The 994,409-nt window shown below is 43.9% G+C and overlaps 6 protein-coding genes, 2 long non-coding RNA genes, 4 other non-coding genes and 6 pseudogenes across 82 annotated transcripts; 8 read left to right on the top strand and 10 right to left on the bottom strand.

Moving 5' to 3' along the window:
• Window positions 1-29,407: 29,407 nt before the first annotated feature.
• Window positions 29,408-34,408, top strand: LOC135971254 (uncharacterized). The gene is made up of 3 exons (XR_012413606.1): window positions 29,408-29,528; window positions 31,140-31,236; window positions 34,293-34,408. It is a non-coding gene; the product is annotated as an uncharacterized lncRNA (long non-coding RNA).
• Window positions 34,409-41,681: 7,273 nt separating this feature from the next.
• Window positions 41,682-130,090, top strand: MTMR12 (myotubularin related protein 12). Of its 12 annotated transcripts, none has more exons than XM_045393573.2 (18): window positions 41,682-41,873; window positions 77,643-77,703; window positions 80,259-80,401; window positions 82,156-82,228; window positions 83,117-83,247; window positions 85,833-85,926; window positions 91,375-91,504; window positions 99,964-100,039; window positions 107,088-107,194; window positions 107,839-107,963; window positions 108,145-108,231; window positions 112,728-112,806; window positions 114,198-114,268; window positions 117,485-117,657; window positions 121,517-121,684; window positions 123,007-123,168; window positions 123,900-123,959; window positions 126,545-130,090. In XM_045393573.2, exons 1-18 carry the CDS (start codon window positions 41,793-41,795, stop codon window positions 127,112-127,114), a joined length of 2,391 nt encoding a protein of 796 aa, XP_045249508.2. In that variant the 5' UTR covers window positions 41,682-41,792; the 3' UTR covers window positions 127,115-130,090. The 12 variants fall into 12 exon arrangements, with proteins under 12 accessions (XP_045249508.2, XP_073849366.1, XP_073849360.1 ...); XM_073993265.1 differs by lacking the exon at window positions 108,145-108,231 and adding an exon at window positions 98,031-98,131; XM_073993259.1 differs by lacking the exon at window positions 77,643-77,703.
• LOC123574345 (U6 spliceosomal RNA) lies at window positions 44,801-44,907 on the bottom strand. Its single transcript, XR_006699213.1, has one exon. It is a non-coding gene; the product is annotated as a U6 spliceosomal RNA (small nuclear RNA).
• Window positions 121,772-121,875, top strand: LOC123574196 (U6 spliceosomal RNA). Its single transcript, XR_006699093.1, has one exon. It is a non-coding gene; the product is annotated as a U6 spliceosomal RNA (small nuclear RNA).
• Window positions 130,091-135,397: 5,307 nt separating the features above from the next.
• Window positions 135,398-135,863, bottom strand: LOC102118116 (large ribosomal subunit protein eL27-like). Its single transcript, XM_045393425.3, has one exon. The coding sequence runs from the start codon at window positions 135,834-135,836 to the stop codon at window positions 135,471-135,473; it is 366 nt and encodes a 121-aa protein (XP_045249360.2). The 5' UTR covers window positions 135,837-135,863; the 3' UTR covers window positions 135,398-135,470.
• Window positions 135,864-184,953: 49,090 nt separating this feature from the next.
• Window positions 184,954-242,674, top strand: GOLPH3 (golgi phosphoprotein 3). Its single transcript, XM_005556650.4, has 4 exons — window positions 184,954-185,463; window positions 224,806-224,937; window positions 231,125-231,239; window positions 240,750-242,674. Exons 1-4 carry the CDS (start codon window positions 185,239-185,241, stop codon window positions 241,172-241,174), a joined length of 897 nt encoding a protein of 298 aa, XP_005556707.1. The 5' UTR covers window positions 184,954-185,238; the 3' UTR covers window positions 241,175-242,674.
• A 10,500-nt stretch (window positions 242,675-253,174) lies between these two features.
• Window positions 253,175-733,525, bottom strand: PDZD2 (PDZ domain containing 2). 14 transcript variants are annotated; one of them, XM_015451250.4, is made up of 25 exons: window positions 732,938-733,271; window positions 571,517-572,352; window positions 379,137-379,638; window positions 367,182-367,324; window positions 361,973-362,105; window positions 352,823-352,975; window positions 325,203-325,314; window positions 316,606-316,751; window positions 312,540-312,659; window positions 311,397-311,511; window positions 307,572-307,645; window positions 307,200-307,425; window positions 305,971-306,088; window positions 304,204-304,336; window positions 294,972-295,053; window positions 292,871-292,905; window positions 291,982-292,138; window positions 289,643-290,454; window positions 286,739-286,883; window positions 272,836-276,886; window positions 270,993-271,110; window positions 266,983-267,084; window positions 265,723-265,993; window positions 263,349-263,483; window positions 253,175-255,989 (listed from the first exon to the last, which is right to left on the bottom strand). In XM_015451250.4, exons 2-25 carry the CDS (start codon window positions 571,990-571,992, stop codon window positions 255,823-255,825), a joined length of 8,526 nt encoding a protein of 2,841 aa, XP_015306736.3. In that variant the 5' UTR covers window positions 571,993-572,352; window positions 732,938-733,271; the 3' UTR covers window positions 253,175-255,822. The 14 variants fall into 14 exon arrangements, 12 of the variants coding, with proteins under 12 accessions (XP_015306736.3, XP_073849355.1, XP_073849349.1 ...); XM_073993254.1 differs by having other exon boundaries at window positions 367,262-367,324; XM_073993248.1 differs by lacking the exon at window positions 571,517-572,352 and having other exon boundaries at window positions 732,938-733,525.
• On the bottom strand, window positions 458,609-459,658 carry LOC141406980 (translationally-controlled tumor protein-like; annotated as a pseudogene).
• Window positions 516,392-517,510, bottom strand: LOC102146564 (large ribosomal subunit protein uL18-like; annotated as a pseudogene).
• Window positions 537,995-538,068, bottom strand: LOC123574237 (U6 spliceosomal RNA; annotated as a pseudogene).
• On the bottom strand, window positions 546,324-546,427 carry LOC123574297 (small nucleolar RNA U13). Its single transcript, XR_006699180.1, has one exon. It is a non-coding gene; the product is annotated as a small nucleolar RNA U13 (small nucleolar RNA).
• LOC102146191 (large ribosomal subunit protein uL6 pseudogene) lies at window positions 547,683-548,519 on the top strand (annotated as a pseudogene).
• On the top strand, window positions 550,318-550,417 carry LOC123574218 (U6 spliceosomal RNA; annotated as a pseudogene).
• LOC135971250 (uncharacterized) lies at window positions 598,683-603,559 on the bottom strand. Its single transcript, XR_010587323.2, has 2 exons — window positions 603,403-603,559; window positions 598,683-598,945 (listed from the first exon to the last, which is right to left on the bottom strand). It is a non-coding gene; the product is annotated as an uncharacterized lncRNA (long non-coding RNA).
• Window positions 733,526-764,223: 30,698 nt separating the features above from the next.
• LOC102114881 (small ribosomal subunit protein eS26 pseudogene) lies at window positions 764,224-764,648 on the bottom strand (annotated as a pseudogene).
• Window positions 764,649-778,839: 14,191 nt separating this feature from the next.
• Window positions 778,840-778,946, top strand: LOC123574182 (U6 spliceosomal RNA). Its single transcript, XR_006699080.1, has one exon. It is a non-coding gene; the product is annotated as a U6 spliceosomal RNA (small nuclear RNA).
• Window positions 778,947-822,902: 43,956 nt separating this feature from the next.
• C6H5orf22 (chromosome 6 C5orf22 homolog) lies at window positions 822,903-847,885 on the bottom strand. 8 transcript variants are annotated; one of them, XM_065546133.2, is made up of 10 exons: window positions 847,699-847,885; window positions 845,737-845,882; window positions 844,260-844,409; window positions 841,499-841,928; window positions 839,191-839,253; window positions 838,812-838,933; window positions 835,689-835,755; window positions 832,404-832,601; window positions 829,058-829,197; window positions 822,903-824,991 (listed from the first exon to the last, which is right to left on the bottom strand). In XM_065546133.2, the coding sequence occupies exons 1-10, from the start codon at window positions 847,777-847,779 to the stop codon at window positions 824,862-824,864; spliced, it is 1,527 nt and encodes a 508-aa protein (XP_065402205.1). In that variant the 5' UTR covers window positions 847,780-847,885; the 3' UTR covers window positions 822,903-824,861. The 8 variants fall into 8 exon arrangements, with proteins under 8 accessions (XP_065402205.1, XP_073849345.1, XP_015306638.3 ...); XM_073993244.1 differs by having other exon boundaries at window positions 841,499-841,707; XM_015451152.4 differs by lacking the exon at window positions 832,404-832,601.
• Window positions 847,886-848,077: 192 nt separating this feature from the next.
• Window positions 848,078-994,147, top strand: DROSHA (drosha ribonuclease III). Of its 40 annotated transcripts, none has more exons than XM_005556637.5 (36): window positions 848,078-848,181; window positions 849,232-849,358; window positions 851,015-851,080; window positions 853,510-854,343; window positions 859,193-859,285; window positions 864,869-864,979; window positions 865,214-865,445; window positions 869,164-869,305; window positions 871,576-871,730; window positions 875,737-875,817; window positions 884,847-884,933; window positions 887,268-887,354; window positions 894,290-894,361; window positions 895,892-895,973; window positions 897,269-897,343; window positions 910,298-910,467; window positions 914,743-914,843; window positions 916,529-916,628; window positions 918,778-918,885; window positions 931,739-931,846; window positions 933,964-934,102; window positions 934,778-934,838; window positions 946,277-946,336; window positions 948,011-948,110; window positions 952,223-952,325; window positions 954,324-954,394; window positions 970,394-970,438; window positions 971,929-972,086; window positions 973,086-973,202; window positions 973,576-973,681; window positions 984,285-984,426; window positions 985,859-985,941; window positions 986,032-986,135; window positions 988,232-988,324; window positions 989,449-989,495; window positions 993,742-994,147. In XM_005556637.5, the coding sequence occupies exons 3-36, from the start codon at window positions 851,061-851,063 to the stop codon at window positions 993,870-993,872; spliced, it is 4,218 nt and encodes a 1,405-aa protein (XP_005556694.2). In that variant the 5' UTR covers window positions 848,078-848,181; window positions 849,232-849,358; window positions 851,015-851,060; the 3' UTR covers window positions 993,873-994,147. The 40 variants fall into 40 exon arrangements, 36 of the variants coding, with proteins under 36 accessions (XP_005556694.2, XP_015306732.2, XP_045249500.2 ...); XM_015451246.4 differs by having other exon boundaries at window positions 914,743-914,867; XM_045393565.3 differs by having other exon boundaries at window positions 914,743-914,867; window positions 989,449-989,576.
• Window positions 994,148-994,409: the final 262 nt, after the last annotated feature.

Genomic DNA, 994,409 nt, shown 5'->3' with positions numbered 1-994,409 from the left:
TCTTTAGAGTTTTGTTTCTCACAGTTCTCTTGGAAGAATGCTGACCTGGCACGATGGCTCACGCCTGTAATCCTAACACTTTTGGAAGCCGAGGCAGGCAGATCTGCTTGAGCTCGAGAGTTTGAGACCAGCCTGGGCAACATGACAAAACCGCGCCTCTACTGAAAGTACAAAAATACTGGCTGAGCGTGGTGGCACATGCCTGTAGTCTCAGCTGCTCGGGAGGCTGAGGCAGAAGGATTGCTTGAGCCTGGGAGGTCAAGGCTGCAGTGAGATCACGCCACTGCACTCCAGCCTGAGGGACAGAGTGAGATCCTGTCTTGAAAAAAAAAAAGAATGGGAACTGACCTTTACTACATGTTGATTCTAGACCTTTACTACACATTGATTCTAGGCACCATGCTAGGTTTTTTTTATGTATTTTCGCATTTAAATCCCATTTAAAACTATCATAAATAAATTGTAGGCAGTATACGTCGTAAGTTTTTAGATGAGGAAACAAGCCCAGAATGGCTAAGTGAACATTATACACCTTACGTCACTGTTTAAGTGACAGTTTCAAAGTTCATGGTCAGCACTTTGCCAGGCTGCTTCCTTCACCCTGCAATTACGTACTAAAGATGTTTTCGGCCCATCTGGGACCAAAATTTTGCGTTTGGTTTGAGTGTCTTCATCCAAAAATACAATTGGTACCATTTAAATTTTTTACTAAAATAATTATTTCTGTGTTTTTTACATAGCTTGTTTTCATAGCTGTTGCTAGACCCACATCAGTTATATGAAAGAGTAACTTGGATTGAATATTCCTTAGTATCCTCTGCTTTGACAGTTCTTTTGTTTTATTGTTTTGTTTTTTGAGACAGGGTCACGCTGTGTCCCCCAGGCTGGAATGCAGTAGCACGATCGTAGTTCACAGCAGCCTCGAACTCCTGGGCTCAAGCAATTCTCCTGCTTAAGGCCTCCCAAGTAGCTAGGACTACAGGTGTGCGCCACTACACCCAGCTTTTTTTTTGTAGAAATGGAGGCCTTGCTATATTGCCCAGGCTGGTCTTGAACTTGTAGTCTTAAGCAGTCCTTACCCACCTTGGCCTCCCAAAGCACTGGGATTACAGGCATGAGCCACCACACCTGGCCTGATTTTTTTGTTGTTGTTTGAGACAGTTTCACTCTTGTCACCCAGGTTGGAGTTGAGTGGCGCTATCGTGGCTCACTGCAACCTCCGCCTTTCAGGTTCAAGTGATTCTCATGCCTCAGCCTCCCAAGTAGCTGATATTACAGATGTGCACCACCACACCTGGCTAATTTTTGTATTTTTTGTAGTGACAGGGTTTTGCCATGTTGGGCAGGCTGGTCTTGTGAACTCCTGGCCTCAAGTGATCCACCTGCCTTGTTCTTCCAAAGTGCTGGGATTATAGGCTGGCCTGATTTTTTTTAAGTCAACAGTATTGTAAATAATTTTTCTGCTTCCTGAAAAAAGCAGAAGTCTTGTTTTTGCATGGTCATTACATTATTATGTGTTACGAATTTATAAGCAGTTCCTTTAGAGGAGCCACCATTTTTTGAATTTGACAAAGCTATTTTATTTTAAAAAATTTCCCAATAAAGGACAAATACTGGCTGGGCGCGGTGGCTCATTCCTGTAATCTCAGCACTCTAGGAGGCCAAGGTGGGCGGATCACCTGAGGTCAGGAGTTCAATGCCAGCCTGGCCATGGTGAAACCCTGTCTCTACTAAAAATACAAAAATTAGACGGGCGTGGTGGTGTGCACCTGTAATCCCAGCTACTCGGGAGGCTGAGGCAGGAGAATTGCTTGAACCCGGGAGGCGGAGGTTGCAGTGAGCCGAGATCATGCCACTGCACTCCAGCCTGGGCAACAAGAGTAAAATTCCGTCTCAAAAAAAAAAAAGCACAAAGGACAAATATACAAAGATGATGATGTTCATAGCAGTGGGCTGAAACTTGATTGTTCATGAGTCATCTGAGGAACATTCTAAAAGTTAAGATTTCTAGCCAGGCATGCCTGTAATCCTAACAGTTTGGGAGGCCAAGGCAGGCAGATTGCTTGAGCCCAAGAGTTCAAGACTAGCCTGGAAAACGTGCAAAACCCTGTTCTAAAAAGTTAAGAGTTCTAAACCCCAACTGCAGAGATTCTTACCGAGACAGGCCAGAAAAGCCTGAGAATCTGTCGTTTAAGATGACTTTATATTAGGTAATTTCTTTGAATGGGTGGTTCATACACATGATACTTAAAAAGTTGACAGGTGGCCGGGCACGGTGGCTCAAGCCTGTAATCCCAGCACTTTGGGAGGCCGAGACCGGCGGATCACGAGGTCAGGAGATCGAGACCATCCTGGCTAACACGGTGAAACCCCGTCTCTACTAAAAAATACAAAAAACTAGCCAGGCGAGGTGGTGGGCGCCTGTAGTCCCAGCTACTCGGGAGGCTGAGGCAGGAGAATGGCGTAAACCCAGGAGGCGGAGCTTGCAGTGAGCTGAGATCCGGCCACTGCACTCCAGCCTGGGAGACAGAGCGAGACTCCGTCTCAAAAAAAAAAAAAAAAAAAAAAAAGTTGACAGGTATAAAGTGGTACATAGCATAAAGCAAGTAGTTTCGTTTACCTTACCTTCCAATTATGTTATTTCCCTTCCAAGAGGGAGTGTTGGCTCTTTGTGTGTCCTTCCACAGATGATCACTGTATGTGTTAGCATTAATGGATGCATCGTGTTTGTTGTTTACAAAAATGATAGCATACTGTGTATGATCTACACCTTGCTGCTTTTTATTTAATGTATCTAGGAGTCTTGGAGGTTATTATGTATCAGTACACATAGAGAAACTGCATTTTTAACAATTACTATAGGATTGTTCCAAATTAGATTTTTTTTTTTTCCTTAAATTTTATGTGGGAGACCACGCCATTGCACTCCAGCCTGGGCGACAAGAGCAAATAATCCATCACAAAAAGAAAAAAAGAAAAGCCGGGCACGGTGGCTCACGTCTATAATCTCAGCACTTTGGGAGGCTGAGGCGGGTGGATCTCCTGAGGTCAGGAGTTTGAGACCAGTCTGGCCGATATGGTGAAACCCCATCTCTACTAAAGATACAAAAATTAGCCGGACGTGGTGGCAGGCACCTGTAATCCCAGCTACTCAGGAGGCTGAGGCAGGAGAATGGCGTGAACCCAGGAAGCGGAGCTTGCAGTGAACCAAGATCGTGCCACTGCACTCCAGCCTGGGTGACACAGCAAGACTCCGTCTCAAAAAAAAAAAAAAAAAAAAAAGCCAGGCCACGGTGGCTCACACCTGAAATCTCAACACTTTGGGAGGCTGAGGCGGGCAGATCACAAGGTCAGGAGTTCGAGACCAGCCTGACCAACATGGTGAAACCCTGTCTCTACTAAAGATACAAAAATTAGCCAGCTGTGGTGGCACACACCACTAATCCCAGCTACTCGGAAGGCTGAGACAGGAGAAAGCTTGAACCCAGGAGATGGAGGTTGCAGTGAGCTGAGATCGCACCACTGCACTCCAGCCTGGGCGACAGGGTGAGACTCCATCTAAAAAAAATTTTTTTAAATGTACATGGTTCTGATACAAATTGTGGATCATGCTTTAATAAATGCTGTATAGCAATGACCATAATGTACTCTACAGTGCAAAACTAAACTATATTTTAAATTTAGTATTAAGGGTATTTTGTTATCAGCCAAATCGTGTATATGTAGTTATCAATATGTTAATTGGAACATTAAGCAAATCGTAATATCCCCATTCCCTAAGGAATTTTATTGATTACCTGTAGTCTAGGTAATTTTAGTCTTCCTTTATCTTGCTTAGTGTAATAATATTGGGTGTAAAATAAAATCTGGACATATGAAACAGTTATATTACTAACTTAAAGTCTGAATTTTTTTTTTTTTTTTTTTTTTTTTTTTTGAGAGAGTTTTGCTGTGTCCCCCAAGCTGGAGTGCAGTGGTGCAATCATGGCTCACTGCAACCTCCACTTCCCAGGTTCAAGCCATTCTCCTGCTTCAGCCTCCCAAGTAGCTGGAGTTACAGGCAGGTGCCACCACGCCTGGCTGATTTTTGTATTTTTAGTAGAGACAGAGTTTCACCATGTTGTCCAGGCTGGTCTCCAGCTTCTGACCTCAAGTGATCTGCCGGCCTTGGCCTCCCAAAGTGCTGGGATTACAGGTGTGAACCATGGTGCCTGGCCTGAAACATATTTTTTAACATTAATTAAGCTGATTCTATGTTAAATACAAAGCTAATATATTCACCTCATTCTAATATAATCCCAAGTGAGACATGCTACTTAATATTAAAGAAATTGGGTCTTTAGTTTGGAAAGGACTATCCAGTTTAGCAACAAACCTAATGTGAAAGCCTTTTTCTAAAAAAAGGAAGCAACCTATTGAATAAAAGTATGAAAAGGTGATTAAATTGATTGTAGGAACTGATTAATCTAAAAATACATGAAGATTAAGAGTTCAGGCTGAGTACACTGGCTCATGCCTGTAATCTCAACACTTTGGGAGGCCCAGCCGGGCAGATCACCTGAGGTCAGGAGTTCGAGAACAGCCTGGCCACCATGACAAAACCTTGTCTCTACTAAAAATACTAAAATTAGCCAGCGTGGTCGTGCATGCCTGTAGGCCCAGCTACTCGGGACGCTGAGGGAAGAGAATCTCTTTTTTTCTTTTTTTTTTTTTTTTTTTTTTTTTTTTTTTTTTTTGAGACAGAGTCTCGCTCTGTCGCCCAGGCTGGAGTGCAGTGGCGCAATCTCGGCTCACTGCAAGCTCCGCCTCCCGGGTTCATGCCATTCTCCTGCCTCAGCCTCCTGAGTAGCTGGGACTACAGGCGCCCGCCACCGCGCCCGGCTAATTTTTTGTATTTTTAGTAGAAACAGGGTTTCACCGTGGTCTCGATCTCCTGACCTTGTGATCCGCCCGCCTCGGCCTCCCAAAGTGCTGGGATTACAGGCGTGAGCCACCGCGCCCGGCGGGAAGAGAATCTCTTTAACCAAGGGGGTGGAGGTTGCAGTGAGCCAAGATCATGCCATTGCACTCCAGCCTGGGCAACAGAGCAAGACTCCATCTCAAAAAAAGAAAAATAAAATGAGAAAACTTGATGACACAGGGCTTGTGTTTCTACATGGTAACAATTAGCTAAAGCTGAGAGTAGGAGCCACTCCCTTTAGAAGATAAATTTTAGACAAAACCTGTTCTGAACAGTTTACCACAGCCTCCATCATTTCCTATTTGTCTACCAGGCTAACCCTGTTGGCATTTTATTTTATTATATCTCAGACCCCAGACATTTTACCTATGTGTTCTTCCAATTTAAACATGGAACCATATCTGTTAAGCTTGGGAACAATCTCTAGTTATTTTCAGTTCTAAATTTTTAAATTGTGTAATCAGGTATTTCCTATACATTAGGATATTTAATGCTCCTCCACTTAATGTAACAGCCACAGAGAAACACTTGATGCACTTTCTTCACTGATTTTTTTCAAAAGAAATATCAGGAAGGCCTGAAATTTAAGCAAGCTACAACCTTAAGGAAATCCATCCTTTCATTGGAGAGACCAAATCCATTTACCTTTTGAAAATCTCAGTCACATTGGAGTAGCCTGCCTTTCATCCTGTCTGCTCTCTGGACTAAGAGAAAGAGGTAGAAGAAAGGGCACTGGGAGTTGAAGAAAAAGAAAACATGGATGAACTAAAAGGAAAATAAGATGTTTCTAGATGACAACATTTTTATTGTACTGTTACTGAAAAGGGGTCCCAATTTCTTGAATCTCACGCAAGAAAGAATTCGGGGCAAGTCCATAGAGTAAGGTAAAAACAAGTTTATTAGGAAAGTAAGGGAATAAAGAATGGCTACTCCATAGGCAGAGCAGCAACCTGGGCTGTTCAACTGCTTACACTTATTGTTACTTCTTGATTATATGCTAAACAAAGGGTAGATTATTCATGAGTCTTCTGGGAAAGGGGTGAGCAATTCCTGGAACTGAGAGTTTCTTCCCTTTTTAGACCATGTAGTGTAACTTCCTGACATTGCCATGGCATTTGTAAACTGTCATGGTGCTGATAGGAGTGCCTTTTAGCATGCTAAGGCATTATAATTGACGTATAATGAGCAGTGAGGATGACCAAAGGTCACCTTCATCACCATCTTGGTTTTGGCAGGATTTGGCCGCTTCTTTACTGCATGCTGTTTTATCAGCAAGGTCTTTGTTACCTGTATCTTGTGCCAACCTCCTGTCTCTTCCTGTGACTACAAATACCTAACCTCCTGAAAATGCAGGCCCAGAGGTCTCAGCCTTATTTTACCCAGCTTCTATTCAAGATGGAGTTGCTCTAGTTTGAATGCCTCTGACATATTTCCCCTCTCCCTTTTATAAGAAAACCCTTAATCTTGAGTTCTAGAGGGACAAAGCTCCATCTTCTGTAACTTCTTCAGGGTGAATAAGGGCAATGATATTCCTGCCTAACAAATTAGGATCTCTTGTATTTGTGGTAGAGAGGCACTCAGTCAGAAAGCATCAGTGTGGTGAGGGCCATTCATAAATTTGAGTTCCAACAAAAGGTGATATCTAGAAGATTAATAAGTGTTCAATTTAAGAAACCATTCAGTAAGCTTATCCTGCACTCCTACACAAAGAATACAACAGCAATATATTCCACAACAGTAAAGCAAAATAAGTAAAATTATCCCAAGTAAACTAAATAGAAGGCTTTCCATGAACTGGGCAACTGTTGGAACCAAGCTGATACAGGGTCGCCAACTGATTCCAATATGTGCCTAGAATTGGAATACTTATCCAGACTTTTTTTTTTTTTTTTTTTTTTTTTTTTTTTTTTTTTTTGAGACGGAGTCTCGCTCTGTCGCCCAGCCCAGGCTGGAGTGCAGTGGCGCGATCTCGGCTCACTGCAAGCTCTGCCTCCCGGGTTCACGCCATTCTCCTGCCTCAGCCTCCCGAGTAGCTGGGACTACAGGCGCCCACAACCGCGCCCGGCTAATTTTTTGTAATTTTTAGTAGAGACGGGGTTTCACCGTGGTCTCGATCTCCTGACCTCGTGATCCGCCCGCCTCGGCCTCCCAAAGTGCTGGGATTACAGGCGTGAGCCACCGCGCCCGGCCTATCCAGACTTTTTTATGGTACCCATCCATCTCTCTTGTTTCTTCTAAGCTGTAGCCAAAGATCACTGGTTGGTTCACAGGAATAAGCAGTCGGTCTAAATTGCAGAAAAATAAAAAACTTAAAAACTACTAGAATCTAATCACAGGTGTACCATAGTTCTTGAAACATAATTTTTTCACTTTCCAGTCTCCCATTTTTACTAAAGACAAATCATACTAAGACGGGTTTGCTTGCAAAAATAAGCTTTTTTTGAAAAGATAAATCAGGTAGAGAGAAAACAAATATACTCCAAATTTTGTTCACGGGAATATACTTTACTCAATTGTTAAAAGCTGTAAATAGTTCAAAAGAAAAGTTGCCTTGACTCTGGAAAAACAAAACAAAGGGTTACCAACATTTTAAGCAAAAGGTTAAAAAAAAAAAAAAAAAAAAAAAGATTACTTCCGTCTTCTATTAGTTCAGTACATGTAGTTAACTCCTGTTGATACTCATGAACATTTCAACTCTCCATGAGAGTCCTATTTTTCCTCTATTCTAATGTCACAATCTTCAAAGTTGTCAGAAACCTGCATTCAACTTTTTGAAGAGGATTAAAACAAAACAACAATAGTCTGTGGATGACAAAAACTCTTAGAACAGTCATAATTTAAGCCACAGTGGATTAGGAATTTTGGTTACCTCTGTGGCACACAATAATTTTACATAACAATTATGATTATTAATAACATACACTAAGTCATATCAGAATTTTAGGAGTTTCCCATAATTTTGGAATGCATACCAATAATGTATTTATACAAATATAGTTCAAAGAAAGCTACCATTTCATATTTGGCAATGCTTCCTATTTTTATACCAAATAAGTCAGTTTCACCTTTGCATTAATGTACTGTTAATGTTAAGCCCAATTCTATTTTTTTTTTTTTGAGATGGAGTCTTGCTCTGTTCCCCAGGCTGGAGTGCTGGAGTGCTGGAGTGCAGTGATGCGATCTCGGCTCACTGCAAGCTCCGCCTCCCAGGTTCACGCCATTCTCCTGCCTCAGCCTCCCGAGTAGCTGGGACTACAGGGGCCCGCCACTATGCCCAGCTAATTTTTTGTATTTTTTAGTAGAGACGGGGTTTCACCATGTTAGCCAGGATGGTCTCGATCTCCTGACCTCGTGATCCACCCACCTGGGCCTCCCAGAGGGCTGGGATTACAGGCATGAGCCACCGCGCCCAGCCAGGCCCAATTCTTAATAAAACCTTGGCTGGGCACGGTGGCTCATGCATGTAATCCCAGCACTTTGGGAGGGATGCTGGCTAACATGGTGAAACCCCATCTCCACTAAAAATACAAAAAATTAGCCGGGCGTGGTGGTGGATGCCTGTAGTCCCAGCTACTCAGGAGGCTGAGGCAGGAGAATGACATGAACCCAGGAGGCAGAGCTTGCAGTGAGCAGAGATCACACCACTGCACTTCAGCCTGGGCCTGGGTGACAAAGCAAGACTCCATCTCAAAAAATATGTGTATGTATATATATACATATATATACACACACACACATATATATATATATATATTTTTTTTTTTTTTACCAAAACCACATTTCACTATTCTTATACACCTTGCATGTAAAACTGTTTTTACTTCCCGAAAATTACTTAAGTCATGTGAACTAAAAGACATAACACTTTTTACTTTTCTGACAAAATATTTTAATTCAGCTCTCATTTTACAAGCCAATTAATCAGAGCTCTTTCATATATAAACATCACACACAACACATATAAATAAGCAGACAGAAGAAGACCCAGTAGTTGTAAGATTTTTGATTTGCAAGTTTCTTTTTTTCCTTTTTTTTTTTTTTTTTTTTTTTTGAGACAGAGTCTTGCTCTGTCACCAGGCTGGAATGCAATGGCACAATCTTGGCTCACTGCAGCCTCCACCTCCCGGGTTCAAGCGATTCTCCTGCCTCAGCCTCTCAAGTAGCTGGGATTACAGGCACACACCAACACGCCCAGCTAATTCTTGTATTTTTAGTAGAGATGGGTTTCACCATGTTGGCCAGGATGGTCTTGATCTTTTGACCTCATGATCTGACCACCTTGGTCACCCAAAGTGCTGGGATTATAGGTGTAAGCCACTGTGCTCGACCTTTTTTTTGAGACAGAGCCTCGCTCTGTTCCCAGGCTGGAGTGCAGTGGCACCATCTCAGCTCACTGCAACCTTTACCTCCCAACTTCACGCGATTCTCATGCCCCAGCCTCCTGAGTAGCTGGAATTACAGGTACGCGCCACCATGCCTGGCTAATTTTTTTTTTTTTCTTTGAGACAGAGTTCTGCTCTGTTGCCAGGCTGGAGAGCAGTAGTGCAATCTCAGCTCACTGCAACCTCCACCTCCCGGGTTCAAGCAATTCTCCAGCCTTAGCCTCCCAAGCAGCTAGGACTACAGGCATGTGCCACTACTCCCAGCTAATTTTTGTATTTTTAGTAGAGACATGGTTTCATCATGTTGGCCAGGCTGGTCTCAATCTCCTGACCTCATGATCTGCCTGCCTCAGCCTGCCAAAGTGCTGGGATTACAGGCATGAGCCACCGCACCTGGCCAATTTTTTGTATTTTTAGTAGAGACAAGGTTTCACCATGTTGGCCAGGCTGGTCTCAAACTCCTGGCCTTAAATGATCTACCTGCCTTGGCCTCCCAAAGTGCTAGGATTACTGGTATAAGCCACCTCGCCCAGCCTGATTTGCCAGTTTCTTAATTGGATTATGGGCTTCAGGGTAGAGCCCTTGGAGGGGAAGTCCAGGAAAGCATACAGTTTCTATGACATGCACAGCTGGAAGACAAAAGCATATCCCCAAAATGAAGGGTCCCATTTTTATACTGAATCCTGGATCCCCAAAAGAGAAACGCAACAGAACAAGACAGTGCAAAGATTTTAGCATGCATTTCTTTGAGTCTCACTCTGTCGCCCAGGCTGGATTGCAGTAGCATGACTTCAGCTCACTGCAACCTCCACCTCCCAGGTTCAAGCAATTCTCATGCCTTAGTAACTGAGATTACAGGCGTGCACCACCATGCCTGGCTAATTTTTGTATTTTTAGTAGAGATAGCATTTTACCGTGTTGGCCAGGCTGGTCTCCAACTCTTGACCTCAAGCAATCTGCCTGCCTTGGCTTCCCAAAGTGCTACAATTAGCAGGTGTGAGCCACCACACTTGGCAACTTACATTTCATTGCAAAACAATCCAAAGCCAATTAGCCCATTCCCCATGGGAGTCTTATCTCTCAGTGTTGGGGTTGGGATATTGCCCTACCTTCCAGGTGGCCAAGAGCATGCTTCTCTAATCCAAATGTACAAAGAGCTGAGTATCCTCCCATAACTGCCATTAGCCATTCCCAAAGTAAATGTCCTACCTAGCTATTACACAGCAAAGCACCCTCATAAAATAATTTCTGATACCCCCAAAAATAAAAAACGACAGATAATACAATGCAAAGCAGAACAGAGCCTTAGATTTTGAAAAGGATCTATTCACTTCTAATTCCTGCAATCTCATGAGGAAAACACATGTTTTTCCCAAAGCAGGGTCCGTAGTGCCTCCTCTGTTTTTCCCAAGGAGTCCCAGACTGTTACAGCTTGAATAAGCTGACTTTTATCCATAGAGCTCTTAAAAAAAAAAGAGAGAGAGAGAGAGAAAAAGTCCTTTTAAATATCTTACTGCCCAAATTTAGCCAGACCAACCTGCCAATATTTCTGGCTTTTGAATTTTACCAAAAGTAACCTCACAGGTTACAGCATTGGGCAGTTTCCATTAATCTTTCCAGAAGGGCTTAGAGCAATCAATTTTGAGCTTGCAATGGCTTTTAACTGCTCAAGATAATTTTTAGAGCTTACTATGACATGAATTCCAAATTTGTGGTCTACTGAATGGCAGAGACCAAAAGAAAGTACTGCCACGTGGTTACAAACTCAAGCCACTCAGCGTGGGGTGGAATGATCCTCTGACCAGGAATTTCAACATGTGGCTGTGGGTAAGATCAAAGAGTGGACAGCTGCCCTGAGTAATAGAAAAAATAGAGAAAGGGAAAAAAGCATTTCCTGCAGCAGGGTGGGGAAGGCAAGGTCAGAGAAACACCCACCCACTGCAGCAACACTGAATCAAGTCAGGCAGCCACTTGTCACTAGCAAAGAGATCTTCTCTAGCATCCCATTAGCTCTCGAGTTTCCCTCTTTGGGAAGAAAAAGGTTCTCTATGTCCCGTGATCCTGAACATGCCTAGTCCCATCACCCATAGGTGTCACTTCCCTTTTTTGTCTATAAATCTTCCACCACTTGGCTGTGCTGGAGTCTCTCTGAATCTGCTGTGATTCTACCTGATGGGTTATTTAAACATTTATAAAGAGATTTCCTTCGATCGTCATTTTCAATACATGTTTTCTGATTATATAAAAGCTTTCCCATACAAGAGGACTGATCTTATAACACTAAATTATTATGCCACAGTATATTTTCACCAGGTAAAGAAAACTTTTTATGGTTCACTGAGGACAATCAACTCCTTCACAATCTAGAACCCAAAGATTGGTTCTTCTGAGAATATCAAAGAAAGACCCTCCTTGCCATTGAGGACTAAGCTCTGATTTTTTTTATCTTGCCCAAATTCTTATCCAAGGGATCTGAGGAGTCATGCCCTACAAACCATAAATTCTCATCAGATGGGTTTTATTTAACCCTATATATCGTGACTAACTTTCCAACCTGACTCTGGCATTACAAGACAAACAAGAAAATCAAAATATTGTACCCCAAAACATGTTTATTTGCCATATCTTGAAATGGCCCTGAAAATCTGTCCTTTGTGGGGGAAAATTTGCATCTGTAAAGAATCACTATTAATATAGCTAAACTTTTTTCTTCCAGGCCCTCCCAATCCTAAAGAGATTAACTGAAAGTCTAGCACCTTTTAAAGATCTGAATAGGAAACACTTGTCATCTATTGTCTCTAAGGGCAGCCACTATAAGACTTCAAAAGAACCTTGGTCTTCACAATCTTTTATCTTAACCTGAACATTTCTTTTCTACTGATCCTAGGTCTTTAGACAAACTCAACCAATTGTTAACCAGAAAATGTTTAAATTTACCTATAGCCTGGAAGCCCCCCGCTTTGAGTTGTCCCACCTTTCTGGATCAAACCAATGTATTTCTTAAATGTATTTAATTGATGTCTCATGCCTCCCTAAAATGTATGAAACCAAGCTGCTCCCCGACCACCTTGGGCACATGTTCTCAGGACCTCCTGAAGGCTGTGCACAGGCCATGGTCACTCATATGTGGCTCAGAATAAATATTTTCAAATATTTTACAGAGTTAGACTCTTTTCATTGACACCATCTACACTGCAACAAAACTTCAAGACCTTGAACTTTGAGTTTATAATCTCACAACTGAGAAGAGTTCCTCCACACTCTCAGAACTGTACACTCATTAGAACCCTGAAGGTAAAACTAACCAGGGAAATTTCTCCCCAGAAAAAGATGAAATCCTTGATGTAAACAACTTTTCCCAAGATCACAGATCAAGACTTCTACTATCATGAGACTCTTATCTTTGAATACTTTTTCCTTGTTTATGCCTCTGTGAACAATAGAAATGAAAAGGGGGTCTGTTATGCACACTTACGGGATATACATTTATTTGTAAATGATTTTACAGCCAGCCTTATACACAGATAAGCTTATACCTTGGTAGATAAAAGATAAAGACCCAAGGTAGGTGAAAAACTTTAATGGTACATATGTTGCCTCATTATCAGTCAGAAACAGAACATTGATTCACTCCTGTTAATCCATATCATGGGTTAAAGATAACATTGCCAAGAGGCCTTCACTCTTCTAAAAATACAACATTTGTTAGGTTCTTTTTCCATGGTTTGGAATAAAAGAAACAATGATTAGAAATCTATCCCTTGTGATAGGCTCTATAACGAGTTCTACTGTAAAGAGTATAGTTACCCAACAGAGTTTAAACTCTCTTGTAAAAGTTATACTAAATTGTAGAACTGACTAAACAGGAAAGTATCTGTATGGCTACTGGCACTTGTGGACTATACAGAAATACATTAAATGTAAATTATCAAAATTCAGTTGTAGGGAATTAATGAAAAGACCACTTAGATGAGTAGACTCTTCATGTAACTCATTCTTTGATCTATTTGATTTTAGCTGGTTTCATTTATAGAGACCCTGAATAAAGAACATACTCCAAACTTTTGGTATTATCCTCCCAGTAGTCATAATAATAGTCTCCCTGGTAGATTGTATTCTCTCAAAGGTTTTAAATGTTTACATACAGCCATCTCTAAAATGTCAAATAGTCTCTCTTCAACTGGAATGACAAAAACTGAAAGAAGTGGCCATGAGGACACTGTAACCTATGAATGACATACTGAGATCAGAAAATGGTAGTAACTGAGAGTGACACTGAGGCCCTAAATTGTGGTCACACTCTCACCTAAGTGAGAACCTGACCAAAAAGGGGGAATTTTTAAACAAAATTATGGGAGGCCATTGTTTTGGACTGAACTCATATACTAGACCCCAAACAGACCAAACTAAACAAAAATGGAGTCACTCATGCTAAATGTGACATACTCAAACTAAAATTTTAAGGAAACACATAAACACTAAACCAGAACACACCAGGTTTTGTTTTTCTTCTAAAAACAGGAATTTTCAACATAAGGAGGTACCCTCTACTCAGTCCTTGCTCCTACCTTTGCAAAATTCACTGTTCTCTTTCCCAGTGGGTTTCAAAATAAAATAAATACATTCACGATGGTGATAGTGATATCAATGACTAAAGTTTTAGTCAATCTCTTAAAATTGAGAAAATGACCAAAAGGAGGGAATTGTTAAAGCAAACTAAATATGACCTGAGAAGCACTCCATACTTCTATATTTGAGTCCTTGCGGACGTACTGTTACCTAGCTTAATAGATAGACAAGATTGAAAATCTAATTCAGGAGCATGAGTGCTTGTAACAGTAGCTGAGTCTTGGCCAATTCCAGTGGCCACACTTCAACCCCTCATAGACTGCTGCATGTTCAAACTGTGTTCAAATAAGACAAACGCCAACCTATAACCATTCCAGCTGCTGCTTTTTTTTTTTTTTTTTTTTGATAGAGTCTTGCTCTGTTGCCCAGGCTGGAGTGCAGTGGCACAATCTCTGCTCACTGCAAGCTCTGCCTCCCAGGTTCACACTGTTCTCCTGCCTCAGCCTCCCGAGTAGCTGGGACTACAGGCGCCCGCCACCATGACCGGCTAATTTTTTGTATATTTAGTAGAGACGAGGTTTCACCGTGTTAGCCAGGATGGTCTCAATCTCCTGACCTTGTGATCCACCTGCCTTGGCCTCCCAAAGTGCTGGGATTACAGGCTTACAGGCCTCCCAAAGTGCTGAGGCCCCGCGCCTGGCCCAGTCCAGCTGTTTCTGTCCTTCACTTCCCATTCGTGTATGTCATTTCCCTTTTATTGTCTATCAATCTTTTCCCACCACTTGGCTGTGCTGGAGTCTCTCTGAATCTACTGTAATTCTGGGAGCTGCCCAATTTGCAAATTGTTTGTTGCTCAATTAAACTCTTTTAAATTTAATTCCACTGAAGTTTTTCTTTTAACAGTGTACGGAATTATACATTCCTATGTATTTACCGAAGCATTATTGGCACGTGTGCAGCATTAACAACAATTGAAATTGTCCCATAAGGACTTTAATGAAATACAGCACAACCATCTAAATTAATATATAGACCAGTAAGTCAAAAGGGGAGTGCTGGCTGGGTGTGGTGGCTCACACCTGTAATCCCAGCACTTTGGGAGACTAAGGGAGGATCACTTGAGCCCAGGAGTTCGAGACCAGCCTGGGGACACAGTGAGATGTCATCTCTGCAAAAAATTGTAAAAGTTATCTGGGCATGGTGGTATGAACGTGTAGTCCTAATTACTGGGGGACTGAGGTGTGAGGATCCCTTGAGCCTGAGAGATCGGGGCTGCAGTGAGTCATGATTGTACCACTGCACTCCAGCCTGGGTGACAGAGTGAGGCCCTGTGTATATATTAATTAATTAATTAAAGAGGAGTGTCTCATTTTTAAATATCACTCCTTTTTCAACCCCTGTTACTCATGAGAGGTGTCAACTCCTCAGGAACGTGAGGTCAGGAAAAGACAAAATAACCATGTAGGAGAAAAACACATGAAGAAATCTACTTTATAATGTTTGACGAAAAAAAATGAGGTCATAAAACCAGGTATAGGCTGGGCGCGGTGGCTCACGCCTGTAATCCCAATACTTTGAGAGGTCAAAGTGGGTGGATTGCTTGAGATCAGGAGTTTAAGATCAGCCTGGCCAACATGGCAAAACCCTGTCTCTATTAAAAATAAAAAAATTAGCCGGGTGTGGTGGCGTATGCCTGTAATTCCAGCTACTCAGGAGGCTGAGGCAGGAGAATTGCTTGAACCTGGGAGGCAGAGGTTTCAGTGAGCCAAGTTCACACCAGCGCACGCCAGCCTGGGCGACAGAGCCAGACTCCATCTCAAAACAAACAAACAAGCAGGTGTAAATCATTATTCTTTTTTGTTTGAATAGATATGAATACACATATAGACCACTTTTCCCCAAAATATTCTCGTGGTTACCCTGTGTAGTATGATTATGGCTTGTTTTGTTTGGGGTTTTGATTTCTATTTGATTAAAATTGCTAATTTCTAGTTTCTAGTATTTCTGTGATTATTTTTCCTACTTAATAGTGAATTAATTACTTAATAATTCTTAAATAATGACAACTTAATAATTCTCTTTTTTTTTAAGCTGTAAGCTTGGCATGGTAGTGCATGCCTATAAGGCCCATCCACTCGGAAGGCTTAGGCAGGAGGATGGTTTGAGGCCAGGAGTTCAAGACCAGCCTGGGCAACATAGTGAGACATTGCCTCAAAATAAAATATAAAATAAAATTTAAATTTAAAAGGTGTAAAAAATATCCTAAGGACAAATTGCAATTTTTTTAGCATGGTATTCAAAGCCCCATCAACTGTGGCTCCAACCTGTCCTTCTCGTCTTGTCTTTGACTTCTCCCCGTGTTATAACCAACAGTAATCTCCCGAGCAAAGTCCTTGCTCTCACCTCCCCATATATGTGCATGTCCTGCTTTCTCTCCGAGTTCAGCCTCACAGACCTTTGTGAGATGCTTCTTCTCTGACCGAGTGTGACAGGGTCTTTCCTTTGGGATGGGGAAAGGTCCTGGTGACATGAAGAGACCAGTAAAAAAGTAGAACAGAGCTTTCTAAAATGAATGGATTACTTCTCTGCCCTTTTGTGGTTCCAAACTGAGTTTCTCTCGTTATTTTCTTTTCAGTTGATGTCATCTCATGTGAGGTGAGAAAATAAATGGACTCCCCACCGCCCTGCCCCCTTTCTGGGCTCCCAGTTCAGCTAAGCCATAAAACTTCTTTTCAGACAACTTAAACGTGTGTAAGACATTTGCAGCATCTGAGGTTGCCTTGTTTGGTGCTGTACTTGGCCGCTCTCAGAAGCCATTCCAGAGGCCAGGTGAATGAATGGTGAATAGACTCCAGTGTTCTGGAGGGAGGTAGGGGGACAGGGAAATGGCTGATCATGAACAATGCCCGAGCAGAAAAGTTACTCTGTAAAATACAGAGATGTTTATTTGCAGCTTAACAATTTCTATTCCTTATGTTCTCTTTTTTACCTTTGGACAAAAATGATTTTTTAAAAATGTGTTTGATTACATTTTAACCCTGAGACAGATGACCTTTTCAAATATTAAACAGCGGGCCTTTCACAACCTCTGGGTTCTTTTACAGCCACCTGAACAATAAGCCTTTCAGCTCTTCAGTGAGTGGGAACGGTTAGCCAAGCTCAAAACAGGTCTGACTGCACTTGGAGCAAAGATCAAATATCCCAGCAGGGAGGCACGCCTGGCCTGTTTTTATTTGAGAAGGTTTTCCGAGCCCCTAAGTCAGCAACAGCTTCCTTCTTTCTAAGATCATTAGGCTCCAAACCCCAGCAGCCCTCCTCTGTGGAAAAGAGGTGTCCTCTCATTGTTCTTCCAGATGTTCACACCCTATTCAGCCCTGAACAAAACTTGGAAGGAAGAGAAGATTGTCTCAGTGTCATCTTCCTTCAACTTGAAGAACAGACAGCCTGGTGGTTCTCACCTTTCCCTGATCAGCTCAGCCCAACCAGAAATTCTCAGATCTAAACGTAACGCTTTCATCTCAGGTAAAATCCAGAAGGAAGAACAGATTGTGTTTATTTGTGATGCACAGCCTTTCTTTGATTGAATGACATGTAAAGCATTTAATTGTGTCAATCTTAGTAATTTGAGACATCAACGAGCTTCTTCATTCCTCCCTCCTGGATGGAGATCATCCCTAAGTCAGATGCCTGTACTTGACCTCTATTATCCTGGAATGAGTCAAGAGAAATTTAAATGGGGAACACAACAGGTTTTTCTGGCTGCTACTTCCCTCGCCCACAGCCCAACTCTCCTTCGCTCCCAACATGACCGCGCACACGTACACATACACGCGCCATGAGGGCTCTGAGCCAGGAGAGAGACAGGTCTGGAAAGAGCAGAGGGAGAAGGAGGTGGTGTCGTTGCACTTACCGCCTCCCCACAGTTTGCCTATCATTTGGGGGATATGAGAGAAGAATGGGCCTGAGTCCTACACCTCTGTCTGCGAGTTTTGTAGCTGGTGGACCTGCTGACCAACTCCCTCGACCCTGCCACATACGCACACACACACATACTTGCATGCACACACACACACGCACACACGTGCACACATGCACACGCATGGTATAGAGTGGTTGAAATGGAGCCATGGCCTTTCCAGGTGCTGCAGAGCTTGTCTCTATGTCTTCCAAGTTTTCCACGGCCCTCAAGTAAGACATAGCAAGTAATTAGGAGAGAGAGCCAAGGTATGACTGGGAGGCCGCCCCGCAAAGGAAATGGGCATACCAGTTCAAGGACATGGCATAAGCCAGCCAAAGGGTGAGAAAGGACTTAGCTGCATCTCTGAGGAATCACCGAGCCAGCGAGCTGCACAGGAGCAGGAAGGAGTGACGGCAGACCCGAGTTAGCACCCTCTGAGCCAAGCACCTTCCCTGCCAAGGCACAGACAAGCCCAGCCCTGGGACCCAAGTCAGGGAGATGGGCAACCCCACCCATCCCACCTCAGATAGAGGCTCTGTGCACTCCTAGAGCCTTCAGTTCAGCCCAGAGGGGAGAGGGAGGAAAACAGAGAGAAGAGAGGAGCTGGAAATGAACTGGTTCATAAGGCCTGGATTGACAAAGAAAAAGCTCAGAAATTACTGCATTCAGTTGCCTGCATCAGACCACTTGGCTTACAATCAGAGTTCAGAAGTCACATGGTCAGAGTAAGTGTCAGGGTGGCACTGACCAGCACTGTGATCCTGGGCGAATTGTTTTACTTCTCCAGGCCCTGTGACCCAGCCTTCAAAATGAGTTTTCTCCCAGCCCTGGGAGTGTACAGTTCTATAGCCCCCAGGGCGGCCCGCAGCTGGCTCAGGCCGAGCTTCTACTCCATGCCTCGTGGTTGTGGGCCCAGAGGAGGCCTGGCGACAGAGGGCAGGGAAGGACCGGGCCCAGCCTCCTTTGTCATTTTCCTTTATACTGTGCAGCTACATGGGAGAATTTCCCAGTCTGTGCTGAGAATACTTCCCTTGTCCCCACTTTTGAAATCATCCTGTAGAGGGCACAGTGTCCTCATCCCGGCGGCTTCCCTGGTTAGTCAAGTCCTGAAGGCTTTTCTGTCCATCTGCTGATCTACACAAATCACTGAGGACGGCACTTTGGGAACAGGCATATCAGGGAGCACAGGAGGGGCCTTTGACTGTGAGGAGCTCACAGTAGCTCTCAAGAAGAAAAGACACGGACCTATTCCAGTAAACCAGAGACATATTCACGTGGACAGGCTAAGATAGCAAACAGATTCTAGATGCTTAAGAATTCAGAAGGAGGCCAAGCATGGTGGCTCAGGCCTGTAATCCCAGCACTTTGGGAGGCCGAGGCGGGCGGATCACCTGAGGTCAGGAGTTCAAGACCAGCCTGGCCAACATGGTAAAACCCCGTCTCTATAAAAATACAAAAATTAGTTGGGCATGATGGTGGGTGCATGTAATCCCGGCTACTCGGGAGGCTGAGGCAGGAGAATCGCTTGAACCAGGGAGGCAGAGGTTGCAGTGAGCTGAGATCATGCCACTGCACTCCCGCCTGAGCAACAAGACTCTATCTCAATTAAAAAAAAAAAAAAAAAAATTGGAGAGAGGGCTGGACACGGTGGCTCACACCTGTAATCCCAGCACTTTGGGAGGCCAAGGCGGGTGGGTTACTTGAGGCCAGGAGTTCGAGACCAGCCTGGCCAACATAGTAAAACCCTGTGTCTGCTAAAAAAACAAAAATTAGCCAGGTGTGGTGGTGCACGTCTGTAATCCCAGCTACTTGGGAGGCTGAGGTGGGAGGATCACTTAAACCTGAGGGGTGGAGGTTGCAGTAAGCCGAGATCATGCCACTGCACTCCAGCCTGGGCAACAGAGCGAGATTCCATCTTTAAAAAAAAAAAAAAAGGCCGGGCGCGGTGGCTCAAGCCTGTAATCCCAGCACTTTGGGAGGCTGAGACGGGCGGATCACGAGGTCAGGAGATCGAGACCATCCTGGCTAACACGGTGAAACCCCGTCTCTACTAAAAATACAAGAAAATTAGCCGGGCGAGGTGGCGGGCGCCTGTAGTCCCAGCTACTTGGGAGGCTGAGGCAGGAGAATGGTGTGAAACCGGCGGGGCGGAGCTTGCAGTGAGCCAAGATCGCGCCACTGCACTCCAGCCTGGGGCACAGAGCAAGACTCCGTCTCAAAAAAAAAAAAAAAAAAGAATTCAGAAAGAGTCTAACTCTAGAGCATTTCCAGCAGTCTCTAACGAAGATATTAAAAGAGCTGGTAGCATTGGGAGTAGACCTTTTGGATGGGATGACTTGGTGACCCACAATAAGACAGGCAGAAACAGAAAATGGTAAAGTTCTTGGTAAAGGCTCTTGTTTTTGTGTTAAAATTTAGATTATTTTAATTCCTACTATAAAATGGCTAATATTATCTTACATGATTTTCACCTCAGTTTAAAAAAGCTACATTGAGGCCGGGCGTGGTGGCTCACGCCTGTAATCCCAGCACTTTGGGAGGCCGAGGTGGGCGGATCACAAAGTCAGGAGATCGAGACCATGGTGAAACCCCGTCTCTACTAAAAATAGAAAAAATTAGCCGGGCGCAGGGGCGGGCGCCTGTAGTCCCAGCTACTCGGGAGGCTGAGGCAGGAGAATGGCGTGAACCTGGGAGGCGGAGCTTGCAGTGAGCCGAGATTGCGCCACTGCACTCCAGCCTGGGCGACAGAGCGAGACTCCGTCTCAAAAAAAAAAAAAAAAAAAAAAGCTACATTGAGACAGCAAAAAGAAATTTATTTATTTATTGTTGGGGCTCGCTAATAATTCTCATGGCTCAAAATCCAAAAGTTAAAAAAGGGCATACATTTTCTTTTCCAATAATTTCTCCAAACATCCAGTTTCCTTTGTTTGTTTGTTTTGAGAGAGAGGCTCACTCTGTCACCCAGGCTAGAGTGCAGTAGTGTGATCTAAGCTCATTGCAACCTCCACCTCCTGGGCTCAAGCAGTCCTCCCACCCCAGCCTCCCAAGTAGCTAAGACTACAAGCATGTGCCACCATGCCAGGCTAATTTTTGTATTTTTTGTAGAGACAGGGTTTCACAGTGTTGGCCAGACTGGTCTTGAACTTCTTTTTTGTTTGTTTTTTTAGACAGAGTCTCACTCTGTCTCTCAGGCTGGAGTGCAGTGGTGCAATCTCGGCTCTCTGCAACCTCCACCTTCCAGGTTCACAACATTCTCCTGTCTCAGCCTTCCAAGTAGCTGGGACTACAGGTGCCCGCTACCACACCCGGCTAATTTTTTCTATTTTTAGTAGAGACGGGTTTTCACTGTGTTAGCCAGGATGGTCTCGATCTCCTGACCTTATGTTCTACCTGCCTCAGCCTCCCAAAGTGCTGGGATTACAGGCGTGAGCCACCACGCCTGGCCTCATCTTGAACTTCTGAGCTCAAGCGATCCACCCACCTCAGCCTCCCAAAGTGCTGGGACTACAGGCGTGAGCCACCGTGGCTGGCCCAGTTTCCCTTTCTAAAAGCAGTGAATGTCATAGTTCCCTTTGTATCTATCCAAAGACGTTCTATGCAAATATGAAGAGATAGGTACCACTGTGGGAGGACAAGGTGGGAGGATCACCTGAGGTCAGGAGTTCGAGACTAGCCTGGCCAACATGGTGAAACCTCGTCTCTACTGAAAAATACAAAAATTAGCCAGGCGTGGTGGTGAGTGCCTGTAATCCCAGCTACTTGGAAGGTTGAGACAGGAGAATCATTTGAACCTGGGAGGTGAAGGTTGCAGTGAGCCAAGATCGTGCCATTGCACTCCAACCTGGGCAACAGAGTGAGACTCTGTCTCAAAAAAAAACAAAAACAAAACCGAGATAGACATGTAGTCTATAATCTACCCATTTTTACAAACGCATACTGCTCTGCACCTTGCTTTAATCACTCACTACATCTTGGCTGTCATATCATATAGGTCAACACTCTAAATACTTTATACTTATTAACTCATTCAATCCTGTGAAGTAGTTGCCGTTATCATCCTCACAACCATCATTTTTATAGGTGAGAAAATTGAGGTCCAAGAAGATAAATGCATCATTAAGGGTCACATATTTAGTAATTGGTGGAGGCAGGACTTGAACCTGGGCAATCTGAATCCAGAATATCTGCCTTCAACCATGAAACTTTACAGCCTTTACACAGGTATATCTGTAGGCTAAACTCTCAGAAGTTGAAGCCCTGAGACGATTTATTTATTTATTTATTTATTTATTTTTGAGACAGAGTCTTGCTCTGTTGCCCAGGCTGGAGTGCAGTGGCCCAATCTCAGCTCACTACAACCTCAGCCTCCTGGGTTCAAACAATTCTCCTGCCTCAGCCTCCCAAATACCTGGGATTACAGGCACACGCCACCACACCTGGCTAATTTTTATGTTGTCCAGGCTGGTCTCAAACTCCTCACCTCAAGTGTTTCCCCCAACCTTGGCTTCCCAAAGTGCTGGTATTACAGGCATGAGCCACTGCTCCGGGCCGTGAGACAATTTTTGATGGACATTGCAAAACTACCTTTCCTCTTGCCCCATCAGTTGACACTCACACCCTAATGGATGAGAGTCCTCATTTCTCCAGTCCTCACTGAGGGCTCACTTAATATTTTAGTGTCAGTGGTTGGTTAGGTGCTCGTGATAAAGGAGACCATATCTGCTCTTGAAAACTTCCAGTCTTATTAGGAGAGGCTAAGAGGTGAGTCACAGTGACCACTGGTAACCCCTACTTAATGAATAAACCAACCAGGTCATTAACTGGTGCTTTGAAGAAGGCAGAATACAGATCACAAAGAGTAGGCTCCTCAAGTCGCCGACCATGTGACCAGCTTAGGTTGTGTGTTTTGTGAAATAGCAAAAAATAAAAACAAACAAAAATCAATAAATCACCACAAAGTCTTCCCAGCAGGCCCTCATATTACGACACCACAAGATTAAGAACAATCCAAATGCTTTTTCATCCAGGTCTGCTCCTCTCCATTTTCAGAGGAAGGCTGAAAGACCCTTTGTTGCAGTAAGAGGCTAAGAAATTTTCTAGTTCCAGTGAAAGAAGAGAGAAGTCTGCAGACACCAGACCATTTGCTAAAGGTGAATTTTGGCAAGAGGCGTTTTAGTCCTTGAATATATATACAAATTATATATACATAAAAACAGGTCCTAGTTTGTATCCACTTAAAAGTGCAGGCAGGAGGTCCCGTGCAGTGGCTCACGCCTGTGATCTCTACACTTTGGGAAGCCAAGGTCAACAGATTGCTTGAGCCTAGGAGTTTGAGACCAGCCTGGCTAACATGCTGAAACCCTGTCTCTATAAAAATTAAAAGAAAAGAAAACTACAGGTCTAACCAGAGTGCTAGAGTTTTGGTTTCTGGTTTTTTTTTCTTTTCTTTTCTTTTTTTTGAGATGGAGTTTCGCTCTTGTTGCCCAGGCTGGAGTGCAATGGCACAATCTCGGCTCACCACAACCTCCACCTCCCAAGTTCAAGCGATTATCCTGCCTCAGCTTCCTGAGTAGCTGGGGTTACAGGCATGAGCCACCACGCCCAGCTAATTTTTGTGTTTTTAGTAGAGACAGGGTTTCTCCATGTTAGTCAGGCTGGTCTTGAACTGCCGACCTCAGGTGATCCACCTGCCTCCGTCTCCCAAAGTGCTGGGATTACAGGCGTGAGCCACTGCACCCACCTAGAGTTTTAATTCTTGCTTCTGTGCTGAGTCAGTCACTGACCTCTCTGCTTTTCATCTAGTGAATGCCATTTCACTCACTCAGGTGAAAATATTTATTAAATTCCTGCTATGTGCTAGGCACCTGTTAGATACATATGAGTAAGACACAAAAAGGCTGCTTCAAGTGACTCCCAATAGGAGGAAATGCAACTGGCTACGCTTCAACCATCTGCCACAGTACAATGCTCTCCCCCACAGCTGGGAGTGTGCTGTTGCCTGTCAGTGTTAGTTGTCCATGGGAAGAAATGGGGCTGCCTTTGGTCTGGCATACATTTCTACGTGAGCTAAGATTTGCTCCTATTTATAATTCTCCAAGAAAGCTTAGGTAAGCATTAGGAGAAAGAAATGTTCATGAAGTATTTTGTGTAAAGTAAATTATTTCAAAATCTAGGGGCTTCCATCTGTGTTTGTGAACAGATGGAAAATTATTTGACCTCAGCACACAGGAATTTGTCAATCAGTTTGGAGACTCTCCCAAGGAGATTTGACCTCACACTCTAAAGACCAAGTAAAAATATGCTGATAGTTGGAGAACCTTAAAAGCAAGATGGAAAATAAATAATTAAATAAATAAATAAATTTTAAAAAGCAAGATGGAAGCAGATTTTAGTTTGTCCTCTGTACTCATTCCTTTTCTGCTCTTTAAAGAAAGTGTGCGAGGCAGGCGCGGTGGCTCATATCTGTAATCCCAGCACCTTGGGAGGCTGAAGAGGGTGGAACACCTGACGTCAGGAGTTCAAGACCAGCTTGGACAATGTGGTGAAACCCCATCTCTACCAAAAATACAAAAATTGGGGGGGCCTAGTGGCGCATGCCTGTAATCTTGGCTACTTGGGAGGCTGAGGCAGGGGAATGGCTTAAACCCTGGAGGCAGAGGTAGTAGTGAGCCGAGATTGAGATCGCGCTGCTGCACTCCAGCCTGGGCGACAGAGCAACTCTCCATCTCAAAAAAGAAAAACAAACAAACAACAACAAAAAAAGCATGGGTTTTCATTACTGCATCAAAACTGATTCTGGAAGTGAAATGGAAAAGTTCCCTTGTCTCCCTCGAAGTACATGCAATGGGGGTGTGGCTGGTCTCTTTGGTGCCCCACTGCTCAAACCCCTAGGGGGAGCATGCAGATAGGCAGGCTATGGGGCTCCGACCCCGCGACAGTGCCTAGGGGTGAATGCTTACAGCTCCTGAAGCCCTGGTGGGCATGTGTTACAGGGTGCTCCTTTAGTTTAGCCGTCCATAAGTGGCTTGTGCAGTCAGCTCAGTTAGACCCCCTGCCTTTTCGAAAGGACAGACGGCTTTCTGTATCCCAGGGTTTCTTGCCTTGGTGTACCAGAAGAATCAGATCACAGGTAGGCTTTGAGAATGAGTGCAAGGTTTTATTGAGTGGAAATAGCTCTCAGAAGACGGGGGAGCCAGAAGGGGATGGAGTGGGAAGGTGGTTTTCCGTGGAGTCTGGCCACTCAGTGGCCTGGGCTGTCCTCTGACCGCCCCTGTCAAACCCCGCATCATGCGGGTTGCTGGCTTGCTGGCTTGCTGGCTTGCTGGCGTCTGTCGGTGTGCTCTTACGCCCATGCGTTCCTCTCAGCGTCCAGCCGCTTGTGTTTTCTTCCACTGGTGTGTTCCTCTCAATGTCCAGCCACTTTTTTTTTTTTTTTTTTTTTTTTTTAGACAAGAGTCTCACTCTGTGGCTCAGGCTGGAGGGCAGTGGCCCGATCTTGGCTCACTGAAACCTCCGCCTCCCGCGTTCACACCATTCTGCCTCAGCCTCCCGAGTAGCTGGGACTATGGGCGCCCGCCACCACGCCTGGCTAATTTTTTTGTATTTTTAGTAGAGCTGGGGTTTCACCATATTGGCCAGACCGGTCGGATCTCCTGACCTTGTGATCCGCCTGCCTCGGCTTCCCAAAGTGCTAGGATTACGGGTGTGAGCTGCCAAGCCCGGCCAATGTCCATCCACTTATGTGCAAGTTCACTAGGGTCTTGGGGCTTTTACAGGCACAGGACGTGGGCATGGCGGGCCAGGGTGATCTTGGGAAATGCAACATTTGGGCACAAAAACAGAAATGCCTGTCCTCACCTACGTCCATGGGCACAGGCCCAGGGTAGAGCCCTCACAAGTATGCCTTAGTCCATTCCTACTGCTCTACCAAAATGCCTTTGACCGGGAATTTATAAATATTGGAAATTTATTGGCTGGGCGCTGTGGCTCACGCCTGTCATACCAGCACTTTGGGAGGCCTAGGTGGGTGGATTACTTGAGGTCAGGAGTTTGAGACCATCCCGGCCAACATGGTGAAACCCCCTCTCTACTAAAAATACAAAAATTAGCTGGGTGTGGTGGTGGGCACCTGTAGTCCCAGCTACTCGGAAGGCTGAGGCAGGAGAATAGCTTGAACCCTGGAGGCGGAGGTTGCAGTGAGCCGAGATGGCGCCACAGCCCTCCAGCCTGGGACAGAGAGAGACTCCGTCTCAAAAAACAAAAGAAAAGAAAATTTATTTCACGTTGTTCTGGAAGCTGAAACTCCATGATCAAGGCGCCAGCAGATTTGGTGTCTGGTAAGGGATGCTCTGCTTCTGAAACTGGCCCAAATGTCCTATAAAACTGATGTTTATGGTTTCTTTGAATAAACATAGAAATTGCTCTTCTCAGTCTTTTTTTTTTTTTTTTTTTTTTTTTTTTTTGAGACACGGGATCTCTCTGTTGCCCAGGCTGAAGGCTGAAGTGCTGAAGTGCAGTGGCACGATCATGGCTCACTGCAGCCTTGATCTCCCAGGCTCAAGTGATCCTCCCACCTCAGCCTCCAGAGTAGCCAGGACTATAGGTATGTGCCACCATGCCTGGCTATTTTTTGTATTTTTCTAGACAAGGGGTTGTACCATGTTGTTTGGACTGGTCTTAAACTCCTGCCTTGGATCTGCCTGCCTTGGCCTCCCAAAGTGCTGGGATTATAGGCCTGAGCCACGGCATGGCCACATCCTCCCAGTCTTAAAACTTGAGAAAGTTACATTTGTCATATCTGAGTTCCTTTCTCAGGAAACCAGCCATCACTCCTCCCAGACAGTAACAAGGAACTGAAACTTACCAGATCACCACATCTGGACAATGAGATGCCAAACTCTTCACCTATCATGATTGCCTAACTGACCATTTGCTTCCTCTTGACCAACTTCTTTTTCTTACCCCTCCCTAATTCCTATTTTCCCACACGTGGTCACATTTTTTCCCCACTATGTAAGCCCCTAATTTTAGTTGGTCAGGGACATAGATTTGAGACTGATCTCCCTCTCCTTGGCTGCAGCACCTGAAGAAGTCTTCTTACCTGGCAATACTCATTGTCTCAGTGATTGACTTTCTGTGCTCCAAGCAACAGAACCTAGAGCAAACCCCTGGCATTTTGGTAACACTTCAAGCTTGGTGCCTTCTTGCTGTGTCCTCACATGACTGAAGGCAAGGCAACCCTCTGGGTCCTCTTCTATAATGGCACGAATCCCATCCCTGAGGGCTCTGCTATCATGATTTAATCACCTCCTAAAGGCCCACCTCTTTTGTTTGTTTGTTTGTTTAATTGAGACAGAGTTTCACTCTTGTCGCCCAGGCTGGAGTGCAGTGGCACGATCTCAGCTCACTGCAACTTCCGCCTCCCGGGTTTAAGTAATTATCCTGCCTCAGCCTCCCGAGTAGCTGGGATTACAGACACCTGCCACCATGCCCAGCTAATTTTTGTATTTTTGGGTTGGCCAGGCTGGTCTCAAACTCCTGACCTCAGGTGATCCGCCTGCCTCGACCTCCCAAAGTGCTGGGATTGCAGGTGTGAGCCACCGCACCCGGCCAGAACCACCTCTTAATGCTATCATATTGGCAATTAAATTCCAGCATATCAATTTTGGGAAGGACACATTCAGACCATAGCAAAGCAGCTGGTCTTTCAGTCTTTAAAAACTTTCCTCACTTGTTAGCTATAGTTTTCTGGAATTGTATGGATCCAGTAGTAGTGTTCATGGCAGCAGCGGGCCATCTGGAGTAGCCGCTGCCATCACACCAGCTGGGACTGGGGGCAGTACAGGCAGTGGCAGCAGGAGTGACTGTGAGAGTAGCAGTGGTGGCAGCAGGACCCCTGTGTCTCTGAGGCAGCCGACTGTGCTCCCCCACCCTCATACAGCCAGGCAGAACCCACTCCCAGGCCCGGAGCCTCCCCTGCTCTGGCCCCTGGCCCCGTGTTGCCACTCTCACTTGCCACCACCACGGGGAGGGTGTAGGGAGGAGGCAGACAGTTCCCAGAGTCTGCCCCTAGGAGCACCCCCACCATGCCAAAGCCCAATGCCCACTGGCCAGGGAGCAGCATGGTCAGGTATAGAGGGGCAGGCAGAGAGGGGCCCTAAGGCAGAGCTGGGCCTAGGGTGGTGCTGCACTCTAGGGAGCTGGCAGGAGCCAGAAGCAGGCAGGAGCCCCACCCTCCCAGGAGTGGCTGCAGCCACCCAGGTTGCAGCTGTGGACCCAGGCATCTCTGCACTTTTGGCGGCCCAGGAAGACCCGCCTTTCCCCTGCAGGTTTGGGGGTGTCTGCTCCTGCTTCCTGGCCTCTCCTTGTTGTTGGCACACCCTCTGATCATGGCGTGGAGTTGAGGCTGAGCGTGGGCGCTGTCACAGCCCAGCCAGGTGTGTACATTCTTGAAGCAGCACTGACACACCAGCCTCCTGCCTCCTCGGCCCCCTCCAGACTTTGGGTACTGACAAGCATGGGAGAGAGGCCAAGAGGGTGCTGAGGAGAGCCCGGGACTGGCCTGCAGGCACCCCTTGGCATGAACAGCCTGGGCACCATGAACAGCAGCAGGAGGCAGGCAGGTTGATGGGCAGAAGGGGGCTGGTCCCTGGTGAAGCCCCACTTTCAAACCAGGGAGGGCCTGAAGTCTGGGGACCGGGCCACCAGGCCCCTGGACCAGAGGGGGAACTTGTGGTGCTTTTTCCTGGGCCCGCCCATGGCCTACTACAGACCAGTCATCATGCACTTCCTCTCCTCTGAGGCCCATAAAAACCCCCGGACTCAGCCAGACTGCAGCAGAGGATGGAGAAATGATGGGAAATCACAGGACGACCAGCTGCAGGAGAAGCTTTTCTCTCTGCTGAGAGCTAGACATTCATCAGATGACCTGCACAGCAAAGAGGAGCTGCCCTGTCTGCTGAGAGCTAAACACTCATCGGGACACCCTGGCTATGGGAGAGGAGCTGCCCACTAAGGATCTACTCTGAGCTATTTTATTGCTCAATAAAGCTTCTCTTTGCCTTGCTCACCCTCCACGTCTCTGTGTACCTCATTCTTCCTGGACGCAGGACAAGAACCTGGGACCTGCCTGTCAGGCCTCTGAGCCCAAGTTAAACCATCATATCCCCTGTGACCTGCACGTATACATCCAGATGGCCTGAAGTAACTGAAGACCCACAAAAGAAATGAAAATAGCCTTAACTGATGACATTCCACCGTTGTGATTTGTTCCAGCCCCACCCTAACTGATACGATAAAGTCTCCCCGCCCTTAAGAAGGTACTTTGTAATATTCTCCCCCGCCCTTAAGAATGTACTTTGTACGCCTATCCCAAACCTATAAGAACTAATGATAATCCCACCACCCTTTGCTGACTCCTTTTTCAGACTCAGCCCGCCTGCACCCAGATGAAATAAACAGCCTTGTTGCTCACACAAAGTCTGTTGGTGGTCTCTTCTCACGGACGCTTATGACATTTGGTGCCGAAGACCCGAGACAGGAGGACTCCTTCGGGAGGACTGGTCCCCTGTCCTCACCATCACTCCGTGAGGAGCTCCACCTACGACCTCGGGTCCTCAGACCAACCAGCCCAAGGAACATCTCACCAATTTCAAATCAGGTAAGTGGTCTTTTCACTCTCTTCTCCAGCCTTTCTTGCTACCCTTCAATCTCCCTCTCTCACTACCATTCAATCTCCCTGTCCTTCCGATTCCAGTTCTTTTTCCTCTCTAGTAGAAACAAAGGAGACACATTTTATCCGTGGACCCAAAACTCTGGTGCCGGTCACAGGCTCAGGAAGACAGGCTTCCCTTGGTGTTTGATCACTGCAGGGACGCCTGCCTGATTATTCACCCACATTTCTTTGGTGTCTGATCACCCCGGGAACGCCTGCCTTGGTCGTTCACCCACATTCCCTTGGTAGCAAGTCAACTGTGGGGACGCCTGCTTTGGCTGCTCACCCACCCCTTTCTCTATGTCTCTACCTTTCTCTTTAAACGTACCTCCTTCACTATGGGCAATCTTCCGCCCTCCATTCCCCCTTCTTCTCCCTTAGCCTCTGTTCTCAAGAACTTAAAACCTCTTCAGCTCACACCTGACCTAAAACTTAAACGCCTTATTTTCTTCTACAATACCACTTGGCCCCAATACAAACTTGACAGTAGCTCCAAGTGGCCAGAGAATAGCACTTTCGATTTGTCTATCCTACAAGATCTAGATAATTTTTGACGAAAAATGGGCAAAAGTTCTGAGGTGCCTGATATTCAGGCATTCTTTTACACATTGGTCCCTCCCTAGTCTCTGCTCCCAATGCGACTCATCCCAAATCTTTCTTCTTTCTCTCCTGTCTGTTCCTTCAGTCTCCACTCCAAGCTCTGAGTCCTTTGAATCCTTCTTTTCTACAGACTCATCTGATCTCTCCCCTTCTCCCCAGGCTGCTCCTCACCAGGCCAAGCCAGGTCCCAATTCTTTCTCAGCCTCTGCTCCCCCGCCCTATAATCCTTCTATCACCTCCCCTCCCCACACCCGGTCTGGTTTACAGTTTCATTCCGTGACTAGCCCTCCCCAACCTGTCCAACAATTTCCTCTTAAAGAGGTGGCTGGAGCTAAAGGCATAGTCAAGGTTAATGTTCCTTTTTCTTCATCGGACCTCGCCCAAATCAGTTAGCGTTTAGGCTCTTTTTCATCAAATATAAAAACCCAGCCTAGTCCATGGCCCATTTAGCAACAACCCTTAGACATTTTACCGCCCTAGACCCAGAGGGGCCAGAAGGCCCTCTTATTCTCAATATGCACTTTATTAACCAATCCCCTCCCAACGTTAGAAAAAGCTCCAAAAATTAGATTCCGGCCCTCAAACCCCACAACAGGACTTAATTAACCTCACCTTCAAGGTGTACAATAATAGAGTAGAGGCAACGTATCTCTGAGTTGCAATTACTTGCCTCCACTGTGCAGGAAACCCCAGCCACATCTCCAGCACACAAGAACTTCAAAACACCTGAACCACAGCAGCCAGGTGTTCCTCCAGGACTGTCTGCCCCAGGATTTTGCTTCAAGTGCCAGAAATCTGGCCACTGGGCCAAGGAATGCCTGCAGCCTGGGATTCCTCCTAAGCTGTGTCCCATCTGTGTGAGACCCCACTGGAAATCGGACTGTTCAACTTGCTTGGCAGCCACTCCCAGAGCCCCTGGAGCTCTGGCTCAAGGCTCTCTGACTGACTCCTTCCCAGATCTTCTCGGCTTAGCGGCTGAAGACTGACACTGCCCGATCGCCTCAGAAGCCTACAGGACCATCACAGATGCTTTGGGTAACTCTTACAGTGGAGGGTAAGTCCGTCCCCTTCTTAATCAATACGGAGACTACCCACTCCACATTACCTTCTTTTCAAGGGCATATTTCCCTTGCCTCCATAACTATTGTGGGTATTGATGGCCAGGCTTCTAAAACTCTTAAAACTCCCCAACCCTGATGCCAACTTGGACAACATTCTTTTATGCACTCCTTTTTAGTTATCCCCACCTGCCCAGCTCCCTTATTAGGTCGAGACATTTTAACTAAATTATCCACTTCCCTGACTATTCCTAGGCTACAGTCACACCTTATTGCCACCCTTTTCCCCAGTTCAAAGCCTCCTTCACATCCTCCCCTTGTATCTTCCCACCTTAATCCACAAGTATAGGACACCTCTACTCCCTCCCTGGCAACCAATCATATACCCCTTACCATCCCATTAAAACCTAATCACCCTTACCCTGCTCAACACCAATATCCCATCCCACAGCATGCTTTAAAAGGATTAAAGCCTGTTATCACTCGCCTGTTACAGCATGGCCTTTTAAAACCTATAAACTCTCCTTACAATTCCCCCATTTTACCTGTCCAAAAGCAAGACAAGTCTTACAGGTTAGTTCAGGATCTGTGCCTTATCAGCAAAATTGTCTTGCCTATCCACCCCGTGGGCCAAACCCATATACTCTCCTATCCTCAATACCTCCCTCTACAACCCATTCTGTTCTAGATAAACCTAGCTAACCCCATAAATCCTAAATACTTTCCCCACTCCCCTTTCCATTCCTTAAAAAACAGTCCTAAAAGCTCTCCCACACTAGCTCTCCCTAACTCATCCCAACCTTTTTCATTACATACAGCCAAAGTGCAGGGCTGTGTGGTCAGAATTCTTACACAAGAGCCAGGACCGTGCCCTGTAGCCTTTCTGTCCAAATAACTTGACCTTACTCTTTTAGTCTAGTCCTCATGTCTGTGTGTGGCAGCTGCCGCTGCTTTAATACTTTTAGAGGCCTTCAAAATCACAAACTATGCTCAACTCACTCTCTACAGTTCTCATAACTTCCAAAATCTATTTTCTTCCTCACACCTGATGCATATACTTTCTGCTCTCTGGCTCCTTCAGCTATACTCACTCTTTGTTGAGTCTCCCACAATTACCACTGTTCCTGGCCTGGACTTCAATCCGGCCTCCCACATTTTTCCCGATACTACACCTGACCCCCATGACTGTATCTTTCTGATCCACCTGGCATTCACTCCATTTCCCCATATTACCTTCTTTCCTGTTCCTCACCCTGGTCACACTTGGTTTATTGATGGCAGTTGCACCAGGTCTAATCACCACTCACCAGCAAAGGCAGGCTATGCTATAGTATCTTCCACATCTATCATTGAGGCTACCACTCTGCCCCTCTTCACTACCTCTCAACAAGCTGAACTAATTGCCTTAATTCGGGCCCTCACTCTTGCAAAGGGACTATGCGTCAATATTTATACTGACTCTAAATATGCCTTCCATATCCTGCACCACCATGCTGTTATATGGGCAGAAAGAAATTTCCCCACTACACAAGAGTCCTCCATCATTAATGCCTCCTTAATAAAAACTCTTGTTAAAGCTGCTTTATGTCCAAAGGAAGCTGGAGTCATTCACTGCAAGGGCCATCAAAAGGCATCAGATCCCATCGCTCAGGGCAATGCTTATGCTGATAAGGTAGCTAAAGATGCAGCTAGTGTTCCAACTTCTGTCTCTCATGGCCAGTTTTTCTCCTTCTCATTGGTTGCTCCTATTTACTCTCCCACTGAAGTTTCCACATATCAATCCCTCTCCACTCAAGGCAGATGGTTCTTAGACCAAACAAAAAATATCTCCGTCCAGCCTCACAGGCCTATTCTATTCTGTTGTCATTTCATAACCTTTTCCATGTAAGTTACAAGCCGTTAGCCCACCTCTTTTTTTTTGTTTTTGTTTTTTTTTTTGAGACAGAGTCTCGCTGTGTCGCCCGGGCTGGAGTGCAGTGGCCGGATCTCAGCTCACTGCAAGCTCCGCCTCCCGGGTTCACGCCATTCTCCTGCCTCAGCCTCCCGAGTAGCTGGGACTACAGGCGCCCACCACCGCGCCCGGCTAATTTTTTGTATTTTTTAGTAGAGACGGGGTTTCACCATGTTAACCAGGATGGTCTCGATCTCCTGACCTCGTGATCCGCCCGTCTCGGCCTCCCAAAGTGCTGGGATTACAGGCTTGAGCCACCGCGCCCGGCCCGCCCACCTCTTAAAACCTCTCATTTCCTTTCCATCGTGAAAATCTATCCCCAGTCCGCCACTCTTGACTCCCTCTTAGAGTGAATAGATGATCTTTGCTAACAGGACACACTCCAATACTTTCACTCTGATGAAGCCCTATTCTTTGCTTTAATACTCACTCTTATTCTCGTTCCCGTTCTTATGCCACCCTCTACCTCTCCCCAGCTATCTCCACCACACTATCGATCTCACTCACTCTCTCCCAGCCATTTCTAATCCTTATTGCTGGCTTTGCATTTCTCTTTCTCCAAAAATTGCCAAGGACCTGACTCACTCACTGCTAAAAAAAAAAAAAGGGGACTATATTTTTAAATGAAGAGTGTTGTTTTTCTCTAAATCAATCTGGCCTGGTATATGACAACATAAAAAAACTCAAGGATAGAGCCCAAAAACTCACCAGCCAAGCAAATAATTATGCTGAACCCCCTTGGACACTCTTTAACTGGATGTCCTGGGTACTCCCAATTCTTAGTACTTTAATACCTGTTTTTCTCCTTCTTTTATTCGGACCTTGTGTCTACCATTTAGTTTCTCAATTCATACAAAACTGCATCCAGGCCATCACCAATAATTCTATACGACAAATACTCCTTCTAACAATCCCCACAATATTACCCTTACCCCAAAATCTTTTTTCAGTTTAATCTCTCCCACCGTAGGTTCGCACAGCGCCCCAATCCCACTTGAAGCAGCCCTGAGAAACATCACCCATTATCTCTCCATACCACCCCCCAAAATTTTCACCGCCCTAACACTTCACCACTATTTTTTTTGTTTTTCTTAATATAAGAAGACAGGAATGTCAGGCCTCTGAGCCTAAGCTAAGCCATCATATCCCCTGTGACCTGCATGTACACATCCAGATGGCCTGAAGCAACTGAAGATCCACAAAAGAAGTGAAAATAGTCTTAACTGATGACATTCCACCATTGTGATTTGTTCCTGCCCCACCCTAACTGATGCCTCCCCCGCCCTTAAGAAGGTACTTTGTAATATTCTCCCCCACCCTTAAGAAGATACTTTGTAATATTCCTCCCCCCTACCCCCAGTTAAGAATGTATGTACGCCAATCCCAAACCTAGAACTAATGATAATCCCACCACCCTTTGCTGACTCCTTTTTCAGACTCAGCCCGCTGGCACCCAGGTGAAATAAATAGCCTTGTTGCTCACACAAAGCCTGTTTGGTGGACTTTCACACGGATGCGTGTGACACTGCCAAATGGTGGTGCTAAAATAGCTATAACACAAACAGGGCTGAAACATGCCCCTTACCATATTGTGGGCCACAGGGAGGAGAGAAGAGAGAAGGAGAGAAGAGCTGTGGCCCTTTAGGGAGCCTAGACCTGGGAGCTACCCAAGCCAGGGCTGTGCTGTGACTCCTGCTTTGGGGCCCAGTGGTTCCTGGAGCCTCCAAGCTTCTGGGCACCACCGCATTCCCTGGTGCTAGCTATGGAAGCTGTTTGCGGTGTACCTGGTTCAGCTGCAGCCTCACAGTGAGCTGGCACCTGGAGCTGCCTGCCCCACTGCAGCAGCCAGCATGCCTGACTGTGCACAGTGGCTGAATCCCGTGTTCACTCACTCACACACCCCTGGCCACTCTGCTCCAGTCTTTTTGAAGGCATGGGATCCAGGCTAGTAGTGCGAGCCTCGAATAGTCCGCCAGGATGAGTGGGCCCAGGGGGCCTGAACCGAACTCAGGCAAAGGTGCCACCAGCCACAGAGGCTTCTGGCCAGAAAAGCGACACGTCCAAGGATCCCATAATAGTGTCAAATTATCAGAATCATGGCGTTGCAAACTAACCTGACCACAAATGGATGCTGAAAGTCAGGATAATTATATACCACAGGATGATCTGAAAGATGGTAAATTTGGTGTGGTGAATTAGAAATTTGAACTCTAGGCCGGGCGCGGTGGCTCAAGCCTGTAATCCCAGCACTTTGGGAGGCCGAGGCGGGCGGATCACAAGGTCAGGAGATCGAGACCACAGTGAAACCCCATCTCTACTAAAAAATACAAAAAACCAGCCGGGCGAGGTGGCGGCGCCTGTAGTCCCAGCTACTCGGGAGGCTGAGGCAGGAGAATGGCGTAAACCCGGGAGGCGGAGCTTGCAGTGAGCTGAGATCCGGCCACTGCATTCCAGCCTGGGCGACAGAGCGAGACTCCGTCTCAAAAAAAAAAAAAAAAAAAAAAGAAATTTGAACTCTAGGACTGGGCATGGTGGCTTACACCTGTAATCCCAGCACTTTGGAAGGCAGAGGCAAGAGGATCACTTGAGTCAAGGAGTTTGAGACCAGCCTGGGCAACATAGTAAGACCTCATTTCTACAAAAAAAAAAAAAAAATTAGCTGGGCGTGGTGGCATTATAGTCCCAGCTACTTGAGAGACTGAGACAGAAGGATCTTTACCTGAGCCCAGGAGGCTGATGCTTCAGTGAGCCGTGATTGCACCACTGCACTCCAGCTGGGGCAGTAGAGTAAGACCTTGTCTCAAAAACAAAAACAGGCCGGGCGTGGTGGCTCACACCTGTAATCCCAGCACTTTGGGAGGCCGAGGCAGGTGGATCACGAGGTCAGGAGATTGAGACCATCCTGGCTAACACGGTGAAACCCCGTCTCAACTAAAAATACAAAAAATTAGCTGGGTGTGGTGGCAGGCGCCTGTAGTCCCAGCTACTCGAGAGGCTGGGGCAGGAGAATGGCATGAACCCAAGAGGCAGAGCTTGCAGTGAGCCGAGATTGTGCCACTGAACTCCAGCCTGGGCGACAGAGTGAGACTCCGTCTCAAAAAACAACAAAAAAACAAAAGCAAACAAAACCATGAAATTAGAAATCTAGTCCAATGTTTGGGCCAGAAGTTAAAAACAAAGACAAACAAACATCTTTCTTTAACAAAGTCCCATAGTTAATTAGCAGGGAGGAGTCACTTTGCTTTTCCTTCTATAATCCCTGAAACTGAGTAAGTTACGTTCTACTTGGTGAGATTGTACAGAGGATAGCCATCACCTATTTAGTTCTTGCTGTATACCAGACATCACCTGACTCAACTTGTTTAATCTTCCAAACAGTCCCTGTGGTGGTTAATACTGAGTGTCAACTTGATTGGACTGAAGGATACAAAGTATTGATCCTGGGTGTGTTTGTGAGGGTGTTGCCAAAGGAGATAACATTTGAGTCAGTGGACTGGGAACGGCAGACCCACCCTTAATCTGGATGGGCGAAATCTATTTAGCTGCCAGCGCAGCTAGAATATAAGCAGGCGGGAAAATGTGAAAAGAGAGACTGGCCTAGCTTCCCAGCGTACATCCTTCTCCCGTGCTGGATGCTTCCTGTCCTCGAACATCGGATTCCAGGTTCTTCAGTTTTGGAGCTTGGACTGGCTCTCCTTGCTCCTCAGCTTGCAGATGGCCTATTGTGGGACCTTGCGATCGTGAGTTAATACTTAATAAACTGCTCTTTATATATATGTATATATTTATATATATTGCATTAGTTCTGTCCCTCTAGAGAACCTGACTAATACAGTCCCCTAACCACCGTGAAGTAGTTATTATTGTTGTTGTCACCCTCATTTTAAGGTGAGGAAATAGAGGCACAGAGAGAGGAAGTACTTTACCCAAGGACATAGAGATAAGACAGGGAACAGGCTGCGCTGGCTGCATCATTTTCAGGGCCAAGCACAAAATGAGAATGTGGGGCTCTGGCCAGGGGGTGGGGAAGTCAACTCTCCTTCTCGTACTGGATGGGTGACCCCTAAGGGATGGTTGCTTCTGCTACCCAGGCCATATTTGGTACCTGGATGGGGGTGGGCGGAAGGCCCTGCCAGTCACTGAGGCACCGCCAACCTAGGGCAGGAATAGCAGCCACCTTAACCCGGAGACACCAGAGAGGGTCGGGGAGCTATGCCTCACCCTGATCCTCTGCGAGACAGTACCCAGGCACCCACTGGGAGGATGGATGGCGACGGCGGGACAGGAGACTCCACCCGCCCACACTCCTGGGCAATAAGACCTGGTTGCTGCCCTGGGTAGAAGTGGGCAGCAGTTGTGGAGTTGGCTAGGGAGAGCCACAGTGCAATGGGGTAGCAGGCACCCAAGAGGAGGGAGGAGGGGCGGGGAGGTGGGGCTGTGCATGAGCTGAGGCGCCAAGACCCGTTGTGTGTGCTCCATTGCTCATCAATCATTAATCTTCACTTAAAACACACACTCAAAGATAAAATTACTAAGAAGCTCAAGGCCGGCCAGTCACGGTGGCTCACGCCTGAAATCTCAGCGCTTTGGGAGGCCAAGGTGAGTGGATCATGAGGTCAGGGGTTCAAGACCAGCCTGGCTGAGATGGTGCAACCCTGTCTCTACTAAAAATACAAAAATTAGCTGGGCATGGTGGCAGGCGCCTGTAATCCCAGCTACTCAGGAAGCTCAGGCAGGAGAATCACTTGAACCCGGGCGGCAGAGGTTGCAGTGAGCTGAGACCACGCCACTGCACTCTAGCCTGGGCAACAGAGTGAGACTCTGTCCCCCACCCCCCAGGAAAAAAAAAAAAAAAAAGAAGCTCAAGCCAAAACTATAAAGGATTAAACTCCAAGCCCCCCCCCCTTCCTTTTTTTTTTGAGACAGGGTCTTGCTCTGTCACCCAGGCTGGAGTGAGTGGCGCAATCATGGCTCACTGCTGCCTCCAGAGCTCAAGTGATCCTCCCACCTCAGCCACCCAAGTAGCTGAGACTGGGACTACAGGTGCATACCACCATGCCAGGCTAATTCTTTGTACTTTTTGTAGAGACCGAGTCTCCCTATGGTGCCCAGTCTGGCTTCAAACTCCTGGACTCAAGTGATCTGCCTGCCTTGAATTCTGAAAATGCTGGGATTGCAGGTGTGATCCCACTGCACTCGGCCTCTGAGCCTTCTTAAGTGTGAGATTCAGTGTGACTGCACTAGTTTCATGTCCAAAGAAGCCAGCCTTGGACACAGTCACATTTACTAACAACTATGGTGAAAAGTCATGGAAATTCAAAATACTTTGAAAAGTGAGAAAGGAAACATTTGCTCAGTGTCTAAAAATCTGCCCTGCCATTCTACTTAGAAAAGTGAAGACTGCTGCAAAATATAGTGATATTAGTCTTGACAATGAAATGTATTCTTTAACACTCCCATGAGGAATATTTTTTTTTATGAAGCCTTACTTTGTAACCATAATAGGTTTGTTGCCCAATGCACTGGACAAGTCAATACACCAAGACACCAGGTTACAGCAGTGAAAGAGGTTTAATTGTAGGGTTGCTGGATGAGGAGACAGGAGGAAACCTCAAATTCATCTCTCTAAGGAGTCAAGGAGTTTGGGGCTATGTTTTGTTTGTTTGTTTGTTTGTTTGTTTTGAGACAGGATATTGCTTTGTCACCTAGGCTGGAGTGCAGTGACATATCAGCTCACTGTAACCTCTAACTCCTGGGCTTAAGCAATCTTTCCACCTCAACCTCCTGAGTACCTTGGACTACAGGCTTGCACCACCATGCCCGACTAATTTTTTAATGTTTCGTAGAGACAGGGCCTCACTATGTTGTCTTGTGGTCTTGAACTCCTGAACGCAAGTGAGCCTCCTACTTTGGCCTTTGAAAGTGCTGAGATGACAGGTGTGAGCTACTGCACCCTGCCTGGGGCTAGGGTATTTAAGGGTTTTGAAGTGCACCAAAGTGTGGAGATCATTGATTGGTTGAAAAGTGCAGGGCTAGGCCGGGCGCGGTGGCTCAAGCCTGTAATCCTAGCACTTTGGGAGGCCGAGACGGGCGGATCACGAGGTCAGGAGATCGAGACCATCCTGGCTAACACGGTGAAACCCCGTCTCTACTAAAAATACAAAAAATTAGCCAGGCGAGGTGGCGGGCGCCTGTAGTCCCAGCTACACGGGAGGCTGAGGCAGGAGAATGGCGTAAACCCGGGAGGCGGAGCTTGCAGTGAGCTGAGATCCGGCCACTGCACTCCAGCCCGGGCGACAGAGCGAGACTCCGTCTCAACAAAAAAAAAAAAAAAAAGAAAAGTGCAGGGCGAAGTCATGAGACAGAGAGATGAAGAAATTGTATTCTCACACTGCTTCGGTTCGTGTGTGTGTGTGTGTGTGTGTGTTGGGGTGGGGGCGGTCTTTAAAGTGGTTGATGTTGGCTGTTCTGCTGGAACTTAGGATCTGCCTAAGCAATTCTTAAACAAAACTCTTATGATTCCAGAGCCAGAAATCCTACCTATTGAAACAATAGGCATGCAAATGATCAGTACCTAGTGTTACCTGAAGTCGAGTTATTAATACGAAGAAGCAGGCCAAACCGCAGCCTGACTAACGCTTACTTACAATTCTATTTCTGTGCAGAATTCTCAACTTTGTAAGGATGGCTTCAACTTGGTCTTCCCAAATAGAATTGACCACACTTTCATTGTGCTCCTTTCTAATTTGTGTAAGTATAATGTTAAGAATTTGGGATTTCGAATGAGACAAACCTGGGTTGAAATCCCAGGTCTCTCAGTGACTAGTTGTGAGACCTGGGCAAATTACTTGCATCTCTGTTTTGTCACCTGGAAACAGGGATAAGGAAACTCAGTGGCGGCTGCAGCACAGCTATACCAAATAGGCTTACAGGTGGCAATCTAGCTGGAAAGGGAGCTGCAGGACTTGTGTTGAAACTATGTTTGCAAAAGAAGGCACATTTGTTTTCACTAAGATTTTATATTTATTTGAAGTGTGTTTGGGAAGGGGGAGCATGTGGAGATTAAGAGGGTAAAAATCAAGGTCACCAATGAGAGTACTTAGCACAGTGCCTGACACCTAAAAAATTAACTGCAAATTTTTATCAGGTTTTTTCCACTAGATTGAATTTCTTAAGAGCTGGATTCTATCTTATTTATCTGCAACTAACAATGCTTGGCACCAAATGTAGAATTGAAATGAATTTTCTTTACAATCTTGACTAAAAAATGAGGGTTTTTTAAGATCAAGAAATCCACCCGCCTCGGCCTCCCAAAGTGCTGGGATTAGAAGCGTGAGTCACCATTTGTCTCATTTTTGTTTACATTTAAAATAATAAACCTTGAGGTCGGGCGCGGTGGCTCACGCCTGTAATTTCAGCCCTTCGGGAGGCCGAAGCGGGTGGATCATCTGAAGTCAGGAGTTTGAGAGCAGCCTGGCCAACATGGTGAAACGCCCGTCTCTATTAAAAATACAAAAATTAGCGGCCAGGCGCGGTGGCTCACGCCTCTAGTATTAACACTTTGGGAGGCCGAGGCGGGCGGATCACGAGGTTAGGGGTTTGAGACCAGCCTGGCAAACATGGTGAAACCCCGTCTCTACTAAAAATACAAAAATTAGCCGGGTGTGAGTATAGGCGCCTATAATCCCAGCTACTCGGGAGGCTGAGGCAGGAGAATCGCTTGAACCCGGGAGGCGGAGGTTGCAGCGAGCCTATACTACGTCATTGCACTCCAACCTGGGCGACAGAACGACCAAAGAAAGAAAAAAATTAGCTGGATGTAGTGGCGGGAGCCTGTAATCCCAGCTACCCGGGAGGATGAGGCAAGAGAATCACTTGAACCTGGGAGGCGGAGGTTGCAATGAGCCGAGATCGCGCCATTGCACTCCAGCCTAGGCGACAAGAGCAAAACTCCGTCTCAAAAGTAAATAATAATAAAATAAAAAACCTTGAACGTCATCGATGTAAGTTGGGAACTCCTATAGCAAGATTCCACACATCCCATTTTTTGACGTTTTATTCCAAAGACACAAGCAAAAGGAAGAAAACGACTGCCGTGACCCACTGCTAACGACAACTTGGTGACTGCACGATCATTGGACGACGGTTATATCCTCGCCATCCAATCGTCGGAAAGTCCGGAGAGAAACCTCTCTGGATTGGTTAGAGGAAACATCTCTCCAAACTCACTCAAGAAGGGGTTGGGCGCGGGGGTTCGGCCGGCAACGCCTCTGGCCAGTCAGAGAAAGCATGAGGGCGGGCTTTGCCGCAGGAAGGTGGTGAATCTCGGCGGGTCAGACCCTCCTGCGGGAGGGTGGGCGTGGCCTCCAGTAGCGGTCTCCTTGCTCTGTGGGCCAGAGCGCGGGGTGGGCGGGGCCCACGGGCCTGGGCGGGGCGAGCGGTGTCAGCGGCGGAGCCGGATGCGGGCGGCACCGCGGCGGTCGCGGCCCTGGGGATGGGCGGAGCCCCAGCCGCTAGTGCTGGTGGCCGCCGCTGCTGCCCCAGCTGGAGCCCGAGCCGCCACCTCTGCGTCCGCGCGGCGCTGCTTCCCAGGGCGGCGGTATGCTGGGGAAAGGAGTAGTCGGCGGTGGCGGCGGCACCAAGGCCCCCAAGCCCTCCTTCGTGTCGTACGTACGCCCTGAGGTGAGGGGGCGCCGCGCAGGCGGGGCGTGGGGCAGGGGCGGCCCGGGAGAGGGGCGCCGGGAGCCCCTTCCCTGCCGCGGGGAGTGCCGCGGAGCGTTTCCTGCCCTTGTGCCGGGCGATGGGGCAGCCAGGCGGGCTGAGGCCGCAGGGGCGCGCTGGGGCCTCCACGCGGGCCAGAGTGGGGACCCTGGCGCAGGCAGGCAGGTGCCCGAGCGCAGGGCCCGGCCGCTGGAGGCTGGTGGAGGGGCCCGAGTCGAGAAGAGATTGCGGCCCAGAACGCCCCTGGGGATTCTGGCCCAGGGCCGGGGGTCGGAGCCCCTAACGGGGCCTGCTCGGAGCCCGCGTGGGTCGGTCCTGCCTCTGGACTTTCTCAGTGAGCCCGGGAGCCCGCCGGCCTCCGCTGCCGACCTCTGAGTGCCTCGGGTGCCGCTGGCGGGATGCCTTGCACCTACGTCCGCCTCCCGTCAGCTCTGCGGGGAGAAACGGGGGTCCCTTAGGAATTCTCCGCTGTCGCTTCTTTCTCCTCATCCCCTCACCATCATCCTTTCTACCCACTTCTTACTGTTCTGAATCTTCAGGTCAAGAAGTTTGTTCATTCATTCAGATAATACTACTTGAGCTCCTACTATGTGTCAGGCACTAAGTGCTTGTGGTAGACATCAGTGAACAAGACAGAGATCTCTGCTCTCCTGGAACTTATTTGAGGGGGAGAGGAGAAACAGGGTGAATTATAGATATTTAAGTAAATTATACTGTGTAGTAGGAGGCGATAAATATCGTGGTAAAGGAAAGAAATCTTTTTCCTCCGCGCAAAGGTGGCATTTGAGCCGAGACTTGAAGATGTGAGGGGTCTGAGAGAAGAGTCATCCAGGTAGAGAGAACAGCCCCCGGGAAGGTTGTGAGGTGGGAGTGTGTCTGAAGGGTTGGCGGAGCGTCAAGGAAGCCAGCATGGCAGAGGCCCATGGACAAGGGGGACAGTCCTAGGAGAGGAGGTTAGAGAGATCAGAACTTGTAGGCCTTGCTCAGGGCATCTTGAGTAATAGTTCTTAATCCAAATGCCTAATGAGATGCCTTCTCATTTTGGATCTGTGAAGGTTTTTTTCTGCTCTTCTCTCCAGCAGAAGTGCAGAATCACCGCCAAATTTGTTGCAGATGTCCTCCCACCTCTGTAATGCAGAAGCACGTGGGCTGTGGATGAGAGAGCTGATCAGGGACTGCTTCTGTAAGACCACCTGGGGCCTGAGGCATTTGCATATGTATCTTTAAATTCAAGATATGTGTGTTTTCTCCAGGGGAGAGTGCTCTTAAAATTGCTCTTATTTTTAGTCCTAGTTGTAAAATACAAACCATTTCCTCTGTTAGCACTTGACGTGGAGTCAGGGTCATCTTACAGTTTCAGCAGGCTTCCCTTGTAGTATCACGTGTAAATAATATGGTCAGTTTCTCTCTGTGTCTTTTTAAAACATTTAAAATTAAAAAAAATTTTTGTGGGTATAGTAGGTGTGTATATTTAATGGAATACATGAAATATTTGGGCTGGGCGTGGTGGCTGACACCTGTAATCCTAGCACTTTGGGTAGCTGAGGTGTGTGGATCACCTGAGGTCAGAAGTTCGAGACCAGCCTGGCCAACATGGTGAAACCCCGAAATTAGCCAGACGTGGTGGTACACACCTGTAATCCCAGTTACTTGGGAGGCTGAGGCAGGAGAATCGCTTGAACGCAGGAGGTGGAGGCTGCAGTGAGCTGAGATCACACCACTGCACTACAGCTTGGGCGACAGAGTAAGACTCCATCTCAAAAAAAAAAAAGAAAAGAAATCTTTGGATACAGGCATATAATGCATGAATGGAGTATCCATCACTGCAAGCATTTATCCTTCCTTTGTGTTACACACTATCCAATTATACTCTTTAAGTTATTATAAAATATAAAATAAATTATTGTTGACTGTAGTCACCCTGTTGTGCTGTCACTTACTAGATCTTATTCTGTTTTTTTTGTACCCATTAAACATCCCCACTTTCCCCTTCCTAGCATTTGGTAACCATTGTTCTGCTATCTCCATGAGTTCAATTGTTTTAATTTTTAGCTCCCACAAATAAGTGAGGACATGCAAAGTTTGTCTTTCTCTGCCTGAGGTAGTTCATTTAACATAATGACCTTCATTTCTATTCATTGTTGCAAATGACAAGATCTTATTCTTTTTTATGGCTGAATAGTACTCCCTTGTGTATATGTACCACATTTTCTTCATCTATTCATTTGTTGATGATGGACACTTTGGTTACTTCCAAATCTTGGCTATGGTGAATAGTGTTGTAATAAACATGGGAGTGCAGATTTCTCTTCCATATACTGATTTCCTTTCTTTGTTTCTTCCTTCCTTTTTTAGAGATGGGATCTTGCTTTGTTGCTTAGGTTGAAGTACAGTGGCATGGTCACAGCTCACTGTAGCCTCCACCTCCTATACTCAAGCGATTTTCCCGGGTAGCTGGGACTACAGGTGCATGCCAGAGCACCTGGCTAATTTTAAAATTTTTAGTAGAGGTGATGTCTTGCTGTCTTGCCCAGGCTGCTCTCAAACTCCTGGGCTCAAGCAATCCTTCTGCCTCAGCCTCCCAAAGTGCTGGGATTGTAGGCGTAAGCCACCACGCCTGGCCCTGATTTCCTTTCTTTTGGGTGTTATACCTAGCAGTGGGCTTGCCGGATCATATGCTAGCTGTATTTTTAGTTTTTGAGGAACCTCCGTACTGTTCTCCACAGTGGTTGTATTGATTTACGTTCCTACCAACAGTGTATGAGGGTTCCCTTCTCTCCACATCCTTACCAGCGTTCGTTATTGCTTATCTTTTGGATATAAGCCATTTTAACTGGGATAAAATGATATCTCATAATTTTTTTTTTTTTAGCATTTAAAGATTTGTTAAAAATATGAAGCGCTTCATGAATTTGCATGTCATCATTGCACAGGGGCCATGCTAATCTTCTCTGTGTCCTTCCAATTTTAGTATATGTGATGCCGAAGTGAGCACTCACTGTAATTTTGATTTGCGTTTCTCTGGTGATCAATGATGTTAAGCACTTTTTCATATACCTTTTTTGGCCATTTGTATATCTTCTTTTGAGAAATGTGTATTCAGATCTTTTGTCCATTTTTAAGTGGATTATTAGATTTTTTCCTATTGAGTTGTTTGAGCTTCTTACATATTCTTGTTATTAATCCCCTGTCAGATAGACAGTTTGTAAATATTTTCTGCCATTCAGTGGGTTATCTCTTCATTTTGTTGATAGTTTCCTTTGCTGTGCAGAAGCTTTTTAACTTGATGTGATCCCATTTGTTCATTTTTGCTTTGGTTGCCTATGGTTGTCGGGTATTCTTTGTGTCTTTTTTTGATAGAGCCCTGGTTGAAATGCAACTGATCCTTAAACTTTTCAGTGAAATTAAATTACAAGTGGAAAGTCTTCTGAAATGTGGCCAGAGTTCAAGAATGTTCAAATTCTTCATCCACCAAGTGCACATGTTGTAATTAAACATGTTTCCCTCTTTGCCCACAGTGCATCATACATTTCCTTTGAGGGATAATTAGGGAAGGGGAGTGGTTCAGCTCCAAAATAAGCCTGAAGTGGTCACATTTTTCAGATCCTTATAGTTGGCAGTTTTGTTTTCTTGCATTAAAATAATGCTGTGCAGACCCTATGTCTCTTTGTTGTAGTCTGACTCTAAACATGTTTTGTAACGGAGGATAAGGCTGTGCCCTAAATTGTGGATGGTTTTTTAAAAGATAAGGGTTAAGGGTAAGGCCGGGCGTCGTGGCTCACGCCTGTAATCCCAGCACTTTGGGAGGCCCAGGTGGGTGGATCACGAGGCCAGGAGATCGAGACTATCCTGGCCAACATGGTGAAACCCCATCTCTACTAAAAATACAAAAATTAGCTGGGCGTGGTGGTGCGTTCCTGTAGTTAGTCCCAGCTACTCAGGAGGCTGAGGCAGGAGAATCGCTTGAACCCGGGAGGCAGAGGTTGCAGTGAGCCAAGATTGCACCAGTGCATTTCAGCCTGGAGACAGAGTGAGACTCCATCTCAAAAAAAAAAAAAAAAAAAAAAAAAAAAAGATAAGGGTAGGAAGGGGTGAGAAGGCAATGTATTTTTAAGTATATAGATTTTGCCAGGTAATCATATTATGGGAAATGCAGGTGAGCAGCATCAAGGCATGGCTTATGTGCTTCTGAGAGCCCTGGGTCTGGTAACTTTCTCTTGGCTTACCCAGTGGGAGGAGTTCCTCAGGACACTTTTCTGAACTGTCCTCTCCTATTTCTACCCTGCTTTCCCTCATGTTGCCTTTCTCTGAACTGCCTTGGTGTATGTCATGCTGTTGCTTATTTCTTTTTTCTTTTTTTGAGATGGAGCCTCATTCTGTCACCCAGGCTGGAGTGTAGTGGCATGCTCTTGGCTCACTGCAACCTCCGCTTCCCAGGTTCAGGCAATTCTCCTGCCTCAGCCTCCCAAGTAGCTGGGACTACAGGCGCGCACTACCACGCGTGGCTAATTTTTGTATTTTTAGTAGAGATAGGGTTTCACCATATTGGCCAGGCTGATCTCGAACTCCTGACCTTGTGATACACCCGCCTCGGCCTCCCAGAGTGCTGGGATTACAGGCGTGAGCCACCCCGCCCGGCCAACTGTTGCTTATTTCTTTGTCTGGGTTTTGGTAGCTGGGAAATCTCAGTTTCTTAGACACCTGTTTGCTGGTGGATGACTGAGCTGCCAGAACAACCTTTACACCTTGTGATGTAATGATACCTGTACCTGGTGATAAGCTTGTTCTTGGCTGATCAGATAGGTTCAGCAGTGGTGACCTTCAGTATGCCAGAGAATCTGTCAAGAGTCAGCACTTTGTGTTAGAAACAAAAGTGCATAACTGGATAAAGTATTTTAAGATTATGCTTTTAAACATGGTGAGCTTATTTTTTTTTCCTTGTGATCAGAAAGGACTGGCATCGGACAGCATAAAATGAGGACTGGTAGTTAACTCTGACTTTTAAAATTGGATTGCTGCCAGAGTAAAATGGATTCTTCTATCCTTGATTATTCTAAATCAGTGAATGTGACAGTTAAAACCTTAAACCATAATTTAGGACCTTTGATTATGTTTTGAAAACTCTGCTCAGAGGGTTACAAATTGGTAAAGCTAGTTAAGTGGGCAGCTGATGGCTCTGAAAGTTGAGATGAACAAGAGGGAGGGATCTGGGGCCATCTTGATGGTACCTGTTGACTGATACCTAAAAACATCACAGTACCCCCACTCCAGCCCAGCTCCAGACACAGGGTGCAAAGGATGTTGTTGCCTCTGGGGGACCTGCTGGGTGCTGAGCTCTGCTCTAGGGAGGGATATGGTTATCGTTTGGGCACCAAATCCATCTTTCTTGTTAAATAAAACACCTGTTTGAATTATTTCAGAAGCCATAAGCATTCTTTGTAGAAAAATAAGGTACAGATAAGCAAAAACATTTTTTAAAGAAAGATTATAAACATAAACAACTAGGAGTGTATTCTGTACACTTTAAGCAGATATATGTGTAGGTATATATATATTTTTTAATCAAATTGGGATTAATATTGCTGATCATATTTTGTCATCTGCCTTTTTCACCAAAAATGTGTATTGTAAACATCTTTCCATGTCAGTTGCTATCCCACAATGACATTTAAAATTAGATCTTTGAAACTGGCCAGGCAAAATTTAGCTTTCAGAGGGTGGTTGTACTTGTACCCATTTTGTGGATTTTTCCAAATAGGGCTAAAATGTACTTTCTAAGAGTTTAGGTCAGTGTTTGACCTGAATGAACTAATAATAGTTAATGGGCACTTATTTGTGGATTTTTAGCTTTGGAAGAGAATTTAAAGATAATATACTCTGCCTCCATTATACTCACCCTCCATTATACAGATGTGGAAACTGAGGCCCTATAAAGTTTAATATCTTACCCACAGATACAGTGTTATTGCAGAACAGAGATAAAAACTCTCTCCTAATAGCCAGCAGTGCCAGTACTAAACAAGGGTCGCAGGAGCTCAGGAATGGTTTTATATAGATGTGGGAAGAAAAGTCAAGAGAGATGAAGATTGAGAAGAGTAAAAAAATATATATATGGTGTTAATAGCTTTTTTTAAAATTTTTTCACTTATCCCTCAGGAAAAAATGCATTCTGTTGCCTAGTTCTTATTTAAGGCCATTTCTTTTGGTCAGGAGAAGTGAATATATGATCCTGTAGTCTTCCCAGAGATATGACTGTGGGTATATACAAAATAAAAATGAATAATTACTAGTATTTATTAGGTACTTCTGGGTTCCAGGGAATATTACTGTTACCCGTCTTTTTTGTTTTTAGATATGGAAATTGAGACTCAGAGAAGTTAAGTACTTTGTTTAAGGTCATGGAGTATGTGCCAGGATTTAAACTAGAGCAGTCTGACCTCAGGGCCGATTCTGTTATCCTTACATTTATGAACGTAAGGAATATTACTAGTGAAACATGCTTATATCATGATTAGCCTTTGCACACTAGAGTCGTTCCTTAGTAGTGTTCTCTAGTAGCAATTTCTTTTTTGGCTTTTGCTAGACTGTCAACCAGGTAACTGCCGAGCAGATACAGGGATCTCTTGGTTGTTTTCGTCTCTAGAGCTGGTGTTTTCGAAAGATATAATTAATTTAGTTCAGCACATATTTACTCAGCACTTGCGGTATCCCAGATTTTTTATTTTATTATTATTATTTTTTGAGACGGAGTTTTGCTCTTGTTGCCCAGGCTGGAGTGCAATGGCGCAATCTCAGCTCACCACAACCTCTGCCACCCGGTTTCCAGCGATTCTCCTGCCTCAGCTTCCTGAGTAGCTGGGATTAGAGGCATGTGCCACCACGCCCTGCTGATTTTGTATTTTTAGTAGAGACAGGGTTTCTCCATCTTGGTCAGGCTGGTCTCGAACTCCCGACCTCAGATGATCCACCTGCCTTGGCCTCCCAAAGTGCTGGGATTACAGGCATGAGCCACTGCACCCGGCCGTGGTATCCCAGATATTGTTCTAGGTATTGAGTGGGGATACATCAATTTACAGAACAGATGAAATTATTGGGATGATTTTTGTTGGACCACTAACTTTGATGTCTGGCAGATAGATGATAATAAGAAGAGATTAACTTGTCTTAAACAGATCTCCTGCCTTAGTCCTAGCAGGAAAAATAACTTCAAAAACAAAGTCTAGATCCTTTGCCTTCTTTTTTTAGGAATTCATTACCTGGCCGGGAGTGGTGACTCATGCGTAATCCCATCACTTTGGGAGGCTGAGGCGGGTGGATCACAAGGTCAGCAGTTTGAGACCAGCCTGGCCAATACAGTGAAACCCTGTCTCTACTAAAAATACAGAAATTAGCCAGGCGTGGTGGTGGACACCTGTAATCCCAGCTACTCAGGAGGCTGAGGCAAGAGAATTGCTTGAACCTAGGAGGCAGAGGTTGCAGTGAGCTGAGATCATGCCATTGCATTCCAGCCTGGGCTACAGAGCAAGACTCCGTCTCAGGAAAAAAAAAAAAAAAGAATTCATAACCTTTTCTCCGTTCTCAACTAATTTTTTAAAATCTTCCAGAACTCACCCAGCTAATTTCTTAATTGCAGAATTTTCTCCTTGAGCTTGGATGTCATTGGTAGGCCATCAGAAGACATTAAAAGTCCCTCCTGAAATGGTCACTTTCTTAGCTGTGGCTTTAGCCTGATGATCTGTTCAAAGCTTCCGCTTTTTCTCTCCTGCCTGTGCTTCCTGCAGCATCTCCCTGAGTCTTATCCAACACCATACAACTTCTGCAGATGGAGCCTCAGAAAGCATCATCAGGCTCTGTCAAGCAGCGCTTCCTGCAGCCTGATCAAACAGCTTCCACATGGACAGCCACTGTCTAAGAGCAGATACTTCTGCACCCTACTTCCAGCTCGAACGTTAAAATCAGGGCTGCCATCAGAATTTCAGGCTGTGGGGACTCCATATTTAGAAGTTTAAAGTTCTGGATCTTTCTCTAAACATCCTCAACAGGATGTTGGATGTTCTTCCATATTAAACCACCCTATGTGATGGTATGCTTTAGAGAAAATTCCAGTCTCATAGGGGCTAAAAAACTTTCTATTGCTACAAAAAAATGTATACCTTATTATGATAAAGACAATATAGTAAAGTGCAGAGTTTGGAAGTTAGAAAAATGAAAGTGCCAATGATGGTACCTTAACCAAAGCAATGATTCCATTTTTAAGTATGTCTGTGTTCGTGAGTGTGCACCTCATATGGCTGCATTTCTTTTCTTTCTTTTTTTTTTTTTTTTTTGGAGATGGAGTCTCACTCTGTTGCCCAGGCTGGAGTGTAATGGCGTGATCTTGGCTCACTGCAATATCTACTTCCTGGGTTCAGGCAATTCTCCTGCCTTAGCCTCCTGAGTAGCTGGGACTACAGGCATGCACCACCACATCTGGCTAATTTTTGCATTTTTAGTAGAGTTGGGGTTTTACCGTCTTAGTCAGGATGGTCTGATCTCCTGACCTCGTGATCCGCCCACCTCAACTTCCAAAGTGCTGGAATTACAGGCATGAGCTACTGCGCCCGGCCTATGGTTGCATTTGTAATTGTGTAAAAATTTATAGCCTACATGTGGTTGTCATGTGTGAAGATGTTTTGCTTGATCCATATTGGTAGATTATATAGGTTAAGTTGTTTTTCCAGTAAATACGCACTCTCAGTTTCTCATCAAGTTGTGCTTGTGACTTCTGATGTGTTTTTTTTTTTTTTCTTTGGGATGACAAAGAGGGCAGTGGGTTTGTAGCCATTGATAAGAGAACATGCAGGTTCTGAAAAGGGCTCAAGCTGAGATGTTGGCTTTGTTAGGATGATGCCCATAGTTGCCACCTGTGGGGGCCTACATGAGGTTTATAAAAAAGCAGCAGTAGACATCCCTGGTAGATGGAGTTTTGATCAACTACAAATTCAGCAACATTGATAAGCCAAAGTTGTCTCAGCCTAGCACCCTGAGTTTATTCTCACTGAATCAAGTTTATGATGGATGAGTGCTATGTAAAAATGTCTTGTAAACTTTCAAAATGAATCATTTGAAGTAAACCTCTTGAGATTGAACTGAAATAATTCTTTTAACCTCTAATCCCCTGTTGGCTTTAGGAGGAAGAATAGGGGAGGTGGATATAGAGAGAGATTCTGGGAGGGAGTACAGTGCTAGGAGAGATGGAAAGGCACCAGGGCCTCACCCTTCCTTTATTCTCCTTTGCTTAGCTCCTGTATCGCAACTCTAAGGAAAGCAAGAGCTTGTCAGTAGCTCTTCATACTAGCTGTAATGCCAGTTCCTTTAAGCTTCCTTATGTTTCTACCTCGAAAATGGGAATAATGATATGTCCATGTTATATAATAGACATGTATGAACATTTATTAATATCAGATGCCATTATGCATGTAAAGCCCTTAGCACAGGATACTTAGCATGTAGTTAACCTTTAAGAGATGTGGGTCGTTATTGTTGTTACTCAGAAGTTTCGTCAGAGCCACGTGGATGGTTTCAGAAAGTTCTTAATCATTAATCTTAAGAGTGCATAAATCTCTCCCAGCTAAGGTATTAGTAAAAGGGGAGTATTTTGTTGTGATTGTTGCCATGTTGTCATGCCAGGAATGACAGGAAAGTTCACTGTGTGGTAACTCTTAGAAAATTTTTCACTATCAAAGTTTCTTTTCCTTGTTCCTTTATACATTTGCAAAAGATTTGGTTATATTTAAAATTCCAACCTAATGAGAAGCTTTAGTTGTTGACTTTTTTCATTATTAACATTTGGCCTTTGACATTTTGCTAGTTTCGTTGTGTGGAGTTATTTTTCTTCCCTCTTCCCTAATTTTTTTTTTTTTTAGACGGAGTCTTGCTGTGTCGCCTGGTCTGGAGTGCAATGGCGCGATCTTGGCTCACTGCGACCTCCACCTCCCGGGTTCAAGCGATTCTCCTGCCTTAGCCTCCCGAGTAGCTGGGATTACAGGCTCGTGCCACCATGCCCAGCTACTTTTTGTATTTTTAGTAGAGATAGGGTTTCACCATGTTGGTCAGGCTGGTCTCGAACTTCTGACCTTATGATTCACCCGCCTTGGCCTCCCAAAGTGCAGGGATTACAGGCGCGAGCCACTGTACCCAGCCCCTGTTTCCTAATTTCTAATGGTCTCTCTTCAAAGGTTCAATTTTGTCCATTTATCACATCTCTTTAGTGGTTCATTTAAGATATGAGTAAATCCGGCCTGGCGCAGTGGCTCACACGTGTAATCCCAGCACTTTGGGAGGCCGAGGTGGGTGGATCTCGAGGTCAGGAGATCAAGACCATCCTGGCTAACACAGTGAAACTCCGTCTCTACTAAAGAATACAGAAAATTAGCCGGGCGTGGTGGCAAGCGCCTATAGTCCCAGCTACTCAGGAGGCTGAGGCAGGAGAATGGCGTGAACCCCGGAGGCGGAGGTTACAGTGAGCCAAGATTGTGCCACTGCACCCCAGCCTGGGCAACAGAGCAAGACTCCGTCTCAAAAAAAAAAAGAAAAAAAAAAGATATGAGTAAATCAAATCAAGTAAAATCATAACTAGCATAAATAAAATCAAATTGTCTCTGAAACTAATACTCTTATGTATTTCAAAGGCAGTTGTAAAACCATGCTGTTTTGATTTCACACTTAAATACTTTTCCTAAAATAATAGCCATTGCTTTTCCCTCTCATACCCTGTCCTTCATTTCCTGTAGACCTGGCTGGTGCACAGGCTTTCAGAGGTGGCATGTGAAACCTCAGTTGTTTTGGGAAGGGAGGGATTTCAGCCGTAAGATAGGGCTTATGTATGAGTGGGGGCAAGGGAAGCCCTGGCCACAATGATGAAATATGTTGAAGATGACCTTCGTCTTGTGACAGATTGCCAGCTTCTGTTTCAGACGATGTTTTTTGTTTTTGTTTTTGTTTGCTTTTGCTGAGAGTTTTGTTTTTGTTTTTTGTTTATTTTTTTGAGATGGAGTCTGCTCTGTCATCCAGGCTGGAGTGCTGTGGCACAGTCTCCACCTCCCAGTTGCAAGCGATTTTTGTGTTGTCTCAGCCTCCTGAGTAGCTAGGGTTACAGGCGTGCACCACCATGCCCGGCTAATTTCTGTATTTTTAGTGGAGACAGGGTTTCGCCATGTTGGCCAGACTGGTCTCAAACTCCTGATCCACCTACCTTGGCCTCCCAAAGTGCTGGGATTACAGGCATGAGCCACCGTGCCTGGCCTTTGCTAAGAGTATTGAAGTACTTGAAAATACTTGAAGTGAATGAGGCCTGTTTTTCAAATAAAAAAATCTATGTTCCTCCAAACATAAAATTGAATCTCTTGAGATTAACTTCCCAATGTGTCCCTGTACTTGGGAGCAGTAATGATTCTCTTTCACTCTTGGTCTCCCCATGAATATTTGCCTCCTGTCTATGCAAACCACTGGGAATAGCACTTTCCCTAGGGGGTCAGTCAGTCTGTAGTATTGGGTATCTTGTTAGTTAAAGAGAGGAATCTGGGACCCAGATCCCAGGGATGAGTTGTTTGGCATCAGCAGGTATGCTGTTTTATCTCTGAGGGATTCCTGGGCTGGCCTCAGTGTTTATACTTTGTGCCTTCTCCTTTGATGCCCCAGTGTATTCTCTTGGCCCCTCTTTTTCTCACTCTTTACCTACCTACTTACCTGTCATCTGTCTGCAGCCCCCAGCTTGCCTAGTTTAGCTTCAAGTTCACTTGCCCTACAAATCTCTCTTTCTTTTTTTTGAGATGGAGTCTTGCTCTGTTACCCAGGCTACAGTGCAGTGGCGAGATCTCAGCTCACTGCATCCTCCACCTCCCAGGCTCAGGTGATTCTCCTGCCTCAGCCTCCTGAGTAGCTGGGACTACAGGCGCCCACCACCACACTTGGCTAATTTTTGTGTTTTTAGTAGAGACGGGGTTTCACCATGTTAGCCAAGCTAATCTTGAACTTCTGACCTCAGGTGATCTGCCTGTCTCGGCCTCTCAAAGTGCTGGGATTACAGGTGTGAGCCACTGTGCCTGGCCCCTACAAATCTCTTTATGCAGCTTTACGTTCTGGAGAAGAGAAGTGGCTGCTTTTTCCCTTTTTGTTTTAATGGTCACTTTCTGCTACCTGCTGAATAAAGATGATCCATGCTAAAAGGGTGACAGGAAGAACCTGGTGTACCTATAAGTAGTACCCGAGGAGTGCAGTAAGTATGGCAGATGCAATCTGGGTGGCAGACAGAGAAGGGATATGGGAGCTCTGGGGTGCATGAGAGAGGCCCTCAGTGTGGTGTGGTGTGGCTCTCCTGTCTGGTCTTGTTACAGAGGAGCAGCTGAGGAATAAACCAACCGCAATAGGAGTTTGAGGATGGGAACAAGGTGCATTGTGGAAGAGACTTTGATTTTGGAAAGTTCTGATCCAGACTCAGCCACTTGTTGGTGACCTTAGACATGTAACTTTGCCTATCTGAGGCTTCCTTTTCTTATCTGTAACATGTATAGGTGTCTTCCCTGCAGGCTTATTTTGAGGATGAGAAAAAATAAACCATATAAACCCAGCTAAGGACCTGACACGTGGCAGATACTCAACAATGGCTAGATGCTTTTATTACTAATAACTTGAACTGGAAGATTTGTTATTTAAGCAACATTTTTATGTAGTACCATTTGCTAAGCACTATTAAAATTAGGAATGCAGAGAAATAGTCTGTGCACTCAGGAGCTTCACGTTCTGTTGGGGAGATGGCTGGGGTTCTCTGCACAGAAGTTGGAGCTGCCTACTTACGAGGGAGGCATGCCCAGGTGCTCTGGGGGCACAGAGCAAGACCCACTGCAGAACCTGAGGCAGCATCCGCTCTTATGCAAAAGCTGTGTAGGTCTTGGAAAGGTCGACATTAAAGTGAGATTTGGTGTGGGGAGGAGGGGAATAATGTAGCAGGCAGGCAAGAGGGGTGTGAAAGGCTCATAGCTGTGTTGGGACTGGGTGGCATCTTTCCCCATCCCTTGTGTAAGGTGTGTGCACACGTGTGTGACGGTGAGAGAGAAGTCTTGAGGAATAGAATCCAGGGGGCGCTCCTAGGACCTGCAGGAGTATCTCCAAGACTCTATGAGGATTCCTTCTTTCTGTGACATGCTGCTGTACCATAGATCAGTCTGGCCCTTAGTGAGCCTGTGGGCACCTCTCATCTGTCTCTGGTTCCTCTTGCCTTCTTCCTGCTCCAAGCCTTTTAACTTCTCCCAGCTCTTCCCCTAACTTAATGTTTATAGAGCAGTTTTGGAGGCGGTGGTAGTAGGGGAGGCACAGATGGCAATGCCATGTGTCTTTGCAGCTGCTGTCAGTCACATCCGTTAGCTTAAATCATAAAGCAGTGACAGCCCCATAACTGCCACCTGACACCTTTTTTCTGGCACTTGCACATATCCCAACACAACAGTCTTTACTTTCAGTATAATGTGGTAGTTAAGAGCATGGCGGCGGGCACACCTGTAATCCCAGCACTCTGGGAAGCCAAGGTGGGCGGATCACAAGGTCAGGAGATCGAGACCATCCTGGCTAATACAGTGAAACCCTGTCTATACTAAAAAATACAAGAAATTAGCGGGGCATAGTGGTGGGTGCCTGTAGTCCCAGCTACGCGGGAGGCTGAGGCAGGAGAACGGTGTGAACCCGGGAGGTGGAGCTTGCAGTAAGCAGAGATGGTGCCACTGCACTCCAGCACTCCAGCCTGGGTGACAGAGCAAAACTCTGTCTCAAAAAAAAAAAAAAAAAAAAAAAAAAGCATGGCTTTGGTGTCACACAGAGCTTTGCTACTTGCTAATGGTGAATTTGGGCCGGGTGTTTAACTTCTCTGAGCCCCAGTTTTCTGATCTGTGAAATGGGAATAAAATAAAAGTATCTAGCCCATAAGGTTGCTGTTAGTCTTAAGTGATGCAATCTATGGAAAGCTGTTTACACAGTACCTGGCATGTAGTGAATATTTATTAAATGTTATTCAGTTGCTATTATTCCTCACCACCCCAGAAGCTGCAAGCTGCAGCTGTGTGTGTGTGTGTGTGTGTGTGTGTGTGTGTGTGTGTGTGTGTGTGTGTGTTTTCGCTTTCGTGTGTGTGTTCTTTGGGCCACCAGTGCAGGTCCTGATTGTGGCAAGACTTGACCTCATTTCCTTCCAGCATTGTTCTTCCCTAGCACTCTTAAGTGTGTGTCTGGAGCCAGGCATGCTGTCCCTCTTATAGGACTGTGCCGTACCCACCATGGGTACATTTACAGTCTACCTAGAGGACCTCCCTTCCTGCACAGTTTTCTTTTTCAGTGAATTGTTTCATAGATTTCCTTTCTGTCCTGTAACAATATCTTCATCTGTCTCAAGGGCTTCTAGGAGGACTTGGGGTTTGGGCAGTATGTTAAGTCCAGAGCTTAATGCCTGCGGTTCAGCTTGGCTTCCCTCTCCTTTCAAGTGAGCCTTCCCAGCTTCTGCCAACAGCACCCTTTTTTCCCTAGTCACTCATATGCCAAACCAGTCACAGCCCCCACTGTGCCCTTTGTGGGGCCCTCTGTGGTGATCTCTCTGTATTTCCATGGCCACCTTCTGTCTAGCATTTCCTGGTGCCTGCAACCACCTACCACAAGAGCTTGACTGGCCGTTCCACTTCCCACTGCTCCCCATCTGCACCACCCCCAGAGGCCCACACACCACAGCCAGCCTTCTGCTGAATGCGGCCTTCGTGGTGTCATCTTCCCTTTTAAGAGCCCTCCACACTCCTTGCCCCTTCCACTGATCCAAATCCTAACCAGCTTTCAAGGTGCAGCCAAGATCCTGCCTGCTTCTGGTTCTGTTGAAGGAGCATTAGCTTGGATTTGGGAGGCCCCTGGCTCTAGCCATTTCTTTTCTGTGTGACCTTTTGCTTCCTGAGGCAGGTCCTTATCCCATCAAGCTTGCCGACCCCCTCTGGGAATGGTTCACAGATAATAAGAGAACCAAACCAGTTAGCTGTTTGGTGAGATCAGGTCTGTGGGGTCTGAGGCTTATATTGGTGTTTGGGTCTTAACATTTATTTTCTAATGTTAGTTTTAATTAATTAATTAATTAATTAATTAGGGAGAGTTTAATGAGGTGTTGGGATTGTTTAAAGGCCTAGCGAATGCCTGGTGAGAGTGATCCTTGCTAAGAATCATAAATGAGTAATGCTTTCACTGTGCTTCAATAAATGATGAGCTGTCAAAACAGAGTGAAGAATTTAGTTTGCATCTTAATGAGCAGATACTCTCTTCCTTAAAACAAAAATAAAAACAAAAAACCCTGAGGTCAGGAAAAAATCTGCATCTAAATGTGAAGAAAATGATTTAGAATGGCCAAATGAATAAGTATTTCTTAGCTGTTGGTAATGAATTGTCCAAGGTCATTGCTTGTTCCCCTGCCCTGGAGACTTGTTACAACTGAAAGGACATTTGTAGATATTACTTTGTAATAGGAAAAAAGTTGAAGATTTGTGGTTGCCTAGGGTTAGGGGTACAATGTAAACAGAGGGATTAAGTGGGGAATAACAGGTCAGCTTTGGTATGAGGTGCTTTGCCTTAGAATATTCCTTTCGGGATGATGAAAATGAGCTAAAATTGATTGTGGTGATGATTGTACAACTCTGAATATACTGAATACCATTTCAATACTTTATATTGTTAAACATTATATTAAATACTTTGGTGAATTATATGGTTGGTAAATTGCATCTTTTTTTTTTTTTTTTTTTTAAAGAGACAATGTTGGGCCGGGCGCGGTGGCTCATGCCTGTAATCCCAGCACTTTGGGAGGCCGAGACGGGCGGATCACGAGGTCAGGAGATCGAGACCATCCTGGCTAACACGGTGAAACCCTGTCTCTACTAAAAAATACAAAAAACTAGCCGGGCGTGGTGGCGGGCGCCTATAGTCCCAGCTACTCGGGAGGCTGAGGCAGGAGAATGGCGTGAACCCGGGAGGCGGAGCTTGCAGTGAGCTGAGATCCGGCCACTGCACTCCAGCCTGGGCGACAGAGCGAGACTCCGTCTCAAAAAAAAAAAAAAAAAAAGAGACAATGTTTCCCTCTGTCACCCAGGCTGGAGTGCAGTAACATGATCATAGGTCACTGGAACCTTCAACACCTGGGCTCAAGGGATCCTCCCACCTCAGCCTCCTGAGTAGCTGAGTCTACAGGCACATGTCATTGTCCCTAAGTTTTTTTTTTTTGGTAGGGACAGGGTTTCACTATGTTGCCCAGGCTAGTCTCAAACTCATGGCCTCAAGCAATCCCCACTCCTCCACCACCTCACCCTCCCAAAGTACTGGGATTACAGGCAAAGTGTAAATCGCCATGCCCAGCCAATTATACCTTTTTTTTCCTTTCTTTTTTTGGAGACAAGATCTTGCTCCGTTGCCCAGACTGTAATGCAGTGGTGTGATCTCAGCTCACTCCAGCCGCAACCTTCCTACCTTAGCCCTCCAAGTAGCTGGAACTACAGGTACACACACCACGCCCAGGTAGTTTTGTTCATTTTTTGTAGAAACAAGGTCTCACTATGTTACCCAGGCTGATCTCGACCTCCTGGGCTCAAGAGATCCTCCCGCCCTCGGCCTCCCAAAATGTTGGGATTACAGACGTTAGCCACTGTGTCTGACCTCAGTTGTATCTTAATAACTTTTTTTTTTTTGAGACAGTCTTACCTCATCGCCCAGGCTGGAGTGCAATGGCGTGATCTCAGCTAACTGCAATCTCTGCCTCCTGGGTTCAAGCAATTCTCCTGCCTCAGCCTCCCCAGTAGCTGGGATTACAAGCGTGTGCCACCATGCCCAGCTAAATTTTTTTGTATTTTTAGTAGAGACGGGGTTTCACCATATTGGCCAGGCTGGTCTCGAACTCCAGACCTCAGGTGATCTTCCTGCCTTGGCCTCCCAAAATGCTGGGATTACAGGAATGAGCCACCATGCCCGTCCTTAAAGCTTTTACAAAGACAGAGTTTAAAGTTCAAAAGTACTAAGCCTGGTGTCAGAACTGATACTGAGTTCTGGCGTTACCATCTATTTAGTTCTGTGAACCTGGGTTTATTATTTAAACCCTTAGCACTTCATTGGCTGTATCTGTAAAGTGGGGATGAAAATACCATACAGATTGTTGTCAAGATGAGCGACATAGGACATTGAAAGTGGACATAGTAAGCTCCAATGACATTTTTATGTATTTAATTTAGGCATATATCATTGTGGATAATAGATGCTTAGTCTGAAATGCTTTGTGGAGTTTCCAAGTAGCCCTCTGAAATGAATACAGGTTGAGTATTTCTAATCTGAAAATCCAAAATCCCTTCCTTTTGAGTGTCATGTTTGGATTAAGAATATTCAACCTGTATGTTTTAGGGCTGAGAACTGATTTGCATAATGCGTAAACAGCAGAATACTGAAAGTCCAGGTACCTATTTGGGTTTGTGTATGTGGTTTGTTACCTTGAGACCAGACGTTGCAAGATAGCCTCTTACTGCATGTCTGCCTCCCTGGCTTCAGATGCTGTTCTCTTGGTTTGTTGTCAGAGTAATTGTTGCTTGTAACTGCCAAAAGTACATAGCTAGTGGAATAGAGCTGTGGTCAGCAGCAAAGCTGCCTCCTGTCATGCTTTCAGAAGCATGGGGAATGAGCCTGCTAGGCAGGCCTGCTTGGAGGGAGCCAAGCCCTCTGGCCAGGAGTGGGGTACCAGCAGCCCTGGGAATCAGCTTCAGGAAACAAATCCTGTTTTGGTTTTTAGCTTCCTACGGCTGGATAGTGGATGGATCCATTCAGTCTTTAGTCTGTATTCTCAGTGAGAAGACTCCAAATTAAAAGTCTGACCTTGACTATGCCCCTACTCTTATTAGTGAGACCAGAATGTATTTCCGGAAGCCAGCTAAGGGAAGAATGTGACAATAGTTCAGTGATACTTGGCACTAATACACTTAGGTAGGAATTTTTAATAGAGCAATTTCTTTAACTTCACAAGAGCTGTGCATAGGATTGAGGAATATTATCAGGATCAAGAATTATTGTCTCTATATGTTTTTATGTGTCCGTTCTTTCAGGGGACTTACTGACAATTTACTGTCAGGAATTATATGCTAGGAGTTGAGGTAAAAATCCATAAAGGTACAGCCTCAGCCCTCAGTTTGTATCATTGGTTGGCAAGACAGACAAGGTAAGAGACTCTTGCAGTTCAGCGTGAAAAGTGCTATGCTTGGCCGGATGTGGTGGCTCACGCCTGTACTCCCAGCACTTTGGGAGGCCGAGGAGGGCAGATTACTGGAGGTAAGGAGTTTGAGACCAATCTAGCCAACATGGCGAAACCCCGTCTCTACTTAAAAAAAAAAAAGAAAAAAAAAATTAACCAGATGTGATGGTGGGCACCTGTAATCCCAGCTACTAAGGAGGCTCAGGAATGAGAATCTCTTGAACCTGGGAAGCAGAAGTTGCAGTGAGCCGAGATCGTGCCACCGAACTCCTGCATGGGTGACAGAGGGAGACTCTGTCTTTTAAAAAAAAAAAAAAAAGGATAAGTGCTGTTCTGGAGGCATATACAGAGTGTGGTTTGGGTATCCAGCAAAGGGGCACCTCAGTGTTCTGATGGAGAGAGTTTGGACCACAGAAAGCCTCACAGGACCTGAACTGTGTGGACAGTGGATTGGACAGTGAGTTGGATGGACAGGAGTGGAGACAGTGGGTTGGGTGGTCCCAGTGCATGCAGTAGGTGCCAGTTGGAGGCAGTGTGACTGGCAGTCGGGAGCATGCGAGCTAGGAAATGATGGTGGCTCAAAGTCAGAGTGACCACAGGGATGAATAGACATGGGTGATTTGGAGCTATTAAGAAAGCAGAGCACAGGGTGTGAGAGGTAGGGAGTAGGTAAGAGTGACTCCCAGGTTTCTGGTGTGGCCAGCTGGGTGGCTGGTCCTGAACCAGAGCTCAGAGGAGCAGATTTGGCAAGGGGTGGTTATGAGCTGATTTTAAATGTCAATTTGAAGGATCTGAGGGACATATTCTGGTGCAGGTGGCCAGGAGGATGTTGAGGTGTCCACGCCTGGAGCTCTGAAGGCAGATCTCGAGTGAAATACCACTTGGGGGTCATCAGCCTATACTGTTGAAACACCTTTGAGTGGGAGAGCTCATCCAGGGAACACAGGGTTTGTGAGGAAGTAAGAGGACCCTGCCCGGAAAGGAGACTTGACCAAGAGGAGTCCAAGAAAGTGAATGTTGGCCTGTATTAGGATTCCCTAGAGGGACAGAACTAATAGGAGATATATGTATATGTCTCCTATATATATCTGGAGTTTGTTAAGTATTAACTTACATGATCACAAGGTCCCACAATAGGCTATCTGCAAGTTTGAGGAGCAAGGAGAGCCAGTCAGAGTCTCAAAACTGAAGAACTTGGAATCAGATGTTTCAGGGCATGAGGCATCCAGCATGGGAGAAAGATGCAGGCTGGGAGGATAGGCCAGTCTCGCCTTTTCACCTTTTTTGTGCCTGCTTTATATTCACTGGTAGCTAATTAGATCATGGTCACCAGATTAAAAGTGGGTCTGCCTTTCCCAGCCCACTGACTCAAATGTTAATTTCCTTTGGCAATACCTTCACAACCACACCCAGGATCAATATTTTGTATCTTAAATTCAATCAAGTTGACACTCAGTATTAACCATCACAAGTCCACCCCTTGTCAACTTGAACCCATACACATCTCCTGAGATCATACATAATCTTCAAATAAAGACAATAATAAGGTCATAATTACGCCTAACATAATACAACTATCCTTCATACAACTGGAAACTCAACAATCTCCAACCCAAATACCATTACAGAAAGTTAACAATACTTAAATGCTAATATGAAGTCAATAAATCTTATGTCACATGATAAAGGAAAAGGAAATAAATGTATATATGCACAAACATGTTTTTAACAAAAGGAGGAGGAAATACTCATGACAGTTACCATTCTCATTTCTGCAGTTGGTCACGTAGTCGTAGCTGGTATTGATGACTACCTTCTTCTACTACTTATTCTGTATTCCTTTTGCCTTCAGCAAACACCTCAGCAGGTTGTGGTTTTTTCCATAGTGGAGTTAACCAAACCTTTATTCCTGAGTGGTCTGGACCGTTTGTAGTCCTGCCTGGATTGGGCTGTTGTAGTTTCCCATTGACCTTAATCATAGGGCATGGTAATACTAAGAGACACCCTAATGGATCTCCTGTATTCCATGCATACTCTTCCTTACCTCCATTATGGAGAGTAGACTGATTTCATTTTGATAGTCCAGGTCAGTCAGCTGGGCCAACACTGTAACTCCCTTCTTAGCCTATTGACTTAAAGGTAGGGGGAGCCCAAAGTGTCCAGTTAGCAATTTCAACTTCCAGTTTAATGGAATTGTTGTGTCTCCTGGTGGCGGCGTTCCTCCCTCTGGAACTAAGACCTCTAGACCAGCAGAACATAATGTCGTGGGAACAGGAAGCAAAAATTTTGCTAGTGGATCACTAGGGGTGATGGTGAGTGGTGCCACTTCCACTTCTAACCTTTAATTCCTGGACCCGTGAATCCTGGCTATGGGATAAAGAATACCATATATTGAAAGCTGATTCTGAGCATACATGGCCTTCTAGAGAACTTTGCCCCAGCCCTGCAAATTATTGTCACCTAGTTGGCATTGTAATTGTGACTTCGAAAGACCATTACACCATTCTGTCAATCCAGCTGCTTCAGGATGATGGGGAACATGGTAAGACCAGTGAATTCCATGAGTATGAACCCACTGCTGCACTTCTTTAGCTGCAAAGTGAGTGCCTTGGTCAGAGGCAATGCTGTGTGAAATACCATGATGGTGGATAAGGCATACTGTGAGTCCACGGGTGGTAGTCTTGGCAGAAGCATTGTGTGCAGGATAGGCAAACCCATATCCAGCGTGTATATTCCAGTGAAGACAACAAGCCTTTGCCCTTTCAATGACAGAAGAGGTCCAGTATAATCAACCGGCCACCGGGTAGCTGGCTGATTGCCCTGAGGAATAGTGCCATATTGAGGGCTCAGTGTTGGTCTCTGCTGCTGGAAAATTGGGCCAGTGGCCATAGCCAGGTCAGCCTTGGTGAGTGGAAGTCCATGTTGCTGAGCCCAGGCGTAACCTCCATCCCTGCCACCCTGGCCACTTTTGTTTATGGACCCATTGGGTGATGACAGGGGTGACTGGGGAAAGAGGCTGAGTGGTGTCCACAGAACGAGTCATCGTATCCACTTGATTATTAAAATGCTCCTCTCCTGAGGTCACCCATTGGTGAGTACTCACATGAAGATACAAATATCTTCACAGTTTTTGACCACTCAGAGAGGACCATCCACATACCTCTTCCCCAAATTTCTTTGTCACCAATTTTCCGATCATGCTTCTTCCAAGTCCTTGAACATCCAGCCAGACCATTGGCTACAGCCTATGAATCAGTATATAATCGGACATCTGGCCATTTCTCTTTCCATGCAAAGTGCACAACCAGGTGCACTGCTCAAAGTTCTGTCCACTGGGAAGGTTTCCCTTCACTGTTGTCCTTCAGGGATGTCCTAGAAAGGGTCTGTAGTGCTGCAGCTGTCCACTTGCGGTGGTGCCTGCATATCGTGCAGAACCATCTGTGAACCAGGCCCTAGTCTTCTCTTCCTGTCAGCTGATCATAGGGAACTCCCCATGAGGTCATTGGTGCAGGCTGGGGAGAAGGCAGGGTGGCAGGAGTGGAGACCATGGGTATTTGAGCCACTTCCTCATGTAACTTGTGCCTTCAGGACCTGCTCAAGCCCAATCACATATATACCACTTCCATCTGATGATGGAATGCTGCTGTGCATGACCCACTTTATGGCTAGATGGGTCAGAAAGTACCCAATTCATGATGGGCAGTTCAGGTCGCATGGTGACTTGACTCATAGTCAAACATTCAGTTTCTACCAAAGCCCAGTAACAGGCCAAGGGCTGTCTTTCAAAAGGAGAGTTGTTATCTGCAGAAGGTGGCAAGGCCTTGCTCCAAAGTCCTGGAGGCCTCCACTGTGATTCACCTATGGGGGCCTGCCAAAGGTTCCAAACAGCATCCCTATCTGCCATTGACACCTCAAGCACTATTGGATCAGCTGGGTTTTATGGCCCAAGTGGCAGAGCAGCTTGCACAGCAGCCTGGACTTGTTGCAGAGCCATCTGCTTTTCTGGACCCCACTCAAAACTTCCAGCCTTTTGGGTCACTCAATAAATAGGCTGGGTGGAGTAACACACTCAAATGAGGAATATGTTTCCTCCAAAATCCAAATAGGCCCACTAGGCATTGTTCCTCTTTCTTGGTTGTAGGAGGGGCCAAATGTAGCAACTTATCCTTCATCTTAGAAGGACTATCTCGACAGGCCCCACACCTAAAAATTTTACTGAGGTAGAAATTCCCTAAATTTTAGTTGGATTTATTTCCCATCCTCTGGCATGAAAATGGCTCACCAATGAGTCCACTGTGTTTGCTGCTTCTTGGATAATGTCATCAATGTAGTGGACCAGTGTGATACCTTGTGGAAGCAAAAAGCGATCAAGGTCTCTTTGAATAAGATTATGACACAAAGCTGGAGAGATGATATGCCCCTGAGGTAGGACAGTGAAGGTATATTGTTGGTCTTGCCAGCTGAAGGCAAGTTGCTTCTGGTGGGCCTTACGGACAGGAGTGGAGAAAAAGACATTTGCCAAGTCAATGGCTGCTTACCAGGGACCAGGAGATGTGTTAATTTGCTCAAGCAATGAAACCACATATGGTACTGCAGCTGCAACTGGAATCACCTCTTGGTTAGGCTTATGAGAATCCACTGTCATTCTCCAAGATCCATCTGTCTTCTGCACAGCCCAAATAGGAGGGTTGAATGGGGATGTGGGAATCACCACCCCTGCATCTTTCAGGTCCTCGATGGTGGCGTTAATCTCTGCAGTCCCTCCAGGGATGCAATATTGTTTTCGATTTACTATTTTTCTAGGTAGAGGTAGCTCTAACGGCTTCTGTTAAGCCTTTCCCACCATAATAGCCCTCACCCTACCAGTCAGGGAGCCAGTGTGGGGGTTCTGCCAGCTGCTAAGTATGTCTATGCCAATTATACATTCTGGCACTGGGAAAATAACAGCATGATTCTGGGGACCCACTGGACCCACCGTAAGTCAGACCTGAGCTAAAACTCCATTAATTTCCTGACCTCCATAAGCCTCTACTTTAACTGGAAGACCACAGTGACACTTTGGGTACCCTGGAATCATCAGCTCAGAACCAGTGTCCGTTAGTCCCTGAAATGTCTGATCATTTCCCTGTCCCTAGTGCACACTTACCCTGGTAAAGAGGTCTCCTTGGGGAAGGATGAGAAAGTCACTGAGTCGGTAATGTAGTGGGGTCCTTCCTCAAGGGGACCCGGCCTCCCCTTCCTTCAAGGGGTTCTGGGTCTGTAAACTGGCTCAAGTCTGGAAATTTATTGAGGGGCCATGATTCTCTGTTTTTATAATTCAAACTAGTCTTTTGTCCATTTGACCTGGAAGTTTTCTGTATAGAGTCATTGAACTCCTTGCCTTTCATGAGCGATGAATCAGAAGTGTCAAATGCATTTGTTTTGCATAACTTTCTAAACAGTTCATGCCAAGGACTATCAGTGTTCTCTACTTCCATTAGCAGTAGAGTCCTTAGCATTTTTGGGTCTAATCATATTAAGCAGCCAACTCCCGAAACCCCACTAAGAATGAAAGAACGCCATCCTTGATACTCTGTCTTCTAGAACCACTCCTGGTACCAAAATCTGTATTAGGGTTCCTAGATGGACAGAACTAACAGGATATATGTATGCATGTGTATATATGTAAAGGGAAGTTTATTACATATTAAATTACATGATCACAAGGTCCCACAATAGGCTATCTGCAAGCTTGAGGATCAAGGAGAGCCAGTCGAAGTCTCAAAACTGAAGAACTTGGAGTCTGATGTTTGAGGCCAGGAAACATCCAGCACAGCAGAACGATGTAGGCTGGGAAGCTAGGCCAGTCTCACCTTTTCATGTTTTTCTGCCTGCTGTATATTCACTGGTAGCTGATTAGATTGTGCCCACCAGATTAAGGCTGGGTCTGCCTTTCCCAGCCCACTGACTCAAATGTTCTGCAAGATCAGTATTTTGCATCCTTTAATGAAGTTGACACTCAGTATTAACCATCACATGGCCATTCTGCCTGGAACTAATTTCTGTTCATTTTCAGGTCTCTATAAATGACACTTCCTGAGTGCAGCAGTCTTGTTTGACCCTTTCTGAATGTAGTTCAGTGTTTCAAAGTGTTCCCATTGTACCCTGTATTTCCTCTAACATAGCATGTTTCTATCAAGGCTGTCAGACTCCTGTGTTCTCTGGGGACTTAGGTGCTGTGTGTTGTGTTCATTCCTGTGTTTGCTGTGTGTGGAAGAGAGCAGGTGCATAAGAGATGATCATTCAGTAAATAAAAGAGCATGTGAACTCAAGGAGAGGAGCAGTGCCCAGGAGGAGGAGGCATGGTCGGCAGCGGGAGGCAGGTTGTATTGTGGTTGAGAGTACAACCCTCGTCAGATGAACCCTTGTCAAGTAAAGCCTTTTGGGTAAAGGCTTGAGACCCACTTCTCTTTACCTGGCTTGGTCTCATTTTCCCCATCTCTAAAATGAAACAATAATAGTAGTTAACTAAGCTCTGAGGAATAAATGAGATGATGTGTAGAGATAGAATCTTTTGTAGGTTTCTAGTACTTATAGCACCCATTACTCAGTATTTAGTCAGTATTCTAGTTATTTTTTGTCATCTGAATTTCATGAGGGCAAAAGTCAATCTTTTTTTTTTTTTAAGATAGGGTCTCACTTTGTCGCCCAGGCTGGAGTACAGTGGCACAATCATGGCTCCCTGCAGCCTCAACTTTCAACCAATCCTTCCATGTCAGCCTCCTGAGTAGCTGGGATAAGTGTGTGCCACCATGCCTGGCTAATAAAAGTCAATTCTTATTCATCATCTTATTACTTATTTTTTGGAGACAGAGTCTTACTCTGTCACCCACACTGGAGTGCAGTGGCATAATCTCAGCTCACTGCAGCCTCCACCTCCTCAGGTTCAAGGTGATCCTCCTACTTCAGCCTCCTGAGTAGCTGGGACTATAGGTGCATGCCACCATGCCCTGCTAATTTTTATATTTTTTATAGAAACAAGGCTTCGCCATGTTGCCCAAGCTGGTCTTGAACTCTTGGGCTCAAGTGAGCCCTTGCCTTGGGCCTCCCAGAGTGCTGGGATTATAGACATGAGCCACTGTGCCTGGCCTTATTCATCATTTTATCCTTAGTGTTTGGTACTTAACATGTTCAGGAGCTATTTGTTGAAATGAATTGGTATATATTAGAGATGGGTCATTTTGCAACTCTGAGTAACCAGATACACAACTTAAGTATTGACTCAGGCCCACTGGAGCCCTGTGATTTTGGGCCACTCCTCCCTCAGAAACATAGTTCTGAGAAGAGATCAGGTTGGCAACTTTTTTGATGCTGTACCAGCTGTGTGATACGGGTTCCAGTAGGTGTGTCTCCTTTGGGCCATAAACTTGCTAAAGAATGGGTGGCAGTTCTCAAATTCTCATCTCTTGTCTGGCCTAGACATTGCCAGAATGGGAGTGCTTGTGGCTCAGCATGGGCGAGGTTCTTAGATGATGTGAGGGTAGTCGCAGCTGTGGATTCTGGGAATTGCTGATACTGACAGTGGGATCCAGAACAGATGTAGCCAGTTTCCTTTGATCTGTAGGGGAAAACTTGCGGAAACTGGAATACTTATTTTTCATGTCTTCATCTTTTTTTAAAAATTAAAATAAACAAATAAAAAGTAGCCTTAACATTGGAGTAAATGTTGAAATAAGGAATTAACAGTGGCCGGGCAGGGTGGCTCATACCTGTAATCCCAGCACTTTGGGAGGCTAAGGCAGAAGGATCACTTGAGGCTGTCATGCTTCTGTTCTGTTTTTTTTTTTTTGAAATGGAATCTCGCTCTGTCACCCAGGCTGAAGTGCAGTGGCATGCTCTCGGCTCACTACAACCTCCGTCTCCCAGGTTCAAGCAATTCTTCTGCCTCAGCCTCCCGAGTAGCTGGGATTACAGGTGTATGCCACCACACCCGTCTAATTTTTGTAATTTTAGTAGAGATGGGGTTTCACCATATTGGCCAGGCTGGTCTCGAACTCCTGACCTCAAGTTATCCACCTGCCTTGGTCTCCCAAAGTGCTGGGATTACAGGCGTGAGCCACTGTGCCCAGCCCATGCTTCTGTTCTAATTGAATTTAAGCCCCACTGAGATATTCTAGTTTAGAAAACCTGGACGTGCTGTGATCCTGGTGCCAGCGGTTTTTGCCTTTCCTTTGTGCCACAATGGCAAGCTTTGTTCAGATTCAAATGGAGTAGCAAGAGGTGCTATACAAAGCACGTAGACCATTTTTAACTAATGCATTTGTTGAAAATTTGCGTAATTTTCGGAGTTAGTTTTTAAAGAAAAGTCTGTCAGCCTAACCAGTAGAACCAGTTCTGCTTGAGTATTAAAGAACTATACCTTTTCTGCCTTTTTGCTGCACGTTGAACATGATAGTTTATGGAATCAGTGAGGAATGTTACCTCATGTTTCATAGCTGCAGAAGTAAGGTTGTCAACATCTGCTAACTAGGCAGTTGGTAGGGAGTGTCAGAGGTCAAGGCACAGAGGCTTAAGGGCAACTCTGGGCCCTTCTCTAAAACTGGTTTATGGTTTAAGAAGCTCCCAGCACCCCAAAGAACAGGGTTAGTACACAGGCAGCTCTCACTGGATGCTGGTTGAATTGGCTGTTAGATCCTGTGATGTGCTGGGCCTTTCCACTGCTCTCTCTGAACAGGCTTCACGAGTTATAGTCTTTCCATTAAGCGTTAGAGGAATCCTCCCTTTTCCAGTATATTGCAATATGAGTAGAGCATTTGGTGATGCCATCCATATTAGTGGCTAAGCCTAGCTATTGTTTCTTTTCTATTCTTTTTTTTTTTTTTTTTTTGAGACAGGGTCTTGCTCTGTCACCCAGGCTGGAGCGCAGTGGTGCAATCATGGCTCACTGCAGCCTTGACCTCCCAGGCTGAGGTGATTCTCCCACCCCAGCCTTCTGAGTAGCTGGGACTACAGGCGCATGCCACCATGCCTGGCTAATTTAAAAAAATAATAATAAAAATTTGTGGAAATGGGGTTTGGCCGTGTTGCCCAGGCTGGTCTCGAATTCTTAAGCTCAAGTAATCAGGTCGATCCACCTCAGCCTCCGACAGTGCTAGGATTACAGGCATAAGCTACTGCACCTGGCCAAGATTATATACTCTTGAAAGGAAGCAAGAATTGCTCAGGCATACATACCAGTGTTATTCATGGTTAGAGCCTTTCCTGGAGTCCCACTGAACTCTCGAGTCGGTTGGGATGAAAATTAGAGACTCATGCCTCAGAGGACCCAGTGGAGTGAGTCCTAAGAGGTAACTCTTTCAGTAGGCGTTGAGGAGCCTCAAGGTTCTTCTCCATGCAACTGGCCAGTGTCACTTAGGTTGGGTGTAGGTGTCTTTTGTTCTTTTCCCTTTAGCTTCCTTTGGCCTCTCTATAACTCTCATTCGAGGCTTTCCCTGGTCACTTTGTGTTGCTCACTTTGACCTGGTTTCAGGTGGATCTAGCAGGTACTTCACTGATCATTCTGCCTTGTTCTTCCTTTTTCGTTTCATTCCTTCTTTCCACATGACAGTGTGGCATCGAATAAGAACGCAGACTGGGCCAGGATACCTGGGTTTGACTTTCACCTGTGCCACATACTAGCAGGGTGTCTTCATCTATAAAATGGAGACAATCATGGGTATAATAACTCTATCGCAGAGGTTTGCTGTGAGGATCAAATGAGTTAATAAATAAATATAAAGCTTTTTAGACAGTAGCTGGCACTTACAGCCCGAGAAATGTTTGTTGTTGTTCGCTTCTCAACCTCAGTAAGGGCTGGCCCAGTACCCACTTTGGAAAAAGGAACAGTAGACTTTGACATTCACAGATTGGACATCCGTGATTTCTACAGTACGCAAGTGACTCTTGGTCACAGTGTAGTAATTTGTAATGCTACTAAGGAAGAGATTATATTTACTCATTCAGTTATAAAGGTTGGACAGCCTTTAATCACTCGTCCAACAAATTTGCCAACGAAGACAACAGTTTATACACATTCAGAATATAGCATGGTTAGGAGTAGGATGCACATAGGGGAATTCAAGGGGAACCCACTCCAAGATCCACATGTAGGACTCAGCACATCCATATGCAGGTGCTCCTGTACCTTGTTGGTATCCACCTCTCCTCTCCTTCATTCAACTATGTTCATTCTCCTGGGATCAACAAGCAAAGAATGGTACATCTGTTTTCTCCTAAGAATATTGAAATATATTAGCTCCATATTTGTCAGTTCTTTCTTTGTTTTTCTTGTGGAGTTCAAAAAGCGATTGTGAAATATAGGGATGAAGAGACTATAGACATTGCCAGTGAATACTCTCTATTCCGTCCTTCCTACCCACCCGAACAGGTAACTTCTGAAAACCAAATTCAAAGAAAAACTCCAATTAAATATATTTTTGAGGAGAGGATTTCTTTATGATTCTTATTTGTATACCCTGATTTTTTGGAGTCCTCTAGGTTATTTCTTTTCTTGGGACTGGTATGGATTTTTGTTTGCGAGGGGAAGCAGTTGATAGTGGTGATGATGGTATTTGTTTTTTTCCTGAGTTGATTTATCTGTAAGAATTGCATAGTGTATATTTATAATTTTTTGAAGTATTAATCAGAGAAGGATTAGATACTTGTGATGGTTTTTTTTTTTTGTTTTTTTGTTTTGTTTTTTTTTTTGAGACGAAGTCTCGCTCTGTCACCAAGGCTGGAGTGCAGTTTTGTGATCTCGGCTCACTGCAGGCTCCACCTCCCGGGTTCACGCCATTCTCCTGCTTCAGCCTCCAGAGTAACTCGGACTACAGGCACCCGCCACCACACCTGGCTAATTTTTTGTATTTTTAGTAGAGACGGGGTTTCACCATGTTAGCCAGGATGGTCTCGATCTCCTGACTTCGTGATCTGCTTGCCTCGCCCTCCCAAAGTGCTGGGATTACAGGCGTGAGCCACCGCGCCTGGCCTGATACTCTTGATGACTGAGTACAGTGTGGCACTTTAAATTCCAGTGCTCCAGTGCTTATATAGGTTTCTATTCTTAATTTGTTACCACCTTTTTGCAGCCTGATCTACTGTCAACAAAATTAATAGCTGAGAAAGCTTTTTTGTGTGTGCATGCCCAAGCAAGTCCTTCCTCGGATGTGGTCTCTTTTTTTTTTCGAGACGGAGTTTCACTCTGTCTCCTAGGTTGGAGTGCAATGGTATGATCTTGGCTCACTGCAACCTCCACCTCCTGGGTTCAAGTGATTCTCCTGCCTCAGCCTCCTGAGTAGCTGGGATTACAGGCATGCACCACCATGCCCGGTTAATTTTTATATTTTCAGTAGAGATGGGGTTTCAGCATGTTGGTCAGGCTGGTCTCGAACTCCTCACCTTGTGATCCACCTGCCTCAGCCTCCCAAAGTGCTGGGATTACAGCCACCACGCCCGGCCCGGATGGTTTTTTAAGAACCATTGTTCTACCCTTTTGGTCTTGTAGAGGGTTCAAAGTGCCTTCTATTGCGAAAGATAAGATGCATAATGACCAGACATAAATCATGGTGTGCTACTAGAAGATAAATCCTATTAATAGAAAAATACTATTTCCTTTTCCATGGCTTTGGATATTCCTAATGTAGTTAAAGTCTTACCAGTTGAGGGCCAACTTCAGTGTTGCTAATTTCAGGAATTCCTGATCCACAGAAAAAAGAATTGCAAGACCTCCTGAGTAGAGTCAATTTAGTTTAATATGGGAAACAGGTTTGGGAGAAAAGTAGAAGTTATTGGTCTCACGTAACAGATTTTTTTTTTTTTTTTTTAATGATAGAGTCTCCTTCTGTTGCCCAGGCTGGAATGTAGTGGTGCAATCTCAGCTCACTGCAACCTCCACCTCCCGGGTTCAAGCTATTTTCGTGCCTCAGCCTCCCGAGTAGCTGGGATTACAGGCATACGCCGCCACACCTGGCCAATTTTTGTATTTTCAGTAGAGATGTGGTTTTACCCTGTTGGCCAGGCTGTTCTCAAACTCCTGGCCTCAAGTGATCACCTCAGTCTCCCAAAGTGTGTGTGAGCCACCACACCCTGCCAACAGATTCTTGAATAATTCCCCCGCTCTTTGTTTACTCATGAAAGGAAATCAAGCAGAAGCACAGATCCTGCTACCCCAGACAACTATAACAAATTACCCAGTACCTGTGTCAGGAAGTTGAAGTGATGTATGTATCTCTTAAAGCTCTCATGCTAGGTAGTATTGTTTCCATTTTATTATACTGGAGGAAAGTGAAATTGACGCTCAGTTAGTTTAAATGACTTGACCAAAGTCATGTCTGTGGATGCCAGAGCCATGTTTGGGCTGTGGCCCCAGGTCGGTATTCTGTTTTTAGCGCATACACAGAGAAAATATTGGAGAAACATACAGAAAGACAAAAACTTAAAATTATTAGTACTATGCTGCATAAAAAATACAACTTTCTACTTTAAAAAATTTTGTTTTAAGATATACATGGATACCTACCTAATATGTAGATGCAAATTCATTTTCTCCCTCAGATTTTCTACTTAGCTGGAAAAAATGAGTATTAAGTGTTCATTCTAGAAAAGTAGGGTAACTTTTAGGAAATGAAATGTCTGTGTTATGTCCTTTTAGCACTTTGGTGTCAAATGCAATGGAAATAAATTGTTTTGGAACCTTTAGAGATGTTGCTTCTTAGAATTTGTCCCTCTGGCTAGATAAAATTAATCTGAGAACAACAATTTCAGTTTTTGATTTAAAGCTGATAGGAGCATTTCTAAGCGTTTTGACCTATGAGAGCTTCATTGTACCCCCACACACCGCACCCCAGTTCTTTTCTACCTCTCCTAAGGTGCCCCAGGATCATCACACATTTGAGATGATGTGCACTCTGAATGTGAACTTGGTAAGAATCCAAAGAATTGGCTTTTCAAGAACCAGTGAAGTAAAAACCACCAGACTGCCTCTCAGCAAGTCCTCAGGAGTGGCAGTTGACTTTAACGTCCATATACTTTTGTCCTGTATGTCCCCAAACCCCAGACTGTGGACTGGTACTAGTCTGTGGCAGCACTGCAGGAGGTGAATGTAGGAGTAGGGGGCAGCAGCTTTACCTCCTGAGCTCCACCTCCTGTGAGATCAGTGGCAGCATTAGTTTCTCATAGGAGCGTGAACTCTATTGTGAACTGCACATGCAAGGGATCTAGGTTGCACACTCCTTATGAGAATATAAGTAATGTCTAATGATCTGAGGTAGAACAGTTTCATCCCAAAATCATCCCCTGCCCCCCTGCCAGCAACCCCAGGTCCGTGGAAAGATTGTCTTCTGTGAAACCAATCCCTAGCTCCAAAAAGGTTGGGGACTGCTGCTGTGTGTGACAGATCCTTGAACGTGAAGTACAGTTCTCCTAACGGAATTTTTCTTACTTGTTCTGATCAATTTTGTAGTAAGAGTTTCCTTTACAAGCAATGGATGCTACACTGATTTTCTCTTTTGCAATGAGAAACTGGAGACCATGTGTGTTAGAATGGTACATAGCAGTGAAGAGTGTAGGCCGTGAGTTTAATGGGGCTTGCAGATCCTTGGTTAGTAACTTTTTTTGAGATAGGGTCTTGCTCTGTTTCCCAGGCTGGAATGCAGTGGTGCAGTCATGGCTCACTGCAGCCTTGACCTCCTGGCCTCAAGTGATCTTTTAACCTCAGCCTCCCAGGTACCTGGGACTTCAGGCTTTTGTACTACCATGCCTGGATGATATTTTAATTTTTTTGTTTGTTTTGTAGAGACGAGTCTCACTGTATTTCCTAAGCCCGTCTCAAACTCCTAGGCTCAAGCAGTCCTCCCACCTCAGCCTCCCGAAGTGTTGGGATTATAGGTGTGAGTTGCTGTGCCCAGCCATAACTTGTTTTTTTTTTTTTTTTTTTTTTTTTTTGAGACAGAGTTTCGCTCTTGTTGTCCAGGCCGGAGTGCAATGGCGCAGTCTCGGCTCACTGCAACCTCCGTCTCCCAGGTTCAAGCGATTCTCCTGCCTCAGCCTCCCGAGTAGGTGGGATTACAGACATGTACCACCACCCCAGCTAATTTTGTATTTTTAGTAGAGATGGGGTTTCTCCATGTTGGTCAGGCTGGTCTGGAACTCCTGACCTCAGGTGATCTTCCTGCCTCAGCCTTCCAAAGTGCTGGGATTACAGTCGTGAGCCACCACGCCCAGCAAGCCTAGCTCTACTAAAAATACAAAAATTAGCTGGGCTTGGTGGCAGGTGCCTGTAATCCCAGCTACTTGGGAGACTAAAGCAGGAAAATCGCTTGAACCCAGGAGGCAGAGGTTGCAGTGAGCCGAGATCACACCACGCCAGCCTGGACAACAGAGCAAGACTGCATCTCAAAAAACTAAAAATAAATAAAAGTAAAATTGTGCTTTGCTGGCTGCGGTGGCTCACACCTGTAATCCCAGCACTTTGGGAGGCCAAGTGGGTGGATCACCTGAGGTCGGGAGTTCGAGGCCAGCCTGGCCAACATGGAGAAACCCCGTCTCTACTAAAACTACAAAATTAGCCGGGCATGGTGGTGCATGCCTGTAATCCCAGCTACCTGGGAGGCTGAGGCAGGAGAATCCCTTGAACCCAGAAGGCGGAGGTTGCAGTGAGCTGAGATTGCACCATTGCACTCCAGCCTGGGCAACACGAACAAAACTCCGTCTCAAAAAAAAAAAAAAAAAAAAAAAAGTGCTTTAATTTAGTTCTTTGTCAATAACACGAGGAAAACTCTCAATGATAATTTTTTTTTTTTTTTTTTTTTTTTTTGAGACCAGGTCTCGCTTTTGTCGCTCAGGCTGGAGTGCAGTGGCACGATCTTGGCTCACTGCAACCTCTGCCTCTGGGTTCAAGCAATTCTCCTGCTTCAGCCTCCCGAGCAGCTGGGATTACAGGTGCCCGTCACCATGCCCGGCTAATTTTTTGTATTTTTAGTAGAGACGAGATTTTGCCATGTTGGCCATGCTGGTCTCAAACTCCTGACCTCAGGTAATCTGCCCACCTAGGCCTCCTAAAGTGCCGGGATTACAGGCATGAGCCACCACACCTGGCCAAGAATTTTTAAATTACCAAAACACTCATCGCTTTTAACACGCAACAATAGTTCCTCTTGCTTAAGCCCCAGACCAATACCTCAGAATCATCTGGGGAGCTTTTTACAAAATCAGAGGGCCAGCCTGCATCCCTGCCCTATAAGTCCGCAGGCTTATGGGTGCCAGAGAGTGTTTAGATAACAAGCTCCCCATGTGATCTGACCACACTGCCTCAGACGGACTTGGTTTATTGGCATCTTATCACCTCCAATTTACACGATGCTCAAAAATGGGTTCTCAGGAAAAGCCATAACATTCTTCTTCAACCTCAGGATAGGCTGTACCCAAGTTTCTTCTAATGCCATATTTCAGTCTGAATTAACAAATTCAGAAAACTTCCCACCCAGGGCCTTCTACCAAAAAAAAAGAAAAAAAAAATCTGATTTTATTTGTTGACAAAACTGGTTGTGTCTTGTAGAATTTTCCACAATCAGAATTTGACTGATTATATCCCCACTATTATTTAACATGTTTCTCTGTCCCAGTGTTTCTGATATATTGGCTGATTGCCATGGAAGTTCAAAGAGATTGAGGTTAGATATTTTGGCAAGAACGCTTCATGGATGGTGCGGTACACTTTATTAGGAGGCCTATGGTGCCTCTCTTTGTTATGTTAACAGCCGTATATGATCATTGCTTTGGTCTATTAATTCATTCATGTTTGTAATTAATTATCTTTGAATATCCAATAAATACTGAGCCCCAGATAGAGGTACTTGAATATATTTTTACTGAGAAGCAGTGACACAGAACCTGGCCTTGATTCTCTATTAGAAATGATTATATCTCTTGGCACTATCTTGTGGTTTTAGGTAACTTTGAAGGGACAAAGAATGTTCCAGCTCTCTTTACTGAGCCCTGGTGTGCTATAGATTAGCTGGATCAATACTGACTCAATACATTCATGTTTTCCTATTTTTACCTTTGGGCCTTATTCATATGTCCATATTCTCTCAAGAACACATCATCTTTTGCTTTCAACCCTTGATCCTCACTGGGAGGAGAGGAGATCATGCTGTGGCATGTTGTCTCCTTTCTTTCTTTTCTTTTTTTTTGAGACAGAGTCTCACTGTTACCCAGGCGGGAGTACAGTGACATAATCTCGACTCACTGCAACCTCTGCCCCCGGGATTCAAGTGTTTCTCCTACCCCAGCCTCCCAAGTAGCTGGGATTACAGGTGCCCGCCACCATGCCTGGCTAATTTTTGTATTTTTAGTAGAGTCGAGGTTTTGCCATGTTGGCCAGGCTGGTTTCAAACTCCTGACCTCAAGTGATCTGCCCATTTCGGCCGCCCAAAGTGCTGGGATTACAGGTTGAGCCACCACGCCGGGCCATCTCTTTTCTTTTCTTTTTTTTTTTGATGCAGTCTGGCTCTGCCGCGCAGGCTGGAGTGCAGTGGCGCGATCTTGGCTCACTGCAAGCTCCGCCTCCCGGGTTCATGCCATTCTCCTGCCTCAGGCTCCTGAGTAGCTGGGACTACAGGCACCCTCCACCACCCTGGCTAATTTTTTGTATTTTTAGTAGAGACGGGGTTTCACTGTGTTAGCCAGGATGGTCTCCATCTCCTGACCTGGTGATCCACATGCCTTGGCCTTGCAAAGTGCTGGGATTATAGGCGTGAGTCACCGAGCCCGGCCGTTGCCATCTCTTTTGTTTGTGATTCTGCATTTGAGGAACCTTGCTTTGCTGTGTGACACTTCCAAGTTGTTCCTTAGATAAGGAGAGATAAGAAGCGCCCGCCTTTCCACCTCTACTTGGGACAGCTACTAGTTATCGGTCCTAAATAATTAGTTTAATACATTAAATATCCATAACTTGGAGTTTTCTGTCTTCCTTTAGTTAAAAACGTTTTTGAAAAGTATTTAGCTTGGGCCCGGCATGGTGGCTCACACCTGTAATCCCAGCACTTTGGGAGGCCGAGGCTGGCAGATCACAAGGTCAAGAGATCAAGACCATCCTCTCCAACAAGGTGAAACCCTGTCTCCACTAAAAATACAAAAAGTTAGCTGGGCGTGGTGGCACACACCTGTAGTCCCAGCTACTCGGGAAGCTGAGACAGGAGAATCACTTGAACCTGGAAGGCAGATGTTGCAGTGAGCTGAGATCGCACCACTGCACTCTAGCCTGGCGACGGAGTGAGACTCTGTCTCAAAAAAAAAGAAAAGAAAAAAAAAGTAGCTTGTAACATAAAGGAAAAGTTCCTGAGGATATGTGATATTTTAGTGTGTATTCTGAAAGCACAGCTTAATGTTATTCATTTTAAACCCTTAAACAAAGAAAAATATCCTTTGCTCTTCTCTTTTAGGAAATTCACACAAACGAAAAGGAAGTAACAGAGAAGGAAGTAACTCTTCACTTGTTGCCAGGTAACTGTCATGTTAGCATAGTAACTCCTATGCAAGGCAAGGCCAATGATAAATTACATCATCCCTAGCCTTGCTATATTTAAACTCCTTTGTTTTCATCCTCCTACATATAACAGTAATGAATTGAACAAACATATCAAGGTTTTTAGTTCAGTAACTACACACCTGGGTCTGAGTGTTACAACATCTGCAAAGAATTTTTCTTGTTTCCTCTTCCCCCAAGCTGATGAAAATAAACCTGGGATATTCTCACTGCTTTCACAATCTAATGAGGCCTTTTTCAGGCCATTTTAATATGGCCTTTTCCAGTATGCTGATCCCCAATCTGTAGGAAATTGAGGAAAACAATTCAACTGCCATGGCCTCCCAAGGCAACTATTGGTGGGTGACTTTACCTTTTGGTCCATACCCACTTGTGCATGTGAGCACGTGTACTGGGGATGCTGGGGTTTACCAGCCCTGGGGCTGCCAGCACTTCACCCTGCAGTCATTGTGAAGGAGCCTGGATTGGTTGAATATTTTTGAGATAGAGGACAGTGACTTTAGCTTAAGTTAAGTTTTAATCATTTCCATGTTCAGGAATAGAAACTACTTGGTGGTGTATCCTCTCCATATATGGGATATTCTGTGATCCATGTATTTAATTCTTTTTCTACTTTCTTTTTCCTAATTCAAAATAGCTTTTTCAAAATAAGTTTTTTTAGGTACATTTCCCCAAAACAATACAGGCTTTATTCTGCTGCTTTTTATTTTATTCCAGTTTATTGAGGGGATATAAATCTGTGCAAGTTTCTGACTGATCTACCTTATTTGCTAAAAGAATTCTGTAACTTTTTTTGATGTTTTTAAATGTCAAAGACTTTTTTTCTATAATGATGACTTAAGCCGTCATCATTAAAAAAAATCTCCTCTTGTTTTGCCTCTTCTTGGGGTTATAGATTTGGAAATTTTATTTTTAGCTTAGCATTATGCATATTCTCCCCTCCCCTGAATTACTTCACAGTCTTATCTAGGTGTAGGTGTGCAGTGGTGAGTTCAGAGTTAACTTCTCTGAGTCTAGTTTCGTAAACTAGACAAAGATCATTTCTAGCTCCCAACTCTTGTGCTTCTAGACTCTGATCTGGTATAAACCAGCTGATTATGGCACAGCATGCTGTTTGCAGAGGGCCTCACCAGGAATGTTGTATTAGCTAGTGCATGCTAATTTCTGGTCTCTAGTACATGAGCATGGGATGGGGCTGGCCTGGTCTTGGGGAGAGCCTCAGCATTAAAAGGTGTTTCACGTTGGGAGTTGAAAGCACAGGAAACCTTGCTCACATGTCTTCTCCCATGGACTTGGCAGAGACACTTTTTCTGGGACTATTTTAAACCCTAATGAGGCCCTGTCTTCATTATTTCCTTCAAACTGTGATCTCTCGAGAGGCTGACCTAGTGACTGAACCATCTTCCGGTGTTTCCTTAGTGTTTCAGCCCGAGGTAATTAACCCCTTGAAAGATGAGGGAACAACACCATAATATGTGTCCCTTCTGAGTGTCTGAAACTGTTCGTTTTCATATTGAAAGATAGACTAAATAAATTTTGAGCTAAAAAGTAAATTTAAAGATCTTGAAGGAGCTATCAAGAGGGAGATTCCAAGGAGAAGATGGTTGTCTGTTGCATGAGAAGAAAAATCTTTAGGTTTTTTTTTTTGTTGTTGTTGTTACACAACATTTATACTTAGTTTTTCATTTCCCCCGTAGTCTTCTCTTTGGCTCCTGTGCTTCCAGGTGGCAGAGAATACTGACCTATTCCCTAATCCTCATCTTTTTGACTGCAAGGAGGGATACGTTCTGTCTCCAGGGACTGCAGTTTCTCATACCAGCTGGGTGCTGCAGATGGAGCAGGAGAGGTGACGCATTGAAAGGAAATACGCTTAACTAAGAAAGAGAGGAAACACGTTTTTTCCCCACAAACCTCTGACCTCTGTTTTCCTCCCAGCGTGGAGCCAGAACAAGGGTGGTCATGCTGTGGAAGGCTGCAGCACTTCTTGGATCTATGGAAGCTGCCTGGAAGCCCCATGGCCAGGAAGGCACTGCCACTCTGTCTCAGCACTTCCAGTATTAGAAGCCGCCCCCTTTCACAGGAAAGTGGGCTTGGGATCTGCGTTTTTTAGGGCAGACTAGGGCAAGGCCATCTGTGTTCACTTAGGGTATTGCTTCTGTGGAACATCTGCTTGGGTCAAGTAATGAAAACACTAAGATTTCTGCATGAAAGTGCAGCTCAGATCATTAGTACCTATTTGGACATTTCCATTATTCCCAGTGAGAAGATAGAAATGTCCTGCATGGAGGTGTATCTGAGCCATTTCAATTTCACTTCTTGGTGGTTTCCACTCTGCCTCATCTTCTCTCCTATGTTTTTGCAGCTCCTGCCATGCTGAAAAGTGTAAAGTTCTGAAGCCCCGTGTTGTATTGTGTGTTTGTCCATATGTAAATAGGGCTGGAAAGCCTTCAGTGTTTACATATTGTGTGTTCCCTGAGAACTCTTAAGGAGGACCTGTTTTGGCTTCCATCAGGTGAACAGCTGCTTTGTGAAGCCAGCACAGTACTGAAGTATGTCCAGGAAGATTCCTGTCAGCATGGCGTCTATGGGAGGCTTGTCTGCACAGACTTCAAGATTGCCTTCTTGGGCGATGATGAATCTGCATTGGATAATGATGTATGTATGGGCTGCATTTGGCAGAGTTTGCGGGCAACAGTGCAGTTGTGGTTATGTTGTCTTTTTCTCCCAGCTTCTCAATTACTCTACCCCCTAACACACATAAACACAAAGAACAGAAATCCTGCATGTATGAACTGCATCTGGTGAAGTTTGCGGGGAATAGTACAGTTGTAGCTCTGTTGTCTTTTTTCCCCCTAGCTACTCAGTTACTCCACTTCCCACCATGCGCACCCTCCCCACCGCCCCACATAAATAAACACAAAGGACAGAGTCCTTCTCATCACTGGCCTGCTCTCTGTCTTTCAGGATCTCCTTTCAGTGGCAGGACCGTTTAGAAATTTCTCACCTGTGCCTCATGTCATACTGGCTTGCTTTTGACTTCATATGTTGACACTGTCAATTTTTAATTTTATTCTGTATTTCAGTGCAATATATACCACTCACTGGAATAACATCTTCCAAATATACTAGTTCCCCAACGTTTTCTCTATACTAAGCTCTTCCTTAAACCTAGGAACTGAGTCAGTAATGAAACCGATGGTGAATGCAGCCTTTGAACTTAGGTTCACTCTGTTTTTGTTGTGTTTTTAATTTTTTTTTTTGAGACAGGATCTCACTCTGTCACTCAGGTTGGAGTGCAGTGGCACAGTCGTGGCTCCAATAATCCTCCCACCTCAGTCTCCTGAGTAGCTAGGACCATAGGCGTGTGTCATCACGCCTGGCTAATTTTGTTATTTTTGGTAGAGGCAGGGTTTTGCCATGTTGCCCATGCTGGTCTCGAAGTTCTGAGCTCAAGAAATCCACCTGGTTTGGCCTCCCAAAATGCTGGGATTACAGGCATGAGCCGCCTTACCCAGCTCACCTTATGTTAAATCTGAACCTGTAGCAGTGGCCTTGTGAAATTTGTTCCTACTCATGAAGAATGAGCAATTAAGTAAGGAGAGAACTGCCCATACCACTAGGAGAGCACCATATGTTAGTGGAAACCCAGCCAAGGCACGTCCTGGTCCCAGTGTGCCAACTGTCCCAGATCACCCTTGATTTTTAAAAAGTAGCACCAGTGCTGCCTCTTCCATCTGGCCTTGGGCTTGGTTCATAGTCCTGTACAAAGAGCATTCACCAGAAACTTGAATGTCTTGTTCTTCCTGAAGCTGACTTCAGGTAGCTCTGTCAATCCCCTATTCACATTTGTGTGGAGAAATGTTAACCTGTACATAACTTCCCCACACTTCTCAAAGTGATTGTGTGTGGCATGGTGGGTTTGCCTAGGAGGAGCCCAGAGATGGCATATTCTGGTCCAGGTGCGGTGGCTCTTGCCTGTAATCTCAGCACTTTGGGAGGCTGAGGCAGGTGGATTGCTTGAGCTCAGGAGTTCGAGACTGGCCTGGGCAACATGCCAAACTCATGTCTCTAAAAAACCACAAAAATTAGCTGAGAGAGGTGCTGTGTGCCTGTAGTCCCAGCTACTCAGGAGGCTGAGGTGCAAAGTTAACTTGAGCCCAAGAAGTGGAGGTTACAGTAAGCCAAGATCGCCCCACTGCACTCTAGCCTAGCCTGAGTGACAGAGCTAAACCCTGTCTCAGAATGAATCTCAGGAGCTTTTCTCACACACTTCATTGTCCCTTTTTTAGGAATGTCGCTGCATTTCCCCATTTTTCTTAATATCCAGGTAGAGAATGGTGATTTACTCTGCCTATAAATGTCTAACAGTATGCAGAGGAGTCACAGTTGTTTCCTTTTGAATCTTCTAGGAAACTCAATTTAAGAATAAGGTTGTAGGAGAAAATGACATTACACTCCACTGTGTTGATCAGATTTATGGAGGTAAGTATCTGTTTTCCCTTGGGGTGTTGGCAACCTTTGAGAGTATAGCTGATAATGATGATAATATTTTTATGACCATTTATAATTAAAAAAAATTTTTTCACATATATCATCTTGTTTAAATCTGTTTTATAGATACTAGAATTGAGATGTATAGTGGTTTATATAGGGTCACTTAGCTAGAGGAGCTTGGATTTGAACTTGGAACCTGTTCTTTCTAATATTTCACACGATGCCATTACATGCTAGATGTTGATCAGACTTTCTGAAATCAGAGTTAGCTGTGTAGGTTTTACTTTATAGGCTGCTGTGATTAAAAGGTCTGTTGTATTGCATTAGGATGTCTTTTCTGCTGACTAAACAAGCCTCTCCTACCAAGCCTCTCTCTGTTCCACTTCTCTATTTTTGTATTCGGGGCATCTTCAGAAATCGTTCAGTGATCATTTATGATATTCTCAAGACCACTAGGTGCTGAGTGGGTCCAAATTCTAGGACAGTGAGGGGGTCTTAGGAGGGGTCCTAGCTGTAAACCCAGGAGCTGACTGTCATGAAAGCATGTCTCTAGTCATTTCCCTTTCATCTTTTATAAGATCAGCTTTCATAGTGGGTTTTCTTTGGGCCACCGGATTCAGTTCTGCCAACAGTGGCCAGTCTGTTCGTTCTTGTGCTTACTCCAGAGGAGTGAAGCACCCTGACTGCTCTCACAGAGCCAGGGCCCCTGCTGGAAGAGATTGGGCTTCCTTTGGCAGTCACTTAAAAGGCAGGCAGCACATTTCCTCTCATTCTTGGGAAGTATCCCTAGAAATTGATCATCGACTTCGTTTCTTTAGCATTCACTTATTGCTGTGTAACATAATTTCCCTTCCTGATTTCATTGCTGATCTGTAGTGTTTGATGAGAAAAAGAAAACTCTCTTTGGACAACTGAAGAAATACCCTGAGAAGCTCATTATCCACTGCAAAGACCTTCGAGTGTTCCAGTTTTGTCTGAGGTACACAAAGGAAGAGGAAGTCAAAAGGGTAACTAGTTGCATGTGTTTTTAGGTTTTATTTCCCATCAGGTTTTCCCCACTAGCTCTAGTTTTTGCTTACGTTGCATGAAGGTTAAAGGGAGGCTTTCACTCTGTGAACTTGAAATTGGTTGTAATCCCATATTCTTTGATTAGAATGTGAAAGGTAGTTTGATAAAGCATGCCTGTGTATCATCTTGGCACATGGTACCTTTAATACTTCAATTCATAATGTTTTTATTCCTGGAGCCACTAAATGGTGGGAGGTGGTAAACCAGGTCAAGAGGCGGTAGGGGAAAATGAAGGAAGGATGAGACAGCTAAAAGTTTATGCCTATTCTCCCACTTATGACAGTCTTTCCACAAGACGGTAGTGATGGAGAATTCCAGCTTCTATGAGTAAATGAGTTTACCTGTGGGAGGTAGTGGTTGTGCATGGAAAGGAGGAAGTATACAGGTCAGATAAGCAAAGCCAAATAATCAGATACGCTTTTGGAGACTAAGTAAACTTAATATCCTGGTTGCCACAGCAAGTTGAGATATGCAGCTGGGTGAACTCAGAAAGTAATTGTATCAATTTGATATTTGTTGTAATTTCTTTTTTTTTTTTTTTGAGACTGAGTCTCTATCACCCAGGCTGAAGTGCAGTGGTATCCAAGATTTCTCTTATTAAGATATTGATCTCGGCCGGGCGCGGTGGCTCAAGCCTGTAATCCCAGCACTTTGGGAGGCCGAAACGGGCGGATCACGAGGTCAGGAGATCGACAGACGATCCCGGCTAACACAGTGAAACCCCGTCTCTACTAAAAAATACAAAAAAATAGCCGGGCGAGGTGGCGGGCGCCTGTAGTTCCAGCTACTCGGGAGGCTGAGGCAGGAGAATGGCGTAAACCCGGGAGGCGGAGCTTGCAGTGAGCTGAGATCCGGCCACTGCACTCCAGCCTGGGTGACAGAGCAAGACTCCGTCTCAAAAAAAAAAAAAGATATTGATCTCAGACTTTTCCCTCTGATGGTATAAATACATCAGGGGAAACCTAGCAGGAGGCCTGTTCATGTATATTGGCTTGGCTACAGTGAGTTTGCACACTTAGTGGTAACTCCTTAATTTTCTTTAAGAGAGTGTGGTAGTTCAGTTAGAATAATAAACATGACTGGTATCTATTCTGAGCAAGAAAAGAATAGTATAGATACAGAAAATTTCCTGAGAAGACAGGAACTTCAGTTCGAACAATGGTTTTAGTCACTTTTCCAAATACACTTTAGTTTCACACGGTAGACAAACAGAAAGTGTGATAGATTGATTTCTTTCTCTTATCTTCCATAAGAAGGTCCTAAAGGCCTCAACAATGGATCAGAACAGCTGTGTCTTGGTTATCATCCGATATCAGTTGTAAGTCTTTGACATGTCAGAGTTTTGGAGTATCTGACTTAATGTGGCACTTATCTTTTTTTAGCACTTTGTTTTTGAGAAATTAGACTATGTTTTAAAATTTTCCCTAGAAATTAAGAGTTCTTAGAAAACCTGACAAACGGGGCTGGGCACGGTGGCCAATGCTTGCAATCCCAGCACTTTGGGAGGCCAAGGTGGGTGGATCACCTGAGGTCGGGTGTTCGAGACCAGCCTGACCAACATGGCGAAACCCTGTCTCTACTAAAAATACAAAAAACTAGCTGGCATGGTAGCACATGCCTGTATTTGCAGCTACTCAAGAGGCTGAGGTGGAAGAATCGCTTGAACCCAGGAGGCGGAGGTTGCAATAAGCAACAAGAGTGAAACTCTGTCTCAAAAATAATAATAACAATAACAGGCCAGGCAGGGTGGTTCACGCCTGTAATTCCAGCACTTTGGTAGGCTGAGGCAGGTAGATCAGTTGAGGTCAGGAGTTCGAGACCAGCCTGGCCAACATGGTGAAACCCCGTCTCTACTAAAAATACAAAGATTAGTTGGGCATGATGATGCAGACCTGTAATCCCAGCTACTCTGGAGGCTGAGGCAGGAGAATCGCTTGAACCCAGGAGGTGGAGGTTGCAATGAGCAACAAGAGTGAAACTCTGTCTCAAAAATAATAATAGGCCAGGCATGGTGGTTCATGCCTGTAATTCCAGCACTTTGGGAGGCTGAGGCAGGTAGATCACTTGAGGTCAGGAGTTCGAGACCAGCCTGGCCAACATGGCGAAACCCCGTCTCTAAAAATACAAAGATTAGTCGAGCATGATGATGCAGACCTGTAATCCCAGCTACTCTAGGTGAGGCAGGAGAATTGCTTGAACCCAGGAGGCGTAGGTTGCAATGAGCCAAGATCGTGCCACTGCACTCCAGCCTGGAGCAGAGTGAGACTCTGTCTCAGAAAAAAGAAAAAAATAAATAATAAAAATTTTTAAAAAAGAAAGAAAGAAAACCTGACAAAATGGTAGTGTCCTGTTGATTTGGCATTATTCCAAAAACTAATGTCATAGATACAGATCTCAAATGAGAATTAATGTGTGATCCATTGGAACCTTTTGGCATGACTGAGAACCTAGACACCTTGACTCTTGTCTCTTAGTGTTTATCTGTCAAAAGCGTAACTATATCCATTGTTCGATTTTTTTTTAGATTGTCAGTGGCATAATTCATCATACCCAGGCTCCTAAACTGCTTAAACGATTGTTTCTGTTTTCCTATGCGACTGCTGCACAAAACAATACAGGTAAATATCTTCTGGGTTCTAATTTGAGGGTAAGCAGAAGCCTTCCAATTCCCACCTGAAGCCAGTGGGGGAAAACCCATCTATGGGTTGTTTTCTTTTTTTGTGTCTCCTCTACCAGTTGGTCACCCCTTGCTTGAGTGATTCATTCAGATATCTACATTTTCTTTCCTGTGATTTTCTTTTTTTTTTTAAAAATGGAGTCTTGCTTTGTAGCCCAGGCTGGAGTGCAATGGCGTGATTTCCGCCCACTGCAATCTCTACCTCCCAGGTTCAAGCAGTTCTCATGCCTCAGCCTCCTGAATAACTGGGATTACAGATGCCCACCACCATGACTGACTAATTTTTATATTTTTAGTAGAGATGGGGTTTTTACATGTTGGCCGGGCTGGTTCCAAACTCCTGACCTCAAGTGATCCATCCACCTTGGCCTCCCAAAGTACTGAGATTACAGGTGTGAACCACTGGGCCAGGCCTCCTGTGATCTTTGTTTACCTTCTTTTAGGTTTGTTTGCTTGCTTTTTGCAAGGGATTGTTTGATTGGTTACATCTTAAGAAAGATTAGATCAAGGTCTGGGTACAGTGGCTCACGCCTATAATCCCAGCCCTTTGGGAAGCTGAGGTGGGTGGATCATGAGGTCAGGAGATGAAGACCATCCTGGCCAACATGGTGAAACCCTGTCTCTACTAAAAATACAAAAATCAACTGGGCATGGTGGCGTGCGCTTGTAATCCCAGCTACTTGAGAGACTGAGGCAGGAGACTCGCTTGAACCTGGGAGATGGAGGTTGCAGTGTGCCAAGATTGTACCACTGCACTCCAGCCTGGCAATAGAACGAGACTCCGTCTCAAAAAAAAAAAAAAGAAAAATAAGATCAATATATTATAACTAGGAATATGAGACTATAGGGAAACAAAATTGAGAAACGTTTAAAATAACCATGTTTGTCCCTGGTTTCTTTTTTCTATTTAAATATACTTGATTTTATTTCATAAGACTAGAGAGAATTTCTTGCATTCTAGGAGTTTTTAAACAACCAGAGCATACTTTATAGCAAATATTTTAGGGGGAATGGGACAGTTATACATAAGAAAAGCACATCCAGCAACTAATTTAGTAAGACAAAACTTAAAGTTCCCAGTGTTTTTCATTCAGTTTGGTGAAAAAGAGAGCAATCTTTTAAGAACAAAACTCTGGGTCATCTGAATTAGCCATTGACAATGCCTAGCATTGGATGTGTTTTCACAGATGTCTGTTTTCTTCTTGTTCTTTCGCCTCAGTCTGTTCACTTGTTCTGTCCATTATTCTTTTTTTTTTTTTTTTTTGAGATGGAGTCTCCCACTGTCGCCCAGGCTGGAGTACAGTGGTGTGATCTTGGCTCACTGCAACCTCCGCCTCATGGATTCAAGCAGTTCTCCCACATCAGCCTCCCAAGGAGCTGGGATTACAAGCACACACCACCACGCCCGGCTAATTTTTGTATTTTTAGTAGAGACAGGGTTTCACCTTGTTGGCCAGGATGGTCTTGAACTCCTCATCTCAGGTGATCCACCCGCCTCAGCCTCCCAAAGTGATGGGATTACAGGTTCAAGGACCTGTTCGTTATTCCTTTTTTTTTTTTTTCTTCAAGACAGGGTCTTCCTCTGTCGCCCAGGCTGGAGTGTGCTGGCATGATCTTGGCTCACTACAACCTCTGCCTCCCAGGTTCAAGCAATTCTCCTGCCTCAGCCTCCTGAGTAGCTGGGATTACAGGTGTGTGCCACCACACCCAGCTAATTTTTTTGTATTTTTAGTAGAGATGGCGTTTCACCATGTTGGCCAGGCTGGTCTCGAACTCCTGACCTTGTAATCCTCCTGCCTTGGCCCTCCAAAGTGCTGGGATTACAGGTATGAGCCACCTCGCCCGGCTCCTTCCATTACTCTTAACATGAAGTTGATGTTGAATGATCCTGAGTCCTATGTAGTTTTTGTCAGGGAAGTGGCAGCGTTTTTTTGTTGTTGTTGGTTTTTTTGTTTTTTTTTTTTTTTTGAGACAAGTCTCACACTGTCACCCAGGCTGGAGTGCAGTGACGGGATCTCAGGTCACTGCAACCTCCACCTCGCAGGTTCAAGTGATTCTCCTGCCTCAGCCTCCTGAGTAGCTAGGATTATAGGCACATGCCACTACGCCTGGCAAATTTTTGTATTTTTGGTAGAGACAGGGTTTCACTATGTGGGCCAGGCTGGTTTCGAACTCCTGACCTCAAGTGATCTGCCTGCCTTGGCCTCCCAAAGTGCTGGGATTACAGGCATGAGCCACCATGCCCAGCCTAGGAGTTTCTTTTAAAAGCACACAAGGCTTTGTCATAAGGCTTTCTGGAAGGTAGGGTTGCTTTGTCACTATCCGTTCTTTTAGTAAATATGTATTGACTGCTTGCTGTGAGCCAAGCTCTGTGGGTATATGGAGATAAACAGGACTAAATCCCTGCCCTCAAGAAGTGTAAAGTCAAAAAAAAAAAAAAAAAAAAAAGCCATATAGGAGAGGAAGCTGAGTGATGTGTCCTCTGTGGAGGCACCCACCCTCTGGGGGTGGGTGGACTACTGGGGGAGAAGCCTGGGCCTTAGTAGATAGTGGAGCATCTGGTAGGCTTAAAGGAGTGTTTTGGGCAGAAGGATTGGCGTGTACAGAGATGTAGCTATCTCATAGAGCATGCTGCATTTTGGGAGCTATGGTGATTTCATAGAAAAGGTATAGATAGGTTTTGGTGTCCATTTGACCTGTGTTCAAATCCTGGACTTGCTGCTTTCTAGCTGTGTGATCCTGGGGATGACACTTAACTCTGTTAAGATAAGAAAACTTCTGCTTTATTTTAAAAATAGCAGCATTAAGTCTTGTGAGAACTATAAATTATTAATGGATGGCACATAAGGTGCAGTCATTAATTGGGAGTTAATTGAGAGTAAAACTGCATATTACTGAGGACGGATTATGCTCAGAGAATTAACACTGACATAAAATACACTTCCCAGTAATTTTAGGTTGAACATAAAATTTGTCCCTTAATTCATTAAGTTTATCTTTGTGAATGACAGATTTTTACTGTAGTTATGTAAACAAGTGCTGATTAACTGGGTGCTGACTTAGAGTTTGTGGCAGTAAGACATATACAAAGATGACTTGTTGATCACTATAATTTGTATAAACATTTATTGAGTGCAAATTTGCAAAATCATGTTCTCCTTTCAGGAATTCTGATTTTCCTTGTATCCTGATTTTTGTTCTGTACCCAGCATAGGACACTTTCTCAGCCTGCCAACGTATGTGGATCAGCATGCCAAAACCCTTACCTTGATCGACCTTGGCAGTTTCATTACCTTCTGGTGGCTTTTTGCGCCAGAGGCCCAGGACATGTATTAATAGCATCTTTCATTCTGATTTAGTTCCACTCTTCTACTTCCTTCCAGCCCTCATTTTTTTTGAGAAGTAAAGGTTATAACTCATAGATGCTAATTGACCAAATAGCTTTCATTGAATAGGGGTTTGTAGAGGTGGGTGCTTTGCAATTTGATGCCTTTAATTTTTCCCTGGCTTCATAATTCACAAATGTGTTTAGGTTGGAAGGTCCTAAATGCTTATGACATGGCATTTTAGGGAAGGACTTGGCTTGTATTGCCTAGAAGATGGCCTACTGTGGTAAATGGGAATGTGATTACTACTTTATATCCATGGGGAATTTTTTTTTTTTTTTTGGTGGGATTTGGAGGGGCAGGATTAGAACTTTACAGAAATTTCTTCTATAGTTTCCTGGGTTTGAATCCCAGTTCCATTACTGCCTAGCTTTGTGACATAGGCAAGTTACTTGACCTTTCTGCACCATATCTGTAAAATGGAGGAAATGATCATACCTGTCGTATTATCTATTCTATAGGGTTGTGAGGATTGAGTTAATGAAATGTAATATAGGCTGGGCACAGTGGCGCATGCCTGTAATCCCAGCACTTTGGGAGGGCGAGGTGGGTGGATCATGAGGTCAGGAGTTCAAGACCAGCCCTACCAAAATGGGGAAACCCCCGCCTCTACTAAAAATACAAAAATTAGCCAGGCGTGTTGGTGGGTGCCTGTAATCCCAGCTACTCAGGAGGCTGAGGCAGGAGAATCGCTTGAACCTGGGAGGCAGAGGTTGCAGTGAGCCGAGATCGCACCACTGCACTCCAGCCTGGGCAAAAGAACGAGACTCCGTCTCAAAAAAAAAAAAAGGTGTTATGTTCAGAACAGTACCCAGTAAGTGCTATATAAGCACTAACTATTATCATCATTATTCTTATTTTTGCTATGATTGGTTTTATTAAAAGGAGCTGGGGTAATTTTTGTAAACGCTTTGTTTTTCCCAGAAGGCTTGGTTTTTTAGATGTGCAAAGACTTGAACTATTTGTGATAGAAGTTGTGTATATACTCAAGACTATTGTGGTACATGTGTAAATACCCGGCAAGCAGTGCTGTGGCTTGGGAGAAGACCAAGGACAATCTGCTAGTCTGCAAGAGCAGTGCTCCAGGGCATTTTATCCTAGTAGGTAGTGGCAGGGCTGGGTTGGGGATAGAAGTATGTGCCCATAACCATGATTCAGCCCTCGGCTAGCAGGCCCTGATCCTCACCATGGCTATCATCTGTTTATGACCTTCAGTGACCAGTTGTCACACTAGACAAATCCTCTTACAAGCAGTGCATCTTCAAACTGAAGGAGGATTTACATTGAAGAGCCTGAGATAATATTCAAATTAGTTGGCCGTCTTATGCACACATTGGCAGGGCTAAAAATATTTTGTCACTTTAGCATTTGTGCCAAGCCTATATTTTAGTGCTTCACATGATCTTCTTGTGTTATATAAATTAACTCATGATCAGATGACTAGAAATGCAGCTATAAATTACTTTTCCAAGGAGTGGAACTCAGTTCCTACAATGTAAAAAGACTGAGCTGGCCGGGTGTGATGGCTCACTCCTGTAATCCCAGCACTTGGGGAGGCTGAGGCAGGTGGATCACTTGAGGTCAGGAGTTTGAGACCAACCTGGCCAACATGGTGAAACCGCATCTCTACTAAAAATACAAAAATTAGCCTATGTGGTGGTGCGTGCCTGTAGTCCCAGCTGCTCAGGAGGCTGAGGCAGGAGAATCACTTTAACCCAGGAGGAGGAGGTTGCAGTGAGCCAAGATGGCGCCACAGGCCACTGCACTCTGGCAGGGGCAATAGAGTAAGACTCCATCTCAAAAAAAAAAAAGACAGAGACTCAGTCATAATTTTGGATTCATGACAAAAAATGGAACAAGGTTGGGATTAAGCAATCAATTTATTCTGCTTGGATAAAAATGGGCTTAGTGGAAGAAACCAAAACCTAAGGAGGGACTGTCACAATGAAAATACCAGTGCTTCATGGAAGGATTTTATTGTCTTTTACATTTTGTTCTCTTAGTCACTGAGCCCAAGAACCATACCATAATGTTTGACACACTTAAGGACTGGTGTTGGGAACTGGAACGGACCAAAGGCAACATGAAATACAAAGCAGTGAGTGTCAACGAAGGTTATAAAGTCTGTGAGAGGTAAGCTTTCCATGCTGGGCACATGCTGTACAATTCACCCATTGAAAGTGTTCATTGTTTTTTAGTATATTCAGAGTTGTGCAGTCATTACCACAGTCAGTTTAGAACATTTTCATCATCCCAAAAAGGAACTCCATACCCATTGACTGTCACTCCCCATTTTCCCTGAATGCCTCTCTGTTCCTCCCCAGCCCTAGACAACCACTAATCTACTTTATGTCACTGTAAACTTGCCTATTGTGAACATTTCATATAAATGGAATCATATCATATGTGATCTTTTGTGACTTGCTTCTTTCACTTAGCATGATGTTTTCCAAGTTTATTTATTTTGCAGCTTGTATCAGAATTTCATTCTTTTTTATTCCTAATATTCCATACTGCGGATATATTTAATTTATCCATCTATTAGTTGATGGACAATTGGGTTATTTTCACTTTTTGCCTCTTTGAATAACGTGTTTTTGTTTTTTGTTTTTGTTTAAGACAGGGTCTCGCTCTGACACCCATGCTGCATCATGCTGGAGTGCAGTGGTGCCATCTCAGCTCACTGGAACCTCTGCCTCGGCTCAAGTGATTCTCCTACCTCAGCCTCCTGAGTAGCTGGGACCATAGGCGTGCACCACCATGCCTGTCTAATTTTTCTGTTTATTGTAGAGATGGGGTTTCACTGTGTTCCCCAGGCTGGTTTTGAACTCCTGGGCTCAAGCGATCCTCTTACCTCGGCCTCCCAAACTTCTAGACTTACAGGCATGAGCCATCGTGCCTGGCCATGAATGATATTAATATGAACATTCAATTACAAATTTTTGTGTAGATGTATGTTTTTATTTTTCTTGGGTATACTACCTAGAAGTGGACTGCCAGATCCTGTGGAAATTTGTGTTTACCCTTTTGAGGAACTTACAGACTTTTTCACAGAGACGGTGCCATTTTACATTCCTACCAACAGTGTGTGAGAGTTTATTTCTCCACATTAATACTAGCTTTTTATTACGTACTTATTTATTTATTCGTTTTAAGACAGAGTCTCTCTCTGTCCCCCAGGCTGGAGTGCAGTGGCGTGATCACAGCTCACTGCAGCCTCTACCTCCTGGTATCAAATGATCCTTGCACTTCAGCCCCCTGAGTATCTGGGACTACAGGTGTGCACTACCAAACCCGGGCTAATTTTTGTATGTTTTGCAGAGACTGGGATCTCGATATGTTGTCCAGGCTGGTCTCAAACTCCTGGACTCAAACCGTCCTCCCACCTCAGGCTCCCAAAGTGCTAGGATTATAGGCATGAGCTACTGTGCCCAGCCATTCTAGGTTTTTAAAGAAAATCTTAAAGTGTCTCTTAAATACTCAAAAATGAATTTGTATATTTGTATCTTTTTATTGTTGTTGCCATTATTGTATCTCTAAGTGTAAAACTTAAAAAAAGCATGTCTGAATTTATATTGTATATTTTCTTCCCTGTTTTTTTTTTTTTGAGACGGAGTCTTGTTCTGTCACCCAGGTTGGAATGTAGTGGTGCGATCTCAGCTCCCTGCAAGCTCCGCCACCTGGGTTCACGCCATTCTCCTGCCTCAGCCTCCCTAGTAGCTGAGACTACAGGCGCCCGCCACCACGCCCGGCTAATTTTTTGTATTTTTAGTAGAGATGGGGTTTCACTGTGGTCTCGATCTCCTGATCTTGTGATACACCCACCTTGGCCTCCCAAAGTGTTGAGATTGCCGGCGTGAGCCACCGTGCCCTACCTTTTTTTTTTTTTTTTCGGAGATGGAGTCTTGCTCTGTCGCCCAGGCTGGGGTGCAGTGGCGCAATCTCAGCCCACTGCAAGCTCTGTCTCCCGGGTTCACGCCATTCTCCTGCCTCTGCTTTCTGAGTAGCTGGGACTATAGGCGCCTGCCACCACACCTGGCTAATTTTTTGTATTTTTGGTAGAGACAGGTTTTCACCCTATTAGCCAGGATGGTCTCGATCTCCTGACCTCGTGATCCGCCCTCCTCGGCCTCCCAAAGTGCCAGGATTACAGGCGTGAGCCATTGCACCCGGCCTTTTTCTTCCCTCTTATTGAGCACTTCTTTTATTCATTCAACAAAAATTTTTGAGTGCCTACCATGTACTTGGCAGTGTCCTAGCTATTAAGAGATGGCAGCAATCAACAGGGCACCTGAAGACCTCTGCCCTCCTGGAGCTATCATTCTGGAGGGAGGAAGATGATGGTAGAATAAAGAAGTAAATTATAACATGTTAAAAGATAAGTGCTGTGGAGAAAAACAGATCCAGCACTTGGTTAGGGAGTGCTGGAGGTGATGATGGGAGGGTCAGTCGGGAAGGTTTTGCATGATGGGAGTAAGGTTTTGCGTGGTAGCTCCTGAGCATAGGAAAGTGAAGGAAGTGAAAGGCTGAGTCAGAGGACACCCGAGGGAGGAGCATTCCAAGTGAAGGGAGGAATAAGGGCAAAGGCCTGTGTGAGGAACAGCAAGTAGCCCAGGGGTGGAAGAGGAGCAAGCAAAGGAGAGGAGTGGGAGATAATGGGTCCAGAGACTTTGTTGGGAGGACAGTGAGAGGGAGGCTAAGCAGAGGCAGATATGATCTGACCTACATTTTTTGTTTGTTTGTTTGTTTGTTTTTAAGACTAGAGTCTCACTCTGTCACCCAGGCTGAAGTGCAGTGGCGTGATCTCGGCTCACCACAACCTCTGCCTCCTGGGTTCAAGTGATTCTCCTGCCTCAGCCTCTTGAGTAGCTGAGATTACAGGCACCTGCCACCATGCCCCGTTAATTTTTGTATTTTAAGTAGAGACGGGGTTTCACCATGTTGGCCAGGCTGATCTTGAACTCCTGACCTCAGCTGATCTGCCTGCCTCGGCCTCCCAAAGTGCTGGGATTACACATGTGAGCCACTGCGCCTGGCTGACCTACATTTTTAAAGCATGACTGTATAATCTGTTTTCAGAAGCTTGAATATTACCATTTTGGAACATACTCCCTAACACCCTATTAACAGATTCATACAACTTTGCATTTTTGTGGAGCTCTTTGTATTATGGTTCTGATAGGCCTCTTCAGTAATCAGTTTTTATTTTGATCATTCTCAACATTTACAAGGTTGCTGCCACTGGCCCCCCTCGCCTCTGCCCTGCAGTCCCTTCACAATGTGAGCTGTGGTGATGGTGGGGAAGGGCCTGCCAGGGTCCTGACCCCCACCAAGGACCTCATTATCAGCCACACCCTGTTCTTTTCTCTTTGCCGGTTTTAAAGCTTGAAAGGATAAAGCTAGCCCTTGCTCAGAAAGAAGTTAGAAACCCCTGCTCCTAGGAGATAATAGTTTGTAATAAGATGTTGATACTAACATAAGTTCCCAGAATTGTTTTTAAAAAACATCCTGGCACATACTAATTAGTTGGCGTTTGCATAGGTGTTAGCATGTTAGAAATATACAGGAAAAGCTCTGTGATTTGTTTCCCCCTGGACCACTGTAGTCTCTGCTCCATGGTGTCCCCCATCCACTGGTGCCCCAGCATCCATTCTCCATGTCGCATGCCAAGCAGGCTACTCCACACACCTCTCATGGTACTTGTCCCCAGCTTCAGTGGCTTCCTGCTGTTCTTGGTATAGAACAGAGCCCTCAACAAGCACTCTCAAGGCCCTTTATGGTTTGACTGAAGCTTTGTGTCCCACCCCTCTGGCCATACTGACCTCCCTGCCACAAGTCTTGCCCGCAGGCTCCTGTCTGGAAGTCCTTTTTGCTTCTAGCTGCACAAGTATAATTAACTCCACTTCATCAGTTGGATCTTACCCCAGCTACCGCTTTTTTTTTTTTTTTTTTTTTTTTGGAGACTGAGTCTCACTCTGTCACCCAGGCTGGAGTACAGTGGTATGATCTCGGCTCACTGCAACCTCTGCTTCCCAGGTTCAAGCGATTCTCCTGCCTCAGCCTCCTGAGTATCTGGGATTATAGGCGTGTGCCACCATGCCCAGCTAATTTTTGTATTTTTAGTAGAGATGGGGTTTCACCATGTTGGCCAGGCTGGTTTTGAACTCCTGACCTCAAGTGATCTGCCCGCCTCAGCCTCCCAAAGTGCTGGGATTACAGGCTTGAGCCACTGTGCCCAGCCCCAGGTACCACTTTCTTTGCGAGCTTTCCCAAGACTAAGTCAGATGTCCTTCTGAGTTTTCATTGCTCTGTCTGCCCCTCTTCACAGCACTCCCTGCAATGGCAAGTTTGTTGTTATTTTGTATCATTTGGTTAATGTGAGTTTCTGCAGCCTACAGCTCTGTGAAGTTAAAGGATGCTGTTTTTGCACATTGTTATATCCTCAGTACCCAGCCCGGTGGCTGGCTTCTAAGAGGAGCTCAATAAATAGGAGAAAGAAGGAAAAGCCCTCTTTGTGTTTAGAGGGGAACCTGCAGTCAGTCTGGGTAAGAACAAGGAACTATCTACTTCACTTTCCCACAAGGTCAGAGCTGGCTATTTCGGTGCCACAGGTGTCTTCTCTTTCTCATTCTTCTCCTCGCCTTTCTCTCATCCCGCTTCCCTGTAAACGCATAGGATGGTATGTGGCCTTGTGGAGTGTGTACCACACAGAGGGACCTAGGAAGTGTTTGCAGGCACAGGAAGACACTGCTGTTCTGGGAGGTTGTGCCTGAGTAGATACACAACTTTCCATGAGTAAAGTCATCTTGTATTTGCAGGGACTGTTTACTTTGTGTTCGAAACTCATCTTAATGACTGAAATGACTGCTTTCCAAGGAGGGAGGATTAAGTGCTTTATCCAATGGGAATCTCACAGTGGGGACTCCATGGAATCCACCTGGAATTAAGTAGTCAGGAGAGGACACCTCTCACACCCCTCACTGACTGCAGGAGTCTTCGTTTCTGTACAGCCTTCTCTGCTGGGTGATGAATGGGATATTTGCCAATACATTTGGTTCTTTTTTTTTTTTTTTTTTTTTTTGGTGAAAGACTATCTGTAAGAAAACCAACCACTGAACTAATAGTTTAAAATATTCAACCTCACTAGTTGGGGAAGACATGGAAATTTTTTTAAAACCATGGGGCCCCAGTCCAGCTTTGTAGCATGAGCCACTGAGGAAGGAGCTCAGGATCTGGTTTGAACAACTGCACAGTTGACTGTCCTGAAAAGGTTGAGAAACAGTGGCCTGTTTGTAAGTTACCATCTAGAGCAGTGCGTCTCCGTTTAATGTGTATCTAATCACTGGAGGCTCCTGTCTAATATTCAGAATCTGACTCAGTAGGTTGAGGGAGGCTAGAGCGTCTGCAGTCCTCATCAGCTTCCAGGTCATGCTGCTGAAACTATGAGTAGCAGGATCTTCTGGAACAAACAGTGTTCATCCCAACTGCTTACCTGGAGAGCTTTTAAGCTTCTGATTTAATAGTTCTTGGATGGAGCCTGGACATTGGTAATCTTTTAATCTTCCCACTTGATTTGAATGAGCAGCCTGAGTTTTAAGAGCAGTTGATCTGTGGAGAGGTTTTTACTTCAGTGACTACACCTGAAAAAGGGATGCCTTACCAGTCACCCATTCAGGCAGACTTATAATAAATATTTCAAGTGCTTCAGAACTTCAGAAGGCAAACATTCTTCACAGTTTTGATGGTTTGAAGTGTCTTAGTGACCATTAGTTCCCAAACCTGGTTTTCCATCACAATCTTATTGGAACTTTTTCTTCATTAATTACCTTTAAGATTTCTTGGTTTTGGATTTTTTTTTGAGACAAGGTCTCGCTGTGTCACCCAGGCTGGAGTGTAGTAGCACAATCTCTGCTCACTGTAACCTCTGCCCCCTGGGCTCAAGTGATTCTCCCGCCTCAGTCTCCTTAGTAGCTGGGACCATAGGTGCCCGCCACTATGCCCGGCTCAATTTTTTATATTTTATATGACTATAAAAAATTTATATCTATATTTTATTTATATTTGTATTTTTATATTTTTAGTAGTGAGGGGGGTTTTGCCATGTTACCTAGGCTGGTCTTGAACTCCTCAACTCAGGTGATCCACATTCTGGGATTACAATGTGAGCTACTATGCATGCCCAGCCCAAGGTTTTTTTTTTTTTTGAGACAGAGTTTTGCTCTGTTGCCCAGGCTAGAGTGCAGTGGCACAATCTTGGCTCACCGCAACCTCCATCTCCTGGGTTCGAGCGATTCTTCTGCCTCAGCCTCTCAAATAGCTGGGATTACAGGCGCCCACCACCATGCCCAGCTAATTTTGTATTTTTAGTAGAAACGAGGTTTCACCATCTTGGCCAGGCTGGTCTCAAACTCCTCACCTCGTGATCCACCCACCTCAGCCTCCCAAAGTGCTGGGATTACAGGCGTGAGCCACCACACCCAGCCGATGTTTTTTTAAATGCAAAATTTCAAGCAATATAAAAGGAAAGAAGATATGATGAATTCCCATTTACCCTAAAGTACCCAGACTCAACCGTTATCAACTGATGGCCAATTTTGTTTTCTCTATACCCCCACCTCCTTCACCTTCTCTTGGATTATCTTGTTTTAATTTTTTAAAGACAGGGTCACCCAGGCTTAAGTGCAGTGGCACAGTGATGGCTCATTGCAGCCTTGAATTCCTGGAGGCTCAAGTGATCCTCCCAAGTAGCTGGGACTACAGGTATGTGCCACCATGTCCAGCTAATTTTTTTGTGTGTGTGTGTGGAGGTGGGGTCTCACTATGTTGCCAAGGCTCGTCTCAAGCTCCTGGCCTCAAGCAGCCCTCCCACCTTGGCCCCCAAACTGTTGGGATTATAGGCGTGAGCCACCATGCCCAGCCAGGATTATTTTGAAATAAATTCCAAAGTTTGTGGCATTTCATTCACAAATATTTCAGTATATATTTCTAAGAATTAAGGACTCTTTATAAATATAACCATAAGACCATTACCACACCTTTCAAATGTCCCATTAATTTTTTAATATCCAGTTACTGTTCAGATTTTCCCCAGTGTCTTACAATTTTTTTTTTTTTTTTTGAGACAGAGTCTTGCTCTGTTGCCCAGGCTGGAGTGCAGTGGCGCGATCTCAGCTTACTGTAAGCCCCACCTCCCAGGTTTACACCATTTTCCTGCCTCAGCCTCTGGAGTAGCTGGGTCTACAGGCGCCTGCCGCCACCCCCAGCTAATTTTTTGTATTTTTAGTAGAGACAGAGTTTCACCATGTTAGCCAGGATAGTCTCAATCTCCTGACCTCATGATCTGCCTGCCTTGGCCTCCCAAAGTACTAGATTACAGGCGTGAGCCACTGTGTTCGGCCGTGTCTTACAGATTTTTAAACCATTTCTCTGTCATCTTTTTAATCTTTTTTAAAATTAATCAAGATTCAGTGAGATTGGTAGGTTTGGTAAATTGCTTCATCTGTAGATTTTCAAGTCATCATATTTTTCTTGCAATGTGTTGAAGAAACTAGACTGATAGTTTTCCACACCTTAGGTTTTGATGATCACAGCCCCATGGTAATATTTATTTGTTGCTCCATCTCCTATGAACTGATCTACATCACACATGCAGCATGCATGCAAACGCCATTGATTATTTTCCATTGTAACTTAACACCATAAGCACCTTACTTCTTGTGAGTCTTTATTTCAAACTTTTTCAGGGAAAGATGCTTACAGATTCTTACAGATTCACAGTGATAGAAACTTAGGCAGTTTTCTTATTAACAGAAACCTGCATCTGCTGCCTAAGAGATGATGTCCCCATGTAACTTTGATCTTTCATTCTGCCATGTCCTACTACTTAACAAGTTGGTTCTTTTTAGAGACTAAATTTTCTCCTATAGAAGTTGAAGTCCCACTGCTTGGGTTCAGGTCCCTGCATCACTGTATGCTAACTAGTTGTGTGACCAGGGGAGAGTCTTAGCAGCATTGTGTCTCAGTTTCTTTATCTGTAAGATGGAAATAATATTACATATCTCATAGAATTGTTGGGAGGATTAAATGGATAATGTTAAGTAATTAGAACAGTGGTTGGTACACAGTAGCACTTAAATGTTCTTGTCAGAGCACTTGATAAAATGTCTGGGCAGCAAACATCATAATTACTGTTTTTCCTATTAGTTTAACTGAAAACAACACAGATGCTTATTCGGCTACTATATGATGAGAATAATACTCCCAATTTCATAATTCTATGCTTTTAGGTATCGTATTTTCCTATCCCTTCATTTCTGAACAAGGAAACAGACCCAGAGAGGTAGAATAGCTTACCTGGGGTTGTACAGAGTCACAGGCAGAGCCACAGTTTGGACTTAGATTCCCCACTGATTTGTCCAGAGTGCTTTATGCCACACCGAGAGCAGCAGTTCCTCTGAGCTGGTACTCAACAGGGAAATATGGTCCTGTCTGCTTAACGCTCTGTTTGTATTCATCGTATTCATTGAAATTGAGCTTTCCTATTTTGTGAATTAAGTGTTGTACTAAAACTTGATGACATTTCTTTTTTCTAGATTGCCAGCATACTTTGTTGTCCCCACCCCTCTTCCTGAAGAGAATGTGCAGCGCTTTCAAGGTCACGGCATACCAGTAAGTGCATCTGGGAACCCTAAGAGACGTGGGTCCTGCATTGGTCTATCCTGGCAAAAATGATCCTACTGAAAGCCCTTGGCTTTGGTTCTAGAGTTTGTTTTCAGTCCAAGAGCAATCCAAAAATATCTTAGGGACTCCCTAGAGGAGTCTCTTAAACGTGATTGGGACAGAGTTCTAAAGTTTTCACAAATGCACTTGAGTTTTTAGAAGAGACATTAATGGAGCTTTAAGAGGATCATAGATCTGTCTGGTGTTGAAAGCAAGCCTGGTTTAACACCTAAGTCATTTTGAACCTGAGCCAAACCACACCAAGGGTAGTAAGATTTAAGCTTCTTTTGGCCCACGCCATTAATCTTTGTTCGGGCATGGTGGTGTTTTCTCCCAGAGAAAACATGGAGTGCTTCTTAGTTTTCACAGAATTGAGTGGGATTGGAGCCATATTTAATGTGTCACTGATCAAAGAAAGCAAGACTCTGGCAGTTACTCCAGTTTCTAATTGGCAGTTGGGAATTGCCAGACCTGCAGGGTATTTAGTAAGGAATGAGAATTATAAATAAATGCTGTGCTGTGCGCACAGCTGGTTCACCAAAAGGGTCACTCCCATATGGGTGGAGGTATGGTTAAGCAGGGTCACATGCCCAGAAGCCCTTGGAGGCCACGCAGGTAATGAGTATGACCTTGCAGTGAACCAGAGGCCCTCTGCCTGGTCTAGGGGGACATCTCTTCAGTGCCAGCCAGTATGTGCCACATGGGAATATGAGCCAAGTGTTGCCAGATGTCCTGATTTTTCAGGAGAAGCCGTAGATAACAGATTCTTTTTTTTTTTTTAAACGAAGTTTCACTCCTGTTGCCCAGGCTGGAGTGCAGTGGCCCAATCTCCGCTCACTGCAGCCTCCGCCTCCCAAGTTCAAGCAGTTCTCCTGCCTCAATTCTCCTGCTTAACACTCTGCTTGTATTCATCGTATTCATTGAAATTGAGCTTTCATATATTGTGAATTAAGTGTTGTACTAAAACTTGATGACATTTCTTTCTTCTAGATCGTCAGCATACTTTGTTGCTGTAATCCCCGAGTAGCTGGGATTACTGGCGCCCACCACTAGGCCTGGCTAATTTTTTGTGTTTTTAGTAGAGACAGGGTTTCGCCATGTTTACCAGGCTGGTCTCGAACTCCGGGCCTCAGGTGATCTGCCTGCCTCAGCATCCCAAAGTGCTGGGATTATAGGTGTGAGCCACCACGCCTTGCCTAGATACAGATTTTAATGAATATATGCCACTGATTCAGATGTTTAAAAGCATATTTTTGGGCCAGAGTTGGTCACAATGAATAAAATTCATAATTTTTGGTTCTTTATTAAGGACATTCTCAAGTGAAACTTGTTTTCTGCTGGTGTGGCAGTAAAGAATACAGTGAGCATCAGTACAGTTGAGTGGCCCTGCCTTGATTGGTACTCTCACCAGCAATTTTACCACCACTGCTTTTGTACCATCAGTGCAAAAGTCACCATGGTACATATGACAAAATTATATCTTAGTATTATTATGAAAATATCTGTGGCCTCTCAGACCACCTGATAGGATCTTGAGACCTCCCAGGGTAGTGTATACTACACTTTGAAAACGAATGCGTTAGAGGAATGAAAATAAGAGTCTCTATCTTTCAGTCTTTCATAGAAGGATCTAGAAAAGACAGTTTGCTTGCTGGGCAAGGTGGCTCATGCCTGTAATCCCAGCACTTTGGGAGGTCGAGGCGGGCGGATCACGAGGTCAGGAGATTGAGACCAGCCTGGCTAATACAGCGAAACCCCGTCTCTACTGAAAATATAAAAAAAATTAGCCAAGCGTGGTGGCGGGCATCTGTAGTCCCAGCTACTCGGGAGGCTGAGGCAGGAGAATGGTGTGAACCCGGGAGCTGGAGGTTGCAGTGAGCCGAGATCACGCCACTGCACTCCAGCCTGGGCGACAGAGCGAGACTCCATCTCAAAAAGAAAAAAAAGAAAAGAGGGTATGCTCTGTGGGAAGAAACAGAGGTGAATTGTTCACATATGTAAGAATTAGGCTGCTTCTCCATCCCTGCAGTGTGTGAAATGTAGATGCTCTGCATTCTAGTGAGGCCTTGGGCCTGAGAAGTAGCAAGTGTTCTGATAAGATTTGAGTGAGGAGCCTGAGGCATTACTTTGAAAGAAACTGTGGCATGTACAGGGCACAGTGACTCACGCCTATAATCGCAGCACTTTGGGAGGCCAAAGCAGGTAGATTGCTTGAACCCAGGAGTTTGAGACCAGCCTGGGCGACAGAGTGAGACTCCGTCTCAAAAAAAAAAAAAAAAAAAAAAATTAGTCTGGTAAGGTGTCACATGCCCATAGTCCCAACTACTCTGGAGACTGAGGTGGGAGGATCCCTTGAGCCAGGAGTTCGAAGCTGCAGTGAACTGTGATCGTTCCACTGCACTCTAGCCTGGGCAACAGAGTAAGACTCTGTCTCAAAAAGAAAAGAAAAGAAACTGTGAGAAGGTGTTCTGATTTCATTAGTTATTCCTATATTTATACGTCCCAAAAGTTACAGTGGAGTTTGTGTGAATGAACAGCAAAAAAGTATTACACAAGATGGAATTTGTACATCGACCCAGGAAACATAGAGCCCCCAGTCTCTCTCTTTCTCCCTCTCTTTTCTTTTAACATAAAATTTTCATTTGACTGGAACATGAAGATCACCAGAAATGGTCTTAAGCAAATGAAAAGGTAATTTATTTTATATTTGGAATGGGTGAAATTACCTACCTTAACCTAGAATACCCAATCCTTTTAAATGTACACAGTACCTCTTTAGCCTCTTGTTTTTAGTTTTGTTTAAGACAGGGTTTCTCAACCTAGGCACTATTGATATTTTAGGCCAGATAATTCTTTGTTGTGGGGGCCATTAAATTCTTTGTTGTGGGGGCCATTATTGTAGAATATATAGCATCAGTACTGCCAGTAGCGTTTTCTGAGGTGCCAGTAGCACCCCTGCCCTGTGAGTTGTGACAACCAACAAATATGTTCAGACATTGCCAAATGTCCCCCCTTGTGGGTGGGGTGGGGGAGCACAAAATGCAGGTTGAAAATCCCTGCTTTAGGTGATCTGGACTGTTTTCTGTTCAGCATATGTCTCCTCTGACTCTTAAGAGACTTACAGAAAATGTGACAACTAGGTAATGTGAGTGTCTGTAAGCCCCTCTGTGGCTTGGTCTTTACCTGTTCTTCTTTCTGTCATTCCTATTGAACCTACTCGTATTTACACTTATTCTCCATGCTTATTTTTGTTAAGCAGATAAGAACATCCAACTATTTTCTCTTAAACCATATGTTTAAGAGATTTGCAAAAACACAAAACAATGCCGTTTATCTTCCTATATGTTTTTGGTTGGAAAATGTTATTTACAGTCACAGGTAATTGGTAATTACTGTTTTAAAATGAATTAGTATTTTAAAAGTTTCTCAGTTTTAATTTCTAATGTGGTAAATATCAATAGCTATAGCTTATGTAGATACAAGCTCTTCAGGGTCCTCCATAATTTTTAAGAACATAAAGGGGTCTAAGACCAAAAAGTTTGAGAACCACTGATCTGCAAGATTGCACGTACATATATTTTCTCTAGGACCTGGCATATAAGCACTCAAATCAATAGTAACAGGTAATTTACAGTAGGTGCACAGGGAGCTAAGATTGAAGAGATAGTTTGGGGCTAGATTATGAATGATCGATCTTTCGTTCACAGAATCTTTAAAAATTGTGGTAAAATACACGTAACATAAAATTTCCCATAGTGACATTTAGTATATTCTCAATGTGTTGCAACCATTACCACAGTCTGTTCCAGAACATTTCCACGTCTCCATGCTGTCTACCCTGGCTTTTCACCCAGTCTATTCTTTCCTGCCTTCACTTCTTTTCAGGGAAGACCTGTATAATTTGTCAGTTTATTCATGTCCTTGCTGCTATTCTAAAGGCTTTGGCTGCTGTTCTTCAACCCTGAGTATCATATTTTTTTTTTTCCTCTGGGGCAAATGAACATTGCTATGGATTATTCAGACCAAACAGCAAACTGTGCTTAACGGGACCTGTGAAAACCACTGGTGATGCTTTGTCCTGCCCAGCAGTATGCTATTTAACTGCTTTTGGTTCCTGTATCATTGTTCTCTGCGTGAACAGGTTTTCATCCTCTTTAAGTTTTTTGTATCATTCTTAACTTCCAGTGACGACCTTTCTCCTAGTCCAGCGGGATCCAGGACAGCGACAAGAACTCCCTCAGCTTCCTTCTATTCAGCCTCCTGTTGTTACTCTCTGGGCTTCTGTTTCCTTCATACAGAATCTGGGTATCTGTCTGGGCTCTTGATTGCCTCGTTTGGAGCCCAGTTCCATTGGCCTTCCCTCTTCCATGGTTGCCTTTCCCAAGTCTGTTCTGCTGTGTCTGTTCTTGAAGACATCCTTCTGTCTCCCTTAACCTGAGGCACTTCCGTAGTAATCAAGGGGCTGTCTTGTTCTGCCTGTACTGCCAAGCATATTTAAGGAGTCTATACTTGTTTTCGCTACCATTTTGTCTTGCAACGTGACTTCTACTCCCCACACACTGTGGACATTTCCCTCCCAGAAGTCCTTATGCAGTGTGCAGCCCCAGTCCCCCACATGACTGCAGTGTTTGACTCCGATGACATTGTCTTTTAAGTTCCTGCCCTGGCTTCGGAAACACTATACTCCCTTGGCCTGCTGACCTCCTTCATGGTCCTTTACTGCTTGCTTACGCTGCCTTCTGCCTCAGATTGTAGATGTTCTCTTAAAGCTCTGTTTTTGACTCTATTAAGAGAGGGACCAAATGTCCCTCTCTTAAAATGTACCAAATAATGAGTATTCCTTTTTTTACAAAAACAAATAAGATTAACAAACTGTGATTCTTGTCTGTGAAGTCACTCATACTAAGAATTCTGGCCCTCACTGTTACCAGAGAGAAATTGCAGCAATAGAAGATTTTTTGCTACGTTTCTGTGAGAAGCCTCTCTGACTAGGAACTTTGCTTGTTTCTATTTACTGTTTCACGCAGATAGTAGTAAGGCAGTTGGCCCTTCACGCCTCACATGAAATGAGACAGTTATGATTGGAAGTTATTACATGTGCCCCAGATGGAAAATGAGTTATAGTTGGAGATCACCAAGGGACTATGCTTTCTGCCCCTTCTCCAGAAAAGGAGATAAAAAGGGTTAAGAACACTTAGTTTCTTAGGACTCACCATCCAGTCATGGCTAAGAGTATCTCCCCTTTATCCAAGTGAGCTGCGCTAACTAAGGGGGGCACAATGGCCTGGGCACCAAAATTTTACCACGCTAGGCAGAGAGCTGAAAACTGTGTGGTGATTTCTGCACGTCACTTAGCATGGCATTGAGAAAGGGAGCACACGAGCAGCAAAGGGCCCTTTGATTATCTTAGTGTTCTAACACTTCCGCCTCACCATGAATCTTCAAGTATGGCTTGGCCCCAAGAGGGGAGTTGTTGCTGTTTTCAGTAGTTCCTAAAGCAGTTCTGTGTCGCTCTGTCCTTGCTCTCTGGGTGGGCTCATCATCACCCCCACTGCAGCAAGCCATCAGCTCCCATGTCTAGAGCTCTAGGCCTGTTTTCCTCTCATTTTAGGGACCTCCTGAATATCTACACATGGAGGTCCTGTTGGTACTAGACAACCAATATGTGCTGATTCCATCACCTTCCCTGGAAATCCCAAACCAGTTTCCCTTTGTGATTTTCTAAGTGTAGTGCACAATATCACCTGGATTGTTTTGCTGATCTCTAACTCTTGGTCTAGGCCACTGCTGGCATATCCAGTGCATGGTTTATACCTGGCAGATGAATGGCAAAAAGGTGTCGCCTTTGGGCAGCTGAATTATAAAATGTCTTTCTTTCCTCCAGGTTTACCTTTGAGCCCAGGCCAGTGGCTTGCTCAGCAAAGCAAGGGCTGGACCTTAGCCACCCTCAAGCACTTAGCCGGGCCTTTAAGCAGGACTCAAAGTCCACAACTGTACTCACCTGTCCAACCAGTCTGTCTGGCTTCTCCAATCTAGGCTCCACTGGCAGATTACTTTGCCCCAAGATCTGTTCTAATCTCCTTTTGTTCCTGAAAAACAAACAAACAAAACCCCCCACTGTATCCTGAAAAAAGCCTGAGCACCTTAACCTGTTGTCAAAGCAGAAGAAAGCCTAAACGGCCTCACCTACCACTCTTGGTCACTCATGTGACTTCTTTCTCCTTGCCTTGTTTGTGGTGTTCCTTGAAATTTCTTTCTTCTGTTATATAATACATTGTACCTTCTTTTTTATTCCTAAGCTTATTTCCCTTTTGAAACTAAGCTCTGAAGGAAGACACAGTATCTTAATATCTTTGTGCCCTCTCGCAACCTAATGTAGTGCCTTGCATGTCGCAAGTCTTGAATTCAGTTATGTCAAATAGCCAACATTCCATTCTTCCTCGTGTGGATTTTCTCTAATGAGAGTTGCCCCCTTTTTGCCATCCGTGTACAACACAGCCTTTAGAGTCACACTGTGGCTACTTTCTGTACAACTTGGGAAAGTTCTTCCATCTCTCCAAGCCTCAGTTTCTTGCTGTTAAGGGGGATAAATAATTATACCTATCACGGAGAGTTACTATAACAATTAAATGAGTTAATTCATGTAAAATACCTGACATGTAATAAGCTGCACTTGAATGATATCTACTATCCTAATAATAATAATAATAATAATAATAATGTTGTTGTCATCATCTGGGTTACCAGCTGATGATAAGTCAAAAGGTATATGTTAGACCGTAAGTCTGTGTCTGACTACCTAGACCTGTTTATTTTTTAAAACTAAATCATTCTTTTTTGTTGTGACTAAATACTCCCAGGCTTAATAAAGTTGAGTATGTCCAGCCATTTCATACTGAAGTTACAAATTTCCATGTATGCATTTAAATGCTAAGCTTAAGTGTCCCCTGTTGGGTTGTGTTTATTATATCTGGTAAATCTTTATTTGTTTCTACAGATATGGTGTTGGTCCTGCCACAATGGAAGTGCCCTTTTGAAAATGTCAGCACTGCCCAAAGAACAGGATGATGGCATTTTACAAATCCAAAAGAGCTTCTTAGATGGGTCAGTACTAGTTCTACATTTTGTTCTTGTTCAGTTCTTGTTTTCCAAGAAGCAGGGAACAGATCTTAGTAGTATGTCTATTTCTATTTACCCACTGGTAGCTTAGTGCTAGGGGAATACAACTTATAGTGATCGTTTCGAGTTAATTTGAAAGGAGTCAGTATAACATAATAGTTAAGAATGTCACCTGCATTGTTTTTAGAGGTGCACGCTAAAGTCTTCAGCAGGGAGGTGACATGATGTCTGTAATGTTAACAGTTGTCAAATTTAGGTCATGGTACATGTCTCTGTACTATTCTACTTTCTGCATGTTTCAAATTAAAAACAAAAAAACAAAAAAACCCAAAGTAGATGAATTTAAAAAAAAAAAAGAAGGAATAGACTCAGAGTTACATTGCCTTGGTCCAGATCATGGCTCTATCAGTTTATAAATTGGATAATCTTGGGCCGGGCAGTTTTACTCTATGCACCTCCATTTCCACACCCATTGACTGGGAACAGGAGTCCCGCAGCAATTGCCTGGTAGGTGAAGATTAAATGGAAGAATGCCTACTGAGCCCTTAACACAGATTGTGGCACATAGTAAATCCTTAGGCAAAATTTGTGTTTGCTCTTCTAATCTCATATTCCTTTTTGATACCTAGAGTTTACAAGACCATCCACAGGCCACCCTATGAAATTGTTAAAACGGAAGACCTGTCAAGCAACTTCCTATCCCTGCAGGAAATCCAGACTGCATACTCTAAATTTAAACAGCTATTTCTGATAGGTGAGAAGAATACTGAGCAAAAACTTTTGTGTCATGGGGAAAGACATGCCAGGCAGATCAGGTGAAAGTTGGTGCCTTTTCCCTGGGTTCCTTAAGGTAGTATGCAGAGCCCAGGGCTGCGATGTCATGGAGCCCGGGGTCTGGCTGCCTTTACCACGCTTCTCTCCTCATCTCTCTCCAGGCTTTCCCCCACTGCCTCCTTATTGTGGCAGTGATAACACGGCCACCCTCCTCTTCTCCCCTTCCTCAGCATACCAGTTGCCCAGTGGTGAGCATTTTGGTTTCTTCCTTTAAAAGTTTTTTATCTATGTAGCATTTATATTTGTTGACTTGCAGTGATTTATAAAGTGAATAATGTTCATTTTCCTATGTAGACTTTTTCCCAAAGTGGAAATGCTTTAATTTTTCCCCCTGATTGGGAATATACAGTTTCTAACAATATTAAAAGTTTTATCAAAAGTGTACAAAATAGAAAATGAAATATGCCCATCCCAGCTACCCCCCATTTTCCTGCCCAGGCTGCCTACTGGTGCCTCATATTTAACACTGCTCAGTCACTCATTGATTCTCTTCATTCTAGAATGAGACTTTACGATCTGAGATTTGTCATGCCTATAGGTAACTTTTCCTAACTTGGACATTTTTTTTTCTTTTTTTTTTTGAGACAGGGTCTCACCTCTGTCATCCAGACTGGAGTGCAGTGGCATGATCACAGCTCACTGCAACCTTAAAACTCCCAGGCTCAAGTGATCCTCCCACCTCTACCTCCCAAGCAGGTGGGATTACAGGCACATGCCTCCTCACCTGGCTAATTTTTGTATTTTTTGTAGAGACAGAGTCCCATAATGTTGCCCAGACTGATGTTGAACTCCGGGGCTCAAGCGATCCTCCACTTTGGCCTCGCAAAGTGCTGGGATTATAGGCATGAGCCACTGCCTGGACTAACTTGGACTTTTTAGCCTAGCAAATGCTTAACTATTTTGGGATTCATTCCGTGACATTTTTTGAGTTTCCATTGAACAAGGGGTGTTCAAAAAGTTCATGGAAAATGTATATTATGAAAAAACTATGCATGAATTCCCAAACTTTTTTACCCCAAAATAACTCTACTAACTTATTATAATATGCCTGAGCAGGATCTGGTCTGAGGAGCTAAGAAGGGTAAGAAATTAGTTTGAAAACAGCGCCTATTAGAGCAACATGAATTCTGCTGAAGTTGAAGCAAAAATAAATATTGAATTTATGGTGAAGCTTGGGTGGAAGAATGGTAGAATTATTGATGCTTTATGGAAAGTTTACGGAGACAATGCCCCAAAGAAATAAGCAGTTTACAAATGGACAACTCATTTTTAAGAAGGAGCAGATAATGTTGAAGATGAAGCCTGCAGCAGCAAACTGTCCACATCAATTTGCAAGGAAAAAATTAATCTTGTTTCTGCCCTAATTGAAGAGGACCAACAGTAGAAGAAACAATAGTCAATTCCATAGACATCTCAATTGGTTCAGCCTACATAATTCTGACTGAAAAGTTAAAGTTGATGAAACCTACTCACTGGGCGTAGTGGCTGATGCCTGTAATCCAGCACTTTGGGAGGCTGAGACGGGCGGATCACTTGAGTTCAGGAGTTTGAGACCAGCCTGGCCAACATGGCGAAACCCCATCTCTGCTAAAAATACAAAAAGTAGCCGGGTGTACTGGCAGGTGCCTGTAATCCCAGCTACTTGGAGGGGCTGAGGCAGGAAAATGAACCTGGGAGGCAGAGGTTGCAGTGAGCCAAGATCATGCTACTGCTCTCCAGCCTGGGTAATAGAGCAAGACTCCATCTCAAACAAACAAACAAAAAAACCTTCTACTCAGTAGGTGCCAAAACCATTGTGCCCAGATTAGATTCAGATGAGAGCAGAGCTTTCAACAGAAATTTTAAACAAGTGGGATCAAAATCCTGAAGCATTTCTTTGAAGAATTTTTAGCAGGAGAAGAAACATGGCTTTACCAGTACGATCCTGAAGACAAAGTACAATCAAAGCAATGGCTACTGAGAGGTGGAAGTGGTCCAGCCAGGGCAAAAGCAGATGGGTCAAGAGCAAAGGTCATGGCAACAGTTTTTTGTGATGCTCCAGCCATTTTGCTTGTTGACTTTCTGACCAAACCTCTCTGCTTATTAGGAGAGGTTTTTGGTTTTTTTGAGACAGATTCTCACTCTGTCGCCCAGGCTGGAGTGCAGTGGTGTGATCTTGGCTCACTACAACCTCTGCCTCCTGGGTTCAAGTGATTCTTATGCCTCAGCCTCCTGAGTAGCTGTAATTACAGGGGTGCACCACCACGCCCAGATAATATTTGTATTTTTAGTAGAGGCAGGGTTTCACCATGTTGTCCAGACTGGTCTTGAACTCCTTACCTCAAGTGACCTGCCTTCCTCGGCCTCCCAAAGTGCTGGGATTATAGGCATGAGCCACCGTGCCCAGCCATAAGAATGTTTTAAGAAAGTTGGCCAAAGCTTTAGTAGAAAAATGCCCAGGAAAACTTTGTCAGAGGGTCCTTGTGTACTGCTCATTCCTCCTATCAAACAAGGGCAATTTTGCAAGAGTTTTTTTGTCTTTTTTTTTTTTTTTTTTTGGGAGACGGAGTCTCTCTGTCGCCCAGGCTGGAGTGCAGTGGCCGGATCTCAGCTCACTGCAAGCTCCGCCTCCCGGGTTCACGCCATTCTCCTGCCTCAGCCTCCCAAGTAGCTGGGACTACAGACGCCCGCCACCTCGCCTGGCTAGTTTTTTGTATTTAGTAGAGACGGAGTTTCACCATGTTAGCCAGGATGGTCTCGATCTCCTGACCTCGTGATCCGCCCGTCTCGGCCTCTTAAAGTGCTGGGATTACAGGCTTGAGCCACCGCGCCCAGCCTTTGCAAGAGTTTTGATGGGAATTCATTAGGGATCTACCTTAAAAGTCTGATTTGGCTCCTTCTGACTTCATTTTCTAATCTTAAAAAATCCTTAAAGGGGGCTGGGCGTAATAGCTCACGTGTATAATTGCAGCACTTTGGGAGGCCAAGGTGGACGGATCATCAGAGGTCAGGAGTTCGAGACCAGCTTAGCCAACATGGTGAAACCCCATCTCTACTAAAAATACAAAAATTAGCCAGGCACGGTGGCGGGTGCCTGCAATCCCTCCTACTCGGGAGGCTGAGACAGAAGAATCGCTTGAACCCAGGAGACAGAGGTTGCAGTGAGCCGAGATTGTGTCATTGCACTCCAGCCTGGGTGACAAGAGCAAAACTCCATCTCAAAAAAAAAAAAAAAAAAATCCTTAAAGGGAACCCATTTTTTTTTTTTTTTTAGTTAATAATGTAAAATAGACTACAATAACGTGGTTAAATTCCCAGGACCCTCAGTTCTTTAGGGGTGAACTAAATGGCTGGTATCATCTCTTATGAGAGTGTCTTAAACTTGATGGAGCTTATGATGAGAAATAAAGTTTATATTTTTTATTTTCATCTTTTAATTCCATGTTTTCACATACTTTTGAAGTCCCCTTGTATATGCTAACTATGCTAGGTGTTGGTGATAAAGAGAAATATAACACCAGGAACTTACACTCTTGCAAGGGAAACAGCAATGTATGACTCTAACTCAAACTAAAACATTGCAATACATGTTTACTGTTTAATCAAGGACATTCATTCTAGTTTTATTTCAATCACTCAGGACTTTCAGGGATATCTGTCTTTTATTGATTTGAGTTTGCAACTTTTTTTTTCCTTTTCTTTTTTTTTTTTTTTTGAGACAGAGTTTCGCTCTTGTTGCCCCATCTGGAATGCAATGGTGTGATCTCAGCTCACCGCAACCTCTGCCACCCCGGTTCAAGCAATTCTCCTGCCTCAGCCTCCCAAGTAGCTGGGATTACAGGCATGCGCCAGCACCCCCAGCTAATTTTTTTTGTATTTTAGTAGAGACGGGGTTTGTCCATATTGGTCAGGCTGGTCTCGAACTTCTGACCTCGGGTGATCCACCTGCCTCGGCCTCCCAAAGTGTAGGGATTATAGGCATGAGCAACTGTGCCCAGCCTTTTTTTTTTTTTTTTTCATTTTTTAGAAACAGGGTCTCACTCTGTTGCCAAGGCTGGGGTGCAGTGGCACCATCATAGCTCACTGCAGCCTCAAACTCCTGGCCTCAAGTGATCTTCCTGCTTCTGGGATTATAGTGCTGGGATTATAGGCATGAGCCACAGCACCCAACCTGAGTTTGCAACTTTTAAATATATTGGATTTCTGTAAGATTTAAGGTTCTCTGTTTTATAAGGCATGTAGGGGGAGTCATGTCATGGTATGCTGGGTGCACAAACTTGTGCATTGAGATTCTAATGAAAGTCCAGTCTGACCCTTAGGCTTCTGTGGCATCAGGATGGATCCAGTTGCGTTTTCCACTTCTAGAATTAGCAGCCTAGATGTCAGCTATTTCTGCCTAAAGCATGTTACTCTCTGTCGACTTACAGGATGAACCATGGCTTTGTGTATGCATTGTAGGAATTTCTTATTTCAGCAATAAAGATCTCTTTTTGACCACCAAAACCTCCTAGGGCCCTACAGCTCAGAAACCGTTTCAGCTGAAGTTTTGAAATGACCCTTACTCATAATAGAGTCCTGTGCCTGGATTCTGCAGTTTGAGTCAGGACTGTTAATCTCAATGACACAGTTGAGGAGCACAGGATTTTTGTGGCAAGTATGTCAGTGAACAATGACCTGACGTCTTTACTCCTTTTTCTTTTTTTAGATAACAGTACTGAATTTTGGGACACAGATATAAAATGGTTTTCTCTGTTGGAAAGTAGCAGCTGGCTTGACATAATCAGGTATTTCAAACCATTGTTTTACTCTTGAATTTTATAATTGTCTAACTCAGGGTAGTAGATCAAACTGACAAATAATTTAACTGGTATTTCAAAGTTAAATATTCTTAGATCACATGTTCTACAGCTAGATTTTATATTTGCTACTTATTTCTGTGCACATTTGATAGGAATTTATGAACATGCCACCTGCTTACAAGGAGGTGTACTCTACAGACAAGGCATTGAAAAACCACAGAAAGAGTGTGACAACCCAGAATTATTATTGAGGCAGCAGTGCTGGCCTCCAGGGAGGAAATTGAGGGTGAGAACAGGAGTGATACTGACTTTTCACTGAATACCTCTTTTAATCTTGTGTCTTATGCATATATTATCTGTGTTTTTAAAAACCATGATTAATGTCAGTTATTCGTGGTTTGGGAGTTAGGTTCAGAGTTCCAGAGAACAGTTATATTGCCTTTCCTGCTTTCTATATCGAATAGCTCTTCTCTGTTGCCATTAAATAGAGGATATGGCAGAGAAAGGTGCAAAACAGAAATGATGATCAAGGTGAGACAGTAGGTCTAATGCTAGGCTACATTTCAGGAGGGAGAGCAATGCTTCCTGCTGCCTCACACACATTCTCCCTCCATTCTGAAGTGAGTACTATGGAAAGGAGCCTTGGCCCTCCAGACACTGAACTGTGCTTCAGACATCCTGCTACACATCTCATAATTTGAATATATAATGGGAGACAGGGATAAATGTTGTAAAAGCAAATAACCCTTCTTTGTGTGGGGTGGGCAGAGAAGGGTGAGCATCTCTAGCCAGATGAAGGGTCGGGGTGTGGGAAGGGAGGGTGGCTGGGGGGTAGGAGAGGACACCTCTGCGAGCAGAAGACAACATACATGAAGGCCCCCAGTTATACAAGTCCAAGCTGGGAATAATGGCAACAGTTGCAAAGGGAATAATGTGTAGAGAGAGACAAAAAGGATTTCTGAGCATATTGGAGCTTTTTAGCCACTCTGATACATTCAGCAGGTCACCTTAAGGAAAGTAATCTGGACATGTCTCGCATTCTCCAGGTATGTTTGATTTTTATGAATCTTGCTCAGCAGCAGACTCAAGCATGAGTTTTTAATAAGAATGTCTAGTTTAGAAATTACCTAGGAGCATTTTCATATCAATTTTAGGATTCCCTTCTGAAAATTTTCAGTTTCTAATGGGCAGGAATATATCCTGGTATTTAAATAATGTAAATGGAAGTTAGTTTCTTTTCTGGAGGATTTTAGCATGGAAAAAAAAAAATAAGAGAGAAGACTGAAGATCAAGTCAGACTATCTCTAAACTACTTAATGTTTTTGTTACCAAGCTCATGAACTAATGCCCCTTTTTCTTGTCTCTTTCCTATTTAGACGTTGCCTGAAAAAAGCAATAGAGATTACAGAATGTATGGAAGCACAAAACATGAATGTTCTTCTTTTAGGTAATATATAGGAAGCACAAAGGATGATTTCCATTTTCCTTCACTTGAGATTCAATTTTTATATATATAGCTTTGTGTATTTGGAAACAAAAGGAGTGAGTTAGTGTAGAAATCCTTCCTATTCCTTTCTCCCTAACCTTGGAATCCTTTGCCTTGGATTTCAGTGTTAGAGTTTAAAACAAAATTCTTTCACTTCAAACTTGGCAGACCTATTCACCATCCATGAAGGAATTTTTTGGTATCTTTACCAAAGCTCACATTTCTTAATGTTTTGGATTTTGTTTTATATTAACTGAGCTTGGTTAAAGTTAAAATCTTTTTAGAATCCTTCTTATATAAAGAGATCCATGGATGACTTGGTTGTTATTTTTATATCTTTGTGGTTGACAACTTTATACAGTTACCATAGAAACTTGGTGGCCTGTGAGTTCCTTTTCCTCAGTGGGCTTAACTTGCTGTACATGATGCAAACATTCAGAATGTGCGAAAGCAAGTGTAAACCACCATGCAGCGAAGACTGGTGCTGTAACTAGTTACATATGAACTCAAACATTACCTGCTGTTTAGAAATATTAAGTTTCATATAGCCCCACACTATAAATTAAGTAGATTGTCTCATGCTTATACCCTCAAGCTTTTATCATTCTCTGAAACTCTCTGTAACTGTTGGCCCTAGGTTCTAAGGGCAGTCTGGAAAATGTGTCTTTCTGTGGCTCTGTCTGTCTGACATTGGCTGACCGACTTAGATTTGAATACATTTATTGAGCCCCTGCCATGTGCAGGGCTCTGTTCTGCCTTCTAGAAGTTTGCAACCTAATGAGAGAGTTGCCTTAAGTGTGCTATTGAAAAAGACCCAACCAGCCGTGACAGAACAGAGCATTATTTGAGTACTGAGCAACTAGTGAAAAGGAGGAGGGATAAAGATTGGAGGTCTAAGAAATGGAAGGATTCAGGGCCAGAACACATTAATCACAGAGCTGCATAAAGTGAAATCTGAATCTTTGACTGATGGAACTAAGACGTCCTTCACTCCTGGATGGACTGCTGAGTTGTCTCACCTCTGAAATCTCTTTTAGTCCCTCATTCCATTACCCACAGGAGTACCATTAACACCCTTCAGATCCAAGAAGAAAGAGTTCCTTAAAAATGAAACTTGTGGCTGGACACGGTGGCTCACACCTATAATCCCAGAATTTTGGGAAGCCAAGGAAGGCAGATCACTCGGAGTCAGGAGTTGGAGACCAGCTTGGCCAACATGATGAAACCCTGGCTCTACTAATAATATAAAAATTAGCTTGGCATGGTGCTGTGTACCTGTAGTCCTGGCTACTCAGGAGGCTGAGGCACAAGAATTCCTTTAATCTGGGAGACAGAGGTTGCAGTGAGCTGAGATTGTGCTGCTGCACTCCAGCCTGAGTGACAGCATGAGACTCTGTCTCCAAAAAAAAGAAACTTGTTTTGAAAACCGGTAGCACTAGAAGGCAAAAACAAAAATTTGTTTCTCTGTAACCCATGTCATCCCATGGTTGAGGCTTGTTTCCTGGAGGGAGAAGTGTAAGCTTGGACCCATAGTGCTCTGTGATTATAGCGGTCAAGATGAAAGAGTTGTCACAGTATGAGCACCTCCCTAGTTACAATTCATTTTTTTTTTTTTTTAAGACGGAGTCTCCCTCTGTCGCCCAGGCTGGAGTGCAATGGCTTGATCTCGACTCACTGCAACCTCTGCCTCCCAGGTTCAAGCGATTCTCCTGCCTCAGCCTCCCGAGTAGCTGGGATTACAGGTGTGCGCCACCACACCTGGCTAATTTTTGTATTTTTAGTAGAGAAGGGGTTTCGCCATGTTGGTCAGACTGGTCTTGAACTCCTGACATAGTGATCCACCTGCCTCGGCCTACCAAAGTGCTGGGATTACAGGCGTGAGCCACCGCGCCCAGCCTACAATTCAGTCTTAAGTTTCTCTAACGCCAGTGATACTAGCACCATCCTCCTCATGGACATTTTTTTAAAACAACTTGAGTTGCACCTGTTTTTGTGAAAGGGAAACTATGGGGCTGTAGACCCTGACTTTTAGGATCTTAAAACTCTAAGACAAATGCACGGATAAAGATGTGTGGTGTTTTGCTCTAAGTGATGAATGTTAAACAAGTATGTGAGTGAACTTTTCATCAAATGAGTTTTGGAAAGTGCAGCAGGTGGGCATGTGCAGGTAGACCAAGAAGGGTTTGTCTCCTAGGCTAGGCAGGAGAAGCAGGCACCTCTATGTTCCTCAAACAGAAAAGGACAGAGCCTTAGAGCTGAAAATAGAAATAATTTTGCTGCAGTCAAGAAATATTAAACTTTCTCCAAAGTAGAGTTAGTGGAGGACTTAGGAGTGGAGGAAGGGATGTCTGAGGTGAATCTGATAAGCAGCTGAGCCGTGAAACAGTGAGTTCAGTGATGGAGGCTTCCACAGCCCAGGAGGAGTTCAGTGATGGAGGCTTCCACAGCCCAGGAGGAGTTCGGTGATGGAGGCTTCCACAGCCCAGGAGGAGTTCGGTGATGGAGGCTTCCACAGCCCAGGAGGAGTTCGGTGATGGAGGCTTCCACAGCCCAGGAGGAGTTCGGTGATGGAGGCTTCCACAGCCCAGGAGGAGTTCGGTGATGGAGGCTTCCACAGCCCAGGAGGAGTTCGGTGATGGAGGCTTCCACAGCCCAGGAGGAGTTCGGTGATGGAGGCTTCCACAGCCCAGGAGGAGTTCGGTGATGGAGGCTTCCACAGCCCAGGAGGAGTTCGGTGATGGAGGCTTCCACAGCCCAGAAGGAGTTCAGTGATGGAGGCTTCCACAGCCCAGGAGGGAAGAGCTTTAGTCTTGGCCTGCGGAGCCTGGCAGGTCATCATGATGTAGGCGATTCTGTTGTCTCTGTGTGGCACACCTAGACCCCCACATGCTGAAAGTAGCTTTGCAATGCTGCATTTATTTATTCAGTATGCAAATCCATATTTCGTACCAGCGTGTGCCAGAACCTGTACTAGACATGCTAGAGCAGTTCATCTCTCAGTCTGAAAACATAACCCTTTGTTATTGGCCCTTGCCTTTAGGGAATAAGAGCATGACCGTTAATAGTAGACCTTGGTGTTGGGAATCCTACTTTTAACTGTTTAGTGAGAGCATTCTGAAACTTTTTAACATTTTATGCCCTCCTTCCTCCTTGCACTGCTACTGGGGCCTCTCCTAGAGGAGAATGCATCCGACCTCTGCTGTCTCATTTCCTCTCTGGTGCAACTGATGATGGACCCCCACTGCCGAACCAGAATTGGTTTCCAGAGCCTCATCCAAAAGGAGTGGGTCATGGGTGGCCACTGTTTCTTGGATCGCTGCAACCATCTCCGCCAGAACGACAAAGAGGAGGTGAGTTCCCTCACTGCAGACTGTTTCCGTCATGGGGAGAACTAGTGAATCTCTTATTTAATACCTGTCATCAGATGTAGGGTTGCTGCTTGCAAAGTGTAAGCCAAACAGGTTTGTTAAGAAAACTAGGATCATTTCATTGTGTGATGACTTTGGATACTTTAAATAATAGTGAAACCTTTCCCAGAGGAAAGAGATTAACAGGTATGTTCAGAGTTTTCTAAATTGTGTACACCAAGGGTGTATACATATTTCATAGTGGGAATAATATTTATTAATGAGACTTAAATATAGAGTAACTCAGTGAGGGAGACTCCTACCTTTTCTATAAAATTAGTCTTTGCAATAAATAGATATGCAGGGTGCAGGTTTTCTACAAAAAATATAGGTTGAACATCCCTTATCTGAAAGTCATGGTACCAGACGTGTTTCAGATTTCAAATTGTTTTGGATTTTGGAATAATTGCACTCCACTCAATTACTGGTTGAGCATCCTTAATCTAAAAATTGGAAGCCAGGCATGATGATTTGCGCCTGTAATCCCAGCACTTTGGGAGAACAGGAGTTTGAAACCAGCCTGGGCAACATAGAGAGACCTCATCTCTACCAAAAATAAAAATAAAATAAAATAAACTGGGCATGGTGGTGCCTGACTACAGCCCCAGCTACTAGGGAGGGTGAGGTGAGAGGATTGCTTGAGCCCGGGAGGTCAAAGCTGCAGTGAGCCATGATTGTGCCACTGTACTCCAGCCTGAGTGACAGTGAGACCCTATCTCAAAATAAATAAAGTTTTAGATTTTGGAACTGAATGATTTCAGATTTTCAGAGTCAATTTTTTTTTTTTTTTTGAGACAGAGTCTTGCTCTGTTGCACAGGCTAGAGTGCAGTGGTGCAGTCTCAGCTCACTGCAGCCTCTGCCTCCTGGGTTTAAGCTTATCTCCTGCCTCAGCCTCCTGAGTAATTGGCATTACAGGTGTGTGCCACCATGATATTTTTAGTAGAGATGGGATATCACCATGTTGGCCAGGCTGGTCTTGAACTCCTGACCTCAAGTGACCCACCTGCCTCAGCCTCCCAAAGTGCTGGGATTACAGGCGTGAGCCACCGTGCCCAGCCATTCAGAGTCAATTTTCCTTACACATAAACCTTTTTGAAATAAAGCACAGGGCCAGGCACGGTGGCTCACACCTGTAATCCCAGCACTTTGGGAGGCCAAGGCAGGCAGATCACAAGGTCAGGAGGTAGAGACCATCCTGGCTAACATGGTGACAAAAAATTAGCTGGGCATGGTGGCACATGCCTATAGTCCCAGCTACTTGGGAGGCTGAGGCAGGAGAATCACTTGAACCCAGGAGGCAGAGGTTGCAGTGAGCCGAGATCGTGCTACTGCATTCCAGCCTGGGTGACAGAGTGAGACTCCGTCTCAAAAAAAAAAAAAAAAGAAATAAAGCACAGGATTATGTTAATGCCATCTGTTACCAGGGCCTTAGTGGTAGCCTGGGTGGGACTGTGCCCACAGCCTCTTCTGCTTGTGTCTGGATTAATTGCTCCAGGCCTGGGCCTCCAAGTTCAGGCACAGGAGAGTTAGCATTTTAGGTCACTTGGTGAAAATGAGTCCCCCAAATTGTGCTGTACATGTCTAGGTGACAGCTGTACACACTCCGTTGGCTGCCTTATTGATGATTGGTGAAAGGAAAACTGAAAACACACAAACTTTCTTTAATCAACTCATCTGCAGAGCTGACGTGTGCTAGCAGTGTGACTTGTGGTTTTTCATAGTCCGGTTAGTCAGCATGTCTGTCTGTGGTGCGGAACAGCTTGACACAGAATGCTGTGGGTACACAGAGCCATGGCTCCTGATCGTAAGGGCTTGGCAGGTTCCTGGGGTGATCCATGTCTCTCTCACTGAGCAAGATGGTTTCTTTCAGGCCTGGCCTGTACTCACCTGTGTCCCATTGAGCTGAATAGAAATCACATCTTTCAGTCCTGGAAGGGACTTTATGGAATTAATTTGAAAGGGTGACAGCATTTACATAACATGGTAGGCAGAAAGAGCTGATACTTTGTGGAGATAAGTATGGTTGTTTTTTTTTTTAAGAGAAGGAGTTTCACTCTTGTTGGCCAGGCTGGAGTGCAATGGCATGATCTTGGCTCACTGCAACCTCCTCCTCCCAGGTTCAAGTGATTCTCCCACCTTGGCCTCTTTAAGTAGCTGGGATTATAGGCATGCCCCTCCATTCCCGGCTGATTTTGTATTTTCATTAGAGACGGGGTTTCACCATGTTGGTCAGGCTGATATCAAACTCCTGACCTCAGGTGATCCACCCACTTTAGCCTCCCAAAGTGTTGGGATTACAGGCGTGAGCCACAGTGCCCGGCCTTGTTTTGTTTTTGAGACATGGTCTCTCTCTGTTGCCCAGTCTGGAATACAGTTGCACAGTCATAGCTTACTGCAGTTTCGACCCCCTGGGCTCAAGCAATCCTCCTGCCTCAGCCTCCTGAGTAGCTGGGACTATAGGCGTGCACTACCATGTCTAGCTAATTTTTGTATTTTTTGTAGAGATGGGTATTGCCATATTGCCCAGGTTGGTCTCAAACTCCCGGGCTCAGGTGATCCATCTGCCTCAGCCTCCCAAAGTGCTGGAAATACAGGCATGAGCCACAGCACCTAGCCATATGTTTTTGTATATCTTGAGAAAAGGGGGGACTGGCAGGCACCATGTCTAATGGGGAAAGAGTCTAAGAAGAGACCTGATCTGCTGTTCACCCAGCCCTTGGAGAGGTCACCCGTATTTTCTGAGCCTATTGCCCTGCCTAGACAGTGCAGTTCAAGTATTTTCCACTCTATTTAATGATATTATGCATAAAGTGAGGTGTGAAATAAAGTTGCTGTACAAATGTTTCTTAGCATCTCAATGTGGACATATTGGAATTTTGAAGGAAAATTGGGTGGTCAAATTTGTGATAAGATTGAAGCGGCACTGCGCTTTAAGAGCTGCATTCCCACGCATCTTTCTCTGTCATGAGCCCTGTGTGAGACCCTGGGGGCCGGCCTCTGGGCATCTCCAATCTTCCGTTTTCTCCTCTGAAAGGGAGAAACTGTAATATAGCTTGTCTTAGCCTCCTGGCAGGATCACTGGTGAATCAGGGAAGATAAGCGCTTTCTAAATGATAAAGCATACTAGAAACTACTCTACCTGCTCATCAAGGGCTCACCTCTGGGAGCTAATAAATGATGCTTGTGGATTTGTAAAGATACATTTTGAAAACATTTTGAAACTCACTTTCACTGCTTCTCCCTTGTCTCCTATCCCTGTTGTCTTCCTGGCCCTCAGTGTGGGGTGGGCAGGAGGCTTCTTCCAGGTTGGTCTTCAGAATCAAACCCTGTCAGTCAGTGTGTGGGAGGTGGGGCATGGAAGTTCCCTCCCACCCCCCGTAACTTTGTATTGACAAAATTCAAAGTAGCACTCATAATTAAGTACATTTTTTGGTAATATGGTATTACTAGTGGAAGAATGGAATTTTTTTTGGAGGAGATAACGTTTTGCTTAATTGAGGTTCTAAGTTAGTGTTTTCTATTATCAGAATCCATTGCAGATGCTCATCTGTAACACTGATCCATAATGAGGTTTTTACACATTTCATCTTTGAAATGTCTTTGACACAGGTATATAAATCGCAAGCATGTGATTTCAGTTGAGCGTATTTCTCACTTGGGATGGAATGAGTATTCTGTGTTTCCCAGAGAATGAAGTCTCCAGAAGTGCTTATTTCACAGCTGTTGAGGTGCTGTCCCCTGAACTCAGGATGGCTTGCACTGGACTCTGCCCACCAAGTAACGTATCTTGTTTTCATGCAGGTTCCTGTGTTCCTGCTTTTCCTAGATTGTGTCTGGCAGCTGGTGCACCAGCATCCCCCGGCATTTGAATTCACAGAGACTTACCTGACTGTTTTGTCAGATAGCCTGTACATACCTATTTTTAGCACCTTCTTCTTCAATTCACCTCATCAAAAAGATACTAACATGGTAAGAGTCCCTCTTAGGAACCTGTGTATTAAAGAGGCTTCCTCTCACAAGTAGGATGCAGTAATACTGATGCTAAAAGTGGTCTTCACTTGACAGCACATGCACTAAAGAAAGTTGGAATGATACAGAGAAGATTAGCATGGCCCCTGCGAGAGGATGACATGCAAACTCATGAGACATTCCATATTTTAAAAAAGATATTGGGCCAGGTGCGGTGGCTCAAGCCTGTAATCCCAGCACTTTGGGAGGCTGAGACGGGCGGATCACGAGGTCAGGAGATTGAGACCATCCTGGCTAACACGGTGAAACCGTGTCTCTACTAAAAAAATACAAAAAACTAGCCAGGCAAGGTGGCAAGCGCCTATAGTTCCAGCTACTTGGGAGGCTGAGGCAGGAGAATGGTGTGAACCTGGGAGGCGGAGCTTGCAGTGAGCTGAGATCCGGCCACTGCACTCCAGCCTGGGCGACAGAGCAAGACTCCATCTCAAAAAAAAAAAGATACTGAACACTATATACCAAGCATTGTTCTAAGACTTTCTTAGGTATTAATCCTTACAGCACCCTATGGCATATGCATTTTTATTATCCTGGAGGAAGCTGAGGCAAAAAAAGGATAAGTAACTCACCTGTGGTCACATGGTAAATATTGGAGCTAGAAGCAAGTGTTGAAGCTGGGGAATTAAGCAAAATTCAAAGCTGTCTGTTTTAAAGACAGTCAGACCAGATGTCCTCCCATCTGTTTGCCTGGTGCCTGGAATTCCTCTGTAAAAGAATGGGGACCAGCAGAGCAGGGAAGCTAGGCTTTTCCTTCCATCTTAACCCTTTTGGCCCCTCCTGGGCTGTGCCCCCAATTAGATAATCTCAGTGCTTCTGAGCAGCCTCCTGAGGGGTACAGGGTTTCCTTGAGCTGGGAGGATTACCAAATCCCCCAGTGAAGTAGGAGCAACAGCCCTGCTTTCAGAGCCCAGCCTTGTGACTCACCAGCTTCATGACCTTAGGCAGTTCAGTTTTCTGAGCCTTGGTTTCCTCAAATGTAAAATTGGAAAAGCACCAGTTACCTCGCGAGGCTGTGGAAGCACCCAGCACAGCGGCTGGTGTGTAGACTGCTGGAAAGGAAGTGTCCTTGTTCTTGCACTTCTCTCCCACCAAAAGCTTGTAGCGAATAACCACAGGTAGCCTCAGCCTGTAAAAATGAAGTGCCTACGATTCTTCATTCTCAGGGCAGGGCAGGAGCACACTTCCTGGTGCCTGTGTCCAAAAGTATGTGTTTGCCTTCCTCAGCCCTCCCTGGAAGACAGCGTGACCTGTGCTTGTTTTGGCAGGGTAGAGAAGGCCAGGATACACAAAGCAAGCCTTTGAATCTGCTCACCGTGTGGGATTGGTCGGTGCAGTTTGAACCCAAAGCCCAGACATTGCTCAAAAACCCTCTCTATGTGGAAAAGCCAAAACTGGACAAAGGCCAACGGAAAGGAATGCGCTTCAAAGTAAGATGTCCACATGTCTAAACCCCGTTCAGCTGCCCAGACCCCATGCATGTAGTGATAAAAGATACTTATGGATTCTGTCTGCCAGCATGTTCTCCCCTCAAAGCGGTCTGCAGAGTCGAAACTTGTGATGGTCAAATTGTCAAGGACCATTAGAATCCTTTGCTTTCAGCAAATCACCTTTGCCCTGGTGCAACAGGGCCATTTGCCAAATGTCACAGTGGATGCTGCTGCCCTGGTCATACTCCATGGAATCGTACCTCTTGTCCTGCCTGTGTGTGTGTGTTAGTAGAGTAAAAGGAACACTGAATGTGTGGGTTTTACTTGGCCAGTACCAGTTCATTTATTATAATAAATAGTAAGACTTTTCTTAATGAGCTGTGCCTGTAAACCACGGGTTGCACAACTCTTTCTGTCAAGGGCTGCAAAGTCTCTGTCACAAGTACCCCTCTACTGTTGTAGTACAAAAGAAGCCTTAGGCTGCTCTGCCCATGGAGTAGCCATTCTTTTTTCCTTTACTTAAAAAAAAAAAAAAAAAAAGGAGCCTTAGTAGGCGAACAAGTAGGCATAGCTGTGTTCCAGTGTTTACGAGAACAGGCGCCAGTCCAGATTTGGCCTGAGGGGTGGCCAGTTTGCTGACCTATGCTATGAACCACAAATGTCAGAAACTCATTTTAGTTGATAATCCCAAAGTTGCCTAACTGATGAATTATTTAACTGACATTTCCTAGCTCTGTCTTCAGACCCAGAATTTCTCCCTCACAGAGTCCACAAAAGAGAGAGCAGTGATGGTAAGTCCAAGTCGACGCATGTCACTGCTTTCTCCATGCCATCCTTATCCTGCCTGATCTGGAGGGGCTTCAGAAAGCCTGGCCCTTTCTGGTGTCAGAGTTGGTTCCATTCTAAAGAGGACTGGGGACCTGGGTGAGCTACGGCCAGCAGAGACAATATTGGCTGCTGAACGACTCAGAACGGCCACTCTGCCCTTTTAGGGGCCGCAGGCCCAGGGTGGAGTTTCCCCTTTCTGATGAGCGTCTCCTGCTAGTTTGACCAGAATTGCCCTGAGCCCCAGAACAGCTCGGCCAGAAATCGGTTTTTCTTCAGTGTGTTGTGCCCCCTGGTGGCTGCATGCACATTCTCATGAGCGCCGGATTGACACCACAGAAACTGCCCTGTGCCAGAGTGGCAGGGGACCTCAGAGACAGCGAGGACAACCCCTTGTTTTATAGGGGAGAACCTGAGGCTCTCCCTTCCAATAATGGATTTCATGTCTGTCCTCAGACCGGGCTTTTCTAATCATCTCTTTTCCTTGGGAGATAGAGACAGACAGCCTGAGCTCCAGGAGTTGGCAGGTGGGAAAGGACTGAGCTGAAGGGGTGGAGAATTTCAGGTCGAAATAGCTAAATCACAGTTGGGACGGGGGCGAAAAGAAGCCTTGAAGCCTTTGGGTAAGAAGACCAGATATCAGGTGGGGCGACGCGTTGAGCAGCCTGGTGGCCTGGGGGAAGTTCTGCAGAGACTCCGAGGAAGCAGGGGCTGAGCAGCATGTGGTGCTGCCATGCGAATGCCACACAGGGAGGGACCCATTTCAGTGTGCAGCCTCGGTGTCAGCCGCAGGCCCAGGCCAGGCTTTGGCCTGCGGAGCTGCTGGCATGTCAGCTGCTCTTGAGTACTCTTTTCGCTTAGGAGATAGAAGGGGGCTTCCATAACCAAGGAGAGCTCAGTAGAGAGCCCAGGCTCTGGAGCCAGACTATTTGAACCATCACCTTTGGCACTGAGCAGCAGTGCCTTCGGCAGATTGCTTACCCCTGTGCCTTAGTTTCCTCACTTGTAAAATGGGGCAATGATGATGACTTGGAGAATGATGTGCTCAGTGAATGTGAGTACTGAGCACAGAACCAAGCAGGCAGGAAGCACTGGGTGACGGTTCAGTGTAGTCCCTGCCCTGCCTGGCACATCTTCACGATGGAGAAAAGAGAGGCCACTGAATCCTGGCCTTCATCTCTCCTGAGCCTGGATGGAAAGTCAAATCCTGGTCACCTCCGAGTTGTGGTCTTGTGGATGGTTTTGCTTTCTTTTTAATATTTTTATTCCATATTTCATAATAAGGTAATAATTTTCTTTACAATAAAGAATATTTTTTTACAAGGAAGAAACACTGCTGGAAATATGTTAGAGTTAGAGCAAGCCTGAAAGTTAAGTTGTTATCTCTTCTTCAAATGAATAGGAGCAAAAGAGCTGGACAAACAGCTTCTCCCCATGTTTTTTTACTTCTCATTTGAGCACTGGGGAACCCTCATGACCTTCTGACCACATCCATCTTTCATAACCCTTTCTTTCTTTTTTTTTTTTTTTGAGTCGGAGTTTCACTCATTGCCCAGGCTGGAGTGCAATGGCATGATCTCGGCTCACTGCAGCCTCTGCCTCCTGGGTTCAAGCAGTTCTCCTCCCTCAGCCTCAGGTGCCCACCACCACACCCTGCTAATTTTTTTGTATTTTTAGTGGAGATGGGGTTTTGCCATTTTGGCCAGGTTGGTCTTGAACTCCTGGCCTCAGGTGATCTGCCTGCCTCGGTCTCCCAAAGTGCTAGGATTACAGGCATGAGCTACTGTGCCCAGCCTCACAACCCTTTCACAGTGCACCCCCAAATATAGTACTCTGCTCTGGCCACAGAGATAATTACCAAGGGGGGAAATAGGAAAATGTGAAAATGTTCTCACATTTTCTACTCCTTGCAGGTTGCCAGACAAATCTGGTCAACTTAGCTGGCTCATCAAATTTCTTTGCTCTCACCTGCCTGTTTTCTTTATCTAAAAGAATCTTTATGACTTAGGCTTAAACTCCCACTGGATGTCTGATAAGCTGCTATTTCACCCATGCGATACCATCTTCTGGTAGTCAGCAGTGCCTGCTTGCAGTTGTTGAGAAGATTGTAGTGGTTAACAGCCTGAAAGTTCTCAAAGAGGAAACATCTTTTTCCCTTTAGAACACAAATAGGCCTGAGCCACAAGTTCCTCTCAATCATTAAACTATCTTCAGTTCAACAGCTTTTTCAGAAGTACTTTGTGTCCTGTGGAGCTCCTGTGACAGAGGAGGAGGGCACTGAAAGCTCCTTTCTCTGTCCCAGCATGCCTTTCTGCACAGCTGCCACATGCACCTGCTTTCCCATTGGTTTCTGGTACAGTGTGCACCATGAGAATACACAGGAACACTCCACCTCTGGATGTCACCGTGTGTTAATGAGTGTGCATTCACATGGCAACGCTGATGTCTCTTGGAACTTGTTAAAGCAGGGTTATGCTCTGTTTTTTATGGTAACAACTGTTAACTGTGCCTGTGATGTTAACCAGCGATTTTAATTTGTTTCCTCTCAAAGCATCAACGACAACTTTCTTTGCCACTTACGCAATCTAAGTCATCTCCCAAAAGAGGATTTTTCAGGGAAGAAACAGATCATTTGATTAAAAACCTTCTGGGCAAGAGAATTAGCAAACTTATTAATTCTTCTGATGAACTCCAAGACAACTTTCGAGAGTTCTATGACAGCTGGCATAGCAAGCCCACTGACTACCATGGTTTGTTGTTACCGCATATTGAGGGGCCCGAAATCAAAGTGTGGGCCCAGCGCTACCTGCGCTGGATTCCAGAAGCCCAAATCCTAGGTGGTAGCCGAGTGGCCACTATGAGCAAACTCTTGGAAATGATAGAGGAAGTCCAGAGTTTACAAGAGAAGATCGACGAGAGACACCACAGCCAGCAGGCCCCCCAGGCTGAGGCCCCCTGCCTGCTGAGGAACTCTGCCCGCCTGTCCTCTTTGTTTCCTTTCGCTCTGCTCCAGCGACATTCCTCTAAGCCGGTCTTACCCACCAGTGGCTGGAAAGCTTTGGGAGATGAAGACGATTTGGCCAAACGAGAAGATGAGTTCGTGGACCTAGGGGACGTGTGACCTGTTTGTTGAGTGACTGTGAAAGAGGAATGTGGGAGATTGGGACAGCTGATCCCCGGATTCATGTCACGCAGCAGCTAATGCTGGCCGGGTCCTTAGCCCGGCACTCCGTTGGAGTAAAGCTGGGCCTTCGGGAAAAGAGGTGGCTCTCATTATCGTTTCATGGTTCTAAAAGACTATGCAATTGAAACTGCATCTGTAGTATTATTAATTGGAAGGAATTATTACTTGACCCGTGATAGGGTTGTGGCCGTTTTCTGATGCCTAAGTATTATACAGAGCGTGCAATGGCCAGTTTACCAGAAAGGGCTTCAGTAAGATATTCTTGGACTTGATACTTTCTTCAGACCCTCTTTGTGCCAAGATAATTTATCCAGTCATTGGAAATAGTAAGTTTCTGTGTAACCCATCTCAATTATAGAAGCAAGTTCAGCTTTACGTATTTGTATGGCGAGTTGAAGATTCAGATAGAGGTATTAAGATGTGTGGCATTTACTTAAACCATCACATTTTTTCTTTCTATGCCCCTTTGCCTGTAAAACAGCTGGGAAGTTCCACTGGTGTCATCCATCCTGATGCTTTGCCTGTGGGTGGGGGCTAGTCAGCCACCACCCTCTTTTCTGTGCTGCCAGCCCCAGGTCTTCTTCCGCCTGCTCCACACCACTCGCCGCTGTCCCTCTGCACTCCCTGCCTTGGTGCGCGTAGTCCCAGTGTCTCATTGCCAAACCTCTTGGTTACGCTGTGGGGATCTGTTTCTTTGCCTGACATCCTTCCTGAGGAGCTTCCATTCCTCTGGAGTCTCTCGTTGTTTGGAACAAATCGCTTCGCCTTTTTCTACTTGCCTGCTGAGGATTTGGAGCACTTGTGATTGCGGTTTTCTGCCGCAACCCCTGAGCCAAGTTCCTCACATTCTTTCACCTTTATGGACTGATGGGATTGGGTCACTTTTGAATGTGGCTTTCATAGGAAAGCAGTTTAAACATAAGTATCAGAAGTGATGATTATCATATGATACCTCAGTGATTTTAAAAGCCATAGAAGAAACTTGACTATGCCTGGTCACCTTCTTGGATCTGCTGTCTAAATTATATATATATATACACACACACACACACATACATATATTTTTTTTCTTTTTAATGCAGGAAAGTGTACTTTGTATGTAAGGAGCAGTGTTTTTTTGTTTTTGTTTTTGTTTTTTTGATTTTTTTGTTCTCAGTGGAACCCTGTCAAATCCCATAAAAGAGGAAGAAACCAAAACTCATTAGAATGTTTTAAATTGAATGTTTGCCTTTTTACATATATTTGCTTTTCAGTATGGATCCCAATTTGAATGTTACATGTTTAGAAAAATTTTCTTTTTTTTTTTTGAGACAGAGTCTGGCTCTGTCGCCCAGGCTGGAGTGCAGCGGCAAGATCTCGGCTCACTGCAAGCTCCGCCTCCCGAGTTCACGCCATTCTCCTGCCTCAGCCTCCCGAGTAGCTGGGACCACAGGCGCCCGCCACCTCGCCCGGCTAGTTTTCTGTATTTTTAGTAGAGATGGGGTTTCACCTTGTTAGCCAGGATGGTCTCAATCTCTGACCTCGTGATCCGTCCGCCTCGGCTTCCCAAAGTGCTGAAATTACAGGCGTGAGCCACTGTGCCCGTCCAGAAAAGCTTTCAGTTACTCAAGGGCAATAAGAAAATTTGAGGCCAGGCGTGGTGGCTCACGCCTGTAATCCCAGCACTTTGGGAGGTTGAAGCGGGCAAATTGCTTGAGCCTAGGTGTTCGAGACCAGCCTGGGCAACATGGCAAAACCCCATCTCTACTAAAACAAAAAGTAGCCGGGTGTGGTGGCGCATGCCTGTAGTCCCAGCTACTTGAGAGGCTGAGGTGGGAGGATCCCGTGAGTCCGGGAGGCGGAGCTAAGATCGTGCCACTGCACTCCAGCCTGGGTGATGGAGCAAGACCTCGTCCCAAACAAAGAAAATTGGGAACTGTTGACTAGGAGGAGTTTCTAGGTTTGCACTGAATTGTCTTTTGTGCATACGGTGACTTGTTTTGCTGTTCTCCCCACTCCGTATTAGTGCAGGAGCCAAGTTGGTCTGTTAAGATGAACAAAGGTTGAGGGGAGAGGAGGATTCGTGCATCTAGGGGCCAAACACATGTTCCGTCTTGATTGCCTTAAGAGTTACTAGCAAGGTCAGTGTTAGGCTTGCGATAGGGATTTTAAAATACACTAACTAGTTCCTTAGCTACCTTCACATACATTCTGTAGGCCTTCTTAAATTAGCACTAACCTCCACTTCCTTCTCTGCCCCATTGCCTCCCAAATATGCTATGGAGCTATTTTTGTTACCACATTATAACATGAATATTTATACAGTAGCCTCTTCAGGCTTCGTAATTTTCATTCCAAAAATGCCCGGTGTGATGCTTTACACTCTACAAAGTATGGTTTAAAGGCACAAGGTCATGGCCTTTGTCATAGCAGTTGAATGTGCATTGAAATATTTTTCTATGATTTTTTAAAAATTACAATAGAAAAATAAGCTGTTGTAACGTGTAAGGTCATGACAATTTTTGTATTTATATTTGAAATCAGATTTCTATAACTTGTATTTGTGTACAGAATTCTCAGTGGGTTTATATATTGTGAAATTTTTATCCGAGATTGGGATGTGGATTATGCTTAACAGTGAAAGGTGAAATGAGACCATTTACTTTGTTTAAAATGCTGTACTGTGCAAGTTTGGAAATGTAAAAGAATTTACTGTATATAATTATCTTGAGTTTGTTTATACCTCCAGGTTTTTACACTGAAGATAAACTAACTTTAATTAAATTCAAAACCTTTTTCTTTATAAGGGAATAAGCTGCTGAGCTAAACCTGTATCCATGTGCTTTGTATTTTCTGGATGCACAATGAAAGTTTTTACTTGTATCTCACTGCATCATATCTGATTGCAGAAATTAAAGCACAATTTACAAGCAATGCCGTACTTGGTGTGGTTGGTATAACACATGGAGTAATCCCTTTCATTCTTTCAGGAAATATTGAGCATGTACTGGGTATTTGTCAGGGCCAGTGGGGACAGCAGTGAAGAGTGGAGTTTGTGTTCTTGTGGGGCACAGGGAGTTTTGGTGGTGGGAACCAATAGCCAAACAAATATTTAAAATCTGAGGTGATTTGCAGTTACATGTATATCACAGCACTATTCACAATAGCAAAGACATGGAATCAACCCAGGTGCCCATCAGCGATGGATTGGATCAGGAAAATGTGGTACATATACACCATGGGATACTATACAGCCATAAAAAAGAACGGAATCATGTCCTTTGCAGCAACATGGATGCAGCTGGAGTCCATTATCCTAAGTGAATTAATGCAGAAACAGAAAACCAAATACTGAATGTTCTCCTAAGTGGAAACTAAACACTGGGTATTGGACATAAAAATGAGAACAACAGACACGGGACTCAAAACGGGGATGGAGTCGGGGAAGGGCTGAAAAACTACCTATTGGGTACTATGTTCACCGTTTGAATGATGGGTTCAATTGAAGCCCAAACTTCAGCATCACGCAATATACCCATGTAATAAATCTGCACATGTACCCTCTGCATCTAAAGTAAAAATAAAACATATAGCCAGGCGCGGTGGCTCATGCCTGTAATCCCAGCACTTTGGGAGGCCAAGGCGAGCGGATCACCTGAAGTGTCGGGAGTTCAAGACCACCCTGGCCAACATGGTGAAACCCTGTCTCTACTAAAAAAATAAAATTAGCTGGGTGTGGTGGCGCATGCCTATGATCCCAACTACTCAGGAGGATGAGGCAGGAGAATCACTTGAACCTGAGAGGCGGAGGTTGCAGTGAGCCAAGATCGTGCCATTGCACTCCAGCCCGGACAACAGAGAAGGGCTCTGTCTGGAAAAATAAAAATAAAAATCCTGGGTGATGATACAATGCTGAAGAAAAAATAGGGTGGGGATAGGGTGATTAAAAGAAAAGAGTTTTTAAAAATCCTGAAGTATTATTACCTCTTTGCTTTTTGTGGGGGTCTGTAAAATTAGAATTCTGTTACTCCGGAATAAGAATTGCTGGAAGAGATCTGAGTACATTTAAACCATCTCTGGTTTCATTTAAACCATGAAAGATAGAAAAAGGCTTTGTTTTTGCTTCCAGAGAGGATAAGTGAGCGAGCACAGGGTGAGATGGCTTATGAGAGTAGGATTTGTTTCTAACTCGTTTTGTTTAATGCTTAACTAGATTGAGACATAGCACTTTGTATGTTCTGAGAAACAAGGCTCATATTTCTTTGACCTTTCCTACCTACAGAGGAGGCTTCTGACTCTGCTGCTTGTCCCCATCCCCCTTTCCTATCTGGCCAGGCCCGCACTACTATGTCCAGAAAGCTAGCTCTGAGACATCCTTGGAATTTAATAAGCGCTCATGAATGCCATGTGCTTTTCAGATGTTTTGCTGCTTTGGTGCTTGTATTAAATTCCCAAGTAGTGGTTGTGACTGTAGAGTTTAGCAGCTTCTTGTCTTATTTTCCACATGTGTTTAGCTCTTGTACTTTTGGTGGACTCAGCTGTCTCTCACTCTTGATTTTACTTGTTCCTTGATGTCCAGGTGAGGGCATGGAGGGACTTGGGGAGTAAAGAGTGGAACATTCTCCGTCCAATGTGAAACAGGGTGGGGGGTCGGTTCCTGTCGGGAATTAGCCCCTGTGCCTTCATGCCCCCTATCATTAAGGGAGTTGGGGGCAGAGGGGGTCCTATCTAAAGCCTGTTTTCTGGCCAGGCACAGTGGCTCACACCTGTAATCCAGCACTTTGGGAGGCCGAGGTGGGCGGATCACGAGGTCAGGACATCGAGACCATCCTGGCTAACACGGTGAAACCCCATCTCTACTAAAAATACAAAAAGTTAGCCAGGCGTGGTGGTGGACACCTGTTGTCCCAGCTACTCAGGAGGCTGAGGCAGGAGAATGGCGTGAACCCGGGAGGCAGAGCTTGCAGTGAGCCCAGATCACACCACTGCACTCGAGCCTGGGCAACAGAGCAAGACTCTGTCTCAAAAACAATAAAAAAAATAAAAATAAAAAAGCCTGTTTTCTGAGCTGGGCTTGTGTCCCACTGTGGCTCTAGATTATTTATAAAGGCGTCCCTGGGGCAGGACAATTTGGGGCTGAGCATGCAGCAGATACAAGATCTATAGAGATGCATGGCCTTATTGGGTCCACCTTACACACACACACACACACACACACACACAACACCCTGAAAAGTACTAGCAGGAGGGTGGGAGAGGCAAGACCCTGTTTGTACCGCGGGTTCCAGTGTAACCAGGGACGTGTCCAAGTGCCTACACTTGAGTTTGTTGATAACCAGGCTAGCTGTGGGTAGTGCAAAATCAGGGTTTTAAATATCATATATTGAAAAGTAATTTGAGTGGTTTTATGTCTAAAAACAGGCATCTCAGCTTGTTTTGTGGTTCAGACCCAGGTTCTTTTCTTTTTAAATCCCCTATTACACTGTCTGCCCTTAGCAATTAAAGGATATGAAGTGTGTCATCATATGAAAATATGCACAGTAAGCTTTCTTCAATATATAATCTGTAGGTTAACACACAGTAAGCTTTTTGGACTTGTTTTTTAAAAACTTTCGTTTTGCTAGCCAGTTTCATAAAGGGCTGTCTGGACCTGAATGTTTTTATGAAATCCTGAATGGAGGACTTTTCAAATTGTCCTCGCAGAAGTCTGAGGCACAATGAATGTCGTGCTTACTCATCCCCAGCACTGAAGGGGCACAAGTGCATGCCATTCCTGGGAAAGAAAAGAATGCAGACAGATGGCATTTCATCCTTGGAAGGACCCTGAGGACTCTGCTTGGAATGCTGCTGCAGTAGCCTCCAGGAGAGGATGGAAAAGACCTCTCCTCTCTCCCCGGCTGATGGGGGTGGGGTGGGGTTGGGGGGAAACAGTAGAGATTGGTAGGGGAGGGGCAGGGGTGGACTGGGAAGGGGCACAAGGGAATGTTCTGGAGTGATGGTAGATAGTAGCATTGTATATCTTTTTTTTTTTTTCTTTTTGAGATGGAGTCTCACTCTGTCGCCCAGGCTGGAGTGCAGTGGCGCAATCTCGGCTCACTGCAACCTCCACCTCCCAGGTTCAAGCAATTCTCCCACCTCAGCCTCTTGAGTAGCTGGGATTACAGGCGCCCGCCACCTCACCGGGCTAATGTTTTGGTGTGTATTTTTAGTAGAGACGGGGATTTGCCTTGTTGACCAGGCTGGTCTTGAACTTCTGACCTCAAGTGATCCACCTGCCTTGGCCTCCCAAAGAGCTGGGATTACAGGCATAGGCCATCGCACCTGGCCAAATCTTTCTATTTTTTTTTTTTTTTTTTTTTTTTGAGACGGAGTCTTGCTCTGCCGCCCAGGCTGGAGTGCGGTGGCCGGATCTCAGCTCACTGCAAGCTCCGCCTCCCGGGTTCCCGCCATTCTCCTGCCTCAGCCTCCTGAGTAGCTGGGACTACAGGCGCCGCCACCACGCCCGGCTAGTTTTTTGTATTTTTTAGTAGAGACGGGGTTTCACCGTGTTAGCCAGGATGGTCTCGATATCCTAACCTCGTGATCCGCCCGTCTCGGCCTCCCAAAGTGCTGGGATTACAGGCTTGAGCCACCGCGCCCGGCCAAATCTTTCTATTTTTTAATTTAAAAACTTTTTTTTTGGACAGTGTCTCCCTCTGTCGCCCTGGCTGGAGTGCAGTGGCGCGATCTTGGCTTACTGCAAGCTCCGCCTCCCGGGTTCACGCCATTCTCCTGCCTCAACCTCCCAAGTAGCTGGGATTACAGGCACCTGCCACCATGCCCGGCTAATTTTTTTTTTTTTTTTTTTTTTGTATTTTTAGTAGAGATGGGGCTTCACCATGTTAGCCAGGATGGTCTCGATGTCCTGACCTCGTGACCCGCCCGCCTCGGCCTCCCAAAGTGCTGGGATTACAGGCGTGAGCCACCACGCCTGGCCAAAAAAAAAAAAAAAAAAAACCATTTTTTTGAGACAGATCTTGTTCTGTTTCCGAGGCTGGTGTGCACTGGTGTGACGACAGCTCACTACAGCCTTGACCTCCATTTTGTAGAAATGGAGTCTCACTATGTTGCTCAGGCCAGTCTTGAACTTCTGAGCTTGAGTGATCCTCCTGCCTTGTCCTCCAAGAGTGGTGGGTTTGGAGGTATGAGCCTCCGTGCCCCGTTCTAGCTCTCTGAAGCCAGACTGTCTGAGTCTGAACCCCTGCTTTGCAGCTTACAAACTGTAGGATAACATCCCTCCATCTCCGTTTCCTCATCAGTAAAATGGCACCATGCCCGGAACCCACCTCACTGGAGAGCTGGAGGGTTAAGGATAAGTGTCTATTATAATGTAAATATTCAGTGCATGGAGCTATTATTGTGTATGTGTTTGGTCATTTACATACATCATGTAAACAGAGGGGGGTGTGTGTGTGTGTGTGTGTGTGTGTGTGTGTGTGTGTGTGTTTAAACTTAATCTCCACCCCAGGAACAATTAACATTTGAAGTATCCTAAACAGGAACCTAAGTTCCAAAGGTGGCTACATAAGCACTTCAAATGTTTTCAAAATCTATCCCAGAAGGTTTGTTGAGCAGCACATGGAATGTTAAAAATCATCTTTCAAAGGTGCAGTGAGTGGGTACATGTGGTTAGCTAGAAATATCAAAGAGGCCTCACTCTTACACCTACAGGATATACAAATCCATCAGGCCCAGCAGTACAAATGCACCAGAGCAGAGAACGAGGCCTAAAAACCCTCCACATCACCAGACGGACTGCAGGGTTAGCTGGTCCTGCTGTCTCATTGCATCTTTTTGTTTTTGTTTTGAAACAGGGTCTTAGTCTCTCACCCAGGCTGGAGTGCAGTGGCACAATCATGGCCCACTCAACTTCTGCCTCCCAGGCTCCAGTGATCCTCCCACCCCAGCCTCCCTAGTAGCTGGGACTATAGGTTCGTGCTACTGTGCCCGGCTAATTTTTGTATTTTTAGTAGAGACAGGGTTTTGCCATATTGCCTAGGCTGGTCTCTAACTGCTGAGCTCAAGTGATCCACCTGCCTCAGCCTTCCAAAGTGCTAAGATTACAGGTGTGAACCACCACGCCCAGCCTGTATCTAACTTAAGAGTAAAATTTTCATGCAAGGTATTGTGTGGGGGCCTGAGGACAGAGAGTGGGAATCCTCCACAAAGTCTAAGAACAGGAAATACGACACTTTCTTTTCTTTTGAATTTTTAATGACCAAAACAAAGCACCTAAAACCGCAGCTTCTGAAAGAACCACTTGTTCTTGCCTGTCTCATATCTCTTCAAACTTGACCTTGGCCTCTCGTCGGGCCTTGCGTTTAACAGCAGGGTCTCTGCAGACATCCTTATTGACGACTGTTTTGTCTAAGGGGATATCCTCAGAGTACCTTGTGGGCATTAGGTGATTGTAGTTATAAACTTTCACAAAAGACTTGATCTTTGACCTCTTGACGATCTTCTTCTTGCCCATGGCAGCTGTCACTTTGTGGGGATAGCGGTCAATCCCAGCCACCAGAGCATGGCTGTAGGGGCGATCTGAGGTGCCATCATCATTGCTCTTCACAGTGACGGCTTTGCATCCAGAGTAGCGTCCAGCTAGGACAAGCACCACCTTTCCAGGTTTCATAAATTTGCCCATTTTGGCACCAACCACTCGGGCCTACAGCAAAAAGGCAGAAATTTGGGGCTGTTAACGAAAGTCCAAGGCACCCACTGTCATTGTGAAACACCCCTGCTGAGGAGGTGGTGGTGATGGAAGCAGGGAGCTGTAAGCCTGCCTGCCTCTAACTGCTGACACCAGAAGGATATCACCATTGCCGAATGGCCAAGTTGACTTAGGTCAATCTGTGACTTCCTACCAGATTTACTGGAAATGCTATCATAATTACATTATAGTTGATTTACTGGATATTCAATCATGGTTATATCTGGGGGCCTCCTTGAGGGCATATGAATTCTGCCGGTGGCCTTCTGTCCACCATGGCTCCTGCCTAGGAGCTCTTTGCCTGAGGTCTATATGTCTTATTTTGGATTCCCCCAGAAGCAGGCTCTAGATCAAGGATTTAGGTGCAAGTGGTTTATCTGGGCAGTGTTCCAGGTACGACTGTGAAATGATGGGGAACGGAGAAAGGGAAAACAAAGAATAACAAATACAGTAATGAACGAATGATTACTGTGGGCAACTGGGGCCAGCCCCCTGGGGACTCCCGAGAGACCATGTGGAGCATGTTTGGAATAGTCCCACAGGAGAGTGAGGAAGCTGGGGTACTGACAACAACTCCTCTCCCATTAGTTGAGGGCGGGTTGCTCCTGGGAATCTGTTGGTGTGTGCAGGGACTGCCAGGGATGTGGGCAAGGGACCGCCTACTGCAGTCCATAGCATGGGCTGGGAGATGGACAGCCTTCCTGCCACAGCAAGTTTGGGGACAGCATCTCTGACAAAGCCCCCAAGCCAGGGCACTTGGCTGGCTTGGGCTTAGCCAAGCACACTGTGTAACAATCCCCCACCCAGGGGCCAGGCCTCTGCAACATGAGGTGATGCCCAAATATTTAGCTGCTCATCCAAGGGGGTGGTACATCAAAATAAGAAAACAGCCAGGCGCGGTGGCTCACACCTGTAATCCCAGCACTTTGGGAGGCTGAGGCGGGCAGATCAACTGAGGACAGGAGTTCGAGACCAGCCTGACCAACATGGTGAAACCCTGTATCCATGAAAAATAGAAAAATTAGCTGGGCATGGTGGGGGGTACCTGTAATCCTAGCTACTCAGGAGGCTGAGGCAGGAGAATTGCTTGAATCCGGGAGGTGGAGGTTGCAGTGAGCTAAGCTTGTGCCACTGCATTCCAGCCTGGGCGACTCCGTCTCACACACACACCAAAAAAAAAATTATGGGGGCCACTATTTCAGACTGAGCTCCTGCACTAGGCCCCAACAGAAATGGAGTCACTAACCAAAATGGAGTCACTTCTGCCAAGTGTCATGTAATTAAACTAAAACTTCAAGGAAGCAGGAAAATCCCCAAACAGACTTTGTTTTTTTTTGTTTTTTTTTTTTTTAATATAAACACAAGAGATTCACAGCAACCAATCTAACAGGGCCCAGTCAACCTGAGCTGCTGTAATAAGGATGTCCCCTGTTTTTTACCCTTTACAAGGAAACTAGCCTGAAGTAACCTGACATTAACCAATCTGACTTTTGTATTATTCTGTTCCCTTGTTCCTGCTCAAGCTACCTTATAAAACCTACTGTTCTGCCCTGCCCAGCAGAGCACCCTACTTTCTATAGATGGTGTGCTGCCTGATCATGAGATCACTAAAAATTAGATATTTAAATGTGTTGAAATTTTGTCTTTTTTTTTTTTTTTTTTGAGACAGAGTCTCCCTCTGTCCCCCAGGCTGGAGTGCAGTGGTGCGATCTCTGCTCACCGCAAGCTCCGCCTCCCGGGTTCTTGCCATTCTCCTGCCTTAGCCTCGCGAGTAGCTGGAACTACAGGCACCCGTCACCATGCCTGGCTAATTTTTTTTTTTTTTTTTTTTTTTTTGTATTTTTAGTAGAGATGGGGTCTCACCATGTTAGCCAGGATGGTCTCAATCTCCTGACCTCATGATATGCCTGCCTCAGCCTCCCAAAGTGCTGGGATTACAGGCGTGAGCCACCGCGCCTAGCCTTGTCTCATTTGTTTGTTTGTTTGTTTTTAATATAGGGTCTTGCTCTGTCCCCCAGGATGGAGTGCAGTGGCATGATGATGGCTCACTGCAGCCTCTACCTCCCAGGCTCAAGCAAACCTCCTACTTAAGCTTCCAGAATAGCTGGGACTACTATCATGTCCAGCTAATTTTAAAAAAGTTTTTGTAAAGACGAGGTCTCATTCTGTTGCCCAGGCTGGTTCGATTTATTTATTTATTTATTTATTTTTTGAGATAGAGTCTTGCTCTGTCGCCCAGGCTGGAGTGCAGTGGCCTGATCTCGGTTCACTGCAACCTCCGCCTCCTGGGTTCAAGTGATTCTCCTGCCTCACCCTCCTGAGTAACTGGAATTACAGGTGAGCGCCACCAAGCCCAGCCGATTTTTGTATTTTTAGTAGAGACAGGGTTTCACCATGTTGGTCAGGCTGGTCTTAAACTCCTGACCTCACATACTGCCCACCTTGGCCTCTCAAAGTGCTGGGATTACAGGTGTGAGCCACCGCGCCCAGCCTTTTATTTTTTTGAGATAGGATCTCACTCTGTCACCCAGGCTGGAGTGCAGTGGTGTAACCCATAGCTCACTATAGCCTCAAACTCCTGGGCTCAAGCAATCCTCCTACCTCAGCCTCTCGAGTATCTGAGACTACAGGTGCACATCACCAGGCTGGCTAATTTTTAAAAATGTTTTGTAGAGATGGGAGTCTTGCTACATTTTCCAGGCTGATCTCAAACTCCTGGACTCAAGCAGTCGTCAGAGTGCTGGGATGAGCCACTGTGCCCGGCTGAAAATTTTTTTCTTTTTTTTTTTTTCTTTTTTTTGAGATGGAGTTTTACTCTTGTTGCCCAGGCTGGAGTGCAATGGCATGGTCTTGGCCCACTGCAACCTCTGCCTCCTGGCATCAAGTGATTCTCTTGCCTCAGCCTCCCGAGTAGCTGGGATTACAGGTGCCTGCCACCACACCTGGCTAATTTCTGTATTTTTAGTAGAGACGAGTGTTTCACCGTGTTGGTCAGGCTGGTCTGGAACTCCTGACCTCAGTTGATCTGCCCGCCTCGGCCTCCCAAAGTGCTAGGATTACAGGTGTGAGGCACCACGCCTAGGCAAAAGTTTGTCTTTCTTAGAGAGAAAAAGCTAAGACCATAGGTCTTGATGCTCTCTAAGAAGGTAACTTAGTTAAGTTACAAAATAGTGAAATCATAGGTCATAAGTTAATTATTTAAAAGTTGGCGGGTAAAATCAACCAGTATGACAAACATAATTTATGACTTTAAACTGTTTTCTACAACAAACATTTTAACAAATGACTTTCAACAAATCCAGTGGCTTCTCTGGGGTCGGGGAGAGGAGGGGTGTTGTTCTCCCTCCCTCCCTCTCCAGCACTTTTGATTGTCACAACTTGTTGGGGGGGCAGGGTGCAACTGTCATCTAAGAACTAAGGGCCTGGGAATGCTACTAAATAACCCACAATACCCAGGACAGCCCCCCACAGCAGAGAAATATCTGGTCCAAAATATCCACAGTGCTGTAGGTAAGAAACTGCTCTATTCATTCCGTTTTTGATCTCTAGGTTACAAGTCAAACCCTCCTTGGATCTTGTAAACTTTTCAGAATTACAGAAAGCACTTTCCCCTATGTAGTAAACAGACTTAGACCGGGACTTGTTTACAATAAGTACAGATTTAGCCTAGATTTTACAACTGATGTGCAAATCTAACGTTTTTTCCTTACCTGTTTATTTTTAAAGTATCGTGGTGGGCCCAGCACAGTGGCTCACGCCTGTAATCCCAGCACTTTGGGAGGCCAAGGCGGGTGGATCACGAGGTCAGGAGTTTGAGACCAGCCTGGCCAACATGGTGAAACCCTGTCTCTACTAAAAATACAAAAAAAAATTAGCCAGGCGTGTTGGTGGACACCTGTAATCCCAGCTACTCAGGAGGCTGAGGCAGGAGAATCGCTGGAAACCGGGAGGTGGAGGTTGCAGTGAGCCGAGGTCGTGCCACTGCACTCTAGCCTGGGCAAGAAGAGTGAGACTCCTTGCCGGGCGCGGTGGCTCACGCCTGTAATCCCAGCACTTTGGGAGGCTGAGGCAGGTAGAACATAAGGTCAGGAGATCGAGACCATCCTGGCTAACACAGTGAAACCCCGTCTCTACTAAAAATACAAAAAATTAGCCGGGTGCTGTGGCGGGCGCCTGTAGTCCCAGCTACTCGGGAGGCTGAGGCAGGAGAATGGTGTGAACCCAGGAGGCAGAGCTTGCAGTGAGCTGAGATCCAGCCACTGCACTCCAGCCTGGGCGACAGAGCCAGACTCCATCTCAAAAAAAAAAAAAAAAAAAGAAGAGTGAGATTCCGTCTCAAAAAAAAAAAAGTATCACGGCTAGTTCAGGGCCTTGTCTTTTTAAAGCAATTGTGTGAAAAGGCTATCATTTTTTTGGTCAAGGCGGAATTTTTTAATGTGGGGCTGATAATTTTCGGTTTCCACAAATTCTAAGTAATAATCTCCCTCTTCTTTTCTGAGGCAGCTACAGTTTCTTAACTGTTTATTTTTAAAGGGATTATAGTGGCTCATGCCTATAATCCCAGCACTTTGGGAGGCCAAGGCAGGTGGATCACTTGAGGTTGGCAGTTTGAGACCAACCTGGCCAACATGGCAAAACCCCACCTCTACTAAAAAATACACGCTGGGCATGGTGGCTCACGCCTATAACGGGAGGCCTAGGCGGGCGGATCACGAGGTCAGGAGATCAAGACCATCTTGGTTAATACGGTGAAATCCCGTCTCTGCTAAAAAATACAAAAAAATTAGCCAGGTGTGGTGGCGGGCGCCTGTAGTCCCAGTTACTCTGGAGGCTGAGGCAGGAGAATGGCATGAACCCGGGAGGCGGAGCTTGCAGTGAGCCGAGATCACACCACTGCACTCCAGCCTGGGCGACAGAGTGAGACTCTGTCTCAAAAAGAAAAAAAAATTAGCCAGGCGTGGTGTGCATGCCTTCCTGTAGTCCCAGCTACTTAGGAGGCTGAGGCAGGAGAATCCCTGAGCCTGGGAGGCGGAGGTTGCAGTGAGCCAATATGGTGTCACTGCACTCCAGCCTGAGTGACAAAGTGAGACTCCATTTCCAAAAAAAGTAGAATAAAATAAAAATATGTGTGTGTATATATATATATATGTATGTATATATATTAGATTCCCAACATTTAACCATTTTGAACCAATACGACACTGCCAACATTTGACCACTCTTTACTACAAAAATGACATTTTCATGTGGTTCAAATTAAACATATGAATTTGAGGTGGGGCAGGGGTATTGTTTATACCACATGTCTTTATCTTGCTTTTCTCAGTCTGCATTGTCTCGTGGAAATTGCTCTGAATTGAGGTGGAGTTAATACATTTATTTATTTATTTATTTTATTTTTTGAGACAGGGTCTTGCTCTGTCACCTAGGCTGGATTGCAGTGGTAAAATCAGGGCTCACTGCAGCCTCAACTTCCCAGGCTCCAGCGATCCTCCTACCTCGGCCTCCCAAGTAGCCAGGACTACAGGCACGCACCAGCAAGCCTGGCTCATTTTAGTATTTTTGGTGGAGACGGGGTTTCACCATGTTGCCCAGCTGGTCTTGAACTCCTGAGGTCAAGCAATACCCCCCTCCTCGGCCTCCCAAAGTGCTGGGATCACGGGTGTGAGACCCCCAGCCCAGCCTCGAGTGCATTTTTCCCTGCGGCTTCTCAAAGGGCATGTTCAGGGAATTGTGACAGGCTCATCTCAAGCCCATTCCTCACTGATGCTTTCAGCTCCGTCCTACCTCAACAGAAACTGCCTGATTTCTCCCCAGTCCTGCTTGTGGGCTGCCTGTGCCTCCCCTTTATGAAGGGGCATCATTTTTAGATTCCCAAAGCCTGGGGGCCATGTGTAAAATGCCCTTCCTACTTCCACCAGGGAATCAGTTTCATCCCGTCTTGGCGCTTCCGGGTATGGGGCCGATTTCCCAGAACTCTTGAAGATTTGACCCACACTGCCCCTTGCTTCACAGGAAATGGCAAAACTAACTAGATGATTATGTGATTCAATCCTTAATGTGGAGTTGGAGTTTTTATAAAATTAAAAAAAAAAACCCCGCACAATGCCTTGAATATACAAATCACCTCTACATTCATCTCAGTTCAAGAAGTCCTGCAGAGCCTTTGAAGCACAGTAACATTCTCAAGTGTGCAACGCCACCCCCAAATCATTCCCACTACAGAACACTATTCAAGAAAGAAATGTTTCGTGAATTTTTTTTTTTAAATGAGTGAAAAGCTAAGAAATTAAACAGCCTCTGTTTATAGTAGGTGGTAAGAAAAATGTAACATAACATACCATTCCCTGCCTTTTGCATAACCAGTTTGATGTATAGTTCTACTGTGCGAGCAAATTCAAAACTTGCTGGTTTTCTTCGTAATAACATAGCACATGCCAGGGAATAAGGGCTCAGTGTGTTCTAGGCACAAGGAGAACTTATTCTGGACTGACTCAAGCAGAAAGGAGCCAAATTGTCAAGACAAAGAGCAGCTTAGACGCGTGAATTCCAGCGCGACAGCCATGGCTGCTCCGTTCAGAGGTGTAGTTCTGTGGTGAGGCCCCAGCGGCTCACATGGGTACTCCTCTGCTTAAATCAGGTGGTTGAAGGTATTCGTGGCTCTCCGAAAGAACAGGCTGGGGAGAGGGAAGTTGTCCCGCAGCTGCACGTTTCTTTAGGCCTCTCTTTCCATTTTGGCTGCTAGCCAAATATTCATTTTAACTGGGAACCTACTGTAGGACACAGAAGTGATTGCCCCGGCGTGGTAGCCCTGCTGTCTAATTTTCACTCAGTGAATACATGCTGAAGAAGCTAATTCAGGAGGGTGAATTTAAACCATTAGGTTCAAGATTTGTTATATGATTATAAAAAATCATCTTCAATATTTGTGGATAGAGCCATCACCAGAGATAAAAAGGGCAGTTTGGGCCAGGCATGGTGGCTCATGCCTGTAATTCCAGCACTTTGAGAAGCTGAGGTGGGAGGATTGACTAAAGCCAGGAGTTCAAGACCAGCCTAGGCAACATAGCGGGATCCCATTGCTATAAAAACAGAAAGAAAATTAGCTGGGTGTGGTGGTGCAGGCCTGTAGTCCCAGCTACTCCGGGAACTGTGAGGTGGGAGGACTGCTTGAGTGCAGGAGATGGAGGCTGCAGTGCATAGAGATCACACCACTGCACTGCAGCCTGGGGGACAAAGCAAAACCCTGTCTCCCAAAATAAAAACAAATAAAAATAGATAAAAGGGCAGTTTTATAAATAGAGAAGATAGGAAAGAAACTCCTCCCGAGCCCTGTGGATCTAACCGAGCACCATCAAAGGAAGCTGTGGCTCCGGCTCCTCTCTCCGCACCAGTCCAGGCTCCATGGCCCGTGGCCCACCATTCTCCCGCAGTCCTACCTGTTCCAGGGGAAGTCTCAGCCTCCTTCTCCCCACACCTAGGCCCTGTACCTGTGCCCGCCGCCCTCCCAACCCCTCCTCCGTTATCCCTCAGGAACCTTTTGCTGTCTATTATGTTCTGTCTCCCAGTCCTTTGGTCTCTACAGACCCCGCCCGTTCAATGTGCCCTGGTCTAGCCTATCTCAAAATAAAATGCATGCCTGGATTCTACCTTCCTCTTCAAGCTACACTCCCCATTCCCTGTCTTCACCCGCCGGCCAAACTTATTATTTATTTATTTATTTATTTATTTTAAGAATAATCTAGCCGGATGCAGTGCCTCATACCTGTAATCCCAGCACTTTGGGAGGCAGAGGCTGGTGGATCACCTGAGGTCAGGAGTTTGAGACCAGCCTGGCTAACATGGTGAAACCCTGTCTCTACTAAAAATACAAAATTAGGCGGGTGTAGTGGTGCATGCCTGTAATCTCGGCTACATGGGGGGCTGAGGCAGGAGAACTGCTTGAACCTAGAGGTGGAGGTTACAGTGAGCCAAGATTGTGTCACTGCACTCGAGTCTGGGCAATGAGAGTAAAACTCCATCTCAAAATAAGAATAATAATAATATTTTTTATGTGTTTATTTTTAGAGATGGGGTCTTGCTATGTTGCCCAGGCTGTACTTGAACTCTTGGGCTCAAGGGATCTTCCCAGCCTCCTGAGTAGGTGGGACTACAGGCATGCACCATCGCGCCTGGCCAGCCAAACTCCTTAAAGCAGTGGTCCTCAACCTTTTAGGCATCACGGACTGATTTCGCAGAAGACAATATTTCCACAGACCAAGGAGGAGCAGGGGTTGGGGATGGATGGTTTCGGGATCAGACTGTTCCACCTCAGATCATCAGGTGTTAGTTAAGATTCTCGTAAGGAGCATGCAACCTAGATCCCTTGTGTGCAGTCGACAACAGGGTTTCTGCTCCTATGAGAATCTAATGCTGCTGCTGATCTGACGGGAGGCGGAGCTCAGGCCGTAATGCTCCATCACCCGCTCCTCACCTCCTGCTGTGCGGCCCAGTCCCTAATAGGCCACGGACTGGGGGTGCCTTGAAGAGTCACTTTCATTTGGGTTTTCACTGCCCCATGTCACACTCACTTGTCAGTCCACTCCAGGCCACCAAACCCAAAGGACAGTGTTCAGGACAAGTTCTCAGCTTGTCTATCAATTAGAACTGAGTGTGGCAAACCAGGAAGGAGAGGATAGACACGGGAAGGCTCCTGTCAACGTCTGTCAGACCCGGCTTGGCTCCCTCCGTGGCCAGCTCTGTGGGCCACTGCCTTCTTGAATGGCTCTCTTCTCCTGGTCTCCATGATCTTGTACTTCCTGGTTTCCTTTCCGTCCCTCCAGCTGCTCCTTCTCGGCCTCCCTGGGAGAATGGTCTTTCTCCTGCCCTCCGTCGGTCTCTGTTCACTTTTTTTTTTTTTCTTTTTCTGAGACAGAGTTTCGCTCTTTTTGCCCAGGCTGGAGTGCAGTGGTGCCATCTCGGCTCACCACAACCTCTGCCTCCCAGATTCAAGTGATTCTCCTGCCTCAGCCTCCCAAGTAGCTGGGATTACAGGCATGTGCCACCACACCTGGCTAATTTTGTATTTTTAGTAGAGACAGGGTTTCTCCATGTTGGTCAGGTTGGTCTTGAACTCCCCCCAACCTCAGGCGATCCGCCTGCCTCGGCCTCCCAAAGTGCCGGGATTACAGGCATGAGCCACCGCGTCTGGCTGTGTTCACTCTTAACCCTCTTCCTGGGGGAGGTGGCCCTCATTACTTTGTGTGCACAAGTGACCTCCAAATTCTTACCTCCTGCCTATACACAGATGACCAACAAATCTCATCTCCTGCTTCAACCCCTATCACAAGACTCAAATGTCTAAAAGCACTGCAAACTCAACACATCCAAAATTAAACTCATTTTGTTCTCTCCACACTGGCTTCTCCTTCAGAACTCTGTGTCTTATAAAATATGTGTGCCATTCACTCAGTTGTCTATGCTGGAGATCTGGAAACTGTTCTAGATGTCTTGTTTCCCCTCACTCCCTATCCTTAATTGACCCCCAAGGGCCACCGAGTCCCCCTGCTGCCTGTTTTGAGTCCTTCCACTTCTCTCCATTCCACTGTCACCCCCCTGCACCCTGCCATCCTGTGCTGTCACCTGGACTCCTCTATCAACTTCTCTGATCACTTCCTTCCTGTTTCTCTCTAATCTGAGCCCCACTTTGCAGCCAGAATCTTTCTAAAATGCCAACCAGATCGTGCCACTTACATACAATTCTTTAAGACCTCTAGTTGCCCTTAGGATAAATATGACTCCTCAGCACCTCAGGTCCCAGCCTAATAGGACCCTTTATCACTTGGCCCCTGCCTGCTTCCACATAATAAAAGCAATGATTAGAAAAAGCTTGAGAAAGGAATCCAAGGATAGAAGCTACAGTGCATTGTTCAGCATCAGTTTTCAGGCAAGTAAAGGGGGTCTCATGGTAAAGCAATGTAATCGGACCTTGGCTTTGACCTTGTACTTTATCTCAACTTTTATATTAATATAATACTAGTTTTATTATAAATCTTTTATCTAGTTTATTGCAGCACTATTTATAATAACAAAGACTTAGAACTAACCCAAATGCCTATCAATGATAGACTGGATAAAGAAAATGTGGTACATATACACCATGGAATACTATGCAGCCATGAAAAAGAATGAGATCCTCTCCTTTGCAGGGACTTGGAACGAAGCTGGAAACCATCATTCTCAGCAAACTAACACAGGAACAGAAAAACCAAACACTGCATGTTCTCACTCATAAGTGGGAGTTGAACAGTGAGAACACATGGACACAGGGAACATCACACACTGGGGCCTGTTGGGGGTTGGGGGCAATGGGAGGAAGAGCATTAGGACAAATACCTAATACATGCGGGGCTTAAAACCTAGGTGATGGATTGATGGGCGCAGCAAACCACCATGGCACATGTATACCTATGTAACAAACCTGCACATTCTGTACATGTATCCCAGAACTTAAAGTAAAATAATCATCATCATAATAAACAAATAAAAGATTTGGGAACCAAATAACTGTTAAGACCTTCAGGATGCAGACATGTAATTTTCTATGTGTCAATGAAGCATGCATAAAAAGACAAAGATGAGACAGTGCATAGTATTACAAAAAATTGTCAATATGACGCAGCAAAATTCGCAAAAAGGAAAGAGAGAAACTGATTATTTGGTTTGTACTGAAGTGGACTAATTGTGGGCTATTTATATAAACTGCCAGTCATGTCTAGTTACCCTATGGCAAAACAATGGTTATCATTAAACATTAAACCATTAAAAATAAATAAATATTTTATCTATTGAGAACCCCTATTTTATTTATTTGTTTATTTATTTACTTGTAGAGATAGGGTCTTGTGATGTTGGCCAGGCTGTATTCGAAGTCCTGGGCTCAAGCAACCCTCCCACCTTGGCCTCCTGAGTAGCTAGGACTATAGGAATAGTCTAGCTATGCACCTGGCCAGCAAAACTTATGTTGATGTCGTTTCTCTTGCAGTAAGTATCAAGAGGGGAATTTGAAATACCCATTTGTTGACTAGATATTACATACCAATACTTGAGTATTTTAAAAAGTAGCTCATGAAAGGTTCATAGTACAATGCTGGTCATAGGAAGTGCTTAGTAAATGTTGCTTAGTAAATGTTGACTTTTAGTAAATGTAAAAAAAAGAAAATATTATGGGCATTTTCTTATGTCAGTTAATATACTTCACAATATAATTTTTATGATTATGACGATTTGTGTTTATGAGATTTTTGTAAATGTAGTATGAGGGCAAAGAAAAATTCAGTTTGATTTGATCTGAGAATAAGATCTGTGATGTAATTAATAGGAAAGAAAAAATGGCTAACATGGAGGGATGACATTAATTTCTACTAAATGAAATAAAGAATAAAGTCTTTGCATAATGTAATTTCCTTGGAAAACTGATCGTTGATAAAAGCCACTCTTTCTCCTTTACCATTTACCCAAACACAAAGAAGTAGTTCTAGAAATAAAAAGTTTTTAGAAAAAACAATTAGCCAGACGTGGTGGTGGGTGCCTGTAGTCCCAGCTTCTCAGGCGGCTGAGGCAGGAGAATCACTTGAACTCGAGAGGCGGAGGGTGCAGTGAGCAGAGATCATGCCACTGCACTCCAGCCCTCCAGCCTGGGCCACAGAGCGAGACTCTGTCTCCAAAAAGAAAAAGAAAAAAAATCAAAATTCTAGTTTAATTTACATAAATGCACAGAAAAGTAGCAGGAAAATATTCCAAAATGTTAAGATAAGTTATCTTAAAGTGATGGATGCGTTGGTATTTTTTCTTCTTTTTATATATTATTTTATTTTTATTGACACATTAGGTGGTCATATATTTGGGGTTCTGTGTGTGTGTGTATGTATATATGTGTGTGTATATATATGTATATATATGTGTGTGTGTATGTGTGTGTGTATATATATATTTATTTATTTATTTATTTTGAGTTGGAGTCTCGCTCTGTCATCCAGGCTGGAGTGCAGTGGCTTAATCTCAGTCCACTGCAACCTCTGCCTCCTGGGTTCAAGCTATTCTCCTGCTGCAGCCTCCCAAGTAGCTGGTACTACAGGCACTTGCCACCACACCCAGCTAATTTTTGTATTTTTAGTAGAGATGGGGTTTCACCATGTTGGCCAGGCCGGTCTCAAACTCCTGACCTCAAGTGATCCACTCCCCTCAGCCTCCCAAAGTGCTGGGATTACTGGCATGTGCCACCACACTCGGCCTCTTTATATATTTTTTAATTGAACTTTTTCCCTGCAATGAACTTGTGAGTTAGCTATTGGTTTTTTTCCCTTTGGTTGCAAAAGACAGAAAACCAAATTGATTATGCTTTACCCAAAGGGAGAAGTTATCATAAGGATCCTGTTCTATCTCAGAAACTCAATGACAGGAAACAGCAGGGCCCCCCCAGTTACTGGAACCAGAAATGCAAATGCTGCCTACGTTCTTTCTCCATCTCAGAGGCTTCTCTCAGTTTATTTACTCTGTTTCCTCCCCACTTTCTCTCTGGATCAGTTTTCTTTGGTCCAAGTGAGGGAAAATGTGCGTCCTAAAGCCCCGACTTAAAAATTTATAACCCTGGGACTTTCAGATCTAAATCTCCAGAGTAAGGATTGAGAGCGTCTCAGCTGGGACAAGTGCGCCGTCCTGAGCCAGTCACCTGCAGACGGGCAGAATCATGGTGCACTGACATGGCAGCTTCCAAGGTAATCATGTGTGGTGTGCGTGTGTGTGTGTGTGTACTCTTCTGTACACACACATACATGTACTGTTCACACACACACGTACCCCCCACACTATTTACAAAGCAAGAGTCTTCACACCAACATGGAACTTCATTAAAATTAGAAAAACATTTAAAAATCTTATAAATTGTTTATGGTAACATTGTAAATCAGCATTTATTTCTACCTCTCATTTTCAAACACCTAAACTCATACTTTTTTTTTTTTTTTTTTGTGATGGAGTCTCTCTCTGTCGCCCAGGCTGGAGTGCAGTGGCTCCATCTTGGCTCACTGCAACCTCTACCTCCCAGGTTCAAACAATCCTCCTGCTTTAGCCTCCTGAGTAGCTAGGATTACAGGTGTGCACCACCATGCCTGGCTAATTTTTGTATTTTTAGTAGAGATAGGGTTTCACCAGCCAGGCTGGATAATATACTCATTCTTAATTAGTGGTCTCACAGATTCTACTAGTCACAAAGCGTGGAGAGTATCTTCTTCAACCGTGTCATTTTAGAGAGGATAGACTCGAGCCCAGAGGGGTGAAATGACTTGCCAAGCTCCCCCAACGGGGGGTTCGCAGAATGTCCTCTCAGCAGCTTTTGTGCCAATTGCATTTCTTCTCCCCTACCCAAACCACCCATCCTTCATCCACCTCTGCACACCGAGCTTGGGCTGCAAGACTATTCAGAACAAAGTGTTGGAAGCACAGCAGACCTGGTGGTCCCACCGCACTGCTGCTCTATTCAGCTGCATTTCCTAGACCTGGACGCCCACTGGGTCTCTTCAGTCTCTCTTCATGCATGATTAACTCTAACTCACAGATCATAGGCAGGGCAAAGGTATACTGGGGGGGGCAGGCATGTTCCAAACAAAGGGAGCCTCCTACCTCCAAATGTTACAGATTGTTCATCTGGGAGTCCAAATACCTGAACACATACCTCCATGTATGTATTTTTAGTAGAGATGGGGTTTCTTTTTATTACAACATTTTATTACAACAGGATGGAGACCAGGTGTGGTGGCTCACAACTGTAATCCCAGAACTTTCAGAGGTCAAGGGAGGAGGATCGCTTGACCCAGGAGTTTGAGACCAGTCTGGGCAACATAGGGAGATCCCATCTCTACAAAAGATAAAAAAATTAGCTGGGCAGAGCGGTGCATGCCTACAGAACCAGCTATTCAGGAGGCTGAGGTAGGAGGATTGCTTGAGCCCGGGAGATCAAGGCTGCAGTGAGCCATGATCACGCCCCTGCACTCCAGCTGGGTGACAGAGCAAGACCCTGCATCAAAGAAAAAACAAACAAACCAGGATGGCAAAAATGCTAATAAACGGGAAGAAAAAAATTACTCGGCAGGGCAGACAGCCTCTAACATGGCTCCCCGGGTTCATGGCTGTGTAATCTTCTCTATCTTCTCTCCTTGGGTATGGGTGAACCTAGTCACTCGCTTCTAACAAATAGGACATGGCAAAAGTGATTAGATCACAGAAGACTGTGACACCTCTCTCCCTTTTGTGGAGCCCTTGGTTTGAGAAAGGGAAGCTGCCATTTTGTAGAGCTGCCTTATGGAGAAGTCAGTGTGGCATGAAAGTGATGCCTCCGACTGACAGCCATGGAGGACCTGAGGTCTCCTGATGGCCGCATGAATGAGCTCAGAAATGGATCCTCCCCGATTTGAACAGTGCGCCAGAAACCTGGTCTACAGCCCCACACCAAACCTTGATTGCCGTTTTGTAAGAGATCTGGAGCCAGAGGATCTGGCTAGGCCATCCTGACCCACAAAAACTGCCCCACAGAAACTGTGAGATCATAAAAATTGCTTGGTTGTTTCAAACTACTAAATTTGGGGGGTAATTTGTTATGTAGAACAGTTGGCTAAAACAGTCAGCAGCTGCCTCAGGTTGCGAACATGTCGTAAATTTCACGCACTGAGGTTACTTCTTGCTGAGCTGGAGACTAAGCTGAAAGCGAAATTTAAAGTGGAAAGATCTTGCAAGAGCTCACAGATCTGGCAGAGCTGTGCCTACACATCTGGTGCTGGGTGATTTTGCCACAGTCCTCAGTAGATCACCAAGGATTTCCTAATACAAAATGTAATATATTTTTATTTATTTTTATTTATTTATTTATTTATTTATTTATTTATTTTTGAGATGGAGTCTCGCTCTGTCGCCCAGGCTGGGGTGCAGTGGCCGGATCTCAGCTCACTGCAAGCTCCGCCTCCCAGGTTTAGCCATTCTCCTGCCTCAGCCTCCGGAGTAGCTGGGACTACAGGCGCCCACCACTTCGCCCGGCTAGTTTTTTGTATTTTTTAGTAGAGACGGGGTTTCACCGTGTTAGCCAGGATGGTCTCGATCTCCTGACCTCGTGATTCGCCCATCTCGGCCTCCCAAAGTGCTAGGATTACAGGCTTGAGCCACCGCGCCCGGCCTATATATTTTTATTTTATTTTTCATGATTCTTTTGGAAACATGGTTCTTTTTAAGGAAACGGATGTGCATTGAAAATTATTTCTGTTTTGTCAACAGAATTATTAAATAAAATATGAGTCACTAGGCATGGTGGCTCATGCCTGTAATCCCAGCACTTTGGGAGACAGAGGCGGGAGGATCCTTGGCGTCTAGGAGTTCAAGATCATTCCGGCCAACATAGTGAGACCCGTCTGTACAAAAAAATAAAGTATTAGCTCGGCATGCTGCCTCATGCCTGTAGTTATTTCCAGCTACTTGGGAGGCTTCAGCCGAGGGAGGTTGGGTTTGCGGTGAGGCATGATCACACCATTGCACTCAGCATGGGTGACAGAGTGAGACTCTGCCTAAAAAAAAAAAAAAAAGAAAACAGAAAAAGAAAAAAAAATTGTGAGCCTATATCTGTAATTGTTTAGAAAAAATGGATTTCCTCCATTTTCAGCTAACACAGATGTTTTTGATCATAGTAGCATATTGTAGTTATCAATAACATAAACTCGGACCCCAGACTACCTAGGTTCCAATCCTGGCTTTGTGACTTTCTAACTGTAACTCTGGGAAATTAATTAATCTCTCTTTACCTCAGTTTCTCCATCTGGAGAATGGGGATAATAGTGGTATGTACCTCATAGGGATTTTATGAGGATGACATGAATTAATACATTTAAAGTTAGCCTGGGCAACGTGGCAAAACCTTGGCTCTACAAAAAATACAAAAAATTAGCTGGGCATGGTGGCACACGCCTATAGTTCCAGCTACCTGGGAGGCTGAGGTGGGAGGATTGCTTGAACCCGGGAGGTGGAGGCTGCAGTGAGCTGTGATTGCACCACTGCACTCTAGCCTGTGCAACAGAGTGAGACCCTGGGTCCAAAAAAAAGCTTTAAACAAAATAGTGTGCAGCATATAGTTAGTGCTATGTGGTTAGCTGCATGTTAGGAGAAGGTCAGAGAGGCGCACTGGGTGAACCAGTTTGCAGAATCTACCCTAGGAACACTGCACCTGCTGTGAAAGTTCGTGTGGCAAACACCCTCCCTTCCAAATGCCGGGCAGACTAAGACCTAAACGTTTACACAGAAGAGAAACCGTGCTTCCTCTGATTCCAACTATTGGAAAAACTGGATCGTGAGTATTTTAAATAGTTAATGTGGCCAGGCACAGTGGCTCATGCCTGTAATCCCAGCACTTTGGGAGACCAAGTTGGGTAGGTCACCTGAGGTCTATTCAAGACCAGCCTGGCCAACATGGTGAAACCCCATCTCTACCAAAAATACAAAAAAAAACTAGCAGGGCATGGTGGCAGGCACCTGTAATCCTAGCTACTTGGGAGGCTGAGGCAGGAGAATTGCTTGAACCTGGGAGGTGGAGATTGTAGTGAGTGGAGATCGAGCCATTGCACTCCAGCCTGGGCAACAAAGCAAGACTCTGTCTCAAAAAAAAAAAAAAAAAAAGTTAATAGATGTGATTTCTTTCCCGTGTAATGCTTTTAATTTGTACACTGTCATAAAACACACTACAAGTATTTTTTGTTTTGTTTTGCTTTGTTTTGTTTTTAGACAGAGTCTCACTCTGTTGCCCAGGCTGGAGTGCAGTAGCGTGATCTTGGCTCCACTGCAACCTCCGCCTCCTGGGTTCAAGCCATCCCCCCACCTCAGCCTCCCAAGTAACTGGGACTATAGGTGCCCACCACACCTGGCTAATTTTTGTATTTTTAGTAGAGATGGGTTTTCCCTATGTTGGCTAGGCTGGTCTTGAACTCCTGACCTCAGGTGATCTGCCCGCCTCGGCCTCCCAAAGTGCTGGGATTACAGGCGTGAACCACCGCGTCCAGCAGAGGCAGAGCCCCCTGCTCCCTGGGACTACTCCTGAGTCCCCCGAATATGTTCAGAGGAATGTCAGCATTCCCGCCCTGCAACCCATAATGTTGACTTGGGAATCTGAGAGTAGAGGAGACCTATGTCTCACTCCCCATTGGTAGCCCCCAAAAAAGCACATTTCATAGAATTCCCCACACACCATGGAAAGGGCTGGTAGGGTAGATGATGGGGTGGCAGGGCCGGGGGGCATATCATAAGAGAAGTCTGAGGTGGTCTAGAGTGGCAGCGGAGAAGAACAAGATGGTTTCCATACCCCTAAGAGTGGTCTGGAGGAGCGGCGAGAGGGTCAAGGAATCCAAAGGGTCTTGTGCAGGATGGGGGCGTGCAGGATGGGGGCGTGCAGGATGGGGGCGTGCAGCCGCAAAGGCCAGGGGAGCCACCTTCTACTTTTCTCTCATCTGGTCCTGAGGTCTCCTTCCGGAGAGTGGCTGTAAACTCTAGCCGAGCCCTGGCGGGTCTTCAGGAGATTTGATCACAATGTTTATGATGTGCCTTTTGGGGGACTCCTCTCAATCTTAGCAGATGACCTGAAGCCTGTGTCCAACTCTCTACCAACTGTCCCTCTCACAGGATAGCCTTGTTTATCCCGGCAGACACCTTTGCGGCTCTTGTCTGACCTTTGTCCAGTTTATTCCTGCCAAGACCGCCACTCCTTAGGAGAGCCCTGGCCAGGGAAGAAGCTGGGTTCTGCGTGGCAGTCAGGTGAGACGTGAAAGCGACATCTCAACGAAACACATGAAATGACTTATAGATCCCAGAGGGAAGCGGGTGACCGCCTCACATACAGGGCTAATGGAAGGAGGGTGCCATCTGGAACATGTGTGCGCCATTAATAAGTGGGGAGCAATAGACAGAGAAACCTGTGGGCTTGGGCTCCCAGATGTTCCTCAGGTGAGTTTCCTGCGGGGAGTTCTACCTGGTGGGTTAACAGCAAGCAGGTGGCGGATCCCCGGAGTCACAATGGGACTGTAGCATACGTACCAAGTGCAGTGCGGGGATTGGTGGGGCCAATGAAGTGTCCCTGGAGGGAGTGGTCAGCAGGTAGTGGTTGCATAAGGCAGATATCTGGATCGATTGCATTGGGGAACTGGGCAGAGGCAGAAAATGGGAAACTGTGTCAAGGGTGACTAAACCTTGCCTCTGGTATGGGGAAGTCCACTTGTGTTCAAAATGAATGCAAAGCAAAATTATAGGAATTCACTACAAAGCTACTTTCTCATGCCACGTCTTAGTATGGTTTAAGATTATCTCCCCTTAAAGCCCAGATGGGACTCAAAAAAGAAGTGGGAAAACACAGAAACGACTGAAAACATCCTGAATTGACAGTTTAGCCCAAATTGACTAAGATTAAGTTTTCATACAGAAGCAGAATGAAGGCTTTAGATAGAAATTAAAGACTGGGCACGGTGGCTCATGCCTATAATCCCAGCACTTTGGGAGGCCGAGGCGGGTGGATCACTTGAGGTCGAGAGTTCGAGATCAGCCGGGCCAACATGGTGAAACCCCATCTCTACTAAAAATACGAAAAATTAGCTGAGCGTGGTGGAGTGTGCCTGTAGTCTCAACTGCTCTGGAGGCTGAGGTGGGAGAATTGCTTGAACCCAGGAGGCAGAGACTGCAGAGCCGAGATCTTGCCATTACACTCCAGCCTGGGTGACAGAGCCAGACTCCATCTCAAAAAAGGAAAAATAAATAAACAAATTAAGTCTAATCATAGACACACAAGATTATGTTTTTGCACATCTAACTTTGTATTCTGGATAATAAACTGGCAGGCTCTACTTAGTCATACAAGTTGAAATGTGGTTGGAAAAACCATGAATTATACCATGAAATGTTTATTATATAAGAGGTTAAAAAATTCGGATTAGCACTTCTTTACTAGTTCTGTTTGGACCGTGTGTGGACTTGGTGCTGTGCTGGGTGGATATTTCCCTAAAGTATCATCAGCATTTCTAAACACGCTTTTCCACCCAACAACTGATCTCATCTGCTGGAATGATTTCTCTTGAACTAACATTGGTAATCATGAAATAAAACAAAAAGTCTTAGTCATAAGTGTAGCTGCTCCTTGGAGGGAAAAATCAAGTGGTTGTGTGCAAATAAAAATTAAATTTTAGGCCAGGCGTGATTGTGAATAATTCCAAACGTAAAGAAAAGTTGCAAAATAACAGAGAACTCTCATATAGCCATGATTCAGATTAACCAATTTTTTTTCTTTCTTTCTTTCTTTTTTTTTTTTTGAGGCGGAGTCTCGCTCCATCGCCCAGGCTGGAGTGCAGTGGCATAATCTTGGCTCACTGCAAGCTCCGCCTCCTGGGTTCACGCCATTCTCTCGCCTCAGCATCCCGAGTAGCTGGGACTACAGGCGCCCGCCACCACGCCCGGCTAATTTTGTTTTTGTATTTTTAGTAGAGACGGGGTTTCACTGTGTTAGCCAGGATGGCCTCGATCTCCTGACCTCGTGATCTGCCCGCCTCGGCCTCCCAAAGTGCTGGGATTACAGGCGTGAGCCACCGCACCTGGCCCAGATTAACCAACTTTTTAACATTTTGCCACATTTGTTTAATTATTCTCTCTTCTTCTCTCCCTCTGTATTTATTTTTTCCAAACCATTTGAGGTTGTAAAGATCATGCCTTTATTATACTCTTAAATACTTCAGTATGTAGTTCCTAAGAGCAAATATAGTTTCTTACATAGTCCATATGCAATTATCCAATCAGAAAATTTAACCTTGACACATACTTTCACCTACTCCATAATCCATATTCCAATTCTGTCAATTATACCAGTAAAGTTCTTTACAGCATCCCCCCACTCCAAGTTTCAACCAAGGATCACATATGCCTGAAGGGATCATGTTTCTCTAATCTTCTTTAATCTGGAACAGTTCTTCAGAATTTCTTTTTCTTTCATGGCATTGATATATTTAAAGAACACAAATCGGTTGTTTTATAGAATGTTCTTCAGTTGGGCTTGCCTAGTGTTTCCTCGTGACTTAATTCAGGTTTTGGGTCCCCTGCCAAAATATGAAAAAAGTGATATTATATTCTTTTCAGGGTACCTGGAGGCACACTGTGTCAATCTGTCCCTGGGTTAATTTTAGTCACCAGATCCCAGTATTGTCCACTTTCTTCACTGATGAATTACTATTTTTCTTTTGCAACTAATAAGTAATCTGTGGAGAGCCACGTTAGGACTGACTAAATATCCTGTCTTTCATCAAACTTTATCCCCCTAGATTTAGCAATCAATGCTATTTCTTGCCCAATTTTTTTGCTTTGATGGTAGCAAAACAGTGATTTTTCAACTCTATCCCTCCCTCCACATGTATCAATCTAATGTACATCTCACTATAAGGAAAAGCCTTCCCTTACTACCTCCATCTATTTATTTACCCACTTAATAGCAGCCTGAATTGATGATTAATGTTTTATTCAATAAGTTGTAATCCTTTACTGTCCTGATTTATTTTTAGGTCATAATTATCCCAGACTTGGCCAGGGGGCTCTCCTTCAAACTAGCTCTTGTCCTTTTGACATGACCCCATATATTTTCATCTTCCTTCCCTCCTTCCCTCCCTCTCTCCCATCTTTCCTTTTGCCTTGCCTTGCCTTGCTTTGCCCTGCCCTGCCCTGCCTTGCCCTGCCTTGCCCTGCCTTGCCCTGCCTTGCCTTGCCCTGCCTTGCCCTGCCTTGCCCTGCCCTGCCTTGCCTTGCCCTGCCTTGCCCTGCCTTGCCCTGCCTTGCCCTGCCTTGCCCTGCCCTGCCCTGCCTTGCCCTGCCCTGCCTTGCCCTGCCCTGCCTTGCCTTGCTCTGCCTTGCCCTGCCCTGCCTTGCCCTGCCCTGCCTTGCCTTGCTCTGCCTTGCCCTGCCTTGCCCTGCCTTGCCCTGCCTTGCCCTGCCCTGCCCTGCCTTGCCCTGCCCTGCCCTGCCCTGCCGTGCCTTGCCCTGCCTTGCCCTGCCTTGCCCTGCCTTGCCTTGCCCTGCCTTGCCCTGCCTTGCCCTGCCTTGCCTTGCCCTGCCTTGCCCTGCCCTGCCCTGCCCTGCCCTGCCTTGCCCTACCCTGCCCTGCCCTGCCCTGCCATGCCCTGCCTTGCCCTGCCCTGCCCTGCCCTGCCTTGCCTTGCCCTGCCTTGCCCTGCCCTGCCCTGCCTTGCCCTGCCCTGCCCTGCCCTGCCGTGCCCTGCCCTGCCCTGCCTTGCCTTGCCCTGCCTTGCCCTGCCCTGCCCTGCCCTGCCCTGCCCTGCCCTGCCTTCCTCCCTCCTCTTCCTTCCTTCTCACCTTCTTACTTTCTGGCATATCAGGATGCTCCCGTGTTCCTGGCTAACCTTTTGCTTTTCCCACCCCAGCCCCATATCCCGCCGTTCTTCCAAGGAGTCCCAATTTTTTTAAAGACAGAATAGGACTTAGAAAGACATGGGTGCACCTCTTGCATTTTAAATGAGGAACTCATTGGCCCCCAAAAAGCATTGCTCATGATTGAATTGTTGGTATTCTGTCAGGTCGAGATTGTATTTTTTGTTTGTTCTAAAATAAAATAGAAGTATCCCTTGCCGTTTCTTCTGAATATAAAAGCAACATATATTCACTACGAAAAATTCAGAAAACAAAAGCTAAGAACATATTAAAAATCACCTGTTGGTCTATTACTTAGAGTTAACCACCATGAGATATTAATGGTGGTGGTTATCGTTAGGTAACTGTAACACTTCCCAGTATGAATGCACCAAAAATAATATATTTCCCCAAAATACAATTGTAGGATATTCCCAATTTCTGTGTGTGTGTGTGTGTGTGTGTGTGTGTGTGTATTTCTTCTGGATAAAGTCCCAGATATGTAATTGCTGTGTTAAAAATATATGCATATTTATAAGCAAAGAAAGTGTGCTCAACATTATTAATCATCAAGGAAATGAAAATTAAAACCACAGTGAGATAGTACCTTCATGTTTCCATGAAACATGCTCATAACACTCCACATATTTTACATATTTACACAAACATGTAAAACATGTTAAGCCAGCAATACCAGTTGTTGGCAAGAATGGGGAGCAAAGGCCGGGCGCGGTGGCTTATGCCTGTAATCTCAGCACTTTGGGAGGCCGAGGCGGGCGGATCACCTGAGGTCAGGAGTTCCAGACCAGCTTGGCCAAAAAGGTGAAACCCCATCTCTACTAAATATACAAAAATTAGCCAGGCCTGGTGGTGCGTGCCTGTAATCCCAGCTACTGGGGAGGCTGAGGAAGGAGAATCGCTTGAACCCGGGAGGCGGAGGTTGCAGTGAGCCGAGATTGTGCCACTGCACTCCAGCCTGGCAACAGAGCAAGATTCCGTCTCAAAAAAAAAGAAAGAAAAAAAAAAAAAGAAAAAATGGGGGCAACTAGAACTCTCTATACCACTGGTAGAATTGTAAGTCGTAATAACCACCTGTAAATACACACACGCACGCGCGTAACTGGGCTACTTCCATGGAAATAATTTACCTGGGGTAGGAGAAAACCAAAAGTGATAATTGTGGAGTGCTGTGAGCGTGTTTCACGGAAGGGGACAGGGAGGGAAGTAAAGGATGGTAATAAGTTTCAGAAATGAAAGACGGAGGGACCTCCTTGCTTCCAGCACACCACTTTGTTACTCTCCCTGCTTTACTCCTGATGAAATAGCACAGTGGAGAGACCACAGGGGCTGGACACTGGTACTTCATCTTGTCTATTTCAGTCATTTAAATCCCATCAGCCAAAGAACTGATCTCTTCAATCTCATCTTTCTAGATCTGAATTTCATATCATTCCTGTCTTAAGGTTCAACTCTTAGTTCAAATTCTAATGACCTTTATAGGCTTATTTTTCTATTGCAAACCAAAAACATTCCTTTATTTTTGAAGTGAGGCCATCTGAAAGATGCCTGTCAATGAACAAACAAACCACCATTGAAAAGAAACTTTTTGGCTGGGCGTGGTGGCTCATGCCTGTAATCCTAGCATTTTGGGAGGCCAAGGTAGGAGAATTGCTTGAACCCGGGAGGCAATTCTATCCTGGGTGACAGAGCGAGACTCCATCTCCAAAAAAAAAAAAAAAGAAAAGAAACTTTTCTCATAAGGAACAAGTGGGAGATGTCAGGTCAGTGGTAACTGGAATAGAATTGTCACCCCTGCCCCTTAAGAGCTTGGTTAAGGATGGGAGCACATCTCAGAATGGTGGGTGTGTCTTTGATGTAGCTGGAAGAATTGCCATTGTTTTACTAACATGTCAGGTGCAATACAATTCAGTGTGTAAGGCCCACCTGACAAGGGTTTATTTATGTTTCTCTTTGCCCAGTGGTCTGGCCTTTGCAGAAAGCAACCCTACTCATTTCTCCCCTTTCCCCTTTTACTGAGACAAATCAATAAATAAAAATAAAACTGGTAGGATAGACCAAAAGGCTGAATAGAGCTATGATTTCAGACTTAGCGAAGGCTGTATTACCTCCAAGTGGGTAATGACCTTTGGAAGAGATATTAAAGTTTCCAGGTCATGAGGCACCCATTAGTAGAATCAGGCAAATGTATTAGAAGAGGCTAACAGGATAAAAGAATCAATGATGGGCTGAGCATGGTGGCTCACGCCTGTAATCCCAGCACTTTTGGAGGCCAAGGCAGGTGATCACCTGAGTTCAGGAGTTCAAGACCAGCCTGGCCAACATGGTGAAACCCTGTCTCTACTAAAAGTACAAAAACTAACTGGGCATGGTGGCATGCACCTGTAAACCCAGCTACTCGGGAGGCTGAGGCAAGAGAATTGCTTGAACCTGGGAGGTGGAGGTTGCAGTGAGCTGGGATCATATCACTGCACTCCAGCCTGGGCGACAACAGCAAAACTTCATTTCAAAAAAAAAAAGAATCAATGATGCTTCCAAAGGTAAGTGCTGTTGTCTCCAGGGTGGCTGTCTACAGTGAGAGATGACTAATTCTAACGGAAACTTTCTACGTTTGTGTTATAAGCCTTCCTTTCTTTCATTTATTTTATTTTATTTTTTTTGAGACGGAGTCTTGCTCTGTCGCCCAGGCTGGAGTGCAGTGGCACCATCTCGGCTCACTGCAACCTCTGCCTCCCTGGTTCAAGCAATTCTCCTGCCTCAGCCTCCCGAGCAGCTGGGATAACAGGAGCCTGCCACCACAAGCATCGAATTTTTCTATTTTTAGTAGAGGCAGGGTTTCATCATGTTGGCTAGGCTGGTCTCCGACTTGCGACCTCAGGTGATCAGCCCGTCTCAGGCTCCCAAAGTGCTGGGGTTACAGGCGTGAGCCACCGCGCCTGGCCTTCTTTTATTTTAAAAGCCTATAATATAACCGAGTATTAACTTTACCCAAGGAACTAAAAATAGTGGAGTTACCAAGAATGGTAAACCTATTTCAAGGCCACTTTCATTAAGAAACTCTTTGGAGGCCGGGCGCGGTGGCTCAAGCCTGTAATCCCAGCACTTTGGGAGGCCGAGACGGGCGGATCACGAGGTCAGGAGATCGAGACCATCCTGGCTAACACAGTGAAACCCCGTCTCTACTAAAAATACAAAAAACTAGCCGGGCGTGGTGGCGGGTGCCTGTAGTCCCAGCTACTCGGGAGGCTGAGGCCGGAGAATGGCGTAAACCCGGGAGGCGGAGCTTGCAGTGAGCTGAGATCCGGCCACTGCACTCCAGCCTGGGCGGCAGAGCGAGACTCCGTCTCAAAAAAAAAAAAAAAAAAAAAAAAGAAAGAAACTCTTTGGGAGAGTGAAATTGCTTTCCAATTGCTCATCTCAAATGCTAGGTCTTACTTAACATCAGCTTCGGAATCTCAATTTTCCTGCCACTAGGGTATTCTGTTTCCTTAGTGAGTAGCCGTTCTAAATTTCCTTGGGAGAGGTCACTAAAGAAACAGTTAAAGGAGGCCGGGCGCGGTGGCTCATGCCTGTAATCCCAGTACTTTGGGAGGCCAAGGCGGGCGGATCACCTGAGGTCAGGAGTTTGAGACAAGCCTGACCAACATGGTGAAACCCTGTCTCTCCTAAAAATACCAAAAAATTAGCTGGGTGTGGTGGCAGGCACCTGTAATCCCAACTACTCGGGAAGCTAAGGCAGGAGAATTGCTTGAACCCAGGAGGAGGAGGTTGTAGTGAGCCGAGACAGTGCCATTGCACTCCAGCCTGGGAGACAGAGCGAGACTCCATCTCCAAAAAAAAAAAAAAAAGGAAAGAAAGAAAAAGAAACAGTTAAAGGCAAAGGAAAAAAGGATGTCAGAGAGTATGTTTCATATCAGTTGGGGAAATCAAGACACAAACTGTGGCTGAGTGCAGTGGCTCACACCCGCACTTTAAGTGGCCAAGGCAGGTGAATCACTTGAGTCCAGAAGTTCAAGACCAGCCTGGGCAACATGGTGAAACTCCATCTCTACAAAAAGATGCAAAGATGAGCCAGGGATGGTGGTGCATGCCTGTAGTCCCTGCTACTCGGGAGGATGAAGCAGGAGGATCGTTTGAGCCCAGGAGGCGGAGGTTGCTGTGAGAGCCAAGATCACGCCATTGCACTCCAGCCTGGGCAACAGAGCGAGACCCTGTCTCAAAACAAACAAACAAACAAACAAACAAAATACAACATAAGCTGCTTTGTTCATCAATTCATATTTAATTAATGGCATGAAATCTATCTTATAGAAACACTCAGCCTGCAGTTGTTTGTAAAAGGAGTTTATGGCAGCACCATTGGAACAGTGAATTTAGACATAAGTTAAATGTCCATCGCAACAGAACTGATTAAATTGTTTATCTATAATGTGGCATACATTTCAGCCATTAAAAGTAGTGAGGTATATGCCATATATCCATGTAACAGAATTGTATTTGTACTCCTTACATTTATACCAAAAAAGGCTGGTGTAGAGGTAAATGAACTTTTAGGAGGAGATCCCCAATACATAGTTAAGTGGAAAAATCAACTTGCAGAACAATGTATATGGCATGATCGTTTTACATTAAAAATCTCTATGATATATGTGCAGCTGTACGCATGTAAATGTGCAGTATGGAGGTGGGAAGACTAGGCACCAAACTCCAGTCCTGGTTACTGTGGGGGAAGGAGTGGACATGGCAATGAGGATAAAAGGTGATATATATTTTGCTCTCTAGAATTCATTCTTTTTTTTTTTTTTTTTTTTTGAGATGAAGTCTCACTCTGTTACCCAGGCTGAAGTGCAGTGGCATGATCTCGGCTTACTGTAACCTCCACCTCCTGAGTTGAAGTGATTCTCCTGCCTCAGCCTCCCAAGTAGCTGGGATTACAGGCATGCACCACCATGTCTGGCTAATTTTTGTATTTTTATTAGAGACAGGATTTCACCATGTTGGCCAGGCTGACCTCAGGTGATCCACCCACCTTGGCCTCCCAAAGTGCTGGAATTGCAGATGTGAGCCACGGCGCCCGGCCTAGAATTGATTCTTGACGCAACCTTTTATAAGACTGTGCTCACGTTTCTTGAGTAACTTTTTAAATGCACTTCAGTCTCTGAGCTTGTATACTTGAGTAGTTTTTGAGAGATCATTTGATGCATTCAATCCCTCTTGAAGACAGGAAGACTGAATTTATGATGATTTGCTGAACTCCTTGTGTGAATAGCTCCTTGGCATCTGACTCCATCCCATCCTCCTTCAAGAGCTGAGAAACCAAGAGATGATTTCCGTGACAAATCCTCAAATTCACACTTAGGTCACTTAACTAGTTTGACTTTTTTTTCCCCTAACCTGACAGTAGGAGGGTTCTCTCCCTGGCTCTTAAGAGCGGATATACTGTCTGCTCTTCATTACTACTGTATTAACCTGATTATTTTTCTCAGGCTGACTGCTCCTGGCCCTTGTATCCATTGGTGACTTAATCCTTCCTAAAGTCTACAGCCTGTGGCTGCATGTGGTGGCTCATGCCTGTAATCCCAGCACTTTGGCAGCCCGAGTGGGCAGATCACTTCAGTCCAGAAGTTCGAGACCAGCCTGGCTAACATGGCAAAACCCCATCTGAGCCCAAACTATAAAAATTAGTAGGACATGGTGGTGGGTGCCTGTAATTCCAGCTACTCGGGAGGCTGAGGCAGGAGAATCACTTGAAGCAGGAGGTGGAGGTTGCAGTGAGCCGAGATCGTGCCACTGCACTCCAGCCTGGGTGACGGAATGAGACTCCATCTCAAAAAATAAAGAAACGTTAAAAATTTAAAAATTATAAAGCCTGCAGCCTGTAAAATGAATATAGGGTCAGCTCTCACTAAATTACCCATTTGGGTAAAGGATCCTGATGAAAAGTTCAGAGTCCTATTGGCAATTAATAACAATTCTTCTTCATTACTGACTTGGTTGATTTACTTCAAGAAGAGGGAAATCTTTTGAACCTAAATATTACCAGACCCTTCTAGAGAAGCTTGAGCCAAGTAAACTCTTCTTACCCTGTGTTTTATTATCTATTTCTCATGACTATTTCAGTTTTCTACTTCTTACGAGTGAGTGGCTCATATCTGCTTCACATGGCATCAGCTGGTTTAACACAATTGGAAGCTGAAAGATTCACTGTCAAGATCCCTCACTCACATGCCTGGCAAATTGGTGCTGACTGTCAACTGGGAGCTGAGCCAGGGCTATGGGCCAGGAGCCCCAGTTCCTTCTGTGTGGGCCTTTCCACAGGATGCTTGGGCCTCCTCACAACCTGGTGACTGGGTTCCAAAAGTAAGCATCCCAGAAGAACAAAGCAGACATGCACGATATTTTTATGACCTAGCCTCAGGAGTTACCTAATGTTAATTCCACCATACCCAATTTGTTGAGACAGTCTCAAGGCCAACTATGGTTCAAAAGGAGGGGATATAGTCTCTACCTCTGGATTGGGCACAGGGTGGTGATGGTGGTGGATGGTGGGGTGGCAAGATTCTAAAAGAGCAGGTAGCCACATCATGGTTTTGAGAGAGAACATAGACAAAATTGGTTATTGGATCTGAAGTAGAGTACTTCAGCATTTAAGCAAACACTTCAGTAGTTGAGCAAATAGAAAGACTGAGAAACTTGGCCGGCACAGTGGCTCACACCTGTAATCCCTACATTTTGGGAGGCCGAGGCGGGTGGATCACTTGAGGTTGGGAGTTCGAGACCAGCCTGACCAACATGGAGAAACCCTGTCTCTACTAAAAGTACAAAATTAGCCGGCGGTGGTGGTGCCTGCCTGTAATCCCAGGTACTCAGGGGGCTAAGGCAGGAGAATCACTTGAACCCGGGAGGCGGAGGTTGCAGTGAGCTGAGATTGCGCCATTGCACTCCAGCCTGGGCAACAAGAGTGAAATTCCGCATCGAAAAAACAAAACAAAACAAAAAACAACAAAAAAGGAAAGACTGAGAAACTTAAATTTCCAGCTTTTTATCAATCAGATCTTCTATAGTTTAGTTGAAAATGAATTTTCCGAACCCCAGAAATACTTGCCTTCAAAAGTAAATGCAAAAAACAGCAACAACAAAAGTTTTTAGCTTAACTAATCAAGAAGAAACTCTTCAAAAAACCAACCCAATTCAATGTCAAGTTAAGGTTATTTATTATTTATTTGACATTTTGACTTATTTAAACCTTCTCTTTCATAAGAGAGAGAAAGAGATAGTTAATTATATCCCACAATCCTATTTATTTATTAGGATTTATTTATTAAGTGGTGCAAGGAAAACTTTTACTGGGATTTCGAGTAAAATAAGATATTGTAGCAATTACGATTATTATGTACATAACTATGTCATCTATTAGTGTAACTTTGCTGCATCCTCATCTTATCCTATTGGTAGGAAGAAAAAGTCAGTTGAAATCACATTTTATATTTTTAGTAAATTGTATTTTGATAAAATCCTGCTGCTTTTTCTTATGGTTTAAATATACTCTATTCAGAAGAGCTCTCACTCTTCAGTTAAAAATTCGTTTGGAATACTTTCTGAATTTTCTTAGCGAATTGATGGGGAAAGGTGTTGGCACTGAGAAGGTGACAGAGTGGGAACAAGCGTAGAAGGAGGACTGTCGTGGCAACCCTCAGGGAGTGTTGTAAAAAGTGCCACTGGGTGCTGAAGAGCTTTCCAGAAAGGGGGCTATATACATGCAAAGTAATAAAACGATTCTATCTTTTAAAGTTGAGCAGGAGATGAGGGGAGACCAGAGAGTCTGCTGTCCCAGTGATATACCTTGAGAGGCGCTCCTCTGCCCTGTGGCAGGTAAAGCAGAGGCAGAGAGTGAGCCGTGCTGGCTTCTTTAGGAGCAGAAAACTGCTTAGGAGATTCCATGGTGGTTAGGGACAGAGGCCACGGGCAGCTGGCAGACAGCCACTCATTACTGACGTAGAGCATTTATGGGAACAAAGCTAAATAAAGTATGGTGACAGCTGGAGTGGGAGATGTTTGGATTGGCACCGGGGCAAAGTGAGCAGAGGTGGTGGTAAATGAGGAAATAGATTAAATGTGTGCATGGAGAAGAATAGAGGAACCCACACCCACAGAGCAGGCAAACAGGCAAATCTACAGAGACAGAAAGTAGATTAATGTTTGCCTGCTGCTGGAGGACTGAGGTGAGGGGCAATGGGAGATGAATGCCAGTGGGTAGGCATTGTTGGGGAGGAAATGATGAAAATGTTCTAAAATCGATTATGGTGATGGTTGCACAAGTTTGTGAGTATACTAAATACTATCTGTACAATTTAAATAGGTAAACTGTATGGTATGTGAATTAAATAGCAACAGCTGATACTTCGGAAAAGTAAATTTAAGGCCGGGCGCGGTGGCTTACGCCTGTAATCCCAGCACTTTGGGAGGCTGAGGCGGGAGGATCACGAGCTCAAGAGATCCAGACCATCCTGGCCAAAATGGTGAAACCCCGTCTCTACTAAAGATACAAAAATTAGCTGGGCACAGTGGCAGGTACCTGAAGTCCCAGCTATTCGGGAGGCTGAGGCAGGAGAATCGCTTGAACTTGAGAGGCAGAGGTTGCGGTGACCTGAGATCACGCCACTGCACTCCAGTCTGGCAACAGATCGAGACTCCGTCTAAAAACCAAAAACAAAAATAAAACCCAAAAAACCAAACAACAAAAAAAGTAAATTTAAATTTGAATATAAATAAAAATACATAGATGTGTAGATTTTAAAAAATTCATGCTGCATGGAACAAAGTAATACACCTTCTACATGTCCATTACTGTGTCCCTATTCTTACACTCAAATCTTGCAGTTCCTTTTGTTAATTTCTTTTGTCTTTCCAGGGTTTTAAAAAATGTATATATAGGCCGGGCGCGGTGGTTCACGCTTGTAATCCCAGCACTTTGGGAGGTCGAGGTGGGTGGATCACAAGGTCCGGAGTTCGAGACTAGCCTGGCCAATATGGTGAAAACTCGTTTCTACTAAAAATACAAAAAAATTAGCCGGGCATGGTGGCACATGCCCGTAATCCCAGCTACTTGGGTGGCTGAGGCAGGAGAATTGCTTGAATCCGGGAGGCAGAGGTTACAGTGAGCCAAGATCACGCCACTGCACTCCAGCCTGGGTGACAGAGCGAGCGAGACTCTGTCTCAAAAAAAAAAAAAAAGAAAGAAAAAAGTGTATATAAACAAATGTGAATATGTACTCTTTTGTTCCTCTCATTCTTACACAAAAGGCAGCACATTACAGAAAATGTTCTGCTTTTTGTCTTTTTCTATGCAATATATGCTAGAGATCGTTCCACATTAGCAGAGAAAGCTGTCTCATTCATTTTCAGAGTTCATGGTCTTCCATTGTGTGGATGCTCTACAGTTTATTTAACTAGTCGTCTACTGATGAACCTTTGGGTTATTTTCAACCTTTTATGTCTACAAACAATGCTACAATAACAACCATCAAATTGCTCTCCATTTTGCACTTCTACCAGCAATATGTAACAGTTCTGATTTATCCATACTTTTGCCTACACAGTGTAGTCAAAACTTGCAAAACATGCTGTGAGCCAAACTTGTCAATCTAATTGCAGAAATGGGCCGGTCATGGTGGCTCACGCCCGTAATCCCAACACTTTGGGAGGCTGAGGCAGGTGGATCACCTGAGGTCAGGAGTTAGAGACCAGCCTGGCCAACATGGCGAAACCCCATCTCTACTAAAAATACAAAAATTAGCTGGGCGTGGTGGCACATGCCTGTAATCCCAGCTGCTCAGGAGGCTGAGGCACGAGAATCACTTGAACCCAGGAGGCGGAAGTTGCAGTGAGACGAGATCACACCACTGCACTCCTGCTGGGGTGACAGAGCAACACTCTGTCTCCAAAAAAAAAAAGCAAAAAAAAAAAAAAAAAAGAATAAATCTAGCAATATTTAACGCTAATATGCAAAGACATCCATAGATAACGGGTGTTTGTACATAAGCAAAGATCCATGAACTACTTTTAACAATGATAAACATATTAAATGCCATTATATTTCTAACCAGTTAATATGTCACTTTGTATATGAGGAATAATACTTTGTAATAGTTATCAGGTAAATCAAAGTGTTCTCAGGTTTGAACTTTGCATAATTCTAGAAAGGAAAAGAGATGGAGTCTATTTGTCACTCATCGAATCTGGGGATACCTTGGGCTTACTTTGACCAATAGAACGTGGCACAAGTAATACTGTATCACTTCTGAACCCTGCATCTTCTCTTCCTCTTGGAAGCCAGATGCCCTTTGAAAAAGACTGGGCCATCCTGCTGAAGACATGTGGCATAGACTATAGCCAACACCAATTCCTGTATCTGTGAGTGAGCCCACATTAAACCAACTAGCTCAAGTCAAGCTGCAGTTTGACTATAGTCACAAGAGTGACCCCATGAGAGACCAGAGGAATAAGCGCAGCCAAATTGCTGAACCACAGCCTAAGAAGCAAATAAAATAGTTGCTGTTTTATTTTGGGGGATTGTTTGTTATACGGCAATAAATAATTATAACACTGTTTTGGGGAGGAGCTATGAATAGAGGAAAAGATAATGTAAAATAATGAAGGCCCAGCATGGTGGCTCATGCTTATAATCCCAGTACTTTGAGAGGCCGAGGTGGGCAGGTCATTTGAGGTCAGTAGTTCAAGACAGGCCTGGCCAACATGGTGAAACCTGGTCTCTACTAAAAATACAAAAGTTAGGTCGGCCGCAGTGGCTCACGCCTGTAATCCCAGGACTTTGGGAGGCTGAGACGAGCAGATCACGAGGTCAGGAGATCGAGACCATCCTTGCTAACATGGTGAAACTCCATCTCTACTAAAAATACAAAAAATTAGCCAGGCGTGGTGGCGGGCGCCTGTAGTCCCAGTTTCTCAGGAGGCTGAGGCAGGAGAATAGCGTGAACCCAGGAGGCGGCGCTTGCAGTGAGCTGAGATGGCGCCACTGCACTCCAGCCTGGGTGACAGAGCGAGACTCTGTCTCAAAAATAACAATAATAATAAAAACACAAAAGTTAGCCAGGCGTGGTGGCACGTGCCTGTAATCCCAGCTACTCAGGAGGCTAAGGCAGGAGAATCACTTGAACCTGGGAGGCAGAGGTTGCAGTGAGCCAAGATCGTACCACTCCACTCCAGCCTGGGTGACAGGGCAAGACTCTGTCTCAAAAAAAAAAAAACCCATAAAATAAATAATGAAAGATAGGTTTGCTTTTGTTCATTAATTTGTTTAATCACATACTGTCCATCTCCATGCAGAAAGGATTAAAGGCTGCTCTAGTGGGTAGACCCTGGGGTGACCCCCGTTAATGATACCTGCCTTCTGGTGTTCACGCTTCTTGAGTATGGGATGACAGATTTCTAATCGACAGAATATGGCAACAGTGATGAGCTGTCATTCCTGTGATTTTGTTGCATTATCTAAAACTCCATGGTGCCAGCAGATTCACACTAGGGATTCTTCTTGCTGGCTTGAGTGAGTCGGTGGTCATGTTGAAGAAGCCCACGTGGCAAAACGCTATGGGCAGCCTCTAGAAGCTGAGCGAGGCCTCCAACCAACAGTCAGCAAGAAACACAACCCCTCCACAAGGAAATGAATTCTGCCAATCCAAAGCAAACTTAGAAGCCAGCTCTCTCCCAGTGGAGCCTTCAAATGAGGTACAACTCAGCTGACACCTGATTTGTAGCCTCCTGACTTGCACGGCTGACGGTCCAGCTATGCTGTGCCTGGACTCCTGGCGCACAGGCACAGCGAGATCAGAAATATATGCTATTTGTTACATAACATAGAAAACTAATATGGCCGCTTGGGATGCTTCAGCATTCAATCCTTTTATAGGAAAGCAACCTTTATTCCTAGAAGAAAAATGTGTGCTTTGTGAAAAGACAAAAGCATTCTTTTATTTTTTATTTTATTTTATTTTTGTTTTGAGACGGAGTCTCGCTCTGTCGCCTAGGCTGGAGTGCAGTGGCACAATCTCAGCTCACTGCAAGCTCCGCCTCCAGGTTTGCCATTCTCCTGCCTCAGCCTCCCAAGTAGCTGGGACTATAGGCGCCTGCCACCACGCATGGATAATTTTTTTATTTTTATTTTTAGTAGAGACGGGGTTTCATCGTGTTAGCCATGATGGTCTCGATCTCCTGACCTCGTGATCTGCCTGCCTCGGCCTCCCAAAGTGCTGGGATTACAGGCGTGAGCCACTGCGCCCGGCAAGACAAAGGTATTCTACAGCTTTAGAAGGTAATTCCTTTCTTATCACACCTGATTTATTTAAAATTCAGGACAAGAGAGCATTTATTTTCGTAGTTGACTCAAGGAACTGAGGATAATTTACTTAGAGAAGGTGAGGCAGAAAATGAATTAAATATATATACAGGGTGTGGTGACTCACACCTGTAATCCCAGCACTTTGGGAGCCCGAGGCGGGTGGATCACCTGCAGTCAGGAGTTTGAAACCATCCTGGCCAACATGGCCAAAATAAAATATTTTATCTACTAAAAATACAAAAAATTAGCCAGGCGTGGTGGTGCACACCTATAATCCTAGCTACTCAGGAGGCTGAGGTGGGAGGATTGCTTGAACCTAGGAGGCAGAGGTTGCAGTGAGCCAAGATCACGCCACTGCACTCTAGCCTGGGCAACAGAGCGAGACACCGTTTCAAATAAAATAAAATAAAATAAAATAAAATAAAATAAAATAAAATAAAAGTGTATAATAATACGTTAGGAGATTTTTCCAGATAACAATGAATAAGCGATTCCATTTCCATTTCAACTGAGCTGAGAAAAAGGGGTTGTCAAGTACAACAGAAGGTAGAGGATCATACATAAACCTGAATTAAACTTCCAGAAGATAGCTTTGGCTAAAACTTCTGGATCACAGGAGAGACCCTTACTAATAAGTTAGGAGATCCCTGATCTTTGGGTCAATTGCATTCCATATTCTGCATTATAGAGACTAATAATTAAGGATGTAGCTTAAAAGTTTAGAAGACTTTTTTTTTTGATACAGAGTTTCACTCTGTCGCCCAGGCTGGAGTGCAGTGGCACGGTCTCGGCTCACTGCAACCTTTTCCTCCCGGGTTCAAGTGATTCTCCTGCCTCAGCCTCCCAAGTAGCTGGGATGACAGGTGCCCACCACTATGCCTGGCTAATTTTTGTATTTGTAGTAGAGACGGGGTTTCACCATCTTGGCCAGGCTAGTCTCAAACTGCTGACCTCGTGATCCACCCACCACGACCTCCCAAAGTGTTGGGATTACAGGCATGAGCCATTGTGCCCAGCCTAGAAGACTTCTTGATGATTGTGGTAGAAAGACTTAAAATTTACCTAGTAAAATCATGAAATCTTGTCTCTAGATTTCTAGGAATAATGAATAGGCAGTCAGAAAAGTTTCAGTTGTGAACTGTGTGATCTCTTGAGGGTTCCTTAAACTATATAATTCTGGAATTTGTGTGACAGACTGCTATGTAAACAAATAACTAAAATAATTTTTTTTTTTTTTTTTTTTTTTTTTTTTTTGAGACGGAGTCTCGCTCTGTCGCCCAGGCTGGAGTGCAGTGGCCGAATCTCAGCTCACTGCAAGCTCCGCCTCCTGGGTTCATGCCATTCTCTTGCCTCAGCCTCCCGAGTAGCTGGGACTACAGGCGCCCGCCACCGCGCCCAGCTAGTTTTTTGTATTTTTTAGTAGAGACGGGGTTTCACCGTGTTAGCCAGGATGGTCTCGATCTCCTGACCTCGTGATCCACCCGTCTCGGCCTCCCAAAGTGCTGGGATTACAGGCTTGAGCCACTGCGCCTGGCCTAAAATAATTTTTATAGTTTATAGTTTATAGTCTGTGTATTCCCTTGATATTCGTTTCCTTTCTATAATGCTGAGTGAAGGTAAATAAAAATGTCATGTTCTATATTTCTCTCAAATTTTAAATCATTGTACAAACTTATTGGTTAAAAAAAGTATAGTTTATTATTCTAAAATATGTCTGTTATTTTCACCTCCCTATAAGCAAATCTTGTTCAAAACATTATGAATGAAAAGCACATGTTACAGAAGGTATATTTTTAGTCCAAATCTTTTTTTCTCAATAATTTATTATCTTGGGACATACTCCTAACCAAATCTAATCCAAAGATGCATAATTATTGTTAATAATAGATTAAAATGTAATTTACATACCATGAGATTTACCCCTATAAAGTATAGGATTCAGTTCCTAAGTCTTTAATTCATTTTGAGTTGATTTTTGTATATGGTGTGAGATAAAGGTCTAATGTAATTTTTTTCCATGTGATTATCTAGTTTTTCCCAACAGCATTTATTGAAAATACCATCCTATCTCTATTGTGTGTTCTTGGCACCCTTGGTAAAGATCAGTTGACCATAAATGCACAGATTTATTTTTGGACTCTCTTACTTTGTTATTTGTTTATGTCTGTTTTTCTGTCAGTACCATACTGTAGCTTTGTAATATACTTGAAATCAGAAAGTGTGATACCTCCAGTTTTTTTCTTCATGTTCAAGATTGCTTTGGCTATTTGGGATTTTTTGAGAGGTGCTTTTGGCTCCATATGGATTTTAGAATTTGTTGCGGGAAGTCAGGGAACCCGAACGGAGGGACTGGCTGAAGCCACCGCAGAAGAACATAAATTGTGAAGATTTCATGGACATTTGTTAGTTCCCCAAATTAATACTTTTTAAATTTCTTGTGCCTGTCTTTACTGCACATAAACTGTGAAGAGTTCATGGACATTTATCACTTCCCCTATCAATACTCTTATAATTTCCTATGCCTGTCTTTAATCTCTTAATCCCATCATATTTGTAAGCTGAGGGTGTATGACGCCTCAGGACCCTGTGATGATTGCGTTATCTGCACAGATTGTTTGTAAAGCATGTGTGTTTGAACAATATGAAATCTGGGCACCTTGAAAAGAACAGGATAACAGCAGTTTTCAGGGAACAAGGGAGATAATCATAAAGTCTGACTGCCTGCAGGGCCAGGTAGAACAGAATCATATTTCTTTCCTTGCAAAAGCGAATAGGAGAAATATCACTGAATTCTTTTTCTCAGCAAGGAACAGCCCTGGGAAAAGAATGCATTCCCGGGGAGGCCTCTAAAATGGCTGCTCTGGAAGTGTCTGTCTTATGCAGTTGAAGATAAGGGATAAAATACACCCTGGTCTCCTGCAGCACCCCCAGGCTTGCTAGGATTAGGAAATCCCAGCCTGGCGAATTCTAGTCAGACTGGTTCTCTGCTCTTGAGCCCTGTTTCCTGTTAAGATGTTTATCAGTGTCAATGTGTGCCCAGCAGGACATGGAACCACACTGGTAATTCTAATTTCATCCTGGCCTTGTGATCTTGCTCTGCCCCCATTTGTCCTGTGATATTTTATTGCCTTTGAAGCATGTGATCTCTGTGACCCACACCCTATTTGTACACTCCCTCCACTTTGAAAATCACTAATAAAAACTTGCTGGTTTTGTGGCTCAGGGGCATCATGGAACCTGCAGACATGTGATGTTTCCCCTGGAGACCCAGCTGTAAAATTTCTTTCTTTTGTACCCTTTCTTTTTATTTCTCAGGCCGGCCGACACTTAGGGAAAATAGGAAAGAGCCTATGTTGAAATATTGGGGGCTGGTTCCCCCGATAAGAATTGTTTTTTCCATTTCTGTAAACAACTATGTTGGGATTTGGATAAAGGTTGTATTGAATCTGTAGATCACCTTGGGTATTATGGATACTTTAACAATATTAATTTTTCCAATCTATACACATCTAATGTCTTTCCATTTATCTGTGTCTTTAATTTCATTCAACAGGGCCAGGCACAGTGGCTCAGGTATATAATCCCAGAACTTTGGGAGGCCCAGGCTCACGGATTGCTTGAAGCCAGGAGTTTGAGACTAGCCTGGTCAACGTGGCAAAAAACCTCTCTCTCCTGAAAATACACAAATTAGCCTGGTGTGGCAATGCATGCCTGTAATCCCATCTACTCAGGAGGCTGAGGCAGGAGAATTGCTTGAACCTGGGAGGTGAAAGTTGCAGTGAGCCAAGATCGCACCACTGCACTCCAGCCTGGGCAACAGAGCAAGACTACGACAACAACAACAAAAAAAACTGGCCGGGCATGGTGGCTCACACCTGTAATCCCAGCACTTTGGGAGGCTGAGGCAGGTGGATCACAAGGTCAGGAGTTTGAGACCAGTCTGGCCAATATGGTTAAACCCCGTCTGTACTAAAAATACAAAAATTAGCGGGGGGCATGGTGGTACGTGCCTGTAGTCCCAGCTACTCGAGAGGCTGAGGCAGAACTGCTTGAACTCTGGAGGTGGAGGTTGCAGTGAGCTGAGATCACACCACTGCACTCCAGCCTGGGCAACAGAGTGAGACTCCATCTAAAACTAAATAAATAAATAATTAATTCATTAATATTTTATGACTTTCAGTGCCTACTTTTAAATTGAGTTGTGTTTATATTATTGAATTGTGGGAGTTCTCTCTTTTTTTTTTTGAGACAGGGACTTGGTCTCACTCTGTTGCCCAGGCTGGAATGCAGTGGCATTGGCTCACTGCAACCTCCACCTCCAGGGCTCTGGTGATCCTCCTACCTCAGCCTCCCAAGTAGCTGGGATTACAGGCACACACCACCATGTCCAGCTAATTTTTGTATTCTTTGTAGAGACAGGTTTCGCCATGTTGCCCAGACTGGTCTCGAACTCCTGGGCTCAAGTGATCCACCTGCCTCAGCCTCCCAAAGTGCTATGATTACACGTGTGAGCCACTGCACCCCACTTCACCCCCACTTTTTTGATGGCTGCCTGTTTTTAGGGGGAATGGATGCTGCCTGACTTCAAAGCCAGGGTGTTCACTGAAGGTGGTAGGTCTGGGTCTCCTGGAGAAGGCAGTAGCCCCCAACCCTTTCTTTTTTTATTTTATTTAATTGACATTTGTTTCCTCTTTGTATTTTTTGCAGAGATGGGGTTTTGCTATGTTGCCTCGGCTGGTTTGGAACTCCCTGGGCTTAAGCAATCCTTCCCCCAGCCTCACAAAGTGTTGAGATTACAGGCACCTTACCCAGCCTGTGAGAGCTCTTTATATATTGCAGATATGAATCTGTATTAGGCCATTTTTTGCATTGCTATAAAGAAATACCTAAAATACAGGCTGGGTGCAGTGGCTCATGCCTGTAATCCCAGCTACTCAGGAGGCTAAGGTGGGAGGATAGGTTTAGCCTAGCAGGTAGAGGCTGCAGTGGCCTGAGATTGTGCCTCCGCACTCCAGCCTGGGCAACAAAGCAAGACCCTATCTCAAACAAAACAAAACAAAACAAAAAGAAAAAGAAGAAAAAAAGGAAATACCTGAGGCTGGGTAATTTATAAAGAAAAGAGGTTTTACTGGCTCACAGTTCTGCAGGCTGTACAAGCATGGCACCAACATCTGCTAGACTTTTGGTGAGGACCTCAGGAAGCTTACAATCATGGTGGAAGGTGAAGCGGGTAGCCAGAGTATCACATGGTACAAGTGAGAGCAGGAGAGGGAGAAGGGGGAGGCCCCAGACTCTTTTAAACAACATATCTCTCATGAACTAACTGAGCAGGAACACACTTATCACCAAGGGAATGGTGCAAAAGCATTTGTGAGGGATCGGCCCCCCCCCGTGATCCAATGGCCTCCCACCAGGCCCCACCTCCAACCCTCCAACACTGGGAATCAAATTTTAACATGGGATTTGGAGTGGACAAACATTCAAACCGTAACAAAGTCCTTTATCAAACATCTGATTTATAAAGTTTCCTCCATTATATGGACTGTCTTTTCATTTTCTTGAGGGTATCCTTTGAAGTACATTTTCTTTCTTTTCTTTTCTTTTTCTTTTTCTTTTTTTTTTTTTTTGTGAGACAGAGTCTTGCTCTGTCACCCAGGCTGGAGTGCAATGGCACAATCTCGGTTCACCTCCACCTCCCGGGTTCAAGCGATTCTCCTGCCTTAGCCTCCTGAGTAGCTGGGATTACTGGCGTGTACCACCACGCCCAGCTAGTTTTTGTATTTACAGTGGAGATGGGGTTTCACCATTTTGGCCAGGCTGGTCTCAAACCCCTGTCCTCGAGTGATCCGCCTGCCTTGGCCTCCCAAAGTGCTGGGATTACAGTGAGCCACTGCACCTGGCCCAAAAGTACATTTTCCTGGAGTTCTTTTTTTTTTTTTTTTCGAGACAGAGTCTCACTTTGTCACCCAGGCTGGAGTGCAACGGCATGATCTTGGCTCACTGCAACCTCTGCCTCCCTGGTTCAAGCAACTTTCTGCCTCAACCTCCCAAGTAGCTGGGATTACAGGCGCCCGCCACCATGCTTGGCTTATTTTTGTATTTTTATAAAGACAGGGTTTCACCATCTTGGCCAGGCTGGTCTTGAACTCCTGACCTCATGATCCACCTGCCTCAGCCTCCCAAAGTGCTGGGATTACAGGCATGAGCCACCACATCTGGCCTTGATGGAGTTCTTTTAATGATGTCAGATTTATCTCTTTTTTTCTCCTATTGCTTGTGCTTTTAGTGTCATATCTAAGAAACCATAGCTAGGCTGGGCGCGGTGGCTCATATCTGTAATCCCAGCACTTTGGGAGGCCAAGGTGGGTGGATCACTTGAGGTCAGGAGTTTGAGACCAGCCTGGTCAACATAGTGAAACCCCCATCTCTACTAAAAATACAAAAATTAGTCAGGTATGGTGGCACGTGCCACCACACCTGGCTGGGAGAGGGAGGTTGCAGCAAGCCGAGATCGCATCACTGCACTCTAGCTTGGGTGGCAGAGCAAGGCTCTATCTCAACAACAAAAACAAAAACAAAAAAAAGAAAAGAAAGAAAGAAAGAAAAGAAACCATAGCTAATGCAAGATCATGCAGATTGAAGCCTATATTTTCTTCTGTGTGTATATTTTTAACCCTTACATTTAGATCTTTGATCCATTTTGAGTCAATTTTTGTATTTAGTATGAGGTAGGTATTCAACTTCATTCTTTTGTATGTGGATAAATAGTTCTCCCTGACCTATCTGTTGCAAAGACTGTTCTTTCCCCCATTCAATTGTCTTGGTACCTTTGTTCAAAACCAATAAACCATAATGTGAGCATGTATTTCTCTTAACTAATTTTTGTTGTTTTAAAGTCTATTTTGTTTGATATTAGTATAGTCACTCTAGGTATTTTGTGGCTGCTGTTTTTTTACCGTCTTTTTATTTTCAACTTATTCATATTTGTGGCATAACAAATTACTATAAGTTTAGTGGCTTAAAACAACATATGTTTATGATTTCACTTCTACAGGACAGAGTTTGGCATGGCTTATTGGGTCCTCTGCTTCGGGTCTCACGAGGCTGTAATCAAGGTGTTGGCTGGGTTACATTTTCATCTTGACCTAAGGGTTTTCTTTCAAGCTTATCACGTGGTTGGCAGATTTTGGATGCTTGTGATTATAAGACGAGACTATCAGCTCTTAGAGGCCACCCTTCTCCGTAGGCAGTTCACACATGGCTGTTTTCTTCGTGAAGGCCATCAGCAGAATGTCTCAGCTGACTCAAGTCTCCCTCGTTAGGGAAGGGTTAGAGCCTCTTTTAAGGGTCCACCTGACTATGTCAGGCTCATTTAATGTCTTCGTTCATTTTGTGTTGCTAAAAGGGAACACCTGAGACTGGGTAATTTATAAAGAAAAAAAGTTTATTTGGCTCATGACTGATTCTGTTGGCAGGAAGACTGTGCATCTGATGAGGGCCTCAGGCTGCTTCCATTCATGGTGGAAGACAAAGGGGAGTTGGTGTCTGCAGAAATCACGTGGTGAGAGAGGAAGCAAGAGCGAGTCAGAGGGGAGGTGTCAGGATGTTTTTAACAACCAGGTCTCATGGGGACTAAAAGAATGAGAACTCACTTGCTCTGCCCCCAATACAGAGGACCTTAGGACCCACCTCCAACACTGAGGATCAAATTTCAAATTTCTTTTCTTTTTTCTTTGAGATAGGGTCTCACTCTGTTGCCCAGGCTGGAGTGGACTGTAGTGGAATGATTATGGCTCACTGCAACCTTGATGTCCCTGAGCTCGGGTGATCCTCCCACCTCAGCCTCCCAAGTAGCTGGAACTACAGGCACACACCACCATGCTTCGCTAATTTTTCAATTTTTTGGTAGAGAGAGGGTTTCGCCATGTTGCCCAGGCTGGTCTTGAACTCCTGGGCTCAAGTGATCTGCCCACCTCAGCCTCCCAAATTGCTGGGATTATAGGCATGAGCCACCGTGCCCAGTCAGAAATCAAATTTTCAGCATGAGACTTGGAGGGGACAAACATTCAAACTATAGCACCCAGGAGATTTTCTCTTTTGATGAACTCAGTGTGAATTTATTTGGGGCCTTAATTACATCTGCAACATTCTTTCACCTTTCGTCACATTCTATTAGTTAAAAGCAAGACAGAAGTCCTGCCCACACTCAGGGAGAAGGGACTAGAGGAAAATGTGAATGCCGGGGATGAGAATCATGGGGCTATCTTAAAATTATGGCTACAATCAATGGACGTGGGCCAGCGTAGAACTTCTCTGTGCAGGCCTTTTGTCTGTTTTGATTTTGAAGTATGTGAATTTATTACTTACTCAAAAATAAAATAAAATTTAGTATTTGAAACTTTGTATTTGCCTCAGACTTTTATGTCTTTTACCACAAGGACCACACTGTGTAGTTGTTTTGGCCCGAAAATCATTGAGTTATTATCAGGTCCTGGTTAAGAACATGGACTCCGGAGCCAGACTGTGTAACTCTGGGCAAAATCTTGAATCTTTCTGTGCCTGTTTCTTTTTGCATAAAATGGGCTCATTACAGTACTCCTAGCTTAGGTCCCTCTTCCCCTTACAAAGCCACCAATCCCACTCCCATGATAACCCATTAATCTGTAAATGAATTAATCCATTCATGAGGGCAGAACCATCATGCCCCAATCACCTCTTAGAAACTGTGCCTCTCGGTAATACTGCATTGGGGCTTACATTTCAACATGAGTTTTGGAGGCACAAATATTCAAACCATAGCAGCCTGTAAACATTCACAGCCTTCTCTGGAATATAGTACCTGCTTAATAAATCTTTGCTATCATTGCAGCAGATTTTTTTTTTAAAAGAAGATTGTTGAAAGCCTCTGGAAGGTTTGTTAGTTAGTTCAATAATGCTGCTGTGTTTCAGAACAAAGCTAGTGTGGAAATGTAAAATGATGCAGCCACTCTGGAAAGCAATTTCCCAGCTTTCCTTTTCTTTTTCCTCTCTGTTTTAGATCCAGGGACAGACTGGATCTCAGTTTCTTAAAACAAACAAACAAATTAAACACATATACTTACCATAGGATCCAATTGCACTCCTGGGTGTTTATCTCAGATAAATGAAAGCTACATCCAAATAAAAACATAAGCTGGCGTGGTGACTCACGCATGTAATCCCAGCACTTCGGGAGCCTGAGTTGGCAAGTCATTTGAGGTCAGGAGTTCGAGATCAGCCTGGTCAACATGGTGAAACGCTGTCTCTACTAAAAATACAAAAATTAGCCAGGCATGGTGGCACGTGCCTGTAATCCTAGCTACTCGGGAGGCTGAGGCAAGAGAATTGCTTGAACCCAGGAAGCGGATGTTGCAGTAAGTTGAGATCATGCCACTGCACTCCAGCCTGAGTGACAGAGCAAGACTCAGTCTCAACAACAGCAACAAAAAACAAATAAAAACATGTACATGAACGTTCATAGCAGTTTTGTGATAGCACCAAATTGGAAACAACCGGAAAGTCCTTCAATGGATCCATGGGTAAACAAATATGGTACCTGAGTACCATGAATTACCACTCAGCAATAAAAAGGAACAAACTATTGATATATGCAATTTGGACGAATCTCAAGGGAATTATGCAGAGTGAAAAGAAGCAAATCTCAAAAGGCTTCATAATGTATGATTCCATTTATATAACATTCTCAAACGACAAAATTACAGATGGAGAACAAAGTAGTGGTTGCCAGGAGTCGGAGATAGAGTCGGGGGAGGGGCTGGAGCTGCCATGACTGTAAAGGGGCAACATGAGGGATCTCTGTGATGATGGAGCAATTTTATATCTATTTTTATTTGTTTATTGATCTTTTTTTAGAGACAGGATATCATTCTGTGGCCTAGGCTGGAGAGCAGTGGCACAATCAGAGCTCACTGTAGCCTCAAATTCCTGGGCTCAAGTGATCCTCCTACCTCAGCCTTCCAAGTAGCTGGGACTACAGGAATCGCCACCATGCCTGGCTAATTTTTTTTAAAAAGTTTGTAGGGAAGGGGTCTCCCTATGTTGACCAGGCTGGTCTCCAACTCCTGGGCTCAAGCAATCCTCCTGCTTCAGCCTCCCAAAGTGCCAGAATTACAGTTGTGAGCTACCATGCCTGGCTTATTTTTATATCTTGATTGCAGTGGTATTTACACAAATCTACATGTGGTAAAATTGCATAGAATGACACATATATATTTATTTATTTATTTATTTATTTTTATTTTTTTTTTTTTGGAGACGGAGTCTCGCTCTGTCGCCCAGGCTGGAGTGCAGTGGCCGGATCTCAGCTCACTGCAAGCTCCGCCTCCCGGGTCTACGCCATTCTCCTGCCTCAGCCTCCCGAGTAGCTGGGACTACAGGCGCCCGCCACCTCGCCCGGCTAGTTTTTTGTATATTTTAGTAGAGACGGGGTTTCACTGTGTTAGCCAGGATGGTCTCGATCTCCTGACCTCGTGATCCGCCCGTCTCGGCCTCCCAAAGACACATATATAAATGAATGCATATAAAACCCATGAAATCTGAATAATGTCTGTGGATCATACCAATATTAATTTCTTGGTTTTGATAGTGTGCTATAGTTACATGTTACTACCGGGGGAAATTAAGGGTACACAAGCTCTCTCTGCACTAATTTTCCATTTCCTGTTAATTTATTTCAAATTTTTAAAAATCAGATTTTGAATCATGATAATAAAGGCTTCTTCTCTCCATTATTATACAAGAATTTACCCATAGTTTTCTTCTGGTTATTTTCATTTTCTAGGCATTTTGAAACTTTTATTGGGTTAAAACAGAAAGACTCTGGGCCGGGTGCGATAGCTCACACCTGTAATCCCAGCACTTTGGGAGGCCGAGGCAGGTGGATTACGAGGTCAAGAGATCGAGATCATCCTGGCCAACATGGTGAAACCCTGTCTCTATTAAAAATACAAAAATTAGCTGGGCGTGGTGGTGCATGCCTGTAATCCCAGCTACTCAGGAGGCTGAGGCAGGAGAATCACTTGAACCCGGGAGGTGGAGGTTGCAGCGAGCCGAGATTGTGCCACTGCACTCCAGCCTGGCGAAAGAGCAAGACTCCATCTCAAAGCGAAAACAAAACCAAAAAACAACAAAAAACCCCAAAAGCCTCTGTACATAGAACTACCTACACAACAAATTCTCTTGGAAGTGCTATGTACTTCTTAAAAGCTCAACTGAGATAAACTCAGGCAAACCTGGTCACTGCCCAGCGATCCCTATATCATCCTCTCCTACACAAGTCAGAAGTGGGAGTAATCCTCAACAACTCCACTCCTTTATGTCCCAACACTCCATAGTCAGTCTTTCATTGGGTTGTGTCAATTTAACTTACTAAGTATCTCTTGAATATATTCACTTACCACCCTCTCTTCTTCCACCATAGTGGTCGAACTTACCATCAGGTCCTGCAGGACTACTGCAAGAATGAGCTGCTTCTGTATCCTATATCCATGCTTTGGGTATATCCTGCAAGCTTTTCAAAATGCAAATCTGATAACATCTCCCACCTGCCCATCCCCTCCTCCCCCACAGAAGGCATTTAAAAATACCCTTGATAGCTTCCCATTGGGTTTCATTGGATAAAGACCAGATTTTGGCTGGGCACGATGGCTCACACCTGTAATCTCTGCACTTTGGGAGGCCAAGGGGAGCGGATCGCTTGAGCCCAGGAGTTCAAGACCTGGGCAACATGGTGAAACCCTGTCTCTACAAAAAAAACAAAATACAAAAATCAGCAGGGTGTGGTGGCATGCACCTATAGTCTCAGCTACTTGGGAGGCTGAGGTGGGAGGATCGCTTGAACCCAGGAGGCAGAGCCAAAATCGCGAGACTGCACTCCAGCCTGGGCAACAGAGTAAGACCCTGACTAAAAAAAAAAAAAAAGACCAAAATCTTAAAACGGCCTTAAAATGGACAGCACTGTATGATTTGGACCTTGTCTGTAACTATTGCTTTTGCCATCACTCCCTCCCTCAGCCCAGGTAAAAACTCTTCTACTTGGCTCTCCTCCATCCCATGATCTGTCTTTTGCTACACGGCCTTTGCATATTTCTTCTCAGGAATGTCCTCTACCTCCAACTTGGTTAATTTCAGTTCATTCTTTGGCTTACGACTTCTTTAGAGCAGCTTTGAGTCCCAGATAAAAACTTAGGTTTCTTACATATATGACAGTACATGGTCTCATAGGACTGTATTCTTTCTTTCAAAGCATTTCTAAATTTATACATTAATTAGCATCAGGATTTGCTTAATATCTGTGCCCTTCATTAAACCGTCAGTTTCATGAAAACTATGGCTATGTCTCTTTTGGCTTAGTATTGTATCTTTATTGCTTATTACAATGCCTGGCATGCAGCAAACATGTAGAAATACACTTGTTTGATGACTGAATTAAGGACCAGGGTTCTAATCCAGGTCTGCGATTTTCCAGATGTGTTAAGTTGGACAGATTACTTAACTTCTCCGAACTGGTTCTTCATAGGTAAAATGGGCATCTCTGTTCCCTAGGAAGCAGGGCCTAAGACAAAGGCTTTTGTGCTTTATTAGGGTGTGCAACAGCTGGGAGCAGAAGCAAGTGGAGGGGAGTGAGGAGCGAAGGGGTTGTTGAGCTTGCCAGAGCTAAATGCTACTGAGAATTTGTATAAATGATCTCAGAACAGTCTATGTGAGGAAAGCAAGGGGTCCTGTTATCCACCTGCTTGAAGTGCTTACTCCCCCACACTTGTAGGTGGGCATGGAGGTGCTGTCAGACTGCACTGCATGAGATGGTTGCAGTCCATGTGGAGTTGGTCAGCACAGCAGCAGCACCTAACCTGCAGGGTTCTGGTGGGGGTTACTGGAGACCGTGCCTGGCACATCTTAGTAGGCAATAAACAAACACTCATGGCCGGGCGCAGTGGCTCATGCCTGTAATCCCAGCACTTTGGGAGGCTGAGGCTGGTGGATTGCCTGAGGTCAGGAGTTCACGACCAGTCTGTCCAACATTGTGAAACTCCGTCTCTACTAAAAGTACAAAAAAAAGTTAGCTGGGCATGGTGGCGCGTGCCTGTAATCCCAGCTACTCGGGAGGCTGAGGCAGGGGAATTGCTTGAACCAAGAGGTGGAGGTTGCAGTGAGCCGAGATCACGCCACTGCACTCCAGCCTGGGCGACAGAGTGAGACTGTCTCAAAAATAAATAAATAAATAAATAAATACTCATTGTTATAATTAGGAATATTCTCATTCCTAAAATTCCTTCTTTTTTCTTTCCTGTTCCTGAAATATCCTTTCTTCCCCTTCCTTCCTGTTTTTAAAATATCTCCTTCCTTCCTTCCCTCCTTTCTTCCTTTCCTTCCTTCTTTCTTCCCTCCCTTCCTCCCCAGCTGCCCTCCACCCCCACCCATCATTCACTCTAATTGAAAAAGAAGCTGCATAGACTTTTATGACCTAATCTGAGAAGTGACACATAGTCATGTTGGCCACATTCTGTTCATTTCAAGACAGTCGCTAACTCTGGCCCACACTCAAGGGGAGGAAAATTAGGCTTCATATTTTGAGGGGAGGAGTATCAGAGGATTTGCTGGCATTAAAACCTTGAGGGGAGAAAGGAGAACAACTGGGTGAACAGGGGCAGAGCTGGGAGGGAGATTTTCACTACACACGTCTTTGTACTCTTTGAACTACATACTTGACTATATTAGTCAAGTAATTTTTTTTTTTTTTTGAGACAGGGTCTTGTTCTGTCTCCCAGGCTGGTATGCAGTGGCGCGATCACCCTCATGGCAGCCTCAAATTCTGGGCCCAAGTGGTTCTCCTGCCTCAGCCTCCTGAGGACCTGAGACTACAGATGTGGGCCACAACTCCTGGTTAACTTTTTTCAAATAATAAATTCATCACATTTATTTTAGAAAGAAACATTTCAAGCTACAATATTTGGTAAAATCAGAAAAGAGATGTAGAGAAAAAGTCAAAAGAGGGTGTGAATGGGAGAAATTGGTTGAGGTGAAATCGACCTTCGCCCAGACAGGTGGGAAAAAGGGAAGGTCTACTTGATGCTCCCCCTGGACCCTCTCTTCCCCTCATTTAGCACTGTCACTTTCCAGGGCATGCGATGGTAGGCAGCAGCAGTTCTGGATAATGGATTTGTGGAAAGAGAAGAACCCATCTAAACCACTCTTTAGCCACAGCCCACGATCACTTTTTTTTTTTTAATTTTTATTTTTTGCTTTGCTGTTGTTCCACTCTGTCCATACATTGTTTAATACAGGATGGCACACAATGCCATTCCTGATTGTTTCACTTATAAGCGCCACCCTCTACTCCTCCAACTCCTGACTCAGGTTTGACAGCTATTTTTTAACGTAATTTGCGTACGCCGAGAGGATTTCACTTAGTAACTACACGGAGAGAGATCTGATGCGTACAAAGACGTGGCATGAAACCCTGCAGGTTTATTGTCTCTATAAAAAGATCGTTAAGGTTGAGCGTGCTAACGTGTGCGGCACTAACTGTACTCACTACGCCCTGGTCACTTTATAGCAGAAGTCCAAGGCAAGAAAAGAAGTTTTACAAACAAAACTGGTCAATTGTTCTATCTTCTTACTCCTGGAAAACACTAAAGGTCCACTTTCAAACCATTTGGACGCACTTGCTTCTTCTAAAGGGTTAGGGAGTCCCGGCAGAAAGCGCGCCCCTCCTCTCCCAGTAGCCGCGAGCGAAGCGCTTCCTGCCACTCCTGCGGACCCCGGAGTCCAAATGGGACCCCTTCCACACGGCCGCGGAGCCGCCTCCGAAGACGGCGGTGTCTGAGGCGCGGAGGGCAAGGCTGGAGGCTGAGTGGGGTCCACCTTCACGTGGCCCAGGCTCTTCCGATTCGTGGGGGGCCCCACCAGGTTCAGGCTCCAGCCCTGGGTAGTGAAGGCAAAACGGGGAGCGGAAGGAGGGGGGGCACGTCACGGGAGCGGGACTACAGGACCGCGGGTCAGGGGGCGCAGGAACTACAAGGAAAAGACAAGTACCAAGGGCCAGGAAGGGTGTAGGCGGCAGTGCCAGAGGATCCCCGCCCTCCGGGTCCGGCCGCCGGGTCCCCGCCCGCCGCTTCCGGCGTCTCCCGGCCCAGTTCTTCCGCGCCGACTCTGCCACATCCTCCGGTGACGTCAGCCGGGGCCGCCATATTGGAAAGGCGCCGCCGCCGCCTCCGTTTCGGAGCTCGGGCTGTTTCGGGGGCCGCGGCCGCACGCAGGAAGGCGCCCCTCTCCTGCTCCGCCGACGCCCGGCCAGCCCGCTTCGCCCTGACCTGTCTCCTCATGACTGCCCCCGGCCCTGCTGCCGACGGACGTCGCCCCGGCGTCCGGATTTAACACGGAAACCCGGGTCGGAGGCCGCGCGGGGAGGAGGAGGGCGAGCCGGTCGGTCCCGCGTCCCTCTCGGCCCGGCTCGGCGCCTCGGCGGGAGCCATGACCTCGCTGACCCAGCGCAGCTCGGGCCTGGTGCAGCGGCGCACCGAGGCCTCCCGCAACGCCGCCGACAAGGAGCGGGCGGCGGGCGGCGGCGCCGGCAGCAGCGAGGACGACGCGCAGAGCCGCCGCGACGAGCAGGACGACGACGACAAGGGCGACTCCAAGGAAACGCGGCTGACCCTGATGGAGGAGGTGCTCCTGCTGGGCCTCAAGGACCGCGAGGTGCGGACGCGGCGGGCAGGGCGGGGGGAGGCGGCGCGGGGCCCGGGCGCCAGGTGAGCTCCAGGTAGGTGCCAGGTGAGCGCCCGAGGCTTCCGGCCTGCGCACCTGCCCTCGCTCTGGAGCCCGCGCCCGGTGGCGCCCAGCTGACCCTGAGCAGTGTAGGAGTTTGTTGACCCCCTGCGCGGCCGGTGCTTTCCGGATCCTCCCAGTAGAGATGGCTTGGATTTTTCCTTACCCTTTTCACAGTCGCTCCTTTCATTTCGACACCCTGGCAGTTTGTATTTCTTCGTCGCCTTTTTCCGCGTTTTTAACCCGTGTAGACCCCAGGGTGCAAATCCAACCCGGAGACTGCCCGGGAAACAAACAGCTGGCGCCACCAGCGCCACGAACTCTTGGGTTTTTGCAGGTTTTAGGACCTGGGAGGGGTGCCCGGATCTGCTTGCTGGGGATTTTCTTCTTCAGTTAAGGCTTACTGTTGGGAATTAGGAAAAACGTAGGCGAAGTGGTAATAGAGGGAAAAGCTCTTTTACTGAGTAAAGTTAAGTCAAAATTCTCATGAAAACTCCTGGCAAATGACTTTCTAGGTGAACTTGACTTGGGTTAGAGATTATTTTTAGTATAGCTTTTATATTTTATCAGTTGATTAATCTCAAAGTCTTGCCGTCTTAAGAAAGGATTTTTTCATCGAATGCTTGAAATGTGGGTTTGTGAGTTGATGAAAGGCCTCAGATTTTCAGGTGGGTTGAAGTTGCAATAGATATTTCTTTGCATTCTGACTTTGAAAGCATTTATTTTCACTTCAGTGTCCAAAATTTTCACATACAGAAAAGTTAAAAAAGTGATAGATATATATGCATATATACTCTTTCCTAGATTCTATAACGTTCTGCTGTATTTGTTACATTTGCCTAAGAAATGATTATTTGTTTATTTTGAGACGGAGTTTCGCTTTTATTGCCCAAGCTCCTGGAGTGCAATGCCGCGGTCCGAAACCTCCGCCTCCCCGGTTCAAGCGATTCTTCTGCCTCAGCCTCCTGAGTAACTGGGATTACAGGCATGCGCCACCATGCCAGGCTAATTTTGTATTTTTGTTTTGTTTTGTTTTGAGACGGAGTCTCACTCTGTCGCCCAGGCTGGAGTGCAGTGGTGCGGTCTCCACTCACTGCAACCTCTGCCTCCCGGATTCAAGCGATTCTCCTGCCTCAGCCTCCCGAATAGCTGGGATTACAGGCGTGCGACGCCACGCCCAGCTAATTTTCATACCTTTAGTAGAGATGGGGTTTCACCATGTTGGCCAGGATGGTCTTGATCTCTTGACCTAGTCAGCCGCCCGCCTCGGCCTTCCGAAGTGCTGGGATTACAGGCTTGAGCCTCCGCGCTCAGACCTGATTTTAAGAAAGTTTTCCAAATTTAGGAAGGTGGGCAAAAAAAAAAAAAAAAAGTCTTACAAAACAATGTAATCTTTCTTGGTCACTGAAACTTATTAGATAGAGGCAAGTTTTATATGGACTGTTTATGGACCCTTGTTATTTAGAAATCTAATGAACTAAAGGTTAGCTTGATAGATACGTGTAGGGCATCTGTCATATCTTGGCTTCCCATTTCTCAGGTTTTAATAACAGTAACCTTGAAAAAAGTTGATATTCCTCTGGCTGTGAAAGGGGTGCTGTACCTGTTTATTGAGTTGTGATGATAAAGCAGGCTGTATGTGCAATTTCTTGTTGTTTGGATGAAAAAGGTAAACTAGGTGTATAGTGTCCTACTAATGTACTTTTTAGAAAATGTTCAACTTTAGGCTTCAAAATTTGGAATCTTGATTATAAACGTTTGTCTTTTTTTTTTTCTTTCTTTTTTTAGACGGAATCTTGCTCTGTCGCCCAGGCTGGAGTGCAGTGGCGGCATCTGGGCTCACTGCAACCTCCCCCTCCCGGGTTCAAGCGATTCTCCTGCGCTCAGCCTCCCGATTACTGGGATTACAGGCATGCACCACCATGCCCTGCTAATGTTTGTATTTTTAGTAGAGACGGGGTTTCACCATGTTTGTCAGGCTGCTCTTGAACTTCTGACCTCAAGTGATCCACTCGCCTCGGCCTCCCAAAGTGCTGAGATTACAGGTGTGAGCCACCACGCCCGACCATAAACATTTTTCTTTTTGGACAAAAATAACGTAGACATTTTAGAAAATGCAAAAAAAAAAAAAAAAAAAAGCAAAATTAAAACATATTCCTGAGTGAACATTTTGGTTTATAGTTTTTGAGACTTTTCTGTGTGGATAAAACTCGGTGGAAAACAAAAACCTAAAAAAAAAAAAACTAAAAAATAAGCTTTTAGTGTTCTGAGTCACACTGAGAAATTATAGTGAGAAAGTACCTATTTGTTTTTTGAAGTACATGTTTCTCTAAATCATGCTTGTCCAATCCGTGGGCCAAATGTGGCCCAGGATGGCTTTAAATATGGCCTAACATAAATTGGTAAACTTTCTTAAAACATTATGAGATTTTTTTGCAATTTTTTTTTTTTTTTTTTTAAAGCTCATCAGCTATTGCTAGTGTTAGTGTATTTTATGTGTGACCCAGGGAAGCCAAAAGTTTGGACACCCTTGCTCTAAATGTTTAAGGTAAAGCATATTAACATGCTGTTTTTTGGTGATTGGTTCTCAAGAAGATAATCTAAATAAATTTTTGAAGTTTAACCGTACTCACGTAATTTAAACAATTTAAAGTTCTTTGGCAGGTAATTGAAACCATGTGTTACGTTTATTTTGGTCAAGAGTCACTCATTATACTTTGCTAGTCATGGCTAAGGTCCAGACGCTTGCTAGCTAATTGTGAGCATTTTTTCCTGATTTCAACAACCACATAGGGAAATTTTTTCTCTTTTTTTGTAAGCAAGTCCAGAGAGTTGAGGGGTGGGGTTGAGACAACTGGATTTTGTATTGCTTTAGGTTTTGGTTTTAGGGATTAGCCTATATATTTTTTCCTTTCATCACATCTTAAAATTTTTTTTTTTTTTAAGAGATGGAGGTCTTGAGATGTCGCCCAGGCTGCACTCAAACTCCTAGGCTCAAGTGATCCGCCCTGAGTAGCTGGGACTACAAGGTGCATGCCATCAAGCCAACTCATCATGTATTTACACTTTAATAACCAGCCCTGTCACTTTATTTATTCATATGTTTTTCCCTTGGGAGGCTCCCCACCATGTCTTTAACTTATAGTACTCTTTTTAGGAAGCAGGAATTGCTCTCTTACTGTGAACCTAGGCGTTTATGCTAACTCATTGCTTTAACTGATTTTTACTTAGCATTCATCTTTTTAATGTGTGGATTCTCTTAAGACCTTTAAAAGCTAAACTTTACATTTAAGCAAATCATTAATGTTGGAAATATTTTATATACGTGAGCTAATAACCTTATCCGAATATACTTGTTAAACCAGTATCTAGAGCAAGAAACAGAAGCCCTAGCCCTCTACTTGAATTTCTTTCCAGTCACTACCCATTCCTCAGGTGTAACCACTGGCTTAATATTAGAATTCAGCATAGATTAATTTTGCCTAGTTTTTTGTACTTTGTGTCTGATTTTTGTTCAACGTGAGATTCATCCATATCATGTGAGGTTGTCCTTTGTTCTTATTGTCTTACCAATTTATTTTTTAACATGTTTATAATCTATAATATTTAAAAAATTACTTTGACATATTCTGAGTCAAGTCTCCCTCTCCTTTTTACTGAACAGAAGGTTCAGTTTTCGAATAAGCAGATGGTCTGGCTTCAGATTACCTATTAGGGGTGAGTCTAGAGTCATTGTGATTCATTATTTTTTTTCTTTAAGTACACATTTCAGATTTTTTTTTTTAACCAGTGATACTACTTTTTTGCTTTTATAAAACAGGGATGCCTAGGCCCCTCAGAGGATTCTCATGCTCACTTGGGCAGAGACTCAGTGCATAGGTATTTAAGTAGCTCTTTAAAGGCCACAGTAAGGATGACAGATAGTTTACACCTAAATTCAACTGCCAGGTAATTAGCAGTATTTCTCTAATTGCCCCAGTGTTTGAGGGGAAGGGGCAGCAAAAGTGCCAGGTATTTTCCTTTCCCTGTGTGTGTTTATCCCATAGATGCTTTCCATAGAATATTTTCAGGATGCTTCGTTAAGAATTACCACAAATAACTGGTGTCATATACGTTCGAATGTCTTCATTGGTGGCAACTCTTAGTGTTTTAAGGTTAGATTTAATTATTTTTAGTGGCCAAGTATAATTTGGAGTTTGCCTGTCAATAGCAGAAGCAGAGAGAGGCTCTATAGTCCTGTCCAAGGTGTATTCTTTGGCTTTTACATATAATTTAAGCTTTCTGAGCTTCAGTGTTTTCGTGTATAATGGAAAAATAGTCATCCCACATGGTGATTCTGATTGTACTGCTGTGGACATTTATTAACTCCTCCCCAGGTCTTCGCCCTGTTTTGTATTACTTTAGGGTTTCCCCATAGTGTGCTGCCTTTTTTTGAGACAAGGTCTTGCTCTGTTACCCAGGCTGGAGTGCAGTGGTGCGATCTCGGCTAACTGCAACCTCAACCTCCTGGGCTAAAGTGCCTGCCTCAGCCTCCCGAGGAGCTAGGACCACAGGCACACACCACCATGCCCAGCTAATAAAAAAAAAATCGTTTTTTATAAACACAGGGATTTGGCCACATGGCTCAGGCTGGTCTTGAACTCCTGGGCTCAAGTGATCCTCCCCCTTCAGCCTCCCAAAGTGCTGGTATTAAAAGCACGAGCCACCGAACCTATTTTTAAGACGGATCGTGCTCTGTCACCAGGCTGGAGTATAATGGCGAGATCATAGCCCACAGCTCACTGCAGCCTCCATCTTCTGGCCTCAAGTGATCCTCCCACGTCAGCCTCCCAAAGTGTTGGGATTACTGCGACCGGCTCTAGGATGCACTCGTGAAGCCTGTTATTCATCCCTGCTGTTTTGTCACGCAGCCAGACTTGTCCAGTCAAATGTTTTCTTTCAGGGCTTTGGATCTTGAGAGAAGAACAAGCTGTAGGGTTTTTTGGAGACCTTTCCAGAGTCATGTCAGCGTGTGGATCAGACTGTTCTTTGGCATTATTCTTTGAGCTGCTTTCTCTGGTTTATTGGCGCTGTTTTTTTCCAGCCTGATTTTCCAGTCATCTTTCAATGTTGTGAGTTTCAACAGCCTTCCAGTAAAGTTGCTTTTTAAAGATAGCCAGAGTCAGTTACTAATGTTTCTAATGCTTGTAGACAAGAACTGTAATACAGTAACTTCTGTATCTTGAAAAATAAGTAGGTACTTGAGGTAAATAATATATAATGGGGTAAAATACTTAAGATTAGCCAAAATGATGGAACTGACTTTTGTGTGACTTTTACACAGGCTCCAAAGATGGGTTCCATTTTTGGAATAAGGTTCCCAAGGTCACTACTTTGAAGTATAATAGTGATGAAGATGTATAACTTAAGAAAAATTGTTTTCCTTTCTATATGTGTGGTGCTGTCCACTATCTCTACATATCAAATCTGTAAATCAGAAATTCATTCAACAAGTATTCAGAATTTCCAGATGTGCTGAGTTTTAGTAATTTAAAATATAAAGGCTTCTGAGTTTTTAGTGAATTTTTGTTGTTTCTAATACAAATGATATTTCCTTCATATTTTTTAAAGGTTTGAAGTTTTATCTTTTTTTCAGGCATTTAAACACAAGTATGAGATATACAGGATCTCAAAAATTACTTTTGAAGTTCATTAAACCATTTGATTGTACTTTTTTCTTTTCTTTTTTTTTTTTTTTTGAGACGGAGTCTCGCTCTGTTGCCCAGGCTGGAGTGCAGTGGCCGGATCTCAGCTCACTGCAAGCTCCGCCTCCCGGGTTCACGCCATTCTCCTGCCTCAGCCTCCCGAGTAGCTGGGACTACAGGCGCCCGCCACCTCGCCCGGCTAGTTTTTTGTATTTTTTTAGTAGAGACGGGGTTTCACCGTGTTAGCCAGGATGGTCTCGATCTCCCGACCTCATGATCCGCCCGTCTCGGCCTCCCAAAGTGCTGGGATTACAGGCTTGAGCCACCGCGCCCGGCCTACTTTTTTTCTTTTGAGACAGGGCCTAGCTTTGTTGTCCAGGCTGGAGTGTGGTGGTGTGATCATGGCTCATTGCAGCCTCGACCTCCTGATCTCAAGCAATCCTCCCTCCTCAGTCTCCTGAATAACTGGGACTGTAGGCACATACTATCATGCCCAGCTAATTACAATTTTTTTTTTTTTTTGTAGAGACGTGGTCTCACTATGTCGCCCAGTCTCGAACTCCTGGCCTCAAGCAATCTTCCTGCCTTGGCCTCCTAAAGTGCTGGGATTATAGGTGTGAGCCACCACACCTGGCCTGCTTATACCTTTTCAACAAGATTTTATACTGTTGAAATTACTTTTTATGCTTTGGGATTCTTTTACAATACAGTCAAAATATTCACTAACTCATCCCATAAGTTATATATGATATTTATTAATTTTGGACTCCCTGAGAGTTCTTCTAGGGAGCATTTGAATTTACCTTTTAGAATGGTATTTTGAAGGCTAGGGGCAGTGGCTCACGCCTGTAATCCCAGTACTTTGGGAAGCCGAGCTTGATGGATCACCTGAGGTCAGGAGTTCGAGATAAGCCTGGCCAACATGGTGAACCCCTATCTCTACTAAAAATACAAAAATTATCCAGTCATAGTGGCGAGCACCTGTAATCCCAGCTACTTGGGAGGCTGAGGCAGGAGAATCACTTGAACCTGAGAGGCAGAGGTTGCAGTGAGCCAAGGTTGCGCCACTGCACTCCAGCCTGGGTGACGAGAGTGAAACTCTGTCTCAAAAGACAAAACAAAACAATTGTATTTTGAAGTTATTTTGATAGATTTTGAAATATTTGGGGGATTTTTCTGATATTTAAATAAATATGCTTTTATAAAATCATCTTACATGTAAATCTTAAAGCCCCTGGAGGCATCAGGCATTATGCTTGCTCTGTTATGTTTGTCATGTTAAACTTGGCTGTACACTTTTTTATGTCTTTGCAAACTTCCCCCCCTTTCTAACAGCATAACTTTTCTACTGCCATTAATCAGATTAAATAGTATCAAAGTATGATGTAGTCTTTGTTTAGAGAATTTATCTTCATGTTGTGAGTCTCCCTTTGAAGCAGCACAAAAAGACAGTGCTTGTCCTCCTCCTGCTTTTTTTTTTTTTAGATGGAGTTTTGCTCTTGTCACCCAGGCTGAAGTGCAGTGGCACCTTCTTGGCCCACTCCAACACCACCTCCCCGGTTCAAGCGATTCTTCGGCCTCAGCCTCCCAAGTAGCTGACATTACAGGCGCCTGCCACCACACCCAGCTAATTTTTATATTTTTAGTAGAGATGGGGTTTTACCATGTTGGCCAGGCTGGTCTCGAACTCTTGACCTCAAGTGATCTGCCTGCCTTGCCTTCCCAAAGGGCTGGGCGTGAGCCACTGTGCCCAGCCGTGCTGCTGCTTTTTAATAAGTGTCCTGACAAGTGCCAAAAGTGGAAACCTGGCTTCATTTTGAAATTGATGTTTTTGACTTTAGGTTTCTCTTATCAAAGCCAGGAAGACTGCAACCTGTTTCAATAGCATTGTGCAGTATTACAATGTAATCTAGTACATTTTGAGGTTTTTGACTTAGGCATTACAAATATATTTAGAATGTAGGCTATTTCTCTTCCTGTTTGGTAAACCGCTCATCTGCAAAAACACAACTAATATTAAAGTACAGTGTGATTGCCAAAAAGGATGTTTTTGGTAACTTTTAAGAATAACATTTTAAAGAACAACAAAAAAATTAACTTATTTTTAAACTTAATGCATTGTGTTTGGTTTACATATTCCTTTAATGGAGAAGTTCTTAAATTGGAGTCAACAGAGCTGAGAAACTCTGAATACTCTGCAGTTGCGTGTTTTCTTGGGGAAAGAGGACAAATCTTTCATTAGATACTCAAAAGCGTTTAGTGAATCAGGAAGGTTAAAAATTACCGAACAGGAACTCTTTGTTTTAGCTTAAGGTTTTCATCTTTTTTTTTTCCTTCCTGAAAATTGACTACAGAAAATTCCAGGTTTCCAGGGTTGTAGCGAGTTGAATTTTAAGTGATTTGAGATATGAAGTCCGCATTTCTGTGGCCTGTCTAGAGGTTCTCATCTTGCTAAATGACATTTAGAAGCAGTGTAACTGCTTCTAATCTAGGATTACCACACATCTAGGATTCTAACAGTTTCCATCCATTCATCAAATGTTTACTGAGCACATGCTCCGTGAGAGGCCCTTTACTAAGTACAGATTCACTGAAGGACGTGTCTGTCTTCAAGTTCATTCATTTTAGTTCTGTGTGTCAAAGCTCATATAAATTTAGTTCTGTGTGTCAAAACTAAATTATGTTGCTGTTCTAGAATTTTTTTTTTTCTCTTCTAAGACAGAGTCTCGCTCTGTTACCCAGGCTGGAGTGTAGTGGTGCGATCTATGCTCATTGCAACCTCCACCTCCTGGGTTCAAGCGATTCTCCTGCCTCAGCCTTCTGAGTAGCTGGGATTACAGGCGTTTGCCACCACACACGGGTACTTTTTGTATTTTTAGTAGAGACAGGGCTTCGCCATGTTGGCCAGGCTGGTCTCAAACTCGTGACTTCATGTGATCCACCCACGTCGGCCTCCCAAAGTGCTGGGATTACAGGCATGAGCCACTCCACCTGACCTGTTCTATGATGTTGTGATGTCATATATTTCAGCCTGGCATTTGGCAGTCAGTCAGTACAATGACATTACTCATATTAAGAATACATAGGGCCAGGCGCGGTGGCTCAAGCCTGTAATCCCAGCACTTTGGGAGGCCAAAGCAGGCGAATCATGAGGTCAGGAGATCGAGACCATCCTGGCTAACATGGTGAAATCCCGTCTCTACTGAAAAAAATACAAAGAAATTAGCCCGGCGTGGTAGCGGTCTCCTGTAGTCCCAGCTACTCGGGAGGCTGAGGCAGGAGAATGACGTGAACCCGGGAGGTGAAGCTTGCAGTGAGCCGAGATTGCGCCCCTGCACTCCAGCCTGGGTGACAGAGCGAGACTCAGTCTCAAAAAAAAAAAAAAAATTTTTTACTTCTTTTGTTTATAAAAAGGTACACTTAACAGTGTACAAACAAATATATAGTATATTCCATCATATTAAAATTTCATGGGGGAGAAGGTAATGAGGAAAAAATCTGAAAATACTTCTTAAGGGAACTGATGAAATAAAGGGTGAGAAACATTGAAATAAGTCAGTATTGAAAATTCTAAGCTTGTGCTTAGTTGAGGTTTAGAAATCTTTTTCTCTGATAAGAATTTTTATTGCAGTAGAATTTGGCTTGTAGTTCAGTAGGAAGAGGAACAATTTTAGCATACTGAACTGCATGTAGGAACTTATGAGTTAAAATTTTAAGGTAAAAGTTATTTTTATTGATAATACATAGGCAAACTTTGTATTCTTCCACCACTACCTTCTGGGACAGATTAGAAATTAAGAAAATGTATGTAAAAGTTGCTAATGGTTATTTTTACTTTGGTTTCATTTTCTAGTTCCAGTTTCTTAAATGGAAATGCTAAACAGTTTATACCATATTAACAAAATAACCTCAGAAATAACATTTAAGAACTTAAATTTCAGTTCAGTCACTAAATGGAGTATATCATTTAATTTTTGTCTATACCATGTTAGCTAAAATGAAATCAGAGGTTATTTAGTATTTATATGTTCCGTTTAATCCAAGTATTGAACACCTTCTCTGTGCCATTCCCTTTGCTAGATGCAGGGGTTACAAAGGAAAAAAAAATTTTTTATTTTTTGAGACCAAGTCTTGCTCTGTCGCCCAGACTGGAGTGCAGTGGCATAATCTTGGCTCATGCAACCTCCTCCTCCTGGGTTCAAGCAATCCTCATGTCTCAGCCTCCCAAGTAGCTGGGATTACAGGCACATGCCACCATGCCCAGCTAATTTTTGTGTTTTTAGTAAAGATGGGGTTTCACCATGTTAGCCAGGCTGGTCTTGAACTCCTGGCCTCAAGTGATCTGCCCGCGTTGACCTCCTAAAGTGCTGGGATCACAGGTGTAAGCCACTGTGCTCTGGGCCACAAAGAAAAATTTTTTGCTTTTAAGGAGCATTCAGTCTGCGTAGAAGACAGATTTGCAAATGATTTCAATAAAATGAATTACTAACTTTATTTATCCTGCTCGCCTCTCCTGAATTACTAACTTTAGTGGGTGTATGTGTTAGGTGCAGTAAGGATGTACATAGGGAGGATGCTTTGGATCAGGACCTGCAAGACTGCTATGTTCTTGACTCCTAGCCTTGCCCTTGACTGGTTGAAAGAATTATAATAAATATTTCGAATTTTAGAACCTTAGTTTTCCCCTGGGCAAAATGGGCCTACTTTTGTGTTCTGTTCGAAAGCCTCTAAGTTGTAGGGATCCAATGTGTTGGTGTATGTGAGTGCTTTGAAAACAGCATGTTGCTGAACAAATGCAAATTGGTGATTACCTAGCTTAGAGAAGTAAATTCCGGTTTATAGTGGTCTTGACAAGTGTTTAATATTTCCATTATTTTTACTATTTCTTGATTCTCTTGCACTTTATATGTTGGTTTGCTGAATGTTTTACTCAAATTCAGATGCTCATCTATGCCTTTATTTTTATTTTATTTATTTATTTTTTTGAGACGGAGTCTTGCTCTGTCGCCCAGGCTGGAGTGCAGTGGCCGGATCTCAGCTCACTGCAAGCTCCGCCTCCCGGGTTTACGCCATTCTCCTGCCTCAGCCTCCCGAGTAGCTGGGACTACAGGCGCCCGCGACCTCGCCCGGCTATTTTTTTGTATTTTTTAATAGAGACGGGGTTTCACCATGTTAGCCAGGATGGTCTCGATCTCCTGACCTTGCGATCCGCCCGTCTCGGCCTCCCAAAGTGCTGGGATTACAGGCTTGAGCCACCGTGCCCGGCCTATGCCTTTATTTTTAAAAAAAATTTAATTTTTATGGGCACATGGTAGGTATATTTATCTTTACCTTTGTTCTGAACCTCTGGTCAGTTATCTTTTTGTAATTCCTCCCAAACTGGTTTGGGAAATCTGGAAACCTAAAGTACCACTTGAATTCTGATTTTTAGGTCAAGCCCAGAGTCTTCCTTAAAGAATCCTTGGAATTGATTCCATGATTCCTCTTTTCCAGATACTGCTTAGCCTCCAGAGATACCAGTAGCCTCCAAGCCTCCAAAATGACTCCAGTGACAATTAAATAAAATAGCACATGTAAAGTGCCTGATAGATAGTTGGTCCACAATAAGTATTAAGTTTCATTACACCTTGACGCTCCAAATCAGAAAACTCAAAAGGCCTTGACCTCTTCCAGCCCTTGTGATCACCAGTTCTCTCCACCTTTCCATATTCTCACCTTTCCTTTTTTTTTTTTTTCTTTTTTTTTTTTCTGAGACAAGGTCTGCTCTGTCGCCCAGGCTGGAGTCCAGTGGTGTGATCTCTGCTCACTGCAGCCTCAAACTTGTGGGGCTCAGGTGATCCTCCCACCTCAGCCTTCCAAGTAGCAGGGACTACAGGCATGCGCCACCACACATGGCTAATTTTTGTATATTTTGTAGAGATGGGGTTTTGCTGTGTTGCCCAAGTTGGTCTCAACCTTCTGGGCTCAAGTGATCCTCTTGCCTTGGCCTCCCAAAGTGCTGGGATTACAGATGTGAGCCACCACGCCCAGCCTCACCTTTTGTCTTTTTGATGGCACCCTATTTTTAGGCGGAAGCGCCAGGATCTTCACTGAAGGTGGTAGGACTGGGTCTCTTGGAGAAGGCAGTAGCTCCTAACCCTTTCCTTTTTTATTTAATTGAAGTTTTTTTCCTCTTGTCTGCCTTTTAATTTGATCATTTTTCATTTCAGTAGGGTTCTTTGACTACTAAGGCCTCATCCCCAAGGGGCTTGAGAGTGGGGAAGGATGTGGGAACAATAATTAGCAGAATTGCACTGAACTATAAGATTATACCTTGTGCAGAACTTTTTTGTTAAATGGGTTTAGAAATAAAAAAGTAACATGAGAAGTCCTAGCCTCTTCAAGTTTACACAAAAATTGCACTGAACTATAAGATTATACTTTGTGCAGATCTTTTTGTTAAATGGGTTTAGAAATAAAAAAGTAACATGAGAAGTTTTTTCAAGTTTGCAGTCCAGTAGCGGGGAGATGAGACGTGAGAATTAGAATTACAGTGTCCAGTAGTACTGTCTTAAGAGCTAGGTGGGGAGTGGAAAGTAAATGTTCAGTTCAGAGGAGATCGCAGTTTAGGCTGAGGCTGTTCCAGGGAGGGAAAGGAGCAGAGGGGAGTGGAGCTGGGCGTTGCAAAATGTATTTAAGTGTGGGCATTCCATTCTAGGGGAGCCAGGACTTGGAACAGAACCTGCCAGAGAATTCTAATCACAAAACAGTTTTGAAGCTGACTGGAAATTAGTCTCAGGATTAACTTCTATTTGGTTATCATAAATACTCTTTTAAGGTGGCTTCTGTGAAATTTTGAATTAGGAAAATTTTCACGTATATTTTAATGATTTTCACAAGATACACGAAATATTTAGAAATTATTGTTTGTAAAATGTGGACTTATAATGTTCTATTTATCCATCCACCCATCTATCCATTAATCTCTTCTTCGTCTGCTTGTCCTCAGATAGTTGAGGGTCCTTTATGATCTGGGCATTTTCAGAGTGCTGGGCTAGAAACATTATACAAGTATGGTTCCCTTTCGCAGTTTCTGTAGTCTTAATCATGATTGGTACATATAAGAGAGTAGAAGGAAAGCTGTAAGTTTAAAAAAAAATTTTTTTTTTTTTTGAGGCAGAGTCTCGCTCTGTCGCCCAGGCTGGAGTGCAGTGGCACGATCTCAGCTCCCTGCAAGCTCCGCCTCCTGGATTCATGCCATTCTCCTGCCTCAGCCTCCTGAGTAGCTGGGACTACAGGCGCCTGCCACCACGCCCGGCTAATTTTTTTGTATTTTTAGTAGAAACGGGGTTTTACTGTGTTAGCCAGGATGGCCTCGATCTCCTGACCTCATGATCTGCCTGCCTCAGCCTCCCAAAGTGCTGGGATTACAGGCGTGAGCCACCAGTCTTGTTTTAAATGAGTTTGCCCTTGTTCGTTTTTACTTAAAAAAGAGGGAGGGGAAAGTATCTTAAGACTGCTTTGTAACCCTTTTTCTCTTAATGACATATAGTGACCATTTTCCCAAGTTGATAAATGTTGGGGAAACCAGCCCCACACCACCCAGCGAGTACCCCAAGTCCGGCAGAGACAAAGGAGTTAGAGACAGAATAAGTGTTTAAAAGGGGTCCAGGGGACTGGAGGAGCATCGGAGGCTTGTTCACTGCCCAGAGTTCCACCTAATTTATTGGTTTACAAGCTCTTTGTTCTTAGGGCCGATGGGAGAGGGAAGAAGGGATGAGGAAAAGGATTAGTCAGTGAAGGAGAACTCGTGAGTCATTCAATAAGATGTATAGCAGTGGCGGTTTCTGTGAATTTCCTTGAGCAAAGGCATGTGTCTAAACTACTTAAGGTCTTTAGCTTATTGGGACTGAAATGGATGGGAGCGGGTTTCAGGAGGAGCCAATATATTTGATTATACTCCATTTCTTCGAGGGAGTGTCATCTCCCTGAGCAACCTGTGGAATACCACTGAGCGGTTATACTCTTGGGGCATAAAGACATGAAGGCAATAAGGAGACTTTTCTCCTCAGAGGCCACCCATGGCTCCTCATGGGTGTCTCACACAGGGGAGACCAACTCAACTGGCACCCCAGAAACTCTCTTTCCCACATGTCCACCTTTTTTGTCTTTATAGATTTTTTTTTTTAATTAACCGCCATTGCGGTCATGGCTTGATCATGGTGTCTGGCTTCTCTCCCAAGGCGCCATCTGCATCTGTAGACTAAAAACAAACAGCGTAAACAGACACAAACTAAAATAAAATTTGCAATTGTTGATCCATCTATGGTTTTAATCCACTTTAAAAGATTGATATTAGAAAGGCCCTCAGTGGCTCCAGCAAGAATATCAGCTCCAGGCAACAGAGTGAGATGAGCCTGAGATGCCTCAAAGACTTGTTTTTTCAGTTTAGCAATATCTAGTTTTAAATTATCTGCTTTTCCTTGTAGGGGACATCTAATCGTCTCCCAGTGGTGTTCAGTGGCATTATACGAGCTAGGAGTAATAAAAAAATCAGAAGTATTCCAATCACGTTGCATTTGAATTCTGTGCTCCAAGCTCATAATCAAATTTTCCATCCACATTACTGTTTGATGGAGATCATTAATTTGATTTGCCAATTTTTGATCCATTTGGTTTTGGGAATTCCAAAGCTTAGAAGATTTTTTTCTGCCAACTTTCCACAAAGCCTGCAGTTTGAATAGAAGAGTGAAGCAACACCAGCAGCAGCAGCAGTAGCTGTGACAGCTATAAGGGCCATGATCACAGCTATTAAAGTAAATATGAATCTCTTTGATCTATTAAGTATGCCTTTTAGTACTTCAGTGATAATATGTATGGAGGGAGAGGCCTCCCAAGGTCTATTGAAGGAAATAGGTATCCATACTCCTTCTCAGGCCCTAACTGGTAAAATGCTATTATCTTTATTAAAGGTAGAATTAATACAGGTAAAAAGATGACAGTTGAGGCATGATATGGTTTGAGAGTCAGGTAAGATATTAATTTTTCCCGCTGCCAACATAAAAGGAGGTTTAACACAGCTCTGCAATGGGACCGTCCAGTTAGAGGTCATATATACAGCAAATCAAAGTTTTTTACTGTAGGTCTCTGTTTTATATTGTCCTTTCCAAATCTGAATTGGGGTTTGAGCCATCATTATTTTCCACAGTTCTGGATGTTCTGGACTTATAATTGGATCAATCATTTTTGGGCTTGGAGGAGCCATACCATTCTCCTCCCGCTTAATAGGGTAATTTGTTTCAATTCTTCTATATAATTTTGGTGCATTATCTGGGTAGTCGTTGGCAAAAGGAGTCTCTCTACAATCTTTGTGCTGTCCAGTACAATTTACTGCAAAGCGTCCCCAGGGGCCCAATCAATGACGATTCCATGGGAATTATTTTGCAGTACAGCAGCGCAATTTGCAATACAATCTTACCAGGCTAGCACCTCTAGCTTTTCAGACCATTTAGGGGCCTGCCTAGGGCAGGGCTTCTTATTAGGTTTAAATTTATTAATCTGGCTATGTGTCATAACATAGCTGTACTCAATAGTGTCCAAAGATTGAAATGTTCTTCCACTGTTTTCCTAAATAGAGGCTTTTGATCCTTTATGTGCAGGGACATAAACCATCCAACTTTGTTTATCATAATTTAAACATCCTGTTGCTGGCCCCAGGCAGATGGGAGGAAAGCGATAACCAGTGGAAACATTTATTAACATTCTTTCCTCCTCTGGATGGGTAGGACCTCGGTTATCTGTTGGTCCAGGCATCCAGACACTATCATGAACATAAACCTCCACCAGGGTGGGAGTCTAACCATGTAACAGGCCTAATCAGTGGTGGGAATGGAATGTAGGCCCAATAAGTGTAATTTTGATCTGCCTCAGCTACAGGGAGACTCACCACCAGGGAGATTACCGCCATCATAGCTACCATTAGATTACTGGGGGTCAGTGGCTTGTTCTGAGACCTCACTGTTGTCTTCTGCAATGTGAGCTAGACTCTTCATCTGCCCCCAGGTTGGTGGAGTTGCTTGGCGAGTTTTACTGGTTTCTATCTGCTCAACAGAGATGTTCATCTGAGCCATCTGACGAACTGGGGTTGCAGGGATATTCTGAGGTCTTTTCCTCTTCCTTGGATTCTGGCTAATGGCACAGCTTAAGATGTCTTGTGGGTACCCAGACAGGAAGCTGATTCTCTCCTGGTGAGATAACAAGCAAACCCTTGACCCCATGTAATGATTTTGCCCTTTTCCCAGGTTTTGATTCTAATGTCCTTCTACCACATGTTTTCCTTCATGAGGATTTATTTTTTGTCCTGTCAAATGCTGCTCTGTTGCTGTTGTAACCTGATCTCTCTCTAGACAAATTAAGAAAATTTGAAGTGATAAGAGCCAAGTGTAGCTGCATTTGGGGAGTAGAGTATTCTCTGTTTCCCCCTTCTGTCTTTTGTTTTTGTAATTGTGATTTTAAGGTTCCATTAGCCCGTTCAACAATGGCTTGACCTTGAGAATTACAGGGTATTCCAGTACTGTGCTCAGTGTGCCATTGTTGAAGGAACATTGTAAAGATTTACTACAGTAGCCTGGGCCATTGTCTGTTTTAATCTTTTGTGGGATGCCCATGGCAGCGAAACAGGAAAGTAAATGTCTTTTAGTATGAGCAGCCGCCTCACCTATTTGGCAAGTTGCCCATACTAAAGTTATCTATAGTGACCTGGATGTATGCAGATTTCCTGAACGAAGGTACGTGGGTTACGTCCATTTGCCACAACATATTGGGGGTTAACCCGTGGGTTAACACCAGTCCCTTCATGTGGCAGTTATAATACCTGGCATTGGGGGCAATGTTGCACAATGTCCTTTGCCTGTCTCCAAGTAATTTGATATTTTTGTTTTAAGTCCTGCTGCATTAACATGTGTTAGGGAGTGAAAATCTTGGGCATTAGTAAGCACAGTGGAAACTAGTAAATCAGCTTGATAGCCCTTACAAGGGACGTGGGAAGATTAGTGTGTGCTCGAATGTGTGTAATACTGAAAGGAAAACAGTGATCATGCACTACCTTTTGTAAAGAAGAAAACAGCTGATGAGTTGTTCATTCACAAGATATTTAATGAGTGCAGTTTCTATGTATTGAGTAGCTTGAACAACATAAGCTGAATCGGAGACAATATTTGCAGGTTGCTTAAAGTCTTCTAACACAGCTATAACTGCCTGTAATTCAGCCCTCTGTGCCGATTGAAAGTCAGTTTGAATAATTCTGGTTTTAGGTCCTACATAAGCTGCTTTTCCATTGCTAGAGCCGTCTGTAAACACAATCACTGCTCCTTCCAGTGGAGCACTACGGGTAATTTTTGGAAGGACCCGTGTTGTTAGCTTTAAAAACTGAAAAATTTTGTTTTTTGGATAATGACTGTCAAGAACTCCAGTGAAGCTAGCTAAATTTATTTGCCAATTGACTGAATTAACAAAGGCTTGCTGAATCTGATTTTTGTTCGTTGGGACTGTAATCTTATCTGGATCTGAGCCACAAGGTTTAACGACTCTAAGGCAGGCTTGCCCAATCAAGATTGCCATCTGATCCAAGTATACTGTGAGTGTTCTGACAGTATTGTGAGACAGAAAAGAACATTCAACTAAGTCCTCTCTCTGAACTATAGCCCCTGTAGGAGAATGGAGAGTAGGGAACACAATGAACTGTAATGGTAAACCTGAGTTTATTCTTTTAACCTGGACCTGTCACATTTTTTCTTCAATCATTTGTAATTCTTCGGCAGCCTCAGGAGTCAGTTCTCGTTTACTATTGAGAGCAGGGTCTCCTCTTAAAATAGAGAACAGATTAAATATAGCATAGGTAGGGATTCCCAAAGTAGGTCTAATCCAATTGATATTTCCTAATAATTTTTGAAAGTCATTTAAAGTTTTCAGAGAGTCTTTTCAAATTTGAACCTTTTAGGGTTTAATTGCGCTTTCCTGAACCTACATTCCCAAATATTGGGAAGGCGTGGCTGTTTGAATTTTATCTGGTGGTATGAGCAATCCAGCATTGGCTATACCACCTCCTGTAAATATGAATAACACTGGATAAGTCGGTCTCAATTTTCGGCTGCACACAATATGTCATCCATATAGTGAATGATATACGAATCTGGAAACTGATCTCTCACAGGTTGAATAGCTTTCCCCTCAAAAGTTTGACAAATAATAGGACTATTCAGCATACCGTGCGGCAGGACTTTCCAGTGATATCTGGCTGCTGGTTCCTTGTTCGTAGCAGGAATAGTAAAAGCAAATTTCTCAAAATCAGACTCAGCTAGAGGAATATTAAAAAAGCAGTACTTCAAATCTATAATTATTAAAGGCCAGTCTCTAGGAATCATGGTGGGGGATGGAAGCCCCGGCTTCAGGGCCCCCATTGGCTGGATGACTGCACTATCCACTGGTAAGTCGGTTAGCATGCGCCATCTGCCAGATTTTTTCTTTTTTTTTTTTTTTTTTTGAGACGGAGTCTCGCTGTGTCTCCCAGGCTGGAGTGCAGTGGCGTGATCTCGGCTCACTGCAAGCTCCGCCTCCCGGGTTCACGCCATTCTCCCGCCTCAGCCTCCCAAGTAGCTGAGACTACAGGCGCCCGCCACCACGCCCGGCTAGTTTTTTGTATTTTTAGTAGAGACGGGGTTTCACCATGTCAGCCAGGATAGTCTCGATCTCCTGACCTCGTGATCCACCCGCCTCGGCCTCCCAAAGTGCTGGGATTACAGGCTTGAGCCACCGCGCCCGGCCAGATTTTTTCTTTATAACAAACACTGGCAAATTTCCATGGAGAAAATGTGGGCTCAGTGTTTCCTTTGTTTAATTGTTCTTTGACTGATTCCTGTAAGGCCCCCAATTTTTCCTGAGAAAGCGGCCACTGCAAACAGGATTTTGGGTCTTCCATTTTAAGGGAATAGGACTTGGAGGCTCAACAGTGACTGCCCCTAAAAATGGTAACCTAATCCTTTTCGGTCATTTTTTACAGTAATCTGTATTGGTTCAGTAATGCCCGTCTTCTGTTTTCCTAGGCCTTTCTTGGGAACATAGCCCATGTTCGACATTATTTTTTGACTAGCTTGACCGTATTGGGGAGACGGGATTGAAATTTCTGTGCCCCGTTGCTGTAGCAGATCTCTCCCCCATAAGTTAACAGGAATGGGCGTAATTAGAGGTTGTATTGTGCCTTCCTGTTCTTCTGGACCAAGATATGGAAAGATAAAAGTACTTTGGAAAACTTCTGAAGCAGTTCTGACCCCAACAAGACCCACTGGGGCCTTTTGTTTGGGCCAGTTTTTTGGCCATTGGTAACGAGCTATGATCAACACTTCAGCTCCTGTGTCAACCAGACCCTCAAATTGTTTTCTTTAAATGGTGACCATACAAATAGGTCTATTGTTAGAGACTTGATTTACCCAATAGGCAGCCTTTCCTGCTGAATTTGTGCTTCCAAATCCTCCTGTTCTTTTTTCTGAGCTTTCTCCTAACTTAACATATGGTAAAAGCAACAGTTGAGCTGTTCTGTCACCTGGATTAGCACTCCAGGGAATAGTGGAGGAGATAACAATTTGAATTTCGCCCTGGCAGTCAGAGTCCACTTGAATTCCCTTTAAGTTTAAGCTGGACCTTCCCAGTATAAGTCCCACCGGGTCGTTTGGCAATGGACCGTAAACTCCTGTTTGGACCTTCCTAGGAGGCTCCCCAGGAAGGAGGGATATGACTTCGGTACAGCATAAATCTACTGCCTCGTTTTTAGCTGTGGAGGGGGACAATTGCTGTACATTTGTACAGGGATAGACTGGGCCAGGAACGTTGTGTTTGGAGTCAGGGATGTCCCGTCCTGAACTGGGAATGCCCTGTTTTGAATTGGGGCCCAGGGCAGGCCTCTCTGTCCATTTCCTGGCAAGGGCTGTCCACTGTTTTCTTTTTCTTTTTTTTTTTTTTTGAGACGGAGTCTCGCTCTGCCCCCCAGGCTGGAGTGCAGTGGCCAGATCTCGGCTCACTGCAAGCTCCGCCTCCCGGGTTCACGCCATTCTCCTGCCTCAGCCTCCCGAGTAGCTGGGACTACAGGCGCCCGCCACCTCGCCTGGCTAGTTTTTTGTATTTTTTAGTAGAGACGGGGTTTCACTGTGTCAGCCAGGATGGTCTCGATCTCCTGACCTCGTGATCCACCCGTCTCGGCCTCCCAAAGTGCTGGGATTACAGGCTTGAGCCACCACGCCCGGCCTGTCCACTGTTTTCAAACTTTGAATAACATTGATTAGCCCAGTGTTTTCCTTTTTTACGTGCAGGACAGGTACCTGGTTCCCTGCTTTTTCCTCCTGAGTTTTGCCTTTTTTGGCTCTTTGTACACTCTTTTTTTGTATGTCCTACCTGTCCACAATTATAGCAAAATCCAGGGAACACCCATGTGTTTTTTGTTACCCTTAGTCCAGCCATTGCCTGAGCAAGGAGGCTGGCCTTATATAAGTGCCCCCTAATGCCACTGCAGGCTTTAATGTATTCACTTAAAGTTTTTTCATCATTTGGATCTGCCTTTCCCTTAATAGGTCTAATTGCTGCCTGACATGCTGTATTAGCATTTTCATAAGCAAGCAGCTGAATGATCATCTTTTTGGCATGAGAATCTGAAATAGCGTTTTGAGCCGCATCTTGCAAACGGGTGATAAAATCTGGATAAGGCTCTCTTGGACCCTGTCGAACTGAGTTAAAAAAAAGGATAAGTAGTACCAGGGTCGTGAATTTTTTCCCAGGCTCTTAGGCATATAGTTCTGAGCTGATCAACAGCCTCATCACCCATTACCATCTGTTAATTTAGAGTACCCCATGCCTGTCTGATTCCAAGCAATTGATCAGATGTGATGTTAACGGGAGGTTGGGCTTGAGCATTTCTGCGTGCCTGATTTGTTGCTTCATCGTCCACCAGGTTTTAAATTGGAGAAATTCAGTGGGGGACAGGGTGGATCAGGCTAATGACTCCCAATCCGTAGGTAGTAAGCACCGGTTATAAGCCACAGATTGTAACAAGGAATGAACATAAGGAGAATTTGACCTATATCGTCCAATTGCTTGCTTTAAGTATTGTAATATTTTAAAAGGAAATGGCTCCCAGCATGCTTGAGCATGTTCTCCAGGCTCCTCAGCTGGTGAAATAATATCCGGAAACTGCCAAGCATCCAAATCCCCCATTTCTCATGTCTGGTGAATGGATGCTTAGATCGTTCCTGCACCATAATTTGTATTTGGGCAGGCTCATAGCATTCCTCTACCATAATTAACAGGTGGACAAGCCTGGATCATTCCCTCACCATAACTGGCTGTTGGGCGAGCCTGAAGCTTCCCTTCACCGTAGTTAATGGCGGGGTGTGCAACAGTGGGAGCAGCAAGCTGTGTCTCAGGCTCCCGTTCCAAAAATTCATAAGGCTGAGGCGGGGTGGCTGTTCCGGACCTTCCCATAAAAGCGCAGTACGTGGCACTGTTTCTGCAGTAGGTGGAACTGTTTCTTTCATAAGTTTTTGGCAGTTAGAATATATAGTTTCCCGTTTCTCCCCCCTTTTTAAACTAGACTGTGATGGTTCAGTTTGCGGACCATCAGACTCCTAATTACTAAACTTTTCTACATCATCTTGAAACTCCTCCTCTTCCTCCTCAGTGTGGAAGGGCTCCAGTGCTGTTTTAATTGCTGACCACACAGACCAAGTGGAGAAGGGAATATCGTGGCCCTCTTGTTGAGCTCGTTTGAAGTCTGATCTGACCTTGTGCCAGTCTTAAATCCATGGTTCCATATTCTGGGAACCAAGGAAAATACTTTTCTATGAGATGGAACAAAGATATGAGATTTTGCGTACTCACAATTACCCCTGCATGGCACAATAACTGCCACACCAGGCTTAAGTAATTAGTAAACTTACTTTCAGCCTGACCCATATTTTCCTGAGGTTACCCTGGAATTCTCCAAGCGCCCTACTTACCCGTAGAGCCTGAAGTGAAAATGTACTTGGGCATCCTTCGTCAGTCATCCTCCATTTTCCATGCTCTGGCGTTTCTTCACCAGATTATTTGTAGAGATTACCAGGGAGCCCCCATGTTGGGCGCCAGATGTTGGGGAAACCAGCTCCACACCACCCAGCAGGTACCCCAACTCTGCTGGAGACAAAGGGGTTAGAAAGAGACAGAATAAGTGTTTCAAAGGTGAGTCCAGGGGACCAGAGCATCAGAGGCTTGCTCACGGCCCAGAGCTCTCAGGCTCTGCCTAATTTATTGGTTTACAAGCTCTTTGTTCTTAGGGCTGATGGGAGGGGGAGGAAGGGATAAGGAAAAGGATTAATCAGTGAAGGAGAACTCGTGAGTCATTCAATAAGATGTATAGCAGTGGTGGTTTCTGTGAATTTCCTTGAGCAAAGGCATGTGTCTAAACTACTTAAGGTCTTTAGCTTATTGGGACTGAAATGGGTGGGAGTGGGTTTCAGAAGGAGCCAAGATGTTTGATTATACTCCATTTCTTCGAGGGAGTGTCATCTCCCTGAGCAACCTGTGGAATGCCACTGAACAGTTACGCTCTCGGGGCATAAAGACATGAAGGCAATAAGGAGACTTTTCTCCTCAGAGGCTGCCCGTGGCTCCCCATGGGTGTCTCACACAGGGGAGACCAACTCAACTGGCACCGCAGAATCTCTCTTTCCCACAGATAAATACAGATTTACATGGTATGTTCTCATGGAAAAAAATTCAAATGACAGAAGAATGATGTCTCATTGTTTGTAGTGACTGCATTATAGAACATGTTATGTAATCTTATTAGACCTTTATGTATTACAAAATATAGTCATATTGTGGGTCTTCATTACTTTCTTCTTTAATGGTCTGGAAATCACATGATTACTTTTTTTTTTTTTTTTTTTTTTTTGAGTTGGAGTCTTGTTCTGTCACCCAGGCTGAAGTGCAGTAGTGCGATCTTGGCTCACTGCAGCCTCCGCCTCCTGGGTTCACGCCATTCTCCTGCCTCAGCCTCCTGAGTAGCTGGGACTACAGGTGCCTGCCACCATGCCTGGCTAATTTTTTGTATTTTTAGTGGAGACCAGGTTTCACCCTGTTAGCCAGGATGGTCTTGATCTCCTGACCTCGTGATCCGCCTGCCTTGGCCTCCCAAAGTGCTGGGATTACAGGCGTGAGCCACCGCTCCCGGCCCATGATTACTTTTTTAGGTCTTTATGTTTGTGTTAGCGGATCCTTATATGTAAGGCTGTGCCTTTTTCTAGCTGGCAGCCAATACTCTTAGTTATTTCTTAATGCCTAGTGAGACTCTTCACCTTAATCTCACTTCTTAGTTGCTTTCACATCCTTTTTGCCTACCATTGTATATCTAGCATCTAGCACAATGCCTAGTATTGCACAGGTGTTTGTCTTTAGAATGAGTGAGGGAATGCCATTTTATTTATATCAGTATTATGATAATAATATTGGAATTGGAATTATTATTTCTTTTCATTCTGTGCCTTTGTATCTTAGTCATCTTTATCACCTCTGTTTAGTAATGTCTTGGCACTCAATAGAGTTTATTGAGTTAAAATTATGCTTGAAATATATTACTTCCAGCCAGGTATGGTGGCTCATGCCTGTAAACACTGTGGGAGACCAAGGCAGAAGGATTGCCTGAGCCCAGGAGTTTGAGACCAGCCCTGGGCAACACAGCAATACCCTGTCTCTATTTTAATAATAAAAATATATATTAAACAAATATAAATTTATTACTTCCAATAATTTTTTTTCCCCAGAGTCTCACTCTGTCACCCAGGCTAGAGTGCAGTTGTATAATCATAGCTTACTGCAGCCTTGAACTCCTGGGCTCAAGTGATCCTCCCACCTCAGTTTATTTTGAGAATTTAAAAAATTACGGTGTTTACTTTATGCAGCATTATGCCTCAGCCTCCCAAGTGGGAATGATTTTCTGCTTTTAGAAAATAATACAGAGGCCAGTATCTAATAAATGTTATAGTGACTTGATATAAAACTTACATAGGACTTGTCAAAATGTCCTCAACTTAAAATACTTAAAATACAGTGTGATGCAGTAGTAAAAGTGATGTATCTAGAGGCACAGCTCTGGGGCTCGAGGTAATGCTGCTCTAGGGTGTGAATGTAGTCATATTTCTTACTTTCTCTAAACCTCAGATTTTTCAAATGTAAAAAGGTGATAATATTGTACTAGGTAATTGTAGAACCTAGATGATAATTTATAAATGGCTTTGCAAACTGAAATGTTATTCTCTTGTATTAAATAAAACCTTCGTGTTTCTTACAGAAGAATAAAGGTTGTGGCTTATAGTTAGGTCTTACTAACAAGATGCTGTTAAATATACTTTAAAAAACCACTAATGAAAGCCCTTAAAAATTCATTTGCTTGAGAGGCAGTGTCTGCTCACACTTTGTTTTGTACTCTCTGCTATGAAGTGATCAGTGGCAAGTGTGGAAAGAAAAAAGTGATAACCAGTCAAGCACCCCAGTCTGAAAATCTGAAATTTGAAATGGTTCTAAAATTTGAAACCTTTTCAGTGCTGACATGATACTACAAATGGAAGATTCCATACCTGGCACACTTTGTATCATGCTCAAAACTATTTAAAATATTGTATAAAATTACATTTGGCTATGTGTATAAGGTGTATGTGAAACACAAATGAATTTTGTATTTAGACTTAGGTCCCATCCCTAAGGTATCTCAATATCTATATGCAAATATTCCAAAATCTAGAATCTGAAACGCTTCTCGTCCCAAGTACAGGGATACTCAACCTGGACCCTCTGCTGTTTTCAGGGGGCTGAAAGGAAGCACACCTAGATCATACATTAAATAAACAGGTCTTGGAAGGCAGGACAGAAAAAGAGAGCCAGGGCTTTGGAGCTAGGTAGACCAATTTCATTTCTTGCTTTGCCTCAGTGCGTGGCAGGTCCTCTGAGCCTCAGTTCCATTATCTTGTGAAATTGGAAGAATAGTGCCTACTTTACAAGGTTTTCTAAGAATTAGAAAAAATGTACACTGAATGCTTAGCACGATTTTAACAGAGTAGATACTCAGTGTATGGTAGAGTGTGACTGTGTGCACTTTAAAAAAGGATTTGGAAGGATACATTCCAAATGTTAATGGAGATTATCTTGAAGAGGGAATGTGTGAGGGATGGAAGGGGAAGAGAAGGTAGAGACTTAATTTTCTGTCATGTATTTCTATTTGAATTTTTTTTGAAAACAAGTGAGAGTACCTGAGAGGTCCGTGTAAGTGGCCAAGAGCACTCAGTTGAAGGAATAGGCGGCTGAAGAGTAACCTGACACAGAGCCAGAGCAGGGGCTGCCAGAGCAAAGCCAGGAGAGGGGGGTTGTGGAGCCAGCAGGAGGAGGAGGAGGGAAGAGTAGTGGAGGTGGACTTGCTGACAATACCTTCAAGGAGTCTGCTGTGAATGGAAAGGAGATAGGGCAGGGTTGGTCCGGGTCTGTCTCTTATGTGTGATGGTAAATGTGAGAATATTTGAAGGCCAATAGGCAGGTGCTAGTATACATGTTAGATTTTAAGGTATTTTAGGAGGGCAGGAGTTGTGAGCAAAGGTAAATGTGGAAGTAGGAGGGAATGGGTAGGATTAGCTTTAGGCAGACTGTGTACTGTAACCAGACAAAAGAGCGGGTATGTATGAAATTGAGTTTGTTGAGTTGGTTTGATTTTGTGAAGTTATCTGCTGAAAATGAGCTGAGTTTAGAGGTTTGGGGAGAATCGGGTTTTGAAATATCTGATAAAGAGAGTGGTAAGAGCTCTGAGTAGGGAAACTGATTTGCCGTGTGTGTGTGTGTGTGTGTGTGTGTGTGTGTGTGTGTGTGTGTGTGTGTGTGTGTGTGTGTGTGTGTGTGTGTGTGTGTGTGTGTGTGTGTGTGTGTGTGTGTGTGTGTGTGTTTGAGTCGGTTTTTCTCTTGTTACCCAGGCTGGAGTGCGATGGCATAATCTCGGCTTACTACAACCTCCTCCTCCTGGGTTCAAGCGATTCTCCTGCTTCAGCCTCCCGAGTAGCTGGGATTACAGGCATGCACCACCATGCCTGGCTAATTTTGTATTTTTAGTAGCAATGGGGTTTCACCATATTGGTCAGGCTGGTCTTGATCTCCTGATCTCAAGTTATTCATCCGCCTCGGCCTCCCAAAGTGCTGGGATTACAGGCGTGAGCCACTGTGCCCAACCCCAGTATCATTAAAGGTTTAGTTTAAGTTGGAGATAGTACATGTACTGAGATTACAATATTTTTTTACATCAGTTCAGAAACACAGGTACAGATATGGAGAAAGTGACAGTTGGATTGATCCGAGGCTGGAGTTTTGCTAGTTGAATGCAGTAGAAAACAATGGATGTGTTTAGAAAACTCGTAAGGGTGTAGTTGAAGGTAGTGTACTCTGGCCTTATTTGCCCATCTTTGAATTGAGATCAATAATAATAGCACTTAGTTCAGAAGGTTGTTGTGAAGGTTGAAATGAGCTCCCACAGTACTTAGTACTCAGAAGAGTGCTTTGCACATGGTATGTGCACAGTAACTTACTGTGCTGGGTGGGGATGAGGGAAAGAATGGAGGAGACTGTTGGGTAAAAAAGGAGGGAGGCTGAGGATTGGAATCCCCATAAGGATGATGAAAAGTTACTTGTGGATTGAATTTCCTAGTTGGATTTGGTTCTCATCGATAGGTAGTGGGTTTAAGGCTGCTGATGTCCAAGTTCCTAGGGAGTGGCAGGTAAAATCCCTGGTTTTGAGTGAAGACCATGAGAATAGAGGCCCCGGTGATCAGGGGCCTGGCTACTACTTGTGTGAAAAAACACATTCTGCGTTACAAATTGCTTAAAAGGGAACTTTTCAAACATAATCATAACTTGGTTAACACCAGTAACTTACATATGTGGATGGGGCCCAAATCCAAGCATTATTTAGTTATTTACTGGTTTTGTTACCTGTCTCAGTTTATTTGGGCTGCGTAACAGAATACCATAGACCAGACATCCCTAACCTCTGGGCTGTGGGCGGGTACTGGTCTGTGGCCTGTTAGGAACTAGGTTGCACAGCAGAAGGTGAGGTGCTGGCGAGCTTTACTGCCTGAGCTCCGCCTCCTGTCAAATCAGCAGCATTAGATTCTCTTAGGAGTGTGAACCCTGTTATGAACTGCGCATGTAAAGGATCTAAGGTAGGCGTTCCTTATGAGAATCTAACTAATGCCTGATGATCTGAGGTGGAACAATCTCATCCTGAAACCATCCCCCTCCCTCCTCCAGTCCGTGGAAAAAATTGTCTTGCCTGAAACCAGTCCCAGGCACCAAAAAGGTTGGGGACTACCACAGTAGACAGTGTGGCTTATAAACAACAGAATTTTTTTTTTTTTTGAGACAGAATCTCACTCTGTCACCCCAGGCTGGAGTGCAGTGGTGCAATCTCCATTCACTTCTGCCTCCCTTCTCTTCATTCTCTTGCCTCAGCCTCCCAAGTAGCTGGGATTACAGGTACACACCACCACACCTGGCTTATTTTGTATTTTTACTAGAGACAGGCTGAGACCACCAGGCTACTCTCAAACTCCTGACCTCAGGCGATCCGCCCACCTCAGCCTCCCAAAGTGCTGGGATTACAGGCATGAGCCACCGTGCCCAGCTAACAAAAGGAATTTGTTTCTTACAGTTCTGGAGTCTGGAAAGTTCAAGAACAAGAAATTGGTAAATGTGGTGTGTGGTGAGGGCCTACTTCCTGGTTGTCTTCTCATTGCATCCTCACATGGCAGAAGGGCATAGGGACTCTCTGGGGCCTCTTTTATAAGGGCACTAATTCCATTCATGAGGCTTCTGCCCTGACCTAATCACCTTCCAGAGACCCTACTGGGGGGTTAGAATCTTTTTTTTTTTTTTGAGATGGTGTTTTGCTCTTGTTGCCCAGCTGGAGTGCAATGGTGCAATGTGATCTTGGTTCACTGCAACGTCTGCCTCTCGGGTTCAAGCAATTCTCCTGCCTTAGCCTCCCAAGTAGCTGGGATTACAGGCACGTGCCACCACGTCCCGCTGATTTTGTATTTTTAGTAGAGACAGGGTTTCTCCATGTTGGTCAGGCTGGTCTCAAACTCCCGACCTCAGGTGATCCGCCTGCCTTGGCCTCCCAAAGTTCTGAGATTACAGGCATGAACCACTGCGCCTGGCTAGAATCCTTTTTTTTTTTTTTTTGAGACGGAGTCTCACTCTGTCGCCCAGGCTGGAGTGCAGTGGTGCGATCTTGTCTCACTTCAAGCTCTGCCTCCCGGGTTCATACCATTCTCCTGCCTCAGCCTCCTGAGTAGCTGGGACTACAGGCGCCCGCCACCAGGTCCGGCTAATTTTTTTGTTTGTATTTTTAGTAGAGACAGGGTTTCACCATGTTAGCCAGGATAGTCTTGATCTCTTGACCTCGTGATCCGCCCGCCTCTGCCTCCCAAAGTGCTGGGATTAGAGTTGTGAGCCACCGCACCCGGCCTAGAATCTTAACATAAGAGTTTAGTGGGGGACACAAACATTCAGTCTGTAGCCTTATTCTTTTGCTAATTAAAAAAAATCAGAAAGCTGAGGGCTTTCTTTAGTCATTTGAAATGCTTAAGGGGAGTTGTTGGCTTAGTTTTTTTGGTAACAGCTTTGTTGAGATTTAATTGACAATTCACTTATTTAAGTTGTACGATCCAGGAATACATGCCTGTAAACCTAGCACTTTGGAGGAAACCAAGGCAGGAGAATTGCTTGAGGCCAGGAATTTGAGACTGGCCTGGGCAACATAGTGAGATCCTATCGCTAAAAATAAAAATAAAAAACCAGGTTTTTTATTGCTGATGCTTCCTTGTCCCAGCTACTCAGGAGGCTGAGTTGGGTATATCATTTCAGCCCAGGACTTCAAGGTTGCAGTGAGCTATGATCAAGCCACTGCACTCTAGCCTGGGTGACAGAATGAGACCTTGTGTTTAAAAAAAAAAAAAAAAGTCAAAGGTAACAACGAAGTGACTTCTAGTGTGTTTAGAGTTGTGTATCCATCGCCATAATACATTTTAGAGCTTTTTTTTTTTTTTTTTTTTTTTTTTTGGAGACGGAGTCTTGCTCTGTTGCCCAGGCTGGATTGCAGTGGCGCAATCTTGGGTCACTGCAACCTCTGCCCACTGCGACCTTCGCCTCCTGGGTTCAAGTGATTCTCCTGTCTCGGCCTCCTGAGTAGCTGGGATTACAGGCGCACGCCACCACGTCTGGCTAATTTTTGTATTTTTAGTAGTGATGGGGTTTCACCCTGTTGGCCAGGCTGGTTTCTAACTCCTGACCTCGTGATCCACCTGCCTTGGCCTCCCAAAGTGCTGGGATTACAGGCATGAGCCACTGCACCCAGCCAAGATGACTTCTTAGATAATCCTATGTGTTTTCGTGCTCAGTTGCATCAGGAGTAATCCAATGTCTGGTTTTAGAATTTGAAGACCAGTGAGTTCGTTTGGTGACAGACCTATCTGCCCGTTGGAAATTTCCCCTACTTTTCATCTAATTTAGGGATTCTTAGCCTGGGGTCACTGGTAGAATTCAGGAAACACTTGAGAGGGGAAAAATTTATTTTTAGTGACCTATACCTGAAAGTTAACATCTACATCAACTATAAGAAGTATTAACAGTATCTGTGAGTTTGTCACCACTAGAGAGACCAGAGATACTTTCATATTACATTACAGTTATTGTAGATTTCTCAAAATACTGTCTTTGCTCATTACTACATTGGAATTATAATAGTTATTAGATCTGCCACTATAACTTGTTTAATAAAGCACATATATCACAAATTCATTTTTAATATTTTGATGACTGATTTGGTTTCCTTTATAATTGTGTGCATTTTATGCACTTAAAAGACAGGATAAACACTTAATTTTCTTTTAATTACTAAGTTTCGGGTTAGGAGTTTGTGCCTTAGCTACTTCCAGTGGTATCTAGTGAGGTATGGGCTCTTTTCTTTTTTAAAATTATGACTTGCGGTTTTATATATATTCATTGTGTTTCATTCACTTATATTAATTACCCTTCTTGATGTTTAAATTGTCCCACTTTTAGCCTATGGAAGTTCTTTTCTCAGTTGGTTTCAGTGTTCTTTGTGATACAGCTTATTAACCTTTGAAAACTTCTTTGCTTTTTGGCAAGGCCAACACAATGTCCTGGACTCATCTTCTTGTACATTTCCTGTTTCAGACTTAGAATCAGTCATTGCTTCAAGGAATCCTGGTTTCCATCTGGTGGGGAATTGACCCCACACTGGTGTGAGTACACTGGGTGTACTCAGTGTTACTGAGTTGTTACTGCTTCTGGGACTTTTTCGTATACAGAGATACGATGTATTTTCCTCAAGGGACAGAGCTGGCAAACATATTTTAGAGGAAAAAAAAATCTGTTTACATGGTTTTTTGGTTCAAGTTTAACATTACAGATTTTTATTTAAATTATAGGGTTTTATATTTATCTTTTTTCTTACTGAAAATTTTGGTTCCTCAAATACTTGCATTGGCTTACTGCTTGTATAAAAACAGTTTTCAAAATAAAAATGTCAGCATTACTACTAGTTGACTTGAGTTTGACTTAAAATTCCTTTGTAGTAGTTTTATTAAGAATGTGCAGTCAAAATACTGTATTCTAAAGTTAAAATAGCTTTTCTTTGTGGTTCTGTCACTAAGTGGTCTACAGTTGTTTTCATTCTTCAGGAGTTTTTTTTTTTTTTCTCATTTTAGTGCGTATAATTATATTGCAAGTTGTATTCAGAAGTCTCATTTCCTTCTTTGTTCCTTCTACCTCATTCTTTTCTTCCCCCATTAGTAGTTCTTGAAAAGTTAGTTTGGAGTTTATCTTTCTGGTATTTTCTTAGCAAAACTATACATATATTCATATTCTTGCCCTTCTCCTTCATACACAAGGTAATGATTTTCATACATTGTGTGCACCTTGCTTTTTACATCTTATATTCTAAAGATTGTTCTCTATCAGTCTTACGTAGAAATCTTTTATGGTTCTATAGTATTCCACTATGTGGTAGATATATCTTAGTGCATTCATCCAGTCCCTTATTGATGGATTTATGGGTTGTTTCCAAACTTTTGCTTCTACAGATAATATCACAATAACCATATGCATACACTGTTTGATGTGTGTGGGGCTGTTTCTTCAGAGTAGATTCCTTAGAAGTAGAATTGTCATGTTAAAGGGTAAATCTATGTGTGATTTTTCTAGGTCCCCAAATTTCCCTCAGTAAAAGTGGTGTCATTTTGACATTCCCATCATAGTGTATGAGAGTGCCTATTTCCCTCATTTTTGCCAACTATGCTGTCAAGCTTTTGGATTTTTTTTTTTTTTTTTTTTGAGATTGAGTCTTACTCTTGCCCAGGCTGGAGTGCAGTGGTGTGATCTCGGTTCACTGCAACCTTGGCGTCCTGGGTTCAGGTGATTCTCCTGCTTCAGCCTCCTTAATAGCTGGGATTACAGGCACGCGCAACCACGCCCAGCTAATTTTTGTATTTTTAGTAGAGACAGGGTTTTACTATGTTGGCCAGGCTGGTCTCGAACTCCTGACTTCAAGTGATCCACCCACCTTACCTCCCAAAGTGCTGGGATTACAGGCGTGAGCCACTGCACCTGGCCAAGCTTTTGGATTTTTGCCAGTCTGATATGTAAGCGTGATAACATGTAGTTTAAAAAAAAAAAAAGGGGTGAGGGGCCAGACGTGGTGGCTCACGCCTGGGAGGCCGAGGCGGGCAGATCACGAGGTCAGGAGGTTGAGACCAGCTTGGCCAACGTAGTAAAACCCCATCTGTACTAAAAATAGAAAAATCAGCCAGGCGTGGTGGCACATGTCCATAGTCCGGGCTACTTGGGAGGCTGAGGCAGGAGAATCACTTGAACCCGGGAGGTTGAGGTTGCAATGAGCTGAGATAGTGCCACTGCACTCCAGCCTGGTAACAGAGCGAGACTCTGTCTCAATTGAAAAAAAAAAAAAGGTAAAATATGCATAACATAAAATTGACCACTTAAAACATTTTTAAGTGTACAGTTTAATGGCATTAAGTAGATTCACTCTGTGCTGTCATCACCACTATCCCTCTCCAGAATTTCTGTATCATTTCTTTTTCTTTTTCTTTTTTTTTTTTTTGAGATGGAGTCTTGTTCTGTCACCAAGGCTGGAGTGCAGTGGCGCGAACTCAATTCACTGCAAACTCTGCCTCTCAGGTTCATGCCACTCTCCTGTCTCAGCCTCCTGAGTAGCTGGAACTACAGGCACCTGCCACCACACCCGGCTAAATTTTGTACTTTTAGTAGAGACGGGGTTTCACCATGTTAGCCAGGATGGTCTCGATCTCCTGACCTTGTGATCTGCCCGCCTCGGCCTCCCAAAGTGCTAGGATTACAGGCAGAAGCCACTGCGCCCGGCCACTTCTCTGTCATTTCATACCAAAACTCTACCCATTAAACAATAGCTACTATTGCCTTCTATCCACAGCCCCTGGGAACCACTGTCTCTGTGAATTTGACTATTCTAGGTACCTCATGTATGTGGAATCATAGAGGATTTTGTCTTTTCGTGACTGGCTAATTTCAGTTAGCATAATGTCTTCAGAGTTCATCCATGTTTTGTAGCTATGTATCAGAATTTTACATAGATCTGTGTATCAGAATTTAAATTTTTAAGGCTGAATAATGTTTTCTTGTATGCATATACTACTGCATTTTATTTATCCAAATTCATGGTTGATAAATACATGTTTTGCCTTTTTTTTTAATTAGGTGAGATTCTTTTTGCTATTAAGGTCTCATGTATTTTAAATGTGTATTTTTATTGTGAATGATAAAGCATCTTTTGGTATGTTTTAGTAATTTCCATTCTTTTGTGAACTTCATCATCTGTTACCTTTTAAAAAATTGAATATTTCAAAATATATATATTTTTTGAGACAGGATCTTGCTTTGTTACCCAGGTTAGAGTGCATTAGTGCAATTATAGCTCATTGCAGCCTCAATCTCCCAGACTCAAGGCCTCCCGAGTAGCTGTCTACAGGCACGTCTACAGGCATGTGCTATCACACCCAGCTAATTTTAAAACATTTTTTGTAGAGACGGCTCTTTCTATGTTACCAGACTGGTCTGAAACTCCTGGCCCAGGTGATCCTCCTGCCTTAGCCTCCCAAAGTGCTGGGATTACAGGTGTAAGCCATTGTGCCTGGCCTCAAAATATTTTTTTAAAAAAAGCTTTTCTTAATTTTTAGGAACTAATTGTATACTAAAGATTTATTTGTGATATAAGTGACTTTGCCATGATTTTTGCCCTGCAAACTTTACCAAAAAAATGTGTAGTCTCTTTTATTGCTCCTAGATTTTGAGAATAGCTGGGAAGTTTTTTCTTCCACTCCCAGATTATAAAGGTTTTCACTCCTATTTTGTCTTCTAGTACTTAACATTATTTCACTTTACATTTCAGTCTCTGATCCATGTGGAATTTATATTGATGTATAATCAGGAATTTGATCCAATTATGTTTTTCCTAATGGCTATCCGGTTGTCCCAACAAATTTGATTAAAATGTTCATCTTTCCGTGGTACCTTGATTTATGATGACATTTTTGTCATGTACAGATTGAGAATCCTAAATTCGAAAATCTGAAATTGGAAATGCTCTAGTATCTAAAACTTTTTCAGCACCAGCATGACAAAGAAAATCCTCATTGGAAACTTTTGTTTTTCAGATTTTCGGATTTGGGTATAATGCAAATATTCCAAAATGTGAAAAAAAATCTTAACTCCATAACACTTCCAGTCACAAGCATTTTGGATAAGGGATACTCAACCTGTATTTGATTTCAGTATGTTCTTGGGTCTATTTCTGGAATTTATTCTGTTGGTCTGTCTATTCGTGTGCCAGTGTGATATCATTTTAATTTTAGAGACTTTTAAATCTGTTTTAGTATCTAGTAAGACAGCTTTCATTTCTGTTCCCTACATATTGATATCTCCCCAAGTTTTCCTGGCTATTCTTTTTTTTTCTTTAGAAACTTTTATTTTTAACTTGTGTAGCTCCAAGGAAAATCTGTTGCTATTTTTATTGGGATATTAAATTTATTAGTTAACTTAGGAAGAACTGGTAATAATGCTGAGACTTTGTATATAAGAATGAAATATCTTTCTATTAATTCAAGTCTGTTTTTAAGTCTTTCAGGAGACTTTTAAACTTTTCTTCATATAGGTTTTGCCTTGATGTTTTTTGTTCTTTTTGTTTCTGTTGTAAAGGTCTTTTCAATTATATTTTAACTTTTTAGTATTTCAACTGTGTATTTTGTTTGTATATGACAGCTGATGTTTAATTTTATATAAGCTGGCTACTTTACAAAACTCGTATTTATAGTGATTTTTCCATTTACTCTCATGAGTTTTCTAAATGTCCAACAATATCACCAGGAAATGCAGTTTTACTACTACTTTTTTTTTTTTTTTTCCTTGAGACGGAGTCTCACTTTGTTGCCTAGGCTTAAGGGCAGTGGCTCACTGCAGCCTCTGCCTCCTGGTTTCTAGCAATTCTCCTGCCTCAGCCTCCTGAGTAGCTGCTATTACAGGCATGTGCCACCACACCTGGCTAATTTTTCTAGTTTTAGTAGAGATGGGGTTTTGCTGCCTTGGCCAGGCTGGTCTTGAACTCCAGACCTCAGGTGATCTGCTCACCTCGGCCTCCCAAAGTGCTGAGATTACAGGCGTGAGCCACAGTGCCCAGTCTTACTACTTCTTTAACAGTTCTTACATCTCTAGATGCTTTTTCTTGTCTAGTCTTTTTTTTTTTTTTTTTGGAGACGGAGTCTTGCTCTGTTGTCCAGGCTGGAGCGTAGTGGCTGCTCCAGAGTAGCTGGGACTACAGGCGCACGCCACTACACCTGGCTAATTTTTTTGTATTTTTAGTGGAGACAGGGTTTCACCATGTTAGCCAGGATGGTCTTGATCTCCTGACCTCGTGATGTGCCCACCTCGGGTGGCCTCCCAAAGTGCTGGGATTACAGGTGTGAGCCACCGTGCCCAGCCAATTGTCTAGTCTTTTTAATCTGCTTTTACCTGAAGTCACCTTCATTCTCTTGATTAGTTATTTTTGTCAAGAACTTTTTGAGTCTTAATTATTGACACAATCCAAATTTCATGTAAGATTTCAGAAGTGACTTTATAGAATTTTTTTTTGTAACAGCTCTGAGATATAATTCATATGCCATACAATTCAGTCATTTGAAGTGTACAATTCAAGGTTTTTAATGTATTTACAGATTTGTACAACCATCACCATAATCAATTTTAGAATATTTTTATCACTTCCAAAAGAAAGCTCATACCCTTTAGCCATTACCTCCCCCTTTTCCCATTTTGCCAGCCCTGGGCACCCACTATGTTAATTATCTTACTGCGTAACAAAACATAGCTTAAAACAACAAACATGCTGTTCTGTGTGTGTGCCTGTCTTTCTGCCTCTCTGTATGTCTTGGTTTGCCTCACATTGCATCCTCTCATTTCTACTCTGCATATGTCTTGTTTTCCTTTCTGTTACCTTCATTCTTTGCATTTGTACTCAATGGCCAGTAGCTTCTGAATCCACACAACCAGTACAGCTCCAGTGCATGCCCATGTAACTGATTCAGTATGGCAAGTTCAGATACTCAGGAGGGAGACTTAATTTGTTCATCCTGGTCCAGTTAGATTTGGCAAGTACAATCACCTTTCTTTTTTTCATGTTTTCATTTTTTTGAGATGCAGTTTCTTGTTGCCCAGGCTGGGGTGCAATGATGCAATCTCAGCTTACTGCAACCTCTGCCTCCTGGGTTCAAGCACTTCTCCTGCCTCAGCCTCCGTTGTAGCTGGGATTACAGGAATGCGCCACCACGCCCGGATAATTTTGTATTTTGTTTTTTTGTTTTTGTTTTTTGAGACGGAGTCTTGCTCTGTCGCCCAGGCTGGAGTGCATTGGCGCCGTCTCAGCTCACTGCAAGCTCTGCCTCCGGCACCAGGATTTTTAAAACTGATTTTCATAGAATTGAAATATTCTGTAGGCTGTTAAAAGTATACTGTAAATTAAAATGCTTGAATGTCAGGAGAGTTTGGGAAACGCTGAGTTTATTCCCCTTTTTTTTTTGCTTTTAGATTGTTTCTGTGTTTTTAGATTTTGTTTTGTTTTTAGATTGTTTTTGTGTTTTGTGATAATGATGTGATCAGTATATTTGTACATATATTTTTGTGCACAGTATTTTCTAACTAAAGACCCATAAGAATTGTGTCAAAGGATATGAACATTTATAAGTTTTTGTAAATACAAACCTATGATATACATATGTATTAGTATTTATATAATTTCAAAATAAGACTACACTTTAGATCAAGCTTGTCGGCCACAGGTGGCCCACGACTTTGAATCTGGTCCAACACAAATTTGTAAACTTTCTTAAAACATGAGTTTTTTTTGTTGTTGTTTTCTTTAGCTCATTAGCTGTCATTAGTGTTAGTATATTTTATGTGTGGGCCAAGATAATAATTCTTCCAATATGGCCTAGGGAAGCCAAAAGAGTGGACATTTCTGCTTTAGATAATATAATTTTTTATCTGTTTCTTATGTAGAATATATATTGTGAGCATTTTCCCATGTTGTAAATGTTTTTAATAACATATAAGGAAGGTCTTATACTTCTGTTTATATCCCTCTTACGATCTTTTTACAAAATATTTTTATTACATTTCATTTTGGGTCGCCAAAATGAGTTCCTTCTTAACAAAAAGCTTCTGGGTAAGTAGGCACTTAAGAGCAGAACAGTATCTTTTAACTCGAATGGTGAGAACTCTTCTCAGTGTTTGCAGATTTAGGGAGCTTAATAAACAATACCCTTTTCTACCATTCAAATTGAGCCACTTAAAAGAATAAAGGGAGTCAGGCAGATGGAGATCTGGTAGTATATGGCCCAGCCCTACCTGGGATGTCTCTGCCCTCTCCCAGCCTTATATTTTAGAACATGGGAACTAATTATGACTACAATCCTAAGCTGTTCGATACTGCCAGTTACTAACCTTCCCCACGTATTTTATCCTTTTTTTTTTTTGAGATAGGGTCTCACTCCTGTCATCCAGACTGGAGTGCAGTGTCATGATCATGGCTTACTGCAGCCTCAACTTCCTGAGCTCAGGTGATTCTCCCACCTCAGCCTTCCAAGTAGCTGGGACCACAGTAGGGTGCCACCATGCCCGACTAATTTTTGTATTTTTTGTAGAGACGAGGTTTAACCATGTTGTCCAGGTTGGTCTGGAACTCCTGGGCTCAAGCAATCCACCTGCCTCTGCCTCCCAAAGTGCTGGGATTACAGGTGTATGTCACTGCCTGGCCACATTCTGGTTAATTTTTGATCCTGCTTTTACAACATGGATTTTAGCGGAGGGTGTCAACATACTGGACTTTTCTGTTGCTTGGTGTGTCTTTGTTGGCTTCATTTATGTTTGGAATATTGCTGACGAGTCCCAGAAGCTGTGGTACAGAACTGTCCATTCCCATTCTTCTACTTTCCCATGTGAATCCAATTCTGTTTAAGCCTGTGTCATTCAGTGATGATGCCTAAAGCCATTCACTAAATTTAGATCTCTGAAGTCTGTTATTAAAGACCCCGTTTTGCTAATATCTCTGGGTATGCCATTAAAGGAGCATTTGAGATTGAGACATATTTTAGTTCTCTGCTATCAAATGTAAGCTTCCATACTGTTCAGCTGGAGTTTGCAGGCTCTAGGGCTGTTGACGTCCATTATTGCTTTATGAGGTGTTCTTTGTTGTTTACAGTTTGTAGAGGCTCACTTAGGAACTCTGTCTATATGTCCCGGCCAGTCAAAGCCAGATATCTGTAACTTTAATTTCATGTGGAATTCATTCTCAGGCTTCGTAGGGCTTTAATTTCATGGACACAGAAGCCACACATTTTACCTAACCTCTATAAACTACTGGTATTATTAGCCACTTTGCTAAATCTCTGCTGATCTTCATTTGATCAGACCCCAACACTAATTTTAAAATGATTCCCTAAAATCCAGTCAGTGTCTGCTTCTTCTGCCTCACATTTAAATTGATCTCTTAACACTGATGTTTTTGTTTATCCCCTTGTGCCTCCTTTAATCTAAATTGTTATTTTTCCAAAGGTCACATTCTCAGAAGTGGTGGCTTAGTGAGGCGAATTTAACTCCTTGTATCAAAAATGAAGTTTGATGGACCTCAGTGGTCAGTCATCTTCTGAAATACAAGCTCACTACTCTGGCCTGGCAAACTGCCAGGATTGACCTTGGAAAAGTGCCAGAGGTGAGGGCCAGGCCTTCCTAATCCTGGGCCCTCCATTCTTCAGAGATTCAGTTGGCCTGTTCTACCAAAATTATGTTACCTGTTCTGAGCCTTAATGAGAATTATTTATAGCTTCTGCTGTCTCATGAGAACTGGGATGTTAAATTGATAGCTGGCAACCCTCCTGCCAAGATTTGTGGCTTTATAATTTGAACAACTCCAGTTATTTGCTGTTACAGTGCCCTGACCTCATCTGGTGATGTCTGCTTGACCAGTATCCCATATCTCTAGATGTCTATCAACCTCCTTATGTCTGGCTGTTCTTCCGCCATGGATGCTGCCCTTACATTGTCTCTTGGGGCCGATCTGATTGTTATACTGTTTATTATTCAGAATTTTAGGCATATAGCCATCCGTTTGTTTGTGGGCCCGTATGTGTTTTTCTAATATATTCTTACAAAATTAACAGTGTGTGTATTTAAGACACAATGTCTCACAGTTTCGCCCAGGCTGCAGTGTGTCGGTGTAATCATTGCTCACTGTAGCCTTGAACTCTTGGACACAGTGGTCCTCCTGCCTTAGCCTCCTTAGTAGCTGGGACTACAGGTGTGTACCACCATACCTGGCTAATTGATTTTTTTTTGATAGAAACAGGATCTCACTATGTTGTCCAGGCTGGTCTCAAACTCCTGGGCTCAAGCCATCGTCTTGGCTCCGCCTCCCAAAGCACTCGGATTAACCTTGTGGTTTTATCCTAAACAGCAATAAATGGATGGTATTCTAATTCTCAGTGAAGCTAAATTGGCTAGGTTGCCTTTCCCTGAGCTTCTTAACTTGTCCACATATAATAAATCACTATAATCGGAGATTAACTGAGTATTCCTTGGAGTTTGCAGGGTTCTGAAAGAACCTAATAAACACAGCTTAGTGAAATGTGAGTTATATTTCTAAACTTTTGACCTCTAAAGTTATTTGTTGTTTGTATATAAGAATAAGTGGTGGAAAGATAAGCCCCTGAAAATTATCGATTAATAATTTATGTTAATTGTATTTTTTCAGTATGTTGTTATAGAAATACAAGAAAGGTAAAAGGCATCAAATAGGACTTTGGCTGAGAATATTTGTTTTTGACTGTGAATTCAAGGTAAATTAGCTATTTTGTTTTATTTCTTCTTTTTTTAACAGGGTTACACATCATTTTGGAATGACTGTATATCATCTGGATTACGTGGCTGTATGTTAATTGAATTAGCATTGAGAGGAAGGTTACAACTAGAGGCTTGTGGAATGAGACGTAAAAGTCTATTAACAAGAAAGGTAAGAGGAGTGCTGAGTAACTTTCTTTTTAAAGAGGTTGTACTACTTAAAATGTATGCTTTTACTAATAGCTTTCAAAAATGAAAGCGGAAGTTGATATTAAAGTTGTCTTTATTCTATTGTATTTCCATATCTTTTTTGCATTCTTGGTTTTCTGGTTCTTTGTACCTACAATGAATAATGTAATTCATTATTAAGGTAACTGGCCACTGGATCTTACATCTTCAGAAAGATTTTAGACTTCATTTGCTGCTTTTAAAAGCCATGGTTTTGAAAGATTTGACATTAAAAACTCAAAAGTGTTACTGTGCAATTTATGCATAGGCTATTGATCTTTTCATCAGATTATGAGTACTTTTCAGATACCTGTCTGTGAAAGTCTGTGTAGGTGCTTCTCTGGTATAATAGAGGTAATTTAACTTAAACCTCAATCTCAAATATTCAAGACTGATTTTCTTCTGGTTTGTCATTGTGTTTCTTGAGCATGGTGTTTCAAAACTAGTTTTTTTCCTCAATCAGTGTCCTAATGAATCTAAAAGTTTTAGGTCAGAGCTGAACACTTCTTGATTGATAAGCTATAGAGAATAATAGTTCTGTAGGGAAGAACACCATTCATGCATTTTTTTTTTTTTTTTTTTTGAGACAGAGTCTTGCTCTGTCACCCAGGCTGGAGTGTAGTGGCGTGATCTCAGCTTACTGCAACCCCTGCTTCCCTGGTTCAAGTGATTTTCTTGTCTCAGCCTCCCAAGTAGCTGGGACTACAGGCGTCTACTGCCACACCCAGCTAATTTTTGTATGTTTTGTAGAGGGTTTCGCCATGTTGCCTGGGCTGCTCTCAAATTCCTGGGCTCAAGTGGTCCGCTCGCCATGGGCCTCCCAAAGTACTAGGATTACAAGTGTGAGCTACCATGCCCAGCCCATTGTTTTCTAGTATATAGAGTTGCTATTCGAATCTGGTGCCCTTCTGATTTTCTTTTCCTTTTTTTTTTTTTTGGATACAGTGTCTCACACCATTTCCCGGGCTGGAGGGTGGTTGGTATGATCTTGGTTCACTGCAACCTCTGCCTTCCAAGTAGCTGGGACTACATAGGTATGTGCCATCATGCCTGGCTAATTTTTTTTTTTTTTTTTGACACCAAGTGTTGCTCTGTCACCCAGGCCAGAGTGCAGTTGGTGCCATCTCAGCTCACTGCAATCTCCGCCTCCCGGATTCAAGCGATTCTCCTGCTCCAGCCTCCCTAGTAGATGGGACTACAGGCATGCACCACCACACCCGGCCAATTTTTTTTTTTTTTGTATTTTTAGTAGAGATGGGGTTTCACCATATTGGTCAGGCTGGTCTCGAACTCTTGACCTCAAATGATCCACCTGCCTCCCAAAGTGCTGAGATTACAGGCGTGAGCCACCGCGCCCAGCCTCCGGGCTAATTTTTTTAAAAACATTTTTGTTAGAGATAAGGTCTTACTTTATTGTCCAGGCTGGTCTTGAATGCTTGGGTTCAAGTGATCCTCATGCCTTGGCCTCGCAAAGAGCTGGGATTACGGGTGTGAGCCAGTGTGCCAGGGCTCCTTCTGATTTTTCAATCTTATTGTTGTTTTTTTTCCTCTAGAAGCATTTGGAATCTTCTGTTATCCTTGTAGGTGTTCTGAAATTGTACGATATGCTTTAATGTGGGTCATTTTAAATTCATTATGCATTAATTTTTTCAGTCTGGAAATGTGTATATTTTGGTTTTGAAAACTTGTATTTCTCATGTCTTTTGCCCTCTATTTTTCTAGAACTCTAAATTGGATATGGACTTCTTGACTACTATTTTTTTTTTTTTTTTTTTTTTTGAGAAGGAGTCTCGCTCTGTAGCCCAGGCTGGAGCGCAGTGGCACGATCTTGGCTCACTGCAAGCTCCGCCTTCCAGGTTCACACCATTCTCCTGCCTCAGCCTCCCGAGTAGCTGGGACTACCTTGGCTACTCTTAAAGAGTTGTCTTCTAACCTTTCTGTTGAGGTTTTATTGTGGCTCTTGTGTTTTTGATTTCCATGAGCTTCCTTTTTAAAAAATCGTAGTTTGTTTTATGGGTGTAATACCTTCTTTTAGACTTCTGGGGATATCACACGTTTTTTGAAAATTTCCTTCGTCTGTATTATATCTGTTTCTTCAGAGTTCTTATTTTCTTTTTTTGGTCTCTTCTGTGTTGGAAACTTTCTTTCACATGTTATCCTTGATCATCTATTTATATTTAGGAATGTCTCCCGTCCCCCCAAAAAAAGAAGCTAAATAAAAATTACATGTTTGAATAGAACATGTTTATTTGTGAACCACACCTACTACTGAATTTTTAAAAGAAATTAGAACTAACTCGAGTCACTGACAAGTTGTAAGCAGAAGCAGTGGAATGCCATGGTAAGATTTCCCTGTTAGAAAGATCAGTGAGGATAATGGATTGAAAAGGCTAAAACTAGTTTAGGGAAATTAGTTAAGAGGCTTATCTTAATCCAAGTGAAAAACAACCTGATTAGGCAGACCAGAATATAGTTGTCCCTCAGTATCTGTGGGCAAGTGGTTCTAGGACTCCCCTCAAATATCAAAATCTATGGATGCTCAAGTTTCTTATATAAAATTTTGTAGTGTGTGCATATAACCTATGCACATCCTCTCCTATACTTTATATCATCCCCAGATGACTTACAATACCTAATACAATGTAAATGCTGTGTAAACAATTGTTACACTGTGTTTTTAAATTTGTATTATTTTTCCTGAATGTTTTTGATCCTCAGTTGGTAGCATCTGTAGATACGGAAGGCTGACTATAATGGCAAGGTGATGGGAAAAAAAGTGATATATTTGAGGGAGATTTAGGGGACAGAACTTCATAAGAAAAAGTGATTCACCTGTACCCAGGCTATGGTGTCCCTGACATAAGATCCGTTGCAAACGGATGTGCGTGGGCAAGCTCTGAGGCCAAATTGCAATAAATAAAAGGAATGAGTGGGATGTAAGAAGTGGTGGCATGGCCACAGTATTTAGATGTAACTTTTTCTCTTGAGGCTCTGCTTTATTTTCTTGTGCTCTCTCACCCTTTACTGAAAGCATGGTCTAGAATAGCACTGTTTGATGGAACTTTGTTTGATGATGAAAATGGTCTGTATGTTCAATATGGTAGCTGCTAGCTACATACATCTATGAGCCAGACACTTAAGCACTTGAAATTTGACTACTGCACATTGACATATGGTGTTAATAAAAACATACACTGAATACACTGGATTTTTGGTTTTAGTATGGAAAAATATATTAAATACCTCAATTTAAAAATACTTATTGTATGTTAATATTTTGGTTGTATTTGGTTAAATCAAAATATTAAAATTAATTTTGCCTTTTTTTCCTTCTAAAATATAACTACTAGAAAATTTAAGAATAGATTTGTGGCTTGTATTGTATTTTTATATTTCGACTGGTCATGATGTCACAGAGGTAGATACTGTATGTATATTTTTAATTTTTTATAAATTGACAAAGTAAAGGACACTTTGAGGACAAGTTTAAGAGAGGACTATCACATTTTAAAAGTAACGTTAAATTGGCTGCGCACGGTGGCTCATGCCTGTAATTCCAGCACTTTGGGAGGACGAGGTGGGCAGATCACAAGGTCAGGAGTTCAAGACCAGCCTGGCCAACTTGATGAAACTCTCTACTAAATACAAAATATTACTAAAAATACAAAAATTAGCCGGGTGTGTTGGTGTGCGCCTGTAATCCCAGCTATTTGGGAGTCTGAGGCAGGATAATTGCTTGAACCCAGGAGGTGGAGGTTGCAGTGAGCTGAGATCGCACCATTGCACTCTAGGCCAGGCAACAGAGCGAGACTCCATCTCAAAAAAAAAAAAAAAAAAAAAGTAATGTTAAATTTTATAACATTTAAAGAGCTAACATTATAAAATAATACAATGGATTTAATTTTGATATTGTGGAATTTTATCTAGAAATTTATAGCTCAGCCAACAACGTGAATGAAGGCTATAGGGATCTAATACTTGTCTAAAGCAGTGTAACATTTTCCCTTCCATCCCTCCCTCTGGATTTTTCCACTTTTAAAATGGATTCTATATCTCAATGTAGCTTTTTTTTAGAAACAGAGTTTTGTTCTTGTCACCCAGGCTGGAGTGCAATGGTGCAATCTTGGGTCACTGCAACCTCCACCTCCCGGGTTCAAGCGATTCTCCTGCCTCAGCCTCCCGAGTAGCTGGGTTTACAGGTGTGTGCCACCACGCCTGGCTAATTTTTGTATTATTAGTAGAGACCAGGTTTCACCATGTTGGCCAGGCTGGTCTCGAACTCCTGACCTCAGGTGATCCACCCACCTTGGCCTCCCAAAGTGCTGGGATTATAGAAGTGAACCACCGCCCCCAGCCTCAGCGTAGCTTTTTAAAAGAAAGTTGCAGTATTTAAAAAATGTATGTAATCAAAGCTATTGATAATTTCTTTAAGCTTTCTGCTAGTGGGGACAATTTTTAAAGAAACCTTTCAGGACCAGGTGCAGTGGCTCATGCCTGTAATCCCAACACTTTGGGCGGCCGAGGTAGGTGGATTACCTGAGGTTGGGAGTTCGAGACCAGCCTGACCAACTTGGAGAAATCCTGTCCCTACTAAAAATACAAAATTAGCCAGGCGTGATGGTGCATGCCTATTATTCCAGCTACTCGGGAGGCTGAGGCAGCAGAATCGCCTATACTGGGGAGGTGGAGGTTTGCAGTGAGCAGAGACTGCACCACTGTACTCCAGCCTGTGTGACAAGAGCAAAACTCCGTTTCCAAAAAAAAGGAACCAAGAAACCTTTCTTACCTCTAAAATTATATTTCCTATTTAAATCTTTATCTTTTATTGCAATATAAGCTCAGAAGAGCCAAGTCTTAATTTTTGCTCCTAATTTGTTAGCCAGTTTTAATGACATTTATTTAAAAATTCGTTTCTTCACTGATGTGAAATACCACCTTTATAATATAAGGTTGAATACCCTATGTCTGAAATGCTTGAGAACAGAAATGTTTTAAGATTTTGGAATTTTTTGGATTTTGGAATATTTTATTATACTTAAGCATTCCTGACCTGAAAATTTAAAATCCAGAATATTCCAATGGATGCATGTTGGTGCTCAAAAAGTTTCAGATTTTGAAGGAGTTCGGATTTTCAAATTAGGGATGTTCAACCTGTACTGAATTCTTAATTATAATTTAGTCTTATTTTTGGAACTAATAATAATGCTTAAATGAATTTCTGGATCACATAGTCCAAGGTTCACTGATGAAAAGAGTCAGTGAGTATAAACTGTCCTAGCATGTTGCTTTACTAATTATTGCACAGTAGTTGTTTTTTTTTTTTCGGGGGGGCGGGGGACGGAGTTTTCCTCTTGTTGCCCAGGCTAGAGTGCAGTGGCACGATCTCGACCCACTGCAACCTCTGCCTCCTGGGTTCAAGCAATTCTCCTACCTCAACCTCCATAGTAGCTGGGATTAAGGTACCCACCACCATGCCCAGCTAATTTTTTGTGTTTTTAGTAGAGATGGGGTTTCATCATTTTGGCCAGGCTGGTCTTGAACTCCTGACCTCAGGAGATCCACTTGCCTTGGCCTCCCAAAGTGCTTGGATTACAGGAATGAGCCACCATGCCCGGCTAGTAGCTTTCTTTTCTTTTCCCTTTGAGACAGAGTCTCACTCTGTCATCCAGGCTGGAGTACAGCGGCGTGATCTTGGCTTACTGCAACCTCTGCCTCCTGGGTTTGAATGACTCTCCCACCTCAGCTACCCGAGTAGCTGGGATTACAGGTGTGCACCACCACACCTGGCTAATTTTTGTATTTTTAGTAGAGACAGGGTTTCGCCATGTGGGGCCAGGCTGGTATTGAACTCCTGGCTTCAAGTGATCTGCTTGCTTCAGCCTCTCCCTGGGATTCAGGCATGAGCTACTGAGTCCAGCCAGTTTTCATTCATTATTATGTCTAATCTGGTTAGGTTAAGTATTGGATTTCCTTAACATAAAAGTACTTTAAAATCTGAACTTTGGTATTACATGAACGCTTGAGGCTTTAAGCATAATGAATTATTTATATAATTGTTTAGTTTTCATTTAATGAGATCAAGTCAGAAAAGGCATCAGTGCATCTTTTCATTCTTTTTGCTTTCTTTTTAGGTAATCTGTAAGTCGGATGCTCCAACAGGGGATGTTCTTCTTGATGAAGCTCTGAAGCATGTTAAGGAAACTCAGCCTCCAGAAACGGTCCAGAACTGGATTGAATTACTTAGTGGTAAGCTTCTGTGAATAAACCAAAAACCAATTTCTGTTTAAAAGATTATGTAAAAGTTTAAATCCTTTAGAAAGGAACTATACAACATAGCTAGAAGCATGTTTAGTTATTTAGGCACACTTGAAAGTTATCAGTCATAGAGTGAAGAAGTAATGGTTTTTATAAAATTTCATTCTCTTTAACAATACTGAATAGATACAGAATGAGAAGGTAATATTCTTTTCTTAGAGCTCCTGTGTTCTTTATCAAAATTACCACATGCTACCTTAATCTGGATAGGCTAGGTTAAGCTGTGGTAGTAACAAACCCCAAAACCTCAGTTGCTTAAAACAACCATTCATTTCTCATTCAGGCTGTCATTCAGTCACAGGCTACCTCATCCTCACTCTGGCAGCCAGGCAGATGGAGCCACCACCACCTGGAGCAGCATCAGTCACTGTCATGAAAGGAGGAATAGCATAGCACATCACTCTGGCTTTTAAGTTTCTAATTATAAATGACATGTGGTTCACATTTCATTGATCAGAGCAAATCACACAGTCTCCCCTAACTGCAAGGAGACAGGAAGTGCAAACTTAGGGAGGAGTATGTGAAAAGTTTGGTTGATAGCGTGGAGGACTATGACATTTATGTTAAAGTTATCTTTATATTAACATGATGTGAGTTTTCTTATAGATAAGCAGGATTTCTAAAAGTCCTATTATGGGGATATTCTGTCAGTAAAAGAGGTTTTTTTAGGGGTTGGGGGACTAGTCAAGTGAAGCAGTGTGAGTGGGAGGGAACAAAGAAATCTAACTGTGATCAGTTAGCTGTAATTAACTGCTATACTTGGACCAGCTGATTTTGTTTATACATAAATATTTTTCTTTTTAAGAGACACGGTCTCACTCTGTTGCCTAGGCTGGAGTGCAGTGGCATGATCCTAACTCACTGTAACCTTGAACTAACTCCTGGGCTCAAGTGATCTACAGCCTCTGCCTCAGCCTCTAGAGTAGCTAAGACTACAGGTGTGTGCCACCATGCCTCGCTAGGTTTTTTCAAATTTTATTTTTTGGCTAGGCATGGTGGCTCATGCCTGTAATCCCAGTACCTTGGGGGGCTGAGGTGGGTGAATCTCCTGAGCTCAGGAGTTCCAAGACCAGCCTGGACAACCTGGTGAAACCCTGTTTTTACCAAAAAATACAGAACATTAGCCGGATGTAGTGGCACATGCCTGTGGTCCCAGCTACTTGGGAAGCTGAGGTGGGAGAATTGCTTGAGCCTAGGAGACAGAGGTTGCAGTGAGCCAAGATAATGGCACTGCACTCCAGCCTGGCTGACAGAGTAAGACCCCATCTCAAGAAAAAAATTATTTTTTGTAGAGATAGGACCTTGCTGTGTTGCTCAGGGTTGTCTTGAGCTCCTGGCCTCAAGTGGTGCTCCGTCGGGGCTTCCCTGAGCGCTGGGACTGTAAGCATGAGTCTCCATGCTCAGCCTGTATTTATTTGTTTATTTAAAAATTAAGTACACACCATTTTTAGCTAACAGGGCAATAATGGGCACTTTACACTTAGGGTAAGGTTCATTCTTTTTTCTTATTGGTAGAGAACATAAACGTATTCTTGATAAATTTGCATTTTTGTTGGATAACCCTCTTGTAGCTCTAATTTTCCTTTTTATCTCATTGAGTGAGAGTAACTCTGACTTACACTTTTCCCCCCTTTATGCTTATTAGAGTTGTCTTCAGTTGTAATTTCTTTTGCAAGAATCTTTTAAAATTACTTTGCCCGTTTGATGAGGGCTTGTTTGGTTAAAACTAGATGATATTACCTGCAAATTCACTTAATTATCACAAATACCCATCACATTGTCAGTGCTTTCTGAGTTAGCCTCTCATGTATGCCTATTAGTGACATGCAGCCATCTAACAGACTCAGGGTGTTAATGTCAACTCTATATGTTAAATATTAGCAAACATAATGTTTTAAGATAGAAATAGAACTACTAATAATGTTTATACTGTGATGGATCATTTTGTACATTGTCTAGAGAGCATTGGCTTAACCAGTCTTTGGATCTTTCTCATGTTCTGCTGCCAGTGTTGGCCCATGACTGCTTCTGGTGTTGCAAATTAGAATTTGTAATTTGGTTCCCAACTGACCAAAAGAAGGGTTTCTCAAAGTTGTGGTGAATTTTTTTTGGCAGATTTGTTACAGTGCTAAAGATTCTTTTTGTGGAATGTAGAGTGGGCTTTGCCTTCACTTTCCTGTTCTGAAATCCATCTTACACTTAACTGTTAAGTAACATTTTGTAAATGAAGCTTATCAATATAAATGCTAACTGAACTTGGTTCTCACCTTTGGCTGCTGTTGCACTGTCCCCACTTGATTAAGCAGTGAAAAGATGAGAAGTCTAAAAGCCTTTCTCACAAGTATGTAAATACAGTTAGGATTTTGCAAAACAATGTCTATTTGGATTAGAAATTTGGGTAAAATGTGAGACTAATACTTACCAAGGTTCTTTAAAAAACAATATCCTGTGAGTTTTAGCTTGGCTATTGATGCCAGAACATTGCCTGTAGTACTTGAGTTGCTTGCTCTTGACATATATTGGGAATGCTGCCACTTCAGAATAAAGGAACAGAATCCAGAGTGGGAGAAGGAAAAAAAGGACATTTTTTTTAAAGTTAAGAAAATAAGAAAATATCTCCTGGCAAATAACATGTAAAAAGAAGAAAAGAAAAAATATCTACTACTCACCTAATTGAAAGTATCAAGATACCAGCTTGCTGATTTTTTAGTTGTAGTAAAATATATATAAGGTAACTTTTACCGTTTTTACTATATTTAGGCATACAGTTATTTGGCTAGTTTGCTGATTTTAGATTTTTAAAAATTTTCTGTTGCTTCAATATGCGGTGTGGTATCAAACACTAGTTACTGCACTAGTTATTGACATATGTGCTATGAAATTTAAAAGGTGCTCCCAGACTGAAAGAATCTTAAAATCCATTTGAGGAACAGTTTTATACATCTAATAATTTAACAGATGAGAGTTTGACAGTGTGGTTCTCTGAAAGTTCAGTAGTTCAGAGAAAAGAAAAATCCTTGGGAACTTTAGTAATTACAAGAGGAAGTGAAACTTAGATTAGGCCTTTGAAGGGTAAGAATGAAATGCAAAGAAAGAAATGTACTTGTTCAGAGGGATTCCTTGCCGAGAAGCCAAGGAATGTTTTAATAAAGAACAGTTTATTTACCTAGGGTAGAGGATACCCAGGGGCTCATTTTATTATTATTTATACTGTACATGTATACATGTTAAAACTGTTGGCCAGGGGCGGTGGCTCACACCTGTGATCCCAGCACTTTGGGAGGCCGAGGTGGGTGGATCACGATGTCAGGAGATAGAGACCATCCTGGCTAACACAGTGAAACCCTGTCTCTACTAAAAATACAAAAAATTAACCGAGCGTGGTGGTGGGCGCCTGTGGTCCCAGCTACTCGGGAAGCTGAGGCAGGAGAATGGTGTGAACCCGGGAGGTGGAGCTTGCAGTGAGCCGAGATCGCGCCACTGCACCCCAGCCTGGGTGACAGAGCGAGAGTCTGTCTCAAAAAAAACAAAACAAACAAAAAAGACTGTTGATAAATTTTAAATATTTTCTGTTTTTGTTTTTTTTTTGAGACAGAGTCTCACTCAGTTGCCCAGGCTGGAGTGCAGTGGTGCGATCTCGGCTCACTGCAAGCTCCACCTCCTGGGTTCACGCTGTTCTCCTGCCTCAGCCTTCCAAGTAGCTGGGACTACAGGCTCCCGCCGCCACACCCGGCTAATTTTTTGCATTTTTAGTAGAGACGGGGTTTCACTGTGTTAGCCAGGATGGTCTCGATCTCCTGACCTCGTGATCTGCCTGCCTCGGCCTCCCAAAGTGCTGGGATTACAGGTGTGAACCACCGTGCCCGGCCAACATTTTCTAATAATTTAAAAGTATACATATGTTTGACTTGACACAAGTTGAGAGACTACTGTACTTTGTTTTGTTTTGTCTCTGAGATAAAGTCTCGCCATCACCCAGGCTTTAGGGCAGTGATGCAGTTACTGCAGTCTTGACCTCCCAGGCTCAGTTGATCCTCCTGCCTCAGCCTCCCAGGTAGCTGGGACTACAGGCATGTACCACCATGCCCAGCTAATTTTTGTATTTTTTTGGTAGAGATGGGGTTTCATCATGTTGCCCAGGCTAAGCCTACTGTTAAAGAATATTTTTTAGCTTCTGAAATCTTAAGGCATGGTTGACCAGTTTGGTCACAAGGAATCACTACACTGCCAAATTTATGGCCAAAGCTGCTTTTAGTTTTGTAACACAATGTCAAGGAAGATAAGTGTTCTTTGCAGTGAAATGATTGAGGTACCTGTCAGCATGTCATTCTCCACTGAAGCGATTGTTGGGCAGTGGACATGAATAATCTTTAAATAACTTTTCCTCTCCATATTTACTTCTCACAATTTCCTTTACAAAAAAAGTAAATATGAATAGATTAATTACATTTTAAATTTGCTTGTATGACTTGTAAAGTCTTTTCACATATATGGTGAATAATTTAGGGACTGAGGACTAACAGCTTGGATCACAGTAACATAAGTATTCACTATTTTAAAAATTGAAGCAGCGAAATCTGTAGAAGCTAGTCAAACTTTTATTGCATCTTTTCCTCAGAGATCCATCTATTGTCTTCCCATCCCACTTACACTGATGTCTTAATTATGCTCAACTCAGGTGTGACTTTATTCTTTTGATTTAGCTTAATTCTTCGAAAAGGCAGAAATTCTGGAATACCAAGATACTTTGACCACTTGGTTATTACTTTGTGCCTTTTTTCTGTACCACAAATACTGTTAAACAACATTTGGGATATTTCCTACATGGCTTTAGCCTTCTGCTCTTTAGATTTCTTCATTTTTTTCTAACACTTGAGGAGATCTGAATAATCTTCTCTTTGTTGGAGTGAGCACATGGGTTTACCCTCTTCCCAGGGAATTACTACAAGATAAGATGGTGGCTGGCTCCCTTTTTATTGCTTCCTTTGAGGCAGAAATGATTGCCAGTAGGAAGGTCCAGTCATAAGTGGAATACTTTATTTGAAGGTGGGTCTGTGTTTAGGCTCTTCTCATTTTTACTAGAAACATTAAACTGTAAGTTAGCATACTTTGGAATTGGGAAATTTCCACAGGAACTTCTGTAAAATTTACTAAGTGTAAATTTTCACTGTTTGCAATACGTAAGTTTTAACTGAGGATAAGGTGAGGATAAACCTTAGCATAAGTTCAGTATAAGAGACAGGAGTCATAAACTAGTAATCCCACTTACTTCCCATGAGAAAAAATATATTATAGAGCAGCATTAGAGGGATGTGTGTGTGGGGTAGGGGGTATTTTTTTGGGGGGAGTGGAGAGCTGCAAAGAGAAGTTTAACTGTAGATCTCTCAGAATAATTCATTTCTTGATTTTCCCCCCCGTTGTTTGGCAGTCGATGTTGTTTGGCTAAGATGTCTCTGGAGCATAGAATTCCTTCCTATTTGGCTTTGGAAGGTAAAATAAAAATGGATGGCTTGGGAGTCATTTATTCTGCTATACTTTGGTTTTGTGACTACATAAACATATTAAGTCTGTGATACCAAATTAAAATTGATAGGGGATAATACTTTGATAACTTAACAAATTATTCTTTACATAGTTAATCTTAGGATTGAACTGTAGTTTTTAAAATAGGCTTTTATGTAAGTTTGGTTGTTTATTATTTTATGTTGCATTAGTTTAAATTTCCCTAAGTCATATAACATAATAGTTACCCAATTCTAGCCTAGTGTCTTAGGCTGTCTAACACCTGCCATTGACGTTAGAAAACTAAAAGCAAAACTCATACTATTGAAAGATACAGCAGTTATTTATTGGTGAGACATTGGGTTTACACAATTATAAAAAGATGGAAGTGGCCGGGCGCAGTGGCTCACGCCTATAACTCCAGCACTTTGGGAGGCTGAGGCGGGTGGATCATGATGTGTCAGGAGATCGAGACCATCCCAGCTAACACGATGAAACCCCGTCTCTACTAAAAATACAAAACATTAGCCGGGCGTGGTGGCGGGCACCTGTAGTCCCAGCTACTTGGGAGGCTGAGACAGGAGAATGACGTGAACCCAGGAGGCGGAGCTTGCGTGAGCTGAGATCGCTCCACTGCACTCCAGCCTGGGCGACAGAGCGAGACTCCGTCTCAAAAAAAAAAAAGATGGAAGTTACACACTGTTGAAGGATGTGTGCCTCTACTCCAGGGCTTATGCTATTCTGCTGCCTGTGTACTTTGTTGTTTCTTTTGCCTGGAATTCAGGCTTCTCTCCCTTTTGTTAGGATATGGTGAATCCTGCTGGATTTCAAGATTTAGCTTGAAGATCCTTTTTTTCTGTAACTTTCCTATGAAATACCCCATCACATTAAACCATAGTCATTTCTTACCCTCTAGGCACTTTGTTCACATTGTTCTTATGGCCCTATTCCCATTTTCTTCTGGCCAGTATAGTTGGTTCTAATATGTAATATATTATGAATGTGACTTTCACTTGATTTTAAATTCCTTCAAGGTTAGAGATATATCCTAATGTTTGTATTCTCAGTACCTAACAGGGTTCTTAGAACATTATAAATACTTTAAATTCTGCCAGAATGTTTATTCTGCACAAATAGCTAACATTTACTGAGAGCTCACCATGTGTTAGACTTTGTTCTAAGAACTTGATATATCATTTAATCCTCGTGATAGCCCTATGAGCTTGATAAATTTGTTACTTTCACCTTATAGATGAGTAAATGGAGAAATAGATTAAGATAACTTGCACTAGGACACTAGCAGTTTTTGTTTTGTTTTGTTTTGTTGTGGGTTTTTGTTTTTGAGACAGAGTCATGTTCTTGTCACCCAGGCTGGAGTGCAGTGGCGCAATCTCGACTCACTGCAACCTCTGCCTCACAGATTCAAGCGATTCTGCTGCCTCAGCCTCCCGAGTAGCTAGGATTACAGGCACCTGCTATCATGCCCAGCTAATTTTTGTATTTTTAGTAGAGGTGGGGTTTCACCTTGTTGGCCAGGCTGGCCTTGAACTCCTAACCTCAAGTGATCTGCTCACCTTGGCCTCCCAAAGTGCTGGGATTACAAGCATACCCCCCTCAACGCCTGGCCCCGGCTAACTTGTATATTTTTGTAGAGACAGAGTTTTACCATGTTGCCTAGACTGGGACTGTTTCTGTTGACTTCCCCCTTACTCCTAGTTTTAGGTCACTGTTTTGCTGCTTTGCAAGTTTAGTGGTTTTTTTTTTTTTGACTTGGATGCTGGACACTGTGAATGTTAAGTGATGAATTTTATGGTCTTTCTTTAAAGAGTGTTGAATTTTGTCTTGGTAAGCAACTAAGTTACTTGTGGATCAGCTTGCTTTTAATCTTTTTGCTTTTGTTTTTAGATTTTGAGATGGAGTTTCACTCTTGTTGCCTAGGCTGGAGTGCAGTGGCACAGTCTCGGCTCGTTGCAACCTCTGCCTTGCGGGTTTAAGTGATTCTCCTGCCTCACCCATCCAAGTAGCTGAGATTACAGGCACCTGCCACGATGCTTGGCTATTTTTTGTAGTTTTAGAAGAGATGGGGTTTCACCGTGTTGGCTAGGCTGGTCTCAAACTCCTGACCTCAGGTGGTCCACCTGCCTGGGCCACCCACAGTGCTGGGATTACAGGCTTGAGCTACCACGCCTGTTCACTTTTAATCTTTATTAGGGCAGATCTAGGGTGGTCTATACTCTAGGACCGGTTTAGTCCTACAACTAAGGTGCGGATTTTCTAGTATTCCTTCTGAATGTCCTTGGTTTTTAGTGAGGCCTTTGCTCTCTGGCTAGTTGGCAATCACATTTTTCCCAGCTCTACTGAACTCTTGGAATCGTTCACTTTCTGGTAGTTGTTCTTTGCCTAGCTTTGTGGAATTTCTCTCCCTAATACGTGTAGCTTAGCTTTCAGCCAAAGACTCAAGGAACACCTTGCTGATTTCTAGACCTCTTTATCTGCGTAGGTCCCCCTTCTCCAGTAGTCTGCTTTGCACATTGCAGCTGCCTTAGCTACCCTGAACTCTGATCTCTGCTACCTTAACGTGATGTGACTATTGTGCTCTGCTTGGGGTCTTCCTGCCTGCTCTGCTGCCTGGGACGTGCCTCTAGGTGGTAAGCTTAGGCGGTTTTCTGGCTCACATAGGCTGCACTCATGTGTCACAGTTCTGGGCTGCTTTTGACTAGTGTCTGAAAACAGTTTTTTCATATATTTTATCCAGAATTCTAATTACAGTGAGAGGGCAGTTTTAGGAATGATTACTTCATCATAGGCCTGTGTTCTTTAGTGTTAAGTATAGGAAAATAATTATGTCTGTATCCAGTTGAATGGTAATATATTTTAAGATAGCAGCTTAAAATTTTAAGATAGTCCGCTAGAACTTTCTTTGATGATGAAAATGTTCTATTCCTGTGGTGTCTAGCCACTGGCCATGTGTCACTATTATATATGTGAAATGTGTCTAGTGCCGCTGAAGAGCTGAATTTTTAAATTAATTTAAATAGCTCTATGTGGGTAATGGCTCCTGTAATGGACAGTGTGGTTGAAGGTTTTCTCTCAGTATTACAAAATCTCGACCTTACAACATTTGCATTTAAAAAAGATGCCTGTGGTTGATCTTTAACATGTTCTAATTTAGAAAAATATTATAGTTTTTTTAAGTATAAAAATAGTTGCATGTTCATTGGAGATCATTTGGAAAATGCAGAAAGCACAAAAAAAGTTTAGCACACATAATCCCAAAGATAAGTAAGATTAATATTTTGATGTATTTCCTTCCAGTTTTCTATAAAGAAGAACCCACTTTAGTGAAAAATCATTTGGTTTTATTTTAAATATTTCTCTCTCAAAAGGAAATGTGTATAGATGGCAAGGTTAAAATTGTGAAAATTTGTGTCCTTCCAGAATTAGCTTTATATTGTCATCTAATAATAGCATGGCCTAAACAGGCTTTCTTACCTCTATAGGCTGTATATATGTAGCAGTTTCAGGAATAACAATCAGGAAGCTTTTTTTGGGGGGTCTGTTAGTTGCAGACTGGTGTTTAATAGAAAACTTCTTATTTGGCTATTGGCTGCTTTTTGACAGCAGCTAGAAGGAAGCTCAGACATCATATTTGGCTCATTTCCACTTAAGACTAAGGGTGACTGACTCTGGTCTGAAGACTGCTTGCAGTTTAGTCGTCTGAGTGACTCTTGTGGCTGAGGATGTGCTGGGTGCTTAGAATCCAAAGGTCTGGCTGGGCTTAAGGGATTCATGGTCTAGTTAGGGAGAAAAACATGGCAGATTTTCTTCTGTTTCTCTTGGGGCAAAATCAGATTTTACTGTTTATTTTAATAGTACAAAATTTTTGCAAAATTAGCAGATAATAGTCATCATTTCTAACTTCTGAAATCTTTTGTTTAGGTGAGACATGGAATCCATTAAAATTGCATTATCAGTTAAGAAATGTACGGGAACGATTAGCTAAAAACCTGGTGGAAAAGGGTGTATTGACAACAGAGAAACAGAACTTCCTACTTTTTGACATGACAACACATCCCCTCACCAACAACAACATTAAGCAGCGCCTCATCAAGAAAGTACAGGAAGCTGTTCTTGACAAATGGGTGAATGACCCTCACCGCATGGACAGGCGCTTGCTGGCCCTCATTTACCTGGCTCATGCCTCGGACGTCCTGGAGAATGCTTTTGCTCCTCTTCTGGACGAGCAGTATGATTTGGCTACCAAGAGAGTGCGGCAGCTTCTCGACTTAGACCCCGAGGTGGAATGTCTGAAGGCCAACACCAATGAGGTTCTGTGGGCGGTGGTGGCAGCATTCACCAAGTAACTCTGCTTGGGTTGAACCATTCTCCTTTCTCTCAAGTAAACCAGTAGTTTTTCTTCTGTTGACTTCTGGTTTTCTGTAATTTGTACTTTCCCACACTATAATTGGCTTCTGTTTTACAAAATGGTGGGTGGCTTTTTCTTTTTTGTATGTATACAGGATTCTGCTGGTACGAGAGGCCTTCCTCTTTCTGTTTTTAAAAAAAGTTTTACTGCCATATTGGCATTCCATTCCCTTTTGCCATCCTCACTGTTACCTGTTTTGGGTTTCTGGTTTACTTTGACTTTCAAAGTACCTCCAGCCTCATATGCACAGCTTTTGGATGACCTCAGCTTGAGTTTCTCCATATGTGCATGTACATCTAGCATTCTGCCTACAGTTCAGACAGAAGTCACAAAAAGGCCTTCAACTCACCAAAGGTAAATATCTGTATCTATTAGGACGTTTTATACATAGACTTCAGTTGAGATGTATACTTAGCAAAATTATTTTTAAATTGAAACAGCACAGTAAATACTTAATATAAAATGCCCCTTGGATTTTGCTTCCCATGTAAATCTATTGTATTATTACACTTGTTATAATTTTAACTATAAAGGTCCAGTTGTTTCACAGAGCCAGTCTGGGATGGGCTGCATTCCATTTATGCTGTATATAGTTTGAATTATATATAAATTGCCCCTTCTTCTGCCCACCCCTCCTCCCATCTTAGTATTTTGCAAGATTTAATCGGTTGTACACCTGGTGCCCCTCACTTGCTTCAGTCATGGTTATTTGATGGAGAAATTGACCTGTCATCACTGAAGGAGAGAGAAAAGATGTGTGTCTGATTGGTCCTGGGAATTTTTGAGCTGTGCCATTTATGGTACTCTTTGCCTATGCATCCTCTTTTTAGATTTTTTAAAAATTTTATCTTACTGTTTTTATAATTTCTATTGGGAAGAGGCTTGTGACCAGTACCAATCTTGAGTTTCTTTTTCTGTCTACAGGTAAATTAATGTCTGCTCTGAAATGTCATTTATCTACTCACACGTTCTTGGGGAAAAAAATCAAATGTCAGTCCTAGCAGATGTTGCATGTAAATTGGTAGCAAGTAATGATTACAGCCCAGAGGATTAAGAATTTTGTAACAGAAAGCTCTGCTATGTTTTAATATTTTATATACAATTATGATAATTAGCATTGTCAGACTATAAACCTTTGCTTTTTAAAGTTTATTTTTACTATTTCTTTATCACTGTTTATTGTATCATCACCATTGATTTCATAATGTAAATACTATATATTGAACAAATTAAATGTCAAGTTTTTTTATTACCATAGTCCATGTTAATAGTGGGGCTTTCAGGTGTTTAGAGATTTTTTTGTTGTTGTTGTTAACATTCATTGCAAAAGTACTAGATGGTGTATAACTCTAGAGTTGAATTTTAAGGGATTCCCTAATATGTATACTATCTTTTTATCTGAAGTAATAAATAAACTATGATCTTGAAAGTGCCTGAATCAGAGCAAGCATGTCATTTGTATTTTTGTATTCTCATTTAGTTTTCTTAAAATTTTACTTACTATAGCATTGTAATATTTTAATGCAGGGGTTGGGTTTCTTAAAGGGCCAGATAGTAGATATTTTAGGCTTTGTGAGCCACCTGCTGTGTCAGTTGCAACTAGTGAACTTTACTGAATGAAAACTGTTAGAGATAATACAAATCAATTGGTTAAGCTGTGTTCCAATAAAACTGTATTTGCAAACACAGGGCGCTGGTTAAGGCCCCAGTTTTAATGCATGGAAAAAAGACATTTTTCTATCCGTTGAAATAACCTTCTTTACCTTCAAAAATGACACTGCTGGTGGTAACTACATGTAGGAATTATTAACTTAAAGTTTCTTCCCATAAAGTAGATATTGGGAAACTGATACCAGTTTACTGGAATTTCTTATCGAGTGAAAAGTTCCTATTTTTCACTTGAGACGATGTTAGAGCTGAGGTAATAGATTTCTGAGGTATTCACTTCATCAGCAGCATCAGTATTCCCAAGCAAGGGGGAAAAGGGCCTCGCCTGAACTTCTGTCAGTGTTTGTTCTAGACCAGAGTACACACTTAGCTCTACCTGTGTGTGGCCCCAACTTCAGTATGTTTCCATATCCAGAGGAGAGGAAGTGTAGTAAAATCTGGGGGTGGTAGTAGTGGTGTTATCAAGAACTCTTTGTCCTGTGGAATATTGTTGCTTTCAGTCCTCTTGAAAGCAGGAATGATGTGACTCCCTGGAAATAAATATTGTCTGTGTTAAGAGCAGTACTTCCATGGGTTTATGCCAGTTTGATTAAAAGCCTTTACGTAGATATCTACTGTGCAGAGAATTAGTAGTTGCTGTTTCTTTTTTGGTGGCTTCGTATGTTTTGTAATTGATTGAGTGTTCCTTAAAATAACCTGATTGGCACAGTGTGCTAACAGAAGCTTAATAAGCACATGCTATTTTATATCTCATTTTGACCTCCCCAAATTCCAGTTACTATCTTCACTTTGTGAAGAACAAGCTCAGAGAGGAGAATTTGCTCATTGTCACATTATCTACTGACTGTACGAGCTTTTAATCCTAAGGCGATTGAAGAACAGTGATGGCATTCAGCTACAATTGTTCCTTTCTTAACATGGGCACTGGGAGGGGGCTTCCTTTCCCTAACAGAGACAGAACAGGCATGCAAAATACTCTCATGGTGTTGCAAAATAAAAAGATTAAAGAACATCTCTATTCTAATATCGTGGTATAACTTACATAAATTATCTTTTGAGGATGAAAAAGTTGACTAATTGTGTATATTCTCAAAAGAAAGCAGAATTGTCTAATCACCAGGAAAGTCCCTGGCCTCCTGAAGCAAGGTCGATCAATGATCTCTGACTCGTTCCACCACTCAACCCTTCTTACTGTTCGTGAACAGATAAGTACAATACTCTGAGTGTAGTAAACCCTTGAATTTGGTCATCTCCCAAAAGAAAGAAAAAGGGGCTAGGGCCTGATTGGTTCAGTGGCACATGGGACCAGTAAGTAGTGACACCCAGCCTGATACTGTCAAGGGTCCATGGCTGCCAGGCCTGGCTACTCCCACCCAGCAGTCGCAAGTTTATGTGAGGTATTTATGAAGTTTACTTTCCAACTCTGTGGCTTCTCTATCTTTTATTAACTTATATATTGTGAGATAATACTGCTCCATTTCACTTTTGTCCGGATTAAGATGACCGACAAACTGACGTAGTTCCAATTCATCTCATCCCATTGGGTCCCAGGATGACATGCTTGACTGTTGTAAATTCTGCACAAATGTCATACATTCTGTAACAGTATCAGTAAAGTGGTGGTATTAATGTTCATGACCTTGCAGGCTCTCCTTCAAAGGGGTATGGACGGTAACATGGTTTGGTTAAACTGGTGTTCATACTTTCTTAGCCCAATGTTAGAATTATACAGATATTTACTCCTGATAGAACAGTTGGTGTAGAATGGTTCCCATTAGTATCATTATACACTGATGTGCATTTTACTTTTTGTGCTTACGTTGTGGAGAGATTTCAGGGTAAGTACACGTCATTCTTTTGAATGGCGTTGTTGTATAGCTTAGTTAAATCTTCCATTAATGGACATTTAGATGATTCTCATAAAAAAGTATTGTAGCATACTTAGTTAAATCTCCCATTAATGGACATTTAGATGATTCTCCAAAAAAAGTATTGTAGCATACTTTTTTATGTCTTTATTTCTCATTTCTGTAGGATTTAAGAGAAATGGATTTGCTCAAATAATATACCTTGAAAATGTAAAAGATAAATAGCCAAATTGATTTCTAAGATTTATGGTAACTTAAGCTCTTGACAATAAGGTGAATGCTGGTTTTCCTGTACCTTAGCCAATACTGTAGAGCAGTGGTCCCCAACCTTTTTGGCACCAGGGACCAGTTTTGTGGTAATTTTTCCACAGACCAGGGGGTCGAGGTGGTTTCAGGATAAAACTGCTCCACCTCTATCATCAAACATTAGTTAGATTTGGTGCACAATAGGGTTTGAGTTCCTATGAGAATCTAATGTGGCCGCTGATCTGACAGAAGGTGGAGCTCAGGTGGTAATGTTCGCTTGCCTGCTGCTCACCTTCTGCTGTGTGGCTTGGTTCTTACCAGGCCACCCTTACTGGTCCATGGCCTGGGGATTGGGGACCCCTCTGTGGAGGGTATCATCACTCATAGTCTGTTTTAATTATTGAGGGGTTATCATTTACTCCTTTTTGGTAATTTGTATTTTTCCTGTGAATTACCCATTCGTGTTCTTTATTCATTTTTCTAAAGGACATTAATCTTTTTATGTATTAATTCACGAGGACTTAAGCCTATATCTATGATGCAGTTGGTTTTCCCAGTCTTTGGAGCTGGCAAATGGTAAGTTTTGCTTTTGCTTTCTTTAACATTCAGAAAAGTGTAAGGTGCAGTGCTTGAGCATGCAATTTGTGGAGATCCTTCTTCTAAAGAGAGATGTCTGGTGGTCAGATTTGATATATATTAACTTTGGGAGGGTATGATCAGATTTAAAAATGGAAAGTCAAATGTGTAGGTTAAGAATATATATGTATATAAGCATTTCATTAAAAGTTATGATTAAAATATAAATGGAAAATCTCATAAACAAATGTTTACATTAATTACTTAAAGCACACATGTTTACAGCCATTACCCAGGTCAGGAGATAGAACCTTGCCAGCCATACCCAGAAGCTATTCAAGTCTTTCTCCCAATTACAGTCTTCGTAAGAGTAAGTACTGTCCTGACCCAGTGTGCATCTTTAATTGTATCGTTTTGTTTCATTTGATATGTCTTTTAAGTTTTTTTTGAATCTGTAGGTTCTTCCCCCTATCTTGCTCTTGTTTTCCCTTTGCAAAATATTTGTTGATGAAATTGGATCATTTGTCTACTGTAGATTTTTCCAAAGTTTGGATTTTGTTGATGGTTTCCATATGGTGTGATTTAAGGTGTTTCTTTGACTTATACACTGCATTTCCCAAGAATTGGTAATTGGCTGTAGGGGCTTAGATTCAGCTTTGTTTGTGTAGGCAACACTATTTAATCAGTGGTGGTGTATGCTTCCACCAGGAGGCGGTGTCTCATATTCTCCTTTTGTGAGGTTAGCAGCCTTGCTGTTCAATTCTTAGATCCTGTGATTTATTGGGGTTGCAAAGCGATATTTTAATTATTATTATTTATTAGCTAGAATATTTCTATAAAGAGATGTTGTCTGCATTACATTTTACTATAATTCATAGAGGGAAGGTTTATTGGGAAGTTTATTTACCTATTTTCAAAATACAGCTGGTTCCCTGGCATCTGCCAAAAATAACTTTAATTTTTAAAGTATTATTAACTTATGGAAACACATTCTGTTTAAATTGATAAATAATAATTGTGTATATTTATGGTTATAATGTAATGTTTTAGTCTTTGTACACATTGGAGATTCAGTCAAGCTTATTAAAATAACCATCACCTTACCAACTTATTTTTTTCTGGTAAGAATACTAAAAATAGCCCTTTTTAGCAATTTTGAAACACACAATACATTATTATTAACTGTTGTCACCATGCAATGCAATAGATCACAAAACTTGATTCCTCCAGTCTGAGACTTTGTATCCTTTGAACAATATTTGTTTCCCTATCTCTCCCCTTTCCCTCAGTTTCTGGTAACCATTTTTCTACTCTTTTTCTGTGAGATTGGCTTTTTTAGATTACACATATAAGCGAGATCATACAATATTTGTCTTTTTTATGCCTTATTTCACTTAGTGTAATAGAATAATCACTCTTTTATGTGTTTTGATCTACTACAGTTATTAGCCCTAATAATGCTCAAAATGTCCTATCTTTGACCAGCGGAACTCTCTTCAAGGATCTGGAGTCCTTTTGATAGTTTTAGTAGTCTTTGATAACTTCCTGGTATGGCAAGATGTTTCAGGTTCATTTTGTATATTTCCTACCCCGTATCTGGAATCATCTATTTTCCCAACAAGCCATGGTTTAAAAGAGCATGCTAAAAGAGCATGAATATAATAGTATAGTTTGTATATAGTCACAATTTTGTGAGTCTGTGGCTTTGTAGATTCTGAATTTAGCTTCATGCTTAGAAGAGCTTATTCACTTCATGATTAAAGCAATATATTTAGGTTTTTGGGGATTGTTTTTGTTTTTGTTTCCTTTCTTGCTTTTAAATCTTTGACCCCTCTGGAATTTTATTTTGATGTCAGGGATTTTGTTGCAAATGGACTAGCTTTTTCCTCTCTCCAAAATACCTAGCCAATTTTCTCAACACCAGTTTTTGAATATATTGAATAACCGGTGTGTGTGTGCATGGTGTTTTGTTTTTGTTTTGTTGCTGCTGATTTAAAATGCCCCTTTTTTGTTGAATTTGGAATTACTGTGTATTTGGGTCTGTGTTCTAGTGGTTTGCCTGTCTAGTTCTATAGTAGAGGAGCCACCATTTTAATTATTACAGATTTCTGATAATATTTTAATACCAGTTCCCCTCTTACTCTGCCTTTTCAAATTTCTTCTGGCTGTTTTTACGTGTTTATCCCACCAGATGGACTTCAGGATAAATTTGTCAGGTTAAAAAATTTGAGATTATGATTGGACTTATATTTATAAATTAGTTTGGGGAGAATTGAGATCTTTATAGTATTGAGTCATCCTGTCCAAGAAGCTATACATATATTTACCCCCCTTTTTTTAGTTATCTCTTATGTCCCTTAATAGAGTTTTATAATATTTTTAGGTCTTGCCAGTTCTTGCTAAGAATAAATTTATATTTTCAGTTGCTGGCATTCATAATAGAGTATTTCTCCCATGGTATATTCTAACTGGTTATTATTTATAGAAAAGCTGTTGTTGGCTAGGCGCAGTGGCTCACGCCTGTAATCCCAGCACTTTGGGAGGCTGAGGTGGGCAGATCACGAGGTCAGGAAATCGAGACCATCCTGGCCAACATGGTGAAACCCCATCTCTACTAAAAATACAAAAATTAGCTGGGTGTGGTGGCACGTGCCTGTAGTCCCAGCTACTTGGGAGGCCAAGGCAGGAGAATGGTGTGAACCCGTAAGGTGGAGGTTGCAGTGAACTGAGATTGCGCCACTGCAATCCAGCCTGGAGACAGAGAGAGACTCCGTCTTAAAAAAGAAAAGCTGGCCAGGCGCGTTGACTTCCGCCTGTAATCCCAGCACTTTGGGAGGCCAAGGCGGGTGGATCATGAGGTAAGGAGATCAACACCATCCTGGCTAACATGGTGAAACCCCGTCTCTACTAAAAATACAAAAAATTTGCTGGGCGTGGTGGCAGGCGCCTGTAGTTCCAGCTACTACAGGCGTGAACCTGGGAGGTGTGAACCTGGGAGGTGGAGCTTGCAGTGAGCCGAGATGAGGCCACTGCACTCCAGCCTGGGCAACAAAGTGAGACTCCATCTCAAAAAAAAAAAAAAAAAAGCTGTTGTTTTGGTGAATGTTAATTTTTGTAGCCACCACACTGAATTCTATTTTAATAGATTTTCAATTGGAACTTTTGTGTTTATGTGTACCCAAGTTTTGTCATGTGCAAATCATAATACTTTTTGCTTTTGTTATTTATAGCTGTTTTTTTAGAATTTTACATAATTGGGCCTGGTACAGGGCTCACACCTGTAATCCCAGCACTTTGGGAGGCTGAGGTGGGAAGATCACTTGAGAGGAGTTCAAGACCAGCAACATAGAGAGGCCCTGTCTCTACAAAAAATAAATAAAATTTTACTTAATTGTATTGGCTTATACCTCCAGAACACTGCTTTTCTTTTTTTTTTCTTCTTCTTTTTTTTTTTTTTTTGAGATGGAGTCTTGCTCTGTTGCCTAGACTGGAGTGCAGTGGTGTGATCTTAGCTCACTGCAAGCTCTGCCTCCCGGGTTCACGCCATTCTCCTGCCTCAGCCTTCTGAGTAGCTGGGCCTACAGGCGCCCGCCACTATACCCGGCTAATTTTTTGTATTTTTGGTAGAGATGGGGTTTCACCGTGTTAGCCAGGATGGTCTCGATCTCTTGACCTTGTGATCCACCTGCCTTGGCCTCCCAAAGTGCTGGGATTACAGGCGTGAGCCACTGCGCCCAGCCCTTAGAATATTGCTTTTCAACGATCATACTTTGAGCATCCTGTGCATGTGTATTCCTGATGAATGGGAATGTTTCTCAAGTTCCTCCATTAGAGCATGATGCAGGCTTTAACGTGTCTGTTGACATCATTCATTCATTCAGACGGAGTTTCGCTAGTCACCCAGGCTGGAATGCAGTTGGCACAATTTTGGCTCACTGCAACCTCCACCTCCGGGTTCAAGCGATTCTCCTGCCTTAGCCTCCTGAGTAGCTGGGATTATAGGCGCCTGCCACCATGCCCTGCTGATTTTTGTATTTTTAGTAGAGATGGAGTTTCACCCTGTTGGCCAGGCTGGTCTCAAACTCCTGACCTCAGATGATCCACCCTCCTCGGCCTCCCAAAGTACTGAGATTACAGGTGTGAGCCACCGCACCCAGCCTGTGGCCATCTTTCATGATGATTCTTTTTCTCTTTTGTCCTGTTAATGTAATGTACTACATCTATAGATTCTTAATTTCCAACTGTTCACATATTCCTGGAATTAACATCAGTTGTGCATGTTTTCTGTAATGTACTGTAGAATTCTATTAGCTAACATTTAATCAGGATTTTTCAAGTTCATCTTCAATGTCACTTAGATGTCTACAATTTAATTTGACTTGTTGCTTCTAATGTGGCTTTGGTTTGGTAAGGTGATTGCTTTAGTTTTAGTTCTACTAGATCTATATTAATCTCAAGTTTTCATATTGCTTTTTCGATCTTGTGCTTCTTAGAAGCCACATTTACTTAAGTATATTGAGAATACAAAACAGTTTGTATTTAGAATTTTCTTTTCCCGAGTCATATTCCAAATTATGTATTTACTTTTTTTTTTTTTTTTTTTGAGACGGAGGCTCGCTCTGTTACCAGGCTGGAGTATAGTGGTGTGATCTCAGCTCACTGCAAGCTCTGCCTTCCGGGTTCAAGTGATTCTCCTGCCTCAGCCTCCTGAGTAGCTGGGACTACAGGCGCGTGCCACCATGCCCAGCTAATTTTTGTATTTATAGTAGAGATGGGGTTTCACTATGTTGGCCAGGATGGTCTTGATTTCTTGACCTCGTGATTTGCCCACCTTGACCTCCCAAAGTGCTGGGATTACAGGCATGAGCCACCGCACCCGGCCTCCAAATTATAGTTTTTATCTGCCTTTTGCATAATTGTGTTTCACTCCCTGTCTTCTCCTCCCTTCTCTTCACCAGTTCTGAATTCATAAGTAGGACCCTTGCTGAATTTGATTGTTTAGTGGGGGTAAGTGAATTTTACTAAGCTTGCCATTTGCCCAAGATTGGTCAGTAGTGGATCCCTTATAGCTCTCTGTGTTTAAGCATTGTTCAAATCGTCTCTTAGGACAAGAGAAGGAAGTTGGGGACTAGCTGATTTTAGTCTTTGAGATACTCAGCTGTTTTGAAGGGATCAGGAGGATGTGTGGAGTGATAGTGGCCATGGCATTTACAGGGTGAGGGTGAGCTGGGGCAGCTAATCTCTTTCTGAATCAGTTATTAACTGCAGGGTCCTATTTGGTGGGGGCTCCCCTCAAATCTGGCCTGCCACTCCTGACCTCAAGTGATCCGCCTGCCTTGGGCTCCCAAAGTGTTGGGATTACAGGAGTGAACCACTGTGCCCAGCCTGGTTTTAGATCTTCTACATGGTATGTAGTTTTCCATTTCATATAATGGGTTTGTGGCTACTTCCATTTTAAAACTACTAGAGTTTCTCTGTTTGTTCATTTCATTGGGTTTCAAGGAAGGGAGTTATGCAAACAAGCCCTCTGTCTCCTAGGAATTAGTGAGGCTGCTTCCTCGCCTGTTACTCCTCTGGCCTGCTTAGACTGACCGCCAGGTGTCTGGGAAAATGAAAATGATTCCTCTTCTTCAATCTCATCTTCCCAACATTCTGAGGCATGAAGATGACTCCAGTTTCAGCCTGCTTTTTTTTTTTTTTTTTGAGAGACAGAGTCTCACTCTGCCACCCAGGCTGGAGTGCAGTGGTGCGATCTCGGCTCACTGCAACCTCCACCTACTGGGTTCAAGCAATTCTCCTACCTCAGCCTCCCGAGTAGCTGGGATTACAGGTGTGTGCCACCACGCCCAGCTAATTTTTGTATTTTTGGTAGAGATGGGGTTTCGCCATGTTGGCCAGGCTGGTCTCGCGCTCCTGACCACAGGTGATCCACCCTCCTCGGCTTCCCGAAGTGCTGGTATTACAGGCGTGAGCCACCGCACCCGGCCTTCAGCCTGCTTCTTAAAGGGCTCAACTTCAGTAGTCCCCTTTCTCCAAGTTAAGGATTTTGGTGGTGGTCTTCAGAACTCTCTTTCATGCCACGTATGCTCTCTCAGTCAGAGAATTGTATTCCATTTCATTGTTCCCCTTCTGTTTGGCGTTAAGATTTTTCTTTTGGAAACGGAGTCTCGCTCTGTCGCCCAGGCTGGAGTGCAGTGGCCCATTCTCCTGCCTCAGCCTCCTAAGTAGCTGGGATTGCAGGCACATGCCACCATGCCCGGGTAATTTTTTTGTATTTTTAGTATAGATGGGGTTTCACCATGTTGGCCCGTCTAGTCTCAAAACTCCTGACCTCAAGTGATCTGCCTGCCTTGGCCTCCCAAAGTGCTGGGATTACAGGAGTGAGACACCATGCCCGACCTGGTTTCAGATCTTATACATGGTATGTACTCTTCCATTTCATATAATGGGTTTGTGGCTATTTCCATTTTAAAACTACTGGAGTTTCCCTCTGTATTTGTTCATTTCATTGGGTTTTGAGGAGGGGAGTTACGCAAACAAGCCCTCTGTCTCCTAGGAAAAAGCTCTACCCAAGTAGGGGCAGGGAACCAATCAGAATTTCAGTTTTGGGATGTATATAGAAAATCAGGCAGGCAACAGCTTGTATGTCCAGAGAAACTCTGGTATTGATTGGGGCCAAAATGATGGCAAATGGCTTCCATAGATGTCTAGGTAAAGAACTGGTAAGGACTGGGGATTAGGATGCCGTGACCAGCAAAAACAGACCTGAAGTGGGGAGGGTGCTGGGTGAAGCAGAGTTCCTCCCGTCTGAGGCCAGGTCACGTGCTGGGTCCTGTTCTGAGATTTCTGCAAGAGACCATCTTGCCTTTTTCCTTGGGCTACTGTAAGTTGGTATCTCCATCTAGGGCACCTAAATAAAGTAGATGCTTTTTATTTAGCCCTGTGAGGTAGGATCCCAGATCATCCAAGTAGGAGGCAGAAGGGGATTGGGTAGGGTTTTTGAGAAAAAGAACATTATTGTGAAAAGTGAGAGAAACAACTGACAAGGAAACAAGTGCTGAGTGGCAGCGAGGGTCCAGTTAAGGCTGGAAACCATGAATTTACAGCAGCAGCATTCTGTCTAGCTGTGGGATTTTTCTCTAGGAATAGGGTTATAGGAACCAAGATGCTGGCTATTTGGAAGGGTCCAGGATCACCTGGTAAGATAGAACAGTGAGGCAAGGGATCTAAGCCTGTGGGCTGGGCAGTTTGCTGTGCTACGCTAGGGTTCTAGTCTGAGAAGGGAATGGAAGGGTGGAGTTCCGATAGCGAGAAAACTGTCAAGGGCTTGTGAAGCCCTTGACAGTGAAGATGCGGGAGGAAGTGACCAGGAGGCCAGGAGCATGTGGTAAAAGAGTAGGATGTTCAATTTAAGATTTAGAGGTGGAAAAGGTTTGGATTGTGTCAAGATTGTGAGTGTGGCCTGGAAAAGGGTGGCTAATTTGAGTTCTATTGCCTTTGTACCGCTGACTCATTGAGGTGACAGTAAACATTTCTTATCTCAATATTACTCTATAACAGCCAAAATAGAAAAAAAAAAATCAAGTAGTAAGCAGAGTGTTTATTTTTTTTAAAATTACTTAAAAAAGGTTGTTTACAGAGATGTGGATTTATATAACTTGGTGACAACAGTTTTAAAATGTACAGGCTATTTCATATTATTGCACTTACTCTTTAATATATAAGGCATTTTACTTTACATAAATAAAGGATAATGTATAATATCATACAAAGTTATGGTGCCAATTAAGTCAACCATCAAACTCAATGAGATGTGTGTGGGAAGATGGAAGTGGAACCCAGCCTACTTTAATCTTCATGGTATATTCTTGCAACTACGATTTACTTGTTATAACACATATTTACCCTCATAGCTTATTGTGAATGACTGACCAGTTAAGGAAAAAAAGAAACAATGACAGTTTTAGTAGGACAATACCATTAGTGTTCACTTCAGGAAGTGTGGGAATTTATTAGGCTAATTAGAAATACTAGTCATGCCTTGAACACTGAAGACAAATAAACAGCTTTCTATCTTAGGGTCAAAGACAGTTTAGCTTTTGCTTCTTCCCTTAAATTTCAACTGTCGGCGAGGGAAACCTTCTGGCAAGATGTAGTAGCAGTGGCTGATGACTTTAGCATAGTGTATGTGGTAAGCCAGATATGAGGCTTAAGGACTTGCGGAAGGAGACCATTGCATTTGCTCCACATTGCACAAGAAATTCCTGTCTGTTCACGTAGGGCTGTGCGTTTCTTATTATTAGGCACAGCTGTAACAGTGGAGGCAAAAAGCAGTTTTCAGTGTTGACTTGAAACAGTCTTTCATTTAGGCAAGAAAGCAGAAACCACAAAACTGACCCCAGAGACTGAAAAAACAATCAATCAAGCATGCACCTTGCACTGACTTCCTACAGTATCCTACCTGTAACTGTAGTGAAAAGTAGAAGTAAAATCAATAAGACCTTTCTAACTAACTCCTGTACTATATTTTCCTTTGTATTGCCGGTTGATGAGAAATCTGGACTCAAACAAGCCAGCTATTTCTCTCTCACGTGAAGGACCTCTCTAGGCCGACTTCGAAGATGTTTAAGTGGGATTGGTCATTCAGAAAAATGATGTACAAAGCTGATGGCTAAAGCCCCTGCATGAATCTCGGGGTCATAGCCATAGACCCAAGCTGTAGGTTATTTAAAGAAGTATCTCCAACATAAAATTTTAGTGTCATGCACACAGGTATGGCAAATGCACTCTCCACTCATATTCTCAGGACTCAACGGGTTGGTCTGTGCCACTGAAGACCGGGCTTATAACTACATTTCTGCTCCTTTACCTTGACTCACCCTGTTTCTCCTCCTCTTTATGACCCAATGAGGATTTGGAATTTACCTAAGAAAATAAGGTACAGTATGAGGAGAGAACAGCCAACTATGTGACGACGAACGGAATATCCAATGGGAACAGCTACTGGGAAGCAGCTCATGCCGCCAGAGGAGTGGCCAGAGTGAGTTTCCCGAGCAGCGTGAGTCACGACAGTCTTCTGTAGGAAAACATTTTTGGCAAAAGGAGGAAGTTGCAAAGCAGGAAAACGAAAACAGCAAAAACTTAAGTCACTGCAGTTGTCATACTAGGTCAGGAAAAGAGATCCAATACTTACTTAGAATGTTACATTTCTTAAACATGTTGGGAAAGAGGAAAAAAACCAACCAGTCTCCTAAAAGGATTCCATTAAGCTTCTCTATTTGGATTGGAAATATATTGTCTGTAAATCCAAGGACACTTAGAAAGATACTTGATTTCTAAAGATTAGTTTAAATTCATGGTTGGAGTGCATAAAATACAGAAATGGAAACCCAGTGACTGTGATATTTTTGCCTGCTCTTGGTACTGACCAGTGTTGAATTCAAGCACTTATCAAGACAGGTTCAAAAACTAGTTGTAAGGTGCTTTTAGATGTTGACCTTTCTGCTCCCTCTAAGCAGTGAAGCTCATGGCTATTTAATACAGTTTATCAGAAGTGCTATTCTGTAAAACAGCCTTATGGCTTACACTTTTGAGATAGAAAATGATCAATACTTCATGGTGATCAACAACCTATTGAGTTCAACTCTGCATACGTACATTATACATTACACTCACTAAAAAATACTCTATTTTGCTTTTTCATTTTTGGACAATTCCTGAGCTCGGCCTAACAGGTCATAATTCATTTTTTAAAGTCTCATTCTCTTTTCAGGGTAACATATACAGACCTACAGCTCCTCCTTCCACTGAATGTACCTAAAAGCATTCTGTCATTTACTTACAAAATCATATAAAATGATAGTCCTCTCAGGTGTGACATTTGTGTCCCCCTCAGACTTTTAGTTCCCTAATCACCAGGATTGGGTATGTTGGGAGAGCTGGCAAGAAGGAAGCAAAGGTCTAGCTAAGTGTTTCAAATAAAGAAGGGTGTGTCACATCTTGTATCCCCATCAGTCAACATAAAGGCAGGGGACAGGCACTGGAACGAAGGAACCCTCCCGGCCTGGGTGATCCAGGTAGAAGGCTTCTGAGTTAATTTCATTGCTGTTGCACATACAGTTAAGTCAGGCTTCATGTGTAAGCACAAGCTTGGAGATTTTTATAGTCCGTGTCTAAACCACAGTCTTGAAGACTGTGGTTTAAAGAAGTCACTCTGGTTTCTTAAAATTCATGAAGAATTTCTATGCTTTCTAATTAATAACTGCACAGGTCCTTCTGGGACAGACTTCATAATATTCCAGGCATCAAAGTGCATGAGCCCAACCAGAGGTTTCCCATTAATAGCAAGAATTTCATCTCCAGCTTCTATTATTCCAGCTTGTTCAGCTGCACCACCTGCGAGAATAAACACAGAATAACAGAATAATAGCTTGGCAGTTTCACAGTATTCAAAAATCCTAAGTAAACTAAAAACTTTTAAATGATAAAAATATCTAAATAATATATTCTTGAATAGAGAAATATTTCTTAGAACACAAAAAACATATATCCATAAAAATAAACAGGTCTACATAAAACAATTCAATTCTAGCCCTTCCCCCCGCCACCCCCTAAACATAAGCAAGATAAAAATAACGAACTGACAGGGGGAAGATATTTTCTATGTATTTAATCAACAAATGGTTAATATCCAGACTAAAGAACTACAAGTCAACAAGAACAACACAAAATAAAGTTGGGCAAAGGAAATCAACAGCTGAAATCCATACAGCCAGCAAACACAGAAAAGCAGGCTCAACTTTTTTTTTTTTTTCTTTGAGACAGGACCTTACTCTGTCACCCAGGCTGGAGTACAGTGGTACAGTTTTGGCTCACTGCAGCCTCTGCCTCACTGGGCTCAAGCGATCCTCTCACCTCAGCCTTCAGAGCAGCTGTGACCACAGGCATACACCACCATGCCCAGCTATTTTTTTATATTTTTGGTAAAGATGGGGACTTGCCATGTTGCCCAGGCTGTCAGCTTCTAATTGTTAACAGATACTGGCTGATACATGCAAGTTCGGAGAATCAGTGATTATGTGCTCATTAGTGACCATGGGGACTACTTATAGAGTTTAGCATGTTCACATTATAGCTTTGTCTAGCTTTGTATGAGCTCTGGAAAAAATGCAAGTGTAAACCCTCCATTTACGTTCTCACACATAGACTTCTAAAGGTATACCAGCTATGGAGGCATCTTATGGGAAAAAATGGCATTGAAAGAAAAATTCCCAAGTGTGAAAATAAAAATATTCTCAGAAATTTTGATTAGACCTCAAAAGGCTGGGCAGATGTATCGATTTCATCCTAAATTACTGAAGGTCGTTATTGAAATAAATATTATGTCATAAAAATACAGCTTGGAAGAAATCCACCCAAGGACAAGAACATTTTCTGTGGTTAATGATAGAGGCAGTTACATTAAAAGAGAGACCTCACCAGTATCAGCCCTGTAGTGGGCCCCAGGAGAATGATTTGGTCCCCAGTCCTTGCTTTTCTTGAGATACACTTTTGGAAGGACCAAAGAACCAATTATGTTTGTCTTAACATAGTACCCAATGTCCTATTCTAGCATATTAAATAAGGCCCTCTGGTTATGTGAAACAAAATAATTTTGTGTGTTCACTTGGGCCTCAGGACATGGGAGGTTCCAGGCAACCAGAACAGCCTGACGCACACTGAAGGAGCAATCACTGGGTTTGGTCTCAAATCTGTGACTTCAGCCAAGTTACAGATTTCTCTAAACTTCAGTTTTCTCATCTGCAAAATGGTGATGATATCTGTCTTGTTATCTTACTAGGTTGTTAGAAGGACTGAACGAGATGAAGTAGTCTTCTAGGACAGGGGTCCTCAACCCTTGGGCTGCAGAGTGGTGGCAGGAGGGCTGCACAGCAGGTGAGCAGTGGGTGAGTGAGTGAAGCTTCCTCTGTGTTTACAGCCTCTCACCACCACTCACATTACCACCTGAGCTCTGCCTCCTGAGATCAGCAGCAGCATTAGACTCTCACGTGAGCGTGAACCCTATTGTGAACTGCGTATGCGAGGGATCTAGGTTGCGTGTTCTTATGATAATCTAATGCCTGATGATCTGTCAGTGTCTCCCATCACCCCCAGATGGGATGCCTAGTTGCAAGAAAACAAGCTCAGGGCTCCCACAGATTCTACATGATGGTGAGTTGTATAATTATTTCATTATATATTAAAATGTGATAATAGAAATAAAGTACACAATAAATGTAATGCACCTGAATCATCCCGAAACCATCCCCCACCCAAACCTTCACCGTGGAAAAATTGTCTTCCACAAAACCAGTCCCTGGTGCCAAAAAGCTTGGAGACTGCTCCTTTAGGAAGCTTTCAGTGTTGTACAAAGAAGAGGTTTGCCAGCTTTTGGACTTTTTACACAAGAGAGAAATAAATTCTCTCGTTTAAACACTGCTATTTTGGATTTCCTATTACATGAGGCCAAACTGAATCTTAACAGATTTGAGCAGGATATGTCTCTCTCTCCAGTTACATATAAATTTTTTTAAAATGTCTTTTTTCCCAAAAAGGTCTTGCATGGCTTTTAACACATTCTTAGGTTCCTTACACTTATGATGAATTGGTGTCACACAGTGCACAATCTGCATTTGGTTTTTTTTTCATTCAACACTGTTTTTGAGCTGGTCCCAGTTAATATATAGAGATGTAATTTATTTTTTCAACTGCTATTTAGCTTTCCTTTATATGAATATATTTTATCATTCTGCTACAGATAGAAATTTAAATGGTTTCATAGCTTCCATTTTCCTAAGCACTGCTAAAATTTTCCTTAGAGATTAACCAGTAGATACTTGCATGAGAAAAAAAATGAGTGTTTTCCTTTCTCCACATCCTTGCCAACACATCATCGTATGAGATTTTTTATTTTTGGCCAACTTGATAGATTAAAAGAATGATTTATAATATTTCTAATTTTCATCCAATACATTTGAGCATCTTCCTGTGTTTCTTGGCCACCTAGGTTTTAACTTCTGTCAATTTTCTATTGCTTTCTTTACCCACATTTTCTCTCTTGTATTTTACTTACTGAATTATATAGTTCTTCATATATTCTGGAATTTTCTTTTTTTTATGGAGACAAGGTCTTCCTCTGTCCCCCAGGCTGGAGTGCTGTGGCACAATCATGGCTCACCACAGCCTCGACCTCCCGGGCTCAGATGATTCTCCCACCTGAGCCTCCTGAGTAGCTGGGACTATAGGTGCGTGCTGCCACACCTGGGTAATTTCTGTATTTTCTGTAGAGATGGAGTCTCGTCATGTGGCCCAGACTGCTCTTGAACTCCTGGGGTCAAGTGATCCGCCCACCTTGGTCTCCAAAGTGCTGGGATTACAGGTGTGAGCCATGGTACCCTGCCCATTCTGGATATCAACCCTTTGTTTATTAAATATATTGCAAATATCTTATAATAACTTATTTTTGAATATGCTTATAAATTTTGCCATATAACAAACATTTTATATGTTTCTTTTTTTTTTTAGATGGAGTCTTCTCTGACCCCAGGCTGGAGTGCAGTGGTGCGGTCCTAGCTCACTGCAACCTCTGCCTCCTGGGTTCAAGTGACTCCCCTGCCTCAGCCTCCTGAGTAGCTGGGATTAAAGGCATGCGCCACAACGCCCAGCTAACTTTTATGTTTTTAGTAGAGATGGGGTTTCACCATGTTGGCCAGGCTGGTTTCTTAACTCCTGACTTCAGGTGATCCACCCACCTCAGGCTCCCAGAGTGCTGGCATGAAATCCATGATCCATGAGCCACCGTCCTCGGCCCTGTATGTTTTTAAAATGTGTTTTTCTCTTATGTTTAAGAAATTCTTCTATGATATTTAAAAATAATGGTTATTACTGATACATAGAAAATTCTATTGATTTCTGCATGTTAATTGTGAATTCATTGTTCTTTGCAAACTATTTATGTTGGCTTGACATTTTCTTAGATTTTTTTCAATCAGAAAGAACATATAGGAAGACAATTTGTCATTACGGGCAAATAATATTTCTAATTTTTGTACTTGGCTTATTTATTGCTGAGTTATTTGGTAAAATGATGAAAGAGGAACATTTTGGGAGCGGCTTAAAATTGTACTAGTGACAGTGTACACTGCAGCTTCATACAGGAGCTTAAAAATAACTATTTTCTAATTTTTTTCATAAACTCCCTGACCTTAAAGAAAGCTTTAGAGATACTGACATTTAGTTCCTTTATTATTCAGGCGGGGTTGCGGTGGCTCATGCCTGTAAATCACAGCACTTTGGGAGGCTGAGGCGGGTGGATTACTTGAGGCCAGGACTTTGAGACCAGCCTGACCAACATGGTGAAACCTGTCTCTACTAAAAATACAAAAAGTTAGCTGGGTGTGGTGGTGCATGCCTGTAATCCCAGCTGCTTAGGAGGCTGAGGCACGAGACTCACTTGAACCTGGGAGGCAGAGATTGCAGTGAGCAGAGATTGTGGCACTGCACTCCAACCTGGGTGACAGAGCGAGACTCTGTTAAAAACAAAAACAAAAAAACTTCCTTATGATTCAAATGCTTGTTCTGTAATAGTCTTACTCAAGAAATCATTCAAATGCTCGTTCTGTAATAGCCTTACTCAAGAAATCAGTATTGCTATATTGTTTTCTAATGCTTGAGCTAAAAGACACAGGAAAACAAAATGAACAGAAAAACTGTACTCATGAAATTACTCTGTAAGTATGAAATACGAGGTAAGAAGATGAATCCTGACCTGAAGTGATTCGCCTGCCATAGCCTCACAAAGTGCTGGGATTATAGGCATGAGCCACCGTGCCCGGCCAGATAATGAAATCTTTAGACTCACTAGTTTCCAAAGGTGGGATCTGCCATATAATATTCAGAAATACTTGAATGGCTTTCCCCAAGAACAAAACCACGGGCTTGCACATGAGAGCATCTAAAGCGCTAGTCTGTGGGACTGACACTTCTCTATCCATTTCCACAGCAGTTTTCATGGATTTGGGGCCAGATGCTAGAGACAAAGGCTGAGTTGTCCAGGACGTCATATTCTTGCTTTGCTGGAGACAGAGCAAAGCTAGAGATAAGAGATGGAGACAGATGACAGGATGTCATCTCTCCTGTGGCTTCTTCTAGTGTGGGGTCCCCAAGCCTGGCCTCTCCAGCTGATGTGCTGCTTTAGTTGGTGTCTGCCCTGGTCCTTTGGTTCACAGGCTCACATGCTTTTTTGGGTTGTGTCCCCTTGGATTACAGAGGTGATGTGTCCTGTGACCAAGCATGGAGGCGGCCACTCCTGCTCCCCTCAGGAGTGTCTTAAAATACTTCCACTTTAGCTACCCTATTGAATGACAGGTTAGCTGGGTGCTGTGTTTTCAGGTGATGGACATTTTCCCTCAGTCCTCTGAAGGTGTTGCTGGCTCCAGGCATTCATGCGGCCATGCCATTCTGATTGTTGTACACAGAGAGCAAACTAGAATTTTCTCTTGGCTTTTTAGATTTTCTTCTTTATATTCTGAAACTTTATTATATCAAGGTTTCAATTTTATTTTTTTTTTGGAGACAGGGTCCTACTCTGTCACCCAGGCTGGAATGCAATGGTGCAATCCTGTTCACTGCAGCCTCCAAGTCAAGGGCTCAAGCGAGCCTTCTTTCTCAGCCTCCCAAGTAGCTGGGATCACAGGTGTGCACCACTCTGCCTGGCTAACAAGGTTTTTGTTTTTGTTTTTTTGTTTTTTTTTTTTAAATACATTCAGACTGTTTTGCCCTTGATGAGTTTTTCAGTCTGCATAGTCCTGTCATTTTTTCACTTCTGGAAAATTCTTAGTCATGATTTCTGCAAGTATTTCCTCTCATTCAATTTTTTCCTTTTGGAACTCTTTCTCTCATTACCTTTTTGTAATAATCTCTTTATTTCCCTATACTGCATTTTTTAATGGTTTCTTCTGTTCTACTTTTACAAATTCTATCTTCACATGGATTTAGCCTACTTTTTACTTTTATTCATTAATTTAAAGATATATTTAACTCCATTTTCACTAATGAGGGTATATCTGCATTTAGTTTTTACTTTTAAAGAGGCAGGGTCTTGCTCTGCTGTTCAGGCTGGCACTGAACTCCTGGGGCTCAAGCAGTCCAAGGAGCTGAGACTACAGGCATGCGCTACCACGCCCAGCCTGCATTTTGTCTTTTTTTTTTTTTTTTTTTTTTACGTATTTGCTTGCTTCTTCTGAATACCCTCTTGGTCTTGTTTCATGGGTAACATTCCTGCCTCTGTCATGAATGGGGTGTCCTGTTTTTCGGGTCTGCTGGCAATGGATGTTGCCCTGTACCCTTCGTCTGAGAGCTTTCTGTTGAGAGGGCTCTTACAGCCGAGTTGCCACATGCTTGCCTGAGCCTGGTTCTCCTCCTGCTGCTGCTCTTTCAACTTGAACAATTAACTTAATGAGTCTGAGGTTTTCTCTTTACCCTGGTACCACAGGTTCACACGTACCAGAGACCTGACTCCTGATTTATGCGTGTCTTCTGCTTGCTCCAGGGGCTGGGAGCAGGCAGCCTGTCCTGGCTGCCACTCGAGTAAAGCAGACCTGTTGTGACCACAGTTCACTGGCAAAAGAGCAGGTCCCAGGCCTCTGCATCACAAGATGCCTCGCTCCGCCTGCCCACAGGGGTGCTGAGCCCCTGCTCCTGGGTGGGCGCTGAGACCCCAGCCTCCAGTGCACATTTCTTTCTCATCCTCTGCTTCCTCTGGGCCCCAAGGATGCGGCCCTGCTGACCACAGAGGCTTCATTTCCACTTTTGAGCCACAGAGGTTTTTTTAAGCGTAACTAGACATTTTTTTAAAGTTTTTTTTCCTATTAACACTACAGGTCAAGAGTTGGGAGAGGCTTTGGGATTACTGTGCAATTGTAGAAATAGCTCAAGGTCATTAATTAGATGGTCATTTAAAGAAACAACAATCCTTAGCTAAGAAGAATTGATCTTGTTACTTGCTGACCTACTTATTGTGTTACATACTGTAACTTTAAATGGGTTTCTGATCTACTTGTAAGTGTAATTACATATCGATATTGTTCATACAATTATACTGTTAGTATTATTAGTACAATTATGAGTATGTATATTTACCAAGCATTTCAATAATATCTACCCCCCATCTTTTTTTTTCCCACAAAGGCTGTGCTTGGACTGTATTACTTTCTTGCAGTCTAGCATTTACAAGTCTAGCATTTTAAGTCAATGAGATCTTGGCCACTATTAAGTACTCCTGACTGGCAAGTCTGCTGGTGTTACTTAGTGTGGTGTGTTCACATCAGAGACAGGGGCCCAGAGTGAGGAATGGCTGCAATATAAGGGTCAGGGACAGAGGCTCTGGGGCCAGACCGCCTGGGCTGGAGTCTGGTTCTGCCACTTACAGCTGTGTGACCCTACGTGCCTCAGTTTCTCCTTTTGTAAAATGGGGATAATGATGACACTCACCCAATAGGGTTGCCTTGTGGATGGCTCGAGTTAATACGTGTCCATACAGAATAAACCTTGTATGTCACAAAGCATTAAAAACAAAAATTTTAGATTTTTAAACAAAAAAAAGTTTAGATTTTTAAAAACAAATCTCATTTCTAAATAGAAGGCATGTTTTTCATTGAGACATCCATGGAAAGATGACAGCTGAGAGACGGCTGACTGAATTGTCTAGGACATTACCTTTGTACACTCTCTTAATGACCAAGGGCCCATCTCCCGTCACAGATGATTTTCCCCCATCCAGACTCAGTCCCAGCCCAGCCGAGGTCTTCAGCACTTCAACACACAGAGCATCGTGTACAGCCACACTTCTCCCTGCAGCAGCAGCGTGCATCGAGATAAAAACGACAGAGTTGTTCGTCATGCCATCTGTCCAAGTCCCTGCGGACGCATCGCCTCCAGCCCCATGTACTTCTGGCACCCACTTCTGGCACCCTCAAGTCCCATCCACCCTGAGTACTTATAACAGCACTTGAGCCCAGTAGCACTGTTGGCCTCCCGACTCTGGGGCTGCCCTCCTGGGCTGTGTTGCTGCTCTACTTGCATCCTTTGTTCTGTGTTTTCTGCAAGCATTGGCGAATGCTTTCATGCCCAAGCAGAAATCCCCAGAAGGCAAAGTGCTCTTGTTAAGCCCCCCACACCGGCTGTGCACTTCTCAGTGAGGACTGAAGTCACACTTTGGGACTCCAAATTTGATTTTCTGCCAACCCTGGCTGCTAATGGCAGCAGAACATCACCCTTTGGTACCAAGACTTGGCAGCACCAAAATGCCCAGCCTCATGTGAGACTGTTAGAATGGATCCAAAGCCCCCAGGAACCCAGAGAGCTTCCTGCCTCCCCACTCCTGCCACTCCTGCTCCTGCAAAGGGAAACCCTGCCCCTGGCTATGGCTGTCTTCACAGACACATTTGGGGTTGCCTCCACTGGCATCTGGCTCCACTGTGAGGAGATGTGTTTCCATGGTGATGCCGGCTCTGTGCTGGTTTTGGGAAGGTGGGCTGGGTTTGAATCAGGATTGTAAACTTGCCTCCTTGTACTTTCCTCCCTTGCCTATCAGCCAAGGACGTCAGAGTTGACTGCAAAGGCACACTTAGTTGATTGGGAGGCAGAGGAAGGACCACAACAGATGGACTAAATTGCCTGCTTCCTGTGGTCACTAGGTGTGAAGCCAAGCTAGCACTGTCTCCTTCGGACATAAAGGCCAGTCCACAGTCATGGTTTAAAGAAGGCCACTCCACAGGGCCTGAAGGATGCTCTCAGTGTATGGTAAGTAATAACCGCTTAGGACAAGGTAGACCTGGGTTAGGGAGACTAAAGAACAGGCAACTGAGCGAGGCTAAGCCCTCCAGGCGCGCAGCATTTGAGAGCTCTGCAGGCTCTGCTTCAAGGCCAGAGGCCCTGAAGTTGCTGCAGGAATACTGAGTGATTATAAATGACAGAAGGACCGTCCAGATACGAGTTCACCAGGCTTAAAAACTGGCAGCTGTGAGGATGAAGTGGTTTCCTTTGACAGTTTACAAGGATCCCACTGAAAATCCACCAAGCGGTCAAGACAGTTCTGGGGCAAAGGCAAGCATGACAAGATCTGATGACCAAGGTGCTTCTCTGCATTGGGGAGGGCCTCAGCCCTCTGGAAGATGGAAAGTGAAATGACACAGAAGGAAGACCGGGGACATGACCACGGAGGCATCTGGACAAGAAGTGTTTCTCATTTGTTAAATGGAATCGGAGCCATTTTCAGCAGGGACTACAAACAGCTCTGGCCCACAAGAAAGCCAAGTTGTAGAAAGGAATCCAGCTACCCTCATCAGGGAGAGATGTGGAGAAGGAACGAAAGGCCTCTCCCAGAAGGCAATGCCCAACCCATACCCTCTGCTTTGCTCTCTCGACTAAAAAAAGACGTTACCCCTGAATGCCAAGATGAACGGCACTCCAGACGTCTGCAGTACTTAACAGGGCATTAAAGAGCCCGCACTGCAGAAACAGACGCTGTACGTGGTTCTGAGGCTCTGAATATGGATGGCACATAGAAAATCTGTTTCTAAACCTCTTCCAGTGAGTTATTCTTGGGTGACTAAGGCTGCAGTTTCTGTTTTCAGACACAAAACACTCTTGCCCCCTCATTTCCTTCTGTTCTTCTAAACCAGGAAAGAATACAACCTTGCTGTTTCCCAAGGATAAATCTTAGTTCTGGAATTTCTCCTTCAATGCTGATTGCCCCATCACAGTAGTTTCCTGTTTTCCTTACCAGCCCTAACAAGAGGGTGTGAATATAAAAGAGATTCCTTCTTAGGACACTTAGGGAAACTGTTATGCAGTTGTTTTAAATCTTCCACAGTATAGCCTGAACTACTGGGGGAATTTTTCTAATTTTCTAATTTTTTCTAATTTATTTGTTACATTGCTTTTGTAAGAAGCATCCAAACACACTAGACTTCGCTACATTTAATTTTTCAGATCTAGAAGTTAGCTGTTACTTCCCTCCATGTTCAACCAGAATCTCGTCTTTCCGCAGTAGCTCGCACCCTGCTGGTTGTTGAAATGATCATCTTACCAACGGCAGGCTCCAGGGGGATGGTCTTTCTGGACAGCAAACCCTTCCCATTGGCTGTGGGAGGCTCCTGCCGGGCAGAGGGCCTGGGCTGATCCATCCCTTTCTTGATGACCACGAGGGCATCTTTGTGCAGCTGTGCCTGGTGCAGAACCTTCAGGACATTCCCGTGGGCTAAGCCAGCCAATGAGGCGCCGTTGACTGACAGAAGGAAATCCCCTCGGTTCATAGTCCCTTCCTGAGAAGCCGCCCCCTGAGAAAACACCCTGTGGACCTGGGACGGGGAAAAGAAAAGGAACAAAACCCAGAGCCACTTATGATTTCCAGTAAAAGGGAGAAAGTAACTAACTGCATATCTGTAGTAAAGTAACCTTTATTTTTTGAGAGGGAGTCTTGCTCTGTCGCCCAGGCTGGAGTACAGTAGTGCAATCCCGGCCTCCCAGGTTCAAGTGATTCTCCTGCCTCAGCCTCCTGAGTAGCTGGGATTACAGGCACACACCACTATGCCCGGTTAATTTTTGTACTGTTAGTAGAGATGGGGTTTCACCATGTTGGCCAGGGTGGTCTCGAACTCCTGACCTCAGGTGATCCACCCGCCTCGACCTCCCAAAGTGCTGGGATTACAGGCATGAGCCACTGTGCTGGGTGTTGTAGTAAAGGAACTTTCTAAGGACAATTTTTCTAAATCATATAGTCACTCGCTTTATAAAGAAACATTCAGTGCGGGGGATGGATCACAAATGTCAATGCCAGTGTCTCCACACATTTTTTGTTTTTAACTCAACTTCTTGTTAGTGTCTGACATGGGCCTGGCATCCAGGAGGCAATGGCAATACGAAGATGAACAAGGCCTGGGCTCGTGTGGTGAAGGTGACCCTCTGGATGGTCCCGAAGGCTTTTGAATGATGTAAAATTTTCAGTGACTGTTTTTGAGAAAGAAGTAATTGTATAAACAAACACAAGTTTGGCCAGTTGATTCTAATGTTCTCTACTGCTTAAAATATTTAGGTAAATTATAAGGCTATAGCGAATTGTGTTTATAGGGACTGAAAATGGCCTACACGTGTCAGCTCTGTGTTAAAAATGCTTCTTTGTCAACGAAAACCTTACATACTACTTCTCCCACTTCTCCCTTTTTATGTTGGTAGCTGGGAATGAAACCCAGCAATCTCTGAACCCGCTGATTGGAATTTGTGCCCTGATCACATTCTGAGGCTGCTTAAGGAGGGATTTTGCTGAGAGCCTAATGACTTTGTCACTTACCGTGATTGATTTTGGCTCCACATCTGTCCCTCCTGCCACACTGAATCCCAGACCTGAGCCTTCTTTTCTATTCAAGACTATGAAGCAAACATCTTCTTTATTCTAGTGAAAACAAACAAAAATTATCCTTTGAGCTGGAGCTGCAAAAAATTAAGAAAGAAAGGAAAACATATCTCCTTGTACCAAGAGTAAGGAAGCTCTGATGTCAGTCCTCTTGGAAGGGCTTTTCACTGCAGACCCTAAAGGTTCTTTGGCTCTCAGCCAGGCGTGGTAGCTCATGCCTGTAATCCCAACACTCTGGGAAGCCAAGGTGGGCAGATCTCTTGAGCCCAGGAGTTCGAGACCAGCCTAGGCAGTGTGGCAAAACCCTGTCTCTACAAAATTAGCCAGGTGTGGTGATGCATGCTTATAGTCCCAGCTACTCAGGAGGCTGAGGTGGGAGGATTACCTGAGCCTGGAAGGTCATGGCTGCAGTGAGCCATGATCATGCCACTGCACTTCAGCCTGGGCGACAGAATGAGACCTTGTCTCAAAAAAAAAAAAAAATCATAGCACATAATTTGATCACGATGGGAATCCTTCATTCTATAATTATTTAAGTCTACAATTTAGCAAAGCCAGTCCTGGTGACAGCAGAAAGATAAGCGTCAGTGGCAAGAGGCAGGATAACAGCATATCGAGGCCATGTGTTTTCTACATCTCCCTCCCCATGTTCAGGTCATTGGATTTCAGGTGCAATTAATTGATGTCATAAAATAGAAAGCATAGCCGGGCGCAGTGGCTCAGGTCTGTAATTCCAGCGCTCTGGGAGGCCAAAATAGGCAGATCACCTGAGGTCAAGAGTTCGAGACCAGCCTAGTCAACATGGCGAAATCCCATCTCTACTAAAAAAATACAAAAATTAGCCAGGCATGGTGGCGGATACCTGTAATCCCAGCTACTTGGGAGGCTGAGGCAGGAGAATTGCTTGAACCTAGCAGGCAGAGGTTGCAGTGAGTGGAGATCATGCAGTGCACTCCAGCCTGGGTGATGGAGTGAGACTCTGTCTCAAAAATCCCCAAAGTTCACTCCAACCAAAACCTAGACTGTCCTGCAGAACTTTTGGGGGAGTTAGGAGGTTGACTTCTTGGGCACCTTCAACCCTATGTGTGCTCACACATGGATCGATGGGGAGAAAGGTTGACTAGGCTTTCCAAACCAAAATGGGAATACGGAGCCCAGTAAATGGTCTTTATCCAGCTTCTGGGAGGTAACGTGATGCTGAAAATAGGAAAACTTACCAGGTATTTAAATGTTTTATTGGAGCAAAGAGACAATATTTGAAAATGAGGCCCTTCTGCATTCCAAGACAAGTCAAATCACCAACATTTCAATGTATTCACATTTTTTCCAGTGGTGTTTAGGGACACAGATATGCTAGGAGCTGTTTGCTGGGCCACATTTTGCCTCTGAGAGCCTCAGCACAGTCTCAGCGTGGCCAGATCAGCCATCAAGACTCTCCAAGGTTTGGGCGTGTTGAAGTCAGGAGGCCAGGGTTTTCAGCCTCGAATCTCTCACAGCACTGCCAAGGACACAGAAAATAGTTCTGTGCAGTTCTACTTTTACTACCTGCAAACCATACTCATTGGAAAAAGCAAGGCAGGAAACTTCTAGACTGAGGATGGCAGAGTAAGGATAGCCCTGCTCACCGCTCCTCTCTGAAGACACTGAGAAAATAAGAAAGGGAGAAGAATGCTGTGTTCTGATGAATAGGAATGGTCTTCAAACCAAACCACAACCCTGCCTCATGGTGAGCGTGAGGAGTAGCGGGTGAGGAAGGCCCTAGAATAAGCCCCCCTCGGGCAGCACTCTGGCATGCTGGCCATACTGCTGTTTGAGGTCCCTGAAGATGTACATCTTGCTTGTGGTTGGCTGGACAGTCTGGTCTTCTCCTTTGACATTTCATCTAACACTAAAATGTATGGGGCAAAGGGGGCCTGGCAACGTGTGACCCCACCTGTGCCCCCTTGACTGGTCTCAGAGTGCAACTTTCACACATGAAGTATTTCCTTATTGTAATAACAAGCGGGAGGAGGAAGAAAGATGAGGGGCTATTCCCTCCTCTTACTGAAAGCGAAAGTGCTTAGCATCTCAAGACATTTTGCTTTTCTTTTAGAGACTGGGTCTTGCTCTGTCACCCAGGCCAGAGTGCGGTGGCGTGATCACTGAGCCTCAAACTACTGGGTCCAACTGATTCTCCTGCTTGAGATTCCCACGTAGCTAGGGCTACAGGCATATGCCACCACGCCTGGCTAATTTTTTAAATTTAGTCTATTTTTTTTTTTTTTGAGAGATGGGGGTCTCACTATGTTGATGAGGCTGGTCTCGAACTCCTGGCCTCAAATGATCCTCCTGTCAAGGCATTTCTTAACTGCACAGACCCAAACCAGCAGCTGAGAATCAGAAGGGAGTGGAACCTGAAGGGACTGGTTCCTCTATTCCAACCTCTCGCCTCACATCCTGGCCAACTCCTCACTAGGTGCCAAGGCTGGTCCTTGGCTGAGAAACTGCACAGCCCCTCTCTGGGTAATATTTGAATTTCTGGAACCACACTCTTAGATGACTTCAGTGACCCAGGTATACTACCACTAAAGAAACATTCATATTTATTTCTCTAAATAGAAAATACTCATTCATTAGGGTTCAAATCTCCATAGCCCTAAGAAATTGATCTTCAGATTAGTATCCTAGATGTGAACCTATGGTTTCTTCTGTCAATGTTTATTGTCACAGCTGATTTACTGAAAGATTTTATCTGTAATTCCTTGTACTCCAGGGTTCAGATGCTCTTCTACAGGTGACCTTTGAACAACACGGGCTCAAACTGCACAGATCACTCACACTCAGGGTTTCTTCTGCCTCCTTGAGACAGCAAGACCAACCCCTCCCTCCTTCTCAGCCTACTCAGTGTGAAGATGACAAGGATGAAGCCCTTTATGATGAGCCACTTCCACTTAATGAATAGTAAATACACTTCCCCTTATTATTATTATTTTTAATTGAGATGAAGTCTTGCTCTGTCGCCCAGGCTGGAATGCAGTGGTGCAATCTTAGCTCATGGCAACCTCTGCCTCCCAAGTTCAAGCAATCCTCTCACCTCAGCCTCCCAAGTAGCTAAGACTACAGGAACCCACCACCATGCCCAGCTAATTTTTGTATTTTTAGTAGAGACAGGGTTTCACCCTAGTGGCCAGGCTGGTGTTGAACTCCTGACCTCAAGTGATCTGCCCGCCTAGGCCTCCCAAAGTTCTGAGATTACAGGCGTAAGCCACTGCACCTGGCCTCTTGGGATTTTCTTAATAACATTCTATTATCTCTAACTTACGTTGTTGTAAGAAGACAATATGTAATACATATAACTGAAGAAACTTGTATTAATTGACTGTTTATGTTATCAGTAAGGCTTCCGGTCAACAGTAGGTTGTTAGTAGTTAAGTTTCTGGGGGAGTTAAGAGTTATATGCGGATTTTCCACGGCATGAAGGTCAGCGCCCCAACTCTCATGTTCAAGGGTCCATCCACCGTATTTCAGGGCAAGGGCGGGACTACACCGATGTAACTCTTCTCTCACCAGCAGGTGGCTCCCTTGACTAGTTTATGTCTACAGTTAGGTGGCCAGAGGTACTTGAGGTCATTCTGCATTATTTCCAAGATGTCTAGCTCTGCTCTGAGGACTCTCTGCAAACAAACTCCACACACGGAAGTCAGGAGGATGGTAACTAGTTGCTACTTGGGGGATGAAAACAGCGGTGACACCCATGTGGCACCTGAACATTCAAGACAAGGTCTAGCTTCTGAAGCTGGCTAGCAGCACATGAGGCCAAAGTCAGACTGAGCCGTGAAACTCGCAACCCAAGGCAGTCCTCCATCTCCAGGACTTGGGACGGGCTCTCCTCGGCTGTCTGGGCGGGTGGCACATACCCGGGCACTCATGCAGCCGCAGTTCATGTTCCTGAACTGTGTTTCACTCACCTCTGATTGTGCTTTCGCTTCCTGAATGAGAGTTAGGATGGTAGATTTCGACCCCACTGACGATAAAACAGACTGTAATCTTTGCTGGTCCCCCGCTGAGACCAGAAGTTGATCCAAACTAAATAATATAAATATATTTGAAGAACATTAAAGAAAAAAGCAATTTCGTCATTTTATAAGAATGCATTTAAAATGATCTCCTTTCTACTATATTGCAGGTATTTTCTGTTTGTCATGCTTTTTTGGTCACAACTTCTATTCCAAACTAATGGAAGAATAAATCCTGAGTGCTGAACAGAAATGTCATTCACTGCCAATGGCAAAGGGAATTGCTATGAATTCAGAGATCCCCTCAAGAAGTTATGGGACCAATGCTGGAGCTTAACAGGACACTTCTGACATATTTTAAAATATTCAATACATAGGTCCAGGTGAAATACTTTTATTTTTATTGTTTTTGAGATGGAGTCAGCTCTGTCGCCCAGGCTGGAGTGCAGTGGCACGATCTCAGTTCACTGCAACCTCTACCTCCTGGCTTCAAGCTATTCTCGTGCCTCAGCTTCCCGAGTAGCTGGGACTACAGGCACCCGCCACCATGCCTGGCTAATTTTTTAGTAGAGACAGGGTTTCACCATATTGGCCAGGCTGGTCTTGAACTCCTGACCTCAAATGATCCACCTGCCTCGGTCTCCCAAAGTGCTGGGATTATAGGCCTGAGCCACCGGGTTTTTTTTTTTTTTTTTTTTTTTTTGACAGAGTTTCACCCTTGTTGCCCAGGCTGGAGTGCAGTGATGCGATCTCAGCTCACTGCAACCTCCGCCTCCCGGGTTCAAGTGATTCTCCTGCCTCAGCCTCCTGAGTAGCTGGGATTACAGCCGTACGCCACCACTCCCGGCTAATTTTTGTATTTTTAGTAGAGATGGGGTTTCACCATGTTGGCCAGGCTGGTCTCGAACTCCTCACCTCAAGTGATCCACCAGGCTCGGCCTCTCAAAGTGCTGGGATTACAGGCATGAGCCACCACACCTGGCCTCAAGTGAAATATTTTAAAATCTGTTAGAAATTCTCCGTTCAACTCCAGCCACCTCCAAAGGTCCAAACTCCCCCCTGCGTTGCACTCTTTTCCCCTGCACGCCCCTCTCAGGTTGCTTTTGCTTAAGTGCCATGTTCTCTAGAAGCCTCTCCTCAGAGCAACACTTTGGTAAACACGTTTCCCTGCAGGCACTTTTATTTTTCCAGCAACGATATTAAAAACCACGGAGGCTAAAATGCAATGTGGATCCTGGATCCTGGAACAGAAAAATGGTATTAGCAGAATTTATTCAGCAAAATCTGAATGAAGTCTGTAGTTAATGGTATTGTTCCAACATTAATGTCTTACTTTTGACAAATGGACCGTGGTTTTGACAGATGTGAACATTAGGAAGAGTGGGTAAGAAGTAAGTGGGGGCTGGGCGTGGTGGCTCACGCCTGTAATCCCAGCACTTTGGGAGGCCGAGGCAGGCAGATCACAAGGTTAAGAGTTTGAGACCAGCCTGACCAACATGGTGAAACCTCATCTCTATTAGAAACACAAAAATTAGCCAGCCATGGTGGTGCACGCCTGTAATCTCAGCTACTCAGGAGGCTGACACAGGAGAATCGCTTGAACTCAGGAGGCAGAGGTTGCAATGAGCGGAGATCGTGCCACTGCACTCCATCCTGGGCGATGGAGCGAGACTCCGCCTCAAAAAAAAAAAAAAAAGTGGGAACTCTGCATTATCTTTTCAACTTTTCTATAAATCTAAAACTATTTCAAAATGAAACAAGTTTATCTGAAATAAAAGTGCAGACAGATACTTACGTAACTGACCAGCTTCTTCTAAAAGGCAGATCCTGCGCAGCTTCACCCACCTCACTGGCTGAACTGGGTGTCTCAGCAGCACTGGTTTTAGGGCAACTTCCTCCTAGACAGGCCCTGTTCCCGGCCTTCTCAGGACACGAAACGCCTCCAGCAGGCCCGGGTGACCTCCTGGGGGTGATCTCCAGCTCAGTTTTGAAGAGCACGGCGCTCGGCCCTGCTGAGTAATCCTCGCTGCAGAGCTTGTCAAGGTCAGGCATGCTCAAGGCTCTCAGCTCCTGGAGCTTGGAGCGGGACACCGGCGAGGGCTGCGTGTGGCGCACCGACGACTTATTCCTCTTAACGGGAGAAGCCGGAGTCGTCGTTGGGGTGGGAATTCCCAAAGGACCAAGTGATTTCTTTAGTTCCGAATCAGAGCCCTTGCTACTGGTCTCCGGTGGGTTCTGCCGGGAGATGGTCAGTGTCATGCTTGAGGGAGACTTGGCCATCTGGGGGAGGAGGGTGCCGGCTTCACTTTGGTTTTCGCTGCAGGAACTCAAGCTGCGTCTCAACGACCTTGCTGCTGCATCACCTGGGTGGCCCAGGCTCCCTGAAACAATGCTGCCGGAAGACCGCCTCCCAATGGGAGGCTTGGAGCTCACCGACAAAAATGGAGAAACCCCGGACTTGGCTACAGGCCGGTCAGCATTGGCCAGGTTCTCAAAAGACTTGATCCGCTGCTTCACAGAGAAAAATGAGGTAGATTCGTGGGGCCAGTTCTGCTCATAGCAGTAGTGTCGTCTGGTGACTTTGATTTTGTCTGTGACTAGGCAGCTCGTCTCCTGGACTGAAATGATATCCCCTTCATCTGTGGCTGGAAGATTCCTCGATGTTTCCAGCAGCGGCTTTACACTATATACGCCCTGTCCGTCAGCCAGGCTGGGAAGACCACCTCTGGATGCCTTTGCCTCGGGGACAACACTGCTTGTCACAGGGACGTGGCTGTCACGAGGAGAGCGACCCAGACTGTGTGGGGGGTGACTCTCCCGTCCAAAATGGCTTGAGAACTGGGCTGGCATGGAGTAGGTCCTGGTTGCTGGCCTTGGGGTGAAGTAGAGATGGTCCTCCCCCGAGGGCCCCCCTAGAATGCCACTTCTGGGCACCCCTAGGGAGTCTGACATCAGGCTTGATTTTCCCTGGGAGGAATCTGCCTTTCTAATGGGCATTTGAGGGGAGGAGGAGGAGGACACCAGTTTCGCCACGCCGAATGATCGTGACATTTCCTGCTCCGCCTGTGCGGCATGAGACGGGAGTGAGGACGGGTGACTTGTGGATGATTCTGTGACCTGGCGACAGAGCCTGATTTCACTCTTCTCCTGACAGTTGCCCTGGGCCAAGCACCCTCCCTGTCTGTCACTTTCAGCTGGCCTGTTACCACATACAGTCTTTGGCACTGTTTCAGCAGAAATCTCCACAATTTTCAGCTGGTTTGTTCTTTCGAGGCGATCGCTGGCCACTATGCTGCCTCCTTTTTCGCCAGTTGGCCTGGGTTGGGCTGTGTCTGCTGCCGAGTCCATGTGGCTGGCCAGGTGCTGCTCACTCTGTCTCTTCCCTGCCACGGACACGCCGTTCCTAGATGCTGTGGAACTCACCGGCCCAGAGTCAGCACGGGGCGCCCTGCCCTCTGCTCCACACTTAGGAGATTTAGGGGTGGCTGGGCAACCTCTGTCAGGTTCAGAGAGGACAGCCATGTGGAACCTGCTCCACACGCCTTGCTCAGGAGGAGGCTTGGGAGAGGTCAGGGGCGACACGAACATCCTGATGCTCGTGTCAGACACTGAGGGTTTCAGGGACCCAGAGGTGGCAAGAGGTGGCTTGCTGTCCAGCACACACTGCGGGGACCTGGGGGCGGCTGTGGTGTTTCTGTCAGGGTCCTCGCGGTCGGCTGCATGGAGCCGCTGTGACACCACCTTAGAAAGTGTTTGGTGGGAGGTCTGGGGTGAGATCAAGGGTTTCCTGTGGTCCGTCCCCCCAGCCTTCACGGCGTTCGCAGCAGGGGCCTCGGAGCTGACTTTGGCCTTGCCCTTGAGGCTGAGCCTCTTCAGCTTCGGACCACACTTTGGCTTCTGACCGTTAGTCGGAAGCATTTCTGCCGGACTCTTCTTAGACAGGTCCTTATTTTCCAGATTGGTTTTCGGCTGAGGAGGGCTAGGAGGCACAGCAACGCCCTTTTTTTGGCTTGAACTCACTATCTGAATCTTGGAGTCGGGACTTCTGACAGCCATCAGAGGTTGTTCCTTCTCGGTTTTGCTCTTCAAATGTGTGCCTTGGTTATGTTTATTTATTTCTTTGAACCAGGCCATGATGGGCCTCCTACCCATCATCTTGGGTTTCTGTAGCAAGTCATCGAGGTCTTGACTTTCAGAGATGTGGAGGTTTTCCAAAGCAGATTCTCCATTCTTAGGGACATCCACACTGAAGGAGGACAGACTGGCAGCTGCATTAATGCTTGTTTCGTACTGATTCAGGGTTTCATCATCTAGCATGTCACGTGCCAAGCCGTTTACCATGTTGGGGGAGCTGAGAATGATGGGCGCACTGTGAAAATGCCTGGCTACTTTAGACAGCTGACTGTTTTCCATGGCTGAGCTAGCGCTGGTGACTTCCGTGGTTTCTTCTGCACACGAGGGCCTGTGGTTCTGTGAAGCGCTTATGTTCACATGAGTTTCACGCTCCTGAGAGCTCACTTCCAAGAGTGAAGATGGCTGGGAAGAGTTTGGGCCTGAAGTGTATGAGGCTGGCAAGCAGGCAGCCTTCTTACGGGGACTGGCCACTGACTCTCTCGGAGTGCTGTATTTTAATGATAGAACTTTGGCTGAGGCAGGACAGATGGCAGCCTGGGTGGGAAGATGAGCAGGACTCGAGGGTGGATTGGGGCAGCCATTTGTGGAACAAATTTCAATCTGTTCCTCTTCCGACTCCGAAGGATCTTCCTTGTGCAAAGACACACGGGAACGAGGAGGGGACCAGCCGTCCCTGGCGGAAGCTCGTGGGGCTTCGGTGAGTGACTCAGGGTCAGAAGAAGAATCCTCAGCATCGCCATACATGGATGACAGAGACGGCTCCGTGCTATCGCCCAGGCCTGATAGGGAGGTGCTGTCTTCATGAAAGCTGCTAAAATTTCTAGAGTAGTTGCTCAAAAAGTTTTTGTTCACAGTAAAATGTTTGTCGGGATTAACTGAATCTAAAACCGAAGGCTGGGAGGCCCACTGTGGCTGAGGGGGGGCACCAGCAGCCCAGGCCCTCCTTGGGGAGGAGGTCTGGCCCCCCGTGACTGGTTCGGCACGGCAGGAGCTCCCACCTCCAGCCCCGGCTGGTGGCCGGCCCTGAGCACTGCCCTCCTGACAGCCACTGTCCCCCGTCTGGGAAGATGGAGACCTCGCTGCAGAAACATCCAACTCCTTGATGAAGCTGTCAATGTCCGTCACAGGGCTCTCTCCACTCCCCGCCGGGCAACACTGCCCCGAGACACGGCCACATGCTGCTGTGGTGTTGTCAGTGGATGGCAGAAGGGAGAGGCTGGCCTGCGGTGCTTTTGAGGACACAGAATCTGCTCCCTCCAACAGGGAAGGCTCCTGGGAGCTTTCAGGTGCACGGGTTCCTGTCATTTCCAGAGCCTTACTGTGGTTACCCGGAGCTCCCTGTCTCTGCTCCTGGGATGTGAGGGGGTCTCCTGGCAGGACAGCCCCAGCTGCTGTCACTCCCTCTGCCCCAGGTCCCGCTCCCCTGAGGAAAGCCGCCCTCCTGGTATTGTGGGGTGTGCTGGTTTCCGATGCTGATCGAGTCTTGCTGCGGTCGGGGGGAGCCACTGCTTTCTCCCCCAGGGAGGGGCTGCCCTCATGGGGCAGCCTGACTGGAGACCTGGCCTTGTACTCGGCGACCCTGGGCGATGCAGACTGACTGGGATTCTCCGGCCGACTGACTCGCCCTGTGTCTACAGAGGTCTTGCTGGGGTCAGGATAAGCGGCCCCCTTCTTTCCTGGGGAAGAGATGAGGTCTGAGGAGCTGTCCAGTCCTATGTGGAGAATGGAAACAGAAGGTACATACTCAAGAGAGGTTGTAGGGGAGATAAAAGGGAAAATATGAGAAAGCAGCCTCTCAATTATTAAAAACTGGAAAATTTTAAACAATCCCAAATATTTTTTTCTTTTTCAGAAAGTCGGGCACGGTGGCTCACACCTGTAATCCCAGCACTTTGGGAGGCCGAGGCGGGTGGATCACCTAAAGTCAGGAGTTTGAGACCAGCCTGGCCAACATGGCGAAACCCCATCTCTACTAAAAACAAACAAACAAACAAACAAAACACACACACACACACAAAAATTAGCCGGGCATGGTGGTGGGCACCTATAATCCCAGCTACTTAGGAGGCTGAAGCAGGAGAATCGCTTGAACCCGGGAGGCGGAGGTTGCAGTGAGACGAGAACGTGCCATTGCCCTGCAGCCTGGGCAAAAAGAGCGAAACTCTGTCTCAAAAAAAAAAAAAAAAAAGGCATTCTGTGGCCTAAATGGAGGCCCTTCCTGTCTTTCTGCTTTTCTCTCTAAAATTATAGAGTACCCACATCTAACAAGTACCACCCTGCTTTAGACACTCCAAGAGAACTCAGACTAGCCGGCAGAAGAAACATTTGCATCTGCCCATTTTTCTCTCTTTTGGTATTTCTATGATGAAGGATGTTCCTACCACAAAGAAATGATACATTTGATGTGATGGATATGCTAATTACCCTGATTTAATCACTGCACACTTCGGTCTTTTTATGCCATTCACCCTCCGATGGCAAAGCCGCAGGCGTCAGGCTGTTGTTCTATTTGGTTCCCTACTTCTGCGTGGATGCAGCAGGGCCCTCATGGCCAGTCCCAGCATCTGGCCAGTTGTGTATGGGGTTGGCTAACACTGGGGGATGTGAATGATGTACTTCCGTGTAAAACAGTCTAAGTGCCAAACTCAGGAGGCTTCCTTTTTAGTGCAGGGGCTGAGGCTAACTGGGAAAACATACAGAATACGAAAGCTGGGATACAGGTGTACACCGAGCTCTGGCTGTCTTGACGAATTCAGAGGAGTGGGAGAGTGAGAAGCCAGATTATCCCGGGAAGTCTGGACAGAGGAAGTGGGGACTTGAGTGGGGCTGACAAGGGGAGTTTGGCCAGAGAGTGAGGAGGAGGAAGGTGAGGAAGACAATGGAAGAGTACCGTTAAAATGTCCATGCTACCCAAAGTCATCTATAGATTCAGTAACATTCCTACCAAAATTCCAATGATATTCTTTACAGAAATAGGGGGAAAAAAAAAAAACAGTTGTAAAATGTGCATGGAAGGAACCACAAAGGACTCGGAATAGCCAAGGCAGTTTGAGTTAAAAACAAAACACAACAAAAAAACAAACAAACAGACAAAACAGGGCTGCGCATGGTGGCTCACACCTATAATCCCAGCACTTTGGGAGGCCGAGGAGGGTGGATCCCCTGAGGTTAAGTGTTCGAGACCAGTCTGGCCAACATGGTGAAATTCCCGTCTCTACTAAAAATACAAAAATTAGCCAAGTGTGGTGGCATATGCCTGTAATCCTAGCTACTTGGAAGGCTGAGGCAGGAGAATCGCTTGAACCTGGGAGGCGGAGGTTGCAGTGAGCCAAGATTGTGCCATTGTACTCCAGCCTGAGCAACAGAGCAAGACTCCATCTCAGAAAAAAAAAAAAAATAAAAATAAGGTATTGCATTTATTGAAATAGCTAGAAGAGAGATTTTGGGATGTTCCTACCCCAAAGACATGATACATTTGATGTGATGGATACACTAATTACCCTGATTTAATCGTTGCACAATGTATACAGGTATTGAAGTATCACTTTGTGCTCCGTAAGTATGTACAATTATGTGCCAATTAAAAAAAAAAAAAAAAAAGGCAGCCGGGCGTGGTGGATCACGCCTGTAATCCCAGCACTTTGGGAGGCCAAGGCAGGCAGATCACTTGAGGTCAGGAGTTCGAGACCAGCTTGGCCAACATGGTGAAACCCTATCTCTACTAAAAATACAAAAATTAGCCAGGCGTGGTGGTGCGTACTTGTTATCTCAGCTACTTGGGAGGCTGAGGCACAAGGATCACTTGAACCTGGGAGGTAGAGGGCAGTGAGCTGAGACTGCGCTACTGCATTCAAGCCTGGGCAACAGAGCAAGACTCCAAAAAAAAAAAAAAAAAAAAAAAGGCAACAGAATGAAAGCAGAGAAGCAAGAAAAAGCCTAAAATCTTGGAGGTGGCAGGGCAAGGGGATGTGTGCCGGTGGACAGTGGGAAGCCATCTAGGAGGGGGGATCCAACAGCCACTCAGTCCTGAAAGTGCCTCTTTTTTTTTTTGAGACGGAGTCTCGCTCTGTCGCCCAGCCCAGGCTGGAGAGCAGTGGCGCGATCTCGGCTCACTGCAAGCTCCGCCTCCCGGGTTCACGCCATTCTCCTGCCTCAGCCTCCCGAGTAGCTGGGACTACAGGCGCCCACAACCGCGCCCGGCTAATTTTTTGTATTTTTAGTAGAGACGGGGTTTCACCGTGGTCTCGATCTCCTGACCTTGTGATCCGCCCGCCTCGGCCTCCCAAAGTGCTGGGATTACAGGCGTGAGCCACCGCGCCCGGCCCTGAAAGTGCCTCTTCGTGAGGCCCTGCATAGTCTTGGGCTAATCTTCCACCTCAGAAACACAGCATCTTGCAACAGGGAAAAAAAATCTGGCATCAAAAAGAACAAAGCTATTTTCTTAGGAACTATGGGTCTGAGGTTGGAGTGAAAAATGAAGTTCCATGAAAGCTCTTGGTTTGAGAAGTCAGTCAAATCAACTTTACCCCAAATATTATGTTCGTTCCACAGCTCACACATAAATCATCTTAATTGCACTTTTGTAACCTCCTGACACTGCTATGTGAATCATTAAGAACTAATTATTAGGACTCAGCATTGTGCTAAGAGGTTTTCCAATAATTAAGGAGTTAACACTGTCCTAAAAGTTTTGCGTATGTTTAATTTTTCCTCCTAACACTGAGGTATGTCCTGTGACCATCTGCATTGGAAGGATGAGGACAGAGAAACAGCGTGGTTAAGTGATGTTTCTGAGGTCACAGAGTTCACAGGTGGCAGAGCCAGCGGCTGCCCCAGGAAGCTGGCTCCATAGCCCATGCTACTGCCTAAACCCTGACCATGTGGCCTCTGCGTGGAGAGCCCTTGGCAATAACAAGGTTGGATCGTCGAGACCCCCATGGAGACCAGCTTTCCAGGCCCACTGTGGAAGGCCAGGAGTCTGCCAAGACTCAAAGCCACATGCTCTTTTCCTTCTCTGCTAAACCTTTTTTGAACTCCCCCTTAAACGTAACATTCCTGCTTCTGGTAACAGCAAATATGGGCGGTAGTGAGGGTGGTGGGGGGGAGTAGCAATGACACAAAAGGAGGGGATTTAAAGTCTGTTTTTAAATATCATATTCAGGCCATGGGTGGTGGTTCATGCCTGTCATCCCAGCACTTTGGGACGCTGAGGCAGGCAGATCACTTGAGGTCAGGAGTTCAAAACCAGCCTGGCCAACATGGTGAAATAGGCTGGAGTGCACTGGCTGGATCTCAGCTCACTGCAAGCTGCACCTCCCGGGTTCATTCCATTCTCCTGCCTCAGCCTCCCGAGTAGCTGGGACTACAGGTGCCTGCCACCTCGCCCAGCTAGTTTTTTGTATTTTTTAGTAGAGACAGGGTTTCACTGGATTAGCCACGATGGTCTCAATCTCTTGACCTCGTGATCCGCCCGCCTCGGCCTCCCAAAGTGCTGGGATTACAGGTGTGAGCCACCGCGCCCGGCCTTAATTTTTGTATTTTTAGTAGAGACGGGGTTTCACCATATTGGCCAGGCTGGTCTCGAACTCCTGATCTCGTGATCTGCCCACCTCGGCCTCAAAATACAAAAATTAGCTGGGTGTGGTGGCACACGTCGGTAATCCCAGCCGCTCAGGAGGCTGAGGCAGGAGAACTGCCTGAACCTGGGAGGCGGAGGTTGCAGTGAGCCGGGATTGAGCCACTGCCCTCCATCCAGCCTGAGTGACAGAGCGAGACTCCGTCTCAAAAATAAATAAATACATTTCATATTCGCTCACTGAATAAACCTGAACAGGTCATTCATGTTAGCAATTTGACTTTATTGCAAATTCTGTAACTTAAAAGGTCTTCATTTGAGGGAGATGAGATTACACTGAGACAGCCTTTGGTTGTCGCCTTTCAAGACCACCTTTCCTCTGGAAACCAATCATGGGAGGAAGGCTGACTCCATTACAGCACATCTGTGGGGTGGAGGGTCCAGCAGCCTCTCCAGATGACATCGGGTATGGAAGGGCCTGCAGGCTAGCAGTGCGGTTTCCTAGAGTAGGCTATGGGTGTGAGGACACCCGAGTTGTCAGTGCAAGGGACAGCCTGCTGGTCAGGCCCATGGGCTCAGGAGCAGTCTTACTGACGCCAGGAGGCTGCTCAAATATTATTTTCTGTGGATATATGAGGTTTAAAAAGGTTGTCAGGTACTGGTGACTACCACAGTGTTTTTTTTTTTTTTTTGCAAAAAGACAAAAAAAGCACAGGACTATACATTTATTCACACCCATATACACACAAGACTCAAACGATACAGACCAAAATATTAACAGAGGTTTTTTCCTTGGGCTTAGGTGATTTCTATGCTATCTTTCAAAACTTCCCTCTCAATTGTAATTTTTTAAGTTTCTAGAATAAACATGTATCCCGTTCATAACAGAGTTAAACATTTAGTGACAATCAAGGGGCCTGGATTCCCCACACTGCTTCAGCTTCTCACAACAGCTCTGACAGCTTTTCCAACAGCTACCTCCTCCTCTCGTTCCAGTTTCCAAGAGCCACCCTTTAACAGACAGAGTCAATTGCTGCCACAGAGCTAAATGGCTCTCAAAATCAGACCTCACCATCAACGCATCTTGGCCGGCCATTTGCTCCTGTGTTTCTAAAGTTTCTAAAACTTTCTTAAGAAAATCATGTGTGTAGATATACATACACACACATATATACACACACATGTATCTTATTGAATGTGTATTATATACTAGGCAGATAAATACATGCATGTTTCTCTTAGCAAAATCACATACACACACATAATATAACTTATTCAACATATTAGGTACTAGATTGTGTTTCAAATGCTATACATGAAAATGTCATTGATTCTTCCTCAAAACCCCATAAGGTGTGTAACTTAGGACAACAGTGACTAATCCAGGTCCCTTCCCTGGTCAAATGTTGGGGCTCAGATCTAAGCCCTGGCAGCCTGCGTATGCACCCGTGTGCTTAACCACCGTGCGGTGTACGGGTCATTTTGGAATATTAAGGAGGATTTTTTTTTTAATGATAAGGTATTCCTTCTTTGATCATTTATGTATTTTTGGATATTTCCGTTTAAAAAAAGATATGTTTTGGCTAGGCGCAGCGGCTTATGCCTGCAATCCCAGCACTTTGGGAGGCTGAGGCAGGCGGATCACTTGAGATCAGGAGTTCGAGACCAGCCTGGCCAACATAGTGAAACCCCGTCTCTACTAAAAACACAAAAATTGGCCGAGCGTGGTGGTGGGCGCCTGTAATCCAAGCTACTCAGGAGGCTGAGGCAGGAGAATCGCTTGAACCCCGGAGGCAGAGGTTGCAGTGAGCCGAGATCATGCCATTGTACTCCAGCCTGGGTGACACAGGGAGACTCTGTCTCAAAAAAACAAACAAACAAACAAAAAAAAACAGATGTTTTGAAGAACATCCTTCTTACATATTGGAAAGCAGCTAAGCTATTGTAGTAACACTGGAAGAAGAACTGCTACCAGCACTCGAGTACTCAGCAGGACCAACTGGTCACAGATACCCTTTTCATTGGGAAGGAGAGAGAAATATCTAACAAAAGGAGACAGAACCTCTAAAATCTTTTAGCGATCAGGTAATCGAATATTTCAGATACACCCCAAAAGCCCTCGAGGGTGCCAGTGTGTCATTGCAACTCCTGACAAGGACCCTAAAAGAATTAAATGGTAACTAATATATTATGTTTCGACATGTTAATTAAATACAGCACATATATTATTGCCTGTTAAATATAATCAGTTCCTGGTCTAGCATTCCTGGCTGCTCAGTGGGTGTAAGGGACACACAGCTGCACCTTTCTCAAGGTTCATTATCTGTGGGAAATCCAGAGGGCGAGGCAGAAAAGCATCCAAACACCTGCACCTGCCAGGGTCAGTACAGTCACAGAGGTGCACAGAGCTCCAGGGAGCCCGGGGCTGGGAGATGAAATTCTTCCTACGCTAACTATAACAGAAGAGCACTTGACACACAGACACCCACTTACTTAAGGTACAAACCGCAGTGTTTTTTTTTTTTTTTTAAGTTTTCGGATACATGTGCAGGATGTGCAGGTTTGTTACATAGGTAAATGTGTTGTTACATAGCAAACCATTGTGGTTTGCTGCACCTGTCAGCCCGTGGCCTAGGTATCAAGCCCCACATGCGTTAGGTATTGATCCTGATGCTTTCCCGCCCCCCACCACCCCATCCCCAACAGGCTCCAGTGTGTGTTGTTCCCCTCCCTGTGTCCATGTGCTCTCATTGTTCAGCTCCCACTTATAAGTAAGAATATGCGGTGTTTGGTTTTCTGTTTCTGTGTGTGTTTGCTGAGGATAATGGCTTCCAGCTCCATCCATGTCCCTGCAAAGGACATGATCTCATTGCTTTTTATGGCCGCCTACCTAGTATTCCGTGGTGTATATGTACCACATTTTCTATCACCGATGAAACCCTCAGTATTGACAAAAACTGGCCTACCTAGAGTAAGAAATTCCTCGGTGGCAGGAAAGCAAATGTTCTGCATGAAGTTGCAAGTAGGAAATGTTGGTTTAGTGAAAAAAAAAAAAAAACAGCCCTTTGCGAACCCTCTTCTATTCCAAAGCAAATCTGGATTCCAAGAAAACTTCCAGAGGACTATTATGTAGAACATGCACTCTTAAAATGTATGAAGATGCTGGCCTCAAATGAAGCCTTACTTTCAAAGGTGACATTGAAGGCTGCCTCAGTGTAACTTCATCTCCCTCAAATAGAACCCCCTCCTTTTTTTTTTTTAATGAGACAGAGTCTTGCTCTGTGGCCCAGGCTGGAGTGCAGTGGCACAATCTCGACTCACTGCAACTTCCACCTCCTAGGTTCACATCATTCTCCTGCCTCAGCCTTCCGAGTAGCTGGGACTACAGGCACCCACCACCATGCCCGGCTAACTTTTTTGTATCTTTAGTACAGATGGGGTTTCACCGTGTTAGCCAGGATGGTCTCCATCTCCTGACCTCATGATCCGCCCACCTCGGTCCCTCAAAGTGCTGGGATTACAGGTGTGAGCCAACGCGCCCGGCCAAATAGAACCCTTTTTAACACATTTTGCAGTAAAGTCAAATTGCTAACAAAAAAATGCCTGTGTTTGTTCAGCAAGTAAATGTGAACCCAAAAGACAAACCAGAAACCACAGTAACAGCCTCATCACTAACAAAGGAACCAAGAGCCTCGGATCGCAGAACAAAGACCTCAGGGGCCTGTATTTTTTTCTGTGAGTAGCCATCAGGGTATGGGGTAGATATTCTGAGGTTTTCCTTTTTTTTTCTTTTATTTTTTGAGATGGACTCTCATTCTTTTTGCCCAGGCTGGAGTACAGTGGCGCGATCTCGGCTCACTGCAACCTCCGCCTCCTGGGTTCAAATGATTCTCCTGCCTCAGCCTCCTGAGTAGCTGGGATCACAGGCGCCTGCCACCATGCCCAGCTAATTTTGTTTTGTATTTTTAGTAGAGACTGAGTTTCACCATGTTGGCCAGGCTGGTCTCGAACTCCTGACCTCAGGGATCCACCTGCCTCAGCCTCCCGAAGTGCTGGGATTACAGGTGTGAGCCACCGTGCCCGGCCCATATTTTTATTTTATAGGACAGCCCTAATAAGTAAGGCTATCTTTTTTCTGTCTACCACCGTAGTTTGCTAACCAATCAGAAGGCAGGTGCTGAGACAGTAACAACCAGCTGAAAGCTGCGGAGGACTGCCGGGACTCCCACAGAGCTCGACAAGTGGGATCACAGTTATCACCAGCCACTGAGAAGAGGGTCCCCTACCCACAGAGTGCAAGTTTAGAATCCAAATTTCCTTTCTCTCTTTTTTTTTTTTTTTTTTTTGAGATAGAGTCTCACTCTGTCCCCCAGGCTGGAGTGCAGTGCAATGGCACAATCTCAGCTCACTGCAACCTCTGCCTCCCAGGTTCAAGCAATTCTCGTGTCTCAGCCTCCTGAGTACCTGGGATTACAGGCGTGCACCACCACACCCACTAATTTTTTTATGTTTAGTAGAGGCAAGGTTTCACTATGTTGGCCAGGCTGGTCTTGAACTCCTGACCTCAAGTGATCCGCCCACCTTGGCATCCTAAAGTGCTGGGATTACAGGCATGAGCCACCGCACCCAGCCAGAATCCCAATTTTCAATAAAGGTCTCCACTAACAAGGAAGCAAAGTCGCTTAATTCAGCTTGATTTTAAAAAATCATGTTTTACAATATTATTTTGTGCAACTACTAGATGATGGATAGCCAAATTTTACACACACACAACCCCACACATACTTTTTTTTCCCCCAGAGATTGGGTCTAGATCTGTCACCCAGGCTGGAGTGTAGTGGCATGATCATAGCTCACTGCAGTCTCAAACTCCTAGGTTCAAGTAACCCTCCTGTCTTAGCCTCCAAGGACAGCCACAGGCCACCACACCTGACTAATTTCCTCCTTTTTTTTTTTTTTTTTTTGAGACAAGAGTTTTGCTGTGTAGCCCAGGCTAGAGTACAATGGCATGATCTTGGCTCACTGCAACCTCCACCTCCCAGGTTCAAGCAATTCTACTGCCTCAGTCTCCTGAGTAGTTGGGATTACAAGTGCCTGCCACCAAGCATGGCTAATGTTTTTGTCTTTTTAGTAGAGACAGGGTTTCCATGTTGGCCAGGCTGGTCTTGAACTCCTGACCTTGTGATCCACTTGCCTCAGCTTCCCAAAGTGCTGGGATTACAGGCATGAGCCACTGTGCCTGGCCCCTAAATAAATACTGAGATGATTTCTGCCTCCATGATGTTACTTAATCGCTCATCAACACTTATATGTGGTTTTTCAGTATCATTTCACTTGTCCTTTGTGGAGGTTTTTGTTGCCATTTCTCAGTGCATTTGATTTCACATAGGCAGAGTGCTGAGATTTTGATGGGTGGGAAGTCCTTTTGATTCATCTTATGTCTTGTTGGTGTCAGAAAAGGGTAAAAAGGGTCAATTCACTGAAATTGGATGTATTCAACATGGCATGAAAACGATGAGTTTAGGCACAATGATCTAGTAAAGGTGCTAAATGCAGGCAGTATTTAAATATTAATTTGTGTAAAAGATTTTTCTCCTAAAAATTATCTATGTATAATGCTTTATTATTATAATATTTTTTGATGGAGTATTGCTCTCGTCGCCTAGGATGGAGTGCAATGGTGCCATCTTAGCTCACTGCAACCTCCACCTACCCAGTTCAAGTGATTCTCTTGCCTCAGCCTCCCTAGTAGCTGGGATTACAGGTGCGCGCCACCATGCCCAGCTAATTTTTGTATTTTTAGTAGAGATGGGGTTTCGCCATGTTGGCCAGGCTAGTCTCAAACTCCTGACCTCAAGTGACCCGCCGCCTCGGCCTCCCAGAGTGCTGGGATTACAGGTGTGAGCCACCGCACCCGGTCTGTATAATGGTTTCATTAGGGTATCTCCCCACCCATCTTTAAGTTTAACAAATGGGAAAATAATCTTACCAGTCATGGGTTGTTGCCCCAGCTCTGGTGCAGCTTCGGGCAGGTTCTCTGTGAGATGGCTGGTATCCGGATGGGACAGAGCACTGGCTAGTTCACAGTTGGTAGGGACACAAGCATCTCCAGTGGTCAGCTTTCCCAGAGATTCCTGGCAAACAATGACAACCACAAGCCACTTGAAACAGCTTTCAGGCTTTCTGCACCGTGAGCTCATATACAGAGAGCAGAGCTAGTTTAGGAAAAGGCAAAGGGGCCCTGGACTAGGAGCCAGCAGATCCAGACTGTGGGTTTAAGGTCTGCTAGGAATTAAATGGTCTTATCATTCTTCCCCAAGCCTCCATTTTTTCAACTCTAAAATGGGGATAAAACATTCCCAGTCTTACGCATGGAGGTTAAAAGAAGACGGTTAAATGAGAACAATTATAAAAACAGCACATATAAGGCTAGACAGATGTAAGATATTATTATATTGCATAGAGATATCCAAGACTATAAAACAAACTCCTTAGTTTGGTAGTGAGGGAATGAATGAATCTGGATAAACAAAATTGACATTTCATATTTCAAGACTTCACTTTGGCTAAGTATCCATTACTTTCTCTTCCTTTCTTCTACCTAACATCTAATGCAATGAAATTCTAAAACTAACAGTTAAATCAGATTCATGTGAAACTTATCCATTGTGAGTCATAAAGTGGCCCAAAGGTGGCAGCAGAGCACAGAGGTGAAAGGGATAATGTGTCTTTCAGCAGCTTTGGTAAGAAATCATTTCACAAAACGTCAGTTACCAATGGAGGGAAACCTACATAGGGTTTAACTCAGTTCATTTTCTATGTATTAGTAACACAAATGTAACATAAAAACAGTAGAGGAGTTTCAGAACTAGACAGAGGTGGTGGGTCATATTGCATTGTGAATGTACTAAGTGCCACTGAATTGTGCATTTCAAAAGGGTTAATTTCATGTTATATGAATTTCACTTCAATTTAAATCAAGTAGTAAATAAAAACAGAATATAACTCATTTACCAAAAGAGGAAGGTTTTTTCTTCCAATATTTGAGGATATATACTTTATCGCAATTCATTCTATTTTCTTTCTCAGATATAAATAAAATCAAATTTTGTAACTAAAATTTTTATGAGAAAGATTAGTCTTGTGTACAAGTTTCAAATGCTGCTCAACAGTTCTGAGAGTATGAATTTAGAATTATAAAAGCTCTTATTTTAATAGATACAAATTATTATGAATAAACATCCTAATTTGCCTTTATACAGTTATCCAAAACTTGTGATTATTATTATTTTTTTTTTTTCTTGAGATGGAGTCTTGCTCTGTCGCCCAGGCTGGAGTGCAGTGGCACGATCTCAGCTCACTGCAACCTCCACCTCCCAGCTTCAAGCGATTCTCCTGCCTCAGACTCCCGAGTAGCTGGGATTACAGGTGCACACCACCACACCTGACTGATTTTTGTATTTTTAGTAGAGACGGTTTTGCCATGTTGGCCAGGCTGGTCTTGAATTCCTGACCTCAGGTGATCCACCCACCTCAGCATCCCAAAGTGCTGGGATTACAGGCGTGAGCCACTGTGCCCGGCCGATACTTTTTAAAAGAAGAAATTTACCCAATGGCCAAACTATATTTTAAAACACAGGTAGTGGTTGCAGGTAAAATATGATATTTGAGAAGGAAAAAAGATGTGCATTTCTATTAAAAATAAGGTTAAAAAAAGGCTTTTGCCTGGTATAGTTTTTATGACTTATCATTTTCCAGGTCTATTTACATATATGTTTATATAAACCGCTTGAAAACACATCTTTAATACTATGGCTTTATAAGTCATCTCAGGTTCTTTGTTCAGAGAGAGACCAAGAGAGGTTATTTATGTTAAGGAGAGTCTAAACAACATTGATTTCTTGTACTCTCTCCTTGATAAAGTAGAGATATATTGAAAATTTCAAAAAATGAACAATTTGATAATTCTAACATACTCGTAACCAAGTAGTAACGTAACCAACATTAACTTGCATTTAATGTGGTGCATTATACATTCCACTCAGCAAGGTTATGAGTGGCTATAATTATATATAACCAATGCAGCAATTTGGAAAAACATAAGGATCATTTATAACCTTATCAGCTGGAGGGAATCACTCTTAACATGTATTTGATGGTTCCTCCAGCTCTGTGAGATGACCAAGGCAGAAAGCACCAGCCCAGAGAACTAAGCTTAGAAATGTTCAGTAACTTGTCCAAGTTGTCACTCGACCAGTGCCAACTTGTCAGCGGTGGAGCCCATGCCAGGCCCAGGGTTTTACTTTCCCTGCGCCACACTGCCTTTCCATCATCGGCCACAGGCGCTGTGTACAGGTAAGACAGGGATGCTATAGTAACTTTGGGCCAAATGATCTCATGACTAACAACTGCTGATACATTCATAAACTCCCTTGGCCGGGCACGGTGGCTCAGGCTTGTAACCCCAGCACTTCAGGAGGCCGAGGCAGGTGGATCACCTGAGGCCAGGAGTTCGAGACCAGCCTGACCAATATGGTGAAACTCTGTCTCTACTAAAAAATACAAAAATTAGCCGGGTGTGGTGGTGTGCACCTATAGTCCCAGCTCCTCGAGAGGCTGAGACAGGAGAATCGCTTGAACCTGGGAGGCAGAGGTTGCAGTGAGCTGAGATTGCACCACTGTACTCCAGGCTGGGTGACAGAGCAAAACCCCATCTCCAAAAAAAAAAAGCTCCCAAGCAGTCCAGGTATTTAAGTGATTGACTCTGTTGAAAGAATTCTCCAGCCATCATCCGTTCCCACTGGCAGCTTCCCCATGCTTTACAACAGACTCCATCTTCACTCACACATATTCATGTACTTCCATTCCAAGTAACTAAGAGAAAGTCAGTTACCTTCTCCATAGCTCCACCTGGCCGAAAGCCAGTGACAGTCACTTTGACAGAAGTGGCCTGGACTCTCGAGTCCACATCGCATGGATCATTGGCTCTGCCAGTCAGGTTCACTGTCTCTGAGCCACTGGGCCTGGCCTCAGCCTCAGATCTCTTGCAGTGGGGGCTGACCCTGGCCACTGGTCTGTGCCTGGAGCCCAGGCCTGCATTCTTCTGCTGGGGGGACCCGGGGCTCCCAGTGTTCATCGGACTCTGGCTGTCTGTATGGACTGTGTATTCCAATTTGGGTGCAGAACTTGATCCTGTCAGTTCCTTCTTCCACCAGCTTCCAGGGCTCCCCTTGGGGGCCCTTGCAGAGGCCGTGAGGTTGGCTGCATGGGAAGGAGTGTCCACCATGCCCTCTGGGATACTCTCCTCTAAGTCCACTGAGCTGCCAAGAAGAGGCGCCGAAATGGCCTTGCTGACCAGTGTTTTCTGGGGTCGTCCCTCTTGGTTGTGGACGTCCATGCCCTTGGAAGAGGAAATTAAGACACACCTCGAGTTATCCTCTGCCAGAGGCCTGCTGGGAGCCGGGAGGGCCCCTGGGAGTGAAATGCAGTCCCCTTCTCCATCAAACTCTTCCTCATCACTGGCATCGTTGGCATCGTAGCAGCCTACCTTCCTCTGGCGGAGGAGAGGGTTACGGAGGGCCTGTGGGCTTCCGGGAAGACTGGTTTGTCTGGCAACTGTCACCTGCTTGTGGAAGAGCCCAGAGGCCCGCTGGCTCCCGAGAGTCACGAGGCTGTTGGCTCTGGCTTTTCCAGGCTCCTTGTGAGCTGGTGGAGGTGGGGACAGAAAAGTCAAGTGAACTTCTCGCTTGGCCCCGTCTTATCATCTGACCCCATCGTTACACATAAGCATGTCCACATTCACTGACACCAGACACACAACCTCAGCCACTGGACACAAGGCCTGGGCAACATGGCTTCCTGGAGGCTACACGGAGTGGACAGCGTGGCCCTCTTTCTCTTTTCCCTAGTGACCTACCCCCAACCCCTTTTCTTAAATCCCAGCCTCTGGATTAACTCAAACATGTGTGCTGTCGGAAGACAGAAACTTAGTTCTTTCACCCCCATGGTATCTAACACATTGTTAGGGTTTAACCTAAATGCTGCTGAGAATTCCTCCATAGGAGGATACCCGGGGAATGATGACATGTCCCACACACCTGGGCTGCCTTCTTGGCCCCTTGAGGTCCTTCCTTCATCTGCAGAAAGGGAGGCTTGATTGACAGGCACGGGAGCTTGCAGTGTGGTACAGCGAAGCCTGAACTATCCTATGTCTCAGAGATACTCTAGAACAATGCCAATCTGAATCTGCAATGATTTTTATATCTTGTTAAATGTAGTGAAAAACTACACGTTTGCACCTTGGAAGGTTTCTGTAAGAACAGAGCAAGCTCATCGACAGCTCTGAATGAGCCAGGGTGGTCGTCGCCTGCCTCTCCTAAAACAAGGGGATTTTCTTCTTCAGATGTTAGAAATGAAGAGGAAACCTCACCAGCAGGAAGAAGTCTGAGAAATCGGTATGGATCATATCAGATTATCATCTCATATTATCTTGAATAGATATACCAATGAGATTTAAAAAAAAAAAAACAAAACCTTTTGCTAATATGTCTCTTTTGAGTTCTTAATCTTTAATTTACAGCCTTCTACCAAGAATGGAAGCTAGGGCCTGGTGAGGGAAGGGACCTGGAATTTGGCTGAATTCCCTAAAATGTAAGGGCATCAGGTTGCCCACTCTGATTTGATGCCATAAAATTCAAGACTACATTATGTAAATGGCATTGGACGGACGTTTGGTTTAGCCACCACCCACCTGGCTATAGAATGTGCATCCAGCCTGTTTAGTGAGTAACTGAGTGGCCAGTCACTAACAGGGGCTGCATTTTCCAAGAGTAAACTCTCAGGGTACAGCATTGTCTAATGGCGCGATCTCAGCTAACTGTAACCTTGGCCTCCCAGGTTCAAATGATTCTCCCTCCTCAGCCTCCCGAGTAGCTAGGATTACAGGCACGTGCCACCAGGCCCAGCTAATTTTTGTATTTTTACTAGAGATGCGGTTTCACTATGTTGGCCAGACTGGTTTTGAACTCCTGACCTCAGGTGATCCCCTTGCCTCGGCCTCCCCAAGTGCTAGGATTACAGGTGTGAGCCACTGTGCCTGGCCTGGTCTCCAGCTCTTTTCTCATTTTACAGCACCAGGGTAGTTAAACCATTGTAGCCGCCAGCATAGAGGTGGAAACCAGTCACTGCAGACTGGAACGCAGAGCCCAGGCCCTCTGGGGCGTCCCTGCTTACTAGAGGTGCTAGGAGGCAGGCTGCCCTCCTCCGACGTGCTGCAGCCACTTCCTGGGTGATCCTCGTCCTCAGAACCGGCCACCATGAAGTCGGACAAGGGGCCAGGGACATCGTGGGCAAAGTACTGGGAGAGTTCAGATTCAGAAATAAGGGAGTCCTGTTGAAGAAGAAAACGTCCGATGACTAAGAAAATGCAGCAGAAGCAGATTTTCAAGGGTTATTACGTCCTATCTTTCCAAGAACACTTTGTTCTAATCCATGGTCACTTGAAATAGCTGTGATAGTAAACACTCACCTCCATTTACTTAGGATGGCTAAATGGACAACTAATGAATAAGAAGGTGACTGGTGCCAGACAATGTTTCTAGAGACTCTTTCTTTTTGGCTGAATTTTTGGCAATAATTGGAAAAGCCGCAGCAGCAGCACATCAGCCATCCCAGGAAAAACACTGGGGGGATGTGATGGGAAAGCCAAATGGGATTCAAGCCAACCAGTCTAGTCAAGTGGTAAGCAAAAACCAGGGGAGTCTGAATCCTGCACCCCGATGCACTGAGACTCAGCAAAAGCCTAGCTGAGGAACATCCCACGGCCTCCTTAAAGCCCCGACTCACGCTGCTTTATTATGGAGCAGTTTGAAAAGTTCTTTTGCAAACTGTAGTTCAGTTCTTTTATTTTGTTGCTCTATTCTTTTCCTGGATAAGTGTTTAACAAAAGAAACACACGTTTGCATCTATTCTCAAATGAGCATTGTTGTGTTTTCCTGTATAAAGTGGTAAAAATGACTCATGGGCAGAAACAGGGACTGGGCCCTCCAGCTTGACTTGCGGGCTCCAGGAATTGATTTGTAGTCCAGCTGAGGGAGGCACGTAGCAGTTCACCTTGACTCACCTTTTTTGCAAGAGAGGGACTCTTCAAGGGGGTACCTGTTGGAGGGAAAAGTCACCATATTGTCAAAACAATAAAGCTCAAGTCACAAGTAGGCTTACATCCTTAACTAGAAAAGGAGGTGGCAAACACAGTAAACCAAAGTCCCTTTGCTTGATGATGGGCTGCATGCACTGGGGTAGACGTGCATGCAGTCTGCCTGGGTACCTGATCCTCATCCCCATCCCATCTGCCATGATGCTTCAAGCCCTAACTCAGATGCTACTACCTGTATGATGATCCCAGTTAGAAGCAATTTCTTCTGAATTTCCTAAGTGTTTTATCCCACCCACACATCAACTTTCATATACATCATATAATGTATGAGTGGATGTGTCTTGTATCCCTCCTTAAATCTACAGAGCAGAAATGTTGACTGATCTGACCCCACGGAGATGGACATTTATTTATTTTGAGATGGAGTTGCACTCTTGCTGCCCAGGCTGGACTGCAATGGCATGATCTCGGCTCACTGCAACCTCCGCCTCCCGGGTTCAAGCAATTCTCCTGTCTCAGCCTCCTGAGTAGCTGGGATTACAGGCATGTGCCACCACACCTGGCTACTTTTGTATTTTTAGCAGAGATGGGGTTTCTCCATGTTGGTCAGGCTGGTCTCAAACTCCAGACCTCAGGTGATCCGCCCACCTTGGCCTCCCAAAGTGCGGCGATTATAGGCGTGAGCCATGGCGCCCGGCCAGAGCTGGACATTGTACTTCGTATCTACTAAGTGTTCGGTGATAATTGCTGAATGGATTGAAGGATGAATTAACAAATGAACACCCAAGAAACTCATGAAAGAATTGAGGAGAGACTGAGTATCTATTTTAGTTTTTTTTTTTTTTTTGAGACAGAGTCTTTCTCTGTCCCCCACAGGCTGGAGTGCAGTGGCGCGATCTCAGCTCACTGCAAGCTCCGCCTCCCGGGTTCACGCCATTCTCCTGCCTCAGCCTCCCCAGTAGCTGGGACTGCAGGCGCCCGCCACCTCGCCCAGCTAGTTTTTTGTATGTTTTAGTAGAGACGGGGTTTCACCATGTTAGCCAGGATGGTCTCGATCTCCTGACCTCATGATCCGCCCGCCTCGGCCTCCCAAAGTGCTGAGATTACAGGCTTGAGCCACCGTGCCCGGCCCTATTTTAGTTTTTAACTGCAGTGTGAAAAGGCTCAGGATTTAAACTATATGCCATGAAGCAAAAAGGACTTTGGGCATGAGGATTACGGCTTAATAAACTTTTATAAATGATCAAGTGGAAATGCTGGGATTATGAGAGCACAGCTCTTAGGCAGGTCGGGATGATAAACTGGTGGAATAAAGAGCCTAAGATGGCTGTGTCTACTTCAAATATATTAATTACGAATGTAAATAATCAGGGTATTTCATGATTGCCAAAAAACCCTACGCTTTCCTTTTCCTCTGACAACTAAAAACTTGTGGCTCAGTTCCTTTTCCTCCCAGGTAGCAATCTGAACATCAGTATAATCTCAAGCTCAGAAATGTGTGAAGAGTCCCTTTAGGCTTCTATGCTAAAGGAAACTTTACTTTTAAGACTTGATACAATGTTTCATACTTTAAATTCATATGAAATTCCTACTATCTCAAGCCTTCTCTGCCTGAATTTTTCCACTCAAGAGAGAAATCATGATTTTTGCTACCTCTATTACCCTTTTTCAGTGGAAACTTTTTAATTCTTGTAAAGAAATCTCAGGCTTTTTGGTAGATAATACTCTGCATCCACCAAACTACTGACATTCTGGTTATCACTTCCCTTTCATCTTTAGCATTTCAAATGAATCGAGCATAAATACATGAAATGCTTCTAACTTACCTTTGCAAATTATGTGAAAGCACTATAAGAAGCATGCATGATTAGATCTTTAATGAAGCACATTAAATAACTGCAGAAATCAAAAGTAGCAGCCAAGAGAAAGCATAGACTGTCTTTGACAGCTACTTTTGCCAAACCTGGTAATTACAAAAATCCAATAATCCTGCACTGGGGAGTGCCCCATGGGTGAACTTAATGAGAAACTCTTCTGAATGTTGAATGAAAATGTGTGATTACAGTACCTAAGCCAGGAGAGGAATTGGCCTCTTTGCTCTCCTGATAAGTGCTGCGTGCTATCACTTCATCCATTTCCTGCTCGGAAACCTGATTTTCAGCAGAAAGCAAAGATTAGATGGTTTTATTTATTTCTCCCAATACAAGTACCTAGGACCAGAGTCAGAGTCAAGTGCAGATAAAGAGGCAAACCACAGGACCAAGGATTATGACCATCCTCTGAAGTAGTAGTAACTCAGAGCTTGTAAGAAGTCCAGCAACACACACATAACAAGACTTTCAACTGGTGCCCAAGTTCATTAAGCAAAGCATTCAGTGCTATGATTACCAATAACACGGCTGAGATCTGCTTCTCTAGAAAACTCACTTCTAATTTTTTTTTTTTTTTTTTTTTGAGACAGACTCTGTCACCCAGGCTGAAATGCAGTGGCTTGATTTTGGCTTGCTGCAACCTCCAACTCCCAGGTTCAAGTGATTCTCCTGCCTCAGCCTCCCGAGTAGCTGGGACTACAGGCACGCACCACCATGCCCAGCTAATTTTTGTATTTTTAGTAGAGACAGGGTTTCACTGTATTGGTCAGGCTGGTCTTGAACTCCTGACTTTGTGGTCCACCCACCTCGGCCCCCCAAAGTGCTGGGATTACAAGTGTGAGCCACTGTGCCTGGCCTAATTCTTTTTAATTTTTAAACAATTTTAAACCCACATAAAGCAAGAGTAGTATACTTTTCACCTAGAATCACTAATTTTTAACATTTTGCCACATTTACATGCATGCCCTCCCTACATAAACACACACACACACACACACACACACACACACACACACACACACACACAGAATTACAGCTTTTTGCTAAACCATTTGCGAGTAAGCTGCAGACATCATGACCCTTTACCCGTAAATATTTCAGCATGGGTCTGTTAGAAACAAAGACATCCTTTTAAATAACCATAATACTATTATCAAATTCAGGAAATGCAACAATGATGACTGTGTAACATACATTTCATATTCCAGTCTGACTAAACACTGAATACTGACAGTACTTTTCTAATACTGTCCTTTGCAAGTACTACTCAAAGTGTGTCTGTAGTCTGGGACTAGCTCACAGAAAGTTTAATGCCAGCCTGTGATGAGATAAGAACTTAACTCCAGAATGCAAATTAGCATACAGCTTCATCAACATCATCATGCTAAGGAAAAAATGTCAGCTGAACTATGCAACAGTGTGCACGGTGACATAATGTTTACATTTTGGTGCAAGTACATCTTGCTATGGACCTGTAGCAGGCTGTCATGGGTCAATTTCTTTGCATAGTGATGTTTTATAAAAAAATTGTTTTTGGCAATCCAGGATCTAGTTGTTGTATGTCTTTAGTCTCCTTTAATCTGAAACAGCCCCTGGATCTTCCTTGGTCTTTCATGGCACTGATATCTTGGAAGAAACCAGACCAATCCAAACCTTCAATTAAGATCTGTCTGATAGTTTCCTCATGCTTAGATTCAGATTATGCATTTTTTTTTTTTTTTTAGCAGAAAAAGTACAAAAATGATTTCCTTCTCAGTGTATTCAGAGGCACTAAGGGTCAATGTGTCTTATAATCGGTGATAACTTTGATCTCTTGATTAGGGATGGAATTTGCCAGATTTCTCCACTGGAATTTTTTTCAGTCATTAATGAGTAATCTGTGAAGAAATAGTTTGAGACTACATAAATATCCCACTCTTCAATATATTTTTACTCTATGGTTTTAGCATCGACTATTATTGCTTAAATCAATTATGACTATGAAGCTTTCAAAACAGTGCTTCTATAAGTTTTCCATTCCTTCTGTATTTATTAGTATCATGGCAGATTCACGGATGTTTTTCTCAGTTGTTATCCATAACTGTCATTATTCATGGGAGGATTTTTTTTAAAAGCCTGACATATAATGAAATATATTGATTAAAATAATAAGAAAATGTAGAGTTTCTTTTTTAAAGGTAGAGTATTTAAAACTTAGAATGGTAATGTTATGTACTAAAATAATATTTGGCATAAGCAATGTTTGGATAAGCATAACAATTTGTCTTAATAAATATTTCTATATAGAATTCAGCATATATTTTATCATAACAGTTAAATTATACTGACATTGTGGCCTTTATGTAATGTTTTATGGTAGGCTTCACAGGAAATAAAATATGTACACATACATGCACTCAGGCATACATACTTAAACACACATCCCCCTCAACACAGTACAGAATAATTTTATATAAATGAGTCAGGGAAAATATCAGCTTAAAGAGTGGTTGCTATTTTTCTTAATGCTAGACTTTTAATATTTGCAATTTATTTTTTTTGAATAGGAGAAAAATGGACTTCTATTACTTTCTTCCACTTAATGTAAGCTAGAAGCTGCTCTCCCAGCTAGTCTAAATCTCGGCCTGACTAGACCTGGAAGGCTTAAATAACCCAACTGGGCAGCCACCGCTCCAGACATTATGAGAAACAGAAGAAAAGAAAACCTTGTGGTATTTATCTTGGAATAACAAGAAAACTAAGCAAGCACATACATTCAGTATCAAAATGTACTACTGGCATGAAATGCTGGGCTAAGTGGTACAAAAATACATTCAACATAAAATGGAATCTTAACCAAAAGATAAATACAGCATGAGGTTACAACTAAGAACACCAAGTTTACCTAGGAAGAAACGTGAAATCCAATCAAATAAACACCGGCATTTGGTTTTGCTGGACATATCTCCAACACTATCACAGACGACCATATTACTGTGGCTAGAAACATGGATGAACCTGCATGGTCAATGGCATGGCGGCCACAGTCCACCAGGATTATGATGCTTTGCACTGAAATGCCATTTGGATGTTTGATTGTATTGGCAAAATAGGCAGGGGTTTTGGGGCCGAGATGAACTGGACCTCTGAACAAATCGTGACCCATGTTATGCTGCGATTTTGAAGTCAGACATGCCTTGAAGCCAATGACTACAAACCACTGAAAACTCAGTTTTCTGTAACATTGCTGATGGATGTATTAGGGCAGCCACAGGTTATTGGACTGCTTCCCGAGGTGAAAGGAGGTGATGTGGGTGGTAGAATCCAATTGGAGATTCTGGGGGAAGGAGCTGAGAACTACTTTAGATGGAACCATCAGGCAAAGAGAGTCAGCAGTGAAACAAAAGAGAACAGCAGTGAAACAAAAGAGAACAGATTTTAAGTGAAGGTGTCAGAACCACAGAATAGAAAGGAGAAAAATGGGAAGTGATAAGGAGGAAAAAACATAAAAAGGTGGAAGCAGGACTTGGTTGGTTTGATTGGATTGACTGATTGACTTGAGAGAGAGCCTTGCTCTGTTGCCCAGGCTGCAGTGCGGTGGCATGATCTTAGCTTACTGCACCCTCCACCTCCCAGATTCAAGTGATTCTCCTGCCTCAGCCTCCCAAGTAGCTGGGATTACAGGCACATGCCACCCGGCAATTTTTTGTATCTTTAGTAGAGATGAGGTTTCATCATGTTGGTCTGGGTGGTCTCAAACTCCTGACCTCAAATGATCCACCTGCCTTGTCCTCCCAAAGTGTTGGGATTACACACGTGAGCTACTGCGCTCAGCTGGGACAGACGGATGGGCAGACGGACGGATGTATGTATGTATGTATGTATGTATGTATGTATGTATGTATTTATTTATTTAGACGAAGTCTCGCTCTTGTCCCCCAGGCTGGAGTGCGATGGCGCGATCTCGGCTCACCGCAACCTCCGCCTCCCGGGTTCAAGCAATTCTCCTGCCTCGGCCTCCCGAGTAGCTGGGATTACAGGCGCCTGCCACCAAGCCCAGCTACTTTTTATATTTTTAGTAGAGATGGGCTTTTACCCATGTTGGCCAGACTGATCTATAACTCCTGACCGCAGGTGATCCACCTGCCTCGGCCTCCCAAAGTGCTGGGATTACAGGCGTGAGCCACCGTGCCTGGCCTGGTTTTATATTATTTATTCAAAAAACTTTGTCTGCAAGACCTTTCTGAGGATGCATATAGGGAACACTATCTGAAGAAAAGCAGAGTTGCCTGTGCATTAATCTAAGGGCAATTTTGTCCCAGCGCTGTTGTTGACATCACATCCCCAGATCAAGAAACAGAACCATAGCATGATAGCACTAATTTGTGCTGGGGAGGACCAGGTCCACAAATGAACATCATTAAGTGTCTAAATTGATGCCACCAAGAAATCTCGGATATGGCACATAGAGGGACCCAAAACGGCTCTTGGCATATACTTCTTACTCTTAAAGTGGTGTACCAGTCCATCAAGCACAGTAGCCTGGGAACATTAGGATGTAATTAAGCAACACTACAAGGAATACCAAGGTATGCCCATATGACAGGCATGGGTAAGAAGTAATGTGTTTTTTTTTTTTTGGAGACAAAGTCTCACTCTGTTGCCCAGGCTGGAGTGCAGTGGCACAGTCTTGCCTCACTGTAACCTCCACCTCGCAGGTACAAGTGATTCTCCTTCCTCAGCATTGGAGTAGCTGGGATTACAGGAATGCACCACCACACTGGCTAATTTTTGTATTATTGGTAAAGACAGGGTTTCCCCATGTTGGCCAGGCTGGTCTCGAACTCCTGACCTCAAGTGATCCACCCACCTCGGCCTCCTAAAGTGCTGGGATTACAGGCATGAGCCACTGCATCCGGCCAAGAGGTAATGTTCTTAATGAACACTTTGATTTTATTTTTTTACTTTTTTGAGACAAAGTCTTGCTCTGTTACCCAGGCTGGTGTATAGTGGTGCGATCCTGGCTCACTGCAACCTGTACCTCCTGGGTTCAAGTGATTCTCATGCCACAGCCTCCTGGGTACCTGGGATTATAGGCAGCCACCAATACACCAGGCTAATTTTTGTATTTTCAGTAGAGACATGGTTTTGCCATGTTGGCCAGGCTGGTCTCAAACCCCCAACCTCAAGTGATTCGCCCACCTTGGCCTCCCAAAGTGCTAGGACTACAGATGTGAGCCACCACACCTGCCCTTAGTGAACATTTTGAGTTGCTGAAAGGAAAAGCTAAATTTTGTTAAATACAACTTAATCACAACATTAGAGATAAGCTAATTTAAAAAGACTTTTACAACAATTACTCAAAAGAATAAAAAATAGTGTTAAAAGTGGATTGAGGCTGGGCGTGGTGGCTCATGCCTGTAATCCCAGCACTCTGGGAGGCCAAGGCGGGTGGATCACTTGAGGTTAGGAGTTTGAGACCAGCCTAGCCAACATGGTGAAACCTCATCTTTACTAAAATTACAAAAGATTAGTTGAGTGTGGCAGCGCCCCGCCTATAATCCCAGGTACTTGGGAGGCTGAGGCAGGAGAATCACTTGAACCCGGGAGGCGGAGGTTGCTGTGAGCCGAGATTGCACCACTGCGCTCCAGCCTGGGCAACCGAGAGAGACCCTGTCTTAAAAAAAAAAAAAAAGAAAAAGTGATTTGAGTTGGTTCCTTCTTTTCCTGTGCACATCAAAAAACAAACAAAAAAAATTGGTCGAGTTGAACTTGCTGAAGTGTCCTATGGTTAGCTTCAAAAAGTTAAAGGCAACTGTACAAGTATAGAAGAGATATAACAAGATAACAGCCAAGTCCAACAATGTAGGGACTATGATTATCTGCAAGTTCCATATGGGTCAAGAGTGTGACACTGATGCTGAGAAAAAAATTAGTGGGCTCTTAGGCCTTAACTATAGAAGTATTCTGCCCAGGTCAAGGTTGGCTTAGACAGAAGAGGAGCCACTCTTTAAATTTGGTCTTGTCTTTCATCAGTCTAACAACAGTAACGTCCTCACACTCTAACAAAACGCTTAACATTCTTGGGGTCATGAATGACTGAGAATTTGATAGAAGCTATTGATTCCGTCCACAATTGCAAATATATTCCCAAATTTGTGTAGTTCGTAATGTCCTGGTAAAGGTCCCGTGAACTTCAGGTTCAGAGCAGGCTGCAAATTTCTTGAGATACATTCTAATTCATTGTGCAGCCCTGACATGTTGACAGTGCCTGGCACCCAGTGGAACCTCAATACATGTTTAGGTAATGAATTTGATTTAGGATGAGAATAGATGATCTGAATCGCCCTGGCTGGAGGGAGACAGGGAAGGATAGTCCCTCTGTTGATGCCTGGCAGCCTGCCTGCCTGCTTCACAACCTCCACATCCATCCCAATTCACCCCCAGGGCCTCCTTGGCACCTCCGCCTCCTGATCAGTACCAGGTTCACATGGGCTGGTGGTACCCAGGCTAAGCAGCTAACATTAGACTTAAAGGATCTTCCCTCTTTCCTTCCAAGTAAAACTTGTAAGTAAGGAAAAGTCATTTAATAACTCATTCTCAGGCTGGGCGTGGTGGCTCACACCTGTAATCCCATCATCCAGAGGGAGGACCACTTGCGGTCAGGAGTTTGAGACCAGCCTGGCCAACATGGTGAAACCCCGTCTCTACTAGAAATGCAAAAACTAGCTGGGCATCATGGTGCACACCTGTAATCCCAGCTACTTGGAAGGCTGAGGCAGGAGAATCACTTGAACCCAGGAGACAGAGGTTGCAATGAGCCGAGATCACACCCCTGCACTTCAGCCTGGGCTACAGAGCGAGACTCCGTCTCAAATAATAAAAATAATAATTAATAATAATGATATTATTATTATTTCATTCTTAACAGAAAACAATATGGGTATCTTTACAATGATAAAATGTAAGGAGCTGCAGTGATATGCTATGTCCTGTTGGCTCAAGGCCCCATGTGGTTCCTCTTATCTCCTATGGAGCCATCTGTATTAGATAAACCAAAGAACTCCCACTTTCAGAATGTGTCTTTAGCAGAGCAAGTAAAACCAGTACTAGAAAATGTGAATGTACGTTAAATGTCATGGTCAGGAGAATTTCAATACATATTTATGCTGTTTAGGTAGATTCTAGAACAACTGTGTGAGCAGTTAATGAAAAGGATCCTGGCATGAATTTAAAAATTTAGTCGGCCGGGCGCGGTGGCTCACGCCTGTAATCCCAGCACTTTGGAAGGCCGAGGCGGGCGGATCACAAGGTCAGCAGATCGAGACCATGGTGAAACCCCGTCTCTACTAAAAATAGAAAAAATTAGCCGGGCGCAGTGGCGGGCGCCTGTAGTCCCAGCTACTCGGGAGGCTGAGGCCGGAGAATGGCGTGAACCCGGGAGGCGGAACTTGCAGTGAGCCGAGATTGCGCCACTGCACTCCAGCCTGGGTGACAGAGCGAGACTCCGTCTCAAAAAAAAAAAAAAAAAAAAAAAATTTAGTCTTGGCCAGGCACGGTGGCTTGCGCCTATAATCCCCACACTTTGGGGGGCCGAGGTGGGCGGATACCTTGAGCTCAGGAGTTTGAGACCAGCCCTGGGCAACACGGTGAAACCCTGTCTCTACCAAAAATATAAAAAGTAGCCAGGTGTGTTGGCACGTACCCATGGTCCCAGCTACTCTGGAGGCTGAGGTGGGAGGATTGCTGGAACCCAGGAAGTCAAGGTGCAGTAAGCCATGATTGTGCCACTGCACTCCAGCCTGGGTGACAGAGTGAGACCCTGTCCCCCCAAAAAAAAAAAAAAAAAAAAAAAATTTAGTCCTGAGGACTTGGTCTATCAGAAAAATAGTATCCTTCATAATTTTGAATAAACTTAACAAATAACTTTTCCATTGTAGTTTATTTGAAATGCTGGGCTTTATTTTTTCCCCAACTTCGATGGAAGCAAAAATCTACAAAGTAACATTTGCAAATAAGCAATTGGTCTGCAAAGCCAGATTTCATCTTATTTTCATTTATTTAAATTTCAAGATAATCATTTGATAAGATAAACAGGTATTTTTCTTTTAACTCAAAAGTTAAAAGAACATTAAGAAGGAAACATTCCTCCACAAATCTGAAGACATTTGTCCTTTAAAAGTATTTAACATGGGGCATGTTGGCTCACACCTTTAATCCCAGCATTTTGGATTTCGAAGTGGATGGACTGCTTGAGCCTAGGAGTTTGAGAACAGCCTGGGCAACACAGCAACACCCCAGCTCTATTTAAAAAAATTTTTAAAAAGTAAACTGAAAAACTTTGTACTCTAGAAATTCTATAGAAATGCAGAAACAGTTTAAATGAATTAAGTACATTATCCAAGTTTAAGTTAAATTCTAAATAGTTATCTTTCCAACTATTATGAACAATTTATTTTTATACTAGTGTTGACACTTTCTCATTTCTTTGTATTTTTTATTTAAAAAAAATAGAGACGAAGTCTCACTACGTTGCCCAGGCTGGTCTCGAACTTCTGAGCTCAAGTGATCCTCCTGCTTTGGCCTCCCAAAGTGGTAGGAATACCAGTGTGACCCACCACGCCTGGCCCTCATTTCTTAATTGAAGAAAGTTTAAAATTCACTGAAATTGTTTTAAAAATAAATTAATTGGCCGAGAACGGTGGCTCATGCCTGTCACGCCTGTAATCCCAGCACTTTGGGAGGCTGAGGTTGGTGGATCACGAGGTCAGGAGATCGAGACCATCCTGGCTAATACGGTGAAACCCCGTCTCTACTAAAAATACAAAAAATTAGCCGGACATGGTGGCGGGCACCTGTAGTCCCAGCTTCTCGGGAGGCTGAGGCAGGAGAATGGCGGGAACCTGGAAGGCGGAGCTTGCAGTGAGCAGAGATCCGGCCACTGCACTCCAGCCTGGGTGACAGAGCGAGACTCGTCTCAAAAAAATAAATAAATAAGAAATAAAATGAAAATAAATTAATTATTCAACATTAAACTTAAAGATGAGAGAATTTCCAACATATGGCCAAACAAAAGATGTGGTAAGAAAAGCCTTCTTATCTTGAAACTGACAGGGTCACAGAGATCGTCCAGTTCAAGGCTCAGCAGATTCTCTTGTTGCAAAAACACAAAGAGGTTAAGTATCTCACCAGAGCTCAAAAAGCCAGTACTCTGAACTCAGCATTCTTACCTCCCACCAGACAAGTTTCAGATTTACCAGATAACATAGTCAAAATGTTCTAGCAAAAGACTGCGAAGACAAAGTGCGGATTAAAGATGCATTTCCCACAGGCACCAGCCGCAGGTTGCCTGCCTATCCTCAGCTGGGAAAACCATCTCACCAAGGAGTATACGATATCCTATGAAGGTGTACCATCCTCCCACGTTCAGAACAGGGTGAACCACCTCACCTTTGGATTAGGGTGCCGGCCGATGACAAGGCGAACGGGTCCTGGAGGGCATTTGCTCAAGATGGCGTGGACTTTGCTTAAAGCGGCATGGCGGACATTGACAGAGTTCACTTCCAGGATTTGATCCCCGCGGCTAGGGAGGGCAACAGAATGCACACTCTGTGTTAGCAGCCAGCTTCTTAAAAGCTAAAATAGCTTTACTTCTGGGAGAGGTTTATCATATGAAATACTTTCTGCCTACTTTAAAGAATCACATGATGTCTTTTCCCGTTGGCATACATGTAAAAATACAACACATTCATAAAAACACATTCGATTTTAAGTGGGCAAAGGTCATAATGCATATTTACTGGCATTTTCAGAAATAGCAAAGTCAAATGAAATTAAGGACAATGATGAAACCTACCATTTTTTGAGCATATACTATACGCCAGGCACTATACGAAGCATGCTGTATTACAAAGCTTTGAGTAAGTAAAGTTATTCCCATTATGCAGATAGGAATACAGGCTCAGAGGGGTCACACACTGTTGAACTAACTCGGGTCTCTCTGACTTTCAACCATCACATGACAGAGCCCCTCGACCACCAGCAGTTCTCTCTTCCTACCATCTTGAAATGATTATTATAATATAACTTAAGGAGGAAATAGCTGAGGCTCAAAGGTTACCCAAGAATTTGTAAAAACGTTTCAAATTTGAACAAATGAGAAACTGGGGACAAGTTGCCCATTTTGACTGGAAATTACAGGGAGAGAAGTCAGTAAGAGAGAACAAAGACTCTTTATATGGGATTTGAAGAGTGGTCATTTGGCAGGCTCCAGACATATGGAATCATTCAAGAAAGAAACATCATCTTGGGATGTCATTAAAGGATTTTTTTCCTTGGGTTCTAAAAGTATATTTTCTTTAATGTACTTTGGATGATTTGCTAAATTTTTTTTCATATGGAAATTTACTCTAATGATTAAGTAAAAACATAATATAAGCTATTACCAGGGCCCCAAAATGGCAACCTCAATGAATGCCATTTGGACAATCCCTTAACCACTAAAGGACTTGGAAGTTTACATGGGAGAAAGATGATACTGTTAGCACAGGGTGCTTTGTGCAATACACGTACATTCTTGTGACGTTTAGGTGGGCACTGACTCACTGCAATTACTATATAATAGAACACCTAGATATTTCTTGTGTAAACGGAACGCCCATGTTACAACTCTCAACTATCTGGATTAAGAAATCAGATACTCAGTGATTTCAGAAAGTAGGCACCTAGACATGGCCATTCAACAAGGAAGGAAAATGATAGGAAAAGTTTAAGAGAACACTTAATAAGAAATGCCTCCCGTCCAAGGGCACAATTTCAGGACTTTTTGGCATCAAGTGATTCTGAACCATTTGAGCAGTTCCAGTATTTCATATTAATTCTACATATGTGAATATAAAATGAAAGAAAATACTGAGCTAATCATAGATATCTGTATAGAGTTGTATCTTGTCAAGTTTCTGAAACTGGACTTCTGAGACCAAATAGAACAAATCAAGTAGGGAAGCCAAGATCTAGAGTTCTCAAATTCAACCAAATTTCATTTATATTAATATTTACATTTTTGGAGATGCTATTAATTGTAGTCTTGGCTATATTCTTGGAAAGAATTCAAAGCTTCAACATCCCTCAAAGGAAAGTAATACAGCAAATATCACACATATGTATTTCATATTTATGAACACTCCAGAACCTTACACTATCAGGCAAACAACAAACCTCAGGTTGCTCTCCATCTTGGCCACTGATCCTGGAGCAAGGCTGTGAATGTAGATCCCAGGAGGACTGTTTTCCAGAGCCAAGCAGCAGGCACCAATGCCTAATCCAACTCTTGGCTCTGTGAGAGGCACCATTTAAAGAAAATAAAAACAAAAATTACACAATCACTAGAAAAAAAGGGTAACCGATTTGAAACAGAATTAATATCTATTCAGACTAATAACCATTTATTTCTGGTCCAGACTCAGAATGTAATTCTGCTTTTCCTTGTCATCACCGGCACTGCTGTTAATAGAATGAGCCCATGGCTAACCTGGGAGCTAGCTACGGACTGATGGACTAAATTATCCAACAGTCAACTCTGCTCAGTCTAATGAACCTCCTCACATCTGTTTTTAGAAAGAGGCAGGCTATAAGTAACATTTGTATTCTGGGTACACAAACTCAAGCTTTCTTTTGCTTTTCTTTTTAACAACTAATCTCTTGGTTGTTTAATCTTCCATCATGTTTCTGGAGTAGGTGGGGAGGAAAAAGAAACAGCGATGAAAAGAAGTAAGATTTGGTGATCATGGAATTCTAGTTACTAGTGTTAAGTGTATACTTTACTATAATCTTTTGTTCTTTAAATTTTTATATTAGCCCTAGACTTAAGCTCATCAGTGATTTTTTTTTTTTTTCTTTTTTGAGATGGAGTTTTGCTCTTGTGTTCAGGTTAGAGTGCAGTGGTGCAATCTCAGCTCACTGCAACCTCTGCCTCCCGGGTTCAAGAGATTCTCCTGCCTCAGCCTCCCAAGTACTGGGACTACAGGCACCGGCCACCACGCCCAGATAATTTTTTTATTTTTAGTAGAAACGGGGTTTTGCCATGTTGGGGAGGCTAGTCTCAAACTCCTAACCTCAGGTGATCGACCTGCCTCGGCTTCCCAAAGTGCTAGGATTACAGGCGTGAGCCACTGTGCCTGGCCAGTGAAATTTTTTTTTTTTTTTTAAACTCAAGCCTCTGACACACAGTGATTCATGGGGAGAGCTTAGAGAGCTCCATGCTACTGGTAACTTCCCTTCACTTTGACTAAAGTGACTAACATCCCTCTACCTGACCTCACTGTGCATGTAGAGACCACCTTTTGTTGACAGAAGATTGTCCCTAGAACAATGAGGAAAAATTAAGCTAACAGATTCCAAAATGTTATTCAAGAAATGTGACAAGGGTAAGGAATAGCTGCTATCACCTTTGTTGAGTGTTACTTCCATGACGATCCTGTCCTTGGGCCCTGGGGTCTTCCGACCCAGGGATGAAGTACTGCCTTCATCGGAGCCTCCCGCCGAGGCTCCCCCACTGGTATTGAAGCTCGGGGAGGCGGATCTGCTCATGTGTGTGGGTGTCGAGCAGGGTGTGAGGCTGGGGCTCACCAACTTTGTGCGTACCGTTAAGACAAATAATCCACTCCGGATTTGCTGAGAAAACGAGGAAAGGTGGGCTGAAACATTTGGACTGTCCTCATATCAAAGGGTTAAAAAAAAAAAAAATCTCACCAAACCCAAGCCAGAAGGAAATAAAGGAAGGAAAATAGGATAAAGGAGATCAATAAGAATGTTGTTACCTTAAAGGTATGAATCGCTTCTTGAAACGTCAAGCCCTTTATTGGTATTCCATTTACATCTAGGATTTCATCCCCTAGTGATCAAATGTGAGAATTACATTAACATTAACCTTTAATTTCCTGGAATTTAACTGCGCAGTCAGAACTATTATGGGATACCATATGGTCCCTGATTTACTACCATATAAAATGACTTTTATTGTTTAGCTTAGCTCCCAGGAATGTCACAAAATGGGACAATTAATGACAATATTCTTTTGCAGTAATTCTGTATTTCAATCTTCAATTAAAATAACTACGGGAAGCATGAAAATATTTTTTTAGCCATTGCCAAGTTTGACAACAGATGTCCTATGTTTAGAAATCAAACTGCAGAAATCTAGTTCAAAGGTGTTCCTCATAGTCATTATTTAAAAACTTAAATCCACTGGCAATGAGGCATGAACATATAGAACATTTGAGAAGCCACTCCTATATTTGTAGAAAGACAAGTTCCCCGAGCCTAGAGAATCAGCATGGTGTATGGAAAATGGCTTTAATGATAACAAAAAACTTGCTAAGATATTACTGAGGAATGGCAGCCCAGAAATAGTCTTTTTTTAATTAAAAAAAAAAGTTTTTGAAATAGAGTATTGCTTTGGCTCAGTCACCCAGGCTGGAGTATGGTGGCGTAATCTCAGCTCACTACAACCTCTGCCTCCCAGGTTCAAACTATTCTCATGCCTCAGCCTCCTGAATAGCTGGGAATACAGGTGCACGCAACCATACATGGCTAATTTTTTTTTGTATTTTTAGTAGAGACAGGGTTTTACCATGTTGGCCAGGCTGGTCTTGAACTCCTGGATCTGCCCGCCTTGGCTTCCCAAAGTACGGGGATTACAGGTGTGAGCCACCCTCCCGGCCCAGAAATAGTCTCATTGATGCAGTTCCAGGTTCTCGTCAGTAAGCTGGCACGTTACTATAAGCTTCTATCTCAGAGATGACTGCGGGGTCATGTTAATTTGCCAGACATGTGCAGGAACATGCTCGCCCACAGCCCCCTGCCCCAGCTCTCCTATTATTTTCAACTCTAAGAAGGCATAGTCAGGTCATTTTTCAAGCTGTTGACAGTGTCTGCTAGGAATATAAAAGAACTTGGACATCCTGTTGACTTATCAGAGCTTGTTTCTGGTTTGCACTCTTGTGACATGGCCTGTTTTTTTGGAATAACAGCTCATCAAAAACACTACAAAGACGCCCCAGAGAGAACAGATGAACTTTGCACAGCGTTGCTGTAGAGAAGAGGGACACTGTACGCCTATAAGAAAGTGCAAAGCAGCATAAGAACACACATTGTCACCTCTCGCAGACAGCCAATCCCAGGAGCACACTGTGTGCACGATTCAAGGAATCCTGGAGATGAGTTACAAAAATGTAGCTGTGCCCCATGCATTTGTTATGTGGCTTCCCCTTAAAGCAATTACAGAAGCTATAAAATAAGTGAAGTAATCTCTGTTTAAAAAATCACCTGGCATAACCAATTACTCAATTAGGCGAGGAGGTGGATGTTTTTAGGTTGTTTCCATAGGGGAAAAGGAGCAAATATTAAAATGATTACTCGCACTCTTAAAATGTATGCAAGGTTTTTTTAAAGACATGTCACTCAACAGGTTAAAATCCATTCCGATGACTTACATTTCTTGTAAATGAACACATATGAAAAAGCAGTATTTAGGAGAATCAAGTGCTATTAACCTTTCTTAACTATTGATTTTTTTTCCCCCGTTTTGCTCCATTTTACCAGCCTTGCAGGATGAATTTCAATTAAGTGAACACATGGCACATCCATTATAAAAACGCTCTGCTAGAATTTTATATTGTTCTAAAACTCAACACAAACACCACCTGGGAGTTAAGCCTTCCTCTAAGAGAGAGAAATAAATATTCCGCCGTGGGAGAATTAAACCTGGTCACGTCTTATTGTTAGCATACAGGAGTCAATGGTTGCTCTGCCTAAAAAATAGGAGATTCCAATTCACTCTTATCGGTTCCAAAAAAAAGAACCAGTGTAACACAAAAGCACCTAAAGTTTAGGTCAATTGAACTGAAGAGTCACAGCATTTTTGAAGATAATTAAAAATATTCTACTTTAATTATTTCATGAAGGAAGTATAATAATAAGTGAGAGGAAAAAAATCAGGATTCATGCTCTGGTGAAAGACACTTAAAATATGTGCAGGCTAGGTGCTATAGCGTAGGCCTGTAATCCTAGCACTTTGGGAGGCAGAGGTGGGACAATCACTTGAGGCCAGGAGTTCGAGATCAGCCTGGGTAACATAGTGAGACCCCATCTCTTAAAAAAAAAATTAGCTGGGCATGGTGGTGCACAACTGTGGTCTGGGCTACTTGAGAGACTTAGGCAGGAGGATCCCTTGTGCCCAGGAGTTTGAGGCTGCAGTGAACTATGATCACACCACTGTACTCCAGCCTGGATGACAGAGCAAGACTCTGCCTCTTAAAGTACAATAAAATAAATATATATATACCTGTGTGTGTGTGTTCAGAACTTTTGTGCAATTCTACTTTATAAAAAGTATATAATCTTAATCCAGATAAATATTTCATAGAAAATATAAAGATATGTATATCTATTCTAGATATTCTATCAAAAGCAGCTACTGCGTCTGTACAGAAAGGAAACTTTGGCCTATTTACATTTTATTTTCTCAAGTAAGGTGGGAAAGTGAGTTGAACTTGGGATCACAAAGCTGGGTTTAAATTTCACTTCCGCTGTTTACTAAGGATGGGACAAGTTTCTAGTCATATAACATTTCTGAGTGTCACTTCTCTGTTTCTAAGATGGTCACTCCAAAATGCCAATTTGACAGGTTTGTAAGGCAGTCAGCGAAATAATTAAATATGTGGCATTGCTTTGTGTTTATAGCACTATAAAATGACATATTTAAACATTTAAAAAATTATTTGCAAGGTAAGACTTGGCACCTCAATATTACTTTAATTTGCATTCAGAAGCACTTGTCTAGTATATTCACGTGTGGCAAAATGGTAGGTGCTATTGAGAATTAAAAGATGTTCATTTAGGGCCAGACACAGTGGCTCATGCCTGTAATCCTAGCACTTTGTGAGGCTGAGGTGGGCGGATCACTTGAGTCCAGGTGTTTGAGACCAGCCTGGGCAACATGGCGAAACCTCATCTCTACAAAAATTAGCCGGGCATGATGGTGTGCGCATATTGTCCCAGCTACTCGTGAAGCTGAGGTGGGAGGATCACCTGAGCGCAGGGGGTTGTGGCTGCAGTGAGCCATGATCATGTTACCGCACTCCAGCCTGGGTGACAGATTGAGACCCTGTCTCATTTAAAAAAAAGGTTTTTTTTGGTTTTGTTTTGTTTAAAAAGATGTTCATTTAGGAACCAGACTCTGTGGTGGTTGATTTCTGTAGCAAGATATTAAATATCCACTAAGGACCAGGCACTCTGCTTCTACACCACCCCTGAGGTAAGAATTGATTCCAAACTCTCAAAATTTTCAAGGAAAGGAATGTGATTAGACCAAGTGGACAAGATAGACACTAAAGACCCCAACAAAAATAGTAAGCCACTTTGCACATATTATGTCATGTAATCCTGACAACCACTCTTCAAGCAGGCGTTAATATTCCAAGTTTACAACTAGGGAAAGTGAAGCTCAGGTTCTACTGACTGTGCCAGGCAGATTCTGCCCAGGTCTACTGGGTACTGTGGCATTCACTCACATCTTGTGAAGAGGCAGATTCTCATGGGATCAAAGTCACTGTCACTGAGGATACAAGAGGCTTTTCTCCTACCTTCTTTAAGTCTTCCATCCTCTGCAGCTGATCCATTTGGGAAGATGGTCTTGACAAAAATCCCCATCTGTCCACGAATGCAGTCTCGACCTCCAGCAATACTAAAGCCAAGGCCCTAGATCCGAAGCAGATGAGAGTCCAGGTTGACAGTGTAGTATTTAACTGAGGGCATCTTTCCCATTGTAGTATTTAACTGAAGGCATCTGTCCCATTGTAGTATTTAACTGAAGTGGCCTCCCCAACCAGGCCTGGAGTTAAACTGAAGCAACTAGCTGCAAACTCAAGTTTGTGTTCTCTTCCTTATTCCCCTCCTCAGATCTATTACGTTGTACTAGCCATGCATTACATTAAGGGAAAAAGTTTTAGGCAGAAACATAGCAAATTGCCAATATTTGACAATCTCTGACCTCCACAAATGGCAATTTCATATGGTTCTACTAAACAGCTCGTAAGAGTCATTTCCCACTATATGCAGGCTCCACGTTTGTTTTCTTTTGTCCTTCCATTTTGTGTAATATCAAAATGAATATTTTGATTTTTGTGTAATGTGAAGTTATTCATATCATTTTCTTTATGATAATGGCAATGCCATGAAATTCACTGAAAAGGATAACCAAGGGTATTCCCTGAAGCTGCAGGCTCTGCTTTTCTTTCACTGGAGATAAAAGTTGAGGGTCATTCACTGCTAGATTCTGGCCCTAGCAGCCAAGTGCTGGTGACTCCTCACATCGTAGGAGTGAAGAGGGCATGGTCATCTCACATTGAGACCTACAGCACAGAATGCCAGGGAATCCACTTGAATCCATACAGAGGCCACTTTATCTGTCCTTCTTTATACCTGTTACTTTTCATTTCATGCAAAGACAAATAAAATAAAAAGTAACCATTTAAAGAATATGTGTGACTGGGTGCAGTGGTTCATGCCTATAATCTCAGTGCTTTGGGAAGCCAAGGTGGGAGCACTGCTTGAGCCCAGGAGTTTAAGGCTGCAGTGAGCCGTGATTGCGCCACTGCACTCCAGCCTGGGCAACAGAGCAAGACCCTGTTTCTAAAAACAAAAACACAAAAACAAATAAAATAAAACAAAAAAAGGTGTGCTAACATTCACCCAGAAGGCAGAGCAGTCTGCAGAAAAGAGCTCACCTTGCCTTTTTCTTTGTACAGCCCGATGATTGAGATGACGGATGGCCGAATGAGCCTCCAAGGAGATTCCACCTGAGTCGTGCTTAACGAGCGGGTAGACTTCTTCACAATGTGGTATTCCTAAAAGTCAGCACACGGCAAGGTCAGGTATTACTCTCATCTGTTCTATTGTGGTATCTGGCAGAAAGATACACTTCAGACTTTGAAAATCTTACATGTCTTCAGTACTAGACATTTCTCTCTGGTTCAGTGACTTAAAAAAGGTTCCTATAAATACTATCGCAGGTGCTGGGCACCATTGCTCACGCCTGTAATCCCAGCACTTTGGGAGGCCAAGGCAGGCGGGTCACCTGAGGTCAGGAGTTTGAGACCAGCCTAGCCAACACGGTGAAACCCCGTCTCTAATAAAAATACAAAAATTAGCTGGGTGTGGTGGTGGGAGCCTGTAGTGCCAGCTACTCGGGAGGCTGAGGCAGGAGAATCGCTTGAACCTGGGAGGTGGAGGTTGTAGTGAGTGGAGACTGTGCCACTGCACTCCAGCCTGGGTGACAGAGTAAGACTCCGTCTCAAAAAAACCATCAGAGAAATAGGTCCTACTACAATACACTGCCATGGCTTCTTCCCCCACATAAAGAACTGCTTGGGGACCTCAAGCACCTTGTGTTGCTCTTTCCTCGACCACATTCCACAGATTCTACATCTGGAATGGAGTCAGGAACCAGAAACAAGAGGCCTCAGTGATACGGGATGACCACCTGTGGTCGGGCTTTCCCTTGGTAGTCACCCCTGCCTCCATCCCAAGTTCACAATCATGGTTAGAAAGTATCTTGCCATTTTAAGCTTAATTCGCTCGATCAAAAACTCAGCGTGCCCTTGTTTCTTATAAAATCCGAACCACAAACCCAGACAACTGTTATTCCACATAAAACATCCCACTGAGAGACGGCAGCAGCTTCAGTTCTCGTCTCTCACATTTGGAAAATAAAGTGTTTTCCCATCATGAGCCACACTTTGCCTTCCTGACACGCAGCAGCTCCAATCTCACCCCGTTTTTGTGTCCATCACCCATAACATACATGCGTGCGAGCAGGCTGCGCTCCTTAGAACATAAACAACAGATCAAGTGACTCTATCACCAAAGCACTTCTGTAATCTTGCTCCTTGCTATTCTTCTTAGAATAATAAACTTCTTCACTGATGCAGATATTCTACCTAAGCCAAAAAAATCACTTCATGTTTAATATGAGAAAAGAGTCATCGTGAAACAGTTTTATCCTGGGTCTCTGTGGATACTACATTCAAGCATAAAAATTACATGTCCCCAGTGATATGTTTGTATTTTTGGCAGCTTAGAACAATTATGTTTTTTGCAGTTTTACAAAATATCTGCCAACAATGTTGGCCTCCCAGACTTTCAATCATTAAAAAAAATGATGTGGGCTTGGCAAGGTTACTACCCTTTTAATGAAACCACTGCAGAGATGGCCAGACATAGTCTGGGTTTTTCAGTCCTTGAATACAGAGATTTATGTGTGAATTCCTAAGCGAACGATTTCTCTGGTCACCAATCTTCAGCAGTACTTCACTCCATCTCTCTTTTGGGAACCAGAAGGAATCAAAGGCCTGTAGGCTTCACCAGTCTCTCAGAGAGTTTCCAGGATCTCCTTGAACTTTCTAGACCTGTGCTGTCTAATATGGTAGCCACTTGCCACTTGTAGGTATCTATATTTAAATTAAAATTATTTAAAATTAAAAGTACACTCCCTACTAGCCACTTTTCACGTGCTTAGTAGACAAATACAGCTACCATATTGGACCGTACAAATAAAACACATCTCCATCGCTGCTGAAAGTTTTACTGGAGAGGTCTAATCTAGCTAATATTTTTTTATGTGTTTTATTTATTTATTTAAGACAGGGTCTCTCACTCTATCACCCAGGCTGGAATGCAGTGGCATGATCACAGCTCACTGCAGCCTTGACCTCCTGGGCTCAAGCAATCTTCCTGCCTCAGCCTCCCAAGTAACTGGGAACACAGGTATGCACCACCATGCCCAGCTAATTAAAAAAAAATTTGTTTTTTGTAAAGATAAGGTCTTGCCATGTTACCCAGGCTGGTCTCAAACTTGGGCTCAGGCAATTCTCCCACCTTGGCCTCCCAAAGTGCTGGGATTACGGGCATGAGCCCGGTTCTAGATAATACTTTATAGTGGAGGGAGACAGACCAAGAAATAAGAAAGATGAATCCTGGGAGAAAAATAAAAGGGCAGAAAAGAAAAAGAGGAGACAAGAGAAAGGAGAGTTTTCTTGAAAAGAGAGGGAAAAACTCTCCTTTCAAACTTTCTACCCTGGCCTGGGCTTCCTGATCCCTGGAAGTGTGGTTAGAGATGGATGTTTCTGGGCTACAAATGCCGTCGGGTTTCCTCAGCAGGTCAGTTAAGAAATTACCTCAACGCTCCATCTGTGGTCATGATGGCAGTAAACCCTCCCTCATCTTTCACACAGCCTGACAAGGCCGGGTGCAGTGGCTCATGCCTGTAATCCCAACACTTTGGGAGGCTGAGGCAGTTGGATCCCTTGAGGTCAGGAGTTTGAAACCAGCCTGGCCAACATGGTGAAACCCCGTCTCTACTAAAAATACAAAAATTAGCCGGGCGTAGTGGCAGGTGTCTGTAATCCCAGCTACTTGGGAGGCTGAAGCAGGAGAATCGCTTGATCCTGAGAGGCGGAGGTTGCAGTGAGCTGAGATTGCACCACTGAACTCTAGCCTGGGCAACAGAGTGAGACTCAGTCTCAAAAAATAAAAATAAAACAACTGACAGTTAGGCAATCTTCCAATGTTCTGATCTCCCCTGACTCTGTGGGTCCAACAGGACGATTCTGAGCATGTCGCAGTCCTGGGCCTGGACAAGTTTGACTGGTCTCATGCCAGTTTCTTCTCTGCTCTTACTCAGTGCCCCAATGCCCCTCAAGTTGCCTTTGGGTGAATTCAACCCAAAATGGGCTGATCAGCCACTGTCCCTGAAACATGGGCACTTGTTATTCTCCTGGTCAGATAAAGGGCATCGGAACCAACAGAAATACTTTATCCTGACACATAATTGACCCAATTCAAGCACCTTTAAAGCTTTACAGAGGTTCTGGCCTATCACCTTGGGCAAAATATTTAATCCCTTTGAGATTCAGTTGCTCCATCTGTAAAAGGGTCATAACACACCAAAAGTGCAGGCCTGCCTCAGATGCCCTGACCCAGGTCCTTTAGAACTCCACCCTCTACAGCTTTCCAAGCACGAGTGGATGTCGCCGCTGCCACACCCATCCTCTATCTCTGCTTCATCGTAGGGCTTAGGACAAGCTGCTAATGGTTCCTCTTGAGCCCCTTGGTTAGTGGTGCCAGGACTCGAAGAATACCCCACAGGTTTCTCACGTACTGCGCCTGCCTTAGCCTTGGTTAGGAGACCACCTGCCCAGTTTCTACCAGGTTGAGGATGCCGAGATAAAGGAGTGGCCCTCATGCAGGGCTGTGGAGTCCAGAGCTCCGATGGGAGCAGGTTCTGGAACATTAACTTGAGCAGCTAGTACAGCCCCCTCTACAGCCCCCCATGACCTTGGCTGCTTGAGTCATTACTGTGTAACAGGTAGGACTCCAGGTGAGCCATGGATGCATGTGCAGGCACACACGCACACTCCCTCTCTCATACATGTGCCCACACCCACCCGCACAGTTGGTACACTGACACAGGCCGCTCCTATTAATCAAGCAATGCTGGTTCACCACAGACTGTGAGACGCCATCGTCTCCTGGCAATTGGAAGCACCTCTCGGTTCCAAAACACACAATAGGAAGGAGATGAAGATTTTGAGATCCAATAAGGGATTTTTCCCCCACTATTTTCAAATATTAGGCCGACTTCTTCGTAGCCTCTCTGGGTAGACCTCACTTTGTCTACTGTCTCTTTCTATCCCATTTCTCTAGCCCCAGACAATCCTGGCCTGCGTGGATGGGCAGTTCTTCTTAACTTGGAAGCCCTTATGGTCTTTGAAAGATCTGCAGCCCTGGTCGGACCTGCGAGGCACTAGAAGAGTCCAGCAGCTGTGGGAGGGAGTGTTTCCGGCCATCTCGGGAGACCTCCAACATTCGGATCCGGGGGTCCCCATTCCGCACCATCAGCTCGTTATATTCTTCAACTGACTCGAGGCGGTGTACACCCCCTTGAGAAAAAAGAGGAGAAAACATGGTTTGATATGGGTCAAAAAGAATCATAAGCACATCCAGAGGCACAGACTCGTATTTACACCCACCTTCATGGTTTTGAGAAGGCCTACCTTCCAATACACTCAAAGCACAGAGCCTGGCCCATCCTAACAGCAACCTTTGCATAAGCAAGTTACGTGCTGAAGCCACTAGTGTCAGGCTATGAAAAAACTGCCAGTTTTTGAAATGACTAGATTGGATGAGGGGCAATGTAAATGTTTGTTCCAAATAAGATGTAGCTCTGGTGGATAAGGGAATAGTGAGAAGGCTCTTAGTAGATGATTTCCTGATGATGGAGGAATATCATTTTGTGATTGGTATAGTTTCATTGTTGGTGCAGATGCTTTTTTTCCCAAGTATAGGCATGACTTTTAAAATAAACTTTTAATTAAAGTATAACAACTTATAGAAATGTGTACAAATCATAAGTGTACAGTTCAATGAAATTTCATATACCCATAACCAAAACCTAGATCAAGCAGCAGAATATTAACCAGGACCTCAAAAGCATCCTTTGTGCTACAAACCATCCTTCACCCAAGGGTAACCATTATACTGGCTTTTAACATTACAGATTACTTTTATCTGTTTTTTAATTTTACGTCAGTGAACACACACAATACATACTTTTTGTCTGGCTCCTGTTCGTAGCATTTGTTCATGAGAGTCAGCCACGCTGTTGCATGCCAATAGCTTGTTCATCCCCATTCTGTAGGCTATTCCGTTGTCTAAACACATTGTCTAAACATACCACAATTTACTTATCCATTCTATTATTGGTGGACATTTGGCTTGTCTCCAGTTTTAGATCCAGAACAAGGGTCAGCAAAGATTTTTGGCAAAATTTTTTGGTATGTTCACTTTTTTTGGTAAAGAGTTGGCAAGCTTTTTGCCACATTTTAGGCTTTGTGGGCCACAAATGGTCTTTGTTGCATATTATTTTTCTTCTTCTTCTTTTTCTTAATAACCTACTAAAAACGTAGAAAGCATTTCTAGCTTGTGAGCCCTACAAATAGAGCTGTGGACTATAGCTTGCTGACCCTTGATCTAGAATATCTCGTTAATAAATATTCTCTCACACGACAGTAGATGTCACCTAGGAGTGGAGTCTCTGGGCTACACTGTTTCAGCAGCATGGGGAAGTTCTAGAATCTCCACATCTTTGTCACACTGGACAATGTCAGTCTTTAATTTTGGCCATTCTGGAATATATGATGGTACTCATTTGTGTTTTTTAAATTGCATTTCACTGATGACTAACGAGATCAAGATTCTTTTCATACATTCATTGGCTGTGTTCCTTTTGTAAAGTTTTAAAGCGCCTGAACAAGTCTTTTGCCCATTTTAAAATTGGATGTCTTTTTTATTGATCTATAGATATTTTTATTTATTTATTGGTGTTTTCTTTTTATTTTTTGAGATGGAGTCTCACTCTGTTGCCCAGGCTGGAGTGCAGTGGTCCAATCTGCTCAATGCAACCTCCACCTTCCAGGTTCAAGCGATTCTCCTGCCTCAGTTTCCCAAGTAGCTGGGATTACAGGTGTGCGCCACCACAGCTGGCTAATTTTTGTATTTTTAGTAGAGATGGGATTTCACCATGTTGGCCAGGCTGGTTGTGAACTCCTAACTTCAGGTGATCTACCTGCCGCGGCCTCCCAAAATGCTGGTATTACAGGCGTGAGCTACTGTGCCTGGCCCATTTTTTTTTTTTTTTTTTTTTTTTTTTTTTTTTTTTGAGACGGAGTCTCGGAGTCTCGCTCTGTCGCCCAGGCTGGAGTGCAGTGGCGCGATCTCGGCTCACTGCAAGCTCCGCCTCCCGGGTTCACGCCATTCTCCTGCCCATTTTTAAAGTAACTTGAATAAGGGTCTTTTGTGGGATCTATGGATTGTAAATATCTTCCCCGTGTCTACGCTTTGCCTTTTCACTGTCTCAACGTATACTCTGAAAAAACAGCTCACCATTTTAATGTAGTACAGTATGTCTTTTTAAAAACTTTGTGGTTTGTAATTTTGTGTTCTTGTAAAGATACTTCTATAGTAACAATTTAGGCTGGGCCTGGTGGCTCATGCCTGTAATCCCAGCACTTTGAGAGGCTGAGGCGGGCGGATTGCCTGAGCTCAGGAGTTCGAGACTACCCCAGGCAACAAAGTGAAACCCTATCTCTACTAAAATACAAAAAATTAGCCTGGCGTGGTGGCGCGCACCTGTAGTCCCAGCTACTCAGGAGGCTGAGGCCAGAGAACTGTTTGAACCCAGGAGGTTGAGGTTGCAGTGAGATGAGATTGTACCACTGCACTTCAGCCTGGGTTACACAGTGAGAGACTGTCTCAAAAACAAAAACAAAAACTTCTATAGTAACAATTTTAAAGACTTTATCAATACCTAGTCTATATTACATTATTTTAAAATACAAAAATTTAAGGGACTTTAATCTTAAATGATGTATCAATTACATATGAATATAACTATAATCATATTACAATGTTTATATGATATAATACATATCTGTATGCATGTGTACATGTGTATACATATGTGTTTGTGTGTATATACAGATTCTTCATATATCAAATTCATCACCTAGACTAGGTAATGTTTCCTCTGATTACCTAAAATTTCAATTTACCTAAATACTTCTCTGAAAGTTTTGCACTGAATAAAACAAGATTATTGTTTTAAAAAATATTGATGAGTTATTACAAGTGATAGAAAGTTGGAAGAAAGCTGATACAGTCATATGACAACGAATGCCATTAAAGGTTTGTTGTTTTTAAAAGTTAAATATTTATTTTGTGATACATGTTTCCAAACATATGAAACTGCTTTGCAATCAAGACAAATTTTGTTTTTAAAAAGATCACAGGCCAGGCACGGTGGCTCACGCCTGTAATCCTAGCACTTTGGGAGGCCGAGGTGGGCGGATCACGAGGTCAAGAGATCGAGACCATTCTGGCCAACGTGGTGAAACCCTGTCTCTACTAAAAATACAAAAAAAATAGCTGGGCGTGGTGGCGTGCGCCTGTAGTCCCAGCTACTCAGGAGGCTGAGGCATGAGAATCGCTTGAATCCGGGAGGGGGAGGTTGCAGTGAGCTGAGATCGTGCCACTGCACTCCAGCCTGGGCAACAGAGCAAGACTCCATCTTTTTTGAGATGGAAAGAAAGATCACAAATCTAAGATCTTGCCATAGATAAACTGAAAGCACCAAAATTAAAAGGAAACTCTGCTGACAAGAAAGGGATATGAAGTAAGGAAAACCCAGGTTAGAATATCAGAAAAATGTTCCATGAAATAAGAGACGACGTTGCTTTAGTTATTTTGCAGCCAGTCTGGGCAAAACCTGAGTGGAAAGAGTTGGAAACTCTACAGAAGCTCTTTAATAATTCATGACTTAATACTAACTCAGAACCAGATTCATCTCTCTTGGCATGCTTACTCATCTGAAAAAGATGTATTAGTAGAAAATGCCTTTTGAGCTGACAGGGGAGGCACTTGTCATCAACAGAAAAAAAACCACATACAGTAGCATCTATAGATAATATGCTGATATGTGGATACCAGAGTGATTCATTTTAAGAAAACATGAAATATCCAAGTTTACAGGACAAATTAAGAGCTCATCACATTAAAAATCTGCATGTCAATATCTTTAGAATGAACATATTTTACAGCACTGAATCAAAGCCCAATTCCTTAAGCCTCTTTAATGTGTCTCTAAATTACTTTTACAGACTTATCTTCCACTATCCACTCTAAGAGTTTGCTGATCTATCCTGACGGTTGTCGAAGGAGATCCGTCCTCTTCTTTCTAAAACTGTGGAGCATATAAATATTACGTGAAGTTTTACCCACTTTCCCTGCACCATCATCATCTCCCACCCAAAAATTCTGCTGTCCATTTCCCTAATGACTCTGACAAACTCTCTTGGATTGAAGCATTGTGACTGTCAGATTCTCTTGGCTTTTTCAAGTGGCTGGGGAGGAAAGACAGCTGCCAAAAACTTACTGAATTAATTTTTTTCCCCAGTATCCCTAAACATCTCTCATTCATTTTGTCCCAAGTCTAGACCGCTGTCCCCGCTTCCAGTCTACCAAATTCCCCCAGCATACTGCCCCTCCTTTATCTTGCATCCTTGAGACCCAGACAAACCTACGCACTCCCTGGACCTCTCACGTGTGCCTCGTGGTGCTCATCACTGTGTGTACGTGTGTGCTGCCTTGCACTGGGACTGTAAGTTCTTTAGAAGGCCTTCTGCGTTTTTTTTTTTTTTTTTTTTGAGACAGAGTTTTGCTCTTGCTGCCCAGGCTGGTGTGCAGTGGCACAATATCAGCTCACTGAAACCTCTGCTTCCTGGTTTCAAGCGATTTTCCTGCCTCAGCCTCCTGAGTAGCTGGGATTACAGGTGTCCGCCACCACGCCCAGCTAATATTTGTATTTTTAATAGAGATGGGGTTTCATCATGTTGGCCAGGCTGGTCTCGAACTCCTGACCTTAGGTGATCCTCCCACCTCAGTCTCCCAAAGTGCTGGGATTACAGGAGTGAGCCACCATGCCCAGCCTAGAAGGCCTTCCTGTCTGAACCCATTCACACCCATTCTTCCTCTCTTGAGACGGAAGGAGAACAATAAGAATGAAAATGAAAATGACAACGAACATCATAATAATGATGAGAGTGGTTAGGTCGTGCGGGTGGCTCACATCTGATATCCCAGCACTTTGGGAGGCCAAGGCAGGTGGATCACTTGAGGTAAGGAGTTTGAGACCAGCCTGGCCAGCACGGTAAAACCCCATCTCTACTAAAAATACAAAATTAGCCAGGCATGGTGGCATGTGCCTGTAGTCACAGCTACTTGAGAGGCTGAGGCACGAGAATCACTTGCACCTGGGAGGCAGAGGTTGCGGTGAGCTGAGATCACACCACCACACTCCAGTCTGGGTGACAAGACAAAATTCCATCTCAAAAAAGAAAAAAAAAAAGAAAAGAAAAAGAAAATGACAGTGGTAATAATAGTGGCAGCCACCTTGTGGCGAGGGCTTTTTGCTGCCACACCATGGAGTGGCAGTGCCATACACATTCTTCCAAAGCAACCTTTCAACAAGGCACAGCACCTAGAACGCACTCATGTTTATTGGCAAAATAAATATATAACATAACCCTCATTTTATGGATAAAGAAACTGAGATTTAAGAAAGTCACCTGACCAAGGTCATGTAACCAGAGGTGGTGGATGTGGGAACTGACCTAGCTCTGCTGGATTCATGCATGTGCTTCCTCCTCCATGCTACGTTTCCTTATTGTGGCCTTGAATGTCTGGGAAGGATACAGGAGGAGAAGGTGGCATCCATTTGTGGCAAACAGTGGCCAGCCCTGGAATAACTACTCAGCCAAATATGCCACTTGTTCTGAATTAAGTAGTACGAGCAGACTCAGAGCATCACATATCTGGGAGGCCCTCCAGCTCCCCCTCCCCGTATCTGTATCGATAAAGCCCCAGATTGGGGAACAGAATTCTTTTCAAGATTTCCCAGAAGCCAAAGGGCAGGGAAGGAGAATTCTGTGCAGATCTTTTTCCCGGCATTGACTGAGTGACCTTTGGGATCCTCTGAACTTCTCCGGTCTCATCCATAAAATGAGGAATGTGGCCGGGGGCGGTGGCTCAAGCCTGTAATCCCAGCACTTTGGGAGGCCGAGACAGGTGGATCACGAGGTCAGGAGATCGAGACCATCCTGGCGAACACCGTGAAACCCCGTCTCTACTAAAAAATACAAAAAAAAAAAACTAGCCGGGGGAGGTGGCGGGCGCCTGTAGTCCCAGCTACTCGGGAGGCTGAGGCAGGAGAATGGCGTAAACCTGGGAGGCGGAGCTTGCAGTGAGCTGAGATCCGGCCACTGCACTCCAGCCCGGGCTACAGAGCGAGACTCCGTCTCAAAAAAAAAAAAAAAAAAAAGAGGAATGTGACCTCGCTGGTTTCAGAGGCCCCTGTATTTCCTCAGAGCTCTGGGCACCTCCCTGGGAACTCATTTATAAGGTCCTGAACAACTCTGCCAAGACAGCCAACAGGAAGGCCTCCACTGTGCCCTGGTGACTCCCTCGCCCCAAACACAAAGGCCTTAAACGACTTTCTCTTTATTCTTCCTCAGGGCTGGAAGGGGCTGGTCACCGGCTCCCTTCAGACTCTTCTCCTTATCAGCCTCTGGCCATCACCGCTCCTTTCAGTCCCCAATCCATGTTGTAACACTCGTTCAAGTGTAACACCGTCTAATTATTCTGAGTCATGAGCACAAAATAACTCATTCTGTCAATCAGATTCTTTTTTTTTTTTTTTTTTTTTTTAAAGATGGATTCTGGCTCTGTTGCCCAGGCTGGAGAGCAGTGGCACAATCTTGTTTCACTGCAACCTCTGCCTCCCGGGTTCAAGTGATTCTCCCGCCTCAGGCTCCTGAGTAGCTGGGATTACAGGCCCATGCCACCACCATGCCCAGCTAATTTTTTTTATTTTTTATTTTTTTATTTTTTTTGTATTTTTACTAGAGATGGAGTTTTGGCATGTTGACCAGGCTGGTCTCGAGCTCCCAACCTCAGGTGATCCACCTGCCTCGGCCTCCCAAAGTGCTGGGATTACAGGCGTGAGCCGCTGTGCCCGGCCAGATGTTTTTTTAAAAAGATGTATTTCACTGTCTTATACCTGCCATCTTCTCTGAGAATAAACTTGGAGCAGTGCGGGCATGCCCTCTCCACCAATCTGGGTGGCCGGAAGGGGACACAAATGTTTTCTGAACATTAACATACTACACATTGTGTTAAAGGCTTTAATGTACATTTCTTAAAAATCTGCTCAGCCTTTCAAAGTCAGGGTGTTCTCCTCTTTTTTCAGGTGAGGGAGGGGAAGTTCAGGGAGATTAAATCATTAGTCTACGGTCACAGGGTAACTCAGCAGCTGAGGGCTAAACCTAGTTCTGCCAGGCTTCAAAACCCTTGCTTTTCCTGCCGTCCCAGATGACCACTGTAGGGGGAGCCAAGGCCGACTTTCCCACTAAGCCAGCAGGCACAGTGCTGAGGGCCCATGCCACCTTCAGGGATCCACAGAAGTGTTTCCTTTTAAATATCTTTTTAAATAAGCGGAAAAAAATAAACACAATAGCAATGAATAGACACTGATGAATCCAGCTGTATCTTTTGTTTGTTTTTTGTTTTTTTTTGAGAAGGAGTCTTGCTCTGTCACCAGGCTGGAATACACTGGTGTGATCTGGCCTTACCGAACCTCCGCCTCCTAGGTTCAAGTGATTCCCCTGCCTCAGCCTCCCAAGTAGCTGGGAATAGAGGCGCACGCCACCATGCCCGGCTAATTATTATTATTATTATTATTATTTTTTATTTTAGTAGAGCTGGGGTTTCACCACGTTGGCCGGGATGGTCTTGATCTCCTGACCTCGTGATCTGCCCGTTTCGGCCTCCCAAAATGTTGGGATTACAGGTGTGAGCCACTGCGCCCGGCCTCCAGCTGTATTTTTATACCAACAAAGCCATACAATACAATTTTTACTTTTTTTTTTTTTAACGGAGGAAAAGACCCATCATGTGCCTAAAAAAATGCCTTTCGCCGGGCGTGGTGTGGCTCACGCCTGTAATTCCAGCACTTTGGGAAGCCAAGGCGGGCAGATCACGAGCTCAGGAGTTCAAGACCAGCCTGACCAACATGGTGAAACCCTGTCTCCACTAAAAACACAAAAAAATTAGCCGGGCACAGTGGCGGGCGCTTGTAATCCCAGCTACTCAGGAGGCTGAGGCAGGAGAATTGCTTGAGCCTGGGAGGCGAAGGTTGCAGTGAGCCGAGATCGCGCCACTGCACTCCAGCCTGGGTGACAGAGCGAGACTCCATCTCAGGGGGAAAAAAAAAACAAAAAAAACCTTTCATAATGATACACGAAAGTTCTAAGGTGCCCCCTGCACAGCGCCACTGCTTTCAATGCTGACTTTCTCTCTCTGGGCCCAGGCCAGCTGCCGTAAGGAAATGCCCAGGAGATATAGAGTCGATTTGCTCTAAAAGCTGCAACTCCATCCTATCTTTTTCCTGCTTAGTTGAAATGCAGATTTGATATTAACGCCACATTGAAAAGGATCATCTGAAATCTGATCGAAGTAAATGAACCAAACATAAGTTATGTTTCAGGACACAGAGACACACAGAAATGTTGCCATGCACTTTGTTATGACTTAAAAAAAAAAAAGTTCACATAGGCAGGAGGCTGAATGCAGTTATGCCTGGGGTATGTACCATCTAAGGAACAAATGATTTTGAGGTTTTAAAGAAGACAAGAGCTCATACCAGCAATGGCTTCATCTCCCCGCTCCTGAGGCTGAAAGCTCATCTTAGGCAGGCTGCATCAGACAGAGTCCCCACCTACCTGAAAGGCGACTCTTGAGCTTGATTTTATTGCTGCCCTGTTTGGGACTTTCCAAGTTCCCCTTGGATTCCTCAGCACCGCACACATCTTGGGGTTCATCTGTCCCAGGCATCTGAAATGCAAAAAGCACAGAGCTGATGGGAGAGCCCAGCCCTGTGATGACTTATGCTGTCCCCCTCCACAATGTTATCTCAAGGCTCAAGGAGCAGGAATACATGTGTTATGTGAGAAAAAGGATCACGGGATCAAAGCCCAACCCTTCAGATAAGCTGCATTCACAACGCCTTGCATTGGCCAATTCCTCCTCAGCACGCGTCTCACCGCCCAGCATGGAACCAGGGCCCCCAGTGCTCCCCAGCACGCGTCTTACCGTCCAGCATGGAACCAGGACCCCAGTCCTCCCTAGCACGCGTCTCACTGCCCAGCATGGAACCAGGGCCCCCAGTCCTCCCCAGCACGCGTCTCACCGCCCAGCATGGAACCAGGGCCCCCAGGGCCACTTCGTCTTCCATCCTACAGCTGAGGACACTTGTTGGTCAGTTACCCAGGTGGTCTCCCAGTGGTCAACTACAAAGCTACAACGCGAGCCCAGGTCTCTTGACCCGTGGGCCAGTGCTTTTTCCAACAATGCAAGTTGCAACAAATATTAAACCAGAAATTCAAATCCAATTCTAAGGTTTCTAAAATACAGTAAAAATTTGATTTTGTGGCAGCTATACATCTTAGTCAACCAAATGTTCTGTGTGCTACGCTCCTGAGTATTGATCAGACAGCTCCTGGAATCAAGCCCAGTCCAGGCACCCTGGAGGCGTCAACATGAGGTCAGCCCACACGTCCGGAAGCTGTGTGACCCCAGGAGGTGATGCAGAAAGTCTGATCCCAAGGCTCACTGGGTCCTCCATCCTAGACAAACCAAACATGCTAAAAACAAAACTGAACCCCTATTTACTAGAGAAGAAAATGAGACGCATGCACTTTGAGAGTGTTTATAAAAAACTGGGGGCTAAGTTTACATATACAAGACCTTTGAGATACGTCAAACAATAAACCTTCCCATTTGAAATTTTATTTTCCTTTGAGGTTCTAGAGGAAAAAAGTCTTACATTAAAATAGGGAATATTCTCACTAAGGAAGATATACATACTTAAAAAGGCATATAAGATATCAAGTAAAGAAAGGTTGATGAGGCTGGGCGCGGTGGCTCATACCCGGAGGCAGAGGTGGGCAGATCATGAGGTTAGAAGATTGAGACCATCCTGGCTAATACAGCAAAACCCCGTCTCTACTAAAAATACAAAAAGTTAGCTGGGCGTGGTAGCGGGCGCCTGTAGTCCCAGCTACTCGGGAGGCTGAGGCAGGAGAACTGACTGAATTTGTGAGGTGGAGGTTGCAGTGAACAAAGATCCTGCCACTGCACTACAGCCTGGGTGACAGAGCGAGACTCCGTCTCAAAAAAAAAAAAAAAAAAAAAAAAATGGCCGGGCGTGGTGGCTCACGCCTGTAATCCCAACACTTTGGGAGGCCGAGGCGGGCAGATCACGAGGTCAGGAGATCGAGACCATTCTGGCTAACACGGTGAAACCCCATCTCTACTAAAAACACAAAAAATCAGCCAGGCGTGGTGGCGGTTGCCTATAGTCCCAGCTACTCAGCAGGCTGAGGCAGGGGAATGGTGTGAACCCAGGAGGCGGAGCTTGCAGTGAGCTGACCTAGCCCCACTGCACTCCAGCCTGGGCAACAGAGCGAGATTGCATCTCAACAACAACAACAACAACAACAACAACAAAAGTTGATGATGAAAAGATTCCTGACTTCTCTTAAAGATGCCATTCAGCCTGACAGTTGTCTGGAGTTCATGACTACTAAATTAAGCTCAGTTGGCAGGAACCTTCCTCCCAATTGGGGTTGGGAGAAATCAACCTGGTCCTACTTAAAAGTGCTTTTTGTGTGTATTCAAAAGCTTCTTGATTTGCATTTTGTCTCACCAGTTATCAAAAGGTGATGTAATTATAGTGCCACTCCTCACCCTCAAGTTAACAGGTAATGAAAATTATATATTGTATATTAAATTCAGTATATAGCTGGGTACAGTGGCAGGTGCCTGTAGTCTCAGCTATTCAGGAGGCTGAGGCAGGAGGATCACTTGAGCCCAGGAGGTTAAGATCAGCAGCTTGGGCAACATAGCAAGGCCTTTTCTCTTAAAAAAAAAAATTCACCTGAGGTCAGGAGTTCAAGACCAGCCTAGCCAACATGGTGAAACTCTGTCTTTACTAAAAATACAAAAACTAGCCGGGCATGGTAGCACACACCTGTAATCCCAGCTACTTGGGAGGCTGAGGCCGGATAATCACTTGAACCTGGGAGGCGGAGGTTGCAGTGAGCCGAGATCACGCCACTGCACTCTATCCTAGGTGACAGAGCTAGACTCTTTTTCAAAAAAGAAAACAAAAATTCAATATATAAAAATGTATCAAGTAAGCGGTTAGAGTAATTCCACAGGTAATCTCTTTTAAGAAGTAATTGTTTATATACAAATTATGTATACAGTATATAAAGTTTGGAAGATTCCCTCTTCCTTCTCAAGTTCAAGTATCTTTCTGGGTTAGAAAGAGGAATAAAAAGGTCTGAGAATGAGGCAATGTAGGCAAAATTGAGAAAGGGGCATTGAGAAAACAAATTAATTCTGACATATAAAACAAAGGTAATACATTTGTTGCATTCATATTACCTTATCAGGACTGGCAGGTTTCCAGGTTTAAATGATGAAGAAAAAGCAGGAACAGAATCTTGAGGGTGATTTTAGAGATTTCCTGGAGGGATGTCTTTCCCAACCCCAAATCCTGCCATCAATACATACACAGAGAAGAAAGAGCCAACTCTGAGACAGGCCTGAGTTCTAGGCCGCATACAAACGGAAGAATCCAGAGAAAAGCCTTAGAGCCTCCCCCTTTGCTTGACTTAAAAACTTTATGCAAGGAACCTGTCTCCAGGTTCTTTCCAGAAGGTCTCCAGACTGTGAACCACAATTACCAGAGAGTGAGTTAAATTCCTGGTTCCAGTCGGGCTCGATGGCTCACACCTGTAATCCCAGTAATTTGGGAAGCGGAGATGGGCGGATCACTTGAGACCAGGAGTTCAAGACCATCCTGGCCAACATGGTGAAATCCCATTTCTATTAAGGATACAAAAATTAGCTGTGCATGGTGGCACGTGCCTGTAATCCTAGCTACTCTGAAGGCTGAGACATAAGAATCACTTGAGTCTGGGAGGCAGAGGTTCCAGTGAGCTGAGATTGTGCCACTGCACTCCAACCTGGGTGACAGAGCGAGACTCTGCGTCTAAAAAAAAAAAATTCCTGGTTCCTTCTGATAATACCACCTGACCCAGGCTATGGACCTGCAGAGAAAGGGATTCCCTGGCTTGCAAGACATTGCCTCCTCTGGTGCCTACTACATGGGTAGCTTATTACACAGTGGCCAAGGCCCCAGACGCTGGAAAGTCTGTCTGAGATGCTTATGCCAAGCGAGGAAAACCATGCCAGTCTATTGTTTCTGGACTTAAGAAGTTTTCTCCATCTGTCTTCTCCTTTATTTTCCCAACGCAGCCCCAGGTTTTCCTAGGACCAGAGACATTTTGGAGATAGTACAAGCACTTATGAGCACCCGAGAAGGAAAGCAGCCTGCCTGAAAGGTTTCTGGTCACGACAGACAGATTCAGTTTCTATGATCTACAAAATGCCAGTAAACTTTTTTATGCCAAAGAAATCCTATGCTAAAGATGGTATACGTGGGCCAGATGTGGTGGTTCACGCCTGTAATCCCAGCACTCTGGAAGACCGAGGAGGGCAGATCTCTTGAGGCCAGGAGTTCGAGACCAGCCTGGCCAACATGGTGAAACCCCGTCTCTACTAAAATACAAAAATTAGCCAGATGTGGTGGTGAGCGCCTGTAGTCCAAGCTACTTGGGAGGCTGAGGAAGAAGAATCGCTTGAACTCAGGAGGCTGAGGTTGCAGTGGGCCAAGATCGTGCCACTGCATTCCAGCCTAGGCAAAAGAGCGAGACTCTGTCTCAAAAAAAGAAAAAAAGAGATGGTGTATGTGGCTACCTAATGCCTGTAGCTGGAACCAGTAAGAATGGACCTAGAGATATCTCAAAGAGTTGCCAGCAGAGACTGTTGAGCTCAAGGAAGGAGTGACATTTTATTTCAGAACACACTGAAAGGGTTAGCAGTGGGGAATGAATTTAAATGGAACTGTTTCCTCTTGTAACAAAAAACTGGTTTTTCGTTGAGTTTGTTGTGACATTAGATGACTTGTAACTCACTGAACAGGAAGTGGGTTGCTTAGACACATTCATTCCAGATTATGTCAGGAAGTAGCAATATAAAATGCAATTTTGATTACACTTTCGTGACTATTTTCTGAAAATGTCCATACTCTTAAGAGAGTCCCTTTTCTGTGTGTGGTTTTGTTCCCGATGCACAGAGCAAACTGTTCTGGAAATGATGTCATTTTAGTTGTTCTGAAATGGAATTTGCAAAACGTTCTCCTGGAAGGCCTTCAGTTCAGCGAAACAGTTGATAAAATCTATTATTCATGCGCAGTTTCTAATTCATGTGTTACAAAACAATGCCATTATTGCTTCTCGGCCTTTTGGCTAACATCAAGTGTAGTACAAAACAATCCCATTATATTAATGGAGTCTCACAGAATTTGCCAATTTCCACGGTAGAGCCTTCCTGTTTGCAACATTTTCCACACCTGTAACATACACAGCAGAGAGAAGCAGCATCTTTAACATCTGATTTTGTAGAGAGGTGGTGGGACACAGTGGTTGAAAATCCGGCCAGCTACCTGGGCACAAATCCTGAGTATACCATTTTACTGCAATTTAGGGACGTCAGTCAACCTCTTTGAGCATGAGTGTCCTCATCTGAAAAATGGGCCTGCATTTGGGAATTAAATAACATAGGTTTCTGACTAAAGGTGGCAGATTTCTCCTGATTTCCCTTTGAGACCACACTAACATGACAGGGAAAATATTTTTTTAGGAAAAGACAGACATAATTCACAAGGATAAAGAAAACAGAAGACAAAAGCAACAAATTCTGGAAACCAGCAAGCTGACGACGATGTGGCAATGGATCTGACTTGAGAAAGCTGAATCCTAAGTGTGGATTGGAGAAGGGTGAACATTCACACAGAGAACTCCCCCAGAGCTCAGGAGGTGCCAAAAGAGGACCTCTGGAAGTGGGCATGAAGGCGGAAGCAGTGGCCCAAGAAACGACCGAGAGAGTGAAAATGACTGATGTGGCCACTGATTTACACAGGTCTGATTCCTAGGCAGATTCTCAGGGGCTGAGAATGGCCTAGGGAAACTTTGAGGTGCATCAAAATCAACAGGAAAGCTAACGAAGAACACAGAGACCAGGTTCATGGAAGGGGAACAGGGCCTGGGCCTCTGGAATTCACCACTGCCCTGGGCCAAAAGAACCACCCTCCAGTGAAACTGGACACACAGCTAAGCTGTGACTTCCCAGTTCTTTCTGCTCTCCCCTACGTTTACTTCAGGAATGAAGAAGGGAAGAAATGAAAGCTTCTCAGCTGCACCTGAGTAGCCCACCAGCCAACAAATAAGGGAGACTGTCATGTTGCTCCCTATTCAGAGTATACATATTTTAATCAGTGATTTAAGGAAACTTGTTCTGCTCAATGTATAAACTATAATAAGCACAGGACGTGGATGCAGAGTATAATGCAATTTACATGTGCCATAGGCAGCAGCATGGATTGTGCCTGTAACATATTGATGATTGATATCCAAGGCAGTTTTTTCATTATGTGAAATAGGAACAATCTTATTTATGTTTAAAGGGTTAAAATTCCCTTGCAGTTGTCTTAAAGGGTTATCATGAGGATTAAGAAGGAATTCATTGTAGAGTACCTAATGTGTATCATAAGAACATAGGTAAGGTTTAGTTGAAATTAAAACAATAAAAAGGCCCAAGTTTTCTCCCCCCAGGTCTCAGGGTGCCTCCAGATTTGATGATTACATAGACTGTAGCTCTAGACTGCAGAGATACACATTTCAACTTCATACCCATGGAGAGGTGGCAGATTTCATTAAAGAATAAAGAAAACCCAACGGAAATCCAAAGACATGCCATCTTCTTTGGAGACGGGGGAAAAAAAAAAGTCCTTTAATAAAATTACTGCAAAACTCACAGCTAAAAAGGCATTTTAAAGGCATGTGTCTGAAATGCTCAGTTTTTAGAAATCAGGTTTGTGCACAAGAACAAGGAGGATCTGAAAACATACTCTGGTCCTCTGATCAGAATAGGAGCAGTGGAAAATAGAAAATAAAGGAATACATGATGACTGACTAGAGAAAAAAGGGATACTTCCTTAGGAGATCTTAGACAACAGGTTCCACAGTCTGAGGAGTAACTGGGATTGTGAAGTCCCAGAGCACAGTGATGTATGGAAAAGACCCTTGATGGTTCCTATCTTAAAGAGGGTGTCACGAAAGTAGGGAGATGCTTTGTTATTCCTAAATTAGTGGGGGTGACGGGCACCTGAAGAAATCTACCTAAAAGAGTTAAAACCACAGGGAAGAGAGTAGAATCCCAGGCCCAGAACACATGAGAGAAACGATTTTAAGACTGCAGAGGAAGAGCTTCAGAAGGATGATCTGGGACAGCTCTCCCAAGAGAGATTGGCATGTGTGGACAGATTAAAAGGCAAAACCGCAAGGAAGACCGAGAAGAATGAAAAAAATTCTCAGTAAACTCTGAAGGAACACAGTTATCGGTCATTGCTCTGATGAAAGTGGGCTGAGAAATGCATGTAATGAGGCACTCTAAAGGGAGTAAATATGAGAAAAACAAAGGGGGCGGGGCCTGGCGGGAGGAGAATAGGCCAGAACTTGATGCTGGTCTGACAAGAGAACATTTCCTAGGTGGAATTCGCTAATGCAGAGCCAGTGGTGGTCAGCATGCATTTGAACAATGGATACTTCACTAAATAGAAGAGTCATTGATTGATTTCATCTCTTTCACAGGGACAGACCCTGTATGTTATTATCTACATTAGTATGTTAGAAAAAAAAGGTCTCAGTCAGAATGCAAAGAGTAGAAATACTTTTTTAAAAAACACCCAAATCTAGCAAGCAAGCCTATAAAGAAGAAATGGAACTAATTTAAGCAGCAGGTAAAAAGGAAACTCAAGTGAGTCTTCCCCAAAGGGGAAGGATATGAATCACTACAGACATATCCAATTACTGCCCCAAAATATGTAGGAGAAAGCAATGCCATGCAACCCATGGGACACTCAAAACCTGAGAAAAAAACTAATCTCAAGGAGCAGGCAGCAGAGGTATTAGCCCTCACTAGCTCATTAGGGGCACAAGCTCTAGAATCATCAACAGAAGGTCTGGATCATGAATCTGCAGAGGCTGTTTTTCCAGCTGGACAAATGTGGAAGGAGAGATGAAGCTTTCCTCAGTCTAAGCACTTCCATGCCAAGAGGCAGTGGAAATGGAAAATGTGGCTCAGGACTGACTGAACATTCCTGCTTTTAAGAAGGTAGAGCTCCATCAGAGGCACCATCCACACCCAATGTAGCACGCCGCGAAGCCCTTTACTTTTATGTCAAAGTGAAAATGCAAACCAAGAAGCTATTGAATACACACAGAAAGCACTTGAAGTAGGACCGGGTTGATTTCCCTCCATCTCCAGTTGGGAGGAAGATTCCTGCCAATTGGGTTTAAGTTCACGGTCGTGAATTCCGGACAACTGTCAGACTGACTGGCATCTTTAAGAGAAGCCAAGAATCCTTTCCTCATCAACCTGCCTTTACTTGGTATTATTGAGTCTCTCTGGTCTGCCCTATTGGGAGGTAATTCTCCCCGGGTCTCTTGCATTTCTGCATGGCTTGCAAACAGAGACAGAGGCTGTTGTTCCATGGAATTATCTGTCTTTCCAGGGATGTTTGTAGAGGGAACAGCCTTGAATGTTAGATAAGTGTCTCAGGAGGAAGGGACAGGTCCTTCCTCTGGTGCAAAGGTTAGTCAGGTCTGCTTCTAGGCGCGCATCTTCCTGTGGTGCAAAGGCTGGTCAGGTCTGCTTCTAGCCCATCATAAAAGACTGAGGTTGCCTATGGTCAGGGATCCTCAGCTGTGATGCAAATCCACTGCATGTGCCCACCCCCAAGCTTGTGTCACTGCCACAGGACTTGCGGGTGGAAGGGGAAATAATGTGAACATGAAGCCCTCAACTGAGATTCAATCCTAAACTGGGATTAGAGAAGCCAAAATCTAGCTGCTGTGCCGTGAGTAATAAAGTCGTTTGTCTCTGACTTGGAATCTCAAGTCTCCTGCCAGCATCCACGAAACTATTGTGGAAAAGCTCAGGTATTTTTCTTTCTTTCTTTCTACAGTTCTTGATACCCCTTTGGCAAATTTAAACAAGGTCCCAAGAACAAAATCTTGCCTAGGACAACTGTCTAGGGACTGGGGTTTGGCTCATTTTTCTAAATGTCAAGGGCGTGGGGACCATGTTTTGATACTATTGAGAGTCCACTTACTTTTATTTATTTGCATATCACTAAAAAGTAAAGCACATGAGAGACCTGCTGTTGAATGAATTCAGTTTTCTTGGAGCTGGAAAAAACTTTATTTGTTCCTGTGGAAAACAGCCCAGGCTGCAGATGCTGAAAAACATGATCTTTCTCCAGCATCAAGCACCAAGGATCTCCTTAACTAAGAACAAGCAAAATAATGGCTGGGCGTGGTGGCTCATGCCTGTAATCCCAGCACTTTGGGAGGCCAAGGCCGGCGGATCACTTGAGGTCAGGAGTTCCAGATCAGCCTGGCCAACCTGGTGAAACCCCATCTTTACTAAAAATACAAAAAATCAGCTGGGTGTGGTGGTGCATGTCCATAATCCCAGCTACCCTGGAGGCTGAGGCAGGAGAATTCCTTGAATCCAGGAGGCAGAGGTTGCAGTGAGCCAAGGTTGTGCCACTGCACTCTAGTCTGGGCGACAAGAGTAAGACTCTGTCTCAAAAAAAAAAAAAAGAGCAAAATAAGAAATAGATAGGAGAGATCAAAGGAGGTCATTAAGGGCTTTGGTTTTTTTTAAACACAAAAGTCAAGGAAATTTAAGTCGAGATGTTAATTACTTTAGATTTTAACATCTTTGGGTTATGACTTACAAGGGCATTTAATTTATTTGAACATTATTATGATGCTGACATTTTATATCACTGCAGAACCTCTGAAAAGTTGCACTAGACGATGTGGCTGGAAATAATTTTGGATGAGAAATACCACGGGGACTGAGTTTTAGTTTCTGGCAAATTTTGCCTTCTAGGGGTGGAGGGCAAACCATCATTGCCCATGAGACAGGCCTCTTGGGTCCAAGCTAAAAGTCTAGTCCTCAGAAACGTCCTGTAACTGTTTCAAAGCATTTGTGAGCTCTCCTGGAACACGCTGTGACTAATATCATGTCGCAATCCTGAGTATCCTCCGTCTTTCTCAGCTAGCTCTTGCAGCCTTACAAACAAACCATGCAAAGCATGGCTTTTATCTCCAGCCGTTTCCTTTGTGCAAGCATGCCTAGTCCCAAAGAAAACTTCAAGACTGGTTGCACCCAGTTCTCACCATGTTTTTATGGTTCCCAAGACTTGAAAAACAAGAAAAAATCTGCAGATGTGACAGAAGACATCTAAGCTCCAAATCCCCAGGAAGCTCTGTTGGCTCATCCCCCTGATCAGTATCCACAGGACAGTGCAACGCGGTGATTTCCCTTTCAGGCTTCAGTCACACTAAGATTATTTTTAGGTTGCCAAAGGAAGCTCATTTTCCAAGTCTCTGGGGCAGATGTTTGAGTGACCAAAGGAGAACCAGATGGTCATCAGAGAGGCCTGGGATGGGAATGAATAACCATTCAGAAAATGGGAATCAGGACAACAATAAATCAGCGCAAAGTAGCAAGAAGCCTGCAAGTTACGTGTAGAAATTAAAACAGGAATCTACTGCTACACTCAACCCACTGCTTTCCAACCAAGAGAGTAATTCAGAACTAAAGAGGAAAAACAGTAACACCAAAGAGTCAAACTCGTCAACCCTGGGCGTGCTCTGGTACACGCAGGGCATGTGTGCATAGATCAGAGGTCGTCAGATGCAGCTGGGAGTGGGGGGAGCTGCAGCTGATGTCCACTGCGACGCTCAGGCTGTGGCTCTGCAAATGAATTAATACTGCCCTTGTTCTAGCTAAGCCCATTTCCAGTTTCCTCCCATTCATCATCCCCAAACAATTTGAATGGGCTTAACACACATTGAGAGTGATTATTTTTATGCGTTCAAATTCAAAGAGATCTCTTGATTCCTTAGAAAGTTGAGGCAATACCTTTAAGGGCACAGGAATGTAATCAGTCATTAGCTCACAACTGACCCTCTTGCAGTGGGTTTGTATGTGTCACGTTCCCAAGAGAGGACAGTGTCCTACAGTAACTCTCAGCTCTTTGAAAATAACAGGAGGGCCAGGCATGGTGGCTTACGCCTGTAATCCCAGCACTTTGGGAGGCCAAGGTGGGTTGACCACCTGAGGTCAGGAGTTCAAGACCAGCCTGGCCAACATGGTAAAATCCCATCTCTACTGAAAATACAAAAAATCAGCCAGGCGTGGTGGCACACACCTGTAATCCCAGCTACTCGGGAGGCTGAGGCAGGAGACTTGCTTGAGCCCGGGAGGCAGAGATTGCAGTGAGCAGAGATCTTGCCACTGCACTCCAGCCTGGCCGACAGAGCGAGACTCTGTCTCAAAAAAACAAACAAAAACAACAACAAAAAAACAGGGGATGTGGATGTCAAGGAAGAGAATGCATGTGTTCATCCTTAGTACATATTTCAAATTGAGGTAAGGTAGTAACAGGCATTTTCTGGGAAGTGGAACTCTCTCACTCTTGCCGTGGTCCCATGACCTAGTGGGTGAGAAAACTGTGGGGTCTGGAGCTATTCTTTGGATTTGGGGGCTGGCTACTCAAGGTAGACTCTTGGGTCATTTCTTAGCAGGGTTGGCTACCAGGTTCATTGCATTGGACGTGTTTCTGGAAGTGAGACTATGATATGCTTTACCTTGAACACCACAATGACAAAATCAGGGGTGTGTGTGCGCGTGCACGCATACACATGCATACAGGAAAATCTCAAGACATGTAAAAAGTACAGGTGGGAAGGCTGTTAAAAAAAGAAAGGCATGTAAAAGAGCCCTAAGAAGTAAACAGGGCTGGGCACAGTCGCTCACGCCTGTCATCTCCGCACTTTGGGAGGCTGAGGCGGGCTGATTGTTTTGAGCCCAGGAGTTCAAGACCAGCCTGGGCAACACGACAAGACCTTGTCTCTACAAAAAATACAAAATCTAGCTGGATGTGGTGGCACATGCCTGTAGTCTCAGCTCTTCAGGAGGCTGAGGTGGGAGAACAGCTTGAGCCTGGAAGATGAAGGTTGTAGTGAGCCGAGATCGTCCCACTGCACTCCAGGCTGGGTGACAGAGCCAGACACTGTTGCCAAAAAAAAAAAAAAGAAAAAAAAAGTAGTAAACAGGGCAATTGGCAGGAAAGAAAGCAAGGGGTGAACTGTCAGAGGGGGCCCTGATCCAGCAGTGGAGTCAAATCCAATTCAGCAGCAACAGTAAACACGCCAGGCTCTTTTCTAGATAAACCTTTTAGAAAATGTGTTGTACTCTTACATGGATTATTGTAACAGAAAAAGATTGTTTTAACTGGGCATGCCATTTAGGCAGGTTTTAGATGAAGAGTAAGACATCAGGGGCTGGGCATGGTCGCTCGCGCCTGTAATCCCAGCACTCTGGGAGACTGAGGCGAGTGGATCACTTGAGGTCAGGGGTTCAAGACCAGCCTGGGCAACACAGTGAAATCTCGTGTCTACTAAAAACACAAAAATTAGCCGGGCGTTGTGGAGGACACCTGTAATCCTAGCTACTAGGGAGGCTGAGGCAAGAGAATCACTTGAAATGGGAGGTGGAGGTTGCAGTGAGCTGAGATCGCGCCACTGCACTCCAGCCTGGGTGACAGAATGAGACTCTGTTTCCAAACAAAAAAAAGCATCGTGGTTTACATTTCGGGCTCACTAGTTGTTGTTATTGTTAGGTCTGAGTCGGAGTTTCACTCTTGTTGCCCAGGTTGGAGTGCAACGGTACAGTCTTGGCTCACCACAACCTCCACCTCCCGGGTTCAAGCGATTCTCCTGCCTCACCTCCTGAGTAGCTGGGATTACAAGCATGCACCAGCATGCCCAGCTAATTTTGTATTTTTAGTAGAGACAGGGTTTCTCCATGTTGGTCAGGCTGGTCTTGAACTCCTGACCTCAGGTGATCCACTCTCCTCAGCCTCCCAAAGGGCTGGGATTACAGGCGTGAGCCACTGCACCCGTCCAGGGCTCACTGTTAAGTTCCAGGCAGCACTCTCCGGCCTTCTGCTGCCTTCCCCAGATCAACATGAGCTCCTTGCTGCTTCCTTCCTTCCTTCCTTCCTTCCTTTCTTTATAGGAATAGTGTTGAGTTCATGGGCTTTGCTGACATGTATTTCTAAGGGCAGGCGCTTCTTTAAGATAACCTGTTGGCAAAGCTGAGATGCTGGTGAGCCCACAGGAAGGAGCAAAAAGGCTGTTCCAGGCTCACAAATGATCACCCAAAGCAGGGCTTAGCAGACTCATGCCTGGGGGCCAAATCGGGCCCAGCACTTGTTTTTGTCAGGTTTTACGGGAACACAGTCATGCCTATTTATTTACTTATTGTTTATGGCTGCTTTCAAAGCACAAAGGCAGAGGTGAGCAGTTGCAACAAAGACTGTTTGGCTAGCAAAGCCTGAAATGCTTATCATCTGGCCCTTCAGTTGTAACTCCTCATCTACAACAGTGTCCCCATCCATGGGGGGTATGTACCAAACCCGACGTTTCTTTCTTTTCTTTTTTGAGATGAAGTCTCGCTCTGTCACCGAGGCTGGAGTTCAATAACGCAATCTTGGCTCACTGCAACCTCCACCTCCTGGGTTCAAGCGATTCTCCTGCCTTGGCCTCCTGAGTAGCTGGGATAACAGGAGTACACCACCACGCCCGGCTAATTTTTGTATTTTTAGTAGAGGCGAGGTTTTGCCATGTTGGCCATATTGGTCTCAAACTCCTGACCTCAGGTAATCTGCCCGCCTTGGCCTCCCAAAGTACTGGGCTTACAGGGATGAGCCACCGCACCCGGCCCCATTAATCGGAACATGTTTCTGTTCACTTCTTCCACCCACAAATCTAATGCCTTTTCCATCTTAGCTAAGCACTTATGCACTGTGGCTGTAACTTTTGCGGCTTGAGGGGTGATGACAAAATTAGCACGAATTTCTTCTTCCTTCTTCACAGTTTCAAGGATAGAAGATTCGTTCTTACCGTAGATCTTGCAACCTCAGCATACGATTTTTCCTTCCTTCCTCAAGAACCTTTCCACCGAAAGGAAGCCCTGTATGGCTTCTCTTTGGCGTATCTGCATTGCCAGCATCACCGCTTGCACTATGGGGCAATCACGAAGTAGAATACAATTGCTTGATCACAAGAACCGTGATACCCCAACAGTTGATCTGGTCATGGAGCTGGCTACGTAGTGACTAATGGGCAGGGAGTGTAGACGGTGTGGATAAACTGGATGAAGGGGTGATTCACGTCCCAGGCGGGACACAGCAGGACAGCGTGCGATTTCACCACTCTCGTCAGAATGGCGCACAATTTAAAACTTATGAATTGTTTGTTTCTGGATTTATATTTTCTGATAGAGGTTTACTGTGGATAAATGAAATTGCAAGAAGCAAAACTCTGGAGAAGGGGGGCTACTGTCTCGGAATAGTTCATACTCTAGCCCTACCCATCTCCCCACTGCCATCTGTACCCAGAATCATTATGAAGACTTGAGAATTTTCAGAAATATGACTTAGTAAGTGGAAGGGAAGGAAGTGACAGGGAGCGACATCTTAGGGAAGGAGCTAGCACGGTATTTCCTCTAAAAGCAACTTTGTCATCCAGGATTCTGTGTAATTTTATCTTTAAATTTCATTTTTAAATGATACAGATAAACTCTTTAAAGTAGTAAGGATTCTTTTAAAAATGTACATACTTTGCTAAGTGTCCCAGGATTACCTGCCACTGTTTAAAGAGGTTTTAGGTCAGATTGCTTTCCTAACAAACACACTGCTTGGAAAAATGGAAGAGGTTGGTTTGTTTTTTGGTCTTTTGGGTTGTTGTTGGTGGTGAAATGAGAGAATGTGGCTCGGAGGAGGAGGAAGGAGAGGCTGTCTGGGAGGGGAGACGGTGGGGACTTCAGTGGAGAGTTCAGACCAGGATGAGGGCTCTGGGCTCCAGGGGGTCTGTAAAGACAGCCGGCATCAAGTGAGCAGGAGGGGATGACACAAGGGTTCAAAGGCAAATAGAACCCCATTGAAAATATTGCATAGGGCCAGCCCCGCCTTCAGGAAAAAAGGGAAGGAAACTCTTTTCATCCTCTCCCTTCACGCCAAGAGGCCCTTGCTCCCAGAAGTCAGCAGCCCGACTGGCGGGTGACTTCCCACTGCCTGTCACTCACATGGCTTCCCGCCTCTCCATCCTCGTGACCATCACTCCTGCAGCACAGGCTCTGGTTACCTCGCAGTGGGGCTAGGTAGAGCAAGGGCCTCCAAATCCATCTCTCCACCTCCATCCTGCCTTTCTCCAATCCCACTCCTCCTCTGCCCCGCGGCTTGAGTCATCTCAAAAACTCTGACCCTGTCCCTCAACTGAATAGCCATCTTGTGAGTCACTTTCCTTGTAAAATAAGTCAAAATTCCACAGTCTGAAACTAGAAGCATGGGCTGAACATTTGCTTCATAGGCTTTGTGGCTCTCTGGATAGACTTTGAAATTTCCTATTTGAGGAAATACTTTTTCTGTACATTATTTTTCTGTTCCAGAACGTCATCAGTTTCTGCAGGTGTTCCTGTGGAAGTCCTATGGAATAGTCAAATGCCACCCATCCATTGACCCCTGCTGATCCCCGGAAGGAATCAGATCTCTTCTCTAGGTCAGTATTGCACATGACTCCTTGAGGATTCATTATGCTGAAAAGGGGAATATGAAAAGTACAGAAATGGCCAGGTGCGGGGGCTCATGCCTATAATCCCAGCACTTTGGGAGGCCAAGGCAGGAGGATTGCCTGAGCTCAGGAGTTCGAGATCAGGCTGGGTAACATGGTGACACCCCGTCTCTACTAAAATACAAAAAAAAAAAAAAATTAGCTGGACGTGGTGGCATGTGCCTGTAGTCCCACCTACTCGGGAGACTGAGGCAGGAGAATTGCTTGAACCTGGGAGGTGGAGGTTGCAGTGAGCCCAGATCGCACCATTGTACTCCAGCCTGCTCAACAGTGAGACTCCGTCCCCCCACCGCAAAAAAAAAAGAAAAGAAAAAAGAAAAAAGTACAGAAAAAATCATAATTCATTTTGGAATATAAAAAATGGCACGAGAGAAGAAACAAAACTGGGTCTGCCACCTCTGTATCCCCGAAGCACCCAGCACAGTGCTCGGAGTGTGGACGGAGATGTCAGCCTGGCCGTCACCCAGCATTGATTCGTACAATGGCTTGGTTGTGGGCACCTGCAGGGTCATGTTATGAACTACTGCGGTTGTATCTGGTATCAGCAGGAACAGTGTTAGGAAGAATTCCAGATGTCTGCCCCGAGAGCTAAAGAGGAGGGGTAGGTGGGTGACACAAAGGCCACCTTTTTGCTACTCATAGCTTAAAAGATAATTCCACAGATATTTACTAAGTAGATATATTTGTTTCAAGGGGAAATAAATTTGAATATCCACACAAAAGCTTTACCAACAAATTTTGGAAAACACCTGCCCATTTACAAACCAGGAGCTGGCTTTCTAAGTGCTAAAATGTGAGAAACAGGTAAAACTGGCCATCAGAGAAAGGAGAGATGACTGAAGGCTTGGAGGAGTTAGAAAGTCTCTGTGAGGAGACCAGATGCGGTGGCTCATGCCTATAATCCCAGCACTTTGGGGAGGTCAAGGCAGGTGGATCACTTGAGGTCAGGAGTTCAAGACCAGCCTGGCCAACATGGTGAAAGCCCATCTCCACTAAAAAATATAAAAATTACCCAGGCATGGTGGCAGGCGCCTGTAATCCCAGCTACTCGGGAGGCTGAGGCAAGAGAATTGCTTGAATTCAGGAGGCTGAGACATGAGAATCGCTTGAACCCAGGAGGCAGAGGTTGCAGTGAGCCGAGATCATGCCACAGCACTCCAACCTGGGTGACAGAGCGAGACTCTGTCTCAACAACAACAACAACAACAAACAAACAAACAAAAAACATCAAGGCAAGCAAACAGTAACAGTAGGGGGTGGGGTGAGGAGTTTGTCCTAAATCGCTCCACCTCTTTGTGAAATTTCTGCCCTGGATTCCACAGGGGAACTTCTGACCTCTTGTATTTTGCTTTGTTTTTATTTCTCAGGCTTTGTGCTACCATGTTGCATAAGATGTGGCTAAAAAGAGGAAAATGTAATAATAATTCCAAATCTTCCAATGCACATGAAGTCTTTAAGTAAGGTGGGTCCCTCCCGCCACCCCATCAAAGATCATTTTGTTGGCCAGGTGCAGTGGCTCACTCCTATAATCCCAGTACTTTGGAAGGCCGAGGTGGGCAGATCACTTGAGGTTAGGAGTTCCAGACCAGCCTGGCCAACATGGTGAAACACTGTTTCTACTAAAAATACAAAAAACTAGCCAGGCGTGGTGGCGTGCACCTATAGTCCCAGTTACTTGGGAGGCTGAGGCAAGAGAATCACTTGAACCTGGGAGGCAGAGGTTATAGTGAGCCAAGATCATGCCACCGTCACCATACTCCATCCAGCCTGGGTGACAGTGAAGACTCTGTCTCCAAAAAAAAAAAAAAAAAAAAAGATCATTTTGTCATTTGCCTATAATCCAGCACAATAACTGAAATTGAAACTAAGAGAGGAACTCCTTTTCCTCTTAAGAGCAAGATTCTGATAATGCAGCAACATTATCTACATTACAGTCTCAGAAGATACATCTCAAGGATTTTTGTTACCTTAAAGGCTCAGCGAAGCTCATAAACAGAGTTATCCTGAGATATATGGTGCAAAAATGAGCCACATTACCCTGTTTTCACCTCCTGTAGTTATTGCCTTCGTTTTGTCTATGGCAGAAGAAATGTTTCAGTTTCATTTCTGAACAGCCATCTTCCTTTGAGTCTTAATATATTATATTTTGGCTGGGCACAGTGACTCACGCCTGTAATCCCAGCACTTTGGGAGGCCGACGCAGGCGGAGCATGAGGTCAGGAGTTTGAGACCAGCTTGGCCAACATGGTGAAAGCTCGTCTCCACTAAAAATACAAAAATTAGCCGGGCATGGAGGCAGAGGTTGCAGTGAGCTGACATTGTGCCACTGTACTCCAGCCTGGATGACAGACGATGACTCTGTCTCAAAAAAATATATATACATATATTATATATATGTATATTCTACTTTACATTTCAACGTGTGGACCACAGACATAAGCCCCTTAAAGACATATAAACCGAAATTAACTAAATAGCAGTGTTACAAATAAGAGGAAAATTTGGAATGGGGGTGAGAAGGCATCTTGGAACACTGTAATGAAATGTGCAAAGACAGGAAGCAACTTACCTCCTGTTAGAAAGTCATTACATGACTTCTACATATTATGTTCATAAAAGAAATTAACTTGAGGGCAAAGAAACTTTATTATATGCTCCAATGATTCATATTTTATTTTCATTGAAATCTGAAAGAATTTTTCAAATCCAAAGAATGATAATAAATTTGACTGCATACTAAGTAAATTTTTTTAACTGTATTTCCTAATGCTCTGTGCTATGATGTCAGTCTTTCTAAGCCGGGAAGCCATCAAGCACTCCTAACACAGATTCATAAATTCTAAACCTATACTACTGTACTAATGTCTGCATGTACCATAAAACAAAACAATCTAAAACATGATAAGACCTACATATGTTCTAATATTTTCCTCCCATACCCCGAGAAATCATCTGGCTTCTCTGGGTGTGCCTATTCTATTACGGAGACCACTGCTCTCTGAGGATCCATGTGAAATACAATATTTGCTTTCCTGGCTGGGCAACGTGGTTCACGCCTGTAATCCCAGTACTTTGGGAGGCCGAAACGGGAGGATTGCTTGAGCCCAGGAGGTCGAGACCAACCTAGAAAACACAGGGAGACCCCGTCTCTACAAAACATACAAAGATGAAATTAGCCGGGCATGGTGGCATGCAACTACAATCCTAGCTACTCAGGAGGCTGAGGTGGGAGGATCTCTTGAGCCCAGGAGGTCAAGGCTGCAGTGAGCCATAATTGTGCCACTGCACTCTAGCCTGGGCAACAGAGTGAGACCCTGTTGCCAAAAAAAAAAAAAAAAAAGGCTTTTCTATGCAAATGACATGAGCTGTTTACCTCCTTGAGAACTGCAAACTGCTTAGATAAAGATGCAGCAAGGCCAGGTAGCCAGTTGGAACAGGCCCTGAGTGTGTGCCACGGGAGTAAGCCTAATTCAAACTTCAGCAGTTTTCCAGGCAATTCATCTTAGCCAAATAATTACTCTTATCTCCTTTCTTCCTCCACCCACTTAAATAACCACTTCATCTTCTTAAATATAAAACCAAACCAAACAAAAACCACCCCCAAATGTAAATCTTATTTTCTTAGACCAGCAATCATTGCCGTCTTGTCCTTCCTATCTTGCTCTGGCAATCCGACATAAGGCATTGAGTTTCAAGCAACCTTTTCTATGTCCTGTGCCAGCTGAAGTGTTGCTTAAGGAACATCTAAGTGAACTGAGACCTACTTGGGGAAGTCCCGGGCTGAGGCGGGGGAGAGAGAGAAGTTGACAGTTTGGAGCAGTGGGGAGAAAATGCACAACTCGGGGAGCTGTGGATCGCCATGTGTGGCCGCCTGCTGCGGGTGCCGAGAATGAGGCAGTTTCTGCATCAGCAGCTCCGGTCTATATAATAGGAACTGGTGTCTGGGAAGGCAACGAGAACAATGATGTGCAAGCCAGTCTGTGCTCATGAGGATCCGGAGCAGGCTGGGGGAATCTGTGCTTCTAAGTTTCCCACGAGCACCACAAACACCTTGGCCTCACTCCCTCTGTCCCTGAACTGTGGAAAATAGGGAGACAGCTGGGGGCCTAAAACCTCCCCTTGTCTCAATGCCATGCACACAGAGGTCCCTGGGCATCGCCCAGCTCCTAGCCAGGAGACTCTTAGAATCCTTGCCACTTTCACTTTTTACAATCTCGCTGAGCATCAGAATCACCAGAAACACAGGCTCCTGGGCCCTACTCCGCTCAGACCTGCCAAGGAGGCCTCTCCAGAGCGCAGGAGCCGGATGCAAGAGTGTGGAAGCTCCCTGCGCCCATTCATGCTTTTGCAAAAACAGTGATCCTTCCGCATTTCGGTGAAGTCTGTGAACTCTTTGCACTGCATTCATCTCTTTTTCCTGGTTCTTTTTTTTCCCCTCGCAGCTGCCTTGAGCTAGAATGTGACTTTTCCAGGGGAACAAGTTTGCTATCAGCGGAGCCCTGTGGTCTTCCTTCTCACTGTAGATCTCCAGCTTATAAAATGCGAGGTTGGGACCAGTTACTCCCCAAGGTTCCCTGCAGTTCTGACACTTTATGGTTGTTTACCACAACCCACATCTCTGACACTCAACAGTTCTGGGCTCTTTGCCCTGGTGCCTTTTTGGTCTTTTCATTTATATCCCACTTATTTCTTCACCAACTCCCCCTGGGATGTTTAATCCTTTGTTTTTGCTGCTGATTCATTAAAAACCAAGTCCGAAATTCCCTCTAGCTGCTTGCAAGTTTCTAACCTTAACCAAACAAAAAGGAAGAAATCTACTTATCTGTACTTATCTGTTAATGAGATGCTACTACAAATATCCTATTTTAAGGGAGGGGACACCGTGTTCTCCCAGTGTTACATTTCAAAAAATGATGTCTAAATCACTGCTATTCTTATCCCAGACAGAAAGTCCCAGAAGGGAGGAGCAGAGAGACTTTCTCTCACCTGGGGACAGAAACAAATGTCTACTATGTGCCAAGGCCATTTTAAACTATTTTTTTCTTATTTATTTATTTTTTTGAGACAGAGTCTGGCTCTGTCACCCAGACTGGAGTGCAGTGGCACCATCTCAGCTCACTGCCAACTCCGCCTCTGGGGTTCAAGCGATTATTGTGCCTCAGTCTCCCTAGCAGATGGGATGACAGGTGTGAGCCACCACACCACGCAATTTTTTTTGTTTTTTGTATTTTTAGTAGAGATGAGGTTTTGGCCATATTGGCCAGGCTGGTCTCGAACTTCTGACCTCAAGTGATCCATCTGCCTAGGCCTCCCAAAGTGCTGGGGTTACAGGTGTGAGCCACTGTGCCCGGCCCAGGACATTTTAAATTCATGGTATGCTGGGGAAGATGGTGGAAGGCGACCAAACCTTACAATGAGGGGTATGCAGGGGGCATTACGGGATGGTGAGAGGGCACACAACCATCTGCCCATCTGCACATCTGTCCAACCATCCATCCATCTATCTCATACATACAGAGTGACAGTGAGGACCTGGGAGACGCAAGGAGCAAACCTCCCTGCCCCCACGGAGCCTCCACTCATGGAGGATGACATTAATAGGCTCAGAGAGACTGTTAGACTCAGCCCACACTGACCACAGAAGCAGCCTAAGTGGTGACCCTCTATCCTTAAGGCCTCAGGGGAAGAACATGCGCTCCCTTCAGATGCAGAGAGAGCTCCGTGCTGGTGTCTCTCAGCATGAACAGTTCTAGTCTGAAGATCTGCCTTTCAGTCAGACTCTGTGTCTTTCTGTTTTAATGCTAATCACAGGTTTACATCCTTGGTGTTCATTGTTCTTTGTATTAGACTCTAAGTTCAATTTGCCAGAAAAAACCAGGTCAACCCCGAAACAAGAGAGAGTTTCCCATCTAGGACACCATGAATCAACCAAAAATGATACATTCAGATGCTGTCACAGAAGTCCTTACTGCCCGGACACATTTGGAAACATTTAGAGCAGACATTTGATCAATTATTCAGTCCAAATAAAACACAAGAGGTCCTCTCCTTTCTTTCCATGGGCCTCATATCTACACTCGAGGGTACTGGCTTTCAGGTTCCCATACCCCTGGCAGTTCCACCAATAAAGAATCAAACACCCCTATCAGACTCACAGAATCGGAAGGTCCTGCTTTGCTCTTCTTTCCTTGTAAGAAACAGGTCCTTTACTCCTTCTAAAACCTGAATCATCCAAAAGTTCTCCAAGATTTTTCCAAACTTGTGATTCCAAAAATGTTAGAACTGATTCGCTTGATGGAAAAGGAAGCCGGATACGGGTCTCCTGATTGATGTGCTAAACAAACTCTTCCGAGCTGAGCTTTACAATTGCAGATTTGGCAAAGACAACCATTACTTCCATTTTTTTCTTTGTTAAAAATATAAAAAGGGAGACAGGCTCCAATCACTTAATAAGTATCACCCATTTCACATCCTATTATACTGAAACTCTTCCTCTTCTTTTCATTAAAGAGAACTTAAAAAAAAAACTTTAAAAAAAGTTTCTCAGAAGGCTAGAACATAAGATTCTTCTTAAAAATCTCTTTTCTTTTTTTTTTTTTTTTTTTGAGACGGAGTCTCGCTATGTCGCCCAGGGTGGAGTGCAGTGGCCGGATCTCAGCTCACTGCAAGCTCCGCCTCCCGGGTTTTTATGCCCTTCTCCTGCCTCAGCCTCCCGAGTAGCCAGGACTACAGGCGCCCACCACCTCGCCCGGCTAGTTTTTTGTATTTTTTTAGTAGAGACGGGGTTTCACCGTGTTAGCCAGGATGGTCTCGAACTCCTGACCTCATGATCCGCCCGTCTCGGCCTCCCAAAGTGCTGGGATTACAGGCTTGAGCCACCGCGCCCGGCCCGAAAAATCTCTTTTCTTTTCCAAAGAAATTACACTTAAGAAAGAACACATACTTTTTTTGAACAGCCAATAATCACAATGCATGTGCCACTCATTTTATTGGAGACCTTAAACATTTAAGTGACATGCCAGATTCTCATTTAAAATATTGTCACTGTGCATGGCCAGGTGAGGTGGCTCACTTCTGTAATCCCAGCTATTTGGGAGGCCAAGGTGGGAGGATTGCTTGAGGCTAGGAGTTTGAAACCAGGCTGGGCAACATAGCAACGTCCCATCCCTACAAAAAACGTACTTAAAAAATTAGCAGGACGTGGTGGCGTGCACCTGTACTCCCAGCTATTCAGGAGGCTGAGGTGGGAGGATTGCTTGAGCCCAGGAGTTTGAGGTTACAGTGAGCTATGATCACATCACTGCACTTCAGCCTGGGTACTGACAGAGCAAGATCCTTTCTCTAGAAAAAAAGAAATTGTCGGGCCAGGTGCAGTGGCTACCGACTGTAATCCCAGCACTTTGGGAGGCTGAGGTGGGCAGATCACCTGAGGTCAGGAGTTCGAGACCAGCCTGGCCAACATGGTGAAACCCCATCTCTACTAAAAATATAAAAATTAGCCGGGCGTGGTGGTGGGTGCCTGTAGTCCAGCTACTTGGGAGGCTGAGGCAGGAGAACTGCTTGAACCCAGGAGGTGAAGGTTGCAGTGAGCCGAGATTGCACCACTGCACTCCAGCCTGAGCGACAGAGCAAGACTCCATCTTAAAAAAAGAAAAGAAAAGAAAAGAAAGAGATCGAGACCATCCTGGCCAACATGGTGAAACCCCATCTCTACTAAAAATACTAAAATTAGCTGGGCATGGTGGCGCATCCCTGTAGTCCCAGCTACTCAGGAGACTGAGGCAGAAAAATCACTTAAACCCGGGAAGTGGAGGTTGCAGTAAGCCAAGATTGTGCCACTGCACTCCAGCCTGGCGACAGAGTGAGACTCCATCTCAAAAAAAAAAAAAAAGAAAGAAAGAAAAGAAAAAGAAAAAGAAAAAAGAAATTGTCATTGCAGAGCAGAAAATGGAGAGACTCAGGGAAGAACAGCCAATCAGGTAGAACAGGGCCACGGGTAGCGTGGGGGAAGGGCCAGACTTTGATATTTCTGAGACCAAACTGGCAGTCTTTAATCTTGGATGTGGTGGTGGTGACAGTGGGGGTGAATGGCAGATAGTGAGCCCTGTCACTGAAGCCAGACCCCACTGAGATGATTGACAATTATGCAAATTATTGTTGGGTTTCGCCATCCTGTTCCCATTCTCTCTTTCACTGGCTTCTACTCCTCAAACTTGATATTCACCATATGGTTTTATTCTAAGCATGGATGGAGCTTTCGGAGAGGAAAATCTCATTGCTCTTTATTGCAGCCATTAAAAATAAATCGTAAGGGGATGCATGGCAGATCCTCAGCATTTGTATTACATTTGCTCAGCTTAAGTGCTCGGAACACATCACGACATACAGGTGCAAAAACAGTCCATGTCTGGCTAGAATTTGGCAGCAGGTTTAATCATCATCATCTGTGAAATAAAAGGCTTTTTGTAACTCAGTTGATTAACACAGAACCACATTTCTTTAAGTGGTCCGTTCATTTTTAAAAATGCTGAAATGAAGAATCATGGCTTGTGAACATGTAACTAAAAAAGAAAGAACGTTTTTTCAGTAGTTCAGCACTTTTAAAAGGCACAGCAGGGCTGACCCTGGTAGACTGTGAAGCCTGGAAAATGTCCTCTCCCAGCTGCCCACACTTCCTGCCCCCTGCAGGGCTCTGTCTCAGGCCTGGTTCCCCTGGGCTGAAGCGAGAGCTCAAGAGATGGCTGAGAAATGATGGGTGTTGAGGCTTCGGTGATGGCCAGGCATGACGGCTGTTCCACCTCCTCTGTGAGTGCCTTGTGACGGGGTGAGGGGAGCGGAAGGGGAGGGAGGTGGAGGTGGTGTCCTGTCTGGTGCACAAGGAAGAAAGAACTGTCAAAGTAAGATCAGTGCTGGTTTCTCCATCGAAGATAATGGGTTTAGGATCAGTGTATTAAGAGCTTCTGGTGACATGACAGAGAAACCCAGAAATAGAGCCAGGACAACAGGTACACTGGTGGCGAAATACTGCCGAGAGGCTTAGCTTCCCCTTAAAGGCAACACAGAGCTTCCCAAATCCAGTGTTATGACAAAATGCATTGAAATTCCCTTGAAAAAACTACAGTAATAAACTCAAAAAACAATGTGTGATTAATTGGCAAACTTTATTCTAAAGATAATGTTTTTGGTGATGGTGGGAACTGGCCTATGCTACAAGTGTAAATTACTATAATCTCTCTAGAAAAAAACCTTTGACTACGCAATTTTACTGCTATAAGCCATGTAAGGAAATGTGTAAAAAAAAAAAAACAAAAAACACAGAGATATAGAAGCAAAGATGTTCTATACGAAATTACATTTTCAAAAAATTTGAATATAAAATGTGAAGTACATTGGTGAAACAGATTATGGCACTTTTATGTTAAGGAATATTAGCCATTATAAATCATATTTCAGAAGACCCTTTAATAACATAGGGATACGTTCATGATTATGTCATTAAGACCATAGCAAGTTTCATAAGTACGTTAATATAAGGTCAATTAAAAATACAAATGTGCGGCCGGGCTCGGTGGCTCAAGCCTGTAATCCCAGCACTTTGGGAGGCCGAGAGGGCGGATCACGAGGTCAGGAGATTGAGACCATCCTGGCTAACACGGTGAAACCCCGTCTCTACTAAAAAATACAAAAAAACTAGCCAGGCGAGGTGGCGGGCGCCTGTAGTCCCAGCTACTCGGGAGGCTGAGCCAGGAGAATGGCGTAAAACTGGGAGGCGGAGCTTGCAGTGAGCTGAGATCGGGCCACTGCACTCCAGCCTGGGCGACAGAGCGAGACTCTGCCTCAAAAAAAAAAAAAACAAAAAACAAAAAAAAACAAATGTGCTTAACGAAAAAAATTAGAAAGCCACAGCAAAATGTTATAGATGGCTATCTTTGAATATAGGATTGTTGGTGATTTATTCTGTCTTTAGGATTTTTTGGGTTTTTTTTGGTTAAAAACATTTACATAGTAAAACATTACTTTTATACTCAGAAAAATGCATATAAATTATGCATAATAATTTAAATTATATGTAGTCGTCAGAATTATAATACATTTAAACTGTAAGCTTAAATAATAATTTAAATAAAAATACATTATTTAACATGTAATATTTAAAATATATGTGATAGGTCATTTATTAGAGCTTCATATACTAGTATTTAGCATACGAAGTTCCCAATTAAATAATTCCTTGCAGTTTTTTTGCAAAAGAGTATGACTTAAGAAATTTTTGGGGGCCAGGTGCAGTGGCTCATGCCTGTAATCCTAGCACTTTGGGAGGCCGAGGCAGGTGGATTGCCTGAGCTCAGGAGTTCGAGACCAGCCTGGGCAACTCGGTGAAACCCAGTTTCTACTAATGAAAATACAAAAAATTAGCCAAGCGCGGTGGCGTGCGTCTGTAGTCCCAGCTACTCGGGAGGCTGAGGCAGGAGAATTGCTAGAACCCGGGAGGTGGAGCTTTCAGTGAGCCGAGATCGCACCACTGCACTACAGTCTGGGTGACAGAGTAAGACTCCATCTCTAAAAAATAAAATAAAATAAAAAAATGTGTGTGCTTGTAAACTCTCTACAAAGAGCTGTCCGTCAGTGGCTTGGAGGCTGAGCAGAGGGGGTGCAGATGTGCTGCAGGGCTGTCCTCGCCGCAGACCCGGGACTGACTCAGCTTTCCACTGAAAGCTGGCTGAGATGTCTCCAGGCACAACTGCTGAGCAATGAGATCCTGCCCAGCAGGGATGAGCCCTCCAGACAGTGGGAACAGGAGGGGACAAGAGCAATGAGGAACCCCCTGGGCGAGAGAGCTGCTAGTGAAGGATATACAGTAAGAAAAGGTCGGAATGCTGGAGCCGTGCTGGAGCTGAAGTCTGCTGTTGCACCACCACATTATTTCCCTTCTTGTACCATGGAAAACAAGGAGCAGAGGGTAACTGCAGTGCCAGCACAGAGCACAGGGAGCCCCTACACTGCCATCCTTCAGAAAACGGTTATAATAAATCTAAAAGCTTATGTTTATGATGTGAATGGTACACCCTTACAAGTGATACCTTTGTGCAGTCCACAACCTACACAACCATGCTTGGTAGCCCTAGGTTTCCAGGAACAAAAAGGAAGACAAAGAGCAACCTTTCCCCATTTAAATGTAGCTTTGTGGTAAATGAGATGCGTTTTTCATCTTCTGAGGCCTTACTGTAAGCAAAGCTGATTTTCCAGTGCTTACCTATGCTGCCTAGGTTCAGGGGAGTAGGAAGGAGGAAGGGGCTCCAAGGGGCAGAGAGAGGGCGTCCACCCACCCCACAGCTGTTTAGATGGGGAACAAGGGCTAATAAGAGTTCACACGAAAAATGACACATCTTTCAGATTTGGGACACAAAGAAGATATCACAGAGTCTTATATTACTATTTTTTGAGACAGGGTCTTGTTCTGTAGCCCAGATTGGAGAGCAGTGGCATGATCATAGCTCACTGCAGGCTTGACCTCTCGGGCTCAAGTGATCCTCTTGCCTCAGCCTCCTGAGTAACTGGGACTATAGGCACGCCCACCACACCTGGCTAATTTTTTTTTTTTTTTTGTATTTTTTGTAAAGATGGGGTCGTCATGTTGGCCAGGCTGGTCTCAGACTCCTGAGCTCAAGCAGTCCACCCACCTTGGCCTCCCAAGGTTTTGGGATTACAGGCATGAGCCACAGCACCTGGCCTTTTGGGGTTATTTTAACATTCCACTTTGAACCAGAAATCTCTCCATCCAAGTTTAAATTCACTAATAGTAGTTGTCAAACACACTAGCAAGGCATAGCAGCAAAATCACTGTATATATTATAAATCATTCTGGAAATTAATATATGCACTGAACTCAATATCCAGTTGCTTTCTCTTTTTTTTTTTTTTTTTGAGATGGAGTCACGCTCTGTAGCTCAGGCTTGAGTGCAGTGACAAGATCTCGGCTCACTGCAACGTCTGCCTCCTGGGCTCAGACGAATCTCTTGCCTCAGCCTCCTAAGTAGCTGGAATTACAGGCATGCACCACCATGCCCCGCTAATTTTTGTATTTTTAGTAGAGACTAGGTTTCATCATGTTGGCCAGGCTGGTCTTGAACTCCTGACCTCAGGTGATCCACCTGCCTCACCCTCCCAAAGTGCTGGCATTACAGGTGTGAGCCACCGTGCCCGGCCTCCTGGGTTGCTTATCTTGTTTACCATTTCATGTTTTTCCTTAAAGGAAAAATATCGCCCTCACAGATTATTCTCAGAGATTCTGAGAAAAACACAGAAAGAATGCACTACGGTCTTTTCCCATCATGGTCTCTATCATACTATCTCAAGCATTTATCCCCTAGTCCTGGCGCCCAGGACTTAAGAAAAACATAATTCCAACAGAAAGCCAGGAGCACAGAGCCACTTACTGCTCTCTGGACAGAAGAGCCGGTTCCGTCGTCCTCCTCCCCGTCTGCCTCCTGGTCTTCGTTATCAGTCCAGGAGGACACGTCTTCTACCGAGCTGGTCAGATCCGGCAAGCTCTTAGATGTTAACCTGAGGAGGTCCTCCGCAGAGTTTTCCTATGGGGACACAATTAAAGGCCCATCCATGAACCACTCCCCAGAACCAAGCAGTTCTTGAAGGCAACCTGGCAGAGTCAGGCTACATGCTCCCAACCCAAAGACCACATGGAGTAAATGTTCTGTCTGCAGGGTTACCTCAAAGGTCAGGGGTGTGGACCCAATTTAAACCCAAACCCATTTTTCCCCCCAGAGAATGTGTGATTCTTAGCTGTTGTTTTTTTTGTTTTCTTTTTTTTCTTTTTGAGATAGTCTTGCTCTGTTGCCAAGGCTGGAGTGCAATGGCGCGATCTCGGCTCACTGCAACCTCCGCCTCCCAGGTTCAAGTGATTCTCCCGCATCGGCCTCCCAAGTAGGTGGGAATACAGGCATGAGCCACCACACCTGGCATTGTATTTTTAGTAGTGACAGGGTTTCACCATGTTGGCCAGGCTGGTCTCGAACTCCTGACCTCAAGTGATCTACCTGCCTCAGCCTCCCAAAGTGATGGGATTACAGGTGTGAGCCACCACACCCAGCTTTTAGCTCAGTGTTTCTATGGGCAATCCAAGCTCCCTGAATTTAAGATCCCTTTATAAAACAATTATTTTTTTTTAATCGACAAGATCTCGTTCTGTCACCCAGGCTGAGTTCAGTGGTGCAATCACTGCAACCTCAAACCTCTGGGCTCAAGTGGTCCTCCTGTCTCAGCCTCCTGAGTAGCTGAACTACAGGTATGCACCACCATGCCTGGCTAATTAAAAAAAAGTTTTTGTAGAGACGAGGTCTCACTATGTCACCCAGGCTGGTCTCGAACTCCTGGGCTCAAGCCATTCTCCTGCCTTGGCTTCCCAAAGTGCTGGGATTACAGGAGTGAGTCACCACACCTGGCCCAACATCCTCTGCTGGCATCCCCTGGGCTGCTTTCAGGATGCTGTGTAAAGAAGAGGTCAGCATCTTTCTTTTATTTATTTTTTTTTTTTGAGACAGAGTCTCGTTCTGTTGCCGAGGCTGGAGTGCAGTGGCCGGATCTCAGCTCACTGCAAGCTCCGCCTCCCGGGTTCAAGCTATTCTCCTGCCTCAGCCTCCCAAGTAGCTGAGACTACAGGCACACGCCACCATGCCTGGCTAATTTTTGTATTTTTAGTAGAGACGGGGTTTCACTATGTTGGCCAGGCTGGTCTCGAACTCCTGACCTCGTGATCTGCCTGCCTTGGCTTCCCGAAGTGCTGGGATTACAGGTGTGAGCCACCGAGCCTGGCTAGATCAGCATCTTATAGAGCTGCTTCTGTCCCGCTCTCCAAACTCATCCCCCCTTCCCCGACTCTCCCCATCAACCCACTCTGATGCCATACTGCCTTCCAAACCTTTTGGACTCCTCCTTGCCCACTGCCTTTTCCGCCAGCAGCTCCCTCTGCTGGGACCACCCTTCCTTTCACAACTGAGGCCCACGTGGGCAAGGCTTGAACACCTCTCCTTCTGAAAGCCCACCTGGGTCATCTCAGGAGCCACTCCATTTGCCCCTCCTTTCTTCTCTCGTCTTTGACTACTGCTTTCATCCCCTTGCAGTGTGTCTACTAGTCTATCTCCCCTATGTGTCTGAGAATTGCTCCCACCTAACACCATTTCCATTCACTGCTGTGTCCCCAGGCCTAGCCTAGAGCTCACATATTCATGATCTCCTCCCTGCTCCTGTGCTCATTTCCCCAGCATATGCTCATTAGAAAGAGATTCGACTGGCCGGGCACGGTGGCTCATGCCTGTAATCCTAGCACTTTGGGAGGCTGAGGTGGGTGGATCAGGAGGTCAGGAGTTCAAGACCAGCCTGGGCAACATGGTGAAACCCTGTCTCTACTAAAAATACAAAAATTAGCCAGGCGTGATGGGCAGGCACCTATAATCCCAGCTACTTGGGGGACTGAGGCACAAGAATCCCTTGAACCCGGAAGGTGGAGGTTGCAGTGAGCTGAGACTGTGCCTCTACACTCCAGCCTGAGCAACAAGAGAGAAACTCCATCTCAAAAAAAAAAAAAAAGAAACAAAAAGAGATTAGATTGTTGAATCAAAATGTCAGATAAGGTCTTTTCAATGGAGGCAGTCCTTGAACAACTTTTAAAGGTCAACAAAAATACATGGAATCAGACTCCATTTATTTATTAATAATAATTATTATTTTATACAGATGTAGTCTCGCTATGTTGACCAGGCTGGTCTTGAACTCCTGGCCTCAAGCAGTCCTCCCATCTCAGCCTCCCAAAGTGCTGGGATTATAGGCATTAGGGACCGCACAGCCCAGACTCCATTTGGATAAGACTCTGAAGGGGGCATCGCCAACACACAGCCCTTTGACCTTATGTACAGGTAAGGCTAGAGTAGGCTGTAAGATGCAGGTGAGATCAATGAAGGCCTCACTGCAAATGGGGACCACACAGGAGCCAGAGCCTTCCTGGGAAATGCTGCAGCACAGGAGGGCCAGGGACCAGGGAGGGGGCTGGGGCTGCAGAGCGAATCCATGGCTCTAGAAAGAGAGCAAAAAGAGCTACCTGTTCTCTCCTCAGTCCTTCACATCAGCCATTTCCACAAGGAAGAAAACACACAGAAAGTCTTAATCATATTTAATCACATGGCTTGAGGGTTGACAGAAAAGAGGACAAAAAATAAATGAATGAAACCCATCTTAAACAATGGATGTTACTAAATATTAGCAAGCTGGCACCTAGTGACAGTGATGTTTGTTGTTAGTTTCATGTTGGTTCCACCTTCAAAGTACCTGAAGATAATTCATTTTGGATCAGTAATTGTGAATACTATATTGTTAGGCCTTATCTAAGGGAAGGGAAAAAAAAGCGAGTTCAGTCCTCTTCTGTGATGTCAATTCTGCTTCTGCTAGATTAACCAAAAATAGTTTTTTGTTTTTTTGTTTTTTTTTTAAATCCCAACTGACAAGTAAAGGCATAGCAGCTACAGGACAGACTACTCTGCGGCCATTAAAAATGGTGCTGAGGCTGGGTGTGGTGGCTCATACCTGTAATCCCAGCTCTTTGGGAGGCTGTGGCAGGTGGATCAGTTGAGGCCAAGAGTTCAAGACCAGCCTGGTACTAAAAATACAAAAATTAGATGCAGTGGCACGTGCCTATAGTCCCAGCTACTCAGGAGGCTAAGGCAGAAGAATAGCTTGCACCTAGGAGGCAGAGGTTGCAGTGAGCCAAGATTGTACCACCGCACTCCAGCCTGGGTGACAGAACGAGACTGTCTCAGAAACAAACAAAAAAACGTGCTGGGCCCGGCAGTGGCTCATTCCTGTAATCCCAGTACCTTGGGAGGCCTAGGTAGGCAGATTGCTTGAGGGCGGAGTTTGAGATCAGCCTGAGCAACACAGAGAGAGACAGCCTCTACAAAAAATTGTTTAAATCCATCTCAAACAAACAGTAACCATGTAGGGTGGCACATGTCTACAGTCCCAGTTACTTGGAAGGCTAAGATGGAAGGATCACTTGAACCCCAGGGTTCCAGGTTGCAGTGAGCTATGACTGCACCACTCAATTCTAGCCTGGGCAAAAAATGCAAGTCCCTGTCTCAAAAAAAAAAAAAAATTTGTACTTCCTAATGTGGATTCTTACAGCATGCTGTGAAAAAGCAGGTTAAAGTAATATGTAATAACTATGATATTAATAATGTATGTAATAAGCTAAAGGTAATAAAATGTGATAACCATAAGGCAAACATTTCTCCAGTTCCTGCTATAACCAGCTACACTGCTCAGGGCCCTTGATATCTCTCTTTTATTTTTTTTTTTGAAACAGAGTCTCACTCTGTCATCCAGGCTGGAGTGCAGTGACACGATCTCAGCTCACTGCATCCTCTGCCTCCTGGGTTCAAGCGATTCTCCTGCCTCAGCCTCCCTAGTAGCTGGCATTACAGGTGCACACCACCATGCCTGGCTAATTTTTGTGTTTTTAGTACAGACGGGGTTTCACCATGTTGGCCAGGCTGGTCTCGAACTCCCGACCTCAAGAGATCCGCCCACCTTGGCCTCCCAAATTGGTAGGATTACAGGCATGAGCCACTGCGCCCACTCCCTTGATATCTCATTTAATCCTCCTAACATCATCCTCATGAGGTAGTTACTGGTTCTCACTATACAGGGAAGAAAACGGAGAATTAGGTGAGGTAACACCTTGGCCAGGACACGCAGCTTTTAAAGGGCTGTGCTCGATTTAAGTCCAGGCAGGACTGCCTCCAGGGTATATGATGTTTCCTTGTATTTGACTCTGTTTTACAGAAAATGTGTATGTACATGTTACACACACATACACATGTTCCCAGCTGGAAGGACACTCCAGTTAATGGATAGTAAGTACTATTGGTAGTATTACGAGAATTTCATCATCGTCTTCTTCTCTGTAATTTTTGGGGTTGTCTACATTTGATACAATACATATATATTACTTGTTAATAAAAACCAAGTGTGAAAAAAGCAAAAAAAGTGAGCAAGAGATCTGTACTGTTATATGTTGCTTCCAGGAATATCAAAACTAACTTATATATTCTGAGTTTATTCAGTCAATAAAAACGTCCTAAGCTCCTACTCCTATAAGCAAACAATCTATTTGTGTGAAAACATGAGCCATCCTCTCCACAAGAAAGTAACTGCTGTATTTCCAAAACAATGCCTTAAAGCTTTGCAACAAGGTGACCATTATCCATAACAATAGTTGACATTTTAGTTATTCTTTATATTCAGCAAATCAAAAGCTCTCCCCTCCCTCTTCAAGTGTGAAGACAGCAAGGAAGCTTGTGGATGACTTGCTCTTGTTGGATAAAGAAGAGAAACATGTCAGAGGCTCCTGAAGGCTGACATCTTTTTTTTTTTCTATGTGGATGAGGACCTTGGATGGTGGAGATGAAGTTTAGGAGCAGCAGGCAGCTGCTGTAGCAGTTTATTGCCTAATTGTAAAACGGAGTGTATCGGAAGAAGAGAAAGGCCTCACTCCTCTGAGTCCGGGTCAGTTTTAGGACCACAGCTTGGTGAAGATACCCAAGGGTCAATGGATTGACAACTTGGATAGACACCCATTCTTTGGCTCTGGAATGCCACTCAGCCCCATGAGGACGCAAGCAAGTGTCCCTAAAAGTCAAAGCCTCTAGCAGGAATGCATTATCTTTTTCTTATACCATTGGCTCTAGTTTCCTTTATATTTTATTTACATAAAAGCAGCTTGGTGCATGAGAAACCGTACGAACTCTGAAGTCTGGTGGACTCAGGCTAAAACCCGATTCTGTGACCTCAGGTCAAGGTAATTAACCACTGGGATTGGTTTGCTTTTGTTTTTTGAGACACGGTCTTGCTCTGTCACCCAGGCTGGAGTGTAGTGGCACGGCCATGGCTCACTGCAGCCTTGACCTCCTAAGCTCAAGCAATCTTCTTGCCTCAGCCTCCCAAGTAGCATGGACTACAGGTGTGTGCTGACCATGCATGGCTAATTTTTTATTTTTATTTTTATTTTTTGTAGAGAAGAGGTCTCACTATTTTGCCCAGGCTGGTTTTAAACTCCTAGGCTCAAGCAATTCTCCTCAGCCTCCCAAAGTGCTGGGATTACAGGCATGAGCCACCATGCCCAGTCCAACCACTTGGAACTTAATACCATTCACTGAATAAAAAGAACTAAAAGCACCTGGCACCCTGTGTACATGTAGCATGCTTTCTTCCTTTAAGTCACATACATGGCACCTGGCACATGTAGCGTGCTTTCTTCCTTTAAGTCACATACATGGCACCTGGTACATGTAGCATGCTTTCTTCCTTTAAGTCACATACATGGCACCTGGTACATGTAGCATGCTTTCTTCCTTTAAGTCACATACATGGCACCTGGTACATGTAGCGTGCTTTCTTCCTTTAAGTCACATACATGGCACCTGGTACATGTAGCATGCTTTCTTCCTTTAAGTCACGTACATGGCACCTGGTACTACACGTAGCGTGCTTTCTTCCTTTAAGTCGGTGTGTCTCACAGGGAGCAGGTATCATTGAGGAACCAGTTTTCAAAGCCCCTTCATTATTTGCTTTACCCATGAGTGGCCCGCCACCTTTTTTTAAATCTTCTGTTTTGTGTTTGTGGACAATGGCTTGACAAAGAAAAGCCATCCCCTTCCCCATTTTCCAAACTAGCAGGAGAGGCTGCATGTGGTTGCTCATGCCTGCAATCCCAGCACTTTGGGAGGCCAAGGCAGGTGGATCACCTGAGGTCAGGAGTTCAAGACCAGCCTGGCCAACATAGCAAAACCCTGTCTCTACTAAAAATACGAAAATTAGCCAGGCATGGTGATGGACACCTGTAATCCCAGCTACTTGGGAGGCTGAGGCAGAAGACTCGCTTGAACTCGGGAGGCAGAGGTTGCAATAAGCCGAGATCATATCATTGCACTCCAGTCTGGGCAACAGGAGTGAGACCCTGTCTCAAAAACAAAAACAAAAGCAAAACAAAAATGAAAACAAAAAAACGAACAAGAGAAGGAAGTCAGCACAAGAAATGCAGGTTTAGTAGTACATGGTAGAATGCTCATGCAGAGACCCATGTTCTTCAGCACACGATTTTGAGGAGGTGGGCTGCACAAATGAAACACGCTTTCTCTGCAGACATATGCCTCTGTGTGTGTGTGTGGTGTGTGTGTGGTGTGTGTGTCTGTGGTGTGTGTGTGGTGTGTGTGTGTGTGGGGTGTGTGTGTGTGTTTATAAGACCCAAAGATGCTTTCAGGCTCCCACTTCATCTGGCAAAATGAGGAACTTGTTTCTCCTTCTCTTGCAGCATTTCCCTCCTTGTGGAATTCACCAGCTGACAGAGAGAATCCCGGGTTTGTTCTGCTGCCCCATTTCCAGCGCGGGGCTACAGACAGCCCACAGGCAGACGCTCTGAGTGAAGACATGCAGGGAGCACAATAGACTCAAGAGAAGGCCCCAAGGTGTCCCTTGGTATCTCTGGAAAGGGAGAAAAGGACCTATGAATGGACAGTGGTCTCAACGCCTACCTCCAGGGTCTCAGATGCCCCCTCTTCCTGCCAGGTCTTCACCAGAGCTCTGTAGATAGATTGTCTTTGGAAGTCTGAGAGTCTAGGTCAAGGGTTTGGGGTAAAAGGTGTAAAGAAAGGAAAGCAGATTTTTTGGACAGCCCAAAATGTTCTTCTAATCTATTTGTTCAATACTCTGAAAATCAGCAATCGATCTTGCAATTTAAGTGGGAAAATATAAAGAGACCTATGATGCCAGGTTTGAAAGAACAACAGAGATAATGGAAAAAGGATTCCCCATATTAGCGAGAGCGTCATGCTGCACAGGGCTAAGAGGGTGTGGCCTCATCCCGTCCTTCCTGGCTGGAATTGGAATAAAGCCTCATGGCTCCACTTCACCACCTCCTCAGCCACATAGACTCTGCTCTAGTCTCATCACCAGCACATCGGCCCACAGCTCAGACACACCGGAGGTCACCGCCTCCTCTTTCTCACCAGGCCACATAGACTCTGCCCTAGTCTCATCAACAGCACATCGGCCCACAGCTCAGACACACCAGAGGTCAACGCCTCCTCTTTCTCACCACAGTTGTGAAGTCCTGCAGACTTTAGCCAGTGCTTTAAGGAGATGCTGGGGCCCAGAACTGGACACTATATTAATGCACTCTAGGGTGGGGGTAAAAGAAACTCTGGCCTGCCTGGGGCCTCAGGACCTGTGGAGGACCCATGGAGAAGAGGTGGCAGGGAGACAGGGGACAGACACTGGGCTGGGCATTAGGGCCTGGGTCCTGGAGCTGCTGATGGCATTGTGGCCTCTGCAAGACGGTAGCGGCCATGGAAGCTCTGCCTCACCGTCTTCATGTGTAAATTGGCTGGGCAAACAGGATTCACAATGCTTCCTCCAGCTCCAACACTCAGAGGCCACAAGTGACAGCAGAAGCCACGGGCTGCCCTCGGCGGCCCCTGAGCCTGTCTTCCCTTTCCAGCTGCCAGGCTTCCAAGTCTCCTCTCCAGCTCCTCCTGGAAGAGCCGCCAGTCTCTCCACATTGTCCTTCCTTCCATCTACCATTTTCTTTCTTTCCTTTCCATCTGTTCTTTCCTTTCCATCCCCTAACACTGCAGCCTCCAACCTTTTTTGGCACCAGGGACCAGTTTCATGGAAGACAATTTTTCCAAGGATGGTAGGGGCGAGGGGGATGGTTTTGGGATTAAACTGTCCCACTTCACATGATCATGCATTAGATTCTCATAAGGAGTGTGCAACCTAGATCCGTTGCGTGAGCAGTTCACAATAGGGCTTGCGCTCCTATGAGGATCCAGTGCCGCTGCTGATCTGACAGGAGGCGGAGCTCTCAGGAGGTAATGCTCACTCACAGGCTGCTCATCTACTGCTGCATAGCCCAACTCCTAACAGGCCATAGACCAGTGCCCATCCACAGCCCAGGGGTTGGGAACACCTGCCCTAACATATACATACAAAAACTCTTAAAGGGCCAGGCATGGTGGCGCACGCCTATAATCCCAGCGCTTTGGGAGGCTGAGGTGGGTGGATCACCTGAGGTCAGTAGTTTGAGACCAGCCTGACCAACATGGAGAAACACCGTCTCTACTAAAAATACAAAATTTGCCGGGTGTGATGGCATGCGGCTATAATCCCAGCCACTTGGGAGGCTGAGGCAGGAGAATTGCTTGAACCTGAGAGGTAGAGGTTGCGGTGAGCCGCGATCACGCCATTGCACTCCAGACTAGGCAACAAGAGTGAAACTCCATCTCAAACAAAAACAAAAACAAAAACAAAAACTTCTTAAGGAAAGCCAAATAACTAACTGCCCTTCAGCTAAGGGAATCCACATAGCGTTGCCCTGTGGAAGCAAGGCTTTTTCAATGGCCCAAGGTAAACATATAAGTGCACACGTGTGTGTTTGTGTGTGTGTGTGGCATGGGAGGTATGGCTCAACCCCAACTCACCACTGCCACCATTACGAGGACCAAAAAATAAACACGACCTACCTTGCTGGCCACCACCAGCTGCACCATTCCCGTGGCGGAGCGAAGAATGGCCACTGCTTCCTCGTGGGAGAGCCCGACCAGTAAATGACCATTGATTACCAGCAGCTCATCTCCTAAGGACAGCCTGCCATCCCTGAGGAAAGGGAGATGGGAAAAAAATCCCTTGTCAAGACATTCTGGGCCTGAGAAGGGCCACTTTCTGGAGCTAGGGAGGGTGGTGAGGAGGGACAGTTAAGATTGGGCTAAAGAGGACACTGTGATGGCCAGAGGCAGTTGGGGATGCGACTGCTTTATTCGTGGTGCCTAGATTCCCATCAGAGGATTCCCTCCATGATTTCAGGCAGTGGCTCAGTAATATGCACATTAAGGTCACCAGCCTATCTGGCATCAATGTCAGTGAAACTCCCATCCAGGTGGAGATGGTGATAGAGGAACCAAGACCCCAAGGTTTGAGGAGAGTTGAGTCATTCTTTTCTTAATCCTCCCCGCCATCCTGCCCTGATGACCGAGTCACTGAGCTGAGCTCAGAAAGAGCAGAGATATCCTAAGCCCACCTGCATTCCTTTCCTAACGCACTGCCCTCCTCCCTTCCCAGGTGACGTGAACCTGACCAGATGTCCTCTGGGGCACCTGTGATTCACACTACACTACATGGGTCTGTATCTCCCAACGGGGCACCTGGGATTCACACTACACTACATGGGTCTGTATCTCCCAACAGGGGCACCTGTGATTCACACTACACTACATGGGTCTCTATCTCCCAACAGAGTTACAGGTCCCTGAGGGAAAAGTCTCTCACTCTCAGCACCTTGTTCTTTTTCTTCTTTTTTGTTTTTTTAAGTATGTTTGTGTGTGTGTGTGTGTTTGTTTTTGAGACAGAGTCTTGCTCTGTCATCCAGGCTGGAGTGGAGTGGCACCATCCTGGCTCACTGCAGCCTGGAATTCGTGGGTTTAAGTGATCCTCCTGCCTCAGTCTCCTGAGTAGCTGGGATTACAAGTGTGTGCCACCAGGCCCGGCTTCAGCTCCTTTTTCATCCTTGAGTCTCTCCAGCCAAGCCTCATATGCAGAAGGACGAATAAAAAGAAAGAAAAGAAAAGAAAGGAAAAGAACAAATAAACTGCCTAAACTGCTGTCGCTGCAGGTATCAGACCTGGGCTACAAACAGGGTGTTTCTTTCCTTTAAATTAAATTATGGCTGACTCTGAGCTTTCTTCCCACTGGGCTGGCAGGAGACTCAGCTGTCACGGGGACTGCCTCCCTTCAGGTGGGTCAGGGCTCGGTGTGGCGCAGTGCCAGAGCACTGGGCAGGCCCCTTGAATCATGGTGAATCAACAGTCCTGTGGATCCCACCAGAGCCTCCAGTGTCTGATCTCCCAGGATCCCAAAGGAGCCAGAGGTGGCTGAATGTGGGACAAGAAAGCTGGTGAGGCAAAGAGACCTTTAGTCTAGGATCCCACTGCACTCACTAGAGCAAGCTTGGCCAACCCATGGCCTGCATGTGGCCCAGGATGACTTTGAACATGGTCCAACACAAATTTGTAAACTTTCTTAAAACATGATGATTTTTTTTGGGTGATTTTTTTAAAGCTCATCAGCTATCGTTTGTGTTAGTGTAGCTTATGTGTAGCCCAAGACAATTCTTCTTCTTCCAATGTGGCCCAGGGAAGCCAAAAGATTGGACTTCCCCGTTCTAAAGGCTCACATCAGCACCCAGCGTGCTGCCATGAAACACACGCACGTCTCCGACACTCCCAGAAGCCCCGTTTCTCTCCAGTCCCCTGGCTTTCTTTCAATGAATCAACTGACGTCTCTTCTTCCATCCTTCCCTTCCCTTCCTTCCTTCAACAGCTTCTTTCTCTCACTTTCTGTCTCCTTCCTCTAGGGCACGTGCCGTTGTCTTTTCTACGAATTTGGGCTTTAACAGAAGACAGGAGACACCAGAGACCTCTGATACTCTCTGTTTCTGTCCTTCAAAAATTCCTGAAGCAGAGAAATGCTACGGGCCCCACTAGTTGTTTGGAATGGTGGGAGATGGGGAATGGGAAAACCAAGAAGAAACAAGCTGGAATCTCAGGAGTTGTGTGGGTGGGCCACTCAGGAGCTGTTTCCTATGGGAGGAGAGGGATTCAGGAATCAAGAACGCAATGGTTCAGACCAGTGTCCTGGGCTTACTTATTCAGAATGCCATCAAGACCATCCCTGTCCCTTGGGAGGCTGGGGTGGATCACGAGGTCAGGAGTTCAAGACCAGCCTGGCCAACATAGTGAAACTCCATCTCTACTAAAAATACAAAAATTAGCTGGGTATGGTGGCAAGTGCCTGTAGTCCCAGCTACTTGGGAGGCGGAGGCAGGAGAATCGCTTAAACCCAGGAGGCGGAGGTTGTGGTGAGCCAAGATCACACCACTGCACTCCAGCCTGGGCAACAGAGTGAGACGCCATCTCCAAAAAAAAAAAAAAGACCATCTCCATCCCTTTTCCTTTTCTTATTTCCCTCTTTCATTTCTTTCATCTCCTGTTATTAACTAAAATGCCCCGCTTGTGAATCATATACCCCAGAGGCTCAAAGAGACAGGCACACAACTCTAGGCTAAGAATGAAAGGAAAATGATGAGACCCAATAGAAATGGCTCAGATGGGAAATAGACAAGAACAGTTCTAAGTTTATCTCTGGGCACAGGAATTTCCTACTTGCCAGCTTGCTAAAGGAAGACTAGAACTTAAGACCTATGATTAATGGGAAACTGTCTATCTGACAGGAGCTCCTCAAAGCATATGTCACTTTGGAAGTTCAATAATGCTCTTTGGAGTAAAAACCACCTAGGGTCTTAATCCTTCAATAATTACCACCACCCAGACAACTAACAATTGCAGTTAATCTTATCTCTACTTTAGTGATTAGCATCCTCTTCCGTAATAAGAGAACTGATGAGCATAAAAGACTTTGCTGGTTTTTGCCCTGGTCCTCTTCTTAAGTTTTCCATTCTTCAGACTATCTATCTCCAGCTCCTTCGACTGTACCTCATGTGACATCCTTCTGCGTCCCCTCCCAAGCCTGGGCAGGCCAATACTGGTCTGGTTTGCCACACCCCTCTTAGAATCAGGGTACCTGAGCTGAACACCAAGTTCCAGACTAGTTTATAAAAGATGATCACCTCGCTCATCAATGAAACTCTCCCTTTATACGCCTACTGTATACTGTGGGCATACAATATACGTACATGCCCCACCAGGCCTTGCCAGTTGTAGACACCCTATGTGCGTGGAAGCAATTAGCTAGCAGTTAAGAGTCAGCCTGACATTTTGGGATAGCTACATCCTTCTTACTCAAAATAAACTGTTTTGCACATGCTCTAGCTAAACACCATTCCTCTTCCTACTTCAGATCATTGTTCAGATTAAAACAAAAGTGTGCCGGGCGCGGTGGCTCACGCCTGTAATCCCAGCACTTTGGGAGGCCAAGGCGGGTGGATCACGAGGTCAGGAAATCGAGACCATCCTGGCTAACATGGTGAAATCCCGTCTCTACTAAAAATACAAAAAACTAGCTGGCCCGTGGTGGACACCTGTAGTCCCAGCTACTCGGGAGGCTGAGGCAGGAGAATGGCGTGAACCCAGGAGGCGGAGCTTGCAGTGAGCAGAGATCACTCCACTGCACTCCAGCGTGGGTGAGAGCGAGACTCCGTCTCAAAAAAAAAAAAAAGTGTTTTTTTTGAGACAAAGTCTCTTGCTCTGTCACCCAGGCTGGAGTGCACTGGCACAGTGATGGCTCAATGCAGCTTCAATCTTCCAGGCTCAAGTGATCCTCCCACCTCAGCCTCCTGAGTAGCTAGGACTACAGGAGTGTCCCAACAAGAGCAGCTAGTTTATTTTATTATTTTAGTTTAGTTTAGTTTATTTATTTTTGAGACGGAGTCTCACTGTGTCGCCCAGGCTGGAGTGCAGTGGTGTGATCTCGGCTCACTGCAAGCTCCACCTCCCGGGTTCACGCCATTCTCCTGCCTCAGCCTCCGGAGTAGCTGGGACTACAGGCGCCCGCGACCGCGCCTGGCTAATTTTTGTATTTTTTTTAGTAGAGACGGGGTTTCACCGTGTTAGCCAGGATGGTCTCAATCTCCTGACCTCGTGATCCGCCCGCCTCGGCCTCCCAACGTGCTAGGATTACAGGCGTGAGCCACCGCGCCCGGCCCATTTTATTTTATTTTTTAATTGAGACAAAGTCTCACTCTGTTGCCCAGGCTGGAGTGCAGTGGTGCGATCTCGGCTCACTGCAACCTCCGAAACCCGGGTTCAACTGATTCTTGTGCCTCAGGCTCCCAAGTACCTGGGACTACAATCACACACCACCACACCTGGCTCATTTCTTTGTAATTTTAGTAGAGACGGGGTTTCATCTGTTGGCCAGGCTGGTCTCGAACTCCTGATCTCAGGTGATCCGCCTCGGCCTCCCAGAGTGCTGGCATTATACGCGCACCCGGCCACTATTTTTTAATTTTTACTTTTTGTAAACACCAGGTCTCACACCATGTTGCCCAGGCTAGTCTTAAAGTCCTGGGTTCAAGCAATCCTCCCGCTTTGGCCTCCCAAAGTGCTGGGATTACAGGTGTGCGCTACCGTACCTGACCTACAAAAGAAGTTTTGAGGTATGAATTGTTTTCAGATCGTAAGGAGAAAAATTCACATTTACTTAATTTTCCTTCCACATCTGTATGGCAGAGATACATATATCTAAGTATGCCTGAAATCCTGATAGACCTGACAAGTGAAGCCCCAGTGCTGTGGGCTTCTGTGGTCAAACGGAAAACCAATCACTTTCCCAGGTCATTAGTCAAGTCTTATAGGAGTTAAGATCTTAGGAATGCGGTGTTCTCCTCAGCAGCATATCCTCAGTAAGCAGCCTCATATCGTCTCAGCACGTTAGGATAGGTAACACTCACTTGAAACTAAAACTGTACTGTAAAGAGATCCAATCTCTCCTTGTTTTAGAAGATCCTGCAGTACCTTCTGCAATTAGCCATTTCCTGTGCTCAGAGGTGTGTTCAATTCGAACCACTCTTGCCTGGTTTCCTTCTGTGCTCCAGCATAATCTTTATGAACTGTAATCACCAGGGCTTTGAACAAGTGGAAGAGGGCCTGCACCAGCGGGGAGGGAGGGGCAAGGACAGGAAGCGGAGGGACGGGGGAGGGGAGAGGGTTATCTAGTCACCTGTGAGCGGCACCTCCTTCCTTCACTTGAGTGACAACGATAGCGTGAGGTGAGCGCTTTGATCCTCGGCCTCCACTAACCTGAATTCCCAGCCCATCCGATTCTTTGAGCAGCTCCATCTTCCATATTCGGCCAACTTCCTCCTTGGAAGAAAAAGTGAGCACACCATGAAGGAGGTTGACAGACACTCGGCATTGACACGGGAGAACGGAGCTGTCACGTCTGGCCGGATATCCATCACTTGTCAACAGATAATCACAGATTATCACAGGAGAAAAGAATTCTGCCGATTGGACCGAAGTCTTTGGCTGGCAGTGCTGTCCAATAGAACTTTCTGTGATCATGGAAATGTTCTATATTTGAGCCATCCGATATGGAGCCACCAGCCACAGGTGGCTATTGCATGCTTGCAATGTGCTAGTGGCAACTGGGGAACTGAATTTGTAACTGAATTGAATTCTAGTTAAATTTCAAGAGCCACCTGTGGCTAATGACTATACTATGGGCAGCACAGCACAGTGATGATTAAATTTCCTGAACAGGCTCCTGTTAAGTGAAGCTGCTTCTGCCTGAAACCTGGATGCCACTGTGCATGTAAACACTGGCTGTTTCTGGGTTCCTCTGACTTCTGCACAGCTACTAATTAATAAAGATGAAAGGAAGGCAAAGCTCAGGTCTTGCTGCCAGGAGACTTCAACTAGTTGGAACCCAGCTCTGCCATTTGTAACTTATGAAAGCCACCTAATGCTTAAAAGTCTCAGTTTCCTTGCCTCTAAATTGGGAATTTAATATTTCCAGGTTTGTTCTTAGAATTAAATATTTGTGCAAATAGGTGGCAGTACAACACCCAGTAAATAAATGTTGATAGGTAACTATATTACTTACATATACACATATGAGCATATTAATGTTAAAAATACCATATTGAGGGCCAGGCACCATGCCTCATGTCTGTAATCCCAGCACTTTGGGAGGCTGAGGCAGGCAGATAACCTGAGGTCAGGAGTTTAAGAGCAGCCTGGCCAACATGGTGAAACCCCGTCTCTATCAAAAATACAACAAATTAGCTGGGCATCATGGCAAGCTCCTGTAATCCCAGCTACTCAGGAGGCTGAGGGAGGAGAATCACTTGAACCTAGGAGATGGAGGTTGCAGTGGGCCGAGATGGTGCTACTGCACTCCAGCCTCGGTGACAAAGCAAGACTCCATCACCAAACAAACAAGCAAGCACACAGAAAAACAAAAAACACCATATTGAATTGAATCTCAAACTTCCTTAAAACACATAAATGAGATATTTAATAGAGAAACCAAAACAAAAAATTAATTGATGAATTTGATACCCACTGCCACAGACTCTGGGCTGCACATTCCCTAAATACATTTAAGAAATGCTTCAACCCCTATACAAATCTTCTTTAAAAAAAAAATTACGCCGGGTGTGGTAGCTCATGCCTATAATCCCAGCACTTTGGGGAGGCTGAGGTGGGCATATCACCAGAGGTCAGGAGTTCAAGACCAGCCTGTCCAACATGGTGAAATCCCATCTCTAAAAAAGATACAAAAAAAATTAGCCGGGCGTGGTGCTGGGCACCTGTAATCCCAGCTACTCAGGAGGCTGAGACAGGAGAATCGCTTGAACCTGGAAGGTGGAGGTGAACCTCCCCCACACACACACAAAAACCCAAAAACAATAAATAAATAAATAAACTAATCAATGTCTCTAAGCCGTCTGATTGCTGATAGCCTTTCTGCCTTGGTTTATCCTCCGTTTGTCTGCTTGCTTCACTCAAGGACACACACATATCCTCACTGCAAAACCGTTGACTCTCCCAAGCCCTTAGCTATTTAGAGAAACGAAAGCAAAACCTTCCAAAGTGATTTACTTTGGGGTCTCACTTCAGACTCACCCCTGTAGTTCTTTTTAGCCTTAGCTATATGGGCCTGGCTCACAAGACATATGAAACAAAAGCCATTTTCATATGAAACAAATGACATATGACATATGAAACAACATAGGAAACAAAAGCCATCTGCTTTTAACATCCATCATGAAAAGTGCAATGGAACCATTAAGGTCCAACATGGACAAAGCCATCAGCCCCCTAGAAATAGGCAACCTGCCTGTTCAAGCTGCTTACAAAGGAGAAAGAATGTGTGGCATTTAGAAAATCTGAAATACACAGTCAGAAACTGAAATGAAACTTCATGCAACAGTAAAAAAACCAGATGTCGAGCAGTCATTGATGTGCAGCAATAGGAATGTCTGGGGAAATTATTAGCAGACAGAGACCTGTTGGATCCCACACTCCTTCGGGTACCGCACCGTTCGGTGGGGTTCTGCTATCCCAGGAACAGACACTGGTGCCAACTATCTCCTCCATCCCCTGACCACAGTCAAATGAAGCCTGTCTGGCCAAATGTAACTTCAGAACTCACTGGCTTACCACAGTAGTTCATGAACTTGTCAACGATCTCTATTTCATCCAATCACCTCATTTTGGACTCTACGGTTTCTGGTTTGCTGCCTCTGACCTCTGGAACACCTTTCCCTTCCCCATTCAGAAACATCTTCCCTGGCCTTCTAAGTCTCTCATTGCTCTACTACTTCCAAAAAGCCACTCTTGAGGATCAGTACAGCCGCCAAGATGGCAACTTTCAACACTTCCAACGGGGCCCTATGGCCTAGCAGATACCACTGAAAAGAACAGAATCAGGGATGTGCTGACTGGATGTTGTCCTGGCTTTCTGGGCCTCCCACGCCAGCATAGGGAACAGCCCTGTGGCTGCCTCACGGCACACGTGAGAGTAGGATGGTGGCTTTTTTTTTTTTTTTCCATGGAAGATATGTTCTGACTGCTGGGGTCTAGAAGATGAGTGTTTCTTCCAGGACAGAAAAGCCGTGGACCTGTTTCCCAAGAGCAACAGGGACCATTCTTAGAGTCCAGAAATAAGAAAATCTATTTGGGTTTTAGCGCAAATTAATAAAAACCTATCCATCCCCCTTACTAATTTACGCCACCATTCTTTTCCCCTTTTCCCCTCCTCCTTGTCAAACAAAACATGTAAGTATGGTTAATGAAGGATGTGACAATACTAGGTACATTCCTTTCTAATTTTTAAATGCTTTTAGAAGTAGGACTTGTGACAAGAAACATGCAAAATGACGTTCATGGGAATAGAATATCAGCCTGAATGTATATATACACTGACCTAAGAGTTCAAGACACTTTCTATCAAGAGCACCCACATATCCACTCCATTTACCTGTCCCCAGCCGCCCCAAATCACAAAACTCGTTAAAAACAAAGTCATGCAAAACACGTAACAAATAAAATTGGCTTCAGAGGGCAGAAATCACGTCTGTAATATAGCCCCCAACGACACTAGTCAAGAAACAGACCTTCTTTTTCACTTTTATCCAATAACGTAGTTTTTTTTTCTTTTTTCTTTTCAAAATTGAAAGTAGGAAATAGGAGGGGAGTATCCAAAGAAATTAATGCAAGTTTCCTCACCTTGGAATTTCTGATCATTTAATGAAGGGAGTTCAGAGGACTACAAAGGAAGACACAAGCAGCAAGAAGTAAATGTTAGCAGTTTTTTTTGTTTGTTTGTCTTTGTTTTTCTTTTGAGACAGGGTCTCACTCTGGAGTGAGTGCTGGAGTACAATGGTGCAATCTTGGCTCACTGCAACCTCCGCCTCTTGGGTTCAAGCAATTCTCCTGCCTCAGCCTCCCGAGTAGCTGGGATTACAGGTGCGCACCACCACATCCATTCAGCGAATTTTTGTATTATTAGCAGAGACAGGGTTTCACCATGTTGGCCAAGCTGGTCTCGAACTCCTGACCACTGGTGATCTGCCCACCTCGGCCTCCCAAAGTGCTGAGATTACAGGCGTGAGCCACCGTACCTGGCCCACAATTGTCAGTTTTAAATGTATTTGCCTACAGCAGCGTTCAGTAAAAAATAAAACCAGTGTCTGACACTTAGTAGGCTAAAACTTGTACTGGCCAAAAACTAACAGGCCAACTTAAATATAACGATATTAAGGATATTTCCAATTACCTCCTTTAACAATTCCACTTGGGTAACCGATATACACCTTAGTACAATCAAAACTGGACTTTTTCCTCTCTTGCTCCTGGCTTTCCCATCTCAACGGGAACAGCATTACCCTCTACTCATGCTAAAGATGATCCACAAGCCAAAAGTCCATGAGGTATCTTTGATTCCTTCTGTTTTACCTCCCACATCTGAACCACAAGTACCATTTGTAGAGTCTAGTTCCAAAACAGATCCCACACCCACCGACTTCGGCTCATCTCCCCCGCCACCTCCCCCTTGTCAAAGTGACCAGCTCCAGTTTGGTCTCCCTTTCAACTTTTCACCTCCTACAATCCATGATCCTCCATCAAACTTCCGAGGGGAATGTTTAAAAAACACAGGCTGTGATGCACTCAGCATAAGCCCTCCAACAACTTCCCACCGGACCAAGAATAAGGTTCAAACTACAAGGTGGCATATGCGAACCTCTGTAACGAGCCCCGACCACACCTCCTGAATCGTCTCCTAGTGCCCAGTGTCTTTTCTCCTGGAACACTCTATCGTTCCTGCCTGAGGGCAGATGCTTTTGCTGGTTCTTCCCTGGGAACATTCTGCCCCAGACTGTGCAGGGCTGACCTTTTCTGACACTCAATCCTCAGCTCAAACACTGCCTCTTTACTGAGATCTTCCTGCTCTGACACCCAACATCAACCAGTGCCCTGCCCATGACACTGCCCAGCCACCTTTCACTTCACCCTGTTTTATTTCATTGGCTCGTCAGCTTCTGACACTGTGATTCGTGGATTTGCTTATTTATTGTTTGTGGTATGCTGTAAACGCTGTGAGGTAAGAACATTGTCTGTCTTGCTTACCACCCAGTTCTCTAGCAGTTACAACAGTGTCTACCACATAATAATGATATCCCATAAATAGCACTGAAGGAACAAATATAGAATGTTTATCCACTAATCTTATGGTTCCATGACAGTCCTTGCGACTGAGGTTAAGAAGCTCACACAGATGGGAGATCTGTCTGTTTGCCAGTGTGTTCAATGTGTGAACCCTGGTCCAGTTGGAGAGACCGAGTTCTGCAACAGACCCTGTCTAGACAGATGGTTTGGGCATTTGTTTTCTTTTATATTAGCTAAAAGGGCAACGAGACTTTGTCAGCCTATTGAGAAAAAGCCAAACCCTGAAAAACTGGATGCTATGGAGTCTTCTGCACTAATGTTGTTGGAGTGTTACCCTTTCCTGTAAACTGCCAATTACTGTGTGAGTTCACACATGCATCCCTTCACTGAAGCCAACGAAGGGATTTATTTACCAAAACAGGAGCGTACATTAAAGGGAGCTGTCTCACAGCATTTAAATGACCTCATTACTGCTGGAACCAAAAAGAAAACTTTACAACAGCAACTTTGCCCCATATGTGAGAAGACACAATTCAACCAGAATCTTGCTACAGTAAGTGCTCCGGCTCTAGTTGCAAACCTTTCCTGAAACCGTTTACTTACACCTTCTTATTCAGAATGATCAGTAAGACATGGGTGAGCATAATGTCAGAGCTGGAAGTCCCTTAGTCATCAGACCAAAATGCTTAGTTTATAGGTGAGAAAACAGAAAGCCAAAGAAAGGCCGCAACAACCTGAAGGCCACAGTGCTGGGGATGGCAGAACTGAGGCAGGAACTCAGGGTCCCATCTCCCAGGACTAGTACTCTTGGGGCCTTCATAAATATCTACAAGGCACTGAGCTAAGATGGGAAACAAAGACAAAGAAGGCCCCGCCCTGTACTATTCACAATAGCAAAGATATAGAATCAACCTAAGTATCTATCAATGGCTGACTGGATAAAGAAAACGTGGTATACACCAGGCCAGGCGTGGTGGCTCATGTCTGTAATGCCGGCACTTTGGGAGGCTGAGGTGGGCAGATCACTAGAGGTCAGGAGTTCGAGGCCAGCCTGGCCAACATGGTGAAACCCCTTCTCTACTAAAAATACAAAAAAATTAGCTGGGCATGGTGGCATGTACCTATAGTCCCAGCTATTTGGGAGGCTGAGGCAGGATAATTGCTTGAACCCGGGAGGCAGAGGTTGTAATGAGCTGAGGTTGCGCCACTGAACTCCAGCCTGGGCGACAGAGTGAAACTTCATCGCAAAAAAAAAGAAAAAAAAAAAAAAAAAGAAAATGTGATATATACCATAGAATACTCCTCAGTCATAAAACAGAATGAAATCATGTCTTTTGCAGCAACATGGATGGAACCAAAGGCCATTACCTTCAGTGAAATAACTCAGGACACAAAGTCAAATACTCCATGTTCTCACTCCTAAGTGGGAGGTGAACAATGGGTGCCCATGCAGAGTGGAATAATAGACACTGGAGACTGGAAAAGGGGGAAGCGGGGTGAGAGCTGAAAAATTATCTACTGAGTACAATGTTCACTATTCAGGTGATGGGTACGTTAAAGCCTGAACTTCATCACTATGTAATATATGCGTTGAAGAAATCTGCACCTCCATCCCCCAAATATATAAAACATTTTTAAAAAATCAAAGGCTCTGCTCTTAGGCTACTGGGGACACAACGAGCCAAATGGTAATTGGAATACGTGGGGCTCGGGCATGAATGAAGGCCAGCAGAGGGTACCGCAGGAGACAGAGGAGGAGATGGCTAACCACAGAGCAGGTGGCAGGAATGTCACGGAGGCCTTCTAGAGGAGGGTGTCTTGAGGCTTGGTCCCCCAGGAAAGGTAGAAGCTAAGCGACACAGGAGAGGGAAGAAGAAACCAGGTAGTGAGTGCAGCACTCGCAAAGGCTCAGAGGTGACAGTAAGCATGGCTTTTGAAAAAGCTTGCAGTGAATTCACTCCAAATCAGGGAGGAAGAAAGCATAAGAAACTGGACATCAGGGATAGCTTCCAGATGGGGGTTAGTTACCAGAAAGGACAGGCCATGAGAAGCTTTCAACTTTTAGCCCTACCCCCATCTTCTGGAGTCAGGGGAGAAATGCTGGAGTTTGAGTTAACAAATGATCGTGCCTTCAGGAAGAAGCCTTCATACAAATCCCTAGAGTATGGGGTTCAGAGAGCTTCCAGGTTGGTGAATACATCCACGTGCCAGGAGGGTGATGCACCCCCCTCACCCCCACCCTCCTCCACAGGGACAGAAGCTCCTGTGCTGGGAACCCTCCGGACCTCGCTTTATGCAATTCTTCATCTGTATTCTTTATTATATAATAAACTGGTAAAGGTAAAAAAGAAAAACAGAAAAAAAGAAAGCAGTGAGAGATGGACGCAGACAGTTAAGCAGGAATCAGATAATAAAGGGCCTCGAATGACTGACAAGGTGTTTGGTAACAACCATGAAGGCAAAGTGGACCCACCAAACAGGTTTCAGCCAGTGTGTGTGTGTGCATGCACATGTATATTGTGCACCTATGTGCATGTGTGTGAGTAATGAGATGTGCTGTTTAGAAAGGTCCCTCTGGTGGCAGTTGGGACAGTGGATGAATGGGATAGGAATGGGGGCGATGTCCCAGGTAGGGGAGTACTATGACAGCCCAGGGGCGAAATGAAAGCAGCCTAGCCCTGACCTGAAGTTATGGGAGTAAAGAGAGAGGGAGGGTGAGCTGCAGGATTTCAAAAGGAGCTACAGTTGATGGAACTTGGTGATTGACCGAACATGGCAGAAGGGAGCAGGAAGTGCTTCAGGTGACTCCAAGATGACCAGCTGTCCCGTTCTCCCTAGGACGGAGGGTTTCCCAGGATTTTCAGTGAGAAACCAGGGGAAGTTCTGGACAAACCAGGATGGTTGGTCACCCCACTGGATCTCATCAAACTTCCAGCTTGGGCAAACTTTGGGGACGGGGAGACCTAGAGCATTGGAGTGGGTTCAGTGCTATAGGAAAGGGATGAGCTAAGTTTTAGGCATGATGTGAAATATCCAACATGGAGACATCCTGCAGGCAGTGAGCACAAAATTCAGGGGGCTCAGGAGAGAGCTGAGGGCTGAGACACAGACTTGGGAGATGTCACCAGGTAGGACAATGTAAGTTTGCCCAGTGGCCATCAGGGCTCAGGAGAGAGCTGAAGGCTCACACACAGACTTGGGAGATGTTACCATGTAGGACAATGTGAATTCACCCAGTGACCAAGGGGGCTTCCTGGAAAAGGACCATCCTCAGGCTGCCTCTGATGCAAACATGAGGGCTCATCAGGGAGATGTTCTGAGTGTGACGCTCCTTCTGAGTTTTCTACCCGTTTCTGCAGACGCAGATCCGGGCAGCCTGCATGAGACTCTGCTGAACCACTTACAGAGGAGGCATAGGAAAAGGGTCTGGTACTGTACAGGGTAGATTACGATTCCTAGGGAAATACTACAAATGTACCCATAGACATTCCCGCCAGTCATGAATAAACTGTCCTGCTTGGCAAGTGGTAGGGTTCTTTTTTTGTTATGTGACTACATTTGGTTGTATTCATTTTCAACATGTAGCATTACAAAAATACATTACGTTCTATATAAGCAGATTCGCAAAAAGTCTCATCTTAGAGCAGTAAAGATCTTTGCTAAGAAGATAATGAGGAACTTTGAACTCATGTGTAAAATAGTTTGTCTACGTCCTAGGAGATTCTGTTTCAGAGCATAAATCCAACTTTGCCTTTTTAAATAGTAATCTGCTTGTATATGTATTATTGTGAGTTAATGTTTTATAGAAAATACCATTTTTAAAAAAGAAAAATTTGTTTAAAGGAGATATATCTCCTGTTGCTCTATTAAGAGGGAACCGGATGGAAAAGGCAAGACTGAGGGTTTATTTTAATGGAACATTTTCTTAGAACAAGTAACAGTCGGCTGGCATGGTGAGACCCCGTCTCTACTAAAAATACAAAAAAAAAACTGGCCGGGCGTGGTGGCGGGCGCCTGTGGTCCCAGCTACTCGGAGGCTGAGGCGGGAGAATGGCGTGGACCCGGGAGGTGGAGCTTGCAGTGAGCCGAGATCGCGCCACTGCACTCCAGCCTGGGTGACAGAGCGAGACTCCGTCTCAAAAAAAAAAAAAAAAAAAAAAAAAAAGAACAAGTAACAGTCTATGAAAAAGAAGTGCCTGACAAACAAAAATGGTCTGAATGCTTATGAGCTTTTCTGTCATTTATTAATTTTTTGCAGCTATATTAAATCATTATAAAGGCAGAAATGGAAAAATACTCACATGTTTAATCTCCCATTATTCAAATGGAACAAAATTTTCCCCCCTAAAGGCTTAAGAGGTAAATAGGCATTTTCTGTTTTTCTGGAAATTCCATTTTAGCATGACCTTGGTCTCTGTCCTGGAGTAAAAATAAAAATCCCAAGAACCTAAACAGTCTTGTGTGAAGGTCTGTTGGTTCCAATTCGGGTGCCACCAGAATGTGGGGGAAAGCTGTGAAAATCTACTTTTTGCCAACCGGGCAAGTGCACCTAATAAAGATAACTTTATGGTTGAACAGGGTGCTAAAATACTTGAGCCTGAGAAAACGTGTGGTCCATTCTGATTTACCAAGGCAAAAGGTATGACCTGGTGCCAAAACTCAGAATATGAATTATAAACAGTTACAAAGAATGCCAATTCCCGATGGCAAGTCTCCCCTTTCTATAGGCATACGGCTTTTTAAAAAATGCCCTAAAGGCAATGGATCACAGTTTGGCTGTTTTCACTCTTTCATTTATACCTCATAGGATGTTTGACCTTGAGCATAAAAACTAGGCAAAGGAACTCTGATATGTGTAGTCTTCAAATAGCGAATCCAGAAGTTCAATGTTAATTAAATTTATTACTAGAATTATTATGCTTAATTAAGGTGAGCAGAGGATGAGTAATCTCTTAAAAGTTTAGGTTTTGTTTGTTTTTGAGACAGTCTCACTCTGTTGCCCAGGATGAAGGTTAGTGGTGCGAGTCTTGGCTCACAGCAACCTCCGCCTCCCAGGTTCAAGTGATTCTCATGCCTCAGCCTCAGCCTCAGCCTCCCGAGTAGCTAGGATTACAGGCATGTGCAACCATGCCCAGCTAAGTTTTGTATTTTTAGTATTTTTGGTTTTGCCACGTTGGCCAGACTGGTATGAACTCCTGGCATCAAGGGATCCACTTGCCTCGGTCTCTCAAAGTTCTGGGATTATAGGCCTGAGCCACTGCACCTGGCCCTTTGTTTGTTTTAAAATCATTCCAAATTATTTCCACTGTGTCCTAGGTCAAATGAAGGCCTATTCTTTGGACTGTATGTGAGATTCAACCTTCTCTGGTGCTTTAAACCTTCAAATGATTAAGGGAGCCAATACCCACTACCTTATTTTGCTCACATTAGGCTTTCTGTGTATGCACAATCTAATCATTAGGGAAGAAATCCTATCAAGATAGAGTACGCACTGATAAGAAACACATTATAATACTTTCACAGCAATTAATTTGGAAGAGGTATATATTATAATCTCTTTTTTTTGTCCTTAATCCTTTTTTGGGGGGAACTCATAAAATTGGTAGCAAATCATTGATGGAGACATCAATTTTTTTCTTAGTCACACATTCTATTTACAAATAATGCCCTCTCTGTGTCTACTTTATGAAGGTCACCCCGCTCCTCAAATGAAGGAACATAACCTCTTGAGAGAGGGGTTACTGTAATGTTTTTCAACCCATTGTACATTTGGCTACAATGGCAGAAATCACACTTACTCCCAGGGCACCATTTCTCAGCAGACAAAACTCAACTTGATACTTTTTGGTTTGTTTTTTTGAGACAGGGTCTTGCTCTGTCACCCAGGATGAAGTGCAGTGGCGCAATCTTGGCTGTAACCTTTGCTTCCCAGACTCAAGCAATCCTCCCACTCAGGTCCCCAGCCAATTTTTTTGTATTTTTGGTAGAGACAGGGTTTCACCATGTTGCCCAGGTTAGTCTTACACTCCTGAGCTCAAGCAATCCACCATTCTTAGCCTCCCAAGGTGCTGGGACTACAGTCACCAGCCGCCACACCTGGCCTCAACGTAATACTTCTACACCCATTTTGATCTTTATAACTTTCTCTTTCATCCCTAAAGGTTGTCTCCTGAGTCAGAGAAGAAACCACTCAGCATACACATCGGTAATTTATCGTTTCAACTGCAGCCTGCAGGAATATCTAGGAAGATTCTTGGAATGAACATGTCTACCCTAAAGAAATGTAATTCTCATAAGATAGAATGTTGGTGATAATGAGGGAGACCATTTGAGGCTAGAAGCTTACCCCTTATCATTCAGAATACACCTAAAGGCAAAGCAGATGCGGTAACCAACCTTGACCCTCACAGCTGGATTTCATAGGATCAGAGATTTCTGTCAAGCTTCCAAATTTGCCTAGAATTCAGCCATGTAATAACACGATCCCATGAAAACATCACTACTTTTGAACTGCTAAAAATAAAAGCAGATGCTTCCCTGTGTATTGAATACCCTTCCTGTGTAATACTGAGGCTTAGATGTTTGTGGTGTCAACTGCCATGAGGAATTCTTGGCCTTGCAGCAGCAATTCCACCGGTGACAGCAGCGATAAATAATGATGCAGCTAAGTACTTTATCTGGACCTCACATGACTCAAATTTTAACACAGAAGGCTTGAGTTTTCCACTTAGGATCACTTGACTAGCTCTTTATTTATGTAGGATAAAATGACTGGAGGTTTTTGTCATTCTCCTCCAATCACTTTTCTTAATGCATTTGTTGGCTTCTCAATGCGAGGTCACCTTAGGTCTATTTTTTAAACCTTAAAAGCAACTTCAAACAATATTTCTTTTAAAATTCTGGTTCTGAGCCCAGCTTGTATTTCCCACACGGGCTGGGCTGCAAAAACAAACAAATACAATACATAAAATTCTGGTCCTGTAATCAAACCAAACCTTACCCGTGCCAGGCAGTCGCTCGATTGGAAGTCCGTCTTCCCACCTTTTGAGAAGCGGCGTTTGTCATTGCTTGTGGTCAGAGGAGCATCTGTCTTTGGAATTCTATGCTCTGTCCCTCTGTCCACTTCTGACCTCTCTAGATGGGGTCCAGCCACCTCCTTGAGAGAATCTGGGCCATTTTCTAGCTGAAAGACATGGCCATTTCCAAGTTCAGGGTCAGGGCCGTTCTCCAACTCAGTGCTGGGGTCACTGGACACCTCACAGCCAATGCGGCCCTTGGATTCTTCAGGGGCCTTGTTGGCAGGAGGCCTGGAGATGACCCCAAACTTTCTGGTTCGTTTTCCCTTTTTCGCAGTTCGGTCACCCAGCTCCAAGGTAGGTGCTTCTCCTGGTTCAGAGCTGTTGCTACTGTTGCCATTATAAGTGGAGTGGGCTTTGTGCTTAAAGCGACGCAGCATGATCAGGTAGATAAAGCCGCCATTCCAGCACTGCTCAGCCAGGTAACTGCAACAGACAGACAGGTGCCAGTTAGAACCCCACGCACCCTTCCTGGACAGCACAGCAGACAGAAGCATTCAAGGGTCCACCCAAGTGACAACAAGTCGGCCGATGGACTGAGGTATTGAGCTTCCTAAAGAGATTCACCACCCGATTCACTCTTTTAATCTGTCATAATTGATGCAAACAATTACTCTCAAACTCCCAAAACAAACACAAAACCCCATGAACTAGAAATGACTAATTTAAGTACCATAGGATCAGGAGTTGGAGAAGGATTTTTCTAGGACCAGAGCCAATGCTAACATATCATTAAAAAATAAAACACTTCTTCACTGCCACCATTTCTTGCATCGGAATTATGCTAGGCTCCCATCCGTATAGTTCCAATGGAATGAAACTCTGAGTCCCCAGGGTAAAACATGGATAGAGTGGATTAGGGGAAGTATAAAGTTCTGCTCCTAGGAGCAAATCATCAACAGCACAACAACAGGAGCCCATGCCTCATGAGTAGGGGTAACAGCCAGTGACTGGTATTAAAAGCCAACTGATGGATGGGTACAGTGGCTCACACCTGTAATCCCAGCACTTTGGGAGGCCCAGTGGGCAGACTGCTTGAGCCCAGGGGTTTGAGACCAGCTTGGGCGACATAGTGAAACCCCATCTCTACTAAAAATGCAAAAATTAGTCCAGTGTGGTGGTCCGTGCCTCTGTAATCCCAGCTACTTGGGAGGCTGAGGTGGGAGGATCACTTGGGCCTGGGAGACAGAGGCTGCAGTGAACCGAGATCATGCCACTGCATTCCGGCCTGGGTGACAGAGTGAGACCCTGTCCCCAAAAACACAAAACAAAACAAATAGGCAACTGGCTAAGTAGGCGCTGGTGGCAACCGTGCACTGTGTTGAATGAGGATCGGGCTCCTGTCTTGATAACAGTCCTAGTTTGGGCTGATCACAGCACACATGGAGTGTCATTTCCAGTCTGGACATCACATTAGGAGGAGCACTGACAATGTGGAAAACACATAGACAAAGGCAGACCAGGACAAAAGGCTGTTGGAGACCGTGTCAACCAGGAACAGTTGGAGGAATAAGAGACGCTCAGCATGGAGAAGACAAGGGTCAGGGTCAGCCGCTTTTTCATATGTGAGGGCTGGCAGATATTTAGAAGCAGGAAATAATATAAAGGAGATAAGGCATGTGAAGCATGACACATGATAACGGCTCCAGATCTTAAAGAACGATAAGAAAATACAACATCAAATGAAATGAGTAATTAGGGGTATTCAGGACCGGATCATCAAAGCTTTGGCAAAGAAAACCCTTGCACAAAGTCAGGAAACCAGGCTGGGCTGGACCCTCCACTTGTGCTACCTAAGATAAAGCAGCACAAATCCCTGATGAACCCAGGAAAACACCTTCCCCACTGGAATTTTGCCACATTCTACACATCACTCGTTCCTAAGCAAGTGTCAACAACCAAATCCTTCACAAATCAGAACTGCTTCTGGATCTTATACACCCACGCAGTAAAAGCCTGGGGCTACGTGCAACGCTGCCTCTGAAGAAATGATGACTGCAGGTAAATAGACATTAACGTGCCTTCTGTGATCTTGTCAGCAGGGAAATCAGACCTGAGAGCTGGGGCAGTCATTACATGACATGGGAAGGAGGCCAGGTCATAAAGGCCTCCTCTCATCTCATAGTGAGCTTTCACTGAGGTAGCAGGCAAGGGAGTGGGAAGGAGAGGTGACCACATGTGCTTGAAATGCACTAAATTCTGGCTCAAAGGCATATATTCCCCATACCTAATGGTCACATTAATTGAATGACAGTGACTGTCTAACTAAAGGAGAGAATAATTCTGAATTTTTGCTATGGAATAAAGTGAACAACAACAACAAAGGGACACTCATGACTCAAACATGAACCAAACTCAATAAAATCCTTCTTTGATCCCAGGCTAGAAACCATACATGTATAAAACCAGACAGATAAAAGATACCGTACAGACGCCAGGTCATCCTGTGAAATACAGAGGGACAAAGAGGCATTAAGACCATCCATAAGGCCGGGTGCCGTAGCTCATGCCTGTAATCCTTGCACTTTGGGAGGCTGCGGCAGGAGGATAACCTGAGGTCAGGAGTTCCAGACCAGCCTGGCCAACATGGTGAAACCCTGTCTCTACTAAAAATACAAAAGTTAACCAGGTGCAGTGGTACGTGGCTGTAGTCTCAGTTGCTCAGAAGACTGAGGCACGAGAATCACTTGAACCCAAAAGGCAGAGGTTGCAGTGAGTTGAGACTGTGCCACTGCACTCCAGCCTGGGTGTTAGAGCAAGACTCCATCTCAAACAAACAAACAAACAAAACACCATCCACTAGTCTTGAAAATAAAAATTAAACCTGTCTCTCAGCACAATTTTTCTTTTTCTTTTTTCTTTTTTTTTTTTTTTTTGAGACGGAGTCTCACTCTGTCACCAGGCTGGAGTACAGTGGCATGATGTTGGCTCACTGCGACCTCTGCCTCCCGAGTTCAAGTGAGTCTCCTGCCTCAGCCTCCCGAGTAGCTGGGACTATAGGCGTGTGCCAACACACCCAGTTAATTCTTGTATTTTTAGTAGAGACGGGTTTCACCATGTTGGCCACGATGGTCTTGATCTCTCGACCTTGTGATCTTCCTGCCTCAGCCTCCCAAAGTGCTGGGATTACAGGTGTGAGCCACCGTGCCCGGCACAATTTTTCCATAATGTATAGATTTCATTTCTTTGCATTGTAAACATTTTTTCCATAGTGGAAAAATCCACGGAAAGGTATAAAACCCTAAAAGTAGGTAGCTAGGCTGTATTTAAAATTTAAAATACACGTGTGCTACTATTTAAAATACACGTGCTCAGATGTCATGAAAAAGAGTGCAGGGCATAAACACAAGACCAGATTGAAAGTGGGACACCCAAATCCTCATTCTGGCTTTGACCTAACCATTAAAACAATGGCAACTGTTTTCCATGACACCTGATAGCTGGGTCTTCCATTACTGATGAACAGATCAACAAATGTTGATATATCCATATAACAGAATATTATTTGTCAGTAAAAAGGAATAAATTATATGCTACAACATGGGTGAAACCTGGAAACATTATGCAAAGTGAAAGAAATCAGCCCACAAAAAGCTGTATGTTGTATGATTCCATTATATGACATGTCCAGAACAGGCAAATCCAGAGAGACAGAAAGATTAGCGCTTGCCAGGAGCTGGGGGAGAGGGGAATTGGGACTCACTGCTAATAGATCCAGGGTTTTGGGGGGGGTGAAGGAAATGTTCTGGAATTAGATAGTGGTGATGGTTGCACAACCCAGCACTAAAACTCACTGAAATGTACACTTTAAAATGGTGAATTTTCTGTTATGTGAACTGTGTCTCAATTTTCAAAAAACAGTGAACATAGCATTATTGGGCAAATTTTGAGTTCATAGTGAATAGTATTATTATGGGCAAATTTTGAGTTCATTGTTTGAGTAGGTGCCTTATAGACACGATTTACCCAAGAACTGTCTTAACAGAAGATGAAAGTGCAACTTGGAAATATCAATCAGCTTGCCGAAGTTCACATCACTGCTGAGCAGCAGATCCAAACCTGCCTGATCCCAAAGCCCATCCTCTGCCCACTGTGCAATTCTCTTTACGTCACTGTCAACCCTGCACTTTAGTTTCCTCATCTGTAAAGTGAGAGTGTTAAAATGGATCATCTTGTTTGTTTTCACATTCTAATAATTGTGAACGCTAGTTTCCCAGGAAGAATTCTGGGAATAAGAGGAGTGAGCCATCCCAACAGTACTGATCTGGTACACAGCACAAAACATAAACCTGGAAAAAATATATATATATATATATATATTTTTTTTTTTTGAGACAGAGTCCCACTCTATTGCCCAGGCTGGAGTGCAATGGCATGATCTCAGCTCACTGCAACCTCCAACTCCTGGGTTCAAGGGGTTCTCCTACCTCACCCTCCCAAGTAGCTAGGATTACAGGTGACCACCACCACGCTCGGCTAATTTATTTGTATCTTAGTAGAGATGGGGTTTCACCATGTTGGCCAGGCTGGTCTGGAACTCCTGACCTCAGGTGATCCACCCACCTCAGGCTCCCAAAGTGCTGGAATTACAGGCATGAGCTACTGCTCTTGGCCAGAAATACTCATTTTAGCTCCAAGCTGTCCTAGGCCTCCGAAACATTTATGATCATCCTGAAAAAGATTTAGCTTGGAGACAAAGTTCATTTAAAATAGCTTTTTGGGAATCTACTTTTTATTAAATATGTTAAATCTCTAAACAACACGAGGAGTGGTATGCAGAGACCTTTTCAGTATCAAAAAAGCTGGCCTATTGATTCAGAGTATAGGAACTTAAACATCTTTCTCCCCTGTACTCTCATGGAAGTTCCAAGAACCTTGGAAGGTGCCTGTGACTGAGACAGTATTTTACTTCTACTGCAGGGTCCATTCTTGGCAAAATGACAAAGCCAAGAGGAGTTTATCTTGAGTTCAGCACCATCTCCCTGTCCTCTCCAGCTTCCTGGCAATAAATAAGACCCTGTCACCTTAAAGGAACTGTATGACAGGTTATTTTATTCCTTCCTGGACACTGAATTTTCTAAGGTCTTCCTGCAGACAAAAGACAACGAATGAATTATGGATGCTGCAGCAAGCTGGTGAGAAAGAGACTTTAAGTAGGGGGTACTTTTCTCAGAATGCATTTTTTTTTTTTTTTTTTTTGAGATGGAGTCTCGCTCTGTCGCCCAGGCTGGAGCGCAGTGGTACAATCTCGGCTCACTGCAAGCTCTGCCTCCTGGGTCCACGCCATCCTCCTGCCTCAGCCTCCCGAGTAGCTGGGACTACAGGCGTCCACCACCACGCCTGGTTAATTTTTTGTATTTTCAGTAGAGATGGGGTTTCACCATGTTAGCCAGGATGGTCTCAATCTTCTGACCTCATGATCCACCTGCCTCGGCCTCCCAAAGTGCTAGGATTACAGGCGTGAGCCACCGCGCCCAGCCCAGAATTCTTTAAACCACCTTCAACATGAGGCCTCCACATTCTCTGTCCATGGGTATTTAAATGATTTACCTAACTTTTCCAGCCCCTTCTGACTAATTCATACACTCAAGTCCCTTTTTCTGTTCAGTAGGATTCTTACCCAACATTAAAATCATTACACTAAACTCTGAAGTCAGTATTTGAGAAAGAAATGGAATATAATCACGTCCTCTAGAAAAATAGAAGGCTTCCTCTCCATAAATAGGTATGATTAGTCTTTCAGACACTTCCTCCTTCACATATTTTTTTAATTTGCAATTTTCCTTTGGTGTGCAAAATTATTAATTAAGATTTATTTGACTTTGACCTTTGCAGGATAACTTTAAGACAAATGGAAAGACCAGGGTATCCAGAAGTGACGTTCTGAGTTCTAGCCTAGAACTTTCCCTTTGAAATCTATTGTAGTTCTGAGGGACACAGTATCGCTCCGTTGCCCAGGATGGAGTGCAATGGTGTGATCTCAGCTCACTGCAGCCTCCGCCTCCCAGTTTCAAGTGATTCTCCTGCCTCAGCCTCCCACGTAGCTTACAGGCGCACACCACCATGCCTAATTTTTTGTATTTTTAGTAGAGATGGAGTTTTGCCATGTTGGCCAGGCTGGTCTCGAACTCCTGGCCTCAAGTGATCTGCCCACCTCAGTCTCCCAAAGTCCTGGGATTACAGGAGTGAGCCACTGCGTCTGGCCAGTTGTAGCTCTTTACCTCACCAGACCTCTTCTGGACACATCACTTCCTCCTCCTTTTCCTGCAAAAGGTGCCTTATCTGAAAGAAAGTTTTGAGCAACTCCTCTGTTCCTTGATGCTCTATCATAATTCTGGAGTCTGGGCTATCCAAGGTTGGGAGTCCTGGGAAGAGGTTGGCGGGTGAGGGTGGGGGCTTAGAAAAGACAGAGGAATAAAGCTGCCTGGAGTTCAAAGACCAATAAAGACAAGAAAATAGATGAGAGGGGCAAATACAGGGAGACGTCAGAAGGCTGAAGACATAATTTATTTATCTGTGCCTGGATTCTATTAAAAGAGGGCTTGAGACAGCTGTATAGTTTTGATATTTGACTGTTTTGCCAAAACCTTTGGAAAAAAACAATTTCCAGGTACCTCTGAAAATCATCTTGGGTGTTCAGCCATCGATTATTGATGCCTGGCACACCGTATGAACCCATGGCAGGTGCTGCCAAGCTGAACCATGGGTGTCTATATGTGCAATTCAAAGTAACCTGGGGCCAGATGCTGTGGCTCACACCTGTAATCCCAGAGCTTTTGGAGGCCATGGTAGAAGGGTCGCTTGAGCCCAGGTGTTCAAAACCAGCCTGGGCAACATGGCAGGAAGCAGTCTCTACTTTAAAAATATATATATATTGGCCAAGCGCATTGGCTCACGCCTGTAATTCCAGCACTTTGGGAGGCCAAGGCGGGTGGATCATGAGGTCAGGAGTTTGAGACCAGCCTGACCAACATGCTGAAACCCCGTCTCTACTAAAAATACAAAAATTAGCCTGGCGTAGTGGCGTGTGTCTGTAATCCCAGCTACTCAGGAGGCTGAGGCAGGATAATCGCTTGAACCCGGGAGTCGGAGGTTGCAGTGAGCCGAGATGGCACCAGGGCACTCTGGCCTGGGCAACCGAGTGAGACTCTGTCAAAAAAAAAAAAAAAAAAAAAGGAAGGAAGGGAAGGAAGGAAACTTGTATCACCACCACTGGGCACTGGCTTATACTACAATGCCATAAACGCAAGAGAATTCTGAAGACTTTTCACCGAAGCAGGCACTCTTATTTCATTGGAGTATGTCAGGTCCCTACACAGACAACAGGAGAATAAACAACCATAAGGGGATGTTTACAGATGAGTTATTACTACAGGATCTGAGTTTATAGGACGGTACTAGCTGCTAATAGTCACCTTGCTGGACACACAGGATGGACAGAGAGCCATTAATTGTTCGTGCCCAGGATTTTCCCTCCCCTAAGAAGTAATGGGAGGCTACAAAGCTGTTTGCGGTCTTTTGAAAACCTGCTAAGCCTAATTAGAGAACTGTCTGATGCTGTAAATCTACAGGTTCCCAGAGAACAACTGGTTGAGAGGAAGTGTTAAATCTATATAGATTAATTTCTCAGGGAAGTCTTGGCTGAGAAACGGGGGCAAGTTTGGACAGTCCCATAAGAGGGATGGGACCCAGGTTGCCAAGGGCACTCTCTCGGGTGTTGCCTCCCCACTACATTCCACAAGCCTCCCTAGACAGAATCAAATTGTCCTTAGGGGACTCAAGCTGGAATTTTTTTGGCTGAATATTGTCTAGTAAGAGTGACTGACATCCTAGCCTGAGCAGCACAGTGAGACTCCATCTCTACGAAAAATAAACAGGTGTAGTGGTGCACACCTGTAGTCCCAGCTACTTGAGAGCCTGAGGCGGGAAGATCGCTTGAGCCTAGGAGATTGAGGCTGCAGTTAGCCATGATTGTGCCACCGCACTCCGCCCTAGGTGACAGAGTAAGACCTTGTCTCAAAAAAAAAAAAAAAAAAAGTGACCGATACCTTCGGTGTGCTTATAATACCTTCCCTGAAGATAATCGACTTCTTTGCTAGTACAGAAAGGGAGAGAGAGAGCGCCTTGTTCAGATGGAGGCAGACAGACAGGGCTTAGGTACATGAGGCTTTGAAAACAGGTCAGAGTCTAGGCCTAGGAGTAGATGTGACTAGAACAGTGCATTTCAACTGCTCACTGAAGGAACAGACTGAGGAAGCCACTTTCTACTACTTCTCACCTCCTCTACTCAGCATAAATGGCTGGGGCTGAGCACCACTTCCCTCCTCTCCCTTATCTGGAATCTAGAGCAGGGAATATGATATGGTTTGGCTGGGTGCCCACCCAAATCTCATCTTGAATTGTAGCTCCCATAATTGCACATGTCATGGGAGGGACCTGGTGGGAGGTAACTGAATCACAGCAGTAGGTGTTTCCCGTGCTGTTCTCATGATAGTGAACAAGTCTCAAGAGATCCAATGGTTTTATAAAGGGGAATTCCCCTGCACATGCTCTCTTGCCTGCTGCCATGTAAGATGTGACTTTGCTCCTCATTCGCCTTCTGCCATGATTGTGAGGCCTCCCCAGCCACATGGAACGGTGAGCCCATTAAATCTCTTTCCTCTATAAATCACCCAGTCTTGGGTGTGTCTCTATTAGCAGCGTGAAAAACTAATACAGAACACAAATAAACAAAAATGTCTTCTTCATTACAAAACGTGTACATTTAATTGTTGTTGTTGTGTTTGAGATGGAGTCTCACTCTGTTGCCCAGGCTGGAGTGCAGTGGCCAGATCTCAGCTCACTGCAAGCTCCGCCTCCTGGGTTTACGCCATTCTCCTGCCTCAGCCTCCCAAGTAGTAGCTGGGACTACAGGCGCCTGCCACCTCGCCCAGCTAGTTTTTTTTGTCTTTTTTTAGTAGAGACGGGGTTTCACTGTGTTAGCCAGGATGGTCTCGATCTCCTGACCTCGTGATCTGCCCGTCTCGGCCTCCCAAAGTGCTGGGATTACAGGCTTGAGCCACCGCGCCCGGCCCATTTAATTATTTTTATCACAAAATTTAGATTGGAAGACACATGTTGAGTGAAGAAATAATTAGGGTAAATATTTGAGATTTTTTTTTTTCTGACCAATGATACATTATCAGTCATTCACACCCCATTCAGATTATCAACTACCAAAACTTGTTACCATTACACAGTTTATTGTTTGTTTCTGAGACAGGGTCTCACTGTGTCTCTGGAATGCCGTAGCATGATCATGGCTCACTGCAGCCTCGACCTCCCAGACTCAAGCAGTCCTCCTGCCTTGGTCTCCCAAAGTGCTGGCATTACGGGTGTGAGCCACCACACCCAGGCACCACATAGTTTAGCAGTGGAATTTAAGTCACACTCAACTATCCACCAGGACAGAGATCCATATTGCCCTGAAGGAACTGGGGCTTGGGGAGCCAGTGCAAATATGCTGATACTCTGGATACTGCTATTTCAGTCAGTAGTGAATGTTTTTCATCTTTGAGCCCGGAGTCTGTCTTCTGCCAACATCCATAAAACCCTGGTGCGTTAGCTTGGTAGCTTACTAGTAAAATCACAGTTCTTGACGTATAATGGGAAAATACACAAAATAAGTCAGTTTATAATTAGTCTTTTCCCCAACATTAAGCCTATAAAAGGAGCTCAATGACATTTTATTCTTGATACCAATAATTAATATAAACCAATATGCATCTTAAAAATCAAACCAATATTGAAAATAAATTTTTCTTTTTTTTTTTTTGTGAGACAAAATCTCACTCTGTAACCCAGCCTGAAATGCAGTGCTGCAAGCATAAATGACTGCAGCCAGCCGGGTGCAGTGGCTCACGCCTGTAATTCCAGCACTTTTGGAGGCCAAGGTGGGCATATCACCTGAGGTCGGGAGTTAGAGACCAGCCTGGCCAACATAGTGAAACCCCATCTCTACTAAAAATACAAAAATTAGCTGGGTGTGGTGGTAGGTACCTGTAATCCCAGCTACTCAGGAGGCTGAAGCAGGAGAATTGCTTGAATCGGGAAGTGGAGGTTGCAGTGAGCCAAAATGGCACCACTACATTCTAGCCTGGGTGACCGAGTGAGACTCCGTCTCAAAACAAAATGAAACGAAACAAACCTCACTGCAGCCTTGAACTCTTGGGTTCAAGTGATCCTCCTGCCTCAGCCTGCCAAGTGGCGCAGGCCACCAATCCCAGCTATTTTAATTTTTATGTAATAGAAATGGGGTCTTGCTATGTTGCCCAGGCTGGTCTCAAACTCCTAGCCTCAAGTGATTCTCCTGCCTCAGCCTCCCAAAGTTCTGGGATTACAGGCATGAGCCACTGAGTCCAGCTGAAAATAAATATCTCTTTAAGACGGAACAGAGGTAGGATTATATTAAGAGGAGTAAGAAAGAGATAGATATTTTACTCTATGGTTGCATAACACTAATTAAATTCAGGATACCAGCTTCTAAGGCAGCAGTTCCATTTGTGTCAATCAGCATTAAGTGTCCATCCTCCACCTTTCCCTGGTGAAATTCTACTTCTTGCACTCATTGGACCGTTAGCTGCACTATCCCTCTGTGCTGAAGCAGAGTTAGTTCTTTTTCTGTTTACTGCTATGAGCTCCTAGATTTAAGGAGTACAAAGAGGGAGAACTACAGAAAACACCAGATAAAAAGCAGCTAAATGATACGATCAATGAAAAAAAATATTTTGACCTCTATGCAAAAAAGTATCACCGACTTTCATATTGATCTTGAAAGTTCACATCTCAAACTATCACGAAGGAGTTAAATTCACAACTCTTGCAACAAAGTGACTCCACCATAGGATGCACTGCACATTTCAACTCCAACAAAGCCTCACAGCAAGGGAATAACAGTGTGGTCTTTCTATCATGTAAGTTTACACGAAGATTTGGTTTCCTCAAAGGTTTTCATGTATCTCCTTTCCGCATGAATCAATAAAAGCTTTTTACAGCACCCATACACCTGTTGGAAATAAGAACTCGGAAGCTAAATGAAGCAGAAAATGCTTGATCAACGATATGAACTGATTTTATAAAACGTACTTTAGAGATACTGGCCCTAAAGAGAGAATCTCTAGGCTTGTATTTGCCAGTGATTGCATTTCTTTATTAAATTATTGTGAGTGGATCAAGGTTTCTTATAATTCTCTAAGATTTACCTGCAGTCTATACACCATCAAATTAGAACTCTAGCCACACAGCTCTACCACACAACTTATCTTGATGAGGTTGGCCACATTTTCCCGGAGGGGTGGTACGACAGGGAGTGCTGGGAAAGTCAGACTTTGCTGTACATGACTGAGTCAGTCTCACCTCATCAGGGAAGTGAGGAGCATCAGAACATGTACGTAGGAACTCATTTCTCTTTTTTTCCTCTTGACATAATGCTATCTTTTCTGGTCATAAAAATTACTAGTTGTTCATTACAAATTCACTCACTCATTATTCATTCAAATAGTTATTGAATACCTGCTACAAGCTAGGCACTGTTCTAGGCATTCGGGGACACAGAAGTGAACCAAGATTCCTGTCTTTGTGGAGTTTACAATCTAGTGGGGGCAAACAGACCAACAATACACCTATTAAAGTAAGCATCCAACTATAAGGTGTGTTACAAAGTGAGATGGGCTCTAAGAAATAGAAAACACTGAAAAGGCCGGGTGCTGTGGCTCACATCTGTAATCCCAGCACTTTGGGAGACTGAGGCGGGTGGATCATTTGAGCTCAGGAGTTCAAGATCAGCTTGGGCAACATGGTGAGACCCCCATCTCCATAAAAAATACAAAAATTAGGCAGGTGCAGTGGTGTGCACCTCTGCTCCCAGCTACTTGGGAAGCTGAGGCTGGAGAATCGCTTGATCCTGGGAGGCAGAGGCTGCAGTGAACCAAGATCGCGCCATTGCACTCCAGCCTGGGCAATGGGAGTGAAGCCCTAAATAAAACACTCAACAGGCTACAAAGGTTCCAGCATGCCAAGGGTTGGAAGTCAGGTTGAAATATTAAATTCTGCAGTTAGAGTAGCCCCACTGGGAAGAATACATTGAAAAAAGACTTGAAGAAGTCAAAGAGTTGGCAGTGCAGCTACCTGGGAGAAGAGTGTTCCAGACAGAGAGAACAGCCAGCGCAGAAGTGGTCAACTGGAATCATACCCGCTGTGTTGGACAAACAGCAAGGAGGCCTTTGTAGCTGCAAAGTAGTGAGTGAGGAGTAATAGGAGGTAAGTTAGGAGAGGTAACAGAGACCCATTTATGCAAGGACTTGTAGTAGGCTGTTGTTAAAGACTTTTGCGCAAATTGGGGAGCTACTGAGTTTTGAGCAGAGGAATAATGTGAAATGCATTACGTTTTAACACGACCCCTTTGTTTCTGTGTTGAGAACAGACTATGATTGGGCAAGGTTAGAAGCAGAGAGACTAGAGAGAATAACATCTACAGGAATTCCAGCGAGAGAAAAGGTGGCTCACTGTAGAACGGCAGTGAAAGTGGTATGAAATGGCCAGAATCATCATCAATGATGAAAGTGGAGACAACAGCTTTTGCTTTTTGATTGGATATGGGATGTGGAGTCGAGACAGTACTATGGTTTTAGTGTATGTCTCCCTCCAAAATCCCAGCGTTGGAACTTAAATCCCAATGTGATAGCATTAAGAGGTGAGGTATTTAGGATGTAATTATATCATGGGGCCAGAGGCCTCATGAATGGGATTAGCTACCTAATAAAAGGACGGGAGGAACAAGCAAGGCCTCTTCTGTTCTTCCATTCTTTCTACTAAAAGAGGACACAGCGTTTATCCCCTCTGGAGGATGCAGCAACAAGGTGCCATCTTGGAAGCAGAGACCACACCCTTACTAGACACCAAGCTTGCTAGTGCCTTGATCCTGGGCTTCCCAGCCTCCAGAACTGTGAGAAACAAGTTTCTGTTTTTATGAATCACCCAATCTGTGGTATTTTTGTTATAGCAGCATGAATGGACTGAGACAGGTGGTGTCTAGGTATCGGAGCACCTGAAAGGATGGAGTGAGCAGTCATCACCTGAGGCTGTAGAGCAGCTTTCTGGGAAGGGTCTATCTGACCTATTCTGAATGCATAAATCTGTTCAGAAGTTCTGGACACCTTGAGTTTGAGATGCTCATGTGGTAGTTGTGAGGCAGCGGATATCTGAATCCGGATTTGGGGGCAGCAGACTCGTCTGGAGATAAAAGTGTGGGAAGTGTCAGCATGTTGATGGTGAAGTCTCCTGAAGATAAATACCTTTAGGGGGATTTCCTAGGTCAAAGGTCTTATTGGGTCATAGGCACATTCAAATTCTTTCATATGTACTGTCAATCTTTCCTTTAGCAAGAGGGTGACAATTCAGAATCCCATCAGTGGTGTCTTAGAGAACCCATGTGTTCCTGAATATTGTCACTCTTTTTTTTTAATTAATTATTTTTGAGGTAGAGTCTTGCTCTGTCACCCAGGCTGGAGGGCCGTGGTGCCATGTTGGCTCACTGCATCCTCCACTTCCCAGGTTCAAGCGATGCTCCTGCCTCAGCCTCCCGAGTAGCTGGGATTACAGGCGCCTGCCATCATGCCCGGTTAATTTTTATATTTTTAGTAGACAAGGTTTCTTCATGTTGGCCAGGCTGGTCTCGAATTCCTGACCTCAAGTGACCCACTCACCTCAGCCTCCCAAAGTGCTGGGATAACCAGCGTGAGCCACTGTGCTCTTGTGACTCTTTATCATCTTGTCACTCTTGTCACTCTTGATAATCCTTGCCAGTCTAATAATCAAAAGTAACCTCACTTTACTTCAAATCCACAAGTCAGTGATGACTACTGAGGTCAAAATTCTTAGTAGTCATATATCTTGAGAATTGCCTATTTTTGCCCTTTGTAAAACTCTTTAGTCTCTGTACCTTCATGCACCAGCACAGTGGCACCACAACAAATGCTGGTCCATGAAAAGATCCATTAAAAAAAAAAAAAAAAAGGCTGGGCGCAGTGGCTCACGCCTGTAATCCCAGCACTTTGGGAGGCCGAGACAGGTGGATCACGAGGTCAGGAGATCGAGACCATCCTGGCTAACACGGTGAAACCCCGTCTCTACTAAAAAAATACAAAAATTAGCCGGGCGTGGTGGTGGGCGCCTGTAGTCCCAGCTACACGGGAGGCTGAGGCAGGAGAATGGCGTAAACCCGGGAGGTGGAACTTGCAGTGAGCTGAGATCCGGCCACTGCACTCCAGCCTGGGCGACAGAGCAAGACTCCGTCTCAAAAAAAAAAAAAAAAAAAAAAAAAAAAAAAAGGCTCTTTAAAAGATGACTTTACTGAGGCATATCTAACATCTCACATATATAATTCATCTGTTTCGAATGTATAATTCAATGATTTTTAGGAAATTTACTGAGTTGTGTGACCATCACCATAAATCAGTTTAGGACATTTTCATCACTCTAATAAAGATCCCTCATGCCCACTTCACAGTTAATGCCCATTCCAATCCTAGCCACCACTTTCTTTCTCTAGAGGTCTACCTTTTCTTGAGCCATTTAACCCCTACAAAAATCTCAATTTGTGAGAGCATGTCCTTTTTTTTTTTCTTTTTTTTTTTGTTGAGAGGGGGCCTTGCTCTGTCACCCAGCCTGGAGTATAGTGGTGTAATCTCAGCTCACTGCAAGCTCCGCCTCCCAGGCTCAAGCCATTCTCCCACCTCAGCCTCCTAACTGGGACTACACTACAGGTGTGCACCACTATGCCAGGCTAATTTTTTGTATTTTTGGTAGAGACAGGGTTTCACCATGTTTCCCAGGCTGGTCTCGAACTCCTGAGCTCAAGCGATCTGCCCAACTCGGCCTCCCAAAGCGCTGAGATTACAGGCATGAGCCATCATGCCTGGGTGAACATGTCCTTTTGGTGGTATCTTTCTTACTTTCCTAACATGCCCCATTACCCTAAAGAGACAGATCTCATAGTCCTGCTAGATCTCACACATCCTTTCCCCTCACATCAGTCCAGTGAGTATCTAACATTCCATCTAGTTTAGGCCATGAATCCCCTGGTGGCCCCTTCCACCTCCAAAGCTTGCTCATGTGACCCCATTTCAGTGGAGAAAGCATCCTCTCCACATTATTCCCACCGTTCCAACGTCACAAACCAACTCTACTTTGTCATCATGCAACCAAGTCTTTCCTCATTAACAGAAGTTCTAAATACTGCTACAGTAATAGTGTACGATATGTTTTCGTTTTTATCTATCCAGGCTGCTATAACAAATTACCGTAGACTGGGTGGCTTATAAACAAAGGAAATTTATTTCTCACAGTTCCGGAGGCTGGAAGTCCAAGATCAAGGTGCAGCAGACTTGATGTCTGGCGAGGGCCACTTCCCAGTTCACTGATGGTGCCTTCGTGTTTTGTCTTCATATGGTGGATGAAGTAAAGGTGCTCTCTGGAGTCTCGTTTTTTTGTTTTGTTTTTTGAGACGGAGTTTCCCTCTTGTTGCCTGGGTTAGAGTGCAACGGCGCAATGTCAGCTTACCCCAACCTCCGCCTCCTGGGTTCAAGCAATTTTCCTGCCTCAGCCTCCCTAGTAGCTGGGATTACAGGCATGTGCCACCACGCCTGGCTAATTTTGTATTTTTAGTAGAGATGGGGTTTCTCCATGTTGGTCAGGCTGGTCTCGAACTCCCAACCTCAGGTGATCTGCCCACCTTGGCCTCCCAAAGTGCTGGGATTACAGGCGTGAGCCACCGCACCGGGCTTGTTTTTTATTTTTGAGGCAGAGTCTCACCCTGTCACCTAGGCTGGAGTGCAGTGGTGCAATCTCAGCTCACTGCAACCTCTGCCTCCCGGGTTCAAGCCATTCTTCCACCTCAACCAGAGTAGACGGGATTACAGACACGCACCACCATGCCTGGCTAATTTTCGTATTTTTAGTAGAGATGGTGTTTCACCATGTTGGCCAGGCTGGTCACGAACTGGAGTCTCTTTTGTAAGTGTACTAATCCCATTCACGAAGGCACCACCCTCATGATCTAATCACTTCCCCAAGGCCTCACCTCTAAATACTTTCACATGGGGGATTAGATTTCAACATGTGGATTCTGGGTGGAGAGAACATTCAGTCTATAGCAGTTGTATATGCTAATATATTCAGGTTACCATGCAATCATATCAACTGCATTTTATTTACTTTCTCTATGTATTCGTGTCCAAATCTCTTCTCTACTTTCTTTGCCTGGCTCATGTGCTAATAAGCTTCCAAACCTCCCCTGTGCCCTGCTCCCTGGACCAGCCAAAAACATGTATTTCATATCACAGGGGGCTTTGCTATGACTTGTCCTTCAGAGCTGAAGATTGGCCAGGGCTGAAAAACAGAAAATCCAGGGCATCCTCCTCACTAAGTCTTCAGCCCTGCCAGGTGCATTGCCTGTGGCAATTTCTGTGCTTTCCTACACATAGCAGTGCCCTTAGCTTTGCCTTGGAAGAGGCTACTATCAACACCCAGGGATAACTGAAGGCAAACCGCGTCTCAGAGATTATGTCTGATGTATCTTCTAACCTCAAGGCCACCACACCCTGAAAAGTGTGTCAAAGATGATCTAAGGGCTGAGTTGCACACTGCCCCTGCCACATCTCCCGTATTCCTCCACTGTGAGAGCTGCTGGCACATTTGCTGTTTCTGCCTTTCTCCAAACCAGCCAAATCCAACAGGTCACAACCAGCCAGTAAGTAATCCTCAAACCCGCATAGTACAGCATCCAAAAGGCGGCCACTCTCCTTACCTTCCTCAGAGGTGACTCTAAAAGAAGGGAGATTCCCGTGGGTCCATGTATCTCAGAAGGCATTTGATCCTCCTCACACACAAATTCAAACATTGATGGCATGTCTGTACCCTCCAGTTCCCTCCGCTTTCAAGTGGATCCAGCTCCATCTTGAAACAATTTCCCCAGCTTGCCTCAATTGCCAGCGTCCGCTCCATTGCCTGGGCCAGAGCCCGCCTCCACCTTGTGCCAAGCCTGGTTTCATTTATGTCAAAACAGCTTCCATCAAAATAGTGGGCTTCTTTTCTGAATTTATTTCACAGTTTTGAAACCAGCAGAGAAAAGATATTCAAGAAATTGCAAAAATGACTATCCCCATCAACATGTTCTGGCTAAGGTCACGCACTGTTCTCCTGAATCTCTTCTCTGCAGTGGATGGAGCATTTTTGAAGATCTGATTTTCTCTTTCTTTTCAGAGGCTCTGTGGCAGGCAGGCAGGCTGGCTGGGCCGGCAAGTCCCCTAATCTATGATGGCTCATGCAGACTGGCTTGCTAAGTTCTGTGACTTTCCACCCCAAGCAAAGGACACAGTCCTTAGAAGCCAAGCTTCTTGGATATTTTCCCTGTTGTTCGTCTGTCTTCACGATCCTTTCGAATTTTTCCTCTTGGTTTATAGGACTTTGATTACAAGAAAACTAAACCAACGGAACGCTGGCCTAAAAAAACGGATGAGCCATGTCTTTACGGATGTTGACAGACCAACTTTTAAGTCTTGGATTCTGATCAGTGCACTCTTCATGGGTCTGTTGACAGCTGGAACTGTGATGGGTTCAATCTCTCTGCGACCCCTGGTTCTTAGTTATATTCAGACAGGAAAATGCACAGGCATTTGAATTTATCTACTGGGATTTAATTTAAAAATAATAGTAAGTGAAGCATTAAGGAAACCCTAAATTGTTGGATGCACAAACACAAATGATGAAAATGCAAAGCTTGCTTTTAATGATATGTTTATTTTAGAAGTTCCAAAAACTAATGTGGGTTTTATAAAAGACACAGGGGGGGAGGTCCAGTATTAACTATAGTAACTATAGTCTGTGTACTGTGTTAACTGCATACACACATCAGCTCATTTCAATCTAAAACAACCCTACCAAGGTAGAATTTATAATCTGTTTTTTAAAGGTAAGAAAACTGAGGTTTAAAGAGATTAACTTGCCCAAGGTCAGAAAGCTGAAAACGGTAGAGCTGGGATTCAACTCTGCCTCTGTCTGATTCCCCAAAAAACCCTTACCATGACCTTAGGATTCCTTGTGGCAAAGTCGCATCCTAATGCTGCTCATCAGGACCAGGTTTGGATAAGGAAAAGGGTTGCAGCTTCAAACAACCCAAGGAGGACTTGTCCCACTTTAACTTTTAACTTGCTAAAGGATTGCATTTTAAGTGTTTTTTTTGTTTGTTTTTTTTTTTTTTTTGGAGACGGAGTTTCACTCTTGCCCAGGCTGGAGTGCAATGGCACGATCCAGGCTCACTGCAACCTCTGCCTGCCTCCTGGGTTCAAGTGATTCTCCTGCCTCAGTCTCCCGAGTAGCTGGGATTATAGGTGTGTGTGCCACCATGCCTGGCTCATTTTTTGTATTTTTTCTCAGTAGAGATGGGGTTTCGATATGTTGGTCAGGCTGGTCTTGTGACCTCAGGTGATCCCCCTGGCCTCCCAAAGTGCTAGGATTACAGGGGTGAGCCACTGTGCCTGGCCAAAGTTTCCATTTTTAAAGCAGCTCCAGAAAAGCCCCAGCTCTTACAGCCGGCAACCTTTGGTATGCAAATACAGGCCATTAGAAACTGGGTCCACCCAAACATGGCCATTCTCACTGTTGTCTTCTTGCCCTTCCTCCATATGTGCCTGGCAACATGGCCACCCCCACATATCCCCACGTGTGTAGAACATCATGGTGCCCTGTATTTGCATATTAAAAGGATAGGGTGGGAGGGCTAGAGTTTTTGCAGGTTAGGTAAATGACACGTCTGGTCAAACCAATCCCGTGTCCTATGCAAATCAGACACTGCCTCCTCCAGCCTCTACATATACCTAGCTGGTTTCCACCCCACTTGGGGGTCTCCTCCTTTGGCTTTGGAGCTCCCCGCCCCCCCCCCCCGTATGGGGGAGCCTCTTCCTTCTGCCTTTTCTTTCTTATTAAACTCTACGCCACGCCTTAAAACCACTCCACGTGTGTCCGTGTCTTTTTATCTAATTTGACTGGAGAGGAAGAACCTGGTGTTCCTCCACTCATCCGAGCCCTATCAGTATTGGGTTGGTGCCATTAAAAGGGCAAAAACCGGCCGGGCACGGTGGCTCACGCCTGTAATCCCAGCACTTCGGGAGGCTGAGGCGGGCGGATCACGAGGTCAGGAGATCCAGACCATCCTGGCTAACATGGTGAAACCCCGTCTCTACTACAAATACAAAAAACTAGCCGGGCGCGGTGGCGGGTGCCTGTAGTACCAGCTACTCGGGAGGCTGAGGCAGGAGAATGGCGTGAACCCGGGAGGCGGAGCTTGCAGTGAGCGGAGATCGGGCCACTGCACTCCAGACTGGGTGACAGAGCAAGACTCCACCTCACAAAAAAAAAAAAAAAAAAAAAAAAAAGCAAAAACGGCAATTAATGTTGTATCAACCAAATATTTCTCAAAAAGGAGATGGTGGGAAGTAACAGTCGTCAAAACAGACTGATCAGGAATGGACAGGACTCAGCTAATCTGGATGTAAAAGAAGATGGTGGAGGCATATTTGGGAAGCCAGGTTGGATGAAAGGCATCCACGAAAACTTCTGTTCAATCTGTGGGCTGGCAGTGGGGGAAAAAAAACAACAAAAAAAGGGCCCCTTCCAGTTGGGACTCTCTGTCCCGAATACCTAAAGAGCTTTGTCCAAATTCATCTGAATATTAACTATCTGGTGCAAGATTATCCTTTGTTCAGGTCTCAGCACTGCCATTTGGGCCCTTGGGCAAGCCATGCAATTTCAGAGATGAGTCCCTCAGGCTCATCTACCTACAGGAGGCTTCAATGGGATAATGGACTCAGATGGCGGGTTTCCCACCTGCCACACAGTAAATACCAATTACCGTAAGTTCGTTTCTCGATCAGAAACGTTCTGAGTAATCATAGGTCAACTAGTTTAACTTGTCTGCTGTGACTGTCCAGGCTGGAAGCCCTGAAAGGTGAACTCACACAGGGGGGTGGGTCCAAACAGATTCTGTGTTAGGAATGGGACAAAAGGAATTGTAGCCATGTCTGGAAAAAAAAGGATCTCTGGAAAAATCAAGTTCATATGAACAGGCAGAGAGTCAGAAATGGACTCTAAAACTCGAGGGCTGGAAAGCTGGGGCAAATGTACCTTAGAGGCTGGGGCAAATGTACCTTAGAGGCAGAGCCCCTGGTGGCCCCTTGAGGCAAAGAGTTATTGTGAGGGTTGGGTGGGCCTAAGTCATGGCACTGAGAAGGATGGGGGTGTATGTGGGCGTGCCTGGGTGCTGGACTTTGGAGGATTGAGCTAGTGTAGACCCTAAGCATAGAGTGGGGCTAATTGCAAGCCACGCTCTTCTGCCAGAGAGAGATGAGACAGATGTTTTTCAAAATACAGACCAATGTTGGACTTTCGTTTTGCTTCCCGGTCCATCAGCCAGAGTCTGACTCTTAACTCCCAGGGCAACTGAACGCCTTCTGGCCTGACCTGAACTCCGAGGATGATCCCAGAGGTCCTGGAACTGCCCCAAGACTCAAGGTGGAGCCTGGGAGGCTGCCCATCCCAGCGAGGCTGCGGGATCAGCTGGCCCCAAATATTCTGTAAAACATGCAGGCTAGGCTGCTCCCACAAACACAAGCAACTGCCACAAATAAATCAGATACATGTGTGTGCGTGCAAAGCCCCCGCCTCTCCCAGCATCTACCCTGTTCTGGCCCACAGGTCAGAACAGCTGCTTTCTTATCTTCCCTCCATTTGTCACAAGTATTTGGGCAAAAGCCCTTCCTTTTGGCTCATCTGCCTCCTTTAAAAGGAAAAAATCGAGGTTTTCCCTTTCCTGAGGCAGGAGTTTCAAAAGCTCGGTCGTGGTAATATTAAATGTTTAAACATACTATAATGCCATTAGTCGGTCAATATTGTGATGGTTTTGAAATGTTAAGGTCTGTGCAGACATAAAACTCCAGCTCTGGGAGAAAATGCCCACAGCATGAATAGCTGGGGCCTCTGCTCTTGTCTGGCCTAACTTCAGAGGTACGAGCAGGTATGGGCTTTTGAGCCACAAACGTGTTTTAGAGTACTAGGAACTCACTTCATTACCAAGTGTTCTCAGCAGGAAATAGGAGGCAGACGGCACACACTAGACTTGGAACCCTCCTATTTAGAGAAAACGGAAAGCATCCAAAAGCAAAATCAAAGCCAGGGGCTGCGTGGAAAAACAAACACCGAGAAAAATTATTTCTTGAACTTCACACCAGGAAGAGTGTGATCTGGAAGAATCTGGAAGCGGACAGAAACAACAGCATTTGAACAGAGGAGTTCCTCAAACCTCTGGGTGAGGTAGGGAGGAAACCTTGGTAAGACTTTTCCCTTGTGGCACTGTTCCCTTGAGAGTCACAGATCCTTTTCACAGATACAGGGCCATCCCAACTTGTTCTAGCTCCCCAGGCTGGGGTGCAAACCACACTCCTTTTCCATGCAGATTGGAGCTTTAATGCGAGTGGCAGCAGTCCCGGTTCAGGACTTGAGATACACAATTCACCAGATGCTTAACGGGCTTAAAATAGGTTCCAGGGGAGGTCCAGGACACTGCACTGCCAAGGACAGAGCACCACTCAACCACAGGGTTCTTGCTGTTGTTAACACTTCACACCCTGACTCTCTGCAGACATTTCCTCCTGAGACACTCGTTGCAGCTCTCTGAGACAAGCTCTTCCGGCCTGCTGAGAGTGTCAGGTGAGATTTATTTATTTTCCCTCCCTGTCCAACTTCCCCAAGGAGTTACATGTTGGCACCACCTGTTCTCAAAAGGGATGGCCTCCAGGTACTCTGGCTTTGAGCAAAAAGAGAGGAGTTAAAAAAGACTGCTAAAAGTCAGAAATGACTTAAAGGAAAGAGAAGATACACACGCAGATCTGTGGAAAATGTCAACACTGTTTCTTAGAGAAGAGGTGAAAAGGGGGGTTCTTTAAATCATCAGGCACAAAGTTTACAAGGTCCAATTTCATTGGGAACATCTTCAAAAAACAAATGTGTGACTAAGTCCAAAGGCCCCTTACAAGGCCCTTTCATATGGCTGAAGTTCCAAATCAAAGACTATTGATACCATGTCTAAAGAAAATTTGTTTTTAAAATGTAGACGACCCAATTCTCTCTCTACCTGGAGCCAGGGTGGTGGGAGGGAAAGGGAAAAAAAGCAACTGAGACTAGGCTGGGTGGTTCATGCCGGTAATCCCAGAATCTGGGAGGCCAAGGTGGGCGCAGCCTAGCCAACACAGTGAAACCTCGTCTCTACTAAAAATACAAAAATTAGCTGGGCGTGGTGGTGGATGCCTATAATCCCAGCTAGTCAGGAGGCTGAGGCAGGAGAATCCCTTGGACCCGGAGGCAGAGACAGGAGTGAGCCGAGATTGCGCCACCACACTCCAGCCTGGGCAACAGAGCAAGACACTGTCTCACAAACAAACAAACAAAGCAACGGAGAGGAAGAACAAATAAGAAAAGTGAGCTTCCTTAGGCCATTCTTTTCTTAAATCTCAATAGGATCAATGAATGAAGCTGTACTGTATTTTTTGAGACAGGATTTCACTCTGTTGCCCAGGTTGGAGTATATGGTGTGATCACAGCTCACTGCAGCCTCGACCTCCTGAGCTCAAGGGATCCTCTCACTTCAGCCTCCCTAGTAGCTGGGACTATAGGTGCACACCATCATGCCTGGCTGATTTTTTGGGTTTTGGGTTTTTTTTTTTTTTTTTTTTTTTTTTGTAGAGATGGAGTTTCGCCATGTTTCCCCAGCTGACCTCCAACTCCTGGTCTCAAAGTGAACTGCCTGCCTCGGCCTCCCAAAGTGCTGGGATTACAGTTTGCGCAAAGGAGTTGTATTTTAAATGCCCTGCCTCAGATTTCAAGGCAATGTAGATATCCCTCAGACAACACAAAATCCAACCATAGATCTTTTCCCTGCTTTGTGGGACATGAAGGCTGAATAAAGAAAACATACAACTCCCCCAGCCTGCATCCCCAAAAGGGGAATTCCTGATGAGGCAGGCAGTCAATAGCAGACCCAGAAGGGGGTCAGTCTTGTGCTGAGGAACAGATTTTCTCTGAAAAATTAAAGTGATGTTATAAAGAGAATATGGTTCAAAACTTGAGTGATGTCATTGGGCTCAGTGCTGATACAAAGCAATGAATAAATCAGTTGGTCCCTATACCCTCACAGAGTTCACAGTCAATGTGTAATTCATTAAAAGAATTATACAAATTGTTAACTAAAGTATACTTTATATAAAATATTACATAGCATAAAATATTACAGAAAATAGAATGTACAAAATATGTAATATAAATTTACATTATGTAAATTAAAAAACAACACTAATCATATGAAGAATGCTTCAACAAAAGCACGGGTTACTTCAGAAACTTATAAAAGGGGGACTGGCTTGCTTTGGGGGTAGATGTGTATAGCAAGATTTTCCTTAGGAAGTGGCAGTGGTTCGTGGTCCAGCAGGAGTTAGCTAAGCTGGGAGGAGGTGGAGGCACAGGATCTGGGTGGAGGAGAGAGGAGAGTGGGCTAGGACTATGAATTGTAACTCTGCCTCCAACTGGAAATAGAGGAGTAGAAAGCATCTAGGTTGGCCGGGTGCAGTGGCTCATGCCTGTAATCCCAGCATTTTGGAAGGCCGAGGCAGCAGATCACCTGAGGTCAGGAGTTCGAGACCAGCCTGACCAACATGAAGAAATCCTGTGTCTACTAAAAATACAAAATTAGCTGGGCGTGGTGGCGTATGCCTGTAATTCCAGCTACTCAGGAGGCCGAGGCAGAAGAATCTCTTGAACCTGGGGGGCGGAGGTTGTGGTGAGCCAAGATTGCACCATTGTACTCCAGACTGGGCAACAAGAGCGAAACTTCATCAAAAAGAAAGAAAGAAGGAAAGAAAGGAAGGAAAGAAAAGCAAGCAAGCAAGCATCTAAGTTGAATAGTATCCCTCCCCAAATTCCTGTCCACCTGGAACCTCAGAATGTAACCTTATTTGGAAACAGGGTCTTTGCAAATAGAATTAGTTAAGGATCAAGATAAGATCATCCTGGATTAGGGCAGCCCCTAAATCCACTGAGTGTGTGTGTTGATAAGAGAGAGAAAAGGACATGCAGAGATAGGAAAAGGTGATGTGAAGATGGAGGTAGAGACTGAGGGATGTGTCTACAAGCCGAGAAATGCCAGGAATGCCTCCAACCACTAGAAACTGAGAGAGAGGGATGGCCAAGTGGGTTTCTCCCTCAAAGCCTCCAGAAGGAACCAACCTTGCTGACCACTTGACTTCAGATTTCAAGTCTCTAGAACTGTCAGAGAAAACTTTGTTGGTTTAAGCCATCCAATTTGTGGTGGTTTGCTATGGCCATCCTAGAAAAGTAACACAGACCTTCTTCCTCGCTTTAGATTTTTCCAAGCTTTGCTGACCCTTGAACTTTCACAACAGGCCAGGCACAGTGGCTCATGCCTGCAATCCCAGCACTTTGAGAGGCTGAGGTGGGAAGATCTCCTGAGGTCAGGAGTTCGTGGCCAACATGGTGAAACCCTGTCTCTACTAACAGTACAAAAATTAGTTGAGAGTGGTAGTGCATGCCTGTAATCCCAGGTACTTGGGAGGCTGAGGCAGGAGAATCGCTTGAACCCGGGAGGAGGTTACAGTGAGCTGAGATCATGCCACTGCCCTCCAGCCTGGGCAACAGAGTGAGACTCTGTCTCAAAAACAAACAAACTTTCACAATAAGCAGTCTTGCACAACCCTAAGACCTGTTAAAAAAAAATACTACATGATTATATAACGAAGTCATTTTAAGTAAATATATTATTTTAGATACTCTATTAAAGTGCTTTGCTGGGAGCAGTGGCTCATGCCTGTAATCCCAGCAATTTGGGAGGCCGAGGCGGGTGGATCACAACGTCAGGAGTTCAAGACCAGCCTGGCCAATATGGTGAAACCCCCTGTTGCTACTAAAAGTACAAAAATTAGCCAGGCATGGTGCCATATGCTTGTAGTCCCAGCTACTGAGGAGACTAAGGCAGAAGAATCTCTTTAACCTGGGAGGTGGAAGTTGCAGAGCCGAGATCACGCCACTGCACTCCAGCCTGGGTGACAGTGAGACTCCGTCTCAATCAATCAATCAATCAATCAATCAATCAATCAAGTGCTTTAAAGGCTGGGTGGCTCACCCCTGTAATCCCAGCATTTTGGGAGGCCAAGGCAGGAGGATTGCTTGAGGTCAGGAGTTTGAGAAGAGTCTGGGCTACAAAATGAGACCATCATCTATACAAAATATATTATTTAAAAAATTAACTGGGTGCTGTGGCATCCAGCTGCAGCACCAGCCACTCGGAAGGCTGAGGTGGGAGGATTGCTTGAGTCTAGGAGGTCAAGGCTGCAGTGAACTGTGATTGCACCACTGCTCTCCAGCCTGGGTGAGAGAGCAAGATCCTAAAATGGCGGGGGATGGAATACTTTAAAACTTGTCTTTAAAACCAATAATAAATAAAATGCAATACAGTCCTTAAAAATATCAAGATAAGCCAGGCGTGGTGGCTCACACCTGTAATCCCGGCACTTTGGGGAGGCTGAGGCAGGTGGATCACTTGAGGTCAGGAGTTCGAGACCAGCCTGGCCAACATGATGAAACCCCATCTCTACTAGACATACAACAATTAGCTGGACGTGGTGGTGGGCACCTGTAACCCCAGCTACTCAGGAGGCTGAGACAGGAGAATCGCTTGAACCCAGCAGGCAGAGGTTGCAGTGTGCTGAAATCACACCACTGTACTCCAGCCTGGGCAAAAGAGCGAGACTCCGTCTCAAAAAAAAAAAAAAAAAAAAGCAAACAAAAATATCAAGATAATTTCCTCTATTTCACAAATGATGTCTGCCACTTCATTTATTTCAGATTAATACGTAAAATGAAAGATGAGTTACTAAGATGTAAATATACATCACTTAAACATATTAAATGTGTACATTTTTAAAATTCAGAGAAAACTTATCTGTGTGTTATGACATGAATAATACAGAAGCCCTGCTGCTTTAATTCTTGGACATTTGTAAATTTTGCATTTAAATGGTACAGAATTTCTGGGTTTGTTTTTAAAATTATGATGTTTGGTGTCTAGGTGGCAAGATGGAAGAGATTTCCAGCTGTGACTTATAATCACACCGCCTCAATGTATATATTGCAAGGATGAATAGCCTTTACCTCAATAAACAGCAGTTAAATTGGACAGAACAGCAAGAGATCACTCCTGTATAAACATTTTGATCGGATGACTCTAACTTGAAGGTCTGGTGGAGGTCATCTTGATGAGAACACAGAGAATCATCACTGTCATGCTCATTAATTTGAATCATCAGTGTCCATGAAGCCTTTTGTCCTAACCAATGGTTCTCTTATGGGAATAATAAACCAAGAAGTTATGATACCAAGTTGGAGAAACCACTTAAGGCCACATAATGGGCAACCCCCTGGTCTCCAGAGGCTAGAGTTGATCACCTGAGGGATGAACTGGGTATCCAGGTCTTAACATCCACTGTTCTCCCACTTAGTACCGGCTTCGGATTCTCAGACCTTTCTGTTTCAGAGGGAAAATGTTTAAGCAATTATTTTCTGATTTTCAGTAACACATGTGAAGTTGACTCGTTCATGTACGAATGTTACCCCGGTCAGCCCGGTAACACCCCAGGCACAGGTCTATGGTGTGCAACCTCCTGCCCAAGGTGGGATCTTGTGCTAGATTAAATTCCTAGAGCTTGAACCACTGCATGATTGGCGATGTCCTCCTGGGGCAAGGAGCCAATAGGCATTAAGTGTGCTGTCATTTCAGTCGGTCTTCTCACTAAACACATTGCAGAGACTATTTTTTAAAAAGGTAAACAGAGCCGGGCATGGTGGCTCGTGCCCATAGTTCCAACTACTCAGGAGGCTGAGATGGAAGGAACCCTTGAGCCCAGGAGTTCCAGGCTGGTGAAGATCATCTTGAGAACATAGAGAATCAGAACTGTTACGCTCCTCATTAATTTGACTCATCAGTGTCCCTTATACCTTTTGTCTTAACCAGCGATCTCCTATAGGTACTGTAAACCAAGATGTTACAGAAGTTTGAGGCTACAGTGAGATATGATTGTGTCACTGCACTTTAGCCTGGGTGACAGAGAAAGACCCCATCTCTAAAAAAGGAAATAAAAATGAAAGGCAAACAAACCCCATGGAGATGTCAAAGTCATCTATCCATGCTTCACGCAGGCTGCTAAAGGAATCTAAGCTTTGGGAGGAAATCAGTTTCCTCTTTGTCCTTTTTTTTTCTTTTGAGATGCAGTCTTGGTCTGTTGCCCAGGCTGGAGTGCAGTGGCGCAATCTTGGCTCACTGCCACCTCCGCCTCCCGGGTTCAAGCGATTCTTGTGCCTCAGCCTTCCGAATAGCTGGGACTATAGGCGTGCGCCACCACACCCAGCTAATTTTTGTATTTTTATTTTTATTTATTTATGTTTGTTTATTTTTGAGACAAGAGTCTTGCTCTGTTGCCCAGGCTGGAGTGCAGTGGCGAGATCTCAGCTCACTACAAGCTCCACCTCCCGAGTTCACGCCATTCTCCTGCCTCAGCCTCCCGAGGAGCTAAGACTACAGGCGCCCGCCACCACACCTGGCTAATTATTTGTATTTTTAGTAGAGATGGGGTTTCACCATGTTAGCCAGAATGGTCTTGATCTCCCGACTTCGTGATCTGCCCGCCTCGGCCTCCCAAAGTGCTGGGATTACAGGCGTGAACCACTGCGCCAGGCCCTTTTGTATTTTTAGTAGACACAGGGTTTCACTATATTGGCCATGCTGGTCTTGAACTCCTGACCTCGTGATCCACCCGCCCCAGCCTCCCAAAGTGCTGGGATTACAGGCGTGGGCCACCGTGCCCGGCCATGTCTTTATATCTTATGAAAGTCACTGTTGGGAATAGTGTCACCATCATAATCTGACCACTGTAAGATTGTGCAGTATATGAGGCAGATGTGATCATTACCGGTGTTTAAGTGGTAAAACTCAGGAGTGGAGATGAAGAAGCTTCACTGAGCCTATCCAGACTTCTGGCACAGGGCTCCTTCCTCCCCTTGTGGAGAGGGACAAGAGACAGTGAAGCTGCTATTTTAGGAATTAGCTGGCCTCTGGCCAGAAGATCTTCCAGATTTCTCCCTGTGCCACAAGAAGGGCATGGTGTTCACTGGGGAGTGGGCTGGGACAGACCCAGCAGCATATCAGACAGAAGGCAGGTTTGGAAGCTTGGCAAACCTGGGTCTGAATCCATGTCCTGTCCCTTACCAGTGGAGTGACCTTAAGCAAATTATGTATTTTCTTCTTTTATGATGTATGATTCATCGCATGTTATTTCTTTCCCCAGCTTTATTAAGGGACAATTAATTTATAAAATGTATTTTTAAAAATTAAACATTTTCTTTTGTTTTGGAGATGGAGTCTTGCTGTGTCACCCAGGCTGGGGTGCACTGGCACGACCTCGGCTCACTGCAACCTCCGCCTCCCGGGTTCGAGCGATTCTCCTGCCTCAGCCTCCTGAGTAGCGGGGATTACAGGCGCGCACCACCACACCCAGCTAATTTTTGTATTTTTAGTAGAGACAGGGTCTCACCATGTTGGTCAGGCTGGTCTCGAACTCCTGACCTCGTGATCCACCCATCTCCCTCTCGGGTGCTGGGATTACAGCCATGAGCCACCGCATCCGGCCTCGTTTTTTAAGTAGAGATGAGGTCTCAATATATTGGCCAGGTTGGTCTTGAAGTTTTGGCCTCAAGCAATCCTCCTGCCTCTGCCTACCGAAGCGCTAGGATTGCATGCATGAGCCCCTGAGCCTGGCACAGGGATAACTGATAAAGACTGTATACATTACAGTGTACAATGTGATGTTTTGATGCATGTAAACACTGTGAAATGATTAAATCAAGCTAATTAACCCATTCATCACCTCACATACTTCTACTTTTTTGAGAGAGAACATTTCAGACCTATTTTAATTTTCAAGAATACAATACATTCTTAGCTACAGTCATCAGGCTATACTATCAATCTCCAGAACTTAATCAACCTAACTGAAACTTTGTACTTTCTGACCAACATCTCCCCATGCCCCTCCACTCCCCACCCAGGCCCTGGCAACCTCCACTCTCCTCTCTGCTTCTATGAGTTCAACTTTTTTAGATTCCACATATAAGTGTGCTTGTGTGGTATTTGCCCTTCTGTGTCTGGCTTATTTCACTTAGCATAATGTCATCTAGGTTCATCTACGTTACAAATGGCAGGATTTCATTTTTTTTTAAAGGCTGAATAGATTTTATTCCATTGTGCATATATATCACATTTTATTTATCCAGTCATCCACTGACGGACACGTAGGTCAATTCCACACCTTGGCTATTGTGAATGCTGCTGCAATGAACGTGGGAATGCAGGTATCTCTTCTACACATTGATTTCACTTCCAATTTGTTGGATTACAATTGTTTTAGTAGTCTATTATTCTTTGTATTTCTGTGATATCTGGTGTAATATCTCCTCTTTCATTATAATTTTGAGTCTCCTCTCAATGTTTAGGTAGTCTGAACTTTATCTTTTCAAAAAAACCCAAATCTTAGTTTCATTGATATTTTCTGTTGTTTTTCTATTGTTTTACTTCTATTGTTTTTCACCCTACGTTGGTGCACCGAAACATATAAAGCAAATATTAACGGAAGAAAGAAATAAGCAGCAATATAGTAGGAGACTTCAATACCCCACTTTCAACAATGCACAGATCATTCTGACAAAATCCGTAAGGAAACAGTGGACTTGAACAGTACTATAGAGCAATGGACCTAACAGACAAATATCCAGAACATTCCATCCAACAGCGGCAGAATGCACAGTTTTTTCATGTGCACATGGGACATTATCCAGAATAGGTATGTCGGGCTACAAAGGAAGTCTTAACCATTTATGAAGACTGAAGTCACATCCAACCACAATGGCTTAAAACTACAAATAATAGGAAGAAAATGGGAAAACTCACAAATATGTGGAAATGAATACATTCCTGAACAATCGATAGGTCAAAGAAAGAATTAAAAGGGAAATTGTTAAAATATCTTGAGAAAAATGAAAATGGAAACCCAACATACCCAAACTTAGACACAGCAAAAGCAGTTCTAAGAGGGAAGTTTATAGCAATAAATGCCTACATTAAGAAAAAATAAAGATTGCAAATAAACAACCTAACTTTTGATCTGAAAGAACTGGGGGTGGGGGAAGAAAGAAATAAAAGAACAGAGCCCAAAGTTAGCAGAAGGAAGAAAATCATAAAGATCAGGGAAAGATAAATGAGAGACTAGAAAACAACACAAAGTGCCGGGCACAGTGGCTGACACCTGTAATGGCAGCAATTTGGGAGACTGAGGCGGGGCAGATCACCTGAGGTCAGGAGTTCAAGGCCAGCCTGGCCAGCCTGGCCAGCATGGTAAAACCCCATCTCTACTAAAAATACAAAAATTAGCTGGGCGTGGTGGTACATGCCTGTAATCCCTGCTACCCAGGAGGCTGAGGCAGGAGAGTCGCTGAAATCTGGGAGGCGGAGGATGCAGTGAGCCGAGATTATGCCACTGCGCTCCAGCCTGGGAGACAGCGCAAGACCAACCGCCATCCTCCTTTTCTTGCCAACCTTCTAATCTAGCATTCTAGAGGGTCACATGTGAATCATCCCAATGTCAGTGTGTAGGCTCAACTAGAAAGAAGCCTGTTTCAAAAAAGAAAGACGGGAAGTTTTCAAAAACATGTGTATCCCATTCTCGGCTCCTTGGTCCGTTTCTTCCCAGCTCCTAGAGACAAGTCCTCTCTAGAAGTTCCACAGGGCACGGGGCTTGGGGATCCTCCAGTGCCCAACCCCCTAGGCATATAATTACACTCAATTTGGCACTTGAGAGAAAACTTTCTCAAATTGTTCCCTAGTGGTTTTTTGTTTTTTTTTTTGAGATGTAGCCTCTCTCTGTCGCTCAGGCTGGAGTGCAATGGCGCAATGATGGCTCACTGCAACTTTCGCCTCCTGGATTCAAACAATTCTCCTGCCCCAGCTTCCCGAGTAGCTGGGATTACAGGCAAGGCACACACCACCAAGCCCGGTTTTTTGTTTGTTTGTTTTTTGTTTTGTTTTTTTTTGTATTTTTAGTAGAGATGGGGTTTCACCATGTTAGCCAGGATAGTCTCGATCTCCTGACCTTGTGATCCGCCTGCCTCGGCCTCCCAAAGTGCTGGGATTACAGGTGTGAGCCACTGGGCCCGGTCCCCCTAGTGGCTTTTATGGGAACATAATGTCAAACAAGACTGTACACCTTGAAGAGGGTTCATAGTCCTTTTGTAACTTTGTGTCCCTGACTCTTCCAAAGCCAATGCATTTAATAATATAATTAAACCTTTTACTCTCTGCACTGAGCAGTAGTAATGAGGAATGGTAGAAAAATGCAGGGCATCAACCACAACAACAAATTGGCAATGCTATTCAAACCATAAGAAAATTTTACAAAAACACATTTAGACATGGAGACACGTTTTCTAAATATGAATCATTGTGAAAAAAGCAGTTTAAAAATAATAATAGCTTCTATAATTTATGAGTGTTTACCATCGTTAATGTACTATGGCAAGAACATTGAGGAAATCATGCAATTTGTAAATACATTCTTGTAAACAAAACAAAACAAAACAACTCATGGTGGAGAAGGAGACTGAGTAAAATGTCCAAGTTACTCCTTCACACCACTCACAAAACCATTCCTGTCACTTTTTTTTTTTTTTTTTTAAGAGACAAGGACAGTGTCTCACTCTGTCGCCCAGGCTGGAAGGCAGTGGCACGATCAAATCGCACTATAACCTTGAACTCCTGAACTCAAGTGATCCTTCTGCCTTAGCCTCCAGAACAGCTAGGACTATAACATACAGACACCATACCTGGCTAATCAAAAAAAAATTTTTTTTGGCCAAGGGCAGTGGCTCACACCTGTAATCCCAGCACTTTGGGAGGCCGAGGTGGGTGGATCATGAGGTCAAGAGATTGAGACCACCCCGGCCAACATGGTGAAACCCGTCTCTACTAAAAATACAAAAATTAGCTGTATGTGGTGGCACATGCCTGTAGTCCCAGTTACTCAGGAGGCTGAGGCAGGAGAATCATTTGAACCCAGGCGGCAGAGGTTGTGGTGAGCTGAGATTGTGCCATTGCACTCCAGCCTGGCAACAGACTGAGACTCTGTCTCAAAAATAAAATAAAATAAAATAAAATAAAAATAAATAAATAAAATAATAATTTTTTTTTTTTTTTTAAAGAGACAGTGCGTTGCTATGTTGCCCAGGCTGATCTTGAACTCCTGGGTTCAAGCAATCCTCCCATCTTGGCCTCCTGAAGTGCTGGGATTACAAGTGAGAGCCACCATGCCAGGTCTCAACTTTTATTTTTTGTCATGTATTAGCATACATTGGTTTAGTTTATCTTTTCCTTTATGACTTCCTGCACTGATAGTCTTACTTCAGGAGGTTTAACCACTCTAGATAATAAAAATATTGTTTTCTTCTAAATATTTTCACAGATTTTATGTTTAGCTATTTTTATCTCATCTGGAATTTTTTGTGTACAAGTTAACTTTATACCTTTTTCCTAAAGTTTTAGGCAATTATTTCAATAAAATTTACTAAACAGACGTTTATCTTCTGCTTTTGAAATACTTCTTTTCCATATATAAAATTTCCTGTCCTATATGGGCCATTTTGGGATTCCCTATTCAGTTCCACTGGTCTATGTGTCAGTTCCTGTGCCACACTATTTTAATTACTAGAACTTTAAAGTATAGTTTGCTGTCTGGTGAGAACCCCTCTTTATTCTTATTTTTTCTTTTTTTTTTTTTTTTGAGATGGAGTCTCACTCTGTCTTGCTCATGCTGGAGTGCAATGGCACCATCTTGACTCACTGCAGCCTCTGCCTCCCAGGTTCAAGCGATTGTCCTGTTTCAGCCTCCTGAGGAGCTGAGACTACAGGTGCCTGCCACCACGCCTGGCTCATTATTTGTATTTTCAGTAGAGATGGGGTTTCACCATGTTGGCCAGGCTGGTCTCGAACTCCTGACCTCAGGTGATCCACCTGCCTCGGCCTCCCAAAGTGCTGGGATTACAGGTATGAGCCACCGCAGCTGGGCTATTCTTCTTATTTTTCAAATATTTCTTATTCACTCACTTTCCCCTCTTTTGTATGAATTTTAGTTATCTCTTCAAGTTCCAAATAAATTCTTTTCAGATTTGATGGAAACTGTATTTATTTATAGATAGGAAAGGAAGACAGTAGAATCTGGTGTCCTTAAAAGAATGTCTGCAGGGTTCATTTATTAGTTACAGGAACTATGGTTGTAGACACATAATCTGAACTACTGTTCTTTACTGAAGGATGCAGTAAGTTCAGGTTGGCGCCATTAAAAAGCAAACAAATAATTCACTTAGCCAGCCCTAGTGGTCAGTTTTGAATCTTTAAAGTACACCTTTACGCTGCAATCAGCGTCCCACAAGTTTTCAGTTGAGGTTCTGAAATCCAAGATTTTCTTTTAATGTTACTTTTACCAGATCATAAATCAAAGGTATACAGAGATTACAAATTCAGACATTCCCATCACATAATTATTTCAAATCACTCTCTGCTATGGTATCCCTTTCTCCACTCTAACCTGCATTTCAGAACGCGGTGTTTATGATATATCTCTTGGCATGGATATCTCAAAAGTATTACCACAGACAGTGGAACAAGTCCAATTTTAAACTGAAAACAGTACTTAAAAAGAGTTTAATTCTGGCATCCCTATTTATGTAATAATTACAATTTAATAAAGACATAAAATAGTGACAGATTTTCTTTAGAGATACTGACCAGATCTTTCTTTAAACAGAACAAAACCCAAAAAGGTTTAAACTTGTTTCAAAATGTAATGAGAGAAATAAGATCTGTATTCAAAATAGACAAAAATTTACGACAAAAACAAAAAATAGACAAAAATCTAGTGCTGATGCTTGCGGGCAAAGAAAAAGAAAACATACAAACTCTTTTTCAAATACTTTACTTTTTATACTTTTTTTTCCAAAGCTTTAGGAGATGACAGTCTAGCATGATTGGAATGCAGTGATCACATACAAGAGCAAAAGTTTCTTTGTCTAATTCATCGTATTTTTCTGAGAGAAGGGCCACAAAACCTTTCTTTCATGAGATGCTACACCAACTTCTACCTGATGTAACAGCACGTTCTAAGAGCAAAAAGATAAACCAACTGTGGTACATGTATACAAAGGAATACTATTCAGCAATGAAAAGGAATGGATTACTGAAACATCAAACAACATGGATGACTCAATCCATTATGCTAAGTGAAAGAAGATTCAAACGGCTACAAACTGTATGATTCTGCTGTGACTCAATGTTTGTGTCTCCCCAAATTCTTATGTTGAAACTTAATCCCCAATGTGAGAGTATTAAGAGGTCGAGCCTTTGAGAGGTCATTTGGCCATGAGGTTAGAGAACTTTGTGAATCAGAGTAGAATGCTTACATAAGAAGCCTGAGGGTCAGGTGCCCTGGCTCAACCCTGTAGATCCAGTATTTTGAGAGGCTGAGGCAGGAGGATCACTTGAGCCCAGGAGTTTGAGTTCATTCTGGGTAACAAAGTAAGACCCTGTTTCTTAAAAAAATTTAAAAATGGCCGGGCGCAGGGCTCAGGCCTGTAATCCCAGCACTTTGGGAGGCCGAGGTGGGCGGATCATGAGGTCAGGAGACGAAGACCAGCCTGTGAAACCCCGTCTCTACTAAAAATACAAAAAATTAACCGGGCGAGGTGGCGGGCGCCTGTGGTCCCAGTTACTCGGGAGGCTGAAGCAGGAGAATGGCGTGAACCCGGGAGGCGGAGCTTGCAGTGAGCCGAGATCGCACCACTGCACCCCACACTCCAGCCTGGGCGACAGAGTCAGACTCTGTCTCAAAAAACAAAACAAAACAAAACAAAAACCCTCAGAATTAGTTGGGTGTGGTGCTGTACACGTGTAATCCCGGCTACCGGGGAGGCTGTGGGTGGGAGGATCGCTTGAGTACAGAAGGTTGAGACTGCAGTGAGCTGTGATCGCGCCACTGCTCTCCAGCCTGGGAGACACAGTGAGATTGTGTCTCAAAAAAGAAGAGAGGGAGAGGGAGAGAGGGAGAGAGGGAGACAGAGAACAAGCCTGAGGGAGCTTATCTGCCCCTTCCACCATGTGCAGGTGCAGCAAGAAGGTGCCATCTATGAGGAACAGGGCCCACACTAGACACTGAATCTGATGGTGCCTTGATCTTGACTTCCCAGCCTCCAGAACTGTGAGCAATCAATTTCTGTTGTTTATAAACAACCCAGTCTAAGGTATTTTTTAATAGACATAAAAGCGGACTACGATTCCATTTATATGACATCCTGAAAAAGGCAAAATAGGAAGACAGTGTATATCAATGGTTGCCAGAGACTGGGGATTACGAAAAAGATGACTATGGGGGATACTTTCGGGGTGAGGAAATGGTTCTCTGTCTTGAGTGTGGTGGTAATTCACAAGACTTGTGTTTGCCAGAATTTACAGACTGGTACAACTAGAGAGGTCTTCCTTTAGCTTCTTATGTTAGTATCTCAATTTTGTACTGTGAGTGTACTCCATTTAAATTTCTTCTAGAATTGGGGAAAATGTATGATGCTGAAGAGTAAACAAATTATATCTCAATAAACCTGACTTAATAATAATAAAAAGCCGGGTGAGGTGGCTCACACCTGTAATCCCAGCATTTTGGGAGGCCGAGGGGGGGGGTGGATCACCTGAGGTCAGGAGTTCAAGACCAGCCTGACCAACACGGAGAAACCCCATCTCTACTAAAAAGCCAAAATTAGCTGAGGTGGTGGCACAAGCAATCCCAGCTACTTGGGAGGCTGAGGCAGGAGAATCGCTTGAACCTGGGAGGCGGAGGTTGCAGTGAGCCAAGATCGCACCATTGCACTCCAGCCTGGGCAACTAGAGGGAAACTCCATCTCAAAATAATAATAACAATAATAAATACTCAACTCAAAATGCAAACCAATCCTCACCCTGTCTTCCCATACCATCTTCTATCCATCAAGAGCATGTCACTTATTTGCTTAGGAATGAGGATCCACTTAATGAAAATAAAGTATATAAAACCCAGTCTTCCTCATTGGTTAGAGCTTTTCACTTTTCTAGCAACCTACAACTCACCTTCTCAGTCCTTCCACAGGGCCATGGGGAGATTCTCTCAAGCAAACCAAGTTAACAGCATAGAATGCTAGTGGCAGGACCACAGTCCCAGGCTCGTGGATCAGAATCTGATCCCACAGGATATTCTGAACAAGTCTACATAATTTCAGGCACAACCTATGGGGTCTCATAGATGGTCAACTTAATTTCATGACAGAGCCAACTACAAAAGCACTGCAATCTTTGACTGCATTAAGGGAAGTCAACTGTCCACATCGCCGGAGGAAGTAATAAGCCTCTTCTGGATAAAACTGAATGTAGAGAATCTGATGCAGTTCTGGCATTAAAATTTAAAAATGGCGGCCAGGTGTGGTGGCTCATGCCTGTAATCCCAGCACTTTGGGAGGCCAAGGTGGGCAGATAACAAGGTCAGGAGTTTGAGACCAGCCTGGCCAACATGGTGAAACCCCATCTCTACTAAAAATACAAAAAGAAAAGAAAAGAAAAAATTAGCCAGTGTGGTGGCACATACCTATAATCCCAGCTACTTGGGAGGCTGAGGCAGGAGAATTGCTTAAACCCAGGAGGCAGAGGTTGCAGTGAGCTGAGATCACACCACCACACTCCAGCCTGGGCGACAGAGCAAGACTCCGTCTCGGGAGAAAAAAAAAAAAAAGTTAAAAATGGCAATGCTATCTTATGATGAACAGCTGAAGAGACTAAGGTGCTTACCCCGAAGAAAACAATCTGGGTATGGAATAGGATACGATGGTTTCATACAAAAAATATATGAACAAGAAGAATGGGGCAGACCACTTCAGGGTGCCACAGGTAACAGAACTAGTACCAACAAGAAAAAGATTAAAGGGCAGGAGATATTCGGCTTCATGAAACCAAATCTTTTAAACACCTAGGGCTGTCCCTTGATGGAATGGCTGCCTTCTGAGGCGGGGAGGCCACCAGGGATGGTGCAGTCAGGGTTTCTGCCTTGGCTGGTGGAGGGGGCGCTGAGTTAAAGGACTAACAGGAAGAGAAATGACCAGACGGGTGCGGTGGCTCACGCCTATATTCCCAGCACTTTGGGAGGCTGAGACAGGTCACAAGGTCAAGAGATCAAGATCATCCTGGCCAACATGGTAAAACCCCATCGCCACTAAAAGTACAAAAATTAGCTGGGCGTGGTGGTGCACGCCTCTAGTCCCACCTACTAACTAGGGAGGCTGAGGCAGGAGAACTGCTTGAACACGGGAGGCGGAGGTTGCAGTGAGCTGAGATTGGCTACTGTACTCCAGCCTGGCAACAGAGCGAGACTGTCTCAAAAAAAAAAAAAAAAAAAAAGAGAGAAATGACCAACAGTGAGCCAATTACACTGAGCTTGGTGGTCTATCAGCTGTGCCAAGCCTGAGAGGGTGGGCATCAGGGACAGGCACAGAAGGAAAGCGAGGCCAGGAAAGAGAAAGATGTGGACCGAAGAAAAGATGGCAGATACAGACGAGACAGATCTCTCCAACTCATTTTGCCCATGTGGTAGGGAAGATGAACAGTTTTGTGGCTATCCAGCACCTATCTAATCACCCTTTGGAGTTGGGGGAAACGCCTGTTATGAGACAGCGATAGAGAAGAGATGTCTATTCTCTCTTCCCACTCGCAGGGATGAGTAACAGGAATATGACATAGATTTGGCCCACTGGGAAACCTTGCCTGGCATTCTGGATCATACGGGAGGGATGTGAAGACACAGGGGGACAGATGAAGACTGGTACAGGAGTCTAGTAATGGTGGTAGTGTCCTAAGCAGATAGCTCCCGTGCCATGACCTTGGACCCGCCCTGGCCACCTAGTCCCCCTTGGTTTTTGCCCATTCTCTTAAGCCCAAACCTTCACACTTCCGTTGGTATCTGTGAGCTTCCCAGTATTCTGTCACTAAATTTCTTTTCTGCTTAAATGAGCCAGAATTGTTTTCTGTTGCGTTATCTCGAACTCCAGTTGTTAGAATTGCATGAATTTGGGGAACTGGGGTTTGAAGTGCTATTTTACATTGTCCTTGGGTCATACATAAGGATGAAGTTCTTAGAAAGTTGCATACTTCCTAACGTTGTTTGCACCTGAAGAACTTAAAAAAAGTGAGATTGTCTATCTTCCTTCTATTGCTTCCAAGAGTCTATAATAATATATCTGGGAGTGGGGGTGAGAAGAAGCCAGTCAGGACTCTGTCTCAAAAAAAAAAAAAAGAGAAAAGAAAACAAAGAGTCTCAACCTGTCACCCAGGCTGGAAGGCAGTGGCGCCATCTCAGCTCAGTGTAACCTCTGCCTCCTGGGTTCAAGCGATTCTCCTGCCTCAGCGTCCGAGTAGCTGGGATTACAGGCACTTGCCACCACTCCCAGCTAATTTTTGTATTTTTAGTAAAGACGGGGTTTCACCATGTTGGCCAGGCTGGTCTTGAACTCCTGACCTCAGGTGATTCGCCTCCCAAAGTGCTGGGATTACAGGCGTTAGCCACTGCGAGCCTAAAACAATTTGTATATATAAATGGTTCTCTTACCTACTCCACCCAGCCATTCAAAGCTGAGGCTGTTACAGAATCACATGACCTCAGACCCAAAAGTACCCTCCACGAAGCACACGCCATTTACATTGTATCGTTAAATCACATACTCCTTTTATTAGAATTTCTCGTATTTTAAGTTTTCTCTTTTTATAACTTATGTCTGCAAATCTGTATGTTTTCTTTAAGCATCTCTAGGGAGACTTCGTTGGTACTTAAGATCATTAAGGTTAATTATTATACCACGGACTGAGTTATGTTGTTCTCAAGCTCTATCATTTCCAGGGGAGGAAAATAAAGCTTTATCTGTTCTAGGGATATCTCTTTGCTGGAACAGTTGCAGAAACTCTTTACAGATATTAAAATCTGTCTGGTTCTTAATCTAGTCTGGAACACAAGGTCGAAAAGTCTGCCATTCTCAAAATGACAAATCTTGGAGCATTTGCACCATTTAGGGCAGCAGCAGAGGTATCAGAGACAGCCCTCGCCCCGAGCAGACAGAAAAACATCCTCTGACTTACATGTCCCAGCTTGCTCGCCCCAACAACTCCAAACTCTGGAACATAGCTGGAAAGCCGCCACAAAAGGGCAGAGGGTGTGAAATGATTCACTAATGGGCCATTAGAGCTACTTCAGGAAATTCCGAAGTGATGTATTTCTATGGAAATCCTGATTCCTCCCAAGTAGCCTTTCATTGGGTTATAACAGAATAAAGTATTTCTTCCACCTGTACTGATTCTATTTGGAGCCACTCAGCAGATATATAAAGTCTCTGGAGGTAATATAATAATAGTGATGATGATAATGAGACCACCTTTAAAGTTTATATAATGGCTTGGCACTTTCTTGCCCAAAGCCCTTCACATACATTGTTCATTTGGCCTTCCTTCCCTCTCTCTCTCTCCCCCACTTCTTTCTTTCTCTCTCTCTCATTCTCCCCATCTACCCTCCCCACCCCCACCCCCCCACCAACAGACGCATAGACCAAGTCTCACTGTATCATCCAGGCTGGAATGCAGTGGTGCCATCTTGGCTCACTGCAACCTCCACCTCCCAGGTTTAAGCGATTCTCCAGCCTCCACCTCCTGAGTAGCTGGGACCACAGGCTTGTGCCATCAGGCCCAGCTAATTTTTGTGTATTGTTTTAAATTTTTAAGCTGGTTTCAAATTCCTGGGTTCAAGCAATCTAACTGCCTTGGCCACCCAAACTGCTGGGATTACAGGAATGAGCCACCACACCTGGCCTATGTTTCATTTGATTTTCATATCAACTTCGTAAGGGAGGTAGCACAGATAGATTTATCTTTATTTTATAGACGGGGAAGTTGAGGCACTGAAGGATGAAATGGTCTACTGAAGAGGCGGGGCACCTGGGGCATTCCAGGGGCCTGTCAGCTGTGGAAGCATCAGGATGGTTGACGTCACTCAAGTTTTAGTCTAGAACTGAGAAAGGATGCTCCGGTTATATTTGTTTCTGTACCCTGCATATATGAGCATTTCATCATCGCCATTCTAATGCAACAGCCCAGAAACAAGGCCCCTGGGGCTTAGAATAGTGGATCTCGTCAAGAACCAGAGAGTACACATAGAACCTGGTCTTTGTAGACCCAGTAGTTTCCAATGTACCTTTGTATATTGTCCCTATAAACGGAGGGTCAGTCCTGGCACCCCTGATGCCAGTTAGCCCGTTCTTTCTCCAGGCCTTAGTTTCCTCATCCATCAAATCAGGGCTCTGGGGCTGGGATAACAGGTCTACAGTGGTGGTTTCCAAATTTGACTCATCAAAAGAACCATCCTGGCCAGACATGGTGGCCCAAGCTTGTAATCCCAACACTTTGGGAGGGAGAAGCGGGAGGATCTCTTAAGCCAAGAGTTCAAAACCAGCCCGGGCAATGCAGTAAGACCCATGTCTCTACAAAAAATATTTTTAAGAATTAGCTGGCGGTGGTGTGTATCTGTACTCGCAGCTACTTGGGAAATTGAGGTGGGAGGATTGCTTGAGCCCAGAAGCTCAAGGTGACAGTGAGCTACGATTGCACCAGTGCACTCCAACCTGGGCAACAGAGCAATACCGTTTCTTAGCAAAAAACAAAACGAAACAAAAATAATAATCTAGGGAGCCTTTTATTTGAAGAAAAAAAAGGACTGCTTTGTAAAACGACAGTTGTTCAGTAAAGATTTAAGCAAAAACGTATAAATGAGGGACCTCCTAATCATCTATCACTCATTGGTGGTAGGACAGCCGTGCCATAAAAACATTCTGACATGGTGGGGGCACGATCCAAGGAATCCCTTTACTCCCAAGGAATATTTTACAAATATGACTCTAGACCCCACCCAGACCCGCCGGAGGGTCCAACAATCTGTATTTCCTGAAATGCCTCTCAGGATGCAGTCAGGTTCACACAATAGATTTTGGGAACTAAGAACACAGATAATTAATTGGGACTCTTCCTGCAGAGACTGGTATAAAACAGCATGTTTGGCTGGGCGCAGTGGCTCACGCCTGTGATCCCAGCACTTTGGGAGGCCGAGGCAGGCAGATCACTTGAGGTCAGGAGTTCGAGGCCAGCCTGGCCAACATGGTGAAACCCCATCTCTACTAAAAATGCAAGAATTAGCCATGCGTGGTGGCGCACGCCTGCAGTCCCAGCTACTCAAGAGGTTGAGGCAGGAGAAATCGCTTGACCCCGAGAGGCGGAGGTTGCAGTGAGCCGGGATCGTGCCACTGCACTCCAGCCTGGGTGACAGAGGGAGACTCCATCTCAAAAAGAGAAATAAAAATAAAACAGCATGTTTGCCCGGGAGAATTCTTCCAGTCATGAGGTGCCACCTGTGCTTCCTCAAGGCTAAGATGAACACTCTTGGGGCTACAGAAAGTTGACCTCAAGAGTAGAAATAGAGGAAAAAAGAAGGAGTAGGAATACTGGAAAGAGTAAGGATAACCCTATCATGGCTGTGCACCTGTCCCCATCCTCATGCCCATCTCCTTCAAGATGACACTTCCTAGGGGAGGAGACCCAGGAAGCACCTGGATCCAATCCAGGGGAGACGATGTGGTCTCAGGCAGGCAAAGTCTGAAACTATGAAACCTGCGGGAGAACACCCTGGGGGGTTCCCATAAGGAAGAGAACAAGGGGGAAAAACAGGGTTGAGGAGAGTTTCTCAAGGCAATCTAGTAAAGGCAAACCCAAAGACAGAATTTTGGTGTGGTTCTTCAGCCCTCTACATGAACGGGGACGCTGTATCTAGAATTCTAGAACATCCCTTAAGACATATTCCATATGATGTTCTCATAGTCAACCACCTCTCTCCCCCAGAAGATAGGACTGAGATAACAGAAACCAACAAGAGATGGCAATAACATCTTTGGCCACTCGAAGAATCCCTCCTTCACTAGGAATCAATAGCCTGGCTTTGGACTGCACAGTGCCAGCCTCCTGGGAATTTGATGAGCATGAGTCAGTTTCCAGGCCGCTGATAACCTTCGATCAACACACACAACATTAGATTTCTGTTTATAAGCGCCACTCTGTGAAGTCACCAGTTGGCCTGTGACATAAGTGGTTTGACCAAGGCCAAAAGCACACCATTAGGGGACAGTCGGTCAGATCTTGGGGTTCTGGAGCTTTTTTTTTTTTTTTTTTTTTTTTTTTTTTTTTTTGAGGCGGAGTCTCGCTCTGTCGCCCAGGCTGGAGTGCAGTGGCGCGATCTCGGATCACTGCAAGCTCCGCCTCCCGGGTTCCCGCCATTCTCCTGCCTCAGCCTCCCGAGTAGCTGGGACTACAGGCGCCGCCACCACGCCCGGCTAATTTTTTTGTATTTTTAGTGGAGACGGGGTTTCACCGTGTTAGCCAGGATGGTCTCGATCTCCTGACCTCGTGATCCGCCCGTCTCGGCCTCCCAAAGTGCTGGGATTACAGGCTTGAGCCACCGCGCCCGGCCTGTTCTGGAGCTATTAAAGGAGCTGCTTGAGCTGCAGAGGTACAGGGACATGTTTACTCCCTGATACTCTGCCAAAGGACCTTTCTCTAACTTGCAAACGTCTATGAATATCTTACAAAGATATACAACTTGCATCACCCAATGACACACTTAATAAATCTCCCTTCTGGAAAGAAGAAAGCCATATACACAATGCTCCTGAGCGCAGAGCATCTGGTCCGCACACATGTATGGGATCAGACGGTAATCTGCCCTCTTCTGTACCCAGCAGGGCTGAGGTAATTGGCTACAGGCAAGCAGCTGCTGCGCACGGCTCAGCTCACAGTTCACCTGGTGCACACGGGCCATGAGCCCAGGAAGTGGCCCCTCCAAGGCGCAGCTGCAGCCGCTTCCCAGGGAACACACACCATGAGAGAGTCACCTGGGAACACACGTGCGCATGCTGCCACGCCACCCTCCACCTTGGCAGCCTCTCCCAAAGCCTGAGCTTCCACCTAATTAACATCCCAACAGGGCAGTTACTCTGGGATCTAAAGGAGGCAACATATACACTTCGAAGCAGGTGAAGTCTGTCTTCTGGGATTTTTCCCACATTTTCTCTCCTGGAACGTCTCTTCCCACAACTACATGTTGCAATACTACAACTAAGCTACCTACAACTAAGATTCATCAACATTATAGGAAGTGAGTTTGGAAAACAGAGGTTCTTATCTGAATTGCTGTAGGCTACAGCCTGGCTATTCTGATCTTGTTACAAAAGCAGAGATCTGAGGCCCCACCCCAGGCCTACAGCATTTTATCAATATCCCTCAGTCACCTGGGGATAGGCTAGAACATACCACACTGTCCTGCATCTTATTTTTTCCCTGGCAAATGAAGATCTAAGTAAATATCAAATGGTAGCCCTGAAGACAGGGTTCCTTTTCTTCCTTCTCTCATTATTTTGTGCTGTAGATTCTCTGGCTACCTGGTAAAGTTTCAAAAATTGTATTTCAAATGCATGAAATGCATAGGATTACAAAGAAATTCAATTATCTGGAAAAACAATACCCTAAATATTTAAAGATTTGTAATGTAGTAAACTGTATGTGCTTCTTTGTTACACTGAATTTGAAGATCTAGTAACACAGTTGCTAAACAGACTAGCTGACATAGTCTCAAAGTAGTAATGAGTGTAGATGATATTGGGATTTATCTGCTACCAATAATGAGTATCATTTGTGCTGGCGACAAAGACATAAGGACTGCTAATACTACTGTCCTTTGCTGCCTACATCCATTATTGAAGGAAATACTAAATTTGAGCTAGTTTTCTTCCCTTCCAGGTTCACAGTCCCTCTGAAATCTATTAATAGAATCCAGGTTAAGATGGAGAGATGCTTAAAGATCCTGTGCAAAAGGAATAAAGACAGTGTTGTGCCCTATATCTATCTCTTTGTCTGATTTAGCTTGAGCACAAGCTGGTCAAACCACTTCCTTCTCTGACAGTGACTGCATTTGCCTCGTCGGCTTCTTTTTGTCTTGTGGCTTCTATATAGCTAAGCACGCAAGTGTTTAATACATCCTTTGGATCAAACCCTCTAGGTTGGGTTCTAAACATTTCTGAAGCAGAAATATTACATTCCACATGTACATTCCATGTTACATTCTGAATACCATTACACAGGGTAACTAAAATAATCTCGCTTTTTAGGATGCGCCTTCTTCATCTGGGTGGGTCCTACCATACAAATGTGGATTTAATACAAACTGCTGATGCTGAGTTCTGAACAGTTCCCCCAGCAATGCCAGAGTGCCTAGGGCAGGCTTCTGTCTCCTGGATCACAAGCACCTTTTCAGGGTAGTTTTCTTGCCAAGAATAAGCAACACTTCCCACAGTCGTGTCAACTGTGGTTCTCAAAATAAGATCCATTTTCAGGAAAAGCCAAAATCAATTTGTCTTTGATTTTTTTTTTTTTTTTTTTTTTTTTTTTGAGACACAGTCTCGCTCTGTCGCCCAGGCTGGAGTGCAGTGGCACAGTCTCGACTCACTGCAACCTCTGCCTCCCGTGTCCAAGAGATTCTCCTGCCTCAGCCTCTGGAGTAGCTGGGATTACAGGCGCGTGCCACCACGCCCAGATGTTGGTATTTTTGGTAGAGACAGGAGTTCACCAGGTTGGCCAGGCTGGTCTCGAACTCCTGACCTCAGATCCACCTGCCTTTGGCTTCCAAAGTGCTGGGATTACAGGCGTGAGTCACCATGCCCGGCCTTGTCTCTCAATTTCAAAACTATACATCCAAAGCATCTTAGACTGTTCTGTAGGCTATTTTCTCCTCACACCAACCCAAGTGCCATGAAAGCAAAATGGAACCGAGCACATCAACCTTGGGGAGTTCACCTGACACTGGTCTGAACTCTCACAGAAAAGTTGTTACGACACCACGAGGCATTTCTCTAACAAAAACAAACCATGTGAGTGTGTTTGGACCATGTTTACAAAAGAGAAGGCAGACCTACAAACTGAGACACAGTCTTACATAAAGAGTTTTGTTTGGCCGGGTGCAGTGGCTCACACCTATAATCTCAGTACTTGGGGAAGCTGAGGTGGGAGGATTACTGGAGCCCAGGTGTTCAAGGTTACAGCAACCTAGGATCAAACCACTGCATGCCAGCTTGGGTAAGAGAGTGAAACTGTCTCTTTAAAAAAAGTTTTGCTCAAAAAGAGCCGTGTCTCCAGGTCCATGTGAGTGCCATGAAATAATTACATTTCTCCCTCCCTGACACACACACACATGCCCAAACACACACACAGGATAGCACTCACACTTAGCTTCTCTTTATCTAGGTTTGGTCACCTAAAAAATACATCTCTAAACCTTGCAGTCTGAACATCCTATGACTAGTCAGTTGCATTATCATCTTGACCTAGTTCTCCACCTATCCTGGTTCCAGGGCTAATCACGTAAGATAGAGCAATAAAAAAGAAAATAGGTTGAAAGCAGAGGAAACCTCACAGATTTCAGAGTCAATCTGTGGATAACAAGAGCCTATCATAGTAAATCACATCAGACTAAAAACGATCTTAACAATCAGTGCTATATTATTCACTGTGATTTGGCCTAGAATAGTGACTAACTTACAAGGTTTGAGATCCTGGCTTCAAGACTGCTTAGGTTTTAGAGTGACCCAGAGGTTGTTTCTGGAGTAGATGAAGAACCCACATAATTAAAAAACAAAACACATACTAAAACTGATAGCAGATTCTATCCCCATTTTGAAATCCCAAGGGCAACAAATGTAATGAATGAAGCCACCAGAAGACTACAGCGAAGACTGATGTTTCTCCCACTGAAATGGCTGAATCTGTTCACTTTTAAGATGAGAAGTTAAATTCCTACTACCCTAACAAACTTGTTATAAATGTCTAATTAGACACAGGTATAAGATCATCTAATGTCTCAGCAGTATGAAAACAGCAGGATTTTCATCACATAAAGTTTGGATGGGCCAGTGGAACCCCAGTAACATCCTCAAACACCAAGTTGTCCCCAAGTACATACATTTCACAGCTTCAGCATTTCATTCTCTTTTAACATTCCTTGACTCACTTGAGGGATAAACTGAAGTCAAGCAAGTTCTAGCCTGTAAAACAGATTGTGCAAAGGACTTAGCTCTACAAATTCAAACTGCATCCTTTATTTTTTGCCACCTTCTTTCCTATAGCACTTAGATGTAATTTTCTGTTTCCCCTCCAGGTCTTTATTGCTCCCCTGCCAAAACTGTCTTGCATCTGTTACAATAAAATACCCGTGATGTTTTCCAAAGCCAGCAGTTTACTGCCAAAAGTCAAGCCTCTACCCCATGGGCAGTCGTCTGGGAACTGAAGTCAAAGTGTTGCAAACTCATGGCGAAGCAGATCCTCCTCTTGCTGGTGGAAGTGGCCAGCAAGAGAAAATACGAACGCTTTTGCCAAAGGGGCAGAAATGTTGGTGCAGAAGGCAAGAGTGAAAGGTTGCTATTCCGTTAGGAGCACCATGATGAATTTTGGGATTCACGCCATTCAAATGAAGACCAGCTCTGCTACCCTTGAATCTCCTGCCATTCACCTCATGGCTTGTGGTCCTTCCATTTTTGTTATGATTTGTGTGGAAATCTAAATTGTTCACTGCAGAACCACTTTTTTTGGGGGGGGGGCAGAGCACGGGGATGAGGAGGAGAGTTTGTAAGAATTTTAAGTTTTTATTAAAAAGGGCAAGCCTTGGAAAAACACAATACATAAACAGAAGAACATTTATCTGCCCTTCACTGGGAGTCATCTGCACTGATGTTCTGCCCCTGTGGTCTCAGGTGTCTCACTGAAATAGAGACTTTTTACCAAACGGATTCTCAAGGGCCACTTCACGCCCTCCTCAGATTCACCTTACTCTGCCAATTTCCAACTTGGTTTCCATCTTCTAATTTGGGAAGTGTTGAAATGAGAAAGGCAAAGAGATGGTCTGGGTGTTATTTGGCTTTGGGCTACCTGAGGGCCTCCAAACCTCAAAATTACAAAAAATACAGACTATCCGGTGATCCTTCTCTTCTACCAAATGAGTCACTTTTGGTCCCTTTAAGGACGGAGTTCCTCTGCTGCATGTCAAATATAGTTGGGTTGATTCTGCAGGAAGAGATCCTGAAAGAAAGGGAAGGCAGATCTAGAGTCCCAAGTCAACCACTGTCATGGCCTGACTCATGGTGTAGGGACCTCGTGGTGCAGGGCTGATGACGTGCCCTGCTGAGGTCATCTGGGGAGTTACAGTGTGGCTATCCAGTGAGGCACACCTGCACTTAACAAAGGCAATCTGGGCAGATGGGCCCACAATGGACAGCAAAGACAACAGAAGAAGTCACAATGGGGCATGCTCTGCTACAAGGAACAGTTGCCATGTCCATGGAGGGAGAATGTTGCTATCTTGTTCCCCGGTCACCAAGGAAAGGCAGGGCTCCAGTTGGGATCTCCATGGCATGAGGGACCTTGTCCTCCACCCCCAGTGCCCACCGCAGGTAACGTATAGAACTCGCATTTGGAAGTGAGAGACTGTATCACCTACAAAAGCTCTTCAGAGGGGCACAGCTTGTATGTAAACACAAAGCCACAGAAAGGGATCCCCTGCTGGCCACTGAGCCACGAAGTTATTGATTCCCTTTTATAGACACGGTCACAAGTTTTCTTGAATTCAGAATCATAACTTCTATTTTGCCTGGCTGTTCCTCTCAAGTTTACACGCTTTACGCATATATGCAGACGTCTGGCTTGGTCTTTGATCCTATTCACCATCAGGAAAAAAAAGATAAATAGATGTCAGATTCCAGCCCTGTTTCCATAGCCAAAGGGAGATGACAGATGCTCCAGCTTTGGGCTGGACACTCAGCCCTCACAACACTGTACAGATGAGTTGGCTTGTTAAGGGCTGCTCATGGCTTGCACGCCAAAGTGATTAGACGTCAGTGGTTTCTGCCTCTTTAGGAGCCAGCTTGGTTGCATGGCTCAGAAGCAAAAAGGTGCCACGGGCTACCGTGTGGTACCAGGTAAGTTTTCGAAGTCTGACACACGCTGCCTACCCATGCAGACAAAGAGGTTACTCACCCTCCAGCCCGAGCCTTCTGGGAACCCAAAGCTGACCCTTCACCCCACAGCCCGCCTCACTGCATCTGGCCACACAGCACCACTCCCTCTTCGGCAAGCCTAATACATTCTCTCACGTGCTGATTCCTGACTGCCCCTTGGCCTAGGGAGTCCAGACCTCAGTCTGGTTGGTTTCCAGTTGAGTTTCAGCAGTTACGCAAATCAGGTTTCTGACTCTGTCTGAAATTCCAGTGCATACAGGAACAGCAGGTTGCTTAATCTCTAAATTCGGGGCCAACCCCTTTTCTAAATACAGAAGTGCTGCCCAGCTCCCATGGCAGACTAAAGGACCCACCCCTCCCAGCTCTGACAGCCTGGCTCATCAAGCGTACAGGTGCCATCTTGTTTTCCAGGCCCTACCTCCTGCGGGGCGCCATACTTCTCATATTTTCATCCTTCCTCACTTGTTTTGTCAAACTGGGCCCCACCCCCATTCTTCTCTACTGACAACATCCAATTTCCAGATACAGGAGGAGAGATGGTTGAAATGTCCTGGTAGTAAACGACAATCTCCTGTGAGATGCTTTCCTGTGTTTCTGCAATGGACAAAAAGCTACTTACACAAGATGGCTCCATATTGAGGCCTGAAGTTTCAACACAAGTTAAACATGAACAAGGTCACCAGATTTTCCTCTTCCTTTATTAGAAATGACGTTAACAATGAAATACCGTGCTGGGTAGAGGAGAACTGCGTGTTCAGGGGTAAGGTTGGAGGGCCTACAGTAAGCTTTCTTAGAGTGCAATAAAGAAACATTGTTCTAAATATGAGAAAACATGGTATTCAGCTGTCTTTTTTAATTACAAAAAACATCTTTTTTTTCAAAGTGGCAACACCAAACACTCTCAGATTGTGGAAGTCTAGCCAGCATTCAGTACGCAAAAGAGAAAGAAGTGAATGACTTGTATGTGTTAGCCGAGTTTTGGTTCCCACTGGGTTCTTCCAGTAGGGCGCACAGTCAATACATGGCTGGCCTCGTAGTTGTCTTCTCCAGCGGGTTCATAAACCAGGAAAGAAGGTGAAAATCCAACCACAGGCACACAATTCATCTAGTATTTCTTTACTATTGTTAGGACCCTGCAGAAGAGCTTCAACTTCCTAAATCCTGAATTTACCCATTTGGAGGCGATAGCATTTAATACAGACTAAGAAACTAAAATCAGTTTCCCAAACAAGAGCCCGTTCAAATTGCTGAGGACTTAATTTGCTGCATCAACCCGCTAATCACAGTATTCACCAATGATATTAAAAAATCAACAGGTCAAGGTGGGGTGCTGGGAGCAGTGGCTCATGCCTGTAATCCTAGTGCTTTGGGAGGCTGAGGTGGGTGGATCACTTGAGGTCTTAAGTTTGACACCAACCTGGCCAACATGGTGAAACTCTGTCTCTAAGAGGGGGAAAAAAAATCAACAGTCTGACCAGCAAACCAGCAAATGTCTTTTTCTAAACTTCAGATAGGCTTTGTGGGTCACTATCTCTGTCCTATATTCTTTGTTTCTTCAACTCTTTAAAACATAAGACACATTCTTAGCTCCCAGGCCATATGAAAACAGGCTAGGGCAGGCTGGAGTTGCCTAAGGGCCATAGCTTGCTGAACACCGCTTCCAGCAGGAACCCTGGGAAGGAGCCTGTCCCCAACTCAGCTTAAGTCACTGCAGATAGCACCTGGGACAGATCAGTCTGAAGGGTGGGAGACAAAGGGGACACACACAATAGGTGGACAGTAGGCAAGAAAGGGCAAGAATTGGGGTGGGGATGGTAGGAATATGGGGTGAAAAAGTTTCCTAAAAGACTACAGGAGGTGCTGTTCCTCCTCCCATAGAAGGCTAGCTGTGTAATGCTGAGAAATCACACGGAGAAGGAGACTAGCAATGATGTGTGGGCTTGCTTGACTCAACACAGCCACCCCCCAGCCCTCCAGGACTAAAATGCAAAGCCACAAAACGTGGCCACCATGGCATGAGGATGACCACAGCATGAGGATGCCAGCCAGGCAGTAAGTAGCAACCCAAGCAGCTCCCACTTTTGCCTTTTCAGACACACCCCTGTGGCTACGGGGCTGAAGCTGTTGAGGTTCTCCAAACCTTAATGCAAAAGAGTTCCAGGATTCAGGCTGGGCTATTCCGCCGAAACAAAGTTCTCTACCTACCTCTGACGTTCTTCTCAGGCTGACCACACGCGCCATTTCTATCCAACCTACTTAGCCCAATCCCCCAACACTCTGGCCACTTCATTCGTGGGGGAAAACACATCAGATCATCCCAGTGCCCAGGAGAAGCAAAGCCTAGAAACGATTCAGAACCTGGGGCTGGAGAGGATCTTCATTCTGTTCTAATTCTCTTATCACAAGCCCCAAACCTTGACAACGGAAAGAACACCCTGAGACTCGGCTACAATCATGGGAATCAAAAATCCGTTTTAAAATTATCCTTGCATGTGGCTGCCACCCATGGTCCTCCCCATTTATTTTCTACTTCTGAGTGTGAAACGTCACTGTGACAGTTTCCAACCCTCTGCACTCCCCCCACTCCATGACAAATATTCAGGATTCACACTTCACTTTCACACTGCTTTCCAATGCCTTGACTTAGAAGCCGAGCAGAGGCAGCCTGCCTTAATGGAGAAAACATTAGTGCATTCGGGCTTCACTCTGGATCCCAGTCAATTTCTGGGTATTTCACAGCTGTTATACATCCACCTCCTTTCTTACAAAAGCCAGCAAAAATTAGTGAGCACCTCGTTGGCTCTGAAATATGAAAATATAGCCACAGTCAAGCCTGAAAATCAGTTTCTGGTTGACTCCCTTCAAAGTATTTGTTCTAAAACAGAGTGTCTGCAGTTCATTTATCATCTGCCAATTTTTAAATGAGTTTTAGCTTCAATGCTGCATGCTTTTGTTTTTTTTTTTTTTCTTAAAGCAACTCTCAGAATAAAACTGTCATTTGGTCATCAAACTAGTAACTGAGAAAACTCTTGCTTGGGCAGATATCAACATAATTCAAGCTGAGTCTTTTATGTTACTATTACCTGCTCGTCTCTCGTGTAATTAAAAAATAATAAAACCTTTGGAGGACCTGTAAGTTGTGTTCAGAGAGAAAATGTGATTCTCTTCACCGCTCAGGTCTCCCCTCCTACCTGCTTTATGAGCTGGTCAGGTGAGCGTGGTCTGCTATGCTTCAGCAGCCTCTGGAATGGGACAGACTCCAAAGTTGGTTGTGCTTCATTTCCCTTCTCCATTCAGGTCTTTAAAGTCCTGGGTTATTAACTATCAACAAAAACACAAGCTGCGCCATGCGTGCTCCAACTTCCTGCCAGCTCCCCATGCTCTGTGGAGCTGAGGAGCAGATTCTCTCTCTCTCCTCCCGGCTTCACCTCCTGAGCTCCGGAGCCCCACCCACCCACAGCACTCAGATCATTTTTCATTTATGAGTGCATCCAGCCACACTGTGTTTGTAAGAGAACGAGCCAATCCTTGTCCTGCCAGTGTATTGGAACCAGGCTGCTATAAACGATTCTAATTTTCCAGGAGCATGGGGGGAAATCATATCCCAGCAGACGTCATGCATGGCTTCCTCCTGCAGGTATCTGCAGATCAGCTCTTCCATCAGCAAAGAACGCACACCTGGCCACGGACCACAGCTGCTTCATTCTACAGACTGTCATGGAGGTGGACTGAAGATTTCGGGCAGGAGAAAACCAAAATATTATCAATATGTGTACTTCACATAACTAAAAATGTGAAGCTAGGATGATCAGGGAAGAAACTTTCCACCCAGTGACCTAATATTTCACAATAAATTTAACGTCTTGCACTTATTAAAGGGCCAGATTTTTTTTTTTTTTTTTGAGACAGAGTCTCGCTCTGTCGCCCAGGCTGGAGTGCAGTGGCCGGATCTCAGCTCACTGCAAGCTCCGCCTCCCAGGTCTACGCCATTCTCCTGCCTCAGCCTCCCGTGTAGCTGGGACTACAGGTGCCCACCACCTCGCCCGGCTAGTTTTTTGTATTTTTTTTAGTAGAGACGGGGTTTCACCATGTTAGCCAGGCTGGTCTTGAGCTCCTGACCTCGTGATCCGCCCATCTCGGCCTCCCAAAGTGCTGGGATTACAGGCCCAAATTTTTTTAAAAAAATTTTTTTTAAAAATTGCATTCAAATGCAAACAAAAATCAAGAGTTTAAATTATTTTATAAAGAAATCTATTGGGAAATAAAAGCCATTTGTCACGAAGGCACCAAATTTACAACTTTTCTACTCCAACTAAGCTTCCAACTTCCGTTGTAGACAAGTACCAGCAAAACCAGAAATTGTCAGTCAGCCCTTGAGCTGCTGAGAACATCCGCAACTTTTAAACACAGTATGATTCTTCTAAGGTTTTATCAGGAAACAGAATGTTAAAAAATAGGCTTCCCTAAACCAACACACATATATAGTGGTTTCTATTATGTGTAAAACTTGCCTTGTTTTACAGCTGAAGCAAAAGGGGTCTTTCATGATCCAACAGCCAAAGATTCTAAAAACCTGTGGTGCAGGTCTAAAAACTTACACACGCAACTTAAATGGGAACGACATTTTGTTATTCCAATACTCACAAGGTTCTTTGTTAGCTATACTTGTAAGGAACAAAATAGGAGCAAACATCCTCTGTTTACTTCTTGCAGCCATTCTTTTTTTTTTTTTTTTTTCTGGAGACGGAGTCTCTCTCTGTCGCCCAGGCTGGAATGCAGTGGCCGGATCTCAGCTCACTGCAAGCTCCGCCTCCCGGGTTTACGCCATTCTCCTGCCTCAGCCTCCCGAGTAGCTGGGACTACAGGCGCCCGCCACCTCGCCCAGCTAGTTTTTTTTGTATTTTTTAGTAGAGACGGGGTTTCACCGTGTTAGCCAGGATGGTCTCGATCTCCTGACCTCGTGATCCGCCCGTCTCGGCCTCCCAAAGTGCTGGGATTACAGGCTTGAGCCACCGCGCCCGGCCTTTTTTTTTTTTTTTTTTTCTTTGAGACAGGGTCTGGCTCTGTTGCGCAGGCAGGAGTGCAGTGGAGTAATCTCAGCTCACTGCAACCTCCATCTTCCGGGTTCAAGCGATCCTCCTGCCTCAGCCTCCTGAGTAGCTGGAATTATAGCCGCCGGCCACCATGCCTGGCTAATTTTTCTATTTTTTGTAGAGATGGGGTTTCACCATGTTGGTCGGGCTGGTCTCAAACTCCTGGTCTCAAGTCATCCGCCCACCTTGGCCTCCCAAAGTGCTGGGATTACAGGTGTGAGTCACCACCCCGGTCAGATTTTTGGTGTTTTTTAGTATACTCATCTATTTTCGAGTTTTATCCAGTATAAATTTTTCCCCTAGGAGCCTTGTATTGTCATAACCTAGTTCCAGTCACAGTGAGAAATTTTTGAAAATTGCTTCTAAATTTTCCACATATTAAAAAACTGATGGTCTAGTATCTGGACTTAAGTCTTTTTTTTTTTTTTTTTTTTTTTTAATTAGATGGTTAAAGTGTCTCCTAGAAAGAAAATGCTATACATTTTCACATGTGCTCCAAACGGGTCCTAGTCATCCCAATACCCTAACACATTCTTGAAAACAAAAACAGGATCCGCCTTTTACAGATGAGATAAAGAAGGCACAAAGTCATTGGTAGATGTGATGGTTCCCTGGTGGGGCAGAGAAAGAACTAATGGGAGGATTAGTTCCTACTCTCCAAACACCAGCAGGGAGCCCCAGGCAGGTCCACAATTTTTATGTGCACTGGAGAGGCCTGAAAGTTGATCATGTGGTAACTTCCTGGAACTCACCTTCCTAGTTAAGGAAAGCGTGGACTCCTGCTCACAGTTCAAGCTAAGGAGAAGGAAGTCTGCACTTTAGTTTTTTTTTCTTTGAGGGAAAAAGATTAAAATTGCCTTGGCCTGTGACCAAACTGCAGTCCCCACAACAGGTAAAATTTGCCTATAAAATATTTTTGACAGTATTAGTTGGTGACATCTGCCAAAAATCTATGGTAAAACCAGTTATCCCGCCTCTCTTTGTCCCATTCTCTCAACAAAGGGTGGATAATATATAACATATAGTTTTGCTTTAAGGGGAATTACTGCTACATTTACTCACAAAACAAGCCAGGTAGCATGTGCCAGAATTCAGCAAGTACACAAGCCATCTAACCGCCCCAGGTTTCCGGGAAGCTGAAACGCATTATCCATGGCAGGCATCTGGGGCTCTGCCTTCTTCGTGCCCACCTTGGTTCCTTGGTCACCGGGCTTAGGAGACCACTGTGCATTCACTGTCCATCACCTGGGAGGGACCCCGAAGATCACTGAGTTCTACTTTCTCATTGTGTTCATGCGGAAACAGAGGCCCACAGGAAGATGAGCAAGCTTTGCAACATCACAGGGCACATTAGTGGAAGTACTGAGGTTAGAACGTCAATCTTCCTGATTCAAACTCTAGGATGGTGCCAGTGGACAAGGTGTGGATCTTTGCAGGCAGGGGCTCAGTAATGGCTCTCCAGCTGGTCACAAAACCCAGCCTAGGGACACACCTAAGATTCTCCCAGAAGCTAGAACAGAAAGGTAACAAAGAGAGCAGTCCCAGAGGTACCCAGCAGGAGTCAATCATACAGCGAAAGCCAAGGGACACCCCAGGTATAAACCCAAGAACCGAAAGCAGACACACAAATGGATATTCCCACCCCCGATATTTCACACAGTAACCAAAAGGTGGAAGCAATCTAACCATCCACTGATGGATGGATACAGAAAACGTGAAACATATGTACAATGGAATACTATTCAGCCATAAAAAGGAAGGAAATTCTGACACATGCTACTACTTGGATGAGTTTTGAAAAGACACTATGCTGGCCGGGTGCAGTGGCTCATGCCTGTAGTCCCAGCACTTTGGGAGACCAAGGCAGGTGGATCACTTGAGGTCGGGAGTTAGAGACCAGCCTGGCCAACATGGTGAAACCCCGTCTCTACTAAAAATGCAAACATTAGCCAGGCGTGGTGGCACACACCTGTAATCCCAGCTACTCGGGAGGATGAGGCATGAGACTCGCTTGAACCCAGGAGGCAGAGGTTGCAATGAGCCGAGATTGCGCCATAGCACTCCAGCCTGGGCAACAAGAGTGAAAACTCTGTCTTTAAAAAAAAAAAAAAAAAAAAAGACACCATGCTAAGTGAAATAAGCCAGTTATAAAAGGACAAACCCTGTATGATTTTAATCATATGAGGCACTCAGAATAGTAAAATTCACAGAGACAGAAAGTAGAATGGTGGTTGCCAGGGGCTAGGGAGAGGAAGAATGGGAAGTTACTGCTTAATGGATCCAGAGTTTCAGTTTTGCAAGAGTAAAAGCCTTCTGGAGATGGATAGTGGTGATGGTTACACAACAGTGTGAATGTACTTAATGCCACAAAACTATATATTTAAAATTATTAAAATGGAAACTTTTATATTAAGTGTGTGAAGTCAATGGAGCCTGGATTTTCTCTTTCTTTCTTTTCTTTTTTTTTTGAGACAGTCTCGCTCTGTCGCCCAGGCAGGCTGGAGTGCAGTGGCACAAACTTGGCTCACTACAGCCTCCGCCTCCTGGGTTCCAGTGATTCTCCTGCCTCAGTCTCCCGGGTAGCTGGGATTACAGGCACACACCACCATGTCCAGCTAATTTTTGTATTTTTAGTAGAGATGGAGTTTCACCATGTTGGCCAGGCTGGTCTCAAACTCCTGACCTCAGGTGATCTGCCTGCCTCGGCCTCCCAAAGTACTAGGATTACAAGCATGAGCCACTGCACCCGGTTGGGTTTTCTTTACATTTTTCCACTGGCCAGTTCTATGGCTATCATGCTTTATATGCTTGATGTCACAAAATGAAAAGACCGTAAAATGCAATTCATAAATGGTCTTGAAGACAACAGGAAGCACTAATATTTCCTTCTCCCCTTTTCCCATCCCCCAGTCAAAAATCACACACAGAAAGTTATGAAAGCAAACAAGGTTTGTTTTCCTGCCCCTTGATGGGAGATGATAATATCTGCTGATGGGGAACACCCTGCCGATTGTGCAAGTGGGAAGGACCTGGGCCTGCAAATTTGGAGAAGCAGTTCCCTTCTAACTTCTGCCATCAATGGAGAGGGTTCAGAATCACACCCAAGAATGCTCCATGTGGCTGTGGCCCACCCCTCCCCTCCCATCCAGCCCTCCTGGAGTTCACACACCCTCAACTCACACAACGCTGGCAGCATACACTGACCGTCATGCTCTGGGGCCTTCATCGTATACAGATCTGTTTCTCAGCTGTCAAATCTGTTCCATTAGCCATAAGCCTCGGGTGGACAGAGCTGCCTCCAGCTCTCTGGCCCCCTCTTTTCAGTCTCCTTCCTTCCGCCAGGCCAGGGTGGGCCTTGGAGGGGCACCAGCTTCTTCCTTTGTTCCTCCCTCCTGTCACCTGGATTATCCCCTCTACTTCCATAGCTACAGCAACCAAGTAAGAGCCACCAGCTCCTCAATCTCCATCTCTCTTCTGAGCTCAGACCCTGACCTCCTGCCCAGCTGCAGCTGGGTGTCCTGCAGGGACCTCAAACTCAGCCTGCCCTAAAAAACCCACGATGCAGCCAGGCGCAGCGGCTCACGCCTATAATCCCAGTACTTTGGGAGGCCAAGGCAGGTGGATCACTTGATGTCAGGAGTTCAAAACCAGTCTGGCCAACACGGTGAAATGCGATTTCTACTAAAAATACAAAAATTAGCCAGGCCTAGTGGTGTACGCCTGTCATCCCAGCTACTCAAGAGGCTGAGGCAGGTGGATCACTTGATGTCAGGAGTTCGAAACCATCCTGGCCAACACGGTGAAATGCGATTTCTACTAAAAATACAAAAATTAGCCAGGCACAGTGGTGTACGCCTGTCATCCCAGCTACTCAAGAGGCTGAGGCAGGTGGATCACGATGTCAGGAGTTTGATACCATCCTAGCCAACATGGTGAAACCTCATGTCTACTAAAAATACGAAAATTAGCCAGGCATACTGGTACACACCTGTAATCGCAGCTACTCAGGAGGCTGAGAGACAGGAGAATTGCTTGAACCTGGGAGGCAGAGGCTGCGGTGAGCTGAGATTGCGCCACTATACCCCATCGTGGGCAAAAGAGTGAGACCCTGTCTCAAACCAACAATGCCACTATGCTCTCCCTCAGACAGGTTCCTCCTCCTGTATCTCCTCTTCCAACTTATGCCAATTCCCCGTCACTGTAGCACAACTGAGTCGCCCTTGGCTCCTCTCTCCCCTCCATCCTTTGCCGGTAGGTCCTGTCAACTCTACTCCTGACCTCAAGTGATCCACTAGCCTTGGCCTCCCAAAGTACTGGGATTACAAGCCTGAGCCACCGTGCCTGGCTGCATAGTGGGTTTTTTTAGGGCATGCCAAGTTTGAGGTCCCCCTCTGCTGTACTGAGTCACACTTTAGGGCCTCGACTCTAGACTACTCTCACCTCCTCAGTTGTCTACCCCTCCAGTATATCCTGCACAGAGGTATCCAGTGGCAAATAGGTAACATCTGCTTGAAATACTCAATTTCTCATTGTCCAAGGGTAAAACCTAAACACCTTGATGTGGTATTTGAGACCATTCTTGATCTATGCCTATGTTATTCAGGCTTTTGTGCCACTATAAAATACCTGAGACTGGGTAATGTACAAAGAAAAGTGGTTTAAGTGGCACACGGTTCTGCAGGCTATACAGGAAGTGTAGTGCCCACACCTGCCTGGCTTCTGGAGAGGCCTCAGGATGCTTTTACTCGTGGCAGCAGGCAAAATGGGAGCCAAAGCAGGCACTTCACATGGCGCGAGAACTAGAGGGGAGAGGTCCCAGACCTTTGAACAACCTCATCTCGCATTAACTGAGCAAGAACTCACTTATCACTTATCACCAAGGGGATGGTGCTCAGCCATTCATGGGGGATCCTCCCCCATGATCCAGTCACCTCCTACCAGGCCCCAGCCCCCAGTGTTGGAAATCACATTTCCACAGGAGACTTGGAGGGGGCAAACATGCAAACCATATCAATGCCCGCATCATGAAACCCATGGATAGTCATGCTAGTCGCTGCTCTTTTTTTCTTCTTGAGATGGAGTTTCACTCTTGTTGCCCAGGCTGGAGTGCAGTGGCGAGATCTCGGCTCACTGCAACCTCCTAGCAATTCTTCGGCCTCAGCCTCCCGAGTAGCTGGGATTACAGATGTCCGGCACCATACCTGGCTAATTTTTCTGTATTTTCTGTAGAGATGGGATTTCACCATGTTGGCCAGGCTGGTCTCAAACTCCTGACCCTCAGGTGATCCACCCGCCTCGGCCTCCCAAAGTGCTGGGATTACGGGCGTGAGTCACCGCGCCCGGCCTTCCACTGCTCTTTTTCATGTATCTGTGCTTTCACATATGCCAGTGGTTCTCAACTGGGGAAGGTGTTGCCCCACAGGAGACATTTAGCACTGTCTGCAGATATTTTAAGCTGTCATAACTAGGATGGGTGGGGCATTGCTGCTGGCATCTAGTGGTAGAGGCCAGAGATGCAGCTAAACATGCGATGGTGCGCAAGACAGTCCTCCCACAAAGAATGATCTGCAGCACGCATCGTGACATGGGTTCTTAGAAGGTTATACTGCATTTACTATTACCGTGATTGCTTTCACTCTATGGGCTGCAAGCATAAATGCTGACAGGGTGCAGAAAATTAAATGAATCAGAGAAGCAGGTTAGACAAAATCAACAGGAGACGCGGAGTCTGGAGCCAACATGCCCTTCCTAAACCATTCAGATTCAAAACCACAACACCGAGCTGAGCCATGCAGCAGGTGGATGGATGGGTCACAGCTTCTACGAGGCTCCCAAGCAAGGGTGGGGGACAGTTTGTCTCTGGTACTTATTTCATTGCAAGTATGGATCAATATTTATTGAAAGGTTCCCTCCTACATCTCCTTTCAGAGCCCAACATACTCCTAAGTTCTAGTAAGTAAATGGAAAAATAAGGCAAAACTCTCAACTCAGATCCTTAATACAGTTTCCCTCTTCTTCTGAATTCTCTTTTCAAGGGTTCTTTTCTTGGCTGGGCATGGTGGCTCAGGCCTGTAATCTCAACACTTTGGGAAGTTGAGGTGGGTGGATCATCTGGGCTCAGGAGTTCAAGACCAGCTTGGCCAACATGGCGAAACCCCACCTCTACTAAAAATACAAAAATTAGCCAGGTATGGTGGCACATGCCTGTAATCCCGGCTACTTGGGAGGCTGAGGCAGGAGAGAATCCCTTGAACCTGGGAGGCAGAGGTTGCAGTGAGCCGAGATCGAGCCGTTGCACTCCAGCCTGGGTGACAGAGCAAGACTCTGACTCAAAAAAAAAAAAAAAAAAAAAAAGTTTTCATTCTTTGTAATTTTTGTAATGACACTAATCTAGTTTTTCCAAAAATACATTCCATATTTTGGGAAGATGCTCTATGAAAGAAAGAGATGCTGTATGAAAGAATGCTCCTTAACTCTGTGGTCAAATGGTTTTGAGAAATGTTTACCAGCACCTTGAGAGGCCAAGGCAGGTGGATCACCTGAAGTCAGGAGAAGCGTTTACCAGCTGTTCCTTTAACTGGTGTGACCAAATCTTACTTTATCAAATGGTTCCCAGCCCCATCTTTTTATAGCAAAATATTTTAATATTTAGGGAAGCAGCGCTTTGAAGACTTTGTGAAATACTCAAGCACTCTCCTTAGCTGTTTGATTTGCACTCCCCTTCAGCATAGTCTCAATTTAAACTTCCATTTGTATGCAGAAAAGTCCCAGCTCACCCTAACTCAGACTCCATCCCTCAGGCAGAGACCTGTTCTCTCCTTCTCACATATTCTCAGCCTCGTGTCTTGTCCCCTCATCTCAGTGAGGGTAGGCATACTGAAATGGCCTGGTTTTCTTCAGGAAGGAGCCATCTTGGGTGGAGACGGAGGAAGGAAATGAACCTGGGAGGCGGAGGTTGCAGTGAGCTGAGATCGAGCCATTGCACTCCAGCCTGGGTAACAGAGCAAGACTCTGACCCCTGTGAAACGGGGGTACAGCTGGAGAGCAAGTGCACGTCAGTGTGGCCCAGTGACTTGGGTCCTAGACAAGGGCACACGTCTCTTAGGCCCATGGGTCACCTCTGGCTAGTTTTTAAAATCAAGGTCCATTAATGAGTATTAGGTCCATTGAGAAAGATAAGCATAGAACTTCTGGAGCTAGATGGAAGGGCCAGTCACTTCAGGCAACGAGAGTCTAACTTCAAAGTAGCAGGAGGCCAGGTGTGGTGGATCACACTTGTAATTACAGCACTTTGGGAGGCCGAGGCAGGTGGACCAACTGAGGTCAGGAGTTCAAGACCAGCCTGGCCAACATGGTGAAACCCCGTCTCTACTAAAAAATACAAAAAGTAGCTGGGTGTGGTAGCAGGCACCTGTAATCCCAACTATTTGGGAGGCTGAAGCAGGAGAATCACTTGAGCCTGGGAGGCAATGGTTGCAGTGAGCCGAAACAGTGCCATTGCACTCCAGCCTGGGTGACAGAGTGAGACCCTGTCTCGAACAAACAAACACCACCCAAAAGACAAAGTAGCAGAAAGTTTTTAAAAGTACCAAACAATCTGACACATTCTACCAGAAAGAGCTGGACCAGCCCATGCCCTCACTTTTTTTCTCCCCCATGATGCAACATGGTACTATGTTTTATTATTTTAGATTTAACTTTTTTAGAATTTCTACTTTTATTTTAGATCCAGGGGTATATATGCAGGTTGGTTACCTGGATATACTGTGTGATGCTGAGGTATAGAGTACAACTGATCCTGTCACCCAGGTACTAAGCATGGTACGTATTTCAACCCTGGGCCTGACCCCTCTAGTAGTCTCCAGCATCTACGGTTGCCATATTTATGTCCATGAATACCCAATGTTTAGCTCCCACCTGTAAGAATAATATGCAGTATTTAGTTTTCTGTTCCTGTGTTAATTTGTTTAGGATAATGGCCTCCAGCCGCATCTACGTTGTTGCAGAAGACATGATTTCATTCTTTTTTATGGCTGTGTCGTATTTCATGGTGAATATATACCACATTTTGTTTATCTAATCTAACATTAATGGGCACATAGGTTGATTCCATGTCTTTGCTATTGTGAAAAGATAGTGCTGCAATGAACATAAAAGTGCCTATGTCTTTTTGACAGAATGATTTGTTTTCTTTCAGGTATATACCTAGTACAGAATTGCTGGGTGGAATGGTAGTTCTAAGTTCTTTGAGAAATCTCCAAACAGCTTTCCACAGTGGCCAGACTAACTTACATTCACACCAACAGTGTATAAGCATTCGCTTTTCTCCAAAGCCTCTCTAGCATCTGTTGTTTTTTAGCATTTACTTTTTTTTTTTTTTTTTGAGACGGAGTTTCTACCTTGTTGCCCAGGCTGGAGTGCAGTGGCACAATCTCGGCTCACTGCAACCTCTGCCTCCCGGGTTCAAGCAATTCTTCTGCCTCAGCCTCTGGAGTAGGTGGGAGTACAGGCACGCACCACCACGCCTGGCTAATTTTGTATTTTTAGTAGAGACGGGGTTTTGCCATGTTGGCCAGGCTGGTCTCGAACTCCTGGCCTCAGGTGATCCACCCGCCTTGGTCTCCCAAAGTGCTGAGATTACAGGCGTAAGCCATCATGCCCGGCCTGGCTTTTCATTTTTTTTTTTTTTTTTAAAGACAGGGTCTTACTCCGTTGCTCAGGCTGGGGCACAGTGGCACAGTCATATAGCTCTCTTCAGCCTCAAACTCCTGGGCTCAAGGGATCCCCTGCCACAGCCTCCTAAGTAGCTGGATTATAAGAACATGCCACCATGCCTGGCTAATGTTTTTTTTACTTTCTGTTGAGACAGGGTCTTGCTATGCGTTTCCTAGGCTGGTCTTGAACTCTTGGCCTCAAAAGATCCTCCCAGCTCAGTCTCCAAAAAATGCTAGGATTACAGGCGTGAGGCACTTGACTTCATAAATAACTGCCATTGGTGTGAGATGGCATCTCATGGTAGTTTTAATTTGCACTTTTCTGGTGATAAGCAATGTTGAGCTTTTTCTCATGTTTGCTGGCCACTTGTATGTCTTCCTTGAGAAATGTCTCTTCCTGTCTTTGGTCCACTTTGTAATTGGGTTATCTGTTTTTTGCTTGTTGACTAGTTTAAGTTCCTTATAGATTCTAGATACTAGACCTTTGTTGGAAACAGAGTTTGCAAAACTATATATATATATATATATTTTTTTTTTTTTTTTTTTTTTTTTTTTTTTTTTTTGAGACGGAGTCTTGCTCTGTCGTCGCCCAGGCTGGAGTGCAGTGTCTGGATCTCAGCTCACTGCAAGCTCCGCCTCCCGGATTTACGCCATTCTCCTGCCTCAGCCTCCCGAATAGCTGGGACTACAGGCGCCCGCCACCTTGCCCGGCTAGTTTTTTGTATTTTTTTTTTTAGTAGAGCCGGGTTTTCACCGTGTTAGCCAGGATGGTCTCGATCTCCTGACTTCGTGATCCGCCCATCTCGGCCTCCCAAAGTGCTGCGATTATAGGCTTGAGCCACCGCGCCCGGCCTGAGTTTGCAAATATTTTATCCCATTCCATAGGTTGTCTGTTTACTCTGTGGATAATTTCTTTAGCTGTGCAGAAGCTCTTTTTGTTTGTTTTTGAGACAGAGTCTGGCTCTGTTGCCCAGGCTGGAGTGCAGTGACACGATCTCGGCTCACTGCAAGCTCTGCCTCCCGGGTTCACGCCATTCTCCTACCTCAGCCTCCTGAGTAGCTGGGACTACAGGCACCCACCACCACGCCCAGCTAATTTTTTGTATTTTTAGTAGAGACGGGGTTTCACTGTGTTAGCCGGGATGGTCTCGATCTCCTGACCTTGTGATTCGTCTGCCTCGGCCTCCCAAAGTGTTGATTACAGGCGTGAGCCACCGCGCCTGACCAGAAGCTCTTTAATTAGGTGTCACTTGCCAATTTTTGTTTTTGTTTTGACTGCTTTTGAGGACTTAGCCATAAATTCTTTTCCAAGGCCAATGTCCAGAATGATGTTTCCTAGGTTTTCTTCCAGGATTGTTTGAGGTCTTACATTTAAATATTTAGTCCATGATGAGTTAATTTTTGAAGATGGTAAAAGGTAAGGGTCCAGTTTCATTCTTCTGCATACGGCTAACCAGCTATCCCAGCACCATTTATTAAACAGACAGTACTTTCCTCATTGTTTCTGGTAACTTTGTGGAACATCAGATGGCTATAGATGTGTGGCATTATTTCTGGGTTCTCTATTCTGTTCCATTGGTTTGTGTGCCTGTTTTTGTACCAGTACCATGCTGTTTTAGTTATTACAGACTTATGTATAGTCTGAAATTAGATAATGTGATGCTTCTGGCTTTGTTCTTTTTGCTTAGGATGACTTTCCATGCCCTCACTTAAAGGCATTTGTGCCTCCTTGGCCCCTTACACCCTCCTGCCAGTCATTGAAGGACATACATAACTGCTCAAGTCCCCATTTTCCAGCCTGGCTTATCAGCCCAATCAGTCCTTTGAGTTTTCTTTCTTCACAGAAATGGAGACAATTTTGGCTCTGGAAACTCAATCCAGCTCCACCAGGACTTGAACTCATTCCCAGGAATCCTGCCACAGACATGAAGACCCCAGGGACAGGCTCCAAAAGTTGGTGACAACACACACTCTACTGGGCAGAGGGAATAAGGAATTTTCTGAGCCAATATCACCAGCCAATTTCAGCTCAAGAATTCTGTCTAATGCCTCTCAAGGCTCTGGGCACTCTAAGAAATCAATTTTCCTAAGAATCCCTAAAGATATTTCTCTAAAGCTTCAGGGTGTGATCCTGCTGGTGTCCATGAGATCGGCTATCTCTCAAGACCAGAATCAGACAAATAATTAACAAGGGTCTCCTCTAAGCACATGCGCTACATAAACTTGCTGGGAAGATGAAGAGTATCCAAAAGAAAAGATTCCCACCACTACAAGGCAACACACACCAAACATGAAGCGATGGATAAAGGCAGTGAGGACTCCAGAGTTTCCACAGGGACCTATCACCATGGGCTGGGGGAATCAGGAGCGATTTTTCAGAGGAAGTGGGTCTTCAGGAAAGCCTCAAAGCTGGTTTCTCGCTTTATGACATTGGCCCAAGTTCCAAGCTTCTCCCCATCGTGGACAAAAGGAAAGCGGGCTACTCCTCACAGTAGCCGTATCTGGAGACAACTGCATTCCACCTCAGCCCAACTAACTGGCACCGCACAGTGGGGAGAACAAGCTGAATGGCAGGCTTGTGGAACAGGCATTCTGGGAAAGACTGCAAGCCAGGTGGGTTTGGGTTCAGACTGCTGCCCGTGCTACTTGGAGCATATGAACTGGACCAGCTGACCAAAGGCCCATCGCAATTCCACTAAGACTCTGGGGAGAGCTTGGAACTGTGGGGAGAGCTTGGAAGCTCCAACTCTTTGTACTTTACTGCACTGAAATGTCATTGTCAGTGAAAGCATTGCCATTCATTTGGTTTTCAGAAACTCAAGTGATGTGGCTGTTTCCTCCCTAATGACTCCTCTGAGTGTGGTGCATCTTAACGCCAAGAGTGTGGAGGTGCACCCCAGGTGGGTCAGAAGGAGACAGGAATCTGGTGTTCTTCTCATTCAACAGGGGAATAAGCTTGAAGCGGTCAAGGGCAGTCACTGATGTTGTGCTTCTCCAGGCACCTGTACAGAGTGTACATTCGACAAATACCCCATGCAACTGTGACTCATCTGCAAGTGCATTTTATTTTTATTTTTATTTATTTATTTTTGAGACGGAGTTTCACTGTTGTTGCCCAGGCTGGAGTACAACGGTGTAATCTCAGCTCACTGCAACCTCTGCCTCCTGGGTTCAAGCAACTCTCCTGCCTCAGCCTCCTGAGTAGCTGGGATTACAGGTGCCCACCACCAAGCCTGGCTAATTTCTTGTATTTTTAGTAGAGACGGGGTTTCACCATGTTGGCCAGGCTGGTCTTGAACTCCTGACCTCAGGTGATCCACCCGCCTCGGCCTCCTGAAGTGCTGGGATTACAGGCATCAGCCACCACGCCCGGCCTGCAAGCACATTTTAGAAGGGCTAGTGAAGAGCTGGGCGTGGTGGCTCACACCTGTAATCCCAACACTTTGGGAAGCCAAGGTGGGTGGATCACTAGAGGTCAGGAGTTCAAGACCAGCATGGCCAACATGGTGAAATCGCATCTCTACTGAAAATACAAAAATCAGCTGGGCCTGGAGGTGCATGCCTGTGGTCCCAGCTACTCAGGAGGCTGAGGCAGGAGAGTTGCTTGAGCCCAGGAGGCATAGGTTGCAGCAAGCCCAGATCAAGCCACTGCCCTCCAGCCTGGTAGACAGAGCAAGACCCCATCTCAACCAAAAAAAAAAAAAAAAAAAAAAGAAAAAGGGGAAAAAAAAGCTAGTAAAGCTTCTTTGAACTGGAAAGGTGTGTCTTTCAGAGTAGTTTCCGTGGCTAGTCAACCCCTTCCTTCCTCATCTCCCTCTGCTCTTCTGTAAGCTTAACAGTAGCAATGTTTAGTTCCCAGTGATGCTCAGTTTTAAAAATGTACTGCATTCAGGGTGTAATTTCCAGATCTCAAAATAATTCCCCTTAAAAACAAAACAAAAACAAAAACCAGGCCCCTTAAGCTTACTAAGTCTCCATTATGATTAAAAATACATATATATATATTATACACACATATATATATGTAAGTATTTCATTCAAGTGGGGAGGAGTAAGAGCAAAGCCTGTGGAGGAAGAAATCTATCAAAAACCACATTATGCTCAATGACATGTGTGGGCTCAGAGCTGTACTTTCAAGGTATTTCTCATCTTTACCATGAAGAACCCTCTCTTGGAATCACGTCCGTTCTGTGGTAGTAGGAACTTGACTCACAAAACCACAGCTTTCCGAAACATTGGCAAGGAAGTTGGGTCATATATGGAAATTTCTTTCTATGACCCTCCAAACAATCAGTTATTTGTTTCCCCCTTTTTTCCCACAAGAAGAATTTTCTCTAAATAATTGGAGGAGATTTCCCATGGGAATCAGGCAATGGTGACTTCCAGGTCTTAAACTCTATCTACAACAGCTCAAAAACAAAAGACACAAGAATGCGCCTGGCTGGCCTGTAACAATGCAAATTCTGGCAGTAAGAACAGAAGCCAAAGTGTGGAACTTCTAGTACTTCTAGTACCTCAGAGGAGGGCGGGCACTAGGGCAAAGTCTCTCTGGTTTGTATTTAACTAAGAAAGTGTAATCCTCCCAGCACTGACCAACTAAAGCTTAAATTTTTTACAACCTACGAGAAAAAGTTTGCAAAAAGCCTACATAATCTAAGTAGCAAGAATATCTGACTCTGTAAGAAAAGATACTGGGCTCAAGAGCTTCAAAAAAAATTTTTTTTTTGAGATGGGGGGTCTCACTCTGTCACCCAGGTGGGAGTGCAGTGGCACAATCTCGGTTCACTGCAACTTCTGCCCCATGAGCTCAAACGATCCTCCTGCCTCAGCCTCCTGAGTACCTGGGACCGCAGGGGTGGGCCAGCACACCTAGCTAACTTTTTTTTTTTTTTTTTTTGTACTTTTAGAAGAGACAGGGTTTCACTATGCTGCCCAGGCTGGTCTCAAACTCCTGAGCTCAAGTGATCCACCTGCCTTGGCCTCCCAAAGTGCTGGGATTACAGGCGTGAGCTACTGCACCGGGCCTCAAGAGCTTCAAAATTTTCTTTAGCTATACAACCATTTGAACATAGTTCACACATGAATTTCGTTGTGCCTACAGAAGGCTAAATGCTTCATAGAGCACTGTACGTTAATGGCAGAGAATATTGAGAATTTTAAATCACAGATGGAGAAGAGTTGGGATTCAAACTCCCAACCTAGTCAGGCCTGCCTGATAACAAATCCTATGTTCTTTCTTCTCTGGCACCAGGCTTTGACTATGTCCCATTTGTCAGAGAGGATCTAAGCGAGTCTTCCATGAAACCTCTTGAGGGGGACAGAATGTTTTGTGAAAAGACAGTGAGCACATGGATGTTTACAGCGGCTTCATTCAGAACTGCCAAAACTTGGAAATGACCGAGATGTCCTTGAGGAGGTGACTAGATAAATACACTGTGGCACATGCAGACAATGGAGTATTACATGGTGCTGAAAAGAAATGAGCTACCAAGGAATAAAGACATGAAGGAAACTTAAAGACTTGTTACTAAGTGAAAGCAGCCAAATCTGAAGGGGCTATCTGTGGTATGATTCCAACTACGTGACATTCTGGAAAAGGCAAAATTACGGAGACAGTAAAAAGATCCATGGGTGCCAAGTGCCGGAGGAAAAATGGAAAAATGGGCACAGAGGATTTTTAGGGCAGTGAAACTACTCTGTATGATAATGATGGATACATGTCATTATACATTTGGTGTGTCATTACACACACCACCACGCCTGGTTTGTTAAAAAAAAATTGTTTTTTAGAGACAGGTTTTACTATATTTCCCAGGCTGGTCTCAACCGCCCGCAAGTGATTTTCCTGTCTCAGTTTCCCCTATAGCCCGGATTACAGGTGTGAGCCACCGTGCCTGGCCTTTTTTTTTTTTTTTAATCTATTTTGCTGTGAACTTAAAACTGCCCTAAAAAATATTAAGTCTTAAAAAAGAGAAAGATGGTCGGGCGCCGTGGCTTATGCCTGAATCCCAGCACTTTGGGAGGCCAAGGGGGGCAGATCACCTGTGGTCAGGAGTTCAAGACCAGCCTGGCCAACATGGTGAAACCCTATCTCTACTAAAAATACAAAAATTAGCTGGGCATGGTGGTGTGTGCCTGTAATCCCAGCTACTAGGGAGGCTGAGGCAGGAGAATCGCTCAAACCTGGGAGGCAGAGGTTGCAGTGAGCCAAGATTACACCACTGCAGTCCAGCCTGGGCGATACTCCGTCTCAAAAAGAAAAAAAAAACAAAGACAAGACAATCAGCTTCAGTTAAACAACTATGGGGCTAAACTGAGCATTCCTGCTCACTAGCCATATGAATAATAACTAAATGTTTCTATGCCTCAGTTTCCTCACATGAAAATATACAATATAGCTGCAGAGGTTTTGCGAAAATCGAGAGACAGTGCTTTAGATCATCTCAGTGCCAGCCACACAGTGGGCATCTGTCAAGCTGTGGTTACAGTGACTCTCCAGTAAGATCTACTCACTCCTCCACCATAGTTTCTTCACATTTCAATCTTTCTGCTGTTTTGGCTTATTTACATCACTAACCAAATTATACACAGCTTGTCCTGGTTTAATTGAAAGTGACAAAGGGGAAAGTGGGAAATGAAAACAGAGAGCTCAGTGCACAGCCGTGTTAAAAGACTCAGAAGTCAGCATTCAGCGGTTCCCAAAGGGGCTGCCAGCTCCAATCAGGCCACTAGTTACTTGACAAGAGGAGGAAGCCAGGAACCACATGCCACCCAGGATTCCCCTGGAAAAGCTACACAAAACACCCACTCTTGGAGTAGCACGGAAAGCCTCCTGGTCATCTTGCTGGCTAAGTTCCAGTGCCATCAACGAGATATTGGGCTTCCACTCAGAAGGGAACTGAACTTTCCTCCTCTGGAGTGCTACGAGCTTCATTGCTTTTATTTTCCAAATTCTTTCCTGGCTAGGGATGGGCCAAGTCTAATGGAAGATAAAAGAATTGTAATGATTAAGGCTACCCTAAAATTCAAAAGAGAAGCTTAAACTAGCATGATTAGCCATACTATTTAAAAAGAAAGGTTATCCCTGAGACAGTCAGAACCCCAGGCGTCTTTTTCTGTCCTTTCCATTTGCTGACTATAATAAACCTCAAGGGAGAATTCTGAAATGCCCAAAATGATGCCCATGAATGATTTCCAGATGGTTCTTTCTCTGTCTTCACTTTTCAATCCCAGGAACTCTGGTTCACCCTAGCTGGTTCTGTGTCATATGAAAGGAACTGACATCTCCAATGGAACATGCCAGTGACCTTTCACCCAGCTCAATGCCTTTCCTGTCCCCAAGGGACTCCTCTTCAGTCTTGATATGGTTTGGATTTGTGTCCCCACCCAAATCTTATGTACATTTTAATCCCTGGTGTTGGAGGAGGGACCTGGTGGGAGGTGACAGGATCATGGGGGTGAATCTCCCCCTTGCTGTTCTCATGATAGTGAGTTCTCATGAAATCTGGTTGTTTAAAAGAGTGAGGCACCTCTCCCTTTGCTTTCTGGCTCCTGTTCCGGCCATTTAAGATATGCCTGCTTCCCCTCCACCTTCTGCCATGACTGTAAGTTTCCTGAGGCCTCCCCAGAAGCAGAAGCCTGGCCAGGCACGGTGGCTTACCTGAGGTCACGAGTTTGAGGCCAGCCTGGCCAACATGGTAAAACTCCATCTCTACTAAAAATACAAAATTAGCTGGGTGTGGGGGCACACGCCCGTAGTCCCATCTACTCGGGAGGCTGAGACAGAACTGCTTGAACCCGGGAGGCGGAGCTTGCAGTGAGCCGAGATCCCGCCATTGTACTCCAGCCTGGGCAACACAGCAAGACTCCATCTCAAAAAAATAAAAAAAGAAGTAAAAATAAATTAAAAAAAAAAAAAAAAAAGCAGAAGTCTGTACAGCCTGCGGAACTGTGGGCCAATTAAACCTCTTTTCTTTATAAATGACTCAGTTTCAGGTGTGTCTTTAGAGCAGTGTGAGAACAGACTAATACAAGTCTCAAAGGCACCTCTACTCTGAGCTCTTGGGAAATCCTTCCAGAATTTCTTTATTTCTATACATCCTTCAATGGAAAGGGATATTTAATGTTTATTTTTGAGAAAGGGTCTCATTCTGTCACACAAGCTGGAGTGCAGTGGTATGAACATGGCTCACTGCAGCCTCAACCTCCTGGGTTCAAGTGCTGCTCCTGCCTCAGCCTCCTCAGTAGCTGGGACTGCAGGCACCCATGCCAGGATAAGTTTTGTATCTTTTGTAGCGACAGGGTTTTGCCCTATTGCCCAGGCTGGCCTCAAGCAATCCTCCCACCTTGGCCTCCCAAAGTGCTGAGATTATAGACGTGAGCCTCTGTGCCCATCCAGATCTCACTTTTTATTTCCTTCTTAACTCTCCTTGGTCATAAGTTTACAATATTCTCTACCTGACAAGTGTCAGATGCAATAATCGTCCCAATCCTGTGGCTCCCAAGGGTTTTCTGGATCCAGTGCAAACTCCTGACCATGGCCACTAAACCCTTCAACTGGCTGACGCCATTTTCCTTGCCAGCTCCATCTGGTTTCCTCCATCTTGTGTGGCAAGATACTGCATCCTCGCCCTTGTTTAAGAGTTAGTGCCTATCCCTCATTGGCCTCCTTCCACTCATGCCAGCCTAAGTTCCCCACATTTGCACATGGTTTTATGGAGTTTACAAACAGTTTCACACAAACTGGGCTTGTCATGATGACAGTTAGCACAGGGCTCTCACTAAAACCAGATGGATGCTGGTAAGAGGCTCACACTCACTCAAGTGAACTGTCCCGTCGAGCCTGTAAGCCCCCTCCCTTCCCCAGGCATCTGGACACTAATTTTTATCTCTAGCTAGACGAGATGCCCTTGCTCAGGAACAGCTAAGCAAGGGGTTTTTGCACTGGCTCTATGCAGAGCACAAGGCCTCCAAAGAGTTAGAATCAAGGAACACCCAGGGATCCATGAAGAAAACAGCTGAACACGTGCAAGGTCACAGTCTTGCAGAAGTGACACTCGAGCCAGGGCAAGACTAATCTAAAAATAGATGCACCTGAATTAGGACATCAGAAGGTACCAGAAGGCACAAGAACACCACACCTAGCTCACCCGGCCTCACTTGCTGGGCTGGGACAGCCAGCGCTCCAGGTATGAAGCAACAAAAAGATGAACAGGCATTGTCATTCAACCCTTGCTCAAGGGCAATCGGGGACCCAGTGGGAGTAGAACCAGGCCTCTATACCTGACTGTGGGCACGCATGGGTACCCTCCCCCGGAGTAGCTGAGCCTGCCCTATGCAAATACAACTGAAGTAGGGAAGCCAACCCTTGGATACAGCCAACTGTCTCTGAATGACACCGAGGGACATGAACCTGCTCCGGGCAGGACAACCAAAGCCACCAACACAGACACCAATGCCTTACTCCAGGATGGGCTAATGATGGAGGCTTTTTGTTTTGTAAACACAGTGTTCTGCAGCTAGAAAATGTCTGGGAGAAAAAACAAGATGGAAAAATAAATTCCAGCATTAAAAACAAAACAAAACAAAACACAGTTGTTTACCTCCCACAGATTCAGTCTCTAGACTTCATGAGCACCTACAATCATCAGGAACACATGTGGGGCCCCTACCCAACAATCTCTCTCCCACCGTCCCCCCAACACACATACAAGCTGACACTTGGAGTCCCTGCCAAGCCAATCTCCAATAAATTCTTAAAAACAAAAGGCTCCAAATAAAGGATTTCAGAACAAAGCTCCGCTCTGAAGGTGCACTGTAAAAAGGAAGCTTTCCCCATGGACAGAATGAAATCAGGACTGGGCTCAGATAGAAAGGCCAAGTGGGTATTAACCTGTTTGCATACTACTGGTCCTTTCATCTGTTTTACAAAAACAGACCTGAAAAGAGGAGTATTTGTCTCTACGAAGAGTGAGTGTTTGAAAAAAAATTCACACACACACACAAATCAGAATTCCCTTCTCTCACATCCTGGGCCCTGGGTCTTTGAAACTCTCTGGCCTGTATATAGAGCAAATGGTAAGCTTGCTAGCCTTCAGGGTGTTTTCTGCCAAACCCAGAAATGCCCTTCTCCTGGGGACACAGCAGGGTTTTCCTGGAGAGTTTACCTGCTTCTAGGCTGAAATGTCCAGATGCAAGACAAAGATAGTTCTTTTGGTCAAGAGCCCAGAGGACAAGTAGCAAGGAATAGAGGAGACTCCTGGCCTCAGGGTTTGCCGTCTCTGGAGAACACCCCCTAGCACAGAAGGTCTATAACTGGTTAACTGGGGAATCAGCAGAATCTGGGGGCCACAAGGCTGAATCTGATAGGAACGGCCAAGTGTAGATGCCACAGGTTCATCATTTTTTTGCCTGGATGTCACAGTGGCAATCTAATAACGTGGGGATTTCAAGTGACGGATGCTTCTCCAATTGGAATGTAGGCATCGGGAAGGTAGGTGGCGTCTGGTCCAGTATTCCTTTGCAGCACTGCAGAGTTCTGGCAACACCCAACATACCCTGTTGTTTAGAAAGTAACGGTATCCAATGAAGACCCCTCACAGCTTCTAAAAATAGGAATTCAACTCTAAAACTTTGCCTCTCTCACAGGGACAACTAGGTACATTTTCACCACTTCAGGCTTTCCCCACCCCCTACATTTTGCTGAACTTAACCTCTGTACACACTAATCCCTGCCAGACTCACTGTAAATATTTCATGCTACCTCCACTCCTGTACGTGCACATGTCAGAATTACTGAGGCTGCTAAGCCTGAATTTAGGTTTGCTTCACCAGCTTTCTATGTCAATTTTGTGTTAAGAAGTGGTCCTGTACACGGCATAGCCTCAATTTCAATAGACCACCACCTGGAACAAAAACCACCTTTGTCATTGAATTATTGTCTCCATTTCATCATCTAAGAAAATGGCGTTAGCACTGGCACCAGATTTCATTGGGGTACCCTTTCCCACATTGACATTTGTCCTCCGAAAGTTTCAAAGTTGTCCTCTGAGACATGTTCCATCTACTCCTAAACTTCTCCTTTTCAAAATGAGATCCCTGTGTTAGGATCAGAATCTTTTTTTTTTTTTTTCTTTGTGAGATGGAGTCTCACTCTGTCACCCAGGCTAGAGTGCAGCGGCGCAATCTCAGCAATCTTGGCTCACTGCAAACCTCCGCCTCTTGGGTTCAAACAATTCTCTGCCTCAGCCTCCCGAGTAGCTGGGATTAAGGTGTCCACCACCATGCCCGGCTAATTTTTGCATTTTTAGTAGAGACGGAGTTTTACCGTCTTGGCCAGGCTGGTCTTGAACTCCTGACATTGTGATCTACCAGCCTAAGCCCCCCAAAGTACTGGGATTACGGGCGTGAGCCACTGCGCCCAGCCAGGATCAGAACCTTGAGTATGACTTACTGGAATGACAATGCAATAAACTTTATTTTACTTAGTCATTTTAATTTTGGAAAAACCTCCAAGTTTTAATGTTTTGGAGTCATGTAGGCATGTGCCACTTGAGCAAAGAATTTCATTAGCTGTTTAATTCTGGGATCACGTGGCACTGGAGAAGTTCATTGGGGCACACTGAGGTTGGGTTGGTAGCCACTGAAGAGTTACAGACACTGACATTCCTGTCACCCAGAAGCAGGGAGTGACATCTGGCTCTAGCTTTTAGCAGTAGAGAGAGTATGCTAGGAGTAGGGGAGAGGTTGGAGAATGACCCAATTAAAATGCAAATGTTCCTCCGCTTGCTGCTAAATGAACCTTGAAGGAAAATTAATACATAAATTGCAAGCCTCTGGCAAAATCAAGACTTCAAGATTACCAGAAAAATGCCAACTAAAATCCTTCATGACTCTATTTCTAATACTGTGTAAGCTCTAAACCCTAGTCATAGTGAACAATGGTGTTAAATAAACAGATTTGGTTTTTCCCCCTTCAACTTTGACCTGCTTATCCACCTGATGACGTAAACTACCCATGTGATTACCAAACTAAGAAAGACAGAAACCCACACTGGCAGCAAGAGCCATGGGGAATGGCCCCACCCAGTAGGATCATGGTTTCCAGAAATGCTCAGAGGTTAACATTGTAATAGTTTGAATCAGACGCTGCATCCAGAGTCTGTACATTTCTTATAGTAACTCTTAGGGTCTTAACCTTTGTATTTTTCAATTGTACGAACTGTTTGGGTGAGGGAAAAGGGACAAGATGGAGGAAGGTGAACAAGATGGAGCAGTTCCTGTTGTTTCCGGGTTCTTCATCACAGATTTTCCCGCGCCCAGAAAAAATTCCCACGCCCGGGAAAAGAACCAAATCAACTGAGCCTGCGCAGAATGACGTCAAGCCGGGGACACCGAAATTCAAGCAGCCACTCCTACACACACGCCCCAAACTCCTCCCCCTCCAGCTCCCAGGCATAAAAGTCCGCCGCCAGCAGGAGCCCGTGTGACTTCGGCCCCCCACATTTGTGGACCGGAGAACATCACCCCAGAGCGCCGGGGCGACTTCCCTGGCACACCCCCCCCACACACCTGAGGACCAGAGAACCTCGTCCGAGAGTGTATGCATATTTGCAAATAAAAGGCTGCCACTTTCTTCGCTCATTTTGACCTTTATTGATTGAGAAACAAAACACGAACTAGATAACTAATCAGAGATATGAATTCAATTTGCCTTAAGTCCTCAGTCAGTAATGGAGACCGTGGGCTAAATCTTAGTTTCATGTTTCTTTCCCTTTGATACTATTTTTTTTTTCTTCGAAGGTTTCACTCTGTTGTCCAGGCTGGAGTGCAGTGGTGTGATCTCAGCTCACTACAACCTCTACCTCCTGGGTTCAAATAATTGTTGTGCCTCAGCCTCCTCAGTGGCTGGGACTACAGGCATGTGCCACCATGCCCAAGATTTTGCCATATTGGCCAGGCTGGTCTTGAACTCCTGACCTCAAGCAATCCACCCGCCTCAGCCTTCCAAAGTGCTGGGATTATAAGCATGAGCCACCACATCTGGCCTGATACTATTCTTCTAATCAACATTATTTTCTTCAAGTCTCCTTTATTTTCAGATCTTGGGCCTACATGTGATGCTTTTCTCAAAAGCAACTGAAAACTTGTACCCTAAAATAAGGATGCAATGTTTTCCATATAAAAAAAAGACGCTAAACTTTTGTTCACTGGGTACATTTGTTATCCTTGCACTCAGCATGTGGGATCCAGCAGATGAAAGCCCAAACTTCAGAGAGAAACGTGGGAATGGAAGGTTATGTTCCTCACCCTATGAACTCCAAATAGTATACCAGACTTCAGAATAAAGCCTTCCTCCACTAAAACAAAACGTGATTTCAGAAAGTACCATCATGCTAGAGAGAGACTTCCATGGAGTGGGTTTCCTTTGAGTGGATGAGCAGTTTTTTCACTTTGGACCCTCATGTTAGTCCCACTGTTAGCCGTATCAGCTACAGGAGAAGAAATTGACCAAGGCGAACCTTCTCTAGCATGTGAATTGTGGGGTTTGGTTACACTTAGACAAGCACAGAAATGTCAATCAATCAATTCAGTTTGTATCCACCAAAGCACTAGAGAATGAGGCACAAATGGGATACCCATCTGTTATGGTCTGAATCTTTGTGTTCCTCCAAAATTGGAGGAACCCCCTTGAGGGTTAGGATTTTAGCATACAAATTTTGGGAGGCCCACCTCGGCCTCCAAGGTACGATATTAGGAGGTGGGGCCCTTGGGAAGTGCTAAGGTCATGAAGGAGGAGCGCTCCCTGAGTGGGATTCGTCTGCTTATGAAAGAGACCCTAGAGAACTGCCTGGCCTCTTCCACCATATGAAGACCCAGCAAGAAGGCACCATCTACAAACCAGAAAGCAGACCTTCACCAGACACTGAATCAGCTAATGCCTGGATCTTGGACTTCCCAGCCTCTAGACTATGGGAAATAAATTTCTGTTACTATAAGCCATCTCATTTATGGTATTTGTTATAGTAGCACAAATGGACTAAGACACTGTCTGGTCATTGTGTAGCAGAGCCGAGGCTGGGGCTGGGGCCGGGACCAGGGTGGATTAAGTATGGCAGACGCTGTAGACTGTTTCGCTCAATCCCCGTTTAGCAGAAAATGTGAAACCACCATATTCCGTTGCAGCCAGAGTGCAGGCATGTGAGCTTATTTCCAGAAGCTCCCAGTATAACCTGGAATCAGAAGCATCCCAGTATAACCTGGATGTAGCATGAGTGACAGAGGCAGTAAGGTCACCCATTGTGATCCAGGCCTTCTGAGGAGCACAGCAGAAGAGAAGCGCAGTCCTGACATTCATTCCCTCAGCTCCTGGGGACTCAGCAGCCAGCGGAGACACCATGATTTTTCTGCTAGAACAGACCCGTGGTGTGGTTTGGCTCTTTTCCTGGCTCCATCACATCCAAGCCTGATTCTTGGTTCTTCCCAGAACGTCTGCGAACCACCTAACCAACAGCCTTTAATACATCCCTTTCTGCTTCAACTGGCTACAGGAATTTCTGTTGTTTGCAGCCAAAAGTCCTGCCAGACTCGGCGAGAAAGCAGAGAAATGAAAGGAAGCGGGAAGGACCGCAAGAGCCAGCCGACAGGGGCGATCCAGTGGCCACGTGCTCCAAGTCAGGGGCTTCTGAACCCAGTTCTGTATGCCCAGTGAGGCCACATGGTGGCATCCACAGAGCAGAAGCTTTAGCGATGGCTACACAAAGGTTCAATCTCAACTCCACTGCCCCAGGTTCTATATTGTGCTAGACAAGTTTCTCTCACTCTCTGAGCCTGAATTGATTCATCTACAAAACTAGAACAACGCTACTTTCCTTATAGAGTTTCAGAGAAAATAAAACTAGGTAATATGTCAACAGCCCAGTACAGTGCCTAGTGACCAGCAGTTGTTTCAGAAATAGTACAAGTATCCCATTAAATCGGCACAAATTGATTTGGCTTACATACCATATATGTCAAAATATAAGGTTATATTTTCTCTAACATTCTTTTTTTTTTTTCTGTTTTTTTGAGACGGAGTTTCGCTTTATCATCCAGACTGGAGTGCAGAGGCGCAAGCTCGGCTCACTGCAAGCTCCGCTTCCCGGGTTCACGCCATTCTCCTGCCTCTGCCTCCCGAGTAGCTGGGACTACAGGTGCCCGCCACTGTGCCTGGCTAATTTTTTTTTTTTTTTTTTTTTTGTATTTTTAGTAGAGACGGGGTTTCACCGTGTTAGCCAGGATGGTCTCGACCTCGTGATCCGCCCGCCTCCGCCTCCCAAAGTGCTGGGATTACAGGCGTGAGCCACCGTGCCCGGCCATATTTTCTCTAACATTCTTATAAAAGAGGCAGTTATATATTAGTCTGTACAAATTGTATTATGAACCTCTTTCAATTATGTTAATTTGGATGACAAATTACTATTTAGAGAAGACAAATTATCTCACACTTAATCAATGGGAATTTTAGATGCTTAAACAGAACTGGTTTAAAATAAAGGGGGGAAATCAATTTAATGTTAAATTTAACAATTATTCCTAGGGGAAATAATCTCACCATCTTAAGTGCTGTATTTTCTCAGAGCAGGGTAGCACAGTGGTTAAAAGCAGGAACTGGCTGGACGCAGTGGCTCATAGCCTGTAATCTCAGCACTTTGGGAGCCTGAGGCGGGTGGATAGCTTGAGGTCAGGAGTTCCAGACCAGCCTGGCTAACAGGGTAAAACCCTGTCTCTACTAAAAATACAAAATAAATAAATAAATAAATAAATAAATAAATTGGCCAGGTGTGGTAGCTTATGCCTGTAATCCCAGCACTTGGGGAGGCCGAGGCGGGTGAATCACGAGGTCAGGAGTTCGAGACCAGGTTGGCAAACATGGTGAAACCCCAAATCTACTAAAAATACAAAAAAATTAGCTCAGCATAGTGGCGGGCGCCTGTAATCCCAGCTACTCGGGAGGCTGAGGCAAGAGAATCGCTTGAACCCAGGACGCGGAGGTAGAAGTGAACGGAGATTGTGCAACTTGCACTCCGGCCTGGGTGACAGAGTGAGACTCTGTCTCAAAAAAAAAAACCAAAATAGCCAGGCATAGTGCTGGGGCACCTGTAATCCCAGCTGCTTGGGAGGCTGAGTCATGAGAACCACTTGAACCTAGGAGGCAGAGGTTGCAGTAAGGTGAGGTCGCACCACTGCACTCCAGCCTGGGTGACAGAGTAAGTCTCCAGAAAAAAAAAAGAAAAAAAAGGCAGGAACTCTGGAGCTCCACAGCTGGGTTTGAATCTTGGCTCTGCCTTTCATGAGTTATGTGACTTTGAGCAAGTTATTTGACCTTTCTGAACCTTAGTTCCCTGAATAAAGTGAGATAATGTTATCAATCTCTCAGATTTCTCTGCATAAATGAGTTAATACATGTAAGACACTTGTGACAGTATTTGGCCCGTAGTAAACGCATCCATAAACGTAAATTATTTTCAATTATAGGATGAAGGGATGGGGAAACTGTGGCAGGGTTATACGAATACTTGTGGCCTTGGATAAAATGTCCAGCGACAGCACCATACATGAATATTACAGTCTTTCAAATAATAAAGATGGAAGGCAATACATCCTGAAAACGGACTCAGCTGACTCAAAATGTGGCTCTGATTATTTGAATAAATTTGCTTCATAAACTATATATAAGTGGGAAAAGGAATATTCAGAATTAATGTCATGTAAATTTTAAATGTGGTTTTAATTATATATGTGAATATTAGAGCTCTACATGACTTTCTCATGTATATCACTGTATTATTAGTAGTAAACTGAATTATATCCTATTACTATAGTATTTCATGTATATTTATGTCGGCCAAAAACCTTTTTGTAGCTCTTGCTTATTATGTATGGAGTTTATATTCTACTCTATAGGGTAAAAGAAAATGTTCTTCTCTTTTTTTAATCAGTGTAGAAAATTCAAACTGTTATCAAAAAGCATCTTAACCACATGTCCCTGCTCCCCAAATTAATGCCCTTATGATCTCTTTGCTTAGATTTTTTGAGTTTAAATGCATTTTATTTTTAGACAAGCTACATGGCATGTTTTTCTTAAAACAATGCCTCCATTCCAAAGCATGGTCAAAATAAATGAAGAGCTCAAGTTGACATCAGTCCCATTTTCTTAAGTCCTGTTGTGTGGATGACAAGCTACAGTCAGTTACAATGACAGGTGATACATCCAAAGTAATTGCCAAATTTGTTAACATTTTCCGATTTCTAAACCATTCTTAAAGAAAATCACATATGGAGTCACGCCATCCTCACAGTAGTCCAGTTGAGCACCACCTGGATTCATGCTTTCCCCAGTACAGAATTGGTAGCTTTTGGTTTGCTTGTTTTGAGATGGAGTCTTGCTCTGTTACCCAGCTGGAGTGCAGTGATCTCCGCTCACTGCAGCCTTGGCCTCTCAGGTTCAGCAGTTCTCCCACCTCAGCCTCCCAAGTAGCTGGGATTACACGTGTGCACCAACCATGGCCAGGTAATTTTCTGCATTTTTGGTAGGGGCAGGGTCTCACTATGTTGCCAAGGCTGGTCTCAAACTCCTGAACTCAGGTGATCCTCCCGCCTCGGCCTCCCAAAGTGCTGGGATTATAAGCATGAGCCACCACACCCGGCCAGAACTGTCATCTTTGAAATTACTAAGGATGTGCTTGATTTGTTCTGCAGTCCGTCATCAAAAGTTTTACTCTTTCTGGTCTCTGTTCTTCAAGTTTGCCTTTGATTGATTTTACTTAACCTTTGATGTATTTCCTGTAGTCTTTTCCTGCAAGTGATGGTTCCTGACAGTATCAACACGAGCCATTACTGTGCTTTCCACACCCTCGCCCTCGGGGCCATCAGCAGAGGCATTTCCACAATGAGCGAGTCATCAGTGTTACCCTCTCTCCTACTGACCATCTTCTCCCTCCACTTCCAGACACAGCCAGTCTGAGATCTCCCGGATCTCGTGAACACACCTCATCATGGCTGAGGAGGTCCCGGTAGATAACCATGATGGCGGCAGATAGGCTAAAGGGAGACGACCAGTGGCGCTGCGTGGGGAGCCCGGGCGGGGTAGCCTTGCTTAGATTTCAAACAAAAAAAGCATCAAACCAAAATAAAAATAGAAGGGGCTGGGCGCGGTGGCTCAAGCCTGTAATCCCAGCACTTTGGGAGTCAGAGGCGGGTGGATCACGAGGTCAGGAGATCGAGACCATCCTGGCTAACACGGTGAAACCCCGTCTCTACTAAAAATACAAAAAACTAGCCGGGCATGGTGGCGGGCGCCTGTAGTCCCAGCTACTCGGGAGGCTGAGGCAGGAGAATAGCCTGAACCCGGGAGGCGGAGCTTGCAGTGAGCCAAGATCGCGCCACCGCACTCCAGCCTGGGCGTCACAGCAAGACTCCGTCTGGAAAAAAAAAAAAATGAAATAGAAGGAAAGGTAGACTATCTTTGTGCATTTTAAATATACATAAAATCTCCAACATGGGCCAGGCGCGGTGGCTCAAGCCCGTAATCCCAGCACTTTGGGAGGCCGAGACGGGCAGATCACGAGGTCAGGAGATCGAGACCATCCTGGCTAACACGGTGAAACCCCGTCTCTACTAAAAAATACAAAAAACTAGCCGGGCGAGGTGGCGGGCGCCTGTAGTCCCAGCTACTCGGGAGGCTGAGGCAGGAGAATGGCGTAAACCCGGGAGGCGGAGTTTGCAGTGAGCTGAGATCCGGCCACTGCACTCCAGCCTGGGCGACAGAGTGAGACTCTGTCTCAAAAAAATAAGAAAAATAAATAAAATAAATAAAATAAAATTACCTCAATTTCACTCTTAGCAACACATACACACACTTAAAAACCAAGAGCCACGACTGAAGTTAGGCAAGAATGGGGGAGGGGAGCTGATATAAAACAGTGATGTGTAAGTGCACTCTACCAAGGAAAGACGGTAACAATAAGCAAACTCCCTACCCGCCCAAAGTCCAATAACAAAAGTTATCAGCTTCTAGCACAGAGCCCTGGCCTCCAGGCTCCGAATGGGCTGTTTCAAGCCTTTCAAAATGAAAAGTTATAAATCAGTGCTGCCAGAAATCCACATCCTCAGAAGGTACCCAATACCTGAATAAATCCACTCTTACTCGGGGAAGTTCTCAGCAGAAAGGTTAACTCTGTAGTGAGAACATACTTTCCTGACCAAGAAGATACACAGAGCTAGCATGAAAGCTGTATTTAATGTTTGACCAGGGGTCTACTAGGTGGGAAAATGCAAACATCTTCCAGTAGCAGACTGAACTCTACTCCAGAGGGGAAAAACACAGGCCAAGAATGTGGAGGAAAATTCCACTAACTGGCTTAGAAGAGGAAGAAAAGCAACCCCAGCATCCTCAGGTTGCAGGTAGAGAAGGGGAAAAAGAGACTATGAAACCACTTCAGCTTAAACTAGAACACCTGCAAGGTAGTAGAAAGGTTTGCTATGCACTGCTTCAACCACTAAAAGAGAAGAAAGGGACACCGATCAAATTTGGCCAGGTGCAGTGGTTCAGGCCTGTAATCCCAGCACTTTGGGAGGCTAAGGAGGGTGGGTGCATCACCTGAGGCCAAGAGTTTGAGACCAGCCTGCCCAACACAGTAAAACCCCGTCTCCACTAAGGAAGGAAAAAAAAAAAAAAAAAAAATTAGCCGGGCGTGGTGGTGGGTGCCTGTAATCCCAGCTACTCCCGAGGCTGAGGTAGGAGAATTGCTTGAACCCGGGAGACAGAGGTTGCAGTGGGCTGAGACTGGGTCACTGCACTCCAGCCTGGGCGACAGATCAAAACTCTGTCTCGAAAGAAATAAACAAACTAACAAAACAAAACAACCCCCCCCCCACACACACACAAATTCACTCCCTCAGGTAAAAGCAGACTCACTTTCATAATTTTATAGGCAAATTTGAAGTACAAGCAGCAACATTTAGATGTGCTGCTTCTTTACTCATGCTTAATTATAACCTCCGCCTTATTCGATGTAATTGTGCCTGGAGTTCTGTATCTGTACCTTTCCAATAATATTCACCATCTACTACTAATTTTTTAAAAAGACATATTGGCCAGGAGCGGTGGCTTACACCTGTAATCCCAACACTTTGGGAGGCCAACGCAGGCGGATCACGAGGTCAGGAGATAGAGACCATACTGGCTAACACGGTGAAACCCTGTTTCTACTAAAAATACAAAAAAATTAGCCGGGCGTGGTAGCGGGCGCCTGTAGTCCCAGCTACTTGGGAGGCTGAGGCAAGAGAACGGCGTGAACCTGGGAGGTGGAGCTTGCAACGCAGTGAGCCGAGATCACCCCATTGCACTCCAGCCTGGGCGACAGAGTGAAATAAAAAAAAGAAATAAGACATATTAACAAGTGTTGGTTTCCAGTGACTCAGGTTTTCACATTTCAACCTGTAAGTTATGATGATAGCAATGTTAATTGTTTTCTCAGGCAATGTATTGGAACATTTATAAATACTGGTTCATTTAAAAGGCCCTGGGAAGGTAAGAGATATATTTTCTTGGCTTCAACCATGACCAGCCTTGCCCACAGCAAGTGCTCATTAAATGTTTGTTTATTGAATGACTTGACTAAATAAACTTTTCCTTGATTTTTAACATTTGTGGCTGATTTCACTATGTTAACCTTCAGCAACTTGTAAGGTGTAGATGTAGTAAGTTCTTATTAATAATTGAGCTTATAAGAAGTGGCATAACTTAACATTGAATAAATCTTATGATAAAGACTTACTGGTTATTATTTTGCTGGTTTGGTGTTGTTTGTATTTTGGCTAATTGAAACACATACAGTTGAAAGAAATACACTGCTTTAAAATACTAAAAAAAAAAAAAAAGTGGCTGGGTGCAATGGCATGTAATCCCAGCACTTTGGCACTTTGGGAGGCTGAGATGGGCAGATCACCTGAGGTCAGGAGTTAGAGACCAGCTTGGCCAACATGGTGAAACCCTGTCTCTACTAAAAATACAAAAATGTGCTGGGCATGGTGACAGGCACCTGTAATCCCAGCTACTCAGGAGCCTGAGGCAGAAGAATTGCGTGAACCCAGGAGGCGGAGGTTGCAGTGAGCAGAGATCGGGCCATTACACTCCAGCCTGGGCAACAAAAAAACTCCGTCTCAAAAAGAAAAAAACAAAAACAAAAAAATGTTTTTCACTAATTTACAATGACTTTTCCTCTCTTTTTTTTTTTTTTGAAACAGGGTCTCACTCTTGTTGCCCAGGCTAGAGTACAGTGGCGTGCTCTTGGCTCACTGCATCATCTCTCAGGCTCAGGTGATTCTCCCATCTCAGCTTCCTGGGTAGCTGGGGCTACAGGCACGTGCCACCCTGCCCAGCTAATTTTTTGTATTTTTAGTAGAGACAGGGTCTCACTATGTTTCCCAGGCCGGTCTCAAACTCCTGGGCTCAAGCAATCTTCCCACCTCGGCCTCCCTAAGTGTTTGGATGATAGGCGTCAGCCACCATGCCCGGTCTTTCCTATTCTTTCTACCCCTAAATTACATAATAATATTTAATTTTTTTAATTTATTTTTTTGAGATAGAGTCTCACTTTGTTGCCCAGGCTGGAGTGCAGTGGTGCGATTTCGGCTCACTGGAACCTCTGCCTTCCAGGTTCAAGCGATTTTCCCACCTCAGCCTCCTGAGTAGCCGGGATTACAGGCATGCGCCACCACGCCCGGCTAATTTTTTGTCTTTAGTAGAGACGGGGTTTCACCATGTTGGTCAGGCTGGTCTCAAACTCCTGACCTCAGGTGATCCACCCGCCTCAGCCTCCCAAAGTGTAATATTTACTTTCAAGTTGTAAGAGTTGCCTTTTTTCCCTTCTGCATGCAAATCCCTTATCATATATATTATTTGCAGAAAATTGCTTCCCATCTTTTTAATAAATGGTGCTGGAATAATGAGAAATTGACGTGCAAAGAAATAAAGCCCTTAATAAAGTTTTAAGTTTTTGTTTTGTTTGTTTTTTTGAGACAGAGTCCCACTCTGTCATCCAGGCTGGAGTGCAGTGGCATGATCTGGCTCGCTGCAACCTTCACCTCCTGGGTTAAAGCGATTCTCCTGTGCTAGCCTCACGAGTAGCTGGGATTACAGGCACGTGACACTGCTCCCGGCTAATTTTTCTATTTCTTAAAAATAGAATTAGCCGGGCACGGTGGTGCACACCTGTAATCCCACCTACTTGGGAGGCTGAGGCTGGAGAATTGCTTGAACCTAGGAGGAGGAGGTTGCAGTGAGCTGAAATGGCACCCCTGCATTCCAGCCTGGGTGACAGAATGAGACTCTGGAAAAAAGAAAAAAGTATCCAAATCAAACCCTTTAACAATTCAATAATAAGCAGACAATCCAACTGAGTAACAGGCTAAAGATCTGAATAGATGTTTCTCCAAAGAAGATATACAAAAATTGACAACAAACCCAGGAAAAGATGTGCAACATCATTAGTCATCACGGAAATGCAAACCAAAACCACAGTGAGATACCACTTCATACACACTAGATTGGCTATAATTTTTTTAAAGGACATAATAACAAGTGTTGGTGAAGATGTGCAGAAACTGAAACCTTCATACATTGTTGGCAGGAATGTAAAATTGTGCCGTTACGTTGGAAAAGTTTAGCAGTTCTTCAAAATGTTAAACATGGAATTACCATATGACCCAGCAATTCCACTTTTAAGTATATACCCAAAAGAAATGAAAACATTATGTCCACACAAATCTTATACATGAATGTTTGTAGCAGTATTATTTACAATAGCCAAAATGTGGAAACAACGCCAGTATCAATCACCTGGTGAATATATAACACTGGACTACTATTTGGTGATAGAAAGAAATGAATTTCCAGTGACAGATGTCACATGTGTATGAATACTGCAAATATGCTAAGTGAAAGAAGCCGGTCACAAAAGACCACACAGATTTCATTTACATGAAGTGTCCAGAAAAGGAAATGTATAGAGATGGCAAATCGATGAGTGGTTGCCAGGGGCTGGGGAGTTTGTGGGGAAAAGTCGGGAGTGACTGCTAACAGATTCAGGATTTCTTTTAGGGGTGATTAAAATGTTCTAAAAGTAGATAGCGCGATGTCTGCAGATCTGCTTCAATTTACTTAAAAACTACTTATTGTAAACTTTAAATGCATGAAATGTGTAATAATGTAATCTCAATAAGGGGAAGTAGTCACTCTCCAATTTGAAACAGACAAAAATCAAGATTCACAAAAGCTAACTTCAAGTCACTTTTTTTTTTTGGAGACAGAGTCTCACTCTGTCCCCCAGGCTGGAGTGCAGTGGCATGATCTCTGCTCACTGCAACCTCCACCTCCCGGGTTTAAGCGATTCTTGTGCCTCAGCCTCCTGGGTAGGTGGGATTATAGGCACGTGCCACCACGCCTGGCTAATTTTTCTATTTTCAGTATAGATGGGGTTTCACCATGTTGTTCAGGCTGGTCTCAAACTCCTGACCTTAAGTGATCCACCCTCCTCAGCCTCCCAAAGTGCTGGGATTACAGGCGTGAGTCACCGTCACCCAGCCAAAGTCACCTGTTTTTATAGTCGTTAGCCTAAATGCATATTTAAAATGCTTGACAAGTATAATAGAAAGTTCTTCGAAAGGTCAGCTCTTGCCTCCAACTCCCCTTCCCCTTTTCTAAACTGGCAACACACTAGTGTTCAGGGAAAACCAGAAAAATTGAGTCGTTTTTTAATGAGAAGTATTTGTCTGGGAAGATTTAGGAAACTCACTTTTAGTAGAAAATTAATCAGCAAAATCCTGTAAGCATTGTTGATGGGGTTTTCCTCTTCATCACACATGCCCACACAAACCTTGGGACCTGGCAACAACTAACAAGCCAGCCTGTTACACAGATAAACAAACATTCAAGGAAGGAAAACTAGCTGTTCCTCGGGGTGATAATCTAGAGATGGCTTCAAGACTTCTGGAGGCTCGCATATTTTTTTATCTTCAGCCTCCCAAGAAATAACTGAAGAGCATTTTACACGAAATCACCTAATTATGGTCTCCAGGCTCATTGCCTCTCGCAGGGCCTTGCTTCCTCAGACAGATGCTCAACAACAGGACCCAAGTAGAGTGTGGGAAGGACTGGCCAGATCCTGCAGAAGCCTCTGAGATAACCCCTTCCCCTTTAAGGAAACCTAGCCTCGGGCAGCCTGGAGCTGGTCCTCATTCCAGGCCCGAAGTCCCTCGCCTATCCCCTTCACGTAAGGAAGGCTGGCTGACTTTCATCAGCCATCAACAGTGAGCTCTTTACAATTTGGTCTACCTGTAAATGGCTTTCTATATACTAAGGGTAAAAGTCAGCAAATCCGTAAACAAATTCAGCCAAGATCATATATATTTACAAGTGCAAATTACAAGTACAAATTCCTGACTGCCTGACACAACCCCAGGACTATGGAAAGCTGGTACACAGGGCTATCTACACCTCCCTGGAATCTCCAACTGAGAGAAGGAACCAGAGGGGATACATGTGAGGATACACCCCCATCCACCCCAATGCTCGCCCTCTGCCATTCTCAAAATCCTGGTGACACTGTTCACTACGTCATTTGCTGTGTGCTACCTGCCAGGCATTATGTCAGTGGTTCTATATGCATTCTTCCATTCTAGTCTGGCAACAAATCTGAGTGTTACTCTTCTCAATCGACAGAAAACCACCACCTTAGTCTGTTCAAGCTGCCTTAACACTATAAACTGGTGGCTTATAAATAACAGAAATTTATCTCTCACAGTTCTGGAGGCTGGCAAGTCCAAGATCAAGGCCCCGGCAGGTTCAGTGTCGACAGTCACTTTCCAGTTGATAGATGGTGGCTTCTAACTGTGTTCTTACGTAGAAGGGGCCAATGAGCTCTCTTGGGCCTCTTAGGAGGGCACTAATCCCATTCGTGAGGGCTCTACTTTGATGACCTAATTGCCTCCCAAAAGGCCCCACTTCCCAATACCACCACTTTGAGGGTTAGGATTTCAACACATGAATTAAGGGGCACATAAACATTTGACCATAGTAAACACGTTCAGTGAAAATAAATAACTCATCCAAGGCTACACAGCCAGCACACATGGTAGAAATATGATGGGACACCACATCCTTGAAGCCAAATCACAGAAGACAGGAGGTGCCAATCCTGAGACTGTACTGTCCGCAGAAAGCTCACCTTCCAGGACAATGCTAGAAGTCCAGAGCTTTCCCTTGTGAAAAGAGAGGCTCCAGCCGGGCGTGGTGGCTTATGCCTGTAATCCCAGCACTCTGGGAGGCCGAGGTCGGCCGATCACTTGAGGTCAGGAGTTTTGAGACCAGCCTGGTCAACATGGTGAAACCCCGTCTCTACTAAAAATACAAAAAAAACTAGCTGGGCATGGTAACACGTGCCTGTAATCCCAGCTACTCGGGAGGCTAAGGCAGGATAATCACTTGAACCTGGGAGGTGGACGTTGCCGTGAGCTAGGATCGTGCCACTGCACTGCAGCCTGGGTGGCAGAGCAAAACTCCATCTCAAAACAAACAAAGAGGCCAGGCGCTGTGGTTCACGTCTGTAATCCCAGCACTTCGGGAGGCTGAGGCGAGCGGATCACAATGTCAGGAGATCGAGACCATCCTGGCTAACACAGTGAAACCCCATCTCTATGAAAAATACAAAAAAATTAGCCAGGTGTCATGGCGGGCGCCTGTAGTCCCAGCTGCTCGGGAGGCTGAGGCAGGAGAATAGCGTGAACCCGCAGGCGGAGCTTGCAATGAGCTGAGATCTCGCCACTACACTCCAGCCTGGGCGACAGAGCAAGAAACTGTCTCAAAAAAAAAAAAAAAAAAAAAAGTTAGAGAGGTTCCATCTATCCTTAAGACGGATCCCCCCAAAGCCATCCTGGATGACCTGTCTAGTGAGTTCCCACACATTTGAAGGAAACTTCCCCCAGAGCTAGGAAAGGTTTGGCTGGGAAAAGGTTGGCTCAGGAAGCTCTCAGCATACACACACTGTGTGTGCAAGCATCACTTTGCCATGTGACAGGGGGGCACAGTTCACACCAAACAACGCACACCAGTGGTACTGCGCCTCTAAGGACAGCCAAGTCCGGAGCTTACAGACAATCAAGGGTGGAAGCTGGGAAGCTGCCTTCAAAAGAAAAGGCAGTAGAACAGCTCTCAGAAAAGCTCTCTGCACCAAACCCCTGAAGCACTCACCTTCACTCAACAGCTTCAGCAGGAGTGCCCTGGGCATGTCAGCATTTTATTTAAGCCATCTCTTGTCCTTTGTCCCTGCCTGGCAACTGGCTGGAGGAGCCTAATTTCCCAGTGCTCCTTACTACTGTCCTGAAGCCTAGCTTTACAGCCGTATATCCACTTTTATCACTGGCCATTTAGTATGTGCAGTTACCTGATAAACTGATAGAAGCAGATAATCCTACAAAGGCAAGAATGGTCTAACGGATTTGAAGCCAGCCAGCTCTGGATCCTACCATACTCTGTACTTTTGGTATAATTCATATGAGTTCATCACTAAACAAAATGCCTGTAATATAGCTGGCTCCAGGGAGGATACAAATGATGACAAGTGTCCACCCTCTAGAGGTGGAGAGAAAAGATACATAAAACTAGTCCGGCGCGGTGGCTCAGGCCTGTAACCCCAGCACTTTGGGAGGCTGAGGTGGGCAGATCACCTGAAGTCAGGAGTTTTGAGACCAGCCTGGCCAACATGGTGAAACCCTTCCGAAAAATAAAAATACAAAAAAATTAGCTGGATGTGGTGGCAGGCACCTGTAATCCCAGCTACTCAGGAGCCTGAGGCAGGAGAATGGCTTGAACCTTGGAGGTAGATGTTGCAGTGAGCTGAGATTTTGCCACTGAACTCCAGGCTGGGCAATAGAGCAAGACTCCATCTCAAAAAAAAAAAAAAAAAAAAAAAAAAGCCAACAGTCAAGCAAAATGAGACCTAATATCATATGCAGGTTTCATGTTTCATATGCGTCTCTTCTGTACTTAACTAGACCGATTTGTTGGTTGTTGGAAACTTTCTGCATGCTGCTTCCTTTTCTGCCCCATCCCCAGAAAAAGAGAACATTTTCACATCAATAGGAGGCACTCAGTGATGCCGGGGGAACACAGAGATTCAACGCCATTGACAGTTGGGATCTCAAGTGCAACTCCAGCCAGTGATTCTTCAGAACATGTCACTTGCGACTTATATTTGAACATCAGACAACACAGGGAATAACAGAGGTGTGTGTACAACACTCTGAGGGCCGAGAGGACAAAGGGATCATACTGGCTGGCTAGGAAAGTTCCACAGAGAAGATGAAAACCAGTTCAGGCTGTCCACAGACTCTAGGAGCAGGAACACAATTTTCACACTGTGGTAAGAGATGCTCGAGGTTTACTTTCCCAGGAATATCTTCCGCATCAGCCTGACACAGTCCTGGTGCCCTAAATTTCAAGGTTTGAGTTAGTTCATTGATTTAGGTGCTAATTCAAAAAGTAGTTTTAAATATGTTTCTGCAGCAGGAAAAAAAATAGTTTAACCTTGTATTTTTCACGTAAGTGATGTATAGACCCATTTTAAAGAAAAAAAAAAAAAAAACTCACCAGATCCCCACCCTACATCCAGAGATCTCATTTGAGTAACATTTAAGAAAATAAAATGATTTTATTGTTCTTTCAGCTGTAAAGTATTGCTATGAAAGAAGTCTTCTTTGTAACTGTTTTTTAAGACAGGGTCTCTGTCACCTAGGCTGGAGTGCAATGGCACAATCATGGCTCACTGCAGCCTTGACCTCCCAGGCTCAAGCAATCCTCCCACCTCAGCCTCCCAAGTAGCTGGAACCACAGGTGCATGCCACCATGCCTGGCTAATTTTTAAATTTTTTGTAGAGACCGGGTCTCGTTATGCTGCCAGAGCTGGTCTCGAACTCCTGAGCTCAAGCGATGTGCCCACCTTGGCCTCTGGAAGTGCTGTGATTACAGCCATGAGCCACTGCACTCAGCCAGTAAAGTAAGATTACTGTAACAAACACAATTTTAAAAATCTTATGCATCTCTAAAGACTCAGAAACCCTTGTTTGAGAAACAGAACTTTAACCTGTTTAACAGTCTCTCTGGATTTAATATCCAGCCCTTGGCACAGGGCTTGGCACGTAGCAGCATTTCACTAAACTTTTTCTGAGCAGATGAATTCTATCTGGGGAAAGGAGCTGGGTAAAGTCCAGGGTTTAAAACACTGCTGAGGTGGGTGAGCCCAAGACCTAGGCACTAAACTGTGACCCTAGGTAGGTGGATATTTCACACACACACACACACACGGGAGTATCAAACAGGAATCTGATGAGACAATAAAGTCACTTAAGATGAGCTAACTCTGCCAGCAGTTACCTCCAAGAAACCAGCTGACGTAGACTCTCAAGTCTACCCCACCTCATGGGTCTATGCCTGGAGCAGTGCATTTATTTTTTACCTTTCTGTCACAGTACCTGGGAGGTGTCAGAGAGGGTCACGTGTAAGCATGGTCCAATGGAGAATACCAGGATCTGAAGTCTGCCGGCTCTGGATCCTGCTGTTCCCGAGTCTGTGTCCTTGTGCACGATTCTTAAATTCCAACCTGCAGCCTCCACATGAGCAAAGCGGAACAAATCGCTATTGCAGTGTGGCTGGGCGGGGGGGTTACAGCGAGAATGTATGGAAAAGCCCTGGCACATCGCTGGAGCTTAATAAAGCCAGTTACCCGACAGAGGCTGGAACATGGCACCTGTTACCCACAGCCATGAAGAGAGGACAGAGGCAGGGTGGGGAAAAGGCTTCGCTGCTCAGGGATCAACATATAACACCGTCTTTTGAAAGGGGTGGGAGCAGACAGAGTGAGGAAGGAAAAGGTAGAGGCGCCTTCGTGAGCGAGGTGTGTGTATTTTGTGGCTGAGTAAAAAAACAAAGAAGGGGATTTACAATATGTTCATGTAAGGCTCTGGGCAGAATTTAAAGTCACTCTATCGGCTCAGCCAAATGAGAAGATCCTCTTTCTGACAAATCCCAACAGAAGACATGTCAGTGAGCTAAAAGTATCTTGGTATCTTCTTCCATCTGGGCTGCTATCACAAAATATCATAGACTGGGTAGCTTATGAACAGTAGAAATGTATTTCTCACAGTTCTGGGGCCAGGAAGGCCAAGATCAAGGTACTGGCAGTACCTGGTGAGAGGCCATTCACAGATGGCGGTCTTCCGCCTGTGTCCTCTCATGGCAGAGGGGATAAGGAGTCTTTCTCAGGCCTCGTTCATAATGGCACTCATCCCATTCATGAGAGCTCTACCCCCCAACCTAAGTGCTTCCCAAAAGCCCCACCTCCTGATACCCTCTCAACCTTCAGGGTTAGGATTTCAACAAATGGATTTTAGGGAGACGGAAACATTCAGTCCATTGCACTTGGCAAAAGAAAGAAAGGGCGGCTGGGCGCAGTGGTGCACACCTGTAATCCTAGCACTTTGGGAGGCCGAGGAGGGCAGATTACAAGGTCAGGAGTTCGAGACCAGCCTGGCCAACATGGTGAAATCCCGTCTCTACTAAAAATACAAAAATTAGGTGGGCATGGTGGCAGGTGCCTGTAATCCCAGCTACTCAGGAGACTGAGTCAGGAGAATCACTTGAACCCGGGAGGCGGAGGTTGCAGTGAGCCGAAATCATGCTATTGTACTCCAGCCTCGGCGACTGGGTGAGACCCCATCGAAGAAAAAAGGAAAGAAGGAAAGAAGGAAGGAAAGAAAGAGAGAGAGAGAGAGAAAGAGAAAGAGAGAGAGGGAGGGAGGGAGGGAAGGAAGGAAGGAAGGAAGGAAGGGCGGGCAAGACTGGGACAAGATTGAGAAAATGAGGTAATGAACTCCAGAATAACTGTCTAGCACTTGAGCAACCCTTTGGTTCCCCTTCTGGGGCATTTCCCTCATGTAGCATTGGGCTGAGGGTATAGCTATACTTATGACATTATCTTTCAACTCTTCAGGTCACACCAGCTCACCCCAAACTTAATTTTAGACTATAGAAAAACCAGAATAAAATGAAGTCAGGACACACCCTAATTATAACCGTGTTATTATAAGTGTCCATGCAGACAGGGGTCTGGAAGCTTGGAAAAGCAAAATATACTTGGTATGTACTGAGTGGTGGGACTGAGAATTTTCCTTTTAAACATTTTTTTAAATAATTCTGATCTTATTAGTGCAATACATAAAAGCTGGGAAGGGAAAAAACATCAAGAACAGCCCTATCTCCTTGATGTCACTCATCCCACAGCAGGAAAATCTGGACTGAGACCACTGTTGAAATCCTACACCCCACCGTGCCAGGCTTCCAGTCCATTCAAGAGTAGGCCAGATGCAGCTACAGCTGTGGCCAGAGCTTAGGGGAATGAAAGGCTGAAGACTAAATTTACTTTAGTCAAAACTGCAGTGCAAATTCCACTCACACAGAGCACCCTTAAAACGCAACGTGCTGGCTGAGCGCGGTGGCTCACGCCTGTAACCCCATCGCTTTGGGAGCTGAGGTGAGTGGATCACTTGTGGTCAGGAGTTCAAGACCAGCCTGGCCAACATGGCGAAACCCTCTCTACTAAAAATACTGAAAAAAAAATAAATGGTGGCGCATGCCTGTAATCCCAGCTACTCGGGAGGGTGAAGCAGAATTGCTTGAACCTGGGAGGCAGAGGTTACAGTGAGCCAAGATTATACCATTGCACTCCAGCCTGGCAACAAGAGCAAAACTCCATCTCAAAATTAATCAATTAATTAATTAAGTGCTGATTATCAGACTAAACCCAGGAATTTCTGTACAACTTCATGTTAACAAATGCCTAAGCCAATTTTCTTCTACCTAGTCTGAAATTTTTAGTAACTGTAGCACACACACACATACACACACAATCCCTGCTGAGAAATTAAACAGTCCCCAGTATAAGAAAAATAGAATAAGAGCCTACACAAGGTGATTTATACTTTAAGAGAGACTTAGACATAGCTGATCACTACATTTATTCCACTGGAAAATCTCATTATACTTGTGGAAATTTATTAGCCACCTATTAAGTTTTCTGTCTGTTTTGAGACAAAGTCTCGCTGTGTCACCCAGGCTGGAGTGCAATGGTGATCTCAGCTCATTGTAACCTCCGCCTCCCAGGTTCATGTGATTCTCGGGCCTCAGCCCTCCTGAGTAGCTGGGACTACAAGTGTGCACCTCCACATGTGGCTAATTTTTGTTTTTTTGTAGAGACAGGGTTTCACTATGTTGCCCAGGCTGGTCTTGAACTCCTGGGGTCAAGCAATCCGCCCACTTTGGCCTCCCAAAGTGCTGAGATTACAGGCATGAGCCACTGCACCCAGCCAGGTTTTTGTGTTTTAATGCAAACCACGATCGATGGCGGGCTAAGCAGTAACGTGGGGACAGTATGGTCTCAAGGATTGCTGCTATCTATGGTCTTCACCAAGACGTGACTCTGCCAAAGCCTACACAAACAACCCTCACAAGGGTAAGGGTGAAAGGTCCTGGTCAGTGGATACAAGTTTAATAGTTTCAAGATTATCTAAAAAAAATTCTTTCTTGGAGAAATAAGCCAAGACAGGAAAAAGAAAAGCTTAGTTTTTATCTGCTTCCCTCTAGACAACCCCTCCCTTGCCCTCTCCATTGCTCCTCCCACACCACACTTTGTTCACACCGGTTTCAGCACCCACGCTGTAGCACTGCCTGGGTCTGCACACCTGTCTCCACTGTCAGGCTGTGAGCTCCTTAAGATACTAGGTCGAGCTGGGCACCATGGCACACACCTGTAATCCCAGCACTGGGAGGCTGAGGCAGGAGGACTGCTGGAGCCCAGAAGTTCAAAACCAGCCTTAGCAACATAGTGAGACCCCCCTTCTCTCTATAAAAAAAAATACAAAAAAATTAGCCAGGTGTGGTGGTGCACACCTGTAGACCTAGCTGCTCGGGAGAATGAGGTGGGAGGATCACTTGAGTCCAGGATGTCGAGGCTGCAGTGAGCTGTGGTCTAGGCCCACTACACCTATGTACCCCAAACTCAGGCATAGCCTGGCACACAGTAGATGCCCTACCTGCCCTATTGTTCTTGGATCATCTTGGTTTAAACTGGTTATCCCAGTCTAATTATCAGTGCTCTCTTTCACTCTCAGAAGTGCCCTGTGTGTACAATAAATCTTATAATCACCCTATCAGTAAACAGTAAATACATCTTGCTCTTGGTTTATAAGTCTTGTTTTTAAGATCATGTTCCTCCCGTGACCTGCTGTGGTTATTTGCTGGTCAGCAGAGCAACAGGTACATTAAGGAGATGGGTAGATAGACCCTGAGGAGAAGGTAATCCAGAAATTAGTTTTGTTAAGAGTTTGGGGCCAGGCACAGTGTTTCATGCCTATAATCCCAGCACTCTGGGAGGCTGAGGCGGGAGAAATGCTTGAGCCCTAGGAGTTCAAGGCCAGCCTGGGCAACATAACGCGAGACATCTCTACAAAAAATTAAAAAAAAATTAGCCAGGCAAGGTGGCGCACACCTGTGGTCACAGCTACTCAGGAGGCTGAGGCGGAAGGACTGTCAGAGCCTGGGAGGTTGAAGCTGCAGTGAGCTGTGATCGCACTACTATAGTCCAGTCTGGGCAACAAAGTGAGACCCTGTCTATATTAAAAAAAAAAAAAAAAAAAAAAAAAAAAGGCATGACCGGTAGGTAGGTAGCTTGGATTTGTCACAGCAGATTAGCAGATTTCCTAATTATCTCATTAACCCTTTGATAACAGTATCAGTCTTGCCTCTCCTTGGCTCCACTGAGTACACTGGCATGGTCTGGGCACAGGGAGAAGCTGGCAATGTCTAGAATGTATTGGGAGCAGTGGGGAAGGCTCTGCTGGGATTGACAGTGTTGGTGAGTGTTCACCATTCCAACCTGGACCTCCCTGCCTCAGTGGCTCAGTACCCTGCCTACAATGTCTCCACCTCTCCAGTGCCCTTAGAAATGGAAAAACTGGCCAGGCGCGGTGGCTCACGCCTGTCATCCCAGCACTCTCGGAGGCAGAGGAGGGCGGATCACCTGAGATCAGGAGTTCAAGACCAGCTTGACCAACATGGAAAAACCCCGTCTCTACTAAAAATACAAAATTAGCCAGGCGTGTTGGCGCATGCCTGTAATCCCAGCACTAAGGGAGGCTGAGGCAGGAGAATCACTTGAATCCAGGAGGCTGAGATGGCAGTGAGCCGAGATCGCACCATTGCACTCCAGCCTGGGCCACAGAGTGAGACTTTGTCTCAAAAGAAAAAATAACTGGAAAAACCCCTGAGCTTTGCTTATACTCCTCCAGGATGAGAGGGAGCAGCAAGAATGAGAGAAGGTGAGGATGGAGCTGGAGCCAATTAAGGCACTCAGCTCAGGGTTCTGGTTGATATGGTGCGGCAAGTGGCATGTTAATACGGTTGCCAGATGCACTGACAGCATCGGAATTATCCAAGTGGATGCCATTTGTCCTGGGGTCTGGCCATTTTACAGCGTATTAAGGATAGGAGACTAGGACCACAAGTCTCCACAGGTCCTTCTCTGCTTCTAATTGCCACAGACAGGGCCATGCAAAGGCGGCCAAGAGGGAGGGGAGTTACTGTTACTCCACCTGTCTGGCCTGTTTCCTCTGGTTCCAGAGAAACTCCTCCTTGGATTTAGGGGCCCACAGGGACTTCCCAACTCTCGCCGCTCATTAAGCCCATTTGATTTAAAAGGATAAGATTAAATACACAGCCCACAGACAAGATTCCAGATGTTAAGCCAGCCTTCCCTTTGTGGTTGGGGTCCCCTGCTAAGTAGTACTAGTAATTAACATCTAAAGCCGGGTTCTGAGGGGCTGGAAGGGGTGGGAATCAGGGAAGAAGGGGCCCTGGCTCTTGGCCCGGCTCGGCTGTTTTTATTAGTCCACGATCTGAGCCATTCATTTGGTTTCTTCATTTTTCCCTACCGGGAACTGACCCTCTACCAAACCTGTCCCTTGTGAGCAAGCTGTGAAAATCAAAGGGGGTTAACAGAGTTATTCTGCAAAAGCATTAAAAAGCCCCCACAGAACGGCGCTGTCCCATACCGTACACACTCGCCACATGCTGCTATTTAAACCTAATTAAAATGAAACATTCAATTCTTGGGTCATGTGCGTCACATTTCGCACGTGGCTAGCGGCTGCCGTATTGGCCACCTCACAGAAAGAACACTGCCATCACCAAGTTCTATTGGACAGCGCTGCTCCACAGCTTCTCTTGGATTTCTCTCCACAAAAAAATCACAGAAAAAACGACCCCAGCCTTGTCAATGCTCAGGAGGGCAATGCTTCTTATGTGTTTTTTGTTTGGGGGGGGGGTTGCTTTTGTTTTTGGAGGGGGACAGTGTCTCGCTCAGTCACTCAGGCTGGACTATAGTGACATGATCTGGGTTCGCTGCAACTTCTGCCTCCCGGGTTCAAGCGATTCTCCTGCGTCAATCTCCCGAGTAGCTGACATTACAAGGTGTGCACTACCACACCCGGCTAATTTTTGTATATTTAGTAGAGATGGGGTTTCACCATGTTGGCCAAGTTGGTCTCGAACTCCTGACCTCAAAAGATCTGCCCACCTCGGCCTCCCAAAGTGTTGGGATTACAAGCATGAGCCACTGCACCCGGCCCCTGTGCGTCTTAATGCCTCCAAGAACAGCAGTCCCTTACCCGGACACAGTAAGGCCACCACCAGGCCCTCTTCCAAATTCTAGAAGCAAAGTGGCACCATTTTTCTTCCCGACACTTAAACCAAGTGTTGGCGAGTAAAGGGCTTTTCCCCCATGGCTCCCACTGCCTTTATACCTCAGATGGCCCTTTCAGACCGAATCTGTTATTTACACAGTCCTACTTTTAAGAGAATGCATTTCAAACATTTCCTCAACAGGAGTGTAAGGTCTGTGCAAAGCCAGGGTCCAGGACAACCAATCACTTCCCCCCGCTGGCCTGACAGGCCTTTCTGAACAGCACCAGAAAATGGCCAACTTGAACTATTTAACAAAACAAAAGGACACAGTCCTCCCCCGGCCAAGTGTTAAAAGCATTCCAAAAGAAAAGGCCGAAACAGAAGCTCCTCCCCTCCAATCTGTTCCTCATCTGTCCAAGGATTTACTGGCTCTCGCACTAAATTAATCAATTGCCAAAAGAGAGCTAAAACCACAGCTCCAATGTAAATACTTCTTGGTAACGATCCCTCAGCGTGACACTTCAGATTTCAAGTGGCTGGGTGGCCTTCCAAACGCCTCATTAAATGGCAACTTTATAGCATTAAGAGGAAAAGGCTCTGGGATTTTCTGTACAAATGTATAAATCAATCTTTTCAAAGACAAACAATAGAACCCGAAAAATGTACGTGATAGGGGACGGGGCTCAAGGAGGAGTGTCGAGAAACTGAGGAAGGAGAAACTGACACTGACAGAGGTTGGTCTAAAGTTTTTCGTGGCTCCGGGCACGAGGGTATCTTGACTGGGAACATTTCCATTCCATCCAACATGCGTTTTTCCATTACCGAACGGGACCATTCTCCCGATGGTGAGATCCCATGCCCTGTATCATCCCAGACTGACTTCCTATCCCTCACAGCATTTATCATAAAGATTTCCAACTCACAGGCAGTTAAAATCCGTCAAGCTTACGAACTTCTCTCAGGGAATGATTTAGTGTTAAGAAAAACTACATCCTCAACAGTTGGTTATTGATTACCCTCTGTGTTTAAGACATAGTAAGGGTTAGAAAAGCACATTCTCCTCTCTCCCTCAAATCATTTCACATGCCTTGTAGAGTATAAACCACCTAATTAACAGCTAAGCCTACAAAGACACCACTGCCTCACAAATCGAGTATATAGCCCTGACCAATCCAATCCCCTTTTCTTTTTAGAAAAGCTTTCATGGGGCCAGGTACAGTGGCTCACACCTGTAATCCCAGCACTTTGGGAGCCCAAGGCAGGCAGATGACCTGAGGTCAAGGGTTTGAGACCAGCCTGGCCAATATGGTAAAACCCCATCTCTACTACAAATACAAAAATTAAGCCAAGCATGGTGGCGTGCCTGTAATCCCAGCTACTCAGGAGGCTGAGGCAGGAGAATTACTTGAACTCGGTAGGCAGAAGTTGCAGTGAGCTGAGATCACAGCACTGTACTCCGGCCTGGGCAACAGAGGGAGGGAAAGAAGGGAAGGAAGGAAGCAGAAGAGAGAAGTGAATAGGGAAAGAAGAGAAAAGGAAAAAGGAAGGAAGGAAAGAAGGGAGGAAAGAAAGAAGGGAGGACAGACGGCAGGCAGGTAGGCAGGCAGGCAAAGCTTCTATGGGCAATATCTGTGCCATTCAAATTCCACTGCTGTAAATGGCCCAAAACAGCTGCACCTCTGGAACCCAGGCTCGAAAAACAGGGTTGTATCCCTTTGATATGCCCAAATGCCCACTGTGTGTTGGAAGTTAACAATGCTGAACAACTCCCACTCCCTCCGACTCTTGCCACTCTTCAACGAAGCAGCCTTTCAAAGCTATGTGTGACTGTCCCTCCCATAAACCAATCCATTTTATTTTTCCTTTAGAAAAAGTCCCCCCCCCCCCCCCCACATAAAACTGCTGACTGAAAGCAAAGCGTAGGACAGTTTTGAGACACAGTGCATGCACAGGCAACCCTCAGCATTTGGGCATGTGTCATTCTTGACACTGTCCCCCCAACTGGCAGTTCTCAGTACAGCTATGCAAATTTTGTCAGATTCCTGTGGAAAAATCACCCCCATTGTTCCAACAGAACAACGGACAATTGATCATCAGGACAGTGAGAGGAGGGAAGCAGACTCTGCAGATCTCAGGAATGGCACTTCTCTGCTGTAAAAATGGTTCCTATTGGAAAAGCTGCCACCCTCCTAGCCCTCCTCCATCCTCAATACTGCTCTCTCCATCTCAGAAAGCAAAATGAAACAAAATCAAGCCTGTGGATGAAAGTGCACACCGCTCTCAGGCTCCGAATGTGGTCTCTCCACTGACACCCGAAGTCCTCCCAGAGAGGGTGTCCCAGGATGCCGACAGTGCTCCAGGCATTTCTGAAGCAAGAGTCACTTTCCTAACACACTTCCCACTCTGTCACTGCCTCTCCATTCACACTACATATCGATTTTGTGTGTGTGTAAAATCTGCTTTTCCCCTAGAGCCTACCAAGTGTGTACTTAAAAATATCCACTACATTGTAGAATTTTCAGAACTCATCGAAGTGGTCAATACACAGAAATCGACGGTAAGAATGAGCCCAGCCCATAGCAAACACCGAGGAAGCAAGCACACAAGGAATAGGCCAGTCCAAGTATGCACATGGCACAGCCTGGCACTGGTTCCTGCACCCAGGCGGCATTCAAGAGATAAGTACAGAGGCCGGGCATGGTGGATCATGCCTGCAATTCCAGCACTTCGGGAGGCTGAGGCGGGCGAATCACCTGAGGTCAGGACCAGCCTGGCCAATGTGGTGAAACCCCGTCTCTACCAAAAATACAAAAAATTAGCTGGGTGTGGTAGCGGGTGCCTGTAATCCCAGCTACTCAGGAGGCTGAGGCACAAGAATTGCTTGAACCCGGGAAGCAGAGGTTGCAGTGAGTCAAGATCATGCCACTGCATTCCACCCTGGGCGACAAAGTAATACTCAGTCTCAAAAAAAAAAAAAAAAGAGAGAGACAGACAAATGCAGAATCTACCTGATGCAGAAGTGCCTCTGGGCTCTACCTGTAATAGTCATTGGGTCCTCCCATAAGACCTCAATTCCACCCTGGGCCATGGCTGAGGGCCCACGCATCTCAGCATCCTTCACAAAAGCAGTTTCTGTCAGGGAGTTTCCTGGTCCTTTGCCAAGCCACTGTTCTCAGAAGGGTGGAAGGGCAAAGGAATTTCTCCAGTGGGCAGAACCTCATCAGAGAGGAGAGAAGAAGGGAGTCTGGGCAGCAAGCTCAGCAAGCTGGGAGGAAGGAGGAGTGGCAGGGAAGGAAGGGGTCCAGGGGAGGCACATAAAACAACTTGGCACTAGAAAACTCAGCCAAAGCTTGGAGTCACTACCAGCCTGAGAGTTCACCCAATGCAGCAACATGCTTTAATGTATTGTTAATTGTGGAAGATATGCACTGATCTGTTTTTTCAGTGTGTTAATGAAACTATATAGATAATGGCTGGGCACAGTGGCTCATGCCTGTAACCCCAGCACTTTGGGAGGCCAACACGGGCGGATGACCTGAGGTCAGGAGTTACAGACCAGCCTGGCCAACATGGTAAAACCCCGTCTCTACTAAAATTACAAAATTAGCCGGGTGTGGTGGTGGGTGCCTGTAATCCCAGCTGCTTGGGAGTCTGAGGCAGGAGAATCACTTGAACCCAGGAGGTAGAGGCTGCAGTGAGTCACTGCACTCCAGCTTAGGAAAAAAGAGAAATTACAAAAAAAAAAAAAACCTCAAAAACAACATACAAAAAAAAAAAAAAAACAAAAACAAACTATACAGATAATGCTTAATCTCCTCCCTAATTCTACTCTCTTTTCCCAAGATAATTGCTGTTTTCTGGTTTTCATGTCAACCTTTTGGACACAGCATTGATCTACTGTTATATTCATATAGAAAAAAAAACATCACTTGACTTAATGGCCACATAGTGTACTTATGCTATACTGTGCTGCTCTTTCCTTAGTGATAATGTTTTATTACTTTTCTTTTTTTACACTTGTGGCTGATGAGGGAGAGACATTTTAGAGATCATTACATCTATATAAAAAAATGCACTTCCTTCTTTAAAATTGCCACATAGTGTTCTGTAATGTGGACTTACATATTTTATTCATTCATTCTTTTGATAAATGTTTAGTTTTCATTTGTCCCCATTTCAAACACTTCTGGAGTGAATATGTGTTCAGATGCAAGTATTTCTTTAGAACACAATTCTAGAAGTACAATTTCTGAGTCAAAGAATATGTACAATTTTAACAGATGACAAAACACCTTTGACATGTCTCACTCTCACTGACGGTATGCAAAGACCCAAACTCTACCCTGCTTGAGTCCATCATTCTTAAGTTTTTACCTAAGCCTAACCTTAATCCTAACATTGTCTAAACTGGATGGTAAAGATTTAAAAAAAAAAAAAAAATCCCACTGCTTTGATTGGCGTTTCTCTGATTACCTAACAGCTCAAGCATTTTTTTTTTTTTCTTTTTTGCCATTTACACTTTTTCTTCTGGAAGTTGCCATTTCATACACTCCACACATTTTTCTTCTGGGTATTTTACTCATTAATTTACACATTTTTACGTATTCACTTCATCATCTATTCTGTTTTGTACGTTTCTCTTTGTCTATCAGTTTTTTAAAATTTTACTTATGGCATCGTCCCACAAACAAAATGGTAGCTTCCTATTAACGATATAGTGGCAGGCCAGGGACAGTGGCTCACACCTATAATCCCAGCACTTTGGGAGGCTGAGGCGGGTGGATCATTTGAGGCCAAGAGTTTGAGACCAGCCTGTTCAACATGGCAAAACCCTCTCTCTACTAAAAATTAAAAAATTAGCCGGGAGTGGTGGTGGATGGCAAAACCCCATCTGTACTAAAAACACAAAAATTAGCCAGGAATGGTGGTGGGCACTTGTAGTCCCAGTTACTCGAGAGCCTGCGGCAGGACAATCACTTGAACCTGGGAGGCAGAGGTTGCAGTGAGCCGAGACCACACCATTGCACTCCGGCCTGGGTGACAGAGCGAGACTCCGCTTCAAAACAACAACAACAAAAACACAATACAGTGGCATCCAAATTGTTGTCAACAGTAGAATCCTTTCTGGAGTGCAGTGGAATCCCAAACAGCAGACAACAGCAGACCTGCCCTGGCTGAGGCTGAATGGGCATCCTAGGGTCTCACCAATTCTTCTATCTTGATTCCAGAGTGTTTCTCGGAGCCTCTAAGAGCAGAATTTGAAACCACAGATTCAGTCCAACTCCCTCATGTAACAAATGAAGAAATCTAGGATAAAAGCTACCAGAGGGATAAGCCTAAAGCCTAACAGAAACAAGATTGGCCAGACCTAAGGTCTCTGTTCTGTGTCTGAGAACCCAACCCAGGATGTATGTATGTATGTATGTATATATGTATGTACGCATGTATGCATGCAGTTATTTTTGAAACGGAGTGCTGCTCTGTCACCCAGGCTGGAGTGCAACGGAGCAATCTCAGCTCACTGCTACCTCAGCCTCCTGGGTTCAAGCGATTCTCCGGCCTCAGTCTCCTGAGCAGTTGGGATTACAGGCACCTGCTACCACACCCAGCTAATTTTTGTATTTTTAGTAGAGATGGGGTTTCACCATGTTGGCCATGCTGGACTCAAGCTCCTGACCTCAGGTGATCCGCCCTCCTTGGCCTCCCAAAGTGCTGTGATAACAGGCATGAGCCACCGTGCCCAGCCTTAACACAGGATTTGAATTATAGAGAATAGGGCCAGGTACTGCGGCTCACGCCTGTAATCTCAGCACTTTGGGAGGTGAGGCAGGCAGATCGGTTGAATGAAACCTCGCCTCTACTACAAATACAAAAATTAGCCCCACGTGGTGGCAGGCGCCCATAATCCCAGCTAGTCAGGAGGCTGAGGAATGAGAGGCAGAAGTTGCAATAAGCCGAGATTGCGCCACTGCACTCCAGCCTGGGCGACAGAGTGAGGATCTGTCTCAAAATAAATAAATAAATAAAAATAAAAAAATAAAAATTTATAGAGGGTAGATTTATTCCAATTTGATCTGAAAACTTAATTCAGCAACTTAGCATCTGATTCATGTACTTTTCGTTCAAAGAAAAAGTAGCATGCTGGCCAGGCACGGTAGCTCATGCCTGTAGTCCCAGCACCCTGGGAGGCCAAGGCAGGCAGATCACCTGAGGTCAGGAGTTCGAAAACAGCCTGGCCAACATGGTGAAACCCCATCTCTACTAAAAATACAAAAATTAAACCGGCCTGGTGGTGCACGCCTGTAATCCCAGCTACTCAGGAGACTGAGGCAGGAGAATCGCTTGAACCTAGGAGGCAGAGGCTAAAGTGAGCTGAGATTGTGCCACTGCACTCCAGCCTGGGCAACAGAGCAAGATTCTGTCTCAAAAAAAAAAAAAAAAAGAAAAGAAAAAAAAAGTAGCATGCTGATAAACTCATAATTTCACTCAAAACTCATTTTAATGAATATTTATCGTCACTAGTTATTAATGCATTAACTTCCTGTCTCTCCCCATCACAATATAAGCTCCCTGAGAGCAGAGAATTCTTATCTGTCCTTCTTTCTTATGCCCCCTGGACTTTTTTTGGGGGGGAGGGGGATGGAGTCTGGCTCTGTCACCCACCTGTAATCCCAGCACTCTGGGAGGCCAAGGTGGGTACATCACTTGAGGTCAGGAGTTCAAGACCAGCCTGGTCAACATGGAGAAACCCCGTCTCTACTAAAAAGTACCAAAGGAATTAGCTAGGCATGGTGGCTCATGCCTGAAGTCCCAGCTACTCGGGAGGCTGAGGCAGGAGAATAACTTAAACCTCGGAGGCGGAGGTTGCAGTGAGCTGAGATTGCACCACTTCACTCCAGCCTGGGTGACAGAGTGAGACGCCATCTCAAAAAAAAAAAATATATATATATATATCTATATAGATACAGATATATACATACACACACACACATACATACATACATGCCTGGGCATGTTGGCTCGCGCCTGTAATTCCAGCAGTCTGGGTGGCCGAGGTAGGTGGATCACCTAAGGTCAGGAGTTTGAGACCAGCCTGGCCAACATGGTGAAACCCCGTCTCTACTAAATACAATAAAATTAGCCAGGCATGGTAGCATGGGTCTGTAGTGCCAGCTACTTGGGAGGCTGGGGCAGGAGAATAGCTTGAATCCAAGAGGTAGAGGTTGCAGTGAGCTGAGATCGTACCATTGCACTCCAGCCTAGGCAACAAGAGAGAAACTCCATCTCAAAAAAAAAAAAAAAAAAAAATATATATATATATATACACACACACACACACACACACACATACATATAGAAATGGGATGAGACAAGTCAGTGTTATTAAAAATACATTCCTGGGAGACTATAATTTACAAAGCAAGTCAAATCCAATCATAATGGCAACTATTAGATGTAGGTCTTAGAACTCCTAGACCACAGAGAAAAAGATTTATGAAGAGCTTTCAGTTAAATGCCAACCTGCTGATCAGAGATCCCAGTTCTAAACTATAGCCAGAAAGCTTCCTTTCAGCTGGGCATGGTGGCGCATGCCCGTAATCCCAGCACTTTGGGAGGCCTAGGTGGGTGGATCATGAGGTCAGGAGTTCGAGACCAGCCTGGCCAATGTGGTAAAACCCCGTCTCTACTAAAAATACAAAAATTAGCCACGCATGGTGGCAGGTGCCTGTAATCCCAGCTACTTGGGAGGCTGAGGCTGGGGAATCGCTTGAACCTGGGAGGTGGAGGTTGCAGTGCACCAAGATTGTGCCATTGCACTCTAGCCTGGGTGACGAGAGCGAGACTTTGTCTCAAAAAAAAAAAAAAAAAAAAAAAAGCAAGCTACGTTTCTACTCTTGTGTGTGAGGTTATAAGAGCTCATGTTTACCCGACTTGGCTGCCAGGATATTTACAGCTTCCATTTGGCCCCCTCGAAATCAAAAAGAATGTGTTCCGGCCCAGGCCCACCACTCCAGGGAACAATAACTATTTCATACATTGGTATTTAGTTACAGAGCTATGAATGCCCAATAGCCAATCAAAATAGGGTTCCTGCAGATCAGATTTTGATCTCTGCAAATGAGGACAAAAGCTAAAGCCAACTCTGGACAAGCAAGAGAGAGAAAACATTCTGTTCATAGAATTTTGAACATCCTACTTTTCTCCATTCATAGAGAGGGCTATTGAAGCAGTGATGGAATGCCGTATACACAGCAGAATGTTGAGACAGGGGCAGTCCACGTGGCATGGAATCTTGCTGTGTTCTCAAAGATTTAAATAATAATTTAATCATCTGTGTCTTTAAATTAGCCAAATTTGAAAAATCTTAATGGATTTCCATATACAGCATAAACCAACATGTCCATCATTGCTCTGGTCTTTTTTTTTTTTTTTTGAGACGGAGTCTCGCTCTGTCGCCCAAGCTGGAGTGCAGTGGCCGGATCTCAGCTCACTGCAAGCTCCGCCTCCCGGGTTCACGCTATTCTCCTGCCTCAGCCTCCCGAGTAGCTGGGACTACAGGCGCCCGCCACCATGCCCGGCTAGTTTTTTGTATTTTTAGTAGAGACGGGGTTTCACCGTGTTAGCCAGGATGGTCTTGATCTCCTGACCTCGTGATCCGCCTGTCTCGGCCTCCCAAAGTGCTGGGATTACAGGCTTGAGCCACCGCGCCCGGCCTGCTCTGGTCTTTTAAAGGCAAGTATTGCTGAGAACACTGTAAGTAGTTTAGCAGAGCCAAAATCAGATCTAAGTGATTAAATCACAGATTAGTTTGGTCAGTGAAGGCACTTTTTTTTTCAATTACAGAAAGAAAACATTTTTTCCTTTATCTAACAAAGATCCTGAAGATAATGAGAAGAAAACATTTTAAAATCTGCCTTGAAAGGGAAAAAATTTTCTTCTAAGAAGAAAACATCTTAAAATCTGCCTTGGAAGGGAAAAAATTCTCCAATCCTTATACAGCTCTGAAGGCTGCTGCACAGGAAAGAAAAAGGAAGGACAAGGCAATTGAAATGTAAGCATGAAACACCTACCAGTGGACAAACTGAGTTTACCTCTTGCTGAAACCGATCTGACCATTCATAAGAATGCTAGATGCTCTGCAAATCCTGCTAAGAGGAGACTCAGGAAACAGCTATCAGAGTAACTTACAGTTATTCTCAATCTTAGCCTTTATTCTCTAAAAAAAACAGAGTGTGTGACAACTTGCTGGGGTTATACTGAGAGAAATGTCCATTCTTAACATCCATTTAAGCATTCTGCCACTGACAGGAATTAGAATACAAATGGGTGGCCGCCCCCAGTGAATGACCGTATCAATGTCCTGGTCCGACTGCTGATCCACCTACACTGTCGGACAGTGCCATGTCTATACAGCCAGTCAGTTAATGGAGGAAGGGTAGATAATAACAGATGTTTAAACGCTGGGTTAGCCATTTTCTAACAAATTGGAAAATGAGCCGAGGTCATGTGACCACCAAGAAAAGAGAATGTGAGCATGTACATGTCCATGCTCTTCTTCAAGTATCCTTCATTCGTGGTCCCTCTAAGCGACAGGCCCAGACACTTCACAGCAAGCTATGCCATTCATGGTCTTGGGACTGTCTATGTTCTTCTGAAGTTCAGAAAAAGAGAATAGTGCTTTTAAAGACACATTCTAGTAAAACAGGCTGGTTGATGGGAGCACTGGGAAGGGATGGATCCAGTTGTTTGGGACCAAGAAGAAAGCCCCTGGGGAAGGCACGGAGCAGAGGGCATCTCCAGTGGATGAAGTGGCCCAGGACAGTGCTCCCAGGCTTGCTCTGCCGTCTGTCACACATTTCAGTTACCACCAACCACAAGCAGTCTGAGCATGTGAGGTGCTAGGGTGCTTGTTGAGCTTATCAATTAGAGTCATGGTATTTTTCTCCTTGTCTCAAAAAATCAAATGCAAACCACTTCAGATCTCTGCACTCTGATTTATCCACTAAAATACTAGTACTAGAGCTAATTAATATAGAGTTGTAAGATATTTTCATAAACAAAAATAGTCCAGGCATGGTGGCTCACACCTGTATCCCAGCACTTTGGGAGGCCGAAGTGGCTGGATCACCTCAAGTCAGGAGTTCGAGACTAGCCTGGCCAATATGGTGAAACCCCATCTCTACTAAACATACAAAATTAGCTGGGTGCGATGGTGTGCACCTCTAATCCCAGCTACTTGGGAGGGTGAGGCAGAATCACTTGAACCCGGGAGGCAGAGGTTGCAGTGAGCCAAGATTGTGCCACTGCATTCCAGCCTGGACAACAAGAGCAAAATTCCATCTCAAAATAAATAAATAAATAAATACGTAAATACATAAATACATAAATAAACCTTTCAGCAAAGTTTCTCAAGCAAATTTCTGTGAAGCAATTTTCCTTTTGACCTGCATTAGGGATACCAGGCGCGACCTTACCGGAAGTGACATGAGGACAATGAACAAAGCACAGCATTTTAAAGCAAATTATGAAAGAGAAAAGATTGACCTTCTGGGCCGGGCATGGTGGCTCATGCCTGTAATCCTAGAACTTTGAGAGGCCGAGGGAGGCAGATAACTTAAGCTCAGGAGTTCAAGTCCAGCCTGGGCAACGTAGCGAGTTCCCATCTCTACCAAAAATCAAAAAAAATAAAATATGAGCTCGCCATGGTGGTATGTGCCTGTGGTCCCAGCTGCTTGGGAGGCTGAAGTGGGAGAATTGCTTGAGCCCGGTAGACCAAGGTTGCAGTAAGCCAAGATTGCATCACTGCACTCCAGCCTGGGTGACAGAGTGAGAACCCATCTCAAAAAAAAAAAAAAAAAAATCGACTTTCTGATAAAGCACTAATGAATCTAAACTGTAAACTGTTAATAATCCTATGCTACTCATAAGAGAAGTTTTAACACAGCTGAAATTTTAAAATGCAGTAATGCTATCCTAGAGTAACAATCATCATTCACCAGAAGTTTAAACTAGGCCGGACACATGGAATAACTCATTGAATCCTCACAACTTCCCATGAGTAGATATTACTAATATCCCCATTTTATAGAGAAATCTGAGGCACAGATAGTTTCCAAAGCCATGCAAATGTGAAAATGCTGGAACCTGGGCAGTCTCAGAACCCAGTGGTCTGACAAGCTGCACAGACACTGAAACTTTTTAAGAAGTGAATTTGAGGCCATACCTGGTCACCACCCGGAACTGGGGCTCCATTGCTTTCATCTTTATGTGCCTTGGCACATAGCTCGACTCCAGAGTCAATGCCCTGTGTTACGTTATGCTCAGGGGAATTTGGGTAATTGTGGATGACAGTGTAGTTACAGAGTTTATAATTCAAAATAGTACTGAAGACCTGCAGATGGTGGATTACATTTAATTATTAAGACCAACCTCCAAACAATTAGAATAGGAGGATGCTGCAAGATTGCTGGAAACAAAAATCCAAATTCAGGCCAGGTATGGTGGCTCACGCCTGTAATCCCAGCACTTTGGGAGGCCGAGGCAGGTGGATGACTTGAGGTCAGGAGTTCGAGACCAGCCTGACTAACAAAGACACAAAAATTAGCCAGGCATGATGGCACATGCCTGTAATACCAGGTACTTGAGAGGCTGACGCAGGAGAGTCACTTGAACCCAGGAGGCAGAGGTTGCAATGAGTTGAAATCACGCCACTGCACTCCAACCTGGGCAACAGAGTGAGACTGTTGCCAGAAAAAAAAAAAAAAAAAAAAAATTCAAATTCAAATTCAAAGATCAATAGCATTCCTTTACACTAGCAATAACCAAATAGAGAATGCAATACTAAGAAAAACACTGGCTGGTATAGTAACCAAAACTAGAAAGTACATAGGCACAAGTCTTAAGAGAAACTTTAGTAAGAAATCATAAAACTTTATTAAAGGATACAAAAGAAGATTTGGATTAATGAGGTGATAAACCTTATTTATGGAGAGAAGACAATGTTTTAAGGATGTCAATATTTCCCAATTAGTAACTTCAGTGAAATTCCAATAAGTTTCTCAACAAAAATTTTTAGGAAACTTGAAAAATATTTTAATGTTTACATGGGAGGAACTGAGAATAAGACAACTGTGAAAAAGGAGTATGAAAAGGATGGACTCATTCTATCAAATATTAAAACACATCAGATAACTATAGTAATTAACATAACATTGATGCAGGAATAGACAGATTATCAGAAGGAAATAACCGTAACACTGACCTATATATTTTTAGGGACTATGTATGTGAGGCAAGACCATGTTAATCACTGCACTGGATTTTTAATCCATTTGGGGTGTGTGCGTGTGTGTGTGTGTGTATATATAATCCCAAATGGATTATATATTTAAATATATGTTAAATTTACATATTTATAAATATATTTTAAATACATATTAAATGTATACATAAACATATATTTAAAATGTATGTGTGTGTGTGTGTGTGTATTTTTTGAACAGGGTCTCACTCTGTCACCTAGGCTGGAGTGCAGTGGCCTGATCTCGGCTCACTGCAACCTCCGCCTCCCAGGTTCAAGTGATTCTCCCACCTCAGCCTCCTGAGTAGCCAGGATTATAGGCATAAGCAACTACGCCCAGCTAATTTTTTTGTATTTTTAGTAGAGACAGAGTTTCACCATGTTGGCCAGGCTGGTCTCGAAATCCTGGCCTCAAGTGATCAGTCCGCCTTGGCCTCCCAAAGTGCTGGGATTACAGGCATGAGCCACCATGCCCGGCCTTGAAATATATTTTTAATTCATCTTAAATTTGCTTTTCCCTTCAGAGGGTAGATCTAATTATATATTTTCCACATGAAAGCCAAAAAAGCCTTAAATATGAAAAATTACTGGAAGAAAGATATAGAGGATACAGAGAATTTTCTTTTTTTTTTTTTTTTTGAGAGGGAGTCTCGCGCTATCGCCCAGGCTGGAGTGCAGTGGCCGGATCTCAGCTCACTGCAAGCTCCGCCTCCCGGGTTCACGCCATTCTCCTGCCTCAGCCTCCCGAGTAGCTGGGACTACAGGCGCCCGCCACCTCGCCCGGCTATTTTTTTGTATTTTTTTAGTAGAGACGGGGTTTCACTGTGTTAGCCAGGATGGTCTCGATCTCCTGACTTCGTGATCCGCCCGTCTCGGCCTCCCAAAGTGCTGGGATTACAGGCTTGAGCCACCGTGCCCGGCCGAGAATTTTCTTAAAACAAAACAGAAAAGGCAGTTAAAATCAATGACTCCATGGACATGGCCAGATCTCAAAAGGAAAAAACGAGGAGTATAAAAAGCAAGATATAATATATAATACTATTTATGTCAACTAAAATACACATAAAAATGCATATGCTTATCTATAAACAGTACGTAGTATTTAAACATCAAAACCTAGACTGGAAGGATATGCACTAAACTGGAATGGAATGGAGTTGGGGTTTCTCAGGATCAAAGGGGACTTTCATTATAATTTTTTTTGTTGTTGTTTAAACAAAGACTAAAAGCAAATATAGCAAAACATGAATGGCCATTAAATCTGAGTGGCAGACATACAGATGCTTGCTACATTATGTTTTGCATTTTTTTTTTTTTTTTTGATAGAGTCTTACTCTGCTGCCCAGGCTAGATGGAGTGTACTGGCGTGATCTCAGCTCACTGCAACCTCTGCCTCCTGGGTTCAAGCAATTCTGCTGCCTCAGCCTTCCAAGTAGCTGGGACTACAGGCATGCGCCACCACACCCGGCTAATTTTTGGATTTTTAGTAGAGATGGGGTTTCACTATGATGGCCAGGCTGGTCTTGAACTCCCAACCTCAGGTGATCCACCCGCCTCAGCCTCCCAAAATGCTGGGATTACAGGTGTGAGCCACAGCACCCAGCCGCATTTTCTCTATCTTTTAAGTTTTGAAAAGAATTCTAAAAATGCAAATGTTAAATCTAGGGTTTCTTCATCAACTTCCTTATCAATTCAGTATTTTCTTGATTATTTATAATCCCATTGTTGCTTCAAAACATGTAACTTTAACAGGGCAGACTAATAAGTGGTTACTGATCTAACCTGTGATGACTGATTTTTATGTGCCAATGTGGCTAGGCTACAGTGCCCAGTTGTTTGGTCAAGCAGCAATCTAGATGTCGCTGTGAAAGTATTTTTTTTAGCAGTGATTAATATTTAAACCAGTAAACTCTGAGTTCATAATGTGAGTGGGCTTCATCCAATTAGTTGAAGACCTTAACAGAAAAGATTGAGGTTTCTTGAAAGAGACGGAATTGCCCCTTCAAGACTAGCATGTAGAAACCCCGCCTGAGTATCTGGCCTGCCTGGCTTGCACCCAATTAAGACTTAAGACTGCACCCAGGCACGGTGGTTCACACCTGTCAATCCCACCATTCTGGGAAGCCGAGGTGGGCGGATCACCTGAGGTTGGGAGTTCAACCAGTCTGACCAACACGGAGAAACCCATCTCTACTAAAAATACAAAATTAGCTGGGCGTGACAGTACATGCCTGTAATCCCAGCTACTCAGGAGGCTGAGGCAGGAGAATCGCTTGAACCTGGTAGGTGGAGGTTGCGGTGAGCCGAGGTCACACCATTGCATTCATGACTCACTGCAGCCTTCACCTCCTGGGTAATCCTCCTACCACAGCCTCCTGAGTAGCTGGGAATACAGGCACATGCTACCATGCCCAGCGAATTTTTAAATTTTTTTGTAGAGATGGGGTCTCATTACGTTGCCCAGGCAGGTCTCAAACTCCTGGCTCAAGCAATTCTCCTGCCTCAGTCTCCCAAAGTGCTAGGATATGTGAGCAAATTTCTTAAATCTCAACTGTTCTCAAGATCTCTCTATATACATACGTATATATAGGTATACATATATATATGTATGTACACACATACATACATACAGTCATGCATTGCTTAATGATAGGGATATGTTCTGAGAAATGTGTCGTTAGGTAACTGTCATTGTGTAAAAATCATGCAGTGTACTTACACAAAACTAGATGGGAATATATATATTATTTATATATTTTTTTCACATGGAAAACCAAATGTTTCAGCACCATTACTATCAATCATTTCCCCTACTAGTCCTGCAACGCCAATATCAAGTGCCATTAGCAGGTTTTTTTGTATATGTTCCATTATAATCATATGGGCCCATCATCATATATGCAATCTGTCAGCGACTGAAATGTCATTATTCAGTGCAAGACTGTACACACACTCATACACACACGTATGCAGATATATGTATGTATGTGTGTGCATATATATCCTCTCAGTTCTGTTTCTCTGTAGAACCCTAATATGCCAATGTTTCAAGTTTGGGGGCAGCCATGGTTTCTCAACAACTAAATGGCTACAATAAATACAATGTTTGTAACACTGAAAAGGGCAGAAAAGCCTGCCTTGGGGAGGAAGGAGCAATGACTGGCCAGTTAACATAGATACAGTGCGTCTAAACATCAGCCAGGAGGCCTCTTACTGGATGTGTGTTTCCTAGTGGCAATCTCTCTGTCTGGCTGGGACTACTTATCGGCAAGATGCTTTCTAGGGGACACATGTCCACATTCCCATGGAGGGGGATAAAGAAGAGCTAGACAAGTGACCTGTGTCCTTCCCGTACCCATGATTTTTCCCCAGGGAAATTCTCCGTGTTTGCTTTACCAAAACCTCAAGTTGACCGGCCCTGAGATGAAGCACTCTCTAGACTGCCCTACTACCTTCTATGGCTAGGTTCCCTGCTTTGCCCACAAGTTGTCAACAGCCCCAGGTGGGCACGTTTTACACACACACACACACACACACACACACACACACACACACCACTCACCTTAATCTGCTCCACACAACTCCAAATACCACACATGCCCTGATATGAAGTGACTCCCAAAGATAAGTTGGTACCCTTTTCCTAGTGTAGATCCCTTGATTTCAAAGAAAATATATTGGAGTCATTTCAATATTCTACTTTTTTAGCCGGGCATGGTGGCTCACGCCTGTAATCCCAACACTTTGGGAGGCCGAGGAGGGCTGATGACTTGAACCCAGGAGGTTGAGGCTGCCATGAGCTGTATTTGCACCACTGCACTCCAGCCTGGGTGACAGAGCAAGACTCTTATCTCCCCCCCGCAAAAAAAACACTGTATTTATGTTCATTTTATTTTGGTTTGACTGTTGCAAATCAAGAAAGCTCAAGTATGGGCCGAGCACAGTGACTCACACCTGTACTTTGGGAGGCTGAGGCAGATGGATCACTTGAGGTCAGGAGTTCGAGACCAACCTGGCCAACATGGCGAAACCCAGTCTCTACTAAAAAATACAAAAATTAGCCAGGCGTGGTGGCACATGCCTGTAATCCCAGCTACTCAGGAGGCTGAGGCAGGAGAATCGCTTAACGCAAGAGGTGGAGATCATGAGCCGAGATCATGTCACCGCACTCCAGCCTGGGTGACAGAGCAAGACTGTCTCAAGAACAAAAAAAGAAAGCTCAAGCAAGAAACAAGAATGAAGGTATGGAAGCAATGATTCAAGATGACAATACATATTATTAAAATACTTCTTGACATGCACTTTCTATATAATTGCGATGAATTAAAGATTTCTCCATTAGATCATACAACTATTCCAAATACAGGTGATCCTCTACTATCCCAATTAGATGACAGCTGAAAATGTTTTGGGGGCAATTTGATTAAATGTAAGTGAATCTATATTATTAGATGCAAATATCCCATTTACAATATTAAAATGATACACTTAAGATATCTTAAGGTGTTAATAGAATAATGCATATACACGTGTATATTATATACGTGAATATGTAAACATTATATAAATTAATGCTAACTTAGAAAGATTTCTGCTTTCTTCCCAACTCTCACTCTCACACTTTAGGAAAACATTTATTTAAAGTCTACAGTGGCACTGGCATTTTTACACCACTTCCTGTGATTACAGCTACATTTTGAGTTTTCCAGAACATATCTTCTTCACTTTGATCTAAGTTATTTGAGTAAGGTTCTTAACTTGTTCCTTTTTTTTTTTTTTTTTTTTTTTTTGAGACAGTCTCGCTCTGTCGCACAGGCTAGAGTGCAGTGGTATGATTTCTACTCACTGCAACCTCCACCCTCCTGGGTTCAAGCAACTCTCCTGCCTCAGCCTCCTGAGTAGCTGGGATTACAGGTGCCCACCACCATGCCCAGCTAATTTTTTGTATTTTTAGCAGAAACGGGGTTTCACCATGTTGACCAGTCTGGTCTTGAACTCCTCACCTCAGGTGATCCACCCGCCTCGCCCTCCCAAAGTGCTGGGATTATAGGCGTGAGCAACTGTGCCTGGCCAACTTGTTCCATTTTTAAACGATCTTTAAAAAAGCCTTGTTTACAAAGAAACTTGACACTTGTTATGAGGTCAGATGCTCTGGAATATTACTAGATGTTTTAAACCACCCTCCTCCTTTTTAAAAACATGATTTCCTTAGCTGACCTCTAAAGCATCCAAAAACAGCACTGAGTAAGGTCATTTCAAGGTAATGTGTGTTCTCTAAATAATACTTTGTTCAAAATAAAATAATTGCAAGACCCTCCCACGGTGTGAGAGAATTTAGACAGACTTAAATATATAAGGCCACTCTCTCATTTCTGGTAACTTTTTGTGGGGGCTGGGTGGACTCTCCACCTTATATTTGGGCATATGTGGTAAGCTGTATAACTTATTTTCCGTATTTTCTCTCAAATGCCCTTTTCCCTCAGCAGGTGGCTAGGACAATATGGTACTAAGTCTTAAGTAGAATTCCCCAAGCTAGAGTTGGGGGACTCCAGAGGAATCCAAAATGTTGAGACCCAAGGACACAGAAACAGGTGCCTCTCCCACAGGACAGTATGGCTAACATGAGGTCAGCTGGCAGGGTGAATGGCTGTCTTCCCTTTCTCTTCTTTTTTTAAAAAATAATTTGCACACTTGTGGTATGATGCCTTTAAGGGTGGTGGGAGAGTATCATCGGGGAGGCTCCTGGGCAGCTGTGAGGGCACGAATCCTCCCAGACACCATCACCACCTTCTGCAGGGGGTCAGACCCACCCTTCTCTCTGCCCTCAGATGCCCGAGCCAACAGCAGGAATTAAGACTCTGAGCTCGGCTGCAGCACTGCTAGAAGGCACTGCCGATAGCAACAAGAGCCAGAGAGGGCTGTAAGAGACAGAGAATTTTCTGGAACATCCTGAAGAAAGGCGTAATACCTCGGGATCTTCAAGGGAGTCCCCGTCATTACCTATTTCAGTGACTGAAGTGGGAAGGACAATGGACAATATTCCAAGCTATAAAAGATGCTCATTGCAGCCAATACATTTCTTTTTTCTCTTTTGAGACGGAGTCTCGCTCCGTCGCCCAGGTTGGAGTGCAGCGGTGCGATCTCAGCTCACTGCAACCTCCGCCTCCCAGGTTCACGCCATTCTCCTGCCTCAGCCTCCTGAGTAGCTGGGACTACAGGCGCTCGCCACCACGCCCGGCTAATTTTTGTATGCAGTCAATACATTTCTGTTCCAAGGGGTGGGGGAGGCAGAAAAAAAGAGATGGACAGTGCTGATGAATATACGTCACAGGGACAATGAGTCAGGAAGGAGAGGAAGCCCAAGCGGTGAGGACTGAGGAGGGTGGCTGGAATTAACTACAGAGAGCACAGGTTACTCCTGCACAACTGACCAAGTCCAGCCTCTCACCAGTATACGTGAATGGATTTGTCCTGAAGGAAGATACAGACAGAGCATGTCTGGAACTTTGATAGTTACAACATGAAAGATGGGGATTTGCCTCTTTCTCTTTGGGATTTTCTCCATTAAGAAAACTGACCTTTGGCTAGGCACGGTAGCTCATGTCTGTAATCCCAGAACTTTGGGAGGCTGAAGCAGGCAGATCATTTGAGGCCAGGAGTTCAAGACCAGCCTGTCCAACATGGCAAAATCCCATCTCTGCTAAAAATAAAAAAGTTAGCTAGGAGTGGTGGTACACACCTGTAATTCCAGCTACTCTGGAGCCTGAGGCAGGAGAATCTGCTTGAACCCGGGAGGCGGTGGTTCCAGTGAGCTGACATTGTGCCACTGCACTCCAGCCTGGGGGACAGAGCAAGACTCTGTCTCAAAAACAAACAAAAAAAAACTCACCTTTAACACAAGCCTCATTTTATGAATGAGCAAAATAATTCAAGGATGTTAACAATTGGCTCCAAAGTGACAAAACCCATTAGAAAAAGCAGCAGCAGCAGACCCAGCACGAGGGGCTCAGGAGTTGTTTTATTAAGGGCATCCATAGTCGGCATAGTAATGAATGCTCTGCGCCGTCCCTCACTCACTCCATCCTCACCACAAACTTATGAGGGAGTGACAAACTTTATCCCCACTTTACAGTTGAGAAAACCAAGGCAGGGATGCTAACTAGCTTTTCCCAAACTGACATGGGACAGCTGCATTTATTTATTGATTATTTATTTATTTATTTATTTAGAGACAGTCTCGCTCTGTCACCCAGGCTAGAGTGCAGGTGGTGCAATCTTGGCTCACTGCAACCTCTACCCCTCAGGCCCAAGTGATTCTCCTGCCTCAGCCTCCTGAGTAGCTGAGAATACAGGCACCTGCCACCAGACCCAGCTAATTTTTGTAGTTTTAATAGAGACAGGGGTTCACCATGTTGGCCAGGCTTGTCTTGAACTGCTGACCTCATGATCCACCCACCTCAGCCTCTCAAAGTGCTGGGATTACAGGTGTGAGCCACCGCACCTGGCCAACAGCTGCATTTAGAACAATATTCCTTCACTGAGATGGTTTGTGTGTGGGGCTCAGACAGAGGTGACTTTGTGACACACCACCTTACATTACCTGTGCAACACAGGGTATGTCAAGGCCCTTCTGAGCCTCAGGTCCAGATCTACAAAATAGCCCTCTGCTATCTAGGTGCGAGATCCCCCAGTTAAAACTCCCAGCACAAATCCTGACAAATAGCGGGCACTCAGTAAAGGTTACCAGCTCCCCCTGCCCTGCCCCGCCCCACCCCTGCTACCCTCCTTTCCCTAATCTTCCCAAACCTATGTCTCATAGGTATGGGTAGGGATTTATCAGGACTCTGGCTGACACACATATGTAGAAGAACGTAACACGTGGAGGGCGGAACACTCTATAACTGGGATTCACCTCATCACATGCAGACCTAGGCTTGCTCGGGCAGTCTAATTGGCTTTGTATCTCTTCATTAAGGAAAGGCTTTTTCTTGTCCATCTGAATCCAACTTGAAGCTGTAAATTTAGTGGAGTCAAAAGTTTTTCATTTTGTAGGGGACACCTGATACCCTGGTCATTGAAATAAATACAGACCCATGAAGGGCCAAACCAGAAGCAGCACTGATCCCCATGCGGCAGCAAAGGCCTCCCAGAGAAAGGCTCTGCCAGCAGCCCTCACCTGGCCTGAAGGAAACCACTTCTTCTGCAGATGAGGGCTGAGGCTCTGGCTCCAAAAACCACATAACTTATAACTAACTCACCCAACCCAATCCTAGCACCTCATACACCCACATAAAATGCTGCTCTGAAGTTTAGAGGAGGAGAGACGCTCCAAAGCAGCGGTGGGCTCGTCTGGATAGCCCCCAGCTGTATACATTGGGGCTGTGTTGAAGTCTAGGTTGGAATCTGCTGTCTGCATCCCATTAGGTTTTTTTATGAGCTCAGAGCATGACTATCTGGTTTGCATTTGCAGCCAGAGGGAAGCAATAAAGAACAGCAGAGAAGCTTTTTAAAGGATACCTGGTGGAGGTTAGCTGCACCAGAAAGCACCCAGGAAATGACCAGGTGGTGTAATCAGAGCAAAACAAGGAAAGAACTCCAGGCAGAGTGAAGGCATGGAGGTCTGGTACCATCCATGGCATTTACTGTGCTCCAGACAAAGCCCTGAACCTCTTGAGCTGAACTTCACCTTCAAAGGATGAAGCTGGATTAGACATGATCCGAGATCCCTTCTAGCTAGAAAGTTCTATTATTTCAGTCCCTTAAGGAACCCCTGACTCTGAAAAACATGACAGCTAATTGCTAGCAGTGTGTTGCCTGTAACTGGCACTCAGTAATTGCTTACTGCATGAATGAACCGACACCGATAAGGACGCAAATGAAAGTTATGAAAATTTGCTAATAGTCACAGATACGATACCTGCATACGGACTAGAATGCATACGGACTAGAATCCAAAATGCTGGGTCCCAAGGACACAGAAACAGGTGCCTCTCCCACAGGACAGCATGGCCAACATCTGGTCAGCTGGCAGGGTCAGTGGCTTTCTGTCTTCCCTTTCTCTTCTTTTTTAAAAAAAAATAATTTGCACACTTGTGGTATGATGCCTTTAAGGGTGGTGGGAGAGTATCATCGGGGAGGCTCCTGGGCAGCTGTGAGGGCACGAATCCTCCCAGACGCCATCACCACCTTCTGCAGGGGGTCAGACCCACCCTTCTCTCTGCCCTCAGATGCCCGAGCCGACAGCAGGAATTAAGACTCTGAGCTCAGCTGCAGCACTGCTAGAAGGCACTGCCGATAGCACTAACACTAAACACACACATGCACTTCAATATGTATGTTATTATTCTACTTCAAGAGCTGCCATCCTGAGGCTGGGTGCAGTGGCTCACGCCTGTAATCCCAACAATTTCAGAGGCCGAGGCAGCCCGATTGCTTGAGTTCAGGAGTTGGAGACCAACCTGGACAACATGGCAAAACTCCATCTTCACAAAAAAGACCAAAATTGGCCAGGTGTGATGGCGCCCACCTGCAGTCCCAGCTTGTGAGGCTGAGGTGGGAGAACTGCTTGAGCCAGAGAGGCATAGGTCGCAGTGAGCTGTGATTGCACCACTATACTCCAGCCTTGGCAACAGTGAGACCCTATCTCAAAAAAACCAAAACAAAAACAAGAGTTGCCATCCTGGTAAACCCAGGGGATTTAAAAAAAAAAAAAAAAAAAAAGGCTGAGGCAGGAGAATGGCGAACCCGGGAGGCGGAGCTTGCAGTGAGCCAAGACTGTGCCACTGCACTCCAGCCTAGGCGACAGAGCAAGACTCCGTCTCAAAAAAAAAAAAAAAAAAAAAAAAGGTTGCCACTAGACACAGGTGGCTCACACCTGTAATCCCTGCACTTTGGAAACCTGAAGCAGGATTGTTTGAGCCCAGGAGTTCACAACCAGCCTGGGCAACACAGGGAGACTCCATCTCTACAAAAAAATAAAAATGAGCTGAGGTGGTACACACCTGTGGTCCCAACTACTTGGGAGGTTCAGGTGGCAGGATCACTTGGGTCTGAGAGGTCAAGGCTGCAGTGAGCTGTGATAGCGCCACTGCACACCAGCCTGGGAGAAAGAGCAAGAACTTATCTCAAGAAAAGTCAAAAACAAAACAAAAACAACAAAAAAGAGTTACCAATTCTTGTAACCTCTATGTCAAACAGTGTAACACACTGTAGGGAGAAGGCTGAATCATCTTCCTCCTCCCGCAGGACTCATAATCTATTGGAAAGGACAGAATAGACACAAGATGACAAATCTCAGCCTGGCGCGGTGGCTCACACTTGTAATCCCAACACTTTGGGAGGCTGAGGCAGGTGGATCACGAGGTCAGGAGATTGAGACCATCCTGGCTAACACGGTGAAACCCCGTCTCTACTAAAAATACAAAAATTAGCCAGATGTGGTGGGCGCCTGTAGTCCCAGCTACTCGGGAGGCTGAGGCAGGAGAATGGCGTGAACCCGGGAGGTGGAGCTTGCAGTGAGCCGAGATTGCGCCACTGCACTCCAGCCTGGGCGACAGAGCAAGACTCCGTCTCAAAAAAACAAAAAGACAAATCTCACATAAGATACAATTCGGATGGGCACGGTGTCTCACGCCTGTAATCCCAGCACTGGGATTCTGAGGTGAGTAGATCACCTGAGGTCAGGAGTTAGAGACCAGCTTGGCCAATATGGTGAAACCCTGTCTCTACTAACACAAAAATTGGCCAGGTGTGGTGGTGCTTGCCTGTAATCCCAGCTACTCGGTAGGCTGATGCAGGAGAATCACTTGAACCTGGGAGGCAGAGGTTGCAGTGAGCTGAGGCCCAGTAAGCCTGGGCGACAAGAGCGAAACTCCGTCTCCAAAAAAAAAAAAAAAAAAAAAAGAAAAGGATACAATTCAAATTCAAAGTAACTGGAACTTTAGAGCCAAGCATGACAATTAAGATTATATATGAGAAAAAAATGGACATAGACTATCAGTCAGAGTCCAGCAGGAAACAGAAGGCACACTGAAAAAAGTTTCAGTGGAGACTGTTTTAGGCAGGGACTGTTTACAGAGGTGCAGACAGGAGACAGGCAGAGTGCAGCACCCCGGGGCTAGCAACAACAGCAGGGAAACTGCTAGGTCTGCAGAGCATGGGGAGGAAGCAGTATTATCAGACTATGTAGGAACTGGAGCAAGGAAAGTGAGTTGCCTCAAGCGCTTTGAGGAAATCTGCCATCGTCAGAACCCCAGCAAGGTTAGGGGGACTGTGAGGGAGATAAATACCCAGATGCTCTTTCCTCCTCCTCTGATCCTCTGCCAGTGCCTCCCATTGGCTGAACCCAACCAGAAACAGAAAAAGCAAGGACCAGATGCTGCAGCTCACAGACACAATCCTCTTAGTACAGAGGAAGTCAGAGAATGAACTGGGGGCGGGGAAAGAAATGACAACACATACAGAACTGTAAGTTACACTCACACATACATATATATCTGATATGTCTTTTGACTTTTTTAAAAAAAATTATGTGTTCTACAAAAGGGCTTCATCACAGAATTAATCTAAATGGAAATATCAAGGTCTTATAGCATATCTCAAATGTAAGTTACAAAAACAGAAATTTATTTATGTGTAGATTTCTTTATGTGTAAACTTCCACAGAATGCCTATATTGTTTAAGGAATGGTATATTTATTTACAGAGGGGCTGACAAGTGAAACTGCTAAGACAACAGCCCACTAACCAGACAAAATTGTCTCTAACAGTTTTCCTTCATCCCCTATCCCCACAAGCTCACCCATTTCCAACTCCAAACTTTGTACCCTAATGCATTTTTCCACTTACATTTTCTATCAGTTGGCCATTAAAACAGGCATCTCAGAGGTCAGCCAAAAGTCCTAACAAATGAAAGAGCCAGATATATAATCTCTAGATTCAAAAGTGTAGTAAGACATGTGAGAAGAAACCACCTGGAAAAAACCACGCTGGGCAGGCACCACTTCAGGGATGCACATTTCAAGCGGCAATTCCCTGCCAACTAATGCTTAACAGGAACCCCTGGGAAAGTTACAAAAATATCAGCGCTTCCAAAATGCCGTCTACTTTTGTGCTGAGTTCTGTTGCTGGCAATGGGAATCTGGAACTGGGATGATTAGGGCCTCTCTGAAGGTTAGGGGGGTCAGGAAGATGGAGAAGTAACAACAGTCAAAAAAAAGGTCTCATGGCTGGGCACAGTGGCTCATGGCTGTAAGCCCAGCACTTTGGGAGGTCAAGGCAGGCAGAATCACTTGCGGTCAGGAGTTCGAGACCAGCCTGACCAACGTGGTGAAGCTCCGTCTCTACTAAAAAATAAAAATAAAAATTGGCCGGGCACCATGGCTCATGCCTGTAATCCCAGCAGGCACGGGATTGCCACACCTTGGGAGGCTGAGGCAGGCAGATCACAAGGTCAGGAGTTTGAGACCAGCCTGGCCAACATGGTGAAACCCTGTCTCTACCAAAAATACAAAAAAATTAGCTGGGCATAGTGGCGCACGCCTGTAATCCCAGCTACTTGGGAGGCAGGAGAATCACTGAATCCAGGAGGCAGAGGTTGCAACGAGCCGAGATCAGGCCACTGCACTCCAGCCTGGGGGAAAGAGCAATGCTTTGTCTCGGAAAAAATAATAATAAAAATTAGCTGGGTCTGGGGGCATGTGCCTGTAATCCCAGTTACTAGGGAGGCTGAGGTAGGAGAATTGCTTGAACCCGGGAGGCGGAGATTGCAGTGAGCCAAGATTGCACTACTACACTCCAGCCTGGGGAACGAAACTCATTCTCAAAACAAAACAGTCTCATGGTTATCTCCCAATTAATGACTGCATGTCTCAGACATTCTAGCCCATACTACTTAAACATCCAGTCCTGGGGATGTAGATGTGCAAATTATGGTCATTCAACTCAATGGGAAAATACGCTGCCATTAAAATTAGTGAGTCGGCCTGGCATGGTGGCTCACGCCTGTAATCCCAGCACTTTGGGAGGCCGAGATGGGTGGATCATCTGAGATCAGGAGTTTGAGACCAGCCTGGCCAATATGGCAAAACCTCTGTCTCTACTAAAAATACAAAAATTAGCTGGGTGTGGTAGAGCGCACCTGTAGTCCCAGCTACTTGGGAGGCTGAGGCAGGAGAATCGCTGGAACCCTGGGGTGGATGTTGGGGTGAACTGAGATTGTGCCACTGCACTCCAGCCTGGGCAACAAAGCGAGACTCCATCTCAAAAAAAAAAGAGTCTATTAACATGAGCAATCCTTGTGTTGTTCATTCACAATAATGTTTGAATACCAATTGTTTATCACAGATGGTGTAGGGTGTTCAGGATGTAATGATGAACTGTATAGTATAAGGCATATATATTATACAGTATAGAACAGGCTCTGACGGCCTTCCATTCATAAAAGTGACTCAAATCATTGCCACTTGAGTCAGATCGGAAAACACAGGAACAAACAGGGTACTTTCTCCGGCATTCTGGTCTTCCTGACAGCACCAAGCACTTCCGGAGCTTGTTTCATCTTCAAAACTTCCCAAAGTCTGGGAGGCACAAAGGATGGAAGACGGAGGAAACCATACCAAGTCTGCAGGCAGACTTTTCAGCCTCCACAGTCCTAGGAGGGAGTGAAAACTAGCGCTTGCCTTTTCACAAGCAGGAGCACAAAGTGTCTTCAGTGCTGTGTCATTTAGAAGCAGTCCTCACTTCAGTGACAGCCCAGGATGTTTGCTCCCTGGGTTCAGCCGGTAATCTCCAAAGCAAGGAACTCCCCCTTTTCCCCAAATGTCTCCATAGTTATTCCTTCCTTTGAAGTTGGAAGAAAGAATAAAATTACTTTCATCTGCCTAGAAAATAGGCAGAGTAGAGAGGAATTCTACTTGGAATCAGAATGAGAATCAGAAGAGGAATTGGGGAGCTCAAATCTGAGTGAGCCCACGGTCTGCCTCAACTCTTTTTGGAGATGAGCGATGCATCAATAAATCTCCACCTGTATGACTTTAGCAGCAAATGATATCAAACCCTGACTCAAAGTGGCTTAAACAGGGAGGAAATTCATCATCTCACATGCCAGAAGTGCAGAGGAAGGGTGGGGCTCTGAGCTGTGCTTCTCTGGGACTCTTTGGGACCTGCTACTTACTCTCTCCTGCACAGTGGCTGCATCCTCAGGTTAGGGGCAACATGCCTATGCCAGTTTACACAGCAACACAGGGGGAAAGCAAAAGGGCCATGTATTTTGCATCTTTTTCTTGGTAGTGGACACACCTTCCCTAGAAACTCCACAACAGACTTTCCTTTACTCTCTATTGCTTAGTCTTTGATAGCGAGCTCTTTCCTATGCTTGTCTCTAGGGCGTGGAATGGAGATATGTGACCTAAACAGGCTAATCATCTCAGAGAATAATGCTTCCAAGTCCACCTGACCACACCACCACCCAATGGGCTGCTGGTGAGGGCCAAAGAAGGAAATGGACATGAATATATTTCAAAGTTAACGTGCTACACAGTTATCCTCACAGACAGAGCCCTGATAAGCCATAGCATCAAATATGTTCAAAAATGCCTTCTGCCCAATACTCTGTACAGAAGCAGCAGCATAATGAATGATCCGATGAAGAAGACACTACCATGCCAACAGAAATGACCAACAGCCACCACTCTCTTCAGGGGCTGGGACATTTTAAATGACTACTGCTGAGATGAAAGTTCAATGTAGCCTATCTGAAATGTGGCCCCGAGTGGGCACCTGCAACAGAAGGAAGAACGGAGAAGAGGGTTCTGGGGCAAAGTTGGGGGCATCAGGCAGGGAGACTCATTTGCCAGTAAACACAGTGGTCTGACACGAGTGAGGATGAAGGGAGGGTTGCTGGCCTCTCGAAGATAATGAGAACAGGAGAAACAATGATTGCAACACAATTTTGGAAGCTGGAATGTAGACAAACTAGTGGTAACTGACTTAGCAGGTGGGAGAAAGCGAAAACCTAGCACAGCAGTGAGGAAAGCCAGATTGGAATTTATGCCTTGGAACGCCTCTGGAATTGGAGGCAACGTGCACTGAGGTGGAAGAGACCCTAAATCACCTTAGCCCTAGGTACCAAGTGAAGGCTGAAATTCTGCAACCTGTGTGCTCTGCTGTGTCTCGGCAACTCTGGACTCAGAGACACCAGGTGTAGCTGAGGGCAGGAGCTAAAAAAAAACAGGCAAACAAGAAAAAGTCATCACACCAAATGGTTAGACTTCAGGTCTCCTCATCTGGCTCCCAGAACACTGCAGCCAACCAATTCCCCTCAGTGCAGGGGATTTCTCTTCTACCCAATCCGTTTCCCCAGAGAACAAAGACTTCCCATTATCAGGTGTGTGTCCTCCAATGAAACCACCAGCGAGCTACCCCTACAGCAGAGGTCCTCCGTGCTAGCTGCATATTTCAATCACCTGAGAGCTTTTAATACTTGCAACTACCTGGGCCCCAGCAACAGTGTACATCACTCAGTTACTCAGCAAATACTATATGTATGGAAAGGTTCATGTGTGCCAGGCATTGTTCTAGATTCTGAGACATGTTCTATGTCTCCTTCTTAGTAAGAAGGAACTGTTGCTGGGTATATGTCATCTATGTAGATCTTCCAGTTATCTTTTTAGTGAGTGATCAAAGATCATCAGACGTTTGAAAAAAGCCTTTAATGTGGAAGTGATTAAAAACCAAAAAGTGGGCCGGGCGCGGTGGCTCAAGCCTGTAATCCCAGCACTTTGGGAGGCCAAGATGGGCGGATCACGAGGTCAGGAGATTGAGACCATCCTGGCTAACACGGTGAAACCCCGTCTCTACTAAAAAATGCAAAAAACTAGCCGGGCGAGGTGGCGGGCGCCTGTAGTCCCAGCTACTCGGGAGGCTAAGGCAGGAGAATGGCGTGAACCTGGGAGGCGGAGCTTGCAGTGAGCTGAGATCCGGCCACTGCACTCCAGCTGGGGCAACAGAGCCAGACTCCGTCTCCCCCCCCCCCAAAAAAAAAAAACCAAACAGCAAACAAAAAAACTAAGAGGAAATCTGAGGAAACAAAGAGTGCAGGGAGTAAAGAAATGCTTCAAAAAAGCTGTAATTGAGATCCACAGAGAATTGAGAAGCTTTTCATCCAAGAAACAGTAACAGGAGGTTATAAAAAGAAAATTTCAGATATTTTTAAGGCTTTCTTGGGAATTAGAAATATGATGACAGACATAAAAACTGAACATATGGGTTGGAAGACAAAAATGAGGAAATTTCCCAGGAAGTAGAAATGTTTTTTTTAAAAGAAGATAGAAAGTAAAAAGGGTAATGTAACCACCCAACAGGTTCATTTTGCCTGCTGCCCAGATAGAGCCAATTTATCATGACAGGGGAATTGCAATAGAGATGTTTAATTGACACACAGCCAGCTGAACAAGAGAATGGGGTTTTATGACTCACATCAGTCTCTGAAAAATTCGAAGGCTGTTTTTTTAAGACTAGATTGGGGGAGGGAGTGGCTAGGGAATGGGTGCTGCTGATTGGTTGGGGATTCAATCATAGGGGTGTGGAAAATTGTCCTCTTGCTGAGTCCACTTCTGGATGGGGCCACGGGACCACTTGGCAGGTCTGGGTGAAGCCACTAGTTGTCAGAAATGCAAAAACCTTGGCTGGGCTCGGGGGCTCACACCTGTAATCCCAGCACTTTGGGAGGCTGAGGCGGGCGGATCACTTCAGGTCAGGAGTTCAAGACCAGTCTGGGCAACATGGTGAAACCCCGTCTCTACTAAAGATACAAAAATCAGCTGGGCAAGGTGATGCATGCCTGTGGTCCCAGTTACTTGGGAGGCTGAGGCACGAGAATCACTTGAACCCAGGAGGCAGAGATTGCAGTGAGCTGAAATCGTGCTACTGCGCTCCAGCCTGGGCAACAGAGGGAGACTCCATCTCAAAAAAGAAAAAAAGAAAAAAGAAATGCAGGAACCTGAAAAGACATCTCAAAATGCCAACCTTAGATTCTACCATAGTGATGCTTATCAAGCCGCAAATCTTGTGGCTACTTTGTCAGTCCTATAAAGGCAGTCTGGTCCCCAGGCAATAAGGACATTTGTTTTGGTAAAGGGCTGCCATCATCTTTGTTTCAAAGTTAAACTATAAACTAAGTTCCTTCCTAAAGTTACTTTGGCCTACATCCAGGAAGGAACCAGGACAACCTGGAGGTTAGAAGCAAGATGGAGTCCGATCACATCTATTTCACTATCATAGCTGTTCTTTTTGCAAAGGAGATTTCAGTAAGAAAATCTGAGAGTCAATCCATGATGAGGGCCTCCTTCCAATTAGGAGAAGGATGGAATTTTTTTTTTCTTTTTTACTCTAGGAAACTGGCTGGGTGCAGTGGCTCATACCTGTAATCTCAGCACTTTGGGAGACCAAGACGGGCGGATCACCTGAAGTCAGGAGTTCGAGACCAGCCTGGTCAACATGGTGAAACCCCATCTCTACTAAAAACACACACAAAAAAGGCCAGGTGTGGTGGCTCACATCTGTAATCCTAGCACTCTGGGAGGCCAAGGCGAGCAGATCACCTGAGGTCAGGAGTTTGAGACCAGCCTGGCCAACACATTGAAACCCCCTCTCTACTAAAAATACAAAAATTAGCTGGGTGTGGTGGTGCATGCCTGTAGTCCCAGGTACTCAGGGGCTGAGGCAGGAGAATCACTTGAATCCCGGAGGCAGGGGTTGCAGTGAGCTGAGATCACACCATTGCACTCCAGTCTGGGTGACAGTGAGACTCCATCTCCAAAATAAATAAATAAAAATAAAAATAAACACACACACACACACACACACACACACACACAAAACCAACAAAACTCCAGGAAACTGTTCAGAATGGAAGGGCAGAGTTTCTAGATTGAGAAAGCCGACTGGAAGCCTAGTAAAATGGATGGGAAAAGACTCACACCGAGTCTTTTTTTTTTTCCTTTGAGTCGGAGTCTCACTCTGTCGCCCAGGCTGGAGTGCAGAGGCGCAATCCCGGCCCATTGCAAGCTCCGCCTCCTGGGTTCACGCCATTCTCCTGCCTCAGCCTCCCGAGTAGCTGTGACTACAGGTGCCCGCCACCACGCCCGGCTAATTTTTTGTATTTTTAGAAGAGACAGGATTTCAGTGTTAGTCAGGATAGTTTGGATCTCCTGACCTCGTGATCCACCTGCCTTGGCCTGGTGGGATTACAGGTGTGAGCCACTGTGCCCGGCCCACACCAAGTCTTATAATGAAACTTCATGACAACAGAGAGAATATTAGAGGACAAAGAGGAAATCATAAGAACTTTCAGGAGGGGATATCCATTCAAAGCATCAGCCTTTAGAATGACACCAGACATCTCAATGGCAATTCTGAAATCTAGAAAAGCAATGCTTTCTAACTTCTGAAAGAAAGGGATTTCCAACCTATGTCAACCTTGAGGGATCTCAAAAAACTTGCCTCCCATGTCCTCTTTCTCAGGAACTTCTGGAAGGTGTGTTTTACCAGCAAAAGAATATAAAGGAAAAGGAAGACATGGGGTCTAAAACACGGGATGCTACATTTTGAAAAAGCAGCAAAATGAATTATAATAATAGTGAGAGGAGGCATCACAATGATGGATGTGCAACTGGCCTCAAGAGCGGCAGGTGGAGGACGACAGAGTTCTCATGAGGGAGGGACCCAGCAGGCAGTGCGTGCTTGCTAACTAGAAATCAGTGCAGAGTTGAAAATGGATGTCTTTGGGGCACAGAAGTGGAAGTTGAGGCTAAGCGTGGTGACTCACGCCTATAATCCCAGCACTTTGGGAGGCTGAGGCAGGAGGTTTGCTGAGGCAGCCCAAGAGTTTGAGACCAGCCAGGGCAGCATAACAAGACCACGTCTCTAGAAAAGAGAAAGAAGTGGAAGCTGGTAAGAGGTAAGGCAAGTGAGTATTGTCCCTAGTTATAAGCCTTGTAGACATATTTGACTTTTTAAATTTGTATATGTAATATACACATATATACATATACACATATATACATATATACACATACACATACATATACATATATACATATATACACATACATACATAATGGTTTTGATAAGGAGGGAAGCTCACACTGTAAGTCTGATTCCAGAATGAGAACCCAGTAAAATCGGGAAGAACCCCCTCTCTGAAGGGCAGAGCAACAAGCACTTGGCCAAACCTCTGGGAAACAAGACGATGAAGAAGGCAAAAGGGAAGAGCAGGTAGCGACCTTGATGTCCCAGGAAACACGGTGCAATGGACTCGCCATTCTCTTCAATGACACCATCCCTAAGTGTGACCTGCATGGAGCATACAGAGATTAGCAGGAACAGCGGCTCAAGGGAAGCTCTATTACGTGCCAGGTGTGCCGCTGGTAAATTTAGGGACGTGAGGAGGCAGAAAGGCAGTTTGGTGACTTTGCTGCTCTTAGACCATCTTCCTTTCACTCTAGATTAGAGGGAGGCTGACAATTACACCCAGCAATGCAGGCTCAGAGAGGCTGAGGGCCCAGATAAGCCTTAAATTCACTTCGGTTCCCGACCCCCATCACTTTTCCTTTCTTGTTGCTTTTGTTTGTGGCCCGCTCTGAGAACTAACTTTTTCTTCCTTAAGACCTGACACAGGCCACTTTCCCCAAAGGCCATGCTGTCTGTGAGTCCCGCAGCTGCCCCCAGGGGCCTTGGGTTTGACTGAAGATCCAGAAGGATTAACTGTGGGCGGGTCCCATATCCTCTCAACTCCATTAACATCTCAGCAAAAGGAGCCACCCAGGCCTACAGGTTAGTATTCAATGGCCAGATTAGCAGCTGGGGGGGAGATGAAGCCCTTGCAACTCACCTGCAAAGCTGAATTGAGAGTTGCAAAACAGTAGGAATGCAAAGTCTGAAACTACTCTATTTTATTTGTATTAAATATATTTTAATATTAGAAATGTATTTAAAGATATTTCTATATTAGAGTTTATTATGTCCCCTTACGATATCAAACTCAGCCTAGCCTATTTCTATGAAAAGCATTTGTTTACTGTTTACATTCAGTCTTTTTCTCCCAGACATGGTTCCCAGGATGACAGCTGTAGTTACCTCCTTCTTTCCCTCCGTCTCACCAGACAAGACTGACTTCATTTCACTTGTAGTGTTTATAAACTACCTAGTAGAGAGGAGCTACAGGACAGAAAATGTCACTCTTTTCAAACACCCTGTATCTTTAAATATCTTTGATTTGTGGATCCCATAATCAAAACATTTTGTGAATCAGTGGTGGGGCTGTTGTCCAAGCAGATTGTTTAGTAATTTGGGGGCAAAGATCTATCCCCAAAGGCGATCACGACCTCGTGTGAGATCATCCACAGTTCCCGCGGGTAGAGAAGGCAGATTTGCTCCGCCTCATTCTCCTGCTAGCGAGGGATGGGGACAGTATGACAGATTCCCCGGGCTGCTGCCATGCCCCCCCGCTCCTACCGGGGCTTCAGCGGCACAGCCCTCAAGGTTCTGAAACCGCCGTGGCTCTGGAGCCCCCTACTACCTGCCCCTCGGCGCACCCCTTCCCTGTCCGTCACACACACCCGGGGCGCCTCCTTCCGTCCAGCCATTGACAAACCAGCTCCAAGTCACTTAGTCCTCCCGAGGAACACAAACCGTCTCGCAACACGCAAATCCCCCACTTTAAAAACAACACACCCCAGTGATCCGGGAGACGAGAAGGGCAGACGCTTAGGTGGCCGCTCCGTGCCTCCGAGGCTGTGGCTAAATCTCCACATTTGTGGATTCAGCCCCAATCTGCACCCCAACCTGGATCAGACCGGGAAACCTGAGGCTTTCGCCTGAGAAGCCGATTTCCTACCTCCACTTCTGAAGTCACCTTCGGAGGGTTCCTCTCCGACCCCCTCTCCGGAGCTCCTGGGAGTCTCCGCCGGCAGCAGCTGGGCGCCGGGTAATCCGCTCGCCGGGCCGGGCTCCGCGCCCCCGGGGCAGCTCATTAGCCTAATCACCTGCAGGCGGCCCGGGGGCCTGGGGCGGCTGCCAGCTGCCCTCCTGGAACGCAGCTCCTGCAGGACTTCCCGAGGGCTGCTCTCCGCCCGCTCCACGTCTGTGGGAGGACCCCCCCTCCTCCCTCCGCGCCGCGGTGGAGGAGGTTAGGAAAAGCCTGTAATGCAATCCTAAACTCGGCTCGCCACTCCCCGGCTCACTTGTCAAAACCCCACAGCATTCCAGGATCCCCTCCCCGGTCACTCCCCTCGCCGGGAAAAGGAAACCGCCCTGGGGAGGATTTCAGGGAGTTTGGGGCTTCTCATCCAGACACCTTTGTTTACACCGAGGGCTCGGGAGCTTCCTGAGGCAAACCCGGAGCAGCTTAGAGGAAAAAGCGCCCTACCCTAGACCCTCGCTTGCACCAAAAGTTCTCCATCCGAGCCACTGCAAGAAGCTCCACCTCCCCACATCAATTCACTTCATGACCACTCCGTTTCATAATCGGCGGCAGCCTGGGTTTCTTCGGGGGTGGAGCCCCCAGCTAAAATCACAACCATGGCACGGGGCAGGATGTCAGGGAACTTTCCAGAAATCCCCGGTCAGAGCCTTTCTACTGGAGTAACCAAAGTCACCACCACTGAATTACAATCGCCGGTGACTGCACGACTGAAGCATTTCCTTTATACCTTCTCCCGCTCCCCTACCCCTCCCACCTTCTGTGGGATTCAGTCAACAAGCCCTCCCCCAGGAGGCCTGAGTGGGTCAGGGCCCTGCAGCCATCGCTCCAGCTGCAAACTGATGAGGAAGCCCGAACCACGAGGCCGAATTGTTTACATCACACCCACTGAGGCTTCCTGTCTTAAATTAATGGGAACACAAATAAGACAGGAAAAGAGTGTTTGCTTTTCTTAAAGCAGGGGACGGGGGCTGGCAGCGGGAGGGGGAGTCACCCCACATTTCATTGCTTTTCTTTTTCTTTTTTTTTTTTTTTTTGAGACGGAGTCTGGCTCTGTCACCCAGGCTGGAGTGCAGTGGCGCGATCTCGGCTCACTGCAAGCTCCGCCTCCCGGGTTTACGCCATTCTCCTGCCTCAGCCTCCCGAGTAGCTGGAACTACAGGCGCCCGCCACCTCGCCCGGCTAGTTTTTTGTATTTTTTAGTAGAGACGGGGTTTCACCGTGTTAGCCAGGATGGTCTCGATCTCCTGACCTCGTGATCCGCCCGTCTCGGCCTCCCAAAGTGCTGGGATTACAGGCTTGAGCCACCGCGCCCGGCCCCATTTCATTGCTTTTCAAAACTTCAGCTGTATTCTCTTCCATTTTTCCACTCCTGACACTTGTTGAAAAGTAAAAGCGTCGCTGGTGCCAAACCCCAAGCCCTTATGGAATGTCTGCTCAAAACACATTTCACCTGGCTTCAAAAGGCATCCAGGGTGGAGCTCCCAGGGACCTGAGCTAGAGGTATGGAGAGTTCCTGGGGTTGATGGCACCAATCTCAGTGCAAACAAACTCACTCAAGCCCTGGGCCTCCCTCCCAGGACTTGCACAGGCAGGCACACACTCCACTCCTTGGGGTTCATATTAGAGTCACACCCCAGTCCCACTCCACCCCTCTGTCTCTAAGCCCTCGTTGTGGGCATCCAGCAGCCCCTAAAAGTAAATGAGCTTTGCAACAGACAGATCTGGTGGAATTCGAAGCAATTAATTATAATGGAGGAGGCAAAAGAAAGCTTCAATTCCAGTACCATTACTGCCACTGGAATGGGTAATTACAGCCCAGGAGGGGCCAACCCATGTCAAGCCTGGGCTGGAAATCTGCCCACTCTCAGAAGCAGCCCCAGAGCATATAGTAAATAATTATCATTACCAGTCCTGGAATTACCCCTAGTTGCTTCATTCAGGTCGGCACAACAGCCAATCCAGAAACAGGCAAGGAGTGTCAGGTCATGGTATTCCTCTTTTGGAAGAACCAAAAGGAAACAACCCCAGGATAAGGTTTATTTCAAGAAGGTTTGGGTACTGCAACCAACAATACCTCATGGAGTTTAGGAGAATACTACATGTGCCCAGTGAGAACAAGCTTTGTAGGCCAGTCCTCCAAACATCACAATTCCTAGGTCAAAGCAAACTAGGCTGATGATTTTAGAAAAAGCCAAGGGTATTAGAGCGCTCTAACACAAAGTGTCTGGCTTACATATATTATAAGGGTCTCAGTGAATGTTGGCTCCTCCCCTTTCCCTTTTCCCACTCTGCTGCCAAGAGGTGGTAGTCTTTCATTAGCATCCTATATGTTTTATGGGAGTTAAGTTCAAATTGAATAATTTTCTAATAATAATTTGAGCAGTGCTCCTTCGCTTCCTTTCTGAGTGTTTTTTCCACAACAGTTTCCCAATGTTTTAACTTCTTTCTCCACTCCTTCAATCCAGGTACATAATTAATGATGTGCACATCAATGCTGTTTAATGTATGGGCCAGGCACAGTGGCTCACGCCTGTAATCCCAACACTTTGGGAGGTCAAGGTGGGTGGATCACTAGAGGTCAGGCATTCAAAACCAGCCTGATCAACATGGTGAAACCCCATCTTTGCTAAAAATACAAAAATTAGCTGAGTGTGGTGGTGGGCGCCTGTAATCCCAGCTACTAGGGAGGCTGAGGCAGGAGAATTGCTTGAACCCGGAACGTGGAGTTTGCAGTGAGCCGAGATCCCACCACTGCACTCCAGCCTGGGCTACAGAGTGAGACTCCAACTCAAAAAAATAAAATAAATACATAATACAGTCCAGGCATGCAGTGGCTCATGCCTGTAATCCCAGCACTTTAGGAGGCCAAGGTGGGTGGATCACTTGAGACGGTCAGGAGTTTGAGAGCAGCCTGGCCAACATGGCGAAACCCCATCTCTATTAAAAATACAAAAATTAGCCAGGCGTGGTGGCGGGCGCCTGTGGTTCCAGCTGTTCTACTCGGGAAGCTGAGGAAGGAGAATCGCTTGAACCCGGGAGGTGGAGGTTGCAGTGAGCCGACATTGCACCACTGCACTCCAGTCTGGGTGACAGAGCAATGCTCAGTCTCAAAAATAAAGAAAATAAATTTTAAAAAAATAAAAATAAATGTATGGTTTTAAGTATAATACAAAGAAATATTCTGCCCCTGTCCTCATCTTTGTTGCCTAAGCTCAGTTTGGGGCGTGTAAGTGCTGGAAATTGAAAATGGGGCCACACGCTGGACGCGGTGGCTCACGCCAATGATCCCAGCACTTTGGGAGGCCAAGGCGGGCAGATCACGAGGTCAGGAGCTCAAGACCAGCCTGCCCAACATGGTGAAACCCCTCTACTAAAAATATAGAAATTAGTCAGGTGTGGTGGTGTGTACCTATAATCCCAGCTACTCGGGAGGCTGAGGCACGAGAATCACTTCAACCTGGGAGGCGGAGGTTGCAGTGAGCCGAGAATACGCCACTACACTTCAGCCTGGGCAACAGAGCAAGACTCCATCTCAGGGGGAAAAAAAAAAAATGTGACCACATCTGCATAATACCTTAATTTCAGGAAAGCTTTCGCATGCATATGCCATTCTCATCAGCAGGCCAGAAAGATACGATCTGGTACGTCTTTTCCCTAACCGGGGTTTCACTGCTGTCTGGAAAAGAGATCAATGGCCCAGTAAACAAAGGGGTGCTTAGAATGTGGTCTACAATTTTGTCTTGGGTCTGGTTTAAATAATACTTGAAATTGCTATATGCACACCCAGAGTCTACAAATAACATTAATTTGAGTGAGAACTGCTGATACATTAAAAGAATCCAAAGTAGCTTCCACACATTAAGGAAATGGTTCATTAAAAACAGTTTAGAGTTCAGCATGATGGCTGATTTCAAAGTGGTATCCTCAGGGGTGATGATCAAAATGACAGGCACAAATGGGGCTTAATGTCTAGATTCAAGAAAAACTGACAAAGAGGTGATGATCACAGCACATCATGCATTTAATAGGAATCTACATGTTGCACTGAAAAGAAATAGGCAATGCAGTGCTGGGGTGAATTCACGTTGGTGGGAGTTTGACAGGAAAGGGAAGTGCCCCCCTTCTCCCTACTCCATAATAAAGAATTTGACAGCAGACAGACTCTTACTGGTGGGTGGGGGGGAATGTCCAGTCTGATGCCTCTTATTGTAAGGAAGATGTGGAGACACTGGAAAGGTTCCAAAGGAGAACCTAAATGATTAAAGAGACAGAAAATAGAACCTACGAGGGGAGGTTAAAGGATTTGGAGTTGTTTAGTCTAGAGTGAAAAAAAGTACCTAAAGCAAACTTAACAGCCTTTTCCTACTTGAAGGGTTATTATAAAGAGGATACCGACCAGCTGTTCATCATCTCTACAGAGGACAAAAGAGGTAAGAGATTCAAAATACAACATTAGAATTTGGGAGGCCATGGCCGGTCGCGGTGGCTCAAGCCTGTAATCCTAGCACTTTGGGAGGCCGAGACGGGCGGATCACGAGTTCAGGAGATCGAGACCATCCTGGCTAACACGGTGAAACCCCGTCTCTACTAAAATACAAAAAAAAATTAGCCGGGCGAGGTGGCGGGCGCCTGTAGTCCCAGCTACTCGGGAGGCTGAGGCAGGAGAATGGCGTGAACCCGGGAGGCGGGGCTTGCAGTGAGCTGAGATCCGGCCACTGCACTCCAGCCTGGGCAACAGAGCCAGACTCCGTCTCAAAAAAAAAAAAAAAAAAAAAAAGAATTTGGGAGGCCAGGCGCAGTGGCTCATTTCTGTAATCCCAGCACTTTGGGAGGCTGAGGCGGGCGGATCACGAGGTCAGGAGATGGAGACCATCCTGGCTAACACCGTGAAACCCTGTCTCTACTAAAAATACAAAAAATTAGCCAGGCATGGTGGCAGGCGCCTGTAGTCCCAGCTACTCAGGAGGCTGAGGCAGAAGAATCACTTGAACCCAAGAGGCGGAGCTTGCAGTGAGCCGAGATGGCGCCACTGCACTCCAGCCTGGGCTACAGAGTGACACTCCGTCTCAAAAAAAAAAAAAAAAGGATTTGGATACAATGTAAAGATGACTTGCTCAATCCTAATGGTAACTGACTTAACCTTAGGATAGTCTCATCTGGTATCACTGTGCAATCTTCATGTATCGGACTCCATCCTAAGTGACAGTTTTGCATGTTTAAGCAGAAGTGAGGCTAGAAAACTCCTTCTATTCCCTTCTAGAACTACAGCGTTCCACTGTTATTCCATCATATGTGGGAGTAAAGATCCTGAACCTCTATGTTCCCTAACTCACAAACAAGTTGCCGTGAGAATGTAACATTCCCGCAAAACATCGGACCTTTGTTTTATTAGGATGGGCATCGCTAAGAATATGCCCAACTGTGGACACTGACTAGATGATAAGTGTGTGTATATATATATATACATAGAGAGAGAGAGAGAGAGAGAGAGAGATGGAGTCTCGCTCTGTCACCCAGGTTGGAGTGCAATGGCACAATCTCGGCTCACTGCAACCTCCACCTCCCGGGTTCAAGCAATTCTTCTGCCTCAGCCTCCAGAGTAGCTGGGACCACAGGCGCGTACCAGCACACCTGGCTAATTTTTGCATTTTTAGTAGAGACAGAATTTCACCATGTTGGTCAGGCAGATCTCGAACTCCTGACCTCAAGTGATCCACCCACCTCGGCCTCCCAAACTGCTAGGATTACAGGCGTGAGCCACTGCGTCCAGCCTGATAAGTATATTTCATAGCTTCACTCCTGTTCTGTGTACAAGACGTATTGCTTTTTAATGGGTCTAAATAATTAGTTGATGATGATGATAATGATAATAATAGTTATGACTTAGTAAGCTCTTACTGTAATTATATTGGGCACTGTGCTAAGTACTTTATATAGATTATCTCAGTTTTTTGGCAGTAGCCCTGTGAAGTGGGTATAATTATTAGTCTTATTCTAACACAAGGAAACTGAGTCACAATGAGGTTAAGTAACACGGCTAATAAATGGAGTCCTGATTCAAACCCATTTGGTCTGACTCAAAAGGGTGTGCTTAATCATTACACCACTGCCTCTTATCATTAGGTATTTGTAGCTATTAAGAGGGAGGAAACATTGCAAAAAGAATTCATGGCGCGATCTCGGCTCACTGCAAGCTCCACCTCCTGGGTTCACACCCTTCTCCTGCCTCAGCCTCCCGAAGAGCTGGGACTATAGGCACCCACCACAATGCCCATTTAATTTTTTGTGTTTTTAGTAGAGACGGGGTTTCACCATGTTAGCCAGGATGGTCTCGATCTCTTGACCTCGTGATCTGCCCGCCTTGGCCTCCCAAAGTGCTGGGATTACAGGCGTGAGCCACGGCGCCCGGCCTTTTTTTGTTTTATGTTGACAGAGTCTTGCTCTGTTGCCCAGGCTGGAGTGCAAAGGCACTATCTTGGCTCACTGCAACCTCCACCTCCAGGGTTCAAGCGATTCTCCTGCCTCAGCCTCCCGAGTAGCTGGGATTACAGGTACCTGCCACCACACCCAGCTGGTTTTTGTATTTTTAGTAGAGACAGGGTTTCACCATGTTGGCCAGACTGGTCTCAAACACCTGATCTCAGGTGATCTGCCTACCTCGGTCTCCCAAAGTGCAGGGATTATAGCCTTGAGCCACTGCGCCTGGCCCTTTCTGATAGGAGGGGTGCATTGCTATCTCCCACAAAGCTGAAGAATTCAAATCAAGGTTCACCTTTATACATTTAGTTATTCAGTTATAATCTAACTTTGCATATAGTAGGTCTTCTGTGACTGTGGGATGAATGAATACAAATGCTTTGTGATTGTGATGCCCTAAAACACATGAACTGAAATGAGGTTTCCAGCATGGTGGTCAAGGCTCTGGTCAGTCATTTCCTTTTTCTTTTTCTTCAGCTGCTTAGTCAATAAGTTGATTGTCTTTATCTGAAAACTCTTCATAGAAAATTGTTTGGTTTGGGTCTCAGCAGCCTGCTTCTGAGCTCTGAGGAAGCTTGCCTACTTTTGAGCTACCTGATCTTTCTTCTGGGCAAGGGACATTTGGGATAGTTCCACCTCTGCTTTTCAACTTCTTTCTTGGGCTTCTTCTCTTAGACTAGATTCTCTTGCAGAGCAGCGTGAGCCTTCTTATACATCCGCATCATGTCTGGAGTTACACTGTTCTTCATGTATTGAGAGAACGGCTTCTGGTAAGCATCTTCATCTTCCATTAGGTCACGCATGTAATCGGCAACATTCTGACACATGATGTGTTTCCAATGCACTTCTACATTAAATTCGTTGCTTTCAGAATCGTAACCAGGAAATCGTCTGGTACTGCAAGGAATAGACAAGCCTCCATTCCCAGCTTCCTTCGGGGCCTCCAAAACTGTATTGTCAGTGGTAGTTCTGGCAAGGCCTGCATCCAAATAGCAGGTAAAGGCACCTGGCTGGCCATCAATGCTTTCCACCTTGTATTCATCTCCAGTCACCTCCACTTGGCCTTCCTAGATCTTGCTCATGCCAAACCTACTGAGAAGCCTGCAGGCCAGAGGCAGGCCAGTACAATATGCTGCAGCAGAATCTGTCAGCCAACCTTCACACCAAATTTTGGCAGTTTGTGTGCATAAGCTGTGCAGACTATCATATCCCCTTCTACATGGGCATAAGCAATCTGACAAATGAGATCTCTGTTACACGAACTCTCATCCTGTATTTGGGTGTGTTGTACTTATTTTTATCCTCTATCACCAAGCGTTTCTTAGCATAGTAATCAGTTTCACCCTCTTGTCGTCTTCTAAATTTCACTTGGTATCTTTTAAAGTAGGCTTTATTCCTGACAGCTTTAACAAACCCCGCCCTACAGAACAGAGACTCATGTCACAGCTCAACACAGACCTCTGGCTGGTCATTTCTGTGGGCTTCTTATCAGATGTCCCCAAAGAGCCTTACAATCCAATGTTTCCTTCAATTCAGTATCTATGAGACAGCATATGGATGGGTCGCATTTTTCCCTAAGGTCAACTACTTTGAGATCAAGACAAGATTTTTAACGAGGTTTATTGAGTGCTGTTGTGTATCAACAGTAGATGATTCATGAGTGAAACAGACAGCAAAATGATTTTTAGAAAGGCAAGTGAAGCAGACACAAACAAAAAATAAAAAGCTTTGATCCAAATTACTCTAAAGGACAGATATTTTCCCATTAGGACAATTTACCCTGAATCTGTAAACAGAGAGGGGCATAATTATACAAGTGTTTGCTAACAGATCTAAACCTTATGCAGCTATAAACAGCTGAAGAGAGGAAGAAAGCGGAAATTCCCAGGAGAAGATCCCTGACCACATCCAGGGCCACCAGCTCTCCACAAACACAAGGCCCAGCAGTGGTACCAAGCAAAGCACGAGAAAAAACCTCAGGATTCTGACACAATCCACAAATATAACTTTGAATTGCCCTGAAACTAAACAATGACAATTCTATCCAATCAACTTTCGGCTGACACACAGGCGGGGTGGTGACTTATTGGTGTTCCAGATGTAGTTAATGGAAACATGATGCCCAGAATTAAAAAGGTATTCAGTAAATGTTGAGTGAATGGATGGATGAGTGAATGAAGTCTGAACAGATGTCCATGTCTCTTTCCCTCTTTGCCGCTCTGTTGGGAAGATGTCCTCAATGCTTCAAACCCGACCAGGCGTGGTGGCTCATGCCTCTAATCCCAGCACTTTGGGAGGCCAAAGTGGGTGGATCACCTGAGGTCAGGAGTTTGAGACCAGCCTGGCCAACATGGTGAAACCTTGTCTCTACTAAAAATACAAAAAATTAGCCGAGTGCAGTGGTGCACGCCTGTAATCCCAGCTGCTTGGGAGGCTGAGGCAGGAGAATCACTTGAATCTGGGAGGCGGTGGTTGCAGTGAGGCGAGATTGCACCACTGTACTCCAGCCTGAGCAACAGAGCGAGACTCCATCTAAAAAACAACAACAACAACAAAAAAAAAACCAAACAAACAAAATGCTTCAAACCCAAAGCCACCACAGAGGGGCTGAACCATTTCACATAGATCCCTAGGAACAGAACAGTTCATGGAATCAGATGGAACCAGAGACTGGTTTCTGACCCAAAGATACACTAATTTGTGATCTTCCAGTGCACACAGGAAGGGAGATTGTGGTACCTATGGAACATCTTTGCAGGCCTTGATTCAAAAGCTGCTATTATTTACAATATAGATTCTAAACTCTATCTGAAGTCCAACAGAACCAGGTACTAAGTAGCTAGCATCTATCGAACATATACAGGATGCCAAGACCTGTTCTAAGTCTTTTATATATTAGGTCATTAAATCCTTTTAACAATCTTAGAATATGTACTATTATTACAGCAACCCATTTTATAGGCAATGAAACTGGACAAGATTACCTAAGTAGCTCATGGTCACACAACTAATAAGTAGAGGAGCTGGAACTGAGAGTCTATTTGGAACCAGTGTTTGCTCTTAACTGCTACCCAATGCTATCTGTCCAGATCTTACTTCCTGCTACTTCGCTGCACAAACTCACTGTTTGCCCACAAATATGCAAAGAACATTCTAATCTCTGCAGGACATGTTCCCTGACCTCCCTCCCATTGTTACCTTTCTCTTCTGAGTGCTCACATCACGCATTCTCCAGGGAACACACTGAAACTTACTTGGTTCACACCACACCTCCCCAGATAGCTCTGAAGTTCCTTTGGTGTTGGAACTGTGTGTGATATGGCAGTGTGGAGATGTAGTGGAATAAGAAACACCTGGGTTTAAAGTCCAGCTCCCATAATGATTATCCATGAGATTCTGGGTAGGTCATTTGACATTTCCTGTCCTTATATTTAAACCATCTGCCTTAAAGGCTTGTTGAGGAGGAGAGGCTGAGTGTCTAGGATGATGCCTGATATTGTAAGCCAGTGATTCTCAATCAGGTGTTATTTTACACACCCTTTCCCTACCCCTGCAGGGACATTTGGCAATGTCTGGATATATTTGATAGTCTGATTGCTTACTGGCATCTGATGGAGAGAGAGAAAGAGAGAGAGAATTCTTCTCATCTCCCATTCTACTTACGTGGTAACAATATCTTCTTCCATTTCTACCTTTCACAGTCTTGAAAACATGAATAATTTGTGTGCAGTTGTATATGAGAAAATGTAAAACTGAACTGTAGTGTCTAGTCATCTTGAAGCATCTCTGGGAGATGTCCTGAATTAAACCACCTGCCCAAGCTGTGCATAACAAGACAGGTTCTTTCTTACCTTGGGCCTCTGAACATACTGAAACTGAGGTTGTCCTTCCCACTGTAACCACTATCACCTGCCAATTCCTACTCACCTCTCAGGACTCAGTTTAGATAGCACTTTCTCTAGGGAGAAGGTGACCCCTTCCCTAGAACATATTCAGAGCCCTCCTTGGTGCCCAAGTAGCATCCCCACTGCCCATCCATCTGTCTGCTTACCCTTGTAGACATTAAGCTCTTATAGGGAAAGGTGACATGGACCCACACTGTTTTATTCCCAGGCCCTAGAACTATGCCTAGCATATACAAGTGCCCAATACATAGTTGTTGAACAAATGAGTACAAATCAAGAGACTCAAATGCATTCGTTCCTGCAACTATGTATTGAATGCCTACTATAAATCGGGTACAGAACTAGGCAATGGGAAAACAACTATTTGCACTCTAATATTAACAATAACAACAGTAAAAATAACCACAGTTAATGTTGACTGGACATTAACTACGTCTCAGGCATCATGCTTTTTTTTTTTTTTTTTTTTTGAGATGGAGTCTGGCTCTGTTGCCCAGGCTGGAGTGCAATGGCGCGATCTTGGCTCACTGCAAGCTCCGCCTCCCGGGTTCACGCCGTTCTCCTGCCTCAGCCTCCCTAGTAGCTGGTACTACAGGCGCCCACCACACCCAACTAATTCTTCTTATTTTTAGTAGAGACAGGGTTTCATCATGTTAGCCAGGATAGTCTCGATCTCCTGCCCTCATGATCCGCTAAATTTGCTTTTAATCCTCCCCCAAAAGCCCATGTGGCAGACACTATTATCCCCATTGTACAGATGAAGAAAGACATCAGTTCACTCATGCAGCCCTTAATGAAAAAGAATCTCTGACACTTAAGTTCCCAGACATCCATTTACATGGACTCAGCTCACACCAAGAAAAGACAACCTGTGAATTCACTCATGAACTTTTCTGATGGCCATCACCTTGCCTGGAATGTCCCTACTGACTCTTTATTTTTTGAAACTTACTTTAAAATATTTTGGGCTGGGCGCCATGGCTGACGCCTGTGATCCAAGCACTTTGGGAGGCCAACGCGGGCAGATAGCTTGAGGTCAGGAGTACGAGACCAGCCTATCCAACACAGTGAAACCCTGTCTCTATCAAAAATACAAAAATTAGCTGGGCATGGTGGCAGGTGCCTGTAATCCCAGGTACTCAGGAGGCTGAGACAGGAGAATTGCTTGAACCCAGGAGGCGGAGATCACAGGGAGCTGAGATCGCACCATTGCACTCCAGCCTGGGCAACAAGAGTGAAACTCCATCTCAAAAAAGAAGAGAGAGAGAGAGAGAAACTCCATCTCAAAAAGTAGAGAGAGAGAGAGAGAGAGAGAGAGAGAGAGATTACACTGAATTCAAGGAGGAGTGCTTCCCAGAAGACCAGCTGGGCAGAGGTTGAAAGAGGGGTGAGGAAGCTGTCACATGAATCCAGGCAGGAAAAGATGGTGCCTGGCCAAAGTGAATCGCTGTGGGCCAGCACTTCCCTTTTGTCAAATAAAACTCCAGAGTTGCTCTGTTTACAGGCTCTCTCCTTCTGCTAGATTGTCAATCCCTTGAGGGCAGATACTGGAATTCACTCATCTCTGGATCCTCAGAGGCCACAGGTGATAAAGTTCTCAGTAAAGGGTTGGCTGGTGCATGTTGAACAATAGAATTCCTTATGTACAAAAATAATTTCCTTTTGCTAGATTCCTCACCACTAGGCCCCCGTCCTCACCCCTTCCGCATCCTCTCTGCCGTTGCTGCCTGCAGCAATTTCTTTTCACCAATTACTGTACTCCTTTTACACTGAGTTGCTCCAAGGTATAGCGTGCTGCTCACTTCCTTTCATATAAAGCATAGACTTTGAATCTAGTCTTCACAGCCCCCTAAATATCTTACACTGCCCTTTCCTCCCACTGTCGCCCAGCTTATTCCAGTATTTCAGCCAGTCAAGACCTGGACTTGGCTTAAAGAGCCCCCTTCCCAAACATCTTGAAAGTTTTCTAGTGGTGATCTGACTTGTGTGGAGTGGTTACTCCCTCCCATCTGATATCCTGTTTACTTTTTAGAAAACACAATATTTTATTGTTTTATTTGAAAATAAAATAAAACAGGCTGGGTGCAGTGGCTCACGCCTGTAATCCCAGCACTTAGGCAGGCCAAGGCGGGCCAATCACCTGACATCGGGAGTTTGAGACCAGTCTGGCCAACATGGTGAAACCCCATCTCTACTAAAAATACAAAAATTAGCTGGGCGTGGTGGCACACACCTGTAATCCCAGCTACTCAGGAGGCTGAAGCAGGTGAATCGCTTGAAACTGGGAGGAAGAGGTTGCAGTGAGCTGAGATCATGCCACTGTACTCCAGCCTAGGTAATAGAGTAAGCCTATGTCTCAAAATAAAATATAAAATAAAATAAAATAAAACAAAATAAAAGAGTCCCCCCACCTGCAAGAAGCATTCATGAACTCCTACTAACTGGATACAGAATCTTACCCAACCTTAATCCTATGAATACATATTCCTGTCAATTGCATAGGATAACGATTTTTCCATGGGTTCTCTTCCAAGGCATAAGACAAAAGCACCCTTGCCTGTACCTGCTCCATCTTTCCTGACATGGTTTGGCTGTGTCCCCATCCAAATCTCATCTCAAAATGTACTCCCCATGTGTCAGGGGAGGGAACCTGGTGGGAGGTGATTGGATCATGGGGGTGGTTCCCCCATGCTGTTCTCATGATAGTGAGTGAGTTCTCGTGAAATCTGATGGTTTTACAAGGGGCTCTTCCCCCTTCGCTCTTTTTCCTGGCTCCTTGTGAAGAGGGTACTTGCTTCTCCTTTGCCTTCTGCCATGATTGTACATTTCCTGCACTCCCCCCACCAGCCATGCAGAACTGTGAATCAATTAAACCTCTTTCCTGTGTAAATTACCCAGTCTCGGGTATTTCTTTATAGCAGTGTGAAAACGGACTAATACGTTCCCCTTGCCCTGTTTCTTGCACCAAAGAAACTTGTTCTCGCTCACAGAGGTCTTCTGCTTTGACCTATCCCTGAGGACTGGGCATTGGGCAACGTCAACTCAGAAGCATAAAATCAATTACAGCCATTGCTCACCTCTAGGCCGGGCCCACACCCGGCCCTGCCAGATGGCTTTATAATAGTGAGTGCTGTGTTACCATGAAGGGCCTTCCATAAAGGAGAGTTAAAGCTGGATAGTATCCCAGAGGCTGTTCCTTTCCCCTGCAAACCTTCATCTAGCAGGGGCTGGTGCCTTTCCTTACACAGGTTTATACTAACATTGCCAGATAAAATACAGGAGACCCAGTTAAATTTGAATCGCAGATGAAAAATGAGTAATTATTTTACTCCAAGTAGATCCCAAAAATCACATGGAATTTTTCATTTACTAAATCTGACAATCTTATTTTATAACAACCAAGTCCTTACTACTGGTCTTGACAAAAGTCATTTCTATACTCAGTAAGAGGTAAATATATGGTAAACAAAACATATGCACATTGTCAAAAGTTGAGAAGCTTGAAGATACTCCTTTGTGGTCTCTGTTTCTCAATCTGATGGACATCTGCTTCCAAGAATAGGTTTCTAATCATTTTCTTTATAGCTGACTTGAAGTCCCTCACCTTTGCCTAACCTCTCTCACTCTGTTTATAATTCTCTTTCTCATGATCATTCTTTTTGCATCATTAAGTTCAACCACTTTGACCCTTCTTCCCTTCCCAAGCAATTACCATTCAATTGAGTGCTTCACCTTGACTTGCTCTCTTATAATGATATATCAAAATGTCTCCTCTTTACAAGTCAATGAACCACATTCAGGAAACACTGAATTGAGGGTAGGTAGCTCCCTCAATTCTTCCAAATTGACCTCAAGGATCAGACGCCCCTTTCTAATTATTCCCTGTTCTCCAACTCTAGGAAATCCTCCAGAAAAGCAACTTTAGGACTCCAGCCTCAGTTCTGATCTTACCTGGTCTTACCACTGCTCTCCATAAGCTGAAAAAGCTCCTAGTTGGGAAAAGCAAAGGACCAGATAGAACCTTGAATAATTTTCTCACAAATGAAAAACGTGGCTTCCTCTCCAGGCTTTAGGGGCCATCTCAAAAGCCACATTGTTTACACGTGGCACTGTACAAAAGGCCCACCTCACTTTAACCCCAAGGAGGGTGGAGTTCAGCCCATTTATAAATGCATGTCTGCAAGGGAAGGGTATGAAGGGGAGCTGTAACCCTGCTATGACTACTTTCCAGTTTACACATGGAGCACTGTGGGGGAGACTCGGAGAGGGAACCAGGGTAGCAAGGAAGATCTGGTGGAAACTCAGGCAGGCTGGTTAACATGGAATGAAGGACATGATGAGATCAAGAGAAAGTTGTTAATGGCTGGGCGCGGTGGCTCATGCCTGTAATCCCAGCACTGTGGGAGGCTAAGGCAGGCAGACACTAGAGGTCAGGAGTTTGAGACCAGCCTGGCCAACATGGTGAAACCCCATCTCTACTAAAAATACAAAAATTAGCCGGGCATTGTGGTGGGCACCTGTAATCCCAGCTACTTGAGAGGCTGAGGCAGGAGAGCTGCTTGAACCCAGGAGGTGGAGGTTGCAGTGAGCTGAGACTGTGCCACTGCACTCCAGCCTGGGTGACACAGCAAAACTCCATCTAAAAAAAAAAAAAAAAAAAAAGTTGTTGTTAATATGCCCAGGGTGAGAAAACACTGAATTACCAGAGTCATGAAGAATATCATTAAAAACAAGGGTGGTAGGCCATGCGTGGTGGCTCACGCCTGTAATCCCAGCGTGATTTGGGAGGCTGAGGTGGGAGGATCACCTGAGTCAGGGTTCGAGACCAGCCTGACCAACATGGTGAAACCCTGTTTCTACTAAAAATACAAATTAGCCGGGTGTGGTGGTGCATGCCTGTAATCCCAGCTACCCTGGAGGCTGAGACAGGAGAATCACTTGAACCCAGGAGGCAGAGGTGGCAGTGAGCAAGATCGCACCATTGCACTCCAGCCTGGGCAACAAAAGCAAAACTCTGTCTCAAAAAGAAAAAAGAAAAAAACAGGGGTAGTAAAAAAACCAAAAACTTTCATTATTATTGGTTCATAGTAACTACTAATGAAAGTATTAGTAATTAGTCATAAAAGTATCAGTACAGAGTCACAAAAGACTTCTATACCTTCTTAAACTCCTGTCATATTGTTAGTATTATCATCACTTTTATCTGGCTATCACTTCATCCCACAAGGAAGGAATGATCGATATTATTATACCTACTCCACAAGTGATGAAACTGTGAGAAGGATGTGGGAACTTCCAGGAACCCAGGTTTCTTGATTTCTGGTCCAGGGGGCCTTCTCTGCCTAGCAGATAGCAGTTGCTCTATCAGGAACCAGTCAAATTCGGGCCAGGAAACTGCTTTCAGACTTATCCCAGTGCCTTTGGAAGGCTGTGCTGTTGACTGGGGATGGGCTGTGTCAGAATGAGTGGCCGGGTGAGAAGAACAGAGGCTGTGGAGCCAGGAGGCCAGGATTTAGATCTCAGCCCTCCTTTACCAGCCTGGATTCTCTCCTTTGTAACTGGGGATAATGACAATTACGTCGCAGAGGTGTTACGAGCTAGAATGAGCTGGCAAATAACTGTAAGTGTGCATAAACATTATATTAACAATGACTGTAATTGTAGGTTCAGGATTCTAACTTGTGTAGAAGAGTTCAAATATATATGCAAATCCCTGCTAAGACAGGGATGAAATGGAGGAGAACTGGTAGTTTTTCAAAGCTACCAAAAGGCTTATCAAGCTATGTTTTTTTAAAGTGACAAGAGAAAGTTACAAATTAACGGCTCACCTTCATTAAGTGTTCATGGCATGTCAGTCCCCGTGATAAGCCTTCACATGCAGATCCTCATTTCGTCTCTCATCGCCTTAGGAGTTAGGTATTGTTCTTTTTTTTTTTTTTGAGATGGAGTCTTGCTCTGTTACCCAGGCTGGAGTGCAATGGCATGATCTCGGCTCACGGCAACCTCTGCCTCCTGGGTTCAAGCAATTCTCCTGCCTCAGCCTCTCGAGTTGCTGGGACTGCAGGCACGCACCACCATGCCTGTCTAATTTTTGTATTTTTAGTAGAGATGGGGGTTCACCATATTGGCCAGGCTGGTCTCGAACTCCTGACCTCATGATCTGCTTGCCTCAGCCTCCTAAAGTGCTGGGATTACAGGTGTGAGCCACCGCGCCTGGCCAGGTATTGTTCTTTTGTTTTTTCTTTTTTTTGAGACAAGTCTCGCTCTGTTGCCAGGCCGGAGTGCAGTGTTGCAATCTTGGCTTACTGCAACCTCCGCCTCCTGGGTTCAAGTGATTCTCCTGCCTCCACCTCCCCAGTAGCTGGGATTACAGGTGCCCACCACCACGTCTGGCTAATTTTTATATTTTTAGTAGAGACGGAGTTTCACCATGTCAGCCAGGATGGTTTCGATCTCTTGACCTAGTGATCCGCCCACCTCGGCCTCCCAAAGTGCTGGGATTACAGGTGTGAGCCACCACACCTGGCTGGGTATTGTTCTTAATTCCATTTTACAGTTAGGGAAAGTCTGGCTTAGTGGGGTTAAGAAATAACCCAAGGTCACACATTTGTTAAGTAGTGGAATCAGGACTCATTAACTTCATACCCACAGATGTGTGTAGCCCAACCAAACCATTCTTGTAGATGTGTGTGTTTGTGTATGTGCGCATGTGTACACGTGTGCATGGAGAAAGTTCAGGACAAAATAGACGAGATATTAGCGACATACCACCACTGGATGCCTTACTGAATTGAGTAGATAGTGCTTTTATAATTTAAATGTTTTTCCTTTTGATAACATACTTTAAAACATAAACCAAAATGAGGCTTCAAAAACATAATGAGTGGAACTGCCATCCTCCAGTAATTCGCCAAAATGACTAACACAAAGGGAAAGAGGAGAGGTACCCGGTATGTTCTCCAGGCCTTTAAGAAAACATAGAGTTATTCCTTTGGCCATGTATATGGGAATCTATAAGAAAGGTGATATTGTAGGCATCAAGGCAATGAGTAATGTTCAAAAAGGAACGCCCCACAGGTGTTACCATGGCAAAACTGGAAGAGTCTACAATGTTCCCCAGCATGCTGTTGGCACTGTCGTAAACAAACAAGTTAAGGGCGAGATTCTTGCCAAGAGAATTAATGTGCATATTGAGGACATTAAGCACTCTAAGAGTCGAGATAGGTTCCTGAAACGTGTGAGGAAAATGATCAGAAAAAGAAAGAAGCCAAAGAGAAAGGTAACTGGGTTCAACTGAAGCGCCAGCCTGCTCCACTCAGAGAAGTACATTTTGTGAGAACCAATGGGAAGTAGCCTGAGCTGCTGGAACCCATTCCCTATGAATTCATGGCATAATAGCTGTTAAAAAAATAAAAGACCTCTAGACTATCTATCTATCTATCTATCTATCTATCTATCTATCTATCTAATGAAAATGACTAATAAATAGCATTTGCAAGGCCCATTGTAATTAAACTTTCAGGGTTTTTTTTTCCCCAACCAAAGAAATCTTCGGAATAAAATGAGTTTTTTTTTGTTTTTGTTTTAAACACGGTCTCACCTAGGCTGGAGTGCATTGGCATGATCATGGCTCACTGCAGTCTCAACCTCCCTGCTTCCCTAGGCTCAGGTGATCCTCACACCTCAGCATTCTGAGTAGCTGGGAGTACAGGTGCATGCCACCATGCCTAGCTAATTTCTGTATTTTTTGGTAGATACAGGGTATACTAGTCCATTCTCATGCTGCTCTGAAGAACTGCCTGGGAATAGGTAATTTATAAAGGAAAGAGGTTTAATTGGCTCACAGTTCCACATGGCTGGGGGGGCCTCAGGAAACTTACAATCATTGCAGAAGGGGAAGCAAACATATCCTTCTTCACATGATGGCAAGAAGGAGAAGTGCTGAGCAAAGATGGAAAAACCCCTTGTAAAACCATCAGATCTTGGCTGGGCGCAGTGGCTCACGCCTGTAATCCCAGCACTTTGGGAGGCCGAGGCGGGAGGATCACGAGGTCAAGAGATCAAGACCATCCTGGCTAACACAGTGAAACCCCATCTCTATTAAAAATACAAAAGGCCGGGCGCGGTGGCTCAAGCCTGTAATCCCAGCACTCTGGGAGGCCGAGGCGGGCGGATCACGAGGTCAGGAGATCGAGACCATCCTGGCTAACACGGTGAAACCCCGTCTCTACTAAAAAAAATACAAAAAACTAGCCAGGCGAGGTGGCGGGCGCCTGTAGTCCCAGCTATTCAGGAGGCTGAGGCAGGAGAATGGCGTAAACCCGGGAGGCGGAGCTTGCAGTGAGCTGGGATCCGGCCACTGCACTCCAGCCCGGGCGACAGAGCGAGACTCCGTCTCAAAAAAAAAAAAAAAAAAAAAAAAAAAAAAATTAGCTGGGCATGGTGGTAGGCACCTGTAGTCCCAGCTGCTCAGGAAGCTGAGGCAGGAGAATGGTGTGAACCCGGAGGGCAAAGCTTGCAGCGAGCCGAGATCATGCCACCGCACTCCAGCCTGGGTGACAGAGAGAGACTCTGTCTCTAAATAAATAAATAAATAAATAACCATCAGATCTCGTGAGAGCTCACTGTCAGAAGAACAGCAGCAGGGGGTTAACTGCTCCCATTATTCAATTACCTCCCACCAGGTCTCTCCCACTCCACATGGGGATTATAGGAACTGCAATTCAAGATGAGATATGGGTGGGGACACAGCCAAACCATATCATGGGGTTTTGCCATGTTGCTCAGACTGGTCTTGAACTTGTGATGCTCAAGCTATCAGCCCACCTCAGCCTCCCAAAGTGCTGGGATTACAGGCATGGGCCACCATACCCGGCCTAAGTTTCTTGAAAATAAAGATTATATTCCATCTCCCTTCTACCTAAAAGCTCAGGTTCCTGTCTCTTAGGCAGTAGATCTCAGTTCTAAACCTTAAATGCGCTCATGAACCAAATATTTGCCAGTTTTTTACTCTATAGTAACACCAATGAGTTCTTAAAATCTGTTTTTTTTTTTCTTTTACCACATTTTCCCTTGACACGATTATTTATAACTTATGTGCAAACTCCTTTCTCTTCTGTGGTCATTACAAAGGATAAAACGATAAAAGATCACTAAAGCAAACATTCATCTTACTGTTTGCTTTGAACTCTGAAGTCCTCTTCAAGGAGTCCTACAAAGATAAATTAAGATTTTGCACCCCCTGTCAACAGAACTCGTCTTCAAAGATGACCTCTGGAGGGGAGTAAAAGAATTGAAAGCAAACTGAAGGAACTCAAAAGTGACGACTTTTCCCGTCTTTCAGCAGTTAACAACAATGCAGGGATGGCAGGAGAGGGCAACGTGTACGCAGAACAGGCACCCAAATCTCTTTCTGGTGAGAGCTTCTGGGGTCCCTGCAGGTCAGATGATCTGGAAGGCAGGAGGGACGCATGCTGAGAAGCCACATGGGAGGATGGGGGATGCAGAGGCTGAGCCCTCTCTCCCAACCCATTAGAGACTCTTAAGGATGATGAAGATGAAGAAACTCTCACAACAGAATTGATGTGGAGGTCAGCTAAGCCAGGTGTCCAGAATGTGTTCACAGACCTGGCCTCCTGGGAATGCCCCAGACCTGGAATTCTCTGTGGCTCGCCTAGATGCCCTGGCTGTGCTGTAACGTGAGAGTGGCAGGGAGGTTTTAGAGTTACATTTACATCGATATTGGCCTACTCTGGTCAATGAAAAACTACCACTGAAAACCATGGCCTTCTGAAGAAAATGACGATGACTCGTTTGCCTAGCCTTTGTTCTATTTAATTTATTTTCAGAGAACAATGCCTCTAGATCAGCTTTTGAAAACTCACCTGCAAATTGACATGACTGTTTACCTGTTTGAATTTGGGCTTCTTTTTCAAAGTAGAAAAGGAGAGTTAATTATCAAAATCTTTAGACTGTGATTCCAGAGATGAGAGGCTGTTTATGCTGCTGAGCCACGTGATTATATGGATCTCTTTGAGGAGCATTTTCCAGCTCCATGGGTTTCTGAGGATTAAAATATACCTCAGCCCAGCACGGTGGTTCACGCCTGTAATACCAGCACTTTGGGAGGCTGAGGCAGGTGGATCACTTGAGGTCAGGAGTTCAAGACCAGCCTGGCCAACATGACAAAAACCCATCTCTAATAAAAATACAAAAATTAGCTGGTTGTGATGGTGTGCGCCTGTAATCCCAGCTACTTGGGAGGTTGAGGCAGGAGAATTGCTTGAACCCGGGAAGCAGAGGTTGCAGTGAGCCGGGATCATGCCACTGCATTCTAGCCTGGGCGACAGTGCCAGACTCCATCTCAAAAAAATATTTAAAAAAATAATAAAAAATAAATAAATAATAATAAAATATACCTGGGGTCCATAAAATATTAAAACACAGAATACATTTTTTTTTTTTTTTTGCAATACTTTACATTTATTAAGTGCCTACAAGGTGCTGGGTCTACATTTAAGCACATTCCATATCTTGTCTTTACCAATCTCTGAAAAATAATAGTAATTATTCCTAGTTTACACAGGATTAAACTGAGCCTCAGGTATTTAAGTGACTTACCAAAGCAAGTGTGTATGAGACCTGGAATTTAAGTCCGGATCTTACGGACTGATTTCTTGGGTCTCCCCCAGATCTCTGAGTGTAAAATTCTATGAATAATATAACTGAAAAAAAAAAAGTGTTATAGAAATCAAGAGCGGGAGAGAGCAGCCTACAGATTATCCACACTAACCAAAATTTTCTCTGTATAGTTAAGGAACTTTCCAGAGATCACACAGCTTACTCTGTGGTCAAGCGAGGACACAAGTGCCTATCATTTGCTGTTCACTTTTTAAAAACATTTTATTATAAAAAATTTTAACCATACACAACAATAAAGCTACTACCATAATGAATGCCCTGTCACTCAATTTCATAATTACCTACACTCTTGTTGATGCCTTTTTTTTTTTTGCTTGTTCTCTTGTAGCTCTTTTTTTTTTTTTTTTTTTAATACTTTTAAGTTCTAAGGTACGTGTGCACAATGTGCAGGTTTGTTACATATGTACACATGTGCCATGTTGGTGTGCTGCACCCATTAACTCATCATTTACATTAGGTATATCTCCTAATGCTATCCCTCCCCCCTCCCCACACCCCACGACAGGCCCTGGTGTGTGATGTTTCCCATCCTGTAAAACACAGAATATAATTTTTAATATAATTTCATTTTTTACAGATTGAAGACCTCACAGAATTTTGTGTATTTTATCTGTTTCCAAACTTTACAAATACCATATGTATATATATTTTTTCTTGCTTTCTTTTTTAGCTGTTCATCTTAGTTTCTTTAGTCTTACTTCATGTACTTTTTGCTTTTTATTTTTGAGACAGGGTTTTACTGTGTTACTCACCCAGGCTAGAGTACAGTGGTGCAATCTCAGCTCACTGCAGCCTCTACCTACTGGGCTCAGGTGATCTCCCATCTCAGCCTCACAAGCAGCTGGGACTACAGGCACACACCATCATGCCTGGCCAATTTTTTTCTCTTTTTTTGAGACAGAGTCTCACTCTGTCACCCAGGCTGGAGTACAGTGGCACGATCTCGGCTCATTGCAACCTCTGCCTCCCAAGTTCAAGCAATTCTCCTGCCTCAGCCTCCCGAGTAGCTGGGACTACAGGCGTGGACCACCACGCCTGGCTAATTTTTTGTATTTTTAGTAGAAACATGGCTTCACCATGTTGGCCAGGCTGGTCTTGAACTCCTGACCTTAAGTGATCCGCCCACCTCGGCTTCCCAAAGTGCTGAGATTATAGGTGCAAGCCACTGTGCTCGGCCTCATATTCTTTATGATCTTTTTATCATTATTATTATTATTTTTTTATTTTTTACTTTTTTTGAGATGGAGTTTCTATCTTTTTGCCCAGGCTGGAGTGCAATGGCACAATCTCAGCTCACTGCAACCTCCGCCTCCCGGGTTCAAGCAATTCTCCTGCTTCAGCCTCCCAAGTAGCTGGGATTACAAGCGCCTGCCACCACTCCTGGCTAATTTTTTGTATTTTTAGTAGAGATAGGGTTTCATCATGTTGGCCAGGATAGTCTCGATCTCCTGACCTCATGATCCGCCCGCCTCGGACTCCCAAAGTGCTGGGATTGCAGGCGTGAGCCACCGCGCCCCGCCCGTTTATTTATTTATTTTGTTTATTTATTTTTTTGAGACAAAGTCTCACTCTTGTCTCCCAAGGCTGGAGTGCAATGGTGCGATCTCGGCTGTTCCCTGGCAAGAATGCTCCAGTCACTCCAGACACCTAGCTGCTTGTCCTGACTCTGCTCCTGATACCCAAACGGAGTCTCTTCACCTACTGGGCTTGCAGCTTCTCGTCAGCAAAGTGTGTGTATGAGACTAGTTCACCATCAAGCATGCACTGCACAGGTGTGGAGGGTCTGCATTTCGTGGGTAGGGATCCAGGCTTATATTCTTTTTGAGATTTCAATATAGAATCTTATTACACAACAGGAACTAACTCAAGTACACCTTTCCTCTTCTTCCAGAAGTGGATTAATCTACATGATTTATTAATTTTAATTTTAATTTTTAGATGGTTTCGCTCAGTCGCCCAGGCTGGAGTGCAATGGCACAATCTTGGCTCACTGCAACCTCCACCTCCTGGATTCAAACGATTCTCTCATCTCAGCCTCCAGAATAGCTGGGATTACAGGCACCTGCCATCATGCCTGGCTAATTTTTGTATTTTTGTAGAGACCAGGTTTCACCATGTTGGCCAGGTTGGTCTTGAACTCTTGACCTCAAGTGATCCATCTGCCTGGGCCTTCCAAAGTGCTGGGACTACAGGCATGAGCCACCTTGCCCAGCCTACATGACTTATTTTACTAATCCTGAACAGATGAGGTACACTTTTCTAAACAAAATTTCTAGAGGGGATCATAAAAAATGTTTGCCTACCTCTCTGCTTTTGTCATTAGAGCACCATCTCTAGGAGAGGTTGTAAAAGAAAGGAGGATTTAGATCAAGTTGGGGACATTTGCAAAAATCATGGATTTTTCCCTCATATACAATGAAATTGGCCAGGCTCAGTGGCTCACCCCTATAATCCTAGCACTTTGGGAGGCCGAGGCAGGTGGATCACTTGAGGTCAGGAGTTCGAAACCAGCCTGGCCAACACAGCGAAACTCTGCCTTTACAATATAAAAATTAGGCCGGGCGCGGTGGCTCAAGCCTGTAATCCCAGCACTTTGGGAGGCCGAGACGGGTGGATCACGAGGTCAGGAGATCGAGACCATCCTGGTGAACATGGTGAAACCCCGTCTCTACTAAAAAATACAAAAAAAAAAAACTAGCCGGGCGAGGTGGCGGCGCCTGTAGTCCCAGCTACTCGGGAGGCTGAGGCAGGAGAATGGCGTGAACCCGGGAGGCGGAGCTTGCAGTGAGCTGAGATCCGGCCACTGCAACTCCAGCCCGGGAGACAGAGCGAGACTCCGTCTCAAAAAAAAAAAAAAAAAAAAAATTAGCCAGGCGTGGTGGTGCACATCTATAATCCCAGCTACTTGGGAGGCTGAGGCAAGAGAATTGCCTGGACCCTGGAGATGGAGGGAGCCAAAATCATGCCACTGCACTCCAGCCTGGGCCACAGATCAAGACTGTCTAAAAAAAAAAAAAAAAAAAAGCCACTAAAATTACTATTGGTTTATAGAGAAAAACATTGAAACAAGCTTACAAAAATACCACTACTGTGCTGTTTTTTAGTTAAGATACATTTTACTCTATTTCAAAACATCTAAGTCAGACTGGTAAATTGGGAGCACCAACGCAGAATTCTTTTTGCAAACATAGCAGATTTAAAAAGCACTTAACACATAATACTTCTATTTATTTTTAGGAGGACAATCATGGACATTCCAAATTGAGACCCACAAGAGTTTATGACTACATTCTCAATGAGCGACGCGCCTGCCGGAAATAATAGGACTGATTCAGGACCAGTGAAAGAAGATACACAAACCCAAGACTTGCATTTTCAGAAGGAAGGCTTATGTCACTCAACAAACATTTGTTGAGTTTTCACTAGGTGTTAGGTGCTGTGCTAGTTAGAGATGCTGACCCAACCCAAGACACTGAAGCTCTCGTTTTCTCAGTGCAATTGATGAAAAGTTACACATCAGCTCTAGAAATGGAGACTGAGAAGATGAGTTCATGTAACTGTCCCTAGATGAATTCTTTTTTTTTTTTTTTTTTGAGACGGAGTCTCGCTCTGTCGCCCAGGCTGGAGTGCAGTGGCGCGATCTTGGCTCACTGCAAGCTCTGCCTCCCGGGTTCACGCCATTCTCCTGCCTCAGCCTCCCAAGTAGCTGGGACTACAGGCGCCCGCCACCTCGCCCGGCTAATTTTTTGTTATTTTTAGTAGAGACAGGGTTTCACTGTGTTAGCCAGGATGGTCTTGATCTCCTGACCTTGTGATCCACCCGTCTCGGCCTCCCCCTAGATGAATTCTTATCTTCTGGTCAGTAAGGCAGGGTCCTTGAAGCTAAAAGATACATTTTTTTTTTTTTTTTTGAGATGCAGTGTCACTCTTGTTGCCCACGTTGGAGTGCAGTGGTGTGATCTCGGCTCACTGCAATCTCTGCTTCCCAGGTTCAAGCGATTCTCCTGCCTCACCCTCCTAAGTAGCTGGAATTACAGTTGTCCACCACCAAACCTGGCTAATTTTGTATTTTTAGTAAAGATGGGGTTCACCACGTTGGCCAGGCTGGTCTCGAACTCCTGACCTCGAGTGATTCACCTGCGTCAGTCTCCCAAAGTGCTGGGATTACAGGTGAGTCACCGCTCGCAGCCCTAAAAGATACACTTTTGAAAACAATAAATAGAATAGCACAGCACATAGAAGAAAGGTATGGAAGATAGTCGAGAGATAATAACTTGCAGTGATCTCATCTCAATGATGCCCACACATCGGTGACCACCTTTCAGCTCCACTATCTTTGGATTATGTACACAGGAAGAAGTCAGCAGAGCAGTGATCTGAAGCGTCTTCCTCTAACACATAGAATGTTCTTTCTTTGTCTCAAAAACATCTAAGAGTTGAATCCACTCCACGAGGCTATCAAAGTTTTGAAACACTAGCAGATATTTCTCAAAAGCAAATATTCCTGAAGAGTTCATGTTTCTTGCTTTTTGATCACTCCTTATTTAGACCAACTAATGATCAAATGAGATAAATCTTTAATATATATATATTTGTATTATACTTTACATTCTAGGGTACATGTGCACAACGTGCAGGTTTGTTATATATGTATACATGTGCTACGTTGGTGTGCTGCACCCATTAACTCGTCATTTACATTAGGTATATCTCCCAATGCCATCCCTCCGCCATCACCCCACCCCACAACAGGCACTGGTGTGCGATGCTCCCCACCCTGTGTCCAAGTGTTCCAAATGAGATAAATCTCTTAAAGGTATGTTCCCTCATCACTGATTTTTTTTCCTCCACAAGCTGAGGTCATCTACCACCTGTGGGGCTTGAAATACCAAAATGAAAACACTTCCCCAGGAATGAGCACCACACACAATTTGCTGGGTAGCAGAAAGGTATGTGCAAAGGCTTTCACTATTAAGCAACAGTTTAGACCCTTTTCTCTGTCTTCTATTTCTGTTGCATAGTTCAAATTTTGGGGGGAAGAGTGTTCAAGAAACTTTTTCAAGAAAATTTTTGCCACTTCATCTTTAAGCTGATGTCTAGTTGTCATGAAATCAACCATATTAATTTCCAGGAACGCTCTTCAGGCAGAAGCTCTTCATTAAAAAGGTTATTAGTTAAAAATGGAGAATATGGGCATATCTGTTCCATATCTTCAAACCTGGAATTGGTGGTCAGCTAGCAGTGGAGGAGAGCAGGGGCAGGTGGGCAGGTGCTCCAACTGGACACAGGCTTGTTGAGCCATGGGGTCCCTTAAAGAAGGAGTCAGAGGGTAGGGGAACCCTTTTCAGTTGTTTCCTCCTCTTGACAACAACCTGGCTTAGCTTCCAGTGCTTCTTGTTCTTGAAGTTCCTTTGTATTAAACAGAATTCATCATCCAAGAAAATGGCCTATAAATGTCCAGCCATTGCATCAAATTCTGCATCAGAGGAGGAAGGGTGGACATTCCATAGAACCTTCCTCCTCTGAGGCATCCCTCATCTCTGGCATGGTGGCATCCTGGTGGCTAAGCTGGCCTCTCTCCACCCCGCAGTGCCCAGCAGGCACAGAGTACAGGTTGATGGGCCAAGGAAGACTCATGATGTCACCACGGCCACAGTCCCCACCAGGTGAGTCTGAGCCTAGGTCACTGCTGCTCTCAAGGTGCCTGTTGAGGTGGTCACCAGATTATCTCAGCCTTCAGGAGAAATGGCAGAAAGCTGTGCCCTAAAGGCTTCACAGAGGCCTCTAGAGGGCCCAGGTAATTGAAATGGATTCACATTTCCATCTCCACCTTTGTTTGTTTGCTTGTTTCTTTTCCTTTTCTTTTTTTCTTTTTTCCTTATTTTTGTTTTTGAGACAGGGTCTCATCTATTACCCAGGCTGGAGTGCAATGGCACAATCTTGGCTCACTGCAACTGGCTCATGCCTGTAATCCCAGCACTTTAGGAGACCAAGGTGGGTGGATCACGAGGTCAGGAGATCAAGACCATTCGTTTTTTTGTGCGGTTTTTTTTTTTTTGAGACAGGGTCTCACTCTGTTGCCCAGGCTACAGTGCAGTGGCACCATCTCAGTTCACTGCAACCTCTGCCTCCCAGACTCAAGTGATCCTCCTGCCTTAGCTTCCTCAGTAGCTGGGACTACAGGCATGTGCCACTACATCTGGCTAATTTTTGTATTTTTTGTAGAGACGTGGTTTTGCCATGTCTCCCAGGCTTTCTCAAACTCCTGGACTCAAGCGATCTCCGACCTCAGCCTCCCAAAGCACTGGGATTACAGGTGTGAGTCACCATGCCCAGCCTCCACCTTTGTTTCTAGTGGCCACTTTTAAGATATTAGCAACAAGGGTCTTAACCTTTTAATGACATTTGTCTCATTTTTCCAGAGTTTTGGAAGGAAGCTAAGTACTTTCTTATTAATCAACCAGGCACAGACAGTGGCTACTGACTGTACTAACAGTGTTGACACTGTGGCAGTGGGTTGGTTAGGCCTGCTCATGGAACTTGTGGAACAAGGGAAAATCTCCTTAAAGACACCAATGGGTTCCCCAAGGCCTTGGTCACCTGTGACCCCAACCTTTTCCTCACACTAGATTTGTACTTAACTGCACATCTTTTTACTTGGTAAAATATACATAGAATAAAATTGACCATTTTAATTTTTTTTTTTGAGACAGAGTCTCACTCTGTTTCCCAGGCTGGAGTGCAGTGGTGCGATCTTGGCTCACTTCAAGCTCCACCTCCTGGGCTCAAGTGATTGTCCTGCCTCAGCCTCCCGAGTAGCTGGGATTACAGGCACCCGCCACCGTGCCCAGCTTATTTTTGTATTTTCAGTAGAGATGGGGTATCACCATGTTGGCCAGCCTGGTCTAAAATTCCTCACCTCAGGTGATCTGCCTGCCTCAGCCCCCCAAAGTGCTGGGATTACAGACGTGAGCCACCACGCCTGACCCATTTTATTTTATTTATTTATTTATTTATTTTTGCAACAGAGTCTTGCTCTGTTGCCCAGGCTCGCAGTGGCGCGATCTCGGCTCACTGCAAGCTCAGCCTCCCCAGTTCATGCCATTCTCCTGCCTCAGCCTCCCGAGTAGCTGGGACTACAGGCGCCTACCACCATGCCCGGCTAATTTTTTTGTATTTTTAGTAGAGACAGGGTTTCACCATGTTAGCCAGGATGGTCTGGATCTCCTGACCTTCTGATCCACCTGCCTAGGCCTCCCAAAGTGCTGGGATCACAGGCATGAGCCACCACGCCCGGCCATTTTAATTATTTTTAAAAATCCTTGAGCAAGAGCCATGTTCATCTTCTCTGTATTGTTCCAATTTTAGTATATGTGATGCTGAAGCAAGCACCCTTTTTAATTATTTTAAGCAAGCACCCTTTTGAATGATTTTCAAGTGTACAGTTGAGTGTCAACAAATACATTCATGTTGTTGTGCAACCAGCACCACTACCCATCTCCAGGGCTTTTTCATCACACCAGACTGAAACTTTGCATCCGCTAATAACTCTCCATTCGTCCCTTCTCCCAGCCTCTGGTAACTTCCATTTCATTTTCTGTTTCTATGAATTTGACTATTCTAGGACCCTTGTATAAACGGAATCATGCCAGGCTCATGCCTGTAATCCCAGCAGTTTGGGAGGCCAAGGTGGGAGGATCATTTGAGTCCAGAAGCTGGAAACTAGCGTGGGCAACATAGTGAGACCCTATCTCTAAAACAAACAAAAAACAAAACAAAAACCCACTAAAAGTCAGAATTGATTTTTAATCATTTTATTAGTTACTTCGAGTCCCTTATCTTTGCCCCAAATTTTCACTCCATTTACAGTTTTTCCCATCCCATGGTTATTCTTTTTTTTTTTTTTTTTTGAGGCAGTCTTCCTCTCTTGCCCAAGCTGGAGTGCAGTGGCGCTGTCTTGGCTCACTGCAACCTCTACCTCCTGGGTTCAAGTGATTCTCCTGCCTCAGCCTCCCAGGTAGCTGGGACTACAGGCACACACCACTACGCCCAGCTAATTTTTGTATTTTTTAGTAGAGATGGGGTTTCACCATGTTAGCCAGGATGGTCATGATATCTTGACCTCATGATCCACCCGCCTCAGCCTCCCAAAGTGCTGGGATTACAGGCGTGAGCCACTGCGCCTGGCCAATTTTTGTATTTTTAGTAGAGATGGGGTTTCACCATGTTGGCCAGGATGGTCTCAATCTCTTGACCTCGTGATCCATCCACCTCAGCCTCTCAAAGTGCTGGGATTACAGACGTAAGCCACTGTGCCCGGCCAATTTTTGTATTTTTAGTAGAGATGGGGTTTCACCATGTTGGCCAGGATGGTCTCGATCTCTTGACTTAGTGATCCACTGCCTCGGCATCCCGAAGTGCTGGGATTACAGGTGTGAGCCACCACGCCTGGCCCCATGGTTATTCTTTGTACCATTAAGTTCAACCACTTTGACCTCTTTTCACTTTCCAAGCAATTACTTTCAAATGTCCATATCACCGTGACTTACTATATCTAGCTTAATCCTCCATCAGAACATCTCCTTTTCTACCGGGTAATGATCTCTGATAAGAAAAAGCACTAACAGGGAGCTGGGTCTCCACACTTCGTAAACTGCCCAAGGAAGTGTTCCATCCCGCCTTGCTTTCCCACTGGGAGAATTCCTCAGAAGAAGCAACTTTAGAATGTCACTGCTTGCTGTCTGAGCTGTGCCACAATGGCTCTGAATTAGCCTGAGAAGCCTTGGTCAGGAAAAGCAAAGAAATCAGAATTGCAGGATAAGGCGTCTCCCAAAAGACTCTCAAGAAGCATCCTTTCTATCTGTACAGCTCAGAGTGTTTGGACACTATGCAGAAGTCTCATGAAAAAACATGTAACTTTATCCTGAAGACATCTCAGCTTCCCTTTTTATGTGGATGATCAAGGGTGTCTGCAAGTCTGGGAAAAAGGGATAGAGGAGAATTAACAGCCAGTACTCCAGGGCCTGGCTTACTGATAAGGGAAATGGTTGTTGATGATAGAGAAATCTGGGGAGGCAGGAAGAGCTTGACAGAAACAAATGGATGTCCCAAATAGGCTAGTTCATAATTTTTTTTAAAGTTGAATATTAAAAAAATAAAATTCACAAGTTAAAAATGCCATCAGATTAAATGTATTAAGGGAGTGGTTTGGAAGGAAAATTTGAACAAGTAGAATGAAACAGTTGGAAAAAATCAGAATGGTACTAGACAAGGAAGTTTTTTGTTTTTTGTTTTATTGCAATGGCATCTCGCTCTGTCATCCAGGCTACAGTGCAGTGGCATGATCTTGGCTCACTGCAACCTCTGACTCCCAGGTTCAAGTGACCCTCTTGCCTCAGCCTCCCGAGCAGCTGGGATTACAGGCACCTACCACCACACTCGGCTAATTTTTTGTATTTTTAGTACAGACAGGGTTTCACCATGTTGGCCAGGTTGAACTCCTGACCTTAAGTGATCCACCCACCTTGGCCTCCCAAAGTGCTGGATTACAGGCATGAGCCACCATACCCAGCCATAAGCAGGAAAGTTCTTACAGCTATTACATACCACTTTACTTTGGTAAAGGGGGGTTAGTAACTGGTAAGAGGTAAGAAGGAGAGCTCTGACATACTAGTTAAGTTCTGTTTCTCAGTTTGGGTGATGGTTAATATAAAAATTCACTAAGCTGGGCTGGGTGTGGTGGCTTATGCCTATAATCCCAGCACTTTGGGAGGCTGAGGCGGGTGGATCACCTGAGGTCAGGAGTTTGAGACCAGCTATGCCAACATGGTGAAACCCCCTCTCTACTAAAAACACAAAAATTAGCCAGGTGTGATGGTGCATACCTGCAATCCCATCTACTCTGGAGGCTGAGACAGGAGAATAGCTTGAACCTGGGAGGTAGAGGTTGCAGTGAGCCGAGATCGTGCCACTGCACTCCAGCCTTGGCAACAGAGCAAGACTGTCTCAAAAGTAAAATAAAATAAAATAAAAGGCTGGGTGTGGTGGCTTATGCCTGTAATTCTAGCACTTTGGGGGCCAAGGTGGGTGGATCATGAGGTCAGGAGATTGAGACCATCCTGGCTGACACGGTGAAACTCCGTTTCTACTAAAAAATACAAAATAAATTAGCCGGGTGTGATGGCGGGCACCTGTAGTCCAGCTACTCGGGAGGCTGAGGCAGGAGAATGGTGTGAACATGGGAGATGGAGCTTGCAGTGAGCTGAGTTTGCGCCACTGCACTCCAGGCTGGGCGACAAAGCGAGACTCTATCTCAAAAAAAAAAAATTTACTAAGCTGAATACTTTTGATATGTGCCTTTATGTATACCATATTTCAAAGATAAGTTTATTGGAAAAAGCACTTCTGGAATGATAAAAATAAAGACCTCCAAAAATCCACCCCTTTATAAGAGTAACAAAAACACTGGAAAAAATGACCAAAATCAACTTTTTCAGAACTCTGGAAATTAGCCAAAAGCTTGAAGCATCACTAGCAGCCACTCAGGCAGAACAAGTTTGGAGACCCCCAAAAACTCTATCTTCACAGAACTGTTATTACTTGACCTATCTGACAGCTCTCTGAAAGGCCCCATTTTCAAGGTTTCTCTTTACTTGACTTGATTCGGAGCCAATGCTGCAAGAACAGCCTTATCCCTAGGTCATTTGTTGAAAACAATCCGTGGCAATTGTTTAATATGTGCAGCTGCCTGGGAAAATATCTGCAAATCATGTATCTGTTAAGGAACTTGTATTTAGGCTGTATAAAGAATTCTTACAACTCAATGTAAAAGTGGGTAAAGGATTTAAATAGACATTTCTAGCTGGGCATGGTGGGTCATGCATATAATGCTAGTGCTTTGGAAGGCTGAGGCATGAAGATCGCTTGAGGCCAGGAGTTTGAGACCAGTCTGGGAAACACAGCAAGACCCCGTCTCTACAAAAAAAGTTTTACAAAATTAGCCAGGTGTAGTGGCATGTGCCTGTAGTCCTGGCTATTCAGGAGAATAAGGTGGGAGGATTGCTGGAGCCCAGGAGGTTGAGGCTACAGTGAGCCTCTGCACTGCACTCATGCCACTGCACTCCAGGCTGGGTGACAGAGCAAGACCCTGTCTTAAAAAATAAATAGACATCTCTCCAAAGATGTACAAAGGTTCAAAAATACATGAAAAGGTGTTCAACATGATTAATCATTAGAGAATACAAATCAAAGTCACAGTGAGATACAGTTTCACACCCACTAGGATGGCCAGTCTAATAAAGACAGGTCACAAGTGGTGGCAGGAATGTGGAGAAATTAGAGTCTTTATACACTGCTGGTGGGGATGTAAAATAGTCCTGAAAAACAATTGGCAATTCCTCAAAAAGTTACACATAGAGTTACTCTATCACCATCAATTCCATTCTTACATATATATCCAGGAGAACTGAAAACATACAGTCACAAAAGCTGGTACACCAATGTTCACAGCATGATTCATAATAGTCAAAAAGTGGAAATGACCCAAATGTCCACAAATGGATGGATGGTTAAACAAATGTGGTTAAACATATGGAATACTATTTGGCAATATAACGAAGTAAAGTTCTGAATCATACTGAAACATAGATGAGTACTGAAGTCATTACACATTCAGTACAGAAGACCATGTACTGAAATATCTGGAATAGGTAAATCTATGGGAACAGAAAGTAGGTTGCCAGGGGCTTTGAGAAGTGGAGTATGGAGAATGCCTGTAATGGGTATTCGTCTTCTTTTTGGAAGGATAAAAATGTCCTAAAATTAGATATTGGTGATATTCAATGCTGTGAATATATAAAACCACTCAATTGTACATTTTAAAGAATAAATTTTATAGTATGTGAACATCTCAGTAAAGCCATTTTTAAATTATTTTTATTTTTTACTTATATATTTTTTTGAGACAGAGTTTTGCTCTATCACCCAGGCTGGAGTGCAGTGGCGTGATCTCAGCTCACTGCAACCTCTGCCTCCCAGTTCAAGCAATTCTCCTGCCTCAGCCTCCTGAGTAGCTGAGATTACAAGCACATGCCACCATACCCAGCTAATTTTAGTATTTTTAGTAGAGACGGGGTTTTACCATGTTGGCCAGGCTGGTCTCGAACTCCCGATCTGAAGTGATCTACCCACCTCAGCCTCCCAAGGTGCTGGGATTACAGGCGTGAGCCACCATGCCCAGCCTCAGGAAAGCTACTATAAAACAAGAAAGCTTACTTTAAAAATTCCTTCATATCATTATTAATCACAATTACGCCTACAAGGATAAGTCAGTTTTCTAAGGCATGGATAAAAGCCCCAGAAAACCAGGGACTTCATATGTTTTATAGAAGAGTATTCCCCCTGGCCGGGCGCGGTGGCTCAAGCCTGTAATCCCAGCACTTTGGGAGGCCGAGACGGGCGGATCACGAGGTCAGGAGATCGAGACCATCCTGGCGAACACGGTGAAACCCCGTCTCTACTAAAAAAATACAAAAAAACTAGCCGGGCGAGGCGGCGGGCGCCTGTAGTCCCAGCTACTCGGGAGGCTGAGGCAGGAGAATGGTGTAAACCCGGGAGGCGGAGCTTGCAGTGAGCTGAGATCCGGCCACTGCACTCCAGCCCGGGCGACAGAGCCAGACTCCGTCTCAAAAAAAAAAAAAAAAAGAAGAGTATTTCCCCAATATGCAGTTCCAAAGCTGAAACATTAGGTGGTCAATAAATATCCTTAAATGAATAAATACAGATTGAGAAAGTGTTCGGAACCCAGATTTTCTGATTCCAGGTTCACCCCTCCATAGTGGAGACGTGGCGAGGCAGTGACCTCATGAATAGGGAGCAAGGTGCCCTGGCCAGGATGTCACTTACAGAATTGTTGTTGCTTACTGGAAGGTTACGTTTCTTACTGGGGAATGGACGTGCTCTCTAGAGGGACAGACACACTATTTGGCAGATAGGTAGCAACTGACAGAGCGTCCTAGCAAAAAAAGATGGAGATGAGTGAGACTCCATCTCAAAAAATAAATAAATAAATAAAAAAGATCAGATAAACCCATTTTTTGTATTTTTTTTTGTTTTTTGTTTGTTTGAGACGGAGTCTCGCTCTGTCGCCCAGGCTGGAGTGCAGTGGCCGAATCTCAGCTCACTGCAAGCTCCACCTCCCGGGTTCACGCCATTCTCCTGCCTCAGCCTCCCGAGTAGCTGGGACTACAGGCGCCCGCCACCTCGCCCAGCTAGTTTTTTGTATTTTTTAGTAGAGATGGGGTTTCACTGTGTTAGCCAGGATGGTCTCGATCTCCCGACCTCGTGATCTGCCCGTGTCGGCCTCCCAAAGTGCTGGGATTACAGGCGTGAGCCACCGTGCCCAGTCGGTTTATCTAATCTTTCTAAGCCTGTATTTCCTCATCTGTGAATGCAGGTAATAATACTTGCCTCTTACCTCATAGGGATGTGGTAAAAAGTAAATGAGAAGCATATACATCATGCATGTGGCTCACTTGGATAATATCTGATAAACATTTTAATTTACATTGATAATATCGAATGAACAAATAGGTTTCAAATATCTTTTTTTTCTTTTTTTTTTTTTTTGAGATGGAGACTTGTTCTGTCACCCAGGCTGGAGTGCAGTGGTGTGATCTCAGCTCACTGCAACCTCTGCCTTCCGAGTTCAAGTGATTCTCCTGTCTCAGCCTCCCAAGTAGCTGGCAATACAGGTGTGTGCTACCACACCTGGCTGATTTTTTTTTGTATTTAGTAGAGACAGGGTTTCACCATGTTGGTCAGGCTGGTCTCAAACTCCTGATCTCAAATGATCCGCCCACCTTGGCTTCCCAAAGTGCTGGGATTACAGACATGAGTCACCGCAGCTGGCCTCAAATATCTTGTAAAAAATAAAAGGGAGACAGGTCAGTGGTTGTTTTCAGACTTTGCAGGGAACTGTTACCTAAAAAGGTTGGGAGTCTCACTCCTACCCTCCCCACCACGGTGGCATTGAGCAAGGCAGAGAACAAAAACTCCTCCCCCGCAGAGCAGCTCCCACTCCCCAGCAGCCCACAGCCTGGCATGAAACCAACACCGTTATCCTGGGGGTGTGGATAAAAGGCAGGAAACAGGAAACACTTTGCCTCACCTTGAGAGAGAAGAGGGACCCAGGTATTTATATCTCCAGAGACCAGATATATTTTCCCCTCTGTATTGCAATGGTGCTACATTTGTTTTTTCTAATTAAAAAGGAGTACATTGAGGGGCAACCGAACTTGAATTGGTTCTCATCAGGAGCTACTATAAACTCAGTCTTCCTGTTCATTAAAAGTAAAAAAAAAAAAAAAAAAAAAGCTTTCCTTTTGCTTGACACCTGTTAATAGCATGCCTGTGGAAATAAGTAACCATGCTCGAAAATAATCTCCAGTTGCGGGATGGAAACAGTCGTTGTGATTGTTTAAGATATAATATATGTAAAGCAAGCAGCACCGTGGTTAGCATGTTGTTGGTACTCAGGAAATGGTAACTATTATTTAAAATACCTTTTCCTTAAATGCTCTGCTGGTGTAGTGCTCACTACCGTGGACTAAACTTAACTGAATAGTGCCCTCCAGAGGCCACTGGGAATTCAACTGTGCTGACAGTTGAAAGAAGGTCTGGAAAAAGACCACAAATACCATTTAATTGTCTTTTACATTGATGCGGAGTCAGCACCACAGCCTGGTGTCCCAGGATGTATTAGAACATGACCGACTGTCTGATTTGTCACCCACAGCAGCCTTTCTTTGGCCAGGGCTTATTTGTTTGCAAGGGACACTTACGAAGACCTGGAGATCTTGGGGAAACAAGTCCAGCTAGGCACCATGGGAACTGGTGCTGGGAACTGCCAGCCCCAGGAAGGTACTGTCCCATCCCTTTTTCTGCGGACACTGTCTCTCATCCCTGTCCTTTTCTGTATGTCCACTCTGTGTTCCTCTAAAGAAACCAGCTTCCTCTTCACGTCTGCCATGCTGTAAGTGTAGCACGGGCATGTGGCTCTGGCTCTTTCTGGACATGAATCCAGATGTGGTTCTGTTTGGTCTTCAGCTCATCTCACACAGCAAAGCAGCTTGGTCTCTCACTGGCTTGACTCCAGGTTTTCAGGAGATTAAACTGGTTGTCAGTCAAGTCTAATGGCTGGATTTAGTCTGTCTATCCCTGGTGGCTGGCCAGGAGGTGGAGGTGGGGATGCGTGTGCGTGTGTAGGGAGACAGGCCAGTGTCATGTGATACTAAACAAATTTAGCACATATGGAACTGCAGGAAGGGCAAGTATGTCAAAGCGTCTGTTTTTCTACAAACGCGGAGCTAGTGTTTATATTTATAGTATTTATAGAGTATTTATAGAGCTTTACCATGCGCCATGCACTGTCTTAAGAACTTTCTAAGCATCATTTCATTTAATCCTAAAAGCCTCCTATGACATTTGATCCTGCAATCATTCCCTATGAAGTAACTGCTGATAACAATGTTTGTGTATCTTTCCATAATTTCCTAATGCATTTTATTCCCAAGATGAGGGAACCAAACCTTAGAAAGTTTAAGCCAAGATTTAAGCCAAGGCAGTCTGATTCTTTTTTTTTTTTTTCAGGTTAGACAGGTAATGTACTGACATTGTAACCAGGTTTGAGGGTGGCACATCTCACACACGTGTGTGAACACCCAGTCCTCATACTCACAAACTACAAAAGGATCAAGGCAGGCTGATTCTAAAGCCAGGATGTTCAACACTCACCCCACCTTCCTCCTAGTGTAGCCCCTATGGCATGGTAGATAATTTTGCTATGCAGAAAAAACATCGGGGGTCTGGTTCTCAGGGAGGTTATAGTCTGGTTAAGGAAGGCAAGATTTATACATGCAAAACAATGAGTAAATGACAGGAGAGGGATCAAGTACTAAATTGCATGTTGCCATTATATTTGTTTTCTATTGCTATGTAACAAAGTACCACAAATGTAGAAGCTTTAGAGCAATCCCATTTATTAGCTCACGGTTCTGTAGGTAATAATACAGCTATGGCATGGCTGGGCTTGCGTTGACTGGAGCTGCCAACAATCTCATCTGGGGCTCAGGGACCTTTTTGAAGGGGTTAAAATATGCTATCCTGGAATACTGATTATTTAAGTTAAAGGCACTTGAAAAACAGCAGGTGCAAAAAGATCGCTTTGACCTTCATGCTGTTTCTTAAAAGCAGAAGATTAAATTCCCATGTGAAAGATGCCCTCCCTATACTAGTAAGATGCAACATCCTTGCCATCAAGGACGATAAAGTTGAGGTCAAGGAAATTCTGCACAAAGAAGCCTTTCTCTTCCTATTTTCCTACCCTATTAACTATCCTAGCGCAAGCCCCTTGGCCTTACACATGTTCACAGTTTTACTATTGTGTCCAATCCAGAATGGAAGAAACTGACAATACTTGTTTCTTTGGGTCTTCATTATTTTAGAAGGGCTCCTGTAAAACATCTGTGAAGAAACATGTATGCTTTTTTCCTGTTAATCTATCTTATCTCAATTCTCAGGACCGTTAAGAGGATGGAGGTGGTTTTCCTGCCCCTATATCTTCCCAGATCACCGCTTGGTGGCAGAGTTCAATTCTTTGTGGTTGTAGGCCTGAGGTACCTTTTTCCTGTAAGTTGCCAATCAAGGACTGCTTTCAGCTCCTAGAGGTTGCACTTCTCCATCTGCAGTTCACAGTGGGGGTTATTTGCTTTCCTCTAGGCCAGCTGGAGCATTTCTCTGTTACTTCTGTTACCAGCCAAACTCTCTGCTTTGTTTGTTTTGCTTGTTTGTTTTTTGAGACAGAGTCTCTGTCTCCCAGGCTGGAGTGCAGTGGCGCGATCTTGGCTCACTGCAGCCTCTGCCTCCTGGGTTCAAGTGATTCTTGCCTCCCAAGTAATTGGGATTACAGGCGCACGCCACCATACCAAGCTAATTTTTTTCTATTTTTAGTAAAGACAGGTTTCACCATGCTGGCCCTGCTGGTCTCAATCTCCTTACCTTGTGATCCACCCACCTCGGCCCCCCAAAGTGCTGGAATTACAGGCATGAGCCACAAAAGATGCTTCTTTTTTTTTTTTTTTTTTGCCACATCTACTGCAAGAATGAAAACCATTCTCAGCAATTGGACTATCGACATTCCAGAAAATGTCGATATTACTCTAAAGGGATGCACAGTTATTGTGAACGGCCCCAGAGGAACCCTGGGGAGGGACTTCAATCACATCAACGTAGAACTCAGTCTTCTTGGAAAGAAAAAAAAGAGGCCCCAGGTTGACAAATGGTGGGGTAACGGAAAAGAGCTGGCTACCGGTTGGACCATCTGTAGTCATGTACAGAACATGATCAAGGGTGTTACACTGGGCTTCCGTTACAAGATGAGGTCTGTGTATGTGCACTTCCCCATCAACAGCATTATCCAGGAGAATGGGTCTCTTGTTGAAATCCAAAATTTCTTGGGTGAAAATCTGCAGGGTTCGAATGAAGCCAGGTATTCCTTGTTCAGTATCTCAAGCTCAGAAAGATGAATTAAATCCTTGAAGGAAATGACATTGGGCTTGTTTCAAATTCAGCGGCTTTGATTCAGCAAGCCACAACGTTAAAAACAAGGATATCAGGAAATTTTTGGATGGTATCTATGTCTCTGAAAAAGGAAACATTCAGGAGGTTGATTAATAAGACCTAAGAGTTGTCCAGCTACAGAAACAAGATGCCAGATGCTTCCTAAGACCTATATGTGATATTTAAATAATGCAATAAAAGACCTATTGATTTGAAAAAAAAGAAAACAAACTACACAAAAATTAGCCAGGTGTGGTAGTGTGCACCTGCAGTCCTAGCTACCTGGGGGGCTGAGGTGGGAGGATCATTTGAGCCCAAGAGGTTGCAGTGAGCTGAGATCATGCCATGCACTCCAGCCTGGGTGACAAAGTGAGACCCTGTCTCAAAAAAAAGAGTGTGTGAAAAAAAGTGGGTGTATGTACACATATAAATCATAATAAATCATCCCATTACTGGGTATATACCCAAAGGATTATAAATCATTCTATTATAAAGACACATGCACACGTATGTTTATTGCAGCACTATTTACAATAGCAATGACTTGGAACCAGCCCAAATGCCCATCAATGATAGACTGGATAAAGAAAATGTGGCACGTATACACCATGGAATAATATGCAGCCATAAAAAAGAATGAGTTCATGTCCTTTGCAGGGACATGGATGAAGCTGGAAACCATCATTCTCAGCAAACTAACACAGAAACAGAAAACCAAACACCGCATGTTCTCACTCATAAGTAGGAGTTGAACAATGAGAACACATGGACACAGGGAACATCACACACCGGGGCCTATCAGGGGATGGGGGGCAAGGAGAGGGAGAGCATTAGGACAAACACCTAATGCATGTGGGGCTTAAAACCTAGATGATGGGTTGATGGGTGTGGCAAACCACCATGACACATGTATACCTATGTAACAAATCTGCACATTCTGCACCTGTATCCCAGAACTTAAAGTACAAAAAAACAAAACAAAACAAAAAAAACTTCATGGCCCGGCACAGTGGCTCACGCCTGTAATTCCAGCACTTTGGGAGGCCAAGGCGGGTGGATCACGAGGTCAAGAGATCAAGACCATCCTGGTCAACATGGTGAAACCCTGTCTCTACTAAAAATGAAAGAATTAGCTGAGTGTGGCCTGCAGTCTCAGCTATTTGGGAGGCTGAGGCAGGAGAATCACTTGAACCCAGGAGGCAGAGGTTGCAGTGAGCTGAGATCACACCACTACACTCCAGCCTGGGTGATAGAGTGAGAGTCCGTCTCAAAAAAAAAACAACATAATAACTCAAACCTCACAAATTGAAGAAAATTAATGATTAATAAATGGTATTTAGATAATCAGTAATTTAGAAAAAAATTAGATTTATAATTTCCATCAAAATAAATGCCCATTAAATTAAAATTTAAATTTTAAAGATAAATTTAAAAATGTAATCACTAAAATTGGTAGAAGAGAGTTGTGGGTCTTTGGGAAAATGACATCATCCTAAGATCTGAAGAAGTGAAAAGATGATTATAAAAGAAAAAAATCAGACTTGCCTACAGAGATAGTTAAAACTTCCATATAGTAATAATAACATTTAAAAGATTAAGGAGAGTTTTAACTATATGGGGTAAAAAGATTAAGATCTATAATATCTAAATGCATATCCAGTGCTGCAGATGAGGGCCCCAAGAGATAATGGACAAAGGACATGAATAGATTGTTTAGATGACAAGTAAAATAAAATAGAAAAAAAAATGAGGGCAAAATGGCCAAACTTCCTGATCAAATAAGTGCAAATTAAAACTACAAAATGAGCCATATTTCAATTAAGAAAACATAAATTTAAATGATAATACCCAACCTGGAAATGCTTCTGGAACTCTGGCATTCATACATTATTGGTAGGGGTGTAATTTGGTAAAATTATTTGTATAAAACAATTTGGCAAAAATGTCCTTTGACGTAATACCTTCATTCCATGAAATTTGTCCTAAAAAGATGGTGCAAAAGGAAAAAAATAGTCGTGGTCACAAGCATTTTAAGCAGCACATATACTAAAATTGGAACGATACAGAGAAGATTAGCATGGCCCTTACCCAAGGATGAAAAAATAAAAATTAAAAAAAAAGTTGCCAGGCACGGGGCTCACACCTATAATCCCAGCACTTTGGGAGGTCAAGGCGGGAGGATCACAAGGTCAGGAGATTGAGACCATCCTGGCTAACACGGTGAAACCCCGTCTCTATTAAAAATACAAAAATAAATTAGCTGGGCATGGTGGCGGGTGCCTGTAGTCCCAGCTACTGGGAGGCTGGGCAGGAGAATGGCGTGAACCCAGAAGGCGGAGCTTGCAGTGAGCCGAGATCTGGCCACTGCACTCCAGCCTGGGTGACAGAGCAAGACTTGGTCTCAAAAAAAAAAAAAAAGTTAAAAAAAATGAATGCCATGTTAAGTGTAACACTGACAAACCGGCAAGGACAGAAAGAACATGCTTACCTAAGTTATCAGTGATGATTATACCTATTAAGACCACTTAATAAGGAGGAACGAGTTCGAGTTCAAATGTGTTAAGTGAAAAAGCGTAGCCACACCAGACCAATCTGGTTCCACTTTTATGTAAAAAGATCAAGAGCTGTTTTTCGTTTGCCATGGACCCTCAAGTCACATGAACTCAGCATGCCTAGATGAACCAAGCCTGCAACCACAGGAAGAACCTAAGTGCCTGGGCTGAGGAGTGGGACAGAATTAAGAAGTGGACACTGTATGGCAGGATCCAGAATCCAATCAGATCGAGCTCCGGCATCACCCCATGGTCAGATCTAGTCATATCATGTATCCCAGCATCACCTCATTGCAAGATCCAATCAGGTTACACCTCATTACCGGACCCAGCCCCCAGCTTGGAGAGGCAGTGCTTTGGGAGCTATCCCTGGTATTCTCCTTACTTGACTTGTTGCAAGGAATAAAATCCCTTGCCAAATCCTCCTTCATTGTCATCATTGGGCTGTCACCTGTCAAGTGACTGAACCTACCCATTGTGTGGGTATGAAAAGGTTAACAGAGAATTCTGCATGTAGTATGATTCAAAGTAATTCTTATGGTGTTTGTGAAGCTGTGAGAAAAACAGCACTTTTGTATATTGTCAGTGGGGATACAAATTAGCATAATCTCTTAGGGAAAGCAATTTACAACAGGAATAACAAATTTAAAATGTGATTTATTTGAGGATCCCACTTCTAGGAATTTATCCATTACATACACTCATACATATACACAAAGATATATGAACATAAAATTTATTGCAGTTTTTTGGTTTTTTTCGAGATGGAGTCTCACTCTTTTGCCCAGTCTCACTCTTTTGCCACTGGAGTGCAGTGGCATGATCCTGGCTCACTGCAACCTCAGCCTCCCAGGTTCTAGCGATTCTCCTGTCTCAACCTCCTGAGTAGCTGGGATTACAGGTGCATGTCACCACTTGCAGCTAATTTTTGTATTTTTAGTAGAGACAGGGTTTTACCATATTGATCAGGCTGGTCTTGAATTCCTGACCTCAGGTGATCCACCCACCTCAGCCTCAGAAAGTGCTGGGATTATAGGTGTGGGCCACCGCACCCAACCCAGAATTCTGGACACAGCAAAAAAGACTATACAATAAAAACAGCCACTAGCTGGCGACTGATCAAATAAATCACATGAGAAACCTCCAGTGGGATACTATACAGCTGTTAAAAAGAACGAGAGACAAAGTGACACGTTCTGATTTGAAACAAGTGCTAAGATGGGTTTTTAAGATTTAAAGAAAAAAGGTTAAGATTCAGAATAGTGTGGATCGTGTGCCCCACTGTGTAAAAAAGACGTTAACACAAAATACTTGTAGATGCTTAGAGAATTCTTGGAAAGATACTGGTAATAGAGTGAGGCTTGGGGTATAGCTGGTGGTAGTGACAAGAGAATGGAGGTCTGAACTGAGGAAACTTCTCACTCACTGTCCTTCCGTTCTCTTGCATGCACATGGTAAAACTTTCTTTTCCAAAGAAAAGGATCAACAAAGGTAGTCTGAAAATATATATATTGTAGATGAACATAGATTAGAAGGAAACAGAAAAATTGTATCTGTTGAGTTAGCATGATAGAGCTGTAGGCACATGGTCACAGATTAGATCTTAACATAGAAAAATTAAATTAGTGGAGAATTAGTGTAGGCAAATCACAAGTTGTTCTTTTCTTTAAAGTGCTGTTTTAATGTTGCCATTGAAATAAATAAAAATTAGTGTGGGAGGAGAGACGGGGTACCTGAGGAATTAATAGAATTATAAACATGTTGTTCTAAAATGAATAAACAGGAGAAGAATGAGCACAGAGAGCTTGCAAATGGTCCAGGGAGCAAGCACTTAGCAAGAGGTGCCATTGCATCTGTGCCTGGTAGGGTAGTTGGCCAGGACACACTGACTCCTCTCCTTGGGAACTCAAGGTTCAGACCTAGAGAACAAGAGAGGAGAAACTGGGGTGGAGGAGTTAGAAGAAAGTCTGGTTTGCAGATCCCAAGGAAAATCAGTTCTCTGGAGAGGATGGGCGGCAGGTACAGGGTAGATGAGAGACATCTAGATCCTGTAGATCTCAAAAGAGACACCTTCCTTAGGAGGGCAGGGCTAAACTCTCCACTTGTGAGATAGTCATCTTTTCAGATTTTGATTTTTCATGACTGTCAGTAAAAAACGAAAATTGAGAGGCTGGGTGTGGTGGCTCACGCCTATAATCCCAACACTTTGGGCCACTGAGGAAGGCGGATTGCTTGAGCCCAGGAGTTCAAGACCAACCTTGGCAACATAGCGAAACCCTGTCTCTAAAAAAAATACAAAAAATTAGCCAGGCCTGGTGACATGCACCTGTAGACCCAGCTACTCGTGAGGCTGAGGTGGGAGGATCACCTGAGTCCGGGAAGTTGAGGCTGCAGTGAGTCATGATCGTGCCATTGCACTCCAGCTTAGGTGACAGACAGAGACCTTGTCTCAAAAAAAGGCCAGGTGCAGTGGCTCACACTTATAATCCCAGTACTTTGGGAGGCCAAGGCAGGCGGATCACCTGAGATCATGAATTCAAGACCAGCCTTACGAACATGGTAAAATCCTGTCTCTACTAAAAATACAAAAATTAGCCAAACGTGGTGGCATGCGCCTGTAGTCCCAGCTACCTGGGAGGCTGAGGCAGGAGAACTGCTTGAACCCGGGAGGCTGAGGATGCAGTGAGTTGAGATCATGCCACTGCACTCCAACCCTAGCAACAGAGCTAGACTCCATCTCAAAAAAAAAAAAAAAAAAAAAGGAAGAAAAGAAAATTGAACATGCATCCCCAATATATGTGTATTTATTTATTTAATGCATACATATATTATTGTGTGAATATATTATATGCATTATAAAACATGAAAAAGTTATTTTAAAAAGATAGTTTGGCTGAGTGCAGTGGCTCACGCTTATAATCCCAGCGCTTTGGAAGGCGGAGGCGAGTGGATCACTTGAGGTCAGGAGTTCAAGATCAGCCTGGCCAACATGGTGAAGCCTCGTCTCTACTAAAAATACAAAAATTAGCCGGGCATGAAGGTACATACTTGTAATCCCAGCTACTTGAGAGGCTGAGGTGGGAGGATCCCTCGAACCTGAAGGCAGAGGCTGCAGTGAGCCAAGATTGCACCACTGCATTCCAGCCTGGGTGACACAGTGAGACTCTCTTTAAAAAAAAAAAAAAAAAAAAAAAATATATATATATATATATATATATATAAACCTAAAGTGCTTAATATTTTACAAGCTATGTAGTTAAGTATACTTCAAGATTTTCAAAAACTTGGTTTAACATTTTGGGATGTGATAATCCAGAAGTATAGCTTCAAGTAATTTCATAACAAACAGTTGCTACTTTTTCTTTTTTTTTTTTGAGACAGAGTCTCCCTCTGTTCCCCAGGCTGGAATGCAGTGGTGTAGTTGCAGCTCACTGCAGCCTCTGCCTCTGGGTTCAAGGGATCCTCCCACCTCAGTCTCCCAAGTAGCTGAGATTACAGGGATCCACCACCACCGCCGGCTAATTTTTGTATTTTTAGTAGAGATGGGGTTTCACCATGTTGGCCAGGCTGCTCTTGAACTCCTGACCTCAAGCAATCTGCCCACCTCGGCCTCCCAAAGTGCTGGGATTACAGGTGTGAGCCACCACACCAGGCTGGATGCGGCTGTTTTTTGTTTTTTTTTTTTTTGAGATGGAGTCTGGTTCTGTCGCCCAGACTGGAGTGCAGTGGCGCGATCTTGGCTCACTGCAAGCTCCGCCTCCCGGGTCACGCCATTCTCCTGCCTCAGCCTCCCGAGTGACTGGGACTACAGGTGTCTGCCAGCACGCCCGGCTGATTCTTTTTTTTTTTTGTATTTTTGGTAGAGACGGGGTTTCACCGTCCTTGCCAGGATGGTCTCGATTTCCTAACCTCATGATCCGCCTGCCTCCGCCTCCCAAAGTGCTGGAATTACAGGCATGAGCCACTGCTCCTGGCCTGGATGCTGCTTTTAACAGCTGCCATAGCTGAAGATACCTCACAAGGATACACAGATTCAAATGGAAGAAATATGTTAGTGGCATTGATTATGATTTAATCAATCATAATATCATTTTCCAACCCTATCCACCACCTGTGCTTTGGTTTTGGTTGAAATTGTGTATTGACTTTGTCAAGTTTTTCTTGCAAACTCTGAAGTTACTGTACTTTTAATAGTTTTTAACATATAGCTCCTCTAAAATTCTTTGGAAGGTTTAAAAATATAAAATTTTGCTCTCAAGATTTTAAAGATGCATCTGAAACTTTTTGTTGGCAAATGTTAACATTTAAAAAAAAAAAGTCTTATCACTATGGAAACATTTCCTAATATCCATATTGAAATTGCCCTTTGCATAGCATGGCTTTCTTTCAAAAAGTAGTTATTTTCTTATTTATTGTTACAACGTCATCTTTACCTTGGAGAGACATGTGTTTGTCCTTGCAAAAATAGCCTCCAGGAAGGAGGCCACTGGGAACTACTGTACTTGGCTTCAGAGATAAGGTCCTCAAATTTGAACCACTTGTCTTTTTCGTAGAAGAAAAATCCCAGTCATTTTTTTTTTTTTTTTTGAGGCGGAGTCTCACTCTATCGCCCAGGCTGGAGTGCAGTGGTGCCATGTCGGCTCACTGCACGCTCTGCCTCCCGGGTTCACACCATTCTCCTACCTCAGCCTCCCGAGTAGCTGGGACTACAGGTGCCCGCCACCATGGTCGGCTAATTTTTTGTATTTTTTGTAGAGACGGGGTTTCACCGTGTTAGCCAGGATGGTCCTGATATCCTGACCTTGTGATCTGCCCGCCTCAGCCTCCCAAAGTGCTGGGATTACAGGTGTGAGCCACTGCGCCCAGCCCAATCCCAGTCATCTTTAAGTTCTATTACTCTAATAAATGCTTTGTTTAGAAATAAACATCAAACCTCTATGTAGTAAGATATTTTCATCATCATTCCCTGAAATAGGTCAATAGGATGAAATGGCTGAATCAATTTCATGCTGTTGGCCTATTTTTATAACCTCGCCTAAATTAAAAAAAAATTTATTTACACATTTAAGTTTTTAAAAAATTTTCAGGGTTCATGTGATTATTTAATACATTCATATGTAAATGAAAAATAAAATTCTAAATCCTTCAACTGGCTAAGTGGACCCTGCTTCTTGGCCAAGGGTATCCAAAGTAAACCTGAGAAACTGGTTCAGGCCATGATGGGCAAAAAGGCGTAGGACATGCCTCATTATATTTTCTTCCCTTTGGAATTCAGGCACAACAGACCAGCATTAACATTAAGATAAAGAGACTTCAAGACAGACAAAACAGACTCTTTGTAGCGGTAAGACACCAGATGCTGACCTGACTCTAGTATAGCATCACATGACAGACAGCAGGCGCTGAAAGAAATTGAAGCATTTTATTCCAAAATATATCTCTCTGACATATTTTGAAACAGACCCACAAAGCTGTCTCTTGTGGGGAAAATCTACATTCTATAAAGGATCCCCTTCCTTTCCTAGGTCTTTTGCTGATCCAGGAGAGATTTAACTAAGAGTCTAGCACCTTTTACAATCTGATAAGAGACATTTGCCATCTTTTTTTGTTGTTGTTGAGACGGAGTTTTGCTCTTGTTGCGTAGGCTGGAGTGCAGTGGCACGATCTTAGCTCACTAAAACCTCTGTCTCCTGGGTTCAAGTGATTCTCTTGCCTCAGCCTCCTGAGTAGCTGGGATTACAGGTGCCTGCCACCACGTCCAATTAATTTTTTTTGTATTTTTAGTAGAGACAGGGTTTCATCATGTTGGCCAGGCCTGTCTCAAACTCCTGATCTTGGGTGATCCACCCACTTTAGCGTTCCAAAGTGTAGGGATTACAGGCATGAGCCACCACCCCCGGCCTTGCTGTCTATTCTCTCCGAAGCCTGCTACCTGGAGGCCATCTACATAGGAAGAACTTTGGCCTCCACAACCCCCTATCTTAACCCATACACTCCTTTCTACTGATTCCAGGTCTTTTTTTGTTTCTTTCTTTTTCTTTTTTTTAGATGGAGTCTTGCTTTGATACCCAGGCAGGAGTGCAGTAGCACAATCTTGGCTCACTGCAATCTCTGACTCCCAGGTTCAAGCGATTCTTGTGCCTCAGCCTCCCAAATTGCTGGGATTACACGCACTCACCACCTTGCTTGGCTGATTTTTTTTAGTGGAAACGAGGTTTCACCATGTTGGCCTGGCTGGTCTCGAACTCCTGACCTCAGGTGATCCACCCGCCTTGGCCTCCCAAAGTGCTGGGATTACACGTAAGCCACCACATCAGGCCTAATTCCAGGTCTTTAGATACTAACTCTTTCAACCAATTGTCAATCAGAAAATCTTTGAATCCACCTTTGACCTGGAAGGCTGTCCCCATATTGATTGATGTCTGCCTGTAACTTCTATCCTCTTAAAAGGTGTAAAATCAGGCTGTAACCTACCCACTTTGGGCACATGTTTTCAGGACCTTTTGAAGTTATGTCCCAGGCCTTGGTCGCTCATATTTGGCTCAGAATAAAACTCTAAATATTTTACAAAGTTTGACTCTTTTCATCAACATATAATTCGTAAAACTCAAATCAGTGTAATTGGGATATCCTGACTTCCTTTTTATTCTAGTTAAAGCTACTGTTACCTGATATAATTTTCCCATAAGGGTTGTTTTAACTAACAAAGTCATTGAATTTTGTAAAATACATATTTTCTAGTGACCTCACAAATAAATAGGTCTATTTTATTATTGAAACAGAAACAAGCAAATATTCTTTTTTAAAAATCTTTTTTATTTAAAAAGTTTCTACAAAAATAGGGATGGGGTTTCACCATGTTGCCTTGGCTGGTATCGAACTCTTGGGCTCAAGTGATCCGCCCACCTCGGCCTCCCAAAGTGCTTGGATTACAGGCGTGAGCCACCGTGCCTGGCCAGAATCAAGCGAATATTCTTAATTGGAACATGTGCGAAACAGCAGTACTGAAGTCCAACTGCATAGCAGATCTCCTCCACTACACTCTTTCTTCGAAACTTCAGCAATATTTCTGTGCATCTTCCACATCTGTGGATCTGTGCATCAGAATTTGCTGACAAAACCGTGTGTTCTATTTTGTAGCTATATTGTTTTCCATGCATTATTTTAGCTATTTTTACCACATCAGGAAGACTGTTTTTCTACTAGTATGTAGTTTTTGCCTTAAGCAATTATGTTTTTAAAAACCCTCAAAACAGGCTCTTAAATATTCAGTTTACTAAAATCCTGGACTAGATTTAGTAATGCGTAATTTTAAACACCGCTAAAACATTTTAAACCATTTGTATTCATGTTGTGAATATTTAGATTTTAAATATCTTGCTAATTATGATGGTCTCATATCATCAAGTATTACCACAAGGCACAATCTATGCTTAGGATCAGGTTTTTCTTTAATGCTAATGGTTGTAAGTTTGTATTTCACATAGTCTCCCAACGAATTTTATGTTTTTGTCTGACTTCTCAGTCTACATAGATTGTCACTGTTTTACTTCATAATTAGCACATGGTAGCAGGAAAAGAAGTGTTAACCCTGTCATATCTTATTGTCTGCTTACACCTGCATTAATTGAATTATTTTTAGGCTGGGAGCAGTGGCTCACTCCAGTAACACCAGCACTTTGGGAGGCTGGGGTGGGAGGATCCCCTGAGGCCAAGAATTTGAGACCAGCCTGGACAACATAGTGGGACCCTCATCTCTGTATATTAAAAATAAGAAATTTCTTTAGTTTTTCTGCCCATTTGGTAAAGGTTAACTCAGTTAAAACAAAACAATTTAATCCGTAAACCCACTTCATCAAGTGAGCGTATATAAACTCCAGTCCCTTGACATAAGCCTATAGTGGATTAAACGGGCCAAGCACTATGGTTCACACCTGTAGTCCCAGCTACTTGAGAGGCTGAGATAGGTGGATTGCTTGAGCACAGGAGTTCAAGGCTGCAGTGAGCTTTGATTTTTTCACTGCACTCCAGCCTGGGTGACAGAAAAAAAAAAAAAGGAGTGGTGAATTACCAGTGAGGGGGCCTTTGTGGACCTTCCCCCCTTCCCGCAGGATATGTCATAGACGACACAGAAAAGGGGACTCTCTGACATTCAGATTGAACAAGGAAGCCAGTGTCAATCCATATCTAAATTATTGGTCAAACTCAATTTTTTTTAAAGATAAAAAATATCTTGGGATGCTGATAATTTTTCCTCTTACCCATGGATCTTCTCTGGCTTCTCACTTTAGCAGGCACCATTCTAGAGCATGAACCATTTTCTGGTGACTTCTATGTAAGTTCTTTCTGCCCATGCCACTGGTTCAGATGAGGACTTCACAGGAATGGGTATCTGGACTAAATAAAACCCTTGAGTCAGGGAAAAACCCAGACTTGCCATGGCATTTAACAGAGACCGGTACTTAACAGAGCTTGAATATTTACTTATTTAATTTTATTTATTTATTTATTTATTTATTTATTTTTGAGACGGAGTCTCGCTCTCTGTCGCCCAGGCTGGAGTGCAGTGGCCGGATCTCAGCTCACTGCAAGCTCCGCCTCCCGGGTTTACGCCATTCTCCTGCCTCAGCCTCCCGAGTAGCTGGGACTACAGGCGCCCGCCACCTCGTCTGGCTAGTTTTTTATATCTTTTTAGTAGAGACGGGGTTTCACCATGTTCGCCAGGATAGTCTCGATCTCCTGACCTCGTGATCCGCCCGTCTCGGCCTCCCAAAGTGCTGGGATTACAGGCTTGAGGCACCGCACCCAGCCTTAATTTTTTTTTTTTTTTTTTTTTGAGACGGAGTCTCGCTCTGTCACCCAGGCTGGAGTACAGTGGCCGGATCTCAGCTCACTGCAAGCTCCACCTCCCGGGTTTACGCCATTCTCCTGCCTCAGCCTCCCGAGTAGCTGGGACTACAGGCGCCCGCCATCTCGCCCGGCTAGTTTTTTTGTATTTTTTTAGTAGAGACGGGGTTTCACCATGTTAGCCAGGATGGTCTCGAACTCCTGACCTCGTGATCCGCCCGTCTCGGCCTCCCAAAGTGCTGGGATTACAGGCTTGAGCCACCGCGCCCGGCCTTTTTTTTTTTTTGAGGCAGTCTCACTCTCTTGCCCAGATTGGAGTGCAGTGGCACAACCTCAGCTCACTGCAACTTCCACCTCCTGGGTTCAAGCAATTTTCCTGTCTCAGCCTCCCAAGTAGCTGGGACTACAGGCATGCACCACCATGCCCGGCTAAATTTTATATTTTTAGTAGAGACGGGGTTTCACTGTGTTGGCCAGGTTGGTCTCCAACTCCTGACCTCAAGTGATCCACCTGCCTTGGCCTCCAAAAGTGCTGAGATTACAGGCATGAGCCACCCTGCCTGGCTAGAGCTTGAATTTTTAAGGCTATCCACTCCCCTCGCCGCCACAATAGTTCAGGCCTCCTTTCAGGGATATTTGTGAAGATACATCTGTGATTCCCAAAGTCAAAAGTTTCTTAATAAATTCCAGCCCCATTTAAACTGACCAACCTTATAGTCCAGTCTAAGGGCTGAGGACACATGCACTTCAGCTACGGAACTAGCCCAGCCTTCCTCCCAAAAAGGAAATGGCTAAATTTAAGTCAAAGAGACATCGCAAATCATAGAATCATCTTTTCTTTGGTGAACAAAGAGCCCTGAATTAGGGACCTGAAGGATGAGTCAGCTATTATACCATCCCTGCAGCCCTGGCATCCAAGTTTCTGTGACTCAAAGATAAGAGATCCATACAATTCAACATTGTTGCTCCATACAATTCAACATTGTTATTCCAAGTTATAACACCAGCACTTCGGGAGGCTGAGGTGGGTGGATCACTTGAGGTCAGGGGCTCGAGACCAGCCTGGCCAACATGATGAAGCCGTGTCCCACTAAAAATACAAAAAAATTAGCCGGGCATGGTGTGCACCTGTAGTCCCAGCTACTTGGGAGTTGGAGGCAGAAGAATCGCTTGAACCCAGGAGGCAGAGGTTGCAGTGAGCCAACCTAGATTGTGCCATTGTGTTTTGTCCAGCCTAGGCGACAGGGCGAGACTTTGTCTCAAAATAAAAAATAAAAAGGCCACTAGTATTAGAGCTTCAGAACATTTTAAACACAGTATAACAAACTCTCATCCTCAAAATTTTTGGAGAAAGATCACATCTCAAAGAATCCTATGAAGAAATCTATATAACTGTTTAAAAGCTTTGCTTCATTTTACATTGTACAAAAGAGTTATATATTTGGGTCCTTAAATAGCAGATATTGTTGTCCTCCAGCAAGAGGTCCCCTTTTGTTATTGGTGCCCTCCAACACCAAAAGATGCGAGCGCAAGTCTGTTCGTTTCTGTACTTTGCAAACCCAGGTGGAATGGGAGTGGAGTTCATTAGGAATGGCTCACCTACGCATTGCAGTTGGTTACCTGCCTCTGCTTCCACAGTAACTAAGAGAGGGCCAAGGGCCAAACAGGTGCCAAAGCTTGAAGTTCACAAACCTTTGGAGGCACAAGACGACGAAAAAAAAAAAAAAAAAAACCCGAGAGTTATTTGAGGGCATTTGGTGCTCAAAATGAGAGAATAAAAATGTTCATAACTTACTTAGTACCTGGACACAAAAGATAAAGTAGAAGTCAGGATTGCTGAAAATGGCCCAGGGGGTGCCCATAAATAGAAGGGTATGAAGTTAGACCAGTAACACTATAACTACACTAAAATGCTTTTATCTTTCTTCTCTGTATGGTTTACAACTACCATTACAATTTCTAAAAGTAGTGCTAAGAGTCTAAGAGCGAGTGTCTTACGTGGGTATTTGGGTTTTCCATCTTCCATGGCTGCCGTTAATCACCCAGGGGCTGCGCTGCTCCCAGTCAGAAAGGTTGTGACCAGGGTACCAGAGGAGGAGCAGGTCACTGGGATAAAATTAAAGAGCATCTCTGGATCTGGCTCTGAAACCTCAACCCCCTTTAAATGATGGCAAGTCGCTCCTTTTATGGAATCTCTTCCCTCATAAAAACAAGTGGACCCTGAAAAGCAGCTGTGCATGTGGCTTTCAACAATGAGCTGTGGGCTGCAACGGAGGGTGTGGCCAAGCTTGCCAGTTTTCTGAAAGAACTCACCCCACGGGCCATTGTAGTGTTGGAAATTGTCTTGCTGCTCACTCACTCTTTCCTTAAAAGGCTTCTGATTCCAGGCTACAGTTAGAGAAACTGGGGACGAATAACTCCCCTCTGTCATCCATCATGAAGAGCTTAGCACAGGCGATTTCTCAGATCAGCTCCTCATTCATTAACGCGGTGCCTGAGGGCTGAGGCTGTGTGTGTGAAGGGACCACAGGAGAAAACACCAGTCACAGAGAGGAGAGGATAGCTCAGATGCTGCCATTCAAGAGAGAGTTCTGAAGGCCGAAAACATCAGCAGAACAGCACAGCGGTGAAACACACACAGCCTGTGAATAATAAACTGGACTGCAGCTCCCAGCACTTTTCTCTCACTTTGCTCAATTTCAACCACAAGATGGCAGGCGACGGCCCTCAGATCCTCACAACTTGTCAGATGTCACTCCCAAGAGGTGAGGAAAGCAAGCTCCCACCGTCCTCTCCAATGGCCATCACCACACTCTTAGGAGGCAGCTATAAGCTACACTCATAGATGTTCTATGTTTTTATGTAAATAATAGACTGTTAAAAAACCATCCTAATTTCATTAGTTATTTTTATTATTATTATTATTTTTTGAGATGGAGTCTTGCTCTGTTGCCCAGGCTGGAGTGCAGTGGTGCAATCTCGGCTCACTGCAACCTCCACCTCCTGGTTCAAGCAATTCTCCTGCCTCAGCCTCCTGAGTAGCAGGGACTACAAGTGCGTGTGCTACCATGCCCAGCTAATTTTTTGTATTTTTAGTAGAGATGGGGTTTCACTATGTTGGCCAGGCTGCTTTCGAACTCCTGACCTCAAGTGATGCACCCACCTCGATTTCCCAAACTGCTGGCATTACAGGCATTGAGCCACTGCGCCCGGCCTCATTAGTTGTTATTTATGATGTTAAAGTTCTAGAATTTGAGTCAGAGGGCATGAATTCCAGGCCTCGGACTTCTCTAAGATGATACTTGACCCCAGGAAACCACCTCCTGAAGCCTCAGTTTCCACTTGGGTACAATAAGAAAACAGGACTTGAATGAACCCTGGAAAACCTTCCAGAAACCAAGTCTTCGAGTGAAACAGCACGTGCAGCAGCAGTCTGAAAGGAACGAAGCGGGTCAGGAAGGAAGCGGGTCACGAACAAACCGTCCGTAATGCTTCATTTACACTTCATCCTTGGGGAATGGGCTGTTCCACATGGCAAGTTTTCCACATAATTGAATTTTAAATGCTGAAACTTGTTTTCCTTTTAACCTGTAAGGGAAATCTTTCTAAAGTGTATTACATGCTTCTCTGGCTTTTTAAACAGCAAGCTGAGTATACTTTCACCTTTCCTTAATGTCTCTAAGTCATCGTGAGGATGACCTCTTACTGTATATCCAGTCCTGCGTAGAGCATCAGGCACCTCTGGGCATATTCAGGTAGGCAGGACCCTTATGCTACATGTCCCCAGAGACTACAGTATCAAGCTATAATTGGCAATTCTTTCTCTCTACCATCTCCTACCTACATCACTACCTGCAGTCATTTCTCCAAGTAACATCTTCTAGCAGCCTCCTGACACTGTTTAAAATCTGCTAGAATCCAGACAGAACTCAAGGTTGCCACGGGTAACCAGAGTCTAAGCTTGCAACAACCCTAAATTTAATTTTACATACAAGTTCAAGGAAGCGGGTACTGTGCTGAAGGTGACTTCTGACTAGGGCTGACATTCCACTGTCCTCACAGCATGTCATACTTCTGTACCAATTGGTCTGTCGCCCTGAGCCCTCCAGCCCCCTCCTGCCAGCCCAGCATCCTGGCCCCTCTTCTGGGACCACACAGACTTCTCACACTCCAGGAACTCAAAGGTGCCGTCAGTCTCTGCAGCCTCCGGGACCTGGTTCTTGCATGTGCTAGCACCCCTTCCAAATGGTGGCTCCCCGTGCCACGCCACTCGCTCAGTATTGGAATGAACCCCAGTGTCTGGACCAAAGATTATTCTTTGTCTTCCCTGTGGAGTGAAAGGGCAGAGTTTGAGGCTCTTCTCTCTCCCTCAAACTCAAAGGGATTTTCTCAGGTGTACGCTGTGCTCTGGGTCCAGGTTGCCTAAGGCTGATGGGGTGGGTGTTAAAAGTTACCTCTGGCTGAACATCTACCATGTGCCAGATGCTGTATTCAGTACATTAGGTAAATAATCTGTCATCCACTCAACAATCCTTTTATGGAAATAGCAGCAACAGCCTGTGGCTGAGGTCAACTGCCCCCATCACACAGTCAGTAAGTGGGTCCAGAAGCCAGACTCACCTCTCCGAGGCCCACGTTCTTTGCACTGTGCTGTGCTCACATTTATTAATGTACAAAGATGGCCAGGTGCGGTGGCTCATGCCTGTAATCCTAGCACTTTGGGAGGCTGAGGCGGGTGGATCACCTGAGGTCAGAGGTTCAAGACCAGCCTGGCCAACATGGTGAAACCCTGTCTCTACTAAAACTACAAAAAATTAGCCGGGCGTGGTGGCAGACGCTTGTAATTCCAGCTACTCGGGAGGCTGAGGCAGCAGAATCACTTAAACCCGGGAGGCAGCGGTTGCAGTGAGTCGAGATCGCGCCATTGCACTCCAGCCTGGGCAACAAGAGTGAAACTCTGCCTTAAAAAAAAAAATACAAAGACGCCCAAAGTTTACATTCTGCAAAAATGCATTTTAAGTGAAAAGACTTACTTTTCAGAAAAGACATTTGTTTCTGTTTTGGTGTGTGGGTTTTGTTTTAATTAATTCCATATTTTGTGACCAATTTGGAACAATCTGTCCTTAGGGAACAGATCTGGCTTACTTATAGAAAGCTAGGGAGTGACTGGAGTTACAAAGTATTCCTTTGTAGGAACGAATCTAGAAAACCTTCCCAGTTCTCCCTGCACCAAACAATTAAGTAGAACATTCCAGAAAGTCCCCAGAGTAGATGTGATGGAGCTCACAAACAAAAACTTTCCTCTATGAGTTATCAGCTATGCCTTCAAGATGGGGCACGTGACATCAAACACCACGACTACCTCCCCTTCCCAGAAAGTTCTCTAGAAGTTCCCACCAGGAGGAAGCTGCTACCACTCAAAAGAATGAAGGCTTCCCAGGGTTACTAGGGATCAGGAGTGTCAGCCAGTGAGAAGGTAGGAATCAGGAATGGGGTCTGTAATTGGGAGGCAGTCACAGGTTTAGGCTCTAAACCGGGTCTGGGGTACAGAAGGTCTGTCAACCCATGGCCTTGAATTTTTTGTTCTTTCTCCAAGGATGGACATGGCAAATCGACCCTAAACTAACTTTTGAAATAAGCAAATCATGACCTTATCTTCCACATATTGTAACTGCTCCTTTCACACTTAACACACACATGGTTCTCAGAGTGTCCTCATCAAAAAAACATCCACAGTGCTCTAAAGTGTCCAGTGTCCGGGAGGAAATCATCCGAAAAATGGACTCCTATAAGATGACAGGGACAAAATGTCACCTCTACTAGTAGTTTTCTAGGGTGACCACAGGAGGCTTAAGCAACAGGGACTTACTGTGTCACAGTTCTAAAGGTGAGACGCTGGAGCTCAAGGTGTCAGCAGGGCCAAGCTCCCCTAGTTTGGAGAGGCTAGGAAAGGGTCTGTACCAAGCCTCTCTCCTAGCTTCTGGTTGTTCCTTGGCTTTATAACTCCAATCACACATGGTGTTACTCCTGTGTGAGTCTGTGTCCGAATATGCCCTTTTTATAAAGACAACAGTTATCCTGGAATAGAAGCCAACCTAATCCGGTAGGACCTCATCTTAACTAACTATTCCTGCAATGATCCTATTTCTAAATAAGGTCATATTCTGGGGGCTAGGACTTCAACATATGAATTTTGAGGGGACATAATTCAACCCGTAACATCATCTAAGGTCGTTTTGAATTCAAAATCAAACTCCAGACAGGGAGCAGAACAGACTGCAAGAGAGTGCCTCATATGACAAGCCGTACATGCTAGTATGGACCATTTATCATGCTGGAAGGTAAGTTGGTGTGTTGACCCCTGAAACCCACTGCTTACAAGTAAGAGTGAACAGGCAACCATCAACCGAGGAACCATTTGCTTGGGGGCAGAGAGGTACACTGGGGTCTCTACAGAACTCTTAATTTCTACTTATCACTTTTTAAGACAAAATTCACAGAGGTAGGTGGGAAAATTTAGCATTGAAGGAAACAGTCAAAGAGTGACAAGGAACATTTTGAGAACATTCAAAATACTTTCAACTCCCTACTACCTAAATTGCAAAGTGCTTCTAGTCCTGAAGCTCTGCCTAGAGCTAAGTTTGCCAAAAGGAGCCTATATTACAATTGGGCTTCCTTTTGTTTTATTTTATTTATTTTGAGATAGAGTCTTGCTCTGTTGCCCAGGCTGGAGTGCAATGGCGGTGCAATCTCGGCTCACTGCAACATCCACCTCCTTGGTTCAAGTGATTCTCCTGCCTGAGCCTCCCGAGTAGCTGGGATTACAGATATGTGCCACCTGGCTAACTTTTTGTATTTTTAGTAGAGGCAGGGTTTTGCCATGTTGGCCAGACTGGTCTCAAACTCCTGACTTCAGGTGACCAACCCGCCTCAGCCTCCCAAAGTGATGGGATTATAGGCATGAGCCACCATGCCTGGCCGGACTTGCTTGCATAAGATGAGGCAGGGGGCTTGTTTTCCTTGTCAGTTTGGGTAGGTAGAAAATAAGCTTTATAGTTTGTTCTTCTTCATAAGTCATTTTCTTCCCTGGTGTCTGCGATTATACTGAGGAGGTATTTTATGAAGATCTAAACCATCCATGAAATTATGCACCAGATCGCACAAGGATCAAAGTACAGATCTGGTGCAGGAGTTGAGGTAGTACAACGCAGTGGTTAGGAATACAGACAATGGAGCCAGAAGGACTTGCGTTCAAATCTGCTTTTGCCTCTTACTTAGGTGACCGTGGGCAAGTCATATACAGCCAAGGTTTCTCATCAAAGGCTGTCCTTTATGGAATTGTGGTCGCTATTAAATGAGATAGTACCTGGCAGACATCCTCTACCATAGAAACTGCTCAATAAATGGTAATTCTTGCAATTATTCAAGAGAACTAGGGAGTGAAAAATCAAGCTAGTCTGTTTTGTTAACTCCTTGATTGTTATGAGGCAAACGGAGCCCAGGACTTGAGGATTCCGTGCCTCATTACTTGATTCAATTTCAAGCTCTCTTTCATGAAGACCAAGCAATAGGTCTTGGCCTTCCCCCTTCTCCTACCACTACATTTCAGTGGCTTCAGGATATACCCTCTTTCACCTGGCTTTTCATCGTCTAGCACACACACGGCTGCATCAACACAGAAAGGAACTTCAAAGTCATGACTGTTGACCACTAAACGAGATTTTACTTCCTCAGCTGTGGAAGGTTTCCAGAAGCCCAGTGTTTTCATTATATGTTCTTATTTTCTGTATCCTTTTTTTTTTTTTTTTTTTTTTTTGGAGGCAGGGTCTTGCCGTGTTACCCAGGCTGAAGTACAGTGGTGCAAACATGGCTCACTGCAGCCTCGACCTCCTGGGCTTAAGCAATCCTCCCACCTCAGCCTCTCGAATAGCTGGGACTACAGGTGTGCACTACCATGCCCAGCTAATTACATTTTTTTTTTTTTTTAGAGATGGGGCCTTGCCATGTTGCCCAGGCTGGTCTTGAACCCCTGGGCACAAGCAATCTTCCTGTCTCGGGCTCCCGAAGTGCTGAGATTACAGGCGTGAGCTACCTTGCCCCTATTTTCTGTATTCTTGATGCTCTGACATTTGGAGTCTTGATCGTGGACAGGCTGCCCCTCCCAAGAGTAGCTGATTCCTAGAGACAGCAAAGGACTCCCTTGTGAATAGAGCTTTAACATACAAACCAACCAACCCAGAGCCATACCCAATTATCTCCTTTATCAAACTCACACACCAAGCCAATATTCTCCCTGCCTCAGATCACTCCAGGGCCAGACATCTGGACAACTAAGGACCACCCATATAGTCGGGAGCCTACTGAAATTATTCAAACTATCCAATCCTAAGCACACTCAGCCACCTACCCTGCCTCCTCTGTTCCTTCCCATGAAAACCTCCATAAAGCCTATGGAGCTGGGTGCAGTGGTTCACACCTGTAATCCTAACACTTTTGGAGGATGACGTGGGGGGATCACTTGAGGTCAGGAGTTTGAGACCAGCCTGGGCAACATAGTAAGGTACCATCTCTACAAAAAAAGAAAAAAAAGAAAAGCCAGATGCAGTGGTGCACACCTGTAGACATAGTTACCAGAGAGGCTAAGGTGGGAGGATCCTCTGAGCCCAGGAGTTCAAGGCTGCAGTGAGCTATGATTGTGGCTCTGCACTCCAGCCTGGGTGGTAAGAGTAAGATGCTGTCTGTAACAAAAAAATAAAAAGTAAAATAAAGGCTCTGGGCCATGCTGTCCTCTCTCTTCTCTGCCTCCTCACTGACCCCTGCACTGCCCTGTGTAGCCCTGTGTGGTGTGGTATGCCTCCTGTTTCTACAGATCTCAGACTTCGTGACGGCCATTTCCATGTCTGTCTCTTACCATACGTGATTAAAACAAATCTCAAGTATGTTATGGAACAGCCAGTTACAACAACTATGAATCCCACTGGTCTATTCCCTGACATTTTCTCCTATTCCTATTTCCTAAGCTCCTCAACTTCAGCCATTTGAGTCCAGATACCAACAGGCCACACCCATCCAAGCATCTCTTTCGGAGTGCCCAGAAGTGCAGTGGTGCACCGAATCGGACATTCGGCTGGGAGTCAGAGACAGAGCCTGAGCCTCGGCTCTGTCAGTTATCACTGTGGCATCACAGGAACACCGCTAAACCTGTGTGGGCTTCTGGAACAACAATACTAGCCCAGACAGATAAAAAAGTGTTTCACAGATTCACCCCTAGTATTTCAGCATAGGCAGCTACAGCGAACCTCCCTCCCACCCCAATACCACCATCCCAACAAACTTACCCAGGGTCTCAAAGCTAGTTGCTAGAAGACCTTGGAGAGAACCTGGAATCCCAAAGCTAGTCCACTGCTCCCTCCGTCACAACACATGTGATCCTTCTTCAGAGCTTCAATAAAGATTTTAGTTCTACGTTCCACCTTCTGTCATGACCCTGGCCTGTCACCCTTCTATTCTCTTCTTAATCTTCTTTCTTTGCAAAACTGGGCATCATCCTATCACTCCCCTAACAAGTGAATGAAAACATCAAGGAATCCTCCATTGGTAGCTGGAAAGTCATCTCATCCCAGGGGTAGATAGGTTTTCAGAGGCTGGGAAAGAAAACTTTGCCTCCCAAAGGTTCCAGCAACTCCCAAACACTCTCCATTATGGTAGTAATGATGATATTAATACGTATAGAGTACTACTTACTAGACATAGTGCTAACCCCTTTATATGTTCTATTTCATCATTTAGTCATTGGCATCAATAGTCTGAAGATTCCCACTTCACAGATGGGGAATCTGAGGCTAAGAGGTATAATTTTCCCAAGATCAACCAGCTAGTAAAGGGAACCCAAGGAGGCAGCCCCAGTTATCTCTTCTGGAGCTGGAGCTCCTGACTACTTCGTCCTCCTGCTGGAGGGCCCCTCCCTGATCTTCCTTCTACCTCTCTATCCAAATCAGCTTCTTTCCAACCAGATAGCTGCAAACGGTAGGGACTCTTAGGGACCACTTTCAAACGACTATCTCCAGCTCCATGGCAATCCCCACTTCTAAGCCTGGACCCAGCCTCCAGGAACCTGAGTCACTCTGTCACCTCCCTGTAGCATCTTGAGCCTGGTGGTAGTCAGCCTTGCTCCTTTTCTGAGAACAATCTCTAATCCCAAATAAAATCATTTCATCCCTCCTTGAAAATGAGTGGCTTTTCCCAGTAACGGCCAGTCAGGCACTTAGCCATTGGCTAAAAGCATCTCTGCAGTTGAAGGGGCAAACCAAAGGAAATACTGGTGAGAGTGTCCACTGCAAAAGTCCTCACACCTGCCAGCCAGCTCTGTGCTATGTCCTTTCCATGTACTGGATCATTTGAATTTGGACCATGTTGTATGTGCCTGATGACTTCTTGTTGACCCTCCACATCCAGTCTCCATTCTTCTCCACCCTGCATTCTGCACCAGGGCACTGACACGTATAGACAAATCAATGGACTCCCCTGTCCCTGGCTTCTGGCTGGTTTCCACTGATGGGAGGCTCTGACACTGGAGGGAGGGTGAAGATTAAGGTCAAGGTATTTCTGCTCTGGTTCTCTCCTTGCAGAGTCGCCTTGGATGAGATGTCTCCATCATCCAAAGGTCACTACGTTTCTCAAGGTGGCCACTCTCTCCTTCTAGGACATAGGAGCCTTACTCCCAGGAGCCCCTGAAAGCTTGACAAAATTCATGGATCTCACTCAGAATATCCTCAGATTCTCTTTCCCATCTCTTTCCTATATACCTATCATGAAAACCCTGATGTGTAGTGAAGGGTTAACTCACCAGGGGTTGGTTATTGAGACCATGTGCATTCTAAAGAAAGGACTGGCTCCTGGGAGATAAGATCTAACCCCTTAGAATATCCTGCTTGACAAGAGCGTCTTTGTATACCTGGGGGTATTTGGCCTTGCCAGAGAGTTTATGCTAAGAAAGTGACTTATGGCGGAAGACTTGGGTCATGTGGCATTAGTTTGACCTCTGGAGAGACTGGAGAGGAGTAGCTAAGGTCAACCACACAGGTACTCCATGCTTATATGACCCACTCCCAAGAAAAAACCTTGGACACCAAGATTCAAGTGAGCATCCCTGGTTGGCGTCAAACATCATTGCTGGGAGAACCGAGCACTATCTGCGCAACTCCACCGGGAGAGACAACTGGAAGCTTCTGCCTGGGCTCTTGGACTCTACTCTCTGTGTCTTTTACATTTGCTGATGTTTATCTGTGTCCTTTCAGTGTCATGAATTGGAACTAGAAATATGACTGCTTTTCTGAGTATGTGAGTCCTAGTTAATCACTGAACCTGAGAATGGTCTTGGGGCCCTTGAGGTCTTGTTCCCCGATTCACCTGGGAAACACCAAGACAGTCCAATAACTTAATATGGTGATGGGTGGCCAGAAATACGAAATAGAAAACAGAAATATGCTCAAGAGTATTCAACAAACATTCAGATAAGATCCAAGTGGATCTTCCAGGGTGGGGCTTCAGGATTGTGAGTCTGGGAGCCTCATGGTTGCTAGGACTAAGGTGACATGGACAGGCAGATGAAAACACATCCAAGACCCAGCCTTTGGTGCTCCAATGGAAGATGTGATGCTCTGTTGAATGGATGAGGAGGTTTAAATGAGACATTTCTTACGACATCAGCTTCTTACTGGCAGGACTCATAAACCTCTGTAGCTGCAGATCTGCACATCAGGCATCCGGGAACCACCGGGTTCCTGTGTCCAGCCCCCGTGCCAGCAGGCATTCCCCCTACTTACCTGGCCCCACTGACATCAACTCCAACCATCAGCTGCCCATTCAGCGAGAGGATCTCATCCCGCAGTCGGACCTTCCCACTCTTCCCTGCTGGGCTGTTCTTCCTCAGCTCTGTCACCCAGATGCAGCCCACATCCAGCATAGGACCCTGGTGGGTTTTCCTCTTCTTGCCCCCTCTGCGCTTGTCACCATAGTCCCCGAAAACAGGGATATTCCCAAAACTGAGGCCCACAGTCTCTGTGTCCCCCAGCTCCTTGGTGAGGTACACAGTACAGATCTCCATTTCGGGGGGGCTGTGATCAGGTGGGACCGTACTCTCATCCACAGCAAAGTTCAGTTGGATGTACTCCTGCAGCTTCTGGATGGCCGCCTGGCAGAGCCGCTGCTCCGGCCCGTCCCCACCCTCCTGCAGGCTGTTCTGCAGCCACTGGTAGAGGAGGGGCAGGTGCAGCACGGCATTGTCCTGGGTGATGGGCATGGTGCTCACTCCCAGACACCAGCATCATGAGAGGTCCTGCTCCTGGGGGCCGGACCCCACAGGGCCCCACGTCCCCTGGGATCCCTGGCCATCATCAGCTTTGCCTGTGTTCATGTTCAGGCTGGCAGATGAGCCTAGGGACACCTACTCGAGACTATGCTGTTTGCCTTGGCAGGAGGAAAACAGGACCCAGTTAGAACAACTGTGGAACAATGGCGCTGGAGTGCTCAACGAGGGAAGGAAGGAAGTGTCTAGCAAGTCCCTGCTGGGTTCATTTCACAGCAGGACCCATGCAAGTGACACAGGAATGGAGGATCCCTCCAGCAGTGGCTGTGTGTCCTTCCCTCGGCTCATTCACACCTGGGATAGGAAGAGGAAAAAACAAAAAGCTCCAGTTACAACAGTGAGCCTTCTCACCTAGAAAACATAGCCTCCTGTGTTACAGAAGGACCATGTGTACTTTTCAGGCACCAAGCACAAACCCTAACACCTAACGTAGAACCTAACGCCTACGCATTCCCCCATGTGGCTCTCTCCCAGACAGACGTCTCTGGAACACTGGCCTTCTCCAGGAAGTTTCCCAGATCAGCAGAGAAACCAGATGACTTGTGCCAAGACAACCCCCACCAGTATACCATCAAACTCACATCCAACCAGGAGGCTGTGTGACAAGACCCCATGGAAGGCTGTGGAAGGATCTGCATACATTTAAAATCTTACACTCCTAGAAAATGAAAATCTATGTTGATTTGCCTTGGTCAGCCCAGCAGCATACACAGGAGGGCTCTCCATTCCAGAAATATGTTCTGACAACACTACCCAGAGAAGAAAGATCCGATCAACACCAGGGAGAGATCCCGCCTCCGTCCCAGGGCAACACCATTCCTAAACTTCACAATCAAGTAGATTCAGAGGGAAGTTCGGCTCTTTGCAGCCCAGGTTTTAGTCTCCTCTCTCTATTTCCTTTGGTAAATGGTTAAAACTGACTTATTTTCAGGCCAACCTACGAGCCATCCCCTCCAGAGAAATGTTTCTCCAAACGCCTGGATGGGAAGACAGGTGCCTTCTTTGCCTTGCTTTAAAACACATTGAATACAGTGGTGACACCAGTCAGCAGATAGCAGGGCCAGTGGCTCCCACCAGAGCTAAAGCCTCACACTCCCTCTGAATTCTGCACGGTGCCTGGCACACATTAGGTCCCCAGTGAAAGGTTCATTGAATTCTACTGCCAACTCGCCTTCTCCACCAAAGAAAAATTTCACCTCCATTCTCCATAAACATAGAAAAATGATCCCTTTCACGCTCTTCTCTGAACTTCACGTTCTCCCAGAGAAAGTCAATATAAACTGTGCCATCTAAGGTGGAAAACATTCTCCAGCCTTCTCAGGAAGTGATTTAACAAGGAATAATAATGCATGGGAGAGGTGTCAGAAGCTATGTCAATAATAAATGACCTTATTACTCAGTAACCAAAAAGAAATTTCCAATATAGCATGCTTTGAGTTTCCAAAGAACTTGAGTGCCAGCTATTAATTAGTTCCAAATAAATCAAAAGCTTAGCAAATATCATCTATATAATCACATAGATGTTAAAAAGAAATGCAAGGCTGGGTGCGGTGGCTCACTTCTGTAATCCTAGCACTTTGGGAGGGTGAGGCGGGAGGATCACAACGTCAGGAGTTGGAGACCAGTCTGGCCAACATGGTGAAACCCCGTCTCTACTAAAAATACAAAAACTAGCTGGGTGTGGTGGCAGGCGCCTGTAATCCCAGGCACCTGTAATCCCAGACAGGGTTTCACTATGTTGACCAGGCTGGTCACCGTCTTATCCATCAATATATTCACTATGCCAACACAGCACCTACCACATCATAGATTCCCAATAATTTATAAGACATTTTAAAAGATCCTTTACATTAAAATCTTAACAGCCTGTGATTCAAGATGTTAGTCACAGTTTAGATGGCTCCCTACATATAAAAACAGTAAATATCAGGCCAGGCGCAGTGGCTCACGCCTGTAATCCCAGCACTTTGGGAGGCTGAGGCGGGAGGATCACGAGGTCAGGGGATTGAGACCATCCTGGCTAACACGGTGAAACCCCGTCTCTACTAAAAATACCAAAAAATAAAAAAAAATTAAAAAAAAATTAGCTGGGCATGGTGGCGGGCGCCTGTAGTCCCAGCTACTCGGGAGGCTGAGGCAGGAGAATGGAGTGAAGCCGGGAGGCGGAGCTTGCAGTGAGCCGAGATTGCACCACTGCACTCCAGCCTGGGCGACAGAGCCAGACTCTGTCTCAAAACAAACAAACAAACAAACAAACAAAAAAACCAGTAAATATCTTGGGCAAGATGCTGATTAAGGAAAACCAAACTGAAGAGTAGTAGGAAAGGTTTTCCTGGTGTCAATTTGCATTCATTTGATTTATTCAGCAAGTATTTATCGAACATTTATCAAGTCCTTGAACTTGGCACTGGTTATACACCAGCGATAAGGCAAATTCCTTGCCTTGAAGGAATTCATAGTCTAGTGGGGAGATACATAAATGGAAATTAGTGTGTAATAGGTCTAGGATACCACCACCCCCGCCTCCCCCCGCCTCCAGTTTAGTGGGGGTGGTGCAGAGCCTGACATCTCACCCAAGCTGGAACAATGAGGGTTCTTCCCGGAGACCTCAGTACTGCGACTCTGAAAGAGTCCTAGTTTCTACCGTGTGGCCGGAGTCATAGTTTTTGAACTAACGAACTTTTGAATGATTCTATCTCCTGTGTGGATTGAGTAGCAAAGAAAGTCATCCCGCTAAGAAATAAAAGTTGACCGGTGGCGGGCAGAGGCGCAGGACCGGGAGAGAACGCCCCCTGGGTTCCCCACAGCTTTCCCGTCCTCACTTTCCGCCATCCTGGACGGGGCTGCATTGCTGCCCTTGCCCTAACCTGAAAGACAGCATCGATCCTTACAATAAATTACATTGTAAAATTTTGACGACTTTAAAATGAAAGAAAAAAGGTAAAGCGAAATGAAACTAAACAAAACTTTAAACGAAAATAAACTTTACCTTGAGTTGTTTTCCACACTCTGCAACTCCAGTAGTTAATTATTACATTGGAAGTGAGTGAAGCTGATTGGCTCAGCTCGAATCTGATGTCCAATTATTGTTGGCCAAGGGCATGGGGCCGCAGGACAGCAACAGGGCCACTGAAACCCACCCTCAGGCCCTAGAAGGTGGTAGGCGCAGGGGGACAGTTTTCAGAAGAGGAAAAGTTGTTGGAAATACACGGACACCCTCAAAGACACTTAGTCTTATTCTTAGGTGTCCATGGGCTACACAGCCTTTCAATCCCATACCTATACTTGAGGGCTTTCCAGTAATCCTTCTAGTCCTTTATTCTATCAACCCATTCTCCTGGGATTTTTCTATAAACAAGGGAACTAGAAGCATCAATATCCACTTGCAATGATTTGAGATGATTCAGGACATAAGAAAAGGCAGACGATGTTGCAATACTATGAAAAGTGTGGTTCTTCCACAACATCCAATAAAACACTTCAGTAAGCAAAACATTGGCTCAGAGAAGATACAGAACAGCAATCTGCAGTCACAAATACTGACCTCCTTGGATGGCTGGTCTGTGCAAAGGGCTACAAACTTTCCATCTTGAAGATCAATCTATCTCAACAGTGAGCACAATTTTTGGACATGGCGGTGCACTGCAGCAGCCCCGTCCACTTTTGTGTATCATAAATAATTCTCCAATTAGACTCCCATCTCAAGCAAATAGCTATGATAATTTAAATTAATTTTGAGTCACTTGAAGCTGACAGCCTTAGCATTCAAAATAAATGCTTCTGTTACTGAGATAATGTACTGATATGGTGTTAAAATCTACCAACTTTCTTGGATACTGTCTCAGCTAAGCCATGCATTCTCAGTAGGTGACATTACTCACAAGGGGGTGAAAATTAGTTGAAGGAGGCAAAAAAAGTCTTAGATGCTGTAATGGTTAGCAGACTCCTCCTCCTCCTACCAAAGCTCAATCCTACCCGACAAAATCTTATTCCTTAGTATTTTCTCATGTTACAGAGAAGTTAAATTTAATTTTTCTCCAGGCAGGGATGTGAAGATGATAAAAGGGTTGAGAACCAATGAACTAACTGAAGCTAATCATCTCCTATAGGCTGAGGGTCACCCCAAATTCAGAGCCTAGATCCTTAACGTGGCTGGGGGGTATAAAAGAATCCTCTGGTTTATCTAGACCCTGACTTAAAATCAGATTCACACCGGGCTGTCATGTACTAGCTCTCCCTTCCAGATGTCCTGGATTCTAGACGTTCTCCTATTCTGACCTCTGCTAAATTCCAAGTTCCTCGACCTTCACCTAATCTTCCTATGCTCTGGACTGGGTTCCGCTTCTCACTTTTAGAAAATGCTATAATTTTAAAAGGAAACCAACTTTGTGTACACCTGCTATGTACCCACAAAAATTAAAAATAAAAAAAAATTTAAAAATAAACCAACCATGGGTCAGGCGTGATGGCTCACGCCTGTAATCCCAGCACTTTGGGAGGCCGAGGCGGGTGGATCACCTGAGGTCAGGAGTTCGAGAGCAGCCTGACCAACATGGTGAAACCCTGTCTCTACTAAACAAAATACAAAAAAGTGGCCAGGCATGGTTGCGGGCGTCTGTAGTCCCAGCTACTCGGGAGGTTGAGGCAGGAGAATGGCGTGAACCCGGGAGGCAGAGCTTGCAGTAAGCCAAGATTGCACCGCTGCACTCCAGCCTGGGCGACAGAGAGAGACTCCTCAAAAAAAAAAAAAGAAGAAACCACCTATGATTAAATATCTACTATTAATTCATTCAACAAATGTTCACTGAGTGTCTATCATGTGCTGGGTCCTGAACAAAACAATGTTCCTACAAAGTTTCAGGAAGCCTGTGTTCTGAAGATGGTGAATTATTAAACAAATGTAAAATACTATGACGTCAGATGGTGACAGAACTGTGATGGTAACTATGGTAATGTCACAGGATAGTGAGAAGGTGACATTTGAGAGACTGAAATTGTGCCCCAAAGACTTAAAGAAACCAATAACAGATATTTTTGTGTTGGTAGGATGACAGATTTTTTTTTTAAAGTAACTTTAGTTACTTTTTAAAAAAGTAACTACAACTCCCTGAACATGAGCTTTAAGAACTGGCTGAAATTGCTTCAAACTAATATGGCCACCTGGAGTTTGTACAGAATGAGCACGCTGAAATCACGGCCGGAATTTATTTATTTATTTATTTATTTATTTATTTATTTATTTTTATTTTTGAGACGGAGTCTCGCTCCGTCGCCCAGGCTGGAGTGCAGTGGCCGGATCTCAGCTCACTGCAAGCTCCGCCCCCTGAGTTCACGCCATTCTCCTGCCTCAGCCTCCCGTGTAGCTGGGACTACAGGCGCCGGCCACCTCGCCTGGCTAGGTTTTCTTTTGTATTTTTTAGTAGAGACGGGGTTTCACCGTGTTAGCCAGGATGGTCTCGATCTTCTGACCTCGTGATCCGCCCGTCTTGGCCTCCCAAAGTGCTGGGATTACAGGCTTGAGCCACCGCGCCCGGCACGGCCTGAATTTCCACCACATTTCATATTAACTCCGCTCAAATTTGCACACGTGACCCATGAGTTAGCACGAAGAGACAACTGTGCATGCCCAAGGGACTTTCCAGACCTCCTGTTTCCTTCAACTTCCAATACAAAGCTTTTTACATTTTTTTTTTTTTGAGACAGTCTCACTCTGTTGCCCAGGCTGGAGTGCAATGGCGCGATCTCGGCTCACGGCAACCTCCGCCTCCCAGGTTCGAGCGATTCTCATGCCTCAGCCTCCCGAGTAGCTGCGCTTACAGGCACAGGCCACCATACCCAGCTAAGTTTTTGTATTTTTAGTAGAGATGGGGTTTTGTCATGTTGGCCAGCCTGGTCTCAAACTCCTGATTTCAAGTGATCCACCTGCCTCAGCCTCCCAAAGTGCTGGGATTACAGGCATGAGCCACTGCACCTGGCCAATATAAAGCTTTTCTAGTGCATGGGGCAGTCAGCCTCTCTTGCTGGATAACAAGTCCGGAATGAAGTGAGACACTGAGCCACAAGAATATCTGTGGGCAGGTTGTTCTAGGCAGAGGGAACCGCCAAGTGCTAAGCCCCTGAGATGCAGACTTGCCTGGCTGCCCAAGGATGAAAGAGGACAGATGTAGCCACAAAAGAAATGAGGGGGAAGTGCCCCTACTGTGCTAGGAGCTTCCTTGTTTTCTTCTTCTGTCCCCCCAACCCCCACCCCACAATCCTCACAACCACCTTATAAAATAAGGATATCTGGCTGTATTTTACCAACATTGGCTAATGCTTTCTGAGCATAACTGTGTGTGAGACACTGTTCTAAATAAGCACCTTTGGCCAGCCCCTGGTGGCTCACGCCTGTAATCCTAGCATTTTGGGAGGCCAAGGTGGGCGAATCACCTAAGGTCAGGAGTTCAAGAGCAGCCTGGCCAACATGGTGAAACCCCATCTCTACTAAAAATACAAAATTAGCTGGCTGTGGTGGCGCACACCTGTAATCCCAGCTACTAGGGAGGCTGAGGCAGGAGAATTGCTTGAACCGGGGAGGCGGAGGCTGCAGTGAGCTGAGATCACACCACTGCACTCTCGCCTGGGCGAGACAGAGTAAGACTGTCTCAAAATAATAATAATAAAATAAAATAAATAAGCACCTTCCACAGATTACCTTATTTAACTGCCACAGCGGTGCTGCAGGAGACACTGTTCTCCCTTTTATAGGCCAAGATAAATAATGGAATCAAAGGCTGGATGCAGTGGTTCACGCCTGTAATCCCAGCACTTTGGGAGGCTAAGGTGGGCAGATCACCTGAGGTCAGAAATTCAAGATCAGCCTGGGCAACATGGTGAAACCCTGTCTCTACTAAAAATATAAAATTAGCTGGGCATGGTGGTGTGCACCTGTAATCCCAGCTACTCAGGAGGCTGGGGCATGAGAATTGCTTGAACTCAGGAGGCGGAGGTTGCAGTGAGCTGAGATTGTGCCACTGCACTCCAGCCTGGGCTACAGAGTGAGACTCTGTCTAGACCAAACCAAACCAAACCAAACCAAACAAAATAAAGAAACCCATAATAATAGAATCAAAGTGGCGAACTAAGGTCTCACAGTTCATAAGTAACAGAGCCAGGACTAGCACCCAGACCCACTGGACTTGGCTTTGCTCCTTGTACATCAGCCTGCTGCCTGCCTGCTTCTGATGATCTTGCCCCCTGAACTATACCTGACTTACCCAGGCCAGCAACACAGCCTGGTGGTTGCTGCTCCTCAGCCATGCATGGGCCTCATATGATAAACATGTAGTTTGTGTCAGAAGCGTGTGGCTCTCTAGCTGATATTCATTCTCGCTTCCTTTATTTTGTTGGCAGTGGCAATGAATTAAACTAAAATGCAGTCTCTCTTGGAGGTATGGATAGCTATACAACATAATTCTGGCCAATGGGATGAAAGAGGAAATTGTGTTGGTAGGGTTACACCAACAGTCCTTCAGGAAAGAGCAGAAATGAGAGGAAAAAGAAACCCCTGTGTTAAGTCACCATTATCTGGATCCAACCAATTGTCTGAATTACACCCCAAACACAGAATTCAGAGAACCTATAATATGGAATGAGATGAGCAAGAGGGGTCAGGAAGCAGATGTTAAGGACTTGGAAGTTGCAGACTGGAAAGTGTGGACCTAGCTGTTAAATGTGAAGTATCTAGTCAAATTGTCTACTGCTGGATGTTGCAAAGTCATTTACATGTTGACTGAGGTTGTGCAGTTAGAAAAAATGGTAAGAAAAATTTAGAATATTGGTAGGTGCTTTTTCCTTTTTAACCATTTTTTGTTTGTTTGTTTTGGAGATGGAGTTTCTCTTCTGTTGCCCAGGCTGGAGTGCAATGGGGTGATCTAGGTTCAGCACAGCCTCTGCCTCTCGGGTTCAAGCAATTCTCTTGCCGTAGCCTCCCAAGTAGCTGGGATTACAGGCATGCGCCACCATGCTCGGCTAATTTTGTATTTTTAGTAGAGACGGGGTTTCTCCATATTGGTCAGGCTGGTCTCGAACTCCTGACCTCAGGTGATCTGCCCGCCTCGGCCTCCCAAAGTCCTGGGATTACAGGTGTGAGCCACCGTGCCTGGCCAGTAGGTGCTTTTTCACTCTCAGCAAAGTCTACAGCTCCTCAACTCAGTAAGCAATCAGAGATAATGAGAAATATCACTTTGCTTAGAAAGGCACTCTTGACATTCAGTCTGCAATCTAAACTGCCTAGGAAGCCCACATTATGAACCCTTGCAGGGTTACAAAAATCAGCTTTATCACAAGCGGACAAGTGGTGTCCTACTAGCCGGAGCTTGTAAGTCTGTTGGCAAAAATGTGATTACCCACCAGAAACCATTGTTTCAACTGTCCTCAGCAGCATCCATTAAGTAGTATATGTTAAGTTAAAATTTAGAGAGATGGGGGCGGATTCTAAGTTAAAAAGTCAAGGATTCAAATCATAAGGAATTGACCAGAAACACACAGACTAGATACCTTAAAAAAAACTGCAACCCTGGTCCACAACAGCCTGGGATGGTTAAATCTCTACAGCAACCTTACAACTCTTCCTCTCCCTCTTTCTCACCAGCAATTGACATCAACGAGTAGACTTCAAAAAGTGTTCAGCCCCCAGAAAAGGTGTCCTTCCTGTGCCCATCACAAAAGTGGCCATGGTGGACAGTGAATGAGGAACGACCTCCCGGCACTGGGCACAGTGGCTCACGCTTGTAATCTCAGCACTTTGGGAGGCCAAGGTGGGAGGATCACCTGAGGTCAAGAGATTGAGACCAGCCTGGCCAACATGGTGAAACCCCGTCTCTACTAAAAATACAAAATTAGCCAGGCGTGGTGGCGGGTGCCTGTAGTCCCAGCTACTTGGGAGGCTGAGGCAGGAGAATCACTTGAACCCAGGAGGCAGAGGTTGCAGTGAGCCGAGATTGCACTACTGCACTCCAGCCTGGTGACAGAGCGAGACTCCATCTCAAAAAAAAAAAAAAAAAAAAAAAAAAGACCTCCCAGTAAGAGGCAAGGGCCATGGAAGGCCATAAACAAGGAGTTCCTTCCACTAGAGCAAGGGGTGGCCAGAGTGAGGACCCTTGCTATTCTTGGCCAGCAGGATTTGGTCATAGCTATGGACAGTGACCATGGTATTTTCCATCTCTCCTTTTATAAATGGATTTTTTGGTTGTTGTTTGGAGAAGGAGTTTTGTTCTTGTTGCCCAGGCTGGAATGCAGTGGTGCACTCTCAGCTCACTGCAACCTCCACTTCCCAGATTCAAGTGACTCTTTTGCCTCAGCCTCCCAAGTAGCTGGCATTACAGGCGCCTGCCACCACACCTGGCTAGTTTTGTATTTTTAGTAGAGACAGGGTTTCACCATGTTGGCCAGGCTGGTCTCAAACTCCTGACCTCAGGTGATCCACTCACCTCCGCCTCCCAAAGTGCTGGGATTACAGGCGTTGAGCCGCTGCTCCCAGCCTGGAAGTTTTTATTGTAGTTATTTTACACCTTTTCCAGTATTGTATCTTGGGGGTACTAAAGACTGCTCACAGGGAGCCCTATCTAGCGCTGATGGAGAAGACCACATAACACCCAGACGTCTGGGGCTCTAGTCTGGAAATGCTACCTGGATGAGGCTTGGGTGCCATCTCCCTTGGCCTACGCCTTGAATGGAAAGAAGGGTATGTCTCAGTAACCAAAGAAGAGGACTGTGGCAGAGAATGCTAGTTCCCTACAGAGTGTCCTGCTGGCTTTTTCCTTATTAACAGAAACCTACCTGTGTTTGAGGAGCAAGTGCCCAGCCAAAAAGCAGTTTCTTAATGCACCTTCAGAGAGGAGTGGACATAAGATACAGTCCTGGCCCATCAAGTTGTTGGGAGAGGCATCCAGGCAGGCTCCTTTTATATGGGGTCTCTTTTCCCTTTTTCTTGCTTAGAATGCATATGTTATGGCTGGAGCTTTAGCAACCATCTTGTGACCTTGAGCAGCCATACCAGCCCCAGATATTTCACCTCCAGACTTCTTATTACATGAGACAAAAACAGGCACCTATCTCGTCTAAGCCCTGTTAATTAGATATTCTGTTATAGCTGAATAAAATCCTTAGTGAATGTATTGCTTTCATTCACTTTTCACCCTCAGAGTCAAGGCCCTGAACATAATCCTGAGTCCTTCAACTTCAGCCCTGCTACCTTCCCAACGTGCAGTTATTACTGAGTTCCTACCTCGATTTGAGGGTTGCCAAAAAATACAGAGCATGTGTCTGCCCGTTAAAAAAGTGAAAGCATAGGCCAGGTGCGGTGGCTCACGCCTGTAATCCCAGCACTTCAGGAGGTTGAGGCGGGCAGATCACGAGGTCAGGAGATCAAGACCATGCTGGCTAACATGGTGAAACCCCGTCTCTACTAAAAATGCAGAGACTTAGCTGGGCGTGGTGGCGGGCGCCTGTAGTCCTAGCTACTCGGGAGGCTGAGGCAGAAGAATGGCGTGAACCCGGGAGACGGAGCTTGCAGTGAGCCGAGATCACGCCACTGCACTCCAGCCTGGGCGACAGAGCGAGACTCCGTCTCAAAAACAAAAACAAAAAAGATGAAAGCACACATAAACTTAACCAGTGATACATTAGCATTACTGTGCAGTCCCAGGTGTTTCACACAAACATACAACTGATTGAGAAACATTGCAAATACAAACAACTGGGACTCCCTTAAGTCAGATTATGTTTTGGGAGAGCTAATTTTTAAATTAAATTAATTAATTAATTAATTAATTAATTTTAATCAGCTCACTGCAACCTCCGCCTCCTGGGTTCAATAAATTCTCCTGCCTCAGCCTCCTGAGTAGCTGGGATTACGGGCACCCACCACCACGCCTGGCTAATTTCTGTATTTTTAGTAGAGACAGGGTTTCACCATGTTGGCCAGGCTGGTCTCAAATTCCTGACCTCAGGTGATCCACCCGCCTCGGCCTCCCAAAGTGCTGGGATTATACGTGTGAGCCATGGCACCCGGCCTGGGACAGCTAATTTTTATCTGCCTACATGGCTGACTCCATACTAGATGAAGGGCTGTGCATATGACGCAGAGAATTTGATCTAGCCTTTTAAGGAACAAGGGTTGATTCTGCCAGGCACTGTGCTAGGTTAGAAAAGAAAAGATGAACAGCTTGTAGAGGCTGCGATCCACTGAAGACAGAGACCATAAAATAAACAGCAACAATAAAATGTGCAAAGACCTATGGAAGGTGCACTTGGAGGCATAGGATGGATTCTGAGAAGTGAGGCTTTCCAAGGTCAATGCTGAGGTTTTAGGGGATGGGAGAGATGTTCCCATATATTAATAAATTATAGAAGGTAAGAACCTAGAAGGAACCTCAGGGATTACCTCCTCCAGCCTTCAATTTTATAGATGAGAGAAATGAATCTCAAGGCAGGCCCAAGATCCTTCAATTTCTGGGTTTGATGACCCTTGAAGAATATGAAAAAGTAAAAAAAAAAAATGATTGAAATGAAAAAGAACAACCTGGCAGCTATTTTGAGACTCTATTACCTGAAGATATTATATGTCCTATGGACTATCTGTCCAAATAAAAATGGGAATGAGTAGAAATTGCAGGCAGACTCATGAATGTTGAAGGCCAAAAAACCCTAATGAATATTAGAAGTTATTTCTGTTCCCTACCTACTTCTAAAATATATTTGCTGTGGCTTCAAATATGAGCTCTGCGGTTTAAGATTGTTTACTCAGGATGTCAGGATTTGGCCAGTTCTGGGTTAATAATATTTCTAGAGTTTAGATATCTCAGTTCTAAAAGAGCATACTAATCGAGGAAAGAGGACATATATGAGGCAATGTGCATATTTGTACAATGGCAGTTCAATGCTCTGAAACAGTTGCTATCTACTGAATAGGTAATTGACTGAGAACAGTCAGGGCTTCTGTGTTAGCAGCAAGACAGCCATGAGGTCACTGTGACTGCCCTTTATCTTCTGATCATTCTGTCCATGTGCTATGGATCAGGCGGCCATGATACTACCAACCTGCTCATCCACAACCCAGTAGATCACATCATCCACAACCCAGTAGATCACATCATCCACAACCCAGTAGGTCACATCATCCACATGTAGCATTATCACACATTCTTTAATTACACCAGAGTGAGTTTTTTTTAAACAGGATAGTTATTTTACGAATCCTTTCACACCAAGTGTGCTGTTAGATGCTTCTGGTGTTTAGACTTTTGGGTACATAATCTATTTACTGTATTTAAATTCTTAGCATGTAACTACTCAGGATCTGACCTCATCATTAATTAACAATGATTCAAATATTTATAAGAGCCAGTAATACACTCTGCCACTAGCTAGCTGTAAGGCCCCAGGCAAGTCATGTAAAATCTTTCAGCCTCAGTTTTCTCACCTGCCAAATGAGGTGGTTTTACTAAGTTTCTTTCCAGCTCTGGCATTCCCCCTACACACCTCCCCCAACCTTGGAGCTAAGTTAGCAAGGCAGGGATGAAGTAGCTGGTCTCATTAGGAAGCATATACACAACCACAAAAGTTTTGAACTGCAGAGGAGATAGGCCAAATTGCTTTATCAGACTTTGAGTATCTGCCAAGGCAAAGGAGGAGGGAAGCCCCAGGGGTGGTTTTACATTTATGTGCTTATAACCCTATCCCAGCTTTTCCAGAAGACAAGAAGAAATATATCCTACTGAATAAAAGCTCTTTGGAAGAGCAATAGAACCAAGGTTTCAAGAAGTGGGGAAGAACTTGCTGGGGGGTGGGGTACAATAGGAAATCTGGGGTTTCCACTGAGGCCCCACAGCCTCTTCAATTTGGCAAGAGCCTAAACTGTGCGGAGACTGACCTCCACCCTCTCCCTTCCCTGGACTGCTCGCCTGCTTGCTTGCAGGAGCTGGGGCTGGAGTGCCTGATGCAGTGAGTGAATTCTCAGAGGAAACCAAAAGATCACAGAGCACAAAGGTTCAACCTTGTGTCCCCTGAGAAGCTCCCCCATTTCCCAGGCCTTGCTGTGGGAAAGGCCTCAGACAATGAGAAGGAAAGTCAAAGTCCATGGGAGTGGGAGAAACAAGAATCCTCAGCTGACCTCTTTCAGTCAGGAACTCAGAATTCAGAAGGAAAGATTTCAGAGGAGGTAGGAGAATATACTAACCCTGAGTCCCTCCATGACCCCTTTGCTACTCATGTGCCATCACAGCCCTTAATAGGGTGGGAGAGAAGTAATGTGGAGACACTATAAGAAGACTTGAGATAGCATAAATGGAGAGGCACTAGGCTGAAAACCATCGAACCTTGGGGCGAGGACTGCGGAAATGATGAGTTTGGATCCACTGTCGCTCTAGATCCTGCTGTGGTAGGGGCATGGGCACAGTTAAAAGACAGAGCTGGGCAGGGCGCAGTAGCTCATGCCTGTAATCCTAGCACTCTGGGAGGCTGAGGCAGGAGGACTGCTTGAGCCCAGGAATTCAAGAGCAGCCAGGGCAACATGGCAAGACTCTGTGTCTACAAAACATTGAAAAATTAGCTGGGTCTGGTGGTGCACACCTATGGTTCCAGCTACACGGGAGGCTGACATGGGAGGATCTCTTGAGCCCAGTAGTTCAACGCTGCAGTGAGTTATGCTCATACCACCGCACTCCAGCCTGACTGACAGAGTGAGACCCTGTCTCAATATATTATTTATATGTATATATATATTTTATATATATGGCTGGGAGAGGTCACTGCCAGGGAGGTGCCACAAGGTGACCCTGATCTTGGTGAACTTCCCACCATCCATGTCTTCAGGTTCTAAGGCTTGGAAACATGAATTCTGTCAGTACATCGCAAGGGCATCTATTTCTCATGTGTAAACATACAGTTATCAGCAAGAAAGTTCATTCATTCATTTTCAGTTGGAAAGACAATTACTAAGTGGGCAGGATGTTTGCATCCACATAATCAATGTATGCTTACCCTGAAGGCAGGATGCAGCAAAGGCAAACTTGGAATAAGGAGACCCAGGTGAGCACAGGAAGGGCTCTAGCTCAGGTAGCTTCAGGCACTCCCTCTCCCACACTGTAGTTGAGGCTTTGCAAAGGAAATTGTCTACTTAGCCAAGACTCCCCGCTACTAGAAAACATTAGAAAGGTCATCACTAACTTTTTTTTTTTTTTTTGAGGCGGCATCTCGCTCTGTCGCCCAGGCTGGAGTGCAGTGGTGCGATCTCGGCTCACTGCAACCTCCACCTCCTGGGTTCAAGCGATTCTTCTGCCTCAGCCTCCCGAGTAGCTGGGATTACAGGTGTGTGCCACCACGCCCGGCTAATTTTTGTATTTTTAATAGAGACAGGTTTTCACCATATTGGCCAGGCTGGTCTTGAACTCCTGACCTCACAATCCACACGACTTGGTCTCCCAAAGTGTTGGGATTACAGGTGTGAGCCACCGTGCCCAGCCTCAGGCATCACTAACTTCTTACTCTTAGAGTTTTTGTCCCTGTTTTGCACTGACCACCCTGCTTCTATTCACACCCACTTTCTCCAAATTGCACATTATGACATCAATAAGTAACGATTTCTGTTCTCTGAATTACAAGCACAATCCCATTTCAGTCCATCCTCCGCAAGATCACTGTGATTTGACGTTTGTTTTCTACATGCTTTCAAAGACAAGGTCTTACCTTGGAAACTTGGAGACTGGCTATCCAACCCTGTATGTTGTATTTACTAGTTTAATTCTCAAAATAAAAACTTGACTTCCTTATGTCTAAGTTCGGGGCTGTGAAGAAGGGATCTCACTACTGCCCCAGGTCCCGAGGACACCTCTGGATTTAGTGTAACTACAGGAGCTAGCAAAGTGGCCACCTAGGGCACTTGCAGGCAGCTTTGATGTGCTTAGAATGCTGTCTGTGAATGCCTGCAGGAGGTGAGGATGGGAGGACAGAACTAAAGTCACAAGCAAAGCCGGGAATTCATGTTCTTTTTTCCACTCTTGACCCAGAGCCCTACTGAGGAGCCTTATGCTCTGAATTTCCAGACAGCTCCTGCATTTCCCAGAGCCCTGTGGCCCTGTGGCAGTGTCCCAGTGCCACAGATGGGGGAACAGATTGAGAGGGGACCGGAGACTCAGTGACAGTCAGAGCACTATGTGTCCATGACGTCACTCGGCAAAAACTCCCTGCAGATTGGAAGGCAGGTTCTCATCCATTAAGCAAAGCATTTCTCCGGGAAATTAGAAGGAAAAAACAAAACAAAACAAAAAAACCTTCTCTGTTTTAGAGACAACATAGGCACAAGGGCACATCTCTACAGGGAAATGTAGGCGGTTGGGTACGTTTAGGAAAGGAGTCTAATGTTTTCCTGGGAGGTGCTATGGGAAATAGACACTCTCAGGCACACTGCCGATCTGGGGAATTACCAAGATTAGCAAAATGGCCATTAACTGCCACCCATCAGGTTCCACTGAAGCATTTCCAATGTACTTTAAGCACCCTGGTTGGACGACTCCAAGTTGAGTATCAGTCCCTTTGTGATGCTGAGCACGTAGACTGTGCCAAGTCAGACGCTAAAGAAACCATGTGAAAATAACCAAAGACTTGTTCTCAACTTGAAATCTCAAGTCTTCTCGCCTGAGGAGGTGATTAAAAACTTGGCCTCCTTCCCCGACGCGGATGCGCTAGCCCCCTGCCTGGCAGGCCCAGGTGCTCTCCTGCCCAGTCCTGCCCTCATCCTTCCTTCCCGTGTTCTCCAAGGCTCTCTCCATGACACCTTCCACCCAAGTCCTTTCCCACGAGTCTCAAGACCAGAAGAAAAAAAAAGGAAAGACAGATGCGTGCCTGCTTCTGGTGTTCCTAAGTTCCACAAGATAAACACTGGTTAAACCAGTGAGGACTCACTCCTCAGGCAGGAATCATTCGTTCCTCCAGCAAGTATTTATCGAGTGCAATAAATCAAGCAACCTTTCTAAATAAAGTTTCAAGCAACTTTAAATAAAAGTCCTCAGCTTTGGGAACTTAAAATCTAAAGTGGTGGCCAGGTGTGGTGGCTCACACCTGTAATCCCAGCACTTTGGGGTGCTGAGGCGGGCAGATCACTTGAGGTCAGTAGTTCGAGAGCAGCCTGGCCTTGAAAATTACCTGGCTGTGGTGGCGGGCGCCTGTAATCCCAGCTACTCAGGAGGCTGAGGCAGGAGGGTCGCCTGAACCTGGGAGGCAGAGATTGTGGTGAGCCAAGATCGTGCCACTTCACTCCAGCCTGGGCGATAGAGCAAGACTCTATCTCAAAAAAAAAAAAAAAAAAAAAAAAAAAATCTAAAGTGGTCTTTCCAAGCCAGGCTGAACCTCAGAATCATCTGGGCTTCTTAAAGATAGGCCAGATCCAATCCTTAGAGATTCTGATTCCCAAAACCTGAGGGTGGTGGTGGCGAGCAGATACCTGCACTTGTAATGAGTGTTTTGGGTAACTGGTATAACAGGGCCCTGGAAACTATTGATCAATTAGAACAAGAGGTGCGGACTCCTGCATGACTGAGATTGGGACCACAGGAAGAAAGTCAATTTTAACATCCTAATGTCTCCGGAGACTCCTCATTTCCCGCCCGTGTAGGGTTGTAAGATTCAGCAAATAAGAATGTTTAGCTTCCAGTTAAAAATGAATTTCTGAAAACAACAAATAATGTTTTAATATAAGTATGCTCCAAATACTGTGGTATATCTTAATGTAGGCATGTCCCATGTAATAGTGGGACATATTTATACTAAAATATTACTCATTGTTTGTCTGAAATTCAAATTTAACTGAGTGTCTGGTATTTTATGTGGCAACCCTACTCCCACCCCATCCCAAAACGAAGCTCTCAGAGTCTGTGACCTGCGTGCCTGTCTGCCTTTGTGACATATGGAATTCCAGCCGGCACCTCTGCCCTGCCTCGACAGGCCTTTCACTTCTTCCTGGATGCAGATATCACCCACGGGCCAGGGCCCCCCACACTGTGCAGGCGGAGAGTGAATGAGTCAGCCCTGGGATCACAGTCCAGCCCCTGACTCTGAGGAACTTCTTTCTCTTCCTGCGTCTGGTCTCATATGCCCAAATCTGCTCCTCTCAGCCCAGCTGCCTTCCCTAAATGCCTCTATTTGCCCAAACCCTGTAAATACTAGTCCCCTCTGGCCAACTGACCTCCTGCAATAGGCACTGACAAAATGAGACGTCTATCTCACATTATACAACTGTGTCATAAGGATGAAAGATCAGGAACAGACAAAGAAGATCAGAAACAGAAAAATGTTTGAGGTAATCACAAGAAGTAATCCACTAGTGATTTTCAAACCATGATCCTAAGACTACATATAGCATTTCATAGGCTTTCAAACACAGCTGCGCTGATTCTATTAGTTTCATTTGCTTATGCTTCTGGGTAAGATTTTATTTGAATGAATTTAAGCAGCTAACACACTGAAGTATAGAGTTGGCGACCAATTCTAAGAGATGCTCACATTGGGCTGTGGAGAACACTGTGCACTGTCTACCCAGCACCTCCTCCCTTTTAACCCCCAACAGAAACCTGGGTTTTTGTTTGTTGTTGTTGTTATTGTTGTTTTTTGAGACGAAGTCTGGCTCTGTCACACAGGCTGGAGTGCAGTGGCACAATCTCAGCTCACTGCAACCTCTGCCTCCTGGGTTCAAGCGATTCTCCTGCCTCAGTCTCATGAGTAACTGGGATTATAGAAGTGCGCCATCACACCTGGCTAATTTTTTTGTATTTTTAGTAGAGATGGGGTTTTACCACGTTGGCCAGGCTGGCCTTGAACTCCTGACCTTAAGTGATCTGCCTGCCTCAGCCTCCCAAAGTGCTGGGATTACAGGCGTGAGCCACCTCGCCCAGCCTGAATCCTGTTTTTTGTGCAAGGATTCAACCATCCTCCTCCACACATGAGAGGCCTCGGCTTTAAAGAAGGGCCTAATTGATCAGTGGTGTAAGGACATCCTTCCCTTGCAGCAGTGGTTTCAGGAATGAGCAGGTGGCCCAACACTGGGCAATGAGACATGAGGTGACGGCTTCTGGAATCTTCTGGAGAACGTTGCCTTGCTCCTAAGACAAAGTGCTGAGATATGATAGTCTCTCTTCTTCCTCTGGATGTCATCAGCTCTCAGTGACATGCCTGGAACTGCTGCTGCTACCCTGCTCCAGCCTAAATGAAGCTGAATCCTGGGGATCACAGAGTGAGAGGGAAAATGAGATCGGGACCCTGAGGACGCTATGGAACCACTGAATATCCTTCCCACTGAAGCCGGTTTGGGGTGGGTTTTTGTAACCAGCCTCTCGAAAACATCCTGTTATATGTGTGCTTCTGTGCTTGGAGCTGCATATTAAAAGGAAATGTCTAAGACAGAAATGCAAATTTAAACTTCTGAGATTCGCAGCAATAAAAGTGGATCTACCTGTCTTTATTTCTATCCCAGAGGGCAGAAATGTGCTCATCTTTATTTCTCTATAGACACTGGTTTTTGCTTTACTTTGACTTTGAATAAAAATAGCTCTACTATAATGTTTGTTGATGAAACATCAAAAATAAACTTACTCCTCCTTCTGGCAAAACCTCCATATTTAAACAGTCTCAACCACAAGAAAAAGCACAAGGTGTTTGAACTGCCTTGTGAACTTTTCTTTGGAACACAGGCAAAGGCAGAGGCTGACGCCCTCCCCCCCCCGGCATCCTTAAGGCGCAGAATCCCACAGCCCATGAAGAGATTCCTGTGCCGACTCCCCCCACACCCACCTCACTCTCACATGCTTGGCTTTTCCTGCCACGTTCCCCTCCAGTGACTATTGAGCTGGTCCCCAGGCTCCAAGGGCAGAACTCCCACTCTGCAAACTTTCTACCAATGCTGCTTCTCCCATTTCATGTAGTTCCATAGACCTGTAAATCAACTCTTCAGAAGAGGGCTGGAGGCTTGACTCTGGACTATTGACTCTGGAAAAGTGAGCTTGCTTCTCAGGGCTTCTAAGAGGTTCAGTAAAGCCACTGGAAACTGGCGACATCTTCCACCCTCCAGCAAAGACATAACTAAAGTAGTGAATGGCTCCACGCCAGGAGTGTTTATTCCAGAACATCAAGACAGAAACACAGCCAAAGTGGGCAAGAAAATATAATACAGATTCATCGTGGACACTAATTAAAACTAACACGTGACGCTGCCAAGGAGATGAGAACAGGCATATCAAATTGAGGCCAATGCATTCCCTAAATATTTACTGAGTGCCCACCACCCTGTGCCAGGCATTACCACAAATTGCTAAAAATACAAACTGAACAAGTTCTGTTTTTGGCTTCAAGAGATTCCCAGTTTTCCTAGGGACAGCTACATAAATAACATTAAAGGATGGCAGAATTCACAGGTGGAACTGGGGGTGATAGGAGTCATTTACACAAGCCCAGTCCTATGGAATCCTGAGGGTAAACATGCAGGTGGTATGTTGATGCAACAGGCAAGGAGGGCTGGCGTGGAGGGTGTGTGCAGTGGTGGGGCTAGGAGTTAGTGTAAGGTGTAGTTTGGGGCAGAGTGCACGTGGATTTTGACCTTTGTCACACAGGTAATCGGTTTTGGTTGTTAGTGGTTTAATTTTTTTTAAGCAAGAGAGAGATATAACCAGATTTGTGACTTCATTTTAGAAAAGTATGTATATGAGAAAACGTTTGCCATAATATGTGAGGAGAAAGTGGGTTACAAAGTAGTTTTGATTGTTTTCATTTTTAAAAATGAAATTGATATGCAATGTCTTTGAAAGATATTCACTAAAATGACTGTTTTCATCTCAGGAAAGGAGGTCTATGAGTGGTTTTTCACCTTTAAATATCTAGATCTTCTAAATGCTTATGAACATATATTACTTTACTGATTTAAAAGCACAATGTAGCTAGGTGCGGTGGCTCACACCTATAATCCTAGCACTTTGGGAGGCCAAGGCAGGCAGATCTCCTGAGGCCAGGGGTTCAAGACCAGCCTGGCCAACATGGTGAAACCCTGTCTCTACCAAAAATACAAACAAACAAAAAATTAACCAGGCAGGGTGGCACGCACCTGCAGTCCCAGCTACTGGGGAGGCTGAAGCAAGATAATAGCTTGAACCTAGAAGGTGGAGGTTGCAGTGGGCTGAGACTGCACTACTGTACTCCAGCCTGGGCGAGACTCCGTCTCAAAAATAAAATAAATAAAATAAAATAAAATATAAAAAATAAGGCCAGGCACGGTGGTCCATGCCTGTAATCTCAGCATTTTGGCAGGACGAAGCAGGTAGATCACGAGATCAGGAGTTCGAAACCAGCCTGGCCAACATAGTGAAACCCTGTCTCTACTAAAAATAAATAAATAAATAAAATAAAAACACAATGTGTGGGGAGTGGGGTAGGGACACAATGGGATGTCTGTGCACTGAGTGAGACCACACGGCAGGGAGGCAGTTGGAGGACTGTTCCTCATAGCTCAGATGGGAACCAGTGACTGCCTGGATAGGGGAGTGGCAATGGGATGCTGGGGGAAGGGGCTGGCATCTTGGACAATTTCAGAGGCACAGTTGACTAGTCTTGGTGACCATTTGGAATGAGGTTAGTGGGGAAGGGGATAGAGAAGAGGAGGAGTCCACGATGACCTAGGGGACTGGAGAGACCTAGGGGCTCCGCCAATAAAGGCCCCTCATTCACATGGGCCTTGTCCTTGGCCTCTTACACTCCAGGAATCTGAGTTGGGCCCTCTTGTCAGGGCTCCAAACCAGACTTCTTGCCTTCCTCTGTTCCATTGGCTAGCTCCAGACCCAGTGGGAATGGCCAAGGCTTTCCTTCTTACTGTGACAGTGGACTGCCCTCTCCCATGTCCACCTAACACATGCTGGCCACACTCATGAAGCCTTAGTCCAAAACTCCCCATCTAAATCCACAGGGCCTGGGAGAGCCAGGTTTGTTACCAGAAGCTCACAAAGCTCAGCCTCTTTTAAAGTAATTAAAAGCCCAGTGTGGGAGACCTTGGCACCAAGTTTTTCCACCTACTAGGCTCTTGGCAGAGATCTAACAGTCCACCAGTGTTGGAAGGCCAATGTGTTACTCTGGAGCCAAGTGGGAGATGACCACACACACACACACACACACACACACAGCCGCTCTGTGAGTGCAGCTCTCCACTCCCTCTTCCCCTTCCAATTTCCCAGAGCTCCCATTCAACAAGGAAAACATGGATCTGATTATGAGGTTTGACTTGGGCCAAACAGTTGCAGCCCTACTCTCATCAGACAGAATGGAGCAGGGGCCAATTTCCATCAGAAAAGCCAAGTGTAATGAGTGACAAGCATAGAACTGAGCTGGCTGGGCCAAGGAGAAGGAGCTGCAAAGGAGAAAATTGTCTCTATTACGTCAAATCCGTCCACAGATAATGAACTGCCAAGCCGCCACATGCTTTCACAGCATCACATTAATCTTTTTTTTTTTTTTTTTTTTAAATTACGTCTGTATTCCAGCCACCTAATAAAAAAGTGTGGGTCTACTCCCCACTCAGACAAGGATCTATGGAACATGAGAAACAGGCAAATTCTAACTTTAGGACAGTATTTACAATCGGCTCCAGATTCCCAAAGGAAAACAATTTTGACTCAAAAAAGTAATTTGAGAAAGACAACTTTCGAAAAGTTTAGGCCTAAAGACGTTTGTACTATAGCGTGAGGAAGAAAGGCTAATTAGAAAACAAAATGTAGTTGGCAGCATGCTGGAGTTGGCTCTTGCTGTTTCCCAAGAGCTGATTGTTAAAATTTCAGGAAGTTTGCAAGCTGGTTGACATCATGTTGATACTTTGAAACCAGCCATGGTGGGAGTGTTTACACCATGGAAATTGGCAAATGCTACAAATCAGGATGGCCCCTCCCTGTCAGCCATTTGTTAAACATTTAACAGCACACTAAGGAGTATGATCCCTTTCCATTTTTAAAGTTCTATTTATATACACATTGGTGTATGTGTAAAAAGTCAAGAAGTAAAATAGCTAAAACATTAAAACACTAACTGTTTTCATTCTGGGTGGTGAGACTAACAAGTAGTTTTTTGTTTTTGTTTTTTTTGCTTTTTTTTTTTTTTTAGATGGAGTTTTGCGTTTGTTGCATAGGCTGGAGTGCAATGGTGGTGTGATCTCTGCTCACTGCAACCTCCGCCTCCCAGGTTCAAGCAATTCTCCTACCTCAGCCTCCCAAGTAGCTGGAGTTACAGGTGTGTGCTACCACGCCCAGCTAAATTTTTTGTATTTTTAGTGAAGATGGGGTTTCACCGTGTTGGTCAGGCTGGTCTCGAACTCCTGACCTCACATGATCCGCCTGCCTCAGTCTTCCAAAGTGCTGTGATTACAGGTGTGAGCAACTGCACCCGGCCACTAACAAGTAGTTTTCATCTTCTTTGACTTGTTTTCTTTTTTCTACAGTGAACCTCTATTCTCTGCACAATAATCAACTTTTTGGCAAAGGGGGTAGTTTCTTTCCCTTCTGAGCTCTGATTCACACTTTTCCTCTTCTTTCATATACTCCTGCCCTGGCCTCCCAGGTTTTCACCCTCTGTGTAGGGTGGTGGTGAAATCTGAACTACCCACCTATCCCCAGGTGAAGTGGAACTCCAGGAAATAAGAACAGGTGAGCAGATGCCAGGCTCCAGGAAGACACAGCCCCAGCTCAGCCCACACCAGGCTTAGGGCTGGGGTGAGCTGGCTTCTGGACCTCTGTTCTGGGCATAAAGCTGTTATTGGTGATTTAACAAAGGAGGGGTGAACAGCTGGGGAGAACAGGAGTCTCTGCCCAGGTCACCCTGGGACTCTGTGGCTGAAACACCATCCCTCTAAGATGTTAACATCAGCTTTCACCAGCTGCATGCTAGCTATTCCTGATGTCTGTAGAGCGGGTAGATCACTCTCAACACTCTTACATCTATGATCTCATTGTATCCTTGCCATAGTTGGGTGCTTTCCCAGTTTAACAAGTATATAAACAAAGGCCCAGAAAGCCCAAGTGACTTGTCCAAAGTCATACAGCCAGGAGCTGAGCTGGGACAATAATCCAGGTATGAATACTGAATTTCAGGGTTTTTTTTTTTTTTTCCACTAGACTATCTCTCTCTCTCTCTCTCTTTTTCTAGGTAGATAAATCGATATATCTATATAAATATTTTTTGAGACAGTCTTGCTCTGTCACCTAGACTGCAGTGCTGTGCCGTGGCCTTGGTTCACTGCTACCTCTGCCTTCTGGGTTCAAGCGATTCTCCTGCCTCAGCCTCCCAAGTAGCTGGGACTACAGACATGTACCACCATGCTTGACTAATTTTTTTTTTTGTATTTTTAGTAGCGACAGGGTTTTGCTATGTTGGCCAGGCTGCTCTCGGGCTCCTGACCTCAAGTGATCCACCAGCCTTGGCCTCTCAAAGGGCTGGGATTACAGGCATAAGCCACCGTGTCTGCCTTTCACTAGACTATACTGAATATATCATAAGACCCAAAATTTCTTGCTGAATAGTTAGAATGAAACTTGAGCTCCCATTGTCTCATGATTAAATAAGTCTAGGAGCTTTTCTGAGTAAAGGAAAGGGGCTACTAGCTCCAATCTGACTTGGTTTTGGAACCAGTTTATGGTCTCTGCAGGAAAGTAAGTAAAATTCCATCGTGTTTTTTCCTACTTCCTACATGCTCCCTGTACCAGCAACTTTTGACTGTCGGGTGAATGTTGGTGTTACGGACATGTTGCTTCTCAATGGCTTTCACTTCCTAATCCCATAGAACTGCGTGCTGCCTCCAAAGTCCCCTGTCTCACATGAACATGAGAAAGCTGGGACAAGAGGGGCTTCCTGACACTCCATGGAACCTTCTGAAGCACACAGTGAACAACACTTGTGTCCATACAATAGTCCAGCTTCAATCAATGGTCTCCTTGCTCCAGTTACTCAGTTGGCCTGCAGAAACTTCTGGTTGGTCTGTGATTGATGGAGAGGCCTGCTTCTGTGCAGGTGTAATTCTTCTAAAAACAGGAGGTGCCCTCCAGGAAAAAATGTCTAGGAAACCATGAAAAAAAAAGAGGCAGCACTGATTCCAAAGTCTTGTTGACCAAACTTTTAAGATAGAAATTTAAAGTTTATCCAATCTTGCATATTCTAATGTGCCTGGAAGGTCAAGGAATCACCTAGATCCGTAAGACAGGGGCCAAGTGGCTGGGGCTAAGGTACCAGTTAGAAACAAATGCTTGTTCCTTGGTGCCAAAAAGAAGAACTAGCGCTCAGTCAAATAATTTTCTCAGCGAGGCGATTTTACTTCTATAGAAGGGTGCAACTCGCGGATGGGGCAATGGCAAGAGCACACCTGAACAAGGGAGGCGAAGGAATTCTTATTCCTGATGCAGGTAGCCCCTACTGTTGTGTCGTCCTCCTATTGGCTAGGGTTGAACCACACAGTCTAAGGTCATTCCAATTGACTATTTTAAAGAGAGCAAGGGTATGAGCTAGAGTGGCGGGGTGAGCAGTTTGGCAGGAAAGACGGTTATAGAACAGGTAACTAAAGGTGACTTAGGTCAGAGCAAGTGACCAGGATGAGTTAGGACAGAGCAGGTGACCTGGGGAACAGATGTGAACTACTGATTAAAACTGGTGGCAAAGGTTGTTTGCTGAAACTACGAGGAAGTTAAACTTTAAAATGGAGGACAAAGAACTGAACATTCTGACATACTGATTCTTTGAAGAGAAATTTAGAACTCACTATATCCATCATGCCCAATCCTGTTCCTCCCACCCCCACGCCAACCAGATGGGGCATCGCCACCTCCATTGATTTACACATTGGGATTCTGTATCAAAATCTTAGTTTAACAAAGGGTTCCAGGGCCTAAAAAGTAGTACATTTGAAAATCGCTCATCTAATCTAATTATCTCATTTAATAGGTTAAAGAAATTGAGGCCTAAGAAGGGAATAGTCACCCAGGCAGTGAGTGAAGGAGCCAGACCTGCCCACTACACCCAGTCACTCCTGCATCACCCGTCCTTTAACTTGCCAGGCAGTCGACCTTGGCCTCATGCAATCTTCCTGTCTTTCTGGTCTACCACACTGTTCTTGTTCTTGCTGATGAGGAAGTGATTGTTTTCAGTTTGGGTCTGGGCTCCGGTACCTACACCGGCCTCCTTTTTGACTTAGACCTCCTGTTCCTGGACCCTGGCCAATCCAACAGCAGACCTGCCAGACCTCATCTTAACTCCATCTCCTCTGTCTCCCCTAACCACACAAATCTACACAATACACACACAATGCAAATCTACATAGATTTTGGTGGCCTTGAGAACTTCCAAAACACCCCCATCAGCCCAGGATGTAATAGACTTTAATAAACCCAGTGCCCCATGCATGCATAGTAGGCACTGACTCAGTGTTATTAATGGTGCTGATGATAAGCTTAGGGATGACAGGTAGCTATGCAAAAGATAAATACCAAAATATACTGCAACATCCACACAGACTGAGATCTCCCCTAGCTCTGAATAGTTACATGAATATTAAAAGAGTCACAGACAGTCCCTGTATCACTGTCGATTTCCTGTTTTGTAAAATACAAAGTAGCAGAATTGTATCTGTTGTCACAGAGGTTCCCAATTTATAAACAGCAAATACATTAGACTCCCAGGGCAGTTTCATTAAATCATGCTTATTTGCACATCCAAAGGATTTTCCCTTCGTAAATTGCATCACACAGTGTTTCCATAAACAGCAAGCTTCCCTAATGATTGGACCATACATGCTTCTTTAGCAAAAAAAAACACACACATTTTCAAGACCACAACTCCTGCAAAACCTGAGGGGCACTTAAATGAAAAATAGAAGGGGAAAAAAAAAGTGAAAAGACAGAAGATAAGACCTAGAGTTGAGGCCGTTCATGGCATCCTGATGTTTTTTTCTAAATTTGAGGCTCTAAGTGAGCTGGAGCCACAGCAGAGAAAGTGCCCCGGTTTGGTGCTTTGCACATAAAGCATCCCTCTGAACCTAAGTGTGTGGAGCTCTCCCAGCCGCTGGGTTCCATTTATATCAGGCTATTCTGGGGTGGCCACAGCTTGCTAGTAGCATCTCCTTCCAGGAATCTAGCCTGGACCAAGAAATCTCACAACCCTAAAGGCCAATGGAAGTAGAACATATTCTGGGTGCCTGGAGTATTATAGTTCTGTTAATAATTCCTGACCCCACTGACAGCCAATGGCAGCCAGTGAACTGGAAACTGGGGGTGACTCAGGGTCACCTCAGATGGCAGCTACTCAGGATGAATTCTGCAAACCCAGACAAGCCCTCCAAATGCTCTCTTCCAATCCAAAAGCCTGCCATTCAGCTGCAAATGAAATTCTCTCTGAAGCACATACGGGGAATCCTATTCAATTGGTTCCATCGGTTCCCGTTGTCTGGCAGTATCTCTGGGCCCAGCTCTGGGAGATTTTCTTTAAACCTGTGGGAGACCTGAGCGTGCGAGGATGGTGTCAGAACTCAAGCCTCCGACACCATCGGTTTGGCTTAAGAAGCTGTGATAGAACTAAATTATCTGACATTTTCTTTTTCATCCTCTTTTATTTTTCCTCCACAAACAGAACAAGCTCCAAATGTGACCTACTTTCCCTTTCTTTGTGATTATGCAGAACTCATAACGCTTTTTCTTCAGCCTGACTAATATTTCCAGTGACATGCTTTTCATCCTTCGGAAAAGAAGAGTCTGCCTCAGGCTGTCCGAGAATCTAACTCTTGGTGAGACGATCTACGAGGACAGATGAGTTACAAAGACTTCACTTGAGGACTCCTAAGACACTTGACCTAGTACAAGAAAAACAAAACAAAACAAAACAATAACAAAATCCAGATTCTGCCTCTTGAAAGTATTTAGCATTTAGTCTGAAACTTTTCATCAACAAGAACACCATCAAGATGGTGCTGATGAGCTAAGTGACTCTGAAGTTCCTCACCACAGCCCAAGTCCTGTAACTCCAGACTCTGTGGCCTTGGCCTGGAATCCTGCCACCCTCCAAAAGCCACTCAGGCACTTCCAAATTCTGCATTTTGCATTAAAAATTAATTGACTTCTTCCAACTCTTCAGTGACTCAGAACACAACAGCGTTTCAAAGTATCAGGAGAAATGATTTAAAAATAAAAGCCAAGCAGCTAGCTTAGGAGGAAACCTGCCTCTATTACTCAAAATTAAGCTGGTATTGACTTTCCTCCACTATTTTTACCTTGGAGGCTGTGCATTTTTTAAACGTCTGATCTGCTGTCCTTTTCCCGACATTGAAATTCCAAATTACAATTCGTAATCGGGAAACATTTCGTGGGTGACTTTGGAAATGTCCCTGCTGGCCAGAAATTCTGGCACTAGGATTTTGAGCCAAAGCTTCTCTTTTATCCTCAGTGAGGTGAAACAGGTCCTGCTAAATGTTTTCTTTTTTTTCTTTTCTTTTTTTTTTTGGAGACGGAGTCTCGCTCTGTGGCCCAGACTGGAGTGCAGTGGCCGGATCTCAGCTCACTGCAAGCTCCGCCTCCCGGGTTTACGCCATTCTCCTGCCTCAGCCTCCTGAGTAGCTGGGACTACAGGCGCCCGCCACCGCGCCCGGCTAGTTTTTTGTATCTTTTTAGTAGAGACGGGGTTTCACTGTGTTAGCCAGGATGGTCTTGATCTCCTGACCTCGTGATCCGCCCGTCTTGGCCACCCAAAGTGCTGGGATTACAGGCTTGAGCCACCGCACCCGGCCCTGCTAAATGTTTACCAAATTGTTCAAAACAAGACCAGACTTGCAGCCTTGGGATCTAACTGCATTTGCTTCGATCCAGGTTTGTTCAGCTTCAGGCCACCTTCGGGCTGTCTGGTCAGTACGACCTACACATAAGCCGCACGGCTTGAGGGGTCTGGACAAATCACTGTGTCCCAATGGGGCGCTCTGGCTGCATCTGCCCTCAGCACTGCAGGGATGTGGATCTCCAGCGTCCTGAGCATCCTCTCCCCTGCTAACCGAATTCCATCCCCACTGCTGTTAAGTAGTTCAGTTCATTCACTCATTCATTCTGGAAGAATTTACTGACACCTTGGGGCAGCACAGGCAACATGACAGTGATGGAAACAGACATTGTCCCCACCTTCAGGGAATTTGTGAGGCTGGTGAGAAAGACAAGGATTCCCAGTATTACCATAGAGAAGCTGGAGCACTATTGGTTCTTAGCCTCTGCCTCTCCCTCTTCCTACCTATGATCCCCTTAGCCCTCCACTGCTGTCCCTGCTCCAGTGCCACCAGAAATCTCTGGTGCAATCATGACATGAGGCAGGGATGACTGAAGAGCTGCTCAGTGTCATACCCTTCGACTAGGCATCAGTTCCCCTCATCACTGCTTAAGTCCTGATCTTGTGTCTCAGTGTTTTTTTTTTTTTTTTTTTTTGAGACAGAGTCTTGCTCTGTTGCCCAGGCTGGAGTGCAGTGGCACAATCTCGGCTCACTGCAACCTCCGCCTCTTGGATTCAAGCAATTCTCTTGCCTCAGCCTCCCAAGTAGCTGGGACTACAGGCACATGCCACCATGCCCAGCTAATTTTTTTGTGTTTTTAGTAGAGATGGGGTTTCACTATGTTCGCCAGGCTGGTCTCAAACTCCTGACCTTGTGATCTGCCCACCTTAGGCTCCCAAAGTGCTAGGATTACAGACATGAGCCACTGAGCCTGGCCTTGTGTCTCAGTTCTAATTCCCGAAGCCTCATCTATCTCTAGTTCCCATCGCAGCATCCAGAGTATCGCCCTGTCCTTTGGGCTGACGGCTGGAGTGTGTTGTCAACTGCCTGCTTGCCTGCCTTTCATGGAGTTCCCAGCCTTTGGAGACTTTGGTGCCAACTGTTTGCCTGAACCACAGTATGCTGTTGCTACACCCCTTTGACATGAGACTTTGCCTATCCCACCTCATTGGAGAGACCTAACTCCAGGTCCTCGTTCTGTGCAGTTGGAGCCTCTCATCCTCTTGCCATTGGCTGGGCCAAACCTCTAGATGTGGTGACAATCCTGGAAGGAAGAGCTGACCTCACAGGTGGAAAGCCTGGCTAGTGAAAAAGACACTGTTCCAAAGGAATGATCTGGTTGTTCCCAATTTATCACTTTGCTTTCAAGTATGTTACCAAAAAATATTTGGCAAGGAATAGGCCAATTCAAAATTGGACAAAGTGAATATGACTAAATAGCATTTGGCGGAAGAGGCCTGAATAAATCCTTTCAAGAAGTATGGATCAAGGAGAGACTAGGGACAGGCCAGGACAGACAGGCCATCTTGTTCTCAAAGGAGGCCATGCATGGAAACTGAGGGGCCTGGGCAATTGCTTCAAGTCTCCAGGCCCCAGTGTCCTCATCAGTATTGCAGAGGAGATCGCCATCTGAAAACTTCAAATAGTCTCCATCTTACTTTAAGCTGACGGACTAATCTTTTATAAAATGTGGTCAAAAATGGTCAATTACTTCAAAAAATCATCATGTAAAGGAGAAATGACTACAAGGCATGAGTCACCTGATTTGAAACATCAACAGAAAAATGAAGGTCTTGGAAATGAGGTACAGGTATACAGTCGCAAAATATGTGACACCGAAAAACAGTTCCAAGAGCTGCCTTCCTGAAAAGGGTGACCATCGGCAGACACATCTGAGAACTGCCATCAACTGCCGTCTATCACATGGTCTTCTTCAAGTCATCATTCCTGTTGAAGTCTCCGAGAAGTCCCTTACGGTTAAAAGCTGTTTAAGGGGCTGAGTGTGGTGGCTTACGCCTGTAATCCCAGCACTTTGGGAGGCCGAGGTGGGTGGATCACTTGAGGTCAGGAGTTGGAGACCAGGTTGGCCAACAGGGTGAAACCCCGTCTCTATGAAAAATACAAAAATTAGCTGGGCATGGTGGCAGGCACCTGTAATCCCAGCTACTCGGGAGGCTACGGCAGGAGAATCACTTGAACCTGGGAGGCAGAGGTTGCGGTGAGCCAAGGTCTCACCACTGCACTCCAGCCTCCACTGAGACAGAGTGAGGCTCTGTCTCAAAAAGAAAAAAAAAAAAGGCTGGGCGCAGTGGCTCACACCTGTAATCCCAGCACTTTGGGAGGCCAAGGTGGGCGCATCACCTGAGGTCAGGAGTTGGAGACAAGCCTGCCTAACATGATGAAACCCAGTCTCTACTAAAAATACAAAAATTAACTGGGTGTGGTCGTGGGTGCCTTTAATTGCAGCTACTCAGGAGGCTGAGGCAGGAGAATCGCTTGAACCCAGGAGGCAGAGGTTGCAGTGAGCTGAGATGTACCATATTGCACTCCAGCCTGGGAGACAAGAGCGAAACTCTGTCTCAAAAAAAAAAAAGCTGTTTAACGTTTAAAAAAGAACTTACGAACCTTATGTAGGTTGGGTGCTATGGCTCACACCTGTAATCCCAGCACTTTGGGAGGCCAAGGCGGGCGGATCACTTAAGCCCAAGAGTTGGAGGCCAGCCTAGGCAACATGATGAAACCCCGTCTCTACTAAAAATTCAAACAAATTATCCAGGGATGGTGGCATACACCTGTAGTCCCACCTACTCGGGGATGATGAGGCTGAGGTGGGAGGATCACCTGAGGCTGTAGAGGTTTAGGCTGTAGCGAGCCATAATCGTACCACTGCACTCTAGCCTGGGCGACAGAGTGAGACCGCATCTCAAAAAATAAAATAAAATGAATACAATAATAAAAAAGAAACTTATTTGACCATGGACTTCTTTTTTCATATTAGCATCTCTCAAATACGGACATCTGAGTTTCACATTGTGGAAAACAATACTATAAAGGGAATATTTTTGTTTGTTTTTTCCAGACAAAAAGCAGTGCCCAGCAAAAACCAAGCAGGCAGATCTTTTTTTTTTTTTTTAAACAGGGTCTCACTCTGTTGCCTAGGCTGGAGTGCAATGCCCTGATCACTGCTCACTGCAGCCTCAGCCTCCTGGGCTCAGGTAATTCTTCCACCCCACCCCCCTGAGTAGCTAGGATTACAGGCGTGCACCACCATGTTCAGCTAATTTTTGTATTTCTTTTGTAGAGATAGGGTTTTGCCACATTGCCCAGGCTGGTCTTGAACTCTTGGGTTCAAGCGATCCACCTGCCTCAGTCTCCCAAAGTGCTAGGATTACAGGCATGAGCCACCACACCTGGTCTCAGAATCTTAATTTACCATTTTTAAAGCAACAGCTCACGACTAGCCACATATTCCAAGATACATCTACCTTGGTCTTCTTTCTTACCCATTGACTCTTGGGGCCCTGGAAAGGTCCCGTCCAGCTAGACAAGTGGTGAACACTTTTCATCAGGCCCCAGGACACACAGCATGTTGTCAGCAAACCGACCAACACAGAACTAAATCACAGTGATGTCTTCCGGCCTCAGGGATGCGTCTCTGCTAGTTTGGAGATGGCCTGGGGACAACTAATTGCTTTTCAGCTCAGGCTACACAGCTTTCTCACTTCCATTATTCCCCGGAGCCGTATTTTCCCGAGCTGCATTTTTCAGAGAATAGAGCTGGAGGAAGACAGAGAGAGAGAGAACAGGGGTAGGCACGAAATTGATTTTTATCTTCATTAGAAGTTAGATTTCCATCTGCAAAATCCTTCACTTAAAACAATAAGCAGTCCTTTCCCAATTGTAGCTTTTGGGCTTCAAGTTGAAGGCTGAGGCTGCAAACTAGAGGGAAGTGTGGCCACTGATGTTCTGGGAGGGAGGAAGAGCGTCCTCCATCGAGGAGTATGTGTAGTTTCCTCTCCAGAGCTCTGATAATGTGGTTACAATCAGCAGTGGTGTTGAAGGAATGCCAGTGGTCCTCTGATGTGGCAGTGGATGAGGTCTCGGTTATAACTAGAGAGGGGGCTCCAGGAGAGAGTGCCATCAGCAATGGGCCGAGAACCCCAGTTCAGTCTCTGTACTTTTCCTTTGGGTAATTCTTTTTTTTTCTTGAGACGGAGTCTTGCTTTGTTGTCCAGGCTGGAGTGCAGTAGCGCGATCTCGGCTCACTGCCAACACTGCCTCCCAGGTTCGAGCGATTCTTGTGCCTTAGCCTCTGGAGTAGCTGGGATTACAAGCATGCACCACCATGCCCAGCTAGTTTTTGTAGTTTTAGTAGAGACAGGATTTCTCTGTGTTGGCCAGTCTGGTCTCGAACTCCTGACCTCAAATGATCTGCCTGCCTCGGCCTCCCAAAGTGCTGGGATTACAGGCGTGAACCACTGTGCCCGGCCTCTTTGGGCAATTCTGAAGCAATGTTAACAACCTTGCCAAGGCGATTCAGGAAAACTGGGCATTGCGGCATTTGCCAAAGGAACATATGATGAACAATGGGAAGAGGGGGAAGACCCAGAACATGAGTCTGAGATAGCATGAAGTGGACATTGGAAAATATTGACATGGGAAAACTTTTTTTTTTCAGGGAGGAGAGAATTTCTAGAAGAGAAAACAAAAGTCCTTTCTGCCGTCAGATTTCCTGAATGCTCCTAAAGAAGATGAAGAAAGTTTTGTTAGTTGTTCAAATCTCTAATGTGTACAGGAGGGCAGGAGGGGCTTTGACTTGAGGTTGTCCTCCTTCTTAGAGGCAAATATTCCAGAAGTTCCAGGAGAGTTTTTGGACATCTGATCTACAGGCAAATCCTCTAAGGGTTTATTTTCTATCCCTGAGACCTGAAGGTTTGAGAGGAAAAGTAAAGATGAAGTGGGGTGAGGGACGAAAACAGGAAATTAGCACTCTGAATCCTTCTAGAAAAACTATCATCTGGAGCTTCCAAATTGTTTTCACATCTGAAGGAAGGAAAATTCCATCTCCTTTACTTTGAGGGGTCAGAATCATGCTTCACTTTATCATGAGAAATGATGGATGGATGCCGTGAAGGGAATGAGTGTGGATGGAAGCGTGTAAAAGCTGCAGGCTCCCTGAGTCCACGAGTTCCTCCCAAGTAGGAGTGGGTGAACATCCGTGACGGGCAGCAGGTGCCCTCTCCTGCAGTTCTGCAGCTTGTCTTCCAGAGTAATTCCACGGCCAGACCATCCCACTCGTATATAATAAATAACCTTCTGGGCTTAGCTATTTTGGTGCCTTTAGTCAAGTCAGAGCCTGAGCTCACTACTCTCAGAGATTAAAGGTCTACACTATGACTGTTGTTGTTTTTTTTTTAATCAGAGGGCTGCCTCCTCTCCTTCACTTTCAAATTCTTTGTATTTTCAGATCCTTTGAAGACTGCTTGCAGTTGACCATTTCCAGCTTGATGTTAGATAACCAGCTTTGATGAGGCTGGTGAAGCGCTCGCCAGAGGTATAGGAGCCTCTGGTTTCTGGATTTTTCACAAAGAGAACTGGTCTGCATGGTGCTGAGTCACTGTCTCCATGCCGGGAAGGAGGGTCTGGGGCTACCTCTTCTGCTTTCTTTTTTTTTTTTTTTTTTTGAGACGGAGTCTCGCTGTGTCTCCCAGGCTGGAGTGCAGTGGCGTGATCTCGGCTCACTGCAAGCTCCGCCTCCCGGGTTCACGCCATTCTCCCGCCTCAGCCTCCCAAGTAGCTGAGACTACAGGCGCCCGCCACCACGCCCGGCTAGTTTTTTGTATTTTTAGTAGAGACGGGGTTTCACCATGTTAGCCAGGATAGTCTCGATCTCCTGACCTTGTGATCCACCCGCCTTGGCCTCCCAAAGTGCTGGGATTACAGGCTTGAGCCACCGCGCCCGGCCCTGCTTTCTTGATGACGTCACAACCTCTCAGTCTCTTCTTCTCAAATGTTCCATGTTCTCAACTTCAAATTATATGTAAGAACACATACGCATCATTCAAATTCCGGTGAAGAATTTGCTAAAGTGGTTCCTTCCGTCCAGTGTGGCTCGTAAACATCATTCTGTCCTTGCAGTAGGTTGTTATTTTGTTGAGGTTCATGAGTTTCTTTATTTCTTTTTGGTCTGCTCTAAACAAGAAACTGCACAGACAGAAGGACAGAGGCTCATGGCTGAGGTAGACAGTGTGCCGCTTGCTGGGGACTGGCTGGGGGAAAGGGTTTTCTTAGGATACTGTCATCCTGACCGCCTGATACCAGAGGCCCTGGGGACTGCGGCCCCTGGCAGGGAAGTGCTCTGTGGGCAGGAGCTGGGGGCCTGCTGATGCTGGCAAGGTTCACTGATGCTAAGAGCTCCTGAGGGCTAGACTCAGAGCCCTGCAGCTTCCAAAAACACAGATAATGACATCTCAGTCACTGCCCTCACAAACCAGTAACTCTTACTCAAACGAAAAAGGCATTTCTGATTTCCAATAACTCCCTAAAGTGCTTTAAAAAATCACATTCTTAATTACCCGCTCTACTGAGCTCCACCTTGATTTCAAGTCCAGTGATTCCCAGTTTGCTCATTGCTGAGGGGAGGTGTGTGATGGAGGGTTGGGAGCAGAAGAGGGGGCCAAAAATGCCTATAAATGTCAGGCCAAGTTGAAAGAGCGGAAGGCAGCACTCCGCAGGGGAAGGACACTAGAGACAGCAGAATGGATTACCTCTCAAATCCAGCTCCCCATTTACAATATCCTCCCTCCCCAGTCCTGAGATTACTTAATGCTTCCATCTAATGAGCTTTGATTTATGGCCAATTATTGCACTCAACCCACTGTACTCAACAGCCACCGTGACACATGGCTTCCATAGAAGTTGACGCACAGCTGTGAACTGCTTCAAGTGTCAAACAGTCACACTGAAGGGAAGGCAAGGTCTGTGCTGGCATAAGAAGTATCCATAGGGGCCAGGCGTGGTGACTCACGCCTGTAATCCCAGCACTTTGGGAGGCTGAGGCAGGCAGATCACCTGAGATCAGGAGTTCGAGACTAGCCTGGCCAACATGGTGAAACCCTATCTCTACTAAAACTACAAAACTTAGCTGGGTGTGGTGGCTCATGCCTGTAATCCCAGCTACTTGGGAGGCTGAGGCAGGAGAATCGCTTGAACCCAGGAGGCGGAGGTTGTAGTGAGCTGAAATTGTGCCACTGCACTCCAGCCTGGGCTACAAGAGCAAAACTTGGTCTAAAAAAAAAAAAAAAAAAAAAAAGAAGTGCCCATAGCCCTTCAGCTGTGGTTTCTGAACTTTTGGAAGGTAAACTGATGATATGGTTTGGATCCGTGTCCCCGCCCAAATCCCATATTGAATTATAATCCCCAGTGTTGGAGGTAGAGCCTGGTAGGAGGGGATTAGGCCCAAGAGGGTGGAGTTCTCATGAATGGTTTTAGCACCATTTCCTCCTTGGTAATGTAGAGTGAGTTCTCACCACATCTGGTTGTTTAAAAGTGTGTGGCACCTTCCCCACCCTTCCTCCTGCTTCAGCCATGTGGCATGTGAGGTTCTGGCTTCTCCTTCACCCTCCACCATGATTGTAAGTTTTCTGCGGTCCCTCCCAGACGCCAGCATCATGCTTCCTGTACAGCCTGCAGAACCGTGAGCCAATTAGCCCTCTTTTTTTTTTTTTTTTTTTTGAGACAGAGTTTTGCTCTGTCACCCAGGCTGGAGTGTAGTGGTGCGATCTTGGCTCACTGCAGCCTCCACCTCCTGGGTTCAAGCGATTCTCCTGTCTCAGCCTCTCGAGTAGCTAGGATTACAGACGCCCACTACCATGCCTGTAATCTAATTTTTGTATTTTTAGTAGAGATAGGGTTTCACCATGTTGGCTAGGCTGGTCTTGAACTCCCAATCTCAGGTGATCCACCCACCTTGGCCTCCCAAAGTGCTGGGGTTATAGGTGTGAGCCACTGAGCCCGGCCTAACCTTCTTTTCTTTATAAATTACCCAGTCTCAGGTCTTTCTTCATAGCAATGTGAGACTGGACTATAATACATTCTCATTTTTTTCCCCCGAGAATACCAACATTCTCCTTATTATTCAAATTCTTAGTGTTGTCTTTACTTTTAACTTTCTCCTTTTCCTTTATCCCCCAAGCCCTATGTCTTTGCTTTGGAACATTTCTCACGTATCTTTTTATTTCCCTACTCCCACTGCTACCAACCCATTTGGAAGAGTCTGGCTCTTCCCTTTCTCTCATCCTGCAGTCACCAAACTAATATTCCAGACTAAAACACTGCTGCCATTGATATTTTTCCATTTGGGTGATTTTTCATTGTGGTTGCTTTTCCATGTTATCTCCCTAAATTAAGAACCTACAACATCACATTTGAATTTTCCATCCTGATATTCAAGACTCTTTACAGTTCAACCCCCACCTTTCCAACCTACAGCTCCTACACAGCACCACTCCCATCACCACCACCCCTACTGTGTCCCCACACGGAGTGAACACATTCCCACCCTACAGCGTCTGCCCGACTGTTGACTTCTAGAATGCTCTTCTTCCCTCCTCTACTCTTTCACTCAAAAAATATTTGTTTATTTATTTTTTGAGACAGGGTCTCGCTCTCGTCACCCAGGCTGGAGTGCAATGGTGTGATCTCGGCTCACGGCAACCTCTGCCCTGTGGGTTCAAGCTATTCTCCCACCTCAGCCTCCCAAGTAGCTGGGACTACAGGCATACGCCACCATACCTGGCTAATTTTGTATTTGTAGTAGAGATGGGGTTTCACCATGTTGGCTAGACTGCTCTTAACTCCTGGTTTCAAGTGATCTGCATGACTTGGCCTCTCAAAGTGCTGGGATTACAGGTGTGAACCACCACACCTGGCCTCTCACTCAACAAATATTTATTGCAGTGACTCTGTACTGGGGACTAAGTGCTTAGGATACATGAGTCACAAAATAAAGTTCTCTCCCTGAGGGTGCTGCCTTTCTATTGCTCTACAATCCACATCCATCCCATTCTTTGAAATCTACCTCGAATCCCACTTTCTCCCAAAGATCTTCATGATAACCTAGGCATGTCTAATTTCTTCCTGATTATTCCTCTAGGCTTGTTTCATGCAACTCCTGAAATTATTTCATGCCAGAAACTGTGTTTGGTTCATTGTTGTTCAAGCACCTAGCATGCTGTCAGCACATTTCCTGAGAATCATGCTGAGTGCCCTGTAGATGCTCAGTAAATATATGTTGTAATGCAATTGTGCCTGAGTTCAACGTAAGAGCCACCAACGCAATAGCCACTTTATTAATGAAGGACAACTCTCCTCCCGCTCTGGGTCTGCTTCCTTAAAGAGGTGCCAGCAAACACTCCCCACTCCTCCTCCCATCTGCTTAGCCGGGAGCAGGACCTGAAGCCGCACCCCTGAGCTGCTCTGCAAATGCAGAGTCCTGAGGGTGGAAGATGCTGTGTAAACCATATCTCCTTTTGGAAATTCATAATACATGTATTCATTTTTGGTGGTCTTTTTTTTGAAGGCATCAGAATGAATGACAAAGGAACAGTCTTTGCTCTTACCAAACACATCCTATCAAGCGTTCTGAGGCCGGGCGCGGTGGCTTATGCCTGTAATCTCAGCACTTTGGGAGGCCGAGGCGGGAGGATTGCCTGAGGTCAGGAGTTAAAAACCAGCCTGGCCAACATGGTGAAACCCTGTCTCTACTAAAAATACAAAAATTGGCCAGGCCTGGTGGCATGTGCCTGTAATCCCAGCTACTCGGGAGACTGGGGCAGGAGAATCGCTTGAACCTGAGAGGCGAAGGTTACAGTGAGCTGAGATCATGCCACTGCACTCCAGCCTGGGCAACAGAGTGAGACTCTGTCTCAAAAAAAAAAAAAAAGAAAAAAAGAGTTCTGAGAAGTCCCTTGGCAAAGAGGTTTTAGGTGTGTGTATCTGTGTTTTCCCAAACCATTCCCACCTCCCACTTTTGGAGAATCACCTAACAACGTTCCATGGGCCACAGAGTCCATTGGACCAGAGTCCAATGTTGGACTCTGACTAGAGGGTCGGCAAATCAGGCTAAAGCAAAATCTAGAATGAAAGAATAAAGAACTTATGTTTTAATTTCGTACTAGGAAACTTCACTCCCCCTGAAGCCTCCAAGAGCCTGGTGTGTGTGCACTACCAGCTGTTCAAATGCATCCTTTTAAAAACACTCTGTGGTTCTGAGGAGGGTGGTCACAATACACTTCAATCCTGCAGTAGCTAGTTCATGCTGTTCCTCCCCGGCTCCCAGAAATAACAACAATGGGAGGAGGCGGAGGAGGGGGTGGGCACAGCAAGGGGAGGTGGGGGCTGATGAGGAGAAGTGCTGGCGTGGGGGACCTCACCACTCCTGGGTTCTAAGAGTCTTGTTCACGGGGTTTAAAGTGGGGCAGAGCTAATGGCTCATCCCGTGTGAGGACCTGTTGGAAATGGAGGTGGGAGAGGAGGAGGGAGTGGGAAACACAGCCAAGGAAGGCCAGGAACACAGTGTAGCGAGGGAACGCGTGCAGAGGCGGGTGCGGAACAGCAGGATGCTTTCTCTAACACTTTTTTTGCTCTACCATTTTGCTTTCAAAGCAGAGGCCATACACTTTCCATACTTTGGGAGGAAATGGGTAGATTCTGAAATGGACACATCTACCCACCTGGGGTGCTTTCTCCACCCTTCAGACTCTGGAGAATGAAGATGGAAGGGGCCAGGTTAAGATGAGGATGGAGAAAAGGGAGGGAGGACTATTCCAAGGAACACATCTTGGAAAACTCAAAATCAGAGGCATTTCTAAGTCCCTTCCTGTTTGAAGGTAATGCGTGAGTAAGGGCTTGTACCAGGCAGGCCTGTGTAGGGCCTGAGCCTGAGAGTAGAATCTTCTTGGGCCCATTGGTCCGTTCATGTCCTTCCTCCCCTCTTAGTGCTTTCAGCCTAGACCCTGTGCCTACACCACATGTGCTGTCTGTCCCCTGGGGGAGGGCCTGGACGTGCTCCTTCGTGGTTCATTTCCGGGTCCCACATGCTTCAGCTGAGCTCTGGGGCGTCCTTCATGGAGGCACCTCCCTGGGCTGTAAGGCTGCCCAACCCTAACTCCATCTCCAGTGCTGTCCACGGTCTTCCCAGCAGTCACTGGGCACGCCTTCCAAGGTGCTCTGAAGCATTAATGGACTGAACAAGATTTGTGGAGCCCCTGCTAAGTATCAGGCTCAGAGAAGACATAAAATGCAAATGAGTCACGGTCCAGGCTCTTGAAAAGTTTAGAATCCAGTGAGGTCCAGAGCAGGAGGCATCCCCTGAGAGAGGCACCTGAAAAACCCCGGGAGCTCTTGGATGGAGCTGCCAGCGCCTGTCAGGCGAGACGTACAAAACAGATGAGCCCCGGCCTGGGCAGGGACTGCTGTGGGCAGAAGGGACCAGACATGTGGAACGAATTAGAGAGACAGACAAGAGCTGGAATTAACAGTGCAATAAAAACAAGAGTTAATTCACCCTCAGAAGCCAGAGCACTTTATAGGGCATGAGGCTGGGCTGGGCCCACAGAAAAACAACAGCCCAGCACAGCTGGCGGGCGGCTTCGCAGGGAGGGACGGGGATAGAGTTGGTGTTGACCTCACAGGTGGCAAATCACAGCCTGGACAGGGAAAGTGTCTCCAGTGTTTCGACTTGGCCTGAGCCCACAAGAAAACCACCTGTGACCATTCTCTTTCACTTAAGACTCTCTTTAAAAATGTGCTGAGCTATTCGGGAGCGTCACTTCAGTCAATTAGCTGCACTAGTCACTGGGCACTTCCATTCACATACTCTTTTGTTTTGTTTTTTGAAACGGAGTCTCGCTCTGTCGCCCAGGCTGGAGTGCAGTGGCCGGATCTCGGCTCACTGCAAGCTCCGCCTCCCGGGTTCACGCCATTCTCCTGCCTCAGCCTCCCGAGTAGCTGGGACTACAGGCGCCCGCCACCATGCCCGGCTAATTTTTTTTTTTTTTTTTGTATTTTTAGTAGAGATGGGGTTTCACCATGTTAGCCAGGAGAGTCTTGATCTCCTGACCTCGTGATCCGCCTGCCTCGGCCTCCCAAAGTGCTGGGATTACAGGCATGAGCCACCGTGCCCGGCCTTTTATTTGTTTTAAATGAGAAGGGGACTTGTCTGTCATCCAGTGCAGTAGTGCGGTCATAGCTCACTGCAGCCTCAAACTCCTGGGCTCAAGCAATCTTCCTGTCTCGGCCTCCTGAGTACAGGCATGCACCACTATGCCCAGCTAATTTTTAAAAATGTTTTGTAGAGACAGGGTCTTGCTACCTTGCTTAGACTGGTCTCAAACTCCTGGCCTCACTTGATCCTCCCACTGCATCCTCCCAAAGTGCTGGGATTACAGGCATGAACCGCCCCACCCAGTCACATACTCTTAATATGCTGTAACTACAGGCCCTGGCCAACTGTGGACACAAAATTAAATTCCAAAATGTATATAGTGGCATTTTTACTTTGTTTCTTTATTCATATTTGTTTAATTAACTGGATTCCTCATAGCACTGTCTCTTCCAACGCCTGCCCTAGGGCACGTGTGTCTTGTGTGTAGACCCCAGCAGGGTCAACTTAGAAGAAATGGGGCCTTCCCCACAAGTAAGGCAGTGCAGGCGTCCAGTGGTGCCTGGCAGGGCCGCGGATACTGAGCCAGCACAGTGTCGTCCAGACCATCTCTGTCAGGGTCCCAGCTGGCATCACCCTGCCGCCACCTTTCCCCAGCTCCCATGTTCATCCCCCTGTTCACTCTGTGGGGTGCCCAGGATCCCTCCAATCCATTCTTTTTCTGCTCCGAGTATCCAGAGGAGGTCTGGTATCCACCGAGCACTAGAGTGTCCCCACAGCTCCCTCAGTCACAGGCCCGCAGTGGCCACAGGACTTCTTGTGGGCCCAAGGACAAGGCTGAGGAGCGCTGCTGGGAGGTCTTGCCAAGCTCCTCTATCCCTTCCTTTTATTTAATTACTCACCAAATGTGAATGAATAGTCATATGCATTGGTAGTGCTGGGAATGTGGTGCTGAACAAACGGGAAGTGGTCCTTATCCTCAGAGAGAAGACAGCTTCTGGATCTTTCTCAGAGTGCACCCTGACGTTTAGAAAAAGTCTGACATTTTCTAAGCCACCTTCACTCCAGGCCACATCTCAAGGGTCTCTTAAGTTGGAGGTGAGTGCATGACCTGGAGCCAGGCACAGGTGCATCCGGGTTCTGGACGGGCCAGGGCTTCTGAGCTTCCCCATTCCATCCTCTCTGAGTGCTGTCTTTGCCTTCCTCATCATGACTGACCTTTTGGGTGTCCCATTCCTCTACAGGCCAGGCATTTCTGGAGGTCTAAATTGCAGCCCTTCACACATCAGTGGTCAGCACATTTTCAAGCCTTTTAAAGACATCTGAGGGCATAGTTTTCTGTAGCAAATACCTAGACCCAATAACACTAGGAGTTGGAGTCACTGAGGGCAGTTGTCTATTGCCAAGGCCTTGTCTAACTCAAGAGCAGTAAATACATAGCCTTTTACTCCGCTGCTCGGCCCCTGCTCCTCCTCTCTCCTGCCCGCTCATGACACAGCCGAGCCAGGCCACGTTCATCAGCTGTTAATAGCTGCCATTTAGAAGCTTTTATTCCATTTTACAGAGAGATGAGCAAACTTTGTTTCTGGAAAAGAGGGGCATGTTTTCCCTTATCAATGAATCTGTTACTTATGTTAGATTCAGTCCTTTTTAAGGATGTTTGCTTTGAGAAAACAAAAGCTGCAAAAAAAAAAAAAAAAAGAGACACTACTTAAAGATTAAAAAAAAATTAAGTGATCTAGATAGCCTCCAGGAACAAAGTGTGCTCATTCGAGACAGAGAAGCAGAATACAGCCATCCGATTAGCTTTGTTGTAGGCGACATTCGTACAAAATGGGATATCCTACGCCGACTACCTTCAAACTGTGCAAGCACCACCCCCCGCAAAATGTTGGTTAAAATGGCCATTGCTGACTTCCAAGCCCAAAGAAACCTCTTCAGGCTTAACGTTTCCGTTTTTACCCCTACCCAGTCTTCCTATGTTATAATTTGCTCCCATCCATAACAAAAACAAAAAAACATTCAGAAACAGTGGTTGAAGCAAAGGCAGCTCAGAAACCAGCACAAATAAGGAGCTGTTTGTCATCAGTGGGGAACCAGACCACGAGTTCTGAACATCTGCGGTTTGTCCAGAGGGTGGACCCTGGGAAACCTACACAAGGCGGCCATCAGTCGGCCACGGGTTGCTGCTGCCCTGTCATTGCCTCTGCTGCCTGTAATTTTCAAGCAGGATGCCCCACATCAACATCCTTCTCTGCGCTTTTTATAACATCAATGCTGAGTTTTCGCTGAACAAGCCCTCAGTTGTCCAAGCCTCAGTTAGTCTGTTGTATAACATATGTAGATTGGTATTTTTATTGACTTTTGAAACACACCAAATGTTGTTCTAGGAGGAGTTTCATGTCCTTTCACAGAAACACTTAGGTTATCCATTGCAAGCACCGGAAGGGATTTTCGTGGTCCTGTAACTTAACCTACTCATCTACCCAGTGTGGAAATGAGGCCAGAAGTGAGTGAGTATCTGATCTAACTATACACAGATCTTTCCAGAAAGAGTTGCAATCAAAATTCAGGCTGTCTGACTTCTGAACCAGAGCTCTTTTTACTCAAGGAGACCAAAGAAAAGACTTAATCTTTTAAAGGCATGCTCTACTGGATATAAGAAGGAGAGAAAATTACGTAAAATACAGAAAGAAGCTGGAAGCCTGATGATAGCCAATTAAGTTAATACACCCTCCTAATTAAACCTTCTCCACAGAAACCAAATTGTGGAATTTGAGTTCCTCGCGTCTCTTCCAATAGAATCCCTAATGAGCCGTGGGGAGACCCAAAGGTGAAGGAGAGGAAAAAGACAACCGAGAGCCTTGAAAATTCAGCCTCAGACCCTTCATGCCTGGGGCACAAAGGGATGCCCATGGTCCGCCCTCTCCTCCAATGGCCTATGGCCACAGGGGGGCATCTGATCTCTTATCCCTGTGGCTCCATATCAGGATGGGTGGGAGGTGCACAGGTCCCTAGCAGCTGTCCCCTCCTGAAACGGGTGCAAGGATCGATGAGTGACTGGTTGCCAAGGGCTGCAGGCAGAGGCTGCAAGGCACCACGTTGAGCCCAACGTCATTATTATTAAACCTACAATTTAAACCCAATTATACTTTGCAGAAGGCTGCAGCCTCCATTTAAACCACTCCTGGAGGGAAAGAAAAAGCCTGTGATACAGAGTTCAAGGCAAGCTAGAGAAGCACTTATGCCACATGAAACTGGGATTCGGGCTCACAATAATGATAGTAACCCTGGGGTTCTCACTCAGAGGGAAGCAGAACAATGGGATGCTAATGCTAGAGAATAAAAACAAGATGCAGACATCCTCCTTGTAGGAGAAGCATCTAGATGTCCTGGAGATTTCGAAATAAGTTTATTTATTTTCCTCAGCGGGAGAAGGCCTAACACCTCTGTGAGGTCTCAAACTGGTAACAGGGCCCTCCCAATGATGCTGCCTGAAAAAAAAAATGGAATCACTTGCTAACATCTAGAAACCAGGATTGTCCATGCAAAAAGTCTAAATTTATAGCCACTCTTGAAAAATCTATTATCCAGCGATACTATGGGTTATCTGCAGCCAAACTTGGCTGTCAACTTTATTTATTTATTTATTTGAGACCAAGTCTCACTCTGTTGCCCAGGCTGGAGTGCAGGAGCGCAATCTCAGCTCACTGCAACCTCTACCTCCTGAGATTCAAGCTATTCTCGTGCCTCAGCCTCCTGAGTAGCTGAGACTACAGATGCGTGCCACCATGCCCAGCTAATTTTTGTATTTGTAGAGACAGAGTTTCGACATGTTGGCTAGGCTGGTCTTGAACTCCTGACCTAAAGTGATCCACCCTGCTGTCAACTTTAGATGAATGAACGGGGCACAGGCTCTCTTATTTACCCCAGTCTCCACCACTCCCTATTGCCTCCTGGCATAGAAAACCTGCATCCGTGCCCTTTATCATGCACGTTATGCTTTTGTCTTGTGCTTTTGCTTAAAGAGGGTTATGAAGAGAGTGAAAGCTGTCTTATAATGGTACCTCTATAAACATTTTTCTTATATTTATCTCACTTCATTTATTTATGTTATCCACCTCATACCTCATAGACATTTGATTGTTTGATTTCTAATCCAAATTTCCTTCAGGAGACAAGTGTCCTACAGCAGCTGCTGAAAATACCAATCATAAGGAAAGTCCATTTTAATTCAAATAATCATCATCAAGTACCTACTGGGGTCAAGAGGCTGTGCTGGCCTTGGAGGAGGGGTTCAAGGATAACTAAGGCCCATGGCTTTCACTGTGAGCATTTCAGCTCAGAAGACTGGGTATGACTGTTGAGAAGATGTTGGCATTGAAAGGCACCAACCACTATGGGGTTCATAGGAGACAGCAACCACATCTGGTTGAGACATCAGGAAAAACCATATCTAAGAAAGAGTATTTGAAACAGGCTTCAAAGAAGGGGTGATATCTTGACAAGTAAATAAGAAAATCAAGAGAAACCTGCTCAAGGACAAGCATGGTGGCTCATGCCTGTAATCCCAGCACTTTGGAAGGCTGAGGTATGAGCATCAGTTGAGCTCAGGAGTTCGAGACCAGCCTGAGCAACATAAGGAGACTCCATCTCTGGGGGAAAAAAAAAAAAACAACAAAACTTATTTTATTTTATTTATTTATTTTTGAGGCAGTGTATCCCTGTGTTGCCCAGACTGGAGTGTAGTGGCACAATCTCAGCTCACTGAAGCCTCTGCTTCCCAGGTTCAAGAGATTCTCCTTCCTCAGCCTCCCGAGTAGCTGCAACTACAGGCGTCCACCACCATGCCTGGCTAATTTTTGTATTTTTAGTAGAGATGGGGTTTCACCATGCTGGCCAGGCTGGTCTTGAACTCTTGACCTCAGGCGATTCGCCTGCCCCGGCCTCCCAAAGTGCTGGGATTACAGGCATGAGCCATAGTGTCCAGCCTCAACAAAAAAAATTTAAAAACTAGCCAGGCATGGTGGCACACACCTGTACTCCTGGCTACTGGCACACACCTGTACTCCTGGCTACTTGGGAGGCTGAGGTAGGAGGATCACTTGAGTCCGGGAGGTCAAGGTTGAAGTGAGCTATGACTATACCACTGCACTCCAGCCTAAGTGATAGAGCAAGACCTTGTCTCAGAAAAACAAAAACAAAAACAAACAAACAAAAAAACCCAATAAAACAAAAAATACAAAGAGAGAGAGAGAGAAATCTGCTCGACAGAAAATGAGGAGAGTATGTACAAAGGCAGAGAAGCATTGGGGTGCAGGGAACAGTGAGAAATCCTCCCTCAAAGATGGATAAACTTGGAAAGGGAGGAGTTAGGCAGTTGAACTTCTGGATTCTGTTCCCACCTCCTCCCCCAGCCCAGCTTGAAAGAGGCAGAGGCGGCATTTTAACTACCTGATGACAGCTGAGTGATGCAGAAGGGCCACCCTCACAAAAATCTCATGCCTCAAGAGCACCCAAACCACCTCTCCCAGGATGCTGATGCCAAGGAACTGGGGGCAGGTTCAGTGTTACCGATCCACAATCCTGGCTGCTCATGTCCCCGATATTTAATGCAGCACCAGCTGGGACCCAGGTCCCTGCTAGGAGTATGCCTCATTATGAGGCATGGATCCTGCTTTCATCCAAAGGGAACTTACAAGCAGGAAATTAGCAAACACATGGGCTTACCATCATCTTTCCACACAATTGCTGATATAAAAGCCTTGGAGTTCAGACTTGGCTCCCCATCTTATCCAGCCTCAAAACCCAGTCTCTCACCTTCAAAATGCATCGTGGGCCCAAAGTCTTTTCATTGGCTTCATTGCTGTCATCATAGCACAAGCCCCCATCATTTCCCACCTAGACCTCTTAACTGCAAGGCCCCCTGCAAGGGCCTCTTAACTGGTCTCCTTGCTCCTCCTCTAACCTCCATCGCCTATTCTCCACACTGGAGAAACGGTCAATTTAATCATGCCACTCTCTCTTTTTTTTTTTTTTTTTTTTGGAGATGTAGTTTCCCTCTTGTTGCCCAGGCTGGAGTGCAATGGTGTGATCTTGGCTCACTGCAACCTCCGCTGCCCGGGTTCAAACAATTCTCCTGCTTCAGCCTCCGAGTAGCTGAGATTACAGGTGTGCGCCACCACGGCCGGCTAATTTTGTATTTTTAGTAGAGACAGGTTTCACCATGTTGGCCAGGTTGGTTTCGAACTCCTGACCTCAGGTGATCCACCTGCCTCGGCCTCCCAAAGTGCTGTGATTACAGGCATGAGCCACCATGCCTGGCCCATGCCACTCTTACTCAAAACCACCAAATAGCATCCCTTCATACCTAACATGAAATCTGAAGTCTTCACCGTGGCTTTCAAAGTGCTGCATAACATTACCCCTGACTACCTCTTCCCTACAACTCACCCACTCACTCCACTCCAGCCACAGACAATCAGGTATTTACTGAGCACCTGCCAAGTGCCTGGCAGCCCCTCTCACTGGTGGGAATGCACCAGGAACAGTGGCCCCTTGCTCTGTCTTGAATACAGGAAAAGTGCCCCGGCCTCAGGCCGGCCCTTTGCAATTGCTGTTCCCTCTGTCTGAAACCATCCGTGGATCTCCCCGTCACAGCACCCGCTCGGACCTTCCCAAATATCCTCCCTGGAGCGGCGCCCCTCAGGACCCCGCTCCTCACCCTGCCGGCACCCATCCTTGGCAGACCCTCATGTTACACATGCACTTGGGCATTGTGTTCACGCTTTGTCTCCTCCACTAGAATGCAACAGGGACAGGGTTCCTGTTTATTTTGTTTGCTGTAGCATTCCTGCATCTGGTGAGTGTTCGGTACATCACAACAGCTTGCTATTTACTGCATGATTGAAATAAGAGCTAATCTGTAGGGCCCTGCCCAAAGGAGCTAGCAGAACTCAGAAAGGAGGATGTACAGGGGAGCTGAAGCAGGCAAGAGGGAGCTGGGGGGCACGCTGGGCTCCGAAGGCCACTGGTGGTGAAGATCAAGGCAGACAAGAGTGAGAACTTTCTTAAGTGGAGAAAAGCCATGACTGGAAGTGTAGGATTTGGCATGGCAGGCACCAGAGATGGCAAACTGGCCCATGTGACCCTAAACTCAGTTCCTGGGGATTCCTGGCAGATGATGACGAAGTTGGACAGGAAGGACAAGGTAAGTTGCTGTGGGTTTCCAAGGGCTGATTGTTTTAAAAATCTTCTGCATCTCCAGAGATCCTGATTCCACAGTCCTGGATGGCCCTAGGTTTCAGAGCCACTGTACTGAGGACCCTGCAAGTCCAAAGATAAACAACAACATAGTGGGATGCCAGTTTTCTAAGGAACACTGTCTTTCTCCTTATTTCCACTGAGAGCCTCACCGGGAAGGGGAAGCCAGGTGTGGCTCACCTGGGGGAAGGAGTGGTCCTGTGGGATGGGAAAAGCCTGTAGAGCAACCCAGGGACACCTGGGGAGAGCATAAGGGAGTGTAGCCAAGCACCAGGAAGGTGAAGACATTAGAATCACACCATCACAGCCGGGTGCGGTGGCTCATGCCTGTAATCCCAGCACTTTGGGAGGCCCAGGCAGGTGGATCACAAGGTTAGGAGTTCGAGACCAGCCTGGCCAACATGGTGAAACCCTGTCTCTACTAAAAATACAAAAATTAGCTGGGCATGGTGGCAGGTGCCTGTAATCCCACCTACTCGGGAGGCTGAGGCAGGAGAATCACTTGAACCTGGAAGGCGGAGGTCGCAGTGAGCTGAGATCATGCCACTGCACTCCAGCCTGGGTGAAAGAGCAAAACTCCATCTCAAAAAAAAAAAAAAAAAAAAAAAAAGAATCACACAGTGACCCTCTGCTCTCTTGAATCAGCTGGGCACAATGGAGAGATGTCTACCCCAGATTTACTGCCATGCTAATCGCTTAACCCCTCTGAGCTTCATTTTCTCATTCACTCACGTATACAAGTCATGGAAAACAAACAAGTATCTGTGGGCCTATGCTGTGTCACTGATCTAGGGCAAAAGATGCACAGGTGAAATATCCTTCCTGCCTCTCAAGGCATGTTCAGTGCTACCAGGAGACAGATAAGGAGGGAAACAACTTTAAAACATTAAGCCCTACCTCACAGTATTGCAGAATGTAAGAAGTGAATATAAATTAAGGCCCCCCCTATGAAATAGAGAGTTAATGAAGTTCTTTCATCTTGCTAGCTTAGGGCTGCTCCTAATTTTAGTGAGTGCTGACAAGGGACTGGAGAACTCCAAGGTCAGAGTTATTCCAGTGCTACTCCAGGCCTGAGAACCAGTGCTCCGGAGGACCGGTGCTAGGCAGAGACACAGAACAGGTCAATCCACCCACATCACACACTCCCAGGTGCAGCAAGCCCAGCCCCACTGGAATTGCAATGCTCAGATAACCTAAAATCTGTCATTGCAATGCAAAGATAACCTCACACCTGGAATTGCAATGCACAGATAACCTAAAACCTTTTCTGAGTCTTTGGTTTCAACCTCCACCCCAACCAAGCGTGTGATCAGAGCTGCTGACAAGCAGAACACTGGAGAGATTTAAATTTCATCTCCTTTTAATTTCCCACCCACCCCTTGCCAGGAATGCCTACATGCAGGGAACAGCCTTCCCCAGAAGGATGGCCAGAAGGCAGGCAGCAGGAGAGAAACCCCACAGCTTCTGCTGCTGGGGGCGTCAGAAAGACCCATCCTGCCTTCTCTGAAGAGGAGCCTGAAGGTTCAATGAGAGCAGCTTGGGTTTGGGCTGTTGGAATTATGTGCTATGTTTCTGAAAAAGCTTGATGACCACCTATTTGGTTCCCCCAGCCACTTTACAGATCAAGAATGGGGAGTGGCTAGGGAAATGACATGTCCATAGTCATACAAATAATTTGTGACCAAGTCAGGTCTAGAATCCAAGTCTTCTGACTCCAGTGCTCTCATCTCCTATTGGCAAATAGACACAACAACAGCAAAACAAAAAAATGAATATGTCATGGTAGGTCAAGGACATTATTTGTCTGATCAAATATCTTGTTGCTCAGTCTGGGAAATGGGGCTAGCACTCTCGGGTGGCTTGTCTGAGCAAGGCCAACACATTTACCAGGAAGACAGCCAACTAGACGTTTCCAGAATATACCTCTGCTGGCAAGGGCCAGCCACCCATGGCATCATTTTAAATTTGTGACTTCAGTCCCACATAGCCTGAGCTTTTTCATGGTAATCTAAGGAATGAGGACCTTCTTGGGAATACAAGTAGATCCAGAGTTTTAACAGAGAAAAGACAACCACATACCTGGGGATCCCAACTCTCATGCTGGGTCAACAGGTCTATGGGCCATGCTTGAGCACTCTGCCGTGTGGTAGAGAATGCTGGCAGGTTTCTGGGGCAGGATTATGGGGCCGGGGTACTGGGGAGCTAGCTCTCTGAGGTCCAGTGGCATAGCCATTCACACCACAGGGAGTGGGAAGGCGACCTGGCATTTGGAAAACAACTCCATGAGCACGGTACAAGGATTGGATGGTTCTGCCACCAGGGGGAGCGGAAGTCAGTGTTGGACATGCCCCGGAAGCTGGCCAGAGCCCCCAAGCCATGGAACTCTTACTGTGAACTCCTTCACACAAACATGGAGGACAAAAGGAGAGGCATGCTTGGGTCACTCATTGTCAGGTTGGCGAGTTGAGACTGATGGTGTTCAGGACACGCTACCCCAAAACACAGCACCTTGGCACCTGAAAAAACAGCAGAAGCAGGGAGGCCACTCTTACCTTCTCCTTGCTGTCCCTACATTCAGATGAAAGGAGCGTCCTATCACTGAAGACACAGGGACACAGAGAAGAATCTGAACAAACAGGGCCTTGCTAGGTCCCCTCCTCTCCATTTCCTACCATTAGCTCATACTCCCTTTGTCCAATTCTATGTCTCCATGACTATCCATGCTTCATGAAAGCCAAGCACAAAAAACTCACACGTTTACTATTTCTTTGGGTCTTCATTTCCAAAGGCTCTCATGACCTGTAAAACTTTTTAAAAAATATGTATTTTGAGATGGAGTCTTACTCTGTCACCCAGGCTGGAGTGCAATGGTGCGATCTTGGCTCACTGCAACCTCTGCCTCCTGGGTTCAAATGATTCTCCTGCCTCAGCCTCCCGAGTAGCTGGGATTACAGGCATCCACCACGCATCCACCACCACACCCGGCTAATTTTTGTATTTTCGGTAGAGACAGGATTTTACTATGTTGGTCAGGCTGGTCTCAAACTCCTGACCTCAGGATCCCCAACGCCTCAGCTTCCCAAAATGTTGAGATTACAGCTGTGAGCCCCCATGCCCAGCGCATGACCTATAAAACTTATATGAAATACAATTGTATGCTTTTCTCTTGTTAATCTGTCTTTCGTTACAGGGACTCCTGCCACGAACCTAGTGATGGGTAAGGAAATAAATCTTTCCTCCTCTTTGGGAAGAAATCAAAGGGTTCCCTGGAAAAAGTGCAGAGCACAGTGGAAAGGCCTTGCCCAAGTGGCCTCTGAAACTCGGGGTGAGGACACACAGAACACCTTTCCATCTGAGGATTATTTGCAATGAACCAAGTGTCACAGGTACTTGTTTGCTCCTGTTGTTCTTGGATAACAGCACCCCCTTTTTACTCTCAAGTATCCTAATTTTATGAAAAATCACTGGTCACAGTGCCCTTTGTAACATACTTTTCCCAGGGTGATGATTTAAAATACTATTTTTGAGCACAATCCCTTATGTATACCAAGCATGACAAATAGTTGGCACACCAATCCACTCCCCCTTCTGCACCCACGACGGACATTGTTAATGGATCACAGCTCTGTTTCCTGCTGATCCTAGACAAAGCCATAGAATCCTCTCAAAACAAGTCAGACAGCCAAGAAAATGAGTCAATGCAAAAATTGATACTGATTTGCCCTCGCTGGTCTATACCTCATCTGTTCAGGAAGCTACTCCAAAGGACTTTACCTTCCTGAGGCCATGAAGGCAGAGCCATAAAAATGCTGCCCTGGTTGAACCTGGGCATTTGTCTTGGCCAAAGCCAAGATTATTCTCTCATTTCTTTGGGGATTGGCAGTGACTTCTGCCCAGGATGCCCGGAATCCAACCAACAGTCTCTGACTTCCAATCAGACCAAACCAGCTAGAGTCCCACAGTTCTATTTAGAGCCCTATACTTGGTTGCTTATGTTGCTCTAAGAAACAATCTATGCGGCCGGGCGCGGTGGCTCAAGCCTGTAATCCCAGCACTTTGGGAGGCCGAGACGGGCGGATCACGAGGTCAGGAGATCGAGACCATCCTGGCTAACACGGTGAAACCCCATCTCTACTAAAAAATACAAAAAACTAGCCGGGCGAGGTGGCGGGCGCCTGTAGTCCCAGCTACTCGGGAGACTGAGGCAGGAGAATGGCGTGAACCCGGGAGGCGGAGCGTGCAGTGAGCTGAGATCCGGCCACTGCACTCCAGCCTGGGCGACAGAGCGAGACTCCGTCTCAAAAAAAAAACAAAACCAAAAAACCAAAAAAAACAAAAAAACAATCTATGCAGTGGCTTGCTATAGTGCTAGGCCCTCCACTTGGCTCTATGGATGAAGTTTCACCAGGTTTTTTTGTGCCCCTCTCAGATTCTGGCTATAGCAGGAGGCACAACTCAGAGCAATTCTGCTGAAATGTAACATTCTGCTTCCTAGAACGGACCAATTATTTCTTAATATTAGGAAAAAAAAAATCATTTACATAAGTTAGGAAACACCTTACCACAAAATTATAAGATGATCACTGAACATTCACTAACATAGGACACGGTGACCTAATACAACTGGAAATAGAAGAAATTGACCTTAAAAAGAAGTCATCTCCAAAGAGGGGGAGATGCTAAAACAGGAAGGCTAAAAGGCTAATGGAGTGCTTTTTGCAAAAATGGACGACTCTAATGAGCATGTTGGTATTGAAAGGTGAGAGGTAGTGTGAAAGCATGAGGGGAAGGGGATTTGGGCTGCACGGTTAGTGAGACCTGGGCAAGGATGTGTCTCCAGGGCATGTGTGAGAGCTTCTTGGAGGACAAAGACTTCCCACATCCACTTGAATCCATTTATTTTTTTCAAAAAATATTTATCGAGCACCTACTGTATATCAGACCCTATTTTAACTGCTGGGGATAAAACAACGAACAAAATAAACAGAACTAAAACTCTCTACACACACGTACCCACACATATGAAGAGATGTGACCAGTGTTTTTATCTGTATGGTGGCATTATTGGTCTTTCTCCCCCTTTGGGTCCATCCACGTAGTCTAATTTTTCTACAATAAACACAAATTTCAATATGAAAAATATTGCTTAAAAACTAAACATTAAAAAGAAGGCACTGAGACACATGAGAGAAGACAGTGGGTATCTCAGGGACACTTGGTGTTTATTTTTTATTTTATTTTATTTATTTATTTATTTATTTATTTATTTATTTATTTATTTGAGACGGAGTCTTGCTCTGTCACCCAGGCTGGAGTGCAGTGGTGCGATCTTGGCTCACTGCAAGCTCTGCCTCCCGGGTTCATGCCATTCTCCTGCCTCAGCCTCCCAAGTAGCTGGGACTACAGGCACCCACCACCACGCCCAGCTAAATTTTTTTGTATTTTTAGTGGAGACAGGGTTTCACCATGTTAGCCAGGATGATCTTGATCTCCTGACCTCATGATCCGCCTGCCTCAGCCTCCCAAAGTGCTGGGATTACAGGCATGAGCCACCGCGCCTGGCCACACACAGCTTCCTATCCTAGCAGAGGGAGAATTTTTTTTAGCATGATTAAGCTATTCAGTTCACTAAAACCCTCTGAAATAATCTGACTATATCTTTAGCCTCAATAATTATACATGCAAAAAAGGAGAAAGAGAATACAGTGTTTTTACAATGAGATTCTTTCCTGTTCAACCATGAAGGGGAAAAATCTTTCTTCTTTTCTTTTCAGAATTCAAATCAAGATAATATTAGAGAATACATGTCAAAAAAAGATTATATAAGTATTTCAAATGATATCAATATCAAAAGGCACTCTTTAAACAACTCGTTTTCTTTTTTCTTTCTTTTCCTTCCTTTTTTTTTTTTTTTTTTTTTTTTGAGACAGAGTCTCGCTCTGTCGCCCAGGCTGGAGTGCAGTGGTGTGATCTTGGCTCATTGCAAGCTCCACCTCCCGGGTTCACGCCATTCTCCTGCCTCAGCCTCCTGAGTAGCTGGGACTACAGGCGCCCGCCACCACGCCTGGCTAATTTTTTGTATTTTTAGTAGAGACGGGGTTTCACCATGTTAGCCAGGATGGTCTCGATCTCCTGACCTCATGATCTGCCTGCCTCGGCCTCCCAAAGTGCTGGGATTACAGGCGTGAGCCACCACGCCCAGCCTCCTTCTTTTTTTTAAGTGAATTAAGACCCTCTCTTGGACACCAGCTGTGACAGAAGGGACTTTTTACCTAGTAAAGATGTGACAGACCTGCTCCAGACCCTCCTTTGTTAGTGGCCAGTAAACATGGGCAAGGCAAAGTCCCACCCTAGTTTTGAAAAAAGCCAAACTAACAACTGCCCAGTTTCCAGGAACCGATATAATTTTCAGTACATGAGTGTGATTTAGAAATGGAAACAACATCAGAGCAGGGTTAAGTCAACAACCAAGCCATAGACCTCAAAAGGACCAGACTTCATTGTGCAATGATGCCAAGGAAAAGATTCCACCTATAAACTCTTTAGAAAGTAACCACCTCAGAAAGTTCCAGACAAGCCAGTTCCACTTTGTAGACCAGCCCTGCATAAAACTCTTACCACATGAGTAAGAAGTTACTTGTGCTTCGGTTATCAAACAGGCACAATTAAAGGGAAGAAAAGGAAAGACTAGGACAGAAAAACTCTATATTTGATGTTGCCTGAGCCAATTAGCTGAGTGTAGAATTCTTTATTTCATTGTCTTACCTCCTAGCCTCTCAAAATGCAGAGTCATTGTCTGGATTAGCAAACTACACATCATGCATACCTGGTCTTTCAGTTTTTTCCATGGGGCATGTTTCTTCCATTTCTTTCATATCTGAGGCACCAATATCCTAGCTGAGAATCTGGCAGAGAGTGGGCACCCTCTCAATGGTTGCTGGGGATAGATGGATGAATGAATGGATGAACTGATGGATGAAGGAACAGGTGAAAGATTTGTCCTATAAGAACCTGGATGGCATAGGCCTGCCTTCAAAAGAGCCATTCCCCTTTTTCTAGCAATGATTTTAACTATTCATTCCATGAGCAATTTATTTATTATTTTCAATATGCTAGGCATCATGCAAGATACAATAGCATAAAAATATGACAGACTTCCACTGTAGCTGAAAAGAAAATACAGGCAACGACAAGTAGTAGAATATAGGCCAGGCACAGTGGCTCACGCCTGTAGTCCCAGCACTTTGGGAGGCCGAGATGGGTGGATGGCTTGAGCCCTGGGCAACATGGCAAAAACCTGTCTCTACAAAAAAATACAAAGATTAGCTGGGCATGGTGGCACATGCCTGTAATCCCAGCTATTGGGGAGGCTGAGGCAGGAGGATCACCCGAGCCTGGGAAGGTTGAGGCTTCAGTGAGCCATGATTGTGCCACTGCACTCCAGCCTGGGTGGCAGAGTAAGACCCTGTATCAGAAAAAAAAAAAAAAAAAAAAAAGAATATAACCAAATATGAACATACATGACATACTTAACACTAAAGAGATTCAGAATAGGTCAAAATCAATTTATGTATAGCAGAATTCAGCAGGGGCAAAGAGTACTAATGCTATTCATATAACATCCTTCAAAGATGAGGATGGACTGGTTAATCGGAAAGACTATTTGGAAGAGTTTCTGAACTCACTTAGAAGCTGTTTTCTATCTAGAACTACCAAATAACAGAGAGCACAGAAAGTACTAGGTAGGCAAACAGAAGAAACAATAGTCTTCATTTAATTCACATCTTCCGCAGTAGCTGGTAAGCCAAATGCTTTTAGAGACCAAGCAGGTAACTGATCAAAGCGCTTTGTGTACCAGGGCTTGTTCTAAGTGTATCAAAAGCATTTTCCCTAGTCCTTGCTACAGTCCTCTGGGAAGACATGAATATTATTCCACCTTACAGAAGAAGAAACAGAGGCCCTAGCAAGTTACGGCTCTGTAAGTTTACTAGGTTGGCCAAAGTCAAACAACCAATGCTAGAGCAGAGACTCAGCGCAGGAAGCTCTGAATCCACAGCCCCAGCTGTTCAAGACCACCATTCCCTGGGGTAGAAACAGTTGCAGGGGGAATAGGGTTGGGGGAGGAGGTGGGGGGAGGGGGTTGCTGAGGGTTGGGTTCCCCTAATAGTGATGGGCTACAACTGGGCTCCAGCACGTTAGACCCATGCCAGAATGTCAGGGCCCGGGGAAATGGAAAAAAATAAAATCCTCACTTTTTAAACATAGTATCTCTTAATTTTCAAATATTTACAACTATTTCAGTCTTTAATAAAAAATAAAAAGTAACCACTGTGCAAACTCAACAAAACCATTTGCATCGAGCTCAGCCCACGTGCTTCCAACAGGCAACTTTTACCTTATACTTTGCCAAGATTTATTTCACCTGTGTTGTTTCATTTTTCACAATAACCCCGTGAAGAAAGTAGGGTGACTTCTTATGTGTGGCTACAGAATCCATGAAGGATTAGAAGACTAGCGTAGTAGAAGACTGCAATGACATGGTTAAGTCCCATTTAGAAAGGGTAATTGACTTTCCTATACCTATTCATAAGAAGAGGGCCTCAATTCAAAGTCCTGGCCCAAAGCGGGGAAGCAATCAAAGCTGGACTTGAGTTCCACCACAGTGGTCAGAGACCTCCACTATGCAGTTTGATGGAGGGAGAACTGCCCTTTGATTTACAGGTTGTTTCCTTTTCCCTAGAAAATGTAGCCATCTCTAGTCAGGGTCCTGGGTTAAGATTTCACTAGTCAATGCACCTTGTACTTAATGAGTATGTGTTTGAAGGAATGAACCAGATTCTTTCCAAAGAGCAGTTTTCAGTAGGAGAGAGTTGCAGGCAGCATGACAGTGTGCACTAGGGGGTTCGGGAGCCCTGTGTAGGGAGAACAAACACCAAGACAGAAGCAGAGGCACAAGTGTTTGTCTGCTTCACAGTTTTGCCTAGAACTGGCACTGGTGGGTCCATTCCTCTTCCAAGAGACTTGGCAATGAGACGAACTCAGAGTACATAATGGTTTCCCCAAGGCTCTCAGCTAGTAAGACAGGGAAGTTTGGATGAGAACTCTGGTATTCTGACTCCAAGTTCAGCTTTTTCTTGTATTTTACTAGAGTCCAGTCCCTTGTTTATTGCACAGACTAGAACTCAGACCTGCTGTGATCTTGCAGGCTTCAGGTTCTAATTCACCATGGAGCTATGGATGCACGTGTAACAAACTCCTAAAAAAAATTCTGGGAGGAGCCTTTTTTCTTTAAAAAAAATCTTGGCTTTAAACTGAATCAATTTTCATTGCCAAAAATTGGGGGAAATAGAGAAATGCATAAAGAGAATAAAGTCACCCACAATCTCACCAACCAGAGACCACCACAATTTTGAGTTATTTCTTCAATCTTTTTCTGAAGAGTGTGTGTGTATAGACTATTGTAGAAGATCTGACTATACATGCAGTTATAAAGCTTGTACAAGGGGTCTTCAAAAAGCACATGGGAAATGTATGTTATTAAAAATTATGATGGATTCCAAACAATTTTTTGCCCCCAAATAGACTTGTACTAGCGTGTTATAACATGTCTGAACAGGATGTAGTTTGAGGCACTAAGAAGGATAAGACATCACTTTGAAAAACCCTATTAGAAACATGAGTTCTGCTAAAGTTGAAACAAGAACAAACATCTAATTCATGGTAAAGCTTGAGTGGAAGAATGGTGAAATCGTTGATACTTTACAAAAAGTTTATGGGGACAATGCCCCAAAGAAATGAGCAATTTACAAATGGATAACTCATTTTTAAGAAGGGATGAGACAATGCTGAAGATGAAGCCTGCAGTGGCAGACCATCCACATCAATTTGCAAGGGAAAAAATTCATCTTGTTCTTGCCCTAATTGAAGAGGACCAAGAGTTAATGCCACAAACAATAGACAACATCATAGACATCTCAACTGGTTCAGCTTATACAACTCTGACTGAAAAATTAAAGTAAACAAACTTTCCAGTCGGTGGGTACCTTTACGCCCAGGTCAGCTGCAGACAAGAGCAGAACTTTCAATGGAAGTTTTACACATGTAGGATCAAGATCCTGAAGCATTTCTTTGAAGAATCACAACAGGAGAAGAAACGTGACTTTACCAGTACGATCCTGCAGACAAAGCACAATCAAAGCAATGGCTACTGAGAGGTGGAAGTGGTCCAGCCAGGGCAAAACCAGATGGGTCAAGAGAAAAGATCATGGGAATATTCCAGGCATTGGATTTTGGGGATGTTCCAGGCATTGGCTTGTTAACTTTCTGGAAAGCCAAAGAAGAGTAACATCTGCTTACTATGAGAGTGTTTTGAGAAAGTTAGCCAAAGCTTTAGCACAAAACCACCCTGGAAAGCTTCACCAGAGTCCTTCACGACCACAATAATGTTCCTGTTCTTTCCTCTCATCAAAGAAGGACAATTTTGTGAGAGTTTCAATGGGAAATCATTAGGCATCCACCCTACAGTTCTGATTTGGCTCCTTCTGACTTCTTGTTTCCTAATCTTAAAAATACCTTTAGAGGGCATCCATGTTTCCTCATCTGGTAATACACTGAAGGGCTCTGACATGGTTAAACATCCAAGACCCTCAGCTCTTTAGGGAGGAATTAAATGGCTGGTATCATGGCTTACAATAGTGTCTTGAACTTGATGGAGTTTCTGTTGGGAAATAAAGTTTATCTTTTTTTATTTTTATCGTTTAATTCCATTTTCAACTAACTTTTTGAAGTCTCCTCATATCTTCCCTTCTCTTATCTTAAACATTTTATCATATAATTACAATTCTTCAAAAACTGACATTTTAATAACTGTATAATACTACAACAAATGGATCACCATAATTTATTCTGCTAATTCTATTGTTGAGAATTTAGGTTACGGCCCTTATTTTTTTTTTGCTATCATAAATGATGCTCCGACGAATAAAAAAAGTCTTTATTTCCTATTAGTTCTGCAGGATGTATTTAAAGACAAGGAATCATGCGTTGACAGGGCATGCATTTTGAGACTGCACATATTGCACACATGCCTTCCAAAAAGGTAATAGCCACTTACATTAAAATTGTGCATATTTGGTCAGGTGTGGTGGCTCACGCCTGTAATCCCAGCACGTTGGGAGGCCAAGGTGGGCGGATCACTTGAGGTCAGGAGTTCAAGACCATCCTGACCAACATGGTGAAACCCCATCACTACTAAAAATACAAAAATTAGCCAGGCATGGTGGCACACGCCTGTAGTCCCAGCTACTCAAGAGGCTGAGGCAGGAGAATTGCTTGAACCCAGGAGGTGGAGGTTGCAGTGAGCTCAGATGGTGCCACTGCACTCCAGCCTGAGCAACAGGGCAAGACTCTGTCTCAAAAAAAAAAAAAGTGTATATATTTTAAAATCCTGTATTTGCCCCTTAGTCTTCCTTAACTTCAGAAACAACCACTTTTCTAAAGAGATGGGGCTCCCTCTCCTTGTGTATCACTACATGATACTTAGGCAATAACTGCAGCTGTGTTCTTCCCAATGAAGCTTTTATTTCATTTCATTTCATTTCATTTATTTTTGACTAGAAATAAACATGCAACATTTTCTAAAAGAGGCAAAAATGCATTTGATTGTTTTCAAAGAGCCCCTGGTGAGTGGGCTGTTGTGAAGTCCCATGAAATGGCTGACTCTATCCCCATCATATAAATCAAGATGAACAGGCTTGAAGGAGAAGCATTCCATTTGAAATGGCAGCAATGGTTTGGAACTGTGTGGCCAATGCCCATTAGCTGTTTGTCAGGAATATTTTTAGAAAGTGCAGAACAAGACTGTAAGGAGAACTGGCGCTATAGTGTCACCTTCTCCCCAGGAATCTGCCTGCAGCCTTCGGAAGCCGGCCTGGAACCAGCTGTGCTCTCTGCACTGACATACCCAGCACCCACACAACCCAGACAACCCTAAAAGCACAACCAAGCAATGACACACAGCTGGCCGCCCAGAGGCCCCTCCGAGGATCATCAAGATTTCCACTCACTGCAGGTGAAGAATTTCCGTGATCAGACTGGGCAGTTGTGAGAAAGTCTGAGGTTAAAGCTGAGGATTCTATGTGTGGTGAGGAGCGCTATCATTTTCTCGGCGCTCTGGAACGTGACAATTCTGGGAAAATTTCCCGTGATCTGAATACATCATAGATTTCATATCTTGCGATCTCTCAAACATTCCAAAAATGTAATTTTCACTGCTGCCCTTCAGGTCTGCTGTCTTCCATGGTGACTGAAGCTTGCACTTAGGCAGATCTGGGTGGCCTTGAGCACATTACTTCACGTCTCTGAGCCTCAGTTTCCTCATCAGAAAAGTAGGACTAGTAACAATATCTGTTTCATACGGTTCTTATGATAATTAATGAAATAATCCATATAAGCACTTTGCAGGACACCTGCTCTACAACGAGCCCTGAGTAAGTGCTTATTTCATTCTAAGTGGTCATGATATAGTTTAAAAGCAGATTTATCCAGCTAGAAATCATTAGCACATTTTCCTTGTGGATACCACTGCTCTCCAGCTTCCCCACCAGAGGAAGGAGAAGAAAGGAGATGAAACCTCAAGAGGACATCTGCATTATTTTAGCCACTCTGATAAGTCACATACAGAAGGAGGAATTTCTAACAGCAGCTAAAAATGAAGTTATTGAATGACCTACGGCTATTCTGGTCCCCATTTAGCATCTCTTGAGGATATGTACATTAGTATGAACGCTGTACAGTAGCAGGACTGGCCTCAGATCCTATCCTCTCCTTTTCCTATAAGAAGAAGACTGCTCTGACATTCCATAAAACGGCCGCGTCCATCCCAGTGCTAAGGTGTAAGTGAACATATTAGGCCATTCTTGCATTGCTATAAAGAAATACTTGAGTCTGGGTAATTTATAAAGAAAAGAAGTTTAATTGGCTTATGATTCTGCAGGCTGTATAGGAAGTACAGTGCTGGCATCTGCTTCTGGGGAGACCTCTGCTTCCTCAGGAAGCTTTTACTCATGGTGGAAGGCCAAGTGGGAGCAGGCATGTCCCATGACGAAAAAGGGAGTAGGGGGCCGGGCGTGGTGGCTCAAGCCTGTAATCCCAGCACTTTGGGAGGCCGAGACGGGCGGATCACGAGGTCAGGAGATCGACACCATCCTGGCTAACACGGTGAAATCCCGTCTCTACTAAAAAATATAAAAAAAAACTAGCTGGGCGAGGTGGCGGGCGCCTGTAGTCCCAGCTACTTGGGAGGCTGAGGCAGGAGAATGGCGTGAACCCGGGAGGCGGAGCTTGCAGTGAGCCGAGATCCGGCCACTGCACTCCAGCCTGGGCGACAGAGCGAGACTCCGTCTCAAAAAAAAAAAAATAAATAAATAAATATAAAAAAAAAAAAAGAAAAAGAAAAAGGGAGTAGGGGAGAGAGAATTGGTGGGGAGGTGCTCCACACATTTAAACCATCAGATCTCAGATCCCGTGTGAACTCCGAGTGAGAGCTCACTTATCACCAAGGAGATGGCCCAAGTCATTCATGAGGGATCTGCCCCCATGGTCCAAACACTTCCCACCTCCAACATTGGGGATTTGGGCAGGGACAAACATCCACACTATCAGTGGCCATACCGTCAGGTTAGGCAGCACCACAGAACTGAGGTCTAACCTTATTCTGACACCGATTCGGCACGTCACTTCCCCTTGCCAATAAAATAAGGCAATTAACCAGCGCTCATCTCTAAACTTTTCAGTATTATAAGAATATGTAGTTCTATCTGCAAAAACAGTTTTAAGATCTAAAATATTTATTCCTGTGGATTTAGTAAAGTGTTTTCTTTGTTCACATTCGGGTGGGCAAATGGGTCAAAGAAGGTAGAATGATAAATTGAAACAAGATTACGGGCTGTTGGTAGACTTGTGGATTCCGTGCCAAAAACCTGCATCAAACTAGGTCAAGCTAACAGGTCCTTACTGAGTAGCTTTCACAGCCAAGCCTGTAACAGATCCTCATACACTGCTGTGGCACCCACGAGCCCTGTGCAGACTTCCAGGCAGAACACGAGCAGTGACAGGAAGATAAGCCAAAAATAAGAAAGTCTATTGATTATTTTAATGATATTCTTTTTTATGTTTACTGACAAAGTTGCCTCAAATCATCAAATAGTTTATTGAAGAATATTTTCCACCCAGTGAATAGCTGAAAACTGCATAGCAAAACACAAGATACTGTTAGCATTACCTCCATTTTAGATGATTTTCATTTACTGTATCTCTCTGCCCCCCAGAAACGACCACCTTAACATCTGTATTCTGAAAACTGTCACCTTAGAATTCCTTTGTGCTCTTCACAATTTGGATTTTTTTTTTTTTTTTTTTTTTTAAGACAGAGTCTCAGTCTACCCCCCAGGCTGGAGTGCAGTGGTGCGATATTGGCTCATTGCAACCTCTGCCTTCCGGGTTCAAGCAATTCTCTTGCCTCAGCCTCCCAAGTAACTGGGATTACGGGTGCCCACCACCACACTGGGCTAATTTATTTTATTTTATTTTTTTTTGAGACAGAGTCTGGCTTTGTTGTCTAGGCTGGAGTGCAGTGGCACAATCTTGGCTCACTGCAACCTCTGCCTCCCGAGTTCAAGTGATTCTCCTGCCTCAGCCTCCTGAGTACTGGGACTACAGGTGCACACCACCATGCCCAGCTAATTTTTGTTTTTTTTTTTTTTTTTTTTTTTTTTTTTGAGACGGAGTCTCGCTCTGTCGCCCAGGCTGGAGTGCAGTGGCCAGATCTCAGCTCACTGCAAGCTCCGCCTCCCGGGTTTACACCATTCTCCTGCCTCAGCCTCCTGAGTAGCTGGGACTACAGGCGCCCACCACCACGCCCGGCTAGTTTTTTGTATTTTTTAGTAGAGATGGGGTTTCACCATGTTAGCCAGGATGGTGTTGATCTCCTGACCTCATGATCCACCCATCTCGGCCTCCCAAAGTGCTGGGATTACAGGCTTGAGCCACCGTGCCCGGCCCAATTTTTGTATTTTTAGTAGAGATGGGGTTTCACCACGTTGGCCAGAATGGTCTCGATCTCTTGACCTTGTGATCCATCCGCCTTGGCCTCCCAATGTGCTGGGATAACAGGCATGAGCCACTGTGCCCGGGTGCATACTGGGCTAATTTTTGTAGTTTTAGTAGAGATGGGGTTTCGCCACGTTTTCCAAGCTGGTCTCGAACTCCTGACTTCAGGTGATCCACCCACCTCGGCCTCCCAAAGTGCTGGGATTACAGGTATGAGCCACTGCACCCAGCCTGGAATATTTTAAAAAACAGAGTTTACAAATGGGTCATGGAAGGTCATTATTGGGCTCTTCTTGGTTAGCTTTACCAGATGGTAAGCTCCCATCAAGCTATATACTCTTGTCTCTTACACTTCTATCTTACAGATTTTAAAAAAGCATCAAGATCCAACTACCAGGAGAATAGGAGGCAGCAGCAACCCAGTGACAGCACGAAGTGCCCCCGCCACACCACCCCAAATAAACACACTAGGCAAAAACAGTGCATGAGCTATGCCAACACAATTTCAGAACTAGCCCCTTCAGTTCATCTTTCCAACCCACCAGGCTACTTCTGAAGGTCTCCCCTTCTCCTGCACTCTCCCACCAATCTGAGCTGCCATCACATCCACGCTCCATGGCTCATGGAGACAGTGAGAGGTGCAGTGGAGGGTTCAGCGCTGGACAAGTATATTAGCAGTTCCAACTGACCTGACCAAGAAATGAATCTCTTTATGTAGTCAGGACCTTGGAGCCAAGGGATAGCAACCATTCTGAAGGGCAGAAACAGACAAATGAATTTACTGATGCATGTAAATGAAAAGTCCTTGAGGAATTGCGATATTGTCATTTATAATGAGAAATACATATTTGCTCTTCGTTTCTGGCATAGCTCCTAAAACGCTTGAAGTCTCTGAAATGATAAATGTTTTTTCCTATGCTAATGAGATGACTGGTGGCTGAGGGCTCCTGGAGAGCTGCAGGATGGGGGCTGGTTTTCAGGGAAACCAACCTCGTGATTAGAGGGTGGGTACTTTCAGCCCCAATTCCCAAACTCTGGGGAGGGGAGAGGGGTTGAAGCTGGAGTTGGTCACCAATGGTCAATGAAGCCAAAGGTCAATCAAGCCTCGTAATGACGCCTCTATAAAAACCCAAAATGGGCTGGGCATGGTGGCTCACGTCTGTAATCCCAGCACTTTGGGAGGCTGAGGCAGGTGGATCACCTGAGGTCACGAGTTCGAGACCAGCCTGGCCAACATGGTGAAACCCCGTCTCTACTAAAAATACAAAAATTAGCCAGGTGTGGTGGTGGGTGCCTGTAATCCCAGGTACTCGTGAGGCTGAGGCAGGAGAATCGCTTGAACCCTGGAGGCAAAGGCTGCAGTGAGCTGAGATCATAACACTGCCCTCTAGCCTGGGAGACAGAGCGAGATTCCATCTCAAAAAACAAAACAAAACAACAACAAAAAAACATATGACAGGGTTTGGAGTGCTTCCACATTGCTGAACATTCAGAGGTTTTTTAGGAGGGTGGAACATCCCAAGAGGGTATGGAAGTCCTGTACCCTTTCCCCCACACCTCACCCTATGCATCTCTTCATCTGGCTATTCATCTGTATCCTTTACCCTATCTTTTACTGGACAATAAACTGGTAAACATAAGTATTTCCGAGTTCTGTGAGCCATTGCAGCAAATTATGGAACCCAAGAAGTGGGTTTTGGAAACCCCGATTTTAAAACAGCTAGTCAGTCAGAGAAGCACTGGTGAAAACCCGGGACTTCATATTGGTGTCTGAAATGGGAGTAGTCTTGGGAGACTGTGCGCTTAACCCATGAGGTCTGATGCTAACTCCAGGTAGAGAGTGGCAGAATTGAATTAAATTGCAAGACACCCAGTTGGTGCCCACTGGAGAATTCATGTGTATGAAGAAATCCCCATATCTGGTTACAGAAGTGTTCTGTGTTGTGTTGAGTGAGAGGATAGTACGAGAAAACAGTTTGGGTCCTCCTGCATTACAGGAACGGTGATAGCTCTCAACACAGCTGGATCTGCATATACTATCACCAGGAATCGCGACTTTTCTGAATGTACTGGCTTTGTTCCCAGTTGGCACTCTGTACATGGGAGTAAAGACGGCCACCAGAAGGCAAAGCTTCTATCGTACCAGCTTGGAAACCCCAGCTGAGAGCACGTGCCTCTTTCACACTGGTTGCAGAAAAAGTCCCAGAATAGACTCATTGTCTGACTTGGATCATATGCCCATCACTTAGCCAGTCCCTGAGTTTTGTGCCTGCTCCTGGGACCAGAGTGTAAGTCAGACCACACGCAGCACGTGGATTAAGAGTAAGAAAGAATGAGCTCCAAAGCAAGTGAATGGGGGAAAGATGCCAGAAAGACAGAAACGAAAGATATCCCCAAAGCACAAGCCTTAGCTGTCAACCATTTGAACCCCCAGGATTTTTTCATCCTCAGTTTGATGCATGCTAAATACTGTTTGAAATTCTGTTAAATCACAGTGTTGTTCCCATCAAGAATTGGAACATCACCAGCACCCCAGGGCAGCCCTTGTACTCCTTTTCACGCACTATCCACTAGAAGGTAACCTACCCTGAATTCTAACATGACAGGTAAGTTTGGCCTGTTCTGATACTTCACATAAATGGAATCATGGCTTGTACTATATTGTAACTGTGCCCTTTTCTGTATGCATATTATAATTCAATAAAAAGTTTATTTAAAAAGCTGTCCTAGTCAGGTGCGGTGGCTCACGCCTATAATCCTAGCACTGTGGGAGGCCAAGGCGGGAGGATCACCTGAGGTCAGAAGTTCAAGACCAGTCTGGCCAACATGGCAAAACCCTGTCTCTACTAAAAATACAAAAATTAGCCGAGCGTGGTGGCTCATGCCTGTAATCCCAGCTACTCAGGAGGTTAAGGCAGAAGAACTGCTTGAACCCAGGAGGCAGAGATTGCAGTGAGCTGAGATCACACCACTCCACTCCAGCCTGGGCGACAGAGTGAGGCTCTGTCTCAAAAAATAAAATCAAAATTAAAAGCTGCTCCTGATATTTTCCCTACCCTATCAACATCATAAATTATGGAACTTTCAAGGACCTTCTCAGCTCTCTTAGAAATGGCCTTCTCCAAGGAAACAATCTCTTAGATAGCAAATTCTTTCAAGCATCTGCAGTAAACCACAGGTGGTCAAGGTCACAGGCAGTGGGGCCCGTGTGATGGACTTGCCATGTTTTTTGGCCTCCCACCTCCTTCTGCTCAGCCTTCTGGCTTGGACTCCATCCTCTTAGAGGTGGGCATTTGAGAAAACGTCTCCCTGTGCTGGTCTTTGCATCTGAGGTCAAAGGTGAGCAGAGGACAACCATCAATCAAGCAACAGTTTGCTAGCAAACCTGCAAAAGTTCATGGGTAGGACAGAGAGATGACATCACTGAGTCACCTCACAATGTGGTTCAGGGACCCGTTAATAATGAAAGTTACAAACTCTTACCCCACCTCTCCACACTGAAGCTCATCTGTGGATAAGCCCTAAGAGTCCACAGATTCCAGGTTTAAAAAATCTACTCTGTAGGGCAGAACTAGGGCAAGCCATCAGGTCAGGCTAGCTATAGACAGAATAGGCAGGCTTGGGAGGTAGGGCGCCCCTCCTCTGCTCCAGAATTATGCATGTAGAGGATGAGGGGCCTCTACAAGGTTTGTTCCAGACAGACTTCCTGTGATGGGTGAGAAGACAGATTAAATGATTTTAAGGTTCTTTCTAATGCTCAGATTTCGTGATCCTAGCAAATCTCCTCTAATGGCCCTAATGGCAGCCCAGGAGCTAAACCACTGAAACCAATGCTGAGCCCTCAAAAAGGTAAACGCAGAATAACCGTATGACTGAGCAGTTCCATTCTTAAATATATGCCCCGATGAACTGATAACAGTTATTCAAACAAACACTCAACATAGATGTTCATAGTAACAAGACAGTGTTCACAGTAGTCAAAAGGTAGAAACAGCCCAAATGTTCATCAACAGATAAATGGATACACAAAACGTGGTGCATCCACATGATAGAATACTATTTGGCCATATAAATAAATGAAGGTTGGATATGTGCTACAACACAGATGACAACATTATGCTAAGTGAAAGAAGCCAGACACAGAGGGTCACAGAATACATATAAGTGGAATAATACACAGAAGGTTGTATTATGTCACTTATATAAACCATCCGGAAGAGTTAAATCCATAGAAACAGGGTTCAGCTTAGTGGTTGCCAAGAGCTGCAGAGAGGGGCCAACAGGGAGTGACTGCTTAATGGAGTCAGGTTCTCTTTTGAAGGATGATGAAAATGTTTTGGAATTACACAGACAGTTGCACAACATTGCGGACATACTAAATGCCACTGAATCGTACACTTTAAAATGGTTAATTTTACCTCAACTTAAAAATAGATAAATAAAACCAATCCTGAGTAAGCAGGCTCCGTGCTGCGCTGGGTACCATGGTTGCCTGGTAAATATGGGAGCCCTATCATCCTGGGGCCTCTTAACCAAGCTTACCCAAGCCACAGCCATTTCCTGGATTTGGACATTTAAAACAAAGCAAAACAACATCAACAGAAACACCAGTCACCCTGAAAAGGCTCTTTAGCCCCTGAATACCCAAAGTGCGGCTGGAAACAGGAGAGGCAGATATAAATTAACCACTTGCAAGTCAAAAGGCCAAGCAATTTAGGCTTGAAAATACCTTGGGAGCTCAAACAGAGGCACGAGAAGTATTTTTGCTTTAACTAGAAATGAAGCAAAGGAATTCATTTTAGACCAATTATGACACACACAACCTTGAGAAGACACAACAATATTTAAAGGCCTCCAAATCAATTATTTCATTTAGGCAGATTCGGCAACTGGCTTGGCCGGGAGAACTGTCACCCAAATATCCAACCTTTGGTTCCTTGAATCAAAGCTTCTTTTTCCTCTTAAACCAAGAATGTATCAAATGTTTTAAAATGTAAATAATTTCACCATCCATCTCATGATAAAGCTGGTGATTTTCTCATTTTGAGACTCACTCCAAGACCCTCCTGAAAATACTGATCTCCTAGGTCTGTTGTGTGGGAGGACCCCATAGCTATTCACCTGGTAGAGATTTCTCCTCCACCCCAACTCCCTTACACACACAGACACACACACACACACACACACACACACACACCCCTGGTGGCTTGGTTTCCTGGATTAGTTATTTATTCCTTGGCTGACTTGACCTCATGGCACAGTGGAGGGTGGAGGGCTGACCCTCTCCTGTGGCCCATCTTAAGAGAGATGCAATTCCTGGCAAAATCACATGTACCCTGCTTCTCACAGGGAATACAGTTAGGTCCTGTGGAAATAGGAATTGATGTGTGCATGATGTGGCAATACTGACCCAAGTACTCCTTTAACAGCTGCTCCTCATGGGCCCTAAAATTAGAGGGCAACAAGAAATCATTCACCCCGCAGCTAACCTACCTATAAGACAGAATTTCCACCCCTTAAGAGCTGTGAAGAGTGTTTACTCCTCAAACACTAAATCTTGCTAGAAGTATATAGGAGCCAGGAAAATCAAACAGCAAATAGTTATTAATAACTAACTCTGGGCTGGGCACGGTGGCTCACGCCTGTAATCCCAGCATTTTGAGAGGCCGAGTCAGGCAGATCACCTGAGGTCAGGAGTTAAAGACCAGCCTGCCAACATGACGAAACCCTATCTCTACTAAAAATAGAAAAATTAGCTGGGCATGGTGGCGTGTGCCCGTAATCCCATCTACTCGGTAGGCTGAGATCAGAGAATTGCTTGAACCCAGGAGACAGATTGCAGTTAGCCGAGATCGTACCACTGCACTCCAGCCTGGGTGACAGAGCAAGATCCAGTCTCAAAAAACAAAAAAAACAAAACACAAAACAAAGCAAAAAAAGAACAGAATTGACTCTAGGTATGACTCCTGAGATACAAAGAATCACAAGATACACTCTCTGTCCTCTTGGAGTCTGTCAGTTCTTTGGGTAGAAAAGCCATGTGTTTCATAAACAGATATACTCATTTTGTAAAAACAACCCTCAGGTGAAGACATTGCTCTGAAGTTGGTGGATGGACGAAAAAAGCTAAGGACAGTCCTCTAACTCCTAACCTCACATTCCTTCCAGGGTAGTAGAAAAAAGGCAGGTCTAGAAAGTAGAACACTCTGAGTTCAAACACCATTCCCACCCTGTACAGACAGTGTGAACTGAGCAAGATACAAAACCTTTCCAAATCTCACTTTTCCATCTGTAAAGTGGGCATAGTGCCACCTATTTTGCAGGGTGATTGTGAGGATCATAAAAGATTTCTATGTCTTGGCCGGGTGCGATGGCTCATGCCTGTAATCCCAGTACTTTGGGAGGCCGAGGTGGGTGGATCACCTGAGGTCAGGAGTTTGAGACAAGCCTAACCAACTTGGTGAAACCCCGTCGCTACTAAAAACACAAAAATTAGCTGAGTGTAGTGGCGGATGCCTGTAATTCCAGCTACTCGGGAGGCTGAGGCAGGAGAATCGCTTGAACCCAGGAGGTGGAGGTTGCAGTTAGCTGAGATCACGCCACTGCACTCCAGCCTGAGCAACAAGAGTGAAACTCTGTCTCATTAAAAAATAAAAAAAAAAAAAAAAAGATTTCTATCTCTCTAGTGTAAGGCTATGTATCTCATTTGATTACTATATATACTAATAGACCATAGAAGATGCACATTGCGGCCAGGCGCGGTGGCTCAGCCTATAATCCCAGCTACTTGGGTGGCTGAGGCACAAGAATCACTTGAACCCGGGAGGCACAGGTTGCAGTGAGTCCAGATTGTGCCCCCGCACTCTGGCCTAGGCGACAGAGAGAGAGAGAGACTCTGTCTCAAAAATATAAAATAAAATGAAATAAACAAGATGCACATTGCTAATGGGTATAACAAAAATACCACATGGAATAGAAATTAATCATTAATAATGCATAAAATAGCTATGAATTGGAGGTCGAATATACTGCATACATCATTTCAATCCTCCCAACAACTCTATTAGTCATTTTATAAATGAAATATCATTTCATGGCCATTGCAACAAATGTCCACGGGCAAACAAATCTTTGCAACCAAGAAGCATGTAACTCTCTGAATTTTTCTAAGCTAGATCAAAGCTATAAAGAAGCATCAGATCAAATGTGGTCACTATCATCTTTGCCCCACCACCATTAGAACTCGCAAGGAGCATCCAAAATCAACTGCCCTTCAACATCCAGACAGCCAGATGACTTGCATAAGAGCATTTGTGTTTTGCATTCAGCTTAAAATACGCCACTCCTTCTCCTTTTTTCCTCTTCCAATTTATGTCCATCCTCTTTATTGGGTCATTACTTTCCTTAGGGCAGCATTTCTCAAGGGGGGTGTGTGTGTGATTTTGCTCCCAGGGGACACTTGGCAATATCTGGAGACATATTCAGTGGCCATGTGTGTCTGTGTATGGGGGGTTGGGGGTGGTGCGCTATTGGCATCTAGTGCATAGAGGCCAGAAGATGCTGCCAAGTCCCCCACCCCAGCCAAACAAAGAATCATCCCACCCAAAATGTCAATAATGCTGAGAAATCATGCTTTAGAGTCAGAGAAGAAATTTTCGACTTCTTTGCAACTATAGCACATGCCCATAGGTGGTCAGCGACGGTCTTCTGCCTGATCTTTTTTTTTTTTTTTTTGAGACAGAGTCTCACTCTGTTGCCCAGGCTGGAGTGTGGTGGCGCGATCTCCGCTCACTGCAAGTTCCGCCTCCAGGGTTCATGCCATTCTCCTGCCTCAGCCTCCCGAGTAGCTGGGACTACAGGCACCCACCACCGCGCCCGGATAATTTTTTGTATTTTTAGTAGAGACGGGGTTCCATCATGTTAGCCAGGATGGTCTCCATCTCCTGACCTCGTGATCCGCCTGCCTCAGCCTCCCAAAGTGTTGGGTTTACAGACGTGAGCCACCGGGCCAGGCCTTATTTATTTATTTATTTATTTATTTATTTATTTATTTATTTGAGACAGAGCTTTGCTCTTGTTGCCCAGGTTGGACTGCAATGGCACGATCTCGGCTCACTGCAACCTCTGCCTTCCGGGCTCAAGTGATTCTCCAGCCTCAGCCTCCCACGTAGCTGGGATTACAGGTGCCTGCCACCACGTCCAGCTAATTTTTTGTATTTTTAGTAGAGACGGGGTTTCACCATGTTGACCACGGCTGGTCTCAAACTCCTGACCTCAGGTGATCCGCCTGCTCGGCCTCCCAAAGTGCTGGGATTACAGGTGTGAGCCACCATGCCCCGCCGCCGGACCTTAAAACAAGAGCCTGGCTTCATTGAATGCAGGCTAGTATATTTGCAGTGGGAGGTAGTATTGGAGGAAAGAAGAATTTCAACCAACCCCACTCTCACCAAGTGGCCCAAAAGGCATCTCACCAAGATGAAGAAATACAGCCCAAGTCAAGCAGACATCAAACTCATGCCTATTCTTGGCAAGGAATTTCTCACTTGGCTCTTCAGATAGCTTGGGTATTTGTTCCTGCCCAAAGCTCATATTAAAATGTAATCCCCAGTGCTGGAGGTGGGGCCTGGTGGGAGGTGTTTGGACGGTGGGGGTGGATGGCTCATGGCTTGGTGCTGTCTTCGTGATAGTGAGTGAGTTCTTCTTGCAAGATCTGGTCGTTTAAAATTGTGTGGCACCCCACCCTTTCTCTTTCTCGCATGCGCCTGCCATGTGAAGTGCCTGCTTCTGCTTCACCGTCTGCCATGAGTAAAGGCCTCCCTGAGGCCCCCCAGAAGCTGAGCAGATGTCAGCACCATGCTTCCTGTAAAACCAGCAGAACTACAAGGCAATTAAACCTCTTTTCTTTATCATTTACCCAGTCTTAGGTATTTCTTTACAGCAATGGGACAAAGGCCTAATACAGCTCTTTACTATCTGAACGGTAGATATCTTTCTGGGCCAAACTTGTGCTCTAGACCAAGTGGAGTGTACAGGTCAAAGCCTCAAATAGGATGGTCATCCCCCAGGTCCAAGCCCAGGCCAGCCCTGCCCACCCTCTGTCCTCCCACAATCCTCCCAGATCTGCTGAGGGGTACAGAAACTTTGTCCAGGAAACTTTGTTTGATCTGGGTTTCTCATCTTCAAGTTGACCCTCCTCTTCCCAAATGAAACCTAGGCATGCTGGGTAATACACTGTTTTTTGGAGATGGAGTTTCGCTCTTTTCTTCCAGGCTGGAATGCAATGGCACAATCTTGGCTCACTGCAACGTCCACCTCCTGGATTCAACTGATTCTCCTGCCTCAGCCTCCTGAGTAGCTGGGATTGCAGGCATGCACCACCATGCCCAGCTAATTTTTGTATTTTTAGGAGAGACGGGATTTCACTATGATGGCCAGGCTGGTCTCGAACTCCTGACCTCAGGTGATCCGCCTGCCTTGGCCTCCCAAAGTGCTGGGATTACAGGCGTAAGCCACAGCGCCTGGCCCATGCTGGGTAATATGCTACTACTGTACACTTAAAGAGGTGGCAATGGCATGTGCAAGCATCACTCCATGGCCCTGGAAGATAACCCAGAGCAGGCACCTCTGCTCACAATCTACAGATGAGGAAAGACAGGCTCAGGATGGAGTGAGTGTCCCCAAGTTACACAGCCAAGGGGAGGTAGTAGGGCTCCAGAGCTGTGCTCCTGCCTCCATAGTTCAGCACGCTTTCCACTCCATTATGCATCTGCAGGGAAGACCCAGGAGTACCCAAGAATGCCTATTTCATCATCTATTACTCATGCGGCAGAGAGTGGAGACCCAGGCAGCTGGAGGAACCACCCTGTGAGAAGAGATTGTATAGTCCTCGAAAAAAACCAACCGGAAGACCCCAGTGTAGCAGAAACCATTCCGGCAATGATAGATTCAGACACCAAAATGGGTATTTTTCAAGATCTAAATCCAATTCAAGATCATGGTCCAAGTCCCAGCCCAAGAAAGAAACGAAGGCTAAATCATGTTGTAGGCCTGCATCTCACACCAAAACTAGAGGCATCTCTAAAAACAGATTCCAAAGCACATTGTAAGTCTGGCTCAAGATTTGAAAAGGAATCAAAGAATAAAGGACCACCCAGATCCAAATCTCAGTGAAGATCATAGTCTAGATCTAGGTCAAAATCTAGATCAAGGTCTTGGACTAGTCCTAAGTCCAGTGACCCCTGGTAGTATAAACCATTGTTATTTTTAGATATGGATCATTCATTTACTTACAGTTCCGTTTACTTATCAGGAATACAATGTTGCAATGATGCTTAAAAAACACTTGTTTTACCTGTACCAGGCGATGGTTATAATTAAAATAATATGCTGTTGAGAAGCCACACTTTTTTTTTGTTTGTTTTGAGATGGAGTTTCACTCTTGTCGCCCAGGCTGGAGTGCAATGGCGTGATCTCGGCTCACCACAACCTCTGCCTCTCGGGTTCAAGTGATTCTCTTGCCTCAGCCTCCCAAGTAGCTGGGATTACAGGCGTGTGCCACCACACGCGGCTAATTTTTTTTGTATTTTTAGTACAGATGGGATTTCTCCATGTTGGTCAGGCTGGTCTCGAACTCTTGACCTCAGGTGATCCGTCTGCCTCGGCCTCCTGAAGTGCTGGGATTACAGGCTTGAGCCACTGTGCCTGTCTGGGAAGCCATTCTTAGGAGTTCAGTTTTTTTTTTCTTTTTTTTTTTTTTTAATTTTATTTTTTATTTATTTATTTTTTTTTTTGAGACGGAGTCTCGCTCTGTCGCCCAGGCTGGAGTGCAGTGGCGCGATCTCGGCTCACTGCAAGCTCCGCCTCCCGGGTTCACGCCATTCTCCTGCCTCAGCCTCCGGAGTAGCTGGGACTACAGGCGCCCGCCACCACGCTCGGCTAATTTCTTTTTGTATTTTTAGTAGAGACGGGGTTTCACCGTGTTAGCCAGGATGGTCTCGATCTCCTGACCTCGTGATCCGCCCGCCTCGGCCTCCCAAAGTGCTGGGATTACAGGCTTGAGCCACCGCGCCCGGCCCAGTTTGTTTAATGTTATGGACAGCTACCAATTTGTGGTGTCTCTATATATTTCTGTAAAAATTCTAATTTTTTATGCTTGAAGTATTTGGTGAAAAGATGTTAGTTGACCATAATTTGCAACACTGTCTTATTAAAAATAAATTTTCGTATTCATATTTGGTAGAACTGTTAACCTAGAAATGTAGCTTGCTAATAAGATAGAATGATAAAAGAGTGAGGTGGTAGCCACAGTACAACACTGACTGGCCAGCTGCATTTAGGTTCAGGGTGGACCTTTATGTCTTATTAAGATGTCTAGGCCCATGATCATTATTTATGATGCAGTGTGGATTTGTTCTTTTGTTAACCCCACTGTCTTGGGGAATGATGCCAATTAGGTTACACAGTATTTTCAGGGAGATTTTTTTTCTTTTTTGAGATGGAGTTTCACTCTTGTTGCCCAGGCTGGAGTGCAATGGTGTGATCTCCGCTCACTGCAAACTCCGCCTCCCAGGTTTAAGCGACTCTCCTGTCTCAGCCTCCTGAGCAGCTGGGATTACAGGCATGCGCCACCATGCCCAGCCAATTTTTGTATTTTTAGTAGATATGGGGTTTCTCCATGTTGTTCAGGCTGGTCTCGAATTCCCAACCTCAGGTGATCCGCCCATCTTGGCTTCCCAAAGTGCTGGGACTACAGGCGTGAACCACCACGCCCGGCCTTTCAGGGAGATTGAGTCTTTTTCTGGTTCCCATGAAGATTTGGAGCATAGAAAACATCACAAAAGCTCACCTTAAAATTTGAGCAAGTGATGATGGCCAAAATAATTTTAAGGGGAAAAGAATATTCTTATGCAGTTATGCTAAAATTTAAGGAGCACTGTTGACCATAACATTGCTTAGTTTTCTTACAGCTGTTAGAAACAAGTAAATTGTTTCAAAGTAGGTTCTGTGTGTGTGTGCATAGTGTAAAAGAACTGAAACTGGATGTTTATAGCACTTGGCCTATGCATTTATATCAAAATTTGCCTGTCTCTTTATGAGAGAGGCTTGCCTTCCACACCTCAGTTTATCCAATAAGAGGCAAGTTGAGGGCCAGGCGTGGTGGCTCATACCTGTTAATCCCAGCACTTCGAGAGGCCGAGGTGGGTGGATCGCCTGAGGTCAGGAGTTCGAGACCAGCTTGGCCAACATGGTGAAACCCCATCTCTACTCAAAATACAAAAATTAGCCAGGCATGGTGGTGGACGCGTGTAATCCCAGCTACTTGGGAGACTGAAGCAGGAGAATCACTTGAACCGGGGAGGCGGAGGTTGCAGTGAGCCGAGATCACGCCATTGCACTCCATCCTGGGTGACAAGAGCAAGACTTTGTCTCTAATAATAATAATAATAATAATAAAATAAGAGGCAAGTTGAAGGACAACACTCTCACTCCAGGTGATCCTGTGGTGCCATGAAATTTAAAGTAATTTTGGAAAAAGTATCAGTCAGTTTTAAGCAAGAGTCACATCTTTTGAGTTTTTGATTATCAGTGTAATACCTGACTAAAAATAAAGAAGCAATACCCTTAACCATTGATAATTTCTAGTATTTCTCTGAAAGATCATTTTGGAGACAAAAGTGACTTGACACGTCCAATCTCATTCCAGGAATTAAAAAAAACCCCAAAAAACTAGCATCTTTAAAAATCTCAGATTGCTTGCTTACAGAAATAAGTAAGAATTATCATGGAGAAATGATTCTTTTTAAAGGACGACTTTTTTCAATTTTAGTTTTAGTAATCTAGGCTTTGCCTGTAAAGAACAAAACAATGGTTTTTAAATACTGCTTGCAGAATGTGTTTAAAGCATTGATTCTAGAACCTTTGTATATTTGGGAGTATTTCTAACTTTCATTTCTTTACTGTTTGCAGTTAATGTTCAAGTTCTGCTATGCAATCACTTATATGCACGTTTCTTTAGATTTTCCTGGGTGTATAAACAACAAAAAGTCTATTTCAAACTGTGGCAGTGGGCCAGGCACGGTGGCTCACGCCTGTAATCGCAGCCCTTTGGGAAGTCGAGGAGGGTGGATCACCTGAGGTCAGGAGTTCACGACCAGCCTGGACAACATGGTGAAATCCATCCCTACTAAAAATACAAAAATTAGCCGGGTGTGGTGGTGGGCACCTGTAATCTTAGCTACTTGGGCAGCTGAGCAGAAGAATCGCTTGAGTCCAGGAAGCAGAGGTTGCACTGAGCTGAGATTGCGCCGCTGCACTCCAGCCTGGGCCACAGAGTGAGATTCCATCTCAAAACAAACAAACAAACAAACAAACACAAACAAAAAACTGTAGTAGTTTGCAGTTCTAGCAAACAGGAAAGTTGTGGGGTTAAACTTTGTATTTTCTTTCTTAAAGAAGCTTATAAAAAGGCATTTTATACGTTCTTTTTAACAAATCTTGTGTACAACTTTTAAAACATCAATGTTTGGATCAAAACAAGACTCAGCTTATTTTCTACTTGCTGTAAATTCAGCAAACATGCTATAATAAAAACAAAATGAAAGGGAAAAACATAAAAGATAAGAAATCAGTTGCACAGAGTGGAGAGGGTGGGAGGCCATAGAGAAGGGGGCAGGCTCTCCATCTAGGCAGTGGGAGAGCTCCTGAGTCAGGAACCCAAGGGCATGCTGGAGGAATGGCTTGAAGGTTAGTGTGGCTGGCTAGCCAAGGTGATAGGGAGGAGCAGAGTGTGTGGTGTAGTGTGGTCAGGGGCTGCCTCACACAAGGCCTTGAATTTTGTCTAAGAACAATGGGAAACCAGCACTGGAAAGTTTTATGCAAAAGAGACATTTCTGCTGTGAAATATTCAGCTACAGTGAGAACGGTCTAGAGAAGAGCAATGTGAGGTTGTCTAGGCTGGAGGAAGCAGCCTTGCTTGGGGATGGAAGCAGTGTACCTGGGGAGAAGAAGACATTCAAGATGATGTTGGGCTCGAGCAGACAGGACTTGCTGATGGATGGCTCGTGGGGTGACAGAGGGAGGAATGAAGGCTGGGCTATGTGTCTGAGTGAAGCCAATTACTAAGGGATGCAATTTATGGAGATGAGGAAATCCAGAGGAGAAACAGATTTAAAGGGAAGTAGATTCCCATAAACCAGCTCTGTAAACCAATCTCCGCCTTTAAAATATCCTCATTCTTAGTCTCTTCATTACTAATAAATATTTATTGACCAAACACAACCGCAAGGCACTGCTAAGACTCATGTTTTTTTTTTTTTTTTTTGAGACAGCTAAGACTAATTTCTTAAGAAATCTAAGATAGGGAAGGCAGAAAAAAATCGCAAAGCATTAGGCATAATTTAATTGCCTTTGAGGTTGGTTTTCTTTTTTAAAGATAGCCCATAAATATATACATGCTAGTTACAGAGCGGCTTATACGTTTCACTTTATCCTTTGCTTTCCTTACTAGTCTCCTAATACTTTTTCTAAAAAAAAAAAAAAAAAAAAAAAAAGAAAAGAAAAGAAAAAAGAGCCAGGTATTTGGAGTCAGGCTTTGTATTTCCAAAAAGCCCCTCTGAAAAGGCGCTGTATATTTCCTACTGGAAGCCCTAACCTGTTAGGACATCTGAAGAAAACAGAGTTGGGAGGGAGAAGGATACAAGGAAAGGCAACTATGTGGATAGCCCTATGTGGGGAGGGCTGAGCACTTTCCAGGGAGTTCTCACATGGGTTCTCTCCAATCTGTCTTTTCTTCTGGCTTCATCAGTTTCCATTTTTCTAATCTGGCATACTCACTGTGGAGGCACCTTAAGTGAGGCAGACAGTGAGGGTCCTTGTTCTTATTTAACTCTAAGCTGCTCCTCTCTTGCTTCATCCATCAGAATGTACTCAGTCATCCATAACCTCCTCCAGGAAGCCTTCCCTGACCACGCCAGTCTGTTAACAGCTCCCTTTCTGGTCTTCACTGTTGGGGCTCAGAAAATAACCCAAAATGAAGGCATTGGAAGCAGCTCTCTCCAACCTTCTCCTGCCCTCTTGTCTCTGACTCCCTCATTCTCCCCACCAGCCCAAGGCCACCCAAAGAAACTCGAATGCCTTTTCCCCAAGGCGGTTCAGAGAAACCAGAACCCCTATTCTCCAAAGCCAGCCATAAAACCTAAAAATATTACCCTAACTCCCACCTTCTCCCCAACCTTTGTGTAAAAACCGTCCATAAAGAAATGATCTGACCTATCTTGTTTGACTGTAGATCACAAGACTTCCATTCTAGAGAGGGTCCTGCCCCATCCCCAGGAGGAAAGAACACTGCACAGACAGGCCAAGCAGAAGCTCCACAGATAGGACTTGCTAGGTTTCCCCACTCAGCCAACTCATGCTAGATCATACGCTTTTTGTCCAATCATATTTCCACATGGCAGTCCAAACTTTGTTAAACCTAAGCATGAAAATGGACACTTTCCCCTGAATCTTTGGGTCTTCATTCTGAAGGCTCCTGTGGCACATAAAACTATGGTGAAATAAACTTGTATTCTTTTTCCCCTATTAATCTGTCCTTTGTCAGCTGATTTGCTGTGAACCTTCAGAGGCAAAGGGGAAGTTTCCCTATATCATCATGCCATAAGCATACCTCGAGTATAGCTTCGTTTTTCACTATGTTGTGAAGTTTCTGAACATATGTCTGTTTATTCCATTAGACTGGGAGCTTAGAATGGATACCTGCTGTGCTTTTTGGCTACCCATTACCTTTCCACATTCTATTTGCAGAAGCTCCCGTCTTCTGATTCTGCACATCTTTAAGGCAGAGGGCAGAAACTTGCTTTCCCAGCTGCCCTTGTAGCTAAGATGTAGACATGTGATCTGGGCTCTGCCAATCAGCAGGGAGAGAGGTGAAGCAGCCACCGTCTTCTGGAAGCCATTTTGGTAAAGGCAGTTGCAGACACCCAACTTCAGGAGACAACAGCAGAGGAGGTTAAAGTAGTGTCTTGTACTCAGCATCCAGCACTGGTGCCAGGGCACTGATATGAGTGAAAGATCTCCACTGGGGCAGTGCATTGCCTGGACCGGCTGCTTTGCTTCCAGGCCAATTCTGCCTCTGTTGGAGCTGCTTTAATAAATAACCTCTTTGCTTAAACCAGCTAGAGCTGATTCTGTATTTTGCAACTAAAATTCTTAACTGGTAACTGAGGTCCTCAAGGCAGAGATTGAGTTTCATTTACTTCTCTATCACTAGTCTCTAGCAAAATGTTATGCATATTCAAGGCACTCAGTCAATCATTGTTGATTAAATGACTAAATGAAAAAAATGGATGGAGAAGCTAGACTGTAAATCATTAGCTTCCCAAGTCGTCTTTCTTTCTGTAATCATTGAAAAGTACTATTTGTTCCCTAAATCTTCTAATTAGAGAAAACACAGGGATTTTGCTTCCCTTAATGATTCTCCAACTATGTTCCTTTGGAATACTAGTGATGTTTCTATTGCTAAAACTGAATAATAGTGAGTTTTTCCAAATATATAGCGAAAATTTATTTAGTACAAGGAGTTTTGTCAGTTTCAAGTTGTCACCCAGAAACTTTAAAACTCTGGCACCTGCTACTGTTTTGTCGGCAAGTGCAGTGGATGAAAAAATAATTGTGCAAGTAAGCAAGTATTATAGCAAAAACTCAAAACCTCTAGTCTGCTTAGTTCAACAGTTTTCCCCTTTTCTGTGCCCATTCTGTTTGCTGGAATTTTACTTAATAGATTGCACACTTCACACAGCATCCTATTTTCCGCTAGTAAAATTGCTCTTAGATCAGATAGTGGAATCCAGTGACTCAACATTTTATTGAATGGACACCATTGACTCACAAATTATTGGCCACCTGAATATTTGTGAGAACAGCAATTCAAAGGCCTTCCTAACAGTGTGCTACCCACTTGTTACAAGCTGAATTGTGACCCCTGCCACAAATTCATATGTTGAAACTAACTTCTAGTACCTCAGAATGTGATTGTATTTAGAGATAGGGTCTTTAAAGAGGTCACTGAGTTAAAGTGAGGCTGTTATGCAGGGCACTGTGGCTCACATCTGTCATCCCAGCACTTTGGGAGGCTGAGGTGGGTGGATCATGAGGTCAGGAGATCGAGACCATCCTGGCCAACATGGTGAAACCCCGTCTCTACTAAAATACAAAAAAGTAGCTGGGTGTGGTGGCATGCGCCTGTAATCCCAGCTACTGGGGAGGCTGAGGCAGGAAAATCACTTGAACCCAGGAGGCAGAGGTTTCAGTGAGCCAAGATCGTGCCACTGCACTCCAGCCTGGTGACAGAACAAGACTCCGTCTCAAAAAAAAGAAAAGGTTGTTAGAGTGGGCCCTAATCCAACCTGACTAGTGGCTTAATAAGAAAAGGAGATTAGGACACAGACACCAGGGATGCATAAGCACAGAAGAGGACACAGCAAGAAGGTGGCCGTCTGCAAGACAAGGAGAGAGGCCTCAGAAGAAACCAAACCTGCCAATACCTTGATCTTGGACTTTCAACCTCCAGAACTGTAGGAGAATAAATGTCTATTGTTTAGCCACATGGCCTGTGGTACTTTGTTATGGCAGCCCAGGCAGACTAAGATGCCTTTCTTTCAGGCCTCCCAGCCTCAAATTGGAGCCTGCAGACTCAGACCATGGAACCCGGACTGGAGCTTCTGGCTACCAAACCTTCTTCCGCCAGGCCCATCTGGCTCTTTCCTCAGTTTATTCTTTGCATCCCAGGCTGGGAAGGTGGAAAATGAAATTACAGCCCTGCGCTGGGAAACATACAGGGTTGTCCTCCATAAATCAGCAGATTCCCGACTCGCCATCCCCACTGGGAAGTCACTCCTTGACACACGCATCCTGCCCTCCTTAGCATCTCACCTTCCTTCCTCTGCTCTTTCACAGCACCAAAACCAGCGGAAAGAGTGACCTTTAAATTCCATTAATGCAAGAATGAGTTATAGGGAGGAGCTGACAGCACTGTCTCAAGCCAGACCCCTTCAGAAAGCCCCAAGGGAAATTAGGAGAAGAAGAGAGGCGAGGAAGAGAGGCAAGGAGGAGGTGGGAGGGGCCGAGTCAAACTGTCTACCACAAATTTGTCCCTGGGACTTGTGCTGGCTCCAGGCTCCTTCCAGAGACAGTGGTTTCCAGAGGTGACAGAGCATCTGAAGCAGGACTCCCTGGGTGGCAAAGCCCCCAGAAGGGCTCCCGCCTTCCCTCCTGCACTGTCCCCTCCCAGATGCAGCTGGTGACAGCTGCTCTGAGTTAGTGCTCAGGCTCTGCATGGCACAGAGGACAACGGGAATGGGGACTCCCACTCTAACCAGGCCTCTAGGAGGGGCTGGTGGAGCGCAGCCACGTGGCATCTCTCATTACTGTCAGTGGAGATGGAGAAGGGACAAATTCAGGGACAGCTTCAGAAGACAGAATGCACCAAACTTGAAGGCTGGGGAGGTTAAGGGGGAGGGAAGCAGGGACAAGCGAGGAGCTAAGATCACTCAAGTTCTGACTTAATGGCCAGGTAAGCTACTGGCACCATTCTCTGGTAGCAAGGACCCTAGGAGAAGTAGGTTTGGACATGACTGTGGGTTTTAATATGGCAATGATCATGTTATAATAAATATATGTATGCATCTCCTTCCCAGGCTAGACTGCATTCTCCCTGAGGGCAGAGACGGCGATTTAGGCACATCTATATATTCCAGTGACAAGTTTGAAGCATTCATTCAGCACTTATGGAACAAACATTAACTGAGGGCCTCCCACACACCCAGGACTAGCTCCAATACCACACTGGGTCTAGACTCGCAAAGGCCACACAGAACCGGCACCCAATACGCACTGTCTCTTGGGTAAATTTTTTTTTTTTTTCTTTTTTTTTTTTTTGAGACAGAGTCTGGCTCTGTCACCCAGGCTGGAGTGCAGTGGCGCGATCTCGGCTCACTGCAAGCTCCGCCTCCCAGGTTTACGCCATTCTCCTGCCTCAGCCTCCCGAGTAGCTGGGACTACAGGCGCCCACCACCTCGCCCGGCTAGTTTTTTGTATTTTTTAGTAGAGACGGGGTTTCACCGTGTTAGCCAGGATGGTCTCGATCTCCTGACCTCGTGATCCGCCCGTCTCGGCCTCCCAAAGTGCTGGGATTACAGGCTTGAGCCACCGCGCCCGGCCTTTTTTTTTCTTTTTTGAGACGGAGTCTTGCTCTCACCCAGGCTGGAGTGCAGTGGCGCGATCTCGGCTCGCTGCAAGCTCCACCTTCTAGGTTCACGCCATTCTCCTGCCTCAGCCTCCCGGGCAGCTGGGACTACAGGCGCCCGCCACCATGCCCGGCTAATTTTTTGTATTTTTAGTAGAGATGGAGTTTCTACTAAAAATCGAGCCAGGATGGTCTCGATCTCCTGACCTCGTGATCTGCCCACTTCAGCCTCCCAAAGTGCTGGGATTACAGGCGTGAGCCACCGCGCCGGCTTGGGTAAATATTTTAAAGAATGATCTATTGACTCTTTTTTCTTATCTTCTGTATTCTTAATGTTTTGGCATCTGGGGCCTTGTTGCCTGGGGAGAGACTTCCTCTCCTAGAGCTAGCCAATTCTTAGAGATAACAAACCACTTGCCTTCAGTACACCTTTCATATGGTTTTTTGTTTGTTTGTTTTCTGAGATGGAGTCTCACTCTGTCACCCAGGCTGGAGTGCAGTGGCACGATCTCAGCTCCCTGCAACCTCCCCCCGAGTTGAAGCGATTCTCCTGCCTCAGTCTCCCAAGTAAATTGGGATTACAGGCGCCTGCCACTGCACCTGGCTAATTTTTTTGTATTTTTAGTAGAGACGGGGTTTCACCATCTTGGCCAGGCTGGTCTTGAACTCCTGACCTCGTGATCCACCCTCCTCGGGATTACAGGCGTGAGTACCGCCCTGGCCACCTTTCGTATGTTAACCGATCAATCAAGAGGCGTTCCTACCCCCTCTCACCGCCACCCACCTCCCCACCAACTACCTCTTTGATGGAACTCTCACACAGAGCCAGCCCCCTGCCCTAATCATTCCAGGGCCAGGTATCAAACCACTAGGGACAGCCCCTGTGCCCCAAAGGCCACTAAAATTATTCAAACTTGCCAATTCTATTTTTCGTATTTTTCTGAAACTGAGTCTCACTCTGTCACACAGGCTGGCATGCAGTGGCACAATCTCAGCTCACTGCAACCTCTACCTCCTGGATTCAAGCAGCTGTCCTGCCTTAGCCTCCCCAGTAGCTGGGACTACAGGTGCGCGCTGCCACGCCCGGCTAATTTTTGTATTTTTAGTAGAGACAGGGTTTCACCATGTTGGCTAGGCTGGTCTCGAACTCCGTTGACCTCAAGTGATCTGCCTGCCTCAGCCTCCCAAAGTGCTGGGATTACAGGTGTGAGCCACCGTGCCTGGCCTACAACAAACTTGCCAATCCTAAACCTGCTAACCCTGCCTTGCCCATTCCTTGCCTCAAAAACCACAATAAAGACATTTCCCCACACTTTCCCCTCAATTTCTTTCTGCCTCCTGACCCAGTGTGTCCAGGTGTGGCCCTGTGTGGTGTTCTAGGCCTCTGTTTCTAAGGATCTGTGAGTATAAGCTTCTTTCTTCATGACAGCCATTTCCATGTCTGTGTCTCTCGCCATACCTGATTAAAACAAAACCCGGGTACATTTTAAAACAGATGGCTGAATGTGAATAAGCATTCAGTAACTGTAAATTAACAACTCATTCCTTCCAAGCAGTGCAAAGTACATCCTCTTCAAAAGAGGGAAAGAGGTGTTGGTTCTATCTGTCATTATGTTGAAATTGAATGGAAGTGAGAGAGAAAGCTAGTTTGGGGAGAAGATGGGCCAAATTCATATACAGGCAGTCCTTAATCTACTGTGAGATCATGGATTTGGGGCAAGAATGAAGAGCAAAGAAATAGCAGAAGAGGGGCCTTCTCCATATGCCCTGTAGAGCTTTGCACGGGCTGAGAGAATGCAGGAAGATTCAGTCAATGTTTGCTACATCAAAGTCAAGAATCAACCTTTTCAGGAATGACTTCACAAAAGCCATGTAAACCAACAAAGAGATGAAGGAATCAGCTCTTTTATGGTATCTATTTCTTAATGGTGGCATCAGAAGCTCCCATTAGTCCAGAATGATGAAATGAGGTCGTGGGTACACAAAACATGTGGCACAGTGGCCACAGTGGATCAACAAATTATATTTGTTACTGCTGTTGTTCTTAGCAGTTGGTAAAATGGAGCCTGTGACTAAGTGGCTTTTCTAGTGAACAACTTTTAGGCGACCAGCTACCAAAAAGTCAATAAAATTAATTCATTTGACATTGTGGCTGAGCTACATATAATTTTATCTTCCTTTGATGAGTCTGAATTTACTTTAAGATGTCATCCGGCTTCTAGTATGTCATAAATAACATTAATTGCCTCTGCATCTTAATGATCACAAAATAGATCCTGATTTATTTGGTTCCTGGATGTGCACAAGGAAACTCAGTGGGGATGCTGGGTGACCCATAGAATCACTAGACCACGAAGAAGCATGACTTTCCCATGGGGCATCCAAAAACCTATGAACCTCCCCAGGTGTGTCAGCCATGGGTGTTTGTCTCCAGGGAAGAACCAATCTAATCTTGAAGAATTAGTTTCTTCAAGAAATTTCTTCTATAAAGCCCTCTCTACTACAAAGCCCTCTCTACCTGAGACCAGAAAGGAACAGACAGAAATCAGATGTCTAAGAGTCCTGCCCAAAATTAAGACGTTGACTTTGCCGGGCGCGGTGGCTCAAGCCTGTAATCCCAGCACTTTGGGAGGCTGAGACGGTCGGATCACAAGGTCAGGAGATCGAGACCATCCTGGCTAACACGGTGAAACCCCGTCTCTACTAAAAAATACAAAAAACTAGCCGGGCGAGGTGGCGGGCGCCTGTGGTCCCAGCTACTCCGGAGGCTGAGGCAGGAGAATGGCGTAAACCCGGGAGGCGGAGCTTGCAGTGAGCTGAGATCCGGCCACTGCACTCCAGCCTGGGCGACAGAGCCAGACTCAGTCTCAAAAAAATAAAAAATAAATAAAGACGTTGACTTTTCCCACCTTGCCCTATCAACCCATGGACCAACCCAGTTTCCACAGAACCAGGCATTTTCTTTCTTTTTCTTTTCTTTTTTTTTTCTTTTTTTTGAGATGGAGTCTCCCTCTGTCACCCAGGCTGGAGTGCAGTGGCGTTATCTCGGCTCACTGCAAGCTCCGCCTCCGGGTTCACTCCATTCTCCTGCCTCAGCCTCCTGAGTAGCTGGGACTACAGGCGCCCGCCACCATGCCTGGCTAATTTTTTTGTATTTTTAGTAAAGACGGGGTTTCACGGTGTTAGCCGGGATGGTCTCAATCTCCTGACCTCGTGATCTGCCCGTCTCCGCCTCCCAAAGTACTGGGATTACAGGCCTGAGCCACCGCACCCGGCCCCAGGCATTTTATTTCTTGGAAATAAAGTAACATAAATTATGTGTCTGTTTCTTAACATTATGTCTAGGGACTTTATATGCCCAAATAGATGAACTCAAATAGAGCAGTACATGACTCAAAGGAATTCTGCCAAATCCACTTTCTCAATTTTGAGCTGCAGATACGGGATTATAAGCACCAGATAAACATTAGCTCTCCAGCAGCAAAAAGAAACAAAACCTTTCCTTGGACGGTATGAGGTTGCATAATAGGGATGCTTGATGACCTGTTCCCATTCCCATAACACTTCCAAAAGTTTCTCCTGCCTCCTCAATGACACTATTTCCCTCTCTGGACTCTTTAAACATCCCCCATCCATCTACCAGAATATTGATGGAAGTATCTACATGATCATTCAAACAACAAGGACTGTGGAAGCCTAGACACAGTGGAACCCACAGATACAGCATTAGGAATCACTCATGCATCAGCCCTGGTTGCCTGACAACCTCAACTGGAACCGGCCTCTGGGGGTAGCTGACCCACAGTTCTGCTTCAGCCTTAGCTGGCCACCCTTATTTCCAATCCAGTAAACTTCCCTGGTAAAACTTACTGAGCCAACCTAGTTGGCTACAATAGGCTACAAACCTATTTCCATCATCGATGCCTGTTTGCAGGGAAAGACAGATTCAATATATTCAAATCTTCTGATACTTGTCTTTAGTTACTGCCATTCAGGAGAAATGCCAGTGTACTTACTGGGTATCAGAAGGATGGATACCATCTCAGTTCATTTGTGTTACTTAAAGGAATATCTGAGGCTGGGTGATTTATAGAGAAAAGAGGTTTATTTGGCCCATGGTTCTGCAGGCTATACGAGAAGCATGGTGCTGGCATCAGCATCTGGTGATCAAGATGCTTCTGCTCATGGTAGAATGAAAAGTGGAGTAGCCAGGCGTGGCGGCTCATGCCTGTAATCCCAGTGCTTTGGGAGGCCAAGGCAGGTGGACAATCTGAGGTCAGGAGACCAGCCTAGCCAACATGGTGAAACTCCTTCTCTATTAAAAATACAAAATTAGCTCTGTGTGGTGGCACGCGCCTGTAGTCCCAGCTACTCGGGAGGCTGAGGCAGAAGAATCACTTAAACCTAAGATTGCACCACTGCACTTCAGCCTGGCGAACAGAGTGAGACTTTGCCTTTAGAAAAAAAAAAGGGGGGGAGCTGTCATGTAGAGATCACATGGTGACAGAAGAAGCAAAAGAGAGGGGAGAGAGGTGCCAGGCTCTTTTTAACAATCAGCTCCCACAGGAACTAATAGAGGAAGAACTCACTATTACCACAAGGACAGCACCAAGCCATTCATGATGGATGCACCTCCATGACACCAACACCTCCAGTTAGGCCCAACATTAGGGATCAAATTTCAACATGAGATTTGCAGGGCGCAAATATGCAAACCACAGCAGATACCAAGAAATATTCTTGATTTCAATTATCAAGCAGCCTAATTGGGAATAATTAGTATGCAGATGAAAAGATAATTAACAATGCACGGTAGTATCTCACGGGGGAAAATCACTTAGCCCAAGGTTATAGAAATCCAGAAGCTAGGGTCCTCCAGCAGAGCCTGGAGAAGGAGGCAGACCTCGAAGGCCAGGCAGGCTGCAGGCAGTTGCTGAGAAGGAAGCCAGCCCTGCAAACGGGGCATTTGGGAAAACATGGCAAATGTTAAGGCCAATGAATATACCTGTCTCCCTGCTGGTGAGACCACAGCATGATCAGACCCAGGTATGGAATAAATCTAAACGGCACAAGGCCACTCCTCAATTCCATACCCAAGAGAAACATGACCAGTCCATCATGGCACTAAAGCTTGACATGGTCTCAGAATCCTTCTCAACACTGTGGTCCAGGCAGCCATAGTCAGAGTTAGCAGATCACTGGGTCAGAATTATTTACTATAGAATGCAAGGAACAAAGAAGGCTCATGTTGGGTACATCTCACTCCTGCAGTCAGGAGTTTTGATCTTCTGGCACAGTTAGGCTAACACCCTTGCACATGCAAAGACCCTCTGGCATCATTACCCTCCATTGCCCTTAACGCGACCCCAGACTCCAAATCCTTTTCCAGCTTTATCCTCAAAGACAGCTGCCTTCAATTCCTGCGCTCTTCTGTGCACACACGTCACTTCCCTATCGAGAGGCAAAGTGTATTCCTCCACTCCTTTCAATCTGAGCTACTCTGTGGCTGCTCGGCCAATGGAATATGGCAAAAATGCACCATGCCATGTGGGTCCTAACCTTTAGAAGAATTAGCAGCTTTGCTTACTCTCTCTTGGGAGCCATGAGTTGCCATGTAAGAAATCTAGCGACCCCACTCAAGAGGCCACCTGGAGAGACAGGATGGAAAAGGAGAGGCCCTGTGACTATAGGGAGAAAGAGAGAGAGGAAGAGAGAGAGAGAGAGAGAGAGAGAGAGAGAGAGAGAGAGAGAGAGAGAGAGAGAGAGAGAGAGACAGGCCCAGCCATCGCAGTGCCCCAGCTGAACCCAGTCATCCAGCTCCTCATTGCCAAGGTCTCTGACCTGAGAGCAAAACATTCCTAGGACTTCTGGACCAGCCCAGACATGAGCTGAATTCCACCAAGAAACCTGAGTCAATGCCATGTGAGGCAGGGAACTGACCCACCAAATTCTCCCCAAATTCCTGGCCCAAATAATCATAAGCAATAAAATAACTATTCTCTTAAGCCGCTGAGTTTGGAGTGGGTTGTACTGCAGCAACAGATAACCAGGATGATCTGTTCACGGGACCCATTCCACGGCAACTATAAGTGCTCCTCAGGGCTCTGGGTTCTCACACTGATCCCTGCAAGTGCCCTGGCCTTACCATGTCCAACCTGAGTCAGGGACCTGCATCCTGGACCGAGACGCCACACTTCTGATCACCCACAGCCTAGCCCTCAGTTCACCACCAACTTCCCTCTTTTAAGCTGACATGTACAATTTCTCAAGAACTCAAGTTAATTACCGACTTCCAGACTCAAAGGTTCCAAGTGTTGTCTATTTGTTATTCTATTTTTAAAGAATACAAAGGGCAAACTCCCCCTCCTTCTAAGGCTGGTGCCTTTGAGAGCTGCAGCCAGTGACTGGCTCAGATTCACAAAGGCAAGCCTGCAAGCCTGCAGCAGATAACCCTCACACTGCTCCAGCCACGGGCAATCATGGATCGGGGAGGGGCTTGTCGTGCTGAAGTTTTCGGTGGCCCTCCAGTTCACAGGTTCCATCTGGCTCATTTTATAGATGAGGACACTGAGGCTTGTCGGGGAGGCATGGCTAGTTCAGGGTCACAGAGGAAGTGGGTGGAGACCGCAGCAGACACCCACCCTGAGTCACAGTTCAGGAGTGACCGCTACCTCCCTCCACCTCTCTGCACCGACAGCTCCAGGGAAATGCTTCTTTTGCACACGCTCCAGCTTGTGCGTGTCCTTTAAAGTCCCCCTTGGCTTAAGCCACATGTGCAGTCAAGCATAGACTTGCTTCTGCTTTGGGGTCTTTATGCAGGAACTCACTGAAAAGCTCCCCCTAGGTAAGAAGAGCAAAGAGACCCTCTCCTCTGTTTTTAACTTTCCTTCCCATCCCCTGACACACATATACACAGTAGCTCGGGGTACAGTACGTGTTCTGGTTTAGTAGTGTGCACATGGACCCTCTGCCCTTTAATTAGGTTGGATGGCAAATTCTGGTGCAAAGCCACAAGGAATGAGCATTGCTGGTTTTGTTTTAGGAAGAAGGGCAGTCCAGATCCCTTTACCAATATCAATCCATGATGAACATCTGGCACGGACCCTGGTGTCTACAAATGCCTTTAGCTGCTCTGACCCCAGCTTGAATGCTAAGGCTTGGAGGCATCCCAGAGAGACTCAGCAGCTGGCAAGAGCTTCTCAAACAACAGTTACTATCACAAGGCATGGCTGGAAATTGTTGCAACATGTACTTTTTTGTGTGTCTTTTTTCTTTTTACAACATGCATTTTTTATTTTTTATTTTTTATTTCTTTTTTTTTTTTGAGACGGAGTCTCGCTGCGTCTCCCAGGCTGGAGTGCAGTGGCGCGATCTCGGCTCACTGCAAGCTCCGCCTCCCGGGTTCACGCCATTCTCCCGCCTCAGCCTCCCAAGTAGCTGAGACTACAGGCGCCCGCCACCACGCCCGGCTAGTTTTTTTTTTTTTTTTTTTTTGTATTTTTAGTAGAGACGGGGTTTCACCATGTTAGCCAGGATAGTCTCTATCTCCTGACCTCGTGATCCACCCGCCTCGGCCTCCCAAAGTGCTGGGATTACAGGCTTGAGCCACCGTGCCGGTGCATGCCTGTAATCCTAGCTACTTGGAGGCTGAGGCAGGAGAATCGCTTGAACCTGGGAGGTGGAGGTTGCAGTGAGCCAGGATTGCGCCATTGCACTTCAGCCTGGGCAACAAAAGCAAAACTCCCATCTCAAAAAAAGAAAAAAAAGAATAGAGATATAAGAGGCTACCTCATTAGGTTGTTGTGGAAATTAAAGGAGATAACCTGTCTGCAAAGCACCTAGTACAGTGTCTGTCGTGGAGGAAATCTTCATTTAAAATAAAAAATGCTCGTTGTATGAGCATTTAAATGAAGCATTTAAATAGAAGCATTTAAATGAAGATTTCCTCCACGACAGACACTGTACTAGGTGCTTTGCAAACAGGTTATCTCCTTTAATTTCCACAACAACCTAATGAGGTAGCCTCTTATATCTCTATTCTTTTTTTTCTTTTTTTGAGATGGGAGTTTTGCTTTTGTTGCCCAGGCTGAAGTGCAATGGCGCAATCCTGGCTCACTGCAACCTCCACCTCCCAGGTTCAAGCGATTCTCCTGCCTCAGCCTCCAAGTAGTTAGGATTACAAGGCATGCACCACCACACCCAGCTAATTTTGTATTTTTAGTACAGACGGGGTTTCACCATGTTGGCCAGGCTGGTCTCGAACTCCTGATCTCAGGTGATCCACCCGCCTCGGCCTCCCAAAGTGCTGAGATCACAGGCATGAGCCACCACGCCTGGCCATATCTCTATTCTTTATAGATGAGGAAACTAGGGGTCAAAGAAGCCAGAAACAAGCTCAAGGTGACCAGCAAGCTGCAGAGTCGGAATTTGGATAGAAGTTCAGCCAACTCCAAAATCCAAGTTCTGCATGGATTTTGCACTAATGACACTGATTTATCAAAACTTTATTTAGTACTACAAACCTGCACTAATTTACTTACACTTATCTCCACATCATTCACTAGTGTAATTCATGTCAAATATGCAAAACTGTCACCCATGTGACAGCCTCAGAGTGCTACTGGGATCACAGAAATACAGTCCAGCAACCAAAGAGGAAGTTCAAGTAGTTTATGCTCTCTACATGTATTTTTCAAACTAAATTTTGTGGATCAGTTATTTTTCTTCGAATTCCCTTTTACCTCTAAGCCACTTCCTTCACGGGTTCTTCACTTTTCAAAATTTTTTTTTTTTTTTTTTTGAGACGGAGTCTCGCTCTGTTGCCCAGGCTGGAGTGTAGTGGCCGGATCTCAGCTCCCTGCAAGCTTCACCTCCCGGGTTTACGCCATTCTCCTGCCTCAGCCTCATGAGTAGCTGGGACTACAGGCACCCGCCACCTCGCCTGGCTAGTTTTTTGTGTATTTTTTTGTAGAGACGGGGTTTCACCGTGTTAGCCAGGATGGTCTTGATCTCCTGACCTTGTGATCCGCCCGTCTCGGCCTCCCAAAGTGCTGGGATTACAGGCTTGAGCCACCGCGCCCCGCCGGCTTTTCAACATTTAGCCCCAAATCTCCTCAACATAGTGAGGAACAGAGTTAGGGGCGAGAAGCCGCTCCCCCGTGCACACTCTCCAAAACTGGCTCCTTTTCAACCAGTTTTTAGAGAAATGTGTTGATACAATTTTCTTTCTTTCTTTTTTGAGACGGAGTCTCACTCTGTCTCTCAGGCTGGAGTGCAGTGGCGCGATCTTGGCTCACTGCAACCTCTGCCTCCCAGGTTCAAGCGATTTTCCTGCCTCAGCCTCCCAAGTAGCTAGGATTACAGGCATGCTCCACCATGCCAGGCTAATGTTTGTATTTTTAGTAGAGACAGGGTTTCACCATGTTGTCCACGCTGGTCTCGAACTCCTGGCCTCAGGTGATACACTTGCCTTGGCCTCCCAAAGTGTTGGGATAACAGGCGTGAGCCACCGCACCCAGCGGACATGACTTTATGGCCTTGGAGAAGATACTGAAGGAAGCTTGGTGAAGTCAAAGCCCTAGAGTTATGGGAGGAGGTGCTTCTTCTGAACCCACATTTCCCTATGATTCAAGTTGTGCTGAAGAGAAAAATGGCCCAGGACACACCTTAGCTCTCACCTTCTCTCTCGTTTTGTTTTGTTTTTTTTTTTCTGAGACAGGGTCTTAGTCTGTCACCCAGGCTGGAATGCACTGCCATAAGGCTCACTGCAGCCTTGACCTCCTGGGCTCAAACTGTCCTCCTGCCTCAGCCTCCATATAGCTAGGATCACAGGTGTGCACCACCATGCCCGGCTGAGTTTCTGCTTTTCTGTAGAAATGGCGGGGGGGTCTCATTTTGTTGCCCAGGCTGGTCTTGAACTCCTGAGCTCAAGCAATCCTCCCACCTCAGCCTCCCAAAGTGCCTAAGCCACAGCAACTGGCCTTATCATAATAATAATTTAAAAATAATTGTTGAAGGCCGGGCGTGGTGGCTCACACCTGTAATCCCAGCACTTTGGGAGGCTGAGGTGGGAAGACCACGTGGTCAGCAGTTTGAAACCAGCCTGGCCAACATGGTGAAACCCCGTCTCTACTAAAAATACAAAAATTAGCCAAGTGTTGTGGTGTGTACCTGTAATCCCAGCTACTCGGGAGGCTGAGGCAGGAGAATTGCTTGAACCCGGGAGATGGAGGTTGCAATGAGCCAAAACTGTGCCATTGCACTCCAGCCTGGGTGACAGATTGAGACTCCATCTCAAAAAAACAAAACAAAAACCAAAAAAACAAAAAAATAAAACAAAAACATTTGCTAAAAACTACCTAGGCCATCAAGATCCAAGTTGCAAAGAAAAGAAAACATACTGGGCTTCCCTTAACGGGTTATCAAAGCAGCACACAGTTAGTCCTGAGCTGAAGGTGACCCTAAATTGACTTTGGCCCAATCCCACGTGAAATTCTAGTCTCAGACCATCGTGTTGCACAATTCTAGGGAGCTCTATTCATTATGTAGAGGAGGTGAATTTTACTTCCCTCAATTGGTCAGTGCATAATGTACATGGTGACCCAACTTTACAAAGAATTGGTGATTTTCAGAAATAGCATTTCCCCTTAGGACAAAATAGAAGCATCAGTTTCTCTTTAAAACTTTGAGACCTTTGGATGATCTTCAGTGGATGCACAGTGAAAAAAGAAAGAGCCAGCTCTGGGGGCTATAGAAGTCAGTTGAGAAAGAAGCATTTGGCCAGAAGACAGCCAAAGAAAAACAAATGGCCAGGCTCCCGCCACGTGGCCCCTCTCCTAGGACACTGGTTTCCCATGGGCTATTTATGGTTAGAACCAGATGCTGTCAATGAGGGGTATGCAGTGACCACTGCTATCCCCCCACCATCTATTCCCGCGGTGTACAATTTTAATTTATAATTGTGGGTGAGTCATATATATGCTCGGAAGGGGGCAGGGAAGGGCCACGGATTTAGATAAATAGGCTGCAAAAGATACAGTGAAAAACGCCAGACCAAAATTGAAGAGACTGGACTTGATCGGTTCAACTACATGGGTGTGCCCTTCCTGCCTCCCCCAACCTAGTATTGTTACATCTCTCTTGAGAATGAGGGCCCGGGAGCTGCTGTTACTATCAGGTGGATGTGAGACAGCTCTCACATATTTCGGAACACAAAAGGAGCATCTCAGAATTGGTAATGCTTCAAGTCTCTTCTAAAACTGAACATCTTGGCTTGGCATGGTGGCTCATGCCTGTAATCCCAGCATTTTGGGAGGCTGAGGCGGAAGGATCACTTGAGGCCAGGACTTCGACACCAGCCTGGACAATATAAGGAAACTCTTGTCTCTAAAAATTAGACAAAAATCACCTGGACATGGTAGTCTCAGCTACTCAGGAGGCTGAGACAGGAGGATCGTTTGAACACAGCAGTTGAAGCTACAGTGAAGTATGATTGCATCACTGTGCTGCAGCCTGGACAACAGAGTGACGCGCTCCCCCTCAAAAAAAAAAAAAAAAAAAAAAAAAAAAAGGCAAGTTCACATTTGCAGGACTCTCCATGTGGGTGTGGCGCTATCTTTCTACACAGACTGTATTACTCACATTAGCCATAATGAAATACCACAGACTGGGTGACTTGTTGCAGAAATTTACTTCCTCCACAGTCCTGAAGGCTTAAAGTCCAAGATAAAGACGTTGCCAGGGCTCGCTTCTGGTGAGGCCACTCCTCCTGGCTCGTCACTTTCTGCTGTGCCTTTCTTCTGCTCATGAGCAGAAAGAGAGCAAGCTCTGGTTTCTCTACCTCTTCTTACAAGGACAGCAGTCTTACTGGATAAGGACCCCACCCTTAAGATCTGACTTTACCCCCCTTAAAATCCCTATCTCCAAACACGGTCACACTGGGGGTTAACACTTCAACAAATGAATTTGTAAAGAGGCAGGTATAATTCAATTCAAAACAGAGGTTGTAGGTCTAGGAAGGAAATGACAGGATTGCTTTTTTTTTTTTAAGATAGAATCTTGCTCTGTTGCCAGGCTGGAATGCAGTGGCACAATCTCAGCTCACTGCAACCTCCACCTCCCAGGTTCAAGCAATTCTACCTTAGCCTTCGTAGCAGCTGGGATTACAGGTACCTGTCACCACGCCCAACTAATTTTTATATTTTTAATAGAGATGAGGTTTCACCATGTTGGCCTGAATGGTCTCAATCTCCTGACCTTGTACTCCATCCTCCTCGGCCTCCCAAAGTACTGGGATCACAGGTGTGAGCCACACACTCAGCCTGCTTTTGCTTTTAAATAACTCTGCCCAGACTCTCTTTCGTAGCTGCTCACCGTGCTCCTGGCTCCAGTCAAGAGGCTCCTCCTCACTCACCACATCCCTACCAGCCAAACCCTGCTTCTCTGCCTCCTCTGCGCACCAGCCCCTACTGCCCATACCAGTCCTGCCCTTTGCAATAGATGCCCATCTCTCTTAGATGTAACCTGGCCCAAACCTGTCCCCACTGACTACTAAACCTGAACCTTACTCATAAACTGAGGCCTTTGCTGAACCTATTACTCCATGTGGTTTGTTTACAAGGAACTCAAAACTCAAAACTGCATCTGGCCACTTAGCAATGTACACTGTGTGCCCGGAATTAGAAGGTTCTTGGTCTCCTTGACTTCAAGAACTTAGCCGTGGACCCTCGAGGTTGAGCGTTACAGCTCTTAAATAAGGTAAGTCCGCAGTTTCTTCCTTCTGGTCAGTTCATGGTCTCGTTGGCTTCAGGAGTGAAATTGCAGACTTTCATGGTAAGTATTATACAGTTCTTAAAGCACCACTCCTGGAGTTGTTCGTTAAGGTTGGTGGTCTCACTGGCCTCAGGAGTGAAGCTGCAGACCTTCGCAGTGAATATTACACATCACAAACGCCTCGCGGACAGCTCACAAACGCTGCACAGACCCAAAGAACCAGCAGCTCCAAAATTCGTTGCAAAGAGTAAAAGAACAACCCTCCCACACTGTGGAAGGACACCGCACCAGTTTACCACTGATTGGCTAGGGCAGCCTGCTTTTGTTCCCTTATCTGACCCCACCCACATCCTGCTGATTGGTCCATTTTACAGAGAGCTGATTGGCCTATTTTACAGAGAGCTGATTGGTCCATTTTACAGAGCGCTGATTGGTCCATTTTACAGAATGCTGATTGGTCCATTTGACAGCATGCTGATTGGTCCATTTTGACAGCATGCTGATTGGTGCATTTACAATCCTTTAGCTAGACACAAAGTGCTAGAAGAGTTCTCCAAGTCCCCACTAGGTTAGCTAAATACAGAGTACTGATTGGTGTATTCCTGATTGGTGTATTTACAATCCCTTAGCTAGACATAAAAGTTCTCCAAGTCCCCACTAGACTGGGGAGCCCAGCTGGCTTCACCTAGTGGATCCACACAGGGGCTGCAGGCAGAGCTGCCTGCCAGTCTGGATCCGCGCCTGCACTCCTCAGCGCTTAGGTGGTCGATGGGGACTGGGCACCACAGAGCAGGGGGCAGCCGAGGCTCCGGCGGTGTGGGAGCCCACCTCGGAGGGGGCCGCTAGGACATGGCCCGCTGCTGGTCCTGAACCTTGCCCCGTGTGGAGGCAGCTGAGGCCCGACGAGAATTCCAGCGGGGTGCATGCGGGTGGGCAGTGCTGGGGGACCCGGTGTAACCTCCGCAGCTGCTGGCCCGGGTGCTAAGCCCCTCACTGCCCTGGGCCCGCCGTGCTGGTGGCCGCGGCTCCGAGTGCGCCTGCGAGAACTTGTGCTGGATTGTGAGCCACAGGCAGCTGCGGTTGCCCCCGCGCCTCTCCTTCCACACCTCCAGGCAAGCAAAGGGAGCCGGCTCCAGCCTCAGCCCGCCCAGAGAGGGGCTCCCACAGTGCAGTGGTGAGCTGAAGGGCTCCTCAAGCGCTGCCAGAGTGCATGCGGAGGCTGAGGAGGCGCTGAGAGTGAGGGCTCTACCACATTGTCACCCCTCAACAGGACCATATAGCAAACATCTTGGCCACCTCATTCATTCATTCAACAAATATTTATTGAACACCTACTATATTCAGCCATTAATCCAGTTGTGTGGGATCCATCAGTGAATAAAACCAGCAAAGAATCCTTCCCCTCATAGAGGTTTTTTTGGTGGTGGTGGTGTTTTGAGATGGAGTCTCGCTCTGTCGCCTAGGATAAGTACAGTGGTGCGATCTTGCCTCACTGCAACCTCCCTCCCGGGTTCAAGCAATGCTCCCTGCCTCAGCCTCCTGAGTACCTGGGATTACAGGCAACCGCCACCACGCCCAGGTGGTTTTTGTATTTTTCAGTAGAGACAGCGTTTCGCCATGTTGGTCAGGTTGGTCTTGGGATTCATCACCTCAGGTGATCCACCCGACTCAGCCTCCCAAAGTGCTAGGATTATAGGCGTGAGCCACCACGCTTGGCCCCCCCCCCCCATAGAGTTTACATTCTTCCCATCCTATTCTTCCTGTTCATACTTTCCCTTTGCCCTGATTTCTTCCATTTCTAAAATATTTATTGTCCTGTGTCCATTTCAGTCATACTGTATTTGACAGTATTTCCAATCTTATTATACTAATCTATAACTTAAGGTACTGTATATTTTTTGTAAGGGTCTAATTGCCTTTAACAATAATTAGATGGAGTTACTGTAAGAAATAAATCACATATATGAAATACCAAGCACATTGTAGGAGCTCAACACAAGGCAGTTTTCTGTTTTTTTAAATCTTAGATATTTAAGACAAACCTCAAATTCTATCTCTGTCTAGGAGTCTTTAATGGCACCAGAAAATAAAAGGAATTTCTCTTTGTTTTCTATCTTCTCTTAGTACCAATTCATCCACCATGTTGACACCCTGTTACAGTCTTTCATAAATTATTCTCTATTTCTCTCCCGTGTGTGTATCAGGCTTCCTTGGGAGTAGATAGTAAACTTCCAGAGGGAACAGAGCCAGGTGTGTGTGTGTGTGTGTATACATGTATTTTTTGAGATGGAGTCTCACTCTGTCGCCCAGGCTGGAGTGCAATGGCACAATCTCGGCTCACTGCAACCTTCGCCTCCTAAGTCCCAGTGATTCTCCTGCCTCAGCCTCCCAACTAGCTGGGACTACAAGCATGTGCCACCACACCTGGCTAATTTTTGTATTTTTAGTAGAGACGGGGTTTCACCATGTTGGCCAGGTTAGTCTTGAACTTCCAGCCTCAAATGACCCACCCTCCTCGGCCTCCCAGAGTGTTGGGATTACAGGCGTGAGCCACTGTGCCCAGCCAATATTCATAATTTGCACAATACAATCCAGGTTTCCGTAAGAGCTGAAGTAATGTGCATTCTTTCATTCTCACTCTCTATTTTATTTTTAAGATCTGGCCCTCTTTGCCAAACAATACCAGTTTTCTTAACTTAGGTGAGGGGAGTTGTGCATTTAAAAGGTAATTTGATTTACATTGCTAGAACACATTCATCATCTAGCATGGGGAAAAAGGCAACGATAGTTCCAACAAAAGAAACATTTCATGTAATTCAGAGCAAAGGGCAAGAATATTACAGTATTTTCTATAATAGGAAAAATCTGCAGTCACAATATTTGAGGAAAAGAGCACTATTTAAGACAACTGTGGCGCATCCACTGGATGGATGCACTTATGATTTTAAAGAAACACATTTTGAAGGATCCTTACTGAAATAAGAATGTGCTGTTTGTTGTGGGAAAGGCAGTATGTGAAATGCAGACTATGATTCCAGTGTTATAGACATTCTATTTACATGTATACATACACTCAGGAAAAAAAGATTTGGAAGAAATGTCTTAGAAATGAACAGTATTGGCCCAGCACAGTGGCTCATGCCTGTAATCTTGGCACTTTGGGAGGCTGAGGGCAGATTGCTTGAGCCCAAGAGTTTGAGACCAGCCTGGGCAACATGGTGAAACCCTGTCTGTATCAAAAATGCAAAAATTAGCCAGCCATGATGGTGGATGCCTGTAGTCCCAGCTACCAAGGAGGCTAAGGAGGGAGGACTGCTTGAGCCTGGAAGGTTGAGGTTCCAATGAGTTATGATCGTGCTACTGCACTCCAGCCTGGGTGATAGAGCAAGATCTTGTCTCAAAAAAAAAGAACAGTATCTATGGGTGGCAAAATTATTTATAAAAATTTACTTCATGTTTATACAGTGATTTCTTTTACAATCAGGAAAAAAGAACACATCTTGTGTTGAAAACTGAAGTCAAAGAAGGACCTCTAGGCACCACTTTGGGACAGGCGCTGCATTGGGCAATGTGAGAATGACCAATTATCCTCCTTGGGGTCTGGCTTTTACCCCAGGCGCTAGCATGCAGAAAGTATTCCCTTAAGCCAGAGGGATACATTTATTTCTCTTTTTTTTTTTTGTTAAAGTTCTGGGATACATGTGCAGAATGTACAGGTTTATTACATCGGAATACATGTGCCATGGGTTTGCTGCGCCCATCAACCCGTCATCTAGGTTTTAAGCCCCTCATGCATTAGGTATTTGTCCTAATGCTCTCCCTCCCTTTGCCCCCAACCCCTGACAGGCCCCAGTGTGTGATGTTCCCCTTCCTGTGTCCATGTGTTCTCATTGTTCAACTCCCACTTATGAGTGAGAACATGCGGTGTTTGGTTTTCTGTTTCTGTGTTAGTTTGCTGAGAATGATGGTTTCCAGCTTCATCCATGTCCCTGCAAAGGGTAAGAGTTCATTCTTTTTTATGGCTGCATATTATTCCATGGTGTATATGTGCCACATTTTCTTTATCCAGTCTATTATTGATGGGCATTTGGGTTGGTTCCCTAAAGCACTCTGTAATTTAGGCTTTCCACAAAATCCAATGGCCGCTCTTTACAATTAAGGCAAAAGCTTCTTTGAAAATAAAAAGTGCTTTGTTCTTCCCATTCAGAGAGCATGAAGCCCAGTGCTCTTCTATGTATGAGTGGAGCTGAGAAGACCAGCTGGTGACCAGTGGTCACTCCCAAGAGCAAACAGGGAGGGCCACAGGAAGGAAAGCAAATGTGAGGGCAGAGGCCATCCTCAGCCAGGCCCTCTCCCCTGCCCCAGCAGACTGAGGATGGAATTCATAGCTCCCTGATTCCCCCCAGCCAGCAGCCACGGCAGTATTTTTAACAAGGCATAAAACTTGCAATTCTATTAAAAACACATGTCTCTTGTTTCAAAGTACTGTTAGCAACAGCCACTGATAGTCCGTAAACACACCATCAACCAGGGAACACACTCATTCGACTGAGTCTCAAATGCTGAGTATTAAATGTTTTACAAACAAACACTGGGTCTTCTAGCTGGAAGAGATTTCGAGATAATCTTCGGGCTATCTCTCTGTCTTCTAGAGACTGTTCAACCTGCTTGAAAACACTAACCATTCCTATTTTCACCATTTCTCAAAGAGAAGAGAGAAGATCAGTAGGGCAGACTTTTTAACGGCAGGGTGGGGGGAAGGAACCACAGAGTGGGCAAAATGGAACCCGAGGCCTGGAAGGCCCGACTTCTGCCCTTAGATCCATCATCGTCAATGCATGTCCTTGGGAAGTCTATGGGCACCTTTAAAATAAAGGGAGAACTGGACTGGTTGAACTCTCAGGTCCAAGGCCTAAGGTGGGGAACTTGAGCCCTGCTATGTTAAACCCAGCTTTAAATCTCTTTCCCCACTTAACAGCTATAGTAGTTTAACTTGTCTAAGACTTAGTTTTGCCATGTGTACAGCAAAGGAAAACAATGATGCCTCCCTCATGGGATGCCTTAAAGATTATATGAGACAAAGAAAAAAAAATGCCTCTAACAAAGGGCTTGGCATATAAAGCTCCGTAACTCTCATCCCCTCTCTACTTCCAAGAATGCTGCCATGAAGCCCATGAGAAAGTAAATATGAAGAACAAATGAGCCAGGGTTGGGGGTGTTGGGGATGGAGAGACAGCCAGCAAATCACTGAGAACTGACTGTGTATCTACAAGTGGCAGTTGCTGCAGGAACACAGGCCATGTGGCTGCTTAGAAGCCAGTTCCATGCACACAGATTATCAGGCATTTAAATGTTTCCCCTCAAATCCTGATGTCTGAGGTGGAGGGGAAAGTAGGGAGGGAACCTCCAGATCAGATATTTTAGACTCCAGGAAAGGAAACAGAAAGCTCTATTTATCTGGGCTCCCCAGCTTGCTAATTAACTTACGGACTGGAAACTATTCTCATGTGTCGGAGTCTGCACATCTTCTTGTTATTAGAGAAACATCTGCTCATTATCCCCATGGTTTCCGAATGTGAGAGAGAACCAGAGTTGCGTTCCCAGATGCAAATGTGCGGCATCAAAGCTGCCTCGGGGACTGGTGGCCCCATGCAGAGTGTGGGGCTTCAGGAGATTAGAGGTAGCGGATTAGAACAGGCAGTGGGTTTTGTAAATAAAACAGGAAGAAGGCTTTCATGTCTGAGGATGCCGAAGGGATTGTGACTAAAAAGACACCTGTGTGTATAGCTAGAGGTCTCCCACTGAACAGGTCAGGAAAAAGGACTTCTCAGCCAGGCGCAGTGGCTCATGCCTGTAATCCCAGCACTTTGGGAGGCTGAGGTGGATAGATCAATTGAGTTCAGGAGTTCAAGACCATCCTGGGCAACATGGCACGTCTCTACAAAAAAATACAAAAAAATTAGCTGGGCATGGTGGCACACGCCTGTAATTCCGGCTACTTAGGGGGCTGAGGTGGGAGAATCACTTGAACCTGGAAGGTGGAGGGTGCAGTGAGCCAAGATTGTGCTACTGCACCCCAGCCTGGGGTGTAAGACTCTGTCTCAAAAAAAAAAAGAAAATTTTTTTTTCCAGGCCTGCCCCCTTTCCACATAAAATTCAGGTTTTAGCCATTGGACAAATATTCACGGAGGATCGATCCACTGTGTGCTCAGCACTGGGTCTGTACAACAGCTCAACCCCGGAGACTGGAGACTCAGATGTCAGATGGCAAGTGGCTCCAGCACTAGAAGCACACCTGTCCCCACTCGGGCGCAGGCAGGGGCAGCCTGTGCTTCAGCAGACGACTGTATCCTGTGGACAGAGGGACTGGGAAGAAGACAGCCCCCTGGGAGATGGGAGCCCAGGCTCAGAGATGCCTAGCTCCTGACATTGGCAAGAACTCCCTTCTTTTTCCCCCTCCCAATCTAAGGTCACCAAGTCTCCTGGTCTACCCAGGTCTGAAAGGTTTCCTGGGATGTGGGACCCTCCTATGCTAATTCCATGGCAGTCCTGACAAACTAGGATGAGCTGGTCACCTTAAAATGTCCCATCCCTTTTCCTCCTCAGCCAGGTAATGATTTCACTCTTCCCTCATTGGGAAACTGTTATCAAACAGCTTACCATTTCTTCATGCCTTCGTTTCTGTATCTGTAAAAGGGAAAGGCTATAAGACTTTCTTTCACAGGGACGTTGGGGATCTTAGCAGGCAGGGCCTTGCAGGGAATGTGGCAACCCTGGCCTGAACAAACTGCACACAAGGATGAGACGGGGCCACCTAAATAAAAGGACTGAGAGCAGGACATGGGTGAAGGAGAAAAGAAGCAGGGACATAGGAAGGGAAAAAAGGGAGAGGGGTTTTGAAAGCAAAGACCTCCAACTCCCCATCTACCACTGGAAACCATCTGTTTAACGCAAGCATCCCAAGCTCATCCTCCACCAACTGCTGGCCAGCCCTTTCCTCACCACACCTCCTCCTCAGCCTCCACCTGTCTCTCCTCCCTTCTGCCCCCTGAAAGGCCCCACCATACACTCCTGACCCCGAAATCAGGCATTATCTTGGCTTTTTTCCTCTTCTACTCCCTCTGGGCCTCACTTGCCTTCTCATCCTCCCAATCTCTCTCACATCTTGTGTCCCCCAGTCCATTCCCACAGCCTCTGCCTGGCTCTCATTTGAGCCAAATCACCTGTGCACTGCAGCAGACTCCTGTCTCCATCTGTCCCACTCCATGCCGGCCTCCACTCTGAAGCCAAAGTGTGGTCTGTCTAATGCACGGAGCTGATCCTTAAGATCCTTCAAGGGTTCCCCAAGCTTTCAGGATGGCATTCAGACTCTTTAGTTAAATCTCCCAACCTCCTCCTTTTCTTTTTAAGTAAAACAGAGGGCCAAGTGTGGTGGCTCATGCCTATAATCCCAGGAGTTTGAAACCAGACTGGCCAACATGGTGAAACCCCATCTCTACTAAAATACAAAAAAAAAAAAACAAAAAAAAAAAACCAGCCAGGTGTGCTAGTACGCCTGGAATCCCAGCTACTCCGGAGGCTGAGGCATGAGAATCGCTTGAACCTGGGAGGTGGAGATTGTAGTGAGCCAAGATCACGCCACTAACCTCCAGCCTGGGTGACAGAACGACACTCTGTCTCAAAAAAAAAAAAAAAAAAAAAAAATATATATATATATATATATATATATAAAAGTTAGAGATGGGGTTTTGCCATGTTGCCCAGGCTGATCTCGAACTGCTGGGCTCAAGTCCACCTGCTTCGGCCTCCCAAAGTGCTGGGATTAGAGGCATGAGCCACTGTGCTTGGCCTCAACTTCCTTTCTAATCTGGCACTTCTGAGCTCCCCAGACTACGTCTTTGCCCCTCACTCCTGACCTCGATTTTAGCCATAATGAACCACAGGTGCTTTCCTGGACAGTCCGTGCTGCTTCATGCCTCTGCCTTCAACATTCAGCTCAAAAATTCCTTCCTTCCTCTGGGAAGCCATTCCTTAGCCCACCCCTCGCCCACCACCTTCTTAAGATTGTTCTGATTTAGATGCTTCTCTTTTTTCCTGCCCCAGTACTCTCCACCATTGCACTCACCACAGTGAACAGGATGGGTTGGGTACATGTCTTTCTTCCCTACCAGAATATAAAATCAATGAAGACAGGGTCTTCACAAATACTCGACTTCCTATCCCTAATGGCAGCTCAGGGCTTGGAGCATATTACAAATACTGATTGAACGAATGAATGAAAACCAGCAGCCTTGTCCACACACAACAATACCAAACCCCAAAGCAGGTTCATGGTCAGGGTCAGATCTTCTCCACTGCTGAAGAATAGGAAATACTCCAGGCAAAGACACATCCTCTGCCTGCCATTCCAGCCCTGCCACAAACCACAGCAGGGAAGACGGATGGGGTCACAAACGAGGGGGCTTTGAAGGCAGATGACCTCAGACTGCCGCCCGAATCTGCAGGTACTTCCTTGTGTAACCTTGGGGCCACCTACTTAATTCCTGGCCCTTGGCGTCCTCATTTATAATAAAAGGAAAATAATAACACACATTACAATATTGTCATGAGGAGTAAATGAAATGATGTATATAAAACATTTAGCACTTTGCAGACACTCAGTGCTGGTTCCACCCAGCCTTCTTTCCAGTATTGCCAGAACAGAGGCAGAGCCTAATAAAATTTGTATTCACAGTGCACTCAGGCAGCTCCTGCTGGGTGAGATTCAGTCTAAGAAATAAGGAAGGGGCTGGGTACGGTGGTTCACGCCTGTAATCCCAGCACTTTGGGAGGCTGAGGCAGGCGGATCATGAGGTCAAGATATCAAGACCATCCTGGCCAACATGGTGAAAACCTGTCGCCACTAAAAAATACAAAAAAAAAAAAATTAGTTGGGCACAGTGGCACGCACCGGTAGTCCCAGCTGTTTGGGAGGCTGAGGCAGGAGAATTGCTTGAACCCAGGAGGACGGAGGTTGCAGTGAACCAAGATCGCGCCACTGCACTCCAGCCTGGCGACAGAGCGAGACTCCATCTCAAAAAAAAAAAATAAAATAAAATAAAAAAGTAATAATAATAAAGAAATAAGGAAGGAGGCAGAGGCTTGCTTTCTGCACTGCAGCCCGGAGGCACTCAGTCACTGCCAGGGCATCCCAACCAGACCCAAAGGTCTCATGGCTTCTTGGCTTGGAGGGAGGTTGTATTATTGCGCACGGTAATCTCAGAGGCCTCCTGGTACCCATGGAGCAGCTGGAGGGGCTTCGTGCCAATGTCCTCTGCCCCTGCCCTGCTGGTTCAGAGCCAGAGGAACAGATTGGGCAGTGGGCTCCTCCTCACTTTGGAGATCAGCATTTTCTGCAAAGAGACACAGAAGAAAGTCTAAAAGAGAACATGAGGACATGTCAACAGTAAGTGGTTATCTCCAGGGACAAGATTCCAGGTGATTTTTAAATCTTCTTTATGTTATTTCCGATTTTCTTTTTCTTTTTTATTTGGAGCCGGAGTCTCACTCTGTTGCCTAGCCTGGAGTGCAATGGTGCGATCTCAGCTCACTGCAACCTCTGCCTCCCGGGTTCAAGTTATTCTCCTGCCTCAGCCTTCTGAGTAGCTGGGATTACAGGTGCCCGCCACCATGCCTGACTAATTTTTGTACTTTTAGTAGAGATGGGGTTTCACCATGTTGGCCAGGCTGGTCTCAAACTCCTGACCTCAGGTGACCCACCTGTCTCGGCCTCCCAAAGTCCTGGGATTACAAGTGTGAGCCATCACGCCCAGCCATGTTCTTTCCTATTTTCTAAACTTTCTACGGTGAATGCTTGTATGGTCTGAAAACAGGTACAAGGCCCATGTTATACTTAATAAAGGACCAGTTTCTCTGGCCTTTCTCAGGCTGAGAGCAGGCTGGCACCCAGGTGAGTTATGCCCCTATGAGCACAATTAAATTGTAACATTCCATCCTGTTCTGAAATATCTAGCAGTGGAAACTCAGAACTCTGTGGCCTTGGATTAGAGGAGGCTGCAATGACCCTGGAACCTTCAGAAGAACAAGCAGAACCACTAAAGCCTTTGAGAGGTCAACTGAACGATGGCTGTCTCCCCGACATAGGATGGAGGCTCATTCAGGGTACGTACAGCTGTCCCTGTGGGTCAGTGCTTATAGGGAAGAAGAGCCTAGAATTGGAAATTGTAATGAGGAGAAAGTGGTTGAGGCTAAGAGACTGTCTCTTAGCCTCAACCCCTTTCTGTGTGGCCACTGTATGGCCGAAGGACAGGTTTCTAGGGAAATGTATCCTTTTTGAAAGACAGCAAGGGAGAGAACCATTGCAACTTGCCAAAGCCCCTCAAGTCTCTTGTGAAGGGTATTTTCAGCTCAATTAAGGAGAGGTGGCAAGGCACGAAGGCTCACACCTGTAATCCCAACACTTTGGGAGGCCAAGGCTTGTGGATCACTTGAGGCCTTGAGTTTGAGATCAGCCTGGCAATAGAGTGAGACCACTACCCCCATCTCTACAAAACCAACCAACCAACCAACCAACCATTAGCTGAGTGTGGTGGTGTGTGCCTGTAGTCCCAGCTGAAGAGGCTGACTCAGGAGAACTGCTTGAGCCAGGAATCTGAGGCTGCAGTAAGCTATGACTGTGCCACTTTACTACAGCCTGGGGGACAGAGTGAGACCCTGTCTCTCAAAACAAAAAAAGGTGTGGAAGAACTCCTCCCATAGTAAAACCCCCTTTCCTGCACCCAGACTTTGTTGTTTCATTCATTCGCTCACTCATTCCTTCATCAGTCACTGACTGAACCCCTCTAGGTACAGATGTTACATCCCATCCACGTGCTGTATGATTAACTGGGACCTTTCTCCCACTATTCCCATCACCACCAATACTCAAGAGGAAATCTTAAGGAGTAATAGTGGTGGGGCATTTGTTTTGCTCAGTGGGTGTACAAGCTGAGGGGGGCACTGGAATGCTGGAAGTCTTAAAGAGGCTATGGAAATAGAGAAGGGTAAAAAAATGATAAGACAGCCGGCAAGAGAGGAGAACTTTGGGGAAGAGAATCAAAAGATGCCTAAGGTAGAATTTTGAAGGCATTATGCATCTCTGTCTCCCTCACGATGTCTTCAGAAAAACAGACACCCTTCCCCAAAGGCTTCTGAAGTTGAACTGGGTAGGAACCATGGAAGTGCTACATTCTGTTCTCAAGATAGAAGGCAGGTGAGAGCAAAGGCTGACCAAGGAGGCCCAATCAGATCTTTATTACACCCAAATAAAAAGAAGCTGCCCTGCCTGGGGGTTCATGGTGCAGCAGCAGGACGCCCTGCAAATAAACCAGTCCCTAAGGTGGTGTCCACCAAGAAGGGAGCTGAAAGGGCCTTGGGCACAACATTTCAGGAGCATCAGAAAACTCAGTCTTCAGGACAACTCATATTTTAATGCAGCTTTTGACAAAATCCTAGTACAAAAATGCATGATGAACAAACTGTCAGTATTTTCAATAAAAACTGGATTTGAGAACAGGACTGGGATTACACTGAAGTAAGTGAAACTGAGTTGTACAAGTGTGAGGTCAGATTCTGTCTGGATTTCAAACGTAAATATTCAGTTCAGTGTAGATTTTCTGGCATTAATTTTTAATTTTTGAAATGTGGCATCAAAATATCATTGACTTAGAAGACTGAGATTTTGGGAGCCCCCGAAATCTAGATCTCCTCAGCAGCCCTGAGCCGGGGGCACCCAGGAACGAGCGGACCAAATGTTTCTTTAAAGGCAGCATGATGGGCTGCTCTGCCTATGGAGTAGCTGTTCTTTATTCCTTTACTTTCTTTATTTGGAGATGGAGTCTTGCTCTGTCACCCAGGCTGGAGTGCAGTAGCGCGATCTCAGCTCACTGCAACCTCTGCCTCCCAGGTTCAAGCAAGTCTCCTGCCTCAGCCTCCCAAGTAGCTGAGATTGTAGGTACACGCCACCATGCCTGGCTAATTTTTGTATTTTTAGAAGAGACAGGGTGTCACCATATTGGTCAGGCTGGTCTCGAAGTCCTAACCTCAGGTGATCCACCCGCCTTGGCCTCACAAAGTGCTGGGATTACAGGCGTGAGCCCAGCCTATTCCTTTACTTTCTTAATAAACTTGCTTTCACTTAAAAAAAAAAAAAAAGTATTTATTGTAAAGGCAATCTAGGCCAAGGCCCAGCCTGTATAGGGGCTGGAAGGACAGAGTGCGTTTGGGGAAGGAGGCAGTCACAGTGCATACCTGGAGTGCCCAGTCCCATTTCCTCGCCAAGGCCTCCTTCCTCACAGGTGCTGAGGCTTCAGCATCTCGTGAAGCATCTCCTATGCAATAGGTAGTGTGGATTCAAAAACACGAGAAAACGCAGAGATACAATCACTACCCACAAAGAGCTCATGTCAAGCCAAGACACCCTATGGCTGAAGACGGCCAACCCTGTGGTGGTTTCCAGCTTTGAACATTCTACAAGCATTGTTTTTTTGTTTTGTTTTTTTGTTTTTTATTGAGATGGAGTCTTGCTCTGTTGCCCAGGCTAGAGTGCAGTGATGCAATCTTAGCTTACTGCAACCTCCGCCTCCCAGGTTCAAATGATTCTCCCAACTCAGCCTCCCAAGTAACTAGGATTACAGGCCCTGGCCACCACGCCCGGCTAATTTTTGTGTTTTTAGTAGAGAGACAGGGTCTCACCATGCTGGCCAGGCTGGTCTTGGAACTCCTGGCCTCAAGTGATCCGCCCGCCATGGCCTCCCACAGTGCTGGGATTACAGGCGTAAGCCACCGTGCCCAGCCTACAAGCACTGTTCTGTTCTTGATGTTCTAAATGCTAACAGCATGACAGAAGCATTTTATTTAGGAGTGGCCTACATTCTATCCTTTTCTTTAAAAACAATATTCAATTCCGGGCAGTTATGACACAGTTAATGATGATCCATTTCAAAAAGGGATTTGACAGATGAAATCCCTTTTGCTCTTTCTCAGCCTGGCAAGCAGGAAGGAGTTAATTCTCTCATGTCTCATTTTCCAGGTGAGGAATCTGAAATTCAGCATTTAAGCAACTTCCTCAAAGTTTTCTGACCACAAGGGCAGAACTGGGACTAAAATCCAAGTCTCCCAGCTCCTGAATAGAGACTGACGGTCCCTTCATTGACTACATATGGGGAATATGCAGGCAAACTGGAGAGCAATTTCCCCCCAGTTCCATCTAAACTTTGCTAACGAAGCAACTCCTGCCTTCAAGCTGATCTTTGGAAGCCACGAGTGCACACTTTGGGCTTGACTCTGAGCTCCCTGCTGGGGATGACAGGAGACTGTACAGCCGCAAAGCTTAATCACTGAAGGAGACAGGAAAAAAAGTGCTTTTCGGCCAGGCATGGTGGCTCACGCCTATAATCCCAGCACTTTGGGAGGCCAAGGAGGGTGTATCATGAGGTCAGGAGTAAGAGACCAGCCTGACCAATATGGTGACACCCCATTTTTACTAAAAATACAGAAGTTATCCAGGTGTGGTGGTATGCACCTGTAGTCCCAGCTACTCGGGAGGCTGAGACAGAAGAATCGCTTAAACCCGGAAGGTGGAGGTTGCAGTGAGCCGAGATGGCACTACTGCACTCCAGCCTGGGCAACAGAGTGAGACTCCATCTCCAAAAACAACAAAAAAGCAATTTCCCACTGTCCTCCCGCGCCCACCCCCAGACTGTCTTCTTTTCCCTGTCTTCCCACACCCCCACCCAGACTCTTCACCACTCTGAGCTCCCAGCTTGCAGAGGCCCCAGAAACCTCACATCCAATCATGAGCAGTGCAGCAGGCCCCTGCCAGGCTGCCAGGCCGTACTTTCAGGGACTTCACTTTGCACGCCAAGGTCCTTGCCAGATCCAAACGCTGCCTTTTTCCAGCCTGAATAGAAAAGAAGCCGCTTAAACTAAGCCAAGCAGCAGCCATAACAACAGCAGCATTCACGGCTGAGCAGGAACGCTGGCCCTCATGGTGGTCTGGGAAAGATGCCGATTCCCTAGACCTGGACAGAGGCGGCGGCGGGTCCTCCCGGAGGCCTGGACAGCAGCCGGCAGCGAGTTGGATGCGATCACCGGATCATGAGCTGCATCACAGCTCCTCTCAGGTGCTGGCAACGGGCCCTGGCCGGTCCTGCATGTTTAAGAAGGCCTGTTGGAAATATCATCATGCTTGAGCCCTCACACATGGTCCATGTCCCTCAGCTGGTCTAGGAATGGCACAATGCCTCTGTGTCCTGGCTGCCGTGAGCTGGCCCAAGGGCCTGACAATCCTGGAGATGGAAGGTCGTGAGGATCTCAGAGCTAGGGAAGCAGGGGACTGTCCAGAAGGCAAGGGAAGGGTTGGAAACTGAGTTAGGCCAGAGCCTAGGCTCCCCTGTGGTGCCATTGCTGCCCACACCCCACATCCCCACCAGACTCGCCCGTACTTTTTACTGCTTTGTGTTGGTATTGGCACTGGTCATTATCAACATCATCATCATGGGTAGCATTCACTGAGTGTAGTGGGCTGGACAGTGGCCCCCCAAAAAGATATGTTCACATCCTAATTCCCAGAACCTGCCAATGTTACATTATTTGGAAAAAGTTTTTGCAAATGTGCTTCAGAATCTTGAAAGGAGGTGCTTATCCTGGATTATCCAGGCGGGCCCTAAATGCAATGAATGACATGGATTCTTAGGAGACAGGCAGAGGGAGGATACATGGAGATACAAAGAAGAGAAGACACAGAGAAGAGGAGGGGCAACGTGGTCGCAGAGGCAGACACTAGAGTGACCTGGCCACAGCTAAAGAACAGGTACAGCCACCAGAGCTGGAAGATGCAAAGACAGAGTCTCAGAGACAGCGTGTCTCTGCCAACGCTTTTATTTTGGACTTTGGGCCTCCAGAACCAGGAAACGGAGGTCTGTTGGTTGAAGTCGCCCAGTTTATGGAAATTTGTTATTGCAGCTCCAGGATGCAAACATCCAGGACACCATCCTGACCATCATCCTCATCATCCGCCATGGCCCTTCCTAAGCACATCCTGAGAATGTACAGCACGCTCCAGGCACCAGACACTCGGCAAGGCTGTCCAACAACTCCACAAGTTGTTTTCATTTAACAGAGGAGCAAACCGAAGTTTAGTGAGGAACTGGCCATGGTGGTTTGGACCCAGAAGAAATGCAACCCTCTATGGACTGCTGTCTCCAAGTAGAAGACCAAAAAGCACTTTGACAGTGTCTCCCTTATTTGCAGCCACCTTAGGGATTTGCACATAGGAAGGAGGTGATCTTGCTTTTGATCCCAAATGATCTTTTTACCAGACTTGGCTCTGAGGCTTGGCTCTTTCTAAAAGTCAGGGAATGAGGAACTGTGGGGACAGGACACGCCGTTTCAAATGACCCAAGTAGTGGTTTTGATGAGTTTGCCAGCACCTAAATAGCTCACATGGGCCTATGGGAATTTCTCTTTCTCCTTGCTAAGGAAGGACTTTGAAGCCAAGACCCCACCCAGAGACCCTTCAGCATTGACTATCACAGCAGAAAAATATCAGAGTACTTTCGCCTTCTTTTTGAACAGAAATTATGGGAAACTGGATTCGCAAGGAGAACATCATAACCTTCCAGAAGTTTCCCATGCCCAGAGAGCAGTGCACCAGAGAAGAGTCTTGAACCCTCTCTGGGAACAGAGAGGAGAATCTTGAAGGTCAGGGTTAGCTCCACCCAGGACTCTAAGGATACAAGCAGCCATGACAAGCCTCAATAGAATCCAGACCAAATGGCTGGAACTTTAGGGACTAAATCTAACACCCATATTCTTAGCTTATTAGACATATCACATACATATGAAGGGCTAGCTGACTTAACACATAGTTTTGCTCGTACAGCAGTACATCATGGACAGGCTGGGTGTGGTGGCTCATACCTGTAATCCCAGTACTTTGGAGGCCAAGGTGGGCAGATCACCTGAGGTCAGGAGTTTGAGACCAGCCTGGCCAACGTGGTGAAACCCCGTCTCTAAAAAAGAAAAGAAAAAAAAAATTATATATATATATACACACACACACACACCCACAAAATTAGCCAAGTGTGCTGGCAAGTGCCTGTAATCCCAGCTACTCAGGAGGCTGAGGCAGGATAATTGCCTGAACCCGGGAGGTGGAGGCTGCAGTGAGCCGAGATCACTCCACTGCACTCCAGCCTGAGTGACAAGAGTGAAACTCTATCTAAAAAAAAAAAAAAAAAAAAAAGAAAAGCCAAAAAACAAAAACCTTGTGGACAGATGTGGCTTCATCCGGAAATAGGGTCTGGACAAGTCCATCCCGAATCCCACAGATGCTAGGCCATTGAGCTCCCAGTTCTTGGCCAGCCTCCATATGCAGGGCAACATCCTTGATGCTGCTGCTTGGGAAATGCTAATTACCCCAGGGGAGCTGGGAAGGAAACAAAAACCAAAAGAGTCGTTTTGGCCTGTTGTGACCTGGCTGACCACCCCCTGCTGGGGAAACCCAGTGCTCTCAAGCAGAGCACATATCAAGTCAACTCTGCAGTATATTCATTCACTCTTCACTGAGGAGAAAAGGAAGGGAGGGGACGCAGGAGGTAATCAGCACCTCCAACGTGGTTCTCCTCAGCTTTCTGGAGTGAGAAGACAGCCTGGTGAGCAATCCCCTCAGCACCCCAGGGCCTGGGGGCGTGTGTGTGTGTGTCTGTGCACGCGCATGTGCGTGTATGTGTGTGTGTGTGTGTGTGTGTGTGCAGCCTGCACTATGTCCGTCACCTACCCTGAGTCATCTGGTAGGACAATGGGTTGGAGCCTCAGCACCTGACCCTATGGGTTTTGCCACAGACGGGAAAAGAATGATAAGGAGCAATAAGAAGCCTAAGGTGCTGGTTTGCTCTACGTGCTTACAGCTGGAGACTGTAAAGCCTGGGTCAACTAATTCACTGGGAGCCAATCTAAAAAGAAGTGGACCAGCCCTATTTATCTCTTTATGGCCTCCTCACAGGACTTGGTTAGTCTCACCAGGGCCTTTACTTTCACAGGTCCACAGTTTCTATCTGCAACTCCCAGATCCAAAAAGTTTTGACAACTGAGTTTTTTTTTTTTCTTTTGTAAGGCATCTGCCAGCAAAACTTTGCCTGATCTCAACTACCCTGCAGCCATTTATTGTCTTTATTTATCCTACTCTTATAATAGTTCCACATTTGGCTGCTGAGATATTAATTTATTTGCGAGGTGCTACTCCAGACCCCACTGGATATGTTACATAACACAGTATATGTATTGCTTGACCTTTCTAAAGATTCAAAAAAAGCTGAGTTCTAAAACAGCTCAGGCCCTGAGGATTTCCGATAAGAAATTGTGTTCCAAGGTTAAATGTTGCTATGGACTGAACTGTGTCCCCTGGAATTCATATGCTTGAGCCCTAACCCACCATGTGATTGCATTGGAGGCAGGGACAAGAAGAAGGTGATGAAGGTTAAATGAGGTCATGAGAATGGGACCCTGATCCAATAGAACTAATGCCCTCATAGGAAGAGGAAGAGACGCCAGTGTGCTCTCTCTGCCATGTGAGGACACAGTGAGAAGAGAAGGTGGCAAGCCGCGAAGGGGACCCTTACTAGAACCCGGCCGTGCTGGCACACTGATCTCAGATGTCCAGCCTCCAGAACTATGAGAAAGTACTTTTCTGTTAAGACACCCAGTCTATGGTATTTTGTTATGGCAGCCCAAGTTGACCAGTACAGATTTTGGTACCAAGAAGTGGGGTGCTGCTGTAACAGATACCAAAAGATATGGAAGCAGTTTTGGAACTGGGTAGTAATGGGCAGAGGCTGGAAGAGTTTGGAGGTGCATGCTAGAAAAAGCCTAGATTGACGTAAACTGAATATTGGTATCAATACGGACGTTAAAGATCATTCTGGTGAGGTCTCAGAAATGAGAACTATGTTACTGGAAAGCAGAGGAAAGGCCATGTTTCTTGTAACATGACAAAGTGCATCTGTAACTTTTTAGGTATGATGGATTTATTTTTAAAAAATAAATAATAAAGTGGCAAAGAACTTGGTGGAAATGTGTTTTGTTATGAAAGCCTGAGTGGACTCATACACACTCTTGTGTTTCTCTGCCAGACTTGGTCCATCAGCTCCTGGGAGGCTTTACCGATTAACCTGACTTTGGTATGAACACTCCCATACTCAAATTCTTTCTGGAAAGTTTGGACTTACTGATGAACTTTTTTACATCTATGAGTGTATCATTTTGCCTATTTTTATGTCTCACCCCAGATGAATAAAATTCCCTCTGGTGTCTATAACAGCCTCGTTGGGGTCCTCTTTAGGCTCACAGCACCAACTCCATAGCCCTGAACACATGGCAGATGAGCAGACATTCTGAGTGGTTAGGCGCTTGCCAAACATATTCCAGAACCCTCCAAAGAGGTATGAAAAGACTAGGAAAGTCTGGAAACAAAGACAATTCAATAAGGTAGCAGATTATTAAATTAACATATGAAAACAGTTAATTGTAATATATGCAAAAATAACAATTTGAAAAATGGAAATGGAAACGGAAAACCATATCCCTATTTTCAATAGAAACTAAAAAGTTTGTATAAGATTTGATACACAGATACATCAAAACTTTGATATATAGATATTCAGTAAGAAATATATATCTTGGCCAGGCATGGTGGCTCACACCTGTAATTTCAGCACTTTGGGAGGCCAAGGCGGCCGGATGACCAGAGGTCAGGAGTTCGAGACCAGCCTGGCCAACATGGCAAAACCTCGTCTCTACTAAAATTACAAAATAATTAGCCAGGTGTGGTGGTGGACACCTGTAATCCCAGCTACCTGGAAGGCTGTGGCAGGAGAATCACTTGAACCTGGGATGTAGAGGTTGCAGTGAGCCAAGATCACGCCATTGCACTCCAGCCTGGACAACAGAGTGAGACTCTGTCTCAGAAAGAAAAAAAAAAAAAAGAAAATTTTATATATATATATAAATATGTATATAGACAGTCAATTAGAAACATGCCTAACCTATTAGAAAATAACTTTAAAACTATCAATGAAGAAATATGAAATTTTTGTATAATAATGGTATTATGGCTATTTTTTTTCTTTCTTTTTTTTGAGATGGAGACTCGCTCTGTTGCCCAGGCTAGAGTGCAGTGGCACGATCTCAGCTCACTGCAACCTCTGCCTCCCAGGTTCAAGTGATTCTCCTGCCTCAGCCTCCCAAGTAGATGGAACTACAGGTGCGTCACCATGCCTGGCTGATTTTTGTATTTTTATTAAAGATGGGGTTTCACCATGTTGGCCAATCTGATCTCGAACTCCTGACCTGTGATCCGCCCGCCTTGGCCTCCCAAAGTGCTGGGATTACAGACGCGAGCCACTGCGCCCGGCCTTATGGCTATTTTTTTAAAGTCTTCATCTTTCATAAATACATAGTAAAAACAATGACAGATAAATGATGATGTCTTGGATTTGTTTGAAAATAATATGGGCTGGGTACAGTGACTCACACCTGTAATCCCACTGTGGAAGGCCAAGGCAGGTGGACTGCTTGATCCCAGGAGTTTGAGACCAGCCTTGGCAACATGGTGAAACCCCACCTCTACAAAAAATACAAAAATTAGCCAGGCATGGTGGTGCACATCTGATGTCCCAGCTACTCAGAAGACTAAGGTGGGAGGAATGCTTCAGCCCAGGAGGCAGAGGTTGCAGTGAGCTGAGATCACACCGTGGCACTCCAGCCTGGGCGACAGAGTAAGACCCTGTCTCAAAAAATAATAATAACAAAATAAAGAATACGAAGAGTAGTGGGTATGCATGTGGACGAGGCAGCATGGGCTGACGGTGGAGAGGCTGTGTGATGGATACAAGAAGGTTCATTTTACGGTTTTCACAACTTTTGTGTATGTTCTCAGTTTTCCATATTAAAAAGTTCTTTTAAAAAACCTGTTGAGGAACTGGAAGAAAATGTTAAAAGTCTAGCTTGCTTTTAAAGAAAAAGGTTCGATGATTTTTTTTCACTTCAAATTAATCTATAAACTCAATGTAAACCCAATTAAAATACCAACAAGGAGTATTTTTAGAAATCTCCTCTGGAAAAATAACCATAAGAGCCAGCAAAATTAGGAAAGAGAAGGGGGTGGAAGCAGGTAGGGCAGAGAAAGCCTGTTCTTACAAGCATTGAAACTAAGAAAGCTACAATAATAAAAGGAATTTAGTAATGGAGAACAAACAGAGAGGGCAATGGTGCAAAATGAAATTCCAGAAATAGGCTCCAGTGCCTGCTAGGTGCCAGGCACTATTCAACATGTTGAATAATTGGCACCAAGCCAAATAGACAAAAATTCTCCCTTAAATAAGTAAATAAATAAGAACATCTACATAGTGGTAAGTGTTTTAGAGAAAATAAAGCAAGACAATGAGATAAAGGGCAACGGGGGTGACATGAGTTGAGACCTAAGAAACTAGCATAACACAGATGATCTAGGACAAGGGAAAAGCATTCTAGGAGAGGGAGAGCCAAGACCCTAAGGTTGAAATGAGTCCACACATCATGAAACAAAAAGCAGGTTGTGGTTAACAGAGAAGAGGCCAGGAAGATGGGCAGGGGCTAGATTACATAAAGCTTGCAGTGACTAGTGAGGACTCTGAATTCTATTCTAATTGAGATGGAAAATGCTTTAAAGAGTTTTAGTTTGCAGAGCGACACATCTGTTTAGCATTTAAAAGAAAAAAACTGCTCTAGCTACTTACTATGTAGACAGAGGGTTTATACCAACAAAAATATTCTGGAAATGTACTTAACAGTTTGCAATGGTCTACCCAAGAGGTGATGATGGGATAAAAGAGGTAGAAGTGACAGGAATGGTGGCAAGTGGTCTGATTTGAAATATGACTTTAACACAGTGCCAGTGAACTGATGGGTTAGAAGTGGAGAAAAAGAAAGGAATTCAGGATGACTCCCATTGCTTTGGTCAAAGTAACTGGGTAGATGATGGCACCATCAATCAAGAAAGAGAAGATGAGCGGGGGCCATGGGGCAGTAAATCAAGGACTCTAGGCCAGACGCAGTGGCTCATGCCTGTAATCTCAGCACTTTGGGAGGCCGAGGCAGGTGGATCATGAGGTCAGGAGATTGAGACCATCCTGGCTAACACGGTGAAACCCCGTCTCTACTAAAAGTATAAAAAATTAGCCAGGCGTGGTGGCGGGTGCTTGTAGTTTCAGCTACTCAGCAGACTGAGGCAGGAGAATGGCGTGAACCCGGGAGGCGGAGCTTGCAGTGAGCTGAGATCGCGTCACTGTGCTCCAGCCTGGACAACAGAGTGAGACTCAGTCTCAAAAAAAAAAAAAAAAATCAAGGACTCTACTGTCATATCCATCCATCACTTGAGACACCTATCAGACACCCAAGAAGGAGTGTCAGTTGGCAGGTGGCTGCTGCAGGAGGATGGAGCTCACCTGGAAATTTGTAGGGGGGCATCAGCATAAAGATACAATGAGTGCAGCATTTCAGATCTACAGGGAAAATAGATCTGCAGGGATCGTTTGATAACTGGTGTTGAAGCAATTGACTTTGCTTTTGGGGAAAAAAACCCAAGTTCCAAAATAACTTCCAAATGGATCAAAAAAAAAAAAAATACTGGTGAGTGTACATTGTAGCAAATGGTTCTCCCGCACTCTTGGTGGCAGTGTAAATTTGTGCAACCTTTCTTAGGGACAATATGGCACTGGGTATCAAATTTAAAATACACGTTGACTTTGTTCTAGTAATTCTACTACTCGGATTAATTTATTCAACAGATATACATACAAGTATTGCCTGGGATGTAGGTACAAGGATGTCCACTGCAGAGTCATTGCAGTAAAAAATCAGAAACAAGCAAAGCCTGCCTCAATAGCAGACTGGTTAAATAAATTATCAAACGTCCATAAGACAGACTACTTTGCAGAGGATACAAAACATGCAGGAAACCTGTACGAGCTGATACCAAACTATCTCCCAGGCACATTACGTGAAAAATTAGCAAACAGAACTTCTCGTGCTTTATTATCCTTCTATGTAAATGTATGTGTGTCCATATACAAAGTCTTTTGATTTTCATCTTTTATCATTCCCAAAGTACTGTTTGAATTTTGTAACCATGTACATATTTTCCATTTAAAAAAACCAATAGGGATTATTTGAACGGTGAAATTATGGGTCACCTTTTTGTTTTCTTTATACTTCTTGGAATATATTTTTTTAAAGCACCCTAACAAATATTACCAGAAAATAAAACTTCAAAGAATATGATCCCACATCCTCCCCACTAAGACTGGATAAATCACTTTAAATCTACAGGACAATCTTATGACCGTCTTTTCTAATTTGTTTTCTTCTTTTTTTTTTTAACATTCTGATCTCACTGAGATTTTGTACCTTCAGGCTCTGTTGGAAGCAGCCTGTACCCAAAGCCAAGCTGTAAAAGTTGCAGGGGAGCCACAGAGCTGCCAAGGAGGGTGTTTAATGAGCAAAACTTAAGGGCCGAATGCAAATTGCTAGCAAACACCAGATGGCAGGGGTCAGGGGGAGATGGCCTCAAAGAGATAGTCAGACCACTGGTCAGGTCCAGAGAAAAATGACTCCCATCTGACTTGGGGGCGGTGAGAGCGTCACGTGGTTCACACAGCTGGTGTGCACTCCCCATGATGGGCAGAAGGGGTCTTTCTGCGTAAGCTTATGGCTGGAAAGTCAGGGGAAAGGGAGGGATGGAGGATACAAAAGGAACGAGGTAGCTTGTGGTGGAAATGGAGTGTCTTGGCTTATGTGAAAATTCACCTGCAGGGCTTTTGAGGGCTAGCTGTCCTGAAATCCCAAAATGTGTAAACCATGTACACACACACACACACAGCCTAAAGACTGAGAATGCGCTAGTTCTATTTAATCTTGGAGGAGAAAATTAACAGAATTAATTAAACCTTTATTAAGAACTTTAAACGGAGATTAGCGCTTATTTTCACATTTCTTTAAACTTTAAAATTATACTCTTTATTTAAATACAAAGTTAATAGTATTGGATAGTGCTGGCCTTATTTGTTGTAATGAAGCCTTGTTCTTAATTGGAAAGCAAGAATGTACCATTCCACCTCTCCCAATTAACCACCTTTATTGGAAGGCGGGCTTCCGGAAACACAAAGCTATCAACTGAGGCACCGACATTCTCCCGGGGGGCAGTTTGCTCTAACCACGGACTTGAAAGAAAGAAAACTGTTCGCATTGGCTTCGCACACCCAAACTTAAAACAGACCACAGACACGAGAGCGTCCAATTCAAACGCTGACCCCTGCCTAAGCCCCTCTGCGAAGCTTGTGTCGCAGCTCTCCCCCTCCCCGTGGGTCCTCCAGGAAACGCACAGCAGCTGCTTCAGACCATCATTGCTACCTCACTCTCGCCTCTAGTTTAACCAGTCCCAGTTCCTTTAAACTCGCCAGTTGGGTCCAATTTTCCAATCATATAATTATATCTATCTATGTGTCTTAGGGAGAAGAAAGAATGCGATGTTCCAAAAAAAATTATACCCCTCTTTTGGTTCTATACTATGCATTTTCTGCTTCTGGTAAGGAATCTAAGCTATGCCACTACAATATATTTAGTTGGAGTAAACTCCTCTCCAGCCTTCCTTCTTTTAAACATATTATTCCTTTTCTTAGGAGAAACTAGCTCAAGGGAGCTGGGGGTATTGAAATGGAGTCTCTATGGTCACCAAAAGCATCACATGCCCTGAGAGCAACAACAGTTGCTAAAATCAGCTTGTCAGTTATCTTCAAACTCTAATTTAACTTATCTTAAGGTAAACTTTTTATTATAACAACTTTTGAGAAGTTATATAGTTTCGAAAACTCTTCCACATAGCATTTTGTGATCCAATATGGTAGGAGACGTAGTGTTGACAGGAAGATAGACACAGACACGTACGCACATGTTATATATATTATACATATATAATGTGCATATGTATATGAGGAACCTATACATATGTATAGGCTCATGCCTGTAATCCCAGCACTTTGAGAGGCTGAGGTGGGTGGATCTCTTGAGGTCAGGAGTTCAAGACCAGCCAGACTAACATGGTGAAACCTCGTCTTTACGAAAAATACAAAAAATTAGCTGGGTATGGTGACACATGCCTGTAATCCCAGCTCCTCGGGAGGCTCAGGCAGGAGAATTGCTTGACCCTGGGAGGCGGGGGTTGCAGTGAGCTGAGATTGTGCCACTGGACCCCAGCCAGGGCAACAGCGTGAGACTCTATCTCAACAAAACAAAAGTAAAAACAAAAACAAATAAAACATGTTTTAAGTATTGATGAATCAACAGTCATAAGCCTTTAATGTTCATCACATGTTGAAAGAAAAAAACAGTAATTTTCCATCCAAGTCGCAGCCCCATATTCAGAAACATTTAGTGATATCTGGCAATGGTCTCCATTCATGGAACAAGTAAAATTATTTGCATATATGGTGGGAATTATTTTACAGGTGTTGACCTTGAGGACAAGAAAGTTGGGAGGGGGTAGGTGGGGGGATCTTGGGAAGGAATTCAGATCTGGCCAATCCCCAGAATGGGTGTCCACAGTCAGCAACTGTCCGAGGGGCCAAGGCCGGCTAGGGAAGCACAAGCTAGATCTGCGGCCGTCGCTGTGGGGCAGGCATCTCTCACAGCTGCAGGGGACAAGCTGCTGGGCTGGGCAGAGGCTCCGTGCACCCACAACAGGAGGTATCTACAAACCCAGCAGGGCCTGGCCCTTGGTCAGGGATTTCAAGGACAAGCCAGCATCATTTCCAGAGAGCAGTGGAATAATTAAGCTCGCACGTCCTGACGAGAAGGTTGGCAGGTCTGGCTGCAGAGCCACAACAAGCCTGTTCCTGGCTGCCCGAAATGTGTTCACCACCAGGGTCTGGCCACAGAAACGGGAGCCACATGCACATCGATTCCAGCCCCTCAGGGCAGCAGAGGAAGACTTAGCTTCCTGAGGCTGGCATAAATGAGGAGCCTTTTTTTTTTCAATTGGCTTCCCAAGTGCAAAGTTTCTCCTCAAATCTTAGGAGGCGGAATCCCACAGCCAGCTGTCCTCACCTCTCATTAGCAGTTGGTCTCAGATATTTTATTTGAGCCCAGAACCCTTCTAATTTCTTCTCTGATCAGATAGATGGATGGAAGTCTTTCTTTTGCAATGTCTACCAAGCAAAAGTTTGCCATTTCCCCACAGGCTCCATCCCTCCATCTGACAACAGCCTTTCTGTGAAGAGAAGCTTGGAGTCACCATCAGACTTGTCCCCTAGCACCCCAGGCAGATCCTTGTGACAGTCGGCTGGGGCCTTGTCCTCCCCAAGCCCACCATCCATTCAGTTTTCTGGTGACACCTACTCCGCCCATGAACGAATTAAAGAGCAAATGAATAAGGACTTGACAAGACTTCTCAATCATTTCATGAATGTGAGGCATTATAAATATAAAATAATTCCATATCAGATATCCAAGAAAAATGCTCTAGAAGATGCATTTAAACCCTTTGGAGCTAAACATTTTGAGGATTGTGGTGTTTGAAGATTTGATAAAATTCTACAAACTGTGTGCTTTTATGTAAGTTTAGGCATTCCACAGACACTTGAAAGGTGAGTTTAATAACTTTGGGTTTACATAGTCTCAATACTACAGGATCTAAGAAACTTAACCTCCAGGGGGAACCTTCAAAAATCTGGTATTGAGGCCAGGCATGGTGGCTCATGCCTGTAATCCCAGCACTTCTGGGAGGCCGAGGCTGAGAGATCACTTGAGGTCAGGAGTTTGGGACCAGCCTGGCCAGCATGGCAAAACCCTGTCTCTACTAAAAAAATACAAAAATTAGCTGGGCATGGTGGTACACGTCTGTAATCCCAGCTACTAGGGAGGCTGAGGCACGAGAATCACTTGAACTTGGGAGGTTTAGGTTGCAGTAAGCCAAGATGGCACCACTGCACTCCAGCCTGAGTGACAAGACCTTGTCTCAAAAATAAATAAAAACAAAACAAAAATAAAAAATGCAATTCAACACAACACAATACACCACAACACAGTACAACGAGAAGCATCTTTTCAGATCACAGTGCCCCATAAGATACCTGCGGGGAAACCCAGTGTCCTCCTCAGAGACCACGCCTTTCACCTAAAAGAACATCTGCCTCAACCCACTTCTTAAAATCCTCAGCTTTGGAGAGGGAACCTTTTGAAAACAGAAGCTACTGGAAATATTTTTATGCAGAAGCTGCTTTGCAAAAGCGAAAGAATATTTTGCTTTCCATAAGAAAGCTTGGAATCTGTGCCAATCCAGCATGGATCTTTCTGTCAAGGGCAGGGCAAAGAAGAGGCACCTGTCAAGTCATCTTACTAGGAAGGTAACACTCTGAGAAGTGTCTCCCACAAAATGGAAAGCCTTTCTCCTTGGTCAGTTCAGTGGAGGGGGGGTTCTGTAGTCAGAGGCCACTATCCTGCCCGCACCACCCTTCCCCATATAGTCTGGCAGGGCAAATGTTTTTGACATCACTAAGTGTGTAAAAGAAAAAAAAGTAGTTGAGTGGGGAGAGTTACCTAATGAGGTGGGACCCTAGCTATTTCTCCCTTTGACATAATTAAAAAGGAAAAAAGAAATATAGGCTGGGCATGGCGGCTCTTGTCTGTAATCCCAGCACTTTGGGAGGCCAAGGTGAGCAGATTGCTTGAGGCTAGGAGTTCCAGACCAGCCTGGCCAACATAGTGAAATCCTGTCTCTACAAAAAATATAAACGTTAGCCAGGTGTGGTGGCGAGCACCTGTAGTCCCAGACACTCGAGAGGCTGAGGTGGGAAGATGGCTTGGGCCTGGGAGGCAGAGGCTGCAGTGAGCCGAGATGGTGCCATTGTACTCCAACCTGGGTGACAGAGCAAAACTCTGTCTAATAAATAAATAAATAAATAAATAAATAAATAAATAAGAAATTCCACTGAAAACACCCAGGCTGTAGGGGGTGCTGTGATGAATCACCCTACAGAGACTGACGTCCCCAGGCTCCAGACGTCCCCCACCAGAGCTGACTGTCCCCAAGATCCAGATGTCCCCCACCAGAGTTGATGGTCCCCAGGCTCCAGACGTCCCCCACCAGAGCTGACTGTCCCCAGGCTCCAGACGTCCCCCACCAGAACTGACTGTCCCCAGGCTCCAGACGTCCGCCACCAGAGCTGACTGTCCCCAGGCTCAGCCTCCCAAAGTGCTGGGATTACAGGTGTGAGCCACCATGCCTGGCCCAGGTTTGATAAATTTGAACCTATGAAACCATCTTTACATATGGTTATATATAAAACCACCATTACCCATGAAACCATCTTTACAACTAAGATAATGGACATACCCACTAGCCCCAAAAGTTCCCTCCCTTTCCTTGGTCCTCCCCCTTCCTCCTCTGCTGCTGTTCTACCATCCCCATTCAAGCCCCTAAATGTTGGTGTGCTTTCTACCCCTAGATCAGCGTGCCTTTTCTAGAATTTTACTATATATAAATGCAATTTTGCTGTATGTACTCTTTTTTGGTCTTGCTACTTTCACTCAGCATAATGATTCTGAGATTCATCCACATTGTTTCATGTGTCAATAGCTCATTTCTTTTTATCACTAAACAGTATTCCATCATATGGATATACCTCCTTTTTAAACAAATAAAAAATTTTTTAGAGACAGGGTCTCACTCCTGAATGGTTTTGTCCCAGAAGCTCCCCTGAAACCCAATGAAAGGCTAGGGAGGGCAGGACACAATAATCCACTATCATTCCCCACTGCCTCGGCTTGACAATAATGCAACCCTTCTTGGCAACTGAAGCTTTCAAAGCTTTCAGCTCTTATCAGCTATGAACCACTTTTCATTTTGGTTGTTTCTCCCCAAGCAGGGCATTGCTCCTAGGTAGATTCATCCTTTTTTCATAGGGCTGACCCTATCGAGGGGACACAAAGGCCTAGAACAAGGGAGTGAGTTAAGTCACCCGGCAGGGGAAGGAATAGGATCCGCCATGTCTCTGGCCTTGGGGAAAGCAGTCCTCAAAGCCAAACTCCCCTTTTTAAAAATGTCCTCTGGGGAAGCCATATGCCTTAGATGAGTCACTTGAAATTGTTCTACAAGGCCGGGCGTGGTGGCTCACGCCTGTAATCCCAGCACTTTGGGAGGCCAAGGCGGATGGATCACCTGAGGTCAGGAGCTGGAGACCAGCCTGGCCAACATGGTAAAACCCTGTCTCTACTAAAAATACAAAAATTAGTCGGGCATGGTGGTGGATGCCTGTAATCCCAGTTACTTAGGAGGCTGAGGGAGGGAGAATTGCTTGAACCCAGGAGACAGAGGTTGCAGTGAGCCAAGATCACACCATGGGTGACAGAGCAATCAAAAAAAAAAAAAAAAAAAAAAAGAGTGCTGTCCTATGAATCCTGTGCATCCTGTCTTTTCAAGTAGGTTAAGACCTATGAGTGCTTGAAATACAGGGATCATACTGTACATTTTTTTGTTTATTTCACCCTCTGCACTGTGGATTTACACTGAATGATTAATGAGCTCTTGTTAAACGAATAAATGATTACATGAATAAATGAATGAATGAATGAATAAAAAAACCTTAAGGCTAATTCATGGCCAGTCCAATGTTTGTTCAAAGGATAAACTTAAGAGTATAAAATAGGCATTTTCCTTTCCTGTGATGAGTTGGGAACACATAGAGTCCTCGCCTAAGTTTTTATGGGTAAGGAATTCAAAGTTCTTCAAGGAGGCTGGGTGTGGTGGCTCACGCCGGTAATGCCAACACTTTGGGAGGCCAAAGAGGGCAGATTGCTTGAGCCCAGGAGTTTCAGACCAGCCGGGGCCACATGGCAAAACGGTGTCTCTGCCAAAAATAGAAAAATTAGCTGGGCATGGTGGCGTGTGCCCGTAGTCCCATCCCAGCTACTCGACAGGCTGAGGTTGGAGGATCACTTGAGCCCAGGAGGCAGAGGTTGCAGTGAGCCAAGATCACACCATTGCACTCCAGTCTGGGTGACAGAGGGGGAGACTGTCTAAAAATAAAAAATAATAATAATAATAAAGTCCTTCAAGGGATAAGAATGCTGATAAGGACTGATAGAATGTAAGACATTGATTGGGCCACATGATTCTGGAGTGCAAGGCCTTAGTGGAAAGGGCACCTATTCTGGAATAACTGCTTTTCTGGATTGTTTCTTTCTTGGAGTATTTTTTCTATTCCATGCAAAATGTTTAGTACAATGCCTAGATCAAACTCATTGCTGCTACTATTATTATTATTATTATTATTATTATTATTATTATTATCCCTTTGACAGGATTGGGAGCCAACACAGACAGGGCCTGAGCAGCCCTGAGCTGGGCAGCCGAGGCCATCTTACCAAAGGCCTTTCCAAAAACTTTGCTTCCTGTGGGTGGGCATGGCCAGCACAGCCTTTCCTTCCTATTGTAAGACCCAAAACTCAGGGCAGACTTGGAAAACAGGTGGGAGCGGGGAGAAGGAGCCCACGAGCCCACCAGATTTGGGGCTTCAGCCCACCTCTAGCATGGATGCAAAGAGCTGCACAATGAGAGCAAAAGCGCCTGGAAATAAATGGTCCCACTTGCCAGCCAATGCCCTCTGTGCACCCTGTTCTCATCTTTTAGGAGAATTGGCTGATAGGACACAGGATCTGAGGGTTTCTGGGTTCCCCAAACAAGTATTTTCTTCCTCTAAGCTCTGTTCTCACCCTTTCCATCCTCCCTCCTCAGATTCCGTCCACTCCTCAGCACCTGGTTCCCACATACAGGGTGGTTGACACAGAACAGGGATCTGGTGCCTTCTGGGGTTTCATGATCCCACAGTCCCACACTTGAGTCGTCCACCCCCCTGGGTCAGAGGACAATGTGCCTCTCCTTCTCTCTGCCCTCATTTGTAACACTGAGGCAACAACAGCCCCCACCTGGAAGGGTGGTCACACTGATTACATGAAATAATGGAAAATGGAGCTCACGGTACCATACCCGCCACAAAGAGCAGCCATTCATGTTTTATGACTCCCAAATGTTTCATTTGTCCCCAGACTTGTTTCCTCTCCAACTTACACATTGCCATAAAAGGTCTCATCACCACTCTCAGTCGCCCAGATTCAGAGGCATCCAGTCAGCCACAAAATTCTATCTTGTCCTCCCTCCCCAGCTCCCCCTCCTCCTACAGCCACCACCCGAGACCAGGCTGCTCTCATCCTGCGCCTTCACTGTTCTAATTGCCCAATTCAGTGGTTTCTAGACATCTGGCTTTCACAGGCCAATAAACATTTTACAAATTATTTTTGGAATGAAACTATTTCTAAGTGTTTTTGGTTTTGGCCAATAAAGATGCTAAATAAATATCACTGAGAAATACCATACTCTCATTAATGACAAGACATTCAAGTTCCTCCAAAGGAGAAAGGCCGTAAGTGTAGCATAAAGCTCTGTTCTTTAAAATGAGTAATTAGTTTACTCATTAGTCACTGTCTTGACTCAACTGTCCTCATTTCTCACTAGACTGAAACTTCAGTGCTGACTGGTACCTTCCTTTTCACAGACTGTATTTGAAGCCTATTGGTCTAAGTCATCTTTCTGACTGGCTTTGTCCTCTTGGGCTGCTGTCACAAAGTACCAGAGACTGGCTGGCTTATCAACAACCGAAATGTATTTCTCATGGTTCTAGAGGTTGGGAAGTCCAAGATCAAGGCTCAGGCAGATTCAGTTCTTATTGAGGGCTCTCTTCCTGGTTATGACCTCAGTGGTGGAGAGAGACAGGAACCAAGTTATCTGGTATATCTCTCTCTTTTTTTTCTTTTTTTTGAGATGGAGTCTCGCTCTGTTGCCCAGGCTGGAGTACAGTGGCATGATCTCAGCTCACTGAAAACTCTGCCTCCTGGGTTCATGTGATTCTACTGCCTCAGCCTCCCGAGTAGCTGGGATTACAGGTGTGCACCACCACGCCCAGCTAATTTTTGTATTTTTAGTAGAGATGGGGTTTCACATGTTGACCAGGCTGGTCTTGAACTGCTCACCTCAGATGATCCACCTGCCTCTGCCTCCCAGAGTGCTGGGATAATGGGTGTGAGCCACCGTGTCCAGCCTATTATCTCTTCTTATAAGGGGAGTAATCCCATTGTGAGGGCTCTATCTTCAAGTCCTAATTACTTCCCAGAGTCCCCAGCTAGTAATACCATCCCATTGATGACTGAGGTTCCAACATATAAATCTGGGGGACAAAAACAGTCTGTAGCACTAACTAATCCCCATCTGCTCTATCCCACACCAATCTTTCCCTAACTCGCCTCATGCACACACACCCTTCCTATGGGAAAACAAAGGAGTCACATCCTCTTGTTCTAGGTAGGACTTATCAAACATAGCATCCCAGGTCCAGCCAGATGACTTGTCCCAAAGTAACAGCTGGCATTTTGGAGCTCACAGTGCATTCCTCCATACAAACATGGAATGGGGAAGACTCCCTCACATCAGCTCATACATACTCACTCTGTATCGTGCAGAGTACAGAACTGTCCTGTGCAGGGCAGGCCTGTCCTCACGGTCCCACAGAACCCGTGGTCAGAGGGAAGAGCATTGCTCTGGAAAAGAGCCCACGTTCCCACCTGAGATGTCCCACGGGAGCCCTGCCACCGACCCTTAGAGGTCAGCTGCCCCTTCTCTTTTCCCCACACCTGAGTACCTTCCTTACAGGAGCTCTACAGGGCAGTAGCAACTTTTCTTTCCCTGTAGTATCTCAAACCTTCTCACTAAACCATGGAACAAAGGTCTCCTAAGAATTTTTGCTATTCCCAATAAGGAAACAATGGCTAAAAATAACAATGGGCAAAGTGACAGCATTTCTAGAAGTCTACAAAGTGTTTCATTATCAGAATAATTCCTGGGGTTCAGTGTTATGTAAAGGGAGCCCCCGCTCTGTCCAGCCCCATCTGCCTTAGGCCCTTCATGTTCCATAATTGCTTCTTCTTTGTCCCTGAGAACCACCTGCTCACCCTACCGCTCAGAGACAATTTCCTCTAAACCTCCTAGAATTTCAGGTTGGCAGACCTGTGCCTCTCACTGTCCATACGGAAGGTGCCCTTCCTCGCATTTTCCTCTTTAGAAATTCTGAGTAAAGAAAAAATACTGGACTCTAAAGTGCAAAGCGGGTTCTTTGGGTACTGAGAGGGCCCTAGTGAGATCCTTATGCACCCTGAAGGAACACTGATTTACTGTTACTTCCAAAGGAAGGCTAGCTCCTCCCTGGATGAGCAGGGCAGGAGGCCCCGGGCTGGTGGGCTTGGCAGGGAAAGAGAAGCAGCAGCCATGGATTCCGTTAGCCTGGGGGAATCAGAGGGAATTAGAGGGCCTGGCCGAATCCCACACTGGCAGGGACACCTTTGAGCCTTTGGGTCCAGCCAAAGCACGCCACTCACTGGAGTGTAGACTGCTGCTCCTCAGAGGGTGGCCCACCAACTGGCTGTAGCAGCTTTGGCCAGGAGGGCAACAGAAATGCAGACTCTCAGGCCCCTCCCCAGACCTACCGATTGGAATCTGCATTTTAACAAGACCCCCAGATGATTCCTACATACATTCAAGTTTGAGAAGCAGTATTCCACAACACCTAGGACAGTTGTTTTCGAGGTAGAGTGATTTTGCCTCCTAGGGGACGCCTGGCAATGTCTAGAGACATTTTTGGTCATCACTATTAGGAGGTGCTAGTGGCACCTAGTGGGTAGAGGCCAAGGATGCTGCTAAACCTCCTACTGTTCCCGGACAGCTCCCACAATTATCCATCCTCAGGCATCAGAAGTGCTAATGCTGAGAATCCCCTGATCTAGGTGAACACATCCAGGAGAGAAGTGAGGAGAGGTCCTAGAGCCCCACCCCTCCGGGTGAGGACTACAGACCAGCAGCTTCAGCTTCAGAGAGGAGCTCTTTAAATGCAAAGCTTCCGACCTGACCGCATAACTCCAGACTCAGAGCCTTTGCATGGGTGGACCCCAGGAATCGGTGTTGAATGAGCTCTCCATGTGATCTGCATGCAGGCTTTCTGATTTCTTGAATTTTGCATTGAGAAGCATTAGTGGAGGCTGCGGATGCCTGGCCTTGGATAGCCATCAGGAAACTCAGGCTCAGCCAGGCTGGCCACTTGCCCAAGATTTCACAGCAGGAGGAACCATGATCTGGATGTGAAGGAGGGCCGCACTAGTGGATGTCGGGGGCCGTGGGACTGGCACCAGGCTCTTTGAGATACAACTTCAAGGACAATGGCTTAGAGGTTGTGCCGCTGCTATGAGCACAGCACGCCAGCTCCTGGTCCTGATGCTGACCACAGGAGTGTCCTGACATGACACTGCACAGGAAAAGGAGCCTTCAAAGCTCTCAGACGACAAACGCCAGTGACCATGGACACAGAGTTACACACACTATGCCCTAGCAGTGAGAATAAGGAAGACGTTGGTGACGGAACTATTTTCAATCTGCTCTTACCCCTTCTATGTCACCTCCTCTGGAAAGCCCTCCTCAATGCCCCTGATGAAATCCTCATCTCTTTTCGGTCGTACTCCATTCCTTGCACTCATCTTCCCATTGTCTGACTGTACTGTGACTGACTTCTGTGAATCCTCCTGGCCCACAGGACTGAGAGTTCCTCGAGGGTAGGAATGGATTGTAGCAGACGTTGTGGTCCTAGCTCCCAGCCCACCCTTCCTGGATCACCTAGGGACAGTTCTGCCTTTCTCCTTGAGGGTGCTCTCAGGCCTGGGAGGTACCAAGGAATTGTGCCTCCAAAAGCAATGTGCACCCAATGAAGGCATAAGGGTGGGAGTTGATAGGTAACCCTGCGTCCAGGGGTCTTGGTGGGGCAATTCTGAGATGTGTTCCACATAGACTTTTAGCGATCCACAGAGGGCTGGAGCACTGGTTGTCACCGCAGTTGCCTCATTAGCACACCCTTTGTTAGCTCCCTCCCTTCTCTGTCACCTCCCTCTTCCTCATTTCTGTACCCAAGTAAACTTCCTACCCCAAATCCTTGTCTCAAGGTCTGCTTTAAAAGAAACGCAAACTGGCTGGGCGCTGTGGCTCATGTCTGTAATCCCAGCACTTTGGGAGGCTGAGGCAGGCAGATCACGAGGTCAGGAATTCGAGATCAGCCTGACCAACATGGTGAAACCCCATCTCTATTAAAAAATACAAAAAAAAAAAAAAATTAGCCGGGCATGATGGCGGGTGCCTGTAATCCCAGCTACTCAGGAGGCTGAGGCAGGAGAATCATTTGAACCCAGGAGGCGGAGGTTGCAGTGAGCCGAGATTGCGCCAGCCTGGGTGACAGGGCGAGACTCCATCTCAGAAAAAAAAAAAAAAAAGAAACACAAACTAAGACAAGCATTTTGCTCAATGCTGAACTCCCAGTGTTTAGCCACCTCCTAGGCACAGTAAATCTTCACCAAAAGTAAGTATTTATGGAAGTCAAACTAAAGTCCTGATATGACTGAAAAATCCAAAACCAGCGGCAACCAAAACACTGGCAAAAACTCCACTGATGGCCTGAGCAGTGTGAGCAGAAGAATGTATGTACATTTCTTGAGTTTAGGTCCAAACACCCTAAAAACAATGCCTCCTAATTACAGGAACAACTGAATTGCTAATCATCAGGGAGGAAAAGGGGCGAGCTCGGCAGTGAGGAGTGCCCGCTCTGTAATCCAGAAGAGCAAGGCTCACATTCCTCGCCCACTGACTCCTAAACTCCTTGCATTTCAGTTTTATCAACTGTAAAATGGGAACAATAATAGTGCCTGTTTACAGGGTCGTGGAGAGGATTTAATGAGATCCAGGATTCATTAAAAGGTTGAGTATAGTCCTGGCTCAGAGTAAACACTCAGTAAATGTTCTCAACATTGTTATTACTATTATTATTATTTAATGGCCTATTTTAGGCAGGCTTCATGTTTCCTCAGGTGATAGATGGTAGCAGAGTGCCAGCGACATAACAGACACTCAACAAACAGTTCTTGTATGCATGAGCAAAGTATCCAAGAGTAGAATGTAAAAAGCCTATAAAGCCTCTTCTTTTTTTTTTTTTTTTTTTTCCTGAGACGGAGTCTCGCTCTATTGCCCAGGCTGGAGTGCAGTGGCCCGATCTCAGCTCACAGCAAGCTCCGCCTCCTGGGTTTACGCCATTCTCCTGCCTCAGCCTCCTGAGTAGCTGGGACTACAGACGCCCGCCACCTCGTCCGGCTAATTTTTTGTATTTTTTTAGGAGAGACGGGGTTTCACCGTGTTAGCCAGGATGGTCTTGATCTCCTGACCTCGTGATCCACCCGTCTCGGCCTCCCAAAGTGCTGGGATTACAGGCTTGAGCCAAAAGCCTCTTCTTTCACAAATGCTCCTAACAAATGCTCCTAACCTGTTCATTAATCCCACCTCTGTTACTGTGAACTTTGGAAAGCCACTCAATCTATGTGAAGTCCTGCAAGTCCTATTGGTAAAACTTAGTATCAGATAATGTTAAGGCCCCTTGCAGGCTTCACTTTGAGATGACATAACTCCCAGGAAAGTGCGGCAAGAGCCAATCCACACCGGAGATGAGGCTAGGACAGGGGGCAGCCAGGAGGCAGAGTTTCTCCCTACTATTGACATTAGGGGCTGGATAATTATTATTATTATTATTTTTTTTTGAGACAGGGTGTCACTATGTCACCCAGGCTAGAATGTAGAGGCACAATCATAGCTCACTGCAGTTTCAAACTCCTAGGCTCCAGTGATCCTCCTGCCTCAGCTTCCCAAGCAGCTGGGACTACAGATGCACGCCACTACCACTGCCTAATTTTTTTATATTTTTTGTAGAGACACTCTTGCTATGCTGCCCAGGCTAGTCCTGGCCTCAAGTGATCCTCCCTCCTGGGCCTCCCAAAGAGTTGGGATTACAGGCATAAACCACCATGCACGGCCTGGATAATTATTTGTTAGAGAGGATGTCCAGTGCATCGTTAGATGTTAAGCACCCCCAGTGACACCAAAACTGTCTCCAGACACTGCCAGTGTCCCCTGGGGCAAAGTCACCCATCACAGAGAACCCCAGTGTAGAGGTTTGCTTTACCACTGACCCACAGATAGGCTCCGGCCCTGCGGTCCAGCCCCAGCCCCACTTGGGAGTGGAGGTCAATGCTGCTCCCTTGCCTTGGTTTGCCTATTTTAATTTTGATTAAAACAACAAAAACACCACCACCAAGAAACTCCTGGGATGCTGTTTCTACCTTTTTTCCCCTCTTATTCTTCATTATTTACTGCGCTTCATTAAAAAGCAAGCCCTTTGGAAACAACCAAGCATTCACTGCAGATTTTGAATTATTTTGTTTTCCCTAGTCTATCATTAGCCATATTTGCCCGCAAATAAGATTAATGTTTTTAAAGCTCATCTACTCGCAACCCCAAAACAGAATCCCCTCCTGGGTTATTACTATCCGTTTATGATGTTAGGAACAGCAGGAGACCTCATTCCAAAACCCAAATGATCTTGACATGCAAATATGTCATGAAAAACACAAGGCAGAATATTTCAAAGGATTTATTAGCAACAGAGCTGCTGTTAACCAGCCAGATCCGAGGATTTATTCAGGCAATGGTCAACGTTGCTCTATGGGACAATGAGACCTGAAGTTCTCTGAAAGTCAGAACACTCTCACGAGCCAGACACTTGCTCAGTGGTGGGCAGCCCCATGGTTCTAAGGAACAGAAGGAGTGGTTTGGTCTTCCACCAACTTCCAATGGCTTTCTCTGAACAGGGGCCACAAGGCTGTTTGTGTTCATCACTTCCTTCCTTTTCACCGAAAAGCAAATTCCTGTAAGATTGGAAAGCAGACCTCCATCTCGGCACACATTGACCAGCACAATGAAAAAAGGCAGTTTGGGTCAAGCGTGGTGGCTCACACCTGTAATCCCAGTACTTCGGGAGGCCAAAGTGGGCAGATCATGAAGTCAGGAGTTCAAGACCAGCCTGGCCAATATGGTGAAACTCGTCTCTACTAAAAATACAAAAATTAGCTGGGCGTGGTGGCACATGCCTGTAGTCCCAGCTACTTGGGAGGCTGAGGCAGGAGAATTGCTTGAACCCAGGAGACGGAGGTTGCAGTGAGCCGAAATCATACCCCTGCACTCCAGCCTGGGTGACACAACAAGATTCCATCTCAAAAAAAAAAAAAAAAAAGAAAAGAAAAAAGGCAGTTTGTTCTCTGCAGACTTCCCCTCTACCTTCCTGAGCAGGGCCCAGCAACATTGCCCCACTGCCTCCTGCCTTCTGGTGAGCAGGGGTCAGGCAGCCCATGACTATACTTTCAGGAGTGAGCCATTGAGGGGCAGGATAGCTGCAGTGAAGGGGAGTCAGGTAAAGGCATGTCCCCATTCCATCACCGTGGGCACTGCTGCTTTCCCCACCCAGGGCCCTTGCACTGGCTATTCCTTCTTGGTGCTCCTGCCCTGGAATCTGTGCCTGCCTGATTCATTCTTACCGCTCAGGCCTCTCCTCACTGTCACTTTCTCAGACAGCGTTCCCAGCCCCCACTATCCAGCAAGGTCCCTTCCATCCCTCTGTAGTCACTTAACCTGCCTCATTTTCTTCCAGAAGCACCTAGTTCCACCTGAAATTTTATTGCGTATTCTCTGGTTTCTGTTTCATGTCTGTCCTCCCACCTCCTAGAATGTGGGTGCTAAGTGAGCTAGGAGTTTTGAGTGTCTTGATCACCCCTGTGTCCCTAGTGCCTAGAAGGGTACCAGGCACACAGCAGGTACTCTATCAATATTTGGTGAATGAGCGAATGTTTGGGCTTGGGCTAAGAAGTCACAAGAAACACAGAGGACCACCCTCCTGAATGACTGCTAATCAAGAACTGCTCTATCTGATCTTAAAGTTGGGCCCCATATCTTGGATATTTTGCCTTCAGTTTCTGCATCTATCATTAAGCTCACAGTGAAATGACTCTCTTATGGTATATGGGCCCAGCCTGTGGCTTCAGAAAACCATACCTTCAGACTGGAGTGTAGAATAAGAGAGACCGACTGTATTCTGTCCTAATGGGGTTAGCTCAGTCCCCTTCCTAAACTATGCTGCCAAGTTGGTTTCTGAGCACCCAGCTCATGGGTCTATTTTTACGGAACTCTACTGGTAACCTAAACAGTAAAAGCAGCCTTGTAAATGCGGGATCAGCAGGCCCCTTGCATGTATGAACTTGTCAAAATAATCGCAAAAGGCACTTTTCCTTGAGATCATCAGAAATAATTAGTAAGAAAATATTTTTTAAAAAATAAGGAGAAAAGCTTGGCTGCAGGAAAAATATGCTCATTTCTCATATTTAAAAATTAAAACCCCATGCTCCTTTACAAGATCCTGGGCGTGTTGGAACTGTAAGATACATTCCATGATTTTTCTGACCCTAGAGGAATCTACTTTCCCTCTACCTTCTGCTCCAAGACTGAGGCTGGCTGGATAACTATCTCCTTCTCTTCCCTGGTCAAAGAGGACACTTTCCCTAGGAAGGACCCTGCCTTGATCTCAGTGTCCCACTCCTCAACTGGCATTTGAAAATTTGTATCATTTATTCCCTAGAAATAAACCCTCAGAAACCGCTCACGAAACCCACTTGTAGAAGTGTAGGTTCCTGAACTGACATGACCTGGGAGCCCACGCTGCCTCTCCACCTCCAAAGGGTAGGAGCTCTTCCCTCTAAGCTGTTGGAAAACTGAATGTCAGAATGAATGAGGTCCTGTCCTCACTTCCCTATCACCTTATGGCTCCCCTGCCTCTCTTTTCTCTAGAGGCTGAAGTTTATGTGTGTAAAACTTCCATTTGATTAGAAGACATGCCTTTTCGTGGGCTCTTGGATTAGTCTTTTTTTCACACTGATATAAAGAACTACTGGAGACTGGGCAATTTATAAAGACAACAGCTTTAATTAATTCATAGCTCCACATGGCTGGGGAGGCCTCAGGAAACTTACAATCATGGTGGAAGGTGAAGAGGAAGCAGGAATCTTCTTCACAAGGCAGCAGGAAAGGGAGGTGGGGGGGGAAACTTCCAAACACTTTTAAACCATCAGATCTCATGAGAACTACCTCATTATCACAAGAACAGCATGGGGGAAACCACCCCCATGATCCAATCACCTCCCCCCAGGTCTCTCCCTCGACACATACAGATTATGATTTGAGATGAGGTTTAGGTGGGGACACAGAGCCAAACCATATCAGCTTTCAAACCCCAATAACTAAAAATCGCCTTTTGCCTCCGTAATAGGCCAGAACACAAGCTGAATTTGTGAGTCCAGGAACAGCTTCTTAGGGGAATGTGTTCCACACTTGTCCCTGATGGAATACTGCACTAGCTACAGAAAGGGCCAAGGTGAAGTGGGAGAAAAATTCCAGGGACAGGAAAGAGCAGGTGCAATGGTATGAGAGACACTCACAGGGGACGAGGCAGGCTGGAGAGGTGAAATCAAGCTCAGGAGGAGAAGAGGGGAAATAAGGAACAATGTGTGATGACTCCCCCCACCAAATCCAGGTTAGGTGCCTCTCTTACCTGCCCAGGTGGCATCCCAGGTGCACCCCCTGCAGTAAAGTACTTATCAGACAGTAGCAAAAATAGCAGGCAAACACCACAATTCCATATATTCCCCCTTCACAGTGTAGACTCCTTGTGGGCTACCTTTTCCAGCTCCCTTTGCATCTGAGCAGGGCTATTTGGTTAGTTCTTGCTAATGAGATGTGACAGGACATGAGGTGTTTCACTTCCAACCCAAGGCATTTCAGAAGTAGATGCACCTTCTCCCCACTATCTCCTCCCTTCCACCAGTTGGGGGCAGAGTACTTGAAGCCCTAGGACATTGGTGTGGACACAAGATGGAGAGAATCTGAGTCCTTGAATCACCATGTGGAGGAGAGCCACCTGCTGACCAAGGATGACTGAGATCATGAGAAATCTGGGCTATTTTTCTTGAGGACTTTTTCTTTCTTCTTCCAATTTTCTTTTGTGGTTTTTGGCTCTGTATGACACCCACGCTGGGGAACAGAACCTTGAAACGGTTGTTCCTAGGATGGTCTCTGCTGTCTTATGAATCACAAGACAGCCGGGGCAGGTTTGGCTGTGAACTGTTTGTGGCTTTGGTATAGAAATTTAGTGTGTGGATGTGCATGTTTCTTTTTCTGTGTGTGTGTGTGTGTGTGTGTGTGTGTGTATACGCATGCATGCACATGTGTCTGTGTATGAGTGTGATGGCCCTGGCCGTATGTAAGATTTCTGCTTCCTGGGATTTGAGCCCTGCACTAGGCTGTTTGTGAGAGCGAAATGACTTTTTTGTTATGTTAAGCCATTAAAACTTGGAGGTTTGAGCTGGGTGCAGTGGTGCATGTTGGTAATCCTGACTAACTCAGGAGGCTGAGGTGGGAGGATTGCTTCAGACCAGGAGTTCAAGACCAGCCTATGCAACACAGCAAGACCCCCATCTCAAAAAAAAAAAAAAAAAAAAAAAAAAAAAAATTGGAGGTTTATTTGTCACGGCAACAGCAACTATCATTACCCTAATACACAGGCTAGGTAACATTTACTTATTTAATTGTAGATAATGTTCTCTAGACAGTAAAAGACCCCTCTATATCATCACCGCCTAGTAAAAGCTGGATATTAAGTGAACATTTGTTGAATAAAAATAGTCCATTGGTTAGAAAAAGGGCTCAAATCCTAGCAAGCAGTAATCTTCTTACTTTGCCATATGCCATCACACACACAGATACATGTGCAAGCACACACATGTGCATGCATACAAACACACACACCCTAAACTTCCACACCAAAGCCACAAACAGTTCAGGGCCAAGCCTGCCCCAGCTGTCTTGTGATTCATACGACAGCAGTGACCAACCTAGGAACAACCCTTTCAAGGTTCTGTTCCCCAGCATGGGTATCATACAGAGCCAAATACCGCAAAAGAAAATTGGAAGAGGAAAGAAAAAGTCATCAAGAAAAATAGCCCAGATTTCTCATGATCTCACCCGTGAGTCAGATTTGCATTTGGGATAACAACTAACCGAGTAGACCAGAACAGTCTGTCTGCAAGAGGTAGGCCTGCCAGTTTCAACAGCACAGAGAAGGCACTCTTCCTAAACTGGCTTAAAAGGACAAATCTAGTACACTTGCTTATTTTTTTCCTAAAAAAATTCCCAAGGTAAAAGAGCCTCCTGTTTAAAAATAGCTCTATAATTATCTTTTAAACACTGAATGCCAAGTACCTGTATCTTGCCATCTGGGGCAGTGGGGAAAAGTTCTACCAAATGGTTTTTGCTGTGTGACCCTTAGCCACCTCAGCTCTCTGGGTTGAGATTTGTTCATTTATAACATACGAGATTAGAATAGACAATCTCTAAAGTTGGAGGAAGAAATCATCATCAGTGGAAGGGAAACTGAATTTTTCATGCCTTGCAAGTCTTTTACTATTAATGGAACTTATTCCTAACAGAAACAGGATATTTTTTATGGGTAGCTTAATTTAGATCAATTTGTTCATCTAGGACAGAAAGTGGGGTCCAAGGCATTGTAGATGTGAATGGATCTTTAGTAGTGAGAGGCAGGAAAGGGATGACTGTTTTCACGTGAGAGGTGGTGCCATGGTCTAAATGTCTGTGTCCCACCCGGCAACCCCAAATTCGTATGTTGAAATCCTAACCTCCACAGTGATGGCATTAGAAGGAGGGGCCTTTTGGGAGGTGGTCACGGCATGAAGGCAAAGCCCACATGATTGCAATGAGTGCCCTTATAAAAGAGATCCCAGAGGCCAGGAGCAGTGGCTCATGCCTGTAATCCCAGCACTTTGGGAAGTCAAGGCAGGCAGAGTACCTGAGATTAGGATTTCGAGACCAGCCTGGCCAACATGGTGAAACCCCGTCTCCACTAAAAATACAAAAATTAGCCGGACGTTGTGGTGCATGCCCGTAGTCCCAGCTACTCTGGAGGTTGAGGTGGGATCAGGCCACTGCACTCCAGCCTGGGTGACAGAGCAAGACTCCATCTCAAAAAAAAGAAAGGAGATCCAAGAGAGCTGCCTTGTCCCTTGCCCCATGTGAGGATGCAGCTAGAAGGCGCCATCTACGCACCAGAGAGCAAACCCATCCCAGACACCAAATCTGCTGATGCCTTGATCTTGGACTTCCCAGCCTCTGGAGCTGCAAGAAATAAATTTTATTTTGTATTTTATTTATAAGCCACCAGGTTTATGGAATTTGTTATAGTGGCCCAAAAGGACTAAGATAGGCAACATGTGGATTATGGAGCTCCAGCTGTGTGTCAGGACATTTTCTTCTTTTACAGATAAAAGAGACTTTAGGAATTATTTATTTGAGATGGAGTTTCACTCTTGTCGCCCAGGCTGGAGTACAATGGCGGGATCTCAGCCCACTGCAACCTCTGCCTCCCGGGTTCAAGCTATTCTCCTGCCTCAGACTCCCAAGTAGCTGGGATTATAGTCATGCACCACCATGCCCGGCTAATTTTTGTATTTTTAGTAGAGACGGGGTTTCACCATGTTGGCCAGGCTGGTCACAAACTCCTAACCTCAGGTGATCCACCCACCTCAGACTCCTGAAGTGCTGGGATTATAGGAATGAGCCACCACGCCTGGCCGACTTTAGGAATTATTAACTGCAACTGCTTCCTTCTAAGGATGAGGAAACTAGGACCTCAAGAGGCCAGCTACCTCACCCAGGATGACGTGTCTGGACTACAGCTGAGAGTGTTGGTGTCTGGGCCACCCAGGAGTCTTTTCACTCCCCCATCATCTTCCCCCACCTGCACCTTGTACAGTCACAACATTTACCTTTTTGCCCCTGAATATCTCTGATTTAAAAAAAAGAAAAAAAAAACTGATGGAGGAACTAGTTACTTCTATCTATCTTTAGCCTTGGGGATTATTGCTGGATTTTAATTACTTAAGCTGTACCTAATCCTCAAACCCAAAGGCTAAGAAAGCTCTCTGAATATTCACATAACAAAGTTAGGGTCAGGTGAAAGACGGAAAAGTGATCACATACTTTAGAGCGTGTAAGAGGAGAAGAGAGGATAAGTTCTCCTTAGTGTTCCAAGAGTGGCAGCTAATGGGTGCTATAAAAATAACCACTCACAGGTTATCTGAAAGTTGAGTCCCTACAGCTTGGGTTTCAGATTCTTGGCTTGGCTGTCCCCTTGGACTCCTTTCTCCCACCTGGTGATTGTCCTAAGCTGATTCCTCCCCATTTTGATGCTTATCTGCTGTTTTAATCAGTCCTCTGCTTCCTACCAGGACAATGTGTTGGAGGCAAAAGTTAAAATAAGGTAAATATTTGCTTATATATTCTTCCTATACCTCAAGCCAATTCCCCTGCAATATATGACATCTTTCCTTTTGAGTTTGTAAAAGAAAACCCAGGTTGACCTCCTCAGCATGGGCCACACAACAGGCTGCTATTTTAGCAGCAGCCCAGAACCTCCAAAGCCAGGACCTGCATTTAATTAAAAGCCACACTAAGCAAATGGAAGAGCTAACCCTTTCTCATTTGTTTCTTTCCAAGCCTCTGCAAACTGGAGGTGGTGGCTTATGAAGAAAACTGCACTTGGATGCAAGAATTACTTCTTATAGACCGGGCACAGTGGTTCATGCCTGTTGTCCCAGCACTTTGGGAGGTCAAGGTGGGAGGACTGTTTGAAGCCAGGAGTTCAAGACTAGGCTGGGCAATATAGCAAGACCCCATCCCTACAAAACAAAACAAAAAAATTCACTGGCCATAGTGACACATGCTTGTAGTCTAAGCTACTCAGGAGGCTGAGGTGGGAGGACTGCTGGAGCTCAAGAGTTTAAAGCTGTAGTGAACTATGGTCATACCACTGCACTCCAGCCTGGGCAGCAGAGACTCTCATATGGTTTAGCTTTGTCCCCACCCAAATCTCATCTTGAATTGTAGTTCCCATAATCCCCGTATGTCATGGGAGGACTCGGTGGGAGGTAATTTAATCATGGTGGCAGTTACCCCCATGCTGCTGTTCTCATGATAGTGAGTGAGTTCTCTCAAGATCTGACAGTTTTATAAGGGGCTTTCCCCTCTTTGCTCAGCACTTCTCTCTCCTGTCACCTTGTGAAGAAGGACATGTTTGCTTCCCCTTCTGCCTTGATTGTAAGTTTCCTGAGGCCTTCCCAGCCATGTGGAACTGAGAGTCAATTAAACCTCTTTCCTTTATAAATTACCCAATTTATATTTCTTCAGGTATTTCTTCATAGCAGTGTGAGAATGGGCTAATACAGATCCCATCTCTAAAAAAACATTTTATAAAAAAATTTTAAAAAGAATTACTGGTTATAACAATAAAGTATCCATAGAAATGGAGGGGAAGAATAACATGCCAATAGATACGGGGACATATTTAAGGAGAACTTGGGTTCCAAATTTACTTAATCTATAAATCAAAGAATTGCTCCTTTCTATTATCCCTAAAGGTTTAATTGTGCCAACGAGGATATACAGATGATTGCAATCTATTGAATTGAAATGTGTCTCTAACGCCAAGTGGAAAGCAGTGGCTTACCAAAAACAGCGGACTGTGGGGATACCAGGTCTCCTTTAAAAGTCTGACTACCCAGCTGGGTCACCTTAGGAAAATTACTTGATCTTCTGAGCTTTTGGTTCTTCTCTATTCAATGGGGCTAATAATCTATTAGGGAGCTTAAACGAAATGATGTAGACAAAGTATATAGGATGGGCTCATTAGCCGCTGAATTAAACCTGAAAGTTGGTATCAGCATTCGAAGTCACCCAGCTCAATCTTCTAACATCAGTCCTCCAACCTCTGCTTGAAGCCCGCAGGAAAAGGAAACTTACAACCTCCCAAGGCGCTCCATGCCACTTGGAGACAGGGACAACCGATAGAAAAATTTGCCCAGCATGGGGCTGTATATCTTTCCCTTAACTTCAATGCTTTGGCCCTTATTCTGGCTTCCAGACCAGAAATGAGAATAAGTCTTAGCAGTCCTGTACAAGAAAAGCCATTGAAATAGTTTATCCAATGGATAGTAGTTGCAAACTCCCATGTACAAATATATAGAGCCATAGAGAGGTGAGGGATGAGTCTGAGTGTCTTATTTCGGGGGCTAGTTGAGTGGGGGTGCCACTGACCAAGCAGGGGAACAAAGGAAGAGGTTTACATGCGGAAAGTGGTGAGCTTGGCTTAGGACATGTTACTCTGGAGTAGCTGAGGGTCAACCAGATGGAGATGGCAGGTAGACACTGGATGTTTGAATCAGTGCTCAGGAGAAGGGTTGGGTCTAAAGGTACAGATCTGGGAGTGATCAGTACATAGGTGGTGACTGAAGTCGAAGATGTGGCTCAAATTGCCAGAGGGTGAGATGAGAACCTTTGTTTAAGAGGCAAAGTATGAAACCAATCAAAAAAGTAGAGGGGGAATAAAGGTTGTTGCAAAAGTAAATTAAAAGTCTCCATGGAGAGGAGCTCAGAGAGATTAAGACTAAGTATTATTTAAAGAGGTAGGAGAAAAGCAGTGTCTGAGAAGTAGTGTCAGAGAAGCCAGGAGAATAGGGTTTTATAGGAGAGCAGTGCCAACCGAAGTCAGTATGGAAAAGATTCACTGGGAGGCAGGGGAAGAGGACCACTGGTGAACATGGCAAGGGCATTTCAAGGAAGAACTGGGAGCAAAATCAAACAGCACCATCCATTGTGGAATTAATGAGAGGTTTAAGAAGTGAAAACAGGCTGGGCATGGTGGCTCATGCCTGTAATCCCAGCACTTTGGGAGGATGAGGCGGGCAGATAACAAGGTCAGGAGTTCAAGACCAGCCTGGCCAATGTGGTGTAACCCCGTCTCTGCTAAAGATACAAAAAATTAGCTGGGCATGGTGATGCATGCCTGTAATCCCAGCTACTTGGGAGGCTGGGGCGGGAGAATCACTTGAACCCGGGAGGCAGAAGTTGCAGTGAGCCAAGATTACGCCATTGCACTCCAGCCTGGGGGACTCTGTCTCAAAAAAAAAAAAAAGTGAAAACATCCCATATAGACCAAATTTTCAAATCATAGGGTTGCTAAGGATATAAAGACAAAGAGGTGTTAGTTAAAGAAGGGGGAGGTTTAAACATGGCGGAGAGGAAACAGACACAGAGAGGTTAACGGCAGAAAAGAAAGTATACTGATCAAATACGATCATTACAGGAGAGAGAGGAGACCCGCTCCTGAGCTCCTGGGGAAATCTTTGATAAAAGGAGGGGAAATTTTCTCAGAAGCAGGAAGGAAAGAGCGCAGGCTGGAGGTGGAAATAGATCTTTTGTCAGTGAGGGAACAGGATGAACGGAGTTTCCACTGATCATCCCTCTGTGAAGGAAATATGAAGATCCCTCGCTGAGAGGGAGGGAGAAGACAGGGAGGTTGAAGTTTGAAGGGCGAGGAGAAGAGTTAGGATAGACCCTGGGGTGATTGGGGGCCTGAAGACTGTCCTTCCACCTGTCTGCCAGGCTGTGGATCTGATGAGCTTAGAGACCATTATTCTGCAATTGCACCAATCCAGACAGCTGGGTGATTATTTTTTCTTTCATAGAAATGCTTAGCAGCTACGACATAGGGGCAGAAAATGCAGGTGGTTAAACTTATTTTGTGTAGAGGTTTTGTTGGGTGGGGGCAACTAAAGGGAAAAACATAGGACGGTTAGAGTATTGGCAAAGAAGTAGATAAAGCGAAGGTTCCTAGGGCTATGGGCTGGAAAGGGTAGGACTTGGAAGGCAGCCATTATCTTTCCCGTACATCTCTTCTACTAACGCCTCCTTTGCGGGTGCTGCCGGGAGCCGCTCACAACAGTCAAGATGTGCGGGACTAGCACCGAGGTCAACACTCTGCTCCTCGCCCCTCAAACCTGGGATTTGCTCTTATCTCAGAGTCACATCCCAGTGCTGATGCACATGGATCACACGGTCTCATGACCTGCCTCCATGTTTTACGCAAAGGCTGCTGTTAAAACAGGCTCTTGACCATCCCATAATAAACGCAGTTGGTTTTTTCAGATTCAAGTGCAGGACCTTCACTTGAGCCTCTTGGCTGACTTTGGCAAGCCTTGGCCTATCCTGTAAGCCTATTTAGATTCTGATTCTGGTGTGAAATGAGGTCACTGTGTTTCCCAGATCTGGGTCATAAGCAAATGGGATAAACATGTCATCCACGTCTGTATTGAAATCATTGATAAAAATATTGAACAGGAGCAGGATAAAGCCAATGGTAGATCTGTGCAGGACTCTCTCTGGAACTCTCTCTGGATGAACACCAGTCCACCGCCCACTGTCCAGGCATTCAAGGGTCAGCGGCAAATCACCACACGCTGCTACTGTCCAGTCCACATAGCACCATCTTGCCCTCAAAGACATTGCACAGGACCATCCAAACACCTTGCTGAAAAGGCCAGATAGGCTACGTCACCAGCTTTCCCATGATATACAGGTCTAGTAACCTGATCCCCTTTGGATAAAAACACAATGTGCTTTTCTTTGCTGTTTCTTGTATATCTACAACCAGATGGAGATCAGTTTATGACATTTTCCAGCTTTATGACATATCCTGTCTCGGTATGACATCACTCCCTCCACCCCTCAGCCGAGGGCTTCAAAGGTGTTAAGAACTTCATTTCTAAACCCTCCTCCTTCTCCAGTGTATCAGCTGACCTGATCTCCCAGGCTGTTGAGGCGACGAATGTTAACTTGATAATGAGACTACAATAGAAAAGCCACTACTTCTAATGGAGAGAGAGGGGCCCTATAAAGCAGCCCTTTGCCCTGTCTTGGAGCTTCCTCTTAGAGCCCCTCAGAGGCAGGTAAAATTGTATTAGTTTGAATCTGATTTAGAAAATAAAGGCAAACGAGATTGTATCCGAGCTTTCTTGAATATATCATTTTCAAACATGGTACTGAAACCTTGGGATTTTAAATCTTAAAAGCTAAGTTGCTTTAAAAAATCATAAAAGGAGAATGCTACACATCAGCGATAAAACAGAGTGAACAATGCCAAGGTGTTTACGCTGAGTGACATCCCTTCCCCTCGGCAATGGTGCTTAGACGCTGCCAATCCATTAAACAAGAGTAGTTGAACCAATCCATCAACATCCCTTTACTGACTGCTGCTGGGGACACAGAGAGGTGAAAGAGATGGCTGAGTGCCCTTGGAGAGGTTACAACTGAGTCCAGGAGGGAAGGGAAAAAAGAAGACACCTCCATCAAAAGGTTCACCAACAAAGCAACATGTGTCTGGTAAAAATGCCAGGTGTTCTGGGGGAGGCTGCCAGCCAGGGAAGGAGGGGGAAGGCTTTTCAAAGGGAATGACTTTCCCTGGGCATTCAGAGATGGACAGAATTTAAACAGTGGGCAGGTAGGCAGGTGAACATTCTGGGTGGGAATACATGCGCATAGCCCATTTAAGCAAGTGAAGTTTATAATTAGCCAGATTCAAATCCCCTCTCTCTCTTCAAACATAAAGACAAAAGTCAGATGCTCAACTGGGAAATTAACAAAGAACACACTTGACTCTGCAGCATGGGGTCTGTGCCTCCCCATCGAAGTTCAGCCTAGGTCATAAATGGAAGAATATCCACTACATCTACTCTAATGAGATGATCCAATTTAAACCCTAATATGCTATCACACACGACACAAACTTCCTTTCTACCATCCACTGCAATTTAAGTTTGGAGACTAATGGATTTTTTAAGAATGCAACAACATATGCCGCAAAGGCAAAGTCCTTAAAATGAGAAAAACAACAGAGTTCAGATCTGGAAAGCAGTGGTTTGCAATGCTGGCTTCACTTTAGAATTACCTGGGGAGCCTTCAAAAAATACCAGGGCTTGGGCTATACCTCATACCAATTAAATCACCTTCCCTGGGGCATCAGTATTTAAATTAAAAATACCGATGATTCTGATTCATTTTCTCGACAAGTATTTTCTGAGTGCCAGGTATAAGCCAAGTATTGTTCTAAGTGTGATGATACATCAATGAACCAAATAGACACCACCTTCTAGAAAAAAAAAAAAAACCCTCATAGGTTTTACATGGTAATGGGGAGAAGCAGGCAGAAAAGCAAATTAGGTCAGTAAAATATATGATACATTAAAAAAAAAACTAGGCTGGGCGCGGTGGCTCACGCCTGTAATCCCAGCACTTTGGGAGGCCAGGCGGGCAGATCATGAGGTCAGGAGTTCCAGACCAGCCTCACCAACATGGTGAAACCCCGTCTCTACTAAAAATACAGAAAATCAGCTGAGCATGGTGGTGTTAACCTGTAATCTCAGCTACTCAGGAGGCCGAGGCAGGAGAATCACTTGAACCCAGGAGGCAGGGATTGCAGTGAGCTGAGATGGCGCCCTGCACTCCAGCCTGGGTGACAGAGTGAGACGCCGTCTCAGAAAAAAAAAAAACAACAAACAAACAAAACAAAACAAAAAACTGATAATGTGCAATGGACAAAATAAAGCTGAAAAGAGGGGTATGAAGCCACGGGCTGGTGGAGGGTAGCACGGAAGACTTCGCTGATGGTGACATTTGAATCAGACCTGAAGGAAGTGAGAGAAAGTCTGCTACATGAAGGAAGAGCATTCCAGGCAGAGGGAATAGCAGGTGCAATGGCCCTGGGGCAGATGCAAGAGATGAAATCAGAATGGGAAGGGCAAGGGGAGGGGAGAAACCACCAAGGGGCTGACGGGCTATGTAATGAGTTTTGCTTTTCCTCTGAGTGAGATGGGAAGCTCCTGGGAAGGCCTGGGCAGAGAACTGACAGGAAATGATTTCCATGTGACTAGAATCTTTCTGCCTGCTCTGTTGAGAATAGACTATGAGGAGGAAAGGGAACAATAGCAACTGGGAGATTCCTAAAATAGCCCAATTGAGAGATGAGTGTAGCTTCCATGAGGGGAGAAGTGATGAGCAATGCTTGTATTCTACAGAATGGTTTTGAAAGAGCGAACAAGAGATGAAGCATCTGGAAGGGGCAAGGTGGGAATGAGAATCTGGTTTCAGATGTCAAAGTTTGAGATGACCAGTAGACCTTCAGCAGGAAGGTCAAGTAGATAACTATATATGCAAGGAGTACAGGATGGAGATAGATCGGTGGGAGTTCTCAACTTACGGATAACATTTAAAGCCATCAGGATGACCGACATCGCAGACAGGAATCACAGAGAGAAAAGACAGGAAGTGCAACCACTGAGTCCAAGGCCGTCCAGCATTATTAAGAGGTTAGGAGGAAGAGGAGGGAGCCTAGAAACCTAGGAAGGAATGCTCCTGTGGCTCCAGGAGGAACCCTTGAAGAGTGTGGTATCCAGAGAGCCAAGGTAAGGAGCTTTTCAAGGTAAGGGAGGGATGACCTGTGTGTGTGTCAAATGCTTTGAGGGATCAAGTAAAAGGCTCAGAATTGATCCTTGGCATGGATGTCATTCGCAACAATGATAGGAGCAGTTTCTAATGTGCACTGGGGTGGAGAACCACTTCTCTATGGGGTCATGTTCTGGACTCAGCTTAAAACATATACTGGGGCCAGGCGCAGTGGCTCATGCCTGTAATCCCAGCACTTTGGGAGGCCGAGGTGTGTGGATCACAAGGTCAGGAGATCCAGACCAGCCTGGCTAACACGGTGAAACACCGTCTCTACTAAAACTACAAAAAATTAGCTGGGTGTGGTGGCACGCGCCTGTAGTCCCAGTTACTCGGGAGGCTGAGGCAGGAGAATCGTTTGAACCCGGGAGGTGGAGGTTGCAGTGAGCCGAGATTGCACCACTGCACTCCAGCCTGAGTGACAGAGTGAGACTCCGTCACAAACAAACAAACAAAAAACATATACTGAATGTCTGTCTTCCCTACTAGAATCTAAGGGTCTAGCACATAGTAGGTGTCAAATAAAGATCTGATTTACTGAATGAATGAATGAACGAATAAATGAGGCTGCACAAGTGTGATATTCTTTAGTTTATGAAATCATCTAAAATGATCAGTGTGTAAAGTGGAATCTTTCCATTTGAAAAGAAAATTGGTGATGTTAGGATAACTCTTAAGATGCTTTTATCAGAAGATTCATCTTCCCATACATCCTAAGTCATAACTAGCGCTGCCTCAGAGGTCCTCTCTCTCACAATAGATTATATGTTTTTGAAGGACAGGACTATTTCAGACTATAGGGATCTCCATGGATTCCTTATAAATACGACCTGACGTATAGTCCAGGTTCTTCCCTCCCACCCAGACGTGCTGATCTGATGCTAATTTCACTCATTAAAAAACCTTCATGAAGGGCCTACTATATTACAGGCACTGCACTAGGTACTTGAGTCACAGCATCAAACAGGATATAGTCTATGCCTGGAAGAACCTTCTAGTCTAGTGTTCCTGCCCCACGGCTGATATCAACTGATAAAAGAACTGCGGCTCCATTTTGGACTAGTTTGCATCCTTAACCAAACTCACAGGTGATGGAATACAGTGTTTCATGGCTCATGTCCTAGATATACATATCTATCAGCAAATATGCCAAGGGAGATCCTAGCCAGTTCCAAGTCCCCAGCAAAAGTTCAGGAGGCTCACTATGTTTTGTTTTGTTTTGGTCTTTTTTTGAGACAAAGTCTCACTCTGTCACCCAGGGTGGCGTTCAATGGCACGATCTCAGCTCACCGAAACCTCTGCCTCCCAGGTTCAAGCGATTCTCCCACCTCAGCCTCCTAAGTAGCTGAGACTACAGACGCACACCACCATGCCCAGCTAATTTTTTGTATTTTTAGCAGAGCTGTGGTTTTACCATATTGGCCAGGCTGGTCTCGAACTCCTGACTGTGGGGAAAAGAAAGAGATCAGCCTGTTACTGTGTCTATATAGAAAGAAGTAGACATAAGAGACTCCATTTTGTTCTGTATTTGAGATGCTGTTAATCTGTGACCCTACCCCCAACCTTGTCCTTGCAAGAGACATGTGCTGTGGTAACTCAAGATTTAATGGATTTTGGGCGTGCAGGGTGTGACTTTGTTCCTAGAAAAGCTAGGTATTGTCCAAGGTTTATCCCCATGTGATAGGATGAAACAATGTTGCTAAAAGGTTTATCTCAAGGCACAGGATTTTCCTTTAAACTTATTCATGTCACAGATCCTTGTTCTTATGTCTTACTGCTAATTTCCTCCCTAAAAACGATCCTATTGTCCTGCCACTCCCTTATCTTTAAGATGGTAAAGATAATTATCAATAAATACTAAGGGAACTCAGAGACCGGGGCCGGCGTGGGTCCTCTGTAAGCTGAGCGCCGGTCCCCTGGGCCCCGCTTTTCTCTATACTTTGTCTCTGTGTCTTATTTCTTTTCTCAAGTCTCTCGTTCCACCTAACAAGAAACACCCACAGGTGTGGAGGGGCAGGCCACCCCTTCACTGACCTCAAGTGATCTGCCTGCCCTGGCCTCCCAAAGTGCTGGGATTACAGGCATAAGCCACTGCACCTGGCCACTATGTTTGCGAAGAAATGTTTTCACCATTTTTCCTCCCTCTGATCCGGAAGACAGCCAAACAATTTGATGCAATTGATAATTCAAGGCAAACTGAATTTTATTTTTATTCCCTATACTGAGACTATGAAGTATATATATCTTTTCTCTATGTGGCATGTGCTAAATAAACACTAGTTGGATGAAAAAAGGAAAAAAGTTGATTTGGGGGCAGTGAAAACAAAGCATAAGCACTCGGAAAGAAATGAGTGTCATGTTGAGAAGTTACCTCCTTCAAATGTTTTCTGAGCTTGCATAGTTTTCAGTGGCTTTATGGGAAGCACCCACCTCCTATCTGCAGGACTGCCATTGTCGTCAAACCTTACATGTTGTGTCAAGACGAAGATGGGGAAGAGCAGTTGAAAAAGAGTTATTTAAAATATCAAGTCCAGGCCCAGGGTGGTGGCTCACACCTGTAATCTTGGCACTTTGGGAAGCCAAGGCGGAAGGATCATTTGAGCTCAGGAGTTCGGGACCAGCCTGGGTAACATGACAAGACATTGTCTCTAAAACAAAAACAAAAACAAAAAAAAAGCAAAACAAAAAAACAGGCCAGACACGGTGGCTCATCCCTGTAATCCTAACACTTTGAGAGGCCAAAGCGAGCAGATCACAAGGTCAGGAGTTCGAGACCAGCCTGGCCAATATGGTGAAACCCTATCTCTACAAAAAAAAAAAAAAAATACAAAAATTAGCCGGGCATGGTGGCGTGCACCTGAAATAAGCTATTCAGGAGGCTGAGACAGGAAAATTGCTTGAACCCAGGAGGTGGAAGTTCCAGTGAGCCAAGATCACATCACTACACTCCAGCCTGGGTGACAGAGCAAGACACCATCTCCAAACAAACAAACAAACAAACAAACAACAAAATTAGCCAGGCATGGTGATGCATACTATAGTCCCAGCTACTTAAGAGGCTGAGGTGGGAGAATCGCTTGAGCCTGGGAGGTTGAGGCTGCAGTGAGCCAAGATCGTGCCACTGCACTCCAGCCTGGGCAACAGAGAGAGACCTCGTCTCAAAAAAAAAGCAAGTCCAACTATCCTAGTGCACAACTTTCAGCACAGATTTTAACCAATGGAAATCCAGAAGCACATCTTGCTCTAACAAATGAGAACTGTGGTGGGTGGTGACATTCCCCATGAGAACAGCACATACAATTCTTCCCAGGCTCCACTGTGACTACCCACCTGCATGTTAGCAGGAACAATGAGCAGCTCCTCTTTGGTTTCTGCTAAAAATAAAGGGTACTACCAATGAGTGACACCTTACATGCACAACCCTCGGGCAAAGTTCTGGTTACCATAGCAAACCCCACTCACGACAGCAGAGGTGAAGTGCATGATATATCAAAAGGCCAGAGTTCTACCTTTCTGCAGGAGAGCAGTTATATTTGCCAGATACACTAAAAATCAGCCACTATAGACCTTTCTATGAATAAAAGCCCAACCTACAGTTGTGGGTCTTGGACATTCTCACAATTACTATTTGCCTGAAATAGTAGTTTTTTGTCTGATGTTTACTTACTGGGATGCTGATGTAATTCTCAAGATGGAACTCATTTTTAAAAGGAGGTCCAACAACAGGGAAAGAAATGAATAGGTGATTTCTCATTCTCCCTAGGCTGCAAACTTTGAGCCCTACACCTGGTAAGAACCTGTCCTTTGTCTTCTTTCACGACTGGCTCAAAGCTAGTGACGAAGAAATGGACCAGTCTTTTAGCAAGACCCAGTGGAGAGGCTCTTGCTAACAGCCGATCTGAAAATGGAGTCCATGCTCTCACCCTAGGGCTCTTATCAGCTAGGAAGAAACGTGGAAGCCGAAAAGACCAAACTACATAAAAGTGTTCATGTGTAAGGAAAACCAGGAGGAAGACGACCTCAGAGCATTTTCTGATTACAGAAAAATTCTACCTTTGCATATAAGGACTCAACCTGGTCATCTCTGCCTTCCCTTTAAGGGTTCGAAGAAGAGGGTTTAAACCATCAAGTCGCAAGAAGATCAGAAAAAGTCTTGAGCCTGAAACTCCTAAAGTGGAGAAAAAGAGAAATGAACTTCTTAGCTTCTTAAGATTAAGTCCCAGGCCAACTTTTCAGAGAAGTAGTACACTGGGAATCTGGGTGAGTATATTTATTCCTTGTGTGTTAACAATCTGTGTCCTGGGTTTATGAACAGGAAAATGAATTAGTAAACTCAGGGCTCTGTAGAGACTTTAGGGATCCCAGGCAGTTCCTGCTTCTCAGAGATTCTGTATGGAATCGTGGTTGGGAATAGGGGCTTAGTAGACAAGAGATCTGGATTCACATTCTTACTCCAACCCTTTTTTTTTTTTTTTTTTTTGAGACGGAGTCTCACTCTGTCGCCCAGGCTGGAGTGCAGTGGTGCGGTCTCGGCTCACTGCAAGCTCCGCCTCCCAGGTTTCACACCATTCTCCTGCCTCAGCCTCCTAAGTAGCTGGGACTACAGGCGCCCATCACCACGCCCAGCTAATTGTTTTGTATTTCTAGTAGAGATAGGGTTTCACCACGTTAGCCAGGCTGGTGTCGATCGCCTAACCTCATGATCCGCCCGCCTCAGTCTCCCAAAGTGCTGGGATTACAGGTGTGAGCCACTGCGCTCAGCCTGCTCCAACTCTTAATAGATATGTAACCTCAGGCAAGTCACTTAGCCTCTCCAAGCCTATGTTTCCTCATCTGAAAAGTAAGGATAACTGGGAACAGGGCCTGAAATGCTTTAAGTGCTTGACTTGTTCAACAGACATTTATTGAATGTCTACTGGGTAATTCATTTTCCTGCTCATAAACCCAGGACACAGATTGTTAACACAGGGAAGAAATATACTCACTCAGATTCCCAATGTACTATTTCTCCAGTTGGCCTGGGACTTAATCTTGAGACGCTAAGAAGATCATTTCTCTTTCTCTTCTTTGAGGTTCAAGATTTTTTCTGATTTGCCCTAAGACTCGATTTCTTTCTTTTTTTTTTTTTTTTTTCTGAGATGGAGTCTTACTCTGTCGCCCAGGCTGCAGTACAGGGATGTCATCTCGGCTCACTGCAACCTCCACCTCCCGGGTTCACACCATTCTCCTGCCTCAGCCTCCCGAGTAGCTGGGACTATAGGCGAGCGTCACCACGCCCGGCTAATTTTTGTTTTTAGCAGCGATGGGGTTTCACCATATTGGCCAGGCTGGTCTGGTCTCGAACTCCTGACCTCGTGATCCGCATGCCTCAGCCTCCCAGAGTGCTGGGATTACAGGCATGAGCCACCGCACACAGCTGAGACTGGATATTTTAAACCCTCTTCCTTGAACCCTTAAAGCAAAGGCAGAAATAGGAACTATTTTCAGCATGTGAGATACACAAACTAGTTATTTGCTTTAATGGAGCTTATGATCCAATAGCTGAGACAGACAATAAATGAATAAACCAAAGATTTTATTTCAAACAGGAGTCATGTGATAGAGTACCTGGGGGTGGTCCTGTTAGATCATATGTTCCTGTGAAGATCTGGGGGAAGATGTTTGCAAGCAGAAGAAGGGCACTGATACGGGACAGAACTTGATGTGTTCCAAAACTGAAAGAAGTACAGTGTGTCAGGCATGGAGTGAGGGCAATGAGTGGTAAGAGAAGGAGTCATAGGAGAGATGGATTGGGGCAAGGAGCCTGAATCACACTGAAATGGCAATAAGAAATGTCCAGTTTTAAGCCGGGGAGTGATATGACTTGCGTTTTTAAAAGACCCCTCTGGCTAGGCACAGTGGCTCATGTCTGTAATCACAGGACTTTGGGAGGCCAAAATGGGTGGACCACTTGGGCCCAGGAGTTTGACACCAGCCTGGGTGACACAGTGAGACCCCATCTCTTAAACAAACCAACAAACAAAAAAAACCCCTCTGGGTCAGGGGTGCAGGAGGGATGAATAGGAGGCAGAGCACAGAAGATTTTTAGGCCAGTGACACTACTCTGTATTATAATATAATGGTGGATACACGACATTATACATTTATCCAAACCCATAGAATGTAAGAGTGAACCCTAAGGTAAACTATGGGCTCAAGGGATAACGGTGTTCCAACACAGGTTCATCGACTGTAACAAATGAACCAGTGTGGTGAAGTATGTTGACGAGAGCGGAGGCTCTGCATGTGTAGGGGCAACAGGTATATAGGAAATCTCTGTACTTTCCTCTCAATTTGGCTGTGGACATAAAATTGCTATGTTAAAAAAAAAAAAAAAGTCTTAAAACAATAAAAGACCCCTCTGGCTGCTCGGAGGAAAAGGACTGGGGTCAAGAGTGTCCTCAGGTGGCCCAGTGAGAAGATGACTGCAGCATGGGTCCAGGGGTGAGATGGCGGTGACTTTAAAAAGGGTGGCTGCCGTGGAGGCAGGAGAACAGGGTGGAGGCTGGAGGTGGGGTCAACAGGACTTACTCCTGGATTTGGACACAGAATGTCAGGAAAAGAGAATGGTGGTTTCTAGTTTTGGAGATGACCCCTTGGGTGGATGGTGGTGCCATTTGCTGAGATGGCAGGAGGAGAAGGAAAGAACTAACTTGAAAGAGACATATCAAGGATTGCATTTTGTCGTGCTAGGTTAGAGATCCCTATAATGCCCCCACTGGAATGGTAAGGGGGCAGTGGGGCACATGAGTCTGGAACACAGCAGAGAGATCAAGGCTATGGACATCAGTTTGGAAGGCAGTAGCGCACAGATGGCAGGCAATGCCTTGAGATAGTTGAGCTCTCCCTGGAACAGCCAAAAAAGAGGATGCAAGGATAAGTCCCGGGTCAAGAGCATAAAACAATGAATACCAGTTATTGTTATTATTTTCAACACATTGGGAAGGAAGGAGAATGTAGGCCAACTATTGTTATCAGCATCTTTTTGTCCATCTATTTCCCCACCTATCCTGCCATCCATTCATACTGTGAACAATCATGGAGCACATTTACTAAAAGGCAAGAGAGAGTAGTGGTCCATACGGAAGCTCTAGAGCCAGGCTGCTGTATGTAAATTCCAATTCTAGCAACTCCTGGCTGTGTAACCTCAGAGAATTCGCTTAACCACATTGTATCACCATTTTTCCATCGCAAAAGGGGTTGTAGTGGGTTGAATAGTAGCTCCCCAAAAGATACACCCACATCCCAAAACCTGCAAATGCGTCCTTATTTGGCAAAAGTGTCTTTGCAGATGTAATTAAATTAATAATCTCAAGTTGGAATCATCCTGAATTATTTGGGTAGCCCTAACTCCAATGACAAATGTCACACAAATAAGAGACACACAAAGTAGAAACATGCAGACAAGAGAGAAGACACAGACACACAGACAAAGCAGTGTGTGACGACACACACACACAGACTGGGCTGAGGCAGCACAAGGAATGTCCACAGCTCCCAGAAGCTGCAAGAGGCAGGGAAGGTTTCTCCCCTAGAGCTTCCAGGGGGAGCACAGCCCTGTCAACACCTTGATTTCAGACTTCGGACCTGTGAAGAGGATACTGGGAGAGGACAAATTTCAGTTGTTTTAATTTCTGATGGCAGCCCCAGGATACGAACATGAGGTAATAACAGTATGTACCTCATCAGATTATGAGAACTGAATGAGCTGTATGCGCCAAGTGTCTAGAACAGTGCCTGCCAAATAGTGAACATTCAACTAATTTTAACTTTTACCCACATACTAGGCATCGTACTGGATCCTGAAGAGTACGGGGGAAGAGGCAGTCTTCAGAGATCCTCAAGATAAAGATGGAGCCCTGGAAGCTGAGCAGGTGAGGGATCAGAAGGCGGGAAGTGTGCTCAGGGGCCGTGTGCATCTCCCAGGTGCCAAAAATAGTGGACTGCAGCTCCACAGCTGCCACCAATAAAGAAATCAATAAGCCTGACATCTGCTTAGGTTTTTAAAGACGAGCAGTAAGTCCAGAGAGGGGTTAAATGCAATTCTTTCCAGTACCTTCCTCTCCTCATGCCATCTCACTGCCTGCTCTCTCGTGGGAATCCACGCCGATGAGGACACTCGGAGCACATTTTCTGGAGACAGCTGTCCCTCTTTCAGCCTAATGATACTGGGAATTAAGGTGGCCAGGGCGGGGTAGGAGTGGAGAGTGGGCAGTGGCAAACTGTGGAGGAAAGCTATGCCAATTTTGTATGCTGAGTGGTTTTGTAATAATATTTGCATGGTTGCTTTAGCCTTGGAAGTGAATTCTCTTCACCAGGAGACCCATAGAGCACAATCTAGTTTTACCCAAATCTCTATAAAACACACTGGGCCAGAAAGAGTGTGTTTGGCGGGTGGTGGGGGGTGTTCAACTGAAACACAGCTGAAATCAGACATTTTATAAGTGTCCATTGGCCAACACACAAAAATGTAGAGTTGATTGACATCTTGCTTTATTAAACAGAAAAAGAAAAAGAAACCTTCGCGCTCTTGGAGAGAGCCTATGATTCCATTTGATCACCTGCACGCAAACATAAGCAGTGTCAGGAGCTACCCTCAATGTTCATGACACGGAGGGGTCAGGTTCCCGAAGACATTTCTGGTGGCTCAGTCCCTGGAATTCCTCAGGGGTAAGGGGCATTACTGGGTGTTCAAACCTGTACCCACCAACCCAAGATATTACGGCTACCCCAAAATACACTTGCCTCTCCACTCTCCAGAAACAGTCTTCTGGAATACTGGAATTACAGTAACATCCCAGGACGTGTAAACAGGACAAGCCAGGTTCACCTTAGACAGGCATCGGAAACGTGCTGGCCTTTGGTGAAAGGGACAAAAGAGTTGGTGTTTATTTTGTTCCCCCCGCCCCAGGTATCCTGAGATCTCCCTAGGAGTGACAGTAGTGAGAAGGCCCCCTGTAGCGCAAAGCTCCCTGGCACCTTCTCTCCTCCCACCAGCTGCCTGGGGATGCCCAGAGGCCTCCCATGTAAGGCAGCCCAGTTCCCTGCCCCCTTCTCCCTACTGAGTACACTGAGATCCAAAATTACCATCTCTCCCACCCTCCTCCCAGTACAACTCCCACTGCCTGAGCTGGCAGGTCCCAGCCAGGGAATTGACTTTGGGGTAGCCACAGCACAAACCGTGCCCCCGCTCACGGAAGGAATCCTAATTCTACACTGTATGAGTGCCGTCTTTATTTTTAGCCAAGCAGGATGATGGCTGTCCTGAGGCCAGGACAACAGGGTCTGTTGTGTTAACTTGGATGATAAAGTCTAGGGCTTGCAAAGTCAAGTACTAGAGGTGTCCAAGTGTTGATAAAAATGAGACCAGCCGGGCACAGTGGCTCATGCCTGTAATCCCAGCACTTTGGGAGGCCAAGGCAGGCGGATCACAAGGTCAAGAAATCAAGACCATCCTGGCCAACATGGTGAAACCACATCTCTACTAAAAATACAAAAATTAGCTGGGCGTGATGGTGCGCGCCTATAATCCCAGCTACTCGGGAGGCTGAGGCAGAAGAATCACTTGAACCCAGGAGGCGGAGGTTGCAGTGAGCCGAGATCGTACCACTGCACTCCAGCCTGGGCAACAGAGCGAGACTCCATCTCAAAAAAAAAAAAAAGAAAGAAAGAAAAAACGAGACCAAGAATAACTCCTCTGAAATCCATTTCGACTCCTGCTAAAACACCTCAAAGAACCAGTTTGGGGCATCACTGTGTTAAGGGCCAAATATGCCATGGACACCCCTTCCTCAGGAAGCCGTTAAAACCGTAGATCCTTAACTAGAATGAGCTAAGTTTATGTCTCCCTGAAGGCAAGAGATTGGATAATGCCCTTTCAAGGACCTGCAGATCCTTAAGAATTTGTGATTTTTTTTTTTTTTTTTTGAGGCGGAGTCTTGCTCTGTCGCCCAGGCTGGAGTGCAGTGGCCGGATCTCAGCTCACTGCAAGCTCCGCCTCCCGGGTTCCCGCCATTCTCCTGCCTCAGCCTCCCGTGTAGCTGGGACTACAGGCGCCGCCACCACGCCCGGCTAATTTTTTGTATTTTTAGTAGAGACGGGGTTTCACTGTGTTAGCCAGGATGGTCTAGATCTCCTGACCTCGTGATCCGCCCGTCTCGGCCTCCCAAAGTGCTGGGATTACAGGCTTGAGCCACCGCGCCCGGCCTAAGAATTTGTGATTTTTTTAAATCCTCCTGTGGATATCTAGGCATTTCAGCCTGCTTCTTAGACTTAAAAAACAACAAAACTTCCCCCATCTCCTTGCTATTATTTCATTCAGAGCTCGCAACAATTGTGTGTGCAAAATTAATCCTCTTTGCTGTGAAGTCGGTTCCCCCAATGCTGCTTCTCCAAAACCTCTTTATGTGTCCTAGAGGGCTTGATGAGCCCCAGATACACTGTATAACCTAAAAACAAATAATCCAAGAATAACTTTGTCAGCCAGGTATTCAATTCTATCTGGTTTCATTCAATGGCTTCAAAAAGAGAGTTGAGAATCTTAAGTTTCTGATTTTCTGGAAGTTAATAGACCACTCATTATTCACTCAGAACGCATTCCGGTAGGGAGTGCATGCACGGAGCAGCCAGGACTCTCAGAATGGAGACTGTTTTCTGGCTTCATCGAGAGTGTGGGGTGAATACACTACTGGCATTGGAGAGAGGCCACGGCCAGGGGTAGGCCTCTTCCTGGAGCTGGAGAGGCTTAAAAGACAAATGTGTCTTCTCCGCATGCTTAGTGTCTTAACAACCCGTCTCTCGGCTCAGCCGCCTTATCAGACCACAAAAGGCCTCTTCAACTATTAAGTTTTCAAACTGTAAATGCTCCCAGTGTCTTCTTGAACACATTTGTAAATAGAACGCAGAACTCTTTAGCTCTCAGATAATCGGACGGAATCAGATGACCTACCTGGCTTCAAACCCTCCCCACCAGAACCCACAGGAAATGCATTCTTTTCCAATTCCATCTTTCCTCTATTTCTAAAGTACAGATAATAGGAGATCAAGATTGTCAAATTTCTAGACACCATAAAAAGATCCATCGTTTTATATGCAACCTATGCACAGGTCCAAATCTAGACATAGACCACCCGGTTGGAAAATAAGGAATAATTTGAGAAAATTTTCCAGAGAATTCTATACTTCCATTTCCTTAAAAAACAGTCCTCAATGCCTATAATCCCAGCACTTTGGGCGGCTGAGATGGGTGGATCGCTTGAGCCCAGGAGTTTGACACTAGCCTGGGCAACATGGTAAAACCCCGCCTCTACAAAAAATTTTTTAAAAATAATAATTAGCCAGGTTTGTCTCAGCATCCCAGCTACTTGGGAGGCTGAGGTGGGAGGATCACTTGAGCCTGGGAGGTCAAGGCTGCTGTGAGCCGTGGTCATGCCACTGCAGCCTGGGTGACAGAGTGAGACCCTGTCTCAAAAAAAAAAAAAAAAAAAAATTCGTATTTCCCCCAATTTCATTTAATTTGGCACCTATCTACTTAGTGTTTAGTAAGTCAAGTACTCCTTTTCTTTCCCTCTTCACTAATAAGTGAGATTATTTTTTCATCTTTTTAACTATAATCAAAGACCCATTAATAAAACCAAGGGGGAGTGCAGATTTTTAATTCTTCCTCAGCCACCCGCACTTTGGACAACACCACTGCTATTGAAAGACAAGCGTTCCCCAGATCAAGCAACTGTGTTTTGTGACTCTAGTTCTAGTTGTCTAATAGGGCAAGTTCTCTGTTTTTCTGGGCCTCAGCTTCCTCAAATGCAGGCCTTACCAAGTGTGAGTGCATGATCCCCTTCCGAAGCACGGAGGACAGAGGAGGCTATCCAGCCTCTCCCTGCTTTGCACCTGGTAACTGGATCTTTGCATAACAGAGGGACATTAAATTCAGATGCAGTACTGCAACAAGCCAACAGATTAAAACAGAGGGACATTACATTCAGATGCAGTACTGCAACAAGCCAACAGATTAAAAGACAGAAACCTTGAATGATTCGTCAAGGTGGGAACAGGGAGACCCAACAGCTCGGAGTAGTCCAAAGCTTTTCATCCACAGCTGAAAGAAAGCTTCAGGCAAGTCTGCTAAAAACTCCTGCCTTCTACACTCAACTGGGCTCTCACTGACTTCAGGGAGCGGTTTATGCATTTCTGGACACGCTACTCAAAAGAACCCACCATACAGCAGATGCTACCATGGAGGGCCTTCCAAACACACCTTAGGACCTCTTTTGATTCCTCCTAAGAACAATCCTGTGAAGTAACGACTGCACCAATTTTACACATGAGCAAATGGAGGCTTCAAAATCTCTAATCATCTGGCCCAGCAGGAAGTTCTCTGCACTGCTAGGATTCCAGCCAAAGCCTATGACCCCAACTCAGGACCTTCCTTTCCCTCCTGGCTGCCTCCACTGGTGCCAGGTGCCGGTTTGCTTCCTCTGGCAGGCAGCAGTACAGCCCCCCTTTCTCCCAGCCCCCAGCTTCACGAAGTGACCCCAGGTCTCAGCAAATGCCTCCCCTGTTTTCCTCATTCTCTCCAGGGCCTCACCAACCTCTGCTTCCCTCTGGCCTTCCAGGGAAGGCAGATGCCAGAATTGTTCTTTTCCCCGCACTTGCTCGCCTCTTCCAGCCCAAACACCCCTGATCTGGTCTCGCACATCTCGTGTTTACCAAACATGTCTGGGAGGGAGAACGGAGGGACTCTCATGAATAAACCTTCCTTCAATGCTACAACCTCCTCAAAATACTCTGCGGATTATTTTCAACCAGCACACTTCTGGATCCAGTGTCTATACCCGCAGTGTCACTGTCTTGGCAATCATTGTCTCCTTCTTCCCTTGCAGCCTGGCTTCATGAACACCCCTCACAGACACTGTTCTATCAGTGGCCTTTTCCTATCATCCTTCTGGGTGTGGGCGCCTCTGAGACACCCCTGCCTCTCCACTTGTCTGCTAACCTCGCTCACGGGCTTGCCTGCCTAGCTCTTCCTGTCCTTGAAACTCAACTCTGACCTCAGCATCCTCCCTGGTGCTGCAGGGATGTGTCTGAAGGCAGAAGAAAGAGGCTGAAACTGTTGAGTCTCTAAGTCTGTCTTCTTAAAGAGATTCAGCTTCTCTTTGGATTTGCTCCTGACCTTTTGAGGGTTCATCTTTGGAATTTGTCCCCTTGCGGTTGGTGCAGTAGGAGAGACCTGGAGCCACCTTCCAACAGAGACGCCCCCAACACCATGGTCTGAGTCACTTAGGCCCACATGATCAAAAGCAAGGGAGTATCCACAGCTCTGTGTTATCTTGTTCAGCTCACCAGTCCTGGAGCCTCTGGGAGAGGGTTTCCACAACACCCTACGTATGATCAGCCCGGGCGGTGGGGTCTGGGGTGTTCCCTCTGCCTCTTTTCCTGTCTAACCTGAGGAAGTTGATTAGCAACTGTTCCAGGCCTTATCTGGGTATGAATAAAATAAGGCCCTAAAGAAACACACCCAGGGAAGCATGGTGAGTGTGCTAAAGGGTTGTGTAGGAGCAGAATGAGGGTCCAGGTTGGGCACTGTGGCTCATGCCTGTAATTCCAGCACGTTGGGAGACCAAGACACCAGGATCACTTGAGCCCAGGAGTTCGAGACCAGCATAAGCAACATGGTGAAACCCCATCTCCAAAAAAACACAAAAATTATCTGGGTGTGGTGACACACACCTGTGATCCCAGCTACTTGGGAGGCTTAGGTGGGAGGATTGCTTGGGTCTGGGCAACAATGAGACCCAGTCTCAAAAAAAAAAAAAAAAAAAGAAAGAAAGAAAGAAAGAAATCCCACACATCTCCCTACTATCTGGAGAACTAAGTTCCTCTGAGTCCTTAGCACTGAGTCCTAACTCAGGATCAACCTCTCGATTCCACCTAAGAGCTCCTCCACAAAGCCTTTCAAATCCTCTCTGGCAAAAGTGACTTCTTTTTCCTCCATACTCCCAAAATGTTTTATTTGGACCACTCTTCAGGTACTTTACTCACTTAACCATCCCTTCACTCCCTCATCCAATAAACACAGGGCGTCTACTACATGCAGCCTGTGCACTGGTCTGCACCATAGTGCTCAGCAGGTTTCTCGCCCTTCTCCTGCTGGACGGACACTGACAGACTGACAGCAGCAAGGGAACGTCTTTCATCTAAGCATATCCTGGAACCTCAAAGCCTCCTCAGCCTCCAGCACAGCAAACCACAGGTATTCCAAAAATAAAATGATTGAAATGAATAGAGCAATTATCATGTTTCCTTAAATAGTAAACTGCCATAAAGTGCATGCAAAATCCATTTCAGTGATAGATTTAAAGTATAATTCAATATTTTTCCAGAAGCATATTAACTATGTCAAGGTAGGTGCATTTATATACTTTACATGGTTCTGATTCTTCCTCTCATAGCACCTGACAGCCCCCTACTCCTACACCTAACCCCCACAACACACACACACACTCACTCACTCACACCACTAGATGGTTATTATAGGAGCAGCAGCTCTGGACCCATCCTAATGGAAGAAGGAATTGATGAAGCCAGAACCACCACCTACAGCCAGGGGTGTGTTCTGAAACATTCTCTTCTGCCCCCACAAGCAGCACTCCCACTCCACACCTGCCAACCTGCACCTATCTGGCGGCCACCCAGAAGTCACAACCCACAAAAGCTGGCCCAGTAGAGATGCCAGGCCCCTAAAGCCCTCCAGTGTGGGAGACCCCACTAGAGAAGAGGCCCTGAAGGTCCAGGGGGTCTCTCTGCAAGGACAGATCAGGGCATCACTTACTGCAGCCACTCAGCAACCACTTCCAGTAGTTTCATTGCGATTTGTCAAGGCAAACATATCCACCTACCCTACCTTTGGTGGAGGCAAGAGGTTGGGCCAGCCAGCTGCAGAGGACAGACTCAGACTCAGCTCCATCCCCCAACACTGCCCAACCGCCAGTCCCAGGGCAGGTCTGGAGCTCTGGAATGCCCTCGTGCCTGCCATTCCAGTCTCTGCGACCAGCCCATGCCAGACCTTGTCCTCCTCCCACTCCAGTGTCCCTTATCAAGGTCTCTGCATAGATTTGGGCTGCCGAGGACAGCTTCTGGCAAATTCCTGCCAGGGGTCCTGGACCCTCCTGCTGCTCAATTCAGCCTTGCGCTTTCATGGATTTTCCAAATAGCGGGGACCACAGGCAGCTCAAAGACTTAAAACACAAACGCAAACCCGAGGGAGGGAGAGAGGAAGACAGGGAGGGGGAAACCAGGTTTTAGGAGAAACTCGACTTCAGAGAGAGGGCAGGATTTCCCTATCATTATGTTCCCCATCTCCCCGGCAGACGCCAATAACCGGCCCTAAGATGCCCTTGCTCTTTGCGCGCCCTCTGCACTCCCCCGCCCCGCGTCTAATGTCTCATCTGGGCAGAGAGGGGGCGAGAGATGAAACACGCCCGAGGTAGGATGGTCCCCAAGACATTACCTGAGGCCGGAGTACCTGAGTACCTCCGCTCCTGCCGGAAGAGGGGACCAGAAGACGGCCCAGGGATGGGGACCCGGGATGCGCGCCCGTGCAGGAGCTCCCGGCCCTGTCCTGGGTACAATGAGTCTCCGGGTGTCCCGCTGTCTCGGTCCCGCTCTGTCCAGCCCCCTCCCCTGCGCTGCGCTCTCCCCGTCCCCGGCCGGATGCTAGAGGAGTTTGCGCCGCCCAACGTGGGACCCCGGTTCGGCGTCCTCACTCCTCGCCCTGCTAGGGCTGGGATTCCCGCACCCAGATTTGTCGCTAAACTTTCCTGGGCACACACGGTCTCGGGGGTGCCCAGCCTCCCCCATCCCCTGCCCACCCGGAGCCGGCGCGTCCCGGCTGCAGCGGGACGGTCGCTTCACCTGCTCGCGGCTCGGCCGAGGCTCCCGCGGCTTCCTCGCACGTCCAGACCCAGGCGCCACCCGGCGGGTCCCCGCGCAGCTGCCGCCACCGCGGCCACCACCGGTGCCGCCGCCGCGCCTGCCCCGAGCTGCAAAGCCGCGGTTCGCCGGCAGCCGCGGGAGGCGCAATCCCGGTGCCCTGGGCTCGGCCTGCGGCTCCTCCGCTGCCTGCAGCCGCCGCCCCGCCGCGTCCCGCTGCCCTGGGCCGGCACGCACCGGCGCTGGAGTCCACTCCTCGCCGCGCTGCGCAAGGGATCCGCCGCGCCTCCGGGATGGGCGGGGATTCCCTCCCTCTGGTTGATTCGAGGGGCGGGAACTCCCTTCCCGGAGTGACAGGGACGGGGGGCGGGGATTCCCCTGCAGGAATAACAAGGTGGGCGGGGATTTCCCCGAGCGAGCCCCGTCGCGGGCAAGGAGTCTCTCTGGGTGAGCCAGGAGTCCTGGTGCGCCGGTTTCAGAAACCTGGGGATCTTGGGAGGAAGACATCCAGGGAGATGGCTGCTCCGAATCTCCATACAGGAGGGGCTTAGGGCGCCATCTAGGTGGAACAGAGCGAGCTAGGGGATGTGAAGTTGCCTCTGCATAGCATTTTACATAGCAAAAAGAAAAATGTCAATTGCCTTATCAAAGAATGGGGCGGAGAGGCCAGAGGAGATGGGAGAAGAGCTAACCACTCACCCGAAGCTACCCTTAGCCTCTGGTCCTTGGGATACCAAAGGTAATTTAGCACTGGTATGAGGATTTCGGGGAGAGGGGACCTCTTGGCACCTCAGAGCTGCTTAATCCCCCAGTTAAGCCCCTGGGGGAAATCCCATGGCCCTGGGGTGGTGGTTTTGGTCCCATGAGTACTAGCCACGAGCTCCTGCTGCGTGGACTTTGAGAGCTAATGCCAGCCGCCCTTGGCTGCCGTCCAGGTCACTCGAGGAACGGAGCCTCAGGCTTTTGGGATCCTTCATTCCGGTGGATTTTCAGGAAGGCCTTCAAATATTTTTGGTTCTTTTTTTTGTCATCCTTGTCATTCTGCCTACCACAGGGAGAGGATGGTAAGAACATAATAGGAAGACTGCACAGCTCTGCAAGTTAAGCTCTCTTAAGAGGAAAAAGCTGGTCTTTTTCAAGTGCTGGCAGATAAGAGTAAAAACGTACGAAAAATTACAAAACCGGGATAATGAATAGTTGAATAATGCTTTTGACATTTTCTGCAGAACAGTAATTGGAAATCTTTGCTTTCGGGGGGATGGGGATGGGACAGGGCAGGCCCCAGCTGCAGTTCTGCCCAGCAAGGCAATGACTCCGAAAAGCAGGCAGACATAAATCAACTGCACAGACCGGACAGAGCTGTCCCGCAACACCAGAGACCCGAGTGGTCCCAAGGCATTTGGAGATGGTAATGTCCTCAGGGGTTGGGGTGGAGAAGTTCTTGATTTCAGCTGTTCTTCAGCTTTTATAATTACCAGGCCACTGAGATCAATGCTTGCACAAATCCAAGCATCGTATATGACAAGCTGGGCACTCTCAGGCACTCAGAGCTTCTCTTCCTATGTGTAAATAGAGAAAACACCTATCCTGCAGGATTGCCAGAACTAGCAGTAACACAGTTGTTCAGCGCAGTACTTAGGAGGTGCTCAATGAAATGGTAACCATTGTCAATGAAAGGTATCATTGGGACACCACAAAAAATCCTTCTAGAAGGATCAAAGAGGGCTGGTGCTTTCTGTTTGTTTCACAGTCCCAGGCCCATCTTCCACCACTCTGTCCCTTGTTTTCTCAGCCTCGGTACCCAGCACATAGCTTGGGCCTACCTCCCTCAGCACCCATTAAAAGTTTGCTGAATCAATGAATATGCAAATAAATTTATCACTCAAACTGCAGTCACTGCTATTTCTTATCCACTGCCATCCCCAATTCTTTCATTCTAGCCATGTACTCCTAATCTGTAAATTCTGTTTCCGCTGCCAGAGTGACATTCTCACTCTCTTGTGTCTGCTGAAATCCCAAGGAGGTAAATGTCATCTCTACTGGAAAGGCTTCTCTGATCATCAGAACAAACATCAGGTTTCCTCTGCCTTGTTAATTGCTGCAATGGTAGCACTTTATGCAAATTGCCAATCTAACCCTTGTCAGGTGTATTAAGTTGTAGAAATTACGGTGTTTTGTCTCACATATTTCTAGCTTGTGAGTTCCTGGAGGTAAGAGAACTTAAAGCTTATTGTTTGTGTTCCCAAAGCCTAGGGTGGCATGGTATCTGACCCAATAACCACTCAGTAAATATTTGCTGAATTAAAATGAATTGTTAGGTATATATGTGTATGTTATATGTGGCATATATTATGTATAAATACAATATATGCAGATGTATTTTATATCTGTCTCCTTCAGACATGGCCCTGCTGACCTGCTTTAAATACTTCATTTCAATCACTTTTCAGCTGATATTTTCCAGATATTTTTGGCAAGTTCTCGTCTGCTAATAATAGTTCAACTCACAAGAGGTCAATCAAATGCATGGAAATTTTGTTTTGCCCCTGCAATCTTGTCAATTTGGAAAGCTGACAACTGAGGGCATTTATTTTCCAATGTTTGAAGATCAAAATGTAAATTCTTTCTGCCCCCTTGTTAAATATTTAGTCATAGATTAGTACTTCTATCAAAGTTGCCATTTTAATTTAGTGCTCATAATATATGTGATGTGGAGGAGGAGGCTGTATATAGAAAATCTAAGACTTCAGAGCAAAGGAGGATTAAAATGATGAACAAAGAAAAAAACGTGTGATCCCAAGCTGTCTCAGTGACAGAATGTAGTGTGGTTTAGGTGAGTCCAAGTAGATTCTCATGGATTGCAGTGCCATGTGGTTTACCTCTGAGCTTTCTCCCTCTATGAAGAAAAATCTACAGACCAGGCAGCTGAAACTAGAACTGGAGGTTTTGTTACCAACTCTTGAGAAGACTGCTTTCCATCTTTCTGCCTCATCTGCTCTTCCAAGTAAGTTTCAAGGGAGGAGAAGTAAACTTAGTCAACAACTGGCTCAATTCCCTTTCTCCTCCCAGCCTCTGTGGGTTCATTTTATCTCCAAAACAGATTCTAGCTTCCTGTTTACCTAGCTAATTACCCTTTTTTCTTTCTTCCGCAAATTCCTGGCCACTAACTCTTCCATTCATGACCTCACACTGGAATGAGCCATCCCCTGGCCAAGAATGGGGCTTAAAAAGAAGAAATGCGGCCAAGTGCAGTGGCTCAGACCTGTAATCCCAGCACTTTCGGAAGCCAAGAGGGGCGGATCACCTGAGGTCAGGAGTTTGAGACCAGCCTGGCCAACATGGTGAAACCCAGCTTCCGCTGAAAATGAAAAAATTAGCCAGGCATGACAGCGGGCACCTGTAATCCCAGCTACTGGGGAGGCTGAGGTAGGAGAATCGCTTGAGCCTGGGAGGCAAAGTTTGCAGTGAGCCAAGATCATACCATTGTACTCCTGTCTGAGAGTCAGAGCAAGACTCCATCTCAAAAAAAAAAAAAAAAAAAAAAAAAACAAATGAGTAACAATCATAGTAAAACATTAATTCAGTGGATCGCAGTCTGGACTATGCTTAAGGATTCCCAAAAGATTTGAAAATTTTAAAAACTCCAGGCTCACCCCCTGAGATTGCTATATACTTGGTCTTTGGAGCACCCCTAGATGCCCCTTAACCAGAACCTCCAGTGATTGCAATTTAGGTGGCCCGCAGAGGATACTTGGAGAAACAGTGAAGTACAGTGACATTACAGCTAAGAGGGTGCCCAAGGTCACATTCCAGTATTTGGTCATAGTACTGTACAGATAGACTTTATTTTAAACATTGATAAAAATGTAATATTCATCCCATCTCAGATGAAATATTTTATTTAGCCAAAACACAAAAAGGACCTGTATTTGATGCATACTGGGTTTTTTTCTTTTTCTTTCTTTGAGATGGAGTTTCGCTCTTGTTGCCCAGGCTGGAGTTCAATGGCGCAATCTCGGCTCACTGTAACCTCCGCCTCCCGGGTTCAAGTGATTCTCCCGCCTCAGCCTCCTGAGTACCTGGGATTACAGGTGCCTGCCACCACACCTGGCTAATTTTTGTATTTTTAGTAGAGACAGAGTTTCACCATGTTGGCCAGGCTGGTATCAAACTCCTGACCTCAGGTGATCCGCCTGCCTTGGCCTCCCAAAGTGCTGGGATTACAGGCGTGAGCCACTGCACCCAGCCCATACTGTTTTAAAATATATATTTAGGGGAAAGGTTTAAGCACTTTTCATCCATGTACATTGAAAATGAGTTTCACTGTATCCATGAGCATGACGGTGGATTTTATGCAAATATGTTTTATTGTTTCCAGTGTGGTCTAATAATACTGCACATGAAGAATTTGTAATCTGCTCCTGGGCTCCCCCTTACAAGCCAACCCATTATTTTATATCTTTTTCTCTCAGCCTTTCATTTATACTATGGAAGCATTGGTTGCCAGGGTAATGTTTTTAATACAATTTTTGGCAAAAAAAACTGAATTACAAACTAGTAACTACAGACCAGGTATGACTTTCACAATTTATATAGATGATTCAATCATTGTGCAATAGGGTAGAGTGTAGTGTTTATCCAAGTAGATTCTCTTGGACTGTGGTGGGATTTGATTTACCTCTGAGTTTACTTGCTGAACACACATTAAGACACGGCAAAACAGGCCTGGTGTGGTGGCTCACACCAGTAATCCCAGCACTTTGGGAGGCCAAGGTAAGTGGATCACCTGAGGTCAGGAGTTCAAGACCAGCCTGGCCAACATGGCGAAACCTCATCTCTGCTAAAAATATAAAAACTAGCTGGGTGTGGTGGCAGGTGCCTGTAATCCCAGCTACTTGGGAGACTGAGGTAGGAGAATTGCTTGAACCTGGGAAGCGGAGGTTGCAGTGAGCCAAGATCGCACCATTGCCCTCCAGCCTGGGAGATAGAGCAAGACTCCATCTGAAAAAAAAAAAAAAAAAAAAAGACACTAGCAAAACAAGCCTATTAAAAAAAAAAAGAGGTTCAGTTTCGATTAGCATAACCAGTACTCTGCTATCAGTATATCTAAAGAGAAGCTGTTTTAGTTACACATACACCTAGGTTTTGTTTTATACTTGGCCTTTGTCTTTATTTTGGTTTACACAAGAGACAGGACATGGCACTGAGTCTTCTTGGGGTTTACAGCTTCTGTCACTCAGGCACAGTAGTGTCCCCCCAAAGTTGGGAAGCTTGGGTTCTTCCCCATTCCCTGTTCCCACATTGTTAGAATTCAGTCAAATCACCGTGTATCTAAATTTGTAGACCACAGGATTTAGGTAAGCTATTTGCCCAACACATTCTCATCCCTAATTCCTATCTCCCCTGCTGATCATTCTTGTTCTATTCTGATTACTTACTTATGAAAAGGGATTATTTTAAGTCAATCATATGCTATTTTTACTCCTTCATCAGATACTTCTACTTCCAGATATTTTCACTGAATAATCTCAAAAACTGTAATGATAAAAATAAATTATATTTATTATCTATCTATTGCATTTTCTTTGGGGTTTTTTTGTTGGTTTGTTTGCTTTTTGAAACAGGTTCTTACTCTGTCACCAAGGTTGGAGTGCAGTGGCATGATCATGGCTCACTGCAGCCTCAACCTCCCAGGCTCAAGCGATCCTCCCACCTCAGCCTCCCAAGTAGTTGAGACTACAGGTGCATTCCACCACTCTTGGCTAATTTTTTATTATTTGTAGAGAAGGGATCTCACTATGTTGCCAAGGCTAGTCTTAAACTCTTGGACTCAAGCAGTCCTCTTGCCTTGGCTTCCCAAAGTGCTGGGACTACAGACTGAGCCACCACACCCTGACCTTTTTAAATTATACTTCTTCATTCCTCTTTGTATCTTTTTGCCTATCTTAGCACCTGCCTTTATTGGTAGAGCTAACATGAACATGGAACTAAAAGTCAGCTAAATGATATCCAGCCCAAAAAGCAACAGAGCCCCAGTACTGTGTTCCGTGAGCAGTCACAATAACACAGTAAAATTCGAGTAACATTGGGCACCTTTCTGTAAAATGGGATAATAATACCTACCTCTAAAAGTCTATTAGGATCTTGGGTCCGCAGCAAGATCATAGATGGGAAAGTACTTTGGAAAAATTTAAAGGTCTCTTCAAATGAGAGAATGTGAAAGCAACAGCTCTTGGAATAACAATTTGTTTGTCATAAAATGTACATGAATAAGATGGTTAACATTTCATCTCAATGTGCAGCAAGAATTACCAAGTGTGATTGATGAGGCCATTGATAAATCATCATCCACAAGTTATTTGCATGATGTATGAATTAGTGAGCCAAACAAGAAATGCATTTTGCATCTCTGCTGTACTCAAGAGCACCGGTCAGTGAAATCCACAGAAAGTACAACCTTGGGGAAAATGCTAGAGCAGACTTGAAAAAGCCAGATTTGGTGAAAACAGTCTTTGTCCATTTGAAGATATATAAAACGTTTATTATTATTTTGATTTTAGCAAATGCTGACAACTACCTCCTCTCTAATTGCCCATTGGAATGGCTTCCCAACTGAGCTATTTCTTGAAAAAAAGCCCAGACAATAGCGCTCTTGGTTGGCCTTTATTTAAGTCACAGGGTCACTCTCATTTCTAGTTAATAGAATGCCACAAAAAATGTTTCAATGCCCGTTTTCTCTATTTGTTGATTTTTTGTGTGAATCTAGGGAGAAGTGAATCATCTTTTCTGCTTTACTGTGTACTTATCAACCAGGAAAATATCCCAAACTGCCTTTAAATAACTTGCTATTGTAATTTACCTAATCAGACCACCTGGAAATAAAGAAAGAAGAAACCAAAGAATGAAGGCCACTCTGAAGATGACAAGATCCCAGAATTCTCAAGCCCAAAGGAGACATCGTAGGAATCACTTTGCCCAGGTTGGTTCTGTGGCTTGCCTAGGAAGCACTCTTAATGGGGACGCAGCATGTATTTTAGAAAGGTGGCGAAGAAAGACCCTGTGGGATCAGGTGGCCTTTCTTTCTGCCCATCATTTTCTGCCCATCATTTTGGCCATGCTAATTCTATCTCTTGCATAATATCCAATGCCTGGTTTTCACAGTCGAGATGCCATGTCTCAGGACAGTGGGTTCTGAAGATGGAGACTGACTTCAAGGACTAACGTCATTCCTGTTCCCTGTCATTGAAGGGTGCACATGTATCTCTGCTTTATGCCCTGGACGAGGAAATATTCTCCAATAAAGGTAGCAGACTTATAAATTAATTCCTTATGATAAATTCCAAATGCTCCTCAAAGAATGATGTTTTTCTTATTAAAGTCTTTTGAGACATGTACCATCAGTCAGATGTCATGGGGCTTATCAATATTGTATCTTTGCATGAATCTGCAAGATAGTGCTTTTAGAGATCAAAAGAGTCCACAGAAAATGCAGTAATGTGGAATGGCATATAGCAAAGTTTGAGAATTATTGTAGACACGTAATTTTTTTTTTTCCTAACAAGGGCTCACAATCTACTAAAAAAAAAAGATACTTTTTTTTTCTGGAATTGTTAATTGACAAACCTTTATGTAAAATCAAAGTGAATAGTCGCATAGACACCACTTCAAATTACAGTTCTTTGCTGGGTCAGAATTAGGGCAAGGCAAGGGAGATGCTAGGGCACAAAATTTAAGGAGGCACCCACTTTCAAGGTCAGCCCTGAGAGTGGGTGCACAACACTGAGAATGAGTGCCTTCTTACATTTTTTATTTTATTTATTTATTTATTTATTTTGAGATGGAGTCTTGCTCTTTAATTTTATTTATTTATTTATTTATTTATTTATTTATTTATTTATTTATTTTGAGACGGGGTCTTGCTCTTTCGCCCACGTTGGATTGCAGTGGCACGATCTCGGCTCACTGCAAGCTCTGCCTGCCGGGTTCATGTCATTCTCCTGCCTCAGCCTCCCAAGTAGCTGGGACTACAGGTGCCCGCCGCCACGCTCAGCTAATTTTCTGTATTTTTAGTAGAGACAGGGTTTCACCATGTCAGCCAGGATGGTCTCGATCTCCTGACCTTGTGATCTGCCCGCCTTACCCTCCCAAAGTGCTGGGATTACAGGCGTGAGCCACCGCGCCCGGTCCTTCTTATATTTTTTTAAAATTGATATATCATAGTTGTACATACTTGGGGGGTACACGTCATATTTTTATGCCTGTATGCAATGTGTAATGATCAAATCAGGGTAAATGGGACATTGATCACTGCAAACATTTCTCTTTTCTTTGTGTTGAGAACAATAGAATTATTGTAGCTATTTTGAAATACACAATAAATTATTGTTAACTATAATTTCTCTACCCTGCTGTCAAATACTAGAACTTATTCCTTCCATCTTACTGTCCTTCAAATTTTCCCTAGCTTCCTCTCTTGCATCACCCTATCCCTGGCCCTGGTTCTCTGACAGAGCACTTAGAATGCAGAAGACATCCTCAAAGGTCTGGGTGCTCATCAGCAGAAGGGAGTGTAGCAATAGTGACTAACAGCACAGAGATCAGCCTGGGCTTTGCCAATGACTGTGGGCTTGACCTTGGGCAGGCTGGATCCAGACACAGAACCCCATGATGCCATGCTGCGGCTGCCTGCCCTGCCCACCTCCCTCCTTCCCTCGCGAATGACCACACACAGGCCACCGAGCAACACGCAGCTGTCAACACTGCACAGATGATTTGCAGAGGCAGGTCTGGCAGCACTGTACACATGCTTTCTAATTTCTACACCTCAACGCGGTGCTGGTAGGCGGAGTGCTCAGCAGCCTCCGAGAGACGCTGACAATGTTTTCATTGGTCCATGCCTGCTGTACGCCTTGCTTCTGCACCATCTGCCTTGCTTTCATCCCCATAATGCTCTGTCTCGACCTTGATGCAGTTTCCTCTCCCTCACTGCCTCCCAAACCCCTGCACCAACTAGCACTCCCTCTCTGTAATTAACACGTATCCCATTTCCTCTTCCTTCTCATCTCTAGATCTTCATCCTCCAATGAAGACATGGCCTCGCCTGCAGCTCTCTCTAGGTAGTCTGTTTATTTGATCACAATACACATTACCTTATAACTCAAGGTCAGGAGTGGTGTGAGGGATTCCCATGCCCATATATTCCATGGCCTGTCATTTCCATCACTTTCTTATCTAAATTCTCTTGTGCCTTGGTTGCATCTACTTGAAGAACTGCAATCCAGGATGAAACCTGCCCTCCCTGGGCTTGTGCCTTGAAGTTAAAGCACTGATGGAAGAAAATACGTACCTGGGTAAATGACAAATTCCTGGTTGCCCATCTCAACTGGCTCTCAACAACGTCCAGGAACCATTTCTCTAATCAACCCATTCCCCCGTGTATGAAATAAGTATTTCAAACCTTCTGCATAGTGTAAAATTTCTGACTGCTCTTGTATTACCTTTTTCTTACCCTCTTCTTAACTGAAGATGACCTTATTTTAAAATGCCCAGATAAAAGTTATCAGATAGGAGCCCCTTAACTTCCTACCTCCAGGTTAGTAGGTCTTCCCTGAATAAGCACCCACCTCCCTTGTTGTTTGTTTGTTTGTTTGGTTTTGTTTTTTTGTTTGTTTGTTTTTGAGATGGAGTCTCACTGTCACCTAGGCTGGCGTGCAACGACCCGATCTTGGCTCACTGCAACCTCCGCCTCCCGGGCTCAAGCAACCACCTCCCTATTCCTTCCTGGAGGCGGCATCTCTCCACTTAGATATTCCACAGATGCTTCAAACTACTGAAGTACAAACTGAATTCATGCTCTTTCCTCCCCAAAACCCATCCCTTATTGTTAGCCATTCCAGTAAAGAGGGCCCTAATACTCCGAGCTGTCCAAACCAAAAAAGCCTCAGTGTGCTTCACGTCTCATATCCAAAAAAGTGCATCCTATCAGTTCTTTCTCAATCACTTGCTGGTTAAACCTGTCTGGTCCAAGCTACCTTTATCTTTTATTTACAGCAGAGGTTCCTCTGCTGTAAATTAAAGTTTTTTCTTTAATTTTTGTTTCAAAACAAAGCTTTTTTTTTTTTTTTTCCAGCAAACAAGTTTTTTTTTTTTTTTTTTTTTTTCTTTTTGAGATGGAGTCTCGGTTTGCCACCCAGGCTGGAGTACAGTGGCGCTATCTTGACTTACTGCAGCCTCCGCCTCCCAGGTTGCAGCAATTCTTCTGCCTCAGTCTCCCAGATAGCTGGGATTACAGGCGTGCACCTCCACGCCCAGCTAATTTTTGTATTTTTAGTAGAGATGGGGTTTCACCATGTTGGCCAGGCTGGTCTCGAACTCTTGACCTCAGGTGACCTGCCTGCCTTGGCCTCCCAAAGTGCTAGGATTACAGGAGTGAGCCACCGCGCCGGGCCAGCAAACAAGTTTTATTGGAACACAGCTGTGCTCATTCATTTATGGACTGTCTATGGCTGCATGCACTCTAAGAGCAGAGTTGAGTAGTTGCAACAGAGTCCATGAGGCCCATAAAGATGAAAATATTTACTAGCTTTTCCTTTACGGGAAAAATTGCAAGAACTTCCTGAATGCATCCTGCACCAAACCTTGTACTCTGTTCTCACACATCTTTTTAAAATGTCTTATCACCATCCTTGGAAACTCATCAGAGCACAAACATCACGCTTGGGATAAAATGCAGTGTCCCTAGCCCAGCCTGCACGGCTCTCCGTGATTAGCCCTGTCTACCTCGCCACCCTCACCTTGTATATATGCTCCTTGCTCGCCAAGTCCAACAATGCTGGAGTGCTGTCTGCCTTTCCATTCCTCCAATGCACTATGCTCTTCCACACCACAGAACTGGGAATACTTTGTTTCTTTTGCCTTGGAGGCTCTTTTTTCTTTCTTAACTTGTCCCTCATCCAATTCCTACTTAGTCTTTAGGACTCTGCTTAAACCTTATTTCCTCCAGGAAGTCTTCTCCCAAATTAGGTTAGGTGCCCTGTTTCAGAGCATTACGTACTTTTATTTAATATTTATTTATTTATTTATTTATTTATTTATTTATTTATTTTGAGATGGAGTTTCACTCTTGATGCCCAGGCTGGAGTGCAATGGCACAATCTCGGCTCACTGCAACCTCTGCCTCCTGGGTTCAAGCAATTCTCCTGCCTCAGCCTCCCGCGGAGCCAGGATTACAGGTGCACACCACCACGCCTGGTTAATTTTGTATTTTTAGTAGAGATGGGGTTTCTCCATGTTGGTCAGGCTGGTCTCGAACTCCTGACCTCAGGTGATCTGCCTGCCTCGGCCTCCCAAAGTGCTGGGATTACAGGTGTGAGCCACCGTGCCTGGCCCATTTGTTTATTTATTTTATTGGCAGGGTCTTACGCTGGAGTGCAGTGGCACAGTCATAGCTCACTGCAGCCCTGAAATCCTAGGCTCAAGGGATTCCCCTGACTCATTATCCCAAGTAGCTAGAACTACAGGCATACACCACCACACCCAGTTAATTTCTTTAAAAATTTTTTTTGTAGAGACTGGGTCTCACTAGGTCATCCAGGCTGATCTTGAGCTCTTGGGCTCAAGCAATCCTCACCTTGGCCTCCTAAAGTACTGGGATTACAGGTGTGAGCCACTGCCTCGGGCGTGCACTTTTATTACTTATTTATTTAGAGATGGGGTCTTGCTCTGTTGTCTGGGCTGGAGTGCAGTGGCATGATCATGGCTCACTGTAACCTTGACCAGCTGGGCTCAAGCAATCCTCCCACCTCAGCCTCCCAAGTTGCTGGGACTACAGGCACATGCGACCACGCCCGGCTAATTTTTGTATTTTTTGTAGAGACAGGGTTTTCACCATGTTGCCCAGGCTGGTCATGAACTCCTGGGCTCAAGTGATCCACCCACCTTGGCCTCCCAAAGCACTGGGATTACAGGCGAGAGTCACCATCCCTGGCTTGCACTTTTGTTTTAAAGCTCTTGTCTCAAATGCTCTTAATTTTTTGAAATGATTTAATACTTGCTTCTGTGGTTAGACTGAAGACTTCATGATAGAAAAATCTTTGTTTATCTGATTCAGAAAAGTAATCTTCAGTACCTGACACACAGCCTGGCACATGACAGATACTCAGAAAATATTTATTGAATAAATGGATGATTGGCAATAACATAGGGTTGTGGTGAGAATAATGGGAGGAAATATACACATTCAATTTAGTTAATTGCTTAGTCCTGGCAAAAGCAGAGAACATTTATATTTTTAATGATGGTGATGATCATGAGGCCCTGACTTCGAATTACTTCTGGATTTCTTGATTTGGCAAAAAACTGAGGACCAATAATGTGTTTTATTCTTGTAACACGGAGTGTGAGTTGTTCTTCAATTGATTTCTTCTCTTTGCCCATCTGTAACAGGCATAACTGGCTTTTCAGAGTGTGAGACCTTGAAAAAAAAGTGTCCAAGCCCAGGAGCCTGAAATCATAATAACGCGTGGCTCTATGGGGAATGGTTACTGCCTGGCCTCTATTCTCTACCCTGCTGTATGCCCTAGGAGGCTGACCTCCTGTTATGTTCCTTTGACTTCTGCCTCCTGGTTGGGTTTGAGCAATGTGTACCACTGGCCAGAGACTGGAGGAAGAAGGAGAGCAAGGAGAAAATATTAATCTTCCCCCACTCCTCCCCTCCCCTGGGCTGCAGGTTGACAGTGACTGCCCCACTACCTAAGGTCATAGCTCCCACCAGGAGGCTCCTTAACCCGCCACCCTCACGGGCCCTCTCTCTTCAGGTACTCCCTCCTCTTGCTTGTGCTAGCCTGTGGTAGTTACAGCTCCCTGCCCTCGCTAGATGTGGCAAGCTTCATTATCGCTTTGGTTTCTCTCAACTTGTCCACACCTTTGCCAATTAAACTCTCCTCAATTATCCCTGCTTGAGTGTGCGTTCTGTTCTCAGATAGAACCCTGACTCATACAATTCCATCACCTAAGTAAATAGAATGAAAATATGTCAAGAGGTTCTTGCTGCTTCTGTAGATCTCTCTGGTAGTCTGAGTATGTCTGCAAGCTTGGTTAATGTCACATGAGGTTAGGTGCCATTATTCCCATTTCTCAGTAGACCAAAGGAGTCTGGAAGCAATCTGAGGCATGTACCCACACTTCCAGAGGCGGGCAGTGGCAAAGTCAGAGCTGCTTCTCCTCTCTGAACCCTACCCACTGAGCTCAGAGCTACATCATGGCTACTTCCCTCTAAGGGGACCACCCACCAAAAGCTGGAGAGCTGGGACCCCAGATAAATCATCCTTGATGATAAACCCCTCTGCGGTGAGTCTAATCCAGGTGAACGCCGAAGCTCGGGAGTGTGCCGCTGGCTCCGTGCCCCAATTTAGAGCAGGTCTGGGAAGCATTCCCAGATGGCTCCTGGATGTCATTGCTTTTTCTGGCTGCGTTCCTGGGGGAAGTGGGAAAACACACATAGGTCTCCTAGCTGCAAACCCAAGCAAAGAGCACATTGTCATATCTTTAGCAAATGATAACACACAAAACACAGACAGCCAAAGAACTAGAGAGAGACTATCCACCCAGCTGAACTGATTCACTCTTTAGAGCCAAGAGACAGCCAGTGTGGAAGGTCCTCTATCCTCCTAACAAATCAATTCTCTGTCTTAAAAGCAACTGTCCAAGGCTTCAAGCAAATCACAGACAACCCATCTCTCTATTGTGTATCTCAATTTCCCTCTCTGAAAAAAATGGGGTTCTACCCATTGGCAGAAAGGTGAGCAGTCACCCACTAAGGTGAGCGAAAATCTCCACAAGCCTCAATTTAAGAACCTCAAATGCAAAACTAATGTTGTTTTATCTCCTTTATTAAGCAGGAGGTAGGTCCCATATAGAGGCAGTATGAATTGTAATTAAGGGCATGGACTCTAAAGCCAGACTGCCTGTATTTGAATTCTAAGTCTGCTAGCAACTAGCTGTGTAATTTTGGAAAAGTAATGTAACTTCTCTGTGCCTCTGTTTTCTTATCTGTAAAGTAGGAATAATGATCATGTCTACCTCATAGGGTTGATATGAAGATTAAATGATTTATTACAAGGAAAGCACTTTGAACATGCCTAGTATATGGTAAAGACTGTGTAAGTCATTCAGTAACATAGTGATTTTAGTAATTATTCATGTATCTTTAGATAGACTTATCTGGAATGTTGATCCGTTTTTTAACATTTTTTGGCTGTAACCCAAATAACTTCTGGGATGAAATAACAGATCCGCTGTGCTAGCACTGCCAATTGTTAGATCAAGGGAATTTGGCTTGTGTCTTAGCTGTCATCAGGAAAAGAATATAAGTGGATGCTGATAATTGGAAAAGCTCATTCTGGTCCATGGCCTCAGCCTGGCAGCTAATCAGTTATGCCCAAAGAATAAGGTGAAGCACCAGGTGGCCTTACCTGCAGGCCTGATGCAGAATGAAGAGAGGCCTTTTAAGCAGACATCCATCACTGCTGACTGAAGGCCTAGTGTGATTCCCCATCCATCGTACACAAAGGTCTTTTCACTTAGGCATCTGTCCCACGAGCAAATGCATCCTTCCACTCCTAACAGGCTGAATTACTGTGTGCTCTTCCCTTTGTCCTCTTCTTCAATTTCCCATTTCAGATCAATAACCTGCCCAGCTTTCTATAAGCAAGTTTTGGTTTTTCTCCACTGGCTTTCTTTCTTTCTTCCATTCTGTTTCATTTCTTTTCTTTTCTTTTCTTTCTTTTCTTTTCTTTTTCTTTTTCTTTTCTTTTTTTTTTTTGAGATAGAGTCTCACTCTGTTGTCCAGGCTGGAGTGCAGTGGTGCCATCTTGGCTCACTGCAACCTCTGCCTCCTGGGTTCAAGTGATTCTCCTGTCTCAGCCTCAGCTGGGATTACAGGTGTGGGCCACCACGCCCAGCTAATTTTTGTATTTTCAGTAGAGATGGGGTTTCGCCATGATGGCCAGACTGGTCTCGAACTCCTGGCCTCAAGTGTTCTGCAAACCTCGGCCTCCCAAAGTGCTGGGATTATAGGCATGAGCCACTCTGCCCAGCCACTCACTGGCTTTCAAGTACAACACAAGGCCTCCAGGTCTGAGGAGGAGCTCAGTGTCTTCAGCAATCCCCCTCTTAGGGTAGTCCTGATCATCTGGTATTCTTAATGAAAACACTTTGGTTCCCCAGAGAACAGTCAAGAGTCCTTAAGAGTGGCTGTCCTTTCATATCTTAGTACTAATTGCTGATTTTTATTGAGCATTTATTATGAGGCACTATGTCAAATACTTTATATAAAATTCACATTTAATTCTCACGGTAGTGCTATGAAATAGGCACAAGAGTTCACTATCTAAGTCCTTAAAACAGTGCTGTCCTATAGAAACATAATGTGAGCCACAAATCTGGGCTACAGATGTAATTCTGAGTGTTCTAGTAGCCACATTATAAACAGTAAAAAGAAACAAGGAAAGCTAATTTAATTTTTTTAGGGACAGGGTCTAGCTCCATTGCCCAGGCTAGAGTGCAGTGGCATGATCATTAATTTTAGTAATATATTTTGCTTAACCAAATACATCTTAAAAACTGGCACTTCAATATGCACTCAATTTAAAATTATTAATAAGCTATTTTATATTCACTTTTTGTACTAAGTCTTCAAAATCCAAATTTCAATGAACATATGTAGAAGGCTCGGCACAGTGACTCAGTCCTTTAATCCCAGCAGGCCTCTTGCCTTGGGAGGCCAAGACGGGAGGATTGTTTGAGCCCAGTTCAACACTAGCCTGAACAACATAGCCTGTCTCTACAAAAAAAATCAAAAATTAACCAGGGTGGTGACACGCACCTATAGTCTTAGCTGCTTGGGAAGCTAAGGTGGGATCACTTGAGCCCAGGAGTTTGAGACTGCAGTAAGCTATGATTATGCCACTGCACTCCAGCCCAAGTGACAGAGTAACACCTGTCTCTAAACAAAACACACAACAGCAACAAAACAAATGTAGAAGGAATGAGGGAAATGGATAGAAAACCACCATTTGTCAAAGAGCATGGTAATAATTGGTGCATCCAAGGTCCACTCATGCATTACATGGCATGTTCTGGCATGTTCTGGCATGTTCTATTTCCCTCATTACCTTTACATTTATTAATTAGAGAATGAAAATTTAAGGAAAAATAGGATACTTGCCTACTTTATACTCTCAAAATATCTTTCTCAAGATATTCATTAATTACAAAGAGAAAAACAGTAACTTTACAGTGGAGAAACCCAGCAGACAGTTAACCTCATCAGTGGTAAAAATGTAGTAGCACCACATGCCTCCAGACAGGATGCACAGAGGACACAACATCCCTTCTGTGGTCTTACCAAAAATCTGTCACCTCAATCTAGTCACGGGAACATTTCAGAAATACCCACATGGAGAGACCTTGTACAAAATAACCGGCCCGTAGTCTTCCAAAATGCCAAAGTCAAGAAGGATAAGGAAAGCGTGGGGAGCTGTCACAGATTGAGAGAGACAAGGAGACACAACAACTCAACACAACGTGGGATCCTGGACTGGATCTTGAAACAGAAAAAGCACGTTAGTGTCACAATGGGTGTGATTCGAATAAGGCCTGTGGCTCAGATACAAATTATGTACCAGCAGCCAGGCACAATATCTCATGCTTACATCCTAGCACGTTGGGAGGCTAAGGCAGGAGGATTGCTTGAGTCCAGGAGTTCGAGACCAGCCTGTGCAATATAGTGAGAATTCATCTCTACAAAAAAATTAGCCAGGCATGGTGATGTGCGGCAGACATGGGGGGATTGCTTGTGCTTGGGTAAGCCGAGATTGTGCCACTGCACTTCAGCCTGGGCAATGGAGTGAGACCCTGTTTCAAAAAAAAAAAAAAAAAAAAATTATGTGCCAGTGTTGATGTCCTGGGCTTGATCATTATTCTCTGGTTATGAAAATGGTTACCATTTGGGGCATCTGGGAAAGGAGTATACAGGAACTCTACTGTTTTTGCAGGTTTCTGTACGTCTAAAACTATTTCAAAATAAAAAGGAGAAAAACAAAACAATGCAATGCAAATAAAATGCAAATTGATTACAAAATACCTTTGCGATTACTTCAAAAGATGTGGAAGTCTAGGAAGTTGATAAAAACATTGAGGTATTGCTAGAAATGCATGAAAGAAACCATTAACAAACTAGGTAAAACAGTTCACTTTTAGAGAAGAGAAGTCAACAAGGATGGTAACAGGGTGTGGGTTTCCAAAAAAACAATGATTTAAATGTCGAAAAATTATGAGAGATCCTTGGAAAAATGAATGATGCTCTCTAATGTTTGCCAAGAACTTTCTGCTAGAAAATCATAGACAAAGCGAAGGCTGTTGTATCATGCCATCGTATAATTTTAGTTTAAAAATTATGCCAAAAAATCCACATGAGATTTATTTTTATTCACTCTAAGAATGAGCACATAGTTGCAATTATAATCTATGTTCTACTGGATGAGATGAAATGTTATTTTTATAATTTATAGCTTCATTTTTCATTAAAAGAAAAAAGCCTCACTTGAAATTTTAATCCATCTTAAATGGCTTGACTTTAATTGCTCTATTCCAGCTTCAGAAACCTGACCCTCGAGTCCACACTCTTAACCACTGCACTATTTCTGTCCCAAAGAAGGGGACTTCCCTTTGTTTCCATTACCTCTAAGTCACCCGAAACAAGTTACATGCCCTTTGTGAGGCCAAGGCACCCTGGAATGTCGTCGTCGTCGTCGTCGTCGTCGTTGTTGTTGTTGAGACAGAGTTTCACTCTTGTTGCCCAGGCTGGAGTGCAGTGGCACATCTCGGTTCACTGCAACCTCCACCTCCCGGGTTCAAGTGATTCTCCTGCCTCAGCCTCCTGAGTAGCTGGGATTACAGGTGTGTGCCACCACACCTGGATACTTTTTGTATTTTTAGTAGGGACGGGGTTTCACCATGTTGGTCAGGCTACTCTCGAACTCCTAACTTCAGGTGATCCACCTGCCTCGGCCTCCCAAAGTACTGAGATTACAGGCGTGGGCCACGGTGCCCGGCCGACTATCTTCTTTTCTATCACACTCTACAAATAAATGGGCAACTCTATAAATAAATGGAAGATAAGGCAGAGGACAGAAGTGAATGTGCACATGAGTGTCATCGGCCGTGTGTGTGTGGCACCTGTGAAATATCTACCCTTTGGCTCTCTAAGACCCATCAAGCTCACAGATGACATTCAGTTTCATAAAAACTGACTGAATCCTAGCTCAGAAACCAATAACATCATTTAAAAACGCTTAAAATGTTCAAAATGATGATTTGTGATGTTTTAAAGTGAGACATGAAGAGGCTAGAAAGACTGAAGAAAGGAAACATCCATCATCAGAAAGGAGCTCCTTATATTTGAAACTATCAGTAGCAAATGATATGGACAGAGACTAGTACGTTACAGTGAGGGGTGGGAGGACACAGGTGTGGAGTGGTGGAAGAAACCTGGAGGAACCAGATGGGAGAACATTCTCAAATGTGTCCCTGTCGAGGAGTTCGAGACCAGCCTGGACAACAGGGAGACTTTGTCTCTAGAAAAAATAAAATCAGTCAGGCTTAGTGGTGCACACCTGCGGTCCCACCTACTCAGGAGACTGAGGTGGGAGGACTGCTTGAGCCCAGAAGGTGGAGGCAGGCTGTAGTGAGCTGTGATGATGCCACTATCCTCAAGCCTGGGTGACAAAGCAAGACCTTATCTCAAAAAACACAAATGTGTTTGGGAAGTATCTGGTAAGTAGATAAAAGTTTTAAAGTATTGCTGGAAATGCAGAGAAAAAACATTGACAAACTAGGTAAAATAATTCACTTTCAGAGAAGAAAAATCAACAAGGATGGTTACGGAATGTGGGTTTCAAAAAACAATGATTTGAATGTCAAAAAATTATAATAGATCCTTGGAAAAATGAATGATGCTGTCTAATGTTTGCCAAGAACTTTTTGTTAGAAAATCATACACAAAGTGAAGGCTGTGGCATTTCTTGTGAAGGACAGCATTGCTTTAGACACACACACAATTGAAACATAGGTGATATCAATTATTATTATTATTATTACTATTATTATTATTATTATTATTATTATTATTATTTTGAGACAGAGTTTCGCTCTGTTGCCCAGGCTGGAGTGCAGTGGCACGATCTCAGCTCATTGCAACCTCTGCCTGCCAGGTTCAAGCAGTTCTCTGCCTCAGCCTCCCGAGTAGTTGGAATTGCAGGCACCCACCGCCATACCCAGCTAATTTTTGTATTTTTAGTAGAGACAGGTTTCACCATCTTGGCCAGGCTGGTCTTGAACTCCTGACCTCATGATCCACCCGCCTCAGCCTCCCATAGTGCTGGGATTACAGGCGTGAGCCACCATGCCCGGCCCTGTGATGTGAATTATTAAAGTGCGCTGTGAAAAGTTACCAGTCCAGCCCTGATCCTGATCACAGGTGAGGTTGGGAGGTTACTTTGGAGACAGACAGACAGATGAAACAGGGCATGATCATTTTCTTCACATGCACATGCTGGCACATGGAAGCTGGGTGGTAAAAGAATTCATTCAGATTCATCTTCCCAAAATGGCCCTCTAAACAATAGAAAACTGGCAATCTTCTAGTAACCTGTGGTATTGACAGTTTGAGAGATGTCATACAAGGGCCAACCCAATGTCAGGAACCTGGGCAGCAGGGAGTGACTCCCTGCATATTATAAAGTCAAAAACTGTCTGTGGATCCCAGGCAGGCTAAAATCCTGGCAGGCCACTGTCCTCCTAACCACATTGCCACTGCCACCATTACCAAGGAAAACGAGACACAGAGAGACAGGGTCGGGGAGACCTTTCTGGCCCCCACGGTTCTCTAAACTCTTTGTTATTTGTTTGTTTGTTTGTTTGTTTGTTTGTTTTTGAGACGGAATCTTGCTCTATTGCCCAGGTCACAGCGCAGTGGCATGACCTCGGCTCACTCTCACTGCAACTGCTGCCTCTTGGGTTCAAGCAATTCTTGCGCCTCAGCCTCCTGAGTAGCTGGGATTACAGGTGTGTGCACCATGACGCCCAGCTAATTTTTGTTTTTATTTTATTTTTATGTTTTTGAGATGGAGTTTCGCTGTTGTCGCCCAGGCCGGAGTGCAATGGCACGATCTCTGCTCACTGCAACCTCTGCCTCCCTGGTTCAAGCCTTCTGAGTAGCTGGGATTACAGGCGCCCACCAGCACGCCTGGCTAATTTTTGTATTTTATTAGAGACAGCGTTTTGCCATGTTGGCCAGGCTGGTCTTGAACTCCTGACTTCAGGTGATCCACCCACCTCGGCCTCCCAAAGTGCTGGGATTACAAGTGTGAGCCACCGCACCCAGGCTAATGTTTGTATTGTTAGTGGAGCTGGGGTTTCACCACGTTGGCCCGGCTGGTCTCAAACTCCTGACCTTAGGTGTTCTGCCTGCCTCAGCCTCCCAAAGTGCTGGGATTATAGGCATGAGACACCGCGCCTGGCCTCTTTGTTAATTCTTTACAGTGCTTCTAGAGAGTTCCTTTTTCTGAGTGTCCTGGCCGCGTGTCCTCAGGTTCCACAGTGCAGTGAATACTGCCATGCACTGCTTTCTGTGATCGCCTTTCAGGGATAACGCTCAGGTGTCAGTCCTCTTTGGGAATTACCTTAGCTACAAAGAACTGCCTTGCCCAAGGACACACCCCCCTTCCTAAGGCACAATAAAGATCCAGGCCCCATGCCTGCCCCAGCTCAGGAAGAGCTGTCCCAGAGTTATCCCAGCTTCTGAGTTCCCTGGAAGGTTAGCTGAGGCCTCTGCTGAGACTGCATCACAGACCAACTCCTCCCTCTGCCCAGTTCTGCTTCCTTCCCCACCTTCTACGGGTGTTGATCCCAGCAGCACTCCCTGATCAACTTACCGCATGCAAATCTCCACGTCAGAGTCCACCTCTTAGAGGGCTCAGCTCAGGACACACTCCCTTCTCCATTTACCAGCTCCACCACCTGCCATGAAGGCCCACTTTTCCCAACCGCTCTTGGTTTTTTCCTCTCTACATGGACTTCCTGGCCTCACCGACACTGGGTCCTTGGCCATTTTGATCTCCAGTTCCCAGTGAAAAGTTCCCCTCCCTCTATGCGTGATTAGCCACTTCATTCTGCCAAAGGGAAGAAAGATCCAGCCTGGCATCACCATGTCCCACCTCCACCTGAAGCTTCCCAGTGACCTGGTGGAGTTGGGCTGTGGGCTGGGAAGGAATAATGCCAATGTGAACATCTATCTCTCTAGTAGCCGAACCCATCCCGGAACTCCCAGCTTACTAGGAGGTGGGATTTCCCATCTTTAATCATTCCTGAGCCAAAGGTTATACACAGGCCTGGAGTGGTGGCTCACACCTGTAATCCCAGCACTTTGGGAAGCCGAGGCGGGTGGATCATTTGAGGTCAGGAGATCGAGACCAGCCTGACTAACATGGTAAAACCCCGTCTCTACTAAAAATACAAAAATTAGCCGGGCGTGGTTGTGGGCACCTGTAATCCCAGCTACTTGGGAGACTAAGGCAGGAGAATCACATGAACCCGGGTGGCAGAGGTTGCAGTGAGCCAAGATGGCACCACTGCACTCCAGCCTGAGCAACAGAGCAAGACTCTGTATCAAAACAAAGCAAAGCAAAACAAAAAAACAAAGGTTATACACAGCCTTAGGCAGCTTCCATTGTATATCTTTGGCCAAGATTTGTTGCTACCTACCTGGGCAGCCATGTTAAGTTGGCACAGCAAGCCAAGTGGCACAAATCCTCTATACTTGCCCACATGTGAAAAGAGCAGTTTCTAGCACCCAGAGAGGCATTCGAGTAGAATCAAGTGACAACTGTGCTGCCTTTGTAAGAATCAACTCTTTTGTGTGTGTGTGTGTGTGTGTGTGTGTGTGACAGATGGAGTCTTGCACCCTTACCCAGGCTGGAGTGCAGCTGTGTGATCTTGGCTCACTGCAACCTCCGCCTCCCGGGTTCAAGAGATTCTCCTGCCTCAGCCTCCTGAATAGCTGGGATTACAGGCGCCCACCACCACGCCTGGCTAATTTTTTGTATTTTTAGTAAAGACAGGGTTTCACTATGTTGGCCAGGCTGGTCTCAAACTCCTGACCTCAAGTGATCTGCCTGCCTCAGCCTCCCAAAGTGCTGGGATTACAGTCATGAGCCACCATGCCCGGCAGAGAATCAACTTTTAACAAGAATAGAAGAGCACAACAGGGGCCAGAGACAGGCAGGACCCAGAGACTCTTCCCAGGGTGTGAAAACTCTGAGAAAAGAAATGACTGCATGAAAGCGGGGCGGGGGCGGGGTAGTGTTGAGGTCAAACAACAGGAGGAGATAGGCTGCCATGAGCAGAGAAGGGAGGGGAGGGGAGGGCAGCCTCTGAGCAAGGAAGTGGGGAAGCAAATGCTGTAGCTGGATGGCCCAGGGGGATAGGGGATAGAAGTTCGGAGGAAGATCAAGTGTGAGCTAGGTCAGGTGGTTCAGTAAACCAAAGCCACAGATCCTGGGCACAGAACAGAGTTCCTTTTTCTCTCCTGAGCCTCTGAGGAATTCTGCTAGGTGTGGGCAACTCCTCAGAGGCACCCAAAAAACAAAGAGCTCCACAGCCCTTCCAAACTCAGAACAAGGTGCTGCTGTGAGCAGCCTCAGCCCTGCGCCAGCTCCCTGTGGCTCCCAACTGGAGCAGGCATCAAGAGTTGACAACACAAGATGCCCTGCCTGTCACTCTGGTTTCCTATGGCTGGAAGCGAGGGCATCTCACACTCATCGCTGGGGGAGAGGACCCCTGTGTATTTTCCCTGTGAGATATTCAGAGATGAGTCCAGCCCCTTTACCAGTCCCATGCCTGGGAACAGCTTGTTATCCTGTGGGAATCTTCCCCGCAATTCCCCACCAAGACCAGTATGTAAAGCTCAGCCTGTCACAATAATCCCAGTTTTTCATTGTTTTGTTTTGTTTTCAAGAAATAACCTTGGGTTTTCCTTGCTTCTACTCTCTGGTATAGCTGCCTAGAGAGAAAAATATTGGAAGCGGCCGAGGCTAATGGCCTTTTAGTGCAATTACAGATGTAGACAGCCAGCCAGTTTCGCTAACGTTGTAGGGGCTGCACGACCCAGGGGCACATGGTAAAGCCACATCTCACTCTGCCCACATCGGAAGGCAGGGCTTTCTGGCTTTCACAATGCACTGAGGTTTGTTGTTGTGTTTTTGTGGCTAGGTGCCTTACAATGTTCAAATGACACTGATTTTTGCGGGATCTTCCCACAGTGGTTTATATGTGCACCCGGGGTCTTGACCAAGGCTCATGCTTTTTCTGTTAATTAAAAATCAAAGCTCCCTGAAGGAAATCTACTGACCCAGAAATTAAGATGAGCACAGTGAGATTTTTTTTTTTAAGCATAATTTCTCCTTCCACTTACCTATTTTCTATCAGTCCTTCAAAAGACTTTCCATGCCCGTAGAATCCACTGAAGAGTTCCAGTGGGGATTTGAGAGGAAAAATGAAGAATAAAAAATGACTTCATGCTAGAAGGCTCAAGCCAATCATTGTGAGCTGCTAGTAGTTGCTGAGAAGTGTTGTAGTTTGAAGATACAAATGGTAATGCTGTAATAATAAAAACAATTTTTTATTATTAAAAAATTAGGAAGTCAAATTGTCTCCGTTTGCAGATGACATGATTGTACATTTAGAATACCCCATCGTCTCAGTCCAAAATCTCCTTAAGCTGATAAGCAACTTCAGCAGTCTCAGGATACAAAATCTATGTGCAAAAATCACAAGCATTCCTATACAACATTAACAGACAGAAAGTCAAATCATGAGTGAACTCCCATTCATAATTGCTACAAAGAGAATAAAATACCTAGGAATCCAACTTACAAGGGATGTGAAGGACTTCTTCAAGGAGAACTACAAAAAGCTGCTCAAGGAAATAAAAGAGGACACAAACAAGTGGAAGAACATTCCATGCTCATGGACAGGAAGAATCAATATTGTGAAAATGGCCATACTGCCCAAAGTAATTTATAGATTCAGTGCTATCCCCATCAAGCTACCACTGACTTTCTTCACAGAACTGGAAAAAACTACTTTAAACTTCATATGGAACCAAAAAAGAGCCTGCATAGCCAAGATAATCCTAAGGAAAAAGAACAAAGCTGCAGGCATCATGCTACCTGACTTCAAACTATACTACAAGGCTACAGTAACCAAAACAGCATGGTACTTGTACCAAAACAGATATATAGACTAATGGAACAGAACAGAGGCCTCAGAAATAACACCACACATCTACAACCATCTGATCTTTAACAAACCTGACAAAAACGAGCAATGGGGAAAGGATCCCCTACTTAATAAATAGTGTTGGGAAAACTGACTAGCCATATTTAGAAAGCTGAAACTGGATCCCTTCCTTACACCTTATACAAAAATTAACTCAAGATGGATTAAAGACTTAAATGTTAGACCTAAAACCATAAAAACCCTAGAAGAAAACCTAGGTAATACCATTCAGGACATAGGGATGGGCAAAGACTTCATGACTAAAACACCAAAAGCAATGGCAACAAAAGCCAAAATAGACAAATGGGATCTAATTAAACTAAAGAGCTGCACAGTGAAAGAAACCATCATCAGAGTTAACAGGCAACGTACAGAATGGGAGAAAATTTTTGCAATCTATCCATCTGACAAAGGGCTAATATCCAGAATCTACAAATAACTTAAACAAATTTACAAGAAAAAAAAACAAACAACCCCATCAAAAAAATGGGTGAAGGATATGAACAGACACTTCTCAAAAGAAGACATTTATGCAGCTAACAAACTTACGAAAAAATGCTCATCATCACTGGTCATTAGAGCAATGCAAATCAAAACCACAATGAGATACCATCTCACGCCAGTTAGAATGGTGATCATTAAAAAGTCAGGAAACAACAGATGCTGGAGAGGATGTGGAGAAATAGTAACACTTTTACACTGCTGATGGGAGTGTAAACTAGTTCAACCATTGTGGAAATCAGTGATTCTTCAAGGATCTAGAACTAGAAATACCATTTGACCCAGCAATCCCATTACTGTGTATATACCAAAAGGATTATAAATCATTCTACTATAAAGACACATGCACACACATGCATGTTTATTGCAGCACTGTTCACAATAGCAAAGTCTTGGAACCAACCCAAATGCCCATCAGTGATAGACTGGATAAAGAAAATGTGGCACATATACACCATGGAATACTATGCAGCCATAAAAAGGATGAGTTCCTGTCCTTTGCAGAGACCTTGATGAAGCTGGAAACCATCATTCTCAGCAAAGTAACACAAGAAGAAAAAACCAAACACTGCATGCTCTCACTCATAAGTGGGAGTTGAACAATGAGAACACATGGACACAGGGCGGGGAACATCACACACCGGGGCCTGTCAGGGGTGGGGGGCTGGGAGAAGGATAGCATTAGGAGAAATACCTAATGTAAATGACGAGCTGATAGGTGTAGCAAACCAGCATGGCACATGTATACCTATGTAATAAACCTGCACATTGTGCACATGTACCCCAGAACTTAAAGTATAATTTAAAAAAATCAAAAATAAAATAAAATAAACATTTAGCCCTTAAAAAAAAAAAAAAAAAAAAACTGGATGGTTGCAATGGCTCACGCTTGTAATCCCAGCACTTTGGGAGACCATTTGGAAAGGATTGCTTGAGGCCAGGAGTTTGAGACCAGCCTGAGCAACATGGAGAGACCCTGTCTCAAAAAAAAAAAAAAAAAAAAAAAAAATGCTGAGTGTGGTGGTGCACGCCTAGTCCCAGCTACTTGGGAGGCTGAGGCAGGAGTGCTTGAGCCCAAAAGTTTGAGGCTGCAGTGAGTTTTGATTGCCTACAAGCGCACACTAACAGTGACTTAAAACAGTTTTTAAAAAGAATTACCGATGTCACGTAAAAGGTGTCTGTGTCGGGGGTACTATCTTGAAGCTAGAGACTGTCAAAGCACTCTTAGCAAAATGGAATTTGGCCCGTGTTTCAACTTTTCTCCGAGTAACTTTCGGCTTATACAGGGTGAAACTGGGTTAATGGTACAGGCATATTTTATTGTGACAGTTAGTGGTCTAGGACTAGGTAGCAATATAGAGCAGCAAGTTAAAAAGTGGTTTGATGTGACGTAGGATAGAGGATTGTCCCTGCTTCTGCGAGCTCTTTCTGTGAATGAGGTATCCCTCACTGAGTTCATTTGGCAGAGCTGGTGTTGCAGACACTCCCACAGCCTCTGGGGTGGGCTCTCCCAAAAGACAGAGGGTGACATCTGACTCCCAGGCCCATCCCTAAATGCACACACAAGTAGCCTACTGTAAATCAGGGAACTTCTGGAGGCCTTGCTCTTTTATCTTACATTTACAGGTCTTACCGAGTAAATAAAGCCAATTTCCAAATGAATGAAAACTTACTCAGTGGACTTCCTTCATTTCCCAAGTGGCTGCCAGTACTTGGGCAGTGATGAGACCAGTCACAATTACTCTCCTCTGGTTAAAAAGGAAAGCAACTCTCCTTCCTGCCCCAGTGTCCAAGGAAGGAGATGTCTTGAGTTGGCAAAATGTGGGTCCACCCATACAGTGCTAACAGCTGAGGCCTGGATTGTGTGAGGTCAGTAGCAAGGTCAGCTCTCTCTTTCATGCCCTGGCAACATTTCAAGTCCTTTATTCAAACACCTGCTAGGTGCCTTATATGTGCCAGGCACTGTGCTAGGAACTAGGGGGCATATACTAAGACAGTGTAAGTCCTGACTCTGCAAGAGGGCAGGGAATAGCCTGAGATGCAAGCGTGGAACTCTTCCATACCAAAGGGTAGCCCAGTTGGCTGCCACGGCAGTAGCCACAGATCCAGTACAGAACCAGCCATGTTAACTAATGGACCTTGGGGTTGGACTTCCTTATTGCTCACTTCCATAGAACACTGTAGAACTGTGGAGAGCTGGGGTCTGGGGTCTGTCCTCAGCTGCACATGGAATGTGTGGCCATGAATAAAATCCCTCAACCTCCATGAGTCATAGGTTCCTTATCTATAAAAAGAGGGTAAAGGGCCGGGCGCGGTGGCTCACACCTGTAATCCCAGCACTTTGGAAGGCCGAGGTGGGCAGATCATCTGAGGTTAGGAGTTCGAGACCAGCCTGACCAACATAGAGAAATCCCGTCTCTACTAAAAATACAAAATTAGCTGGTGTGGCAGTGCACACCTGTCATCCCAACTACTCAGGAGGCTGAGACAGGAGAATCACTTGAACTTGGAAGGTGGCAGTTGTGGTGAGCCAAGATCGCACCATTGCACTCCAGCCTGGGCAATGAGAGCAAAACTCCATCTCAAAAAAAAAAAAAAAGAGAAGGTACTCCATACCAAGATAGTGGGTGGAAAAATTTTTGGAAAACCGTAAGCACTGTACACCTATGCAGATCTAGATTCATCACTTGAGTGGAGCCTGTCACTTAATACATGTCTGGTCCTGGGACAAGTGCATTTTATACCATTTTCCACAGAGACAAATACAGAGGATGGTCAGGTTTGCAAGCCTTATTACTAGGGTCTTAAATATCTCTCTTCTCTCTCTTCTTTGTTTTTTATTTTTATTTTATTTTATGTGAGTATATGTGTGGTTTTTTGTTTGTTTGTTTGTTTGTTTAAGACAGTGTCTCATTCTGTTGCCCAGGCTGGAGTGCTGGTATGATCATGGCTCACTGCAACCTCCACCTCCTGGGCTTAAGTGATCCTCCCACCTCACCCTCCCAGATAGCTGTGATTACAGATGTGCAACACCACACTCAGCTAATTTTTTAATTTCTTGTAGAGAGGAGGTCTCACTATATTACCCAGGGTGGTCGCAAATGCCTAAGCTCAAGTACTCCTCCTGCTTCAGTCTCAAAAATTGCTGGGATTTTTGAGCCACCACCCCGTGCCAACGTATCTCTCTTCTTGCTCCTCTCATAATGGGAATCCATGCTTACTTCCTCAGATAGCAAGCATGAGGAGTACAGATCCTTATGATAGCACCTGAGTTAGCAGAGAGCTAAACTTACAGACAATAAAGGTAGCTTCTTATGTTTTTTTCTCAGCCACAAATATGTCTGCCCCAGCATAAAGATGAAAAATTACACATTTTTAGCTCTTCCAGTGTTTGTTTTGTTTTTTGTTTTAGTGCTTATATTTAGGTGCAACTTAACGTTGTCACAATGTGTGATCTATTTTCCATCTCTGGGGCATAAGGTGCAGCTCAAAAGAAAGGTGTTTGCAGTTTCTAACAACAGGATCTGACCATGGTCTAACAACATGAGATTTAATACAAGTTCAACTTTATTTACTTACTTATTTTTGAGATGGAGTTTCATTCTTGTCACCCAGGCTGGAGTGCGATGGCGCAATCTCGGCTCACTGCAACCTCTACCCACCGGGTTCAAGTGATTCTGCTGTCTCAGCCTACTCGGGAGAGTAGCTGGGATTACAGGTGTACACCACCATGCCCGGCTAATTTTGTATTTTTTAGTAGAGACGGGGTTTCTCCATGTTGGTCAAGCTGGTCTTGAACTCCCAAGTTCGATGGATCAGGTGATGGGTGGACCTGGTCTCAAACTCCTTACCTCAAGTGATCCACCCGCCTCGACCTCCCAAAGTGCTGGGATTACAGGCATGAGCCACAGTGCCCGGCCTTACAACTTTAAATACTATAAATCATTTTTTCTTAACCATCAGGCCACAACTTATCCAAATGAATCTTTTCCTTCCAGAAATATCTGAAGGAAAAAAATTTAAAGTTGTTTTTAACATATTCTGAAGAGGACTCATCCAAGAAAATTATTTTAAAGTTTGTCAAGTTGAAAGTACAAATTTAAGTGTGTCTGTTAAAGCAGTTGTTGGCCGGGCATGATGGTTCATGCCTGTAATCCCAGCACTTTGGGAGGCCAAGACAGGCAGATCACTTGAGAGGAGTTTGAGACCAGTCTGGCCAACACGGTGAAACCCCATCTGTACAAAAAATACAAAAAATTACCCAGGCATGGTGGTGCACAGCTGTAATTCCAGCTACTCAGGAGGCTGAGGCAGGAGAATGGCTTGAACCCAGGAAGCAGAGGTTGCAGTGAGCTGAGATCATGCCACTGTACCCCAGCCTGGGTGACAGAGTGAGACTCTGTCTCAAAAAAACAAAGAAACAAACAAAAAAAACCAGCAGCTGCCTTATTTTATTCTTCCATATCATATACATCTCTACCTATTGTTAATACAGTGAGGTGAACACAGCAGGTCCTCAAATCACGTTATTTCATTCAACATTGTTTCATTATAATGCCCATAAGAAGAAAAATGGATTCCTGGTTGGGGCCACTGTCTGTCTGGAATTTGCACGTTTTCCCCCTGTATATGTGGCTTTTTTCCGGGAACTCCAGTTTCCCCCACATCTGAAAGTTGTGAAAGTGAGTGAGCTGGCATGTCTAGAAGGTCCCAGTCAGGGTGGAGGTGTGAGTGCGCCCTGTGATGGGATGGCGTCCTGTCCAGGCTAGTTCTCGTCTTGGACCCTGAGCTGCTGGGAGATGCTCCAGACACCTGTGACTCTGAACTGGCATAAGCGATGATCTTACTTGTTTTTATCATCTTTCTTAAATGTATGGATAGCTCACATTTATTTCAGTGTTTAAAATTAGAAGTGTTTTGGTCTTTTATTAGACGTTTGCACCTGGTGCAGTGGCTCACTCTTGTAATCCCAGTACTTTGGGAGGCAGAGGAGAGAGGATCATTTGAGGGCAGGAGTTTGAGACCAACCTGGGCAGCATAGTGAGACCCTATCTCTACAAAAAATTAAAAAATTAGCCAGATGTGGTTGTGTGAGCCTGTAGTCCTAGCTACTCTGGAGGCTAAAGTGGGAGAATCACCGGAGTCCAGAAGGTTGTGGCTGCAGGGAGCCATGATCATGCCACTGCACTCCAGCCTGGGCAACAGAATGAGACCCTGCCTTAAAAATAGAAATTTGGGGCCGGGCGTGGTGGCTCACGCCTGTAATCCCAGCACTTTGGGAGGCCGAGGTGTGTGGATCACGAGGTCAGGAGATCAAAACCATCCTGGCTAACAGAGTGAAACCCCGTCTCTACTAAAGACACAAAAAATTAGCCAGGAGTGGTGGCGGGCGCCTGTCGTGCCAGCTACCTGGGAGGCTGAGGCAGAATAGCGTGAACCTGAGAGGCAGAACTGGCAGTGAACCGAGACCGCACCACTGCACTCCAGCCTGGGAGACGGAGCAAGACTCTGTCTCCCCCCTCAAAAAAAAAAAAGAAATTTGGTAATGTTTTTGTTACCAGAAATATGCCGTAGCATCTTAATTCTTGTTTATATCAATTAGCCTAGGGTAAAATCAGTTTCATTATTCGTCATTTCACTTAAAGTTGCAGTTTCTAAGAACCTAGCAACTACATTATGTGAGCACTTACCATATTCAAGATATTCAACATCGGCACAGTGAGTACACCCAGCCGTCAGAACACACCTAGCCTGATGTGGTGCCAGGGCATGCTGGTTGAATACTGGGCAGAAAAACAGATAACAGGATTCACATGCCTTGTCTGGGGATATTTAAAGCTCAGTGCTACATGTGAAGGACAAGTTCTACCTTCGAGAACACCCAATCTTAGACAATGTGATAACACTAGATGAACTGTGGCAGGGACAAGACCACTCAGGGAACAAACAGTTCCTAGCAAGAGTTTTTGCTGTCCAGCTGAGAAAAAGTCAAGGACTTAGGATATTCACAGTTAGTAAAGATTTGTTTAAGGCCGGGCGCTGTGGCCCACACCTGTAATCCCAGCTCTTTGGGAGGCTGAGGTAGGCAGATCACCTGAGGTCGGGAATTGGAGACCAGTCTCACTAACATGGCGAAACTCCGTCTCTATTAAAATTAGCCGGGGGTGGTGGTGGATACATGTAATCCCAGTTCCTTGGAGTCCGAGGCAGAAGAATCACTTGAAACTAGGAGGCAGAGGTTGCAATGAGCCGAGATCGCACCACTCCACTCCAGCCTGGGTGATAGAGAAAGATTCCGTCTCAAAAAAAAAAAAAAAAAAAAAAAAAAAGATTTATGTAAGCTTCTTACCTCACCCATATATATATATATATTTTTTTTTTTAAGTACAATTTCCATTTTATTTTTCTCCAGAGAATAGTCTGTCTCAGTCTTTAAGGACTCAGCTCCTTACATGGGCTTTGGTGGGGGACGTGGGGCAGCACCCGCAGGTCTAAATCAGGGAGGGGGTGTTCGGTCCTTGCGGGCTTCACGAGATCGATTCCTGACTACTTTGCTGTGAATTGCACAACTCACACAGTAATGCAGCTTCACATACAGCTTGGGAAAAACATAGGCATCAAAGACGCTCGCCTCAGAAATGTCCCTGACTGCTGCGGCCTCCACTATGTTTCGAATGACGAATTTCTTAATGGCCTTGTCCTTGGGCACGCATCAGGCACGGTTAGTGCAGCGAATAGGCTGCACATGGCCGCGGCCCTTCTTGGCACGACCGTTGTTCCTTCTTTTCTTTGTCATCTTGGTCATACGGACCGAAGAGAGCCCTCACCCATATTTTATAATTACAGCTGATAGCACTGGTTTTCTGTTTCGTTTATTGTTTATTTGTTTGTTTGTTTTTGAGATGGAGTCTCGCCTTGTCACCCAGGCTGGAGTGCAGTGGTGTGTGATCTTGGCTCACTGCAACCTCTGCCTCCCGGGTTCAAGCAATTCTCTGCCTCAGCCTCCCGAGTAGCTGGGATGACAGGCGCCGGCCACCACACCCAGCTAATTTTTTTGTATTTTTAGTAGAGACGGGGTTTCACCATCTTGACCAGCCTGGTCATGAACTCCTGACCTTGTGATCCACCTGCCTTGGCCTCCCAAAGTGTTAGGATTACAGACGTGAGCCACTGCACCCGGCCGATAGCACTAGTTTTCATACTATCAATACAAACATGACTGTTCACCCATGGCCAAGTTTACCTAACATGAATAATGTCACTTAGCAATTTAGCCAACACCCAGGGTTTTGCTTCTGTTTCTTGAATTATATTTGTGTAAACTTGCTCAATGGATCTAGCTGCATTTTGTGCCGTTTCATGTCACTGCTCCTCACAACAAACCAGTCAGCTCCCCACTTGCTATTTCGAAAGACAAGTCCACGGAACTACTCCTGACAGTCCTCCTTCGCCATGTGCCACTCCACATTGCCACTATCACCCTCTCTTGCCCTGCCAAAATCATAGGCTCACCTATTTGGTGTTTTATATCTCTGACATTTCTGGGTTTTAAGACTTTAGTTCCCATTCACTACTTAGTTCTCTCTTGGCCTCATTTCAGGTTCTTCCTTCAGCTGGTTTCAGTCTATGGGCAAGAGGTTTAAGGGCCATTTCAATCCAGGATGAGGACCAAGATTTCAATCAGGATTGTGCAGCTTTAGACCGAACATACACCAAAATACTCCCTATCCTTGTTGTTCTTTATCTCTGTTGCAAACTCAACATCAAGTCAAAGAGGACTTACTTTCCACAATCTCCAATCTCCACCTATATGTATTTATGTCATCCCCTCAATGTTGTACCTCCTCATATTGTAATTATTTGTTCACACATAGAATTCCCCTTTAAGAATATGAAATCCTCAAGAGAGGGTCTGTACTTTGTGAATATTTTCCCTCATCACCTAACACTGAGCCTGGTGTGTTTATAATTTATAATTTATAATGTATTTATAATTTATAAATTATAAATACAGATAGATGTAAGCATGCATGTGTTTATGAGAGAGATGCAAGTGACAATGGTACTTATTTTGTGTAAGTCATTCATTGATGATGGTGAACCCATAGATCTGGCTGACATTACCAAGAGAAAAAAAAGAAAGCCAGGCACAGTGGCTCACGCCTGTAATCCTAGCATTTTGGGAGGCCGAGGCGGGTGGATTGCCTGAGCTCAGGAGTTTAAGACCAGTCTGGGCAACACAGTGAAATCCCGTCTCTACTAAAATACAAAAAATTAGCTGGGCATGGTGGCACATGCCTGTAATTCCAGCTACTCAGGAGGCTGAGGCAGGAGAATCACTTGAACCTGGGAGGCAGAAGTTGCAGTGAGCCGAGATTGCGCCATTGCACTCCAGCCTGGGCGATAGAGTGAGACTCCGTCACACACACACACAAAAAAAGTAGCTCATACTTCAAATAAGATTAGATAACCAAAGTTTCCAATATAAAAAGAGACTAGCAGCAAAACTCCAGAATTAAGTTCCTTAGTAATGACACCTTGACACTATCAGAGACATATAACCATGACAAACATAAGGACTCCAGTATTAACTGCATCCCAGAAGCAGCCTCAGCCTTTATCATTATCTGAAGAGCCACATGGAGACTATAAAATACCCAGTGAAATTTATACCACCGACAAAAAATACATTAACTTGTTAGGCCATTTTAAAATTTAGTCCATGTGTCCCTGAGGAAATTTATTAACAGTTCGTGACTAGAAAAGACTCCCAGGCACCAAGCCATTCCATTTTCTTTTTCATTTTCATTTTCTTTTTCTTTTTCTTTTTTTTTTTTTTTTTTTTGAGCAGAGTCTCTCTCTGTCCCCCAGGCTGGAATACAGTGGTGCAATCTCAGCTCACTGCAATCTCCACCTCCCAGGTTCAAGCGATTCTCCTGCCTCAGCCCCCTGAGTAGCTGGGATTACAGGTGCACGCCACCATGCCCGGTTAATTTTTGTATTTTTAGTGGAGACGAGGTTTTGCCATGTTGCCTAGGCTGCCCTTGAACTCCTGGCCTCATGTGATCCGCCTCCCTTGGCCTCCCAAAGTGCTGGGATTACAGGCATGAGCCACCGCGCAGCATCACCTTTGCGCCTATCCTGTGCCCTGCAGCTATTTCTCACTCACCTTGGTCTTACCTTAATCAGGATCTCCATAAAGATGTATTATATTAAGCAATTCTTTTTATCCAGCAGTGTTTTCTCCTGTATCATTTTATGATTTCTTTTTGTACCTTAAATTCTGCTTTTAAATTTAAGATGCTCTGCTTCCCAAGAATCCAGATTTTTGTACAAATTTAAAAGTGTACACTTAACCCCAAGGCCTGAAGCCCTTAACTTTAGGGCTCCACCTGTCTTGTCTGTCTTTGTAGATTGCTATCCTCCAGAATATAGTTTGAATAGGAGTCAGATATATGTATTGGCTGTGGCTAATGACTATGTGGAATGCTACTCTAGTTAGATGGTGTTAGAAGGTCACTGCTGGGTAGAGGAGAGTCATGTCTACATCTAGTCATAGTCTGATCAAAACTCATCACCAGGAAAGGTGCACTTTTTGGCAAAGAGAACACTTCTTTGCTGTTAGCCATTGCTGCTTTTCTCATCTTCCTTTTAACCATTAGGTTACTTTACAACACCAAACAACATGTTTTAACCTATTGTATTTAAGCTATTGTATTAAGGGAAATTCCATGTAATTAAAGGGGAAATGTAGACCAAAAACTAGGGTAATATGCATACCTGGGAATATCTCTTGGAAGCTGCCCAAGCCAATTTTGTAACCTTGATTTCATGAATGAAAATACAAAGAGCAGAGTGATTGGCATTTAGGAGGCACTCGGTAGATATTTATCCAGCGATTGCACAAATCCTTCTTTTACTTTAAAAATATCTCCATATCTACTAATTAATTTGCATTAAATGAGGCCTTCTTCTTCTTCTTTTGTTTTTTTTAAACGCAGGGTCTCCCTCTGTCGCTGACCCTGGAGTGCAGTGGCGCAATCATAGCTCACTGCAGCCTAGAACTCCTGGGCCCAAGCGATCCTCCTGCCTCAGCCTCTGGAATTACTGGGATAATAGATGTGAGCCACTGTGTCCAGCCAGCGTTACTGCTTCTAAGGGGAAAAGTCCTTGCAGGCTTTAGAAATGCTGTATTTTCTATTAATAATTACCAGTTCTTGGCCAAGTGTGGTTGTTCATGCCTGTAATCCCAGCACTTTGGGAGGCCGAGGCAGGTAGATTGCTTGAGGCCAGGAGTTCGAGACCAGCCTGGTCAACACAGTGAAACCCTATCTCTACTGAAAAAAAAAATACAAAAATTAGCCAGGTGTAGTAGTGCACACCTGTACTCCCAGCTACTAGACACTAGAGTGGCTGAGGCACAAGAATCGCTTGAACCCAGAAGGCAGAGGTTGCAATGAGCTGAGATGGCACCATTGCACTGCAGCTTGGACAACAGAACAAGACCCTGTCTCAAACAACAACAACAAAAAACTAACAGACCTTGAAATATCAGCGTCCCACAAGAATGGCTTAAAAGGTCTATAAAGTTATCTTGATTTTCATATATAATCTCTATATCTGTGTCCAATACAGGAGCCACTAGCCACATGTGGCTACTTAGCACTTGAAATGTGGCTAGTGCAACTAAGGACTGAACTTTAAATTGTATTTAAATTAGGTAGCCACATGTGGCTAGTGGCTTCCAATATTGGAAAGCATAGCTCTATAAAAAGATGAGAAAAACAAAATTTGAAACAGGAAAATGTTTAAAGGAATTCCTATAGGCCTTCACCATTTTTTTCTCTTCCACAGGACAGTTTGTTCACTTGTCTTCTGACTTCCTTTACTGAGATCTTTTTTTTTTTTTTTTTTGAGATGGAGTTTTGCTCTTGTTGCCCAAGCCGGAGTGGAATGGCATGATCTCAGCTTACCAAAACCTCCGCCTCCTGGGTTCAAGCAATTCTCCTGCCTCACCCTCCCAAGTAGCTGGGATTACAGGCACGCACCACCAAGCCCGGCTAATTATGTATCTTTAGTAGAGACAGGGTTTCTCCATGTTGGTCAGGCTGGTCTCGAACTCCCAAACTCAGGTAATCCGCCCGCCTCGGCCTCCCAAAGTGCTGGGATTACAGGCATGCGCCAGCACGCCTGGACTTACTGAGATCATTTTTAAGTTTTATAGTTTTAATGATGGTAAATGCTGTTTCATCCACCGGTTCTTTGCTCTTGTGAGTCTTAATCTTGGCTGTGCCTCAGCCTCACCCCCAGAGATTCAATTCAGCAAGTCTGGGGAGGGGACTGGGCATCTGTGTTTTTTAAGCTCCACAGATGATTCTGATCTGCAGCCAGGCTTGGGAACAACTACTTTACACCAAAGACCCAAACCAGCAGCCCTTGGGCCAAACACACCCTCAAAACATATGTTCATCCCACACAGTGTTGTAAAATGTTTTGAATTAGTTGCCAACTTCTGCACATTGTAATTTTTTATCCCAAAAAGATGGTGTTGAGTAAAGGCTGCCCCCTTCAGATACAGCATAAATTCTCTAATTCAATACTACTTGCCTACCTCATAAGGGCCCCACTTCCCAACAGGCATTTGAGTTTGAGATCCCTTTCTTATTATAGGTCTATATAATACCTGCCAAAGCAGAAAGCAATTACTTTATATCAATGTACTAGTCCTAGGTATACAAACTGTTTTATCAATGGGACTGCCTAGAGTTATCTCTTCAGGGTGAGGAATATCACCCAACCCATCATGTAAAACCCCTGAATAAATATGATGGAAGTCTCAACAGGAGAATGGGTCATAATCTAGAATCATGAGACCACTCCTGTTCAGGGACAAATCATTATTTTCAGCAAAAATGTTATCTCACTTTTCATTTGATTTACTTATTTATTTATTTAGAGATGGAATTTTGCTCTTGTTGCCAAGGAGTACAGTGGCATGATTTCTGCTCACTGCAACCTCCACCTCCCAGGTTCAGGAGAGTCTCCTGCCTCAGCCTCCGAGTAGCTGGGATTACAGGCACGCACCACCACATCTGGTTAATTTTTTATATTCTTAGCAGAGATGGGGTTTCACCATGTTGGCCAGGCTGGTCTCAAACTCCTGACCTCAGGTAATCCACCCGCCTCAGCCTCCCAAAGTGCTGGGAGCCACTGCACCAGATGTGAGCCACTGCACCGGGCCACTTTTTATTTTCTTTATTTTTTTGAGACAGAGTCTTGCCGTGTTGCCCAGGCTGGAGTGCAATGGCTTGATCTCGGCTCACTGCAACCTCCAGCTCCCAGGTTCAAGTGATTCTCCTGCCTCAGGCTCCCGAGTAGCTGAGATTACAGGTGCCCGCTACCATGCCTGGTTAAGTTTTGTATTTTTAGTAGAGGCGGGGTTTCACCATGTTGGCCAGGCTGGTCCCGAACTCTTGACCTCAAGTGATCCGCCCACCTCAGCCTCCCAAAGTCCTGGGATTACAAGCGTGAGCCACCACACCTGGCTATTTTCTTATACTCCAAACTCTCTTACATAAAGTACTGTAAGGCCAGCTGATAAGACTGTCAGGAAGGGTATCTTACAAATTTTATTCCCATTTTGGGGGAAAAAAAAAAAAAAGCTTTTTCTAGCTTTCTCATCCTTCACCCATGTTTTCCTTTCAATATATTTATAGTCAGCCGTGGTTCTTAACATTAAAAAGAGTTGATCACATTTGTGTATCTTTCCTCTCTCTTGAGACTCCTCTGTAATGATAGCTAATGAATGAAAATTATATAAAGCCAAATGATGAAATAAAAGGTCCACAGGTCATAGGTTGATGAAAACTTGATAGAGGAGTGCTAATTGATTTAGAGGCAGAGGAAGGCATAGTGTTTGAGTATTTATGGGAACAATAGCTTTTTTCCCAGTAAAACTGCATGCATGCCAAACATTTTGCAATCAATTTTTGGAGTTTCCCAGCCTCTGTGTCCCATCTATTGATTCCTAGTTAAAAAACAAAAACAAGGCTGGGAGCGGTGGCTCAAGCCTGTAATCCCAGCACTTTGGGAGGCCGAGACGGGCGGATCACGAGGTCAGGAGATCGAGACCATCCTGGCTAACATGGTGAAACCCCGTCTCTACTAAAAAATACAAAAAACTAGCCGGGCGAGGCGGCGGGCACCTGTAGTCCCAGCTACTCGGGAGGCTGAGCCAGGAGAATGGCGTAAACCCGGGAGGCGCAGTTTGCAGTGAGCTGAGATCTGAGACTCCATCTCAAAAAAAAAAAAAAAAAAAAAAACCCAAAACACCACCAGCTTGAAAGAGGACACACTGCTTGACAGATAGTTTTACTGGATACAGCGTGCCAAAATGTCAGCCACAGCTTTTTAAGGCGGGGTATACTTTTTAGATAAAATACTGTAATAGAGTTTTTGTGTCAATAAAGGTGAAAGTAGCCTGGCATACCATTAGGCTTTAAGTAAAATGCAAGGAATAAATTGTCTCACCTCCAGGAGCATGTTAAACCAAGCATCATCTAGAATTTATGACTGAAGGCACAGTGGATTTCTCAGCATACAATAGATAAATCAATGGCATTTGAATCTTTAAACAAATCCTTAGAGACATCCATGACAGGGTTGAGACATTTCCTAAAATTGCACTCATAGAAACAGTTGCTTGACACCTTAGCCTGGTCAGTTCCGCTATTCAGAGCCGACTCTTTTGCTCTTGAGTTTTTTTCCCTGAGTGGCAGTTGGTTCCCTCACTGAGGTGATAGATTAGGAGTCACCTTAAGGCATGAAGCATGCAATATGAAACAATCTTATTTGCTAAATAGAAATTCCTGCATTTCTGTTCTAATCTATTTCTACATATGACAGGCATCAAAAGTAAAGAATTTTTTTTTTTTTTTTTTTACAAGATGGGTTTTCTATTTCAACCACTTTATATTATTGAGAATGTTTAGGCTTTTCACACATCTTGCTTCCCCCCCAAGTAATGTAACACATATTTTTAGAATCTTCATGTACTGACATTCTCCTTTTGTCCCCTGCAGAGGCTCTCTCAGCTCTGCTCAGGGCCCTGGGAGGATATCTCCCAGGTTTTCTTTTCTCTTTTCTTTTCTTTTCTTTCTTTTCTCTCTCTCTTTTTTTTTTTTCTTTTGAGACAGGGTCTCGCTCCTGTCACCCAGGCTGGAGTGCAGTGGTATGATCTCAGCTCACTGCAACCTCCTCCTGCCGGGTTCAAGCAATTCTCCTGCCTCAGCAGGAGACTATAGCTGGGATTACAGGTGCCTGCCACCATGCCTGGCTAATTTTTGTATTTTTAGTAGAGACGGGGTTTCACCATATTAATCAGGCTGGTCTCAGACTCCTGACCTCAAATGATGCACCCGCCTCGGCCTCCTAAAGTGCTGGGATTACAGGCGTGAGCCACCGCGCCCATGGTGTCTTAAGATTGCAGTCAAAGAGAAATATTTTAAAGAAAGCAATGTTCTATATGAAAGCATATATGCTAAGTTATTCATTCTGGCTTTACTACCTGCTAGTTATATGATTTGGAGCAAATTATTGGATTTCTCAAGGGCCTCGGTTTCCTCCTCTTTAAAATGCAATTCATAATACCTCAAGTATTGTCAAGAGTTATGAGCACGTAGAATGTGTTCAGTCAATATAAGTTCCCTTTTTGCTTTGAAATGAACAAACAAAAGATGACAAGGAGTGATAAAGCTCATCAAGACTGGACTTCTTTGGTAAAAGCAAAGCTCAAGAGTAGGTTGATGACCACTTTACTTAGTGACATCTTACTAGGGGGTCCATTGCAAAGAAAAGAGCATTTTCTTTTTGGTGGGTTTTACTCTAGTTGTTTTCTTGTTAAGTATTGCCTTTTAAAACCACACTGTTCCTTTCTCTTCCTCAAGCATTTTCTCCCTTCTTTTTTCTACTTCACTAGTCTTACTTGTTTGAAATAAAGAGAGATGAAGTGTGTCAGCCATGATCCCAGCAGGAAGCAGGCTTCACTTCAACTAGTTCCAAAGAAGGAACTTTAGCAAGGGAATTTTTTTCAGAGATATGGATAAAGGAACCAACAAAGGCTATGGAGACACCCAGAGGCTAGCAAGCAAGGGTAGCCATGACCACACCAAGGGCAAAGGAGACAAGGGGGAGGAAACAGAATTCCTGGAGTCCGGTGAGAGCTGGAGATGGGAAGGTGCCATCCAGCAGAATCTATAGTTGCGGAGGGGTGTCACTACTATCAGAGGCCTAACACCAGAACAGAGAGGAAGAGGGGAACAAATAACCCATATATTTCTCTTCTCCTACCTTCTGATCTCCTGCTAGGGTATCGCATTGGCTACTGAAAGCCAGTTGTCAAGAAAGCCTGGGATGCTGGGCACAGTGGCACGTGCCTATAGTCCCAGCTACTCGGGAGGATGACGCAGGAGAATTGCTTGAACCTGGGAGACGGAGGTTGCAGTGAGCCAAGGTTGTGCCACTGCACTCCAGCCTGGGAGACAGAGTGAGACTCCGTCTCAAAAAACAAAAACAAAAAACACACTATGACCCTCTGCAAAAAAATCTTATTTTTTCTAAATATTTTTGATGAAAAATAGTTGACCCACTTGTTTATTTTTTGTCTCTTTTGAGACTCCTCTGTAATGACAGCTAATGAAAGGAAAATATGTAAGCCCAAATGATGATATAAAGGGTAGAAGAGGCATCAGTGGATGAACACCAGACAAAGGAGCGGTTGTTGATGTAGAGTGAGAGGTAGGAATATCTTAAAGGGTTTCCAGGGGAACTTATGGGAAAAAAGGAAGATTATTTGACTTTTTAAAAAATTTTTGATCTATAATTTTTGATTATAGGACCCTTAAAAACTTTGGGAGCAAAGAGTGGACATGCACTGGTGGACAAGAGTAAGAAGTGGGGCTCAAAACAGAACTGATGTGAAAACAGATGTCTAGTGTCCCTGATTATTTGTACAAATGTATGCATTTTAAAAAATGAGGTATTGAACAGATAATTGGGAAGTCTAGGTCTATTATTGGGGCTTGTCACTTTTCTTCTTTGCTGTAGGATGATCAAGAAGAAACGTGACTATTACTCTTCCCATCTCTACCCTAACTCTCCCTCTCTCTCTCAGAAGGCCAGCAGCAAGGTATCTACCAGGTAGGCAAGAAATTACAGGCTCCTCCTCTAGAGAAATTAAATAGTCATAGGGAAAAGACCGCCACATTTTGGCCTTTGGGAGTTCCCTGAGATAATGGTCATTGCCCACACCTGATCACTCTCGACACACTTGTTCACAAACACAGCTCTCAGCTTTTCTGTGTCCCATTCTCAAATATAAATAGACTTAGAGTATTCAGATAACAACAACAAAAACATCAGGAAAATAAAAATGAGATGGCAGAAATGAAAATCTCAATAGTAAAGTAGAGGATATAGTTAGGGAATCCGAAACCAGAGCAAAGTGGCAAATAATTGGACAATAAGAGAGAAAACATAAGAAATCAGATGCTCAATCCAGGAAGCCTGACAGCTAATTAATAGGAGTGCCAGAAAGAGAACAGAAAAGACTGGTGGAGAAAAGTATTAATAATGTAAGATAATTTTTCAGAGCTGAAGAACGTGAGCCTTTTCTTAAAAAGGCCTTTTTGGTATCTAGCCCAATGAGTAAAAGACAAATGAACAAACAAACAAATATCCCACAAGGCCAGGCACGGTGGCTCACACCTGTAGTCCCAGCACTTTGGGAAGCCAAGGCAGGAGGATTGCTTGAGCCAGGAGTTCGAGACCAGCCTGGGCAACATAGTGAAACCCTGTCTCTACAAAAAATACAAACAATTAGTTGGGCATGGTGGCACATACCTGTAGTCCCAGCTACCCGGGAGACTGAGGTGGTAGAATCACCTGAGCCCAAGAGATCGAAGCTGCAATGGGCCATCCTCATGCCACTGCACTCCAGCCTTGGCGACACAGTGAGACCCTGTCTCAAAAAAAATAAATAAATAAAAATAAAAATATTCCCACCAAATAATATAAACCAGTGACAACAAAGGACCCGTTATTGGCCAGGCGCGGTGGCTCACGCCTGTAATCCCAGCACTTTGGGAGGCCGAGGCGGGAGGATCACGAGGTCAGGAGATCGAGACCATCCTGGCGAACACGGTGAAACTCCGTCTCTACTAAAAATACAAAAAAAATTAGCTGGGCGTGGTGGCGGGCTTCTGTAGTCCCAATTTCTAGGGAGGCTGAGGCAGGAGACTGGCGTGAACCCAGGAGGCGGAGCTTGCAGTGAGCCGAGATCGCGCCACTGCACTCCAGCCTGGGCGACAGAGCGAGACTCCCTCTCAAAAACAAAACAAAACAAAAAACAAAACAAAACAAAAAAACAAAGGAGCACGAAATTTCAAACCCTAGGGATAAACAGAAGTCTCTGAAAGCTCTGGTAGGGGTGGAGAAATAGGGTGGAGACAGAAAATTAATGAATAGAAGATTGTGAATAAGAATGGCATCAAACTTCTCAAATGGAAGGTAGAAGATAACGGAGCTACACCTTCAAATTTCCAAGGGAAAGTTATTTTTTTGTTTAACCATGCTTTGTCAACAACTTGAGCCTTGATACCAGCACAAATGATTTTCATTTTCCTGACTTCACAGGCCATGCAAATCTCTGGTAAGGCCCCTTTCAAGTTTGAGTTCTCCTGGATTGGTTGAGGATTCAGACTTTATTTGCATTACACACATTCCTAACTCAGTGGGGTTAGAACTGAAGTTCTACAACAAGGTGGGAGTTTGGTTTGTTATTCTCTAGAGATTCTGCTAATTGCCGATTTGTGATTTTCACTTTTCTCTGAGCTTAAGGTTTTGTTTGGAACTACTGCGTGGAGTTTTTCAAACTTTCTCTTGTACCAAATTTTGGTTAGGGAGAAAACAGTTTCTCTTTGAAAAGAGGATGTGAATCTCTGTGGCTTAGGTGAAAATTTTGTAAACTTTAGAGCAGGTCAGATTCTGAAGCTCGGTTCAATGAACAAATCTAAACTTTTTTTTTTTTTTGAGTGACAATATTATTATTGTTATTTTTTTTTTTGAGACGGAGTCTTGCTGTGTCGCCCAGGCTGGAGTGCAGTGGCCGGATCTCAGCTCATTGCAAGCTCCGCCTCCCGGGTTTTTACGCCATTCTCCTGCCTCAGCCTCCCGAGTAGCTGGGACTACAGGCGCCCACCACCTCGCCCGGCTAGTTTTTTGTATTTTTTAGTAGAGACGGGGTTTCACCGTGTTAGCCAGGATGGTCTTGAACTCCTGACGTCGTGATCCGCCCGTCTCGGCCTCCCAAAGTGCTGGGATTACAGGCTTGAGCCACCGCGCCCGGCTAGAGTGACAATATTATAAAAGGCTCTCTATGAGGACAAGATAAGTCCTGAAGATAAGAGACATTGTCTTTCCCAGCCAAAAGCACCTTCAGTGAGTAAGGTCTTGAGGGAATGTTGGAGCTTATCGCTCATGACATAAACTGTTCTAGAGGGAATCCCTTCAGAAGAATATACAGGGAATTTTGCTTAATCCTGTGAGCATACATACAAGTTGATCGCCTAGTGCCTTAAGCACTCAAGTCTCTTGGGACCACCAAGACACGTAAACGAGAAGAACTGACTCAAGGGTGATACTTTGAAGAGCTATTCCCACAATCAGCACAGTCAATCCAAAACACCTCCCACTAGGTCTTTTTGGTCATTCAAAAGTAAAGTCTAAATTATGAGCAATCATATTTCTAAAACTGAGTCTTCTTCCTTATGGAGAGATCCACCCTTAGGAACACCAGCTAGATTCATGTTTAATACTTATGGTACCTTTATATGCAAATATTTAGGAAAATGGTCTTACATAACTCACAACGACCAAATTGTAATGGCCAAATGGCGGTACCTTTTAAGTACCTAAACTAGTTTGCACACTCAATTAGAAAAGGCTGGCACTAAAATAAAATAAAACAACTGGCAGATTGATTTTCAGTGGTACTTGGAAGCATCTAAAGGAGGTTCTGATAAAATCATTTCTTTGCAAGAAGAAAACAAAAGTGCCTAAAACAATTTTTAAGTTGAAAAAGACTGCTGAAATTTCTCCTTCTTCAGCTCTTCTTTCTCTTTTGTCAAAACTTCTTTGTTTGCACTTACCTTCCCTCCCTTCCCCCACCTCCCTCCTTCCCTCTTTCCTTCCCTCCCTCCCTCCATCCCTCCCTCCCTCCCTTCCTTCCTTCTTTCCTTCCTTCCTTCTTTCCTTCCTTCCTTCCTTCCTTCCTTCCTTCCTTCCTTCCTTCCTTCCTTCCTTCCTTCCTTCCTCCTTCCTTCCTTCTTTCCTCCCTCCCTTCCTTCCTTCACCTCTGCCTCCTCCTCCTCTCCCTCCTCCTTCTGCTGTTCTGACTCCATTTTGGGAATACCCTATGTCCAGTAGAGGAGAATCTGCCTTGGTTTAAGGAATTCCTGGATCCTCTTCAGGACCCTACTGGATTTGCTAGAGAATTTGTTTTGTTTTGGAGACAGGGTGTTGCTCTGTCACTCAGGCTGGAGTGCAGTAGTGTAATCTCCCTTCACTGCAACCTCCACTTCCGGGGCTCAAATGATCCTCCCACCTCAACCTACCAAGTAGCTGGGATTACAGGCGTGCACCACGATGCCTGGTTAATTTGCTAGATAATTTGTGTATGTGCTGCCGAAGTGAGCACAATTTGCTAGAGAATTTGAATTAAACATTCACACTTATGATCCTAGATTTTCTGATTTATATCAATTGGTTCACATTTAGTGTTACAAAGTAAAGCCAGGCCAGGCACGTGGCTCACGCCTGTAATCTTAGCACTTTGGGAGGCCAAGGCGGGTGGATCACGAGGTCAGGAGATCGAGACCTTCCTGGCTAACATGGTGAAACCCCGTCTCCACTAAAAATATAAAAAATTAGCCGGGCGTGGTCGCGGGCGCCTGTAGTCCCAGCTACTCGCGAGGCTGAGGCAGGAGAATGGCGTGAACCCGGGAGGCGGAGCTTGCAGTGAGCCGAGATCGCGCCCCTGCACTCCAGCCTGGGCGACAGAGCGAGACTCCGTCTCAAAAAAAAAAAAAAAGGAAAGGACAGCAGCAGGTCAAAGAAAAAGAATAAGGATGCTCTGAGGAAACCAAATGGACCTTTTCTTACCTCCTTATAAATACCTTAGGGAAGGTTAGAATTAATTTAAATGGAGACAAAACACAAACTCTTAATGATACTGGAGGTATATTATCAGTGATAAATCTCACCTTATTATGAGGTTCCATTCCTCAGAGTGAAAAACCAATACAAATCATGGGTGAAACAAATACTCCTATATCACTATATCAATCTCAACCTATAGTTTTCTTCCTCTTTGCCCCCTCAGCCTCCAACCATTTGATAGGGAGAGACTTCCTAGAGTTATAGAATACTCACATATCTTTCTTTCAAAAGGGGGAGGGTCGGGCGCGGTGACTCATGCCTGTAATCCCAGCACTTTGGGAGGCTGAGGCGGGTGGATCGTGAGGTCAGGAGATCGAGACAATCCTGGCCAACATGGTGAAACCCTGTCTCTACTAAACATAAAAAAATTTAGCCATGCGTGGTGGCGTGTGCCTGTAATCCCATCTACTCGGGAGGCTGAGGCAGAAGAACCACTTGAACCTGGGAAGCGGAGGTTTCAGTGAGCTGAGATTGTGCCACCACACTCCCGCATGGTGACAGAGCAAGATTCCGTCTCAAAAAAAAAAAAAAAAAAAAAAAAAGCGGGGGTGGGAGATGTACTTAGAATTAGAAGATAAAATAGATTAGGTCCAAAATTTTCTCAAATTCTGATGCTTTTAAATCACAAATAGCAATTAATATTGTCATGAAGGAAACTAGATTGTTAAATAATGAAGAATTATTTAACAAGAGCAGTTAAAAATAGTACTTGAGTGCTTCCTTCAGCAGCACATATAATAAAATTGGGATGATACAGAGAAGATTAGCATGGCCCCTGTATGAAGATGATACACAAACTCATGAAATGTTCCATATTTTATATTAATAAAAATTTTTTTAAAGATTAAAAATAGTACTTGATCAATTGTGGTCAAAATTCTCCACCAATATTGGAAAAATTATCTTAGCTGCCACAATTAAAATTCAAATAAATCCATCAAAACCTTTTCCAAACCTTAAACAATATTCTGTAAGATCAGAGGCATAGGAAGGGAAAAGGTCTATAATTTTGGATTATATGAAAAGGAGCTTATTTTATATACAAGCCCATACTCCAAACAGTAGAGGATGGAGATTTGTACAGAATCTGAGAGCAATTAATAACATCGTCATTCCTCAACATCCAATGGTTACCAAACATGCATACGTGCTGACTGCCATCTCAACTGAAGGTGTATTCCTTACTGTAAGAGACCTATGTAGCTCATTCTTCAGCATTTCTGTGGATAAAGATAATCAATTTCTCTTTACCTTCACTTGGGAAGATAGACAATACACATGGACAGTTATGCCTCAGGAATATACTGAGAGTCCAACTTATTTTTCACAAATATTAATAGCACACCTTTCAGATGTTGACTTCCTTAAGAAATACACATTGATACAGTATGGGCACAATTTACTTCTCTGCTCAGGAGATAAACAAGCCTCCATAGTGGATGGAATTTATTTATTACAATGATTAGTTTCAAAGGAACACAAGGCCTCAAAGAAAAAACTTCAATTCTGTCAAAAACAAGCAAGATATTTAGGTTATCTAGTATCAAAGAAAAGCCTCTTTATCAATTCAGATAGAATAAAAGGAATATTGGGCTGGGTGCGGTGGCTCACACCTGTAATCCCAGCACTTTGGGAGGTCGAGGGGTGGGCAGATCACAAGGTCAGCAGTTCAAGATTCAGCCTGGCCAAGATGGTGAAACCCCGTCTCTACTAAAAATACAAACATTTTCCAGGCATGGTGGCAGGTGCCTATAATCCCAGCTACTCAGGAGGCTGAGGCTTGAACCCAGGGGGTGGAGGTTGCAGTGAGCCAAGATCGCGCCGCTGCACTCCAGCCTGGGCTACAGAGTGAGACTCTGTCTCAAAAAAAGAAAAAGAAAAAGATAAAGAAAAAGAAAAAAAAAGAATAAAAGGAATATTGGCCTTCCTTACCCCAAAACTAAGAAACAACTGAGAGAATTTTGGGGGTTCACAGGATACTGAGGAAACTGAATTCCAAACTTCTCCTTAAAAAACTTAACCTTTATATACTTTTTTAAAATAAGGTGAACTAGACCCCCTGGAATGAACAGAGGAAAATCAGTTAACATTGGAACTTTTTGTGTTTTTTTGAGATAGAGTCTTGCTGTTGCTCAGGCTGGAGGGCAGTGGTGCCATCTCAGCTCACTGCAGCCTCCACCTCCTGGATTCAAGTGATTCTCCTGCTTCAGCCTCCCGAGTAGTTGGGATTATAAGTGCACGCCACCACACCTGGCTAATTTTTGTATTTTTAGTAGAGATGGTGTTTTGCCATGTTGGCCAGGCTGGTCTCAAATTCCTGAGCTTGGGTGATCTGCCTTTCTCAGCCTCCCAAAGTGCTGGGATTACAGGGGTGAGCCACCACCCTGGGCTAACACTGGAAGAAATGTAAGAGTCTTATAGATGCCCCAGTGTTAGGGTATCTGAATTATAACATTTCATTTTCATTGTTTGTTCATGAACTGCCTTAGGCATTCTGATTCAAAAACATGGAGATCCAAATAGACTTGTGGGATACTATAGTCAACAACTGGACCCCACAGCTAAAGAACTGCAACCATGCATGACAGCAATAACTGCTACTGTCCCTACAGCGACCAAACAAAGAGTGATAGGATCTCCCCTCACTGTCTTCATTTCACATTCTGTGGAAGCACTTCTCAACTTGCACCACATTTAACACTATTCAGTTAGTAGACTGGCTTCTTATAAAAAGTTCTTCTTTCTGCTCCCCAATCAATCTCCAGATGTAAAAGTCTAAATTTTTCTAAATTCAACTGCCCCTGCCTTCAGATGAAACACCACATGATTGCATAATCTTAACCAACCAGCTCCTCTCCTAGGAAGGACCTGCAAGAAACCCTCCTTACTAATGCTGATGTTATTTGGTTTGCAGATGGATCTTACTTAAAGGGTAGATCTGAAATTTACCATGCAGGTGATGCTATAGTATGCTTGACTGAGGAAATAGAAAATGCTTATCTTCCAGGAGAGACCTCGGCTCAAAAAGCAAAGTTAATAGCATTAATTAGAGCCTGTCAACTGGCAAAAGGAACAACTGCTAATATATATACAGAAAGCTGATAGGCTTTCAGAGTAGCTCATTACTTTGGAATGCTATGGAAATAAAGATGATTTTTAACCTCTTCTGGTCAGTCTGCAAAAAATAGACCCCTTATTTCAGAATTATTGGAAGCTATATTATTGCCCAAATCATTACCCTTTATCAAGATTCCAAGCCATTCAAAGTCAAATACTTCAGAAAGCAAAGGAAATCAATTAGCAGATAGTACAGCAAAAAGGGCTGTACTAAGCGCATCTGAACAAGAAAACCCATTTTAGCTTTTAAGAAAGCACTTGATTTTGATATAAAATTAGCTCAATCCAAAGCTCCAAAAACAGAACAAGAAAATTGGGAAAGTAAAGGGGGAATGTACTTCTCTGAGACTGGGCTATGATATGGACCAAATGGTCTACTCACGCTTTCAACCAAATTACAGTTATCTTTCTTAACTCATGTGCATGATTTAATTCATTGGAGCCCTGATAAGATGATTGCTTGGGAAAAACAAGATTATTAGAAATCTCCAACTGTTGCTTATAAGATATATAATTGCTGCCACATCTGTCCAAAACATAATCCAGGGAAATCTTTACATAGTTCTCCGGGTCATTTTCCTTTACCAGAAAGCCTAATTGAGGTGTGGCAACTAGATTTTGTTCAGCTACCACCATTGCAAGAATATAAGTAGGTTCTAGTAACAGTTTGTATGTTTTGTCATAGGGTGGAAGTATTTCTATGCAGAAGAGCAACAGCTTTAGTGATAAGTAAAATTCTTTTAGAAAAAAATTATTGCAACGTGGGTAGTCCCTTTAGAACTTCACAGTGACAGAGGACAGATGTGCTCATTTTACTGGACAAATAATCCAGTCAGTATGTAAAATCTTACTCATTCTCCAATGTTTCCATTGTGTCTATCACCCCCAGTCACCTGGGACAGGGAAATGCACAAACGGAATCACCAAAACTCAATTGGCAAAATTAACTGAGGTTTTAAAAATTCCTTTGGCCAAGGCCAGTCGCAATGGCTCATGCCTGTAATCCCAGCCCTTTGGGAGGTTGAGGCAGGTGGATCATCTGAGGTTGGGAGTTCGAGACCAGCCTGACCAACATGGAGAAACCCCATCTCTACTAAAAATACAAAATTAGCTGGGCATGATGGCACGTGCCTGTAATCCCAGTTACTTGGGAGGCTGAGGCAGAAGAATTGCTTGAACCCGGGAGGCAGGGATTTGGGGTGAACTGAGTTCGTGCCATTGTACTCCAGCCTTGGCAACAAGAGTGAAACTCCATCAAAAAAAAAAAAGAAAAGAAAAGAAAAGAAAAGAAATTCCTTTGGCCAAAAGCTCTTCCATCGGCTTTGCTTAACCTAAGATTGACCCCTTTTGGTAAATGTCAGTTGTCTCCATTTGAAATTATTACAGGCATACCTATTAAATTGTCTGTAGGAAATTGTGAATCTATGATATTAAAAGGGGATGTGTTCTATTATTGCAGTAGCCTTATAAGGCAGCTAACTAAAAACTGTAAGTTAGTGAAAGACTCTTTCCACACTGAGCTCCCAGGAGACAAAAAACTCAAGGACCATGGACTTCAACCAGGAGATTTTGTTGATTGGAAATGCTATCTTTTAAAGGACTCTTACCAAGCAAGGTGGAAGGAATCTTATCAGGTGCCCCAAAAACTCTTGTGCCAACCAATGATTCCTGGATATACATCACCATGTAAAGAAAGCCATTTTGCCAATTTGGACTTCATCTCAAACCAGTGAGCTAAAATGGAAATTCTCCAGAACCAACAAGAACAAGAAAAAGATGACATCTGAGGTAGTCAGCGTTCCCAAGACACTGGACCAGGCCTGCATCTCTAAGTGAATATTTAATTTTATTTTATTAAACTCATTTACTGCCGGTAAATGTTTAATGTTAATAATAACTAATAGATGGAGAAGGTGTTCACTTGCAAGTTCTCACCAAATTTCTTTCTTTCTTTTTTTTTTTTTTTGAGATGGAGTCTCACTCTGTCGTCCAGGCTGGAGTACAGTGGCACGACCTCGGCTCACTGCAACCTCCGCCTCCCGGGTTCAAGCAGTTCTCCCACTTCAGTCTCCTGAGTACCTGGGACTACAGGTGCTCACCAGCACGCCTGGCTAATTTTTGTATTATTATTAGATACAGGGTTTCACCATGTTGGCCAGGCTGGCCTTGAACTCCTGACCTTGTAATCTGCCTGCCTTGGCCTCCCAAAGTGCTGGGATTACAGGTGTAAGCCACCATGCCCCACCTGTCAAATTTCTTTCTTTTCATTCCTAGTTCTTATGTTTTGCTGCCACTGTCACCAGCTATTGTCCATGAAGCAAACTTCTTTTGGAATAGGCTCAGGACAATGCAAATGGATTACAGAAAACACTTAATGGGTGTGTGGTCTTATGCCCTTTTCTGGTGGTTCTGGCTTAACATGGTGGGCATCTCCTTTCCAAGAACAAGATTGGATAGAATGTCAGAAATATATCCACAAAAATTAGTTGGGCGTGGTGGCGGGTGTCTTTAATCCCCACTACCCAGGTGGCTGAGACAGGAGAATCGCTAGAATCCGGGAACCAGAGGTTGCAGCTAGCCAAGATCATGCCACTGCACTCCAGCCTGGGCAACAGAGCAAGAAAAAGAAAGAAAGAAATATATCTATATTTCTCAAGAATACTCATTGGTACTTAACACTAGCATGACTAGAAATAATAAGTATCACTGGCCTTTTAATAATTTTTTTTTTTGAGACAGAATTTCATTCTTGTCACCTAGGCTGGAGTGCAATGGCACGATCTCAGCTCACTGCAACCTCTGCCTCCCGGGTTCAAGCGATTCTTGTGCCTCAGCCTCCTGAGTGTTAGCTGGGATTACAGGCATGCTCCACCACAGTCAGCTAATTTTTGTATTTTTAGTAGAGACAGGGTTTCACTAGGTTGGCCAGGCTGGTCTCAAACTCCTGACCTCAGGTGATCTGCCCACCTCGGCCTCCCAAAGTGCTGGGATTACAGGTATGAGCCACCGTGCCCAGCCAATAATTTTTTTTTTTTTTTTTTTTTTTTGAGAAGTAGTCTCACGCTGTCACCCAGGCTGGAGTGTAGTGGCATGATCTTGGCTCACTGAAACCTCCATCTCCTGGGCTCAGGCAATTCTCCTGCCTCAGCCTCCTAAGTACCTGGGATTATAGGTGGCCACCAGCACACTCGGCTAATTTTTGTATTTTTAGTAGAGACAGGGTTTCACTATGTTGGCCAGGCTGGTCTCAAACTCCTGACCTCAAGTGATCCGCCCGCCTTGGCTTCCCAAAGTGCTGGGATTACAGGTGTGAGCCTCTGTGTCCGGGCCTTTATAATAATATTTTACAGGAGGCCAAGGCAGACATGTCACTTAAGGTCAACATGGTGAAACCCCATCTCCACTAAAAATATAAAAAGAAAAAAAAATTAGCCAGGTAGGGTGGGGCATGCCTGTAATCCCAGCTACTCCAGAGGCTGAGGTGGGAGAATTGCTTGAACCCAGGAGGTGGAGGCTGCAGTGAGAGGAGATTGCACCACTGCACTCCAGCCTGGGTGACAGAGCCAGACTCCATCTTAAAACAAAACAAAACAAAACAAAACAAAACAAAACTTTAAAAGCAAAGGAGCAAAGGACATAGGGACATAGGAAGGCTTTTCAGAAAAAGAGACCAGTTCATTAGCTTTATTGCTGGTACTGCCCCAAATGAGAGATAAGACAACTCTATTTCAAGATAGTGTAACACAAATTTGGGATGGTTTTATCTGGCTTACCCCCTATTTGGTCAGCTCAGTCAGCTTGCCCCTAAATGTTGAGAATGAAAGAATTACACCAAGGATACACAGCCCAGTAGCACAAGAGATATGGGATGGATACCCAAGGAATAGTGCATCCACATCATTATATTACACAGTATTGATTGATGTGCCACTGAAGGGGTACAGGTATTAACTGGTGTGAGGTACAGTAAGTTCCTCTTCAAAGAGTCAGCTCGTTCAGCTTCCTTGTTCCTTGTTCTCTATTTTCTAAGCCGAATTTCCTCATTCTTTGTACCTCTCCCTACCCCTAGTTATGGTAAATAACCTTCCTGCCAGCCCTAATCTGTAATTCACATCTATCCCCTCAATTACGCACTCTGCAATTGTCCTTCCTGCCAAAACTATCCTTCTGCCTTTACTGTAATGAACAGCCTCTCCCTTCCCACCTAATTAGCCCTATTCAATTTTAAACAGTAGCCAATCAGGTCAGCTTAGATTGTGTGGTACGACTCCAGCCAATGGGGAAAGGACACACCTACAGGAGCCGCTGTCTTAGAGATAAAAACCCCTGCCCTATCCCACTCAGTGTGCTCTTGTGACCACACCAGGTACAAGTGACACCCTTCTGCAAAGGTAAATTGCCTTGCCGAGAAAACTTTTTGCCAGAGGGCTGATTCTTCTTTGTGGCACTGAGCAATTATTTCCAACACTGGCTAGCTCCAAATTGGACATCTTGGCTATGTGGCATCAAGCTATGGCCATGGTTACACCCAGGATGGTTACAGCAGTGTTCTTTGCACTATGCCTGGGCACAAGATTGAATAATTTACAATCCTGTGAATTACAAAGCCTGCAAATCTTCTTCATTTATAATCTTATTGGGTTTGTTCTGTATTTCATTGGTATGATCAATTAGCTTCCATCTTTCCGGCACAATGGGATATAGAAGAGGTCCTTTGGCATGTAAAGGCCCTAACCAATTACACAAAAAAGACATTAAATGATAGTTGCATGATTATCTTGTTACTAAAAAATAAAGTTTCTCTTATGAGAAGGGCTGCATTGTTCAGGTGCAGTGGCTCATGCCTGTAACGCTGAAACAGGAGGTAGAGAGAAATTATTTAGATAGTAAGGGCAACAGTCCTTGGTGGAATTTCCGTTTTAACAAAAAGCAGCCACAGAATTATTTCTTTTCTAACAAAGAGCAACCTGAAAAAATCAAGCTGCAGACACAGATAAGCAAGCTGGAAACTTGCACAGGTGAATGCTGGCAGCTGTGCCAATAGAAAAGGGCTACTTGGAAGCCAGGTATGTTCAACATGGAGGCCTCATCTTTCCTTTTCTTTGTCACTACATGTATAGTAAAAAGGTAGGCAACATGGCACCAGCTGGGTAGAGAACTCATCTGCATAGTAAAAGATTAGGGTGGGGTGGCCAGCTTCCTCAGGGTACTACAAAAACGGCACACCTAGTCCTAAGCAGTTATTTGTGTGCTATGCAAATGACACGACAGTCTGGCCTATCTTTCGTGCCCTATGTAAATCAGACACCGCCTCCTCAAGCCCATCTATAAAACCTTCTGCGTTTCACGGTGGTAGCAGAAACCCATTTGGGACCCCTCTCTCTGCAGAAGAGAGAGCTATTCTCTCTTTGGCCTATTGAATCTCCACTCTTAACTTCACTCTGTGTGTGTGCATCCTAGTTTTCCATGGTCGTGGGACAACAAACCTCCGGTATCACCCCAGGAAAACGACAACACTTCAAATCCCAGCACTTTGGGAGACTGAGGTGGGTGAGTCACTTGAGGCCAGGAGTTCCAGACCAGCCTGGCCAACATGGTGAAACCCCGTCTCTACCAAAAATACAAAAAATAGCTGGGTGTAGTGGCACATGCCTGTAGTCCCAGCTACTCAGAAAGCTGAGGCAGGAGAATCGCTTGAGCCTGGGAGGTGGAGGTTGCAGCCTGGGAGGTGGAGGTTGCAGTGAGCAGAGATTGCACCACTGTACTCCAGCCTGGTCAAGAGAATGAGACTCTGTTTCAAAAAAAAAAGAGAGAGAGAAAGGCTGCATTACAGAACCATATGGCTTTAGACATACTCACTGTATCCCCTGTGATAACACATGGGGAACCCATGTTATCATAAAGACGAAGTGTTGTGTTTCTGTCCTGGAAGAGTCAGATAACATCACTAAATTAATGGCTGATATGAAAACCTAAATAACCAAACTTTAAGATCCTACACCCACTCTAAATGATTGGCCAAGAAGCAGGTTTGAATCTTGGGGAACTTTGCCCACAGAAGCTGTTATACATTCTTGGAATTATAAGCATTTGTTGAATTTTGTCCTGTTTTTGTCTTTATTGCTTCTGTGGCATTTGTTTGCAATGGAGTCAACATACAACTGAAAAAACGAAAATAATGGTTGCTCAAAGAATTGCATTAATTGAAGATACAACTGTGTAGTTGCATCTTCTGCAACTACTGTGTGACTCAGGTTACAAAATCACTTCCTTCATGTTGCTTTAAATTCAGCCTACACCTGGAGCTTGCAGTGAGCTGAGATCGCACCACTGCACTCCAGCCTGGGCAACAGAGCAAGATTCCGTCTCAAAAAAATATAAAAATGAAAATAAAAATAAATAAATAAATTCAGCCTACACCCCAACAGTTTTTTGTTGTTGTTTTCATTGTTTTTGAGACAGAGCCTCACTCCGTCTCCCAAACTGGAGTGCAGTGGTGCAATCTCGGCTCACTGCAACCTCTGCCTCCTCAGTTCAAGCGATTCTCCTGCCTCAACCTCCTGAGTACCTGGGATTATAGGCGCATACCATCACACCTGGCTGATTTTTATATTTTTAGTAGAGACGAGATTTCGCCATGTTGGCCAGGCCGGTCTCGAACTCCTGACCTCAAGTGATCTGCCCACCTCAGCCTCCCACAGTGCTGGGATTACAGGCAGGAGCCACCGCCCCACCACCCCAACAGTTTTATTGCCTGACAAATTCCCCCTGCCATGGGATATGACACTCTAGGTATGAGCCTACCTGGCAACGCAGGACTAACCTCCTGAACTTAAAAGGAAGCAAAAGTATTTGAGTTCATCTATGATGGTTTCTCCAAAAGATCGATGAAAAGAAGGAAATGTAAAATTAAGTAATTCAAACTTAAAGCTGTTGGAACTTTAAATTATTCTGAGCCTTGAGAGAAATGTGGCTATGTGGCCTGAGTCATGCCACACGCAGCTGCAACTTCTGCCTTTTTTCTTCTGTAAATAATTAGGAAGATTAAATATCACTAGAGAAAAGACCCTCTCAGATCACTACTCCTTCTCACAGAGTATAAAGTAATCTGCCTTGGAATGTAACAATCCATAACCAATCAAATCACTGTAATGCATGCACTGGTCTTTTTTTGTTTGTTTGTTTTTTGAGACGGAGTCTCGCTCTGTCGCCCAGGCTGGAGTGCAGTGGCGCGATCTCGGCTCACTGCAAGCTCCGCCTCCTGGGTTTACGCCATTCTCCTGCCTCAGCCTCCTGAGTAGCTGGGACTACAGGCGCCCGCCACCGCGCCCGGCTAATTTTTTTGTATTTTTAGTAGAGATGGGGTTTCACCGTGGTCTCGATCTCCTGACCTTGTGATCCGCCCGCCTCGGCCTCCCAAAGTGCTGGGATTACAGGCGTGAGCCACCGCGCCAGAGTCTGGCTCTGTCGCGCAGGCTGGAGTGCAGTGGCGGGATCTCAGCTCACTGCAAGCTCCGCCTCCCGGGTTTACGCCATTCTCCTGGCTCAGCCTCCCGAGTAGCTGGGACTACAGGAGCCCGCCATCACGGCTGGCTAATTTTTTTGTATTTTTAGTACAGACGGGGTTTAACCGTGTTAGCCAGGATGATCTCGATCTCCTGACCTCGTGATCCGCCCGTCTCGGCCTCCCAAAGTGCTGGGATTACAGGCTTGAGCCACCGCGCCCGGCCGCATGCGCTGGTCTTTTAAGGAAAATGTAATCTGCTAAAATTTCTCTGTCTCTGCATGTATTAGTGAAACCTTAACTTCTCCACTCTGGAATGCTGATCCTGTTAGTTTGGAGTCAGTGTTTCTGGGTGGTCATCCTCAAGTTTTGTATTCAAATAAATTCTGTTCTTAATCATATTTTCTGAATCTCATTATTAAGGTTGACACTCCCAATAGCCTTTCTTAGAAAGCTGTTTAAGGATGTGTCAGAACATTCACATATATGCACATGCACTCACACACACACACACACACTTGCTCTCACACATTAAAAAAAAAAAAAAAAAACTAAATTAAGAGGAGGATATTGGGATTTTGGCATACATGGGATTGAAGAAACAGAGGATCCAAGAGAGGCAAAAAGAATTTCCAGGGTGATGGGAAATGGAAGTTCCAATACACCAACTAAGCAACAGTCCCACAGTGGAACCATCCACATTGGAATAGGAACATGGGGGCACTAGGAAGAGTCTGGAACTGAAGCAGGGCAGACAGTGATGTAATTCTTCAATTATCTGGCATGTATAAAATTCAATTGAAAGTCACTTTACAGAGCTATTGAGGGTGTGGAAATAGTCAGCTGTCCAAAGAAAATTAAGAAACTGTCTTAAAATGAGGCAATCATTAACTCTAGAAAAAACCAAGTTGCATAAGGAAGGATATATAATCGTGCTACTAGGCTCAAAAGTAAACTGCATATCACATATACATAGACAAAATTATAAAAACACTGAATATAAATTTTATAGATATTTGAGATTTTGGCCAGGCGCAATGGCTCATGCCTGTAATCCCAGCACTTTGGGAGGCTGAGGCAGGTGGATCACTTAAGGTCAGAAGTTCAAGACCAGCCTGACCATTATGGCAAAACCCTGTCTTTACTAAAAATACAAAAATTAGCTGGGTGTGGTGGCGCATGTCTATAATCCCAGCTGCTTAGGAGGCTGAAGCATAAGAATCACTTGAACCTGGGAGGCAGAGGTTGCAGTGAGCCGAGATCATGCCACTGCACTGCAGTCTAGGTGACAGAGCAAGACTCTGCCTCAAAAAATAAGTAAATAAAATACATATAAATAAATAGGTATTTAAGGTTTTATTTTTTTGGGAAGGTGGTGAAAGGAAAAGAAAAGATATAAGTAAGCTAAAATCCTTATTACTCCTAACTGGAAATCAATGGATATGTCTACTGAGATGAACCAAGAGACAGCAGTATGTATACATTGCTTAGAAATAAAAAAGTAAAATCAGTGAAAACAACTTACAAAAATTGAAATTAGTTACTTGGTGAATAGTAGCAGTAGGACAGTGAAGAGAAGGGGCTATTTTGTAAAAATCAAGATTCGTAATCTTTGATCATTTTTCCTTTTTCTTTTTTTTTTTTTTTTGAGATGGAGTCTTGCTATGTCGCCCAGGCTGGAGTACTCACTGCAAGCTCTGTCTCCCGGGTTCACACCATTCTCCTGCCTCAGCCTCCCGAGTAGCTGGGACTACAGGCGCCCGCCACCACACCCAGCTAATTTTTTTTTGTATTTTTAGTAGAGACGGGGTTTCACTGTGTTAGTCAGGATGGTCTTGATCTCCTGACCTCGTGTTTTTATGAGACAGAGTCTCACTCTGTCACCCAGACTGGAGTGCAGTGGCATGATTTCGGCTCACTGCAACCTCCACCTCCTGGGTTCAAGCGATTCTTCTGCCTCAGCCTCTGGAGTAACTGGGATTACAGGTGCACACCACCACACCCGGCTAATTTTTGTATTTTTAGTAGAGACGGGGTTTTGCCGTGTTGGCCAGGCTGGTCTTGAACTCCTGACCTCAGGTGATCTGCCCACCTCGGCCTCTCAAAGTGCTGGGATTACAGGCTTGAGCCACTGCACTGGTCAATCTTTGATCTTTCATACTATTCAAGTATAGCACTGTAATAAAAAATAAAAGTTGATTAAAAATAATTATAGTTATTTCATATAATGCAAAAGTTTATAGGTGAAATTATATAATATCACAAAATCAGAAGTTTGAATTATAGTATTAATGTTCAGTTTAACACATGTAAAATTTTATTTAATCATATGCGTTATTACCACAAAGAAGACATGATTTGGAAAATCCATTTTGCACTTTGTGATATGCCTTGTAAAACTGGAGTTTTTAAATTGTGATAATTAATTCATGAAGGGTTAAGGATTTTATTTCTGCTTTCTGAAGTTTATTAATATTTAAAGCCTGGATATGTATTTGAAGCATAAAGAACTTTATCAAATTAAAGAGTGGCAAATCATTCCCCTTTGAAGAAAAATATTACAATTTGCATTCAAATTCCTTATCTTTTTTAAAGAGGAAAGACAGCGTTAATTTTAGGTCTCATTATATTTACCATCCAAGAGTTTGCAAATGGAAATTATATCGAAATGATAAATGTAAATCTGTTTATGCTTTTCCTGGATTAAACATATATGCACATACCCATATATATATATATTTTTTTATTTTATTTTATTTTATTTTATTTATTTATTTATTTTTTTGAGACGGAGTCTCGCTCTGTCGCCCAGGCTGGAGTGCTGTGGCCGGATCTCAGCTCACTGCAAGCTCCGCCTCCCGGGTTTACGCCATTCTCCTGCCTCAGCCTCCCGAGTAGCTGGGACTACAGGCGCCGGCCACCTCGCCCGGCTAGTTTTTTGTATTTTTTAGTAGAGACGGGGTTTCACCGTGTTAGCCAGGATGGTCTTGATCTCCTGACCTTGTGATCCGCCCGTCTCGGCCTCCCAAAGTGCTGGGATTACAGGCTTGAGCCACCGCGCCCGGCCTATATATTTTATTTTTTTGAGATGGAGCCTTGCTCTGGTGCCCAGGCTGGAGTGCAGTGGCGCAATCTTTGTTCACTGCAACCTCCACCTCCTGGGTTCAAGCGATTCTTGTGCCTCAGCCTCCCAAGAAGCTGGAATTACACGTGTCATGCCTGGCTAATTTTTGTATTTTTAGTAGAGATGGGGTGTCTCCACTTTGGCCAGGCTGTTCTCGAACTCCTGACCTCAGGTGGTCTGCCTGCCTCGGCCTCCCAAAGTGCTGGGATTACAGGTGTGAGCTATCGCACTGGCCACACACCCATATTTAAATTTTAAGAAATCAGCAACAGTTATTTTACCCATCTGCAATCTGAGCCTGATGATGAGACAGCCTTCTCTTCTTTTCCTTCCCTTTCCTTTTTCCTTTCCTTTTTCCTTTTCATTTTCCTTTCCTTTTTCCTTTCCTTTCCTTTTTCCTTTCCTTTCCTTTTTCCTTTCCTTTCCTTTTTCCTTTCCTTTCCTTTTTCCTTTCCTTTCCTTTTTCCTTTCCTTTCCTTTTTCCTTTCCTTTCCTTTTTCCTTTCCTTTCCTTTTTCCTTTCCTTTCCCTCCTCCTTTCCTTCCCCCTTTTCTTCTTCCTTTCCTTCCCCCTTTTCCCTTCCCTTCCCTTCCCTTCCCTTCCCTTCCCTTCCCTTCCCTTCCCTTCCCTTCCCTTCCCTTCCCTTCCCTTCCCTTCCCTTCCCTTCCCTTCCCTTCCCTTCCCTTCCCTTCCCTTCCCTTCCCTTCCCTTCCCTTCCCTTCCCTTCCCTTCCCTTCCCTTCCCTTCCCTTCCCTTCCCTTCCCTTCCCTTCCCTTCCCTTCCCTTCCCTTCCCTTCCCTTCCCTTCCCTTCCCTTCCCTTCCCTTCCCTTCCCTTCCCTTCCCTTCCCTTCCCTTCCCTTCCCTTCCCTTCCCTTCCCTTCCCTTCCCTTCCCTTCCCTTCCCTTCCCTTCCCTTCCCTTCCCTTCCCTTCCCTTCCCTTCCCTTCCCTTTCCTTTCCCTCTCCTCTCCTTTCTTCCTATTTATTCCCAGTATTGGCTGGGTATTGGGAATATAAAAAAGGATAAAGTATTACCTTTTATCTCCAGAAATTATAATCTGGTGCCACTGTACACTTCTAAATGTAAAACAATGTGAACACAGCGAGAACAAAGTACTATGAAGGAATCAGAATTTACACGATGTCTGGGGACAGAGTATACTGTGTTGGGGATCAGAACATACCACACCAAATATGACTGTAGGAGATCAGAATATGCCACCCCAAAATATGCCTCCTTGGCATGTTGCTTATTTTGAGCTGGTTATTTTGAGAAACTGCAGACACAGGAGTATTTCTGAAAAGTTACCCTTTAAAAGAGAAATTTACATCTTTAAAGGCAGTCTCCATTTGTAAGGGTGTCTCTCTCTGCACCAGGGAAAAAGAGTAAATCAGTAGAGACTCATAACCAAGGGAGAAGGCTTGAATTTAAATCTGCATGAAAAAACCTTACCTTTGTTTTATGGTGTTTTCCAGACCTTTCCCTATACCCTTCTTTCTTTTTTTCCTGGAACGATGATATTTAAGCTTGAAGTTTAAACGCTTCTTTTGAGATCCACTCTAAATGTTGACACATTTCTCAGAGTTTTCTCCCAAATATACATGAGGTATATATGGTAATAAACTGTTTTTCTCACGTTAATCTCTCTTTTATTATAGGTAGTCCCAATTAAGACCTATTAAGGGTAGAGAGAAAGTTATTTTTCCATCCCTACAACTGGAAAGAAGTCTCTGAAGCGGACATTTTTTCACTTTGACTTGGAGGGCATGACAGGCAACAGGCAACAGGAGAGGGCTTAATGCCCTGCGGCAGAGGGGCACAAAGTGTCCAAGGGCACAGGTAGGTACCGTGCAAGCCCCTGCATCCAGAGAGGTGTGTGACTTCTGGTCCACTGTTGACCACACTCACAGTCTCCCCTGAGATCACTCACAGACACTGGGAGGAGAATAGGAAGCCTAGGGCTGTTGGGTTAGAACTGGAAACACCTGGGTTGGGGGGCAGGGCAGATTCCATGTAATGAGGAATGGCTGTTCATTTCTAGCACAAAGGAGAATGCATCGCAAGCACATTTAAAGAAACGAGTACTGTATGAATAGTGCTAAATTAAAAATTCTTGGACAAAAGGATTTTCTTCAAGTTCCAGATTATTCAGAAACAAATTTATATGTGCAAATTGGACAAGAGATGTTCTTTCATTCAACAGTTATTTATCGGGTGCCAGCTATGGGATACTGTCAGTATTCAAGGCACTGGGAGCCAAAAAAGTTCTTACCCTTGTGTCATGTTCTAGTGACACCTATTCATTTTTAGTTCATCTTTCTAGATTAAAAAAAAATTGTCAGAAACCAACTTAGAGATTTCTCAAGACTAATTTAAGTGACTGACCAACAATAGTCAAAAAACTTAGATGCAAATGTAATGGGATGTTTTTTTTAACATTCCTCTTATTAAAAGAAAATTACATCATTGCCTTTAGAGTAATATGTTAATGTCACAAAACTGAAAAGCCCTCCTTTGATAAATTTGGTAGTCTAGTGCCACCTGGTGTCCAAACTATTTAATTATGTTATTTAACAGATAAAAAGGATACTTTCTTTTTTCCTCTGGTATGATTCCATTTATGGGATGTCCAGACAGGCAAATCCATAGAAACAGAAAGCAGGGCAGTGCTTTACTCTTTTAAACTTGAAATTCCCTAATTAAAAGAAGATATTCCTCACAATTAAAAATTAAAACAAAATATATTAGCTAGGTGTGATGGCACGCACGTGTTAATAAAGAAAGATTCTGTATTAGTTTCCTATTGCTGCTGTAAAAAATTATCACGAACTTGGTGTTTTCATGCAACACAAGTTTATTATTTTATAATTCTGGAATTATATGTTCATAATGAGTCTCTAAAATCAAGGTATCAGCAGGGCTCTGTTCCTTCTAAAGGCCCTAGAGGAGGATTCGTTTATTTCCCCTTTCTACCATCTAGAGGCTGCCTGAATTCTTTGGCTGGCATTCCCCTACTGTCTTCAGAGCCAGTGATGACTGTTGAGTCTTTTCCATGATGTACCCCTCTGACACTACCTCTGGGCCCACCTAGATGATCCAGGCTACTCTCCCCATCTCAAAGTCAGTGGATTTTTTTCTTTTAACAGATATGGGGGGGGGTCTTGCTGTGTTGCCAGGTTGGTCTTGAACTCCTGAGCTCAAGCAATCCTCCTGCCTTGCCCTCCCAAAGTGCTGGGATTACCGGCATGAGCCACTGCACCTGGTCGTCAGTGGATTTCTTAGTTGCACCTGCATATTTAATTCTCCCTTGCCCTGTAACATAACCTATTCACAGGTTTTGGAGATTTGGATGAGGATCTCTTTGGGGAAAAGACATTATTTTGCCTATCATAGAGTCCGTTAGTTTTTGCTGGAGGCAAATATGCTACTTTTTAAGTTTCAGTTGAATGGGAAAGACATTAAACTGTCCCTATTTGTAACTTGGAATTCTCTGTCCCTATTTATAACTTGGAATCAGTGAACAGGAAGAGAAACATTGCTTCTGCCAATGCCTGTAAAATTAACCAACGGTTTAAAAACCCCCACAGTGAATTTTTATTTATGCTTTCTTTACTAATCTTAGCTAGAAAAACCCAAACTAAATATGTAAAAATGTTAATCTTAAAATTAATTCAAGTTGACCTGTCTTTACAGGTGTAAGCCCAAATACTGCTTGATAGTACACAAAACATACAAGTAGAAGGTTTTGTTTGTTTGTTTACTGGGCAAAATGGTTTTATCTGCAAACTAGTTAGAATTAAGCTCACAAAAATGGAAGAATAGGGACCTCTGAAAGGGATAAAGGAGGAGAAAAGAGGAAGATAACAGGTGTCTGTTTTTACCTGTACCTCTTCACTACAGTAGCAGGTGAACACCCTGCATATGTGGGTCATTGGCCTGCAAGGGCAGGAGTGACCCTCCATACCCAGGAGATTTGAATCGGTTGCTACTGAAGTGGCCTTCAGAGTGCGGAAGATAAACACAGTCCTTCTCTCTTCTGTGAATGTAGGCAGTGTATGCTCATCTAACTTCAGTGGAAAATCAGCCAGAAAAAATGCTTGGGTTTTCAATAGTGCTGCCCTGCCTTTTCTGGAATGTCATATATAAGGGGCTATGGTAAGGGGACATCAGTATTGTCTAGGTAAATGAGAAAAAAGAGAATTGAATTATTCAAAATAATTGAATCATTTTAGAATATTCAACTATTAATAATAATTGAGTATTCAATTATTTCTGTTGTAAAAATGCTTTAACAACTGTGAATAGTACTGATAGTAGTAAAGAGAGTCTCTCCAGGACCTATGTAAGGCTTTTGTCCAGTTTGAGGAAGGCTTCATGAAAGCATGAAAATACCTCCAAGAACCTCCTTAATTGAAGTTATGTATTAATTAAAATTCAATAATTTTAATTATTAAATTTAGTAATTAACAATAAGTATAACAATAAATATTTGAAGTAATTTAATAATTTAATTAAATATTTAATAATTAAAATTATTAAAGTATTTTAATAAATAGTAGTCATTAAATTGCTAGCATAAGTCTTGGCAGTATGTGTTAAATAGTTTTCATTGTAGAGGTTTTACATGTGTTTTGTTAAAGTTGTTCCTAAGTATTTTGTAAATTTTAATGCTTTTAAAAATGGTAATGCCGGCCGGGCGCGGTGGCCTACGCCGGTAATCCCAGCACTTCAGGTGGCCGAAGTGGGTGGATCACGAGGTCAGGAGCTCGAGACCATCCTGGTTAACACGGTGAAAACTCCGTCTCTACTAAAAAATACAAAAAAACTAGCCGGGTGTGGTGGCGGGCGCCTGTAGTCCCAGCTACTCGGGAGGCTGAGGCAGGAGAATGGCGTGAACCCGGGAGGTGGAGCTTGCAGTGAGCCGAGATTGCGCCACTGCACTCCAGCCTGGGTGACAGAGCGAGACTCCGCCCCCCCCCCAAAAAAAAAAGAAAAGAAAAAATTAGTAATGGTTTTATTTCTTCCTTTCCCATATGTGTAACTTTATTTTTCTTACCTTGTAACACTGGTAAGACCTCCAGTATAATATTGAATAACAGTGGGGAAAGTGAACATTCTTGCTTTGTTCACAGCCATAAGGGAAAGGTAGCCAATATTTCACCATTAAGTATGCTATTATCTTCAGGTTTTTTCCTAGGTGACTTTTATCAAGAAGTTCCCTTCTGGTCTTAGTTTACTAAGAGATTTTCGTTTTTAAATCATGATGGCTATTATTGAATTTTGTCACAGGTATTTTGTTGCATTTATTGAGATGATCATATGATTTTTCTCTGTTGACTCTGTTAGTGTGACAAATAGCAACAATTGATTTTCAAGTGTTAAAGCAATTTTGCATCCCTAAAATAAACCCCACTTAGTCATAATGTATTATCCTTCCTTTTTATGTATTGCTCCTTTCAACACTCTATTTTCTCTTCCCTTCCCCTCCCTTCCTCCCTCCCTCCCTTCCTTCCTTCCTTCCTTCCTTCCTTCCTTCCTTCCTTCCTTCCTTCCTTCCTTCCTTTCTGCCTTCCTTCCTTCTTTCTCTCTCTTTCTCTCTCTGTCTCTCTTTGTCTCTCTTTCTCTCTCTTTTCTTTCTTTTCTTTCCTTCCTTTCTCTCTCTTTCTTTCCCTCTTTCCTTCCTTCCTTCCTTCCTTCCTTCCTTCCTTCCTTCCTTCCTTCCTTCCTTCTCTCTCTCTCTCTCTCTCTTTCTCTCTTTCTCTCTTTCTCTCTTTCTCTCTTTCTCTCTTTCTCTCTTTCTCTCTTTCTCTCTTTCTCTCTTTCTCTCTTTCTCTCTTTCTCTCTTTCTCTCTTTCTCTCTTTCTCTCTTTCTCTCTTTCTCTCTTTCTTTCTTTCTTTCTTTCTTTCTTTCTTTCTTTCTTTCTTTCTTTCTTTCTTTCTTTCTTTCTTTCTTCTCTGTTTTCAGACAGGATCTCCCTCTGTTGCCCAGGGCGTGATCATGGCTCACCGCAGCCTTGACCTCCTGGGCTCAAGCAATCCTCCCACTTCAGCCTCCCAAAGTGCAGGTGTGAGCCACTGTGCCTGGCCAGGAAACTATTTTCTAAAGGAGTTTGTGGCCGGGAGCGGTGGCTTATGCCTATAAGGAGATTGAGGCTGGAGAATTCCTTGAATCCGGGAGGCGGAGGTTGCAGTGAGCCAAGATCGTGCCACTGCATTCCAGCCTGGGTGACAAAGGGAGACTCTTTCTCAAAAAAAAAAAAAAAAAGGAGTTTGTGTAAGATTAGTATTATTTCTTCCTTAAATGTTTGAGAGAATTCCCAAGGGAAACCATCTGGGTCTGCAGTTTTCTTTGAGGGATGGCTTTCAATTCTCGATTCAACTTTTAAAATTGATATAGTTATTCAGATTTGCAATTTCTTTTTTCTTTGCATCAGTTTGGTAAGCTGTTTTTCAAGAATCCGCTTTCACCTGACTTGTCACGTTTATCAGCATAAAGTTACCGTCTGCAGGCTTTGTGGTGATCTCCGCTCCTTCTGTTTGAGGTTGGGAATGTGTGCTTTCCCTCTTCTCTGGAGCATCCTCAAAGTCTCCCACAGCAGTGTCCTTTTTCCCAGGCAGGGCGAAAAGGATGATCTTCTTTCAGTTACGGAGAGGCCAGCACCCTCTTCCCCTTTCTTTTATTTCTTATCATCTAGAAACCCCTGCATGCTTACAGATAAAACAGACGCTATCTGGGACATTCCTCATTTTCCCCATAATAGGTTCCCCAAAATGTTTTTTGGACACGAGAATGTATAGACTTTGGGGGATGTGGACAAAACAGATAAATACCAACTTGTAATTACTATTACTATGATTATACATATGCACTTTAAATCAAATTATATATTGAGTTTTTTAGTTGTGTTACTATATAAAAACACACACACAAAAACACTCGTTATTTTCTGCTTTTTTGATAATAGCCATCCTAATGTGCTTGAAGTTATACTTCATTGTAGTTTCGATTTGCATTTCCCTAATGATTTATGATGCTGAGCATATTTTCATGTATTTATACTATATATAAACACACACACATTTACCATTTTAGCCATTTTTAAGTGTACAATTCAGTGGCATTAAGTACATTCACAATGCCATGCAGCCATCCCCACTCCCCATTTCTGGAACTTTTTTTTTTTTTTGAGACAGAGTCTTGCTTTGTCACCCAGGCTGGAGTGCAGTGGCGTGATCTCTGCTCACTGCAACCTCTGCCTTCCGGATTCAAGTGATTCTCTTGTCTCAGTCTCTGGAGTAGCTGGGATTACAGGTGTGTACCACCACACCCAGCTAATTTTTGTGTTTTTAGTAGAGACGGGGTTTCACCATGTTGGCCTGGCTAATCTCGAACTCTTGACCTCAGGTGATCCGCCCATCTCTGCCTTCCAAAGTGCCAGGTTTACAAGTGTGGGCCACTGTGCCTGGGCCATTTGTGGAACTTTTAAATCATTCCAAACAGAAATTCTGCACTCATTAAGCAATAATTTCCCATGCTCCGTCCCCACAGCCCCTGCTAGCCTTTATCTACTTTCTGTCTCTATCAATTTTCCCACTATAGGTACCTCATTAATGTTTTCATGCTGCTAATAAAGACATACCCAAGACTGGGTAATTTATAAAGGAAAGAGGTTTAATCGGCTTGCAGTTCCACATGGCCAGGGAAGCCTCACAATCATGGCAGAAGGCAAAGGAGGAGCAATACACGTCTTACATGGCAGCAGGTGAGAGAGAGTGTGCAGGGGAACTCCCATTTATAAAGCCATCAGATTTCATAAGACTTACTCACTATCATGAGAACAGCACAGTAAAAACCCACCCCCATGATTCCATTACCTCCCATTGGGTCCTTCCCATGACACATGGGAATTATGAGAGCTACGATTCAAAATGAGATTTGGGTGGGGACACAGACAAACCATATCATATACCTATCATAGGTACCTCATATTATAGGTACTTCACACAATATTTGTCCTTTTGTGTTTGGCTTGTTTCACTTAGCATATGCTTTTAAAGTTCATCCATGTTGTAGCCTATCAGAATTTCATTCCTTTTTGTGGCTGAATAATATCCCATTTTATACACACACACACACACACACACACACACACACACACACACACCACATTTTATTTATTCATTCATCTGTGATGGACACTTGGTTTGTTTCCACCTGTTGAATATTGTGACTACTGCTGCTAAAAGCACTGGTGTACAAGTATATGTTTGAGTGCCTGCCTTCAATTCTTTTGGGTATATATGTAAAAGTAGAATTGCTGGACCATATGGTAATTCCATGTTTAACTTTTTGAGAAGCTGCCAGACTTTTTTGCACAGCAACTGTACCATTTTACATTCCCATCAGTAATTCATGAAAGTTCCAGTTTCTTCATATTCTTGCCAACACTCGTTATTTTCTGCTTTTTTGATAATAGCCATCCTAATGTGTTTGAAGTTATACCTCACTGTAGTTTTGATTTACATTTCCCTAATGATTTATGATGCTGAGCATATTTTTGTGTATTTATTGGCCAGTTGTATATCCTTTGGAGAGACATCTATTCAAGACATTCGCCCATTTTTGAATTGTTTCTTTTTTGCTGTTGAGTTGTAGGAGTTTTTTATATGTTCTTTTTCTTTTTTCTTGAAGAGTCTCACTGTGTTGCCCAGGCTGGAGTGCAGTGGCATGATCTCGGCTCACTGCAAGCTCCGCCTCCCAGGTTCATTCCATTCTCACGCCTCAGCCTCCTGAGTAGCTGGGACTACAGGCACCCGCCACTAATTTTTTTGTATTTTTAGTAGAGATGGGGTTTCACCATGTTAGGCAGGATGGTCTCAATCTCCTGACCTTATGATCTGCCCGCCTCGGCCTCCCAAAGTGCTGGGATTACAGGCATGAGCCACCGTGCCTGGCCCTATTTATATGTTCTTGATATTAATCCTTTATCAGATATATCATTTGCAAATATTTTCTTCCATTCCATGGATTCTCTTTCCACTCTCTTGATTGCATATGTGTCAACCTGACTGGGTCACAGGGTGTCCAGATAGTTCTCAGTGTGTCTGTGAGGGTGTTTCTGGAGGAGATTAGCACTTGAATGGATAGACTGAGTAAAACAGAATGCTCTGCCCAATGTGGGTGGGCATAATCTAATCCGCTGAAGGAATGAATAGAACAAAAAGGTGGAGAAAGGGAGAATTTGCTCTCTTTGTCTGAGTGCTTGAGTTAGAATATTGCTCTTTTCCTGTCCTTGGAATGGGACTTACACCATCGGTTCTTCTGATTCTCAGGCTTTCAGACTTGGACTAGAACTTACCATTGGGTCTCTAGTTTGCAGATGGTGCATTGTGGGACTTCTCAGCCTCCATAAACATACGAGCCAATTCCTTATCGTCTCTTGCCCTCTCTCTGCGCATGAGTGTGTGTGCTTGTGTATCTCCCTCCTGTTGGTTCTGCTTCTCTGGAGAACCCTAATGCAGATGTCCTTTGATGCACGAAAGTTTTTGATGAAGTCCAATTTTTCTCTGTTGGTCAAGCTTTTGGTGTCATATTCAAGAAATTACTAGCAAATGCTAATGTCATGAAGATTTTCCCCTATATTTTCTTCTAAGAGTTTTATAGTTTTAACTCTTAAAATTAAGTCTTTGATCTATTTTCAGTTAATTTTTGCATATGGTGTAAGGTAAGGATTCCATGTCATTTTTTTCCATATGTATATACAGTTTTCTCAGCACCTTTTGTTAAAAAAAAAAAAAACTGTTCATTCCTCATCGAATGATCTTGGCACCCACGTACATATGGTCAATTTTCATCAATTGACCAATATGTGAGAGTTTATTTCTGAGCTTTCTAGTCTTTGGTCTGTATGGTCTATTCCTTTGTCTGTATGTCTGCCCTCATGCCAGTATCACACTGTTAGGATTACTTTAGCTTTGTAGTAAGTTTTGAAATTAGGAAGTGTGAGTCCTCCAAATTTGTTCTTCTTTTCAAGATTGTTTTGGCTATTTGTGCTCATATATTAACTTTCAAATACTGATTTTCCTCCACTTATTCTTCATGATGTCATTTTATTTTTATTTATTTATTTATTTATTTATTTATTTATTTATTTATTTGAGACACAGTCTCACTCTGTCACCCAGGCTGGAGTGCAGTGGCGCAATCTCAGCTCACTGCAACCTCTGCCTGCCGGGTTCAAGTGATTCTCATGCCTCAGCCTCCTGAGTAGCTGGGATCACAGGTGGATGCCATCATGCCTGGCTTATTTTTGTATTTTTTAAGTAGAGATGGGGTTTCACCATGTTGTCCAGTCTGGTCTCTAACTCCTGGCCCCAAGTGATCCACCTGCCTCAGCCTCCCAAAGTGCTAGGATATGCCCAGCCAAAGATGCCATTTTAAACATATCACATGTAATTTTAATATGGTTTATTCTGCTACAATTATTTAAGGTGGATTAGCTCCTATGAGATTGAAAGTAGAGAAATTAGGTCAGTATGCTTTGGAAACTGTATTGGTTCATCTGCAAAATTACCCAGCATGTAGTATTTTGTGCCACCAAGAAAGAGCAGCAGGATGCAAGCACATAAGCACAGCTGAATACCCCAAATATAAAGGAGTACAGTATTGAAACCAATGCGTTTTCTCTCCATGCCCTCCTTTTTCCTTTTGAAATAATTTTCCAAATTATTGCAAAAATAGCACAAAGAGTTCACATATGCCTTTCTCCCAGCTTCTTCCAATTTTAACTTAGACAATTATCAAAACCAGAAAATATCATTGGTACCATACTATTAACCAAACTACAGATTTTACATTATCACCAGTTTCCTCCCTTAAAGTGCCGTATCTGCTTCAGGATCCAATCCAGGATCCCATGTTACTAAATCGTGTGTCTCCTTAGTCTCCTCCAATCAGTGAGAGTTCCTCAGTCTTTTCTTGTCTTTCATGACCTAATGATTATTTTGCAGAATGTCTCAATTTGGATTCCTCTGATGATTTCTCATGATTATATTGAGATTATGCATTTTTGGTAAGATTACCCCAGAAGTAATGTTGTGTGCATGTCAGTACATAATGACATCAATGAGACCTTGTTACTGGTGATGTTAACCTTGGTAATTTGGTTACTGTGGTTTCTCAATAAAGTTCTGCACAAAATGTCTTCTGTAATTGATAAATATCTTAGAGAGATAATTTGATACTGTGAAATATTCTGTTTCTCCTCCTATATTCATGACCAATGTTAGCATCTATCAGATGAATCATGCCTGCAGCAATTATGGTGGTGTTTGCCTAGTAATTTTGTATTTCTATTATTCCTTCTATGTTTTTAAATTAGAATTATTTGTAAGGAATAGATACCCTGTTTCTCCCATTTATTTATTTATTTATTCAATTACTTATTTGTATCAGTGTGGACTCATGGAAATTTATTTTATTCTGAGCTAAAATCCAATACTATTTTAATTTGGTTACTCCAGTTGTTCCAGCTTTGTCTATTGAGAGCTCTCCTTCACATTAGTTCCAGTGTCTTCTCAACATGCTTCCATCCTTTCAAGCACCTCCTTATTTTCTAGTGCAACAACCTATTCCAGGCTCATTTTGCATTTTGCAAAGGAGACTTGGTTCCTTTCACAGGAGAATGGTGTTTGGAACTCATGACCTAGGATCCAGGTATGCTCATAGCCATTGGAGTACCATTGCCTTTAGGCACTCTTAGCAGACAGAGCTAAGGACATTTATGTATGTATACTAACTCATGCATATACACACATCTAAATGTAAAGGTGTGTGTGTGTATGTGTATATTCGATATATTAAAAACAATTATTTTGGACTGGGCACAATGATTCATGCCTATAATCCCAGCACTTTAGGAGGCCGAGGTGGTGTTGATAGCTGATGTGATACCTCGGTTCTTGTCTTCTTGGTTTAAAAGAATTTAAACAAGAGACACATAGCAATAGAAGTGCAGCATAGAGTAATTTATTGCAAAAAAAAAAAAAAGAATATTTTGAAAGTTAAGTGCAGAATGGATAGTACACCGAGAGAGAGGATTCAGGGTGGGCTGCTCGTAAGGATGAGACAGCGGAGACTGGCACTAGGGAGACTCCTTTATGGGAGTCTCCCATGATTATTCATAAGGAGGTGGAAAGAGGTGTTGCTAGTAAGCATGTACTGGGGGGTCCTCTGGGTGCACGTGCACAGTAACTGTACATGCTTGTTCATATGTTGCATGTCTCATTAGCATCTTAAATCTTCACCCGGGGTGTGTTTTTTACTTTTATAATGAGCAAAGGGTCAGTTTGAGGATGGGTAAAATCCAAATGTGCATGTGCTCTAGAAGGGAGAGTCCCTGCTGAAGATACTTTGCTTGAGTGAGCCCAGTGCAAACGCTGAGGCTTATTGTGTTGACCGGATGCTCACCATGGTTGTTTGTCCCGAGAACATGGTCAGTTCCTTGACTACCAGTCCTGCCTCAGTGGGAGGATTGCTTGAGGCCAGGAGTTCGAGACCAGCTTAGGCCACGTGGCAAGACCCCATCTCTATAAAAATAATAAATACAAAATGTAAAAAAAAAAATCGTAATACTGATATATCTGATTCCAATTTAACACAAGGCTCATTCTAGCCATCTCCCTTTCCCTCCTTGTAACTTCTTTCTTTGAGAGACACAAGGCTCATATATTAATGTTAATTTATTTATTCAATACTAGTATATACGCAAAGTATTTATTGAATTGCTAATCCATAGCCCTTTGAGAAACTGATTTACTAGCTAGAGTACAGTATTTGTACTTTTTTTTTTTTTTTTTTTTTTGATACGGAGTCTTGCTGTCGCCCAGGCTGGAGTGCAGTGGCTCAATCTCAGCTCATTGCAACCTTCACCTCCCATGTTCAAGCAATTCTGCCTCAGCTTCCCAAATAACTGGGACTATAGCTGTGTGCCACCACACCCGGCTAATTTTTGTGTTTTTAGTAGAGACAGGGTTTCATTATGTTGGCCAGGCTGGTCTCGAACTCATGACCTCAGGTGATCTGCCTGCTTCGGCCTCCCAAAGTGCTAGGATTACAGGTGTGAGCCACCACGGCCAGCTGAGTATAGTATTTATAAATAGTTCATTTTGCCATTAGCTTTTCAGTATCCAGGCAAAATACTGTTGTTCAAAGTTACTTAATTTTTTTTTTTCCTCATCCCCTTCTGTATGGTCATTAGTCATTTGTAGTATATTTAATTTGTTCAGTCATTACTATTTCCTTCCCTTCTCTATAACTCCTTTCAAATTTCCCTGTTTTTCACCCCTTTGCTACCCATACCTTGTAGGTAACCAACATCTTTAGTTTCTTATTTATCTTTCTGTATACTTTTTGCACAAATAAGAAATCTGTTCTCTTATACTCCCTTCTTAATTTTTTTTCCTTTTTTCTTTAAAAAATTTTTTTTTAGAAATGAGGTCTTACCACATTGCCCAGATTGGCCTTGAACTCCTGGGCTCAAGCAGTCCTCCTGCCTGGGCTCCCAAATCTCTAGGATTACAGGCGTGAGCCACCATGCCTGGCTCCCTCCACCCCCACCCCCACTTCTTTTTTACATGAAGGGTAGCATGCTATAGTAACTCTTTTTTTCTTTTGTTTTCTTTTCTTTTTGAGACTGAGTTTGCTTTTGTTGCCCAGGCTGGAGTGCAATGGTGTGATCTTGGCTCACCGCAGCCTCCGCCTCCCGGGTTCAAACGATTCTCCTGCCTCAGCCTCCCGAGTAGCTGGTATTGCAGGAACCTGCTACCACACCCATCTAATGTTTTTGTATTTTAGTAGAGACGGGGATTTCACCGTGTTGCCCAGGTTGGTTGCGAACTCCTGAGCTCAGGCAATCCCCTCAGCCTCGGCCTCCCAAAGTGCCTGGGATTACAGGCGTGAGCCACTGCACCCGGCGTAGTTAACTCTTTTGTACTTTGCATTTTTTCACACCCTCTTCTTCCTGTTTGCTCATGTCGGTCACATGCTGTGTCTTGGCTGTGCAAAATACTGTTTCCACCATCTTTGTACATTTTGTTTTTGTTGTTACATCCCAGAAGCCCCAATTCCTTACTACACCTTCTTTCATCAAGCTACTTTCAGCTTTTTTTTTTTTAAAGGTAAGATTCTATACTTACTGGAGTATTTTTCTATTAAGAGTTTAATGTGTCTCTTATTATTATGCTAGTATTTCTTACTGAGTTCTGCTTTTAAAAAAATTCTCATTATAAACTTGCATGGGCTATGAGTGTCCTGCTTCAACACTTTTCCCCATAAGCCCTGTTATTTTTAGTGTGCAAGCTTGCAGAAGATAAGCCTTTTACAGAATGCTGTTTAGTAGCAGAAATGCCTGTTATCAGTAGCTTCATCATCACTTTTTGAGTCTTTTAACACATTTCAAGAGGCCATCATCTTCAATTCCATCTAAATTTTCAAGAGAGTACAAATTTGTATGTGATGATATTGCTGGAAATTTTGTTCTGAGCCAAGTACTCATATATTGTTCATTATCTACAAAACAACCACTTACTGTATCTCTTTTCAATGATCTCTGTGAATGGCTTATTTATAATATCTTGCAACTGTGAAGCCATCCTCTAGGAATAATTAGTAAATCTGTGTAAATTTCTTTACCTCCTTTTTATCAATTCCATCCTACAAAGCATGCAACGTTGTTCAAACTCATATAATTGAGGAAATTCAAACCAAGATGCTACTGCTTGATAAGCAGTGGGTGATGGCTGGACTCTGTCTCTGGAAAGTCTTCGCCAGGTGCAAAAGAGGATCGACCGCTAAAGGAGCTTCTCAAAGCTCGTGAGGATGATGCTAGTGCAGTGCTTTTAAACCTTAATGTGCATACAGATTACCCAAGGGTCTTGTTGAAATGTAGACTTTGGTTTCAGTAAGTTTGGGAGGGGCTTGCAATTCTGTCTTTCTAACCAGTGCTCAGGTGATGCTGATGCTGATGCTCCAGGTTTATGGAGCCCTCTTTGACAAGGAAGAGTATAGATCTTTACTAAGTATTGAGATCAGCATTCAATAGAATATTCGGAAATACTGGAAGTGCTTTATGTCTGTACTGCCAAATACAGTGGCCACAGGCCTTGTGTGGATACTGAGCACTTGAATTATGGCTAGTGAGACCAGGAGCTGAATTTTAAATAAAATTGAGTGTAAATGAAAATAGCCACATACAGTTAGTGGCTATCACCCTAAACAGTGAATATCCTTTAAAAAAAATGCATATATATAGGATGGGTGCCGTGGCTCATGCCTGTAACCCCAGCACTTTCAGAGACTGAGGTGTGAAGATGCTTGATCCTGAGATTTCAAGACCAGCCTGGAAACATGGTGAAACCCTGTCTCTACAAAATACAGAAATAAAAAATTAGCCAGGGATGGGGGCCTGCCCCTGCAGTCCTAGCAGTCTGGGAGGCTGAGGTAGGAGGATCACTTGAGCCTAGAGAGGTTGAGGCTGTAGGTTGTGCCACTGCACTCTCGCCTGGGTAACAGAGTGAGACCCTATCTCAAAAAATAAAATAAAATAAAATAATATGTGTATATGTGTGTGTGTGTGTGTGTGTGTGTGTGTGTGTGTGTGTGTATCATGCTCAGGGGCAAAGGGAACTTTACTTCCACCCTCTGAAGGCTTGCTAATTTTAGTCTCTGGAATAAATTAGACAGTAGACAGATCAACAGGAGAAAAGGCGTACAGATTGATTATGTGCATATGCATGGGGGTCCCACAGACTATGAGATTCAAAGAAGGACCAGATGGCTGAAGCTTAAATAGCATTTTGGGCTACAGAAAGAAATAGTAGCTTGGAGTTTCCAGGGGCGGGGAGGTGGCATCACATTATGGAAGGATAAGGTTGGAAATGTCTGGCAAACAGAGGTTGTCTTGTTGTGCAGATAGTCTTCCAGGTAGCAGTCTTCAAAAGAATACATTAGGCCTGTGTTTAGGCTCCTTTCCTGTGAGTTAATCTTCCCTGTTCAATGAGGTTATAGGGAGGGGTTCACAATTGCATTCCTTTTAGAGCAACTTCAGAGAAAGTCATACTCTCGCGCTTCGGGAGGGAAGGAGGGGAGCCAGACCTTGATTTTCCTTTAGTGAAAAGCACTCAGCATGCCATAGCACCATACTTTGGGGCATCAATTTCTAAGCCCCAACACTTGTGTATGTAAGTACCTGTACAAACATATAATATCGTTTTTGAGGTCTTTATATTTTCATAAATGCAATGCTATTGAACACATTATTCTAAACTTTGCTGTATTACGTATTGATAAATGTTCAGGTTGTTGTCCATTTTTTTTCAACTACAAACTATACAGAAAGAAATCTTTGTGCATGCTACCTCAAATACATGTTTGTGTATTTTCATGGGATAGATACCGAGAAATGAAATCACTAGGTCACTGACAATAGTTACTATTTTGAGTTACTGCCAAGTTGCTTTTCAGAGAAGCTGAAGTAATTTATTCCAGTTTTAGTAGGAGAGTACCATTTCTCCACATTCTTTTTTTTTTTTTTTTTTTTTTTTGAGGTGGAGTCTCGCTCTGTCACCCAGGCTGGAGTGCAGTGGCGCGATCTCAGCTCACTGCAAGTTCCGCCTCCCGGGTTTACGCCATTCTCCTGCCTCAGCCTCCGGAGTAACCGGGACTACAGGCGTCTGCCACCTCGCCCGGCTAGTTTTTTGTATTTTTTAGTAGAGACGGGGTTTCACCATGTTAGCCAGGATGGTCTCGATCTCCTGACCTCATGATCCGCCTGTCTCGGCCTCCCAAAGTGCTGGGATTACAGGCTTGAGCCACCGCGCCCGGCCGTCTCCACATTCTTGATTAGTATTACCAATATTTTTTATTGTTTTGCCAGTTATGTGGTGAAAGTTACATCTTACTTTAATTTACATGTCTGTACATGACTAGGGAGAATAAAATTTATTTCTTTGTTTACTGATCATTTGTATTTTCTCTTCTGTGATTTGACAGTTCACATTCTCTGTTCATTTTTCTGCTGAGTTGTCTTATTCTTATATATATCCAAATTAAAATTTTTTGTTATATGTTATATTTATTTCTAGTTTGTACTTTTTTTGTACTTATATTTTAAGTTTGCTTATGTCTTTAGGTTTTTACAGAAGGTTTAAATTTAGACATGGTTATGCAAATCTCTTCCTTTGCAACTTTGCTTAATTCAGGCTTTTCTGCCCCAGAGTCATAAACACAGTCTCCTATGTTTTTATATAATACTTTTATAATCTTACTGAGATATATAATCCATATGCAATTGATTTTTTATTAAGTGTGAGTGAGAGACCAACCTTTTTTTCTCTAAATGCATGACCAATTCTCCCAATACTATTTCTTGAGTAGTCCAGCCTTTCACCGCTGATAAATTTCAACCTTTATTAGATATTAAATTCCTATGTACGTGGAAACCTTTTTCTGAGGTCTTCATTGTGTTTCATTAATTTTGTCTGTTTATTCATGCATCAATATGACATTTTAAACTATATTAAACACATGCTTTGATATCTGCCAGGGCAAGTTTCTCCCATTTTTTCCTCCTAAAATTGTCTAAGCTGTGCATACATGCATACACTTCTAGCCTTACTTATGAATTCTTGAATTAACTTGCCAAACTGCATGCTAAAGACTGTTGGGTTATTTTAGGGATTACATTTTACATATCAACTTGCAGAGAGCTGGCTTTTTTTTTTTTTTTTTTTTTTTTTTTGAGACAGTCTCTCTCTTTTGCTTAGACTGGAGCACAGTGGCATGATTTCTGCTCAGTGCAACTTCCACCTTCCAGGCTCAAGTGATCCTCCCACCTCAATCTCTCCAGTAGCTGGGACTGCAAGCATGCACCACCACACCCAGCTAATTTTTTTTTTTTTTTAAGTGGAGTTTCACTCTTGTTGCCCAGGCTGGAGTGAAATGGCACGATCTCGGCTCACTGCAACCTCTGCCTCCTGGTTTCAAACAATTCTCTTGCCTCAGCCTCCTGAGTATCTGGGATTACAGGTGTGCACCACCATGCCCAGCTAATTTTGTATTTTTATTAAAGATAGGGTTTCACCATGTTGGCCAGGCTGGTCTTGAACTCCTGACCTCAAAGTGATCCACCTGCCTCAGCCTCCGAAAGTGCTGGGATCACAGGTGTGAGCCACCATACCTGGCCTAAATTTTGTATTTTTGTAGAGAAAGGGTCTCACCAAACTGGTCTCAAACTCCTGGGCTCAAGTGATCCTTCTGCCTTGGCCTTCCAAAGTTCTGGGATTATAGGCATGAGCCCCTGCACCCAGCTTGGCATGTTAAAGTACTGAGATTTACCGTCTATAACCAATAATGTTCTCCATTTTGGATTTCTTCTATATCTCATAAAGTTTACTTTTTTTCCTTGTAAAGATCTTCTATATTTATTATTTAGGTTCTGTTGTGAATTCCTTTCCATTACATTTTCCATCTATTGCTGGTTGTATTAGTCCGTTTTCACACTGCCATGGAGAAATACCCGAGACTGGGTATTTTATAAAGGAAAGAGGTTTAACTGACTCACGGTCTCACATTGTTGGGGAGGCCTCAGGGAACTTACAATCAAGGCAGAAAGCAAAGGAGAAGCAGGCACCTTCTTTACAGGATGACAGGACAGAGTGAGTGCTGAGCAAAGAGGGAAAAGCCCCTTACCATCAGACCTCATGAGAACTCACTCACTATCATGAGAACAGCATGAGGGTAACCACCCCCATGATTCAATTACCTCCCACTGGGTCCTAACTATGACACATGGGGATTATGGGAACTACAATTCAAGATGAGATTTGGGTGGGGACACAGCCAAACCACATCACTGGTGTATCAGAAAACTACTAATTTATGAACGTCCATCTGCTATCTAAGCCACCTTGTTGAACTTCGTTACTATTTGTCAGTTTTCACCATATTAGTTTTCGTAATCTATTATGTGGTAGATTAATCATACCCTGGAGTGTCCCCCTTTTATCTCAAATCCATAGGAATGACAGATAAATTATAAGAAAAATAAAATACATCCCTGTCTCCTAGAACACATGAAAAAGAAAAAAAAAAAAAAGAAACAGAAAATACATAGTGGCATCGTGTATATACTGTTAATCTTTTTATATTTTCTGCTTCCTCCTAGTGGAATTTTCAATATCAGTACACAGATGGGAGCCCCCTTTTATGTAAGGGTACCACTGTATGGATGTCTGATAACTTAACCAGTTCCTGTTGAAAGACCTTCCTCCCAGTCTTTTGTCAAGATTGTCACGATGAAAATCCTTGTATAAAAGTCTTGCAGTTGCCTGATGGGTTCTTCCTGCCTGCTGCACAGACAAATGCAATTCACTGAGACTGTGGTACTGCAGTAAAGAAAGTTTAACACAAGGCCAATGATATGGTTTGCCTGTGTCTCCCAAATCTCATCTTGAATTGTAGTTCCCATAATCCCCACACACCATGGGAGAGACCCAGTGGGAGGTAATTGAAACATGGAAGTGGTTACCCCCATGCTGTTTTCGTGATAGTGAGTGAGTTCTCATGAAATCTGATGGTTTTATAAGGGACTTTTCCCCTTTTGCTCAGCACTTCTCTTTCCTGCTGCCCTGTGAAGAAGGTGCCTTCTCCTCTATCGCCTTCCACCATGATTGTAAGTTTCCTGAGGCCTTCCCTGCCATGCAGAACTGTGAGCCAATTAAACTTTTTTCTTTATAAATTACCCAGTCTCAGGTATTTCTTCACAGCAGTATGATAATGGACTAATACAGTAAATTGGTACTGCAGAGAGTGGGGTGCTGCTATAAAGATACTTAAAAATGGGGAAGTGACTTTGGAACTGGGTAACAGGCAGAGGTTGGAACAGTTTGGAGGGCTCAGAAGAAGACAGGAAAATGTGGGTAAGTTTGGAACCTCCTAGACTTGTTGAATGGTTTTGACCAAAATGTTGATAGTGATATGGACAATGAAGCCCAGGCTGAGCTGGTCTCAGATGGAGATGAGGAACTTACTGGGAACTGGAGCAAATGTGACTCTTGTTATGCTTTGGTAAAGAGACTGGTGGCATTTTGCCCCTGTCCTAGAGATCTGTGGAACTTTGAACTTGAGAGAGATAATTTAGGGATAGGAGATAATCTGATAGGAGAAATTTCTAAGCAGCAAAACATTCAAGAGGAAGCAGAGCATAAAAGTTTGGAAAATTTGCAGCCTGAAGATGCGATAGAAAAGAAAAACCCATTTTCTGGGGAGAAATTCAAGCAGGCTGCAGAAATTTGCATAAGTAACGAGGAGCTGAATGTTAACAGCAAAGACAATGGGGGAAATGTCTCCAGGGCATGTCAGAGATCTTTGTGGCAGCCCCTCACATCACAGGCCCAGAGACCTAGGAGGGAAACATGGTTTTGTAGGCCTGGGCCAGGGCCCCCCTGCTCTATGCAGCCTCAGGACATGGTGCCCTGTGTCACAGCTGCTTCAGCTCCAGCTATGGCTAAAAGGGGCCAACGTACAGCTCATGCTGTTGCTCCAGAGGGTGCAAGCCCCAAGCCTTGGTGGCTTACATGTGGTGTTGGGCCTGCGGGTGCACAGAAGTCAAAAATTGAGGTTTGGGAAACTCTGCCTAGATTTCAGAGGATGTATGGAAATGCCTGGATGTACAGGCAGAAGTTTGCTGCAGGGACGAAGCCTTCATGGAGAACCTCTGCTAGGGCAGTGCAGAAGGGAAATGTGGGGTTGGATCCCCCACACAGAGTCCCCACTGGAACACTGCCTAGTGGAGCTGAGAGAAGAGGGCCACTGTCCTCCAGACCCCAAAATGATAGATCCACCAACAGCTTGCACCGAGCGCCTGGAAAACCCACATAATCAATGCCAGCTGATGAAAGCAGCCAGGAGGGGGGCTGTACCCTGCAAAGCCACAGGGGCAGAGCTGCCCAAGGCTATGGGAACCCACCTCTTGCATTGGCATGATCTGGATAGGAGACACGGAGTCAAAGGAGATTATTTCAGAGTTTTAATTACTGCCTTGTTGGATTTCAGACTTGCATGGGGCCTCTAGCCCCCTTGTTTTGGACAATTTATCCCATTTGGAATGGGTATATTTACCCAATGCCTGTACCTCCATTGTATCTAGGAAGTAATTAACTTGTTTTCAATTTTACAGGCTCAAAGACGGAAAGGACTTGCCTTGTCTCAGGTGAGACTTTGAACATGGACTTTTGGGTTAATGCTAGAATGAGCTAAGACTTTGGGGGACTGTTGGAAAGACGTGTGTGTGTGTGTGTTGAGACAGAGTTTCACTCTGTCATCCAGGCTGGAGTGCAGTGGTGCGATCTTGGCTCACTGCAAACTCCACCTCCTGGGTTCAAGCAATTCTCCTGCCTCAGCCTCCTGAGTAGCTGGGATTACAGGCATGTGTTACCCCCAGCTGATTTTTGTATTTTTAGTAGAAATGGGGTTTCACCATGTTAGTCAGGCTGGTCTTGAACTCCTGACCTCAGGTGATCCACCCGCCTTGGCCTCCCAAAGTGCTGGGATTACAAATATGAGCCACCACGCCCAGTTGCATAACTGTGTTTTGAAATGTGAGGAGATGATATTTAGGAGGGGCCAGCGGCAGAATGACATGGTTTGGCTGTGTCCCCACACAAATCTCACCTTGAATTGTAGTTCCCATCATCCCCACATGTTGTGGGAGGGACCTAGTAGGAGGTAATTGAATCATGGGGGCTGTTACCCCCATGCTGTTCTTGTGATAGTGAGTTCTCACAAGACCCGATGGTTTTATAAGGGGCTTCTGCCCCTTTTCTTGGTACTTCTTCCTGCTGCCCTTTGAAAAAGGTGCCTTTCTTCCCCTTTGTCTTCAACTATGATTGTAAGTTTACTGAGGCCTTCCCAGTCATTCAGAACTGTGAGTCAATTAAACCTCTTTTCTTTATAAACTACTCAGTCTTGGGTATTTCTTCATAGCAGTGTGAGACCAGACTAATACAGCCAAGCAGAAGAACTGGAGTTATCACTCAAATCAGTCTCTTCAAAGGCTTTAAGATAAGCATTTTTCAGGGATAGTTTGATTGACAGGGGACTAGGGAATGGATGCTGCTGACTGGTTGGGGATGCAATCATAGGTGTGTGGAAAATGATCCTTTTGTGCTGAGTCTTCCTCTGGGTGGGGGCCACAGGACAGGTTGAGTTATGGGTCATGAGTCTGGGTGGGGTCAATCAGTTGCCAGAATGCAAAAGTCTGAAAAGCATCTCAAAAGACCAGTCTTGGGGCCAGGTGTGGTGGCTCATGCCTGTAATCCTAGCACTTTGGGAGGCTGAGGCAGGTTGATCACCTGAGGTCAGGAGTTCGAGACCAGCCTGGCCAACATGATGAAACTCAATTTCTACTAAAAATATAAAAATTCATCAGGTGTGGTGGCAGGCACCTGTAATCACAGCTACTTGGGAGGCTGAGGCAGGAGAATCGCTTGAACCTGGGAGGTGGAGGTTACAGTGAGCCGAGATTGTGCCACAGCACTTCAGCCTAGGTGACAGAGTTCGCTCCATCTAAAAAAAAAAAAAACAAAAAAAAGGCCAGTCTCAGGTTCCACAATAGTGATGTTATCTATAGGAGCAATTGAGGAAGTCACAAACCTTGTGACCTCTGGCCACAACTGAGCAGTAGGGGATTATAGACACTATGCCCACATTTTAGCAGAATTCTGGCCCCTCCCATAATGCTAATTTCATAGTCTTTCATTAGTTTTTGGTCCTTGAGCAAGGAGGAGTTTAGTTTTTTTTTTTTTTTGAGATGGAGTCTCGCTCTGTCGCCCGGGCTGGAGTGCAGTGGCCGGATCTCAGCTCACTGCAAGCTCCGCCTCCCGGGTTCACGTCATTCTCCTGCCTCAGCCTCCCGAGTAGCTGGGACTACAGGCGCCCGCCACCGCGCCCGGCTAGTTTTTTGTATTTTTTAGTAGAGACGGGGTTTCACCGTGTTAGCCAGGATGGTCTAGATCTCCTGACCTCGTGATCCACCCGTCTCGGCCTCCCAAAGTGCTGGGATTACAGGCTTGAGCCACCGCGCCCGGCCAGGAGTTTAGTTTTAGGGAAGGACTATTATCGTCCTTGCTTCCAAGTTAAACTGTAAACTAAATTCCTTTCATGGTTAGCTTTGCCTACACCCAGGAATGAGCAGAAACAGCTAGACTGTGAGGCTAGAAGCAAGATGGAGCCAGCCATGTCAGGTTTCTCTCATTGTCAGAATCTTTGCAAAGGTGGTGTCAGTCTCTGACAAGTATCTGCAGGATAAATTCCTAGAAGTGAAATTCCTAAAACCCGAATTTAAAGTGTATGCAATATACTTCAGTGTTAATACCACTGAAGTGCCACTCCGGAGGCTGTACCAATATGTATTTTTAACCATAATATATCAGCATGCTTGTTTTCCCACACCTTCGGGAACACACTTGGTTTAAAACTGCCCGAAAGGAGTACAGAAATGGCCTCTCAATTCTTGCTGTATCAGATGCTGTGGACGTCCCATCCAGTATTTCCATCTTCCCTCCAAGTTTACCTTCAGAGGATGGTTCCCGCCCATCCTGACAGCATCTGACATAGTGTCTGTATCTTTCTGCTTCTTTTCCTGAGTTATTTTGAGGAGTCACAGGAACTTGCTCAGCCCATCCAAGGGTGGGCTTCCCAGGGTGGTTGGGAATTAACAGCCTATCTGCTTCTCAGAGGCAACCCTCAACCAAAGAGGAAAGAGAACCAACGGATAAATGTACAAACTTCCCCATCTCTCAGCAGGCAATTCTGAAGCATGTTCCTGCCAGTTCTTCCGGGGACCCTAGTGAAACTGAGCACTTGTTGGTTAGAGCAGTAATCTTGTTAGCACATCCTTTAATCACTTTGCTACCTTCCTTATTTCCCCACTCCCTCACTTCTTGCTATCACTTCTCAAATAAACTACACCCAGATCCTTGCCTCAATGTCTGCTTTTGGGGAGACCTAAACTAAGATGGATGGTACTAGAGCTGGTCCTAGAAAGGAGACCCTCAGAATGGGATATGAGAATTTGCTTATGCCCCAGTTAGAAGCAGCAAGAACCTCACTGCTGGTCTAAGTGGGGAAAGTGATGGCCCATGGCTTAGCATGTTTACTGAGAATTTCACCAATGATTGTTTAGGATGAGGTACAGGCAGAAGGGGAAGCCTTGGCTAGGGAAGGATTGTGGAGGTGGCTGACTTTTGTGAACTTTTCTGGAGTTCTTGAAGAGACTAGCACAGAGAACAGCAGGTAAGCCAACTATCAACTCAGGGCATGCTATGAAAGCCAAAAAGCTTTCATGGCCAACTTTAATTAGATCCTCATCTCTTGCTGCAGGAGTGCAGAGTATGCTGCATATTAGACTCAGAATATAATCATAAAAATGTCAGCACTGCAATGGATACCAAATTCACAGCTAGGGCAGATGTCCTATGTTAACATCAGGGCCCAGAAAGGGAAGCAGTAGGACTGTGAAACCTGGAATGGTCATGCTACACGATCTCGAATCCCACATTCCTTTGAATCTTAAAAAGAAAAAAAAGAAAAGAAAAGAAAAAAAAAATCATGCTGGCTCTGGTGGTTCATGCCTGTAATTCCAGCATTTTAGGAGGTTAAGGTGGGAGGTTCAGTTGAGCCCAGGAGTTAGAGACCAGCTTGGGGAACATAGTGAGACCCCATCTCTACAAAAAAAAAATAATAATAATAATTAGCTGGGTGTGGTGGCACGCACCTGTGATCCCCAGCTATTGGGAGGCCAAGGTGCAAGGACTGCTTGAGCCTGGGAGGTGGAGCCTGCAGTAAGCTGTGATCATGACACCACTCCAGTCTGGGTGACAGAGTGAAATCTTGTCTCAAACAAACAAAAAACCAAGCATGCTTATTTATTAAGAATCCTTCCTTTTCTCCTGTGATCTAGAAATAGTTTCCTTCCTTCTTTTCTTTTTTATTTTATTAAAATTCGATTCAATTGCAATTAATTTGCTGTAAAGAGTAAATTGGGAATGCAACTTCCTAGCTCATCTTTCCCCACTGATATAAAATGCCACCTGGATTGTATACCAAATTCCATATGTACTTGGGTCTTGTGGGAGAGAAAGTTAGGTGTTCTCCAAACCTGCTCTTTCTTCTATCCGGGCATACAACAGAGTAAGTTTCCCAGGTTTCCAGTAGTTAGAAACTGATAGGCCTGGTACATAAAAGCCTCCCAGAAGATGCCCCATCCTCTTTGCCTTCTTGCTAGGTGGATTAGAGATATTCTCTAAGAAAACCTTGAAAGCCACATGTTAAGGATGGCAAAGCCAAAGATGCAAAGAGCCTGAGTCCAGAATCCTTGTGAAGAGGAAAGTCTGCTGAGCAGGAACACATTCTGGACTTTATGAAAATGAGAAATAAACTTGCACTTTGTATGAGGCATTAGTTACTTTTTATTAAATCAGTCCTTACTTTAGTCCTTACTTTAATATAGGTCTATTTCTGGACCTTAATCTGTTCCATTCCTCAGTTTCTCTGCTCATATGCCCATACTATACTGTTTTAATTTATATAGTTTTATAATGTATTTTAGTACTTAGTAGGATTTAATAACTTCATTAATTTTTCACAATTTTTTTGGGTTCTCCTTGCATGATCATTTTTCCATATGAATATTAGAATCAGCTTCACTAGTTAAAATAAAACCTCCTTTGGTATGTTTATGGAAATTATAAACATTAGAATTTGATATAAGAAGCAGTGACACCTTTATAATATTGAATCATCTTACATAAGCACTATTATTCTCTTCATAGATGGTCATGTCTTCATTTATATTCTTTAGTAGTATTATAAAGTTTTATTTGCATAGGTGGTAATAATTTTTTATTTTGTTTACTCATAGTTTTTTCTGAAGTTATGGTATTATAAACAGGATCTTTTTTTTCTATAATATTTTATAACTGGCTGTTGCTTATACAGGATGCCTACAAGGATGCTGTGTTACCTGTTTCAGCATGATGTCAAATAAAAACGAAATGACCAGTCACACATCCAAGAAAAACATCTAAAAACAAAATAAATCTTAAGTTTAAAAACGTTTACACTGTATAGCAGAAAAACAGACTGCATTCAGAGAAGGCATGTTGTTCTGGGTTAATTCACAATGGTCAGAGTTGCCCTCCTTTTTCATCAGTATTCCAAAGAGCTGCTATTTTATAAACTGTCCATACTATTTAATGAGCAAGCACTGTTGTGCTGGGGTTTGAGGAAGCACAAGAAACCTCACCATTCTCCCGTTTCTAATAACTCAGAAATCGGTGCAGGCCTTCAGGCAGATGGTTATATCACTATTACTGATAAAACTGATATTAGAGAACATGGTTTATGTCTGTGGCAACAACTAGCTTCCTAATACTGCACCGAGACAGACTTTGTCATGCACTGGCAGCACGGGACAATGGTAAGCCTCTCCCATGGAGTCCATCCTTACAAACTTAAGGCATGGACAGGCAAAACAGAACACATTTTTCTATGAGAAGGCATCTTGTAATTCTCTTTCCTTTTTCCTCACTCAGGAAGGAGTAAAAGGGCAGAACAAAGTAGGATTGTAACAGAAGGTACCTCAAAATAGAAGTAAGTATCAGAAGTGAGAACAATTGTCACTCCTTTAATGGAAAAACAATGTATTTTTAGGGATCATAAGTTCATACAGTTTTTGGATATATCAAATGTTAGATTTTGAATGTTAGGCAGGAATTTAAACTATATGTATTTTTAGGTCATGCTTACACATGCATTGTGGAACATGGTTCTTATCAGGCCTTACTGTAAGAACGCAAAACAGATCACAAAACTGTTGGGAAAATGACACAATTTGCCTTGGCCTTCTTTTGTTTATAACACAGTTGTTCTATGGACACGATCATTATATTACAAGTATCTTTCTTTTAGCTGTTCTGGATTCTTGTATTCAATACACTTAATCCTTGGTAAAGTTCATCCTTGCATTAATACATTTGTTTAATGTGCTCTCAAAGACGGCACGTTCATAATAGGATGTATAATATAGGGCAGATAATAAGGTTTATTGCCACCGAGCCTCCAGTGACCATCACAATTTTCAGTATTTATTAATTCATTATACATGTTTAGGGACTATGCCAGAGACTGGAGCAACAAAGATGTGTGAGGATGCACTCTAGGAGCTCATGGACAGATGGGGAGGGCAGAAATAGCTCACTGAAGTGCACTGACAGAGCACAGCTGTCCTTTAGGAACACAAACTGGGCCTTGAATCATGCCTAAATCAAGGGACTCTGACACTTCAAGTTGTCTAACTTTATATAACTTGTAACTGGCAGAGGAAGTACTTGGACTTAGACTGATTCCAAAGCCATTGATACCTTAGGTGCCACTTTGTGATGCTGCTGCTCCTCATTGTACCTGTTCCAGATGGGGCAGTGCTGCAGAGGGCAGACGGTGTGGCTATGCAGTTCTCAGAGTAATTTGCCCAAAAAGCTGGCCTTTGAGCCTAGTGCTAACCCTGACTTTGGCCTCCCTCCTTGAGTCAGCTGAGGGGTTGTGACCTTATTAAGCCAAGCTGACAAAGGCATTCCCCCTTTCTCTAATGATCCCATTTTCCTTACCCCTCAACAACCTGAGGTTGATCTTTGATCAGGCTGAGGCCCAGGTGAAGGAAATGCTTGGGAGTGATTGGGAAATACTGGTGAACTGCTTGGAGGATCCCACTTTACCCCACCTCCCTGTCATGCTTCGGCTGATTCATGAGGGATTTGTTGTTGTTATTTCAAGTTGCCTATAAATCAGCTGTACCAAAAATGGTAAGGATAACCCTAGATTCTATGAAGGTAATTCGTAAGTCCAGGGGTAGCAACTTCCAAACACTGTCTACATCAAAAATTTGGCATCACAAATCTGAGTTTTATCTGCAAGCATGCAGAAGGAAAGGTATAAAGCAGCAGCTGGGGCAAGTTTTGACTTCTCTGACCCTCTGTAATTGCACGAGAGTATAAGATTCAAAATTGTGAATAAATGAATGCTTGCACCAACTGAAAAAAGTTTTAAATTATCAGTAACTCTGCCTAAAGTGATCTCTTACTTCTAGCCACCACAGGATATTCTAATTTGGGCTGAGTTTGGAAACAACAGCCAATGTTTACTGAATGATTACAGTGCTGAGGGCTTTGTATGTACTTTTCTTCATAATGTCCTGATAAGTTCTCTTCTTTTTTTTTCTTTTTGAGACAGCAGCTCGCTCTGTCATCCAGGCTGGAGTACAGTGGTGAGATCTCAGCTCACTGGAACCTCCGCCTCCTGGGTTCAAGCGATTCTCCTGCCTCAGCCTCCCGAGCAGCTAGGATTACAGGTGCCCGCCATCATGCCCAGCTAATTTTTTTGTATTTTTAGTAGAGATGGGGTTTCACTATGTTGGCTAGGCTGTTCTTGAACTCCTGACGTCGTGATCCACCTGCCTTGGCCTCCCAAAGTGCTGGGATTACAGGCATGAGCCACTACGCCCTGCTAAGTTAAGTTCTCTTCTTGTAAAAGGGGAGCTGAGGCTTAGAGAGGTCACAGAGCTTGAACATGGGGAAGGAGACACTGGAGTGAGGCAGTTGGCCCCTGGAGCCCACATTCTTACCACTATGTTCTCCTGCATGCAGTCATGGAACTTCTCACTCAGCTCAATCTTGGCATGAGTCACCTGAAATGGGGTGCAGGGGCTTCTTAATAGTGCTGATGGCTGACTGACAGGCTTCAGAGATCTGCTTACTGTCAAGGAGCGTTGTGAAGTTAGCAAAATAGTAAAGATGCTGTAGTTGGAGGTTGGCTGACTATTCAGTGAAGGCCCTCCAAGGAAGTAAAAATGTGCCATCTCAGCCTTGTCTTAGCCTCCATAACAGAACTCCTGTTTCTGAACTACAGGAATCAAACTGACAAGATATTAATATATAGAATGCCAATTTGCTAATTTGCAATGTTAAGATAGACCCTCCTAGTGAGTGACCAGAATGTTGACTGTTCAGAGAACTTTTTCTAAGAACCAAGGTTTGTGGGAACCTCCTTAGTTATTATAACTTCATTTGTGAATGCCAATGAGAATAAAGGGAAAGGATGGTGATGGTGCTGATGTCTGGAATCCCAGAGTGCAGCTAGAACAGCAAAAGCAAGAGGCAGTCCAAGACCAATTAGTGCAGAAACAAGCACCGCAACTGCAACAAAAGTGCTACCACTGAAGTTGACACAGCAGAGTAGGACAATGAGTATTTATAAAACTGACCCTCACTTTCATGTGAAGCTTAAAAAAGAGAGTCAAACACACAGAGATAGAGAATAAAACAGTGGTTCCAACAGGCAGTGGGGAGGAGGAAATGGGGAATGTAGGTCAAAGGATGCAATGTGGCTGGCACACAGGATGAGTGAGCCTAGAGATCTAATGTGCACACGAGGACTACAGTTAATAATACTGCATTTAATTCAGGATTTTACTAAGAGATTTTAGGTGCTCTTGTCGCATACACACACACACACACACACACACACACACACACAAAGGGCAACTATGTGAGAAGTGGATATGTTGATTTACTTGACTATAGTAACCATTTTACTATGTATATACTGTATACATAGTATACATATGTATATATTGATATATGTATATCAAAACATCATGTTGTACACCTTAAATGTTTACAACAGGCCGGGCGCGGTGGCTCGTGCCTGTAATCCCAGCACTTTGGGAGGCTGAGGCAGGTGGATCACGAAGTCAAGAGATCGAGACCATCCTGGCCAACACGGTGAAACCCCGTCTCTACTAAAAATACAAAAATTAGTTGGGCGTGGTGGTGGGTGCCTATAGTCCTAGCTACTAGGGGGGCTGAGGCAGGAGAATTGCATGAACCCGGGGGGCGGGGCTTGCAGTGAGCCAAGATGGTACCACTTCACTCCAGCCTGGTGACAGAGCAAGACTCTGCCTCAAAAAACAAAAAAAAATTACAATAAAAAATGCTGATCCTCATCAAAGTATCAGTATGCTTTGAGAAGGCAAGACTGTATGTCAAGCATTTCTGAAAGATATCAAACAAAACTCCTGAAGTTTCACTAAAGTGCTCTCTCTTGAGATGTGTGGTGAATGAGAGAATCTTGTACTGAGAAACACACCACTGACTATAAACTACTGGTAGTATGATGAATTTACTGCCAGCAATCCAGGGCCGCTGCTGCAAAAACAAAGTCAAGACTAGGAGAGATTATCATAAAAAGAGTGAAGAAGGCTGGGCATGGTGGCTCACACCTGTTATCCCAGCACCTTGGGAGGCTGAGGCAAGAGGATCGCTTGAGCCCAGGAGTTTGAGACCAGCCTGGGCAACATAATGAGACTTCATGTCTACAAAATAGTAATTAAAAAAAGCCTAGCATGGTGGCACACACCTGAAGTCCCAGCTACTCAGGAGGCTGAGGTGGGAGGATTGCTTGAACCCAGGAGGTTGAGGCTGCATTGAGCCAAGATCATACTACTGCATTCCAGCTTGGGCAACAGAGCGAGACTCTACCTCAAAAAAAAAAAAAAAAATTGTGAAGGACATTGACTAAGAGCTCCTTGAGAAGCTAGAACACACAGAGACCCATGCCTATAGGAAATATTTCTAAAGAGATCTAAAATTGACAGTCAAAAGGTTATTGTGAAAGGCTGGACTTAAATCTTTTCCCCCTAGATACTAGAAAATACACAACTTATTAAGTTGAAGTATTTGCTTACACTTAAGTCACATATTTTAAAAAGCCACTAAAATCCCATGCTTTAATGATATTAGTACACAATTCAAAACACTGTACCATGGTATCCCCTCATTGGTACTTAGAACACAAATGAAACACATCTTGATAAAGTATCTTCCTATTTGGAATGTGCAAGACATAATTTACTAAGTTGATTCAACTATTAGGGACTGAATTTTATTCTCAAAGAGATGATCACAGAACATGAGAATTAAACATTCCTATAAAAGAAACGGATGCTTTTATTCAACTTGAGTTAAAACCACAATGAATCATATCAGAGTTCATGGGAAGCATAATAAATGAATAGTTAACCACTCACAAAATCAAAGCCATCGACATACTGAGATAACACGCATTAATTAGTGCTATAGTTCAAAACATACCCTTTAACTTATTTAGCACACTAAGTAACCATAAAAGTAATGTCTATACGCTCTAACCAAAATTTTAAAAAATTAAAAATAGCACAATTCTACGATTCTGATTTTACCAAGAAAATAAACCTTTTTTTTGGCACATGTTGTTCTATCAAAATGGAAAGCTAAGTCAGGCTGCTCTGCTTTTCACAACATAAATAAGCATTCATGCTATCACACTTGGGAAATTAACTCGGTGACAAAAAATTCACTGGAAAATAGAATCCTTGGAAAAATGGGGTCAGGTGCCATCCACTGAGAGGCAATGATAATGTGTGTCCTTGGTTATTAGCACAAAGTCAGGCAGCACACTATAATTTTAGCTACATGCAACTCTATAGGAACACATGTGGCCTGAAAGTTACATGCAAGGGTGAAAAGAACTGCTGTGTTGGGACTGAGGAATGATGGGTGTTTGTTTTTCTTTAAATGTCATTTCACCTTTTAAAGGAAAATAAATCAAGTAGGTAGGTAAAAATCACTGAACTAAAGAGATACTAAAGATCAGAAGACTGGCAAATTGAGAAAATCCAGTTTCATGACAAGAGTGACTCAGGAAGGATGTCTCAGTCATGAAGAGGGTGGTGGAAGACAGTTTATATCTTTGGGTATTTATGGCAGGTCAGAATTAAAGATTTAACTTTTTCCCTTACTATTTACATAAAAAGCTGGTTTATCTGAAAAAAGTATCAATCCAGACTTGCCAATAAAGTGGCACTCAGGGACTGTATTATTGATCTACAACGACCGCCTGGAGGCACAAAAGACCCTGAAGGACTTTTTTGATTAGCAAAACAAAAACAAAAACAAAAACAAAATCAGAAAAGCAAAAAACAGTTAATTTTTGTTTGGTCAAGTTTACTCAACCAGACCACCTTGATACCAACAATGCTGGAGAGCATTTGGCAAGAGCAGGACCACAATGCCAAATTCCTTGGAAAGGTAGACTTCCTGTGATAATTTCACGGATTGGCAAATTTGTGGGTTTTTCCCCATAGCAGCTTTTGAGAATGTTAGTTTCTGGCTGGGGCAGTGGCTCACACCTGTAATCCCAGCACTTTGGGAGGCAAAGGCAGGTGGATTGCTTGCGCCCAGGAGTTCGAGAGCAGCCTGGGTAACATGGTGAGACCCCATCTCTAATTTTATAAAATTAAAAAAAAAAAAGAGAATGTTACTTTCCTATAAGGCCAGGGTGTCTTAAGTACTAAGACATGCCTGTTGTTGTCCATTCCTTCATAACATTTCTCATAACCCATAATTTATTTCTCATCTGTCTTCTCTGAAAGGGCAGGGGCCTTGTCTATTCTGTTCATTACCATATACCCCAGCACTTAATAATGTCTGGTACATGTAAGTGCTCAATAAATATTAGTTCAATGAATAAATGAAGTATGAATGAATCTCATACAGTCCAACAGACCTGGGGGGAAAGTGGAAAAAACAAAAACCCCAAAAAAAATACTTAAGGAAGACAGATAAGCAACAGTTCTATCAGTTGGGGTTATTAGATTTGATGCCAAAAAATTTACCATCATTCCACAACTGAAAATAGTTGTTTAGAGATTCAAAATATCTGAAAGATTTCAATTGAAAGTTAATATAAAAAGTGTTCTCTGGAAGACTCATTTACAAATAAATTAATTAAAGGCCTGTTACTAAACCAAGATAAAACAGGAGCCCAATGTTTTGTTTGTTTCAAGAGGGAGAAGACTCTGCTGCATACACTTGGAGGTCTAGATTTCCATAGAGGGCACGTAGCATATTGAGGACCTTTTCTTGAATGCTGTCAACTTGGTCAGAAGGACAGTAATCATCCAGGCTTGACCTAGAACCAAGAAGAGAAAGAGAAAGAAGAAAAATACACATAGGATAAAATCACACTGTGAGGAAAAGCTGCATGTGTTGATTTCAATGTAAAACAGAAAGTAAGGTGTGCTGAATTTTGGATCAATATCAGTTGAAAGCTAGTAAAAGTTTACCTTATGTTAGGCACCTCACATAAATTATGTTCTTTAATTTTCACAGCAACTCTATGAAAGAGGCACAATCAGTATCCCTTTAAAGATATCTGAAACAAAGAGATTAACCTGTGCAAGGTGAAGTGTGGCGTGAGCCTTAGTGCTTGATTGCTAGACCACTGTTTGCCTGAAAGTGAGATGTTGCTTGGGAATACAGGGGCTTAGTATCTTAGTGATGAGACATCTTTTATTATGTGTGCGCTAGGGCTAGAAATGATGAGAGTCGAGGTTTTCCAACTGATAAAAGGATTCTATTTCTAAAAATGATTTGTTAACCACAAAATTATAAAGGATCCACGGCTTGGTCCAAAATGAAATGTGGCGATGTGCTGGTGTTGGATTTACTTTCCTTGGCAGTAGGAAGCAGAAAAGAGCAAAGTAGGTTGGGGCAGATATCTGTATTTTGGGAGTCTTTCCAGAACTTACCAACTACAACCTGAGTTGCACTGGGCAGTTACAATGCTGCTGCCAATTACAACTGGATTAACCAGTGTCTCCTAGTTCTGGATAAGGGTGAATAAAGCCTTCTAGAGGATAGAGTGAGAAGAGCAGCACAGAAATCTTTATAGAAGGAACTGGAATTAGTTATCTGGCCTACTCCTTAGTACAAGTATTTCAAACCTAAAGAGATAATCTGTAAGACCACTGATAAACTCCATACTCTGGTAACCAGGCTATTTTTGTGGCTTGATGTGAAAATTTAAGACACAATAAATAATATAGAGAAACTTTATTTTTATTTTTTATTTTTCTTGAGATAGTCTTGCTCTGTTGCCCAGGCTGGAGTGCAGTGGCACAATCTTGGCTCACTGCAATCTCCTCCTTCTGGGTCCAAGCGATTCTTCTGCCTCAGCCTCCTGAGTAGCTGGGATTACAGGTGCCTGCCACCATGCCTGGCTAATTTATATATTTTTAGTAGAGACAGGGTTTCACCATGTTGGCTAGGCTGGTCTTGAACTCCTGAACTCAGGTGATCTGCCCACCTTGGCCTCCCAAAGTGCTGCGATTATAGGGGTGAGCCACCAGGTCTGGCTTGAGAAACTTTATTAAATACTAACATATACATATGGACAAAGGCCTACTTTATTTTTTGAGACAAGAGCTTTCTTTGTTGTTTAGTGGCATGATCATGGCTGATTGCAGCCTCAACCTCCAGGGCTCAAGCAATCCACCCACCTTGGCCTCCCAAAGTGCTGGCGTTACAGGTGTAAGACACTATGCTCAGCAAGACCTACTTTAAAGTGTCATATGTAAAAACTCAATTTATAAGTCTTAACAAATAAAGCGTACTGCAATACTTTTGGAAAGATTTTTGACTTTTTTTTTTGAGACAGGGTCTCATTTTGTCACTCAGGCTGGAGTGCAGTGGTGTGATCTTGGCTCACTGCAGCCTCAGCTCCACAAGTAGCTGGGCCTACAGGCACATGCCATCACGCCCAGCTAATTTTGTGTGTGTGTGTGTGTTTTTTTTTTTTTTTGTAGAGTCAGGGTTTTGCCATGTTGCCCAGGCTGGTCTCAAACTCCTGAGCTCCAGCGATCCACCCACCTCCAACTCCCAAAATGCCAGGATTACAGGTGTGAGGCCACTGCACCTGGCCAATTTTTGACTTCTTTAAACACTATTAGAATGGTTCTTGATGGGAGCTACTCCCATGAAGGTGTTTTGAAAATCTCTTAGTACATTTTTGATTGACACAATGAATAGGGGACGCTACTGACATTTAGGGGACTGGGACAACAGGGCTGGGCTGCTAGAGGGCTTGCAACAGGCAGGATCATCCTGCAATATGAATAGCTGTCCCGTGTCTTGAATGTTTTCAAAGTCTACTGAGTACTCATGTAAGTGAAAAAGTGATTTTTAATTTTTTGAGCCTATGACATAGTTTGGCTGTGTCCCCATGCAAATCTCATCTTGAATTGTATCTTCCGTAATTCCCATTGCAGTGGGACGGACCTGGTGGGAGATAATTGACTCATGGCAGTGGTTTCACCCATACTGTTCTTGTGGTAGTGAATAAATATCATGACATCTGAGGGTTTTATAAGGAGAAACCTCTTTTGCTTGGTTCTCATTCTCTCTTTGCCTGCTGCCATCCATGTAAGACATGACTTGCTCCTCCTTGCTTTCTGCCGCGATTGTGAGGCTTCCCCAGCCACGTGGAACTATAAGTTAAATTAAACCTCTTGCTTTTGTATATTGCCCAGTCTCAGGTATGTCTCTATCAGCAGCATGAAAACAGACTAATACAGCCTAGAACTGAACACTTTATTATATAGAAAAGTATTTTTAAAAAATGCATTAAATATGAACTAAATTTTCCAGGAATGCAACTACTCTGTAAATTGGGGAAAGACTGGACTTTAACTGCAGATCCTTATGAAGAGACTGTTCAATGACTGAAAAATGTCATTATGGCAGTGCTGTTCATGGCATCTGGTCAACACATGGTATCTGCATTTGTAACTGCTACATTTACATCATGTAGTGTAACTGCTATAGTACATTTTTAACTGCATGTCTTAAATATGTGAGTCTAGTTTGGCATTTTAATATATTTTATTATCAATTACTTTAATTCCTCCTATGTGTATAGGTATTATGTGTATAGTAGGTTATATTACATATATAATGTATATTATCTATGTATATTATGAATATTATCTATATATATTTAAATTACATATAGGTAGGTTACATTATATGAGGTTTCAGAATGATAAAAGGATGTTACAAAATGTTTGTCATGAATTACATATTATTAGCCTGAGTACTTAAAGTACTTATTTCAGAACTTCATACTTCCATACAAAACCAGCCCAAAAATTAACATAGGAAAGCATTATTAAATTGTTATAACTATTCAGCAATTATATTCAAATTTAAAACATGGCAGCAGCTAAATATTAATTGGTAGGACACAGAAATGAGAATTCTTGTGTTCATCTGAATCTTACCAACTGCAAAGACAAGGTAACAATAACTACATTGTTTGCATATCATCACTAATAGGGAAGAGAAAAAGGCCAGGTGCGGTTGCTCATGCCTGTAATCTCAGCATTTTGGGAGGCTGAGTTGAGTGGATCACCTGAGGTCGGGAGTTTGAGACCAGCCTGACCAACATGGAGAAACCCCGTCTCTATGAAAAATACAAAATTAGCCAGGCGTGGTGGTGCATGCCTGTAATCTCAGCTACTTGGGAGGCTGAGGCAGGAGAACTGCTTGAATCCGGGGGGCAGAGGTTGCGGTGAGCCAAGATTGTGCCATTGCACTCCAGCCTGGGCAACAAGAGCGAAATTCCTCTCAAACAAACAAACAAAAAAAACCAGGGAAGAGAAAATACAACATCTAAATTTTGAGCTGAGTAGGTAAAAAAAATTGTATTATTTTATTAGTAATCATTACATTTACCTACAGAAATTTTATTAGCTTCCTACTGCCGCTATAAAAAATTGCCACAAACTTAGTAGCTTAAAGCAACACTAAATTATTATCATATACTTTTGGAGGTCAGAAGTCCTAAAATAAAGGTGCCAACAGGGCTGCATTCTTTTTGTAAGATCCCAGGCATAATCTGTCCCCTGGCCTTTTCTAGCTTCTAAAGGCTGCCTGTGTTCGTGGCCTCCATCTTCAAAGCCGGCAGGGCAGAATTTTCGAATCACTCTCTCTGATTCTGACCCTCCTGCCTTTCTCTTCTAAGGACCCTTGTGATTACACTGGGCCCACTTGGTGAATCCAGGAGAATCTCATCTCAAAATCCTTGAGTTAATCACACTGATAATTCCCTTTTGCCATATAATGCAACACATTCACAGGTTCCAGAGATTAGGATGTGCACATCTCTGGTTTGCCATTATTCTACCGAACACACTTACCTTGCAATTGTCACAAGAGTAGGATTTGGTAAATTTTTCAGTAAATAATGCACAGATTGAATAAGATACTCTATTTCTTGTTCTGTGCTGATGTGGTGAGGAAGTTCTGAATAATCGCAGGTTAAACCAGCCTGGTGAACCTGAAAATAAGACAAAAATTACACTGTATGACAATTGTTTTTATAAGCTTCTTTAATCATTAATGGCCTTATTGACAAATCTTTACTTTTATTGATACATAAAAGATGTGCATATTTTCAGGGTATATGTGATAATTTAATACATTCATACTAGCATATAAAGATCAAATCAGGGTAACTGGACTATCCAACACCTTAAATATGACAAACTTTTAATTTTTAATCTTTATGCTTTGGGATTATTTTTTCTCTAACAGTTTCTATGTCATAAAAGTTATCTGCTCTCTGAAGTGTTGGTAGAACTCACCTATATACTGTCTGGGCCAGATGCCTCTTCTTAGAATAATTCTTTACTTCTTTATTGTATGATTATTGGTCTTTACTTAATTTTGGTAATTCGCATTTTCTATCAAATTATCCATTTCATCTAGATTCTAAAAAGTTGAGGCCAGGCATGGTGGCTCATGCCTGTAATCCCAGCACTTTGGGAGGCTGAGGCGGGTGGATCACCTGAGGTCTCAGGAGTTTGAGACCAGCCTGACCAACATGGAGAAACCCCGTCTCTACTAAAAATACAAAATTAGCTGGGTTTGGTGGCACATGGCTATAATCCCAGCTTCTAATCACTTGAACCCGGGAGGCAGAGGTTACGGTAAGCTGAGATCGTGCCATTGCACTCTAGCCTGGATAACAAGAGTGAAACTCCGTATCAAAAAAAAAAATAAAAATAAAAAGTTGATACAAAACTGTACATAATATTCTCATCTCATTTTTAACACATTATTTTACTTACTTTTAAAATATTAATACATGCAACTAATACTATATTCCAAGCTTTGAGAGGATACAAGATAAAATATATTTGTCCTACCTTATTTAACCAACTGTTTTCTTGTGTATCCTTTATGTGTAACCATAGACTACTGCCATCTACATATGTGTTTTAAATTTAAATGAATGATGTCCAGTCTTAGCACTAAACTAAACTTGCCTGAAAGTTAGAAGTGGCTCACATGCTACCATTCTGCAACCTTAACTTTAATGTTTTGAAAAATGGAACTTAACTATGTCATAGTTTTGCCTAGAGTATACAAGTGCAAAGCATGAAAAAACACACTAATCAACTATTTTACTAGAGGCTCTGGATACACATCAACAATTTAACTGGCAATAATCAGTCAGTGTGATAAAAGGATGAATTCTGAATGTTCATTTTGCCAAAATGGTAAAACTATTTAGCGTTCTATCTCTGCAGCTGTAGGCACATCATAATTGATTATATAATATGTGACTGAACCCCAGCCATTCCCTGTCCCCCAAAAAACATCAAACCCACCCAGCGAAAAAAATCCAGATGCAATGTAATGATTAAAGCAGACCTGCCTGCAGACATATTTGATAATATTGTATGAGCTCAAAGCATTTTCTCTTTTTAAATATGACACAAAGTCTCACTCTGTTGCCCAAGCTGGAGTGCAATGGCACGATCTCAGCTCACCGTAACCACCCAGGTTCAAGCAATCCTCCTGCCTCAGCATCTCAAGTAGCTGGGACTACAGGCGTGTGCCACCACATCTGGCTAATTTTTGTATTTTTTGTAGAGACAGGGTTTTGCCATGTTGCCCAGGCTGGTCTCAAACTCCTGGGCTCAAGTGATCTACCTGCCCTGACCTCCCAAAGTGCTGGGATACAAGTGTGAGCCACTGTTCCTGGCCTCAAAATATTTTCAAACCTTAAGTATCTTGTAATAATCTTAAATACCATTTTTTAAAAAATGTAAGTCTTGGCTGAGCATGGTGGCTCACGCCTGTAATCCCAGCACTTTGGGAGGCCGAGGCAGGTGGATCACGAGGTCAGGAGATCGAGACCACGGTGAAACCCCGTCTCTACTAAAAATACAAAAAATTAGCTGGGTGTGGTGGCAGGCACCTGTAGTCCCAGCTACTCAGGAGGCTGAGGCAGGAGAATGGCGTGAACCCAGGAGGCGGAGCTTGCAGTGAGCCAAGATCACACCACTGCACTCCAGCCTGGGCGACAGAGACTCCGTCTCCAAAAAAAAAAGTAGGTCTTGGAAGCATTTACTCAGGGTAACTTGAATGTATGCTCCTGGAAAAAAAAAAAAAAGTTAAACAAAACAGTGTAAGTCTTGGATTTGCTCAGGTTTCACCAAAATATTCTTTTGCTCATTATATGGTTTTGCTGTATCTCCACTCAAATCTCATCTTGAATTGTAACTCCCACAATTCCCGTGTGTCATGGGAGAAACCCAGGGGGAAGTGATTATGGCGGCAGATCTTTCCGGCACTGTTCTCATGACAGTGAATGAGTATCAGGAGAACTGATGGGGTTTTTTTTTTGTTTGTTTTCTTTTCTTTGAGACGGAGTCTCACTATGTCGCCCAGGCTGGAGTGCAGTGGCACTATCTCGGCTCACTGCAAGCTCCGCCTCCCGGGTTCATGCCACTCTCCTGCCTCAGCCTCCAGAGTAGCTGGGACTACAGGTGCCTGCCACCACGCCTGGCTAATTTTTTAGTAGAGACGGGGTTTCGCCATGTTAGCCAGGATGGTCTCCATCTCCTGACCTCATGATCCGCCCGCCTCAGCCTCCCAAAGTGCTGGGATTACAGGCGTGAGCCACTGCGCCCAGCCAAGATCTGACGGTTTCATTTTTTTTGAGACAGAGTTTCATTCTTGTTGCCCAGGCTGGAGTGCAATGGCACAATCTTGGCTGACCACAACCTCCACCTCCTGGGTTCAAGCGATTATCTTGCCTCAGCCTCCCAAGTAGCTGGGATTATAGGGATGCGCCACCACGCCTGGCTAATTCTGTATTTTTCATAGAGATGGGGTTTCTCCATGTTGGTCAGGCTAGTCTCGAACTCCTGACCTCAGGTGATCTACTCGCCTCGGCCTCCCAAAGTGCTGGGATCACAGGTGTGAGCCACCGTGCCCGGTCAGAGATCTGATGGTTTTAAACCAGACGTCTCCCTGCAGAGAAGCTGTCTCTTCTTGTCTGCTGCCACGTGAGACGCGTCTTTCACCTTCTGCCATGATTGTGAGGCTGCACCAGCCATGCGGAACACTAAGTCCATTAAATCTCTTTCTTTTGTAAATTGCCCAGTCTTGGGTATGTCTTTATCAGCAGTGTGAAAATAGACTAATACAGTAAATTGGTACCAGTAGAGTGGGGCACTGTTGAAAAGGTACCTGAAAATGTGGAAGCAACTTTGGAACTGGCAGAGGTTGGAACAGTTTGGAGGGTTCAGAAGAAGGCAGGGAAATGTGGAACGGTTTGGAACTTCCTAGAGACTTGTTGAATGGCTTGGACCAAAATGCTGATAATGACACGGACAATGAAATCCAGACTGAGGTGGTCTCAGATGGAGATGAAGAACTTGCTAGGAACTGGAACAAAGGTGACTCTTGTTATATTTTAGCAGAGACTGGTGGCATTTTGCCCTCGCCCTAGAGATGTGTGGAACTTTGAACTTGAGAGATGATTTAGCATATCTGGTGGAAGAAATTTCTAAGCAGCAAAACATTCAAGAGGTGACTTGGGTGCTGTTAAAGGCATCCAGTTTTTTTATTTTTATTTTTTATTTTTGAAATGGAGTCTTGCTCTGTCACCCAAGCTGGAATGCAGTGGTACCATCTCGGCTCACTGCAGCCTTTGCCTCTCAGGTTCAAGCGATTCTTTGCCTTAGCCTCCTGAGTAGCTAGGATTACAGGTGTGTCCTGCCACACCCAGGTAAGTTTTGTATTTTCAGTAGAGAAGGGGTTTCGACACGTTGGTCAGGTTGGTCTTGAACTCCTGGCCTCAAATGATCCACCCGCCTTGGCCTCTCAAAATGCTGGGATTACAGGCGTGAACCACTGCACCTGGCCAAGGCATTCAGTTTTAAGAGGGAAACAGAGCATAAAAGTTTGGAAAATTTGCAGCCTGACAATGTGAAAGAAAAGAAAATTCCATTTTTTGAGAAGAAATTCAAGCTGGCTGCAGAAATTTGCATAAGTAACGAGAAGCCAAATGTGAATCCCCAAGACAATAAAGAAAATGTATCCAGGGCATGTCAGAGACCTTTGCGGTAGCCCCTCCTGTCACAGGCCTGAAGGTTTAGGAGGAAAAAATTGTTTCATGTGCAGGGCTCAGTGTCCCAGTGATGTGTATAGCCTAGGGACTTGGTGTCCTGTGTCTCAGCTGCTCCAGCCATGGCTAAAATGGACCAATATAGAGCTTGGGCTATGGCTTCAGATGGCCTTGGCAGCTTCCAGTTAGTGTTGAGCCTGCGAGTGCACAGAAGTCAAGAATTGAAGTTTGGGAACTTCTGCCCAGATTTCAGAAGATGTATGGAAATACCTGGATGCTTAGGCAGAAGTTTGCTGCAGGGGCTGGGCCCTCATGGAGAACCTCTGCTAGGGGCAGTGTGGAAGGGAAATGTGGGGTTGGATCCCCACCCAGAGTCCCTAGGGGCACCACCTAGTAGAGCTGTGAGAAGAGGGCCACTGTCTGTCCTCCAGACCCCAGAATGGTAGATCCACTGACAGTTTGTACCGTGTGCCTGGAAAAGCTGCAGACACTCAACACCAGCCCATGAAAGCTGCCAGGAGGGAGGCTGTACCCCGCAAAGCCATAGGGGCAGAGTTGCCCAAGACAATGCGAACCCACCTCTTGCATCAGAGTGACCTAGCTGTGAGACATGGAGTCAAATATGATCTTTTTGGAGCTTTAAGATTTGACTGAAGATGGACTTCAGACTTGCATTGCCCCTTTGTTTGGGCCACTTCCTCCCATTTGGAACGGCTGTATTTACCCAATGCTTGTACATCCATTGTATCTCGGAAGTAACTAACTTGCTTTTGATTTTACAGGCTCATAGGTGGAAGGGACTTGGCTTGTCTCAGATGAGATGTTGGACTGTGGACTTCTGAGTTAATGCTGAAATGAGTTGAGACTTTGAGGGACTGTTGGGAAGGTATGACTGGTTTTGAAATGTGAGGACATGAGATTTGCGAGGGGCCAAGGGTAGAATGACATGGTTTGGCTGTATCCCCACCCAAATCTCATCTTGAATTGTAACGCCCACAATTCCCACATGTCGTGGGAGGAACCCGATGGGAGGTGATTGAATTGTGGGGGTGGGTCTTTCTTGTGCTGTTCTCATGATAGTCAATGAGTCTCATGAGATCTCATGGTTTTAAAAACCGGAGTCTCCCTGTACAATCTCTCTTTTCTTGTCTGTCACCATGTGAGACATGCCTTTCACCTTCCGCCATGACTGTGAGGCCTCCCCAGTCATATGGAACTGTAAGTCCATTAAATCTCTTTTGTAAATTGCCTAGTCTTGGGTATGTCTTTATCAGCAGTGTGAAAACAGACATCTCTTATTTTAAAGAATACCAGCAAATTCTTATACATGCAATCAATACTTAAATCAATACTTCAGTTTTAGTCAAAGTGGTCTGACTGTATTCCATAAGTAAATAAAATATGCAAACCCAGCTTACTGAAGTAAGAGAAAGACCACACTAAGAGGCAGGAGACTTGGAAGTCTTAGCCCTGGCATCAAATCTGAGAAAAGTCACTTGAACATTTTTTTTTTTTTTTTTTGAGACGGGGTCTCACTCTGTCACTCAGGCTGGAGTGCAGTGGCACGATCTGGGCTCACTGCAAGCTCCGCCTCCCGGGTTCACACCATTCTCCTGCCTCAGCTTCCCGAGTAGCTTGGACTACAGGCGCCTGCCACCATGCCTGGCTAATTTTTTGTTATTTTTAGTAGAGACAGGGTTTCACCATGTTAGCCAGGATGGTCTCGATCTCCTGACCTCGTAATCTGCTGGCCTCGGCCTCCCAAAGTGCTGGGATTACAGGCGTGAGCCACTGCGCCTGGACACTTGAATATTTTAAGCTGTAGCTTTCTCATCTCAAGTACCAGGTCAAATGGGAAAATATATGCTTCAAAGACTGCAAAATGATATACAAATAAATTATGACTAAAAGTATCTTTGGCTATAGCATTCAGATCCCTGTTGACAAATAGCTAACACATTTAAAACGTGCTAGTCACAGCTCTCTCTTTTTTCTTTTCTTATGGTTTTTACAAACAGAAAAGTTTTTAAATAGGGAGGAAAAGAAGGAAGGAGGAAGGGAGTATAAATAGTCATCAATAAAAAATGGACCATTTTAGAAATTGTGTACTTTTCTTTTGTCTGGTAAAGAGAGATCTGACCCCAGACAAAACTAAAAAAATACACAGGACTTTTGCTTCATAAGTAAAATTGAGGAAAAAATGTTTTTCCTGGAAAACTTTTCCAGGAAAACAGTATTCTGTTTCAATGTATGTATTTTTTTCACTCATTTCTTTTCTTAATAATTATTTCACACTTCACAGGAACACAAACAAAAATGAACCACTTTAACAAAAAGCAAATTCTTCTACCCAGAAAATTGTCTTTACAAAGGGTCAATTTTACACGTTAATATAAAATATTTACCATTTCATAGTCTGGTACTTCCATCCGTTTTTTCAAACTCTGTACAAGGGGAACTAGTGATTCCATTCTGGAAAAAAGCCATCCCACTCAATTAAACATCACAACCACCGCAACTAAAATGACAATAGTAAATGATACATTATACTAACATTTACCATAATAACATGCTTCATATGGTACTTGGGAAATAAAAGATGCTGTCCAAATATCTTAAAATATTAAGAAATAAATGTTTCCTGTTTTCTTACCCAAAACATTGATATAACCATTGAGGCTTTTAAGGTATTAAGTTTAGGTGGACCTTTTGGAAGCTCTGATTGGCTAATGCTTCTAGTGTTTTAATTCCTCCTCCACAAATATTCACTAATTTGCTGGGAGTAAAAAAAGAAAGAAAAAAGGAGGCATGGAGGCCTGCCTGCTTGCCCACTTGTCCTGTTACTTTTTCCTTTTTATTAATGACATTTTCTAGGCTTCTGGACCCTAACCAACCACCTCACTTCCCTAGACATAGTGAAGCCTCTATGCCGAGGGTCTGGCTCTTTAGGGTCATGGTTAGTTTGGGGAGACTTTTCTTTCAGTGTCATCTACTTTTCCTTTATGCTATTTTTTCTCCCTTCAATACCAAGCACAGTCTAAACTCACTACTGTTGCAGTCTCATCATATCTTCAAGTCTGTATTAGAACTCCCTGCTGGTGACGAGAAGCTAACTGGGCATGCTCAGTAGGCAGAGTGGGTTTCAGTGGAAGTCTGTGGGCTGGACTTAGGATTCCAAGGTTTCCAGGCCTATTTTGTTGTTGTTGTTAAAGTTTTAAACTTAGCTTGAGACTTCATGAAATAACAAAATAATAGGATTTTTCAGTATTTCTAGGAAGACTCCTGTCCTGTGACTTACTTCTCTATCTCCCTCTTCTATCATTTCAAAAAAGAAGGAATCATTTTAGAACCCTATACTGAAGAGGAAAAAGCATTAACTGATTTTTTTTTTCTTTTTTTGAGATAGGGCCTTCCTCTGTCACCCAGGCTGGAGTGCAGTGGTGCGATCTCAGCTCACTGCAGCCTTGACCTCAAGTGATCCTCCCACCTCAGCCTCCCAAGTAGTTGGGGCCACAGGTGCATGACACCATGCCTGGCTAATTTTTTGTATTTTTTTGTAAAGACAGGATTTCACCATGTCACCCAGGCTGGTCTCGAACTCCTGAGCTCAGGAGATCTGCTCACCTTGGCCTCCCAAAGTGCTCAGATTATAGGCGTGAGCCACCATGCCTGGCCATTAACTGATGTTAAAGTGCCTAATCAATACTTACTGATGTGATTAATATTACTGTGAATTATTCCTCCACATCACTGCTTTGTTAGTGTCAATAATTAAAGCTTTATGATGTTTACATTTTAGGGATGCTTCTGAATATTTTAAGTAAAAATTACAATGAGTATTTTGAATAGATAATACATGCACATAGCAAAAGAAATAATTTCTCACTCGTATACTTCGTCATTTAGCCATAGAATTCCTTTCCCCAGAGGCAACCACTGTTCCAGGTTCTTCCATATTCTTCTAGAGATCTGCTGAATTATTTTTAATAACCATAACATGACAAATCTTAGTGGTTGTTCATGTTCTGGCCTAAAGTATTATTGATTCTAATTTCCCATTTTATCTTGCTACCTTACAACTGATTTTCTTTTGTTTACACTAGAGAGAATAATATGACAGTTTGTGGGAGATTAGTTTTAAAATAAGCTAGTTCTGGTTTTCCTATGCTCATGGAGACCAAAAAGTTTGTCTGATGGTTTTATTTTAGTTTTCTGGCCATTTGAGATTACATGATTTAAGACTTATTTTAGAGAAAAATCACTGTAATATTTATGCCAATATTCTTTCACGCCAGCTTCAATACCAAAGGCTTTCACTCAAAAAGAACTCTCTTCACACTTTCAAGGTAATATGAACAGTCAGTCAAATAAATGACCTGATGGAGAATCTAGCCTTCAAATACTGTTCCTTCATGTCAGTTTTTGCACTGGGGTTTTTTTTTGTGTGTGTGTGTTGTTTGTTTGTTTTTTTGAGATGGAGTCTCACTCTGTTGCCCAGGCTGAGTGCAGTGGCGTGATCCCTGCTTACTGCAAGCTCCGCCTCCCAGGTTCACTCCATTCTCCTGCCTCCTGTAGTCTCCTGTAGCTGGGACTGCAGGCGCCTAACACACGCCCGATTAATTTTTTCTTTTTTTTGTATTTTTAGTAGAGACTGGGTTTCACCGAGTTGGCCAGGATGGTCTCGATCTCCTGACCTCGTGATCTGCCCGCCTCAGCCTCCCAAAGTGCTGGGATTGCAGGTGTGAGCCACTGAGCCCAGCCAAGTTTTCGCATTGTAATTTACTTGTCAAGTAATTTACTTTTCTGTTGTTAGGTTAGTATTTTTTTCTTATTCTACTTAGGACAGGGAATGCCTAGGTACTACTCATCTTTACTTCTCTTTAAGACCTCGTACAGTATCTCATATTTAGGGGCAGCTACCGCACAAAGACTAAAAACATGCCTACTTACTATGTGACTTTGGCCAATTTCCTTAACCTTGGTTTTTTTCATCTATAAAACTGACATAATAAGAATAAAACCATAAGGCTGTTGTAAGGAGTACATGAGATAAGGCAAGGAAAAATATTAAAGGGTACACAGAATATACTCAATAATGTCTACTGTTGTTAGTAAATGTGTTGAAATTTAATACTAATTCTTTTTTCTCTCTCTTTCTTTTTTCAGACAAGTCTCTGTCACCCAGGATACAGTGCAGTGACATGATCACAGCTCACTGCAGACTCAAACTCCTAGGCTCAAGCAATCCTCACACTTCAGCCTTCCAAGTAGCTGGGAGCAGCGGCTGTAGTGGCTACAGGTAGGTGCCACCATATCTGGCTAATTAAAAAACTTTTTTTTAGAGACAGGGTCTTATTACATTACCCAGACTGGTCTGGAACTCCGGGCCTCAAGTGATCCTCTCCTACCTCAGCATCCCAAGTAGCTGAATACTAAGTTTTTAAAAGCAATGTATCTTGCAAATTTAGGAACATATCTAGGACCGAAAGTTAGTAGAGTTGGGGGAAAAAAATGTTTGAGAGTCTTACCCAGGGTTTGAAGCCCATCTCTGTACAGTTTCTTCATCATCACCATCACACAAATCGGCAAAAGTGGCTTCTAAATCCTCTAACTGATGAATTCGAGTATCAACAATATCTACCAAATCTTCCTTAAAATACATTGAAAAGCTGAGATTACATAGTTATTCTTTCAAAAAACGAGCAACATTCCATTACAAAAAAAACTTGGCTCTATTAGTTAAAACATAATTTTCAAGGACTAACCATGGGCTTTGCCAATACACACACACACACACACATACACACACTCACTTTGAGCAGTCTTTGAGATCACTGTAGTAATTTGCAAGATACTACTAGTTATATGATAAATGAATAAAACCCCAAAGAAACAAATGGAGGATACCTCTGTTAGGTTGGTGCCAGGTTTCTTAAATTTGTACAGCTCTTGTAAGATTTTGTACTCTTCCTGGAAAACAAAACAAAAAATCCACATACCAGAAAAAAAAAGTTAAAAATTTTTAGTGATATGCTTTAAGGAAGAGACAGCCTTGCTTGTGATACAAGAACATCTTAGATAATTATTTAAAAGTTTGTATGGGAGAATGAGGCAAAATGTATACTTTAGATTTTTATCGTAATAATTTTATTGTAAATATTGTAAAATTTATTTTATTGTAAATATCACTTCTTCAAGGCAACTCTATCCAGCTGGGCATGACAATACTATGTAAAAATTACCTAAGGAAGCATACTTGGTGGCTAATGGGTCATGACATGAAAATATTTTAAATAATATTCCACTATATAAATGGCATGTCCTAGGATATAAACAGACTTTAGCTATTTACAGGAAATACACGTATCTTTAATAACAACAACAAAGAACTCCCCATGTCCACTTTGCAGCCATTTCTCTAACAACAGAAGAGAACTCTGAAGTACAAAGGCAATACTGGAGGCAGAATGTCAAAGACATAGAACCTCGGTCAGGAGGCTCCACTAAGGGGAGAAAGAGGTTTGCCATACAAACTTTGTAGGATAATGTTTCCCCTTGTTTAGCACAGCTACATGGATCCATTATATAGGTGGGTACACCTGGCCCCAGTAATCCTATTTAGGAGTATTCTCGGAAAGAGGTTATACCCAAGAGCTAAAATTCATTAAGCACAATGTTGTGGCATATCTTCAGCGCTTTATTCATTCATTATAACAATCCTGAGTTGGGTATGACTATTATTCTGATTTGGTACTTGAAGAAACTATGGGTCAGAAAGATTAAGTAATTTTCCTAAGATCATATAGCTAATAAACAGTAGAGGTAACAGTAGAATTTAACTCCCTTAACTTTTGAACATGCTTCTTTTTTTTCTTCTTTTTCGAGATGGAGTCTTGCTCTGTCACCCAGGCTGGATGGAGTGCAGGGGTGTGATCACGACTCACTGCAGCCTTGACCTCCCAGGCTTAAGTGATCCTCCCATCTTGGCCTCCCGAGTAGTGGGACCACAGGCACGTGCCACTATGCCTGGCTAGATTAAAAATTTTTTTTTTTTCCATAGAGATGGGATCTTGCTACATTGCCTACACTGTTCTCAAACTCCTTGGCTCAAGTGGTCCTCCTGCTTTGGCCTCCCAAAGTACTGGGATTATACGCATGAGCCACTGTACCCAGCCTGAACATGCTCTTAAAAAAAAAAAAAAGATGAACACCTGTCTTTCCTAATGATGTTTTAAAAATTGCCACTAAATAATAGAGTGTAATACATGTTTTAAAAAAAGTCTATTGTACCAAAGGGTCTAAAAGTGTTCCCAGGTTTCCTGATAGCACTCTAAAAGGAATAACTGCCACTGAATTTCTTATGTAACCTTCTAGAAACTTTCATTACAAATATTTACTACAAACATTTAGGTGAGTAATCAGGCACGTCACTGTTTAAGGAATAATCTGTTACACAGGATTTATATATAGAATATCTCTGGAAAGATACACAAGAAACTGACCACAGTGTTCGTTTCTGAAACAAAGAACTGAGGGAATAGGGATAAGAGAGTGCTGTTTTTCAATGTACACTTGTCCCTTGGTATCCGTGGGGGATTGGTTCGGGGACCTCCTGTGGATACCAAAATCTGTGGTTGCTCAAGTCCCTGATATAAAATAGTGTAGTATTTGCATATAACCTATGCATACCCTCTCATATGCTTTAAGTCATCTCTAAATTACTTATGGTATCTAATACAGTGTAAATTCTATGTAAACAGTTGTTATATTGTATTGTTTTTTATTTGTATTATTTTTTACTCTTGTATTGTTATTTCTAGTTGTTTTTTATTTTTTCTGAATATTTCCTATCTGTGGCTGATTAAATCCATGGATACAGAGGGCTGACTGTATATATCTGTACTGTATGATTTAATTTTTATCCATCACCCATGTGTACATTACCCCAATTAATAAATGCAAAATAATGAATACTATCTACAGCAGGAGTTGGCAATCCACAGCCTATAGCCTGTTTTTGTATGGCCCTCAAGTTAAGAATGGTATATACAACTTTAACAGGTTTAGAAAACAACAGAAAAGGGTATTAGTAGAGAATGTGAACCCCAAAGCCTAAAATAATTGCTAGCTGTCTGTTTAAAGAGTTTGCTGACTCCTCATCTAGAGAAAAGCCACACAATTCTCAAGATCTATGTGTTAAAAATAAAATATTTACCTGAGTGAACATTTCTTTGAAGGGATTCTTCACTGAAAAAAAATCCAAATCAATATCTAAAACAAATGCCTTCCCTTTCTTCAGAATTTCCAGAATCTCCCCAATGCTGGCGGCAGTCTGGCATTCCTGATTTTCAGAAGAACATGAACGTGATGGTTCTAGGCAAGTCTGGTCACTTCTCTGTGTCGCTGTCTCCTTTTCCAGTCCTTCTGAAGAAGAGTCACAGTTAGTAGAGGCAGTGTTTTCCGAATCTTCCAGGTCTAGCTTTGGTTTCTTAGCAGAAGACACTGCATCGTTTTCTTCTTGATTGTTACACAGTTTATAAGGTTTTACCATAATTACATCCAATTGTAACGGTTTTTGGTTCTCTAGCTGGTCTTCAGGTACATACAGACCATCACTTAGGAAGTAATGATCTGTACTTGTAACCCTGAATCAGAGGAAAAAACGATTTTTAAGAAGAATGGGAAAATTAGTTGACATTTCACTATGGCATGGCAGAAATATAAGAATGGACCTATTTGACAAAAACTGAGAGCAGTCTCTAGTATTTGTACTTCCTGTTCTTCTGTAGAAATAGCATTCCTCAAATTCTTAGCTGGACACACAGCTGCCCCACATAAAGACTACATTTCAGTCTGCCTTGCCTGGTGTGGCCATGTGATTAAATTCAGGCCAGTGGTTGTGAATGGAAGAAAAGCATACAGAGCTCTGCTCTCCTGTTTCCTGCTGACTGGCATATGAACACAGAGGTGGCAAGCCACCTTGGACTATAAAGACAAGGGCAGTATTCTAGAGACGGTGGTGCAAAAAGATAGAAGGAACTAGGGTTCCCCAAACTCTAGAGCTGCCACATAGGCCTGGACTGTGTACACTGAATTCTAATATAAGAATAAACTCTTGTTTAAGCCAGTGTTCTTTTGTTCTCTCTCATACCAGCTGAATCTTTATCCAAAAAATCATTGAAGAGAAAAATTTCATCTGGAAATAATTTCTCTTCATAGAAACTCCCCGACATATTTTACAGCTTTGTTAATTTCTATATAACTGTAATATTTTCAATATGAAAGGTGACTAGGTAAATAAACAGTGAAGCCAAATACTTCTTCTAGAGGCATGCCTTACCCACCTAAAATAATGGTTAATATTTATTTCCCACTTGCCTTCTCCCAGCATACACAGCTGTAAACTGTAAAAGCTATTTTCCAAAAATAGATTAATGACATAGTAAAACTAATGTCCAAGCTTATTAAAACTGTACAACCCTAAGATGAGGCTGTATCCCCCAACCTAAATTAATATTCTTTTTAATAACAGCAATTTTCCCGTGTTCCTATCATACAAACATACAAATATTTGTCAAACTAAACACCTACATGTATATGTGTCTATTCCATAAAGTTTTACTTGCAGGATTAACCAAAATCATGAATCAAAATCTTCCAAAATTGTTACTCAGACACAGAGTTTCAAATGTCTGTGTCAGATTGCTGAAAATTATTTGATTTTGTAGGTTAAATCAGGCCTACCCACGGAAGTACTCAATAAAAACCCTACTACTATTTCACACATACCAGTAGTATGTACAATATTTATATGCTGAGTCTTAATTATTTCTTTTGAATTATATCTGAAATAAATACAATTTTCATATATCACAACAAAGCCATTTGTGTGAATGATAAGAATATATACTACAAAAGTTAATTGTGTCATTAAGAATAAATTAGAAATAAAGTATCATTTTCAGTGAGGAAGACCATCTGATTTTCAACGTATTACCATTTCATTCCACTATCCCTAAGGTTCTAGAATGTTATGGCTATACTGCTTAAAATATTTATCCCATTATAAGAGAATTTTAAAGTCAAGAACATATTGACATTTCTAAAAGTATTATAGTATCACAAGATACACAAAACATTGGTTAAATAGCTTACACAATAAAAACAGTTGCACATGTATCTCAAGTCAGAGGATACTGTAACTTACTTTAGATTAAGTACTTATCTGAAACTACTTATATTATAATCAAGAAAATTAAAGCCCAAATCTACTTATTCAGCAGTTGGATTTATAAAAAAATCAAAGTGAGATAATTTTGCCCTTTCACTACTAATTATTGTTTTTTTTTTGAGATGGAGTCTCATTCTGTTGCCCAGGCTGGAGTGCAGTGGCACGATCTTGGCTCACTGCAAGCTCCGCCACCCAGGTTCACGTCATTCTGCCTCCTCAGCCTCCCGAGTAGCTGGGACTACAGGTGCCCGCCACCATGCCTGGCTACTTTTGTTTCTGTATTTTTAGTAGAGATGGAGTTTCACCATTTTAGCCAGGATAGTCTCGATCTCCTGACCTCGTGATCCGCCCACCTCGGCCTCCCAAAGTGCTGGGATTACAGGTGTGAGCCACTGCAGCAAATTCAGCAGACAACAGTTACATTGAAAGGAAATAGTAAAATGTACTACTGAATATACAAATCTATAAAATACTTCAATGGCTTAAGGAGTTAGTCACCAATGAAGCCCAAATTCCAAAGGATAAAGATCACATTCAAAATCTAATTTGACCAGCAACTAAATATAAATGGTACATGAAGAACATCAAGAGACTTAAAAGTTTGTTCTTCATGTTTTGAGAACTCTTTGGAGAAGTTGAGGCTTAATCTGATCCTATTTGTGTGCAGAGACTTATGAAGTTATTATAGGAATCCGAAATAAGAAACATTCAATCACGTCCATATTCACAAATATGAGGAAATTACCTGATTGTTGTGGTAGAAGTGTCTTTACCTACTAAAAAGTGGTGTTTTCCCTCTCTGATTTGCTGAGCCCATGTGGGATGAAACCATACTACATGTGAAAAATGGCCAGCATAAACCGCAGGCATAATCCAATTTTCAATACTTAATTCTCTGGAAAAGAAATAGACAACATTAGAACTTTAAAGGTGTTTTTTTTTTTTTCCCCAAGTGTAATTTCATCCACAACATTTTAAGACCACAGGTCTCAAAGTATGGTCCCTTGAGTGGTTCCTAAGACTTTTTCAGGGACATCACTATTACAAAACTATTTTCATGAAAATACTAAGGTATTATTTCCTGTTTTCATTTATTGACATTTGCAAAGATGGTACAAAGGCACTGGTGGGTTAATGTTCCAACATTAATTAAGGCAGCAGCACCAAACTCTTAGTAGTTACTATATTCCTCATTACCAAGCACTGCCAAAATAAATAAATAAATAAATATAAAAGTTTCATTTGAGAACATCTTGATTTTATTAAATTTCCATCTTGAGTATACATTTTAAAATATTCTGTGTGACAAAATGAGAGATGCACAGAAAGCTCTCCTGCTATGTAGTTTGAAGCACAACAGTTGTCTCAACAAAAAGCACTTGTGACTGAAATTTGAGGTGAACACCATTTATCTTGAAAGGAGTGATCAATAAACTATGGTTATTCACACTTGATACTGAATTGCTGAATTCCACATTTCAAATAAGCTTTAATAAACTACTACTTTTCAAGTTTTGGTGCACTATCAAAGAATATTCACCATTATCTGAAGAGGCTATGAAAATACGCTTTCCTTTTCCAATTACATGTCTGTGAAAGCCTGAATTTTCATCATATTTTTCAACCAAAACAACATACGGCAATGGACTAAATGCAGAAATAGACATGAGAATCCAATGGTCTCTATAAAGGCAAATATTAAAAGGATTAAACATTGGCCAGGCTGTTCTGTAAACAAAGTTTTTTTGGTTTGTTTCTTTTAAGAGATGGGGTCTGGTTATGTTGCCCAGTCTGGAGTGCAGAGGCTATCCACAGGCTTGACCACAGCCTGGAACTGCTGGCCTCATGTGATCTTCCCATCTCAGCCTCCTGAGTAGCTGGGACTACAGGCTCATCCACCATGCCTAGTTTGTAAATAAAGTTTTATTGGAACACAGCTACTGTCATTTGTTTACACAGTGCCTGTGATTGTTTTCACACTACAAAGGCAAAGATAAATAGGTGCAACAAAGACCATATGGCCAGCAAACCTAAAATATTTACTAACCTGGCTCTTTAAGAAAGTTGTCAACACTTGTTGTAAATAAAATGAAAAAGGCAAAAAGACAAACAAAAAACCCCCAAACCCATGACTTTAGCAAAGTCTATTTCCTATAATTACTTATTATCTACCGCAAATTGTACTTCAAACACAAAAGACCATGAATAAAATCACATATTACCCGAAGAGTGTTTCCTTATCAAACACAGTGTCTGCTGGCATATTCACAGGAATAAGGAGGTCTGGATGTGAGTCGAAATGTAAAAAACTTATATTACTGGCAGGAAGATGCTTTGAGCCTATGGCCCGGTATATAAAGGGTAGAACCTGTAAAAGACAAAGGCACACAATCAGAATTAACACTGAAACCATGAGCACACACTCAACTGCAGACTGAAAAATGCTAAGTAATGCACATAATTGAAAGCATACTATGTTGCTGAAAAGTGGAAAAAGATAAAATTTATTGTAGATGGTGCAGATTATAATAATCTCCAGCATTACTTTGTCCTCAGAACTTCCAACCTGCACCTCTAGCTGCCTTCCTGCTGCCACCTCCAACTCAACAGGTCATGTGGGGAAACAGACCAGGACTGGGGCTTAGGAACAAACTACCGCTTAATGCCTGTTCTAACATTAACTAGGTGTTCAAGGTATCCTAGGTCTCAAAGTATTTTTTTTTTTTCCTTTAAAAAGGGATAGGGTCTTGCTCAGTCACCCAGCCTGGAGAGTAGTGGTGTGATCATGGCTCACTGCAGCCTTGGGCTCCTGGGCTCAGGCGATCGTCCCACCTCCGTCTCCTGAGTAGCTGGGATTACAGGCATGCACCACTACGCCCAGCTAATTTTTTCACTTCTATTTTTGTAGTGATGGGATTTCGCTCTGCTGTCCAGACTGGTTAGGGTCTTTTTGGTACCCTTAGAATGGTGGAGTTGGGCTAGGTGGTCCGTAAAGGCCATTTCTCCTCTTACATCTTCTCTAATTCTAGGTTTAATACCTAATTTGAAAGCACCGTCTAACCTAGGCTTTCTCATTCTCTCAAGGTCATAGACACTATATCCAGGTCCTGAGAAACCTATCTTCCTCTCCTATTAACTGTCACTATCAGTAAATCCCTCTTATGTTTTAACATCCATATAACCGCCTCCCATCCCAAGCCTACTGATGCTACTTTAAAACAAATTTATTAGATCCATGGGCCTCCTTTGTTGATTTGGAAAAGTCTAGATTAAGACACCAATTTAGCTACTGTAAATCAGCACGGCCATAAACATGGTAACCCCTTTTAGTGTTTATCTATGCAGGGCACTGTCTTAAAATATCTATTTTTTTACACAATATGGGCCGTGTGCAGTAGCTCACGCCTGTAATCCCAGCACTTTGGGAGGCCGACGGGGGCCGATCATGTGAGGTCAGACGTTCAGACCATCCTGGCTAACATGGCGAAGCCCCTTCTCTACTAAAAATACAAAAATTAGCTGGGCACGGTGATGTGTGCCTGTGATCCCAGCTACTCAGGAGGCTGAGGCAGGAGAATCGCTCGACCCCAGGAGGCGGAGGTTGCAGTGAGCCGAGATCGCGCCACTCACCCCAGTGTGGGCAACAGAGAGAGACTCCGTCTCAAAAAAGAAAGAAAGAAAGAAAGAAAAAAGAGTTTTAAACACAATATGCACACAATAATACTCCTAACAGCCCTGTGAGTCCTACGATTACTGTCCCCATTTCAGATCAGAGCCCACGTTTCAAGCATAAGGCCTCCCCCATCTAAACAGCAGGGCTGTGGTGGCGATTCCAGGAGACACTTGGAAGCCACAGTTAATTGCAGGTCACGGTCACAGGGCTCTGCAGCCAGCCTGTCCGGGTTTGAATCCCGACGCCACCAGTTGTTTGGTCCTGGGATTTGGGGGCAAACCGAGGTAAATAAGTTGCCCCGACACGTAGGAAGCGCCCATAAATGTCAGTTCTCATTCTTCCTAGTTAGTTGTTTTGGGGTCCTCCCCACAGCAACGGAATCGGGCAGTTTAACTGAATCGGGAGGCCAGACTCTCTGGCCTCCGATGCTAAGGTTGCGCCGTCTGCTTGGCCCTCTGAGCGTCACGGTTTCCGCTGATTCTGCCCCAGAGCCCGGCCGCCGTCCACTCACCTCTTGATGATCCTCCACCACCCACACTGGGAGCTTGGGGTAACGCCGAAGACCAGCGCGCCCTCCCGCGGAGTCACTCATGTTTTTGCGACCGTCAGCTTTGCAGCAAAGCGGTGGCAGCTGGAGAAGACCCGGGAAAGCCGGCGCCTCAACCCGGCCTTCCCTCTCCGGGCGGACGCGCTCCCTCACCCGGTTGTGTTTTTGGATTGGAGGACGTAGAAGGAGGGGGGCGGGCTCCAAAGGGTCCTTTGCTGACGATTGGTCTAGACGTCCATCGCTTTCATTGACGCTCCAATCACCGCGTACAAGGCCCTGTGGTGGGCTGAAGCGTTTTCCCTCCCTTGGCCCAGCTGTCTCAGGTTTGCTTTTTAATTCCCTCGGTTTCCTGTTCCGGAGGCGCGGGCGGCGCCACTGTCTTGGTGCCTGGAGTAGTAGTCTGGCTTTTCTCTGACGGCGACCTCGTGGCCCGAGAGCCTTTTATAGGTAAAAAGGGGACCTTGCAAGTGTTCGAAGAGAGTTTCCGAGTGTCAGGATTTAAACGGGGCTGGAGTCTCCGGGGCTGGGGTGAAAGGCGTCCGGGAATTGGGGTCGGGAAGCCCTACTTCAGATCTGCAGCTAAGGGCAAAACAGCGACCCTAGGCCTGGATCCCGCAAGTAGGTGGAAGTGAAAAAGGAGACCTTTCCTTCATTTGTGGAGCACACACTATGGTCCACGCCTGGGGCCGTCCGGCTCTCGGAGGGGAGCGAGATCCTGAGCTCAGCGCCTGCCTCGTGGGGCGCAGCGTCTGGCGGGAGATGCAAACAGTAAATATGCAGTTACGGATCAGGATGAAGGTGACTGCCCTGCAGATCCACCTGGGGAAAGAGGGAGTTCTCAGTAAAAATGTAGTCACACTTTACAATTCTTTTTACATGCACTGACGTTCCTGGCTGTGTTAACTATTCAAGACAGCTCCCTCAGTGTCTGCTTCCAAACCGCAACCGAGAAGAGACAGACGGAGAAAAGAGTTACTTTTCCAGTTGCAGTGAATTCCTTGACTTTTGAATTCAAGTCTGCATCCACAACATAGCCGGACTATGCCTTCAATAGGTCAATTTCATGATTAGTATTTTTAGATTTTCTAACTACAGAAACATCCATGAGGATCTGGCAGTTTCACACTGTGCAAGAGTGTTCATGACAATGACTTTTCCCACCCCTAGGTGCAGCACACACCTTTGTGTTCCCTTAAGCCCTGAACATACCTCTTTTTTGTGTGTTTATTGCATTATTTTGCAAGTATTTTTAAAATACTTACTTGTATGTGGGTTCTGAGTTCCTTGAATCCTACAGGCTGTGTGTCTTACTTATCTCTGAGTCTACAAGGCCAGGGATAGTACTTCCCATGTATGGCTCATTAAATATTGCATGAATCAGTGAAAAGGTCTGCTTTCTGTTGCAGAGATACATGGAAGGGAAATGTACAGTAGCAACATGGAAACATATACTATTGGTGAGACAGTAAACATATATTGACCACCAACTGTGTGTAGGTTCCTTTTCCTGGGGATGTGAAGGATACAGAAATGACTGTGAATCAACCCATATCATCAAGGAGCTGATAATCTAGTGGAGGAGTTAGACATGTGCATACTTCACTGTGATGTGAGGCAGCCTCTGGTAAGTGCTGTAGAAGAATTAAGTATAGACTAAGTCTAGACGGAATGGGATTACCTAAGGGAATCAGGAAGGGCTTCATAGAGGAGGTGGCATTTAAGATTGGTAGATAGATAGAAAAATCACTGGGCAGATTCATATGTTGGGAGATTTTTTTTTTTTTTTTTTTGAGATGGAGTTTCGCTCTTGTTGCCCAGGCTAGAGTGCAGTGGTGCAATCTGAACTCACTGCAACCTCTGCCTAGGGTGAGAAATTTTAGAAGTAGAACGGGAGCAAAGAACTAACTGGTTCTTTGTACTCGAATGGTAATCCGTTGGGAAAACATGGGGTAGTAGGGTCTTTGTGGGGAAGGTACTGGAGAACAAGCCTGGGTGCAGAGTCTGTAGGGCCTTAAATGCCAAGCACAGACTTTGAACTTGATTCTGTTGGCGGTAAGTAGCCTCAGGAGCACCTGTCTGGGCCCTAGGTTTATCATGAGGGTACTGGACTAGATAATAATAGTCAGGAGTCAGGCACAGTGACTCACGCCTGTAGTTCCAGCTGTTTCGGAGGCTAAGATGGGAGGATTGCTTGAGCCCAGGAGTGAGAGACAGCAGTGAGCTATGATTGCACCACTACACTCCAGCCTAGGGACAGAGTGAGACTCTGTCTCTAAAAAAAAAAAAAAAGATATTATTTGGTGCCTATTATTTATTAAGCACACTGATTGCTAAGATAATCTGAAATTATTTTCATTGGCCATTTGAAAGTCTACATAGTTAAGTTCTATTGGTGAGACTTTTAGTTAGAAAGACTTTAGGAAAATGTTTCTATGTTAAAGCTTTTTGTACTCAATATTTATGTGAGTTTTTTTTTAATGTTTTGCTGAAGTTCAAGTATTTGGAAAATCATTCATGTTTACAGTGTTTTTCTGTGGGAGGAACTGAGAATGAAAATCAAGAATCATAACTGTTGTGTTAACAAGATTATGGTTATGTTTGAATTTGAATGCTGGTCGCACTGTGATTTTTGTGTTTGGTCTATGCCTACATTTTTTTTTTTTTTTTTTTAGACGGAGCCTCTCTCTGTCACCCAGGCTGGAGTGTGAAGCTCCGCCTCCCGGGTTCTTGCCATTCTCCTGCCTTAGCCTCCCGAGTAGCTGGGACTACAGGTGCCCACCACCACGCTTGGCTAATTTTTTGTATTTTTAGTAGAGACGGGGTTTCACCGTGTTAGCCAGGATGGTCTTGATCTCCTACCCTTGTGATCCGCCTGCCTTGGCCTCCCAAAGTGCTGGGATTACAGGCGTGAGCCACCGCGCCCGGCCTATGCCTACATGTTTTTACCATGAAGGAAGTGAGAGTATGAAGGGGGAGAGGGGAAATGATTTTTTTCCCAAGTCTTTTAACAAATTAGAGATGATCTATGCCTATGATATAAGTCTTTTTAGCTGCTGATAGTTTTGAGTTGGCAAAACTGGTAATAATGACATTTTAAAATTTAAGGACATTAAAAATTTAGCTGGAAACTTTAATACAGTTCAACATACTTTGAATTTTGTTAGTAGGCTAAGTGTATTGGAAACTGCAAAATCAGTGTTATGGTAATTGCAGAAATATTTTGTAGCATTGGAAGTTTGGGAAACATATTTATGTCTGTTTTATTCTTTCTGTTTTTTAGAGCTTATATTCTCTGTGGAAGATGTGACATACCCAGGCGGTACGTCATGATGCAGGGCAACACATGGTGAGTGCTGTGATGGGAATGGCAGTAGTTTGGGAGAACCGAGAGAGGAGCAAACATTGGTGCTGGGCTATGGAGGGTGGAAAGGATTTAGATACATGGGGAGAGGGGATGATGTGCTCGTTCTTTCAGCAGTGGGCACAATACAACAGAGGGCCATGCACAGGGCTAGGAAGCCAGACCAGAACAGTTAATAGACATCCCAGAGCACCACCCTGATAGCGCTTGCAGTTCCGAGGTGCAGGCAGACATTAAAGGTGGAGTTAGGGCCGGGCGTGGTGGCTCAAGCCTGTAATCCCAGCACTTTGGGAGGCCGAGGTGGGTGGATCGCGAGGTTAGGAGATCGAGACCATCCTGGCGAACACTGTGAAATCCCGTCTCTACTAAAAATACAAAAAAATTAGCCGGGCGTCGTGGTGGGGGCCTGTAGTCCCAGTTACTTGGGAGGCTGAGGCAGGAGAATGGCATGAACCTGGGGGGCGGAGCTTGCAATGAGTGGAGATCGTGCCACTGCACTCTAGCCTGGGCCACAGAGCAAGACTCCATCTCAAAAAAAAAGAAGGTGGAATTAGGTCCTTAGTAGGTGGATTGTAATTATTGTAGGACCTGCCAAGAAGCAGCACAGAGGATTGTGAGAGCAAGGAACCTAATGAAGCCCTGGGGTCAGTGACAGTGGTTATAGAAAGGCCAGCAAGGATATTATTGTAATAGCCATGCAAGAGGTGATGGTGTGAAGTAGTTGAATTCAGGAAATATTTATGAAGCAGAAACAATAGGATTTTTTTATTAAGGGATAGTTGCCGTATAAGTGATAGCAATTTTAAAATAAATTTTTAGCTAAGGATGGGGGGTGAGGGAGGACAAGTCAGATGATTCCCTGGTATATGTCTTAGGACCATTAATGGTGTCATTTATTGAGATAGGAAATACTAGGAAAAGAGCAAATGTTTGTCTTGGAGGGGAAGGTCATTAATTCCTTTTAGCATATGGTATGTTGAATTTGCAGAGTCAGTGAGACACTCAAGGAGAGAGATGGGGTTGGCAATTGGCAGGGTGGGTCTGGAACTCAGGAGTTGTGGGCTAAAGGTGTAACTTGGGAGTTACTGACAGATTGGTGTTAATTGAAGCAGTGCAGGTGGGTAGCATCACTTTGGAAGAGAGAGTGAGCAGAGTGCCTGGGCTAGACCCCTGAGGAATACCAGACGGTTAAAGTCCCGCTAGCAGAGAAGAAACTGGTATGGGAGACTGCCAGGAGGAACAGCCTGAGGAGTAGGAAGGCCACAGTGAAGGCGTCATGTCAGGAAGCCAAGAAACGCATCCATGGGGGTGGGGGCTAGGGAGGCAAGTAGGGAGGTATCTGGGGTGATTGCTGCACAGAGATCAAGCAAGGTAATTGAAAATGACCTTTGGTTTTCAAGACAAGGTGGACACTGATCATGTCACTTATTGGAGTGCTGGTAGAAGCTGAAGTTGGATTAGAGTGAGTTGGAAGTATATACAGTTTTGTCTTAGCTTGGGCTGCCATGACTAAATGTTACAGACTGGGTAACTTAAACTGTAAACATTTATTTCTCACAGTTCTGGAGGCTGGCAGTCTGAGATCAGGGTACCAGCACAGCCAGGTTTCTGATGCATGCCCTCCTCCTGCCTTGTAGGTAGCTGCCTTCTTCTTGTAGTCTCACCTGGCAAGGGGTGGGTGGCGGGGGCTTCTTTTTTCTTCCTCTCTGTGTAACGGTACTAATCCTATCATAATTACCTCTCAGAGTCGCCACTTCCATATAGCATCACATCAGCATTAGGGTTTCATCAGCATTAATTTTGGGGTGGACACAAACATTCAGTCTGTAGCAACTTTTTCAGGTCATTTGACTGTGAAGGGGAGGGCAAAGAACGGGCAAAGTCAAGGGAGACCTGGAGGCCAACCAAAGTACTTTATATTGGAATAGACCCGAGCACTTTCAAATGCTGATGTAATGGGTCTGGTAGCAGGGAGAGGTGGAGGATTGCAGAGGGAGGGTGGTAATCCCAAATATGCATTTGGAAGTGGGAGCGGGGTCTGGGGAGGCAAGCCCCCTTGTTCTTGTGAGGTCAAGATCAGAGGGGAACTTGAGCAAAGGCATAATAGCAAATGGTGAACAATGGGATATTGAATTCGTCATTTTGGAAATGGAGCAGCTTTAAGGAATGGTCGGTCCAGGGACTAAACATGGCAGTGGGCTGTGTGGCCAAGAAAGGGGAAGAGGAGTTTATTGAGCATGAGGGTTTCAGATATTAGCAGGAACTCAGTGTTAAATGGGTGGTATATTCCAGTGGCTTGACTAGGGGGTCTTTGAGTTGCTCATCAAGATGGTCAGGCATTTGTGAAACCCTGTTTACATAGTGAGGATTATTTTTTAAAAAAAACTTTTCACTTTTTCTTTTATGCCATGAAGTCACAGAATGTCATTCCACCCGGGACGAGGGTGTCCCCGAGGACGAGGAGGACATGGAGCCAGACCCTCAGCACCATCCTTTAGGCCCCAAAATCTAAGACTGCTTCACCCTCAGCAGCCTCCTGTGCAATATCAATATGAACCTCCAAGTGTCCCTTCCACCACTTTCTCAAACTCTCCAGCCCCTAATTTTCTCCCTCCACGACCAGACTTTGTACCCTTCCCCCCACCCATGCCACCATCAGCACAAGGCCCTCTTCCCCCCTGCCCAATCAGGCCTCCTTTCCCCAACCACCAGATGAGGCATCCCTTCCCAGTTCCTCCTTGTTTTCCTCCCATGCCACCACCAATGCCTTGTCCTAATAACCCCCCAGTCCCTGGGGCACCTCCTGGACAAGGCACTTTCCCCTTCATGATGCCCCCTCCCTCCATGCCTCATCCCCCGCCCCCTCCAGTAATGCCGCAGCAGGTTAATTATCAGTACCCTCCGGGCTATTCTCACCACAACTTCCCACCTCCCAGTTTTAATAGTTTCCAGAACAACCCTAGTTCTTTCTTGCCCAGTGCTAATAACAGCAGTAGTCCTCATTTCAGACATCTCCCTCCATACCCACTCCCAAAGGCTCCCAGTGAGAGAAGGTCCCCAGAAAGGCTGAAACACTATGATGATCACAGGCACCGAGATCACAGTCATGGGCGAGGTGAGAGGCATCGGTCCCTGGATCGGCGGGAGCGAGGCCGCAGTCCTGACAGGAAAAGACAAGACAGCCGGTACAGAATTGATTATGACCGAGGGAGAACACCATCTCGCCACCGCAGCTACGAGCGGAGCAGGTAAACCACTTGTGCGTAGTTCTTTAATGAACTGCAGAGGCCCAGACACAGTCATTCTCCATTTATGGCAACCAAACCAAAAGGGTCCAGTAGTGCATTTTGATTTATATGAGGAAAGGAAGCACACTTTGGACTCTGTTTTCAAGAGGAAGAAACAACTGACAAGTAAATAAGTCGATGTCAGAAAAAATTGCTTTTAAAAAGCATTCCAAATATGTCAGTGTAGATTCATTTCAGTTAATATAAGACTTTCACTCTGCATAATACAGTTGGCATTTTAATGATGATCCCATGAGTTGAAAGATCTTGTATTTTCTGTGTTAGCATAGATTAAATTATGTTCAGTGTGATCATCATGTCAGGTTATAGCATTTGAGTGTTTTTGGAACTGGCGATTTGCATGTTAATAAAGAATCAAATTAGTTAACAGGCAGGACTTTCTGATTTTTAGGATAAATGGAAATTTATTGTACATTGTTGCCTTCTTGGTTGGTTTCTTTGTAAAATGAAGTAAAATTATTTACACATTATGAAAGTTAGTGTTTTTCTTTCTTTTTTTTATGATGGAGTCTCAGTACGTTGTCCAGGCAGGAGTGCAATGGCGAGTCTCAGCTCACTGCAACCTCCGTTTCCTTGGTTCAAGCGATTCTGTCACCTCAGCCTCCCAAGTAGATAGGATTACAGGCGCACACGACCACACCCTGCTAATTTTTTTTTTTTTTTTTTTGAGACGGAGTCTCGCTCTGTCACCTAGGCTAGAGTGCAGTGGCGTGATCTCCGCTCACTGCAACCTCTGCCTCTGGGTTCAGGTGATTCTCCTGCCTCAGCCTCCTGAGTAGCTGGGATTACAGGTGTGCACCACCACGCCCAGCTAATTTTTGTATTTTTAGTAGAGACGGGGTTTTGCCATGTTGGCCAGGCTGGTCTCGAACTCCTCACCTCAGGTGATCAGCCCCCCTCAGCCTCTCAAAGTGCTGGGATTACAGGTGTGAGCCACTGTGCCTGGCCTAATTTTTGTATTTTTAGCAGAGACAGGGTTTTACCATGTTGGCCAGGCTGGTCTTGAGCTCCTGAACTCAAGTGATCCACTCACCTCGGCCTCCTAAAGTGTTGGGATTATAGATGTGAGCCACCATACCTGGCCCAAAATTGCTTTTAATCTGATTTTGTTGCATTGAAATGGATTCTTACTGAAGAAAGTTGTAGTTAAAAAATACTGTTTCATTCTATATTACATTTCTTTTTTCAAAAGGCCAGATATGTATAAATATGAGAGAAATAAGGTTTCAAGGAGGCATTTCTAAAACTGGGATTCTAGCTGGGCTTACAGAAATACTCTGAAGTTATATGCAACTTTTGTGTGTGTGTGTTTTTCTATAAGGAAGCTTACATCAGATTCTTAAAGAGGAGGGTGTGAGTCTGTTACCCCAAAAGCGTAAGAACCATTGGTTTATATGGAAAAATAAAAGACACATATCAATTGTGCTAATGTTTATTTATGCCTCGGTGAACTCTTACGTTGATGAAGATTTGAGGTCTTCTATTGTCAAGCTAATAATGGTGCTTCTCTTTCTTTCCCCAGTAGTGTACTTACCTTCATTGTCTTGTGGAACTTTTGTGCTGAAAGTGTTTGAGCTCCCCAGACCAAGTGACTTCACTATGGGTTTGCAGAGAGCTGGTCTTGGCTCTTGTTGCTCTGCCAAACAAGAGCAACAATTCACATCTGTTTCCACACTTTTCTCATGGCTCTATCAATTTGGCTCTGACTAAACATTTTGCCAGTCAATTAAATGATAGTGGTCATTCTCTGCCTTGAAGAGAGGGATTAGTGCTTAGAAGGTTCAGAAGGAAAATGCTTTGTTGCCTCTCCCTGGTGGCCTGGTAGAAGGTAGAAGGGAATGTGTTTCTTGTAGGGATGACTGATTTCTGGTGGGCCAAAGCTGAGTGAGAGTTGGTAGACTTTAAAAATGTTTTCAGCATGAACTACTGTTTCTGGTCAATATTCTGTGATGTACAGAATACATCACAGAGTTGGCAGAGTCATAGGCATGTGATAGTTTTTTTTTTTTTTTTGGAGACAAAGTCTTGCTCTTGTCCCCCAGGCTGGAGTGCGATGGCGCGATCTCAGCTCACTGCAACCTCTGCCTCCCAGGTTCAAGCGATTCTCCTGCCTCAGCCTCCCGAGTAGCTGGGATTATAGGCACTGCCACCATGCCCGGCTAATTTTTGTATTTTTAGTAGAGGCGGGGTTTCACCATGTTGGTCAGGCTGGTCTCATCTGACCTCAAGTGATCCGCCTGCCTTGGCCTCCTAAAGTCCTGGGATTATAGTCGTGAGCCACCACTCCTGGCTGGCATGTGATAGTTAATGTTACTATCATTTTTATGATAGTTTTGTAGTGCAAACGTAAACTGGAAAGAGTAATAGGTAAATAGTTTGTAAATAGTTCTCTTCAGACTCCAAAGTAATTGTTAATAATTTCGTTTCTGGGAAAACATTTTGCAGCAAGCATTCTAGATAGTGTTTTATTTCCCCTTCCGTTTTGAGATGCTGTAATTAGAGGAGTTGTCAGGGCTCTGCTGTAAATCCTAAATTTTTCCATCAAGTCTTCAACTTTGAGTTATGTTTTTGTTTGAAGAAACTCGAATGTCCTGTGAATTGAGGATCTCAGTAAAATCAAGTGTCGTAAGAATTACTTCTAACCTGATTTATTCTAAACCACACTCCTTTACTATGAGGATCTATATCTTTCTAAAATGGTCTTTATTTATATTCGAGTTGTTTTATAATGTGCTTGGGGCATTTGTTTTGGAGCTGCCTAGTGGCATAGCTACATTAGAATTGGCTCCCTTTGGGATATTAATTAGGTGGAATATCAGTCATTTGTCTTATATGACATGCTTTTGTGAAACAAACATGGAGCACATGAAGTCCTAATATAACTTCTAGAAGTATATTGGGAAAACGGAATCTTCATAAATTTGGACTGTGTTAAGTTTATGCAAATTCTATAGTCTGTTCTCTGGCTGCTCCTCCCCTGCTTCTTGGGGTAAGTGAATCTATCCTTTTACAAATTCTGTCTTCCCTATTTTTCTCTGCCTCCAAAATGTGGTTGAATAATAATTGCAAGATTGTCTTAGGGTGGACTGTGTTTAGAAAAGGTCTGTGAAGAAGTGGATATCTATATTTGTTGTCATGAAAAATGAAAGTTACTCCAGGGGATAAGGAAAGAAATCGCTACAGGCAAATGTAGTGCACCAAGTACACTGTTGAGCAGAGTGGTAAGGAAGTGTGCCCTGGGCTTCACCTAGCTGGGGAGCACTACCACACAGGAATTCTCACCGCTGTCCTTGGAACGGTAAATGTGTAGCTATTGGAGAACTAGCCTAATGTACCTAAGGAATATCTTAATGTTTGCAAACAAGGAAGAATCTTGGGAAAAGTAACACAAACATAGCTTTCCTTGCTTTAAATGAATTTGTCTTAATAGTGTTACTAATGTTATTTATATCCAAATTGGTCTTTTCAGGTCCTACCCACTCAGAGGTACTAATCATCATTAGAAGTGTTATTCTTAAATGCAAAATTCTATTGGCTATATGTTAAAAAACAAAAATTAGAAATTTTCTCTAATTAGAATTTTTATTTAGAAATGTAGGCAATTATTCTTTTCAACAGCCATGTCATTACAAATTACATATATCTTTGACATGTGGCGTGGTTCACTAATTTCTATACAATAACTAAAATTTACTGCCCAAATGTAAACTGTGATTTTAGAAATGTATGAGATGAAGAATGTAGAATCCGAATCTCTGACTGCTTTATTTGGGTTAGCTGGTGTATATGTGAGGATTGTGTATCTATCAGAAACATTATTCAAAGGAGTCTTCCTTTAGAACAGAGGAATCTTTAAGTGGAAAACAATTTCTATTTTAATACTTAAGCACTCACTGATCTCTGTCAGTTTTGTAAGTTCTATTTTCAATGTATCGACATTTCTGTTTGGCGATAGGTTGGGGAATATTTTTGAGTTCAAACATTTTTATGGTCTTCTTTCTGGACTCAGGTTAATCTAGCATTTTATTTTTCCTATTCTAAGATTGGAAGGTTACTTCCTTTAGACTTGTAGTTCTGATTCAGTCACACTGGAGTTCAGATTTCTCTTCTAGATCCTCATTGTTAAATAGGCTCAAAAGCTATTAATATTATTAAACCCCAGTTTTACATTGGAAGGTTTTAAAAATTCCTCATCTATTTTTTTTACATTAAGTAAGCCCAAAATCTCCATTTAGTTTTTTTCCAGATGAAAAATAGCATTCAAGTGACTTAGTCATGGCCTCATGGCAGGTTAGTGATAGCTGGAACTACAACTCAAGCATATAAGCCATAAGCATTAAGAACTCTTTCATTATAGAATCTTGTCCTAATTTTCACTATAAAAGCTTTATAATTTATATTTATTTGATGGGTGAGATAGAGCATTTTCTAGAAATCAATAGGATGTGGAGTTCTTTAGAGTTTTCCCTCTAGGTTAAATAACCAAGGATTGACTGATTGCAAAGTCTTAAGGGAAGATTAGGATAAGATTCCCATTATTGCATAGCATCACGTATGACTGCTTTCTTTAAAGAAAACTGCAAAAATTGTCCAAGTTAGTTAACTTCTGTAAAGTGAAAAGCTCCTTTATCTTCTAATAAATTAAGAAGGCATAAAAATGTCCCCTAGTGAATAGTGCCTGAAAAATTCATAGATGTGGTCCATTTATCTAGAAGATGAATTCAGTGAAAAGAGATGGTGTTTTTGAGTCTTTCTGTTGAAAACAGCTCTGTGTATTAATTCCTTTAAGAGAGCGAGAACGGGAGAGACACAGGCATCGAGACAACCGAAGATCACCATCTCTGGAAAGGTCCTACAAAAAAGAGTATAAGAGATCTGGAAGGTAAGCAAGGAGTTGACACTGAAAGAAGTCGTAGGATTATCTCCTTGAATTCAAATTTTGTGCTTGTACAGAGCAGCAGCCAAGTCTTCATAATGGCCTGAGAGTCTGTCCAAGGTGACCTGTGAAAAGCTAAACAGCCTTTAATTTAAAAAACTTTACTTTCAAGATGCATTGATTATGCCCAGGGAAAATCTTGATAAATTTCCAAAAATTAGAAATTATACAGACCACTTTTTCTGACCACAGTGCTATAAAACTATACATTAATAATTTTAGAAAACCTTGGAAATTCATAATTATGCTCTTAAATTTACATGTTTCAGAAAAAAAGAGCAAAACTGCAGTCATATTTTCATTAGAAAAGACATTGAGATTGCTGTCACCCACAACTTAAAGGGTGTAATCAATTCTATATCCCAAAGTAAAATTTTTGGTCTTACATTAATATAATGGTAATGAACAACAGCACTCTAGAATCTGACAGATTCGGGGTCAGTTACTAGCTTTCCCAACTTTTATTACTGGGCACAGTTATCAGTTTCTTTGTTTGTAAGATAAGGACCATTATATGTACCTTCTTGAGTGATAAGGGGTCATTGAGATAATGCATGTCAAACACTTAGAACTGGCCTGAAGTAAGTGCCAAATAAGTGGTAACTATATATGTAATTATTATCAGAGCACTTGGCTATAGAAATTGGTGGAACTTAAGAAAAGCAGAAAAAGGTATTTAAAGATAAATTAATGAAATGAAAACAGAACTATAGTGATATAACTATATTGTAAGTAAATGCAAATACAGTTTTTAAAGTGGGAAATCAAGAAAAGAAAAATCTACATAATATTAGGTTTGAGAAAGTGTATTATTACAGGAATGAAAGGAAATTTAAAAATTTAAAACAGTATAAAAATTAACTTGAATGTGATGGGTTGATTTCTAAGAAAACAAAAATAATTTCACATAAGAAGCAGAAAAGTTTAATAGGTCAATAACTGGAAAAAATGGAAAAAGCTTACTTTGCACCACCTCTAAAAAAAGTTTTAAAGTGATCTTGAACACTTAAAAAAAGATGGAAGGAAAGCTCAGATCATTCTGTGGTAGCAGGAAAAACTAGATGGCGAGACCTAACCAAGGGAAAAAAATGGCACAAAAATGACACAGCAATCTCTCTTACAAATATGGATATAAAATCACTAATTAGGATATTAGCAAATGTTTTCAGTAGTTTGTTAAGATAACTGATAGAGTTTATTCCAAGACTGCATGGATAGAAAAGTTAATATTAGAAAATCTGTATTCTTTGTGTCAAGATCTGTAGGGTTATCTCAGTACTTGCCTTTTAGGTATTTAAAGTAAAACCAACATCCATTTGTGCGTAAAAACTAGTAAACTAGAAATATTAGCAGACGTCTTTAACATGATGAAGAACGCTAGCTCATGATGAACCTGATGGATACCACCCCAGAGAGTCAAATGTGGTGTTGAAACCTGCAGGCCTTTCCCATACAAATTTGAAAAAAGGCAAGGTGACCCCATTGCTTATAATTGTTACTGAATATCCTTATGATACAATCAACATGCTAATTAAAAACATGGTGTGTTTGTGTGTCCCGGGTATTGTACTGGTGTGGGTGATAGAGTCATTAACGAAGGCCCCCACTTAATAGGAAAAGGAAAGTTAAGTGCTGTAAGTGCGTTTGATAGGACACTTACATATTGCTGTGGATTAGATGAGATTAATTAGGAAGGATGAAATGCCATGGATTAGATGGGATTAATTAGGAAGCATGAAAAGAGGGCCTGAGGAGAAGGAGAGGAGATAGAGAAAAGTGAGGGTATTGTGTCAGTGGACATCATTGAGGACCTATTTGAGGTGGATGATTTTTAAGGTATAAGTGCTGGAAATAACCTCGGTTTAATGGTTTCTTCTCTAATGGTTGGTAGCTTACAGAGAAGGTAGACTTGAATTCTGAGTTCTGACTAATGCAGTAGAAAATAAAAATGAGAGATGGAAAACTATGAAGGGGAAAAGTTACCAGTTTGCCCTATAGCATATTGGCAAGAAGAAACATTGGGAGTTTGGATTTTGAATTTTGGAGTGCCTGAGACACTTACCTAAAAAAGATCTTTTGTTCTATGTTGAAATGCCCTTCTCAAAGTGTTAAAAAGAAATATTAATTGATGTTTACAACAGATGACCCTGACCATTCATTACATCATTCACAACGCCTGCTTAAAAAGATGGGTGAGGATGTCTTTTGCCTGTGTTTCTTGGCAATAATAATAAACATTTGGTGGGATTTCTTTTCAGAACATGCTGAAATGTCTATATCAACCATATTAGCATTTAACTACCACTTCCTAGGTTTATCATATTAGATAAGTGACTGATTTTCAAGGCTGTTTCCTCCTTTGTAGCGGGTGTTTATATCTGCCTCCTAGGGTTGCTGTCAGGATTAAATGTGAAATGTCAGTAAAGTGCTCAGCAGAGTGCCAGCCTCAGAGTAAGCACCAAAACAAACAAAAAAGAGCCACTAGAGTTGCCATTATTACCTGACAGTATTTAATAGCCTTTTTAATAAAAGGGACTACCTGGTTAGAAAGTGTAATGCAAAGAAAAATTAAATTTACAATTCACTATGGAAAGTTATTAATAAATTAATTAAGCATCTTATAATGCATAGGACCAATGGGAAGAAAACTAATAAAATGTAGCTGATGACAAAGAAGGTGATGTAGTGAAAGGAAGGTATGTCCTGTTCCTGTAGTGGATAACCATGTTGTAAAAATACCAGTTTTCTTCACAATATAATCAGGCACCACATGGCATTTCAGTCAGTGACAGACTCTGTACAACACTGGTCCCAAAGATTATAATACCTTATTTTTTTACTGGACCTTTTCTATGTTCAAATGTGTCCGGGTACACAAATACTTACCATTGTATTATAATTGCCTGCAGTATTCAGTACAGTCACATGCTGTACAGGTTTGTAGCCTAGTAGCAACAGGCTATACCACCTGTCCTAGGCATGTAGTAGGCTATACCATCTAAGTTTGTGTAGGCACACTGTGATGTTTGAACAGTGATGAAATCACCTAAGGACTCATTTCTTAGAATGTATCTCTGTTGTTAAGTGACACATGACTGTAATCTATAATTTTATTGTAACTTCAGTTAAAGTACTGTGGTTTTTTTTTGTAGTTTTAAAAATGTAAAAAGAGATGGGGATCTCACTTTGTTGGCCAGGTCGGTCTTGAACTACTGGCCTCAAGTGATCTTCCTACCTCGGCCTCCCGAAGTGCTGGGATTACAGGCATAAGCCACCATGTCTGACCCAGAGTACTGACTTTAGAACTTCATAATGACTCTTTAACTTTTCCTTGGGATAGAAGTTAGGATAATGAAGATAAATAGTAATGCAAGGATACTTACTCTGGAAGTATTAAATGTTCTGGAAATATATAATAATTAAAAAAGTTTGATACAGGTTAAATAGATCAATGAAACAACTATAGAGCAACATTCAAGAATATATATTACACCTAATAAATAATATATAAAGTTACATGTGATAAAGAATATATTTTTTTTCAAATCAGAGGAGAAATTGGCAGTTGGTGAGCCATTTGGAGGAAAAATTGAGATTAGATTTCTGCCTTACACCTTGGAGAGAGAGAATTTAAAAATTGTATTAAAAGTAACTGATGAAAATATAAAATCTTTTTTTAACCTTGGGATAGGAAATGACTTCCAAGCATACTAAGGCAGGGAGCATAAAAAGATCTCTAGATTTAACTTCATAAAAGTTGTATGTAGCCACAAACAAACAAACAGATTTCAAAGCAAGAAACTGGAAACGGTTACAATGCATATGACAGAGGGAGGACAGATATCTTAATGAAAACTGTTTCAACAAAGAAAGACTCTAATCATAATTTTAAAAATATTTGCATAGCCTATGACCAGAATGTTCACAAAAGAAGTAAGCATGAAATGTATTCATTTCAGTATTGATAAAATATTTCAAATTAAATTATATGAAAATACTTTTTCATCAGAATGGCAAAGATGAAAAATAACCGTGGTGACGGGATGTGTGGAAATGGGAACTCTTACGTGGTTTTGATGGTAGTCTAAACGAGTACTACCAAACTAGAGAGAAGCCTTAAAAAGTATACATCTGGGAAAGAATCTGACAAGTGTGCAAAGAACACAAATGTGTTCATGATAGCATTGTTTATGGTGGAAGAAAAGTAAATGTTAACCTAAATGACTATTATTAGATTTGTTAAATTATGGTATATACTTAGAATAATAATACACCTATTAAAAATGCTCCAAATATAGAATTATTGAAATAGCTGTTCCTGATTTACTACTGAATGAGAAGGTCAGGCTATAACATTAAAACATTTGTGAAATACAGTGATTACCTCTGAGTGGTGTTATGTGTGGTTTTTGTTTTATTTTTGTTTATGTTTGTGCTTTATTTTTTTCTACAGTGAATGTACATTGACAGTAATTTTTCTGGTAACAAAACTAATGATGCATATTGTAATGTTTAGAAGTTGTATAAATAATATATATACTCTTTCTAATCCTCCCCAAGTATACATACCTACACACACATATATACATACAGACTTTGCCTGTTATAAAATTACAAGTTAGTGGTAGAGTTAATGAGAATACTTGTTACTTTGATCTGGATGTAAACTTTCATGGATAGTAGTAACTTTATTAGTGGAGCTGTGAAGGCTACCAGCTGGGCTTACAAAGCAGTTTTTCTACTTAGCTGGATTCTCAAGGTCTCTGTGTTCTACCTAAATTTCTTGGGCTTAAATTAAAATCCACCCTATAGGTTTTGTTGTTATCATTGTTGTTTTGAGATAGGGTTTTGCTCTGTTGCCCAGGCTGGAGTGCGTGGTACGATCATATCTCACTACAGCCTCAGCCTTTCAGGCTCATGTGATCCTCCCACCTCAGCCTCCTGAGTAGCTGGGACTACAGGTGTGCACCAACATGCCTGGCTAATTTTTGTATTTCTTGTAGAGACAGAATTTCACCATGTTACCCAGGCTGGTCTGGAACCCCTGGGCTTAAGTGATCCTCCCGCCTCGGCCTTCCAAAGTGCTGGGATTACAGACGTGAGCCACCATGCCCAGCTGATCCTATAGGTTTTTCCCTCCAAGTACATCCATCGGATGGGTCTTTGCAGATTTCAAGCCCCAGGAAGTCAAGGAGATGGAGTTGTTTTTTCATCCTTCTTTATTGACTGAGTTAATATTAATATTTGTGAGGACCAAAATTAGGCAAAGTGTTGGTTCGCCAAGTAGTAATGCCCAACACTGGGGTTCCAGAGACATAGTTAGGGATGACATAACTGGTTCATTCTTGGATTATAATTATAGTCCTCAGGCTAAATTTATGGCCATATTGAGACCCTGTTTTGTGAAATTTTAAAGTCTTTTTTTCCTGGCAAAGACAGATGTGGAGGATTCAAAACTGGTATTCTCATTTCTGAAATTGTCCATACATGGACATTTCCAAACATTTCGCAAATATGTTTTTCTTTTAGGAGTTACGGTTTATCGGTTGTTCCTGAACCTGCTGGATGCACACCAGAATTACCTGGGGAGATTATTAAAAATACAGATTCTTGGGCCCCACCCCTGGAGATTGTGAATCAGTAAGTAGATCTGGGGTGGCGCCTGGGAATTTGTATTTTTAAACAAGTAAACTTCAGGTGATTCTGATGCCACCAGACGGGTATTTGGGAATCACTGGTTTAACAAAAGTACACATGGTGATTTGGCATGGTATTCGTATTTTAGGTGAAAAATGCACCAAGTAGGTGAAATAGAATAGTTTTTATAATGGCAGAGTATTTTTAATAATTAATCTCCTTTGCCCTCTTTTGAAGTCGCTCCCCAAGTAGGGAGAAGAAGAGAGCTCGTTGGGAGGAAGAAAAAGACCGATGGAGTGACAACCAGAGCTCTGGCAAAGACAAGAACTATACCTCAATCAAGGAAAAAGAGCCTGAGGAGACCACGCCTGACAAGAATGAGGAGGAGGAAGAAGAACTTCTTAAGCCTGTGTGGATTCGATGCACTCATTCAGAAAACTACTACTCTAGTGACCCCATGGATCAGGTGGTAGGTCTGAAGTAGCAGACAAGCTGTAGACCAGGGTTTCTGTGTGTTGTCACTATTGGCATTTGGGGCTGGATAATTCTTGATTGTGGGGACTGCCCTATGTATTGCAGGATGTTTAGCAGCATCTCTGGGCTCTGCCTATTAGATGCCAGTAGTACCCCTCCCCAGTTGTCTTCAAATATTGCTAAATGTCCCTTGGGGGGAAAGATCACCCCCAGTTGAGAATCACTATTACAGACAAAAGCTGTTTTAAAAAGCGAAAGGCCAAGAGTGCAGTAGGTTAATTAAAGTATCTTTTTACAATGAATTTTTTTTTATTTGAGACGGTCTCGCTCTGCCACCCAGGCTGGAGTGCAGTGGCACGATCGTGGTTCACTGCAGCCTTGATCTTCTAGGCTCAAGTGATTCTCCCACTTAAGCCCTCTGAGTAGCTGGAACTACTGGGACACGAGCCACCATGACTGGCTTATTTATTTATTTATTTATTTTTTAGTAGAGATGAGGTCATACTGTTGCCCACTCTGGTCTCAAACTCCTGAGCTCAAGCAATCCTCTGGCCTTGGCCTCCCAAAGTGCTGGGATTACAGGTGTGAGTCACTGTGCCCAGCCTATTCTACATTTTTAATGATACTGGTAGTCTTGATACTGGTGGTTTCATAAGGTTTCATGTGTAACTAGTTTATGCAGTTTGTGGTGTGTATGTGTATATGTATGTGTTTTTTTCCTCCAAAATGAGAAATAAGGAAGAATTTGAGTTTGTCTCTTCGAAGTGTATCCTTGACCAAAAGAGCACCAACCCTATGAAGTTGCCCATGCATATCAGCTAGTTTTGCAGAAAGGGAGAGCCATTGTCACCCTTAATGGGCTGGAGGGAGGACTCCTAGAGCATATGCTGCCAGGGCTGGGGTGCCTGTGGTGGTACATTGCCATCGCAGACTCTACCACTATCTCTACATGCTCACTTCTCTTTTCTTTCTTCCATCTCCATTTTATTTTCTGTCCCTGTCTCCTTTTTGCTCTCTCTTCCCCTCTTCCTCTCTTCCCCTTAGGCATTATGCCTCCATCCTGTTAGGCATATTTGCCACAGAGTAAGCATGCAGTAATGTTCATTGATTAAATGAATGAGTGGACATCTCATTCATTTAATCAATGAACTCATGTACAGATTTAGGGCATGAAAAGTTGCAGATGTTAGATTTAGTGCATGGGATTAGGTAAGAGATAAGAGAGGGTTTTGTTTGGAATTTTGTGAAAATAGCTTCTGTTTGGACTCGATCTGTGGGGAACTTGAGATTTCTGTGTTTTTGGAAACAAAGGATTTGAGAAGTCTCTCATAGTGGTGTGATATTTTATTTGATAAATTAGAGCAGGCTTTTAAGTCATAGTTGATGTGGTACAGGGAAGGGAAAGCTCACATACTGTGCGCTTTCACGGTGCCAGAACGTTAGTCCATGCTTCTCATGTTGTCTTAGTTAACCCTGAAAATACCCCTGGCAAGAGGGTCTTTCTGTCAGTTAGAAATGCTGCTGGGAGTAATAACACCTGACTAAGTGGGACTTAAACAAGCTGGATTTGTTCTTCTCATGATAAGGTACCTGGAGGGAGGCCATGGCTGGTGTTCACTGAGTGGCTTAGTGATGGCAGGCCCTGCTGTCTTCCTGAGCATCTTCCACAGTTGCAGGATGATGCAGGACCAGCAGGCCTCAGGTCCTTATACACCTGTGTCCCCACATGCAGGATGCAGAGGGCATATTGGGTGAGCATTCTTCCAGTGTCTTGCCCAAGCTCTCCTTTCATCCCTTGACTCCCCTTCCATCCCTTTACCAGAGCCATGTGACATGCCTAACCCAGGGATTTGTTTTTCCTTACTGCCATGACAGAATTCCACAAACAGCATGGCTTGAAACCACACACATTTGTCCTCTCACAGCTCGGGAGGCCAGAAGTCCAGCTTGGGTCTCACTGGCTCCATCAGGATGTCAGCAGGTCTGTGTTCCTTTATGGAGGCTCTGGAGAAAATCTGTTTTCTTGCTCATTCAGGTTGCTGGCAGAGTTCAGTTCCTTGTGTCTGGAGGACAGAGGACCTTGTATCCTTGCTGGCTGTAAGGTCAGGGCACTTCTTCGTTCCTCCAGGCCATGTGCATTCCTTGACTTGTGGATCCCTTCCTCTGTCTTCAAAGCCAGTAATGGTGGTTGAGTCCTTCTCATGGTTTAAATATCTCTTGCCCCTTTTTCTGTTACATCTCTGACCCCTGTTGGCAAAGGTTCCCTGCTTTTAAGGGCTCCTGTGCTAAGATTGGGTCCACCCAGCTGCAAGTCCGTTTTGCCATGTAAGTTAACATATATATTTAATTTCTGGGGATTAGGACATGGGCATCTTTGGGAGGGGTGGGTGGCTCAGTCTACCTTCCCAGAGATCAGGAGTTCTCTGCCCCAAATCTGATAGAATACTGCTTCTATTAGGAAGAAGGAAAGAATGGCTGCCATAGGTGTTATTCTTAAAATAACAACCAGCAGAGCTGGTTGTTTTTTTATTACATATTTATACGAGTATATTAAAACTCCAGTGTAGGAGGAAGACTGATAAACTCAAAAGGCTGACATTTGCCTTTGAGTTTTGTCGTCTGTGGTGCAGAGAAGGTGGTGAGGATGTCAAAGCTATACCGGCATTGCCACTCTCAACAATGAGATGTGGCCTGAATTATCCCTTCTTCTGGGTACCAGATTTTATGATTTGCCTTAATTTTACATTTGGCAGGTCTGGTTTTTACATTTTAAGGCTACTAAGTCAGAGTGTGGACATGTAAAATGATTTTCAGCCTGGAAAATGAGTGAGGAAAAGTGGAAAATTTCCTCTAGGAATGCTTCGTAGAGTCCCATGTTTGTTCTATGTGTTTGTGTGTGTGTGTGAAAGAGAATGTGTGCATGTTTATATCCTCATGTTTAAGGCATGAGTGTGTGTGTGTGTGAGAGAGAGAGAGAGAGACAAAGAGGATATATATGATATTCCTTGTTCCTTGTTGGATTAGTATAGGAGAAGACAGATTATCAGTGATTTTTCAGTAGGAAGTGTACATTCCCTAGGAGGGTATTTGGTGTCAGTTGTTACGATTCTCTGAGGTCATGATTTTTAAAAAAAATGTCATGTTAAGAGGGCGTAGATGAACTGTTATAATGTTTCTTTTCTTTTTTTTTTTTTTGAGATGAGGTCTCATTGTGTCACCCAGGCTAGAGTATAGTGGCACAGTCATAGCTCACTGCTTCCTCCAACTCTTGGGCTCAAACAGTTCTCCTGCCTTAGCCTCCCAAGTAGCACAGGCACATACCACCTGGCTAATTTTTTTCTTTTCCATAGAGTTAGGGTCTTGCTATGTTGCTCAGGCTGGTCTTGAACTCCTTGCCTCGAGCAATCCTCCTGCCTCCGCCTCTCAAAGTGTGCTAGGATTACAGGCATGAGCAACCACACCTGGCCTGCTCTAATGTTTCTGAATGTTGGCAAGGCACATTTACCTGAGGACTGTGTCAGCGATAAGTGTGTGTTTGATTCAGAGTATGATTGCCAGTACTTGAGCATTTTGTTTTTAAATGTTTGTTAAATTGAGGGTTGAAGAATAGCATCTTGCTGTTAAAAATGCTTTGATTACCTGTGAGATCTTACATATCTTTGATATGATTGTTATTGATATAGTTCCTAATAGTGATCCTTTATTTTTAAAAGGGAGATTCTACAGTAGTTGGAACAAGTAGGCTTCGTGACTTATATGACAAATTTGAGGAGGAGTTGGGGAGCAGGCAAGAAAAGGCCAAAGCTGCTCGGCCTCCGTGGGAACCTCCGAAGACGAAGCTCGATGAAGATTTAGGTGAGTCAGAGTCATTAACTAGTCTGAGACCGTTGCTGTTATAGCTTCATTCCTGAATTTTGGGGAAATACCCTTGAGAGTCCCACATTGAGATTTCTTCTTTTTCATTTTATTTTTCTTAATTACAGTCAGTAAGATACATAGAAGTGGAACTTCCTTCTTTTTGATCATATTTTTCCTTAGTTACATTTGGCAGAATACAGCCGTGATCTCATTTGCAAGGCTTGCCAACAAGGGTGCCCCTTGGAGATTGTCCAGTCAGAAGAGTTCAGCATCTTTCCAAAAGAAGGAGCCTGTGCCCCCTGCCTCTCATGAGGACAGACGTCCTTCCTTGGCCCTCTCCTTTGCCAGGTGTGCCTGGTTTGATGAGGGAAACGACGACTATAGCCCAGCTCTGTTTGAAGGTTTCTCTCCACTCGTGTACACAGTTTGCATAGCTTTTTCATAAAGTGGTCTATTTTTTCATTTGTATATTCTGAGGTTCCAAGTAGGTGGTGAGATCTTTGAGGATGGAAATTACTTTTTACCACTTTGTATCCTTAGACCCTAACAGAATGCCGTGCACAGATGAGACATTCAGTGTGCATTTACCTGCATGTTCTCTCTGGCTCTCATCTGCCCACCTCCATGACATCCCACATGCTGAGAGGCAGTTATCCATACTGGGCAAAGGCACCTGAGTCGGGAGCTGGATGGCCTGGGTTTGAATCCCTGCTCTACCACCTACTTGATATGTGACCTTGGTCCAGAAGTTCGTCTCCATCTCAGATTTTTCCCATTTGTAAAATAGGGATGACAGTAGCATCTATCTCATGCAGTACATGTAAATACAACTCCATGTTGGATTTTATTATGCTACTACTACGTTAATCTCTTATAGGATTAATTTATTTTAAAAACTAATTATTTTTCTTTTTGTAGTGATGGAATCTCACTATGTAGGATTAACTTCTAGGTCTTTTTTAAAAAAAATGGTGGTAAAATACACATAATACGAAATTTACCATCTTAACCATTTTTAAGCATACAGTTCAATAGGGTTCAACATGACATTGTTTGCAACCAGTTGCCAGAACTATTTTCCTTTCATAAAACTGAAACTCTGTACCTGTTAAGGAATAACTCCCCAGACCCCAATTCCCTGTTCCCTTATTACTACTATGCTGCTTTCTTTCTCTATGAATTTGACTCTCAGGTATCTCATATATGTGGAATCATGTATATTTGTCTTTTTGTGACTGGCTTGTTTCAGTTACCGTAAGTCTGTGTCTGTTTTTATTCAGTCACTTTAAGGACTAACATCTCTTGCTGTTATTGAGGGAAAAAAATGTCAAGTCTTTGGTCTTGCATTCCCAGCCTTCACTGTGGCATTCTCAGCACTCCCAGCCCTAACCTTCCAGTGTTTTTCTGTGTGGCCCGCGCTCTAGCTAGTCCACTGTATTCTTAGCTCCATGCTTTTGCCTATGGTGCTCCCTCTTCATTCCTTTCTTCTTCTCTCCTCCTTATCATGCTTCTCCCATCCCGTTGCAGTGCTTGGGTCACATGTGCTCCTTCTTTGAAATTATCACCAGCCTTTCTGGATCCCAGTGAAACAGCCCTTTTGTGGATCAATACATAGCTCAAGTGTTAAACTACATACTACTACTATGGTTTTTCATTTTATCTGACATTGCTCATTGAGTCTTACTTTTTCTCTAAAGATGTTTATTTTCTTTGCTTCTCCAACTAGATTGTGACTTAGCATTGTCTTTTTTTTTTTTTTTTTTTTTTTGTGGTATTGCTTAGTAGAGTATTTGGTGTGGAGTAGGCCCTTGAGTATTTTCTAGAAGAATAAAGAACTCTTCTTACCTTTAGAGGTTTAGGTCATTTGGAAGTCTCCACAAAAACCAGTTTGTCAGCCGGATGCGGTGGTTCATGCCTATACTCCCAGCACTTTGGGAGGCTGAGACGGGTGTTTCACCTGAGGTCAGGAGTTCGAGACCAGCCTGGCCAACATGGCAAAATCCTGTCTCTACTAAAAATACAAAAGTTAGCTGGGTCTGGTGGTGGGCACCTGTAATCCCAGCTACTCGGGAGGCTAAGGCAGGAGAATCACTTGAACTTGGGAGGCGGAGGTTGCAGTGAGCTGAGATCATGCACTGCACTCCAGTCTGGGTGACAGAGCAAGACTCTGTCTCCAAAAAAAAAAAAAAAAAAAAAAAAAAAGGAAAAGAAAAAACCCAGTTTGTTAATTCCATCAGTTTCTGTGTTTTTCTCCCAACCCCTGTTAGAGAGTTCCAGTGAATCCGAGTGTGAGTCTGATGAGGACAGCACCTGTTCTAGCAGCTCAGACTCTGAAGTTTTTGACGTTATTGCAGAAATCAAACGCAAAAAGGCCCACCCTGACCGGCTTCATGATGAACTTTGGTACAACGATCCAGGCCAGGTGCGTATTTTTATGCCCTTGCTGTGAAGGTTGCAAACCCAGACATAATGGTTATTGCTCTGGGCTCAGAAGATGCATGTTGCCTTGTATTGAAACTGAATTTTACTCTCAGGCTTGTGTCCTTCAGAGCTGTTTTTTTTCAGCTTCGGGTTCAGTTCCAAAGCATAAGCACCGGAGCAGCTGTCCCTTGAATCATTTTTGATGATGTTTGTAAATTCCGTGTTGGGGAGAGGAGTAATGGCCCTGCCTCATTAAACTTGGAGTAGATGGAAGAAGACACATGGTAGGATGAGAGAGAACTGGGAGGTCTTTTTAGAAGTAGTTCACCTGGAAGGTATCTTGCTGCATAATAGTAAATAAGTCCTATAAAATTTCATTTTTTTTAGTTGGTAACAGTCACAAGTTCTCTTCCTTGTTAAGCATGTTTGAGCTAATGACATAATAGGTGGACATAATTATTTTTATTTTTAATTACTGTCTTAATATGAAGTGTAATACATAATAAAATTAGCATTGTTAAAAAAGATTTGTGTCACACAGATATATAATACGTACAAAAATTGTATCTTTAATGCATGTAAAGTTAGGAAGCATAATAAAGCATATCTATAAAAAGATAATTTAAAATTTATATTTCATGAGTAAATTTATAACATTCTATATTAATTAAAATGCTTTTCTCCTGGTTCTTGTTAGACGACAGCTATCCATCTTTTTTTAATAGAATGTCTGGGAGAAATGTATTTTGTGTGTTCCTTTTACTCTCTTGGAATTGAGCAGAAATGTTTGCAAAACTGCTAATGCATTTTAAAACTTGGTTTTCTTTTTAAACAGCTTTGTTGAGTTATAATTTACATGTGATACAATTGTACTTCAAACTTATAATCCAGCATTTTTTAGTATATTCATGGGGCTGCACAACTATCACTACAATTGAATTTTAGGACATTTTTGTCCCCCCTAAAATAAACTTCCTCCATATATAGGTTTTTTTTTTTTTTTGAGACCTGGTCTCACACTGTTGCTCTGGTTGGAGTGCACTGGCGCAATAACGGCTCACTGGAGCCTTGACTTCCCAGGCCAAAGCGATTCACCTGCTTCAGCCTCCCAAGTATCTAGGACTATAGGGGCGCCCCACTATGCCTGGCTGGTTTTTTTTTTTTTTTTTTTTTTTGAGATAGAGTTTCATTCTATTGCCTAGGTTGGAGTGCAATGGTGCGATCTTGGCTCACCGCAACCTCTGCCTCCTGGGTTCAAGTGATTCTCCTACCTCAGCCTCCCAAGTAGCTGGGATTACAGGCATGTGCCACCACGCCTGGCCAATTTTGTACTTTTAGTAGAGATGGGGTTTCTGCATGTTGGTCAGGCTGGTCTCGAACTCCTGACCTCAGGTGATCCACCTGGCTCAGCCTTCCAAAGTGCTGGGATTACAGGTGTGAGCCACTGTGCCTGGTCTGCCTGGCTAGTTTTAAAAAATTATTTGTAGAGATGAGGTCTCACTATGTTGCCCAGGCTGGTCTCAAACTCCTAGGCTCAAGCAGTCTTCCTGCCTCAGCCTCCCAAAGTGTTGGGAATTACAGGTGTGTGAGCTACTGCACCTGGCCCTCTAGTCTTTTTACTTGACTGTTGTTTTCCTGTTTCACAAGAAGCCTCTATACTGATTTCCGTGGATACCTGTTTCTATCAGAAATTCAACAGTGCTTTGTATACAGTCTCTGTAATGCTGTTTAGTGTTACTGGTTTTGTGTCCTCTGTATAGTTGAGCCTTGTGAAGGGCTGAATATGTAGGATCCCAGACCTTGATAAAAGGCAAGCATGTAGGATGTCTCCACTTCCCTGGAGATCAGTGAGCACTAAGTTAATTTTTTATATTTTTCATCACGGAAGTCATGACTGGCATTAAGAGTGTGTTATAACTTTTTTTTTTCTTTTTTTTTTTTGAGACAGAGTCTTCAAAAAACTCCTGCTCTGTTGCCCAGGCTGGAGTTGGAGTGTAGTGATGTGATCTCAGCTCACTGCAAGCTCCACCTCCCAGGTTCAAGTGATTCTCCTGCCTTAGTCTCCCCAGTGGCTGTGACTACAGGCTTGTGCCACCATGCCCAGCTAATTTTTGTATTTTTAGTAGAGACGAGGTTTCACCATGTTGGCTAGGCTGGTCTTGAACTCCTGACCTCAAGTGATCTGCCTGCCTTGGCCTCCCCAAGTGCTGGGATTACAGGAATGAGCTATTGCACCTGGCCTTAGGAGTGTGTTATAACTTTTTTTTTTTTTTTTTGCGATAGAGTGTCATTCTTATTGCCTAGGCTGGAGTGCAGTGGCACATTCTCAGCTCACTGCAACCTCTGCATATCTAGTTCAAGCAATTCTCCCTGCCTCAGCCTCATGAGTAGCTGGGATTACAGGCGCCCGCCACCATGCCCAGTTAATTTTTGCGTTTTTTTAGTAGAGATGGGGTTTTGCCATGTTGGCCAGGCTGGTCTTGAACTCTTGACCTCAGGTGATCCGTCTACCTCAGCCTCCCAAAGTGCTGGGATTACAGGCGTGTGCCACTGCGCACAGCCGTGTTATGACTTTTGATGAAATCCTGTTACATCTCTTATTTGCCAGTTGTTACTTTAGATAGTATCTTAACAGAATCTTTCTTTTTGGTAGTAATATTATTCCTCTGCTGTACCACCTGGATCTTTAGATTTTCCAAGAGGCTAAAGCAAAGTTACAACTTTTTACTTTAACACTTTTTTTTCAAAAAGTCTTACTGACTTTTATATTTTAATTGGACATACTGAGTTATAAATCTCAATAACTTTAAAGAAATATATGTGTGTATATATGTATGTATATTTTTTCTTTTAAGGCTAGTCAAGTGAAGAAGCAGTGGGAGTGGAGAAGGAATGAAGAAGTCTAACTGGCTGTGATCAATTATTTGTAAAAACCATTACACTCTGACCAGCCTATATTTTTAAATTATTACAGAGAAAGAGAAATGGAACTCCACTTCTTCATTTTCCCTATCTGAGCTCTGGTCTTGTTTTTCATTCAGTATTACCATCTATACCAGAGGAACTCATGAACCTGGCTTGTGAGGCCCTTCAGATTTTGATGTTAGTTCTGCTTCTTTTGGTCTTCTCCCCCACATAAATGGTCCATTTTATTTAGATGGTCTCGTGGCCCAGAGCATGACGTGGACTTCCTGCCTTCTCTCCTTTTCTGATGGGTGCTGGTGCCTCTAGTGCAGCAGCCCTCTTGTTTTCTTGTCCATCCCATCTGTTTGGCACCCCAGCATTACCTACTTTCGAGTGATTTTTTTTTCTTTTAAATTATGAAGCATATCATATATATGTTGTTCTCCTGTCTAGAACAGATACTCCTTGAGCACATGGACCCGCTGTTCTTTATCATCCGCTTGCTTAGCACTCATCCGTTCCAGAAGTTTTGAAGAATTGCTTGCCTGTGGAGCCTTGTGGGCGGAGTTTGTGGCACTAAAACAAATTCAGGGAAAGAGATGTAATCTAACCTGATCAGTGTGGGAAGTTTTTCTGGCTTAGTAGCATTTTCTTCTCTCTGCTAGTGAGGTGCCTTACAGTTTCTCTTTTCAAAACATCGAATCCGCAGGTCACCTTCAAAACACTCTATGTGTTCCTCCAGGATATAAAATTTGCTTTTGTGAAAGAGTCATTTTTCTTGAGATAAGAAATAGGGAAACAAAAATGTCCTGGGAATTGGTAGAAGAAGATGGGGGCAAACAGTGTGCTGACATTGATATTTTCTGCTTGGCTGCACAAATAACTTGGGAATGCAGGGTTGTCATACAGTTTCCCTTTATCAGACAATATAGAGAGTTTGCAGCTTTATTGGTTTTGGAACATCCGTTTAATCTTCTAACCGTGACAGCCTCTCAGAGCTTCAGTGCTCATGACATTAAAACCCACACATTTTCAGAGGCATCATTGTGCATGGTGTGGATTTTTCCCTCCAATAAAAACGAATTACATTGTGTTTCTGACAGATGAATGATGGACCACTCTGCAAATGCAGCGCAAAGGCAAGACGCACAGGAATTAGGCACAGCATTTATCCTGGAGAAGAGGTAACTGGTTTGGGTTATTATGTTTGTAAATGCCGAGAAGCCAGAAGTAGACAGATGTTGTTGCTGTTCTTTCCCCCATAAATGAAATAATACTATCAAAATTCTCTTCATATTCCCTGATAGTCTCTGTTACTGATAATTGCGGAGGAAAGCACTTGGGTTTTGGGGGTGGAGTGGGGAGTGTTCTCGAGGAAACATTAACAAAAGTTTTAGTAGTTTTATTATTTAAAATAGGCATGGTGTATTTGATATGTGTTTCCCATTTTAAGTATTTTTCAACTGTACATATTATAGTTTTATGTTTCATCATAAGTGGCTATGAATGGCCCTGGAGAGACACTCTTACTAAAGTGCTCTGAGGCGCATGTCTTCTCTCTGTTAGTCTGTCCCTTTCAATTATTGTCCCTCATTTGTTCCCTTTATCTTTTATTTTTATAAGCTATTTTTGTTAATCCCAGGCTCCTCACTTTATAATTCAGTGCATTATATTTAAACACAGTATACATAAAACCTTAATTTCTATTTAAAACTTGTTTGAGGGCTCAATAATAATGGGAATAAAGACTAGGAGATGGTGCCTGATAATTTGAAATACTTGCATCACTTCTGCTTATTTGTCTTTGAAAGTAGGCAAGTGTAGCGAGGAATTGTGGGACAGGGTGGCATCTTGTGAGCGTTTGTGCACATGCCTCAGGTTGGGAGCTCTGAGATGTTGATGAGAGATCAACACCTGTGACAGGAAAAGAGCAGAGGTGGGAACTATTCCCCTGTGATGTGGGTCTGATCAGGCCTGGCTTATCAGAATTTTTGTGTGTTGTGCTGGAATGGCCGTCATACCCCCATCTGTCTCAGTCCCCACAGCAAGGTGCCCCAGGAAGGGCACGACCCTGGGAGAGGGGGCTCTGCAGCTGAGGCTGACCCTGAAGGAGCCAATAGCTATAGGCTGTGTGCTGACTACACAGTGCACATTTGGACAGCAGGCTCTTCCTTGAAGGGAGACTAGATGGGCAGTGGTGCCAGCTAGGGACCCGTAGGCAGGAAAGGCAGGTGACAGTTTGGTTTCCTGGAAGAATGGTCTCATTCTGGGGACTCAGCGTGGGTCATTGTATCTGGCTAGTTGGATGTTTGGCGGTGGAAGTTAGCTTAATTATACAGCTTAGCCTTGATAAGCGGGGTCCATGCTGTTGGGCTCATGGGAAGCCTCCTCTCTGCTGCTGTGGTTATTTCATTCATGTGCCCCTCCTGTCGCTCTGGGGTGGCTGAGGTCAGGGGGTGGCTGGCACCAACTGCCCCAGTCATTTTGTCTGCTTGGTACCTTGGTACCTCTTCCATGGTGGTGCTGTCTGACAGACCTCCATGTGTGAGATAGAGCTCGTCATGCTCCCTTCCATTTGTCCACCTGCAAGTCTCTGCCCCAAGACCTTCTCATCCGTCCTCTTTTCTTCTAGGCCCCTGACCAGCTGGCATGGCCACCACTTGCTTCTGCCCATGAGTCCCTCTCTATTCTAACTTCAGGCCACTTCTCTTTCCACACAAAGTGGATGACCAGGTACACTGCCTGAAACTCCGCCCACTGGGAGAGATTTCCCCACAGCGCTGTCTTTCAGAACCATTCCAGAATGAGGCTGTAGTGCCATCTGTTTTTGGCTCACCCACTCTTGCCAACTGACCCATTTGTAAACCAATCTTGGGCTTTTTCCTCTGCTTTCATCCATACACCCTAGGTCATCAGCTGAGGGAGGGGAGCTGGTGCAACAGTGGTGGAGCTGTGGGGATCCGGGCCACCTGCCCAGGCAGCTTGTTTGTGCTCTTGGCTCCTGGGTATGCTTGACTCTGGCAGTACCATGCCTGCCTTTTGATGGATTGTTGCTGATGCCGTATTGCCTGGTGGGACTGACAGAATTTAGCCTATGATGGGTGATTCTGGCCACATGTGTATCTGGTATCTCTTGGCCAGGCCTTACATCTCTATCAGGGCCAAGTAGCACATCTGGAATATTCTTTCAAAGGCACATACGTCTTCACTATAGATAGCAGGTCTTGCTCCAGAACGTCAGGGACCAGCATTGTGATTCTCCCAATGTGGCCTGCCACAGATTCCTTTTGGCATCTTTTCCCACCAACACTGTAGGATCTGCTGAAACATATGGCCCCAGCAGCAGCGCTGCTTATACTCTAGTCTGAAACAGCTGAGGCCCTTTCTCACATGGGCTGTCCTCAGCAGGGGCAGCTGTTTGTGCCGTTTGTGCCACTCTGTAAGTGGATTGGAGCAGTGTTTCTACATGTGCATTCTTTTGCCTCCTGAGCCTGAAAAGGCGCACTAGGTGTTGTGCTTTCTTCATTGTAGGAGGTGGAAGATAAAATGATTGTCTTTTACTTTGGAGGGGATGTCTTGGCATTCCCCAGACCACTGGACTCCTAAAAATTGTGTGGCTGCGACAGGCCCCTAAATCTTTGTAGGGCTGATCTCACATCCACTGCGGTGCATGCGTGCATGCCTGATCATCATCATGTCAGAGGTGTAATGGAGCAGTGTGAGGTTCTGCAGTGTGCCTGGACGGTTGGAAACTCCTTGGTATTATGAGTGGGTAGGAGCATTAACACAGCCCTGGGGCAAAACTATAAATGTCTGTGAACCATTCTGATCCTTATTTTTGATTGGGATAGAAAATAACCCATTCACGTAATCAGTTGCCACATACTTTATATCTGCTCCAGCTAAACTACATCACCTGGCCTGGCAGCTACACTCAGAGCTCCTGCTTGGTTGAGTTTGTGGTAGTTTGCAGTTATCCTTCAGGACCTTCAGGGGCCAGACAGGTGAATTAATCAGAGATAGGACCGGTACCATCTCCCTTATATCCTTCAGATCCTTAAGAGTGGCACTAATCTCCTCTATCCCTCCAGTGCAATATTGGTTTTGATGCCTGGGTTGATGGGGGTTGTGGTAATTTCATTTCTGCTTGACTTTTGCATTAGGATAGCTCTTATTCCATATGTCAAGGACCCAGTGTTGAGTAGCACATTGGATCTGCCAAGAATGTCAATTCTAGTGGTACATTCAAGGACCAGGGTAAGGACCACTGGGTAGATCTGTGATTCAGTAGACCCACTGTAAGTCAGACCTTGACCAAGATCCATTTATTACCTTGGCCTCATATTCTCTACTTAACTGGGGAACCATAGTGATGTATCCAGTCTCCAAGTATCAATGATGATTCGGATACTGCATCTAACATGGCTTGAACTGTCTGCTATTCTTCTTTTCCCAGTGTACAGCTCCCCAGGTAAATGGCCATAAGCCCCTTTGGTGAATGACAGGGTTGTCAAGGCCGTTTTTGCTTGTTATTTTGTTACAGAGTCCTTCCTCCTGGGATCTGACCACCTCTTTAGTCAGTGGATTTCAGTCCAAAAAATGTGATCAGGTCTGGAACTGGGCAAGGAATAGTGTGACTGTTTATTGGAATGTCCTGCCTTCAGTCTCTTGGTTATCCATTCCTGGTTTCTTATGTTTGTACAAACTAAGTAGTACTCGTGTTGGTTACCCACTTGTTTTGTACCCAAGGACACCATGTTCTATTAACTATTTCCGTGACCTTTGTGGGTCAGACCCCCTTGGCTGCCACTGTGGCCTGGCTTCCAGTACTTAGTCCTATCACCTGGCATCTCTTGTTTCAGGATTCTGTCATCCCTGTTACTGCTGGCGAGCTCTGCTCTCTGACCACTTTTGTGGTCAGCCCTGGCCTGCAGAGGAGGTCGCCACTGATCTTCCTCATGATGTTTGTGCTCCTATCACCTGCACATTCGTTTTAGTGTGTCCTCTGGGGCTTCCCATGCAACACGATTGTTTGGCATATTTTCCAGCCATAGATACTGTATGCATTCTAACTTCCTTGAGTCCTTGAATTCCTTCCTCCACTGTCTACCAAGGCAATTCTGGTATTTCAGCTTTGCTCAGTGTGGGTTGTTGCTTCTTCATGCTTTTAGGAGCCATGCTAGTAGGGAGTTCTCAACATACCCTGGTGGTGTTGTATCCTGAGCACTCCCAAGTCAATATACTCTTCTCTAAACAATTTTATGTTCTGGCCCTGTTGATCAAGCGCTCTCATCATCACGTCCTCTGCAGACTTCTCTGGCTGTTGCTACATGCTAGTTAGTTCCTGCAATTCTTTTGAAATATAATCTGTTGCCTTCCAGCACTTCCCCATTTGGGGCCCTGAAATGACCCCAATTATAGGTATTGGCCTGGAGGGGAGACTGGTTGAGGGGTGTGTGAGGGGACATAGTGTTGCCTTGCAGGTTCTTCCATTGTCTTCTGGCACAATTGAGCAGTTGCTCTTAATTGGGAGGGATGTGCTATCTCTGCAGTCAGACGGTTTAGAGGAATCTGGGGAGTCAAAACCTAAATGTCCCCATTTCTGGTTTCCTGGGCCCTGACCGTGGCTAATTGCCTTTGAGGTTCAGCCACTCTCACAGGTAAGCCTTAGGCTTGGTCATTGCTGTGACCTCCCACTGTAGGTAGTGAGAGTTTCTTCTGGCTTTCACATCTGGTTTCCAATAGTCTTTTCTCCTCCTCTGCTGTTATACTTCTATAGTGCAGTGGTTCTCTAAGTGAAGGCTTCCAACTGAGACTCACACAAGCTTCACCTGGGAACTTGTTAGAAAGGCAGATTCTCAGCCCATCCCAGCCACTGAATCAGAAACTGGGAGTGGGGAACAAGCACTCTGAGATTTAACCAGCCCTCCAGGTGATTTCTGGGCAGACTAAGGTTTGGGGACTATGGTAGAGCATCAGTGGTGCTTAGCGACAGCCATCCATCCCTGAAGGATCATAACCATTGTTCTTATAGCTACCATTTTTAAACACCTGGGTGTTTGGCCTGCTTCCAGTGTACAGCTTCTAATTCACCATCTTTAAAGTTTAGTTGCTTGCCATCTGGTGCCAGGGGTTGTCTGTGTTCCGCTTACCACCAGTGATGGCATCTTCATTGCTTGTTGGGAGGTGATTGAGCTCCGAAACACCATCTTATTTGCTGTTTTCTTGGGTCACTCCTAGTACCAACAGCCGCATCTTGGGTTCTCTAGAAGCAGATGCTAAGATGGAGTTTTGGGTGCATTATGGTTATTAGGCATCAACGAAAGGTGGAAGCAGGATTGGACAGAAGGATTGGCTGAACTGAAAGCTGCATTCAGCCTGGGGGTGATCTGTGGAATGCATATTGCCCGTTTGAGTTGGGCTGAAATAGCTGGGCATTTATACCTCTGCCTTGCTCAGTACCTGATGTTGGGCCGTGCCTGAGGTCAGAGGAGGGAGATCTGCAGTGGAGAGAGATCCTGAAGAAGCTTATAGCTGGAAGCTCCCTGCTATCTGTGCCCTCCACAGCCAGGCAGCAAGTCTTTCCTTGAACATGGGTCTGTGCGGCACATCCCCATGTCTATCACAGGTACACCCAATCATGCCATCACAACTGATGCTGTCACAGCACACTTCTTTTGTTGGCTTTGTTTGCCTTTTCCCGTGTTTTTTTTTTTTATTTTTATTTTTTATTTTTTATTTTTTTGATATGGAGTTTTGTTCTTGTTGCCTAGGCAGGAGTGAAATGGCTTGATCGCAGTTCACGGCAACCTCCACCTCCCAGGTTCAAGTGATTCTCCTGCCTCAGCCTCCCAAGTAGCTGGGATTGCAGGCATGCGTCACCACGCCTGGCTAATTTTGTATTTTCAGTAGATACAGGGTTTCTCCATGTTGGTCAGGCTGGTCTTGAACTCCCGACCTCAGGCAATCTGCCCACCTTGGCCTCCCAAAGTGCTGGGATTACAGGCATGAGCCACCGTGTCTGGCCAGCTTTTTCCCGTCTTAAGATCCATGCATATTCTCTTCCACCACCTCTCATGCTTTCTTCATTTCTGACCTTTTTTATTTTTACCCAGCATATTTATTCCTTCCAGTTTTTAAAATTTCCTATTAACTCTCACTGCTGTTAGTTCTCAGATTAATTTCACCACTTTTTTTTTTTCAGTTTATTCATAAGTGTAACCAAAGGTCAGTTATTGTGTTATTTTACAAGTAAAAGGAAGATGGTCATAGGATTGTAGATCTAGAAAGATCCTTAAATCTTGTGGTCTGAACCCGCTCTGGAGTATACTGTAAGTGGCATATTGTGGCTATAAGATTAAGGGTAGCCATAACTTCATTCAGGTGTCTCACAGGGCTGATACTCCATGTCAGCAGTGTTGTCCGTGTCAGCCTGTGTCAGCAGTCTACAACCTAGCCTGGAGATTTCCAGGAGACAAGGCCACCTCGGCACAGATGCAGCTTTCATAAGTCTTAAAACAAAGTTTCCCCTTATAAGAATAGTTTAAACTCCTTTCAGAAAAGAGACATCTGGTAACTGATCTGGACTGAATACAGGTATAAGTAAAGGAGAAGGATCCTGCAAACTTGAGGCTGGTCTCCGGATGAAGACCCTCCTGGTGACTTGGTCATCTGACTCCCTGGCTGTATCTGGCCTGCATCTGCTGTCCGTCTTGTAAGAGAATAAGCAGAACAACCTGCTTGAGCATCGGTTGGTGACTAAGACTTATCTTTGAGGAGAATCAGATGGAAAGGGAGAAGTCCCTCCTGAAAGAGCTGGTTAATTAGGTCCATTGGAAACACCCCACCCACCAACACAACAGTTGGGGATGGTGATGGGATTTGCCTAAGCAGGTGAGTAGTGGCACTCATTTCTCTGAGAGAATCATGAGAGTTAGCTCTGATCCAGCTATCGGGTGAGCCCTATGGACTATTCCACAGCAGGTCTGGCAGTTTTTGTTCTGCTTTCTGGTCAATTGCTACCTACTGTGTGTACTTTCCACCTCTGTTATGGAAATTGCCACCAGGCAAAACCTGCCAAAATTATTCTTAAGATCCTTCCAGGCCCCTAGTAAGGGGGGACAGGCTCCCAAGTGGAAGAGGACGGTCTGGATGCCAGGGACACCCTTGGCTTCAAGAGCTGACTGCCAGCTGGTGTGTCTCCAGCCCTTGCTGTGCCAGAGGAGCATCTCAGCCTGAAGGATCCTGCGATTGTGACACCATAGGCCAGGAAGTCGTAGGTCAGGTTTATCTGCAGAAAGCCTCTCTGTTGTTGTCTGCCAGTGGGGGAATTAGAAGATGATCCCCTGCAAGTCTGTACAATCACTGAAGGGCACATTATCCCCTCTGCACTCCTGATGGGACTGCGCAGCTTCTCCAGGGATGTGCTCCATCCTCAGATGCCTGCTGCGTGCCGCATACTCCAGTCACACAGGCTCAGCTCAAGAGTCGCATCACTTGGCCTGGCTGATCCATAGGCCTTCAAGCTGTGGAATGATGATCCTGAGTTTGCGGGATAACCATTGGTTGCACTACAGGCATTACCAGTCACCACTTGGGTCATGGTTAGGACAGTGGCTGTCACCTCCACAACCTACTCAGATGAGGAAGCACGCCCCAGACACCGTAGAAGTCTGCAAAGAGGTTTACCCTTTGTCAAGGACAGAAATTCAGAGCCTCCTTGAAGACCTGATGCAAGGACTCAGTGAAAAAGTTGTCACTGGCTGTACTGTGTGTATCACACGGGAAGTGGTCTGTAACTCACAGACTGAAAAATATGATGGTAGCTATCTCCAAAGATGGTAAGGTCTCTCATGACTTCAACACCCAGTCAAGTTTATCCAGGAAGCACAACTTGATGGGGCTGTGGGCATAGAGCAGACAGCCATAAGCTGTCCCTGTCCTCTGCTGCAGTGGCTGTTCATGACTTGGAGAATAGCACACCTCAGCATGAACCTCCCCATCAAGGACTGAAAGTGGCTGGTGTAAAGTTCAGGAAGGAACATTTAAGCATGCTTCAGTGGGTTTATGCAGCTGCCACCTCCATGGGACCGGGGCACCACTGGGAGAGCCCTGTATAGGCCACCTTGCAGCCAAATGTTTATGATTTTCTTTTTGTTTTGAGACAAGGTCTTCCTCTGTCACCCAGGCTGGAGTGCAGTTGTGCAATCTTGGCTCACTGCAACTTCTGCCTCCTGGGCTCAAGTGATCTCCTGCCTCAACTTCCTGAGTAGCTGGGACCATAGGCATGCACCACCACACCAGGCTAATTTTTGTGAAGACAGGGTTTTGCCATGTTGCCCAGGTTGGTCTTGAACTCCTGGGCTTAAGCAGACCTCCCACCTTGGCCTCCCAAAGTGCTATGATTACAGGCGTGAACCACTGTGCCTGGCCCTACTTTACAGTTGTTTTTAAGGGGAGCCCCATCACAGGCCAAACGAGCTCTCTTGGCCTCCGAAGTTAATCAAGCTCTATGGGCCCTTGCCATGCTGGAAAATGCCAAGGCACAACCACCCAGCCAAGTGTTCCCAGCTGCAGCTCACACCTCTCCCAGCCCCAACTTGGCACCCTCTAGCCAGAGGTCTGACAGCTGGCATCACTCTCCTTGGGCTTCCCAGGCCCATCACCCACAGGACGAGACGCAGTCCAGCGGTCTGCAGCAAGGTCAGAGCTACTTCTACTGGCAGCTGCAATAAAGGGGACTCCCAAATGGGCCCATCTCAGGCAAGCCTCATGAGTTCCTTCAGACCCTCCTTACAACTGACGTGGCCTACTCGCCACGTCAGATGGAAGAACACCAGGTCTTCATCAAGGACAGGCCCCCTATGTGTACTCGTGGTCCAGCGGGTGTCCCGTGGCACCCTCATGGATGATAACTGCTCATTTGCTAAGTTCACGGTATTTTGGAGGCCCCCAAACCCTCAGACATTTATGGCCTTATTGGACATCCCTGCTTCACCAGCACCTGAGGAAGTCGCTGAGAGCTGGAGACTGGCCAGCCCTTTTTTACTGGTCTAGGTATGGCAAAGCCAGTACTGTTCTTTCCTACCGGTCTGTGAGGGAACAGACATAAAATCTCTTTTGTTAGATGTGAATCTAGGAAATACAAAATATTTTTAAGTAAAAATACTCTGTTGTTTTACTTGTAAACTGATTTTCGTTTTTTTCCCCTCAGGCTATCAAGCCCTGTCGTCCTATGACCAACAATGCTGGCAGACTTTTCCACTACCGGATCACAGTCTCCCCGCCTACAAACTTTTTAGTAAGTTTCTGAAGAATCACATGCATATTATTTAAAATGTAAATAGAGTAAAATGTGAATAGGCTAAAGTTATTGATTCCGTTCTTAAATGTTCTTACTTTGAAAAATATTTTTATGTTCAGAAATTGATCTTTATCACGATGATGTTTCTTTCAGCTTCCTCTTCACTATACTACTATATCTTTTTTTCATTAAATATTGTTGGCATCACTTAATAGCAAAATTCATAGTAGCCAACAATGTTGGAGCTATGGAATGGGAAGAAAATATAGAACACTTCCACATCTCTTAAAAATTAGTGAACATGGCCGGGCGCGGTGGCTCACGCCTGTAATCCCAGCACTTTGGGAGGCCGAGACGGGCGGATCACGAGGTCAGGAGATCGAGACCATCCTGGCTAACACGGTGAAACCCCGTCTCTACTAAAAAATACAAAAAACTAGCCGGGCGAGGTGGTGGGCGCCTGTAGTCCCAGCTACTCGGGAGGCTGAGGCAGGAGAATGGCGTAAACCCGGGAGGCGGAGCTTGCAGTGAGCTGAGATCCGGCCACCGCACTCCAGCCTGGGTGACAGAGTGAGACTCCGTCTCAAAAAAAAAAAAAAAAAAAAAAAAAAATTAGTGAACAGCGGCCAGGCCTAGCGGCTCATGCCTGTAATCCCAGCACTTTGGGAGGCTGAGGTGGGCGGATCACAAGGTCAGGAGATCGAGACCATCCTGGCTAACACGGTGAAATCCCGTCTCTACTAAAAATATAAAAAATTAGCCAGGTGTGCTGGCGGGCGCCATGGTGAAACCCCGTCTCTACTAAAAATACAAAAAATTAGCCGGGCATGGTGGCGGGCACCTGTAGTCCCAGTTACTCGGGAGGCTGAGGCAGGAGAATGGTGTGAACCCAGGAAGCAGAACTTGCAGTGAGCCGAGATCGTGCCACTGCACTCCAGCCTGCACAACAACAACAACAAAAAATGTTTTGAAGAAATGCCAAACTGTTTCCAAAGTGGCTATACCATTTTTGCTCATTATTTTTTTCTTTTTTCAGAGGTGAGATCTCACTTTGTTGCCCAGGCTGAATTTGGACTCCAGCCTCATGTGATCCTCTTGCCTCAGCCTCCCAAGTATCTGGGATTACAGGCATGTGCCACTGTGCCTGGCTCTCTTTTATTTAATTTAGACCGTCTTTGTTAAGTTTTTCAAATATAAATTAACAATAATATTGGCAAAACAAATAATATATATTTCGATATTCTTTTGTTCCCCCTTATTCCAAGTTGTTCTTAATAGATAATGTTTAAAAGAATGAAATCTAGTATCTGTGTTAGAAATTTGTCTTATAGGCCATCAGTCTTAATAATTATTGCCATATTTAGCATTTAAGGTTAAAAATGGCTGGGCCTCATGGCTCATGCTTGTAATCCCAGCATTTTGGGAGGCCGAGGCAGGCAGATCACTTGAAGTCAGGAGTTCGAGACCAGCCTAGTAGAGATGGTGAAACCCCATTACTAAATACAAAAACTAGCCTGGCATAGTGGCACATGGCTGTAATCCCAGCTGCTCAGGAGGCTGAGGCACGATAATTGCTGGAACCTGGGAGGCGGAGTTTCTAGTGAGCCAAGATCATGCCCCTGCACTCCAGCCTAGGCAACAGAGTGAGACTTCATCTCAAACACACACACACACACACACACACAATGTTGGGTTATAAGAATGGCATAAGGAATAGAGTCCCTCTTGCTTAGATTGATATATGTATTATTTAGTTACAAATCCAATTTTCTGGGAATTAAGGCCTTTGAACTTGTATGGGAATTGATTTTTTGCAGTGTTTGGTTGGTTGACTTCTTGGAGAGGCTGGGAGTAGAGCTATGAGGGGTTGACCTTCTGGCACCCAGAGGCCTTTCAGAGACTTCTAGGCTGTTGCTAGTCTCCACTCTATGATGCTGAGTGTTTTTCCACTTTGCATTTGAGTCAGCTGTATTATTTACCTTGCTCCTGTTAGGACTTCTGTTAGTTCAGAAACATAGTTCATTAAGAACAGAACTGGTAGTATTGTGAGATTAAATAAAACAAGTTCTTAGAAAATGAAGCTTAATATAGCCTTTTATTTATTTATGGCACCCATAATATTACATCATTAATTGTCTAAGTACGTAAATATTATACTTACTATCTGAAGCCAGAGAATTTCATGTAAAATTAAACTTTGTATAAAGTTCTCTCTGGTGTCTGAAAGGAAGTCCTTATGTTCTGTTGGTTACTTTGAGTCCTGATGGATTTCTGCACATGCAAACCGTGTCATTTATTTAATTTGGGGTTCATGTTTCTGTTTGCTTTTAGACTGACAGGCCAACTGTCATAGAATACGATGATCACGAGTATATCTTTGAAGGATTTTCTATGTTTGCACATGCCCCCCTGACCAATGTAAGTATGTGCTAGTTGGCTGCTTTTCTCTTTCCTTCTACCTCCTTCATCCCTTCTTTCCAAAAGTCAAAACATTTCCTGTCATCTGCCTCCTAAGAAACGTTTCCTCTGCGTCCCTCTGTAATGTGAATGAACTGCAGGAAGTCTGCAGCAGTGCGTCAGGTGGCAGTGTGACGTCTGTGCTAATGAGTCACAGGTTCGGTCTGCATTAAATGCTGTAAGTAAACGTGTCAGAGTAACATTTTGAGAGTGTGAAAGCTTGGAAAAGGAGGATAAACTGTGGAGTAATGTGTTAAAGCTATTTTGGGTTGGTTGTCCTTCAAAAGAAAGTTGGAAAGTTTTAAGGAGAAGCCATTGTTTAGTCTCTGAGCAAAAGAAACAGAGCTTATTCAGGACGTTTGGAGCCTGAATTCATGAAGTACATTTTCTGCTTTTGAATCCCAGGAGTGTGTCTTCAAGAGACTTTGACATATGGATTCATGATATTTTTATACAGGTATTAAGTCTGCTTTGTTGGTAATTGGTTCAAATGGAAGTTCCTGATCCGTGAGTCAGAATCTTTCCATCTCCATGCTGGCAGTCCCAGGAATTGTCTTTCTTACTGCAGTTGGATGTAGAGTGAATTGGCTGGCAGTGGCACAGGAAGAGATGTGTGGCAGTGTACTTGACCCAGTACAGATGCTGTTGTAGAACTTATTGAATTGTAGCTATTATATATCCACATCGAATGGAATGTTGTTTAACCTTTTCTGGTTTGGTTACATGAAATTACATCTGCAATTTGAAAAATTATTTTAGTACTGTTTACTTCACAGATGAAATTCAGTTCCATTGGAGAGTACAGTTAAGACTCAGATCTTTGCCTTACCTTAGCCTTTTTTGTCATTTTTTTCATATAAGTAGATATGATTCCATAGCAGTGATGCTAATTTAAGACAAATTGTTTTCCTAATGAGATTTTCTTTATTTCACAGTATTTTTTATCCTAGAGAATTTTCTTTGAGAAGATGATTACATCTTCTCAAATTGTAATGTAAAAATAAAATCATTTGATAATATATGTTACGTTTTTCTTCAGGGGGGACCATCTGTTGTTCACTAATGTAGAAAAGCAATAATATGGGCCGGGCACGGTGGCTCACGCCTGTAGTCCCAGCACTGTGGGAGGTCGAGGTAGGTGGATCACTTGAGGTCAGGAGTTCGAGACCAGGTTGGCCAACATGGTGAAACCCCATGTCTCTACTAAAAATCCAAAATTAGCTAGGGGTGGTGGTGTGCGTCTGTAAACCCAGCTACTCGAGAGTTTGAGGCATGAGAATCACTTGAACCTGGGAGGCAAAAGTTTCAGTGAGCCAAGATCGTGCTGCCGCACTCCAGCCTGCGCAGAAGAGTGAAACTGTGTCTCAAATAAATAAAGAAATATAGAAAAGCAATAATATTAGGCCATTGTTAAATAATCTTTATGGAAAGGTACTAAGAGGTTTCTGAATTTTCATGATTTCTTTGCTTTTTTTTCTTTTTTTAAGTGTCACAAACTTTCAAACTCTTTGTTTCACCAAATCTCGTAGCCTTAGAGTTGATTACCCTCCACCCCCAACCATCTACTGCCTGTCTCTTTTTCCCCACAAAGGGCTTATAAATACACAGAATTTAGTTAGCATGAAAATACTTAAAACTATTCTTCATCTTATTTCTTGATTCCCTAGAATTAATAGAGATCTTATTTTGACTTTTAGGATCACCTTAAACAAAGAAGGATAGCAGTGTGGCTTTAGAGAGACCAGGGTTTAAAATTAGTGATAGCTCTATGATTTGACATTTCAATCTGTGTAAGCTTTGGCTTTCTCATCTGTAAGATGAGGGTATTAGTTGGAGCAATCTCATTGGCTTTTGTGAAAAATAAATAAGATGGCACATGAAAAGTGTTTATCATGGTGTTTGGCACATAATAAGTATTGGCACTTCTCTCTTTGGAAAGGATTTCAGACAGAGTTGGGTTTGAATCTTCTAATCCTTTTTTTTTTTTTTTTTTTTTTTTTACCTTGGACAAGTGAATTCTTTGAACTTCATTAATGATAGCAATGCTTGGGGTTTTAGTGAGAATCAGACATAATTTTTAAAAAATACGGACTTTAATAAAAAACAAACAGTAGTGTTAGGTTTATAGCAAAAGTGAATAGAAAACATCATTTTTAAAAACGTTCCCCAGCACAAGGTTTGACTTGAGAGGCCACTGATGCTAAATTAGTCACAGTCATTACTGTCATTATAAAACAAAAGGACAGAAAAAATTTCTGGCTTCAGCATACATACATATATATATATATTTTTATATATATATATATATTTCTTTTTTTTTTTTTTTTTTTTTTTTTTTGAGACGGAGTCTCACTCTGTCGCCCAGGCTGGAGTGCAGTGGCTGGATCTCAGCTCACTGCAAGCTCTGCCTCCGAGGTTCACGCCATTCTCCTGCCTCAGCCTCCCCAGTAGCTGGGACTACAGGCACCCGCCACCATGCCCGGCTAATTTTTTGTATTTTTTTTAGTAGAGATGGGGTTTCACCATGTTAGCCAGGATGGTCTCAATCTCCTGATCTCATGATCCGCCCGTCTTGGCCTCCCAAAGTGCTAAGATTACAGGCTTGAGCCACCACGCCTGGCCGTTCAGCATATGTTTTATGTAAATGTTCAAGTTCTCGATGAGAACTTTATTCTATGACAAACCCCATCATTTATATTAGAGATGTTGATAAAAATAAATTGAGTTTTAAGCTGAGTGTTGTACAGTTCATAGGAATTAGATCCATCAAAGGCCTCTTGAATTTGAAATAGCCTCCTAAGGAAAAAAATTGTTAAACTGCTTTACCAGTCTGATTCCTTTTCTTGCTAGAGAGAGAATGTCAGCAAGAATGTCATGCAAATGATGATAATGATAGAATCTCCACCAAATCTAGTTCTACAAGTTCTCTTAAGGTCTTGAAGTGGATTGAAAGCCTTGTTGGCTGAGTATAGAGCATTCTGGGAGAATTTTACCTTTTTATGTAGCACATTTGTTATAATACCTGATGTTAAGAGCTTTGACAACTTATCTGAAGTTTTAAAGATGTGTATTTGCCAGGTGCGGTGGCTCACACCTGTAATCCTGGCACTTTGGGAGGCTAAGGCAAGCAAATCGCTTGAGGCCAGGAGTTCAAAATGGCCTGAGTCCCAGCTACTGTGGAAGCTGATGTGGGAGGATCACTTAAGCCCAGGAGTTTGAAGCTGCAGTGAGCTGATTGCCTCACTGAACTCTAGCTTGGGTGACAGAGCTAGACCCCATCTCTTAAAAAAAAAAAAAAGAAAAAGGGCCAGGTGCAGTGGCTCATGCCTGTAATCCCAGCACATTGGGAGGCTGAGGCAGGCAGATCACCTGAAGTCAGGAGTTTGAGACCAACCTGGCCAACATGGTGAAACCCCGTCTCTACCAAAAATACACAAATTAGCTGGGCGTTGTCGCAGGCATCTGTAATCCCAACTACTCAGGAGGCTGAGGCAGGAGAATCGCTTGAACCCAGGAGGCGGAATTTGCAGTGAGCTGAGATCCCGCCACTGCACTCCAGCCTAGGCGACAAGAACGAAACTCCGTCTCAAAAAAAGAAAAAAAATGTAAGATATATATATGAGTTACATAGTATTTTGTCATATTCCCAAAAGCACAGGAAAACCCCTGGATCATTTCCCTCCCACTTTAGTTGGCTTCCCATTTGGAGTGGACTTACTGACGCCTGGATTTGGTCAATCAGTATGTGGAAATAGTAGAGTTAGAAGATGGAGGTTTGGAGAGTTTTTTAGTTTTTTGGGTTTTTTGCTAGGGTGAGATAGGAGTATAAGTCAGTATAGGATAGTCTTTACTTTTAAGTATTCAAACATGATAGTAGTCATTTATATTATTTGATGGCATTTGTTGGGAGGTATTTTGGTGATCTTTGAAATTACAGTTTTTTGGTTGACCATTGTGTAGCAAAATAACAAGCTCTCCTTGACACTTAGAGAGATCATAGTTTGAATAGATGAGGAGATCCTGCCTTTCCAAATTTGTGTGTCTGAGAATGGCTCTGGTGATATGGATGGAAGCCCAAAAGAAAATAAAGTATATACAAAGAGAAGAGGTCAGAGAAGGAATTCCAAGAAGTGATTTTACTTAAAATGAAATAGGAAAAGGACTGTACATGCATAAATCATCAAGCAGGGTGCTTTTTCCTATGATAGCAAGGAGATAAGTTTGCACATTTGCTTCTGCCTACCTCTTGAGAATTCCCAAGAGCTCCCGTTGTTTTCTCTCCTATGTACTCTCTGAGTAATTCAGTTCCACCCATGCATATTCTGATCCCCACCAGATCAATATTTATAGTTGTGACATGTACCTCTGTATTAATACTCCACTCTCACATTTTAGATTGCCTTTTGAAATGAACCTCCTTGATGTTTCCTCAGATACTTTACCCTCAACCTGTGCGTCATCTTCCCTACATATTGAATTTGAGGTACTCAGGGGACACCCTCCTGAATTAAGTGACCTAGTTGGTCACTTAAGCCAGAAACCCAGAAATGATCCTCAATTCTTTCTTCACTCTTCCTTCCACATCAGAATGGTCACTGTATATTTCAGTAATATCTCCTGTGTTTAAAATTTTTTTCTTCCTTTCCAGTCTTCCCTTCATTTGGCTCCTGGACTATTGCATTAGACTTCAGTCTGGTCTTCTTTGTTCCCTTACAAGCCATTCCAACACTGTTTCCACAGTGTCTCTTCTGAAATGTAGATGACGATAATCTCTAACTTGAAGTACTTGAATGATTTCTTCTTGCCATATATCCATAAGCCCTGACCTTAACATGGTTTGTAAAGGCTGCATAATAGAGTTCATATTTTCCCCTCTACATCACCTGGCATCTCTCTCTCCACGTACTTCTGTCTGAACCGTGAAATTACTACTTCCTTCCTCAGCTCCCTTTCCTCCATTTTGCTAGAAGCTAAACAGCTGCTCTGCCTCAACTTTTTCTGGATGGCCTGGAAAATTCCTCCCCTCCCCATCTTTTTTTTTTTTTTTTGTGATGGAGTTTCGCTCTTTTGCCCAGTCTGGAGTGAAGTGGCACGATCTTGGTTCACTGCAACCTCCACGTCCTGGGTTCAAGCGATTCTTCTGCCTCAGCCTCCCGAGTAGCTGGGATTATAGATGCCCGCCACCATGCCCAGTTAATTTTTGTATTTTTAGTAGGGACGGGGTTTTGCCATGTTGGCCAGGCTGTTCTTGAACTCCTGAACTCAGTTGATCCACCCTGCTCAGCCTCCCAAAGTGCTAGGATTATAAGCATAAGCCACCGTGCCCAGCCCCTCCCCATCTTTGAAGACAACTCATATGTTACCTCCTCTTTGGTTCTTTTGCACTTTATACTTTTTTTGGTTGCTTGTTTGTTTTTTACTTGAACTTAGAAGTTACATTGCGTTGTATTCTGTTTGTATTTACTTACATGCCTTTCTTCTTATACATCTTTACCTCTTAAGATAGGACCCGTAGCTTATTTTAGAGTACCTGTGAATCTAATGTAGTTGTTAGCAAAGAATAGGTATTTTAAAAATATGTTGAATCATGCAAAATTTTGTAACTCTTAAATATTTTTAAATGATTATAAGAACAAAGTAGAACTTAAAAATGATAATGGCTATTATGAATTTCACTCAAATTAACCACTGTTCTTTAGAATAAAAAGGAAAAGCCCCCAATAACTAAACTTTGTATCTCAGAAAAAGATTTCCAGTAGATGGCATTATAAGACTATTTTTCTGTTTTTCTTACCATCCCTTTCACTGATAGAATTAAAGTTTGTTTCTTTCTGATTGCTATGGTTTATGAAAATGATTACATCTATATAAAATCATCTTATGGACAGATTAAGCATCCAGAAAAACTCAGTTAACGCATCTTTGGGACTTCTGAGTCTGTTATTTTCCCCAGCTAGCCAGCCAATTCTCTGCAGTAATCTTTCTCCCTCCCTTTCTTATTCTTTAATTCATTCAAAAATATATTTACGGAAAACCTATTATTTGTAGGCAGTAGGCAATTGTCTGATGATACATTGGTAAAGTAAGATAGGTGTGGATTTATTTTATGCTTAGCCTTCCTTCGTTTTCACATGTATCCTGAGTGTTAGAACAGGTAATGAGAAGGGTATACTCTAGTGGCTAAGAGCTGGGGTCTAGAGGAAGACTTTCCAGTCACCGAGCTAGCTGTTATCTTAGGGATGGTACTTCTGCCTTCGCTTCCTGCACTGTTCAGTGGACATGGTAGCCAAACCTATGTCATAGGGATGTTGTGATGGTTACATGAATGAATATTGTGAAGCATTTGGGACAGTGCCTGGCTCAAAAAATGTTAGCTATTATTATTTTTATTATCACTTGTTATTATTATATTTATTACCACAATTGCCTTTGCTCACGAACCAGCTGGGCAGCATGAATTGGGTGTTTTCAGTGACCTATGAATCCATAATTGATGAGTTATCACCCTACTATCCCTGATCTGCCTAAGGAGCCAGAGATTCTAAAATATTTTAAAAACTTGAGAAACAGAAATGTTTATGGTTATGCTTTTATTAATTCTTTAGATGTGATATGTGTGGTTTTAATGGGCTCTTGTTATGTTTGTGTTGCTGCTGCTAATCCTGTTAATTAAATACTACATTATGCAGGTTTCTTGGAGAGGCCAGGACAGCTAGGTTCTTGTCATTAAAATCCAGCAGTTGTGGTCAGGCTTCATGTGCAGTGTTGTTAGCCACTGAGATGAAGGTGAAGCCTTCTCATTTGGTTCGTGGCCTTTTGGGTCAGGTAACAAACGTGTGTAATATGAGCCTGCAGGGAGATGTTGGGGAACTGAACCTCACTTCTTTTTATTGCAGATTCCACTGTGTAAAGTAATTAGATTCAACATAGACTACACGATTCATTTCATTGAAGAGATGATGCCAGAGGTAAGGGAAAAGATTGTGTAATGGTTTGATGTCGTTTGCTCTTTTGCTTATTCCACACTACTATTTTAAAGCGTTGAACTTGGCCAGATCTGGCTTTTGCCAGGAATATCTCTAAAGTATCATATTCACTGTTGAGTCAGTTAAATGTAGCTCTAATATCAAGGTTAAAATTCAGGCCAATTTTCAACTTGTTGACCTGTTTTTGAACCGATTTCTCCTTGTGTTACATCTGCTGATACTAACTTTACATCTGTTTCTAGTTTCTTTTACGTAGGGGACAGATTTTGGTTACTGGTTGTTATCAGAGGGGAGATTGGAATAGTGAAACAATCTGATAGCTGTTGTAATCATCTCACTCATTATCTCTAATGACAAGATCAATGCTTGGTTCATTTTTCTTCCCATATATTTACATATTTTTCCTAATTGTTTTTCATTGCGGGTGCTCAGCAGCAGATTTATCTAAATATATGCAAGAGATTTAAAATTCCAAAGGAAGATTAATGTGAATCTCAGAATGATTCATAGTCTGATCTTGAATTTAGTGGTGCCGACAAATCATACTAAGAAATAACAACTAGACAGCAAACAAGCTTGTGCACTTAACATTGTGTTGGAGTCAGGGTCAATTTCCGGAGCCCCTGGCTCTGCTTACAAACCTTGTTTAATGGGACAGCTCTGTCATGGGCAGGGAGCATGGAGGGGGAAATTGATGGGCATGACATGTGTGCCTAGTTGGCACCTGTTTCATTCTGAGCAAGTCTTGTTCATTGTACCTTCCTTTCAAAAAGAATTAAATAAAAAGAACCACCCCTTCATTCTTCTGCTCTAGAAGGGATTTTTTTTTTTAACTTCCTTTTGGTTTTTAAGGTCATATACCTTCATTTGCTATTGTAAAAGTTTATGACTTTTGGCGTGATCTCACGCAGGGTAATTTATGAACCCCGAGCAAAACAAGTAGGAGGAAGAATTATGAGATAAGTCTCACTTGCAAATATATCATCTGTTTAGCTTGTTTACAGGAGAAATTTTGGTGCAGAGTTGTATAGTTTTTCTTAGCCCTTTATTTGCATTCATTATGAATTTGAACTTTTTGGGTACACATGACCTCTGTTTTTTTGTAACTCCATGACCGTTATTCTGGATGTGTGAGGCGGGGGTCGGGGACAAGCCTATCAGGTGCATATGTGTAATCTGAATTAACAAAACATCCTCAGAAGATTCTCACACAGTTTATAATTGAATTAGAAAAATATATTAATATAAGTGAGACTTTACTTTTTAAAAAATTTCTCATTTTATTTGTATACTGAGAAGGGCTAAGTTGACATTAAGGAATCCTAATGGCATTATTGTCTATTTCATTTCCGTCTGAAACTAGTGATCAGTGGCTAAACTTTTCAGAAAACTATATGGTCTTAGTATAGTTTTAACAGACATTTTTAAAGACACTTGACAAGAACAAGTTGAACCTTCAGTTAATATATATTTTGCCAATTTACAGTAATTTAATTTTGGTTTATTTTTCAGAATTTTTGTGTGAAAGGGCTTGAACTCTTTTCACTGTTCCTATTCAGAGATATTTTGGAATTGTATGACTGGAATCTTAAAGGTGAGTAATAGGATTTAAAGAAGAGAGTAATGCTTATAGAAGAATGCTATGGTATATGTGAAAACTCTTATAAAAATTGTAGGGAGATAGTTGAAATTTCTCTTACTTTTTAAAAAGTAAGAAATTTCTCTTACTTTTTAAAATAGAGAAAAGTGTTATTCACAGGAATGCTTGTTATCATTTGACATGAATAAGTTTCTATGGATTTTACTTTATACAGTTTGACAGTGCTTATTATTAGCTGGTAGCAGCTTAAAGATGATACCAGTTATTATGTGTAACTACCTCGATATATGTGTACCTGGGAAATTACCATTAGTTAATATTTTAAATCTAGTAAACTTTGCTGCAATGAATCTTCTAAGATGGAAGTTTATTTAAATGCAAAACTTTGGTTAGTCATTAAAACACACACACACAGACTGGGCGCGGTGGCTCAAGCCTGTAATCCCAGCACTTTGGGAGGCCGAGACAGGCGGATCACGAGGTCAGGAGATCGAGACCATCCTGGCTAACCCGGTGAAACCCCGTCTCTACTAAAAAATACAAAAAACTAGCTGGGCGAGGTGGCGGGCGCCTGTAGTCCCAGTTACTTGGGAGGCTGAGGCAGGAGAATGGCGTAAACCCGGGAGGCGGAGCTTGCAGTGAGCTGAGATCCGGCCACTGCACTCTAGCCCGGGCGACAGAGCGAGACTCCGTCTCAAAAAAAAAAAAAAACCACACACACACACACACACACACACACACACACACACACAGATGCACACATGCAGATACTTAGAGTGAACTAGATTAATTCAAAGACTTGATGCTTGGTTCTTGGATAGTAGCTTACTCTTTTGGAAGTATCTGTATTCTAACAAACAGTTACTTATTTATTGATGAATGGCTTTTCAAACTGATAGCATTTCTCAACATTTTTTAGTGTAGTGATTAAAATGGGAAAGAATGAACACATAGTCACATTATATCATGTAATAATTCAATTAGTCTTGATAACTTTGAATTTTAAAAATAATTTTACTATATATATTTGCGCTTGGGGCTTTCATCCTCTTCTTGCCTTCGCGTAGTCTCCTCATTGCAGTCGTCCTTGGGTACTTGTGGCAGTTACCAATGATTGATTTAGCCACTGAGGAGGAGTGGCAGGAGGTGGTGGTATTTTTTATGCCTTTATTTCTGGTGGTAGTTTTTGTGGTTATCATAAATCTTAGAAATTAAGTTGCAGTGCTTGTTTTTTAAGACTGTTTGAGTTTTCTTTTCTTTTTGTTTTTTCTCTCATTTGTTTGCTTCAGGTCCTTTGTTTGAAGACAGTCCTCCCTGCTGCCCAAGATTTCATTTCATGCCACGTTTTGTAAGATTTCTTCCAGGTAAATCTTCTGGCTTGTCAGTGACCTGGTGAGATAGTGCATCTGAAAATAAGCTTGCCGTTTTCCTTTCAATCTTCAGGGACAACTTTCCCACCTTAGGTACTGTTAATTATCTACTTCTCAGGTTAGGCATGGAAATGTAAAATATACATGTGGATTTATGTCCCTGCATAAATTATGGTAGCCCAAATTAGATGAACAATGGAAGAACAGATTTATAAATTTTAGAAATCTACTTGACAAAACATCATGCAGATGTGTTAATGTGGAAAAATGATTGTGGCTTAAAAAATGTATATGGCTAATTGGAAAACAATAACATTTTAAATGTAATATGATTATAACTGTGCCGCAAAAAATACTGTAATAATAATTGCATTAAGGTAGTAGGATTATAGTGATTTTTTTCCTGTCTTTTGACATGTGTTTGAATTCATTTTGCAGTGAAAAAAAGATATAAAATAATTTTTTCTCCCAATAAAATATATAAGGAAATATATGACAGTTTTTAAAAGCAATATTTTAACTTTTCTAATTTTTTAAAAAGAATCCAACTGTAATGTTTGGCATTATATTTGGTATTTTTAAAAATGCTTAGAGTCAGTTTAGTGACATGTACCTATAGTCTCAGCTATTTGGGAGGCTGAGAAGGAAGGATCACTTTAGCCCAGTGGGGGTTTGAGACCAGCATGAGCAACATGGCGAGGCCTTGTCTCTAAAATTAAAAAAAAAAAAAATATATATATATATATATATATATTTAATGAAATCTTTTGGTTGCCTTTTTGATTGCAAAATCTTTCTCCTTGAGGCTTCTGCCACCCTATTCCCACTCCTTCTTTATTTATTTCCTAGTCAATTACCTGCTTTATCAAGTGCTGTGAAACCTGGCTTACGGTTTCCTCTCTCTACAAGGTTCTGTTACCAGCCTGGTTAACTTCACTTATGATTCTACCCTGAGCTATATAATTATTTGACTTTTTCTACTGTAATGATTGTCACCACTCAGTTGCTTAATCTTAAGATAAAAACTTTGGACCACGCCACCACCCTACGTTAATTTCTCCCTAGAATTTGACTCCAGTGTCTCACTTTCTGGTGACATCCTTCAGTCTAGCCTCTCGTGTCCCTATTGCCTTTTGCTTCTACTTGGATCTTCCATCTTCTCCTTATGTACGGCTACTTTCCTTTGCCTTCCCCACCAGGTCCTGTGCTCTGACATTTATCCTGTCAGTCCTAGCTGTCTCAGCTGCTTATATGGCCACCATCTCCAAGTTAATGTCATCAATCCAACTGCTTGCCTTTTCTTCTGTGTGTGGGCCGCTCAGTAATACTGGAGAATAAAACATAGCTGCTGCTATAAATCTGCGGTCTATAATCTTGGTTGGGGAGGTTTTCTTTGTGTAACCTTTCCACCCAGTATCAGCAGTTAAAGAATTTCAATCCTGTGTTCATGCTGTCCTCCTTATGCCTCTTGTCCTCCCATGGGCAGGAGCCCCTGTCTCCCTCGGTCAGGAACCCTTGTCTCCCTCGGTCAGGAGCCCTTGTCTCCCTCATGCCTGAGAGCCCTGCAGTGAGCCTGTCGGAGTCTGGCTTTCTCCAATGCCCTTGTCCATTCACAACCAAGTTTTGCTTCAGTGCCAGACCCCCTCTAACTGTCCCTAGCCCACTGCAGCTGCCGATGCCAAAGGCAGCCTCCTGCAGACCAAGTACAGAGGACGTGCCTCAGTGTTAGTCTCTTCCTTGCTCTGGTGCCTGGGTGCTCCTTACTTTCCTCCTGTCTCTTTGACTCCTCTTGTGTGGCTTTAGTTTCTTGTCTACTCTGTCTGGTTTAGATTTTTGTCAAGATTTTTTCCTGATACTGTTTCCTCAGTCCAGACAGTCAAAATGGCTTAGTTTATTTTAGGTTAGCATTACTCAGATTTTTAGTATTACTCTTCATGTTTATTTTGTTTAGAAATGCATTCAAAAGCTTTTCTCCTCTTTATATCTGGTTTTGTTTTATTGAGATGCCCTTTCTTCTCTTCTGGTGAATGAATCTTTTGATTTTAGACTGGAGCTTCAGCAGTAAACTTATTAGAAAATGGTGTTAGAGTGAATTTGCTGAAAAGCCTTTTCCTTTCTATATCTACTTTCCTCTAGGCATTTTATGACCAAACAGATGTCTGAGAGAAAGTGGGCAGTTTTAAAATCTCCTTAAAGAAAAATCTGATGTTGGATATTTACTTTGTGGGATTTCAACTCTCACATAACTATGTAGGGATAACATTTAGGTTGTCATAAAGAAAAAGGTCTATTGATTTGTTTTTAAACAGAGTTTACCTTTTCATTAGACTCCCCTTTGAAAATATGCATATTAGGAAGACCCTGAAGGATACTGAAAAATATCTAATATATAAAATGCATTTTGGTATTAGATAGGAAATTATGGTTGATTTGTTTTTCATAATGTGACCTTGTTAAAGATCTTTTAGAAAATGGTGAATTAAAAACAAAAGACATTTTGATATATATGTTTTCATTTTTTTCTGTGCATGAGGGTATTTTTTACGTAGTTGTCATCTACTAGATACGATTTGCATCTATTTTTTAATAATTCATTGAGCAGATGGATATTTTTAAATATCGTGATATATAGTGCCAAATTTCTTGTCAAAAGAATAACATCAGTTTGTGCTGCCATGAAAAATGCATTATTATTCATTTTTAGCATTTTAGGCTTGCTCATCTTTCTTCTCTTCTTTCTTTCTTTTAAAAAATTTCAGTGGTGAGTTACATGAGGCTGAAGAGTAAACATTTGTCTGTCTTGTTGTATCCCTAGTCCTAACATACTTTATGGTACGTAGCAGGGACTCAGTAAATACTTGCTTACTGATTTTATTTAATTGGTCATAATAATGCCTTATCTAAATATTCATGTTTTTGGTTACTAGTGATTGTGCTTTTCAAGTAGTCTCTGGTATTATCTCTCATTTTTATAAAGTAAACTTTTGATTTAACTGTAACATAAATCCTGAAAAGTGCATGTATCATGAATATAGGACCTTAATGAGTTTTTACGAAGTGAATATGACCATCCACCCAGCACCCAGATCAAGATTAGTAGCTTCCGAGAACCCCCTTAGGACCCCTTTCCAGTCGCTGCTGAGACCCTCAAGGGTAACCGCTATTCTGACTTGAAACACCATGTATTAGTTTTACCTGTTTTCGAACTATGAAAACTAGAATTTTATATTCTCTTTTGCTTCCATCTTTTGTTTAATGTTTTTCAGAATCATATCCTGTTGCACTTAACTGTAGTTGGCTCATTCTCACTACTATGTAGTATTACATGGGATGACTAAATTAAAATAAACCTATCTATGATTAATGGACATTTGGGTATTTTCAGTATATATATATATGTGTGTATGTATATATTCATGACATTTATATTCATGTTATATGTTCCTATATATGTACATATATTCACTATATATCTGAATCTGTATATTTGAATAGCATATGTACGTTCACCAAAGACCTGTACATATCATTTAGTGAGCACATATATATATTTTTCTGTTACATATATACCATACCAAGTGGAATTCTGGGTGTGTGTATATTAAGCTTTGTAGACACTTTCAGTTCTCCAAAGTGACTGGGCTGTTTTACCTTCTTATTCACAGTGTATGAAAATTCAAGTTATTTCACATTCTCACCACTTGGCATTTATTTTTTTCTTTGTCAATTTAGCCATTCTGATGTGTGTTCAGAAGTATCACATTATGATTTTAATTTGCATTCTCCTAATGACTAATACAATGGAGTACCATTTCATATACTTATTGGGTACCTAGAGAGTGTTTTTTTTTAAAGTGTCCATTCAAGTCTTTTGCCCGTTTTTCTATTGGGCAATATCAGCCTTTTTCCCATTGTTTTTTTTTTTTTTTTTTAAATTTCTGGAATTTTTTTTTTTCTTTTTTATTATACTTTAAGTTCTAGGGTACATGTTTGTTACATACGTATACATGTGCAGGTTTGTTACATATGTATACATGTGCCATGTTAGTGTGCTGCACCCATTAACTCGTCATTTACATTAGGTATATCTCCTAATGCTATCCCTCCCCCCTCCCCCCACCCCACAACAGGCCCCGGTGTGTGATGTTCCCCTTCCTGTGACCAAGTGATCTCATCGTTCAGTTCCCACCTATGAGTGAGAACATGTGGTGTTTGGTTTTCTGTTCTTGCGATAGTTTGCGCAGAATAATGGTTTCCAGCTGCATCCATGTCCCTACGAAGGACAGAAACTCATCCTTTTTTATGGCTGCATAGTATTTATTCCATGGTGTGTATGTGCCACATTTTCTCAATCCAGTCTGTCATTGATGGACATTTGGGTTGGTTCCAAGTCTTTCCTATTGTGAATAGTGCCGCAGTAAACATATGTGTGCATGTGTCTTTATAGCAGCATGATTTATAATCCTTTGGGTATATACCCAGTAATGGGATGGCTGGGTCAAATGGCATTTCTAGTTCTAGATCCTTGAGGAATCGCCACACTGTCTTCCAAAATGGTTGAACTAGTTTACAATCCCACCAACAGTGTAAAAGTGTTCTATTTCTCCACACACTCTCCAGCACCTGTTGTTTCCTGACTTTTTAATGATGGCCATTCTAAGTGGTATGAGGTGATATCTCATTGTGGTTTTGATTTGCATTTCTCTGATGGCTAGTGATGATGAGCATTTTTTCATGTGTCTGTTGGCTGCATAAATGTCTTCTTTTGAGAAGTGTCTGTTCATGTCCTTTGCCCACTTTTTGATGGGATTGTTTTGTTCTTGTAAATTTGTTTGAGTTATTTGTAGGTTCTGGATATTAGCCCTTTGTCAGATGAGTAGATTGCAAAAATTTTTTCCCATTCTGAGGTTGCCTGTTCACTCTGATGGTAGTTTCTTTTGCTGTGCAGAAGCTCTTTAGTTTAATTAGATCCCATTTGTCAATTTTGGCTTTTGTTATCATTGCTTTTGGTGTTTTAGAAATGAAGTCCTTGCCCATGCCTATATCCTGAATGGTATTGCCTAGGTTTTCTTCTAGGGTTTTTATGGTTTTAGGTCTAACATTTAAGTCTGTAATCCATCTTGAATTAATTTTTGTATAAGGTGTAAGAAAGGGATCCAGTTTCAGCTTTCTACATATGGCTAGCCAATTTCCCCAGCACCATTTATTAAATAGGGAATCCTTTCCCCTTTTCTTGTTTTTGTCAGGTTTGTCAAAGATCAGATGGCTGTAGATGTTGGTCTATATCTCTGTTTTGGTACCAGTACCATGCTGTTTTGGTTACTGTAGCCTTGTAGTATAGTTTGAAGTCAGGTAGCATGATGCCTCCAGCTTTGTTCTTTTGGCTTAGGACTGTCTTGGCAATGTGGGCTCTTTTTTGGTTCCATATGAACTTTAAAGTAGTTTTTTTTTTTTAGGTTTTTAGAAATATATACTGTATATGAGTTCTTTCACAGATACATATATATATATATGTATATATATATAGCCAATACCTTCTCTGCAGATTGCTTTTTGATCTTCTTAATGATGATTTTTGATGAATAGACATTCTTAATTTTTATGTAGTCCAATTTATAGATACATATTCCTTTATGATTAGAGCTTTTTGTGTCATATTTATGAAATTTTCGCTTACGCTAAAGTCAAGATACTCACTTATATTTCTTCACTTTGAGAACTGTAATCAGTCTTGAATTTGTTTTCACAGTTGGTATGAGATATGGGTCAAAACTCAGTATTTTCAATGTGGGTATCCAATTGACCCAGCACCATTTATTGAAAAGAACAATTTCTTTCTTTAGAAAATGGAAGTGTTGCTTTTGCTTTTGATTGAATTGACTCTGTGTGTATGTGTGTGTATACAAACAGTACAAAAGTATGTAAAGTAAAAACAGTGAACACTTCTTTCTGAACATGTGAAAATGAGTAAATGCTGTAAATGGCTTGATTTGTATTGTTTTAACTGCTGTGAGGAGAATTATGCTTTTTTTCTTCAAGTGGAATACTAAATATGTTACACAACTTCCTTTTTTTTTTTAACTCAGATACTTCAGGCATTCTCTGTACTGTAAATGCTTTGCTTCATTCTTTGATACATACTTAGCATTTTATAGTATGGATAGACATTAATTTGTTCATAATTCCTATGGTGACGAATATTTTGGGGTTCTCCATTTTTTCCCCATTTCATATAAATGCTTCAGAAATAGTCTATGTCTATCCTGTTGCATTTGTTTGTTTCTGTAAGGTAGAGTTCTAGAAGTGAAATTACATGTTAAGGTAGTATGCATATTTTAAATTAAGAATGATGTTGGCCAAGTTTTCTCTAGAAAGGACATACCAATTTGTAATTCTGACCAACAGTGTTCTTTCTGACCAACAGAAAGTACTCTTTTTCTATACACTTGCCAATACTGGATGTTATGAGTCTTTTTTTTTTGAGACAGAGTCTGACTCTTGTTGCCCAGGGTGGAGTGCAGTGGTGCCATCTCGGTTCACTGCAACCTCTGCCTCCCAGGTTCAAGCGATTCTCTTGCCTCAGCCTCCCAAGTTGCTGAGATTACAGGGACCTGCCACCATGCCTGGCTAATTTTTGCATTTTTAGTAAAGACAGGGTTTTGCCATGTTGGCCAGGCTGGTCTTGAACTCCTGACCTCAGGTCTGCCCGCCTTGGCCTCCTGAAGTGCTGGGATTAAAGGCATGAGCCATTATACCTGGCCAGGATGTTACTAGTCTTTTACAGTTTAGTCCAAGCTTGTCCAACCTGCAACCCAGGGGCCATGTATGGCCCAGGACGGCTTTGAATATGGCCCATCACAAATTCATGAACTTTCTTAAAACATTATGAGTTTTTTTGCGATTTTTTTTTTAATCTCATCAGCTGTCGTTAGTGTATTTTATGTGTGACCCAAGACAATTCTTCCATTGTGGCCCAGGGAAGCTGAAAGATTGGACATTCCTGGTTTAGTCCATCTGATAAGCAAAAAGTCTGATGTTACTATTTGCATGTTTCTTGAACTTCTTTGAGAATGAGTAGCTTTCCACATTTTTCAGGTATTTTGTGGTCTTCTTATTCTTACTTGCTTTTTATTTATGTCGGTTTGTTATAATATCTAACTGAAAATTCGAGTTTTATAAGTCATCATCATATTTCTCTATTTCTTCAGTTTATCCATTTTGAAGATAGCTGTCCCAGTTGCTTTAAGCAATTTTAACTCAAAAGTAAGCTTGATAGTTTAAACCAAGGATTATTCAGTGCTGACCAGTTTACCAGAAACCAAATCATAGAGCAATCAGTTTATTGAGATTTAAAAATTTTTCTCAAAGTTTTGTTTCTTTCCTATCCAACTCTCTACCTTTGGCCGCAAAATAGTTGATATGAACTAGACTGAGTATAAGGTTTTATTCTGAGTGTAACTGGGGCAAAAGTAGGTCATAATTCAAGATAGTGAGATCACGCTTAGGGGAAAGCCTACTCATTGCTTATATTACTGCCCTAGTAAAGCATTGCAAATCCTGAATCAGTTTTGCAAATTGACCGTCTAGAAAATTGATTCTTTGAAATTGCCCCATTTGGAGCAGTAGTTCTCAGGTGTGTCTGGCAGGGGGCCGGGAGGTGGTAGAGTATTGCAAAATTTCCAGGAGGCAAGTGTAGTTTGCAAAACCATCTATTAGTACCACAACTTAATATACATTTGGAAAATTTAGAAAAGACCTGTTAATACATGTTTTAGAAAATAAGATTATTAGGATGTCTCGGCGGGAATATCCAGAAGACACAGAAATGCAGTCATACAGTTACTGTCAGTGTAGAGAAAGGGGATAATATTTTTGTATTTCTTAAAGTTGAGTACTATATAGTTGAGAAATACTCTTATAAGCAGCCATATACTTAATACAGATTCCCTAACAAATTATCCCCCTCCCCAAATAACCATATAAATAATCAAGCAATATAAACTGAGAGAATTGGGTCTCTAAGAAACAGTTTATAAAGTCTGTCAGTTCATTAATGACTGTCCAGATTCATTCCCTGAAACACAAACTCCAGTTCTTCCCGAATAATGAGCTGTTGTCACGGTTCCAGTCCCAGAGTTGGCGGAATTCCTGCTAACCTTAGCTTACCCGCTCTCATTTCTCATTTATATCATGTCCTATTTATTTCAGCCAACAAGATAAAAATTACTTCCTAGCCCTCAGTGACATGGCTCCATAAATCCCCAACATAAACAAGTGGCAAAGCAGACAAACCAAAAGAGCCAATTCATTAACATTAGTGAATTCATGGCAGCCTGAGTGCAAGTGGCCAAGTTATTAGTCTGCTTTAGAAAGTCATTCCACAAATGTTTATGGAGTGTCTTTTTGCCAGGCTGAGTGTGAGAGATACAGCTTATGCCCTGCGGGCTCTGGCAGGAGTCTCTAATTTATGGATCTCCTCCTACTTTTCCATGGAAATTGAACCCCAAAACCAGACAGGGAGCAGAGTCTCAGTCCCCCTTCCTTGAGATACCTTTCACCTCAGGTTATCTGCCCTGAGTTTCTACTTTTTTACAGTGGTAAATAAAATCTCTTTTAAGGCTTAGTTGCCATTTAAAATATTTAGCAGATTTCAACATGGATTTGTGGTTTCTCCTTCAGTGTTGTTAACTTTGCACCTGATGTGTGTATGTGTGTATTTTTAATTATGTCTAGTTTCTGTGCTGCTATGTGACTCACTCCTGCCTCATCATTAGCGTTGCACCTAAATAAGAAGATGGATAACTGGCATTCATATAAGCACCTTGTGATCTTTCTTTGTTTCTTTTTTTGATAGGGAGTCTCACTCTGTCACCCAGGCTGGAGTGCAGTGGCACAGTCTCGGCTTACAGCAACCTCTGCCTCCCAGGTTCAAGCGATTCTCCTCCCTCAGCCTCCTGGGTAGCTGGGATTACAGGAGTCCGCCACCATGACTGGATGATTTTTGTATTTTTAGTAGAGACAGGGTTTTGCCATATTGGCCAGGCTGCTCTCGAACTCCTGACCTTAGGTGATCCACCCACCTTGGCCTCCCAAAGTGCTGAGATTACAGGCATGAGCCACCCCACCCAGCCAATGGCCTTATTTCTTAATCTAGTTATGCCTTTCCTAAATTGGACAGTATCTATGCTAATCATTTTCTACAGAATTGAAGCCTTTAAGGGAGTCTTGGTTTGTAGTCTTAAGTATTCCTCTCTCCCACTAGCTCTTTTAAAAGTCTTTTCACATTAAATTTGCTGTCCCCAGTCCATTTCCCTTTTATCTGAAGTGCCATGGAGTCAGGCAACTGTAAATGCATGCGTGGAGATTCTAGTGCTGTTTTATATACCTGGACCTGTGTATATTTACTCCCTCCATCATGCTCCTCTCCCCCCATGAAAATATGAATCTTTTTTCTAATCCTTACACAAAACAACATTCTGCTCCTTCTTACGGTATTTTAGACCCCTATTGTGTCCTTAAAGTCCCTGGTACTCTTCAGTAATCTCACCAAGTATAGGCATTATAAGCCAAAAACTATTTTCCTCTTTCCTTAGTTCCTTGTGAACCTAGTTAGTGTGGTGATTCTTTCCAAGGTTCTCTAGGTTTCTTTTATTCCTGCTGTTCGGTGTGTATGCACGTGAAGTGTATAGGCAACGCATTCTGGCATTAGAATTTTCTCATCCACCTGTTCACCTCAGTCCCCTTAGAAGATTAGTGATTATCATGGACTCAGACTGAGAGACGGGTATTAGGGGTTTGCTGGGCTCCTTAGCAAAGAGAGGAACATTACTGATTGAGGAACACATGTCACATGCAGGTGGATTGGAATATGTTTGTATTATTTTATTTTATGTTTTGAGACAGGATCTTACTTTGTTCTCCAGGTTGGAGTGAAGTGGCACAGTCACGGCTCACTGCAGTCTCAACCTTCAGGGCTCAGGTGATCTTCCCACCTCAGCCTCCTGAACAGATGGGACCACTGGCCCTTGCCACCATGCTGGCTAATTTTTGTATTTTTTGTAGAGAGAGGTTTTGCCATGTTGCCCAGGCTGGCCTTGAACTCCTGAGCTTAGGGCAGTCTGCTTGCCTCAGCCTCCCGAAGTGCTGGGATTACAGGCATGAGCCACCATGCCTAGCTGGAAATGTGTTTTGAGACTGACTCAGAGAAATATGTCCCTATCCATGTTTCTTCGTTTGAACTATACTAACAAAAACACTATAGGCTGGTGGCTTAGACAACAAACACTTATTTCTCACAGCCCTGGAGGCTGGTAGTCTGAGATCAGGGTGTCATCGTGTTGGGTTGTTGGTGAAGGTCCTATTACTGCTTCACAGCCAGCCATCTTCTCATATCCTCACCTGGTGGACAAAAGAGAGAGGAAGCAAGCTCTTTCATGTTCCTTCTTATAAGGTCTCTAATCCCATTTATGAGGGCTTTACCTTCATGACCTAATTACCTCCAAAGGCCCCACCTCCTAATATCATTATACTGGGGGTTAAGATTTTAATATATGGCTGGGTGCCGTGGCTCACACCGTAATCCTAGCACCTTGGGAGGCTGAGGTGGGAGGGTCATTTGATCCCAGGAGTTGGAGAACAGCGTGGGCAACATAATTAGACCCTGTCTCTACAAAAAAATTTTAAAAGTAGCCAGGTATGGTGGGGTTCCAGCTACGCGGGATGCTGAGATGGGAGGATCGCCTGAGCCCAGGAGGTTGAGGCTGTGATGAGCCGTGATTGCATCACTGAACTCCAGCCTGCGTGACAGAGACCCTGAATCAAAAAGAAAGAAAAAAAAGGATTTTAATATATGAAATTTGGGGGAACACAAACATTGAGTCCATAACACTATGCAAGTTTGCTTATTAATGATGACTTTTGTGTTTAAGGCGGTTGCTTTGTAATGAGGCATAAAAAAATGTCACTGCTGTGAATTAGTAGATAGAACATATCGTAATGTGGGTTGATGTATTTTGTGACTTTGTCATTTCTTGGACAATTATTATATATTTTTAGAAGCACAGTGTCTTTAGAACTTTGATTGAGAGAACTTTATTTTCCGAGTGTTATCTACAAAGATTCCTTTAGGAACCATTGTGATCTATCATTATTAGCCTATATGCTTCTTGAGCGCCTAGAGCTTGTGGCATTTTTTTCCCTAATGGTGCTGACATGGGACCACTCAGTGCCTGGCACATATGGTGAAAAACATGCTCCCATCTCAGAGTCAACTCCAGAGCTCTCAATGAGCTGTAAAGCTTTGTAAGATCTGACTTCCCTGCTGCCTCTCTCACATTCTTCTCACTTCACATCATCCACAGTGGCTTCTTAGCAGTTTCTGGGCACAACAGTTCCACTCCACCTTAGGGCATTTGCTCTTTCTTCTCCTCTTCCAGACTGCTGCATGGTAGCCTCCCTTGCTCCTTTCAAGTTTTGCCTACGTGAAACCTCTCAGAAGATTCCTTTCCTAACCATCCTTTTAGATACAACTCTAGTTCCTTGCCCTGTTTGATTCTTCTTTATAGCACTCATCTCAACCCAATCTTTTATGTAGCTCTTTTTTATTGTCTCTTTCTACTGCAGTGTAAGCTTCAGGAAGGCAAGGCTTTGACTGTTTCCATCATTCCTGTGTTCTCAGGGCCTAGAACAGTGGCTGTTACGTAAAAGTCACTCAATAAATATTTGTTGAATGAATGAGTATTTGGATGAATGAGTGAATGCATGCCTACATATATAGTGGCCGTAGAACAACAATGTGGTCTAGTTCCAGGGTAACATCTCAGTTGGAGGAGCACAGCTCACATAGAGATGTTGATACCTACTCTCTTTTCTCTCAGACGTGCAGTCTTGTTTAAGTTCTTAGCCCACAGCAATTCGCATTAAAATTGTTTAGTGCCTCAGACTCGAACTGGGTACACTAATTCCTCTGACCAAGGAGGACACTGTCTTTTGTGCCATCCCTTTGCTGCCATCTTGTGTTCTTGGTCCCTTTCTTTTTCCCTGAAGTGTTTGGTCCTGTACTACTGTTAATAGCGTATCTCATGACCTGGGAGAGGGTAACGATTGTCCTCTTCAGGGCTCTTGTCCTTTGTTTGGGTGGGAGTAGGCAAAGAAAAGAGGTATCAAATGGTTGCCCATGTTGGTCCAGAAGTTAAGTCCAAAGAGAAGGCAGAAGCCTCTGACCCCACATTAATGCCCAAATGAAGTGGATGTCTTTGGTTCATTAAGTACTAGATTAATTGGCTTTTTCCAAGGTACTTGAATGATGCCCTTTGTTATTTTTATCCCCTGTACTTGGTGCTATATGCTTCTGTAGGCCTCAGAACACTTGGTATTTTTTCCGTGTACTAACCCCATAATGATCTTCCATGATATTAGCACAGGCTCTGTTCATCATGGCAGGTGCAGCACATTAGCACCAAAAAATTAGACCATAATGCAACAATAGCTTATTGAAGACATTCATAAATATCTCACAAAAGCTTAGAATTTCCTTAAGATGGTAACATCACTTCTAAAGAGCTTTCATCTGTTACCTCAGAAAGAATGATAAAATATTTAAGACATAACATGGTTCTGTATATTATAAACTATGGTTCTTTATGTTAGGTGGTTTTAAATTTATTTAGATAGGCACCTTTTTAATATTCATACCTCACAAATGGAGCCTTTTATCATTTATAATGTTGTTGTTGCCAATTTAGTAAATGAGATGCTTTATGAGCACAGTTCATCAATGAAACAAATGGCTTTCATATTATTTGGCACCTGGTTAAACAGTGTAAATTTTACATTACCTTTTTGTACGTGCTCTTTTTCCTCCGTTGTCTTGTTTTTTCCTTATTCAGTTGTTGATTTGCTGTAAGTTGAGTAGCCTTATTTTTCCCCTTCTGTCCACTCCCACCCAAGATGGAGGAAAGGAAGTGCTGTCCATGCACCAGATTCTCCTGTACTTGTTAAGGTGCAGCAAAGCCCTGGTGCCCGAGGAGGAGATTGCCAATATGCTTCAGTGGGAGGAGCTGGAGTGGCAGAAATATGCAGAAGAATGCAAAGGCATGATTGTTACCAACCCTGGGACGGTATGTTCTGGTATTTGTGTATTCAGAGGCTGGAGTACCTTCTTTTCCAGATCTGAATGTTTCATGAAAACAGTAACAGCACATTTTAAAAGTTTTAGGTACTCACTGCTTCTTGTCCTTGGATAATTTTTTCTATAAACATAAATAAGAAAATATTACTAAATTAGGTGAATTACTAAATTTTTTATAATTCTACTGCATTATAAGCTTCAGGAAGGCAAGGCTTTGGCTGTTTCCATCATTGCTGTGTTCTCAGGTCCTAGAACAGTGGCTGTTACATAAAAGGCACTCAATAAATAGTTGTTGCATGAATGAATATTTGGATGAATGAGTGAATGCATGCCTGTGTATATAGTGGCCATAGAACAGTAATGTGGTTATTATAAATTATAATAAAAATTTATAAAAATTTTATTATAAATTAATAAAAAATTATAAAATTTTTTATAATTACTAAATTCACCTAATTTAGTAAATTTATTCTACCTGAAGATAGGTACATTTTTAAGGCTTTTGATGCATGTTGCAGATTGCTTTCCAGAAGGGCTGTAAAATTTGTATTCTGGGAGCGTATGAGAGCAACCATATCTTCATGCTGGTTATACTAAGGGAATTTGATGGGGGTGGGGTGGGGCGGGAAACTACTTAGTTCAGTTTTGTATTTATTTTGATTTCTAAATGTTTATTGCCCATTCATGTTTTCTTTTGATACTTGCCTATTAATATCCTTTGTCTGAACCTTTTTGTAGTATTCTTTTTTATTGATCCTTCACCATAATTATTATAAATATTTTCCATTTCTTTGGGTGCTAATTTTTTTGTTTTAAAATTAGCTTTTAATGTTCAATTTTAGAAGTAAAAAATGTAAATATTGAAAGGAGATAATGAAAAGAAAACTAGTTCTTATATAAAGACATAACATTTTCTTTATATAAGACAATTTTTTTCCTTCTAAAATAGTGTTACTGTTTCATAAAATAGTTACATATTGGCATAAGGATAAAATTTTATAGAAATGGAGAATTAAAATTTTCCATGAAAATAAATGGAATAATCTATTTAACAAAGCTGTTGTTTTCTAAAATGCTGCCAATTGCTTAATAGCTTTGATTCATAAACTAAAAACTCTGGATCAACTTTTTGTAGCATGACAGTAACATCTGCACAAACAAAATGTTGCTATTTGCAAATAAAACATTCTGGCTAGTATGGATTCTTTTAAACAAATCCAGAAAGTAAAGTTGTTTAATAAAAATATGTTTAAACATAAAACTTGTTTAAAACCAAAAATTCATATAATTTTTACTGTTATACTGTTAAGCCACGTAATTATTAACTTTAAAAGAAATATGGAAGTAATAACATTCTCAGAGTAAGACTGTGAATTCTATTTTTATTCTTAAAACAGTTGTATATATTGATATTCCCTCTGTCATTTTTCATGCTGAGTCAGAGGATGGGGTGATGGTGGTGGGAGATGTCCAGTTTCAGCTGGGTGGTTCCACTTAGAGAGTTCCATGTTCTGTGGTAGACACTGCGGGAGCACGATCACCCTGGGCTTCCTTCCATGGTATAGTTACGTTTTCCTGAAATCTAGAAGCAGCTGGAGAGTTTAAAAAAAAAACTTAAGGATACCCTGGCTTAAGGATATACCTACCCTATATGCTCCAGGCAGTGAGGCCTAGTTTTCTGTAGTTAAAAAAAAATCCTCAAACAGTTTGATTTTCTCGTCGCTTGTTTTTGAGCCAGTGACTTAGATGAAGTTTATGATCACCATGATCATCATTCAACTAATTTGTTGAGGGACTATTATATGAGCCAGGTGCTAGGGACGTTATATATTAGGTTGTTATATACCTAAGGTATATATACCTGAAGGTATATTACAAGTAATGGGAGAAACCGCAACTACTTTTGCACCAAACTAATGTATGATGCTTGCCCAGGTGAAAACCCAAAGACCACTAACATATGAAGGGAGTCTTTGATGAGTGGTTGAGCCTATGGACCCATCAGGAAAGACTCTCATTTTAGGAGAGATCACTGGGATAGGCTTGCCGGGGGTGCTTCCTAAACAGTAAGATCTCTGAGGAATTGAGAAATTGTAGAAATTATTGGCATGATTAACCATTAATACTTGAGATGCTGTAAAGCCAGTATTAAAAACATGAAGTCAGACCTAGTCAGTATGAAAGATTTATATTGGAAGTTTTGGTGTCAGGCTTAGGAATGTGTTGAAGTTAATTATTTTATAGTATTTATCTAAAGATAATGCTTAAAGGAGGAAAAAAAAATCTGAGAACTCAGTATTATGAAAATATCCTACTGAGAAGTGTGCAAGTTACTCATACGACAAGGGAGACACCACACTACGTTTCATCCTCTGTAGGACTTGCTTTGAAAGATTGCTTAATGGCAAGAATATTGGAAAATTTATTAAATTTTTCAAGCCATTATGGTCACACTAAATACTTTATTGCTACAGAACTTAAAAGAATTAATCTTCCAAGGAATACTTTTGTCATTAGTGAGAATGTTTTTTATTCTTACACAAAGATGGTATAATAAATGTTATAGGGTATGGCCAAAGTCTAGAATATATTTCATTTCCTGCTCCCCCAACCCCTGCCATAAATTTAGAGATACTATACATATTTTAAATCACTGTTTCCTCTGTTGGTACCATGGCATGGTGTTTAAAATCACAGAAACATGAATAATTCAGTAGCATTCTATTCCACAGTTCCCCTTCTAAAAATGTATCCTGCTGTTTTGTTGTACAAAATAATGAAAGCAATTCTTTGACCTAGCACATTGCTACTGTTGATGGGCATTTAATTAATTTTATATTAGGTTACATGTGAATAAAATATTTTCGATTTTCAAATTTTGAGAGCAGAGACCAACTTTCAAGAAGGTAGTGAAATTTTGACTATTAAATGACACTTAAAAAGTTTGAGGTTTTTTTTTTTTTTTGTGAGACAGAGTCTTACTCTGTTGCCCAGGCTGGAGTGCAATGGCGCAATCGCAGCTCACCACAACCTCAACCTCTGCCTCCTGGGTTCAAGTGCTTCTCCTGCCTCAGCCTCCTGAGTAGCTGGGACTACAGGTGTGCGCCACTATGCCTGACTAATTTTTGTATTTTTAGTAGAGACAGGGTTTCACTGTGTTGGCCAGGCTGGTCTTGAACTCCTGACCTCATGATCCACCTGCCTTGGCCTCCCAAAGGTTTGAGTGTTTTAAGTAATGTGGATGAATTCACCCAAGTTTATCCCCTTTGTCACCTCGTTGAATATTTGTCAGATGGCTGGCTGGTGTCACAGTTGCAGGTAGAGTGACCAGCTTGTCCCAGTTGCTGAGAGATTTCCTGATTTTAGCATTGAAATTCCTCTGTCCCAGAGAAACCAGGCAGCCCTCTAGACTCTAGTTGTTGGGCATTGTTGTGGGACAGAATGAAGATTATTGGCCTCTGTGTGAATCAGTTTTACAGCCTCAGCCTCCAAAGCAACTGAGCCACAGACTCTACGGTGTGCTAGTAAAAATTGAGTCTCTAATTGAGACTGTCCTGAGAGATGATTATAAGGAGGTTGCTGAAACCTATTCTCTGTGATTTTACCATCTTTTCATAAATTTAAGCTTTCAAGATGAAAGCCATTTCACAAATGATCCAGAAGGAATGAGCCATTCACTTCTTCCTTTATTAGACATGAAGAAAAAAATATGAGGCTCTCTGTTAAAATACACAAATGTCCTACATGGACATAATAAGAGAAGCTTAACTATTTGGCCTTTGCACCACTGTACTATCTAACTTAAAGATGTAGAATTAAAGGAATACATAAGATCCACTGAGAAAAAGTGGGGGAAAAACTTAAATAGAGGCATCTGTCTATGCATCCTGAAATGTGAAATGAAAGCAGAACAGGCTCTGCCTGTGATGTGGAATCCTTCCCCTGTGCCTTCGGAGAGGTTAAGGAAAAGTTATATCTGACTAGGTGTCCTTTTAAAAGTTTAATTTTTAAAGGTTTCTATGTGGACTGCAAAAAAGGACAAAATCATTGTTCATTATGCCAAATGGCATAGGCTCATTTACAGGGATGACATTGTAGTTTTTAGATAGTAGAGCTGCTGTAATTAAAGGGTTTTAAATGACCTTTTCCCTTTGGGGACAAGGCTTTCCTAGAAAAAAGTCCAATTTATTCCTTCCCTACTTAGGTTAAAGTCAATACGTAAAGACTTCTTATGGGAATAAATGGCTTTGATTTTTCTCTCTAGAAACCAAGCTCTGTCCGTATCGATCAACTGGATCGTGAACAGTTCAACCCTGATGTGATTACTTTTCCGATTATCGTCCACTTTGGGATACGCCCTGCACAGTTGAGTTATGCAGGAGACCCACAGTAAGATATTTCTCAGTGTTTGTCTTAGCCAATTTCACCTTCTACTAACAGCTGAATTAGCAGAGAAATACCCTTTAGTGGATGTTTCCTTTTCAAAAATTAAGACCTGAAATGAGCCATGCTTCCAGTTTAGATTACCCAAATGAAACAATTTTGGTAGCTCCTGAAGAATTATTTTCTCCACATATTTGAGTGCAAGAAACTATTATTCAACAGAATATTTTTGGCAAACTTGATCAACATAAGTCCTTGTATGTTTTTAAACTTTAAGGAACTTTTTCTTTATTCATCCTTATAATAATAATTATTATTTTTTATTTTTTCAGTGCCCTCTAGAGGAAAGTAGCACATATTGGTTCCTAGCACTGCCGAATTTATGCAGAGTTCTCTTTTTGGGGGCATCTTAAGAGTTCAAGATCACATGCAAAGTCAAGGTTGTGTTGGAAGTAGGAGCCGTGACTTCTGACTCTTAGAATTGATGTAACTTTCCACATTTTGATTTTTCCAACTGGCATGTTAGTGTTGTCTGGGAGAAGATTCAGGATGTGTGGGAATGGAGATATTACCATTAGATTCTTTGGGACTGTTTGGATTTCCTACCTTGCTAAATACACAAACAGCTTCCTGACTTAATTTTTTTTTTAAAAAAAAGGATTCATAGTGGGAGAAAAGGGCATGGGAGATTTTCAATTCATAAATACAGTTCTGGCTGACATATATTAGAAGAGGCTAAAGGGTTTTGTTCTTTTTTTTCCCCCTTTGGATAAAAGTATGAAGCAGTGAACCAGGCACTGTGTAAGTACTTCTTTCTTTCCTCCATTCTTTAAAAAAAAAAAAAAAAAAAAAAGTTTTCAAAAAAGGAGAGGCCCAGCTAAGGCCAAGAAAGGAGCAGTTTTAATACGACAGAAAATCTTTGGAAAATCCCTTCTTGTTAGAAAAATGTTAGTAGAATGTGATGAGGCTCTCGTGGACTCTCAGATGGCAGGACTGTGAATTGATAAAGGACTGCATATTCGCTTCATTTCCAGGACGCTTTGACAGTATCCTTTACACTGGTCTAGGTTATAACTTATTTGGCTACAACAAATATGCTTATATTGTCATGGTAAATACAAATTGGTATACACCATTAGTCTTTTACCCTCTCCAGTAGAAAAATGGATATAGCTATGTAGCTTGGGTTTTGGCACAAATGGAGTTCTCTATTCTAATACTCTTCAACTCTTATATTTGGTATAAGTAGTTCAGCAACTGACAGGCTCCCTATTAAAGAAGGGGTCTGTCAATAAATATCAGAAAGTATATATTTAAATAAAATCTGTTATTTTCAAGAGGTAACAGTGAGAAACAGGATGATTCCATTGGTTGAGGTGTTTTTGTGTCTTTGGAATTCTTTCCAGAGATTCATTCATATAGTCACACCTCATTTCCAACCAAAATAAGTAATAAGCAACTTAATCACCAGGTTCCAGTTGACTTTTGTCCATCCCGACTCTCAACCTCAAAGTCATAACCTTCCTTAGAATGACGGCTTTCTGCCATTAAGAATAATCAAAAGAATGTAATGTATGATTTGAAGAGGCCTCTTAAAATAACTGAGTTTGTTGCACTTTAGATTTACCTTCTGTTTACCTGAGATGTTTGCCTGTCCTTTTCCTTAGGTACCAAAAACTGTGGAAGAGTTATGTGAAACTTCGCCACCTCCTAGCAAATAGTCCCAAAGTCAAACAAACTGATAAACAGAAGCTGGCACAGAGGGAGGTCTGTATCAAACTCCATTCCTAGGTGATTAATGATGATGTGGTTCAGGTGTATTTCACGATCGTTGTATCACACTGTACTTCTGGTACAAGATGGAAAAATATGTTTAAAAAAAATATCATGCTTTACCCTCCTCCCCACATTATTATACCAATTGATTTAAAGAAATCTTTTAGTATTTAAGGGAGCCTTTTTATCCCTGTATTAGTCTGTTTTGCATTCCTCTAAAGGAATACCTGAGACTCGGTAATTTATAAAGAAAAGAGGTTTATTTGGTGCACGTTTCTGTAGGCTATACAAGAAGTGTGGCACCAGCATCTGCTTGGCTTCTGGGTTGTCCTCAGGATGCTTTTAGTCATGGTAGAAGGTGGATGGGGAGCAGGCACATCATATGACAGAAGAGGGAGCAAGAGAGGGAGGAGGGAGGTCCCAGACTCTCTTTAACAAGCAGATCTCACATAACTCATTACCATGGGGAAGGCACCAAGCTATTCATGAGGGATCCACCCATGATGCAAAAACCTCCCACCAGGTCCCATCTCTCACATTGGGTATCATATTTCAATGTGAAATTTGGAGGTGCCAAAACATCCTATCTATATCAGCTCCTAAAATGCCAGTTTCTTAATGGATTATTACCATTGGGAATCAAACATATCTTTTATAGATATTAAAGCTTAAATTTGATGAATCAGCCTTTTATCTTTAATTTGGTTGCACATTATACAACATTGGGCCCTACTCAGATTTCTTGGTCTTAAAGTTGGAAAAGATTGTCTTCCATTGGTCTGCCAGTTTAGCATGGTAAACTTATTTTGTAAGGTTTCATATCCCAAATTCCATATTTCCTTACTAATGGGTAGTAGTATCCCTGTAATCCAGGATAACTTATGTTTTAGTTTTAATTACAAGAAAAAATGGTTTCAGTATCAACATAGATTTTTGTCTCAGAAGTTTTATTCTGCTGGGGTTGTGTAAGAGCAAAGCTTTGAAGGTGGAAAAAGTGTTTGAATTCTGGCATTGTCACTTACTGTGATTTAAGCCAGTCAGCCTGTTTATAAAGGAGGGAACTAAGGTTGAGAGGCTGACTGAAATGTTCCTCCGTTGGTGCACTCAACAAAAAAGGTAGTTCCACGAACTTCTGAAATACGCCGTTTAATGGGCCTCTTGTGGTATTTGACCTGTAAAAGGAACTTAATCAATAGTGGGGGTAGGGGGTGGTTCCTGTTGTTATGAATTCCTATGAGATTTTGATTCAATTACATGCATACAAATATACAATTATTTTTACAATTATTCGAAGGACCGTGAAAGGGAAGAGTTAGTTCCTGATCATGTCTCACAGATGACATTTTGGATCGTAGTCTTTTTTAATATAAAATATGCCCTTACAGCAAGGGTTTTTATAAGGGATTTGCAAGTTAGAAGGCAACTGTTAGAATTATGTGGGTTTCAGGTTAATTTGCTGATTGTGTGGCTGGGCGCGGTGGCTCATGCCTGTAATCCCAGCACTTTGGAAGGCCAAGGTGGGCAGATCACGAGGTCAGGAGATCGACACCATCCTGGCGAACACGGTGAAATCCCGTCTCTACTAAAAATACAAAAAATTAGCTGGGCGTGGTGGCGGGTGCCTGTAGTCCCAGCAACTCGGGAGGCTGAGGCAGGAGAATGGCGTGAACCTGGGAGGTGGAGGTTGCAGTGAGCTGAGATTGCGCCACTGCACATCCAGCCTGGACGAGAGAGCCAGACTTTGTCTCAAAAAAAAAAAGAATTTACTGATTGTCTTTCTTAGATGTAAATACTTAACATGATGCATGATAAAAATTTTACATGCTGATTTCAAATCCCAAACCACATTTTGCTTCCTTTATCAATGAAAGGGCATATTTTTTTCAAAAATACCAGAATGGTAGATTTGGTTTAGATTTTTTCTTATCTAGTTGCCAAGAAAGGCTGGGCTGCATTATACCCCAAGCTCTGAGCATTCTAGCCTCCATTTTAAAGAAAATACTGTAATTTTGTATGAAGAGGTTTGAGTATCTGAATGTAAGGGTAGTAGTAAATGAATCCAACTTATTTTCTAATGCTTGATGTTTGGCTTACTATTGCTATATAGCAGTTGTGTTACTCATAATGAATTGTTTTCTAGGAAGCACTCCAAAAAATACGGCAGAAGAACACAATGAGACGAGAAGTAACAGTGGAGCTAAGTAGCCAAGGATTCTGGAAAACTGGCATCCGTTCTGATGTCTGTCAGGTGGGGACACTTCTGAGGACACAGTTATGCCCATACTTTTCTTCCTTTAACACAAATCTAGTACTGAGGGTTTCTTAATTGAGAATGTTCTGTAGAAAATACTACCTTGAGGCTAAATGGAATACCAACTATAAATTGTTTTCTATTATTTGGATTTTGTTTTCATTGTCTGTTTTGACGCTGGTATGTGTGTGTATGTTGTGCTTGTAGGTATTGGGGCGGGGAGAAGCTTACTTAGTAGTGTTCAGTTCAGTCTCTTCTCTTTGGATGAAGGTAAGTCTGTCCTTCTCATGCATCTGCTCATGCATCTGCCTGTTTGCAGCACATGTATAGGTGCTTGTACAAAAGAGATAATCCAGCAGCCCTACAAGCAGACTCCTGAAGTGTATGTTTTCTAGACCGATGACTCAAATTTATGTTGCAATTTATATTGCAGAGAACTGAAGGCATTAATGAACAGAATCAGTGTATACTTCATATTTGAACCAAATGATAATATATTTTCTTTGGGTGAACTCAATAGAATAACATTTCTGCTATATGTAACTGACTGACTAATAAGCATTTTTGTTTTTCCTATGGGTGGAATTTATATGTGATTAAAGATCCCCCAAACCAGCACATTCTGTTTTTTCACTTGATTCTTTTGTCACAATTGATATTGGATGAAGTCCATGAGAATTACAGTAAAGGAAATGAGTACACAGGCTACGGTCAGGTAATGCAGTTTGCTGTGTTCATCCTTTTGGAAGAATACTTCTAGGCTTCCATTTATTTGTTTCGATGGTAGCATGTGTTACAGTAAGTTCAAGCAGCTTACTCTTAGCTTCCTCTTAGTGTTCATTTCATCATAATGAATTTTAAAAAAAATCAGTTTGGCATTTAATTATTATATTGACTAGCAGAGTTTAAAAGTATTGCTACACAATTTACTAAGTGATATCCAAAGCTAACTATTTTTGCATTAAGATGAACTGCTATTGGTGTAATATTGCCAGATATTTTCAGGGTAATCATCTACAGTGGTAACCAGCTGTTTTCATCAGGTCCACAGTTATTTTACCAATTGACAAATATCTTATGACTGTCAGTACTTTTAGATGAATATTTTACTTCCATTGATTCTCTCTCAGGGCCGTTTGAAGCTGTATCACCCGGTTTTTCTATTTGTCAGTGTTTCCCCAAAACCAACGTAATGTCATCCTAAGGTAGACATCATCAGAACAGTGAGCAGAATCCTAGACAGTTTGCTCCACATTTGATGATCTCAGTGATAAATCAGAGTTGATTATCTAAGAGATCATAAAATTGTTGAGCATTAAGAACTAGACGGTACCTTCCAGACCTTCTAGTTAGTAGTTTTGAACTTGTGTTTTTGGTTAACTTCAAAGTATTTTTTTCATACAAAACCCTTTTAGAGCCATTATTTGTAAAAAGATAAAGAGTAACTGCCTGATTGACTAGTGGGAGATGGGAGTGGAGAGAGTATCCTGTTTTACTTGATTTCTCCCCCACCTCCTGTAGCAGTCCCTAAGGCCACTGAATACAGTATCTTTTTCTTTTTCTGAAGCTTTGAGCCTTTTTTTTTTTTTTGTAAAGCAAACAAGAGTGCTGAATTATCTGTTGCAGTACAGTTTTGTATTCTTCAGCTATATCACAAATGTCTTCCTCTACCCTCAGCTAGATGAGAAGCAGCTGGAGGCGTAAGTGATCTTGTCTCTTGCTGTGTGATATGCTATATTCTGTTTTGAGGTTGGTAGGTAAAAGGACTCAGTCAGTTTCCTTGCCTAACTGGTGGAAGAAAAGGGATCCTGATTAAACCCCTGCGAAGGTGAATGCTTTATGATCTAATAATCATTCCTCCCTCTGTAGAACTCTCACTCTTCCAGAGAGAACTGCCATCTGTTTAGAAGCCATGCTTCCATTCTCTGGTCCTCCGAATGGAAGTCTTTTTCAGATTTTGATAAAATTACCCTCATATGTAAATGACTTGATTAAAAAAATGTGAATTGTTGCCTATAAGTTCATATACTGAATGCAGAAGGAATTGCTTTATGGTTTGAAAAGAAATATGTCTGCATATAAATAAATGAAAATGAGCCAGCAGGCTACCTGAGAAGTCCATAGAAGTGGAAGAGAAAGAAATCTTACACAGTGGCAACATGGGGGCTGAGAGTGAACTATTAAAACCAAAAATCCTTGTGCTTTGGTGAAATAGTTCCTTACACACCAAAATCAAATTATCCTGAAGGCATTCTGTAGCTCTCAAGGTGAGATGAACAGTTGAAGTATCTGTTTATTTTGACATATTAAATATTATTTCACCATCAGTGAATATTCTTGGGGTTGTGAAAGTAAATTGTTACCTGCATTGGGCTTAAAACATCAACATATGGAAATTTGGAGGTGTTCATCAACTCATTCATGACACGGGAGCAACCTAGTTCAAACTTTAAATACCAAAAAAAAAACCAAAAAAACAAAAAAACCCTATAGTAAGGTTTAGGGGAAGATACCAAAAGTAAACTAGTGTAGTTGACTTTTGGCTCAAAATAAGCATTTTTGCAATGAATATTTTCATTACATTTATTTACACCTTTCCTTGTTCTGTAATTATTTTGAAGTGGTAACTCTTTTTATGAATATGGGAATTAATAAAGCACTGACTCTGCAAGCCATGGGCTCCATGGTGAAGCCTTCAGTGCTAGTAATTTGAAACTCTCTTGACTCTTCTCACTGAGCTTTCTCTTAGTTGGTCCTATTGCATATTAACGGTCAGAAAGTCTTCCTTTCTACTGATACATCTTACAGAAAACATTTGACAAGTAGAGAACCTCTGGGTACATTTTAACTAAGAGTTTTTGCCACAGATGATACGTTAGCTCTTCCTGGAATTTTTATGTTTTAAAATTCTCAGGTATTTTACATGCATCACACAAAGGTTCTGAACAGTTGCCCTTAAATTATTGATGTTTGCCATACATTTTGTTTGAATTTTTTTAACCTTGAAATTCCTTCAGTGAACAATGAAGGCAGCAAAGCCATTCCCCCTAGTTTTCTTGTAAAGAAATCAGACAAAATGTTTTATCATGTAGCATTAATGACCAAACATCTGAATATATTTTAGAAGCCATTTTAGTCATATTTTTAGGATAGGGTCTTTTTGCATCCTTAATAAATGTTTAGTCCAGTGCAGGTTTGTCTAGTCACAAGTCATATATGTTAACATTTTTTATTGTTTATTTGGCCTTTGTTCTTAATGTAAAGATTTTGATGATGTTTAATAAAACCTGTGATTTTTTGAGAAAGGGACCAAGAGTGTTTTTGTTGTTTTTTTACAAGTGGAATTGGCTGTGGCTTACAATGATATTTAATTTCTTATATTAGAATAAATGTTTTCTTTTGGTGTGTTTTCCTCACATAAGCTGGTGGCATATCATAATGCAGTTTAACATCTCTAAAATAAAAGCATTTAGTATTTTTGGTAATAAAGAATAAAAATCTAATTGACTGGGAAATAGCAGTTAAGTGAATTTATACATCGAATACTTTGAATAATTTTATGATTATTCAAAGTCTTTGAACAGATAGGCTCATACTTAATTTTTAGAAGAAAGGATTTATCTAAAATCCTTGGTAGTTTTTCTCTGTATTCAGTAGTTCATTGATACAGAACCTACTGTTTTTTAGTAATAATTGCTAGTAGGTTGCTAGTAAAAGCCTTGAGATGCTATCTGGTGTCTGCAGGAGATGGAAACCATTGTGATAAATCTGAGATGGAGTGACCTCAGTACCAGCATCTCCCTCTGGAAGTACATTTCCCCAACCAGAGAAGTTACCAAGGATTGTTAGGAGATTAGAAAATTCTATCTGGTGCCCCAGCCAGTGTTAAGAGGATTGAAAACCTAGGAGTAGGTGCTACAACTTGTAATTAAATGTGAACCGGATATGGACCTGTCACTATGTTTGTAGATAAATCGTTGAATAATTTTTTCTGTGTTGCTGCTTGTTAGAGTGAATTCTGGGTAATGTGGAAGAAAAAGGAATCAAAACCTGAATCTGAGTCTAAAAAATTCAGCATAATGACTCAGAAGAGGAAGAAAAGCAACATGCTGCAATAGGACCTGCATTTTTTAAGAAAAGGGTTTCACACACTGAGGTTAAATTGGTATCTTCTGTAGAGGGAGGCGCCTGGACCCTGTGCTATACTGAGAAGGTGGTCCATGGAAATCAGTAAACTAACTCGGAAGACATGAAAAAAGGAGCAAAGAATTTACACCATCACAGTCACATCACCAGTAGGAGACTCATGCCAAATGCGGGGACACTGTAACTTCTTAAGGAAAAGAAAGGAAGCACAGGTGCCTGGAGAACTGTTGGCCTTTGAGGAAAGCTGAGTCGTGGTGGTTGGTATTTGTATTGAGTGGACAGAGAGCTGTCTTTGGACTAATTAATGAATATGCTGTTTTCCTAGAGTGGCCATCTGGAATGGGATGGAAGGCTGCCATGCATTATCAAACTATCTGATTCTCTTGCTCAATGATTTGTCAAGGAATGACTCAACAGTGAAAAGTGACATCTCTAGGGATTCACAGACTTTGGACAGCAAGTTGAAGGATGTATTTTCTAAATTAGATCTTGTAGCAGAGGGAAGGAGGAATGTCTGAGGGCAATGGCTTCATAGTTATTGTTAACAAAGGAATTTTGATTTTTAGTCTGTATGAGATACTTGATTTTTTAATTGGAGCATAGTGCTGCTTGTGAAGAAAGGAAAGATTTGTTTAAAGACTAACTGACCTGATAGAAAATTTTTTTTTTTAAGAGATGGGAGTCTTGCTGTGTTGCCCCGGCTAGAATGCAGTGGCTATTCACAGGTGCAATAGTAGTGCACTCTGGCCTTGTTGCCTTGGACTCCTGGGCTCAAGCCTCCTATAGCGGGAACTACAGGTGCATGTCACCTCGTCTGGCTAGTATTATATTTTATTAGGAGTAATTTAAAACATACAAGATGAAAGAGAAAAGTATAATGAACTCCGTAAACTATCACTTAGCTTTGACTGTTATCAAAAGCATTTCTGTAATATCATCAAATACCTAGTCAATGTTTACATTTTTCTCGTCTATTAAATTTATTTTAGTCCGTTTAAATTTGGGTCCATGTGAGATCTATACATTGTGATTAGTTGATGTTGTTTAAGTCTCTTTAATCTGTAGGTTCTCATTCCATTTCTCCTTTTTTTCCCTTGCAAACATCTGTTGCTGAAGAAATTGGGTTATGTGTCCTATAGAGTTCCTACAGTGTAGTCTGAGTTTTGCTGATTGCAACTTTCTGGTGTCATTTACCAGGTACTTCTGCCCCTTGTGTTTCCTATAAATTGGTAGTTGGATCTAAAACTGCACTGTCCAGTACCATTGGTTGCGTGTGGCTATTTAAATTTAAATAAATTAAATGAAATTAAAAATTCTGCCTCTCAGTTACTCTCACCACACTTTGAGTGCTCAGTAGACATATGTGGCTACTGCCCATTACAACATCACAGATAATAGGATATTTCCATCATCATAGAGTGCTCTGTTGAATAGCACTGACCAAATTTAAGTTCAGTTTTTTTGCAAGATATTTTCACAGGTAGTGGTGAGGACTCTATTTGTATGTGACATTATCAGTCATCGATGGATCGTTTACTTAGACCCAGTAATTAATTAAGGTCTGCCAAAATGATATTCTAATTCTGTCTTTCTTCATTTATTACTTAAAATACTTTTAAAAAAGGATCTTTTCCTCATCAACTATTTGATTACCCTGAGATACAGATCCTGTGGGACAGCACCAAAAATTACTCGTTTGATTTATTCCATAAAGCACAACTAGTAGTCCCAGATTAACAATTTAACAGCACCACCACCAATATGGTGATGCAAAATAGTTGCTTGTTTGGGAGGACAGATGGTCTTTGACTTACAATGGGGTTACATCCCAGTAAACCTGGAGTAAGTTGAAAATATCATAAGTTGAATTTTCAGTTTATGATTGGTTTATTGGGACATAGCCTATCATAAGTCGAGGAGCATACTGAATTAATATTGCTTACATGTCACTGTAAAGTCAAAAATTTTTAAGTCTTACCATTGTAAGTTGGGGACTGACTGTTCTTTTTTGTCTTTGATTATCTATAGCTGTATCTCACTGGAGATTTACACTCAGTTTTCTGTATCGTGGTTATGCCACAAACTGGATACACAATTCATTTGTTTCATTTTACTTTTGATTTTAAGGGTTCCATTGACTGACTGACCAATTGATTGAGTCAGGGTCTTGCTGTGTCACCTAGGCTGGAGTACAGTGGCACTGCGATCATGGCTCACTACAGCCTTGAACTTCTAGGCTCAACACATCCTCCCACCTCAGCCTCCCTAGTAGCTGGGACCACAGGTGTGTGCCAACATGCCTGGCTAATTTTTCTATTTTTTGTAGAGACGGGGTCTTGCTTTGTTGCCCAGGCTGGTCTCAAACTCCTAGGTTCAAGTGATCCTCTTGCCTCAGCCTCCCAAAGTGCTGCAATTACAGTCATGAGCCACAGTGCCTGGCCTAGATTCCTTTTAAAAATTAAAGATTGTTTTATAATTATGTAAAATGTTCACATGACTCTGCAGTCAGATTTACAGAGTCAAGTGTATTTTTTTTTTTAAGTCGTAACTGCTATCTCTGTTCCTTGTATCATTTTCTTGCCACCCACCCCCGATAGGTAACTGTCTTTTAAAAATGGCTTGTGGCCGGGCACGGTGGCTCACGCCTGTAATCCCAACACTTTGGGAGGCCGAGGCGGGTGGATCACGAGGTCAGGAGATAGAGACCATCCTGGCTAACACAGTGAAACCCTGTCTCTACTAAAAATACAAAAAAATACAAAAAAAAATTAGCCGGGTGTGGTGGCGGGAGCCTGTAGTCCCAGCTACTCGAGAGGCTGAGGCAGGAGAATGGTGTGAACCTGGGAGGCAGAGGTTGCAGTGAGCCGAGATTGTGCCACTGCACTCCAGCCTGGGCGACAGATCAAGACTCCGTCTCAAAAAAAAAAAAAAAAAAAAAAAAAAAATGACTTGATCTGGCTGCACATGCGGTGGCTCACTCCTGTAATCCCAGCATTTTGGGAGGCAGAGGCAGGCAGATCACCTGAGGTCAGGAGTTTGAGACCAGCTTGGCCAACATGGTGAAACCCTATCTCTACTGAAAATACAAAAAATTAGCCAGGAGTGGTGGTGTGTGCCTGTGGTCCCAGCTACCTGGGAGACTGAGGCAGGAAAATAGCTTGAACCCAGGAGACAGAGGTTGCAATGGGGCAAGATCACGCCACTGCACTCCAGCCTGGGAAACAGAGTGAGACTCCATCAAAAAAAAAAAAAAAAAGGCTTAATTTTTTATTTTTATATAAGAAAATATATATGTATTTTTGTTTGTTTTCCTCTTTCTTGTATGAATGGTGGTATCTTAAACACACTTTTCTCTACTGAGATTTTGTTCACTTAACAATGTGTCTGGACCAGGTGTGATGGCTCAGACCATAAATTCCAGTGCTTCCTCCAGTGCAGGAGGATTGCAAACTTAGCCAGGTGTGGTGGTGCACACCTGTTGTCCTAGCCACTCAGGAGGCTGATGTGGAAGGATCACTTGAGCCCAGGAGTTTGGGGCTGCAGTGAGCTATGATTGTACCACTGTACTCCAGCATGGGTGACAGAGTGAAACCCCATCTCTAAAAAACAAAACAAAACAACAGTAACAACAACAACAATAACGACAAACCATGTGTCTGGAGGTCACTCCATAGCAATGTATAGAGCTTATTGATATGTTCGGCTTTCTGTCTGTAAAACTGTTTTATGTTAGTGGGTACTATGAAATCCATTATATTGGCTTTGTTTTTTTCCTTTTTATATCCTTTGTATTCAGGAAGACTTGTATTTTTATTCTAATGGTTACCTTTATACTGACAGCTTTATAGTATAATTACATTTCTCCCTTACCTCTCTTTCTTTCTGTGTGTATGTGTATATGTGTGTGTGTGTGTATCTTGTTGTCTTTTAGTAAAAGTAGCTTCTCTCTGCTTCTTCCCATAATCCTCTCTCTCACCTGGCATCTAATTTGAAGTGATATCCTTTTGTTGCAAGTTAATAAGGCAGGCAGCAACCTCATCCTACTCTTTATATATTTCTTATTCTCCCTTGTTTTCTGATGGTTGTACTAATCAGTGTTAGAATGTTTAATTATTTCTTATATTGACTCCTTTGTGATTATCTACCAATAAAAATATATTTGCAAGTAATCATCAGATCATATGTCATTGTCAATCTCCCACCTCCCCTTTCTCATTTGTCTGAAGCTCATTTTCTAAACCATTCCTCAAGAAGGCCTTATAGAAACAGTGGTCCTTGAGTTTCTGCATGTTCCTCACAGTTTGACTGTGGTCTTTATTTTAACGGTCAGTTTGGCTGGATATAAAATCTGTGGATCACATTTTCTTTCTTTAATATTTTAAATACATTCTCATTGTTTTCTGGCATGAAACATAGCTGTCAAAAGTGTGGTAACAATATGGTCAGGTATAGGTACTCACGACTGTAATCCCAGCACTTTGGGAGGCCAAGGCAAGTGCATAACCTGAGCTCAGGAGTTTGAGACCAGCCTGGGCAACATGGCGAAACCCCGGCTCTACAAAAAATTAGCTGGGTGTGGCGGTGCACACCTGTGGTCTCAGCTACTTGGGAGGCTGAGGTGGGAGGATCACTTGAGCCTAGGAGATGGAGGTTGCAGTGAGCCGAGATCATGCCACTGTACTCCAAACTGGGTAACAGAGTGAGAACCCATCTCAAAAAAAAAAAAAAAAAAAGTGTGATAACAATATGAGTTTAAGTGAGTTGGTCCTTTTGTCTGAGTGCCCAAAGGATTTTTTTCTTTTTCTTTAGAAACCAATAGTTTGCTAGAATATGTCTCAGCTCTTTTCAGTTAATTTTTTCAGGTATGCTGTATATACTTTCATTATATACTTTCAGGTTGTCTTTTATCTCAGGAAAGTTTTCTTTTTCTTGTATTACACATTTCATTATTTTCTTTTATTTTGATTTTTAAAGTACTCCACTTATATGCATCTTATATTTTCTTTGCTTCTCTTCTGGATCTATCATGTTCTCTTGAATTCTTCATTCAAGAAGTAGTAATTACTTCTTGCATCTTATATCTTCTTATAAGATATTGTGTCATATCTGTTTTGCTTCTCTTCTGGATCCATCATTTTCTCTTGAATTCTTCGTTTCTATTTTTCAAAAGCACTATTCATTGGGTTAATCTGATTTTGTGTTCCTTCTTGTTTAGTCTTGAAGTGGTTATCTCCTTTTATGTTTCTTTTTCCTGAGTTTTGTCACTTCTTTTCAAATCTTCCTTTCCTCTAATCTCATTTCCGAATTTATGTAATATTTATTTGTAATTTGTGTTAATCCTCCTATGGTTTTATTTCTTTGCTTAGAAGGTTATTGGTATGTTTCTCTGGAATTTTTTCTTTTCTTTTTTTTTTTTAAGACAGAGTCTCGCGATCTCGGCTCACTGCAAGCTCCTCCTCCCAGGTTTATGCCATTCTCCTGTCTCAGCCTCCCGAGTCGCTGGGACTACAGGTGCCCGCCACCAAGATAATTTTTTGTATTTTTAATAGAGACGGGGTCTCACCGTGTTAGCCAGGATGATCTCGATCTCTTGACTTCGTGATCCACCCACCTCGGCCTCCAAAAGTGCTGGGATTACAGGCGTGACCCACCGCATCCAGCCTCTGGAATGTTTTTATTATCAGCAAGGATGTTATTCTACTCCTCTTCTTAGAAACATCTTTGAATGGGATTTGATCATGATTCTTTTCTGTTGCTCTTTAAGAAACTTAAAAATTAAGTAAACTAAATGAAATATTTTCCTGTACTTTTAGAAAGGGGGTATAAGCCAGGATAGTTTTTCATGGTTCTGGAGCTCCTCCTCCTGTTGTTTTTGCAGTGATAAAAGAAATAATACGGCTTCACACTAAGATCTGCCCCCTCCGCTTCTCTCCTCTGCTTTTGTCTGGACCTTCTCTCTTTTGCCTTTCATTATCCCTCTCTAGCGAAATGTGGCTTGCACTCCCAGCACTTTCTCCTCATTGTGGGCCTTTTACCTTGTAGGGAGCTTCACCTTTTGTTTTTTTGTTTTGAGTGTTTGTAGGTCCCAGGTGTCTTCAGCACAGTTAGACTGTCCTCCCGTATTCACTTAATGAATTAGATTCGGCAGAGCTCTCTCCAGTTTGGGTTATTTCCGGTGAACATGTGTTGTTAATTTTGAGTTTCTTCCATTATCAGGGCCTGTCTCTTCTCTCACACAGATGCTGAGACGTAGCTCTTTCTCCTCATCTACTCTTAGTTAGGGACTCAAGGGGGTACCTTTTCATTTAGTTTTTATGTAGATAATGTTCATTGGTCTTTCATTTTGCTAGTCTAGTTGCTCTATTTTTATGGGAGAATTTGAGTTCCTTTTTTTTTTTTTTTAATTAAAGCGGTTGGCAGACATAAAGATGCCAGACATAAAGATGATTGTATTTTAATATTGCAAAGACTGATACTTTTAAAAACTGAGCTAGAAATTTAAAGTCTTGTAGGTAACACTGAGACTTGATGTCTGGGATTCAAGATGGAGATGGGTCATCTGTACCCTTCCATGGTACTCACAAAAGGTTTATTTGGAAGGAGAAACAGGCTTTGTTTGGAGCAGATTTAGAGAAAGTGGTTAAGGGATTCAAAGCTGTTTTACATGAGAAAAGGTTAAAGGAAGTAAGGTAGTAAGGTGTAGGTTAGCTAAAACAAGATGTGGAAAGCCTGCCATTAAATGCATTTTGTTTTTGGGTAGAACTCGGGTTAAAGGGGTAAAACTTCCAAAGATACAGATTTGGGCTTAAAGTTAATAGTAATTTTCGGGCCCGGTGCACTGGCTCATGCCTGTGTAATCTTAGCACTTTGGGAGGCTGAGGCAGGCCGATACCTTGAGCCTAGCAGTTTAAGACCAACCTGGGCAACATGGCGAAACCTCATTTCTACAAAAAACACAGAAATCAGCAGAGTGTGGTGTTGCACACCTGTAGTCCCAGCTGCTGGGGCTTGGTGGCTGAGGTGGGAGGATCTCTTGAGCCTGGAAGGTCGAGGCTGCAGTGAGTTATGATTGTGTCACTGCACTCTAGCCTGGGTGACAGAGTGAGACCCTGTCTCAAAAAAAAAAAAAAAAAAAAGGTAATTTTTAAATAATCAGCAGACTCTAAAGAGGGTTTTATTTTCCTGACAGGCAGCGATTCATGTCTCATAGGAAATATTAAGAAAGTAAACAATTCACCAGGTTGAGTTCATGCTTTAGAAAAGGCAGTTGCACTGAGTAGTCTTCATGTCCTAACCCATGTCCTATCCACCTTGAGTTTTTAGCATCAACTCTTGAGCTTCCTGCAGTTTAAATGGCTGGAAAGCTATTATACTTTGATTGTGCATGTTGTTTCCATATTGTTGTGTTTATCAATACAGCACTTATAAAAACAAAGTGGTTAAAGTGCTGATAATTAAAATTCTAATGGCATATTTCTAGCTTTAATGGCAAAAACAATGTCTTCACCTTTTCTGTCTCCCACACATATTGTAAGGCCTTGCACGTGGAGGTGCTCAATTATATACTTACTGAATTGAACTGGCAAGAAAGATTTTTTGTTGATTAGAGATCCTATTTGGTAGAATGAATCTTTCTTTATAAGTTAATAACATAACTAATTTCTATAGTTTGAAGCAAATCCATTTTCATGTACTTTTAAACAATGCCAGCTTAAAATACTTCAAAGACGGAAATAATATAAAGCATATGTCAGTCATTCTGTGGGCTGGGTCCATCCTCCAGGTTCTGATGAATAAGAATGACTCCCTACATTCTTTTGTGTTCTTGGAAACAGTATTAAGGAAAAGAAAAAGATATGCCTTCCATGAAATTATCTCCCAATAAGGAATTTATAGCCAAATGAAAAGAGATTGAAGGAAAAATTTAAATTCTGTGTCCTTGGGTACCTTAACTGTACTGGTGTCTTTCTAAAAATTGTCTTCAGAATGTTAGATCATTAAATGTTAAACCTAGGGTGGCATATCTGGTTGAGAAGCTCTTAAAGGATAATCATGGGCTTCAGGGGTTTGTGAACCCATTAAAATTGTGTACAACTTTTGCATGTTTGTGCACAAGGACATTTTTCTGGGGAAAGAATCATTTTTCTTGGATTCTCAAAAATATCTTGAGCCTAAAACAGTTTCAAAATGAATGAATCCTAATCCATTCCCCTTTAATTAAAGGTAGACAAGGAGGCACAGAAATGCATGTGACTTACTCAAAGCTACCCTGCTGAATACTGATAGAACCAGGGCTATTCCTAATGGAATGAGGGCTAACAGACCTTGTTCTAAGAAGATTTTTGTATTTCCTCTTTTAATCCTTTTAGCTATCCTTGAAAGTAGGTATATTTATTATTCTCATTGTGCAGATGAGGAAACTGAAGCAGAGAGGTAAGATAACTTGCCCCAGGTCACACAGTGAATAAGTGGCAGAGCAGGATTTGGACCCAGGCATTCTGATTCTAGAGACTATATACTCTCAACAGCTACAGTCTCTCACAGAGGATTCTCCGAATGCCATGAAGCCAATAAGCTGTTTGAGGACTTAGTGAGATGGAATTTGGAATGTGAAAATGGTTCTGACTTGTTGTAAAACAAATGAAGTGACTTTATAAGTTTTTATAAAGTTAAACATATTGAATACTTTTTTTTTTTTTCCTAGCATGCAATGATGTTACCTGTTCTGACCCATCATATCCGCTACCACCAGTGCCTAATGCATTTGGACAAGTTGATAGGATATACTTTCCAAGATCGTTGTCTGTTACAGGTAAGAATTATTCTCCTGTAAACTCACGTCATAACAAGATAGGAGTAATTCATCTTGCACGTCACAAATGGTACATTGGGTTTTCTCTCCTGGGAAGTGACAGGGATTGATAAAAACATAGTTCTCTCCATTGCTCTACCCTGGTTGCCTCTGCTACTTTCCAGCCCATTCTCTCACATTTATTTGAGATCATCCCTAAAAAAATTGACTAAAACTGAAATTTGTCAAATCTGAGTACCTTCTTCCAGCTTTTCCTCCTTTATGTCTCTCCTTTTCAGGTGCTGAGAATTCTAACTTCTCTGAAAGATGTAGTTTTTTTTTTTTTTCTTTTCTGGTATAGAGTTTTGCTCTTGTTGCCCAGGGTGGAGTGCAATGGCGCAGTCTCAGCTCACTGCAACCTCCGCCTCCCGGGTTCAAGCAATTCTCTTGCCTCAGGCTCCTGAGTGGCTGGGATTACAGGTGCCTGCCACCATGCCCAGCTAATTTTTGTATTTTTAGTAGAGACGGGCTTTTGCCCTGTTGGCCAGGCTGGTCTCGAACTCCTGACATCAGGTGATCCGCCGGGCCCACCTCGACCTCCCAAAGTGCTGGGATTATAGGTGTGAGCCACTGCGCTCAACCTAAAGATGTGGGTTTTTACGTTTGTTTCCAGAACAGGGCTTGCGTCAGAGATCTGGAAATTTGTTTTGGTCACTTAAAAATTTTTTTCAGTAGATTTAGGGGTACAAGTGGTTTTTGGTTACATGGATGATTTGTACAGTGGTGAAGTCTGGGCTTTTAGTGTACCTGTCACTTGAATAGTGTACATACACCCAATAGGTAGTTTTTCATCCCTCACCCTCCTCCCAACACTCTTCATCTGAGTCTCCAGTATCCATTATACCACTCTGTATGACCCTGGGTACCCATAGCTTAGCTCCTACTTGTGAGTGAGAAGATGCAATATTTGGTTTTCTGTTTCTGAGTTAATTAACTTAGGATAATGGCCTGTAGTTCCAACTGAGTTGCTGCAAAAGCCATTATTTCATTATTTTTATTGTGGAGTAGTGTTCCATGGTATATGTGTCCCACGTTTTCTTTATCCACTCATCAGTTGATAGACACTTAGGTTGATTCCATAGCTTTGCAATTGTAATTGTGCTGCAGTAAACATAGAAGTGCAGGTGTCTTTTTGATAGAATGACTTCTTTTCCTTTGGGTAGATACACAGTAGTGGGAGGACTGAATCAAGTGTTAGATCCACTTTTAGTTTCTTGAGAAATCTCCATACTGTTTTTCGTAGAGGTTATACTAATTCATATAGCTTATATAAAGTTCAGTGTATTATAAGCCTTCCCTTTTCACTGCATCACACCAACACCTGCTGTTTTTTGATTTTTAAATAATGGCCACTCTGACTGGGGCAGAGTGGTAGGTGGTATCTCCTTGTGGTTTTAATTTGCATTTCCCTCATGATTAGTGATGTTGAACATTCTTTCATGTTGGTTGGCCATTTTTATATCTTCTTTTGAAAAATGTTTGTTCATGTCATTTGCCCACGTTTTAATGGGATTATTAGTAGTATTATTATTATTTCTGGCTGATTTGTTTTAGTTCCTTGTGGATTCTGGATATTAGTCCTTTGTTGGATATATAGTATGCAAATATTTTCTGCCATTCTGTAGGTCGTCTGTTTGCAGATACTTGGGGAGATAAGATGGAAAGATCAGGGCTTAAAATTCAAATGGACAGACAGCTCCCTTTCCTGCTTAATTTAGGATGATACAAAGATGGTGCCCCCATGCTGAGTTTTTGTTTTGTTTTTGTTTTTTGAGACAGGGTCTCCTTCTGTCACCCAGGCTAGAGTGCAGTGGTGTGATCATAGCTCACTGCCGCCTCGACCTCCTGGGCTCAAGTGATCCTCCCACCTCAGCCTCTTGAGTAGCTGGGACTCCAGTCATGTGCCACCACACCAGGCTAATTTTTTATTTTTTGTAGAGATGGCGTCTCACTGTGTTGCCAGGCTGGTCTTGATCTCTTGGGCTAAAGTGGTCCTTCCACCTTAGGATTACAGGTGTGAACCATTGCATCTAGTTTATGCTGTTTTAAAGACTGAACTTATTTTATTGAAATTTTAGCTGGCCATGACTCATCCAAGTCATCATTTAAATTTTGGAATGAATCCTGATCATGCCAGGAATTCTTTGTCTAACTGTGGAATTCGGCAGCCCAAATATGGAGACAGAAAAGTTCATCACATGCACATGCGGAAGAAAGGTATGTCTGGATGATTTTAAGATGTGAAGATCCTATTTTGGCCTGTGTTTTCTGTTGTAAATTATTTCGCTTCTAGGAATGGTTCCCTGGGTGACTCTTTCACCATTTCATATTCTAGTGATTACTGACTCTTTTTTTTTTTTTGAGACAGAGTCTTACTCTGTCACCTAGGCTGGAGCGCAGTGGCACAATCTCAGCTCACTGCAACCTTTGCCTGCTGGGTTCAAGCGATTCTCCTGCCTTAGCCTCCTGAATAGCTGGGATTACAGGCATATGCCACCATACTTGGCTAGTTTTTTTGTATTTTTATTAGAGACAGGGTTTTGCCATATTGGCCAGACTGGTCTTGAACTCCTGACCTCAAGTGATCTACCCGCCTCTGCCTCCCAAAGTGCTGAGGTTACAGACATGAGCCACCGCGCCTAGAGCCACCGCATGGACTCTTTTATAATATTTACTTTGAGCAAGAACTATAATAAGGGTTGATGAGTTTTTTAGAAAAATTTCTTTTTCCTATCCAGTGTTTTAAATAATTGTTTATTACACTTTTAGACAGGTAGATTCCAAATCTTTTAAAATCACATTGACATGAGATAATTTTTTTCTACTGTAATATGATGGTCCTATAATTCTTCTATCCGTATTTACTTGTGTATTTGTTTTTATTTTAAATAGGGATTAACACCTTGATAAATATTATGTCACGCCTTGGCCAAGATGACCCAACTCCCTCAAGGTAAAGCTGATTTTTAAAAAACAACTTGATTGATATGTAATTCACATACTATACAATTTACTCATTTAAAGCATACAATTCAGGGTTTTTAGTAAGTTCACAAAATTGTGTATCCATGGCCATTATCTAATTTTGCAACATTGACATTACCCCAAAGAGAAACCCGGTACCCATTAGTAATCTCTCCCCATGTTCCTTAGCCTGCCCAGTCCTAGGCAACCACCAATTTATTTTCAACCTCTATGGATTTGTCTCTTCTGAACATTTTATGTGAAAGGTATCATGTAAGTCAGTTCTTTGCAATTGTCTTCTTTTACCTAGCATGTTTTCAGGATTTGTCCATAGTATGGTATGTGTCAATACTTCATTGTTTTTATTGCTAAGTAATATTCCATGATGTGAGCATACCATATTTTATGTATCTGTCCTTCAGTTAATGGACATTTAGATTGTTTGTACTTTTTGGCTGGTGAATAATGCTGCTGTGAATATTTATGTACAGATTTTGTTTGGACATATATTTTGATTTCCCTTGGGTATACACTTAGGAGTAGAATTGCTGGGTCATATGGTAACTCTGTTTAACCTTTTAAGGAACTGCCAGACTGTTTTCCCAAGTGGCTGCACCATCTTATATTCCCAGCAGCAATATAGCAGGGATCCAATGTCTTTACATTTTTGTCAACACTTGTTATTGTCTGTCTTTTTTATTCTAGCCCTTCTATTCTAGTAAATATGAAGTATTATGTCATTGTGGTTTTGATTTGCATTTCCATCAGAGCTCATGAAATTGAGCATCTTTTCATGTGCTTATTGACTATTTGTTCATCTTCTTCGGAGAAATATCTGTTCAAATCCTTTTCCCATTTTTAATTGGGTTATTCTAAATTATTGAGTTATAATAGTTTTTAAATATATTCTCAGATACAGATTCCTTACCAGATTTGCAAACATTTTTTTCATTCTGTGAGTTGTCTTTTCTCTCTCGATGATGGCCTTTGAAGTACAAAACTTTTGATGAAGTTTTAACTATCCTGAGTTTATTGCATTTCCTCACAAACTTTTGGATTAGCTTGTCAATTTCTGCAAAGAAGTCAGTAGGGATTTTGATAGGCATTATGTTGATTCTGTAGATCAATTTGGAAATCATTACCATCTTTTAAAAAAATGTTTATTTAAAGTGTGGTTTGTTACATAGGTAAACTTGTGTCATGGAGGTTTGTTGTACAGATTATTTTATCACCCAGGTATTAAGCCTAATAGCTATTAGTTATTTTTCCTTATCCTCTGCCTTCTTTCGTTCTCCACCCTCCGAAAGGCCCCATTGTGTGTTGTCCTCCTCTATGTGTCCATGTAATCTGTGGCATTTGGTTTTCTGTTCCTTTGTTCGTTTGTTAGGGATAATGGCCTCCAGCTCTATCCATGTTCCTGCAAAGGATATGATCTCATTTGTTTTTATGGCTACATAGTATTCCATGGTGTAGAAGTACCACATTTTTTTTCTTTTTTTTTTTTGAGACAGTGTCTCATTCTGTTGCCCAGGCTGCAGTGCAGTGGCATGATCTTGGCTCACTGCAACCTCCGCCTCCTGGGTTCAAGCGATTCTCACACCTCAGTCACCTGAGTAGCTGGGATTACAGGTGTGCACCAGCGTGCCTGACTAAGTTTTATATTTTTGGTAGAGACGAGGTTTCGCCATGTTGGCCAGGCTGGTCTCCAACTCCTGGCCTCAAGTTATCCATCTGCCTTGAGCTCCCAAAGTGCTGGGATTACAGACCTGAGTCACTGTGCCTGGCCCCAAATTTTCTTTATGCAGTCTATCATTGAAGGGCATTTAGGTTGATGATTACCATCTTAACCTTTTTTTTTCTTTTTCTTTTTCTTTTTTTTTTACATAGAGACAGGGCTCTTGCTATGTTGCCCAGGCTTACCATCTTAATCTTAAGTTTTCTGATTCATGAACTTGGATGTCTTTCCATTTATCTGTCTTTTAAAATTTTTTCAAAATGTTTTATGGTTTTCAGAGTATACATTTTGCACATCTTTTGCAAAATTTATTCTGAAGTATGTTATTCTTTTTTGTGCTGTTATAAATGGAATCTTTTTTTTTTTTTTTTGAGATGGAGTCTCGCTCTGTCGCCCAGCCTGGAGTGCAGTGGTACGATCTTGGCTCACTGCAAGCTACACCTCCCAGACTCACGCCATTCTCCTGCCTCGGCCTCCTGAGTAGCTGGGACTACAGGCGCCCGCCCCCATGCCTGGCTATTTTTTTGTATTTTTAGTAGGGATGGGGTTTCATCATGTTGGCCAGGATGGTCTCCATCTCCTGACCTCGTGATCTGCCCGCCTCAGCCTCCCAAAGTGCTGGGATTACAGGTGTGAGCCACTGCGCCCGGCCTGGAATTGATTTCTTAATTTCATTTTCAGGTTGTTCATTGAAAGTGTATGGAAATACAGTTAATTTTGGTGTATTGGTCTTATGACCTCCAACCTTGTTGTTCCTGTTTATTAGGTCTAATAGTTTTTTAGTGGATTCCTTAGGATTTTTTTATACATGAACTAATATTATCTACAAATAGCAATAGTTTTACTTCTTCCTGTGTAATCCTTTTAATTTCATTTTCTTAACTTAGTTGCCCTGTCTAGAGCCTTCAGTACAATACTGAATAGAAGTATTGAGAGCAGATCTTTGTCTTCCTAATCTCAGTAGGAAGCATTCAGTCTTTCACTATTGAGGATGATGTTAGCTGTTGGGTTTTTATAGATGCTTTTTATCAGAGTAAAGAAGGTCTCTTCTATTCTTAGTTGCTAAGTGTTTTTATCATGAAATGGTGTTGAATTTTGTCACATGCTTTTTCGGTAGCTGTTAACATAATCATGTCATTTTATTCTCTTATTCTAATTGATTTGGGGTGTTAAACCAACCTGGCTTTCCTGGAATGCCTCCCACTTGATTGTGGTGTCTCATTCTTCTCATGTGCTGCTGTATTCAGTTTGGTAGTATTTTGCTTAGGATTTGTGTGTCTGTATTCACAAGATACTGGTTTGTAGTTTTCTTTTCCTGTGATGATTTGTCTAGTTTCATTACAGTGGTAATACTAGCCTCATATAACGAGTCAGAAAGTTTTGTACGTTAGCTTTTCTTATTTAATTTCCTGGTTTTATAAGATACCTTCCCATATTGATATTCTCATTTATGTGTGGTCTTGAGGCCTTCGAAGAATCTGGGAATGGAATGGCCTAGGTCTATATAAACAACACAGTTTGAAAACTGAATGGAAGCAAATGCTTAATGGCTGATGAGGTTCTGGGGTTGCTTGCAAGGAGGATTATCTTTGTGTGTGAGGTACAGCAGGTTCTATTTGGAAAGCCAGTAGAGGAAATTACTTGAGGGTGGCTTTCTTTTTAAGATGGGGGGTTGGAAAGTGGAATAGCTATGCTTATCATTCTGGGGATCCAGACAGATGGATTAAAGGTGGACAGAGTAGGGTTGGAAGTGACAGGAATTTGAGGCAATTACTTCAGCTGCCCACTGGCCTCCACAAAAATTGCCAGCAATGGCTGACATGGCTTCCTTTTCCAATATCTCCTTCATGTGTCAGGTTTTTAAAAAATTGACTTGCCTTGAGTTGTTGCCTTTGAGGTTATCATAAACCAAACCTCTTCAATCAAGAGGTAAAAGGAAAAGCAGGATAGAGCTTTAAAATTCTTGTTTGAAAATGATCATCTGCCCATACACCTCACGTGATACTCTGTGAGAGTCTAAGATCAGAAAAGAATGAATTAAAACAGCTCTTAATCACACCCTTGGGGATGGTGTGACCATGGTTTTATTCTTCTCATGTGCTGCTGTATTCAGTTTGGTTATCTCATTCTTCTCATGTGCTGCTGTATTCAGTTTGGTAGTATTTTGCTTAGGATTTGTGTGTCTATATTCACAAGATACTGGTTTGTAGTTTTCTTTTCCTGTGATGTTGTAAAGTCTGTATTTTTATAAGTAGAATCCTAAATACCCATAGCCCTCTAACATGGCTACACAAACACCATAGACATGTACTTTTCAATGATGAAAATCTGGCTTTAAATCATCTTTGTCTCATCTTCCCCTCCCGCAGTTGTTGGTATGTAAATTATGTCTTTTGGTAACATCATTCGAACCCCATGATTTATGTTTTCTTTTGCTCTGTTACAAACAGGTGGCTTTCTTACCATGGCAGAAGGGATGACACCTGAGAAACTGTGTGATGTTTGAATTTACCATTTTGAAAATGATATTGACAGAGAATAAACAAATAATCTCTCTTGTCCTTTGACATTTGGCCTTTGCTGCTTGTGTTGAGAGGCTCTTGCCCTGAATATGATTTTTTTGCTGATGCAGAGTTGACCCCAAGTGTCTGTTCAGAGAGAGCCTCTTGGCGTTGGCTGCCAGGATCTGCTGCTAGTTGACTGCTATCAGCTAGCAGTCCACAGCTGGGCACAGCTTCTCACAGATTTACCCCAGTAAGACAGAGCTGCTTACCTGGGTTGTCAAGCATACCCTGTCCCTTCCCTGTGTGCTGATCGTCATTGTAAAACTTCCTCTGTAATGCCCATGTAACCTTGTAATATCCGGCTCAAATCCTGCTGGTATTTATTTTATGGTACATATTCTTGTTCTTCTGTGCACCCATAATTGTGTTATGGGGCTATTTTTCTTTACTGGACTGTAAGGATTTTGAAGTTCTATGGTCCTACCCATGTTTTTTCTCTCCATTCTTTGTAACTAGGACCTTTCACAGAACAAGTACTCAGTAAATAAGTATTAAAGGAAGGAATGCCATTCATCATACTACTTTATCCCAGGCTATTTACTTATTGACTAGATAAATAGGGCAACGGGGGGGATCAAGAAGGGTTATGGTCAGCAGTTTAAATGGCTGGGTAGTATCTTTCTTAATCTCATTTGGGTTGGGCTAGGGTTTACAAAAAAGGCAAAGGCATGAAGCCTTAAAATTAATAAATAATTCTTGATAGCCTGGCTGCCCATGAAAACTACAAAATAATTAACTTTTATGATGCTGTTATCTCAAGTGAATATGCCACCCATAATTTTAAAAACGTCAGTGTTTAACCAACTAAATGTGAGCTGAATAGTTATATTTAATTCATTCATGCAAATTGTGATGAACTGTTACCACAAAAAAGGGTGTCTGAAGGATTAGGCCTTTGGTGGCATTCAAGTAATACATGTATTATCAGTAAGACCCTTGGGAAGGAGGGGCCAGAAGAGTAGCAATGGAAAAAAGGGGAAAATCAAGCTGCCTTGGTTTGATTTGATTTTTTCTTCTTTTGGAGAGTCATTGCTACATATAATGCATAAAAATCTTGGCCAGGCACTGTGGCTCATGCCTGTAATTCCAGCACTTTGGGAGGCCGAGGTGGGTGGATCACCTGAGGTCAGGAGTTCAAGTCCAGCCTGGCCAACATGATGAAACCCTGTCTCTACTAAAAACACAAAAATCAGCCAGGCATGGTGGTGGCCTCCTGTAATCCCAACTACTCAGGTGGTTGAGGCAGGAGAATCACTTGAACCCAGGAGGTGGAGGTTGCAGTGAGCCAAGATCATGTGACAGAGTGAGACTCTGTCTCAAAAAAAAAAAAAAAAAAAAATTATTGGACCAACAGAGAGACACATACGGACTATTTGTTAATGTCTCTGTATTTAAGGAAATGGTAGTTGCAAGTATATTTTGCATTAAAAGCACAATAATATATATTAAATATATATATAAATTCCACTGAATGAATTTACCACCCTAAATGCTTCAAGTTAATTCCGAAGTCCAGTAGTTTCAGATCTACTAGGTCTGTGGCCTGTCCTCCCTACAAGTGTCCAGGCAGATGCGGTGAGGTGAAGGAATCCTGAACTGGGTAGAAGTTCCCACTGACCTCCAAGGCCCCCTCTAGCTCTACTCTGTGAGTCACTGCTTGAGGCTTGGGATGCCAGAGTGCGAAAGATTCTGCCTACCCTCACTGGATTTGGCCTATCCCGAGATGGCTTTCCTTGGAGTGAATGGCACCTTACAGTACTTACTGTTACAGGGAGATTGTTGTGTTTTATAAAGTGCATTCCTCAGACAAAATGTCCTGTATAAATGTTACGTTAATCTACATTTCATAATGCCTCTGTTGATTCACTTCTTAAAAACAATTGGAGTGTTTACTGCTTAGTAAACATCTCATCTTGGAACCTGCTAGTATTTATAAGGAGGGTGATTAAAGAAAGTCTAAGCAATGAAAGAAGGAACAAAAGATTTGCTACTGCTATGAGGACTAGCAGCCCACTCTTCCCATTTTTCCAGATAAACCATTGGCTTAGGAATTATACAGTATAATAATAAACTAAAGTGGTATTTAATCCCCATTCTTATTTATGGCTTATTGCCAGAGTTTAGTCATAATGTAGATACAGAAAAACATATGTTGGATATTTAATAAATGGCAGACTCTCTATTGAATAAACCTGGTTAGAACCATGACCTTGTATTTCAACAAAATGAATAATAATTCAACTTTGTGGTTATTAAAACCCTAGACATAGTTTTTGTCTCCATGAAAGTTTATAAAAGAAATTAAGGTAAAACTTAAAGCCAGTATGACTTCATTTAAAATAATATTTGACTTCAAGCATATACCAAATATGACTTATTGTCATATTTGGCCAAATGTCTTATTATTCTTTAAAAATGCATTAGACATCCAAATATGGTTTGTCCCCAACTCCTTTGCCCCCAGTTTCTTGCTTTCCATGTGAAGATTTTTCTGTATAGTACTTTGCACTATTAGGAAGAAGATAAAGCCTGTGCCACAGAAAATGCATTTTTATTTTACTGGCTCATGAAAAAGAATTTATTTTTTAAAACTCACTATTTCTTTCTTATTTCTATCCTTACCCAGGACAGTAGCTTAATAGGTTTCTTGAAATTGCAGGAAGACTTAGGAGTTAACATCGTCTTACCATTAAATCATGCCTCTATTCCTTGATGCTTTCTCCAAGAATGATGGCAGATGCTTTTGAAGTTCTGGTGTATTTGACAGAAAGCAAAATCTCAGTATTGAAAAGTTTTGAAATTTTTTTTTGTTAATATAATGTGTTATACTCCACTGTGGAACTTTTGAGTCACTCTTGGCTAGTGGAGTGGCAACAAAAAAAAGTCCTTTAAAGTCTAGTATATATTTGGTAAAAGTAAGAAAAGTTTGTTTTAGGACCTACTGCTTTTTTTTTTTTTTTTTTTTTTTTTTTTTTTTTTTTTTTTTTTTTTTTGGAGACATGGTCTCCCACTGTCACCCAGGCTGGAGTGCAGTGGTATAATCATAACTCACCTCAGCTTTGACCTCCCAGGCTCAAGTGGTCCTCCCGCCTCAGCCTCCAGAGTAGATGAGACTACAGGAATGTGACACTGCACCTGGTTAATTTTTTAATTTTTTGTACAGACAAGGTCTTTCTTTGTTGCCTAGGCTGGTCCTGAACGTCTGGCCTCAAGCAGTCTCCCATCTCAGTCTCCCAAAGTGCTAGGATTACAGGCATAAGCCACACCTGGCCTCCCCCCCCCCCCGTTTTTTTTAACTGAATTATGAGATTATGAATTTGTCAGCTAGATATGAATGTATTTTCTCTTTCTCTGTCTCTCTTTTTCATTTCCCATTATTGGCTATTACAGTTGAGTATCCCTTATCCAAAATGCTTGGGACCAGCAGTGTTTCAGATTTTTTTGGATTTTGGAATATTTGCATATACATAGTGAGATATCTTGGGGATAGGACACAATTATAACTGAAATTCACTTATATTTCATACATATTTTATATATATGAAATATATATAAGATGGCCTTGAAATGGCCTTGAAAACCAGATGGGTTTAGACTAACATAGCCTGAAGGTAATTTTATACAACATTATTAATACTTTTGTATAGACAAAGTTTTTATTGAGCCTGTCACATAAGGTCAGGTGTGGAGCTTTCCACTTGTGGCATCATATTGACACTCAAGAGTTTCAAATTTTGGAATACTTTGGATTTTGGATTATGGATGCTTCACCTGTAATTGCTTTCCAAAAATGATTGTTTTCACATAAATTAAAGGCCATAAATTGAAAGGAGGGTTCAGAATCACTTATTCATTGTTCACAACTTACCAGATTTTTCCTATTACCTTTTATTTCCTGTAAAATTCCAAAATGTGGAGGAATAGTAGGGTAGAAGAATAAACTTACTAATGCAGTAAGTGAAATGATAGCAGTTGTGCTTAAATTTCTAAGTAGATGATTTGGTAGCTAAGAATAATTTACAAATATTTTAAATTTTCTACTATATATGGAAACTATAGGGATACTTTACATATGGAAATTAAACTGGCACACATGAAGCAGAATAATACAGATATGATCTAATTTTGTTGTAAATGGAGTGATAAGGGTTAAAGTTCTGTGGGAATAGGGGTGGGATGGTGGGAGTTAGCCCGCACCCCTGGAAGCTCCAGTACTTAGGGTCGGCCTGCCAGTTGGCTGTAGGAATGAGTGCGATTTGGGAGAGGTAGCAGGGAAAGGAGAGGGGATAGTATGTGCATGGTATAGTTGTGCAGGTTGATCAACATGGAGTTGAAAGTTGCTGTTAAAAGTAGATAAAAGGGGTGGGTATGATGAAACTAGATAAAGAATGGCCTTGAAAGCCAGATAGGTTGAGAGTCGACAGGCAGCTATTGAGTTTTTTGGGGAGATGTGGTTTGGTGTCAGAGAGATTTAAGAAAACCCCTGTAGTTAGGGAGGCCAGCTTCTGCTCATGCCCAAGCCTGTCCTTTGCTGTTTTTGCTCAGACCCCAGGGACTCTATGTGTCCTCCTTCCCTGCTCAGTGCATCCCTTTGGTTTTTCTCCCTGTGTATATCCCCAGACTCATATTTTCTCTTTCAGCAGCCAGCCTTGAATCAGACATTCAGGTTCTTCCTCATATTTAGTCATCCCCCCGCTTATCCTTCCAAGGCCTCTAGTGAATGCATGAAACCAAAGATAGTACATAACCCTATACGTACTGTGTTTTTTCCTACACATACATACCTATAATGAAGTTTAAATTATAAATTAGGCACAGTAAGAGATTAACAGCAACAATAATAAAATAGAAGAGTTATAACAACATGCCTTCTGTATGCCAAACCCCATGACATGCAGCTTACCTATGTAACAAACCTGCACATGTGCCCCTGAACCTAAAATAAAAGTAAAAAGTAAATAAATAACAGTATGCCAGCATCATGACTCTTGTGCTTTGGGACCATTATTAAGTAAAATAAGGATGACTTGAATAGGCACTGAGATACTATGACAGTCGATCTGGTAGCCCACATGGCTATTAAGTGACAGCATAGAGATACTAGAAAAAGGGATTATCCCAGGTGAGATAGGGTGGGACAGCACAAGATTTTACCATGTGGTAAAGAACAGCATGCAATTTAAAACTTATGTATTGTTTATTTCTGAAATTTTCCACTTAATGTTTTCAGACTGTGGTTGGCCAGGGGTAACTGAAACTGGAATGTGAAACCATGGGTATGGGAGGGCTACTATACAATTCCATACAACTTATTATTTCTCCAGCTTACTGTAGTCACAAGCAGGTTTGTCTCCACCACTTCACATATAGCCTATCAAGGGCCTCAGTGACTTCACAGGACTGAATCGGTGGTCTGTTCTCATCTGACTGGAGTCTAAGCAACATTGGGCATGGCTCACCACTTCTCTCTTGAAACACATTCTTCCCTATGGCTGCAGGATAACATGCTGTCCTTGAGGAGAGCATACTGACTTCCTTTTCCTCCTACCTCCCTGGCCGGGTCTCCTTTTCTGGCTTCCCTCCTGCTTGACTTCTCAACTTCAGCACTCCCTGGGTTCATTCCTGGCACCTTTTTTTCCCTCTGGCTGCATCCTCTCAAGTGGTGTCATATGATTCATCACCTGAAATTCTGTCTAACATTGACCAACTCTAAAGATTCATTAGCAACTTTGTCCTAGCCCATGAGCAGAAGTTTAGTATCTAGCACTCTACTGGATCTTTCCATTTGGATATTTGATGGGCACTTCGAAGTTAACGTCCAAAATGCACCTCTTGCTTTTACCCCAAACCTGTTTTCCTTTTGGTCCTCCCCTCCACAGTAAATAGCACCACTTCTCACAGGCTACTTAAGCTAAAGCCTAGACATTGACCTTCATTCTTTTCTTTCACTTAGCTTCCAAATCCCAACTCCAGCTATCAACAATTCTTTTCGGCTGTTTCTCCAAAATACATCCCAAATGTGACGGTTTCCCTCGTCTCCACTGTGACCTCCCCAGCCTAAGCCTCCCATGTGGGAAAGTCTCCTTGCATCTGCTGCAACCTCCCCTCAGTGCTTCTGTGTCCTGCACTCTGTCTACACAGCAGCAGCCAGTGTGGCCTGTTGAAAACCTAAATCACTTCATGTCATGTCTGTGCTCAACCAAAGGGGCAGTGAGAGAAGCACGTTAGTACTGAGAGGAAGTGCTCCATTGGTTTCACTGAGACGCAGGAGGAGGTTTTCCATGGGCCACCTTCTTGGTCCTTTCAGCCTTGTATGCGAACATGAGAAAATAACAGCCTGTGAGATACGACTTCATCATATAATTAAAGTGTAAATAAAGTGTAATCTGTGCACTGAAGGGGAAGTATTAATTTTGATGAGTGGCATTGGGCAGGGCTTCATAAAGAAGATAACATTTTTGCTGGGCCTTGAGGGGTGAGTAGATTTTCAGCGTGGCTCATTGTATGGGAGAGAGTAGAAGGCTCTGGGGTGGCAGGGAGCTTGGCCTGAAGAGGCACACTGAGTGTCTTAGGTGATGCCTCTTTCAGAGAATGGCAGGGGTTTTGGTGCAGGGCCCGATGAGTAGATAGGATAGGATAGGAGTGGGTAATGAGGCTGAAAACGTAGATTACACTTATTTTGAAGGACTTCAGATGCTGGGTTGAGTGTAGAGTTGGAGTGATGTGGAACTGGCTTTAGGACATTGTATCAAAACGAATTTTTCAGTGGTCAGAAAATCCACTGAAGGTATTCTTCTGTCTTCTACCTGATACTAGTAAGGAAATACTCACGATTGTTAGTGAGATACCACTTTGAAGGCTCTGGATGCTTTAAGTCTGGTTCCCAGGGGAAGGAAGCCCCCTGGTAGAAAGCCTGACCCACGTGGTGTGAAGGAATGCACCCCTCCTTCCCATTAGGCAGGTGCCAGGTGCCTCTGGGCTAAGATGGTGGTCTGTGCTCTTAATTATGAGGAATAGGGAAGGTGGTTTGATTACTAAAGGAGCTAACCCTCATGTGCTCTTTTCTTGCGGGGGTGGGGGGGAGTGTTAGTATGCTATATTAAGTAATCTTCTTAATTCCCATTGTAGGATTAACCACAATGAGCGGTTGGAATTCCTGGGTGATGCTGTTGTTGAATTTCTGACCAGGTAATTAGGCTTTTTTGTTTTTTACAGTTCCTCAATAATTACATTTTATAGGTAACATACTTATTACATTGCTTTCTTTGTAATTAGCCAAATAAGGCATTGATACACCATGTATTTTATCTGTTTTGTAGAGCTCAAAAGCCACATGTCTGTGGCTCTTGCCCTGACAACTCACACTCACTGATGCTGTAATGAGTGAGATTACAAGATGAAAGGCTGGTGTCTCTGTCCTGTCAAGTATATGTTAAAGTTGCTTACAGCCACAAGAGATTGGCTTGTCTTGGTCTAGATGCTTCAGAGCTTATATTCAATTTGTAAAGAAAGGGATGATTTTTTTTTTTTTTTTTTTTTTTTGAGACGGAGTCTTGCTCTGTCACCCAGGCTGGAGTGCAGTGGCCGGATCTCAGCTCACTGCAAGCTCCGCCTCCCGGGTTCACGCCATTCTCCTGCCTCAGCCTCCCAAGTAGCTGGGACTACAGGCGCCCGCCACCTCGCCCGGCTAGTTTTTTGTATTTTTTAGTAGAGACGGTGTTTCACCATGTTAGCCAGGATGGTCTCGATCTCCTGACCTCGTGATCCGCCCGTCTCGGCCTCCCAAAGTGCTGGGATTACAGGCTTGAGCCACCGCGCCCGGCCTGAAAGCGATGATATTTTAAAATGTCATTTCAACTTCTAGGATTTGTCTTTGATCCCTTTCTTACTCTTTCTGATCTCAAGGGAAGTAAAGCTTACAAGTAATTTTAATGACCAGATTTGTGTGTGTGTGTGTGTGTGTGTGTGTGTGTGTCTGTTTCTCTCCAGAAGTGTTTTAGGATCCTTAATTTGAAAGTAGGGGTAGGACGCCAGGCACACTGACTCACGCCTGTAATCCCAGCACTTCGGGAGGCCAAGGCGGGTGGATCACCTGAGGTCAGGAGTTCAAAACCAGCCTGGCCAACATGACGAAACCCCATCTCTACTAAAAATACAAAAATTAGCCAGGTGTGGTGGTGCATGCCTGTAGTCCCAGCTACCTGGGAGGCTGAGGCAGGAGAATCGCTTGAACCTGAGAGGTGAAGGTTGCATTGAGCTGAGATTGTGCCACAACACTTTAGCCTGGGTTACAGAGTGAGACTCTGTCTCAAAAAAAAAGAAACGAAATAGGGGCAGGAAAGTGTGTGTTGCTTTTCTATACTGACACAATTTCTCTTTTAAAGGGAGACAATACATGCTTCTCTTGGAACTCTCTTGAGCTGTTTTTTTTCTCTTTAGGTTATTTCTTTTCACAAGATGGACATAATCAGGAGAAGGGACTCCTCTCTCCAGGGGCCACACATAGCCCAAGGAAAAGCATTTGTTTCACTCCCAAGTTTTAGTATTAAATGTGTTTACTCCTAGAGTGTGTAATTGATTATTCTGCTCTTTGTTGTCATCAGAGAACAGATTTCAGAGAAACCTTTTAACAGAAATAAATGTGAAAATATGAGTGAATGGTGCCTTCTAGGTTTAAGCACATTCAAATATATTGTTCTTACCATTTAACTTTCAAAGACTTTAATCAGATCCTTTAGTTTGATTCAGCTGATGTCCATTGCACAGATACTGTGTGCCAGCCCTGTTTCTGTGACTCAGAGCCACAGACGGAATGTTGTGATGCGTATTTATTCATGTACTTCCTTTTTTTTTTTTTTGTAGTGTCCATTTGTACTATTTGTTTCCTAGTCTGGAAGAAGGAGGATTAGCAACCTATCGAACTGCCATTGTTCAGAATCAGCACCTTGCCATGCTAGCAAAGGTACAGAAAACATCTGCAGCATTTGTAGTTATGTCTGACATGCTCTTCTGCGGCCCATGCATAATTTTGCATTTGAATAAGTAACTCTTTAGGATATATTAGGGGTGTTAATATTTTACAGACCAGGAAGTATTTTTTGTTGGGTTTTAAGGATCCAGTCTTACTAGTTTTGTTACCTTAGTGAGTTTCACCAGCAGCTAATGAACTCCACAGTGAGGTAACTTGAGAACAGATGAAGAAAAATTTGACAGATGTGCATGAACTGAGTTAAACATTTGAGGAAAAGGAACATGGGAACAAAGCAAAAGAAATGAAATATGCTGTATTTTCCCTTTGTGTAATATTTCTGTAGTACATTTGTTTCTAATTTACGTTAACAAGCCGAATGATAGTTTTGAACAGAAGATTACAGACCATTTTTTATCCACTAGGGGTACTTTCTACACCTTTGAGAATCCCCCAAATCACAAATCCTATTAAGATTTAGGGCTTAGGCTGTTCCCCTAGCCTCATTGACTTAGCTCAGTAACTAACAGAACCTTTTTATAATTCAGATAAATGTGATCTGATTTGATGTTTCCATCTCCATATGATGTCTTATTAGAATAAATCATAGCTGATAAGCACATGGACACTTGCAGTGACTCATCAGGGTTCCAGTCCACACTCCTTCTCTTACAAACAGGTGGCTATGGACAAATTGACAAATTGTTGTTCTCTTCTCCAAGCCTCTGCTTTCTCATCTGTAAAATGGAAATGACATTAGCCCTTGGCATACAGCCTGGTTGTGAGAATTAAATGAGATTATGAGCTTTAATGACATCATTTATAAAGTGCTAGGCATAATACTTGTTTATAGTAATTACACAAAGATGTTAATAATTTTGTAGGGGCTGTTTTTATTGATGCTACCCATGTTCTTGTGATAAATCCTTACATTTTTATAGACCTTTGGGTTTATTTAATAGTAGGTAGAGTGGTGGCTCTTAAATCCCCAAACACTGAGGAGCCACTGTAAAAACTTTTGTGGGTTTTGCCTAATTTGTGTCTTTTCTTCATTTTGATATAAAAGTTTGATTTTGATAGAAAGAGTAAAGCTCATCCTAGGTTTATGACTGGTTTCTTAATTTGATCTTGCCAAGGCATTAATTATATTCAAAATGTGGTTAATTTTAGCTTATGTGTTAGCAATAACACAGTTTTATTTTATGTGATAACATCATCATTGTAGCTACAGTGGTAGGCTTGGAACTGGTTTTCGTGGAATTTGAGAAAGTAAATACTGATGTCTTAATGAAAACCTGTAAGCAACCAGGTAAGCTAACTTGGTTTTGGTAGGCTCACAATGAATGAAATTTCACAACTCTATGTAAAACTGCTTAAGTGATTGGTTGATTTAATTGTCACAATGCTTCCTGATCATTCACGTAAATGCCACTGGAAATACATATTAATAAGTAGGTTGTCACTCCTTTCCTTATTGTTTTTAGTTTAGGATGTAATGGAATGGCATAATTATTTTTCAAACACTTATAGGGAGAATATGTACGAAGTTTAGGGAATTGCCGTAGCACGAAACAGAAGCTATTATATAACCCATTGGGTGCTGTACAAAGCCATGACTAATGACAGAGGTGGCTAGTTTCTCCCTTCAGGGGTTTCTATGTGGTCTTCTTCCACCAAACCCAAGACTTGCTATTCCCATAGTACTCAACACCCATTGGCTGCAGCAGAAGCCTGTGGCAGTCCCACCTTTCTTCTGTCTAGACCAGTAGTCCTTAACCATTTGGGAGGGGAGGGAATTGATGGAGAATTGTTGACCCCCTTTGAGAATCTAATGAAAGCTCTAGGTCACCTTCCAGACTAATGAACATTTTAACACATAAACAGTAGTATACCACTCTAGTCTTTTTAAAAGTTGTACTGATGCCAGGCGCGGTGGCTCATGCCTGTAATCCCAGCACTTTGGGAGGCCGAGGCAGGCGGATCACGAGGTCGGGAGATCGAGACCATCCTGGCCAACATGGTGAAACCTTGTCCCTGCTGAAAAATACAAAAAAATTAGCCGGGCGTGGTGGCAGGCGTCTGTAGTCCCAGCTACTCCCAGCTACTCCGGAGGCTGAGGTAGAATGGCATGAACCCTGGAGGTGGAGCTTGCATTGAGCCTAGATCGCGCCATTGCACTCCAGCCTGGGCGACAGAGCAAGACTCTGCCTCAAAAAAAAAAAAAAAAAAGTTGTACTAATGCCTACATGGAAAAATAAGGATATAGAGTAGAGACTAGAAGAAGTCAGGAAATTCACATCGCAGCACTCCAGAATACAGTAGATGTTTATAAGATAAAATATGGCTTGCAGTCTGCTCGCAAGCAGGGCTCCAGAGATAGCAAACAATTAGATTTTCCCAGTGAAGTTGTGAAACAGATGAAATTTACATATTCTAGTATAAACTCTTGCACTTTGGGATCAATTTTTAAAAAGATATTTTCTGCTATTGCATTTGTGGTAGTCAAAACTCATTTGAGTATATTTTATAATCACGGATTTCAAACAGTACAAAATACTACAGCATATATGTCTTATTTTTATTGTCTTTGTCTTTTTCCATTATGAGTAAATATGGATATAAGATACATACTGAGACACACAAAATCTATGTCTTTTGTCTGAGGACTGGTGGAACTCATATTGTCCTAGGCTGTTCATTGACTTGTGAGTTGTTCCATGTTATGTGGCATGTTATTGCTTAGTATTTATTGAATTGAATTACATGGTAAAGGAAATGGATTTATTGCATATTTATGCAATGTTTGTCTCTTTTTTATGGAAAGAATTATGATTTCCATTTATTCAATCTCAGGAGTTGTATAAAAAATATTCTTTCAAGTTGTGTCTAGTTCTAAAAGGCTGGAATTGATTTGTATGTTGTAATGCCATAGGATAAGAAATAAGCAGCCACAGAGATCAAAGTAAAGGAAAATTATGAGTAAGATAGTGAAATGAATCCAGAGGTAAAGTTAGTACACACTGACATATTCATCAGTCCTACACCTAGAACTGGGCTACAAATTTGGCTCTAAACTCTTTTGAGGCCAAATCAGAAAAGGAAACACAAAGCAATACGAGTGCTATTTTCAAAGCCCTTAAGATCAATCCAATTCATTGCTCAGAAGGTCTCACTGAACCCACAGAGAGATGAGTATGGAAACCTCATAAGGGGGACACAAGTGCAGAGATATCGGGGTCCCCAAATCCTCACAAAAAATAAAAATAAAAATAAAGATTTAGAAGTGTAAGGCATTTTGAAGTCTTCTGAGGATCCTCACTCTACCGCATAAAAATCTATTTTGGGCCAGGTGTGGTGGCTCACGCCTGTAATCCCAGCCGTTTGCGAGGCTGAGGTGACTGCATCACCTGAGGTCAGGAGTTTGAGACCAGCCTGGCAAACATGGTGAAACCCTGTCTCTACTAAAAATACAAAAATTAGCTGGGCGTGGTGGCGGGTGCCTGTAGTCCCATTTACTCGAGAGGGTGAGGCAGGAGAATCTCTTGAACCCGGGAGGTGGAGGTTGCAGTGAGCCAAGATCATACCACTGCACTCCAGCCTGGGCGACAGAGCCAGATTCCATCTCAAAAAAAAAAAAAAAAATCTGTTTTTTATGGTGCTGACATTGTCAGTACCACATGACTTGAGTCAAAGATGTAAAACTGACTTTCAGAAGTTTGTGTTAGGTTTGTAATTCTCTCCATAGGCATATTGGATGAACCCAGGGGATTATGGTCTCATAGCAGAGTCTTATTCCAGCCTGGGCTAGTGCTTGGTCTGAACTTGGAATTGGAAAGTTCAGATCTGATCAATTCTGAACCCTGCTTGAACTATTGGAGGTTGTAGAAGCCTGTTTGGGAAAGAATTGAGTTGGTGAAAACTGAGCTGTATTTATAGGACTTCTAATGCATGTTAAACTAAACTGTCTCTTAATATACTCATATGGATTTGTAACCATTCCCCTTCCCCCATCTCGTTTCCACACCAACCCTCTGCAAGAGATGGGGAGTTCCTATAGTTAAGATTTTGGCAAACTTTCTTACATTTTGTCATTGTGAATTTTGTAGAAACTTGAACTGGATCGATTTATGCTGTATGCTCACGGGCCTGACCTTTGTAGAGAATCGGACCTTCGACATGCAATGGCCAATTGTTTTGAAGCATTAATAGGTAATTTCTCTCTTCATAGTCTACTTTCTTGCATGTCTAAACAGTCTGGAGAGCACATAAAATTTTGTGTGGAAACTTGGGACAGAATTATTTGTTCCCAAAGTACAGGACGTTCCTAGTATGACACCTACCACCTTATAGTTATTTCAGTTCCTTCAGAGCAGTGAACATGCCTCTTTTTTTTTTTTTTTCCATTCTTACTGCCTGAATTGGTGTCTTGATGTCATGTAGATGCTTAGCATTTCATGAATTGAAATGAGGTGAATTAATATGGAGATGGATTACTTTCCAGATTTGAGTCAGGATCACATACATAAATGAACAGATTAGGTTGCTGAGAGACTCCATTGTTGCTTTTGATTAAACTATTTGTAATATTTCTGTTTTAAACATCTTGAAAACACCACATTTTTAAAACCCTACCCAGGGTTTGAGTCTGTATAACTGTTATTGATTCACTTGAAGCAAGACTGATGTTGACATTTCACTCCTCACTCAGGCACTTTACTTCCTTGGCTTCTTTTTGACTGTAACCAGAATTAGCCATTGGTACAGGAAAGTTATGAAGAGTTAATTAGCTGGTGATTGCAAGTATGTTTGCTTTACAGTGAAATGTTACAGTAGATTGACAATTTGATTTTTTTTTTAAGGTAATGATCAAGTACATTTTAGCTTTCAAAGGGCTTTGTTCTTATCATTTTTGCCCTCTTCCTTTGAAAATGAATATAAAAGCTTCTCATTGTAGTTTCATGCTTATGATAGTGGCAAGAGAATGTTTAATAATTATCCGCAGTCTTTTCACAGCTATGTCTGTTTTTCACAAATATGTCTATTTTCAAAGAATTTGTCGCATGGAATTACTTTGCTCTATACACATAATATTTTTGACAGTTGGTGTTACCATTGCCTCCAGAACCAGTCAGACATGATTCAATTTCCTGTTCCATTATTTATCAGATATGTGTCTTTGGCAAGCTACCTAATCTCTTTGATCCTCAGTTTCCCCATCTGTGAGATTGTGAGATGGAGATGGTGTCACTTACCTTGCAGAGTTGTCGTAATGATCTTAATATCTGATTCCGGCAGCATCCAATCCAGAGCAAAGTTCTACTTCCTTAAGCTGTCCCCCCGAATCAACTAATATAAACCTAAATCCTCTAAGTCTTTTCTAATGTCCTCCGACTGAGGTACCCCATGCTAGTGAAGATAAGAATGTGGAAATGCTTTGCATGGTACCCAGGACATAAGTGGTTCCCCAACCACAACAGTTACTACCAGTGTACTCTGACTATCATTGTTACAACTGTCAATAAATAATAAATGTCTTTAGTTGTCAAAAGCCCTGGTAACTAAGTGCCTTAACATTTTACATGGAAAAGCAGCCTTTCTGAAGACAAGTGTAAACATTTGATTTCAAGAAAATATGACTACTCCATTGTAATTGATACCAGTTAAAATGTTACCATAGTACTTCCTGGTTATGATTCATGAGTGTGTGTGCCCAATGCTTCCAAATTAAAGGTAAAGCTTCCTCTGATATTTTATTTGCAGATGTCTTCATTGATCTAGACCCAGGTTTTGTCTATCAGGTTTTTTTTTTTCCCCTTAGGTATCTATATATATTTGATCTGAAACGTAAACTATAAATACATAAAATAAAACTGAACATTTTCTTTACTGAAGTCCAGTATTTGTGCATTGTTCCCTTAGTAAGGTTTATACCTTTACCCTTCATGATAGTTAATATTTGGCCTCTTTTACTTACAATATTAGATTTAGATTTTAGTAAATTGAATTTCGTATTATTTCAGTGTAATTTGTAACACAAAGCATAGCAAAAAGAGGAAATATGTCACCTTTAAGACAATTGCTTCTGAACATGTTGATTTGTTTTCTGTGAGTGGTTTTTGGCTTGCGTTTTTGCTTTTTATAGAGATAGGTCATTTTCTTTGACTGTTGATGGAGACTCTCTTTTGGCGTTCTCTGTTTTTCATCTAGGAGCTGTTTACTTGGAGGGAAGCCTGGAGGAAGCCAAGCAGCTATTTGGACGCTTGCTCTTTAATGATCCGGTATTTCTTTCTTTCTTTTTTTTTTATTATTATTATACTTTAAGTTCTAGGGTACATGTGCATAACGTGCAGGTTTGTTACATATGTATACTTGTGCCATGTTGGTGTGCTGCACCCATCAACTCGTCCTTTACATCAGGTATAACTCCCAATGCAAGCCCTCCCCCCTCCCCCCTCCCCATAATAGGCCCCGGTGTGTGATGTTCCCCTTCCCGAGTCCAAGTGATCTCATTGTTCAGTTCCCACCTATGAGTGAGAACATGCGGTGTTTGGTTTTCTGTTCTTGCGATAGTTTGCACAGAATGATGGTTTCCAGCTGCATCCATGTCCCTACAAAGGACACAAACTCATCCTTTTTGATGGCTGCATAGTATTCCATGGTGTATATGTGCCACATTTTCTTAATCCAGTCTGTCACTGATGGACATTAGGGTTGATTCCAAGTCTTTCCTATTGTGAATAGTGCCACAATGAACATACGTGTGCATGTGTCTTTATAGCAGCATGATTTATAATCCTTTGGGTATATACCCAGTAATGGGATGGCTGGGTCATATGGTACTTCTAGTTCTAGATCCTTGAGGAATCACCATACTGTTTTCCATTATGGTTGAACTAGTTTACAATCCCACCAACAGTGTAAAAGTGTTCCTATTTCTCCACATCTTCTCCAGCACCTGTTGTTTCCTGACTTTTTAATGATTGCCATTCTAACTGGTGTGAGATGGTATCTCATTGTGGTTTTGATTTGCATTTCTCTGATGGCCAGTGATGATGAGCATTTTTTTGTGTGTCTGTTGGCTGCATAAATGTCTTCTTTTGAGAAGTGTCTGTTCATATCCTTTGCCCACTTTTTGATGGGATTGTTTTGTTCTTGTAAATTTGTTTGAGTTCTTTGTAGGTTCTGGATATTAGCCCTTTGTCAGATGAGTAGATTGCAAAAATTTTCTCCCATTCTGTAGGTTGTCTGTTCACTCTGATGGTAGTTTCTTTTGCTGTGCAGAAGCTCTTTAGTTTAATGAGATCCCGTTTGTCAATTTTGGCTTTTGTTGCCGTTGCTTTTGGTGTTTTAGACATGAGGTCCTTGCCCATGCCTATGTCCTGAATGGTACTACTTAGGTTTTCCTCTAGGGTTTTTATGGTATTAGGTCTAACATTTAAGTCTCTAATCCATCTTGAATTAATTTTTGTATAAGGAGTAAGGAAAGGATCCAGTTTCAGCTTTCTATTTATGGCTAGCCAATTTTCCCAGCACCATTTATTAAATAGGGAATCCTTTCCCCATTTCTTGTTTCTCTCAGGTTTGTCAAAGATCAGATGGCTGTAGATGTGTGGTATTATTTCTGAGGACTCTGTTCTGTTCCATTGGTCTATATCTCTGTTTTGGTACTAGTACCATGCTGTTTTGGTTACTGTAGCCTTGTAGTATAGTTTGAAGTCAGGTAGCGTGATGCCTCCAGCTTTGTTCTTTTGACTTAGGATTGTCTTGGAGATGCGGGCTCTTTTTTGGTTCCATATGAACTTTAAAGCAGTTTTTTCCAATTCTGTGAAGAAACTCGTTGGTAGCTTGATGGCGATGGCATTGAATCTATAAATTACCTTGGGCAGTATGGCCATTTTCATGATATTGATTCTTCCTATCCTTGAGCATGGTATGTTCTTCCATTTGTTTGTGTCCTCTTTTATTTCACTGAGCAGTGGTTTGTAGTTCTCCTTGAAGAGGTCCTTTACATCCCTTGTAAGTTGGATTCCTAGGTATTTTATTCTCTTTGAAGCAATTGTGAATGGAAGTTCATTCATGATTTGGCTCTCTGTTTGTCTGTTACTGGTGTATATGAATGCTTGTGATTTTTGCACATTAATTTTGTATCCTGAGACTTTGCTGAAGTTTCTTATCAGCTTAAGGAGAAGTTGAGCTGAGATGATGGGGTTTTCTAAATATACAATCATATCATCTGCAAATGGACAATTTGACTTCTTTTCCTAACTGAATACCCTTGATTTCTTTCTCTTGCCTGATTGCCCTAGCCAGAACTTCCAACACTATGTTGAATAGGAGTGGTGAGAGAGGGCATCCCTGTCTTGTGCCAGTTTTCAAAGGGAATGCTTCCAGTTTTTGCCCATTCAGTATGATATTGGCTGTGGGTTTGTCATAAATAGCGCTTATTATTTTGAGATACGTTCCATCAATACCGAATTTATTGAGCGTTTTTAGCATGAAGGGCTGTTGAATTTTGTCAAAGGCCTTTTCTGCATCTATTGAGATAATCATGTGGTTTGTGTCTTTGGTTCTGTTTATATGCTGGATTACGTTTATTGATTTGCGTATGTTGAACCAGCCTTGCATCCCAGGGATGAAGCCCACTTGATCATGGTGGATAAGCTTTTTGATGTGCTGCTGGATTCGGTTTGCCAGTATTTTATTGAGAATTTTTGCATCGATGTTCATCAGGGATATTGGTCTAAAATTCTCTTTTTTTGTTGTGTCTCTGCCAGGCTTTGGTATCAGGATGATGTTGGCCTCATAAAATGAGTTAGGGAGGATTCCCTCTTTTTCTATTGATTAATGATCCGGTATTTCTATGGAATAATTCGATTTTTTTGTTATGTATCATTACAGAAAATTTTATTCAGCTGGTCTTTGTAATTTGAAGAGAATATAGGAAAACAAAATAGTCAGATCTACCATAGATGGAACATTTCAAGTACACCAAAATGGCTTATTCAACTCTTGCAGATGGAAAGTTCTGTGGACCTTTACACAAGGAGTTTTTCTTTCGCCTGAAACCTGTCTTTCCTTATGGTCACTTATAAATTAAATATGGATACAAATGTAATAGGACTTCACTTCATTTTGAAGTGTCTTGAAGTTAATTACGATTTTATATTTTAGAATCATTGGGTATCTACCCCATGCAGGCTTAGTTGAAGTGATAGCCTTTTGGCTTTTCTGTGTATGATTTGTTTTTACATAAATTATGTAGACTAGATAAGTGTTTGTTTATTTTTAAAAGTAAGTTCATAGGGAGTTTCTGATAGGGCTATGGATAAAGCGTATGAAAGTACTTTTTTATTATTATTATTTTTATTATTATTATTATACTTTAAGTTCTAGGGTACATGTGCATAACGTGCAGGTTTGTTACATGTGTATACTTGTGCCATGTTGGTGTGCTGCACCCATCAACTCGTCAGCACCCATCAACTCGTCATTTACATCAGGTATAACTCCCAATGCAATCCCTCCCCCCCTCCCCCGTCCCCCTCCCCCCTCCCCATGATAGGCCCCAGTGTGTGATGTTCCCCTTCCTGAGTCCAAGTGATCTCATTGTTCAGTTCCCACCTATGAGTGAGAACATGCGGTGTTTGGTTTTCTGTTCTTGTGATAGTTTGCTAAGAATGATGGTTTCCAGCTGCATCCATGTCCCTACAAAGGACACAAACTCATCCTTTTTGATGGCTGCATAGTATTCCATGGTGTATATGTGCCACATTTTCTTAATCCAGTCTGTCACTGATGGACATTAGGGTTGATTCCAAGTCTTTCCTGTTGTGAATAGTGCCGCAATAAACATACGTGTGCATGTGTCTTTATAGCAGCATGATTTATAATCCTTTGGGTATATACCCAGTAATGGGATGGCTGGGTCATATGGTACTTCTAGTTCTAGATCCTTGAGGAATCGCCATACTGTTTTCCATAATGGTTGAACTAGTTTACAGTCCCACCAACAGTGTAAAAGTGTTCCTATTTCTCCACATCTTCTCCAGCACCTGTTGTTTCCTGACTTTTTAATGATTGCCATTCTAACTGGTGTGAGATGGTATCTCATTGTGGTTTTGATTTGCATTTCTCTGATGGCCAGTGATGATGAGCATTTTTTCATGTGTCTGTTGTCTGTATGAATGTCTTCTTTTGAGAAATGTCTGTTCATATCCTTTGCCCACTTTTTGATGGGGTTGTTTGTTTTTTTCTTGTAAATTTGTTTGAGTTCTTTGTAGGTTCTGGATATTAGCCCTTTGTCAGATGAGTAGATTGCAAAAATTTTCTCCCATTCTGTAGGTTGCCTGTTCACTCTGATAGTAGTTTCTTTTGCTGTGCAGAAGCTCTTTAGTTTAATGAGATCCCATTTGTCAATTTTGGCTTTTGCTGCCGTTGCTTTTGGTGTTTTAGACATGAAGTCTTTGCCCATGCCTATGTCCTGAATGGTACTACTTAGGTTTTCCTCTAGGGTTTTTATGGTATTAGGTCTAACATTTAAGTCTCTAATCCATCTTGAATTAATTTTTGTATAAGGAGTAAGGAAAGGATCCAGTTTCAGCTTTCTATTTATGGCTAGCCAATTTTCCCAGCACCATTTATTAAATAGGGAATCCTTTCCCCATTTCTTGTTTCTCTCAGGTTTGTCAAAGATCAGATGGCTGTAGATGTGTGGTATTATTTCTGAGGACTCTGTTCTGTTCCATTGGTCTATATCTCTGTTTTGGTACTAGTACCATGCTGTTTTGGTTACTGTAGCCTTGTAGTATAGTTTGAAGTCAGGTAGCGTGATGCCTCCAGCTTTGTTCTTTTGACTTAGGATTGTCTTGGAGATGCGGGCTCTTTTTTGGTTCCATATGAACTTTAAAGCAGTTTTTTCCAATTCTGTGAAGAAACTCGTTGGTAGCTTGATGGCGATGGCATTGAATCTATAAATTACCTTGGGCAGTATGGCCATTTTCATGATATTGATTCTTCCTATCCTTGAGCATGGTATGTTCTTCCATTTGTTTGTGTCCTCTTTTATTTCACTGAGCAGTGGTTTGTAGTTCTCCTTGAAGAGGTCCTTTACATCCCTTGTAAGTTGGATTCCTAGGTATTTTATTCTCTTTGAAGCAATTGTGAATGGAAGTTCATTCATGATTTGGCTCTCTGTTTGTCTGTTACTGGTGTATATGAATGCTTGTGATTTTTGCACATTAATTTTGTATCCTGAGACTTTGCTGAAGTTTCTTATCAGCTTAAGGAGAAGTTGAGCTGAGATGATGGGGTTTTCTAAATATACAATCATATCATCTGCAAATGGACAATTTGACTTCTTTTCCTAACTGAATACCCTTGATTTCTTTCTCTTGCCTGATTGCCCTAGCCAGAACTTCCAACACTATGTTGAATAGGAGTGGTGAGAGAGGGCATCCCTGTCTTGTGCCAGTTTTCAAAGGGAATGCTTCCAGTTTTTGCCCATTCAGTATGATATTGGCTGTGGGTTTGTCATAAATAGCGCTTATTATTTTGAGATACGTTCCATCAATACCGAATTTATTGAGCGTTTTTAGCATGAAGGGCTGTTGAATTTTGTCAAAGGCCTTTTCTGCATCTATTGAGATAATCATGTGGTTTGTGTCTTTGGTTCTGTTTATATGCTGGATTACGTTTATTGATTTGCGTATGTTGAACCAGCCTTGCATCCCAGGGATGAAGCCCACTTGATCATGGTGGATAAGCTTTTTGATGTGCTGCTGGATTCGGTTTGCCAGTATTTTATTGAGAATTTTTGCATCGATGTTCATCAGGGATATTGGTCTAAAATTCTCTTTTTTTGTTGTGTCTCTGCCAGGCTTTGGTATCAGGATGATGTTGGCCTCATAAAATGAGTTAGGGAGGATTCCCTCTTTTTCTATTGATTAATGATCCGGTATTTCTATGGAATAATTTGATTTTTTTGTTATGTATCATTACAGAAAATTTTATTCAGCTGGTCTTTGTAATTTGAAGAGAATATAGGAAAACAAAATAGTCAGATCTACCATAGATGGAACATTTCAAGTACACCAAAATGGCTTATTCAACTCTTGCAGATGGAAAGTTCTGTGGACCTTTACACAAGGAGTTTTTCTTTCGCCTGAAACCTGTCTTTCCTTATGGTCACTTATAAATTAAATATGGATACAAATGTAATAGGACTTCACTTCATTTTGAAGTGTCTTGAAGTTAATTACGATTTTATATTTTAGAATCATTGGGTATCTACCCCATGCAGGCTTAGTTGAAGTGATAGCCTTTTGGCTTTTCTGTGTATGATTTGTTTTTACATAAATTATGTAGACTAGATAAGTGTTTGTTTATTTTTAAAAGTAAGTTCATAGGGAGTTTCTGATAGGGCTATGGATAAAGCGTATGAAAGTACTTTTTTATTATTATTATTTTTATTATTATTATTATACTTTAAGTTCTAGGGTACATGTGCATAACGTGCAGGTTTGTTACATGTGTATACTTGTGCCATGTTGGTGTGCTGCACCCATCAACTCGTCAGCACCCATCAACTCGTCATTTACATCAGGTATAACTCCCAATGCAATCCCTCCCCCCCTCCCCCGTCCCCCTCCCCCCTCCCCATGATAGGCCCCAGTGTGTGATGTTCCCCTTCCTGAGTCCAAGTGATCTCATTGTTCAGTTCCCACCTATGAGTGAGAACATGCGGTGTTTGGTTTTCTGTTCTTGTGATAGTTTGCTAAGAATGATGGTTTCCAGCTGCATCCATGTCCCTACAAAGGACACAAACTCATCCTTTTTGATGGCTGCATAGTATTCCATGGTGTATATGTGCCACATTTTCTTAATCCAGTCTGTCACTGATGGACATTAGGGTTGATTCCAAGTCTTTCCTGTTGTGAATAGTGCCGCAATAAACATACGTGTGCATGTGTCTTTATAGCAGCATGATTTATAATCCTTTGGGTATATACCCAGTAATGGGATGGCTGGGTCATATGGTACTTCTAGTTCTAGATCCTTGAGGAATCGCCATACTGTTTTCCATAATGGTTGAACTAGTTTACAGTCCCACCAACAGTGTAAAAGTGTTCCTATTTCTCCACATCTTCTCCAGCACCTGTTGTTTCCTGACTTTTTAATGATTGCCATTCTAACTGGTGTGAGATGGTATCTCATTGTGGTTTTGATTTGCATTTCTCTGATGGCCAGTGATGATGAGCATTTTTTCATGTGTCTGTTGTCTGTATGAATGTCTTCTTTTGAGAAATGTCTGTTCATATCCTTTGCCCACTTTTTGATGGGGTTGTTTGTTTTTTTCTTGTAAATTTGTTTGAGTTCTTTGTAGGTTCTGGATATTAGCCCTTTGTCAGATGAGTAGATTGCAAAAATTTTCTCCCATTCTGTAGGTTGCCTGTTCACTCTGATAGTAGTTTCTTTTGCTGTGCAGAAGCTCTTTAGTTTAATGAGATCCCATTTGTCAATTTTGGCTTTTGCTGCCGTTGCTTTTGGTGTTTTAGACATGAAGTCTTTGCCCATGCCTATGTCCTGAATGGTACTACTTAGGTTTTCCTCTAGGGTTTTTATGGTATTAGGTCTAACATTTAAGTCTCTAATCCATCTTGAATTAATTTTTGTATAAGGAGTAAGGAAAGGATCCAGTTTCAGCTTTCTATTTATGGCTAGCCAATTTTCCCAGCACCATTTATTAAATAGGGAATCCTTTCCCCATTTCTTGTTTCTCTCAGGTTTGTCAAAGATCAGATGGCTGTAGATGTGTGGTATTATTTCTGAGGACTCTGTTCTGTTCCATTGGTCTATATCTCTGTTTTGGTACTAGTACCATGCTGTTTTGGTTACTGTAGCCTTGTAGTATAGTTTGAAGTCAGGTAGCGTGATGCCTCCAGCTTTGTTCTTTTGACTTAGGATTGTCTTGGAGATGCGGGCTCTTTTTTGGTTCCATATGAACTTTAAAGCAGTTTTTTCCAATTCTGTGAAGAAACTCGTTGGTAGCTTGATGGCGATGGCATTGAATCTATAAATTACCTTGGGCAGTATGGCCATTTTCATGATATTGATTCTTCCTATCCTTGAGCATGGTATGTTCTTCCATTTGTTTGTGTCCTCTTTTATTTCACTGAGCAGTGGTTTGTAGTTCTCCTTGAAGAGGTCCTTTACATCCCTTGTAAGTTGGATTCCTAGGTATTTTATTCTCTTTGAAGCAATTGTGAATGGAAGTTCATTCATGATTTGGCTCTCTGTTTGTCTGTTACTGGTGTATATGAATGCTTGTGATTTTTGCACATTAATTTTGTATCCTGAGACTTTGCTGAAGTTTCTTATCAGCTTAAGGAGAAGTTGAGCTGAGATGATGGGGTTTTCTAAATATACAATCATATCATCTGCAAATGGACAATTTGACTTCTTTTCCTAACTGAATACCCTTGATTTCTTTCTCTTGCCTGATTGCCCTAGCCAGAACTTCCAACACTATGTTGAATAGGAGTGGTGAGAGAGGGCATCCCTGTCTTGTGCCAGTTTTCAAAGGGAATGCTTCCAGTTTTTGCCCATTCAGTATGATATTGGCTGTGGGTTTGTCATAAATAGCGCTTATTATTTTGAGATACGTTCCATCAATACCGAATTTATTGAGCGTTTTTAGCATGAAGGGCTGTTGAATTTTGTCAAAGGCCTTTTCTGCATCTATTGAGATAATCATGTGGTTTGTGTCTTTGGTTCTGTTTATATGCTGGATTACGTTTATTGATTTGCGTATGTTGAACCAGCCTTGCATCCCAGGGATGAAGCCCACTTGATCATGGTGGATAAGCTTTTTGATGTGCTGCTGGATTCGGTTTGCCAGTATTTTATTGAGAATTTTTGCATCGATGTTCATCAGGGATATTGGTCTAAAATTCTCTTTTTTTGTTGTGTCTCTGCCAGGCTTTGGTATCAGGATGATGTTGGCCTCATAAAATGAGTTAGGGAGGATTCCCTCTTTTTCTATTGATTAATGATCCGGTATTTCTATGGAATAATTCGATTTTTTTGTTATGTATCATTACAGAAAATTTTATTCAGCTGGTCTTTGTAATTTGAAGAGAATATAGGAAAACAAAATAGTCAGATCTACCATAGATGGAACATTTCAAGTACACCAAAATGGCTTATTCAACTCTTGCAGATGGAAAGTTCTGTGGACCTTTACACAAGGAGTTTTTCTTTCGCCTGAAACCTGTCTTTCCTTATGGTCACTTATAAATTAAATATGGATACAAATGTAATAGGACTTCACTTCATTTTGAAGTGTCTTGAAGTTAATTACGATTTTATATTTTAGAATCATTGGGTATCTACCCCATGCAGGCTTAGTTGAAGTGATAGCCTTTTGGCTTTTCTGTGTATGATTTGTTTTTACATAAATTATGTAGACTAGATAAGTGTTTGTTTATTTTTAAAAGTAAGTTCATAGGGAGTTTCTGATAGGGCTATGGATAAAGCGTATGAAAGTACTTTTTTATTATTATTATTTTTATTATTATTATTATACTTTAAGTTCTAGGGTACATGTGCATAACGTGCAGGTTTGTTACATGTGTATACTTGTGCCATGTTGGTGTGCTGCACCCATCAACTCGTCAGCACCCATCAACTCGTCATTTACATCAGGTATAACTCCCAATGCAATCCCTCCCCCCCTCCCCCGTCCCCCTCCCCCCTCCCCATGATAGGCCCCAGTGTGTGATGTTCCCCTTCCTGAGTCCAAGTGATCTCATTGTTCAGTTCCCACCTATGAGTGAGAACATGCGGTGTTTGGTTTTCTGTTCTTGTGATAGTTTGCTAAGAATGATGGTTTCCAGCTGCATCCATGTCCCTACAAAGGACACAAACTCATCCTTTTTGATGGCTGCATAGTATTCCATGGTGTATATGTGCCACATTTTCTTAATCCAGTCTGTCACTGATGGACATTAGGGTTGATTCCAAGTCTTTCCTGTTGTGAATAGTGCCGCAATAAACATACGTGTGCATGTGTCTTTATAGCAGCATGATTTATAATCCTTTGGGTATATACCCAGTAATGGGATGGCTGGGTCATATGGTACTTCTAGTTCTAGATCCTTGAGGAATCGCCATACTGTTTTCCATAATGGTTGAACTAGTTTACAGTCCCACCAACAGTGTAAAAGTGTTCCTATTTCTCCACATCTTCTCCAGCACCTGTTGTTTCCTGACTTTTTAATGATTGCCATTCTAACTGGTGTGAGATGGTATCTCATTGTGGTTTTGATTTGCATTTCTCTGATGGCCAGTGATGATGAGCATTTTTTCATGTGTCTGTTGTCTGTATGAATGTCTTCTTTTGAGAAATGTCTGTTCATATCCTTTGCCCACTTTTTGATGGGGTTGTTTGTTTTTTTCTTGTAAATTTGTTTGAGTTCTTTGTAGGTTCTGGATATTAGCCCTTTGTCAGATGAGTAGATTGCAAAAATTTTCTCCCATTCTGTAGGTTGCCTGTTCACTCTGATAGTAGTGTCTTTTGCTGTGCAGAAGCTCTTTAGTTTAATGAGATCCCATTTGTCAATTTTGGCTTTTGCTGCCGTTGCTTTTGGTGTTTTAGACATGAAGTCTTTGCCCATGCCTATGTCCTGAATGGTACTACTTAGGTTTTCCTCTAGGGTTTTTATGGTATTAGGTCTAACATTTAAGTCTCTAATCCATCTTGAATTAATTTTTGTATAAGGAGTAAGGAAAGGATCCAGTTTCAGCTTTCTATTTATGGCTAGCCAATTTTCCCAGCACCATTTATTAAATAGGGAATCCTTTCCCCATTTCTTGTTTCTCTCAGGTTTGTCAAAGATCAGATGGCTGTAGATGTGTGGTATTATTTCTGAGGACTCTGTTCTGTTCCATTGGTCTATATCTCTGTTTTGGTACTAGTACCATGCTGTTTTGGTTACTGTAGCCTTGTAGTATAGTTTGAAGTCAGGTAGCGTGATGCCTCCAGCTTTGTTCTTTTGACTTAGGATTGTCTTGGAGATGCGGGCTCTTTTTTGGTTCCATATGAACTTTAAAGCAGTTTTTTCCAATTCTGTGAAGAAACTCGTTGGTAGCTTGATGGCGATGGCATTGAATCTATAAATTACCTTGGGCAGTATGGCCATTTTCATGATATTGATTCTTCCTATCCTTGAGCATGGTATGTTCTTCCATTTGTTTGTGTCCTCTTTTATTTCACTGAGCAGTGGTTTGTAGTTCTCCTTGAAGAGGTCCTTTACATCCCTTGTAAGTTGGATTCCTAGGTATTTTATTCTCTTTGAAGCAATTGTGAATGGAAGTTCATTCATGATTTGGCTCTCTGTTTGTCTGTTACTGGTGTATATGAATGCTTGTGATTTTTGCACATTAATTTTGTATCCTGAGACTTTGCTGAAGTTGCTTACCAGCTTAAGGAGATTTTGGGCTGAGACAATGGGATTTTCTAAATATACAATCATGTCATCTGCAAAGAGGGACAATTTGACTTCTTCTTTTCCTAACTGAATACCCTTGATTTCTTTCTCTTGCCTGATTGCCCTAGCCAGAACTTCCAACACTATGTTGAATAGGAGTGGTGAGAGAGGGCATCCCTGTCTTGTGCCAGTTTTCAAGGGGAATTTTTCCAGTTTTTGCCCATTCAGTATGATATTGGCTGTGGGTTTGTCATTAATATGAAAGTACTTTTTTAAAAAGCAAATTATAGTTTAAGAAAAAATGATAGATTCTAAAATAGTTTCTGTTGTTAACTTAAATATTAAGCTATTAATATTGCCAGAGATACCTTTTTAATCCTGCATATAATAGAGCACTCTGGATGCTTTCTGCACCAAAACAAGTCAATTTAACATTTAAAGGGAGAAGCAACTCTGTATTCCAAATTGAAATGTCATTATAATTGAATGAAATAGCCCTCGTGGAGCAATAAAGAACACGGGAAGCCAGTTTTAAGCCTCTGTGAAACCTTCAGCTTAAATGGCTGTCAGACGTTATTACTGTATTACTTTGGGTAGTTTTTTTAAAAAAGGATCAATAGTTTTGGAAAATATGACCTGGACAATGTTCATATCTGAGAATTTGATTTTTGTATTTGTTTTTCTAGAGATATGTGATGATTTTTATATGTGAATTTCCTCCTTATGGGAAGATTATCTAGAGATGTTCTGTGTCCCCCAGTTTTGTCCTGCACATCTAAACACATGTGCATCTTGATTTGCATCTGTACCAGATGGTTTGTGTTTTAAGACCTTTTCTCAAATCTTAAATTTTCTTTGTTCTGGCCTTCACCTTTTGTGGGTCATTTCAGCAACCTCTTTGCTCTTTTTCCTTCCTGCCATCTTGCCTCTGTGTCCCCCAGACCCTTTAGACTCCCTCCCCCACCCTGACCTCTTCCTTGTCCCCTTCTCCCATCTTACCTGCATCCCCAGTCCACTGTGTTCTGTTGTTCTGTTTTGCTGCAATTTTCTACTTGTCGTCTTTAATTGCATCAGTCGGTGTTTAGATTCTTTTCTCTTTAAACTGCCTCTCTCCCAGTTGTCTACTTAGTGAGCTTATCTTGTGTTTCCAGTACCTAGTGCAATGCTGGCATGTGCAGCGTTTAATACGTATTTGTTAGAAGACTGAAGTGGGTAAATGACTGGATTAAAAGCAGAGTCTGAGTATTATCTTACAAATGGGGTGGTTGAGATTCAGAATTTGTTTTAGTATGTCTTTTGTGAAACTGTACAAGGCTCAAAATGTATGGGTTTTCCTCTAGCATTTTGAAGTACACAAACTTGGACACTAACTCATTTGACATCTCCATTTTGGTTTCCACCTATTAGTTGTAGCATGTGAGAGATGTTAGTGAACCAATGTACTTCTTTTTTGAATAAGGCGTCATGGAAGCCTAATCAGCCAAAGACAGCCAGGGACAAGCCTGTAGGCAGCAAAGTCAGGTGGATTGGCTGCGTTGTAGGGGTGGAGAGAGACATCCTTTGTGAGGCCTGGGCTGGTGCTGAATCATTCTCAGGAGGTTCTTGGCTGTGGCCAGTTTAGGAGCAGCAAGAGATTACTCTGGGATTGGGTGCTGTCACAAGGCAAGGGCAGCTTGGAGATTGAGTGTCTGCAGTGATCCTTAGTCAGAGGGTCATAATGGCATTTTTCAGCAGCTGCAAGACCTTGAGGGAAACATTGTTTCCTGTTCACTTTGCTGCTGGCTTTATCTATGTCTGTCTGCTCAGCCTTGTAAACAGCAGGGCTGGTTTTTTCTTTTTCACCCTGAACTGAGTTTTACTCTTTCAGCCCCAGTGTTGCTGGTTTTGTAGTTTGGTCTTTGTGTAACTCTTCATGTTTGACCCAGTACATTCAGATCCATTGTTTCATTTTGATTATGTTAATAGCCCGCTTAGAAAGATAGAGTGGTGTTAATGTGATTTTTCCTGTGCCCTGCTTTCCACACCTTTTTTCTTTACACATCTGTACCAGTACCTCTGACTCAGGCCTTTTCTCTGGAGCTCCAGAAATAGGAAAAAGTGTCTTTTCAAGTTGCCCCTGGGCACCTTCTCATCGGTGTTCCACAGATACCTCATTTCAACATGTGTAATATTGAACCCATCACTTTTAACCCCCAAACATGTTCCTCCTTCCTTATTTTTATCTTCTAAACCAGAAACCTTAGGATTTATTTTTGTCCCTAAGCTTTCTTCTCCTCTTACCTGATCAATTGCAAGATTCTATCAATTGTGACCCTAATATTTCTTGAATTGCTACCCTACTGCTTTCATTTTTGTCCTCCTCATTTCTCACTTGAACTCTTTAACCAGCTGCTATCTCCCACTGCTCCAGTCCATCATTCATACCACATTTAGTGTTGTCTTCTTTTCAATATGCAGATTTGGTTATGGCCTTTCTTGCTTAAAATCTTTGGTTACAGCTTCCCAAGCTCTATATACTACATAACATAGCATTTAATAATTTTCATAATCTGACTCTCAGCTGTTTTTTAAATCCCTCTTTGTGTCATTCACTAGGAATCACCTTTTCGTGCCTGTGTACTTTAAGACTTCTTATTTGTATGTTTCTGGTGCCCCATTTTTGATTCTCACTGTCTACTGATTGGCCAAAATCTTCATATTCTCAGGACACATCTGAAGAGTCATCTCCTCATTGAAGCTTTATCTGACACCTACAGGCAGTTTTCCTAGCACTTACATGTTTTTATCTCATTATTATGAGACTTACCACAATGTATTCAATTGCACTTATTTACCTTCATTCTTTCTCAGTAGGCCCCTTTAGGACAGGGCTAGATATTCAGTAAAAACATGTTGCGTGAACAAATGACCTGATCAGAATATTTTCCAGAAGAGCCAGCTAAAGGTAGAGACCTTGCCTAAGGTCCTTGAGCTAATAAATGGTAGCACTGGGGTTCCAGTCTAGATCTTTTCAATATATTTCCACTGACACCAAGGTGCAGCAGAACCCTATCTCAGTGTCTACGGGGTAGAAGAGAGGAAATGGACAGGTGCATTAGTCTGGTCATGGGTTACACCAAGATGGGTGGCAGCAGACATGAAAGGAGAAATCAAAGTCTTGTTTGAGTATAAGACATGAAGGCGATAGAAGAAAGGTGAATCAAGATCCCTGGGAATTTTGAGCCTTGGAGACTGGGGTTGGTTGGAAGAGATAGCTGTTTATCATTGTTGTTGTCGTCATCATTATTAACAGTAGTATTTTCTGTGGGCCAGCTCTGGGTTTAATACTTTGAGTGCATTGCTCAGGGTGTTCGTCAGAGAACAGCTCGAGTAGGTCCTACAATTATCTTTGTCTTAAGCTTGAGGACATGGAAGCTTAGGTTAAGTGATTTGCCAAGATGGAATCAGGATTGAACCCAGGCAGCCTGACTCCTGAGCCTGCCATCTTCTGTAACAGCTGCTCTAGTTTAAGGAGAAAGGTGAAAAGTTATCATCTGGTCATGTTCCATATGGGGTAATAGGTGCCCATGTGATATTTAGAGTTATGGACTGGGAGCTTAGGTAAGACGTCAGTGCTGCAGCAGAAATGAATGAGTAATCCAAACTGAAGTAGTAAAGCATTGAAAATAGTGGAATTCTCCAGTGGAAATGGTAATGAATAGGTCAGGCAAGGGGCTGAAGTTTGATAAATGTCCACTTAGGGTAAAAGGAGGAAGAAAAAAAGTATTGAGAGAAAGTTGTAAGAAGGTAAGAACAATCAATATAATTTGCACTACAGAGATTTCAAAGGAAAGATTTCTGAATTGGTTAAGAGAAGTCCTTTAAAGTGCCCCAAAGAAAGTTTGATGTTTAAGTGCTTTTAAAAAATATTATTTAAAAAACCCTGAGTGTATTTTATTAAGGTATCAGTAGTACAAGAAATACTAGGTATTTTACTTTATCACCCTGTGTGTTACAAGTGGTACTAAATTTTCCTATACTTCTTCCCCTCTAAAAAAAAAAAAAAAAACAAAAAAAAACAAGTTTTCTCTTAAAGAATTTTTTTGTTATTTATTTCAGAAATCGAACATCAAGGTCGGCAAGTAAATTCAGTCAGAGACTCCCTAGAGTCTGAAACTAAAGGAAAAGCACTTTAATCCTGAGGAAGTTCTCCTTATAACTGCCTCTAGATTTAACTCAGTGGATAAAGTAATGTACTAGGCGTTTCCATAAAATTCACTCATTCCAGTAGTTCAAGTGAGGATTTGTAGTGACCCACTGTAAAAGCATGATCTCATAAACGTAAGATCTTATGAAGATGATGTGGGGCCTTTTCCACTCCATCTTAAAATAGCTCAGATGATAATGAATTAGTGCCTAAAATAAAGGACATTTGAAATTATTTTTAATTACAAAAGGCACAGCTGATGCACATTTCTGGATAATGGTAAGAAAAAAATATGATTAAAAGAGCAGTTTAGTGCGGTGTATTAGGTTAAGCAAATGTGTAACTTAGTTTTAAAAGGTGTCTGACTTGTGGGACTAGAGGTGGCTCTTTTTCCCCCTAGCTTAATAGGCTAATTAGAGTCACTACAGGCGGTTTGAGTGGTGAATACACTTAAAAAAAATTAGTTTGCCAGCACTATTGAATTTGCCATAAGTGGAGTCAGCTTCTGAAATAGTTCAGTATTTCAAATAAAGACATTTTATTTAGTACTCTAGAGTGCGTTAAATGGCTCCCTTGAGCATTAAAGGCATCACTCCATTTTCCAGGACCTGCGCGAAGTCTGGCTCAATTATCCTCTCCACCCACTCCAAGTAAGTATGACCTCCCTGTCTGCAGTGAGCTTTATGACTCCAACTATTCATGTTACTTTCCTTTGCCTTTTTTTCCTCTCCCACTTTTATCTTTTGATTCTCTTCAGTGGCATTATGCCTTTAAGCTGAGGTGTCAGACCTGGGAAACTTTGGAACAATAGTAGAATGAACCCATGCATTGTGTTTATGTGGTCTGGAAAGGGGTAGGGGGAGCACTGGGAGTCATCCTCCCTCAACGAGGAAGGAAGAGCTACTGTGTAGTTATGGATGCCCCACCACCACCAAAAGGTGATATTCAAAGTGTAAAATGTTGACTCCAGTGTATCTACACACTTGCTATTGCAGGGAAAGTGTTAATAGTATGGAAGCAAATCTGAGGATACTAACAAAGTAGAACAAATACTAAATTAACATTGTTAAAGTATAATCTGATCTGGATCTTAGAAATTTAAAGCTTCAATTCAGAGTGTATAAAACCTACTATAAATTTAAAAATGAGTACAATGTGATAGCTTTTCAATCAAGATTTTGGAATTTAAAAGCCCTACTTATGGTGATGACACCTATTTCCCCAGATGGTTTAAGAATTCTTACTATTTTGCTTTTATTTCGTTTTACTTTGGGATATATGCATATATGTAAACATGCATATGTATCCTCATATACATATTTTTATATATGTATATAAAATAAATATAAGAATAATCAGTAGTGGTTGAACTCTCATAAGAGGCTTTACAGTAAGAAATGACATTATTTCAGCTTACTTTAAAAATGTTTTACTAATACATGAGTGCCCAAAGTTGTTGCAAATGTTCATTTTAATCACACTTTTCATATTTGCTCTCTGCCAGTTGTTAAAGGCTCATTGTTGGAGCACCACCTGTCTAGTGGTATAATAATCTCCAATGTACATTGAATTCTGTTTTAATGATTCTCATTGCCAAAATAGGTTGGTCCCTAGAAAACACAGTAGTCAAATTACTTTAATGCAGTAGTTTTTGAAGGACAGACCCAGACCAGCAGCATCTGCATCACCTGGGAACATGTCAGGAAGGTGGATTCCCAGTCTTGATTCCAGACATAGAAAATCAGTAACCTTGGGGACAGGGCCCAGCTGACTGCATTTAACATGCATGCTAGAGTTTGAGAACCATTGTTTTACTAGATATATATATTCTCTACCAGCTGTTCTTCAGCTTGCATCTCCTTGGAGAGTTAGTATAATACTTGGATTCTGAACTATCTGTGTACAGTACTTGGCCTTGAAATTTGATAGAAGATTGGAAAATATTATTTGAACCTTCTTTAAATATTAGATTTGTTTGCCATTCAAAGAGATGAGAAAGGAACTTCCGTGCTTTATTGGCATTTCATAAATTTTTGCTTATGGGAGAAGGAATTTTACAAAACACCATCCTAGAATTGATCATTACACTTATAACCAAAAGTGAAAAAAATGATTTTTATTTATTTCTATTTTCCTGTAGCTACAAGAGCCAAATACTGATAGACAACTTATTGAAACTTCTCCAGTTCTACAAAAACTTACTGAGTTTGAAGAAGCAATTGGAGTAATTTTTACTCATGTTCGACTTCTGGCAAGGGCATTCACATTGAGAACTGTGGGATTTAACCATCTGACCCTGTGAGTGAAAAGTTCTCATGTTGTCCCAATGTGACCATTTAGACGAGGCAGTCCCAGACCTTTGGAGCATGCCCTTCGAAGGAATTGGGATTTCAAATATATTTCCAGGAAAGTCACACTGCGAGATGGGTGAGCAGACAGACCCCAGTGTGGACCCAGGGTTATGCTCCAATCCAGTGTTGTTGGTTCCATTGTCATGCATCTTGGTTTCCCTGTGAAGTGTCAAGAGAAGTGTGAAGAAAGTATAAACTTTTTCCCAGCAGGGACAGATACTAAATATTTTAGGTTTTGTGGGCCATGTGGCCTGTGTGCAGTGATTCGACTCTGCCGTAGTAGCATCAAAGCAGCCACTGATGAAATGGAAATGAGTGAACATGGCTGTGTTCCAGTAGAACTTTATCCTTAGAAACAGTCCGTGGGCTGGATGTGGCTCTCTGACCCCTGCTGTAGATGAATGATTTGAAGGTGAGCTAGTGAAACAATTAAGAAAATAAGCAAAATTTTACTTCTTTGGGGTTGTTTTTTGTTCATTTTTTTACTCCCCTCTTCCAAACCAAATATTCCCAACTCTCTTTAAACTATAAAGATGAAAGATTATCATAGTTTTTTTTGTTTTTAAATTTGGATTCCAGCTTTGAATAACAGAGTATGTTATTTCTTTTTCTTTTTCTTTTTCTTTTTTTTCTGACAGATCTCATTCTGTTGCCAAGGCTGGAATGCAGTGGCATGATTACGGCTTACTGCAGCCCTTGACCTCCTGGGCTCAAGCACTCTTCCTGCCTCAGCTTCCTGAGTAGCTGGGGACTATAGCTGTGTCCCCTATGACTGTAGCTGTGTGCTACCATGCCTGGCTAATTTATACACACACACACACACACACACACACACACACACGGCTAATTTATATATATATATGGCTAATTTATATATATATATGGTTAATTTATATATATATATGTATGTATGTATGTATTTTTTTTTTTTTTTTTTTTTTTGTAGAGATGGGGTTTCTTCATGTTGCCAGGCTGATCTCAAACTCCTGGGCTCAAGTGACCCACCTGCCTCAGCCTCACAAAGCACTGGGATTAGAGCCATGAGCCACTGCACCCGGCCAGAGTATATATTTCAATAAGTTTAGCAAAGAAAATTCTTGGACCTGTTTGCTTTCTTTCAAGACTGTTGTTTGTATTATGCTTGATTTTTCAATTTATGCTCTTCAGCTTCTGACCAGGCAGTGTTTACCAGTCTTGATTTTGGCAATCGTTTAATGCTTAGATAATATTCACTTTATTCTTCTTTAAAACTCAACCTATATTAACTCAGATCTCTTCTCAATCGAGGGGCCTTAGGGAATTGTATTTGGTTTTGTGCTTTAAAACAAAATGAATACATTGTCTTTTTAAGTCATGCCTTTTTAAAAATTCTGGGTGTTTTTTTTGAAATCCATAAATGGTTATTGATTTCTTTACTTTGATATTTCTTTTTCCAGAGGCCACAATCAGAGAATGGAATTCCTAGGTGACTCCATAATGCAACTGGTAGCCACAGAATACTTATTCATTCATTTCCCAGATCATCATGAAGGACACTTAACTGTGAGTTTGTTAAATCACTTCCTCCAATAAGATTGCTGTAAAACAGAGTGAAGATTAGAGGGGTCAAATATATATCTATGTGATTGATTTCTTACTCTTAGTGACTTTAGCTTATCATATGGCTTTGTTCATTTCATTGTGCAAATTGTATACAAAGCACATACGCAATGAGAGCTCATTTTATACTCCTTTATTTACTGACTGCCTACTCTGCAAAATATTGAGCTAGGCCTCATGGAAGGAGCAAAGATAAATTGACACCAAGTCTGTTTACAAGGAGCTTAAAAATTATTAGAGATTAAAGCTTAAATAAATAACCACAAAATAAAGACTATACTCTCTATATATCATGTGTTTATACATGTAAATAGATACACATGTATAAACCTGGAACCATAGAAAGCATAAGTTACTATAACTAAATGCAAGGTAGAACATGTTAAATATTATAAAGAAGCCTAGGTAAATTGCTACACTTGTGCAGTTTAGGAAAATACGAGGTTTCTTCTATCTGTGGAGTTCAAAGAAAGCTTCATGGGTATAACGATGTTTGAGGCTTTAAAGACTGTTGGGATTTGGCCATTGGGATTTGGTGGGAAGAAATGTCTATGCAAGGCAGTACACACACTGGGACTGCAGAACAAAAAGGCATGGCACAAAACAATGAGAAGACTGAGAGGCAGTAGGGACTTAGTTTGGTTAGACCATGGCAGAGTTGAAAGGGAGTTACAGAGACAAGTTTGATTTGTAAACAAAGTGAAATGGTCCCCATGCCTCTTAATTTTGGTTTCATTTTATAAAACTTTCGTGAGCTTTTTTATTTGCTGCATACTTTTTTTACTCTGTAAAACCAGTCAATAATATCCTGAAATAGTGAACAAAACGTCCAGAAGGAGGTCATGGTAATCTCTTAAGGCACAAGGAGTAACCTTTGAGAAGTCTCTTGAGGATTGGACATTGAGAAAGCAAATACTTTATTGGGCAAAGAAAAATATTGGTACACTACAAGATACTTAGTGCAGTCTGTCTTTATTATGTTGAAGCAGATAACAAGTCTTTCAAACTTTGCATCTGTACGGTTTTTATGTGTGTTCTGCTTTGAATAGGATTTTATCTTTGTGAGCCCTGGAAATAGTTTATGCGAGACATAAATATTGGAACTAGAGAGAATATGGTGACTTGGCTGTTTAGATGTCATTTTTCAGTGGAAATTCTAAGCCTAGCATTCATTCACTCAATGAGTATCTCTTGAGTTCCATCATAAGTGCTGAGGAATCAGCAGTACTCTTTTTTATATTAACAGTTTGATTACCATTTAAAGTTAACTGTTTTTAGGTGGACAAGAAAGAGTTTTTCATGACAATATTAAATTCATAAGAAAATGTGAACATTTTTGAGAAATGAACTATTGTCTAGTATCTCACTGTTCATTAGAAAAACAATAAATTGCATGTTCAATATCCTCTGACACTTCATACGTGTCAGAGTATCTGGTTGGCCTGAGAAATCGCCAAACCAACTAAATAGTTTGAAGTAGTAATTTGTCTTAGGGCCCTATAGAGGCCACTTTTGAAAATGTTTGCTTTAAATATACACATTTCCCCTGGTATTCCTACAAAATTAATTGTGAACTCTAGGATCTTACAGAGATGGGAAGTTTATTGTTTCCCACCTGCTCACTGCATACATTTCTCCTCCCACCCCACTCCCCTACCCCCAGCATTGAACAAAAACCAAAACTCAGAAAGGCATGAGTCCTGCCCATGATCTAGAGAAAGGTAAAACTAGGATTAGATGAGAGACTCTAGTTCTGTGTTCTTTCCAAAATCACTGCAATGCCAGAAGTGTAGTTTTATCCAAAATGAATTTAACAGCCCTGCTGTCTTAATATTAGAAAGTTTTTGACTAGCTTATTAGAATGGTGTTGACAAATGATAAAATTATGTGAAGGCTTTTTGAATTATATTCACAGAATGCTTTGGTAGAAATCATCAGGACCAGCAGATCTGCGGGCAAGACAAAGACAAAGAATAAGCTAAACGCAGATTCTAACAGATACCAACTCCCATCAGCATTAACATGGCTGCTCCCTCCTCCTTGAAATACAAGCTTTGTTGGCTTCTGTCACGGTGCACTTTGCTGGGTTTCCTCTTACCTGTTTAGCTACTCTTTCTCAGCCTGCTTTGCAGACACATCTTAGTCTTATGGCTAATAAACAGTCCATATCTAAAACACTCATTCTTAGGCCATGTTCTCTTTTTAATCTCTGCTACCAGTCCTTTCAATATATGTCATCAGTTTCATCTTACTGGCAGATGACTTCTAAACTGATCTCTTCAGTTCTCTCTGCCTTCTGAGTTCCAGCCCTAGCTGCCTTCTCAATGTCTCAACACATGTAAGACCGAATTTATAGTCTCCTGCCTGGGTCCTCGTCCAATATTCCCTAATTGAACGGTGGCACCACCCATTCAGTGTTGCATGTCAGAAACCTAGGAGGCATCTTGGATGCCTCTCTCTATCTCCCTTTTCTATATCCCAGTCCATTCACAAGCCCTGACAGTTTTACTCCTCAAGTATTTCTTTAATTTATCCTCTTTCTTATGACCTTTTTTCTGTCACCCACATCCTCCTTACCATCCTTACTCACCTGGACCACTGCAGTTTAATTTCTGCATAACTATCAAAACATCACAAGGGCCAGGTATGGTGGCTTATGCCTATAATCCCAGCACTTTGGGAGGCCAACCTGGGAGGACTGCTTGAGCCCAGGAGTTCCAGACCAGCCTGTACAACATAATGAGACTCTATCTCTACAATAAAATTAAAAAACTAGCTTGGTAGAGTGGCATGCATTTGTAGCCCCATTTACTCGGGAGGCTGAAGTGGGAGGATCGCTTGAGCCCAGAAACTGTGGTTGCACCACTGTACTCCGGCTGGGCAACAGAGCTAGACTCTCCTCTCTGTCTCTGTCTGTGTGACACACACACACACACACACACACACACTGTGATTGATAGAGACCCAGTTGAAAGAAGTGACATTTATTAAATTGCAAAGGATAGGAATCTGAAGGTTGTGTTCATGCAAAACATAAGGCAGTGCAGCATCTTCCCGTGAGAGGAGGGTGCTCCTGGAGTCCCCAGGTTTCTCCTGGATGTATCCTAATATTTGAAAAGCCTGCCTTTGCTGTTCTTACGGGCATTTTTGAATTCTATCTGAGAGATGGACAGCCTCTCAGGCAGAAATCCTTCAAGAGGCCCAGATCTCAGGCCTTTGTGAAGTTAATTTTTGCAGCTTCCTACCAAGGTCTTCCTATGTCAACTCATGCCCCTGCTCAATCCATTTTACATGCTGCAGTCAAAGGAGTCTCTTCACAACAAATCTACACTGGCCTTTCATCTACAGTGACTACACTGTGACGACACCAGCCATTCATCTTCAGTCCCCTTTGGTTGTTTCTCTTCCTCTCCCCACCTATTAACATTAGAGTGGCCCAGTTCTCAGTCGTCAGACCTCCTCTCTGTCAACTTCTGCTGATCTCATTCTGTCTGTCTCATGGCTTTGAATACATCTTTACACTACTTCCTAATTTGTGTCTTTGGCCTTTTCTCTTTCCTTTTTCTTGTAAATTTGTTTTAAGTTCTGTGTAGATTCTGACCACTTTTACTATCACTTGGTCTGAGCCACTGTAGTCCAGATTATTAGCCATAACCTCCCAACTGGTTCATCCCCCGGGCCCTAGTCAATTTTCAGCACATCTAGAGGGATCATTTTTAAAGAGAAGCCAGATTACATTCCTCTTCTGCACAAAACCTCTCAAACCTTGCTATCTCAAGGGTAAAAGACAGTGTTGTTACAGTCACCTTATATGAACTGGCTCCCTGTTTCTGACTGTTTCATAGACTGTTAACATTGGCCTCTATGCCAGCTCCTGCAGGACACTAAGCAAGCCCTTGCCCCAGGCCCTTTGCACGTGCATTTTATCTGGCTGCAGTATTGTTCTCCTGGTAGTCTATACAGCCAAATTGCTCACCTCCTTCAGGTCTCTGTTCAGATGTCATCTTATCAATAAAGCCTTCCTTAACCTACCCTGAATAAATAGACAACCGCTTCCCCCTTGTCCCTAGCACATCTCCTCAGCCTGGAACCTCTCATGTCTTTTTCCTCCTTAGCATATAGTATGTAATGTACTTGTTTACTATCTGTCTTCTCCCATCAGAGTGTAAACTCCGTGAAGACCAGGATTTTTGTTTGTTTTCTCCATTCCTGATTCCTGGGTCCCTGGGAAGTACCTGGCATATCAGTGCTCAGCAAGTATGCTTTGACTGAATGATCATCCTATCCCAGCTTAACTCTCTACAGTTGCTCTTCAGATAGTTTTTTTTTTTTTTTTTTTTTTTTTTTGAGACGGAGTCTCGCTCTGTCGCCCAGGCTGGAGTGCAGTGGCGCGACCTCAGCTCACTGCAAGCTCTGCCGCCCGGGTTTACACCATTCTCCTGCCTCAGCCTCCCGAGTAGCTGGGACTACAGGCGCCCGCCACCTCACCCGGCTAGTTTTTTGTATTTTTTAGTAGAGACGTGGTTTCACCGGGGTAGCCAGGATGGTCTCGATCTCCTTACCTCGTGATCTGCCTGTTTCGGCCTCCCAAAGTGCTGGGATTACAGGCTTGAGCCACCGCGCCCGGTCACTCTTCAGATAGTTTCTAAAGAACAGGCAAAGCCCTGGGTGGTCTGGCTTTGCCCGCCTGCCCAGCCTCATACCACAGGCTCTTCTTCTCGCTCTGCACCTCTGTACTGGGCTGCTGTTTGCGTTTCTCCAGGCCTCCTCCTGTCAGCAGGCCTTTGTGTATGCTCTTCCTCCCCCAGAAGCTGTTCTGTTCTAGCCCTTACTCTCATGTGCCTGGTATCTTCTACTGTTCCTTTAGATGTCCTTTCTGGTGTGACTTCTGGATGTGGGGGAAACTTTCCCTGACCATCCTTCCCCACCCTTGGTCCCCTCCCCATCAAAATTCTGTGTTGTTTTCCTTCCTGGCCTTTACTTCACTTTGCATACCCCAGTAGACTAGAAGTTCTTTGAGAGCATGTTTTTGTTCATCCTGGCATATGATAGGCCCTCAGTACATCTTTGCTAAATAAATAAAAGAGTGACAATTGTGCAGTCAGCTAAGTCAAGAGGGAAGAGGCAGTGGCACTGGAGGGAAGTGGACTGTTGCTTTATGTATAAGGGAAGAAGCAGAGGACTTACTTATGAGTGTCTAAGGATTAAAATTAATTTAAAATTTGGAGAGGATTACTTATTGCAGTTGGATTGGTGGGGGGATGGCAAATGATTCATTATTGTGATTAAAGAGCACACAGCTACAGTAATTCACATTGGGAGGCATTAATTAGTTTTGAGCCATTCCCTTGCACACTTAAAGGGAATAAGGACAATTGAGCAAATGTAATATGGTTTTCAAGTTTTGAACGCTGATGGGGAAAAACATTCTGTTCTGTAAGTTGGCTATTCAAAAAGGCCTACTCGGGAAGGAGTGTTAGGCTTATCCAATTGTTCTAGGATAATTGAGTCTGCATTGGGCTATAGAGGGAAGAGGTTCTGTTTCACATGCTGAAGTTTTTAGTTTTTAGGATGGTGTATGCAGTAGGGTCAAAGTATAAATTGTGAGAACGCCTCAAAGAAAGTATTGACACAGGCCAGGATGCCTGTCATGTAACACTTGGAAATCTTTAGCCATAGGAGTTTTCTCCTCTGTATCATTCTTCTTTTCTTAGCCTTTAGTGTGTGGTAAAAATAGTTGCTCATCTCCATGCCTACTGTGTGCAAGGCACTGTACCCAATGGTGGCATGCACTATAGTGGTGATGAACCTACAGTTTTTGTTTGTTTTTAATGATTTGGGATAATGGGAAAGAGAGCAAGGATTACAGATACAAAGCTCAAGAACCAGTGATCTAATCCTGCCCTGCTGCTTCCACACAGCACTGAGCATAAATCATTCAGACAAACAGGTATTTTATCTAAAAGATCTCGTTGAGAAGATAGATTCCACAGCCTCCTGTTTGAGGATTTCTGTCACTGACATAATTTGGCTCTTTGTATCTGACCTGTATTTGCCTGCTAGCATTTATGTACCTTTTCTTTAGTTATCACGGGAAATGGAGACCATCTGGCGACCACTCTCGGTATAATAGACCTGTGTGGCATATCACTGTCACTTTCAATAGTATATTCTGCTTTCACCCCGTGTTCTTATATTAAAGCCCTCAAAATAATAAATCACAGTCTGCTTATTTTACACTAGGTGGCCCTCTTTGGTAGCTCATCTGCCAACTGTGGTTTTTCTCTTTAGATTCAAGAGTGAAATAGGGAACTTGAAGGAAGATTGTCAATATGTATGTTTTATTTAAACGAATAAATCTTTTTCTTATGAAAGTTTAAAGTAATGATGAAAGAGTGCTATGCTGGGATAATAGAAAACATCCTGGATTCTCAATACCAGAGTTTGAGATCTGGGATATTTACATTGGTCTGTGACATTGCACCAGGAATTCAGCAGTCCTTTTCTCAGGTTTACAGAGAGCTTTAAGTATAGCATTCTTAGTCATTTCTGGTGATTTCAAATTAAACTTTGTCTTTTTGGAAGTATTTTTTTAAAAGTTGTTAAGGACAGGTTAGCACCTGGTAAAATGGACAGTGAGTGGACAGGACAGGTATCGAAAACATTTGACATTGAAAACAAATTCAGAGGAATTCTTGGAATTTTCTAGAAACTTTTCCCCATAACTGAAGAGCAAACGTATTTTGTCTAATTGTGATGATGCTATTGTGGATAACACAGCAACAGCTAACATTTCTGTTGTGTTTATCATGTGCCAGTCATTGTAGTTAGATTATATGTCATTCACTCTAATTCTCAAAACAACCCTGAGAGCTAGGCACTACATTCTCCATTTTATAGATGAGGAAACTGAGGCTCAGAGAGATGTAATAACTTAGACAGGGTCACTTAGCTAGGAAGTGCTAGAGCCACAGTTTGAACCCAGGTAACTTGGTGCGAAATATTTTGCTTTTTGCTATCTCTTAATACATGGCATTGTTTGCAAAATAGTCTGATAACTGTTTTCTGCTCAATTGGGTGCTTAAGGTTTATTTTCTAGATTTCCACTAAAACATATAGATATTTCCTCTTTGTAAAATAGTAATTTATAATGTCACCATCTACAGGCTTTTCAACTTCATGTCTTGCCCCCATTTAAATCCTTCTGCCAAAATAATCTTTGTAAAATAAAAAAAAGTTACCTCACAACTGCCCCCGTTTGATACCTTTTGGGATTCTTCTTCCCCTACAGGAAAGCTCAGGCTTCTTTACATCACCTGCCAGCCGCACTGCATCAGCTCTCCTCACCTGGCTCTGATTTCCCCTCCAGGTCCACCCAGCAGTCACCTCGCTGTGTAATGGCCCCTTGCATTTGCCATAGCTGCTCTCTCTTCCTTGGAAACCCTTTCCCACCCTTCTCTCAACTGGCTGACTCAGTCTTTTTCAGTTCTGATTCTGTGTTCATCGGAATCCACCTACATGAATCTTTTCAAAAGTTAGATCTCCAGAAATGTTGATTCGTTGGTTCTTGAAAGAAGCCTGGGCACCAGCTTCTCAGAAGCACCTTACGATTCTGGTGGTACAGCCAGGGAAATGAGGCCCTGAAATGCTTTTACTCAAATGTCAGCCCTCCTCCAGGAGGCCTCCCTGGAAGGCTGAGGTCTAGAGGAGCACCTGTGTATACCTGCAGTCTCTGTGCTGGCACTGCGGCCACCACAGTGCGTTGCAACAGCCGGTCTGCGTGTGACTTCCGAGGAGGGTGTCAGTGCCTGAGGGCAGCAGCAGCATGTTGCTCCTCTCAGGATCTTCAGCTGTCAGCACAGGGCCTGGCATGTAATTGGCCTGCACCACTGGTGCACTGAACTGCTGTAACCTCAGGTTTTCTTTCTTGCTCATCCCCCTGGGTCGTGTTCTTTGGCAAATAACATGATTCATTATGAAGTAGAGTTCAGCAAAGGACAAGGATGAAAGTTGTCATTTAGAGAACTGCCATTCAGACTTTCTTGTCTAGGTAAAGAGCAAGGTCTTCCCTCTTTTCAACTCATTTTCTAAATTTAAACTGACGATGAGAATATGGATGATGTATAGCTTCCTTCTCCCCCACTGACTTTTGGTTCAGCCTCTGGGTTTTTGGCAAAAACTTACAGATCTCACTTATTATTGGCCACCCTTCTGCTTTCAGACCTGTCAGGGCTTGTCTGAAATAAAACTGGAAGCATTTCTGATTCCATCCTCACTGCTTTCCTCCTTCCCCATCAGTACAGCACTGAGTGAGGGGCCCTGACACTGGAAGGTGGCCGCTGGGGCCTGGCAGCCAGTGATGTGTCATAATTTGTGTGTGCTCATGTGTATGTCGGGCTTGTTGTATCTGAGGCATGAACATTCCATGTCCATGGCTTAAAGAGTTTTCTTCCCATACCGACAGCATATATTCGGAGAGGACTCAACTTATTCAGCATAGCCTTGTTCCCATAGTAGCCATCCTATTCCCCCACAGACTCTACTTTAGGAAAGCTCCCCGTCCCCATTTGAAATCCAAACCAAAAAAGATATATCACTGTCAGCTCAATTATTCCATAATTACAAGATATTAGGCTAGTGGGCTCCTTACTGGTTGGGTCTTCTATTAATGTTATATGCTAGCCTTTTAATTTTCAGCTCCTCTATGGATGTTAATTTCAGTGAAACTCTATATTGAAGAAAAGATGGGGCTAAGGGGGAGATAGGAGGAGGAAAGAAAGCAGAGACAGACAAAGAATAATAGTCTGAAATTCAACAGCAAGCATGGCTTATGAAGATCAAGTTATATTTCTGCTTCATGAATCATTGTCAGACAAATTAAGAACATATCGTTTCTTATTTATCTGTTGTCAAGGATTCACTATCAGACACTGAGAATAAATCTTGATTTTCATAAGCTCTGTTGACACCATGGAGCCACAGAGCATAAAACTTGCATCTAATAAAGTGCGACATGGAACAGCAGGGAGTGGAATACCAGCACAACTCACAGCCGCTTCCTGCTCCTCGTCCCTGTTTTCAGGAATGTTTCTTAGCAGGAAGTTTTTTAATAGACCAAGAATTTGTTATATGTATTCTAAGAAAAGTTGTAGTTGTAGATGCATTATTCTCCCAAATCTTAAGAGATCAGGGATGATTATGTTCCATTTTTGTTTGGTGAGTTCCCATCTTTGTATGTACCTACTTGCTCCCAGCTGTCCTCCTCTCCTCTTCCCTAGTGAGTGGTTAATGAGTGTTAAATGCCTAAACCATACTTGTTTTATGGACACTTCTATAATGGATTCGTTGCATAATTTTCATGCAGCGTATAGTGTTACTAGTTGGATAATTCTTGGAGGACTCTTAGCTGTCTGACTCTTAGCTGTCAATTTTTGTTTTGAATTACTAAAGTTGAAATATGAAAATTATATTTTAATTTGATTAGAGACAAAGGATACCAGTATGGGCCAGGTGCAGTGGCTCATGCCTGTAAATCCCAACACTTTAGAAGATCAAGGTGGGTGGATCACTTGAACTGTGGAGTTGGAGACCAGTCTAGGCAACATGGTGAAACCTTGTCTCTACAAAAAAATACAAAAATTAGCTGGGCATGATGGCAGGTGCCTATAGTCACAGCTACTCAGGAGGCTGAGATGGGAGGATAGCTTGAGACCAGAAGATGGAGGTTGCCGTGAGCCAAGATGGAGCGCCACTGCACTCCAGCCTAGGCAACAGAGCAAGAGCCTGTCTCAAAAAAAAAGGATATCAGTATGAAAAACTGAGACTCAAGCTAGATACCATAAATCTTTAAAATAATAATAAAAGTAAAAATGTAAATAATTTAAATCTTTTCACAATATTTACTTAAACCTCACTTAAGTCCTATAATATCAAAATTAGCATCAATGCCATGAAACTTGAAGCTTATTTTAGACTTTAAAAAAAGAATCCTTTAAAACTAATGTACAGTGACAGAACGCAGGCCGAGTTTGCCTGGACAGGGGTTGGGAAGGATTCACTGCATGGAGATGCTGGGAATTTGTTTGGAGTGATAAAAACGTACGTGTTTTTCAAAACTCACCTAACTGTACACTAAAAATGGGTGCATTTTATTGAATGTAAGTTATACTTTAATAAAATTGATTTTTAGAACTCTTAATCCTTCCTCATTTAGTAGCATTAAACTTATTAGAAGCTATGACCTTAAGTCATACTATACATCCCTGCCCCCCGCACAACCCTGCCCCACTGCTTCTAAAGAAGTAAATGAGCCATTTATGTTAGTAAGGTAAAAATCCAGTATAGCAGAGTGGAGCACGTTACTAAGGAGAGGGTAGACAGGCATGGAGCATATCACCGTCATCTGGGTGATGGTTGAGGACCTAGACCTCACTTATTTTGGTGTCCCCATCAGTGAGATCCTCTCAGGCTGGTTGGGTCCAACCCAGGAATAAGAGAGGTCAAAAATGAAATGTGTTCTCAATGTACCCCCATTCCTTTTGGGCAGTTGTTGCGAAGCTCTTTGGTGAATAATAGAACTCAGGCCAAGGTAGCGGAGGAGCTGGGCATGCAGGAGTATGCCATAACCAACGACAAGACCAAGAGGCCCGTGGCCCTTCGCACCAAGACCTTGGCGGACCTTTTGGAATGTGAGTGCCACACACTTTTCTCTCAACCTTCAGGTTCAGAGTTTAAGTCCAAGTAACCGTATTTGTCCTCCTCCTCATTATTATTATGTTCTGGCTAAAGAAACCTTTTTTGCTATTTTAATTTTTATTTATGCTTTTTTACCAAAGCTTTTCTGAAGGAAAATAATTTGAAACTAAGACATGTGAATAGTGAATTTTATGTTCAATCTATGCTCAGCGTACCCCCTACACATACCCCTCCATCCTAACACTCAGCTACCACATCCCTTTGTGTGAAACAGTAATAGGATATGAAGATCAGTTGTTGTGAATCAGAACCTTTTTGCCACCCAGCAGCCTTCATATAGGGGCACAGAAGAAAGAAGGGTAATTTATTCACTAAATACTGAAACTATTATCCATTGTTTTGAATGAGTGCAAAGCTCTGCGGACAAATGTCATCTTTTGCAGTTTCTGATATGGTCTGGAAGCATTGTAAATAATCCTATTATAGTTAATGAAAGGATTATACACATGTTGTATTGTTTGTATTACTTCAAAATAAGTGGGCCATTCACTGAGCCTTAGAACTTTTTTTCTTTTTTAGTGTTATAGTATTTTTGACAATTGGAATTATATTCAAGTATCAAAGTCTGCCATGCAAAACCAGCTTATTTACAAAGTGCAAAGGCGTTCTGACTAAGCAACTTAAAAGAACTTCTTTTTCAGTGAAAGAAAAATAATTTAAAGATGAAAATCACATAAAAATTAAATTGAGAGATCATTCTCACTTTTTTTTTTTTTTTTTTTTTAGCTCAATGAAAGCTATTTTTATTCCTTCTTTTGAAAATCCACCATTTGTTTGCTTTGTTGAGGTACCTTTAAATGAAGTCATCCTAGGGGGTCACCATTTATTCATGCAAAATTTGACATACTGTTGTCATTAAGATCAGTAGTAAGTTTTTCTCTTTTTGGGCAGGTTGAATCTATAAATTATCCCATTTCTGCTCATGAAATTTAACAGAATCCTTATAAAACAGGGGATCTCAGGATTGGTGTTGACAATGACCAGACCCAAGAATGTGCATATTCTGGCATCATATCTAATCTTCAAGTAGTATTTTGACTTATTTGATGTGAACAGGGTTGGGTGCTCAGATAGCACGTTTTCCCTGATATACAGCGGCATTCTGTGTACCTTTTAAACTAACCATTTAGCCCTTAGCTAAATGCAGTTTGGTCTTTGTACTCTATGATTTGCATCTTACACATCTCTTGCTGCTCTGATATTAATGATAAAAAGTGGGGAAAGATGAAATGGTAATGCTAAAAAACAAAGAGGGCGTGGAAGTTGAAACTGTTACTAAAATTTTGCTTAAAAGTCTAGGTCTCTTACTCTTTCTGATAAATGGCAGTGATTGTGGTTTATTTTAAAGTATCCTTTTTTCCCCAGCATTTATTGCAGCGCTATACATTGATAAGGATTTGGAATATGTTCATACTTTCATGAATGTCTGCTTCTTTCCACGATTGAAAGTAAGCTCATATAAAGTTTGAATTAGTGGTCTGCTTTATGTTTGGTGATTCCAGAACCCGTTACTAAAGAGTTTTTGGGGACTTCCACAGGAGTTCATTTTGAATCAGGATTGGAATGACCCCAAATCCCAGCTTCAGCAGTGTTGCTTGACACTTAGGACAGAAGGAAAAGAGCCAGACATTCCTCTGTACAAGTAAGTACTTGCTGCTTGCAGGCCATTGGTTGGATCCAGCATGCCTAGAATTGACTTTCCATGTGCCTTGAAGAACGAGTCATTGAGGGGTGATCATGACAGGAGCCCAGGATTCAGACTTCTTGACTGTCAGTGTGACTTTGGGCCCCACAGGGAAACTCGCTGGGGCTCTCAGTCTTAGCTGTAATAAGTGGGTCCCACTCCATTATCTCTGTGCTCTCTCCCATTCCTAAAAATCTCTGTGAACTACTGCCTGAGAGGGAGACAAACTAACATTATGAGATCGAAAAGAAAATTTGGATTCAGTGATTTTTATATACATTTGTATATTTGTCTTCTTGCTTGTAACTTCTGCCGGGCTGTGCCTCCAGATGAGAAGATCATGTATGATTATTTGTAGCAATATTTGGGTGCCTCTCTGCACTTTCCCTGAACCCCTATTAGCTTCAGCTTGGAACTTTTCTTCTCAGAATGTGTATCAAAAGCCATCACATACTTTGAATATCTTTATCCTTTGAGTGGTAGCCAAAAGTCATTAAAAAGGAATGTAGGTAAGTAGTGGGTCACTACACCACTTAATACCCGTTTTGATGAAAACAGGAGGTTCAGCTCTGAAGTAGAGTATCTTGAGACACACATAGGTTGATTAAGAAGATGCTTTCAAAGTGGAATTACAAAATGAAAGGATTATTGAAATAGGCGGGTTGCATCTCAAGGTATTGTCTGGGTATGTGATTTTAAGGATGTTTAAAGATTATTTCAAAACTGTTTCACCCCAGGTGGCTGCATACACAGTTGCAAGCATACACATCTGTGTGTGTGTGTTCTGTATGGAGTAAAAGCTCCCCTTTGGACTTTCTCAAATTTCATAATACACAAGGAAAAACATTAGACTGGCAGTTGGGAATTTTCAATCCTTTCACATGTTTTTATTTAACAGTCACAACACTTTATAGGCCTTTTTGCTAAAGAAAAACGAAGGCCAGGAGAAGAGGTTGAGTCACCCCACAGCAAGCTACTATAAATTATGCCAAGAAGCTGTCACTGCTAAACAATGTTTCCTTTATTTATTGGGGGAAAAAAAGCCCCAAATGTTTAGAAATAGCACTTTATTATGTGCCTAATAAGCATAATGAATATCCAAACTGTATTCTATGAAAGGCTCATAGCATTTCCTCATCCGAGTGATAATTAAGGTTCCATAAATAAAATGAGGATGCTAAACTTTCCATAGCACAGGCATGATCACTGTAATAAGTACTACCTTCAAGAAGCCACTCGTGCACATTCATCCCATGGAGCGTATGAACACAAAGGAAATTGCTATGCTCCCTTCTCATAAATCCCCCAAATGAAAGTACAAGATGAGTTTGCTCTTTTTATCAAGATCATGGGGTTGTTTTACATTTTTTTTTTTTTTAAGATTATTGTGTTCATTCCATTATCTTTGTTGGCTACTTTTAATTTCCCTTTTCCATGAAGTTATCAGTTTTACTGCATTTGAAGTCTGCACCATGCCATTAAAATCCAGAGTACCTGGAGCTTTGTTTTTTTGGCGATTGTGTTGTGTACTTGGCATTAAAGCATACCTTTGAAGTGATCTCAGATGTTTCAGAAATTAAATACATTTTCTGATCTTTTAGATAAGATACCAGACATTAGGAGAATCCATAAAGGATGTGAAAGCAATTAGATGTGGCTTGAAGTGTATTACCCCAATATTTATTGTTTTAGGCTGTGATTAGCACTGAAAAACAATAGACTGGAGCTCTTTTCATGATAAAAGTTTATGAATATGCACACTTAGAAACTCTTTAAAAATATTTTATACTTCACTGTTAGCCTTTGGATGTTACTACTTTGGGAAGAAATATTAAAATGCAATGCAGAATTTTTAAGAATTTCTATTTTAAACGCTCTCAATATTTGTCGGGTTAGCAAATCAAAAACGCTTTTTACCTTTTTGCCATTTTCACATTTCCTATTATTTTACTTTCCTCTGTCTAGGCAGTAAGTACATGGTTTTCCTCATAGTTCATAGTAACCATGACAAATAACACTTTACCATAATAAATGTTCTTTCTTTTCCCTTTCAGGACTCTGCAGACAGTGGGCCCATCCCATGCCCGAACCTACACTGTGGCTGTTTATTTCAAGGGAGAAAGAATAGGCTGTGGGAAAGGACCAAGGTATGAGAAGAAAATACCTGGAATTGCTTTTAATGAACATCCTGTGTGTCTCATTCCCTAGCTGGTATCTCCAAACGGAATCATCTGTCTTTTTCAACTCAGAGAAGAAAATGTTCAAGAGTAGTAGCAAAGTGAATTCCAGGGATTAATGCCCCCACATTAGTTGTCTCAAAGCCAAGCCCTGAATCAGCCCTGGACAATGGGAATACCATTGTGTAAGGGGCTTTAGCTACCTTAAGAAAACCACATTACCTGGTAAGACGGCCTGCCTAGTTTTAGTTACCCAGCAGAGTGCACTTTGATGCAAGCTGTGCATGTAAGATGTGTCATGTCGCACATGACACAGCCATTAGACTTTTTTTTGGAGATAAAGTCTCACTTTGTTGCCCAGTCTGGGGTGCAGTGGTATGATCTCCATTCGCTGCAACCTTTGCTTGTACCTCGGACACCCGAGAAACTAGGATTATAGGCACATGCCACCACGCCCACTAATGTTTGTATTTTTAGTAGAGACGGTTTTGCCATATTGGCCAAGCTGGTCTCGAACTCCTGACCTTAAGTGGTTCCCCCTCCCAGCCTCAGCCTCCTAAAGTGTTGGGATTTTAGGTATGAGCCACCGTGCCCAGCTCTGTTAGACATTTGATTTACTACTACTCACCTGAGCTGTGTAGAAATGCTAGCATCTTTAGGTGAAAAGAATTATGTATATTATCACCTTTCTTTGAACCCTCCAGTCTATATCTTAAACTGAGAAATGATTTGAAACCTGTCTACATATTTTTTTTCTTTTCCTCTTTAAACTTTACAGTGAGGGTATTCAAACTTAAGTATGAAATACTTCAGACCTAATATAAATGGAAGGCATTTTATTGCAGTATTAAAGTGTGGAGTGAATAACTTAAGGAGGCTTTGTGCAAATCAACGACATTTCTGCATGCTCTTGTGTATATTTGTATCTGTGCAATTCAGTGTGTGACAGTGGAAGTAATCAGAGGAAATTTTATGCACCAAACGTGAAAATCAACCTGAAAAATTTGTAGCCATACGTTGCATTTTTGGGAAAAAAAAAAAAAAAAAAAGGATCTCAAAATTAAAGTGTATCTTACTTTTATTTTATGTAATAGTATTCAGCAAGCGGAAATGGGAGCAGCAATGGATGCCCTTGAAAAATGTGAGCCTATTTCTTTTTCTATAATTATGTTCATCATGTAATGAGTGTTTTATGGAAAGAAAATGAGGAGGGAGAAAAATGGTAAGTACTGATAAAATGTGATTTTGTTTTCTTCATAATTATTCTTCACACAGAGAATATAGTAGAATGTGAGACATTCTAAAATGGACTTATATTTAAAAATGAAAGTATTCCTGAATGCTTTTTGATTTGCATTTTCCTTTTTTGCTTAGAGTCCTAATCTCAGCGTGGGTGACCTGTGTGAATAACCTGCTGTGTTTTCTTGTGCTTTTTTTTTTTTTGAGATGGACTTTTGCTCTTGTTGCCCAGGCTGGAGTGCAGTGGCACAATCTCGGCTCACTGCAACCTCTGCCTCCCGGGTTCAGGTGATTCTCCTGCCTCAGCCTCTCCAGTAGCTGGGATTACAGGTGTCTCCCACCACGGCCAGCTAATTTTTTTGTTTTTTTTGTAGAGACGGGGTTTCACCATATTGGCCAGGCTGGTCTCAAACTCCTAACCTCAGATGATCCACCCACCTCTGCCTCCCAAGGTGCTGGGATTATAGGCGTGCGCCACCGCGCCTGGTCTGTGTTTTCTTTCATACATTTCTGTATTCTCTAAAATCCTGTAACTGAAAAGAATACATGTGAAGGTTTTTTCTTTTTTGTTTTTGGCCATTGTTTTATTAAATGGGCTGTTATTACATACTTCTCTATACCTTTCTTTTTTTGCTCAATAATGTATCATGAGCAGCCCTGCAGATTATAGAAAACAGCTCCAATTCATTCTTATTGGCTGCATAATATTTCCTGCTAGAGGTGTGCTATATTTTATTCAGCCTTTTTATTATTGGTGGACACTTTTTTTTTAATCATCATTACCAACAAATGTTATATATTGGTGCTTTTTAGTTGTGTGGAATAGGTTCCCGGGAGTGGGATGCGTGGGTTGAAGAAACTTCAATTACATGATTGACCTTGTAGGAAATTGCATAGTCTTTTGTAAACTGAAGGCTTAAGTGCAAGGGATTTTTCTTCTGAGGTCTGTTGTGCTGCACAGCAGAACCTGTGGGCACAACATGACAGTGCAATTCTATTATGCTTCAAGTACCCCGCTAAATGAGGTAGCAGACAGTACAGTGCGGGAAGCTAAAAGTGAAGAGGCCCAGAATCTTCAGGCATGGGAGAGATTCCAGGAAAGGCAAGCAGGCTAAGAGCCAAGTGGAAATCAGCAGATAAAGGTTCCTGTTCGGGGGCAGGGAGGTTAGTGGGAACAGAAGCTGGTACTGCAGGGTCCAGCATCCATGGATTCTTCACAGAGAGTTTTAAGTTGGCTATTAGGAACTTCATCCATTGTACATATAAATTTGCAGTCAGAGTGAAATAAAAGTGTGATTCCATTTTTTGTTTGTTTTCGACTATAAAACAGTACTGGAGAGATCACCTGTTCTGAGACAGGCCTGCATATCCATACTGATAGGAGTGAGTTGTTTAAACTACTGGAAAGCAATTGGGCAGTATGTAGCAGGTCCTTAAAGAAGTTCATACCCTTGGTAGGCCAAGGAAAGAATCACTTGAGGCCAAGAGTTAGAGACCAGCCTGGAATATAGTGAGTCCCTGTCCTTACAAAAAATTTAAAAAAATAAAATAACCCCAAAAACATTAGCCAGGCTTGGTGGCATGCACTTGTAGTGCCAGCTACTTGGAAGGCTGAGGCCAGAGGATCACTTGAGCCCAGGAGTTTGTGGCTGCAGTGAACTATGATCATGCCATTGCACTCCAGCCTGGGCAACTGAGTGAGAACCCTGTCTCTTCCCCTCCTCTCCAAAAAAGTTTGTACCATGAGAATCATGACAACTTGATTTATAATAGCAGGAAAAAAAATCAAACTGCGTGTTTAAGAGTAGGAAAATATTTCATAAATTTTGGTATATCCCCGGGTTAGGAAACATTTTCTGTAAAGGACTGGATAGTAAGTATTTTAGACTTCCCAGACCATACAGTCTCTGTCGCAATTCTTCAACTCTGCCATTGTAGCCCACTGGCCTGGACAGTATGCAAACTAATGAGTGTGTCTATTTAATGGGTGTGTCTACCAATAAAACTTTATAAAAACAGATGGATAGCTGTATTTGGCCTGTGGGTAGGAGTTTACCAACCCTTGCTATATCCAAATGTTGTATCCATTAGTGGTTTTAAAAACTAATGATATGAGAAAATGCTTATACTAGAATAAGAAAGCATACCCTTATTAAATACATACCTATACTGTACTTTCCGAAAGAGTAGATAGGAAAATGATTTTAAATGTTCAAGTGTCTAGGTATATGTGTGTGTGCATGTGTATGTACACACACACACACATTTACACTGCATATATATGTAGTATAGCTTCATAAAGGCCATAAGGATATATTTAAAAAGTTTTATCAATAGTTAAATCTGAGTTGTGTTTTTCAAATGCAAATTTGATTTTACAGTAGAATTTACTGGGGATTATTACATACTTCTGTACTACTGAGGAAATAGAGTTCATTTTGTAGAGACTTGCTTTACAGTTAACTCAGTGGGATTTATTTTTTAAAAAGTAGTTATATTTGAAACCTACATAAGGAATAAATTTTATCAGTTCAGGAATAGGATTTTATTACTGTTTTATTTCCAAAATACAGATGTCATGTTCCTCTTTTTTAAAAAAATCAATCTCTGGGCCGGGTGTGGTGGCTCATGCCTGTAATCCCAGCACTTTGGGAGGCTGAGGCAGGAGGATCACTTGAGGCCAGGAGTTTGAGACCAGCCTGGCCAACATGGTGAAACCCCGTCTCTACTAAAAATACAAAAATTAGCTGGGTGTGGTGGTGCATGCCTGTAATCCCAGCTACTTGGGAGGCTGAGGCAGAGAATCACTTGAACCTGGGAGGCGGAGGCTGCAGTGAGCCGAGATTGCACCACTGCACTCCAGTCAGGGCGTCAGAGTGAGTTTCCATCTCTAAATAAATACATTAGTTAATTAATTCAATCAATCTCTGACTCTCAGACATATCAGGTCTTTGCTGATTCCCCACCTGTCTTTCAGATGCTTTTCCTACTACCCTGTCCTTTCTTCAACCTACTGTGAGGATGGTACACTATACAATTTAGGGATAGTGTAATATAATAGGGATAAAAGAATTTAGGATATATTATACAGTCATCTCTCCTTATCCTTGGGGGATACTTGACCCCAGTGGATGCCTAAAACTGAACATTATGTACGCTGTATTTTTTCCTACATGTGCAAAATTTAATTGAAAGATGAAATGTAATTTATAAATTAGATACAGAAAGAGATTAACAATAAATAAAATTGAACAGTAACAACATACTGTAATAAAGGTTGTGTGAATGTACTCTTGATTGTATGCTGTGTCTGCTGTCTCTCAGAATATCTTATTTTACGTTACTTACCTGTTTTCAGCCCATGGTCGACCACAGGTAAATGAAACCATGGAGAGCAAGATCACTGATGAGGGGCCTGCTGTCTTATATGTAGATCAACTTCATTATGCATCATCCTTAAAGGAAATAAATGAACTTGCCCCCAAGCATGCCATGCTCTCCTACATCTTGGATTCTTCATGTGTTTGAAACATGAAGTTATATGTCCGCTTTGACTCAATAAGTTTTCTACTTGAGTTACTTTTGCAGATACAGTTTTGGGCCTGTCATTGTAAGCTTAAAAATTAATTATCAGACATAATGACTTAGAATGTGGCCTCTTTTTGTCCACCTGATCTTTCTTTGCTCTTTTCTGAGACTTTAATTCTTGGTAAATAATGGTGTCATAATGTCATTTGTTTGAAGTTTTTAGTTTGAGCTTTTCAAAAACTGTGACTCCATTTTACTGTATCCTTTCATCTCTCCCTGAAAGTCACCTGTTGCTAGGAGAGTGATGCTAAAGCACCTGCTTAGTAACATTCCCAAGCCACATGTCTGTGTTTTGACATTTCTGTATGTTCGATGCCTGTTATACTCAAGTTCACATCAGATATTGAAATTTACAATCGGGGTGCTCATCCAGGCTTCTGATGTGTTTTTGAGTGATGAAAGAATAAGGGAAGAAAACAACTTTCTATCTTGTGCCTTACGAAATATAATTATACACATTTCATATGCATGTATATTTGTATGTGTATATGTTTAGTTGCATCACTCTTTGCACTAGTGGCTATCCTTTATTAAATATAAAATATATTTCCTTGTGTCAGATAATTTTCCCCAGATGGCCCATCAGAAGCGGTTCATCGAACGGAAGTACAGACAAGAGTTAAAAGAAATGAGGTGGGAAAGAGAGCATCAAGAGAGAGAGCCAGATGAGACTGAAGACGTCAAGAAATAAAGGAGGGCATGCAAGTGTGGAGTATTTACTTGCTCAGTACTGTGACTGTTGTCTATTGAGACCTAGCCTAGTTTTCCTACAGACAATGAATGAAGTGTGCTCATTGAAATAAAATACAAGTCAAATTGCTGTTGTTTTAATGATCTGTTTTTAGCTGGATGGTCTTTATTACAAAGGATTAGATTTTTCTTCTATTTAATGGAAAACTCGACTTTGGTGAATGTGCATTACTTCCTTTTGTTTTGCTCTTTAAATAATAAAATTCAAGAAGCATATTCTATGTGGAATAGATCCTGTTTTTTCCATCTCTGTCCCAGATTGTGACCCTAGACTTTCAATTGACAAGTAAAAAATTGACTTTACTAGACATTTTGACTATGCTCTATTAACATCTATACTTTTTCAAATCTCTGGATTTTTAAGTAGATTGTTCAGCTTTCATCTGGTGGCTGTTGTATCAAGTTCTCAGCTGCAAATATTGAACTTACCTGTCTCTAAGCAGTGAGTGTTTTGTAGAAGGAATCCGTTTAACAATTA

This window comes from Macaca fascicularis, chromosome 6 (assembly GCF_037993035.2).
Source record: "Macaca fascicularis isolate 582-1 chromosome 6, T2T-MFA8v1.1".
Taxonomy (NCBI): domain Eukaryota; kingdom Metazoa; phylum Chordata; class Mammalia; order Primates; family Cercopithecidae; genus Macaca; species Macaca fascicularis.
The sequence above is the reverse complement of the archived record's forward strand: the minus strand, read 5'-3'. Positions and strand labels throughout refer to the sequence as shown.

Coding starts and splice junctions, on each gene's coding strand:
- PDZD2 (XM_073993248.1), bottom strand. CDS start 733,491: ATGGAGATTCGGAGCAGCCATCTCCCTGGATGTCTTCCTCCCAAGATC. Junction 292,906..294,971: donor CAATTCCTCTCCTGGCTTAG/GTACTGTAATCA, acceptor TCCCTCCAACAG/GTACCCCCTTGAAGAGTCCC. Junction 255,990..263,348: donor CATTAAGAGAGTGTACAAAG/GTAATGTCCTAG, acceptor TTATTCTCGCAG/GTGGTGCAGCTGAACAAGCT.
- MTMR12 (XM_045393573.2), top strand. CDS start 41,793: ATGCTGGGGAAAGGAGTAGTCGGCGGTGGCGGCGGCACCAAGGCCCCC. Junction 77,704..80,258: donor AACTCTTCACTTGTTGCCAG/GTAACTGTCATG, acceptor GGCTTCCATCAG/GTGAACAGCTGCTTTGTGAA. Junction 82,229..83,116: donor TGTTGATCAGATTTATGGAG/GTAAGTATCTGT, acceptor GCTGATCTGTAG/TGTTTGATGAGAAAAAGAAA.
- LOC102118116 (XM_045393425.3), bottom strand. CDS start 135,836: ATGGGCAAATTTATGAAACCTGGAAAGGTGGTGCTTGTCCTAGCTGGA.
- C6H5orf22 (XM_065546133.2), bottom strand. CDS start 847,779: ATGAGTGACTCCGCGGGAGGGCGCGCTGGTCTTCGGCGTTACCCCAAG. Junction 839,254..841,498: donor TCAAAGAAATGTTCACTCAG/GTAAATATTTTA, acceptor TTTGTTTTCCAG/GAAGAGTACAAAATCTTACA. Junction 838,934..839,190: donor CTGGCACCAACCTAACAGAG/GTATCCTCCATT, acceptor ATGTATTTTAAG/GAAGATTTGGTAGATATTGT.
- DROSHA (XM_065546132.2), top strand. CDS start 851,061: ATGATGCAGGGCAACACATG. Junction 934,103..934,777: donor CATGCACATGCGGAAGAAAG/GTATGTCTGGAT, acceptor TATTTTAAATAG/GGATTAACACCTTGATAAAT. Junction 952,326..954,323: donor TTGTTTTGAAGCATTAATAG/GTAATTTCTCTC, acceptor TTTTTCATCTAG/GAGCTGTTTACTTGGAGGGA.
- GOLPH3 (XM_005556650.4), top strand. CDS start 185,239: ATGACCTCGCTGACCCAGCGCAGCTCGGGCCTGGTGCAGCGGCGCACC. Junction 185,464..224,805: donor TGGGCCTCAAGGACCGCGAG/GTGCGGACGCGG, acceptor TTTTTTTAACAG/GGTTACACATCATTTTGGAA. Junction 224,938..231,124: donor AAAGTCTATTAACAAGAAAG/GTAAGAGGAGTG, acceptor CTTTCTTTTTAG/GTAATCTGTAAGTCGGATGC.